General features: G+C 46.3%; 20 protein-coding genes, 2 long non-coding RNA genes, 3 other non-coding genes and 6 pseudogenes across 87 annotated transcripts; 16 read left to right on the top strand and 15 right to left on the bottom strand.

The window, feature by feature from the left end:
- Window positions 1-11,153: 11,153 nt before the first annotated feature.
- Window positions 11,154-14,778, top strand: SHISA4 (shisa family member 4). The gene is made up of 5 exons (XM_001140118.6): window positions 11,154-11,542; window positions 11,920-12,091; window positions 12,930-13,063; window positions 13,873-14,040; window positions 14,272-14,778. Exons 1-5 carry the CDS (start codon window positions 11,470-11,472, stop codon window positions 14,316-14,318), a joined length of 594 nt encoding a protein of 197 aa, XP_001140118.3. The 5' UTR covers window positions 11,154-11,469; the 3' UTR covers window positions 14,319-14,778.
- Window positions 14,779-18,945: 4,167 nt separating this feature from the next.
- LMOD1 (leiomodin 1) lies at window positions 18,946-69,004 on the bottom strand. The gene is made up of 2 exons (XM_054657558.2): window positions 68,500-69,004; window positions 18,946-23,241 (listed from the first exon to the last, which is right to left on the bottom strand). The coding sequence occupies exons 1-2, from the start codon at window positions 68,758-68,760 to the stop codon at window positions 21,616-21,618; spliced, it is 1,887 nt and encodes a 628-aa protein (XP_054513533.1). The 5' UTR covers window positions 68,761-69,004; the 3' UTR covers window positions 18,946-21,615.
- An 8,283-nt stretch (window positions 69,005-77,287) lies between these two features.
- TIMM17A (translocase of inner mitochondrial membrane 17A) lies at window positions 77,288-92,287 on the top strand. The gene is made up of 6 exons (XM_001148565.8): window positions 77,288-77,968; window positions 79,694-79,793; window positions 79,924-79,987; window positions 86,041-86,169; window positions 87,849-87,959; window positions 91,406-92,287. The coding sequence occupies exons 1-6, from the start codon at window positions 77,943-77,945 to the stop codon at window positions 91,489-91,491; spliced, it is 516 nt and encodes a 171-aa protein (XP_001148565.2). The 5' UTR covers window positions 77,288-77,942; the 3' UTR covers window positions 91,492-92,287.
- An 8,064-nt stretch (window positions 92,288-100,351) lies between these two features.
- On the top strand, window positions 100,352-100,486 carry LOC112207293 (small nucleolar RNA SNORA70). Its single transcript, XR_002941725.1, has one exon. It is a non-coding gene; the product is annotated as a small nucleolar RNA SNORA70 (small nucleolar RNA).
- A 3,989-nt stretch (window positions 100,487-104,475) lies between these two features.
- RNPEP (arginyl aminopeptidase) lies at window positions 104,476-127,988 on the top strand. Of its 12 annotated transcripts, none has more exons than XM_016935684.3 (11): window positions 104,476-105,007; window positions 110,817-110,957; window positions 111,296-111,444; window positions 118,049-118,165; window positions 119,218-119,453; window positions 121,801-121,914; window positions 123,276-123,388; window positions 123,559-123,667; window positions 125,153-125,377; window positions 126,198-126,340; window positions 127,402-127,988. In XM_016935684.3, exons 1-11 carry the CDS (start codon window positions 104,561-104,563, stop codon window positions 127,558-127,560), a joined length of 1,953 nt encoding a protein of 650 aa, XP_016791173.3. In that variant the 5' UTR covers window positions 104,476-104,560; the 3' UTR covers window positions 127,561-127,988. The 12 variants fall into 12 exon arrangements, with proteins under 12 accessions (XP_016791173.3, XP_016791172.3, XP_063649807.1 ...); XM_016935683.4 differs by having other exon boundaries at window positions 104,484-105,007; window positions 119,215-119,453; XM_063793737.1 differs by having other exon boundaries at window positions 104,500-105,007; window positions 118,049-118,311.
- On the bottom strand, window positions 121,990-131,713 carry LOC104004417 (uncharacterized). Its single transcript, XR_677359.4, has 2 exons — window positions 131,605-131,713; window positions 121,990-122,228 (listed from the first exon to the last, which is right to left on the bottom strand). It is a non-coding gene; the product is annotated as an uncharacterized LOC104004417 (long non-coding RNA).
- ELF3 (E74 like ETS transcription factor 3) lies at window positions 130,984-137,797 on the top strand. 3 transcript variants are annotated; one of them, XM_001150545.6, is made up of 9 exons: window positions 130,984-132,511; window positions 132,934-133,104; window positions 133,769-133,990; window positions 134,156-134,248; window positions 134,452-134,571; window positions 134,759-134,848; window positions 134,994-135,110; window positions 135,621-135,816; window positions 137,003-137,797. In XM_001150545.6, exons 2-9 carry the CDS (start codon window positions 132,942-132,944, stop codon window positions 137,115-137,117), a joined length of 1,116 nt encoding a protein of 371 aa, XP_001150545.2. In that variant the 5' UTR covers window positions 130,984-132,511; window positions 132,934-132,941; the 3' UTR covers window positions 137,118-137,797. The 3 variants fall into 3 exon arrangements, with proteins under 3 accessions (XP_001150545.2, XP_009438941.2, XP_063649847.1); XM_009440666.5 differs by having other exon boundaries at window positions 134,994-135,185; window positions 137,003-137,235; XM_063793777.1 differs by lacking the exon at window positions 130,984-132,511 and adding an exon at window positions 132,528-132,629 and having other exon boundaries at window positions 132,938-133,104; window positions 134,994-135,185; window positions 137,003-137,235.
- Window positions 137,798-245,881: 108,084 nt separating this feature from the next.
- GPR37L1 (G protein-coupled receptor 37 like 1) lies at window positions 245,882-252,566 on the top strand. The gene is made up of 2 exons (XM_514100.9): window positions 245,882-246,654; window positions 250,805-252,566. The coding sequence occupies exons 1-2, from the start codon at window positions 246,025-246,027 to the stop codon at window positions 251,618-251,620; spliced, it is 1,446 nt and encodes a 481-aa protein (XP_514100.4). The 5' UTR covers window positions 245,882-246,024; the 3' UTR covers window positions 251,621-252,566.
- A 3,901-nt stretch (window positions 252,567-256,467) lies between these two features.
- On the bottom strand, window positions 256,468-267,784 carry ARL8A (ADP ribosylation factor like GTPase 8A). Its single transcript, XM_016935753.4, has 7 exons — window positions 267,497-267,784; window positions 261,434-261,514; window positions 261,027-261,100; window positions 258,768-258,861; window positions 258,520-258,587; window positions 258,211-258,281; window positions 256,468-257,579 (listed from the first exon to the last, which is right to left on the bottom strand). The coding sequence occupies exons 1-7, from the start codon at window positions 267,617-267,619 to the stop codon at window positions 257,530-257,532; spliced, it is 561 nt and encodes a 186-aa protein (XP_016791242.1). The 5' UTR covers window positions 267,620-267,784; the 3' UTR covers window positions 256,468-257,529.
- Window positions 267,785-270,066: 2,282 nt separating this feature from the next.
- On the bottom strand, window positions 270,067-284,837 carry PTPN7 (protein tyrosine phosphatase non-receptor type 7). 8 transcript variants are annotated; one of them, XR_010151219.1, is made up of 11 exons: window positions 283,688-284,837; window positions 282,419-282,592; window positions 281,244-281,374; window positions 280,865-280,949; window positions 278,655-278,731; window positions 277,308-277,445; window positions 276,847-276,957; window positions 275,665-275,822; window positions 273,425-273,538; window positions 271,681-271,826; window positions 270,067-271,593 (listed from the first exon to the last, which is right to left on the bottom strand). XR_010151219.1 is itself a non-coding variant. In XM_009440748.5 (10 exons), the coding sequence occupies exons 1-10, from the start codon at window positions 283,948-283,950 to the stop codon at window positions 271,733-271,735; spliced, it is 1,398 nt and encodes a 465-aa protein (XP_009439023.3). In that variant the 5' UTR covers window positions 283,951-284,736; the 3' UTR covers window positions 270,067-271,732. The 8 variants fall into 8 exon arrangements, 6 of the variants coding, with proteins under 6 accessions (XP_009439023.3, XP_016791260.2, XP_009438998.3 ...); XR_677369.5 differs by having other exon boundaries at window positions 281,244-281,427; window positions 283,688-284,386; XM_009440748.5 differs by having other exon boundaries at window positions 270,067-271,826; window positions 281,244-281,427; window positions 283,688-284,736.
- A 1,018-nt stretch (window positions 284,838-285,855) lies between these two features.
- Window positions 285,856-312,022, top strand: PTPRV (protein tyrosine phosphatase receptor type V). The gene is given in 31 exon segments (XM_063793662.1): window positions 285,856-291,236; window positions 291,751-291,799; window positions 292,440-292,469; window positions 292,472-292,708; window positions 292,931-293,122; window positions 293,125-293,193; window positions 294,345-294,599; window positions 294,701-294,946; window positions 295,104-295,198; window positions 295,200-295,380; window positions 297,334-297,612; window positions 299,592-299,843; window positions 300,063-300,326; window positions 300,654-300,935; window positions 301,302-301,442; window positions 301,718-301,928; window positions 302,934-302,998; window positions 304,234-304,360; window positions 304,465-304,509; window positions 305,692-305,785; window positions 305,948-306,038; window positions 306,147-306,223; window positions 307,248-307,259; window positions 307,262-307,390; window positions 308,087-308,209; window positions 308,853-309,002; window positions 309,125-309,283; window positions 309,643-309,710; window positions 309,840-309,927; window positions 310,034-311,559; window positions 311,798-312,022. Coding segments are annotated over 30 exon segments (4,317 nt in total). The 5' UTR covers window positions 285,856-291,179; the 3' UTR covers window positions 310,283-311,559; window positions 311,798-312,022.
- A 2,625-nt stretch (window positions 312,023-314,647) lies between these two features.
- Window positions 314,648-442,276, top strand: LGR6 (leucine rich repeat containing G protein-coupled receptor 6). Of its 11 annotated transcripts, none has more exons than XM_054657666.2 (19): window positions 314,658-315,050; window positions 348,283-348,354; window positions 350,796-350,867; window positions 358,770-358,841; window positions 398,932-399,147; window positions 403,409-403,480; window positions 420,106-420,174; window positions 421,144-421,284; window positions 423,435-423,506; window positions 423,750-423,821; window positions 425,866-425,934; window positions 427,146-427,217; window positions 428,271-428,336; window positions 429,455-429,526; window positions 429,917-429,988; window positions 431,639-431,764; window positions 432,786-432,946; window positions 437,389-437,469; window positions 440,535-442,276. In XM_054657666.2, the coding sequence occupies exons 1-19, from the start codon at window positions 314,839-314,841 to the stop codon at window positions 441,788-441,790; spliced, it is 3,045 nt and encodes a 1,014-aa protein (XP_054513641.1). In that variant the 5' UTR covers window positions 314,658-314,838; the 3' UTR covers window positions 441,791-442,276. The 11 variants fall into 11 exon arrangements, with proteins under 11 accessions (XP_016791279.3, XP_054513641.1, XP_054513644.1 ...); XM_054657671.2 differs by lacking the exon at window positions 314,658-315,050 and adding an exon at window positions 342,838-345,423; XM_016935790.4 differs by lacking the exon at window positions 421,144-421,284 and having other exon boundaries at window positions 314,648-315,050.
- LOC112207551 (small nucleolar RNA U13) lies at window positions 318,478-318,581 on the bottom strand. The gene has a single exon (XR_002941989.1). It is a non-coding gene; the product is annotated as a small nucleolar RNA U13 (small nucleolar RNA).
- LOC112207139 (U7 small nuclear RNA) lies at window positions 349,204-349,258 on the top strand (annotated as a pseudogene).
- On the top strand, window positions 354,523-354,623 carry LOC112207540 (small nucleolar RNA U13). Its single transcript, XR_002941980.1, has one exon. It is a non-coding gene; the product is annotated as a small nucleolar RNA U13 (small nucleolar RNA).
- A 12,414-nt stretch (window positions 442,277-454,690) lies between the features above and the next one.
- Window positions 454,691-464,374, bottom strand: UBE2T (ubiquitin conjugating enzyme E2 T). 3 transcript variants are annotated; one of them, XM_009440790.4, is made up of 8 exons: window positions 464,278-464,338; window positions 463,857-463,923; window positions 458,361-458,535; window positions 457,703-457,772; window positions 456,164-456,269; window positions 455,951-456,049; window positions 455,724-455,807; window positions 454,691-454,994 (listed from the first exon to the last, which is right to left on the bottom strand). In XM_009440790.4, exons 3-8 carry the CDS (start codon window positions 458,467-458,469, stop codon window positions 454,869-454,871), a joined length of 594 nt encoding a protein of 197 aa, XP_009439065.1. In that variant the 5' UTR covers window positions 458,470-458,535; window positions 463,857-463,923; window positions 464,278-464,338; the 3' UTR covers window positions 454,691-454,868. The 3 variants fall into 3 exon arrangements, with proteins under 3 accessions (XP_009439065.1, XP_514102.1, XP_024206751.1); XM_514102.8 differs by lacking the exon at window positions 463,857-463,923 and having other exon boundaries at window positions 464,278-464,374; XM_024350983.3 differs by lacking the exon at window positions 464,278-464,338 and having other exon boundaries at window positions 463,857-464,268.
- A 6,644-nt stretch (window positions 464,375-471,018) lies between these two features.
- Window positions 471,019-710,963, top strand: PPP1R12B (protein phosphatase 1 regulatory subunit 12B). Of its 20 annotated transcripts, none has more exons than XM_009440806.5 (26): window positions 471,036-471,489; window positions 539,242-539,372; window positions 545,057-545,175; window positions 548,013-548,172; window positions 549,487-549,631; window positions 551,302-551,376; window positions 553,184-553,263; window positions 553,933-554,072; window positions 557,109-557,221; window positions 560,266-560,469; window positions 563,157-563,239; window positions 564,898-565,023; window positions 567,499-567,681; window positions 571,424-571,606; window positions 610,973-611,063; window positions 615,551-615,754; window positions 617,739-617,928; window positions 618,016-618,128; window positions 619,227-619,268; window positions 681,255-681,271; window positions 685,168-685,312; window positions 686,833-686,937; window positions 690,183-690,233; window positions 691,553-691,603; window positions 697,412-697,592; window positions 702,874-703,721. In XM_009440806.5, the coding sequence occupies exons 1-25, from the start codon at window positions 471,199-471,201 to the stop codon at window positions 697,544-697,546; spliced, it is 3,177 nt and encodes a 1,058-aa protein (XP_009439081.3). In that variant the 5' UTR covers window positions 471,036-471,198; the 3' UTR covers window positions 697,547-697,592; window positions 702,874-703,721. The 20 variants fall into 20 exon arrangements, 13 of the variants coding, with proteins under 13 accessions (XP_009439098.1, XP_514103.3, XP_009439081.3 ...); XM_009440803.5 differs by having other exon boundaries at window positions 690,180-690,233; XM_009440823.4 differs by lacking the exon at window positions 567,499-567,681 and having other exon boundaries at window positions 471,019-471,489; window positions 690,180-690,233.
- LOC112206998 (U6 spliceosomal RNA) lies at window positions 532,526-532,625 on the bottom strand (annotated as a pseudogene).
- On the top strand, window positions 560,749-562,111 carry LOC104004483 (peptidyl-prolyl cis-trans isomerase FKBP8-like; annotated as a pseudogene).
- On the bottom strand, window positions 594,239-594,591 carry LOC739591 (small ribosomal subunit protein eS27-like). Its single transcript, XM_009440869.5, has one exon. It carries the CDS (start codon window positions 594,574-594,576, stop codon window positions 594,301-594,303), a length of 276 nt encoding a protein of 91 aa, XP_009439144.1. The 5' UTR covers window positions 594,577-594,591; the 3' UTR covers window positions 594,239-594,300.
- On the bottom strand, window positions 649,719-649,836 carry LOC112207294 (small nucleolar RNA SNORA70; annotated as a pseudogene).
- A 3,234-nt stretch (window positions 710,964-714,197) lies between the features above and the next one.
- Window positions 714,198-727,723, top strand: LOC107969749 (uncharacterized). Of its 2 annotated transcripts, none has more exons than XR_010151185.1 (5): window positions 714,198-714,405; window positions 721,434-721,533; window positions 722,127-722,318; window positions 724,320-724,560; window positions 726,970-727,723. It is a non-coding gene; the product is annotated as an uncharacterized LOC107969749 (long non-coding RNA). The 2 variants fall into 2 exon arrangements; XR_008536976.2 differs by lacking the exon at window positions 726,970-727,723 and adding an exon at window positions 725,894-726,432.
- Window positions 718,076-833,448, bottom strand: SYT2 (synaptotagmin 2). Of its 4 annotated transcripts, none has more exons than XM_009440796.5 (9): window positions 765,503-765,736; window positions 728,025-728,219; window positions 726,885-727,051; window positions 725,403-725,531; window positions 724,784-724,951; window positions 724,296-724,463; window positions 722,763-722,880; window positions 721,617-721,750; window positions 718,076-719,358 (listed from the first exon to the last, which is right to left on the bottom strand). In XM_009440796.5, the coding sequence occupies exons 2-9, from the start codon at window positions 728,200-728,202 to the stop codon at window positions 719,152-719,154; spliced, it is 1,269 nt and encodes a 422-aa protein (XP_009439071.2). In that variant the 5' UTR covers window positions 728,203-728,219; window positions 765,503-765,736; the 3' UTR covers window positions 718,076-719,151. The 4 variants fall into 4 exon arrangements, with proteins under 4 accessions (XP_009439071.2, XP_016791427.1, XP_063649687.1 ...); XM_016935938.4 differs by lacking the exon at window positions 765,503-765,736 and adding an exon at window positions 833,266-833,448 and having other exon boundaries at window positions 719,062-719,358; XM_063793617.1 differs by lacking the exon at window positions 765,503-765,736 and adding an exon at window positions 780,602-780,705 and having other exon boundaries at window positions 719,062-719,358.
- Window positions 833,449-850,425: 16,977 nt separating this feature from the next.
- On the bottom strand, window positions 850,426-930,910 carry KDM5B (lysine demethylase 5B). 8 transcript variants are annotated; one of them, XM_054657730.2, is made up of 28 exons: window positions 930,429-930,895; window positions 898,793-898,870; window positions 896,409-896,531; window positions 894,907-895,077; window positions 888,731-888,865; window positions 888,200-888,307; window positions 885,850-885,946; window positions 884,493-884,602; window positions 882,218-882,376; window positions 880,197-880,316; window positions 878,166-878,324; window positions 877,080-877,261; window positions 874,718-874,880; window positions 872,476-872,595; window positions 870,757-870,951; window positions 867,983-868,164; window positions 867,698-867,822; window positions 864,498-864,648; window positions 864,234-864,348; window positions 863,210-863,565; window positions 862,517-862,655; window positions 859,239-859,418; window positions 858,455-858,613; window positions 856,422-856,907; window positions 854,849-854,960; window positions 853,930-854,084; window positions 852,729-853,049; window positions 850,426-852,195 (listed from the first exon to the last, which is right to left on the bottom strand). In XM_054657730.2, exons 1-28 carry the CDS (start codon window positions 930,630-930,632, stop codon window positions 852,058-852,060), a joined length of 4,743 nt encoding a protein of 1,580 aa, XP_054513705.1. In that variant the 5' UTR covers window positions 930,633-930,895; the 3' UTR covers window positions 850,426-852,057. The 8 variants fall into 8 exon arrangements, with proteins under 8 accessions (XP_054513705.1, XP_063649327.1, XP_063649321.1 ...); XM_063793257.1 differs by lacking the exon at window positions 930,429-930,895 and adding an exon at window positions 930,290-930,356; XM_063793251.1 differs by lacking the exon at window positions 930,429-930,895 and adding an exon at window positions 929,286-929,712.
- LOC107969751 (cytochrome c oxidase subunit 7C, mitochondrial-like) lies at window positions 888,912-889,355 on the bottom strand. The gene has a single exon (XM_054657735.2). The coding sequence runs from the start codon at window positions 889,222-889,224 to the stop codon at window positions 889,033-889,035; it is 192 nt and encodes a 63-aa protein (XP_054513710.1). The 5' UTR covers window positions 889,225-889,355; the 3' UTR covers window positions 888,912-889,032.
- LOC104004693 (probable mitochondrial glutathione transporter SLC25A39) lies at window positions 915,834-919,728 on the top strand (annotated as a pseudogene).
- Window positions 930,911-933,278: 2,368 nt separating the features above from the next.
- MGAT4E (alpha-1,3-mannosyl-glycoprotein 4-beta-N-acetylglucosaminyltransferase-like protein MGAT4E) lies at window positions 933,279-948,741 on the top strand. The gene is made up of 5 exons (NM_001422470.1): window positions 933,279-934,535; window positions 935,156-935,421; window positions 942,653-942,720; window positions 945,615-946,264; window positions 947,551-948,741. Exons 4-5 carry the CDS (start codon window positions 946,093-946,095, stop codon window positions 948,672-948,674), a joined length of 1,296 nt encoding a protein of 431 aa, NP_001409399.1. The 5' UTR covers window positions 933,279-934,535; window positions 935,156-935,421; window positions 942,653-942,720; window positions 945,615-946,092; the 3' UTR covers window positions 948,675-948,741.
- A 26,489-nt stretch (window positions 948,742-975,230) lies between these two features.
- On the bottom strand, window positions 975,231-981,165 carry TUBA5 (tubulin alpha 5). Its single transcript, XM_009440883.5, is given in 7 exon segments — window positions 975,231-975,423; window positions 975,426-975,624; window positions 978,839-978,876; window positions 978,879-979,273; window positions 979,275-979,380; window positions 979,383-979,443; window positions 980,890-981,165. Coding segments are annotated over 7 exon segments (1,164 nt in total). The 3' UTR covers window positions 975,231-975,334.
- LOC134807021 (uncharacterized) lies at window positions 980,352-984,833 on the bottom strand. The gene is made up of 3 exons (XM_063793231.1): window positions 984,695-984,833; window positions 982,119-982,339; window positions 980,352-981,411 (listed from the first exon to the last, which is right to left on the bottom strand). Exons 1-3 carry the CDS (start codon window positions 984,743-984,745, stop codon window positions 981,393-981,395), a joined length of 291 nt encoding a protein of 96 aa, XP_063649301.1. The 5' UTR covers window positions 984,746-984,833; the 3' UTR covers window positions 980,352-981,392.
- An 11,571-nt stretch (window positions 984,834-996,404) lies between these two features.
- LOC469643 (actin, cytoplasmic 2-like) lies at window positions 996,405-997,650 on the top strand (annotated as a pseudogene).
- Window positions 997,651-1,004,693: 7,043 nt separating this feature from the next.
- On the bottom strand, window positions 1,004,694-1,013,573 carry RABIF (RAB interacting factor). The gene is made up of 2 exons (XM_009440903.5): window positions 1,013,157-1,013,573; window positions 1,004,694-1,005,461 (listed from the first exon to the last, which is right to left on the bottom strand). The coding sequence occupies exons 1-2, from the start codon at window positions 1,013,280-1,013,282 to the stop codon at window positions 1,005,216-1,005,218; spliced, it is 372 nt and encodes a 123-aa protein (XP_009439178.1). The 5' UTR covers window positions 1,013,283-1,013,573; the 3' UTR covers window positions 1,004,694-1,005,215.
- Window positions 1,013,574-1,014,104: the final 531 nt, after the last annotated feature.

Here is a 1,014,104-nt window from a genome sequence, read left to right as displayed (position 1 = left end):
ACACACACACACACACACACACACACACAAATCATGGGGAGAAAGATGAAACCTGTGTTCCCCTTTTTTTGGTAGTGCCCACATCTGGTGCCCCATTTTTAATAACCACAGAATATTTCTTTAGATTGATATTCTCACAAAGAAGAAATAGAATATAGGCTGGGCGTGGTGTGTCACACCTGTAATCCCAGCACTTACGGAGGCCAAAGCCAGCGGATCACCAGAGATCAGGAGTTCGAGACCAGCCTGACCAACATGATGAAACCCTGTCTCTACTAAAAATACAAAAATTAGCCAGGCGTGGTGGCATGCACTTGTAATCCCAGCTACTCGGGAGGCTGAGACAGGAGAATCGCTTGAACCTGGGAGGCAGAGGTTGCAGTAAGCCAACATCGCACCATTGCACTACAGCCTGGGCAACAAGAGGAGCGAAACTCTGTCTCAAAAAAAAAGAGAAAGAATATAAAGTGAATCTGAATCTCCACTCAAGGGGATGGCCCCAAGGATATTGTAGCTAGTAATTTCTTCATGCCACTAGGTGTCCCCAGTGTTCAACCTCCATGACTGAGATTGGAAGAAGTAGAGTTAAAAGTTTTTACTACCTTTGAGAAGCCTGCGGGCATGTTCACAGTCGTCCCATGCCAGCCAGGTTCTGAGGCTAACTGCTTGTGCCCCTGCTGCTTCACATGGCATTGTGGGAGTTGCTGATACTGGGGAAATGATGGCAGATCTGACCAAGTGGTGCTGAGAAAACCACCCTCGGCCTTGCAGACTCCATAGTTTATCTCAAGGCAGTGCCAGTCGGATTTGGTGCTAAAGGCATAAGGCCAAGTCAGCCTCTGATATTGGCACAAAAGAATGGTCTCATGCCAGTAGCATTGAACTGCTGAGCTTGGGAAGGCTTAAGGCTCCCACACACAGACTGAGAATGATGGGGGTCCCTCTGCGTCTGCTAATTAGACAAACATTCTATATCTAGTGCCAAAAGTGGTCCTAAATCCTTTGGCAAGGGTCCTTTCTGCTCTCATGCTGATTTGGGGGAGGACCGGGCATCCTGCCTCAGGAGAACTTGAGTCCTGAGGAAAGGGCCCTAGTATCACTTAAGGGCTACCCCTGGCTAACAGATATTCGGCTGTGGGTGAGAGCAGAAGGTCTTGGACCCCTCGGTGTGCAGGTACTTAATTGTGTTTCCAGTGCATTTTCATATACATTATCCCATTTAACCTTTATAACAGGTTCACAGAGTGGATATTCCCATTCTGTTGATGAGAAAAAGAGTGGAGAGACTGTGTCCAGTGTCAGCAGGAAGAAAAAAGATCTGTTGGAGGCCAGTACGTGTTGACAGAAACTCTAGACCATATTTTGTCTCCTGTCTTTGGCCAAAGAGAACTAGCTTCAGTCTGAAAAGGGCAGGGCTAAGTGGTTACAAGGAACTAAAAAGTTCAAGGTAAGACAAATGAGGTAAAAATAAAAAAGAGCACTTAGCTGCTCTGAGACATTTTAGTCTCCTGACTGGTAAACAGCAGCTGGGGCACCAAGGGGTTCCCAGGAGTTTGTCGAGCTTTTATTGGAGTGAACTGAAAGGAAGATGGAAGGAATGCTATAAGACTGAAAAGAAGTTAAAGCCCTAGGAAGGAAGCTGATAACACAAGTTACAGACGTATAAGTGACATTGATTTGGGAGAATGAACCTACAACAAATGACCCAAAAGCACCTAAATAAGAGTGATGAGAGTTTAACAGACATTCATTATGGACTTCAGAGAAAATGATGCTAAACTGGTCTTAGAATCTTCTTTAATTTTGTTAACTAGGTAAATAATCTGGACATTTTAGTCAAAGCATTAGACAGACAGAGAAGTTGGTAACTGACCACTAACTAACAAACTATAAATTCACCCATTGTGGGTTGACCTGGTAAGTTCCCCCAGGGCTGTGTCCTTGGCCCCTCCTTTGATATTAGTGACAGATGACTTTTTTTATGCCTTACCCATTCCACAAAAGAATTTGAAGCCATTTACACAAGAGATAGTACTAGTAAATTAGGAGTGCTGATCAAATTTTTAGATAATAAGAAACCCTTAAGAAGGATGACAATTTAGAATCCAACTTTAGGATCCAAACAAATACCATTACAACCTATAAAAATGAGCAGAATCTAAATGTAACATTTCAGTAAATGCAGATTGATAATAACATCTGTACAAAGAGTTGAGGACTATAGAGTACTGTGCTCTCACTAACAGTATTGTGTGCTACTAAGAGTTTAATGGCTGGGTGTGGTGGCTCACACCTGTAATCCCAACACTTTGGGAGGCCTAGGTGGGTAAATCAGCTGAGATCAGGAGTTCGAGACCAGCCTGGCCAATGTGGTGAAACCCCGCCTCTACTAAAAATAAAAAAATTAGCTGGGCATGGTGGCACACGCCTGTAATCCCAGCTACTCGGGAGACTGAGGCGGGAGAATCACTTGAACCTGGGAGACAGAGGTTGCAGTGAGTCGAGATCACACCATTGCACTCCAGCCTGGGCAACAGAGCAAGATTCTGTCTCAAAAAATAAAGTTTATTATGCCAGGAGGGCCAGGTGTGGTGCCACACCCATGTAATCCCAGCACTTTAGGAGGCTGAGGAGGGCAGATCACTTAAGCCCAAGAGTTTGAGACCAGTCTGGGCAATGTGGCAAGACCTTGTCTCCTAAAATTTAAAATAAAAAAAAAGTTTATTATGCCAGGAACTGTTAATGTGTCCAAAAAAACTCCAGTGTGGTTCTAGGATGAGATAATAAAAACAGGTTGTCTAGGGTAGTGTGGAAGGTCCTTTCAGTCTTCCTGTGCCTATCAGTGATCCTCATTGCCATGTTCCCTTCTGGTGCTCAACCGGAGGCTCCCTGACAGATGAGTCCTCTGCCAGAGGAAGGCTAAGATATAGAGGACAAATCGTGTCAAGGAAAAGAAGCTTGAAGGAGCTAAGAATGCTTAGCTTAGAGAAGACAAGAGGAAACAGGACATGGCTTTGGGAAGTTCAAGGATGGTCCAGTGAAATACATACTATACTTTTGCACCCCAGGTAAGCTGACCCATGATCATTAAGTAGGAAATAAAAGGCCAATTTCTGGCTACTCTTCCCCCCAACCCCATTTCAGTGAACGTTGAACCTCTGTTAGATAGGCAAGGCTGGTGCTAAATGCTGGAGGGCTTTGGCCCTTTCCCTCAAGGAGCTAGTCTAGTAGGGGGTCAGAAATACAGATGGGCCTGAACATAATGATGGTTTGACTTCCAGTTTTTCAACTTCAGGATTGTGCAAAAGCTATACACATTCGGTAGAAACAGTACTTCAAGTATCCATACAATCAGTACAGTATTCAATAAATTACATGAGACATTCAACACTTTATTATAAAATAGGCTTTGTGTTAGATGAGTTTGCCCAACTGTAAGCTAATGTAAGTGATCTGAGTAGGTTTAAGGTAGCCTAGGTGTATTAAATGCATTTTTCACTTAACGGTATTTTCAACTTTTGTTGGGTTTATTGGGATGTAGCCCCATTATAAGCTGAAAAGCATCTGTAGTATAATAAATGTGGGGAGTGCTGTGAGAGAAATAAGTGTACTGGGTTTAGTTCCCACTGCCCAAAAAAGGAACTGGCTAATGGTAACCTGGGGGAGGAAGTCGGGTAAGTTGCATGGAGAAGGCAACCCTTGAACACTTGCAAGGAGCTAACAATACCTGCTTCTGGAGTATTTAAACGCCAGTGGGTATGCTAAATACTTTTACCTCACTTAGACCACCTACTAACCTTACAAAGTAGTCCACTTTGCTCACCCAGTTTTACAGATTGATGAAACTGAAGCAGACAGATATTGTTAACCTATCAAAGGTCACCCTGCAAGTGTGTGATTATAGTCCAAGCAGCTTGTACTTGTTGCCTATTTGTTTTGCCTTTCCTGTGCATTTGCCAGGCAGATGAGAGTGGGGTAAGACATTCCAGAGAAAAAGTAAGAAAAGGGCGTCATGAAACAATTTCATTTTCAGACCTTATAAGCACGTTAAAAGTACTGATATTTATGCTTAAGTTCATGGGAGTCCTGGCCAGAAATAAAGCTGGAAGGACAAGTGGGGGGCAGATTGTGAAGGATCCTTCAAGACCTGCTTCCTCTAGAGAATGGGAGACTACCCAAGATAACTAAACAGGGAAGTGATCAGGTTTTGTGTCTTACAAAAGTGTTGCAGTGTTGATCCAAATGTGACTAGAAGGGTGACTTGGAACCTGGATTGAAGGGGTGGGAGATGGGAGAAAGGAATGCAGTCTGGCAGCAGCTACAACAGTCCAGGTGGGAAAACCCAGAGCCTGGACTAAGGTTGTAACTAGAGGGGATAGGGTGGAAGAGCTGGATTAGAGATGTTGACAAGATAAAGTCAGTAGGACTTAAAGACTGACAAGTAAGGATTTTCCAAAAGTGAGAGCTGTGGAATGAATTGTCTTAAAATGTTGCAGTGAGTTCCTCCTCATCAATCCAAGTGCTCAATCAGAGGCTAGACCTTTAGTTAGCAGTCACGGGAAAATTCCCCATTCTCACGGGGATTTAGACCAGGTCTTAACCATACTTTACCAAGATTCCAGTAGCAAAGCACCCAAAAGTAATCGCAATAAAATTCCAATTTTTGTAGGCCGGGCATAGTGGCTCACACCTGTAATCCCAGCACTTTGGGAGGCCGAGGCAGGCGGATCACGACATCAAGAGTTCAAGACCAGCCTGGCCAGCATGGTGAAACCCCATCTCTACTAAAAATACAAAAAAATTAGCTGGGCATGGTGGCGCATGTCTATAATCCTAGCTACTCAGGCAGCTGAAGCAGGAGAATTGCTTGAACCCGGGAGGCGGAGGTTGCAGTGAGCCAAGATCATGCCACTACACTCCAGCCTGGGCGACAGAGCGACACTCTGTCTCAAAAAAAAAAAAAACCAATTTTTGTGAATTTAAGTTTCCCTAATGGATGGTACAGGTCAACATTTGCCATCTAATGACACTTACATTCCAGTTTTTTCCTTTTTTGAGTAACAGGGAAAAGGGTGGCATTACTGCTGGCTTCCTAAAATTGAAAATTATACTAGGGTTTTTAAACCTGTGTAGAATACATGATATGGTAGCAAATGTGCTGTAGGAAGAAAAGCAATGAGGAACTACTGGCCTGACTAGGAGGCCTAGAAGTCCCTCCCAGGCTTGAGTTGTTCTGACTTGGCATGATTACATAGCTGCGGCAAGTGACATTTCCTTCAAGCCTTGGTTCCCTCATCTGTAAAATAGGGAACTAATACCTACCTCACAGGATTGTAGTTAGAATTAAGGATGACTTCGTTAAAACACCTCTAGTGGTGGAAGATGTCCCATCCTATCCCCCACCCATAGCTGGGAGCTATGTTTGGCTCATTCTCCCTGACTCACTGGATTACACTGTGACTCAGTTCAATTTCACACATGCTGCTGCTAAATTAGGGTCTTGGTGAGCCTTTGGGAGGACAGCTCTGAGGAATGAATTGTAGCACTGCAGCCCTGCCTGAGGAACATGATAGAAACAGGTGGTAGGCCCAGCTCTTGCCTTCCACCTACTAAGCAGTTTTTCTGTGGTTAGCTGTGTGACATAAACTATCGGTGTATTAATTTGCTTTCACTAGATTCCCCCCCCCCCCCCAACAACTTAGTCCAAGAACATACCTGAATTCTTTGCATTTCCTTGCCTTAGTTGCTTTTGTAGGGTGGACAGCAGGACTGCATGAGAATAGCTGTGCTTCTGGACCCTATGGTGAAAGCTCTAGTGAACTGCAATTAGGCCCAGGGTCCCGGAGGAAGAAGGGGAGAGAAAAAGGGGGGTAGTTTTCCAAAAGATAAGTAGGGGACAAAAAAGTCCACGGGGCCTATGAGCGGTGAGAATCCTGCCCTGATTGTGGCAAAGCACCTGGAGATGCTAGAACTTCCTAGGGAAAAGGCTGCATGGAGTCCCCAGGGATGCTGGGCCCTGGTCACCAAGGCTCCCTGGGAAGGTCTCTTGTACCTGGGGCACACAGACCAACACTTCTGAATTTGCAAGCTTAAGAGCATGTATGAGCAGAACCTGTGCAGACCAAGGCTTAGAGGGCTCACCTCAATGTTTTGCACTGTGTGAGACCCCAGGACCTTTTCGTGATTCTGGAGAGGGGAACAAACCATAATAACAACAAACCAGGTAGCAGGATAGAGACTCATTCTCATCTATTTTGGTTAAAAGAAAATAAATGTATTTCTTCCACACCTGATTTTGTGATTGCAAATTCATAACTAATATCCCTCGTCAGCTCCGTTGACTCATCCCTGCCACAGGGAGGTTCACAGCAAGAGCACAGAAACTAGGGCCAGTGCCCGGTTGTGTGACCTTGAGTAAGTTATTTTTCCCTTGAACAGGGAGAGAGACAATGGATCAGAGTGTCTCTGCCAGTTCTAACTTGGGGATTCTAGTGGGTTGAACCAAACGGTAGTCCGTTTCCAAAAGAGGAAGCCAAGACCAGAGGGGGAGTGGTTCCTTCAAGTTTGCAGAACCAGTAAGTGGCAGAGCAGGACTCATATCTAGTTAGTGGTTCAGAGCATGGGCTCCGGAGCTAGACTGCCTGGATTTGAACCCTGGCTTTGCCACTTGCCTGTTGGGTGACTTTGGACAAGCTGCTTAAATTATGTCTCCATTTCCTAATCCACAGAACAAGTATAATACTAGTTATCTGTTTCATGGAGTGATTGTGAGGATTAAATGAAGTTAATATAACACAAAGCACTTCGTAGTGCTGCCTCATAGTAAGTGTTAATGTTACCTATTATTAGTCTGATCCCAAGTCTAATGCAGTTGTCACCACCTAAACCTGCCTTTACAGAGCTGGCCTTTCTGAGAAACCCTGTGCCTCTGTAGATTGAACATTCCCATCTGTGCAGATGGCTAACAGCTAGGCTGAAAACAGAAACCTTAGATTGGAAAGGGTCAGCTGGAGGGCTGAGGCCCATGGCCCCAAATCCTCCCCAGGAGAGACAGTAGGTTCAGAAAGGAGAGAGCTATAAACAGAGCCTTCCTCCCTTGCCCTCAGATCCCAAAATAACACTTGTCTACCGCCATCCTGCCCAACTGGCAGAGTGGCAGGCTGAGTAAGGTGCCATTTAAAGATAACCTGGCCCTCCCCATCTGCCCCACTGGCTGGGCTGGGCTCCTGAGGCCAGGCCTTGGCTGCCTGGGACTGCTGCTGCTCCCACAGCCACCCAGAGTGTGCCTGAGTAGGGGGCTGCTCACAGCTGCCATCCAAGCCAGCCTGGCTACACCCCCTTCTTTCCTGAGGCCCAGGCTGTCCTGGGCACTCTACAAACAAGCAGAAGCCTGGCGTTCTGGGAGAGGCAATCCTACAAAGGCATTGGTAGAAAGTCCTTCTGGAGAAGAGTGCTCCATATATATATATATATATAAATGTATAGGATACTTGTGCAACTTTGTTACATGGAAGAGTGCTCCTTCTTACCAGTAGCTTGGCAGCAGTGAGGCTCATCCTCACTGTCCTTCACCCACCCTCCACTTGCAAGTCCCTCCCACCAAGAGGACAAACACAGGAGACAGTCTTTCATTTACAGCAAGAAAGATTAAAGCTGGACGCCAAGAAAAGCATTCTGATTTAAGAGAGATGTTTGTTTATTCTGGGGCAGTGAGAGCCAAAAGACCTGGTTCCCCAACTAAGCCATGAAACTTGGCCAAGTCCTGGTGCTGTCCTAGGCCTTACTCTTCCTAGCTGTGGACTGCAAGGAGAATTAATGTGTCCAAGACTCTCCAGGAAGGGTCTGACATTAAATCAGAGTAAAGAACTCAGGATCCTATGGAGTGGGGGAATGTATAATTACCTGTCTGCAGGAGTTGGGTTGCCAGAGGCTGGGCAAGGAGGAATAGAAAAAAGGAGGGCAGAGTAATGTAGAGTGCATTCCTGGAGAGCACTGACTGACCAGAGGCAGGAATTAGGAAAGGAATGGAGTTTCCCTTATCTTGGAATGGTTCAACAAACCACTGGCCAGACAAAAGTGGAGGCAGGAGCCTCCACGGCCAAACAGCATGGGTGGGGTAGGACCAGGGTGGGATGGAGCCTCCAGGGCTCATGGCCCAGGAAAGTAAGGAAGGCCTCAGGAATGCCTGTGTCAGTCTGCTCTGATAGAGGAGCATGGAAGAGGTTGGGAGGAGCCCTGGGCTGGTCATTCAGCCCAGGAGTGAGGTGACTCAGCAGAGCACTCCTACCACAGCCCCCAGCCAAGCCCAAACTGGGTCACAGGCAGGGTCCCAGCCCTTCCCCTCCTCCTGCCTTTCCCCACTTCAGATATCCCTGGCTACCTTCTCACCACATGCAGAGGCCTGCTAGAGATAAGGGGTGGGCATCAAAGTTTCCCTGAATACATGCTTTTTATGCCAGGCATAGCACTGAACATTTTAGACTTGTTTTTTTGTTTGTTTGAGATGGAGTTTCGCTCTTGTTGCCCAGGCTGGAATGCAATGGCGATTCCCGGGTTCAAGCCTACCGGGTTCAAGTGATTCTCTTGCCTCAGCCTCCCGAGCAGCTAGGATTACAGGCATGTGCCACCACACCCAGCTAATTTTGTATTTTTAGTAGAGACGGGGTTTCTACATGTTGATCAGGCTGGTCTCCAACTCCCGACCTCAGGTGATCTGCCTGCCTTGGCCTCCCAAAGTGTTGGGATTACAAGCGTGAGCCACCGTGCCTGGCCCTTTAGACTTGTTTAAAGAGAAGCAGGTGGTGAAGCTGAAGGGCCTGGGCTTTGAAGCCACAAAAGTCGAACTGCAAATCCCAGCAGTGTGAGCTGGGGGAATTGAAGTTCTTCCAACTTCAGTTTCCTCATCTGTACAATGGAATGAGCTCATCGGCAATGTTCGCTGCCGGTGGTATCATTACCATCATATTCCAGACACCCTGAGGAGAACCTCCTACTGGCAAAGCCTATGTTTTGTCTCATCTGATCACAAATTACTCTGCCTCCTCTTTTCCAGGAAAGCGTTTCCTTCCCTTGCTGGGGATTAAGAGACCAGCTTGGTGAGCGGGGTTTATTCCTGCCTGCCCTTACCTAGAGAAGGTGTAGTGAAGCCCTTCCAGGCCTGAAGATTTAGACAACTTCTTCCAGGGCCCCCAGTCCTCCCACCCAAGCCCCTCCTCACTCCTGGCCAATCTACAGACTCTTTCAAGACCCAGGTTCATTATGGCGACATAAGCTAGCCCCAGCTCTCCATCTCCGAGCTCCAGCATCCCTTGTCAAGGTGAAGTGCCAGTTCTCCCAGTGCAGCCAGTTCTCCCCTCTGGTTGGCCCACAGCCCCCTCTCTTCACTCTCTGTCCTAGTCTAGTCACCTCCCATCCCATGAACTGAAACACATTCTTAGAATTTTGCAATTAGAAAATCACTGATGATGTTGGTACGTGCTAGGTGTCATTGCAAGCTGGAAGTGTCAACTAGGGGTATACATTTTGAGGAGGGCTAGTTGGAGAAAAAAGCAGGAAAGTAGCTAGAGAGGGATGAGTTTTAGGAAGGATGTGGTTTGGTTTGCTTTGCTTTGCTTTGCTTTGCTTTAAATAGGAGAAACTTGAGATTTCTTAGGGAAAAGAAGCTGGTAAGGTGTGAGAAGCTAAAGACACTAAAGAGATGGGATAATGAAGAGACAAATCAGCAGGGGTCAAGGGTACACATGGGAGATTCAGCCCTGGGCAGGAAAGACAGTCCCTTATCTGAAGATGATTCAACCAACAATGACAACACTGATGGCTAGGGCTGGATGGCAACATTGAACACAGCCACGTGGTCCCTGCAGTCATGGAGCTTTTAGTGTAGGAAAGAGGAGATGGATGGCAATGGGCACACTGAGTAGGTGGTGCTGGATTCAGAGGCGTCTCTCTTTGTCCCTGCTGCTGCATTTATGACTGTGTCCTGCGTGAGGACATACTCTTGCCCATCAGGCTACCAGCAACTTTCTGGGGCAGGAGCCTATCCTCTCCTATTCCAGCTCTCTTGGGTAGGTGTGCCAGCACCCACAGGGGCCCAGGATGGGGTAGCTCCTCTTTCGGCTGTCCTTCCCTAACCTACTAAGATTCTACTGGGCCTTCCATGGACCTGTCCTGATTCTCTCACCCCAGAACACAAGAAATACTCACTGTCTACACTGTCTGCTGTTGCGGCTGGGGATCAACCCTGATTTAGATTTGGGTCTTCCTGATGCCTCTACCATTTACTGGCTGTATTACCTTGAACAAGTTCTTTAACCTCCATGAGTCCTAGTTTCTCAGTCTGTGAAATGCGATTGATAACACTGACGAACCTTGCTTAGTTCATGGAGTTGTGGAAAGATTCCAGTGAGGTAGATGTGGAAGCCCAGAAGTGTGTGAAAGGGTGTACATGGCAGGGGATTAAGGTAGGCTTTTGATGATCTCCCTGGCTTAATTTGCAGTTCCTCAGAGGGTACCTCATGTAGCATGGGGCATAGTCACTGGCACTCAGTATAAACCTGTGAAGACCTCTCCCATCCTAAAACACTGTTTCCACCTGGAATTAACTGTTGCCCACCTGAAATTAACTGTTGCCCTCCCTGTGCTCTGGTGGCTATTGCAGTACAGGCTTGCTCTGTGAAGGGCTTTCACTGTGAAGAGTGTCTAACTGGATGGGCCCCAGGTGGCCCCAGCAGCCTGCCTTCCCTGCTAGTGAGGCCATGGGCTGGTGCATGCCAGCTCTGTCCACTTGAAGGGGGAAGGGTCCATCGTAGGGAGCCAGTGCAGCTGGCAGGGTCCAGGCCTGTGGGCACCGCTGGGGACAAAGCCACTCTGAATGCCTCTCAATGAGTGCTTGTGTTCTGGGAATGGGGGCGGGGTGACATCCAGCCTCTTTCCCTCTCCGCCCCCGACAGGATGTCCCAGGCTGGACGCGGCAGAGGAGGTCCCCCACAAGTGAAGGTCCAGCCCTGCTCCTCCAGGGTTGGCCCATGTGTCTGGGCATTCGGAGGTGGCACCAGGATCAGGGCTTCTGGAGTCCAGCATAGTGATTGGGCCCAGGCCGGGGGCGGGTCCAGGACACAGCCAGGCTTCCCTGGCCGCAGTGCCCAACTGCCCGCAGTGCCCATGGTGGCTCGGATGGGAGGAACCACCGCGGAGCCGGGGACAGGGGGAGCAGGGCAGTGCTCTGCTGGGTGAGGGGCACCCAGCTCCAGAGGCTAGGTGGGCGTCGCTGGTGGGTGGACTCCTGGGCGCTGCGCGGAGCCGCGCCGGCTGGGTTAGCGCGGGCGGGGCGCTTAGTCCCACCCCCAGAGGAGGCGGAAGAGGAGCCCGAGCCTGGCCGCGGGCTGGGCCCCGCCGCAGCTCCAGCTGGCCGGCTTGGTCCTGCGGTCCCTTCTCTGGGAGGCCCGACCCCGGCCGCGCCCAGCCCCCACCATGCCACCCGCGGGGCTCCGCCGGGCCGCGCCGCTCACCGCAATCGCTCTGTTGGTGCTGGGGGCTCCCCTGGGTAAGGGGATGGGGAGTCATGCGGCAGGAGTGGGATGGGGGCGGAGGAAGGGGAGGGACCGATCCGAGGGGCTTGGGCTCAGGGCTTCTCCGAGACCCTCCGGCTGCCACGGGAGACTTGGGTGTTGCTGGGTCCTCAAGAAGCGGGAAGAGGGAGCTCCAGGATGCTGGGCCATGGGAGGCTGATCCCGGGGTGCAGGGTCAGCTTCAGGCAGAGGCCTCGGGGGCTCTGGGGCTGAGACCCTCAGGGTGGAGACAAGGGGCAACCCTCAGTGTTCGGGAGCCGTCAGGCTGGGGACCGCCGGGGGAGTGGGGCCGAGCGCGGCTGGGGATGAACTGGCCTGGTGGCCACTGGGCACCCCCAATCCCTGCCTGCAGCGCTGGCCGGCGAGGACTGCCTGTGGTACCTGGACCGGAATGGCTCCTGGCATCCGGGGTTTAACTGCGAGTTCTTCACCTTCTGCTGCGGGACCTGCTACCATCGGTACTGCTGCAGGGACCTGACCTTGCTCATCACCGAGAGGCAGCAGAAGCACTGCCTGGCCTTCAGGTGGGTTCCTGCCTCCTCACCCTCACCCCCTCCTCTATCCTTTTCTCCAGAGGCCTCCTCTTCCTCCCTCCCGGACTCCTGCCTCCTCCATTGTCGACCTCCACATTCTTAGCTGAATAGAGTCACCAGGACTCAAGCCTGGCGGCAGAGCTAGGTGCTTAGGTGCTGGTGCCTGGGAGTTCCAGAAAAGGCATGTTAGTTACCTTCATAGGCTTTGACTGGGCCCGGGGTTTCCAGGTTCTTTCTGGAGCCCTCCCTTTGGTCCTGCCAGGTCATGGGGAGGGAGGGTTCAAGGTTAACACCCGGACGACAGTGTAGCTTTGTGGAAGAAGCTCTGGCACAAAGGCAGGAGACTTGGGTTTGATTCCCAGGTCCACTTCTTACTAGCTGTGTGATCTTGGAGAAGACACTTGCCTTCTATGGGTCATTGCTTGCCAAATTAGTGGTTGTCAAACTTTTTAAAAAATATATCATATATAAAATAGATATAGAGACTTCTGATTGAAGCGGGGTTTGGAAAAAATGGCTCTAGATTATTTCTAAGGCTCCTTTCAGTGTTATGCTGTATGTCTAATCATTTAAGTTGTAGATATAAAAGCAATGGTTGGGGGCGCACTGCAAATCCCTGTATGCTTCACACTAGCCAGCCAGGCAGCATAGCCTTCTGGGAAGTGGAGGTCCTCTAAGATCTCCTTCACAGGGACTGGGCAGAGCCCCACAAGGAACCCCAAATCTCAGCATGCCATGGCCCCCCTGCTGGCCAGGAGTTGGAGCCAGCATAATGAGGACTCCGTCCTATGAGTGTTGGAAGGTGAGAGGACCTGTTCTTTGTCTAAAGTCCCAAGACCATAGCAGGCATCGCCTCAGCTGTGATCCTCTTTGTTGCTGTGGTTGCCACCACCATCTGCTGCTTCCTCTGTTCCTGTTGCTACCTGTACCGCCGGCGCCAGCAGCTCCAGAGCCCATTTGAAGGTACACCCAGTACTGGGCAAGATGGGCCTCAGATGGGCTGGGCTAAGTTCATGGGCAGCAGAGAGTTCATGGATTGGGTAAATTCTGTAGTAGTATGTGCTTCTGTATACACACACCTGCCAGCATGAAAACCCAGAAAAATGCTTGTAAACCCGTGAATATTAGAATGTGCCTGGGATATATGGAACATCAGACTTTGTGTGCATTTCTGTGCATACACATGAAGATTCAAATGTGTACAGGAGTGCAGTCTGTCAACAATAGTGGGTGCAGTGAGTGTATGCATGCATATGACTCTTAGTAAGTACACGGGGTCAGGTCTGTAGTGATGAACATTAATTGAGTGTGCTCCAGTGGATGGCAAAATATGTGCCTGAGTGTTGGCATGTGATGCACATATGCCACAACCTGATGGACATGGGGACAGTGATGCCATACGGGAGATCAGTGTGGGAGGGAAGGGCTAGGAGAAGACCCTCTTAGTGGCAGCTCTGCTGGATTACAGGATACCAGCCCTGAGCTGTCCCCTTCTTGCCCAAGTGAGATATTCCCTGGGCTGTGCTCCCTGGTTCATGAGGTATCTGAAACCTGCTGAGGGGAGCAAACTTGCTAAACACAGATTGACCAGCTGGGGCCACGTGCACAGCTCCCTGCTTAACTCTGCCAAGCAGGGTGTGGGAGGCAAAGATGGCCAGCCTGGAGCTTGCCAGAGGCCAGCACCAGGGTGCTTACCTTGGTTTCCTGGGCAGGAGGAGGAGGCTTCCCATAGGAGATGGGTCTCTGAATGCTGATCCTTCTCCCCCATCTAGGCCAGGAGATTCCAATGACAGGCATCCCAGTGCAGCCAGTATACCCATACCCCCAGGACCCCAAAGCTGGCCCTGCACCCCCACAGCCTGGCTTCATGTACCCACCTAGTGGTCCTGCTCCCCAATATCCACTCTACCCAGCTGGGCCCCCAGTCTACAACCCTGCAGGTAAGTAAGCAATCTGGAGCCCCTTGCTGCTGCCTTCCCCCACCCCTTGCCCTGCGACCTCCCCTGTGCCTCTCTTGTTCTCAGATTCCCTCTCCCAGACTTCCTCCACCTCTACCCCGAAACCTCCAGGCCCACTCTTCCCTATGGGTCCTGTCTGCCCCGGGGGCAGGGGTGTTACTTTTCGTCCACCTATGCCACCACTCACCCTCATCCTGTCTCTTTGGCTTTCAGCTCCTCCTCCCTATATGCCACCACAGCCCTCTTACCCGGGAGCCTGAGGAACCAGCCATGTCTCTGCTGCCCCTTCAGTGATGCCAACCTTGGGAGATGCCCTCATCCTGTACCTGCATCTGGTCCTGGAGGTGGCAGGAGTCCTCCAGCCACCAGGCCCCAGACCAAGCCAAGCCCTGGGCCCTACTGGGGACAGAGCCCCAGGGAAGTGGAACAGGAGCTGAACTAGAACTATGAGGGGTTGGGGGGAGGGCTTGGAATTATGGGCTATTTTTACTGGGGGCAAGGGAGGGAGATGACAGCCTGGGTCACAGTGCCTGTTTTCAAATAGTCCCTCTGCTCCCAAGATCCCAGCCAGGAAGGCTGGGGCCCTACTGTTTGTCCCCTCTGGGCTGGGGTGGGGGGAGGGAGGAGGTTCCGTCAGTAGCTGGTAGTAGCCCTCCTCTCTGGCTGCCCCACTGGCCAGATCTCTGGCCTGCTAGATTAAAGCTGTAAAGACATAACTCATATCAGTCGCATCATTGGACCCATCCACACCTTCCAGGAACACCGCCTTCAGCTGGGCCCAGACTGTTGCCCACTCCATATTCCAAAAGTAGGGGAGGGCCAGCACCAGCACCGGAGCACAGCACCATCCTCACCCCCATCCACAAGCAGACCAAGGCGGACTGTTCCTGGCTTCCTAAAGGCTTCCTAAAGACAATGAGGTGAATTTTGCCACAGCTCTGAAGAGATGCTCGTTTGCACTACAGATATTCCCTGCTAGGGATCAACAGCTCTACAACAGCTGAGGCACTGCTGACTGTACAAAGGCAGTTCCCATTCAGGTACCCTTAGATTCATTCTGGGCCCCACCACTTTCTGACCTTGGCCATGTCTCCAAAGGTTCCCAAGCCTCAATGTCCTTATCTATGGAATGGAGATAGGACGGGTGCGGTAGCTCATGCCTGTAATCTCAGTACTTTGAGAGGCCAAGGTGGGTGGATCGCCTGAGGTCAGGAGTTCAAGACCAGCCTGGCCAACATGGTGAATCCCTGTCTCTGCTAATATACAAAAAAAAATTATCCAGGCATTGTGGCAGGCACCTGTAATCCCAGCTACTCGGGAGGCTAAGGCAGGAGAATCGCTTGAACCCAGGAGGCTGGGGTTACATTGAGCCGAGATTGCGCCACTGTACTCCAGCCTGGGCAACAGAACCAGGATCTGTCTCTAAATAAATAAAAATAAATAAATAAATAAATAAATAAATAAATAAATAAATCAAATGGGGATAATACCCCATGGCTGTCAGGAGGGTGAAATAGTATGTACATGAAACTGTTAGTCCTGTACTTTCCTTCCTGATTAGAGATCCTAGAACTAGGAGCCAGGTAGAGACACTGGGTGACCCAAGAATCTGGTGCAAGGCGCTTCTGTCAGCTGCTTGGATTGCCAGTCCCCAGGCCCATGTCTGTGACCCCCACTGAGCCACACAGTGGGGGATATGACCTTTTCTCCCCCTCCTCCCACAAATATTGCCTAGAAGAGCCCCCCCCACCTCTGGAGCTGCCTGGCTGTCTTCCCTCTCCTTGTTCCCTGGGGTCACGGTCCTTGTGCTCTCAGGACTTGTCTGGTGACAGATCCAGGGAAGGAAGTTTTATTGTTTTTAATTCAAGTGGGAAAAGTGTCAGCTCAGCTTGGCAAAGCCCAACCAATGAAGAGCCCCTCCCCTCTCCAAGCCCCTTATCCAAGTAACCTCTAAGCCCAGCCCTCCTTTTCTCCCCATGCACAGGTACTCCAGCCCCACTGCAGCCTCAGGCTTTGCTCTCCTGCCCTGCCCGCTCAGACCTCTGGGATCCTGCAGCCCAGCTGGGTTCTGGATATGGCCATTGTGCTGACCATGCCCCCAGGGCCTTCTGCCACCCACATACTCTTGAGGATTATCTCTTGTCACACAGCCTGGGAAGGCAAGAGCTCCTGGGCCAGGGTTTTGGGGCCAGGGTCAGAAATTCCCCTGGGCAGAGCTCTGCCCCTAGATTCACGGCTTTCCCCTTCCCAGTGAAATCTTCATGGGGCCCACATGTCTGCCCCTGGATCAGACCCAGACAGGGAGGGGCTGCTGATGCTGGTAGAGACAGAGCTGAGGCCACAGGTACAAATCCTCTTTCTCTTTGAGGGTGGGGACAAGAGGTGGGAGCTGGAGCCCTGGATTGCCTGGCTTCACAATTTAGGAAAGAGGGTCTCCAAGTCATCTGAGGTTTGGAGTGCAGTCTCCTCTCTCCTGAAGCTGGGAGCTGGAAGAGATCTACATATTAAGGTTTTTTAGTTTCTCCGAGAAATGATGTGTAAATGTATGCAAGGTGATGCCAGTCAGAATTAATTATCCTTGAATCAACAACCTGGTGCCAATGAAAAAATGCTTTGTAGTCTGGGATAGGAGGCAGGTTTACCCTAGCCATAGCTGAGACTGGAAGAGTAGAGTTGCCCCATTTCCAGTCAACTAACTCTGCAAAACACTGAAGAGAATTCTAAGAAAAGGTGCAAAACTGTGACAGAGTAGGACTTTCACGTGCTCTGAGCAGTGAAGAGGTCTCTCACATATCCTGGAGTTCTTTAAATGGAGGCAATCACCCCTACGTCTCTTCCCAAACCACTGCAGTCTCCTCTGACCCCACCTCATCTGACTCATCATCTGGGAAACAAGGGGAGCCCAGCAGGGCCAGGGGAGTACAAAGCTGTAGTTGCCCCTCCGGATCACCTTGTTCCTCAACTAGCACCCCTGAAAGCCAATCAGGCACTCTATAAGGGCAGGCAGGAGTGAGGGTGGGAGGGGCAGTGTCCCTCAAGGATTGGGGGACCTCAATAGTGTCAATAGGGTCCTGCTAGGCTGGGAGGGAATGGTGAATCCCCCAAAGGGCGGTCTGGAAGGCACATGTGGAGAAGAGGGGCATTTTTAGACAAAAGCAAGAGGAGTGCATTCTTAGGGCAGGAATCTTGCCAGGCTGGGCCTGCTCAAGGGAAAGCGGATCTCACAGGTGGATGGGAGGGGTCAGGTGCAGGGGAAGGAGCTAGGGCAGGGACACATGGAAATACAATGGGCAGGGGGAGAAAGGTTGGCAAGAAAGGAGAGACACCTTGGGTGAGGGGAGAAGGGGAGCCCCCCCCAAGAGGTGAACAGAAGGGAGGTACTTCAGGCAAAGAGTAAAGGAGGGAGGGGCAAGTAAGGGAAGGGCCCTAGAGGGCTGGAGGAAGGAGGGAAGGAGGGAGGGGTAGGAGGGGCATAGACAGGATGAGTGGGAGGTGCTGGGGGAAGGGTGCTGAGGGGGGCCACACTCTCTTGGCCACTCTTAGGCCAGCAGCCTAGCCCAGCACCACAGCAACACAGGCCCTAGTTAGGCCAAACTCAGAGGTCAGGAGCCCCAGCCTGGCCATGCAGGGTGAAGGGTAGGGGGCAGCACATGGCACTCCCGACTTGGTGGTCCAGAAGCTCATGTGTGACCTGCATCCAGATCTCATGTTTCTTAAAGAGTGCCACATGTGTGACACAGTGCCCAGGCCTAGAGCCCCTTGCTCACCTGCAGGTTGAGCTTCTGTAAGGACAAGTGAGGCCAGCGCCTTGGCAGCTGCTGGTGCCTGCCATCCCACCCACAGCCAGCACCAGGGCCTAGGTCCCAGTGCTGGGAAGGTGGAGGGAAAGACGCTTTTCCCATCTGGATAGGACCAGGAGCCAAGAAGCTTGGGGTACAACGGCTGGGCCCTGCGGGCCGGGAGAGCTGAGAGGTGAAGCCTCCCTTCCTTGCAGGTAGGAGCTAGGGAATGTGATTCTCCAGGAAGTGATGGAGGGTGGGGGGGCAGAGTGGAGGATATGACAGTGGGGGCTGCAGGCAGAGACCGTGGAGGTCAGACCGTGGCTTCATCCAGGTTGCTAGATGAACCCAGAGGTAAGAGACTTGGGTTCAAATCCTGATTCATCAACTTCGACAAGTCATTTTCTGTCTTCGAACCTCTTTTTTTGTCCTTGTACAGTACGGGCACCAGACAAGGATAGAGCCTTTCTGGATTTCCCTCTCTAAGTTTTAGGAAAGGAAGCAGGATAGATGGGTGACTGCCAGTGTTGGTGGGGCAGGTGGGCAGCAGTGGGTGCGTGGCGCAGCAGAAACACAGCCTCCAGAGTTTGGGCCCCTTTTCCGAAGCTCACCAGGCTATCTGCCCATCTTTTCCTCCCCCTCCCTCTAACTGCCTCCCTCCCCTGGTCCCTAGCACAGCTCCAGGGCACCCCTGGAGCAGCTGGAGAATCTGGGTTGCGGTCCACCCCCAGGTGGCGCTGTGCTCCTGCACCAGGTTCAAGTGCACTAGAGGAGTGATGACATCATCCAGGGTGGAAACAGCATCCCCACCGCGGGAGCACCGAGGAAGAGGGCAGCTCACTTGTTGCTCAGGACAGTAGGGAGTGGTTTTTCTCTCTGGCTAAATCATGTTTGAAGTTTGGTAGAAAGGGCTTCCTAAGGTGACAGGTTCTATTGGAGCCTTAAGATTTGGAGGCAGGTTGTTTGGGTTCAGGTGAGCGTCCAGTGCTTTCCTGCAGCACCGTCACAGCCTTATTTCAGTGAGGGAAGGAAGGGGAGCTGTTAATGAGAAGCAGTTCTATGGCCTGAAGACCTGGGCTCAAAACAAAACCAACAAACAAAACAGACCTGAGCTCTGACTTTTATTAGCTGTGTGATCATGGATATATTAGTTAACCTCTCTGGGCCAAATTCTATCTGCAAAATAGAATATTGGTATCCACCTCACAGAGTTGAAGGATCAGCTGAAGCAACCTAAAGCATCTAGCTAGTGCCCAGTGCCCAGCAGGCACAGGGGGGTGCAGTGGGGCTGACAGTGAGGGCTGACAGTGGAAGCTCTAGCTGGCCTTAGCTCCAGCTCATACCCTTTAGGTCCAGGAGCCAGTGTGTGTCTGTCTCCTCTCCTCTGGGCCCAGTGATTGCTTAGGTGACTGGGGTGACAGGCAAGTGGGTGGAGGGAATGGAGAAGAGTGTGCCCTGGGATCTGAGGGCTTTACCCCCAGGACTAGACTGCCCTCTGGTTTTGGTCAGACCTAGCACAGCGATCTTGCTTCCTAGCTGGGGCACCCCACCCTCACCTCAGAGATGGTGAAACTGCTGTGCCTCCTGCTGTTGAGGCAACCTGGAGGCAGAGAAACCTACAAGTGACACAGACCCAAGGTGGCAGTTCCACAGTGCCAAGGGGTGGCAGCACCTTCAAGAGAATGAAATTCAGAAAGATGCCTTTCACCTACACCCGATGGTGGGCATGGCAGCATTGTCAGCATTCCTGCAGTTGGGGCAGGAAGTGGAATTGGTGAGCAGGTGGGGAGGGCTGGGGAAGATGAGGCCCCTCTGAGCCCTAGGGCACACAGATATGGGTGCTATTCTCCAAATAGTCACTCCACTTGTCTGCCTGCCGCCTTCCTGGGCCTGTGACTGCTGTGAGGACCTGGCCCTGAGCCCATGGTTAGGCAGAGTCATGGAATGAGCATCCCTGAACATGCCTAATATAGCCATCCCAGCACCCTGGGCTCCACTCTGCCCCAGCACCCCTGAGAACAACTCTGGCTACTGACTCCAGGCAGCAGGACTGGTTCAGGAGCAGACCTAGTAGAGGCCTGGCCTTCTAGACCTGGACAACCAGGTCAGTGGAGAGTCTTCTGCTTAGAGTTCAGATTTTCCTCCATGCTGCACTTTCTGAGGATGTGAATTTATTTCTTGGCCAACTCAAATAGTGTGGCAGGGAACCTGAGCTTCTAGAGTCCTCCAGGGAGCCCAGGGTTAGGATCAGGACTCACAGTTCAGGACAACAGGTGGGGCACAGCCATTCACAGCTAAAGGTTTGTATATATTATCAAAATCTTATGGAAAAACAGATACACAGCTATTCATACAGCAGCAGGTGGGTGTGAGGAAAATGTCTGCTTTGGCATCAAACCTTCAAGTCCAGCTGCTGTCTGTCCCACTCCTCCTGTCTGGAGCCTACTCCCATCAGGCACTGTGCATCCAGGCCACTGCCCCTGCCACATCCTCTAATTAGCCTGGACTTTGGGGTATCCTCAGCCCCTCCCCACGCTCCCCTTTGGGCCCCCATGCCTCTCCATCTTTCTGCCATTTTCCCACACAGAGTGCCACTGGCCCAGCAGCTTTGCCCCGTGGGCTCCTCAGAGGCCTGAATCCTGGCCCTGGAGGGCAGTGGGGCTGGGGTGGATGTGGTCCCTGTGGGACATCTTTCCTGGATCACAGGGCTTTTGCAGCTTGCCAGCTACGTGGGCCCTGGACAGTGCCATCTTCTCAGCGATGTGCTAAAAGGACTCTTCTTGTCTGGAAACCTGAGCTCCAGGTATTAAAGCAAAATTTGGAGAGCCTCAGAGACAAGAAAAGGAAAGTGAGAAGAGATAAGGCATCCTTCCTTGAGCGTGACCCAGGCCTTGACTCTCCCATGGCAGAATAGGGACATCCACAGCAGGTCAGCCAGGGATGGGGTGGGCAGGGTCTGTGTAGCCCTGGGAGGTGAGGCCTGAGCAGTCATGGCATTGGCAGATGGTGCCTTGCAGCCTGGTCCTACTGAAGCAGTTTGGGCACTTCCACCTGTAGGGGCAAAATAGAGACAGGTTAGAGAAGGGAGCTCAGCCACCTCACCTCCCTCCCTACTGGAAGGACACACAAGACACTGCAATATGTTATGTCTGTGGAATGTGAATGAGGTGTTGACACTGAGGGAGCATTTTTCATTGTCTGTAAAAATTGGATGTCATCGAGTGACCACTGGAATTACAATTGAGATTTTCCTTTATCTCATGATACCTTGTCCCAGATGATGTTGTGGGGGTTGGGTATCCAACCAAATGGACAAACGATCGTGGACTTTGTCACCCAGGCCAGACTTCCAGGGGAGGCAGGGCTTGGAGAAGTAGGGTGTCCAGGGATGGCTCCTGTGTCCATGGCACTGGCTAGGCAAAGGTAGACTCTCCTGAGAGGTGAATCTCCCAGAGACCTTTCGGATGGACTGACCTGTAGGACTTGGCTGGTCCTGAGAGGAGGCTAAGTAAAACATGGATCATTTTTGTTTGGGGAAATGGAGAAGACTTAAAGGAAGGACCCGAGGCAAAACTACTCTGTAGAGGCCATTTCTCCATTTTAAGGAGAAACAGGCTTCATTGCAGAATGAAAGAGAAGCATGGAGTGAGGGGTTAAAGGAAGCTCCTTAAAGGAAGGGTAGAGTCTCAGCTCTAGGGGATATACAGGTGTGACCTGCCTGCAGGCAGGAGGATGCATGAGATGACCTGAAGTCCCCTATAGGCCCTGGGAGTCTATATCATCTGCAGCCGACATAAGCTCCTCTGCATGCCTTCCCTTTTGCAGTCCTGCCCTCTCCTCCAGGCCCTACCCAGCCCCGCCCTGCTGGCTCATGCCCATAATTACTTAACTTCTTGAGCTGCTTGAGGTTGCTGGAGCGGATGGCAGCCAATAGCTGGTCACGGGAGTTCTTCTCCTGGGCAGGGAGGACTTTGTCTCCCATCTTCCTCTGGGTAGCTGGTGAAAGTGAATTCTTCAGGTTCTCCATGATAAGGGGTGGAGCCAAGGGAGGGGGAGGGGGAGGTGGGGCAGCTGGAGCACCCCCTTTTTTGGGTGAGTTCTTTGGAGAGGGCTTTGGAGATGGTTGAGGTGAAGGTTTTGGGGAGCCCTTAGCCACGGCCCCGGCCTTGGGTACCTCCAGCAGATCCTTCTTCTCTTCCTTGGCTTCCTGTGCCTGCCTTTGCTCCTGCAGCCGCTTTTGTCTCTGCTTGTCCATGTTGCGGCTGAGCAGATTGGTGACGGTCATTCGGGGCCCGGCCAGCTCAAAATGGTAGCCCAGCTTGAGCAGGGTAGTATTCTCCTTCAGCAGCTTGGCGATCTCCATCTCCGTCTTGCCTCCACAGATGTGTCGCTGGTTGTGGAAGCGGAGCTCGGTCAGCGTGTTGTTCTGGAGGAGGGCCCGGAAGATGGCCAGGATGCCTTTGCCTGTGATGTGGTTGGAGTCCAGGTTGAGGCTGGTGATGGTCTTGTTGGCCTTGAGCATGATGGCAATGGCAAAGGCCACATGGTCATCGGCTCGCGTGTTGGCCAAGGCGAACACCTTAACCACAGTGTTGAACTCCAGAGCCTCAGTAAACCGGACCAAGATCTCATTTGTGATGCAGTCTGAGTTGTTGACATTCACCTCAGTCATCTCGGGGTCGTTGTTCTTCACTCTCTCCAGAGGCTCATCAAATATGCTGGGAGCTGCCTCCTCCTCTACCTTGGCCGGACCTTCAGAGGGCTTGGTGGGGCCACTGGGCATCTGTTTCTCGGGTGTTTTGGTCTTGCTGTCATCCTTGGCTTCCTTTTCATGTAAGGGTTCATTCTTCTTGACTTTTTCATCCTCCTTTTTGGTGTCTGTGTTCCCAGTTCCTCTTTTTACCTTCTCATCCTCCTTTTTCATGTCTGTGTTCCCACCTGCTCTTTTCATCTTCTCACCCTCTTTTCTGGTGTCTGTGTTCCTACGCTCCCCTTTTACCTTCTCATCATCCTCTTTCTTGGCCACCTCCTTCATCTCCTCCCTCTTTTTATCCTTGTCCCTGCTCAAGCCTGTGTTCCTGTCACTCCCTTTCTTCTCCTCTTCCTTCTTGGTGGCCACTGCCCTCTCCTCTCCTCTCCCATCCTTCCCTGCCTCCTTCTTATCCACTGCAGCCCTGACCCGGCCCTTGTCAATGCCCCGGATGATCTTCTCCTCCTTGGGCTTCTCACCACTCTTGCCATCAGCTTCATCTCTGTCTCTAGAGAAGCTTTTCTTTAAACCACCCCTCTTTGGCTCCTTCCCCAGATCTGAGTCCCGTCTGGGGCCCAGGGCTTTTTTGCTGGCATCTCTGCCCCTTTCCTCTCCATTCTTGGCATCTGTCTTGGTCTCCACTTGCTTGCTTTCCTAAGAATTCAGAAAAGAAAAATAATCATGAAGAGCTGGCTACAGAGGGAGAGGAATGAGTATGGGGATGTGTGGGGGAGCGCTTACATAACTGCCCTTGAGCCTCCGAAGGACAGTTGTGCTGTTTGGGAGAGTGGGGTGGATGTCTCCATTGAGGGCAGCAAAAGAGGGACTCAGGTTTAAGCTGCAGAAATGGGATGACATCAGACTCAAGGCCTCAGGGTTGTGAGACAACCAAACACCTGCAAAGGTTGTGGCAGTTCCTTTTATGGAGTATTCTCAGACCCAGAATTGCCCTTTCCTATCATGGGTGATTTAGAAGGACTGCTTCCAAGCAGTGCCCTGCCAAGCACATTGGAACCTGAGGCAAAAGGAGAAATACTAACACTGATCCTGTCTTTAAAATTTTGCATTGGTGTTTATTGTGGACTTTTTGCATTAGTTTTATTTTTAAAAATATACATGAAGTCCGGGCGCGGTGGCTCATGCCTGTAATCCCAACACTCTGGGAGGCCGAGGCAGGTGGATCACCTGAGGTCGGGAGTTTGAGACCAGCCTGGCCAACATGGAGAAACCTCTGTCTACTAAAATACAAAATTAGCCAGGCATGGTGGTGCATGCCTCTAATGCCAGCTACTCGGGAGGCTGAGGCAGGAGAATCACCTGAACCTGGGAGGTGGAGGTTGTGGTGAGCCAAGACTGCACCATTGCACTCCAGCCTAAGCAACAAGAGCGAAACTCTGTCTCAAAAAAAAAAAAAAAAAAAAAAAAAAAAAATATATATATATATATATATATATATATATGAAAACATCAGTTATCTTGCTCACTGAGTTTTTGGCATCCGCTTATATTCTGTGCCCAAGGTGAGTGCCTCACATCCCTTCACCTTAGTCCTGGCCCCTGCTTTTAAGGAGTAGACCAATAGTTCTGAGATACAGAAATTTTATAAGGCAATACATTTCCAAAGGAAAAAAAAGGTAGAGGGATCAACATATGCTAACATTTTATTTTACCAATTAAGGATATTTGTAAATTATTATCATTATTATTGTTATTATTATTTTTTTTTTTTTAGAGATGGGGGTCTTGTTATGTTGCCCAGGCTGGACTCAAAATCCTATCCTCAAGCAGTCCTCCCACCTCAGCCTCCCAAAGTGCTGAGATCACAGGTGTGAGCTGCCATGCCCATCCGATATTTTAAAATTCTATCTACCATCATCATCTCATTAAAATAAGAAGGAGCTAATTTTAAAGAAGGTAGGCATAACAGAGTAAAGAATATACCTTAACAGCAAATATGTGTATTTTTTTAAATTCACAGTATTGTCCTTATTTTTAGTAAAAACTTAGCTAAAGACAAGCACCTCTCTGTGGAGAGCCCTGGAATTCATTGAGTCAGCTGATCTCTGGAAGACTCTGCCAGATTCTAGATCTTGGATTCTATGACTCAATTTTGACCCCCGAGACACTGAGAAGTTTGTGAGAGAGGCCATGGGACCGAGTCAGTTGAGCTGTGATGGGGGCTTGAGGTTTTTTTTGGTTTGTTTGTTTGTTTGTTTTTGACAGAGTCTTGCTCTGTCACCCAGGGTGGAGTGTGATGGCGCGATCTTGACTCATGGCAACCTCTACCTCCCGGGTTCAAGTGATTCTCCTGCCTCAGCCTCCTGAGTAGCTGGGATTACAGGTGCACAATACCATGCCCAGCTAATTTTTGTATTTTTAGTAGAGACAGGGTTTCACCATGTTGGTCAGGCTGGTCTCGAACTCCTGACCTCATGATCCACCCACCTCGGCCTCCCAAAGTGCTGGGATTACAGGCGTGAGCCACCGCGCCAGGCTGGGGGCTTGAGTTTTATACACAACATAAGCCACCCACACCTCCATGGATCCCTGTTTCTTCCTCCGTAAGGTTGCACCGAGCCTGAGCCCTGTTTTGAGAGCACTTGCTTCTCATCTTCATCAGAGAAGCGGAGGAAGTGGCAGAGTTAGACATTAGACATAGAGTAGACATTAGACTTAACTGTCCAACTGTGACCCCAGAGCAACTGGGACTTAAAGGGAGGCTGTGATGTCCTCCCCTAAAGGTTTTTCAAGAGGAAGAGACTATGGTTTGAATATTTAAAAAGTTTTCTTTCAAGAGTGCCAGGTTGGGGTGTGGGGAGAGGGCAGGGAAGAAAGGAAAGCAGCTCTCTGTCGCACTCTCGGGCCCAAGTAGCATTTCTTCAACCTCTGCTCTTCGCCGAGGGAATGGAAAGAAAAGTGAGTCCTATGGAAACGGTTTGTACCTGCACCACAAACACATGCCATTGGGGACCAGCCCCTGGGTTTTTTTAGCAGCAAGAGTCCTTGGCTCCTCTGCTAGAATCACAATAAGCAGCCAAGGGGCACAGGGCCTAGTGAGACAGGGCCTTGGAATGTATCTGTTCTAGCCTCCTGCCCTGCAGGCCCCAAGGTCCAGCTGCACTGGAGGCCCCACTGGGGCTATGGTGATGGAGCAAGGGGCAGAGAGCTCCCCCTCACACTCACTCAGGCCCCCAGGGAACTGGGTTTGACCCTCAGATCAACTGGGTTTGACCCTGGAGCAGAAGTGATGGTGACCTTACTGAACCTTGATTTGAAAGGGACAGAAGGAGAGGAGTATGCAAATAGAATGGAAACAAGGAAACCCAATGGATCAGCCCTTTTAGGATCTGCCCATAGTTTGACCGGGAAATTCCCTCTCCTATTCCCTGATCCCATCAAGTTGAGAGCAGTTCCATCACTGATTCTGTCCACTTTTGGAGCTTGGAGGTGAGAGCTGGAGGGACCAGCCTCTCTAGGCCCATGGTCTAGAGATTAGGCCTCCAGGGCAAAGACTCCTGCCCTCCCCTCTTCCTTCCTTTCCCAAAATGTGCACATTTCAGGAGTTCTCAGAGCCCACTGTGCACTGCGTAGCTTCCCTTTCCAGAGTTCCCACGCCACTCGTAGGCTTCACTCAGAGAGAAACTGGGAATCCAGAGAGATGATGACTTAACTGACTTCTTCACCTAGCAAGTTCGGGAAAAGCTGGATTTCAGACCTGACTGTCTCACTAACAGCCACCAAGTCAATGTAACCATCTCTAACCTTCCCCATCAGGGGCCAAAGCAGCTCCTCTCGGCCCACCCAGCATCCCTGGAGTACCCAAGTGCCCAGCTGCCCACAGAGCCTCACCCACCAGCCTCCTCTTTTCACGCAGCCCCCTTCAGAGCTAGGACTCCCATTCAGACCCTTCCCTCTCACCCCTAGCCAGGACTCAATTTAACCTTCTTTCTTTCTTTCCTTTTCTTCTTTTTTTTCTTTGAGATGGAGTTTCACTGTTGTTGCCCAGGCTGGAGTGCAATGCCGCAATCTCGGCTCACTGCAACCTCTGCCTTCTGAGTTCAAGCGATTCTCCTGCCTCAGCCTCCCAAGTAGCTGGGATTACAGGCATGTGCCACCACGCCTAGCTAATTTTGTATTTTTGGTAGAGACGGGGTTTCTCCATGTTGGTCAGGCTGGTCCTGAACTCCCGACCTCAAGGTGATCCACCTGCCTCGGCCTCCCAAAGTGCTGTGATTACAGGTGTGAGCCACCACCCCCAGCCTCAATTTAACCTTCTTTCTTCCCTGACACCCCACATCCTGACTTCCCCCCTTTATCCTAATCCAGGACTACTCCGCACTCCTTCCTAGTTACCTCCCCTACCCTGGGGTCCTAGTTGGCAAGGATCTGCCAAGTGTCTGTTCTTGAGGAGGTGTGCTAACACTTTAAAAAGAACCTAATGAAAAACAGGCTGGGGGTGGGAGGGAAAGGGTTGATTAATCATCAGTTTCCTCCAAGTAGCCAGGAATGAGAGGGGCTGGGGCTTGTTGCCGCTTGTGTAGCCCTGAGCATTCAAACGTTGCCTTAAAAGGAGAAGGAGCCCAGAGTCCTCCCAGGGCTGGGATTTCTGTTGAGCTGAGCTCCTCGGAGCCGGCACATAGCAGAGCTGCTTCCTTCGTGCTAATCTGAAAGGGAGGCTAGGAAAACTTCTTCTTGCTTCCAGAATTGATGGTACATCCCGGTGACCTCCAGAGGTTATTTTTGCCTGTGTTTCTGTCGCTAGACCTTACTCAACTGTCTATCCCTTATAGCAGGAGGAATTTAGGTTAGATATAACAAAGAACTTCCATGCAGTAAAGGTCCACAGGCCTCTTGATGAGAAAACTAGGTAGCAACAGTTATTTTTTCCCTTTGCGAAAAGCATTAGGGTTAGGGGAAGCCCGCAGGGATGGTTTGGGAGTCCCTGGATGGAGGCAGGGGAATGGAAAGGATGACCTCTGAAAGCCTGTACTGACCTGTGACACATTGAGGTACCTAGTGATCGGGCTCAGAAGTAAGAAACGGCTCCTTGCCCCCATCTCCTCCAGGCCTTATGGCTACATGATGTTGCTCTGTGTCTGCCACGTGCGTTAGGATCCAAGTTTAATGCCCTTGATAGGTTCAGATGGGCAGAGCACAGCATTTTCTCCCTTACCTTGGCCCTTCTGATGCTGCTTTCTTTAGAAGTCTTATCTGATTAAACAGAGGAGAGAACATTTCACCACCTCCATTGGCAAAAGATGAGAGGAAAAGGATTATTTGTCTATCCAGAAAGTTTAAAATGAGAACTTGCTGAGAGCAAGGGCCAGAGCCTCTGTGTGCTGCATTCGGCAACCACAGCCCACTGATACCTTGCCAGCCCACACTGTCCCCCACTGAGGTCACCTTCTTCCTTCCTGTGACCCATCACCTGAGGAGGAGGCATCTCCCTCTCTGCAGAGTCATTTGGACCCACGTAGCTGCAAGGGAGGAAGTCTGCAGACAGACCCTGGGGAGAACGGCTCCAGCAGGAGGTTGGAAGATATGGGTCTGCCTGTGCTTGCAGAGGTCACTTTCCAGGCACTCGCCTAGGAGAGGGCAGAGCCAAGGAGGGCAGGGCTGACTAGCAATGACCGCACCCTCACAGGTGATACCACTGCCATGAATTCAGAAGTATTTGTTCCTTTCCCAAAGCAAGACTGAGGTGATGGCAGTTCCGAAGGTTTGATGCCACCCTTGCTACATGCCCTCAAGGCGGCCTGGTGATACCTGTGCAGTCTTTTCATCTGGAGGCATCTGGAATGCCCCTAGCTCGAGCTCCTGGCTGAGGGTAGGATCTATGGGGTCTCCAAACTCTGCTTCTAGGAGACTTTTTCTAGGCCTTGGCTAAAGTCCCCTAGGACATTAAAAGCCACAGTCTGTGTGGATCTGGAGCTTATTAGAAGACAGCATTTTTACCTTGGCCTAGGCTGTGGCCTACTGCTGGTTTCTCCTTGACCAAAGTTCTATTTACCAGGAAAGCCCCAGGGAAATATGTGACATCTCCCAGTCCCACTCTCATGCACAAACTCCTTACCACCTGTCCATCTGCGTCCTGCATCAGTCCCCCCACCCGCCTCCACCATGTCTCAGAGCCCCTGAACATTCCCCTGCATTTCCCACGAAGCTGTCCCACCAAGAACTGGGGCTCTGGCCCACTCCCTCCAGCCACCTAGGGACTTCCTGATACCAGGTACTGCAGCTGCCAGTCTCATCTATCTTTACAAGGGAGGGCAGGGAAGAGCTGACCATGGGCTGGAGGGCCTGTCAAAGGTCCCCTGGGAGAGCAGATGCCTCACAGGGCTGGTGTGCAGGGCAGGGCAGGCAGCAGGGCCCAGGGCTGGAAGGGACCGGGGGAGTTCACCCACTGCAGTCTCCTGCCGCATTCCATGTGGAGTGCCAAATCTTTTATTGTTTTCCACCAAAAAGAAAGATTCTAGAGTCTCCGGAAAAGAAGTTTAAGGAGGGGCCAGGCACAGTGGCTGACCCCTGTAATCCTGTCACTTTGGGAGGCTGAGGCAGGAGGACTGCTTGAGCCCAGAAGTTCAGGACTAGCCTGGGCAACATAGTGAGTGAGACTCTGTCTCTATTTAAAATAAATAGATAAATAGACAAGCTTAAGGGAGGTCCATTGTCCTATGGGGAAAGTTGGATTCCTGGCACCAGCTGTCCTGGGTAGGGGCCGTAATGCCTGTTTCCATTGGTGGAATGTGGGGCAGGAGTCCTCTACTGAGGCTAGGCCTAGCTCATTAGACATTAAAGATTCAGATCTTGTAACAACTGATATTGCCCCTAGAAAACTACAGGTTCCCTTTACGGCTGCCAGGAAAACTGGGGGCTGTTCCGGAAAAGTTCTGCCCATAGTGGCATATGAGCCCACTGGGTCTTTAGACAGTTGGCCTATGTGCAAATCCCAGCTCTGCCCCTAACTAGCTCTGTGACCTTGGCTGAGACACTTAGCACCTCTGAACCTGTTGTCTCATATGTACAATGGGACTGATCCCCCTGGGGATCCTCACTGGGTTGTAAGTGGTAGAACCAGGACTCAAACCTAGATCCCGATGACAAGAAAGCCTTGAATAGGAGATAGGCTGTAAAAATCTGGGTCCTTCTGAGAAGTGATTAAGCCTCGAGGGCAGGCAGTAGGGCCCCAACCTCCTCCTATTTGAGCCCCTGCCCCCTTTGCTTAGTATCTTGGTATTGTTTAGCAGGGTGAAATTTGTTCTTACCCAGAATGGAACTACATTGTGTGCTTTTCCATGGAAAATGAAATGACCATGTATTAAGCCCTGGAGACCTGCCTGGAGGGCTACAAGCTGGGAAGGGATGAGGCTGCTTTGAGAAGCCTCCCCCAAACCCACCCCAGTCCTATGGTGACAGAGGCCAGGGTGGAGTGGGATAGGGACAGGTATTATCCCCACCAACAATAGCAACTAGCACTTGTAGGGAGCTACACTTGTTGGGCCCTGTGGGTGCCAGGAGTCTGTCCTCTCAAGCCATTCCACCAAGAATCCTGCTGCGGGCCTTGCTCGTTCATCCATTCATGGCCCCATTCACCAAGAGGCTTCTGTCAACACTGTATGAGGGACACAGTGCTACATGAGAAACAGTCTTGCCCTCACAACTTAGGGGACGTGGCCGACCAGGGGACAAGTTCACATCAAAGTGTATGTAGCAGAGGGTGTTGAGGGCATGACCCCCCACCATAGAGCAGGCCTCCCCCCTGCTGAAGAGCTACGGCTTCAGCCAACAGCATTCCTTCAGGCCAGCCACAGAATCACTGCAGCCTCCCCCAAAAGGCCAGCAGCCCCTTTCTTAGCCATTCTCAGACTGAAGTTCTTCAACTCCTGTTCTGGCAGTGGCTCAGGGACTAGGTCTCAGCACCTGCCAGCAACCCTCTTTTTTGGTTATCCCAGCTCTGACCCTTCCCAGCCCATCCCATACCTGCTTCCGCTACTTCAAAGCCCCCACTCTGGTGAAACATTGGCTGTCTCCACTGGCCTTTGCTGGATGAGTTCTAAGGGAACCCTTCCATTCACCCCTCCAAGTTATAAGAGACCTCTGGGGAAACTGTGACCCAGAAATGGGGTTGGAGAAGGGAGAAGAAAATGACAAGTGAGGATGGAGTGCAAGTATAACCTCACCCCCTTAGGTTAACATCTCTGGAAACATACTTTTGGGAATGTTCAAGGGCTTATACACAAAAACTCAAACAGACGCTCAGCTCATGCCCATACTGGAGCACAGTTAATCCCCTGAAAAACAGGGGCTCAACACAGAATTCCTAATTTGGGGTTGGGGGCTTTGGTGTATGTTGGGGGGGTGCTACAGGGCGGCCTTCTTGTGTACTTTCCGAGACTACTGACAGCACTGCATAGCTGGAGCTCCCAGCCCCTGACCGAGGCAGGAGAGAGTAAGAACACTCAGCAAGGGGGTTTACACACCGCAGGTACTCTGGAAATGCTTGGTGATGACAGCAAAGTGCACCATCCCCAAATAACCCACATGGAAATTGTCCGAAATGGAAGGGAGTCAGGCTCTTCCCACATGGCCCCAGCATGGCCCCTCAACTCCAGAGCCCTCAGAGCTCTCAGCCATTCCCTGCTCCCAACCTTAGGCCCTGTTGATAGACAGCATGTGACCCAATCCGCACCCAATAAACCTGACATGCAACGCTGGAGGCTTGTGCTCTCATTCCCCAGAAGAATGCTGGCCATGTGGGCACAGCCTCCCACATGCTCAGGGCTTCAGAAGGGTCATCAAGGGCACCCCCCAGGGGAACATGTATACCTGGTAAAATGTGGGCTGAGAAGCTAAGGCCCATGCAGTCATGAAGCTAAGAAAAGCTGTGCTCCTGCAGGCATCCCAGACGCCCCTACTGCTCCATTCCCACCCTACCTGACCTCTCGGTGGCTTCTCACTGCACTCCAGGAGCCAACCCACTTGCGAGTGTGTGAGGCAACTCGTGGGGGTGGGGCGCAGCATGCAGCCCCCTGGCAAGATGTCTGCAGATGATGGGGTCTCAGGTGTGAGAATGGCCACCCCTTCCATCCAGTGAAGAAACTAGAGAAATTCTAACACTGGAGGAGCTCATTTCATAGCTCTGAGCCCATATTTCTTTCTTTCTTTCTTTTTCTTTTTTTGGGAGGAAGAGACGGAGTCTTATGTTGCAGGCTGGTCTCAAACTCCTGGACTCAAGGAATCCTCCCGCCTTGGCCTCTCAAGTCCTGGGATTACAGGTGTGAGCCGCCATACCTGGCCTTGAGCCCATATTTCTGAAGGGCATGGTCCCCATCCCTGGTTGCCAGTCCACCTGAGAAGTCAAGTTCCACAACCTGAGTTTAATCCTTTTCCCCAAATCTTTAGTCCAGGGTGTACCCAAGAGCTTCCTAATACCTCACTTCTCCAGCATAACAGTAGCTAACCGTGGTGAGTGCTGGCTGCCATGCCGCCCCAGGTGCCTCTCATCCAGTTATGCACTCATGCAGTCCTCAGATGACTCTACAACGCATCCCCATGTTACAGAAGAAAGTGAAGCCCAAGATTATGCGGCTATTACACGATAAAGCAAGGATTCAAGTTCAGGTTCTTAGGCTCTAGAGTCTGAACTTTTAACCTCTATATTATGCTCTTTGCATTAGTGGGGCTATGTACTAAGCCACTCTTTCACCTGAATGCCTGATCCAGACACAGCCCTTCACCCCCAGCCACCCAACACTGAAATAAGAATGTTAATCACAATATCCACAGCCATCACTTAGTGTTTACAAGGTGCAAGACACCGTGCTAATAAGTGCTTTACTTAAGTCATTGATGTAATTGACTCCTCAGCACTGCCATCTGAAGTGGGCAGAGCTTGGTGAGGCTCCAGTCTCAGCAAGAGGAGGCTTGAGGGAGGAGCCCTTTTGGGCTGCTGGGAGCCAGGGCCCTTCACATGTGCCCACCTTCACTTCTACCTTGAGGTCTTCCTTTCCCACTGTTTCCTATACGCATTTTTTTTTTTTTTTTTTTTGAGACAGGGTTTCACCCTGTTGCCTAGGTTGGAGTACAGTGGCGCAATCATGGCTCACTGCAGCCTCCATCTCCCAGGCTCAAGCGATCTTCCCACCTCAGGCTCCTGAGTAGCTAGGACTACAAGCGTGCATGACAACACCTGGCTAATTTTTATTATGTTTTGTTTTGTTTTCCAGAGATGCATTTCACCATGTTGCCCAGTCTGGTCTCGAACTCCTGTGCTCAAGCGATCCTCCTGCCTCAGCTTCCCAAAGTGCTGGGATTACAGGTGTGAGCCACCATGCCCAGCCTGTATGCTTTTATTATCATGGTCTTAACAACCATCACATTACTGTGGTGCCTAAGAAATTAACTGCTGCAAATTCACTACCTCTGGGCAGTGTGCTCAGGGGGAGTTACAGTTTCTGGGAGTCGGTGGTAACATTTTCCCCTTTTGCAGATGGTGTCATTCTTTTTTTTTTTTTTTTTTTTTTTTTGAGATGGAGTCTCAGTCTGTCACCCAGACTGAAGTGCAGTGGCACAATCTCAGCTCACTGTAACCTCTGCCTCCTGGGTTCAAGCGATTCTCCTGCCTCAGCCTCCCGAATAGCTGGGATTACAGGTGTTCGCCACCTTGCATGGCTGGTGTCATTCTTAAACTATATCAGTAGTAAGTGGGAGGACTGGAGTTCACACTCAGATCTCTTGGGTTATAGCACATATACTCTTAACTACTATGCTGTGCTCCCCACGGTCACAGTGATACACTAAGGAGTGAATGCCACACTCCTGCCAGGAGCTCCCTGCAAAGCACACAACACAAACCCAAAGAGAGCTATCTGGGCGTGTGATCATTTGGCCAGATGCACTCAAGTGCCAAGGACTGGGCTCAGCTCCGGGGACACAGGGATAGATAAGGTATGAATCTCTACAGAGAGATGGTGAATCGAATGTCACCCCGGAAGTTTCTCCAGCATTCCCTTGGATTTCATGCCAGACTGAGAGGAGGGACCATCTAGAGGAAAAGGTCCAGATGGCTTTTGCTAAGGCAGAGTTAGGGAGAAGGCAGCCTCAAGAAACTAAAAGCCAAGGTCAGAAACCCACTGGGGGCTGGGGGCAGTGGCTCACACCTATAATCCCAGAACTTTGGGAGACCAATGTGTGCGGATCACTTGAGGTCAGGAGTTTGAGACCAGCCTGGCCAACATGGTGAAACCCCACCTGTACTAAAAATACAAAAATTAGCCGGGTGTGGTGGTGGGTGCCTGTAATCCCAGCTACCCGGGAGGCTGAAGCAGGAGAATCCCTTGAACCCGGGAGGTGAAGGTTGCAGTGAGCCAAGATCATGCCACTGCACTCTAGCCTGGGCGACAGAGTGAGACCACCCTGTCTTGAAACAAACAAACAAACCCATTGGGCTTCTAATTTTCACACTATCAGGAGTCAGGGTTTATGGCCTAGGGACCTCCACTGTATGCCACCTTACTCTGTGACTTCCCTGTGTTGCTTTCCCCAGTGCTTGGCAATGAGACTCAAATGAAAAGGCCTGTGCTTAACTTTGAGGCCAAAAAGGAAATAAATGGAAGTAGGAAAACTATGCCCCACACCATAATAAGGCTGGGAAGCGGCAACCCGAAGAATACATGAATGGCACTAACTACAGGGAGCCTGGGGCACAGAGCAGGGCCTGTGGAGGAGGCCGGGCTGAGCACTAACAAGATCCACAGGGGGTTTCTGGCAGAAGCAAACAGTAAGCCTGAGAAAGCCCTTCCAGGCTGCTAATGTATGTGGAGCACAGAGCCAGGAGGTTGCACCTGGAAGGAGTGGAGGAAAGTTCCATGCAGGCAGAGACATTTGAGCTGGTTCCTGAAGGAGGAGTGGGAGTTTGGTAAATGGATGGAGCAGAGCATGTAGGGGAAGAGGCTTCCCTCTGCAGCCTCATCTACTTCCTTATACCCAAGCTTCATCCTACAACATTGTCCCTTCGCACAGGCATTGCTCCACCCCATTTTTACCCGGCCTCACTCTACTCATGGTCCAGGATCAACGTCAGCATCAAGCATGGTGTGCTTTGGGAAGTGACCCCTGACCCCCGAGCCCTTCTCCTCCCCCTCTCCCACAGCTCCCTTCACTCCCTCCCTTATCTTGGCCCCTATCACTCTGTTTCTTTGTCCATCTCCCCTGCAGGATCAGGGGCGTGAAATATGGTTTATTACTGACTCGATGCCTGGCACACAGTATGATGCCTTGGCACATAGTAGATGCTGAGAATTGCTGAATGAATGAATAAGAAAATGGTGTCAGCCAGGTGCGGTGGCTCATGCCTGTAATCCGAGCACTTTGGGAGGCCAAGGTGGGTGGATCACCTGAGGTCGGGAGTTTGAGACCAGCCTGACCAACATGGTGAAACCCCATCTCTACTAAAAACACAAAAATTAGCTGGGCATGGTGGCGGGCGCCTGTAATCCCAGCTACTCCAGAGGCTGAGGCAGGAGAATCACTTGAACCCGGGAGGCAGAGGTTGCAGTAAGCCGAGATGGCACCACGGCACTCCCAGCCTAGAGGTGACAGTGTGGGTGACAGAGTGAGACTCCATCTCAGAGAAAACAAAAACAAAAACAAACTTCCTGGAGTCCACACTGAGAAGTACACCAGGGTCTTTGGCTACCTGCTAAGGCCTGCAACCTTGAGGATGTCCAGGGCTGTGAGGAAGGAGGTGGGAGCTGAGAGGCAGTGAGGCAAGGCAGGCCAGCTCCCAGAGCCTGCCCACCACTGACGTTCCCTAAAGGAATGTAGTAAACAAGGAGAAGCCCAGCCTCACTGGGCCAGAGGTGGGAAGCTGGGACCAGGCGGGGGACTGACAGCCATTTTATTCTCCATCTTCACCCTTTCTCCCAAAGGACTGAGCAGCTGGAAAGAAGTTGAGTTTGTTTTAGCAAACAAGAGACTTGTCAGCGTCAAGCTAAGACACAACTCCCAGAACTGTCCTCTGTTAGCTACTTTCTTTAGTGGCTTTTCCTTGGATCACCACTCAAAAAGTGATGTTTCAGGCTGGGCACAGTGGCTCATGCATGTAATCCCAGCACTTTGGGAGGCCGAGGCGGGTGGATCACTTGAGGTCACCAGCTCGGGACCAGCCTGGGCAACATGGTGAAACCCCATCTCTACCAAAAATACAAAAAATTAGCCGGGCATGGTGGTCAGCACCTGCAATCTCAGCTACTCAGGAGGCTGAAGCAGGAGAATCGTCCGAAGTCAGGAGGCAGAGGTTGCAGTGAGCTGAGATTGCACGACTGCACTCCAGCCTGAGCGACAGAGCCAGACTCTGTCTCAAAAGAAAAAAAATAAAAACTATGCTGTTCCAGGACAAGGCTCACCTCCTTAATCCTCAATTCTCATCTAGATCATTGCTAACCCTTTTGCTGCTGAGGAAGGTATGTGGGCAAGAGTGAGGCTTAAGCCCTGCCAAATGGAGGCTGCTACCTGTGAAACGGGGACACCTCCAAAATTTGAATTCAGAGTTTCCTTCCTTTTTAAGGCTGAATAGTATTCCATTGTATGTATATACCTTGATAATTTTAGCATTTTATGTAAATTATACATAAAATGTATAATTTATGTAGCTTGTTTATCTATTCATCCATTGATAGACACTTGGGCTGTTTTTGGCTATTGTGAATAATGCTGCTATGAACATATCTGTGTGGGTCCTTGCTTTCAACTCTTTGGGAGTGTAGATGGACCCAAAAGTGGAACTGCTGGCCATGAGACCCAAATTCTGACTTCTCTGCACCACCCACCTTGACTGCTTCACCTCTTGTTCTATCCAGCACGTCAGTCATCACCTTGCCAGTATCCTCAACCCCAGTCACACGTGCCAGCCAAAGCCCCAACCCTACAGCCAAAGCACCGACTGCAGGCCTGTGTGGCTCCTCCTCCCAGGTGCTGGGCTATCTGGGGAGAGTAGCCCACACCCCACGTGGTGCCGTCCACTGTCTGCAGCCCCTGTGAACCCTAAAACTCACAAGTGGCGCCAATGCTGAGGACCAGCTTGAGAGTCAGAAGGCCAGGGTTCCACACTTTGCTCTTATGTCAACATGGACAGGTTAATTTGCCTTCCTCATCTGTAAAACGGGGATCACATCTGGTACGGGGCGGTATTAAGGCTTCATTGAGGTGAGTGGATAACACATCCACTTCCTGTGGCTGCACAGGAAGCTTTCAATAAAAGGTAACTGTCATTATGGGTCTAGCTCTCTCCTGGTTCTTCATAGCATCTATCCGAATTCTTCTCCCTTCTCTTAGTATCTCTCGTCCCACTCCACCCCTATTCTTGGCAGACAATCTCCTCTAATTTCTTCCCAGGCAGACAGAGGAAACAACCCATGGCAATTCTCCAACTTCCTGCCACCTCTTCTACAAACTCACCCCCAGGCTCATCTTTCACCTTCCCTCTCCTCCTGCCCAGGCTCACCCCTCCCCACGCGCTCTGGTGCCCACCCCTCCTCCCCACATTGCACTCCCGCACCCTCTCCCACAGCCTTAGCCTCTCCCTCTTTCCTGGCCCCTTCCCACCACCCTTTAAACCTGCCCATCTCTCCCGGTTAATCAGATCCTCCTTCTGTCCACAGTCCCTTCCAGCTGTAGCGCCAGCCTTCCCTTATACCCAAACTTCCTCAAAGAGCTCTACTTTTTGATCCCTATTCATTCCTCAATCCAACACACTCTTGCCTCACCCCCAACATTCCATGGAAATTAGTTTCATCCAGATCACTTCTGACCCTCCTGTCACTAAGTCGGATTTATCTTTTATTTCATATATTGCTCAAACTGCGTGGGAAGCATCTGGCGCTATTGGCCAGGTCCTTCCTTCAAAACGCTTCCCCATCAGTTTCCACCACAGCCTTCATGGCTTTCCTCCTAGCTCTCTGACAGCTCCTTTAGGCCTCCTTCAAGGACCCTCTTCCTTGAGACATGTGGGTGTTGGCAAGGTCTTATTTTAGGCCTCCTTTGTTTTCACCTTTAGAGCCTCTCACCGGATTATCTCATCCATTCTGATGGCATCAGCTGCATTCTACGTACTGATGTCTCTCAAAGCTGGATCTCTGGGCCAGACACTACTAGGAAGGTAGTACCGTCTAATGACTATCTTGGTTTGTGTGCCCCAAAGTACCTCAAAAACTGGACTCCTTATCTTCCCCCACTGCCTTGCCGACCCCTGCACTATTCCCTATCTGGGCAAGTGGCTCCTCTAAACACCCAGTGGCTCCAATCAGAACCCGGCTGGGAAGAGGAAAGGAGGGATCTGTGGGGAGGCAACGTGGACCCCTCTGCACCCCCCTCTGCACTCACTCACCCTTCCCTACCAGTAGCCCAAGTGATTTTGAGGGAAGGCTGGGAAATCGACCTATTCTATACTCCCTCGTTACCTGCACACAGATACTACAGCCTGAACCCCACTCAAATCAATCCCTCTCCTCCATCCTCACAGATGTTCCCTTGGTCCAGGCCACTATCACCTCTCATGGGGTTATAGCAACAACCTCCTCCCGGTTTCGCTGACCTCCTCCAGGGCGATCCTTGCACGGCAGCCCCAGGGACCTTGCTGAAGGGCAGACCCGTCCATGAAGCCTTTCAGTGGCTCTCCAGTAGCCTCAGCGTGAAGTCCACACTCACAGGCCCTTTGTGACCTGGCCGCTGGCCTCCCTCTGTCAATGCCTTCTCCTGGCCTTCCTCCCTGCAGTCTCCATGCAGCCACCCTCCTCTCTCAGGTGCTAGAAGGAGCCCTGCCTCTGGGCCCTTGCAGTGATGTTCTCACCACTTGGAAAGCTCTACTTCCTCTTATCCTGATACACTCTTACCCTACATCTAGAGAAGTTTTAGCTTAGATCTTTAATTCTTCTGGATTTTACCCTGGGATGTGATGTGAGGTGACAATTTTACTTTTTTTCCCAAACAGGTATCTAATGTCTGAACTTTTTTTTTTTTTTTGATACAAGGTCTCATTCTCTCCTCTGGGCTGCAGTGCAGTGGTGTGACACGGCTCACTGCAGCCTTGACTTCCTCCGGCTTGTGATCCTCCCACCTCAGCCTCCTAGGTAGCTGCTACTACAGGCATGCACCACCACACCCAGTGGATTTTTGTATTTTTTGTAGAGACGGGGTTTCGCCATGTTGCCCAGGCTGGTCTTAAACTTCTGGGCTCAAGCGATCCACACACCTTGGCCTCTCGGAGTGCTGAGATTACGGTGTGAGCCACCACACCTGGCTTGAACTACTTTTATGATCAGAAAAATACAACAAAGGCACATCTATTCCAGGACTTTGGAAGGTCAGGGCGAGGGGATGCTGGAGCCCAGGAGTTCAAGACCGTCCTGGGCAACATGGTGAAACTCCATCTCTACAAAAAATACAAACATTAGCCAGGCATGGTGGCATGTGCTTTAGCACTAGCTACCTGGGAGGCTGAGGTGAGAGGATCACCTGAGCCAAGGGAGGTCGAGGTTGCAGTGAGCCGTGATCATGCCACTGCACTCCAGCCTGAGCAACAGAGAGAGACCCTGTCTCAAAAAACAAAACAAAACAAAACAAAAACCAACAAAAGCTGTTTTATGAAAAAGAAACAAAAAAATTTGTCTTTAAATAACTGAGTTGCACAGCAAAAACAAAACAAAATTAAAAACCAAGAGGCATCAGGCCGTGGTGTGGGGAGGAAGGATGGATGGGGCCAGAGGTGGGAGGGAGGGGATTCCCCATCACTGTGCTCAGTCTTCAGCCCGGCTGTGCTGTGCCCAGGACCTGCCTCGCAGCCTGACCTTCGCCTGGCTCTGTTCCAGCAATTACAAACCAGCCCCGGTGATAAACATCAGTGCTGAGCAGAGGGCCAAAGGGTCTCAGGCACTGCCTCCAGCTCCAGCATAAACAGAAACGCCATGATTCATTTTTACCTCCCAAGATGATCTCCAGGGGTCGGAGTGGCGCAATGGCAGCCAAGAAAAGGGCAGCGGTTTGTGAACCTGGGGAAAAAAGGGCATTTTCTGATGCAGTCCTGCGGGAGACCAGGCTTTACAAGAGGAGTGAACGCCACCATCTCAGGGCCTGCTCTGTCTTTGTAGGGAAGGGGAGCAAAGAAACCTTCTGGAAAAGACAAGGATAATGTGCAGATGTGGGTGGCTGGGCACTTACGCTGCATGTGTCACCAAACTCTGCCAAGGCTGGGAGGGTTCTTGCCTGCCTTGAGTCTTTAAGGACCAGGGTTTCTAGTGAAAGGGATGGTAAATGGGGGAAGGTGGCCTGACCTCAAAAGCCTGCCAAGAGCCATCAAGAGGCACCAGAAAGGAAGGCACAGTGAGCAGTGTCTGTGTTTCACCTAGGCCCTTACCCCTACCACCAAGGCTTCTGCATTTACTGCAAGTAGAGAAAGACAGAGGCGTTTTGAGGTGAGGGCATGCATCACAGCTTGCAATAGCTAAGACTTCACATTTTGAGATGAGGGCATGCATCACAGCCTGCAATAGCAAAGACTTCACAGTCAGCGCCATTCTGGCTTCTGCTTGGGGGTTATGCAGAACCCATCACTAGGGGGATGAAGGTTCTTGTGGCAGATCTTCTTGGCCAATGAAGGGTCAACTCCATTGCTCTCAGCAGAACTAAATGCCTTGCCAACTGGTCTGGTGACTCATACTGGGAAGCTTGTAGCAAACCCCATTTTTGGAGAAACCAGGAAATCTCTTTGGGGAGATAAACAAGTCACTGTAGCACTCTGCTCTCTGAAGTGCCTGGCTAGTACTTTCTGCTTCTTCATTTTATCCCAGCACCAAGGAAAACCCAAGCAAGTCTGGGAAATGTTGTAAAGATCTACACAAATGCAAGCTATTTGTCCCAGGCTTCTGGGTCCCACTTAGGTCCCGGAGGGTGGCAGAAGGAACATACTGTTCTTTTACTGCCTGGGGCTGTGAGCAGGAGGCCTGGCTTTCATACAGCCCCTCTCCTATCCCTTCTAAACAGAAAAGGGTACATTGGCTAAAGCAGGAGCAGCTTTATGGTGTCTGATCTCTGCAGTGCTACAGGGCCCCATGCTCAGAGGGCCCTACGCTTGGTTTAATTCTCTGCTGTCATCGTCTTGAAAGTTTTAGTAATTCTTGAGCACATTTTCATTTTGCACTAAGCCCTGCAAATTCTGTAGCCAGTCCTAGGCCTAAGAGGCCAGGGATCAGGGATGGTGCAGCTCTCTGTCTTCCTGCCTTCTCCCTCTTCAGGAATGGCTCTCCCACCCCACAGACACTGGGACATCAGCCTTGACGCTTCCTTTTTCCCTCACCACGTTCCCTTCATCCCACCTTCCTAACATAGCTCAGATTAGCTTCCTCACATCCCCTCACCATTGCTGTGTTTGCGGCCTCCATCATCTCTTGCCTCCCCACTGAACCCCCTGCCTCCTGTCTTCCTTCTCTTTAAGTGCACTCTGTCGCCAGAAAGACCTTTCAAAATGTGATTCTGATCCATGGCTCGCATGCTTTCAGGATGAAGTGCAGACTTTGTAGCATGGCAACAAAGCCCTCCGTGACCTGGCCTGTGCCTGCCTCTGTGTGCCCTCCCCTTCATGCCTGCACTCTGGTTACAGTGAGGAACAGCCACGCTGGGCTCTCTTGGGTCTTGCTGCCCTGCCCCATGCTGGGCTCTCTTGGGTCTTGCTGCCTATGCATGCTGCTCCTGCCACACAGGATGTCCTCTCGCTTTCTTCTCTGCCTGGCTAACACTTCTTTTGTTCCTCCTCCTTCTTTTTAACTTTATATGTGGAAAAGTTCGACTGTACAACAAACTAGAGAGAACAGCACAATGAACCTCAAGGTACCCATTGCCCAGCTTCAGCGATTCTCTACATATGGCCAATCTTGTTTCATCTGATGCCCACCCATTTTTGTCACAATCTCACATTATTTGAAAGCAAATTCCAGGTGTATCATTTCACGCATACATATTTCAGTGTGTACTCTATTTCTTTTTTAGGGACAGGGTCTCACTCTGTCACCCAGGCTGGAGTGTAGTGGTATGATCATAGCTCACTATAACCTCAAACTCCTGGGCTCAAGTGATCCTCCTGCCTCAGCTTTCCGAGTATCTAGGACTACAGGCATGTGCCACCATGCCTGGCTAACTTTTATTTTTGTAGATCTGGGGTCTTGCTATGTTGCTCAGGCTGGTCTCAAACTCCTGGCCTCAAGCAATCCTCCCGCCTTGGCCTCACTTGTGCTGGGATTACAGGTGTGAGCCACTATGCCTGGCCTCAGTGTGTATCTCTAAAAGACAGAAACTTTTTTTTTTTTTTGGAGGGTCAGAGCCTCAGTCCTTCACCCAGGCTGGAGTGCAGTGGTACTCACTGCAACCTCCGCCTCCTGGGTTCAAGCAATTTTCCTGCCTCAGCCTCCCAAGTAGCTGGGATTACAGGTGCCCACCACCATGCCCGGCTGATTTTTTATTTTTAGTAGAGACGGGGTTTCACCATGTTGGCCAGGCTGGTCTCAAACTCCTGACCTCAGGTGATCTGCCTGCCTTGGCCTCCCAAAGTGCTGGGATTACAGGCATGAGCCACCATGCCTGGCCCCTTTTCTTCTTTTTTAACCTGACTCTGTCAGAAAGCCCATTTGGTCCTGTTATTCCCAGGGACTGTATAAAGCAAGGTGACCCCTTCTCTTCTATGTGAGTGCTCTGTATGTATTGGGTCCTCTCCCTGAGGCTGCTTTTCTGTGGGCTAGAAAAGTTTATCTGTTAGACTAAGCCTGCCATTCCAGCCTGACTAGAATTTTCTAAATCCTGGTTCTGCTGTTTAAAAGCTCACTGTGACTCTCAGCTTCAGATAATCTGCCAGTGTGGTACATGTGCCTTCTGGATCTTTTTGTCCACTAACCAGGGCAGACTCCAGGGCAGAACTCTCTGGTATCCTACTACAGGCCTCCAGGGAGCCACCAATCAGCATCTACCTGCATCACCTTCCAGTCCACATCTCTCCATCCTGGCCACTAAACTATCGTGAGCAGCCTTTTTCAATGTCTTCCTAAAGTCTCCAGAAGAGCCCAGGACTTCAAAGAGTAGAAGGAATATATTGGCTTCAATGCCATCTCCACCCACCACTGGCTCTCTCTTTTTTTTTTTTTTTTTTTTTTGAGACCAAGTGTTGTTCTTGTCACCCAGGCAGCTGGGGTGCAATGGCACGATCTTGGCTCACTGCAACCTCAACCTCTGGGGTTCAAGTGATTCTGCTGCCTCAGCCTCCCAAGTAGCTGGGATTACAGGCACCCACCACCACGCCTGGTTAATTGTTGTATTTTTAGCAGAGACAGGGTTTCTCCATGTTGGCCAGGCTGGTCTTGAACTCCTCACCTCAGACGATCCGCCCGCCTCAGCCTCCCACCCACCACTGACTCTCTGACTGGGCATTCCTACCCCAGTAAAATGACATACTTTCCCAGGCCTTGTGAATTGTTCTGGAAAGGCATCATGCTACAGGGTCAATACAACTCCTAAATGCAGCTCCCTTTTAGCAGCTGAGGCCCTTGGAGACACCGGTTTTTCCTATGCCAAGGCCACAGAGACCAGAATTCCACTTGCTTGCTGAGGAAGTCAATCATAGTTGAGAAATAGCTGAGGAGTAAGCTGAGTCTTTAAGCTCAAGGACAATTAGGAGGTGGGTCTGGATATTCTACTGGAAGGGAGAAAGAAAAGCCAAGACCTACTGGGAAGACAGGGAGCAAACAAGGATGTCAAGCCATTAAATCAAGGAGGCCAAGTGGCCTCTACACAGTGCAGGACCCAGCAAATATAGAATAGGGGGTGGGAGGCTGGGCGCGGTGGCTCACACCTGTAATCTCAGCACTTTGGGAAGCCGAGGCAGGAGGCTTGCTTGAGCCCAGGAGTTTGAGACCAGCCTGGGCAACATAGTGTGACCCTGTTTCTAAAAATAAAAATAAATAAATAAATAAATAAGTAAGAAAAGAAAAAAAGAAAGGAAATGATGAGATCTTGGACCAGGCTGAGCAGGGAACACAGAGGAGTGGAGATGCATTCCATGGACATTTCTAGGGTACAGTTAATAAGATTCAGTGAAGTGGACAATGCCGAGGAGAAATGGAGGATGACTCCCTGATTTCCAGTTTGGTTGCCTGGTTAGAGAGTGATGCTTATAACCATGGCGGGGAATATGGAGCGGGGAGATGAGGGTGGCACTTGAGATGATCAACTGTTTTGGCCATGACAAAATTTAAATGCCTAACAGGTTGGCATTAATAAAGATCTGGGCTGGGCGCAGTGGCTCACACCTGTAATCCCAGCACTTTGGGAGGCTGAGGCGGGCAGATCATGAGGTCAGGAGTTCGAGGCTAGCCTGGCCAGCATAGTGAAACCCCATCTCTACTAAAAATACAAAAATTAGCTGGGCATGGTGGTGCGAGCCTGCAGTCCCAGCTACTCGTGAGGCTGAGGTTGGAGAACTGCTTGACCCCAGGAGGTGGAGGTTGCAGTGAGCTGAGATTGCACCACTGCCCTCCAGCCTGGGCGACAGAGTGAGACTCCATCTCAAAAAAAAAAAAGATCTGGGGCTCAGAAAGGAGATCTAGGCTTGACAGGTAGGTTTGGGAGTCATTGGTGTATACGTAGCAATGAAAACCACGGGAGTAAATATGGTGACTCTGAAAAGTGAGTTATCAGGAAGAGGAAAGGGACTTACAGAATAGGAGCAAGAAAATCACTGCATTATGGCCGGATGCAGTGGCTCATGCCTATAATCCCAGCACTTTGGGAGGCTGAGGCGGGCAGATCACGAGGTCAGGAGATCGAGACCATCCTGGCTAACACAGTGAAACCCCATCTCTACTAAAAATACAAAAAAAATTAGCCAGGCGTGGTGGTGGGCGCCTGTAGTCCCAGCTGCTCGGGAGGCTGAGGCAGGAGAATGGCGTGAACCCGGGAGGCAGAGCTTGCAGTGAGCTGAGATCGTGCCAGTGCACTCCAGCCTGGGCGACAGAGTGAGATTTCATCTCAAAAAAAAAAAAAAAGAAAAAGAAAATCACCACATTATTTAATGAAACAAAATCCATGCCCTTTGAGATTGGCAAAACCATGATGAGATATACTTCACACCTATTGGGTGTCTATAATCAAAAAGACAGACAATAATAAGTGTGGACAAGGATGTGGAGAAATTGGACCCCTTGTATGTTGCTGGTAAGATATAAATAGTGCAACCACTTGGAAAAACAGTCTGGCAGTTCCTCAAAAAGTTAAACATAAGAGTTGCCACATGACCCAGCAATTCCATGCCTCAATACAGACCCAAGAGAATTGAAAATATATGTCCACAAAAAGCTTCTACACAAATGTTCACAGCAGCATTACTCCTATTAGCCCCCAGATGGAAAGCACCCAAAGTCTATTAACTGAAGAATGACTCAGCAAAATGTCATACCTCATTAAAATGGTATAATATTCAGCCATTAAAAGGAATAAAGTACCATGCTCTATCATGGATGAACCTTGAAAATATAACTGAAAGAAGCCAGATCTGAAAGACCACATATTATACGATTCCATGTACACAAAATGTCCAGAATAGGCAAATCTGTAGAGACAGAAAATGGATTAGCAGTTGCCAGTGGCTGGTGGGAGGAGAAATGAAGGGTCACTGATGATAGCTGTGGGGTTTCTTTTGGGACTGATGAAAATATTCTGGAATCAGGTAGTGGTGTTGTACAACTTTGTGAATATACTGAATATATATTCACACTGAATATACTATAATATTGTTATATATAATATAATATATATAATACACTATTATATTCAGTATATTTGCCGAATATACTGAATACTGCTTTTTTTCTAAAAACACTGCATTGGGTATTTTAAAGGAGTGAATTTTTTTTTTGAGATGGAGTCTCACTCTGTCACCCAGGCTGGAGTGCAGTGGCACGATCTCGGCTCACTGCAACCTTCGCTTCCTGGGTTCAAGTAATTCTTCTGCCTCAGCCTCACGAGTAGCTGGGATTACAGGTGCGCACCACCATGCCCGGCTAATGTTTGTATTTTTAGTAGAGATGGGGTTTCACCATGTTGGCCAGGCTGGTGTCAAACTCTTGACCTCAGGTGATCCACCTGTCTCGGCCTCCCAAAGTGCTGGGATTACAGGCGTGAGCCACTGCGCCGGGCCAGGAGTGACTCTTGACAGCCCTTCCCCAGGGTCTCCCAGAGGGCAGCGCTGGAGCATGGCCAGTGCCCATCTCAGAGTGCAGAGGGTTTCCAGAGTGCAGCACAGTGACAGGAAAGCTGCTGCTGAAAGGATCACCAGGACTGAGCAACACCCATCCTGGAATTGGATACACAGTGGATGCTTCATAACTGCTGAACAAAGAGATGCATCTCCCATTCAGATGGAGGCCCAAAAAGAAGGCTGGAGGGACAGATTATTTTTTCTATTAAGTTATGCACAGTTTGTTGCAACTTGAGGTCAAAAGAAAGTGTTCAGAGCCAGCACAGTGGCTCAAGTCTGTAATCCCAGCTACTCAGGAGGAGTCTGAGGCAGGAGGATCCCTTGAGACCAGGAGTTTGAGATCAGCCTGGACAACATAGTAAGACACTGTCTATTGAAAAAAAAATTGTTTTTAATTGTAGCCAGGCACAATGTCTCATGCCTGTAATCCCAGCACTTTGAGAGGCCAACGGGGGGCAGATTGCTTGAGTTCAGGAGTTCGAGACTAGCGTGGGCAACATGGCAAAACCCCATCTCTACTAAAAATACAAAACGTTAGCTGAATGTGGTGATGCACGCCTGTAGTCCCAGTTACTCAGGAGGCTGAAGTGGGAGAATCATATGAGGCCTAGAAGTCGAGGTCGCCTTGAGCTGTGATCGTGCCACTGTATTCTAGCCTGGGTGACCAGGAGTGTGATGTTGTCTCAACAAGAAAGAAGAAAAAGAGAGAGAGAGAGGGAGGGAGGGAGAGAGAGAGAGAGAAAGAAAGAAAAGGAAAGAAAGGAAAGAAAAGAAAGAAAAAGGAAAGAAAAGAAAGAAAAAGAAAAGAAAGAAAGAGAAAAGAAAGAAAAAGAAAAGAAAGAGAGAGGCTGGGCGCGGTGGCTCACGCCTGTAATCCCAGCACTTTGGGAGGCCGAGGCGGGCGGATCACGAGGTCAGGAGATCAAGACCATCCTGGCTAACACGGTGAAACCCCATCTCTACTAAAAATACCAAAAAAAAAAAAAAATTAGCCAGGCGCGGTGGCAGGTGCCTATAGTCCCAGCTACTCAGCAGGCTGAGGCAGGAGAATGGCGTGAACCCGGGAGGCAGAGCTTGCAGTGAGCCGAGATCGCGCCACTGCACTCCAGCCTAGGTGACAGAGCAAGACTCCATCTCAAAAAAAAAAAAAGAAAGAAAGCGAGGGAAGGAGTGAGGGAGAGAGGGAGGGAGGGAGGGAAGGAAGGAAGGAAGCAAGGAAGGAGGGAGGGAGGGAAGGAAGGAAGGAAAAGAAAGAAGAAAGAAAGGAAAGAAAGAAGAATAAAGAAAGAAAGAGAGAAAGAAAGAAAAAGAAAAAAGAAAGAAAGAAAGAAGAAAGAAAGAAAGAAAGAAGGAAGGAAAGAAAGAAATAGCCAGTCATAGTGGCATGTGCCTGTAGTCGTAGCTACTTGGGAGGCTGAGGTCGGAGGATGAACCCAGTAGTTCAAGGCTGCAGTGAGTTATGACTGCACCATTGCACTCTAGTGTGTGTGACAGAGCAAGACCCTATCTCTGGAAAAAAAAAAAAAAAAAGAGAGAGAGAGAGACAAAGAAAAGAGTTCAAGATCTTCCAGCTGAGCGTGGTGGCTCATACCTGTAGTCCCAGCAGTTTGGGAGGCTGAGGCGGGCAGATCATTTGAGGTCAGGAGTTCAAGGCCAGCCATGGCCAACATAGTGAAACGCTGTCTCTACTAAAAATACAAAAATTAGCCAGGCATGGTGGCGCCCACCTGTAAGCCCAGCTCGTGAGGCTCAGGCAGGAGAATCGCTTGAACCCAGGAGGCAGAGGTTGCAGTGAACTGAGATTGTGCCACTGTACTCCAGCCTGGGCTACAAGAGCAAAACTCCATCTCAAAAAAAAAAAAAAAAAAAAAGATCTTCCTTGGCCACCAGCTGGTGACCTCTCTAAGCCTCAGATTCTTCACCTGTCAGGTAGATTAAAATTTACCTCCCCTGTCTGCCTTATAAGGCTGAAGCAAGGATCAAAAGAGATAACGTATGTGGAAGCCCATAAATCTTCAGACCCAAGGCATTACGTTCTGCTTTTATTGCGCATGGATGAGCTAGGGCATATTGTGTGATGTTCTAAGACAGCAACTAAGTACTTACCTACAAGCTTCTGGGAGTAAGACACTTTCCATTTTTCTTGGAAGGGGAAAATTACTTTGCATGACCATTTGGTTATGGTTTGGTATTGGTGTGGAATGTTTTTAGGGTAGGGCCCTGTGAAAGCAGGAGGATGAACCAGTTGACCTTCTCTTCTTGACATCCACCCAAGACCTGAAATTTTTCAAGGCTGGAGGCTTGTTTTTTTTTTTAAATCTCTTTCTCTTTTCTATTTTTAATTTTTTAAATTTTTTTGAGACAGGGTCTTCCTTTGTGCCCAGGCTGGAGTGCAGTGGTGTGATCATGGCTAACTGCAGCCTCAACCTCCCAGGCTCAAGTGATCCTCCCACCTCAGTTTCCCAAGTAGCTGGAACCACAGGCGTGCACCACCATTCCTGGCTAATTTTTAAATTCTTTTGGAGAGATTGGGGGGCGGGGTCTCCCTGTGTTGCCCAGGCTGGTCTCGAACTCCTAAAGTGTTGGAATTACAAGTGTGAGCCCCCCACACCCAGCCAGTTTTCTTTTTAGGTAGCAACATTTTTTTCCTCCCCGAACGAAGAAAAACCAGGCATATCTGCTCTATCTATACTGCATACAAACCGACACATTTCCCCACAGGGAGTCAAAGCGAGAGGGAGGTGGGGCTTTGCTCTGCTTGGCAGATAGTCCAATATTAGGAACTTGATCCTCTAAAAGAATAACATGTGTGGCCACATGTTTCTCTGGGCTATGGAGTGTCTGTGCTGTGAGCTGACCATAAGTCTCTGCGTTTCCAGTGCCCAGTGAGTCTTTTTTCTCTTTTGGGGGCTTTGTTTCACCCATCAGCCCATAAGGCTCAGCTGGGGAAGCAGTGTGTTAACTGTTCTGTTTATCATCTTGTTTGGCTGACTCCATCTCTCTGGGGATGGGCGCCAAAGGCCAAGAGAAGGAGCCCGTGCTGAGGCTCTGGGGATCTGTTTAGGGCCTTGGAAAGTGTATTTATTGGGAGCCATGTAAATGTCCAAATATAGGCAAATGGTTCAACACAGCCATACAATAGACTATGATGACATCCACTGAAAACAATGTTTAGGAAGAATTTTTAGTGACATGGGAAAAGCAATTATAATATGATAAGCAAAAATATAAATAAATAAGGTAGGGAACACAATTTATGTGAATATGTGGCTGTGCATTAAATGATCTCAACTACAAGAAGAAAAATACATACAGAATTATACACTCAAAAAAAATTGAAGCAGGGAGCCGCAGCTCACAACTGTAATCCCAGCACTTTGGGAGGCTGAGGAGGGTGGATTGCTTGAGTCCAGGAGTTTGAGACCAGCCTGGACATCATGGCAAATCCCTGTCTCTACAAAAAATACAAAAAAATTAGCTGGGAGTGGTGGCACATGGGAGCAGTAAGCTGAGATTGCACCACTGCACCACAGCCTGGGCAACAGAGCGAGACCTTGTCTCAAAAACAAACAAACAAGAAAATTGACAACGGCTGATATCTTTAGCTAATAAGACAAAGAATTATTGGCTATTTTCCTTTTTTTCCCACGTTTTGCATATTGTCTATAATAAGCCTTATTACATTATAAGCATACTTTTCTTCAAATAAAACAAATTTAGAAATATCATGTCTGTGTTCTTTGTATCACCCCCTTCTCCTGCTTTTAAGGCAAAGATTACAGAGACTGGAAGTAAAACCAAAAGCCTCCCAACCTGAAAGAACTTTGACCACTGGAACACTTGAGTCTTTAGTACTCTGGGATCATTATTAGACATTTTCTTGGTGATTTAAAAATTATTATACTTGGCTCACGCCTGTAATCCCGGCACTTTGGGAGGCCGAGGTGGGAGGATCACGAGGTCAGGAGATTGAGACCATCCTGGCCAACATGGTGAAACCCCATCTCTACTAAAAATACAAAAATTAGCCGGGTGTGGTGGCGTGTGCCTGTAATCCCAGCTACTCAGGAGGCTGGGGCAGGAGAATCGCTTGAACCCAGAAGGCAGAGGTTGCAGTGAGCCAAGATCACGCCACTGCACTCCAGCCTGGTGACAGGGCTAGACTTCATCTCAAAAAACAAACAAACAAAAAAAAAAAAAAAAAGAAGAAGAATTTGTTATACTTTTCAGTGAAGTTGAAGACATGGGACAAGTGGGTTATCACTAAGTAGCAAGTGGAAGAGATGCTGCCATTGGGGTAGGTGAGATGATCCACCTTGAGGAAACTCAGTGTAAGCAAAATGGCGCAATGTCAGCCCTTGGCAACTGGAATTTCAGAAGACAATTTAAGCCCTTACTGCCCTAAGGCATCCATTATATAGAGTTAATTTCTTCCCTATGAATTCAGAATGGGACCAGCTAGAATCTTTGGGAGTGCTGTGTTTGGAATGTGTCCTCCAAAGTTCATGCATTGGAAACTCAATCCCCAGTGCAGTGATATTGGGAGCTGGGGCCTAATGGAAGGGGTTTGGGTCATGGGGGCACTGCTCTCATGAATGGATTAATGCCACTATCATGGAAGTGGGTTTGTTATAAAAGGACAATTTCAACTTCCTGGCTCTCTTTGGCCCTCACTTGTCCTTCTGCCTACTGCCATGGATAGGATAATGTAGCAATAAGGTCCTCACCAGATACAGGCCCTGGATCTTGGACTTCCCAGCCTTCAAAACCATGAGCAAAATGTACTTCTCTTCATTATAAATCACACAGTCTGTAGTATTTTATTATAGCAGCACAAAATGGACTAAGACAGGGGGAATTGAGGATATAGTCTCTCAATTCATTTTTTCCAGTGCTTAATTCTCTTACAGAAGCCTGGCTGAGAAAAGCTGATCAGTTGCCTACAAGGACCTAATCCCAGCTCTGCTCCTCCTTTGCTCCAGCCTCACTACTCGGGCGTCAGAAAGGCAAGTCTGTGTCGACCCAGCTGCAGAATTGGTATATCCAGATACCTTCCAGGTCATCATAGCCACATACCCAAGCACTGGGCCTCCCAAAGGGGTGGGCTCTGTGAGTGCTGTGAAGAGGGCCGCTCCCTCTGCTGCTCTTATGTGTGTGATCCAAAGGGAAATCTGCTTATAGCAAGTTCTCTAGGAGAGCTGTATTACTTTTCCTAGATCTAGAGGCAATGCTGCTGAACTTCTCCAGATATTTTAGGGAAGAATCCAGATGATGGGAGCTAAAGGCCTTATCTGGGTGCATATAGAGCAAATTATTAGCAAAAATATTACTATTATTGAGACAGAGTCTCCCTCTGTTGCCCAGGCTGGAGTGCAGTGGCATGATCTCGGCTCACTGCTACCTCTACCTCCCGGGTTCAAACAATTCTCATGCCTCAGCCTCCCAAATAGCTGGGATTACAGGTGTGTGCCACTATGCCTGGCTAACTTTTTTGTGTTTTTAGTAGAGATGGGGTTTTGCCATGTTGTCCAAGCTTGTCTTGAACTCCTGACCTCAAGTGATCCGCCCACCTTGGCCTCCCAAAGTGCTGGGATTGCAGGCATGAGCCACCACACCCGGCCTACAAAAATATTATTAATATTTTCTTTAGGGTCTATCTGTGGCCCCAGGGATCATAGGTGGACTTTATTTATTTATTTGTTTATTTATTTTGAGACGGAGTCTGGCTCTGTTGCCCATGCTGGAGTGCAGTGGCGTGATCTTGGCTCACTGCAACCTCTGCCTCCTGGGCTCAAGTGATTCTCCTGCCTCAGCCTCCCAAGTAACTGGGATTACAGGCGTCCACCACCACGCCCAGCTAATTTTTGTATTTTTAGTACATGAGGCTGGTCTCAAACTTCTGACTGCAGGTGATTCACCTGACTCGGCATACCAAAGTGCTGGGATTACAGGCATGAGCCACCACGCCTGGCAAGTGGAATTAATATGTTAGTCTGTAATCTCAGATTACTACAGAGCTGGAAGACAGAATTGCAAGGAAATGAAGAAAAAGTGGAACAAGTTTAAACTGAAGGGGAAATATGGCAGTGATCTATCCCAACAATTCAGACCTCAGAGTGTAAATTTTAGACTGATTTAATTGGTTATTTTTAAAAAGAGGATAAAAAAGGATCACTGCCAAATCTTCCTTCATTTGAGAAGCTGGATACAAAATCATGTTTTCAAATAGTCTCAGAAGGGTATAGATGAATTACAAATTTTGTAGATTCAATCAAGTATGATAGAACTGCCTTTGTAAATTCCTCATCCTTCATTCATTCAACAGGCATCCATTAAGCCAGGGACTGTGTTCACTGCTGGGAACATGAAGACGAATAAGAGTCAGCCCTCACCCTTAAGAAGTTTGGGAAAAGCACAGAAACAGACAATGCTGAAATGATGTGTTACATGCGAATGGAACAGGAAGTGCCAGAACTTGCAGGAGGTGCTTTGTGAACACAGAGGTGGAGCACACAACTTAGGCTGTGGGGGGTCCGGAAAGCTTCTAGAGAAAGTGTCAACTGAGTTGAGCCTTGAAAGAGGAATGAGGGTTGGCTAGGCCTGGCATCCCAGTTGGAGGCGACAATATGTTCAAAGGCACAGAGGAAGCAAGATAAAGCCTGGCACTCTGAAGAACCAATGGTTAAGTACAACTGTAGGGTGAGAGTCAAGGAGAAGAGTATTCGTAGCTTGAGAAATAGCAAGGCACTGGAACATCAGCGGCTTTCTAAGCCATGCTAAGAAGTGTGAATTTGATCACGGAAGCTACACTGAGTAATTGAAGGCTTTTACACAGGGAAGGTCAACTGTGGGGAGGATGGATTCCAATGGCACGAGAAGAGAGGTTGGGAGATCAGTTAGGAGGCTGTGACGTTCTTCTAGTTGATAAGTGATATGCATGGGAGTAATAGAAGTTGAATTGCGAGGAGGGGCAGAGTCCAGAGAGATCATAGAGGCAGAAACAACAGGATCCTATCACTAGGAAAGTCTGGAGACACTGGGAGAGGGATTGGAGCAGGACAGCCCAGGGTTATGACGTAGGTGTCTGATTAAATGGTACTTCTATTCATCAAAGTGCGGAACACAGGAGGAAAAACAGGTTTAGGGGTGGGGTGGGGTGACGATGATTAATTTATTTGCAGACCAGTTGAATTTGAGACACTTGAGGTGTCCAAGAGGCAACTGAATGATCTAGAACTCAAAATAGAGATCTAGGCCAGAGATAGAAAGAGAGCATATGGGGATAACTGAATCCATGGGGTTGGATGAAGGTAGCCATGAAGACTGCATAGGAAGGGCAGAGCCCTAAACAATCATATTTAGGCAATAGAGTATGAGCTGCTCACAGAGGAGATTAAGAAGGAACAGCTAGAGAGATGAAAGGAAAACAAGGAGAATGTGCTGTATTGGCACCGAGGGAAATGAGTGTTTAAAAGAATGACAGAGTGGTTAAATTCCACAAAGTAAACAAATAGAATAAAGACTAAAAGGTGTGTTCAGATAAAGCAACAAGGAGGTCCCCAGTTACCTCATCAAGGCTGATGTCTGTGCAGTGGGGGGGCAGAGACGTCCAGGGTGATAGTGAGCATGGATGCCATTTCCTACAGCTTAGCTAAGAAGGAAAGGAGAGAATGTGGGAATTGGGGAGAAAGAGCCAGTAAAAGGGAATGTTGAAGAGAGAGAGAGATGTTTAAAGGAGTAAAGGTCGTGTGGAGGCAGGAAAGAAAAGATTCTAAAAAGTGGGTTTGGGTAATAGTCTGGGACAGAAGAGGGATATCCTTTCCATGGGATAAAAGAGAAACGGAAGGCCGGGTTCGGTGGCTCACGCCTGTAATTCCAACACTTCGGGAGGCCAAGACAGATGGATCACTTGAGGGCAAGAGTTCGAGACCGGCCTGGCCAACATGGCGAAACCTTGTCTCTACTAAAAATACAAAAATTAGCTGGGCGTGGCGGTGCGTGCCTGTAATCCCAGCTACTCAGGAGGCTGAGGCATGAGAATCGCTTGACCCCAGGAAGCAGAGGAGGTTGCAGTGAGCTGAGATGGTGCCACTGCACTCCAGCCTGGGCGACATAATGAGACTCTGTCAAAAAAAAAAAAAAAAAGGGAGAGAAAGCTTGCATATAAAAAGGGAGAGAAAGGCGAAAACTTGCATACATGGATGCTTACAAGTTTTCAGGTGACAGAAGAGAAATTTGAAGACATTTTCATCTGATGGCTTCAAGTGTCTCCACGAAATATGAGGCTAGATCATCTGTTGAGGGTGAAAAGAGAGATGGGACAAGAGAGTTTGTAAAGAAAGGCTGGCTGGGCATGGTGGGACATGCCTGTAATCCCAGCACTTTGGGAGGCTGAGGTGGGATGATCACTTGAGCTCAGGAGGCAAGGTTGCAGTAAGCCATAATCATGCCACTGCACTCCAACCCGGGTGACAGGGCCAGACCCTGTATCAAAAAAAAAAAAAAACTAATTTTTAGAATAGTGTCCCAGAGGAGTGAGAAGAAGGAGTGTAGATGTTTTCTGGGCAGCTTTGAGGGCTTGGCTGAGGTTATAGGGTTTTAATCCACAGAGGCACCAATATAGTGCTATCTGAGGCTGCTGGGTATGTTCAGTAGCTTGGATGCACAATAGAATTGCTAAATGGTTACTTTCATTCAGGCTAGGGGTGATGGAAGGTTGGGGAGGACTGAGCATGAGAATTGAGGATAATGTTCACAATAACCATAGTAACATATAAGTTAAAGAGGAAAATTACAAGTAAAGCCTGAAAATTGAGTGGAAGAGAAGTCAGTCCATACTGAGAGTAGGTAAGGCTAGGAATGAGAAGAGGCCATGAAATGGGATATGCCTCTAAGTCATCATCTTTGGAACAGATGAATCCTGAGGTAGAGGAATCTGACCTAGGCTTTAGTGAAGTGTCCAAATCTCGATAGAGAGGGTCAGGAGGACAGGAGGCAGAACACGCTGAAAAGGTTATACAGCATCTAGTTGCTCTCAAAGATGTACTCCATTAGAAATGATGGGCCGGGAGTGGTGGTTCCAGCCTGTAATCCCAGCACTTTGGGAGGTTGAGGCTGGTGGATCGCTTGAGCCTAGGAGTTCAAGACCAGCCTGGGCAACATGGCAAAACCCTGTCTCTACTTAAAATAAAAAAATTAGCCAGGTATGGTGGTGCACACCTGTAGTCAGGAGGCTGAGGTGGAAGGATCACTTGAGCCCAGGAGGCAGAGGTTGCAGCGAGCCAAGATTGCACCACTGCACCCTGGCCTGGGCGACAAAGACCTTGTCTCAAAAAGAAAAAACAAAAAGAAAGAAATGATGTTAATGACTATCACTTAACTTAGTGCCTACTGTTTGCAAAGCACTATGTTAAACCTTCAAATTTTTGTATCTTTTCCTCATGGAGACCTTCAAATTAGGTGGTATCATCCTTATTGACAGAAGAAGAAATTAAAGTTCACTATGCATTCTCTACGACGCAGAAATTCCACTCTTAGGTACATACCCAACAGAAATGAAGTCAGAAGTGCACTAAAAATGTCCGAAAATGTTCATAACAGCATTGTTTGTAATAGTCCCAGACTGGAAACAACCCAAATGTCCATTAACAGTGAAATGAATAAATAAACTGTGGTATATTCACATTGTAAAATGCTGCATAGCAATGAAGGTTTAAAAATGCTACAGATGGTGTGGTGGCTCACGCTTGTAATCCCAGCACTTTGGGAGGCTGAGGCGAGTGGATCACCTGAAGTCAGGAGTTCGGGACCAGCCTGGCCAACGTGGTGAAACCCCATCTCTACTAAAAATACAAAAATTAGCCAGGCTTAGTGGTGGACGCCTGTAATCACAGCTACTTTGGAGGCTGAGGCAGGAGAATCACGTGAACCCGGAAGGCGGAGGTTGCAGTGAGCCAAGATCTCGTCATTGCACTCCAGCCTGGGCAACAGGAGCAAAACTCTGTCTCAAAAAAAAAAAAATGCTATAGACAACAACATGGTTGCATGTCACAAACATAAAGTTGAGTGAAAGAAGCCAGATACAAAAAATACACACTCCATGAGCCTTTCTCTCTCTCTCTGTCTATATATATAATACATATATATATTATATATGTACACATATACATACATAATATATATATATATATGGCAAGACTAACCTAGGGGATTAGAAATCAGGATAGGGGCTATCTTTGGAGAGGAAGCTTGGGCAGGGACAGTGCTGTGGTGCTGGCAACATTCAGTTTCTTGTTCATTTTGTGATAATTCATGAAACTCCACACTTTTGTGCACATTTCTGTAAATATTTTATATTCCAATAAAAATGTTATAAAAACATTATTGTCAAGTAAAAATGAAATATAGACAAGGCAATAAAGAATAAAAATAAAATAGAGTGAAGCTTAGAAATATTAAATGCTTGTCTGAGACCACCCAGCTGATAAATAGCCAAGTTGGGAATTAGCCCCAGGTCCCCCTGGTTTGGCTTGCAAGTCCAGTGCTTGTCCCACCACGCCAGCTGTCAGTCATATGCTGGGAAGGGACCAGTGTGCTCCCTCCTTCTCCTTGGGCATGGGTGACTTAAGGGACAGAAGATCGATGCACTGGAGGTGAAAATCTACTGGATTTTCAAGCAGCTCTGGCAGCTGGCTGTTGTCTGTTGACTATTCTCATGCCAGATTTCATATCCGGAAGTACTTTCATGTTTTCTCTGCCCTCATCCGGGGAGCACTGAGCATTTTTCTTGTGACCTGAGGCTTAACCTCTGACTATTGTCATAGCCTCCTTGGTTTCTCCTCCCTTCAGACCAGCCTATGGCTGCCAGTGCTGTCCTTCCAGAGCAGCACATTGCACGTATGAGGCAAACCTCAACCTCCCATCACCACACTTATCAACCTGGCTGTATCTTGGCCCATCTCTGCTGCCTTCTCTCCTAAGTGATTACCTGCTGCTGAGATGTGACCCCTCGACTGCATTCTATCCCTTTTTGCCCCCTTCACTGGTGTTATCAGTCTCCCTGTCTACTGAATTATCCCCATCAGCCATGCTATAATATTCCTTGTCTTTCAAAAATATCCTCCCTGATTCCACATTTATCTCCAGCTGCCACCCTACTATTCTGCTTCCCATTAGAACAAAACTGAGGAAAAACGAGACTTATCTAGATGCTCCATCTCCAATCCTTATCCATATTCTCTCTTTTGAATCCACTATTCACCACAGTGAAATCATTCTTGCCAAGGTTCCAATGGCTTCCATCTTACCAATTACTGTGATTGATTCTCTGTCTCACCTTATTAAACCTCTCAGCAAGAATGGATGTGGTACAGTATTCTCTCCTTCTGGAAATCCTTTCTCACCTGATTTGGTGAAACCACTCTGAATTTCCTCTACCTCTCAGTCCCTTCATTGGCTGCTTCTCCTCTGCCAACACCTAAATGTGGGTATAATGAAGGGCTGGGGCCTCAGCCCTCTGCTCTCCTCCATTCACATTTATTCCCTAAGTGATCTCTTCTAGGCTCATGGCTTTCAGTATCATCCACAGACTGATGAATCCCAAATTTAATCTCCCATCCCCTCTTCCGATTGAGCCCCAGACTTTGAGCAGGGGAGAGATGTGATCTAATTTATGCCTTTAAAAGTTTCATTCTTCCAGCTTTCAGATAAACAGACTGTAGGAGGGCAAGAGTGCAGAAATGAGACCAGTTAGAAGGGTGTTTCTGTCTCTCAGGTGAGAGCTCAAAGATGGTTTGATGAGAAATGGAAACTGGCTGATGCATTGGGGGAAAGGGAAGAGTCGGGGTGATCAGTACTGCCTAAGCTATTGGGTGAATTTGATGTCCTTTTTTTTTTTTCTTTTTTGAGACAAGGTCTGGAGTGCAACCCCTGTCAACCCAACATTTCCCCTTGGGGTTCTACTAAGCACAACAAACTTAACTTGTTCAAATCAGAATTCTTCACCTCCCAAAACCACTCCTTCTCTGCTGTTTCCCATGGCAGTAAAGGACATCAAATTTGGCCAGTCGTGGTAGTTCACACCTGTACACCTGTAATCCCAGCACTTTAGTTTTATTTATTTATTTATTTATTTATTTTTGACAGTCTCACTCTGTCACCCAGACTGGAGTGCAGTGGCATGATCTTGGCTCACTGCAACCTCCACCTCCTGGGTTCAAGCGATTCTCCTGCCTCAGCCTCCCGAGTACCTGGGATTACAGGCGCCCGCCATCACGCCCGGCTAATTTTTGTATTTTTAGTAGAGACAGGGTTTCGCCATGTTGGCCAGGCTGGTCTTGAACTCCTGACCTCAAGTGATCTGCCCGCCTCAGCCTCCCAAAGTGCTGGGATTACAGGCATGAGCCACCACACCTGGCCAATCCCAGGACTTTGGGAGGCCGAGGTGGGCAGATTGCCTGAGGTCATGAGTTCGAGACCATCCTGGCCAACATGGTGAAACCCCTGTCTCTACTGAAAATACAAAAAATTAGCCAGGCGTGGTGGCGGGCGCCTGTAATCTCAGCTACTCAGGAGGCTGAGGCAGGAGAATCACTTGAACCCAGGAGGCGGAGGTTGCAGTGAGCCGAGATCACACCATTGCACTCCAGACCTTGTCTCAAAAAAAAAAAAAAAAAAAAGGACATCAAATTCACCCAATAGCTTAGGCAGTACTGATCACCCCGACTCTTCTCTTTCCCCCAATGCATCAGCCAGTTTCCATTTCTCATCAAACCATCTTTGAGCTCTCACCTGAGAGACAGAAACACCCTTCTAACTGGTCTCATTTCTGCACTCTTGCCCCCCTACAGTCTGTTTATCTGAAAGCTGGAAGAATGAGCCTTTTAAAGGCATGAATTAGATCACATCTCTCCCCTACTCAAAACACTCCAATGACTTCTCATGGCATTTAGAATAAAAAGTCAAACTCTGCTGCCCTAAAAGTCCCCACATGATCGGGACCCTGCTTTCTTCCAAGGCCTCGTCTCCTCCAGTCTCCTTCCCCACTCCTCCTGCTCTAGTTTTGGGGCCTGGCTTTTCCTCTGATACGCGTACCCTGCCCCCACCCCAGGGCCTGTGTCTTTGATGTTCCCTCTGCTCGGAAAGCTTTTCCCCACATCTTCCCAAGACTAGCTCCTTCGGTCCATTTAGAATCTGCTCAAATGGGCCAGTTGTGGTGGCTCACACCTGTAATCCCAACACTTTGGGAGACCGAGGCAGGTGGATCACTCAAAGTCAGGAGTTCGAGACCAGCGTGGCCAACATGGTGAAACCCCCTCCCTGCTGAAAAATACAAAAAAATTAGCTGGATGTGGTGGCAGACACCTGTAATCCCAGCTACTCGGGAGGCTGAGGCAGAAGAATCGCTTGAATCTGGGAGGCAGAGGTTGCAGTGAGCCAAGATTGCGCCACTGCATTCCAGACTGGGCAACAGAGTGAGACTCTGTCTCAAAAAGAAAAGAATCTGCTCAAATGTCACCTCTTTTGGTAGTGAAGACCCTGACTACTTTGTCGGAAGTGGTCTCCCATTGATATGTCATATACTCTTCCCTTAACTGACATTACTCTTTTTTAGAAGATATATGTCATATGTTACATGTTATGTGTATGCATGCTACATATGATCTGCATATGGAAATATATATATTGTCTGTCTCACCCATTAAAATGTAACCTTGGCCAGGTGTGGTGGCTCATGCCCGTATCCCAGCACTTGGGAGGCCAAGGCAGGAGGCTCACTTGAGCCCAGGAGTTCAAGACCAGCCTTGGCAACATAGGGAGACCCCAGTATCTACAAATAATTTAAAAATTATCTGGGCGCGGTGGGACACACCTGTAGTCCTAACTACTTGGGAGGCTGAGGCAGGAGAATCCCTTGAGCTCAGGAGTTTGAAGCTGCAATGAACTGAGATTGCACTACTCTACTCCAGCCTGGGCAACAGAGTAAGATCCTGTCTCAAACAAACAAAAAAAAAACAAAAACAAAAAAACAAAAAACACAGTGGCTCATGCCCGTAATCTCAGCACTTTGGGAGATCGAGGTGGGCAGATCATTTGAGCCCAGGAGTTCGACACCAGCCTGGGCAACACGGTGAAACCCCATCTCTACTAAAAATACAAAAAAATTAGCTGGGCATGGTGGTGCACAACTGTAGTCCCAGCTACTCTGGGGGCTGAGGCGGGAGGATTGCTTGAGCCCATGAGATGGAAGTTGCAGTGAGCCAAGATCATGCTACTGCACTCCATCCTGGGGAACAGAGTGAGACCCTGTCTCAAAAACAAACAAACAAACATAGACTGTAACCTCTATGAGGGCAAGAACCTTGTCTCTCTTGTTCACTACTCCATCCTGGCATTTAGAAAGTACATAATAGGAACTCATTAAAGAGCTGGCAAATTAATGATTTAATGGAGTCCTCCTCCCTCCTTGTAAACATAAAGCATGATTCGTGAATTCTGTGTATAAAAAGAATGAAGAGAATGGGAATGGGAGGAGCAGATAGGAGTGAAGGGAAGGGAGGAAACTAATGTTCATGGGCCTTTACTACTAGGTTTCCAACCCAGCACTCTGCTTAGTGCTTTATGTGGATTATTTTGCTGAAACCTCATAACTATCCTATGACTAAGCATTGTAATCTCCTTTTTTTTTTTTTTTTTTTTTTGAGACGGAGTTTCGCTCTTGTTGCCGAGGCTGGAGTGCAATGGCGCCATCTCGGCTCACCACAACCTCTGCCTCCTGGGTTCAAGCAATTCTCCTGCCTCAGCTTCCCGAGTAGCTGGGATTACAGGCACACGTGCCACCACGCCCGGCTAATTTTGTATTTTTAGTAGAGACGGGGTTTCTCTATGGTAGTCAGGCTGGTCTCAAACTCCCCACCTCAGGTGATCTGCCCGCCTCGGCCTCCCAAAGTGCTGGGATTACAGGCATGAGACACTGCGCCCGGCCGTAATTTCCATTTTATAGGTGAGGAAACTCAGGCTCCAAGAGGTGAAGTCACTTGTTTGGGTCATTCAGCCAGCAACCAGCAGAGCTGGATCTGCACCCAGGTCTAGCTGGCCCCTGAGGAGACTATTCTAACCACTAGACTCATATAGTCTGCACTCAGAGCTTCCCTGGGAATTTCTGCCTGAGGATGTAGCACCTTTCACCTGCCAGTCTCTGGGACAGGGGTCCTGCCAGCCCTGCCAGCTTGATCTCAAAGGAAGGCCTACTGAAGTAACAATCAGAAGGAGCCCGTGGGCTGTCCATGAAAGGGTGGTGGAGGGGTGTGGGAACAGGAGGTGCTTCTATTCCTAGCTGTTTGTAAACAGCATCCCGACAACCCGGCTTGTTCTTTCTGCAGTGGGCCCCAGGGACAGCTGAAGCCAAGTTCTCCCAAAGCAGCCTTGGCTTTTCTGAGCTTGTGCTGGGGTGGAAGCCTGCAGACAAGGAGAATCCACCTCAAAATCTTCTCCTAATCTCCTTTCACTCTGTCTTTTTCCAACCCAGCAACTCAGTTTGGGCCCCTGAGCCTGTGACATAAAATAAATTAGGCAGAGGCTCAAAGAAATCAGGCGGCTGGGGCCAGGCAGCGAGTAATTACATAAGCCCTGCCTCCCTGCTTTCCTTCCTCCCCTTCCCCTCTCTCTTCATCATTCCTTCACACCTTCACACTCACTGATGTTTTTTTTTTTTTTAATTTCGTGAGAGATAAAATAATGTTGATTTGGCAGATATACAGGTACAAACTCTGAAGAATTTAGAGTGAGGAAAGAAGGTCTCTCGTGATGTGCCAAACACTTTCAATGCCTCATCCTATTTAATCTTCACTATAACCCTTCAAGGATGATTTTATCATCCCCACTTGACAGGTAAAGTAATTGGGCCTCAAGAAGCTATGTTAATGAGATAGCATCGATAAAGCCTTTGGCTCCAGAAGGCACTCAATCAAGTTAATGTTCTTTCTTCCTTGGGTAACTTATTCCAAGTCACTAGATCAGTAAGGGGCAGGAGCAGAATTCAAACCTGGACCTATCTGATTCCAGACACCCATGGGCTTTCTGTCTCACCGCACTGCCCAAACACTAACAAGCCGTTGGGAGAACTGATGAACCGAATGGAGACCACTGCTCTTTTGCTGGTTAAACAAAAGTGGTCCAATAAATAAGGAAGGGCCTGATCTGGAAAGGCCTGCATTCTATGGCTCAGGATATTCCTGTTTATCCAACTTGGCAGGCATGCAAATATTAGCGTCGCCACTCCTGTCCCCCATGCATGGTGCTGTGTGTTGTTTCTCTGTTCCTGCTGTGTGTGTGTGAGTGTGTTTATATACATGTGTGTAGACTGCCTATCTCTTGGTGTGCTTCATTCAGGCTCTGCACACTCTGGGCCCAGCTGTAGATACGCTGACACGGTCTGACAAAGATACTCTAAAGTCTCCTGGGGGAGAGAAAGAGAGACTGAAGGAGGATAGACAGATAAGACCGAGGCTTTGTCCTCACCTTCTTGTCCCAGCCTGGGGACCATGAAGCTCCCAGAATCCCTGAAGCCTCCAGCCTTCTCTGATGCTGGGAGCAACCTCCCCTTGGTTAGTGGGACTCAGACCCCACCTCTTAACCATCTATATCCCGCTCTCACTGGTGAGCCATCTTATTTTACAAGTGCTCCTTGGTCCTGTCCATCTGTCCTGCCTCCCTCTTGCATTTTCCATCCAGCCAAGCTCTTTTTTTTTTTTTTTTTTTTTGAGATGGAGTCTTGCTCTGTTGCCAGGCTGGAGTACAGCGGCACGATCTCGGCTCACTGCAACCTCCATCTCCTGGGTTCAAGGGATTCTCCTGCCTTAGCCTCCCGAGCAGCTGGGACTACAGGCATGCGCCACCACACCCAGTTAATTTTTGTATTTTTAGTAGAGATGGGGTTTTACCATGTTGGCCAGGCTGGTCTCGATCTCTTGATCTCGTGATCCACCTGCCTCGGCCTCCCAAAGCACTGGGATTACAGGCATGAGCCATGGCACCCAGCCTAGCCAAGCTCTTATACCTACTGTCCCAGTAAGGAGAAGGCAGGCACCAAGAGGGCAGCACTGAGGGTGGGAGCAGGCACTAATGCCTCACTTGCTCAAAATTCTTTTTTTTTTTTTTTTGAGATGGAGTCTTGCTCTGTCAGCCAGGCTGGAGAGCAGTGGCTAGATCTCAGCTCACTGCAACCTCCGCCTCCCGGGTTCAAGTGATACTCCTGCCTCAGCCTCCCAAGTAGCTGGACTACAGGCATGCACCACCACGCCCGGCATTTTTTTTTTTTTTTTTTCGAGACGGAATTTTGATCTTGTTGCCCAGGCTGGAGTGCAATGGCACGATCTCGGCGCACCGTAACCTCTGCCTCCTGGGTTCAAGCAATTATCCTGCCTCAGCCTCCCTAGTAGCTGGGATTACAGACATGTGCCGCTATGCCTGGCTAATTTTGTATTTTAATAGAGAAGGGGTTTCTCCGTGTTGGTCAGGCTGGTCTTGAACTCCTAGCCTCAGGTGATCCACCCGCCTCGGCCTCCCAAAGTGCTGGGATTACAGGTGTGAGCCACCGTGCCCGGCCATTTTTTTTTGTATTATTAGTAGAGATGGGGTTTCCCCATGTTGGCCAGGCTGGTAAAATTCTTTTTTTTAATTTAATTTTTAATTTTTTAGAGATGGGGTCTCGCTATGTTGCCCAGGCTAGTCTCGAGCTCCTGAACTCAAGTGATCCTCCTGTCTCAGCCTCCCAAAGTGCTGAGATTACAGGTATTAGCCATCACACCTGCCCTCAAAATTCTTTAAATATTATATACATACAGAAGAAAACGTGTAAGAACAATATTTAAAACAAACACCTGTGGATTGTACCACCTAGTTTAAGAAACAAGCAGTTGCTTTTTCAAACTCTGGATGGAGGCAGTTTCAAATTTCAGGGAGAGATTTTAACAGTCTAACCCTCTCCGGTGCCTGCTTTTGCCTCCCTGGGTCAACAGGCCCCCGTCACCTCTTCTGCCCTCTTCACCCTAGCCTCCAGGGCTATTTTGGGTGTGTACCAGTTGGGGTTAATCTCCTTAAGCATTGAGCCGTGCTGCTCAGTGCACTCCTGATAGGTCCCAACCCTCTGCAAAGGGCATTCTGAGGGTTAGGCCGCCGGCCTCGGGCCTTCCCGGCCCCGTAGAGATACCATGGACACTGAGCTGTGAACTAGAACCGATGGGGGAGGGGGTTGCTGAGGCTGTGCAGGCAGTGGGAGTGGAAGGTCAGGAGGGCTCAGGCCCAGCAGCCGCTATTAGTGGGGTGCTTCGGGTTTGCTTCTCGAGTTTACCTCAAGGGAGAGCTTTCCTCCACCCCCACCAGCTCAGCTGCCCTGACCCTGTCTGGGTACAGGCGCTAATCCCCAGCCCCTGGTAACACCAGGGAGAAGGGAGGGGGAGGCAGGCTAGAGATTTTCTTTCCCACTTGGGAAGGAAAGAGGACACACAAGTTGACCGGTTGGGATCCGGTTCCTGAAACCTGAGACAAGGACAAGAGTTTCACTGAACCGTTGGCTACAGCTTGCCCAGGGGCTTTGTCTTCTACCTGGGCTGAAGGAGAGTTCCCGGATGATTAGGGCGGAGCTACACTGGCTGACAGGTCTGGCCCTTTAAAGGGAGGGAGAGAATCTGGGGTCAATTCTTCCAAGTCCCACCTCTACCCTCCCCAACCCCCTGCTAACATTCACTCAACACACAGAGGCTGAAGGCCTGCTGTGTGCTGGGCCCTGCATTTGCATTTTGCCCTCCAAGTCCCACAAGCTGGTGAGCGAGACAGCCCAAGAAAACAGATGATTATACAAAAGTCATGTCCCAAGGGCTTTGGTACAGACTGGTATTGGAGCGCTCAGACAAGGTGCCTGACCTTGAGGGAGTCCTGGAAGACTACCTGGAGGAAGTGGTACCTGAGACAGGCAGAACAAATAGGAGTTGACCTGGAAGAGGCATGGGTGGAATATTCATGAAAAAGATGGAGGATCTCTGGAATATCCCATCCCTTCGAGGGAGACCCTGGAGGGAGAAGCAGGCCAAGGGCCCTCTGGCAGCCAAGACTCACTTTGCACAATAGCCAGAGTATGCATCTTGGGGCTGTCCTTCTGGGGAAAAGACAGACCTTAAGACTGTCTTAAGGCCAACCTCCCAATGTTGGTTTCTTTCTTTCTTTCTTTTTAAATTTTATTATGAAAATTTTCGAACATACATACAAAAGTAGAAAAAATAATATAATGAACACCCATGTAGACCCATCACCCAGCTTCAACAATTGTCAACTGGTGGCCAATCTTGTTTCATCTATACCCCCACCCAGATTATTTTAAGGCTAATTCCCAAAGCCAATAAATTTTTCCCATAAATATTTATGTATTTATGTCTAAAAGAAAAGAATCCTTTAAAAAGTATATCTGCAACGCCATTATCACACCTAAAAGAAATTAATAGAAATTCCTTAACAGCATCCACTATCTAGTCAGGATTTACTTTCCCTAATCCACACTTAGTTTTAATAGTTATGTTCCTACTCATGGGGGCAGGGAGATGAACATTTGACAGAAGACTATTATATCAGCCAATATAAGAATTTGTGGTCTCTGCTCTGTAGCACTCTCTGATGGTTCTATCCATGTGTGTTTTGCATGGGATCTAATTGGATTACAAATTCTTCAGGGCAGGGACTGACATTACTGTCTTTTTTGCACCCTAGTATGGCAGAGAGGAAGAAGCACTGATCTCAACTAATTAGCTGTGTGACTTTGGGAAGGTTATGCAACCTCTCTAAGATAATAGGAATAAAAATACCCATCTCCCAAGAATCGTAAGGCTTAAAGAAAAGGTGAATGTGCTCGGCATGTAGAAGTTTCTTAGTAAATGCTCATCTTGCTTTACTCTCTGTTTTGACCACTTTTCAGTTCCTCACATGGAGTGAAGGCCACCGTCAGTGAGGGCTGCAGCCAGGCCAGCAGCCTGGAGTCCACCTGCCCCCAGCACTGTGCTGTGTCTGTGGTGTTGGTGGTCCCCACTCTGAGCACCCAGGGGTTGCTTGTTTACTCGGGCCACTCATTAAACTGACAGGTGAGGCTTGCACAGCCCTCAGGAAACTGAGGGAAGAGAGGGGCTGGACAGGAGCAGAGATTTGCTTTCGGCCCACTTCACCGGTTTCTGGGTTCCTTGACTCAAATGAAGTAATAATTTCATAGCTGGCCTTGACTGAGTGTTTATGACACGCCAAGCTCTGTGCTAAGTGCTCTACCGCAGCACCCCTTTTAGTGTTCACAACCCTGTGAGATGGGTACTACTATCCATATTTTGTAGGTGATGAAACTGAGGCTTAGATTAGGTAACTTGTGACTTACACAGAGACACCATTACTCAAACCAGGTTTTTCTAATACTTAAATCCAAGTTCTTGGCCACACACTCACTATTTTGTTAATGGTGCCAAAGAAGCCACCTTCTAGGGTTCATTCTCACCCAGATTTACAGAGATGACTTCTGCCCAGGCTCAGCATGCACCCCGAACTCCAGCCAGCCATTATGCCAATGTACGTCCCTGGACAGGGTGAGGAAGAGTGAGGGGATCAGAACAGCCTACATCCACAAGGGAAAACCGGACCTAAAGGCATCTCCTTACATCAAGGATGTACACACAAACACACACACCACTTCTATTTCTTGACTCGGGCTCTGTCCGCAGAACCAAGTGTGGGCCTGGCAGGGGTGAGAGAGGTGAGGCAGGGGAGGAGACACTTGTCACGGTATTAACTGGCTGAATAAAAAGTCTATGATAGTGAAATTTCCAGGAACAGGAGAATCCTTCACACTCTTGCTTGTGATTAGACTGCTTTGTTTGACTTCAGCCTCAGGAGTACCTTTCTGAGCACTGGAAGCTACTGGACACAAGGCAGTCATGGGCCCAGAGCCTGCGACTGGGAGTGGGGAAGAGCAGAGTCAACGATTTCCAAGGGTGCCAAAGCCTTTGGCTGCATTTCGTTTCTTTCTGTATGATTCCTGATAGCTGTGTTGGGGTACCGGGCCCTCACAGTAAGTGCTACCACTTTTTCTGTAAATGTTTTGGTTTTATTCATCATTATCATAGCTGCATCTGGGGCAACCACCTTGTGCATACAGGACAATAAATTCCTGAGCCTCCTGGCTTCCCTCCTTCCTCCCTCCTTCTCCCTCTTCTTGGCAAAGGCTTAAACATAGGTGGTGGAGGGGGGGCGGTAGGGACAGAGACAGAGTTCCAGCTCCTCTTTGCCTCACCCCCTTCCCTCCTTCTCCCTTCTTTCCCATTGCTACACTAAAGGAGTCAGGGCTGTGTCCACCAATATGCTCTGTGACTAGCAGTCAACACAATTTCATACCCAGCCAGTCATTCCGCAGGCATTTTGGATGATAATGTTCCCATTCTCAGTTCCTCTGTGAGAATGTGCATGTCATTTGAAGCTCTGTGCCTCAGTTTCCATAGAAGTAAAACAAAAAGCAAGAATTGAGACTGATCTTTTTCTTGCAAGAATTCACAAGTAATGGATAATGTACAAGAGATGTGGCTGAATAAGAGAACTAGAACAAAGACTTGAACAATTTTCCTACGCAACACTCTTTCCCATGGACAAAGGTATCCCACAAAGTCATACTTCATCGGAGGCTAGTTTGTCCAAAGAAAACTCACATACAAATGCAATAGTGACAAAAAAAAAAAAAAAAAAAATTCCTCCATGCCAACTCAGGAAAACAGAAAGCAAGTTGTGCTTAAGCCCATTGTAGGTGTGGGCAGATGCTTCCAAAACCGTCACCCCTTTTCCCTCCTCTATGACTATCTTCAACCCCCAGCAAAGCGGCCTCGCCAGCTGCTAAAGGGTTAATTACCAAAAAGAGGGCATGCTCCCTCCAGAGGCTCCTCTGGAGAGTGCAAAAACAAAACAAAACCAAAAACCAACTAACCACAACAAAAAACATCTTCCCTGGGAATAAATTTGAAGCTTATCAGGTCTTTAAGCCACATTTCCCAGCCCATAGACTCCTGGTCCCTGTCTCCCTTTGCTTTGGGAAACTCATTTACCCCCAAGCCTCCTGAAATGATCCATGTGCCGTGAGATGCCCATAGGGTTGGGGACTTGAAAATGAGTTATTCTCCAACAAAAAATGGCTTAGCTTTGTCTTTTCGGGTGGCTGACAGGAGACATAAAGTATCACTCTATCTTTTTACCCCTCCTCACAATAGGATGGAATGAGTGTGGAGAAAAACAAAGGTATTGTGGGACCAGGATGGAGTCAACTTGACAATGGACTCTTCAAGGACACCTTCCAGCTCCCATTCTACTAGTAGCTCTATTTGATTTTGTGGGATGTTGTGTTCCTCCAACATATCCGACTTCTGCTTATAAAACAGAAATTAGGAGTAAGAGATTCGCACTGCTAGTTCAGCGGATAATCATCAGTTCTGAAGCATTAAAATCCTTTGCCAACAAGAACGTTTCTTCTAAGGAAGGAAGCATCCTAATCATGAAGCCAGGGTCTCCAGCCCTCCCCTGTCTCCCTCCTCCCCTCCAGGGCTGTGCTCACTCACATCCATGGACATCTCCCTCTGCATAAGTTTCTTGGTCTCCTTTTCACAGAAGTTGAGCATGGCCTCCCGGTTGTACACACCCGTGGACTGTTTCTCCGTCTGGTTTCTCTGCCGCAGCCCCACGGGAACACTCCCGTCTGGGTCCACCACGTCCAGCTCCTTCTCCAGCTCCTCCATCTCCTCGGGAGACAGGGTCTCCAGCAGGCTGTCGATGTCGGGGTCTTCACTCACCTGCCGGCGATATTTGGCTACCCTAGACATCTTGGCAAAATGGACTGTGGCTGCCAGGGGCTATCAGAGTCCTGGTGGGCAGGGAAGAGAGAGGGGTGAGCTGATCTGGATGCAGCGAGTGGGCTGAGGAGCAAACCTCCTGCTGGTCGAGGACTGCAGCTCCTTGGCCCTTCTGTGCTGCAGGTGCTGAAGTGTTCACTGGACGCAGCAGCCTCCCTGCAGCCCAGGGCTAGTGGACCCCGGCTGGTCTAATCAGCGGCCAATAAGACCCGACAACTGCCAGGCCCGGAGAGGAGAAGCCAATCCCCAAGCTGGGGGCGGGCCTACCTCGCTGTCAGAGCTGTTTGAAACTTGAGGACATTCCAGGGAATCTTGGAGCGCTGCGTGACCAAATTTAGTACAGAGCAGTTTAGCCTTTTAAAGACAAGAGGCCACGCAATGAGAAAAAGATACAAAAATGCGTAGGCTGGCAGAAGCAGATCACAGCCACTGAGAGCCAGACAAGCAGGGACGAGGCCATGAGGGCCGGTGAACTCGCCAGCCCGGGGCACGTTCAAGAGCGTATTTTACTACTCCATCACCGGGTGGACGTATCACTGTGGTCAATGTGTGGTTCATGGACTTCCTTCTACAGTATTTGGTAATGTGCTGGGGGGCTCCCAGGTGTATACAGCTCCAGGAAAGGCTAGATTCAAGATGAGGAGCTGTTACTCCTAACCCCCTGCCTACCCATTTTCTTTCTACCCAGGTTCTGCCAAGGAGGACCTGAAGGCTGAGCATCAGAGGCTCCAGGATCCTTTGGCCACTTCTTAAGAGAGAGACAGGAGACAGAAAGACAAACTTAGCGATAGAGATAGCTAGGCAGGAGAGGGAGAGAGAGAGAGAGAGAGAGAGAGAGAGAGAGAGAATAAATCCTTACTATGTACCAAAACTGAAAACTGGCAGGCTGTTTGGGAAAGAGAGAAGGATCTGCAGAAGTCAGGAAACTCTTAAAGGGCTGTCACTTTCCATGAAGTTCCAAGGCTCTTGGGAAGAGGGTTCAAACCTCCCCCTGTTGTCATCTGTTTCTTCCTCTGCTGGGCATCTGTAGACAGACCTCCTCTGGGAGCACAGAGGCAGGTCACCACCCACATATAAATCCAGAGCACGATTTAGTATGTCTTCAGGGAAACAGAATTCTGGGCCGTCGGGAGAGATACGATTGCAACAGGTCTGGCATGTTTCATAGAAGGGCTTTCCACTGCTCATCCATCATGCTGCCCTGCACAAGTCACAGAGACATTCAATCTCCTGCCCCCCTTCCTCCTGCCACAAAATCCCTTCTAGAAGCCCTGGTGTAACCCATCAGGGTAGATGCTTCGATCTTTCCTGGCATCTTTCCATCCTAAGCCAGAGAGAGACAGTCACTTGATCAGCATTTGCTGAGTCCAGGGATCGTCTGGGACTAAAACTTGGCCGTGCCATTTAATGTCCACTAGTCCAACTTTAGGTTAAGGCTGAAGAGTGGAATGGTGTCCACTGGGGGGACTGAAGGGCAGAAGGAAGGCAGGCAGACTTGATAGGAAGAGTGGAAGAAGACTTTAGGGAAACCTGGGGGTTGTCATTTTAAGAGTCAGTAGCCAACTTATTGGTCAAACCGTAGGTATATATTTATTGAGTGATTTATCAAGTGCCTATTATATATCAGGCATTGTTCTAAGAGCAAGAGATATCACTAAAGATACAAAATCAGGCCAGGTGCAGTGGCTCATGTCTGTAATCCCAGCACTTTGGGAGGCCAAGGCAAGAGGATTGCTTGAGTCCAGGAGTTCAAGAACAGGCTGGGCAACATAATGAGACCCCCATCTCTCCAAAAAAAAAAAAAAAAAAACCAAAATTAGCCTGATGTGGTGGTGAGCATGTGTTGTCCCAGCTACTCAGGGGGTTGAGGTGGGAGGATTGCTTGAGACCAGAAGGTTGAGGCTGCAGTGAGCTGTGATCACGCTACTGTACTCCAGCCTGGGCAACAGAGTAAGACCCCATCTCAAAAAAGAAAGAAAGAAAGAAAGAAAGAAAGAAAGAAAGAAAGAAAGAAAGAAAGCAAGCAAGCAAGCAAGCACAGGGGCTATGGGAAAACACAACAAGAGGAGGCTGAATAGAAGTATGATTTAACAGTGAAGAGCTTGGGCCTTTGAGGCCAATAGACCTGTATTTGGTCCTGGTATTGCTACTTACAGGCCATGTGACTTGGGCAAGCTACCTTCTTTTCTGAGACTTGAGTTCATCATCTGTAAAATAAGGACAACAGTTATACCAACCTTGTACAATTGTCGTGAATATTAAATTAGGTCCTACACATGACAACATTTCATTGATATACCCAGTACATGGTAAACACCATATTTATTATTAATTATTATAATTATTTATTTATTTATTTATTGGGAAACTCTGTTTCACTCTTATTGCCCAGGCTGGAGTGCAATGGCGCGATCTCGGCTCACTGCAACCTCCGCCTCCCGGGTTCAAGCAATTCTCCTGTCTCAGCCTCCCAAGTAGCTGGGATTACAGGCATGAGCCACCATGCCCGGCTAATTTTGTATTTTTAGTAGACATGGGGTTTCTCCATGTTGGTCAGGCTGGTCTTGAACTCCTGACCTCAGGTGATCCACCTGCCTCGGTCTCCCAAAGTGCTGGGATTACAGGCGTGAGCCACCGCGCCTGGCTATAATTATTTATTTACTCTTGTCCTGGGTTCTTTTCTTCCCATCCCACCTTTTCTCTCATCTTTTTCTTTCTTTCTCTCAAGAGTAAACACCCTCTACACACACACACACATACACACACACTTTCTCACCTGGTTCTCATTCATTCATTCAAACATTTATTCAGATACTACTATTTATATATAGCATCCTGCCAGGCACTACAACATTGTCATTACAACATTGTTATTCTCTTAAACATGTATAATTCAATGGGGTAAAAAAAAAATAATAACTACACTGTAAGGCAAAGTGAAGCAAGCTAGAGAGGCACAAGGAGTCTTGCAGAGGGTACAACTGTTAAAAAACCCAGTGGAAGACACATTAATTTTGTGGGGAGGAGTCAGGGTGGTCATCTCAGAGGGCATAACAAAGGGTTTCAGCCATGCTGGAGTGGGCTTTTAGTTAGGTATGTTGGGTGGACATGGCACTCCCTATGCCCATCCCCTCCCCCTGTACCCCCTTTGGGTCAGCTGGCCTTCACCCTCAGTGTTGCCCAGAAAAAAGCATCATCTTCTGGGGTCCCTGGCTCTAGGACCTCAGCCAACCTCTAGTCTCCCAGTCAGCTGAAAGCAATTCTCTTTCTAGTTTCCAAGGACTCTTTCTCAGGCTTTTTGCCAAAAATATTCACTGCTCCCTGAGGAGCAGTCAGGGCCTAAAAACAAATCACTACCTTCAGCCCCAGGGTTAGCCCTGTACCATCTGGTTTCAGTGGTTTTCCTTTTTGGGCCCAGTGGTCTCTGCTCCAGGAAGACATTAAAAAAAATAAATCGATAGCTTTCAAATGTAAAGGGCAGGACTCATGCCTCCTAACCAAAGGTTTCTACACATTAACCCCAGTATCTTCTCTGTGTCAGGCCTCCCAATTCGAAATCGCTGGTTCTTCTGACATGACTCAGTCAGAAGCTTTTTACTCCCTGGAGCCCCAAGGGCTCCCTGACACTGCTCACAGACTCCAAAAGTCTTCCCTTGAAAGGCATCACGGCTGGAGCTGGAGGATTTGGGAACCCAGAGGCCAGGGAGTACAGCCACCTCCAGCCCCTACAATGAGAGGCCACTGCCCGACCCACTCTGTAGGGAGCACTGGTTGTTCCAGCTCAGAATCAACTTCCACCTGAAACAAATCCATCCTGGGTATCAGGACCCTGGCGTTGTCTATTCCCCAGAGGAAAACAAGCACGGTTGTCGCTAGAGGGATGGGGAGAGAAAAGAAGGAAAAGAGACTCAAAGCTCCAATCAAAATGTGGTGCAGGGCAGGAGGGAAGAATGAGGATCCAGAACCAATTTAATTAATGCTTAAGTGGCTCTCAGTTGGGCTGAATGACCCCAGGAAAGTCACATTTTCAGGAATATAGGGTGGCAGTATAGTATAGCAGATAAGACTATAGGCTCTGGAGTCAAATGACATGGGCTCAAATCTGAGATCTGTGACCTTAAGTAAGTTATTTAACCTCTCTGAGCCTTAGGCAATGGAAAAGGAGGATATTAAGAGCATCTACGAGCTGGGTGCAGTGATGTGTGCCTGTAGTCCCAACTACTTGGGGTGCTGAGGCGGGAGGGTTGCTTAAGCCCAGGAGTTTGAGTCCAGCCTAGGGAAAATGTGAGACTCGTCTCTTAAACAAAACAAAACAAAACAAAACAACAACAAAAAACCAGACCGGGCATGATGGCTTATGCTTGTAATCCCCACATTTTGGGAGGCCGAGGAGGTGGGATGAATGTTTGAGGCCAGGCAACAGAGTGAGACCCCATCTCTTAAAAAAAAAACCTTGTCCAGGCACAGTGGCTCACATCTGTAATCTCAACACTTTCGGAGGCTGATCACTTGAGGCCAGGATTTTGAAACCAGCCTGGCCGACATTGCAAAACCCCACAAAAACTAGCCGGGTGTGGTGGCACACACCTGTAATTCCAGCTACTTGGGAGGCCGAGGCACAAGAATCACCTGAAGCTGGGAGGCAAAGGTTGCAGTGAACCAAGATCATCCCACTGCACTCCAGCTTGTGACACAGTGAGACTGTCTCAAAAAATAATAACGAAAATAAAATAATCTAAAATTTAAAAAAACCCTAATTCACAGTTATGGAATTATTGAGCATATTAAATAAGATAATGCATGCAAAGTACTTAACAGCATCGGACATATTTTAAGCACTCACTAATGCTTGCTATATAGTTAAATTATATAGCTATATGTATGTGTATATACATGCAAAGATCAGTAGATATGCTGACATAGAATGACTATGGCAGGGTCCCGAAAGAGACCACAAAAGAGAGAAGTTTTCACACTGGTTCTTTCCTTTTGGGGGATGCTGACAGTTCCCCTAGAAGGCAGCAGACTTTGCCTCTGGGAGCAAGCCACTGGCCTGGCCCAGCACTCCTGAGATGAGCAGAAATGGGCAGAGGAGAGCTCGAGACAGAGCACAGGCCAGACTAATGTCTTCCTGAGAGGAGAGCAGTGGGAGGAAAAAGGGGGCAGCAAAGAGACAAGAGATTGCCTCCTTCACCTCCACCAATGTTACCTAAGCTAAAACCCCTCTGTCTACCAAATCAGCCCTGGTCACAAACTAAAACCCAAACCCAACAGGAGGCTTACTTATCCACGCCAATCTGAATTTCTCCATGACACGGACCAGGTGGGACTGTGGGTTTGGTGCCATGTACATGACCTGTGACTTAGTGGATGGAGTTCCTTAGGCCACAGCAGCCTCTGGCTCAATGAAGCTTGATCTACTGAGTACCTGGACCACATGGGGCTCTAGCAGCAGTCCTATCTTGAGCCCAGAACAGTAACTTTCAATAGAATATACACTGGTATGTTGAATCAGAAGTTCAAACGCCCTTCACCTTTATGGTGAGTTTTCTCTCAAGGACCTCCACTGCTTTCTTCTATTATGCCTTCGTATCATTGACCATTCCATCAGTGAGGGCCACCACAGTCCCTCAGAATTCTTTAAGACTAACCAGGGGGAGATTAGAGTACCAATCCTTCTAAACCTTTCAAAAGGCTTCTTTTGAACCCTTTTCAAAAGATTTCTTCACTTAGCACCCTGGAACCAAATGGAAGTGAATATTTTTGAGAAGACGTGACATCTTTCTCCTGGGCCTTGCCCAGCCAAAAATGTTCTGTTATCTGTTGCAATTAAAAGAGAGCAAAGAGTAAGAAGTCTCTTTCCTTAAAGTTTCTTTGGCCACTTGAGCGGAACTTCCCAGAGCAGTAAACTCCTTTAGGATAGGGACTGTTGGAATTAAATGAGCTGGGGAACCACAACCTAGAAACTGGACTTCAGCTTTGTAAACTCGGAAACTCATTATCACTGTGATGGTTAATTTGATGTGTCAACTTGAGTAGGCCATAGGGTGCCCAGATTAAATGTTGTTCTGGGTGTGTCCACGAGGATGTTTCCAGATGAGAATAGCATTTGAATTGGTAGACTCGGCAAAGTAGATTGCCCTCCTCAGTGTGGCTGGGCATTGAAAAGGCCGAAGAAAGAATTTGCCCCTCTTTTCCTGCCTCACTATTGAGCTGGGATATCTCATTTCACCTTCTCCTGCCCTCAAACTGGGATTTACATCATCAGCTCCCCTGGCTCTCAGGCCTTTGGACTTGGACCAAACTGCATCACTGACTTTCCTCCATCTCCAGCTTGCAGACACAGATTATTGGACTTCTCAACCTCCATAATCATGTGAGCCAACTACTCATAATAAATAAATAAATAGGCTGGGTGTGGTGGCTCATGCCTGTAATCCCAGCACTTTGGGAGGCCCAGGTGGGCAGTCAGGAGTTTGAGACCAGCCAGGCCAATATGGTGAAACCCCCGTCTCTACTAAAAATACAAAAATTAGCCAGGCCTGGTGGCACACACCTGTAGTCCCAGCTACTCGGGAGGCTGAGGCAGAAGAATCACTTGAACCTGGGAGGCAGAGGTTGCAGTGAGCCGAGATCACGTCACTGCACTCCAGCCTGGGCAACAGAGTGAGACTCCATCTCAAAAATAAATAAATAAATATTAATTTTAGGTATATATATATATATATATATATAGAGAGAGAGAGAGAGAGAGAGAGAGAGAAACAGAACCAGAAGGATATATATATATTTGCACACAATAAGATATATATGTGTGTGTGTATATATATATCCTCTTGGTTCTGTTTCTCTGGAGAACCCTGACTATTCCTGGTGATTTAGTCAAAATAACTGATCTCACAAGAGGCAGATACATAAGCCAGTATTAACTACCAAGTGGAGAAGAATAGTTATAAACACAGGCCAGGGTATTCTCTTCTATATCGAAATCTATTCAGAAGCCAAATAAGAAGAAGAAGATTGCATAATAAATATGGAATAAGAACAAAGGGAGGTAGCTAGAGCTAAGGGATATTTTATCTGGGTCCTGGTGAGACCAGAAAAAATATCCTTGCCCCGTGAGAGTGCAAATCTCTAGTTACTAAAATATTTATACCCACCAGGTCTTCGGTGCTGACTAAATGTCAGATTCCTGCCCTCTGAATTCCTCCATGTCCCCTCTCCCACATTCTCTCTTTGGCCTGTACAATTAAATAGAGTTAACTATTCTTAATTACAGTCACATTCTGAACACGTCTTCTCCAACTTACACACCCAAATCAGATAACTAGTATGAACCATTCTCACGTGCAAGACACATTTATTGATAATCTTTAGTTCCATGGAGGGTTCGATTCATCTGCTTACTTTATTTCCAAGCTTTTGGAGAGACCCTCACTCCTCTTTGCAGTCTTCCTTTATTTATTTATTTATTTGAGATGGAGTCTCGCTCTGTCACCCAGGCACAATCTTAGCTCACTGCAACTTCCACCTCCCACGTTCAAGCCATTCTCCTGCCTCAGCCTCCTGACTAGCTGGGATTACAGACAACACGCCAGGCTAAATTTTGTATTTTTAGTAGAGACGGGGTTTCACCATGTTGGTCAGGATGGTCTCGAACTCCTGACCTCGTGATCCGCCCGCCTCGGCCTCCCAAAGTGCTGGGATTACAGGCGTGTGCCACTGCGCCCGGCCTCTTCCATTATTTATGACATTGACTTTTCCGTAAAATAAATATATACATATTTTTAAAGTTAATTACAAAAGTACAGAATGGAGAGGAGCACTTTAACAGCCATCACATGATTGGGATTTTGTTGACAGTAAACTAAAAGCTCCATGGGTCCCAACCTTTTTTTTTTTTTTTTTTTTTTTTGACAGCGTCTCACTCTGTCGCTAGAGTGCAGTGGCATGATCACAGCTCCCTGCGGGGTAGATCTCCTGGGCTCAAGCTATCTTCCCGCCTCAGTCTCCCGAATAGTCAGGGCTACAGGCACGTGTCACCACGCCCGGCCTGGTCCCCATAAGTCCCCTCTTCTCCGAGCCAAACATCTTCACACCTTCTGGTGATCATTAGTGGAGAGGCCTGTGAGAGGCTCTGGTGTCAATGTCCCTGAAATCGAGGGCTCCAAATTGGTCATGGCTCTCCAGATGGCCCTAACAGTTCCAGTTCACAAACATTTATTGAGCATCTACTACATTCCAGGCACTGTGGTTATTATAAATCACTGAGACATTATTTGCCCTAAAGGAGCTACGTGTATTTGGTAACAGCTTCACAGTAAGTGACGAATAAGATAGCATTAATCCACATTTGACAGCAAAAGTACCAAAAAAGAAAGAAAGAAAAAGAAGAGAGAGAAAGGAAAGAAAAGAAAAGAAAAGAAAGAAAGAGGCCGGGTGCGGCAGCTCACGCCTGTAATTCTAGCACTCTGGGAGGCCGAGGTGGGCGGATCACGAGGTCAGGAGTTCGAGTCCAGCCTGATCAACATGGCGAAACCCCGTCTCTACTAAAAAAACATAAAAATTAGCCGGACCTGGTGGCGCCCGCCTGTAGTCCCAGCTACTCAGGAGGCTAAGGAAGGAGAATCGCTTGAACTCGGGAGGCGGAGGTTGCAGTGAGCCGAGATCTCGCCGCTGCACTCCAGCCTGGGCGACAGAGCCAGACTCCGTCTCAAAAAAAAAAAGAAGAAAAGAAAAAGAAAGAAAGAAAAAGGAAGGAAGGAAGGAGAGAAGAAAAGGAAAGGGGGAAGGGAAGGAGGAAGGGAAGGAGGAAGGGAAGGAAAAGAAAGAAGCGTATTTAGGCAGTATCGCGTTGATTTCAGTCCACGGAACCTCTGGTAACCGGGTAGCGTGACTCCGTCATTGGTAGCCCCCCGCCCACACAGCCGGGACTCGCGGCCTTTGAGGACGTGGGCAGGGCCAGTCTCGCCACGCCGCGGCCAATGCCCCAACCACACGCTGGCCACAGGAGTCCTGGCTCCCATTGGCTGCAGCGGGAAATGGTGAACCAATGCTCATAGACCTTAACGCCCTCCTCTCGGGATCACTTCCGCCTCTGGGGTCAGGCTCCGCCCAGCTTGCCCGGCATCACTCGCGGCATTGGAGTCAAGATGGAGGAGTACGCGCGAGAGCCTTGGTGAGCTTCACCGCTGTCTTTGCATTTCTCTTGCTCCCCTGCCCACTGCCCTCCTTCTCCCTTGTGCAGGCTCCCAAGGTGCAAGCCAGACTCAACCGCAGCCTCGTCGACTTGGGCCTGGTAACTGGGCAGTGCGGTCTTTCGCGGCCAGTCGGCTTCTTAGCCCTGTACTCAGTACCTCCCCGGCCGCGTGAGCCTCCCTCTCCCAACCCAGCACCCGTGTGACCTTGTGATGGATGGTAAAGAGGTCCAGACTTGAGTTTGATAGAACCTCGGAACCTCCTCCCAATGCAGGGCGTAATCGACTTTATGCGGGGCCAGTTATAATCCCCTCTGTTCGTCGAGGTGACCTTGGGCGCGTCCCTCCGTCTCGCCTTGCTCAGTTCCTGCGTTGAGGAACTGAAGAATAGGCATCTCAGAGAGTGTCATTCTTGAGGTTTTACTTGTATCATGATATGTGTCCACAGAGTGAAGCATTTTAAATGAATGGAACATAGATTTTAGCCAAGGGGTCTGGATAAGCTTCTTTATTGCGTGGGGCCTTGTTTTTCTTCTTGGAATTCTTTCTTGACGGTAGAGGGGGACAAAAATTACCTGGGAAATAGGAAGAGGTAATAATAGCATGTGTTCTCTGAAAAGCCATGGACAGAAATTCATTGTTACATCCAGCGTTTATTGTGTATGAATAAACCAGACACATAGATAATTATAAAACGATGTAATTGCTGTCAGAAGTCTCAGGTTGCCAGAGTTTAAAGTTTCTAGGGTCATAGGTAAAAAATCAAATCTTGATATTTCGGTTAATCATTTGTTTTATTGTGTAAGAGCAACAACCAAGATGTCCTCAAATTGTGAAAGTGCCCAGGACCTTAAATTATTACTCTGGTATCCTAGCCTTGTTGCATGTTTTATGTTCCCCTCTCCCACAAATGGCATACAAAATATAAGTTTTAGGGTCTCCTGGCTCTTCAAACTTATCTTCTTCAAAGCAGTTATCCTCCATTCTGGATTGTGCTCAGATATGTAGGACTCAGCACACTGTAAATAGCTGTTTGATGTACTATAATGACACAGGTTAGCAGAGAGTTAAAATATTTAACTATGTTGAGTTAAAGATCTTAGAAAAATAAGGCCGGGCGTGGTGGCTCACGCCTGTAATCCCAGCACTTTGGAAGGCCGAGGCGGATCACGAGGTCAGGAGTTCAAGACCAGCCTGGCCAGTATGGTGAAACCCCGTCTCTACTAAAAATACAAATATTAGCCGGGCATGGTGGCACGCGCCTGTAGTCCCAGCTACTTGGGAGGCTGAGGCAGGAGAATCACCTGAACCCAGGAGATGGAGGTTGCAGTGAGCCAAGATTGCGCCATTGCACTCCAGCCTGGATGACAGAGTGAGACTCCATCTCAAAAAAAAAAAAAAACTTAGAAAAATAATGGGTTTTCATTTACTAAATCATTAGGTAGCCCCTTTGCTTTCTCTTAGTACATATGCCCTGAAACAATATAATCAGTTACCTGGTTATCTTTGTAGTCAAAACTGCTTTGATTTTTTGACTGCCCTGTTTGATTACAGCATTTCCTCAAGTCATTTTATAGGCCAAATATTTATTGGTTGCAGTGGGCCCTGCAGTATAATCTGTTCCATTATAATCCTTACTGTATTGGCAAAGAAGATTTTATGGTTTGTGAATGAGAAATATGGTCTTTCTTCCCCCCTGTTCTTAGCCCATGGCGAATTGTGGATGACTGTGGTGGAGCCTTTACGATGGGTACCATTGGTGGTGGTATCTTTCAAGCAATCAAAGGTTTTCGCAATTCTCCAGTGGTAAGTGGGTGAATGGTCTTATTTTATCATCACTTGCAACTTGGGTTTGATGATATTACTGGTGGTCCCATCAGTGGCTTAGAAATGTACTTCTAATATATTCTTTGTTGCTTCCTTTTTTTTGTTATAGGGAGTAAACCACAGACTACGAGGGAGTTTGACAGCTATTAAAACCAGGGCTCCACAGTTAGGAGGTAAGCAGAATTTTCATTTTAACTGAACTATTTTTTTCTGTTCCTTTGAAGATGGAGCTATTTTTATTTTTAGATTACAACAATTAGTGATTTTAGTTTGGTTTAACAGTTTGTCACAAACATATATCCCTATAGTTTCTTCTTGATTTGTAGTTTGTTTGAAAAATTAACCTGAATTATGATACCCATTTGAAAATCTTGTCTCTGTCCTTCAGACACTCGGTGATTTTTTTTTTTTTCCTTCTCCAGAAGAAAGACAGTTATTTAAAGCTCAGGTGTGAGGCCAGGCACGGGGCTCACGCCTGTAATCCCAGCACTTTGGGAGGCCGAGGTGGGCAGATCACCTGAGGTCAGGAGTTTGAGACCAGCCTGACCAACATGGAGAAACCCCATCTCTACTAAAAATACAAAATTAGCTGGGCTTGGTGGCGCATGCCTGTAATCCCAGCTACTCAGGAGACTGAGGCAGGAGAATCACTTGAACCCGGGAGGCGGAGGTTGCAGTGAGCCAAGATCACGCCATTGCACTCCAACCTGGGCAACAAGAGCGAAACTCCGTCTCAAAAAAAAAAACCTCAGGTTCGTGAGTCAGGACCGATAGCTTCTGAGGTAACATAAAGCTGAAGAGAATGTGATCTGAAGGATTGGGGTTTCATGCAGGAGAAACCCATCAAGCCGATTGGGCTCTTCTCCAAGGTTGGCTTTGGGACATTGTGCAGAGGTCATTGGAAAATTTGAAAAGATTCTATTCATTGTACTTTGTAAACTTGGTTATTCAGAAGCTGGGAAAAGGGAGGTGACGAAAAATGTTTGTAGGTTATATTCACTTACAAAGGTATAGTCAGGGTTGGGCGCAATGGCTCACGCCAATAATCCCAGCAGTTTGGGAGGCTGAGTTAGGCAGATAGCTTGAGCTCAGGAGTTCGAGACCAGCCTGGGCAGCATGGCTGCCCATTTACCCAGAAAAATGGAAAAATTAGCCAGGTGTTGGGGCATGTGCCTGTGGTCCCAGCTACTAGGGAGGCTGACATGGACGGATCACTTGAACCCATGAGGTTGAGGCTGCAGTGAGATTGCACCACTGCACTCCAGCCTGGGTGACAGAGACCCTGTCTCAAACAGCAACAAAAACAAACAACACAAGGGTATAGTTAGATTGGAGAGACCGTATATAAGACATGAAAAAATCTTAATACTTCAGTCGTTCCTTAGATGTTTTGGGTATCAAAATAATCTTCTCTTTGCTTTTCTTAACTCTCACAGTAATGAAGAAGTTAGTACTATTATTATCTCCCATTTTCCAGATGAGGAAATTTAGTTCCTGAGGGTTGAGGTAATGTTGTATCTTTTTCCTTTGTTCCCTGTGTAAGAATTATCTACCCTGGAAAGTAATTAGTAACTAATTTCTCTTTGTTTTCGTGTTGGTGGTTATTGTGTTATTCAAGAATGATGAGTGGTATTAAAAAGTTCACACCAAACCCAGAACCTCTAGTATATGCAGCAGCCATATAGGTTTTTGCTTGTTTTTTGAGAGGCTGCTTCTATCACCTTACGCATTTTCAGTGAGTTAAAATACCATCAGATAACTGTCACTGCCAAAAGAAGCCTGTGAAGACATAGCAACTAAATTATTAGCTGGGCCCGGTGGTGCATGCCTGTAGTCCCAGCTACTCAGGAGGCTGACGCAGGAGAATCGCTTGAACCCAGGAGGTGGAGTTTGCAGTGAGCCGAGATTGCACCACTGTACTCCAGGCGGGGTGACAGAGCAAGACTCTGTCTCTAAAAAATAAAATAAAAGGGCTGGGCACAGTGGCTCATGCCTGTAATCCCAACACTTTGAGAGGCTAAGGCGGGTGGATCACGAGGTCAGGAGTTTGAGACCAGCCTGGCCAACGTGGTGAAACCCCATGTCTACTAAAAATACAAAAATTAGCTGGGCATAGTGGCACGTGCCTGTAATCCCAGCTACTCAAGAGGCTGAGGCAGGAGAATCGCTTGAACCCAGGAGGTGGAGGTTGCAGTGAGCCAAGATTGTGCCATTGGACTCCAGCTTGGGTGACAGAGTGAGACGCTGTCTCAAAAAATAAAAAATAAAATTAAAAACTAAATGTAGGCCGGGCGTGATGGCTCACGACTGTAATCCCAGCACTTTCGGAGGCCGAGGCAGGCGGATCACAAGGTGAGGAGAGCGAGACTATCCTGGCTAACACGGTGAAACCCCATCTCTACTAAAAATACTAAAAATACAAAAAAAAAAAAAAAATACAAAAAAAAATTAGCCGGGCATGGTGACGGGCGCCTGTGGTCCCAGCTCCTTGGGAGGCTGAGGCACAAGAATGGCTGAACCCGGGAGGCAGAACGTGGCGGTGAGCCCAGATCACGCCACTGTACTCCAGCCAGGGTGACAGCGAGACTCTGTCTCAAAATAAATAAATAAATAAATAAAAATAAATGTAATGTGGTACTGTGGAACAGAAAAAGGACATTAGCAAACTAAGGAAATCTGAATTAAGTATGGACTTCAGTTAATAGTAATGTGTCGGCCGGGCACAGTGGCTCACACCTGTAATCCCAGCACTTCGGGAGGCTGAGGCAGTAGATTACCTAAGGTCGGGAGTTCGAGACCATCCTGGCCAACATGGTGAAACCCCCGTCTCTACTAAAAATACACCAATTAGCTGGGTGTGGTGGCAGGCACCTGTAATCCTAGCTACTCGGGAGACTGAGGGAGAAGAATCGCTTGAGCCCGGGAGGCGGAGTTTGTAGTGAGCTGAGATTGTGCCATTGCACTCTAGCCTGGGCAACAGAGCAAGACTCTGTCTCAAAAAAAAAAAAATAGTAATGTGTCAATATTGGGTCATTAGTTGTGACAAATGCTCCATGCTAATGTAGATGTTGGTAATAGGGAAAAACTGGAAGAGTTTATTTTTTTCTTACAAAGCACGGTGAAATAGAGGAAGAGTGAGTGGTGATATGAGTGAATTGGAATTATCCATTTCAAATCCTGGAGGTGAGCCTTTTTTAGGAAGCTATTGAGAAGTTTTTATGGTATTTTAAATTCTAAAAATACTAGGATGATGATTTTATTAATTTGGTGAGCATTTGCTAAGGTATTCAGATCAAGGTGCAGGGAGGGACAGGCAGTATGGGAAAATCATAGTTGTGTTCTGAAAGGTGTTATATTTTCTTTCTTTTTTTTTTTTGAGATAGGGTCACCCAGGCTGGAGTGTGGTGGCACAGTCTTGGCTCACTGCAACCTCCACCTCCCAGGTTCAAGTGATGCTCCCACCTCAGCCTCCTCAGTAGCTGGGATTATAGGCATGCGCCACCACAGCCAGGATAATTTTTGTATTTTTAGTAAAGACGAGGTTTCACCATATTGGTCAGGCAGGTCTTGAACTCCCTACCTCAGGTGATCCGCCTACCTCAGCCTCCCAAAGTGCTGAGATTACAGGCACGAGCCACCACGCCCGGACTTAGGTCTTATATTTTCTTTTTTTTTGAAACGGAATTTCGCTCTTGTTGCCCAGGCTAGAGTGCAATGGTGCGGTCTCGGCTCACGTCAACTTCCATCTGTCCGGTTCAAGCAATTGTCCATCCTCAGCCTCCCAAGTAGCTGGGATTACAGGCGCATGCTGCCACTTCTGGCTAAGTTTTTTGTATTTTAGTGGAGATGGGGTTTCACCATGTTGCCCAGGCTGGTCTCGAACTCTTGAGCTCAGGCAGTCCACCCGTCTTGGCCTCCCAAAGTGCTAGGATTACAGGCGTGGGCCATCCGGCCCAGCCCAGGTCTTATATTTTCATAGAGAAAATAAGATAGGATTTTGACATGTCCCTGTTACTCTTTGACCACTTTCCTGCATTTTGGAAGAAGACGTTTCAGGCTCATCTTGTACTTTTCATGCCCTAGCTGTGGGCAGGGCAGCTTTTCCTGTTGTAGCCATTTCTCCAAAGAGCCCCAGTTCCTTTTAGTTGAGAATGGTATTTAGGGCCAGAAGTGGTAGCTCACACCTGTAATCCCAGCACTTTGGGAGGCCAAGGCAGGAGAATGGCTTGAGCCCAGGAGTTCAACACCCTTGACAACTTAGAGAGAATGCCTCTCTACAAAAAAATTTTTTAAAAGAAAAGAAAAATCAAGAATGGTATACAATCTATATTTCTGTATATCTATACATATTGAAAATCACAAGTTTATATTGATATCTCGTATTTCCAGTTCATCCCCACAGGATTCATTATTTTCTTCCTTTTCATATGTATACCTGCCTTCTTAACCTGCTTGGGCTATGGTACCCCACAACAGGCTGCCCTTTGTCAGGGTATACTCTGACACTCCATGCCAGGCTGCCTTCCTTGAGAATCTCTCTCTTGCTTAGGCTCTAAAACCTTGTTCTCGGGTGTCCAGGTGTATAGACGTTCGCCTCATCTGGCTCTGGATCCTCACACCAGGCTACCCTTTATGGATCTCCTCCTCATCCTGCTTAGACTCAAATTCTCCATTCTCATTAGTAGCCAAAACTTATTCTGGCAATGATTCTCAGGGGAAGGGTCTCCTGAGATTTTAGCCTCATGAGGAAATGGGAGGGTCTTGTCAGAAAATTTTAGTGAGGTAATTCTAATATACCTAGACGTCATAGCTCTCTCCCAGGGCATAGAATTACTGAGTTAGAAGAAATAACTGGTTTATTTTTACATAGGATGTGATGTCTAATATTGTACTAAAAATGAGGATGCTTATGCTATACTCCACTGGTACTATCCACTGGATTTATTTATTTATTTATTTATTTTATTTTTTGAGACGGAGTCTCGCTCTGTCGCCCAGGCTGGAGCACAGTGGTGCAAACTTGGCTCACTGCAAGCTCTGCCTCCTGGGTTCACACCATTCTCCTGCCTCAGCCTCCAGAGTAGCTGGGACTACAGGTGCCCGCCATCACACCTGGCTAATTTTTTTTGTATTTTTTAGTAGAGACGGGGGTTTCACCATGTTGGCCAGGATGCTCTCGATCTTCTGACCTCATGATCCACCCGCCTTGGCCTCCCAAAATGCTGGGATTGTAGGCGTGAGCTACCGCACCTGGCTGTTTTTGTATTTAGATAGAGTTTAAGTGCAAAGTAATCTGCTGATTTAAGGTTGTTTTAAATTCATATCTGAGGAATAAAGGATGGACAGGCAATTTCCATCCCTTTGATGTTCCATAATTCTAGCTATTTATATCATTCATTTGCCACTTCAGCATGGATTGGCTTACACCTGTAATACATTCCAGAATAGCTGGATTTCTTTTGTTTTCCCATCGGTGATTTTCATAGAGTAGATGCTCAATGACATATAATGCAGAAAGGCCAAAAATAGAGGTAAGTAAAGCTAGGAAAGAAAAGAAGAACGAAAGAGGAAGCAGAGTAACTCGTTTGATTTTGTTTATTGCTGCTTAAACCAGAGAGATACGTTGTTCTGGAAGGGTGATTTGCTTGTTTTTACACATATGCAGCCTGACTGTTTTAGGCTTGGCTTCTTTTTTGTTTGTTTAAGATGGAGTGTCGCTCTTGTTGCCCAGGCTGGAGTGCAGTGGCACGATCTCGGCTCACTGCAACCTCTGCCTCCTGGGTTCAAGCGATTCTCCTGCCTCAGCCTCCCCAGTAGCTGGGATTACAGGTGCTCGCCACCACACCCGGCTAATTTTTACATTTTTAGTAGAGGCGGGGTTTCGCCATGTTAGCCAGGCTGGTCTTGAACTCCTGGCCTCAGGTGATCCGCCCACTTCAGCCTCCCAAAGTGCTGGGATTACAGGTGTGAGCTATGGCACCTGGCTGGCTTATTTCTTATAGGCTTTGGGCCGTTGCTAATTTTCCAGCTGATATAATACAATCCAGCTTTATTTGAAAGATAAGTATTCTAACTCTTGTTCGGTGTTTATTCAAACTTGTGTTTGCATGTATTTGTTTGGACTATAAATTTTGAGACTATAGTGAGTGTGTTTTTGACTATAATATTTTAAATAGAAGATGAAATTTAAATTAGTATTTGCTTGTTTCTTTTTACAATAAAATAGGTAGCTTTGCAGTTTGGGGAGGGCTGTTTTCCATGATTGACTGTAGTATGGTTCAAGTCAGAGGAAAGGAAGATCCCTGGAACTCCATCACAAGTGGTGCCTTAACGGGAGCCATACTGGCAGCAAGAAGTAAGTAGTCATTACAGACATACTAGTAGAAGCCACACTTTTAGGAAAACTTCATCTGCCTCAATTGAATGACATCTCTAATATATAAAACTGATTATTGACCAGGCACATTGGCTCATGACTATAATTCCATCACTTGGGAGGCTGAGGCAGGTAGATTGCACAAGTCCAGGAGCTTGAGATCAGATATAGGGAGACCTGGTCTCTACAAAAAAAAAATTTTAATTAGCTGGGTATGTTGGTGCATGCCTGTAGTCCCAGCTACTCATGAGGCCGAGGCAGGAGGATCACTTGAGCCACCGCACTCTCACCTGGGCAACAGAGTGAGACCTTGCTTCAAAAATAATAATAATTATAAAACTGAGCGTTGTTTAATTTGGCATAGCATAAATATACAGTATATGGTGATTTGAAAAAAAAGTAAGGGGATCTATTTATTTGGAATATTTGAGAATGAAAGAGTATGGAATTCTAACCCATATATTACAGTGGTTGAGAGCACTTCAGGTCCCAGTTCTGCCATTAATTAGCTGTATGACTGGTCAGTTTACCAAACTTTTTATGCTGTAATTTCTTCACCAATAATCTGGAGTTAATTAATAATTACACCTGCCATATAGAGTTGTTATGAATAAGGAACTTAGAACCATCTTCTGGATCCTCAGGACAGAGAATTCCTTTGAGCTTAGTGGTTTAGACCAAGGGATTTGCAAACTATTTCTGTAAAAGGCCAGATAGTGAATATTTTAGGCTTTGTGGGCTGTGTGGTCTTTGTCATAGCTACCTAAATCTGCTGTCATAGCATGAAAGCAGCCATGGATAATACATAAACGAAACAGTATGGCTGTGTTTCAGTAAAACTTTATTTATTTATTTATTTAATTTTATTTCTTTTTTTTTTTTTTTTTTTTTTGAGACTGAGTCTCACTCTGTCGCCCGAGCTGGAATGCAGTGGCGCAATCTCGGCTCACTGCAAGCTCTGCCTCCCGGGTTCAAGCGATTCTCCTGCCTCAGCCTCCCGAGTAGCTGGGACTACAGGTGTGTGCCACCACGCCTGGCTAATTTTTTGTATTTTTAGTGGAGACGGGGTTTCACCATGTTAGCCAGGATGGTCTCGATCTCCTGACCTCGTAATCCACCCACCTCGGCCTCCCAAAGTGTTGGGATTACGGGCGTGAGCCACTGCGCCCGGCCCTATTTATTTATTTATTTTCTTGAGACGGAGTCTTACTCTGTCACCCAGGCTGGAGTGCAGTGGCACAATCTCGGCTCACTGCAACCTCTGCTTCCTGGGTTCAAGCAATTCTCCTGCCTCAGACTCCTGAGAAGCTGGGACTACAGGTGCCCGCCACCACATCAAGCTAATTTTTGTATTTTTAGTAGAGACGGGGTTTCCCCATGTTGGCCAGGCTGGTCTCGAACTCCTGACCTCATGATCTGCCTGCCTCAGCCTCCCAAAGTGCTGGGATTTACGGCCTTTCAGTAAAACTTTATTTACAAAAATAGGCAGTGGGTGGACTGTGGGTGGCTGTAGTTTACTGACTCTGGGTCTTAGGCAATAAGAAAGAGTTTGGGAGTTGGGGGAGCATGTCACCATATGGACAGTTCTCTTCTTTACTATCTCTTACAGTAAACTAGATTTCTGTAAAAAATAATCTCTTTGTTATTAATGTCTTCAGATGGACCAGTGGCCATGGTTGGGTCAGCCGCAATGGGTGGCATTCTCCTAGCTTTAATTGAAGGAGCTGGTATCTTGTTGACAAGATTTGCCTCTGCACAGTTTCCCAATGGTGAGTCTTTTTGCTTAAAACTATAGCTCAAACATTTTGGAATGGTTTTCTGATGTTAAGAAAGAACATACTTTGTCTGATAAAATGTGTGGTATGTATTAATATGCTGTGGTTCATGAGGACTGTGATAATAGGTAAAAAATGAACATGTTATATTTAGCCACAAGAACAAAAATTTTTTGTATAAATTTGCTGTTGATCTTTCTTTATAGTACTTAGGGTTTATCAGTGCTCATGTCTTGCAAGAAATGTCTGATCATTTTAAAGGGACTTGAAGAATGGTTCTGCAGATGTATAACAATCATGATGGTCAATTGACAATTTAGTATTGTACATCTACATGCCAGACACTGTTTTAGGTAGTGAACAGGACAGTTCCTGCCCTCAAGGACTTACATTCTGGTAGGGGGAGACAGACTAACACATTAACAGATAAATTAGCTTATTTTAGATAGTGTTGCTTGTTTTGAAGAAGAGAGTAGTGGAAAGTGACTCATATTTGGGAAGGTCACTTTAGGGTTCACAGTAGAAGTATCTTAGAAAATGTGTTAGCCCGGCTAATTTTTATATTGGTTTAATTTGTTGCCTGTTGTTCCTCCTATATGATGCATAGGGTAATAATTAAATTGTGGGCTGAATGATCATTAACATGGTTATAGAATGTGCTCTCAGCTGATTAGCCAGGCATAATAGCTCACACCTATAGTCCTAGCTACTCAGGAGGCACGAGAATCAGTTGAACCTGGGAGGTGGAGGTTGCAGTGAGCCGAGATCACACCACTGCACTCTAGGCTGGTCGATGGAGCGAGACTCTGTCTCAAAATGAAACAAACAAACAGAAAACTTCTATCAAGATGGTGCATTCCTGTAGTTCCAGCTACTCAGGAGGCCACTCACTTGACCCCAGGAGTTCAAGGCCAGCCTGGGCAACAGAGCAAGACCCCATCTCTTAAAAAAAAATTTCAGTGTCTAAATGAAAATATCCCTTGACAATGGAAGGATGCAGAAAGATATTGTGAGGTGGCCAGGCACGGTGGCTCACACCTGTAATCCCAGCATTTTGGGAGACTGAGGCAGGTGGATCACTTGAGGTCAGGAGTTTTGAGAGCAGCCTGGCCAACGTGGTGAAACCCTGTCTCTACTAAAAATACAAATTAGCAGGGCATGGTGGCACACGCCTGTAATCCCAGCTCCTTGGGAGGCTGAGGTACAAGAATCACTTGAACCTGGGAGGCGGAGATTGCAGTGAGCTGAGATCACGCCATTGCACTCCAGCCTGGGCAACAGAGCAAGACTCCATCTCAAAAAAAAAAATATATATATATATAACATATATGTTATATATATGCTATATATGTTATATATTATGTTATATACATTATATATGTTATATAATACGTATGTTATATGTTGTATATAATGTATTATATATGTTATATATTATATATGTTGTATATTATATATGTTATATATATGTGTGTGTGTGTGTGTATATATATAGTGAGGATAATAGTAGTGAAAATTTGACCTGGCATTTGGGAAGGAAAGAAATACGTAGAATAGTGAGACATGTTGAAAATTATTTTTGGAGCTTGGAAAAGATTCAGCATAAAGTTAGGAATAGATCATACATCCCAATTTGCTTTGATTTCCCTGAGGCACCTAGCAAGAGATTCAGTATCTTTTTGGCACAATTTTCAAGTGCACTGCTCGTTAAATGGCAGTGAGTAATCTAGATGACCCTGCAGACCCTCTCACCTTCTGTTTGTTTTTCATTCCTTACTTCTGAGTTAACACTCTGTTGTGATGGTCACTTTCCAATTTTGTTTTGACTGCTTCAGTGTGAAAGACTTTACATAAAACATCAAAACAGTTCCATATTCACAGAAATTCAGAAATGGATATAGCAAAAACTTAAATAGTTACATTGTCTCATAGAAATTAGCCTTGAGTACTTTGTTTTAGGCTTTTTTCCTCAGAGGGAATCTCCTTTTTATTTATTTATTTTAATTTTTTTGAAACAGAATCTCTGTGACCCCGGCTGGAGTGCAGTGGTGCAATCTCAGCTTACTGCACCCTCCGCCTCCGGGGTGCAAGCGATTCTTCTGTCTCAGCCTCCTGAGTAGCTGGGACTACAGGTGCGCAACATCACACCTGGCTCATTTTTTTTTTTGTATTTTTTAGTAGAGATGCAGTTTCACCATATTGGTCAGGCTGGTCTCGAACTCCTGACCTCGTGATCCGCCTGCCTTGACCTCCCAAAGTGCTGGGAATGTGAGCCATCGCGCCCAGCAAAAAAGTTTTTAAAACAGTGAAAAAAGATTAGACAGAACTGTATGTAAATGGCAACAGTGGTTTTCATCGGCTTATCTTTTTTTGGGGTTTTTTTGTTTTTGTTTTTGTTTTTTTTTTAGACAGACTTGCTCTGTCTCGCAGGCTGGAGTGCAATGGCGCGATCTCTTCTCACTGCAACCTCCGCCTCCCGGGTTCAAGTGATTCTCCTGCCTCAGCTCCTGAGTAGTTGGGATTACAGACACCCTCCACCATGCCCGGCTAATTTTCATATTTTCAGTAGAGACGGGGTTTCGCCATGTTGTCCTGACCTCAGGTGATCTGCCTGCCTCAACCTCCCAAAGTGCTGAGATTACAGGCGAGAGCCACCGCGCCCGGCCCCGGCTTATCTTTTTTACCCAGTATCTTCTCAAGTTTTCTGTAATTAACAGATAGTTGCATTTATAGTGAAGTAAAAATATATGAGTGAAACACTTTGAAAACTTCAGAGAATTCTACCACTGCCCTCTTTCTCTCTTCCTTCCAGATATTTTTTAGTCTACTTCAGTTTTTCTTAAAGGAGAAAAGATTGATTCATCCCCTAAAAGTCTTTTTTTTTTTTTTAAGCCACTTTGTTTTTCTTAGTTCACAGGCTCTCCTATCCTTTGAAAATGAAAACTGCAAGACTTTGTTCTACAGCAAGCTAGGGGGTGTCTTCCCATTTCAGAGCTCATTCCCTACTTAATTGGTTATATAAATTGGATTACCAAGTTCTCTTAAAACATGACTAAGATACTTATACTTTGTGAAAATAATTTTAAATAGCTACTGAAAAATATGACAAGAAGTGGGAGAAACTCTTCTAATCTTGATATATGGCAGCTTGTTACAGCAGTTGCTTTAAAAACTTGAAGTTTGCTTCTTGCTATAATTAATCCGTCTGACTTTCCTAGCATAGTGTTTGAAAACTGTTCATTCTGGAGCATAGCAAGCCAGTCTGTCATATGTTATACCAAATTTGAAGGTTCTCCAGTACTCTTATGGGAATTAGGCAGATCTATAAAGAAATTTAGGGTTATAGCTTTAATTTAGCACATTTTTGTTGTTGTTGATTGATTACTCTATAGAGATTTGTTCTTTTTAATTTTTAAATCCTTTTTATTTCTCACTTGCAGGTCCTCAGTTTGCAGAAGACCCCTCCCAGTTGCCTCCAACTCAGTTACCTTCCTCACCTTTTGGAGACTATCGACAATATCAGTAGGACTTCTTTCCTAGGATTTCTTTAACAGAACGAGTTGTAGTTCGAGAAGGATTTCAGAAGATCAAGTTACAGTCTGTTTTTAAAACCATAGGTGGGACAGCTATGGCCAATAGGCTATAAAGAGACATTTAGCACTTTTTTCTATTTAAAGGAACAAGCGGGGAAGGGTGCTAAAAGATAATACGTTTATTTATTCACACTTGAATTGCATTTGTGATCAAAATAAATGTTTAAATCGCTAAAGGAAAATACAGTAAGTGCTTGAAAGATGAAGGACCAAAGGGCCAAAAAACAGTGAAATATGATCATCATCTCCTTGCGGACTTCTCTGCCTGGTTTTGTGTGTTCTGTTACTCAAACAATAAAAAGCTGGTGGAACTTACTCTTTCTTTTAAGATAAGTTGTAGACTTCGACGTTTCATGCTCATGTACTTCAAATAATGCATGTTTTATAGTTAGTCCCTCATCACTTGAAGTGACTTCTGAGAATTATGCAGAGTCAACATGGATCATTTCACAGTGAGATGCTTTATGGATTGAAGGATATGGTAAAATGTTTGTAGTTTACTTTGAAAGTAAAATATACTATGTCTTGGTTTTGAGGATATTGGATACAAAACTCTCTTCCTTTAGGGCTACTGAGTCTTGATTCCTGATCATCAGAAATTTCACCAGAAACAACTTGCTTCCAATATACCCAATTCTATATGAAGAATTCATGGAGAGTGTACTGGCACTGGAAGAGTTTAGTGTTTCTTGTATGCTTGAAAATAAAGTATGTACTGTTTTGAATGTGTTCCAAGTCCTCTGCATAAACGATGTATTTTGGGGTCTGGTTGGGCCTGGAAAATGGATGAGCACTTCAGAACAGGTCATTTTCCTGATATTGGAAGTGACATGTGGCCCTACAGGAGGCATGATGTTAGTTAATTACACATTTGCCTGCATCTGTGGGAAATGGAGAACAAAGCCATGTGGGTACTGTAAACACATGTTTATCTTTTGGCCCAATGCCATACATATGGTAGGCATTTAATTACTGATTGTGTTTGGATAATTTGGGAATTTTCGACTGTGGTAAAATATACATAAAATAATACTTATTAACCATTTGTAAGTGTATAATTCAGTGGCATTGAAATACAGTCATAATGTTGTATAACAGCCACCATTATGTATACCCAAAATGTTCTCATTATCATCAACATAAACTCCGTTTTGTTTTTAGAGACAGTGTCTTACTCTGTCACCCAGGCTGGAATGCAGTGGCACAGTCAGAGCTTACTGCAGCCTCGAACTCCTGGCTTCCAGCCATCCTCCTGCCTCAGCCTCCCACACCCCATGCTGGGATTACAGGCATGAGCCACCATGTCCAGCCTTCACAAACATAAACTCTGTACCTGTTAAATAATAACTTCCCATTCTTTCCTCGCCACAACCACTAGTAACCACAATTCTGCTTTCTGTCTGTGAATTTGTCTTTTCTGGGTACCTTATATAAGTGGAATCATAAAATACTTGTTTTTGTGTGTCCGTCTTAATGGACTTAGCGTGTTTTAAGGTCCATGTAGTAGCATGTAGCAAAATTTATTTTTATGGCTGAATAATATTCCATAGTGTGCATATACCACATTTTATTTGATCAGTTAGGTTGTTTCTACCTTTTGGCTATTGTGAATTATGCTGCTATGAACATTGGTGTACAACTATCTGTTTCAACTCCTATTTTTGGTTCTTTTGGATATATACATAAGAGTGAGATTACCGAGTCATATGGTAGTTCTAGGTTTAACTTTTTTTTTTTTTTAAAGACACAAGAGTCTGGCCGGGTGCAGTGGCTCACGTCTGTAATCCCAGCACTTTGGGAGGCCGAAGCGGGCAGGTCACAAGCTCAGGAGTTCGAGACCATCCTGGCTAACACAGTGAAATCCCGTCTCTACTAAAAATACAAAAAATTAGCTGGGCGTGGTGGCGGGCGCCTGTGGTCCCAGCTACTTTGGAGGCTGAGGCAGGAGAATGGTGTGAACCCGGGAGGCGGAGCTTGCAGTGAGCCGAGATCTTGCCACTGTACTCCAGCCTGGGCGACAGAGCGAGACTCCGTCTCAAAAATATAAAAGAAAGTGCTGGGCGCGGTGGCACATGCCTGTAATCCCAGCACTTTGGGAGGCTGAGGAGGGTGAATCACGAGGTCAGGAGTTCGAGACCAGCCTGGCCAACATGGTGAAACCCGGTGGGTACTAAAAATACAAAAAATTAGCTGGTAATGGTGCCGGGCACCTATAATCCCAGCTATTTGGGAGGCTGAGGCAGGAGAATCACTTGAACCTGGGAGGCAAGAGGTTGTAGTGAGCCAAAATCACGCCACTACACTCCAGCCTGGGCAACAATGCCAGACTGTCTCAAAACAAAAAAGTAATCCACTATTGCATGCCAATTTGGCACAAGATGTCAGATACAAAGCAAAACAGATGGGGTATTTCTGATGGGCATTTCAACCTTAAAAGTGAGAAACTAACTTCACTATTCCAGTAAAGACCTAGGGAAAACCTCCTTCCTAATCTGCTTGTTTCTCCAGTTATTTATTTCAGTTATTAAAACAATTTAGTTTTTTTACTTTTTATCTTGAGCTCTACTCTAGTATACCAAATTTAGTTTTAGAATATTTATTAAACAATTCGGCTGGGGATGGTGGCTCATACCCATAATCCCAGCATTTTGGGAGGCTGAAGCAGGAAGATCGCTTGAGGTCAGGAGTTGGAGACTAGCCTGGGCAGCATAGTGAGACGCTAGCTACAAAATGTAAATTTAGCCAGAGATAGGGTGCACACCTGTAGTACCGGCTGCTTGGGAGGCTGAGGCGGGAGGATCCCTTGAGTCTAGGTGGTCAAGCCTGTAGTGACCTATGATTATGCCACTGCACTTCAGCCTGGGCAACAGAACAAGACTCTGTCTTTTTTTGTTTGTTTGTTTGAGATGGAGTGCTAGGATTACAGGCATGAGCCACTGCACCTGGCCAGCACTTTCTTTAAATAGACAGAGTTTTGCCACATTGTCAAGGCTGGTCTTGAACTCCTGGACTCAATCCTCCCACCTCGGCCTCCCAAAGTGCTGGGATTACAGGCGTGAGCCACTGTGCCTGGCCGAAATAGTGGATTTCTGAATCAGGGTTTGGAAGACATGGGTACAGTTGCACCTGCTATTGAAAGTGCATCTGTTTTTCACATAGGAAATGTCTGCAAATTATGAAAGCATGGTCATAGCTCCACCCTGTGGCATGTTACTTATAGTTAAAATTAATTGTCCAAATTCTATTCAGGCTGGGCCCAGTGGCTCATGCCTGTAATGCCAGCACTTTGGGAGGCGGAGGCGGGCGGATCACTTGGGGTCGAGACTTGAGGTTTCACCATGTTGGTCAGGCTGATCTCGAACTCCTAACCTCAGGTGATCTGCCCGCCTCCGCCTCCCAAAGTGCTGGGATTACAGGCATGAACCACCGCATCTGGCCTCAAATAATAATAATAATAAATTCTATTCAGTCTGTTAGATCATGGATGAGACCTTGTCTCTACTAAAATTCAAAAAATTTAGCTGGGCATGGTGGCATATGTTTGTAGCCCCAGCTACTCAAGGGGCTGAGGCAGGAGGATTCCTTGATCCTGGGAAATGGAGGGAGCAGTAAGCTGAGATCGCACCACTGCACTCCGGCCTGGGCAACAGAGCAAGACCCTGTCTCAAAAACAAGAAAATTGAGGGCCGGGCGCAGTGGCTCATGCCTGTAATCCCAGCACTTTGGGAGGCCGAGGCGGGTGGATCACAAGGTCAGAAGATTGAGATCATCCTGGCTAACATGGTGAAACCCCATCTCTACTAAAAATACAAAAAATTAGCCGGGCGTGGTGGCGGGCGCCTGTAGTCCCAGCTACTTGGGAGGCTGAGGCAGGAGAATGGCGTGAACCTGGGAGGCGGAGCTTGCAGTGAGCTGAGATCGCGCCACTGCACTCCAGCTTGGGTGACAGAGCGAGAGACTCTGTCTCAAAAACAGAAACAAAACAAGAAAATTGACAATGGCTAACATCTTTAGCTAATAAGACAAATAATTATTGGATATTTTCCCTCCTTTTCCCTATGTTTGACATATTCTAGTCCTTTTCAGTGCATAAAGCTAGGAAATATGTAGTATATAATCCATGCACATAAACTTCTGTTTATTTCTGTATCTGTCCTTGTGTTATAAAACAAAAACTAAGTCCCTCCAACTTCAATCTGGCACCACAGGATTCATTCTAGCTGTCTCTCTTAGTTGTAACAGCAAGAAACCTGGCTTCTCATTATAATAATTTGCTCATTTGTTCAATCCTGGTTACATATATTTTGGACTTAGTAAACCATAGCTCTGAGAAATGGATTTGCCAGCTAGAATAGTGTTTGTACACAGTTGTTTTCAGTCTTCAGTATCTATTCAAAACATGTTCCAAAGCTATTTAATTATATTCCTTTCTCCCCCACTCTCTTCAGTGTGGTTATGCAATTCATTTGCAATGTGATTGTATTCATTTCCCCAGACTTCATTCCATCTTTCTCTCCACATCTTGGTTGATTTTTAAATTACATTCAGTAAAATTCACTATGGGGTACAGTTCAGTTAATTTTGATAAATGCTTAGAGATGGCTACCCACCACCACAGTTTCACACAGATAATCTTAAACTACAATCACATCACTCCCAAAATGTCTTCATGCTGCCTTTTTCTTTTCTTTTCTTTCTGAGACAGGGTCTTGCTCTGTTGCCCAAGCTGGCATGCAGTGGTGTGATCAGGGCTCACTGCAGCCTTGACATCCCAGATTTGAGCAATCCTCCTGCCTCAGCCCTTTGAGTAGCTGGGACTACAAGCGTGTGCCACCATGCCCAGCTAATTTTTTTTTTTTTAATTTTAGTAGAGACCAGGTCTCACTATATTGCCCAGACTGGTCTCGAACTCCTGAGCTCAAGCAATCCTCCTACCTTGGGCTCCCAAAGGGCTGGTATTACTGGTGTGAGCCACTGTTCCCGGCCCATGCTGCCTTTTTATAGCCAACCCCTCTCCCTACTCCTTCCAACCCGTGGCAACTACTGGTGTGTTTTTTGTCTGTAGTTTTATCTTTTCAGTAGATAAATGGAATCTTACGACATGTAGTATTTGGATCTAGTTTCTGTCATTTAGCAAAGTGCATTTAATTCTTTCATGATGGTATGTGAATCAATCATTTGTTCCTTTTTATTCCATTGTGCAGATGTACCCTTGTTTATTCATCTCTTCACCAGTTGAAGGACATTGGAGTTATTTCCAATTTTTCATGATTATTCATAAAGTTGCTATAAACATTTACTTACTGGTTTTTGTGTGAACATGTTTTCATTTATCTTGGGTAAAATAAATAGGATCACTAGGTTGTAAGGCAAGTATATGTTTAATTTTATAAGAAAATGCCAAATTGTTTCCCAAATTGTATCATTTTACGCTCTCACCAGCAACCTATGAGAGTTCTGGCTGCTGTGTATCCTTGGCACTTGGTAGTGCCATTTTTTTTTTATGTTAGCAATTCCGATAGGTGCATAGTGGTTTTAATTTTCCTTTCTCTAATGACTAATGATGTCCATCCTTTCATCTGTTTGCCATCTGTGTGTCTTTTTTAGTGATGTGTCTGTTCAAATCTTTCATGCTTTTGTTTTTGTTTTGTTTTGTTTTGAGACAGGGTCTGGCTCTATCACCCATGCTGGAGCATTGGTGCAGTGGTATAATCTTGGCTCCCGCCTGCAACTTCCACCTCCTGGGCTCAAGCAATCCTTCCCGCTCAGCCTCCTGAGTAGCTGGGACTACAGACACATGCCACCAAGCTTGGCTAATTTTTGTATTTTTTTGTAGAGACAGGTTTTCACCATGTTGCCTAGGCTGGTCTCGAACTCCTAAACTCAAGCCATCTGCCCGCCTCGGCCTCCCAAAATGCTGGGATCACAGGCCGGGCATGGTGGCTCACGCCTTTAATCCTAGCACTTTGGGAGGTCGAGATGGGCGGATCACTTGAGGTCAGGGGTTTGAAACCAGCCTGGCCAACATGGTGAAACACTGTCTCTGCTAAAAATACAAAAAAAATTAGCCAGGCGTGGTGGTGGGCACCTGTAATCCTAGCTACTTGGGAGGCTGAGGCAGGAGAATTGCTTGAACCCAGGAGGCGGAGGTTGCAGTGAGCCGAGATGGCACCACCGCACTCCAGCCTGGGTGATAGAGTGAAACCCCGTCTCAAAAAAAAAAAAAAAAAAGTGCTGGGATTACAGGCATGAGCCACCACACCCAGCCACATTTTAAAATTGTTTTTCTTACTGTTTAGTTCTGAGAGTTCTTTATATATTGTGATATAAGTCCATTGTAAGACATGTGACCCGCAATTATTTTTTGTACATTTGTCAAAAGTCTGTTTCTTGAATCTCTATTCTGTCCCGTTGATGTATGTGTCTACCTTTCATCAGGGTCACACCATTGCTTTATAGTAAGTTTTGAAATGAGTATGAGTCTTCCAATTTTGTTTATTTTTTCAACATCGTTTTGGCTATTCTAGTTTCTTTGCCTGTCCCTATAAATTTTATAATTAGATTGTTGTTATCTACGAAAAATCCTGCTGGGGTTTTTATTGGGATTGAGTTTTATCTGTGTTTTGCAATTTTAGCATATAGTCCTGCATATAATTTGTTATATTTAAACCTCAATATTTCATTTTAGGAAATGCTTTGTAAATAGTATTGGGTTTTTTGGTGTTTTTTGTTGTTGTTGTTGTTGTTGTTTTTGTGGGGGTTTTTTTGTTTTTATTTTTTTAGACCTAGTCTCGCTCTTCGCTCAGACTGGGGTGTGCAGTGGTGTGATCTTGGCTCACTGCAACCTCCACCTCCTGGGTTCAAGCGATTCTCCTGCCTCAGCCTCATGAATAGCTGAGATTACAGGCACCTGCCACTGCACCTGGGTAATTTTTGTATTTTTAGTAAAGATGGGGGTTCACCATGTTGGCCAGGCTGGTCTCAAACTCCTGACCTCAGGTGATCCACCCGCCTCGGCCTCCCAAAGTGCTGGGATTATAGGCATGAACCACTGTGCCCAGCCTGGTATTGGTTTTTAAATTTCAAATTTCATTGTTCATTACTAGTAAATAGAAATACAGGCTGGGTGCAGTGGCTCACGCCTGTAATCCTAGCACTTTAGGAGGCTGAGATGGGTGGATCACTTGAGGCCAGGAGTTAGAAAGGCACCCAGCCTGGCCAACATGGTGAAACCCCATCTTTACTAAAAAATACAAAAATTAGCCAGGCATGGTGGCACATGCCTGTAGTCCCAGCTACTCTGAAGGCTGAGGCACAGGAATTGCTTGAACCCTGGAGGTGTAGATTGCAGTGAGCTGAGATCATGCCCCTGCACTCCAGCCTGGACAACAGAGCAAGACCCTGTCTCAAAAAAAAAAAAAAAAAAGGCCAGGTGCAGTGATTCACACCTGTAATCCCAGCACTTTGGGAGGCAGAGGAAGGTGGATCACCTGAGGTCAGGAGTTCGAGACCAGCCTGGCCAACATGGTGAAACCCCATCTCTACTAAAAATACAAAAATTAGCTGGGCGTGGTGGCACGCACCTGTAATCCCAGCTACTTGGGAGGCTGAGGCAGGAGAATGGCTTGAGGCAGGAGAATGGCTTGAACCTGGGAGGTAGAGGTTGCAGTGAGCCAAGATTGTGCCACTGCACTCCATCTTGGGTGACAGAGCAAGATTCCATCTCTAAAAAAAAAAAAAAAAAAAAAAAAGGTATTCCCTGATCTGTTAATTACTTTAATTACTGGGAGAGGCGTGTAACGTTTCTTACTCTGTTGGTGAATTTGTCCATTTTCCCTTGTGTTCTGTTAATTTTTTTATTTTTTGATACAGGGTCTTGCTCTGTTGCCCAGGCTGGAGTGCAGTGGCACGATCTCGGCTCACTGCAGCCTTGATCTCCTGGGCTCAAGTGATCCTCCCACCTCAGCCTCCCAAGTAACTGGGACCACATGTATGCACCACCATGCCCAGCTAATTTTTGTATTTTTCTTAGAGACAGGGGTTCACCACGTTGGCCAGGCTGGTCTCAAAATCCTGAGTTTAAGCAATCCACCTGCCTCGGCCTCTCAAAGTGCTGGGATTATAGGCATGAACCATTGCGCTCAGCCAATTTTTATTTTATTTGTTTGGAGACTGTATTATTAGACAGATAATACTCCAACATGTGAGCTAGAACATTAACAAGCAATTTATACCTAGGTATTTGTGAACTACTTACCATCCCAGGTTTCTGCCTCCTCGATTTGAAGTAATAATATCCTGTCTTACTCTTTCTTTTCCTTTTTTTTTTTTTTTCAGACAAAGTCTCACTCTGTTGCCCAGGCTGGAGTGCAGTGGCACAATCTCAGCTCACTGCAACCTCCGCCTCCCGGGTTCATGTGATTCTCCTGCCTCAGCCTCCTGAGTAGCTGGGATTACCGCCACCACACCCGGCTAATTTTTATATTTTTAGTAAAGATGGGGTTTCACCATGTTGGCCAGGCTGGTCTCAAACTCCTGATCTCAGGTGATCTGCCCACATCAGCTTCCCAAAGTGCTGGGATTACAGGTGTGAGCCACTGTGCCCGGCCAAGTTTTTTGCTTTTTTTTTTTAAACTACATATTTCCCCATTTATTGGCTTATGAGTTATATACTGTCTTCAATTTATATTACTTAAGTGGTTTCCTTTAAAACTTTAATACAGATACTTAAGATCTCACATTTATCCCTACTCTCCATCTGATAATACAAGGAGCTTAGAATGCTTTAACTTCCTGCAGCCAATTAAGCCGACTGAGTTCCTTTCCTCATGGGGGCCCAGTGTGCAATGGCTGTAAATAGCAGCTTCCTTGGTAGTGTATGCAGCCTGTTTGTTGTATGGGTTGCTCTAAGGGACCTTGGAGACAGTCCTTTCAGATGGCTGTTCATGTTTCCGACCTTACACTACCCCAATGTAGGCTCCAAACTGGCATGCGAGGTGCCTTTGGAAAGCCCCAGGGCACTGTGGCCAGGGTTCACATTGGCCAAGTTATGTCCATCCACACCAAGCTGCAGAACAAGGAGCATGTGATTGAGGCCCTGCGCAGGGCCAAGTTCAAGTTTCCTGGCCGCCAGAAGATCCACATCTCAAAGAAATGGGGCTTCACCAAGTTCAATGCCAATTAATTTGAAGACATGGTGGCTGAGAAGCAGCTCATCCCAGATGGGTCAAGTACATTACCAATCATGGCCCTCTGGATAAGTGGCGGGTCCTGCACTCATGAGGGCTTCCACTGTGCTGCCGCCTCTTAATACTCACCAATAAATTCTACTTTCTGTCCACCTAAAAAAAAAATGCTTTAACTTCAGTTACCCCTCTCTCTTATGTACTTTTAGTCTGTTATTTTAGTTTTATCCTGATTCCCTCACATAAACATTATTAGTATATTATTAGTGTTGTTTTATACAGTTGTTTAAATTTATCTACTTTTTTTGCTCACTGTTCCTTTTTGCATCTCATTCTTTCCTTCAGTGATTCCTTTCCTTCTTGAAATAATTCCTGGCCTGGCACAGTGGCTCATGCCTGTAATCCCAGCACTTTGGGAGGCCGAGGCAGGCGGATCACCTGAGGTCAGGAATTCGAGACCAGCCTGACCAACATGGTGAAACCCCGTCTCTACTTAAAATACAAAAATTAGCCAGGCATGGTGGCAGGCGCCTGTAATCCCAGCTACTCAGGAGACTGGGGCAGGAGAATTGCTTGAACCCGGGAGGCGGGGGTTGCAGTGAGCCGAGATCGCACCATTGCACTCCAGCCTGGGGGACAAGAGCGAGACTTCATCTCAAAAAAAAAAAAAAAAAGAATTCCTTTAGAATTTCTTTGTTAGGAGTCTATGGATGGTAAATACTCTCAATTTTTATCTAAAAATCTGTTTTCCCTTACTTTTTAATAGTAGTTCATTTTTAATTTTATTTATTTTTATAAAGACAGGGTCTCCCTATGTTGCCCAGGCTGGTCTGGAACTCCTTGGCTAAAGAGATCTTCCTGCCTCAGCCTCCTAAAGTGCTGGGATTATAGGCTTGAGCCACTGCACATGACCAAATAATAGTTTAGTTGGGTATACAATTCCAATTTGACAGTTGGCTTTTTTTTCTCAGTATTTTGAAGATAATGTCTCCAGCTTGTATGTTGCTAATGAGAGGTCTGCCCTTGGTCCAATTTCTTATTTTGAGACGGAGTTTTGCTCTTGTTGCCGAAGCTGGAGTGCAATGGCGTGATCTCGGCTCACCACAACCTCCGCCTCCCAGGTTCAAGTGATTCTCCTGCCTCAGCTTCCGGAGTACCTGGGATTACAGGCATGCGCCACCATGCCTGGCTAATTTTGTATTTTCAGTAGAGACAGGGTTTCTCCATGTTGGTCAGGCTGGTCTCGAACTCCCAACCTCAGGTGATCTGCCCGCCTCGGCCTCCCAAAGTGCTGGGATTATAGGTGTGAGCCAACATACCTGGCACCTTGGACCAATTTCTAATTGCCATTCTTTTGTAGATAATCTGTCTCTTTTCTTCCACTGCTGTAAGATCTTTATGTCTTGGTTTTCTTCAATTTAACTAAAACATGTCTATAGGTAGCTTTATTTTTATTTTTGCTAATAATTTATTGTAACTTTTTACTGTTTGTTTTTTTTTTTTGAGACAGGGTCTCACTCTGTCATGCAGGCTGGAGTGCAGTGGTGCAATGTTGGCTCACTCCAACCTCTGCCTCCTAGGCTCAAGCAATTCTCCTGCCTCAGCCTCCCGAGTAGCTGAGATTACAGGTGTGTGCCACTACTGCCCGGCTAATTTTTTGTATTTTTAGTAGAGATGGCGTTTCACCATGTTGGCCAGGCTGATCTTGAACTCCTGAGTTCAAATGATTCACCAGCCTCAGCCTCCCAAAGTGCTGGGATTACAGGCATAAGCCACTGCACTCGGCCCTGTAACTTTTAAAACTATAGAATCAGGAATGGAAAATTTGTGGCCATTATTTTGAAATGTCCAACATATGTTGCATTCTAAGCATTCACAAATAAATAATAAATAATGAAAATGAATTGGGGGAGAGGTGGGCTGTGCCCACAGTGTCCCCTTTCTACAATCCTGAATTCTCTGAATTCCTGAATCTCTCCACTGTAAGTTATTACAGGCCATCTACAGGCCAGTTCTGAGGCAAACTAGACACTGTGGGAGCCATGCAGGGAGGCAGAAGTGGAAATGAGGTTCCTGGTATTCCCAGGAAGAAGTAAGGCTATAAGGGGAAATAATATAATTCCTAAAATCTTTTTTTTTTTTTTTTTTTGAGACAGGGTCTTTCTCTGTTGCCCCAGCTGGAGTGCAGTGGTATGATCACAGTTCACTGCAGCCTTGACCTCCCGGGCCCAAGCAATACCCCTACCTCATCCTCTGAGTAGCCAGGACCACAGGTGTGCATCACCACACCCAGCTAATTTTTAAAAATTTTTTTGTAGAGAGGGGGTCTCCCTCTGTTGCGTAGCCTCATCTTGAACTCCTGGGCTCAAGCGATCCTCCTGCCTCAGCTTCCCAAAGTGTTGGGATTACAGGCGTGAGCCACCACACCCAGCCTAAAATCTTTTACCCTTTAGCTAAGGATGACATCCTCTTCCTCTGTCAATATTTAACTAGAAGGATCAGGCTAGGCATCTCTTCGTTGTGCTCCCCAGCATCCTTTTCTTCCCGTATCAAGCGCAGCACGTGGAAGTGTCGTGACCTGTTTTCTTGTGCGTCTGCTAAAATGTGAGTTAGGCTATGAACACCACAGGAAGAGGAATTGTGCCGGACTTATTCAAACTGTACCCCAGGCACTTAGCTTAACAACTGGTGTCTAGCAGATACTCAGCAAAAGTGCATTGCATCGAAGACTGAATAATTTCAAGATAGGAGTATTCAACGTCTAATATGTACCAAGCGCTGTTCTCAATGCTACAGAAAAGCAGGTTTCTAAGGTTTCTGGAGTTAAACAAACAAAAAACCCTGACATTGAACTTACATGGAATATTAAAGTCATTATCTACCATAAGCATTATTTCATGAAATAAAATAATTTCAACTCTACAAAACTAGGAAGCACAGAACGGAATACTATTTCCCTTAATGAAAAACTCCCTACATTGTTCTTTTTAAAAATCTCATTTCCTAGCTGAACGGTAAAAACATCATCATTGATTAGCTCCTATTCATAGAAGGCCCATTGCAACCCACTGGTACAGAAGAGAAACAAAGTATTCAGCGGAGAATACCCTAGCTCAATAAGCGGTACAATACAGTAAGGGAAATAGAAGTGACATGCGATGGACAGCCAGGCCTTAAATTGCGCGGTGCTGATTCCTGTCCCTTAACCCAACAATAGAAAGATAGGCGTGCCTGGAGTTGCTGGGGGACGAGGCTCGATCCAGTGTGAATTCCGTGAAGTTGTGCAGGGTTTTACTGTTTGTCAAGTGTGTTAGACAGGTTACCTGGTAGAGTTCTCACATTACTTCGTGAGATACACAGATATTATGACTCTATTATACTGGTGCAGAAAAAGGCTCGGGAAGATTCACGTTTCTTGTGCGACTTGCCCAAGGTGACACACAGTTCTAACAGCTGGCCTATCGCAGGGTGTGAGATCTGGAACTCAGACCTTCCCAGCCAGGGCTCAGTCCACGCCGCTGCCTAGATGAGGAAGCAGGAAGGGTCAGCAGAGAAGGGTGCCCCACCGGGACGACTGGAACACCTCAGTAGGATATGGGTGGGCAAACGTGGGCCACACGATCCCACCGGCCTCTTTTGTCTTAAGTACCGAGGCACGGGTGCAGCTACAAGAGTGGGCGGTAAAGCGCAGGGAGGAGATGCGGTCGGGAGCAGATTTCGGGGGCGGGGCCCGCGCGGCGGGGGCGGGCCCGCGGCGCTCGGGGCGGGGCTCCCCTCGGGTTCGCGGCCCAGCCGGTGAGCAACGGCGCTGCGGACCATGGCGAGCGGCGAGCCTTCCCCCGGCAGCGGCGCGGCCCCGCGGCCGCTGCACTCCGCGCAGGCTGTGGACGTGGCCTCGGCCTCCAACTTCCGGGCCTTTGAGCTGCTGCACTTGCACCTGGACCTGCGGGCTGAGTTCGGGCCTCCAGGGCCCGGCGCAGGGAGCCGGGGACTGAGCGGCACCGCGGTCCTGGACCTGCGCTGCCTGGAGCCTGAGGGCGCCGCCGAGCTGCGGCTGGACTCGCACCCGTGCCTGGAGGTGACGACGGCGGCGCTGCGGCGGGAGCGGCCCGGCTCGGAGGAGACGCCCGCGGAGCCCGTGAGCTTCTACACGCAGCCCTTCTCGCACTATGGCCAGGCCCTGTGCGTGTCCTTCCCGCAGCCCTGCCGCGCCGCCGAGCGCCTCCAGGTGCTGCTCACCTACCGCGTCGGGGAGGGACCCGGGGTGAGTGCGCCCCAGACTGCGCCCGCTGCTGCCTGCCCGCCCTTCCGGCCCCGAGCCGCCCTGCACCCGCACCTACCCCACCCGGGAGGAGGGACAGGGAGGACCCTTCCAGAGCGTCCCTAGAGGGGCCTACTCCCTGCGCGCCGCCTCTAGGCCTCCTCCCCTTGCTTCCTCTTTTCCTCCCGGGCTGCCTGGTTTCCTTCTTCTGGACTTCCTCCAGCCACTGGGCGGTGCATCCTTCACCCTTTCCGTCCTTCCGCGTCTCCTCCCTGGCCCCGGAGGCTTGTCTGGATTGCGCCGCATTCCCGCTCATCGCACACTGCTGTTTCTAACTAACATCTTCCGTGGCTTTCTAGATGACCTATTGTTCATGCACTTCACTTAGTGCTGTCTTGGACTTTTGGGCCGAGGTACCTGATTATCAGCCACCTTATCTCTGCTTTATGGTGGCTCTAGAATTAGCCAGATGTTGATCTAGCTCTTTGTTCTGTGTTGCCTTCTAGTTCCACGGTTAAAGCTCATATCTTTGTTTTTGTTTCCTCCTGTGAAGTCCTGGATTTGATTAACGAAAGAATTTGAGTAAAAGTGAGAACTGGAATTAGGGTGCTATAAGCATTATAATAATTCGGCCTTCTCACTGTTGGTTAACTCTTTAATTTTTTTTCGGGACGGGGCAAATATTGGAAATAAGAGGATGGAGTTACGTGGCTTATGTCTGTTAAGAGTCAGAAAATCCTTCCTGGAGAGTCCTTAGGCTGTGGCTGCCAGTTATCTCTCAGGTAGAGTTGGTTGCAAGTTTCATAGTAAACTGCTTGCTTACAGTTTAATCTTTTATTTATTTATTTATTTATTTGAGGCAGAGTCTCACTCTCGTCCAGGCTGGAGTGCAGTGGCAAGATCTCGGCTCACTGCAACCTCTGCCTCGTGGGTTCGAGCGATTCTCGTACCTCACCGTCCCTAGTAGCTGGGACTACAGGCGTGCACCACCACACCCGGCTAATTTTTGTATTGTTTAGTAGAGACAAAAATTTCACCATGTTGGTCAGGCTGGTCTCGAACTCCTGACCTTGTGATCCGCCTGCCTCGGCGGCCTCCCAAAGTGCTGAGCCACTGCGCCCGGCCCACAGCTTGGTTTTATACATTAGGGAGACATGATACATCAGTCAGTATCTGTAAGAAGTACATTGGTTGGGTCTGAAAAGGTGGGACAACTTGCAGCAAAGGCAGGAAGACTTGAAGCGGCTTCCGGATCACAGATAGGTGATACACAAATGGTTACATTCTTTTGAGTTTCTGATGAGCCTTTCCAACAAATCAGATATGCATCCATCTCAGTGAGCAGAGTAGTGGCTTTGAATAGAATGGGAGGCAGGTGTGCCCTAAGCGGTTCCCAGGTTGAGTTTTCTTTAGTGATTTTGGGGGCCCAAGAGATTTTCCTTTCACAGCCTGATAACACCACTGCACTCCAGCCTGAGCAACAGAGTGCGACCCTGTTTTAACAACAACAAAAAAAAGCAAAGATGATGAGTAAGCAATTTTGGTGGAGGGGGGATGATGGCTAATATTTAATAAGATGAGCCAGGCACTAGTCTAAGTGCTTGACATAGGTTAAATGAGTTGTCTTTCCATAAGTGGCTAATATGGTGCGTGGTACATGGTAAGTAAGCTGTGTTAGCTCTTACTGCTAACTTTTGTATTTCTTTCTTTTTTCTTTTTTTTTTTTTTTGAGAAGGGGTCAAAAAGCTCCCTACATTGTTCTTTTTAAAAATCTCGTTTCCAGGCTGGGTGCGGTGGCTCACATCTGGAATCCCAGCACTTTAGGAGGCCAGGGCTGGCAGATCACCTGAGGTCAGGAGTTTGAGACCAGCCTGGCCAACATGGTGAAACCCCACCTCCACTAAAAATACAAAAATTAGCTGGTTGTGGTGGCTCACACCTGTAAACCCAGCTACTTGGGAGCCTGAGGCAGGAGGATCACTTGAATCTGGGACACAGAGGTTGCAGTGAGCTGAGATCATGCCATTGCATTCCAGCCTGGGTGACACAGCGAGGCTCCTTCTAAAAAAAAAAAAAAAAAAATTCTCATTTCCTAGCTGATTGGTAAAAACATCACTGACTGATGGCATTCAATGATCAGTCAATTGATCAATTCTTATTGACTGGTATAGTGGCACCATCTCAGCTCACTGCAGCCTTGACCTCCCTGGCTCAAGTGATCCTCCCACCTTAGCCTCCTGAGTAGCTGGGGTAGCTGGGACTGACCACAGACCTGCCACCTCCACACTTGGCTAATTTTTGTTATTTTTTGTAGAGATGGGGTTTTGCCATGTTGCCCACGCTGGTCTTGAACTCCTGGGTTCAAGCCATCTGCCCGCTTTGGCATCCCAAAGTGCTGGGACTACAAGCATGAGCCAACATGCCTGGCTTAATTTTTTTTTTAATAAACTTTATATTTTAAAACATTAAAGAAGAATTGAGCAGCTAGTTCAGAGAGTTCCCATATACAGTTCAGTACTCCCTACATACACATATACACACAGATTCCCCTCTTGCTACCATTTTGCATTAGTATGACACATTTGTTACAATTAACCAATGCTGATATATTATTAACCAAGATTGAATCATTTTACATTAGTATAATAATATATTTGTTATAATTAATAAATCAGTACCGATACTGGAGTCCATAGTTTTTTCAGATTCCCTTAGTTTTTACTTAATGTCTTTTTCTGTTCCAGGAAGCCATCCGGAATTCCACATTATATTTAGCTGTCATGTATCCTCTTGGGACTGTGACAGTTTCTCAAACTTTCCTTGTTTTTGATATAACTTTGACAGTTTGTTTGTTTTTTGAGACAGGGTCTTCCTCTGTCATCCAGGCCTTAGTGCAGTGAGTGGCACAATCATGGCTCACTGCAGCCTTGATCCCCCTGGTTCAAGTGATCCTCCTGCCTCAGCCCAAGTAGCTGGGACTACAGGCGCATACAACTGTGCCCAGCTAATTTTTTGAATTTATTATTTGTAGAGATGAGGTCTCACTGTGTTATCCAGGCTTGTCTCAAACGCTTGGGCTCAAACAAACAATTCTCCCATCTTGGCCTCCCAAAGAAAGTGCTAGAATTACAGGCATGAGCCACTGCTCCCAGCCAGTTTTTTGTTTTTTATTTTTTTATTTTTATTTTTTCTGTAGAGACAGGGTCCCCCTATGTTGCCCAGGCTGGTCTCAAACTCCTGGCCTCAAGCGATCCTCCTGCCTTGACCTCCCGAAGTGCTGGCATTACAGGTGTGAGCCACTGAGCCCAGCCAACCTTGACAGTTTTGAGGAGTGTTGGCCAGGTATAGCATAGGATGACCCTGTATTGGAATTTATCTGATGTTTTCTCATGATTAGATTGGGATTATGGGTTTTGAGGGGCAATTCACAGAGGTAAAGTGCCATTTTCTTTCTTTCTTTTTTTTTTTTTTTTCTTGAAATGGAGTTTCACTCTTGTTACCCAGGCTGGACTGCAGTGGTGTGATCTCGGCTCACTGCAACCTCCGCCTCCCTGGTTCAAGCGATTCTCCTCCCTCAGCCTCCGAAGTAGCTGGGACTATAGGCATATGCCACCACCCTGGTTAATTTTTGTATTTTTAGTAGACACAGGGTTTCACTGTGTTGGCCAGGCTGGTCTTGAACTCCCGACCTCAGGTGATCCACCAGCCTCGGCCTCCCAAAGTGCTGGGATTATAGGTGTGAGCCACCGCGCCCAGCCAAAGTGCCATTTTCATCAGGTATTGAGGGCGCATAGTATCCACATGATTTATGACTGTCAGCGTTAACCTCGGTCCCCTGGCTGAAGCAGTGATTATCAGCTTTCTCCACTGTGAAGTTATTCTCTCATCCCTTTCTATACTGCACTGTACCTGTTATAAGGAGACTAATTAAATTTTTCACACACAAAAACTCAAACCCAGCATCCCAACGTAGCTTCCTCATGCCTCTTAAAATAGGTCTCAGACACCGCTGTGTTCAGAACCCTTCATTAGACTTGCCCAGGCCTGCCTCCCCAACTCTGCATCTGGAGCCTGCATCTGTTTATGCCTCTCCTCGTGTTGCTGCTCGTCTCCTTGTGAATGTCTCCTCCCTTCCTTTCCAGCCATCTCAATCCTGCGTGTCTTTGAAGGTCCAGCCAGAAAGTTTTCTTCCCCTATGAAATCATCCTGGAGTAATTGAATCCATTTCTAAATTCTAAATGCTATTTGTTACTGACCTATGCTCCACCCTGCCCCTCTTCCAGGTAAATGAATGGCTGTTTGCTATAGGCAAAAACTGGGTTTTGTGATAAATCATTCAGATTTTACTTTTTTTTTTTTTTTTTTTGAGGCAGAGTCTCGCTCTGTCACCCAGGCTGGAGTGCAGTGGCATGATCTCAGCTCACTGCAACATCTGCCTCCTGGGTTCAAGCAATTCTCCTGCCTCAGCCTCCTGAGTAGCTAGAATTACAGGTGCATGCCATCACACCCGGCTAATTTTTGTATTTTTAGTAGCAATGGGGTTTTACCATGTTAGCCAGGCAGGTCACGAACCCCTGACCTCAAGTGATCCACCTGCGTCGGACTCCCAAAGTGCTGGGATTACAGGCGTGAGCCACTGCACCCAACCCAGATTTGCCCTTTGTTTAAGAGCTAACAGAACACAGATAAAGAATCATATAACCAGTGCCTATCATATAAAATACCTTTCTTCTGAAAAGGTAAATTTTAGGAACAGAAAACACATATTAGGCCAGGTGCAGTGGCTCATGCCTGTAATCCCAGCACTTTGGGAGGCTGAGGCGGGCAGATCACCTGAGGTCAGGAGTTCAAGACCAGCCTGACCAACGTGATGAAACCCCGTCTCTACTAAAAATACAAAATTAGCCAGGTGTGGTGGTGCATGCCTGTAATCCCAGCTACTTGGGAGGCTGAGGCAGGAGACTCGCTTGAACCCAGGAGGCGGAGACTGCAGTGAGCTGAGATCACACCATTGCACTCCAGCCTGGGTGACAAGAGTGAAACTCTATCTCGAAAAAAAAAAAAAGAAAAGAAAAGAAAACGTATATTAGGCTGAGCATGATGGCTTATGCCTGTATTCCCAGCACTTTGGGAGACTGAGGTGGGCAGGTTGCTTGAGGCCAGGAGTTGGAGACCAGCCTGGCCAACATGGTGAAACCCTATCTTTACAATACAAAAATTAGCTGGACTTGGTGGTGCACGCGCCTGTGGTCCCAGCTACTTGGGAGGCTGAGGCATGAGAATTGCTTGAACCTGGGAGGTCGAGGTTGCAGTGAGCCGAGATTGCACCACTGTACTCCAGCCTGGGCGACAGAGCGATACTCTGTCTCAAAAAAAAAAAAAAAAAAAAATACATATTAATCACTGACTCCCAGTGGAGTTCTGCTTCTCTGTGTCTTATCACAAGTCCAAATGCAGTTGCTTCAGTAGTTTTTTGTTTGATGAGAAACTACTACAGTGAAAAGGACACAGATAGGGTACAGATGACAAGATCAGAGGCTAGGTCCAAGGTCTCTGAGATGACCCATGGGATGCAGTGAGGAATGGACCCTTTCTGGTGGCTCTGCCCTGTGAAGTGGATGTCATACTTTGGCTTGGATTCCAGGATGAACTAAATACACAGAGGACAGAGCTTTCTAGTTCAAACCAGACTGGCTGGCGGAAAGGTTTTAAGGATTACCTAAAATTCTCTTATTCCAGCCAGCTCACTTCTCTGGCCAGACTGAGCTCGTGTGGGAGATGTCAGTTCTGAAATGTTCTTCTTTTCGCTTAGGTTTGCTGGTTGGCTCCTGAGCAGACAGCAGGAAAGAAGAAGCCCTTCGTGTACACCCAGGGCCAGGCTGTCCTAAACCGGGCCTTCTTCCCTTGCTTCGACACGCCTGCTGTTAAATACAAGTATTCAGCTCTTATTGAGGTAAGGAGACTAAGGTTAGGTGCACCTGCCCTTGGGATGAAGAAATGATTTCAGATCTATCAATCAGGTCACATTTCAGTGGTAAATTATTATATCCATTCAGTGGTACTTCTGAAAAATTGCTTACTTTTAAATTCTTCCACCTAGTGAAGTTGTATGTAGCCTTCCTCTAAATCCCATCAGTTGAGCACAGATTTAGTTTCTTGAAACCTTTGTGTTCTCCAAGATAGACTCCAGGCCATTATCATCACACACAGGTGGCCGGTCATGCTCTTATTCAAACTAATCAAAAGGAAACTCTCTCCAGGTAAAATCTCCTAAGCTTTCTCTGTTGTCAGGTCCCAGATGGCTTCACAGCTGTGATGAGTGCTAGCACCTGGGAGAAGAGAGGTCCAAATAAGTTCTTCTTCCAGATGTGTCAGCCCATCCCCTCCTATCTGATAGCTTTGGCCATCGGAGATCTGGTTTCGGCTGAAGTTGGACCCAGGTAGGAGACAAAGACCCCACAGGCAAGGTTGGATTGGCCTCAGAGGCGAGGAGGACTCTGACCAGTGGACCTGCTGGGGGGGTTCTTGGGCAGTCTTGGATCCTCTGTCTGAGTCCAGAGCCTTTCTGCAGCTCATGCAGCATGAGCACAGCTGGAGGAAGTTCTCTTTTTCTCCCTGCCTTTCTCACTCCCTCTCTCTAGTTCTAATCCTGCTGCCTGGAATGAGATCATCATCCCTGCTAGCAGTAGCGCTGTCCTGGGCTGCCTTACAGAGGGATGTTGGAATTTAGGCTGCAGTTTTGGGAAATGGATTTTTTTTTTTTTTTGAAGTGGAGTCTCGCTGTGTTGCCCAGGCTGGACTGGAGTGCAATGGTGCGATCTTGACTCACTGCAACCTCTGCCTCCTGGGTTCAAGCGATTCTCCTGCCCCAGCCTCCCAAGTAACTGGGACTGCAGGCATGCCCCACCACGCTCGGCTAATTTTTGTATTTTTCGTAGAGACGGGGTTTCACCATGTTGGCCAGGCTGCTCTCGAACTCCTGACCTCAGGTGATTCACCCGCCTTGGCCTCCCAAAGTGCTGGGATTACAGGCATAAGCCATCATGCCCGGCCTGGGAAATGGATCTTTATTAATATCTTTAAGTTCTAAATGCCCTTCTAGCAGCTATATCCACTTTCCTATCTTTGTACCAAATCTTCCCCATTTTCTTTTGCACGTAGTTCCTGGAAATAACAACTTTGGTATCATTTCCCTCAAAGAGGGAAGTGGACTCTCCTTCCTATCTGCAGCAGATGCATGAGTCTAAGCCTACGGTGACAGCAATGCCTCCGTGAAGTTACATGGATCTTGTGAAGATAAAAAGGGATTTTGTAAGGTTTCCTGAGAAAAGAGGTTTGACCAGGAGTATAGGTTTTTCCTGGCTCTCATATTACCTGCCACCATAGCTTGGTCCCAATGTGGGAGCATCACAGGCTGGACGGTGAAGCCGTGACCTTTTCCTGGCACTGTTGCTGTTCTTTATCTCTGGCCCTGCTCCCAGTTCCTAGAGGCAGTGGTGTCCTTGACAAGATCAGTTACAAGCCTCAGACTTCATAACTGGGCTCAGTGGCACTGCTGGTATCATGAGTCTTAGTTTCTGGTTATCAGTTGGAATAATAAATGGGATTCCATTGGCATCTGCTCCCAGCACACACATTCAAAACAATACCAGTCTGGAAAGACAAAGTGCCCTCCTCTCACGAAGGGCTGTCTTCCTAATAGGCAGGGCGGGAAATAATCAAAAGGATGTCATCTTTGCGATAGACAAGCAAGTAGATAAGTAAAGGAATGTCGTTTCCAAGAATACCCTTACTAAGGTTCTATTTGTAAGAGTATGAACTATTAATGGGAAATGAGAGAACAATAGATTCTAAAGATACTGAGTGATAATGATTTCTTTTTATACTGCGTGTAATAAAATGACAACATGGTATATCGAACTAGGTGACAGAATCCACTTAACTGGTGGTAATGCCTTATTCCTTCCGTGATTAAATGGACAGTTCTTGCCTCCTGGGTCACATCGTAGGGTCTTGTGGGGGTTTATTTATTTATTATTTTTGAGATGGCGTCTTGCTCTGTTGCCCAGGCTGGAGTGCAGTGGCGCGATCTTGGCTCACCACAACCTCCGCCTCCTGGGTTCAAGCGATTCTCCTGCCTCAGCCTCCCAAGTAGCTGGGACTACAGGTGTGTGCCACCATTTCTGGCTAATTTTCATATTTTTAATAGAGACAGGGTTTCACTATGTTGGCCAGGCTAGTCTTGAACTCCTGACCTCGTGATCCACCCACCTCGGCCTCCCAAAGTGCTCGATTACAGGCATGAGCCACCACGCCCGGCCGTGGGGGTTTATTAAATGGGAGGGTCTTCTGGCAAGGTATGCCACCTATCCCAGTCCCTGTTACTGCAAGAGGAAAATCCTGGGCAGAGGGGAATTATGGGTATATCCCAGTAGGCCCTTTTATGTATAATCTCTTCTAATCCTTACACAGACTCCATGAGGATGATACTTTCTACATTTTAAAAATAAGCAAACCAAGGCTGTGGTGAGTGGCTTGTGCAGGACCACTAGTTGGCAAAACTGGAATTAAAATTCAGGTATTTCCATTGCAAATCCAGTGCTCTTTGCAATATACTACAGGTAGTGAGATTGCAGCTTGACTGAGAGCATCCTGATTTATTTTGACAGAAATGTGTGTCCTGGTGGAGGTATCTTGGATGACTGTCTTAAACCTTCTAGTTGTAACAAGCTGAAATCCACTGGGCTGAAGGACTATGGTAATTTTGATATCCAAGGTGGTGGTAGAACAGTTCACAAAGTAATTCCTTGAAGACACTGACTGCCGTCCCATGGTCTTTTTCTGTCTGGTTTCCTGTCACATCATCTTTGGCGACTTTTCTCTCCTAACACCCAGGGTTGAGGGTGGCTGCAGGGTTTCTTGTGCCTTTCTCCCTCCCTCCCTCCCTCTTTCTTTCTTTTCTTGCCTCGCTCTCTTGCCCAGGCTGGAATGCAGTGGCACAATAACAGCCCATTGAACCTCAAGCTACCAGGCTCAAGCAGTCCTCCCACTTCAGTCTCCAGAGTAGCTGGGACCACAGCTACTCTGTCACCATGCCCAGTTATTTATTTTCTGCAGGAGCAAGGTCTTGCTATGTTGTCCAGGCTGATCTTGAACTCCTGGGCTCAAGAGATCCTCCCACCTCGGCCTCCCAAAGTGTTGGGATTGCAGGCATGAGCCACCACACCAACCTTCAGGGTTTCTTGACCTCTACTCAGGGAGCCTTCTCCACTCTGTCAGCCACCCATATTCACACCCATGCTCTGCAGTCTAGAGCCTAGACATCGTCATTGTCATGAACTGTACCATATCTGAACTTTTAAGGCCCTTGAGCCCCTTGTCCTCATTCATCCTGACTCTGCTAACCTTCCAGCTCTCTGACGGCCTCTCTCCCACTATATTCCACCATGTCTCCTCCTTGAGCTCATGGCAGCCTCCCTTCCGGCAAGCCACTCATTTCTCCTGGGCAGTCAAGACCCTCCTGACTGGGCTTCCCTCCCTGGCCCAAGTGTGTGGTTGGTTACCTCTTACCAACACCCCAAAGCCTCTTGCCCACTTCCCGCTGCTATAATGTCCCAGTCCCTTGTTATACAATTCCTTTTCTCTACTTCTATAAGTGGGTATTTGGGAGATGTAGAAAATAGTGAAACTACACAGTAATAACCACTACACCTTTCTCAATTCTTCGTGAAAAGTTGGAATTAAAGGAAAGTTGAAATAGACATGTGTGGGGTTTTCCAGAAAAATGTAACAGATGTACAGTCTTCAACTGCAGGTGTGCTTTCAAGGTTGTTCAACAGTCCTCTTATTTACCATTCCATCTCACTCCCTTTAAGCTGTTCTAAGACTTTACTCTTCTCTTTAAGTTTGCTATCCAATCCCATCCCCTCATTTAAGCAGAAGGTCTTGTCTCCTGTTTTATTGAGAATATTAAATTCATCAGATATGATTATGTCAGTTTCCTGTCCTCCACTTAAAAAGTTATCTTCATCTGCTTTTATCCTTCCGGACTGCAACAAAGGTCCTTCCTTCTGTTTAAAGCCAAATCTCTTCCCTCACATGTCCTCTGGGACTTTGCCTCATCATTTACATCTCTCTCTTCAAATCTGCAGCTTCCCCCTCTAGACAAGCACCAGTTTCTCTAAGATCTATAGCAAAGCAAAAAACAAACTCAAGGCTGGGTGTGGTGGCTCACGCTTGTAATCCCAGCACTTTGGGAGGCCAAGGTGGGCGGATCACCTGAGGTCAGGAGTTTGAGACTAGCCTGGCCAACGTGGTGAAACCCCATCTCTCCTAAAAACACAAAAATCAGCCGGACATGGTGGTGTACGCCTATAATCCCAGCTACTCAGGAGGCTGAGGCAGGAGAATCACTTGAACGCGGGAGGTGGAGGTTGCAGTGAGCCGAGATTGCACTACTGCACTCCAGCCTGGGTGACAAAGTGAGACTCCACCTCAAAAAAAAGCCAAAACAAAAAAAAAAAACAAACTCGGCCAGGTGCAGTGGCTCACGCCTGTAGTCCCAGCTACTTGGGAGGCTGAGGCAGGAGAATGGTGTGAACCCGGGAGGTGGAGCTTGCAGTGAGCCGAGATCGCGCCACTGCATTCCAGCCTGGGCAACAGAGCAAGACTCCGTCTCAACAAACAAACAAACAACTCAAAAAACCCTTAACTCCATATTCTCTTCTGGCACGACACACTGTCCTTCCCTCTGTAGCCAGGTGACTTCAGTGGCATGTATACTCACTGGCTGCACTTCTTGAAACCCCCCCACCCCACAATCATTTATTGCTACAACCCATTGGAATCCAGCCCCCCACCCTTGCCATGCTGTTGAAACTGTAGTAAGAGAGGCCATTCGCCTCAATACAGATAACATATGTGATGCTTTTTAGCCCTTGCCTTCATGTTCTGCTGTTTTTCCTTCTGCCCCCATTGACCCTCCTCTGGCTTCTTCAGTGACACCACCCATGCTGGTCATCAGGCCTCCTGGTTAGTCCTTTTCTCATCTCCTTCCCTGACTCCTCTGCCCAGCTCCTTGTGTGTCGGTGTTGCCCAAGGCTCTGTCTTTGACCTGTTCTTTTCTTCTACATGCTTTCCTTGGAGAAGCTCACCCATTCTTGTAGTTTAACATATTTTCTGTGTTCTGCAGCCAGGATGATATCTTAAAACTAAATCTGATAATGTCACTTGTTGGCTTAAAATGCTCCCATGGCTCTGAAGGTCCGGTTCTGTAACAGTGCACCTGAGGCTCTTTATGACCCGACCGTCTTGGGCATCTCATGTCCCACCTCCTGCCACTGCCTCCCCTATTGCAATCTGATCCTGTCCTCAAGTAATCCCAGACTCTCGGTGCTTCCTCACATGCATATGCAGTGTTCCATGGCTAGGTCTTTGCTTTTGATATTTGGGAAGTACCTGATACTGGTTTCCCTGTATCTTTTCTTCCTGTTAGAATAGTTCCTATGCTTCAGCAAAGGCAGAGGAAGTTTTCCCTCATCTGGGCCTGGACCCATCCCACTTTGCCATCAGTCTCTTTTTTTTTTTTTTGAAACAGAGTCTTACTCTGTCGCCCAGGCTGGAGTGTGATGGTGCAATCTTGGCTCCCCGCAACCTCTGCCGCCCAGGTTCAACCGATTCTCCTGCCTCAGCCTCTCAGGTAGCTGGGATTACAGGCATACACTACCATGTCCTGCTAATTTTTTTTTTTTTTTTTTTTTTTTTTTTTATAGTAGAAACAGGCTTTCACCATGTTGGCCAGGCTGGTCTGGTACTCTTGACCTCAGGTGAACCGCCCACTTCGGCCTACCGAAGTACTGGGATTACAGACGTGAGCCACCAGGCCCAGCCAGTCTCATTCATATGTCCGTGTGGAAAAGCAGTTCTACAGCGCAGCCAGGGGCTCTTTGTCAAGCAGAGCCTTTGGCTGCAGGAGCCCTGAGTCCATTGCATCTTTCCATTAGACTGGATCTTCTTGTTTTGTTTTTGTTTCCTCCAAGCCACCTTTGTTTCCCTATCTTTTTATTAAGAAAATTTCAAATATTTAGAAAATTGAAAGGATGATGCATTGAACACCTATAGAACCATCTACTTTGTCATATTAGTTTTATGAGTGGATTTGTTTTTATTTTTGCTAGACCATTTAAAAGCAAGTAAATCTGTGTGCCTCTCTGAAGAATAGAGGCATTCTCCCTTATAACCACAATCCCATTATTGTACCTAAGGCAGTTAACAAATTTCTATTAACATTAGTAGGTTTGGGTCGGACACAGTGGCTCATGCCTGTAATCCCAGCACTTTGAGAGGCTGAGGCAGGTGAATCACTTGAGCCCAGGAGTTCAAGACCAGCCAGGGCAACATAGCGAAACCCTACCTCTACAAAAATAAAAAATTAGCCAGGCATGATGACGTGCAACTGTAGTCCTAGCTACTGGGGTTGGGGAGCTGAGGTGGAAGGATCACTTGAGCCCCAGGAGGCGGAGGTTGGATCACACCACTGTACTCTAGCCTGGGCAACAGAGCAAGAACCTGTCTTAAAAAATAAAAAAGGTTTGTCTCTTAAGGTTTTATTCAATTCCAGATTCTATTATTAGAACGCTTTCTTACCTCTCCTATAAGTAGGGAGAAGAAAACTAACATTTACTGTATAAACCGCTGTTTGAAGGGCTTTTGTGTGTTGTCTTATTTAATCTTCACTCATTTTACAGATGAGGAAACTGAGGCTCACAGAGGTTAAATCACTTTTGCAAGATCGCATTCAGTAGCGAAGCCATAACTGCATAGCACGGTTCCACCTCCATGAGGCTGTCTTGGGTTCTTGTTTCTCAGGTGTGGTGAGCGGTCTCTTGGATCTGTGTGGTGATCCGATCTTGCACTCCGTCACTGTGGCTGACTGCATTGTCACATTCACTTGGCGGAGGCCAATTTCCTACAGGTGCTTTCAGGATCAGGTCACTGCGATGGTCTCTAAACACCATTCTGCTTTCTCTGCTCTCTTGTCTTTAGGAGCCGGGTGTGGGCTGAGCCCTGCCTGATTGGTGCTGCCAAGGAGGAGTACAACGGGGTGATAGAAGAATTTTTGGCAACAGGAGAGAAGCTTTTTGGACCTTATGTTTGGGGAAGGTGTGGTATCACATTGACTCCAGTGTCTCCTGTTAAACTGAGTCACTGGCTTCCATTCTTCCTCTTCGTGTGGCTTTTCCACCTCCTGCCTCCCAGAGCAAAGTTTCCCTGATCCCAGAAGTGAAGGAGAGGAGGAGGAGAGGAGGGTATGAGCCAGGCTTCTCACTGTTGCTGAGGAGAGGACCTAGGAGATGAGGTTCTTTTTGTGTGTGTGTGTGTGAGTGTGTGTGTGTGTGTGTGTGTTTTGAGATGGAGTCTCGCTCTGTCGCCCAGGCTGGAGGGCAGTGGCGTGATCTCAGCTCACTGCAACCTCCACCTCCCAGGTTGAAGCGATTCTCTTGCCTCAGCCTCCAGAGTAGCTGGGATTACAGACGCCCTCTACCACACTCAGCTAATTTTTGTATTTTTAGTAGAGACAGGGTTTCACCATGTTGGCCAGGCTGGTCTCGAACTCCTGACCTCAGGTGATCTGTCCACCTTGGCCTCCCAAAGTGCTGGGATTACAGGTGTGAGCCACCAGGCCCGGCAGAGAAGAGGTTCTTGAGGTGATCAAAATGTGACCTGCAGTTGCCAAGTTTGAGATGGGGCAGCACTGTCAAGGTCCTTTGTTGACCTGTGTTTTCCCATTGCTGGAAGTTTCCCCACACTCTGTTTTTAACTTTGACATCTTCAGACTTTAGGCTCCTTAGATAAAAGGCTCCAGGTTGGTCTTTATGACCCCAAGTTGGCCTCCAGGGAACTCCATGTGATGGAGCTGATAATACACTTACCACCTCCACACCTGCTTGGAAGGAGAGAGGGAAACAAATGCCTGGAGAGTGAGCTCCAGGAGAGCAGACACCTGGACGAGGGAAGTCCCAGCAAGGCAGGGGAGACACGTGGGAGAAGCATTGAGGAGCCTGGGCTTTATTTTCCGCACTGGGCCCAAAATCGTACTCTGCCTGTTTAGTGACTGCATCTGTTAGGGCTTGGAAATAGGCTGGAAAGGGGGGCGAGGTAGGGTCTGCTCTGGGAAGCCAGGGCCTCTCGGTGACCTCCCTACTTCTCAGCAGGTATGACTTGCTCTTCATGCCACCGTCCTTTCCATTTGGAGGAATGGAGAACCCTTGTCTGACCTTTGTCACCCCCTGCCTGCTAGCTGGGGACCGCTCCTTGGCAGATGTCATCATCCATGAGATCTCCCACAGTTGGTTTGGGAACCTGGTCACCAACGCCAACTGGGGTGAATTCTGGCTCAATGAAGGTTTCACCATGTACGCCCAGAGAAGGATCTCCACCATCCTCTTTGGTAAAGTGCCCACCCCTCTCCTAAGGACTCTGCCTCCCATTCTTAACCTGTGGGGCTAGTGTGATCTCCTTATGGGGCTTCAGAATACAAGTGGGTGTGAAGAAACGAGGCAGTAGTGTGTATCCAACATTTTTCTGTATGTATGAATTGTCAAACCATACGTGGTTTGATAACTGACTTTTTTTAAAAAAACATTTCCCCAGGTCATTAGATTTTTTTTTTTTTTTTTTTTTTTTTTGAGAGAGAGTTTTGCTCTTGTTGCCCAGGCTGGAGTGCAATGGCACGATCTTGGCTCACTGCAACCTCCGCCTCCCGGGTTCAAGCGATTCTCCTGCCTCAGCCTCTCGAGTAGCTGGGATTACAGGCATGCGCCACCACACCTGGCTAATTTTGTATTTTTAGAAGAGACGAGGTTTCTCCATGTTGGTCAGGCTGGTCTCGAACTCCTGACCTCAGGTGATCCAGCCGCCTCGGCCTCCCAAAGTGCCAGGATTACAGGCGTGAGCCACCGCGCCCGGCCCATTAGATTTTCTTCTATAGCTGCATATATGGATGTTTTTTAACTTACTGGTTGTTTACAAATTTCCTTACATATAAATGTCTATTCATATCAGATGATTTCAATAATGATAAATTCTTAGAAACATAATTTCTGGGTCTGAACTTTTTTTTTTTTTTTTTTTTGAGACAGAGTCTTGTTCTGTTGCCCAGGCTGGAGTGCAGTGTTGCAATCTCGGCTCATTACAACCTCCACCTCCGTGGTTCAAGCAATTCTCCTGCCTCAGCTCCCCCACATCCCACTCCCTGTAGCTGGGATTACAGGCATGCACCACCATGCCCGGCTAGTGTTTATGTTTTTAGTAGAGACAGGATTTCGGCATATTGGCCAGACTGGTCTTGAACTCCTGGCCTCAAGTGACCTGCCTGCCTAAGCTTCCCAAAGTGCTGAGACAACAGCTGTGAGCCACTGTGCCCGGCCCTGAACATTTTAAATTACATAGTCTTTTTAGTACATATTGTCCATTATCTTCCAGAAAGTTTGTACAAATTTTGTACTTTCATTCAGAATATATATAGCAAGAGCCTGTTTGTGAATATCTTAATCAGCCATTAGGAATCCTGCAAGCAAATATTTTTATCCCATTGTACAGTTGAAGAAACTGAGGCTGAGAGAGGCTAAGTCACTTATTCAGAGTCAAAACATCTAGGAAAGGGCAGAGCTGGCTGGTTCCAAAACCCTGTTCCCCACCCCTCCACTGTTCCCTCAGTCATTGTTTTTAATGCAGAAGGAGACTTAGAGATCCTTAAAAATTTGGGGTTGATAATTTCTTTTGTCTGACAGAAACAGTTAGATGAAAATAATTCTAAGTTTTCACAGAAGATCAAGTCATTGCCAGGCATGGTGGCTCACGCCTGAGGCGGGTGGATCACCTGAGGTCAGGAGTTTGAGACCAGCCTGACCAATATGGTGAAACCCCGTCTCTACTAAAAATACAAAAATTAGCCAGGCATCGTGGTGTGTGCCTGTAGTCCCAGCTACTTGGGAAGCTGAGATAGGAGAATTGCTTGAATCCAGGAGGTGGAGGATGCAGTGAGCCGAGATCGTGCCACTGCACTCCAGCCTGGGCAACAGAGTGAGACTCTGTCTCAAAAAAAAAAAAAAAAAAAAAAAAAAAAATCAAATCATTTTCTAAAAATAAGGCCAGGGGCCGGGCGTGGTGGTTCACGCTTGTAATCCCAGCACTTTGGGAGGCCAAGGCGGGCATATCACCTGAGGTCAGGAGTTTGAGCTTGGCCAACGTGGTAAAGCCCCCTCTCTACTAAAAATACAAAAATTAGCTGGGCGTGATGGTGCACACCTGTAATCCCGGCTACTCAGGAGGCTGATGCAGAAGAATCGCTTGAACCCAGGAGGAGACGGAGGTTGCAGTGAGCCAAGATCACGCTATTGCACTCCAGCCTGGGCGACAGAGTGAGGCTTTGTCTCAAAAAATAAAATAATAAAATAAATGAAATAAGATAAAATAAAAATACAGTACTTTGATAAGGAAAGGTAACTGTCAGAAAGGTGCGATTCCCCCAGTCCTCACTTAGGAGAGAGACCAACAGCCTGAGTTAACCAAGTCCTTTGTAGCCCACAGCAACAGGGAGCTAGGGACTGAGTCAGGCTCTCTGTAACTGTCCCTATTTGCCCTGGGTCCCCAGGAGGGTAATGTTATTAAGCTTCAGGTATCTGTCGCTGTTCTTCTTGAGGCCACAAGGAGGCAGCACAGTGTTTCTGTCAGGAAAATACACTTGGATGTGGTGACAGACGTTTTCCCGGGGCTTACGTTTGATTCTGCACCAGGCGCTGCGTACACCTGCTTGGAGGCTGCAACGGGGCGGGCTCTGCTGCGTCAGCACATGGACATCACTGGAGAGGAAAACCCACTCAACAAGCTCCGCGTGAAGATTGAACCAGGTCCAGGAGGCTCCTCTGTCTGACACCCACTCCCCTCAATTGAGCTTGGAGCCCCAAGTTAATGCGAACTTCATGTTGATCAGTGCATGCTTAGAATACTTTATTTGGAGGGAGGGGCACTCCAGAGCTCTTTCTAGCCAATTCTCTGGCCCCTGGGCTGACTGAACCCAAGCCACTGCAGCCAGATAGGAGTTCTGTCCAGTCTGTGCGGTTCGTGATGACTTCACCATTGCTTTGCATTTTTGCACAAGTCCATATCATTTTACCAGGCTCTTTCGCATTCCTTCATGATCATCAGGGCAGATCTGTGGATTCTGTAGAATAAAAGCATTAGCCTTATTTTACAGAGGATGGGACTGAGTGCCAGACAAGTTAAGTGTCTTGTCCAGGTCATGTACCTAATCAGTGCGTGACTGCAACTGAGATCCGGGTCCTCTCTCCAAATTCAGATCTTTTTACTTCCTAACATTTTCCTTCATTCCATGTGTGACTAATCTGAAACCTTTTTATGCAATTGAAGCTCATGTTCCTTGATGCCGTTAAGTTTGCAGATGAATTTCTTAGAGACTGGTAATTAGTTTTAGCCTGGAACAGCTGTAAAAACAACACATTGGCTGGGCATGGTGGTTCACGCCTGTAATCCCAGGTCAAAGCGGGCGGATCATGAGGTCAAGAGTTCGAGACCAGCCTAGCCAATATGGAGAACCCTGTCTCTACTAAAAATACAAAAATTAGCTGGGTGTGGTGGTGCACACCTGTAATCCCAGCTACTGGGGAGGCTGAGGCAGGAGAATCGCTCGACCCCAGGAGGCAGAGGTTGCAGTGAGCTGATATCGTGCCACTGCACTCCAGCCTGGGTGATAGAGCAAGACTCCGTCTTAAAAAAAAAACAAAAAAACATTGATCTGGGAGGGTAGGTTGAGTATTTAGGTGGTGACCAATAGGGATGGAAAAGACACAGCTTGGTGCTCAGTGGGAAGAGCTGATGGAACCTACCCACACAAAGTGTATCCTGGGACTAAGGAAATGTGTCCGCTCCTCTGGAAAGCTGGTTTCTCTGTCTTCATATTAGATCCACAGTGAATGGCCCTCTGAGATCTTGGAAGTACCTTGAGAGAGGCCAATATCTGGAGAGAGATCTTGGCCTTGAGATAGAGATCTTAAGAGAGAGAGTCTTGGCCTTGAGAGAGTCCAAGATCTGGAGAGAGGCCAGGATCTGGACACCTTCTTGGCCTTGCTGTCCCTGGGGAAGCTGAATTCTGATCTCTTCCATCGCTAGTCTTTGACTGTGGAGCTAGAGAAGAACGTTACGGGTGACAGGCTACAAAAGCTCAAATCTTGTCTGCTTTCTCCTCTGCCAGGCGTTGACCCGGACGACACCTATAATGAGACCCCCTACGAGAAAGGTTTCTGCTTTGTCTCATACCTGGCCCACTTGGTGGGTGATCAGGATCAGTTTGACAGTTTTCTCAAGGTATAGTCACAGGAGGGGAGAAGGAAGAGGAGCGGATAAAGCCACTGGGCCTGATCAAGGGTAGAGGCAGGGGGCGAAAGAGGTAAGGGGTTGGAGGAGGACCCAGGACACAGAGGGACACCACTCCCCACAGGGCCAGAGAGGGTCTAAAGAGCCTTCCCTCCTCACAGGCCTATGTGCATGAATTCAAATTCCGAAGCATCTTAGCCGATGACTTTCTGGACTTCTACTTGGAATATTTCCCTGAGCTTAAGAAAAAGAGAGTGGATATCATTCCAGGTAAGCAGAGGAACTGGCCCACAGGCTTCTAAGAAATAGTAGAGAATGAGATCTCATTTACACTCGGAAAGATGGTGGTGGATGGGAAAACACTGGGTCAGAGTCAGCAAGGTAGGGGCATTTTGGGAAGCAAACCCAGAATCCTGGGATTTATTCCACAAAAATGACTTCTTTTAACTCCTCTCTGCCTCATTTTCTCCCAGTCTGTTTCCTTACTCTCTCCTCTTGTCTTGTTTTCCTCACACCTGGACACACATAGTCAGACCCTTAACTTGCCTGGAGAGCTGCCACTGCTGCTGCTGCACCACTGCCCCAAGCTAAAACTCACAGGGCAGGAGCGGAGGCAGCATCTCCTCCTACAGCCTTCTGAGTGAAGGCAACCCCAGTGGCCCTCCTTATTTCTTTCTTTCTTTTTTTTTTTTTTTTTTTGAGATGGAATTTCACTCTTGTTGCCCAGGCTGGAGTGCAATGGCACGATCTCGGCTCACCGCAACCTCCGCCTGCCGGGTTCAAGCGATTCTCCTGCCTCAACCTCCCGAGTAGCTAGGATTACAGGCACACGCCACCACGCCCAGCTATTTTGTATTTTTAGTAGAGACAGGGTATCTCCATGTTGGTCAGGCTGGTCTCGAACTCCTGACCTCAGGTGATCCACCTGCCTCGGCCTCCCAAAGTGCTGGGATTACAGGCGTGAGCCGCTGCGCCCAGCCGCCAATTTCTGCCTGGGAGGTACCACTTCCAAAGAAAAAACGAAAAATGTCCTGTCATGGAAGACACAATCCATTAGACATACCCCCACTTCTTGCTGTGACCTGAACCTTGAGTCACTCTATTGTTGGTTTGATGAAGTCTGCGTCCTCTGACAGTAGGATTGGTCAGGCCTTTAGCAGCACCTACTATTCGGTTGGAGGCTTGCATTTTAATGTGGGGACTCTGGAGCTAATGGTAGTTAATAATTCCAGAGTACTTACTGTGCATCAGGCGATACGCTAAGCTTTTAATGTTTATTTGCTCATGTAATCCTCATAACCATCACTGAGGCAGGGCCTATCACCCCCACTTTATAGATAAAACTGAGGTGCAGAGAGGTGAAGTAACATGCCCGTGGCCTCCCAGCTGGTTAATGACAGAGCAGGGGTAGGAACCCAGGCAGCCTGGTCCTAGAGCCTGGGTGCTTAAGTACAGTGTGGTTGTGATCGGTAGGAGAATGTGCACATGAATAGAGCATCCACCAACTTGGCTCTGACAACACAGTGCTAATTTGGAGCGAAAAGCACTTTCACGGTCGAAACGGCACAGTCTCTAGATGTCATTATAACTAGGACCCTGCTGGAGCGAATAGTTACATGGGAAAGTAATGTTAAATGCTGGGGAAAGAGTTTGGGATGTAGAGAGGAGAAACTTGAGGTCTCTGGGAGTTGCTTAAACCAGTTGACCGTAACCTGGCCAGAGAATTCTGATAGTGTCTTCTCTCCTCCCAAACAGGTTTTGAGTTTGATCGATGGCTGAATACCCCTGGCTGGCCCCCGTACCTCCCTGATCTCTCCCCTGGGGACTCACTCTTGAAGCCTGCTGAAGAGCTAGCCCAACTGTGGGCAGCCGAGGAGCTGGACTTGAAGGCCATTGAAGCCGTGGCCATCTCTCCCTGGAAGACCTACCAGCTGGTCTACTTCCTGGATAAGATCCTCCAGAAATCCCCTCTCCCTCCTGGTAAGAAAAAATGGTGAACCAGGGCTCCTTGTGTGCACAGCTTTATGTCAGGGGCTAGAGGGAGGCTCACAAAAAGTAGTGATGCTTGCCCCTAGGGAACTGCCACGTACACTAGGGAGGCTGGCACTCCACAAGGAATGTGTCATCGGGAGGTTATGGGTTCTACTTACAAGCACCTCAAGGACAAAGTCACAAAGCCTGGCATTGCTCAAGTCCGAAGCTCCTGCAGGCGACTCTTGTAAGGCTTTTGTGTCTATTAAGTCATTTAATTCCCACAACTCCTCTGGGAAGTAGGTGGTGTGATGTTAATACCCAGGTGACAGAATGAACTTGAGGTACAAACAGGTCGCACAGAACCCAGTCATCCAGAGCTCTCAACCTCTAATGCTTTGTGGCTGCTCAGTCAACATAATATTCACCAAGGGGTTAAAAAAAAGTTAGAGCCAAGATGACTTTTAGCAGGTGAGTGGTAGAAAAAATGGGACAGATATTGGGGGAATATGTCTGCTTTAATCTTGCTCTGTCGACCAGGCTGGAGTGCCGTGGTGCTATTGGCTCACAGCAACCTCCGCCTTCTGAGTTCAAGTGATTCTTGATTCTAGCACCTCAGCCTCCAAGTAGCTGGGATTACAGGCGTGCGCCACCACACCCGGCCAATTTTGTTTGGTATTTTTAGTAGAGATGGGGTTTCGCCATATTGGCCAGGCTGGTCTCACATTCCTGACCTCAAGTGATCCGCCCACCTCAGCCTCCCAAAATTCTAGTGTTACAGGTGTGACCCACCGTGACCAGCCACAAACCATTTCTTTCTCTTCTCCAGGGAATGTGAAAAAACTTGGAGAGACATACCCAAGTATCTCAAATGCCCGGAATGCAGAGCTCCGGCTGCGATGGGGCCAAATCGTCCTTAAGAACGACCACCAGGAAGATTTCTGGAAAGTGAAGGAGTTCCTGCATAACCAGGTGGGTGACCCCTGCCTCGCTGTTCCCGAAAGCACACCGGGACCCACTCGGCCATACGTGAAGTAATCATGTGGGCAGGGCTCATCTAGGACTCACCTGAGGCACAGAGGGAGGGGCAAATGACCTGAGGACCCTACCACTCAGCCTCTTTACTAGTGTGGCTTTGAAGGCATTGCCCTAGGGACAAGAGGAGGCCTGCAGGCTTGCAGTGCTTTCTGCAATTCAGCTGGTGAGACCCCAGGGAAAAAAGCTGGCCAGAGCCAACGCAGAGGCGGGAAAGAGGGTGACAGTGTCATGTGGGAAACACAAGAGGGAAAGGGGCCAGAGGCAGAGCAAGAGGAACAAAGGCTTGGAGGATAGGTCCCTGCTGCCCTGTGACTTGGGCATGATCGGGACAGCAGCCAGACCCTCTGTCACTATGTGAAAGTTGCCCTGTTGGGGAAAGGCCCCGGGCTCTCAGGATGAACTGAATGTCATCAGATTCCGGAGCAGGGAGGGGCTGGACCGGAGACGAAGCATTGCTCTGCATAAAGTCAGGGCTGCGTGCCTGTTTGGGGATATTCTGAGCCCTTTGATGGCTTCCTCAAGGCTCTGGATTTTAGGAACTTGTGATGTCGCTGGCTTATATTTGTGTGAATTTGACCTGTGGGTTGACCTGTGGGTTTTCCTTTGCTTGACTGCAGCTGGACCGTATGTGGCTGTGAGCTTTATGTGCTGCAGCTGCTGATACCTGCTACTCACGTGGTGGCTCACCACCTACACCTTTCCAGAAGTCTGGATTCCCATTGTGTCCACCCAACTCATTCGTTTTGTTGACTGTAGACGTCCCCATGTTAGTATGGATTGGGATGCGTATTGAGATCCATCTCCATGGATCTTTGGCCCCCAAGAAGATGCCTGAATTAGAGCACTTCTGATGAGAAACTCCTCATTCCAGCTGTGATACCCACATCCCTTTTAGCACCTAGCCATGGCTGCTGTTAGACTGGCACTGGGGGCAGGAGGGCTGGACAGATCCACCAGGCAAGCTTCTTAGGCATGTGTATGTGTGTTTCTTGCAGGGGAAGCAGAAGTATACACTTCCGCTGTATCACGCAATGATGGGTGGCAGTGAGGTGGCCCAGACCCTCGCCAAGGAGACTTTTGCATCCACCGCCTCCCAGCTCCACAGCAATGTTGTCAACTATGTCCAGCAGATCGTGGCACCCAAGGGCAGTTAGAGGCTCGTGTGCATGGCCCCTGCCTCTTCAGGCTCTCCAGGCTTTCAGAATAATTGTTTGTTCCCAAATTCCTGTTCCCTGATCAACTTCCTGGAGTTTATATCCCCTCAGGATAATCTATTCTCTAGCTTAGGTATCTGTGACTCTTGGGCCTCTGCTCTGGTGGGAACTTAACTTCTCTATAGCCCACTGAGTCCTGAGACAGAGAACCTGCCCACAGCTCTCCCCGCTACAGGCTGCAGGCACTGCAGGGCAGCGGGTCTTCTCCTCCCCACCTAAGTCTCTGGGAAGAAGTGGAGAGGACTGATTCTCTTCTTTTTTCTCTTTCTGTCCTTTTTCTTGCTGATTTTATGCAAAGGGCTGGCATTCTGATTGTTCTTTTTTCGGGTTTAATCCTTATTTTAATAAAGTTTTCAAGCAAAAATTAAGTTACGGATTGAGTGACTATTAAATTTCTTCCACCAGAGGTCCTCACTGTGTTTGTTCTGGAAAGGTCACTGGGGGAGGCCCAGAGAATGACAGTATTTTCCTGTCCTCAGGCAACAGCCAGGGTGAAGGAGGTGGGTGTCCTACACATGCATATGAAAAAAAATATGGCAAAATGGCACAGCTGGTGCAGGAAAATGAAAAAGGAATAGCATTCCAGTTCTCCGTGAAGCAGCTGAATTCTCTATCTGCAGCAGCATTCCTATTATCTTTTCCATCACTAAGAAAAAAAAATGGGCTGGGCACAGTGGCTCACGCCTGTAATCCCAGCACTTTGGGAGGCTGAGGCGAGAGGATCGCTTGAGCCCAGGAGTTTGAGACCACCCTGGCCAACATAGCAGGACTTCATCTCTACCAAAAAAAAAAGCCGGGCGTGGTGGCTCGCGCCTGTAATCTCAACACTTTGGGAGGCTGAGGCAGGCAAATCACTTGAGGTCAGAAGTTTGAGACCAGCATGGCCAACATGGTGAAACCCCATCTCTACTGAAAAAAAAGATAGATGCAAAAATTAGCCAGGCATGGTGGCTCACACCTGTAGTTCCAGTTACTTGGGAGGCTGAAGCAGGAGAAACACTTGAACCTGGGAGGTGGAGGTTGCAGTAAACTGAGATCATGCCACTGCACTCCAGCCTGGGTGACAGAGTAAGACTTCTCAAAAAAAAAAAAAAGCTGGGCGTGGTGGTGCATTCCTGTGGTTTCAGCTACTCAGGAGGCTGAGGCAGGAGGATCACTTGAGCCCAAGAGGTCAAGGCCACAGTGAGTCTTGATTGTGCCACTGAACTCCAGCCTGAGTGACAGAGTGAGACCCTGTCTCAAAAATTAAAGTGTCTTATGACTTTTTATCTACCCTTCTGCCCATCCCCAAGGCTTCACTGGGCCTCACCTGTCTTTGATCCTAGATAACTATTTGAATGGTAATCAGTAAAGTCTTTAGAACTTTGCACTAAATTCTGATTTCCTGGCCTCAACATGGGGACCTAAACAGTTAGCAATCTGGGTTTGGGAGTGGGATGAGGGGAGGGTTGGAAGAAATATTTAGTGTGTTTCAGTTGCCTTTCTTAAATACAGGGCACCCCTGAAACAGGCTTTGTTCGCAGCTCTGCTCTGTCCTCGGATTTAGGTTATCAAACAGGCTTCCTCCCTCCCCTGCACAAGGGTTGGGAATGAGTCGATTTGCTTTCACTCAGCAAGAGCAAGGGACTAGTGGTGACCAAGTGGTAGACTGGAGAGGCCTCTGCCCCGTGGCACACAGCTCCACCATCAGAGAGGGTGATGTGGGTCATAGGTGAGGGATCTGGAGGCCCGGTATCGGAAGAGCTTCTCCAGGCACTGGCATTTTGACAGCAAACTGCTTCCGTGGCTCTTTCAGGACTGTTCCTGGCAATATGTTATTGGCAAGGACTATTTTAGGGCTATCCAGTTGTCTCCCCCTCTCCCCAACCTTTTATCTAGCTTATCAGTAGCTATCTTTCCTTGCTCTGTACAAAAACCTATAGCACCAGTAGGCCCAGTAATCATGAAGGGTCGGTGGAAGGAAAGGCTGGAAGCCCTTCCTCTAACAGCCGTGCTGTGACTCCACTAACTTTGTGGGGTCTCCCATTACATAGCGTGGGTATCCTGAGCTGTGCAGCCTGCCTCACTCACCACCTTGGTACCCGACAGGACTACTGGATGTGCCTGTCCTTTTGTAGGACATTCTCCCATCCCAAAGATGAGGCTGTGCTGCCGTGTGGGCAAGCTCTGTGGGGAGAGGGGAGGCCAGTGGGTTGTTTTTGCCATCACAGAATACTGGGAAGCCCCCGGCATCCTGCTCCATAGCTCTCTTGACCACTATCCTGGAACCTTCTCCCCACCCCCATCCCCATGCCTCCAAGGCACTGACCTCAAATCCAAGTCTTTCCCACTTATCTCAAGCTGCCAGCCTGTAGGGATTCCTTATCTCAGCTCCATGTCAGCGGTGAGGAAGCCCCAAGAAGGCAAGGGAGCTGACAGCCTTCTCATTTTTCTCGTACATCCTCCTGTTCACCCCGCCATCCCGGGAGCCCCAGCCAGATGCTCTTCAGGGCAGGGAGCACGTGAGCAGCCCTGGGGCTAGAAGCCGGTTCTCCCACATTCCTGGGTGAGGGACTGGGTGGAGGGTGTGCCTGCCTCAGGCTCCTTGGGGGAGGCCCCCTGAAGGGCTGGGGAAAATCCTACTGAGCCCCAGGCTCTCCTGCCTGCACTGGCCCAGTGCGGGGGCGGGGGGGAGGGGGGATCCTGGACATTAACTCTCTCCTAGGCACCTGGGAGCTTCAGAGAGGAAGAAGGTAAGGTAAGAAGCAGATTCTCTGCGCAGGACTTTCTTAGTCCTCAGGCTATAGAGTTAAAGAAAGGAGTATCTGTAGAAGGTGGAGTCACCTTTTGTTTGAGTAACCGTTTCACCCACCCTGGCTGAGGGTGGCCAGGAACTCCCCAAGTTGTGCATTAATGGAGGTGGGTCACACAGATCCTACATTTTTTTTTTTTTTTTTTTTTGAGACGCAGTGATTACAGGTGTGAGCCACCGGATCCTACATTTCAGATGCATAAAAATCTAGATATGGGCTGGGTGCAGTAGCTCATGCCTGTAATCCCAGCACTTTGGGAGGCTGAGGCAGGCAGATCATGAGGTCAGGAGATCGAGTCCATCCTGGCTAACATGGTGAAACCCCATCTCTACTAAAAATACAAAAAGCCGGGCATGGCAGCGGGCGCCTGTAATCCCAGCTACTCGGAAAGCTGAGGCAGGAGAATCGCTTGAACCCAGGAGTCAGAGGTTGCAGTGAGCAGAGATCACGCCACTGCACTCCAACCTGGGCGACAGAGCGAGACTCCACCTCAAAACAAAATAAACAAAATACTAGATCTGGAAGAGATCTTAGGGATTATTAAATTCAGACAACCTCATTTTTTATAGATGGGGAAACAAGCACAGACTCCAAGGGTCTCACCCAAGATCACACAGTTGCAGATGCTGGCTACAAGTCTCCTGCCTCAACCACCTGTATTACCCCATTCAGGGTCTCAAGAAGGGTCTATAAGACATTATCCATTGTGTTTCCATAGAGACAACCACAGACATGGGGGACTCTGCCCACAGGGAAGGCAAGGGCTCTGGCCATGGAGCTGGATGGGAAGACTCTGAAGCCCGAAGACATTGAGTCCTGTGCAGGGAAAGAGCGAGGGTTTTGTGTACAACACACCTGCATACCTGGATGTGAATCTCAGCTCCACCCCTTCACCAACTCTGTGTGGCCTGGGCAAGCCATTCTAAGGGAACCCTCCACACTGCAACTTTCATGTCTATAAAATGGGAATAACCATGCATTCCTTACAGGACTTTTTTGGTGTGAGGATTAAATGAGAGAATATGTTGAAAAGTGCTTGGTAAATATATTAATACTATGCGTTCCCTCTTCTTTGAATGACGTGACCCAGGTAGTCAGGCTTCTGACCACTAGAGGGCAGCAGAAGGTACTGGAAAACTGGGCCGAGTGAACCAGAGATTAGATGGGGTCCAGAGAGCAGGTATGAGCTTACCCGTGTGGATTCTGGCAACTCCGGCAGGGAGGGCTGCAGCAGGCGCTGAGGGAAGAACTTTCAAGCAGAGCCGGGTCTCTTCAGGAGCGACTGCAGCAACCCTGACGCTTGGATGGAGTCCAGGCAGGTGATGGTAGTGAAGACCTTGCCAACAGAGTGGGCGCTGGAGAAGGAGCCCTTTAGTGGGGACCCTGGGGCCACGACTAGGCTGGCAGGCCCAGCCAGCACCAATTAATCCATGAGTATTGCCCAGCATTGAGCCTGGAGCACCTTCCAGCCCCTGGCCAGAGTCCTGGGTGTTCTGGGAAAAACCCCTAAACCTAGTAACTCCTCTCCCTACTAGGCCTGTTTGTTGCTGAATCTCTGGAATTTAGGGGCCAGCAGCTTTCTGACCCAGGTCAGCCAGGGGTTCATGTTCCCTCACTTGCCCTCCCCCTGCCTGGCCCATCTCTGGCCTGGCCCCTGGGAGGAATTTCCTGGGCCAGAGGGCAGCCGAAAGCACAGATGCCCACCCCAGCAACGTTCCCGCCACCTGCCCAGGCCAGTGCCCCATGCCCAACCCCAGAGGGTGCGGGATGACAGACTCTGACAATCATTAAACCAGCCGGGCCTGATTTCCCAGCACCGCCTGCTAAGATCCGGGCCAAGTGGCACTGAATATGCAAATCACCTGGGGCCAGGAGCCCAGTCTAAAGGCCAGGAAATCCCCTCCATCCAATGAGACACCAGCTCAGGTTACTGCAGGGGACGCACTATAAAGCCCTGAGCTCAGGGAGGAGCTCCCTCCAGGCTCTATTTAGAGCCGGGTAGGGGAGCGCAGCGGCCAGATACCTCAGCGCTACCTGGCGGAACTGGATTTCTCTCCCGCCTGCCGGCCTGCCTGCCACAGCCGGACTCCGCCACTCCGGTAGGATTCCCTGCCTGTCATTCCCTAGCCCAGCTCTTGGGAAACTGCAGAGGGGTCCAGAGGATTTGCAGTTCTGAACCTGCGCACTCCAGTCTAGGATCTCCGAGCAAGAGCGTAGGTGTCCTGAGGGTCAAAGAACAGGGAGAGATTGTCTCTGGGAAGGCAGAATGGCCATGACGCCGCCAGTCTGGCTCCAGGGCCCCAGAGATCTGAGGAGGGAAGCCCAGCTGGAGGCTCCTGTGGTCCTGCCCTGGTCTGAGATCTTGGAGCCCTTCTTGAAGAGAGGGTGTCCGCAGAGTTGCTGATCTTCCTGCCCCTGGGGGCTACTCTTGCCCAGGGTTGGGCAAAGCAGAGTAGCTGGGAGTGTAAGGAGAGGACCCTCGTCCCCTCACCAACCTCATCCTCTCTCCCCCTACCCACAGGTAGCCTCATGGCTGCAACCTGTGAGATTAGCAACATTTTTAGCAACTACTTCAGTGCGATGTACAGCTCGGAGGACTCCACCCTGGCCTCTGTTCCCCCTGCTGCCACCTTTGGGGCCGATGACTTGGTACTGACCCTGAGCAACCCCCAGATGTCATTGGAGGGTACAGGTGGGTCTCAGCGGGGTGGGATGGGGCACGGAGTGGGAGACAGATCCATCTAAGGGCCTGTTAGACAAATGGGGGAATGGGCAGGGAGGAGGGTCTCTAGGCAAATTCCAGGGCTAGAGGCTGAGACTTAGTGACTGAGGTGCTGGGGGTTGTGGGGCTGTGACAGGCAGAGGGAGGTGTCAGATACCAGGACAAGGGTGTTGTGAATGCTACCTCCTGCCCCTACTCTTGGGATGGCTCCAAGGGCTGAGGTGTGAATCCCCAGTGTGCTCCAGGAATGGGGCTGTGTGGGCTGGGAGTGGCGGCTCACGCCTGTAATCCCAGCACTTTGGGAGGCTGAGCTGAGCGGATCACCTGAGGTCAAGAGTTCGAGACCAGCCTAGCCAACATGGTGAAACCCCGTCTCTACTAAAAATACAAAAAAAATTTATCCCAGCGTGGTGGTGGGCACCTATAATCCCAGCTACTGGGGAGGCTGACGCAGGAGTATCGCTTGAACCTGGGAGGTGGAGGTTGCTGTGAGCCGAGATTGTGCCATTGCACCCCAGCCTAGGTGACAGGAGTGAGACTCCATCTCAAAAAAAAAAAAAAAAAAAAAAAAATGGGGCTGTAAGGTCTGCTGGGTGGCCTGAGCTGAGCCTGTTTCCCTGCCTGGCCCTTGCAGAGAAGGCCAGCTGGTTGGGGGAACAGCCCCAGTTCTGGTCGAAGACGCAGGTTCTGGACTGGATCAGCTACCAGGTGGAGAAGAACAAGTACGACGCAAGCGCCATTGACTTCTCACGATGTGACATGGATGGGGCCACCCTCTGCAATTGTGCCCTTGAGGAGCTGCGTCTGGTCTTTGGGCCTCTGGGGGACCAACTCCATGCCCAGCTGCGAGACCTCAGTGAGTCCAGGCCCCTGGAGGCTGGGGAGCAGCTCCACATGTTGAGCCGAGTTGAGTTCAGTGTGGCCGTAGGCAGGCCCTGGAGCTCTGGGCCAGCGGCACAGCCAGAGAGAGCCCTTGAGGGAGGGATGAGGGGAGTGTGACCCTTCCTTCCTTCCTTGTCAGCTTCCAGCTCTTCTGATGAGCTCAGTTGGATCATTGAGCTGCTGGAGAAGGATGGCATGGCCTTCCAGGAGGCCCTAGACCCAGGGCCCTTTGGTGAGAACCCGTTTTCTCCTTCCTCCCCCAGCCTGTCTTGTCCCATCCCTGCCCCTCCACAGAGTGCTAGAGATGACCCCCTCCCCAGACTTCTCCCTCCCTCAATTAGAAAAATTGCAGCAGGTCATCAGACCCATGGGCAGCCTCACCTGTCCTGGTCTGGTCCCCTGAGCCCTCTCTGAGTTCTCACCTCCTCTTCCCAGACCAGGGCAGCCCCTTTGCCCAGGAGCTGCTGGATGATGGTCAGCAAGCCAGCCCCTACCACCCCGGCAGCTGTGGCGCAGGAGCCCCCTCCCCTGGCAGCTCTGACGTCTCCACCGCAGGTGAGAGCTCTCTCTGGGTCACAACCTCCCTTCCCCGAAGTGTCCCTTGTTCCCTCTGGCTCCCAGCACCAGAACTCAGGCCTTCTGGCAGGAACAGGAACAGGCTGGGAAGTGTGTCCTGAGAGCCAGCAGCGTGGTTTAGCAGAGGGTGGGCCGGCAGGGGACTTACTCTGACCCCACCCCCCAGGGACTGGTGCTTCTCGGAGCTCCCACTCCTCAGACTCCGGTGGAAGTGACGTGGACCTGGATCCCACTGATGGCAAGCTCTTCCCCAGCGGTGAGTCGAGGGAGGTCCCCAAGAGGGCATCCCATTTAGCAATGCACAGGGGGCCCGGCTCTTCCTGCAGCCTTTTCCTGTAGAGGGGCTACTCTCCCTAACTCCCCTCTTGCCCCTCCTTGACCTTCCACCACCGTCCCCACAGATGGTTTTCGTGACTGCAAGAAGGGGGATCCCAAGCACGGGAAGCGGAAACGAGGCCGGCCCCGAAAGCTGAGCAAAGAGTACTGGGACTGTCTCGAGGGCAAGAAGAGCAAGCACGGTGAGCTCCGGGGGCACGTGGGTCCTCCCTGCGCCGAGGCTGAGCGGCTTCCTGGGGCACTGCGGGTCATTGCAGGTATCCCTTCTCCCGTTTTCTCTGGCCTCCGCGTGGCCTTTGGTAAGGCTGTGCACAAGCTGGGGGCTCTATGGTATCGGTCACCACCTAATTGCAGAGCCTGGCTTGGTGGTCCTGGAGAGGAGGAGGAAATAAGGCTCCCAGTGGGAGGCTCATGGTACCAGAGTCCTATCCACTGACCCCAGTTCTCTCTGCACTTGGCCACTGTCCTGCCCTCTGGGACACCCTCAATGTGAGGAGGCAGCTGGTGGGTCTTAGGTGGGCTGAGGAGAAAAGCAGTCACTGCAGTACCCGCACAGAGGGCACTGCGGGGTCTCTGGAGAGGCTTGCTGCATGCTGTGGCCGAGTCAGCAGTGCACTGGGGCGGGCAGGGCCGGCTGGCCTTGGGTGAGAGGGGACACCTGGATGGCAAACTGATGGAGGCTGGCCTTGCAGCGCCCAGAGGCACCCACCTGTGGGAGTTCATCCGGGACATCCTCATCCACCCGGAGCTCAACGAGGGCCTCATGAAGTGGGAGAATCGGCATGAAGGCGTCTTCAAGTTCCTGCGCTCCGAGGCTGTGGCCCAACTATGGGGCCAAAAGAAAAAGAACAGCAACATGACCTACGAGAAGCTGAGCCGGGCCATGAGGTGAGCTGGCGGCCAGGACCCTCACGATACAGCCGGACATGGGGACAGGCGCTCACACCCCCACCGCCCTCTTCCTGGCTGCCACTTGGCTTCATGCAACAGGGCTGAGTCCTGTAGAGTGAGGACAACATCTGGGTTGGCCTACTTCATGGATTAAATGACAACATGGAGAAAGTATTAGCCTGGCAGACAGCAGACACAGTGCACTTGAGCTAGCAGCAACATTTCTTGTATCGCCTGTGAGGCTTGTCCTCAGGAAGGCACCTGGAGAGTGGGAAAGGGGGCAGGAGCCGTGCCCACCCAGGGCCTGGCTTTCTCCTCGTTGAAGCACTTAGGTTGCTTTTCTCTGGGCCTCAGTTTCCTCCTGTGTCCAGGGGTAGACTAGATCATCTTAAGATCCCGTCCAGCCCTAAAATCATGTACTTACTTTTTTTTTCTTTTTCTTTTTTAAATAGAGACAACGGTCTCTACGTTGGCCAGGCCGGTCTCAAACTCCTGGCCTCAAATGACTCTCCTGCCTCGGCCTCTCAAAGTGCTGGGATTACAGGTGTGAGCCAGTATGCTTGGCCTTTTCTTTTTTCTTCTTCTTCTTTTTATTTTTCGAGACAGGGTCTCGCTCTGTCACCCAGGCTAGAGTGCAGTGGCACAATCTTGGCTCGCTACAACCTCTGCCTGCCAGGTTCAAGTGATTCTTGTGCCTCAGCCTCCAAGTAGCTGGGATTACAGGCACCTGCCACCATGCCCAGCTAATTTTTGTATTTTTAGTAGATACGGGGGGTTTCACCATGTTGGCTAGGCTGGTCTCGAACTCCTGACCTCAAGTGATCCGCCCGCCTCAGCCTCCCAAAGTGCTGGAATTACAGGTGTGAGCCACCGTGCCCAGCTGCCTGGCCTTAAAAGTCATGTAATTTAATGATCAGACCCCAGTCACAGCCGTAGGATACAAAGAAGCAAAGGCAAAGAGCCCTGTGTCCTGGGCACGGTTACAGGCCAGTGTAGGGAAAGAGCTTCTGCTTGCCAGTGTGAAGAACAGAGGAGTTTAGGAAGTGTGAGTCAGGCTCAGCTTAGTCAGGCAGAGACCAGTGGGCATGGGTTACCTGGGGGTAACGCGGGCCAGGTGGGCGGGCTGGCAGCCTGGGGCCCATTTCCTGCCAAAGCACCTCTGACCATCCTTCTCTTCACCCAGGTACTACTACAAACGGGAGATCCTGGAACGGGTGGATGGCCGGCGACTCGTCTACAAGTTTGGCAAAAACTCAAGCGGCTGGAAGGAGGAAGAGGTTCTCCAGAGTCGGAACTGAGGGTTGGAACTATACCCGGGACCAAACTCACGGACCACTCGAGGCCTACAAACCTTCCTGGGAGGACAGGCAGGCCAGATGGCCCCTCCACTGGGGAATGCTCCCAGCTGTGCTGTGGAGAGAAGCTGATGTTTTGGTGTATTGTCAGCCATCGTCCTGGGACTCGGAGACTATGGCCTCGCCTCCCCACCCTCCTCTTGGAATTACAAGCCCTGGGGTTTGAAGCTGACTTTATAGCTGCAAGTGTGTCTCCTTTTATCTGGTGCCTCCTCAAACCCAGTCTCAGACACTAAATGCAGACAACACCTTCCTCCTGCAGACACCTGGACTGAGCCAAGGAGGCCTGGGGAGGCCCTAGGGGAGCACCGTGATGGAGAGGACAGCAGGGGCTCCAGCACCTTCTTTCTGGACTGGCATTCACCTCCCTGCTCAGTGCTTGGGCTCCACGGGCAGGGGTCAGAGCACTCCCTAATTTATGTGCTATATAAATATGTCAGATGTACATAGAGATCTATTTTTTCTAAAACATTCCCCTCCCCACTCCTCTCCCACAGAGTGCTGGACTGTTCCAGGCCCTCCAGTGGGCTGATGCTGGGACCCTTAGGATGGGGCTCCCAGCTCCTTTCTCCTGTGAATGGAGGCAGAGACCTCCAATAAAGTGCCTTCTGGGCTTTTTCTAACCTTTGTCTTAGCTACCTGTGTACTGAAATTTGGGCCTTTGGATCGAATATGGTCAAGAGGTTGGAGGGGAGGAAAATGAAGGTCTACCAGGCTGAGGGTGAGGGCAAAGGCTGACGAAGAGGGGAGTTACAGATTTCCTGTAGCAGGTGTGGGCTTACAGACACATGGACTGGGCTGGGAGGCGAGTAAAGGAAGCAGCTGAGACTGTTGGAGAACGCTTACAAGACTTCATGCAAGCAAGGACATGAACTCAGAACACTGAGGTCAGAAGCATCCTGCTGTCATGACACCGCTCGAGTGACCTTGACCTTGACCAAGTCTGTCCTGTTTAGGACTGATTTTTCCTATTAGGCTAGGGTTTGGACCTGATGTTCTCAAGATGTCTAGAATTGCATGGCTGGCCTTGTGGAATAGATGGTTTTGCATTCCAGCCAAGTGTGCTGTAAACTGTATATCTGTAATATGAATCCCAGCTTTTGAGTCTGACAAAATCAGAGTTAGGATCTTGTAAAGGAAAAAAAAAAACAAAAAACAAAATGGAGATGAGTACTTGCTGAGAAAGAATGAGGGAAGGAGCTGGCATTTGTTGAAAGTATAGTCTTTTTCTCTTTTTTTTTTAATTGCAACTTTTACTTTAGATTTAGGAGGTCGTGCGCAGGTTTGTTACATGGGTATATTGTGTGATGCTGAGCTTGGGATGCGAATGATCCTGTCACCCAGGTAGTGAGTATAGCACCCAGTGAAACCATAGTCTCATGCCAGGCACTGTGCTAGCCCACTCTGGCTCATTTAATCCTCTCCTAAGAAGAGAGGAGACACAGCGTCCCCATTTGACAGATGCAGAAAGAGGTTCCACAGGTGTGCCTTGATTCTGTCCTAAAACCGTTTCCCGGAAGCTTTTCCTGGTGTGGGCGCTTCTAACCTAATCCTCAATCGATTCCAGAACGATTACTCTGTTTCCACAGTGATACTGTGTCTAGGTTTTAGGGAGGACAGTTCATTGATGTTACTTAAGAATGCTTTCCAGGTGGAAAGTTCCTTAAGTTTGAGGCTTCAAATTCCATACAGCACATTAAAATCCCATTCATGAGTTTGAAATACTGCTCTGTTGTCTTGGAAATACCAATCAGATTGTTGGCTGAAGTGATGTGGATAAAGAAGGGATCTTAGAAAAACTAAAGCTTGTGTGTGGATTTCTGGAAATGCAGCTTGCTCTGGAGAAGCAAGGAATGGTGGAAAAGGAGAGTGGGGAAGTTGATTGGAGAGGAAAGTGAGGTCATGAGAGAACCCAGAATCCTGGAGCCATTTGGAAAAAGGCTTTTACTTACATTTCCCTTCTGAAGTGTGAGCCAGTTAGACAAAGGGGATGTGGGCCAGGGCATAGGTCTAGCCTCAGAAGCTGGGGAAGCTTTCACAGCTACTTAGTCTAAAAATGACCCCATTTCTTGGAAATTATGCATTAGACTCTGGTCTAGTTTCCCTAGCCACAATATCTCGGGGTCCTTGCACCCTTAAAAGAGGTGACCCAGCTGGGCGCGGTAGTTCACGCCTGTAATCCTCGTACTTTGGGAAGCCAAGGCGGGAGGATCACGAGGTCAGAAGATCGAGGCCATCATGGCCAACACAGTGAAACCCTGTCTCTACTAAACATACAAAAATTAGCTGGGCATGCTGGCACACGCCTGTAGTCCGAGCTACTCAGGAGGCTGAGGCAGGAGAATCACTTGAACCCAGGAGGCGGAGGTTGCAGTGAGCTAAGATCATGCCACTGCACTCCAGCCTGGTGACACAGCGAGACTCTGTCTCAAAAAAAAGAAGAGAGGTGACCCAGTGTGGCCTGAAGTCACCTAGCCAAGAAGTGGGGGAGGGGCCTCTGGAGCCCGGGACATGCTTGTTCAGCCTCCCTTGACTCCCAGCCTCTTCAGCTTCTAAAGGAGATCCTAGCAGGGAGGAGGGCTGGGAATATGGTGCTCAGCCCCTTCACCCTCTTCTGGAGGGCTGGGGGCAGGTGCTGCCCGCTGCGTGCTGACCTTTGCCCTGCCATTTGCGGTTTATGAGGCGCTTTCCTCATCCCATTATCTCATTTGATCCGCCCCACAGCTCGCTGAGGAGACCAGGTGTCCCCATTTTACTGACAAGGCTAGTGGTGGGCTGAAGTCACTGACTGGGTGAGAGCAGGGCCAGCTCACAGCATGCCTGCCTCCACGCTGCAGCTCAGTGAGACCACCTGGGCAGGTGGCCTCTGCAGGGCAGCGCCTGGGACAGCCTGGAAGATGGCAGTTCTGGGAGGGACGCCTTTCTCCCCAACAGTTCTCTGCCCTCTCACCCCTCAGGATGCTGCAGAGTCCTGGCACGGGCCCCTGGGCTGGCCTCCGTGCTGCCCTCTCTGTCGGGCACCAGGCACCCTTACCCCGACTCTCACCAGCCCAGGGGCCTCCTAGCAGGAGACGGCCCCGTCTCTCGCCCACCAGAGTCTGCATCCCCTCAGGTGTGTCCTGGGCTGGGGAGTGGGGGTGGGGAGGAAGCCACAGGGCCGGGCTGTTTATATCCTGCCCTGCCGGAGCTGCTGGTCACCTCTTATCTGCTTCTGTGGGATTGGGTGTGTCGCTGAGCAGGTCAGAGGGAGGTCACCCCTCCCGTGGTGTTTGGGTGTGCCTGAGGAGGGGCTGGGGTTGGCCCCCGGGACAGTTCCTGGCTTCTCCCACAGCCCCACCTGTCCCACCAATTCTGGGGAAGTCTGGCTTCTCCTGGGGGAAGTCTGGCTTCTCCCGGGGAAAGTGGGTGAAGGGGTTGCATTTCTGAGGAGTCTGGTTTCAATCTGCTCTCTCTCTCTGCTGTTGTCTGTTTACACATCTCTCTCTCTCGCCGGGCTGTGAGCACCTCTGGGCAAGTGCTGGGGCTTACTCACCTCAGCACCTTGCACAGCGCCTGGCACAGAGGAGGTGCTCGATAAATATTTGCTAAATGGCCCCGTGACTCTCCCTGCCCTGGCCACCACCTCCCCACACACCACACACATTCATACACACTCATGGGAACCAAAGTCACACACACTCACACTAAGATAAATATTCACAAGCCCTCACTCACATGCCCCTGCACGCACTGCAGACGCTGCCTGCTCTCACACACTCGCATGGACCGTATTCACAACCTCACACTTGCACACACCGGCGCACGCAACACACTCCCACCTCACAGTCTCACATAGCCACACCCAGGCCTGCCTGCACGACTCACCTCCTCCCTCGGGGTCCTTCTATGAAGCATTTCCTGACCTCCTCTTTGGCCCTTTTCCCCCACCAGATGGGTTCAGCCCTTGCCTCCAGTCAGGACAGGCCTGGTAATTTGCAGAGCCCAGTGCAAAGTGAAAGCCTGGGCCCTTGTTAAAGAATTATTAGGCTGGGCGCAGTGGCTCATGCCAGTAATCCCACACTTTGGGAGGCCGAGGCGGGTGGATCGCCTGAGGTCAGGAGTTTGAGACCAGCCTGACCAACATGGCGAAACCCCATCTCTACTAAAAATACAAAATTAGCTGGGCGTGGTGGCGTGCGCCTGTAATCCTAGCTACTCTGGAGGTTGAGGCAGAAGAATCGCTTGAACCTGGGAGGCGGAGGTTGCCGTGAACCAAGATCATGACACTGCACTCCAGCCTGGGCAACAAGAGAGAAACTCCATCTCAAAAAAAAAAAAAAAAAAAAGAATGATTAAAAATTTCAAAATGGCAACAGCAGAGCAGAGCATGAACCATGCGCGAGGTGCAGTCCTCCAAGCGCAGGGCCCTGTGGGACCACTGCACAGGTTGCACTCAGGAAGCCACCCCTGCCTCCATTTGCCACTGGCCTATAAGAGCTCCACTGAACTACCCACCATGCCTTCTACTACAGATATGTTTGCCACAGTCACAAAAAAATCAACAAGTTGTCAAGTTTTTTGCTTTTTGTTTTTGAGACGGAGTCACGCTCTGTCCCCCAGGCTGGAGTGCAGTGGTGCCATCTCGGCTCACTGAAACCTCTGCCTCCCGGGTTCACACCATTCTCCTGCCTCAGCCTCCTGAGTAGCTGGGACTACAGGCGCCCATGACCACGCCCGACTAATTTTTTGCATTTTTAGTAGAGATGGGGTTTCACTGTGTTAGCCAGGATGGTCTCGATCCCCTGACCTCGTGATCTGCCTGCCTTGGCCTCCCAAAGTGTTGGGATTACAGGTGTGAGCCACTGCGCCTGGCCCAAGTTGTCAAGTTTTTAAAAGTAGGAAAATTTTCTCAGAAAAAAAACCTGAATTTGTGGCTTGTCTTTTTAAAAAATTGGCTGGGCCAGGTGACTCACGCCTGAAATCGCAACAAGGGGAGGCCGAGGCAGGAGAAGTACTTGAGCCCAGGAGTTCAAGACCAGCCTGGGCAACACAGGGAGACCCTGTCTCTACAAATAATTTTTTAAAAATTAGCCAGGAGTGGTGGTGTGCACCTGTGGTCCCAGCTACTCAGGAGGCTGAGGCAGGAGGATCACCTGAGCCTGAGAGGTCGAGGCTGCAGTAACCCTCTGATTGCACGATCCAGCTGGGGCATGATTTGTAACTTTGAGCAAGTTACCTTCCTTTTCTGAGCCTCAGTTTCCTCATCTACAAAATGAAGATTGTTCTACTTCGAGTGCTTTGTCCTACAAGTCACCAGAGTGAGACCTGGTCTCAAAAAAATTTAAAAATAAAGATAAATGTGAAAAAAAGAATCAGAAGATTTGGCCCAGCTAGGTCAGCTCTCCCTGGACCACAATCTGTCACAGTGGAGTGAGGCTGCTCCATATAGTCTTTGCATGTAGTTTACCACCATCTCCACCATGCAGTACCTGTGTGGCCCCAGAAGCACTAAGTTTTCAATCCCTGGTTAAAAATATCTGTGCTTCTCTCACCTACTGCTCCCAGACTAGGAGCATGTTTTGTACCCCCTCTACTTGGCAAAAGGATGGCTCGTTGGGCATGTCAACAAGTAAATGAATGAAGTGGGTTGGGGGGGATGGGAGGATGCTCATGAGTATGGAAGCCCAGCCAGATCCTTCTATTATGAGGGCCTGGGGTGGACACCAGAGCCTCTGATACTTACTGGGAAGTATTGAGTTTTCTTACTTCCAAAACCATTGACTTTTAACCCAATTCAGTGCATGGCATAGCATGGGCCCTCATGCACACTGGACTATCTCTGCATGGTCTTCTGGGCTGTAAATGGCTGCTTAACCCAGGGTGTCCAAAGATGCCACCACTGCCCAGCAGTCTTGTCCCATCCCCTCTCTCTGCTGAGGGAGGAGAGTTGGCAGAACTTCATTTGTCCATGTAATAGCTCTGCATATATTTCCCCCTCAACCCATCTCTTTTCAGGAAGAACAAGCACCTTAAATTAGTCCTTACATCGGCCAAGTGCAGTGGCTCATGCCTGTAATCCCAGCACTTTGGGAGACAGAGGCAGGCGGATCACCTGAGGTCGGGAGTTCGAGACCAGCCTGACCAACATGGAAAAACCCTGTCTCTACTAAAAACACAAAATTACCCAGGCGTCGTGGTGCATACCTGTAGTCCCAGCTACTTGGGAGGCTGAGGCAGGAGAATCGCTTGAACCTGGGAGGCAGAGGTTGCAATGAGCCGAGATCACGCCATTGCACTCCACCTGGGCAACGAGAGCGAAATTCCGTCTCAAAAAAAAAAAAAAAAAAAATTTACTCCCTACATCATAACTACCAGTGATTTGTAGGACAGAGCACTCAATGTAGAACACTCTTCACTTTGCAGATGAGGAAACTGAAGCTCAGAAAAGAAAGGTAACTTGCTCAAAGTCACAAATCATGTTGAATGGAGCCTGAGCTTCATGTTGACAGCTGACCGCTTACTGAGTATCTACTAGGTGCCAGGCAATGTGTCAAGTTATTGCTTTACATACATCATTCATTCTCTCTGTGTTCATTAACTGTCTGCTGTGTGCATGGCTCCATGCTGTGTGCAGAAGACCCAGTAGGGAAGAGGTCACCCAGGGGGAGTAGGAAGCCTAGGCTATGGCCTGGCACGGTGGCTTATACCTGTAATCCCAGCACTTTGGGAGGCTGAGGCGGGTAAATCACCTGAGGGCAGGAATTTGAGACCAGCCTGGCCAACATGGCGAAACCCCATCTCTAGTAAAAATACAAAAATTAGCCGGGCGTGGTGGCGGGTGCCTGTAATCCCAGCTACTTTGGAGGCTGAGGCAGGAGAATCGCTTGAACCTGGGAGGAGGAGGTTACGGTGAGCCGACATCACACCACTGCACTCCAGCCAGGCGACAGAGTGAGATTCCATCTCAAAAAAAAAAAAAAAATTCCGGGTGCAGTGGCTCAGGCTTGTAATCCCAGCACTTTGGGAAGCTGAGGCGGATGAATCATGAGGTCAGAAGTTCAAAACCAGCCTGGCCAAGATGGTGAAACCGCGTCTCTACTAAAAATACAAAAAAATTAGCCGGGTATGGTGGCAGGTGCCTGTAATACCAGCTACTCGGAAGGCTGAGGCAGATAATTGCTTGAACCTGGGAGGCAGAGGTTGCAGTGAGCTGAGATCATGCCACTGCACTCCAGACTGGGTGGCAGATTGAGACTCCATCTCAAAAAAAAAAAAAAAGAAAAGAAAAGAAAGAAAGCCTAGGCTAGAGCCTAGGAAATTCCAAAGACATCTATATAAACCTCTCAACAAGGTAGAGGATAAGTGCCTCATTTCACAGATGAGCAAACCGAGGCTTCAGAGAGGTTAAGAAAAGCTTAAGCTCTCAGAGATAGTAGTAAGTTTAGGAAACCGGAGCTTGAACCCTGCCTTCTTTCTTCAATTCCACAGCTGACTCTGCTTTGAGAGGTGCTGAGCAACACAAATGTCTCCACTGTATGGGTGCCTAAAACCCCACCATTAGATGTGCAGTTTGAGGAATGCCCTATGGATATACAAACATGCCTGGGGTGGAGGGTGGATTCAATGAGCATTGCTTTCCAGGGACCCTTGGATCCTGCAGGGTGGATGGAAAGTGAGTTTTCAGTTCTTCAGAACCTTACAGTGGCCAACCCTTGGGAGCATTGCCCTCTCATTCTTATCCTACGCTCCTCCTCCTCCTCCTTCTCCTTCTGCTACGTGCAGGGCTGGGCTGGGGCACCAGCAGCAGCAATTAGCCCAGCTCAGCCGCCCGTTACTGGAACCTGCATGTCAACTCTGGAGCTGATCCAAGAAACCACACCCAGTGTCCTGCATGACTCAACCTCACCTGCCCCCTCCACACCTGCCAGCCTCAGCGACCCAGGCCATAGTGCCCAGGGGAAAGTCCCAGCATCCTTTGGTCAATCCTCATCTACTCCATGTGTTTGTAAGGCCAGCTGGGATTTAGAGTCTTTGTATCACAGGCTTGATTCCGGGCTGATTTCTAGCCAGGAGAGAATGCTCCAGGCAGAGCAAATGCTGGGGTTTGGAAAACTAGACTCTCCATGGCAAATGCAGACAGATGGACCTCCTCTTCACTATCATTGCTTGAAACACGAACAGCTTAAGGCCATGGGAGATAATTACTTTTCATATGTCAAATTGGCAAAGAATTAAAGAATGCCCCTGATGTCTAGAGCTGGTGAGGATGTGAAGAAACTCAAACTTGACAAAAACCACTCGTCAAGGTGTGAATTGAGAGACACTTTTTTTTTGAGATGGAGTCTTGCGCTGTCGCCCACGCTGGAGTGTAGTGGTGCAATCTCAGCTCACTGCAACCTCTGCCTTCCAGATTCAAGCAGTGCTCCTGCCTCAGCCTCCCCAGTAGCTGGGACTACAGGCACACCACCACGCCCAGCTAATCCGCTTGCCTTGGCCTCCCAAAGTGCTGGGATTACAGGCGTGAGCCACAGTGCCTGGCCGAGAGACATTTTCTTTCTTTTTAATTTTTTAATGTTTATTTTTATATATTTTTAAACTTTTTTTTTTTTTTTTTTGAGATAGGGTCTTACTCTGTCACCTAGGCTGGAGTGCAGTGGCATGATCATGGCTCACTGTAGCCTTGAGCCTCCCCCACCCCCAGGGCCCAAGTGATCCTCCCATCTCAGCCTCCCAAGTAGTTGGGACCGCAGTCATGTGCCACCGCACCCAGCTAATTTTTTAATTTAATTTTATTTTTGTAGAGACAGGAGTCTCACTGTGTTGCCCAGGCTGGTCTTGAACTCCTGAACTCAAGCTATCCTGCCTTAGCCTACCAAAGTGTGGGGACTACAGGTGTGAGCGGGATATGCTTTCTAAAGAACTATTTCACAGATTGTTTAAAAGCCTTAAAAAACATGCATATGTCTTTACACAGCAATTTCATGTCTAAGAATTTTTCCAAGAAAAATAATTGGAAAAGTGCACAAAGATATATGTACAAGGATGCTCGTTGTGGTGGTGTTATAACTGAAGACAAAAGCTAGCAACCCATGTCAACCAAAAGAGGACTGGTGGCTGCTCTGTCTATGGAGTAGCCATTCTTTTATTTCTTTACTTCTTTTTTTTTTTTGAGATGGAGTCTCACTCTGTCACCCAGGCTGGAGTGCAGTGGCGAGATCTCGGCTCACTGCAAGCTCCGCCTCCCGGGTTGACTCCATTCTCCTGCCTCAGCCTCCAGAGTAGCTGGGACTACAGGCACCTGCCACCATGCCCAGCTAATTTTTTGTATTTTTAGTAAAGATGGGGTTTCACCATGTTAGCCAGGATATTTCTTTACTTTCTTAATAAACTTCCTTTCACTTAAAAAAAAAAAAAAAGGATTGGTGACAGAGTCTCTCTGAACCTATTCTGGTTCAGGGCATGCTTTACAAAAATTTATGAATAGCGCTGGGCATTGTGGCTCAAGTCTGTAATCTAAAATTTATAAATAGGGCTGGGCATTGTGGCTCAAGCTCTTTGGGAGGCTGAGGCAGGAGGATCACTTGAGCCCAGTTCCTGACTAGCCTGGGCACATAGCAAGACACCATTTCTAAAAATAGAAATACATAAAAATTTATAAGTAAATTTTTAAAGAAGGATTGGTGAAACAAACTACAATAGAGATATTTATTCAAATATTAGGCAGTCATTAAAGTGATGCTATGGAGCTATATTTACTGACATGTAGCATTGTCCATGATATATTATTAAGTGAAAAAAAAGTAGGTTTGTACTCATTTTGTATATAATGATTCTACCTTGTGTAATGTTAGTGGTTATCTCTGGGTGGTATGAAACATATATTTTCTGAAAAAAGTTAAATAGAGCATATGTTATCATAAAAAAGTAAGCTATGTTCCATTTTGGGAAAGAAAAAAAAAGCATCAATGGGACTGAAGAAAAGCTTCCAAAGGCTGTTATTTACATCTCTACAACATTTTTAAAGTGTCTCTAGGCCGACCGCGGTGGCTCACGCCTGTAATCCTCGCACTTTGGGAGGCCGACGTGGGCAGATCACAAGGTCAGGAGTTCAAGACCATCCTGGCTAACACGGTGAAACCCTGTCTCTACTAAAAATACAAAAAATTAGCCAGGCTTGGTGGTGGTGGTGGTGGTGGTGGGCGCCTGTAGTCCCAGCTACTTGGGAGGCTGAGGAAGGAGAATGGTGTGAACCCGGGAGGCGGAGCTTGCAGTGAGCCAAGATGGCACCACTGCACTCCAGCCTGGGCGACAGAGTGACACTCTGTCCCCCCCCCCAAAAAAAAAGGATCTCTAGGGCCAGGCTTCATACCTGTCATCTCAACACTGAGAGGCCAAGGTGAGAGCAAGGAGTTCAAGTCCAGCCTAGGCAACAAAGTGAGACCCCATCTCTGCAGAATCAAAATAATTTTAGGCTGGGCACGGTGGCTCACGCCTATAATCTCAGCACTTTGGGAAGCCAAGGCGAGTGGATCACCTGAGGTCAGGAGTTCGAGACTAGGCTGACCAACATGGAGAAACCTCGTCTCTACTAAAAATACAAAATTAGCCGGGCATGGTGGCGCATGCCTGTAATCCCAGGTCCTCGGGAGGCTGAGGCAAGAGAATCGCTTGAACCCGGGAGGCGGAAGTTGCCAAAAAAAAAAAAAAATTAGCGGGGTCTGATGGTGTGCACCTGTAATCCCAGCTACTCAGGATGGTGAGACAGGAGGCAGAGGTTGCGGTGAGCCAAGATCACGCCATTGCACTCCAGTTTGAGAAACAAGAGCAAAACTCCGTCTCAAAAAAAAAAAAAATTAATGTCTCCAGAGGCATTTCTTTCTACTCAGTGACAAGAATTGTTCTTTTCAGTTTGGCAAGAAACCTCTGACTCTGAAAGATTAAAACTCTGTCCAAAGATTCACAGCAAACTGTAGTGTTTTTAAAATTTATTCTTTTGGGCCAGACGTGGTGGCTCATGCCTGTAATCCCAGAATTTTGGGAGGCCGAGGCGGGTGGATCACGAGGTCAAGAGTTTGAGACCAGCCTGGCCAACATGGTGAAACCCCATCTCTACTAAGAATACAAAAATTAGCCAGGTGTAGTGGCACATGCCTGTAATCCCAGCCACCTGGAAGGCTGAGGCAGGAGAACTGCTTGAGCCCGGGAGGCTGAGGTTGCAGTGAGCAGAGATCACACCACTGCACTCCAGCCTGGGCGAAAGAACAAGACTCTGTCTCGAAAAAATGAAAATAAAAATTCATTCTTTCCTCAGCTGTTTTGAGTCTACTGATGAGCCCACTGAAGATAGCCTTTATCTCTATTTCCATTTTTTTGTTGCTGTTTTTTATTTTTAATTTTTGACAGGGTCTCACTCTGTTGCCTAGGCTGGAGTGCAGTGGCACCATCTCAGCTCACTGCAACCTCTGCCTCCCAGGTTCAAACAATTATCATGTCTCAGCTTCCTGAGTAGCTGAGCTTACAGGCATCCACCACCACGCCCGGCTAATTTTTGTATTTTTATTTTTATTTATTTTATTTTATTTTGAGACAGAGTCTCACTGTGTCACCCAGGCTGGCGTGCAGTGGCACAATCTCAGCTCACTGCAACCTCCGCCTCCCAGGTTCAAGCAATTCTCCTGCTTCAGCCTCTCGAGTAGCTGAGATGACAGGCACGCACCACCATGCCCAACTAATTTTTCTATTTTTTAGTGGAGATAGGGTTTCATCATGTTGGCCAGGCTGGTTTCGAACTCCTGACTTCAAGTGATCTGCCTGCCTTGGCCTCCCAAAGTGCTGGGATTACAGGTGTGAGCCACCATACCCAGCAATGTTTGCATTTTTGTGTGCATCTCATAATTTTTTATTAAGTGTTAGACATCTTTTTTTTTTTTTTTTTAAGACAGTGTCTCACTCTGTTGCCCAGGCAGGAGTGCAGTAGTATGCAATCTTGGCTCACTGCAACCTCTGCCTCCCAGGTTCAAGCAATCCTCCCACCTCAGCCTCAGTAGGGGAGATCACAGGCATGCACCACCATGCCCAGCTAATTTATTGTATTTTTGGTAGAGATAGGGTTTTGCCATGTTGCCCAGGCTGGTCTTAAACTCCTGAGCTCAGGCAATCCACTCGCCTTGGCTTCCCAAAGTGCTGAGATTACAGTCATGTGTCACCATGCCTGGCCAGATGCTGGACATCTTATGCAGAACAGAAACTATTTAATTTCTAGTGACTTGTTATCCAGATATACTTTCATATTGATACAAGGATAGTCATTGCAGTATTTTTTGGAAAATAATTATTTGTATTTGGAGACAAATAAAAAATAAGTCATTTGCCCAGGTGTCGGGGGCTCATGCCTGTAATCCCAGAACTTTGGGAGGCCAAGGCGGGAGGATCACTTGAACCCAGGAGTTTGAGACCAGCCTGGTCAACATGGCAAAACCCTGCCTCTACAAAAAATACAAAAAATCAGCCGGCCATGGTGGCATGAGCCTGTAGTCCCAGCCACTGGGGAGGCTGAGTGGGAGGATCACTTGAGCCCAGGAGGCAGAGGTTGCTGTGAGCCAAGATCACACTACTGCACTCCAGCTTGGGTGACAGAGCCAGACCCTGTTTCCAAAAAAAAAAAAAAAAGAGAGAGAGAGAGAGAGAGAAGAAGTCATTCTATTAAGTGGTCCTATGTGTCAGATCTTGTTAGCGTTTTACAGATGGAAACTCTGAATCCTCACAACCACATTTCGAGGTGGGTCTATGTCATTTCCATTTTATTGATGAGAAAACCAAGGCACAAAGAATGTCAGTCAGTTGCTCAAGATTTCACAGCTAGTAAATTGTGGAGCCAGTACTCAAACTCAAGCAGTCTGATTTCAGAGCTTATGCATGAATCTTAAGCCTGATGCCTAAATCTCTGCTAATAGAGGAGTAGTTAAAAAAATTACAGTGCACTGAAAAAAAAAATGAGGTGATTCTGCATGAATTTATGTGGACCAATCTCCAAAACAGATTAAGTGAAAAAAGCAGATGTAGAATAGTGTGTATCGTTTACTGTGTGTATGTGTGAGTGACAAAGAAAGGAGAGAATCTCTGGAAGGACACAAAAGAAACTGATAAACTGCATTCCTTCTGGAATAGGAATGAAAGTCAGAGTAGGTGAGGAGACTTTTTATAATATAACCTACGGGACCATTTGAATTTTTTGCCATAGAAAGTATTTTTAATGCTTTTAGCATTTTTTTTTTTTTGAGACAGAGTATTGCTCTTGTTGCCCAGGCTGGAGTGCAGTGTCTCCCAGTACTTTGGGAGGCCAAGCTGAAAGGATTGCTTAAGCCCAGGAGTCTGAGATCAGCCTGGACAACATAGTGTGACCCCCATCTCTAAGAAGTCCAAAGATAGGTGATCTGTTAAATAAATTGTCATACCCATAAAATGAAACACTATGCAATCATTATAAACAATGATCTGTGAGTATTTAATGACATGGAGTATTGTTCATTACATACTGTTAAGTGAAAAAGGCTGATTGCAAAACACTATGCACAGTATTTCTCAATTCTGGTTTTAAAATGTAGAAATAACTATTGTATACGTATGCATAGAAAACAGTCTTGAGCTAGGCGAGGTGGCTCATGCCTGTAATTGTAACACTTTGGGAGGGCAAGGAAGGCAATCAAGAGTTTGAGACCAGCCTTGCCAACAAGGTGAAACCTCGTCTCTACTAAAAACACAAAAATTAGCTGGGTGTGGTGATGCACACCTGTAATCCCACCTACTCTGGAGGCTGAGGCAGGAGAATTGCTTGAACCTGGGAGGCGGAGTGAACCAAGATCAGGCCACTGCACTCCAGCCTGGACAACAGAGTGAGACTCCAAAAAAAAAAAAAGAAAGAGAAAAAGAAAGGAAAGAAAGAAAGAGAGAGAGAGGAAGAAAGAAAGAAAGAAAGAAAGAAAGAAAGAAAGAAAGGAAGAAAGGAAGAAAGAAAGAAAGAAAGAAAGAAAGAAAGAAAGAAAGAAAGGGAGAGAGAAGGAAGGAAGAAAGGAAAGAGAAAGAAAGAAAGGAAAGAAAGAAAGAAAAGAAAAAAAAAAAAAGAAAATAGTCTGGGAGGCCGGGCATGGTGGCTCACACCTATAAATCCCGCACTTTGGGAGGCGGAGGCGGGTGGATCACCTAAGGTCAGGAGTTCGAGACAAACCTGGCTAACATGGTGAAATCCCCTCTCTACTAAAAATACAAAAATTAGCCTGGCGTGGTGACGGGCACCTGTAATCCCAGCTACTCGGGAGGCTGAGGTAGAAGAATTGCTTGAACGCGGGAGGTGGAGGTTGCAGTGAGCCTAGATCGCGCCATTGCACTCCAGCCTGGGGGAAAAGGGCGAGGCTTCGTCTCAAAAAGAAAAGAAAAGAAAAGGAAACAGTCTGTGAGGAAGATATCAGCTTAATGACAACAACAACTATCTTTGGATAATGATATGATGCATAATTTTTACTTTTGTCTTAATGCCTTTCCATATTGCCTGAATTTTCCTTTACAAAAAGCCTGTATTTCTGTTAAAATAAAAAAGAAGACATCGTGTAGGATGTAGTTGGAAGGGGGAAAAAAAAAGAAGAAAATGAGGCGGGAAAGGGCGCAGGGTTTGAAACATGGCGGACGACGCAGACCAGAAACGCACTACCGACACTGTAGAGGAGCCCCTGGATCTTATCAGGCTAGGCCTAGATGAGCTAATTACTTTATTTTATTTATTTATTTTTTTGAGACGGAGTCTCGCTCTGTCGCCCAGGCTGGAGTGCAGTGGCGCGATCTCGGCTCACTGCAAGCTCCGCCTCCCGGGTTCACGCCATTCTCCTGCCTCAGCCTCCTGAATAGCTGGGACTACAGGCGCCCGCCACCACGCCCGGCTAATTTTTTGTATTTTTAGTAGAGACGGGGTTTCACCGTGTTTGCCAGGATGGTCTCGATCTCCTGACCTCGTGATCTGCCCGTCTTGGCCTCCCAAAGTGCTGGGATTACAGGTGTGAGCCACCACGCCTGTCGTAACTCACAACTTCTTAAGCTAAATGGTATTTTCAGTTTTCTCAAGCTCTTCAAATAAACATGACCAAGATGCAGAACTCTTTTTCAGGACTTGTTTTGCTCCATTATTCTCACAGATATTTTTCTGATTTTTTTTTTTCTTTAAATTAAAATTGGTGTTTCCTCGGGGGAAAAAAAAAGGAGAAAATTCTTCCTTCGTTTTGAAAAATAAACATTAGTAATTCAAAAAAAGTAAAATAAACAACATGTCTATATTTGGAATGAGTTAACCAAAGTATGACTCATCTATTTCTACTATGGAATACTATGCCTTCATTAAAAATGATGATTCATTGAAGAATCTGCTTTGTGCCAGGCATTGATGATATAAAAGAAACCAAGATGAGGACTCTCCCCTCTTGAGGTTATATGAGTAAACAGATGCTTAACACATAATGGGAATAATTGTATGACAAAAGTATCTATAGTGACACTGAAACCACAGAGAAGAACACAGACTCTGGAACCAGGTGCGCGGGGGTTCTGGGAAGATAAGTAGGAACTCACCAGGGCACAGAGATGGGGGTCACCTAGGCAGAAAGAACATCACGTGCAAAGGTCAAGATGCATGAAATGGTATGATTTAAATAGAGGACAGGAAGAAATTGAATAGGATAGGAGCCTAGCATTTCAGGCAGGAGTGGCCAAAAATGAGGCTGAGAGATTTGTAGATCATGAAATGTAAGGTAACAGAGTCAAAATAGCTTTTTGGTAATGTCTCACTGATGGCAATGTGGAGGGTAGCATGATGGGATAGTATTAAAGAAAGGACACCACCCAGAAAGCTGTTACAGTTCCCAAGAAAAGGGGATGAGGGCCTGAGTGGCAGCAATGACAGTGGAGATGAGGACTGGAGTGGAGCAAAGGGTCAGGAGACATCACAGAGGTCTAAAGGGCAGGACTTGGTGAGAGGTTAAGGGGAGGGCAGAGTCAAGATAACACAGAGAGTCTGACATGTGGCTGGGTAGGCCAGGCTCCGGTCTTTAGGAGGAAGAACAGATTGGGGGCTGGATCTGATTACTGTGCTTTGAGGGGCCTGAGATATTCTGTAGGCAGATATGTTCAGAGGGAGGCTTGGGTCAAAAAGTAGCTTTTAGGGTCTTGAAGCATTTAAATGATAGTTGAAGCTAAGGGTTTGAACACTAATCAGGGAAAATGGACAGAAAAATACAGGGGAAAACAGTCCAGGGATAGAGCTTCTGTATGTTTAGGGGCTAAATGGAGAAAGAAGAGCTGGTAGATTGAGAAGGTGAGATCAACTAGGTAGGAAGAAAACAAAAACCAGGGAGGATGGTGTCAGAGAGACCCAAGAAGTAGAAACCTCAAGGTAGAAGTAGTCAATAGTATCAAATGTCAAAAGACGCTCATAGGCCAGGCACGGTGGCTCACACCTGTAATCCCAGCACTTTGGGAGGCTGAGGCGGGCAGATCATGAGGTCAGAAGTTCGAGACCAGCCTGACCAACATGATGAAACCCCATCTCTACTAAAAATACAAAAATCAGCCGGGCATGGTGGCGTGCGCCTGTAATCTCAGCTACTCAGGAGGCCGAGGCAGGAGAATCGCTTGAACCTGGGAGGCAGAGGTTGCAGTGAGCTGAGATTGCACCACTGCACTCCAGCCTGGGTGACAGAGCAAGACTCCGTCTCAAAAAAAAAAAAAAAATGCTATGATGGGCACATTGTCTCGCACCTGTGATCCCAGCCTTTTGGGAGGCTGAGGCAGGAGGATCAATTGAGCCCAGGAAGTCAAGGCTGCAGTGAGACATGATCGCACCACTGCATTCCAGCATGGGTGACAGAGCAAGACCTTCTCTCTCTCTCTCTCTCTCTCTCTCTTTCTCTCTCTCTCTCTCTCTCTCTCTCTCTATATATATATATATATAGTCCTGCTGGGCACGGTGGCTCACTCCTGTAATCCCAGCACTTTGGGAGACTAAGGCGGGTGGATCACCTGAGGTCAGGAGTTCAAGACCAGGCTGGCCAACATGGCGAAACCCCATCTCACTAAAAATACAAAAAAAAAAATTAGCTGGGCATGGTGGCACATGCCTGCAATCCTAGCTACTTGGGAGGCTGAAGCAGGAGAATCACTTGAACCTGGGAGGCAGAGGTTGCTGTGAGCCAAGATCGTGCCATTGCACTCCAGCCTGGGTGACGGAGTGAGACTGTCTCGAAAAAAAAAAAAAAATGCCCTATGGACTTAAAACAAAAGAAATCATTTCCAGGCAAAGAGAAGATCCAGGGCACTGTCAGGAAACATTGTCTAAAGATGAATCAAGGATGTGACTGAAAATCCCTTTGTTAAGACTTCAGGGGGCTTGTCCTCCACATTAATTCAACTGTAGACTCCCTTGGTCATCTCTTAATCCTTGTCATTACCAGACACTGAACATCTTAATATTCTCAATTTCACTCTGGCCACTGCCTCTCGTTTTTATAGCTCACGTCTGTGGAATTACAACTCCAGCACTCCTTCAGTTTCACAGGGATATCTAATCCACTGACCATTCTGTCGTTTCTCTGTCCCTCATCCCTTCAAGTTTTCTCTCCCCTCTTTACCCAGATTACATTCTATGATCGGTCATTACAATCACTTTCTTTCAGAAACCCTGAACTCTCTTGGCCCCTTTTGCTTTGTGCTTCTCACTTGGCAGAACCACAATCTTGATAAAATCCAACCCTCTGTCCGTTCTGAGTATGCACCTGCGCTGATTAACAGACACATTGACTGTTCTCAGTCTAAATTGGTGGTTCTCTGTAGGGAGCAGCTTTGTACCTAGCACCCCCCCCCCCACCCCCACCGCCACCACCCCTGTCAGGGACATCAGTGTTTGGAGACATTTTTATTATCACACCTGAGGGTAGGTGCTACAGGTATTTAGTGGGTAGAGAGCCCAGCCGTGTTAAGCATCCTGTAGCTCACAGGCCAGCTCCCCACAACAAACACTTAACTGGCCTAAAATGTCAACAATGCTGAGATTGAGAAACGCTTCTCTAAATTATTGATCATGAATTTCATGTGGGCCCTAGTGTTACCTGACAATCATACTACCTTTCCCAAGTTGACTCACCCTCTTGTTTTCTCAGAGGAATATTTTATACCTTCTCTCTCATCAAACCTTCATCTGCTTTCCACTTCTCACTTGGTGGAGGATCTTGCCTCTTAGTTCACTGAGAAAATGGAAGCGACCAGATGAGGACTCCCTCCAATGTCTCACCCCTGCACCTACCCGCCTACCAGCCTCCACGCCTAAACCCTCTGCCTTCTCTCCTGTTACTGCAGATGACTGGCTGAGCTCCTGGCTGAGGCTAACCCCTCCGCTTGTGCACTAAATCCCCTCCCATCTCGCCTACCCAAGGACAGTGCTCCAGCAACTCTCTCCCTTCTCAAAAATTTCCTTTTTACTTTATTATTTACATTGGCATATAAACGTATTATAAGTTCTCCCATCTTAAAAACAGGCTGGGCACAGCGGCTCACACCTGTAATCCTAGCACTTTAGGAGGCCTAAGGAGGATCGCTTGAGGCCAAGAGTTTGAGACCAGCCTGGTCAACATAGGGAGACTCCGGTCTCTACAAAAAATTTTTAAAAGTTAGCAAGGGCTGGGCACAGTGGCTCATGCCTGTAATCCCAGCACTTTGGGAGGCTGAGGCAAGCAGATCACTTGAGGCCAGGAGTTCAAGACCAGTCTAGCCAACATGGTAAAACCCTGTCTCTACTAAAAATACAAAAATTAGCTGGGCGTGGTGGGGCACACCTGTAGACCCAGCTACTCAGGAGGCTGAGGCAAGAGAATCGCTTGAACCAGGAGGCAGAGGCTGCAGTGAACCAAGACTGTGCCACTGCACTCCAGCCTGGGCAACAGAGCGAGACTCCGTCTCAAAAAACAACAAAACAAACTTAAGTCATGGTGGCGCACGCTTGTACTCCTCGCTACTCAAGAGGCTGAGGCGGGAGGATGGCTTGAGCCCAGGAGAGAAAGGCTGTAGTATGCTATGACTGCACCACTACACTCCAGCCTGGGCAACAGAGTGAGACCCAGTCTCTCTCTCTTTTTTTTTTTTTTTTTTTTGAGATGGAGTTTCACTCTTGTTGCCCAGGCTGGAGTGCAATGGTGCGATCTCAGCTCACTGCAACCTCCACCTCCCAGGTTCAAGCAATTCTCCTGTCTCAGCCTCCCAAGTAGCTGAGATTACAGGCACCCACCACCATGCCCAGCTAATTGTTGTATTTTTAGTAGAGATGAGGTTTCACCATGTTGGCCAGGATGGTCTCGATCTCTTGACCTCGTGATCCACCCGCCTCAGCCTCCCAAAGTGCTGGGATTACAAGCGTGAGCCACCATGCCCAGCAAGACCCAGTCTCTTAAAAAAAAAAAAAACAGCAACAAAAGGGGAGTGGGAGGCTGGGGGAGGGATAGCATTAGGAGAAATACCTAATGTAAATGACGAGTTGATGGGTGCAGCAAACCAACATGGCACATGTATACCTGTGAAAAAAACCTGCATGTTGTGCACATGTACCCTATAACTTAAAGTATAATAATAATAAAAAAACAAACACAAAAATAATTGTAACCCATTGCCCACCCTAGCCCTGCCCGCCTTCCTATCTTCTTTCTTGGTTTTATTTTTCTCCATAGCATTTATCATGCTCAGACACACAAAATATTTATCTATTTTTGCTGTTTGTAATTGTCTTTCTCCCCCCACTAAAATGAACACTCCGTGAGGGCACGGCATTTTGCCTGCTTTGCTCACAATGTCTATCCCACTGAAGACATCCAATAAACAATTTATCGAATAAATGAATGCATCTACCTGATACCTCATCAAGAAATTGATGACCACTAATTACCATCTTTGAACCTCTGATTGGTGACCTCTGGCAAGGCTGAGGACCTTTAGCTCTAATCAATGGGCAAAAGGTTGACCTCTTTGCTACTGATTGGCTTTTCCTTTTCATTATACCCTTGGGCTGGATGGGGAAGCTGTGTGAATCAATGCTTCATAAGCCTTCCTCTCTGAGAACTAGGGCTTCCAAGGAATTGGATATGAAAAGGCAGAGAGGAAGGAGGAGGATATGAGATGCCAGACGGGGGAGGGTGGGGGGGACAGGTCCCAGAAGAGGTCAGCTGGGACCCAGGCAGGATGGCATTGTGGCTGCGGGTGCCAGAGTCAGCCTGCCTGGGTTAAGGTCCTCAGTCAGCCTTGACTGCTGGGTAATCCGTGGTAAGTACCCACTGCTCCTGCCTCAGCTTCCCCACCTCTCACATGTGGTTGATCCTCACAGCCATCTCTTGGGGTTGTTCTGAAGATGAAATGAGATCATCTATGTAAGAAGCTGGCACTTAAAAGCACAGAGAGGGCACCAAGGAACGTATGGTCTGTCCTTATTTGGGGAATGGGGGTGGAAGGCGCCCAGCAGGGCGTGGGGCGTGGTATGGCAGAGCCAGGACTAAGGGTCTGTAGCCTCCTAAATCAGGGCTTTCTCCGCAGGATTTCCCATGTTCTCACCATCTACAGAGTCACTCCCCTCCACCCTGCTGCCCCGTTCCACCAAGTGGCCCTCACACTAGGTGGAGGGGCCCTCACAGATCTCTTTACTTCAGCCTGCCGTTCTTTCTGCAGCACCAGGGCCCTGGGACCAGCTGGTGGTTTCCACCAGAGCAGCCTCGGGGTGAATTTAGTCAGGAATGTGCCCTCAACTCAAGAGAACCCTCCCCCACCTTCCACTCCCCATACCCACCCCCGACCGCAGGTTCCCCACCCACCCGTGGCCTGGCCAGCAGCAACCTCCACTAGCTCGCTAGCTCAGTGACGGTGACGTCAGCCCTGCAGTGCAGGCTGGGCTGGTTTACCCGCAAGTTTCACCTCTCCCTGGGGAGACTGGATTACCTCACCCTGGGAGCAGAGTGAATGATTAACCAGCTTCATCCTGGAGGGCCTCAAAGGCCCGTCCTGGGGTGTAGGCCTACAGGGCAAGGGGCTGCATGGTCACATACCCTAGTATGCGGGGTCACATACCCCAGCCGGGGCTGGGGTATGTGACCGCACCGTCCTTGGCCACTGCCCTCTTATCTGCATCACTGCTCACAAGTGTCATAAAAATTTGTCTACAGCATATATAAATATACATATGACGTGGAAGGCTTCCGATGGCAAATAACATTTTCCATTTTGCCTAAGCTTGGGTGGCTTTTTATTCATCTATTGTTGTTTTAAGTACGTATTTCCATCTAAACTTAGATGTATGTTTAGGCTGGCCGCGGTGGCTCATGCCTCTAATCCCAGTACCTTTTAGGGGGTTGAGGTGGGTGGATCATTTGAGGCCAGCAGTTCAAGACCAGCCTGGCCAACATGATGAAACCTCGTCTCTACTAAAAAATACAAAAATTAGCTGGGCGTGGTGGCAGGCGTCTGTAATCTCAGCTACTCGGGAGGCTGAGGCAGGAGAATCACTTGAACCTGGGAGGCGGAGGTTGCAGTGAGCTGAGATTGCACCATTGCACTCCAGCCTGGGCAACAGAGTGACATTCTGTCTCAAAAACAAAAACAAAAACAAAACAAAAAAAATAAACTTAGATGTATATTTAAAAATTGCTTTTTACCCCTGAAGGTCTCAGCATCCTACCTGCTCTATTCATTAGTGTTTAGATTACCCATGACACCAGAAGGACTTCCCAACCCAGAAATAGATCCAGGAGTTGATATAAAATATAGAACTACTATAATATTAGCAACTTGGAGCAGCAAGTTCTTGACTTGGGAAAGTAGGAATTCCTCTCATTAAGAGATGTTTGCCCACAGGGAATGCTGCATAGAAAAGAATTTGGCTGGAACTCTTTTTTTCCACTATGACTCCATTCACACTTGAATTGCTTTTACTTTTCTTTTTCTTTCTTTCTTTCTTTTTTTTTTTTTTTTTTGTTTTTTGAGACAGAGTCTCGCTCTGTCACCCAGGCTGGAGTGCAGTGGCATGATCTCAGCTCACTGCAACCTCCGCCTCTCAGGTTTAAGCGATTCTCCTGCCTCAGCCTCCAGAGTAGCTGGGATTACAGGCGCGCACCACCATGCCCAGCTAATTTTCACATTTTTAGTAGAGATGGGGTTTTGCCATGTTGGCCAGGCTGGTTTTGAACTCCTGACTTCAACTGATCCACCTGTCTGGGTCTCCCAAAGTGCTGGGATTACAGGCGTGAACACAGCATGTTTCCGTTTTCAAAATAAGATTTGTCCTGATTGCTGTGAATTTTTAAAAGAGAATTATTTTCCATGACACATTCTGTTTTCAGATGTACTGACTTTAGGAGTTGGTAAATAGTCCTCTAGCAATGCAAATGCAAATTATATATTAAAATATGAATTTTTTTCTCCAGAAACATCACAAGATTCTGGATTTTTAAAATCATAAAGCTAACAAATTATACATATATGTATGTAAAGATGTGTGGTGTGTATTACACACGTGTATAGGTATAAATCTTGAAAGAACACAATGGGGGGGCCAGGCATGGTGGCTCACACTTGTAGTCCCAACACTTTGGGAGGCTGAGGCGGGCAGATCACTTCAGCCCAGGAGTTTGAGACCAGCCTGGGCAACATAGTGAGATCCTGTCTCTAAACAAAACAAAACAAAACAAAAGCCTGGCATGGTAGTGCCTACCTGTTGTCTCAGCTACTCAGGAGGCTGAGGTGCGAGGACCGCTTGAACCTGGGAGGTTGAGGCTGCAAGGAGCCACGACTTCGCCACTATACTGTAACCTAGGTGAGGGAGGGAGATCCTGTCTCAAAAACAAAACAAAAAAACTATAAAAGAAAGACATTCAATAAAACACATCAGGATTGATGATCATGTATATACTGATTTATTCACAAATATTTAATGAGCTACTATTATCTATGGAGTACTGTGCTAGATACTGAAGGTACAAAGTGGGAAGAGAACAGAGTGATCCCTTCTCTCAAGGCTTTATAGCGTGTGAGATTAGCAGATGACATCCAGTGAACCGCACCATTGAGTGAGGCCTGGCTGCTAGTTAGAGATCATCTGAATCAGGAAGGATAATCAATTGGTTTGCAGGGCTGGGCTGCATGGAGGTATCCAAGGCACAGATGGAGCAGTAGCACCTTCCACAGGCCTGGGGCACACAGGGCCACTCAGCACGAGGGCCCATCCCTGGCAATGAATGTGCTCCTTGGAGAGAAACCTCACATCCCAGTATTTCTGGATCATTGTGCCTAGAGACCATAGTGGTAGGAGTGATATGGTTTGGCTGTGTCCCCACCCAAATCTGAACTTGAATTGTATCTCCCAGAATTCCCATGTGTTGTGCGAGGGGCCTAGGAGGAGGTAATTGAATCATGGGGGCCCGTCTTTCCTATGCTATTTTCGGGATAGTGAATAAGTCTCACGAGATCTGATGGGTTTATCAGGGGTTTCTGCTTTTGCTTCTTTCCCATATTCCCTTGCTGCTGCCATGTAAGAAGTGCCTTTCATCTCCCACCATGATTCTGAGGCCTCCCCAGCCATATGGAACTGTAAGTCCAATTAAACCTCTTTTTCTTCCCGGTCTCGGGTATGTCTTTATCAGCAGTGCGAAAACGGACTAATATGAGGAGTCTGCCTACTGCAACCTTGAGTGAGGATTCTCTGCAAGGACCTCAGTCCTCCAGGGAGATTGGCTCCCTCTCCGTTCTGGAAATGGCTTTGTTTTCAGCCCAAGTCCCTGGGGATTTCCCATTCTCAGTCTTCTCACTGCACAGATCCTGCCCTAAGTATTATCTCTGCTGCTGACTCAGAACCTTCAGATATGGGACATCTAGTCATTGGGTTCTACTTGGTTTCTGGGATGTATATGGATCCACAACAGTATGAAGTCCCTTGGATGGCTTTGCTTGGGCACATTCCAAGCCTGCTGGTGCCATTTTCTCAAACCAGTCAGACAAGTGTGAGGAAATGGCACCAGCAGGCTTCGAATGCAGCCCACAGATGGGCCACCTATCAGCTGTTTGTCAGGTGTGTACAGAGCGGATGGCTAGCCCTGTGTCAAAGGCCTGGGAGCACTAAGGCTCCCAGGACAGCTCAGTGGCACCTGCTTGGTTCTTTGGATGGGGAGCTTGCATTTGACCCCTTTTCCACCTCCTCTTTCTCCTGTTCCCGTGTGTCCTGAATTTCCCAGATTAGCAGATCTAGTTATCCCCACAGACAGAGATGAGGGAGAAGTCCTCTGTTCTCACAGCCTGTTGAATTTCCATCTTTAGTCACCCTGTACCATTGCCACATCTGCAGACATCCTAAATTCTAATATATTTTAATGTTTTCTATTTATTTATTTATATTTTTTGAGATGGAGTCTTGCTCTGTTGCCCAGGCTGGAGTGCAGTGGCACAATCTCGGCTCACTGCAAACTCCTCCTCCTGGGTTCAAGTGATTCTCCTGTCTCAGCCTCCCAAGTAGCTGGGATTACAGGTGTGTGCCACCACACTTAGCTAGTTTTTGTATTTTTAATAGAGACAGGGTTTTGCCATGTTGGCCAGGCTGGTCTTGAACTCCTGACCTCAAGTGATCCACCCACTTTGGCCTCCCAAAGTGTTGGGATTACAGGCATGAGCCACTGCACCTAGCCTGATGTTTTCTCTTTAAATAGACTCCCCTTTACATCATAAGTGAAACAAGTCAGACATGAAAGAGCAATTATTCTATGTGATACCTAGAATAGGCAAATTTACAGAGACAGAAAGTAGAATGGTGGTTGGTAGGAGCTGTTAGGAGGGGATGTGGCGAGGCAAGAATGGAGAGCTAGTGTTTAATGGGTACAGAGTTGCAGTTAGGGAAGATGAAAATGTTCTGAAGATGGGTGGTGGAAATGGCTGCACCACAATGTGGCTATCCTTTTTTTATTATTATTATTAAGATGCAGTGTCTTGACCAGGCTGGAGTGCAGTGGTGTGGCTCACCCCACCCTCAATCTCCTGGGCTCAAGTGACCTTTGACCTCAGCCTCCCAAGCAGTTGGGACTACAGGCATGCACCACCACACCCAGATAATTTTTAGCTTTTGTATAGTGATGAGATCTCCCTTTGTTGCCCAGGCTGGTCTCAAACTCCTGGGTTCAAGTGATTCTCAGCCCTGCAAAGTGCTGGGATTACAGGTGTGAGTCACCGTGCTCAGCCTCCACAATGTGAATATACTTTAATGCCACAGAACTGTTTTTTTTAAAATGGGACCTACAGTCAGGCGTGGTGGCTCACGCCTGTAATCCCAGCACTTTGGGAGGCCGAGGCAGGCAGATCACGAGGTCAGGAGATCGACACCATCCTGACTAACATGGTGAAACCTTGTCTTTACTAAAAATACAAAAAATTAGCTGGGCATGGTGGCGGGTGCCTGTAGTCCCAGCTACATTGGAGGCTGAGGCAGAAGAATGGCGTGAACCCGGGAGGTGGAGCTTGAAGTGAGCCAAGACCGCACCATTGCACTCCAGCCTGGGTGACAGAGCGAGACTCTGTCTCAAAATAAATAAATAAATAAATAAAATGGGATCTTCCAGACAGCTGAATACATGGAGGTTCCCAGAGGGTGGTGTGCCCAGGGAGGGTGTAGAAGCTCCATGCCCCTTCCCACATGCCTTGCCCTACACATCTCTCCGTCTGTATCCTTTGTAATATCCTTGATCATAAAGCAGCAAACTTGGCCGATTGCAATTCTGGCAACTCTGGCCCAACTCAACTCTCTCTTTGGACCACAGCTGAGAAACGAAACCATCTGGTATCTGACGCATCATTGACCTTAAGGATGAAGACATGCTCCACAATACTCATAAGGTCATGGGAAGAGAATTCCTTCCAGGTGCAAAATCACCTCCAAATCCAAATCACCTTTCTTGACTTGCCTATTTTGGGCATCAGCCACCTTAAATGTTAAGACTGCATTTGAGTATCTTATTCAACAATGCAGTATTCCTTCTTTTTTTTTTTTTTTTTTGAGACGGAGTCTTGCTCTGTCACCCAGGCTGGAGTGCAGTGACGTGATCTCGGCTCACTGCAAGCTCTGCCTCCCGGGTTCACGCCATTCTCCTGCCTCAGCCTCCCCAGCAGCTGGGACTACAGGCGCCTGCCGCCACGCCCGGCTAATTTTTTGTATTTTTAGTAGAGACAGGGTTTCACCGTGTTAGCCAGAATGGTCTCGATCTCCTGACCTTGTGATCCGCCTGCCTCGGCCTCCCAAAGTGCTGGGATTACAGGCGTAAGCCACCGTGCCCGGCTACAATGCAGTATTTCTTCTGTCACTTTTTTTTTTTTTTTTTTTTGAGATGGAGTCTCCCACTGTCGCCCCGAGCTGGAGTGCAATGGTGTGATCTCGGCTCACTGCAACCTCTGCCTCCCGGGTTCAAGTGATTCTCCTGCCTCAGCCTCCCAAGTAGCAGGGATTACAGGCGCCCACCACCACGCCCGGCTACTTTTTTGCATTTTTAGTAGAGACGAGTTTTCCCTATGTTGACCAGGCTGGTCTCAAACTCCTGACCTCGTGATCCGCCCACCTCGGCCTCCGAAAGAGCTGGGATTACAGGCGTAAGCCACCGCGCCCGACCTTCTTTCACTTTTTTCACACTTCGGTGAATTCTGTGCCTACTTAACCTAACCTGTGCTGACTGCACAATGTTAACACACTCTTCTTTTTTTTTTTTTTTTTTTTTTTTTGAGACAGAGTCTCACTCTGTTGCCCAGGCTAGAGCGCAGTGGCGTGATCTCGGCTCACTGCAAGCTCCGCCTCCCGGGATCACGCCATTCTCCTGCCTCAGCCTCCTGAGTAGCTCGGACTACAGGCGCCCACCACCACACCTGGCTAATTTTTTTTTTTTTTATTTTTAGTAGAGATGGGGTTTCACCGTGTTAGCCAGGATGGTCTCTATCTCCTGACCTCGTGATCCGCCCGCTTCAGTCTCCCAAAGTGCTGGGATTACAGGCATGAGCCACCGCACCCAGCTAACACACTCTTTTGCGGTAGAAGATGTTGTTCTTCTGATAAATATGTTAGTCCCTCCTTGGAATCTGTGGTTTTGAAGATGGCTCCTACCTTCTCACAACATGGAAATCAACCAAGTGTTTAAAAACGGCTGCAAGACAGACAAGATACCAGCTGGGGGTCAGCAGGAGAGCACGTTCAGAGGGAAGACCTGTCCCAACGGAATTACACTAAACCATCTTTTGGAATAAATTATTTTTCTGATTTCTATGGACAAAATGGTTAAAAGGGTACTGTTATGTCTGTCTTACCACAGTTCAGCCCTTCCAGTTGATAAACATAACATTTTGCTGTGATACCTGGAAGAATTTAGAAGTGAATTGAGAACTTTTTAAAAAGTCAGCCCATTTTACTTAAATGTAATTCCAAAGGAAACTTTATATCTCTCTGTCTCACCAAAAGTTTGATGTACTAGTTATCACTTTCTTAGCATAAATTAAAGTCAATTAACACCTATTAAATGTTTAGAAATGTTTGGCTATGTGCCACCTAAGCTCATTTTAGGAACCACCAGTAGTGCCCTTGGCCACACCTTGGGCAGCCCTGCCTTTCAGAAGGAGCCTGCAGTGTAACAGAGTGCAGGCCGGGCACAGTGGCTCACGCCTGTAGTCCCAGCACTTTGGGAGGCCTAGGGAGGTGGATCACCTGAGGTCAAGAGTTCGAGACCAGCCTGGCCAACATGGTGAAACCCCGTCTCTACTAAAAATACAAAAATTAGCTGGACGTGGTGCTAGGCGACTGTAATCCTAGCTACTCAGGAGGCTGAGGCGGGAGAATCATTTGAACCTGGAAGACGGAGGTTGCAGTGAGCTGAGATCATGCCATTGCACTCCAGCCTGGGGGACAAGAGTGAGACTTCTCAAAAAAACAAAACAAAACAAAACAAAAACAGAGTGCAGACTGCAGAGACCAGCAGATTTCAGACTTCAGACTTCATTCAGGCATGGCCACCTAGAGCTGTATGACCTTGAGCAAGTGGCTGAACCTCTCTGAGCCTCAGTTTCCTTAGCTGTAAAGTGGGGGTGCTCAGTCCCTGCCTTGTGGGATTAGTGAGATTAACTGATGTGATGCATGTAAAGCTTGCTGTGCGGCACATGCCATCTCTCCTTCCGCTGCTCTACTATTGTTATTACTGAGAAGAGGGCAAAGCAATATTTGGTCACCTCCTCCAGGAAACCTTCACCGAGCCCCTCCTCCATTGGCCCAGAGTGTTCAGTTCTCTCTCTGCTCCTCGAATTCCCAGGGAATATCTCTAAGATAACATTCGTATCCAATAGCAACTGAGGTAAGAGACTGTGACAGTTGCTGTCGGGGATGTCTACCCTGGGTTGGCACTAGGGTGGTCAGTAGCTTTAGGGAAATGTGTAGTGGGCAGCTCTGCCACTCTGCAGTGTGGCAGGGGTATACGGTGAGCAACACACATTCAACTGGTGAGGGACGCTTGGCATCAGGTGGCTGTAGGAGGAGCTGGCTTCCCTGCCCCTCATTAGGGTCAGCACCCCAGGCCCCCACCCCAGCCAAGGGAGGCCCTTTCCAACAAGCCCCAAAATGTTGCCCCAGAGATAGCAGTCATTCAATTGCCCGGCACCTGGTGACCCCCCACTCTCCCTTTAATGTCTGGAAGGAGGCTCAGAAATCCCCCCAGTGCCGCATGTCCTACCTCACCGCCAGCTGGGCAGCTCTGCCTGGGCAGAATAATGACCATGGCAATCATCCTAACATTTTGATTGGGTTTCACCATTTACAAAACACCTTCACGTTCGTCACCAGCTTGGGTCTTCGCATGACAGTTCTGAGGTAGTCAAAGCAACTATTATTCTTCCTATTTTTTTAATGAAAGAATAAAAAACTAGGCCAGGCGCGGTGGCTCATGCCTGTAATCCCAGCACTTTGGGAGGCTGAGATGGGTGGATCACCTGAGGTTGGGAGTTCCAGACCAGCGTGACCAACCTAGCGAAACCCGTCTCTACTAAAAATACAAAATTAGCCAGCCATGGTGGCACATGCCTGTAATCCCAGCTACTCGGGAGGCTGAGGCAGGAGAACCGCTTGAACCCAGGTGGCGGAGGTTGCAGTGAGCTGAGATTGCACCATTGCACTCCAGCCTGGGTGACAGAGCGAGACTCCGTCTCAAAAAAAAAAAAAAAAAAAGAATAAAAAACTAATAGCTATGTGAAATAAGCCAGACACAAAAGGACAAAGGCTGCATCATTCCACTTACTGGAGGTGCCTACAGCAGTCACATTAATGGAAATAGAAAGCGAATGGTGGTTGCCGCGTGGTGGGAGGGAGCATGGGGAGTTACTGTTTAACAGGTAGAGTTTCAGTTTGGGAGGATGAAAGAGTTCTAGAGATGGATGGTGATGATGATTGCACAATAATGTGACTGTACTTAATGCCACAGAACTATACATTTAAAAATTGTTATAGCCAGCCAGGCATGGTGGCTCATGCCTGTAATCCCAGCACTTTGGGAGGCTGAGGCAGGTGGATCACCTGAGGTAGAGAGTTCAAGACCAGCCTGACCAACATGGAGAAACCCCCGTCTCTACTAAAAATACAAAAAAATTAGCCGGGCGTGGTGGTGCATGCCTGTAATCCCAGCTACTCGGGAGGCTGAGGCAGGAGAATCGCTTGAAACCAGGAGGCAGAGGTTGCAGTGAGACAAGATTGCACCATTGCACTCCAGCCTGGGCAACAGGAGCAAAACTCCGTCCCCGCCCCCCCACAAAAAAAGGTTATGGCTGGGAGGGGTGGCTCACACATGTAATCCCAGCACTTTGGGAGGCAGAGGCGGGTGAATCACGAGTTCAGGAGTTTGAGACCAGCCTGGCCAACATGGTGAAACCCTGTCTCTACTAAAAATACAAAAATTATCTGGGCATGGTAGTGCATGCCTGTAATCCCAGCTACTCAGGAGGCTGACACAAGAGAGTTGCTTGAACCCAGGAGGTGGAGGTTGCAGTGAGCCGAGATCGTGCCACTGCACTCCAGCCTGGGGGACAGAGCAAGACTCCGTCTCAGGGGAAAAAAAAAAGGTTAAAATGATCAATTTTAGGATATGTATATTTTACCATAATTTTTTAAAAATTTCAAAACTGATAGCCAACATTTGGTCAGGGGTGGTGGCTCGTGCCTGTAATCCCAGTACTTTGGGAGGCCAAGGTGGTCTGATAACCTGAGGTCAGGAGTTCAAGAACAGCCTGGGCAATATGGTGAAACCCTGTCTCTACCAAAAATACAAAATAATTAGCCGAGCGTGGTGGCACACGCCTGTAGTCCCAGCTACTCGGGAGGCTAAGGCAGGAGGATCGCTTGAGCTGGGAAGACAGAGGTTGCAGTGAGCCGAGATCGCACTATTGAACTCTAGTCTGAGTGACAGAGCAAGACTCCATCTCAAAAAAAAAAAAGGCAACATTTACTAATAATGTATTATTATCTAACCCAGCAGCCAGAGTGATCCAGCTAAGTCATGAGTGAGCCATGACTCTCCTCTGCTCAGAGCCCTCCAAGGTGCCCCTCTCACTAGAGCATACACTGAGCCCCTACATGGTCCTGGGGTAACTGGTACCAGGGTCCGTGTTGGACATCCTCCTCCCTGCCCTCTTCCTCCCTCCCTACAGCAGCACTGGCCTCTTCACTGTCCTCCTAATGTGCCACACATGGCCCCACCTCAGCGCCTTGCACTGCTCTTTGCTTGCCCCAGTCCTCCCCTCCACAATCACGAGGATCTGTCCCTCAATGGCTTCAGGTCTTTATTCAAATAACCCCTTTGCAGGATGACCTCCCTGGCAACCCCTCCACACACTTCCTGTACTTCCTCTTTCTCCCCAGCATTCATCATTATCTAATGTGTGAGATATTTGTGTATTTATCTTGTTTCATGTCTATCCCCCACTAGAATGGAGGCTAATGTGGGCAGGCAGTGGTCTGTTTTGTTCACTGATTTATCCCAGCCCCTAGAAGGGTACCTGGAACCTGGTGGATGGTCAAGGAATATGTGTTAACCAGGAGTGGTGACTCACACCTGTAATCCTAGCTATTTGGGAGGCTGAGGCAGAAGGATCACTTAAGCCCAAGAATTTGAGACCAGCCAGAGCAACACAGTGAGACAAAAAATAAATAAATGTTTGTTCTAAAAAAAGAAAGAAAGAAAGATTGATTTGTTGACTGCATGGAGTTTTGTTTGTTTGTTTGTTTTGAGACAGAGTCTAGCCCTGTTGCCAGGCTGGAGTGCAGTGGCACAATCTCGGCTCACTGCAACCTCCGCCTCCCGGGTTCAAGCGATTCTCCTGCCTCAGCCTCCTGAGTAGCTGGGATTACAGGCACACGCAGCCACGCCCAGCTAATTTTTATGTTTTTACTAGAGAGGGGGTTTCACCATGTTGGCCAGGATGGTCTCGATCTCCTGAACCTCATGATCTGCCCAATTCGGCTTCCCAAAGTGCTGGGATTACAGGTGTGAGCCACTGCGCCTGGCCAACTGCATGGAGTTTTTAAGATTTCCTATGGCCCAAGTACTCATAAGCATCCTGCATGGATTAACCCTGAGAGGCAGGTGGTATTATTATTCTTACTCTACCTGGGTTCCCACCTGATAATTGGTGAGGCCCTTTCAAATGTCCTTTGGCCTTCTATCTCCTGCCTTCTCTTGACTCCTTGAAGTGGGAAAATGAAACCTAAAGTGCCTCCCTCCCCAGAGTGGGCCATGTGGCGAACTCTATCCAATGTCTCAGCACCTGCCACTCTCTAGTTGCATCCTGGCCATAGGCTGAATGGGTAGGGAGTTCTCTGAGGCTGAGACCATGCTGTGAGGGAGGACAGGTGGGCCAGGGACAGTGCCAGCAACAGGGACCAGGGGGTGGTGGGAAGGTAAAATAAAGGCAGAGGAAACTTCTCCCAATTGAGGCACACCTACCCAAGGCCTCTGCCCCTACCCAGACTCCTGACTTTGACCTGCCTAAAATAAATCCGGGGTCTGCAAATGGCCTGGAGGCTGCAAATGGCCTGAAGGCTGGTGGTTGGAGGGCAAATAAAGGCAACTCATGGCACTGCATGCTGCCCCTTGGTGGGCAGGTCCCAGGTCCCAGGGTACCAGCCCCCCTGGGGTGTGATGTGGGCAGCCTCTGAGCTAAGTGAGGTGCAAACAAGAAACCTGGGTTGCCTTTGCCCTCTGTCCGCCCCTTGTCCTCTGTTTACATCCTCCCTTCCCGTAAATGAGTTGGGTGCTGGGCCCCACTGGCCCTGATCCAGACACACCTGTAGGACAGGTTGGGCAGAGCTCTTGGGGGTGGAGAGCGGGTGGCAGTACTGGCAGGTGTTTCAGGCCCTTGGGGAGCAAGCTCTGTTCCTTTCCATGGCAGTGCTGCTGCCAGGCTCTTGCTGCCTTGGGCCAGGAATTCTTGGCCAACTCCAAAAGGATGGGATGGCTCTAGGGGGGGCTACCTTGCCCAAGGAGGGCCAGGAAGTTGTGTTCAAGCCCTCAGAGGCAAGAGGACCAAAGGCTCTTTATCTTCAGTGGGCATTTCCCAGCAGAAATCTGAGGTCTAGAGCGAGACAGAGTAGAATTGACAATAAGATCCACACTTGAGCTGCTAGCTGCCTTGATGGGAGACCCCACTGTAACATGGTGTCCAGGAGGAGGTGGCGGTACTGGGCACCCTGGGTGGCTCTGCCTCTCTCTGGACTTCGTTCTGCAGTCAGGTCAGTTGAGGAAGCAAGAGTGAACCTGGAGTTTGGGTTTCTGGAAGGAGCAAGGGGGAAAGGCAGACTTGGGTAAGGGACATAGGTGTCAGATGAGGCAAGTCTGAGTCAGAAGGCAGAGCCTGTGTCCCAGAGGAAGAGAAACATCAGTGTCCAGCCTCCAGGCCACTTGCAGCCCCCAGATTTATTTTAGGCAGGTCAGAGTCAGGAGTCTGGGTAGGGGCAGAGGCCTTGGGTGGGTGTGTCTCAACTCAGAGAAGTTTCCTTTGCCACCAGAGGATTAACTGACCAAGTTTACCTAAGATGTGTTTTCCACCTGATCTCTTCTGTCTCTCTCAACAACAATGATGACTGTGTACTCAGTCAACAAATATGTAGTAACTGCTTACCATGTGCCCAGCCCTTTGCTGGGTGCTTAGATCACAGCTGTGTTCACTGGTGACTTTACCAATCCATGGCATCATCTCGGTGGGGCACTGTCCTGGTCAGCTCCTTCTCCCATTCCCTCCATCACTCCTCCACCCTCACCTGCAGCTCCTGCATCTCTTGACTCTCATCAAATGATCTTGCTGTCTTCTTCACCGGAAGGCCATGACCTCAAACAGGAAATCCTTCAGTTTCCCACCCTGCTGAATCTGTACCACCTTCCCTCCAGAGGAGTAGAAGAGGTGTCAACCCTGCCCCCGTGCTGGCGGTCCCAGTCCTGCTCAGCTTCTCTGGACAGGAGATTAGCACACAGAGGCTCAGCTCTAAGACCACCTAGGGGCCTGCTTTAGGGGGTCCTGCTGAGTAAGGCAGAGGCTCAGGGTGGCCACAGTGGAGAACTGCTGGCTTAGCCTGCTTCCTGCATTGTGCCTGAGATGCCTGTGGCAAAGCTTTGCAGTCCCCACACCTGATTCTGTATGTCCTGGGACACAATGACTTGGATTTCATCTTTTTTTTGTTTTTTCAAGCCAAAAATTAGGATTCAGTTTATTCCAACATTGAATGTATCAGGAAAACCAAAGATAAAGTGACAGAGGTACATTAGGCACACTGTATACAGATTTCATCTTTACTTGACCTTTGCCAAAGAACTATGCATATTCTGGTGATGGTGGTTTTCTTCAACAGATCTTTACGGGGAAGGCCCTCTCATTTCCTCCACACCTTTCCTCTAGTGAAAGCGTTCTCAACCTCCAAGGAGTGCAAGGAGTGTTGGGATTGTCTCCCCAGGTCATATCATCTGTCATCCATATGGGCTGTTAGCTCTGCGATTTTTGTTCTCAGTCCCCAGGCTGTCTCTCAGCTCTAGAAGGAATTGTTCAAGGTCCTCCAGGTCCATGGCTCACTGCCTACTGCCTTTTCCTTTTAGGGTGGTAAATTATGGTAAAGTAAATATATGGGGAAACTAACGATAGATAAGGATTATTTAGGATTTTTTTTGAAACAGGGTTTCACCTGTCACCCAGGCTGGAGTGCAGTGGTACAATCTCGGCTCACTGTAACCTCTACCTCCCAGGTTCAAGAGATTCTTGTGCCTCAGCCTCCTGAGTAGGTGGGATTACAGGTTCCCACCACCACACTGGCTAATTTTTTTTTTTTTTTTTTTTTTTTTGAGACGGAGTTTCGCTGTTGTTGCCCAGGCTGGAGTGCAATGGTGCGATCTTGGCTCACCACAACCTCCGCCTCCTGGGTTCAAGCGATTCTCCTGCCTTAGCCTCCTGAGTAGCTGGGATTACAGGCATGCACCACCACACCCAGCTAATTTTGTATTTTTAGTAGAGACGGGGTTTCTGTTCATGTTGGTCGGGCTGGTCTCGAACTCCCGACCTCAGGTGATCCGTCTGCCTCAGCCTCCCAAAGTGCTGGGATTACAGGTGTGAGCCATCGTACCTGGCCTTAATTTTTGTATTTTTTAGCAGAGATGAGGTTTCACCCTGTTGGCCAGGCTGGTCTTGAACTCCTGGCCTCAAGTGATCCACACACCTCAGCCTCCCAAAGTGCCGGGATTACAGACATGAGCCACCACTTCTGGCCCCAATATGTCACTTTTACAAAGGGAAACTTATGCCCTGCTTTTAGGCAGAGAGAGGGCGGAGAGCTAGCTTCTCCTGTGTCAGCTATATCTCAGTTGCCTTCAGCCCAAAATAATTATTTTGCCATAGTCTGATGCCCTTCACAGGTTAGTCCTATTTCTAACACAGGCACCCTGGAAGGCTGAAGTCCTCTGTACAGCTCTTGCTCCCTCTAGAAGAGATTTTCTAGCTCTCTTTGCTGTTCCCCGACTCTTTAGAGCCATGACTCTGCCTGTCTCCAGCACTTATTGCTCCATCATTCTTTCTTAAGCTGGGTTTCCCCTGATCTCTCAGAATATATCATTCCAGAGTCACTAGAAAGAATGGGAGCAGACGGGAAAGGGTGGGGACAACTACCACCTATTACGTAGGCATGTGTTTTGCATATGTTATCTAAGTCTTTCAACAACCCTGTGGAGTAGGTACTATTATTATCCCTTTCTACTTATAAGGAAATATAAGAGTCATATAGGTTGGGCCGCTCACCCAAGGTCAAGTTGTTACCTTGCAGTGGTGGAGCCTGGACACCAGCCCAGGTCTTGTAGACCAGAGCTTCTCAAACTATTTGTGAAGGACCAATTTTGGAAAAAAAAAAAAAAAAAAAAAAAAAGGACCAATTTTGTTTTTGCTTTGGTTTGGGTTGTTTTTAATTTCCAGTCTAAAATTATTGCAAAGCATAATAAAAATGAATTGCTGGAAAAATGAAAAGAAGGAAAGGATATACAAATTATAAGCCCATTTTGTTGTTGCTGTTGTTGTTGTTATTGGGTTGAACAGATGTAACATTTTTCTGTCAAATTACTTTAATAGTTTCTAAGCATGGACTGGTACCAACCAGTCTGCAGACCACATCACAGGCTGCATGAAGAGAATCTCTCTGGGGATGGGCTGTGTGGCTCATGCCTGAAATCCCATCACTTTGGGAGGCTGAGGCAGGCGGGTTGCTTGAGCCTAGCACTTTGAGACCAGCCTTGGAAGCACATTGAGACCTCATCTCTATGAATAATTGAAAAATTAGGTGGGAGCTGGGTGCGGTGGCTCATGCCTGTAATCCCAGCACTTTGGGATGACAAGGAGGGCAGATCACTTGAGGTCAGGAGTTCGAGACCAGCCTGGCCAACATGGTGAAACTCTAGTAAAACTACAAAAATTAGCAGGGCGTGGTGGCTGCACACCTCTAATCCCAGCTACTCTGGAAGCTGAGGCAGGAGAATCACATGAATCCGGGAAGCGGAGGTTGCAGTGAACCGAGATCTGCCCACTGCACTCCAGCCTGGGCTACAAAGTGAGACTCCACTTCAAAAAAAAGAAAAAGAAAAGAAAAGAAAAATTAGGCCAGGTGCAGTGGCTCATGCCCGTAATCCCAACACTCTGGGAAGCTGAGACAGGCGGATCACTTTAGGTCAGGAGTTCCAGACCAGCCTGGCCAACATGGTAAAACCCCGTCTCTACTAAAAATACAAAAATTAGGCCGGGCGCGGTGGCTCACGCCTGTAATCCCAGCACTTTGGGAGGTCGAGGTGGGTGGATCACAAGGTCAGGAGATCGAGACCATCCTAGCCAACACAGTGAAACACCATCTCTACTAAAAGTACAAAATATTGCCGGGCGCGGTGGCTCACGCCTGTAATCCCAGCACTTTGGGAGGCCGAGACAGGTGGATCACGAGGTCAGGAGATCGAGCCCGTCCTGGCTAACACGGTGAAACCCTGTCCCTACTAAAAATAACAAAAAAATTAGCCGGGTGTGGTGGCAGGCGCCTGTAGTCCCAGCTACTCGGGAGGTGGAGGCAGGAGAATGGCGTGACTCCGGGAGGTGGAGCTTGCAGTGAGCCGAGATCACGTCACTGCACTCCAGCCTGGGCGACAGAGTGAGACTCCGTCTCAAAAAAAAAATACAAAAAATACAAAAAATTAGCTGGGCGTGGTTGCAGATGGCTGTAATCCCAGCTACTTGGGAGGCTGAGGCAGGAGAATGGCATGAACCCAGGAGGCGGAGCTTGCAGTGAGCCGAGATCCTGCCACTGCACTCCAGCCTGGGCGACAGAGCGAGACTCTGTCTCAAAAAAATAATAAAAATAAATAAATGTTTTTGTTGTTGTTGAGACGGAATCTCGCTCTGTTCCCTGGGCTGGAGTGCAATGGCACGATCTTGGCTCACTGCAACCTCTGCCTCCCGAGTTCAAGTGATTCTCCTGCCTCAGCCTCCTAAGTAGCTGGGATTACAGGTGCCCGCCACTGTGCCCGGCTACTTTTTGTAGTTTTAGTAGAGACAGGGTTTCACTATGTTAGTCAGGCTGGTCTTGAACTCCTGACCTCAGGTGATCTGCCCGCCTCGGCCTCCCAAAGTGCTGGGATTACAGTCGTGAGCCACCGCGCCTGGCGAGACTCACTCTTGAGGTTGGCCCAGGTTACCGAGGAGTATGTCACGGTCTTCAGGTTTTTTTGATCTTAGAAAAGATTGAGAGTAACTCTGTCTATCTGTAAGAGTGTACATTGCCAGAAAAATGTCTGGAAGGACACTCACTAATAGGCTGTCAGTTGCTATCTCTGGGGGTAGAATTTAATATGATTTTTCATTTCTTCTTTCTACCCATTGGGCGCTGATTGAATCATATAATAGCCATGTACTTTTTAAAAATAGCAGCTTCTTTGAGATTTAATTCTCGATACCATAAAATTCATCCTTTAAATGTATACACTTCAGTGGTTTCTAATATATTCACAGAATTGTGCAGCCATCACCACTAGCTCGTTTCAGAACATTTTTATCACTCCAGAAAGAAACGCTGTGCCCATTAACAGCCACTCCCCATTTCTCTCTCCCCTCAGTCTCTGGCAACCACTAATCTACTTTCTGTCTCTATAGATTTGGATATTCTGGACATTTCACATAAATGGAATCATACAACTTACGGTCTTATGGGATTGGCTCTTGCATTTGGCATATCCTTTTCAAGTTTCCACCATGTTGTTGGATGTACTTCACTACTTTTTATTGCCGAATAATATTCCAACCAAGTTCTACTGTTACAAATATTTTGCAAAAAGTTGGTGGGGGCCAGGCGCAGTGGTTCACGCCTGTAATCCCAGCACTTTGGGAGGCCAAGGAGAGAGGATCACCTGAGGTCAGAAGTTCGAGACCAGCCTGGCCAACAGGGTGAAATACCATCTCTACTAAAAATACAAAAATTAGCTGGGTGTGGTCATGGGCACCTATAATCCCAGCTACTCGGGAGGCTGAGGCAGAGAATGGCTTGAACCTGGGAGGTGGAGGTTGCAGTGAGCTGAGATCAGGCCACTGCACTCCAGCCTGGGCGACAGAGGGAAACTCTGTCTCAAAAAATAATAATAATAATAATAATAATAATAAATTTTGTATTTTTTATTTTTATTTATTTATTTTTTTGAGACAGAGTCTTGCCCTGTCGCCCCGGCTGGAGTGCAGTGGTGCAATCTTAGCTCACTGCAACCTCCACCTCCCAGGTTCAAGCGATTCTCTTGCCTCAGCCTCCTGAGTAGCTAGGATTACAGACATGTGCCACCACGCCTGGCTAATTTTTGTATTTTTAGTAGAAAAATGTTGGTCAGGCTGGTCTTGAACTCCTGACCTCAAGTGATCCACCTGCCTCAGCCTCCCAAAGTGCTGGGATTACAGGCGTGAGAGCCACTGCACCCGGCCATAAAATAATTTTTTTAAAAAGCTGGTAGGGGCTGGGCATGGAGCTTCATGCCTGTAATCCCAGCATTTTTTTTTTTTTTTTTTTTTTTTGAGGCTGAGTTTCTCTCTTGTTGCCCAAACTGGAGTGCAATGGTGTAATCTTGGCTCACTGCAACCTCCGCCTCGTAGGTCAGGTTCAAGCGATTCGTCTGCCTCAGCCTCCCAAGTAGCTGGGATTACAGGCACGCACCACCACGCCTGGCTAATTTTTGTATTTTTAGTATAGACAGGGTTTCTCCATATTGGTCAGGCTGGTCTCGAATCCTGACCTCAGGTGATCCACCCACCTCGGCCTCCCAAAGTGCTGGGGTTACAGGCGTGAGCCACCTCGCCCAGCCTCATCCCAGCATTTTGAGAAGCCAAGGCAGGAGGGTGACTTGACCCCAGAAGTTCGAGACCAGCCTGGGCAACATAGTGAGACCTCCTCTCTACAAAAAATTTAAAAATGGGCTGGGCGCGGTGGCTCACACCTATAATCCCAGCACTTTGGGAGGCCGAGGCAGGCGGATCACATGAGGTCAGGAGTTCGAGACCAGCCTGATCAACAAGGCAAAACCCTGTCTCTACTAAAAATACAAAAATTAGCCAGGTGTGGTAGCACATGCCTGTAATCCCAGCTACTCGGGAGGCTGAGGTAGGAGAATTGCTTGAACCCGGGAGGCGGAGGTTGCAGTGAGCTGAGATCACGCCACTGCACTCGAGCCTGGAAGACAGAGCAAGATTCTGTCTCGAAAAAAAAAAAAATTTAAAAATGCGGGAAGATTGCTTGAGCCTAGGAGGTCAAGACTGCAATGAGCTGTGATCATGCCTCTGCGCTTCAGCCTGGGTGACAGGGAGAGACACTGGCTCAGAAAAAAAAAAAAAAGCTGGTGGGCTTTGAGTTTCGTGTACGAGTAGAGAATGTATCTAAATTATTAGCATCATTATCACTCAAAAATGTTTCTATTGAGCAGCTTTTGGAAGAGCTGCTGGGGACACTCATGTGGACATGACAGAAAATAGATCTGCCTCAAAAAGTAAAAAAAATAACAGATGCAGCCGGGCACGGTGGCTCAAGCCTGTAATCCCAGCACTTTGGGAGGCCAAGGCGGGTGGATCACGAGGTCAGGAGATCGAGACCATCCCGGCTAACACAGTGAAACTCTGTCTCTACTAAAAATACAAAAAATTAGCTGGGCACGGTGGCAGGCGCCTGTAGTCCCAGCTACTTGGGACGCTGAGGCAGAAGAATGGCGTGAACCCAGGAGGCGGAGGTTGCAGTGAGCTGAGATTGTGCCACTGCACTCCAGCCCGGGCGACAAAGCGGGACTCCGTCTCGAAAAAAATAATAATAATTATAACAGATGCTGGTAAGATTTCTAGATAAAGGGGAACGCTGATACACTGTTGGTGGGAATGTCAATTAGTACAACCGTTGTAGAAAGCAGTGTGGGAATTCCTCAAAGAGTTAGAAACAGAAATACCATTCGACCCAGCAGTCTCATTACTGGGTATATACTCAAAGGAATAGAAAGCATTCTACATAAAGACACATGCATGTGAATGTTCATTGTAGCACTATTCACAATAGCAAAGACAAAGAATCAACCTAAATGCTCATCGATGATAGACTGAATAAAGAAAATGTGGTACATATACACCATGGAATACCACGCAGCCGAAAAAAAAAATGAGATCACGTCTTGCGCAGGAACATGGATGGAGCTGGAGGCCATTATCCTAAACGAACTAATGCAGGAACAGAAAACCAAATACCGCATGTTCTCACTTACAAGTGGGAGCTAAATGATGGGAACACATGGACACAAACAGGGGAACAACAGACACCGGGGCCTTCTTGAGGGTGGAGGCTGGAAGGAGGGAGAGGATCAGAAAAAAATCACTATTGAGTACTAGGCTTAATACCTGGGTGATGAAATAATCTGTACCACAAACTCCTGTGACAGAAGTTTACCTAATAACTAAACTGCACATGTACCCCTGAACCTAAAATAAAAGTTATTTTAAAAAACAGATCTGGGCCGGGTGCGGTAGCTCATGCCTGTGATCCTAGCACTTTGAGAGGCCGAGGTGGGTGGATCACCTGAGGTCAGGAGTTCAAGACCAGCCTGGCCAACATGGTGAAACCCCATCTCTACTAAAAACACAAAAATCAACCAGGTATGGTGGCATACACCTGTAATCCCAACTACTCGGGAGGCTGAGGCAGGAGAATCGCTTGACCCCAGAAGGCAGAGGTTGCAGTGGGCTGAGATTGCACCACTGCACTCCAGCCTGGGCAACAGAGCAAGACACCATCTCCAAAAAAAAAAGATCTGCCTTTGAGTAGCTTACATTGGGGCTGGTGAGGGACAGATAGTAAACAAGTACAGAAAGACACTGGATAATCTCTGGTGGATAAGGGCTCTGAAGACAAGATGGCTGGGTGAAGTGCTGGAAAGTGGGGTGGGGTTGGGAAGGGGATCTATTTTAGATAGGGTGCTGGGCAGAGGCTCTCTGAATAGGTGAGATTTGAACTGAGACCTGTCTGGTGAGAAGCAGAGGAAAGAGGAAACAGCAGGTGGGCCTTGAGACAGGAGCAAGCTGGGTGTTTTGGGGAAACAGGGAAGCTGTGTGCCAAGGCCAGTGAATACATGGTGGCACCCAACGAGACTGAGGAGGTAGCCACAGGGGACCAGAATGCATAGGCTCTTGCAGGCCAGAGCAAAGAGACGGGGTGTTATTCTATGGGAGATGAGAAGCCACAATTTTAAGACAGGGAGTCATCCAATCTATTTTTTTTTCTTTTTTCTTTTTGAGACGATGTTTCACTCTTGTCACCCAGGCTGAAGTGCAACGGTATGATATTGGCTCACCGCAACCTCTGCCTCCCGGGTTCAAGTGATTCTCCTGCCTTAGCCTTTCAAGTAGCTGGGATTACAGGCGTGTGCCACCGCACCTGGCTAATTTTTTTGTATTATTAGTAGAGATGGGGTTTCACCATGTTGGCCAGGCTTGTCTTGAACACCTTAACTCAGGTGATCTGCCCGCTTTGGCCTCCCAAAGTGCTGGGATTACAGGAGTGAGCCATCGTGCCCGGCCTTTTTTTTTTTTGAGATGGATTCTAACTGTGTCACCCAGGTTGGAATGTGGTGACACAATCTCGGCTCACTGCAGTCTCCACCTCCTGGGTTCAAGCTGCTCTTCTGCCTCAGCCTCCTGAATAACTGGGATTACAGGTGTGTGCCACCATGCCTGGCTAAATTTTGTATTTTTAGTAGAGTCAGGGTTTTACCATGTTGGCCGGGCTGGTCTTGAATTCCTGACCTCAAGTGATCCTCCCGCCTCGACCTACCAAAGTGCTGGCATTACAGGTGTGAGCCACCTCACTTGGCCTGATTTCCATGTTTAAAAGCTCACTCTGGTGGCCATGTGAAGATAGACAGGAGCAAGAGTGTAGGTGGGACAGCCGTTAAGAGGCTACTGCGGGCCTCCAGGGTGGAGACAATGGTGCCTTGGACCGGGATGGAGCAGGGGAGGTGGTGAGAAATGGACAGGCTAGGATTATATTTTGGTGGTGGAGCTGAAAGAATTTGCTGATGAATGAGCTGTGAGGCATAAGAAATACAGGCGGCAACAACAGAGTCCAGGCGTTTGCTGAGAGGATGGTAATGCAACAGTGAGCACAGGAGGCCAAAACATCACACTCACAGAAGACCAATGGTCACTGAGGTTGCTATTTTTTTTTTTTTGAGACAGAGTCTCACTCTGTCGCCCAGGCTGGAGTGCAGTGGTGCAATCTCAGCTCACCGCAACCTCTGCCTCCTGGATTCAAGTGATTCTCCTGCCTCAGCCTCCCAAGTAGCTGGGATTACAGGCGTGCCCCACCATACCTGGCTAATGTTGGTATTTTTAGTAGAGACAGGGTTTCACCATTTTGGCCAGGCTGGTCTTAAACTCCTGACCTCAGGTGATCCGCCCACCTCTGCCTCTCAAAGTGCTGGGATTACAGGCGTGAGCCACCGCGCCTGGCTGCAGTTGCTATTTAGATCTGGAATGCTTTTCCCAGCTTAGTGTGGTCAAGATAGGGATGGGCCGAGGCTGGCACTGATGCTAGACTTCCGTGCACAGGGCAAGTATGGACAAGCCCCAAGTGGCTTTGTGAGGCCCACACAGTGAAGCTTGGGAAATGGGAAGTGGGGCTGCCCCCGGATTCTGGTATCTATGACAACTAAGAACGCTGCACATCCTCATGGCTCTCCCAGAGACCTCAGATGAGACCCTTCTGTGTTCCTCAAGCACCCATGCCACCTGCGGGGTGGGGCAGGACCCTCCTACCCAGCCCTGGGCCTCCTGGGGAACCACGGGTGCGCAGGGGTAACCTGAGCCAGCCTCGCTGGGGCATGGGCGGGCGTGGTGGCGTGGGCCTGGCGCCAGAGAGTGGAGCAGAATGTCAGCTCTGTGAGCCGCACCGGGTGCCAGCACTCCGCAAACAGACTCTAGTCACCAGATAGACTGGAGTCACGAACCTAACAAAGCGCTCAGCTGGGCAACTGTAACTGCAGAGGGCGGGGCCGCACAGTGCTGCCTAGCCTCCTGCCTTGATCTGGTCAGGGTTATGGGAGGAGACAGGTTCCCCAGGAGGGCCCATTAATAAGATTAATTGGGGTGGCCTGGGGGACTCTGGGATGCTCACTGGAAACATATCCTGGGGGAATGAGGTAGGTGGGGAGCCAGGAAAACTGCCCCGTCTGGTTTCCTTCCCTACAGCCGTTTATCTGGAGACACAAGCTCTACTATACTACAAGGGGTTAATTTAAGAAGGGGTTGCTGGGCATGGTGGCTCATGCCTGTAATCCCAGCTCTTTGGGAGGCCGAGGTGGGTGGATCACTTGAGGTTAGGAGTTTAAAACCAGCCTGGCCAACATGGCGAAACCCCATCTCTTCTAAAAAAACAAAAATTGCCGGGCACGGTGGCTCACACCTATAATCCCAGCACCCTGGGAGGCCAAGGCGGGTGGATCATCTGAGTTCAGGAGTTCAAGGCCAGCCTGGCCAACATGGTGAAACCCTGTCTCTACTAAAAATACAAAAATTAGCCAGGTATGGTGGTGCACGTCTGTAATCCCAGCTACTCGGGAGGCTGAGGCATGAGAATCACTAGAACCTGGGAGGCAGAGGTTGCAGTGAGCTGAGATCACGCCACTGCACTCCAGCCTGGACAACAGAACGAGACTCCATCTCAAACAAACAAAACAACATCATATTAAAAAGAAAACCCGGGCCTATTTTTTTTAAAGACCCACTGCAGAAGTGACCCTTCTCATTGGTGGCTGGTGAAATTGTTCTTGCCAAGGTTTGGTATGACCAGGTAAAAAGCTTTCAATGCTCAAAGTGAGGAAGCACAGAAGTCACGTACTCTGCATTGTAGCTGACCAGAAGGTAAATCAAGAACCACTGAGCATGGCTGGGTGCTGTGGCTCATGTCTGAAACCCTTGCACTTTGGGAGGCTGAGGCAGGAGGATCGCTTGAGCCCAGGAATTCGAGACCAGCCTAGCAACATAGCAAAACCCTGTCTGTACAAAAAAAAACTAAAAAATTAGCTGGGTGTGGTGGTACATGCCTGTGATCCCAGCTACTCAGGAGGCTGAGGTGGGACGATCACTTGAGCCTGGGAAGTTGAGGTTGCAGTGAGTCATGCTCACACCACTGCACTCCAGGCTGGGCCACCCTGTCTCAAAAAACAAATAAAAAACAGGAACCACTGAGCATAGGTCACTGGAAGGGAGATTTTGTCTTAATAGAAGAATTCCAACAAGGGGATGGGCAATTTTCTGAGAGGGGGACATGGGTGTTTGTTCATGCAAAGCCTGGATGTCAAAGGAACAAACAAAGTCTGGGGAACCAACCAATCTCATTGCCAGCTACCAATGTGGACCATGCCTGCTGCAGTTACACCCACAGTGCTGTAATTCTCAGTCCCTCTGGTCATCTCTGTCCTCCTGCAAGCCCAAGCCTACTGTGATGGGGTTTCCTCTCCCTTGATCTACCCTCCTACTGTCTCCCCACCCTCCACAAAACACTCTTCACTTTCTGGCCTCAGTTAAATTTAGCCCGGCCCTGAGGGTGCTGCTTCCCTTGGAGCCTGTGTAACCTGTGAAATCCAGTCATGCCCTCAGGGGCCAGAGGTGAGGCAGACTGTCTTCCCTGTCATCTCAGTAACTGTGACTTCCATCTACTAGGTTGCTGTAACCAAAAATCAAGATGTCATCCTTGATTCTTCTGTAGCCCTCATTCCTCCTTTTTTTTTTTTTTAAGATGGAGTCTCACTCTATCACCCAGGCTGGAGTGCAGAGACGCGATCAGAGCTCACCACAACCTCCACCTCCCAGGTTCAAATGATTCTCCTGCCTCAGCCTCCCAAGTAGCTGGGACAACAGGTGTGTGCCACCACGCCCAGCTAATTTTTGTATTTTTAGTAGAGACAGGGTTTCACCGTGTTGACCAGGCTGATCTCGAACTCCTGACCTCAAGTGATCCGCCTGCCTCAGCCTCCCAAAGTGCTGGGATTACAGGTGTGAACCACCATGCCTGGCCTCCTTAGTGTACTTCTATCTTCAAACATCGTTCTGGGCATTTACTGTGCTCTTTCAACCTGAAAACTGAAGGATATTTAGTTCGGTTTTTGGAAATTTGCTTGGATTGTTTCAGTGGTTTTCTGTTTTTTGGTTTTTTTTTTTGAGACGGACAGAGTCTCACACTGTCACCTAGGCTGGAGTGCAGTGGCGCGATCTCAGCTCACTGCAAGCTCTGCCTCCCGGGTTCATGCCATTCTCCTGCCTCAGCCTCCCGAGTAGCTGGGACTACAGGCGCCTGCCACCACGCCCGGCTAATTTTTTGTATTTTTAGTAGAGACAGGGTTTCACTGTGTTAGCCAGGATGGTCTCGATCTCCCGACCTCGTGATCCGCACGCCTCAGCCCCCCAAAGTGCTGGGATTACAGGTATGTGCCACCGCGCCCAGCTAATTTTTGTACACTCTGCTCTTTCAAGAACCCCTATTTATCAGAAGTTGGGCTCTTCACAGCAAATTGTCTAATTCTCTTTTCTTTCCTGTTTGCATCTTGTTGTCTTTCAACTCTAATTTCTGGAAGATTTCCTCAACTTTGTTTGTAACCCTTTATTGAGTTTATATTTTCTGTTTTCATGTATCTAATTTCCAAGAGCTCTTTTTATGTTTTTGGTTATTGTGGGGGTTTTTTTGAGGCAGGATCTCACCCTGTCACCCAGACTGGAGTGCAGTGGCGCGGTCACGGCTGACTGCAGCCTCCACCTCCCAGGCTCAGGCAATCTTTCTGCCTCGGCTGCCCAAGTAGCTGGGACTACAGGGACATGCCATCACGTCCAGCTAATTATTTTTGTTTTTTTGTAGAGATGAGGTCTTACTTTATTGGCCAGGTGGACCATGTCCTATACATGTTATTTTTTTTATAGCATTCTACTCTTGTGCCTTTGTTTTCTATTGTTGCATAACAAATTACTTCAAAAGATAGAGACTTAAAAAAAAAAAAGAACATTCATTGTTTTACAGGTTCTTTTCTTTTCTTTTCTTTTTTTGAGGCAGAGTCTTGCTGTTTCACCCAGGCTAGCTAGAGTGCAGTGGCGTGATCTCAGCTCACTGCAAACTCCGCCTCCCAGGTTCAAGCAATTCTCCTGCTTCAGCCTCCCGAGTTGCTGGGATTACAGGTGCCTGCCACCATGCCCAGCTAATTTGTGTATTTTTTAGTAGAGACGGGGTTTCACCATCTTGGCCAGGCTGGTCTTGAACTTCTAACCTCATGATCCACCTGCCTCGGCCTCCCAAAGTGCTGGGATTACAGGCGTGAGCTACCGTGCCTGGCCTTTTTTATTTTTTTGAGACGGAGTCTCACTCTGCCGCCCAGGCTGAAGTGCAGTGGCACAATCTTGGCTCACTGCAACCTCTGCTTCATGGGGTCAAGTGATTCTCCTGCCTCAGCCTCCCAAGTAGCTGGGATTACCAGCATGCCCCACCATGCCCGGCTAATTTTGTATGTTTAGTAGAGATGGGGTTTCACTATGTTGGCCAGGCAGATCTTGTACTGACCTCAAGTGATCCACCTGCCTCGGCCTCCCAAAGTGCTGGGATTACAGGTGTGAGCCACCGTTTCTTTTTGTCAGGAATTCTGGTGGGGCCTACCTTGGTGCGCTTAGGCTTGGGGGTCCCTCCTAAGGCTGTAGTCATCTGAAGGCTTGATTGGGGCTGGAGGATCCACTTCCAAGGAGGCCCAGAAACACATCTGGAGAGCTGACGGTGATTCTTGGCCACAGTTCCTCCCAGTGGAGGCCTCTCCAGAGATTGCTTAAGCGTCCTTTTGACACAGCCACTGGCTTTCCACAAAGTGAGCAGCCTCAGAGGGTACAAGTTGAAAGTGGCAATGTCTTTTATGACTTAGCCTCGGAAGCCACATGTTGTCACTTTGCCCACATTCTATTGTAAATTGGGTTGCTTCTGGCTTTGCCCCTGCTGTCTTAAGATGTAGTGTGTCAGAGGGACACAGGAAGCAACTGAAAGAGCTCCCACTGGTCAAAGCCTAAACAATCTGAACAACAAAACCAAGTAGTGTTGGATGACAACGCAGAATATGACACAGACATCCACAAGTCCACACTGATGTAAGTAAATGACTGCCCTATTGGATGATGCCCACACCCAGCCCTGCCTCTCCAACCCCATTTCTAATCATGAGAGGAATAGCAGACAAATCCCAACTCTGGGGTATTCTCCAAAACGAATCTCCAGGAATCGTCAAAACTGCCAAGGTCATTAAAAACTAGGAAAGTCTGCCGGGTGTGGTGGCTCATGCTTCTAATCCCAGCACCTTGGGAGGCCGAGGCGGGCAGATCGCCTGAGGTCAGGAGTTTGAGACCACCCTGACCAACATGATGAAACCCCGTCTCTACTAAAAATACAAAATTAACCGGGCATGGGTGGTGCATGCTCATAATCCCAGCTACTTGGGAGGCTGAGGCAGGAGAATCGCTTGAATCTGGGAGGTGGAGGTTGCAGTGAGCCGAGATCGCGCCATTGCACTCCAGCCTGGGCAACAAGAGCGAAACTCTGTCTCAAAAAAACAAAAACAAAACGTCCGGGTGCAGTGGCTCATGCCTGTAATCCCAGCACTTTGGGAGGCTGAGGTGGGAAGATCACCTGAGGTCGGGAGTTTGAGACCAGCCTGACCAATGTGGAGAAACCCTGTGTGTACTAAAAATGCAAAAAAATTAGCCAGGCGTGGTCACACATGCCTGTAATCCCAGCTACTCAGGAGGCTGAGGCAGGATAATCACTTGAACCCGGGAGGCGGAGGTTGTGGTGAGCTGAGATCGTGCCACTGCACTCCAGCCTGGGCAACAAGAGTGAAACTCCATCTCAAAAAAAAAAAAAAAGACATAACCAAACAAAACAAAAATCAAGGAAAGTATGAGAAACTGTCACAGCCAAGAGAAGCCCGAGGAGACATGATGACTAAATGTAATGTGGTATCCTGGATGGGGTACTGGAACAAAAAAATACACATTAAGGAAAAACTCAGAAAATGTGAATAGTTGGGCATGGTGGCACACACCTGTAGTCCCAGCTACTAGAGAGGCTGAAGCAGGAGGATCCCTTGAGTCCAAGAATTCAAATCCAACCTGGGTAACATAGCAAGACCGTCTCGACAAATAAATAAATTTGAATAAAATATGGACTTTAGTTAATAGTAATGTATCAATATTGGCTCACTAATTGCGACATATGTACTATACTAATGTGGGATGTTAATAATAGGAGACACTGGTTATGGGGTATATGGGAACTGTTGGTATTCCTTTTTCAATTTTTCTGTAAATCTAAAATTATTATTATTATTATTATTATTTTGAGATGGAGTCTTGCTCTGTCTCCAGGCTGGAGTACAGTGGTATGATCTTGGCTCATTGCAACCTCTGCCTCCCGGGTTCAAGCAATTCTTCTGCCTCAGCCTCCTGAGTAGCTGGAGTACAGGCGCGCGCGCCACCATGCCCGGATAATTTTTTGTATTTTTAGTAGAGACGGGGTTTCATTGTGTTAGTCAGGATGATCTCGATCTCCTGACCTCGTGATCTGCCAGCCTCAGCCTCCCAAAGTGCTGGGATTAGAGGCGTGAGCCACAGCACCTGGCTGTAATTCTAAGATTATTACAGGCTGAATACAGTGGTCACACCTGTGGTCCCAGCACTTTGGGAGGCCAAGGCAGGAGGATTGCTTGAGTGTAGGAGTTCCTGATCAGCCTGGGCAATACAGCAAGACCCTGTCTCTAATAAATGAATAAAATCATCAAAGATGTTTATTATAAAAAAAAGAAAGATAAATCAGTTATGTCACTTTTTTGCTTAACACCTCAATAACTTTCCATCATAGTTAGAATAAAATCTAAACCCTCTAGCCTGGCCCAGAGAGGCCAACAAAACCTGGCTATTAGCAGCTTTTCCAGTCTCATTTTGACTTCTCCCTGGCCATTCTGCTCCACCTCCTTAAAGCTGTGTGAGCAGGTCATGCTGGGTCTCACCCTAGAGCTTTGTCTGTCTGTTTCTTCAGCTTTCTAGTTAAAATGTCACTTTCCAGAGGAGAGGGGGTGGAAGTAGAGGGTAGGGTCTCTGACCTCCTAAAGTATTCATCAGATCCATGGAGATAGCTGAGTCACTGCAAAGCCTTATTGACCATCTGATGTTTTTCTTGTTTATTCATTTGTCTGTGGTTGCCTCCATTCATTGGAATGTAAATCTCAGGGTGGGGGCATGTCTTGTTTACTGCTTTAATCCCTAGAACCTGGAAAATCTGGCATATGAAAAGATCTCAATTAATATTTGTTGATTAAAGCCCAGCGCACGGTGGCTCACACCTGTAATCCCAGCACTTTGAGAGGTCAAGGCGGGTGGATCACCTGAAGTCAGGAGTTTGAGACCAGCCTGGCCAACACAGTGAAACCCTGTCTCTACTAAAATTACAAAAAAAAAAAAAAATTAGCCAGGCATGGTGGTGTGCACCTGTAGTCCCAGCTACTCAGGAGGCTGAGGCAGGAGAATCGCTTGAACCTGGGAGGTGGAGGTTGTGGTGAGCCAAGATCACACCACTGCACTGCAGCCTGGGCAACAATGTGAGACCCTGTCTCAAAAAAAAAAAAAAAAAAAGCAGAATAACGACAGGATTTTCGAAAAACTTTCAGGTTCAAATATTCTGTTGTCGGATTCTGTAGCTCTGTTTTTTGTTATTTCTTCCTTATTTACTGTTCTGTCTTTCTTTTCATTATCTCATGATGTTGCCCCAGTGGGTGGTTTTCTTTCTTTTTTCTTTTTCTTTTTTTTTTTTTTTTTTGAGCGTTTTACTCTGTTGCCCAGGCTGGAGTGCAGTGGCGCAGTCTCGTCTCACCGCAACCTCCGCCTCCTGGGTTCAAGCGATTCTCCTGCCTCAGCCTCCCAAGTAGCTGGGATTACAGGGATGCGCCGCCATGCCCAGCTAATTTTTGTGTTTTTAGTAGAGTCGGGGTTTCACCGTGTTTGCCAGGCTGGGGATGATCCACCCACCTCGGCCTCCCAAAGTGCTGAGATTACAGGCATGAGCCACTGCGCCTGGCCAATTGGTGGTGTTCAAACTGTGCTTTACAAAGTTGTGAGTTTCAGAGGCTATTGCTGTTAAGGGTAGGCCCTGGGGAAGACACTGGGCAGAGTGGCTTGAGCCTTGCTTCCTTCTCACCCTGATCCCTGACTCTGGGTTTGTTTGTTAGACTCCCCTGTAAACTGGCATCTGGAGAAAGAATTCTAAGGCTCAACAAGTGTGAAAACTCCTGAAGTGGATCTTTTGAAATTCCAGGCTAAAGTTATTGAGGCTGCCAATAAACACATGAAAAGATACTAATGTCATTAGCCACTAAGGAAAAGCAAATCAAAACCACAATGAAATACCACTTTACACCTGTTAGGATGACTATAATAAAAAAAGACAGACAATAACAAGCGTTGTCAAGGATGTGGAGAAATTGGAACTCTATATATTGCTAGGAGGAATGTAAAATGGTGCAGTCACTTTGGAAGTCTGGCAGTTCCTTAAAATGTCAAACATAGAGTTACTACGTGACCCAGCACTTCTAGTCTTAGGTGTATTCCCAAGACAAAACAAAACATATGTCCAGCTGGGCGCAGTGACTCATGCCTGTAATCCCAGCACTTTGGGAGGCCGAGGTGGGCGGATCACCTGAGGTCAGGAGTTCGAGACCAGCCTCAACATGGAGAAACCCCATCTCTACGAAAAATACAAAATTAGCCGGGCGTGGTGGTGCATGCCTGTAATCCCAACTACTCGGGAGGCTGAGGTAGGAGAATTGCTTGAACCTGGGAGGCGGAGGTTGCAGTGAGCCGAGATCGCGCCATTGCACTCCAGCCTGGGCAACAAGAGTGAAACTCCATCTCAAAAAAAAAAAAAAAAAAAGTCCACAGAGAAACTTACACACAAATGTTCAGAGCAGCATTATTCATAATAGGCAAAAAATGAAAACCCAAAATCCTTCAACTGACAAATAGATAAAGAACATGCATATACCTCTAAAATAGACAATTCAGCTATAAAAATCAAGGAAGTGGCCGGGTATGGTGGCTCAAGCCTGTAATCCCAGCATTTTGGGAGGCTGAGGCAGGTGGATCACTTGAGGTCAGGAGTTTGAGACCACCCTGGCCAACATGGTGAAACCCTGACTCTACTAAAAAATACAAAAATTAGCCAGGCGTGGTGGCGGGCGCCTATAATCCCAGCTAGTCCAGAGGCTGAGGCAGGAGAATCACTTGAACCTGGGAGGCAGAGGGTGCAGTGAGCCGAGATCACGCCACTGCACTCCAGCCTGGGCAATAGAGCAAGACTCAATCTCAAAAAAAAAAAAAAAGAAAGAAAGAAAAAAGAAGGAAGTATGGATGAACCTTGGAAGCATTATGCTAAGTGAAAGAAGCCAGTCACAAAAGACCATACATTACACGGTTCCATTTATATAAGATGTCCAGAATAGGCAAATCTATAGAGACACAAAGTACATTACTGGCTGCCTAAACCTGGGAGGAGAGGAGAATGGGGAGTGACTGCCAATGGGTACAGGTTTTCCTTTTGGAGTGATAAAAATGTGCATGGGTTTCATTGTGGGGTGATGAAAATGTTCCAAAGTTAATTGTGGTGATGGTTGTATAACTCTATGAATACAATAATTGAATTGTAAACTCTATTACTTATTTATATATTTATTTGAGATGGAGTTTTTGCTCTGTTGCCCAAGCTGGAGTGCAGTGGCACAATCTGGGCTCACTGCAACCTCCGCCTCCTGGGTTTAAGCAATTCTCCTGCCTCAGCCTCCCGAGTAGCTGGGATTACAGGTGCCTACCACCATGCCCAGCTAATTTTTTTATTTTTAGTAGAGACGAGGTTTCACCATGTTGGCCAGGCTGGTCTCAAACTCCTGACCTCAAGTGATCTGCCTGCCTTGACCTCCCAAAGTGCTGGGATTATAGGTGTGGGCCACTGTGCCCAGCCTGCAAACTTAAATACATAAATTTTATGTGAGTGATATCTCAGTAAAGCTATTTTTAAAAATAATTATCAAAGCCACGTTACATGGAGAGTAACTCTGGGGCTTCAATTCCTTATTCTTTTTTTTTTTTTCTTTTTATTTTGAGACAGGGTCTCTCTGTGTCGCCCAGGCTGGAACGCGATGGTACCATCACGGCTCACTGCTGCCTTGACGTCCCAGGCTCAGGCAATCCTCCCACCTTGGCCTCCCGAGTAGCTGGGACTATTGGTGCATACTACCATGCCCAGCTAATTTTATGTAGAGATGGAGTCCCCCTATGTTGCCCAGGCTAGTCTTGATCTCCTGGTCTCAAGACATCCTCCTGACTTGGCCTCCCAGAGAGCTGGGATTACAGGTGTGAGTCAGCTCGCCCAGCCATTTCTTTATTCTTTTACACATTAAAGCAGACCCATAAGAGACGATATTAGAATAACGTTGTCCCTCTTCCCCTCTGAGTGAATGGCCTTCTGTCTGGTACTGGTATTGTTATTAGAATCCTCAAGGTTTTTTTTTTTTTTTTTCTTGAGATGGGTCTTGCTCTGTTGCCTGGGTTGGAGTGCAGTGACATGATCTTGGTTCACTGCAACCTCTGCCTCCTGGGTTCAAGTGATTCTCTTGCCTCAGCCTCCCCGGTAGCTGGGGCTACAGGAATGCACCACCACGTCCAGTTAATTTTTGTATTTTTTTAGTAGAGATGAGGGTTTAACCATGTTGGCCAGGCTGGTCTCAAACTCCTGACCTCAGGTTATCCACCCGCCTCAACCTCCCAAAGTGCTGGGATTACAGGCATGAGCCACCGTCCCTGGCCAGAATCCTCAAGTTTTATAAGGTGATGTCAACCTGATCTCTAGGTGAATAGTCTGTTAAGTCATACAGTGCCGTATGAGAGCACGTGCTTGTCTCTTACGTGGCTGCATCTGCAGCACCTAGAATAGTGCTTAGCAGATAATAATAGGAAGTAATGTTTGTTGACTGAATGAATGTTAAATTTCTTTTTTGTAGGCTCAAAGATGTGCTGCGTAGATACTCCCTCAAGGAAGGACTCGCTGCCCAGGTGTGGGGAGTGAGGCCACCAGATAGCTCCCAGCTGTCAGCTCTGTCACAGTCTGCCTCAGTTTGAGAGAGCCTGAGGTCATGCCTCCCCAGGGCAGCCTGGATCTAGTGACTAAGATAAGGCTAGAAACACCTGGCCATCACAGCCCACGGTGGGACGACTCTGATAGGCAATACTTACTGCAGAGATCTCCACTGATTTGTCCAGTCTTCACAGGCTTGCATGGCAGCTCAGCTTCTCCCTCGGCCCAGTCCTGCCTCCTGTCTTACTTTTAGAAGTGTTGATCCCTAACAAATGTCTTCTATTCCAGCTCTGTCTCAGTGTCTGCTTCCAGAGAACCCATTCAGGAATGGCCCAAGAAAGCAGGTAATAAGATGGGTTTTGGGAGCTGGATGCCTCACTGCCTAGCTGGCAATGAGGACCTCATCCCTGGTGGGAAGTGGGGTACGGAGGGCTATTGGCACAAGGTGGCAGCATTAAAACTTTCACTGGTGGTAAATCCAGAAGTCATACCAGAGAGAGAGAATGCACTCACTGGAGGGTGTGCGGTCCCAGGAGTCTGACCGGTGTGGAGGAACTGGTATCAATTAGGAGAGGGCTCCTGAATGGCAATTGCTTAACCTCCTACTTCTGTAGAAAGATGAAAAACAGCTGAGGGGACTAACAAGCAACTGAAAATCAGGTGTGAAAGTCAGAAGGTCTTGGCCCAGTGCGGTGGCTCACACCTGTAATCCCAGCACTTTGGGAGGCTGAGGTAGGCAGATCAATTGGGGTCAGGGGTTCAAGACCAGCCTAGGCAAAATGGTGAAATCCTGGCTCTACAAAAATTAGCTGGGTGTGTAGGCATGGTGGTTCATGCCTGTAATCCCAGCTACTCGGGAGGCTGAGGCTTGAGAATTGCTTGAGCCCAAGAGGCGGAAGTTGTAATGAGCTGAGATCGAGCCATTGTTGCCTGGGCAACAGAGTTAGACTCTGGCTCTAATAATAATAATAATAATAATAATAAGCCAGGCATGGTGGCGGCACGTGCCTATGGTCCCAGCTACTTGGGAGTCTGAGGTGGGAGGATTGCTTGAGCCTGGGAGGTGGAGGTTGCAGTGAGCCAAGCTCATACCACTGCACTGCAGCCTGGGCATTAGAGCCAGATACTTTTTCAAAAAATAAAATAAAATAAAAAATTTAGAAAAATCTGGGACCCTAACCTATGGGATGGAAACAACTATGAGTGGAGACATCCGGGTGAAGGTTCCTGAAGATCCTGGTATCCCAGGCTACTCTGAATCTGCAGATGTGATCCACTCCTCCATATTGTGAGCTAGCACTGCCTCCCCATCAGCCGTTGCTCAAAGGCAATGCAGAAGCCTCACTCCAGCAAGACAATGAGTGCCCCTTCAGGACCACCTCCTTTGCGGGCTACACTAAACCTTTAAGTCTTGGAGTAAGCCAGCTGGGGAGGTACTGGGCCTAATGACAGAGAAAAGGAGATTGTGTTTCAAACGAGCTGTAAGAATCAGCATTGCTAGCAGTCCCAGGGGAGTTTGGGTGGAATGATTCCGAGGATGCTTGATTAAGGAGCTGGAACAATTGGATAGGAGACCGGGCATGGTGGCCCACACCTTTAATCCCAGCACTTTGGGAGGCCAAGGCAGGAGGATGGCTTGAGCTCAGAAGTTCGAGACCAGCCTGAGCAATATAGCAAGACCTTGTCTCTATTTTTTTAATTAACATTTAAAATAATGTTATATATATTTATATATATATATATATATGATAGGAAAATTTATTGACTTTATTGAGCTCTACCGAGATACTGGATTTAGTGAGGATCTCAGGAGAGTGTATGAACTTGCCATAATGATGGCTTCTAGAAGCTGGAAAAAGCGTCCACAGTGAATGAAATTGCAGTACCAGAATTACTGTAGCAGGTGGTGAAGGAAAGGATTAAAAAGTGCAGGGGGCTGGATGGAGTGGCTCAGGCCTGTAATCCCAGCACTTTGGGAGGCCAAGGCAGGTGGATCACAAGGTCAGGAGATCAAGACCAGCCTGGCTAACACGGTAAAACCCTGTCTCTACCACAAATACAAAAAATTAGCTGGGCATGGTGGCATGCACCTGTAGTCCCAGCTATTTGGGAGGCTGAGGCAGGAGAATCATTTGAACCCGGGAGGCGGAGGTTGCAGTGAGCCGAGATCGTGCCACTGCACTCCAGCCTGGGCAACAAAGCGAGACTCTGTCTCAAAAAAAAAAAAAAAGTGCAGGGAAGAGGACATGCTCAAATGATATGCTGGATGCTACCAGAAGACCCATCAGATGTTTAGGTTCCATGGGAAGCCCGCAAGGATGCACCATTTACACCAAGACCATCAGGAATGCAGTGTTGAGAGGGACACCAGCAGCACTCAGAAGTTCAGTGGCAGCTTTCCTCTGTAGGCTGAGGCTCCCAGTAGGAGAGGCCTGTTGTTGATATCAGTGGAAATAAGAGGACTCTGAAACAATGGAGACCAGGTGGCTGCCCTGGCGACAAAAAGCCAGATTGTAGCAGACTTTGTAAACACTGGCAAGGTCAGAATGGCAACCAAGGGAGCGTGACCTGCAGATGGCTAATAGAACCTGATGTCTGTGGGGGCAAAATGCATGCACAGCAGACAGGCTTGTATTGTAGAAGACATCAACGATGACTAGAAGGCCAAGGGTGGTTGCCCCATTAAAAAGTTACAATCTGGGCCGGGAACAGTGGCTCAAGCCTGTAACCCCAGCGTTTTGAGAGGCCGAGGTGGGGAGATCAGTTGAGGTCGGGAGTTCAAGACTAGCCTGCTCAACATGGCGAAACCCCATCTCTACTAAAAATGCAAAAATTAGCCGGGTGTGGTGGCTGGTGCCTGTAATCCCAGCTATTCAGGAGGCTGAGGCATGAGAATCACTTCAACCCAGGAGGTGGAGGTTGCAGTGAGCCGAGATTACACCATTGCACTCCAGCCTGGGGGACAGAGTGAGACTCCCTCTCAAAAACAAAAACAAAAAAAAAAGAAAGAAAACAGTCTCCACCTCATACTGCCCAATTATCAGAGGCTCAGCCAAGAGGTTTTTTAAAATTTAGGACATATCAGTTTATCAATTCCTCTGGTATAGGTCATCTACCCTGGAGCACCCTGGACCCTGTGAGAGGTCACCTCAGTCCCTTCTCAGTGTGCTTTGGTTCCAGATAGGGACCCCAGAGATGCCCAGGCAGGCCCTGAATATGCCAGTCTGGAGCTCAGCAGACACCTGGGCTGAAATGCTAGGTTGGTGATCACAGCTGGTTGCTCAGGGTGTGTGGATGGGTAATACCCAGGGAGTGAGCTTAGACAGTGAGGAGGGGCCTTATGCCATGACAGACACACCTGAGGTAGAAGCCTGCTCAGCTGGGGCTGAGAGACTGACTCCTGGGAATCCGAGTGGGATGGCTTACTCAGGAAGAGCCAACAGCTTTGACCAAGGCCAGCATGGTCTGGTAATCCTGCACATAGACTCTGGGTTCCATCTCTACTATTATTACCATCTGGGTGACCGAAGACGTATTACTTGGTGTTTACAACTAATTGATCACAAGCAGTTACAGATTTCTTTGTTCCTTCACTCCCACTGTTTCACTTGAATGGCCTTAAAAAACAAAACAAAACAAAACAAAGAAAACAACCTATTACTTAATGTTGTATGCCTTGGTTTATTCACCTACAAAATGGTGGATATCCACCTGTAAAACAGGTACTTCTATTATTTGTAAAAATCAAATGAGGCAAAGCACTTAGAATCATACACCATACATTGTAAGAGCCAATGAGTGTCTGCTGTTGTTGCTACCACTAAGGTGAGGTACTTATACGCAGAACCCAAGGTGACCTTACCTCCCTGTTCACCGGGCAGTCCTGGCTTAGGCCTATTGTTCCAGTGTAAATGTGGACAGTGGCCTCCTTTCACTTTCAAAAGTATCCTGGTTTGGATAATAAATTATATGGCCAACCTAACATGATCTAACTTAAAATTAAAATTCTATGACATAGGATGGGTGCAGTGGCTCATGTCTGTAATCCCAGCACTTTGAGAGGCCAAGGTAGGCAGATCGCTTGAAGTCAGGAGTTTGAGACCAGCCTGGCCAACATGGTGAAACCCCGTCTCTACTAAAAATACAAAAATTAGCTGAGTGTGGCTGCACTTGCCTGTAGTCTCCGCTACTCTGGAGGCTGAGGCAGGAGAGTTACTTGAACCTGGGAGGCAGAGGTTGCAGTGAGCTGAGATCGCACCACTGCACTCCAGCATGGGTGGGAGAGTGAGAGAGTCTGTCTCAAAAAAAAAAAAAAAAAATTCTATGAGATAGAAATTGCTATCCCAATTTACAAATGAAGAATTATGGGCCGGGCGTGGTAGGTCATGCCTGTAATCCCAGCACTTTGGGAGGCCAAGGTGGGTGGATCACCTGAGGTCAGGAGTTCGAGACCAGCCTGGCCAACATGGGGAAACCCCATCTGTACTAAAAATATAAAAATTAAGGCCGGGTGCAGTGGCTCACGCCTGTAATCCCAGCACTTTGGGAGGCTGAGACAAGCAGATCACCTGAGGTCAGCAGTTCAAGACCAGCCTGGCCAATGTGACAAAACCCCGTCTCTACTAAGAATACAAAAAAATTAGCTGGACGTGGTGGTGCCTACCTGTAGTCCCAGCTACTCAGGAGGCTAAGGCAGGAGAATCGCATGAACCCGGAAGGCAGAGGTTGCAGTGAGCCGAGATCGCGCCATTGCACTCCAGCCTGGGTGACGAGAGTGAAACTCCGTCTCAAAAAAAAAAAAAAAAAAAAAAGAATGATGAGGCCCAGGGAATGCCATATATGCTAGGCGGCCAGTCTGGGTTCCTAATGACATTTTTGCCCTTCACGTCTAAGGCCTCTCAATCCCTAACTGGAGAGCAACCCCAGGAAATTCACAGCAGGTTTGTGGGCAGAGCCAGGGAGCTGAGGAAGGAGAACCCTTGAGCGGTGTGGGGAGAAGTGGCCGCCCAGCCTTGGCCAGAAGAGCTGCAGCAGAACCCAGATGCTGGGCGGGCCGGTGCCGGACCTTGACGGTTGGCTCTGCCACGCCAATACACACAGGCACTCCCAGGCAGCCTCAAGGTCCCTCCTGATTCTGTCGCTACCCTGGTCAGCCTTCCTTTTCTTATTACTCATTCTATTCTACACATTTTTTAAAATGTTATCTTTACTTTGGACCTTCTTGTTCTTTGGCCACACCTAGGGCATCTTATCTCTCTAAGAGCAAGGTCTCTGAGGCACTAAACGGCTGGCTTTAGGATTCTGGGAGTGAGAAAACTGTGGGTGAGGCCAAAATAACAAAGTTGGCATTTATTTGACATTTGCCAAACTCTTGCCATGAATTATCTGATTGCATTCTTCCACTTCCCTAATGGAATATGGACACCAAATGGAAACCTGAGGCTCAAGGGGTGTGCTAGGTCATCATCAAATGGTGCAGCCAGGATTTGGACCTGGACTTGTCTGAGGTACCTGGATTAACTGCTGGGCTACAGAGCAGTGTGGTGAGGGAGATACAGGAGGTGCCTGGCCAGGCGCAGTGGCTCATGCCTGTAATCCCAGCACTTTGGGGGGACCAAAGTAGGTGGATCACCTGAGGTCAGGAGTTCGAGACCAGCCTGGCCAACACGGTGAAACCCCGTCTCTACTAAAAATACAAAAATTATCTGGGCGTGGTGGCAGGCGCCTGTAATCCCAGCTGCTACTCAGGAGGCTGAGACAGGAGAATCACTTGAACCCGAGAGGTGGGGGCTACAGTGAGCCGAGATCACACCACTGCACTCCAGCCTGGGCGACAGAGCGAGACTCTGTCTCAAAAAAAAAAAAAAAAGAGGTGCCATAGATGTACTAAGGTTTCTCAGAAGTGATTAGAGAAGGTTCAGATGGGTTTTACGCAGTCATTCAACAAGCATTTATTGAGTACCTACTGTGTGCCAGGCAGTGAGGACACAAAGATGAAAGAGTCCCAGCCCTCAAAGAGCTCGCTGTCTGAGTGGACATGTCAAGTAAACAGGCTATTGCCGAGCAACGTAAGTGCGATACTAGAGGTGTGTACTCTGCATGGAGGTAGAGCGAGTGATTACCTCTGCTGTGTGTAAAACACATATTGATTGAGAGCTTTACCATGGGCCAGGTGCTGTGCTGAGCGTTGAACAAGACACAGGAGGGAGTGGGGAATGCTTTGCAGCAGTGACAGCCTGCACAGTGGCGTGGAGGCATGGGTCACTGTGGTTACCTGGGCAAAGGGGGCTAGGCCTCATGCTGGACACTGGGGTGCAAACAAGGGCACAGCATTGGAGAATGAGGCTGGGCCCCATCTTGGAAGGCTTTGGAGGCCTGAGGAAGGGGCTTGGGTGTTACCTATACATGGAGGCCTTCCCAGCCTTTTGGAAGATGAAGACTTTTTCAAAAACAGTTAAAAACTTCGGATGAGCTGGGCGCAGTGACTCACGCCTGTAATCCCAGCACTTGGGAGGCTGAGGCAGGCAGATCACGAGGTCAAGAGATCGAGATCATCCTGGCTAACATGGTGAAATCCTGTCTCTACTAAAAACAACAAAAAATTAGCCGGGTGTGGTGGTGGACGCCTGTAGTCCCAGCTACTCGGGAGGCTGAGGCAGGAGAATGATGTGAACCCAGGAGGTGGAGCTTGCAGCGAGCTGAGATTGCGCCACTGCACTCCAGCCTGGGTGACAGAGTGAGACTCCATCTCAAAAAAAAAACAAAAAAAAAAAACAACTGATGAGCTTCCACATGCTTGGAATTTGGCTTTTAGTGTCTTTTTTTTTTTTTTTTTTTGAAACAGAGTCTTGCTGTGTTGCCCAGGCTGGAGTGCAGCGGCGTGATCTCGGCTCACTGCAAACTCCGCCTCCCGGGTTCATGCCATTCTCCTGCCTCAGCCTCCCAAGTAGGTGGGACTACAGGCACCTGCCACCACGCCTGGCTAATTTTTTGTATTTTTAGTAGAGACGAGGTTTCACCGTGTTAGCCAGGATGGTCTCGATCTCCTGACCTCGTGATCTGCCCACCTTGGCCTCCCAAAGTGCTGGGATTACAGGCGTGAGCCACTGTGCCTGGTCTAGTGCCTTTTTTTTTTTTTTTTTTTTTTTGAGACAGGGTCTTTCTTAGTTGCTCAGGCTGGAGTGCAGTGGCACAACGACAGCTCACTGCAGCCTCAACCTCCTGGGCTCAAGCAATCCTCCTACCTCAGCCTCCCAAGTAGTTGGGACTACAGGCACACACCACCACACCCAGCTAATTTTTAATTATTTTTAGAGACAGGGTCTCACTATGTTGCCCAGGCTGGTCTCGAACCACTGTCTTTTTTTTTTTTTTTTTTTTGAGACAGTCTTACTCTGTCACCCAGGCTAGAAGTACAGTGGCACAATCTTGGCTCACTGCAACCTCTGCCTCCTGGACTCAAGCGATCCTACCACCTCAGCCTTCTGAATAGCTGGGACTGCAGGCATGCGCTACTGCGACTGGCTAAGTGTTGTATTTGTAGCAGAGACAGGGTTTTGCCATGTTGTCCAGGCTGGTCTCGAACTCCTGGTCTCAAGTAATCTGCCTGCCTTGGCCTCCCAAATTGCTGGGACTACAGGCGTGAACTACCACACCTGGCCGAACCAGTGTCTTTATATTGAGAAAATACATGCCTACTGTGGACTCTCTCAAATGGTCAGTTTCTCTCCTGCACTGCTAACAGCTATTCCTGCAAGTCTGTCCCTTCTGTCTGTGGCTCCTCCCCACTCATTATAGCCAGAGGGTCTTTCAAACATGCAAATCTGGTGCTGTCCACCCCCTACTTAAAGCTCCACCACAGCTTCCCTTTGTCCACAGGGTCAAGTCCAAGCTCCCCTCTCTGCCCTGTGCTCTGGCCTTTGTTTACTGATAAACTCCTCTGCACAGGTGTTGACATGCTGTTGCTAATGCCACTTCTGTATGTGCTTTTTTTTCCTTATTGGCACCCCCTGCTTCAAGGGGGAATGAAGTCAGGAAGTGAGGGGTCTGGCCACCTTCTAAAGATGCCTTAGCAAGCCTTCCCATGGCTCAGACTTACACACATCTCTATAGCTAACAGAGGGAGGGCACCGGTGGGAGGCAGCAGGCACAAGTCCTGCAGGGCATGTCATGCTGTGCCTGTTGTCCTGCCCTGGCTCCTGCCCCTACCCCAGGGTGTAGGGAGGGCCCTGGCTGTCCCTTGTCTATGGGGCCTGGGCCAGTGCACCACCTGGTACGAAGTGAGGCCAGGTGGATGTCAGCCTGTGGCCTCCTGGACTTTGCTGGAGCTCTGCGTCCTGCTAGGATGGTGAGGAGGCAGAACCCCAAGGGCCTGATCTGTCCTGCAGAGTGACTCAGTCTCCCTCTCACACATCTGGCTTCAAAGTTCCGAAGGTGACTTGGTCCTGGGTGGCTGAGGAGTGATTTCTTAGGTCAGAGTAGACCAAGGCACATAGGAGGGCCTACTTCTCTCCGGTAAACTTCTCTTCCTGCACTAAAGGGTGCTGCGGACTGGGATATTCTCAGAGGAGGCCTGACATCCGGGTCATGTTCTGGGGTCCCAGGGGTCCCATTTAAGACTTTAACCTGTGCCTCAGGTGATAAGAGGAGACTCAGGACCAGTCCCTTAACAGGTTGGTGGAACTGTGAGTAGAAATTTTTTTTTGCTCCGCCCCTACCCAAAGTGACTTCATTGAGATTCAGCCTATCTCCCACCCTTCCTGTGCTGTGATGAGGGACTCTGGGGACTGGGAGTGAATAGGCCCTGCTGAGTGCAGGGAAGACACACTCTGGCCTTCCTCACGCCAGGCTGGAGACCTGGCACTGGGCTCTGCTCCTAGTTATGGAAAGCTGTTATTCTAGAACCTGATAACTGCTTGGGCTGGGCTGAAGATAAGAGGCAGCTGTTTGAAGTCCAGAGAGATAACAGCTTCAGAGAAATTTGATAAGAGGAGTGAGATGCACTGGGTTAAGCTCACCAGTCTCGCCTGTTTGCCTTTTGCCAGTTTATAATCATAACCAGCACTGTACTCTCAAGTCAGACTTCCCAGCACCGCGAGGAACCTCAGTGTCACTGTCTCTTAATGGTAGTCTGTGCATCTCTCCTGAGGTCCGCGCCTGGGCCTGCAGGCCTCTGTGCTTGTTCTATGAAATGACCCTCAGCCCCCAGCCCTGCCCTTCCAACCTCATTTCTTTCCTGCCCATTGGTTCTTTTTCTCAAATGTATTCACTCCTGCATCCATTCATTTCACAAATATTTTATGAGTGCCCACTTTGTGCCAGGCACCATTCTGGGCACTGGAGATACACCGAGGAAGCCACCAGGCATGGTCTCTACTCTCACTGGGCTGTGTTCTGGGTAGCCGGAGACAAAAGATAAATCAATAATTGTAGTGGGTGCTGAGTGCAATGGAGGAAAGTCTAAGAGGGCTGTGGTGGGGAGGGACTATGGGGACAGCACAGGGTGGCTTTAGAGTGGTCAGGATGACCTTCCTACAAAGACCCTGGGGGATAAGAATGAGCCATGCCAAAACCTTCCTGGAGAGGAGAGAGCCAGCGCAAAGGTCCTGGGGCAGGAGTGAGCATGATCTGGGGGTTAAATAGAAGCTGGAGAGAAGAGAATGGTGGGCAGAGGCCTGATGAGGACAGTCAGATAGGCCTAGATAAGAAGTCTGGAGATGATGATATGCAGAAAACCAACCCACAGGAAGGTGAGTCAGAAGGAATCTGGTCTATGTTTTGAAAAATTTACTTTGGGCTGGGCGCGGTGGCTCACACATGTAATCCCAGCACTCTGGGAGGCTGAGGCGGATGGGTCACAAGGTCAGGAGATCAAGACCATCCTGGCCAACATGGTGAAACCTCGTCTCTACTAAAAATACAGAAATTAGCCGGGCATGGTGGTGTGTACTTGTAATCCCAGCTACTTTGGGAGGCTGGGCAGGAGAATCGCTTGAACCCAGGAGGAGGAGGTTGCAGTGAGCCGAGATCGTGCCGCTGCACCCTAGCCTAGTGACAGAGCAGGACTCCGTCTCAAAAAAAAAAAAGAAAGAAAAAGAAAAACTCACTTTGGCTGCCATGTGGTAGCCAGGGCAGAGAGACAGGCATGGTGAGCAGGAGGGTCAGCATGGGAGGATGGATCCTGGCTCTGGTACTGACTCTCTGTTAGACCTTGGGCCAGACACTTAGCTTCTGTGCTTCTGTTTTCATAGCTATAAAACAGGGTTTCTCTTCACCTGTCTTCTGGTGCTGCCCTGGGTGCTGCCCCGGGTGAAGAATGCTGTGGTGAAGGAGACAGACCCTGCCCTTATGGGACTTCCACTCAAATGGAGGAGTCAGACCTCAAACCAGAGAATCCACAGGGAATGCCAAGTGCTATGTGAGACATTAAAATAGGATGATTGCTAGAGGGTGACAGGGTGTGATTAGAGAAGCCCACTTCAAGGAAGTGACATTTAGCCTGAGACCCGAATGATGCTGGAAGGGCCCTTGAGGAAAGGAGCTGGAGGGATGGCCTGCTTTACTGGTCTGGAAAGGTCAGACAGGCTGTGGCCTGTGGGAAGTGCTCTGCAAATGTTTGGAGTTTTTTTGTTTTTGTTTTTTTGAGACAGAATTTCAATCTTGTTGCCCAGGCTGGAGTGCAGTGGCACGATCTCGGCCCTCCACCTCCCGGGTTCAAGCGATTCTCCTGCCTCAGCCTCCTGAGTAGCTGGGATTACAGGCACCCGCCACTACACCTGGCTAAGTTTTTGTATTTTTCGTACACATGGGGTTTCACCATGTTGGCCTGGCTGGTCTCGAACTCCAGACCTCAGGTGATCCATCTGCCTCGGCCTCCCAAAGTGCTGGGATTACAGGTGTGAGCCACTGCGCCCGGCCTGCTGCTGTTTATTTGAAGGGCCCCATGCCCTGACCTGAAGCTGCCCACATCTGGACCTGCCTCATTCAGGGAATTCTGAAGTCTTCTGGATAGATCCTTAGCAAAGTCCTTCCATCGCCCCTCCCCCAACGCCCTGCCCCACCCTGCCAGTCACATACAGGCTTGTTCTGAAGCCTGTGAGGAAACTGTCCCTCTCAGCCCCACCTCCATGCCCAACCAGGCCGCCCCAGCACAGCCTGCCTGACTCCTGGAGACAGATGGAATCTTAGATCCAGTTTAATCCTTCCCATTTTCCATATGGGGAAACTAGGGCCATGTGTTTTATCTAATATTCCTTTTCATATATATATATATATATATATATATTTTTTTTTTTTTTTGAGATAAGACTCCTGCTCTGTCACCCAGGCTGGAGTACAGTGGTGCGATCTCGGCTCACTGCAACCTCTGCCTTTCCAATTCAAGTGATTCTCCTGCCTCAGCCTCCCGAGTAGCTGGGATTACAGATGTGCACCACCACACCTGGCTAATTTTTGTATTTTTAGTAAAGATGAGGTTTCACCATATTGGCCAGACTGGTCTCAAACTTCTGGCCTTATATGATCTGCCTGCTTTGGTCCCCCAGAATGTTGGTTTTTGGGGTTTTTTTTTTTTGAGACAGAGTCTCGCTCTGTCCCCCAGGCTGGAGTGCAGTGGCGCGATCTCAGCTCACTGCAAGCTCTGCCTCCTGGGTTCACACCATTCTCCCTGCCTCGGCCTCCCAAGTAGCTGGGACTACAGGCGCCCACCACCATGCCCGGCTAATTTTTTTTTGTATTTTTAGTAGAGGCAGGGTTTCACCATGTTAGCCAGGATGGTCTCGATCTCCTGACCTCGTGATCCACCCGTCTCAGTCTCCCAAAGTGCTGGGATTAGAGGCGTGAGCCACCACGCCCAGACAAAATGTTGGGATTATAGGCATAAACCACCATGCCTGGCCCCCTTTTCCTATATTCTTTCTTTCTTTTTTTTTGTTTGAGACAGAGTCCTGCTCTGTCACCCAGGCTGGAGTGCAGTGGCGCGATCTCAGCTCACTGCAACCTCCGCCTCCCAGGTTTAAGCAATTCTCTGCCTCAGCCTCCCGAGTAGCTGGGATTACAGGTACATTCCACCACGCCTGGCTAATTTTTTGTATTTTTTTTTTTTTGAGACGGAGTCTCGCTCTGTCACCCAGGCTGGAGTGCAGTGGCGCGATCTCGGCTCACTGCAAGCTCTGCCTCCCGGGTTCACGCCATTCTCCTGCCTCAGCCTCCCAAGTAGCTGGGACTACTGGCACCCGCCACCATGCCTGGCTAATTTTTTTTTGTATTTTCAGTAGAGACGGGGTTTCACAGTGTTAGCCAGGATGGTCTCGATCTCCTGATCTCGTGATCCACTCACCTCAGCCTCCCAAAGTGCTGGGATTACAGGCGTGAGCCACCGCGCCCGGCCATTTTTTGTATTTTTAGTAGAGACAGGGTTTCACCATCTTGGTCAGGCTGGTCTTGAACTCCTGACCTCGTGATCCACCCACCTCAGCCTCCCAAAGTGCTGGCATTACCGGCATGAGCCACCACACCTGGCCTCCTATATTCTTTCAACAATAGTCATTGAAATATTTATTGAATTCCTACTGTGTGCTGTTTTAGGCACTGAGGATACAGCAGAAAACAAAACACAAAAATCTTGTCCTCCCAGCCTGGGAAACATGGTAAAGTCTTGTCTCTACAAAAAATACAAAAGTTAGCTAGGCATGGTGGTGCCTGCCTGCAGTCCCAGCTACTCAGGAGGCTGAGGCAGGGGGATAACTTGAGCCTGGGAGGTTGAGGCTGCAATGAGCAAAGACCGTGTCACTGCACTCCAGCCTGGGTGACAGAGTGAAAACCTGTCTCCAAAAAAAAAAAAAAAAAAATTCTGTCCTCATGAGGCTAATATTCTACTTGGAGCAACTGACAATCAAAATACAATTAACAACAATTATTGTGGTTATTGTTACAGGCGTGGTGGCTCACACCTATAATCCTAGCACTTTGGGAGGTGGAGGTAGGTAGATACCTTGAGCCCAGAAGTTTGAGAACAGCCTGGGCAACATAGGGAGACCCTGTCTCTACTTAAAAAAAAAAAAAAAAAGTCCGGGCACAGTGTCTCATGCCTGTAATCCCAGCACTTTGGGAGGCTGAAGTGGGTGGATCACGAGGTCAAAGACCGAGACCATCCTGGCCAACATGGTGAAACCCTGTCTCTACTAAAAATACAAAAATTAGCTGGGCATGGTGGCGCACACCTGTAGTCCCACCTAGTCGGGAGGCTGAGGCAGGAGAATCGCTTTAACCCAGGAGGCGGAGGTTGCAGTGAGCCGAGATCACGCCACTGTACTCCAGCCTGGCAACGAAGCGACACTCCATCTCAAAAACAAAACCTGAAAAAAAATACAGTTAACAATAATGAAACAATTATGTCAGGTGCTGATATGTTCCCTGAAGAAAAACAAAGCAGAAGAAAGAAAAGGATGGAGATGAAACGGGTGAGGGTAGGCTTCGATGTGGGCTCCTCTCAGATGTCTTGGTTAAGAGAAGGTTTCAGTTCTGGCCTGAGGATAGAGCTGTGGAACCACCTCAGAGAAGAGACTTCCAGGCAGGGCTCAGAACACAATTCCCCAAAGTAAGGCATGCTGAGTATTTTGAACTAAAGGAGATGGGAAGGCCTCAGAAGCAGAGTCTCTCTGACCTCCTGCCCTGCTGCTCACCTTTCTTTCTCTTTCAAGGCAAGTCACAGAAACCAGAATTCCTCTTCCCCAAGGCCATAGAAACTAGAATCCCTCTCCCAGAAAGCAAAACCTAGAGAGGTCATTTTCCCTCTCTCCCTTCTCCCTTAAAGACCCTCATCCCAGAGGGGTCCTTCCTCATGCCTAGGAAGAAGAAATGCTACACAGGCTGGGCACAGTGGCTCACGCCTGTAATCCCAGCACTTTGGGAGGCCAAGGCGGGCAGATCACTTGAGGTCAGGAGTTTGAGACCAGCCTGGCCAACATGGTGAAACCCTGTCTCTACCAAAAATACAAAAATTAGCCGGGTGTGGTACCATGCACCTGTAATCCCAGCTACTCAGGAGGCTGAGGTGGGAGAATCGCTTGAACCTGGGAGGTGGAGGTTGCAGTGAGCCAAGATCATTCCACTGCCCTCCAGCCTGGGCAATAGAGTGAGACTTCATATCAAAAAAAAAAAAAAAAAAAGGAAAAAGAAAAAGAAAAAAAGGTTACACAGAGAAGCCAAGGAGAATCAAGCAGACAGGCCTTGCTGTTTCCTCTCTCAGTCACTGAGCATTAGATCATACCCCTTCATCCAATCACATTTCTACACAGCTACCATTCCTCATCAACCTTAAGCATAAACTCAGACAGTTTTCCCCGGGTCTTTGGGTCTTCACATCTGAAGGCTGTCTCAAAATTTTTAAAAAATTTTATTGAAATGAGGTCTCCCTATGTTGCCCAGGCTGGTTGTGAACACATAAAACTTTGATCAAATAGTCCAGGCCCAGTGGGTCACGCTTGTAATTCTAGCACTTTGGGAGACTGAGTGGGAGGATTGCTTGAACCAGCCTGGGCAACATTGTGAGACACAGTCTCTACGAAAATTAAATTAAAAAAATTAGCCAGGCGTGGTGGTGTGCACCTCTAGTCCCAGCTACTCGGGAGGCTGAGGTAGGAGGATCGCCTGAGCCCAGGAGGTCAAGGCTTCAGTGAGCTGAGATCCCACCATGCACTCTAGCTTGGGCTACAGAGTGAGGAAAAACAAACACAAACAAACAAAACCCAACTTTGATTAAATAAATCTGTTACGTTTTCTCTTGTTAACCTCCTGGTGGGTGAGAAAAGTGATCACACCTTTCTGCCTTTATAAAGGCCAGCAGCTGGAATGTGCGGCTCCTGTGAGGAAAGCCAAGGGGGCCTGTGCAGATGGAACAGAGCCAAGGGTGCGGGGGTGGAGATGAAGTCTGGGGCAGGGGCAGATAGCACCGGGCTTTTGTAGGACTTTGGCTTTTACAGGTAAGATGTAGAGCCATGGAGGGTTTGAACTCTCTGGCTGCTGTCGGGGGGCCTTGTGTCCTGTCTCTTGAACAGAACACTAATTTCCTGGGGGCAGGACGCACACCAAAGCCCAGTCAGGGGCTCTGTTCTGGTCAGCGGGCCAGCCTTGACCCCACAGTCCCACAGCCAGCCAGACCTGAAGGTGGGACAGAGGTCCCTGGCCTGCCTTTTTGGGAGTTTGGGAGGACTAGTTTTCTTTTTTTTTTTTTTTTTGAGATGGAGGCTTGCTCTGTTCCCCAGGCTGCAGTGCAGTGGTGTGATCTCGGCTCACTGCAACCTCTACCTCCCAGGTTCAAGCGATTCTCGTGCCTCAGCCTCCTGAGTAGCTGAGATTACAGGCGCATGCCACCATGCCCCGCTAATTTTTGTATTTTTAGTAGAGACGGGGTTTCGCCATGTTGGCCAGGCTGGTCTTGAACTGCTGACCTCAGGTGATCTGCCCACCTCAGCCTCCTGAAGTGCTGGGATTACGGGAGTGAGCCACCGCCCGGCCTGGGAAGACTAGTTTTCACGTGTATTTGTAGTAGGCCTGCTTTTGATGCTATCTCAGTGCATTGCATTGAACACTACATTTATTCATATCCCGGGCTATCGGCTTTTTTGTTTGTTTGTGTGTTTGTTTGTTTGTTTGTTTGAGACAGAATCTTGCTCTGTTGCCCAGGCTGGAGTGCAGTGACATGATCTCGGTTCACTGCAACCTCTGCCTCCTGGGTTCAAGTGATTCTGCTGCCTCAGCCTGCTGAGCAGCTGGGATTACAGGCGCATGCCACCATGCCTGGCTAATTTTTGTATTTTTAGTAGAGACAGGGTTTCACCATGTTGGCCAGGCTGGTCTCAAACTCCTGACTCAAGTGATCCACCCATCTAGGCCTCCCAAAGTGCTGGGATTACAGGAGTAAGCCACTGTGCCTGGTCAGCCACCTTCAGCCATCACCAGCTTGTCAGTTCTTACGTATTCCACTTCCGCTTGATTGTAAGCTTCCTCCGGGGAAGGACGGGGTCTCCCAGACATTTGAATTAACGGTGATCTTTGCAAAAAGCCAGGAACCCCTGTGGGTGATTGCTGGCAGGGAGACAAGCTACACAGGAAAGAGCAGGTATCTGTCTGTGGCCTGGGGGTTAGGAGACCTAACAAAAGTTTTCTCACTCGGAGGCTCGGTCTCCCCATCTGTAAAAGGATATGGACTGGACTACATGGATTTTTTTTTTTTTTTTTTTTTTTGAGAAGGAGTTTCGCTCGTGTCGCCCAGGCTGGAGTGTAATGGCACGATCTTGGCTCACTGCAACCTCTGTCTCTCAGGTTCAAGCAATTCTCCTGCTTCAATCTCCCCAGTAGCTGGGATTACAGGCATGCGCCACCATGCCGGGTGAATTTTTGTATTTTTAGTAGAGACGGGTTTTCACCATGTTGGCCAGGCTGGTCTCGAACTCCTGACCTTAGGCGATCCACCCGCCTCAGCCTCCCAAAGTGCTGGAATTACAGGCATGAGCCACTGCACCTGGCTGATTCTTTTTTTTTTTTTTTTTTTTTTTGAGACGAAGTCTCCCTCTTGTCCCCCAGGCTGGAGTGCAGTGGCAGGATCTCAGCTCACTGCAACCTCCGCCTCCCGGGTTCAAGTGATTCTCCTGCCTCAGCCTCCTGAGTAGCTGGGATTACAGGCGCCTGCTACCACGCCTGGCTAATTTTTGTATTTTTAGTAGAGACAAGGGTTTCACCATGTTGGCCAGGCTGGTCTCGAACTCTGGCCTCAGGTGATCCGCCTGCCTTGGCCTCCCAGAATGCTGGGATTACAGGTGTGAGCCACCACGCCTGGCCAAGGCCGATTCTTAAATTATGTTTGAAATACTAACAGAATCAGGCCAGGTGTGGTGGCTCACGCTTGTAATCCTAGCACTTTGGGAGGCCAAGGCCGGTGGATCATGAGGTCAGGAGTTCGAGGCCAGCGTGGCCAAGATGGTGAAACCCTGTCTCTACTAAAAATACAAAAATTAGCTGGGCGTGGTGGCGCATGCCTGTAGTCCCAGCTACTTGGGAGGCTGAGGCAGGAGAATCACTTGAACCGGAGAGGCGGAGGTTGTGGTGAGCCAAGATCGTGCCATTGCACTCCAGCCTGGGCGACAGGAGCGAAACCCCGTCTAAAAAAAAAAAAAAAAAAACAAAAAGAAATACCAACAGAATCTATAGATACCTCCAGAATAATGAGTTGGTGCACAAAACTTTGCGTGTGACTGAGAGGAACAGGTTCACAAGCCCCTAAATTTGTCCCTAAGAGCTTGTCCAGTTCTAATAATGTGATTTTTGTGCACCGATTGTAGCACTAGCCCAGAAAGGCTCCAACCTTGGAGGACAGACTTGGTTTTAATCTCCAGGTGAGTGATTTAGGACTTGTTTTTGTTGCATTCTGGAAAAGGTGTGTGGATATGTTTTTGGAGGCAAAGGAGGAGTTTGTGGTCTGGAGCCTGCATGTTTTCAGCCTCCAGGCCTGGTTACGTGGGCTTGATGGAGAAGGGAAGGCCCACGTGGGAGTGGAGCCAGCCAGTCTTTCCTGTGTGGGCGATGCAGGGGACGGTGGGGAGGGCCACAAGGTGGACGGAGGAGGAATCGCGAGGTGGGAAGGGGCTGGGTGGTGACAGGCAGAGGGCTAGAGAGCTGTGGGCAGAACAGGGACCCCGTCCCATGTGTCTCTGGGCAGAGATTCACTCCACGCCAAAGCAAATAGGGAGAAGAGGCCCCTGTGAGTCTGAGGGGTGGTTCCCCCCTTGACTGAAGATCCCGGAGATGGGGGGTGGCCCTGGGCCAAATCAGGCACCTCCCTTTCTCACCAGGTAGTGCCTCCCTGCACGTTCACACCCAATGCTGTGTTGTCAGGGGCTGTAACCTGAGCCCTGGGTGCCAGGAGGGGGAGACCCACCCTGTCCTCCTCCTGTCCCCCCCAGCTCCCTTCCCTCTCCAAGGGCTCACACAGGCCCAGCCCATGGAAGAAATGGTGTTCTCAGTGGGTTTGGAACAGGTAAAGATTAGGAGCAGATGACAGGTTGTCAGTGGCTCCGAGGGCAACTACATAATCCCCAGCACCCAAGCTGCAGTGCACTTTGATCCGGCCTCTGAAGGCTTGATTATGAGACACAGCCCAAGTTTCCATAAAGGGGAGAACAATTGTTTCCAGCACAGACAAAGGACTCTTTGTATAGCCCTGGGACCCGAGCCCCAGGAGGCACTTGGGGAGAGGAAGGACAGCCCCACCCCGGGTAGGGAAGGGGGTAGGGGCAGGGCAGTGCTGGGTGAGGCAGCTGCCTGGCTCCCATTGAGCTTGCTCATGATGGGCAAAGGGCATTAATGATGTCCCGCTGCTGGCACAGGGGCCTCAGACAGGGGTGAAAGGGGGCTTTTTTCTGAATTGCTCCAGCCTCATGCTCAAAATGCATGCAGTTTTATCTTTGTCGAGGCCAATGTTGGGGTATCTAGTGCCCCCCTACATTTGGGGAAGGGCTGGCTCCTCATTGGCAGGTTTCCACATCTATCAAACAGGCAGCAGGGTAGGGAGCAGGATTTGCTGTGCAGAGTGGGAATTAGAACTTAGAGAGCATTTGGAAGTAGGCATGAAGAAGGGGCACGTTGGGATGGGGACGAGGTAGTGAGTCTGGATGCAGCAGTGTGTGTCCCTTGTGGAGCTGCCTCCACCTCCTCCCCCCAGCCCTCACAGTTTCCCTGGGGCCTGAACATAGGATGACCTCAGAGTTTGCAAAACAAATCCGACTGTTGGAGAGCGTGAGGACTTTGCTTTGCTCCCCTTTCCTGCTTGGGAGAGAAGTCTGGATTGGTGAGGGCTTCTGCCCCCCTCATCCATTTGTTAGTTAAATCCAGCCCCTTCCCTGCCTCCCATTCCTTCTGTCCACGTGTCAGGAGGCGTGGGCTGGGCCCTAGGCTGGCCTCCCAGTCAGAGGCAGCCATAGTGCAGGGAGTTGGCTTGACCCTGAGGAATTCCAGAAACACATCTGTTTAGGAGGATGAAGGCCAGGTTTGGGATCTTATTGGGGCTGCACCTGTGGAGACCAGAATGGCTCATTTTAGGGGGAAGGTAAGTAGAAAGTGTTAAATGCCAGCTCCTCAAAATCACTAGTACAATCTACTGATATCACAAAGAACAGTTTATTGCTCACCTTGGTGAGGGAGACAGAGATTTGGCAGTCTCTCCAAGTGGGGAAGGTAAGGTTGTTGGAAGTTTGGTTTAAGATGGATCTTGCAGTGCAGGGGCTTTGATTAGGACTGGGTAAGGATCGCCATTTAACAGTCAAGAATTGGTACAAACATCAAGGCCAGGATTTTTGAGACAAGGGATTCAAACAATGTTAGGAAGCAAGCTCAAAGTAGATGCTTCCATTGAAGATTTGATGGTTTTGTGGGAAGTTCCCGTAGTGAACAATCAGGTCTTTTACCTGGGCGGAGTTTATTGGAATAATAAAGTTATGCTAATGAAAACAGTGGACTAGCAAAGTCATGTTAATGTAACCATCAGTTGTGTCTGTAGTAGGTAGTTTCCATTTTAGGTGTAAGTTTAGAGGGTGTGAGGGTAAAAGCTCTTTAGGGGCTGGTCTGGAGTTTGGGGTGGGGAATGGCAGGAGGGTCTATGGTCCTGAACAGCAATGACCAGACTGCAGGGCAGAGGCAGAGACACGTTAGACTGGAGAACTGGAGGGAGAGGAACTCCAGCTGACCCCAGGAGAGGTCAAGACTCAAGCATGTGAGCTGCAAACCAGGCCTGCAGGTGCCAAACCCGTCCCTGCCCGTGAAGACAGGCTGTATTGACTTTGGCAGCCCCACCCTAGCCTCCTCCCACCCCAGAAGGGCTTGAAACTGACACTGGGCCATGAAGGGGGCTGGAGATGTTCCCAACCCAGTCCTGCTCAGGCCGGCCATGGCTGGCTGCTACCCTGGCAGAGGGAGCCAGAGGGTGTGTATGGGGGAGGGAGGGAGGTTCCCCTGGGAGGCAACTGGTGGAGTCCAGGGCTGGGGGCCATCAGGAATATATGAGTGGCCTTTTGATCTCAGACTGAGGACCCAGACAGACTAGGCAGTAGGTGAGAACAGATGAGTTTGGGGGACATCAGCTGTTCTCTTTATGGTGTAACTATGATTTCTTTTTTTTTTTCTTTTTTTGTGAGACAGAGCCTTGTACTGTTACCCAGGCTGGAGTGCAGTGGTGTGATCTCAGCTCACTGCAACCTCCGCCTCCTAGGTTCAAGCGATTCTCCTGCCTCAGCCTCCCGAGTAGTTGGGACCACAAGCATGCGCCACCATGCCCAGCGAATTTTTGTATTTTTTAGTAGAGACGGGGTTTTACCATATTGGCCAGGCTGGTCCCTATGATTTCATATGAGCTGAAATCTACATATGTACTAGTCATCACAACACATCATTTTATTGAGAAACTGGGGCATGGGGAGCATCGATGACTGATCAGGCAGATGGGTTGGAATTCAAGGTCCAGTCTGTGGCTTCAAGGCGAACTCTGCTGTGCCCCTTGGCAGCATCCTCCTGGGCTACTCAGGCATCTCATTCCTGCAGATGGCAAGAGGGGAGCTCAGATCACTCCTGTCTTGTCAAAGGGAGGAGGTGATAGCCTGAAACAGATCTGGGAAGAGGAAAGAGAATGAAGAGCGTGAGAAATGAAGAAGAGGGAGGGCAGTCGGTCCAGAGAAATAGGCAGGGACAGAGACAGGGAGGAAAAGATGAGAGGAGATGAAGAATATGTGTGTGTGTGTGCATGTGTGTATAAAACTATTACCAGCTTTCCAAATTTGATAAGTCATGTTCATTTCTATTGCCCCTTTTCAGAAAAAGATGGGAACAAGTGAAAGGGGACCTAAGAGGGCTAGTGAGGGACACAGGGAGAGCACAGCAGAGGGAAAGAGGCAGCTAGGAAGACAGGACAGAGGGGTAGAAGGGGTGGGGGAGATAGACTGAGACATCTGCCTTCTCCTCTGGGCCAGCTCTCTCCAGCTCGTCACCATGGTGATGGCTGCCCAAGGACTTTGTCCAGCTTCTGCTGCCCATGGGAAGTTATCTGGCCAGGATTTTGCTTTGCTGCAGGCTGAGAGATGAGGGCAGAGGTAAGCAGGGAGTTTAATGGGTCAGAGATACTGAGGGAGGAATCAGTGGGACAGGGCCATATGGGTGCCCTGGGCTCTGAGCAATCAGATTCGAGGGATGCTCTCCTCAGCAGAGTACTTTCTGTCTGGTGACAGGGGACTTTCTATTTTCCCTAAATGGAGAGAAATAGAATGCCTGGACCCTATGAGAAGGTAAGAGCCACATTCCTTGAGAAGGCCAATTGTGGGGAAGGGAAGGGAGGGGAGGAGAGTGAGAACTGGGCTGGATCCTGAGGTGTCTCAAGCACCAGATCCTGACCTTCATGTCATCTCTCATCTATGCCTCGGCCTCCCCAAAGGGACTAAATTATAACCACAGCAAAACATAGCAGCCATTGTACTGAAAACACACTTTGGGCTAGATACTCAGTTAAGTGCCTTATTTTAACTTTATTTCTATCTTTATTTATTTTTAGTTTTATTTATTTAGTTAGTTTTTTGAGATAGGGTCTCACTTTGTTGCCCAGGATAGACCGCAGTGGTCTCATGAATCATAATTCATTGCAGGCTGGAACTCCTGGGCTCAAATGATCGTCCTACCTTGGCCTCCCAAGGAGCTGGAACCATAGGCATGCACCATGATGCCTAGCTAGTTGTTTCATTTTGTTTTGTTTTTTGTAGAGATGGGATCTCCCTATGTTGCCCAGGCTGGTCTCAAACTCCTGGGCTCAAGCCATCCTGCTGCCTTGGCCTTAATTTCATTTATAAAATTTGTAACACCCTAACAAGCTAGGTATTATGATGCCCATCTTACAAATAAGAAAACTGAGTCCCAGAGAAGTCGAGGTCAAGGTCGAGTAACTGTCTTTCTTTCTTTTTTTTTTTTTTTTTTTGAGACAGAGTTCACTCTTATTGCCCAGGCTGGAGTGCAATGGCACGATCTCGGCTCACTGCAACCTCCACCTCCTGGGTTCAAGCGATTCTCCTGCCTCAGCCTCCTTAGTAGCTGGGATTATAGGCACGTGCCACCACACCCAGCTAATTTTGTATTTTTTTAGTAGAGATGGGGTTTCTCCATGTTGGTCAGGCTGGTCTCGAACTCCCGACCTCAGGTGATCTGCCCGCCTTGGCCTCCCAAAGTGCTGGGATTACAGGCATGAGCCACCGCACCCGGCCGAGGTCAAGTAACTTTCTCACATGATCTAGGATTCCTTTAAAGACTATCAGTCCTGGCTGGGCAAGGTGGCTCACACCTATAATCTCAGCACTTTGGGAGGTGAAGGTGGAATGATGACTTGAGCCCAGGAATTCAAGACTAGCCTAGACAACATAGTGAGACTCTGTCTCTTAAAAAAAAAAAGTTTAAAAATTAGCTGGGGTACCAGGCATGGTGGCTCACACCTGTAATCCCAGCACTTTGGGAGGCCCAGACGGGTGGATCACCTGAGGTCAAAAGTTCAAGACCAGCCTGGCCAACATGGTGAAACTCTGTCTCTACTAAAAATACAAAAATTAGCCGGGCGTGGTGGCGCGCACCTGTAATCCCAGCTACTCAGGGGGCTGAGGCAGGAGAATTGCTTGAACCCGGGAGGTGGAGATTGCAGTGAGCCGAGATCGTGCCACTGCACTCCAGCCTGGGTGATAGAGCGAGACTCTGTCTCAAAAAAACAAAACAAAACAAAACAAAAATAATAATAATAAAATTTGTGATCCATGAAAACTCCTTATATGTTCAACTCATCCCTTCAGAGACTATTCCCAGCACCTCTGCCCTCAGCAGGGAACCTGGCTCCCCTGAAGTCCTCACTGTGCAGTCCTAATTAGGGAAAAGGAGTTGGGCTGGTGGGACCAAGGGAAAGCAGAAAGAGACAGCAGATAAGCTGTAAGTCTGCCTTTCTTCATGGTCTAGGACACATAGCCCTCCTGCAATAAATCTGCCTTTTTTTTTTTTTTTGAGATGGAGTCTCGCTCCAGTCACTCAGACTGGAGTGCAGTGGCACGATCTTGGCTCACTGCAATCTCTGCCTTCCTGGTTCAAGTGATTCTCCTACCTCAGCCTCCCGAGTAGCTGGGATTACAGGCGTGTGCCACCATACCAGGCTAATTTTTTTTTTTTTTTTTTTTTGAGTTGGAGTCTCGCTCTGTCACCCAGGCTGGCGTACAGTGGCAAGATACCTGCTCACTGCAACCTTCACGTCCCAGGTTCAAGTGATTCTCCTGCCTCAGCCTCCCAAGTAGCTGGGATTACAGGCGTGCACCACTACACCTGGCTAATTTTTTATATTTTTGGTAGAGATGGGGTTTCACCATGTTAGCCAGGCTGGTTTCGAACTCCTGACCTCAAGTGATCCACCCACCTCGGCCTCCCAAAGAGCTGGAATTATAGGCATGAGCCACTGCGCCTGGCCAGCTTTTTGTATCTTTAGTAGAGACAGGGTTTTGCCATGTTGGCCAGGCTGGTCTCGAACTCCTGGCCTCAAGTGATCTGCCCGCCTCAGCCTCCCAAACTGCTGGGATTACAGGCATGAGCCACTGCACCCAGCCAAATCTGCCTTTCTTTACCTACAACTGTCTTAGTAAATTCTCCTTACCACCTGCGTGATACTGGCCTCAAATAGTCGCTAGTCACGTGAGACACTCACTTCTCTTCCCAGCAGCATCTCCGGAGGGAGGCTGACTCTCCTCATACTCCAGGCATCTTGGCCCCTGCTATTAGCATCACTTCCAGAGGGTCCTGTAGGGCACCTTCCCTCCCCTTTGTCTATCTTGACCATCTCTTTGTCACTCTTCTCTACCACCTGCTGGTGACTCACCATTATTCCTTCTGGATTTGGGGAACTGAAAGGAGTCTCTTTTCTCTTCCTGCCATTATTCTGAGGGACTTCATTGTCCATGAAGATAACCATCCAACACCTTAACCTCCTTGTTCCTTGACCTCCACTCTACCTTAGTCACTTTTCCATAATCGCATCCTCTATGTTGTCATCACTAGGAACTTACCTACCACTTAAATCTTAAATTGAGATATTCCATGACCTCTCCACTCACCACAGCTACCTTTCTTTCTCTTTCTTCCTTTCTTTCTTTTTTGAGACAGGGTCTTGCTCTGTCACCCAGGCTGAGGTGCAGTAGTGCCATCTCTGCTTACTACAGACTCGACCTCCTGGGCTCAGGCAATCCTCCTGCCTCAGCCTCCTGAGTAGCTGGGACCACAGATGTACACCATTATGTCAGCTAATTTTTGTATTTTTTGTTTTTAGAGATGGGGTCTTACCATGTTGCCCAGGCTGTGTCCTCTCTCTCTCTTTCTTTCTTTCTCTCTCTCTCTCTCTCTCCTTCCTTCCTTTCTTTCTCTTTCTTTCCTTCCTTCCTTCTTTCTTTCTTTCTTTCTTTCTCCTTCCTTCCTTCCTTTCTTTCTCCTTCCTTCCTTCTTTCTCTCTCTCTCTTTCTTTCTTTTTTCACGTAGTCTCGCTTTGTCCCCCAGATTGGAATGTAGTGGCGCAATCCCTGCTTACTGCAACCTCCACCTCCCGGGTTCAAGCGATTCTCCTGCTTCAGCCTCCTGAGTAGCTGGGATTACAGGCATGCACCATCACGCCCGGCTAATTTTGTATTTTTAGTAGAGATGGGGTTTTTCCATGTTGGTCAGGCTGGTCTCGAGCTCCCGACCTCAGGTAATCCACCTGCCTCAGCCTCCCAAAGTGCTGAGATTACAGGCATGAGCCACCATGCCCGGTGTGTGTCCTTTATTTCTAAAGCATAAGTTTGAGACCTCCAGTCCCACAATGCTTCTGTTTTGTCCCCATCTATCAGGCACTTTCTGCCTTGGTTCCCTCCTAATCCAACTTAGACTGTCATTTCAACCCCTTTCCAGCCCCTTTGTCCCTCATCTGTTTGCTTAGGTTAATGTTCTTAATTGCAAACCATAGAATCCATTCTATTTTAAGCAAAAGGGGGATTTTTTTTTTAAGGGATAAAGATAGCTCCCAGAATTGTTGGGAAGGTCCAACTCACAGAATCTAGGCTGAGCTTTCAGGAAAAAAAGCCCCAAAGCACATCGCAGAATTAGGCTGCCTCTGTCCCAGGACCACGTGTACTCTCTGCCATAACCCATGCTGGCCAGTATGGGTCTGTTAGGAGCTTTTCCTGCCACATTGGGAATGGAAATGGCTTTTACTCTTTACTTAATACTTCAGTATTGCTCTACTTTTAAGAACAAGCATTATTTTTATAATTAAAACTAATTTTAAGCATCTTCACCCATTGTCTACCTCTTTCTCCATCCATTGCTACCAGCGCTGCTACTTTGTTTGTTTGAGACGGACTCTTGCTCTGTTGCCCAGGCTGGAGTGCAGCGGCACAATCTCGGCTCACTGCAACCTCCGCCTCACGGGTTCAAGTGATTCTCCTGCCTCAGCCTTCTAAATAGCTGGGATTACAGGCACACACAACCACACACAGCTAATATATGTTTTTTGTTTGTTTGGTTGGTTGGTTCTTTGTTTTTTTGTTTTTTGTTTTGGTTTTAAGGAGTAGAGAATTATTATTATTTTTTTTTTTTTTTGAGACGGAGTCTCGCTCTGTCGCCCAGGCTGGAGTGCAGTGGCGCGATCTCGGCTCACTGCAAGCTCCGCCTCCCGGATTCACGCCATTCTCCTGCCTCAGCCTCCCGAGTAGCTGGGACTACAGGCGCCCGGCACCACGCCTGGCTAATTTTTTGTATTTTTAGTAGAGACGGGGTTTCACCGTGGTCTCGACCTCCTGACCTCGTGATCTGTCCGCCTCGGCCTCTCAAAGTGCTGGGATTACCGGCATGAGCCACCGTGCCTGGCTAATTTTTTGTATTTTTAGTAGAGACGGGGTTTCACCGTGGTCTTGATCTCCTGACCTCGTGATCCGCCCGCCTTGGCCTCCCAAAGTGCTGGGATTACAGGCGTGAGCCACCACGCCCGGCCAAGTAGTGGAGAATTTAATAGGCAAGAAAGAAGGAAGAGGTTCCCCCCGTACAGAGACAGAGGGAGGGGGGCTCCAAGCCGAAAGAAGGAACCCCTAATATGTGTATTTTTAGTAGAGACAGGGTTTCACTGTGTTGTCCAGGCTGGTCTCGAACTCCTGACCTCAAATGATCCTCCTGCCTTGGCCTCTTAAAGTGCTGAGATTACAGGCATGAGCCACTGCGTCCGGCCCAGTACTACTACTTTCATTCAGACCACTGACACTTCTTGCCCAGCGTACTGTAGTAACCTGCTAACTGGTTTTCCCGTCCCTGTAGCCCCTCTAATTCTCCACACTGCAGCAGAGTCATCTTTCTGAAGCATACCTCTGATCTCATCACTCCTACTTAAAACCCTTCAGTGCCTCTCTGTTGTCCTCGGGATAGGCCTAGACAGAGCCCTTCAGTGTCTGACTGCAGGTCTCTCGGCATCGTCCCCCCGCAACCCCACCTGCCATCTCCACTCTACTGTGGCCTTGCTGGACCACTCTGTGTCTCTGGGCCTTTGCCATCACATTCATTCTCCTGGGAAAGCTCATTTTCCCTGTCTTTGCCTGATGAATTCCTACCCTTTGCCTAGAGAAGTTTTTGCTGGGATGGCACTTCTTCCAGGAAGCATTCCCTGATCACAACCCTCTGATTGGTTGCCTCTGCCAGCTATTTCCACAGAGCTCTCTGCCACTCTGTCTTGCCATTGCCTGTCTCCCCAGTCAGACCGTAAGCTCCTCAACTGTGAGGATCGTGGCTCGTTCACTGCTTTAGGCCCACCTCATAGAGTCTCATGGGGTTTGATACATGTGAAATGAGTGAATTAATGAATGTTGCCCAAGCTTACATAGCTAAGAAGTGCCAGGCAAATCCAGCTAAGTTGTTTTCCAAAACTCACATATTTTCCTTCATGCCATGCTGCTTCTCTGAATAGGTCAGGACAATCTAGTTCTTAGGATTGTTTTTTAAAAACATCCTGCCAGGCACAGTGGCTCATACCTGTAATCCCAGCTCTTTGGGAGGCCGAGGCAGGCGGATCACCTGAGGTCAGGAGTTCAAGACCAGCCTGGCCAACATGATGAAATCCTGTCTCTACTAAAAAATTAGCTGGGTGTGGTGGTGGGCGCCTGTAATCCCAGCTAATCAGAGGCTGAGGTAGGAGAATTGCTTGAACCCAGGAGATGGAGGTTGCAGTGAACTAAGATCGTACCACTGTACCCCCAGCCTGGGCAACAAAGCGAGACTCCATCTCAAAAAAAAATTGTTATTGAGTAATAATGATATACAATAAACTGTATGTATTTAGAGTGTACAGTTTGATAAGTTTTGACATATGTATGCACCCATGAAACTAACACCACAATAAAAACAGTGAACATGTCTATCACCCCCTAAAAGTTTCCTACAAAATGAAGGAACAATGGATTTTAATGTTACAGAGGACAAAAAGTTCATTGATAGGGTTTCAGAGTCTACATTGCAACTAACCTCTAAGATTTCTATTTCTGCTGGGCGTGGCAGCTCTTGCCTATAATCCCAGGCTGAGGTGGGAAGATTGCTTAAGACCAGGAGTTCAAGACCAGACTAGGCAACATGGTGAGACCCCATCTCTACAAAAAATACAAAAATTAGCCAGGCATGTTGAGCATGCCTGTGGTCCCAGCCACTGGAGGGGCTAAGGTGGGAGGATCGCTTGACCCAGGGAAGCAGAAGTTGCAGTGGGTTGAGATTGTGCCACCACACCCCACCCTGGGTGACAGAGGGTGACCCTGTCTCAAAAAAAAAAAAAAAAATGCTATTAAAATACTCCTCACTCTTTAAACTGCAAATCTGTGTGAAGCTGGATTTTATTCATGTACATCAACCAAAACAACATTCACAAAGGATTGAATGCTGAAGAAGGTACAAGAATCCAGCTGTCTTCTATTAAGCCAGATATTAAAGAGATTTGGAAAAATGTAAAACAATGTCATTTTTCTCACTAAGTTTTTCTGCTTTTGGAAAATGTAGTTTTTTAATTTAAAAAAGTTATTTATGTTAATGTATAATGGGTTTCTTACTGTGAATCCCTTCCCTATGCATAGGAAAGCACTTTACTACCGGGGCCATAAATGGTTAAGGTGAGAGATGATCCCAAACCCAGCTCTTGTCTATTTCATACTTTCTCACAGAGGTTGCAGTGAGCCAAGATCGTGCCACTGCACTCCAGCCTGGGTGACAGAGTGAGACTCTGCCTCAAAAAACAAACAAAAAAACACCCCATACTCCCTCATTCTATCCCATGTGTCTTGTCATCGCCCCCTAACCTTTTTTTTTTTTTTTTTTTGAGATGGAGTCTCGCTCTGTGGCCCAGGCTGGAGTGCAGTAGCACGATCTTGGCTCACTGCAAGCTCCACCTCCCAGGTTCACGCCATTCTCCTGCCTCAGCCTCCCGAGTAGCTGGGACTACAGGCACCTGCCACCATGCCCGGCTAATTTTTTGTATTTTTAGTAGAGACGGGGTTTCACCGTGTTAGCCAGGATGGTCTCGATCTCCTGATCTCGTGATCTGCCCGCCTCGGCCTCCCAAAGTGCTGGGATTACAGGCATGAGCCACCGTGCCCGGCCTTACCTTTCTGTTTTTTGATAAGGGTTCTCGCTTGTTGCCCAGGCTGGACTGCGATGGTGCCATCATAGCTCACTGCAGCCTCAAACTCCTGGGCTCAGGTGATCCTCCAACCTAACCTCAGCCTCCCGAGTAGCTGGGACCACAAGTGTGGTCCATCACATCCAGCTAATTTTTAAATTTTTTGTAGAGATGAGGGTCTCCCTGTGTTGTCCAGGCTGGCCTCAAACTCCTGGACTTAAGTGATCCTCCTGCCTAGGCCTCCTAAAGTGTTGGGATTACAAGGATAAACCACTACTCCTGGCCAGTTTTAATTTCTAATTTGATAAATAGCAATAGATATAACCCACATAAACTGGGGATTTTTGGAGTCTTCAATAATTTTTAAGATTTAAAGGGGCCCTGAAACTAAAAAGTTTGAGAACCACTGATATACAGACCACAGGTTGAGAGAAGGCCCTTAGGATGGATGGCCTGTGTTTGAACTTGGGCTTTGCTCCTTGCTAGTTTGTAAGAGAACTTTGGGCAAGTTTGTAGTCTCTCTGATCCCTAGTTATCTCATCTGTAAAATGGGAATGATTGTAATGGTACTTACTATGAAAGGCTGTTGAAGATTAAGTGAGTTAACATATGGAAACATTTGGGAAGAGTGCTGGTACATAGTAAGTGCCCAATAAATGTTATTGTCGTCATCGTCATCGTCATCAGCAGCAGCAGCAACAGCAGCCATTCCTGAAGTATGAGAAATGTATATAGATGCTGGACGCCAAGCTGGGGCATGCTGAGTACGAAGGCAAGCCCTGCTGAAACCACCCCTGCTACTATGCCATGTTTGGGCCCAAAGGCTTTGGGCAAGGTAGAGCTGAGAGTCACACTTTCTTCCTTTTTTTTTGAGACAGAGTCTCACTTTATTGCCCAGGCTGGAGTGCAGTGGCGCCATCTCAGCTCACTGCAACCTCCGCCTCCCGGGTTCAAGCGATTCTGTGTCGCAGCCTCCTGAGTGGCTGGGATTACAGGCATCCGCCACCACTCCTGGCTAATTTTTGTGTTTTCAGTAGAGACAGCGTTTCACCATGTTGGCCAGGCTGGTCTGGAATTCCTGACTTCAGGTGATTTGCCCACCTGGTCCTCTTAAAGTGCTGGGATTACAGGCGTGAGCCACCTCGCCCAGCCAGAGAGTCACATTTTCAAGCAAACCCAGGTGGTGGAAACTCCATCCTCATTGGCCACCCACTGAACCACTGTTTAGGCAGATGCCAGGCCTTACACTCAGATATCCAGGGCTCCCTTTTAGCCCCTCATGCCCTCAGTAAACCTGAACAGTGCATGGCGGCGGTGGTGGGGGTGGCGGCGGTGGCGGCGGATGGGGAACAACCCAAGTGTCAGTAAGGGTTATCCTGCCTCCTTTTTTTTTTTTTTTCTGAGGTGGAGTTTTGCTCTTGTTGCCCAGGCTGGAATGCAATGGCACGATCTCAGCTCACCGCAACCTCCGCCTCCTGGGTTCAAGCGATTCTCCTGCCTCGGCCTCCCGGGTAGCTGGGATTACAGGCATGTGCCACCAAGCCTGGCTAATTTTGTATTTTTAATAGAGACAGGGTTTCTCCATGTTGGTCAGGCTGGTCCCGACCTCAGGTAATCCGCCCGCCTTGGCATCCCAATGTGCTGGGATTACAGGCGTAAGCCACGGCACCCATCCAGGTTATCCTGCCTTCTATGGGTTGAGAACTGCCCCAGTTACTAAGTGGAACATAGAAGTATATGTAGGTTTCTGTTCTTATAGGCCAAGGCAGGAGGATGACTTGAGCCCAGTAGTTCAAGATTAGCCTGAGCAACACAGTGAGAACCTGCCTCTACAAAAAAAAAAAAAAAAAATCAGCGAGGTGTGGTGGCACATGCCTTTGGTCCCAGCTACACAGGAGGCTGAGGCAGGAGGATTGCCTAAGCCTAGGAGGTTGAGGCTGCAGTGAGCCGTGATCACATCACTGCAGTCCAGTCTGGGTGACAGAGCAGGACCCTGTCTCAAACAAACAAAAAACCTACAAAACAGTTTATTAATTTCCTATAAAGTTAAACATACATTCTTCCTCTATTTTTGTTTTTTTGTTTTTGAGACAGGGTTTCACTATATGTTGCCTAGGCTGGACGCCAGCTCCTGGACTCAAGTGATCCTCCTGCCTCAGCGTCCTGAGTAGCTGGGACTATAGGTGCACAACACTGCACCCTCTTACCTTTATTTTTATTTATTTTTTGAGACAGTTTCACTCTTGTTGCCCAGGCTGGAGTGCAATGGCACGATTTTGGATCACTGCAACCTCCACCTCCTGGGTTCAAGCGATTCTCCTCCTTCGAGTAGCTGGGATTACAGGCGCCTGCCACCACGCCCAGCTAATTTTTTGTATTTTTAATAGAGACAGGGTTTCATCATGTTGGCCAGGCTGGTCTCAAACTCCTGACCTCAGGTGATCCACCTGCCTCAGCCTCCCAAAGTGCTGAGATTACAGGCGTGAGCCACTGTGCCCAGCCTATTTTAATGTGACGTACAAAGCCCTCCTTTCCCATCATGACTTCATAAGCACTCCATCAAAGAACAGTTGTCTTTTAGTATCTATGGGGGCCTAGTTCCGGGAACCCCCCCCCACCCCGCCGCCCAGGATAGCCAAATCTGCAGATGCTCTAGTCTCTCATATAAAGTAGTGTAGTATTTGCATGAATGGGACATACACATATCCTCTCACATACTTTTTTTTTTTTTTTTTTTTGAGACAGTCTTGCTCTGTTGCCCAGGCTGGATGGAGTGCAATGGTGTGATCTGGGCTCACTGCAACCTCCACCTCCTGGGTTCAAGCGATTCTCCTGCCTCAGCCTCCCTAGTAGCTGGGTGACAAGAGTGAAAATCTTACAGGCGCCTGCCGCCATGCCTGGCTAATTTTTGTGTTTTAATAGAGATGGGGTTTTGCCATGTTGGCCAAGCTGATCTCAAACTCCTGACCTCAGGTGATCTGCCTGCGTCGGTCTCCCAAAGTGCTGGGATTACAGGCATAAGCCACTACACCCTGCCTCATATACTTTTTTTTGTTTGTTTTTGTTTTTGTTTTTTTCAAACAAGGTCTCTTTTGCCCAGGCTAGAGTGATGTGATTCCAGCTCACTGCAGCCTTGACCTCCTGGGCTCAAGTGATCCTCCCATCCTAATATCCCAAGAAACTGGGACTACAGCTGTGCTCCAATTTTTTTATTTTCTGTAGAGCTCCTGTATATTTTAAATAATCTCTAGATTACTTATAATACCTAATATAATGTAAATGCTAGTAAATAGGTGTTATACTGTATAGTTTAGGAAATAATGACAAGAAAAATAGCCTGCATGTTCAGTACAGATGCAGCTATCCATTTTTCCCCATTCATATATATATATATATATAGTTTTTTGTTTTTTGTTTTTTTTTGCGACAGAGTCTTGCTCTGTCACCCAGGCTGGAGTGCAGTGGCGTGATCTCAGCTCCCTGCAACCTCTGCTTCCCAGCTTCAAGCAATAATCGCGCCTCACCCTCCCAAGTAGTGTGCCACCATGCCCAGCTAATTTTTTTTTTTTTTTTTGACACAGATTTTCACTCTTGTCATCCAGGCTGGAGTTCAGTGGTGCAATCTCAGCTCACTGCAACCTCCACCTCCCAGGTGCAAGCGATTTTCCTGCCTCAGCCTCTCAAGTAGCTGAAATTACAGGCGCCTGCCACCACACTCAGCTAATTTGTATATTTTTAGTAGAGACAGGGTTTCACCGTGTTCGCCAGGCTGGTCTCGAACTCCTGACCTCAAGGTGATCCACCTGCCTCGGCCTCCCAAAGTGCTGCCTACAGGCATGAGCCACCGAGCCTGGCCTCCCCCAGTATTTTCAATCCAAAATTGGTTGAATCCATGGATGCAGAACCCATGGATACAGAGAGCTGACTGTGGAATTTATTTTATTTTATTTGTTTATTTTTAAATAATAGAGATTGGGTTTCACCATGTTGCCCAGGCTGGTCTGAAACTCCTGGACTCAAACAGTCTGCCCACCTCAGCCTCCGAAAGTGCTGGGATTACAGGTGTGAGCCATTGTGCCCAGCCTATAATTTCAAAAAGTTAAAAGCATGTCTCCTACATAAATAGTGGGCCACATCAAAGATTTATTTAATGTGTCCTGGCATGATGGCTCACACCTATAATCCCAGCACTTTAGGAGGCCGAGACAGGAGGTTCACTTGAGTTCAGGAGTTCAAGACCAGCCTGGGCAACATAATGAGACCCCATCTCTACAAAAAAAATTTTTTTAAATTAGCTGGGTGTAGTGGCTTACACCTGTGGTCCTAGCTACTCCAGAGGCTGAGGTAGGAGGTTTGCTTGAACCCAGGATGTCAAGGCTGCAGTGAGCCATGATTGTGCCACTGTACTCCAGCAGCCTGAGCGACAGAGTGAGACCCTGTCGTTTAAAAAAAAAAATTTGCAACCTATCAATTTCCTACAAGTTAACATCAAATTTGCAAAGGTCTGTAGGGCTCTACTCCGTAATTAAACACACAGAGCTGTTTTTGTTTTGTTTTGAGACAGTCTCGCTCTGTCACCCAGGCTGGAATACAGTGGCATGATCCTGGCTCACTGCAGCCTCGATCTCCTGGACTCAAGCGATCCTCCTGCCTCAGCCTCCCAAGTAGCTGGGACCACAGGTGCACACGACCACACCCAGCTAATTTTTTATTTTTAGTAAAGACAAGGTTTTACTGTGTTGCCCAGGCTGGTTGGCCTCCCAAAGTGCTGGGATTGCAGACATAACCTGTCACCCAGGCTGGAGTGCGGTGGTGGGATCTCAGCTCACTGCAGCCTCCACCTCCCCACCTCAAGCAGTCTTCCTGCCTCATGTCTTTCCCAGCTGACAGCACATCAGCTAATTTTTGAATAATTTTGAAAGACATGCTGACATTTTTTGGTCTAATTTCCGAATTCTGGATAATTTTTCTTAAGAAGGCACACTAAAATACTCAAGGTTCAGCGAATTCCATGCTCCTCTGTCTCCCTCAACATAGAGCTTCTTTCTCACTGGGCCTGAGGTGCTTCTCCCCTCCTTAAACCTGTCTATTTCCTGCTTTGGCCTGGCTGGTTCTACAAGTCTTCAGGCCTGAGGTCAGGGGTCGTGTGTCTGACCACCCCCAGCCTCATCTGGGTACCAGGCCTCCTCTGGATTCAGGCACTTCCTTGGCCCCAGCAACACTCCTGGCCTTCTTCCAGCCCAGCATCCCTGCCAGTCCTTAACAGCATCTGTTTGCTCATTGGCCTCCTCCGGAAGCCTGTGGGCTTCCACAGGGTGGGGCTGTTTTTCCATTTCTCTATCCCCAGGGCCTAGCCCAGTGCCTGGCACCCTGTGAGGCTTAATAAATGTTTGCTGAATAAATTGAATGAGGTGCTGGCTAGGTGCCTCCTCGAGGTCTCTTCCAGACTTCTTGATGAGTCTTCATTTACGGACTGGTTGCCATGTTTTTTTTTCTCTCTCTCTCTTTCTTCTGTCTCTCTCTTCTCTCTCTCTCTTCTGTCTCTTTCAGACCTCCTCCCACCTCCCCACACACTGCATTGAAATCCCAGCTGGGGGCCGTAGAGAAACAGAGGCAACCCCCTCCCTTAGAGGGTGCCAGGGGCGAGGGTGAGCCTGCACTGTCCTTGGGGCCTGGCGGGCCCAGGGATCAGGTTGCCTGCATCTGGGAGGAGGATTCTTAGGTCTCCACAGCTTTACCGTGGGTGCTTTGGGGCTTGGCAGTCTCACAGGTTAGAGGTGGGCTGGCCCTGCTGAGGCCTCAGGAGGATTTAGACACAAAGAGCCTGATTGTATGGTAATTTCCTCCTCACCTACTAGCTGGGCCTATTGAATTCTTCTTTGTACCTGCAGTGCCTTTTCTTTCGGGCTTACTTAAATGGGCCACCCCCAGATTTCCTAGCAGGGGACCTCTTCTTCTTGGGAGGTACTGCGGCAGCTTGCACCATTCCTTTGGTCCTTCTCCCCACAGGTTTCTTATTTATTTATTTATTTATTTATTTATGAAATGGAATCTCTCAGTTGCCCAGGCTGGAGTGCAGTGGTGTGATCTTGGCTCACTGCAACCTCCACCTCCCAGGTTCAAACGATTCTCCTGCCTCACCCTCCCAAGTAGCTGGGATTGCAGGCGCCCGCCACCACACCCAGCTAATTTTTGTATTTTTAGTAGAGACGGGGTTTCGACATGTTGGCCAGGCTGGGCTCGAACTCCTGACCTCAAGTGATCTGCCCACCTTAGCCTCCGGGCTGGGATTACAGGTGTGAGCCACTGCACCCAGCCACAGGTCTTTTTATTGTTGCACATTCCCCCCTAACCCAGGCCAGGGCGAGCCAGGGTATTCCACCCATATCTCTTAACACAGCTGGGAAAATGAACAAAGGGATGACAAAAGGAAATAATTAAGAAGTAAAAAGGGCTGGGCGTGGTGGCTGACGCCTGTAATCCCAGCACTTTGGGAGGCCAAGGCGGGCGGATCACGAGGTCTTGAGTTAAGACCAGGCTGACCAAGATGGTGAAACCCCATCTCTACTAAAAATACAAAAAAATTAGCTGGGTGTGATGGCGGGCACCTGTAATCCCAGCTACTCAGGAGGCTGAGGCAGAGAACAGCTTGAACCCAGGAGGCGGAGGTTGCAGTGAGCCAAGATCATGCCAGTGCACTCCAGCCTGGGTGACAGAGCAAAACTCTGTCTCAAAACAAACAAACAAACAAAGAAGTAAAAAGAAGGCCAGATGCAGTGGCTCGCACCAGTAATCCCAGCACTTTGGGAGGCCGAGGCGGGAGGATCTCTTGAGCCCAGTAGTTTGAGACCAATCTGGGCAACATGGTGAAACCCCGTCCCTACAAAAACTTTAAAAAATTAGCCAGATGACCGGGTGCGGTGGCTCAAGCCTGTAATCCCAGCACTTTGGGAGGCCGAGGTGGGTGGATCACGAGGTCAGGAGATCGAGACCATCCTGGCTAACACGGTGAAATCCCGTCTCTACTAAAAATACAAAAAATTAGCCGGGCATGGTGGCGGGCGCCTATAGTCCCAGCTACTCAGGAGGCTGAGGCAGGAGAATGGTGTGAACCCGGGAGGCAGATCTTGCAGTGAGCTGAGATTGCGCCACTGCACTCCATCCTGGGTGACAGAGCGCAACTCTGTCTCAAAAAAAAAAAAAAAAATTAGCCAGGTGTGGTGGCGTGCACCTGTGATCCCAGCTACTTGGGAGGCTGGGTTGGGAGGATCACCTGAGCCCAGGAGGCAGAGGTTGCAGTGAACCAAGATCACACCACTAGACTCCAGCCTGGGCGACAGAGTGAGACCTTGCCTCTTTTTTTTTTTTTTTTCTCGCCCTGTCACCCAGGCTGGAGTGCAGTGGCGTGATCTCAGCTCATGCAACCTCCACCTCCTGGGTTCAAGCAGTTCCCTGCCTCAGCCTCCCGTGTAGCTGGGATTATAGGTGTCCGCCACCACACCCAGCTAATTTTTGTATTTTTAGTAGAGGCAGGATTTCACTGTTTTGGCCAGGCTGGGCTCGAACTCCTGACCTCATGATCCACCCGCCTTAGCCTCCCAATGTGCTGGGATTACAGGCATGAGCCACCATGCCTGGCCTGAGACCCTGTCTTAAAAAAAAAAAAGTAACAAGAAACCTTCGGTTGGTGAAACTGGGTTTCCTCCAGGTTTCTCTGACAGAAGGGTGACTATAAAATTTATCCTTCAACCTGGACATCTGGCAGGTAAAAGGGGGTGCTATCAATAATCGTGACAGGACAACAGCATAAGCCGTGGTTGTCCTGGGCACTTTAGGATGTATGGTCAGTCAGGCCCCTTTCATGGGCACAGAACCCCAGGGAAACATCTGTCAGAGGAACAGTCCGTTTCTTTCATGTATTCATTCCACAAACGCTTACTCTTACCTCTCTTGGGAATTCCAGATAACAAGAGGTCCTTGGCCTAGGGAAGCTTACAGTCTAATGGAAGAGACAATTCATCACAAAAAGTGTGCAAAATGCTAAGATAAACAGCAGGAAAGGAAGAAGAGTCCTATGGGAGTGTATAGGAGGGTCACCTCACCCTGCCCCGAGTAGGGTGTTGGCCCTGACTTGTTGCTCATGGGAGGTGAAGCCTGATTTGGGCTCTGAAGGAGGAGTAGATATCTGCTGGTAAAGAAGAGATTTCGTGGCCGGGTGTGGTGTCGCACGCTTGTAATCCCAGTTACTTGGGAGGCTGGGGCAGGAGAATTGCTTGAACCCGGGAGGCGGGGTTGCAGTGAGCCAAGATCACGCCACAGCACTCCAGCCTGGGCGACAAGAGCAAAACTCCGTCTCAAAAAAAAAAAAAAAAAAAAAAAAAAAAAAGAGAAGAAGAGGTTTGGGTGAATAGCAAAAAGTTCTGGTCCGAAAAAACCTGCCTGTGTAGAGGCACAGACAGAAGGAGGTGCATTTGTTTTTGGAGTAACTGGAAAGCTCCCGTCTCTTTCTGTCCTTCCTCTTAATCCCGTCCTGAGCCCTCTACTTCTGGAAGAGGAGCCCATCACTTCCATTTGTCACTTTGGTCAGAGGTGTGCTTCCTCACCAGTCTTCAGAAAAGTTTGTTGAATAGATAGATAAAGCCAGGAAGTGCCCTACACTCTTCTTCTGTGATGTAAGTGCAAAGTTTCGAACCTTGGTTTATCATTACTATAAGAGTTATTTTCTTTCTTCCTTTCTTTCTTTCTTTTGAGACGGAGTTTCACTCTTGTTGCCTAGGCTAGAGTGCAATGGCATGATCTTGGCTCACTGCAGCCTCTGCCTCCTGGGTTCAAGCAATTCTCCTGCCTCAGCCTCCCGAGTAGCTGGGATTACAGGCATGTGCGACCACGCCCGGCTAATTTAGTATTTTTAGTAGAGATGGGGTTTCTCCATGTTGGTCAGGCTGGTCTTAAACTCCCAACCTAAAGTGATCCACGCACCTTGGCCTCCCAAAGTGCTGGGATTACAAGCATGAGCCACCGCACGCAGTCTTTTTTTTTTTTTTTTTTTTTTTGAGATAGAGTCTAGGTCTGTCGCCCAGGCTGGAGTGCAGTGGTGTGATCTCAGCTCACTGCAACCTCTGCCTCCTGGGTTCAAGTGAGTCTCATGCCTCAGCCTCCTGAGTAGCTGGAATTACAGCTGCAGACCACCATGCCCAGCTAATTTTTGTATTTTTATAGAGTCAGGGTGTCACCATGTTGGCCAGGCTGGTCTCAGACTCCTGACTTCAAGTGATCTGCCCGCCTCGGCCTCCCAAAGTGCTGGGATTATGGGTGTGAGCCACCACACCCAGTGGAGTTCTCTTCTATAATATTTATACTTCATCTTTCAAAAATTGAGCCCATATTGCTGCATGCCAAGCATTGTGTGCCCGAGTGATGCACAGGTCACTTCATTTAATCTTCACAACAATCCTGTGAGATAGGTAATCTCATGCCCAAATTACAGAAGAGGCTCTGTGAGGTCAGAAACTGGCCCAGGTCTCACAGCTGACTAGTGAGGAGCTGAGATTTGCTAGGATGACCTGACACTCTGAATTCTCTAAATTCCACCTCCTTAACACAATACATGTAGTCAGGGAAGGCCTGACTTTATGTTATTCATTGGCCCCGAGAGCTGACTCAGACTCCTGTGGCAGCCCCAGGAGTCCTGGGTTTCAGAGGGAGTGGGAGGTGGGCAGCAGAGGGGCCCTCGAGTTTCGATAACCCCCCTGCACTTAGGCTACAGGCTGCATTGTACGATAGGGACAGACCCAGACCAGAATCCCTCCACCCTCCTCTCTAGGGTGGAGCCCCTTCCAGCAAAGCTGGCCCAGCCCTGTGATGTCACACCACTGGGCAGGGCTTCTGGGGATTGGTGACACCCAGCTGACGTCAGGGAGGTGGAGGAGCCGCAGGTCCCTCTTATCCCCAGGGCAGTTCAGGGGCTTGACTGCATTTTAGCGATGATTGTAGTTACAGATTGCTCTCCGAACCACTGGGCAGGAAAAGCTTGCTGGTGTTCTGCTTTTGGCTCTGGGATTTGAACCCATGACTGGCTCAGGAGACTTGAGACTACCAACGTGCTTTGTGTCCCCAACAAGTCACTTGTCCTCTCTGGGCCATCTCTAGAGCACAGCCTCCTAATTCAATAAAATGAAGAGGCTGGAGGAGAGATTGCCAAGGACTCTTTCAAGAGGCCCAGATAGGAGAGCAAGAGGATCCGGGGGTGGGGGGTGTTCTGAGTTGGCCCTGTCATGGCCCTAATCTGTCCTTCCCCCATCCTTCACTCCCCGTCTTATCCCTGGTGGCCCCGGAGTGAGAATGTGACTCATCCGGCTCCAGGCACCCAGTTTCAGCCTTGCCCCACCCCTGCCCCGGGCCTCTCATTTGCTGTTTACCCCCCAGGAGCAGGTGCACCTGGGTCACCTCACCGCAGGAAGGAGAGATATAAGGCTCTGGGGCACAGCCTGACCCCACACCCACAGATTGCCCAAGGCCAGCACAGGGGTTGGAGCTCTCTAGAAAGGTGAGGCACTTGGGGAGCATAAAACAGCTCCAAGTGGGCCCACCACCCTGTCCAGCTGCTGAGCTCAGCCCGCTGCCTCTCATCTCTTCCCATGGGTTTGTCTTCATTCACCCACTGCCCCTAGAGCAGCCCAGGCCCCGCCCTCAGCCTGAGGACCCTGTGCAGAGCTCAGCCAGTTCCAGGAGGGGAGGGCCTCTTGAAGGCAGTCGGGGGCCGGGGAGCTGGTGCTCACATTGAGGAGGTGTGGAAGGCAGGCCTAGGCCCACACATCCTGTGCTAAGAAGAGAGGACAGGGTGTGGAAGGAGGGGTTGGAGTGGGAGACCCATAGCCTGATTCAGCCCCGAATGGAAAAGTGAAGTTATGGGGGGACTGAAAGATTTGGTGACAGATACTGGGATGTGAGTCTGGAAAGCGGCTTTGAGTCATGGCTTGGCATCTACCCTCCCTTTGTGACCTTGGCCATGTCCATTGCCCTCTTATCCCCATCTGTACAAGGCAGGCGCCTCAGTGTTCCCATCTGTACAAGGTAGGGGCTCAGCTGGATAAGCCTAGGCTCCTTCTAACCCTGGCACTCTGTGGTTACCCAGGTGGGCATCCCCACCCCAGTGCCCAACCTTCCCCTATCCCCACTAGCTCCCTCATCTCCCTCATGGAGAAAAAGAAACCTCGTTGGGTCATGGAACACGGGAAGGGTTGGCAATTTCTGTGTGAGGCAGCCCAAGGCAACCTCGGAGCCCTCCTGCAGATACCCAGGGGGCCTGCCCCTCCCCTGGCCCAGGCTCCAGACCACAGAGCAGACAACAAAGGCAGGCAGGTGGAAAATTCCCTCTGGCTCTCTGCCCAGGCACCCTGGATGGCAACTGTGCCAGCCTGGGCGGGCAAGAGCCGGGAGTCCAGGATACCAACAGGCAGCCTGGCAGCCCCAGGGAGCTGATAAGGGGCCTGTCAAGGTCTCCCCAGTTCAATTGCCCCCCACTGCTCAGACACAGAAATTGTATTCTACTCAGGTGGACAGACAGGTGGGAGGAGGAGGATGGGGAAATATGTGGTTGCTTGAACTTCTCAGAAGTTGTAGCCCTGAGCCAAGAAGATTATGCCAACTCCTCCCACTACCCTGAGCTGAGTGGTCCCTGGGACTCTTAATGGAGGACCGGGGGCTGCAGCTAGTTTGGCGGACAGACAGAAAACGAATTTTGTCAAGTGTCCCTGTGTCTGCTGGGCTCCTGCTGGCTGCTGGTCTCTGCCCTGTGACCTTGGGCAGTGTGTATGCTCCTGGAGGGCTTGCTTTGCCCATCTCTAACCCTGGAATAACTGTCTGGGTCCTGCTCCCTGGAAGGGCATGAAGCCACACCCATGTAAGGCCTAGGAGAAGTGAAAAGCCCTGTGTGTACATGTGACTTGAGGCTGGGAGGCAGACCACTCCCAGAGCCTGCATGTTCAAGGATTCCTTGCATCTGGAAAGCCAAGACAGGGACCCCTCCTGCCTGCCTCTCTTCTGCTTTCTGCTCCGACCCCCTGAGCTGGTTACCATGACAACAGTTCCCTGCCTATCTCTCCAGAGGCCTTTCACAGAATCCAGAGTTGGTTTCTACAATGTTTACCCACAAACACTTTCTTGTTGCCAGTCAGTTCGGATGGCACTTCCAGAACTGAGGAAATACCTTTGTGACTTTGCCAGGTCACAGCCAGCTGGCCCCTGGAATCACTCCCCAGTAGGGTGCCATCCATTGGGCTCTGGAGGGCTGAGGAGTCAGGGTGTGGCCAGGTCAAGGTGAACCACATGCTGCTGGGAAAACTACCCAAAGGGCACGTCCCACTGACCCGCAGTCAGCAGCCTGCAAGCGTCATTGCCTATGCAGGGAACATTGTCCGTCTAGGCTGGCAGAGGAAGGCCCTAAAGATAAGGCAGGGCATGAACCCAACTCCATGACAGCCAATTAGCTCCACTCCAAGAACCCAACCGCTGTGACTCACTGACAGCCAATCAGGAGGCCCTGGGCCAGATACTTTTTTCAGCTAGACACACCTGTAACCTGCTAGCCATCTGTTGAACCACACCCCTGCCCCAACCATTCTAGAAAGAAATATAAATCTCTTTTACAGCTGTAAATGGAGAGCTCTGTAACTCTAATATGGAGGGAGATACACGCTGATCTATATTGAGCTCAGAGACAGACACAAATGCATAAACATGCACCTGCACAGATGAAAATCTAGCTATCAGCCCTGCTCCTTCCTGCCTCCACCAAGGTCACCACCATCTCTATTCTCCTCCACCCTCCTGGGTCAGAAATTGGCAAAAGAGAAAAGGATATTGCAAGAGACCTAAATATGCCTTTCCAGTGCACAGTGGCAGCTTTCTGTGAACTGTTAGGCCAACAGTGGTCCAGACATTTTCCCTCATCCTCTGCAAAAAACAACAAAACCAAACAAAAACATTGACTGGGCATCATTCGTAGGTTTACCTGGGAATACTAGTGCTTGGAGGGGACTGAGAGTACCCCTAGCAAAGCCCCATTTTACGGATGAGGGCTAGGCCCAGAGGGAGGGTTTCTCCTTCCAGAGGAGGGCTCAGTGCTCGTGATTGTTGGCAAGGGCATCTTGCCAAAGTTCCAGGATCCAGGTCAGATATTGGCCCCATGGTCCCACCCTGGAGGATTTCCTGCAGGGGGGTGCCCCCCAGCTGGCCACAGTGGATCAGGCATGTCCAGAGGGAGACCTGGGAAAGGGGCACTATGCTTGTGTGTCCTCCAATCTTCCTACCCTAGGCCCTGCCCAAAGGCTGGGAGAACAGGGATCTTCTGTTGACTATGAGGGGAAAATGCTAGTTCATAGGTCCTAGTTGAACTAGCGCCTATGATTCCGGAGTCTCTGGGATGCCTGGGATCATGGCAGCATGGCCCAAGGTCCTGCAGCAATTTGAGTCAGAGCCACATTACCAGGCTGCAGGACAGCAAGCCAAGCCTGGGAGTTTCAGGGTCTATGAACTAGCGCCTAGGTGCTAGATGGACTAGCATTTCAGTGCTCTATGCCAGAGGGACCTCAATAGAGGGAGATGCAGACAATCCAAACTTGTTTCAGTGTAACCCTCAAATTTTCGAGCCCTCCAGATGCAGGGCATTCATACTACCCAGTATTGAGACTCTAGACATGACCTTGACTGAAGGCTGCCACATCTTCAAGCAGAGACCTGCTAAAAACGAAAACAACTTATATGCATGAAGTGCATACTTTGTGTCAGGAATTATGCTAGGCACTGGGGAGACAGACATGACCTAGGTTCCCAGGCCCCTGCAGGTTGTTCTCATGTAGGGTGTTTAGGGTAGTTTCAGCAAAGGGCCTCCCTCAGCCCGCAAGGCCACAGGCCCCCAAACGGGCAAAACACTGCCCCTGCAGATTCACAGGACTTTTGTGCTGGTTTAGACAGGAGAGAAACAGAATGAACCCCAGGAAGATTCAGAGGGGTCAAGATCTGACCCCTACAGCCAAGGACAGCCAGAGGTAGGAGGACTTTTGCTCATGGGTAGAAATCATTCTATTCGTGCATAAATCAAGTCTCACCCAAGATGTTGGGCAGCCAGCTTGGCCTTGCCTGTTCTAGGGAATAGAGGCTGGGCTCCGATTCCAGAGCTAAGGGCTGGGGTGGGATCTCTGAGTCTTTTTTTTCTTTTTTTTTTGAGACAGAGTCTCACTCTGTCACCAGGCTGGAGTGCAGTGGCACGATCTTGGCTCACTGCAACCTCCGCCTCCCAGATTCAAGAGATTCTCCTGCCTTAGCCTCCCAAGAAGCTGGGATTACAGGCGTGCGCCACCATGCCCAACTAACTTTTATATTTGTGGTAGAGACGGAGTTTCAACATGTTGGCCAGGATGGTTTTGATCTCGGCCTCCCAAAGTGCTGGGATTATAGGCATGAGCCACCATGCACAGCCTTGTAGTTTTAGCAGAGATGGGGTTTCACCATGTTGGTCAGGCTGGTCTCGAACTCCTGACCTCCAGTGATCCACTAGCCTCTGCCTCCCAAGGTGCTGGGATTACAGGTGTGAGCCAATGCGCCTGGCCCCCTGTGTCTGTCTTTAACCTCCTCTGCATACAGGAAATTTCCTCCGTCTCTCCCACAGGGAGGTGTAGCCAGGGAGCTTTGCCCCCTCCCTTTGAAGCACTCTCTGCCTCTTCCCCACCCCCAGTATGGGGTAATGGCTAAGGGGGACATAAAATAGACTCATCATTTTAGGAGGGGAAGAGGAAACCCTCAAAGCCATTCCGGAGTCTTTGGGATGCCTGGGATCATGGCAGCACGGCCCGAGGTCCTGCAGCAGTCTGAGTCAGAGCCACATTACCAGGCTGCAGGACAGCAGGCCGAGACCCTCTAGCCTGGGGTTTCAGGGTCTGCTGCACCCTGTAAGCAGAAGTGCCTGAAGGCATTGGACAGTGCTCTTAGTGGGACTGGGAGAATGAGGCAGGTGTGTGAAGGAGGAGTGAATAGAGGGAGTGAGGAAGGAAATTGACATTCATCAAGAACATGCTTTATGTCAGGAATGCACCACTCAAGTTACATAATTTAATGTTCAGAGCAACCTTGGAGGTGCATGTTATTGTCCTCAGTTACAGTCAAGAACTGAGGTTGGGTAAGGTGTGGTGGTGCTTGCCTGTAATGCCAGCACTTTGGAAGGTTTAGGCAGGAGGATGACTTGAGCCTGGGAATTTGAGACCAGCCTCGGCAACATAGCAAGACTCTATCTCTATTTTAAAATAACTGGCCAGGCACGGTGGCTCACGCCTGTAATCCCAGCACTTTGGGAGGCCGAGGTAGGCGGATCACAAGGTCAGGGGATCGAGACCATCCTGGCTAACACGGTGAAACCTCGTCTCTACTAAAAATACAAAAAATTAGCCAGGTGTAGTGGCACGTGCCTGTAGTCTCAGCTACTCAGGAGGCTGAGACAAGAGAATTGCTTGAACGTGGGAGGCTGAGGTTGTAGTGAGCTGAGATCGGGCCACTGCCCTCCAGCCTGGGTGACAGAGCGAGACTCCGTCTCAAAAAAATAAATAATAAAATAAAATAATTATTATTAATTTTTTTTTTGAGGCGGAGTCTCGCTCTGTCACCCAGGCTGGAATGCAGTTTCACATTCTCGGCTCACTGTAACCTCTGCCTCCCAGGTTCAAGCAATTCTCGTGCCTCAGCCTCCCGAGTAGCTGGAATTACAGGTGCCAGCCACCACGCCCAGCTAATTTTTGTAATTTTAGTAGAGACTATGTTGGCCAGGCTGGTCTTGAATTCCTGATCTTAAATGATCTGCCCATCTTGGCCTCCCAAAGTGCTGGGATTACAGGCATGAGCCACTGTGCCTGGCCTATTTTAAAATAATTTTATTTTAAAATATTAAAAAAAAGAAAACTGAGGTCTGCCGGGCATGGGCCTATAATACCAGCAGAGGCAGGAGGATGATTTGAGCCCAGGAGTTGGAGGCTGCAGTGAGCTACGATCGCGCCACTGCACTCCAGCCTGGGCGAGAGTGAGTCCCCATCTGAAAAAACAAAAATCAAAAACTGAGATAAAGACAGGTTAGCCGGTTGTGGTGGCTCATGCCTGTAATCCCAGCACTTTGGGAAGCCGAGGCGGGTGGGTCACGAGGTCAGGAGTTTGAGACCAGCCTGGTCAACATGGTGAAACCCCATCTCTACTAAAAATATAAAAAAATTAGCCAGGCGTGGCGGCAGGCGCCTGTAGTCCCAGCTGCTGGGGAGGCTGAGGCAGAAGAATGGCGTGAACCTGGGAGGCGGAGCTTGCAGTGAGCAGAGATCGCGCCACTGCACTCCAGCCTGGGTGACAGAACGAGACGCCGTCTCAAAAAAAAAAAAAAAAAAAATTAGTCAGGCGTGGTGGCAAGCGCCTGTAATCCCAGCTACTCGGGAGGCTGAGGCAGGAGAATCCCTTGAAGCCGGAAGGGGGAGGTTGCAGTGAGCCGAGATTGCCCCATTGCATTCTAGCCCGAGCGAAAGAGCGAAACTCCGTCTCAAAAAAAAAGAGACAGGTTAAGTGATTTGCCCATGGCTACATAGCTGGGAAGTGAGGAGATGTGGATTTCTGTGGATCCAATTTCATGTGTCTAGGATGACCCATCAACTCCAGAGAAGGGCAGGAAGAAGGTGCTGCTCTTAGGCTCAGAGGGACTCAGAGGTAGAAGTTCAACCATCCTTTCCCTCCCCAACCACCCAACCGGCCCCCTGAAAGCTGTCCAGGCAGATGCTGCCCAGGGAAGGGTTAACCCTCCTCTTTGGCTCTGCCCTGCATTCTTTTGTGCTGAGCTCTCTGGCAGCTTGTGTCAGGACATCAGGGCAAGAAGGCAGAAGGGACATGGCTAGGGCACCTGGCAATGAATAATCTGTTTGTCGTGGCCTTGCTGCCTTGTGGCTGTGTGGGATGGGGTGGGGATGGCGGCAGTGCCAGGACTTGGGGTCAAGGGCTCGGGGAGGGGGCCAGCCAGCTTGGAGGCAGGACCTGAGACTCCTCTATGTTTAGTGCTTGCTCCATCTCCCAGACAGCCACCTAAACAGGAACTGTGGCAGCTTTCCACGTTTGCCCCTGGCTGCAGCCAAACCTATCTCAGCTACAGCCTGGGACTTGGACCTCCCTGTAAGATTTCTATCCCATCCCTCTCCACCCGCCCCAGGGCTTCAGAACCAAGTTCTAGACTCCAGAGGGCCCTGCAGCCTGCCCCTCCAGCTACCAAGGATGAAAATCTGGTACAGGCATCTGTAGGGGACAGCCAAATGTGCCTGGAATCACTGGGGAAGGGAGATATGAGAGGATGCAGGGTGCCCTGTGGGGTTTCCCAGGCTCCTCCAGCCTCACCCCATTCCTGCCCTGGCTCAACTGCTTGGTCTTGTGATTGCAGGGGCCAGACTCTCTCCTCCAGCTGAGTGGTGCTGGGCTCCACCCAGCAGCTGGCTCTTCCTGGAGTCTTTCTTCCCCACCAGCTCTCTTCCTGCCTGGAACTTCTGCCCCAGCTCCTTTCTGCCAGACTAACTCTCTCACTTCCACTCAAATTCTGCTCCTGAAGAAATCCCTTCTAGAACTTCTCAGGAAGCCTTCTTTGACTCACCCAAGCCTGTCTGATCCCCTTGGGCTCTCCTGCCTGCTGCCATCCTCACATACCTCCACCTGTTACTGTGGCCAGTGCCTACTCCTTATGCATTTGATGTTATGCCTGCTGACTGTGTCTCACACCTGGATTCTGTGTGTGTGTGTGTGTGTGTTCTGTCTCTTCCAGAGGACAGAACCAGAACCAATGGGTGGATTTTCCTTGAGTCACATTTCTGATAAGGGAACAAGTTCGGCATGATCACAGCCATCTAAACATTGGAATGGGCTATCTTGAAAGTAGTGAGCTATCAAAGGAGGGGTTAATAACAAATGTTTCTGGGTAGCAGTGATGTGTCTGCCACATGAAAGGCTTTCAGTACACATTTGTTAAACAAATAACAACCTGCTGGCTTTCTCTCCTCCCACAGCCACTATGTGTCTCATAAATGCTTGGGGTTTTTTTCTGATGGGGCAGCCAGTTGGGCCCCGAGAGGCAAGTCCCTGCCTGTAGTTATTCTGATATTGAAAGGGTCCTTACTGAGAAACTAACCTGGAGAGCAATCCTAGTAAGCAGAAGAGGACCTCTCTCCACCCATCTCTTGGTGTGGACTTGGAAGAGAGTAGGTGTTTATAGAGAGCTCCTAGCACTTGGTGCCAGCTAGGAGATACGATAGGGGGGCTCTGGGATCTGGGAGGTAGGATCATGCCTTGTCAGCTGGATCCCTGGGCTTCTTGTAACCAACTATGCTTGTATCTCTTTAGCATCCTTGAGGATTTCATTGCATCTGAACATTCCAGCCTTGCCTTAGCTGTGCTGTAGGCCAGTGAGGAAAGATGGTGAAATGTGCTCGAAACATTGCATGCAGGCAGCTAGCTGCCATGGCTGGGGAAGTCACAGCACGGGGAGGATACCCCTTTCCCCCAAGGAAAGGGGCATCTTGGGGCAGGAGCAGAAGACAGTTGAAAGACTTTCTGCTGACCATCTTGAAAGGTTTTTTTGTGTGTGTGTGTGACAGTCTCACTCTGTCACCCAGGCTAGAGTGCAGTGGCACAATCTCAGCCCACTGCAACCTCCGCCTCCCAGGTTCAAGTGATTCTCCTGCCTCAGCTTCCCCAGTAGCTGGGACTACAGGCGCACGCCACCACACCTGGATAAGTTTTGTATTTTTAGTAGAGACAGGTTTCAACATACTGGTCAGGATGAACTCCTGACCTCAGGTGACCTGCCCACCTTGGACTCCCAAAGTGCTGGGATTACAGGAGTGAGCCACCCGGACTTGAAAGTTGTTAAGTGTTACCTTTGTCGAGGAAGCCAGAAGTTTCCTCCCACCCCCATTAAGGAAATTTTGGCATTTTATAACAGGTAGGATTTTTGAGCAGTTTTTTGTTTCTACTTACTATTTACTTGTTCTTTTTTTTTTTTTTTCTTTCCCCTGAAACACATGTATCAAGCATCTACTGAATGCCAGGCACTGAGAACCAAGATAGGGAGACACAGGACCTGCTCACCAGAGGTTCAGTGACTTCCTGATCTGGGAGCTCCAGGGGCACAGTGTTTCTCCCTCTGTCCCCTCCTACAAGCATCCTCCCACCCCCACCCCTCACCATTTGAGTGCAATGGGAATGCCTAGTATAGTAGTTCTCAAACTCTAGCCTTCATCAGAATCCCTGGAGGACTTGCTAGAAAACGCCTAGAAGCTGGGCCCACCCTGTTTCTGATCTAGCAGGTCTACCGTGGGGGTTGAGAATGTGCATTTCAAAACAGTTTCCAGGTGTTTCTGACCCTGATGATCTAATAAAAAACCACTGATTTACAGTATCTTACAGTCCATATTACCTTTTAAAATGCCTTCACAATGACTGCATTTTATTACCATAGCATGCTTGGGGGGTCTTCAGGCCCAGGAGAATACCCCTTACCTTTTACTGAGGGGAAACTGGAAAGACAGAGCGGTCTCATGATCTTATGACTTCATCACAATTTATAGCTATATTACTTGGAATTTGGCTTTTTCAGTGACTGCCTCGTTCGCTTGAATGTGAATTTCTTTCTTTTTTTTTTTTCTTTTTTTTGAGACGGAGTCTCACTCTGTACCCTGTATCCCAGGCTGGAGTGGAATGGCATGATCTCGGCTCACGGCAACCTCCGCCTCCTGGGTTCAAGTGATTATCCTGCCGCAGCCTCCCAAGTAGCTGGGATTACAGGCACGCACCACCACACCCAGCTAAATTTTAGTAGAGACGGGGTTTCACCGTGTTGGCCAGGCTGGTCTCGAACTCCTTACTTCAGGTGATCTGCCTGCCTTGGCCTCCCAAATGCTAGGATTACAAGCGTGAGTCACTGTGTCTGGCCTCAAATGTTAATTCCTTTTTTTTTTTTTTGAAACAGAGTCTCGCCAGGCTTTAGTGCAGTGGCGTGATCTTGGCTCACTGCAACCTCCACCTCCCAGGTTCAAGTGATTCTCCTGCCTCAGCCTCCCAACTAGCTGTGATTACAGGCGCCCGCCACCACGCCCGGCTAATTTTTGTATTTTTAGTAGAGACGGGGTTTCATCATGTTGGCCAGGACGGTCTCAATCTCCTGACCTCGTGATTCGCGCACCTCAGCCTCCGAAAGTGCTGGGATTACAGGTGTGAGCCACTGCGCCCGGCCTCGAATGTGAATTTCATGAGGGTGGAGGCCATGCTGTGTTGTTCACTCTGTTTCCCAAATGCCTAGGACAATGCCTGGCACATAGTAGGTGCTCAACAAATATTTTCAAAATGAGTGACTGACCTATTCCTGAAATCACAGGGCTAGTTAGTAGCCGAGTTGGGACTCAGTCCCAGATCTCCTGACTTTTAGATGCATGTTTTCCCACTAGTGGCCCTTCACCTGTCCCCTGGAGCAGCACCCAAGTGCTACTTGGGGCCAGGGGCCCAGAGCTTGGAGGAGAATGACACAGTGAGATCTGGTGGGTCAGACTGTCTGTGCTTCCCCCAGCCTTAGTCTGTGTCCAGTATAGGCCAGACCCATGTTCCTGTTCAGAACTGGAACCCGGGCAGGGGAAAGAACTTGTCTCAGAATTTGCCCTCTCTGCCTCTTTGGCTGCCTTCTGCTTGTTCAGTTTCCAAATCTGTAAAACAGGTAGCTATAATGATAGTACCCTACCTCATAAGGTTGCTGTGAGAATCAAATGAATTCTAGCCAGTAGGTAACATGTATATAGTGCTTATTATATGCCAGATATTATTGTAATGACTTACATAGATGAACTCATTTAATCTTTTTTTTTGAGACTGAGTCTTGCACCGTCGCCTGGGCTGGAGTGTAGTGGCGTGACCTAGGCTCGCTGCAACCTCCATCTCCCAGGTTCAAGCGATTCTCCTGCCTCAGCCTCCTGAGTAGCTGGGACTACAGGCACGTGCCACCATGCCCGGCTAATTTTTGTATTTTTAGTAGAGACAGGGTTTCACTATGTTGGCCAGGCTGGTCTCAAACTTCTGACTTTGTGATCCACCCGCCTTGGCCTCCCAAAGTGTTGGGATTACAGGCGTGAGCCACCATGCCTGGCCTTTTTTTTTTTTTTTTAGATAGTGTCTTGCTATGTTGCCTAGGCTGGAATGCAGTGGCTATTCACAGGCGAGATCACAGCACACCATAGTCTTGAACTACTGGCCTCAAGGGATCCTCCTGCCTCAACCTCTCAAGTAGCTGGGACTACAGGTGTATGCTACCACACCTAGCATAACTTCATCTTATTTATTTATTTATTTTGAGGCAGAGTCTTGCTCTGTCGCCCAGGCTGGAGTGCAATGGCACAATCGTGGCTCACTGCAGCCTTCATCTCCTGGGCTCAGGTGATCCTCCCACCTCAGTCTCCTAAGTAGCTGGGACTATAGGCATGCACCACCATGCCCAGCTAATTTTTTTTTTTTTTTTTTTTTGGAGACAGAATTTTGCTCTTTTCACCCAGGCTGGCATGCAATGGCGCAATCTCGGCTCACTGCAACCTCCGCTTCCCGGGTTCAAGCAATTCTCCTGCCTCAGCCTCCCAGAGTAGCTGGGATTACTGGCACCCGCCACCACGTCCAGCAAATTTTTTTGTATTTTCAGTTGAGACAGGGTTTCACCATGTTGGCCAGACTGGTCTTGAACTCCCGACCTTAGTTGATCCACCCGCCTTGGCCTCCCAAAGTGCTAGGATTACAGGCGTGAGCCACCACGCCCGGCCTTAATTTTTGTATTTTTTGTAGACACAGGGTCTTGCCATGTTGCCCAGGCTGGTCTTGAACTCCTGAGCTCAAGATAGCCTCCTGCCTCAGCGTCCCAAAGTGCTGGGAGGGGACAGCCACCACACCCAGCATTTAATCCTAATCTTCACAACAAGCCTGTTATTATCTTCACGTTGCAGATGAGGCAACCGAGGGACAGAGGTTACATACTTGACCAAAGTCACATACACAGTTAGTAAGTGGCAGGGCCAGGAATTAAATCCAGGCAGTCTGATTCCAGAGTGTGCTCTTGGCTGGAGAATGCATGGCACATGGAATCTGCTCAGTACAACATTCGCTCATTTTTTTCATGGGTGGCACTTCCACACCAGCTCAGATGCCCTCAGTGCCACCTCAGTGCTTCCCTCCCACCCGGTTCCAACTAAGTACCTTTTCTTTTCTTTTTTTTGAGACGGAATCTCGCTCTGTAGCCCAGGCTGGAGTGCAGTGGCACAATCTCGGCTCGCTGCAACCTCTGCCTCCCAGGCTCAAGCAATTCTTCTGCCTCAGCCTCCTGAGTAGTTGGGATTACAGGCGTGTACCACCACGCCCAGCTAATTTTTGTATTTTTAGTAGAGACGGGGTTTCACCATGTTGGTCAGGCTGGTCTTGAACTCCTGACCTCGTGATCCGCCCACCTCCACCTCCCAAAGTGCTGGGATTACAGGCGTGAGCCACCGCGCCCAGCCCCAGCTAAGTACCTTTTCTGTAGCCAGCACTGGGGAAACTCCCAGGGAGAGGAATGGGGAATTCCTGGGATCATGGAGAGACACTCCCAAGGGCTAGGAAAGCCTTCCATCTCTGCCTGGCATGCTTCTGAATAGGGGAGATGGCTCCAGCTTGTCCAGAGAGAGGAATCTTCCTAAAGTAGAACTACAGGTAGGAGAAAAGTACTTTTGGGGGACCCATGCTGGGCACCCTCCAGGGGGGTGGAGGGGAAGAGTAGGCACATCCCCCATCCCTTTAGTCTCAGCCCCTGGGAACACACCCTGTCCCCTATCATCTCTTTTCAGATGGCCTTCTCAGACAGCCACAGAAGGTCTGTGGGCAGGACCTGGGCAGAGTGGGATGGGTTAAGATCCGATGGGGTGAAGGGCTGAGGCCAGGCCCTTAACTACCATCACTGGACATTTGGTTCCACCTAGTGGCCTCTGATGTTCCAACCGTTCTCACAGAGACGGGCACAAGGGGGTGCCCTTTCAGGCATTCAGTGTTTATTGAGCACCTACTCTGTGTGAGGCAAAATGTGAGGTTTGATGGAGGCATATCCATGAGCATAAAGAGGCTGGGCACGGTAGCTCACGCCTGTAATCCCACCATTTTGGGAGGCTGAGGTGGGTGGATTGCTTGAGCTCAGGAGGTCTAGACCAGCCTAGGTGATACAGACAGACCCTATGTCTACCAAAAAAAACACAAAAGGCTGGGCATGGTGGCATGTGCCTGTGGGCCCAGCTACTTGGGAGGCTGAGGTGGGAGGATCAGTTGAGCCCAGGAGGAGTTGAGGCTGCAGTGAGCCTAGATCCTGCCACTGCACTCCAATCTGGGTGACAGAGCGAGACCCTGTCTCTGAAATAAAATAAAATAAAATAAAATAAGAAGCAGAAGGTCAGGCAGGGTGTGTGCACCTGTAGTCCTAGCTACTCTGGAGGCTGAGGTGGAAGGATTGCTTGATCCCAGGAGTTCAAGTCTGCAGTGAGTATGATCATGTCACTGTGCTCTAGCCTGGGCAATAGAGCAGGACTCTGTCTCTGAATTTTTTTTTTTTTTAAAGAGCAGAGAACTAACATTTATTCTGCTCACACATACCAGCCCTGGGCTTGGGTCCATACTGTGTTGGCACGTGCCTGTGGAGCACTGAGGATCCCACAGCAGAGACAGGACTGCCAAGTGCCTGGCCTGGTCACTTGGCTTCTCTGGACTTCAGTTTCCACTCCTGAAAAATAAGAAGGTTGGTGTAGATTATCTCTAGCATCTCTTCCTATGTTAGAATTCTGTGAAGTCACACAAAGGAGTGGTTAAGAGTTTCAGCTTTGGGCTGGGTGAGGTGGCTCACACCTGTATTCCCAGAACTTTGGGAGGCTGAGGCGGGTAAATCATTCGAGCTCAGGAGTTTGAGATCAGCCTGGGCAACATGGCAAAAAGCCTGTCTCTACTAAAAATACAAAAATTAGTCAGGTGTGGTGGTGCACACCTGTGGTCCCAGCTACTCTGGAGGCTGAGGTGGGAGGATTGTTTGAGCCTGGGAGGCTGAGGTTGCCGTGAGCCAAGATCATGCCACTGCACTCCAGCCAGGGCAACAGAGCCAGACCCTGTCTCAAAAAAAAAAGAGTTTTAGCTTTGGAGTTGGACAAACCTACATTTGGATCCCAGCTGTCATTCACTAGCTGTGTGTTCTTAGGAAAGTTGCCTTACCTTTCAGAGTCTAGGGCAATAATATAAAGATTAAGTGACAATTATAGCAAGCATTTAGCACAGAGTGTGGCACTTGGTGAGTGGTGATGCTGCAGATGATGGATGATTCTAGTTACCCAAATCCCCAAATAGCACACCTCTCATCTCCTCTCCTCTCCCCTCCCCTCCCCTCCCCCAACTTCCTTTCCTTTTCTCTTTCTTTTTTGATGGAATCTTGCTCTGTCGCCCAGGCTGGAGTACATTGGCCGCAATCTCAGCTCACTGCAACCTCCGCCTCCCGGGTTCAAGTGATTCTCCTGCCTCAGCCTTCTAAATAGCTGGGATTACAGGTGCCTGCCACCACGCCTGGCTAATTTTTTTTTTTTTTTTTTTTTTTTTTGTATTTTTAGTAGAGACGGGGTTTCACCATGTTGGTCAGGCTGGTCTTGAACTCCTGACCTTGTGATCTGCCCACCTCAGCCTCCCAAAGTGCTGGGATTACACACATGAGCCACTGCATCTGGCCCTTTTTTTTTTTTTGAGACAGAGTCTTGCTCTGTTGCCCAGGCTGGAGTGCAGTGGCATGATCTCGGATCAGTGCAACCTCTGCCTCCTGGGTTCAAGTGATTCTGATGCCCTAGCCTCCCAAGTAGCTGGGATTACAGGTGTCACTGCCACATCTGTCCAATTTTTGTATTTTTAGTAGAGATGGGTTTTCACCATGTTGGCTGGGCTGGTGAAGGTGGTAGGTTTCAATGACAGCAGCATAATGCTGTGGGAGTTGGGAGGAGGGAATGATCTGACTCACTCTGGGGCAGGTCTTCGAGTTAATTCTCCAGTGGATTCTCCTAGGCATCATGTGGTCCGTCCTCAGAACTGTGCCTCCCTAATGTGGCTGAGTGGATTCACTACCCACCCCACGCTTGGGCTCTGCCTCGACCACTCCCTCCCATGCACAGCCAAAGCCCCTCAAAGCTGCTGGTTTTCCTTGACTCTGGGCTTCTCTCCATCACCCACTGCCTCCCAACAGAACCCCCGGTCTCTGCATCCTCCTGTTCCAGATTGCTAGGACCCCAGCTGCCCATCAGGGACCCCTCTAAAATAACTTAGTTGAGTCATTGTTTGTTTACTTAACAACCTGTGATATTCTCCATTGCTTATGGGATAAAATCTAAACTCCTTGGCTTGGCATACAAAGTCCTTTACAGTCCAGTTCCTCCTCTGCTGATATTTCCAAGCTCTTTGTCCCAAGTGCCCATGCTCTCTCCCCACCTCCCTTGCACTCTAGTCCCCTTGACAGACTTGCTCTCTTGCGGGAACATCACCCACTTCCACATCACCCAGCCTTTGTGTGTGCTGTGTCTTCTGCCTAGAGCACCCTCCCTTCCCGTAGTCTGTCAGGCAAGCTCACAGCCATTTCTCGGGATCCATTCAAATGTCACCTCGCTTGGGAGGCCTTCCAGATCCCCCCCAGATTTTCTTGGGTTCCCTCAGCATCATGACCTTTGCCTTTCATAGCATCTATCATGCTGAACTTACACATTTACTTCCTTCTCTGGACTGAAAGCTCATTGGTGGCAGAGATCCTTTACATTTTTGTATTCTGAGTGTCTGGAACACAACACGTAGTCACTAAAGATGTGTTATTGCAAATGTCCACATGTCTTGTGTCTGGCTCAGAATATGGTGTTTTAGGCCGGGTGCGGTGGCTCCCAGCACTTTGGGAGGCTGAGGCAGGCGGATCACCTGAGGTCAGGAGTTTGAGACCAGCCTGGTCAACACGGTGAAACCCTGTCTCTACTAAAAATACAAAAATTAGCCGGGTATGGTGGCGGGCACTACAGTAACTGTAATCCCAGTTACTCAGGGGGCTGAGGCAGGAGAATCACTTGAACCCAGGAGGCGGAAGCTGCAGTGAGCCAAGACCGCGCCATTGCACTCCAGCCTGGGCAACCGAAAAAAAAAAAAAATTAGAAATCTCTGGAGTCAGATCTGGGTTGTGGGCCTTGCTCTGCCTTGTATCAACTATGTGGCAAGTGACTGACCTCTACAAACCTCAGATTTGTGATCTGAGATTAATCAAGGGTTAATTGAGAAACCAGCTGAGTGCTAGCACCTAGTAAGTGTTCAGTAAGTGACAGTGATGGTTATTGCTGAGTTTTGAATGGAGGAGCTGCCTTAGAATCAGGAGACCTGCGCCCCAGTTCCCATTCTGCCCCACCTCCCTGTGTCACCCTAGGCAGGCCACATTTCCTCCCTAGTTTCAGGGGCCTGAAGCAGATGCCCTCTTAGGGCCCCGCAGCCTGACATGCTGTAGGGCCTAAGAAGCGGCGTCGTGGAGGACGAGATGTGTGAGGGCAGCAAAGAGTGCTATGTGTCCAGCAGAGGGCCCTGCCCGGCCTGTGGCCGGAGGCTGGGAGGGAGGGCAGGCGAGTGATGCCAGACGCCTGACTGGAGGCGGATCCAGCCGGCCAGCTGCCTCTCTGGAGCCCAGCTCTTGGGCCCCCTGCACTCACCTGCTCTTCCTGGGCTGGCTGTCTCCTGCTCATCCAGCCATGCGGTGGCTGTGGCCCCTGGCTGTCTCTCTTGCTGTGATTTTGGCTGTGGGGCTAAGCAGGGTCTCTGGGGGTGCCCCCCTGCACCTGGGCAGGCACAGAGCTGAGACCCAGGAGCAGCAGAGCCGATCCAAGAGGGGCACCGAGGATGAGGAGGCCAAGGGCGTGCAGCAGTATGTGCCTGAGGAGTGGGCGGAGTACCCCCGGCCCATTCACCCTGCTGGCCTGCAGCCCACCAAGCCCTTGGTGGCCACCAGCCCTAACCCCGACAAGGATGGGGGCACCCCAGACAGTGGGCAGGAACTGAGGGGCAATCTGACAGGGGCACCAGGGCAGAGGCTACAGATCCAGAACCCCCTGTATCCGGTGACCGAGAGCTCCTACAGTGCCTATGCCATCATGCTTCTGGCGCTGGTGGTGTTTGCGGTGGGCATTGTGGGCAACCTGTCGGTCATGTGCATCGTGTGGCACAGCTACTACCTGAAGAGTGCCTGGAACTCCATCCTTGCCAGCCTGGCCCTCTGGGATTTTCTGGTCCTCTTTTTCTGCCTCCCTATTGTCATCTTCAACGAGATCACCAAGCAGAGGCTACTGGGTGACGTTTCTTGTCGGGCCGTGCCCTTCATGGAGGTGAGTGTGTGTTCTGTTTGAGCTCTGCTGGGAGGCTGCAATCCAGGGAAGGGATTCAAAATCTCCATCAGGTCTTTGGAAATGGAATTTGTGGGTGTGCAAAACCTGAGTCTTGGAGCTCTGACTTGCTTCTCCTTTACCTTGGAGAAGGAGACAAATATGGTATTGGTTTCTGGTTGCTCTCAAGAGAAGTAGGCAGGTCAGGGGGACAGGCGGGTGTGTGGGGCCCCTGGGTTCCAGCCCCAGCCTGATCTTCTGCTTCGGGAGCAACCTCAAGGCAGGTCTTTGCCACTTTCTCCAGACCCTAAGCTGCCCTCTCCCTTCCTCAGCCCTTCTCCCCTGTCCCACCCAAGATCCCTCTGTCCTTTGTTGTGACTCCTCTTCTTTCCTCTGTACCCCCTGCCGCTGCCCTGCTCCCACAGCTCCCTTCGCTGCTCCTCCATCTCCTGCCTCCCGAAGGAGTGCCTGAAGGGAGAGCCCAATTTCCTTCACACCCCTCTGGATCAAGTCAGCATCCACTCCACGAGAATACAAGCACCAGAAGCAAAAGACCGCTCCGTTCTTCCCTCCCTGCTGGGATGCTCATTGTTATCGTTGTCATTTCCATCAGCAACTTCCTAGATCCTCTCTGAAAGGGATACCTGGTTCTGGGCACTGGAACTAATGGGGGGCTCTAGTCTCAGCTCTGCCACTGACATACCGGGCGTCACTGGGCAGGTTGCATTACCTCTCCAATTTCTTTATCTCCCAACCAGGGCGGGTAGACCAGATGGTCCTTCCAGGGGGCCTGTTTCATAGTTCTAAAGTATATCACTATGCCCTTACTTCTGGTAGCGTCTACAATAAGTCCATGGGTGTCAAAGGATATGTAGAGCATAGAGAGACAACTTAAAACACTGCAGAAACATACTGATGTGTGCATTTATGCAAGACACAGCAAGGCCACCCTCTCTGTCTCTGTAAGACAAAATAAGCAAACAGTCTTTCAAATTTTGGCTGCATGGAGTGTAATGGAGTGACTGTGGTCTCCCTGTGAAGCTGCTGTTCCTTCGTGAATGATGCTGCATGACAAGGGGGACTTGCCTGGCCGGAGAAGGGCTCAGGATCAGGCATACGGACACAGGTCCTATTCCAAGGTCTGTCCCCACCTCACCATGTAACAATGATGATGTCATAGTTGGACAGACTCCCTGAGTCTCAGCAGTGGGTACAGTCCTTTCCTGTCCTTCCCAACCCAGGGAGACTAACAGTGGTACAAAGTTACTCCACCCTGAAAGAAGACCCTGTGCCAGGCACAGTGGCTCATGCCTATAATCCCAGCACTTTGGGAGGCCGAGGCAGGTGGATCACTTGAGGTCAGGAGTTCGAGACCAGCCTGGCCAACGTGGTGAAGCCCCATCTCTACTAAAAATAAAAAATTAGCCGGGTGTGGTGGCACGCACCTGCAGTCCCAGGTACTCAGGAGGCTGAGGCAGGAGAATCGCTTGAACTTGGCAGGCAGAGGTTGCAGTGAGCCAAGATTGCGCAGCCTGGGTGACAGAGTGAAATTCTGTCTCAAAAAAAAAAAAAAAAAAAAAAAAGACCCTGCAACTGGAGAGAGGCTTTGCATTCTTAGTTATCATCTTGTGCTCACGACCCAGGTGAGCTGTGCGTGCTTAGACACAGGACTCTGAAATTGAGCAGACTAGATTAGAAACTGGGCTTTTCCCGTCACTAGCTGTGTGATTTGGTAGATTACTTTAACTACCTAAATCTCAATTTCCTCATTGGTAAATTGGGGATAATAATAATAATAGCTATCTGGGTGAATTCTTAAGGGATTAAATGGGTGATGTCTATACAGTGCTTAGAATTAAAATGGTATAGAGGAGAAGGGGAAAAGGGCAGACACACACGACCTCTGTTTGCATGTGGCTGGTAGGTCAATGAACACCTGGCCCTACCTGACTGTGGGTCCTGACATATGTAATGTCCTCCTGGGCCAGCCCCTCCACACCTCCTGGAGGATAGAGATGAACCACAGGCTGGTAGACAGTCTTCCTTCTAGGCTGGGTGGTGGGACAGGAGGAGGGAGAAAACACTCTTTCTTTTTTTGAGACAAGAGTCTCACTCTGTCACCCACAACACCCTTCTTCTTTATTTGAGACGGAGTCTCATTCTGTCACCCAGAGTGGAATGCCGTGGTGTAATCTCAGCTCATTGCAACCTCCGCCTCCCAGGTTCAAACAATCCTCCCACCTCAGCCTCCCAAGTAGCTGGTACCGCAGGCGTGCGGTACCACGCCCGGCTAATTTTTGTATTTTTGGTAGAGACAGGGTTTCACCATATTGCCCAGGCTGATCTCCAACCCCTGAGCTCAAGCAATCTGCCTGCCTTGGTCTCCCAAAGTACTGGGATTACAGGTGTGATCCACCGCGCCCAGCAACACCCTTTTATAGGGAGGATCTCAGGATGGTGCTGAGGAGGGAGCAGGAGAGGGCAGCTTGGAATAAAACTTGAGATATTTTTGAGATGTAAAATAGAAGGGCAGGGCTGGGCACAGTGGCTCACCCCTGTAATCCCAGCACTTTGGGAGGCCAAGGTGGGTGGATCACAAGGTCAGGAGATTAAGACCATCCTGGCCAACATGGTGAAACCCCATCTCTACTAAAAGTACAAAAATTAGCTGGGTGTGGTGGCGCACACCTATAATCCCAGCTACTCGGGAGGCTGAGGCAGGAGAATCACTTGAACCCGGGAGGTGGAGGTTGCAGTGAGCTGTGATTGCGCCACTGCACTCCAGCCTGGGTGACAGAGTGAGACTCTCGGGAAAAAAAAAAAAAAAAGGAGAGAGAATGGCATTTCTACCCAAGCCTGAAGCCTGTGCCTCCGCAGGCCTGGGCTCCCCTGCCAAGAGAGGGGGTTGGGGTTCCCACAAAGAACACTTGGTGGCCGTGCTAAAAGCCGGGGATTGTGTTCCCCCAGCCAGAAGAGGGAAGAATTTGGACAGGAGGGGGATCTGAGCACAATCCCTGAGTGTGGCTGAGCAGTGTCTGATGGTGCGGGAGGGTCCCCTCTTCCTTCCTGCTCTTTGGCACTCTCCTCCCCTGCCGCTCAGGCTGCTTCCTCTTGGCTCACAGGGTGGTTTTCCACGCGCTTGATGAATAGAGTGCGGGCATGGTGGGCACAGGCTGCTCAGAGGGGGGCCACTTCCCCACACAGCCAGGTCCTGGGCTTCTCTGGACAGGGCCAGGAGCAGAACCGTGCATGTGTGTGTGTGCGTGCACGCGTAAGCCATGTTCCCCAAGACCATTCATCCCAGGCATGCAGATAATGGGGTGTGGGAAGTGGAAGGACCTGCAAAGATCCAGAACTTCTATGTCTTTATCTTGGTTCTTCCTTGGAGATGATTTTCCAAAGTCTGTCAGAGAGCATCAGGGTCTATGGGAGCCAGGCCATTCATCCCCCAGCCTGAGAGGCAAAGAACAAGGGGGAAGGAGGCAGACGTGTGTGTAAACCTCAGCTCCGCCATTCATCAGCAGTGTGGTCCTGGGCAATTCACTGTTCCTGCCTGAGCTTGAGCTTTTTCAATGGTAAGGTGGTTGATTGGGAATGTGATGACACGTAAAGTGCCCGACCCATAGGAAATGCTCATTACATGGAGTTGTTACCATTATTATAATTCCTTCCTTCTTTCCTTCCTTCCTTCCTTCCTTCCTTCCTTCCTTCCTTCCTTCCTTCCTTCCTTCCTTCCTTCCTTGTTTCCACAGGGTTTTGCTCTGTCACCCAGGCAGGAGTGCAGTGTCGTGATCTTGGCTCACTGCAGCCTCAGCCTCCTAGGCTCAAGCCATCCTCCTACCTAAGCTTCCCAAGTAGTTGGGACCACAGGCGTGCCTCACCACAACAGGCTATTTTTTTGTATTTTTAGTACAGACAGGGTTCCATCATGTTGCCCAGGCTGGCCTTGAACTCCTGGGCTCAAGTGATCTGCCTGCCTCGGCCTCTCAAAGTGCTGGGATTACAGGTATGAGTCACCGCACCCGGCCCATTATTATAATTTCTATGCTTATCACTCAATTCATGGTCTAACTGAGCCAGAAGCCAGGTGTCCTTCCTTGTCCCCATAGATTTTGACCAAGTGCTTCTCTCTTCCCTCACATCCTGCCCACAGGTCTCCTCTCTGGGAGTCACGACTTTCAGCCTCTGTGCCCTGGGCATTGACCGCTTCCACGTGGCCACCAGCACCCTGCCCAAAGTGAGGCCCATCGAGCGGTGCCAATCCATCCTGGCCAAGTTGGCTGTCATCTGGGTGGGCTCCATGACGCTGGCTGTGCCCGAGCTCCTGCTGTGGCAGCTGGCACAGGAGCCTGCCCCCACCATGGGCACCCTGGACTCGTGCATCATGAAACCCTCAGCCAGCCTGCCCGAGTCCCTGTACTCACTGGTGATGACCTACCAGAACGCCCGCATGTGGTGGTACTTTGGCTGCTACTTCTGCCTGCCCATCCTCTTCACGGTCACCTGCCAGCTGGTGACATGGCGGGTGCGAGGCCCTCCGGGGAGGAAGTCAGAGTGCAGGGCCAGCAAGCACGAGCAGTGTGAGAGCCAGCTCAACAGCACCGTGGTGGGCCTGACTGTGGTCTACGCCTTCTGCACCCTCCCAGAGAACGTCTGCAACATCGTGGTGGCCTACCTCTCCACCGAGCTGACCCGCCAGACCCTGGACCTCCTGGGCCTCATCAACCAGTTCTCCACCTTCTTCAAGGGCGCCATCACCCCGGTGCTGCTCCTTTGCATCTGCAGGCCGCTGGGCCAGGCCTTCCTGGACTGCTGCTGCTGCTGCTGCTGTGAGGAGTGCGGCGGGGCTTCGGAGGCCTCTGCTGCCAATGGGTCGGACAACAAGCTCAAGACCGAGGTGTCCTCTTCCATCTACTTCCACAAGCCCAGGGAGTCACCCCCACTCCTGCCCCTGGGCACACCTTGCTGAGGCCCCAGTAGGGGTGGGGAGGGAGGGAGGGGCCGCCACCCCCGCCGGTGTCTGCTGTTCTTTCCCCATAGGTCTTGCTTTGCTGCCTGTCTTGCTGTCTAGAGATGGACTTGGTTCCTCTTGTCAAGGTTTGGGAATGTCAAAGCCCCCTCCCCACACAGGGCCTTTCCTGTCCCTTGTGGGGCCTTCCAACCCTGTCCTTTCCACTGGTGGGCGGTGATGCTTCTAGGTCCTTAGACCTGCCCAGAAACTCTGAGTCCCAGCAGCTGGGAGCCAGAACTTTGCCTGCCCTCCCTTGGTTCCGGTCTCTCTTCTCTCTCTCTGCCTTGGAACCTGACCATACTTTAGTTGTGCCCTTCCCAGGCATCATCCTCCTACCACCAACCTGGGGCCCCATCTTGGAATGGGGGCTCCTTGGGGCCAGCCCAGTGTGGCTCACCACACTCTTCTTTTTTTTTTTTTTTTGAGATGGAGTCTTGCTCTGTTGCCCAGGCTGGAGTACATTTGCCTGATGTCAGCTCCCTGCAACCTCCGCCTCCTGGGTTCAAGCGATTCTCCTGCCTGAGCCTCCTGAGTAGCTGGGATTACAGGTGTGCACCAACACACCCGGCTAATTTTTGTATTTGTAGAAGAGGCGGGGTTTCACCATGTTGGCCAGGCTGGTGTTGAACTCCTGACCTCAAGTGATCTGCCTGCCTTGGCCTCCCAAAGTGCTGGGATTACAGGTGTGAGCTGCCACGCCCAGCCCCAGTACACTCTTCTCTGGACCAGATCTGTCCCAGTCCTGGACGCCTCCTCCTACTGGTGCCTTCTTTTCTTCCAGAGGATTTCTCTCTCCTTCCTCCTCCTTTCTTTGGGATCCCCGGGTTGCCCTGTCCCAACCTCCTTGTTAGGTGCTTTCCCATAGGAGGCCCTTCTTGAGAAACAATAAACTAGGTAGAACTACCCCTATGCCCATCCACTTTCTTGTGCCACATTCTGGCAGGGCCCAGATGCAGCTGGGCCTTCCTGGCCTGGCAGTGCCTAGGAGAATTTCTCCTGACCTGGCCTGGCCTGTGGCTGATGTTCAGAACAGCTTTGTGGCCGATGTTCAGAACAGCCTTGTGGCCCTGGCGACTCCAAGGGTTTTATGGCTTTTGAGGGACAGAGAGGATGGAGGGCTTGGGGAGCCGGAGGACCTAAGTCCTCATCCTGGCCTAAACCCCATGCTCCTTGGGAAGTCAAAAGCCTGGAAAATATCTCCTCTGGAGCCTTCATCTCTGCTATGCCCTCTCTCCACAAAGCCCCCCTTGGAGGGAGTCCAGTGGTCTTTCCTCTGTGAGCCCCAGGGCTTCCCAGCCTTTGTCACTCTGAGAGCTGCTCTTGTTCAGTTTCTTAGAATGGACTGTTTTGCCTGTAGACGGCCCAGCTGCCTGCCCTGGCCTGCCCCCACCCAGCCCCCACTGCACCACCCTTCCCGCCAGAGCTCCCACTGCTCCCGGCAGACCCTTCATGCAGCTTCTCCTGTGGGGTCTTGCCCTTGAAGTGCCACTTCCCCCAGCCCCACCTCTGGTCCCTTCCAGAGGGCACCCTTAGCCTTGTGGGTCCCTGGGAAGCTGGCACAGCATCAACCAGAAGTGATGCCTCAGCCAGGCCACCAGTCGCTCCCCGCCTGGGAGCTCAGCTTTCCTCAGAACCACCCCCCCTGTCTGAAGCTCTGTCCTGGGTCCCACCAGACTTCTGCCCACCAGGCCTACCTACAGCATCCACATGGGGCCTCAGGAAGGGTCCCGGGGGCCCAGGGATGGGCAGGGGCAGGGTTTCCAAGCGCCTGGGGCTCCATTCTCCTCTGTCCACCCACCCACACCCCTTGGCCTCAGCCTGCCCTGTACCCAAGCTTCCCTCCCCCTCTCCTGGGGATCTTAACGGCCTTGTTCTCTCTCCCTGGCACCCACCCCCAGGGCGGGTGATGCCGCCAAGAGAGAGGGAGGCTGTTGCTAGGTGATGGCGCCGCCATGCACACACCCTTTGTGCTGGGGAGTGACACCCACCCGTTTCTCAGCAGACCTGTTGCCACGGTGACTGAAGCCCCCGGCTCTGTCTGTAGAAACTTCAGATGGGTGGGGGAGCAGGTTGGAGAGGGGACCAAAGGCAGGCCTGTCGTGCTGAAGCTCTTGGGGACCGTTTCCTCGGCATTTCCCCAACTCCTTCTCCACCCCCCTGCCAGGCCCGGAAGTACCACCAGCTTCCTAAGGGATGCAGGAAGGGGCCGGGTGAACTGAGGTGAAGTCCAGGGCAGGGGAGTCAGACCCCTCAACATCCTGTTTAGGGGTCCTCCTCCACAAAGGGTGCCCTCCACCTCTCCCTCCTGCTGGTTGGCCGGCTCAGAGATGAAGGGGGAGAGATGGTGGCTCCAAGGCTCTGCCACCGCCGCCTCCCAAGCCTGCCAACGTGAATGGCTTGCAGAATCAGTCAGCAGGCCAGCGGCCTTGGGAAAGAGCCACTGTCCTCGCAGCCTGGGCCAGCTGGGGGAACAATGTAGGGTTTGTTGCTTAGGGGTCCCAGGCTTGCGGGGGGGTTGGCACATGGTGGGCGGTGGACTTGAGCTGGGATGCTCTGAGGGGGCACTGACACGCTCACCCAATGGCAGACTTCAGACCAGCCCTCAGATCCTGATGCCAGGTTACAGGGCTGAGGGGAGCCTGAAATCCACTGGGTCTCCCTGCTCCACTTGGGAGTCACCTTCTCATCACCTATCCTGGAACTGAATGCAATTACTTAAACTCAGTCTCAGCTTCCTCATCTGTAAAATGGGAATAATCTGTCCTTCACAGAGGATTATGGTCATTTAATGAGACAAGATACATAAAGCACTTTGCATGGTGCCCCGAACCTTTTATTCCTTCCTCTCCTTTAGGAATTCAATTCTCTAGTGTTAGGAGCAGGCTTGGCCCAGGGATTCTTAAATGCATCCAGGTTTTGGCATCAAAGGGCCCCAAACATGACAATTTACCTATACTCATGGTCTGTTCCCATTCAACTTTAATAGGTTATGTGTGTTTTTTTTTTTTCTTAAGAGCTGGGGGGGAGTCTCACTATGTTGCCCAGGCTGGCTTTGAACTCCCGGGCTCAAGCAGTCCTCCTGTCTCAGCCTCCTGAGTAGCTGGGACTACAAGTGTGTACCACCATGCCTGGCTGAACACTTTTTTTTTTTTTTGAGACAAGATCCCACTCAGTCACTCAAGCTGAGTGCTGTGGTGTGATCACAGCTCATTGCAGCCTCCACTTCCTGGGCTCAAGCGATTCTCCTGCCTCAGCTTCCTGAGTAGCTGGGACTACAGGTGCGCACTACCACGCCTGTCTAATTTTTGATTATTTGTAGAGATAGGGTCTCACTATTTTGCCCAGGCTGGTCTCAAACTCCCAGACTCAAGTCATTCTCCTACCTCGGGCTCCCAAAGTACTGGGATTACAGGCATGAGCACCTGGCCCCTGAACAAATTCTTTAAGTCATATTAGCACCTGCTGCACGCCGGCACTGTGGAAGGAGGATGCTTGCTTGCTTCCTGGTAACCAGCTCTCTTATCTCAAACCTCAATCCTCAGTGAGGATCACAGGATCTGAGAAAGGCACCTTGGCCTGGAAACAGCCCCAGATGAGTGAGATTGCTGGTCCTCTCCCGGGATCCCAGGCCCAGGAAAACCTAGCCATGCTTGCAGTCAGGAGAGGGCAGGGGATAGAGCCCTGGCTCCCATTCAACCTCCTTAGCCAGGAGGGCATGTCCCATTTTGCTTAGGAGTTGGGAGGTACCCTAGAATCACTTAGCTTCAGATGCCAAATTCCATCCACATTCTTTCCTCCAACTCTCCGGCAGTGGGGAACTGCCTCTCCAGGCAGGGAACTGCTCTGACAGGTCTGATGACTGCCTCCAGGAGGAAGCCCTGGGCACCAATGAAGGTGAGGGGCTGGAGGGCCCAGGACGGGGAGTCAAGGTCCCCACTCCCAGGACTAAGGGACAGTTTGGCTCCTTTTTCCTGCAGTGGGAGGGGTGAGAAGGGCTGGGGTGTTCTGCAAGGGCCTGCTCCATTTTCCAGGGTAAAGGAGAGGCCGAGGGAGGTGGAGCGGGAGGAGGTGGGGCTTACTGTGAAACTGGGTCAAGATGGCCTCGGATTTGAGCAGGCAGGGTCACCAGGCTCTGAGGCAGCAGCTGTGAGCAGTGCCGAGGGAGGACCAGCTCTGACGGTGAGGTCGGGTGGGGGACTAGAATCCAGCAGAGGAGCGAGGGCAGGGCTCCTACCAGGAAACCCATAGCATTGACACTAACTGAGAGGCAGCAAAGGCGGTGACACTCCCCCAGGCTCTGTGGGCCCAGCCCTACCCCTGAAGCACAGTTAACTGGTTCTGGGGTAGGAACTGGGGGCCGGAGGGACAGGGTTCTGGTTCTGGCTCAACCTTGGCTGCTGGTGAGATCCAGGGCCTGGGAAAGAGGGGCTGAGGCCTGAACTGGGCCTAAGGAGAGTGCAGCTCAGTTCGCACACAAAACAGCACCCAGCCCTATCCCCCTGCTGCCTCTACCCAGCCCTGGGCAGTTCCCTCAACAGAGCTCTGCAGCCCCAAGTGGCAGCTGCTGGCTCAAAGCTGGGACTACATGAAAGTCTGAAAAGAGAATGAGAAGGAGGTGGCGCAAGAGCCTGGACGCACGTGTGGGAGGCCGTTTTGTGCAGCGCCATTGTGCTCCCCGGGCGGGCATGTGCTCGCGCTCCGTGGCTCTGTTGGTGCCCAGCGTGCGGGGGTGTGCTGGTGGCCCTGTGGGCCTGTAGGGCAACCCATGCCAACTGCGGAAAAGTAACCAGCACCATACACCCCCCCCAACACAAAACTGGTCATTTATTTTTTTTGTTGTCATTGTTATTAGGAAGCAAAAAAATGTACAGTTACAAGAATCATTTTCCAAACAGAGGTTAAATATGAGCTGAAAAGTGTAAAAAAGGAAGAGGAACATCACTTTACAAATCATTAAATTAAACAAATAAACAAACAGAACCCAAAGAACCAACCCCCCATGCTGAGTTCTCTCCTTGTGCAACTCTGCAAAATGAGAACAGAAAATGAAGTGGGCCGTGGAGGTGGGGGCCCTGGGGAGGGGCGGGAGCTGGGAGCCAGGAACAGGCAGGAGGGGGCTGCTGGGGCATGGACGCTGGCTTTCTGCCCCGTGTGCCTGGTGGTTTCTGGTACCTGGTCGTCGTACCTGGTGGCTCTACCCAGGCTGGGGGTCGAGGGGAAGGGCCCCCAGAGGCCCCTGCCAGCCTGTGGCATTCAAGCACTGCCAGGACAAGCCAGATTGGGCGGTGGAAACACACGGGACAGGGAGGCGGCCACCAGTGCCCAGGCTGGTACCTGCCGCAGGTGCCAGCCTGCACCTCTCCTGATCTGAACTTGCCCCAAGTCCACCTGCGTCTCCCTCCTTCTCTCCAGACTGCCCCCTCCCAGATCCTGAAAGGCCCCTGCAGCATCAAATGGTTGATTTTAGTCTTTGCTTAAATTAAAAAATTAAAATATATATACATATATATACTGTACACACAGGACAATAACAGAGAGTGTTGAAAAGGGAGGTACAAGAGCGGGCCGGGGAAAAGCCAGGGGCGGGGGCTGTGGCCCAGGGCTGTTGGGAGGGAGGCAGGGCTGGGTGATGGGACAAAGGCAGCGGGGAAGGGTGAGAAGTTAGGGGACCAGAATGGGGGTCAATTTATTTTACAATAAAAACAGGAGTTCAAACCTCAGCAGAACAGGACTCTGGGGTCCCCAGAGGGCCCTCCTCACACTGGGTGAGGAGGGGTGGGCTTAGGGGGACGACAGGGGTGGGCGGGGAGCTCGGCTTCAGGTTTAGATGATGACGGTCCCTGGTCTGAGGGAGAAGGGCTGGAGTCTCAGCTTCTCCGTGACTTCGAGTGTTGAATAAGCCACTGTAGGGTGATGTCTGATGGGAGAAAAGAGAACAGCTTATAAGGCCTGCAAGTACTGGCCGTGCTGGGGCAGCAGAGAGGCCCAAGAAACCAAACCTAAGGGTATCAGAAGTCCAGAGGTGCCAGGAGGGGTGGCGCACACCTGGAGTCCCAGCTACATGGGAAGCTCAGGTGAGAGGATTGCTTGAACCCAGGAGTGGAGTTGGAGGCTGCAGTGAGCTATGGTCACGCCACTGAACTCCAGCCTGGGTGACAGAGGGAGACACTTTCTCAAAAACAAGAAGTCCAGAGCTGGCAAGCGCCACATGGCCCTGAATGAGTAGTAGCGGAATTCAGGTGCTGGGAGAGAGACAGAGCCACAGCATGTCAGAGCCAGCAGGGACCTGAGAATCACCGGGTCCAGCCCTGGAATCTTAGAAACGAGGAGGTGAAGCCCAGAGCGGGGATCGATTTGCCCGAGATCACACAACCGCTTGGCGACAAGCTGGGATAGTGCCCAGAATCTGGGCCACCTGGCTGCCTTTTCTACCCAAGAGCCACAGGGCTTTGGACTTCAGGGAAAGTTGTGGAGCGAGAACCTTTGAGAGCCACTAAAACACTCAGAAATGCCTCTCCCCTCTCCTCCCTTTCCCCCATCCTACGCACCAATGTTGTCCTTTTCTTTGCAAGAGATGGAGTAGCAGCAGATCTCTCGGTCCTGGATGGCAGACAGATTCCTGGGGGAAACCAGAGTAGAGTCCGCTGAGGCTACGAACGTCCAGGGGGCCTGGGGCTAGGGGACAGCAGGGCCTTTTTCTTACCTAAGAGGCTACAAAGGGGAGGGTGAGGTGCCTGAAAAGGTCGGCTCTGCTGCCACCGTGTGGCTAATACTAAGAACAGCAGCAAGCCTAGGCTGTTGGTCTGGTGGTTGGGGAATTGGGAGAGCAGAAAGTAATATAGAGTCACCCAACTCACATTTTCTCAATCAGCTCCTTCTCATCCAATGCTCCCGGAAGGTCTCGCTTGTTACCCAGGACTAAGACCTACGGAGAAGGGAGGGTGAGGATGAGGTCTAGGGCAGCCGTGCCCAGGTTGTCTGGGTGGTGAGCTGGCCTCCTGGGTCCCGTTTCCTCTCTGCGCCCCTACCATGCCTGGCTTTTACCTGCTCCCAGTGACTTCCCAGCCGAGCTCCCTCCCCATCCCGCTCCCTCAGGTCTGCTGACCGGGATGCCCTGCAGCTGAGGTTTGTCCAGTAGGTTGTGGAGCTCGTTCTTAGAGGCCTCAATCTTCTCCTGGTCAGCAGCATCCACCATGTACCTGGGGAAAAAGGCAGGGTGGGGACAAGCATGTTGACACCACAGGCTGAGGTGGTGCAAGGAAGAGAAGGAGCTGCTGCTTGGAGGTGAAAGCATCTGTTGCAGCTTGGTCACCTCGGGATCCATGGGCTACTTGGCCTGGCTCAAGGCAGGTGCTCCACGGATGTTTTCTGAGTCTATGGGAGTGAACAGCTGCAGGGACTCCTTAGGCCTGCCATTAGCCTCCAAGTGCTACTCTGGGGAAGCCGTTACTCATGTGGAAAAGCGTGGGCCCTTTGAGATTAGCTGTAAGTCCCTCTCAAAGTGACCCACTTATGTTTTCATGGAAAGACTAAATAAGGTTAGAGTGAAAAAAGCAAAGGAAACCTTAGAAGATTTCTTTTAGCAAGATACTTTTTGTTATCAGGTTTAAAAGCAACCTATTGTGTATTCTAAACAATCTATTGTTTGGGCATATATATATAGAATAAATTTTATTATTATTATCATTTTTGAGATGGAGTCTCGCTCTGTTGCCAGGCTGGAGTGCAGTGGTGCAATCTCAGCTCACTGCCACCTCCGCCTGCCAGGTTCAAGCGATTCTCCTGCCTCAACCTCCCAAGTAACTGGGACTACAGGCACATGCCGCCACGCCCGGCTAATTTTTTGTATTTTTAGTAGAGATGGGGTTTCACCATGTTAGCCAGGATGGGCTCAATCTCCTGACCTCGTGATCCACTCGTCTCGGGCTCCCAAAGTGCTGGGATTACAGGCATGAGCCACCGCATCCAGCCTATTATTTTCTGAGGCAGGGTCTCACTGTCTGTCACCCAGGGTGGAGTGCAGTGGTGCAATTACAGCTCACTGCAGCCTCGGCTTCCTGGACTCAAGAGATCCTCCCACCTCAGTCGTCTGAGTAGCTGGGACTACAGGTGCGTGCTACCAGGCTCAGCTAATTTTTGTACTTTTGTAGAGATAGGGTTGCACCATGTTACCCAGGTTGGTTTTGAACTTCTGACCTCAAGTAATCCGTCTGCCTTGGCCTCCCCCTGTGCCCTGCCATTTTTCTTTTCTTTTCTTTTCCTTTTTTTTGAGACAGAGTCTCGCTTTGTCGCCCAGGCTGGAGTGCAGTGATGCGATCTCGGCTCACTGCAAGCTCCGCCTCCTGGGTTCACGCCATTCTCCTGCCTCAGCCTCCCGAGTAGCTGGGACTACAGGCGCCTGCCACCACGCCCAGCTAATTTTTTTTGTATTTTTGGTAGAGACAGGGTTTCACCGTGTTAGCCAGGATGGTCTCGATCTTCTGACCTCGTGATCCGCCCACCTCGGCCTCCCAAAGTGCTGGGATTACAGGCGTGAGCCACCGTGCCCGGCCCATGCCCTGCCATTTTTCAATGTTTAAAATTTATTTTATTTTATTTTTTTAAAGACAGGATCTTGCTATGTTGCCTAGGCTGGCCCTAAACTCCTGGGCTCAAGCAATCCTCTTGCCTCAGCCTCCCAAGTAGCTGGGATTACAGGTGTGTGGCACCATGCTCAGCCAAAAAAAAACATTATTTTTAAAAAGCAAGAGAGGGCTGGGCGCGGTGGCTCATGCATGTAATTTGGGAGGCCGAGGCAGGCAGATCACCTGAGGTCGGGAGTTCAAGACCAGCCTAACCAACATGGAGAAACCCTGTCTCTACTAAAAATACAAAAGTGGCCAGGCGTGGTAGCGCATGCCTGTAATTCCAGCTACTCGGGATGCTGAAGTGGGAGAATCGCTTGAACTTGGGAGGCAGGAGGTTGTGGTGAGCCGAGATCGCACCATTGCACGCCAGCCTGGGCAACAAGAGCGAAACTCCGTCTCAAAAAAAAAAAAAAAAGAATCATTTAAACCACACAAAATTCAAGACAGTGGTGACTTTGGGTTGAGGGGAGGGAGACAAGTCAATGAAGAGGATGCACAGGTGCATCTGGCTGGTTAACAGTCTATAGTCTGTTTCTTAGATTGGGTAGTGAGTGCCCAGGGCATTTATCCAATAAGAAACAAGTGGCATGCAAAATAAATGCAGGCCCTGGACCGACACTGTGTCATGAACCAAGGATTATGTCTAATAAAACCCTGCGCCTCTGAGGTCCTCGAAGGTAGCAGGGCTAGGGGGGCCGGGTAAGGCTGGAGTCTGGCGATGCCTCCCGTGTACTTACACAATGGCGCTCACTCCTCGGCAGTAGCGCTCCCACATGCTGCGGAAACGCGGCTGTCCCCCAATGTCCCAGAGCTGAGCAAGAAGAGGGTGAGATAGCCTCAGTAGTGGGCAGGCCACCAAAACGTGTCTTGGGTCTCAAATGCCCCCTCCTACCCTGCCCTACTCTCCTCTGCCTCCCCGGCTTCCTCTCCAGTTCTCCCCCGTCTCCACCCGCTCTCCGTCTACCTTAGAAGTCTTCTACTGTCTTTTCCCAGCTCCTCAGCAGGGGGACCCTGGCCTCTGCCCCACTTCAGCTCGCTCCTCCCAGGGGCCTCCGTTGCCCTCCCCAACACACACACACACACACACACACACACACACACACACACACAGTCCTCTGCACCCCCCAAGCTTCTGGGCCCTCACCTTGATAGTCACATTCCCTTTGGTGATTTTGCGCATGTTGAAACCCACGGTGGGGATCATGTCCTCGTTGAACTGTCCTGACTGGAAAGAAGACTCAGAATGGGAAACAGTGCAAAAATCGATATGCCCCCGCCGCAGACCAAGAGGCTGCGAGAACCATGCAGAGGCCAGGCCAGAGCTTCCTAGACTTCCCACTGTGGGGTACTCTTGCACATCCTGTGCTTTCAGGCAGGATGGGCTATCACCAACCTATGTGCCCGCCTACACCTGGGGATGCCCTGTGAAAAGACCCGCTTTTGTCAGTCTCAATCTCTTTGCCTAGACTAGGGGAAAATTCTTCCTCAAGTCTAACCTACATCTCTCTGTAGTAACTGACGCCACTTTCTCTCCAGTGGAGAGGAAGAAGAAATTACCTTCCAGCAAGAGAACTTGAAGCAAGTCATGTTCTAATAGTTAAGGAGGATCTCAAAGAAAGCAGATGAATTTTCAAACTAAAAAATCAAACTTTTTAGGGCAGAGTATATTGGTCATCCTGAAAATGCAGTGCATGCCAAGCAATTTCTGGATTATCCATGGTTCAGTTTATTTGTGCTGTACTCCAGTTATTGGGAAGGATAACCTACACTCTATATTGTCTGCTTATTTATCTATGTGTCTCCTCACTAGAAAGAACACTTCCTGGGAGAGGACCCAGGTCTATAGTAACACCATTAGTAAATGTTTGCTGAATACTGGGGGTTTGACTGTAATTCCATTTTCCAAAATCCATTCTGTATTGTCTCTAAGATTTCTGGATTCTTCTAAACTACCTACAGGCTTCAAATAAGGCCAGACCCAACTCCCTCCCAGGTCATATCTCCATGTTCACAGGTAGGACACTTCTGCTTATCCCTTGGAAGCAGGCTAAAGAGATGGGGCTCGGCCGGGCGCAATGGCTCACACCTGTAATCCCAGCACTTTGGGAGGCTGAGGTGGCAGATCACGAGGTCAGGAGTTTGAGACCATCCTGATCAACATGGTGAAACCCCATCTCTACTAAAGATACAAAAAATTAGCCGGGTGTGGTGGCGTGTGCCTGTAATCCCAGCTACTTGGGAGGCTGAGGCAGGTGAATCGCTTGAACCCAGGAGGTGGAGGTTGCAGTGAGCCGAGATCATGCCATTGTACTCCAGCCTGGGTGACAGAGCAAGACTCCGGCTTGAGAAAAAAAAAAAGATGAGGCTCATTCAACATTGAACCTGAGGGTGATAGCCCTGTTCCTTTTTTTTTTTCTGAGACAGAGTCTCGCTCTATGGCCCAGGCTGGAGTGCAGTGATGTGATCTCAGCTCACTGCAGCCTCTGCCTCCTGGGCTCAAGCGAGGGTCTCCTGCCTCAGCCTCCCCAGTAGCTGAGACCACAAGCATGTGCCACCACACCCAGCTAATTTTTGTATTTTTAGTAGAGACAGGGTTTCACCACATTGGCCAGGATGGTCTTGAACTCCTGACCTCAAGTGATCTGCCTACCTGGGCCTCCCAAAGCGCTGGGATTATAGGGGTGAGCCACGGTGCCCGGCCAAGCCCTGTTCCTTTACCATGCCTTTTTCTCCCACCAGCTGGTAGGAATAATTTGCCTTGGGTTACATAAAGAGATCAGGGGCCCTGACCATTAGCCAAGATGTAGGAGATGATTGGCTCTTATTTGGTGCCTCCATGTCCACATGAAGACCCCTGATATCCCATCTGAATAGACTGCTTTGATTCCCTTTTTTTTTTTGAGACGGAGTCTCACTCTCTCGCCCAGGCAGGAGTGCAGCGGTGTGATCTCGGCTCACTGTAGCCTCTGCCTCCTGGGTTCAAGCAGTTCTCCTGCCTCAGCCTCCCAAGTAGCCGGGACTACAGGCGCGTGCCACCATGCATAGCTAATTTTTTTTTTTTTTTTTTGTATTTTTAGTAGATTCGGGGTTTCACCACGTTGGCCAGGATGGTTTCGATCTCCTGACCTCGTGATCCGCCCACTTCGGCCTCCCAAAGTGCTGGGATTACAGGCGTGAGCCACCGCGCCCAGCCCAATTCCCTTTTATCTGCAGGAACCACCTATTCATCAGGGCCCTAGGATGATATAAGAACTGAGTACCCAGGACTGACACCCAATGACAAGGTCCAGCAGCGGTTTCCAACCTGAGGTCCACAGTTGGGCTTCAGAGATCCCCTGAACCCCCTGAAACTGTACACAATCTGTGTGTGTGCAAAGTTTTGTTTGTGTGTACATTTTTCTGGAGAAAGGGTCTCTCACTTCTTTCAGATATCAAAAAGTTCTGAGAGCCCCCAAAGTTAGGAACCACTGAGGAAGAGGGAATGGCTTCTTCTAGCTAAGCAGGGAGAATTAAGTGTGCTGTAATTACCCAAACCCCGGCAGCATGCTGCAGTCTACCCCATCCCCAACAATAGAGTCTGAGGAAGGAGGCCCAGTTCTTGTTTGTCTCTCATCCCAGGGGGTGCTTGGAAAAGAAACTTGAACTTCTCTGGACCTCAGTGTTTCTGAATGTAAAACTGGGGAGAAGGGTTTCGGTCTCCTAGGAACTGTAAATAAGACTCACAACGTGCTTGGAAATGGTTTTGATATAGCATGGGGAACCATCACTGCTCTTTGGCAACTAGAAGATCCACAGGCTACCAAGTAAATGAGAAGCCCAGCCTGGCAGAATGTGACCTTGGCAGACGGGGATGCTGGGAGGGCCTTCAAGGAGCCAGGCTCCCCAGCACCAGTAGGTCTTGTTCAGCTGTGAATCGGAGCTAAGGTGGAATCAGATTATGACTTAATTTCCCTGCTAATGCCTCCCTGTCTCATAAGCTCCTCATTTAAGGTTGGAAGTAACCTGAAGTCATGCAGCCCAACCTCTTGTCTCAGACTTCAATCCCTTCTGCCCCATCCCCTCTTGGGTCAGTTCCAACTATCAGAAAGTTCTTTATATTGAGTTAACAATCCGGCCGGACATGGTGGCTCATACCTGTAATCCCAGCACTTTGGGAGGCTGAGGCAGGCAGATCACCTGAGGTCGGGAGTTCGAGACCAGCCTGGCCAACATGACGAAACCCCATCTCTACTAAAAATACAAAATTAGCCAGGCATGGTGGTGTATGCCTGTAATCCCAGCTACTCGGGAGACTGAGGCAGGAGAATTGCTTGAGCCTGGGAGGCGGAGGTTGCAGTGAGCCGAGATTGTACCACTGCACTCCCAGCCTGGGTGATAGAGCAACACTCTGTCTCAAAAAAGAAAAAAAGAAAAAAGAAAAAAAAGAAAAAAAAATCTATCATTCCTAGAATGTCCACCCATTGTTCCTAAGTCCCCTTGGGCACTCCAAGACTAGTTATTCCGTAGGACAGTCTTTGACACTTTTAAATATTTGAAAATGACCCTGTTGTTTCCTAGGACAAAACATCTCCCACTTTTCTAGCATCACAACTTTTTCAGAACTCAAAGGATGTTTTAGGTTCTTTTTTTTTTTTGAGACGGAGTTTCGCTCTTGTTGCCCAGGCTGGAGTGCAGTGGCGGCACGATCTTAACTCACTGCAGCCTCCGCCTCCTGGGTTCAAGCAATTCTCTTGCCTCAGCCTCCCAAGTAGCTGGGATTACAGGTGGCCACCACCATGCCTGGCTAATTTTTGTATTTTTAGTAGAGATGGGGTTTCACCATGTTGGCCAGGCTGGTCTCGAACTCCTAGCCTCAGGTGATCCCCCCACTTTGGCCTCCCAATTGCTGGGATTACAGGCGTGAGCCACCATGCCCGGCTGATGTTTCAGGTTCTTAGAAGCAGTGTATATAATTTCTTTCCAGCTCACATTAACCTGCTGAGCAGCTAGACACACTAAACTCAATTTCTATTTACAGCCAGACCTCATAGGGTGAGTAGAAAAAAACCCAATGGCGAAAGATCTGAGACAAACAGAGGCCAAATGAACAGGCACAGGTAATTCAGAAATTCAGTGGTAGGCATGGGAACAGAGCCCAGGGGTCCCAACTCTTCGTTTCTTTCTGGAAGACACTCAACTGTGATTATACACGGGGTGGGCAGAAATGCCAGTGTGGTAGCCCCAGAGGATCTGAAAACACTGGAGTGACCGGGACACTGGAATTCCAACTGCAGCCCACATGGGGTGGTTTTCCTTGGGAAGCCTCTCTAAAGAAGGGAATTTAGCTTGCCTGCTCTTTTAGAATGTGCCAGCGGAAGTGGCAAATTTAAGATTAAAAAGGGGACCTTGTGGGCTGGAGATGGGGGGCTTTTCCTGTATATCACAAGAACTCTTGACCCTGGCAGGGGAATTTGGGACTCTTGGGTTCTGTTTCTGGCCTGCTATAGTCTCCAACTCTCTGGATATGATGCTGGTCTAGAGGGGGCCCTCCTGTCAAAGGCTCAACTGCAGACCCAGAAACCGAACCCACCTGGGTACCTGTGGATCCCTGTCCCAGAGCACAGCTATAGTAACACCCTGGGGAACGAGGAGATACCTAGGCCCAGCTGCATTTCTCAGACCTAAACGCCTAGAACCCAAGCCACCTAGGCCTGCAGAGTCAGGTCAGACAGAGTCCAGGTGTTATGTGCCTGCTCTGGGAATCCAAGAGCCTAAGTCAATGCCAAGTTTAACCAGAGGGTCTCTGACCCCAAGGGCAGAGCCTAGGCAGACAGAGCCCAGGGGTGTTAGCTCCGAAAATTACTGTGCCAAAACCGCAGCATTGGCCTGAAGATCCTGCCCTGTCAGGTCAGGAGACAGGAGACACTGGGTTGAGGAAGGGCAGAGGTCATTTGCAGAGCATGTTTGGGAAAGGAAGCCAGTGTTCAATTGTGTAACCACAGGATGCCTGCCCCTCGAGCTTTCCATCTGCCTTCATGCCTCAGGTCCAATGAAGTGACGTCCCCTGCCTTCTAGGACGCTGAGAACTGTCGGGGAGGCCCATCTTCTGCAAGGCGGGGCAACAACACGGACAGGTAGAGGTACCTAGGCCGGCTGGATACATTCCTCTGCTGACCTATCTCATCAGTATCTTTGGTTACTATCTGTCCAACTCACAGTTGTTGGAAACCTCAGCTTTGGGACTGGGGCCAGGTCCCTGGACAACCCCAGCCCCTGTCCCATGCTTCCTCGACCCACAAGCCCTGTCTAGCCTGGCTCTGACAGGCAGGCCGCAGCCATTACTGCAGCCTCAGCTCACACCCATGGAGCTCATCTTCCCCTTTTTTGAGAGAGATTTTAACTCCTTCCCCACCACTCCCCTGGCACTGAAAGACTTACAATCACCCACTTCAGTGTTGACGACCCAAAGCCCTTAGAGCCACTCTCCCAAGGCCCCAGTGGGCCGTGCCCCTACACCTCATCCTCTCTTGTCGGGAGCACCTGCTCCTGCAAACTTCTGAGCCAGACGGAGTCTCCAAACTCCCGTTACCATGCGATCCTCCCTGGACCCCCGGCTAGACACTGCGGGTCGGGGAGAAGTTGGGGAGGAGTCTGGGCTTGAGCCAAGGGCCTCAGCTGACTCCTCTACCCCGGGGGATACCTCCCCTCCCCCTCAATAGGGCCGGGGCTTCCTCTTCCGGCAAGGAGGGGTTAAGCCCTCTGGGTGGGGCTGGGCTTGCCCAAACCCCCTCCTCAAGCCTCTCGGCTGCCCCGTCCCGTGACCCTCTACCCGCAGGACAGGAAGGCCCGTGCACTTTCGCCCCGTCATGCCCCCTTGCGCGGGGGCCAGAGGGGGCCCGTCTCAGCCGGCAGCGGGTCCCTCCTGCTTCGAGAGCCCCTCGGTGCCGCCTGCCCCGTGGCACCGGCCCTGTCTGTTCGTCCCCCTTCCCCTGCCCCCAGCCGTGCAGTACCGGCCCGGGTGAGAGAGCGGGTCGCGCGCCGCCCCGGTCCCCCACGGCACGGGCCGTACTAGGCCCCAAGCGCTCGGGGCCGGCTCCTCCCCCGCCCGGCGCCCGGCCGTGCCCGGCCATGCCAGGCGGCGACCCCGGCTCAGCAGGGCGCGGCGCGGGCGGGGACAGGCCCGACCCGCGGCCCGCGCCCGGGGATCCCGCGCCCGACGCCCTCGTACCGCGATCACGTTGACGAATGTGGTCTTGCCCGAGTACTGAAGCCCGACCAGCGTGAGCTCCATCTCCTCCTTCCAGAATAGGGCCTTGAACCAGTCCAGCAGCTTGTTGAACAAAGCGATCATGGTCGCTGCCGCCGGCCCCGCCCGGTGCCAGGTCCCCGCCGCCCCTCGCTGCCCTCGCGCTGCGGCCCGGAGCGGCCCCTCCCCGGTACGGCCCGGGTCCCGCGGCTCGGTGCGGGCGGAGGCTCGAGCGCGGCGGCCGACGACTCGCTGCCCCGGAATCGGCTCGCCGATGGGTGTGGCTTCAGCGCCCTCCTCCTCCGCCGCCGCCGCCGCCCTCCCTCGCGGCCGGGCCGTGTCCTGCTCGCACCCGAGCGCGCGCTCCTCCCTCGCTGGAGCCGGGGGGCCAGGGGCCGCACCCGCAGGTGGGGTGAGCAGGGAATCCGCAGGTGGGGTGAGCAGGGAATCCGCAGGCTTCAGCGGCGGGGGTTGACCGGCAGCTGGCGTCGAGAGGCGCTTGGGAAATGGGGTCTAATTTATTTTAGACCCTGTCCCCGACTGCCGCGCCCTGACTGGCACCCTCTTTCTTAAAGGGTGGTGGGCTCGAGGTGGGTGAGGTTCCGGTTAAGCAGGAGCCTTTCCAGGTTGAAGGAGAGTGGGTCACCCACTTCCCAGGACACGGAGATGAGATCTCTACGACAGGGAGGCAGATGGAGGCTTTTTTGTCCCTGAACCCTTGCCTCTGAGCATTCCTGGGTACAGTCCCATCCTCTCAAAATGCACCCAGTGCAGAGGGACAACCGTATTCGGGTCTTTTAATACTCCATCTTGTTTTGTTCACCACAATTTACCCCGACCACTTGTTAGGAAGCCTCTGGCCCCAAGTGAAACGGACGCTTGAACTTGCTCCGGATTTTTACCAGCATCCCCAAGATACCCAAACAGATACAGTCCTGGCAGGGGGTTTTCAGTGAGGAACGTCTGTGACAAAGGAAAATGTTGCCCTGTTTTGGTGAAAAGCAGAGTATTCTTCAGGAGGAGAAGTGATAGTTCTCCTCTTGAAGTGGGTGTGGAGTGCCTGCAAAGATGCCTTACTCCTGCCCCTCTCCTTGCAAGACCCACCCATAGGGCCTGCTCAGGCAGGCTGACAACCCCAGCTGGCAGTCCCGGGTAGGCTCAGGCTTCGGGCAGTCCCCAGCCTATGCTGGCTGCCCGTTGGGGTTTGGTTTTCAAATGTAGTCATATGTAGTCTATTGTTTTAGTCAAAAGTGGGTAAACTATCAATATCAACCATATCTGTCCAATCAACTGGAGTTAGATGACCCCAAATAGTCAAACAGTTACCAAAGTAGAAGAATCACAAGGTTTCGGCTAGCATAATATTCTGTTTTTTTTTTTTTTTTTTTGATGGGGTCTCACTGTGTGGCCCAGGCTGGAGTGCAGTGATGGGATCTCGACTCACTGCAGCCTCCACCTCCTCGGGCTCAGGTGATTCTTCTACCTCAGCCTCCCGAGTAGCTGGGACTACAGGCATGCGCCACCATGCCAGCCTAATTTTTGTATATTTGGTAGAGACGGGGTTTTGCCATGTTGTCCAGGCTGGTCTCGAAGCCCTGAGCTCAAGCCATCTGCCTGCCTCAGCCTCCCAAAGTGCTGGGATTACAGGCATGAGCCTGGCCAATATTCTGGTTTATTAAGCACCATCTTTCTAACCTCTGCCCTTTATAAGTCCTCCTCTAGCTCCTAAGATAAAGGCTATGGACTGAATGTTTGTGTCCCCCCAAAATCATAGGTTGAAGTCCTAATCCCTAAAGTGATGGTATTAGGAGGTGATTAAGTCATGAGGGTGGAGCCTTATAAAGGGGGCCGGTGGGATTAGGGGGAAGAATACCAGCCCACAACCTTTTCACCATGCAAGGACAGAAAGAAGGCTCTGCCTAATAGCCAGACACTGAGTCTGCAAGGGTCTTGATCCTAGACTTCCCAGCTTCCAGAACTGTGAGCAATACATTTCTTTTTTTCTTTTTTCTTTTTTTTTTGAGATGGAGTCTTGCTCTGTCATCCAGGCTGGAGTGCAGTGGCATGATAGCTCACTGCATCCTCCACCTCCAGGGTTCAAACAATTCTTCTGCCTCAGCCTCCCGAATAGCTGACTACAGGTGTGTGCTACCACGTCCGGCTAATTTTTTGTATTTTTAGTAGAGACAGGGTTTCACTGTGTTAGCTGGATCTCCTGACCTCGTGATCCGCCTGCCTCGGCCTCCCAAAGTGCTGGGATTACAGGCATGAGCCACCACGCCAGGCCAGCAATACATTTCTGTTGTTTAGAAGCCACATGGTTTACGGTAGTGTGAATTGTTACAACTGCCTGAGTAGGCTATGAGGGTCCACCCTGTCTCACTTCCTAAATTGACTTTGGTTTCACCTTACTTTATGTCCTTGGAAGTGCTAGAAAAGTGCATATCCCAAGGGCAAAGATTTGCAGCCTGCCTGTCCCTGGTCTGCAGTCTTTCTCTCTTGCTACAAAGAGGCCCCAGAGGGCCAAGAAGAAGATGGAAAGAAGGAATGAGTCAGTCATCCAAGAAGTCTTTATTTTCCCACTTGGTTACTGTTCTGGAGCTTGTACCCTCTGAGCTCTGAGATGGGGTTGGGGGGACAGTGCCAGGGAGGGCCTGTGGGGCTGTGCAGTTGCTTCCCTCTGGGCTGGCTCTGAGCCCAGGGCAGGATCAGGCACTTGAGAGCCCCCCACCGAGCCTCATTGGCATAGACAGTCGTGCCTCTCACAGGGCTCAGGGGAGGTGGAGGTGTGGGCAAGTCCATCCCCAAGGCTGTAAGGAAGGAGCAGCTCCTCCATAAGGCCAAGCAGAAGCATTAGGGAAATCATCCTCAGTTTTAGCACTGCGTGTTCTTCAGGAGAGAAGTCCTGAGTGAGGAGGCCCAGCTGTTCTCCAGATCCAGCTCCTCGGGGGTTTCCACAGAGAGCTGGTATCAAGGCAGCTGTCAGGGGCGGCGTGCCTGGTGATGCGGCATCTTACCTTCATCCCTATCTCAGAATGGGCAGCCAGTCTCAGATTCAAGGAGGAGGAATCCTGAGGTGTGGCGTTCAGTCCTGAGGTAGACCTGAGGTCCCCTGGGAATTGTGTTGATGCTGAGATGGATGAGGGGTGCTCATTCTCTCAGGTAGACAGTGAGGAGTCCTGGTTCAGCGGAGCCTCCATGTCTGCATGGATGGTTATGACCCTGATTGTTTTTGGAAACAGCCAAGCTCTCTAGGTGTACTCAGCAAATGCAAGGTATAGTGGGTCATGGCGGGATTGGTTATCTAAAATCAGACTGAGCACTTTGCCTCCTCTTCTCCCCTTGCCTCTTTCTTTTATCTTCCTGCATACCCAGGGTATTATTTGAGCCGTGGAAGCAAAACAGAGACTGCTTAGCCTCCCTAAGAGTAGTTGGTGGGAGTGGCCAGCAACCATGGAGGCAGGAGCAGCCCCTCTTTGCCTCTGAGTAGTCCCCACATGTTCCCTCTTCCAGAGATTTCAACTGCCAGGCCTGGTCACCTCTGTAGCCTACTCTTATGACACATGGGTGGAGGCAAGGGTAACCAGAGTCCTTGTTCTTTCTTTTGATTGGGGTCATCCAGCCCTTCCGATGTGTGGTCAGGGAGCACAGTCACTGCTAGGATGTTGAGACTTGGAGATCAGGACCAGACTTTTCCCCATTCTTGCATCTGGCCTGTGCTTGGGCAGGACCTCGGGTGAAGGATGATCTTGGAATCACCCTTTTGTCAGCCCCAGGAAGGAGTGGCTGGAGTGGCTTCTAGAAACTTCTCTCATTACTTTTCCCTCATGGCAGCTAAGCACTTATGTTCATGTTATAGAACAGGAAACTGAAGCTCACAAAGAGTGTCTCAGAGAAGACCAGGACACGTGGGCTTCTTTCTTTGTCTGTCATAAATGCCAGCTCCTGTCTTTAAGTTCAGAGAGACATTGGAGGTTCCCCTTACTGTCCATCTGGGGCCAACAGAGGAAGCAGAGGAGTGGCCAGTGTTGAAGACCTGGAATCCGGCCCCTTGTCCTTACTGATGCTGCTTCCTGTGACTGCAAGTACCACTAAGGAGGCACTCCTTCCCCACACCAACCCAAGGGGTACCCCCAGATCACTCGGCCCACTTTCCCCAGACCCACCTTCCCAGGCTTGAGGGAGGTAGGCACCTGGGCCGCCGGAGGGTGGCAGGGGTCAGGGGCTGGGTTCCTCGGGCAGCTGGCCTGCATACAGGGCCAAAGTGTGGTGCAGGAACTGGTACTGCTCTGCCGTCTGGATCATCCCCCCTCTGCAAGGAGAAACACACAGACCATGAGCGAAGGAGGGTCAGGGTGCTGGCTGAATGGCTCCAGTCAAACATCCTTGTGGTCCTACTGGGAAAGTCCTGACTTTCTCAAAAAACATGCCAACTCCTTTGCCTATATTCACCTTTTCACTTTTTTTTTTTTTTTTTTTTTTTTGTGAGACAGAGTCTCACTCTGATAGCCAGGCTGGAGAGCAGTGGTATGATCTCAGCTCACTGCAACCTCTGCCTCCCAGGTTCAAGTGATTCTCCTGCCTCAATCTCCTGAGTAGCTAGGACTACAAGTGCCTGCCACCTTGCCCAGCTAATTTTTGTATTTTTAGTGGAAACAGCGTTTCACCATGTTGCCAGGGTGGTCTTGAATTCCTGACCTCAAGTGATTGGCCCATCTTGGCCTCCCAAACTGCTTGGATTGCAGACATGAGCCACCATGCCCCACCACCTATATTCATCTTTTCTACTTTCTACTCCTCATTGCTGCCCCTCAGATCTGCTGTGAGAGAAGTCCTCTGCCCCTTACACGTGCTGAGGGGTGATGCCCCATGTTGACACTTGGTCTTCCTTGATCCACTCAGCTCCTGGGACAAAAACAGATCTCTGAAGCCTTGGGTCGGGCCAGGAATACTCCTGAGCCTCAAGTTTCCTTCTTTCTAATAATCTTAAAAAGTAAAAATAATGATTCCATATATTTGTATAGTAGTTTCCATTTCCAAAACATTTTCATATAAGTTAACTCATTTCTTACAACAGTTTTCTGGGGGAAGGAGCCATTATCTCTGTCTAGATAAAGAAGAAGTGGGGGCTGGGCACAGTGGCTTAAGCCTGTAATCCCAGCACTTTGCAAAGCCAAGTGGGCATTGTTGAGCCCAGGAGTTCAAGACTAGTCTGGGCAACATAGTGAGACCCCCATCTCTATTATTAAAAAAAGAAGAAAGAAAAAAAAAGAAATGGGGGCTCAGAGAAATCTAGTGACATCTCAGTGAGACAGATGTCGGAATCTGAACACCGGCTCTGCCTCCACCCAGCGATTTTCTTTGCACTACTTGTTGCTGCCTCATATCATGTTTAATTCCAGGCATCCAAGCCAACATTCCAGATAGATATTCTTTTTTTTTTTTTTTTTGAGTCAGAGTCTTGCTCTGTCTCCCAGGCTGCAGTGCAATGGCACAATCTCGGCTCACTGCAACCTCCACCTCCTGGGTTCAAGCAATTGTCCTGCCTCAGCCTCCTGAGTAGCTGGGATCACAGGGGCCCGCACCAGGCCTGGCTAATTTTTGTATTTTTAGTAGAGACAGGGTTTACACCATGTTGGCCAGGCTGGTCTCGAACTCCTGGGCTCAGGTGATCCACCCGCCTCAGCCTCCCAAAGTGCTGGGATTACAGGTGTGAGCCACCGCACCCGGCCATCCAGATAGATATTTTTTCCTGGTTGTTAGTTGTAAAATAAACAGCTCTAAGCAGAAAGGGTTTCTTCCTTTCTTGCAGGAGTGCTTGATGGTGATGGGCCTAGCAGAACTCTGGGGCCCAGAGGCACTGATGCCACCCGTTAACGTTGTTGGCCTTGTTTACACCCACAGACCCACCTGTCTAGCCGCAGTTGGCACACAATACCCAGAATGTCCACTTCTCCTCGGGCTTTCAGCTGTTGACAGCCAATTCGCGTGGCAATGAAGCAGCCCGTCCGGCCAATCCCTGCACTGGAGATAGCCAGGGAGGGGATAGGGAGGTCATGGGAGACCAGGGAATATGAGAGCCAGGCCCCAAACTATGGAGAAAGAAATGGGACCTGCAGGTGCTATATTTTGGGGATAGGGCTCTGGAGATGGAGGCAGGTAGCAGTACTCTGCTTTCCAGTCCCCTTGGGGGCCCTGCTGGAGGCAGGTTTTAATAGGCATGGGAGGAGTTTACATTTCTTACCAGCCTTACTGTAAGCCTGTTGCAGGCCACCTTTTGGTCCCTGTGGACGTTTTGACGATCTCCCTTCTGCTGAGTCTGCAGTGGTTTCCAACAGACAGTTTCCCACTTGTGGGTGTGCTGACCCTCGAGCCCTCCTTATCTAACCTTGACTTCCTCTCAGCTCAGACTCATCTTCCACGCAGCCCACGCCCGGCCCCTCTGTTTCCCACCTTGGCGCCCTCCCACAGTCTTCTCTCCACTCTGTTCTGCTTTCTCTATCGTGCCCTCTCTTTATTTCAAAACCCCCTAGGCCTCCCCTTCCTCTTGCGTGAGCCCCTAATGACCTCCCTGCACATGTCCCAGTGCTACCTGTGGGTGGGCTGGGAGGCCCCTGTGTCATGCCTTTTGCCTCTGTGCTCTGTTTTATTTAGGATATGCACTCCCAAATGGTCCCTTTCTTTAGTCTTGTCCCCTACGACACCCCCTCACTCTGGCCCAATCCATTTTTCACTCTATAGCCAAAGTGTTCTTTTAAAATGGCAAATCCAAGTGTCTTAGCCAGTCCTCCAAGTCCCCTCATCATCTGACCTTCACTGGCCTTCCAAACCTATCTCTCATCATTACCCCACACACAACCTCTGGGCCTAACCTGTAACCCTGCTCCCAGCAGTGTATCCATTTTCACATTTCTTCTCTGGGCCTTAGCATGTGCTCTTCCACTTGCCTGGAACGTGTTCCCTTCCCTCTCTTCACTTGGCTAATTCACCTTTCAGGTCTTAGCTTGGCTTAGGTGGCCTTTCTCTTGGAAAACTTTCTCTGGTCAAAGTCTGGTTTAGGAGACTTGGTTCTATGGTCCCCATAATATCCCCATCACAGCTCTCATCACATTGCGGGGTATTTAATTTTTTTTTGAGACAGAGTTTTGCTCTTGTTGCCCAACCTGGAATGTAATGGTGCGATCTCAGCTCACCACAACCTCCACCTCCTGGGTTCAAGCAATTCTCCTGCCTCAGCCTCCCGAGTAACTGGGATTACAGGCATGCGCCACCATGTGTGGCTAATTTTGTATTTTTAGTAGAGACAGGGTTTCTCCATGTTGGTCAGGCTGGTCTTGAACTCCCGACCTCAGGTGATCCTCCCGCCTCAGCCTCCCAAAGTGCTGAGATTATAAGCATGAGCCACTGCACCCAGCCTAATCTGCCTTCTTTCCCACCAGCCTATAAACCTGTCTGGGAAGAAACCAAACTGCTTGGTTCATAGCTGTCTCCTTAGCAGCTAACACCGTGCCTGACAAAAATAGGTTTTCCTTTTTTGAGATGGAGTCTCGCTCTGTCACCCAGGCTGGAGTGCAGTGGTGTGATCTCGGCTCACTGCAACCTCTGCCTCCAGAGTTTGAGCAATTCTCCTGCCTCAGCCTCCCAAGTAGCTGGGATTACAAGTGTGTGCTACCACGCCTGGCTAATTTTTGTATTTTTTAGTAGAGACAGGTTTTCACCATGTTGGCCAGGCTGGTCTCAAACTCCTGACCTCAGGTGATCTGCCAGCCCTGGCGTCCCAAAGTGCTGGGATTATAGGTGTGAACCACCGTGCCCGGCCAATAATAGGATTTTCAATACATATTTGTTGAATAAGTAAATGAGTTCCCCAACAGCTGGAATCCTGTTTATGTCCTCCTGCAGCTGACTGGGATCTTCCTGATATTCCATCCCCTCTATGGATGGGGCCTGGGTGTCCAGCCCAGATGTCTGGGTTCTGCGTGAAGGAGGTAAAAAGAACAGAGCCCTTGCTGAATGGCCTTGGGAGTCATGTCTGAGTAAGGACTAGGCTTGCCTGATGCTTTTCTGCTCAGACCCTTCCCCAGGAGAGACCCAGGGGGCAGGGGAGGGGAGCACAGTCCACAAGCTGCAGTGAAGGGAGGGCCACGCACCTGCAGTGGACTACGATAGGCCCGGGGTGGGTGGCTGTCTCCGGGCTCTCCTCCACCTCTGCCACTAGGCGCAGCAGGGGCCCAGCTGATTCTGGTGTCTGGTGGTCTGGCCAGGCCGAAAAGAGGATGTGCTTTACTGACCGGCGCTCTTCCTGGTACTGGGTTGGAGACAAGGCATGAGAACCAAGGTCAGGGTGGAGGGCACTGTCTACCTTCTTCTCTGGTGCCTGAGGAGGGCAAGGGCTGGAATTACCCTGTGGGGGGGTCATCTACTCAAAGCAAGCTAGGTTGCAATTTTCGTGCTCATTGTTCTCCACCACTTCCCCCTTCAAAATCCCGGGAAAGAGCATTGTCCTGGGAGAGGGGAGAGACCCAAATTCAAGCCCTGGCTCTGCTTCCCATAAGCACATGACTTTGGGCAAGTCCCTTGATCTCATTTTCTTCACCTGGAAAATGGGAACAGTGATATCTTACTGGTTTACTTGCCAGGATATTTGGAGGAGAATGAGTTGATAGAGGAATGCTTTCAAAAATATAAAACACCATAAAATAATAGAAGGCATTTTAAAAGCCCTTGTATACATGTTATTCCACATCTCTTTCTCTTTTTTTGTTTTACTTTGTTTGTTTTTTTTTGAGACAGACAGTCTCACTCCATCACCCAGGCTGGAGTGCAGTAGCACAATCTTGGCTCACTGCAACCTCTGCCTCCTGGGTTCAAGTGATTCTCCTGTCTTAGCCTTCCAAGCAGCTGTAATTTTTAGTACAGACAAGGTTTCACCATGTTGGCCAGGCTGGTCTGGAACTCCTGACCTCAAGTGATCCGCCCGCCTCAGCCTCCCAAAGTGTTGGGATTACGGGCATGAGCCGCCACACCTGGCCTTCCACATCTCCTTTAACCTCCTCTCCTTCCCTTGGCCCTGCTCCTGGATCCTGCCTGTCCTCGCCTGACCATTTACACAGATGGGTGGGTACTTCCCGGTAGTCCTATTTGGCTTATTGGCTCTGCCCTATTAGACTAGAGGCTGAGGACAGTGCTCAAGTTTCTCTTTCTTCTATAGATGTGGGTTTAAGATGGTTTAGATGAGCAAACCCTTGGCTCCTAGTGAAGAGCCAGCCTGAGTCCCAGAGATGCTGTGGGCGGCCCAACTTCCCACTGGGCCTGGCTCCGGGGGGTGGTACCTGGATGGTGAGCTGCCGCACAGTGTATTCTGGGCACTCTTTCATGTCCTGGATGCGGATCTGGAAGGGTCCATAGGTTTCCTCTTCTGTGGGCCAGTAGTGGACACATTTCTAGGAGGGAGGGAGCTGGGAGTCAGAAGAGGGTCAGCTGGAGCAGGTGACAGGGCAGCAGAGAGGGGCTGGTATCTCCTCCCCATCCTCCACCCCTACTGGATGGGAGGTCAGCAACAGGGAGCCTGGCTCTTCTGAGCTTGATACCTGCAAGCAGAATGCTCACCCTATCCCATATTTTGGCCATAGACAGCCTCCCAGGTCTATATCTCAGGGAACTTTCTGAGAGATATGAGCTGGGGCTGGCTCCCAGGGAAACCTCTGGTCCTAAGCTGCCCTGTGTGTGGGGTGGGGGTGGGGCGGGCATAGCACTTTCTGGGTTCATCATGAACTGTGGCTCTGCCTCCTACCTCCTTGCCCTCTCGGAGCTGAGTGAGCATGACAATGAGGGACACTTCCTCTTGCCACACCATCTCCCAGAAGTCCGACACAGTGTTGGGCATGGGGCCCTGGGTGGCAATGTAGACCTTCTCCTTCCCGTCATAGCCCTGGAAGGTGGAAGCACAGGGGAAGGGGTGGGGAGCAGTGAGAGCAGAGCTCTGGGGAGATCCTAGATGCCTCAGGTGCTGGGGTCAGCCTGAAGCTGTGAACCACACGTGTAGACGTACATATGCAAGAACATGCACACTCAGAAGCCACATGATGGAAAGGATACGGGTTCTGGAATGAGGATCAGATCCCTGTTCTGCTGTTTCCTGGCTGTACCACTATAAGCCAGTTACCTAGCCTCCGTAAGCCTCAGTGGTATCATCTGTAAATTGGGCATAATAATATCTATCTTGTAGGAAGGTAGAGTGGATTAAATTCAGTAAGATATATTGAGAGTCTAGCCGATAGCAAGTGCTCTATAAATGTTTATTCCCTTCCTCCCCTGCTGCTTTCTTCTAGCACAAAATACCTAAACAGTGTTTAATATTTGTTCAGTGACAGTTTCACATTTACATGTTACTACTTTTCTATGAAAGTAGTAGCAAAATGTAGCACACTCTCCCTAACCTGATTTTCTCACCTTCAGGATCCTCAGCTTCCTGCTTCTCAAGATGGTGAAATCCAGACTGCAGTTGATCCGGTATTGGCCGGCAAATGTAAGATCATGTTTCCCCATGGCTTCCCTAGCTAAGAGCTTTTCGCCTCCCTGCGCCCCTGACTGATGTCTTACCCACATTGAGTCACTAGAGAGCGCTGCTTTTACATCTCCTTAGGGCCCACAGCAGTGAGAAGCCGGCGTGGAACACCCACCTGGCCTGGAGCTTCCTATAGCTTGATGTCAATCAACCATCTTCATATAAGAGGGGCTATCTGAGGGGCAGTTAAGGTAAGTTGGCGGGGAGGTCCCATTAGTGCTGGCATCACCTATGCAGTTCTCGGGAGCTGTGAGCTCTTAAGCAGCTGGAGATTGGGTTCAACAATGCTAACTTCCTGCTAAGTTTAGAGGGTGGCATGGGAGGACTGATAGTGGAGGTTAGGGAGACTTGGTGGTCTCTCCAGATATTTTTCAACATCTGCTCCGTTTTTTAGGTTGGTGTTTTGGGGCATGTTCAGTACCAGCCCAGCTTGGTAGGGCTATGACAGCAGTGAGCTGGAGCAGGGAGGGTAGGAAATGCAGGCACCTGATCCACCAGCCACGGCTGGAAGATATTCTCAGACGTCTGAGAATTCCCCCATTCCCCGCCCACCACTGCAGCCAGGCCACTCACTCGGATGTAGTTGGCATTGATGTAATCTCCGTCCTCCTGGCTCTGTGCCCGGCCTAGACAGACACGGCTCTGGGGATCTAGGAAATAAAAATCAGCAGAGGTCAGAGGTCAGAAGGTGACCAACTAACACAGACTCAAGCAGGGTCAGAAAGAGGAGAGTTCCTGTGCTCATCACAGTCATAGCACCTTGTGTATAGCAGGTGGCCTTACACCCACTGAAGTTGTTGTTGTTGTTGTTGTTTTTAGAGACAGGGTCTCATTCTGTTGCCTAGGCTGGAGTGCAGTGGTGCGATCATAGCTCACTGTAACCTCTAACTCTTGGGTTCAAGTGATACTTTTGTCTCAGCCTTTGACATAGCTGGGACTATAGGCAAATGCCACCACACCTGGCTTGCTTATTTATTTATTTATTTATGTTTTTTGTAGAGATTGGGTTTCACTTTGTTGCCCAAGCTGGTCTTGAATTTCTGGCTTCAAGCAATTCTCCCACCTCAACCTCCCAAAGTGTTGAGATTACATGTGTGAGCCACCATGTCTGGCCCCTATTGAAGTATTTTATATGCAGACAGTAGGAAGCTATATAATGTTTTTGAGCAGGAGAGTGACATGATCAAAACAATAGTTTGGGAAGATTAACTGAGTGGTGCTGTATAGGATGGACTAGAGAAGAAAGGGAACGGAACAGCAGAGACCAAATGGGAAGATACAATATTAGATATAATATTCTAATAGATACAGTATTCTATCCTTGAGATCAGTACAGGTTTAGAACAAGATTATGCCACTAGGGATGGAAAAAGAGATGTAGAGGAAGAAGAATTTGTTTTCTAATGGTGAATATGGGATTCACATGAGCAACTTGCCAGATATCACATAGCTGTGAAGTGGGACTAGGACTCAGATTCCGCTCAGCCACGAGGCATTTGGCCTCTGCCTCTAAGGGGGAAGGATTTCTCTAAATGAAACCCAAACATGGATGAAGAAGCTGGCTTGTGAGGAAAGGAGAAGAGACTCTCGCTCTGCTCATGCCAGCCTGGTCATGGACAGAAGGTACCCTGGGTACCAGGGGAATCTCAGGCAAAGGAATTTTTCCCTTTTCTGGTGGCTGCAGGGCTGATTAGAATTAGGCCAAGAACAAGGGCTACTCCTCCCTCTGGCCTGGAATAGCGCTAATAGCACCTTGATCCGCCCATGCAGGCAGAGGACACTCCAGGAGGGTTAGCAGGAGACAGGGCCCGGGTGCTCACTGAGCTAAAGCCTCAAGCTGGGAGTAGCTTCCCTGTAGGGAGAGCAGGGGAGGGAGGGAGAGGCTCCGGGGCCTCATGCCTGCCTCTGAAAAATAGAAGGTGCTTGTCCCGGGTCTGCCAGTTTGCAGGGTCACCCCCTCCTAGCACAGTGTCCTCCCTCCCCGCCTCCACTGCTCTCTTGCTGGCCGTTGCCCTGTCTCCATCTGACTTTCTCAAAGCCGTCTCTCTGGGACCCCTCCTGGTGGTGCTTCCTTCACTGCAAGCCTTGGCTGGGCATTTCCCATGCAAGAGGAAGACAGGGAAAAGGGCTTGGTGCAAGTAGCTAAGTTGAATATCTTAGGTAAGATATTCAACTTCTCTGTGCCTTAGTTTCCTCACTTGTAAAATGGTCATCACAGTACCAACTTCATGGGATTGTTGTGAGAAATGAGTGAATATAAAGGATTGAGGCTGGACGCGGTGGCTCACGCCTGTAATCCTAGCACTTTGGGAGGCCGAGGTGGGCGGATCACCTGAGGTCGGGAGTTCGAGACCAGCCTGACCAACATGGAGAAACCCCACCTCTACTAAAAATACAAAATTAGCCGTGCATGGAGGCGCATGCCTGTAATCCCAGCTACTCGGGAGGCTGAGGCAGGAGACTCGCTTGAACCCGGGAGGCGGAGGTTGCAGTGAGCCCAGATTGTGCCATTGCACTCCAGCCTGGGTGACAAGAGTGAAAACTCCATCTTAAAAAAAAAAAAAAAAAAGGATTGAGAACAGGGCCTGGCCCAGGGTACATATCTGCAAACATTATTATTGCTGCTGTTGTGATTCTTGCTCCTTCTTCCCCCTTTCTCGGCTGAGAGAAGATGTGCCAAGCAAGGTTGATCTTCCCTGGCTGAAACTGTGTACTTTGTCCTCTGAAGTTCTCTAGCCCCAGGGACTGTACCCGACTCCCTTCATCCCAGCGGCAGTTCTTACTTGGCAAGATGGTCTTGTATCGGTCCTTGGAGGCGTGGCCAGGGATGTCCAGGTCTTCGGGGCTGACAAAGTTTGAAGGGATCTTCTGGCAGGGGGAGGAAATGGGTGAGCAGCTGACTCCTAGCCTCCTTTTCTCTCCTTCTACCTTTTTCTAGAACAGCTGGACTCTGGCCATTCCTTCTTGACATTAGTATGTAGGCCTAGATGGGGTGGGGGCAGAAGGGGAAGCCTGGGGGCAGCCCCTCCCTCAGCCCTGAAGTTCTCTTTCCTAAGGGGCCCAAAGGGGAGACTTGCCCAGGGTGCCTGTGAGAGAATGGTTCCAGCTGGCTGCCTCTGATACAGAGGGCAGAGCGATTCGGAGGGGACCCCAATTTCTTACCAAGAATTCTTCTTCCAGTTGCTTGGGGCTGGGTGGCTGGCGCTGAAGGGCCCAGCGGGTAAGGGGGTGTCCAGCAGTGCGCAGAAAGTGTAGGGTGACCTCCCGGGGTGTGTTCACGGAGCAGATGGGTTCTACGGCCCCCAGGGACCGAACGTCCAGCATCAGAGCCACATTGGAGCCCCGCCTGCAGGCATAGCCCACCACTGCCTAGTGAGCACCCAATCATATTTGCTTTTCTTTTCTTTTTATCTTTTCTTTTAGAGATAGGGTCTCTCTCTGTTGCCCAGGTCTGGAGTGTGATGGCACTATTATGGCTCACAGCAGCCTCAAACTCCTGGGCTGAAGCGATCCTCCCACCTCAGCCTCCAGAGTAACTGGGACCACAGGTACATGCTACCACACCTGGCTAATTTAATTTTTTTTTTTTTTTTTTTTTTTTTTTGGAGAGACAGTGTCTTGCTCTGTTGCTCAGGCTGGTTTTGAACTCCTGGGCTCAAGTGATCCTTCTGCCTTGGCTTCCCAAAGTGCTGGGATTATAGGCATGAGCCACTGTGCCTGACCATATTTGCTTTTCTTATAAGTATTACTGTTATAAGGCACCTCTGAGGGGGCCGCTCTTTATCTTTCCTTTAACCTGGCAGCCCAGTAAATTTAGGGTTTGGGCCCCTGCTGTGTGCCCTCTTTTTTTTTTTTTTTTTGAGAGAGAGGAGGTCTCACTATATTGCCTAGGCCGGTCTCTAATTCCTGGACTCAGGAGATCCTCTCACCTCAGCCTCCCAAAGTGCTGGGATTTTGGGCATGAGCTACCATGCCTGGCTCAGCCCTCTCCCTTTGTCAGCCAGAACAGGGCAGCCTTGAACTCAACTGCTCCTTCCAGCTGCCTGCCTCTTCCCACTCCCAGCCAGGCCCTGTGGCTCTGACATGCATCCAGCACCAAGAAGGCTGCGGGCCTTGCCTGGAATTTAGGGAGCAGGCTCATGGTTGATATGAAACTCTGTGCTCCAGACATGCAAAAGACATGCAAATGAGCACTACTGGTTTCCTTTCCTAATTGGAGTCAACAACTGAGGGCCCTCTGGACCCTGCTGTCAGAGCTGGAGGGGCAGATGGAAGGAAGGGAGGAGCGGAATGGGGGCTCAGGGCTCGGACGACCCCTCCCCCAGGGAAGATCTCACCTCTCCTGCAGTCGCACATGCTTCTTGGCTGGCGTTTTGGCAGGCGGAGGCTGGGTCATGGCTGCCCCCAAAGACAAGGTCAACGGCTGTGCTCTGGAGCGCCCCCCATGGGCTTGGACCATGCTGGGGTGGGGTGCTGGGCCCAGGGGAGGCTCACTCAGCCATGAGGTCTGCCTGAAAGACAGGGCCCTCCGCTGCTGTTCTCTGGCCTGCCTGATTGGCCAGAAGGAGGCTCCCATGCCAGGCCAGGTTTGCACTCTGTTTTCACTGGGGCGTCTTCTGTTCCCCAAGAGGTGGCCTCATTTTCACTAAGGGAAGGACAGGATCTATTTGGTGGGACCCAGGGCAGAAGGCAGTCTGGGGGTAGAGTAACGGCAAGATAAAGGGTAGAGATTGTGGATGAAGATAGGAAAGAATCTAGAAGGAGGAAAAGAGAGAGGGGAGAGAGGCCACACACCAGAGTACACAGGGCTCTGAGCAGGTCCAAGTGGGAGAAGGCAAGGGAGGAAACAGAAAACATGTGTTCTCTAGGACGGAAGGGAGAAAGCATGCAGAAGCCATCTCTGAGCTAACCAGTGGGCCTTCTCCTGAACAGAGAATGGAGGCCTCCAGCAGTGTTGGAGCTGGTTGGGCAGCCAGGCAGGCGGGCTTCTGGACCCCAGCAGGGTCCTCTCCTAACTGCTGCTGTTCCACTCCCAAGTCTATTTCTGGCTTCTGGGGTCTCTGTCCAGGGAGGTAGGCTGGAGGTGTTTCCTTCCTCCTCCTGCCCATCCCCCCGTCTCCCGCCTCTGTAACCGTCACAGGAAATGGCCTCACCAAGCCCTTGAGCGACAGCGCATGGTGAGGCGAGGCGACAGCTGGGGGCAAGACAGGGGGCATGGAGGTGGTGGGACCATCTCCTCTTGGGGGCAGTCCCTATCTCCCAGAGCCAGGGTCACAGTGGGCGAGGTGGCGGGGGTGTTGAATCACCAAGGCAGCAGGGACGGAGGTGAGGGGACAGAATGGGCCTGGCACAGGTGTGAGTGGTAGAGCGAGGGTCTCTGGTAGCAGAAAAGGTCCCTTCAGCCTCTGCTCTCCTTGTAGCTCCCTGTGGCTTCCCTGCTCACCCCCGTCTTGGGGACATCAGGTCTGTGAGCACCCATACCCCAGCCAGGCACTGTGGCGCCCCACTCGCCCTCCCGCACTCCCTCCTAGAGATGCCCTCTTATATCCCCGGAGTTCGCACCCCCCGGGGCCACAGGACTCCCAGTCCCCCCTTCAGATACTTACTGAAGCAGCTGTGGCCCCCAGGCTGCCTCTTGCCAGCTGTCTGTCTGTCTGTCGGTCTGTCTTTGAGGGCTGAGAAGGCTCCAGGAAGCCAGCTTCCTCCCTCCGCCCCTCCTTGCTGCCACCCACGCACACCCCAGCTGCATTCTGCCCTCCTGTGCCTGCTGCCGCTGCCACCAGGGGTCGGCTGCCTCCTGCCTGTGCCCTTCTGGGGCCCAAGGCCCCGTTCCCTGGGAATGGGTGAGGGGCCAGGCCTTCCCGACCATCCCGCTTTCCCCAGCTTCCAGACCCTCTCCCCTCTTCTGTGTTTCTCCTCTGGGTCTTTGTCACATCCAGCCGCTGCCTACTTGCTGGGCACAGCTCGCCTGACCCCCAGCTCTGTGCTGTCCCACAAAGAACCCAAGGCTCTCCTGCTCAACCTGACCTTGGCCGGAGGCTTATTTCTCCTTCTCTGCTTCTGCCCCACAGCCCTCTCCCTCAAAGCCCTCTCCCTCAAAGCCCTTGCTGCTTCAAGCCTTGGGAATTCATGGCCAAGCACAGACCACATCTTCCCAGAGCAGATGTGGCACAGACTCGGGGTGGGGAAAAAGAAGAAGCAGGAATCCATGCCTCACAATGTGAAGGAAAGGGCCAGGGCCAGGCCAAAAAGGTCGTCTCCGCGCCTGTGCCACGTCCCAGCTCTCCACAGCCCACGGCCTGAGTGTAGGCCAGCCCAGCAGGAAGCAGATAGCAGAGTCCACTTGTGGGAGGGAGTCCGAGGGGCTTCCCCTGGGCCCTCAGCCCCCTGCAGGCCTCCTCCCAGAACCCTGACATCTACTTAGAAGACTTACAGACAGTGGACAGTCTCTGGCCCTCACACCAGGGGACTCCCATGTCCTCTTCGCTGCTGGGGTGCCTGGATGCCTGGGACCTGAAGGGTGGCCCCCAAGTCCAAGACTCCTCTGCCCACTGCCCCTGCCTGACCTTGGCAGGCTCCTTGCGGGCCAGCAGCCCAGCTGGTTCATGCTTGCTGCATGCCTCCTTTTACCTTGTAACATTTCAAACGCCCTTCCCTTCCCGGCCCCCAACACGCACAATCCACGTCCTCTTTCTTCCTCCCACTTCCCTGATTCAGCTGTCAAATGGTGACAGCAAAAAAGAAATGAGGTACCCTAGGCACAGGGGGTAGGCACGCCGGAGGGGGTGGTCGGGAGGGGGCTGGCCTTCTGCTGGCCCCTTGAGGAGGAGGGTTGAGACGAAGAACAAGAACAGCCCCCAGAGGCTCAGAAGGCCTCCCAGCACCCGCCCTTGCTCTTGGCAGTGGGGACAGGGGCTGGCTCTTTTTTGAGCCCCTCCATGGCCAGCTGATCCTGGCACCTCCTTCCCTGCAGCCTGCGTTCCTCTCCGGAGTGGGTGGGTTTCCCTGAGGAGGAGGCCGATTAGGGCTGGGAAAGGGGTTGGTTCCCGTGCTCAGGACAGACTGGAGGGAAGCAGGAACCTGGGAATCCCTAACATGCTTGCGGGCAGTGACCTGGAGACTGGCCTCTGCCTCACCCCCCACACCAGTCAGTGTTTCCACTGGTGGGTAGTGGGGGCCCTGGGGACACAGGAGGGGGCAGGTGGGGGTTGGAAAGAGGGCCCGGCTCTGAGCCTATGCTGATTGTTATCAAGAACAGGAAGCTAGGACACCACAGGGGTGGGAGGAGGAAGCGGCAAAGCCCTCCCCACACAGGTCTGCCTGGTCCCCCCAAGTTTCCAGGGTCTGAGCCCTGTTGGCTGTGAGCCCACCCCTTTCCCCCACAGACCGAGGCCTAGCAGTGGCTGGACAGTTGGAAGCTGAGCTTCACAGCAAGGAAGCTGGGAGCCAGCGATGGGGAAGATAGTTGGGGTTGGGGGTGGGGGTAGTGGCTGAGCATTAGGCAAGACCTCTCAAAGATCCCCTGTTCCCTCTGGGTGGATGTGGGGTAGAGGGGACAGTCACTCCTTGGCTCCTGCCCACTCCTTCTTCCCCTGTGCTTAGGGATACCTGGACATCCATGGAGGTGTGTGGCCAGAGCTCATGAGGGCTGAGGATGCCAACTGCAACCTCAGATGGCACAAGACATGCGTCATCGCCCTGCACCACCCCCTCCCCAGCCTGGCCTGGTGACTTGGGACGCCCCTCTCTGCCCTCTCTGGAGTGGACTCTGTCCCATCCGGGCTGTTGGAAGGCTCCTGGGCGTGACTCCCTCTCCCCTCCAGAACCTTCCCACCCCTGGGGCCAAAAGGTCCCAGCAGCTCTCAAACTTCCATCACTCGAATTGATTTGTGTTCCTGGGTTGAGATTTAGGTTCTAGCCACCCTCAACTCCAGAGAAAGTATAGTAATAGTTGGAAATCAGAAAGATCTGTGCATAATGAGTCTAAACGTAGCTCATTAACTGTGTGACCTTGGGCAAATTGCTGAGTCTCAGTCTCCTCCTCAGCTTCCTCCCTCCACTGGGGGATGATCATAGCACCTCCCTTGTCAGCCTATGGCGTGCTTTGCTCACGGAGGAGAGGTTGGGAGTCAGCAGCCAGAGGACCGAGGAGCTGGGAGGAGCTGGCTGGGGAAGTGGGTCTGGGAGCAGCACAGGGTGAGGAGGTCATGGCTGCTGGGTCTCACCTCTCGCCAGCCTCCCTCTTCCTCCTCACTGCTGACTTTCTCCCTGAACCCGGGCTGCCGGGGCATTTCCAGCCGAGCACTGACGAAGTGCAGGAAGGAGTCACTCCCAGGGGTCTCCCAGCATCCCGGGTGGGACAGAGTCCACTCCAGGGAGGACAAAGAGGGGTGTCCCAAGCCACCAGGCCAGGCTGGGGAGGGACTGGTGCAGGGCATGATGCATCTTGAGAGTCAGCCTTGTCCCATCTGAGGCTGTGGTGGGTGCCCTCAGCCCTCCCAAGCTCTGGCCACACACGTCTTGACTCTCTTGTTTTCCCCGCTAGTGATTCCCAGTTCCAGGGCTGTGAGCCGCAGCTCCCTGCCCCAAGTGTCAGGAGCGCCCCCCTCCCTAGCCCAGGCCCGGGGAAAGGCGGCCATTACATCTGGAATTCCCAGAAGTCGTTGCTCTTTGCCAGCCCCTAGGGAGTAGGGAGCTCCTTGCTGGGGAGCAGTTGGCCCCCAGAGGCAAAGGCTGCCACCTTTTAACAATCCAAGGGGAGGATCCTGGGGAGAGAGTCAGCTGCCTGGGGCCAGGACTGCTGGGTCCTGCACACTCCAGCTGCTCTGCCCCCTTCCTAGCTGCCCTCCTCGGCTCTTCTCTGGAGAAGCACTAGGATCTCGGGTGGCTGTTCCTCCATCCTTCCCACCCCCAAAATCCTAGGCCAGCCTGAGCTGGCTTGTTCTGCCCCAACTTTACAGGCCCTGGCTTGTTCCTGTTTGTGTCGGGGAGACAGAAACACCAAGAACTGGATCTGGGAAGCCTCATCCCACAGGAAGCAGAGAGACAGCAGGGGAGACAGGGTGAGTGGGGCAGGAAAGTGCTGTTAAGGGCATGGGATAAGTCCAGGCCGACCAGAGTGACAACTGCACCCCTGTCTCAAAGCTTCAACCCTGTGCCGGGCCAGCTAGGACCTCCTGCTACCTTTTGGATGAAGGGGAACATCCCATACCCTTTACCCCTGGCTGAGAGGACCAGTAATCCAGCCCTGCTTGGCACTGGGATGCCAGGGCCAGCCTGCCAGGAGGTCCAGGAAAGTGCCTGGTTCTTTGCCCGATGCTGGAACTCAGGACCCTGGCAGGAAGGTTTTAGGATAGAAGAGTCCCTCCCTCTCTCCCAAGCCCAGAGCCAGCCAAATGGACATCTATTCTACAATGTGGCCTTTTCTTCCCAGGGGCTCCCGTTTCCCTCCTGCTCTGTGTTGTCCCTGGACACCCACTAATACATCCATCCAGACAGGTGTGTACACCCTCATGGCCCACGTTTGCACAAATGCACATGCAGAGTGTCAATCCACACATGACCAGCCCCTCCCCTGCTCTCCCATGGCCTGGTCAGGGGGACCTAGGCCTTCCCCCATTCCCTGGCCACCTTCCCCATAGTATAGGCAGCAGGGGGAGTGGGCGACTTGGCTGTCCTGAGCCACCCTGCCCCTCTGCTGCCTGGTGATTATCTTCCTCCAGTGTGGGGGCTGCCCAAGGCCAGGCTTCAGGCTGTGGGAGAGCAGGGAGGGGCCGGAAGAGCGCTGCCTGGGACAGCTGTAGGCCAGGCCAGTTCACATTTGGAAGCCAGCACTCCCAGACCTGCCCCTTGCTCTCTCCTCTGCCTCCTGGCTGGCTCTCTCCAGAAGGAATCAGTAAGGTGCCCTGAGACCTCAGGGTAGCGGGGGGGAACCCCAGGGGTTCTCTAGGGAGAGGATGTGGGTTTGTCTGTGGGGGTGGTTGCTGGGGAGGAGATACAGCCCTTGTGGTACCTTTTCTTTTGCTGAATGGAGACGTTTGGGCTGGGGAGGCTGCTGCTTATTTATTTTATTTTATTTTTTTGAAACGGAGTCTCACTCTGTCACCAGGCTGGAGTGCAGTGGTGCCATCTCAACTCACTGCAACCTCTAACTCCCTGGTTCCAGTGATTCTCCTGCCTCAGCCTCCCGAGTAACTGGGATTACAGGCATGTGCCGCCACACCCAGCTAATTTTTTGTATTTTTAGTAGAGACGAGGTTTCACCATTTTGGCCAGGATGGTCTTGATCTCCTGACCTCGTGATCCGCCCACCTTAGCCTCCCAAAGTCCTGAGATTACAGGCATGAGCCACCATGCCCAGCTTATTTATCAGAACCTCTAGGGGCCCTGTCTCCCGGTCCCCTAGGCTGCGCTGGGGGCTGGCAGCTGTGCATCTTAGGGCCAGGTGCCTCCTCAAGGCTCCGTCCAAAGGACTAGCTATGGAGTCTGTGCTGGGCCCCGCAGACCTCTTTTTTGTGGGGACCCTTGAGCAGGTTCTGACACACTCTGCCTTTACCTAGGCATGTGTCCTGTGTGTCTCTTCTCCTTAGATTCCGAATTAGGGCGCCTCCACCCCGCCTCTCCCCTTTTTGGTTGCTGATCAAGGCTACCAGAAAGAACAGAGTGAGATGTCCCCAGGTGAGGTGGGATGAGGGTGGGATGAGAAGGTACGATGTTTCCGCCACCTCTTGGCCAGACTGGGACCTCTTCCCTTTCACATCAGTTTCCCTGGTTGCAACCTTCCCCCGCCCGCCGCCCCCGCCTTTCAAAAGAGCACATATACGCAGGCGCACACACGGCCTGGAAAATCTCCTGAGTCTGCAGTGCTGAGTTTCCAGGCCCCCATCCAGGGGCCGGGTGGGCGGCTCTGAGGTTTGGGGCTAGCTGGAGCGGGGGAGGAGCAAGCAGCCCCTGGCTGTGGCCTGAGCAGGGAGCTGGGCTGAGCTGGTCTTGGAGGCAGGCTTGTCCTCCCTGCTGGGGCAGGCCCAGGAGAATCCAGCTACCACAGAGGCTGCGTTGGTGTTCAGACTTCTATACCTGTGTGTTTTCCACACATCCCCTCTCCCCACTACCTGAGTTTGTTCTGAGTCCTGGGCTTCACTCCCAGGGCCCAAAGCCTTTTCTTCCATTCTCCCTCCTCATCCTCAGCTGTCTGTAGGTGGGAGCACCTGGGTGAGCAGCTCGGGGTGACTCGCGGGCTCTAGTCAGGAGTAAAGCAAAGCCCCAAGTTCATTATCTTTGAGGCCAGGCCTCAGGCAGGCTTGCCTGGGTTCCAGCAGTGCCCAAAGCCAGATGGGGGTTGGGAGGGGGCAGGGGAACCAGGATGGACGCTGCTGATTCAGCGAAAAGAAGTGGGGGAAGGCAAGCAAACGTCCCAGGTACTTGAATTGCTCCTCAGAGGATTCCCAGCTGAGAGGACCCCAATTTGGGAGGTTTGGAGCAGGGTCCGCCATCTCTGTTCTATGGAGTCCGAGGTCCCAGGTTCAAGCCCAGCTTTTCTGTTCACACACTTGGGCTCTTCCCCTCTCTGGTTATCAGCTTCCTCATCTGGCAGTGATGAGGTGGGACCAGAGGAGGCCCAAGGGCCAGGTGGGCTCTAGATCTACAATTGCTGTGACTCAGCAGCCAAAGGATGTGCTTCTGTCCACAAGAGCGTGGTACCACATGGATATACAAAAGGAGACACACACTCAGCTGGCCATCCACCTAGGACACAGGAACACACATCCACATGGTGTCACCAAGACCACACGCACCCCCACAGAAACACTATCTATCTCGCACTCGGTGATGGAGTCAACAGACACTGTGCCCCTCCTCCAGAGCCAAGGAGTGGGACAGCCAGCTGCAAATGTGTCCATTTGCAGAGCCACCTCTCCTCTTGGTCTTCCCCAAGAGCACAGGACACTTTCCTCCCTGGAGACCTGAGGGCTGGGAGTGGGCTACAGGTAGGGGAGGCATTAAGGAAGGAGACCACTACTACTTCTGCTGCCCTCCCTCCTCCCCCTCACCTTGCCTAGTTCACAAGACAGGAGGAAAGAGAGAAAGCAAAAAGTTGGAAAGAAACAGAAGTTAAGTAGCCAGACAACCTTAGCACCACCACCCGGCCCTAGGAGTTAAAAAAGTAATAATAATAATATCAACCCCTGACCTAAACTACTTGTGTTATCTGTGAATTCCAGACATTGTATGAAAAAGCATTGCAAAACTTTCTGTTCCGTTAGCTGATGCATGTAGCCCCCAGTCACATTCCCCACGCTTGCTCAATTTATCACGACCCTTTCACGTGGACCCCTTAGAGTTGTAAGCCTTTAAAAAGGCCAAGAATTTCTTTTTCAGGGAGCTCGGCTCTTAAGACGCAAGTCGGCTGACGCTCCCGGCTGAATAAACCTCTTCCTTCTTTTTTTTTTGTTTTGAGACAGTCTCACTCTATCACCCAGGCTGGAGTGCAGTGGCACGATCTCGGCTCACTGCAAGCTCCGCCTCCCGGGTTCACGCCATTCTCCTGCCTCAGCCTCCCTAGCAGCTGGGATTACAGGCACCTACCACCATGCCTGGCTAATTTTTGTATTTTTAGTAGAGACGGGGTTTCACCATAATAGCCAGGATGGTCTCGGTCTCCTGACCTCGTGACCCGCCCGCCTCAGGCTCCCAAAGTGCTGGGATTACAGGCGTGAGCCACTGTGCCCGGCCTCTTCCTTCTTTAATCTGGTGTCTGAGGAGTTTTGTCTGTGGCTCGTCCTGCTACAGCATCAGGAAGAGGTGGGCTTGTCTGCAGCCTGAGAGTCACAATCCCTTTCCACCTTCTGGGCCTGGAGCCAGCCTCCGCCTCTCTCCTTTCAAGAGCCTTGCCAAGGCTGGAGAGAGCGGGGGTCAGGCTCTGGGGCTAAGAGGCAGCCCCTTGCTTTTGCTGCCTGCTGCCTGCTGCCTGCTTGTGCTTGAAACTCTGCCCTTCCCACCCATGCCCGCCCTCCTTGCCTGCCAGCAAGCAAGGCAAGGTGGGCCAGGGGACTGGCTCCTCCCCTTGCTGCCTCCCAACTTTACTCTGCAGCTATCAGGATGAGGCTCCCAATCCTGTTCACTGCCCTGCTCTGGTTCCGGGGTTTTCTGGCAGAGGTAAGGTGGGCATGGGGGGGCAGGCCAGCGGGTGGGGTCCCCACTCTCCAGGGCACATCCAGATCTCCCAACGCTCCTCGGGGCCCCACAGCTGGTCTGCATTAGGCGAGGAGAGGCCACTCCCTTTCCACCAGGGCCAGCACGTGGCGCAGCGAGCGAGAACAGATTGCTCCAGCCTGCCTGGAGAACAGATGCGCCGTGGGCATGCTTCCGGGAGATGCCCCTTGGCCATGTGTGGGGCTGTCAGACACGGCAACAGAGCCTTCTCTTGGATCCTGGCCCTGCCCCACCACCCAAAGTGCTAGGATTACAGGCGTCAGCCACTGTGCCCGGCCTCTTCCTTCTTTAATCTGGTGTCTGAGGAGTTTTGTCTGCAGCTCGTCCTGCTACAGCATCAGGAAGAGGTGGGCTTGTCTGCAGCCTGAGAGTCACAATCCCCTTCCACCTTCCACCAGTAGCCTTCCCAGAGGCCTCTGTCCATTTCCCCAACTCTCTGCCTCCTTTCTTCCTGCAGGAGGAAGCATGCCCCTCCCTGGAAGGGAGTCCAGGCAGGGAGAGTGCAGGTAGGTGTCTTCAGCGGGGGAGGGAGTTCTGGGGGTGAAGAGTCGGGGGTGTGGGGCCAATTTTTCCACACCAGACCCTGGCTCTACCCTGGCTTTTTCTTTTTTTTGGCCTTCCATTCTTTAAGGCAGAAAGGCTGTTAGTGGGTTCTGAAAGCACCTCCTTTTCCCCAGGCCCACCCCTGAACGTGAACATCACCAGCCAGGGGAGACCTACTAGCCTCTTTCTGAGCTGGGCAGCCCCGGGGCCAGGCAGGTTCACCCACGCCCTCCGCCTCACACGTCTGAGCCCCCTCAGCTCTCCTGAAGGGCAGCAGCTCCAGGCCCACACCAATGCATCCAGCTTTAAGTTCCAAGATCTGGTGTCAGGGGGTCGCTACCAGCTGGAAGTGACTGCCCTGCGACCCTGTGGGCAGAATGTCACCATCACCCTCACTGCTCGCACTGTATGAGGGCTGCAGGCTGAAGGGGTGGGGTTGTTGCCTGGGGTTGGGGCAGGAGGTGGCTGCCCTGGAGTGCTGGCAGGGAGCGCAACTTCTCTGTAGATCATGTCTAGTACAGTGACCTATTTAGGAGCACTACAGGCAGAGGGGTGATGCCCCTGTGGCACTGACCTTGGTGTCTCTGTCTTCCGCTGATGCAGCCCCGTCAACTGTCCATGGACTGCAGCTCCACATTCCGGGAGCCCATCCAGCCTGGAGGCCTCATGGGGTGATGCCCCCGGGGAGCAGGATGGCTACTGCCTTCTCCTCTACCACCTAGAATCCCAGACATTGGCACATAATATCTCCATGCCCCTGGGCACCCTGTCCTACAATTTTGGCAACCTCTTGCCAGGTATTGAGTATATTTTGGAAGTTAACACCTGGGCTGGCAACCTCCAAGCAACAACCAGCCTCCATCAGTGGACAGGTAAGGTGGGCACTTGGGCAAGGCCCCGGGTGGCAGCCAATCTGGGAGTGGTGGGAATGGTGGAAAGTCCAGAGCCTCATAGCCAGCCATGTTCCAATGTGCCTGGGCTTCTGTGCTCCCTAGTGCCAGGGCTTCTGTGCTCCCTAGTGCCAGGGTCCCTGCCTGCATCCTGCTCCAGGGGCCTTTCTTGAGCCTGACATTTTCTCTACATCCTTCCTCCAGCCCCTGTGTCTCCAGATCACCTGGTACTGCATACCCTGGGCACCAGTGCCTTGCAAGCCTCCTGGAATGGCTCCAAGGGGGCTGCCTGGCTCCACTTGGTGCTCACAGACCTCCTAGGTGGCACCAATCTGACTGCAGTATTCAGACGGGGAGTCTCCCATCACACCTCCCTTCACCTGTCTCAGGGCCCCCCTGTGAGCTGACGCTCAGTGCTGCTGCGAGGCCCCATCGGGCAGTGGGGCCCAATGCCACAGAGTGGACCTGTGAGTGCTTGGGGGTAAAGGAGACACAGCTGAGACTTCCCATCTCTTCTCTGTGGGTCAAGTAGCCAGGATACAACTGGCAGTGGGGGGGGGTGTCTTTGGAGGCTCAGAGGGAGTGTGCCTCCAGTTGGCTGGTGGTGGGTACCTATCTGAGGGGATGATGGTGGTGACAGTAGTTATCAATTGAACCCTTCTGTGTGCTGGACTCTGTGCTAAGCTGGACTCTGTTTTTGTTTTGTTTTGTTTTGTTTTGTTTTGTTTTTGTTTCTGTTTTTTGAGACAAAGTCTCACTCTGTTGCCAGGCTGGAGTGCAGTGGCGTGATCTCGGCTCACTGCAACCTCCACCTCCTGGGTTCAAGTGATTCTCTTGCCTCAGCCTCCCAAGTAGCTGGGATTACAGGCACGCACCACCACACCCAGCTAATTTTTGTATTTTTAGTAGAGACGGGGTTTCACCATGTTGGCCAGGATGGTCTCGATCTCTTGACCTCGTGATCTGCCCGCCTCGGCCTCCCAAAGTGCTGGGATTACAGGCGTGCACCACTGCACCCGGCCTGTGCTAAGCACCTTCTGTGTATTGTTTCATTGAATCCTCAGAACAGCCCTATGTAAGTCATATTATCCCCATTTTATGGCGGACGGAGCTGAGGTTCAGAGAGAGGAAACCCAACCTTTCCTGCGTAGCCTGTGCGTGGGTGAGCTGACCTGAACCTGGGTTGGATGCCTGCAGAGCCCATGTTGGCTTCGCCATGGCTTCACTGACTTTTTACTTAGAGAAGCCCCATTGTGCAGTGGTTGAGGGCAGACAAACCAGACTGCCGTGTTCTGAGTTTTGTTTCTGCAACCCAGTGGCTATGCATCTCTGGACAAGTGCTTACCCTCTTTCTGTGTTAGTTTCCACATGTGGTATTCAGAACCATGCTGGCAGGTGCACATTTAATCACTTGATGTGTTTATTTCTGTTATTGTCCGTGGCCAGATGGTAGCAGCCAGATGCCGGTGTTCATCCAGAATGTGGCAAGTGGTGGCCGCTAACACTGGGACAAGGTGTGGCCCAGTGCATAGAGGAATGAAGCCGGCACAGAACCAGTGGGATTTCTCCCCTCCGCTGTTTAGGTCTTCCTGCACATATTTCTTTATTTTCTCCACAGATCCCTCTGCCCACCCTCGACCTGGTTTGACTCCCCTGCCCGCCAAGCTCTGGGCAAGCTGGAAGGTAGGGCCAGGTGTGCAGGATGGCTTCCTGCTGAAGTTAAGTGGGCCAGTGGAGAAGAATATCACTCTAGGCCCTGAGGCCCACAATGTCACATTCCCAGGGCCCCTGCCCACTGGGCACTATGCTCTGGAGCTGAAGGTCCTAGCGGGGCCATATGACGCCTGGGCCCAGGCCAGTGCCTGGCTGGACGGTGAGTCCCCGCTGGTGGGGAGCAGGGCAGGATCCTGCCCAGGGGCATCTGCATCCAGAGGCAGGTGAGGCCTCACTCTCTGGGGCCTGTCTCGCCTCCAGATTCCGCAGCCAAGTCCAGACAAGGCAGTGGTGCCAAGCGGCAGCTGGATGGGCTCGAGGCCTCCAAGGAGCCCAGGAGACGGGCCCTGCTCTACACAGAGGGAAACCTGGGCCTCCTTGGAAACATCTCTGTGCCACCTGGTGCCACCCACATCACCTTCTATGGGCCAGTGCCTGGGGCCCGCTACTGTGTGGACATTGCCTCATCTCTGGGAATCATCACTTAGAGCCTCATGGGCCACAAAAGTGAGTGCCAGCCACTGTGTTCCCTGGCCCTGCAGCTGGAAGGCCTTGCCAGGGGAGGGAGGTCAGAGCAGGGGAGAGACTCAGAAGAGCTGGGCAGGGGGCACCAAAAGGCTGCAGGCAGTGTATGGACCCCTCACCAAACTGCCCTTCTCTTCAGGTCCCCTGGCACCACAGTCCCTGGAGGTTATCAGCAGGGGTGGCCCCTCTGACCTGGCCATTGTCTGGGCCCCAGCACCAGGACAGCGGGAAGGCTTACAGGGTCGCTTGGCACCAGGAGGGCAGCCAGAGGTCACCGGGCAGTCTTGTTGACTTGGGCCCCGACAATTCCAGCCTGACCCTGAGGAGTCTGGTGCCTGGCTCCTCCTATGCCATGTCAGTGTGGGCCTGGGCAGAGAACCTTGGCTCTAGCATCCAGAAGATCCACCCCTGTACTTGTGAGTTCCTGGCTGCAGCCTGTGAGAGGCCAGCCTCAGGTGGTGGGCTGGGGGACTGGCATCCTCTACTCTGCACTTCTGTGTGCCATATATATATATATATATGTTTATATATCTATAATTATATATAATTATATATATAATATATATTATATATTATATATAAGATATAATTATTATATATAATATATATTATATATAATTATATATTACATATAATTATATATTATATATAATATATAATTATATCTTATATATAATATAATTATATATAATATATATAATTATATAATATAATTATATATAATATATTATATATAATTATAGATATATAAACATATATATATATTTTGAGATGGAATCTCGCTGTGTCACCCAGGCTGGAGTGCAGTGGTGGGATCTTGGCACACTGCAACCTTTAACCCCTGGGTTCAAGTGATTCTCTTGCCTCAGCCTCCCGAGTAGCTGGAATTACAGGCGCCTGCCACCTTACCTGGCTAATTTTTGTATTTTTATTTTATTTTTTTAGTAGAGATGGGGTTTCACCATGTTGGCTAGGCTGATCTTGAACTTCTGACCTCAAACAGTCTGTTCACCTCGGCCTCCCAAAGTGCTGGGATTACAGGCATGAGCCACTGTGGCTGGACTGTGTGCCATATATATATATATTTTTTTTTTATTTTTTATTTTTTATTTTTTATTTTTTTTCCAAGATGGAGTTGCTCTATCACCCAGGCTGGAGTGCAGTGGCATGATCTCGGCTCATTGCAACCTCCGCCTCCAAGGTTCAAGCAATTCTCCTGCCTCAGCCTCCTGAGTAGCTGGGGTTACAGGTGCCTGCTACCACACATGGCTAATTTTTGTATTTTTAGTAGAGATGGGGTTTCACCATGTTGGCCAAGCTGGTCTCGAATTCCTGACCTCATGATCTGCCCACTTCAGCCTCCCAAAGTGCTGGGATTACAGGCATGAGCCATTGTGCCCGGCCTTGTGTGCCATATTCTTGACTCAGAAGGCCATGAGTACAAGATGAGGCCTTTCATGAATCTATTTGCAAGCAATTTCTACCTCCTTCCATCTGGTTAGCTATATACCCACCATCTATCCACTGTCCATCCATCCATCTATCCATCCACCATCCATCCATCCATCCATCCATCCATCCCACAATTATTTAATGAATGACTCCCATTTTCTTGGCATGAAACCAGTTGCTGAGGCCAAAAATGATGAATAGTCCTCAGTGCCTCAGGAAGACAAGTAAACAGATGGCATGTGTGTGTGTGTGTGTGTGTGTGTGTATATATGATTTTATATATCATAATACCTGTTAATGCACTAATTGGAATGTGCATAATGTATTAGCTTGAACCATATGAAACTCCATTCCTGTTGGTTAAAATGGCTGAATCTCAGGAATTTTATGTGGTTCAGTCTAATCTTTTAGGACTCACAGAAGGGACACCTGCTTAAAAAGTCAGAGGAGGTTTCCCGGAGAAGAGTGAGCTGAGTGAGAGCAGGCTCCTGGGGGGCAGGGTGGGGTCCTGCCCAGGGTCATCTGCTGGGGCTGGGGAGGATGGGTGGAGAGGACCTTAGCAGGAGGCTAAGTGTGCACCAAGGTCCTCAGGCCAGAGACAGACTGGACGGGAACTGAACGTCAGCAGGTGAGCTGGAGACCGGGGCCCTAAGAGGTGTGACAGGGTTGGCGCCATGCCCTCAAGGGGTGGACAGTCAGGGAGGAAGCGGGGCAGCAGGTGTCTGGGCAAGCATCTGTTTAAGAGGGTTTCCTGGGAAGGAAAGGAGGGTGGCCTTTGAGCCCTGTGGAAGCAGGGGTTTTAGGTGGGGAGGGCTGGGAGCTTGCCTGGGGACTGAGGAGATGGGTGTAGCTCATGGGGAGGAGAGGCAGGGAATTCAGGTGACTCCACATCTGTTTCTTCCTTGTCCTTCCCCCAGTCCCTGCTCCTCCTGCCAACTTGAGCCTGAACCTTGCCACCCAGCCTCCTGCCCTGAAGGCTTCCTGGAGTCCCCCACCAGTGGGGAGGGATGGCTTCCAGGTGCAGCTTTATAGCCTGAGGCCTCTGACTCTGGAAAGGGTGGACACTCTGGCCGCAGAGGTCCAGAACTTCTCCTGGGCCTGGCTGTCCCCGGGCACTGAGTTCCTGGTGCAGCTGACCACCCTGCGGGGGCTGGATCAGAGCAGCAGCACCAACGCCACAGGCTGGACACATGAGTGCCTTCTGATGGCCCTCCCCTACCTTGCTTCTTGGATTCCCAGGGGGCTGCATGTCCCCTTGGCCTCTGTGGTCTTCAGGCAGGCAGCTGGGCTGATGGTGGGGCATGTATCAGCTTAGGGTTGTTCCCTCGGTCCCTAGGCACTAGGTAACCCCACTCCCCTCACTGGGACTCCCCCAGGGCCCTGGCCCTTTAGGCCTTCTAGAAGGTGGGCAGATCCTTCTTAGAAGGCGTTTGCTCACTTGTACGGCGGCACTGGGCATGATATTCCTCATGCTCTCTCATGGCTGGCAGTAGGGAGGTGGGTGGTAGTGGGCCACAAGTGGTTAATCATAACAATAGCAAGGCTGGGCGCAGTGGCTCACGCCTGTAATCCCAGCACTTTGGAAGGCAGAGGCGGGTGGATCACTTGAGATCAGGAGTTTGAGACCAGCCTGGCCAACATGGTGAAACCCCATCTCTACTAAAAATACAAAAATTAGCTTGAGGTAGAGGTTGCAGAGCTGAGATTGCACCATTGCACTCCAGCCTGGGTGACAGAGTGAGACCCCCTCTGAAAGAAAAAAAATCATAACAGCAATAGCTAGCGTTTACTGGGCACTCAGCCAGGTCTTCTACCTGTGTGCTCTCATTAAGTCTCATAACACCAAGCCTAGGACGTAGTTACTATGGTTTTCTCTGTTTCACAGATGAGGAGACTGAGGCAGAGAGACAGAAAATAACTTGCGCCAGGTTCCTCAGCACAGTGGGGAGTTGGGATTGAAGCAGGCAGTGTGACCAGCTCCATGCTCCTTGCCTTTACTCAAGTGCAGGACACGCAGTGAGGTTTTCTCCTACCCAGAAGCCCTGGGGGCCTGTAGAGTTGGGTTGGGAAGCCCCTCTCATGAGGCCTGAGTCTTCCTGCTCTTTCTGCCTGCGGAGCCCTTGGTGGAGCTGAGGGATAGATGGGCCTCCCCACCCTGAGTGCATCCCTCTCCAATGTGGTGGCTCCTTCTACCCCTACCCTGGGCCTCCCCTCCCAGCCTCCTCCTGCCCCTGTCACTGTTGTCTGGATCTTGCCTGGAGTACAGGCTGGGAGGGAGCTGGAAGGAGGTCACCCTGGAAGTCAGGAGACCTGGGTTCTAGCTGGGGCTCAGCCCCTAGAGCAAACCTTGGCCCTCTTTGAGCCTCAGTGTCCCCATTTATAAAGAAGTGTTGACTTTTGGGCCAGGCTCATGTGGCTCCTGAGTTCAACTGAGTTCAAGCTCTGAGGGTGGAGGGGTGGAGGGGTGCTGCCTGGGCCCCCAGATATCTGCCTGTCCATCCACATAAGGGCCTTTTTTTTTTTTTTTGAGACAGAGTCTCCCTCTGTCTCCCAGGCTGGAGTGCAGTGGCGCGATCTTGGCTCACTGCAACCTCTGCCTCCGGGTTCAAGCAATTCTTCTGCCTCAGCCTCCTGAGCAATTGGGATTACAGGTGCCCACCACCATGCCCAGCTAATTTTTGTATTTTCAGTAGAGACAGGGTTTCACCATATTGGCCAGGCTGGTCTCGAACTCCTGGCCTCAGGTGATCCACCCGCCTCGGCCTCCCAAAGTGCTGGGATTACAGGCATGAGCCACCGCACCCGGCCATAAGGGTCTTTAAAAGCTCCTTTGTGCAGGGGCTGGGAGAAGGGACACGGTTTAACACTCATGCTGCCCAGCCTAGCTCTGCCTTGAGAGGGGTGGGATGTGGCGAGAGTAAGTGATTAGTTCATCTGTTCAACTCAGGCTTAGCCTGGACTCTGCTGCCTGGGGTCAGTGGCAGGCCCTGCTTTCCAGTGGAATCCTGGGCTCACAGGACGCCCTGAAATGGTGTCTCTAGCTCCTGGGTGTTTCTTGATAGGGCCAAGGATGGAGGGAGAAATTGGGGTTCTTTTGGAGAGGGGGGAGCCAGAGATTTAGTGTAGATCGTTTCTCCCTTTTCTCCACACCCTCCATATCTTGCTCTCCTCGCAGGCCCGCTTGCCCCTCCTCTGGTAAATGTGACGAGTGAAGATCCCACCCAGCTCTGGGCATCCTGGGTCCATGCCCCCAGGGGCCGAGACAGCTACCCGGTGACCCTGTACCGGGCAGGCACCAGCGCCGTCGGAGCCAAGGTGGCCAGCACAAGCTTTTCGAGTCTGACTCCAGGCACGAAGTACGAGGTGGAGGTTGTCACGCAGGCTGGGCCCCACCACATTGCAGCAGCCAACACCTCTGGCTGGACCCGTGAGGCATGGGGAAGGCAGCGATGCAGGAGAGGTGAGCAAGGCTGCCTCAGAGAGCCCCGGGTCTTCCCTCAGTGGTGCCCCCTTTAGCCCATTTTCCATCTCCACACCCCAGGGCCCTGCAGGGGTCAGCAGGCCCTGGCATCAAGCATGGGGCTCTGAGGACTGGGGCTGGCGGCCTGGCTGATTGTTCTTCCTCCCTCCTTCCCTCCCTCTGTAGCCCTGCACACACCCAGTGAGTTGGTGTCCATGCATGCGAGCACCGCTGTGGTCAACCTGGCCTGGGCCAGCAGCCCCTTGGGGCAGGGGATGTGCTACACCCAACTCTCAGAGGCGGGGCACCTCTCCTGGGAGCACCCTCTGGTGCCAGGCCAAGCCCACCTCATCCTGAGGGGCCTCACACCTGGATGCAACCTCTCCCTGTCAGTGCTGTGCCAGGCAGGGCCGCTGCAGGCGTCCACTCAGCGCGTGGTACTGCTTGTTGGTATGCTGACGTCAGCGGCGGAGAGGACGAAGGTGCCCTGAGATGCAGGTCTGATTCAGGTGGGCAGCACTGCCCGCTCGACTCTGAGCCACTGCTCTCTCCAGATGGATGCTGCACCCACTCTGCTCGGGGTTATGCCCCTTACGCTTCTCCAGGTGGGCAGTCATGTCCAAAGGAGATGTTTTTCCACCTGGCTGATATCCCTTTCCATGGGCATAAATGTCCAGTCCCTCTATGCCTGCGGATTTCGAGAGCCCTTCACCCAGAAGCCCTGCTCATGGGGGTGCACTGACCCCCACCCAATGCAGAGCCTTTTGATTCCCACAGAGTCTGGCCCTGTGGAGGATGTGCAGTGCCAGCCTGAGGCCACCTTCCTGGCCCTGAACTGGACAGGGCCCGCCAGGGATGTGGGCACCTGTCTGGTGGTGGCAGAGCAGCTGGTGGCAGGAGGGAATGCTCACCTTGTGTTCCAGGCCGACACCTCCAAAAATGCAGTCCTGTTGCCCAACCTGGTGCCTGTCACTTCCTATCGCCTCAGCCTCGCCGTGCTGGGCAGGAACGGTCTGTGGAGTCGGTTGGTCACTCTGGCATGTTCCACATCTGCCGAGGGTAGGCAGCTTCTGCTGCCTCTGAGGCCCCCTCAGTTCCGTGTCTTCCTGGGGATGTCACTCCTCTAGTCCTGGCTGCCTGGGTTTTTCTCTGTTCCCCAGGGCCCAGCCCTTTCCTCTGGCCCTGATCTTGCTAGTTTGATACCATAGTTTTGAGCCTTGTGTCCTGGTACCCTAGCCCAGGAACCTTCTAGTCCTTATTTAATTATATCCATTAGCCCAAAGTGTTGGGATTACAGGCGTGAGCCACTGCACCCAGCCTTGGTTCTTTAGCCCCAGGCACTGGGGCTATGAAGGCATGGTCCCTGCCCTTGAAGATGGGTTGCTAGGCACCCAGTCAGGTCCTCACTCTCCTCTCCATCCCCAGCCTGGCATCCCCCAGCATTAGCCCCGGCCCCTGAGCTGGAGACTGGGACAGAAATGGGAGTGATGATCCCGCGGGGTATGTTTGGCAAGGATGATGGGCAGATCCAGTGGTACGGCATCATTGCCACCACCAACATGTCACATGAGTCCTGGGCCCAGGAGGGGATGGGGAGACCCTAGCCGTGGCATGGAGTAGGTGATGGTGGGGGTTAAGATGGGGACTGAGACTGGTAAGATGAAATATGTGAGGCTGGTGTCAGTCTCGGAGCAGAAAGGGGGACCAGAACGTTCTGGAGGAGAGTGCTAATATGAATGGTGGGTACACGATAGAGAGATAGGGTAGCCCCTCTGTGGCAGGAAGAGAGGCCTCGGCCCCACTGCCCACCCTGCTCTTCCCGTTCCCCACTCCTCTCTCAGTGCCTCAGCCTTCCTGGGAAGCCATCAACCACATGTGGCATGACCACTACTACAGAGGACATGACTCCTACCTGGCCATCCTGCTCCCCAACCCCTTCTACCCAGATCCCTGGGCTGTGCCGAGATCCTGGACAGTGCCTGTGGGTACAGAGGACTGTGGCCACACCAAAGAGATATGCAACGGGCAGCTCAAGCTAGGTTCCCAGTATAGGCGAGCGCTAAGGCTGAAGGGAGTGATGAAACTTACAAGTTTCATTTGTGGTTCGTAAAGAAACAAGAGATCTGGACTGACTTATAAACAGAATGCATGTGATGGTCCATTAAGTCATTTTGACTGAGCTTCCTGGCAGACAAGGCAAAAACCTGAACACCCATCTGTTACACGGTTCTTTTTTCAAAAAGGAAAGTGGAGTGTGTTGTTTCAGCTTGCCAGGGCAGTTCCCAGGATATCCAGGTACTTATTTTTTTCTTTTTCTTTTTTTATTTTCCTTTCCTTTTCTTTTCTTTTTCTTTTTTTTTTTTTTTTTTTTTTTTGAGGCAGTCTTATTCTGTCACCCAGGCTGGAGCGCAGTGGCTGATCTCGGCTCACTGCAACCTCTGCCTCTCAGGTTCAAGCGATTCTCCTGCCTCAGCCTCCCGACTAGCTGAGACCACAAACACAGGTCAACATGCCCAGCTAATTTTTGTATTTTTAATAGAGACAGGGTTTCACCATGTTGGCCAGGCTGGTCTCCAACTCCTGACCTCAGGTGATCCGCCTGCCTCGGCTTCTCAAAGTGCTGGGATTACAGGGGTGAGCCACTGTGCCAGGCTCAGGTACCTATTTCTAGAGCTTCCTCTTACTCTCAGGCAAGGAAGATGGGGTTTGCTGTAAGATGGCAGATAGCATGTTACGTAACCTCTGCCAAGCTTGTCCAGCCTGCCTTATTTTGTTATGGTTCTGTTCTGTTTTGTTTTAGGCTTTTAGCAGCCTGTGCCCATGGTTTTTAGTTTCTGTCTCTAGTAATAAGCAGACAAGAGGGATGAGGAAGGGGCTTTACTGGCCCAACCAGAAATGGAAACTAAGAACCCATGACTGCCTCTTCTCTCCCCTGGACACCCCTGCCGGGGAGCACTTGCTATCTGAGTGTCTATTGCTTGCGACCCAGATTGCTGGGAGGGGCTTCACCTTATTTGCCTGCCCTTCCCCAAGAAAAGGTCCTGTTTCTCTGCCCAGGTTCAGCGTTGCAGCCTTTACCAGGTACAGCCCTCCTGAGACCATTAACTCCTCAGCCTTCTCGGGTAGGGTGGGCACTGGGCAAGGGCTCCAGCTGGGCCCTGGAGATGGGGAGGAGAGCTGGGAACCCTCTTGTGTGGCTCATCACCAACCAGTAGCAGGAGGGACTGAGCTTAGACTACTGGGATAACAAGTCCTGCCGAGCAGAGTGGGGAGACCCAGAGCCAGCGACGAAGGTGCTCTTGGCACCAGACTTGGCCTGGGCGAACTGAGAATGCAGGCAGGAGAGTCTGAGGCATTGCAGTGGTCTGCTGCTGTCCACACTCACGCTGCCCCTCTATACCCGGATGCTCCCAGGCCATCCGGGCTCTAGAACAGCTCTGACCAATAGAAATGTAAGGCAAGCCACATAAGTAATTTAAAATGTCTTTTTAAAACTACATTGAAAAGGTCAAAAGAAACAGGTGAAATTAATTTTAGTGACATTTTATTTAAACCAAAATATCTAAAATATCAACAGGTGACCCATTAAAAACACTTTTTTTTAATGTTTTTTTTTGTTTTTTTGTTTTTTTTGAGACAGAGTCTTTCTCTGTTGCCCAGGCTGGAATGCAGTGGCATAATCTCGGCTCACTGCAACCTCTGCCTCCCAGGTTCAAGTGATTCTCCTGCCTCAGCCTCCTGAGTAGCTGGAATTACAGGCTAATTTTTGTATTTTTAGTAGAGACAGGGTTTCACCGTGTTGGCCAGGCTGGTCTTGAATTCCTGACCTCCAGTGATTCACCTGCCTTGGCCTCTCAAAGTGTTGGCATTACAGGTGTGAGCCACTGCAGCTGGCCAAAAACACTTCTAATGAGATATTTTACATTCTTTTCTTTCTTACTATGTCTTTGAAATCTGGTGTGTATTTTACACTTACAGCAAATCATAAGTTGGAATTGCCACATTTCAAATGTTCGGTAGCTGCCGTATAGGACAGTGCAGTTCTAGAAAGTCCAGGAAACCAGGCCTCTGCCCTCTTTCTTTTCTTTTGATGGCGTCAGGGAAGGGAGTGGGGTCTTTGGGGCATCCTGAGGAGCTGGGGGCAGGGAGGGGTTGCTGGGTGTTCCCAGTTCCCATCCAGATGTTCCCCCCAGGCAGCCATCTCTGGCCTCAGTTTGATATCTGGGACTACTGGTGTAGATGGGGTTTGTCACTGTACCCTTCACCCAGAGGGTCCCAGGTCTAGCAGAGCTTGGCATGACCTCGCAGGGTTTGTGGGACAAGGCTGCTGTGTTCCACTCTTCCCTTCTCTCCACAGAGCCCCGGGCCGGTGTCTCCCCGGCATCAGTGCCCCTGCCGGGAGTGGAGGGCCTCGTGGTGGGCTGTGTCCTCACCATCTGTGCTGTGCTGGGCCTGCTGTGCTGGAGGCGGGTGAAGGGGCAGAGGTGAGTGGGAGGGAAGGCTGGGGGCTGGGGAGAACTTCATGACCAGAGTGGGCCAGCTCCCTGCCCCTGGGGCTGCCTCCCACGTGCCCCCTCACCCTTTGCAGGGCAGGGAAGAATCCATTTTCCCAAGAGCTGACAGTTTATAACCTGCGGTGAGTGCATTTTCCTGCACCTCCCTGCCTTGTGGGGGCCATGGTGGCATTGCTGAAGCTCCCCTGGCCCCCATTCTGCAGTGACTGTGTCCCAGTCAGGGGGTTGCAAGGCTCTGCCAGACCCCCATTCTTCCTCAGCCACCACACCTCCCCAAATGCCTTTTCAATGCCTGGACCTCTTGCTCCCCGCTCCTCTCTGCCCATGTGGCCTCTTCCTCCTCCAAATGCACTCATACATAAGTCAGGGCTTTCCAGAGAAACAGAACAAACAGGGTGTGTGTGGAAAGAGGAGAGAGGAGAGGAGGGAGGAGAGCAGGGAAAGAGAGGACAGGAAGGTGGGGGAGATGAGAGGAGAGGAAAGGGAGAGAGGGGGAAGAGACAGATGTTGAGGAATTGGCTCATGTGATTGTGGAGGCTTGGTGAGTCCAGGAATCTGGGGTAGACCAGCAGGCCAAAGGCTCTGGGAAGCGTCTGGAGGCAGCCTGCTAATGGGATTCCTTCTTGCTCAGAGAAGGTCAGTCTTTGTTCTATGAAAGCCTTCGACTGATTAAATGAGGCCCAGCCACATTAGAGTTTACTCAGTGAACCACTTTAAATGTTAATCTCATACAAAAAACACCTTCATGGAAACATCCAGAATAATGTTTGACCAACTTTCTGGGCACTGTGACTCAACCCAGTTGACACCATATTAACCATCATGCATGCCTTCTCCAGTTCCCACCTTCTGCAGTTCCCAGCTTCTCCAGTTCCCACCTTCTCCCTGACCAACCTCATAGACGGTATCAGGCCATAGCTCTTTCCCTCATGTCAACCTCCTGTGGGGCTGACATTAACTGAGCACTGGCTGTGCACAGGAGCCCTCCTCAGGACCTAGGGAGGGAGACTGTGAGACTCACGCGTGTGTGTGCACATGTGTACATGTCCCCTGTCCCTTCTCTGTTCTTCCACATTGGTGGTTTGCAGCCCAGGCTGGGCGTTGGAGGATCTTGCTGGAAATGCACGCTGCTCCACACCCAGGGTGGAATTCAGGATCTGCGTTTCCAACAGGCCCCCAGGTGATCAGGTTGTGCTGCCAGGACTCTGAGGTCCCCTGCTTTGTACCTGTCACCCAGGGGAGGGCAGGGCAGGACTCTGCAAACCTAAGGCTGGGGGGCTACCCTCTCCACCTCCCACCAGGTGGACCCACCGGCCCATCCCTATCCACAGCTTCAGGCAGAGCTATGAGGCCAAGAGTGCTCACGCGCACCGGGCTTTCTTTTTGCAATTCGAGGTAAGGCCTTTACCACCCTTGGGCTCGGAGGAGGGAAGACTGGGACCTGTCTGAAGGTCTGGAGGGAACTCCCAGTTGCACACTTGCCCCCACTGCCCCTCTCCTGGCATGGGGTGAGATGGGTCTACTTCAGCAACCAGTGCCTGCCCTTGATCCCTGCAGGAGCTGAAGGAGGTGGGCAAGGAGCAGCCCAGACTGGAGGCTGAGTATGCTGCCAACACCACCAAGAACCATTACCCACACGTGCTACCCTGTGAGTGCTGGGGGCAGGAGAGGAGGCATGGCAGAGGGCTAGGGCTTGGCATGGGGGCAGGGGGCTTCATGTGCCCAGCCCTGAATGCACAGCTTTCACTCTCTGCAGACGACCACTCCAGTGTCAGGCTGACCCAGCTGGAGGGAGAGCCTCATTCTGACGACATCAACGCCAACTTCATCCCAGTAAGGGCCACCAGTGAGGCTGTCCATGGGATCTGGGATCTGCTCGGGAGATGGGCTGGTTTGCAGGCCACACTGGCCTTTGTTAGCTGTAACAGCTTTCTAGGAGATCACCAGCTTGGGCTTCATGAGCTCAATCCAACAGGTGTCTAGCAAGGGTCTACTGTGTGCTGGGCTCTGTGCTGGGCCTGCAGGAGGCAGAGCTGAGTTAGCCACATTCCCCACCTTCAAAGGAGCACATGGGCATGTGTGTGACATTCACCACACACTGTGACAAGGGCTGTAATAGAGGAAAAAATACTACTCAGGGCACATGGAGGAAGGAGAAATTTCATCCACCTGAGGAATTAAGAAAGGCTTCCCAGAGGGGACATTTGATTTATTGAAGGATGAGTAACATTTTGATAAGTGATGAAAGAGGGAAGGACATTCTATTGACTGGAAGGAGCAGCCAGAGAACAGCCAAGCAGTAATGTTCAGGCAGTGTGTGTGTGTGTGTGTGTGTGTGTGGTGTGTGTGTGGTGTGTGTGTGTGTGTGGTGGGGGGTGCGTAGGGGTGAGGGAGTGGGGAGGTGCTGGGTGGTGGGAGATGTAATGGGAAAGATAGCCTGGGGCTGAATGAAGGAGGGGTTGATTGTTAGGCTGAGGGCTTTGGACTCTATTTGGTGGGCAATGGGGAGCCACAGAAGGTTTTTGAGCATGGAAGAAACACAGTTTGGTTTTAGGAAGGTGACTCTGGGTGGGTGAAGAGGGTGGTCTAGGTGGGCTATTTAACTCATGTCAGTAGCATGTTGTTTTCATTGGGGTTTTTCTTGTCCCTTTGGGGTGGGACAGGGACGGGGGTGGTGTCTCTGAAGTCTGCCCTCCTGGTTTGCATTCTGGGTGTACACGTGTTCGTGTGTTTGCACACATGTAGGTATGTGCACAGCATCCTCACTCCTGGAGGTCAAATATTGGAAATCTGCTGTGTGCTTGACACCAAACATCGCCTGTTAACATGTTCCTGACCTCTGCCCCCTACACCCCAGGGCTACACCCACCCACCCACCCACAGGAATTCATTGCCTCTCAGGCGCCTCTCAAGAAAACGCTGGAGAACTTCTGGCGGCTGGTGCGGGAGTAGCAGGTCCGCATCATCATCATGCTGACCGTCGGCATGGAGAACAGGAGGGTGATGCGCCTTACAGGCTCCTGGAAAGGCCACCAGGTGACGCACGTTCTCCTTGTGGGAATGGCCCCGTTGGCATCTTCCCGCAGGGAAGGCGGGGCAGACTGGAGTGAGGCCAATCAGGCCTGGAGGGTGGTGGAACCACCTCCCACCCAGACCCAGGATGGGGTGGTCCCTGGGATGGGGAGGCAGTGGGAGGAACCAGGTATGTAAGCTCCAGCTTGGCTTAGTTTCTACGGGCTTCTTGCCCTGGGCAGAGAAGGCACCAAGGGGTAGGGACTGCCCAGGGCCGGTGTCAAAGGTACCATCATGGATCCTTCCTTTCGATAAGCCTGGCAGATGCAGGGCCCTGGGACATGCAGAGAGGCTGCCGAGTCTGTCCTCTTGCTGGAGCAGTGAGCCCAGGGCCGCTGGCCGTGGAATAAGGGCTGTTCTGTTTGGCACAGCACGCTGGTGGCTGACTCAGAATCCTGAGGGTCATGAGAGGTCTGAGGGCAAGGGTGCCGGAGCCCAGGCAAGGGAGAGCAGCTCCTGGAGGAGGGAGCCTTGGAGCTGGGTCATTACAGAGAGCAGAATCCCAGCAGGGTGTCAGGGACCAGAAAGGTGGGCAGGGAGGGGTGGGACTGGGTAAAGCAGGGGGCAGCAGTGATAGGGCTGGGCTCACAGCCGCCCTTCCCCTCTCCAACCTTCTGGTCCCAGGTGCTGTGTGAGCATTACTGGCTGACCGACTCTACCCCGGTCACCCATGATCACATCACCATCCACCTCCTAGCCGAGGAGGCTGAGGATGAGTGGACCAAGCGGGAATTCCAGCTGCAGCACGTGCGTGCCCCAAGGATGAGGGGGTGGGACAGGCATTAGAGCTGAGATCCCTGAGAAGGTTGCCTCACTTCCTGGGTCCCTGGAGCCCTCTCTTTCGGAGGACCACAAGTACTCAGCCACCACCCAGGGAAGTGTGTGTTAGGGAAGGGGTAGGGAGGTACAGAGAAGGTTAAGGGCTTATCTGAGGCTGCACAGTGAGGGAAAGGAAGAGCACTAGAGACATGATGGTTCCTGACCTCCCCCATGCCAGCTCCGGGCTCCTGCCTCACCCCATGCCCCCTGTGCCCATCTGCCTTCCCAGGTTGTGCACTCCTGGGGCAGGAAAGCAAGGGACCCGAATCACTCCTCTGCTTGGGCACCCTCTATATGCAGAGATTACCCAGGAGGCTAGAGAAGGACCCGAGGGCTCAGGAAGCATCCTGATGAGAGAGACATAGCTGCCACCCTCAAGGAACAGTTGGTCTGCATTATCCCTGCCCTTAGACAGCTGGGGAAGAAAGTGTGAGGTCTGGGCCATGGGAGCCTAGAGTTAGGAAGATAAGGAGCAGCAGCAGGGCCCCTCTGCCCCCTTGCCCCCTTGCCCCCTTGCCCCTTTGCCCCCTTCCCCCCTTCCCCCCTTCCCCCCTTCCCCCCCCCTTCTCAGGTTGTCCAGCAACAGCAGCGGAGGGTGGAGTAACTGCAATTCACCACCTGACCCGACCACAGCATCCTCAAGGCCCCCAGCTCCCTGCTTACCTTTATGGAGCTGGTACAGGAACAGGCAAGGGCCACCCAGGGCATGGGACCCATCCTGGTGCCCTGCAGGAGGGCAGGTGAGTGCATAGGGTGGAGAGCCCCCTGCCTGGCCTGGAGGTGTGGGGGGCTCTCGGACTGTGGGGAGAGCTGGGGACATGGGCAGCCTCTTCACCCATTCAGCTCCTCAGGGGCTGTCCCTGCAGTGTGGGCATGGGCCAGACAGGCACCTTCGTGGCCCTGTTGAGGCTGCTGCAGCAGCTGGAGGAGGAGCAGATGGTAGACGTGTTCCATGCTGTGTATGCATTCTAGATGCACGGGCCCCTCATGATCCAGACCCTGGTGAGGGCCTCACAGGCTGGGCTGGGCAGCTGGGACCCTGAAGGAGTGGGAGGGAGGTGGGTGGCCACAGGGCTACAGGAGGGACCAGGAAAGAGAGCTCATGGGGCACACAGAAGACCCTGGGGAGAGGGTTTCAAACACATCACCATCCTATCTGGGCCGTGCTCCCTATTCTGTGAAAGGGGAGGTGGGACAGGATCCTGTCAGCTTTGACACCATAGAACGGTGGAGGGAAGGTTTCTCAGTGGCTCCCTCTCCCCTCCTACCCGATCCCTGCCTTGCTGGTCAGGGCCTGGAAAATCTCCCTGCAGGCCCCCATCGCTCCTCGCTGAGCAGCCTGATGCCCTTCCCCCTGGCAGAGCCAGTACGTCTTCCTGCACAGCTGCCTACTGAACAAGATTCTGGAAGGGCCCTTCAACATCTCTGAGTAAGTCCCAGCTTCCCTGTGCCTCCCACAGGCAGGCTCCCTGCTCCTGTTCATGGGCAGAGCCGAGCAGACTAGAACAGGGAGCTGGGGAACCTTGAGTGCCTTCTCCCTCTCCAACCCCCCCACCAGGTCTTGGCCCATCTCTGTGATGAACTTCGCACAGGCGTGTGCCAAGAGGGCAGCCAATGCCAACGCTGGCTTCTTGAAGGAGTACGAGGTACACTTCAGGCCAGGAAGTGGGTGACAGCCAAGGGCAGCCTTCCCCTGCTGAGCCAGCCCTGCAGTGGGACCTCCCAGCCTCAGGGTACCCATCTCCTTCCCAGCTCTTGCTGCAGGCCATCAAGGACGAGACTGGCTCTTCCGCACCCCTGCCTGGCTATGAGCAGGACAGCCCCTTCTCCTGTGAGTCTCACTGTGGACCCTGTGGAGGGGCAGGGGGCCAGCATGGGCTGGGGGCCTCTGGCAGCTTCACCCTCACTGTCTTCCCTCAGATGACTGTTCTCAGGGGCAGTTTTCTCCAGTGTAGGAGAGCACCCCTGACGACATGCCCGAAGCCTGGCTCTTCCCTGTGAGATGATGCTGGTTTTGCCACTGTTTCCTGCCCTCTCTGACCACCTGTACTTCCCGGGCTGGGGCTGCTGGGGGCTCCCAGAGTTGTGGGCTGGGCAGGGGACACCCTCAGTCTCTGGAAGCCAATGAGCTGTGCTCTGCAGGGTGGGCCCTCTGGCTGTGATCATATGGTGCTGACTGGCCTCGCACGGCCAGAGGAGCTCTGGGAGCTGGTGTGGCAGCACGGGGCTCATGTGCTTGTCTCTCTGTGCCCACTCGATGCCATGGAGAAGGTGAGAGTGCAGAGGACAGAGGAAGGGAGGCTCAGGAGTTAGGGCTGAGGATGGAGGCAGGTAGTTTGTGGTGCTGTCTAACCAGGGCAGGGGCAGAGATCTCAGGAAGTTGCCTGAGCAGCCCTAACTTGGTCCCAGCCACAGGAATTCTGGCCAATGGAGATGCAGCCCATAGTCACAGACATGGTGACGGTGCACTGGGTGGCCGAGAGCAGCACAGTGGGCTGGCTCTGTGCCCTCTTCAGGGTCACACATGTAGGTGTTGGGGCCACAGGGCATGGGGTGGTGTGTGGGAGAAGAGTCCTGTGTGGGCTCCCTCTGCCCTCTCCAGCACCAATGCCGATCATGTCTTTGCCCGAGGGGGAGAGCAGGAAGGAAAGAGAGGTGCAGAGACTGCAGTTTCCATACCTGGAGCCTGGGCATGAGCTGCCCGCCACCACCCTGCTGCCCTTCCTGGCTGCTGTGGGCCAGTGCTGCTCTCGGGGCAACAGCAAGAAGCCGGGCACACTGCTCAGCCACTCCAGGTGTTGCTGGACAACGGTCTTGGGGGAGTGGACACTGGAAGCCCCTCCCTGCCCCTCTGGCATAGCCTCAGATCTCCCTGGGCCCTGCTTGGGTTATGGGCCAAAAGGACACAGTCTCACAATGCCCCTGTCTTCTCCACACCCTACCCTGTCCTCAGGAATATGGTGGGAATTTACCGCCTCCCTCCCTGGGCCCAGGCTGGCTGGCTGACCAAGTGTTCAGTGTCCCTTCTCAGTCCCTGCACCCAGGTTGGGTTTTCGCAGATCCCCGGACACCCCCGCCACATCCCCGGACACCCCTGCCACACCCCCTTTAGGTACCTCATCCAACTCTAGGTCAGTTGCAGCAAGGGTGCGACCCAGCTGGGCACCTTCCTGGCCATGGAGCAGCTGCTGCAGCAGGCAGGGTCTGAGTGCACCGTGGAAGTCTTTAACGTGGCCCTGCAGCAGTCTCAGGCCTGTGACCTTATGACCCCAACGCTGGTGAGAGGCGATGGGGCTGGGGTGGGGGCGTGGGGGCTCAGCTGTGGGAAGGGGTGGGAGGTGAGGGATCTTCTGCCCAGGCTTCTAGGCAGCACCACCCGGGTAGCCACCAGGTGGCACTGTGGACCGCTGTGCATTCTCCCAGATGGAGCCCTAGGGGTTGGGACACACAAGGGAGCCCTTTTCTGTTAGATTGGGGCAGGCGGGGCGAGCCTCCTAACCCTATGTCCATCTCCAGAAGCAGTATATCTACCTCTACAATTGTCTGAACAGCGCACTGGCAGACGGGCTGCCCCTGAGTCGGCACTGGTCACTGTGCAGGAGAGGTTTGTGCCCTGTGGGATGGGGACAGCATTCCTGACACATCCGCGTGGGCCTGGGCTCCCCAGAAGGGCGGCCTCCACTGGGCCCTGTGCTGCGAAGGTAAAGGGTCTTGGAATAAAGACCTGTGGCCAAGCGTGAAGCTCAGTGTGTTCTGTCTGTCCGTCCTCAGACCTGGGCCCCGTGTGTGGGTCTTGTGGGCAAACGTGGAGCCGGGATGGAAGCTAGGACCTGGAGTCTGGTTGAACTAGGTGACCTATGGCCCCTATGGTGTTGGTTTTTCCCCTGAAGCAATCCTCTCCCTGCTAATCCTTCAGTTTCTAAATATCCTCAGACTTTGGTCTCTCCACGTCTAGTTTCCTGTGGTGCTAAGCCCTGGATTCAGAATCACAGCTCCAAATTGTTCGTCCTCTGCCCCATCACCCTGTACGCACCACGCTGTATGCAGTAGGGTTTATCCTGTTTCCCACTTCCCTTCTCCTGCCATCCCCAGCCTTCTCTACCTGCCAGAGCCCCCAGGGGCCACCCTCAGCCCCCACCAGGATGGAGGTGCCAGAGCTACCCTGTTACTCGGAAGGCAGGCGCTGGAGGCACCCCTCAGGCGGAGGTGCCAAGTTTTCCCTGCTCCTTCGCTCTCTCCTCCTTCCTCCCCTCCACATAGGAGGAGGTGGAGGAGAAAGCAGGGAGGGCATATGGAGAAAGGAAAAACCAGGAGGAGCAGTAGAGACCAGAAAAGAGGGCGGGGAGGCAGCTGTCTGTCCCACACACTCTAGGACTGCACTGCATACCATGTGCGTGATTGCTGGTGGCCTCATGAGCTCCTGCCTCCCTCCCTGGGCAGGCTGGGAGTTTCCAGGTGCAGTGCCTGATGCTGGACCTTAACTGCCCCTGGTGGAAGACCCTGGGAGGACACAGAGAAAGCCTGGACAGATCAGAGCAAGAGTCCCTGAAGTGGAGTTGGGTCTCCCCAAGGGGAAGAGGGGAGAGCTCTTTGGCCAACCTGAGTTCCTACTAAGGTGCAACGGGTCAGAAGTCAGTGGAGGGTCCTTCTCAGGCCTGGTTGAAGAAGGGTACAGAGGTCGTGCTGGCTGCTCAGCCGGGAGCTTTCCCAGAATGAGACTAAAGCACTGGTGCCCTCCCAGGAGGACTAAATGTCGGTGTCCTCCATATGCCATGTTTATCAGGAGCTGAGGGTGGGCCCCCTAATGACCCTCGTAAAAGCAGGCTGGAGGCTCTGCTCTGAGCTGCCCAAGTCTGTCTCAAGCAGCTGCTGCTGAGGTTGAAACAGGGCTCAACCATGGCTTTTCCACTCTGGGAAGATCTCACATTGGAGCAGCAGGAGCTGCAAATGAGATGGAGCCGAGGCTATGGTTGAGTGAAGGAAGTGCAGGCTGGCCTGCGGTAGCTTTCTTCCATAGGGCAGAGGTGGCTCTATCTGTGGGTCTTTCTGGTCATGTAGGCCCATCCTCTGGCCTTCCTAGGAGGCTCTTCTTCTACTTTCAGCACCATGGCACCAACTGGAGGCCTAGGGTCAGGGTCTGCTCATTTCTTGGTCCAGCTATGCAGCCCCTCTAGCCCTGGGAGGTTATTGGGAGAGTGGAGAGGTGTTGATGAGAGGATCCTGGCATGTGGAAGGACAGGGTGGAAGAAATCCTGGATGCCTCTGAGGTCCCAGGTTTCTAGTATACCCTCTGGCTGGACCATGGGGAGATAGGGAAAAAAGGAAGGAGGGGGGCCCACAGCCTGCTCTAGCTCTGCGCTGGGGCTTGGCTCAGCATGGGAGAGACCAGAGAGAGCAAGAGGCTGCATGAAGGAAGCACAGCCAGCTCACTATGGTCTAAGGAGAGAACAGGGATTGACCTCAGTTTTAACCACCATGCCCTTTGCTCTCCAGGGCTCTGGGGCCGGCCCAGGTCAGCCACTTGGTGGGATTCCAGCCTCAGGGTGGCTGAGCTGCAGGTGCAGCACCCGGCCTCCAGGTGGCACCAATCCGCTTACTTTGAGGTGGGCTCTGACAACCAGCTGAGCTGCCCGCAGTCCCTCAGACTCCCGAGGTCCTGGGAGCAGGGATCAAGGTGGTCCCCAGGCCGTAAACCTGACAGAGGCGGCAGGAGTGCATTTCCACCCAGGGTGCACTCAGCGGGTGTAACTCCACACCCGTTTCTTTGGAGTCAAGGCCCGGCCTCTCAGTGAGGAGACTGCTCCTGGTTGCCCACTGTCGGGTCATCCCAGCCTGCAGTGGAACCCTCCTCAGCCTGGCCTCTTCCAGGGTAGCCCCTCACTCCCCTCTCTCCTGTCTTAGCAGACAGGCCAGGGAGGGCGGATGAGTTCCAGCTCTGGGGATGTCCCATCAGCTGTGTCACCTTGAACAAATCATTTTGCCTCTCGGGTCTCAGTTTCCTGCAGTGTGAAACATGGTGGAGGCATGAGGGGCAATGGGAGCCCCAAGGCCTCTTTCAGAGACCTCCTCTGGGTCCCGTGTGACCCCGTGGCTGTCCCCAAAGGCAAGAGGGTCCCCAGCCCTGCGGCCAAGACCCTGGGACACCCTATCCAAACAAATGCAGGTCTCTGACGGGCTGAGCTTTGCTCGCTTGAGTTTCTTTGCTTTCTTCCTTTTTTTTTTCTTTCCTGGATGAAATTCCTGCCAGCTCCGAAGGAAGGAGGGAAGGGGAGCGAGCCGCAGCGTAGAAAGTTTCCTTGACTCCTCCTCCGGCTGGGTCTCCCTCCCTTGCCAAGCCCAGCCTGTGAAACTGAATAACGAAGATCGCTCAACAATGCCTGCCCCTCTCTGACTGCACCGTCCCGGCGCTCCCACCGCCGCCGCTGACGCCCAATAGAGCCCCTGGGGCGGTCCCCACCGACGGTGCAGCCCGCCGGGACCGGGAGGAAGCAGCTGCGGCCACCGCGCCCGTGCGTCCGCGCCCGGCCGCCAGGTGCCCCAGTAGCCCGGCCGCCGAGATGCCCAGCCCGCCGGGGCTCCGGGCGCTATGGCTTTGCGCCGCACTGTGCGCTTCCCGGAGGGCCGGCGGCGCCCCCCAGCCCGGCCCGGGGCCCACCGCCTGCCCGGCCCCCTGCCACTGCCAGGAGGACGGCATCATGCTGTCTGCCGACTGCTCTGAGCTCGGGCTGTCCGCCGTTCCGGGGGACCTGGACCCCCTGACGGCTTACCTGTGAGTACTGCCCGCCTGTCCCCGCCTGGTCCTGCGGGCTGCTGGCTAGCGCCCAGTCCCGGCCTCAGCAGGGCACCTGCTTGCTTGGTGCCCTGGGGCATGGGCATCCCGGAGAGGGTTTGCCCCCTTCCAAGTTGACCGTTGCGGAACTGGGGAGGGGAGAAGAGTCTGAGACTAAATACCAGGCGAGCAGGGAGACCGGGCTTCCCTGACTTGGCTTCCCCATTGGCCTCCGTGCTTGTGGGCTGACTATGGGAGCCCAGGCTTGGCGAGGTGGGTTCTGGATCCTGAGCGGGAGGGTGCGGGGCTGGCTGCTCCATCTCCTGTTGCTGCATTCTCTTCTAGCAGAGCAGTGCCCGGGATGGTGGCTGAGGGTAAAGCTGACAGAACTGGAGGTGGAGGTGAGGGGAGCGTGCCCCAGTAGGGTGGAAATAATGTCTGTTCTTCTGCCATGGTGAGGACAACAGGGCTGTCACACTGAGGCTGGGTGGCCTTCGTGGGGGAGGGGGTTTCCCAGAAGCTGGGAGGGGGGCCTTATCCACTCTTGTCTCCTCAGAAAGGGACTCTGCCAGCACCATCTCCCTTCACTGGGGCCTCCTGGCTCCCCCAGGGGCCTCCCTAAAGTCATGTCCCAAGAGGCTGTGTTGGAGACACTAATTTGTGGGCAGGCGCCGAGGCTGAAAACCAGAGAACCATTTTTAGCATCTGAGTTGGGGTGAGATGGCGCGTGAAGGGGACCCTACTGGGGGCAGCTGTCCTGTCTGTCTGGCTCATGGGAGCTTCCCCTCAGAGCTGGAGGGCTGGGGGCTCTGGCTGCTCACCACCTGGGCAGGAGGAGGGTGAGAGAACACATTCCAGGCCACCTACCCGCACCCCCAGCCCCGCTCTGGGGAAAAGAAACCTCCTCCAGCCCAGCTCTGCAGGCTCTATCAACTTCCTCAGAGGAGCTGGGAGCAGGTGGGAAAGCCTGGGGCCTTCTGCTGAGGGCTAGGATCCCAGAGTTCCTTCTGGCCTGAGAGAGGCCCCTTATTTATGGCTTTGGGGTTCCAGCACATGGGAGCTTAGAGGAAGAGGAGGCTGGGTGAATCTTTATAGGGGCCTAGCAAGAATTTGTGGAACTAAAAGGATGCTCAGTGTTGGGAGTGTCCTGGTGGGAGGTAGAGGGTCCCAGAGGGCAACTCTTCATGGGGCTCCTCTCCAAATGTCCCTGTCCCCAGGTTGGGATGTCCCCCTCCACTCCAAAAGGCACAGGCTGTGGGCCAGGTAAGGGAGTGAGAAGAGAAAAATAATGTCCATCTTCTAGAAGGACAAATGGAATCCTTCACAGTGCAGTAGGTGACGGCAGAGGCAATCATGGGAATAAAGGTACCAACTGCACAGAGCCTGGGCGCTCAGCATCTGGCAAAGCAGGGCAGGCTCCGGCCCCACCCTACACACAGGCCAGCCCCTCTTTCAGCAGTTTTCTATCCTGGGAGTATGTGACATTGGTTCATTTGAAGACAGGGTCCTGTGGCTAAAGAGTTTAGATGTGACTTCTGTGGAGCCTTTCTCTGGGTGAGCTGAAGGAAGGTCCCTTGCCTGGGTTGAAGGGGCAGGGGAGATAAGGCCTTCCAGAGCTTCCTTTCCCAGCATTAAGTCTTCCTAGACTGGTTAATGACCCTTTTTCTAGAAGGACTTGGGGAAGGAGGTACACTGTCACCTTTGGAATTCAAGCATCCTACCATCCATGCTGGCAGAAGATTTTCCCACTAGCTTGCCACAATTCCCTCAGAGCTGTGAAGTCTGCATTTGGGTTCAGTGGAGGTGGGGTTTTCTGAGCTGGTCTGTGTCTTCCTGGGGATTGAGAAAGCCCCTCTCTCTCAAGACTCAGGGGATGCTCCTGAGAGTTGTGGAGAGAAGAGAGGGAGTGGGAGCTATAAAGAGTATGATGGATCCTGAGGCAATGTGGGGAATTTAGCAGTGGGGTCTGGAATATTGGAAGGAGGTGGCAGAGGACCGTGTCCCCTGCCCTGGGCTGGGGAGGGGTCCCATCTGGATGGTGCATGAAGGATTCCTACAGTTGTCCTGAGGGTGTCTCAGAGGAGGAATTTTCTTTCTTTGCCCTCTCTGGAGAACAGCTCTACCACAAAGGCACCTGAAGGTGGGGTTGAGAGCTGGCATGGAGAAGAGCCAGGGTGGGGAAGTCTTGGGGCTCCTTTCTCTTTTCAGCGATGTTAGGAGATGTCCAGCTTGGCCCTGCCCCATGTATCCCAGCCCTTGCTGAGGACAGCACAGATTCGCATCTGATGATATAACCAGCAGTGCCTCTCTCTGAGCCACTCAAACCTTGGTTCCTTCCTAGCTCTGCCACCTACTGAGAATCACTCACTGAACACCTCTAAGCCTCAGGTTCTTCATGTGTACGTGGAAAGGAGGAAGCAGGTTGCTGAGTGGATTAAATGAGATAATATGTTCAATGAAAGTCCCCAGAGTGCCTGACACCCGAGGGTGACTCTGAAATGGTGGCTAGTATTATCATGCCTCCTATGGGTGCTCCATGGAGGTGGAGGTAAACTACCAGGCCTCTCCACACCAGAAGAAAATTGAGCCTAGTGGGTGAGTGTAGAATTCAAGGGAATGGTTTGTGGCTGGAGGAAGAGAGCTGTGTGCTGGGGAGGTGACTGTCAGGGCAACTCTTGATCAATACTTGGCTGGTTCTGGGGACTTGGAGCCCAACCAGTTGGTGAAAATTGGGGGTTGGGGATCGGGAGGGAGAGTGGGGACTTAGGTCCTCCTGACACAGAGTTAAAATGAAAAATGTTAAAACACTTGGATATGCAGGAAGTAGCAGGCCAGAGAGGACTCGAAGATCCTTAGAAGAAGCCATAGACAGAACCATAGGAGGCGCCCAGGAGCTATGGGCTCCAGAAGGTACCCACAAGTCCTCTTGCACATTCCTTGACCTGGTCTCAATAAAAATGACATCACATCTCTTCCCCCACTCCACAGCTGTGAGATTTTCTCCTTCTAGCCAATACCTTTCATGAGGTAGGTGCTTCCACCTCTCCATCTTGGTTCTAGGGAAGACCAGAAAGGCGTCTTTATAGCCAACTGGTATTCTTTGCCTTGACACACATGTCCAAAAACTATTACCACTTTTGGGCTCAATGCCAGCCCTGTTTGATCAAGGTTGGGAAGACGGACTTCAGATACTCACAATCCTTCATATGTCTCTCTTTCTTGCAACAGTTTCCTCTTAAACTATAGTCTCAGCGAGGCTCATTGACACTCACCAGGGTTTTGACATTCTCCCTGGCTAGGGCCTGTTCTGGAAAGAGACCAAGGGGGAGATGGAGCCCCTGGCTCTGGGACATCCAATCTGATGGTGATAAGAAGGCATGATGCCTCTTGTTCTATTCTTTTTTCTTTCTTCTTAAAAAAAAAAAAAAAGAAGACCAGTAATGTGCTGACTTCATAACAAGGTTTGAGGGAGGCACTTCTCACATGTGAGCACGAAAACCCAATTGTCACACTTCTTAACTACAAAAGTATCACCTCTTGTTCTATTCCATTGCATGTGCACATGATGCAGAGACAGGAATACACAGACAGCAAATAACTTGTTGGGCAGACAATCCCCGGAGTTGTTCCTGAGTAGAAAGATCTGGGTAGTTACTCTGGGCCCGCAAGGCTGAGCAGTGTCAGTAAACAGATGGTGCCAGAAAAGGTGTCTCACGCAGCTAGTTGTAAAAGACCTCAGGCTCATGCACTTGCAGTCACACCTAAGCACCCATTTTCATCGCCCACTGCCACCAGGGCTGAGGGAGGGGCCGCTACACCATGCAACCCCCATTCAGACTGCTGATTGCTTTCTTAGGAATTCACTCCCTTTAAGATTGCCTGTGATAACTGATAACCACTGGACTTGTTTGAAAGGTTAGATGGTGTGTGCATATGTGTCTGTGTGTGTCTGTGTGTGTGTGTAGATACAGGGTAATTTGCAGGGGATGTCTACAGCCAAAATGATGGAGGCAGGATGCTGGAGGCAGAGAGTAAGGGGTTGTGGCATTTGCTACAACAAAGCAGAGTTCAAGCTATCACTTACTAGCTATGTAACCCCCAGCCAGTTGATTAGCCCTTCTGTGACTTAGTTTCCTCACCTGTAAACAGGGTTAAGATCTACCTCATAGGGTTGTTGTGTGGATTCACTTAGATGATGTTTGCAAAGGGTTTGGCATAATGTCTGGTCCATGGGAAGAGCTCGATAAATGTTAGCCAGTGTTGTTATTAGGGTGACCAGGGCCAAGAAATGTCAGTCATGGAAGTCTTCCTGGAGGAGGAAGTCCTGGAGCTAGCATGGGAGGGAGGGAAGCAGTCCTGTTCTATGAAAGGCATAGGATAGGTGTGTGTGTAGTTGGGGGCTGTGAGAGGTGCAAGAAGCTGCCAAGAAGACGGAGTGAGTTCTACTGGGAACCAGACTAATTTTAGGTTTTTTTTTTTTTTTTTAAGAGTACAGTCTGAAAATCCAGGGAGGGGAGGGGAGCACCTGATGGAAGACGCCAGCATGCTCCCTTACATGGTCTAGACGGGCCCCTGCAGGGGCTACAGATGAGGAAGCAGAGAAACAGGCAGCCTTAACAGGGGAGAGCCAGCCTTGGAGAGGATGTGTTGTGAATTGGGGGTGGGGGTGCCAACGTGCCAGGTCTCATTTCTCACTTCCAAGGCCACCCTTCCCTGGCCCAGTCTTAGTCGCCCTTTCTAATAGATTCTAAGAGTTTGACTCCTCCTTCCGGAAACGTGGGGTTTGTGAGTTCTAATCTTCAGTCTCTCAGTTGCTATGAGACCCTGTGCAAGTCCCAAAACTTCTCTGGACCTCAATGTCCAGAGAAGCCATGTTTTGGATGAAAAACTAGAAAGTGGGAGAGGCAGGGAGCAATCCACTTTGAATCTCCTGCTCCTGGTGTGGGACAGAGAAAGCTCCCCGGGAGAGCTGCTCAGCTGCAGGCAGTGAGGGAAGGGAAGGAGGGAAGGGGAGGACCCAGGCAGCACCCAGACCAGGGTGGGGAAGAGAAGGGCGAAGGAGGGGTACAGTGACTCCAGGAAGTGGGGTCCCCTGGGGCTCTCCTGTGCCAGCCTTGCTCCAAAGTGGAGCCTAGTAGGGTGGGCCCATCAGAAGGCAGACCCAGGGGGTCGCCGGAGGTGGGTGAATGTGTGGGGGAGCCAACACCCCAGTTCAAAGGAAAGGCAGGAAACAGCCCTAGGCAAAAGAAAAAGGAAACCTCTCGGCTCTGGCAGCAGCGGGCATGGGGCGCGGCTGGGTGGGGCGGCTGGCGGAGGAGAAGAAAGCCTGGCTCAGAGCAGAGTTGGCCCCCAGCCCGCCCCCACTCCACCCCGCCTTCCCCCCATTCCATGGGCTGTCAACCCTGATGGCCCCACATGCGCTGCAGCCTGCTTCCTGCACTGACCCACGCCCCCCAGGGGAGAGACACACAGGGCACAGAAGGTATCCCAATGGGGAGGCCCTGCTGGGCGCGGGCTTGAGTCTCAGCTCCACTGTTGATGAGCTGTGTCTTTGGGCAAATCACTTAACCTCCCCAAAGCTCCAGTTTCTCAGTCTTTAAAATGGAAACACTAATAGTATCTACCTCAAAGGGTTGTGAGGAGAAGCAAATGAGACAAAGAAAGCAAAGGGTCTTTTATGCTATAAGGGCTTACAAAATGTTTACTATTAATATTGTTTTTCTTATTGCCTTCAGCTACAAATAAACTACTGTGAAAAGGGCCCAGCAGAGCTACTGGTGACAGGACGGGGAGTTAGGATGGCAGAGTCTCATCTTCTGGAGCCCCATCAGATCACCCTTCCTTCCCTCCCACCCTCCTCCTTTACTAACAAAGCCCGTCCCACTGCCTTTCAGGGAAACAGGCCTTTCAAGCAGCCAGTTCTGCTCTTGGGCTCCTGGGCCGGGATGGTGGAGGAAGTGATCCTTCTCCCAGGGGATGCCCGGAGGAGCTGGGGCTAAGCCTGCCGCCTGGTGGGAGACTCTCCAAAGAGGAAGAATCTGGGCTTCTAGGTTAGCGCTGTCTGGAGAGTACAGCTTCTCCCCAGAAATCAGAGTTCCTTGAAATTAGAGTTTCTCTGCTATAGCCCAAGGAAAAGCAGGGGTGAATGGGTCATTTGGGATTGGGAGTGTTGTTGTGGGGGTTGGGGGCAGACATGCCCTGAGGGGCCGTGAGGATCCTCCTCTGAGCTCATTCTTAATGGGCTATGTGACCTTAGGCTAGTGAGTCACTATTGGGAGCAGGGCTAAGATCAAGGAGCCTGCTGGGGCTTCAGACACCTTGGGAAGGTGCAGGAGATGGGGTGGCGGAGAAAATGCCAATCTCCCTTCCCCATGTTGGAAATGGCAACTTCTTTTAGCCAAACCGAAATGAACTCACTGACCTGGGGGCTTCTGAGAATCGTGGGGTCCCCTTTGTACTAACTAGTCCATTGGCAAAAATCGAGTGATCTCCAGTCCCTAATGACAATTCAGGTCTCTCCTCCCGCCCTTCAGACATGGGAGAACAGGTCCCAGGAGGAGAAAAACACCCGAGAGGCCAAACTTGGGCAGTGAGCAGAGAGTTATTTTGGAATCAGCAAAAGGACATGGTGGGGGGAGAGCTCAGGGGTTGGCACTGTGCCCCCCGGAGCCATGCCAGAGCAGGCCATGGGCAGGCCGGCGGCTGGCGGGTTGGAGGGGAGCTGGGCCCGGCTACTTAAGGCACCTCCAGAACTGAAGTTTCCTTTGTGTCCCATCCCCAGCCCCCGCTTCTCTGCTACAATCTTTTGTCTCCTCCAGAAACCATCAGGGGATGCCTATGCTCTGTGTCTTCAATTCTCCCCATCCCTGGGAGATCAGGGCCCTCTCTGATTAACTGTGAGATGTGAATTTGAGGCTGGGACCGGGGAAGCATCTTGCGCCCAGCTCTCTGCCTCTCCTGTCTGCTCCAGCACAGTGAGGATACCTTCCTGGTTGATATTTTCATGCCCTGGACTGTGATCTTCTTCCAGAAAGACACTAGCTCATCAGGAACGTTCATTCTTGGGACCCAGTCTTGATGGCCCCCCATAGGTTCAGAGAGACATACATAGGAATCCACCATCACCCTGATGTCTCTTCCTTTACCAATAATAGTAATAACCAGCATTTATTGAATGATTGGCATGTGGCAGGAAGTGCGCTCAAGCACTTTATCTGCATCATCTCACATAAACCCCATGAGAGAGGTGCTAGTGTTATCCCCACTTACCAATGAGGAAACCAAGGCTTTTCAGTGCTAAGGAGCTTGCCTAAGACAACCTGCCACTAGTTGCTGGTGGGGGGATTTCAGCCCAGGCAGCCTCCCTCCTACCCACTTTATCTACTGCCTCTCAGAGGCCCACAGCTGAGGGGTTTCCAAACTCCAAGGGAATGAGCAGGACTCTGGCTGTGTCAAAATCTCAGGCCAAGCACCCTCTCAAAGCCTAGTTACAGTTCCTGTCTTTCTGGGGGAAGGATCAGTGGTTTGCCCCATTTCCCTCCCATCCACCAGCAGTGGTTTCTGGGAGCCCATCTATGGGGGCTACTTGGAGGGGAAGGTATTGGGGCTCAGCACAGAAATTGGGGACTCTGGGGAGGGTAAGACGGAATCCTTGAGTGTGGAGATTATCATCAGCGTTGATGTTGAGGACCTACTGTCTGCTGGGTCCTCTGGGAGGCAGTCAGGGTGATGACTGTCAGTGAGAGACCAGCCAGGTGCACGTGAAAAGTGAACTCACTGTATCAGATAATCCTGGGAGCATCCAGGGAGGACCAGAGGTGAGGTCCACAGGCATTCAAGGGAGAAAGAGGACCGAGGTGGTCAGGGAAGGCCCAGGGGAGAGAGAAGAGGCTTGAGTCCTGAAGACCAGAAGGACTTAACTCAGGGCCAGGAGAAGGGGAAGCCATGAGCCCAGGTTAGAATGAGGAACCACATTGGGGCTTTTGTACTTCACCTCCACGACCTGTTCTGTCCCACTCCCTGGGGCAGCATGTTCTAGAGCAGGGTTTTCTTCCCTTTTTCCCTCAGGGCACACATTTTAAATACACAGACACACACATACACAAACACACAAATGCAATCCAAGGTATTCAGTGTCCTGGGTTAAACCAACAAGGCCTCTCAGGTGAAAGGCACCCAGTCAACCCTGGGCAGCATCCAGCCATCCCAAGGGATAGGAGACCCCATCTGGGCACACACCTGGAAGCACTGCTATAGAAGAAAGAGTGCATGTTTGCAGCCAAGCAGACATGGGTTCAAGGCTAAGTTCCAGCTCTAACCAGCTATGGCTGTGTGTTTCTTCACCTCTCTCAGCTTCTGTTTTCTTGCTTTCAAAATGGGCATACGGAAAGATGTTTATAATTAGACACAGTGCTTGGCACATAGCAAATGCCCAATCTATGGGAGCTATGGTTATTATCTATCTGGTCTCCCCTTGAGAAGAGGCACTTGGGAGGAGCGGTGGAGGCAGGCCTGCAGTGGCCCTTCATTTCACCTATTTGACTCTGCCTGCCTAGGGCTTGCCGAGAGTGAGACCCAGAGGGTCGGTCCTAGGACACAATTCCTCTCACCCTCTGCTTCTGCCACCATCCTTTCCCCTTTGCGCTTGGAGGTGCTGGAGGAGGTGGGAGTGTCCCCAAGAGTGTCCAGACTGCATAAGGTGGCAGAAAGGTGCTGAGTGTCTTCCATTGCACCAGTGTCAGGGACTTGGATGTGGTCCCCAGGCCCAAAGCCAAGGCAGATGGACTCATGGAGGGGGAGGAGCAGAGGAGCAGTGCGGAGTCACTCTCTCCATGTAGCACCCCCAGCTCAGTGCATTGCTGGGGTTCTTGCAGGGCAGATGAAGTGCTTCTTTGTATAGGGGAATATGTGGGTGAACCAGGAAAATGGGAGCCTAGTACATGGAGGTTTATTCCAACTCCCTGTGTGATTGGCAAGTTAGAATTGCCCCCCTACCTGAGTTATTATTGGCTCCTGAGAAACAGGCCAAAGGCAGCCCCCACTAAGAAGCTTTTAGCACCTCCTATAGGAAGGAAGCCTTCCCAGTGAATCCAGTGTGAGGATTCTTTTCTCCAGGTCTCTGGACCTCTCCCAACATGCTCCATGTTCCTTTGCACGAAGAAGAACAGCGCAGTTCGGTAGAGTGTGTGTAAGCCCCGGTTGCCATCAGCACACTGTGTGGATTCTGGCAATACCTGTCATCCCCACTGGTGCTGCGGTGCCCCTCATGCCCCGTGTTAATAACCAATGATAGTGCCACTTGAACTCCCAGGCTGTTGTGAGGAGCAAGCATTCATTCATTCATTCATTCAATCACTCATTTGTTCATTTGACAAATGTGGATTGGATGCTTGCCCTCTTTCCTCTCCCCTGGAGCCTTGGAGAGAGAGATAAGACAAGCGCAAATAACTGACCTGTTGTAGGAAGTGAGAAATAGACCTAGGCAGGGCCAGATACTGCGCAGCAGGCGGGGCACAGAGGAGGGAACGCTTGTGTCTAACTGATGCTCCTAATGCGGAAGCCCCTGAAAGGCGGTTGTGGTGCAAAGGAAAACCCACAGGCCAAGGAATGGGAAGACCAAGGTTGACACTTGTTTGTCAAGTGTCAATAATCATCTCTGCCCGGTGAGTTGTTGCATGAAGCAAGATCCTCCTTGGGGGGTGTTTAGCACAGAGGGGGTGTGATTTTATTCCCTGTGAAAATACCAGGTAGTGTTATGTTCACTATGTCTTTGTAGGGTGTGTGTGTCCCCATCTGTCTGTATGTTTGTCTGATTGTGATGCTCTACTTCATCAGATTCAGGGTTCCTTGTGGACAGAAGCTGTGTTTCTTTGCATCAGGAGAGGGGAACTCTTTTAGGGCAGGGGCCATGCCTCCTCCTTCAGTCTGGGAGCTTCCTGAAGGCAGGATCTGTGCTCGTCGTTCCTTTTCTTGGGATCACATCACACACACCTCCTTCAAGCACACACACACACCTCCAAACACACACACACACACACACCTCCACACACACACACAACCTCCAAACACACACACACACACCTCCAAACACACACACCTCCACACACACCTCCACACACACACACACTTCCACATACACACACCTACACACACACCTCCACACACAACCTCCAAACACACACACACGCCTCCACACACACACCTCCACACACATACCTCCAAACACACACACACACCTCCACACACAACCTCCACACACACACCTCCAAACACACACACACACCTCCACACACACACCTCCAAACACACACACACCTCCACACACACATCCACACACACACACCTCCACACACCTCCACACACCTCCACACACACCTAACACACACCTCCACACACACACACCTCCACACACACCTCCAAACACACACACCTCCACACACCTCCACACACACCACACACACACCTCCAAACGCACACACATCACACACACATCTCCAAACACACACACCTCCAAACACACACACCTCCACACACACACACCTCCAAACACACCTCTTTCAAACACACACACCTCCAAACACACACACCTCCTTCAAGCACACACACACCTCCAAACACACACCTATCACACACCTCCTCCAAACACACACCTCCAAACACACGCACACAGCTAACACACACCTCCTCCAAACACACACACCTCCTCCAAACACACACACCTCCAAACACATGCACACACCTAACACACACCTCCTCCAAACACACACACCTCCAAACACACACACACCTCCAAACACACACACACCTAACACACACCCCCTTCAAACACACACCTCCAAACACACACACACACCTAACACACACCTCTAAACACACACACACCTATCACACACCTCCTCCAAACACACACACCTCCAAACACATGCACACACCTAACACACACCTCCTCCAAACACACACACCTCCAAACACACACACACCTCCAAACACACACACACCTAACACACACCCCCTTCAAACACACACCTCCAAACACACACACCTAACACACACCCCCTTCAAACACACACCTCCAAACACACACACACACCTAACACACACCTCTAAACACACACACACCTCCTTCAAGCACACACACACACCTCCAAACACACACACACCTCCAAACACACACACCTCCTTCACACACACACCTCCAAACACACAACCTAACACACACCTCCTTCAAACACACACACACCTAACACACACCTCCTTCACATACATCCAAACACACACACACCTAACACACACCTCCTTCAAACACACACACACCTCCAAACACACACACACCTAACACACACCTCTAAACACACACACACCTAACACACACCCCCTTCAAACACACACCTCCAAACACACACACACACCTAACACACACCTCTAAACACACACACCTAACACACACCTCCTTCAAGCACACACACACCTCCAAACACACACACCTCCAAACACACACACCTCCTTCACACACACACCTCCAAACACACAACCTAACACACACCTCCTTCAAACACACACACACCTAACACACACCTCCTTCAAACACACACCTAACACACACCTCCTTCAAACACACACACACCTAACACACAACTCCTTCAAACACACACACACCTCCAAACACACACACACCTAACACACACCTCCTTCAAACACACACACCTCCAAACACACACACACACCTAACACACACCTCCTTCAAACACACACACCTCCTTCAAACACATACATCCAAACACACACACACCTAACACACACCTCCTTCAAACACACACACACCTCCACACACACACCTAACACACCCCTCCTTCAAACACACACACCTCCACACACACAGCTAACACACATCTCCTTCAGACACACACACCTCCAAACACACACACACCTAACACACACACCTAACACACACCTCCTTCAAACACACACACACCTCCGCACACACACACCCCTAACACACACCTCCTTCAAACACACACACACCTCTCCAAACACACACACCTAACACACAGCTCCTTCACACACACCTCAAAACACACACACACCTCCAAACACACACACTCACCTCCAAACACACACACACCTAACACACACCTCCTTCAAACACACACCTCCAAACACACACACCCACCTCCAAACACACACCTCCTCCAAACACACACACACCTAACACACACACACCTAACACACACCTCCTTCACACACACACCTCCAAAGACACACACACACCTAACACACACCTCCTCCAAACACACACCTAACACACCCCTCCTTCAAACACACACACACCTCCACACACACGCACACACCTAACACACACCTCCTTCAGACACACACCTCCACACACACACACCTTACACACACCTTCAAACACACAAACACACCTCCACACACACACACCTAACACACACCTCCTTCAAACACACACACCTCCAAACACACACACACCTAACACACCCCTCCTTGAAACACACACACACCTAACACACACCTCCTTCAAACACACATACACACCTCCACACACACACCTAACACACAGCTTCTTCACACACACACCTCCAAACACACACACACACCTAACACACACCTCCTTCAAACACACACACACCTCCACACACACACACCTAACACACACCTCCTTCAAACACGCACACACCCTCTAAACACACACACCTTCTTCAAACACACACACCCCTCCAAACACACACACACCTCCAAACACACACACACCTAACACACACCTCCTTCAAACACACACACACCTGCAAACACACACACACACCTAACACACACCTCCTTCAAACACACACACCTCCAAACACACACACACCTAACACACACCTCCTTCAAACACACACACACCCCTCCAAACACACACACACCTAACACACACCTCCTTCAAACACACACCTCCTTCAAACACACACACACCCTCCAAACACACACACACCTCCAAAGACACACACACCTAACACACACCTTCAAGCACACACACACACCTAACACCTCCTTCACACACACCTCCAAACACACACACACCTAACACACACCTTCAAACACACACACACATCTCCAAACACACACACACACTTAACACACACCTCCAAACACACACACCCTCCTTCAAACACACACACACACCCTCCTTCACGCACACACACACCTCCAAACACATACGCACACCTCCTTCAAACATACACACACACCTCCTTCAAACATACACACACACCCCTAACACACACACCTTCTTCAAACACACACACACACCTCCTTCAAATACACACACACACCTCCAAACACATACGCACACCTCCTTCAAACATACACACCTCCTTCATACACACACACCCCTAACACACACACCTCCTTCAAACACACACACCTCCTTCAAACACGCACCCGTCCTTCAAACACACACACACCTAACACACACACACACCTCCTTCAAACACACACACACACCTCCTTCAAACATACACACACACCCCTAACACACACACCTCCTTCAAACACACACACACACCTCCTTCAAACACACAGCCCTCCTTCACACACACACCTAACATGCACACACACACACCTCCTTCAAACACACACACACACCTCCTTCAAACATACATACACATCCTTCAAGAACACACACACGCACACAACACACACACACACACACAACACACACACACACACACACACCCCTAGTATGGGTCTCCGCCTGCAGGGGGCGCTCAGGACAGGACTGTAAACAGTTCCTGTGTATGCATTTCATTTTTTCTCCCTTCTCTCAGCTCCAGATCTGGGGCAACCCAGGGTTGGGAGTGTTTGAGGATGGAGGACACTGGATCAAGTGTCCAGGAATTGTGAGAGTTGAGGCAGTTAGGGGCTGTAAACTAATCCGCTGCCTTTGTGGTGGACAGAGCAGATTAGGAGACTGGGAGGAGACGAGAAAGGAAGGGAACCATTGTCTAGGACAAAAGCAAGAGAGAATGAGCATTGCGACAGGACCTGGGCTCCCACCCTCACTTACCTGGGGCCAATGAGAGCTCAGGACCCAAAGGAGTCAGACCCGGGAAACAGATCACCTCTCAGGCCATCCTGGACCCGGCCCCCCAGCGCAGTTACCTGCTTCAGCATGTGTGACTGGGTGGCCAGGATCCCTTCACAGACATGCCACCCATGCAGTCACACAGGGCCCTGTGCTTGGGCCATTGCTCTGCTGTTGCCATGTTATTTTTTTGGTTGTGTGTGTGTGTTATTTTATTTTATTTTTTTGAGACAGGATCTTGCACTGTCACCCCGGCTGGAGTGCAATGGTATGATCTCCACTCACTGCAGCCTCAATTCCCTGGGCTCAAGTGATCCTCCCACCTCAGCCTCCTGAGTAGCCGAGACTACAGGTGCACACCACCACAACCAGCTAATTTTTAAGTTTTTTTAAAATTAAAAAACTTAAAACTTATAGTGGGGTCTCACTATATTGCCCAGGCTGGTCTTGAACTTGCTGGGATTACAGGCGACAGAGCTGCGTAAATTTTTAATAATTTTATTACAAGGGGCCCCACATTTTTATTTTGCACTGGGTGCTGCAAATTATTTTTTTTATTTATTTATTTATTTATTGAGACAGAGTCTCGCTCTGTCAACCAGGCTGGAGTGCAATGGCGCTATCTTGGCTCACTGCAACCTCCGCCTCTCGGGTTCAAGTGATTCTTCTGCCTCAGCCTCTCAAGTAGCTGGGATTATAGGCTCCTGCCACCATGCCCAGCTAATTTTTGTATTTTTAGTAGAGACGGGTTTTCGCCATGTGGCCAGGCTGGTCTCGAACTCCTGACCTCAGGTGATCCACCCACCTTGACCTCCCAAAGTGCTGGGATTACAGGTGTGAGCCACTGTGCCCGGCCGGTCCTGCAAATTATGTAGCCCTTTCTCCCCTTAACCTAGGGGCTAGGGCAGGAGGGGATGAGAGGAAGGGGTCTCCCTCTCAGGGATGCCACAGGGGAGATGAGGCAGCCTTTGTCCAGATGGGCAGGAGGTGGCCCCAGGACTAGAGGGGAGACTGAGCATCCTTGGGTTGGAGGTGCTTCTTGGCCTGAGCGTGGCATCTGCAGGGGCCAGGGTCTATGGGGTGCATTGTGCTAGAGTGGGCACAGGGGGCACACCAGAGTCTCAGTGTTTCTGGGAATGAGGCAGTTGTCAGGCTCTGGCGGGCAGGGATTCTGCTTGAAAGGGAGGGCAGAGGGCCCATCCCACAGATGTCAGATCCTGTGTGTGTTGGCCTCCTTCCCAGTTTCTTATAAATCTAGCAGAGTGGGTAAGTGCACAAACCCCAGAGCCACTCCACCTAAGTTCAGATTCTGGCTCTGCCTTTTACCAATCCTTGGGGAAAGATTTACCCTCTTTGTGCCTTAGTTTCCTCACCTGTAATAGAGGGATGACAACGATGCCCTTGTTAAATGAGTTAATAAATGCAAAGTGCCTAGAACGGCGTCTGGCACACAGTAACCATTCAATGGATGTTAGCTATTATTTTTCATTTATTCAACCTATGAATATGTATTAAGTATACACTTAGTAGTAGGCACAGCTGTGCTAGGTGCTGACACTAACTTTCACTGCAAAAAACAGAGTCGCTGGTCCAGCTGTGGAGATAGATTCTTAGTAACGCCCCAAGTGAGCGCCTGGACTTGGGAAATCCTACCACTGACCTGCAGAGCCCTGCTGGCTCAGCCTCTCCCTCCAATCTCCCACCCTCCTGCTGCAGTTTTTCTCTGTCCTTTGGAGTGAGGAGCTGCATGAGTCCTCTGAAGGAAGGAGGTGCTTCCAAAGTTTCCCTCCTCCAATTTCGTCGCAACCCTCCTGACTCCAGCAACTGGAACTTTAGGTTTGTTCTCTGGTGGAAGTGGGATCAGGAGACCCTGGGCTAGGACGCTGTCTTTGCTGCCAACATGCTGAGTGCCTTTGGACAAGTCCTCTGATGCCTTTGGGTCTGTTTCCTGTGGGGTGAGAGTTCCTGACCCCAGGATATTATAGAGACAAATGATGGTGTATAAAGAAAGATACAGAGAGGGGAGAGAGAGAGGAGAAGGAGGAGAGAGAGAGAGAGAAGGGGCATGAGTGAGCCAATGAAGAGGAGACTGTGATGTGAGGGAGGTGCCAGGGTCCCCTGAGATTTGCAGTGTTCACTCCGTGAGACTTGAGATCCCAGGGGCCGGGACAGGACATGGCCATCATCAGCATCTCAAGGGCTGTGTGCCTACCCAGAACAAGGCCCCCCATTAACTATGTGCAGCCAGTGGAAAGAGGAATGCCTACCACCCCGCCAGCCGACGCCACGCCAGCCCTCGCCTCGTTGCCCACTCCCCTCCTCTAATGCAGAAGCCCAGGGTGCCACCTCCCCCTCTGCCTGCCCTGCCTCCACCTGCCAGAAAGCATTAGCTTCACTGTCTAGATTGGCATGGGGGCACAAAGGCACCATGTTGTGGGGCCCAGGGCACCTGCTGGGGGTGGGGCTTGGGGTCAGGAAATACCTGGGCTAACTCCTGGAACCCTAGCATGCCCAGTGCCAATGAGCAAATGGCCCTAGAGCCATAGGGGTAAAGAGTGTAGTAAGAGGGGAAGGCTTGGAAGCTCAGAAACTTGGCCTGGGGAGCCCTTCTGACACCTTACTCCAGCCCCTTACCCCTAACCTGGGCTGGGACCTCCAGATGGGCAGATCAAGTCATTACACCCCACCATTTGCTTAGTGTTTGACCCCCTGGGAATGTGATCACTGGGAAGTTCTTCCTAGAGTCCCTCCTCCTTCCTATCATAGTGTCCCCAAGTTTCCCTCCTATTTTGGCCAGAGGGGAGAGAGCCCAAAGCTAACCCCTTCTTTGTTAGCCCCATAGGCAATGGTGGGGTGACCTGGGTTTCATTTCACTTTCTCCATGAGGAAGGGATCCTGGCCTGTAAAGGCAACCTTGGAGACGCCACACCTGCCATCCCCAGGGATCCTGGAGGGGCTGCCTGCTGCTGAGGAGGTCAGAGGCCTCTCCCTGCTCCTCCTCAGAAATCCACACATCCACTCAGCCTGCCCGCCCCACAGTGTTCTGGGCTGCAGCTAGTCCAGGCAACATCTTTGTGAGAAATAGAAAAGGGTGCCCCTTGCCCCAGTGGCCCTACCACGTGGGGAGCGGGCAGAGTTGATGAGTAGGGCAGGAGCAGATTTTGTCCTCTGGTTGGCCCCTTGGCCAGACACCTTTGTCTAGACCAGGCCACAGTGGCATATTTCTATGAGTCAGCCTGGTCAACACTTAGTTAAAAAAAGTGATTTAAAACATATTTATAAAAGATTGCTTAAAGGAGGTTTATTCTATGGATTCCCTTGGATATCCTAAAGCCTTTCACTCGAAGTATGGTTCACAGCCCAGCAGCATAGCATCGGCATCATCTGGGAGTGTGTGAGGAATGCAGAAGCTCAGGCCTCAACCCTGACCTACTGAGCCAGAATCTTCATTTTAGGGTTTGCCAAGCACTGCCTCAAGCTTATTCATGGAATAAGTCAGATCATCAGTGGAGCTTCTGGACAGCCACTCTCTACTCCATCTCCTACAGAACTGCTTTTACCTAGTTTGTACTTAGGTGATGCACCATTGGTTTATATCCAGGTCTATAAGAAACAGCCCTATGGACATCACGGTTGATTTACTGCAAGGATGTGGTGAAGAAATGGGTTCAGACCAGAAGCCTGCTGCTCTGGTGGGGTATTTGGAAGAGGCAAGGAAGCATCAGTTTCATTTAGGATGTAAGGGGCTGACTGAGATGTCTCTTCCTCTGGGAAACCTTCCCTAATCCCTCAACTCTGGGGGAGGCCTCCCCTCTGTGTGCCTGCCCTGCCCCAAGGCTCATTCCCTTGGGTTCTGATTCCTGGTTACTTGTCTGTTTCTCAGACCAGGCTGGGACCCCCAAGAAAGCAGGGGCCTGGCCACCATTGCTCTCCTGGTATCCTCAGTGCTGGCCCAAGCCCTCTGCACATGGATGCTCAAAAATATTGGTGGAATGAGTAAAGAGATGAATGAGTGAATGAATGAATGAACAAATGACTGGCCAGAGGCTGGGAGGTACAGAGCAGAAAAAAAACAAAAACAAAAACCCTAGGCTGGAGCAGATGGACTTATTTGAGAGAGAGGGAGGGAGGGCAGCCCTCTTCAGACCTGGTAGTAGCACTAACCTGGCTCCACCGCAGGCAGGAGCCCGAGGTGTGGCTTCCAACCCAGACGGCTGCGGTGAGGATGGAGCCGCACTGGGGAGCCTCTTAAGCTGCCAGCCAGTCAGCTCGTGGCCAGGCTTGGGTTTCATTAGAGTGAGACATCTGTTCTATAAACCCTTCCACTTAGAAGCTTTTGCCTTTCCTATTCAATCTCTTGATTTTTTTTAAAGAAAACTTCTTTTGAAAATTTCCATCCAATTCCAAACAAGCTAGGACGAACAAAGGTATGTGCCTGCCCCTAGGCTTGGATAGAGGACTCTAGCAACTTGAGGCTGTGGGTTCTTGAATCTCCACAGTGTTCCCGACACTTGCCTAGGCTCTGAAGATCCCAGATAAGTAAGACTTGAATTTTGCATTGACAGAGATTACGATTGGGTCAGAAAATTACCATCGTGTGCATTAAGCATGAGGCAGGAGACAAGCATAGGCTGGTTGTGGGGGCACTTAGAAGGTGGCTAGGATGGGGCAGCAGTGTGAAGGAATGTGTCTCATTGTGGAATCCTGTGAAGATCCAGGGAGCTGGGGCCAATGGCCAGTTAACCCTGGGAGAGAAGTCTGGCAACACCAAAGCCCATGGCCATGCCAGCAAATCTCAAGTGTTTATTGAGCATCTACTATGTGCCAGAGCCTGGGGAAACTGCTGGGGATACACAGATAAGTATGATGAAACAATATACAGAAATAAACATCCAATTTCATTTAATGACATAAAAACTGAGAATTACTCACGGGATGCCATGGGAACCTAGAGGGGAGCCCTCAGAAAGCCTGAGGTTCACGAAGACTTTCAGAGTTTGTTTTTTTGAGACAGAGTCTCACTCTGTTACCGAGGCTGGAGTGCAGTGGTGTGATCTTGGTTCACTGCAACCTCTGCCTCCCAGCCTCCCAGGTTCAAGCAATTCTCCTGACTCAGCCTCCCAAGTAGCTGGGATTACAGGCATGTGCCACCACACCCGGCTAATTTTTATATTTTTGTAGAGATGGGGTTTCACCATGTTGGCCAGGCTGGTCTCAAACTCCTGGCCTCCAGTGATCCGCCTGCCTTGGCCTCCCAAAGTGCTGGGATTACAGGCGTGAGCCACTGCGCCTGGCCCAGAGTTTGTTTTTTTAAACTAAATATAATATACATAATAGAAAAGCATACATATCATAAGTGTATAGCTTGGTACATTTCCATAAGCAAATACACTTGTGTAACCAGCACCTGGACCAAGAAAGAGAACATCATCAGCTTTCCAAAAGCCCTCCACCCCCATGCCCTCTGCTGGTCACTACCCACCCCCACAAAGATAGCAACGATCGTGATTTCTAACAACATAGGTAGGCTGTGCCTGTGTTTTGAACCTTATCATAAATGGGGCATTATTTTGCACCTGGCTTCTTTTCCTCACCATGTTTGAGGATTCACCCATGTTGTTGCTGGTGGTCGTAGTTCGTTCATCCTCATTGTGGCATGGTACTTACTATGGGTGAATACAACCCAGTTTACCCATTCCACTGTCGATGGGCAACCAGACATGTTCTAGTTGGGAGTATCATGGCTACCACCGCTATGAGCAGTTTCATACGGTTGTCTAGTGAGCATATGGATGTGTTTCTGTTGGTTAAGTCCCCAGCAATGGAATTGCTGGATCAGAGTAGATCCGAGGGAGTCTCAAGGGGGTGAGAATGACTTTCCTAGGTGGAGAAGTGTGGGATGGGTCACTGGCTTGGGCCAGTGATGGAGGGCGAGCAGAGGGAAGGACAGGAGGAAGCCACAGTGGGAAGAGGGGCTTGAGGACCAGCAGCACACCGAGGCTCTGCTGATCGTTCCCCGCTTACCTGGGTTAGTTTCCAGTGGCTGCCGTGACAAAGTACCGCAAACTGGGTGGCCTAAAACAACAGAAGTTTATTCTTTCACAGTTCTGGAGGCCAGAAACCCGATATCAAGATGTCAGCAGGGCCACATTCCTGTCAATGACTCCAGGGGAGAACCCACTGCGTGCCTCTTCCAGCTTCTCGTGGTTACCACATCACTCCGATCTCTGCCTCTGTCTTCACCTCACCTTCTTCTCTGTGTGTGTGAGCTCTGCGTGTCTACACAAGGGCAATTGACACTGGATTTACAGCCCACTCCGATAATCCAGGAGGAGCTCCTCATCTCAAGATCTCTTACTTAGCTACATCTGCAAAGGCCGTTTTTTCAAGTAAGATCATATTCACAGGTTCCAGGGATTATGAGGTAGACACACCTTTAGGGAGGCCACCGTTCATCCACCACACTTTCCCTCACTCCCATGCTAACACCCCCAGCTCATTTCCCCCCTTGGCACAGCTCTGAGGCAGGCCACTTTCTGATGGCAAATCATGTCTCTCTTGGCCAGCTCAGGCCAAGCTTCCTCCAGGAAGCCCTCCCTGACCCACAGGTACTTGAGATTCCTCCAGCACTAATGTATAAGGCTCTGTCCAGCAGTATCTGTGGGTCTGAATCTCTCCTCAGACCGAAGTTTCCTGAGGGCAGGGAACACACACTGTTCACATGGGCACACACACTTTCTCCAGTGCTCATCCAGGGCTCTGCATAAACTGGCTCTGGCAATAAGGAACTTGGGCTGAAGGCACCTTTCCAGCAGTGTCTGGTCCAGCCCAGGGCATCATGCCCAGTAACAGCCCCGATGTCCAACACTTCCCCATGCCCTCTTCTCCCCCTAGACACTGCCACCTTAGGGGTCCTGGCTGTTACCTCGTCCCAGGGCCTGACTGGTAGTCTTAGTTACACACACAACACAGGGGAGGGAGGAAGGAGCTTGGGGCAAAGGGAGGGAGTCCAGCCCTTTGCCTTTCCTTGGAGAAGGCAAGGGAGACAGGAATGCCTTTGGCTGGGAGACCCTGGCCAGAGATCAGAAGATCAAAGGATGAGAAGATCAGGGGCGAGGCAGGTGGCACTCACTTGGAGGCACCAGAGAGAAGCGGCAGCTGCTGCCTCCTAAGGGCAGGGCTGACCCAGAACGCCCTCCTCTACCCACAGCCTCCCCAGCCTATCTTTCCTAACTTTATAGCCCTGCTTCTCCACCAGGAGGGGCTCTGTTGGTTACATGCAGGTGAGGAGAGGGATGTCCACTGACATTCATGCTACACCCATGGGTTCTCCCATTTAAACCTCACAACATTATCTCATGGGGAATATTAGATACTATTTTATAGATGCAGAAACTGAGGCACAGAGAGGAAAGGAACTAGTCCAACATCAAACAACTGCTAAGCGTTAGGGCCAAGATATAAACTCTGGCAGTCTGACCCCAGAGCCACTGAGGATTACATTATAAGGGCAGGCAGAGAACTCTATTCAGTCCAACTGCAGCATGAGGGAGTGAGGCTAGGTATCAGGAAGGACTTCTTGTTGGGCAGGTATTTTAGATCCAGATCTTGGATCTAGTCTTTCTATAGCTCTGATGAACCAAATAATTCGGGAGTTAGGGAAGAAGGCAGATGGGTGGGGCGCTATCCAGAGGGAAGGGCATACGAGAGAAGCGGCAGAACGAGAGAGGATCAGCGCGGAGGGTGGCGGGCACTGGACCGCAGAACTGGCACTCGAGGTCCCAGGGGCCGGAATGCGCTTGGAGGGAGAGGGCCACTTAGCGCGGGCGGGACAGAACCTCTCCCGGGCTGGGAGTGCACGGCGCGGTGCGCCCAGGTGGGCTTGGGGGAAGGGTGCCGAGCTCCGGAAAGTTCCACAGGTCCTCCGCAGCCCTGGGGAGCAGGACCCAGAAACCGACGCGACGTGTGGGGCGCTACCCGGGCCGGCCCTAATCCCCCTCCATTGTTCCGGGAGCCGAGGCCGCCTCCCCACTTCCGGACCCTTTCAGCCATGGAGCGGGCGGCGCGGGCAGGGGCGGGCAGGGGCACGGCCAGGCGGGCTGGGGTGGGCAGGGGCGCGCGCGCGAGGCTGGTCCCCGCCCCCGGGGCCGCCGCTTAGCTCCCGGGTACGTGCGTGCAGCTAGGGGCTCCACTGAACCACCTGGCGTGGGTTCGCGCTGCCAATTCTTAACTTTGTGACACAGTGGGAAGTAACTTGATATTTCCGAATCTCCGTTTCTTCATTTAAAATGGGAATAAATAATGCTTCGTTCCCTGACCTATTAAAAAGGATCAAATTAAATGAAACCAAGGATGTTCAAGAGCTCTATAAACTGCAAAGACGTGGAGTGGGGGTCTGGAGAGGCGGAAAGGTGGCGAAACCTCTTAATTTTGCTGAACCTCATCTGTAAAATGGGTCAGTGAAATCTTTAGCACAGTGTGTGATCCAGCAAACGTAGCTCTTTTTATTATATGCTCTGAACTTTATCTTCTGCTCTTTTCCCCTAGATTCAAATTGAGTCTGGGATCCTGTCCAATTTAGAAAACCCTCTGGCTAGGGTAGGGGTAAATGGTGTTTGGGTGCACCTGGGTGTGTGTGTGTGTGTGTGTGTTGGTGAGTTGAGTTGCTGGGTTGGGAAGGAGGGTGCTCTGATGTAAAAGAAAAGCTCCCATCTGGGATGGGGTTAGTGAGGGTGGTGAGGGTGGTGGGGGTGGTGAGGGTGGTGGGGGTGGTGAGGGTGGTGAGGGTGGTGGGGGTGGTGGGGGTGGTGGGGGTGGTGGGGGTGGTGAGGGTGGTGAGGGTGGTGGGGGTGGTGAGGGTGGTGGGGGTGGTGAGGGTGGGACTTTGAATAGAGGGCTTTCTCCAGTTTTCCACCCCCAGACACACCCTGCCTGTTTATCCATGAAATAAAGGCAGCAGGACAAGGAGCTTCAGCTAAACAAACAAGGCTCAGAGATGTGGTCTGACTTCACCTCCCCAATCCTTGTGCACCCTAGTTCTTCCCACCTGCATCAGCTCCACCCAGTTCCTCTTCTGGGGGCCCTGGCTGAGAGCTCAGGGATTTCCATGCGAGGAGGGAAGTGCAGTTTTTACCCATGGAGAGGTCTGATCTAATGGGATATCTCAGTCCTTCTTTCTAAGGGGCTTCCAGTCTGATAGGGTAAACAGAATTCATGCCCACATACCTCCACACACAGAAACAGTGCCCTCCTAGATGGAGCTGGAGATCAGAATGAGGGCTAGAAGAGACGCTGGTGAGTCAGGGGAGACCAGGCTTAGCAGGATTGAGTGGGCAAGTCCTCTGATGCACAGCCACTGCCGTTTTCATGTGCTGGCTTAATTCCCTTTCCCTCCTGCCTCAGAATCTGTCTTCCGTCCCTCCTCAATCCCTTGTCCAGGACCCGCAGGTGGGGTGCCCACCCCTCGGAAGCTGTAGAAAATGAGCTTTGAAGCTGTGTGTGTATGTGACAAGGACAGACAACTGGGAGCCATGGAGGAGCTCCCAGCCTGTCTGGGGAGACCAGCCGCATGAATGAGCAGTCTGAGATTAGGAGATGACAGTTTTAATCGAGCACAGGATCGTGTGGCCTCACTTTGTGACTGAACCTGCAGAGATCAGAGTCAAAGGCCAAAGGGATTAGTCTGAGGAAGCCCTGTGACACTTAAGTCCCAGTCCCAGCACTTGTCACTCAGGCTTGTAATTGTCCACTCTGTTGTCATTGTCCCCACTTACTTGGCTCTTTGAGGACAGGGAGCATCTGTGATTGGACTTTGCCGCTTCGTCACCTAGCATAGTGCCTGATGTATACTAGGTGCTCAATAAATGTTGAATAGATAAATGGCTGCATGACTAAATGAATGGTTGAAGGTTGGAGGCTTCTTGCAGGAGGAGGTACTTGAACTGGGCTTCAGTAAATGGTTGAGTTGGGTGGTGATGCTCAAAGGTAACATTTGTTGGTTACTTAACATGTGCTAGGCACTGCCTAAGCACTTTACCAGGGAGGAAATTAAGACAAAGACAGGTGAAGTAATTGTCCAAAATCGCAGAAGCCAGTAAGTGGCAGAGCTGGAAATCAAACACAAGTCAGTCTGACAACAGAGGCTGTACCATTGCTGCCCAATAGAATGCCCTGCGATGATGGATGTGTTCTAGAACTGTGCTGTCCAATACAGGAGCCACTAGCTTTATGTGGCTATTGAGCCTTGAAATGTGGCTAGTGCAGCTAAGGGACTGCATTTTAAATTTAATTTTAATGAATTTAAATATAGTCACAAGTGGCTAGTGGCCACTGCGCTGGACAGTGTAGGTCTTGCGTTGTCTCTCAGAGAGGTAGTAGAGAGCAGAGGGGGCCCAGAAGCAGTCCCCCATATTTTCATTCCTCTCCAGAGGCTCTGCTCTGTCATACTCCTGGGCTGTTCTCAGGTCATACTGTGGCTCCGGCTGGGCCTGGGAGGCCTGGGTCCCTTTAACTTCTCTGCCTGTGGGTGGCATGGCTTGGCAAGGAGGAAGGAGCCATTGAGGGAGAAGCACACACACACATTATGCAATCCCGGTGCCACACTTTGCTCTTGAGAAGCTTCTCCTGGCTCTGGGCACAGGCAGGGGAACACCTCCCCAGGCTCTCTGAGAGCCACAACTAATTGCATGGGGGCAGGAGTGACCTTTTGCACCTGACCTGCTGTAACACTTCTGACTGGGATTCAGGAACTTGTGTGGGCCACTCCAGCTTCGCAGCTGTGCCGGGGAGAGCCAGAGATGTCCCCTCAGCCTGCGATGGGCCTTAGTCCCTCCCAAGAGGATTCCCCTGCAGTGCTGAGGGTGGGGACCGGCCCCAGAACTGTCTCCATCTCCTCGCTCTGCCCAGGGGCCCACACCCTTGGCATGCTGTTGCTATCAGATTAACCCCTTTCAGTAAGAAGAGGTCAGAGCAATACGATTTAACCTGAAGTTGGTTCCTGTGGTGGTGCCAAACCATGATTTCCCAAATCTAGCATTTTTGAGAGAGAGGAACCTCTCCTGGGTCTCGTCCCTCGCTGACCTTTCTCTGCCATCAGGGTTTTAGGAGCCCCACACCACATCGATGAAACACCACAATGCAGTGGACAGTCTCTGACTTCTGACTTCCATGGTCTTTTAACTCAGGGCAAACAAAACAGAACAAAACAAAAAACTCCACCTTTTTGTTTCTCTCCCCTGACTTTTAGGAATGTCTTCCCCTGCCTTTATCCCTCCCAGCCCCACCTGAATGAATTGGGTCACCTTCGGGCGACACTGTGGGTGCCCAGCATCTCCCTGGCTCAGTCTGACCTGCACAAGGTTTGCCTTTGCTTAGCAACTGCCAGGGACTCTCTCTCCCCTCACAAATAACCCCCCACTCCAGGCACCCCTCCAGCTTCTCTTTTACTATCTTCCCCCACATCCTGTCCTCTCCATCACAAACCCTCCTGCCACTCCAGGCAGTCTGGGAGACATTCCTTTTACCAACAAGGGAGCCAAGAAAGGGCAAAATAAAGCAATAGCCCTTTTATTTAAAAATACAGCATTGTTCTCACACAGGACTCTGTGCAAAGCCAGAGAGAACAGGTTGTGCTCTTATGTGTGTGTGAAGATAGACACACTTTTTCCTGATGGAAGTACACTCCCTTGTTTGGATATTTGTGAAAATTGCAAAAAATCTGAGACAACTTTGTGTCATCTTGTGTGTTTGGAATCTCAAAGATGATAGCTAGTATTCAAGTCATCTCTGATAAGAAGGTGCCATCTAAAGTGGGGAGGCTGTGCTAGAAACTAAGATCAATCTGGTGGGTGGAAAGAGCATCCCCCAGGATTTTAGGAGACCTACTTGTAACACCCACTCTGCCATGAACTTGCCGTGTGTCCTTAGGTAACTCTGTTCCTCTGAGTCTGTTCCTGCACTAGCAAATTGAAGGAGTGTAGGTAGAGGAAAGCGCCTGCTATTCAGGGGGTGTTTGGAAATGCATGGGGTGTTTTTCTTCATTTAAAATTTTCTTTTAAGAGAGAAAGTCTCAGTCTGTTGTCCAGCCTGGAGTGTAGTGGTACTACCCTAGCTCACTGCAGCTTCAAACTCCCAAGCTCAGGGGATTCTCCTGCCTCAGCCTTCCAAGTAGCTGGGACCCTAGGTGTGTGCCACCGGGTCTGGCTAGTTTTTAATTTTGTATAGGGATGAGGTCTCGCAATGTTGTCCAGGCTCATGGGGTGTTTTTGATGGTCACAATAATAGGGAGATGCTCCAAACACTTATGAGCAAGGCCAGGGAAGCAAAAAGCTCTGCAGCGAGTGGGACAGTCCCGCCCAGTAAAGAACTGCTCATCCACAATGCCGACGGAGCCCCCACAAGTAACATGAGGTGCTCTCTGGTGCTTTCCTCTCTGAACTCAGTTCTGTGGGTTGCTCACGTCTCATCCATGCCCCACCTCATTCTGCCCAGGAAGCCTTCTCTGCTGACCCTCTCTCCTGAGTGTCTGTTTTACTCTCCAGTCTGGGCACATGGTCTAGAACCTAATTGGGAGGGTGGCTGCAGAGCAGTTTGTAAACTACAAAGCGGAGTACATATATGGAGGTTTGCCGTCCCTTTGTGAGTAAAAAGTCCTTCCCCAGCAACACTGTCAACTCCTTGATGGCCCAGACCTTGTCCTGGGCTTTGTCTCCATCTCATGCAGCACTGAGCTCAGCGCACAGAAGCCCATGGGAAAACAACTTCATGACCTTCAGGGCTGGCCGGGAACTTAGCATTCGTCTAATGGAACCAGGTCCTCTGATTCCAGATTCTGTGTTCTTTCCTCTCTACCCCATCACCTGCTTCTCTTGTTGACAGAAGAATTCAGCAAGGGTTCTCTGAGCACCAAATGGTCTCCGTGGCAGCCAGCCTGTCTCCTGGCTTTTTTCAGTGGGAGAGAACCCCACCTTTGGACTCTCAACAGTGGCCTGTCCTGCTCCTTGCCAAACCACGAGCTGTCTCCTGACATGGCAGGATATGTGCCTGGCTCAGCCTGGCCTTCATGGGGAGGGGTTGCTGCTGAAGGTTGTCTGGGCAGCCCGTTAAGCCCTAGTCAGAGACTGAGAGGAGAAGGCTCTGGAGAAAGCTGCTGGTCCACTGCAGGAGCCAAAGGATTATTTGGAGGAGGACCTCACTTTAACTTCTCTAGAGGATGCCTAATTAAGAGAACAGTGAGCACTGTGAGCAACAGCCTTCATTGATTGGGTGCCGGCTTGGAACTAAGCATGGGGTAGCTTCTTTATAGAGGTTAGCCATTGTAGCAGCTGGGGGAGACATTGACACTAGGCAGTAGGAAGAACTTCCCTAGAGTAAAGGCTCAGCCACAGGAACATCACCTGTGTATGAGAGTAATGCACTCATTTGGATATTTATTGAGCACCCCATTTGCCAGGCACCCTGATAGGACTGGAGGATACACAGATGACTAAGGTTAAGTCCTTGCCTTGAAGAAACACATAGTCATCTGTGTCATTCTATACTAATAATTATAATTCAGTTAGATGAGTAGAATATTAATGATAAGGCATAGTTATTGAGCACTGGGTTTTATTTATTTATTTATTTGTTTTGAGACAGTTTCATTCTTGTTGCCTAGGCTGGGGTACAGTGGCATGATCTTGACTCACTGCAACCTCTTCCTCCTCCCAGGTTCAAGCAATTCTCCTGCCTCAGCCTCCCAAGTAGCTGGAATTACAGGTGACCTTCACCACACCTGGCTATATTTTTGTATTTTTAGTAGAGACGGGGTTTCGCCATTTTGGCCAGGCTGGTCTCGAACTCCTGACCTCAGGTGATCCACCCACCTTGGCCTCTCAACGTGCTGGGATTACAGGCATGAGCCACCGCGCCCGGCCAGCACTGTGTTTTATATTTATTTACTCATATACTTCACACTACAATTTTTTTTTTTTTTTTTTGAGACAGAATCTCATTCTGTCGCCCCGTCCGGAGTGCAGTGGCGTGATCTTGGCTCCCTGCAACCTCCGCCTCCTGAGTTCAAGTGATTCTCCCTGCCTCAGCCTCTCGAGTAGCTGGGATTACAGGCACCTGTCACCAGGCCCGGCTAATTTTTGTATTTTTAGTAGAGACGCGATTTCACCATGTTGGCCAGACTGGTCTTGAAGTCCTGACCTCAGGTGGTCCACCCGCCTCAGCCTCCCAAAGTGCTGGGATTACAGGCGTGAGTCACCACGCCCGGCCCACACTACAATTCTTGTGAGGTAGCTAGTGTCATTATTTCAATATCACAGGTGAGAAAATGGAGGCTTAGAGATGGGAAGTGACATGACCAGGGTCACACAGCTAGTGAGTGTTGTCCTGGGGGGATAACAACGGCAGGTGCTGTGCTACATGCATGGTAAGTGCTCAGTAAGCACTGTTGAGTGATCATATGCAAAATACCGTGGGGACAGGGGGTGCTGGGAGCACCTCACAAAGGAGGGGACTGTGGGGCATAGCCAACCCCAGGAGCTCGGCTCCTGGCCACTGTAGCTGGCCTTTTCCTGAAAGCAGATCTTAAATGCTCCTATCAGACACACACACACACACACACACTCACACACATTCACACACACTCACACACACACACTATGTGAGGTGATGACTATCTTAATTAGTTTGATTGTGCTGATTATCTCACAATGTATACAGAGATTAGATCATCAAGTCATATGCCTTAAATCTATACATAAATAAAATAACTGGCCTTTTCCTGGCTGCAGAGATGGGCAACCTGAGTCCACAGTGGGACAGTGGAAAAGGGGTTTCTGCCCCTCCAGTCTCTTCTCCAGCGGGGCAGGTGGGCACAGTTCCCCCAGGTCCACCCCAGGGGACCCAGGGGCTTGTTTTTCACTGTTTCTTCTTCCCATAGGAAAAATTCAAACAGACCCAATCCCCTCGGGCCCTTGGATATGAGCCAGATTGCCTCGGCGGAGGGTCTTCTATGACCCCAGCCCCTTTCAGCTGCTCTCTGACCCCTCCATCCCCCAGCATCCTCCCTCTTATCAAACCTGTTCCCTGTCTCCATGGTGACACCACCTTACCCAGTTTCCTTGGGTGGTCTGGTTGCCTCACAGGGTGAAACTCTGAGAACATTTTCCTCATGTGCAGCCAGAAACTTCCACGTCCCATGCCCACAACTGCCCCTCTCTTCTCTCCTCTCCATTCCCCTCCTGCAAGTCTCTCCCTGAGACATTTCCCATCCCCATCCCATCATGGCTGTGTCCAGTTGAGAGGACTCATAGCCCTTCTGGGTATCCCAAGGGCTCCCAGGAAGAAGGCTTCAGGATGGAGTTACAACCCATCATCTCAATGCCCTTGCTGTACATGCATAGGTACAGATAAACACATGTGCCCTCACACATGACACACACATGCCCAGAACCCTCAAAACAAGTACATCCAGCTATCCCATCCCATGACCCCCACTTCTTGTACATATCTACAAGTTCATGCAGCCAAGTGGATGTAGCCACAACCAAACCCCAAGCACCCAAGGATCAAGGTGTCCTCTTATTTCCCCTGGGTCCAGGCAGGGCCTGAATGTTTGAGCTGTGCCCTCTGAGTTGCACAAAAAACCAGCTGCACAACCAACCTCCCAGGACAGTCATATGTCAGTAGGAACCACCAACATGACAGAGCTACCTCTGTGTTTGGAGTTTCTGTGTGTCAGTTCCTTCCCTGTCATTGTGCAGGCACAGCCTCCCCACAGCAGGGCTCAGTGCCTCTTGCCAGGGCTCTTAGCCATTCCCAGGGCTGGTGGCATTGGCTTGGTGGCTCTCGGCCTTGAAATCCCCACTTCACCTCCCTCTTCCAGCTCTGCACGCTCCTCTTCCTTCCCCTTCCCCTGGCACCAGCCTTACCCCTTTTCCTTTTGTGAGAGAGCCAGCCCTGAATGGGGCTCCCTCCACCCCTGAACAGTTGAAATTCACCCTCCTTGCCCCACCCCACCCCCTTTACTGAGCACTGCAGCTGGGCTTTGTGTTGTTTTGGGGCAGGATGTGGGGGCGGGTGGAGGGGTTCAGGCCCCCTCCTCTGCAGGGGAGAACAATGAGGCCGCTAGTCAGGGTGGTGGGGCAGAGGGAGTGGGTGGGGTGGGAGCCATGGAGGGACATCAGAGGCTCTGCGGCCCGGCCCCTGGAGGGACAGCTGAGTGATGAGGCCTGAGTCACACGCCCTGAGTGCTCCTTGAACTCCCGCTGCGTTCCTGTCGAGACACATCCAGAAATGCACAGGGTAAATATTTAGAGGTAATCATTTTTTTTCGGCACCTCGAGCCTCCTGCCTCACTGAGAATGAGCCAGGGGTGGGACACCAGGGGGAGGAGTCCGATCTGGCCCAGCTTCTGTGGCTTGGGTTTCTGTGGGTGCCACCCTACGTTCCCCTGACACTGTCCAGTGTGCTCCTGCACCTTCTCATTTCAGCCACAATCCAAGGCTAGTGGGGCCTGAAAACATCCTGAGGACCAAACCCTGGCTTAAAATCCATCCACAGGCTGGGCGCAGTGGCTCACTCCTGTAATCCCAGCACTTTGGGAGGCCAAGGCAGGAGGATCACTTGAGGTCAGGAGTTCGAGACCAGCCTGGCCAACATGATGAACCCCATTTCTACTAAAAATACAAAAATAGCCAGGCGTGGTGGCAGGTGCCCATAATCCCAGCTACTCAGGAGGCTGAGGCAGGAGAATCACTTGAGCCCCGGAGGCGAAGGTTGCAGTGAGCCGAGATCACACCACTGTACTCCAGCCTGGGTGACAACAGTGAAACTCTGGGGGAAAAAAATCCATCAACAAACTCTCTGGGTTCTGCCTCTCTCCCACCTGAAACTGTGGCCACAGCACACCACCTACAGCTTCTGCGGATCCCGTTTCTAGACTGGCAAGCCCAGAGGTGTTCTGCAGGGGAGCAGGGAGGGAATGGTAGATGAGAAGCAGCGCTGGGTGCAGCATGCCAGTTCCTTGGTTCTACCCTGCACGGAATGTCTTCCTTCCTTGGAGGACATGGAGTCCAGAGCCCAGGCTTTATCAAAGATAAAATATTTGAGACTAAACAGTCTTTTTATAGATTGGAACAGGACTCCCAAGCACACGCTCTCCAGGCTGTTCCCAGCCTGCCTTTCTGGGCACACAGAAAGCACACGCATTTCTTGGGGGGAAATGCAGACACTGAGGTTTGAGGGCGACAGTGCATGTCTAGGGAAAGGAGAAAGCCTCAAGAAGGCTTGGGGGCAGTGCCCAGCTTGTGGTGGTCTGGTCTGAGCCCACCTCTGTACCCCCTCAGGGAAGGGGCAGGCAGAGACGAGAATCAGGCATTAGGAGTTTGAAGTAGGATGGAATGCAAACGTGTCAGGCACACACACACAGTCTCACACACTGTTGCTCACCCAGGCACAAACTGTGAAGAAGATGCCAACACAGGGTGGGACCCACAGAGGAAGGTACCAACTCCTCTCTACTACTTTCCTCCTTCCATCTTTCCCTCAGTGTCCTGTGGGCAAGTGTCCCAGCCCCACAGGCCTGTGGAAAAGGCACCAGCCCCTCTCCCACCGGCCTGTGGGGCTGGGACACTTGCCCACAGGACCCCGAGGGAAAGGCAAGAGGAGAAAAGCAAATATGTACCTTGTCCATACTATTTATTAGGCAGTCTGTAAGCATTAGCTCACTTAATCTTTACAAGCACCCTACCAGCTTGGTGCTGCCCTATTTTTATAGATGAGGTCAACTAGGGGCCCAGAGGTCAAGGGCCCAACCTCTGATAGGTAACTGCAGAGGAGAGATGTGACCTCAGGGCCTTTTGACTTTGAAGCTCAGTGCTCCTTTCTCTTTGTTTTCTTGAGTGTAAAATGGAGATAATGATGGAAGCTAATTTGGGGTTATTGTGAGAACGGAGGGAGGTTGTTTGGGTAAAGATTAGCCGGTGTCTGACACAGAGTGGGCCTGCAGTAAATGCCAGGGTAATTATTGTGATTATTTTGTGTGCAGGGCCTCTAAGAGGACAGTGACACTGCAACCACCCACAGGGTCTGTCAGATAATATGAGCTTAAGATGATCGAGGCTGTGGATCCGCAGAGGGACTGGGATCCTTACCCCACTTGGGAATCTAGTGGTGTGCCAGTTCTGTGATGTGCCAAGGTGTCATGTCTTCCAGGCGGACTAAGACAGTGTTCCCTAACCTATCTGGCACCAGGGACCAGTTTCATGGAAGATAATTTTTTTCCACGGACAGGGGTGGAGTGTGGGGGATGGTTTCGGGATGAAACTGTTCCACCTCAGATCATCAGGCATTAGTTAGAGTCTCATAAGGAGCATGCAACCTAGACCCCTCGCATGCGCAGTTCACAGTAGGGTTCGCACTCCTATGAGAATCTTATGCTGCCTCGGCTGATCTGACAGGAGGTGGAGCTCGGGCGGGAATGCTCACCAGCCTGCTCACCTCCCTCTCTATGTTCCGCCTGGTTTCGGTCTGCTGCCCCCGGGTTGGGGACCCCTGGACTAAGGGAAGCAAACAGGTAGAGCCTGGTAGACACCTCAAAGGGCAGTGAAATGCCACTAGCTCTGGGATTGAATCAGAGGATGGTCCCCCAAGGGGAGCCCAGGGACAGTTGTACCAGTTCATGAATACTGAATGAGCCTGCTCCATAGACTGGAATAGCAGTGATCTCTGGGCCTCAGTTTCCCCACTGGTAAAAAGAGTGGGTGAGATATTATTTGTATTTGGCGATCCTTCCCTTCCTGCTCTGAAATTCTATGAATTTTACTCTAGTTCCTCGCTTTATAGGGAGGCCAGTTTCCTTCATAATCCCAATCACAGCCAGTCCCAGGGGAGTCTCACAAAGGACGGGTGAAAGGCAGAGGGGAAAGTAGGAGACCATATAGAGAGAATCACCAAATGACCCGGGAGGCCTGACTCCCAGCTCAGTTCTTGCTCTTAGAGAGAATGCAGCTGCTGTTGTCAGACTGGCTTTGGAGTCAGAATGGCCTGGTGGGGGGTACTGTGGGAGCCTTGGAGGTCCCTCGAGGGGGGTTGGCACCTGGACAGTGCCAGATGGCCCAAGTGGGGAGTTCACAGCTCCTTTTTCCATCTTCTCTCCACCAGGGACCTCAGCATGAACAACCTCACAGAGCTTCAGCCTGGCCTCTTCCACCACCTGCGCTTCTTGGAGGAGCTGTGAGTAGATGCTTTGCAGGGTGGGAGGCAAGCATGGGCTCTGTCTAATATCTCTGGAACCAGAGCTCCCCAGGAGGTGGGGTGGAGAGAAGAGAAAGGGGCTTGGGAAGCTAAGACAGTTCTTGACAGCAGGGTGTTCTTCAGCTGACACCTGCCCCAGGTGTGAATTGACATGCTGGGCCACATGGCATGGGAAGTCTAGGATCTAGCTTTCATTCGTCTTTGAAACCAGCTCCTCTTTGCAGCATTCCCTCCTAACTTCTCACTGGGAGTCATCTTTGACCTGCTGTCATACCCCGTGTCCAGCCACCAGCCCCTCCCCAAGTCCTGGTGGTTCTTCTCTGGGATGTCTCTCACCTCCACCCCGCTTCTCTAGTCCCACTGCTACTGCCCCAGATGTCCCCTCACATCTAGGGGTTGAACCAGCCTCCTAACTGACAGATGCCCTCCTTCCATTCTAAATTACTCTGCACACCTTCAGGATGCATCTCACCAGCTCAAAAGCCTTCTGTAATTCCCCATGGCCTAAGGGATCCATTTCTTAGACCCTCCCTTACAGTAAAGGCCCATTTCCTCCACAAAGTACTCCCTGGTGAATCCCTGCCCACAGTGGTCACTCTCAGGTTGGGATTCTTCAATCTGGCCTTATATGCTAGGGGTGCTCAAAAGTAAATCATCTCCTGGATTAGAGTGACTGGACTGCCTGCTCTGGGAAGCCAGGTCATTCTGTCCCAATCCTTGCTTTCATCCTAGCTCTGTATTTCCAACACCTCCCAGCCCTGTTTTTTCTAATTTTCACACCACATAGATCCTTGCGGCTCTAGAAATTTTGCTTAAACTTCTCAAACTGAGTGTTACAGCTCTTTTAGAATTTGTCTAGCTCTTTTAGAATTTAAATAAAAAATAATAAACAAAGAAACTTCGCAAACTGTGAGTTCCTGGCCCCGAAAGCATTCACAATTTCACCTCTACCCTGGCCCCACTACTCCCCTAACAGACCTTGCCACCGCGACCCTAGACAGTGCTCCCCAAGGATGTGGTCAACCTGCCCCTGTTGGAGTTTTGACCCCCAGGGCCATGGCTTGGTATCCAGACCAAGTACTTGTTGAACCCCCTCTGGTAGACAGGCAAGCTCAAGGTGCTCTGGGAGAAAACAAGATAAAAGCCTTCCTGCCACCCCCAGGGAATGTCCAGGTGAGGCTGAAGAGTAGTGTGGCCAGCAAGTCAGCAGGGGAGTGTGGCAGCTGTTGGCTCAGGCACCCAGGGCATTCTGTGTAAGGGAGTGGTCAGGGTTGGCCTGGCCAGTAGGCAGGAAAGCCTTCCTGGAGGAAGAAGATTAAACCAGTTTTCAAAGGAGACGGACAGGGTAAGAGGCAGTGGAGGGGCCTTTTGAAGGGGAGATGACCCAGCTTAGATGGGAATGCAAAGCAAGAGCAAAGGCCAAGGAGCTCAGGCAGGTGACATTGGACACGACCTGAGAACTTCAGGCTGACTTTCCGTCTCCCACGACCTGAGAGGTCTGGACCCATTTTAGAGGCTCCACCTAAAGGACCTTTCCACGGCAAATACCCACCTACAGAACCCAAGCTAGGAGACCTCAGATGTCACGATGCCTTTCCACATAGTTTTTTTTTAAACAATAAATGTCAAATAAAGGGACTTTTATTAGAGATATATGTTTTAAAAATAGTGTCTGAGGTATGCCAGCACAATCTCCACATCTACAAGCCTCTTGGTAGGAACTGATGCACAAAATAATGTCCCTGGGGACTTTGGAGATCAGGCAGTGCCTTCTGAATCATCCACCATTAAATTCTGCTCAGTCAGGTTTCAGCACTGAGTGTATTTCGTTGCATTTGCTCCTTTTAGAATTGGTGATTGCCCCGATAAACATGGAAACGCTTAATTAGACCAGAATGTTAGACGAATTACACCACCCCATTTCCTTAACCCTCTTGGATTAGTGAGGGTTAGCTGTGTAGTTTAGGGCCTGGAGAGACACAGACACACCCCCTGGTACTCCTCCCTCTACTGATGACACCATATGACGCAGTCCAGCAGTTGAGAGCAGGCGGTGGGTAATCCAGGTTAGCACAGGAGAGGATGTGGGGAAACTGTGGCCGTGAGCCTTGAAATTAGTCAGGTCTGGGTGAGAACACCAGGCTCTGCCATGGACTGGTTCTGTGACCCCTAGGGGACGTGGTTGACTTCTCCTAGCCTCAGTTTCCTCATCTGAAATTTGGGGAAAATAATAGGCACTTTACAGGATTATTGTGAGAACTGAGGCAATGCATGTGAAGTATTAAACACATCGTAGATTTCAATAAATAGTAGTTTTTACCACCGCCCTCCCTTCCCGTATCTCTAGACACTTTCTTATGGAGGTCACCACCTCCTTGGGTTACCTGCCAACATCGCTGACCCTTGTCTCTGATTTCCAGGCGTCTCTCTGGGAACCATCTCTCACACATCCCAGGACAAGCATTCTCTGGTCTCTACAGCCTGAAAATCCTGTAAGTATAGGTACACCTCATTTTACATAGAGCTGCAGCACTGAGAATGGTGAGCAAATCAAAGTTTTAGAACCCAAGTCTTGGTTTACCACTGACTTGCTTATTATTTCCTTATCTTCACTTTCAGTTTCAATTGTTATTTCCATTTCTTTGCTTCACCTTGTCTGTAACAAACTTTATGATTTGTAAATAAACATTTAATTGTACCTGCTACATTCAGCCACACTAAAAGGAAGTGAAACATTTAAAAAAATTAAAGTGTATAATGACCATCAACATAGGTCTTTGTGGGACTGAGTTCAGTTACAGACCCACAGGTCTCTCCCCATGACCTCTAGCCCAAGAGACGGATAAGACTGTTTCTGGAGAGGGGAAATCCAGGTGGCTTTTCTTTGGCTTTTCTTCCCCTTGCAACCCAACCTTAGTCTCTGTGGCTGCAGTACTGAGTTTCCATTCTGGCTATAAACATATTCCCTCCTTCAGTCTTCATGTTGCTTCCTCCCTGCTCCTCCTTTACCTATTCCCTTTGAAGCAAAAGGAAAGTGAGAGTTGGAGAGGACCTTTTGTTATTCCACCTAGCTTCCACTTACCATCAAACTGATGGCCCATTTCAGAGAAAGGAAGGCTGAGACACAATCTCCTCAACTCATGACTCACCTTGTTCCAACTAAGACTGTCCTCCCAAAGCCTCCTCATATGCTTATGATGAGTGAGGGCAAGAGGAATTGGGAGGAAGCGGATGCATAGGGACTGAAGGTAGATAGGAGAGGTTTCCAGGGAGGGCGCGTTGCCACAGGGTCTGGTTTGGGAAGAAAAGGAGGATATTAGGGACTGATGCTGGAGCAACAGAATGAGCATTTGGGGCTTCCCTAAAGTGGTGAGTCATTCCCAACTCTGCTACTTCCTTACCCCTGACTTGACTTGCAGGTCTCCTTTGTACAGTTGAGCAGGTTGTTCATTGCACCAGAGCATCTGGTTAAGGAAGTGAGAAGGGGCTGAATCCCAGTCCTGTGCCCTGGCTTGGGGCTGCATTCACCCAGAAAGCAATATCTTTTAAAAATGTACTCAGAGTTGCTGATGGGCTAGTGGTGGTCCTGCCCGCCTTGGCCCATGAGTTCCAGGCTTCCAGCTGGTCAAGTTCAACACTCCACATCTAAGCACTTTCTCCTTTCCCTGTGTTGTTCGTCTCTGGCCCCTCTGCCTGTGAATCTCTGACTCCAAGGGCTCTCTGGTCTCTATCTTTCCCTTAGTCTCTGCTCTGTCCTTGGGTCTCTCCTGTTGTCACCTTGTCTCCCCCTTCTCCTTCTCCCTGCCCCACTATTCCCTGCCTCTCAGTTCTGCTTCTTCCTGTCTCCTCTCTGTGTCTTTCTCCCCATAAACATCTCTGCCCTGGGGAGCAGGGGAGGCATTCTGAAACAGACACACAGTGCCGGCGGCCTACTTGGTGGTATGTCTGTGCCCAGTGGCAGGCTCAGACCTGCAGCCCGGATTAGAGAGCAGGGCTCTGTTTACTGGGCCTTCAGAAGATGTAAGACTCACGTCCCATTCCTAAGACTCCGGCTTAGAGATGAGCCTCCTCTTTCTTCTTTGCCTGCATTAGGCAATAAATCAAAGCTTCAGAGAAACCACAGGCCTCCTGCCCCTCTTTCTGCAAATGGCACCCTTGGCTCAGTGAGTAGGGCAGCAGGGGGAGGTTGTGGGCAGAAGTTGAGTGGGAGCTGAGGACAGCCAGGCTGTCTGCTCCCCACTTTGCCATTGAGCCTCATTTTGCCCCATCCTCAAAGATCACCTGGTCCCCCAAAGCCTTTGTGTCAGTCCTTGGCCTACAGAACTTCTCTACCTTAGGGATGGGTTGGGTGGTCTTGGGGAATTATCCTCTTACATGCTTCAAAGCAGAAGATTCCACCTGCATCCTAGGCATGAATTACTTTCTGATGTCTGATGTCAATTTCCCTTGTATTTTCTTCCATTGCTTGCTTTTCAGAGCTGCAAGAAAAATAGAGCAGTAGCACCATGATAATGACAACCGATTTTTGTACCAAGAGACAGTCACCTTAGCTACTCCCCAGTCTTCTCTGGGCCTGGGACCCTTATCTGAGTGGCCTCTTCTTATTTCAGAGGCTGGGCTCTCCCTGTGGGACACTCTGCCTTGGTCCTTCACTCCCGAGGCAAAGGATTAAATAAAGAGGATTCCCTCTCTAATCCTTTCTTAAATGACTATGGCAGAAGCCCTCTCTCATGTCTTTCCCACACCCCCCCCCCCACACCCCCACCCATCCCTGCCCGATCTGGAGATATTACTCTTAAGATCTTCTTCTTCTGAGAGTTCTCTAAGTCTTCAACCCACAGGCTCTGGCCAGGCTCAGATCAAGAGAGTCAGCTACTGCAGGGAACTTTCAGTCTCACATCGCTATCTCTGTCCTGTAGAGCTGGCAAGGCCCAGACGCTAGTCTTAACCATCACTAGTCTCACCATCCCGGCTCAGCACTGGAGCTGTGCTAAGGGAAGCCATGGCTCCCTCTGCCCTAGGCATATGGGAAAATGCCTGAGCCTCTGAGGGCTCCTGTCCTGCCTGTTTTTACACAGGGGCAGCTTTGGCCAGAGCTCTTGCATCTTGACCCGTGGACTAAGGGTGTGGGGATGCGTGTGTGCGTGTGTGTGTCAGGCTTCTCCGGTCTTTATCTCAAAAGTTTCCTGTCTCGTCTCCATCACAGGTTTCTTTCCCCAGAGCTGGCCTCCCAGAGAGCTGGGTGAGGCCTGAGGCTTGGTCATCTTCCCACATCTGCAGACCATCTCCTCCCTCCCTATGCCAGATTGGCCTGACATAAGATGGCCTGGCATCTAGAAAGACTCCTGCTGGGCTTCAGTTGCTTCTTACCAGGCCCAGATCTGGGAAACTGGGGTAACAGTCTGAGGACCTGCCTCCCGTCCTGCCCTCAAGAGACTGGGCAGGAGATTTTCCCAGGTGCCTTGCTCCTGGATTGAGTCCCAAATCTCTGTAAGTCTGTGACTGTGGATTCTTAGCCCATGCCATCTTGATAAAGACTAAGGCTCTTAGAAGGCAGCTCCTGCTTCCTGAGCTGCGGCCCATCCCATATGAAACCCTGGCTCCAGGCCATAGAGGAGTGGCTGGGAGTTAGCATCTCCAGGAGGAAATCTCCCTGAGCCAACCTCTAGTGTAGCCCTTTTCACCCTGTATGGAGCCATCTTCAGTTGACATTAGCTGTGTTTACTCTGTGCCTGGCTAGGCGGTGACCATGCCTGGCTGAGCCTGGGCTCCATTAGTGTCGATGAACTGAATTGAACTGACCCACGAAGGGACATGCTGGTCATTTGGGAGTGCTGGGCTCTGTCCGAGCCTCACCAACCTGGCTCGGGGGAGAAGGCTGCCCTCTCTGAGTCACCCCTGTACATGAGGCAAGGCCTGCTGCCCTCATCCTTTCAAGTGATGGGATGACAGGAAGTGGATCTAGCTCTGTGGATCTCATGTGCAGTCAGAAGCCTTGAGGTCAGACTCAGAGCCTCACCAGACCCCAGAACAGATGTTGAGGAGGATCTCAGATTTCCTCTCTCTGAGCCTCCGTTTTCTCACCTTTTAAAGTGGAGGAGTCAGAATAAAATTTCCAACATTTTTAGCTATGGAAACTTAAAACAGATTCTTTGTAGTTCATACACGTGATGATCGGTGTTCACACTCATACGTGTGATGTGCCACCCTTGGACCTTGTTACGACATCAGCACATTACCCCTCTACATGAAATTTTTTTTTTAAAGGAAACTTAAAATCAAAAGCATTTTGTGGGCTGGGTGTGGTGGCTCATGCCTGTAATCCCAGCACTCTGGGAGGCCAAGGCAGGTGGATAACCTGAGGTCAGAAGTTCGAGACCAGTCTGACCAACTTGGTGAAACCCCATCTCCACTAAAAATACAAAATTAGCAGGGCGTGGTGGCGCACACCTGTAATCCCAGCTACTTAGGAGGCTGAGGCAGGAGAATCACTTGAGCCCGGGAGGTGGAGGTTGCAGCGAGCAACCTCCTTGAGAGTTGCGCCATTGCACTCCAGCCTGGACAACAAGAGCAAAATGCCATCTCAAAAAAAAAAAAGCATTTTGTGCAGACCTCCCAATACATAAAACAGATGAATGAGGTCTCTGGTTAAAGTGAGTGAAGAGGGTGGTACACTCCAGGCTGCATCTTACCTACCCACCCCATAACCCCCAAGCACTTCTACAGAACTAAAGGAGCCTTTGGAAACCACAGGTGGATCACCTCTTTTATACTTTTTGGATGTGACACTCATGGTTCCTGCCCCCAAATGCCTCTCTGGCCAGAGAGATGCTTCACATGTGTGAGGGGAGGAGTGTTGAGGACTAGACTTCTACTGGACCAACGGCTGCATGTTAGAGTCAGCTGGGAGCTTGCAAAACTACTGATGCCTCATATTCCTCCCTCAGAGACTTTGCCCCAGAGATTTAACTGGGCTTCAGTGTGACCTGGGCATTGGGATTTTAAAAATCATCCCAGAGGTCAGGTGCAGTGGCTCATGCCTCTAATCCCAGGGCTGTGGTGGGCTGAGGCAGGAGGATTGCTTGAACCCAGGAGTTTGAGACCAGCTTGGGCAACAAATCAAGACCCCATCTCTACAAAAAAAATGTTAAAACCTTGTCTGTTGATTCTGATGTATAACCAGGGCTAAGAACCGCTGGATTAGATAGACTGCCTCTCCATATAGAACCAGGGCTAGAAAAAGAAGTAGGAAAATATCGTCACAAAAGCATTGGCCTGAGAGACAGGACTTGAGTCCTAGTCCTGATTCTGCCATTAATTTGCTTTGTAACTTAGGGCAAGTTACCTTCCCTCTCTGAGCCTTCACCTCCTCATCTTGGAAAACAAAGGGCTGTTTCCTTCCAACCTTTATAACCCAGTTGTAGTTCAATAAAAGAATGATGGCTGGGAAATGAGAACAGGAACATCAAGGGAAATGGGTCAGGGCCAAAGCCAACTGCCATGCTGACCTCCAGCTTGATGGGTGTTGATTCCATGAATAAAAGGACTTTCTGATAATCAGGCTGTCTGGCATAGGATGAGTTGTCTCAGGGAGACAATGAGTTCCCTGACACTAGAAGGAAAATTAAGTGCTGTGAGAAGATGTTACAGTGTCTGTATTGGGAGGAGGTACAATTCAGAAACCTTAAAGATCTTTCTAGTTATCTCTCTGGGATTTGACAAAGGAAAGGATGGAGGAATCTTAGGAGGTGATGTAGGTAAAGATGCATTGAGGGGCCCCTTGGAGCTCAGGACTCACTTGTGCAGTGACCAGATGTAGCCTCCTGGGCCCCTGGAGGGGTGGGGCCTGTGAAGAGGCACGAGCAGCCTGCGACCCCATTTTCTCAGCCATCGTTTCTCTTGTATCCTTGCTCCAAGCACCCTCAGGCTTCTGCATGAGAATCAAGGCAGGCCTCTGAGATGGGAAGCGAAGGCCCACCCTTTAGATGAAAGAAGTCAGGATGGCTGGGAGGGTAGAAACACTAAGCAGGGCAGAGGGCAGGAAATGTCCTGGATGGAATGTTACCACTGAGTGAGGCTTTATGCACCTTCTGGCAGCCTCTTCCTTTGAAAGATGAAGGAATCAAGGTCCAGAGAGGGGAGAGGAAGTGACTTACTCAAGTCATCCAGTAAGTGGTAATACTGAAACGAGATACTAATAATGATAATTGATAGTATCAGTGAATGTGCTATTGAACTTGTCCTCTGTGTGAGACACTGCCATTGAGGGCTTTACAGGGGTGATTTTATTTGATCCACACAATCAGTGCATGAGGTCAGTATCATCCCCAACTTATAGATAAGAAAAGAGAAAACTAAGGCCCGCGGTGCTTAAGTAGCTTGCACACTACCCCACAGCTGGAAAGCAACAGAGCTAGGATGTGGATCAGGGCTGTCTGACTTCAGAGTCTGCATCTGTGACAACTATACTGTAAGGAAGCCCAAGAGACACAGGTTTAAATTCCAACCCTGAAGCAAAACTCTGTAACTGGAAAGGCCCCTCTGGCATTGGGTGGAGCCTGGATTGAAGGGGACACTGGAGGCCAACAGACCTTTAGGAACACGGAGTTTGCATGGAAAGGGGCTGAGCCCTCCAGCTGCTCACAGCCCTGGGCTCTGCCCCTTCCTGCAGCCAGGCCCTTCCCCTGTATGGCCCTTGTCCCTTCCCCACCCCTTGGGGTGGCAAAGAGGAACCCAATCCCAGGGGTCCCCAAAGTCTGTCTTTGTTCTTTGTTCTCCCTTCTGTAGCCTTGCCTCTGTGAAGGGCTCCTCCTATCCCCACCCATTCCCACAGTGAGATCAGCATTCTTTTGTTCTTGTGATGCTGAGGTTGGGTTCATATTTGAGATTTTCACATACCCGTAAGAGGAGTTTAAGAGAGATGACATGTGACTCTGACCAGGACGTCACATAGGAGGCATGGAAAACGACTCAGGCTCATCATCTTACTGCTCAGCATTTTCTGGCCACTGCTGTATCCCACCACTATGATAGATGCTGTGGTGTAATGGTTAAGTGTCTAGACTCTGGACCCAAACTCTCTAGGTTCAAAGCCTAGCTCTGTCAATTAGCAGTTGTGTGCACCCTCAGCATGAGGATGATAATAATCCCTATCTGTTGGAGTTGTAACAAGGGTGAGTTTGAATTAATACAAGTTCTAAGACCAGGACCTGGCACATTAGCCATTCCTATTATTAAACTAAAGGACCAGAAATTGGGCTACTCTTCCTGAAGCGTGGAATTACCTGAATGATTGTGCACCAAGGCTTCCCCCTCTGAAAGATGGATGAATACACCATAAAGGGGTAATTGAGTCTCCTAGGGTAGGGCTCACTCACTGTGCCCAGGGCAGTCAGCAACTTCCTCCCTTTTTGCTTCCCCAGCTCTTCCATGAACTCCCTGTGTGCTCTCCTTCTCATTTCTGGATCTAAAGGCCTGGAGGGTTTTCCTCCCATGTCTTTACCCAGTTCCTTCTCTTGCTCAGGGCTCTGTGCCTCAGGGGACTCCCTGCGCTTTTGAGTGCTATCCTCAAAACTTTCTAAGTCCCCTCTGATGCCTGGGGTTGGCTAGAGTCAGCAGTGCCACCTGGAGTGGCACCCCAGGCCGTTTCTCCCCTTGTACATGCTCTCTGACCCTCTACCCTACACATGGAGTTCCCAGGTGCCCTGAGGAGCTCCAGGACTCCTGCCTATGGAGTCATCGTGGGGTTTTGGGACTTGGGTCCTGGTCCCCAGAGGACAGCTAGTGAGCAGATCATTTTCATTGGCTGGCACAGCACTTCTTTGAGGGATTAGGTGAGATTGGGCCATGAGAATAGTGCAGATACACTCCTCTGGAGTACTTCGAATTGTTCCTACAGACAAAGGCTGAAAAAAATGTATTTGCCTGGGGCACTGACACCCTAAGGGCAGCCTTATCCTCATCCACATCCTCCCCTTCCATAAAGAAACCTTTAGCCTTTCAGATGAATAGACACGGAAACTGACAACCTACATTTTCCCACATCCTTCCTGACCAAACTTTAACAAAATCCCAAGTACTCTGACTTCAGAATGTCTTCTCTCCTTCCTCTCCATGGTCTTCTTCACCCCTGCCTCCTCCTAGGGTCCCTTCTGAGATGCTCTCCCTGAACACTGGGCCTCCCTGCCCCATGTACAACCCCCCAGGGACCTCAGCAGCCTCTGAATCTGCACTAACAAGGCAGGGGAGCTGGACCAGACTCTCTCTGGGGCTCTGAGGCTGGGGTGAGAAGGAGGGGTCTGGCTTGGGACTGGGGGTTCAAGGGAGGAGTCAGCACCCTCCAGCCAGCTCTGCATGCCATGTGGGTCCTTAAAGCCCTTTCTCTTCTCCCGTAGGATGCTGCAGAACAATCAGCTGGGAGGAATCCCTGCAGAGGCGCTGTGGGAGCTGCCGAGCCTGCAGTCGCTGTGAGTCATTAGAGGGCTGGTCTGGGAGTCACCAGCTTCCTGGGGCCTGAGTCACAGCCCAGGGCCCCCTGCCTCAGCTTTCCCTTCCCTCTGCAGGCGCCCGCTCTCCCAGTCCACGTTCCAGACAGCATGCCGCTCCTGGTTTTGGTTTCTCCGGGGTTTTCTGTTGTCATCAGTGTGTGGCTGTGTACACTCCTATGCGTATTTCAGGAAAAGAGTGCTCCCACACCCCACTGGGGGACTGTGGGAATGGGACCTCCCTAGGTGAGGCCACCAGGCCAGCGGTCCTGGGGCGACTGGTGTTCTGCCATTGGAGCCTGGGTTTAGGGGTGGAGACTGCCGCCCAAAAGAAGCATCAGGAAGGGGTTGTCTCCTCTACCTAGCCTGCTCTTGCCCCTGGGCTCTGTTGTGGGTGGGAAGGAGGCTAGGCTCAGATACTCATTTTCTCTACTTGGGGGTGGGACTGTCCACAGGGACTCACAGGCCACCCATAACAGATCCCTCCCTCCAAGGAGCCCTGTAGTTCCCTTCTTGTCCAGCAGGGGCATCGTGGAAGCCAGACCCAGCCTGAGGGTGGAAGCGGGAGCAGGTGCTCCAGGGTGATGTAACCCAGCCCAGTGGGAGCCGCTAGGCTTCATCCACATAATGCACAGCCCAAGGCCTGGAACACAGTAGGTGCCTCATACATGCTTGATGAACCTAACTTAATTATCAGGTACAACTTCATCCGATGGGAGAGTGAACAGATATTTTGGGAGAAGTCAAAGTTGGGGGGCAAGATTGGGGCACAGCAGTTAGCTAGTGGGGGAAACTGAGTCATAGTGGGCATGCAGTGTGTCCGGACAAAGGCCTCTCATATTCTCAGACTTTGGCGCTGTTCAGTCTGTGGATGTGGAAGTCAGACAACTTCTGACTTCTCCTTGGGTGGAAGGAGAAATGAGGTGGGAAAAGGTGACTTTCTTTCTCATGACTGATATTTAGGCCCCATTCCACCTTACACAGAGGGCCAGCTGTGGGGGTCCTGGCTAGCAGCTGTGCCACACCCCCCGTGGTGAGGGCTTTCCTCTCCTACTCCTTCCCTGGGTGCCCTCTACCCTCCTGCCTCTGTGTCTGGTCCCTGGCACCCCTCAGCTGCTCGATCGATCGGCCCCAGTGGCAGAACCTGCCTCCCTGCACTCTCTCAGCTTCTGCCCCCCATTCCCAATGAGTGCTGGGCGTCTGGCCCCAGCCCTCTCCTCTCCCTCCATCCAGGCTCACCCCTGGACAGGGCCAGGCAACCCAGTGTGCCCCTAGAGGCCAACGTCGGAAGACCAGAGGCCAGGCAAGCCTGTGCTTGCTCCCCACCCGCAGGGGCAGACTAAACATTTGCCTAGGGCACCAGCGCAGCAGGGACAGCCAAAAATAAGGGAGGAGGAGTGAGGAGAATTTGACATTTCATCCACAGCCTCAAAGAGGACTTCATAGGGGAAAAAAATTAGACTTTCACTGGACTTCTTCACACTTTTAAGGTTGTTAATTAAGTTTACTTTTTTTAAAAAAATCGTGAATCACATATTCTGAGTTCTTGGGGCTTCTAAAGGTCTTGCTTTCGGACTAGGCATGGAGCTTTTGGGCAATGCAGACAATTTTCCCTACACTTTCTGGGAAGTGGGCAGCCCTTGTGGCTGGGAGAACCAGACCATTAGCTTCCACTTTCAGCCCCATTATTCTCCTTTGCCTGGGTATAACAGGGCAGGGGACAGAGGTCAAGTCCCCCACTCCCCCAGTTATAAGGCAGATGAGAAGATTTTGCTTTTTGCAATCCTGCAAGAAGAGCACTGGCCTGTGTGACAGAAAATGTGGCTTCAAGTCCTGGCTCTGATCGTGACTACTGTGTCATTTGCCCTCTCTGCACCTCAGTTTCTCTATCTTCAAGGTGGGGATAATTATCTTCCCTGCCTCACAGGGTGTTGGGAAGATCAAATATATAGTCAATGTGAGGGGGATTTGCAAAAAAAAAAAAAAAAAAGACTTCACACAGCTATAATGTATGATGATGTTATTGTGAGATCGTTCATCTAACCAGTCATTGATCCTCCGCCGTTTTTTTGTTTTGTTTTGTTTTTGAGAAAGGGTCTGGCTCTGTCACCCGGGCTGGAGTGCAGTGACCTGATCTCAACTCACCGCAAGCTCCACCTCCTAGGCTCAAGCCACCCCTCACCTTAGCCTCCTGAGTAGCTGGGACTATAGGCGTGCACTACCACGCCCAACTAATTTTTGTATTTTTTTGTAGAGATGGGGTTTTGGTTTTGCCATGTTGTCCAGGCTGGTCTCGAACTCCTGAGCCAAAGCAATCCACCTACCTCGGTCTCCCCTCCCACAGTTCTGGGATTACAGGAGTAAGCCACTGTGCCCAGCCTGATCCTTTTTTTTTTTTTTTTTTTTTTTTTTAAGACAGAGTTTCGCTCTGTCGCCTAGGCTGGAGTGCAGTTGTGCGATCTCAGCTCACTGCAACCTCTGCCTCCTGGGTTCAAGAGATTCTCCTGCCTCAGCCTCCCAAGTAGCTGGGACTACAGGTGTGGGCTACCACGCCCGGCTAATTTTTATATTTTTAGTAGAGACGGGGTTTCACCATATTGGCCAGGCTGGTCTCGAACTCCTGACCTCGTGATTCACCTGCGTCGGCCTCCCAAAGTGCTGGGATTACAGGCGTGAGCCATGGGGCCCAGTTCTATTTTTTTTTTTTTTAAACAAAATTTTTTGAGGTGGCAGAACCAGAGTTGAGCCTTGAAAGACTAGTATGAATCAGGTGAAGAGGCAGGGAATAACGTTTCAGACAGACGGAACAGCACACGCTGCAAAGGCACAAAGTTAAGAAGGAACCTGAAAGGTTCTTGTATCGATTGGAATCCCGAGAGCTCCCCAACAGCTAACACGAAGCGGTGTGTTTTAACAAGAGCCTGGGTGCCGGCGGGCTGAGGCGTAAAATGGCGTCAGCCCCCAAAATGGCGTCAGCCCCAAGTGAGGACGGGGCAGGGGTTTTATTGTCTCCTGTGAACAGGGGGCGTCTCAGTCTGACGTAACTGCTCCGCGGTACCCGGATGGCCTCTTTCTCCATCTTCAGGGGTAGGTGTCTTCCAACCAGGGTAGGTGTCTTCTGGCCGGCTCTTTTCCTGCTTCTGCTGTCTTGCTGGCGTAGGCTGCTGGTGCAAGTAGCCCTGCGCCTGGCGACTGGGCCTGAGAAGGGAGGGGTTACTCATCCCTTCAAGCTTTCAGGCCCCGGGGAGAATCTTTCAGAACCAAGTAAATTCTGAAGAATTTGGAAGGAAGTAAGTTTGGCTGGCTGAACTTGTGTGTGTGTGTGTTGGGGGACTGTGTGTGTGTGTGTGTGTGTGTGTGTGTGTTGGGGGACTGGTGGGAAGGGCAGTAGTGGGGAAAGATCTGGAGTTAGACGTGGTCATACCTGAAAAGTAGGGAGGACCTTGCTAAGGATTTGGACTTTATTCTTAAGACAGCGGGGAGCCACGGGAGGGATTTTAGCAGGAAAGCAAGGTGATAGGGTTTGTGTCTTTGAAAATTTACTTTGGCAGCAGTTATAGGGGGCAGTCTGAAGGTGGGGAAGTCAGTGAAGAGGCTCCTAAACCAAGGCAGCATGTTAGTGGCCAAAGGAAAGACAGACAGGGGCATTGGTGAAAGGAGAAGCAGACAAACTGGAAATATCTAGAAGTCATGCCAGTGAGACTCTGGAGTCGGATTGTTTGGGTTCACCTCTCAGCTTCTTCACTTACTCACTTACTGCCTATAAGATCCTGGGCAGACTAGTTACCCTCTGCGTTTCCATTTCTTTATCAGTAAAATGGAAGCGATAATAGTATCTGTGTATCTCAACAGCATAGAATGAAATGATTTAATATACATAAAAGAATTAGAACAGCACCTTTTGTTGCTACTTCTACAATGATCATTAGTAGTAGTAATGCTGACTGGATATGGGAGCTGAGGGAGAGGAGAAGTTGAGCTGACACCCAGTTCTTGGGCTTTGACATCAGGGTATACCGTCAGCAAGAGTCTGGCACGTGGTAAGAGCTTATTAAGAACATGCAGGCTGGGCGCAGTGGCTCACGCCTGTAATCCCAGCCCTTTGGGAGGCTGAGGCAGGTGGATCACCTGAGCTCAGGAGTTCAAGACCAGCCTGGCAAATATGGCAAAACCCCATCTCTACTAAAAATTCAAAAAATTAGCCAGGTGTGGTGGTGGGTGCCTGTAATCCCAGCTACTTGAGAGGCTGAGGTACGAAAATTGCTTGAACCTGGGAGGCAGAGGTTGCAGTGAGTTGAGATTGCACCACTGTACTCCAGTCTGGGCAACAGAGCAAGACTCCATCTCAGAAAAAAAAAAAAAAAAGACATGAAAGAACGAATGAACAGCACAAGGTGAGTGCTCTGGGGAGGGTGCAGGGAAAGGGGATGTGCTGAGGCCCCTCTGGGACATGTTGAGTTTGTGGTGCCTGCAGGCAGGATAACCAAGTATCCTAGAGAACCTGGAAAGTTGGTCAGTTGACCTGCAGGACATCAGTGTGTGTGTGTGTTGGTGGGAAGAGGGGAGGTCTGTAATCCAGCTCAAAGATTCCGTATGTAGGTGTTATGTTCTAAGTGTTTGGAAATTGGGAGATTCAGGGAGAGACCGCTTCAGGCCCCACAGCAAGGTGCTACTCTATCTTATTCAGGTCCTTCTGTCTTAGATAGTGACAGTAAAAGCAGGCGCAGGTGGCTAGGCTGAAAGGAGACAGTGGGGAAAAATGACAATTTTTTGGACTTCCCTGTGTGCCAGCAGGGACCCATCATTCCATACCTCTGACCTTCCTCCAAGGGACTATTGTGCCCCCAGACTAATGCCCAAGGCCAGGCTAAAGCTCCCCTAAAGCTACATGAGATGTTCTACGTATATTGTCTGATTATTCCTCACAGAAACCCCTCTCTAATAATCACCGTCTCTGTTATCAGATGAAGAAATAGGGGCAGACAAGTTCAGGGCCTCTTCCAAGGTCAGAGCTGGTGAGTGGGCATGGCAGGCCTACACCCAGTTGTTGGACTCCAAAGGCTACAAGGGAAGCCGCCTTTTGATGGCTGTCACTGGGTGACCCTCCCTGCTTCCCAAGGCGTACTAGCAAATGGAAATGTCTTTCCTGTTGGAAATCAACGGATCAGGGAAGTATGTAGAGGATGCACCCCCTGCCCATGCCCCTCCTGGGGTGATGTGTTCCCAGAGCAGACCAAGCCACTTAGGAACCTGAGCAAACTCTTGTGGACATTCCTGGAGCCTCAGGGAAGGTTCAGTCTTGTGGTCCACTTTCTACCAGCTAGAACCAGATGGGGGCACAGTAAGAGGTAGGTTTGTGTGAGTGAGGAGTGGGGCTAGGGCTAGGGAATGGGGGCCAGCCAGGCATTCTAGGCCCAGGGACCCAGCTGAATGTGGTGCACAAACTGTTTGGCTTGGCACCTGGGCAGGCAGCACCCAGCTCCACAACACCCTCCTCCTTGGATACACTTGCTTCCTCCCTGACCAGTTTGGGAGGGGGGAGAATGGCCATGCCAGACATGTCATGCCAGGCTTGAGCCAAGGCCAAGAGAAACCACAGGAAGCCAGCAGAGCCTGGGGGAAAATAGAAACTGGGTGGGGGTGAGGCAGGGCAAGGGGGAAACAGCATGGCAAAGCAGAAGAAGTGGGGGCTGCGCTGGTCTGGGTCCTGGGGAGCTCCGGCGGGCTGGTCCCAGGAGAAGAGTTGGAAAAGCACAGTGGCAAGACTAAAGGGGAGAAAACAGCCAAACAGCCCAAACCTGGATACTCTAGGGGGGAAATGCATAATGCGAAGGACAGCCACATGAAACTAGCAAACATTGTCTAGAGCCGGGGAAATGAATCAAGAGCAGTACCAGACTCCAAACTGAAACCCAAGGCAGAACTACCCCAACCCTCTCAGCCCAAGCCAGCCAATCCAAAACAGATTGGTTGACTGCTAAGAGGAAAAAGGTGGAGAAGCCAGGGTGGATAGATGATGTGCTGGTGTGCTTGTGGGCCGGGGAAGGCAGCTGGGCTCAGGTGACATGGGAAGGAGGAGTGGCTCCCTCTTAGCACATTTCAATATGCTAAGCACATTCATATATCTCATTTAATCCCCAAAGCCCTGTAAAATAGTGTCTGTTATTCCCATGTTATAGATGAGGCAACTAAAACCCAGAGGAGTTAAGCAACTTGCCTGAGGTCACACAGCTAGGATGTAACAGAGCTGGGACTTTAGTTTAGCTCCAACTCCAAAGTACCAGGTTCTTAACCCCTATCCTTTAGTACATCCCCTAAAGCTATAATCTTTAGGATCCAGAGACTTGGGTTCAAGTCCTAGCTCTATCACTAGCTACGAGGCCATGGCAAGTCACTTCCTCTCTCTGAGCCCAAGGTTCTCTGTCTCTAAAATAAGAGAGTCCAGTGGGATGATTGGCAGACAGATGTCCCAAGTGAATATCATGCATAGAGGTACAGGAACTTCCTAATGGGGTTACTGGCTCTGCTCTTGAATTGTTTATGCTTACTGGGTGCTTGCCTTCTCTGGGTCTCAGTTTCCCTTACTGTGCAATGGAAAGTATCTTTTTTGAACCCTTCCAGTCTCCTGGGAATGCTGTGAGTTGAGATGAGGAGGAAAGACCTGAGCTGCTCCAGGAGAAAATGGCTGAACCATTTTGTCCAGCATTGGAGGTCTTAGGAGGGATTGGCAGTGTTCCCAGGGAGAACCAAAAGCAAGGGACCTCTGGACAAGCCCCCCTCATCTCATGCCTCTGATCGCCCTCCAAAGGACTATTGTACCCCCAGACTAATGCCCAAGGGCAGGCGAACAACAGTAACCAACACTTAGATAGCACTTTCCATGTGCAAGTCATTGCACTTATTCTCTCACTTAACCCTCACAGTACTCTTCAGGGATGGCTACTGCTAGATGTCTTGTAATCCCCATTTTATAGACGAGCAAACTGAGGCACAGAGCCATAAAGTGACTTATAGCAGAGCCTGGGTCAGAAGTCAGGCAGTCTGGCCCAGAGTCCACGCATTTAACCAGGGTGCTGGGCTGCCTCTCGAGCAATTCTGAGAGGGCTGAATGAGATGACAAGCCTTGGGAAGTGGCCCATCAGTGGGGCTCAGGAACCATCGTATTTCCAGGGTACCTGCTCCCAGAGCTGACCTTGGGTTGTGAGCTCTGCTGGGGCGTGCCTGGGGCTCCTGGATTGCCCTATTTCTGTCATTACCCTAGGTATTCTAGAGTTAAGGGGAGCCTGGGTTGAGGGGATGGTTCTGGCTGCCTGGGGAGGTAGGGGATGTGAACACTGTGGTATCAGCATTGAGCCCTGGAGACCCTTGGCCTTGATCAGCACCCCCAGAGAGTCCACAAGAGAGCTTCAGAGGCTGGTCATGCCTAATAACCATCTTCTTATGAAGAGCATTAAGACATTTCTAGGAGCTTTTCACCAGAAGTGGCTCTTTATCTTCCCTTGTGAGGAGTAGCAATGCAATTATAGCCCCAATTTACAGACAGACCTGCAGGGGAGGTGTAGAGCAGGAGGTGACTTGCCTGGGATTCCCCAGTGGGTTAGAGATGAAGCCGGGATGGAGCTGAGGAGGATCTTGTGGTGACAGGAGAAGGGTCCAGCCATGACTGACCTTACCACTCACAGCCTCCCGGAAGCAAATCTTCAAGAGGGCCCAAGTGGGAGCCCTGGGTGATTCCAAGAGAAGGAGCCAGTTGTGCATGAATTTGGAGATTTTTCTCAAGGAGTCATTTTCTTGGGTCTCCTGAGCACTGAGGAAAGGAGGAGGACATCATGGGGTTGGTGGTGGGGGCAGGCGGCAACAAGGAAATTGTCCTTGGGTGAAGGACTAAAGATAAGAATAAAAAACAAAGTCTTGTTGTTGTTGTTGTTGTTGTTGTTGTTTTTGAGATGGAGTCTCGCTCTGTCACCCAGGCTGGAGTGCAGTGGTGCAATCTCAGCTCATTGCAACCTTCCACCTGCCGGGTTCAAGCAATTCTCCTGCCTCAGCCTCCCAAGTAGCTGGGACTATGGGCGCGTTCCACCATGCCCAGCTAATTTTTTGTATTTTTAGTAGAGATGGGGTTTCACCATGGTGGCCAGGCTGGTCTCGAACTCCTGACCTCGTAATTCGCCTACTTTGGCCTCCCAAAGTACTGGGATTACAGGCTTGAGCCACCACGCCCAGCCTAATCACCTGTGTCTTAACAAGCCCTCCAGGTGATTCTGACACACACTGAAAATTAAGGACCACTGTTACAGAAGAAAAGGATGTGGTATCGGTATGCTAGGGCTGCCTTAACAAAACATCAAAAACTGGGCGGCTTAAAACAACTGAAATGCATTCACTCATAGTTCTGAGGCCAGAAGTTCTAAACCAAGGTGTCAGCAGGGCTGCGCTACCTCTGAGGGTGCTGGGGTGGGTGCTTCTTTGCCTCTTCCAGCTTCCGGCAGCTGCTGGCGTTCCTTGTGGCTGCATCACTCCAGTCTCTGCCTTCTGCCTTCACGTAGCTTTCTCCTCTTTCTCTCTGTGTCTCTCTGTGGTCTCTGATAAGGATACTTATCATTGGATTTAGGGCCCAGCTGGATCATCCTGACCATCTCACCCCAAGATCCTTAATACATTTGCAAAGGCCCCTTTTCTAAATAAGGTCCCATTTACAGGTTCTGGAAGTTGTATATCTTCTGGGGCCTCCATTTCACCCACTACAAGGCGAGGAGGGAAAGTGGGCCTGGACCCTGTGAGAGAGCACTTGGGGGTAAGAAGCTGAGGCTAGAGTCAGGAAGAAAAACAGGAGGGTTAGAGTGGGCAGTAGTCGCGAGCCGGCTGTGCCCACCATGGGGGAATCTGGCCAAGTGAGGCCCAGAGCTGGTTGGAGAAGGGAGCAACAGGGGCAACAAGGCCAGAGGTCTGGGGTGCTCTCATCTAAGGCCTTGTCCTGAAGGTGCCGTCTGCTGTGGAAAAGCCTCCCCCCCAAAATCTGCCTGCAAGCTGTGCAGGTGATCTAGTGAACCCTGTTGGCACCACCCATCCTGCCTGCCAGCCAGAGGGCCCTAAGGCCCAGCTGTGCTGTAGGGCCCAGCTGAGGGGTCCCCAGGGATGCACGAGGTGGCAGATGGCCTCCCTGGCATGGCTATTTTGGGCTCCGTGATTATATGCTACTGTATTTGGATCTTCCCAAGGTTCCGGGAGTTGATTACCACATGCGTTTGGGGCAGAGGCTGCTCTGAGGTGGGTGGGTGGGCGGGCGGGCAGCCCCCTGCAGCCCTCAAGGGTCTGAACATGGGTAATTTGGCTCCTGAGAGATGCTAGGAGAATGTTCGTGGTGGGCTGGGCCAGGGGATCAGGGGTGATTCTTTCAGCCGTAAATGCCGGTCTGGGACAGAGTTGGCCCAAGTCGGGCCACCCAGGAGCAGTGCGGGAACACCTCAGCTCAGACTTGTGGGGCTCCTCAGCCTTCCTGCTAGCCCTCTCTGGCTATGGTGCTAGGGCTTTCTTGGGCCAGAATGTTCTCCTCTGACTGGGCCACTCCTGCCCTCTGCGCCCCACAGAGCTCAAGCAGGCCAAGGCTTGAGAGGCCTGAGGCAAGAGTATCCCGGGTGTTGCGAACTGATAGCTCAGATTTGGTGTAGGTGCAATTAAGCCCCTAGTCGGGACCAGGAGGTGGGTGATCCCTCCCCCATGGGGAGAGGACAGAGGCAGGCTTTCTCCTCAGCTCTCCTTCCTCTTGTATTATTGCCCCTTCCTGAGCAGCTGATGCCAGTGCAGAGCCCTGGCCTGAGTTCTGGGTCTGTCAGGAGGGAAGAGGAGACCGAACTATTGGTGTGTCTCTGTCCATCCATCCATTCATCCTTGCATCCATCCATGCATCCATCCATCCATCCATCCATCCATCCATTCATCCATCCCTCCCTCCCTTCATCTATCCATTCATCCATCCCCCATCCCTCCTTCCCTCTGTCCCTCCCTCCCTCCATCCATCCATTCATCCATCCCTCCCTCCCTTCATCTATCCATTCATCCATCCCCCATCCCTCCCTCCCTCTGTCCCTCTTTCCATCCATATATTCATTCCTCCATCCCCATCCCTCCCTCCCTCCCTCCCCCATCCCTCCATCCACCCATCCATCCATCCATCCATTCATCCATCCCCCATCCCTCCCTCCCTCTCTCCTTCCATCCCCCATCCCTCCATCCATCCATCCCTCCCTCCCTTCATCTATCCATTCATCCATCCCCTATCCCTCCATCCATCCCTCCATGCATCCATCCCCCCATCTGTCCATCTGTTTGTTTTTGTAAACTTTGACGAGTGCTTGAAATGCCTAACACAAGAGATACTGAGATAAATAATAAAACAAGGGCCCTGCCTTTTCAGCAGCTCTTGGTCTGATGTAGGAATATTAGATACACCAAGACCCCATCTTCATCCTTCCCTTCCCATACATTCTCCCATTCTGTGCACTTAAACCTCTGTGACAGAAAAGTCAGTGCAAGCAAACATGATGTAAAATGTGTATATAAAAGCTAAAAGAGAATTGACTAAAATGATGAAAACCGGGTGAAGCCCAGTGTGTGTAATCAAAATCATATTGGTAGTTAATGTTTGGTGAGTGCTTACTATGTTACCAGCCTCTAGGCTAATCCTTGGCAGACTACCTCATTCCTTGCAACAAGCCTCTAAAGGAGGTCCTGTGATCCTTTTTTTACAGATGAGGAAGTGAGGATGTAGGGAATTGATCAGTTGGTAAAATGGTTCATCTGCATACAAAGCTCATGCATACTCTTAGCCATGACTTTAGACTGTGCAGAAGGGCAGCTGTGAGGGACCCTTGAGGTCTAGTTCCCAAGGCTGTCTACCTCACAGCATTAGGGAAACTATAAAGTGTAGATCCCCAGGCCCCTTCTCAGACTTAGTGAATTGGAATCTTCAGGGCTGGGGCCCAAGAATCTGGATTTTTAAAAAATCTTCCCAGGTGATTCTGATGCAGAGCTAGGTTTGGGAGCCACTGCTCCAATCCTTGCCACTCAAAGTGAGCTTCATTGGTCAGCAGCATCGGCGTCACTTGGGAGTATAAGTGCAGAACCTCAGACCTGCTCACGCAGATTCTGCATTTTAACAGGACCCATCCCTCCACCCCCCAGGGGATTAGTATGCAATTCAAAATTGGGAATCACTGTTCTTTTGTTCAGGAGCTTCTGGGACATTCTGCGCCCTCTCCCAACCTCAGCTGAGATGGACAGCAATCATTATCAGCTGTCCATAGGTCTGTCCCCTAGGCCCTAAGGACTTTCTGCAGAAAGTCTCCAACCCTTAGAACCCCTTTTTTGTACCCCCGCAGTCACTTGTACACATGGGATGTAAATGTTAAGGTTTAGACTGGTTTGGTTGTGGACCCACTTGGAGGCAGTGAAAGGTACTAGGTAACCTTTTGGGCGATGCAGTTGGACAGATAAAGGTTAGACTTTGGGAAGAACATCCTAGCTGTCTATACCACACAAAGGGGAAAAGGCTAGAGTATCTTCTTGGGAAGGTACATTAGAGTCACACTCTCCTCACCTGGCCTGGGGGCAGGAGAAAGTGTATGACGATCTCACTCTGATCCCATCATGATGTTTTCTGGGAGTATCCTTAGAGAATCCCAGAGAGGTAAGAGAAGGCTCAGGCTGCAGCCAGGAAGAGTGGAGCCAGCACCTGTGGCCTGCAGCAGCCTTCCACTGGCCACACCCCTGGAGCCTTCGCCTGCCCCCTCCTCCTCCCCAGCGCCTCAGCCATCCTGATGAGAGAAGAAGGGTCGGGGGCTGGGAAAGCGTGATCTTTTTCGAGAGCGTGTGAGTAATTTTCCATCTGTTTATGAGCTGTTGGAGCCCAGGTGGCTGCCAGCCACTTGCTGGAGGGTGAAAATCCACACAGCAACCGGAAAAGGCGGCAAGCACACCAGGCTCCTGCCCTGGCCACCGGCTGAGGCTGCGTGGGTGGAGGCTGCCCTCCTAAGACCACAGGACCTTAGAATACTGGGGCTGGAAGGCGTCATGGAGGTCACTAAGTCCAACTGACTCTTACAGGTGAGGAAACTAAGCAGTTGAAAGAGGAAGTTACTTCCCAGTGTCGCCCAGTGAATCAGTGGCAGCGCTGCAGCTAGCTGGAACCCAGACCAGGCCTGCAGATGCTTTTTTGGCTCTGGAAGGGGATGATCTATTTATGAGCCTCTGTGACCACTGCAACCAGATGGCTCTAAGATCAGTTGTTCTGGAATGTGACCCCATCCGGGGGACTCTCGCCAAAGTTGCTTCCCTCCCCTCACCACCCTGACACCTGTTTTGAGACTTGGAGCCAGCTCCTTCCTTTGCCCTCCCTTAAACGACTCTAGCAAGGCCTGGTCTGGAGGGCTTTGAGGGTCCTGGGAGGGGTCTGGACTATGGAGAGGGAGGAGCGAGGCCCATGGTGTTTGGGGGGATGTGCTGCTGTGGCGTGGCAGTCACTGAAAGGTTGCAGTGCCTTCAGGGCCCTGGCAGCCCACAGAGAGGACATCATTGCTGTCCCCTCGCAAAGCAATCTCTTCCCCAAGGAAAAAGGACAAGTCCAGCTCTCTCTGCCCTCCCCATGTTTCCTAGAAGAATTCCACTTTTTCTCCAGAAGGTGTCCTGCCTTTATTGCCTGGTGAGTGGGGAGTGCAGCACCTTTCTGGGGCTGGAGGCCACAGAGGACCATCAGCACAGGTGACCCTGGCCCCATCCCTATCCTGGGAGCCGAGGCACCACAGTTGGGAAAGAGGAGAGAAGGCAGGAGTTGGAATGAAGGGAAAGAGGAAAGAAACTTTCTTTGAGCATCTCCTGCGTGATAGATACCAGGTACCTTCCTCAGGCTGATCTCCATTCAGCAGCAGGGCCACCAGTACCACTCACTGAGGCTCCACTGCAGCCGACTCCTGACTTCGCTCTCTCCTCCCCTTCACAGTCCACATCAGTGGTGTCCATCAGTTCTTCATCTACAGGCGAAGCATTCTTACCCTTCTGATAAGGTGCTTTCCAGCCCTTATCTTATTTGATTGCATAGGAGCATGTGATAATGTTGCCTACTCTCTCCTTAAAGTCCTTTCTTCCTGTGCCTTCTGTAAGGAGACCCCCTTCTCCTAGATCTCTCCTCTCTAGTCACTCCTCGATTCTCCTTGGAAGCTCCTCTTCCCCTGCCCATTCTATAAATGGCAGAATTCTTTGGGAGCTCTGCCCTATCTGTGCTTCAGTTTCTCCCTGGGAGGTTTCTCATCTGCCCATGGACTCAGTAACTACCTGTGTACTGATGGTTCTCAAGTCTTAGCTTTAGCTTAGATTGGTACAATGAACGGCCTATTGGAATCTCCACTTGCATGACTCACGGGGCTTCAAACTGAACATTTCTCAAAGTAAACCCATCATCTCCTATGCATATTCCTTCTCCACATCCTCTGTTTCGAGAAATAACATCATTTAGTTCCCTAATTCGGAGACTTGGGTGTCATCCTTAACTCTTTCACCACTGCATCCAATCAATCAAGTCCCAGTGACTGTACATCCTGTTCGCTCTGGAGTAGGTCCTCTTTTCCTTACTTCCTGGTGGCCACCATTGTCTGCCCACCATCATCACTTTCCTGGGCTGCTGTAACAGCCTCCTTACAGGCCCCCAGCTTCTACTCTAGACTTACCCCAGTCTTTTCCCCACATTGCAGCCAGATGGATCTTAAGACACGAATGTGATCATGTCACTCCCCTGCTTAAAATTCTCGGTTGGCTCCCAATTATCCTGAAGACAAAGCCCAAACTCCTTGGCTAATGTACAAGGCAACCCACGACCTGGCTCCCGCCCATCTCTCACCACTTCCCCTCCCACTCTATGCTGTAGCCAGACTGAGTAACTTGCAGTTCTCTTGGGCGTGCAGCCTGTGCTCCTGTGCTTTGCTGTTCCCTCTGCCTGATATACTTGCTCCTAGTTCTCCTTCTCACCATCCTAATTCATCCTTCCCACCTCCTACTCATCCTTTAGGTCTTACCTTGAATGTCTCCTCCTGAAGGAGGCCTTTTCTGATTCATTCAGCTGCCTCTGTGCTGCACTCCCAGAACAGCCTGCAATCCTACTGTTATTCTCTTATTTCATCCTGTTTCCCTCTATACTCTGAGTTCCACAGGGTTGGAGACTGAGTGTCCTTTTTTATTTATTTTTTATTTTTATTATTTATTATTATTATTATTATTTTTTGAGACAGAGTCTCACTCTGTCACCGAGGCTGGAGTGCAGTGGTGCAATCTTGGCTCACCGCAACCTCTGCTTTCAAGGTTCAAGCGATTCTCCTGCCTCAGCCTCCTGAGTAGCTAAGATTACAGGGGCCCACCACCACACCCAGCTAATTTTTGTATTTTTAGTAGAGATGGGGTTTCATCATGTTGGTCAGGCTGGTCTCAAACTCCTGACTCAGGTGATCTGCCCACCTCGCCTCCTACAGTGCTGGGATTACAGAAGTGAGCCACCACACCCAGACTGGATGTCCTTTTTTAAAATTCAGGATTCCCCATTGCTAGTACAATATGTGGCGCATAGTAGGCACTGAGTGATCTTTGCTTATAATTGTACATTTTAATGAATGGGGAAAGAGGACCAGAGAGGTTAAGTAATTTGCTCAGTAACACACAATCTGTAAGATCTGGAGCTTGAATTTTAACTCAAGTATGTCTGATTCCTGAGTCCATGCTTTTTCTGCCATAACTCCCTGGTTCCCCCTTCCTCTACATTCTTCCTCAGAACACCCAAGAAGTTCTGAGGAAGGATGGACCTGGGGGAGAAGGGCCCTGCCTGCTCTCTGCTGTCGTGTTTCAGGGAGGTGGCATAGCAGACAGAGCTGAGAGGGGGAGTAAAAGCAGGAAAGCTACCCAAGGGGTTTAAAACGAGACGATCACAGATGACGGCCTGATATAGGCAATGCTGTTGGCTTCCAGTTGCAAGCACTGGCTCTGTGCTGTGAATTCACAGAGAGAAGGTGTATGAGGAGGCTGCAGGCCTCCACTGTCTGATAGTGTGTTGTCAGAGCCTGCACGCTCGTATGTGGATCACCCTAAATAAAACAGGAATGAGAAAAGAAACTTGTTATTTTTAAAAAGCCATACAGTGTCTTCTGCAGCCAACAATAACATAATTTAGAATTACCTGCTATATGAGGATGATCTATGTCCCTGCAGCCCCTGAGCCTTCATAGGGAATGGAGAGGCAGGAGCTACAGGTACAGCATTGAAGACTACATAGGGGCATTCACCATTTCCAGAGCTCCAGGTTGGGGTGTTGGGGGCAGGAGAGGGAAGAAGAGGAAGCCTCAGATCCCTCCCAGCCGGGAAGCCAGGAGGCTCTATTCCCCAGGCAGGACTCCCCCAGCCATTTCCCCTTTCCTTCCTGCTGTCAGCTGCAGCTGACAGGAATGAGGCTGCTGGGCTCCTCGGGGAGCCACCAGGCCTTTGGGGCCAATGCAGCTGCCTCTGCCCCCAGCCCCAGGCCAGCATCCTCCCCTGGCCCCCATTAGCCTGCCTCTCAGCTGCACATCTGCTAACTGGGGGCCTGAAGGGCCTTAGAGTAAAACCCCGCTCAGAACATCTGGAGTGTGGGGGGCTGGAGGGGAGCCCACCAGGAAGGGAGAGGAGATGGGAAAGTGGAGAGGGAAAGGGGAAAGAGAGAGAAGAGGAGGGAGAAGGAGGACTGTTGAGGGAGGGGCCAGACTGAGGGGATGAGGGGGAGATTGGAGGCAAACGAGTAGTCCCCGGATTCTTAGTTCTGCCTTTTGTCGAGGTGAAATGGGTTGGAGGGGGTGTGGTGAAGGGGGTGCCCAGGGTTCCTCCAAGTCATCAAATGACACCACTTACGTCATCTCACTCCTCTGATCAGAAACCGCCCACAGACCACTGACCAGCTGGGGCAAATCTTCCCTTAAGTTATACCTGTTTTCACCTTTGTGTCCCTATACCTGCTCTCTACTCCAGCGAAGCCACTTCCCTTTCTTCCCCCTACCTCCCCAAACTTGTCCTTCTACCTCCATGCATTGGCTTAAGCTGTTTCTCAGACTAGGAAGTCTTTCCTTTTCCTTTCTGCCAAGCCTTGACTATACTGCCTGCATCAATACAGCCCTCTCCTCCTCCAGGAAGCCCCCCTAGAATAATTCCATCTGACTCTGGGCCTGCTGGGGAACACTAAATACCAGAGCCAGGCATCCTCACTCTTTATAACTATTTCTTGTCTCTTAGCCTTGGCTTTCCCATCTGTAAAGTGGATGCAGCCCCTGGGCTCCTGTACGTGAAAGGTACCATGGGTGATTAGTGGCAGGATTGCTCTGTAATTCAGCCAGCACCAGCTGAGCCAAATGCCCTGCTGGACCAGAGTCTGCCAGCAACTACCTGCTGCCAGAGGCATGGAGAAGAACCTGACAAGAATTCAGGTTGTGGAAAGGAACAGGGCACTGACAATACATAGCCTTTAGGTACTGCCCAGAAATCTGGTTTCGGACTTGTGGGATTGGGACACTAAATGGTAGCCTTTTGGCAGGTGTGTAAAGTTTGGAAAGGGCTCCATGCCCAGCCCAAGGCAGATGGGTATGCTTCCTGTCTCCTTTCTCTCCCTGACAGGAGTCCTGAATCTGACTGTGTCCAGACTGCTTTGAGACTTGAAAGTCAGAGGGAAGAAGGAAAGTAAGCCTTAGGGAGCATTTGCTAGGTGCCAAGCATTGTGTCAGGCACATGCATGGGCACTCTCACCACGCTCCTTAATTGAGGGCTTCAACGCACCCAGCAGGAAGACATTCTGACACTCTCGAGTCATGGCTCAGTCTGGGGACTCCAGACTGTGGCAGCCCAAATAATCTGTCTACTTTTAGCTGGAAGGGTGATGTTTGATTTTAGGGTCTCTGAAAATAGTGCTGCTTTTCTGTGAAAACCAGCTCTGCCATTTTCTAGATAAAGTATCATAACCAAATTGTCTAAACATTCTGAGCCTCAGTTTTGTGATCTATAAACTAGGAATAACAAAGTGGTTGTTTTGAAGACTCATGAGATGACGTATAGGAAGACTTAGCACAATGCCAGGTACATCCTGAGTGCATGATAACTGATGGTCCTAATACTCTTTTTTTTTTTTTTTTAAGATGGAGTCTTGCTCTATTGCCTAGGCTGGAGGGCAGTGGCGTGATCTCAGCTCACTGCAATCTCCGCCTCCCGGGTTCAAGCTACTCTCCTGCCTCAGCCTCCCAAGTAGCTGGGATCACAGGTGCCCACCACCACGCCTGGCTAATTTTTTATATTTTTAGTAGAAGCGGGGGTTTCACCATGTTGGTCAGGCTGGTCTCGAACTCTTGACCTCGTGATCCGCCTGCCTCGGCCTCCCAAAGTGCTGGGACTACAGGCATGAGCCACCGCGCCTGGCCAAGATGGTCCTACTATTCTTTTTTTTTTTTTTTTTTTTTTTTTGAGACAAAGTCTCACTCTGTCGCCCAGGCTGGAGTGCAGTGGCCCAATCTCAGCTCACTGCAACCTCCGCCTCCTGGGTTCAAGTGATTCTCCTGCCTCAGCCTCCCGAGTAGCTGGGACTACAGGCATATGCCACCATGCCTGACTAATTTTTTGTATTTTTAGTAGAAACGGGGTTTCACCGTGTTAGCCAGGATGGTCTCCATCTCCTGGCCTAGTGATCCACCTGCCTCAGCCTCCCAGAGTGCTGGGATTACAGGCATGAGCCACTGCACCCAGCCTACTGTTCTTATTAGACTAATCTCCAGAACTGGCTCCTACCACATCATCATTTTCCACCAGGGTGGGAGCCTGAGGCAGGATGCTTTGTGCAGCTCAGGGAAACTCTGGCTGTGAGGAGCTGGAGTAGGATAGACTGGAGGGGTTCCTCACCTCTGGTCAGGCTTTGCTGCAAAACTAGATTATCCAGGAAGGGAAAGATACTTCCTCCACCCCTGACCTCAGGAATGGTCCATCTGGTGGTGAGTTGCCCCTGCCATGAGTGAATGTGGGTCATTCCTTCCATTATGTTTGCATTCTGCAGATCCGTGTTGTACACTTCCGCATGCCAGGTGCTGATGTGCCTGCCTTCAGTGAGTTTGTTACCAAATAAGGGCTGTGAGACATGTTCACAAATAGTACATGCTAGAATAAATATAGCTGGTGCATATGCAAAGTCCAGAATGCTGTGGGAAGGGGAGGAGCAAGTGTTTGCTGGGCGAGTGTGCCAGCACTGTGCCAGTTTTGAAGGTAGAATAGGAGTTGAACTGGTGGACGCTGAATGAGGTGGCTCATGCCTGTGATAGTATTTTGGGAGGCTGAGGCGGGAGGATCTCTTGAACTCAGGAGTTGAAGATCAGCTGGGGCTGTAACAATAGTGAGACTCTGTCTCTACAAAAAAAAAAAAAAAAAAAGGAAAGAGAAAAGAGTCGAAAAGACAGTTTTTGCTAGGAGGGAAAAGCCTGAGTGAAGTGTGAAGGCAGCGAATTGGGGGCGCGGGGATAGGGTGTGACATTGCTTTAGAGAATGGCAGCTTGGTTTGGTGCAGACACAGCTTCCTGTGCTTGTAGCACTGTCTGCCTGCCCACTTGAAGGAAGACCTGTGTGTAGGAGATAAATCTGCAGAGAGGGCCGTGGCTTTTGATGACCAGCTAAGGACTGCCTCACAGGCAAGGGAGGTTCACCACAGGGTTTTCGTGGAGACAGATGTGTGTCCCAGAAAAGCACTTGGACCTAGCTGTCCATAGTGGACCCCAGAGCTTCTGCCATGGGCCACGAGTGAGGCCAGTTAGGAGATCACTTCAGGAGGGGTCCTGGACCACAGCAGTGGCCTTGGGGTCAGGAGGAGCGGGCATGGCCTTGAGATTCCATTACCAGGACCTGGTGACTGATTGTATAGGAAATCCAGGCAAAGGTGGGACACAGAGCAGGTGAAATGAAGCAAGTAAATCCCTTTCCACTGCCTGCTCCTCGTCTCTCCCTCCCCAGCGCCCTTCCCCGCTCAGGCTGCAGAGTCCATGGAGCACTCCCTTGCCAGCCCCCCTTAGCTCAGCTCTCCAACAGCCTGGGAGTTAATTATACACTGACGTACTTTGTTTTTAAAAACATGTTTATTTTTGCTCTGACTCATTGTAGAAAATTTAGAAAATACAAAAAATAAAAAGAAGAAAATAAAAATCACCCACAATTCTACCACCCAGACACAATGCTTGTTAACATTTCTGTGTATTTCTCTATGAGCACACATACTCTTACAAACACACATGCTTCCTTTATGATACATTAAATCTTTACATATTATGTCAGCATCTGGTTTATTGTCTCTTTAAAATTGTGCGAGTACATCACTAGTGTAAGACTTTTAGCTTTAAATATTTAACAATTGAGATATAATTTACACAGCATAAAGTTCTCTCTTTTAAAATATGCAATTCAGTGATTATTAGCATATTTACCAAGTTGTGCAACTATCACCAATAAGTCTAGAACATTTTTTGTCATCCAAGAAAGAAAATCCTTACTCATTAGCAGTCACTCCCTATCTCATCTTCCCCCAGCCCCTGACGACCAGTAATCTGCTTTCTGTCTCTTTGGATTTGCCTGTTCTGGACATTTTATATAAATGGAATAATATAATATATAGCTTTTAATATCTGGCTTTTTTTACTTAGCATAATGTTTTCAAGGTTCATCCATGTGTATATTTATGCATGTAACAGCACTTTATTCCTTTTTTATTTTTTTTAATTTTTTTTTTTGAGATAGAGTCTCGCTCAGCCACCCAGGCTGGAGTGCAATGGTGCGATCTTGGCTCACTGCAACCACTGTCTCCTGGGTTCAAGCGATTCTCCCGTCTCAGTCTCCCAAGTAGCTGGGATTACAGGTGCATGCCACCATGCCTGGCTAATTTTTGTATTTTAGTGGAGACGGGGTTTCACCATGTTGGCCAGGCTGGTCTTGAACTCCTGACCTCAGGTGATCTGCCTGCCTCGGCCTCCCAAAGTACTAGGATTACAGGCATGAGCCACCGTGCCTGACCACCTTATTCCTTTTTATAGCTGAATTATATTCCTTGGTATAGATATACCACATTTTATTTTACCTCTTTATCAGTTGATGGATACTTGGGCTGTTTCCACGTTTTGGTTATTATGAATAATGCTGCTAAAAACATTTGTGTACAAGTTTTTATGTACACATATGTTGTCAGTTATCCTGGGTATCTAACTAGAAATGGAATTGCTGGGTCATATAGAAACTCTATGTAAAACTTTTTGAAACACTGTCAAACTCTTTTCCAAAGTGACTGCACCATTTTATATTTCTGCCAGTATTGTATGGGCATTTCAATTTCTCCACATCCTTGCCAACACTTGTTATGTCTTTTTGATTATAGCCATCCTAGTGGGTGTGAAGTGGTATCTCATTGTGGTTCTGATTTGCATTTCCCTGATGATTAATGATGTTAAGGATCTTTTTATGTACTTATTGGCCATTTGTATATCTTGTTTGGAGAAATGTCTATTTAGATCCCTTGCCTATTTCCTGACTGGGTTGTCTTTTCATTGTTGAGTTGTCACAATTCTTTATATATTAAAGATATAAGTCCCTTATCAGATATATGGTTTGAAAATGTTTTTCTCCCATTCTGTCTTTTGTCTTTTTCACTTTCTTTATCATATCCTTTGAAGCACAAAAGTTTTTAATTTCAATGAGGTCCAATTAGTCTATTTTTTGGTTTGTTTGTTGTACTTTTGGTGTTATATCTAAGAAACCATTACCTAATCCAAGGTCAGAAAGATATATGTCTATGTTATCTTATAAGGATTTAACAGTTTTAGGTCTTTAAACCATTTTAATTTTTGTATATGGTTCATACATACACAATGTAGCTAGAGGTCCAGCTACATTCTTTTGCATGTAGATATCCACATGTTCCAGCACAACATTTTTGTCATCCCAAATGCTATTCTTTAAAAACGCTGTTTTCTCCTATTGAATTGTCTTAGCACTGTTCTTGATCATCAATTGCCCATAAATGTAAGAATTTATTTCTGGACTCTGAATTCTATTCAATTGATCTATATATCTATCCTTACCATATAGTGCTATATGGTCTGCATTACTGTAGCTTTGTAATAAGTTTTGAAATTGGGAAGGGTGAGTCTTCCTACTTTGTTATTTTCAAGGTTTGACTATTCTTGCTCCCTTGCATTTCCATATAAATTTTAGAATCAGCTTGTCAACTTCTGAAAAAAGACCACTAGGACTGTGATAGTGGTAGCATTGAATCTGTAGATCAATTTGTTGAGTATTGCCATCTTAACAATATTGTCTTCCAATCCATGAATATGGGATATTTTCCGATTTATTTAGGTGTTTTTAAATTTCTTTCAACAATGTTTTGTCGTTTTGAGGGTATAGGTTTTGCACTGTTTTTGTTAAATTTATTCCTAAGTATTTTGTTCTTATTGATGCTATTTTAAATGGAATTGTTTTCTTAATTTCTTTTTTTGGAATACTCATTGCAAGTGTACAGAAATCCAATTGATTTATATATATTGATCTTATATCTTGCAGCTTTGCTGTACTCATTTACTAGATATAATAATTTCTTTGTGGATTTTTATTAAGTTTCTAATGTTTAATAGGAGCAGTCCCTGTTCATTTTTCTCTTATATTTTACTCATCTATTTATTATATGACATGAACTTTAGTTTTATTTTATGAAGGTGCCGTCACTTCCTGCCAAAAATGTCCCACTGGGATCTTAATTGGAATTACATTGTCTATAAGTTGATTTGTAGAGGCTTTACATAATTAAAAAATATAGTCTTCTCCTACAAGATTTATTATTTCTCTTAATTCAAAACATCTTTTATATATCTCAGTAATATTTTTATAGTTTTTGTTTTTTTTCATTAATGACTCATTTCTTGTTAGAATTACTCCATGATATTTATTGGGTTGTGTTTGTTTATGAGCTTTCTTTGGTGGCTATTGCTAATGTAAAGGGGGTATTTTCATCATTGTCTCTTTTATTTATTGTTGGAATTTAGGAAAATATTGAGGTGTATACATTCATCTTGTATTTGATCACTTTATTAAATTCTCTTATTAATCTTAAGGCTTTATCATTGATTCTCTTGGAATTTATAGATATCTAATATTATTTGTAAGTAATAATTATACCTCTTATTTCTGTTTCCTGTCTTATGCGTTAGAGCTTTCAGAACAATGACTATTAGCAATTATGACAATGAACATATTTATCTTGTTCTGGATTTTAAGAGGAAGATCTCTAGTATTTTCTCATTAAGTATGATACTGGATATCCTTTGAGATAATAGACTTTACCATGTTGAGAAAGTATTTCTCTGTGTCAATATTTTACATTTTTTTTAATTAGAAGTTTTAAATGTTGCTGAGTGGTTTTTTTAGTATATATTATGGTTATATATACTAAACCCATTATACTATAATAGAATTTATTATTTTAACATCACAGTATTCTTTGGATAATCCCATCTTGATGGTGGTAGACTATTCTTACTGTGTTTTATTGCCAGTATTGTAATTACAATATGTACATCCTAATAAAATATTCATAAATGAGAATGGGCTATAGCTTGTTTTCTGTGCTCTCTTTGATCGCTTTTGTTATTGGTTTAAACTGAGTTCCAAGAATGAATTGAGTATCATTCCAGTTTTTTCTATCCCTGGAACAATTTATAGAGCATGAAAATTATTTTTTACTTGAAAGTTTGGAAAAATTTACTGACAAATTTCCTGGCCCCAGAACCTGTGTTTGAAGAGCAAATTCTTTGATAACATTTCTAATCTCTTCTTTAGTGTTTGATCTCTTTGATTTTCTACTTCTTAGATAGTTTTGGGCATTATCTTTTCCTGAAAACTATCCATTTCATCAAAATCTTTTCCATCTGTGCTAATATATTAAATTATTTTAAGAAAATGAGTTGTATCCTGGAAAGATGTAAATGATGCTTTGTCTCATGTCTATCATGTTTTATACTTTTTAAAGGCTTAATTGATGTTTCCATTGTTCTCCTTCTTGCCTTCTCCTCCTCCTTCCTCCCATCTCTCTTTCCCCCTTTCCCTGCCTCTCTCTTTTAGGTACTCTATCCCTCAAATTTTAGCTACCCTGGCTTCCCTGAACTCTGCACGCTATCTCCTCAACTTAGAGTGAACACAAGTTCTGCCTGAGTTCCCTCTCTTTGTCCTGCAGCCTGGACACCCTCTCCAGGCAAAAGCCTGGCCAATCATAAGGCTCACAGAATGTGCCTCCCAGCTCTCAGCAATCATGGTCCTGCGCTGCCTGTTGTCCAATGCCTCAAACCTGTTGCTTTTCACTTGTTTGAGGCAAAAACAACTGCTACTCCAATCCTGCCTGGAAGTAAAAGCCAAGAAGAATTCCCCATTATCTCATTTTATTTTATTATTATTATGGTTTTCTGAGACGGAGTCTCACTCTGTCGTCCCGGCTGGAGTGTAATGTCTTGATTTCGGCCTCAGCCTCCTGGGTTCAAGTGATTCTCCTGCCTCAGCCCCCCGAGTAGCTGGAATTACAAGCATGTGTCACCACGCCCAGCTAATTTTTGTATTTTTAGTAGAGATGGGGTTTTGTCATGTTGGCCAGACTGATTTCGAACTCCTAACCTCAGGTGATCCGCCCATCTCAGCCTACCAAAGTGTTAGGATTACAGGTGTGAGCCACCGCTCCTGGACTATTTTATTTTTTCAGACAGAGTCTCGCTCTATCGCCCAGGCTGTAGTGCAGTGGCACAATCTTGGCTCCCTGCAGCCTCTGCCTCCCGGGCTCAGGCGATTTTCCTCACTCAGCCTCCCAAGTAGCTAGGACTACAGGCATGCGTCTCCATGCCCAGCTAATTTTTGTATTTTTAGTAGAGAAAGGGTTTCACCATGTTGGCCGGGCTGGTCTCGAACTCCTGACATCCGCCTGTCTTGGCTTCCCAAAGTGTTGGGAATGAGCCACCGTGCTCTGCCAAATTCCCCATTCTTGAGTTCTTCATTTAAAAATTATCTCTCTTGATTGCCTGTAGTATATTTTCAAGTAATTTTTCCCCCAAGAACAACAGATGGCAACTGTATTTCTGATCTTTTATATAGTTGAGAATATTTTTTTGTGGCCAACTAGCTAATATATTTTTTTGTGGCCAATATAAAATTATTGGATCACAATCTATTTTTCTCAGAATCCTGTAGATAAAGCTCCATTTCCCCCTGACATGCAGTGTGCCAGGAAATTCTGAGGTCAGCCTTATCATTTTATTCTTTCAAGGAGAGCATCTTTTTTCTTTATGAATGCTTACAAGATTTTTTTTCTTTATCCTTACAACTGAAATGTTTGCCAGAATGTGTTGAGGTATTCTTTCCACTTAGTTTGCTTGGGATACAATAAACATCTTAAATCTACACTATTCTTTCAGCTCTAATGTTTTCTTTTTATTATTATTATTATACTTTAAGTTTTAGGGTACATGTGCACAATGTGCAGCTTAGTTACATATGTATACATGTGCCATGCTGGTGTGCTACACCCATTGACTTGTCATTTAGCATTAGGTATATCTCCTAATGCTATCCCTCCCCCCTCCCCCCACCCCACAACAGTCACCAGAGTGTGATGTTCCCCTTCCTGTGTCCATGTGTTCTCATTGTTCAATTCCCATCTATGAGTAAGAACATGTGGTGTTTGGTTTTTTGTCCTTGTGATAGTTTACTGAGAATGATGATTTCCAATTTCATCCATGTCCCTACAAAGGACATGAACTCATCATTTTTTATGGCTGCATAGTATTCCATGGCGTGTATGTGCCACATTTTCTTAATCCAGTCTATCATTGTTGGACATTTGGGTTGGTTCCAAGTCTGTGCTATTGTGAATAGTGCCGCAATAAACATACGTGTGCATGTGTCTTTATAACAGCATGATTTATAGTCCTTTGGGTATATACCCAGTAACGGGATGGCTGGGTCAAATGGTATTTCTAGTTCTAGATCCCTGAGGAATCACCACACTGACTTCCACAATGGTTGAACTAGTTTACAGTCCCACCAACAGTGTAAAAGTATTCCTCTTTCTCCACATCCTCTCCAGCACCTGTTGTTTCCTGACTTTTTAATGATTGCCATTCTAACTGGTGTGAGATGGTATTCTCATTGTGGTTTTGATTTGCATTTCTCTGATGGCCAGTGATGATGAGCATTTTTTCATGTGTCTTTTGGCTGCATAAATGTCTTCTTTTGAGAAGTGTCTGTTCATATCCTTTGCCTACTTTTTGATGGGGTTGTTTGTTTTTTTCTTGTAAATTTGTTTGAGTTCATTGTAAATTCTGGATATTAGCCCTTTGTCAGATGAGTAGGTTGCGAAAATTTTCTCCCATTCTGTAGGTTGCCTGTTCACTCTGATGGTAGTTTCTTTTGCTGTGCAGAAGCTCTTTAGTTTAATTAGATCCCATTTGTCAATTTTGGCTTTTGTTGCCATTGCTTTTGGTGTTTTAGACATGAAGTCCTTGCCCATGCCTATGTCCTTAATGGTAATGCCTAGGTTTTCTTCTAGGGTTTTTATGGTTTTAGGTCTAACATTTAAGTCTTTAATCCATCTTGAATTAATTTTTGTATAAAGTGTAAGGAAGGGATCCAGTTTCAGCTTTCTACATATGGCTAGCCAGTTTTCCCAGCATCATTTATTAAATAGGGAATCCTTTCCCCATTGCTTGTTTTTCTCAGGTTTGTCAAAGATCAGATAGTTGTAGATATGTGGTGTTATTTCTGAGGGCTCTGTTCTGTTCCATTGATCTATATCTCTGTTTTGGTACCAGTACCATGCTGTTTTGGTTACTGTAGCCTTGTAGTATAGTTTGAAGTCAGGTAGCGTGATGCCTCCAGCTTTGTTCTTTTGGCTTAGGATTGACTTGGCAATGCGGGCTCTTTTTTTGGTTCCATATGTAATGTTTTCTTTCAGTTACAGCTATCATGTGCTTCTGCTCCATTCACTCTGGGTTTAATCCTCTGGAATACCTATGATTCTCAAATTCAAATTCAGTTCTCGTTTCTATCTATCTCATATTTATTTCCATAATCTTTGCCCCTTTGTCCTTTTATTCTGACTTCAAGGAGAGTGTCTCATGTTTGTTCTCCCCATTGCTAATTCAGTTTTTTGCTGGGCCAGGTCTACTCATTATCACCTACAATGCAAATTTGAATTTTGCTTTTTTAATTTACTTCCCCTGCAGTCTTCCCATATCTCACCTAGTTCCATTTACACTTCAATTTGTCTTTGAAACTTGCCTTTTATTTTATTTTATTTTATTTTATGCTGTTGTTCTTCTGTCTTAGCTTTTTTTCTTTTCATGGATTTTTGTTCCTGTTTCAGAGAGGTCATGATTTCTTTTTTTTTTTTTTTTTTTTTTTTTTGAGACAGAGTCTCGCTCTGTCACCCAGGCTGGAGTGCAGTGGTGCAATCTCGGCTCACCGCAAGCTCCACCTCCCGGGTTCATGCCATTCTCCTGCCTCAGCCTCCCGAGTAGCTGGGACTACAGGCGCCCGCCACCACGCCTGGCTAATTTTTGTATTTTTAGTAGAGATGGGGTTTCACTGTGTTAGCCAGGATGGTCTCGATCTCCTGACCTCATGATCCACCCGCCTCGGCCTCCCAAAGTGCTGGGATTACAGGCGTAAGCCACCGCGCCCGGCCAAAGGTCATGATTTCTTGTACCTTACTGAGGGTGTCAAATAACTTCTACTACACCCTCAATAAATTATTTTCAGAGTTATGATCATCTTTTTTTCTTTTCTGAGACAGGGTCTCACTCTGTTGCCCAGGCTGGAGTGCAGTTGTACGATCTTGGCGCACTGCAACCTCCGCCTCCCGGGTTCAAGCAATTCTCCTGCCTCAGCCTCCTGAGTAGCTGGGACTACAGGCGCATACCCCAATGCCCAGCTAAATTTTGTATTTTTAGTAGAGACGGGGGTTTCACCATGTTGGCCAGGCTGGTCTCGAACTCCTGACCTCAGGTGATCCTCCTGCCTCAGCCTCCCAAAATGCTGGGATTACAGACATGAACCACCGCGCCCGGCCAGCATACATCTTTTTGTTTGTTTGTTTTTTCTCTATATATCTTCATAGGTGTTTTAGTGAGAAGGTAGCTAAGTTTTCCTCCATTTTAACTGGAAACAACTTGAGTGTGTTTGATTTGTTCCTTCATTTCCTCCCTAGGCTAGAGGAGAGGGATTATGGCTTCTGCACGGGGGTGTGGGTGTGGTGGGTACTTGTGGACCAATCAGTAAGGACTTGGAAGATGCTGAGTATAGGAGGGAACAGCACCATGTGAGGTTAGGTCAGGAGGCTCTAGAAAAGGAGTTTTAAGCAGAGCTTTGAAGAGAGGATGGAGAAACATCTTTCAAAGAGGGGCATCAACCTATACAAAGATCCAAAGATGAATAAACTATGTACTGTGGGACAAAGAGGTAAGGCAAGAGGCACATTTGCATATGAAATAGAGAACTGGGGGAGATCTCCTGAGAAATTATGCTGGTAAGACAGTCATTTCAGGGAAGGGATCTTGAAGCCCAAGCCAAAGAGTTTGGGGTTGACTAGAAGCCATAGATAATTCTGAGCAAGAGAAAAACAAGATTCCAACAGTGGGGATGATTGTGTAGTCTGTGTGAGTGGATGGACGGATGGATGAATGGAGAAATTGATGGATGGAGGGATGTGGGGCCAGGAAATAGGGAGGCTGGGGAGGGGAGGGTTGAAACTACACAGTTATAACCTCTCCAGTTCTCATACTGGTCACAGAGAGCCTGGGAGCTCTTGGGAATGAGGGAGAAAATAGATTGTGGGAAGGACTGGAACCCTGTGGGAAGCCAGGGTTGATATGGACTTTTCCCATTTCTTCTCTCCCTTCTCCTATGGTACTTTTAGAAGTGTTAATATGTGCCTGAGTTTTCCCTGGTGCCTATTACTATAAAGTCTGCTAGGACAGCTTTTAAGTGTCTTTAAAACTCTGGGATATCACTTCTATTCCCTAAGCCTCTGACATCACTGCCCCCTTTCTGGAGAAGCAAGTCGGGAAGATCTCCGTCGGCCTCTTCCTCTACCAACCACAGCCACCCTTTGCCAGGGCAGGCAGCCAGGCCTCAAGCAACCACAGGACCCAGCTCCCAAGCACATCTCAGACAGCCCACGAAGGTCCCCAGAAACCAGCCTGATGTCTGCAATTCAATGGCTGGAGGCTGGGGGATGGATGAGATGACTTTTTGTAGTTCCCACCCCAGGATTCCGGGATTATCACCCACAAAGCTGGCCTTCTGCCCAGATCTGTAGGTCTGTGTCTTTGGGGGAAGCTCCTAAAGGCTACACACAGAGGCACTTCCCTGTCTCCCTCCTGGAGGGTGGGTAATTATTTTTATATATTGCTGCTGAATAAAATACAAGGAATAGCTTGGAGGAATGCTCAGGTATCATCCTTTGATGTATACAAAGGAAGCACTTTCTCTGCCCGCCCCCCCCCCACCCCAGGGGTTCTTGCACACCCATCAATGCTCCTGACAGGTGGAAGGAAAGGAGAGTTGAGGCATTAGCATAGCCAGGAGAACCAGTTGGAATTGCCTTTGTTTTAATATCCCACCTTTGATCTATTGAGAGGCTGACAGTGAGGGGAAGGATCTTATTAGATGGCATAAATCAGAGCTGATGAAATCACTTTCCTCCAACAAGCTTTTCCCCTGGGTGAGGAGAGAGAGAAAAGTGCTGCTCTAGCTCCCACCTCCCCTCTCTCCTCAATTATAAGTGGGTATGGGAAGGTTAATTCAAGGCTCCATGCACCATCACCCCCACCCCACCTCTGCAGGGAAGTGGAGTTCTCACTCCAGCTTCTGGTGGCTCAGTTGACCTCCTCTGCTCCCCATGCTCTCTGTCACCATGGGACTGTCCCACCAGGAGTACTCAGGCTCCGACTCCCCAGAGTTGTCACTTTTGGGCTCTTCAGGGCTTGTGTGCTCTGTGAGGGCCTGGTGATGGGTTCCAGATGGGGAGAGGCACTGCTGGGATGCAAGGGATGAGCCCCAAGTGTTGGATGCTGCCAAGGAATGGTTCTCAGAGACCAGGGTCTTCATAGTTCCTCAACCAGTGACCTGGGAAGTGTCTCTGGGGGCCCCCCATTGCACTGTATGTGGGGGTGGGCAGGAATCGGTGAACACTGATTCCTTCTTCTTCTCCCAAGAGGACAAGGGCAGGAGAGAGGTGAACACTGAACTCAAAGAACACTGGACTCAAAACCAATGCCTTCTCTGGCTTTGCCATCTCTTTACTCTGTGACCTTGGACAAATCACTCGGTCCCTCAGAGTCCCCTTTCCTCCCTGGTTAAGTGGGGTCCCTGTTAGCTGTCACTTCCACTGCTGTGATCTCCCCATCAAGCAATCATCTGAACAATGCTGAAAGTGCCCATAACTGGATCCATAAAAAACACAGACTGAATATCCATGGTGGGCAAGTTTCAGGGAAAGAGGGGACATAGCCTGCGTCTTCAGGGGTCTTCCCATGTAATGGGGGAGAAAAGTGACCAAAGTGGGCACTTGGGTAAAGTTGTTCAAAGCTCTGAAGTTGGCCTTTTACTATCTCCCACCTCTATCGACCATCTTTCCCAGCTCCTCATCTCTCTGGTCCAAAGCTCCCTGTGTTCCAAGTCTGTGTCTCATTTTTAGAAGCTTCTCTCAAAAAGCTGTTCTCCACTAAAAGGCTACCTAATAATACTTTCCAGATTAAAAAAAAAAACAATAACAGGCAGCTTCTACACTCTAAAAAAAGAATATTATCCAAATGGTAGAATTTGGTCATCTTGAGATGCCTGGAGGTGGGGGAGTGGGGGTTGGCTACTCTGTGCCTCTGCACAACACCATGTGCTTGTAAGTTGCCCTGCCTGGGGACACAGGGACATAGCACAGAAGAATTTGTCCAAAGAATGTATAGGCTCTCGGACGGACAGAGCCACAGGGACTCTTGAAGCGAACCCCTCCTTGAGCAGGTGAAGACACTGATCCTGGAGAGAGGAAAAGGACTTGTCTGAAGTCATAGCGCCCTGTGTATCAGCAGGAACAAGACCTTTGCCAGCCTTCACATCCCCACCCCCACCCCACCAGAGTGGTCTTTCTCAACCCAGACTTCCCAATGCCTACAATTTAAAGTTCAGATCCATAAAGCCCCCAAGGACCCGCACGTTCTTTTCCCTACTACCTTTTGCATCTGACCCAAGCCCTCACTCCCTGCGTCACCCAGGACCCTCTGCTCAGCACAGATGAGTTGTTCTCCTCTCCCATGTTGTTCTTTGGTCAGTACCTCTGCACACACCCTTCTTTGCCAGAAATACTCATTACCCTCATCCACTTGGTGAAAATTCAGTTATTCCTCAAGACTCACATGAATGTCCCCTCTTTACTCCTTCTAGGAAGTTTGTCCTACCTCCGTGGCTGAAGGTTCCACACCCTTTAATTCGTTCCCTCAACTCTTGGTGCACACCATTTTCAGACACAGCCTCTCTTTTCCTCTCTCTCTAACGCGCGCGCGCGCACACACACACACACAATCACAATTGGTTATTTGTTAATCTTCGTTGCTAGACTATGAGTTCCTTGAGGGCAGGAACCAAATTCATTCATCTCTGTATCCTTCATGTCTTGTGTGGAACGCCTGGCTAATTTCTTAGAACTGTGCCATCCAGTATGGCATGTGTCAGTTAAAACAAAATACAATTTAAAATGCGGTTCCTCAGTCATGCTGGCCACACTTCAAGAGCTCAATAGCCACAGGGCGGATAATGAATATGTCTCTGCAGAAAGCTCTATTGAACAGTGTTGTCTTAGAGGATACCAGAGGCATACAACACCCAAGATGGAGGGATGATGGATCTGGGGAGTCCTTAGCTTCCCAGATTATATGTAGGTCAATGCCTGGCACCTGCTTGAAGGGGAGCTTCCTGTAACTGGGTCTGGAGTCCAGTCATATGGATTCTGGGCTTGGTGACTACTTCTAGTGCAGACATGCTGTTTAGTCCCTTTGGCTACAGCCCCAGTTTTCAGCCCCCTAAGGGCCTCGGCTAGGAGTGTACTCTTTAACTGAGAAGGTTTCTTTTCATTAAATGGGACAGGCCTTTCAGGACAAGCTCTGATGTTCAAATCTTGATAAGGAGAAGCCTTATCAATAAGCCTGAATTGAGTGGTAGCTTTGGAGTCAGACCAATGGCTTCATTCCTCTGAGCCTCCTTTTCTGCATGCAAGATGGGAAGCATAAGGTTCCTACTCCACAGGGCTAGCATGAAGATTAAATATGATAATATATGTAAATGCTGAGCACACCTGGCAATTAGCTCCTTCTCAATATAAAAGCTAAGGTTTTTATATTTTTTTATCAAACAGCAAAGTATATAGTCTAAGAGCTTCTCTGGAAAGAGACTATGTGTTATTCAAGTTTGAACCCTAGAACTAAGCACAAGGCTGGCATAATAGTAGGCACTCAATGAATGTTTATTATATTTAATCCAATCCTATTGAATTGAAGACAAAGGGAATGATACCATCTGTAATGAGAGGCATTTCAGGCAGTCTGATAGGTAGTGAGGGAGGGATGTGGGGGCAGTAGGGCTTTATGGAAGCCCTCATGAGACCATAAAGGGCCTTCACAGAATGCAGGCTGTGTTCTCCAGGAGAGAGGCTGGGAGGGGTGTCAGTCCGCGGGAAGGCAGAGGCTCATGAGCATCCGTGCCTGAGTTGGTGGAGTCTGTGGGTACAGATTCTGTGTGTTCCCCAGTCGAGCAAGCCCTCCTGCCAAGCAGGGCCAGGACATGCCATGGGCAGGGGACCCCACAACCCCATTGGAGCCCCGTGGCCCTCCGTGCAGAAGCTGGCACCTGGCACTGGCGGCTGGTGCTGGTGTGGGAGGCTGGGCCCTGCCGCCTATGGAAGGCCCAAGGGCATCTCCTCACTGCTCGGCAGGTGCCAGCCTGCTCCCTGCTGGAATCCTTGCCTTCCCAGGCAGGCTCTCGGTCAGGGCCGTTGGTCCCTCCAGGCAATCAACGGCTCCCACGTGGAATATTTTCCCCACAGAATAACCATTTCCATAGTGGCTGCTTTTTTTTTTTTTTAACTTTTAATATCCTCCCCCTTCCACCCTCCATTCTGTACTCCAACCAGAGACTGAGATGTCCCCCTCCCCACCCACATCTTTTCTCTATTCTCTCCCTTCCTGTGTTCAACTGAAAGTCAGCTATGTAGCCAAGTAGGGGTGGGGGATTCAGAGATGAAAACCAGCCCTGGGGTCGGCCAGGAGCAAACAATCAGTAATCCTGTGTCAAATGAACTGTCTTTGTCCTCAAGGTATCTCACCTCCTAGCCTCTTTCTTCCTCTCAAACGCAGAGTTAGGAAATGAGAACAGGAGAAGGCCTAGCCCACAGCTTTTGAGGATTTTTTAGTTTGGGAGCAGAGCCGACCTCATGGGCCTGCGACCTGTGTGGTTGCCAGGGCCCTGATAGCAGAAGGGGCCTGCACCTGGTTTAGTGTTCTATTGCCATCTTGAAGTTTTTTGTTTGTTTGTTTTGGAAATAGGGTCTCACTTTGTTGCCCAGGCTGGAGTGAAGTGGTGTGAACACAGCTCACTGCAGCCTCGACTTCTGGGATCAAAAGATCCTCCTGCCGCAGCCTCCTGAGTAGCTGGGACTACTGGAGCGTGCCACCATGCCTGGCTAACTTTTAAATTTTTTTCTAGAGAGGGTGTCTTGCTATTTTGTCCAGGCTGGTCACAAACTCCTGAGCTCAAGCAATCCTCCCGCCTGAGCCTCCCAAAGTGCTGGGATTATAGACATGAGCCACTGTGCCCAGCTGAGATTCTTAGTAATTTTAGAACACAGGCTTTTCATCCTCATTATGTAGCCACTCCTATTCAGGAGGGTCTTAGTGATGGGCAGCTTCAAGGAGAGAGGGAGGCAACCAGGCTGGTGTGGGAGTTTGGGCAGAGAAGCCCACTAAATTCAGCAACCTGAGTTTGTAAGTCACTGGAAGAAAGCTGGCTAGGGGCTCCCCTTCTCTGAGCTTTCAGCATCTGAAACAGAACCTTTGCCCTCCTTTCCTACTCTGCAAAACCCTGATAGGCTGGGGAGGGAAAGGGATACTTCAGGTACTAGGACTGGCTGGAGATACTTTCTTAGGATGAGACCATGTCATGGAAGAGACTCTGGAGGCATCATCTTCCTCTTCTTGGATGAGAAGTGGAATTCCTCTCTGGATGTGCCCCAGCCCTGTGGAGCCTACTTCATTCAGGCCCACCTTTCCTCATGAATTCTGGGTTTCAGTCTCTCTCTGCTCCTAAAGCCCTCTGTCCTACCATTGCCATGTCTTCTCATGTAATGTGGCTCAGAGCTAGGGAGGGGACCCAAGTCGTGGCTGACCTGAATGGAACAGAAGAGGAGGACACCTGCCCTCTTTCCCTTGCTTTCCTTGTCTCCCTTAGGGCACACTGACCTTTGAATTTAAAGTCAGCCTGCACTCAGGGAGCGGGTACTATGGCAAAGCCCTGAGCATGGAGCTTTGCACGAGTGATTGCTTTTAAATGAATATTTGATGACATCCATGGGTCAGCTAGAGGCCCACTCAGACCCCTGAATCTGTCCCCTTTATCTTGTATTTGACTAAGATCTGGTAGGATATAAGATGGATTAGAGAAATAAATCCCAGAAAGGGTCCACTAGATTGATTTAGTCCTCTGTGGGCTGTAAGGGCCCCTGGTTTCCAAATAGAGATATGCTTCTTGCATATCCATATCTTACACAAAGAACTGTGAGTCTCTCTGTCATTCCTTCGCTTTTGGGGAACCAGACTGGTAGAGTGAAAAGAAGCTCTGAGTTGTTTTGTTTTGTTTTTGTTTTTGCTTTTGTTTTTTTTTTGAGACAGAGTTTTGCTCTCGTTGCCCAGGCTGGAGTGCAATGGCGCGATCTCGGCTCACTGCAACCTCCGCAACCAGGGTTCAAGTGATTCTCCTACCGTAGCCTCCCAAGTAGCTGGGATTATAGGCGTGTGCCACCACGCCCGTCTAATTTTGTATTTTTAGTAGAGATGGGGTTTCCCCATGTTGGTCAGGATGGTCTTGAACTCCCGAACTCAGGTGATCTGCCCACCTCAGCCTCCAAAAGTGCTGGGATTACAGGCGTGAGCCACCACACCCTGCGAAGCTCTGAGTTTGAGTCCCAGCCCTACCACTGCCTTTGGGCATTTCTCTTTATATCTCTGGGCTTCAGGCTCCTCATATGAGACGAGTGAGGCTGGAAGGCTCCTTCAGGCTCTGACACAGTGTGATTCTTAGTGTACGCTATTGTCCTGGGTCGCTGTCAGTGGGTCACTTCTTGGTGTCTAACCTAAAGCTCTTCTGCTACGCTTGCTCCCTGTTAGGTCCTCATCTCATTTCAGTCAATTCAGACCAGGACCCTATGTCCCCATCTCCCTGGGATGTCCTATGACCTGGCAACTTTCACACCACATGCCCCTTGGGACTTGGAGGGAAGGGTCCCCTTCCTTCCCTCCCTGCTTCAGCCTCAGCCCTTAGCTGGGGGAGTATGAGAAGCAGTTTGGCCCTCGACAGGTTAAGCTGTTTCCCCAGAGCCTAAGCAAGCCCGAACTGGCCTGTGAGGTCCCTGCTAATCTGCCCCATTACTGCAGGTAAGAATTATAATCAGAAATCACTTGAGGGGCCAGGTCCACGTGGGAGAACGAGAGGCGCTGCTGGGGGTTGTTGATTCTGTTCCAGAGCTTAATTGGTATAATTGCTCTCTTCAGCCTGCCAAGCCAGAGTCCATCAGGATTGGCTCTCCCACCCTCTACGGGGAGCTGCTTAAAAAGGTCTTTTAGTCCCAAGTGGAGGATTCTGCTGGCGGCTCAGAGACTCCTTCAGCAATCCAATACCCCTTTCCTGGCTGCCAGATGGCAGGGGAGCCTAGGACCCCCCTACCCTAGAGGACTAGAGATCCCAGGGGAGCCTGAACCCTGACTTGAAAGGGTGGGGGAATTCTCCAGAGAGCACCTTATCCTACCGGGAGCTGGGTGGGGAGATAGTAAGAGGGGTTGCTCTATAGCCAGGTGTCGACCCTTAGGTGTTCCCAAGAGTCAGAGGTTCCTGGGGGCAGGGAGCAGGTGTCCAACAAGAAAATACAGGGGAGGCTGGGCGCGGTGGCTCACACCTGTAATCCCAGCACTTTGGGAGGCTGAGGCGGGTGGATCACCTGAGGTCAGGAGTTCGAGACCAGCCTGGCCAACATGGTGAAACCCTGTCTCTACGAAAATACAAAAAATTAGCCGGGCTTGGTGGCAGGTGCCTGCAATCCCAGCTACTCCAGAGGCTGAGGGAGAAGAATCGCTTGAACCCGGGAGGCAGAGGTTTCAGTGAGCTGGGATTGCACCATGGCACTCCAGCCTGGGCAATAAGAGTGAAACTCTGTCTCAAAAAAAAAAAAAAAAAAAAAGAGAGAGGGGAGAGAGGAGAAAGTTTAATAGAAGCCAATACTGCGCCTGTCTCCTGCTGCCTCCTCCACTCCCCTCTGTGCTTCGTGGAGTCTCCCTCTAAGGGGGTGTTTGTCCTCACTGTCTCTGGAGTGGGCAAGTCATCAAACCATACAGCTGAGGAAAGCAACACAAAAGGTTAAAGGAGGGTATCTGTGGCTACATCTGTGTGATGGCAAAGCCCACACCTTCCACATCACAGGAGCCCCCTGGGTCAGAGCTGCCAGATAAAATACAAATGTTGCATGGGACTTATTCAAACTTATACTTGCTTATCTGAAATTCAGATTTAACTGGGCATTGTCCCAAATATTACACAGGACATATTTATGCTAAAATTATTATTTATCTGAAATTCAAATTTAAATGGGTAGCATGTTGTTTTATTTGCTATATCTGGCAGTGCTACCCTGGGTCCATGCCCCACCCCCAAGCCCACCTGGCCTGAGTGTAAACGCCCCGTCTCTCTGCTCATCCCAAACACAAACACAGTCCTGGCCGATTTCTTCCATGTGCTCATTCCACCTTCTTCATTTGCCAGTTTTCTTCCTTTTCTCCTTTGGTGTGTCCCAGTTCCCAAGTACCAGGAGCAGGGCAGCAAACACCTCCCCTCTCCAGCCCTCAGCTGCTCTACCATGCCACTTAGGATATCATGAGCCAGGACAGAAGATAGTTTCTCTCTGACAGAGCGGAAAGAGGCCTGGAGGCTTAGCCCATCCAGCCCTTCCCTAAGAGGCTGAGAAAGTAAGGCCCTGTTTTAAGCCAGTGCCATGCTTGGCCCAGCCTGGCAAAAGGGCCCTTCCCAAGCTCTCCTGCCTATGGGTTACACAAAATGCAGGAGATGGACTAACCAGGACTGTAGGTTACATGTGTGAGCGTGCACATGCATGTGGCCAGCAAACGTGTGTACTCACACATACGCACATGCATAGCAAAGGCCACTTCCAAGTGCCCCCTGAGCTCACAGAATAAGTTTTCCCCTTGCCCTGCCCTGACCCACTTCCTGCCTGCCTCCTAGCACCTCCTTATGGTACATGGCCATCTTCTCAGCTCAGCCACAATCTCTGCCCTGGTGTCCCACCTGGGCAGGACACCTAGGTGAACAGGTGAGCAGGTTCTTAACCTCCCATCATGCACCTCAGTGCCAACACAACACAATGGTGAGGCACATGAGTTTTGACGTTAGACAACTTGGGTTCAGATTTAAGCCCTGCAGCTTACTAGTTGTGGGGCCTTGGGGGGCTTAATCTCTCTGTAAAATGGGGCTAATCAGAGCTACCTCAATGGCATTTTTGAGAAGATACAGGACACGGTACCTGGTATTGTATACCTGGCATATGACAAGGACTCAATAAATGGAGACAGTGATTATTATTGGTGTCATGGTTGTCACTGTAGGGATGTTCTCTGCCCTGAGCTTCAGAGAAGGAGGTACTGCCCCTCTTAGGGAGTCAGGCTTCCTGGGTCTGTTAATTTACCCATTAGGAAGGCAGTAGCAGAGAGCAAGGCCCAGATCTGCGAGATGTGTCAGGCCCCTCCCTGGCCCCACATCCAGTGGGTTGCTGGGCCTTATCAATGTGACCTGTTTGTTTGTTTGTTTGTTTGTTTTTTGAGATGGAGTTTCGCTCTTGTCGCCCAGGCTGGAGTGCAATGGTGTGATCTCGGCTCACCGCACCCTCCGCCTCCCAGGTTCAAGCAATTCTCCTGCCTCAGCCTCCCGAGTAGCTGGGATTACAGGCGTGTGCAACCATGCCCGGCTAATTTTGTATTTTTAGTAGAGACGGGGTTTCTCTATGTTGGTCAGGCTGGTCTCGAACTCCGACATCAGGTGATCCGCCCACCTCAGCCTCCCAAAATGCTGGGATTACAGGCGTGAGCTACTGTGCCCGGTCATCAATTTGACCTCTTAAGGATATCCAAAATCTCTGTTCCCTTCCCCCATCCACACTGGACCTGCATTCTCTTCCCTCAAGGCCCTCATTCATGACACCCCTTTCCATCTCTCCTTGTTGAAATCCTATCCTACCTTAAGAAGGCCATCTCAAATGTGACTTCTTCCGTGTGGTCCTAAGCAGGACTCAGGGCTTAGGTATCTGTCTGTGGTCTCTGGAAAATCTGGGACTAAGATGCTGCTCCCATGGAAAGGCCCTTCCCAGGGTTAGGAGGAGAGTCTAGGCATCTGCTAGGTGGGCATCTGCAGACGGGGGAAAGCGGGAGGTGAGAGCCCTCACCACAATAGAATGGGGTGTCAAAGCAGGACAGCCAGGATCCTCGACCATCCCTGGTAAGGGGGGCTGTCCAGGTCTCCTCTAGCTTACTGGTGTGCTTGGTCAGGCCATCAGTTTGAGGCTTGGAAGCAGAGGATTCAGAGGGCATGTATTCACTCATTTATTTATTGCCCATTTATTTAAAAACATTGAGTGCCATCTGCAAACTAGGCATTGCGCTGGGTGCTGCGAGTTCACAGCTGAATGTAGTGCCTGCTCTGGTCATATATGCAGGAGGTTGAGGTAGAGCCCTCATCTCTTGGAGTAATTTATGATCAAATCTAAGAACGAGGGCTCTCAGGACCAGCTGAGCACTAACCACAGCAGGAAATGGCTTTCTACAACCTCATTCAGTCTTCCTCTCTTCTCCAGCAATCCAAGGTCGTTAAATTGGAGCATCAGATCTGGAAAACCTAGCTCAGTGCTTTAAAAACATTAACGTGCTGATGAATCAATGAATCACCTGGGAGTCAGGTTAAAATCCAGGTTCTGATTTAGTAAGTCTGGGGTGGGGCCTAAGATTCTGCATTTCTAACAAGCTTCCAGGTGATGCTGGGGCTGATGGTCCATGGGAGTCCACATTAACACGAAGCTCCCCAGGGTGGTTCAGCCACAGACCATCAAGGGTGTGACGGCCACCACTGGAGAACCATGTCCAAGGTGACAGGCCTTGCCAGCAGAGGGCACTCACTGAAGGGCTTTTGGTCCCATCATGTCAAGTTTGATGTGGGTGGGAAGTCTTTCCTAACTACAGCTTTTGAAGAGTGTCCTGGTGAATGTGCTTTCACACCCAAGACTGCAGTGTTGGCCTATCCACCCATGGCCCCCTTGCTGGTGAGCTAGGGAGTGTTTCCCAGTGGTGCTTGAGGTCTTCACAGAGAGAGCACTGATGAGATGCTCAGGGAAAAGACAGAAGCACTGCTGGACCTTCTACAAGGGGGCTTGTGCTGTTGGGATGAAAGAATATCACCCCATCCCACCCTACTGATCATATCACTTCTCCTTTGGGTTCAGGATTATGGAGCTGTAGGGCCTTTGTGGATAAGGCTGGGGTTTCCATGGCTTAAATGCCATATGGCTATGTGAGAGGACCATGGCTCAGGGCTAAGCCTCGCTTCAAGATAGGAAAGTCCAGCAATAGATTCATGGTACAGGTCAGTTTGTCTGGTCTCTGTGAGACCATCTGCTTAGGGCAATAGGGGTTCAGCCCAAGTCCCAACCTGGGGCTCAGAGACAGTAGCATGTTGATAAAGGCTGTCATGGCCTGGGCACATGTGTAAAAAGCTAAGGTTGAAAAATCTCCTTGTTTTGCTGGGCTGCTAAGATCTTCTAGGGCTCCCATAAGTAATCCTCATATCACCCTAGAATCTCTGGTTATGCACAAGCAGGATCACCCACCATCTGTTCACCTGTTCTGAGAGGCAGCTAATCAAGAACTTCAACTGTGGCATGCAGGGGCCTCCCAGAGGTCATCAACTGAGCAAGAAGCCCCAGGACTTTAGCAGGAGCCCCTTGTCCCCTGGGCCCTTGAAGGGACAAGGAACAGGTGGTGCTAGGGATGGGTGACAGGGAAGGGCTTACCCTTTTGGGGAGGCATTTTTCTTTGGTTCGGTTCAGAGGGAGGACATTTCCCTCTGCCAATGCTGAGAACATCTCCATTATATGGTCTTGGACTATCATAGAACAGTTAGCAAGGTCGAGGTCACGCTCAGAGAGCAAGGGTAATATGGCATAGATTTGGAAGCCCGGGAGTATGGATGTGAAGGGAAATACTGGCTATCCACAAACAGGCTATGGGTTCAGCCTTGGGTCTGAGAGGAAGAGGTGGGGTCATTCATAGAAACATATGGTGTAGAGGATCAAGAAGGATCAAGAACTATGGGTTGGTGGGAGGTGGAGGTTGCAGTGAGCCAAGATTGTGCCACTGCACTCCAGCCTGGGCAACAGAGCGAGACTCTGTCTCCCAACAACAACAAAAAAAGAACTATGGGTTGGAATGGAGCCAAATATGGGAACTCGAAGAGGCGGGATACAGGATACATGGTGGCCAAGTCACAACTTTAGTCCCAGGGAACCTCAAAGGCCCTGTTGAGGGCCTGGCTGGCCCAGTCTAGCCCCAAAGCTTGGTCTGCATCTTGCCCTGGATTGACCCCTCTCCATCCTCTCTTCCACCAGGCGCCTAGATGCCAACCTCATCTCCCTGGTCCCGGAGAGGAGCTTTGAGGGGCTGTCCTCCCTCCGCCACCTCTGGCTGGACGACAATGCACTCACGGAGATCCCTGTCAGGGCCCTCAACAACCTCCCTGCCCTGCAGGCCATGACCCTGGCCCTCAACCGCATCAGCCACATCCCCGACTACGCGTTCCAGAATCTCACCAGCCTTGTGGTGCTGTGAGTGCTGCTCTGTTCCCCATCCCCAGTGGGGTCCTGCTGGGGGCTGGGGGCTGCATGTTTACTTGAGTTGGATTGGAGCCTGGCTAGCTTTGCTCTTCTTTGCATGTTGCTAAACCTTCTGGCCTCCCTTTGGAAAAGCATGAGGTTGACCATTCCCTGTTGATCCCATAGGGTTATCGTGAGGTCGAATGACATGAGAGCTTGAAAAGTGCTCTGAGAGTCACTAAAGGGCCAGGGTACTATAATCAGAAAATAGGAATTAAGCCATTATTTTCTTGCCATGCACATATAATAACTATACCTTGATAATTGGAATATAAATCAATAATTTCTTAAGTAATTTCTACCATATTTGACAATTAGATGATGCAGTCATATGCTTTGGCACAGGGATGGGATAAATTCATCTCATTTCCCAGGCCTTAAGAAGCAGAGAAAAGTCATCACTTATAATTAGACAGCAAAGCCCCATCACTGTAATTACCTGGGAGATAGCATCCCTGGCAGGAATTGGGGACTGGGGTTAACTCTGCCTCCCCAGTGGGAACTTTAGAGGGCAAATTAGCTCCCAGCTAATTGCTATGAATGATTGGTAAGTTCATAGGGTAATTACTAAAAGGGCTTGGAGGTCATGTATAATTGCTTTGGGTTACACACTAATTGCTGCAGGAACATGGCTTAGGAACATGCATGTTAGTGACTCTACTGGATGGTAACATTGCCCCCACGCCCCCCGCTTTTGAAGATCTGGCATGATTTTCTAAACCAGGGAATGGATGATACCTAGTTCCATTTGAGAGATGAAAAGGCAGGCACCAATTTGTTTGTCTAATTCTCTGTCCTGGGAAGCTGGAGAACCAAGGTCAATATCCTTGTGGACTATATTCTTCTGTCAGGGTGCCATACCCTCCCTTCTTCTGGGAGTCACGGGGCGGGGTGGGGGGGTATTTAGAGAGGGTAAACAGAACAAGGTGATTGGTTCTAACTTTGGTGACATCCCCGTGACATTGTGAGAGGGTGGGGTCAGGCCTCTGTGAGGGATAAGATTACTGGAGAAATAAGAACTTCATGGTTGGCCCCAGGTGGATAAGAAGGAGCAGGCATTTATTGAGCCCCCATGTGGTGTGCTGAAAACTCAAAAATCTGTGAGATATAGCCACTGCCCTTGAGGGGCTTTCAGTCCAATTGAAAGAGCAGAATAAATATGGGAAAAAAATAACAAATGATGTAGTGAAACTTATGCTAACACAGCCAGATGATAAATTCAGACTCATAGCAGCATAGATATGGTGGGAAGGCTGAGGTGGAGGGGAAGGAGGCTTCCTGGGGGAGGTGGGGTGGGACCTGGGCCTGGAAAGATGATGAAATGAAGAGAATGGGGACATTCCAAGCAGATAGCAATAAAGACATGGAGGGGAGAGTAAGCGTCTTTGGCTGCCAGTGACCAGGCCAGTGTGGCTGGAGCAGAGGGTCCCCATGCAGAGCTCAGGAGAAGAAGCTGGAAAGGTGCATGTCGGGACTTTCAAGGTCAGAACAGAGAGCTTGGCTTCTCTCTGCCCGTGTGGGAGGGAAGCTTGAAGGTTTTCAGGCAAGGGTTAAAAGGGAGTATTTTAGGAAGATTAATTTGAAGGCTGGATTGGAACCGAGGCAGACTGGAGACAGGAAGGTCAGTTCAGAGGTTCTTGGTATCAAAGTCCAGTAGTTTAAGGAGGTGGCAGAAGGGATGGAAGGGAAGGCATGACTGTGAGGGCTGTTTTGAAGGAAGAATTGACCTGATTGAGAGATTTTCAGAGGGTAGAAGACCAAGAAGAAGGGGAGTCATGGGTGACTCCAAGGTTTGGGTGGGAGCCAAGGAATTGGCCTATAAGTCAGGCCTGTTATAGATCTAGGAGAGATTGAGGGGAAGGCCCACTGAGGACAAGGAGGGACAAGGGACTAAGGAAAGAAAACCTACTGGTGCGGGAGCAAAGCTGATAGAGAAAAACTGGTCCCTTTGCATGGGGAGAGGTTAGAAACATTACCCCTTCATCCTTCACCTGCCTCCAACTCATGGGATGGAGGAGAGAGGCTTCTAGCAGAAGGTGACCTGTGAAGTGGACAGGAGGCTGGGGAATGCTGTCCAGGGACTACAGGATGAGCTGTAGGAAGGCCCAAGAGGAAGGTAAGGAAGACTGGATATGATGGGAAGCAAAAAAGATATTTGGTTAAAATCAAGGGTTGTACAGGGGCCTGGCTGGAGGTGTGAGCAGGCAAGCAGGGTGGAGGAGAAGGGGCTTCTCTTCAACCCCAACCCTGAGCTTTCATCATCGGGCTGCTCTGCCACATGTGGAATCTCCCTCACCACTGCTCTGGCACCAACAGGACCCTTAGGTAGCACGTAGTTGGACAGCAGTGGTGTCGTGTGTAATCTTGTCTCTTTATCTGGACTATATACCTCAACACCTCTCCCAGACTGGACCATTTGGGGTGCCCAAGACACCAGGGTTGAATGAGTGGTTTAGGCGAGGGAATTGGAGGCCTGGAGCTGGATGTTTAGCTGAGATGGTCTGGACCTGAGATACTGGGGGAGGCAGAAGGGGGTGGAAAATGGAGACAGGAGTTCAACAGCAGGTAAGAAGAATGATAGAGTTTGATGACAATTGGTTTATAGGTGTGAAGGAAATGGGAAAAATTAAAACTCCTCAGTAAGGGGAGATCACTCCCAGAAGGCAGTGTTTTCCCCTTTGGATCAGAAGCTCCCTGGGGACAGGAGTCTGTCTCCTGAAACGGAACCTCATGGAGCAGGTGGGTAAGGATGGGGAAGACAGACAGAAGCTTTAAATCCCCAGGCTCGCAGGAGTCCTGTCCTTACCCATCTATGTTGGGTGAGGCCTGCCCATTGCCTTTATATTTGAACAACATCTTGGAGGCCAGCCTGATTTTCTTCCCCTTGTCAGTGATTTCCTTCTTCTGCCTGAAGATGTTTTTAAATTCTTGAATTTAATAGTTTAACTAGGATATGTCACAGTATGGAATAGTCAGCATCTAATTATCCTGGAACAATGTATGCTTTTGAGCTGCAGCTTCCATTCTTTCATCATCTTAGAGATTTCTTTTGTGTTATGTCTTTGAATACATCTTCAGTCTCATTTTTGGATTCTCTGCTCCAGAAACATCAATTATGTTTGTGTTAAATCACCTTTATGTCTTCAGCATTTAGTTTTTGTTTTAACATTTTTGTCTCATTCAACCATAGTCACCATGATTATCTCAGGTTTTCTCTCCGACACCAATTCAATTTTTAGCAGTGTCTGCACTGTCCCTTGTTTTAAATTTATTGACTCATTTTTTTCAAGTGATGTAGTGTTGGTCCTCAACTTATTTCCTCAATCTACTGTGTCATTTTTCCTTTCACTTAAGAACATTCATCTTTGAAATATTGTTTTATTGGATTGTTTTGTAGCAGAAGGCTACTGTGATAAATTTCCTTGTGTTCCTGGTTCATTAGTCATCTTTTCTTCTAGGCTTGAAACTTTGCCTGTCTTTTGCATCCTCTTTCTTCTTGCTTTCTGTTTCCCTGTTGTATGTTTTCATAATTTCCATGTAATGTTGTTTTTTTCCGGCTTATGCTTGGATAGCTCTGTCCAGTTGTTCAAGCTGCATCACTTCGGGTCCCCCTTTGCCTGGAATGCTCTTCCTTCTGCTTGTTCAGTTCACCTGTCCTTCAAGGCCCTGCTCTGGATCACCACCTCTATAAAGCCTGCCTTGATTCCTCTGGCCTCACCAATCTGCCTGTTCTCTGAGTGTGTCTGTAGCTCTCTCCAGTTGTAACAGAAAGCTTCACCTTTAATTATATGTTGACTGCAGTGGTTTGCTGTTGGCTCCCATAAGTACGTCTGGCCACTGAGTCAGGCAGACTGGGTCCTGGGGAGCCCAGCCATAGAAGAAGCCTCAGACTTGAGCCCCTCTGACATCAGACCTGTCTTCTAGAGCTTAGGGGGAACTTGCTTTAGCCTTGGCCTGAGGCTCTCCTCTCCCTTTTTCCTTTAATAGGAAATCAATATGGGGTAGCCTGTGGTCAATCCAGCCTTGGAGATTGTGGCTTCAGAAGTCAGTCTTGGCCAGTCAGTTTGTTCCTGGAAACAAACGGATGGACCATTAGGGTCATTCTGTCCATGCTTCTGCCTACACTTTCCCATTCATGCCACCATGTGCTCTTCCATCCCGTGGCCCCAGTGCCGTGGGCACCCATTCTGATGCGTCTTTCCTTCCCGTGCAGGCATTTGCATAACAACCGCATCCAGCATCTGGGGACCCACAGCTTCGAGGGGCTGCACAATCTGGAGACACTGTGAGTTTTGAGGTCTTGGTCAAACTCTGTCCTGCCTGGTGATGAAAGCCTGGAGTCCTGGAGTGGAGGGAGCACACAGAGGGAAGAGCCAGCAGTCCTGGGATGCTGGGGTCTGGCCCCGGGCTTGTTTACCCACATGCCCCTCCCTGGCACTTTCTCTGGAATATCACTGAGAATGAATTTCTTCCTCCTTCAGGTGGTCAGAATGTGCCCTCTGGGAGTTCAGAATGGCCCAGGGAGTAGGAACCTGGGATCTCCCTGCGGGCAGAGACCACCAAAATAATGAAAATTCTGGACAGCAATGGGAACTGCAAGAAGCTCAAGGAATTAAAATATGAAGCCCGGGGAATAGAAGGCATGGGGGTGGGGCTGGGGCTGACTTGATGGCAGTTTTGACATCTGTGTAAGGGTGGCTGCTGACAGAAGGAAGAGTAATACTGCAGAGTAATGCTGGGACTGTTTGCCAATTGATCAAACTAGCTAAATGATTAATGGGGAGATGGCCCATTGAGCACTCTAGCCTTACTATAAGAAGCACCCAAGCTGTTGACTCTCAAAAAGCCATATTATTCACACATCATCATCCTGGAATTCAGTTAAGGTCAGAATACACCCAAACCCTCCTATCATTTCCTGTGGAGTCCTGCCAGTCCCCACACAGTGGGCTGAGTGGGCCCCACTTGAGCAAACAACTGGCTGGGCTCTCTAAGTGTGGCCGTTTCTGCCAGCTGGGGTCCCTCAGCATCCATGAGGGAGCTGGCTGCCATGGCCACCTGGTACAGGCCTCGGAGAGGGTCGATGGGGAGAGAAGGACCCCCAGGTCACCAAGTATGAGCCACTGAGGTTGGGGTAGAGCTCATGGTGTCAGGGGGATGGTCACAGTTTCTCTTACCCCCCACTTGCTCCACCTTGCCCTCCATAACCAACCCCCCTTATTCTCCACCCCCTCCCACATATACCCCAGGACATCACTCCTGACGTGAGGGGTTTTCAAGAATCCGAAGCAGCAGAGGAGAAAATGCTGAGTCAAGCTGTGATCTGGGAAGCAATGTACTGGGGAAAACCATTTGGGAAAACTTATCCCAGGAGGCCTGGGCTAATGGCATTTGTGGTGGTGCAGGGAAAAGTAATGGGGAGGCTGAGACCCAAGCTCCACTCTTTTTTCCTGTGGGCACAAGACCCAGAAGTGTGGCTGCTTTCTTGGGCTCAGCCTGAAGCAGGAGAAATGGCAGAGCCAGCCCAGCTGTGCCGGCATGCTCACCCTCCAGAAGACTGAGGACTGAGGTGTGGGGGACATGCCCTAGCCTGGAGGCAGGAAAATTGGAACCTCTTCCTGCCACTGTGCGTGACTTGGGCTACATGTTCCTCCCTCTCTAGCTGTCATAGACAGCTGGGCAGTTAACTCTGGACAGTCTAGCCCACTCAATCAACATCTGAGAAAATTGATGTCCAGGGAGGTGTCATGGCCTGCCCAGAGTTACTCCCTCAGTTAGAGACAGAGCAGATCTAGGGTGCATTAATGAGAAAACATACATGAAAGTCCCTGGGGGAGAGTCTGCTGTCCTCTTTTGTCTGGGTCAAATGTGAACTGTGTGAGCCTGCTATGTGCCAGCTGTTTGGGGGAATCCTAGATGTAAGAGATGGTGGTCATTACCCTGCAAAAGCCTGTGTGCCCTCAGCCACCTTCCCTCAGGAGATATAAGAGCTTTTAGGGCAGTGTTTGGAGTTGCCATGGATGAGCAGGGCAGGAGGGAGTCCAATGCCATGGGCCCTGGAGTGTGGGCGCTGTTAGCTTTGCTGGGAAATCAGTTGGGGAGGGGGTACATACACTGGCTATGTGTTGGCGCCTCTAAAAAGCCAACTAGCAGCTGTTTCTTCACTTTTGGGGCACACTGCCTAATTCTTTCTCAATTAGCCACTGGATTGCCGCGCAGGGCATTTGGCTCAGCTGATGCTGGCTGAATTACAGAGCAATCCTGCCGCTAAGCGCCCACTGTACCTTTCATCTATAGGAGCACTTGATTCCATCACACAAAGCCCAGGGCCTGCACCCACTTTACCAATGGGAAAGCCAAGGCTAGGAGCCTGGTGGCAAAGCCCTTGGCATCAGACAGCCTGGGGTACAGTGCCACTTCTACCAGCTGTGTGACCTTGGTAAAATCATTTGCCTCTGTGAGTCTCCGTTTTCTAATCTGAAACATAATGCCAGTAATAGTTAACTAATCTTACAGGGTTGGCCTGTGGATTAAGTGGGATGATGTGTGTAAAATTCTTACAAACCCTGACAAGCTGTATAGGAACCTGCCCTACACTCCTTTCTCCTTTCCCATCCCCTCCTCTGAGGGCCTCCATCTCAACAATACCCCCTTCTTCCTGCCCTTGAGGGGTGAGTTCTTCTTCCAACTTTTGATCTCCAATTAAAAAGGGGAAAAGTGTGTTCTTTATCCTCTGTTCCCCAGAGCATTTGCTGGGGAGCCTGCAGGGGCAGCCAGATGTGGCAGGGGGAGGAGTAGATGGGAGAATAAAAGGAGAAAGAAATGATAGTCAAACCTTTTAATTGTTGCATAATTGGCACGCTTTGCAGTCTCAGTTATTACTCTGGAGCTTTTCATGTGAGCTTCTCACTGGAAGGGTATTTCTCCCTCAGGCCCCGTAAATCTCTGCCACTTAGACTTCTCTCATCTCCGGCAGCAGAGGGAAGATCAAACCCCTGCGGCCCAAGCTGCGGTTTGGCTGGAGCTGTGGTTTGGCTCCTCTGCAGACTCCTCTAAGTGGGGAAAGCGGCCCCCAGCCATACCACCTGGGGAGGAGGGGCCAGGTGCGGGCATGCACACGCGTGGTCACACAGGCATCTGGAACTGCACAGCCAATCATGTGCACGTGCAGCACACATGCCACATGTTTCAAGCCCTACATGACCCTCACTCCACGTAGGCAGCCCCACCCCACAACCCAGCACAGCACAGAAATGCCCATCACAAATGCACCTGCAGCAACACACCCTCTGTTATGCCCTCAGCTCTGGAGACCAGGCTGTTTGGCTTCCAACCCTGGCTTTGCCCCTGCAAGCTGGGTCAGCCAGAGGAAGTAACTTCACCTCTGTGAGCCTCACTTCCTTCATCTGCACAATGGGCTACCTCAGAGATGGGGAGAAAGTGTGAGAGACATACACCATGCTCTCTTTTACTCCAAAAGAGCCAGCAAATCCAAGTCATTTGGGCAGGGTTCAGGGGATGGGCACTGTTAAGACCTCTCTCTTGTTTAGCAGAACAAATCGTGCCAACTCCACCCGCCCCACCCCCTTCCTACAGAAACCTTGTTGCCCTCTGGGAAAGTCTGACCTCGTAGGAAGGAAGCTCCCAGGACATTTCTCCTGATGTAGTCATCATCATTCCAGACTTTGCCAAGAAACCTCAGCCAGAAGCAGACAGGTCATGCTCCATCCTGCATCCACAACTCCTTCCTACTTCCACAATGAGGATGACCCGAACTTGCTGGGAAATTGAGAATCAGAGGTGGTCTAGTCCCCAGACTGTGAAGTAGTATTTCCACTTAACCAGGTCAGACCAAATGTAGGTATTTGGGGGTGAGTTGCCCATGTCACTATAATTTGCAAGTGACAGTAAACCACTAGAAACCATACCTCTTGCTTCGTAATACGTTGCTTCATTTAGCACTAGCTCCGTCAAGGTCAGATCAATCATAGGACTTCCCAGGTATCTAGGCTGAGAGATAAGAGAGCATGGTGAAGAACATTTCTAGGAAGGTTTTCCCAGGAGGTCTCAGGACCTGAAACCCTAGGTCAGTGTTTGGAAATGTGTGCCTGGAGGCCATGACGAGCTAGTCTAGCCTGACAGCTAATGATCTTTGAAAATCTTCACAAGAAAAAAAAAGGTCGAGCAAACACAATTGCATCCTAAAGGGCTCACCCTCATGCTCTAGATCTGGGAACTTGATGGCTGAATCTCAGCTAGAACCCAGGAGGGGACAGGGCCCAGGATGGACCCGGGGACAATAGTGTCTCACCTCTCTTGGGCCTGGGTGATGCTCCTTGGGCCTTGTTATAACCTCATTAAACAAATCAGGCCCAACTGGAGCCTTGTGCTGGCTGGACACTTCCCTTTGGAGGAGAGCCTGGGGCCATAGTGAGAACAGAAATCTTCTGGCCCCAGCTCTCTCTCTAAATCAGGACCAGCATTCAACAGGGGCCTGGGACAGGAAGAGGGCAAAGAAGAAATGTATTGAATTCTGCCTTATAATACAAAATTGTACCTTCCACATCAAATCTCCTCTGGTGATGGATGCTCTGGTGATCTGTTTCCACAGAACATTTTTACTTCAACAGCAACTGTAGCTAGAAAATGTTCCTCTCTGTGTGTGTCTTTGAAACCACTAATGCCAACAGGAAACTGGCTCTGACTTGGTTCTGAGAGTATCTGGCCACCCCTTACTCCTGGCCCTGATGTCAGCCTTTGGCCAGGGACAGGAAACCAGGTGGACTTCCACCGAGGTCCTCCCAGGGCTCAGGGTTCTTCCCAGGGTGGAATGAGGATTCATCTTGACTTAGCAGACTTAGATTCAAATCCTGGCTTTGCCACCAGCATGTGACAGGTGCAAGTCACCTGACTTCTCAAGAGCCTCGATTTCCACAAATAGAAAATGGGGATAATAGTTTTCAATTGAGAAGATTGTTGGCAAGGATCGCATTAAATGAGATGACTTCACGTGGTGCCTGGAACATTATAGGTGCTTGATTTATGTTGGCTTCCTTTCCTGTCCTCCCATTTAATGTTGGATGGAATGTGTCCTAAGGTGGCCGGGAGGATGTTACCCAGAAGTGTCATTTCACAGTGGTCCATGCTGTGTCTCATCTCCTCTGTAGGATGGATGGGAATTTCCAGGCAGTCAAGGCATGACTACTGTGTTAATTTCCTGTGGCTGCCATAACAAATTATCACAAATTTAGTGGCTTAAAAAAACAGCAACTTATTCTCTCACAGTTCTAGAGGTCAGAAGTCCAAAATCAAGGTGTTAGCAGGGATGGTGCCTTCTGGAGGGTTTGAGGCGGAATCTATTCCATGCCTCTCACCTCACTTCTGGTGTCTGGTGGCAATCCTTGACTTGTAGATCCATCACTCCAATCTCTTACTCTATCTTCAGGTTGCCTTTTTTGTTTTCTTCTGTGTGTCTCCTCTGTGTGTCTCCTCTTCTTGTAAGAACATTTGCCATTGGATTTGGGGCCCACCCTGTTAACCAAGGATGATCTCATCTTGAGATTTTTAATTCCTTCTGCAGAGGCCCTCTTTCCAAATAAGCTCACATTCACAGGTACCAGGTTTGGACATATCTTTTGGGGGCTACATATAATTCAACCCACTCTACAGCTATCCTGGCGGGCTCCATGACAGAGCCCTCTGGGGACAGGCTAATAGGTTGGGGCAGGGGTCCAGATGAATCTCGCAAATTTGCCTTCATATCTCAAGGTAAGAGCTGATCATCCCACTAGTCACTGGGCAAATAATTCCCTGCAGTTAAGAGAATTAGAAATATTTTTTTTCTGAAAGGCTGTCTTGTCTCATATCTTATTTATCCCCCAATCACTTGTTGAGAAAGACAAGGCAGGAATTGTGTATCCTCATGTTACACATGGGGAAACTGAGACAGAAGGTGGATGACTTGCCCAAGGACACCCAGCTAATTAAGAGCCAGGATTTTAACTTGGGTTTCTCTGCCTTTGGCCCAGCGTCAGCCCATCAGACCACACTGCCTCTTGAGGCTAAGAATCAAGGAACTCTCTTTCCTCGCCAGTTCTTAATCATCTTACATTTGTGGGTTTATTAGCTGCAAATTTGTAGGGTTTTGTGGCTAATAGAGGAATTTATTGTTCCATATAAAACTTTTTTTTTCTGGCTTCCCCCGCAGAACCACTAATCACTTTAAACAGGCAGAAAATTGAGCTGCCCAATGAGTTTATGTTGCGTTCTGTGACCGTGACGAGTTATTAATAGTTCTTCCCAGCACAACATTCCTTTTCCCATTGCCCTGGTGTGGGGGGTAGCCAAGGTCACTGCTCCTGTCATTGCTGCCTCTCCCTCCCCTGCTGGCAATGGGGACAAAACTTCCGCTGTGAACTCTACCCCCTCTGCCGACTGCTCAGGCACCCCAGCCAGCTGGTCTGGAATGGAGAGGAAGAGAGGTTAAGGGGGGTGGGAAGCTTGGCCCACAGGTTCCGTAGTAGATGTAATGGAGAGGAAACAAAGTTCAGGTCTGGCCCTCCCATATCTGTAGGAAGGAGGAGCTGGTAAGAATTAAAGATTACCACTCTCTTTTCTTCTGTTTCTTTATATTCACTCATTCCATAAATATTTATTAAGTTTTTAGTATATGCCAGGCCACCATTATAGGCACTGGTAAAACATTTATGAACAACAAAGTGTAGTCCCTGCTATCACAGAGACTAAAGGGTTCTAGATCAGAAGTCTTGAGTTCTTTTAAACTTAACATGAATGCACTGTTACCAGCATTTCTGACTTCATCACCCTAACCCCTTAACCTTGGCATGTCCCAAGGCTCAAGTTCTCCCAAGGCTCAAGTTCTGTTTACGCTTCTCTCCCTCCATGTTCTCATCTGGTCTTGTATGTTTGCTGATTACTCCAGCCCAGACCTATCTCCTGAACTCCAGACTTAAATATTCAAAGGCCTTCTTAACATGCTCACTGGATATCTAACAAATATCCAGACTTCCAGACTAAACCCCGGAGTCTTTCCCTGAACCCATCCCACCAGAAGTCTTCCCCAGCTCAGTGATGGCAGCTTTACTCCTGCTGTTACTCAGGCCCAAACCTTGGAGTCATCCAAAACAACTCTCTTTCTCTCACATCCCACATCCAAGCTGTCAGCAAACTCCATGGGCCCCGTCTTCCAACTATATTAAGAATCTGACCACTTCTCACCTCTTCCACTGCTACCACGATGCTCCAAGCCGCCATCCTTCTCTCACCTGGGTTATTGCAGTGGCCTTCTATCTGGTCACTCTGCTTTCATTCTTGTCATCCTACAATCTGTTTTCAACACAACAACCAGAGTGACTATTTTAATATACAAATCAGGTCATGTTACTTTTCTGTTCCAAACCCTCCAGTGATTCCTCATCATACTCCAGAAAAAAAAAAAGCCAACATTCTGTACTGGTCTACAAGGCCTCAGATGCTGTGACCCCTTGCTGCCTCTCTGGTGTCACCCCCTCCTCAATCTAGTCCAGGCACGATGGCCTCCTTGAATATACTACTTTTGTTCCTGCATCAAGCCTTTTCCATTTGTCTGGAATGTTCTTTCCACCATTATCCACATGGTTTACTTCCTCACCTCCTCCAGGACTTTGCTCAAATGTCACCTTTTAAGTATCCTCCCTGGTCACCACTTTGCAACCTCCATTCCCAGCACTCTCCATTTTCTACTTAATTTTTTTCCATAGCACACACCGCAATCTGATATCCTAATAATGTATTTACTCACTTAATTGCCTGCCTCCTACCGCTCCATGAGTTTTGTTCACTTTTGTCTTTGCAGCACTTGACCCAGTGCCAGGCACAGGGAAGGTACTCAATAAATGTTTGGTGAACAAATATTTCAACAAATAGATTTATGGCTCCTGGCAAATCTTTATCCTCTCTGGGCTTCAGTTTCCCCATCTGTACTGGGAGGCATTGGACCGTCTAACATCTAAGGTTGTTCCCAGCTGCAGTCACATCTATACTCCAAGATATGCAGTCTCTAGCCCAGACCTCTCCTCTGCGCCCTAGATGTAAGTATCCTCTAGTCAGTCCTCTCACAGCCCAGGAGCTGGCACAGGTGTCCCATGCTGTCTTGGAGAAATGGCCTGGATATGGACTGAACCCACGAGGATGGTCCCTTGGCCCTCCCTTTGGTCCAGATCACCTTCCCATAAGCCAGTTGTTCAGAACTGCAAGACCCCAGCTTTTGACCAACAGGTCCAAGTCTCTGGGAAAGATTATCGGGCCACATTCTGCTGTGGTCAGGAACACCTCAGAGCCTTCAGGTCGCCTGCATTAACGGGCCCCAAACATCCAGGTGAGAGGGATGTTGCCTACAGAGGTCTGATTGCATCCAGAGGTCTGATGGATCCTGTTCTGGGTGCCATATCTTAAGCGTGGCAAAGGCTCTCCTGGGGAGGGTGGTGAGAATATGAAGTGTCACAAAATGTGATTCAAAGAACTGAAGACAAGCCTTGGATACAGTACAATGATCATCTTTGGAAGGCAGATTACATTTTATGCTCTTCCAGCTGACAGGATGAGGGCCAAGCAGGGAAGTGAAGATGGGCACTCCAGCTGACAGTAAGGAAGGATTACTTAATCTGCAGAGTGGCCCAACAGTGACAGCACCAGACACCCAGCATGTCAGTGAGTGCCTTGCCCTTTAGATAGTTCTAGTACAAACTGGATCCCCAATTGGGCCGGAATCTCAGAGATGATTCCTCTTTGGGGGCAGGTTGGACTATTACTTTTTACCACCCTTCTAATTCTAGGTTTCTGTGGTTCCAGGTGCTTCATTAGGGCAGGGCAACAAGTAATCTCAATCTCAGAGATCAGTCATTTTCATTAAAATCAGCACTGCTATTGCTTCAGGTAGATTCTGAATTTTCTCTCTGGCAAGAAAGAGAACGTAGGTGGAAGGAGGGAGGTTGTATCTGTGTCTCTCAATGGAAGCTAATGACAGCTTTACTCATTGCTGCATTTATTAATGGGTGGCCTTTTATGTAGATTGTTTAGAAGGTAAAACAATACTATTAGTTTTAAAGTTTTGGTTGGTTCCTGGCTCACCCAGTCATCTGCCCCAAGCACGTGGAGTCATATTTAGGACAGAGGCTCTGTCTGCAGTATGAGAAAAGCAATTAAGACATGTATTCATTGTGCTAGCTTGCCTTTGTTCCAGGCCTTTGGGAGATAAAAGGCAATTCAGAGTTTACAATCTATCCAAAATTTCTGTGTTTTGCATTTCACACTGGGGAGCTAGGCTCACCCATATTCCCTCATGTGCCCTTATCTGTGATCCAGTAATAAACACAAATGTTAGCCTTGAGAATAAAAATGTAAGTGGAAACCCAATTAATGATATTCATCTTTCTTAATTGCTATGAAAAGGGGATGGGCCAACTTGCATGCTGACTTTTGTAGTATCTAAAGAATGAAAGTGTCTGTTCTAGTAGCTTATGTCTAGTAAAAGGAAGAGGTCAAAGGAATTGGCATTATTTGAACATCTACTCTGTGCTAGTCTCTGGACCAGGTGAACAGAGCAATCGTATGCAATGGGTATGTCCCATTTACAGGTGAAGAAATGAGCTAAGAAAATTAAGAGATTTGTTCAAGATGATCCTGTTGGTGCACAGAAGGCAAGAACTCTCTCTAACACAGATAACATACAAAAAGACATCTAACTTCCAAATCATAATTATTTGGCTTTGACATGCTTATAAGCATCAAAAGAAACTCCTGCAGAAGCCCAGTCCTCCACGTCCATTTATCCTCTCTCCCTAAAATTTTTTTGTTAGCCCTGCTATTTAGAGCCTAGCCAGGATCCAACTCTGTGTAGAATATAGGAAAGTGTTTTAAACCAGGAGCCAAGAGGCCTGAGTTTGAGTCCTGGCTCTGGGACTTGCAGCAATTTACCTCCTCTCTCCAAGCTCATTTCCTCATCAATAAAAAAAAGGGGGGCCGGGCGCAGTGGCTCACGCCTGTAATCCCAGCACTTTGGGAGGCTGAGGTGGGCAGATCACCTGAGGTCAGGAGTTCAAGACCAGCGTGACCAACATGGAGAAACCCCATCTCTACTAAAAATACAAGGGTGTGGTGGTGCATGCCTGTAATCCCAGCTGCTTGGGAGGCTGAGGCAGGAGAATCACTTGAACCCAGGAGGTGGAGGTTGTAGTGAGCTGAGATCACGCCATTGCTCTCCAGCCTGGGCAACAGGAGCAAAACTCTGTCTCAAAAAAATAAAAATAAAAAGCAAAAGAAGGGACTGGACAGGATGACTGTAAAATCCTGCCAGCTCTGTTGTCTGAATCTACAGCTGAATCTACAGGGAGGCTCCTCAGAGATCTCTGAAGTTGGCCATTTCTGCACAGCCTGATGGAAAAGAGAAAATTAGGCATGTGAGTCCTTGAACAGCTTAGGGCTGGGGTTGCCTTCTCAGCTACTTTTACCGATTGCATGGATTTGCCATTTGTTTTGATTAGATTTGGCTAGAAACAGTTGAGCAGATGAAGGGGTGTCTTAGCTATGGACAGCTGCAGCTTCCAGACTGAGCTCTGGCTGGAGTTGGAAGTGGTTTCTCTTTAACTTCAGTCCTTCCCCCTCTGCTTCTAGCTCCCGGGAGCAGGAGACAGAACAATGAACTCTTCCTGGGCTTCTGGCTGATTGTGGGCTGTTAAAGATAATAGTCTATTAAGCCATGGATGAGTTTTCCTGCTGAAGTTTAGGGCATCATAAGCCATCCTGCAATGAAAGATACACACTGAGCCTGGTCTGCATGTTAGAGTCTAATCCCAAAGGCCAAGACACTGCCATGAAGCAGCCAGCTACCAAGGCCAAAGGAGCCCCCATCTTGAGACCCTGCACAGTGGACTCAAATGATCATCTACAACAATGAACATTCACATGTGTGGCCTTGTGCCTGGGCTGTGGGAGATCCAAAAGTGAACCCATATGCTTCCCAACCTCAGCAAGCTTCCTGTCTCATTGGGGAGACAATATGCATGCAGAAAACCCAACTCTGGACTCAGATTGCCTGGACTTCAATCCCCGCCCTTCTAATACTAGCTGTGGAACTGTGGTCAAGTGATTATCTCCCTCTGTGCCTCAGTTTCTCATCTCCAAAATGGAGGCCATTATGGTACCTACCTCAAAGGGTTGGCATGGCAATTAAATGAATTAATATATGCAAATCACTAGAACCATGACTATTACATAGTAATTACGATTATCCTCTATCATTAACATTGTAATGCTATGCATGCAGAGGACGAAAATCCCAGAAAAGTTCCGAGAGAGTGAGTGAATCATTCTGACTACAGGGATTGGGTTGGATTGAGGGAGAAAGGTATAGTTGAACCGGACTTCAAAGGATGACTAGGATTTTAACAGCTGAGGATGTGGGGAAAGGGTATTTCAGGCTGAGGGCATGAGGGGCGCAAGTAGCTACACAAGGGTGTGAAAATGGCACAACCCATTAAGGGCTGAAATGGCAGATGAAACTGAGGGATTAGTTAAGGGCATTGGAGCCCATTAAGGGATTTGGATTTTGTCTGTAAGCCCTTGTTCTGGAAGCCTTTCCAGATTTTTCAACAGGAGAGTGACAGACTCAGTTTTGCATTTTAAAAAGATCTTTCCGGCAGATGTGTAGTAGCTAAGAGTGTGGGCTTCAGACTCACACTGCCAGGGTTCAAATCCTGGCTGTGACACCGAATTAGTTCAGGTAGGCTAAATGGCTGTGACATATAGACTGAAACATGTATAATGGCACAAACACAATAGAAGTTTATTTCTGGATCATGTAACAGTCTAAGGAGAGTGTGTCTTCTTGGCAGGTGGCCTCATCCATGTGATGACTCAGGGATCTGGCTTCTTGGGAGCTTGCCACCTCCAGGGCCTCATTGTTTTTGGCCTGTAGCTGGTGGAAGGGTAGAGAGACCAGTGAGGAGACAAGTTGTCTATTTTATAAATCCTGGACTAGATATAGTATGCACCACTTCTGACACAACTACTGTGAAGGAGGCTGAGAAGTCCACTCTTGCTCCATTCCTGGCATTCTTCCTATTATGATAAGCTAGCACTGCCCAGTAGAACTTTCTGGGTTGACGGAAATGTTCTGCATCTGTTCTTATATGATAGTTGCTTGCCACATGTTGCTACTGAGCACTTGAAGTGTGGCTAGTGAAACTGAGAGCCAAATCTTACATTTTATTTATTTGTAGTTAATTTAAATAGCCACACATGCCTAGTGGCTATTGTATTGGTCAGTGCAGCTATGGAGAAAAAAGAGAGTAGATTTTTACTTACAGACAGTAGACTCTGCCACAGCCAGGTATCAGTTGTGTGATATGAGTGACTAATTTAATCTCTCTGTGCCTCGCTTTCCTCAACTGTCAAATGGGTATAATAGTAGTAACTGCCTCTTGAGGCTGTTGGGAGGATTAAGAGATTATTCAGTCAAAACACTTAGTGGCTGGCACACAGACAGTGCTCAACCAATGTTATCATATGGATGACTTGGAGGCAGGGACAGCAGATAAGAAGTGTATAGCAGTCCAGAGGAGAGAGCCCTCTAGAATTACCTCCAAGTATTGCCCTTTGCTCCAACCAAGCGATATTGCTTGCTCTTTTCCAAACACGACTCCACAGCACTCACTTCCTCTAAGTCATGCTCTCTCTTCTTGATCCATTCATCCCTTCATATTGAAATCTTGCTGTTCTATGACACATGTCACATTTCCATGAAGCCCTCATGGTCTTTCCAGCTCTGTGTGATCACTGCAGTCTGTGAAGGTCCTGATGCTTCGTGTGCTCTCCACAGTCATGTCAAAGATGCTCTTTCATTATCTTGTGCATTTGTCTAGATAGGAGTGGGTTTTTTTTTTAAACCCATCTCGCTACCTTCCACTTTACCCAGCAGAATTCTTTGTGTATTGCAAGGAGGCAACAAATGTTCATTGCACTGAGTTGAATCCATCAGGAGCGGAGAGAGTTGCAAAGACATGTTCCCTGGACAATTAGAGCCACAGATTACATCTACATGGTACTATATGAAGCAGGACTTTGGCAATTTCCCAGGTCATAAAATCTGTGTAGACGTCCAAATGGGAAAACTCCGGCCACCTCATTGGCATGGAGTTTGCAGCATTCTCTTTGACTTTTGCACAGTTTTTATTCTTTCACATTTCTCGACAAAAATAGACTTGTAGTTCACATGCCTTTTACCATATGTCTTTTGCTACTGTCTGTTAGGCCACTCCTGCAAAATTCCTGACCAGAAACTGCCAAGGAGGGCTGGAACTACTCAATGGATTGCCTGGACATGGGTCCAGTGAACTGTATAAGGACTCAATGATAGCAAAGTCACATGAAACCATCCCATGGTCTCTGTGGCCCCAGGCAAGCCACTCAGGACTATCTTGTGCCTTTTGCAACATCAACCTCAAAATCTTAAGGACGTTCCCCCAAATACTGTAGATTCTCTTAAGAGTCCATTAGTGTTTTCATTAATCAATTTATTTAGACGTCTTCATTGCTTCATCTATCAAGTATTTGTTGAGCTCCTGCTATGCGCCAGGATTGTTCTGGTGTTTAGAATATGAAACAATGTTTCTATTTTCAAGAAGCTTTCATTCTAATTGGGTGAAAAGAAAATAAACAAATTTATGTCAGGTGACTAAGTTCTGTGAAGAAAGAACGGAAGCTGTCTCATTCTATATTGCTACATAACAAATCACCCCAAAATTTAGTGGCTTAAAATATCACTTTATTATTCTTCATGAATTATGGCTTTGCTGGCTCATCAGGTTGGTTCTTCTGCTGGAGCCATCCCCTGGGCTCATTCATGAGGTTGTAGTCATCTGGACGCTCAACTAGGTCTAGGAGGTCTAGGGAGGCCACTCATATGTCTGGGGCCTTGGTATTGGTTGTCGGCTGGTCTTCTGTATCCACATGGCCCTCATCATTCAAGAGTCTAGTCTGGAATTTCTTACATAGTGGTGGGAGCATTCCAAGAAAGCAAAGGCAGAGGCTGTGAGGCCTCATGTGATTAGGGACCAAGTCACACTATATCACTTCCATTTCATTCTGCTGGACCATGCCAGTCACAAGGCCATCCCAGCCCAAGGTAGATGTCACATCTTGAAAGGAGAAGCTGCAAAGGATTTGTGATCACTTTTAATCTACCACACTGGATAAGGGAATAGCAAATGAGAGGATATGCTATTTTAGATAGAGTAGTCAGAGAAGGGCTCTCTGATGAGGTATAATTTGGGCAGAGACCTGAATGAAGTGAGTAAACCATAGAAGTATTTGGGGAAGAGCATGCTAGGCCTATGGAATAGCAAGCAAAGTCTCTGAAGCCAGATCCATGCAATACTTTGTGTTTGAGATAATAATGCAATATTAAGACTTTTCAGCTGGGCACGGTGGCTCATGCCTGTAATCCCAGCACTTTGGGTGGCCGAGGTGGGCAGATCACCTGAGGTCAGGAGTTTGAGACCAGCCTGAGCAACATGGTGAAACCCCATCTCTACTAAAAATACAAAAATTAGTCCAGTGTGGTGGCACATGCCTGTAATCCCAGCTACTCAGGAGGCTGAGGCAGGAGAATCGCTCGAACCTGGGAGGCAGAGGTTGCAGTGAGCCGAGATCACGCCACTGCACTCCAGCCCAGGCGACAGAGCAAGACTCCATCTCAAAAAAAAAAAAAAAAAAGACTTTTCAATAAAGATACTTCCATGTCATTTATGGGAAATCTAGTTCTCTTGCAACAATGGAGAATTCCTGATTGAGCTGAGCCAAGATGAAGGGGAACACCTGCTTTTGGAACCTGAGATATGAGAATGAATCATGTATACAATTTAAGACCAAAAAGAGAGGCCATTGCTTTCATCCCTGCTGCCATCCTCAATTCTCCCAGTCTGGTTTTCTAGGCATTTTCTGTAGCCCCTGGTAGAACTCCAGGAACTCCACAGTTTGAAAATTCCTCCCTGTTTCCAACTCCAATACCTCTGGTTTTAGTCAAAGTGCTTAGCACACATCCTGGCCTCCGCCTGACCACATCCTTCACATAGCCTGTGGGAGCCTCTCTGTGAGCAAATCAACAAGGTTTGACGCATGAGAGGCAAAGGTATCTGACTCACTAGAGAACGGAGCAGAGAGAAGCAAAGCAGAAGGGATTTTCTACTGTAATTACCCAAGATCACCAGGGCAGTCTGAGGGTAATTGGGTAATTAGTGTGTGTGTGTGTGTGTGTGTGTGTGACAATTATCCGGCTCACTGGCTGCCAGACGCTTGTCACTGCCCCTCTGGCCCTTGGGCTGGGTTCCTGGCTCTACCTGTGGACTATTAAGTGTAATGACCCTGCCACGCAGAGGAGCCTGTCATTATCTCCATGTTAACATGGTATTTATCCACAAAACCCTGCCAAGTCACTCTGTAATTAAAGGGCCTCCATGTGGTCCCCCTGCCCTGGCTTGGATGGACAACCATGAAGGTTGTCAGGGCAGGGGTGGCTTTAAAAGGCTGAGAAGGTGGGCTGGGGTCATCCTGGGAGGCTAGGGAGGGATGCTGTAACTAAGTCTTCCCCCAACCTATTGCCAAACCCCAGGACCCCAGAAACAGGATCCAAGAGGCATTAAGACACCCCCAAATCAGTCACATTTCCACATGGGGCTAAGTCGTTGACTACTGAGTAAAATGAAAGCCAACTTTAAAATTTTGGAAGCTCTTCGATGATAGGCGATCTCATTACGTAACAGGGAGTACAACTTTCTAGAAGTACCCTGTAGTTCTTACTCTCTACTTCCCAGTCACTCTGTACTATCTCCCTCAAAACTCCAATGCTCACCTCTTTCCCCGGGGCTCCCCTGCCTTTGGGGCTCTTTTCTATTTGTCACAGGCAATTCTAAATCTTTTCTGATGAAAATAAAAGTTGCCCTCGGCCTCTTCCATTTCTCTTGCTTCTCTTGCCCTGTCATCTCCACAAAAGGCACGGACACAGAAGTTTCCTTAAAAGAGTTGATGGAGTGAAGCTGTGGTCACTTATGGGTCAATATTTTGCCCCTGGTGCCTAAGCAGTGCTGTTCTGAGCATCCTTATGCTTATCCTTACACATTCCTAGACTTGGAGTGCCTGGGTATGAATCTTTTAATTTGAAAAGATGTTATCAAATAGTTTCTAAAGGGCTGTACACATTTAAATTCCCACTAATAATTTATCAGGATGCTTGTTTTCCCACATTCTTGCCAACTTGGGTTGCTACCCCTTTTAAAAATTACCTTTATAATTTTCTGATTATACATGTGATATATGCTCATTGCAAAAAAAAAATTGGAAAGTACAGAAAAGTGTAAGAGAAAATAGCTGTTGTGCCTTCACCCAAAGAGAAGAAACACTCCCCATTTTTATAGAGGATAACAGCAAGACCACAGATGGAGACCACAGTGGTCACCTGAGGAACCTTCTGGAATCCCTAGTGCTGGTTATAAGATGTTAACGATCACCCACTTCCCCCCTTCCTCCACTCCTCTGATGTCTCCAAAGGCTTGAGATGCTTTCTTCAGTTGGCAGGGTCTATTCTGAGGGAGATGGTTCCAGGTATCTGCACCCCTGAAGTATGTCTCCCCCCTCAGAACAGTTCTGCAGCCAGGAAGATTCCACGCCTGAGGATTTGTGGAATAGGATTGGAGCACGAACATTCCAAAAATGTGTTTCCAGACATTGGCCGCTGGATCCAACAGATTGGAAAACCCATCTCCCTGGCTAAGCCCAGAGCCAAGTTTCCATTTCTCAGGGACCCTGACATGCCCCATTAAGCCTTTGCTCTAATGACTGCTCTGCTTTCTGTTCCAGAGACCTGAATTATAACGAGCTGCAGGAGTTCCCTGTGGCCATCCGGACCCTGGGCAGACTGCAGGAACTGTAAGCGCCTCTTTTGGTTTCTGTGGGTGTCCTTCTGTCCCAAGGGCAGGGGCCGAAGCCAGCCTGAGCTGCCTCATGCTCTTACCTCCTCACCTCCCATGGTCCTTATAAAAGATGTAGCTGTCCCCCACCCTCCCGCCCCGGCTCCCCAAGCCCCAGTGCAGCTCTAAGTAGTCCCAGGCCTCATTAGCTTGGTGTCAGGCACTTCCTGGGGTTGTGTCAATAGCAGAAATGGCCCTGGGGCCTTCCAGCCTGGGAAAACCCATGGCACAAGCCACCTACTATTAGCCTGGGCCTGGCACTGCCATTGCCTTGGTTGGGATGTGTCCAGAGAAGAATGAGGAAAGGAACTGAGAACTGGTTTACAGGATCACTCCTCAGCACCTTGTCCCCAGGGGTACTGAGAAGTTGTCTCTGGTTCCCCAAAGCCACCATTTATTATTTTATTTCAGCATTCGCTGAGCACCCAATGTACCCTGCACTGTGTTTAGTGATAAACACAAACAAAGGGTCAGATTGACATGGCCCTCCCCAAGCATCCTTCAGCCTCATTGAAGACACAAAGTAACATAGGTAAAACAGGGAGCAGGACAAAATGGTATATAACTTCAACCATAACTTGCAGAGTATTAGCTAAAACAGCGGTGGGAGTCCAGAGTAACGTGGAAAGATCATTGTGGACTAATCCTGAGATGATCCTTAAAGGATGACCGGGATTGAGGCGACAGTGATGGGGAAGGGGAGAGGCATTTCAGAGGAAGAAATTGTAGGTAAAGACCCAGGTAGGAAGTTGAGCTGGCAGAGGGATGAGCACAGGTGGGAAGCAGCTTTACTGGAGGGAAGCTCTCAGGAAACAATAAGAGCTCTATCGTACAGCTAGAGTGGGACCAGATTAAGAGTCCTGGAGACTCATAAACAGAGCCCCAAACTTTCAGGCAGCTTAGTATCTATTTTTTTTTTTTTTTTGAGACGGAGTCTCGCTCTGTCGCCATGCTGGAGTGCAGTGGCACGATCTCGGCTCACTGCAACCTCCGCCTCACAGGTTCAAGCAATTCTCCTGCCTCAGCCTCCCGAGTTGCTGGGACTACAGGCACGCACCACCATGCCCAGGTAATTTTTGTATTCTTAGTAGAGACGGGGTTTCACCATGTTGGCCAGGATGGTCTCTATCTCTTGACTTCGTGATCTGCCTGCCTTGGCCTCCCAAAGTGCTGGGATTACAGGTGTGAGCCACTGCGCCCGGCCAGCTTAGTATCTTTATAGCTCAAACCACCCCCACCACCTGAGACCTATAGTACTAGCCCCATGCCACCTCCCTTGCCTCATCCAGAAGTTTGAAGGTGTGAATGCCAGATGTAGGCAGCACATAGGGGACAACTGGACCACCTAGAGGAAATAGTCTGGCCGGGTGTGGTGGTTCATGCCTATAATCCCAGCACTTTGGGAGGCCGAGGTGGGCAGATCACTTGAGGTCAGAAGTTCGAGTCCAACCTGGACAACATGGTGAAACCCCATCTCTACTAAAAACACAAAAACCAGCCCAGCGTAGTTGTGCACACCTGTAGTCCTAGCTACTTGGGAAGCTGAGGCATGAGAATTACTTGTACCCAGGTGGCAGAGATTGCAATGAGCGGAGATTGTACCACTGTACTCCAGCCTGGGTGACAAAGTGAGACTCTGTCTCAAAAAAAAAAAAAAAGTCTGAGTGAGAAACTATTGAAATTTCTCCATTGCCAGAGTCACCAAGGTCTAACTTTTTTCCTTTGATCTGGGGCATGAGAGAAGCATGAGATTTGATCGATCAAGAGGGCATGGAGGGAGCAGGATGTGCAAAAGCATTGAGCCGGGAAATAATAAAACATTAGGGAAGAGCGAGGAGACCTAAGTTAGCAGGGACAAAAATATGTGGGAGGGGGTGTACCTGTCTATCTCCATCTCTCTCTCTCATCTATTGAGAGAAAGCTGCTTGAGGACAGGGTCCCTGTCTTAGAAACTTCTAAATCCCTCAGAGCTTGGCCCAACATTAGACACAAAGATGGTGTTTAAGAAAAACATAATGAGCAGATGAGAGGAATAAATTAATGAACAAACAGGCCTGGGTGGGTGGCACTGGCTGGAGGTGTCTGAGCGTGAAGCTGTGAGTGAGACAGCATGAAGGTGGAAGTCACGATGGGGACGGCAGGAGGAAGACAGAGGTGAGCAGAGTCCAGGGGGACAGAGAAGCCAGAAACTTCCAAAGAAAAAGAGAGGGAAGGAAAGGGGCCTGCTCCGCACAGGTTATGTACTTTTCAGTCCAACATGTTATTTATTTTGAAATGTTTTTCCCAACTAACCAAACACATAATTCTGGCTTCCAGACTCCCAGACTCTCAGCTGGGTGCCTCAGTCCTCATTTTCCCATAGTGCCATCCACAGTCATTCAGCGGCCCATTCCGCACCTTATCCCCCTGGCTGCGTGCTGTTGACACTTCTATGTTTCTTTATTTTAGGGCCTTGAGGCCAAGCCAGCCTCCATTTGAGGAACATCCCTCACTTGGGATCCCCTGGAAGCTGTGTCTTTTCTGTATCTTCCTTTTCCTCTCACACACCCTTGGCTTCCTCTGTGGGGACCCACCACGGCTCTCACAACAAGTGACTAAGGAGAGGATTCCCTTCCTGGGGTCTGAACTCAGCCTCTTGCTCTTGAGTTGCTCCCATAGGCTTCCTGAGGCCTGCAGCCATGTCTCCACCCCTCACTCTTTTTACACTTGTTAGGGAAAAGAGGGTGTGTAATTGAACAGGAAGAAAAATCAGCTGGGTGCGGTGGCTCACACCTGTAATCCCAACACTTTGGGAGGCTGAGACAGGAGGATCACTTTAGCCCAGGAGTTCTAGACTAGCCTGGGCAACAAAGTGAGATCTTGTCTCTACAAAAAAATTAAAAAATTAGCCAGGTGCAGTGGCACATGCCTGTAGTCCCAGCTATGTAGGAGGCTGAGGCAGGAGAATCGCTTGAGCCCAGGAAGTCGAGGCTGCACTGCGGTGAGCCAAGATCGCATCATTGCACTCCAGCCTGGGTAACAGAGACCCTGTCTCAAAAAAAAAAAAAAGAAAGAAAAATCACAGGCAGTATTTGAATCTGAACCTGGAATCTCCAGGCCAATGCCTCTTTTGTCTTATGGACTGTCTAGCTTGCTGTCCAAAAGCCCTGTGGAATTCCATGCCTCTCCCTCTCTATACCTTTCTCCAAATCCTCACTGGTTCCTGGTGTTGTCTTCCAGGGGGTTCCATAACAACAACATCAAGGCCATCCCAGAAAAGGCCTTCATGGGGAACCCTCTGCTACAGACGATGTGAGTACTACTTTCTCTGGTCTCTTAATGCCGAACAGTGTTTCGGGGAGGAGGACAGAGGATGGGAAGGCAGGAGGGACTTCCCTAGGAAGCACCAGGGAGGCAGAAGTATGGGAGGGGTTGCCTTTCCCTGCATGTTCTTTCCTGGGTCTACATTGATAGGAGAAGAAAGCAGAGATTGGCCTTAATCCCAGCAGAAAGGCCTGAAAAACCCAATTAGGTGTTTGGACCTTCTTCTTCCAGACACTTTTATGATAACCCAATCCAGTTTGTGGGAAGATCGGCATTCCAGTACCTGCCTAAACTCCACACACTGTAAGTTGTCTCCTGAAGGCTGCTGCAGCCTGAACTTCCCCCTTTCCTCACTCCTTCTTGCTCTCTCCTGCCTATCACCTGCGGATCTCTCCCTTGCAAGGCACAAGTCCACTGCAAAGCGTGGTCTTCAAGGCTGCAGGCCTCTGCTTTGCTCAGACCCGTTCCCACCTCTTTCTAAATTTAATAGCCTCCCTCCACCTCCCTGAACTGTGGCTTCTTCCCAGGTCTCAAAGGGACAAGGAAGGTCCATCTCCATAGTCAAGGACTTTCATCTGGCCTCTTGGGTTTTATCCTGTTCATGGTAGCTTTTCCAGAAATAATTGGGAGTTTTGAATATGGTGTGTTCTCAAGGCTGGTTCTCCTGTGGCCTTGGAGCCCAGATCCCTGGGCACTTTGCTGTGCCATCGTTATCACCCTTGGCCTGAAGGTGCTCTCTATTTCCCCTCTCTCATTCTCTAATTTCCAGCCCAAGTCCCACTTCTTCAAAAAGCTTCCATGGGGCCAGGCACAGAGGCTTGCTCCTGTAATCCCAGCACTTTGGGAGGCTGAGGCGGGTGGATCACTTGAGGTCAGGAGTTCGAGACCAGCCTGGCCAACATGGTAAAACCCCATCTCTACTAAAAATACAAAAAAAGTAGCCGGGCGTGGTGGTGGGCACCTGTAATCCCAGCTACTCAGGAGACTGAGGCAGAGGACTCGCTTGAACCCAGGAGGCGGAGGTTGCAGTGAGCTGAGATCGCGCCATTGCACTCCAGCCTGGGCAACAAGAATGAAACTCCGTCTCAAAATAAAAATACAAAAATTAGCCGGACGTGGTGGTGCATGCCTGTAGTCCCAGCTAAGCTATTTGGGAGACTGAGGCAGGAGAATTGCTTGAACCTGGGAGGCTGAGGTTGCAGTGAGCCAAGACTCAGTCTCAGAAAAGAAAAAGCTTCCTTGGATTGCTGTCAGCCTACTGTGGCGTCACAGTAACATAGCCGACATCTCCAAAGCACATACTTAACTTTCATGTTCGTTACGGCATTTCATCTTCATCGTAACCCTGTGAGGTAGGTGTTATTCGTCCGATTTACAGGTGGAACATGAGGTACTCAGGCCCTGCTTGGGCATGAACCCAGAACCCTTTAATTTCAGATTCTGGGCTCATTTCTGGACCCCACGCTGCCTCCTCGGGGCTTTTCACAACACTCAATTTTCTGCGCTGCTGTTGCATGCGGGCCCCATGTGGGTCCGTGTCCTCAATAAGATAGGAGATGGTGGGAAGGAGGAAAACCACCAGTCTAAAGCAGTTTAAGAGAACTGATAGTTCTCTTTTTTCTTTTTTTTTTTTTAGACAGGACCTCACTCTGTTGTGCAGGCTGGAGTGCAATGGCACAGTCTCAGCTCACTGCAACCTCTGCCTCCCGGGTTCAAGCGATTCTCCTGCCTCAGCCTCCCAAGTAGCTGGGATTACAGGCGCCCGCCATCACGCCCGACTGCTTTTTGTATTTTTAGTAGAGATGGGGTTTCACCATGTTGGCCAGGCTGGTCTGGAACTCCTGACCTCAGGTGATCCGCCCGCCTCGGCCTCCCAAAGTGCTGGGATTACAGGTGTGAGCCACCACACCCGGCTGAGAACTGATAGTTCTAATAAAGTTCCAGCAGATGACAATTTAGGGGTGACCCTATCTCAGGTTCTAATAAGCAAAACCCAGCAGCCAAGGGCTTCTCCAGAAGCACCCAAGCTGTTGTCTATTAACCAGAGGCCATTCCCATGTTGCTTGCATATGGGGTTTTTGCAAGCTGAAGCGTGAATGCTGAGGTTACCCAGCTCTGTCTGGGCGAGGAAGTGCTGAGCAAACTTAAGCAAATGGCTGGTTGGACCCTGCTAAGCATGGCTCAGCCTCCACGAGGGCCTGCGTGGCTGACTTGAGGAAGATTGCAGGGAAGCATGACATTGCCCCCAAAGGAGGAGTCCCGGAGGGGAGACAAAATGGAGAATTGAGAGTCTTGATGTTGAGATGCTCTGACCCCACCCCTCAGAGCTCATTGTCTCTATTTCCAGATCTCTGAATGGTGCCACGGACATCCAGGAGTTTCCAGATCTCAAAGGCACCACCAGCCTGGAGATCCTGTGAGTGGCTTCTCTCTCCCTACCTTATCTATCACCCCAGCTTCATTCCCAAGAGCTCTTCCACTCCCTGCCCCTGGAAGGCTGTCTAGGTTCCTTGCTTCCCTTTTATCCAGCCTGTCTCTACTACTGGCTCCATCCCCTTCCTCCTGATGTGGCACTGCCCACAGGCAAGGTCAGCAGGTGGCAGATGGGATGGCAGTGAGGAGGCTGGTCTTTCTCTCTTTACCATGCTTGGAGTTTTCAGGTATTAATTTAGAGCTCCTAACCCCAAGCCACAGGTACACTGAGGGTTGAAGTGATGGAGAGGAGGGTTGTGAAAACCCATCTTTGCCTTTCTGAAGCTTGATTCCAACAAAGACGTTCTTGTATTTTCTATTATTATCTCCTGTGGCATAGAGGGCAGGAGTGTCGACGCATAGTAGGCCCTCAATACATTTAAATGAATGAAATGAAACAATTGAGCAAACACCCAGAATGAGTGTCAGGAAGTCGGCTGCCCTGCCCCACACCACAAAGTTCATTCATGGCACCACTGGGACTGGGGCTCTCCTCTGTGCCTCCATTGTCTCCCCGCTAGATTCACTGGCATGTGGAAAATTTTCCATGAGGGAAGTAGTCATTCCCCAAAGATGACCTTGGCCTTGGGTCCTTCCTGGGACACCCTGCCCGAAGCCAAGCCTGCTCTCCAACCTGCCCCCACAGCCCTCTCCAGCCCAGCTCCTGGTTCTTCCCTTCTATCCCATCTCTTCTCCCTCCTCCGAGGCACAGGGACCAAACTCTGTGCCTGTGTCCCATGGTCCCACTACGGTGTTTTTCTGTCTACACTTGCCCATGGACATCCCCTCCTCTAAGGTCCCTACAGCAGAGAAGATTTGTGTCCCTGTCCTACAGGCCCAGTGCTGCTTGAGACCATTATGAGACATGGGGTGGGGATGGGATGGGGATGGCTGGAGCAGAGCCCTGGGCTGTGGCCCTCTCTCTCCACTCCCCTCCCCCAGCTCCTCTAGGCCCAAGGGAGCTTGGTGCTCAGATGCCAGTGTCTGCTCGTTTCTGTCCCCACAGCCCCACCCCCTGCCCTGTCTCTCCCTCCATTTCTCTCTTTTGTTAGCTCCGTCATCCCACGACAGTATCAGGTCCAGAGCTGGAGCGGGGTGGCTGGGAATGGCAGGGCCCTGGGCCTGGTGCCAGCTCTGTCTCTGTTCTCCCTGCAGGACCCTGACCCGCGCAGGCATCCGGCTGCTCCCATCAGGGATGTGCCAACAGCTGCCCAGGCTCCGAGTCCTGTGAGTGCTCACAAGAATTCTACAGTCTTGGCATTGTGCCCCTACCCCCATGTCCTACAAAAGGCCTCTCCTGCTTCTGTCCCACTTGGTCACTTCCCTTCCTGGAGAATGGAGCAGCATAGGCTCCTGCTGAGAGCCTACCCCAGAAGGACTGGGTTTGAGGCACAGCTCTGCCACTTACTAGCTGTATTGATTTGGACTCACTCTTTAAAGTCTCTGAGCTTTGATATCCTCGTCAATAACATGGGAGTCAATTTGTAAGGGTTGAAAAAAATATGTAAAGCACCTAGTGCATAATACCAATAAATGACATAATTACTCTAATTTTATACAAGAAAATTAGTCCCCTCTTGGGATCTTGGGACCGTGGAGGTACTTAAGTGGCCTCTGAAGTCAAGGGGAGTTTTCCTCTCTCCTTGGACTCCAACTTGAATCTGAGGCTCCTCATCAGAGACCATAGCCCCGCAGCTCAAGATGGGTGGACCAACACATAGTGTGTGGAAAGAGCCCTAGGCTGGGGGTCCGGAGACACAGGCTCCAGACTCAGCCTTGCCACTGACTGGTGGTGTGTCCTTTAGCAGGTCCTGTCCCCTCTGTGGGCCTCAGGTTTCTCATCTGCTGAATGAAAGGGTTGGGCCAGATGATCCCTAAGGGCCTCCAGCTCTGATCTTTCCTGCCAGCTCCATAAATGGTGACTGCAGGTGCTTGGGTTGGCATTGCTCAGTGAGGTCCAATGTGTTCTCTGCTGGCTGGCTCAGTGCCCCTCTCCCCGACTCTTTGCCTGTTTCCTCTTCACCATGCCCCTCTCACTTCCTGGGTAGCCCCATCTAGGCCCAATGAGGAGTGGGACTTAGTAGGAGGAAATGCAGAGAAAGTGAATTGAGGAGACTGGTGCCCTGGTGTGAGATGCCTCAACAGCCATGTCCCTGTGGGGTCCCCACAGCCTTCAGCTAATTGACAGGAAAGCACAGTCCTGGCTAGAGCCCCCCGTCCCCGAACAGCCCTCACATAGCCACCATTTCACCCCAGCCCTGGCCTTTCTCTTTTCCCCAGGGAACTGTCTCACAATCAAATTGAGGAGCTGCCCAGCCTGCACAGGTGTCAGAAATTGGAGGAAATGTGAGTCTGGGGTAGGGAAGAGGCAAAAGTATGCCAGCCAGACCCTGAGCAAGTCCTGCAGGGAGGTGTGATGGGGGGTATCAGTAAGGGCCAATGCACACTTTGACATTTCTTCCTTCTCTTTTCTGAGTTTGTTTAACCCAGAGTTTAGGGCTGAGAGCTTGGCAGAGGCCTGCACAATGGCCCTAGGACTCACAGCAGAAGACAGACCCAGGAGCTGGTGCCCAAAAGGAGTCTCAAGGTGGCTCCTTATGAATCAATAGCAACACAGAAATGCAGTAGTGATTAGAACCAGTGGAGGGACAGGGTCACATCAGGGCCCAGTGGGATGGACCGGAGAAGGCTTTAAGGAGTTGGAAGCACCCTGCATTTTGGAGCATGTTCTCTCCTTTTCCATACCTCTAAACACGCACATGCATATGTGTGTATGTGTTTGCATATTACACACAGACATACATAATCATATGTGGAAGAACAAGCCTGGGATTCAAAGGTCACAAAGAAAATATCACTTGAAAAATTCTCTAAGCTCTATTAACCCAGCTCCTGTTTTCTCAAGCCAGCATGGCCTCTTGAGCTTCCCTGTGTCTGTACCCTGCTTCTAGGCAGGACCATGCCTTTTGGGGCTGGGGCAGGGTACAGATATGAGGGTCTCCTGTTTGTCTAGGTGCCAAGGGAAGGAGGGTCTTCTGCATGGCTGAGGCCCAGGGTCCATCTCCCATTCAACCAGTCTACTGAGCTCTGCTTCCCAGCTCCGGCCAGTCACTTGGGTTGGGCGGTGCTCTGCTTCTGGGCTAGGGTCTGGAGGACCCATGGTGATGGGAGGTGTGGGGGCCAGTTTGGCTGGGCTGGGAGCCAGGCCCAGTGGGAACACTGGAAGCTGACTCCCTTTTGGGCCACAGGGATGGTTTTGTGGCTTTGTCTCCTGACCCACTTACCCAAGGCAACCGGATCCCCTTGTGCTCCCTTTAATTCTGGTGACTTCCTCGGGCTGGGCCCTTTCTTCCTGTGCCAGGAGAAGTGGGGGGCTCTACTTTCTTCCTCCCAGTGCTCGGGGGGCATGGAGCGGAGCCAGGGTGTGAGCCTGCCGGCTCATCCAGCCTCTCTTGCTGCCCTAGCGGCCTCCAACACAACCGCATCTGGGAAATCGGAGCTGACACCTTCAGCCAGCTGAGCTCCCTGCAAGCCCTGTGAGTACCCACATCCAGGGGTGGGCCATGGAGGAGCCACCGTGTCCCTCTGCTAGGCATGCTCATTGTCATAGCACATGTGTACAATTTAAGCAAATGTGACATGCACATCGCCTCCCAGCTCCGTAGCCCCCACCCCCAGCACACACACACACTTCTCTAGCTGGCACCCAGGAGGTCTTGAGGCCCTGGAGCCAAGCTGTCATGTCCCTGTTCCTGGGGCCACAGCCAGCTCAGGAGCTGGGCAGCAGCAGGTACCTTCCCCAAAAGGCTAAGGTTACTGTTACTGGGGGCAGGTCAGATGGGGGTATGTGAGGGGGAGCCCATGATGGGAACAGTGAGTCCTCCACATGTTACTGTCCCCTCCTGTCACACCCTCTCTGCCTGCAGGGATCTTAGCTGGAACACCATCCGGTCCATCCACCCCAAGGCCTTCTCCACCCTGCGCTCCCTGGTCAAGCTGTAAGTGCCTGCTGCATTCTCCTCCAGGATGCTGGGGGCCAGTCGGGACTATGGGCTGGCCAATGGGGGCAGAAGGGCCACCCCAGAGCAGGAACATGCATATCCCAGGGAGATGGGCCTCAGCCTAATCAATCATTCTGACAATCCGTTTGACAGAGTGTGGGGCCTGATAAACAGAGAGCCTGCCTCTTGCAAGCTCTGGAACATCATCTGCTAATGTTCTGCAGTGTTTTGGCAGCCTCAGCCCTCCTCATCCCCCCTGCCTCGGTCCCATCCGCATCCTCTCTATCCACCAATAAAGAGGATATATTGGGCCTGGAATCCCTTCACACATAGGAGGGTGGAAGTAGATGTGGGAGCCAGGGTCTCAGAGAGCTCAGGGGTTCCCTGCTTGAGCATTGCTGTAGAGGACTGCCATTCTGTGAGGCAGCAGGGGACCTCAGGTCCTTTAAATTACATAGGATGTAAACAGAGAGTGAGCAGTGTTGGCTACGTGGTCATTATGTCAGGGCTGGAAGGGGCCTCTGCTGCAGCTGCCATGTACTGTGGGGCAGGTTATTCACTGCGCAAGCACTCCTGCCCAAGAGGGAGCTGACATCCTGCCACCTCCTTGCCAAGCTGCGACTCCTAAAAGCACATCTACCTAGACTGGGCCCTTTTCTGGTTAACACAAAGACTTCTTTTGGGCTAGCTCCAGCCCTGGCCTCAGAGACCATCTAGCCCCACCTGCTTCACTTCACAGGTGAGGCCTCCAAGGCCCAGGAGGAGAAGTTTACTCAAAGCCAAGGGCCAGGACTCCCAGTAGGCACACAAATTCCTCCTCAGGCTGGGGCCGTGGCTTTGCAAAACTCTCACCTCCGTCTTCCCTCTCCTGTTTGCTCTAGTCCTGCCAGATAGGTAGGGTGGATATTTTTATCCCTTTGAAAGATGAGGACACTGAAGCTCAGGCAGATTTGTGGCTCCCCTTGGTTACACAGTGAGTTGGTGATAGTGCCAGGTTTCCTGCCTTCCAGTCCAGGGCTGTTTCCACGACGCACAGTCTGTGGTCTTGGTGTTTGGTTTGGAACCCTGGGCTTCCTCTAATGCGCCTCCAGTAGAAGAACATGCATGTCCTCACCTCTGGCTACAAAGCAGTCCCTACAAGATGGAGTGGATGACCCAATCCCTGCTTGTAGCCAGATGACCAGCTCTGTCCAGTCCCAGACTCAGCCCTCTTACATCATCAGAAAAGTGGGAGGAAAGGCAGGGGGATGGGGATAAACGACAACAGGAAGGTTCCCCAAGCGGGTGGGCAGGGCTTCCTGGATGGCACTTAGAACTGGGCACAGGAACTGTGATTGAGGGAGCTCTGTTACCTACAAATTGGGACGGCTTGGCATTAAGTTAGAACAGTCCCTGGTATATAGTTGGCACCATTGTATATTGAATGAATGAGCGAATAAAAGAATGAACAACCTGCAGATGGTGCCTCTAGCAACTCTTGGCTGCCCTCCTCCCTCGGCATTCAATGCTCTCTTCTAAGCTTCTCTCCTGTCCTTTGCTCCTCTCCTCTTGCTTCCATCCCAGGCACACTGGCCACATTCTCAGCACAGCCCTGCCCCCTCAGCAATCCCACTGACTGCCAATAACCCTGACCATCCACTGTCCTAGGGACCTGACAGACAACCAGCTGACCACACTGCCCCTGGCTGGACTTGGGGGCTTGATGCATCTGAAGCTCAAAGGGAACCTTGCTCTCTCCCAGGCCTTCTCCAAGGACAGTTTCCCAAAACTGAGGTGAGGGACTGGCTTTCCCCAACACCTGGGTAGGCCAGCTGCAGACCCTGGAGGGACAGAGAGAAAGCCAGATGGCCCCACCCTGAGAAGAGCCTAGAGGCTTAGGGTTTGACCAAGATTTAGTGGAAGGGCTCACCTGACCACCTACAGACCAAGAGGGGCCTGGTTCATGCCTCCCCTTCCTCCTTATCTCCTTGGTGGCATTTTCCCCTGTCCCAAGCTCCAACGCTAGTGAGCACTGGGACCTGAGAGTGATAGAAGTAAGATGATGTGAAGATCCCCTAGCCCTCCTTGCACCCCATCTGGTTCCACATGTCCAGATTATCTGTCCTCACTTGGGCAGCATCTGAGCCCCGTGGAATCAGGGCAGAGCCCAGGACACTGATGGGTGGAAAACAAGCTACACAGCCAGGCCGTGGTGCTAATGACATCCAGGCCTCTTCCATGCAGCAGCAGTGGTGCAGCCTGTGTGGCCCAAGCCTTGTCTGCTGCACACTAATGAGATGCCCTTAGGGCCTCTGCACTTACCCTCAGAGGGCACCAAATCCAGCTCCAATTTGCCCAGAGATGGGGGAGGGATAGGGTGCAGGTCTCACTGAGGGCCAGAGTGAAGAATCACCAGAAGAATCCATGTGGCCTTAAATATAAAAGAGGAGGTGTTGCCTGGGAGAAGAAGCAAAGCACTGGCAGTGCTGTGTGAGCTTGGGGAAGCCTCTCCCTGCTCTGAGCCAGCAGAGAGGACTCCTTAAACAATGGGCAGAACGTTTCTTTCCCCATCTCACTTGCCAAAATGAACAAAGAAAGACAGAAATGCCTCCAGAGCCCTTCAGATCAGGAGTCAGGCTGCAAGGCCCTTACAAAGAATGCCTAGGAGACTGCCAGCACAGGGAACAGGGAACTTGGGAGTTGAAGGACAGACACTGAGTGCCCAGCCCCTGGGTTGCAGATGTCTTAAATCAGACTTAGGTCTTAGACCCCAAAGATGCTGAGGCAGCCAATCTGCCCGCCTCTCCCCGACCAGGATCCTGGAGGTGCCTTATGCCTACCAGTGCTGTCCCTATGGGATGTGTGCCAGCTTCTTCAAGGCCTCTGGGCAGTGGGAGGCCGAAGACCTTCACCTTGATGATGAGGAGTCTTCAAAAAGGCCCCTGGGCCTCCTTGCCAGACAAGCAGAGAACCACTGTGAGTGACCAGGGGCCCTGGGTTGGGGAGGGTAGTGAGCTGTGGAGAGGAAGTTAGAGGGGATGCTTGGGGGACCTGAGAAGGAATCTGACAGCAGCTGCAGAGGGAAGCCCTACAGAGGTGGGAGGAGCTGCCTGTGACCTGGGAGGAAACTCTACCTCTGTTTGCACTTTGTCTCTCCAAGACCACACCCAGAGGTGCCTGGGACAAAGTAATGATGGTAACAATGGCTGTGGCAATGTCTCATCTGCCTAGCCCTTTGCAGTCCACAAAGTGCCTCTCACACACCATCTCACTTAACCCTCCCCTTGTGGTCCACGTGTTTCTTCTCCTTCAACCTCAGGGTATTCTCAGAGAAGACAGACCCCTTATTTTATCAATCTGAGCCAATAGGATTTAATTAAATCAATTGAATTAAACCTACTTCCAGAAAAAAAGAATCCCCTCATAATATGTCCTAGAACCAAAAGGAACAGTGTAGGGTTATTGCTGTCCAAGTCCATCCTGCACCTCCAGTCTGCCCCATGAGTCTGAAAGTGAGACTTCCGTGGCCGCCAGGTGCAAGAGACCTTCACTGAGAAGGGCCATTCCAGTGCAGGCTGTCTTGGGCCATCTGTGTTTCTGGAAGAGTTAGGGTAAAAGGCACATGTTGGAGGCAGGCAACCAAGGGGGTTCTGAGGGATCATTTACTAAGTGGTATCTTAGATACTAAGGGCAGATAAAAGGGCTTCCCTCTCCCCCTGCCCGTATTACAGAACACAAGCAGAATTAGGAGGGAGAGAGTAGGGGTCCTCTGCTTTGGGGTAGTCTTTTTCCATCTCTAACTCTCCACAATATTTCAATGGAGAAAATAAACAAACGAAAAATCAAATATAAACATGTAAGAAAAACATCTCATTACAGCGTAGACAAAACTGAGGTCCAATCCCAACTACAACATTCACCAGTTGGATTGCATTAGACCAGTCATGTAACCATACTGAGCCTCACTTTCCTTATCTTTAAATGAGAAAGATAATTGGCTGGGCACGGTGGCTCAAGCCTATAATTCCAGCACTTTGGGAGGCCAAGGCGGGTGGATCACTTTAGGTCAGGAGTTCGAGACCAGCCTGGCCAGCATGGTGAAACCCCTTCTCTACCAAAAATACAAAAATTAGCCAGTCATGGTGGCATGCGCCTGTAGTCCCAGCTACTTGGGAGGCTGAGACAGGAGAATGGCTTAAGCCCAGGAGGCGGAGGTTATAGTGAGCTGAGATCGCACCACTGCAAACTCCAGCTGGGGTAACAGAGTGAGATTCTGTCTCAAAAAACTAAATAAATAAATAAGTAAATGAGAAAGATAATGGATAGCTCATAGGCTGTTGGGGAAGACTAAAAGATTCCATAAATGATGAAGTATGCTCATCGCTACTACTGAGGACTGGTGCCTTCTGGTGTACATGTATAGGGAGAGTGCAACTGTGGAGTCCGGGGCACAGTGTATGGAGGGCAAATGGTGGGCAGGCAACCTGGGGGTCTCCGAGAGCCTTCTTCCCAATGTATTAACACATCTCCCTAGGGAGGGTATGAGGACCCGATGAGGAGCAGCCCAGCAGCCTGGCTGGCTCTGGGCCAGCAGACGGCTGTCCCCGGGGGACATTCCCGGATGTCTGCTGTACACTCCCTCGGGGCTGGAAGGAAGAATGGAAACTTTCCTTCCTCAAGGTGAAACTTTCCACCGAGCTTAGGTCTTGGAGAACCACAGGGCGTCAAGATCGTGGGCTGCCTGCCGCCTGTAACGGGAGCTAGGGCAGGGCCCCCCACTTCCTGTGGGAGCTAATGAGCCTCGAGAAGGAAAGCCAGGAGCTGCTGCTCCAGCCAGATTCGATTTCCTCCTCGTTTGAAGAGTGGTTACTTAACACCTTGGCTGTGATTTTCCCAGCCTCAGACAGAGTCCACGGGTTTCACCCCTTGTGTTTCATTCATGCATTTTGATTTCAAAGAATTGCTGAACTTCTTTCTGGAGAGCAGGGGCGGGCAGGGAGTGAAAGGTAGAGAGGAGTAAATGCCAGGACTCTGTGGGCACGACTCAGCCTCCGACCTGCCCTGATGGTGTCTGGGCCAGGAGCAGCTTCACAGTCTTCCTGCCTCCTGGGAAAACTCCCAACTGATGGTGTTTACCCTTTAAGTGGGGAGGAAGGGTCCACACAGGAAACAGACTTTGTGAACCAAAGATGGAACAAGTGCAACAAAAAGAGTCACCTATCCATTGCCCTGTATGATGGAGGAAGAGCCCACAGGATGCTGTCTCTTAAACCTGAAGATTGTACAGTTACCTTTTGAAGACAAGCCATTCTTTCCCCAACTTGGGTCTTCAGACACATTTCCCAGTCTGACTTGAGAAACTTGTCTTATTCTTTAAAAAGCCTTTCAGTGATGGATTATCACTGCCAAAAATGTTTTGTCTTTATAGATTATAAAATGTTCTAGATTCTCATTTCAAAATTCTTATAGAATTTGTGGACCTCCAGCATGTCTGCAACCCCCTAGAGTTCACAGGCCCTAGTTTGAGAAACACTGCAAAAGTGAATAAGAAAAAAAAAGTGTAAGGCCGGGCGCGGTGGCTCATGCCTGTAATCCCAGCACTTTGGGAGGCCGAGGCAGGCGGATCACAAGGTCAGGAGATCCAGACCATCCTGGCTAACACCATGAAACCCCATCTCTAAAAAAATACAAAAAATTAGCCGGGCGTGGTGGTGGGCGCCTGTAGTCCCAGCTGCTCGGGAGGCTGAGGCAGGAGAATGGCGTGAACCCAGGAGGCGGAGCTTGCAGTGAGCCGAGATCACGCCACTGCACTCCAGCCTGGGCAACAGAGCGAGACTCCATCTCAAAAAAAAAAAAGTGTAAAGCCTGGACTTAGAATTGAAAAGAACATTAAAGATGATCTAGCCCAGCCTCTGACTCAGTGTAGAAGTGCTTTCTCTCCCATTGGGGACTTTCTGTTTAGTATCATCAGTGACAAATTATGTTCAGCTCATGCATCTGTAAATCTCCTGAACCCTCCCCACCCCCTGACCCCCCAAAGTAATCAGTCCCTTGCCTGGGAAAGCATAATGGTTAAACATCTGGGCTCTGTAGTCAGACAAACCTGCATCTGAATTCTAGTCTATTGCTGTGAGGCTGCAGGCAAGCCACTTAACTTCAATGAGCCTCAGTCTCCTTATCTGTCACCTGCCTCACATGGATGTTGTGAAAGTTAATGGGACCATGAAGATGAGGACTGACTGGGCACAGTACCTGGTGCCGAATAAGAACTCAAGAAATGTTAACCCTTATTGTTCGGTGAATCTATTAGCTGAAAATTTTTTCTAATTGATATATAATAAATGTATGTATGGGGGGGCACATGTGATTATTTAATACATTAATATAATCTATATAAAGATCAAATCAGAGTAATCGGGATATCCTTTGCCTTAAATATTTGTCTTTTCTTTATGCTAGAAACATTCAAATTATTCCCTTCTAGCTAGTAAATAAATCTGTTAGTTGATGCCACTCATTGTAGCATGACAATTTGTTTCCTTATTAGTCTCCACAAGTTCTTTGAGAGCAGGTCCATCTCTTATTCATCCCTGAAATTCTTCTGCATTTGCCCAGTGCCAGAATTGCACTCAGCAGATGTGGACCTACTCTGCACCTGTTGAAGGTGGGGTGTTCCTTTGCTGGACAGCTCTAATTGTGGGAACTTACTCTTGTTAGGAAGTAGTAGAGTGTCTCCATTCGAATCACAATTTGCCTCGTTCTACAGTCCATCCATTGATCCTGGTTCTACCCTCTGGGGCAAAACAGCATGTAGAAGTCAAATTCCTTTACCCCTAACAGTCCTTCAGCCCTTTGAGGACGGCCATGATATCCCCACTTACTCTTACCTCCTCCAAGTTAAACACCGCCCAGTTGCTTTGACTGTTTCTCTCACAAATGGCTTCTGCTCTCCCACCCCCTAGTTCACTCGTTCACGTCTAAACACACTCCAGCTCACTGATGTTTTTCTAAATGTGTAGTTTTCACAACTGGACACAAAATTACAGTGACAGCCCAGCCAGAGTAGAGAAATGTGTGATCACTAGCATACATTATTGAAACAGCTTCCACTCCAACTCGAAGCAGCACTTGTGGGTAAGGCCGACTGGAGAGGACATAGAGCCCTGACTAATAGAAAGAGAAGGTCTAGGTGAAATGTTTGCTGTGCACTCTTCAGTGCAGATAATCCACATGTGGATAATAGGAAGCTGACCAAATCTTTACCCCCAAGGGTAGAAATGGATGTGCCGGGTTGCTAGAATGACCAGTGCTGAGCAGAGTTAGTAAGGGACATCTTAAAGGAGGGGGCATTTGGAGAAAGGTAGGGCTTGACTGACACCAAGACCCAGGACCCTGCATCACTTTGTCTCTCCTTTCAGATGACCTGGACCTGGATGAGCTCCAGCTGGAGATGGAGGACTCAAAGCCACACCCCAGTGTCCAGTGTAGCCCTACTCCAGGTGAGGTGGTGTCTGGGGAATGGGGACGAGGGGGAATGGAGAAAGGGCACCCAACCACCTAGTTGAGGTATTAGTTCAGCCGGGCATGTCTGCAGCCACATTCTTTGCCTGACTCCCAGCCTGCTGCAAGAGGGCCCTCCTTTCGTAATTCCTGGGGAAGGAACTGGAGTTCTTTCCCTTGGGTGGCTGCTTGAGGGGAGTAGCATGAATGGAGGCGAAGTCAAGCAATCAGCCAATTAGCATTTATGCATCCAGGATAAAACTACTGTTACACAGGAGAGAAGCAGGAAAGAATGCCTTGACCCCATTGATCAGGGTGGCATGTGGGGCTGCTTTTGAGTAATCCCTCAGTCTAAGACCCATACCACAGAATCCTAGAGCCAGGTGGGACTCCTAAAGGTCACCTTCTCCATCCCTCCCTGCTCCATCCCAGGAAGATTACAGTCTCTGTTAAAACTCTGCACAGTGGAAAAACTCCATAGTATCCCTGGGTAAGTCCTTACAGCACCATCTAACCCTTATAGTTGCGGAAGCCTCCTTTAGCGTCTAACCTAAATCCATCCTGCTATAAAGAAAGCAAAAAAGAAAATTCTCTTTCTCTTTGGTGCAATTCAACTTCAGACATTTAGAGTGAGGAAGTCCCTTCGCTTGCATATAAAATGCTAACAGGCCACAGAAGGTGGCAAGCAGCATGCTACTTAGGCAAGGATGGGATTCTTCAGAATGAACAGAAAGTGATGAACAGTTTGCTTCTTCTATTTCATTCCACCTCCGTTTTCCAGTTTTCCAGCTTTCTCTGTCCCAGGACCCTTGCCTTCTCCCTTTACCCTCTCTAAAGCCTATAGAGTGATTGCCTGGCCTTGCCCAGCCCGAGTTTTCAGTGCTTGGTGACAACAGCACGCCCTCTAGTGCCAGCTCGGGGCCAGAGCACTAACCCAACCTGGAGGAAGCAGGTGCTGCTTCTGACTTGGAAAAACACACATGCTGCATTCACAATGCCATGGAAATTTCACCTCTGAAAACCAGTAATCAGCAGGGATGAGGTAAAAGAGGAAGTTCCAAAAGACAAAGTCCAACTTGAGCTTGCTTCTAAAATAACTCACACCAAATAGTCAAATAATTATGGTACATTTTATGGTACATAAAATATGTTTTGAGTAATATAAAAATATTTCTCTGGGAAAAAATTTGGGAAAGTCTGCTTGATAAAAATGTAACTTAAAGAGAACAAGAAACGCATATACAGTTGTCTTAGTCCGCTTCGTGTTGCTATAACAGAATACCTAAGGCTAGGTAATTTATAAAGGAAAGAGATTTGTTTGACTCACAATTCTGGTGGCTGGGAGGTTCAAGATTGGACAGCTGCATGTGATGAGGGCCTCAGGCTGCTTCAACTTGTGATGGAAAGCAGAAGGGGAGTGGGTTTGTGCAAATAGATCACAGGGTGAAAGAGAAGCCAGACTGCCTTTAACAACCCACTCCTAGGGAACTAATCCATTCCCTGGATTGATTGAGAACTCACTCACCCTCACAGGACATTAATCTGTTCCTGAGGGATCTGTCCCCATGACCCAGACACCTCCCACTAGGCCCCACCTCCAACATTCCCACATTGGGGGATTCCATTTCAGCATGAGTTTTGGTGCAGACAAACCATATCCAAATGATAGCAACAGTAAAATCTTAATTTAGCTTGAAAACCTATATGTATGTATGTATTTTTTAAAGACTGGACGGAAGCGTACCAAAATAATGAGTTATCTCTGAGAGGTGAAGTCTCATGTCATTTTAATTTTTTCATGTTATATTTTCAAATTTTCTACAGTTATCACCTATTATATTTGGTAATAAGAAAAAAAAAGGTTTAAAAATAGCTCCCACAAAAGCCTCTCAAATTCCCAAGCTACCTAGAAACACATTGAAGAACAAGAGTGGAAAGCCAAAGAAAATGAAGAAATAATATTTCCAAAGTTACAAGGTGATTTAGGAACAGACTTTGGAGAGAGGGATGGAAAACACCAGGATCTCACGCATCTCGTGTGGACCTAGGTTGGAAAACCCCAGAAGTCATCTGTATTTTGATTTACTGTACTTGAGACAATTTACCTCCGAAATACTGATTGACTGACAAGTATTCAATGTGGTCTGTACCCCTCTCACAGAGCAAGGGAGAGCCAGCCTGGTATAATATTTGGTCAGGACTCTCCCACAGTGGAGGACTTAGTGGATCACTGGGGACTGACTGAGAGAAACACAGCCTCAGGCATAGACTGGTTACTGTCTGGGCAGTCCCTCATGCCTCTGTCCCTACCCACCATAGCTCCCAATTCTGATACCCTTGCCACTCCTTGATGGCAGCCTGTCCTTCCTTTCTTTCCAGTGCTGTCCTTCACTTAACATTTCCTCAATGTCTGGGTTTGTACTGTATTAATTTGTACCGTGTGTGTTTTTTTGTTTTTTTTTTTTGGTGGGGGGAGAGAGAGAGTCTTGCTCTGTAGCCCAGGCTGGAGTGCAGTAGAGCAATCTTAGCTCACTGCAACCTCCGTCCCCCAGGTTCAAGTGATTCTTCTGCCTCAGCCTCCCAAGTAGTTGGGACTACATGTGCGCGCCACCACACCCAGCTAATTTTTTGTATTTGTAGTAGAGATGGGGTTTTGCTTTGTTGGCCAGGCTGGTCTCAAACTCCTGACCTCAGACAATCCATCCACCTCAGCCTCCAGAAGTGCTGGAATTATAGTCGTGAGCCACCATGCCTGGCCTATATGCGTTCTATGTTCTGGTGTATTGAGAGGAGGGTTAGGGTTCACCCCACTTGCAGCTCTTCGGAAGAAGAGTCGTGTATGTCCCACAGCTGGGAGTTCTCTAAGGTGAGAGACCCTCCAACTGGGAGTTCTCTGGGGCCAGAAACAGGGTCAGCCTCCCTTAGACTGGGAGTTTTCCGAGGGCAAGGGCCATGTTCATCTCCTTTTGATTGGAAATTCTCTGAATACGGAGGCTGACCTTGGTCCTGAAGACCTGGTCCCACCATCCTCTGGCCCAGGGTTAATGTCTGATCTCTCCTACAGGCCCCTTCAAGCCCTGTGAGTACCTCTTTGAAAGCTGGGGCATCCGCCTGGCCGTGTGGGCCATCGTGTTGCTCTCCGTGCTCTGCAATGGACTGGTGCTGCTGACCGTGTTCGCTGGCGGGCCTGTCCCCCTGCCCCCGGTCAAGTTTGTGGTAGGTGCGATTGCAGGCGCCAACACCTTGACTGGCATTTCCTGTGGCCTTCTAGCCTCAGTCGATGCCCTGACCTTTGGTCAGTTCTCTGAGTACGGAGCCCGCTGGGAGACGGGGCTAGGCTGCCGGGCCACTGGCTTCCTGGCAGTACTTGGGTCGGAGGCGTCAGTGCTGCTGCTCACTCTGGCCGCAGTGCAGTGCAGCGTCTCCGTCTCCTGTGTCCGGGCCTATGGGAAGTCCCCCTCCCTGGGCAGCGTTCGAGCAGGGGTCCTAGGCTGCCTGGCACTGGCAGGGCTGGCCGCCGCGCTGCCTCTGGCCTCAGTGGGAGAATACGGGGCCTCCCCACTCTGCCTGCCCTACGCGCCACCTGAGGGTCAGCCAGCAGCCCTGGGCTTCGCCGTGGCCCTGGTGATGATGAACTCCTTCTGTTTCCTGGTCGTGGCCGGTGCCTACATCAAACTGTACTGTGACCTGCCGCGGGGCGACTTTGAGGCCGTGTGGGACTGCGCCATGGTGAGGCACGTGGCCTGGCTCATCTTCGCAGACGGGCTCCTCTACTGTCCCGTGGCCTTCCTCAGCTTCGCCTCCATGCTGGGCCTCTTCCCTGTCACGCCCGAGGCCGTCAAGTCTGTCCTGCTGGTGGTGCTGCCCCTGCCTGCCTGCCTCAACCCACTGCTGTACCTGCTCTTCAACCCCCACTTCCGGGATGACCTTCGGCGGCTTCGGCCCCGCGCAGGGGACTCAGGGCCCCTAGCCTATGCTGCGGCCGGGGAGCTGGAGAAGAGCTCCTGCGATTCTACCCAGGCCCTGGTAGCCTTCTCTGATGTGGATCTCATTCTGGAAGCTTCTGAAGCTGGGCGGCCCCCTGGGCTGGAGACCTATGGCTTCCCCTCAGTGACCCTCCTCTCCTCTCAGCAGCCAGGGGCCCCCAGGCTGGAGGGCAGCCATTGTGTAGAGCCAGAGGGGAACCACTTTGGGAACCCCCAACCCTCCATGGATGGAGAACTGCTGCTGAGGGCAGAGGGATCTACGCCAGCAGGTGGAGGCTCGTCAGGGGGTGGCGGCTTTCGGCCCTCTGGCTTGGCCTTTGCTTCACACGTGTAAATATCCCTCCCCATTCTTCTCTTCCCCTCTCTTCCCTTTCCTCTCTCCCCCTCGGTGAATGATGGCTGCTTCTAAAACAAATACAACCAAAACTCAGCAGTGTGATCTATAGCAGGATGGCCCAGTCCCTGGCTCCACTGATCACCTCTCTCCTGTGACCATCACCAATGGGTGCCTCTTGGCCTGGCTTTCCCTTGGCCTTCCTCAGCTTCACCTTGATACTGGGCCTCTTCCTTGTCATGTCTGAAGCTGTGGACCAGAGACCTGGACTTTTGTCTGCTTAAGGGAAATGAGGGAAGTAAAGACAGTGAAGGGGTGGAGGGTTGATCAGGGCACAGTGGACAGGGAGACCTCACAGAGAAAGGCCTGGAAGGTGATTTCCCATGTGACTCATGGATAGGATACAAAATGTGTTCCATGTACCATTAATCTTGACATATGCCATGCATAAAGACTTCCTATTAAAATAAGCTTTGGAAGAGATTACACATGATGTCTTTTTCTTAGAGATTCACAGTGCATGTTAGTGTAATAAAGAGATAAGTCCTACAGTAGTAAAATCTATTGAACTTTGTTTAACCCAGTTCCCTGAATTATTTGGTAACAGGTTTTTGTCTGCTTATTTGGTTTTCCTGGAATATCTATTAACATGACAGAACTTAGCACTGTTCTCTCCCAGGGAGCTCATCTCTGTACCACCTAGTGCTACCGAGTGACATCACAAAATGCCACCACTTCCTGAAAGCCCCGATCCTAGAATGAACTGCCAGAGGTAATTGATGACTCCATCCACCAGTGGAGACACTCAGCACTTTACCTCCCACCTCTCTTATCCTATGCTGGGAAGGATGAGGAGAAGCCTGCCGTTGTGGTTCCAGACTCAGACCCCTGAGTTGGGGCAGGGAGAAAGGGATCCCTGTGTGTTCTCTCACCACCCTGCCATCAACCCCAGCAAGCCCAAGCACCAGTGAAAGTTTGTCTGCTGCAAGAGGGATAGTAGGGTTCCTGGATCCTGGCAGGGCTGTCTGGATTCCCTCTGGCTCTTTGTTGCCTTCTTATGCTTCTCCACCAGATGCCCCTGCCACCTCCTGTCACAAGCCAGGTCCTGCCTACTCTTTGGGACAAGGAGGCCTTAGCCAGAAAACAGGAGAGATTTGAATTGTAGATATTGAATTTTAGGAAATTGTCGTTTTCTGGGACCGTGGGTGTCTCAGATAGGCCGCTGACCCTTCTGCCTCTCCCCTCATGACCTTTCTACCTGTGGTTTACCAAGTGTCTCTGAGCATTTCCAGAATGCCCCCCTCACCCAGCCCCAAACACACACATATTCAATCTGAGAGTGAGGCGGTAAGAGCTGGGGCATCCTTCCAGACATTAAAGGTAATTCTTGGAGACATAAAAAGAGAATCCAAGACTCAGCAAAGGGCAAGACTTGCTCTAGAGTACCCCAACATCAGTCACATCTACAAGACAGGAGTCTAGAATTCTGAGACCAGATGGAAAACAATCTTCTTCCTGAATTCTGGCAGGTCCTCAGCCAGGCCCTATCCCCAGGGGCTCCACTATTAAAACAACAAACCTGAGGAAAACCCTTCTTCTAATTTTGTAGTTCAAGTTTCTGCAGCTTACCTTCTCTGCTATCTCCCTGCTGTCCCCAATGCCTAGTGGAAATTCTGACACAGGACAAAAAGGCTGCCTAGGCTGAGGTAGGTAGGGTAGCTCCATGGGTGAAACTTGCTACATTTCTAAATCTTATCTGACTAATTGCCTGGTCTCTTATAGGCTCTGAAGCAGAATGCGCTGACCTTGTAATCCCAGAAGAATCTTAGGGTCCTACCATGAGGCCAGCCTCAGTGTAGGTACTCGCCAATGATGGCAGGTGTATTTATCAGTTGTTTATTTGAGAACCCTGCTCTCCCAATTTCCCCAGGGCTGATCAAGAGCCCTTAAAGGAAGGAGTTTGCTCTACTTTGGATACTGAGAATTGGTGACTCTTATCAGGGAAAGGAGTTCTTTGCTTCAGGGATGACAAAACTTGTACAATTTTTGGGAGCCTTGACTTGTAAAAAGTCACCCCAGATCCCTTCTCACTTCTTGCCCACGCCATGTGATCATTGTTCCCCTTGGAGTTAGGGAGTCTGTGTTGAGGTAGAGCACAGTGGCCATGTGTTAGAGGTTTAGGAGTTACAGGAACTGCTCCCTACAGGTGGCCTCTTCTATGAAAAGGGGACCGATGATTTTTGGCTGCAAGCTGAAGGGTAGCACCACTGTCACCTTATCATCTGCTTCTAAAGATCCAGACGTCTGCTGGCCAGAGGAGCATCTGCTGAACCTTCTCATTAGAGGAAAGGTGTGGAGGAAGGGAGTGGAGGTGTTTGCCATGAACTATTTTCATTATTCAGAAAGTCTGGTCGATGTACACTTACCCGAAATAAAGCTGAGCAGTACAGTTTCTTTGTTTTTTGATTTTGACTGAATTTCTACCAAGTCAGTATGTTATTCCTTTGGTTATCTTCATTATGATCCACAGAAGATTATGTATGTCTTTGATCACAAAATCAAAAAACAAATTATTCATTGCATGTAAATGCATTTTGTTGGGTTGGCAAAATCTTCCAAAATGGTATCCATGGGGAAGAATCTGTCCAAGAGGGCTGTAGTGGTGGCAGCGCTGAGAACTGCTGACTGGGTGTGTGTTGCCCTGTGCTCTGTGTGCTGTGCATTGGCAACTGGTGCCAACCACAATCTCATCTCAGACCGATTTGTGGAAGAGAACCTCTTATGGCAGAAATGGTTTTTATAAGCAACTTTGAACATACCAATGGTAAAATCCAAAAAACGCAGAGCTGAGATTTGAAGACTATGGATGAACAGAGCCCCTAGCTGGGACTTCTCCTTGCTTTCCTCTCTCCTCCTCTAGCCTCCAATATCTTTCTAGTTTCCCTTTCCAGGAAGAATAAAAGGTCTAAAGAGTAGGGGAAAGGAAAAAGGAAGAGCTGACAATAAATAGGCCTGAGTGACAATAACGGGAAGTTGCTAGAACGCTTTTTTGTTTGTTCTTCTATGTTTTCTTTAAATTTTTTTACCTTTTTTAAACATTTTTATTTTTTATTTTTTTATTTCTTATTTCATAAACCAACATCAGAACTACAGTAGCTAGAACCCTTGATCCTGTCTGGTACCATCTAACTACCTCTGCTCTGCTTTATAGCAAGCTCTCCCAACCCCCACCCACCCACCATCCACCACCCCCCACCTCGCACCCCGCCCCCCACATCACTTCTGGGTTTCAGTTCCATGCTCTCTCCAGTTGCTTGAAGTATAAGGATTGTCAAGATGTAAATATTTGGATTCTTCTGTATAATAAAGCACAAGTGAAGTACGATGTGTGTCCCTCAACTCCTTTCTGCTGCCTCTGGTGGAGCCATGGAAGTGGCCAGAGGTATTTGAGAGAGGAGTGATCAGTGGCAAGGCTCTTCCTTAACCTGTCTTCTGAGTTCTGGGGCACCTAGGGCACAGCCAAGGAGGCTCAGAGTTGAAGTTTGGAGGCATCAGAATCCATTCCACTCACCTATATCAAAGTGCCCTTTGTGTGCTTGCCAGTGGATTAGACATAGAAAAATCTAAAGAAAGCAGTGGGCTGGGCGCGGTGGCTCACGCCTGTAATCCCAGCACTTTGGGAGGCCGAGGCGGGTGGATCACGAGGTCAGGAGATCGAGACCATCCTGGCTAACACGGTGAAACCCCGTCTCTACAAAAAATATAAAAAAAATTAGCCAGGCATCGTGGCAGGCACCTGTAGTCCTGGCTACTCGGGAGACTGAGGCAGGAGAATGGCGTGAGCCTGGGAGGTGGAGCTTGCAGTGAGCCGAGATTGCGCCACTGCACCCCAGCCTGGGCGACAGAGCGAGACTCTGTCTCAAAAAAATAAATTAAAAAAAATAAAAATAAAAATAAATAAAGCAGTGAGCAGGTTGGGCCTTCATTATTCAGACCCTGAACACCTTCTCAGACCCAACCCTTAATGCTGGGGTTTCCTGATAATGTGAACCCCAAAGAATCAGCTTGCTTTCCTGGCCTTGAGTGCACTCTCTCACTCACTCTCTGCCTTGGGAATCCTTACCCCCCCTGTCCCTGGCCCAGCCTTGCTTCAGAGTGGGATGATGCCCTCAAGACAACCAGGTAGCCCCTTCTCAGGGGAGGGAAGATTGAGTTCAACAAAACTTGCAATCATGGGGCCAAGGTGCTAGCCCCAGAATGGTATTAGGGCTTTACTGATCTAATGCCTGACTCCCTTCTGAGTGGAAAACTGGTGCCTTCATGAGTACCTGCCCTCCACTCTTGAAAACAGAGTATTTCAAACCCTCCATCTTTCTGGCTCAACTACAGGGAAGACCATTTCTTCAGCTGTTCTTCTTAGACTGGATTAAGAGACAGAAACTCAGGAGTTAACTCAAGTAAGTACGTGTTTCTTGAGAGGATCCATGTGAAGCAATAAGAGAGGCAGAATCTCAGCAAATAGATCCAAGGCCAAAAAGAACAGTAAGACTGGGCCTTGTGGTGCCTGAAACTAGAGGCCATTCTGAATTTAGTCTGTGATTATTCCCTGTGGTGCCCACAATTAGCCGGTTCAGCTGCTCTCTGGAGGCCTGTTTTTATATCTATCTGCTTCTCAACCACAATCAGCTGCTCCCACCCACCCCTTTTGTTTAAAAAGCTTTTCATAAATTTAATCTTTGAATAATACATTCACGTGGTTCAAATAACACATTCTTAACAAGTTTCCCTCCCATCTCCGTCCCTACTGGCTCGCTTCCCAAGCCCTCATTGGTTACCACTGTTATTAGTTTCTTATATATCCTTCCAGAGTTTTGAAAATATATATACCAGCAAGATGCATATATATGCTTATTTTTCCTTTTTGCCCAAAGTAGCACACCACAGTTCTGCTTCTGCTTTTTTAACCTGTAATATAGCTCAAAGACGTTTCCACATCAGTAAAGAAAGCATTCTAACATTTTTGAAGCAGGTTATATAGCCCATTATGTAGATGTATCATGATTTCATCTTATTCCCCTTCTGATGGACATTTGGGTTGCTTACTCTTTTGCTCTTATAAACAATACTTTAACAAGTAACCTTGCATGAATGCAATTTAGCACCTGTGTAAGTAAATATATCTGTAAGATAAATTCCTAGAAGTGGAATTGCTGGGTCAAAAGAATAATGTTTCAGAGGATACATGTGAAGCAATAAGGGAGGCAGAATAATTCTTTTGGCCTAGCAATGGGGTAAAGAAAAGGTATGATTATTTATTGCATAAATGAATTGTTTCCTTTGACTCATAGCCTGTGTTTATGGGTAACTTCTGCTTATGTGTACCTCACTATGATCCCTGTCCTTCCTCAAGGTCTCTGGATGCATCCTTTCAGCTTTCAGTTCCTGGGGTAATTTCCTTGTTGCTTTCCTCTTTAAGTTTCCAAGGGTAATATCCTGAAAGATTGAGAAAGAACCGAACTAGCCAAATTTCCTTTTCTACGATAGGCCAAATCATAGGTTAATGGCCAACAGGTGGGTTGATCACTCTTAGGCCAGGAACCTGTCCTGGTTCACTAAATTGTAGTGTGTGAATGGGTATGTTTGTGTGGGGTTATATTGGACAAAACATAACTGCTCAGGGCTTCCCTTGTGCAAGGGCTGTGGGCAGGGCTACGTTTCTCAGAATGGATAGTAGGCACAGCAGGAAAGTTCCATGAGAGCAGAGATCATGCTGGTCTCATTCACTGTTGTAACCTCAATCCTTTTCATGAGGTCTAACACACACACAAAAAAAGGTGCTCAATTAATTTCTTTTGAAAAAAGTATTAAGAAATTAATAGGCCGGGCATGGTGGCTCACGCCAGTAATCCCAGCAGTTTGGAAGGCCAAGGTGGGCAGATTGCTTGAGCTTGGGAATTCAAGACCAGCCTGGGCAACATGGTGAAACCGCATTTCTTTAAAAAAAAAAAATACAAAAATTAGCTGGGCATGGTGGCGTGCACCTGTAGTCTCAGCTACTGAGGAGGCTGAGGTGGGAGGCCTGGGAGGTTGCAGTAAGCCGAGATCATGCCACTGCACTCCAGCCTGGGCAAGAGCCAGACCCTGTCTCAAAAAAAAAAAAAAAAAAAGAAAAATTAATATATCCAAGTACATCCATTAGGATTCTGTTTTTCAACCTAAAGGGGCCATCTGGCCAGAAGATGTATAACGCAGAATGGGCAGATATTTATTTATTTATTTATTTATTTATTTATTTATTTATTTATTATTTTTTGAGACGGAGTCTCGCTGTCTCCCAGGCTGGAGTGCAGTGGCGCGATCTCGGCTCACTGCAAGCTCCACCCCCCGGGTTCACGCCTTTCTCCTGCCTCAGCCTCCAGAGTAGCTGGGACTACAGGTGCCCGCCACCACGCCTGGCTAATTTTTTTTTTTTTGTATTTTTAGTAGAGACGGGGTTGCACCGTGTTCGCCAGGATAGTGTCGATCTCCTGACCTCGTGATCCGAGAATGGGCAGATATTTATATGGTGAGATTTGAAGGCTACCAAGTTCCCGGAGCCTCTACTTTATAACAGCTTCTTCCCTGGCTACCACAGAGGTTGAAATGCCACCATCATTGTTCCTTATTCCTTCTGGTTAGGAATAGCCCATAGCCCTTTGCCCAGGGTATCTGTTCCTTTAGAAGAAAGGAAGTGGCCACTTCCTTTCTTCTGGTAACATCAATTTGACCTTCTTCAGGCAACTACCTCCACTGCTCTCTACTGCATACCTTTCAGGTGGGGTTGACTCAAGGCCAGGTTCCAGAGGTGGGAATATAACCCAGACCCTATCAGCTTATTCTAATCCCTGGCCATAGTGATTGGTCCAAGGATGGGCTTACATCTCAAATCCTTCTAATGAGACCCAACTTGGGAACTTTGCTGGTGCTGATAGGAAAGAAGTACTCTTTCACTGGAGTTGCTGGACTGGTAGGAAGAAAGCTGCTGGTGTCTGTCTTGCCACTTGGAGTGAAATGAATCCTGATGGCATTATTTGAGCATCTGTACCTAGCCATGCCTGAAAGCACATTTGGGCTTCTCAGATTGTGAACCAATACCTTTTGTTTGCTCAAGTGAGATTGTTAGATTTCTGTCACCCTCATGGAAAAGAAGCCAGATAGGCTTCTCCCTCTGCATTGCTCTCTACCTACGGCCCAGGAGTAAACCCACTGACCTCTTTTCAACTATAGTGTGGAAGAGGGCAGTTACTGAATGAAATTAAAAAAAAAAAAGTAAGACAAGGTCTTGCTTTGTTGCCCAAGATGGAGTGCAGTGGCACAATCATGGCTCCCTGCAGCCTTGACCCCCCGGGCTCAAGCAATCCTCCCACCTCAGCCTCTTGAGTAGCTGGGACTACAGGCATACACCATGAAACTCAGCTAATTTTTTAATTTTTAGTAGAGACGGGGGTCTCACGATGTTACCTAGGCTGCTCTCGAACTCCTGAATGCAAGCAATCCTTCCGTTTCGGCCTCCTGGAGTCCTGGGATTACAGACAAGAGCCACCATGCCTGGCCTGAATAGGAATTTCAATGAGCAAAAGTATGTGATAAGACAGAAGTACTGTCAGGATGAGTTAACAGGTGGAGACTGTGGGCCTGGGTGGAAGATCCTTAGCAGGTTAGCAGGGAACCGACGGCAAGAGAATGCTGAAGAAGTAAAGATAATGAAAAGGGAAGATGAGAAGGAACAGACCAACCTAATTTACTTCATCACTAAACCGGAGATCCACAGGCTCTGCCCTGAGCCCCTGGATTACACAGGAAGTTTCAGAATTCAGAGCTGTCAAGTGTCAGCTTTGGGAGAAATCTCAGAGAGCATTCAAGCCATGCCTGCATTTTATAGAGGAGAAAATGGAAGGGGAGAAACTTGCCCATTATCCCATAGCTACTCTGTGGAGGCAGACGTAAAATTATTAGAACAGGGCCAGGAGTGGTGGCTCACGCCTGTAATCCCAGCACTTTGGGAGGCCAAGGTGGGCGGATCACCTGAGTTCAGGAGTTTGAGACCAGCCTGTCCAACATGATGAAACCCCATCTCTACTAAAAATAGAAAAATTATCTGGGTGTGGTGGCAGGTGCCTGTAATCCCAGCTACTCGGGAGGCTGAGGCAGGAGAATTGCTTGAACCTGGGAGGTGGAGGTTGCAGTGAGCCGAGATTGCATCATTGCACTCCAGTGTGGGTGACGAGAGTGAAACGCCATCTCAAAAAAAAAAAAAAAAAAAAAAAAAGAACAGAATCCATACAGCTGACAAATATGATTCTGGAGTCATACATGCCTGGATTTGAATCCCAGACTTAGCGTTAACAGCCAGTTGTCCTTAGGTTAACCTCTCTGAATCTCAGTTTCATCGTAAAATGGGGATAATCATAGTATCTAAACTCTGAAGGCTATTGAAATAATTTAAAAAGATTTTTCATGAGGCCAGGCACGGTGGCTCATGTCTGTAATCCCAACACTTTGGGAGACCAAGGCGAGTGGATCACCTGAGGTCAGGAGTTCGAGACCAGCCTGGCCAACATAGTGAAACCCCATCTCTACTAAAAATAGAAAAATTAGCTGGGTGTGGTGGCAGGTGCCTGTAATCCCAGCTACTCGGGAGGCTGAGGCAGGAGAATTGCTTGAACCTGGGAGGCGGAGGTTGCAGTGAGCCGAGATCGCATCATTGCACTCCAGTGTGGGTGACGAGAGTGAAACGCCATCTCAAAAAAAAAAAAAAAAAAAAAAAAAAAGAATCCATACAGCTGACAAATATGATTCTGGAGTCATACATGCCTGGATTTGAATCCCAGACTTAGCATTAACAGCCAGTTGTCCTTAGGTTAACCTCTCTGAATCTCAGTTTCATCATAAAATGGGGATAATCATAGTATCTAAACTCTGAAGGCTATTGAAATAATTTAAAAAGATTTTTCATGAGGCCAGGCACGGTGGCTCATGTCTGTAATCCCAACACTTTGGGATACCAAGGCGAGTGGATCACCTGAGGTCAGGAGTTCGAGACCAGCCTGGCCAACATAGTGAAACCCCATCTCTACTAAAAATACAAAAATTAGCCGGGTATGGTGACATGCACCTGTAATCCCAGCTACTTGGGAGGCTGAGACAGGAGAATTGCTTGAACCCAGGAGGCAGAGGTTGCAGTGAGCCAAGATCATGCCACTACACTCTAGCCTGGGTGACAGAGCAAGACTCTATCTCGAAAAAACAGATTTTTTTTTTTCATGTGAAGGGTTTAGCTTAGCGCATGGCAATAACTCCCAGGCCTAGAGACAACGTAGAGACTAAGAACTCACCCCCTAGAAAAGTTGCCTCTGATGGAAGGTTTGAGGGGAGGAACTGTCAGAGCAGACCCTTTTTTGGAAGCACAGAGTTTCAGGGTCCTGGTTAAAGGAGGAAGACAGTGGAAGGAAGGGGACACACTCTCTTGGGATGTGGGATCAGGGGAAAAGGTGAGCAAGGAAAACAAGCACATGAAAGGGAAAAACCCTGTATTGGGGTGGGAGGGCAGGTAGGATGAGCGTGACATTCTGGATAAACTGTCATCCCTGATATAAACTAAGAGATGGTGAGAGGGATGGATGCTCTCTGGGGGCCATGGCAGGAGACAGGGGTGACTTGCCAAGAAGCAAGGAAAAAGTGGAATGTGTTGTTGCTGTGTGTAGCATGTCCGTGTCCATCACCCCAACCTCTCCTGGGCTTTGCTGGCAGCCCAGTGTGGTCCAGGACTGTAAGATGTCTTGCAGCCAGCCATCCCGGGGAGCAGGTTCTGAAATCATAGCCCTACACCCCTTCCTTGTCCTTCCCTCCCTTGGGTTGCCCCAACCTAAACAAGACAACCTGGGCAGGGGGGCCACACGCTGATGGAAAAATACACACTTGGCTGGAAAAGGAGCTTTATTTGTATGTGTTGAATTCCCGCAGCAGCCGAAGGATAAATAGCTAGTTCCAGCCTCAGCTGAGTCTGCCCACAAGGTGGGTGGTAAAATCTGTTCTTATTTAGATAGCTTTTGGGGAGAGGTGGAGAGGGGGGTTGGGGGCAGCAGGAGAGGGGAACTTGGAATCTGCAATGTTTATATGATCAGTCATGGATGTCATCTCTCTTTAATTAGGGGTTTGGAGTTGAGAAAACAGCTCAGCTTGCTTATCCTAGGAACAGAGCAGATTGGCAAGTTGGCAGTGGGCAGGGCAGCTCCTTAAGACCCACCTGTGGTTGGATCGCTGTCTTCATCCCCCCAGTGCCCTTGCTAAGCACTCAGTAAATGTCAGCACCGTGCCAGGCCCTGTATTGGATGCTTTACATGCATCATCTCATTCAATCCTCACAATAACCTCAGGAGTCTTAAGCATCATCATCACTTTTACAGACGCAAAACCTGAAAAAACAGGAGGACTGAGTAGAAAGCTAAGGGCACACAACTTGCAAGCAGCACTGCCAGAGCTGAAACCGGGTCTCCTTGACCTAAGTCCATGCTTTTAGCCTTTTCCCATCCTTCCCTGAGCTGGGAATAAGGAGCTGGGCTTTTAAATCCTCAGGCATGTCACTTCTGTTCTCTAGCCCAGTCCTCGGTACTTCAGGCAGAGAAATGGTTGGATGACTTCTAATAGCTTTTGGCTCTGGTGTTTCTTGTGATTAGAGAGAAAAGTTCCTTGTAGCCACTATATCCCCAATGCTTAGAGTGAGACAATATACACATTAAAAAATGAACACATTTCCAGATAGGTACAAGTGCTATGAAGAAAATTAATTAGGGTACTAGGCTATGGACCAGAGAGTACCTGAGGATCTAGGGCTCCTTTAGATGGGATAGAAAAGGACTTTCTGAGGCAGCTACATTCAAGCTGAGACTATCCTGGGGAATGTAGGAGGCAGAGGAAATAGCATATGTGAAATCCCTGAAGTAGGGATGAGCTAGCTGTGTTCAAGAGATTGAAAGCACTGTGTGGCTGGAAGAGTGTAAGGTATAAGGGGTTGAGGGTATGCAATGAGGATGGATAGATAAGGCAAGCAGGGGCCAGATCATGCGGGGTCTTATGGGTCAGGGAAGGAGACTAGGCTTTTAATTGCAAGATGAAGCCACTTGGAGGAATGAAGCCAAATCTGACTTACATTGTCAAAAGATTATTCTTGCTGCTGTGAAGAGCATGGAGTGTCAAAGGTCAAGAATGGGGAAGGAAACAAGATAGAAGACTATGGCTAAAGTGCAGGTGAGAGATGATGGCAGCTGAACTAGTGTTTTAAGTAGAGGTAGGGAAAAGTAGCTGGTAGAGCTGACTAGACATGGTGATAGAAGTGTAAGGGGTTTTGTCCTATAGGAGGTGCTCTTTTCCTACAACTACTCCCTAAGTCCATCTCTCACTTCATATCTGGGTTTAGCCCAGAGCAATCAGCACATGGCATTTCCCTGGCCACAGTGACTGCTTTCAGGGCAGTCCACAGGGACTTTTGTTTCATGGAAAGTAGAGCCTCCTGGCCTGGCTGGATAGAAAGTACATAACCCCAACTGCTGCTGGTAGTCATCCTAGGAGGGGAAGAAACTTAAGGAAGAAACAGCCTAAGAGAAAGCTGATACTATGGATGGCAGATGGAGAGACCAAGATCTTGATGATATTGTTGAGCCTTTGAATTTACCAACCCAGATGTTCACTCAACCCCTGGACTTTCTATTTAGTAAGGCAATGAACTTCTTTCATTATCGCCAGTGTGAGCTGAATTTCACTCACAACTCTAAGTATCCTAATTTATATACTAACGGTATCTAGGAACTCCAAACCTGACTTAAGTATGCATAAGCATAGGAAACAAGCCTGGAATAGAATTAATTCCTGGGCTTTAAAAAAAGACAGTAACTGATTTTGAAAAGTGGGTTCAAAAATTCTGTAGAATTAGAAATTTGTATTTTTAGCTTCTGCCATGACCTATCATTAATGGATTACATAAATTCATACTTCTTGTTGTCTTTGCATGAGTCCAAACACCACATAAGCAGTACGGCAGGCTGCTGCTCAGTAAAGAGTACGAGGTAATTCATAGGTAGATGAATGAAAGGTGCCTATTCAGAGATGCATTTTACATGCATGGTGCCTAGCCTAGGTAAAAAATCATCATTGCTACACTGTGATATGGACAAGGGCATTACAGTCTTTAGTCATCTGCCTAGGCAGGTCCAATATCTACAATACATTCCTCAAAGTCTTCGCTTGGCCTGGGTGACCTCTTCCTACTTCAGCTGATTTCTGCTCAAATCTGTTATCTCTGTCATTTAAATAGAATTATAAAGATAAGTCAAGTATATACAAAATCATGAGTAGGGAATTCAAGTTTGGCACCGAATTGTCCAGAATGGTACTTGCCATAAAATGATGCTGGAGAGAGGAAATCCCTACTTAAATTTGTATGAGTATTTGGTTAATCTCACATCTGATTTTCTCATCATTTCATTCTCAAACACCAGCATAATACTTGGCATATAGTAGGTGTTCAGTAAGTATTTGTTGAACAAATGAAAGTTTTATCACAGAATTCTGGTCAGCTATGTAAATCACAAGAAGTGAAAGCTGCAAAAAAACAAATTTGCAAAAGGATCTATTATCTTCTTCCCACATTATTTTAAGACCTCAGAAAAGCTATCACCCCTGAAAGTGTAAGGGTAATTGAATTGTTTCTACAGCTATTTTACATCTGTGTCAAACATTCAATATCCCTAGTGATGCTGGTAAGTTGGCAAACTAAAGGACAACAATTCCAAATATTTTAACATTCTGATTATATAGCTCTCTGGCCAGTTTACTCCCAGACACACATTCAGGATAAACACATACTCAACATTAAATGACTATTTATTTTTCAGGTTTAAAAGATTTCAAAATACATATGTACAAGATAAATAAACTACACAAAAATTATGTCATCAAATATATTTAAAAAAAAATTCAAGGTAGGCAACTTAGATCACCTTGGCAAAGAACACATTAACTAAGATGAACCAGGACAAGTCCCCTAAACATCAGGATGAAATTTCTTTTCTATGCCTACTAGCTGACTGGCCTTCCTTTTCTGTGTTGAGTTGTGTACTCTGGAGTCACCAGCCTCTGGTAGATTATCAAGCATCTCTTCCTCATCAGCCTAAAAAGGAGGAGACAGGGTGAAATACAGTAAGGTTCACACAAATGCCAGGATGGAGAAAAATGAAGCTCTGTAATATTATTTCCATGTACTTCTTTGTTGCAAGATTTAAATACAGTATTATGCATACGATATTCTCTCAAAGACATCTTCCTCAATTTTTTTGTTTTAATTTTTATTTCTTTTTACAAGTAACACCACTGCTATTTAACTCAATCTGAAAGATGGCATAACTCAGCAAGAACTATGATGTGCTACTTTCCATGTTGCTGTAATTTGAATTTTGCTAAATGAGGAAATTCTATCAACCTGAAGTTTTTCCTTCAACTTTCTTCCATGAATGGTCCCCTAAGAAAAGTTTCCCCCATCTCTGCAACTAGTCCCTGCAAATATAGATTCTTCTCAGTGTTAAAAGGACAACTTAGAAAAAAAGAATCTGAGACACCACTCCACTATCCCTGCTACCTGCAATATAAAAAAAATTAACCAGATGCTGCCTGCCGTCTAGTGTTGCCCAATAGGTGACAACTGTTACGAAACATCTACTGTTAGTTGAGCTATTAGGCTATTTTGCTGAATGATTATTTAGAAGGTTGCAATAGGAGAAAAAGATTAACTAGTCATTCTAGAGTTCAGTACAAATTTGGCAAATCTAAAAAACATTATTTATACATATATACTTTATACTATATATACTTAATTAACTGACAATAGTAGCAAACATTATACCTTTTGTTTCTGTCTTGCATGCTTCTCTGTCCACTGTCTGGCATTCTTGAGGAAGGCTGGCTTATTATATTTAAATTCTGAGGACTGAGATGAAATCAAAGAAAAGAGTTAATGGAGAAAAACATGATTTGCAGTGGTTAGAGCTGCTGCAGCTATCCTCACACAGGGAGAGTTAGCGGTATAGACAAGGTAGGATATGTGTTGCAGAGGAAAATGGGGATATTTACTATGTCAGCCATGAGCGGGTCATCAGGGTTGGGTTCTGACATGAGCAGCTGAATAGAGGTCAACACAGTTGCGATGTTGAGGGATGGTCTCCAAGCACCCTATATACAAACAGATAAACAGTTGCTTTTATATTAGAATGTGATCCTCTAATTCAAGTTTAATAGATGAAGAAAACAGAATGCTGTAGAGTCAACCATTTACCCACAACTCACTTTTGGTGGCAATTTGAGAACATCCAGACAAATCCTTCCAGCAGAATCAATGTTTGGATGATAAATTGGAGTGAGAAATCGGATCTGAGGAGGTTCAAATGGGTACCTATGAAAGAATAAGACAACAGATAATTTTCATTACATAATTTTGCTTCTAAATACATTTAAATAGTTTCTTGGTCACAATAATTTTGGTATTATAGAAATGTCAGGGAGACTGCCTTTTGGAGGCAAACTTTCTCTCTTCCTAAATTTTCACTATGAAAATTTAAAATAAATCAGTTTGAAATAACAGTATTGAAAACATCCATATATCTACCACCTGGATTCAAGCCACTTTACCTCTAAATACTCCAGCATATCTTCTAAGAATAAGAACATTCTCCCATATAAATGCAATACTATTACCCCTATGAAAAATTTAAGAACTAATTCCCTAATATCATTTACTGTTCAGATTTCAGTTGTTCTCCCCAGTTTTTGTTTTTTATAGCTGGGTTTTTCAAAACAGGACTCAATTACAATTCATACGTTGCATTTGGTTATTATGTATCTTTAGTGAGACACCGACCTTGCAAAGTTCCCAGTCTATTTTTAGAACTGATGCACCACATGATTATTAAGCTGTTCTCCCAAGACTTTAACAAGTTTGGCCAGGATCTGACCTAGTGATTAGATGTCTATGTTTCAACTGTTAGATAGTCATTTCTTCCCTTCCCCGTTCTGTACAAAACTACAACTGTAACTCACCTGATGAGAGCCTTAAAGGAGACTTGAATTAAAAGGGGCCTTAACCATGAAAAGAACGAGATCATGGTCTTTGCAGGAACAGAAAGCCAAATACCACATGCTCTCATTTATAAGTGGGAGCTAAATGATGAGAACATATGGACACAAAGAGGGGAACAACAGACACTGGGGCCTACCTGAGGGTGGAGGGTGGGAGGACAGAGAAGGGCAAAACTACTGGATACTAGGCTTAGTACCTGGGTGACAAAATAATCTGTACAACAAATCCCCGTGATATCATGAGTTTACCTATATAACAAACTTGCACATGTACCCCGGAACCTAAAATAAATGTTAAAAGAAAAAGCGGGGGGGAGCTTAATGTTAAGAAAGCACAATAGTGGTTGCCAGGGGCTGAGAGCAGGGAGAAATGGGGAGTTAGAGTTTAATGGCTATGAAGTTTCAGTGTAGGAGGATGAAAAGTTCTGGAGATAAATGTTGGTGATGGTTGCATAACAATGTGAATATATTTAATACCACTGAACTGTACACTTAAAAATGGTCAACTTTATGTTATGTATATTTTATCACAATTTAGAAAGTAAGGGGGTCTTTGATGTGATCTCGCCCATTGTTCTGGAGAAGGAAACTGAACTCCAGAGAGAGAAAATAACTTGGTCGAGGTCACCTTAAGTCATGATAAGGCCAGGATTAAAACCTAGTCCTTTATGCTCTATCTACTACATTGCTCTGTCTCCCAATTTATAAATGCACTTTACCATGTAGGTTGAGAAGCTGATTCATACTAACCTCTCAGGAATGATAACTTCTAGCTTAAAAACACCTTTCTCATAAGGTGTGTTGGCTCCACCTAATATTTCTTAAAAGAAAAAAGAAAGAAAAAGTTAAAAGGGAATCAGATCATTTGAATTACTACCATATGGAGCTAATGAGTTCTATGGTCCTAATAGAGAAACTAGGCCTAGGACAATAATTCTCTCTCAGGACTTTTAACAAGTCCTCATGCAACACACCACAATGCTAATGTACTCAAAAAGTTAATGGTGTCAAACAAAGGACATATAGAAAATCTAAAGCAGAAGTTGCAAAATGCTGGCCACAAGACCAAATACAACCTACAGATTTGTTTTGTTTGGACCGCAGTATTCTAATCATGTATGTTTCCCATCTGGCCTCACAGATATTTGAGATGGTTATCTTTGATCTAAACACTGCTTCACTGCTTTAAATCTTGGCTATAAATCAGCATAAGGTATAATAAAAAGTCAAAGAAGCAAGAAATGTCAAGCAAACCTTTTATAAATGTAAACAAATTTGGGTAGAAAGATGGTAGGGCACTCTGACCTTATAACTGCTCCTTACTTTAGAAGAATACACAAAATGTTTTATTTCAGCACAGTCTTCAATAGGGTCATGACTTTCATCATATACATGATTTGATACCTACGAGCTTGCAGGTCATCCATTTGGTCTTTATCTTGCCAACATGTGATGCCTGGGGGTGGCTCTGTGGCTAACATGTGCAGCTCTCTCTTCAGACGTGAAGCTCTCTGCATGATCCCCAAGTAGAAGAAAAACCACACACAGTTCACTGCTCCACACTAAGAGCTGCCTGGGATGCACTGGAGGAGAAAAGAGGTGACCATAAAATCATCAGCAATAATGACTATGAAGTTTTCAGCAAACAGCTTCAATGTAGTGAGGGTGGGGGACAGAGTCCTCTTTTTTGTTTTGAGACACAGTTTCACTCTGTCACCCAGGCTGGAGGGCAGTGACACCATCTCAGCTCACTGCAATTTCCACCTTCTGGGTTTGAGCAATTCTCGTGCCTCAGCCTCCAGAGTAGCTGGGATTACAGGCGTGCACCACCATGCCCAGCTCATTTTAGTATTTTTAGTAGAGACAGGGTTTCGCCATGTTGGCCAGGCTGGTCTCAAATGCCTGACCTCAGGTGATCTGCCTGCCTTGGCCTCCCAAAGTGCTGGGATTACAGGCGTGAGCCAATGCACCCAGCTTTTTTTTTTTTTTTTTTTTTTAGAGGCAGGGTCTTGCTCTGTCACCCAGGCTGGAGTGCAGTGGCACAATCTCAGCTCACTGCAATCTCCACCTGCTGGCCTTAAGTGATCCTCCCATCTCAGCCGCCTATGTAGCTGGAAGTACAGGTGTGTGCCACCACGCCAGTCCAAGATTCCTCTTATTAATCTCTATTCTGACAAGGGAATCTGAGTTTTTCCACTCCCTTCTTGTGAACGTTTATCTATACAAGCAAATATATTTTTAAAATAAAGAATTAAAAATGCAAAAAGTTCTACAAAAAATAAAAACACTAAAGGTTTTAAATAATGGGTGTTTCCACTGATAAATTATAAACTCATGAGGCCAGGCCTGGGTCTGATTTTGCTTACTATTGTAGCCTTAGCATGCCTGTCATAGTAAGGGATTTGACAAATATTAGCTGCTGTGAGGAAGTCTACGTATGCTTTGTGAGAGCAAGAATGGTAGAGATAGTCAACATTCTCAGGTACAAACAAATGTTAAATGTCCAAGTTTCTCTCCATGTGCTATGGATTCCACCTTCTCCCAATCTTCAGGGATACCATTCCATCAATTATTCCATCTTTCTTACCCTCAATGTTCAAATATGCTCAAAGTCTCTCTCACCTAAAACCAACACCTACACACATATTCACCCAACACTCTTCTCAACTCTAGTTCTCTCTTTACTAACCAAGCAAAGGACACTAATCCCTTTTTTTTTTTAGACGGAGTCTCGGTCTGTTGCCCAGGCTGGAGTGCAGTGGTGCGATCTCGGCTCACTGCAACCTCAGCCTTCCGGGTTCAAGCAATTCTCTGCCTCAGCCTCCCGAGCAGCTGGCATTACAGACGCCTGCCACCACGCCCGGCTACTTTTTGTATTTTTAGTAGAGATGGGGTTTCACCATCTTGGCCAGGCTGGTCTTGAACTCCTGACCTCGTGATCCACCCACCTCAGCCTCCCAAAGTGCTAGGATTACAGGCGTGAGCCACTGCGCCCAGCCAACACCAATCCTTTAATGTGTTACAAATATCCCCCAGTTTGTGCTTATCTTTCCATGTTGTACATGGTGTCTTTCAATAAACACATACTCTTAACATAATCAATCTTAAAATCTCTTTCTTTACATTTATACTTTGTGTATTAAATTTTTCCTTACCCCCAAATGTAGAGATATTCCTACATAGCCTTCAAATATTTTATAATTTTGCTATTCAAATTTAAATATTGAATCCACTAGGAATTGAATTTTATGTATAGTGAGTGAGGTGGGGGTCCAGTTTAAAGTTTTTCCCCATATGAATAGTCAATTGTTCTAACACCATTTACTGAATAAGTCCATCCTTTCCCTGCTGATATTACTATAAATTAAATTTCTATATGTGTGGATTTGTTTTGGGACTCTTGAATTTGTTCCACTGGTCAAGTGGATTATTTCTGAGACAATACTCCACTGTTTGAATTACTATAGCTTATTCATTTTTTATTATTTAAATTTTTTCCCAGCTTTACTGAGGTATAACTGGCAAATACAAATTGTATATATTTAAGGTGTACAATGTGATGTTTTACTATAGCTTATCCACCTGGTCTTTTTCTTCAGGAATGACTTGATTATTCTTGACTCTTTGCTCTTCCATATAAATTTGAGAATCAGTTCATAAGTCCATAAATATATACATAAATATGTATATCTGAAATTATAATCCAAATCATAACAGGGTTCTGTGGTTTGGATTGTAATTTTATTGATGCTATAGATCAATTTGGAGATAACTGATATCTTTATGATATTGAATCCTAAGATCCATGAACACGCTGTTTCAGTCTTTTTTTTTTATGCTTTCCAAAGGTTTTATAATTTTCTCTACAAAGCTTTATCTAATTTTTGTTAGACTGATTTCTAAGTATTTATATTTTTGCTATCTTTTCAAAAACACTATTTTCTACCCATTTCTTACTGTTACATGTAAATCTAATTGATTTTTTTTTATTTTTTTGAGATGGAGTTTTGCTCTTGTTGCCCAGGCTGGAGTGCAATGGTGTGCTCTTGGCTCACCGCAATCTCCACCTCCCGGGTTCAAGTGATTCTCCTGCCTCAGCCTCCTGAGTAGCTGGCGTTACAGGCATGCACCATTAGGCCCGGCTAATATTGTATTTTTTTAGTAAAGACACGGTTTCTCCATGTTAGTGAGGCTGGTCTCGAACCACGGACCTCAGGCGATCCACCCATCTCAGCCTCTCAAAGTGCTGGGATTACAGGCATGAGCCACCTCGCCCAGCCAATCTAATTGATTTTTAACCAAAGCCTTAGTAATGCTAATGATGAATCTATTTGGGGTGGGGAGCCGTCTGGGAATGGTAATTCCACACTGCCAATCATGTCATCCACATATAATCAGTTTATTTCTTCCCTTCTAATTCTTTTCCTGCCTTCTATTCTGACAGTAACTTCTAGTACAATGTTAAATGAAAAAGCTGATAGCTGGGCCAAGCATGCTGGCATGAGCCTGTAATCCCAGCTACTCAGGAGGCTAAGGTGGGAGGATGACCTGAGCCTGGGGAGACTTAGGCTGTAGTGAGCCATGATTGTGCCACTGCACTCCAGCCTGGGAGGCAGAGTGAGACCCTGTCTAAATAACAGCCAAAAAAAAAAAAAAGAAAAAAGAAAGAAAGAAAAGCTGATAGTTGGCATTCTTTTCAGATTTCTAACCTTAAAGGGAAAGCATTTAACACTATGCTAATCAGTAAGACTGGCCTATAACTGTCCTTTCTAATTTTGTCTTTATTAGCTATCAAGGTTATGCTAGCCTCCTAAAATGAGTTAGGGAGTATTGCCTCCTTTTTTTTTTTTAACATATTGTGGATTAGTCCAAGAGATAATTTGTTACTAGGTTGTCTGGAATAACTATCTGATCCTGGTGTTTTCATTTTGAGAAAATTTTAACCTACAAATCCAATTTATTTAAATCTTATTCAAGTTATTTATTCTTGCATCAATTTTGGCAAGTTAAATTTTTCCACAAATTTATCTATTACATGCAATTTTAAATTTATTTGTATAATGTTTTATCTTTTTAATCTGTAGTTATCTATGGTTATGTTTCCATTTTCATTTCTAACACTGTTTATCTGTGCCATCTTTTCTTTGATCAGTCTTGCTGGGCATGTATCAACCAAAAGGAAGTTCAAGTTTTGATTCCACTGGAAAGAATAAAAATTTATGACAAAAATAGAAAATGAGAAAAAATACTTTTTTCTTAAAAATAAAGATTTTTTGCTGGAAGTGTTTTGTACTTGAAGATCACGCCACTGCACCCCAGCCTGGGCGATAGATTAGGACTCTGTCTCAAAAAAAAAAAAAAAAAAAAATCTTCGTCCAAACACGTACTATACATTTTTTCTTGTCATTATTCCCTAAACAATACAGTGTAACAACAATTTATTTAGCATTTTATTAGGTATTATAAGTAATCAAGAAATAATTCAAAGTATATGGGGGTGGGGCTGGGCACGGTGGCTCACACCTGTAATTGCAGCACTTTGGGAGATCAAGGCAGAAGGATCACTTGAGGCCAGGGGTTCAAGACCAGCCTGTGCAACAAAGGAGAACCCCATCTCTAAAATAAATAAAGTATATGGGAGGACATGCAGAGGTTCAAGACCAGCTTGTGAGGCCTGGCACAGTGGCTCATGCCTGTAATCCCAGCACTTTGGGAGGCTGAGGCAGGTGGATCACTTGAGATCGGGAGTTCCAGACCAGCGTGGCCAACATGGGGAAATCCCCTCTCCACTAAAAATATAAAAATTAGCCAGCTGCGGGGGTGGAGGCCTGTAATCCCAGCTACTCAGGAGGCTGAGGCAGGAGAAAGACTTGAACTCAGAAGGTGGAGGTTACAGTGGGCTGAGATCGCGCCACTGTACTCCAGCCTGGGCGACAGAGCAAGACTCTGTCTCAAAAACAAAACAAAACAAAACTGGCCAGGCATGGTGGCTCACACCTGTAATCCCAGCACTTTGGTAGGCCAAGGTGGGTGGGTCATTTGAGGTCAGGAGTTTGAGACCAGCCTGGCCAACATGAGGAAACCCCATCTCTATCAAAAATACAAAAATTAGCAAAGTGTGGTGGTGCACGCCTGTAACCCCAGCCACTTGGAAGGCTGAGGCAGGAGAATGGCTTCAACCAGGAAGGCGGAGGTTGCAGTGAGCCAAGATCGCGCCACTGCACTCCAGCCTGGGTGGCAGAGCGAGACTCTTTCTTAAAAAAAAAAAAAAAAAAAAAAAAGAACCAGCCTGTGCAACAAAGGATATCCCCATCTCTTAAATATAAAGTATATGGGAGGACATGCATAGGTTATATGCAAATACTACACCATTTTATATCTGGGACTTGACCTTTGGTGGATTTGGGATCTGCAGGATGTCCTGGAACCATCCCTCATGGATACAGAGGGTTGACTGTACAGTAAAAGTATCACAAGTATAAAGTATACCTTTATATAAAATGAGAACAGTGGAAAGCCATGGTAAAAGGATTAGAACAAGCAAGACAATTTCTCCCAAGGAAGCAACCAGACTCCAGCCTCACTATGTTAACCAAAATTGGCATATGCCATTCTTTGGCTCAAATGCCATGAATAACTGCCTATTTTTCAGGGTATAAAGGTTCTTTACAATCTAACCCTTATATCCCGCCTTATATCCAGTATCTACTCTCCACAAACTCATGCTTCAGCCACAATGCACTATTCCTGCTGCCCATAAAAGTTTTATTCTTTCACACCTTTAGATATTAAAGGTTACATATTAAATCACAACTCCTTCTCCAGCAATGCCTCCCCACCACTCACACCTTTCCAACATCACCCTCTGTGCGTCTACATCTATTTGCATCGTGTTCTAACTCACCTGACAGTTTCTTCTCCTTAGGAGGAATTCCTTGACAGCAGGTCCCTAGTCTTTTTTTGTATCAAGTCTGCAGTAAATTTGGATAATTAATGAACGAAACGTGGGTTTGGACCAGATGTTGAAGAAGACAAAAGAACAGCCAGTGCACAACCCGCAGCAAGTACTGGGCTGTTATGTCCCTTCTAGTGGCAAATTTCTCCCTGCTGTGGCAGGAGGACGGCTCGGGGGAGCTCTGACCACGATTTCATGCAAAGATACGGTGAGACCCTCCGCTCAACAGTGGCTTTTCTAAGGCTCTCCTTTCAGAGGAGACGAAAACTCCCATATTAGGCGGAAACAGGACTCCTTCCCCGCAAGACTCAGTGACCTTCTCCAGTGTACCTTCTTTCAGATGGGGAACCGGAATACTCTCCTTGCTTACCTGAGCTGACACCCCTCACAACGAAGCAACGCGCGGACCAACGGGGCACCAGCGCCTGCGCGACCTCGGACGGTTGGCGTGGCTCCGCCCCCTGTCTGGGGAAGATTGTGATTGGCCCACAGTAATCCACCGGGAAAGAAGCGCAGCCACCGCTCCTCTCTATTGGCCAGTGCTCTGAACGCTCACGCATTCAAATGAGAGCGCGCGCTGGGCGCAGCCATTCAGCTTCCTACACCCTGCGGCTGAACCCTGAGACGTCATCCGGCAGTCCAAATTCGGTTACAAAGTCGGCTCTGTCAGACCAAGGAAGGAGCTGGAAATCGTTTCTTAGCAAGAACAATGAAAGAAACCAGAAATATTTAATCTGGAAAAGAGAATACGTGATAGCTGTCTTCCTTTATTTTTTTTCACATGGGAGATTTTACTACTTCAGAGGACACGTTTATTCAGAGGACACATTTAAGGACAACGGATGAAAGTCTAAGAGATGCAGAACTTAGTTCAATAAAGCATTCTATCAATTAGAACTCTGAAGAACAAAGTAGGTAGGGTAGTGAATTCCTTCATCACTGGAAATGTTCAAGTGGAAGTTAGGTCATCACTTGTTAGGGATAGTGCAGAAAGGATCCTTGTACTGGGTGGCAGTTTGGAATAGATGACTTTTTTTTTTTTTTTTTTTTGAGACGGAGTCTCGCTCTGTCACCCAGGCTGGAGTGCAATGGTGCAATCTCGGCTCACTGCAGCCTCTGCCTCCCGGGTTCAAGCAATTCTCCTGCCTCAGCCTCCCGAATAGCTGGGATTACAGGCAAGCGCCACCACGCCCAGCTAATTTTTGTATTTTTAGTAGAGACGGGGTTTCACCGTGTTGGCCAGGCTGGTCTTGAACTCCTGACCTCAGGTGATCCATCCTTCTCAGCCTCCCAAAGTGCTGGGATTACAGGCGTGAGCCACTGTGCCCAGCTGGAATAGATGACTTTTAAACCATCTTCCAACGCTAGATGCATGGTACTTTCTGAACAAGGAAGGACCTGTTTATAGTTAAGCCAACCTTAACTTCTCAGAGCTGCCTCTGCCAGAGGCCAATGCTTCATGAGCGCTGAAAGATGGCACAGACCTGACTTAATCTAAAGCACATGGCTGGAACTTGACTAGCCTTTGGAAATGCTGTGGGTGGAAAAAGAAAACAAGCAAAAAGCCAACCCTCATCTGACTGCTCTCAGCTCACTGTGTAGCTTTGGAACAACGATGGTAATACTAATAGTAATTTATTATTATTACTATTATTTATTACTATTATACTATTTATTACTATTATTGGTAACAGAGTAATAATCAGTCTCTTTCTAAACTTGTAAATCAGTATAATTTTGGCCACTGCAGTGATGTCTACATCTAGTCAAAACTGGTGTTAAGTGGCAAATGGTTCCCCATAGCCATTGTGTGGGGTGTTTTCTCTCAAGGGCACCACATGTTCACTAGGACTCTGTGATGCTCCCCTGGGGTTCCTCACCTTAGTTGTAGGAATAAACCAACTACAGTAGTTTATTAATTATTATAAAGTTGTGAAACAAACATAAGGAATCCCATTCTTGTCCAGTCTAATTCCAGTTTGCTGTTGGGGGTTTGCATTTATTGTTAGCATTTACTCAGCATTTAGTGAAGTGTTTTCTGTCATAATTGAGTTCCTGCTTATTTTACTACTGATGTTTTGTTTTAGTCCTTTCAATACCTGTCTTTATTTTCTTCCTGCCCCAATTGTAATTGTATCTCAATTACAGTTCTGTCTTCAGAACTGAAATTGATTACTTCCTTGGGTGGTTCTCTGAGAAATAGGTCTTAAAAATGTCTCTTAAAAAAGCAAGAACTGTATTGAGTCCGGTGGAAAAGAGAGATGGTTTGATAAAATAAGTAAATCCCTATAATTTTGGCAACAGAGAGGAAAGAAAAAAGGATAGAAGACAAAAGAGGAAGGAAGAAAAGGAGGTAGAGAGGGAGGAAGAAAACAGAAAGAAAAAAAAGAACCCCATACACTAAATGTACAGTTTCCATTTGTCCACCAGAGGGGGTATGTTAACTGGTGGGAATAGAGGCCAGGCTAAAAGATTTTCATAAACTTTTTACAGGTGTCATTGTTTTTAAAAATGGAGCATTCTAATGTTATAATTTATTTTTAAATTATAGCTATGAAAATTATTATTTTATAAAGGTTTCTTCACTTTACAACACATCATAGCAGGCTCACTTAGTACTTACAAAAGTATAAAAATTGTATTTTATTTTTCTACAGTAGTATTTGTCAGGATTTACTCACTAGTATATGAAAATATATCTTATTTATTTTTATTTTTTATTTTTTATTTTTTTGAGACAGGGTGTCACTCTGTCGCTCACTGCAACCTCCGCCTCCTGGGTTCAAGCGCTTCTCCTGCCTCAGCCTGCCTAGTAGCTGGGACTTCCGGCGCCCACCACCATGCCCGGCTAATTTTTGCATTTATAGTAGACACGGGGTTTCACCATGTTGGCCAGGCTTATATTTTCTTTAGAATAGTATACTTATAGCCAGGTGCAGTGGGTCATGCCTGTAATCCCAACATTTGGGGAGGCCTAGGTGGGCAGATCGCTTGAGCCCAGGACTTTGAGACCAGCCTGGGTAACATGGCAAAACCTCATCTCTACCAAAAAATACAAAAATTACCCAGGCATGGTGGTGCATGCCTGTAGTCCCAGCTACTTGGGAGGCTGAGGTAAGAGGATCACTTGAGCCCAGGAGGTTAAGGCTGCAGTGAGCTGTGATTGCACCACTGCAAATCTAAAGTGAGATCCTGTCTCAAAAATAAATAAATAATAAAGGAATGGAGTACTTGTTTAGGAAATTTACCATACTTGTTTAATGAGCTGATTGTGTAAGTTATTCTCAGAAAGCCCTAGTTGGGAAAGATGTTTTAGAAAAAATAGGATTTCGATTTGAAAAAACTTTTCAAGTCATTAGAGGTAGATGAATGTTTTCATGGCATTTTTTTGGCTGAGCCTGTAAAATTAATTAGATTATAATAATTATTACTACTTTCAATAATCATATAGCCAGAAGGTATATTTCTCTATCTCCAAGTAGATATGCACTTAAATGATCCAAGGAATTTAACTACTTACACTTTTCGTAAAATCTCCAAAGAAGGTATTACACTCTTACTTCCACAGGAAAAAAAAGAAAAGAAGCAAATAAAATAGGTATGGTAAGGAAGTACTTCTGGCTTCCTGGAACTTCCTTATATTGAGACTGAATTCTTGGCTGGGCGCGGTGGATCACGCCTGTAATCCCAGCACTTTGGGAGGCCAAGGCGGGTTGATCACAAGGTCAGGAGTTAGAGACCAACCTGGCCAATATGGTGAAGCCCTGTCTCTACTAAAAATACAAAAATTAGCCGGGCATGGTGGTGGGTGCCTATAGTCCCAGCTTCTCAAGGAGAATTGCTTGAACCCAGGAGGCAGAGGTTGCAGTGAGCTGAGATCGCACCACTGCACTCCAGCCTGGAGACTCCGTTTCAAAAAAAAAGAAAAAGAGACTGAATTCGTGTTGAAATTTAAGCTCAGGCTGGGCATGGTGGCTCACACCTAAAATCTCAGTACTTTGGGAGGCTGAGGTGGGAGGACTGCTTGAGGCCAGGAGTTCAAGACCAGCCTGGGCAAAATAGCAAGACCCATCTCTACTTAAAAATAAAATAAAATAAGATAATTTTATGTGCCTATAGTCCCAGCTACTCAGGAGGTAGAGGGAGGAGAATTGCTTGAGCCCAGGAGTTTGAGCCTGCAGTGAGTTATGTTGGCACCATTGCACTCTACCCTGGGTAACTCTGTCTCCAAAAAAGAAAGAAAGAAATTTAAGTTCATATCTCTTGGGAAAGTAAGGATTTAACCTGGAGTGGGTCAATTTTAGCTTATTTAAACAACTGGAACCAGATATTTTTTGCTTCCTAATTCGGAATACAAAAATAATGCAGCCAAAAGAAGCATCATTATTGATCCCTGAAAAATTTACTCCAGTTTAAAAATCCTTATTAGAAGACCAGTATGCCAGTAAAACATAAAGTTATATATATATAGGAGCAGCTATCATATACGAGGAACATAATATTGAAATGATGCATGAGGACTGTAAATAGGATTAGGCTTCTAGCTGAGTATTCTTACCTATTTGATTTAATATCAATTTTTCTTTTATCCTTTAGGGACAGTTCTATTTGGGAGCTTGTGGGCAACAGTAATTATCAGCAAGAGGCTGAATTGGAATAAGAGGAGGTCCCACTGTGATATGTTACAAAGTAAATCTCATGAATAATTTTTTTTTTTTTTGAGAAAATCTTGCTCTGTCACCCAGGCTGGAGTACAGTGGCATAATCTCGGCTCACTGCAACCTCCGCCTCCCAGGCTTAAGCGATTTTCCTGCCTCAGCCTCCTGAGTAGTTGGGATTACAGGCACCCGCCACTGTGCCTGGCTAATTTTTGTATTTTTAATAGAGATGGGGTTTCACCATGTTAGGGTGGTCTCGAACTCCTGACCTTAAGTGATCTGCCCGCCTTGGCCTTCCAAAATGCTGGGATTACAAGCGTGAGCCATCGCGTCTGGCCAAGAATTTTTAATTGCAATAAATGATGAGACATGACAAGTTCTATGGTGGCCATAAATAAATGCATGTAGCAAGGAAAATGAGGTTACATAATGTATACATTATTATACCTTGATTTTCCTTATGTACATTGTTATTGATAGTACACAGATTTGACATGAGGTTTAATTAGTATTTATAATGTATTTAAGAATATCCTACTAAAGCATATGGTGGTTAGACACAGTATTATTAAACATAATATTTTTTACATTTATATGTCACTTTTCATTTGAGGCTTTCAATTCAATAATTAATTGTTTCCTTAATGTATGATTTCCACTTCATTTCAGGGGAAATTGAGGAACAGGCAAATTTTCACATGACAGAATATAACAAAGTTTCCCTTTACAATACCCCAATCATTTTGCAACATTTTTTAAATGAAAAATTTTAAACATACAGAAATGTTTAAAGAATCTAATATTTGCATATGTACTCTTTCATTATAGGTAACACATTTAATTATATTTTGTTCAGGGCTAGAGCACTGGAGGTTATACTTATTAAATCAATCGGACTGGCCAGATGCGGTGGCTCATGCCTGTAATACCAACACTTTGGGAGACTGAGGTGGGTGGATCACTTGAGCCCAGGAGCTCAAGACTAGCCTGGGCAACATGGCAAAACCCTGTCTCTACAAAAAATACAAAAGTTAGCCAGGCATAGTGACGCAGGCCTGTAGTCCCAGCTACTTGGGGGGCTGAGGTGGGAGGATCGCTTGAGCCTGGGAGGTTGAGGCTACAGTGATCCACGACCATGCCACTGCCCTCCAGCCTGGGTGACAGAGTGAGACCCTGTCTCAAACAAAACAAAACAAAACAAAACAATCGGACAGATACATGTTTTATAACCCAGTCTTGGTGAATATAAAAATGTTCTATTTGCTACCTTAGGAATTTAGTATGATTTAGTATGCTTGATAGTATCTTTCTCTAGCTTTGAAAAAAAAAATCATGGGCCAGGTACAGTGGCTCAGGGCTGTAATACCAACACTTTGGGAGGCTGAGGCAGGAGGATCGCTTGTGTCTAAGAGTTCCAGACCAGCCTGGGCAACATGGTGAGACCTTGTCTCTACGAAAAAATAAAAAAATAGTGGGTGTGGTGGTGGGCACCTGTAGTCCTAGCTACTGGGGAGACTGAGGTGGGAGGATCGCTTGAGCCCAGGAGGTTGAGTCTGCAGTGAGCCGTGATTGCGCCATTGCACTCAGCCTGGGTGACAGAGTGAGACTCTGTCTCAAAAGAAAAGAAATAAAAATCATGGAAGACATCTATTCTGTCTTGTAAAAATTTAAGATACATGAAAAGAGTAGAGGAGGAGGAGGAGGGAGAAGGAAGAGACATTATTTATTGGGATCCAATATGTGCCAAAGATAGTATTAGGCATCCTTGCATGTATTATTTCATTTGATCCACATGACTACCCTGTGAGATGTTATTCCCATTTTACACATAAGAAAACTGGCTCAGAGAAGTTAAGTAATTTGTCTACGGCTGTGAATTCAACTTAAATTCACAGCTTAAACTCTTTTCACTACATCTGAATGCATCATTTTCAAGATCTTTTCTGGGCCTGGAGTAAGTTGACAGTATTTATGTAAAACATGTAATACTGTATCTGTATGTATGCTCCTCTTCCCCACGCTCATTCACATTTACCGTGATTAATACACATGTTAATAAAACCCTAGACTTAGAACTAGGATATAGAATCCAGTCGTTTAGGTACTTAATGTTTAGTTCTCTCCTCCAGAAAACAGGAATAATTACCGCCTTTTTTCCACTCCAAAGAATTGATGTGATAATTAGGGAGATAAGATTAGTTACTAGTCATAACAAGAATAAACTACAACTCCCAAAATGCCCAGAGGAAGAGGCTGACGCCAGTCCAGGAGACAGTTCCAGCTTTAGGGCAAAGGTGACCCCACTGGGTCCCGTGGCGAAAGAGAGAGCCGCCGGTCCTCGACTTTTTTCTGATGCATCCAGGGATTTGTAGTTCCCTTACGGCCACCAAGTGCACTTAGGGCAGGTCTCTTACTACGAGTCCCGTGATGACCCGAGGCCGGGCAGCGCCTGCGTATTGAAGCCGAGGGAGCGTGCGGGCGGTGCTACTGGCGGGAGGAGTAAAGATGGCGGCGCGAGGGTCTCCGCCCTCTTCTCCGGGCTGAAGCGCTCTGAGAGAGGCGGCAGCGGCAACTCGAGCCTCAACAGTAATTTAGTGTTGGTAGTTTTGGCAGCAGCTGCCGAGGCCGGAGCAATGGCGGAGCTGGAGCACCTAGGAGGGAAGCGGGCAGAGTCGGCGCGAATGCGGCGGGCAGAGCAGCTTCGGCGCTGGCGGGGCTCGCTGACAGAGCAGGAGCCTGCGGAGCGACGAGGCGCGGGGCGGCAGCCGCTGACCAGGCGCGGGAGCCCCAGGGTCCGCTTCGAGGACGGTGCTGTCTTTCTGGCCGCCTGCTCTAGCGGGGACACCGACGAGGTGAGAAAGCTTCTGGCAAGAGGTGCTGATATCAACACGGTCAACGTGGACGGCTTGACAGCCCTGCACCAGGTAACTCCTTTCTTGGTCTTAGAGGCGTCCAGTCTCCTACAGATGAGCCTTTGACCCTGCGAGCCACCCCATGGGGAGTATCAGTGTTGCCGCCGACTCCTTCTGCATGGACACTGCCCTTTTGGGCTAATCGGTTTCATTCTTGGCCAGCTTCCTCCACTAATCAAGTCTTTTTCTGACCCCAGGGTCTTAGGAATAGCGTCACCCCGCTGCTTGGTCAGTGTTTGTATTTCCCTCCACCTACTTGTGTTGTCATGGTTACTGGTGATTTTTGTCCCTGGTCTTATCCCTGTAGATTAGTTATCTTCACTTATGTCTGGTTGGCGTGCCTGCACACCGCGTCACTCATAGGCACAGTGTCATTTGTTTGATGCCCTTTCAGAAAATTCAGTTGTTGTGTGTCCCCGTTATAGAATATCTTATATCACTTAAAGAGTAAAGCCCTTTACTGGGTAAAGACAAGCAGGTCTGAAACCACACCTCTTGTTTTGTTGATTTGTAGTACTTCAAAACAGTTTGTGTTGCCTCTAGGCTACAGCTCCTAGAACACGCCGGACCTCGTTGTTTTAGGTATCTTAACTTTCTTCTCAGCAGTGCTACCTCCCTGAGAGCTTCCTATGGAGAACTAAGTTACTGAATTACCTCTGTTTGATACTTATGGAATAGCTTTTCTATTTTTCTATTTTTTTTTCTAAAGCGCTCTATAGAAATCCCATGCCCTATGTATAGCTATACTATATGGATTGTGGATAATCTGTGCTTGGTAACGACACCTTTACTTCTGTCACCTAATGCAGCAATATTCTCTGTCTACTGACTGCCATGACTAACTACCCCTCTCTCCTCAAATGGAACTTCATCAGTTATTTTGGTGAGCTGAGAGCCGGTCACCCACTCTTAATCTTTTGTATTTTTCTTCTTCTGCCGTCTGTGCAAAGTGAATGTATTGGCATGAGAATCTACTTCTAAATAATAACTCAACTTTATATCAGACCACTTCCCTAAATATATTTAGCCAATAGCTTAAAAAGTTACTTCTCACTATGTTTGCAACCCTTCTATTTCAGGTAGAAGAAACTCTTTCACCCTATTTTGTACCCATTTTTTTTCCTGCTGATAATATTTCCCCACCTAAGGTAGTAACCAATATTTGTAGAGTGCTTTGCTGTTTGATTTCATATGTCTTACCCCATGTGAGTTTCAGCAGTGATCCTTTGAAGTAGGTGTGGCAGGTAGTGTTGTTATTCTCATTTTACAGATGAGGAAACTGAAGCTCAGGAAAATTATTTGTGCAAAGTTAGAAAGTAAAGAAGTGGCCCATAGGCATGGATTTTTCAGACTTATGTCACAGAGATCTATATCTCGCTTAATAAGGAGCTGAATGTAAAATGAGATAAAAGCTAAGAGAACCACATTAAATTCTAAACTTTAAATTTCTGAACTCTTTGGGAAGGTGAATTCTTGTTTTTCTTTTTCTTTTTCTTTTTTTTTTTTTTTGATTCAGAGTCTCGCTCTGTTGCCCAGGCTGGAGTGCAATGGCGAGATCTTGGCTCACTGCAACCTCTGCCTCCCGGTTTCAAGCGATTCTCCTGCCTCAGCCTCCCGAGTAGCTGGGATTACAGGCACCTGCCACCACGCCTAGATAATATTTGTATTTTTAGTAGAGATGGGCTTTCACCGTGATGACCAGGCTGGTCTCAAACTCCTGACCTCAGGAGATCCACCCTCCTTGGCCTCCCAAACTGCTGGGATTATAGGCGTGAGCCGCTGTGCCCGGCCTAGTAATCTATTGAAATAAGAGAAGAAGGGGATGACAGCTATGGATTTTTTTTTTAACATCTATAAATGCAATATAAGCATTCCTTTCAATTTATAGGGCTGACAAGGAGTTGAACTGAACAGGTATACTCGATTCTAGACAAATTCAGCTAAAAATTAAGCTGCTTAAAGATTTGAGGTCTGTTGAGAAACTATATCTTTGAATCAAGACAACGGGCCTTTATTGGCTTCAGAACATTACAAGTCAGTTTCCGAAGAGTTACAATGTGTGTCTCCATGACTTGGAGAAGTTTTTGTTGTTGTTGTTGTTGTTGTTTAAAAAAAAAAAAAAACAAAAAACAGTGTCTCACTGTATCTCCCAGGCTGGAGTACAGTGGTGCAGTCTCAGCTCACTGCAACGTCCGTCTCCCAAGTTCAAGCTATTCTCATGCCTCAGCCTCCCAAGTAGCTGGAACTATAGGTGCCCACCACCATGCCCAGCCAATTTTTGTATTTTTAGTAGAGATGGGGTTTTGCCATGTTGGCCAGGCTGGTCTCAAACTCTTGGCCTCAAATGATCTGCCCGCCTCGGCCTCCCAAAGTGCTGGGATTACAGGCACGAGCCACCGCGCATGGCCGACCTGGAGAACTCCTAAGGTACATAAAAGACTATTTTCAAATGGGAGACTGGAGCTGTTGGTAGCTGAACCACCTACTTTACAATGGATTCACCTTCTGTGAAATGGAGAGTGAGTGGTACAATTATCTGAATTATTTATTTAAAATGTCCATTTGTTATACAAGCACGATATAAATTATCTGGATAATTGCTTCTTTTCTCTCTTTTGGCCATGGCCACTTGACCAACTGTGGATTATTGTCTTGGCATGTTAGAAGCCCCCAGATAATACTGGGGGACAATTTTTCTCCTCCTACAACATCACAGTAGATGATTTGCACTGCAGCTTGTGGTGCCTTGATGCTTCTTTTGGACTTAGAGACCTTCTTTCTTGGCAGCCTTTGCTGAGACCACGAGGTGCTTGAGTTAAAGATAACAAGCTCCAGGGGGCCTATTAATAATACTTGAATTAGACTGGGATAAGAAGTATCTCAAAGGTTAGACCAACTCTGATGAAAGCCTTGGAAACTGATGCAGACTAAATTTCAGTGACTAAAGTAAGATTTGGTGTGTATGCATGTGTTGTCCTAGAGTCCTTAACAAGGTATTAATCTGATTATAGAACCCTTGAAAGCACTTGTTTGCTCACAAAGGAATTTCTGTTTCATATGCGTATACACATTGTAAGGCCAGGAATATTTGTTAATAATTCTATGTGGAGTAGTACTTTAAAATTTTTCTTTTATTTATTTATTAAGTTTGACTGTTAGCACCTATCTTGATATCCTTAGCATTATAATCTTAGGTACTCTAGGCCTAGATACATGATATCTACCAAATTATTGCTGTGGGAAGAGGCAAGTGCCTACTTTCAGAAAAGAGATTTTTCTAGGATTTATTAAAATGAATGCTTACTTACTTCAGCATGTATTATGTTGACTCTTAAATCTGTGCTGAGTGTGGTGAGGGATGCTGGATTTCAGTCACCATAGGTCTTGTCTCTTAGCACGGTCTGATCAGTCTTCATCTGGAGGGCTACCAAGGAGATTAGAATAATTCCATACTTGACTCAGAAATTCAGACTGGCGGCCGGGGGCGGTGGCTCACGCTTGTAATCCCAGCACTTTGGGAGGCTGAGGCAGGTGGATCACGAGGTCAGGAGTTCGAGACCAGCCTGGTCGACATTGCAAAATCCCGTCTCTACTAAAAATACAAAAATTAGCCTGGTGTGGTGGCGCACACCTGTAGTCCCAGTTACTCGGGGAGGCTGAGGCAGGAGAATCGCTTGAACCCAGGAGGTGGAGGTTACAGTGAGCTGAGATCACACCACTGCACTCCAGCCTGGGTAAAAGAGTGAGACTCCGTTTCAAAAAAAAAAAGAAAAAGAAAAAAGAAATTCAGACTGTCTTTGTAATGTGCAGGGTCCAAATTTGGACCCTCAAGGTCACACCAGACTGGAATTCAATTTGTAGTTGAATAAGCCTTTGTCATTCTAGAGTTGCCTCAGTCTGACGCTGTAGACTTAGAGAGGCTAAAATCACGTATTTCTCAGGAAGAGAGATGGAGATAGGAACAAGTGAGGGGAGGAGGATAGGCTGAGCAATTTATATTCAGACAGAGACAGAAGATGAGTAAGATGAATGTGTGTTCAGTTCAATATAAAATAGTACATTTTGTGTGCTAACTCATATGGTAAAATAAAACTTGTGCTTTTAACCTTTTCTCTTTTATTCTACATTTATTACTCATTCCTCTCCTGGTTCCACCTGTGAAGTTACTTTTGCCTTACCCTGAATATTGATGAATTCTGCTTAGTGTCAGGACCCATGGCAACATAGGATTCAGAAAAATCCTGTTTGCTCCTTTATTATTGTGCATCTAGAATAGTCATCTGTCCTGAGCCATTTTAGTAGCTTACCTCTTCAAATTGCTTAATATGTTGCATCAGACTATGTTGGACCTCAAAGCCATATTGGGAAATTCAGCTTTTTGTCTGTGTGTTTTTGTTTTTGAAAGTATAAATAAAAATGACTTTCATTTGTTCCGCAGAATTTCTTCCCTATTCTTCTTCTTTGTGTGTGTGTGTGTGTGTGTGTGTGTGTGTGTGTGTGTGTGAGACAGGGTCTTGCTCTGTTACCCAGACTGGAGTGTGGTGGTGTGACCATGGATCACTGCAGCTGCAACCTCTCAGGCTCAAGTGATCCTCCCCACCTCAGCCTCCTTAGTAACTGGGACTACAGGCACACCCCATCATACCCAGCTAATTTTTAAAATTTTTTGTAGACAAGGGGGTCTCACTGTGTTGCCAGGGCTGATCTTGAACTCCTGGGCTAAAACAATCCTCCCCCCTCGGCCTCCCAAAGTGCTCGGATTACAAGTAGGAGCCACCATGCCTGGCCTCTCCCCAGTTCTTCAACTCCTGCTGAATAACTGTATATCACCATTTGGGCTTTTAGAATCTTCTACTCTGTGAGTATTTTGAAATAGGCAACCTGTCAATATATATGGATTAAGTACAATTCTGCCAAAGGTAAGGAGTTGGACCAGTCTTGTTGTTAATATAAAACTAAGTAGTTTATTTTTTTCTTTTAAAATATTTTAAAACTAAGATATACTTTATATACAATAAAATTCACTCTTTGTAGTGTAGCATCCTATGAGTTTTGACAAATGCATACAGTTGTGGAACCACCACTGTAATCAAGATGTAGAACGTTACCCTCAAGATTTTTTGTGCTCCTTGGTAGACAGCTCCTCCCACCCTCAGCCCATGACAGTCATTCATCAGTTATTTTGTCCCAATAATCACAATAGATGGAGGCTGAGGCAGGAGGATCACTTGAGCTCAGGAGTTTGAGACCAGCGTGGGCAACATAGCAAAACCTTGTCTTTACAAAAAAATAAAATTAGCCAGGCATGTTGGTGCATGTCTGTAGTTGCAGCTACTTGGGAGGCTGAGGCGGGAGGATAGCTTGAGTCCAGGAACTGGAGTTGCAGTGAGCCATGATCATGCCACTGCATTCCAGCCTGGATGACAGAGTGACACCCCGTGTCTATAAACAAACAAGAGCCACCATGCCTGGCCTAGAGTAAAGTTTTTGATATTTGAATAATATGCCATTAATTACATGTGTCCCATTCTTCTTTTTTTTTTTGAGACAGTCTTGCTCTGTCAGCCAGGCTGGAGTGCAGTGCATGATCTCGACTCACTGCAACCTCTGCGTCCCTTGCCGTAGCCTCCTGAGTAGCTGGGATTACAGGGGTGTGACACCACGCCTGGCTAATTGTTTTTTTTGGTTTTTTTTTTTTTTTTTTTTTTTTGAGACGGAGTCTTGCTCTGTCGCCCAGGCTGGAGTGCAGTGGTGTGATCTCAGCTCACTGCAAGCTCCGCCTCCCGGGTTCACGCCATTCTCCTGCCTCAGCCTCCCGAGTAGCTGGGACCCCAGGTGCCTGCCACTATGCCCAGCTAATTTTTTTTGTATTTTTAGTAGAGACGGGGTTTTGGGCGGGTGGATCATGAGGTCAGGAGATCGAGACCATCCTAGCTAATTTTTGTATTTTTAGTAGAGACGGGGTTTCACCATGTTGGCCAGGCTGGTCTTGAACTCCTGACCTCAGGTAATCCAACCGCCTCAGCCTCCCAAAGTGCTGGGATTATAGGCGTGAGCCACCATGCCTGGCCGTGTTCCACTATATTTTTCTCTTTAGAGGTTCTCTTAGATTCTTAATTAACAACTAATATTGAATGTCTAAATGGTAGATTGTAAGTCTGTACTAGAGTATATATGTGGTATAATTTCTGCCCTCAAGGAACTAACAGTCAGGTTTGGAAACAGATAAATAAAAAAAAAATTCCTTTTAGAGTTCCAAATTCTATGATACCCTGGAAAGGATGTATTCCTAAGTGGAAGGACAAACGAAGGCAGTCCAGGATGGTAGAGCAGCATGGGCGAATAAATAGGAATGGGTGTGGTGTGTAGGCAGAGGATGCTAGGAAATCCTAATGGATGTGTTTGAAGGGTTAGAGATGAGAGAGAGTCAGGGTGACATCCTAGAGGGCTTTGAACATCAAACATCAGGCCAAGTTGGCTTGATGGACTCCTTAGTAGAGAATTTTTGTGGGTTTGAGCAGGGTTGTTACCCAACCAAAGCAGTATTTTAGGATTCTGAAGCAGCACTTGGATTTCTGCATGAATGGAGAGACAGAGTTGAGAGAACCAGCTGAGTGAATGGAGATGAGAAAAAAGTGTAGTACAATTCTAGCTTGTGAGTCTGAAAGAATTGTGTTATTCAGGTAGAAATAGTATTCAGTCAACGATTAGACTGAGGTACTCTGAAGATGTACAAATAGAAATCTCCTATAGGTGTTGAGCATGGTGGCCCATATCTGTAATCCCAGCACTTTGGGAGGCCAAGGCGGGAGGATTGCTGGAGACCAGGAGTTTGAGACCAGCCTGAGCAATGTGGTGAGACCCTATCTCTCCAACCCCCTCCCCACCCAAAAAAAAATTAGCCAGGTATGGTGGTGCAAACATGTGGTCCCAGTTACATAGGAGGCTGAGGTGGAAGGATCTCTTGAGCCCAGGAGGTTGAAGCTGCAGTGAGCTGTGTTCACACCACTGCACTCCAGCCTGGGTGACAGAGCAAGACTGTGTCTCAAATAAATAAGTAAGTAAGTAAGTAAATATCCTGTAGGTATCTGTGTGACTCAAGGCTAGTCACTTTCCTATCTATGCTCCAGTTTTCTCATATTTGAGACAAGAGACTTGATTTTAGCATAAAGGTGAGAGTTGAAGTAATGAGTGTGAAAGAGGAAAGGGAGAAAACATAGAGAAGAGCAGAAAACACAAGCAGCTGGTAGGCAGAGAATGCAGAAATTCAAGTTACAGCTGTTGGAAGATGTGGTAGGCTGACTAATGGTGCCCCAAAAATGTCTAAGTCCTAATCCCCAGAACATGTAAATATGTTACCTTACAGGGTAAAAGAGACTTTGGGGATATGATTAATTTAAGGATCTTGAGATAAGGAGATTAGCCTGGATTATCCAGGTGAGCCCAATATAATCACAAGCATCCATATAAGAGAGGCAAGAGAGCAGAATCAGAATAGGAGATGTGATGAAGGAAGCAAGAGATTGCAGGGATTCCAGGAAGGTTCTGTGAGCCAAGGAATGCAGGTGGACCCTAGAAGCTGAAAAAGGCAAGGAAGTGGATTCTTCTCTCAGAGCCTCCACATAAGGAACCAGCCCTGCCAGCAATTTGACAACTCAGCCCAATGAGACTGATTTCAGACTTTTTTTTTTTTTTTTTGAGACTGAATTTTGCTCTTGACCCCTAGGCTGGAGTGCAGTGGCACAATCTTGGCTCACTACAACCTCCGCTGCCCGGGATCAAGCGATTCTCCTGCCTCAGCCTCCTGAATAGCTGGGATTACAGGCGCCCACCACCACAACCAGCTAATTTTTGTATTTTTAGTAGAGACGTGGTTTTGCCTTGTTGGCCAGGCTGGTCTCAAACTCCTGACTTCAGGTGATCCACCCGCCTTGGCCTCCCAAGGATTACAGGTGTGAGCCACTGGGGATTACAGGTGTGAGCCACTGCATCTGGCCATGATTCAGACTTCTGACCTCCAGAATGCTATGATAATAAATTTGTGTTGTTTTAAGCAACTAAGTTTATGGTAATTTGTTATAGCAGCAATAGGAAACTAATACAGAGAAGAACCGACAAACAGTGATATTGAGGTATTTCAAGGAATGGATGGTAAATAATGTAAAAGGAAATTGAGGAGAAGGCCTGTAAAAAGACTGTTGGATTTGGTCATTTAAACTTTGAAAGAGCACTTTCAGTAGAGATATTTTTGAAGACTTTTGTAGAGGTTATATGAAGTTTTTTTTGCATTAAGGATAACTTGTCTTTCTGTTGACTTTTGGGAGAAAAAATATAGATTTTCCATCAATATAATTGTAATTTAAATGAGGGCCCAAAATATGTGGCAAGACACTTTAAAAGCTGAATTCTGGCTAGTTTAGGTGGTTTCATTATTCATGAGTTAAGAATATTTTAGGATATTAAACCTGATAATAGGGGCAAGAAAGTTATGTCCCTATTACTGATGGCTGCTTATCTAGTTTATTTTACTTCTCAGTCTAGTTTGGCCCATTTCCCACTCATTAGCACTTCCACTGGAAGGCAGCCTTGGGGGAACAGTGATAGGGAGGTTAGTACCAATAAACAGTTTCTTCTGCCATTCTCTTACATTTATTTCTTGAGTGTCTACTGTGTATCTGATTCTGTGCTGCTTGTTACTTTTACTTAGCAGTAGATACAATTTAGAAACTAACTTGAATTTTGGGATTGGTCTCCAGAATAGTTGGTTACTATTATAACTTATAGTAGGAAACTGGCTATATAACCGATTTCTGTTCTAGCATTCTGGCTCTTGAGGAGTGTCAGGGGAGTACTATATTTATCAGTATTTGAGACTATTTTATGCTTATGGAGGAGAATTACATATATATCTTCTCTAAGATGGTGAAATATGGAGGTTTGGGATGTCTAATAAATCTTTAATGGTTCAACATAGTAATAATAAATCCAGATTAAGACCTTGGCCCAGAATGTCATATAGGACAAAGAATTGAAGCCTCATTTGGATTGCTAATTGAGTGCTTGCCCAATTTGTTGATGTTGTTTTTGTCTGTGAATATGTTGGGGTTTTTCCTGCTTTTGAAGTGTAATTAAAAAAAATTGTTTCTTCTGATCTTAGATTGTAACCAGTTTGAGTAAAATTTGGGGGCTTAAAGTTTTATCAGGCATGCAGAGTTTATGTTTGTTTCATGAGGCAATTCAATTGAAAAACTGAAGCTTTGCCCGGGCGCGGTGGCTCACGCCTGTAATCCCAGCACTTTGGGAGGCCAAGGCAGGCAGATCACGAGGTCAGGAGATTGAGACCATCCTGGCTAACACAGTGAAACCCTGTCTCTACTAAATATACAAAAAATTAGCCGGGCGTGGTTGCACGCGCCTGTTGTCCCAGCTACTCGGGAGACTGAGGCAGGAGAATCACTTGAACCCGGGAGGTGGAGGTTGCAGTGAGCCAAGGTGGCACCACTGCACTCCAGCCTGGGTGACAGAGCGAGACTCCGTCTCAAAAAAAAAAAGTAAAAAAAAGAAAAACTGAAACTTGAGTTTTCAGTATTGGAAATTGACTTGCATGTGGTTTTTAATGAAATATTCTACTTCATTATAGTTATGGAATAGGTTTATACAAAAATTTAGAAATGATTTTATATTTAGTATACTTAAATGTTATGACACAGTGATAATCTGTTAGAATATTAATCTAATGCAAATTTGGGGAACTATTTTATGGTGCCATGCTCTAAATATTCATTATATATCTGGCATGATATATGTATCTGGTTTTTCTGTATTAATTATTGGTCTAGTGACTCTCTTTTAAGCATTTTATTATGGAATATTTCAAAATAGAAGATACAAAAGTAGAGAGAATGGTATAATGAATTCTCAAAAGTGATCAACTTATGGCCAATCTTGTTTCATTTATAGATCCTCATCTCCAGTATACTGGATTATTTTATAGCCAATCCTAGATATCACATAATTTTTTTTTTCTTTTGAGATGGAATTTCACTCTTGTTGCCCAGGCTGGAGTGCAGTGGTGCGATCTTGGCCCACTGCAACCTCCACCTCCCAGGGTGTCTCAGCCTCCCAAGTAGCTGGGATTAGAGGCATGTGCCCCCACGCCCGGCTAATTTTGTATTTTTAGTAGAGACAGGATTTCACATGTTGGCCAGGCTGGTCTCAAATGAACTCCTGACCTCAGGTGATCCACCTGCCTCAGTCTCCCAAAGTTTTGGGATTACAGTCATGAGCCAGCGTGCCCAGCTTATATTTTATTTGTAAATATTTCAATATATATCTCTAGAACGTAGAAATTTAAATTTAAAAAAAATCAGCTGGGCGTGGTGGCTCATGCCTATAATCCTAGCACTGGGAGGCCAAGGCAGGTGAATCACCGGAGGTCAGGAGTTTGAGACCAGCCTAGCCAACATGGTGAAACCCTGTCTCCACTAAAAATACGAAAAATTAGCCAGGCGTGGTGGCGTGTGTCTGTAATCCCAGCTACTGGCGGTGGGGGGTGGGGGTGGGGGGCGGTGCTAAGGCAGGAGAATCACTTGAATCCGGGAGGCAGAGGTTGCAGTGAGCTGAGATCTCGCCACTGCACTCCAGCCTGGGTGACAGAGCGAGACTCTGTCTCAAACAAAAACAAAAACAAATTTCATTGGCACACCTAAAAGTCAAAATCTTGTTTCTTAAAATTATATTTTAATAGTGTTTAAATTTCCCTGATTGTTCACAGGTGTGTGTGTGTGTGTTTTAACAGTTGGTTTATTCAAGTCATGATTCAAATAAGGTCTGTTTTGATTGATACGTATTTTAATCTATGGTTTCCTCCTCATTTTTTTTCTCTTACCTTATTTGTTGAAAACCTGGGTTGTTTGTACTTTAGAGTTTCTCTACAACCTAGATTTTTCTGACTGCTTGCTTGTGGTGTTAAGGTGTTCTTTTGTCCCACGTGTTTTCTATAAACTAGTAATTAGAGATTAGGTCTGATTCAGATTCAAATTTTTTGGTAAGAGTACATCATAAGTGGTGGTATGTACTTCCATGAGAAGGCAAATAATGTCAGGTTATCTCTCTTTGTGATTTAGTGGCCATTGATGGCCTGCAAAAATTTTGAAGTTTCAAGCCAGTCTTGACTAGACCTGAATTCCATTAATTAGTGAATTATTCTAATTATCATCACATCACAAGAAGCTCCTTGTATTGCGCTTCTAATTGGGTTACCAGTGATCAGCTTAAAAAATGTAAATTGGCCGGGTGCAGTGGCTCACACCTGTAATCACAGCACGTTGGGAGGCCGAGGTGGGAAGATCACCTGAGGTCAGGTGTTCGAGACCAGCCTGCCAAACATGGTGAAACCCTGTTTCTACCAAAAATAAAAAATTTAGCTGGGGCTGGTGGTGGACACCTGTAATCCCAGCTACTTGGGAGGCTGAGGCAGGAGAATCGCTTGTACCTGGGATGTAGAGGTTGCAGTGAGCCGAGATTGCACCATTGCACTCCAGCCTGGGCAACAAGAGTGAAACTCCGTCTCAAAAAAAAAAAAAAAGTAAATTGTGAATAAAATAGTTAACATAGGTTTAGTGTATTGACTGTTGCAAGGCTTGACAAGGTGCCTAATGTTGAGATTAGTAGTACCCTTCGTATGTAAATATTTTCCGTGATTGGCAGTGGAGTAAACTTTTTCTACTGTCATTTCATATCTTTACCATTAGCTCTTTTTTTTTTTTTTGAGACGGAGTCTTGCTCTGTCACCCAGGCTAGAAGACAGTGGCGCGATCTCGGCTCACTGCAAGCTCCACCTTCCGGGTTCATGCCATTCTCCTGCCTCAGCCTCCTGAGTAGCTGGGACTACAGGTGCCCGCCACCACACCTGGCTAATTTTTTTGTATTTTTTAGTAGAGACGAGGTTTCACCGTGTTAGCCAGAATGGTCTCGATCTCCTGACCTTGTGATCTGCCCGCCTCGGCCTCTCAAAGTGTTGGGATTACAGGTGTGAGCTACCGCTCCCGGCCTCCATTAACTCTTAACTGAAGTTCCCTATATTAGTCTGTTTTTGTTGCTATAAAGGAATACCTGAGACTAGGTAATTTATAAAGAAAAGAGGTTTAATTGGCTCACAGTACTGCAAGCTATACAGGAAGCATGAGGCCAGCATCTGCTCATGGTGAGGGCCTCGGGAAGCTTACAGTCATGCAAAAGGCAAAGGGGAAGCAGGTGCATCACATAGAGCAGGAGAAAGAGAGAGAGGTGGGAGGTACCATACTCTTTTAAACAATCAGCTCTCCTGTGAAGAGAAGAACTCACTCATTGCCATGGAAAGGACACCAAGCCATTTATGAGGGAGCTGCCCTTGTAATCCACACATTTCCCACCAGGCCCCACTTCCAAAATTGGGGATCACATTTCAACATGAAATTTGGAGGGCACAAATATCCAAACCATATCATTCCCCTTATTTTGAAATATTGTTCAGAATTCCAGTTCAGTAATATGGTTTCTTATTCCCTAAGTCAACTGCCAGCCCTTGAGGTCCATTATGAAAGAAAACTTCAAAGGGAAGGCTCCAAAGAAAACTAAAAAAAAAATAGTAACTTGGCGGTGCAAGGAGAAGAAAGAGACCTGCTTTATAAGAGATAGGAAGAGTGTCCATTCTAGCTACATGAGTTTTGAGCAGTCAACTGTGGGCAAATGATGTGCTTGTCTTAGAAAATGGAAGTGACATTGGGGCATTCATATGGAGATTGGGTTGATTGGCTGGCTTTTGTTGTGCTCTTTGAGGCCTAAGAGAAATTGGCCCTTCTAATTGAATGTGAATTTCACAGTGGGATGTATGGTTTTATGAACTGTTTTATTTATATGCGGGCATTTCAGGGGAGGCAGATTACTTTTTTTTTTTTTCCTGCTTCTTGGCAACATTTTTGCCAGGTTTCTTTTTTTAGTTAGTGATTTTTATTTTTTTTAAAGTTGGTTGGTCTAGCAATGAAATGTGACTTTAAAATGCCAAAACAGATTGTGTTTGGGTCCTGTGGATGCAGCTTCACTGTTTTATAATTATTCCTCTTGTATTGATTTTCCTCCCCATGTTTAAATTGTTCCTCCTTGACAGTAGATAGCATGAAAAATGAGGTCAAAAGAATAACTCACCTCATTATAAATCACTAGGGGTAATGGAAAGTGATTCTGAAGGATGACCAGGATTCCTTCCATCTGTTAAGAATCATTTCACCTGTTGAAGAGTTCCTACAGCACAGGGACTCTAGTGGTGAGCCGCATCCATTCCAACTTCACAATTGCCGTACAGGGCTAGTATTAGGAGAATTTGACTGCTAGAACTCTAAGTGCTTAACAGGTATTTTTTAAAGCAGGCAACATCTTTATCATTGGCACCAGTTTTCAGTTGAGAGTGGAGACTGCCTTGCTTCAGCTCTGTGTGTGCTATAGCCAGTTCATGACAGAATCAGCAAGGCCCAGGGTTTGTTTTTTTTTTTTGTAATAAGGAAATAACTTTGAAAAATTAAAATTATAAATTTAATTTTTCTGCTCATTACCTAAATTATTGCAAGAAGATTATCTTCATTTTTCTTAATATCAAGATAAATGTTCTGTCCTGTCTCTATAATGCACTTCTGTAGTTTGAATGTTTATTTATTTATTTATATTTGAGACAGAGTTTCCCTCTGTTGCCCAGGCTGGAGTGCAATGGCACGATCTTGGCTCACTGCAACTTCTGCCTACTGGGCTCAGGTGATTCTTGTGCCTCAGCCTCCTGAGTAGCTGGGACTACAGGCATGCACCATCATGCCCAGCTGATTATTGTATTGTTATTAGAGATGGGGTTTCGCCATGTTGATCAGGCTGGTCTGGAACTCCTGGCCTCAAGTGATCCACCCATCTTGGCCTCCCAAAGTGCTGGGATTGCAGGCATGAGCCACCGCATCCAGCCTGTAGTTTGAATCTTTAAACAGTCAAATGATCTGTTATTAATTTTGGGGGGCACATTTGTATTGAGCACTTCCTGGATGCCAGATGCTGTTGTATACTGGGATACAAACATGGCATACAACTGTGTCTTGCTCTCAGGCATCCCACAGTTACTGACAAACTCATAATTTTAAAGATATATTCTGGTCTATATTGCTTGTACTTCATGTTGATTCCATTTCCTATTAATCTGTTCATAGTAAAAGTGGAGAAAAGGGTATTGATCATTATCTACACATTTACCTTTGTATGTTTTAAGATAATCAAGACCTTGTCATTAGCCTTCTCTAATAAGGATAAACATGTGCATTCTTTAATTTAGTTTCCAAATCATTAATCGTTTTGTCTATCTCTCCTGGGAATTTCTAGTTCCCTTTGGGTCCCCTGGCTCTGTGAGAAGAGACTGTAATGTCTTCAGCTCTGGGGACCACCACTAGGGTGAAAGACTATTATAGGACCACTTGAAAGTACAGAGTTGCAGGACTGTCAGATATGCATTTGTTTTATTAGAAGATTATGAAGTTCCAGGATATTATAGCAAAAAGAACATTAGAGGACACCATTTGACCCACCTGTGCCATTTTATTTTATTCTATTTATTTATTTAGAGACAGAGTCTCCTTCTGTTTGTTGCCCAGGCTGGAGTGCAGTGGTGCGATCTTGGCTCACTGCAGCCTCTGCCTTAGGGTTCAAGTGATTCTCCTGCCTCAGCCTCCCAAGTAGCTGGGACTACAGGCACACGCCACCATGCCCAGCTAATTTTTGTATTTTTAGTAGAGACGGGTTTCACCATATTGGCCAGGCTGGTCTCGAACTCCTGTCATCAAGTGATATACCTGCCTTGGCCTCCCAAAGTGCTGGGATTACAGGTGTGAGCCACCATGCCTGGCCCATTTTATTAATACAAATGAGAAATATGAGGCCTAGAAAAAAGCTAAAGGAATACCTTAAGCATGGTACAGAAATAAGATATAATGAAATGTTCTATTTATCAAACTTCTGCTTGACATTCTTTTCTGTCTATGGAAATTTAGTTATTTGCAAATTATTAGTACTTTGAGAAGAAGCAAAATGTGCTCTAAATTCTTTTGAAGAACTTTTGAAGAAGGATGATACCTTATAGTTGTATTCCTCTTTCAAAAACTTCAAAATAATAGAAACATCAGGGGTCATTATTCATGTTCCAAGATAACTAATCTAAGGATTCTATTAAGAATTGGTTTTACATTTGACTTACTCATCTCTATATGTATCTACTACTAAGCAACATGATAACATTGCAGGGTCTTACTCTGTCACCCAGGTAAGAGAGCAGTGGCTCAATCATGGCTCACTACAGCCTTGACTTCCTGGGCTCAAGCATTCCTCCTGCCTCATTTTTTAATTTTTAAATTTATTTATTTATTTTTATTTATTTATTTTTTTCGAGACGGAGTCTTGCTCTGTCACCCAGGCTGGAGTGCAGTGGCGTGATCTCGGCTCACTGCAAGCTCCGCCTCCTGGGTTCACGCCATTCTCCTGTTTCAGCCTCCCGAGTAGCTGGGACTACAGGCGCCTGCCACCATGCCCGGCTAAGTTTTTGTATTTTTAGTAGAGACGGGGTTTCACTGTGTTAGCCAGAATGGTCTCGATCTCCTGACCTCGTGATCCGCCCGCCTTGGCCTCCCAAAGTGCTGAGATTACAGGCATGAGCCACGGCGCCCGGCCTCATTTTTAAATTTTTTGTAGAGATGAGGTCTCACTGTGTTGCCCAGGCAGGTCTTGAACTCCTGGGCTCAAGCAGTCCTTCCACCTCAGCCTCCCAAAGTGCTGGGATTGCAGGCATGAGCTACCGCACCCAGCCAGCAAAATTTTTTAAAACAAAAAACAATTAGTACAAATACCACCCTAACATATTAATTGGTTTTTTTCCTTTGTTCTTCCTCAGGCTGTCTTAGCTTTTGCAAATATTTTAACATAGTTGAACTCATGGTATGTTAAAATTACCATAAGTACTGTGGCCAGCTTTAGTGGCTCATGCTTGTAATTCCAGCACCTTGGGATGCCAAGGCGAGAGGATCACTTGAGGCCAGGAGTTTGAGACCAGCCTGGGCATTTTTAGAGACAGGGAAATCCTAAATCTAAAAAAAAAAAGCCAATTGTGGTCGCCTGCAGTTGTGGCTACTCAGGAGGCCGAGGCAGGAAGATTGCTTGTGCCGGGGTGGTTGAGCCAAGATTACACCACTGCATTCCAGACTGGGCAACAGAGTGAGACAGTCTCTAAAAAAGAAAAAAAAAAAAAGTAATTTTTACTGAGTGCTGCTTTATACCAAGTGTTGCTATGCATTTTGCTTTTTAAAAATTATCTTTACATCAACAGCTCTACCAAATAGGTGGTTTATTCCACTTAATGATGAGGAAGAAGAATCAAAGAAGGTAATTTGTCCTAACCTAGGGATCACACGTCATGCTGGTATTTAAACTCACATCTGTCTGACTCAGAAGCTTTTAGTCTTCTACCTAGGTTGTGCTGGTTTTCTGAAATCCTGGCTCACCTCTCCATTTAGACCTCTTTATTTTTTTAAAAGCCTCTTAGCACCTGTAATGCCAGCACTTTGGGAGGCTGAGGTGGGCGGATTGCTTGATCTTAGCCTGGGCAACATAGCAAAACCCCATGTCTACAAAAATACAAAAATTAGCTGGGCATGGTGGCATACCTCTGTAGTCCCAGCTACTCAGGAGGCGAAGGCGGGAGGATTACCTGAGCCTGGGAGTTTCGGGCTGCAATGAACTATGATTGCACCGCTGCACTCCAGCCTGGGTGACCGAGCAAGACCCTGTCCCTCCGCTCCCGCCCCCCACCCCCCAAAAAAACCTCTTAGAGACACAGTTTTATAGAGATAGGATTCTTTTAGCATTCCATTACTACTGAGATTTTTATATTATCAGAATTCTGCACCTACTCAGTGTGAAGTAATAGCTAAAGCATTGTTTTCCTACCTCCTTCATGTCATGGTATACACAGAAGACGACATTTGTGTAACACCCCTGGTAAACTAGAGAATATTTGCAAATTTGGTATAAAAATTCATTGTTGCTGGGTGTGGTGGCTCATGCCTGTAATCCCAGCACTTTGGGAGGCTGAGGCGGGCAGATCACTTGAGGTCAGGAGTCCGAGACCAGCCTGGCCAACATGGCGAAGCTCCGTCTCTACTAAAAATACAAAAATTAGCCAAGCATGGTGGCACATGCCTGTAATCCCAGCTACTCGGGAGGCTGAGGCAGGAGAATTGCTTGAACTGGGAGGCGGAGGTTGCAGTGAGCCAAGAACGCACCACTGCACTCCAGCCTGGGAGACAGAGCGAGACTCCATCTCAAAAAAAAAAAAAAAAAAAAAAAAAATCAGTTGTATGTTCTTAATACAGTAATGATAACAAAATACATTAAAAATCAGACATTGAGCAACAGAATAAAAATATATGAATATTAAATAAATAGACTAAGAAACTACAAAATTATGTTTTATTTAGGAACACCTAATAATACCAGATGTATTAATAATGATGATGTTGATTATAATGCTTTTGATGACAAACATACATTTAGAAATTGTGGTGCTATTAGAGCAAATTAAATAGAAAACTTCATTTACATATGCGTGCAAAACGTAGAACCTCACTGATTGTTAAACAATGTAGACTAAAATAAAAATATAGACTAAAATGGTTCAACAGGAAGATCAAGAGAAGGGGCTATTTCATGGAGTCACTGTACTGTGCCATGTGCGTAGTTTTATGTACCAAAACTATGGTACTTAAGTGGTTCCATATAGTGAAGTCATGTGCATAGTTTTCTGTACCAAAATTATAATTAGGAAGTTTATGTAGAGAACTATATGAATTAAATATAACTTTACCCATCCTGAATTTTTAGTTGGTTGCAAAACATTTTTAATACAATACAAAATTTTATTCAGAAGATCTTTACATTACACTACTTATAAGCCATTTTAGAACAATAAATGGGAAGATCTGATATAAAGCCTTTTAGCTCTAACGTATTGATAGTAAGCATTCAGTAAATATTGAATATTGTTATGTTTAGTTAGTAAAGCAAAGTGGTTAAGATTATGAGCTTTGGAATCAGACATAGTTGGTTTCTAATCCTGGTTTTGCTACTTACATAAGCTTTATGTAAGCTGTCTGTGCACAGTGCCTTATTCTTAGTAGGCATTTAGGTGATTTTCTTTTAGACTAAGATGAGGATAAAAATCTTTAGTGAGTCTTACCGTGACCTACCAGACAATGTATCATCTGATCCCCCATTAGCTCTCAGTACTTGTCTTTCCCTTGTTCAACCCATTCCAGTCACATTAGTGTCCTCCTTGTTTCTCAAAAACTCCAGTTGCTAGGAATAGATGCTTAAGGGCCTCACATCTGTTTTTCCTTCTGCCTGGAATGCTATTCCATCAGCTACACACATGGCTTGCAAATGTCACCTTTGTAGTGAAGCACTTCCAGGCCATCATATCTAAAAATTTCAGATGAACTTTCCTCACCTTCTCATTTTTTAAATTGAGGTAAATTTTACGTATAGTAAAATGCATAGAACTTAAATCTACAGTTTGATGGGTTTTGACAACGTATACAACCATGTAACCAATATGGCTTGGATATCTGTCCCCCGCAAATCTCATGTTGAGATGTAATCCGCAATGTTGGAGGTGGGACCTGGTGGGAACTGTGTGGGTCATACGGGAGGGTCCCTCATGGTTTGGTGCTGTTCTCAAGATAGTGAGTGCAGTCTCAGGAGATCTGTTTTTTTTTGTTTTTTGTTTTTTGTTTTTTTTTTTTTAGAGACGGAGTTTTGCTCTTGTTGCCCAAGCTGGAGTGCAGTGGTGTGATCTCAGCTCACTACAACCTCCGCCTCCCGGGTTCAAGCGATTCTCCTGCCTCAGTTTCCTGAGTAGCTGGGATTATAGGCGCCTGCCACCACACCCGGCTAATTTTTTGTATTTTTAGTAGAAACAGGGTTTCACCATGTTGGCCAGGCTGATGTTGAACTCCTGACCTCAGGTGATCTGCCTCCCTCGGCCTCCCAAAGTGCTGGGATTACAGGTGTGAGCCACTGCACCCGGCCAAGATCTGGTCATTTAAAAGTGCCTGGCACTGCCCCCCGCAACCTTGCTCCCATTCTCGCCCTGTGATGTGCTTGCTCCACTTCGCCCTCCACTGTGAGTAAAAAAGCTCCCTGAGGCCTCCCCAGGAGCCAAGCAGATGTCAGTGCCATGCTTGTGCAGCTTGCAGAATTGTGAAACAATTAAATCTCTTTTTTTAATAAACTAGTCAGCCTCAGGTATTTCTTTATAGCAACACAAGAATAGCCTAATATGGTAACCATCACCCAAATCAAGAAATAGGACATTTTTGCCTCCTTTGAAAGTTCTACCCACCACCCCTTCATCCTCCCCCAGGCTACCACTGTTATAATTTCTATCATTCTAGAATTAGTTTTGGCTGTATTTTTCTTTTTTTTTTCAAGAAATATTAACTATTCTTTATTTGATATATATAAGCCATATAAAATGCCTTTTAATAAGTTAAAAGAACCATTTTATTTTGAGATGGGGTCTTACTGTGTCACACAGGCTGGGTTGCAATGGCAGGATCATGGCTCACTGCAACCTTGACTCCTGGGCCCAAGCCATCCTTCCACCTCAGCCTCCTGAGTAGCTACGACTACAGGAATGCACCACCATGCCTGGCTATTTTTAATTTTTGTACAGATGAGGTCTCTCTATGTGGTCCAACTTGTGGCCTCAAGCAATCCTCCCACTTCAGCCCCAAAAAAGTATTGTGATTACAGGCATGAGCCACTATGCCCAGCCAAGGAACCATTTTAGACACAGAGAATTCTAATTAAATTGACATAGTTAAGACCAGAAATATAAAGTAGACATTGTTACCTTATCTTTAGTCTTTGCCTTTAAGAGGCACATGAACACAGAACACAGGTGGGTCTTGCTTGGTTCTGAGACAGTGAAGACATTTCCCCAGTATTTAAATATATTCATATAGCTAGTTATATAAATCTAAATATAAAGCCAATCTCTAATAGGTTTTAAGATGGCATTCACCATCTTTGTGAAAAGTTGAACACTACAAATTAAGTCCAATCATAGTTTTAGAAGGGGGAAACAGTGATACCATTTACTGAATCAGAACTACTGTTAAAATTTTAAAAAACCCAAATGTATTCATTTAACCACAAGCGAGTCTTAATTAAATCAGGACTGCTCAACAAAAATATTCTGTGAGTTATTCATGATTTGAATTCTGATGTATATTAGAGAGCTATTAAGTTATGTACACATAAAAAAGTCATGTGGTCAATTATTACTGATTATTAGCTTTTCTGAGATAAGCTATCAAGTCTGCCCTTTCTGCCTTCTTCTTAGTGCTGACAATGGTCATTTTTGTTCCAGGGATGTACTTCTTGGGATTCTGCAAATACTCCATCAGTGTCTCCTCTCCTCAGGTGATGCCTTTGTTCTCATTGGCGTCTGTGAGAGAATTCAGTGGCCTGACCTGTCTTCTGCATAAATAGACCATGGAGATTTGGCTCACTCTTGTACTTGCCTCGCTTTACCATGGTGTGGCACTGGGCACACTTTTTTTTTTTTTTTTAAGACAAGTTCTGGCTCCATCATCCAGGCTGGAGTGCAGTGGCACGATCTTGGCTCACTGCAACCTCTGCCTCCTGGGCTCAAGCCATCCTCCCACCTCAGCCACCCGAGTAGCTGGGGCTACAGGCATGCACCACCATACCCGGTTAATTTTTGTATTTTTTATCAAGATAGGGTTTCACCATGTTGCCCAGGCTAGTCATGAACTGCTGGGCCCAAGTAATCTGCCCACCTCACCTCCCAAAGTACTGGGACTACAGGCGTAAACTACCATGCCCGGCCTTGGGCACACTTCTGAACAAAACTTCTTGCCTTTCTCAACATCACCCATATTTAATTCTGTCTCTCATCACTGGTACTACGAACCTCCTGTTCAGAAGCCGGACATCCCACTCTTTCAGTTTTAGCTGTTTTAAAAGGAATATAGAATATGTACCTTATAAAGTTTGGTTTCTTCAACTGAACATAATGTTTTTGAGATTTATTCATTTCTCACGTATCCATATTGTTTTTTATGGCTGAGTAGTATTCCATTGTGTGAGTATTCCAAAATTAGTTTATTCTTCTGATTATTGACATTTGAGTTATTTCCTTTTTTTTTGCTATTATGAATAAAGATGATAAAGATGCTGTGAGTAGTCTACAGATCTTTTTGTAGACATATTGTTTTTATTTCTCTTGGGTAAATACCTGAGAATGAAATTGCTGGGTTATAGAGTATATAATTTTTTTTTTTTGAGATGGAGTCTTACTCTGTCACTAGGCTGGAGTGCAGTGGCACGATCTCGGCTCACTGCAACCTCCGCCTCCCGGGTTCAAGTGATTCTCCTGCCTCAGCCTCCCTAGTAGCTGCGATTACAGGCGCCTGCCACCACACCCAACTAATTTTTTGTACTTTTAGTAGAGGCAAGGTTTCACTATGTTGGCCAGGCTGGTCTCGAACTACTGACCTCAGGTGATCCACCTGCCTCAGCCTCCTAAAGTGCTGGGATTACAGGCATCAGCCATCGTGCCCGGCTGAGAATGTAAAATCTTAGCTTTATTAGCAACTTGCTGTTTTCTGATGTGGTTGTACCATTTTATACTACCCCTAGCAATGAATTAGAATTCTGTTTGCTCCACATCTTTGTTGATATTTGATATTGTCATTTTTTTTGAACACGAGTTCCATTTGCTCCACATCTTTTTTTTTTTTTTTGAGATAGAGTCTCACTCTGTCTCACTCTGCCACTCAGGCTGGAGTGCATTGGCTTGATCACGGCTCACTGCAGCCTCAATCTTCCAGGCTCATGCCTTTCTGCCACCTCAGCCTTCCAAATAGCTGGGACTACAGGTGTGCACCACCACACCCAGCTATTTTTTTTTTTTTTTTTTTTTTGTAGAGACAGGGTCCTGCTATGTTGCTCAGGCTGGTCTCAAACTCCTGGGCTCAAGCGATCCTCCTACTTTAGCCTCCCAAAGTGCTGGGATTACAGGGTGAGCCACTGTGCCCAGCCTACATCTTTGTTGATATTTAATATTGTCAGTGCATTTTTTTCCTTTTCTTTTTAATATTAGCCATTGTTTGTATAGTGTTATTTCATTTTGGTTTTAATTTACACTTCCGCAATGACTAGTGATGTTCAGCACCTTTTCGCATATTTATTCATTATTTGGAGTGTGTGTGTGTGTGTCTGATGTCAGTCTTTTGTACATTAAATTTGCTTTTTGTTTTTTATTATTGATTTGTAGGCATTCTTGATGTTTTCTGGATATAAGTCCTTGGTCAGATAAATATATTATAGATATTTTACCCTGGTCTATGCCTTGTTTCTTTACGTTCTTGTTTTGTTTTGAATAAACTTTTTATTTAGAAGTGATTTAAGATTTACAAAAAAGTTGCAAAGATAGTTTAGAGAGAGAGTATTTGTATACCCTTCACCCAGCTTTCCTGAATGTTAACATTTTACATAAACATGGTGCATTATTCAAAAGAAGTTTTTTTGTTGTTATGTTGATATTCTGGATGCCATTTCCTTCATTATAGTTTCTTTTTTTTTTTTTTTTTTTTTTTTTTTTTGGAGACGGAGTATCGCTCTGTCGCCCTCTGCACTCTGCTGGAGTGCAGCGGCATGATCTCAGCTCACTGCAACCTCTGCCTCCCAGGTTCAAGTGATTCTCCTGCCTCAGCCTCCCGAGTAGCTGGGATTACAGGCACGTGCCACCACATCTGGCTAATTTTTGTATTTTTAGTAGAGACTGGATTTCACCATGTTGGCCAGGCTGGTCTTGAACTCCTGACCTCAGGTGATCTACCCACCTCGGCCTCCCAAAGTGTTGGGATTATAGGCGTGAGCCACTGCGCCCAGCCCCTTCATTATATTTTCCAATCAGTTTTTCTTATATTATAAAAGTAATTTTTGGCCGGTTCCAGTGGCTCTTATCTGTAATCTTAGCACTTTGGGAAGCTGAAGTGGGTGGATTGCTTGAATCCAGGAGTTCAAGACCAGCCTGGGCAACAAAGCAAGACCCCATCTCTAGAAAAAATACAAAAATTAGCCAGGTATGGTGGTGCGTGCGGATAGTTCCAGCTACTCAGGAGTCCGAGGTGGGAAGATGGCTTGAGCCTGTGAGGCAGAGGCTGCAGTGAGCTGAGATCAACACTAAACTTCAGCCTGGGTGACAGAGTGAGACCCTGTCTCAAAAAAAAAAAGAAAAAAAGCAATTTTGCCTGGACAAGGTGGCTCACACCTGTAATCTCAGCACTTTGGGAGGCTGGGCAACATAGAGAAACCCCATCTCTGCAAAAAAACAAACAAAAGAATAGCTGGGCATGGTGGCATATGCCTGTGGTCCCAGCTACTTGGGAGGCTGAGGTAGGAGGACCACTTGGGCCTGGGAATTCAGGTCTACAGTGAACTGTGATTGTGCTGCTGCACTTCAGCCTGGGCAACAGAGTGAGACTCTGTCTCAAAATAAAAAAAAAAAAAAAAAAGTAAAAAATAAAAGAAAAAAGAAAAGCAGTTTTTAAAAAGTAGTAGTAGTATTTATTTGATTTTCTTACTGAACTATGTTATTGGTTTTCTCAAATTCTGGGTTTTTCAGTTATATATTAGCATCTGTTAATCATGATGATAATTTCTTTTTTTTTGTAAGATGGAGTCTTGCTCTGTCACCCAGGCTGGAGTGCACTGGCACTATCTTGGCTCACAGCAACCTTCGCCTCCCTGGTTCAAGTGATTCTCATGCCTCAGCCTCCTGAGTAGCTGGGACTACAGGTGCACACCACCACACCTGGCTAATTTTTTGTATTTTTGGTAGAGATGGGGTTTCACCATGTTAGCCAGGCTGGTCTTGAACTCCTGACCTCAAGTGATCCTCCCTCCTCAGCCTCCCAAAGTGCTGGGATTACAGGTGTGAGCCACCGCACCTGGCCACTGATAATTTCTTTTTGGTTTTGCCCCAAAGGTTTAAATCTTTGACACTATAAAGTTTTTAATTTTGATGGTGTCTAATTTCTCTAATTTTTCAGAGAAAAATTTGAGAATTTTGTTGCTTCTACTTTTAGTGTTGTATCTAAGAAACTATTGCCTCTTCCCAAGTCACAAAGATTTACACCTATGTTTTCTCTTAGAGTTGTGTAGTTTTAGCTCTTACACTTGGGTCTTTGATACATTTTGAGTTAATTTTTATATATGGTGTGAGGTAGGGGGGTCCATCTTTATTCTTTTGCATGTGGATATCCAGTTGTCCCAGCACCATTGTTGAAAAGACCCTTATGCCTTCCTTTTTTTATTTTCAGGTCTTCATTTTTAACCAGAACATTTAGAACACTATTAATAATTGTGACAGAAGATATCTTTGTTTTTTTTTTTCCTTTAACGAGAATGTCACTAGTGTTTCTACTAGAAATATGGTGTTTAGTTTCCAGTAGCTTCTTTGATTAAGGAATTTTCTTATTTCTAGTTTATGAAGGTTTAAAAAAAATCCCCTTTTTATTGCAAAATTTAACACACAGAAAAGTGTACATAAAACACAAATGTATAACTTAATGGATTTTTATAAAGCAGAGGTTTGAGTTACCATCACCTTGGTCAAGAAATAAAATATTATTTCTAATGGTCAAGAAATAAAATATTATTTCTAATGGTCAAGAAGGTATATTAATTTTTTGATACCCTTGATTATAAAACCGTTAATAACCCTGGGAAATTTAAGAGGATTATTGGGATGATGTCTCACATAGTATGCTTTAAAAGTGACAGTTATCAGCTGTAGCTTTAACTGAGGCACTGAGGCTGCCATTATTTTACATTTTCTCCTGAGCTTTATAACTGTATATCCAACTGGATTCTCATTATCTTTCCTTGAAGGCTTGCAGGTACCTCAGACTCAACATATTTTATATGAACTGCTTCTCCTCTGTTTCCTATCTCAGTAAAGGGCACCTCCCTTTACCCAGTCATTATGCCAGAAACCTAGGTAACATCTGTGATTCCTTGTTTTTCTTATTTGTTCAATAATGTTTATACAGCAGTTAACTATGTGCTAGATACTTAGCACTGTGAATATAGTAGGGAATAAAAGAGACATGGACCTCTCATGCTGGTCCTCTCATGAGGTTGTAGTCACCAAATCCTGTGGATCATACCTCCTATATGTCTATCAAATCCATCTGCTTTCATTTGTCTCTCTCTTTTTTTTTTTTTTTTTTTTTTTGAGACGGAGTCTCACTCTGTCACCCAGGCTGGAGTGCAGTGGCGCAATCTCGGCTCACTTGCAACCTCCGCCTCCCAGGTTCAAGCAATTCTCCTGCCTCAGCCTCCTGAGTAGCTGGGGCTACAGGTGCATGCCGCCACACCTGGCTAATTTTTTTGTAGTTTTGGTAGAGACAGGGTTTCACCATGTTGCCCAGGCTGGCCTCGAACTCCTAATCTCAGGCAATCTGCCCGCCTGGTCTCGAACTCCTGAGCTCAGGCAATCCGCCCGCCTCTGCCTCCGCCTCCCAAAGTGCTAGGATTACAGGCGTGAGCCACCGTGCCCTGCCTCATCCACTTTAGTCCAAGTCATTGTCTCTCACCTGGGTTACAGAAACAGTCTGCTGAATGATTTCCATGCTTCTATTCTTCTTTCTCCAACTATTTTCTTCTTTTCTTTTTTTCTTTAGACAGAGGCTCGTTCTGTCGCCCAGGCCGAAGTGCGGTGGTGCGATCTCAGCTCACTGCAACCTTCGCCTCCTGGATTCAAGCGATTCTCATGCCTCAGCCTCCCGAGTAGCTGGGATTACAGGCATGTGCCACCACGCCCGGCTAATTTTTTGTATTTTTAGTAGAGATGGGCTTTCACCATGTTGGTCAGGCTGATTTCGAACTCCTTACCTCAAGTGATCTGCCTGCCTCGGCCTCCCAAAGTGCTAGGATTACAGGCGTGAGCCACTGCATCTGGCCTCTCAAACTATTTTCTATGCTTCAGCCAGGAAAACCTGAATATTTCACACCTTTCTTAAAGTCTTTCAGTGGTTGTCATTGCCCTGTTCTCTAGTCTCACTTCTTGTTGTTCCCGTTTTTGAATTCTATGCTTCAACCACACTGATCGTTTTTCACTTTCTCAATTATGTCATTTTCTCATCTCCTAGTCTTCATACATTTCCTTCTCCTACTTCCACAATCCTTATTGTCTCTCTTCTTTGACTACCAATTTTACAGGTCTCAGGTTCAACATCAGTGCCTCTAAGGAGCCTCCCATGGCATAACCTATACTGTGTTTTCCCTTTATATCTTTTCCTTGTGTTTTTAAGAGATAGGGTTCTCACTATGTTGTGCAGTGGTGTAATCATAGCTCACTGTAACTTCAAACTGCTGGGCTCAAGGGATCCTCCCAAGTAGATAGGTCTACAGGTGTGTGCCACCATGCTCGAGTAATTTTTTATCTTTATTTTGTAGAGACAAGGTCTCACAGTATTGCCCAGGCTGGTCTCAAATGTCTGGCCTCAAGCAGTCCTCCCCCTCAGACTCCCAAAATGCTGGCATGAGCCATGGCATCCCGCCCCCACTTTGTTTCTTATAGCTTACCTGTCATAACACTTGTCATATAGTCTTATAGTTTAATTTGTCATATATTCTTATGGTCAATACACTTTAGGCTCTGGGAAGGGAGGGAGTGTGCCTAACTTATTCACTGTTATGTTAATTGCATCTATGGCAGTATCTGTTAAGTCTTAGGCATTGGGAATAAAGATTTGTTCAATGAATGAACTGAGCAGAGGAAGGGGGTGGTGGCAAGAAAAGAGCAGTGAGGTGTTCCAGTTGATAATTTAATAAGAATAATCAGAGTTGGAATAATCAGAATTTGTATTTCAAACCTTATAACTTCCTTTGCTTAAAAATATTTGATTTTCTTTCTTAATAATTCTTGTTTTAGGTTTTTTTTTATTAGTTAAACTTTGGTTGGTTAGGGCTTAACAGGGAATTAGGAATTTGATAGCATGTTCTTACATCTTTTAAAGACCAAGAGAACTAGAAGGAGAGCATAAACCAGGATTTTAGATGCTAAAAATATTACAGAATTTAGATCCTTGACCTTCAGGGAGTGTATCAGTGTGAGGAGTGCAACTGTTAGGAATAAGTGCCTTGGATGTTGAAAGTTCTTGCAAAATTTAGACAATTTGCTGTGTCATAGGTATTGAATCAGCTGGAAGCAAACTGAAAGTATAAATTGAATGGATGGATAGAAACGTGAGTGGTAGTAAGAATAAAACAAACTAAATTTTAAAAACAGTTTAGGGATTGGTATGAAAATACAATCTTATATATAAAGATTACATCCTTTTATAAGTTGTATGTGGATTAAATAAAATTAGTCTTAATCATTTATTTGATGTAAAAATTACCCTGGAAGTTGTTATTTGTAGTAAAGGAATATGGGAAGGATTATTAAAGTTTTTTCAATATAATATAAATATTAAATAATAGGATAGTGCACTAACCAGAGTTCATCAGAGACAATTTTTTTCAACCTTATACCTTTTTATTCTTTTTGAATGCTGGGAGGTGAACCTTTTACACCAAGCTTGTCCAACCTATGGCCCCTGAGCCCACATGCGGCCCAGGACAGCTTTGAATGTGACCCAACACAAATTCATAAACTTTCTTAAAACATTATGAGATTTTTTTGGCTTTTTTGTTTTGTTTGTGCTCATCAGCTATCATTAGTATTAGTGTGTTTTACGTGTAGCCCAGGACGATTCTTCCAATGTGGCCCAAGGAAGCCAAAAGATTGGATACCCCTGTTAACACCATTTGGTGAGCTAAGACATGGTGTCATGAAAACAGTAACAACTAGCTGTTTAAGGCGGGATAATTATGGAATGAATACACTGGCTAATTAGTGTAGATGTTCTGAGAAGATAGAGGTTACTTTCAATTGGGAAAGGCATGGTTCCTGGCAGGTTGGGTATCTCGTAACTGCTTATTAAATAAACAGGTTGAATATTTTGGAGTAGTAATGTGAGAAGGGTAGTATCTTTTTTTTTTTTTCGCTCTGTCTCCCAGGCTGGAGTTCAGTGGCGTGATCTCGACTCACTGCAAGCTCCGCCTCCCGGGTTCATGCCATTCTCCTGCCTCAGCCTCCCTAGCAGCTGGGACTACAAGCGCCCGCCACCACACCCGGCTAATTTTTTGTATTTTTTTAGTAGAGACGGGGTTTCACCGTGTTAGCCAGGATGGTCTCCATCTCCCGACACCATGATCCGCCCGCCTCGGCCTCCCAAAGTGCTGGGATTACAGGCGTGAGCCACCGTGCCCGGCGAGAAGGGTAGTATTTTAAGTGATTAATTTGATAAGACTGTGTTGGATGGATTGATTGGAGGAAGGAGGGATGAGTTAAGATGCACAGTAGCTTATTAGCCTCTAGGGCAATAGTGAAAGGCATCTAAGGGAACAGTAAAGTAAGATGTGAATAGGCATTTAAGAAAAATAAAGGATGTTGAGACTTACTGATAATGGGAAGCAGGAGAAAGAAAGGTCAAAGACAGGTGTTTTTTTTTTTTTGAGACGGAGTCTCGCTGTTGCCCAGGCTGGAGTGCAGTGGCGCGATCTCGGCTCACTGCAGGCTCCGTCCCCGGGTTCACGCCATTCTCCTGCCTCAGCCTCCCGAGTAGCTGGGACTACAGGCGCCCGCCACCTCGCCCGGCTAATTTTTTGTATTTTTAGTAGAGACGGGGTTTCACCGTGTTAGCCAGGATGGTCTCGATCTCCTGACCTCGTGATCCGCCCGCCTCAGCCTCCCAAAGTGCTGGGATTACAGGCGTGAGCCACCGCGCCCAGCCAAAGACAGTTTTAAGATTTTGAGAATACTGATATTTCACAAATATTTATTAAGCATCCGTTCTGTGCTCTCTTCTTCTTTTCCTTAAAATGCCTCAAGTTGTCTTCATTCTTTTTTTTTTTTTGGTCTTTATTCTTAAAAATGGCCACCAAAAGAACTTTCTTTCAGTCTTACCTGTCTTGCAAGCCACTGACCCATCTCTTTCCTTTCTCTTCAAATTCTCCTTAAGGAGTAGTGTAAACCCACTCTGCTACTTTGCTCCATTATGCTGAAACTGCTTTCTCAAAGGTCATCGCAGACTTCCTAAATGCCACGCCTTATCATCCTTCTAATTCTTTTGTTGTTGTTGTTTTGGGACAGAGTCTTGCTCTGTCACCTAGGTTGGAGTGCAATGGTGCGTTCTCAGCTTACTGCAACCTCTGCCTCTCAAGTTCAAGCGATTCTCCTGCCTCAGCCTCCTGAGTAGCTGGGATTACAGGCATGTGCCACCACGCCCGGCTAATTTTTGTATTTTTAGTAGAGATGGGGTTTCACCATGTTGGCCAGGCTGGTCTCCAACTCCTGACCTCGTGATCCGCCCACCTCGGCTTCCCAAAGTGCTGGGATTATAGGCATGAGCCATCGCGCCCGGCCATTTTTCTAGTTCTTATCCTTTTGGAACATTTTATAACGTTTTATCTACTTGATCTCCATATGAATTAAAACGCTTATTCTTTGGCTTCCAAAACAATGCTTTTTTTCCCCTCAGATCCTCTTCTTACCTCCTGAATCACTCTTCTGCTCTTCCATTGCCCACTCTTTGCCCAGATTTCTACCCCAACCCACTTTCTCTATATTCTTTCGTCTTTGTAACCTTACCCACTCCCATGGCCTCATCCCTCATTGTGTACTAATGATGTCGAGATCTGTCTGACCCTGACCTGTTTAGACTTGACTTTTTTCCTGGACTCAAGATTTGCATTTCCAGCTGCCCATTAGACATCTTGATGTAGATGTCTTACAGGTTTCTCTCGGTCTCAGTATTTCCAGAGCAAAATTGTTCTCATCCTATCACAAAATTTGTTGCTCCTCCTGTTTTCTCTTCTTGAAAAGAAATATCATCAGCCACTCAGTCATTTAAGTCATTGATTCCCAATTGACTGCATGAGAATCACCTGGGGGCACATGTTAACAATAGAGGCTGCTGAACTGTATCCTCCAAAGAGCCTGATTCATTAGGTCTATGGTAGGACCCAGGAATCTTTTATTCTGATGCTTATCCAAGTTTGGAAATCACTGATGAAAACTGATTTGCTCCCTCCGTCCCCATCTCCACCGTCTACTGAGTTACCAGGACTTGTCAGTTGTATCTGTGTAATGTCTCATAACTCTGTCTTCTTGTCTCCATTTACACTGCTAGTATTCTAGTTGAGACTGTCATCTTTATGGGAACTTGTAGGTACACAGTAGGTATTTTTAAAATTCTTGTTGAATAAATGAATGCATCATTGCCATAGTCTGCCATAGGTCTATTTTTTCCCCTAATTTCACATCTTTACAGTCTATTTCTAATAGTACCTTGTTATTTTTAAAATACCAATCTAATGATATAACTTTTCTTTAAAAAACAATCCATCATTGGCTTTCGAGCTTGGTTATACATCAGAATACTCATTAAATGCAGATTCTGTCTGTTTAAGAATGAGGACAATTAAAGAAAAATACAGATGCCTGAGCCCCAACTCTGGAAATTTCAATTTAGTAGATCTGGAGTACAGCACAGGAATCTGTATTTTTACCAGGTATCCCAGAGATTCTGATGCAATTTTGCATTTTGAAGCCATTCACATGCAGAGTAAAAATGCATCTAAAATGCTTTCAACCTGTCTTACCAGTTTTTTTCCCTACCATTCCTCAACCTCATTCACATACCTTCTCATTTGTTATTTGCCATCTCCTGAGCACTCCATGAACTTTTTGTTCATACCGTTCTCTTTGCTTAACTGCTCCTGCTCCCCTTCTATGCCTGGTAAAACCCTCCTAATCACTTCAAGGCTTGGCTCAGGTGTCACCTCCTCTGTGAAGTTCTACCCTGTCAGGATTTATTCATCCTTCCTTCTTGTTCTCATGATACGTTGTTGCTGGTTTAGCAAACCACAGGTGATATTATCTTACACAAACAACAAGTTGTTCTGTGGCAGGCAGAAGACTCAGGAGATGAAGGAGTTTCATTATTTACCTAGAGTTTCCAGCCCAAGGCTGCTGTTGCCCTAGTGGAGAGTTTTATAAAATGGTTTTGATATGACCTGTGAGTAAAGAAGAAAATGTGTTTGAAACAATTTCTGTGAACATGATTTGAACTTTGGGTTATTGTATTTGTTTCTTATCCATTTTATTGTGAATGTTCAAGCTGTATACCCACCTCTTCCCCTGAGAGTAGAGCCCTGAAGCTTTATATTCTCAACACCCCCCCCCCCCCCCATTCCTTGGCTCTGTCTTCTCAGTGTCAATAGATACCTTCTCTCTTCTTCGCTGTTGCCTGCTTTGGTTACAGATTCCAGAGCTTTTCCTGACTTTTCTGGTAAATTATTACTCTGAACTTGAGTGTATCCCTTTGAAGATCTCCTGTACTTGTACCAAACAAATGATTTTGTATATGCCTTTTGAATTCTTCATATTTGAGTCATGCTCTGTTCTAACACTTGAAGTATTAAAATCTCAAGTATCTATAGTGTAGTCTTTGAAAGTCACTGTCTTTTGATCCAGTGTTCATGCGGTTGTTAGGGTAATTAATTGGATTGCACTGATAGTGCTAGAATTTATAAAGCAATTACTTCCTTTACTAATGACTGCCCATGTTCTCTTTCTTATTCATAGATGCTCTCTCTTATTGACGTGTACATAAATTGTATCTCAATAGCATTCTGGGATTTTTATACATATACATTTCTCATATAAATGTGTCTGTATTCCCTTGCACACACACATTCCATACATACATATGTGTACATACATACGTACTTTTCAGATTATTGAAATCCCCAAAGGACCTCAAGGTTATTTGGAATTATTCAGTGTAAGAACAATAACTCTATTTCTTCTCTGAATTTCAGTGGGGGCAAGAGTCCCTAGTGATTATCTATCTTACCCTTAGAGAAAAAGGAAGAAAAGGAAAAGAAAAAAAAGGACCTTTTGGTTTGACCTGATCTAGATATCTGAGTATTTTTCCTTTGTATTGATGAGCGTGGGAGTGGTTTTGATGAGCTTTGGGGTGTGTGTGTATGTGTGTGTGTGTGTGTGTGTGTGTGTATGTATCATCCCTCAACTGCCTCCTCCAGCCTAGGCCAAGACTACTCATGGAGCAGTCCTTTCTAGACAGGTAGCTGCTCATCCTGGATTTCAATTATGACATAGGAAAATTTCCATCAGTGTTTTTCCTAAGCTAATAGGGAGCCACATCTAGCTACTGGCATATTCAACTCTAAGAGCTTTTAGACCAGCTTGAAGACCGTCCAAGAAGGAAAGTCAGTATTGCATTTTCCATGGCTTCTGGGAATGGCCTAAGGAAAGGATATCTACAAATAATTCCAAATCCTTCCTTTATGGTATCTGTTAATATGTAGCATGTTAATATTAGAATTTTACCTTTGTCCTTTCTCCTAACCTTCTCATGGACTAGTGAGTAGCATAAAGTCCAGAATTATTAGGGCAACAGTAAGTTAGTAAGAGAAACAAAGGGCTGGAAGGATCTGTAAACCAACAATTGTAGAACAATTGACCCAACCATTCCATTACTGGGTATATACCCAAAGGATTAGAAATCATGCTGCTGTAAAGACACATGCACGCGTATGTTTATTGCGGCACTATTCACAATAGCAAAGACGTGGAACCAACCCAAATGTCCAACAATGATAGACTGGATTAAGAAAATGTGGCATATATACACCATGGAATACTATGCAGCCATAAAAAATGATGAGTTCATGTCCTTTGTAGGGACATGGATGAAGCTGGAAACCATCATTCTGAGCAAACTGTGGCAAGGACAAAAAACCAAACATCGCATGTTCTCACTCATAGGTGGGAATTGAACAATGAGAACACTTGGACACTGGAAGGGGGACATCACACACTGGGGCCTGTTGTGGAGTTGGGGGAGGGGGGAGGGATAGCATTAGGAGATATACCTAATGGAAATGATGAGTTAATGGGTGCAGTACACCAACATGGCACATGTATACATATGTAACAAACCTGCACATTGTGCACATGTACCCTAGAACTTAAAGTATAATAAAAAATATATATATAAAAGAAAAAGAAAAAAAACCCACTTTATTTAAAAAATAAAAATAAAAAGGCAAAAAAAAAAAAAAAAAGAAACAAATCTCCAACTTGGAAAGTTTGGAAAACAAAGCACCTTATGTTGGAGGAAATGAATTTCTTTGAGAGCTTTAAAAAAATTGACTGTGGCTGGGCATGGTGGCTCACGCTTGTAATCCCAGCACTTTGGGAGGCTGAGGGGGGTGGATCATTTGAAGCCAGGAGTTCAAGACCAGCCTGGGCAACATGGCAAAACCCTGTCTCTACTAAAAATAAAAAAATTAGCCGGGCTGGTGGCATGCACCTGTAATTCTAGCTGCTCGGGAGGCTGAGGCAGGAGAATATCTTGAACCCTGGAGCCAGAGGTTACAGTGAGCCAAGACTGTGGCACTGTCCTCCAGCCTGGGGGACAGAGTAAGACTCTGTCTCAAAAAAAAAAAAAAAAAAGGTTGACTGTGAGATGTGTATATAAAATCCAAGAGTACTTTGTAATATTATTATTTAATAGTGATATCAATAAAGTTTAAATCTTGTTGATCCATCAAATTTTTTAGACTGGTTTCATTATATAGAGATAGTTATAGAACAAAAAGAAATTGTCATCATATTCTCTTCATCCAGGACAAGTAACTAAAAAATTTCAAGTCAATTAAGTTTGCAATTGTTCATGTTTTAAGAACTGCATAGTCTAACTGCCTTAGGGTTTGGAGTTTTGATATGAGGAAGCCCTAATGCTTTTTACAATCCCATCTTATTAAATTAAGAAGTCTTATGAGATATTGTTTAACTGTGCCCAGCTGACCAACTTCATATAAGGTTTATGAAAGTCAGCTTAAGAGATAGACCATTAGCAATACAGTTGAATATATCTTCATATTTTTTACTTCATAGGAATGTATCCCTAAATATTTTATAATATTGTCTTACATTTTTATGATCTATAAATGACATCATATTCTATGTATCCTTTTGCTATGTGCTTTTTAAAATTTCCCATATGGCCAGGTTTGGTGGCTCATGCTTGTAATCCCAGCGCTTTGGGAGGCTGAGGCAGGGAGATCACTTGAGATCAGGAGTTAAAGACCAGCCTGGCCAACATGGCTAAACTCTGTCTCTATTAAAAATACAAAAATTAACTGGGTGTGGGGGCACACGCCTGTAATCACAGCTATTCGGGAGGCTGAGGCACAAGAATTGCTTGAACCCAGGAGGTGGAGGTTGCAGTGAGCCAAGATCCCACCCTTGCACTCCAGCCTGGGCAACAGAATAAGACTGTGTCTCAAAAAAAAAGAAAAAGATATAATCTAAATTATATTTGTTAAGATGTATCTCTTTTGATATACACGGCACCTATTCATTTATCTTCACATTGATACATATAACAATAATTTATTTTTTACATTGTTGTGTGGTAGCCCAGTGTATGATTATACCAAAATTTATTTCTTTTCTTACTGATGGACATGTAAGTTGTTTCTAGGATGTTGTTGCTTGTTTGCTTTTCTTTTGTTTGCCTTTAATACATAATGTTGAAATAAAAATCCAAACCACAAAGTGATATTACTTCACACCCACTAGGATGGCTTTAATAAAAAGACGGACAATAACAAATTTTGGTGAGGGCATGAAAAAATTGGAGCCTCATACATTGCTGATGGGATTGTAAAATGGTACAACCACTTTGGTACACAGTCTAGCAGTTCTTCAAAATGTTAAGCATAAGAATTAACATTTGACCCATGAGTTCTGCTCCCAGGTATATATTCAAAATAATTGAAAACATATGCCCGCATAACAACTTGTACATCATTGTTCACGGCAGCATTATTCACAATAACCAAAAGGTGGAAGCAGCCCAAATGTCCATCAACTGATGAACGAGTATGCAAAATGTAGTATAGCTATAAAATGAAATATTATTCAGCTATAAAAAGGAATTGAAATACTGATATATGCTACAACTTGGATAGACCATGAAAACATTACGCGAAGTGAAAGAAGTCAGACACAATAGGCTACATATTATATGATTTCACTTATATGAACTGTCTAGAAAAGACAAATCCACAGAAATAGAAAGTAAATTAATAGTTGCTAAGGGCTTGGGGGAAGGGGTGAGTGGAAAGTGATTGCTAATGGAACAGGGTTTCTCTTTGGAGAGATGAAAATGTCCTGAAATTGCATAGGATGATGGTTGCACAATTCTATGAATGTATTAAAAACCATTGAATTGTACACTTTCAGAAGGTGAATTTTATGGTATGTTGATTACATCTCAATGAAGATGTTATAAAAGACAATTAAAAAATTTATAGTGCTACTGTGAGCATTCTTGTACATGGTTTCATGTGTAAATGTGTTAGAATTTTCCTAGGGTTTATGTGAAAGATTAAACATTTGTGCATCTTCACTGGGTAAGTGATGTTCAAAGTGACTGGCTATGCCAGTGTACACTTCCTCCAACTGTGTAGGAAAGCTCTACATTTCCACTTAAAATTGCTGTTGTCATATTTTTATATCACTAATTTCTCAGATTAAAACTGATAATAATTCTTTAATTGATTATTCTCAAACAATGCCAAGAGTGTGATGCTATTTGCAAATGGCTCTTGATTATTGCTGCGTGGATTTCCTGGTGATGAGCTGCAAAATATCAAGGCCCAAGTAATGTATTGGTTTATATTTGGGGTTTGTGCATGACCAACTTCATATAAGGTTTATGAAAATCAGGGAAAGATTGGGCAGATCTATTACAGAAAATCTTCCTTAGCATCTCAGAAAATTACATCTGAACAATTTATGCTTAGACTGTTCAGTTTGCATATTATTTAGACTGTTTACATCTTTTACCATCCCTCTCAGTAGTTTCTTCTTCATGCAGCAGTTCTTTTTTCCCAGTGGCTTCTTCTTAGTTGAGGAAGTGTTGTGTTCTGTACTAGATGCTTTAAAAAGAAATATCTAAATTCAACTTCAGATTCAACATCTGGAAAAAAGAAGCTCATTCAAATAGCACCAGCAAACACCATAAAAATCTTGACATAAACTTATTAGTAAAATAAAAACATTCATTTTAGTTGTTTCTCGAGTTTTTTAGGGTATTAAAATCTATTGGAAATTGTCCTAGACTCTTTGGGGGCTGAGATCAGTATAGAATAATACAGCTGGAAGCTACCCTAGTGATCATAGAGCTCAACCCTCTCATTTTTACAGATCAAAAAACCTGAGGTTCAGGAAGGTGAAGTGATTTGTGCAAGGGCTCACAGCTAAATCTATTTCAATCATACAATAACTGTCACATTTTCCTTTGTCATATTATTATGGATTAAATGTTTAGTCCAAGAGGGTTTTTTTGTGTTTTTGTGTTTTGTTTTGTTTTGCTTTTTTAGTAAGGATTTTATTCAAAAGGTTTACTGCAAGGGATGAAGGGACAATTATAATAAGGAGACTGCTGTAACCATAAGATTTGCAAGTGCCTCAAGAGCTATTTTTCTTTTTTCTTTTTTTTTTTCAGACGGAGTCTTGCTCTGTCACCCAGGCTGGAGTGCAGTGGCACGATCTTGGCTCACTGCAAGCTCCACCTCCCGGGTTCACACCATTCTCCTGCCTCAGCCTCCCGAGTAGCTGGGACTACAGGCGCCCGCCACCATGCCCGGCTAATTTTTTGTGTTTTCGGTAGAGACGGGGTTTCACCGTGTTAGCCAGGATAGTCTCAATCTCCTGACCTCATGATCCACCCGGCCTCCCAAAGTACTGGGATTACAGGCGTGAGCCACCGCACCCAGCCACTCAAGAGCTATTTTTCTATAGTAAAAAATACATGGCTAACTTCAGAATGTAAATGTAAATTTGAATACTTATGATGGGTTTCTGTGTATTTATTTGTTTATTTTTATTTATTTATTTTTTGAGACGAAGTCTTGCTCTGTCACCCAGGCTAGAGTGCAGTGGCGCAATCTTGGCTCACTGCAGCCTTCGCCTTCTGGGTTCACACCATTCTTCTGCCTCAGCCTCCTGAGTAGCTGGGACTACAGGCGCCCGCCACTGTGCCCAGCTAATTTTTTGTATTTTTAGTAGAGATGGTGTTTCACCGGGGTCTCGATCTCCTGACCTCGTGATCCACCTGCCTCGGCCTCCCAAAGTGCTGGGATTGCAGGCGTGAGCCACGGCGCCTGGCCTGGGTTTCTGTGTATTTAATATGTTCTGTTGACTTTCTTTGACATTTGGCAAATTTAAGGCACTAAATAATAGTGAAAGAGCTGAAGTACTATTGTATTTAACACTTTGACAGAGGTTTTGTTGTTTTTTTTTCTCCCGTGGGTAGTATATTTATCGTACTGTTGTTTGATTTTTATAATATGCTAGTCTTCATGAAGGCCATTTTCATGAGAATATATTTAGGTATATTTTCGCCTAAGGACTTTGCCAAACTGCAATTAAAATAATGGAATTACACAACTTTTCATGGCATCCTATTCTTTTACAGAGAGGAATGGAGAAGTGAAATAAAAATAAGTTAGGTGATAAGAACATTTTAGAAGAGCTTTTGTTCATTGCTAGTCCTAACTTAGTCTAGTGACTAAGAAGATGCAACTATTGATGTTCATATTTGCATGCAGTTATTGATTTTGTGTCAGAAAGCCTTCTGGTACTTGCTGTGGTCTTTCCAATGCTGTTAAGCTGGAAGAATGACTTTGCTCTTGGCCTTTACTATAGCCTTTGAAAACAAAGTATTAACATTATTTTAAGCCTTTGAGTTTTTGCCATTCAGCCTTAAATTGGCATACTCTGTCAACAACGTCAGTGTGGCATATTAACAAGACTAACTGCTCCAGAAAATAGGCTGGGCCACTACCAGTTATGTAGAAGGTTTCATCGAGTTCTAAAATTTCAGAGCAAGAAAGGTGAAACTTAGTCTCAAAAAGATATGGGGATCATCTCTGCTTAGTCTTAATTAAGTGAAGACTTTGGCACCCTGAAAGCCTAAGGAGTGAGGTCTCTGTTGGTATACTGCTATTTCAGGTTCATTTGAATTAATCTCTGAGGTTGTTAACTAGATAGCTGTAACTCCAAAAAGACAACTTAAATGTGCCAGCTAGCTATTTGGCTACTCCTTAAACTTGGCTTCATTTTAATGTTTCGATGGTACAAGATTTTTTTTTTCCTGATTCCCTTAAGGTAGAAAAGGATTATTTAATGATTTATTAAAAGGCCAGTCATTAGACTATTCAAAAACAAACTCCCTATTTGATCCGTTTCTGCCTATCCCTTCAGATTTGACTGTTATGATCTTCTAGGTCACATTCTACTGGATGAGAAGGCAGTTTTCTATAATAGATGCACTAGAAGTTTAATCTAGTGTCGTAGGGTAATTCTGAATAGCAGATTTGGGAAGATAGGAGTGTTGTCACTTTACCTTTAAAGCAAGTCTTTGAATTGCCCTGTGTCACACAATAAGAATATATGCAAATTAGTTGTGGGATTAACACATAGTTATGGGATAGACTAGCCATTGTTTAAAAGCAGAATAATTCTAAGGTAAATGAAATTTCAGAAAAAAAATTATATAAATTTAATTTGAATCAATACAAAATAGTTTTTCAAACCATCATTTGGAATATAATAGGTATACATTTAAGAATGTAATGGGAAAGAGGATCCTGTTCATAGAAGCAGCAAAAAAAAAAAAAAAAAAAAGAGAAAAAAATCACAAAATCCTTAGGAATAATTGCCCAGGAAGAAATATATAAGACTTTTCTTTTTTTGAGCTGGAGTCTCACTCTGTCACCGAGGCTGAAGGGCAGTGGCACAATCTTGGCTCACTGCAACCTCTGCCTCCTGAGTTCAAGCGATTCTTCTGCCTCAGCCTCCCGAGTAGCTGGGACTGCAGGCGCACACCACCACTAATTTTTGTATTTTAGTAGAGACGAGGCTAATTTTTGTATTTTTAGTAGAGATGAGGTTTCATCATGTTGGCCAGGCTGGTCTTGAACTCCTGACCTCAAGTGATCCACCCACCTCGGCCTCCCAAAGTGCTGGGATTACAGGTGTGAGCCACCACGCCCAGCCTATAAAACTTGTAGGAAGAAAATATAATACTTTATTATAAAGAACATGAAGGAAGGCCTAAATAAGTGGAGCTACTGATAGAAATAGTATTGTATCATCTCTCTTTCTTAATATTGATCTAGTAGTACTACAATAGTAACTACCTCATAGAATTGTTAGAATTAATATATGAAAGATCTTAAAACAGTTTCTGACACTTAGTAGGCTCCATAGTGTTTGCTATTATTGTTTTTATTATAAAATCCATGTAACTCTAGTCAAAATTTACATGGAAAAATTTGGCAAGCTCATCCTGAATTTCATCTGAAAGAATTAATATGCAGAAATAGTCAAGTAAATCCCTCAAAATTCAATGAGGTGAGTCTTGACCTACCAGATGCCAAATATAGTTAAGTAATTAAAATGCTATAGTATTAATAGAGGAATAGATAAACAGATAAATGAAAGAAATAGAGACTCCAGAAACAGACTCAATTACAGATAGGAATTTAATTTTGATAATGGTGACATTTCAAATTAATGGGGTAAAAATTGTGTTAGGAAAGTTGGCTCTCTACTTGGGGAAAAAAATTATACCCCCTAACTCTCACCATCTGAAAAGTAAGTTCCAAGGAATCAAATAGTTAATATAATTTTTAGAAGGAAATATAGGTGAATATTTTTATAACTAGGAAGCAAGGAAGAGGTGGGAGGGAGAAGACTTCCTGAGTAAAATGAAACTCAGAACTTTTCTATGACAAAAAACATCCTAAAAAAAGTTGAAAAACAAATGACAGACCAGGAAAAAGATTTTGTAATCAAGGATTAATATCCAGAGTAATGAGCTCTTTATATAAACAATTTAAAAAATTTAACCGGCCGGGCGTGGTGGCTCATGCCTGTAATCCCAGCACTTTGGGAGGCTGAGGCGGGTGGATCACAAGGTTAGGAGATCGAGACCATCCTGGCTAACACAGTGAAACCCCATCTCTACTAAAAATACAAAAAATTAGCCGGGTGTGGTGGCGGGCACCTGTGGTCCCAGCTACTCGGGAGGCTGAGGCAGAACTGTGTGAACCTGGGAGGTGGAGCTTGCAGTGAGCCGAGATTGTGCCACTGCACTCCAACCTGGGCGACAGAGCAAGACTCCGTCTCAAAAAAAAAAAAAAATTTTTTTTAACCATCTTAAAAAAAACGAGGAAAGGCTGTGAATGGGAAGTAGTTAAGTAATAAACATATGAGATAATATCCACATGGAAGGCCGGGCGAGGTGGCTAATCCCAGCACTTTGGGAGGCCAAGGCGGGAAATCACGAGGTCAGGAGTTCGAGACCAGCCTGGCCAACATAGTGAAACCCTGTCTCTACTAAAAATACAAAAATTAACTGGGCATGGTGGTGCACGCTTGCAGTCCCAGCTACTCGGGAGGCTGAGGCAGGAGAATTGCTTGAGCCTGGGAGGCGGAGGTTGCAGTGAGCCAAGATCGCTCCACTGCACTCCAGTCTGGGTGACAGAGCGGGACTCTGTCTCAAAAAAAAAAAAAAAATCCACATGGAATTGCAAGGGACCCACAATAGCCAAGACAATCCTGAAAAGAAGAACGAAGTAGGAAGACTCACACTTCCTGATTTTAAAACTTACTACAAAGCAATGGTAACCAAGACAGTGTGGTATCAGCACAAAGGTAGACATGTACATCAATGGAATAGAATTGAGATTCTAGAAATCCGTGCAACTATGGTCAACTGATATATGACAAAGGTAAGACCATTCACTGGGGAAGGAATAGTGTTTTCAACAAATGGTACAGGGGGCAGCTGGATAACATGCAAAAGAATGAAGTTGGAGTCTTACCTCACACCATACAAAAGTTAAAATAGATCAAAGACCTAAATGTAAAAGCTAAAGCTATAAATCTCTTAGATGAAAACATAGCAGTAATGTTTTCCATGACCTAGGATTGATTAATTGATTGAATTTAATGATGAGCTATCAAATTGGATCCATGACCTCGGATTTAGCAAAAGATTCTTAGATATGTCACCATAGCATGAGCAACAAAAGAAAAAATAATTTGAATTCATAAAAATTAAAAGCTTTATTTATTTATTTTTAAGAGGAAGGGTCTCACTCTGTTGCCCAGGCTGGAGTGCAGTGGTGTGATCATGGCCCACTGTAACCTCAAACTCCTGGGCTCTAGTGATCTTCCAACCTTAACCTCCCAAGTAACAAGGACTGCAGGTGTGTGACATCACATCCAGCTTTTTTTTTTTTTTTTTTCACATGGGTTTTGCTGTGGAGCCCAGGCTGGCCTCAACATCTTGGCCTCAACTGATCCTCCCACCTCAGCCTCCCAAAGTGTTGGGATTATGGGCATGAGCCACCACCACTCCTGGCCTAAAAGCTTAAAATACTTGAAAGGACACTATCGAGAAAGCAGGTAGATCACTTGAGTCCTGGAGTTCAAGACCAGCTTGGGGCACTATAGCAGGACAACATCTCTACAAACAATTTGAAAAATTAGCCAGGCATAGTGGCACACACCTGTAGTCCCAGCTGCTCGAGAGGTTCAGGTGGGAGGATCATTTGGACTTGGAAGCATCGCTTGCAGTGAGCTGAGATCGTGCCACCGCACTGCAGGCTGGGTAACAGAGTAAGACCTTGTCCCCCAAAAAAAGAAAGTGATAAGACAACCCACAGAGTGAGAGATATTTGCAAATTATATATCTTGTAAGTGACTTGTATCTAGAATATATAAAGAACTTTAATAATAAATAACTTAATAATAAGAAAAAATATCTCAATTAAAAAATGGACAAATAATCTAAATAGACATGCCTCCAAGGAAGTTACACAAATGACCAATAAGCACCTGAAAAGATATTCAACATCAATTGTCATCAGGGAAATGCAATGAAAACCGTAATGAGATACCACTTTGTACCCACTAGGATGACTAGAACCAAAAAGTCAAATAATGACAAGTATTGGTGAGGGTGTGGTGAAATTGGAGCTCTCATATACTGCTGGTAAAAATGTAAGATGGGGCAGCCGCTGAAAAACAGTCTGGCAGTTCCTCAAACAATTAAGCATAGAGTTACCATATGATCCAGCAATTCTACTCCCATAAATGAAAACATATGTCCATACCAGCAATTCTACTCAGGTGTACTGGAGATAAATGAATTATCTTCAGGTGTACTGGAGATAAATGAATTATCTTCAGGTGTACTGGAGATAAATGAATTATCTTCCGGTGTACTGGAGATAAATGAATTATCTTCCGGTGTACTGGAGATAAATGAATTATCTTCAGGTGTACTGGAGATAAATGAATTATCTTCAGGTGTACTGGAGATAAATGAATTATCTTCAGGTGTACTGGAGATAAATGAATTATCTTCAGGTGTACTGGAGATAAATGAATTATCTTCAGGTGTACTGGAGATAAATGAATTATCTTCAGGTGTACTGGAGATAAATGAATTATCTTCAGGTGTACTGGAGATAAATGAATTATCTTCAGGTGTACTGGAGATAAATGAATTATCTTCAGGTGTACTGGAGATAAATGAATTATCTTCAGGTGTACTGGAGATAAATGAATTATCTTCAGGTGTACTGGAGATAAATGAATTATCTTCAGGTGTACTGGAGATAAATGAATTATCTTCAGGTGTACTGGAGATAAATGAATTATCTTCAGGTGTACTGGAGATAAATGAATTATCTTCAGGTGTACTGGAGATAAATGAAAACATGTGTCCATACAACACTTAAACAAAAATGTCAATGGCAGCATTATTCATAATAACCAAAGGTGGACACAACCCAAATGTTCATCAGCTTATGGATAATCAAAATGTGTATCCATACAATGGAATATTATTTAGCCATAAAAAGGAATGAAATACTGATTCATGCTACAGTTTGGATGAGCCTTGAAAACAGATGCTAAGAGAAGTCAGTCACAGAAGTCTATGTATTATATGATTCTATTTATTTGAAAGTCCAGAATAGGGAAATCTCTGGAGTGGGAAAGTAGGTTGGTGGTTGCTTAGGGATAGGAGGAGGGAGGGTAAGAGGTTGAGGAGCAATAGCTAGAGGATACAGGACTTCTTTTTTTTTTTCTTTTTTTTTTTGAGACAGTGTCTCACTCTGTCACCCAGGCTGGAGTGCAGTGGCGCAATCTTGTCTCACTGCAACCTCTGCCTCCTGGGCTTAAGTGATGCTCCCACCCCAGACTCCCAAGTAGCTGGGACTACAGGCCCACACCACACCTGGCTAATTTCTAATTTTTTGTATTTTTGCTAGAGACAGGGTTTCACCATGCTTCTCAGGCTGGTCTCAAACTCCTGAGCTCAAGTGATCCACCTGCCTCAGCCTCCCATAAGTGCTGGGATTACAGGCATGAGCCACCGTGCCTGAACCCAGGGCTTCTTTTTGAGATGATGGAAATTTTCTAAAATTGACTGTGGTGATGGTTTCACTTATCTATGACTATAATTTTTAAAAAAAGTACCTTTGAAATTATATGCTTTTAAATTTAATTAATTAATTTTTCCAAAGACAGGATCTCTCTCTGTTGCCCAGGCTGGAGTGCACTGGTGCGATCTCAACTCACTGCAACCTCCACCTTTTGGGTTAAAGGGATTCTCGTGCCTCAGCCTCCTCAGGGGCTGGGACTACAGGCACACACCACCAAGCCTGGCCAATTTTTTTGTATTTTTAGTAGAGACAGGGTTTTGCCATGTTGGCCAGGGTGGTCTCAAACTCCTGACCTCAAGTGATCTACCTGCCTTGATCTCCCAAAGCACTGGGATTACAAGAGTGAGCCACTGTGTCCAGCCTGAAATTATATACTTTAAATGGACCAATTGTATGGTATGTGAATTATATCTCAGTATAGCTGTTTTAACATTTAAAAAAATTTAAAACACATGAGAAACTTCTCAGAGTTCATTGTTAATTAGCAAAATGCAAATCGAAACAGTGTTTTTTTTTTCAGTTCTTTAACAGAAATTTAAAAATTAGTTCTTTTTTTTTTCCTTGAACCAAAAGAATTAGTTCTTTCAAGCATGGATATTGATATGGAATTGGGGAAATGGGTGCACTTAACTGTCTTGTAAATGGGCAAAGCCTTTTCAGAAGGCAGTTTGGCAGAATTTATAAAAATATATGCAGATCATTTGGCTCCTAAGTTTTATTTCTTTCCTTATTCTAGCATATGTACAGAAAGATGTATGTACAAAAATGTTCTTTTATTCCTTGTTTATAATAAAAAATTTAGGAAAAACCTAAATTTATATAAATGGGGGAATGGTTAGATATTCACAGTATGGAAATCTTTTGCTGCTATGAACAAAAGAAGTAGACCCAGGTCTGGGCATGATGGCTCACTCCTGTAATCCCAACACTTTGGGAGGCCAAGGCAGGAGGATTGCTTAAGGCCAGGAGTTTGAGACCAGTCTGGGAAACATAGCAAGACCCTGTCTCTAAAAAATAAATAAATAAATAAAAAACAAAAGAGGTAGACCTACATAAACCTGTACTAACACTATGCAAGAACATTCTATAAGAATATTGTAAGTAGAAAGAAAAACTCACTGAAGTACATATAATATGTCCCCATTTACGCTTTTAAAAATTCTGGAAGATGGCCGGGCGTGGTGGCTCACGCCTGTAATCCCACCACTTTGGGAGGCTGAGGCAGGCAGATCATGAGGTCAGGAGATCGAGACCATCCTGGCTAACATGGCGAAACCCCATCTCTACTAAAAATACAAAAAATTAGCCGGGCATGGTGGCAGTGAGATCGCACCACTGCTGAGATCGCGCCAGCCAAGATCGCAGCTGAGATCATACCACTGCACTCCAGTCTGGGCGACACAGCGAGACTCCATCTCAAAAAAAGAAAAAAGAAATTCTGAAAGATATATGAAAAGTACATGTAAGCACGTAAGTATCTGGACAGTATTTTAGCAGGATATATTGTAGTTAGATTTTGATTTTTTTTCTCTTAACGATAAAAATATACTCTGTGTTACTAGATTACTTTAAGAAAATCAATTTGGGGCCGGGCACAGTGGCTCACGCCTGTAATCCAAGCACTTTGGGAGGCCGAGGCGAGCGGATCACCTGAGGTTGGGAGTTCAAGACCAGCCTGACCAACATGGAGAAACCCCATCTCTACTAAAAATACAAAATTAGCCGGGCATGGTGGCGCATGCCTGTAATCCTAGCTGCTCAGGAGGCTGAGGCAGGAAAATCACTTGAACCCATGAGGCGGACGTTGCGGTGAGCCGAAATTGCACCATTGCACTCTAGCCTGGGCAGCAAGAGTGAAACTCTGTCTCAGAAAAAAAAAGGAAGGAAGGGGCAAGAAAAGAGAAAGGAGAAAAAAGAAATAAAAGAGAAGAGAAAAGAGAAGAAAATCAATTTGGGCTGGGCCTGGTGGCTCACGCCTACAATCCCAGCACTTTGGGAGACTGGGCAGATCACCTGAGGTCAGGAATTCAAGACCAGCCTGGCCAACATGGTGAAACCCTGTCTCTACTAAAAATACAAAAATTAGCTGGATGTGGTAGTGGGCGCTGTAATCCCAGCTACTTGGGAGGCTGAGGCATGAGAATTGCTTAGACCTGGGAGGCAGAGGTTGTATTGAGTTGAGATGATGCCACTGCGCTCCAGCCTGGGCAACAAAGTGAGACTCTCTCAAAAAAAAAAAAAAAAAAAAAAAAAAAAAAGAAAGAAAATCAATTTGAAGAAGAAAGCTATAGTATACCTGATATTGGATGGAGCTTTGGTTTGGAAGTTAGGAACCCACAGCATTAGTTCTGCTATTGTCATAGACTTAAGCCCTCTCAAGTTGTTCAGGTTTCATTTGTCTCACATAACTCGGTGTTAGGAAGCAGTATTAGGACCATGTTGTTCCCCATTGTCACTTCCTGAGCATTATTTCTTATACTGTCTTATAAAAATAAAATACCGCCGCTCCCTTGATTCTCATGCCACCTTTTAACCCCCTCATTCATCAAAGACTTAGCTCACAACTTACTCTCCATCTCATTTTGCTATCCAATCATCCAACATTCACTTGGGTGACTGTTCCTGAAAATGTTTCTCATTTTGGGTGATTTTTCCCTCCACCTTGCTCTGTCACCCATTTCCACAGTTATACCCATGACACGAATGTCACCTATATCTGTTCCTCCTCTAACGCATCTGGCTTTTTGGCCATAATGTGGAATTGCTAGTTCAATCACTGCTATTATAACCAGTTCTAATTGGGACTTCCAATTCTTTCTCCCATTTACTTCTTTATAATTCATCAGCTTTCCTTCTTGTCTTGCTTAGATTCTGTTTACTTTAATAACACTTTCCCTAAACCCTAAACTCCTTACCTCTCTGAAATTTTTGAACTTATCTGGCAACGTCCTAACTGGATGAACCTAACTCTGATTTCTCTGTGGTTACACCTAAGTGGATGAAAATCACCAAATAGTATACGTTTTTATCACTTTACATTCATGGTCCCCAAATTCAAATAGATCCTTTCCATTGTCTGGAAACCCAGTCGTATGTCCCTGGCCAACTCACTCATTTCTCTGGAATGATCATTTCATACTTCTGTATGCTCCTCACCCTTCTGAGCATTCTACTTCCTCCCTTTTTCTGAACAGTCGATACCACCTCCTACTGCTTTGCTTCCTACTCCACAACCACTCTGATCTGGCTTTTGTGTTTATCACTGCACCAAAAAAACCCTTTTAACAAGTGCTTTAACATGAGACTTGTAAAAGTCTCTAGTGCCCTGTAGGTTGTTACATTTAGAGTTGGTATAATAAAATGGTTCAGAATTATGCTCTGGAGCCAGACTGATTGGATTTGGATGCTGGCTCGTTAGTTTTTAGCCATGTGACCTTGGGCATGTTACTTAATCTTCTAAAAATGATGATGATGATAATAATAGTAATATTTATCTTATTAGCTTGCCAGGAGGATTTAATGAATATTAATTCACTAACATTCATTATATGGGGCAGTGTTTAATGAATATTAATTCATTAATATTCAATATATGGGGCAGTGTTTCACCCATGTATAGTAAGCCCTTAATAAATATTAACTGATATTATTGCTCCTACCACTACCTCTGTTACTACTGTGATTACTACTACTTCACAGATAAAACAGAGAAATTAGATGGGAATTTCTTATTTGTTATTACTTTTTTGAGACAAGGTCCCTCTTTGTCACTCAGACTGAAGTGCAGTGTCGCACTGCAAGGCTTGGCTCACTGCAAGCAATGCCTTTGGGGCTCAAGTGATCCTCCCACCTCAGCCTACCAAGTAGCTGGGACTATAGGTGCGTGCCATCATGCGTGGCTAATTTTTGTATTTTTTGTAGAGATGGGGTTTCACCATGTTGCCCAGGCTCAATTTTTATCTCTAAACCACTCTACCTATGTCTGAGGCATTCTCTTTTCCTTCCCTCCTATTGCAGTGGAGAGTTTTTCCCATTTAAGGCTAATCCTTCTGTCTTTATTTTGGAGCCTTTCTCTTTAATCTCACGCTATCCAACCTTATTCGCCAACCTTTTCTTTTTATGTGAATGCTTCTAAATATAATTAAAGATGCTCAAGTCTCTTTCATTTTACAATAACAACATTTTATGGCCCCTTCCTGGCTTCCATCTATCACTCTGTCTCTTTCCTCCCTTTCTTAGCCATATTTTTCAAGACTTATCAATGCTCTCATTTCCTTTCACTCTTCATTCCATTCTTAATCTTGCTCTTTCCCGATTACTGCACTGAAACATTTCAAGCTCAGGTCCTCTGTGACCTTTACATTGCTAATTCTGACATGTCCTTTCTTCAGCTTACTTGACTGTTAGCAGCATCAACCACTCTTTCTTGAAACACTTTCATCCTATGACTTCCATGCTAAATTTGTTTTTCTTTTCTCTTCTCTGGTTATACCACCTTTGCTCACTCATCCTTTCCTACATGGTTTTTAAATGCTAGAATTTCTCATAGCTTTGTGGTAGGTTGTCTTTTCACACTACTCTCTTGCCAGGTCTTGTCCACATGCCCAGCTTCAAATAGACCAGAAAAAATATTGGCTGCTATCACCAGTATTATGATATTCCTCAACCTTTCCCTTCCTTAGAGGACTTTTGGGAAGACACATGGGGATATATTTAAAATTTGAGTTTTTTGGAAGAAAGGATGGCATTATAACTTACATTATTCCATTGAAATTAATCTAGATCTAAAATATAAGAAAACCCAATCCTTTTAGTCAGATATATTAAAATAACATATTGGAAGAAAAAAAGTTGTTGATAATAGTGTGTCTAAAGTTACTATCCCTTGAGTTAGCAATTATGAGAATGTCCAAATTCAGCAATAATTAAATACTATACATGTAGCTATTTTCTGGCACTGAAGAAAATCATGATAGCAATGGTAGTAGTAATAACAATGGCACTGGCAAGAATACAGCATAGTCCTAACATAAATATTTTCTTTTTTACTTTTGAGATGGAGTCTTGCCCTGTCGCCCAGGCTGGAGTGCAGTGGCGCAATCTCAGCTCACTGCAACCTCCACCTCCTGGACTCAAGTGATTCTCCCACCTCAGCCTCCCGAGTAGCTGGACTACAGGTGTGCGCCCCCGCGCCCAGCTAAAAAGTATTTTCTATATGTTTGATTTTTTTAGGAGACAGTATGCCAAATTCCTTAAATTTGGCAGATTCTCATAGTATATGATCTCATGCTCTGAAAGAGGGAAATAGACCACTGGAAAAATGGATAATTCTCAGCTAGTGCATTACACGCACATGCATACACACATTAGAAACAAAAGCAAAAACGAAAACCCAAGGACAAAGTGATTCTGATGTCATTATTTCCACAGCAAACAGCTGGGATGTGACATTAACTTAGAAAACTTAGAAAATGTAAAGCTCCTACTTCATCCTCACTGTCATGTTAGTGTCACCTGGGGGCTGTGATCTGAATCTTCACTGAACTCTCTTCGTTATTATAGCATTCATTGATTTTGATGATATTAAATTGCCTTTTGGAAAATATTCACTATTTAGTTGTTGGAGTCCCTTCCTCCTTTAACCTGTTCTCCCAAAACAGCTTTGGTTTTTTTTAAGAGACAGTATGCCAGGCATGCTGGTTAGCCTAGAATTAGTAGACACAAGGAACCTTCTGTCAGAGGGATTGTTGTGTCTGGCACAGGATCATTTGGGCACAGTATCATAGCTTGCCTGGCAGAAGTCTAAGCAAAGGGGTACAACACTCTTGGCAGGTTGAGAGTGGCAAGGGTAATGTCTTATGTTGCCCAAGTAACTCTGTTTTAGTTAGAATCCTGACTAGCTGAAAAAGCATACTTCTCTCAATGGCCTTGGTGAAGCCTTTTGATGATTGACTATTTCCTTAAGAGTTTAAGAGAAGGCTCAGAAAAGGGCTTTCTTTCTGTTAACTTCTTGGTTTTTGCTATGTACATTGTTATATTGGTGGAAATTTCACATTTCATTATTTTATTTCCTTTTCCCCTCACTACTAAACATATATATATTTTTTTGTAAATTGAGGGAGATGAGCTTTTGAATCTCTAAAACCTAGTGTTGTGATTATCAATGTGTGGATTCTAAGATATCTGCTACCAACTAATAACAGCACCAAGACAACCTCTGGATGCTTACTGGATATGCCTGGGGATGGAATATTAACATGGTAAATTTTACTCAAAATAGGATATTAGAAATTATTTTCATATTTAATTATATTCACATTTGTCATATAACTAGGAGATTTCTTTCTTTTGACAGGGTCTCGCTCTGTCACCTAGGGCTGCAGTGTAGTGGTGCATACATGGCTTACTGCAGCCTCATTTTCCTGGGCCTAAGCGATCCCCCTGCCTTAGCCTCCTATGTAGCTGGGACCACAAGCATGTGTTAGCATGCTCAGTGAATTTTTTAATTTTTTGTAGAGATGAGGGCTCATTTTGTTGTCCAAGCTGGTCTCAAACAATCCTCCCTCCTTACCTTCCTAAAATGCTGGGATTACAGGTGTGAGCCACCCCACCTTTTTTTTTTTTTTTTTTTGAAACGGAGTCTTGCTCTGTTGCCCAGGCTGGAGTGCAATGGCGCAATCTTGGCTCACTGCAAGCTCCACCTCCTGGGTTCAAGCCATTCTCCTGCCTCAGCCTCCTGAGTAGCTGGGACTACAGGTACCCACCGCCATGCCTGGCTAATTTTTTGTGTTTTTAGTAGAGATGGGGTTTCACCGTGTTAACCAGGATGGTCTTGATCTCCTGACCTCGTGATTTGCTTGCCTCAGCCTCCCAAAGTACTGGGATTACAGGCGTGAGCCACTGCGCCTGGCCGATATTTTTTTTTCCTTGATGATGGATTTAAAAGATCTTATTTCATTTATTTTTTATAATTTCAACTTTTAGATTCAGGGGGTACATGTACAAGTTTGTTAATGGGTATATCGTGTGATGCTGAAGTTTGGGGTATGATTGATCCCATCACCCAGTTAGCAAGTGTAGTACCCAATAGTTAGTTTTTCATCCCTAGCCCCTCTCCCTTTCTCTCTCCCTCCCTCTCTGCTCTAGTAGTCCCCAGTGTCTACTGTTGCCATCTTTATGTCCATGAATACCCAATGTTTAGCTCACACTTATAAGTGAGAACATGCAGAATTTGTTTTCTGTTCCTGTGTTAATTTACTTAGGATAATGGCCTCCAGCTGCATCCATGTTACTGGAAAGCATGTGATTTTGTTCCTTTTTATGGCACATAACTAGGAGATTTCTATCCTCGTTATTAATGTATTAGCTTGCTTTCTGTATTGTTAATATCATTAAGCAAATACATGCTTTGTGTGTGTAGAGCACTATTCTGGGCCCTGGGGATACAATTAGCAAGTCATAGACTCTGCATACAAGGAGTCTTGCTGAGAATTTGACCTATCAAAGATAACTACAGTAAAATCCAATATACTACAATAGGTAATGGGAAACTGGTGGTAGTGGCTAGTATCTGCTAGGATGAGAAGAATAGTCAAGGCAGGCTTCATAGTGAAGGTAATGTTTAAACTAAGTCTTTCAGACCATGTAGAAGCTCTAAGCAGGAAAATGCATTCCAGGCAGAGGAAACAGCATGTGTAAATATATGAGGGCATGTGAAAGTGTGGCACACTTGCAGAATTGTTAGAGATTGTTATGGAAATGGTTTATAATAGCTAACAGCAATATGCATGAGCAGTTAAGTTGTGCCAGACACTGTTCCAACTGCTGTGTCCATATAAAGATATGTAATCTTCATAATAATACTAAGAAAGAAATAGTACTGTCATTCCCATTTTATAGATGGGGTAACTGAGGCAGAAAGAAGTTAAGTAACTTATACAAGGTCTTATAGCTATTAAGTTCCACAGCTGACATTTGAATTCAAACTTTCTGGCCAATGCACTAAATCAGGGGTCAGCAAACTATAGCTCATGGGCCAAATCCAGCCCACTGCCTGTTTTTGTACAACCTATAAGCTAAAAATAGTTTTGCACTTTTAATTAGCTGAAAAAGAAGTAAAATATTTTGTGATATGTGCAACTTATGTGAAATTCAGATTTTTAGTGTCCATAAAATTTTACTGGAACCCAGCTATAGTCATTGGTTTAGTATTGTCTATAGCTGCTTTTACATTATAATGACAGAGTTGAATGTTTGCGAGAGACTATGATCTGCAAAGCGTAAAGTACTTCTTTCTTTTTTCTCTTTTTTCTCTTGTTTTTTTAGAGACAGGGTCAGGCTCTGGCACCTATGCTGGAGTATAATGGCACAGTCATACCTCACTGCAGTTTTGACCTCCTGGGTTTAAGCAAGTTATTCATCTTAGCCTCCCGAGTAGCTAGGACTACAGTTGTCCACCACCATGGCTGGCTAATTTAAAATTTTTTTTTTTTTTTTTTTGTAGAGATAGATTCTTGCCACATTGCCCAGGCTGGTCTTGAACTCCTGCCCTCAAGGAATTCATTCACCTTGGTCTCCCAAATAAAGTACTTTCTATTTGGCTCTTTACAGAGAAAGTTTGCTCTAAATCAATGCACTATACTGCCTCACAGTATATTTTGTTTTATTAATTAACACAAAGAATAGCATACGTTAATAGCAATACTTGGACTTATGTACTAGTTATCTTTTTAAAAATCTGTTTTCATATTTGTCGTCTTGTGTCCTCACATCAACCCTGACATAAAAAGAAGGTTAAATTTGGTGTTTTTCTTGTATAGCTAAGAAACTTAGCTGTGGAAAGATTAGGATGGGCTGTGTCATTAAAGTCAGACTCTTTTGCCTATACAGCATCTTACAACATCCTCCATTCTGTTCTGAAATTTCTCCTCTACCTCTGTCCTACATAACAGTTGTTCAGAGTTTGGGCTTGAGGACACTCTATAAATGAGACAGTTGAGACAGATTGAAAGCAAGGTAACACACACTCTTTCCTTAACCTTCAGTGCCTCTGCGACAGCATCTGAAATTTTCTGTCTTGGCAAGCTTCACCTAATTCTGAGCACCCTGCTAGCGAAGTGCTCTGGGAGGCTGGGATTTGACTGCAGATAAGTAAGCACTTACCATCAAAGGAGACAGGGGGCGTTTCTCATTTTCATTTCCATAAAGGGATGCCATTGCTTTGCCAGGCTATGTGGAAAGTCTTTGCCTTAACAGTGAATCTTGAGTCCTCTTTCAGGTTTTTACCTGTCCATATTCTACTTTTGGAACATGAGGTTTCTACCTTTTTGCTATTCCTGATCTTTTCCTGGACTTAGGAATGCCTTCTCTTACCAACCAAATCACGGAAGCTATTCTTGTTACCTTGGTACTACCAGTAAGCTAGTCGGGGAGAGTGGAATCTAACTCTTCTATTTGTGATCTCAAGGGATGTTTGTGTTATTCATTGGTTTTTATTTTTCATTCTACTTCCCTTCTTCTAGGACATAGCAGTCTGAAGTTTGGACTACAGGCTATGTTTTGTTGTATCATTATGCTTGATGCTTTCAGGAAAAAACCAAGTTGTTCAGATTTCTAAAGTCTTAATCTCTAGTGTGTGTTCTGTTTTCAGCCTCAATAGTGAATTTATATTATCAGATATACAAAATTGATTATACCCAGATTTGGACTGTTAAGGCCTAGCAGAAACAAGACGCAGCTTTAAGAGAGGTCAACTATGTTTCTGCTCATAGCCAGCATTTCCTTGGCCTCGGACAGTGCTGAGGTCAGAGCAATGTAGAAAAACAATTTTCTGTCCAAGGGGTCAGATGCCTGAGAGATGCAACTCAAACACCTACAGTGAGGGGTAACATATACAGACATTTGTCAAAACTTAGTGAATGTATACCTAAGATTCGTGCTTTTCACTGTATGTAAATTTTACTTCAAAAGAAAAATAATACTGTAAAGAGGTATTTAACTCTAGTTTATAGTTAAGTATTTGGAGAAATTATTACTAATGTCTGAAATGGGATGAATGGATGAAGGGATGTGGATACATGACAAAGCAAATGCAACATTAATAGTGGACGATAGCTTGTGTGGGTATATGGGGGGGTCACTGTGAACTTCTTTCAACTTTTCTGTGTTTGAACATCTTCATAAAAATTTTTGGGAAAATAAGAAAGTAAAGGGGATGGGCAGGTAATACAAATTAATAAAGCAGGCTCGGTGTAACACAGTAGAGAGAGATGGGGCCTGGGGCACTGAGAAACGCATGTTCTGCCTAAAGAAGGCAGCTGCCACTCAACTCCAACCAGTTGTTACTTTGTGGGAATCTGGCCCCAGTGTTGTAATCTAATTTTTAAAAAGGAGTTTCAAATATAGAATTTTTGTGTGCAAAAAATCTTTAATTTTAAAATACCATATGGGCCAAACAGTATATTTTTAATTTACCAACTCATTTTCTATTCCAAAGATTAAAATTTTCGAGAAGAAATTGGGGGTGTCCTCTTGAGTTGTAAAGTTACCATTGTTATCACTAACACGTGCCTTTAAAGAGATTTCAGCTGTAGCTGAGACCTTATACTGTAACCTCAATTCCCCTGTTGTGTGGGCTGCTGTACAATAATGCCTTGCCAGGCCCATGCCATGGTATTCATGACACTGACCCAACCAGGACTTTGCTGTGGGGCAGGGAACAGCTGTGAGGCTGGGCTGGTTGGCACTGATTTCTCTAGGCTCACTTTAGGATTATTTAATATGGAAAGGGCAACAGTGCTTGTTAGTTTGCTGCTCAAATATAGTTCCTGAGTGTAAGTCACTTAGGCTTTAAGAGAAATTAGCACTAGTTGGGAATCAGAAACAGAAAAGACTTCTAAGACTTCCTTATATTCCCTGTTTTGTCTAAGTGGTGTCACAAATCACCCACGGTCCTAAGCTCTTAACAATCTCCATGTTATCCTTTCTCACCACTGACATTCTAATAAGTGACCCTTTCTGTTCATTTTACCTCAGGGGTACTTCTCAAATCCATGTCCTCCCCAGTGTCTTAGCTGCCAGTACCTTACTTCAAGACCTCATCCTCTCTTGCCTAGATTACAATTTCCTCACTGGTGTCTCTCATGAGTTTTTCCCTCCCAGTGGTTCAATCTTCATATTCCTACTGCAATTATCATTCTAAGATACAATTCTGTTAGTATCACTCTCTGGTTTAAAAACCTCAATACCTCCCTGTTGTCTTCAGGATAAAGGTGAGACTCTTTATCATGGATGGAATATAGGGACCTTCATGGCTGTCAACGTATCCTACCAGCCACAATTCCTTCTATTTTCCACTAGCCTGTAGGGTAAAGTTCCAATTTCTTAGTATGGCAAATGAAGCCCTACTTAAATTTCTATGCATGCCCCCACCCCCTTTTTAGTCTATGCATGCATGGAATTGTCACTATTCCAAAAAATGGACATTTTCTGTTTCCTCCAGACCTTTGCCTATGTTATTCTCTTTGCTTCAGATTCTCTTCATCGCTGCTGTTTCAGTGTTCTCTTTCTTCTTTATAACTCAGGTAAATAATTTTTTATTTTTATTTTTTAAATTTTTATTATAATTTTTTTGAGATGGAGTCTCACTCTATTGCCCAGGCTGGTGTGCAGTGGCGTGTCTTGGCTCACTGCAGCTCCACCTCCCAGCTTCAAGCGGTTCTCCTGCCTCAACCTCCTGAGTAGCTGGGACTGCAGGCGTGTGCCACCACGCCCGGCCAATTTTTTGTATTTTTTTAGTAGAGACGGGGTTTCACTGTGTTAGCCAGGATGGTCTTGATCTCCTGACCTCATGATCCGCCCACCTTGGCCTCCCGGAGTGCTGGGATTACAGGCGTGAGCCACCGCACCCAGCCCAAATAATGTTTATACTGGGAGGTTTTTCCTGTAGCCCCTCGACCAAGTTAGCAACTTCTTACTCTGCACTATAACACTTTGTACTTAGCTCTCATTTTATATTAGAGATTATTTCTGTTGCATTGTATCATTTACATGTCTCTTTCCACCACTAAATGATAAAGTCTTAATCATTTTTTATTACTACATCTCCGCCTGAGGACCATGTCTGGTATAGTACAGGCCTTAGTAATATTTGTTACATGAATAAATGGAAATGCACATTACAGTCAGGGAACACTGATTACTGAGACAAATTCTTAACCTGTTCTTTGGTAATGTGAGTCAGTGTCAGATCAGAACTTTATCTTCTTAGATTTTCTGCTTGTGCTAACAATTAGACTTGATGGACCCTCAGCAGCCCGTGACTCTGTTATGGTAAAACGCAGTCGAAAGCCCCTCAACTTCCTTTACCAGCTATAGGAGTCAGCTATAGGAGCCCTGGCCCATTGTTTTTCCTTTCCTCTAATCCTAACTTAAATTAACTTTTATCTCTTATGAATGAAACCTGACTGTGATCTGTTTACATGTACAGGAACTTACATAGAGCTTATATTCATATTTAAGTATAACATTACTTATATAGAACTATATTTATGTTTAAGTATATCATTTTTGCTCTTGTGTAGAAAGGAGGGTCCCTTGTTAACTCTGGAGATAATACAAGGGTAATATAATAATAGCAGCTAACACGTAACATTTAACTGTGTGCCAGGCTCGAAGTGTTTTTATGTACATTAGCTCATTTAATCCTAATTGTAACTCCATGAAGTAGTTCTTATGATTGGTATGATAATTTAACAGATGAGGAACCTGAAGCAGACAGAAATAACTCGTCCCAAGAACACAAAACTACTTAACCAGTAGACCTGGGATTTGAACTCAGGAAGTCTTATTTCATAGTCTGTGCTCTTAACTGTATGCTGTACCGCTTAGGGTTATATAACTGCTTTCTCTCGTGTCTTCTACCATGTAGTACTCTACCTGTGGGAGGACATGACAATAAGTGTTATGGACTAATAATATATTATTAGCTTTGACTATATAAAATGCTTGATGAAAATATGCTGGGAAAATAATAACCTTTTATTTAATATCTCCTTTTAGGGATAATATTTGGTGTGCTGATTTATACCTTCTGCAGATTTAAACTGCCTGTAATTTCTTTGTGGCATTCACTCCTTACTCAACTCAGATCCCAGGATTGTCTTCCTTCTTTTCCCCAGGCTTACTTGACAGCTATGAAGCATTGCCCATGCCATAGCTTTCAGGCTGTGCTCTTGTGTCTTGTGAAACACTTGTTTATGGGCACAGAGTGATCTGGAGTTAAATAGAAAAATCCCTCTCCATGGGACAACAATTTACTCTACATGCCAACTTGGCAGCAGGGTAGACCACTGGGGGGCTGTGATTAAGACAGGTAGCCAAGAGAAGAAGGAGGTTTCTAATCCAGACTCATGCTAATAAACAGTGGTAACCAAAGCACTTTAATGAGATCTTTGTGTTTTGCATTTAGTCTAGTTAGGAGTAACCAACTCAAATTGACCAATTGGCCACATTCCTTATATAAAATTATTGGAGGGGTAGACTAATATCAGTTTACACTGTATATACTAAAATAAAGCTATTTTTAGGGAGATGGTATTAAGCATTGAAAATGTTCCATGAACCAAGTAGTTTCTTGACCCTGGCCATGAACTCTATTTCGGACACCTCTAAAGTGGTAGGTAGAAAGCATTTAGGTGGTTCTGTGACTGAATATATGACCTTAAATAAGAATCATTTAACTTTTCCAAGGCTGAGTTTCTTCATCTGTAACATGGAAAGTCCTAATGCTTATCACTCTAGTTTCCATATTATTTTTTTCCTTTACTGTTTTGTTATAATAGACTTTTTCCAAGGAATGTCTTTGATCAAGTCTGTAAAGGTGTATCATTCCATTACTTAGTGTGTCTCAGCTCTTATGTACAGAATTTGTAAGAAGGCAATTTCAATAGGACTTTCTTATATTCAAGTGTCAGAGTTACTCAGCTATCTCACCTTTGATCTGAAAGAAAGTCATACTTGGGCTTTTTATCACAATTAGTAGGCCACATTTATTGTTCCTCAAAATTAGAATTATCAGTGAGTAACAAAGTAGAGATTTGGAGACTGGAACATACAACTTCTGTTTGAAGATGACTCATGAGCTTTGAGAAAATGCAGATTTCATTTTCTGAGCTCTTCATCTTCTTTCTCCTTAACTTTCAAAAAACATGATTTGATGATAAGAGATCAGACGTGTATAACCATAGTGCAAAAGTTGCCAAGTTGTAAGACAGCTGAATGAGTTTTTCTTCTTTTAGGTGAATAAAAGCATAGGGAATAGAGAAGATTGAGGGAAACATTATTTGAAGCGAAGGGCTTATTAGAATCCAAATTGAACACATTTTTGAAATTTAAGTACTGTTAACCCTTAGGCAATATGATACTTGCTCTTAATTGAAGGGAGATGTTCTCTGGTCCCAACCTGTAAACATTTGCAGTCTTGAGGTAATATGCCAGTTTACTGAGAACAAAATCTTAATCAGTATGACACTTCATGGAAAATTCTTTACTTCTGCTCTCTCGGCTGTCTCTCTTGAAAGGGTACAGATCTGTGTCCAGAGCCTGCCTGACCACTGAGTACATAATCAGATATAGTTCTCACCATCTGAGAGCCAAACTGTCTCTGCCAGTGGGGTTATGAGTCTTTCACACAGGGCAGACAGTTGCTGGTGTCACCTGTCATGTTGGAGCAGACCGCTGTGATGATTTCCACTTAAGCAGTAGTTATACTATATCATGATTGGAATGAAGAGACAGCTACTTGGAAGGATTGACTCAAGCTCTGGATCAGTCAATCTTAACTACTGATAGGTTAAAGCCTTCCTGTAGTGACGATCTCCTGATGGTGGAGATTGCCAGATTTACTGAGTCCTTTATCACCTTTAATTTATTTGTACTACTGGCTCTCCATATCCATGGGTTCTGCATCCATGGAGTCAACCAACTGCAGATTGAAAATATTTGGAAAAATAAAAAATAAAAATTTAATATTAATAAAAATAATACAAATAAAAACAGTATAGAATAATGACTATTTACATAGTATTTACATTGTTTTAGGCATTTTAAATAATCTAGAGATGATTTAAAGTATCTGGAAGGATGTGCATAGGTTATATGCAAATATTATACCATTTTATTTAAGGAACCTGACCCTCAGTGGATTTTGGTATCTGCAGGGGGTCTTGCAACCAGTTCCCCATGGATACTGAGGGACAGCTGTATAATTTCTTGGCATATGATTTCTTGGCCGTCTAGTTGGGGCAAGGGGACTTTGAGCTTAGAAATGTTGGGTTTCACAGGGACCTCATCAATTAGTATTTCTATCCCAGTTTCAGTCCTCAGCCAGAATACCTTCAGTAAAATGCCTCATGTGAGAACCATGATTAGTTCTTTCAGGGTTTTGCTATTTGAGCCAGAGATTAGTTAAACAGTTTCTAAAACTTTCTATTTAATGTAGTTGTCTTTTAAAAAGTCGTATGATAAATTTATTGATCACTTTTCATCTGTCAAAGAAGGGATCAGTTACAGCTGTGATTTTCAGTTACTAGTAAGGATTGAGGATATGGCAGACTCTCTAGGTTCTGATTCTGATTCACTATTCTATGGCAAGTTTATTAGTTTCCTGTGGCTTCTGTAACAAATTAACACAAACTTGGTGGCCTAAAACAAAATTATTCAATCATTCTCCCACAGTTCTGGAGGCCAGAAGTTTAAAATCAAGGTGTTATCAGGATCACACTCCCTCTGGTATATATACATTGCATGTATATACCATATTTTACTTATCCATTCACCCATCAATGGGCTCTTCAATTGCTTCCACATTGTAGCTATTGTGCATAAGGCTGCTGTGAACATGGGTGTACACATATCTCTTTGAGAGACCCTGCTTTCAATTATTATTATTATTATTATTATTTTTTTTTTTTTTTGAGACAGGGTTTCATTCTGTCCCCCAGGCTGGACTACAGTCTCTGCTCACTGGAACCTCCACCTCCCAGGCTCAAGCAATTCTTATGCCTTAGCCTCCTGAGTAGCTGGGATTACAGGCGCATGCCACCACACCCAGCTAATTTTTTGTATTTTTAGTAGAGACAAGGTTTCGCCATGTTGCCCAGGCTGGTCTTGAACTCCTGAGCTCAGGCAGTTCACTCGCCTCAGCCTACCAAAGTGCTAGAATTACAGGCATGAGCCATTACGACCAGCATCAATTATTTTGAGTTTATACCCAGAATTCTTCTGGATATATATTCAAAATCCTATTTTTGAATAGAAAATAGAAATGGTAATTCTATTTTTAATTTTTTGAGGAACTTCCATACTGTTTTCCGTAGAGGCTATACCATTTTACATTCCCCTGAGCAGTGCACAAGGATTTTAATTCCTTGCCAACACTTTTTTTTTTTTTTTTTGAGATGGAGTCTTGCTCTGTCACCAGGCTGGAGAGCAGTGGCATGATCTCGGCTCACTGCAACCTCCACCTCCTGGGTTCAAGCAATTCCCCTGCCTCAGCCTCCCAAGTAGCTGGGACTACAGGCACGCGCCACCACGCCCAGCTAATTTTTTGTATTTTAGTAGAGACAGGGTTTCACCATGTTGGCCAGGATGGTCTCAATCTCCTGATCTCGTGATCCACTCACCTCAGCCTCCCAAAGTGCTGAGATTACAGGTGTGACCCACCACGCCCAGCCAACACTTTTTAAATATTTCCTTGCATGCTAAAATTTTATTTTTATATTTCATTATTTATTTTTAGAGATGGGTCTTGTGTGTTGCCCACGCTTGAGGGCAGTGGTGCTATCATAGCTCACTGCAGCCTTGATCACCTGGGCTCAAGCGATCCTCCCTCCTCAGCCTCCCAAATAACTGGGACTACAGGCCTATTTTGTTTTTTTGATAATAGTCATCCTAATAGGTATGAGGTGCTATCTCATTGTAGTTTTGATTTTCATTTCCCTAATGATTAGTGACATTGAGCATTTTTTCATATGCTTATTGGCCGTTTGTATATCTTTGGATACATGTCCATTCAAATCTTTTTTGCCCATTTTTGAATCAGGTTGTTTATTTTTTGTTGTTGAGTTTTAGGAGTTCTCGATATACTCTGGATATTAATCCCATACAGATATATGATGTGCAAATTTAAAAACTTTATTATGTACATATATTTTTGCTTATAAAAAATATGGAATGCTTCATGAATTTGCTTGTCATCCTTATGTAGGGGCCATGCCAATCTCTGTATTGTTCCAATTTTAGTATATGTACTGCTGAAGTAAGCATTGATTTGCAAGTATTTTCTCCCACTCTATGGACTGCCTTTTTACTCTTTTGGTAGTGTTTTTTGATATACTCTCAACAATTTTGTCCACATGATTTGTTGAAATCAAGGAAAGCGTGGGCTGAAAAATCCAAACAAGTAGGTGTTAGGCTGCACTAAGCCCAGCTTCTAGTGTAACATATGCCCAGACACCTGGAGCTGGGTTTTATGGGGAAGAGAGTTGTTCTGAGGCCAAGGCAGGTAGTATTAGTGATATTCTGAGACACAACAGCAAGGTCAGCTCTGAAAGCTGGCACTTGCTGGTTGCAACAGTTGCAGGCTATTTTGGGAACCGAGGAGGCTTTGTTTTGTGAGGCCTTCTCTGCACTGCCAGATTTAACCCTGGCACTGATTGATATCAGTCACTTTTGCCTTTGATATGGAGAGAGCAGTATCAGGTACAGTAGTGAGATCACAGTGCTCTTTCCCCAGATTATTGGTAAAATCAAGTATTTTTCCTTGGAGATTATCATTGCCAGACAAATATGACATGCTGATGTTAGGAAACTTTAATTTATTACCTGGCAGTTTTTCTAAATAGTTCCTTCATACTAGTAATTAAGTTATATCTCTATTTCTTAAGGAGCTTAGAACACGTTGTTACTTTAGTAAAATTCGATGTGTCTTCAGGAATGCAAAATAGGAGGAAATGGACTTAAACTGCATCAGAAGGAATCTGGGCCAAATGCAAAGAATTTCCCCATTATCATGAGTGACATCAAAAGCTTGTTTAGCCTGCTTCCCAAGAAAAGGAAAGACCTATCTCTCTGGAAGGTTTAGCATAGCTCTGTGTAGAGGCATGGTGTTGAAGTTCATGTCCCTGGAAACAGTTTTATAAGTGGGCGAATCTGCTCATCTACCATGCTTCAGTCGTGAATGAGTCAGCAGCACAGCTGCCGATGGAGTGGGCAGAAGGGCATCTAAATTTAGTCGTTATTCACTTGAGAAGATTTTCAGGAACTATATGTCTCTCATCCATGCTTTAGTCTCTCATCCATGCTTTAGTCATATTCCTTCTTCTGGAGGCAAAAAAAAAAAAAAAAAAAAAAAAAAAAGCAAGAAAACAGTCACTCCAAGGTGCTTCATGAGAGTGTCCTACAACTCTGTTGATTGGTCTTACCTACAAGAATGATTCTCTTCCACCTTAACTGGGTGCATACTATTTTATTCATATAGCTCCTGAATTTAAGAATCCATGGAATTCTGAACATTAGAGAGGGAATTTTCTGCACTTAGACTTACAAACAAGCTCCAGAATCTTGCTAGTTCAAAGACATTTTTAACCAAACTTCTTTCCTCCTATAAGGTACTGGGGGTGGGAGGGGAGGGCTGTGATCATTGAGGACTAAGTACTTTTTGTTTTTTTTTTTCCCCCTTGAGGCAGTTGCTGTGTGTTACACTGTTGCCTTAACAACAACAAAGTCAGGAACAATTGCAAGGGCTTATCTCCTTTAATCTTTACAAAACCTTATGAGGTAGGTGGTACTCCCAATGCTATAGATGAGTACATATGCTTATAGTTAAGTTAGATACCCCACTCTAGGTTGTACACATCAGCAGAGCTGGTATGCAAGCCCTGGTCTGTCTGACTCCAAAGCTGGTGCTTTTATTTATTTTACAAATAGAGATGGGGTCTCACTGTGTTGCACAGGTTCTCCTGTACTCAAGCGATCCTCCCACCTCGGCCTCTCAAAGTGCTGGGACTACAGGTGTGAGCCACCATGCCTAGCTAAAACTGTTTTAAACTACATACCATCCTTCACTTTGTGGAGGGTATGGGGAATGATTTAGACAGTTGGCCTCCTTTATTTTCTGTAAGATGGTTCTTCACAGATTGATGATCGCCAAATTACATTTTTAGATTAGGCTAGTTTTGTTGTTCTTGTTGTTCTCTCAAACTTCCTTACAGTGTCATTCCCGTAAAATTTTGTATCAAACTGGCTGTAGTGGCATGTAGCTGTAGTCCCAGCTACTTGGAAGGCTGAGACAGAGGCTTTTTGAGCCCAAGAGTTAATGACCAGCCCTGGCAACAGAGCAAGACCCTGTCTCAAAAATGTTTTTTATATCAAGGATTTGAGATTTATAAGACACAATATCACAAAATTTAAAAGAAGAGAACTGAAGTAGTGATGAGATGAAGGAGATTAAGAAAAGGAGAGGAGAAGTAAGAGGGGAGGAAAGAGAAAAGACAAGTTTTCTCCCGTTTGATACCTGGACTAGCTGGGCTTATTTTAGGGCCTCTGGAATGTGGCTGCTGTTGTCTTTAAAGGCCAAAGAATGATCTTGAAAACATTGGCTTCTAAAAGTCTGCTTGATAGTAGTGTGGACATTAGAGCTAAGTTTTTAGATTGTTCTTTCAGAGCCAAAGAAATTTTGCAACCCAGCAAGAAACAATTGACCCAGCTGTCCTGGCCTACACAGGTTTAGACGGCACATTTGACCTTCTTGATATAGGAGTATTACTAAGGGCAAAGAGTGTTTTTAGCACAACCTTTAAAATTCTTTTTTCTTATTGGACTTCAGTACCTTTCTGAAAGTGTCCCCTTCCATTTTTTTACTTAAAAATGTTTATTTACAAAAAAGAAAAATAAATAAAATAAAAATGTTGATTTACAGTTTTTAGTGGGATACTCTGTGATAAGTTGGCTAGACCTTGCCATATGGGATTGCAGATGGGCAGACATACAATATATGACCAATTTAGTGATAAGCATACTTATGAACTATTTGTAAATATGATGAATAATTATGAAACATTTTACATGGTAAAGAATGGGATATACTTGTGGAAGTTGATAAACCTAAGAAAACATCATAGAAGAAATATGATTTCTGGAGCTGCTGTTGAAAACTAGACCATTATGAATACTGGCTATAAAAGTCAGATTGGCCAGAAGGTCAGATTGGAGGAATATATTATATAGCATCAAATCAAACCTAGATTGACATTTTTAGCTAATCTCAGTAACTGTAAAAGAAGTATCAAATATTTTGGGAAAAAATAACAAAGATGCTGTTTGTAACCAAGTTATCTAGTTAAATTTTCATCTAAATGAAATCACCCTTTTTTCATTCATCCCCTTCTAGGCAGGATTGATATGAGGTTTATCTCTGAAGGGAATTCCTGTAAGTTCTCTTGGTATGATATGTACTACTTAAGTCCTGTAGTTACAAGGGCCCTCTAGAGTTCTAACTTTAATTCTTTCCACAGTAATCTTTTGCCATTTAAATAGTTGTTCATTATAACCATGAAATATATTTTGGTATGCTTGATTAAAGACAGTGGTTATCAAACTGATCTCAGGATTCCTTTATACTTAAGAAATCATTTAGGACTCCCAAAATTTAACCAGGACTTTGTTTGTATTGATTATTATATGTTACTGAGAAATTTTAAAAATATGTAGTTATTAAATATGTACTTATTAAGTCATTTAAAGCAACAATGACCCTGCTTACATGTTAATATAAATTACATATTTTAATTAAAAATAGTGATATTGTTTTACATTTTTACAAATTTATTTTAATGTCTGTATTCAATCTGCTGTGATATATTATTTTGATGAAAGTGTATAACATCTGGCCTCTCAAAGGTATATATTTGGAAAAGGGAGGAGCATTTTAATAGTCTGTTCAGACAATTGTAGATGTTTTTCTTGGATATTATACCAAACTCCAACAAGTGATGGTTCGTTTCCTTTTTTTTTTTTTTTTTTTTTTGAGACACAGTCTCTGTGGCCCAGGCTGGAGTGCAGTGGTGCCATCCCGGCTCACTGCAACGTCTGCCTCCTGGGTTCAAGCGATTCTTGTTCCTCAGCCTCCTGAGTACCTGAGATTACAGGTGTGCACCACCATACCTGCCTAGTTTTTGTATTTTTAGTAGAGATGAGGTTTCACCATGTTGGCTAGGCTGGTCTCAAACTCCTGACCTCAGGTGATCCACCTGCCTTGGCCTCCCAAAGTGCTGGGATTACAGGCATGAGCCACCATACCCGACCTGATAGTTTCTTAAATGTAAGTTTTAGAAATGGTAGTTTAAGACATGAGTTTCTTAAATGTTCATGCAGTGTGGAAACTGAAACCATGTCAATGGACTTTTCTTACTCTGTTACATTAAAATGCATTAGTCTAACTTGTACTTTGAATGAATCTTTTACTTCATATGTGATTTTCTAACACTATGCATTTGTTTATTTGGAAAATATAGGTTGATTGAGTTACAGAGATCTTACAAATCTAAATACATTTCATTATATAATATCAACAAATCAGATTTGTTGATAGTCAAACAGATCTTATCAGAAAAGTGAATACTGGGATGCTGTCAAGCTCATGGTGGTAGCTGTTTCCAGAATTCTTATTTTCACTTGGATGATCACATTTTATTGCAACACATACTGATTATTTTCTCTGAGTGACAGGCTTACTTTGTTCATTTTCAAGTCCGAATAATCATAATTTGTTGGTTATTCTTTTGAATAAAAGTGGTGTTATTTTGATTTTAAAAAGTGGCTAGTTCATCTCACACCTGAAGCAGATGCACAAGTGGTGTGTTTTTATTTTTATTTTTGTTTTTGTTTTCGAGACATGGTCTTGCCCTGTCACCCAGGCTGGAGAGCAGTGATCACAGCTCACTGCAGCCTCGACCTCCCAGGCTTAAGCCATCCTTCCACCTTAGCCTCCCAAGTAGCTGGGACTACACGTGCGTGCCACCATGCCTAGCTAATTTTTAATTTTTTTGCAGAGATGGGGTCTGTGTTGCTCAGGCTGGTCTTGAACTCCTGGGCTCAAGCAGTCCTACCACCTCAGCCTCTCAAAGTGTTGGGATTACAGGCATAAGTTACCATGCCTGGCCCGAGGTGCTTTTTCCTAGAATCAACCATCATACCTCAAAATGCAGCAGAAGTGCTTTATGTATACTTTCCATTTTCTCACACAGAATATTAAAAAAAAACATTTCTACTACTTCTTCAAGGTTATTCTTCAGTGAAACTGGCTTTCTTTTTTATTTTTTTAACTGTATATGGTGAGGAAGAATATAGTGCCTGCTGGTAGTTTTTCATGCCATTGTCTTGCTTCATGTTAAGGCACCAGCGGTTTTACTCACCATTGCTTTTGCATCATTAGTGTAAATGTCAATACAATGAAAATGCAAGTAATATCTTAATATTATTATGAAAATCCTTTGATTTGGATAATTCTTCCTGAGCTGAAGTTTTAGCCTTGTTTTTTAAAGGAGGGGATTAAAAGGCAAGTTTTAAAAAGGGAGTCTCATTTGTTTCTTGGTCCTGAATTATCCCAATGGTTTTGTAACCATCCAAGCCTTGGTAATGGTTATCATTTTCACATGTGGGCCTTCTACCACATTTTTATTCTGTAGCTATGTCAAGACCTTTTGGTTTTTTTAGATCTCATTGCTGTTTGTGACTGTTTCTGTTTGTCTTATGGTAAGCCTAAAGCCTTTATTCAGAAAGCTTCTGCTTTCTCCTAATTGCTGCCATGAAATGAGCAGATGAGACTCCCTAACCATCCATAACTGCAAGCATACTTTGCCATAGTGTTTGAAGCCATTCAGAAAATACATGAAAATACATTTTTTCTGTTTGAAATGATCACCCTACCCTTTCTCACCAAAGCAGTGTTTGTTTAGCAATTCTAGAGTCGTAAACTACAACTTCCCACTGAGAAAAACTGCATTTGATCCTGTGTGATTTTTTCTTTTTTAAATGAATGAAGGAATGAATTTTTTTAATAATAGAGACAGGGTCTCACTATGTTACCCAGGCTGGTCTCAAACTCCTGGCTTCAGGCGATCCTCTGATTATTTTCTTTTAAAATTAATAAGCATCTGCGACAAATAGGTGGCAGTGAAATAAAATAAAATTCATATACAAATCAGTGTTTTGTAACATACTTTCCTTTTTATATTATAATGATGAAACAGCTTATTCATTTGTAGCACTTTAGAAATTGCTTTCACAATTAATCCTAATAATACTATAAATAAGATTTAAGTGTCATAAGCTGGGTGCGGTGGCTCACGCCTGTAATCCCAGCACTTTGGGAGGCTGAGGTGGGTGGATGACCTGAGGTCGGGAGTTCGAGACAAGCCTGACCAACATGGAGAAACCCCATCTCTACTAAAAATACAAAATGAGCCAGGTGTGGTGGCACATTCCTGTAATCCCAGCTACTAGGGAGGCTGAGGCAGGAGAATCGCTTGAACCTGGGAGGCAGAGGTTGCGGTGAGCTGAGATCATGCCATTGCACTCCAGCCTGGGCAAAAAGAGTGAAACTCTGTCTAAAAAAAAAAAAAAAAAAAAAAAAAAAAAGATTAAGTATGATTATACATGAAACTGTGTTTCACAGTTTAGATATTAAGGCATGGAGACATTTAAGCGCTTGCATAAGATCACAAAGCCTAGAAGTCATGCTCTGGACACAGTATGGAAGAAATAGAAATTAATGTATTATTAGAACTGCTAGGCATTGTCAGTGCCCAGAGCAGTGTCTGGCACATAGTGGAACTCAATGAATACTTGTTGAATGAATGAATGGACTTTTCTTTTCAGGCATGTATTGATGAAAATTTGGACATGGTGAAGTTTCTGGTGGAGAACAGAGCCAATGTAAACCAGCAAGACAATGAGGGCTGGACACCCCTTCATGCAGCAGCTTCCTGTGGCTATCTCAACATAGCAGAGTGAGTGAGTCTCTGTGTGTGTGGCTTTGCAGTATTTGTAGGAATAGCCTTCATTTCTCCTCTATTCTTAGGAATTTGAATTTTATAAATAGTTATAATCTCTCTTTATTACAGATTACAAAAGCAGAAAGTTGAATTACCTTTAAGACATAACTAATACAATGTTTTGTAAAGTTGCTAAATCCATAGTTTTTTAGTTGAAACTCTTTTTGTTTGCTTCTATTTTCAGGTAATTTATATTTGCTGGGATATACAAATATAAATTCCACTGTCTGGGTTCACTTTCTGAACAACTGTAGCTGGGCACGTATACAGGCAGGCCTGGAGATGTTTTTCTGGATTCTTTGTAAACCTATTTCACTGTTTTTTTAAAAAAATCAGTGCTTAGTACAAATGAAGATAAAAAATGCCTAGCATACCAGTCACAGCACTCGTGTAGTTAATAGCAGAAGAATGAGCCTAAACATGTGGAACAAAGGAAAGGTGGGCACTGGCATGTGTTCTCCACATTAGTTGAATGGGAATATTTAATAAGATACATTAGGAGCTACTAATCTCCAGGACAACTAGTTGCCCCTCCCGTGGGCAGAAGAATCCTGACCATGTGGTACCTGAGATATAAGAGGCACTGAATAAATATCTGTTGTGTGAAGGAATGATCGGGGAGTTTATTTTTAAACAAGGAAACATCTTTGAAATGGCAGTCGAAACATCTTTAAAATGAGGCAGTTGAGTGTATCCTAGATGAGGGTAAATTTATATTGTTAAGGTAAATTCCCCAAATAAAATCATGATATTCTATGCTCCTTTGAAAATCAGATTGCTTGTGTGAAGGCCCTTTTCAATAATATGATTAGAGCTCCATTACATTTCTCCTGTCCAGGAAACAGCAGGGAGAATTTTGTTGGCAGCTGTGTAGAGGCCTGAGAATGACTTCCCACAGAATCTGATTTGCCCAGGTTTCCTAAGGGAGAGCCTGAGTTGCTAGGTTTGCTGCTGACCCAGGGATGCTCAGTGGGAGAAGTTAAACAAAGGGAGAGTCAGAGCCAGAGAAACTTTAGGCAGCAGCACTGGTGTTTGACTGGGCTGCTTGTTCTAAAAAGTGGATGACTGGGTTGGCCCCAAAGCCAACAGAAATAAACAATGAAGTTTTCTTCACTCTTGATTCCTCCCTCTGTTCCAATTTAGTAAAAGTCAGTAACCTCTTCATCCCCTAGGCTGCCTATTTTCAGAGTCTAACAGGAAGGAGGGCTCTTATTCTTAGTCTTATCCAGTAACATCAGAATTCTGATGCCTAAGAGTTGAGGTGATTTTACTTAAAACATTTATTTAAGAAACATTTATAGAACATGTTGGCCTTTCAATTGCTATTTGTTCAGGTGGCATGCTTGTGATATTTGAGCTACCAAATCTCATTACATTCAAGGATTCAATTTTTTCCTAAGCTTTTTCTTTCACTTTTCTAAGGAGAGCTCATGCTTAGAATTAGGATCACTTGTGCTGGCATTATCCTCCTGTGTGTGAAGCTAAGTACAGAGAATGATTATAATTGCTTTTTTTTTTAACAGTGATTTCTTTAATTCATCTTTATGAACAAATATAATTCTTCTGGAAGTAAGTTCACAATATAACAATCTCTAGCTCAAACAAATATTACCTTGAATGAAATAAATCTGTGAGAGCTACTGTTTCCTAAGACAGATTATTATAAATTAAACTTGGAAGTCTGACCAGGAGAGAGGTGATCTAGACCAGAATCCATTGCAGAGGTGGGGTGGCGTAGAGATGGCCTTCTTTATTTTATTTTTCACTATACATATCATTATTAGACAGGTTTTGACTTTACTGTCATCTATTTATTTGCAGTATGTAGCATTTTTTTTAATATGCAATGGAAAAAAAAACATTGTTTGTACTGTTCATTTCGGTTGCTTTACCTCAGGGCCAATGAAGAATGTTGTAAATAAGATCAGTCTGTGATGATCTCGTCATTTTTATTTTTGTATCTTAAAGATCTTAGACTTTATGCTCTTATTCCCAGAATCATTAGGAACTCTAAATTTCAAGGGAGTAGAAATTAGTAAAGGCAAACTGGCTTTCTAGGAAGAATCAAGTACATTCTATTTCATGTTTCATGGTGATCTTTTTGTCTCAGTATGTTGCATCAAAAGCAGGGAGCTTCAGAGGCTTTTTTCCTCATTTTAAAATGAGTTCAGGCTCAATGCTAGTTAGCTGGGTGTTTTTACATTTTTTTTATGAATAAATGTTTCACTTAGAAGCAGCAGATTGACCCAAACATACAGCATTTGGCTTTATAGTTTATTGAGATGCTAATTTATTCTCAGTTTTTGAACATATTTCATTTTCTTTCTTCCTCCCTTAGGATAGTAGCATAAAGGCCTTGTATTGGTGTTGAGTTAGGAAGGACAAGAAGGCCTTATTTTCTAGGGGCATATTTATTGAGCTAGTGGCTGTTTGTGAGCCTTTGGGCAATTGTGAGGATTCTCAGAGATAAAGTAGAAATTACTTCATAGGTTGATATTTATTCTTGTCCAGGTAAAAGTAAAACTAAAGAGGTTTTTAACTTTTTTTTTTTCCTAGAACTGGAGAAAATGGAAAAACAGAGAGCCAAATTACTTTCTAAAAATTCGTCTTCTTGATTGTAGAACATGGGAAAAGCAGGGTCCTGTCTACCCAAGTGACATTATGCCTGATCCAGTAGGGATGGAATAGATGTCAGAGTAGAGTGGTTAAGATATTTCATGTAATTCAAGCAATATTTATGGAATACCAAGAGGAAAAAGCAAGTGTCAGATGTCATGGCGATGATAATAATGAGGAAGACCCAGTTGTTGCTATTAACCAAAAACTATCTGAGACAGGTCTCAATCAATTTAAAAGTTTATTTTACCAAGGTTAAAGATGCGCACCCAGGAAACAGATCTGTGCCTTTCCCCAGAGATCAAGTTGAGATCAATACTTAAAAGGGAAAAGCAGCATGGTCACATTCCTGAATTCACATGTTGCCAGAGAAAAGGAGCAAGTAGGGGAATAGTCAATTAAATGTTCATCTCACGCTCAGTAAATCTCACTTTACATAAGATAATGTGAACATAGAGGTAAACATAGAACCTGTGGAGATATTTAACTTTTTATCTATAGCTATCTGCTTAGGAACAAAAGGTAAGGCAGCTTCTTGCATGACTCAGCTTTCAGCTTAATTTTTTTTCTTTTGGAATAGTGAAATTAGGGTCCCAAGTTTTTATTTTCCTTTCACATTGCCTTCAAGTAGCTTTCAGTCTGATGAAATGGTTGCATCGAGGTACAGTGTAAGTCATGACTGAGGTCTAGAATTAGTGTTTGTTGGGGAGGAGAAGAGGGAGTATGGGGTTAAAGGAAGGAAAGAGGGAATTCAGTTTGTGAGAACAGGCAAAGGTTTCATGAAGGCAAAAGCATTTTAAATGAACTTTGAAAGAAGTGAAAGGTTTCTACAAGGGAAAATGGAAGGGAGAGTGTTCCACCTAGTTGGAAGAAACAAGCTGTGGAAGAGAGCTGGGTGAGAGTTGATGTGTTTGGGAACAGTAAGTGGTTTAGTTTGATTATAGAGTATAGGGCACACTTCAATCCAGGAAACATTTGTTGAGTGCTTACTATGTGTATTATTTGCATTTTGATATTTCAGGGTTGGGGAGGTGTAGCTGAATATTCCTTTTGCTTAAGGGAGAGGAATCAGAAGAGAGGAGCTGTTGAATATGTGGAAATGAAGGGTAATTTATGAAAGGAATACTAGGACTTGATAGAATTAAGAATACAAATAGAGGGAGTTAGTTTTGGAATTGAATAAGGTCTGTCTTCCTCTGAGACTATAAGGGAAAGAAGGAGATGGTTAAAAGGTGAATTGTGAAGGCTTTTGAGCTTTATACATGTAGAATTGATCTACAAATTAACAAACATTTGTTGAGGCCCTATTATACCAGGTACTAGGCACTGAGAAAGCAAAAACATGATCTTAATCTAATCTCTATTGATTCTTTTCCCTCTGCCAACTTTTTTTTTTTTTTTTTTTGAGATAGAGTCTTGCTCTGTCACCCAGGCTGATCTTGGCTCACTGCAACCTCCGCCACCTGGGTTCAAATGATTCTTGTGCCTCAGCCTCCTGAGTAGCTGGGACTACAGGTGCCTGCCACCATGCCCGGCTAAGTTTTGTATTTTTAGTAGAGATGGGTTTCACCATGTTGGTCAGGCTTGTCTCAAACTCCTGGCCTCAAGTGATCTGCCCACCTCAGCCTCCCAAAGGATTATAGGGGTGAGCCACTGCGTTTGGCTCCCTCTGCCAATTCTTTGAATGCAGTGGCCAGTGGCCATATATTATCTCTCTCTCTTTTTTTTTTTTAAATCTCCTACAGTGTCTAAAATGTGGTTCCCATGGCCAGGCGCAGTAGCTCACACCTGTAATCCCAGCACTTTGGGAGGCCGAGGCGGGCGGACTACTTGAGGTCTGGAGTTCAAGACCAGCCTGACCAACATGGCAACACACCATCTCTACTAAAAAAATACAAAAAATTAGCTGGGCTTGGTGTCACGTTCCTGTAATCCCAGCTAATCAGGAGGCTGAGGCAGGGGAATTGCTTGAACCTGGAACGTGGAGGTTGCAGTGAGCCGAGATCGCACCATTGCACTCCAGCCTGAGTGACAGACCAAGACTCTGTCTCAAAAAAAAAAAAGGGGGGTTTCTTCAATATAGTAGGGGTCCAGTAAATGTTTATTGAATTGTTGAATGGATTGAAGTCTAATTTGAATCATTTTTCTTTTTCCTTTAAACACTTCTGAGTATTTGATAGAGCTCCTAGCGTTATTAGAGTTCTCACTGGCCCAAAAGTGACTTGATCTAAAGAAAAGATGAACTAGATTTGAAGTCAAGACTGGGGCTGTACCCTCTGCCATTTACCCGCTATGTGGTTTTGAGAAAATTACTTAATATGTATGAACCTCAATTTCTTAAAGTCATGGTGATAATACCCACATTGCCTACTTCATAATGTTGCCTAAGACTTATGATATAATTTTATGTGAAAGCACTCTGAAAATCAAAAAGGATCTATGTAAGGTATTGAATTATCAGACCTTTCTTCTTCAGAATCAAGTATTCTATTTGGATTTAGAATTTAATTATTTAACATTTTAATATTTCTTCTTAAGAAATTTAGTTTCGTCTTAGAGTAGAGGAAGATTTCATGTGGATGTCTGGTTGATAGGAGAGTTTTATGGAGGCATAATTTAGGCAGATTTATGCAAATTTTAATGCACACTTTATTCTTCTATTTTCACACCCACAGCACTACTTAATAAGCTCCAATGTGGCACTGGGAAAGTTTAAGGCTGCATGCCTTCTTTATGTTACTTAGAAATTCTCTTGCCATCCACTGGGAGTGAGAGGATGGGAGTTAGTAATATGAGTGTGAAAGAAGTCCTGTTTGTTGGCATTGCTCTAGTCAGGAAATGGGGAAGCCTTCAGTCTTAATTATTGAAGTTTAAGGCACATAGAAATTAATAATGGAATATCTTAACTGAGACCATATTTTAAACTCAAAATAGAGACTTCGCTGTGTATTGAATGCCAGATGCATGGGTAAAATTTATATTAGATTGACAGATAATATTGATCCTGGATCTTGTCTACGCAGGTATTTCATTAATCACGGAGCCAGTGTAGGTATTGTCAATAGTGAAGGTGAAGTTCCCTCTGACCTTGCAGAAGAGCCAGCCATGAAGGATCTTCTTCTGGAGCAAGTAAAGAAGCAAGGTAACCTCATGGATTGGAGGGGGCCAGGAAAGATTCTCAAACACTGCCATTTACAGAAAATAATCCATTTGCTGTGCAGAGCATTTCACTATCACATGACAGGAGAGGATTTGATCTGTCTGCACTGCATTAATCATTAATCCAGCATCATGTATCCTCATAATAACTCAAACAAGAATAGGCCAGATGTCAAAAGGATGACCAGTCATTCCTTGTTTTTGCCATTCAGAGGTTGCATACCCATCATACAATTAAGAGTGACCTGAAGAGGACTGTGTGTATGCACAGTACTGTGTGTATGCATGGTATTGGGAAACAGTGTAAATTTGAGAATTGGCTAAATTGAGTTTGTAACTTTGCATCTTTTCCCTTGTTGAGAGCTAAAAGTGGTGCTGATAAAGATATTTATTGTAACTAATCATGAGAATTAGTATGATAATTTGTTAAGGTGAGGAAGCTAACTTAGAATAATATATTCTAAAAATGCTTATTCTTATTTTATAGTTTTAGGAGAATCGATTTCACAGAATAGGATGGAATTTTTCAACCTGGAAGTCTCTGGGTTCTTTTTCCACCACAAAACTCTGTGGACAAGATTTGTAGTGATTTTTTTTTTTTTTAGTCCTTCTGCTAAACTACCTTACTCACAATCTTGCAGTTCATCCCAGAGGATTTAGCTCCAGTGGTCTTTCCCAATATGAACTTTTAGAACAGTCAGGGCCAATTCTTGCTATGCGCATTGTTTACATATTATCCAAAACTGCTTTTGTGCCACAACAGCAGAGTTGAGTAGTAGTGATAGATTGGATGAACCACAAACCTGAAAATATATATTGGCCCTTTGGAGAAAGTATGCTGATCCTACCTTAATATAGTGATGTTCTAGGTCAGTAACTACTTGCTTTTGCTGCCTTTCATGTATAGTTTTTCTGTCCTATTTTGTTTGTTTGTTTGTTTGTTTTTTGTTTTTGAGACAGGGTCTCACTCTGTTGCCCAGGCTGGAGTGCAGTGGTGCCGTCTCAGCTCATTGCAACCTCTGCCTTTCAGGTTCAAGTGATTGTCCTGCCGCAGCCTCCTGAGTAGCTGGGACTACAGGTGTGCACCACCATGCCTGGCTAATTTTTGTATTTTTTGGTAGAGACAGGGTTTCACCATGTTGGCCAGGCTGTTCTTAAACTCCTGACCCCAAGTGATCCACCAGCCTCGGCCTCCCAAAGTGCCGGGATTAAAGGCGTGAGCTATAGCGCCTGGCTTTGTGCCCTATTGAATTGAAGAATTTTATGCTTAGCTTAACCTCCAGCCTCAATCAGTTTTATCTCCTAAGATTTGCTTTAAAATGTACAAACAACTTTAAAAAAATCAGTTTTAAAAAATAGTTTTGATTGGAGAAACCACTTCTTCTGTTTTGATTGCTGACTCTTCAATGAGGGAACATACTCTATTGAAAGGGGTATTCATATATATGTTTAACTTTCCAGCACTGCTAACACTTCTTTCTGTTTGGAGTACTGATCTGATTTAAATTGGTTACCTCTTCACCCCATCCATCTCCCAAAATCACACAGATAATACTTAGGTAGTTGACAGGTTCTCTCTTTTTTTTTTTTTTTTTTGAGACAGAGTCTCACTGTGTCTCCCAGGCTGGAGTGCAGTGGCGCAATCCCAGCTCATTGCAACCTCCGCCTCCCAGGTTCAAGCAATTCTCATGACTCAGCCTCCCAAGTAGCTGGGATTACAGGCGCCCACCACTATGCCCAGCTCATTTTTGTATTTTTGGTAGAGACAGGGTTTCACCATGTTGATCAGGCTTGTCTCGAACTCTGACCTCAGGTGATCCACCCACCTAGGCTTTCCAAAGTGCTGGGATTACAGGCATGAGACACCGCACCCAGCAGTTTCTCTTTTAAGAGCTGAAAGGGAATAGACCAAGCACAAAGACTGCTAATGAGTGTAAAACTTTTTGAATGGGTATGTTTGTATTTGGGACATTTTATTATTTTGCATAATGGGGTGTGCCTCACCCTAACCCCTTTTCACTGGCACAGATATTGGAGAGTTATTGGCTAAAGGGAGGAACTCTTGGAGTTCTTTCATAATGTTTTTAAGGAAAACAAAATCTGCATTCCCTTGAAAGCAGACAGGTTTTTAAACTGCAGATCACCTACTAATCTGTCCTAGATTATATATCTTCAAGTCAGTGTATTTACCTGTATATGGAAATGAACTTTAGAGATAGTTCAATTTTTAAAGTATATCAATACCTGAAACCAAGATTTTGGGTACTCATCCTATGGTATAGTGAGTGGATAGGGACCCAGAAGAGGAATGACAGAGAGGGACCCAGGATATCGGAGTTCTAGCGGCAAGTTCTGTCACTAATGTGTTTTGTGGCTTTGAGCAAGATTCCTAACCTTTCTATTTTTATTTCCTCATCTGTTAAATGAAGATTGTAATATCTATTATATTTACCTTGAAGGATTGTTGGGAAACTAAAGTCATATACCATGTAAAAAGACTTGGAAGTTTATAGCTTTGTACAAATATTATAATGTAAAAATAATGTCCCCTTTGTGTTTATGTTCTGTTGAAAACAATTTTAGGTGCATTCCCTTAATGGATCTGTATCACATAATATTTAACCTGATGATTTAATCCTGGTAAGACCATTAATATATGTACAAATGCCATTGATCTTCTAAATTTGATAATTACCCAACTTGATGGCTAAATTGTTATTTGTATTTATGTTTATGATGTGCTTTAATCTAAGGAAAATATCCTGTCAAACTTAAGTGGAGCTTTAGTAATCCTGGCTGTCTGGTATCTGGTTTCTGTAGGAGTTGATCTAGAGCAGTCAAGAAAAGAAGAAGAGCAGCAGATGTTGCAGGATGCCCGCCAGTGGCTCAACAGTGGGAAAATAGAGGATGTGAGGCAGGCTCGCTCAGGGGCTACAGCCCTTCATGTGGCTGCTGCCAAGGGCTACTCTGAAGTCCTCAGGTATTGTCCATTTACATCAATCAGGAGTGGTTCACTGGGAGAAGATGGAATAGGTTTTGGAAGCAGAGGCTGAATTAGATTTTCCGCTATGACGTGTTTCCTTTTTTGTTGGTTTCTTCTCTGATTGTGCAGTCTTTTCTCACATTTTGCTGGTATTCATCCATGGATTGTCTCCCTCCCTCCTACCATTCCTCTAGCTTCTCACTAACATGTATGATGTGAAACAGAGTTGAGGTACATGGTCCTAGAAGGGGACTTCTTCCAGTTCTCTGATTTGTCATTAATATCCCTGCAACGACTTCTTCTTGTGACCTGTAATACTTGTGATCATTTGTTCCATTTTGACTTATATAATTTCCTTTGTGTCATTAGATTAATTATATAGATCTTGAGTATGCAGTGTCCAGCTGGCACAGGGTAGCCAAACTTATATGAGGGATTTGGACTCTACTACTCTGTCTGTTCCATTTTTCCTTACATCCATACATGCTTCTTGTAGCTTTTGGTACTTAATGTTCACAGGCTTTCCCAAATACATGGGTTGCCAAAGGCATTATATGTGCAGTTGTTAACTGGACTCTTCCAGTATTTCATATTTCACCTAATGCAGGGTTTTTAATAGGTATAGCAGTGTTTTGGTGCTCCATTTCTGCCTGATAGTGCTATCCATAAGGGCCCCAATGTAGTTTGGGTCTTCAGGAGTCAAATCTTTTCTCTTCCATGCATACAAGTTAAATTATAGCTTTATAGTTAGCAAAAAATTGGAGATATGTGGGTATATGGTAAATATAGTGTCCTAGAAAGACCAACCAGAAAGCTAGTTGGGAAAATACCCTGAAGAGAATTGAGTCTTCATTTTATTTTATTTTTTAAAACTTTATCTTTATTGTTGACACTATTACAGATAGATAGTATGACCACAGCCTATTAGAGTCTTCATTTTATATGTTACTTCTTCCCTGCACTGGAAAATGGAAAATGTACCTTTAACAGAGTTATGTGATTTGGCTAATTGAATTATGCTTTGGTTAATCTTAGGTACATACGTTTCCATATACTCCCCTTGTATGGTGTAAAATGGATATGCCTAGGAAATATCTTATGACTTTTTTGAGAGGATTGGTAAAGGTCATCTATGATTGGTACGCAAAGTAGTTAACTATGAAACCCAAACTGTGCCTTAGAGGGCAGAAGTAATCATAAGACCCCTGTGGTTCAGGGCCAAAATCTGAAATATCAATTAGGTAATAGTGTATTTGCCAGAAAATTGTAATATACAGAAGATATATGTCTTGTTTTGGGTTTTCTTTTTAGACTTTTAATTCAGGCTGGCTATGAACTCAATGTTCAGGATTATGATGGCTGGACTCCCCTCCATGCTGCTGCACACTGGGGAGTGAAGGAGGCTTGCTCCATCCTGGCAGAAGCACTTTGTGACATGGATATTCGAAACAAACTGGTTAGTGAGCCTGAACCTCTAAAAGAACAATGAGATTGGTGGCTGGGTCTCTAGAATAAAAGGCTTAACATCTCTTTTCAATGGCAGTCTGACTGTTGTGAAATATACATCACTGGTAGCTATAATGTTACCCTCCACCACCTTGCCTCTGGCCCTATTAACACAGAGTTATGTTTGTTATTTAAAATAAAACTCCGTGGACCTTCTGATTGTATTTATGTTCAAGCCTCTAAAACAGGAAAAAAATATATTTGTTCTTGGCAAAAAATGAGCTTTGAGGAGCCTAATGTTACTGTCTGTGGTGAGGTATGAAAGATTTTATTGTTGCTGTATTCATGTGAGTCATTAAAATGTTATAATGACAAAGATCCTTGAGTTTGGCTGAAAATAGTGTTATTCGGTCTCACTTCAAACAACTTAGAAGCTCTGGAACTCCTATCCCTATGTCTACGGATTTTATTTTATTATTATTATTTTTGAGACAGAGTCTCGCTCTGTTGCCCAGGCTGGAGTGCAGTGGTGCGACCTCAGCTCACTGCAGGCTCCACCTCTCAAGTGTCACGCCATTCTCCTGCCTAAACCTCCTGAGTAGCTGGGACTACAGGCGCACGCCGCCACGCCTGGCTAATTTTTTGTATTTTTTTTTTTTAGTAGAGATGGGGTTTCACTGTGTTAGCCAGGATTGTCTCGATCTCCTGACCTCGTGATCCGCCTGCCTCAGCCTCCCAAAGCGCTGGGATTACAGGCATGAGCCACCATGCCCAGCTGATTTTATTTTAATTAAATTAATTTTTTTTTTTTTTTAATGGTAGAGATGGGGGGTCTCACTGGTTTCCCAGCTGGTCTCAAGCTCCTGGGCTCAAGTGATTCCCCAGCCTTGCCACTTATAATCCCAAACTCTGTGTTTAAAGGATTTGGTGTTTCTCGTTATGTGTCCTCTGTGATAGATGAAGGTATTATCATAATGTATGGTAGACTAGTTAGGGAAGCAGTTATTATTGGAATTAAAGGCAAAAAGTGAATATTGAATAATACTGAGTAATCCCAAATTGTTGGGATTACAGGTGTGAGCCACTGTGCCCGGCCCATATATGTACTGATTTTCTAGTAGTGCAGAGATATGGCCTTTAAATTAGTAGATATTCTTATCTGTGTCACATCTCTCCTGAACCCAGGTTTCATTCTCAGACTGTGGGTCAGGGTTCTTAATTATGCTGATGCTTCCTAAAAGAATTAACTTTCTTGTCAGTCCTCCCCTCACTTAAAGGAAGATGATTCCTGTGATTTAATCTTTATTAAACATGTGCCCTGAACCTCCCTCTGAAGTTTTGAAGAGCCCTTTATGGAATTTATGATAGCAATTAAGACCATTTTAGAACAGATACAAGTAGGGATTTCACTTGATTATTTGCCAGGTGGCAGTAAGGATTAGAAATGGTGTGATTTCTGCAGTACTGTTGTACAAACTCTATATTTAAAGGATTTGGTGTTTCTTGTTATGTGTCCTGTGTGATAGATGAAGGTGTTATCATAATGTATGGTAGATTAGTTTGAAAAGCAGCTATTATTGGAGTCAAAGGCAAAAAGTGACTTTTGAATAGTTCCCTAATAAAGTCACGTAATTGCTGCTTCTGTTTTCTATCAGTCATGGTGCTCCTTTTCTCTGCCAGGGCCAGACACCATTTGATGTGGCTGATGAGGGTCTCGTGGAGCATTTGGAGTTGCTCCAGAAGAAGCAGAATGTGGTGAGTTTCTGATTGGTGCTTTCAAAAGTTTTCTAATAGTTTGCAGTTCACACCAAGTATCTCAATCACTTGTTTCAGTTGTGTCTGCTGAGAGTTGAAATGGACATATCTGCATTCCAGAGATGTTAATTGTTCACTTCAGGAACTATAAACAGTCTGTTAGAAGAATATATCCCAGAAACCATTATTGTTCAGGTTTTTTGCTCATTATAAGATAGCCTTCAAGGAGCTGAAAGTTAAAAACAGCCACAAAAAACTAATAATTACCCTTGAGTTCTAGAAAATGAATGTGATGTGTTCAAATCAGATGTTTTTCCAAATAGAAGGTACCAGAGTGGAGGATACCTCATAGCTTTTCTTTTTCTTATTGACTAAAAGACTATCTTTATTTAAGCACATTTATTACAGAGAAGAATATATTTCTTAAAAAATAAGTAAATACACATAATATTAAAACTGTCATTTCATATAGGAGAGTATTTGGTCAGTGATTCATACTTACTCCAGTTTTATGAAACATCTAGAATTCAGTCCTCCTTTCTCTGCTCCTCATTTTGAATCTTTTATTGTTTGGTCATGCATGTCTTTGGCTTAATTAGTGCTATACAGGAGAACTACATAAGTACGGTATTTTTGTTCAGACTGCAGAATGGAAAACCCACCCCATATACAGATGAAGAGTGAATAAGCCATATTTTTTACTTGTAAAGCAGATGAATAATTTGAGTGGGGAGAATAAAGATCAATGACATTAGGGTGGGACATTAGGGGCAAAAAAAATCAATGACTTTTTTTGTTTTTGTTTTTGTTTCTTTTGCACGTGCTGTCACTCAGGTAATGTAAACTAAAGTTTAGGACAAATGTGGAAAACAGCAGTTCTGAATCAAAGAACTATATAGCTCAATGATGGGACAGATCAACCATACCTAATCTCTGTTGTGTTCAGCATTATGTCTGGTATGGTAAAGTGAAGATTCTGGTTATTTTAAGGCTCAGTGGAAAAGTCACATACATAAAACTCATACAAACACAACTTAAAGTTCATTTTGTTCTCTTTGTTGAGCAGTCAGGATCACTGAAACTAGGATTTTCAAATGCAGTGTCAATGCTGTTATTTAGCAGCAACAGCCTTCCTGATTATAAGTTGTATACTTTGCAGAGTTAGGTTCTTTTAATTTTAAAAACTTTTTCTGAAATAAGTTTAGACTCACATGGAAGTTGCAAAAATAGAGAGTTCCTGTGTATTCTGTACCTAGCATGGTAAGGTTTTTGAACATCAATAGTATTATTCATGAAATAATATTTCTACACCAGTGGGAATAGTACTTATCTTTGCCCTCTGCATAACTTTGAGTTCCAGGAATATGAATACATTTTGTCTAGAGCATGCATCTAAATAGCAGACCATTTTCCCTAAGGGCTTATTTCCCATTCGGTACCTGTGTTTTCTTTAGAAATGTTGCCAACTTATTTCAGTATATGAATCATAAAGAATTCTTTCAGGTTCCTTTTGGCTTTTTATCCTTCAGAATCTAGACTTTTTTTTTTGAAGATTGGGTTTGGATATTTGATAGGAGCAGTTTTATTGAAGTTCTTAACACCATGGCTTTTCTCTTCTACCTTGGATGAATTCTGTCATCTAAGGAGACCCAACTGATATGTTTCTCTTTTTCTCGGGTTCCCCGCTACCTCTTTGGTGTTGGTCCTATTTTCTTCAGAATGACAGTACCATTTTGGTTCTCAATACTGCTGATTTTTCACCAATAGTCAACTTCTTCCTTTTTCTCTCTGTTTTCTCCATTTCCAGCTTCGAAGTGAAAAGGAGACACGGAATAAACTCATTGAGTCAGATCTGAACAGCAAGATTCAGAGTGGGTTCTTTAAGAAGTAAGACATTTAGGTTTGAGTAATGGGATGAGCTTTGCTCTGTGTCAGTGACATACTTAACTTCAGAATTTATAAAGTGAAGAAACTCTGTGTTTGTATTTAGCCGAGTGATCTATAAACTTGTGGGAAACTTGTGGGAAACTTTGTGGGACAAGAGAGTGGCATTGATATGTGAGGGAGACACTAAGGATGGTTGACTGTGTTTTAAACTTCAGAATTAATTGAGACTGTGTGCAGCATTTTAAAATCCTGGCTTAGGCGCTCTTAGTCTCAACTTTTGCCTCTACTTACTGTAAGTTTCATGAACTCAGAGACAATGTCTATTTTGTTTATGACTATACCAGTGCCTAGCATGATTCCTGGCATGTAATAAGTACTCAGTAAACATTTGTTAAATGATTTTTTTGAATATTTACCCACTGTCATCAAAATTCATAGTTCTTCTTTTTTCTGTGTGTTAAACAGGCCAGATTTCCTTGAGCCATACTCTGTCGTCAAATACTAAATCTTAGTCTGCAAAAATGAAGGGTTTGGAAGAACACACAGATGTAAAGAAGAATTTGAATATGTTTCTGTTATTGCTTCCACATATAGGTTTATAGACTTGTTCCCTTTATTATACCTGATTATCATTTCTGAATTATACTCAAATTGTCATCTTTAATTTAGCAAAGAGAAGATGCTCTATGAGGAGGAGACACCTAAGTCCCAAGAAATGGAGGAAGAAAATAAAGAATCTAGTAGCTCCAGCTCAGAGGAGGAGGAAGGTGAAGATGAAGCTTCTGAGTCAGAAACTGAGAAGGAGGCAGGTAATGCAAAGATGTTCATAGTGAAGATCCTCTATCTCCATTGTGTAAGAAGATTACTCCTTGTCAGAGAGCTAGCCAGGCCTCACAGGACTCCAAAAAGAGCTTGAAGTTTAGTTTTCAAGGATAAGATATCAAATTGCCAGTGACCACCTGATATAAAAACTCTGAGCTATGTTAGACTATATCTACCAATTCCTGTGTAGCCATATGATAAGGTGCACAAAGAATTCTTAGGTGAATGCTGGGTACGGTGCCTTAGCACTTTGGGAGGCCAAGTGCGGTGGCTTGCTTGAAGTTCAAGACAGCTTGGGCAACATAGCAAGACCCTGTCTCTACAAAAAAATTTAAAAAGAAAAGGTAATAATTCTTATGTGAGGAATCCACCTCTCCTTACTCCAGGTTGGTAAATGGCATAGAGACCAAATTCCAAAATGTCAGTATGCTGAGAGGCAGAGAAGATGAGATCTTGCAGAAGCTCTTAGGGTCAAACCAACTGGTGAATACTTGCATTTAATTCTCAGGTTTGTCTGATTTCCTAAACAGAATCCTAAAATCTTTTTTTTCCCCTCTCATGTGAGTTGGGGAGTAAGGAAGGAACAAAATCATATTTACCTTTATGGCTATTATTGATAATATATACCTCATATAGGGCTTCTTTTTTTTTTTTGAGACAGAGTCTCGCTCTGTTGCCCAGGCTGGAGTGCAGTGGTGTGATCTCAGCTTACTGCAACCTCCGCCTCCCAGGTTCAAGTGATTCTCATGCCTCAGCCTCTCAGTAGCTGGGACTACAGGTGTGCACCATCATGCCCAGATAATTTTAGTATTTTTAGTAGAGACAGGGTTTCACTGTGTTGGCCAGCTGGTCTCAAACTCCCGACCTCAAGTGATCCGCCTGGCTTGGCCTCCCTAAGTGCTAGGATTACAGGCATGAGCCACTGCACCTGGCCCTAGAGCTTCTTAAGTTTATTGTTTGACAAGACAGGAACCCCAACAGTGAGAGTGAGATGTTGAACATGGTCAGACCAACAAGCTATAAAATAATCCACAGGTTTTGATTTATAGTCAGGCAAACACTGAGAAAAGAATAGTGTACCTAAGCCCCATTTTCACTGCCATATTATCCCTCCAAACTGGAGTCCATGATGAGATGAAATGTTTCTGCTAGAGAGGAAAGGGTCACACATTAAGTTTACAATGGAGTCTGTGTTTTCCTCTGAACTCTGCCATGGCTGGCCTACCTATAATGAAGATATTTAACTTACTCTGTTGTCTGGGCACCAGCTCCTGATGAGGTCTGGCTTTGCTGATATGATTTCTCTCCATGATGGGAGAATACTACCCTTCTTCATGTCTCAGTCTCTGAGGCTCACTGAATGTCAGTCACCAAAAGGAAGTTAGAGAACCATCAGTTCTATAGAGAAGAAAGGCACCAGCTAAGTTTACAGTATAGGAGATGACCTTTTATTCATTGAGACTTGAGCTTCTATTATTAATCATGCACAGTATGCTCCGGAAATGGTATTGTAGTACCTGTCAGAATTTATAAATGTTCATCTTTTTGATATTTGATTATTTATTGAGTACTTACATGTTCTAGGCTTCAAATATTTGCAACAAGTATCTGAACTTGCTCTATTCTAGATCACTTTTGTTAGTTGCCAAGGTATGAGAAAAATTGGAGGGAGCTGCCTGAACTATGGTCATTGCTTTGTGATTTGTACCCTTGCGTCAGATCTCTTGTTCTCTGTAGCCAGGTCTTCACATTGCTATTGGCATAAACACCCACAGTACCCTTTTGATTATGCTACACCTCTGTTTAAACCTATGACCACCTCCCTCACTCTATCTTTGCCTACAGAGTAAATAAACCCCAAGCCCCATAGTCTGGCCTTCAGGACTTTTCATAATCTAGCTCCAGCTGACCTTTCCAATGCTGTACATAGATAAGGACATATTTTGGCCAAACTGGACTGCTTAATTTCCTCAAACCTGCCCTGAGCTTTCCTGCTTCTGAACATTTGTACCATTTAAGCCGAAATTCATTTCAGGCCATCAATGCTCATTGAGTGATTTCTGTAGAAAACTATAGGATCTAGCAGGTTGAAAAAGTCTTTCTTTAGGTTTTTCTAATATAGGAAGCTGAAAGGAAATGGGCCACCTCACTGTTCTTCTACCCCACAATTGTTCTCTGTTTATGTCCCTCTAGCACTGCCTACTTAACTCTGCTGTAGCACTCATCATTTTGACTGGGAACTCTGGGTTTATTATTGAACTCCCAGGTCTCAGCTCAATGCCTGGTACATAACAGGCATTCACATTCATTAAATGTTTTTTGTTGAATATATCCAGTCAGGGAATAGAAAGGTGTATACATGAATAAACTACATGTCACATGAGAGATATAAGTGTAGTCAATAGGATTCACTAGTAAGACACACTGTATCTAGTTCAGGGAATTACAATAAAACTTTACATTTGTATAGTGCTTTTTACTTTGCACCACACTTAAACATTTTTCTTTAATCCTCACAACCATACTCTGAGGTATGTATTATTATCACTACTTTTTAGAATGGGAAATTGACACTGTAGGAGGTTAGGTGAATTAGGTTTCATAGCTGGCAAGTGGTGTGCCTAAGATCTGGACTTTGATCTGGGACTCCCCAGAGTAGTAGTAGGGACCCAGTGGAAATTATCTGCATAAGAAGTGAAAGGTAAAACTGTGGAAAAGGATGAGATCCCCAAAGGACAGATTATAGATGGATTTTATATATGATATAATAATGTGGAGATAGTTTTCAGTTTTTATCTGAAAGTTGGAGTTGGAGCCTACCAAGATGGGAATAACGTTGAGTTTATTTTTTTCTGCCAACAGTTGCAAGAGTTTACAAGTTGTTAGTTTATATCCAAGCATTACAGGGCCTTAATAATCTGTTTTGATAATGGGCAAATCTTTTCTATTAGCAGAAAAGGACGTAGACACAAAGATAAGATTTTTATACTAGTACTTGTTAATTCTCTTGTCTTAAATAACAGATAAAAAGCCAGAAGCCTTTGTCAATCATTCCAACTCTGAAAGCAAGAGTAGTATCACAGAGCAGATACCAGCACCAGCTCAAAATACCTTCTCTGCCTCTTCTGCTAGGAGGGTGAGTACTTTTTACTTAATTTGGGAATTAGATTTCACCCTACTGCAGTAGCACACATCTAGAAAGGCCTTAAAGGTACATTCTTGCAAAATAATAAAAATACATTTTTCCTGTCATAATCTGCTCCCATAACAAAAAACACAGGCTGGGTGGCTTAAACAACAGACATTTATTTCTCACAGTTCTGGAGGCTGGGAAGTCTCAGATCAAGGTACCAGCCAGTTCAGTTCCTGGTGAGGGCCCTCTTTCTTGACGTGAATATAACCACCTTCTCGCCATGTCCTAACATGGCAGAGAGAAGGAGCTCTGGTGTCTCTTTCTCTTCTTATAAGGTAACCAGCCCTATCAGATTAGGGCCCCACCCTATTAACCTCATTTAACCTTCATCACTCCTCACAGACCCTTATCTCCAAATATAGTCACATTGGGAATTAGTGCTTCAATATATGAATTTTGGGAGGACACAAACATTCAACCCATAACATTGCCCCCAAAAATCTATAAGATTATTACCAAGCAAATTTGGCTGCCATGTGTTAAGATAACATAAGATAGAGTAGTCTGAGACCAAAGAGATTTTGTCATTTGCCTATTTTCTTTGTATCTGAAGTTAAGATGCCTACATGTAAAGTGTGGACTGGGCTAGAAGATATCTAGCATCCAGCATTCATTGTTTTGGTGATTATTCTCCTTTTTCTATTTCTCCTTTAAGACTTTCATGAGTAAAGTCTTTATATCTTATGATGAGTAAAGAGCAGAGGTAGAAATAACTTGTTGAAATACCAGAGGCCCCTCCTTCTGTAACTTTGTGCAGGCCTCTGAGAATCTGTAGGCTTCTAGTCAGTGAGAGTGAGTTGAATGATGACCCTGCTCTACAAAGTATAAAAGTCATTTTGAGGTTAAGAATTGATTTGAGTTCTTTGGAATGAAGCTGTTGAAAAAGCTCTGTGGTTATATAGGTATGAACTTAATGATCTTCTTAGCACTTCATGAATTGGAAAGATGGGCTTGTGGTATTCTTGTGGAAATGAGAGAACAAAGGCCTGGCTACTTATTTATCCCTAGAAGCATCATCGTGAATAATTAAAGAGGCTTTGAATAAATGTAATTCTCACTCATATTCAGTCATTTAGGTGTACCTCATATACTGCCACTGCTTCTAGACTTCCTACTTTTTTCAATAGAAAAATACTAAATTAGACAGGGTGCAGTGGCTCACACCTATAATCTCAGCACTTTGGGAGGCCAAGGTGGGCAAATCACTTGAGCCCAGGAGTTTGAGACTAGCTTGGGCAACATGGGAAAACCCCATCTTTACAAACAATAAAAACATTAGCCAGGCATGGTGGCACACACCTGTAGTCCCAGTGACTTGGGACTGGGAGGCCGAGGTGGGAGGATCACTTGAGCCCAGGAGGTCAAGGCTGTAGTGAGCTGTGATTGCACCATTGCACTCCAGCCTGGGCAACAGAGTGAGACCGTGTCTCAAAAACAACAACAACAACAACAACAACAACAACAACACACACACATTCTACTTTGCTAAAATGATGCTGGGGAAGGCATTTTCCCCCTTAGAATCAGAGTAGCTTATAAAAAGCTGACATTATTGAACCCCTAAAGCTGGAAGGGGTACGTAAATGTGTACATTCAGATGACTGATGAAAAGAGAAAATCTATATGTGAGTTGGAGATGAGTGATTTAATATTTTTATTTATTTTCGCTGTATCAGGCAGTAAAGGTAGCCTGATATTGGAAGAAAGGCTTAAGTCTTCTTGAAAAGGTCCTGGACCTCAGGAAGGGTCTGTTGGCTTGTGTTCCAAAGACTAGCTGTACCCCAAACTGGTCCTTGGCCTAATACTGGTCTATGATGTTTCCCTGGTTTATGGCAAAATGAGATAATTAAGGACAATGTAAGCTTTCCATAAAGCTTTCTTTTCTGATATTAAAATTTCATTTTTAACAAAATTGTGGTAATGATGAGTTGTTCAAAAAGAAAACATCTTTCAGAATGTTGTTTTCTTTTGTCAAAATTATATTTAAAAGATAAAAAGATAGCAACCCTTTGACCTCTAGTTTTTTTTTTGTTGTTGTTGTTGTTGTTTTTGCTGGTCAGTGAAATCTAAAGCTCTCTAAACTGCTACTCTAGATCAAATAAATTTTCTTGAAATTAGCAGTTAGAATTTGAGTGGAGTGGCGTCTAGAATTTTTATCAGTGTTAAATCACTGTATCATAGTACCTTAAAATGTATTTATAAATTAGCTCATTCCTGGCAGGGCATGGGTTCATGCCTGTAATCACAGCACTTTGGGAGGCTGAGGTGCGAGGATTGCTCGAGTTTAGGACTTTGAGACCAGCCTGGGCAACATAGGGAGACCTTGTCTCTACTAAAATTTAGAGAAAATTAACCGGGCATGGTGGTACATGCTGATAGTCCCAGCTACTCGGTGGGCTGAGGGGGAGGATTGCTTGGGCGCAGGAGGTCAAGGATGCAGTGAACTCTGATTAGGCCACTGCACTCCAGCCTGGGTGATAAGAGTGAGACCCTACTTCAAAAAAATAAAAATAAAAGATAAATTAGCTGGTCTCATTTTTTCCAGTCTCCACATATTATAAGGAGGGATTAAGCTCATTATCGTCATTTTACAGGTGAGCATGTTGAGACCTAGAGAAGTAAAGTATCTTATATTCAGTTCCACGGTGAGTTAGAAGAAGGTATATTACTAGAATACAATCTCCTGGTGTTCCAGGTCATTATTAATTGCACAGAGATAGCAAATTTCTCAGAACAACCCTGTCAGGTAGGAGCACTGTGTGAAGAATCCAAGGCTATTTTTGGCTTAGGAAGAAAGAGCCTGGAGAGGTTATTAGCTTTTGCTGGGTGAGGGAGGGAACATTGGCAGAAAGACTGCCATGTATTTGTTCTTCTTAGCTACCTTATGTTGCCTCGCTGAACTTAGTTAAGTGTGGAAAAGGCAAATAGGCTGAGAAAGAATCATCAGAGCCTTTATTTTTCATTTCTTTTATTTGCTTCTCTCATAGTTCTCTTCTGGCCTTTTTAACAAGCCAGAAGAGCCCAAAGATGAATCTCCTTCTTCATGGAGATTGGGACTGAGAAAAACTGGCAGCCACAACATGCTGAGTGAGGTGGCCAATTCCAGGGAACCTATAAGGGACCGAGGCTCTTCCATCTACCGCTCCTCTTCAAGCCCTCGGATTTCTGCTCTACTAGACAACAAAGATAAGGTGCAGTTTGGGAGGGTATGGGGGAATTCCAAGGCAGTTTTTTTTTTCCATGAAAATTCAATCTTAGGAACAAATGAAAATATTTTCTAGTCCTTAAGTTGATTTTGGAAATGCAAAGTCTTTAAAGAGAGAGAGGCACATTGATAGTTTATTCAAGTAGCTATTTGCTTGCTATTGTTTGCGTGACCAAAAAAGAAAAAAAAAAGCTTTAAAAATAGCTTTTCCTTTTGGTTTGTTCAATCTTCCTTGCCCCCTTACCTAAAGCAAAAAATGGATCAGCAACATAAAAATTTCAGTATGGCGGAGGGGGGCACAGGACCCCAGGCAGGGGTCCTGGAGCCAGAGGGCCAATTCCCATCCCCCCAGTGGCATGGCTTCGTGTGCTGAACCCTCTAAGCCCTCTGCCCCCGCCTCCTGCCAGGGTCCCACCGCTTGAGGACTTCGAGGTGCTGGATGGGGTGGAGGATGCAGAGGGCGAGGAGGAAGATGACCTGAAAGAGCTGCCCCCGCTGGAGGGTGGGCATGGGACAGCCCCCGGTGGAAGAGGCTGAACAGCCTGGGACCTTGGCCCTAGAGTTCCTCGCTGCCATGGAGCCTGAGCCCGCCCTGTCCCTGGCCCCGGAAGCAGCTGTTGAGGAAGAAGACGCTTGTCCCAGGGCCGCCGGGTTCGAGCCGCCCAGTCAAGGGCCAGGTGGTTACCATGCATTTTGCAGACGTCGTGAGAGAACAGCATGTGGGAGCTGGTGTTCACCTTGAACAACTGTGACATCATCCAGGCCCTGGATCTTAGTGTCTAACTCACGGACGTGGGGGAGATGGCCATGGTCACTGCTGACTCTGTCTACTGCTATAGCCCCCAGGGCAGGAGCCCATACATCCACCGCACGCGGCCCTGTGCCTGGAGGTAACCCCGAAGACAGCCGTGGACTGGCCTGACCTGGAGATGCTCACAGGGCAGGAGCGCATGGCCCTGGCCAACCGGAAGCGGGAGTGCGGCAGTGCCCACTACCAGTGGGCGGACTTCATCCTGGCCGCCAACTCCTATGACCTTGCCATCAAGACCATCACCTCCAGCGCCAAAGTGGACATGACGTTCGAGGAGGAGGAGCAGCTCCTGTAGTTGAAGGTGAAGTGTCTGAACAACCTGGCGGCCTCGCAGCTGAAGCTCGACCACTACTGCGCAGCCCTGTGCTCCTGCAGCCTCGTTGGAGCACCATCCAGACAACATCAAGGCTGTCCTCCACAGAGGCAAGATACTGGCCCAGCAGGGTGAGTACAGTGAGGCCATCTCCATCCTGAGGGCAGCCTTGAAGCTGGAACCTTCCAACAAGACGATCCACGCAGCACTCTTGAAGCTGGTGAAGAAGCACGCGGCACAGCGGAGCACGGAGACCGCCCTGTACTGGAAAATGCTGGGCGACCCCAGCCGGCTGCCCGCCAAGTGCCCTGGCAAGGGTGCCTGGTCCAGCCCATGGAAGTGGCTGTTTGGGGCGACTGCTGTTGCCTTGGGGGGTGTGGCGCTCTCTGTGGTCACTCCTGCCAGGAACTGACCACCCAGGTGGCCGCCACCCCCTCTGTACACCATGGACCCTGCCCTGTGCTCCCTAACTCCCCCAGGCTCCCTGTCCACTGCCCTTCCTGGTCCGGCCCCCTCCTCCAAGTTGGAGGCAGCAAGGACTGGGGGTTTTGCAGCCCAGCCAGCAGGAGGGACTGAGGCCCTCTAGGAGGAATGTGCAGTGAGGGGGACCTCATTCCTTCAGACCCACTTTCCCCCCCACTCCCCTTCTCCTGCTGGGCTAGGTCTCCACTGGGGCCAGCCTCAGTTTCTCCTCAACAGGTTTGGGGACAGCCCCTCCTGCCCTGCTTGCCCCACACTGTCTAGGCTCACTTCCCGCCACAGTGTAATAAAGCCTCCTACCCTGCAAAAAAAAAAAAAAAAATTCAGTATGGCCTAAGAGGTTCTCTGGGCTTTGAGTCCAAATTAAGCTCAGGCAAATTAGTACTTAGAAAAAAAAAATTTTTAACTTGTCATTCTTTCATTAATATGGAAAATGTGGTTAGGCTAACTTCACACATAGTTTGTGTATTCATTCAAGATTAGTAAATTTTTATTTTCTTCACTTTTTAGTTCCAGATTTTATAGGACTCTCTTTGTGCTTTTCTCTGGGGTCACATCTTCCTTGTAATCACAGTCCTCTTGCTTTATATCTCTGGAGACTACTGAAAGAGATGAGGCATATTGGTTGAATTAACTCTGCAGCATACTATTGTACATATTCCTAAGGAAGCTGTATTTCAAGGAAAAGATGTACTGGGGACTATTGGGGACTACATAAATCTTATTTCATCAAGAATATTAGAGTGGAGCTTTCTGTTTGTGTCTTCAAAGGCTTTCCTCCTCTCTTGACAGAGGTGCTGCTTTGCATAATTTGTGCTGCTGTTTTCTTTATTTACTCATCCTGACTTTCCCATGAGAGTTATTTCCCTTCATACTGTTTTTTAATAGAAGAAAGTTAGGAATAAGCTTTTGAAAGCTAACCTTTTGTAAATACCACTCAAAATAGAATTAGTGTTGGATCCAGAAATAAGATTATATAGGTATATTAAGTTCTGCTTTTTTACTCAAAATGTTTTATGCTGTGCCAGTATTGTACCTTTCTTGTGCTTTACTTGTTTTTATCTTACAGGAGAGAGAAAACAAAAGCTATATTAGTTCACTAGCACCCCGGAAGCTCAACAGCACAAGTGATATTGAAGAAAAGGAGAACAGGTAATCCTAAAACCAGCCAAAAGATGGTCCTCATCCTCTTAGGTCTACTGGACATAGTCATCTCCTGGGCATTACTCTTCTGCATTTTTCCCTCAGGTGTCCTTACCACATTATGAATTGTTTGTTCCTTCTGCTTAGAACACCTCTCAACTCTTATATCCTTGCTTTGCTAGTTCTTTATTTTTCAAATTCTAACTCCAGGTTAGACATTACCTTCTTTAGGAAGTCTTCCCTGATTTTTCCACACATGCATTAGTTTTATTCTACCAGCAGGCTCTGTAAAGGTAGGGTCTGAGTCTGTCTGGTTTCTCAAGGACCCCTAGTTCCTAGCACAGTGCCTAACACGTAGTAAACACTAAAATAATGTTATTTAATTAAATTGACCAACTTCTAATTTGTCAGAAGGTAAAATTAAAGTCTTCCTAATTAGTTAAAATAAATATAGGGATTTTGAAGTATTGCTGCATCTCAGGGCAAAATGTGATCTCAAACCTTAGCCAGCGGTATTGGCATCACCCGGGTACATTTTATTTTTATTAAAAAAAATTTTTTTTAATAGAAGCAGGGTTTTGCTATGTTTCCCAGGATGGTCTCAAACTCCAGACCTCGAGTGGTCCTCCTGACTTCCCCTCCCAAAGTGCTGGGATTGTAGGTGTGAGCCACTGCTCCTGGCCTGGGTGCATGTTAGGACTCCAGAATCTCAGGCCCTACTCCAGATCTACTGAATTAGAATCTGCATTCTAACGAAATTCCCTAGGTGATTCAAATATTGATACACATTAAAGTTTGAGAAGGATTGTTCTAGAGAACCTTGTGAAGCATGGAAACCCATAGGTTTTGCAACAAAGACCCTGAGTTATCAATTGTGGATCAAAAATCCTAGTACAGCACTTTCCTGGATACCTTTTCATTTATAATGCTAAAGAGGCTTCCAGCAAGTCTTCTTTCCCTTTCCCCTTCTGTAGTAACTTTTTTTCTCGGTAACAGACTTCTTCATCTTCCCCCATCATTTCCTTCTCTGCTTAACTTAAAAGCCACGTGCTACTAAGACTGATTGCAACACACTTTTTTCTTTATTTTTTTTTTGAGACAAAGTCTCACTCTGTCGCCCAGGCTGGAGTGCAGTGGCATGATCTTGGCTCATTGCAGCCTCTGCCTCCTGGGTTCAAGCGATTCTCGTGCCTCAGCCTCCCGAGTACAGGAATGTGCCACCATGCCTGGCTAATTTTTTTGTATTTTTAGTAGAGATGGGGTTTCACCATGTTGGCCAGGCTGGTCTTGAACTCCTGACCTCAAGTGGTCTGCCTGCCTCAGCCTCCCAAAGTGCTGGAATTATAGATGTGAGTCACTATGCCCAGCTGCAAAGCACTTTTTAAGTGAGGATCAAAAGTGACTTCTTATTACAAAAGGGTTAGAGACCTTTGACATGAGGAATTTGGTACCTGTTGAAATTAATTGGTTCAAAGTTGATAAAAGAAAGCAGGCAGTAATACTTCTCTTCTGTACAGAAAACTGGTATATAAAACAGAATCACCTGAAGAATGTGTCTGTTAGCCATGTTATAGTTTGCCTGTCTGGCTCTTCTCTCTCTGCATTGTATCATGGACAAAAACTGGTGGTAGGAATCAGTGTTTTGTTTTCCTTTCATGCTTCTACAGAGAATCAGCTGTTAATCTAGTGAGGAGTGGCTCCTATACCCGGCAGCTATGGAGGGATGAAGCAAAAGGAAATGAAATCCCACAGACAATTGCTCCCTCCACATATGTATCAACTTACTTGAAAAGGTACCAGGCTCAAAGGGGGTGGGAGATGTTTCTTTCACTCTAGCCATGGGAAATGGGTAATGATTGCATGCCTTTTTATGTCCAATTAACACCGCAGAAATGAATCAAAATGAATTACTTTCAGGTTTCTTAGAATTAACATCTTGAATAATTTAAAATTTATTATCTTAATAATTGAATTAAAGTAAGCTAATTTCAGATTCTCACTACAGATCTGGCTTTATACTTTATCCTCTCCATCCTATTAAAACTTTCAATCAGAAGTGGCTTTCAGTAATCTCTGGGCAAGACTGAATTTAAGTTATCCTTGTCCAGTAGCTGGTTCTCCTTATCTGAAACAGAGTAGTTCTCATCCCATGTGCTATTTTTGGGGGGAGGAAGGGAGGGACACTATAAAGTGGTGGGGGGTGGGAAATGGGGACAGTTTTCTATTGCATTAAAGAAGTTTCATACTGAAGCCTGTTAATTTAGGGACTTGAGTTGTTTTTTTTCTTATGACTTTAATGGCCCTCAGATCCATCAAGATGTGAAACTCGCAAGTTTGGTGCAGAGAAGGTACATGGGTTTCCTTCTTTTCTCATCTGTATTCCCTTTTCTGCAATTATTTTCTTTGCCACATACTAGCCAGCAAACCAAGCACCTTTGCCAGAGCCATTAAGCTACAAAAATACTTAATATTTTAATTTGAACTCTGCTGCTAATGTGGAAGAATCTGTTTTTTATTGCTTACTTTGAATTCTTTCTTCACTTCCACTGTCTTCTCACACCATAGACTTCATCATTAGGTTTTTTAGATGATTGGTTGGCTACCTTAGAAACAGGCCCTGGCCTAGACTAGATGAACACATTAACTCTTTGGAATCAACACTTATTTCCACTTGACAGAAAGACTTGTCAACTAGTTATTGTTGAAACATGGGAAATAGCTAGAAAACAAACAGTCACTGTTGCCTTTTAATGTTCTTCAGTTCTGTAGATACATTCTATAAGGAAGGGCTCAACTTTGGAAGTATGAAAGTTTGATGATCTCACTGATGCTTTATTACACATAAGAGATGTTTCTTGCTTTATGAGGCTATCACCTATTTGTCTTAATGGCTAAGGCCTTGGTCTTCCTGGATGCATTATTATTCATTATAGTTGAATCCAAGATCAAGAAAACTTTTCTAAGAAAACGATGTTCTAGATCAAGGGAAGGGAGAAAGCTGCCATTTAATTTCCAGGCATGGAGTTATTCTGTGGCGAGGTTGTTGATTTTTGTGATCCAAATTATCAGCAAAGGGGTTGAGAGGCATTTGGTTTGATAGATGTAGTTTGGCAAAGTTATGGTGAACAGTGAAGGGACAGGCTGCCTCTATTTAGGATCAAAAGCATGCTTAATGATATGAGCACTTTTTGAGGAAAGGATGTACAACTTGCTTCATATCTTGGATTTCCAAAGCTTTTCTCCTGTAACCCTAAAGCATTTTTTGATTTTATAAAAACCTATCTAATGATCTTTTTAAAAGGAAAGAATCATATGCCATCACCATTTAAAAGAGCAAGTGTAAGGGGAAATTTGTCATTTCCCAGCTATGCCAAACCTTCATATACATTCCATTTTCATCTTTGAAAATGAGAATGAGAGTTCATCTCTTGTGTATAGGCAGAAATTCCTTTCATATGGCCCATATTAAAATACCTCTTTTCCAAGGAAGGCTTTATAGCTTTTTTTGGTTATCTCCTCAAGTGTCTCATTTCTATTATAGTCAAGAAGTATTTTTGAAATTTGAACCCAAATAATTTTTTCCTGCAATTGAGATGGTTCTTACCTGTCTTCAATCAAAACAAATACAAGTTGCCCTTTATTGCTCATACAGTATTACTTTCTAGGCTTAAAACTAAATCCTCCCAGAGACAATTTTGCTTTAGGCTGAATAACTGCAGTTCTCAAAGTCATTTTTTTTCACAGAGCTTCTTTACTCTTTCCACTTTTAAATTTTAAATCTCTGCTCCACAACCTCTCCAAATTCTCTGGTCTTACTTTTGCTTTTGCAGTGCTAATTCTGTATCAGGTAGACATTTGGGGTTGCATGATTATTTGCCTTGGGTTTGTTGGGAATTACTTTTTTCTAATAAAATTATCCTTTTTCCTATTATTCCCTTTCTTAGCCTCTCCTCTTATCATATATTCTACTTTCCTGCTTTCCCTCATTCAGTATCATCTCTCTTCCTCCATGTTCCTTCACTCTTTTGGATGATTGACCAAAAAGACCATCCTTCAAAGAGTGATGATTCCTTCATTCTTTTGGATGATTGCCTGCTTGCTGCCAGTGACTCAGCTCTAGCTGGAGTTGATCACTTCACTTCCCAGTTGTCATACCCTTTCTTTGGTCTATATTCATTTCAAGTGCACAATCTGGGTGGGAAGGTGGTGCTGGGAAATGGTGGGTGAGCAGCATGTCCTGAAGAAAGTGACTGTGTGCTGTTTTGCAGTGCTTCATTTGGTAGAAGTAGTGACCCCACAAGTCCCTACATTTCAGCCAATCGCAATTCATCTCCTGCTACCTCACCCATTACCATTGGTTCATCTACCTCTCGGGGCAGCCAGTGGCAACCTGCCTCTTCTTGCCCTGCACCAATCAGTGCAAACACTACTGCATCTATACATCATGGCAGGTAAGGCTTCTTGAAGCCATTTGAGTTGCATTCATCAAAGTTAATGGCTCTGAAAACACATATGAAATTTGAACCAAAGAGACTTTATCACTATAAAAACAAGTTAGAACTCCTGAGAAAATGTCTGAATTTAATGAAGATGCTTTTGCTTTGACTTGTATTAACCATTCAACAGTTGCATATTGAATAATCAAAGGGTATGTATAATTGTACTTGGTGTTTGGACATCAGCTTAATATGACTGATTTCATCCCTCAACAGCCTAACCAGTTGTGATTACAATTTAAGGATCATACTATTGTGGTAAATTAAATATTGAAAACATTTTCATATTTTACTTCTATTAATTTTCCAGTAATTATAATAGGAATCTCTTGTATTTAGTCTTTTAAATGACATGCAAACCCAAATCAGAAAGAAAGCTAACTCATTTTCCAAAAGCCTATGATAACCTTCTGAAAACTCCCAGCCAATGAGAGTATTTTGCTGGAAACATTGTGAGAAGGGACAGATTTGTGTTTGTCTAAACTGTGTTGTGGGGGCAGTATCTTCTTGGTTTCTAGTTCATCTAAGGGATAGCATGGTAGAATGTTATTGTGAAAGTACATTAGGACTTTAGCTGTAGTTTTAACTGTGGCTTTTAATCCTTTATGTGTGGTGGCAAAGGGTCTCTTTTTTTTGGGTCTGTGTCTACAACTGATAAAGAAAATGAAAAAAATCTTAATGATAGTGTTGTTGCAGGAACACCAGTGATGGTGCTTGATTGATATTTGTCAGTTTACTAGATTTCTTTCCCTAAAATAAGCGGTGATCATTAATTCAGCCAGGAGGGAAGGGTTTATGATGGATTATTAATAATAATACTGTATAATTATAGGTAAATTTATTAGGTCCTTATAATAATCCAGTTGCATGGACATGTTAACTATTATCACCATAGCTGAAGAAACAAACATAGAGAGGTTATTATTACTATATTATATTACTCTCTCTCTCTCTCTCTCTCTATATATATATATATATTTTTTGAGATGGAATATCGCTCTGTCACCCAGGCTGGAGTGCAGTGGTGCAGTCTTGGCTGACTGCAACCTTCACCTCCCGGGCTCGAGTGATTCTTCTGCCTCAGCCTCCCGAGTAGCTGGGACTACAGGCGCATGCCACCACAGCCGGCTAATTTTTTGTATTTTTAGTAGAGACGGGGTTTCACCATGTTATCCAGGATGAGGATGATCTCTATCTCCTGACCTCATGATCCGCCCACTTTGGCCTCCCAAAGTGCTAGGATTACAGGCGAGAGCCACTGCACCCGGCCGTATTACTATATTTTACATATATAATATTATATATTATATAATAATACTATATTGCTATTACTATAACTATTAAGAGCTGCAACTGAGAGAAAATAATTACAGCTGCCATTTGTTGGACCCCATTATGTGACAGGCATTTGGTTGGCTATTATACTGGGATTTAGTTTGCTCATATGTAACGATAAATCTAAATAGTAGTGGCTTAAATAAGATAAAGGTTTTTTTTTTTTTTCTTGCACTTAAGAAAGTCCAGAAATATGCAGAGCTGGCTTAGTAGCTCCACAGTCATTAAAGGATCCAGGTTCTTTCGCTCCACAGTTCTTGCATCATGGCTGCCATTTCCATGGGTTGCCTGATGGTCCAGAATAACTGCTGAAGCTATAGCTATCATGGCTGTACTCTAGGGAAGAAGGAAGAGGAAAGAAGGAAGCAGACAAAGAAAAAATGCTTCTGAACTGAGAATTTTCCCAGAAGTACTAGTTGTCTGCATATGTCTCATTGGATACCTCTAGTGGCCAGGAGACTTTGAGAAGTGTGGACTTTTAACTAGGTATATTGCTGCCCTCAATGATATAGGGATTCAGTTCATAAAGAAGAAAGGGACAATGGATATGGGTTAGACAACTAGCTGTCTCATGCATACATATATCATCTATTCTCTTATAATGAGCCCCCTATTATATGAAGTATTATTTTATAGATGAGGAAACTCAGACCAAAAGGTTAATCATCTGCCCAAGGTCACACAGCTAGTGAGGGCCTGAGATAGGATTTGAACTCAGATTTGTACATTTCAAAGCTCTTACCTATTTTGTCACTGTTTGTATCTGCTGAGTTTATATTTTATTCTGGGTACTATTTTAGGTGTCCTGCAGACATTATTTTATTTAATCATTAGAAGAACCCTGTATTTTAAGGTGCCACTATCTCTATTTTATCAATGAAGAAGAGATCAGAGAATCTACATTTAAGCAAATGTTGTGTTTCCAAAGCCCATATTTATTCTACTCCATTGCATATCCTCTGATCTCTGCTCTAGGGCTGTTCTTATTCTAACAATCTACTTGTAAAATTACACTGCATTTCAAAATAATAGTAAAAGTCCTATTATGTAATTTAATAAAATAAAATCCTTGGCATTTCAAAAGCATAAGAAATTACAGTGAGACCAAAACATGTTATTAACCTAAAAAGAACTTCAGGTAAGGTTTGGTTAAGTGTAATTTTTTATAGCTGTGTGTCTAGCTAATTTTATTAGTACTTCCTATAGATTTGTATCTTGTAAGTCTGAGGAATTTTTTGCCTTTTCTTTTTTTGTTAAAAAAGACTATAAAATTTCACCTTTTTTCTTAGTCATTAATTGCTTCTGGAGAAGTAGCATGTGTTTTTTAGATATTACATGTATCTTTTAAAATATTCTGCCTTTATGTTTGTATCTAGGTACCATATTTATATTTTTATGTTTTTATTATTTTTTTTCAAGCTTGTAATTTGATTATTTGGAAGTAAGCTTAGAGCTACCCGTGAACATTTCTGCTAATAATTGTGAGTAGGTGAAAAAAATAGATTTTTAATATTTGTGCTTTTCATTGCTTTCTCCATCTCTGTATCAGTTTTGGACCTCTGTTACCCCAGCAACAGCTGTGACATCACAAATGATAGCTTTTTGGGTGGAGAGCCAATGGTTGCTCCCAACTCTTCGTTAAGAAACAAAGGTCTTGTTTTCATGTAAATGAGTTTAATTATACAGCTTGCTGTTGAAAAGTCTGTGGTTAAGGATACTTATAGAATCCGGTTTGGTTTTTGTTTCAATTTCTCACTTTTGCAGTTATGAATATAGACAATTAGGCATTTGGTTAAATGGGAAGAGAGAGCAGTTGCTGAATTAGGTGAGGGAGAACTAAGCATACTGAGACTGTAGAGTATCACTTGTCTCTGGATAATCCAAGAAGATGGTCATCAAATCTAGGCTGAGGACTACCACAAAGACTCCCACTGCCAAGAATTAAGGAACAGGTGGAGACTATTGTAAGTGACTTTAATGTCTTTTTCTTTTGTAGAGAGGCCATGTCTCCGTGTGCATGTGCAGAGACCAGGTGCTACTGGGAAGTCATTTAAAACACTCTTGCATATGTCACTATCTTGCCTTGTGCCATAGCTAATGATTTTTGTTAAAACAAAATCTCAGGCACACACATACACATACAAGTCTCATAAAATGTGACTCCTCAGGCAAAGGATGTCAGACTGAACATGTAATTATACTATTCCAAGCTGTAAGAGCTCAAAATTAAGAAACCAACAAACAAAATCAGAGTGAGATTTCCTAGATGAACCACTCTTTAATCCTTCTGTCTCTGTGCCAGTGCTTTGTTGTATAGCATGCCTAACCATTTCCTTTCTGCTTGTATCTTTTTAAATTTCAGGACTCCTCACAAATCCCAGGCTGACACGACAGCAGAGAAAACAGCAGACAATGTCTCTTCTAGCACCCCGCTCTGTGTGATCACCAATCGCCCTCTTCCTAGCACTGCCAATGGGGTTACAGCTACTCCTGTGCTCTCCATTACTGGAACAGATTCCTCTGTGGAAGCCAGGGAGAAGAGGAGGTATGTTGAGTTACTGATTTCATTTGTGGGGCTCTGCTTTGAGGTAGACGATAAAGGAATGGGCATAAAGTGTTTTTCCCAATTTCAAATACATTTATGAAAATATGTCTTTTTTTTTTTTTGAGACAGAGCCTCTCTCTGTCGCCCAGGCTGGAGTGCAGTGGCGCCATCTTGGCTCACTGCAACCTCCTCCTCCCGGGTTAAAACGATTCTCCTGCCTCAGCCTCCCAAGTAGCTGGGACTGCAGGCGTGTGTCACCCCACCCGGCTAATTTTTTTGTATTTTTAGTAGAGACGGGGTTTCACCATGTTAGCCAGGATGGTCTCGATCTCCTGACCTCATGATCTATCCACCTCGGCCTCTCAAAGTGCTGGGATTACAGGCCTGAGCCACTGCGCCCAGCCTGAAAATATATCTTTATATTATTGTTCTGTATTTTGTCTCTGAGCAGTCAGTTTTTGGTGACTCAATTATTTATGATTATTTAGCATAGACACTTAACGCCGTTATGGATTTATTTATTTTATTATTTTTTATTTTTTTGAGACGGAGTCTTGCTCTGTCGCCCAGGCTGGAGTGCAGTGGCGCGATCTCGGCTCACTGCAGGCTCTGCCTCCCGGGTTCATGCCATTCTCCTTCCTCAGCCTCCTGAGTAGCTGGGACTACAGCTACCTGCCACCACACCTGGCTAATCTTTTATATTTTTAGTAGAGACGGGGTTTCACCATGTTAGCCAGGATGGTCTCAATGTCCTGACCTCGTGATCCGCCCGCCTCGGCCTCCCAAAGTGCTGGGATTACAGGCGTGAGCCACTGCTCCCGGCTGTCGTTATGGATTTAAGCATATCTTTTTTCTGTTTGTCTTGTGATAGAGACAATTGTTAGGCATTATTTCACCATTTTGTAATGGAGAACCTGTGAAGCACAGAGAAGGATCTTTTGTTTTGTTATGGATAGTCTACGTTGACTTCTCTGGCAGCAAAGAAAGGAAACAGTATGACACAAGGCTCAAAGAAATAGAACTAGGATATAAACTTTTGATTAATTTGAGAAGAATACCAGAAAAAGAAATGAATAATATGTGATGATATGGTAGAAGAATAGTGACTAGATATTCTGTAATTTCTTTAGAGAGAAGTTATGAGAGAATATTGTGAATTGACATAGAAGAGATTTAAGGTAGAAGCTAAGAAAAACTTTTTGATTGCCAGCATTAAGAGAAACATTAGAAAATGTGACCGAGCAAGAATGGGTCATTTTCTCCTACTTGAGGAAGTATTAAAAATAGAATGTACTGCATTTGGGAGTTTCAAATGTACTTAAAGACTAAGGCTATAATTATCCCTTGTTAAGATTAGACCAGGTGAAATCTTATCAAAATTTAGATTTCAGTTTGACTTCATATTATTTTGAATATCCAAAGGAAGGAGCTTTTATATTTGTGTGTATTAAGAGATTGTCTTTTCTCCAATGTATGTTCTTGGCACCTTTGTCAAAAATGAGTTCACTGTAGATGTATGGATTTATTTCTGAGTTCTCTACTCTGTTCCATTGGTCTATGTGTCTGTTTTTATGTCAGCACTATGCTGTTTTGGTTATAATAGCTTTGTGGTATCATCTGAAGTCAGGTAATGTTATTCCAGTTTTGTTCTTTTTGCTTAGGGTGGCTTTGCTATTCTGGGTCTTTTGTAGTTCCATATGAATTTTAGGATTATTTTTTCTATTTCTGTCAAGAATAGCATTGGTATTTTGATAGGGATTGTATTGAATCTGTAGATTGCTTTGGGTAGTATGGACGTTTTAACAATATTGATTCTTCCAGTCCATGAATATGGAATATCTTTCCTTTATTTGTGTGCTGTTTAATTTCTTACACCAGTGTTTTATAGTTTTCATTGTAAAGATCTTTTAGTTATTTGATTAATTCCTAGGTATTTTATTTTATTTGTAACTACTGTAAATGGGTTTACTTTCTTTTTTTTTTTAATAGTAGTATGATTTATTTATTTATTTTTTATTTTTTATTTATTTATTTTTTATTGATCATTCTTGGGTGTTTCTCGCAGAGGGGGATTTGGCAGGGTCATAGGACAATAGTGGAGGGAAGGTCAGCAGATAAACAAGTGAACAAAGGTCTCTGGTTTTCCTAGGCAGAGGACCCTGCGGCCTTCCACAGTGTTTGTGTCCCTGGGTACTTGAGATTAGGGAGTGGTGCCTTCAAGCATCTGTTTAACAAAGCACATCTTGCACCGCCCTTAATCCATTTAACCCTGAGTGGACACAGCACATGTTTCAGAGAGCACAGGGTTGGGGGTAAGGTCACAGATCAACAGAATCCCAAGGCAGAAGAATTTTTCTTAGTACAGAACAAAATGAAAAGTCTCCCATGTCTACTTCTTTCTACACAGACACAGCAACCATCCGATTTCTCAGTCTTTTCCCCACCTTTCCCCCTTTTCTATTCCACAAAACCGCCATTGTCATCATGGCCCGTTCTCAGTGAGCTGTTGGGTACACCTCCCAGACGGGGTGGTGGCCGGGCAGAGGGGCTCCTCACTTCCCAGTAGGGGCGACCGGGCAGAGGCGCCCCCGACCTCCCGGACGGGGCAGCTGGCCGGGCGGGGGCTGACCCCCCACCTCCCTCCCGGACGGGGCAGCTGGCCGGGCGGGGGCTGACCCCCACCTCCCTTCCGGACGGGGTGGCTGCCGGGCGGAGACGCTCCTCACTTCCCAGACGGGGTGGCTGCCGGGCGGAGGGGCTCCTCACTTCTCAGACGGGGCAGCTGCTGGGCGGGGGGGCTCCTCACTTCTCAGATGGGGTGGCCGGGCAGAGACACTCCTCACCTACCAGATGGGGTCGCGGCCGGGCAGAGGCGCTCCTCACATCCCAGATGGGGCGGCGGGGCAGAGGCGCTCCCCACATCTCAGACGATGGGCAGCCGGGCAGAGATGCTCCTCACTTTCCAGACGGGGTGGCGGCCGGGCAGAGGCTGCAATCTCGGCACTTTGGGAGGCCAAGGCAGGCGGCTGGGAGGTGGAGGTTGTAGCGAGCCGAAATCACGCCACTGCACTCCAGCCTGGGCACCATTGAGCACTGAGTGAACGAGACTCCGTCTGCAATCCCGGCACCTCGGGAGGCCAAGGCTGGCGGATCACTTGTGGTTAGGAGCTGGAGACCAGCCTGGCCAACACAGCGAAACCCCGTCTCCACCAAAAAAATACGAAAACCAGTCAGGCGTGGCGGTGTGCGCCTGCAATCACAGGCACTCGGCAAGCTGAGGCAGGAGAATCAGGCAGGGAGGTTGCAGTGAGCCGAGATGGCAGCAGTACAGTCCAGCTTTGGCTCGGCATCAGAGGGAGACCGTGGAAAGAGGGAGAGGGAGACCGTGGGGAGACGGGAGAGGGGGAGGGGGAGGGGGAGAGGGAGAGGGAGAGGGAGAAGGGGGTTTACTTTCTTGATTTCTTTTTCAGATTGTTCACTGTTGGCAAATAAAAGTGCTAGTGACTTTTGTATGTTGATTTTGAATTCTGCAACTTTATTGAATTTTTCAGTTCTAATAGTTTTTTTGGTGGAGTCTTTAGGTTTTTCCAAATATAAGATTATCTATCTGCAAACTTCTTCCTTTCCAATTTGTATGTCATGTATTACTTTCTCTCTCTCTCTCTTTTTTTTTTTTTTAAATAGAGATGGGGTCTCACTGTGTTGTCCAAGCTGGTCTCAAACTCCTGGGGTCAAGCCATTTTCCCACCTCTGCCTTCCGAAATGCTAAGATTACAGGCGTGAGCCACTGTGCCTGGCCTATTGCTTTCTCTTGTCCGATTGCTCTAGGTAGGACTTCCAGCACTATATTGAATAACAGTGGTTGAAAGTGGACATCCTTGTCTTGTTTCAGATCTTAGAGGAAAGGCTTTCAGTTTTTCGCCATTCAGTATGATAATAGCTGTGGGTTTGTCATATATGGCTTTTAGTGTGTTGAAGTATGTTCCTTCTGTACCCAGTTTTTTGAGGGTTTTTATCAGGAAAGGATGTTGAATTTTATCAAATGCTATTTCAGCATCAATTGAAATGATCATAGTGTTTTTATCTTTCATTCTGTCAATATGATATATCACATTGATTGACTTGTGTATCTTTGAACCATCCTTGCATCCCTGGGATAAATCCCACTTGGTCATGATGAATTATCTTTTTAATGTGTTGTTGAACTTGGTTTGCTAGTATTGGCCTGTAGTTTTCTTTTTTTGATGTGTCTTTGTCTGATTTGGTATCAAGGTAATGTTGGCCTCATTAGATAAGTTTGGAAGTATTCCTTCCTTTTCTGTTTTTCAGAATAGTTTGAGTAAGATTGGTATTAATTCTTCTTTAAGTGTTTGGTAAAATTCAGCAGTGAAGCCATCAGGTCCCACGTGAGTATGTATGTATGTGTAGTAAGTATAAAAGATACAATACAAATTAAACAAGATGCAAGATACAATACAAATCGAACTTTTTATGTTTGCTTATTATAAGGACAGGTCTAATGTGTCTATTATAAAGACACTTTTTTTTTTTATAAAGACACATTTTGAGAAGGAAGGGAGATGTTGAGTTGGAAAATAGTGTTTTTCTTCTTCTTTTCTTTCCCATCCTTTCTTTTTTCTTTTTTTCATTTCTTTACATAAAATGGAAGGAAACTAATTTCTGGGCTAACAGGTTTCAGAGCCAATAACTGTCTTTTCAAAATTGGTCTCCAGCCAAGGAAATAGTAATAAATCAATGTTGAATAGTAAATGCTTCTATACTTAATAGCTGAAATGTAATTTAGATACTATTAGTTTCACCTAGAAACTAAATGCAAAAGTAATCTCTAGCTGACAAAAACTCTCTTTAAAAAATCTTTCTGAGCTGAAAGAAGTAAAATGAGTTAAATTCATCATTAAGAGCATGATCCCAGAAAGGATGGGGGAAATCAGGTAGTTTATAAAACTGCATTATTAAATACCTTGTTGCATGAACTGTTATTTGGAGAAACTTAGTTTTACTGCCTTCTGGAAATGTTGTAACCTACAATCAATAAGATAGTACCTGTAACAGAGACCAGATATATGAATCAAAGGGTTAAATCAAAATATTAGTGAATTATGAGTTGAATGTGGTACATCAAGTACAGGTCAAAATAAGTGCATTTTAGGAATGGCACAAGATAAGTAAGTAGGGAGATGTTAGATGTAGACTGGTTGGACTCATTCACTGGATATGTTCTAGCATTCATTCATCTTCAAAATACTTACTGAATATTTTAAAGTACCTGTTGCCAGGTGCTATGAGAAGCCCAGGTGATACATCAGTGAACCAGACAAATATGATGTGAGCCCTTGTGAAACAAATATGCTAGTGAAAAAGAAAAATGTAAATAATTATATTTGTGTAATATAAAGAAGTAGTATGAGTTGTTATAACAGTGTCATACCGAAAATCTGCCGACAGAAGACTTCCCTTCTTGGCCAGGTATGGTAGCTCACACCTGTAATCTTGGCACTTTGGGAGACCAAGTTGGGAGGATCACTTGAGACCAGGAGCTCAAGACCAGCCTGGGCAACACAGCAAGACCCCATGTCTACAAAAATAAAATTAACTGGGTGGTGGCACATGCTTCCAGCTGCTTGAGAGCCTGAGACGGGAAAAGCTCTTGAGCCCCGGAGTTTGAGGCTACCATGAACTATGATAACACCACTGTACTCTATCCTCGACCACAGAGCACAACCCTGTCTCTAAAAAAAAAAAAGATTTCCCTTCTCCTAGAGGATGAAAGAAGGCTCTCATGAGGGTGTGATACTGCTCAACCTGAGATCTGCTGGTTAAGTAACAGCTAAGTGAAGAGAAGGGAGTGGGCATTGCAAACAAAAGATCTGGCAATTGAAAAGACACTGAGGTGGAAAGGTACTTGATCTTTTGGAGAAACTGAGAGAAGGCATTGTGACTAAGAGTAGAGAATGAGGGAGAGGTCTAGGATGAAGCTTGAGGAGTGGGTAGGAGCTATATACATATATATAGAGAGAGAGAGAGAGAATTCACATACCATACAATTCACTCATTTAAGGTGTACAATGCAGTGGTTTTTAGTATATTCACAGATATGTGGAGCCATCATCACAGTAAATTACAGAACATTTTCATCATCTTAGAGAGAAATCCTGTACCCTGTAGCTATCCCCCACAATCTCCTTATTCCCCCTAGGCCTAAGCAACCACTGATCTACTTTTTGTCTATAGATTTGCTTATTTTGGACATTTTATATAAATGGAATAAAAATACAATCTTTTGTGCCTGACTTCTTTTACTTAATATAATGTTTTCAAGGTTCATCCATATGATAGCATGTATCAGTACTTTATTCCTTTACATGGGTGAATAATATTCCATCATATAGATAATGCCACATTTTGTTTGTCCATTCATAAGTCAATGGACACTTGAGTTGTTTCCACCTTTTAGTTATTATGAATAATGTTACCACAAGCATTTGTGTAGAAGTTTTCGTGTGGACATCTGGTTTGATTTCTCTTGATTATATACCTAGGAGTAGAATTTCTGGGTCATATGCCACTAGAAGATTTTAAGCAAAAAGTACCATGACGTGACCTATAGTTTTTAAAGTTCTGACTTTTAAACTCTGGCTGCAGTTTTACATATGAATTGGATGAGGAAAAATACACAAGAATGGATGTGAGATGACCAGTAAGGAAACCACTGCAGAAGAAAGGCTCATGAGAGAGAACAGTGGCTTGCACTGAGATAATGGTAGAAGAGATAGAGAAAAGTGAATGATCTTGGCCAGGCACGGTGACTCATGTCTGTAATCCCAGCACTTTGGGAGGCTGAGGGGGGTGGATCACTTGATGTCAGGAGTTCTAGACCAGCCTGGCCAACACAGTGAAATCCCGTCTCTAATAAAAATACAAAAATTAGCCAGGAGTGGTGATGCATGCCTGTAATCCCAGCTACTCAGGAGGCTGAGGCAGTAGAATCGCTTGAGCCTGGGAAATGGAGGTTGCAGTGAGCCGAGATTGTACCAGTGCACTCCAGCCTGGGCGACAGAGCAAGAATCCATCTCAAAAAAAAAAAAGAAAGAAAGAAATGTGAATGGTTTGAAAATATGTTTAGGAGGATAATTCCGACATGGTAGATGGAACTTATAAGGCTCCCTTGCCCATTATAAACAGAAATTCATAGTTGAATTCAGAAGAATAATAGGGAACTCTCAGATGACAAAAGTGAAGAGTACTCAAAAGCCAGAGTAGTTTGAGTGACCCAGGGTTGGTGTCAGACCTATATGTAGACCATAAGGTCTGGACACTCAGATTTTAATGCCGTGTGTGTAGAAAGCATGGCTGTGGACCTACTAAGGCTGCAAGTTGTAACTAAGAAACTATATCAAGCTAGAAATCTCAAAGGGTTCATGAAAAGGGTACTTTGCCCATAGCTCAAAGGAGTGGCAAGGAAGGAAATCTATACAAGCATCAGGGTAGGGCAGATGACTCACTTGTGAGAAATTTTCACTATTCATATAGTTTAGAAATCCTAAAAGTGAAGGATTTAATACAGAAACTGTGTCTGTACTCTTGAAACTCTGGGGCCCTGGCACAAGTAAATTCAAAACCACCTTGAAGGAACACATCTGCAATCCAGAGTAAAAGACTGTAAACTGTAAAAACAGTTTCAACCAAAGATGAATTCACATAAAACATAAACACTGAAGGTCACCATGAGGGAATAGTTCTATGACAAACTCATAGATGCAGACTAACATGTAATAAAAGTTTTAAATGCAGAAAGAAACCTCAAACTATTATTGGAATAGGTAACAAGAATTACAGTTGACCAGCTGTATTGAAGATAGACACACATATAGGAACAGTTTGGTAAATGAATCAGGAATGGTTTTTAAAGTATAAGATTTTGCAAAATAGTATTATCTATATAGAATCTTGTTTAAATGGGAACCCACATATATAAAGCACCTAACAACCATTTATTGAGAGACTGCCATGTGCCAGGCACAGAGACATTAAGGATACAAGACCAAAGAAAACATTTTTTTGGGTGGGCCCAGTAGCTCACACCTGTAATCCCAGCACTTTGGGAGGCCGAGGCGGGTGGACTGCTTGAGGTCTGGAGTTCAAGACCAGCCTGACCAACATGGCGACACACCATCTCTACTAAAAAAATACAAAAAATTAGCTGGGCATGGTGGCACGTGCCTGTAATCCCAGCTACTAAGGAGGCCGAGGCAGGAGAATCACTTGAACCTGGGACGCAGAGGTTGCAGTGAGCTGAGATTGCGCCATTGCACTCCAGCCTGGGAGACAGAGCGAGACTCCGTCTCAAAAAAAAAAAAAAAAGAAAGAAAGAAAACATTTTTTCTACCCTTGAGGATATAACTATTATGGGAAGTCAAATAAGTACATCAAATATTATTGTACAATTGTTAAGTGCTGTGGTAAAGATATGTATAGATTGCTATGAGAGCATAGAGGAGGGGAATCTAAATTAGATTGAATAGGGTGACAAGGAAGGCCTACCAGAGGAGGCAACTGGAGTTGAATTTTGAAAGGCAACTTTAAGTTAACTATAAGTAGTAATAGGAGGATGGTATTTGAGAGGAAACATGAGAAATTCAAGAAACAAACAAGTTCAGAATGCCTGAAGCTGGGAGAAGGTGAGGCCAGGCTAGCATATCTGAAAGTGTCTTTTGTGGAAACAGATTTAGATGAAGGAAAAAAAAAAAAGTATTCTGTGGCTAAATGAATTTGGGAACAATGGATTAAACAAATAGGATCACTCAAAAGCCTTCTTAGGGTCATTCCTCTCTGGGGAATGGGGAGAGTGGGACATGGGAGTGGTTAGGGGATTTGCAGCATTTTCCAAATTTCTGAGTCCATCTAGTAGTTTTGTTTTGTTTTTCAAAGAAACCCAAGACTGGTATTCCACTGAAGAAACTTTGGAAATTGTCAAGCTAGAGAGGTAGGCAGGAACCAAATCATGTAGATTTTTGTCTGTACTATGCTAAGAAATTTGAATTTCTAGTCTCAAAGCTATGGAATACAATTGAGGGAATAAATAGGATCACTCAAAAGCTTTCTTAGGGTCATTCCTCTCTGGGGAATGGGGAGAGTGGGACATGGGAGTGGTTAGGGAATTTGCAGCATTTTCCAAATTTCTGAGTCCATCTAGTAGTTTTGTTTTGTTTTTCAAAGAAACCCAAGACTGGTATTCCACTGGAGAAACTTTGGAAATTGTCAAGCTAGAGAGGTAGGCAGGAACCAAATCATGTAGATTTTTGTCTGTACTATGCTAAGAAATTTGAATTTCTAGTCTCAAAGCTATGGAATACAATTGAGGGATTTCCAGCAGGGTAATGACTTGATCAAATAAAACATATCATTTAAGCCTTTACAGAATTAAAGCCATTTAGTTTCTCTAGCTAGACGAGCATAAACTGAAAGAAAAAAAAATCAGATGTTTTGAAAACAGCTAAATTTTCCTTCTGAAAGAGCATGCTGGATGCTAATTCTACTCTTGAAGCTGCAGCTTTCTCTGTAATCAGCTCATTGTGGAAGCATTTTGACTCCTACTGGGAAACCTTGATAAAAGCCTGAAGCCTGTGTTCACAGGTCCAATTTCAAACAATTAGTGAGCATTGGGATAAATGGGGCTTTAAAACTGGCCACAGCAAGACCAAAGTAGTAGAAGGTTCTCTCTCAGAAATAATCTCCATTTGCAGTGTAATTAAAGCACTTCAGTTGGAGAGTGGGTTTTACCATTAAATTGCACAGCTGGCTCTCCTTTTCTGAGAATGTTTTATCTTAAGAGGGGATAAGTGGGTATGTGCATACCAATTGGCCAATGATCAGTCTCAGCTTTACACCCTTGTGCTAACAGTTCTTTACTCAGTTTAACTACAGATATGTTGCTAAATGAGCAAAGCTAGATATAAAAGAATACATTATGATGCCAAATAGTAATAAACATGGAAATGTTAATATTGGATTTTTGGGTGTGTTATGGATACTTTTTATTTTTATTTTTTCTGTATTTTCCAAAGTTCCAGAATGATAAAGGATTACTGTTATTATGGGGCAGAGGGAGCAGGAGGGCATGAAGGAATATTAATTATAGGGACAACAGTCTTTCTTATAATGTAAGTCTGTGAAGAAGGCCGTGATCGTTGAAGAGTAAATATAATAGAGATTCAAGGTTTGCAGGATTCTAGATAATTTATGGTTTTGCATACACAGTACAGAACTTGTAAAACAGTTTATTCCTTTTTGAGAAGGGCATAGTCTTGGATTTGTGAAGTTCCTTTTCTCCCCCCTGAAAAGCTCAAGTGTGCTTGAATGTATTCTCTTTATAAGAAGGAAAGGAATAGAACAATATGCTCCCTATTTTACAAATGGGAATGCTGAGGCCCTAAGAGCATAGAGTCATTTGCTTAATATGACACTCTGAGTCAGAGGCACAGTAGAGACCATCACCTAGGCCTTCTTTTCCTCCTCATTGAATTCACTGACCATTTCTTCTATTGAATTTAAGTATTATCCATTCAGAATAAAGGTTTTGACTCAGGGGCCAGTCCACAGCTCAGAATGCAACAGTCTCTATCTTTAGGGCTTTCTGATAACTGCCATTCAGTCTTTGGATTGCTTGTGAGAACTATAGAAACCAACAAGGTCATCTGATTATAAAGGGACTGATTTGACAGGACAGAAATGGCAAGTGGCAAGCTGTTGGCAGATAGCTCTGCAGAAATACCAGGGCCAGGCAGCAGCTGTCACAATAGGGTAGCGGTTGGGTTCATTTTCCAAAGCTCCAAGTTTTCCTTAGCAACAAAATGTAAACAATTCCCATTGCTAATATTAGAGTCTAATAGTGTCTGACTTTGATTCTTTTGTTTTTCCTTTAGCTTTTTCTCTCTCACCCAACCCTGAATTTTACCTCTTTTTTAATTGTGCTCTTTCTTTTCTTTGTAGAAATGGTTAAAAATAGTTTTTCTCCACAATAAGCTAAAATTGTCTTTCCCAAATAGCTCACATTACATATGACTCTGCTTTGCTTGGTCAAGATACAGTGAGTACTGGCTGAGTCATATATACCACACTTATGGACCTTCTTCAGTCCCTTGGGGTCTTTATAAGCTAGGTAGTTATACCTACTAATGTGAAGCTGTCAGCAGATTAATTTGGCATCATCTTTGGAATGTTCAAAATTTAAACCAAGAATTTAAACTCTGAGTTATGGTTTTTAAAAGTCATTTGATTTGTTCCCCTGTGTCCAAGCTAAAGACTGGCAGTTGTCAATTCAAAAAGGTACTCAAAGAGGTTCCACAAACGACTCCAATCTTTCTCCATTTTTGTTCTAAAGTGATTAGTTATCTAAAAGTCTGCGGCCATGCTGCCATTACCAAGTTTTTTCTCTACTGATAGAAATAAGCTCTCTCTTCCTAAGTATGAATATTGAACAAGAAGAGAGTGAAACATATGTAGCAGTGGGTACATTTTCTACTATATTACAATTCTGGAGGTCTCTGGATTGCTTATAGAATTAGGATTATGCTGTGGGACTCTGAACAATTCTGGAATAGAAAGAAAAAAGGTGATTCTTTTAGTGCTTTGGCCCTAATCCTTAGGTAGCAAAATGACAAGAGGCTTCACCAGGCTGAATATGCCTTACAAACAAACTGCTTTCAGTGTCATATGGCACCTCTATGTAATTTTTTTTCAGAATATGTCTCTTTGAAAGAATAGTGATGATATGTTGCTGACTGAGAGATGAGGCTACCCCTAGATAACTGTGAATGGCTAGACTTAGTGGGAAATGCACAGGATTGATTTAAGAGTTCCAGTTCAAATGGGGCATGGTGGCTGACACCTGTAATCCCAGCTACTTGAGAGGCTGAGGCAGAAGGATCACTTGATGCCAGGAGCTCAAGACCAGCCTGGGCAATATAGTGAGATCCCCATCTCTTTAAAAAAAAAAAAAAGAATAGTCCAGTTCGGCCTTTTATATGTGTGATTTTGGTTAAATAAATCAAGTTCCGTTTCTGACTCTTTCCTCATATGTAAAAAAGGGATAATGCTTACCTTGTTTGCATGTATTTGAGGATTAGAAATAATTTACGAGTAACCTAGATTTTCCCGAATCTATCTCATGGAGCTATTGTGAGGATCAAATGAGACAGACTTTGTGAAAGTGCTTTGCAAACTACAAAACAATTTAGAGATATATATGACAATTATTTATGTCATTACCAGTGAAATGCTTTTTTGACTTTCATTAAGATCCATTCCTAGCTTCTCCAGAGCTAATACATTTGGAAATAAGATCCACCCTAAAATGCTAAATATTAATACCATTTTAGATTTTAGGGATGTTTTATTTAATTTTTAAACCCTACATGCTATAGGGATTCCATATCTCAAGTTTAGGAGACTTAATTTTTAAATTTAAGCTCACTTGTCCTGCCTCTGATGTCCTTACCAATTATTTATAATGTTATACATTATTTTCTGCAGCCCTAAGGGAAAATCTCCATTGTGGTGACAAAGTAAGTGGCAGCCATACACAGGTACCTTCTTATGCCTTTTCTCCCCTCACCAAGCAGTGTCCAGGAATCTAAGCATTTGAACATTTATATGAGGCAAGAGCTAGTGAGCTGAATGTGATAATGGTAGCAGTTGACCCTTGCAGGAAAGTTTGAGCCTGGGCCTCCTATCCCAGTGATATTCTTTGTGCTAAAAATATTAGTAATTCCCTCCCACAGATTCCTTTCCTGCCTAAGTTAGTGAGGTCAATTTCTGTTGTTTTGCAAATAAGTACACTCAATACTATGCAGTAGTGGATATTTTTGCTACTAAGGTGAGCATGTTTTAAAATTGGTTATAGTGACGATTGCATAAATCTGAATATACTAAAAATCTTTAAATGGTACACCTAATGGGCATGTGAATTATGTCTCAATAAAGCTGTTTAAAAATAACATTAGTACTGTTTATCTCCACCAAACAGTTCTGGGAAGGGAGGCCTAGATGGTGTCTACTAAGAGTTAAAGCAATGAGATTTAGAGCCTTGAATAAAAGGGTCTATTTTCTTTTTTCCATATTTCTGTTGCTAAACACGGCTGTTGCCAACACCATCTCACTTCATTTTCCAGAGATAAGGGCATTTGTCATGCGTTTCTCAGCCCACCACTTAACAGTTCAGGAGTGGAAGCTTAAAGTGTTTCCCCCTCCCCCTCAGGACACGTGCATTTAGAAGAAAGGACAAGAATCCATTTCCTTATGTAGCAGAACCTCTGATAGTTCTATCCCAGTTCCCAGCCACTTCAGAGTGAAGACAGTCACCCAACACCTGCTACTAAAAGCCCTTATCAGCCATGTTTTTGCGGTTAATCTCCTTCTGATAAAGTGGTTCATTTTTCAGAGCTGTGAATATTGGTGACATGTAGGAGGGACCAAATTTTTCAGCCCTCATTCAACCCTCCCTTGTTTTTTATCAGTTGATTTTCCCATGTTAGAAAAGGACAGTTGCTGGTACAATCTCATAAAATGGGCTCCAGTGTTTAGAGAAGGACAGTCAGAGGAGTGGCCACCTGTTTGTTGAAAATTGGGCTTCTGGGAAAGTTGCTGCACAGGTGTGTAGCAAGGTGTGTCTGAGGTAGCTTGACCTGCTCTCACCTGGAATGATTTGATCTGGCAATAGAGTTCCTTGCCATTCCTGGTTTTATGGAAATCAGAGGCACAGGAAGTTGATCTGGGTGTTCTGGGGAATTGAGACAAGCCTCTGCCATAGTTTGTTAGTACTCTGTGTTTGGAGGCTAACTCCAGTGTGCTGAGTTGAGACATCAGCAAGTGCTGGGCCTGGAATGTCAGAAGCAGCAGGTAAAATTTCTTTGTTTGATAGCTTTAATGTCCTAGATGCATGTTTCTTTGGGAAACTGGCTTGGTTGCATACTTTGATTTGGTGGTATGGTTGGGGAAGTGGGAGAAGGCAAGTGGTAAGAATAAGATATAACCAGTTTGGAACTTCTCTAGTGTTTCTTCACATTCCTAATGAATTTAAACATGTGCACTGACTTATAAACATCAGACCCAAAAGATTAGGGTAGCAGAGGACAATTAAGAGTTTCAAGAAGTAGAAACATGCTTCTCTTTTAAAGAAGAAACTGGAATTGGCACTGTTATTCTTAAGTTGGATAGTAAGACACAGGTGATGGTTTATTATTCTTTATATCTTTTTTGTTTGCCTTAAATATTATAAATGTTTTAAATAAGTAAAACAGAAAAAAGTATTGTTGGATATTTAGGGCAATTACAGAAAGAAGCTCATTTACATAGGTGAAGGGGCAGATTGCAACTTGAGTTGGCCTTTGAAATTATAAAATGAAGAGACTAGTTCAATCAGGTATGGGTAAAAGTTATTTACTTACTACACACTCTACAATCAGATTGAATATTAATGGAAGTTAATGTTTTTCCATGTGTATAAGATGAGAAGTTTCCTAGTTGATCTTGTTCAGAGGACCAATTTCTGGACAGAATACAAACACATGCTGAATCAGGCAATATAGAAAATCCTGCTGATCGTTAGTCATTTTAGTTCTGTAGAGAGAGCACTCACCAAACTCTGAATTCAGCCTACCCAGGACTATACTTTTCTCTCTATTTTTCTTATCCCTTTCTCTCAACTCTTCTTCCTGGTAATTGCGTCACTTTACTCAGGTAGAAAGATTAGGCCTATTTCCTGTACATTTTACTTTCATGACCCTCTTCCTTTGTCCATGCGTGACCTTCTTTCTGGAATAGTTTTTTCTCACCTTCTTTGCTTAACAAAATTGTATTCATACTGTAAGAACTCCTGCAAATTAAAACCCACTACTGACTACCCTGCTACACCCGAGCCCCAGGCTAAAACTAGTATTCTGTCTTCAGTGTTCTTTTTTTGTAACACTGTCTTAGGATTGGTTTACTAATTAATTAAATGGTATGTTGTTGCTTTTCATTACTACATTCTGAGCTTCTTTAGGGTGCTTTTAATTGGGTTTTCTTCACAGAGCCTAATACATAGTAGATGATGGGTAAATGTTTATTGAATAAAATTATTTCTCAAATGAAAATAAGCCCATGTGTAGTGATCTTCTATGCCCATAAGATGGCAGCAGAAGAATGTCTATTGATCTACTTGAGTGTGAAGCTAGCAAAGACCGTTTTGTGTTTGGATGAGTTCGCAGATGAGCCTTTCTATCCCATTCCATTTAAGTGTTTTAATATAGAGAATGCAGATTTTTTTTGGCACATGAAGGCCCTTTGTGCACTTTCACCCTGGCACTTCTTCACACAAGAGCGACAGGTACAAGGTATAAAGCTCCCTGGATTGCAAGAGAGGATACCTAGTTTACTCTCCAGCTAAGCCCACAATTTATGCCTTCTCAGGCAAGCCATTTAACTTCTCTTGTTCAGTTTCTTACTCAGCTAATTGGTGGAGTTAGGAGATCTATAGGGAATATTAGATTATAAAATAATAGCATTCTAAGTCATCAGTGACTGCCTTAGTTATGTGCTCAATATTGTGTTAAAAACTGTATGATAAAAAAGGGACATGCCCAAGTGCTCTCATGATCCAAGACATCAGATGTACACATAGTAAGGCATGAGTGTATATTAAGGAATAATATGTCCTTGAGAGCAAAATTGTGTTTAGGTAGGTATATTAAGAGTTCAGAGAAGATGAATGGTATAGGATGGAGTAGTCAGAAGGGGCTTCGTGGAGCCAGAGGAGATTGAGTTGGCCTTTAAGTATATGAAAGGTTTAAATGCTGTAAGAGAATTAATGTTTTTGAAAACTTACTATAAGCCAAGTACCCTGCTAGATGCATTTAATCTTTGTAACTTTGTCAGATAAGTAATATTCTTTTCTTAATTCACATAAGAGAATGCATTGAGGTTCAGCTAGGTTAAGGAATCTGTCCACAGTCACAGAATTTGTAATGAAAAGCCAGAATTCAAAACCAGGTCTTTTGGACTTTGAGGCCCATGCTTGCTCTTCTACACCTCCAAGAAAATGTGTCCAAGGGGTCAGTCTTCACTGGATATTTGTATACCATGAGCTTGGCAATATAAGCACAATGGTTAGAATCTCTTGATATTTATTTGAAGGGGAAGTAGAACTTCTAGGAAATGAGTCTTTGTATAGGGAAATATCACTTCTGAAAGTGAAGCAAATTGAAAACTTGCTAGCCTCTCTGAAATCTAGATGGGAAATAGGGTTTTTTTGTTTTTATTTTTGTTTTGAGAACCAAATGAGAGGTTGTCTTATGGGTCATCTGGCTGTCCAGGGTTGGCTGAGGTTGCTGAATATAAGAAGCTTATCTTTGGGAGAGTTCCAGAGCCTTGGCAGGCATATTTCTATTTTAAGAAGTATTTTTAAAAATGGAATTGGCTGACAGTAATTACCTGAAGGCTTGTTTCTGATTCTTCTTTAAACGGTGATTTTTCTTCCTCTTCCTCAGAGTCTCTTAAATAATACTGGATAGTATACTGACCTAGCTTTTAAATTTATTTTTTCTAAGGAAATCTAGTCTTCTAACCTGATAAAGGGAACTAGAGTATGATTCACAGTCCTTGCGCACTTGTGCTGAAAATGGCTCATTAATCATTGACGTGTAAATAAAATATAGTAATAGCTCAAGAATCCTTTGAGAACTAAATTTCTTTATAATGAAACTGACAGTGTTTAATAGAACACTTAGCATACAAAATTCATAAACATTGGGAAGCAAAACTGCAAGTTTAGCTCTATCTATTACAAAAATACACCTGCACAATGATTTTGTTTGTCCTTGACAGTTGTTTATTTTTCCTGTCGTAATAGGATTCACCTTTGACCCTGCGCTGCTCTCTAGGGTTACCATGTCTCACTCTTCCCTTCACTGTTAGTCTTGAAACAGTCTTCCAATTTCACTTTATCCATTTCCTGGCCTTCTATTCATTGTTCAACATATTGAAATAGAAATTCTGCCCCACCCCCCAATCCAGTGAATTTTTTCTGGCAAACGGCCCTGTAAACTTCCTAATTACTAAATTCCTTAGTCACTTCATCTTTTACCTTGAATCCTGGCAGTAATTTATAATGTTGACTATTGCCTTCCTAAATTTTTATTCTACCATAACCTCTCTGATATTATTCTTTCCTGGCTCACTTCTACCTTTTCTGATTGCTCCTTCTTTGTGTTCTTTTTAGCCCTTTTTTTTCTGTAAACACCTTAGGCATTGTTCCTTAGGCTTCCTTCTTTTCTCTCCTTAGGACTCTCCCTAGCTGACCTCATCCATTCTGATTGCTGCAGCTAGCACTCAGATCTCTCTCTCCAGCTCAAACTTCTTTGCAGAAGTTCATTGTACTACATGTAAAGGACTTACTTAGGACAGTGCCTAACTTCATGTAGGCACTCCATAACAATAGCCATTTCTGGCTGTTACTTTATCTCCTTATTTCTTATTTCCTTTATTTATCTATTTAAAGTATGTTATAGGCATGTATTTCTGTAAGAATTCTCAAGTCCTCTTTAGAAAGAGGGAATAAGCCAACAGGTAAACCAAATCTTTCTTTCCTCTAGCCTTAAAAAGGCAAGAGAAAGTCTTTGTTCTCACTTTTTTTTTAGAAATCTCTGCTAATTGTCTTACATGTCACCCAACTGAGAACTTGGAAATCAAACTAGAAGGCTTTTCATTCTTTACTTCTCATATTTAGTCTGTCACCAAGTCTTGTCTGTCATTCTCCTTAAGAATCCTTCAATTCCATCTTCTCCTCTCTTTCTGTTAACTCAGGCCCTCCTAACTGGGCCTTCCTCTCCCCTGCCCCACCCACCATTCCACCATCTACAGTGCAGCATTAGTGATCTTTCTTATATGCAAATCTCATCCAGTCACTGACTCCTGCTAAAATCTGAGAATGGTCCTGCAAGCAATGCTGTCCTCCCTTGTTATGTAGGATGTCTCTCTCTCTTTTTTTTTTTTTTAAATTATACTTTAAGTTTTAGGGTACATGTGCAGAACGTACTGGTTAGTTACATGTGTATACATGTGCCATGTTGGTGTGCTGCACCCATTAATTCGTCATTTAGCATTAGGTATATCTCCTAATGCTATCCCTCCCCCCTCCCTCCACCCCACAACAGGCCCCGGTGTGTGATGTTCCCCTTCCTGTGTCCACGTGTTCTCATTGTTCAGTTCCCACCTATGAGTGAGAACATGCGGTGTTTGGTTTTTTGTCCTTGTGATAGTTTGCTGAGAATGATGATTTCCAGCTTCATCCATGTCCCTACAAAGGACATGAACTCATCATTTTTTATGGCTGCATAGTATTCCATGGTGTATATGCACCACATTTTCTTAATCCAGTCTATCATTGTTGGACATTTGGGTTGGTTCCAAGTCTTTGCTATTGTGAATAGTGCTGCAATAAACATACGTGTGCATGTGTCTTTATAGCAGCATGATTTATAATCCTTTGGGTATATACCCAGTAATGGGATGGCTGGGTCAAATGGTATTTCTAGTTCTAGATCCCTGAGGAATCACCACACCGACTTCCACAATGGCTGAACTAGTTTACAGTCCCACCAACAGTGTAAAAGTGTTCCTATTTCTCCACATCCTCTCCAGCACCTGTTGTTTCCTGACTTTTTAATGATTGCCATTCTAACTGGTGTGAGATGGTATCTCATTGTGGTTTTGATTTGCATTTCTCTGATGGCCAGTGATGAGCATTTTTTCATGTGTTTTTTGGCTGCATAAGTGTCTTCTTTTGAGAAGTGTCTGTTCATGTCCTTTGCCCACTTTTTGATGGGGTTGTTTGTTTTTTTCTTGTAAATTTGTTTGAGTTCATTGTAGATTCTGGATATTAGCCCTTTGTCAGATGAGTAGGTTGCAAAACTTTTCTCCCATTCTGTAGGTTGCCTGTTCACTCTGACGGTGGTTTCTTTTGCTGTGCAGAAGCTCTTTAGTTTAATTAGATCCCATTTGTCAATTTTGGCTTTTGTTGCCATTGCTTTTGGTGTTTTAGTCATAAAGTCCTTGCCCATGCCTATGTCCTGAATGGTATTGCCTAGGTTTTCTTCTAGGGTTTTTATGGTTTTAGGTCTAACATGTAAGTCTTTAATCCATCTTGAATTAATTTTTGTATAAGGTGTAAGGAAGGGATCCAGTTTCAGCTTTCTACATATGGCTAGCCAGTTGTTTTCTAGGAAGTCTCTTATTCTCTTTAGATTCTGCCCAGATCATCCCCTTGCAATATTTTATTCCTGATACTCCTCAGATTTCCTCTCCAGAGCTATCTCTTTGTGGCAATTTTTGTCTTAAATTTTAATTATCAGTACTTAATATGTCCAGCTCCCTTACAAGATCTTGCTTCAGAACAGAGCATTTGGAATAGGTAAAGAAGGGTAAAGTGGTGGCTGGGCACGGTGGCTTATGCCTGTAATCCCAGCACTTTGGGAGGCTGAGGCGGGCGGATCACCTGAGGTCAGGAGTTCGAGACCAGCCTGGCCAACATGGTGAAATCCTGTCTCTACTAAAATACAAAAAATTAGCCAGGCATGGTGGCGCTTACCTGTAGTCCTAGCTACTTGAGAGGCTGAGTCATTTGAACCCAGGAAGCAGAGGTTGCAGTGACCACCGCACTCCAGCCTGGGTGACAGAGCAAGACTCTGTCTCAAAAAAAAGAAAAGGAAGGTAAAATGGGAAACTGGTTGAATAGAATGAACAAAATGAGTGCATGAACCAATACACTATTGACCAAACTTTAAAAATGGTAAATAAATATGTAGGGAATTAGGGTCAACTCTAAAACAAAACTGAATAGCTCAGATTCTGAATTTCATCCATAACCTTAATTCAGTTCAATAATTGTTTTAGAGTACCTAATAAAGGGTAGGCACAATGCTGAATTTTAATGATGTAATGATAAAGTGTAGTCCCTGCCTTCCTAGAACTTCGAGAATGGTGGTTAGTTGTGGGTAGAATAGCACTTTTTTTTGTTATAATCTACAGTTTAGTATAGTGGCCAACATCTGACTTAATGAGCTAAGGCAGTTGTTGGTTTACATATTACTTTCTAGTGTGAGAAAATGTCAATGTGTTTCTTCAACAGTGAGTTTTAAAAATAACTATTGGGTACTAGGCTTAGTACCTGGGTGATGAAATAATCTGTACAACAAACTCTGTGACATGAGTTTACCTATATAAATAAATAAAAAATAGAAGTTAAAAAAAATTTTCCTTAGGCTAGGACTGGGGTGACTACCAAGTAGCATGAGTGAGTTTTGGAGGGTGACAGAATTGTTCTGTATCTTGATTACAGTGACGGTTATGAGACTTTATGCATTTGTCAAAATTCGAACTCACAGACCTATTTGCTAAAAAGGGCAAATTTTACCATATGTAAACTTACCTCAGGAAACCTGACTCAAAAAAGAAAAAAAAATATATGCCACCGAGTCTTAAAGGAATTTGATTCATCTGCAAAGTAGGGTAATTGGAAATTGAAAATAATGGACTTATTTTAGAGGCTTTCTCTGAAGATAAATCTAATTTAGGTCTTTTAGGGAGTTCTTTCTTTCTAGATCCTTTCCTTCATAATCTGAGCTAATGGAAAGTTCAGAAATCCCTGAAATTGCTAGCCAAATTTTGTGTATACGTAAGTGCTTTTTTAGGGGTAGGAGATTACATTTCTTATCTGATTGTTAAAGATGGGTTAGATTTCAATAAAGGTTAAGAACCGCAGGTCTAAGAGCTTTTCTGCTTCCCCAGATACCCCCTTTTTCCCCATTGGAGGCCATCCTAGTGATTACAGGAGCTGGAGACCGATTTCTAGGAGTTGGTGAGAGTAGACGAGTCTGTGAATCTACTGGTCGTAATACAGAGAGTTCACCTATGCTAACACAGGTCTTTCCTGATTGCCTACTTACGCAAGCTAGAACTCCTTTTTCTACCACTTCTGACCTCTATTCTCTCTCTTTGCCCCCTATGGCCCACCAATTTTTTTCTGGCATATTTAGCTTCCTTTAGTATTTAGCATATACTGAGGAGTACCTGTGCTTTCTATATCACTGTGAACTATGGTAATAAAAAAAAGTGTGAAATACAAATACATCTCTTTTATGTATATCTTACTGTTTGGAACAGTCCTTTAAATATGAATGATCATTTTTCAAAGTTAAAAGTTTCTAACCTTAACTTTTAAAAAGTTTACAAAATTTCCCACAATAACTGTATTTTAAATAGAAAATAAAAATTGCCCGTATTCTCACCATCAGCAGTATCACTGCTAACATCTTTATATATTTTATTTATTTTGAGATCATGCTATATATGGTTTTTTCTTTTAAAAGATTATTGGCCAGGTGCAGTGGCTTATGCCTATAATACTAGCACTTTGGGAGGCAGAGGTGGGAGGATCACTTGCACTCAGGAGTTCGAGACAAGCCTAGGCAACATAGTGAGACCTCATCTCTACAGAGAATTATAAAGAAAAAAAAAATTTTAGCCAGGCATGGGAGCCTGTGCCTGTAATCCCAGCTACTCAAGTGGCTGATGTGGGAGGATCACTTGAGCCCAGGAGGTCGAGGCTGTAGTGAGCTATGATCATGCCAGCTGTACTCCAGCCTGGGTGGCAGGGCAAGACCTCATCTCAAAAAAAAAAAAAAAAAAAATGAAAACAAAAAGTTACCAAATATCACAAACACCCAATCTCTCCATCTTCTGGTCTGATCAAATCCCAATATTTTGCCATATTTGCTTCAGTTATTAAGAATAAAATATAGCTAAGCTCCTGTGTATCTCTCCTCAGTCTCATCTCTTGACTCTCTCCCTAAAATTAATCACTATCCTGAATTTGCTATTTATCATTCTCAAATTTTTATCACTATTATTTTTCATTTGCATACTTATATAATTCTTTCACATGTTTTAATACTTCATATAAATGGTATAACCTGCACACATCATTCTGAAACTTGCTCTTGTCACTTAGCATTCTGTTTGTTCATTCTAAATGCTTATTTTAGTCCATTGTACAATTATACCACAGTTTGTTTTTGTTTTTTTCCTGTGCTGATGGACATTTAGGTATTTAGGTCTTTTTTTTTTTCTTCCCCTAATACTAATGATGCTGCTGTTTACATTCTTGTTCATGTTTCTTGACACAAACGTGCAAGAGTTTCTCAACAGTATTTATTTCCAAATGGAATTTCCGGGTCTATAGGGTAAGTGCATCTTCACTGGACACTGCCTGATTGCTCTCCTCTTTACTCTCACCAGCAATGTACGTGAGTTTCTCATTCTTTTCAACTAGGTTAGACTTAAAATGTTTTGTTGTTGTTTTTTTTCTTTTGCTGCTACTGCTTTTTTGGTAATCTAAGGAAGATGAAATCATTTCTCATTTTAATTTGCATTTTTTTTTATTACTAGTGAAACAACATTTTCTCTTATGTTTATATGCTTTTCTGGTTTCCTTTTTTGTGAATTCCTGATTATGTATTTTGTTGATTTTGTTGTTGTCATTAGGTTGGTTCTTTTTTTAAAAATGGGTAAAAGTTTTTTTTTTTTTAATCCAAAATGTGTTTATTGAGATGGTTTCCCACTCATCTTGACTCAGAGTGCTTTTAGTGCTGCTTCCTCCTGAAGGAACATCCTTCTGTAAGCCTTGCTTTTCCTCCTGTAGGCTGGCAGAGGACAGTGGAGCAGCCAACACACAAAACTACCGTTTGTGCATGGCTAAAGACCGTGGTGATTTTATAGCATCCTGGGCATTTCACATCCATGAAGTAGGAATTGGGGCTCTGCACCAGGCGTTTCTTCTTGTGTTTCCTCTTCTCCTCTTCTGGAGAGGGAAGAAGGAGATCCTTTGCGAGAGGCATGTTCTCATGTGCGTAGGTCATCACCGCCGGAAAACGAAAGTTTTTTATATATTCCAGATATGAATATTTTGGAACTTACGTATATATAGTACTTTTTAGTTTGTCTTTTAATGTCTATATTTTATCATATGAACGTTCTTTATTTAACCATTCCCCTTATTGTTTGATATATAGGTTATTTCCACATACATTTTGTGTGTTTAGTTTCTTGAGCTGTCTTGTTAAAAAAAATGAGTGGTGGTGCTGAATTTGTCTTGGTCTAGTCTACTTTGTAGTAAATGATAAATATTTGAGACAGTTGGCCAGGTCCAGCTGGTATAGCTGATGTATGTGAAATAAAGCAGCACTCACTGGCCTTGTTGGTGCTTGATTCTGCCATTCTTACCATCAGTAACACTTGTTCTGACCAGTGAACTAACTGTAGAGTGACCTATGTAAGTAAAAACATTGTCATTGTGAAAGTGGCTTTGGCACTTGAGGCTGGCATGTTTTTAATGGAACAAATGTTCAGATGGAAAAGAATTCAAGATGATATAGTAGTTATCTAAGGTAGGTCACAGAAACACCAGACTCACACTTTCTCTAAAGCAAAAGGACTTCTCTGAGCCATAGCTTGGTGATAAATAACTTAGTGTCTAGAGCAGGGATCAGCAAATGTTTTCTGCAAAGGACCAGATAGTAAATATTTTAGACTTTTCAAGCCACATGGTTTCTGTTGCAACTGCTCCCTTCTGCTGGTGTAGCACAGCAAGCAGTAGTCACACAACCTTGCCTATTCATTTATGTGTTGTCTGTGACTGCTTTGGTCTCACAACAGAGCTGTTGAGTAGGCCTGCAAAACCTGAAAGATTTACTGTTTGGCCCTTTACAGACAAAATTTGCTGACTTCAGCCCCTGCAAACTCAGCACTCTTGACATTTGGGGCCAGTTAATTATAGGTCTAGATTTAAGAAATGCTTAGTTTGGCTGAGGGAAATTCTTTCTTAAAAAATTCTTAATGGAATTGTAGCTTTGATTCGTTGCTTAAACATCAGCTCTGATCTCAGTGTCAAATTAGAGAGGCCAAAAATGACACATGAGCATTTGAATGCAGTTGTCCTAAACTATGAAATCAGATCATATTTTGATATGTGACACATATTAGATCTAGAAATTTTCCTGATCTGTAGCTAGCTTATCAAATTGAGTGGTATGTACACTCTTTCTCTATCTAGGTTTAACCCATTTATAGCAGATATGAAATTTGTTTCTGCATTTCTGTGTGTCAGGTGTTTCTTTTTTATCTGTCTCTTCACAGCTGTTGGCATTTGCCAGCTGGCTATGCCTGAGCCTCAAGTGAGGCAGTATTTACAGCTCAGTTGGATGGATGCAGCAACTAGGGTAGCTCAAGGGCAGATGAAATAGGATCCAGAATGAGAATGCTGCATCTCTCTTTGCTCTGTCTTCTTTCACATGAGGAAGAATTTCTCTCTTTCACCTCCCTGTCAAATGAGAAGTAGTATTGATTGGTTTGGTACAGTGTATAAAACATGCATCTAATGGAATGTTATTTTGGGAACTATTAGCAGCATTGGCTCTGCCGAGGCCCAAGATTTTGCCTTCTTTCCCTTTTCTCCTCCCCTTCCTTCTCCTCCTCCTTAGTAGCAGCTCCTTAGCAAATTGCAAGCTTTGCCTCTGGCTTGCTGTATAGCAGTGGCAGTGCAAGCCTTTTCCAGTTTCCAAGGGAGACCGGGTGCTGAGACTGCAGTCTTTCCCAGCAGCCACTTACCTTTCTTGCTATTCATTTCCACGCATCTCTTGACCTTCGTTCTGCTATGCAGGCCTGCTCGAGGAGGTAACAGCCTGTTTTCTTGGAGCGCTCTTTGTCAAAGGGGGCAGAGGGAAAGTAGGGTGGTACAGGGAAAGGTGTACAGAGACAGCAGAGTATAAATGCTGCAGTTGGGAAAAAGTAGCTCTAAAGTGTGCTGTATCTGTGGGCTTGTTCCTATTTGCTATATCTATAGAACTGTTTTAAAGGTGGGAACCCCAGCATTATATCGTACTACTTAAAGTACCACATATAAAAATGTAAGATTACTGTAATACTGCCTCCAGGAAGCATAGGAGAAAAATGAGAACTTTGAGAAGAAAATGGAATCAATTGCTTTTAAACTTAGCTGACTAACAAATTGCATTTTTTTTTTTTTTTTTGAGACAGAGTCCCACTCTTGTCGCCCAGGTTGGAGTGCAGTGGTGCGATCTCACTGCAACCTCTGCCTTCCAGGTTCAAGTGATTCTCATGCCTCAGCCTCCCCGGTAGCTAGGATTACAGGTGTAGGCCACTATGCAATTTTTTCTGTTTTTAGTAGAGACATGGTTTCACTGTGTTGGCCAGAATGATCTCAAACTCCTGGCCTCGGGTAATCTGCCCGCCTCGGCCTCCTAAAATGCTGGAATTATAGGCATGAGCCACCGCGCCCAGCCACAAATTGCATTCTTGATGAAATTTTGTTAAGTTTATGTTTTATGAGTTGGATCTGGTTTTCAGGTTTGAGGAGAGGGCTTGATAATATTGTCTTTTAATTGGATTCTCGGGACTTCTAGAGCTGTAGTGTGCAGTATGGTAATCAGTAGCCATGTGTGGCTACTCAAATTTAAATAATTAAAATTAAATTTAAAATTTAGTTCCTCTTTTAACTGCTCAGTGACCACATGTGACTAGTGGCAACCATATTGGGCTGTGCAGGTATACAACATTTCCATTATTACACAAAGTTCTGTTGGTCAGTACTAAAGAAAGTAACCTATGAAATATAAGAAATGTAGTATTTGGCCAGACTGAGAATAGACATTTAGTGAGGAGACTTAGAGGCCGTTTGTTCAGAATCAGTATAAATTTGGATTCACCATGGTTTAAAGCTAAATGGGATCTTTAAAATTTTAGATTTACCCCTTTGTTTTACAGATGAAGAAACTAGAGTTCCAAGAGATTAAGTGATTCTCTTAAGACCAAACAAGTAATTAATGGCAGAGCTAAAATTAGAACCCAGGTGCCTGTTCTTTCTATTGTACCATAGTATTAGCCTCCCCTTCCCAATTAGGAACAGCAAGGAAAATTTGAACTAAAATTTACCTCATAGGGTCCTAGCAACTGTAGAGTCAACTGCATCCTCCAAAGAAGAATTTATCCCTAATATTTTTAATGTTTATAGTTTGTTCATGGCAGTCTTATAGCATGTTGATGGAAATTTCTAGAAATGTAAAAATCATACTTTCCCAAGAATGGAGTGTTGATTATGACAGACTTTTGGGAAATGTCAGGGGATGCTAGGAGAAGTTTAATGCAAGACATTGTTATCCATTAGTTCCCGATATTGCAGGATTTGCTAGAAGAAATGTCTTGCTACATAAATCTACATAGCTAGAAATACCATGGTACTGAGTGGAGGAAACAGTGTTCATTGTGGTGCAATATAAGAAAAGCTGTACCCGAAGCAGGAGAACATGGTTAAAATCCCTTTAGGTATATAACATTGTTACTTGGGTGTTTTAGCATCTCCTTAGGCCTTTATTAACTCATCCGTAAAATAGGAATACATTTTTTGTGTTTACCTGAAGTCTTAGAATTAGATCAAATGACATCTTGAATTCATAAAGTCTGTAGGCATAGGTCTGTGATTCCCGTGATCCCCCTAAGTCTGTCCCCCTGTCCCGGCCCCCAGTAGCTATCCATATGTACTTCCAGGTTGATATTAAAGAAGGTTTTTCGATGTAATCTTATGTTAATACACAGGACATTGACTGGGCATCGTGGCTCATGCCTGTAATCCTAGCACTTTGAGAGGCTGAGCCGGGCAGATCACCTGAGGTTAGGAGTTCGAGACCAGTCTCGCCAACATGGTGAAACTCCATCTTCTCTATTAAAAAATGCAAAAACTAGCTGAGTGTGGTGGCATGCGCCTGTAGTCCCAGCTACTAGGGAGGCTGAGGCGGGAGGATTGCTTGAATCCAGGAGGCAGAGGTTGCATTGAGCCTGAGATTGTGCCACTGCACTCCAGCTTGGGCAACAGAGTGAGACTCTGTCTCAAAAAAAAAAAAAAAAAGATATAGTTCAATGAATAATAAACTATCTTATAAGACCATTAGATATTCTGTAATTAATGACCACAGCATCCTCAGTGGTCAGTATTAGACATATACTATAAAATATTTATATAGTGTGTCTTTAATTATGTTTTTATATATTATAAGCTATATAATATATAAATATAGTAAATTTCTATGGCCAGGCTGTGGTGGCTTACCCTGTAATCCCATCAGTTTGGGAGGCTGAGGCAGGGGATCACTTGAGGTCAGGAGTTTGATACCAGCCTGGCCAATGTGGTGGAAACCCCGCCCTACTAAAAATACCAAAATTAGCTGGGCCTGGTGGCACATGCCTGTAGTTCCAGCAACTCGGGAGGCTGAGGCAGGAGAATTGCTTGAACCTGGAAGGCAGAGGTTGCAGTGAGCCGAGATCACGCCACTGCACTCCAGCCTGGGAGATGGAGCAAGACTCTGTCTCAAAAAAAAAAAAATTTTTTTTAGTAAGACATATACTACAAGAGACATCTATAAAAGCTATATACTCAACTTAGTTCCTTTCCTGTTTGGAGTGAACATGTTTAAATACCATTCTCTCCTCAACAGATTTGAGGTATAGGACTCTAAAGCTACTTCAAAACCCAATTTCCCGTTGGATTCCAGACAAAATTTATTTTGTTATCATTCTAGAGAAAGCAGCGTTGTTCTCTCCTTGGAAATTATGATTATTTCTTTTTTCATTCTTCTTCTTGGAGTAGTTTTATTTTACGTAGGTAACCCTATGAACCTTCATGGAGAATATTTCAAGGGAATTAAGTCCTCTTCCAAATGAGTTAGCCATACCTGGTAAAAATAATTAAGGGGAACTCTTTGATTAAGATGTGATGAATATTGTAGCACACCTATCCTTTCTTTATTTTCCATATTATTACTGAAGAGCTTTTAATATGACAATGAAAATAATGTAGTAGTAAGAGTGTTGGTCATGATGATAGTAGTTCTGGTCATGGTAGTAGCAGCAAACGTGTGCCAGGTTCTATTCTAAGTGCCTTACATGGGTTTGCATTTAATCTTCACAACTCTATTAATATATCTGTATATATCTATTACAACTGCTCATATCTTCATTGTATAAGAAACTTGGGTATAGAGTGCTTAAATAATTTATCCACAATCACCTACCAAGTAAGCTGAGAAGCCATGGTACAAACCCAGGCAGTATGATTTTTATGCCAGGGTACTTTATCACTACACTATACCTGTCAAAAGACAGTTTAGGTCTTTTATTATTATTTATTGTGACTTTTAAAATATTCACTGGTGATTTGCTGGATGTTTTGGACAACTTCCTTTTTCTGTTTCTTTTCTTTTCTTTTTTTTTGAAACAGGCTCTCACTCTGTCACCCTGGGCTAGAGTGCAGTGGTGCAATCATGGCTCACTGCAGCCTTGACTTCCTGGGCTCAAGCAAGTCTCCCAAAACAACTTCTTGAGGCAGAATTTGTCCATTTATAGTGTGTGAAGGGGCAGTATAAACTTTAGTGACAAAGTACAAAGTGTATCTTTGAAGTCATGCTTAATTCTCTGTAATCAATTATTTGAATGCCACTGATTGTGTAATCTCAATATCATAACAAATACAAAGAAAAATTCTTCCTGCCCTCTAGGAAACATAGTAGATAGAGATGGTAATAAGAGGACTTTGGCATCTGAATTCCTTCCCATGCTACTAAACTGTGAGTGTTAGCCTGGTTTTTTCCGGATGCCAGAAGGCGAGGGGATAGATGAGAAGCCATGGCTTCCATTATTTTTATTTCTGTTTTGTGAGACTGTATCTGTCTTCTTTGCATAGCAATGAAGAATCCTGTAGCATTCAGATTCATGGATGGCTGCAATGCTTCTCAGAAAAATCAAGGAGTGTGGAGTGAGGGCTTGCTCTACATAGGGGTCAGCAATATTTTTCTATAAAGGTTCAGATAGTGATTATTTTGGCCTTTGCAGGCCATGTTGTCTCTGTTGCAGTTACTAAACTCTGCTCTGTGATTCCAATAAAACTTTATTTACAAAAATGTTGCAGGCCAGATTTGGCCCAAGATCATAGTTTGCTGACCAGCTGGTCTAGATTTTAGAAAGTGTTACAGAAGGACTTAGTCTCTACTGAAAACGTAGTATGTCCTCAACGCAGCTATAAGTTAGGCACATTACTTCTGTAATCTTTGGAATGCCCATCTGAGATAAAGAAAAATGAATGAAAATGTTCCTTCAAAAACATTTACAGTTCAAGTACTAGAATTTATGGGTTTTGTTTTTATATTTTTTTTCTTAAATAGTAAAACTCTCATATATTGACACAGGTTACAGAATAATATGTGTGATATTCATAGTATATAGTTTTTATAGTTTTATAGTTTATAAAAAACTATATAGTTTGTATAGTATATATTTACATACAATCTGGACTTATATGCAGTAAAATAAAAATGAGATTATCTCCATGTGGTGGAATTTTAGTTGATTTTTGTTTTCATATTTTTGTCTGTTTTTTCCCCTAGGGAAAAAAAGCAGTGTGATTTCACATGTGTGATTTCAGATATTTAAGATTCCAAGTCAGGTAAAATATTCCTGATCTTACCTACCAGGTTTTTATGAGCTCTGTTTCTCTCATTCAAAAAAACTCTCTAGAGTAGGCAGTAGGATAAGGGAGCCCTTTTTCTTTCACTGTGCCTTCTGTCCTGTATGCAAAGAAGAGATAAAGATCAAGAATTCAGTATAATAGTGATACTGTATGTTTTGCAGGTAGAAATAACACGTGAGTAGGTTTGCTGGTAATCTAGACAGAAATTCATGGGAAGTTAGTTCTCACCAATTCCAGTATCTGGACTACAGCTTTAGTTTTGGGACTTAATTTTTTTAGTTCACTCAGAGGCGAGGAATATATTAAGGAAATATGCAAACCTACCAAACTATAGCATATTGACACACGTATTGGAATTCCAATTTACTAATTTACCTTGAGGGGAAAAATATGAGTATTAAAAACATTGCCTGGTTGGGGACTTCTGCTTCAGTCTGTGGCATATTTTGTTTATGTAAAATCTTCCACTGAGAATAACTAGAAAAAACTGGATAAATATAAGAAAAAAGTTTTTGAAGGTACTTGAGAGTTACGAAGCAAGTGAGAACTTGAGGGATCAAGATCCTGGAGAGAAGGAAACCTTAAAAGGGTAAACACAACATTTGGCTCTGCTTTTCCCCTTGAGGTATTTGCTGATTAGTAAAGCAGTGGCTATGAGCCTGAGAAACTGAACAAGATTTTCGTAGTCTCATGGGACTCAGGGAATGATTGGAGTTCAGAAAGAGAGCCTAGCGGATACCCCAGACTTTGATTTAGAACCACTGAAGGGCTACATTCTAAGGGCTTACCAGAAATAGACCAGCCCTTGAAAAGACTGAAGCCTAGCTTCCAATCAGCTCAGTCTCAAAGTGGATTAAGGTACTTTGCCTTAGTCTCCTGGTTCTTAAAATGTTGTCCCCAGACCAGCAGTGTCATCTGAACTAATTAGAAATGCAGATTATCAAACCCCTACACCAGACCTGCTGAATCAGGACCTCTGGTGGTGTGGTACTCAGAAATTTGTATTGCATAAGCCCTCAAAGTGGTTCTGATACAAGTGAAAGTTTAAGAACCACTTCCTTAGCCTAACTGCGGGGGGAAAAAATATCCTCTCTGAAGGGTAGCAACAACAATCATGAGTTATCACTCACTACATTTTTTTATTAAATATGCCTGATGTTATTTTAAAAATTAGCATACATACCAAGAAATAAGAGTTACCAAAAGACCAAAAGAAAAAATAGACAATAGGAACAAGTCCAGATACTGATATTATCAGACATAGACTTTAAAATAATTGTGATTAATATGTTCCAGGAAGTAGATAAGAAGTAGAGATTTTCACCAGAGAACTGCAGTCTGTTAAAAACAATCGAGCGGAAATTCTAGAAACAAAAAATCACTGAAATCAAGAAACTCAGTTGGTGAGTTTGCAGTAGTAGACCAGCTAAAGAAATGATTAGTGAACTGAAAGATTGGACAGTAGAAAATATCCAGAATGAAGCACAGAGAGATAAAAGGATGGAAAATGCAGAAAAAGCATGATAAATCAGTAGAACATGGCCAGTAAGGTCTAACATAAATGATTGGAGTCCCAAGAGAAGACAGAAACTAGCTTCATTTTTCACAGAACACCATTTTTACTTCAAAGCATTACTGATGGTCAAACAATGGTTATTCACACCTGAGTAATTTGGCAGACATTTTCTTGAAAATAAAGTCAACCCATTGAGTATTTGTTGCCAATTAAAAATTTAAACTTTCAAGCAGAAATTAGAATTTTAGAAAACTTATATGCCACCGTGAGTAATATTATTGACAGCTTCCCAATACTTAAAGACTGTTCTAAGATCAAAGGTGATATTAAATAATTTATTTTTACTATTATTATATAATGTAGTATGTCAATATTGGGAAGATCTGCTTAATGCAGCAATATTTTACAAATGCACCAGTATTTTACAAATGACTAATGAAGATATGTTACAAAATCATGCATGACTAAGAAGATTCTTTGAAAGTACAAGATAGACCAAAGGATTTCAATGTAACAGAATATGAAAAATCTATTAATATGTTTTAGAGCAGTGTTCCCCAACCTTTTTGGCACCAGGGACTGGTTTCGTGGAAGACAGTTTTTCCACAGACTGGTGGGGGCATGGGGTGTGGGGGGCGGTGATGGTTTTGGGTAAAACTGTTCTGCAGATCATCAGGCATTAGTTAGATTCTCATAAGGCATGCACAGCCTAGATTCCTGGCATGGGCAGCTCACAATAGGGTTCACGTCCCTATGAGAATCTAATGCCGTGGCTGATCTGACAGAGGGCAGAGCTCAGGCATCAATGCTCACTTGCTCACCTCCTGCTGTACAGCGTGGTTCCTAACAGGCCACAGATCAGTACTGGTGTGCAGGCTGGGGGTTGGGGACCCCTGTTTTAGAGGACACATTGTAACTAACCACCACTTGTGTTGGTGTAGTATCAAAGAAAAATATCTCCCGATTATCTGAGAAAGCTATCACAATACTCCTCGCTTTTCCAACTATGTATTTGTGCAAGACTAGATAGTCTTTATATATTTTAACCAAAACAATATATTGACTGCATAAACAGATAAGAGGATCCCACTGTCTTCTATTAAGCCAACATTAAAGAAATTTATGAAAATGTAAAACAATGCCACTCTTCTAATTTTTTGTTTTGGAAGATATAGTTTTTTTAATAAAAAATAATATTGATGTTAAAATGTATTAGGGCTATTATTTTCTTTTTTATTTTAAAATTTATTTGACACATAACTACATATTTATGGAGGTACAGTTTGATGTTTTGATGCATATCTGTGTTGTATAATGATCTAATCAGAGTAGTTAGTATATTCATCATCCATGCATTTATCATTTCCTTGTGGTAAGAACATTCAAAAGCATCTCTTTTACCTATTTTGTAATATACAATATTTTGCTTTTAACCATAGTCACTTTACTCTGCAATAGAACATCAGAATTTATTCCCCCTGTCTAATTATAACTTTGAACCATAAACCAACCTCTCCCCATCCTTCTCTCACCTCTTCCCTCCCCAGTCTCTGGTAACCACTGTTCTACTCTCTGATTTTATGATATCAACTCCCCCCACCCTTTTTTAAATTGCACATATTAGTGAGATCATGCAATATTTTTTTTTTCTGTGTCTGGCTTATTTCACTTAACCTGATATCCTCCAGGTTCATCTGTGTTGTTGCAAATGACAAGATTTTATTCTTTTTTTTTAATGGATGGATACTGTTCCATTCTGGATATACACATTTTCTTTACCCATTCTTCCATTTTTGAGGACTCAGTTTCATATTTTTGTTAACGTAAATAGTGCTGCCATAAACACGGTAATGCAGATAACTCTTCAATATACTAATTTCCTTTCCTTTGGATGTGTACACAGTAGTGGGATTGCTGAATCATATGGTAGTTCTATTTTTACGTTTTAAAGGAACCTCCATACTGTTTTCCACAATGGCTGTACTAGCTTACAGTCCCACCAACTTGTGTAAGTGTTCCCCTTTTCTTCACATCCCTGCCAAAACTGGTTTTCTTTTGTCTTTTTGATAATGGTCATTCTAAGTGGTGTGAAATGGTACCTATTGTGGTTTTGATTTTCATTTCCCTGATGGTTTGTGATGTTGACCATTTTTTCATATACTCATTAGCCATTTGTATGACTTCTTTTGAGAAGTAAATGTCTGTTAAGGTCTTTTGCCCATTTTTAAAATCAGGTTTTTGTTTTTTTGTTTTGTTTGCTGCTAAGTTCCTTATATATTCTGGATATTAACTCCTTGTCAGATGTATAGTTTGCAAATTTTCTTTCCCATCCTTTAGGTTGTCTGTTTACTCTGTTTAATAGTTTCCTTTGCTATGCAAAAGCTTTTTAGTTTGTTGCAATCTCATTTGTCCATTTTTGCTTTTGTTTCCTATGCTTTTGAAGTCTTATTTAAAATATCCTAGCTTAGCCCCATGTCATGAAGCATTTCTCCTATGTTATCTTCTAGGTAGTTCCATAGTTTTGGGTTTCCATGTTAAGTCTCTGATCTACTTTGAATTGATTCTTGTATGTGGTGAGAGGTAGGGATTTACTCTCATTCTTCTGCATGTGGATGTCCCACTTTCCCAGCAGCATTTATTGAAGAAACAGTTTCTCCCCTAATGTGTGTTCTTGGCACCTTTGTCAAAAATCAGTTGGCTTTAGGTGTGTCAATTTATTTCTGGGCTTTCTATTCTGTTCCATTGGTCTACGTGTCTGTTTTTATGCCAGTACCATTCTGTTTTTGTTATTATACATTTGTAGTATATTTTTAAGTTATGTAGTGTGATGCTTCCAGCTTTCCACTCAGAATTGCTTTGGCTATTCATTTTTCTTTTCTGGTTTCATATGAATTTTAGGATTTTGTTTTATTTCTATGAAGAACACCTTTTTTTTTTTTGACATGGAGTCTTGCTCTGTCGCCCAGGCCAGAATGCAGTAGGTGCAATCTTGGCTAAGATATTAACAAGAAATTACAAAAGATAGAGAACTGGAAAGATAAACCTATGGAAGAGCTTCTAAGAGAAGCCCAAAAAGTATATGTAAAAAGAGAGAAAGACTGACAGAGGGAACAGAGGAAGTCTGTGCCCAAAATCCCAGTGAGTAGTTTGGTGGGAACGACGGTTACAGAACAGGTGACTCAGGATGACTCAGGTCAGAGCAGGTGACCAGGGGTGACTCGGGACAGAGCAGGTGATAGAGGCTAGGAGGGGGTTGTTTACTGAAGCTAGAGGCAAGAGGGTGAAGAGAACCAGGAAGTTAAGCTTTAAAATGGAGAATAGAGAATAAGAGAGCTGAATATACTGGCATACTGATTCTTTGAAGAGAAACTTGGAGTTCACTACATTTAACACCTACTGTTATAGTATTGCAGTCTATCTCTCCCTTTACCTCTAATAATATTTGCTTTATATATCTGGGCGCTCTGGTCTTGGATGGATGGATGTATTTATAGTTTTTATATCCTCTTGCTGAATTGTACCCTTTATCAATGTCTAATGACCTTCTTTGTCTTCTTTTACAGTTTTTGACTTAAAGTCTGTTTTATCTGACATGGTTACTCCTGCTCACTTGGTTTCCATTTGCATGGAATATCTTTTTCCCTCCCTTTACTTTTATTCTATGTTTGTCTTTAATGATTAAGTGAGTCTGTTTTAGGCAGTATATAGTTGGGTCTTGTTTTTAATCCGTTCAGCCACTCTATATCTTTTAATTGGATAATTTAATCCATTTATATTTAAGGCTATTATTGATAAAGAAGGTCTTACTCCTGCTATTTTGTAAATTTTTTTTTCTGGTGGTTTTATAGATCGTTCATTCCTTTCTTCCTCTTTTATTTACTTCTGTGGTTTGGTGGTTTTCTGTAGTGCTGAGCTTTGTTTCCTTCCTCTTTCTTGTTTGTGCCTCTGCAGTAATTTCTTTCTTTCTTTGTGGTTACCATGGGGCTAACATTAAAAGTCTTATAATAGAATGTTTTAAGCTGATAGCAACTTAACTTTGGTTGCATTAAAATACTCTAGACTTCTCTCTTTTGTTTCTGTAATTTACTTTTTTACCTGTGATTGTATTCCTTAGCTACTAATTGTAACTGTCACGGGTTTTGACCATTTTGACTTTAAACCTTCGTACTAGAGGACTGAGAGACTTACATAGCACCATTAAATCACTGGGCTAGTCTGAATTTGATTTATGAATTTACCTCTATTGGTGAGTTTTATACTTTTACATCTTTTCATGAAAATAATTATAATCTTTTATTTCCAGTTATACCATTCTCTTAAGTATTTCTTGTAAGGCTAGTCTAGTGGTGATGGGTTTTTCTCAGCTTTTGCTTGTCTGGGAAGGTCTTTATTTTTCCTTCATTGGTGGTTGATAGCTCTGCTGGATATAGTATTCTTGGCTGACAGGTTCATTTTTTTCCCCCAAACACTTTGAATATATCATCTCATTCTCTCCTGGCCTACAGGATTTCTCCTGAGAAATCCAGGGGTACAGGGCTGCTGCTTGACCAACTATCAGGCCAAGCATGGGTACAGCAGGGCCACACAACCCTGCAGTGGTCTGTCTTTGGGGCAGGGCTGCTGCTAGACTGGCTGTCAGGCACAGTGGTGTGTGGCCACAGCAGGGCTGGGTGGTTCTGCAGCGGTCTGAGGGATGGAACCACGGTAGAACTGGTTGTTGGGCTGGATGTGGGTGTGCATAGGTTCAGCTGGCCAGCTAGCTGTGCAGTGCAGGTATGTACCGGTGAAGGGACTGGCCAGCAGTTAGGTAGTTTCCCCCCTGTGCAGGTTTGGCTGTTCCTGGGGTTGGGAGGGTAGTGTGCCACATGGGTTCAAGTGCAGAGGTCTCAGTTGTTGCATCTGGCTAGGCTTCAGGCAGCTAGGATTGTAGTGCTACAGGCGCCTGTGTGAACATGGTAGAGTGATGGCAGGGCTACAGGAATGGAGAAAGTCCATTCCTGTACTGGACTACAGGGAAGGGCACATTCTAGTAGTAGGTTCAGTTTCAAGATGGTGCTGAGTAGCAGCAGCTTAGGATGTGAGGGTGGGGGGCAGGGGGTGCTCAAGGTGAGCTCCTACTCTAGGCAAAGTTAACTGTATGAACTCTACTCTCCAAACTGGATTCAGGGCCTGTGAGGACAGAGGGACTCTCCTATAGCAAGAATTTCTGGCATTTGTGGTAGCAATGGGGATCACTGGTGATCTCCAGCTTACGTTTTTCCCTTAAGAAGCCCCCTCTGGCTCCAGGCTGATCCTGGTAGGGGAGACAGTATGGCAGAAGCAGAATACCTTGCTCCCCTCTCTATGGTGCTGCCCTGGACTTTTGTCTTCCACAGGGATTTTGCTGTTCCCCTGGTGCTCCCCCGAGTACTTCTTTGGTCATTTTAATTGAAATATCGTTGTTTATTCATTGTTTTGGTCCCTTTTTGTGGAGAGGATGGGCTTTAGGTAACTCAATTTGGCCATCCTGCTGACATCACTCCATCTTATCTAGGGCTATTTTAATATTATTATTATTGTTATTATTATTTGAGACAAGGTCTGGCTCTGTCAACCAGGCTGAAGTGCAGTGGTATATTCTCAGCTCACTACAACCTCTGCCACCCAGGCTCAAGCCGTCCTCCCATCTCAGCCTCACGAGTAGGTGGGACTACAGGCACGTGCCACTGCACCCGGCTAATTTTTGTATTTTTTGAAGAGATGAGGTTTTGCCATGTTGCCCAGGCTGGTCTCAAACTCCTGGGCTCAAGCCAGCTACCCGCCTGGGCCTCCCAAAGTGTTGGGATTACAGGCATGAGCTACTGCTCCTGGCTGCTATTATTTTTAAATAAATTAATAAATACATTTTTTAATTTTTAAATTTTAATTTCTAGTAAGATAAATATTAATCCCCATATAAACAAAAGCTCTCTGGGGTTCTCAATAATTTTAAAAAATATTAAAGGATCTTGAGACCAAAACAATTTGAGAACCACTGCTCTAGATATTAAAATAACAAATATATTCTAAGGATATTGTTAACAACTTGATGCCACTAAATGTGATAATATAGACAAAATAGAAAATTTCTTAAAAAACAATTACCAAAACAAAATTTGAATAAGCCTAACTCTATTAAAGAAATGAACCCTTTATTTAAAACTTTCCCATAGGGGCTGGGCACAGTGGCTCACACCTATAAACCAGCACTCTGGGAAGTCGAGGTGGGAGGATTGCTTGAGCTCAGGAGTTCAAGATCAGCCTAGGCAACATAGCGAGACCTCATCTCTACTAAAAATAAAAAAAAGTTAGCCGGGCGTAGTGGCGTGCACTTGTAGTCCCAGCTACTTGCAAAGGCTGAGGCGGGAAAATCGCCGGAGTCCAGGAAATCAAGGCTACAGTCAGCTATGATCACGCCACTGTACTCCAGCATGGGCAACGAAGTAAGACTCAAAAATAAAAAACAAAACCTTCCCACAAGGAACACTGTAAACCCAGATGACTTGATTGGTGAAGTCTTCCAAACATTTAAGGAGGAAATAACCCAAATCTTACACAAATTCTTACAGAAATAGACATGTAGAGAACACTCGCAATTCATATAACCTTAATTCACAAAGCTGACCAGCATATTACAAGAAGGGAAAATTATAAGCCAATTTCTTTCATGAATGTGGTAGGAATTCTAAACTAAATAATAGTGAATATGTTTAAAAATCTATATAAAAAGATGGTACATCTTGACCAAGTTGAGCTTGTCCCAAGAATTCAGTGTTGCTTTATCATTCAAAAATTATTCAATGTAATTCACCTTCCTGACAGAAAAAAGGAGAAAAGCAATCATCTCAATATATGGGGAAGAATAGCATGTGATAAAGTTCAACATACACTAATGATTAAAAAACAACAACGAGAAACTCTCTTAGCCTATTTTCTATAGGAATAGAAGGGAATTGCTTTAATTTGATGAGTGGTATCTGCATAAATCTTACAACAAACATTACACTTAATGAAAAAATGCTGAAAGCATTCTCTTTGATGGCAGGATTACAGAGAATGAAAACTTACTATCATCACTGCTTTTCAGCATGTCCTAGAGATTCCTAGCCAAAGCATTAAGTCAAGAAAAGAAATAAAAATTGGAAGGATAGGAAAGAAGAAATAAAATTCTCATTTTACAGATGACATGATTCTGTGTGAACAGTAATACATTTACAAACACAATAGTCCCGTTATCCATGAGAGATACATTTCTTTTTTTTTTTTTTTTTTCTTTTTTTTTGAGACCTAGTTTCACTCTTGTCACCCAGGCTGGAGTGCAGTGGTGCATTCTCAGCTTACTGCAACCTTGGCCTCCAAGTTAAAGTGATTCTCTTGTCTCAGCCTCCTGTGTAGCTGGGATTACAGGTGCCCACCAGCACATCTGGCTAATTTTTGTATTTTTAGTAGAGACAGGGTTCCAGCATGTTGGTCAGGTTGGTCTCCTACTCCTGACCTCAGGTGATCCTCCCACCATGGCCTCCCAAAGTGCTGGGATTATAGGCGTGACCCACCGCACGATACCTTTCAAGACTTCCAGTGGATGACTGAACCTACAGATAGTACAGAACCCTATATAAATACTATTTTTTCCTATAAATACATATCTACACTGAAGTTTAATTTATAATTAGGCACAGTAAGAGATTAACAATAATACTAATAACTAATAATAAAATAGAACAGTTATAACAAAATGCCAGCATCACTACTCTTGCACTTTGGGGCCATTATTAAGTAGAATAAGGATTACTTGAACATAAACACCGTGATATCACAACAGTGCATGATTTGCATCTCAGGAGGGACAGAATGGAACAGCATGAAATTTCACCACGCTATTCAGAACAGTGCACAATTGAAAATGTATGAATTGTTTATTGATGGAAGTTTTCATTTAATATTTTCAGACCACAGTTCACCATGGGTACTGAAACCACAGAAAGCAAAACCACAGATAAGGGGGAACTACTGTAATGACTTGGATTCTGTAATGTTTGCTGATGGTTGATAGCATTTCTGTCATTTTGACTTTGCTTAAGTTCATTCCTAGAATGTAGAAATCTCTTCAATATGTGGAAACACTTTGTCATTCCTCAAGTATATGCAGCAAAGATCTTGCTTTTGCTATTACTTTTTTTCTCTGCAGGTCCTATCTGACTCCTGTACGGGATGAGGAAGCAGAGTCTTTACGGAAAGCACGCTCCAGACAAGCTCGGCAGACACGAAGGTCTACTCAAGTGAGTGTGGCTTTTTTTAAAATGTCATTTTGTGTATCTACCCTTCTGTTGGAGGTACAATCAAAACACACTGCAATATCCATGTTCAACTGCTGATTTAAACACACACACACACATGCACACGGCTTGGCGTGGTGGCTCACACCTGTAATCCCAGCAATTTGGGAGGCCAAGGAGTTGAGACCAGGAGCATTCCTGACTTGAGGTCAGGAGTTCGAGACCAGCCTGGCCAACGTGGTGAAACCTGTCTCTACTAAAAATATGAAAATTAGCCAGGCATGGTGGTGCATGCCTGTAATTTCAGTTACTCGGGAGGATGAGGTGGGAGAATTGCTTGAACCTGGGAGGCAGAAGTTCCAGTGAGCCAAGATTGCGCCACTGCCCTCCTGGGCGACAGAGCGAGACTCCATCTCAAAAAAACAAGACAAAGCAAAACACACACATGAAAATGACTGCCCTATTCCAGCCAGTCTTAAAAGCTTTCATTGTGTTGAATCTTATACTACATAGAACCAAATGAATTTACAGCTACATCTACCCATTCTCACCAATATTCCTCCAGGCTTAGAACAGGTTTATCTCTTTTCCTTCACAAGATTAATTATTCCACTTGTGCTTAAAGACCTTAAGAATCCCTATACATCCCTATATCCCTACTACATTTTAAGAATCCCTAAGGGAAAAGAGTTTGGCAATTCCTCAAAATTTTAAACATAGTTACCATTTGACTCAGCAGTTCTACTCAAGAGAAATGAAAACATATGTTCATATAAAAACTTGTATATAGGTGTTTGTAATAGTATTATTCATAATAGCCAAAAAGTAAAAATAAGCCAAATGTCTATTAACTAATGAATGGGTAAACCAAATGTGATAAATCCATGCTATTTGGCAATAAAAAGAAATGAAGTACTGATACATGTTACAACATGGATGAACCTTAAGAAAACATTATGCTAAGTGAAAGAAGCCAGACACAAAACACTCCATATATTATATGATTCCATTTATATGAAATGTCCCAAATAGGCAAATCCAAAGAGACAGAAATTAGATTAGTGCCAGGGCTGGGGGGAAGGCAGAATGGTGAGTATGTGGTTTCTTTTTGGGGTGATGAAAATTATGAAATTAGATGTGATAATTTTATAACTCTGTGAATAAACTAAAAACCAAGGAATTGTATACTTTCAAATGGTGAGTTTTATGATATGAGGATTGTATTTTAATAAAGATGTTACAAAAGGAATCCCTGAGGGAGTCATTGAAGCAGTTTAAGGGAATATGGTATAGTCTACATTATATGTTAGAAAAATCACCCTGCAGATAATTGATGGGAATGGTAGGTAGAGGTATGTTTGCCAAGCCTGGAAGCAAGAAGACTTGCTAGGAAGCTGTATTGTAGTCCAAGTTGTATTGTAGTCCCAGGAAATTACAAGGGTATGAAATCAAGTTGTAATGGCAATGAGAATGGAGAGAAGGCTATGAATTTGTTATTGAAAGAAGCAAAGAAAGATGAGCCCATGAAACAGAACGAAAAGAAGCAGCAGGAGCGGTGAAAAGAAAATCAGAAAATAGTAGCAGCATGGAAGTGAATGAAAAGTCCATTTCCAGTGAAAAGGAGAAGTTCCACAGTTTTAAATACTACAGAGGTCAAGTAGCAAATTTTACCACTGGAAAAGAGACATTATATATGGCAGCAAAAACACCCTTGTTGTCTTCCTTGACTCTCCCAAAGTAGGTCATGTATTCTTCCTTTATTTTTACTTGATGATTATTTGTCTGTTTCCTCCATTAGAATGTAACCCCCAAGAGGACCAAGACTGTTTTTTTTTGTTTTGTTTTATTGTGGTGAAATATATGTAACATAAAACTTACCAGTTTTACCATTTTTAAGTTTACAGTTTAATGGCATTAAGTACATTTACATTGTTGTATAACTATCACCACCATTCATCTCTAGAACTTTCTTCCTCTTCCAAAACTGAAACTCTGTATCCATTAAATAATTACTCCCCATTTCCCTCTGGCAACGCTGCTTCCACTTTCTGTCTATGAACTTGACTATGCTAGGAACCTCAAATAAGTAGAATCATATAGTAGTTGTCCTTTTGTGTCGTATTTTACTTAGCATAGTTATCAAGGTTCATCCATATTATAGCATGTGTCAGAGTTCCTCCCTTTTAAAGGATGAATATTTCAGCCTTTTATGGATACTGCATTTTGTGTATCCATTCATCTGTCAGTAGACATTGGGTTGCTTCTACCTTTTGGCTGTTTAATGCTGCTATGAGAATGGCTATACAAATATCTCCCTGAAACCCTGCTTTCAATTCTTTTGGGTATATACTGAGAAATGGAATTTGCTGGATCATATGGTAATTCAATTTTTAATTTTCTGAGGAACTGCCATACTGTTTTCCTTAGCGGCTGTACCATTTTATGTTCCCATCAGCAGTGCACAAGGGTTCTAATTTTTCCATATCCTCACCAATATTTTTGTTGTTGTTGTTTTTATGAGATGGAGTTTTGCTCTTGTCACGCAGGCTGGGGTGCAATGGTGTGATCTTGGCTCACTGAAACTTCTGCCTCAGGGTTCAAGCAATTCTCCTGCCTCAGGGTTCAAGCAATTCTCCTGCCTCAGCTTCCCAAGTAGCTGGGGTTACAGGCACCCATCACCACACCTGGCTAATTTTTGTATTTTTAGTAGAGACGGGGTTTCACCATGTTAGCCAGGCTGGTCTTGAACTCCTGACCTCAAGTGGTCTACCCACCTTGGCCTTTCAAGGTGCTGAGATTACAGGTGTGAGCCACCATGCCCAGCCTGTTTTTTTTGGTAATAGCCACCCTAATGGGTGTGAAAAAGAAGACTGGCTATACTTTAGCTCATCTTTTCCACCATCATACAGTAAATAAATCAATATATATTTATTGAATAAAAAAATGAGTGGGAAATAAATGATAGAGGAAGATAAATTGCTCTGGAATGCTTTCAAGTTTGTTTATGAAGGAATGGGAAAAGATAGGGAAGTTGCTGGAGAGGGGCATAGAATTGAAGGTGGGAGAGACAGGAACATAGAAACATCTTAGAGGGAAAGATTCAGTAGAGAGGGAGTGAAGGTCCATGTCAAAACTTGAATAGATCTTTGAACTCGTTGAAATGTGTACATAATTTTTGAGGAGATTTTATTAGATTCTCAGTAGTCTTCATGAGATTCTCAAAGGGACCACCGACTCCCAAAGAAAGTAAAATCTAAGCTTCTTAGCATAGCTTACAAAATCTGTTATGACCTAGCCTCTGCCTGCTTTCCTAAAATCACCTCTCCTCATTCTCTCTCTGTCCTCCAACTTTCCTTTTTTTGTTGTGTGCTTCATCTTTGCTAAGTTACCTACAGATTCCTAAATCATCCGTGGCCTCTCTTGTTTCTGTATCTTTGTACAAGATCCCTCTACCTATAATGCCTTTTCTCCCTCCCCCTACCCAAGTTCTTTTTACTCTTTAAAACCCAGTGTTCGGTATTCATCTTATATACTCTTGTGTTTCTGTTTTAATACTTACATTCTCTCATTATACTCGTCTGTCTTCTTACATCTTTTCTGCTAGACTAAAAGGTTCTTGACAGTAACCATTGGATTTGTCTTTGTAGTTCTAGTGCCTAAAGACACCTAATTCTTTATTAACAGAATGAGTAAGTAAATGAATTAATAGTAAAAAATCTGGGGGTGGGGAGGGGAAGCAAGTTGTGGATACAGTGCCTGATCAACTAACTACCTTCCAGCTTTGGAACTTCCTTCTTCTGAGGACTCATGCACATAACTACTTGAGTTGGAATCAGCTCATGCTCTTTCTAAACTCCTTTTCTCCCTTCTCCTGTAGTTTTGTCATCATTTGCCTGTCTTCTGTCTTGCTGCCCCTGTGACACTGTGGGGTGAACATTAATTGTTGGAATATCCCTATATGATTCCTAGAGTTACTTGGGAATTGATATTAGAGAAAAGCTAGTCTAGGAGTTTTAAGAGGTTATGTTGTTGTTATTGTAGCCTAGCTCTGAATTTTCATCTTGTTGAGCCAGGTTTTTCTTTTTTTAAGTGAATTTTTTTCCCCAGTATCTGCTGTTTAGGAAATCTCTGTTGGTAACCATTTGATCTTGGGAGGGTAGGGACCTTTCAAATAAAGATACTGAGAACTATTTGGTATGGGAAAAGTACATCTATAACAGGCAGACATCAATGTTGACCTATTTTCTGGAGATCAAACTAGAAAAACTAAAGTATTACATTTAAAATGTACCTAGACTCAGGCCCGGGTTCTTTGTACACTGAGATGCTTATTTTAAGCATATATTGCTTGAAGTGGCCTCATTATGCATTTTGAGGGGCTTCATTTTGGGATTTGATAACTATTAGGTCTTTTTGGGAATACTCCTGATCAATCAAGAGTTATTCCATGGTTAGTGTGAAACAGCCCTGATCTTGTGATATTTTCCCAGGGTGTCACCCTAACAGACCTTCAAGAAGCAGAAAGGACATTCAGCCGGTCGAGGGCAGAGAGGCAAGCTCAGGAGCAGCCTCGTGAGAAGCCCACAGACACTGAAGGGCTTGAGGGGAGCCCTGAGAAGCATGAGCCCTCAGCAGTTCCAGCAACAGAAGCTGGGGAGGGCCAGCAGCCCTGGGGCAGGAGTCTGGATGAAGAGGTGAGCTCATTTTTGCTGGCATGTACTGTGCTAAAAGCAGGGTAATTAGTTTGGGGAGTATCTTCTTCACTGGTAGTTCAAAGGCTGTGTTCTACCTTGCAATGGACAACTCACTCAGTATGGCTGTCTTTAGTTGGCAAACCTGTGTGACAAAAATTTAGAGGATGTTGGTCCTTAAATGACCATTTTTTTCTTCTGAGAGTTCACTGATGCTTTTGAATAAATGTCCTTCTAGTCTAAAAGGAGAGGTCATAGTATAACAAAATGCAAATAAAAATATAAGCATATATTGAGTGTTTACTTTACTCAATACATGCTTACTTTATGCCAGGCACTATTTTAAGTACTTCTTGTGTATTAATGCATTTAATCCTCATAACAACTCTCTGAGGTAAATATTACTATTTCTATTTTATATATGAGGAAATTGAATCACAGAGGTTAAGGAATCTGCCCATTTCACATAGCCAAGAAGTGGTTAAGCCAGAGTTTGAACATAGGCAGTCTGACTCCACAGCTTGCTCTCTTAACTACTAGTGTATTGTTTTTCAAACTCTTATAAACCTAAGGGGCTTACAAAGCACTCTTGAGTGTCACTGTTGGGAGGGACGTTTTGATTTATGTTTCATTTCTCTAGTGAAGTTGGTAGTCAAAGGTATAAGTTTATATTTAGGGTGAACATAACTCCTGGTTTACCTAAGATGGTTCCAATTACAACTGTTGTCTTTGTGTAATTATCATTACCCCTCCTTTGCACTCTCAAAAGTGTCCCAGTTTGGACTGATAAATGTTATGGTCACTGTGGTTATAGAAGAAAGGTATCTCCTTCTTGCTTTCACTCTGAATGGCTAGATTCCATAAACTGAAGTTCTATTTTGTATTTTGTTTTATAAGCTACTATTTATTGAGTACCTATTACCAGGTATTCTTCTAAGCACCTAACACACATTTTCTTAATTTAATTCTCATAATCCTCTCTGAAGAAGGTGTTATCTCTGTTTTATAGATGAGGAATTTATGGCCCAGAGAAGCTAAGTAACTTATTCAAGGTCACAGCTAGTAATGCTGAAGCTAGAATTTGAACAAAGATCTTTCTGACTCCAAATTTACTACATTTTATTGTATATGTCTTTATAAATCACAAAAATGTGTACAATCTCTATGTCATAAATTTAATGTGTAGTAAGGATTTATCTATCTCTGAGTCTTCCATAAACCAAGTTAAGGCTTATTGTTAGGCTCTATCTGTCCTAACTCTCAGGTTTAAAAAAAAAAAAAAAAAAAAAGACCACAATAGACCAGAATTGCTTGAACCCAGGAGGCAGAGTTTGCAGTGAGCCAAGATCGCAGCACTGCACTCCAGCCTGGGCAACAGAGCAAGACTCCGTCTCAAAAAGAAAAGAAAAGAAAAGAAAAGAAAACAACAACAACAAAACAAAACTACAAAAAGGAAAATGGGAACTTTAGAAAGTTTCAGTAAGCCTGGTTATGGCAAGGTGGTAGAGTATTCAGAACTTGGTAGGATACTCACATTTGTTCTCTGTTCTCAGGTAATCCCTACATTCTGCTTCTTCGTGCTCCTAATCTTTTTGTTTCCCTATATAAACCTTGCCTTTCAGCCCTCCATCTTAAAAAGGCCATCATTCTTATTTTCATTCCAAGATCAAAGGAATTATTTTACATGGTTAATGCTATCTAGTACCCTTTGGTTAATTGATGAATAATTTGCTTGAACTGCTCTCAACATGATGGGATTCTCAGAGTAGGAGTCTAGCAGCTGTTTTTTTTTTTTTTTTTTTTTTTGTCTAATTAACTAACTTTGGCTTAGTTCATTTATTGAGTACCTATTACCAGGTACTCAATATTGATCATCATCTACTCATAAGCCCCTTAATATAGAAAAAAAACATTTTGTATAAACCTGCTGTCCTTACTCTTTAGATGGACTTGATTTCTAATATCTCATATTGTGGATTATTTCCAGCCTATCTGTCATCGCCTGAGGTGCCCAGCTCAGCCAGACAAACCCACCACGCCAGCATCTCCTTCTACGTCAAGACCCTCACTCTACACCAGTTCCCACCTGCTATGGACAAATAGATTTTCAGTCCCTGATTCTGAGAGTTCAAAGACTACCACAAACACTACAACTGCAAAGGAAATGGACAAAAATGGTATGTAGAACTTCAAAAGACACAGGCCCCTCCACAGTGCACATCCCCAGATTCTTAAAGTTCATACGTTATTTTATCTCTGGCCAGAGAATGAAGAAGCAGATTTGGATGAGCAGTCCTCTAAGAGGCTGTCCGTCCGAGAGAGGAGGCGGCCCAAGGAACGACGAAGAGGCACAGGCATCAATTTCTGGACAAAGGATGTAAGTGGATTGGTCTGTGCTGAGGCATATCATATTACTCTTGGTCACCATTCTTTCAGTTGAGTTTAAAAGAAAGAGTCCTGCATGGTGCCATGAATCTTGCAGTTTCTCAGGAAGTATTACTGAGGAAAAGAGAAGAAAGACCTAACTAGTGTGGGACTCATTTGGTATGTTCCTGCTAGATTCCCAGTATCTAGTACAGTGCTAAGCACATGGTAGGCACTCAGTAAATAATTGGCAAAGAATTAAAAAACTGGAAATATACAACAGCCATATAAACAAATATAACAAGTGAATAAGCTTGTCGAGTTTTAGTAGTCCTTTCTAATATTCCCTGAATGTCATGTAGTGAGTCAACAATATCTTAATGCCACATATGAGCAGAGATTCTAACTAAATATTGTAGGAGTACTACAAGAAGTTCAAGGAACTTAAAACCTCTAAGTAATACAAGTTCACTTAGTTTTACTGTTTTAGAGAAAAAGTGGAACAAATAACATAAAATAGATGAACTTTGGCTTTAAAATAAAGACAGATATGCCAATGTTTACTAACTACAAATACACAATCAGTAGTTCCATTCATCCTCTTCCATATCTTGTTCTGTAGCCTTCTCATTCAACCTTGTTATTGGCATTTTAAAGAACAAGTGGCCAATAACTTGGACAAGACGACCCTGCCTACCAATGACTCCTTTGAAAATTGGACACACTTTATTCAGTGAGACAAGAAATGAGACAGTAATAGTCATTCATTATAAATTATTTTTTAGATAAAAATATTTCATCGTTTTAGGGCTAAATTGACTGATACGTATTGACAAAGATGAAATTAAGTCTGTCTGTCTTGTCTGTCTGTCTTAAAGATATCCCTTTTCCAACTGTGGTTGATTTGACTTTTTAGACTACAGGTGACATTTCTAAGTTGCCTGCCTGTGATGGCTGTGAAAAGTAGCAGTAACAGAGCATCACTTGGAAGTCAATTCTCATTGCCCATGTTTGAAATGCCAAGATGCATAATTGATGGGATCTGACCTTGTTGCTTTCAAGGATGTCTGTGACAATGAGCCTCTTGATTTTCTTCCCTTTTCTTTTTTAGGAGGATGAAACTGATGGCTCTGAAGAGGTCAAAGAAATGTGGGTAAGTGACAAGCCAGTGAAGCATGTCTCTTGAGAGCACAGTCTTGCTCTTGTATGTAATTTTAGTAGAAGAAAGGGCAAGACTTAATGCAGATTTTAGTTGAGAAGGAGTTTGGAGATAGACATTCCTCTAAGAGATGGGGCAGGTGTTAGTTTGTGGTACTATTTTCTCATGTGGTGTAACAATGCCTGTGCTCTTGAAGCAGTTTCCTACATTTTTCTATGCCTGCTGCCAGTCTTTCACACTGTTATAGGATCCATCATTTCCTCTCTTGTATGTTATTGGATTATATGAAGTACTTTGAAATCTTTGAATGAAAAGTGAAGAGTGATACCAGTTCCTTTTTGGATCTGCACTAATAGAGAGGGACATAAATGTGGAGAATGTAAAACATCAGACAGTCCCCAAGTCATTTATATTTGACTTTGAGATAAGATTAAACATCTGGCATCTTACATAACTCTGCCCTTTTAAGGCCTGACATCCAACTCTTCCCTGCCATGAAAGGCCTAAGTTCAGCTTTTCTGAAGATACTCCAGGCTCCTGTAAGCCACTCAGACATGATTGGTGGTGGTTTTCTTTTTAGTACTGTTTTCCAAGAAGGAAGGAATTTGGTTCTGACTAAATTAATTGAAATACATGCGCTTTTCTATTGAAATTATGTAAAAAGATGACCTTTTGTATCCTACAACTTATTGGAAGTATGTTTTCAGAGTATACTGTATAACCTGTACTGAAAATTAACATCTAACTCATCTTTAGCAGAGAAGATATAAATAATATATTGTCATTGATCTGCCTATATTTTTGTCTAGATCCAAAACAGACAATAGTAGCCTTCTAGAAAGTAGTGCCTTTAATGACTAACGGTGACATAGGTGAGAATTGCCTGCCCTTGGTTGAAGCTGGGGCTACTTCATAAAGGCAAGCTATGTGGTGTGGAAATAGTATATAGAGGTTCCTTGGGACACGAGTGTGTGCCTGTGTGTATGTGTATGAATTATAGCAACTCTTAGTTTCTTCAAGGGGCTTGGAAAGGCTTTTGGAGATAGGAAGAGTGAATATAGGAAAGTTCCTTTGGGGAATTATAACTCAAAGCATATATAACTCAGGAAATATAACTCAGAGGATCTGAGTTATAGATTATAGAGTTCTGAAATGGAACATTATCCATACAGAATTACGTAGGCCATTTAAATCCAGGGAATTGCAAAAGGGAAGGCTTTGTTGTCATAAGAATGTCTTTTGCCAGTGAAAATTCTATTCTCTACTTTTCTAAACTTCTTGGCACTGGAAAATCCTAGCCTAGAGGGTACCAAGTAAGGAAAATTAAGATGATCTTGATGCAGTACTTCCTAGGGAATTTTACTTTAGGACTGTTGACTTGAAAGTATGAAGAAAAGCAGAGACTGTTGCGGTTTGATGTGAAAGGCATTTGTCAGACTAAAAAATACTCCACACATCCAATTGCATAAGGCATCTACTAGTGTTTACCATGTGTCAGGAAAACAACAATGTGAATCAAAAAGAATAAACAGCCCATTATCTGTGGACTGGTACATTTGAATTTATGCAGATAAGCTAAGGTTGCTATAAGAAATATATTCCAAGTGCCAATCTCCAGCCTCGCCAATAGTGCAGGAAGAAAGGCCGATAATGAATCAGCATAGGGTGAGGCATCCTTTTTGTAAAAGTCTTATATTTGCTTGTTTCATTTCTTTCAGTTAAATTCTTAACTGTTTTTCTCCCTTGAGCACTCTCTCCTAATGCTAGCAGGCATGATGCCATTGTCTATATGGGCCTACAGAGCCACATGCCTGGTCATGGCCTAGTGTAAATTCCTACATTTCTATTTCAAGACAGTCAGTAGTATCTTATGACCACCTCTCTACCCCAGCTCCATTTTCATCCTTCAGGCAGTACAGTTGACTCAGCTCTGCAACAACAAATGAGCCAGTTAAAGCGGAGGGCATTCCATTGAAATGGTGCTGTTAGCTAATCAGCATGGATACAGTTGAGAAGCCCAGGGCAGCTCTTTCCTTTCTTGGTTTTTAGTTCAATAAAACTATATCTGCTATTGAGGTCATGCCGGCTTCCTTCTCTTACCTAGTCCACTCCTTGAGAATGATAATATCTATTATTTTTAAAGTTATCTCTTCCCAAGACTCTAATATCTTGTTTTTTTTTAACTGAAATATAATTTACAATTAATGCACAGATTTTAAATATACTGTTTGCTGGGTTTTGACACTTGTATGTACCAATATAACCACTACCCAAATCAAGATATAGAACTTTTCCATCACCTTAAAACGTTTCATCATTAACGCTCAAGAATAAGTGATACTAATCTATGGTGATAGAAATCAGAAGAGTGGTTGCCTCTCAGGACAGAGAATTGAATGGAAAAGATAGAAATCAACCAGCAGTAATATTTAATTTTTTTTTTGAGACAGGGTCTTGCTCTTTCGCCCAGGTTGGAGTGCAGTGATGTAGTCATGGCTCACTGCGGCCTCAACCTCCCAGGCTCAAGTGATCCTACTACCTCAGTGTCCCAAGTAGCTGGGACTACAGGCACAAGCCACCACACCCAGCTAATTTTTGGAGTTTTTCTAGAGATGGGGTTTCACTACGTTGCCCAGGTTGGTCTCGAACTCCTGGGCTCAAACAATCCTCCTGCCTTGGCCTCCCAAAATGTTGGGATTATAGGCATGAGCCACAATGCCCAGCCAATAATATTTAATTTTAATGGTAGAAAGGAAGCTTCAACGGTTATTATCTTTATCTTATGCCTCCAGTCAGAGTTAGACCTAAATGATTCAAAATATCTATGGTTTTTCCCCCCTTCTTAAAGATTTCAAAAGAAGATTGTTTAATACTTCACTTGTATAGCAGTGACAACAACGTGGTTTAAGACCTTTCTGTTGTTTAAACTAAATCTCTGTTGAGGTCATTGAAGTTCATTTCCTTTTTTATATACCAAGAAAAATGTAACCAACATTTATATACAGGTAAGATTTATGGCCAGGAATGGCCATAATGTTTGCTATCAATAGAATATTTGGTCAGAGAAATGCAAATCAAAACCACAATGAAATAGATCATCTGACCTGTTAGAATGGCTGTTATCAAAAAGACAAAAAATAACAAAACCTGGTGAGGATATAGAGAAAAAGAAACTCTTAATACGCTATTGGTGGGAATATAAATTAGTGTAGCCATTATGGAAAACACTATGGAGGTTCCTCAAAAACTAAAAATTGAACTACCATATGATTCAGCAGTCCCACTACTTGGTATTTATCCAGAGGAAAGAAAAACAGTGTATCAAAGAGATGACGCTCCCTGGTGGTCTAGTGGTTAGGATTTGGTGCTCTCGCTGTCTCTCTCTCTTGCTCTCTCTCTCTCTCTCACTCTCACTGTCTCTCTGTCTTTCAAAGAGATATCTGCACCCCTATGTTTATTGCAGCACTATTCACAATAGCCAGGATATGGAATCAACTTAAATGTCCATTAACAGATGAACAGATAAATTAAATGTGGTATATGTACATAGTGGAATACTATTTAGCCATAAAGAAAAATGAAATTATGTCATTCACAGCAACATGAATGATCCTGGAAGCCATTATGTTAGGTGAAATAAGTCAGTCACAGAAAAATAAATACCTCATGTTCTCTCTCATATGTAGGATCTTAAAAAGTTGAGCTCATAGAAGTAGAGAGTAGGACTGTGGTTACTGGAGTCTGGAAAAGGGAGATAGTCAGAGGTTGGTTAACAGATATAAAATTACAGGTAGGGGGAATAAGTTCTAGTGGTCTATAGCACTAAAGGGTGAATATAGTTAATGATAATTTATTGTATATTTTCAAATAGCTAGAAGAGAGGATTTTGAATGTTCCTAACATAAAGAAATTATTTTTGATGCTAGATATGCTGATTACCTTGATTTGATCATTACATATTGCATGTATGTATTGAAATATCACTTCATACCACATAAATACATACTATTATAATGCATCAATTTAAAATTTTTAAAAAGAGAGTATGTGATAGACTAGTCATGCATTGCTATGCTGGGGACAGCAAGGAACATGCTTAGAAGGCTGGGGACCCTACTTAAGCCCAACATAGTGCATAGTTTTAGTCTGAACCCGTCTCCACTGGTAAATCCATGAACCAGTGAAACTAACAATGAATATGTAAAATTGACATCTTAGCACCTCCTTGACAGATGTGTTTAAAAACAATTCTGTTTTGTTTATCCACGTTAGGTATATGACAGTCTCTGAGAATCTTAATAGATCCTTTGTCTTTCTGAATGAAAAGTAATCTGCATCTTAATTTGAGGAATAGGGTTATTCTAATTATATCTGAAAATGCTTTTATATTCAGCAGTGTGTTTGCTGTTTTCTTTACTATAGTAGTAATCACATAGAATGTTTGCCCTGGAGGGAACAAGCATAGGTACACCACAGAAGATAATGACCATTTGGATTATTTCTCTTTTTTTACCTGCATCTTCGGCCTGGATTCCATTTTCTTTACATTGAGTTTTATCTATTGCTTTCTTACTGTTTTCCCTGTTTGCTCTGGAGCTGTTTTCCAAGCCAATCCTGTTGTATAATTGAATTTATCACTAGAGGGCACAAGTGGTCAACAGAAAAGATGTTGGTGAACAGGCAGAATGGTGCCCTAAAGCTGAGCAGAAGACAAATTGCTTTTGTTTTTAAGGAATTGTTGAAGGACCCGGTTCAATGTAGTAAAGGTACTTGCCCCCCAACTTTTGGTATCATAGGATTGGAAGAGAATCTAGAGATATCTTGGATTAGGAACCAATTTTATGGTTAAGAAGACTGAGGCTCAGAGAAATTAAGAATTATTTGGGCATGACATCTCTGCTAGGTGAGCAACCTGTACCTTTTTTCAGGGAACCTCTTTGTTTGACTGTAGTGAAGCAAACCTGAAATTAGGACTTACATCCTTTTCTATTCCTTATTCATCCATTTGGTTTTTTTACTCAGCAGGTTACATGTTCGAATTGACTTGCTAGTAGCATCTCACCTCCTTGAGTGAAGGAACGTCTTCTTGAAGGACAACTTAAAAGCCTACTCAGAGTATCAAGATTCAGTGGGTAGAGCATCAGCATTCTTCTGCTGTCCTTGACATAGGTGGGTAGTTGTGTATGTCAGGAAGTAAGACTTTTCATACTTTTCTTTTCCCCTAGAATCTCTATTGCTTTTAGATAAATCAGGTGGCACTCAATCTGAACAAAATCACTGAAACCTTACCCTCAAAGTTAGCAATGTAGCTGTCCCCATCCAGAATGCAATCAGTAGGTCTGGATTACTAATCATCCCTCAAAACTGATTGGTAAAGGAGATAGTGTTAAAGAGTTACTAAATTATAGATATCAAGGTACCTGCCTTAGATAACTGGGGGTATGCTCGTGGAGAGATCTGTTGGTAAAAGTCTTCTAAAAGAGTTAAGCTATTAAATGCAAGGTTTTCAAACTACATGAAAGAACACAATTGGAATTTGCTAGCAGAGCTGAGTTTTGAACTTTAACAGAAAATAAATGCCATAGAAATAAATAGAAATATACCAGAAGCCACTAAATGCATTTTCCATTTTGTCCTGCCATCACTTTTGTAAGCATCTTAATTCAACAAGTGCTTTTAAGCGCCAATTATGATCAAGCACTTTTCTAGATTCTGGGGATGCAACAATGAACAAATAGCCCTGCTCTTACGGAATTTACATTCTAGTGGGGGAGACAGACAAAATAAATATATAAAGTAAATACTATGTTAAAAGGTGATACGTGCTATGGAAAAACCATATAGAGTAGGCTAAGGAGGAATCAGAAGTGCCAACATGGAAGGAGGTTGACATTATAAGTAGGGTGGTCAGGATAGGCCTTACTGAGAAAATATGATTTAAGCCTAGTCTTAAAGGAAGCAAGGCGGGAAACTATGTGGATATGTAGGGGTAGAGTGTTATGGACAGAGGGAATAGCAATTGCAAAGACCCTAAGATAGGTGTCTGGCATGCTTGAGGACAGGTTAAAAAAAATCAGTGTGGCTACAGTGGAATGTGCAAGAAGGCCAAATGGCATCGACTGATAAGTTATTATAAGAACTTTGGCTTTTGTAGTTTTGAGCACAAGAGTGACATGATTATATTTATATTTTAAAGGATTACTGCCTGCTATTTTAGAGAATGTACTCTGGGAGGATATTAGTGGAAGCAGGGACATCAGTTAGGAGGCCATTATAATACAGTAATCCAGGAGAAAACTGACGGTGGTTTGTACCAGGATAATAGCAGGCAGTAAAGATGCTGAGAAATTGTCATATTCAGGATATATTTTGAAGTTAGAACCAATGAGATTTGCTGTTTTCTTGGATATCAGGTGAGAAAACAGAAGGTCAAGGTTGACACTAAGACTTTTTAGCTAAGGCAACTAAAAGCGTGGAATTTTATTAATTGAGATGGAGAATACTACAGGAAGAATACAGAATACATTTGGTGGGGGAAAAGTAGACATTTGGTTTTGGTTTTAGAATTGTTAAATCTAATAGATCTGATTGACATATTTCTACATGGAAATGTCAAGAGGACAGTTAGATGTAGGAATCTGCAATTCAGGTTTAAGGGCCAGGCTGGAACTACATCTTGGATATCAGTAAACCTAAAGATTGGATTTTAAAACCATGAGATTGAATGTGACCACGAAGAGAATGAATGTAGACAGAGAAGAGGCCGAAAGAGCCCTGGAGCACTCCGAAATTCAAAGTGAGGAGAAGGGGAAGAATCAGCAAAGGAAACTGAGCAATCCTGGTACCTGACCCTGAGAATATGGATGCAGTTTCCCCCTTTTTCCAAAACGAAATCAAACAAAACACATGGAACAATAGGCAGTTTTATCATTGTTCTTATTTTACCTTTTTTTTTTTTTCAAGGGCTATTTCCCATGAAATCTGCTCAGTCTGTTTATAAATGGGCCATGCAATGGTATAGGAGACCTGGACATTCCAGGGCATCTTCTGGTGTCTTTTGAGCTAGAAATTGCTTCCTTTCTGCAACCTTGTCTAGAGGCCTTTGAAGTCCAGGGATGTCATAAGACTCTTCTTACTACATCAGAGGGATTCTATTAATTACCATGTCTGCAAATGATCTGTTAACTTACCTCTTGATCTCCTTTGCCAAATTTTCTTCAGCTCTATTACATCTTTGAATAAATGTCACTTCAATTTCAGTTAAGAAGACTCTTGGGGCCGGCCGTAGTGGCTCACGCCTGTAATCCCAGCACTTTAGGAGGCCGAGGCAGATGGACCACTTGAGGTCAGGAGTTCGAGACCAGCCTGGTCAACAGTGAAACCCCATCTCTACTAAAAATACAAAAATTAGCTGGGTGTGATGACGCCCACCTGTAATCCCAGCTACTCGGGAGGCTGAGGCATGAGAATCGCTTGAACCCAGGAGGCGGAGGTGGCAGTGAGCCAAGATCGCACCACTGCACATCAGTCTGGGCAACAGAGCGAGACCCTGTCCCCCCCAAAAAAAGACGACTCTTGGAAAAACTTTTATTAGAAATAAAACAACACCTAAAAGTTGTTACTGTATATTAAAATTTGATTTCTCTGGGGTGGCTAGAATGACAGTTACAGACTAAATTTAAAGCTAAAAAATACTTTAAAGGTCACCTAGTTAACACTGTCATTTTAAAGTTAACAGCTGAGGCCCAGGAGATTAAGTACCTTGCTAGTGTCACATAGTTGTAGTCCTAGTGCACAGCTGTTGCACTACCTTCCAAATTTGTATCTTTATATCTGTTATATCTCTTATATCATATTACATACTGTTATGACAAATAATATAGCATAATAGTTAAGAGGACACACCCAGGAGCTAGACTCCCTGCATTTAACCCCAGCTTAACCATTTAACTACTTTGGATAGGTTATTTAACCTTTGTATGCCTCAGTTTCCTCATCTGTAAAGTAGGGATAATAATAGTCTACCTCTTAGAGTTGTGAAATGAAAATGAGCTAATACATTTAAATAGAGATGATTACAATCCATTTAAATTATTTTCCAAATCTACAAGTTCCTACATCTGGATGAGAGTAAGGCTTTCGGAATACTTTTATTGGCCTTAGGATCACATGATTTTGAAGTTATTAATTTATCCTTAAAGAATGGATTATTTGGAGAGTCACAGAAGTAGCCCCAAATCTTCTATAACTCCAACATGTGTTCTGACACATAACTGAAGAATTTTGAGGAATAAGTTTTAAAGGAGATTGCTGAAGTAGGGGGAAAGAAATGAGTAGAAAGGAAAGGAACAAGAACTAAATGTTTCAAATTGTGTTTGGAACCTGTTAAGCATCTGATCAAGTCAAGTCCCTGCAGCTTCTCTGTCAAGCAAGCAGGCTTTCATTTTTATGCCTAAATAACCCATCCCATTTATGCTTCTTTGCCAGTGCTTCCAACAGTCCTAGTTTCAGAGATCTTTACTATTTTTTCCCACCTTCTTCCTTTGAGTAAATAGCAGCCCTTTTTCTCCAATTTTTCACAGTGTTGCTTCTGGCTATTTGCTGGATCCTTTCTCTCGAGCAGAATTTTTTAATCTTGTGAAACCACTTTATCTGCTGGAGGGTATCCAGCAACTTTCTGTCCACTCTCCACCACCAGTCAGTATTTTTGCCATTCTCCTTTTAGGTAAAATCCTAAGTCTGTTTTGTTTTCCTCTCTCTCTGGGGTTCGATTGCCTAATATGGTAAGGTATTTCCCCGACAAGATTGCGCTGTGGAGTTAGAACAACAGTTTGACTAAGTTTAAAGACATGGTAGGTGAGCTATCTAATAGTTATTTATGTAGTAAAGTAATTTTTTTGCAGTATATTACATAACAACCAAAATCTATTTTTTAAGCAAGCCTCTGTTGCTTTTAACAGACTTAAAGAGATAATAAAATATAGATTTTTCTCCTCTTAACCTGTTGAGGCAGATTTTTTTTTTTTTAAAGCGAAAGATAGCTCGTCCCCAGAATGAAAGGGTTTTGAAAAGTCTGAGAAATTTGATAACATGATAATGTTCATAAGGATATAAAAGTAAGGGTAAACTTGATAAGCAATGGCTGTTATAAACAGTCCTGTGGTAGCCAGCCTCTGGGAATTGGCAGGCATTCCACGTGTAGAAAAGCAAGCTGTCCTGGATTTCTGCAATTGATGACGATGCGCAGTCCCAGGGAAAAAGATAGAGACTGAGAAATGGCAGCCAACCAACTCTGTATGTGGGAAGCTGCCTGTTATCCAGCATGCACTGAAGAATCTTCTCTAGTGGTTGACTCCACATTGGCCTCGAAGGATCTTTCCTCTCACTGTACATTTGCTCTTGCTTTGCAACTATAGTTTCTTAAAATACTGCAGATGCTGTGATTTTCTATATATGGGTTGTGTCTTGCTGTAGCCCAAGCTGTATAAACCATCTTAAGAACAAAGTTTCTTTTGGCATCTTCCTTTTATGGACTCTATTAATTTTAGGTCGTGCTGTTGCCCAGGAAATCTCAGTAATCAAAGCTCACATGTATTCCTTTGAGACCCTGTAATTTTTGGACCTAGTGTCCCATTACATCAGTGAATTCTGCTTTAATCATAAATCTTTTTTAGGATAGAATAAATTGATCTTTGAGGTATCTGTTTGGACTTCTCTCATGCATCTCATCCAAAGATGTGAAAGGTTTATCCAGCTACTAAGGATAGTATAGTTAACTTCTTGATCTTTTCTTTTTTTGATTTCTTCTTCTGCCTCCATTTGCTTTCAAGATATTAGTTTGTGTTAGTGACTTGTGACCTTATGTCTTTTTATTATAGGAACACAGATGAGCTTAAAACTCTGCTGGAGCTTTTTTAAAAAAATGTTTATAAAAGATAGTAAATTTCATTAAAGAAAATTCATGAAGTATAGAAAAATATAAAGTGGTAGCTCTCAAAAGCAGCAGGAGAATTGCTAAAGGAGGTTGTAAAAATTCATAGGGCTACTTTCAGGGAATACAGCGATGGGGGATGTTCTGCATGCATTAAGTGGAAAGGGTGAGAGATGCTAGATATCCTAAAATGCCCCATATCAAACAAGTATCCTGAAGCTTGCTTGACTTTTGACTGTCTCCCTTGACAGTCATAGATGAAAACCTATCAGTTATCTGAGTCTAAAACCAAACTTGATTTTATGTTTAAGCTCATTTTTGAGGGGCAGTGGGGAGGAAGACAGTTCTAAAAATTCAACCACCATGTAAATGAGGAGAAACTGCTCTTAGTTTTATTTATCCCTGACAGCAATGCCACTTACATAATGAGTACATCATGCTACACGTTCTGTAGATCTGCATTTAACCTCTGCCTTCATGGTAACTATATGATGCATCCAAATCTCTGACTGCTTCTTTATGCCTTCTACTTTACTGGCCCAAGCATTAACACATTAAAATACTTATTTTATTATAAAGTGCTTTGCTCTTTATTTCTTCTTCATATTCTGTTATTTTTTAAATGATTTTAGTTTTATATCAGTGATTTTTATTTCAGGATAGTAAGGGGGTGTTAAAAATATTTGTTATGAAAAGGGATTGTTTCAGCTATGAAAGCTAAGAAAAAATTGTCCATAACCATCCATAACTATACTTTTCAGAAGAAATTATTAACATTCTAGTGAATTTCCTGCTGGTGTTTTTCCAAAGTTTTTCTTTTTAAAAAACGTATTTAAAACCAACTAATCACATTCTTTAGAAAAGGATCATTGTCAACTTGAGCATTCCTGGGACACCATCATTACTATGATGACAATTTTATAAGGTTGTCTTCAAAGCACTTGGGTTCAACTCTTTTATCAAAGTAGTCCTATGATGGCTTTGATCATAGACAGCCCCAGGAATAATTGTTTCTCTTTCAGTTGGAGTCTAAGAGTTACCTCGGTTACAGAAGTATTCATTTCTCCTGTTGATAGCATGGCTGGAGATCCTTAACCATGGCTTAGGCTTAGCTAATGTTAGAGTTCTAGCCCCATGATTGAGGTAGAAAGCTTGATGTGGGATTTGAAGTCCTTTTTCAGCAAATGCAATGTTTATAGATTTGCCCCAGCAGGAATGTGGAGCTTAAGGCACTAACAGACGTTACCTTTAGAAGTGTTATTTTGGTAGAATCTCAAAGGTAGGATAGTAGGACTACCTATCCCAAGCTGTAAAGCTTCCTGTATAAAGCTTGTAAAAATGTAAAGATGAATGGCCACCACCTCCCAATTTTAATTTTTCTCCATACTGTCTCAGTCTTCAGTAAAGCAAGTTCAAGGATCAGATAGCAGCCATTTAGTGACATGAATCTCTTCATAGAGAAACCATAGTTTTGTAACCTAGTATGATCCTTTAAGGTACATAAATGTTCACACAGATGTGCCTTCATAGAATATGTACTTTTAAGAAACTCTTAACTTTTTTATAGTTTAAATTTTTAAAAATGTTTTATTACAACCTGAACTCTTACACCTTAAACTATGTCAGTATTATTGGCTACCAAGAGGAAAGCAGGGAAGTTTTAAAAATCCATTGGCAAATTAATACTAGCATAATACATAATACAAGTACTTATTATGGTCTTGGAGCTTATAGCTCTTGTTACGTTTCTGAAAAATTTTTTCAGGAAACAGAAGCATTTTAAGAGGCAAACAACATGTTTGAGTATTATGTCACCAAATAAAACATTGTATACTTTAAGATGGCATTTTAGGAGTTGGAGGACTTTCAAAAGTGATATGCCAAATGGGCGAAACATGGGGCTGTTTATGGTGACTGAATGCTATATTTCTCATTTCTCCAAATGTCTGGTATAGCTACTACTTGCTGGCTGTTGTGAAGAGTCAACACTCTGCCTTTCTGAGGCTGATAGGGAAAGCAGATGTTTATAACCTATTCTCCGGCAGAACATGTTGGTGGTGGGACAGTGGTAGCAGCCTCACTTCATCTTGGGCACGTGATGCTCTAGGTCCACAAACTTTTTATGAAAAGGGCCTGATAGTAAATATTTTCCACTTTACTGGCCACGTAATCTGTTGCAATGACTGAACTCCACTGTTGTAATGGGAAAGCAGCCACAGACAATATGTAACTAAATGGGAGTGACTATGTTCCAATAAAACTTTATTTACAAAAGCAGGCCGGTGGACTGGATTTGGCCTGCAGGCCACGCTGCAGTTTGCTGGCCTCTGCTCTAGGTTACTGATAGAGAAAGTATTTGCTAATGTCAGCATAACTCCAAATGTCAATTTTCTCTCATCCAAGCACTTCTCTGATAACTCAGCATTGTGCCAATTCCCCTGATTCTTTGTTATCAGCAACAGTTTGTTGGGGAACATCATGTGTTTAGAGGGATAAATGTTGTTTGGGGCAGCATTAATGAGTTTTGGTCATGCAGCAGGAAGCAAGCTGTAAAACTTCCTGAATGAGAAAGTGAAGGAGAGAGGGGGAGTTGCTTCCATGTCATTTTAAATATAGTCTCTCTGTTATGTTTTAGTTCATTACCTTTTGAGGAGAAAGTCTGAAATGGTTCTCCTAGCGTGTCCCTATCTGTTTTTCTCATCTGATCCTATTCCTTCTTACTTCCCAAGGACCAGTCTTTGAGGTTAGCTAAGATTATAGTTGGAAATATATAATCACTTAATACTTGAAATTTAGCTTTTGTAGATTATGACCATAAGTAAATTTGCCTTTAAGGCTCACAGGTTCTTGGAAGAGTGCCTGTCAGAAGATTGTTAGTTGCTGTCATTCACTTTAATTGCTTGTTGTCATTTGAATTCCTTAATTAGGAGTAGATTATGGAATTTACTAGTTTTGCCTTGTCAACGCTTAGTCTACTGAATATGTGCAGGAAAAACATTTTGGGGATTTGTGGAGGGGATGACAGAAATCTTCAAAGTGATGACCCTGTGCTTGCTTGAAATGATAGTTAGGAGGGATGGATGTGGGGGAAGAGAAGCTGAAATCCTGATTCTTCAACAATTTTAAGGAAAAAAGTGATGAAAACTGACATTAATATGTCACAGTAAAGACTCATATAAGGTGTGGGAATTGAGCATGGGATGGCATAATTAATTTTGTGCCAAATAAACAAAATCAGATCCTTTCTTGAGAATAAATGTTCACACAGATGTGCCTTCATAGAATATGTACTTTTAAAAAACTCCATATATGACATGTTGTATGAGAAGGCTTCTCTTAGATCACTGGTGACCTCTAGTACTTTGGACTAAAACTAATGAAATATTATTTAGGCAGTTTATGTATCATTTCTGGAGTTCTTGACTTAGAGCTAAGGGCGTGTGTAGATACTGATATCCAGCAAGCTGAGCCATTTTCAACTATAATAACCTAATGGGTAAAGCTTCTATAGTAGTCTCCTTCAAACCTGTCAGTAGCAATCACTGGGGTTATTTGTTTACAATGTAGGTTTTTAGACCTCTCCCCTTGAGATTCTGGATAAGGAGGTGACATGGTGGTAGCGGGTGGAAGTCCTGGAAATCTATATTGTAAAGGTCTTCCAAAGTGTTTCTTAACAGGCAAGTCTGATGGATAGTGTTCCTAGAGGTATAATGTTTAGGGATTGCTAACATCCCAGGTAGGCCAATCATTAAAGAGTAGGATTAACTGTAGCACACTAAAGAAGCTTAGAGCCAACCTCTACTCTTTTCTGTCCTCCCGAAATACACATTTAACCCAGAGTACCAAATTCTCAAAGACCCTCTAGGACAATCGAGTCCCATTTGGGATGTCTTTTGCTCTCATGCAGCATGTGTTTATTCAGTCAACATATATTTATTGATGAGCCATTATATGTCAGGCACTATGCATTAGGGATGCAAAACTGTACAAGGTAGACAAAATTCCTGACCTCATAATACTCACATTTTATTTATTTATTTTTGATATGTATTATAGATATTGGAGTTATCCAATACAAGTTTTATTCAGGCAAGTATATATAGATTATATATTTATACTAATATATAATATAATAATATTTATACTATTTATTAATTTATAATACAATTTATATTTATTAATTTATAATACAATATAAATTATATCCAAATTTATACAATAATTTAAAATATAATTTATTAATATAAATATAACAATTATATCATAATCTAATAATATATATATTAGCAGAGTCTTTTAAAGTTTATTTCAATAATTTTGGGGAACAAGTGGTTTTTTAGTTACATGAATAAATTCTTTGATGGCGATTTCTGAGAGATTTTGGTGCACTCATCACGCAAGCAGTGTACACTGTACCCACTATGTAGTTTTTTTTTTTTTTTGAGACAGAGTCTCCTTCTGTCGCCCAGGCTGGAGTGCAGTGGCACAATCTCGGCTCACTGCAATCTCCGCCTCCCGGGTTCAAGCGATTCTCCTGCCTCAGCCTCCTGAGTAGCTGGGACTACAGGTGCCCGCCACCATGCCCGGCTAATTTTTTTGTATTTTTAGTAGAGATGGGGTTTCACCGTCTTAGCCATGCTGGTCTCGATCTCCTGACCTCATGATCCACCTGCCTCAGCCTCCCAAAGTGCTGGGATTACAGGTGTGAGCCACCGTGCCCGGCATATGTAGTCTTTTATCCCTCATCCCCATTCCACCCTTCCCCCTGAGTCCCCAAAGTCCATTATATCATTGTTATGCCTTTGCTTTTTCATAGCTTAGCTCCCACTTTCAAGTGAGAACGTACGATATTTGGTTTTCCATTCCTGAGTTATTACACTTAGAATAATGGGCTCCAACTCCATCCAATTTGCTATGAATGTCATTATTTCATTCCTTTTTATGGTTGAGTAGTATTCCATGATGTATATATACCACAATTTTTTTTTTTTTTTTTTTGAGATGGAGTTTTGCTCTTGTTGGCCAGGCTGGAGTGCAATGACATGATCTTGGCTCACTGCAACATCTACCTCCCAGGTTCAAGCAATTCTCCTGCCTCTGCCTCCTGAAATACTCACATTTTAATAGGGCAAGGGATATTTCTATTAGACATCCAAGTTGAGATGTCAAGTAGACAGTTGTCAAGTAGGAATTTGGACTTTATGGGAGATATTAAAGCTGGAGAAATACAGACATGGAAGTCATTGCTTTAGTGCTGGTATTTAGAGTCAGAAGACTGGGTGAGATCACCAAAAAGCATAATTAAAGCAGAAAAGAAGTCACCTGACTAGGATCTAGGATATTCCAGGGCTAGCCCTAGAAAAAAGCAGGAATATTTCTTCCATGATACATATACAGACAGTTGTTGAATCTCTTGTTGTGAAAGTGAGATCATGCCGATCTGACTTATTGTGATACATACACACATACCCCTTTATACCTAGAAAGCAATTAGAGCCTAGGGTCCAGGTGAAAGATAATGTGCTGAGTTTCTAATGGTAGGTATGAAGAGAATGGAACAATGTAAGAAATATGAAAACTCAGCAGGATTTGATGTTTTACTAGATGTGGATGATAAAAGCATAAAGAGCAGTCCCAAGGTATTTGGGAAGATGCATGGAATTGGCTTTGGAGCCAGAAGACCTAGGTTCAAAGCTTGTTGCATCTCTTATTAGCTGGGTGGTCTTGGAAAAGTAATTTAACCTCTCTGAGCTCTGAAAGTTCTTTAATCTGTAAAAATGAGATTATTATCCTTGTTTTGTAGGCTTGATACAAGGAACAGCAGTAATAATGTATATAAAGGGTTTAGCACAGTGCCTACATTTGGTAAATTTTTAAATAAATAAAGGTAGCTCATATGGTAATATTTCACCAGTCTCCTCTCCTCCCATCTTTGAGCTTTCATACATGTTATTTTCATTCTCTAGAATTCTCTTCCTCTTACTTTACTGCCTCTTCCTCTCCCTACTCCACTTTCTAAAAACATATTCATGCTTTAGGTTAAGCACCACCTCCTCTAAGAAGCCTTCCTTTGACCCCCTCCCTGGACCAGACTAGGTTTCCCCTAGCACTGTGAATTTATCTTTAATATGGAGTGGTAATCATACTATGTTGTATTTGCCAACTGACTGAACTCCTTGAAGGCAGGGTCTGGAATGAGATGGAGTCCCATTCCAGTGCCCAGGCTGGAGTGCAGTGGTGCAATCTCATGTCACTGCAACCTCCACCTCTTGGGTTCAAGCAGTTCTACTGCTTCAGCCTCCCAGGTAGCTGGGATTATAGTCGTGAGCCACCATCCTTGGCTAAATTTTGTATTTTTAGTAGAGATGGTGTTTCACCATGTTGGCCAGGCTGATCTTGAACTCCTGACCTCAGGTGATCCGCCCGCCTCAGCCTCCCAAAGTGCTGGGATTACAGGCATGAGCCACTATGCCCAGCCTGTTTCTTGTTCATTATATTTACAAGAATATCTAGTATTTAGGTATGTCTTCTGTGAATAGAGAACAATGCAATGCATGATATTCATTTTTTATTATGATGACTGCATAGATAATATGCCATTAATAAGATTGAGAATTCAGGAGGAAGAATATGTTTGGGGATGAAGATAATGATTTTGCTTTTGGACATGCTGAGTTCAAGATACCTATCAGACATAAGAAAGTAAATGTCCTATAGGCAATTAGATACATGGGTATGAAGTATAGGGAAGTTCCAGGGCTAGAGATAAAGAGTTGAAAGGTATCAGCTTGCTGATAATAGTTTTAAGCTATGAAAAATACATTTCCCAAGGTTAACTTTTAGAGCAGTGATTCCCAACTTCTTTTCTTCCCCAGCATTCTGATGGATATGAGGTACTCACTGTGTAACTGTGGTTCAATGTCTCAATGACTCTGAAGCAAAGGCAAGCAAAAGGAGCATGTTTCCCAGGGAAGGCCGATTATCAGAATGATTGTGGGGTGCTAAGGAGGGCCACTGCTATGAAAAGAGTACACAGTTTAGAGAGCCAGGGCACACCACTGTTTGAGATGGCAGAAGGGGAGAGGTACCTATGAAAGAGATCAGCAGGGAAATGATCAGAGAAGAAGGAAAAGAGCCTGGAAAGGAGAGTTCTGCTTTTAGCTCTTTGAGGAATTGCCAACACTGCTTTACACAGTGAATACTCTCACCAATAGTGTATAAGCATTTCCTTTTTTCTGCAACCTTGCCAGCATCTGGTTTTTGTTTTGTTTTGTTTTGTTTTGTTTTTTCTTTTTTTTTTTTTAACTTTTTACTAATAGCCATTCTGACTGGTGTGAGATGGTATCTCATTGTGGTTTTGATTTGCATTTCTCTAATCATCAGTGATATTGAGCTTTTTTTCATATGCTTGTTGACTGCATGTATGTCTTCTTTTGAAAAGTCTCTGTTCCTGTCCTTTGCCCATTTTTTAATTGGGTTTTGTTTTTCTCTTGTAAATTTAAGTTTCTTATAGATGCTACATATTATACCTTTGTCAGATGCATAGTTTGCAAATATTTTCTCCTATTCTGTAGGTTGTCTGTACTCTGTTGATAGTTTCTTTTGCTGTGCAGAAGCTCATAAGTTCAATTAGATCCTACTAGTCAATTTTTGCTTTTGTTGCGATTGCTTTTGGTGTCCTCGTCATGAAATCTTTGCCCATTTCTATGTCCAGGATGGTATTGCCTAGGTTGTCTCCAGGGTTTTTATAGTTTGGGGTTTATATTTAAGTCTTTAATCCATCCTGAGTTGATTTTTGTATATGGTGCAAGGAAAGTGTCTAGCTTCAGTCTTTTGCATATGGCTAGCCAGTTATCCCAGCACCATTTACTGAATAGGAAGTCTTTTCCCCATTGCTTGTTTTTGTCAGCTTTGTCGAAGATCTGATGGTTGTAGGTGTGCAACCTTATTTCAGGGCTCTCTATTCTATTCCATTGGTCTGTGTGCTGGGTATATACTCAGAGGAATATAAATCATTCTACCTTAAAGACACATGCATGCGAATGTTCATTGTAGCACTATTCACAATAGCAAAGACATAGAGTCAACCTAAATGCCCATCAGTGACAGACTGGATAAAGAAAATGTGGTACATATACACCATAGAATACTATGCAGCCATGAAAAAGAGTGAGATCATGTCTTTTGTGGGAACAAGGATGGAGCTGGAAGCCATTATCCTTAGCAAACTAATGCAGGAACAGAAAACCAAATACCACATGTTGTCACTTATAAGTGGAAGCTAAGTGATGAGAACTTATGAATACAAAGAAGGAAACAACAGACACTGGGGTCTACTTGAGGGAGGAGGGTAGGAGGAGGGAGAGGAGCAGAAAAGATAACTATTGGGTACTAGGCATAATACATGGGTGATTAATCTATGCAACAAACCCCTGTGACACAAGTTTACCTATGTAACAAACCTTCACATGTACCCCAGAACCTAAAATAAAAGTGTTTGTTTTTTTAAAAAAGAGTAGTATTCAACCAAACAAGGGAATGAAAACTTTCAAAGACTCAATGTGACAGAAACTTAACTTCTTATAACTCAAGCATAAAGGCTTATGTAGCTAGAAAATCTGCATATTTAGCCTGGCCTAGCTTTAGGCATAGCTAAATCTAGGAAGCTGAAACTTTCAGATCCCTGCTGCCTTCTTTGCATAGGCTTCAGAGGAAGAAAGACCTTCTCTTTCCTAGTGTCCATATATCTTTTTTTTGTTTTTTGTTTTGGTTTTTGCACACAGGATCTTGCTCTGTTACTCAGGCTGGAGTGCATGGTGTGATCACGGGTCACTGCAGCCTCTACCTCCTAGGCTCAAGTGATCAGCCTCCCAAGTAGCTGAGGTGATAGATGTGTGCCACCATGCCCAGCTAATTCTTTTTATTTTTTGTAGAGATGGAGTTTCACTGTGTTGCCTAGGCTGGTCTCAAACTCCTGGGCTTATGTTGTCCTCCCACCTTGGCCTTCCAAAATGTTGGGATTACAGGTGTGCACCACCACACCTGGCCTCGTAGTGTTGGTATATCCGATTGACCTTTCCTGGATCAGATGAACTTCCCTGAACCAATTTCTATAGCCAGAAATTAGATGAGATTTAGCGAGAGAGGCAGTGAAGCCTGAACCCTGAAACCAAGTTTAATTCAAGTCCCTCCTCTGCTACTTACTGTGTAACCTTGCCAAATTATATACTCCCTGTGTCTCAGTTTCCTTAACTTTAAAATAAGAGAAATCATAGTACTTATCACATAGGTCATTTCTTTAAATGAGATAATACATACAAAGTGGACAGAACAGTGTCTGGCACATAGTAAATTATCAATAAATCTTAGCCGCCATGATGATCATAATGATAACAATAGTGGTAGTGCTGGTCATAGTGATGAAGAAGAAACAAGAGCAGCAGCTACCACTTGTTATAGGGGTAGGGTTAGGAGAGGGTCAGCTACATGGAATAGATTCCCCACAGGAAATAGGGATTCTGTTATCAAAAGAACAGAAAGAGATAAAGGGTTGGAAAGATAAATTATAGCTACCAATAGTCCTCTGTAATCACATCCAGTAGTTTGAGAGCTGAAGAGTATCTCGTAGGTTTGCCAGTAAGGAGATGTTGCTGACTTGTGAGAGCAGTTTGGTGGAGTGGGGCTGGGGAGCATGAAAGGATGATATCTTCTCTTTGTGACTCATCTGCATATAACGATTTTGATGGATTTTCTGGGAATTAATAGTCTTAGTTAGTAGCCATTTGCCTTGTTGGCAGAGCTCCAAGATAGTTTGCCGTTAAAAAAAAAAATCCTCATAAAGGCTTAAACAGGGTTCAAACAGATCTAATCGTCATATCATTTGGCACATTGTGGTACCTGATTCCATCTAAATTGTTTTCCCCTAACAATCCTTAGTCCACATTTCTGCTTTCTCTCCTTGTTAAGAATAGATGGCAGGTCAACATTCTTGCCTACTCCTGCAAGAGCATCTTGAAGGAATGAAAGGCAATTATACTTCTGCTGCAAAGGAGCATTTTCCACATGTTATGCTAACAGTTATGAAAAGAGCTAGTTATTGGATTAGTTAGTGAGGTGTGATTGTCAGTTTTCATCAGGTTCTCATTACTGGTAATGTTGCCCAGACATACTTTTTTCTCTGAATATGCTTCTGCCTTTTCTGTGTCTGCTTACTTGTTTACAAAATGTTTTCAGAGAGAAAGTCTAATTCAGGGTTAACAAAGTTCTGCTAAGTCACCCCAAGATTATCTGGGCTAAAAACTTCTTAGTTTTTACAGAGTACAGTTGTGGAAAACAGCTCTTAAGAGTTTCTGGGTTAATCTAGAATGATTTCCTAAAAGAAAAGTTTTAGAAGAATTATTAAAGGAATTTTTTCCTGCCAGCTCTCCCCTCCCAAATTACAGCAGCACCCACAGACAAATATCACAAATAAAACAAAACTATATAACAGATAAATATGAAGAAAGAATGAGGAACTGAGAACTCTAGCCTCCAACTTTACCATTAATAAAAGCACATTACAGTGTTCCAGACTTGCTCTGTGAATAAGCTGTTCTCAGCTATGTATTTACGTTAGTTCCTTAAGTTCCTTCCAGAATTTATTTCCTAAAAATATTGGGGCTTTTATTGTTACTGCAACCCACAACTGACCTTTCAGGAATAAATTAGATTTAGATAGTGATTATTAGAAAGCTATTTCAAAATAGACAATTAACATGCATAAGAAAAAGTGTGTAACCTTACTGGTGTTCGAAACTATAATTAAAATTATAATGAGGTATCTTTTTTTTTTTTTTTGAGACAGAGTCTTGCTCTGCCACCCAGGCTGGAGTGTCATGGCATGATCTCAGCTCACTGCAACCTCCGCCTCCCAGGTTTGAGCAGTTCTCCTGCCTCAGCCTCCCAAGTAGCTGGGATTACAGGCGACCACTATCATGCCCCTCTAATTTTGGTATTTTCAGTAGAGACGGGGTTTCATCATGTTGGCCAGGCTGGTCCTGAACTCCTGACCTCAGGTGATCTGCCTGCGTCAGCCTCCCAAAGTGCTGGGATTACAGGCGTGAGCCACTGCACCCGGCCAAAGTAACATTTTTTTACCAATCATGATAGGCAAAGACTTTGAAAAGATAATGCCCAATTTAGCTAAGAATGTGGTGAAATGGGCCTTCCCATATTTTACTGTTGGGAATGCAAATTAGTCATTATTTTCTGAGGAGCAAATGGCTAGATTGACAAAAGTCCCAAATTGACCCAGAATAGCCCCCTATGAAAATGTATCTCTGGGAAACAGTTCTAAATATGGGAAGGAGGGGGATTTTATGCACAGAAATTGTTATCACAAGGTATGTTATATATAGGCAGCTCTGTAAATATTCATTCTACAAATACTTGAGTACCTACTATATGGAAGGCTATTAGGCACTATTGAACAAAACAGATTTAGCTCGTTTAGCTATTTATAATAGTGGAAATATTGGAAACAGCCTACTGTCCAGTATTCTGGCAGTGGTTAAGTATACTATGATTTATCCATCTAATGGAACACTATGAATCATAGTTTGCTTTACCATTCCCCACCAGCTAGCCATTTAGGGGTGTTTCCTTAAAATAGAGTGGATTATAAGGCAGCCATTTAAAAGTGAGTTACAAAGATAGTATAGTAACTTGGATAAATGCTTACAGTATAGTATTACTAAATGAAGTAGATACACAATTGTATATGTCATCTGATTACAACCATAAGGATGTAGCAGGCCCAGGTAAAGAGACCAGGGAGAAAGTGAGCAAAGTGTTAGCAGTGGTTGTATTTCTGTGATGAGACTAAATGTGACTTTTTTTCTGCTTTTCTTTATTTCCCAAATTTTCTTTAATGAGGCCTTGTTATTTGTGTAATTTTTCCCCCCTTAAATGCTTTGGTAACACACTTAGAAAAAGTTTGCATGAAAGTGAAGACTGCTTAGTGGCTATTTCGTGAACTGAGTGGGAATTTTGTCAGAGAACTTTATCCCTCTCTTTTGACTGATTGGCTATTTCAGCTCTGGTGGAAGTATGCAATAGTGGATAGAAATCTGCTGGACACTCACCCTTAATATAGTCTGTCTATACATATATAGCAGTGTTGATGCAATACACTGTGCCTCACAAATAGCAATGTAGATGATAAGATGCTTTTTGTTGTTTTTTTAGAAAACAGTATGTCTTTAGTATGTTATTTGAAGACTCGGGATTATGGCTAGCTGTGTGCCAACTTTCCATCCTTCAGACCTATAAAATCTGAATCAGTTTGGTTTTTTACTGCATTGTGGTGAAATGAAACAATTCACATAAATTTTTATTGTGGCTGATAGTCAAGGCTCTAGGAAGCTCTGAGATTTAATCTTGAGTTTTCCTTGCCACTTCAACCCAATTAAAAAAAATTTTTTTTTCTTTTTCTTTTGAGACAGGGTCTCACTCTGTCACCCGGGCTGGAGTGCAGTTGTGTGATCTTGGCTCACTGCAGTCTCCGCCTCTAGAGTTCAAGCAATTCTCATGCCTCCACCTCCTGAGTAGCTGGGAGTATAGGTGTTCACCACTACACCCAGCTAATTTTTTTTTTCTGTATTTTTAGTAAAGATGGGCTTTTGCTATGTTGGCCAGGCTGATCTCAAGCTCCTGGCCTCAAGTGATCCGCCCGCCTCTGCCTCCCAAAGTGCTGGGATTACAGGCGTGAACCACTGTGCCTGGCCTCAATTTAAAAATTATTAATCCACTCTTAACTTCCATTTAGTGGAACTCCAATTTTATCCTTTCTTTTCTCATTGTCTTCCCTACATTTCTGTTCACATGAAATTTCTAATTGTACAGACTTTGCAGTGTGCAGAGTCAAATCTCTCATATCCTGTAACTTTGCTGCATGCTCCTTAGTTTTTTCTTTATCTACACATATATCTGGTCAGTTTGATACATTTTTTTCTTTTTTGGTCTTCTCAGCTATTAGAAACAGACATGTTTGTAGAAAAGAACTCTTACCATTTGTTGTGTCTGGGACTTGTGTGGAGGGTTTTTGTTTTGGTCTGGGTTGGTTTGCTTTTTCTATTTAAAACTTAGATTGTGTGTACACCCACACAGAAACTTCATCCAGCTACCAGGCTGTTCCTTTGTAGAGTGGTGATCAAACAAAAATATGCATCTGGTGATTCTTTCATTTGATTTGAAAACTGATTTCAGAAACACATTATTTTCTTCTTTGACCTGGCAGATTATTACTGAGCAAGCTGAAGAATGGAGGACTCAGCCTACTTATAAAGTACCAAACTGTTAAGGTCACAGAAAATTATTTCTGGAAGGTACATTAGAAGTTGTTCTAGCCCAACTCTCTTATTTTACAGATGGAAAACCTGGGGCCCAAAAGAGGGCCTGGCTTAGCCTAAGCTGTACAATGACTTAGTGGTAGAAAATGAACTAGAACATTTCTGAATTCCCAGTCCAGCATTCTTTCCACTAAGCTGATGGCTGTCTTCCAGGTGCAGGAGTGCAGGTTGGTACTTATTACAGGACTCTGCTGGCTGCAGTGGCTCTTCCTGGTGCTGTGGAAAGTACCCTCTTCTTTGCTCAGTCTGATTCCATTTATGGGAAGCAGTGGTGGAGTTTGTACATAAGATTTACAGTAAAGTCTGCTGCTGACCCAAGTTTCTTAACCTTTTCAAAGTCGTCTTCCTTCCATTTCTGATTTCCTAGTACATCTATTATTTATTTCAATGTAAACAAATTCCAAATAATGGAAATTTGTCTCTACTACAGCTTATTCAAGTTTGAACTTTGAGTATATATGCTAATGTTTACAGACTGGTGAGATCAGGAAAATTGAACTGCTGTTATTTCAAAAGTGAAAGCTACTCTGGGACTTCTAGGCCAGGGTGGCAGAGTGAATACTCCTGAATCTTATTCCTCTCATTCAAAAACAGAGAAATTATGCATAAATATTTTTAAAGGTTTTAAAAAATACATAGTTATTCTTAAAAATAAGAAAGAAAAGTCTCTTTGGGCCAGTAATAGAAAAGCCACTATGATGGCAGGGGATCGGGGGGTGCTATGAATGGATATGGGCAATTGGGACCAGGTTTTTTTGCAATGATCCTGTCTGTGCATGAACCCAGGACCTAAGAGCACAATACAAATAGGAGCTGGGCTAATCTAACTTATCCCAGCAGTGTCACAGCCAGGAATAAGCTGCTTGTTCCTGACCAGAAGTAAAGAAGAATTGGCAGTCACAAGCAAGCGCAGGAAACCACTCAAGATAGGACTTGGACCCAAAATACTTTTGGGCTAAAAATTCAGAACTGGGCTACCTAGGAGGAAAGAAGGCCCAGAGCTACCAACTTAAGGTCTGGTTCAAGGTTGGCACATTATCAGATTTAAGCTGAGGCAACTTAAAACTGCCCTATAGATACAGGTACTTACATTTTTTAGTTATCATAAAAATTGAGCCCCCAAAACATTACAAAGAACCCAGTAAAACCTAAGATCATGAAAAAGCAGTCAAGAGAACCCAACAAATGAGAGAATTTATACCTGAGAAAAGAAGAACAATCTGGTGAGAGTTTAAAAATAAGTTAAAATTCTCAATATATGTACAGAAGAAATTAGATTTTACAGAATGAAGAACAGATAATGAAACAAGAAGAGAAAGCTGTGAGAAAGAAGTGTTTAGACATCTTGAAGTGAAAAATATTATAAATACAATATTGAAGTAAAAGAACAGTTAGACTGCACATACTTTCTATAGCTTAAGAGAAAATTAGAGAATTAGGAAATGGAACTGAGAAAATCTTTCAGAATGCAGTTTAGAGAGAGTTAGAAGAAAATGAAAGGGAAAGATGGACATGAAAGATGACCTGAGGAGCTCTAACATACATCTGCTAGGAGTTGCAAAGGAGAAAAAAGAATGAATAAAAAAGTGGCAATAATAATAACAATAACTGCAGCTAAGAATTTTTTCAGAAATGAAGCTGAGTCTTCAAAATAGAAAATGCTGCCATATGTAACACAGGATAGATAAATCCACAACTACATACATGATAATAAAATCGTAGGAAATTAATGATAAAGAGAAAATCTGAAATTCTGAATACAAGTATAAGAAAAAATTCTGAATAATGGAATGGTAGTCAAATTGGCAGTAGGCTTTGGCAACAGTAGATACCAGAAAACTGACTAGTATCTTCAAAGTGCTGTAGAAAAATAACTGTGAGCTTCCAGTTTCATACAGTGGTTTATATACAGAGTGGGAGCAAAATAAACACATCTTCAGATACACGAAGCTAAGTTTTCAACTCACAAACTCTTGGTGATAAAAGAACTAAAGGATGTTCTTCAGTAAAGAGAAAAATAAATGCAGAAAGAAGTGGAATACTAAAGCAAAGAGTGTTAAAATATGAGATAAAGCTAATATGCTTCAAAAGCTAGAACTAAATCTTAGCAATAATAATATGGTATTAAAGATGTAAATGTGTGCTAAAGTCCTTGTTTTGAGTAGAAAAGATACAGATGAATGTTACAGACTTTTAAAATATATATATTTAAATAAGTATGTTAAATATAAGGGTATCCAGTATAGTAATAGAAATATAGAAATAGAAGGTACAAGTCCTTAATCAGTAGGGGAAAGAGAAAAGATAGGTAGTATTTTAAATGCTTTCACTCCATTCAATAGAGGGCAGGAAAGAAGATAAAAAGAAGCAAAGGAAAAACATGGAAATAGGAAATACAAAATAAAATATGTAAGTAGTCATAATATAAATTAATCTACAAAGCCAGAGAGATAGTCAGATTATCCTTCCATATGCTGTTTTCAAAGTAACACTGAAAGATAAAAAAATACAAGTATAAGACAGGAAAAATTTTCTCTTGGTTACCACCAAGTGAAAGCTGGCAGCATGAACATCATTTGAAACATGAACATGTTTTTGCTTAAAAACAGCAAATGACAGAAATATATGTCTCACTTATAAATAGGGAACAATCCACGAAGATGATATAAAATGACTCTAGATACTGAAAATATACTCTCAAAATATATAAAACAAAACCGACAGAATTGTCAAGAAATAGCATATCCACAGTCAGTGTTGCAGATTTTAACACACCTCTCTTAGAAACCAGTATATCAAACAGTCAAAAATACTCAAGAACATAAAGGATTTGAGCAGCATAATTAACCAGCTTAATCTAACAGATATATAGCACACATAGGGCGTGTGTATTGTGACCATGCTAAATGAAAAATCAACATTCACTCATTCATTCAATAAATACTTATTTGTCCAATATTTGCCAGATATTGTTCGAGGTTCTTGGAATCCTTTAGTCAACAGTATAGACAATGATCCTGACCTGTTGAAGTGTACATTCTAGCAGGTAGTAAGATGAAAAGGCAGACAATAAACAACAAACATAATAAAGTATATGTTAGACACTGATGCAATTTGGAAAAAAAACTAGAAAGGAGAATTGAATAAAGAGGATTGGATGGAGAAAGTACAGGTTGTAATATAAACAGTGGGTCTGAGTATATCTTATTGACAGGTTGAGATTTAAAGAAGCAGAAGGAATTAGCCACAAAGATATCTGAAGGAAGAACATTTCTTCAGATGTAGTGTAGTGAGGTCCTCTAGCAAGAGGGTACAGCTAGAGCAAAGGCCATATGGTGGGAAAGTACTGACACATGAAATAAATGACAGGTGAGAGTAGCAGGAAAGAGAATCAGATCGTCTGAATGTAGAGTGTCATAGGCCTTTGTCATTTACTATGCACAAAATGAGGCGCCATTGCAGGATTTTGAGTAGAGGAGTGATGTGATCTGACTTAAGTTGTTTTTTTGTTTGTTTTTGTTTTGTTTTGTTTTGTTTGAGACGGAGTCTTGCTCTGTTGCCCGGGATGAAGTGCATTGGCGCCATCTCGGCTCACTGCAAGCTCCATCTCCCAGGTTCAAGCGATTCTCCTGCCTCAGCCTCCTGAGTAGCTAGGATTACAGGTGCATGCCACCACGCCCAGCTAATTTTTGTATTTTTAGTAGAGACGGGGTTTTACCATGTTGGTCAGGCTGGTCTCAAACTCCTGACCTTGTGATCTGCCTGCCTCGGCCTCCCAAAGTGCTGGGATTACAGATGTGAGCTACCGTGCCTGGCCAATCTGACTTAAGTTTTAAAAGAATCATTCAAGCTGCTCTGTTGAGATTAGACTTCAGACAAAGGTAGCAGCTGAGCAGCTATTTCAGTAATCCAGGCAAGAAATGATGACAGGGGCTTGGATCACATGATAGCAATACAGTTGTTGAAAGTTGGTTAGATTCTGGATATATTTGAAGGTAGAGCCAACATTTCCTGGAAGGGCTTGTGGGATGTGACAGAAAGAGGGAGGAATTTTAGATGATTCCAAGGTTTTTGACCTAAGCAACTGATAGGATAGAGTTGCCATCAACTGACATGGGGTAGGCTACAAATGAAGCAGGTTGGGGAAGAAAACTAGGAAGCCAATCTTATTTATTTATGTATTTTTCCCATAGATTTTGGGGGAACAGGTAATCTTTGGTTATATGAATAAGTTCTTTAGTGTGATTTCTGAGATTTTGGTGCACCCATCATCCAAGCAGTGTACACTGTACCCAATGTGTAGTCTTTTATTCCTTACCCCCCCCACACTTTCCCCTGAGTCCCCAAAGTCCATTGTATCATTCTTACACCTTTTCGTCCTCATAGCTTAGCTCCCTCTTATGAGTGAGAACATATAATGTTTGGTTTTCAGTTCCTGAGTTACTTCACTTAGAATAATGGTCTCCAATTCCATCCAAGTCACTGCAAATGCCATTATTTCATTCCTTTTTATGGCTGAGTAGTATTCCATGTTGTGTGTATATATATACCACAATTTCTTTATCCACTCATTGATTGATGGGCATTTGGGCTGGTTCCAAATTTTTGCAATTGCAGATTGTGCTGCTGTAAACATGCATGTGCAAGTATTTTTTTCGTATAATGACTTCTTAGGAATCCAATTTTATTTTTTTATTTTTTGGACAGAGTCTCACTCTGTCACCCAGGTTGGAGTGCGGTGACGCGATCTTGGCTCACTGCAACCTCTGCCTCCTGGGTTCAAAGTGATTCTCCTGCCTCAGCCTCCCGAGTAGCTGGGATTACAGGTGTCCACCACCACACCCGGCTAATTTTTGTATTTTTAGTAGAGTTGGGGTTTCACTGTGTTAGCCAGGCTGGTCTAGAACTCCTGACCTCAAGTGATCTTCCCACCTTGGCTTCCCAAAGTGCTGGGATTACAGGTGTGAGCCACCACACGTGGCCAGAATCCAGTTTTAGATATGTTGGTTTGAGATACCTGTTAGATTTCCAACTGGAAATTTTGGCAGTTTGGTTATACAGATCTGCCAAAATGCTGTGGAGTATTTAGATGATATTTAAAGCAATGAGACTGTATCAAATAACAGAAAGAAAATATAGAAAAGGGAAGAGGGCCCAAGAAGTATCTGGTGTCCTTTCCAGTGTGAGTGGAAAAAAAAAAATGTATCATGAAAGAGGTAGTTGTCAACAGTGTTAAATGTTGCTGATAGGGTCATATAAGATGAAGACTAAGAACTGACCATTGATTTTGATAACATTATGACCTTGGTAAGAGTGGTTTTGTTCGAATAGTGGGACAGAAAGCCTGACCGAAGTAATTTTAAGCCACATTGAGAAGAGAGGAATTGAAAACATTGAGAAAAGCTTTTTTTTTTTTTTTTTTTTTTTTTTTTAGAGATAAGTTTTTCAGGAAGAGGGGTTAGCAAGGAAATGGAGTGGCAGCTTTTGGGGAGAGTCAAGAAAAGGATGTTTTTTGTTTTGAGATGGAGTCTTGCTCTGTTGCCCGGGCTGGAGTGGTGCAATGGTGCAATCTTGGCTTACTGCAGCCTACACCTCCCAGGTTCAAGTGATTCTCCTGCCTCAGCCTCCCGAGTAGCTGTGATTACAGGTGCCCGCCACCACACCTTGCTAATATTTTGTAGTTTGAGTAGAGACGGGCTTTCGCCATGTTGACCAGGCTGGTCTCAAACTCCTGGCCTCAGGTGATCCGCCTTGGCCTCCCAGAGTGCTGGGATCACAGGCGTGAGCTACCACACCCCGCCAGAAAAGGTGTTTTTTAAGCTACATGTTTGCTTGTGAGAATGATCCCAATGGAGAACAACAACAACAACAACAACAACAAAAAGATGATGTGGGAGGAAGAATGGAGAACTGCTGTAATGAGGTCCTTGAGTAGGGTCTAGGGTACAAGTTGAAGGATTTGACTTCAAATAGAAGCATGTTAGATTCATCAATGGTAACAAGTGAGGAGATGGTAAATGGTGGTTAAATGTGGTAATAGTTTGTGGAAGTTCTTTTCTGATTGCTTCAGTTTTCTTAGTGAAATAGAAAGCAAGACCAGCAGCCAAGAAAGAACGTGAGGAAGGAAGTGTTGGGTGTTTGAGTTAAAAGGGAAAGGGGTAAAGTATTTATCTAGGAAAGTAAATGGACTAGGGAAGTATCTGTGTGTGCATTAGAGTCCACTAAAGGTTCAAAGTAATGAATTTAAATTGAGACCAATGAGCATGGTTGTATGTTTTTTTCCAGCCACATTTAGTTGCACAGGTGCGGGTGTGGAGTAGGCAGAAAATTGGATTTAAACAAGGCTATAGTTTTGCCAAGCACTATGAAGGGAGAGAGGGGAGAGTGATGATAATAATGATAAATCATGGAATGTAAGCTCGATAAAGAGGAGAGTGAAGGGACATCAAGAGCATGAGAGACAGTGGAGATTTCATGAGGGTGAACAATGAACAATAGTTCAGGATCACCCTAGTAGAAAGAATAAGCTGGAAAGATACGATGTGGAGATACAGAATTGAGATTATGGAGGGGTTATAGTTTTTTTGTAATGGCAACAAAAAGTTAGCTGAAGAAGAAAAGAATACTTCTGAAAAGTATAAACTTCCTTGTAGATACTGCATGGGTAAGGAGGTAATTATAATGAGTATTACAAAATAGTTAGAGCTGAACAACAATGAAATTACTTCACATTAGATCTTGTAGAGTAGCTAAAGAGAGAAAACTGTAACCTTAAATACATGTTTAAGGTTAAAAAATTAGAAAAAGTGAAAGTAAATGAGCTAAGCTTTCAATTCAAGAAGTTGAAAACAGAGTAAGCCCAAAGTAAGTAGAAGGAATGAAATAAAATAAAGATAAAAGCAGAAATTAATGAACAGAAAACAGAATAGCAGTAGAAATAGTGTTAATACCAGAAGCTGATTCTTTGAAAAGATAGAAAATTCAATAAGCCTTTTTATTTTCCAATGTCCACCTTGACTGCAGTGTTCTAGGACTTCTCAAAGGCATCTTACATGCTAGTCTGGGGCCGGGGATGCAAACAAAAACAGATCAGAGGCAGTTATTTTGGCAACAATAGGGAGAGAGAAGAGTCTTCAAGGTCCCTTAAAGCAACACGTACAACAATTGAGCTGCATACATAACCAGGGCATCTACTTTTTCCAGCTGCTGCACACTGAGCCCCATCAGGGAGGGTAAAATGCAGTAAACCTTTGAAAAGCTGATCTAGAGAAAAACTATAGGTGTAAACAAATAGTATTTGGAAGAGAAATAGGGACAAAATTAAGATAAACATTTAAAATATAAGATTATTTTGAGCAACTTTATGACAATAAGCTTGAAAACTTAGTTTAAGTGGACACTCTTCTGGGAAAATATAAAATATCAAAATGACTTAGGAAGAAATGGCAAAACAAAGAAGTCCCGTAACCTTTAAAGAAATTTAATCATACTTAACCACCACCTCCCCAACCTCCTGCCCAAAACACCAAGCCTAGAGTAATTTGGGGGATGAATTCTATCAAACTGTCAAGGAACAAGTATAATAATACTTGCCTTAAATAAACTGTTTCAGAAAATAGAAAGACGGAAGCGAGAATCTACACTAGATTGTTTTGCCTCCAACTTGTTTAGTAACAACAAAAAGAGGCTAAGAATTGAGACAAAGAAAAACCAAAATAAAGTCTGAATACTTCCCACAAACAGCACTAGAAAAAGACATCTGATTATACCTAGGTGGTACAGGTTTTAAGGATTGGACCTTTGACTTTGTGCTCATCCTTCTGTGTGGACCAGCTTTGCTCTTTGATTCCAGTTATTTTAATTCCAGTTGTAATGATGGATTTTGGACACTCTCAGTCTGTATTATGACCAACAGCATGTATCCGTAAGATAGCTAGGTCACTAATAGTCTGTGGCATGGAAAAAAATTTGTTTTGTTTTAATATGGTGCTAACTAAGCATATAGAGATTGACTCTGTAACTTTAACTCCAGTAACACACTGTTATCACCACGCAAATTGACCAGCCTGGTTAGTAACATCATATGCAATATCATACAAACTACGTAGAACCATGCCTGGGACACTCATCTGTTAGCTCTTACATGCCCTTTGTGCTCAAAGAGAACAATTTGTGGTTGTTGTATGCCAGTCAATTCAGTCATCATGGAGCTTAGTTGTTTACTGTATTGCATGCTAAGCAGTAGACTCTAGGAATCTAATAAATTTGATTCTCACATTGGTCCTGTTTGCCACAAACATTGCCATGCCTCAAGAACCTCACAAGTGTGTTTTTCTTAGAACAGTGCATATGTAGTTCTCATACTCTGCAAGTGTTTGCCTCAGCATAATTGTGTTTATGTGGAATTGCACTGGCATTGCAATGTGAGAATGACAGAGTTGACAGGACCACTAACGTGTACCCTGGGAATTGTTTCCCCCATCCCCATAGCTGGCTGAAGAAACTTTATTTCTGAGTTATTATGTAGGGACTGAAAGGTTTTTGTTTTTGTTTTTGTTTTTGTTTTTTTTTACATATATACACAGATTGTTTTTTACCTACAATGAGCAAAAATAATCTGGACAAAAAAATAATGCTCTCCCTGTTTTTTCTTTCAAATGTATACATATATTTGAATCTTAGGCATAGGGAAAAACTTTTATGTCATCTTCAGAGCTACAGCCATATTTTTTAGCTAGAACCAACTCTTAAATCTCTCCCGACAGAACCTTAAGGAAGGGGACAAAGTGATCTCCAGTGGAAATGTGAAAGGCATAAAAAGGAAAAGTTAGATATCTGGAGGATTCAGATGACACAAAGAAAAGTTGAAGATAAAGGAAATGAGAGGGTAAACCTAGTAGTACAATGGCATCTTTCATCTTCAACTATTTTAAAGTATTTTTACCTGAGAACGTGAAGATAAAGTGTATATAGATGGCACATAGACAACTAATAAATGAATAAACATTTACATTGCATATGTCAGAAGTATCTGCAAAGCAAAAAGGGTGCATGCCAGTTCATTGTTGATCAGGAAGAGTCTTTCATATACTCTTCCAGGATCTATGTTATTATTGAAAAAAAAAAAAAGAAGTTAGATGTTAAGTTTGGGAGTATTTTTAGTAAACCCAGATGAAGAGAGCAGCCTTTATTTCTGGATCAACTGCAAATTCACAACTATGAAGACTAGTTGAAATATTTAAATTTCTAGATAAATCATACATAGATCGCTTTTCGTAGGGCCTTTTCCTTAAAACTCTGCAGTTAACTAAAAGTGGGAAATAATTATTTTTCTTAACACCTGATGGACCATTCAGCCTCATTTATAGGCTCTAAAGAAAACTAACAAAATATTTTAAAAAATCAAGTTGATGACAATTTAAAAACTTACATAGAATTTCTGAACCTTCTTTAAGTTATAGGTTACATTTTCAAGAAACTGATCGTTATCAAACTTGTGAGCTGAAATTTAAGTGTGTTGCTACCAGGCAGTAATACGTTTTGCCTGGCATACAGATTATAAGCACAACTTAACTATCACAGATATCTTTGAGAACTAAATGGATTTATTTATTTTAAAAGTTATTCTAAAATTAATTCTGTACCTTTCTCCTCCGTACCTTTCTCCTTAAATTTTCAAAACACCTTTCTTGACATATAATTTCTGTACAGCTGCACATATTTAAATTGTAATATCTGATGAATTTGAGGAAACTCTCTCCCTAATTCTCCCTAACTCTTAACTGTACTAAATATTTATAGTCTTAACAAAAATTTCAGATAAATCATATGCTTTAAAGCTACTTATTCAGTGTTTAACTGACACTATATAGAGCGCTTTTGCTACTTTTAAGCTAATCAAAAAAGATATAATATACCCTGTTAGTGCTTCTGATCAGTTCAAGCATTTTTTTTTTTTTTTTTCTCATCAAGGTGCTGTGAGCATTTGGCAGGGTAATTCTTCACTATGTGGGTCTGTTTCTAGAATAGCAAGCATTCAGCATCCCTGAGCCTGGCATTTGAAATGCCAGTAGCACCCTCCAATCATTGTGACAATCAGTGTCCCCACATATTTTCAAAAGCTCTTGTGGTAAGTGTTGCCCCTTCCCCTCCCCGTGACAAACCTGCCCCTTATACCTTTACTGATGTTTCTAGCCTATGTGGCCTACAAAAAAAGTGTGAAGGGGGAAAAGCTATGTTGTTCACATTAAAAAGAGATAGGTTTTCATTTCTGCTTTTTGTAAGCCATTGCTAAAGTTAAATTTAATTGCAAAATACTAAACTCTTGAACCAATTCTAGGACAGGTTTGCAGAATGATTTTCTTAAAGGACCTTTATAATCTATTACCCTGAAATGAATTTCTGAGACTTAACATTCGTAACACTAGGGCATGATTAAATATATGGAAGCAAGATTGGGAACATTTTGTCAGCTAGTAAAGTTATTGTGAGCTCCATGCTGTGCAACTTGTATATCCTGTCTTGCTTTGCCTCTCTGTTGCTGCCTTGTACTCCAAAATAGCACCATCTCTTCTCCCTACTCCCAGCAACCCACTAGACTTTGCAGAAGCCATTAGTGGATATATTTTGTTGGTCTGATTTTTAGCTTTTTTGCTTGTTCACAAAGAACATGTGTCAAAGGCCCTTTATTACACTGAAAGAATTGCGTGACTTTTCTCTGTTCTGCATTTTCTTACATGTGGAATTAAGGCTGACTCTTTACTCTAAAATGATTCATTTTGTGGTAAAGTCCCTAATATGTCTCCCTCACTCAGGAGCATCTGTGCAGGAGTCAACATTAAATGTGAGTTATCATTATTGATCTTCTCCATCACCCCCAAAAGGGGAGGATTTTCACATCGCATAAATTAAAACAGGATTGAGATGGAAAAATCAAAAGAGAAGAAGAAGAAGTGACAAAGAACCTCCTGTTTCCTTTAGAACTTCTTATTTCCTGCCCCCAAGTAATATTTTTGGCCCTTCTAAGTACCCAGTAATAAAACATCGCTATAAAAGCATAGAATAGTAAATGAAGCTGTTATGAATTCTAGACTATCTTCCAACTTGGCTGTGTGCTGTTGATGGTCTCCTTTAAAAATAGTTTGTTTAGTATGAGATCAAAAATTATTTATATAAAAATATATGGAAGAGTAGGGCTTGATATTAATTTTTTAACAGTATGGAGATCTTTTTAGTGATACAAATTTTGAGATTTCCTATAATCTCTTTGAAGACACAAATCATGTCTTACAGTACTTTGTATATCCCTATTCCTAATAGTACCTTGCATAGAATAAGAACTTAATAGTTGTTAGTTGATGGAAGAAAAGTATCAGTTGAAAATAAAAATAAAAATATTTTCTTTGGATCTTATATTCATAAATGGACTGAAAATGACTGCCCTGTTCCAAAAGGAGGAACAGAGATCTTAAACTATACTTCTTAACTGGTAATACTTGACTCATCACCTTCTTGCCTAAATCTGAACTAAAATACTGTATATTGTACCTACTCAGAAGTTTATAAACTAACCTACTAAAAAATTGATTTGAGGACGAGGCAGAGACATTTTTGAAAGACTAGGTAATTTCCACCTAACCGTTGATCTCCTTTGGGCCTTAAAGGACCTTGTGGTTTTGTTACTAGAAAAGCAGTCCAATCTGGACCCCAAGAAAGGGTTCTTAGATCTCACGCAAGAAAGAATTCAGGGCAAGTCCATAGAGTAAAGTGAAAGCAAGTTTATTTAGAAAGTGAAGGAATAAAAGAATGACTCCATAGACAGAGCAGCCCCAAGGGCTGCTGGTTTTATGGTTACTTCTTGATTATATGCTAAACAAGGGGTGGATTATTCATGAGTTTTCCAGGAAAGAGGTGGGCAATTTCCAGAACTGAGGGTTCCTCCCCATTTTAGACCATATAGGGCAACTTCCTGATGTTGCCATGACATTTGTAAACTGTCATGTCACTGGTGGGAGTGTCTCTTAGCATGCTGATATTTTATAATTAGTGTATAATGAGTCATGAGGACGAACAGAGGTCACTCTCATCGCCATCTTGGTTTTGGTGGGTTTTGGCTGGCTTCTTTATCGCAGCCTGTTTTATCAGCAAGGTCTTTGTGACCTGTATCTTGTGCTGACCTCCTGTCTCATCCTGTGACTGAGAATGCCTTAACCTCTTGGGAATGCAGCCCAGTAGGTCTCAGCCTTATTTACCCAGCCCGTATTCAAGATAGAGTGCCTCTGGTTCAAACACCTTTGACAAAAACATACCTATACCTTAGTCTACTATTTGTAATGCATTCCAACATTTGCTATTCTGTTTATTCACTTTTTATTGATCTGGTTGTGGCCACTAAATTGATTCATAACCTAATAATGAGCCTCATTGTACCTTCAGCCCAAGTGACTGCCTGTTTCCATTAGCAAACCCAATTCTTTGGTGAACATATAATCTTAGAGTCCTCTGTAAAGAGAGACTATCTTTCAAAGTTGTCAGGAATTAAAAAAGAAAGTCACTTCCTTGTGCCCCTTTCTCACTGTAGTGAGATGAAAAAACTCTGTTTTTTTTTAAACACTGTTAAACTTACAGAAATATTTCAAGAATAAAGAATTGCTGTATACCCTTTACCTAGAGATCACATTCACTTTTTTTTTTTTTTTTTTTTTTTTGAGCTGGAGTTTCACTCATGTTGCCCAGGCTGGAGTGCAATGTTGCGATCTCGGCTCACCCCAACCTCTGCTTCCCAAGTTCAAATGATTCTCCTGCCTCAGCCTCCCGAGTAGCTGGGATTACAGGCATGTGCCACCACACCCGGCTAATTTTGTATTTTCAGTAGACATGGGGTTTCTCCATGTTGGTCAGGCTGGTCTTGAACTCCCGACCTCAGGTGATCTGCCCGCCTCAGCCTCCCAAAGTGCTGGGATTGCAGGCGTGACACATTCACATTTTTACCAGTTGTCCTAATAAAGTCCATGGGAGCAGAAAGATCCAATCCAGGATCACTATACCCAATTTTTGTGTATCTCTAGTTAGACTTTCCTTGACTTATATGACCTTGGTTTTTTGGGGGTATTTTGTTTTGTTTTGTTTTGTTTTGTTGTTGCCCAGGCTGAAGTGCAGTAGTATGATCTTAGCTCACTGCATCCTCTGCCTCTTGTGCTCAGAGGATCCTCCCACCTCAGCATCTTGAGTAGCTGGGACTACAGGTGGGCACTACCATGCCTTGCTAATTTTGGGTTTTTTTGTTTTGTTTTGTTTTTTTGGTAGAGACGGGGTTTTATGACATTGCCCAGGCTAATCTTGAACCCCTGGGCTCAAGAGATTTGCTCTCCTTAGCCTCCCAAAGTGCTGAGATTACGGGCATGAGCCATCACACCTGGCTGACCTTGATATTTTTGAAGATAGCAGGCCAGTCATATATGTCCCTCAGTTTAGGTTTATTTAGTGTTTTCTCATGATTAGACCCAGCTTATGCATTTTTGGCCACAGTGTCATAGAAGCGATACTGTACTCTTCTCATTTCATGCTGTCAGTTTGTCATGTTACTAGTGGTCTTGTCTTTGATGACTGGATTGAGATGACGTCTGCCAGGTTTCTCCATGGTAAAGTTAGTTTTTCCTCTTTTGTGATTAATAAATGTTGTCTGATGTGGTACTTTGAGATTGTGTAAACTCCAGTTTCTCCTCTACTTTTACCCACTACTTTGAACATCCATTAATGCTTCTTTCTTGGATTGATTTTACAGTCATGGTTGCCAAATGGTAATTTTTCTAACTTTATTACCCCTTCTACATTTATTAGTAGGCATTCTATTGTAAGCAAGAAGCTTTTCTCCTCCTATTTATTTTTTTCATTCATTTATTTATATCAATGTCTACTCATGGGTTCCTAGTCAGTGGGTTATAATTCATTGCTATCATTATTTATTATGATGCTCTTATTATCCCAGGTTTGGCTTTTTAAGCAGGCTTCTGTGTCCTTGTGTCATATCATTTAAGTGTTGTTTGAGGACTTTCTCACCTTCTAGCACAAGAGATCAGGCTCATTTTCTTTCCTTACCCCAGCTCTGGAATTAGCCATTTCTCCAGGGAGCCCTGTTCCTCTTAGTACAAAGTGGCATTTAGAAACAATGATCTGGGCACTAGGTACGCTAAATGCTGCTGGAGTGTTGCTCTTCCCAGGCCCCTTTCAGTGGACAGAGCTAGGAAAGACATACATATGGATGCATTTGCTTACATATACATGTACATTTACATCTTTATTTCTTTATCTATCTATATTGAAAATCATGAGTTCATACCAACATGGGGTTCTTTCTAGCTTTCCCTTTTTTTTTTTTGTATTTATGTCTGCCTTCTCTAACAATGAGAAACCTAGTTGCCATTTTCAATATGTTTACTTATTTGCTCAATCCCTTGTGTAAAGCCAATCCCCTAACTAGACCCAAGTAGACCAGGCTACTACCTCACCACTGTACCCTCCTCTTATTGCCAGGGCTCTTTGCCTTCTAAGAAATAAGGAAAGCTGGGAAGAGGGAAGGAGGAAGATAGGTAGAGATAAGTTTTTTCTTAAAGCATTTGAAAAGGAGATTCTATCTTTTTCAGTAACCTTTTACATAATCACAAGGAAAATAAATGCATAGAATATAAAAACTGATATTTAAGCTCTTTTTTCAGATTTTCATTTGGATTCTTACATATATTTTATAAATGCACATGCATGTTAACCAAGTATTTTTTTGTGATAATGACCATGTATTGAGCATGACCGCATGCTAGGCACTGTGATGGATGATTATGTGTGTGTGTGTGTATGTGTGTGTGTGTGTGTGTATCCTAAACCATATAACAACTCTGTAAATAAGCATCCTTATCACTGTTTTGGGTGATGAACCAAGTAAGATTCAATGAGGCTGAAGAACTTGATCATATCAGTCAGTTAAGCAGGGGTTAGAATTTCAATCCAGGATATCTGACCTCAAATACACACCCTTCCCAAACCATGTGTACAGCACCATGGTATATTGCTAGCATTGGAAATCATCACTGGGGAGCATTTTATCAAACATCACCCTTAAACCATGCCATTTAGGTTTTTTTAATTTAAAAAAATAAAAAGAGGAAAAAGTAGAAATTACTCAACTGGTTCATTAATTTCTTCCTTTACTAACTTTTGGGAGAGTTGAGTCAATGAGAGTCGATGATTAGTATTCACATCATGCGACATTTTATTGGCTTATTCACACATTAGATATGTCCCATCTAAAAAACTAACATATGCAGTTCCTCTATTTGATAGTTCTTATATTTGTTGGAAACTCTGTTGAGCCGACTACCTGGTGCTCTTAATTCCATTATAACAACGCCCTAAAGTTTATAGACTTTTTTCTTCCCTCTTTTTTACCTACAAGAAATAAAATAGATGAACTCAACATCCTATCCTGCTTATCTGGAATGAGTTATTTTCTAAACAAGTGGCTGTTTGCAAAGCTCATCCTGTAGAAGTCTGTGGTCAAGAATATTTCCATTCAGTTCTTATTTTTACAGGGGAATTAATATCTTTTCAGTCAGAAAGGAACAATAAATGCTTGTTGGCTGGGTTGAAAAAAATTAAATCTACAAAAAGACAAGTGAAGAAAGAAAGAGCTCACATTCAACTTTCTGGAGAATTTATCTCTGTTTCTCTGTATATCTGATGTGTTCCTGCAAGTGTCTCAAATACCCAGAATTTTACTGAAGGATTTGAATTGGTAGATCTTTTCAGATCTGTTTTTACTTTACTTTAATCAACCAAAGTTTATTCTTCAGGCAGTTGTGTTTTGTTCCCATTTTACTGGCTGTGTGTCTTTGGCCAAGACACTTAACCTTTCAGAACTTCACTTTCTTCATCTGTAAGATAGTAATACGGTCACGAGTCCCTTAACGACAGGGATACATTCTAAGAAATGAGTTTTTAGGCAATTTCGTCCCTGAGCAAACATCAAAGAGTGAATTTAACACAAACCTAGATGGTACAGCCTACTACACACCTAGGCTATATGGTATAGTCTATTGCTCCTAGGATACAAACCTGTACAGCATGTTACTATATTGAATATTGTAGAGCTGGAACATGATAAGTATTTGTGTGTCTAAACATAGAAAAGGTATTGTAAAAATACTGGGTAAAAGATTAGATTAAAAATGATATACCTGTATAGGGCATTTACCGTGAATGAATGCACCTTACAGGACTAGAAGTTGCTTTGGGTGAGTCAGTGAGCAAGTGGTGAGTGAAGGCCTAGGACATTACCGTACACTACTATAGACTATTAACACTGTGCACTTAGGCTACACTAAAGTTATGAAAATGTTTTTTCTTACTTCAATAATAAATAACCTTAGCTTACTATAATTTTTTTACTTTTTACGTTTTTAAAATGTAATGTTTTGACCCTTTTGCAGTAATACTTAGCTTAAAACACAAACACATACAGCTGTACAAAAATATTTCTTTATATTCTTAATCTATAAGCTTTTATCTGTTTTTTTTTTTTAACTTTAAAACTTTCTTGTTAAAAACTAAGACACACACACATTAGCTTAGGCCTACACAGGGTCAGAATCATCAGTATCACTGTCTTTCACTTCCACATCTTATCCCATTGGAAGGTCTTCCTGCATGGAGCTGTCACTTCCTATCATAACAATGCCTTCTTCGGAATATCTCCTGAAGAACCTGCCTGAGGCAATTTTACAGTTAACTTTTTTATATATAAGTAGAAGGAGAAGTACACTCTAAAATAATGATTTAAAATATAGTATGGTAAATACCAGGTTAGGCCGGGCATAGTGGCTCACGCCTGTAATCCCAGCACCTTGGGAGGCTGAGACAGGCCGATCACAAGGTCAGGAGATCGAGACCGTCCTGGCTAACATGGTGAAACCCCGTCTCTACTAAAAATACAAAAAAAGAAAATTAGCCGGGCATGGTGGCAGGCACTTGTAGTCCCAGCTACTTGGGAGGCTGAGGCAGGAGAATGGCATGAACCCGGGAGGCGGAGCTTGCAGTGAGCAAAGATTGCGCCACTGCACTCCAGCCTGGGCGACAGACTGAGACTCACTCCGTCTCAAAAAAAAAAAAAAAAAAGAAAAGAAAAAGTAAATACCAGGTGATAAGAATTTTTCAGTTCCATTATAGTCTTATGCAACCACCATTGTATGTGTGGTTTGTTGACAGAAACATCGGTTATGCAGGGCATGACTGTACAGTGGTATACTTTTCAGTGTGGTTGAGAGGATCAGGTGAGATAATATATGTTAAAACACTTTATAAAATATAAAAGAGTTTGTCATTGTTACTACTTCCTAGAAGTGGACATAAGATAGAAGTAAAAAGAGACAAAGAGGCCAGTTTGTAGTAAAAGAGGTTTACATTCCCTCTCTAATTGCCAGTGAGTGTGAAATCACTGTATGAATCTTACAGAAACAGGTCAGGAAACTGTGTCTGATCAAGTTGTTCTTGCCATGCCTTTAAGGAATAATGTAAACCGGTGACTTTCATTCAACATATCAAAAAAGTGTCACTAACCTTTCCCTAGCCAGTCATGCTACCAAGCATGGGAATGTTAGTATTTAGGTTTACATCAGTATTTCTTTAAGTGAAAAGATCTAATGGAGACTCACCTTATCAGATGAGATTAGCTATATAAGCTATATCCATAATATACATCATATAAGATCTGAATTCCCAAGATAATTGGCAAGTTGTTTTTGTTTGTTTGTTTGTTTTTGAGACAGAGTTTTGTTCTTGTCGCCCAGGCTAGAGTGCAATGGCACGATCTCGAGGCTTACCGCAACCTCTGCCTCACTGTTTCAAGTGATTCTCCTGCCTCAGCCTCCTGTGTAGTAGCTGGGACTACAGGTGCCCCCCACAATGCCTGGCTAATTTTTTGTATTTTTAGTAGAGACAGGGTTTCACCATGTTGGTCAGGCTGGTCTCAAACTCCTGACCTCATGTGATCCACCCACCTCGGCCTCCCAAAGTGCTGGGATTACAGGCGTGAGCCATTGCACCTGGCAACAGTTGGCCTTTGAGACACACTGTATTCTGGTTTACGATAGAATTTATCAGTCTTCTTAAGGAAGACGGAATAATTTCCAGGACCCCTAATAAAGGGGTTCTGATTCATTCTCAATCTAAAAGAATGAGTTTGTAAAACTCTTTTCAACCTATATTCCTCAGACCAACTTCCAAGTAGTTGATCACTTCCCTTGATTTAATTTCACAAAGTTAATCATAGGAATAAAGAAGTTGTCAAGGCAGTTAGAGAGAAAAGAATAGCATATTGAGAAAGTTTGAAGTGAAAAGTATAAATTTCATGTGGAAAAAGGGAAAGCAGGATAGAGTTTCCAAGAGTCCAGAGAAAAGAGGGTTGTTACTTTGGGGATAAACCCGTTGGCTTAGAAAACATTTGGCCTGGAAATTTTGGTTAGTGTAGTGGTAACAACAGAGTGCAAAAGATTAAATTTTAGATGTTTCTTCCAGGTCAAATCCAAAATCCTTCAACACTATGCAAATAAATTCCTCTCTTTTTAATTTCATTTTCCCTGTACTACTGAGTCCTGTAGCCTTGCAATTGCACTACTGTCTGTTTTCTCTCTTCATTTCTGACCCTTCTTTCTTTTCCCTCACCTTTATACCACTTTCCATTGTCATTTTCCCGATTGTGGCATCTTAGGAAACTCTGGTAAGCTTTATACTTACAGATCCAGCCAGTAAGGTCTGTAATGGACAGATAACTTTCTTTGCAGTGAGCCAGAGCTTCAGTTTGCTTCCTCACGGTGCAACAGGAATGGCATCTCATTAAAATTGAACATTAAGGGCCTGAAGGTGCTTTGACTAATTTTTCTGTCTGGGCGTTGTTACTTAAGAGATCTAGAAGTTGAAAAATTCCCCTTCTCATAGTATTCGGAGCAATCAGCCTTAGAGACTGCTGCCTACTCTGAGGCAGGGGACACTGGAAGGTTGGTGAGGTTTGCCTCTGAGCATGCCCCCAAAGAGCCTCCCTTTATTCCTAGAAGCTGGCAGGCTTTCTTTTCCTCCTACAAGTGGTAACCCGAATTCTGAGTTGAAAGTGAATCTTTGCCCTTGGCTCCTCTCCAGCATTCCTCACTGAGCGAATAGGGATTTGGAATGTCAGAAAATAGAAGAGGGGAGGGGAAAAGATGTGTGTATGACTGTGAGTGTTTATATGTAAAAGCAGCTTCGTCTGGGAGGACTTAGGGAAACTTGACTTCCTCAGACTGCTTCCTTCTTATAAACTCTTGGTTCCTTATTTATCATTTTTCGTTTTTGTTTTTTAAGTTGTTTGACCTGATTTTATCATAGTAGTTCCAAATGCCTTACAGCCCAGTGGAGTCAAGCTAAGGAAAGACAGCATGATTTCCACAGGATTTGTATTTCTTCCCTCTGGATAAAGTGATAGTAGTTCCCAGACTCGCTGCCGGCAGGATCCAAGGTCGTCTTTCCTCCGGGATTTAATCTGGTGTCATCAGGAACCTAGACTCAGGTTTTATTGGAGAGCAAGCCTCAATAAGAAGTGTCCTTTGAGGAGAATCAAGGACTCAATCTAGGCATAAAAGGTGTTGCTCAGCACAATACCCTCTACGGTAAGCTACCAGTCCTGAGAACCTGTGGTCAAAGCTGAATTGAAAATATTGATGGAACTCAGACTCTGTGTAACTGGGGACTGGTTCAGAGCTCAAGACTATAATTTACAGGGCTGCTTTTATCCTTTATTTAGTTCTATCCAAAGTCATCTTGCATCAACTCAAAAGGAGAGATTCTGTGAGGGTAACCTACAGGGGAAATTTCCCAGCTTTGTGTGAAGAATCCAGTGGTTGAGTGTCTATCTGCATCCTGAGGAACCATGTCCTCTTTATATACCCGAAGTAAAGAATTCACTCGGAATAGGAAATCTCAGTCTGATTCTCCCCCAGCATCTCCCTCCCCGACTGCCAAGACGCTCCGAGTAAGCAGCATTTTTTATTTACATATGTTCATAGCTGTGTCAAAGGTAGAGAATGTGTATATATATAACTTGGGGCATTAGGTTTAGAGCAAAGGGATTTCTATGGGAATCAGTACAGGGAAAAAAAATTGCAAGTAAAGACCCTGTAAGTTTCTCTGCAAGAGGTTATGGTTCATAATACTTAATGCAGTCTTAAGTAAAAGCAGACTTAAATATGTCGGGCTACAGTTTCTGCCTTTTAGCTTTTAACTATCAGTTGTAAACTGCTTAACAGTAAGATTTTACAGTCCTTATCACTTTATCTTACAAGGCTTTTCTCAATTTCTACAGCTATTTTAGTCACTGCCTTTCTTGTGTTTTATGAGTCAATACTATGTTTCAAGAGAAAAACCTCCGAAATGGCCACACAACTATATACATTAAACTTCAGTTTTGCAAGTTCTGTGTGTGTATTCATGTATGTATGTATATGAGGTAGAGTATGCTTTTGCCTATTTTGTATGTCTGTCTGTGAGAAAGACCAAAATGAGCAATGAGCAAGGAGTTATGGCCACTTGGAACCTTACTCCTTAATCACCAAGTACCTTCAGGAAATGTCTTGCTTAAAAGCCAAAGAACTAACTCTTGGCCATTGACAACCAGCTGTATGGAGGTGTTTGTGATGTCCTAGGTAGAGCCATTTGAGACTTTTCTCCATTTTCTCTAATGAATGTCTCAGTGAAGAGATTTACATATGGGCATTTGCATCTGATTTAGTGTCTTCCTCTGTGGGAAGCTGATAAAAGCAAGAACTGCTACCAATAGCAAGGGATGAGAAGCTCTGATGGGCATATTAGGTAGCAGGCAATATAGCAGTTACTTTTTCAGGAACTAGATTGTGCTTTGCTGTATATACAGAGTAAGAAGAAGGACGGCCATAGCTTCCTTATTTAGGGAGCTATGGGGAGAAAATTTGCAAGAAGCCTGGATAGACTAGTGTGGGTTTTTTTTTTCCCCCAATTATTTTGTATGCATTTTCAATGTCTTTCTTACCAGTATAAATTACCATGTAGTGGAATTTGGTATATGGCATGTTGGTCTAAGACCTCAGCTAGGGATGAGAATACCAAAAGAATATTGTTACGAAGTTATTTTATTCACAAGTTTTTGTGAGAGCACCAAGAGGGGCTCCGATACATATGTTACTGTCATCGAGTTCCAGGAGTGTCTCTTCAACACATAGACTGGTACCTTTTTTTCCCAAGGAGCCACAGAATGCTTTCACCCCACTAGCTGTTGGGTATTTTTTGCTGGCTACCAATTGAGGTCCACAAAACTGAACACCTTACTTCAGTTAGTGTTTATCTTTGCTCCCTTCCCTCTTATACTGAGTAGTACCTTTAGTTGTAAAGATCCCCTTATTAATGTCTCTTCACCACTATAACCATAGCTCCCAGAGGAATGTGGTGAGCAGTCAACAATAACCTGTTTGGTGACCTTCCCCCATTTTCCCTTTCTGTTTTTCCTTTGCTTTCTTAGAGTTAGGTACTGCTTTCGTCTTGTCTCACTTCTAACAGCTGCCATCCAACCTCCCTACCCTCGTTTCACCACCCCTCATCCCTGCCTTTTAGACAGAGGTCACAGTGGGAGAAAATCTGAATTACAGGAAACTAAAACACAGATGGCTTAATAAGAGACTGCTTCCCAATTTTAGTGGTCACTGGCCGTGGATTCCTACAATACCATCAACTTACTCTAACCAACTTCCAGTGTCCAAATGGCTTGAGACTATAATAAAGAGAATGTTGATTTTCATATACCACTCATGTTCCATTATGTTGCTTATGTCTTTAATGTCAGAGAAAGATATGCAAGACTCATTTGGTGGCTGCTGACACTAAGGACTGGTTATAAAATGAAGATTTCATCTCTTAAGATCTCCCTAGCCTAGTTCATTTCCTCTCATGTCCAACTAATTAGGGTACTCTTTAAAAACTGGTTTTGAGTGTATTTTAACAACTGGTTTTGTGATGGTGTTGTTGTGCTCATATGTCTTTTGATGCCTGGTTGTAACTGGCTGATCCTCAGCCACCTTGAAAGGTGGGTATTGCTATCCCTATTTTACATATGAGGAAACTGAGATACATAGAAGAGAAATGGCTTGCCTAGCATTGCTCAACTAGTAAGCAGCAGAGCCTTGATTAAAGCACCAAGCTCTCTGACTCTAAAACCCCATATTCCCAGCAACATTGGAGTACATCTCAAATATATTTGAAGGTCAAGTTTAAGAACATGCTAAAGGGCAAAGATGACAGTTAAAAGCTTAAGTAGCTGTGGGAGTCCAAAATTTATCCTTGATGGAGACACAGGAAACTGAAATTGCAGAAAGGAGGAAAGCTGTATTTATAGGCCAAGGGAGGGAATTGGCAGGCCATAACTGAATCTCCTGTGCCTGGTTCTCAAATCCCAGTCATACTCTCTGGGACCATGGAGCGCACAGAACCTGAGACCTTATGGGCTTCAGGGTCTTTGTATTTCTCTAGAAAAGTGGAAATGCTTGAGTCTTTACGGTAAAGATACTGGGAAGTTTCTGTGTGCATTTCAGAGTTAAAGTCAGGACAGCTCTCTTACTGTCCTCTTCCAAACTTCTTTAACTTGTTTGTATACTTACATACAGTTTCTTCTAGAGATGGCACAGAGTTACAGAGGGACAGCACCTGATCCAACATTCTTCAAAACGGAGGATTGAAATTTCAGCCAGCATTTAAAAGTTTGATTCTTTTTTTTTTGAGTGTTGTTAACAGGGCTAAATAGTAAATGCCCCCATATAAGGAAAATATCCTCAGAGAGAATTTTTAAAATAATAGCTATTCACATGGAGAGAATATTTTGGACACCGTACCCTTTGTCAGACGTTCAAGCAGTAGTAAAGGCAAACTATAAACTGTAAGTCAAACAAGTTATTATTTTTAACTTGAGAAAACAAAAGGCAGGATGATTTTTCAGTGACTAGAAAACAAACTTTTATTATATATGTTTACTTTTAAACTCGTAACAGCAGCTGATGATATACTCCCTAATGAAAAATCACTCATATATAGAAGATAGTGCATGTCCTCACCAGCCAAGAAGATTTTTGTTTACCTTCTCTAGTTTGTATTTTGAAAATAATAAATATTTTTAATTCTCTGAACACAAAATTATGCTATTAAACATGGTTTTTAAAAATATACATCCCGACTGGGCGCAGTGGCTCACACCTGTAATCCCAGCACTTTGGGAGGCTGAAGCCTCGTGGACCACGAGGTCAGGAGTTCGAGACCAGCCTGGCCAACATTGTGAAACCCCATCTCTACTAAAATTATAAAAACTTAGCTCGGCATGGTGGCGGACACCTGTTAAGCTTTTCGGGAGGCTGAAGCAGGAGAATCGATTGAACCCGGAAGGCGGGGGTTGCAGTGAGCCAAGATTGCACCGTTGCACTCCAGCCTGGGCAACAAGAGCAAAACTCCGTCTATAAATAAACAAACAAACAAACACATCCCTCTTCCTCACTAGAGAAAATTTCATCCATCCTTTTGGCATGCCCTCACTCGCTCCTACCGACACTAAGAATGACTGTTATAAGTGGTATGCTCCTAATATTGCTATTTTGGTCTCTGTTGATCCTAAATAATGAAATAATTTTTTTTACTGCTACTTTTGGCTTTCATATGAAGTTTCCATTAGTTCAGTATCTTTTTTGTGTCTAAAAGTTGAGAAGTTCCCTTAGTAACAGCTCTGATCATCTCTGATTGGTTACTCAGGAAAAGCAGAAAAACTTTCAGATTCACTTGCATTTCTAATGGGAACCACACCATGTAGATATTGATGAGAATTTGAAAGCTCAGTCTCTTTTCTCATACCACGAAACAACCCTAATATAAGATGCTGGGTTCATACAATTAGTAGTAAAACTTTCTTTTGACAGTAATTTTCCAACATTAAAAAAAAATATTTTTCTTCTGAGTCTTCGTAAAGAAAAAATTCTAAACTACAAATACATTAGACACTTCTAGCTCTTGATTTTTAATTACTATGTATATTATTGGGTCTAACGTTTATAAATTCTATAAATTAGGAACTACTCAATTTAGATGGTTTAGCATTTTTAAATTATCCCAAAAGTAAGAGCCAGGTAATCTTTGGTCAGTATTCTCAAATTTTTCTTATTTGCTAATTTAAAAACTTTTCAATGCAGGGTATATTTAAAGGAAACAAATACTAGAGTATGTCCAAATTGTAGTGCTTATCTGATATTTATTATATTGAATAAATCTTGAAGTAAGTGGGTCATTAGCTGAACCCTGGGAATCTTTTAATTAGGCACATTTTCATTGAATTGGTATTTGTTATAATAGGATTTGACCTGTATTTATAAAGCAAGATCAGTAGCATTTTCCCATTTAGTCTGGATTGCTATTCCTTCAGTTCTAACATGTCAATTTTAAAAAATGACAAAAACAAAAAAATACAAAGATTTTACATAATATTTTTCAGTCAGCCATTAATGTGCATAAAGGGAACATTTAATCAATTAGCTTTGTTTTATAACCAGTCCTACAAACTAATTAGGGTACATTTGATAAATAATTGGATGATAAAGGATTGTTGCCTTCATGAGAGCTTGTCTACATAGCAACTTTGGTTAGCAGGCCAGAGGCATTCTGCCTCTTTGCCTTCCAGACTGTCAGTGTTGATAATTATTTTTTGCATGTGCTTTGTGCCTTCCTCTGACAAGTACCAAACAGTTCTTTAGCATATTATCGTATCCTCTATACATCCAACACTACATCTGATGCACTACCAATCTGGAATCCATTTTTACTCCACTTTATAATCCGTTGTCATGGAATGAGAAACACTTGGATGAACAATGCTAATTAAGAGTGCAATCTGTTAACCATTTTTTCCGCCTAATTAAAAGCAGGAGTGTATTCGTTTTGGGAGTTTTTTATTTCACTCAAGGAAAATCAATAGCAGTAATTGTTCAGCCCAAGGAATCTTCCTAGAATAGTAAAACCTGTGGGAATAAAAGTAGCTTTCCCATTTGGACCCATTACATGAATTCTTAGTAGAGACTGGCCTAGTTAACTCATGTCCTACGTAAAGCTGGGGGAGATGGCATCTGAATTCTTGGTTTGTTGACCAGAGAGACTGGGAGCTTCGAAGACATCAGCTCCCTTTCCTGCAAGCGGTGTCCTGCCCTTCTACTCTAATTTTTAGTTCCATGATAAATGTGTATCAAAGCCACCTGCCCTATTGTGAATCCTCCCACAACATTTTATGAGCATCTGCTTTGTAGTAGGCTTTATATTGGACACCAGAATTCATAAATGAAAGACACAGTTCCTGCCCTCAAAGAATTGGCAGTCTAATTGGGGAGATAAAGAAAATCAAGAATTAGAACACCAGGGAGGTGAATTTTCTAATAAAGACATAGGTTCAGGGTGTTTTAGATCAGCCATGTGGTTAATACATTAGCCTGATGTTTGGAGAACAATAGAAGCTAGATGGACAAAGAAGGAAACAGTACATTACAAAGGTAGAAAAAGAATATGAGAACATAATGGCGTTATTCTGAGAGCTGCATATCGGTGTGGCTAGAACAAAAGATATATTTAGAAATGTAATAAGAAATGAGAGAGGAGGCTTAGCAAACCCAGGTCACGTGAGGCTTAGTATATAATTTTGAGGATTTGGGGAGTTATCCTGTGGATAAAGAATAAAGGAATGAAGATTTGAAGTAAAGTTGCTGTGCTCAGAATTGCATATTAGAGAAATAACTTTGGCAGCTATGGAAGCTGGACTGGGAGGAGGGTCAGGACATGATCAGGTCACTGGCCTTTGATTGCAGTATTCCGGGTGAGAAATGTTAAGGGCCTAGGCAGAGATATTTTTTCTGGGAAGTACAGAGAAGCATTCAGTTGTTTAGAAGGTAGAATTGATAAGATATGGACTGATAGAATGGGGATAAGGATGAGCCTGAGAGAGGGCAGAGTCAGGAGTGACTACCAGGTCTCTGGTTTAGGTGACTGGGTAGAAAATGGTATGATAAGTATCAGGTGCAGGGGCTCACACCTGTAATTCCAGCATTTTGGGAGGCAGAGATGGGAGGATTGCTTGAGCCCAGGAGTTTGAGACCAGTCTGGGCAATGGAGTAAGAACTGTTTCTTCAAAAAATTGTTAAACTAGCCAGGTATTGTGGCACATGCCTATACTCTTAGCTACTTGGGAGGCTGAAGTGGGAGAATAGCTTGAGCTCAGGAGGTCGAGGTTTCAGTGAGCCATGATTGCACCACTGCACTCCAGCCTGGGCAACAGAATGAGACCCTGTCTCAAAAAGAAAAAAAAAATAGTGTGACAAAATTGAGTTGGCAAACACAGGAGGCTAAATGCTGTTGAGTGGGGAAATGGTTTCACTTTGGATATGTTGAATTAGAGGTACTTTGGGACATTCAGATAGTGATTTCCAGAAACTAGTTGGTCTGACGCTTGGGAGAAAATTATGGGCTAAAAATACTGATATTTATGATTGAAGCCATAAGAGTGGTGAGCTTGTCTAAGGAGTAGATGTAACATAAGGAAGGGCTGAGAGTAAACCTCGAGAGGAGTAACCACAGCAGATAAGAGATATGTTTCTTTTTCTAATGGCGCTTTCCTATTCCATCACCACTGGAATCACATGCAGGAAGACAGCAGGTCTTGTATCTGGTTTCTTTGTTCAGAGGTATTGTGGTCAAACTTATGTTACGGTGATGAGTTTCGTTCTCAAAGGATTCAGAAATTTAGTTAAGGGTCAATTGGTTATGAGTTTTGTGTTGGGTTCTAGTTTTGTTTTCAGTACCTAACCTAAGCTGTGTGACAAGTACCTAAGCTGTGTGACAAGGGATTATTTTTTAAAGTTTGGGAAAGTTCCCAGACTATTCAGCATTGGTTTTTAATTTCTTTTCTTAATCTGATAATATTTGGGTGAGCTGACAATTTATTACTGTAAGAAGACCAAAGGGAAACAATCAAAGTTGGCTTTCATCAGCTTTTTATTTCTTTTAAGCCTCTTTTTTATTCTATTCTTGACCTGGTTATCATGCAGTGAGTGATGGTTATCCACAACTGGGATGTTAGTTCTCATAACAGTTCCAAAATCCAACAGCCTTCTTTGGTTACACAGCATGGAAAGAGTTCTACCAGTGACATGATTAGATAAAGATACTGAAAGTGTGTCTGGACTTTAACCTCTTCATAGTTCATTATGAAAGCAACATTTTCATATAGGAGTTGTACATAAAATTGCAAGTGGCTATTTTAAAAGTTGTTTGTATGAAAAGTTAAATATTCTAGATTTAAATAAAATTGTAAAATAGATGAGAGTATATTATAGCATTTTAAAAAATGTTTTGCGTTGATTTCCAAAATCAGCTTTACATGGTTGGTTGTCTGGAAGGACATATATCCATCCAGACAGTAAAATAATGACCTTAAATGTGTGTAGATTAGAAAGGGAAGTAGGAATTAGCCTGGATAATCAAAATCTACAAATAATCAAAACCCTTTACTTGAGTGCTGAGGAATTTATTTGAGCTTATTCCTCTTGCAGCCAACAAACGTTGGGAGAACCAAAAGACCAAAGAGGGACAAGAGAGAGAATAGAAAAAAGTACGGAGAACTGTAGTAATATCAATAGCTAAAATTTATTGAACATTTACTCTTTGTCAGTGCTGTACCAAGCACTTACATTTATTGTCTCATTTAATACATTTGATAACCATAAACACCAAGTTTACTATCTCATTTTAATGACAAGGACACTGAACAGAGAAGTTAAGTAATCATGTTAGATCACATAACTTAGTAAATGCTGGAGCCAGCAATCTGGATCAAGAGCCTCAGCCTTAACCAGTAAGGCATGTAACTGTTCTAGTGAAACTACTGTCTCTTCTTTAAATAGCTCCTAGATTATTACCAGTATCCCTGACTATTGAATCTGACTTGGAAAGAGAGATGACGGCAACAAAAGCTATATTAAGGAAAAATGTAACAGAATTACAGGAACAGACAAACCTAGATTAGTAAAAAGTCAGAATGTTTTTTTTTTTTTTTTTTTTTTTTTTTTTTGAGACAGGATCTCGCTCTGTCACCCAGGCTGGAGTGCAGTAGCACCGTCATGGCTCACTGCAGCCTCAAACTCCTGGCCTCAAGCAATTCTCTTGCCTCAGCCTCCCTAATAGCTGGGACTATAGGTGTGCTGGGGCCTCACGAACTTGTTGACCAAGCTGGTCTCAAACTCCCAACCTCAAGTGATCCTCCTGCCTCAGCATCCCAAGGTGCTGGGCTTACAGGTGTGAGCCGCTGTGCCCAGCCAAAGTCAGAATTTTACATCATTTTAAAATAGGTGTGGTGGTGCATGCCTGTAGTCCCAGATACTCAGAAGGCTGAGGCAGAAGGATCACTTTGAGCCCAGGAAGTAGAGGTTGCAGTGAGCCATGATCATGCTCTCTCTCTCTCTCTCTCTCTCTCTCTCTCTCTCTCTCTATATATATATATATATATAATTTTAGTATTTATAAGTATCTATGATAAAACTCAGGACCTGTTAAATTGTAACAAGTTCTGAATTAGTAGGGCCTGAATTACTGAGGTTTTTCTCATCTGAGGAGACCCTTCCCTGCCAAAACCAAGAAAATAAACTACAAAAGCATCCCCTGTCCCAAAAGTCTACATTTTAAAATACCTGTTCTGCTCTGGGAGGTGGTTTAGCCCCCTAAATAAGAACCTTGTGCATTTGAAGACTCAAGTTCCCTATTGGGGGTATGAAAGTGGAAGAATCAAAGAAAGCTTCAGTTCTTTATCCTTCTGAACTTCATCTTTCAAGGCAGAGTAGCACTTTGGGATGACTGTGGCCCTCGCAAGGCCCCAACTTATGTAAGATCACTTACAAGTCACACATAATAGTGTCATTTTTCATGACCACTCAGTTTCAGACTTCAAGCTGATGTATCCACTAAGCTTGTTCCTTCCATTATCGCCTTGCCAAGAATATCTAGTCAGTATTGGTCTCTCCCTTTCCTAACTACCCCTTTTTATTTACTGTATGTACTAGATGGTCTAACATTTGATTGCATTTAATCAATTACCTTTTTTTTTTTTTTTGAGACGGAGTCTCGCTCTGTTGCCCAGGCTGGAGTGCAGTGGCGCGATCTCTGCTCACCGCAAGCTCTGCCTTCCGGATTCATGCCATTCTCCTGCCTCAGCCTCCCGAGTAGCTGGGACTACAGGTGCCCGCCACCACACCTGGCTAATTTTTGTATTTTTAGTAGAGACGGGGTTTCACCGTGTTAGCCAGGGTGGTCTCAATCTCCTGACTTCATGATCCACCCGCCTCGGCCTCCCAAAGTGCTGGGATTACACGCATGAGCCACCGTGCCCGGCCAACTCTCTTGAATTACACTCTGTTTTATGAGTGTGCATATTTTACCTCCTCAGAGAAGAGCTCTTTGAGATCAAAGAGCCATGTCTTAGATTCTGTAATTGTCGATTTTATTCCTGTAAGTACTACTCACAAGGCTGGGCACATATAGGTGCTTAATGTAAATGCAGGGAATGAATGCTGCTGCCTGAGATTTGATCTCTCCGCTCCTATCCCATTTAGCCATCTGGAAAGGAGTCAGAGGCCACACACACTTGAGAATCTTATTTCTAACATGAAGGCTAACCATAGATCTTCCCAAGTCAATTCAGATTCCTGTTTATTGCAATTTGCTAGTATATCGGTCACTCCAAAATATGTGAGTTAATATTTTTGTTTTTGTGGGAATCAAAAGAGAAAAAGCCTGTGGAATCTACTAGAAATAAAAAGTTCTACCCTATGTTACTTAGGTCCCAAGTATTAATATTTATTTCCTCATGAAATGTGAGGTCTGGAGAGCCTCACTAATTCCTTTGTAAAAGTTTTGATTCACAGCCTAGTCCAAATAAAAATAAAGTTACTGCTACCCAAACAGGCTGCTGGACTGTGACATTTACCATATGAAAAAACCCGTCTCTTCCCAGGCTTCATGGAAAGCTTACTTCCTAAATAGGTATAATGGTGGTCAGTAACATCATGACAGGCTAGTGGGGAGAGACCTGGAATCTCAATTAGAGAAATGGAGTGAAACTCAAACAGTGGGATTTAAGGCCTAAATAAGGACTTTTAAAATTTACGATATACTCTATGCTGTATTCTAACAATATTTTGGAGGGACTGATCAGGCTTCTTAGGTGTTCATTGAGGCTGTGTTTTTTTTTTTTTAATCATCTGAATGTATTTCATAGTTTCAGATGCCCATACATATCTATGTGAACCTAAAACTCCAAGCTATGGGGAAAGTAAATATAGATATTAAATGTGAGAAATGTGACCCATGTGCTAGAGCCACACAAGTTTTAGAGCTCCTCATTCCCCTGTTGGTCATTTTCATCCTATATAGTACACAGCATGTGAAAGGCTAGATGGAAAATATGCCAGAGGCTGCAAATGCATTTATGAATCACAAGAGTTTATGAATTATACATATAAAATGGCTTGCCTTAGGTATTTTATGGAGGCCTTAGTATACCCATATATTTCCTTCTACAATGAGTGCATTTTGTGAGTTTCCAAAAGATCCAGAAATTCTTCAGAAGCTGGGAATATTCACAAAAGGGAGGTGCAGGTCTGCATAGAAGCTAAGAGCTTTAAAATTCTAATAATATTAGGTAGCACAATAGAGACAACAAAAGATGAGTCTATTTCTATCATTTAATGAACTTAATGGTTTTTCTTTTAAAATATAGTGACATGTGCTGCAATATGTGAGATGATGTTACATGATATCATTTTTACATGCCTTAAATTGATAGGGTAGTCACAATCTGGCATATGAGATTTTTCAGAAATATTTATAATATGAACTGAATGTAAATACTGTATTTGACTATGTTTAACTTTTTGTTCTATATGTATTAAGTAGTCAGTAAAGACAAATCAAGACATATAATATGATGAAGACATATGTGATTTAATACTTGCTTTTAAAAGTTAATTTTTCCTTGGAAGTATACTCTCTTACACATATGTATACCAGGTCACATGGACGCCTGTTTTTTTCCCTGCATAAGACAGCACTTTTGGTATTGCCCTGATTCTGAATGTATGTAATCACCTAGTGCAGCTGAGAGGCCATGTGCTATGGATGTTTCTTTTAGGATGTTACAGATAAATTAGACCATTTTTTTTTTAAGGGAGATCCTTGTGATAGTTGGAATTTCTAAAATGCCTCCCCAAAAGGTCCTCACCTGATCTGTAGAACCCACATATATGACAAGATAGCTCTCGCATGATTGTTCTGTTACATAGCACAGTTGACCTTAAGTTAGGGAGGTTTTCCTGGGTGGGCCTGAGCTAATCACATGAGCCTGTGAAGGCAGAGAGCCTTCTCAGCAGATGATGGAACGGGAAGCCAGAGAAATGTGAAGTGCGAAAAGAACTCAATGCTTCATTGCTGGTTTGAAAATCAGAAGGGCCATGTGAAAAGGAATGTAGGAGCTTCTGCAAGCAGTAAGCAGCCACTACCCTGCAAGGCAGTGGGTACCTGAAACCTCACAGGACTGGATTCCTGCCAGCAGCCTGGATGAGCTTGAAGCCCCAGATGCTCCTGATAAAAGCCAGCAGCAGACTCCTTGATTTCAGACCGTTGAGAACTTGAGGAGGGAACCCAGCAGAACTGTGCAGACTTCTGACCTACAAAACTGTGAGATAATAAATGGGTTTTAAGCCACTAAATTTTGTTTTGGCAGCAATAGAAAACTAATGAAATTGAAAATTTGATGATATTAATTTTTTTGATATAAAAAACAGCATAGGCCTCATTATCATTGCCCTCTACTGTCACATCTTTGCATAAATCTTGGAAGTTCTTGTTCCACCCTCACATTTATTTCCAGATTATGCAGGATCCCCAGATAAATTACTAGAACAATGCAGGCTTCACTTCAAAGTTAGAGACTGGTAGATTCTCTTTATTTCAAGTTTCCTAAGAATCTTGTCTGTTTGAATTATGAAGAAATCTTTTCCCTTAAGATAGAAGGATGGAAAACTTTTGTCTCTCTTGGACTTATATATGAAACCAGAATGATTCTTAAACTCAAAAGTTACAAAATTATACTATTTTGCAATTAGACCATGATTAGGTTTGCAGTACCTCTGAAAATTTGAAGGGTCCTTGCTGCAGCCACACTCACATCATTGGCTTATTCATCATCAGTCAATATTCTGAGAAAACTGAAGGGAAAGAAGATGGTTCTCTGTAGACCATCCCAGAATAGCTCAAATTGTTTCCCCTGGCTCAGCTAGTACACAAGAACATAATATAAAATGTTCCTTCTGCTTAGTCCCTCTTCAGGAGAAAATGTAAATAGAAGTTTTTTCCCATCACTGTGGGGTCAAGCCATGACTCCAAAAGGAACTTGAGTTAAACCAGTTTCAGCCTTGGCAGCAGACATGTGACTTGGTCTCATTCCTTTCCCTTGGGCCCAGCTTTCCTGAGCCACAATTTTATTTTAAACTTGGTAGAAGGAGTTTGGTTTTAATTATGTGCCTTCCTGAACTCCTGATAACTTTCAAGTTAAAAGCTTTTGTGGGGATTTTTCTAAGCCAGTCTCTGGTGTTTTGAGGGCCCTACACATTTCACAAATCAAAACCAGTCTGGTTTCTGTCCCTTTCTAGGATTGCCATCTGAATTAATGGTGATCTTCATTCTGTTCTTTTATTAGAAACAGGCCCAAGCAATGAGATTATTACGGGAGAATTTCAAGAGGTATGAAAGAAAGAAGTCTGCTTCTTAGTTTTGGGACATTTTTAAAACTATGGTCTATCCAGCTAATCATTCTTTTTACCTCTACTCTCTGTATTCATATTGGTTTCTGAGCAGCTTTTAGTCTCTTCTTCTCTAGAGTCTCATTTACATTATCTGTTGTCCCCAGTTGGGCCATAAAAGCTGTGAAAGTAATTCCTTCTTTGAACAGTTTCTATCTAGTTCAGACACACTAGAGAGTCTCATTTTAGTGGCCATCATTTGTCTTCAATAGAAGGTAGAGCAAAACAATCTTTAACAAAAACACTTAGAGAAGTTCTAAGACTTCCAGATTAGAGCATACAGCATAATAAATTTGTGAATTAACCTACCAATTGGAGAAAAGATTCATGCCTTTTCTAAAATATATGATATCATCATGTGCAGATAAGCTATTCAGACTCTACTTACAGAGTAGACTAACTTCTGTTTTTGAGAAGAGAGAGGGAGTGTACAGAGGAGGAGGATGGAAGGATGGGACCATTGCCAGAGCATACATAAGATGAGTCCGCATTCCTAGCCTCTAAAGGATCATCGATTTGGCTGGAGTCCCTAAGCCTTGTGTTCTAGGACTTCCCCTTATTTCCTGCCCACTCAGCTGACCTCTTAGAATCCTCTTCTCTGGGAGAAGCTTCAGTGTTCATTTCCCTACCTTATGTTCTGCTTGCCTCTTCTGATGTCATTTCCTGGCTCACTGTTCCCCTGAGATTACTTAGGCAAACTCCCACTCTGTCTTATCTCCTCTAGATTTACTTAGTAGTCTCCCTGCAGGGTTGGCAGTCAGCTTTCTTGAATGAAGTCGTGTTAGTCTAACAGTTGATTTGATCTGTGCTTAGTTTGAATGACAGGAGGATGAAGAGGAAAAATTAAAGTTAAGTCTTCTGAGTCAATCCAGCCACTCTGCTTCTTTACCCAAGAAACCCCATCTTCTCTCTCCCTAAATCCAACTAGTGTTTTTTCATCAAACCCCGGATTATCTAGGGTATCAAGAAGCCAAGCAAAACAATAGTTTCTAGAGGTATTCCACCAATGAAAATTAGTTAGGAAGTATGATCTAAAAACCAAAGCCATTTTATCAGAATTGGGGGAATTAAACATTAAACCCTATATACTTTTAAGCTACCTTGTCTTACTCTTTTTAGGCTAAAAACCTGAAAGGAAACCATTTCTATTACAGTGAGAATAATTCACCCTTAGAAGTCCAGTTTTCTTCCTTTTTTGAAATAATATTGTTTGTATTAAGGTAACTGTGTTACTCCTACTGCATCCAAAGCTCACTAATCTCTGAGGTTTTAGGAGATTTATCTACTCTCCTCTAATTGGTAGGGTTGACTTTCCAAGGACATTGCTAAGGTTAGCCCCTGAAGGCAATAATATTTAAAAAAATAAAAAATAAAGGATTCCACATAGCTCCAAAAGTCAGGTAAAAGCTGGAGGGAATTAGAGATAGCAAGGAAAGATCAAGGATTAACTTGCAAGCTCTATTTTCTCTAATATCTGGATCTAGGAAAATTGTCTACCGCCTTGTCTGCTGGATCACTCATCACCTACGCATTTTATAAAAGGTTACCCAAAAAGAAATTGTTAACAAGGAATGTTAACAAGCCTTTAAAAGCTAATAAACAACAGACTGTGGTGTTTGCTTTCAGTTACTCCTGGCAAGCAGAAGTAAGAGCGTAGGTCATCAACTTCCTAGGTGGCTGTAGGGAACACCTCCTACAGTAAGCCTATAGGGACAAAAACTGGTATGGGAATCACAAGTGTGAGCACCATTATCATTACCTTCCTCCACATGCTCTCATTTGTGGAAAAATTAATCTAGGCCTCTCGAAAACCCTGTGGAATCTGCCTTTTCATGTCCAGGAACCCTGTGGGCTTTTTCTGATTGCTGCTTGATAGTGCTAACTTATTTTTTGTGTTTTTCAATTTTTAAGTGTTTGTATTTTATGTCAACCTCCTCAGTGAAGGTCATACAGTATACACAGCCATACTATACAGCCATATATCTGAAAACTTTCTTGGCTTAATTGTGTTTCTAGAACATTCTAAATGAAAAGGGTTAATGTCATTTAAAAAGTAAAGCAATGGAAATTATTAGCATGCTTTGATTTATAGATAATGGCTAAGATTGATGCTTGGTAAAATCCTAATTTTCCTGTTTTAATGAGAAAAAAAAAAAAAAAAAGCTTGTTTCGTCACCATAGAGGCAGCTGCCAGAGTCTACACAGCAGAATTTAAAACTAAAGATATAGTAAAATCTTACCCAACAAATAGGATATTTACAAAGAAGAAACTAAAAAAAAAAAAAAAAAAAAAAAAAAAAAATTCAAGTGAGGTTTCACATTTCAAGAAAAAGTCAGCAGCAAAAAAGCATGATTTAATTGTCAGAAAGTTAGGCCTCAGTCTGCACACCATGGAGAAATGAGCTCCTAGTTCAATAGGAGGAGGAAAAGGCCCAAGGGACCAGTTTGATTGTAAACAGGTCATTTTTCCATACCTAAGACGATGTGGAAAGTACATCTTTGGAAAGAGTGTCAAGAATGCTACCCCATATGAAGGGTATAGTTTGAAGGCTGTTCTACTCAGAAGCACTGAGAGAAACTAAATGGTCTTCTAAATTATTGTTTCATTTGGTTACATGTGAACTCAATTCCGTGAACCAAAGGTACGAAGTTTTAACTTGGTACTCTAACCAGCATCAATAGCCAATATAATATTCTTTTTTTTTTTTTTTTTTGAGACAGAGTCTCACTCTGTCTCCCAGGCTGGAGTGCAGTGACGCTATCTCAGCTCACTGCAACCTCTACGTCCTGGGCTTAAGCAATTCTCCTGCCTAAGCTTCCCAAGTAGCTGGGACTACAAGCATGTGCCACCATACCCAGCTAATTTTTGTATTTTTAGTGGAGATGGGGTTTTGCCATGTTGGCCAGGTTGGTCTCGAACTCCTGACCTCAAGTGATCCACCTGCCTCAGCCTCCCAAACTGCTGGTATTACAGGCGTGAACCACTGCACCTGGCCTAATACGATATTCTTACAATTTAAAAAATGAAAGCAGAGGAATGGTGGCGGGGAAGCTGACATTTTAAGAGTTCACTTCCTTGTAGTTATCACAGTTAATTCTTACTGTTAGAATAAGTGGTAACTTGCCAAGGTCACATTGCTAGATGTCAGAGCAGAAATTAGAAATCAGGTCTAGCCAAGGCCATCACACTTCTCAGAGCATTAACAATTCAATTCAGTTAGTGTTTATTGAACACCTATTGTGTTCTGGCCCTGTAGGTACTAAAAATATAATTAGGAATAAGATGGAATTTTAGGGAAACGTTCCCTCCATAACAATATGTTTTTTTAAAAAATGTATGTATCTCTTCTGGATCTTTGTTATCAGAAAAAAAAATGTGTGTCTGTGTGTGTTTCTCTAATATGATCTTCCCAAAACTCCTATCTTTTAGGAGGTTTTCTTAGTTGGAGCCAATGGGTTACCACTGTTATCTCCATAGCACGTATTCTCATGTTTTCCCTACATTGCTTCAGGCGAACTTGTTAATTATGTTCACAGTGCTCTCCTGGTTCTGTCGTGCAACTTGTTCTGCTTCTTCCTCAGTGCCTCCTCTACAGGGCTCTGCACACAGTGGGCTCTTAAATACAATAGATGCTTTACATTTGCTGGTATGGAGTTCAGGCTCAATTACTCACAAGTATTTGACATGTCACAATAAATAGTTTTCCTGGACGTGAATTTTAATTCACCCAGATGCTAGGTCTTCTCACAAAGCTAATGAGTGACATAGCCCATAGCCCAGGATCTCAGCTTCACTTGGATACTTTTTGTTTGTTTGTTTTGTTTTGAGACAAGGCCTCACTCTGTCACCCAGGCTCAAGTGCAGTGGCACAAACACAGCTCACTGCAGCCTCGACCTCTTGTGCTCAAGTGATCCTCCTGCCTCGGCTTTCCATGTAGCATGGATCACAGGTGCCCACCACCATGCCCAGCTAACTTCTTAAAAATTATTTTGTAGAGATGGGGTCTGCCATGTTGCCCAGACTGGTCTTGAACTCCTGGGCTCAAGTGATCCTCCTGCCTCCAGAGTGCTGGGATTACAGGTGTGAGCCACTGTGCCCAGCCCTATATATGTGTTAGTTCTTGAGAGGTGATTAAAATTTAGTTTCTTTTTTGAAAAAAGATATCAAGAAAAAAAAACTTAAGGTAAAGTTGAGAAAGTAGGCAATGATAGTGTGGGGTATACATATGAATGCCACTAGAGATTAGATATATAAATGTGGGACAGGAAAAATGCCTGGAATTGTCCTGAATTTTAGATTTCCAACTTTCAGGATTCTCAACTCAATGTATGAGAATATACCATATACTTTTCTTAATGAGTCCTAATGATTCCCCCACCTCAAATGGGGGCATGTCTCCATGTTCAAAAACCTTCGTTTAGTCCAGCGGTATTTAACCAGGGCTGTACAGCAGAATCACCTGGGGTACTTTTTAAAAATACATATAGGAAGGCTGCATTCTAGACCTACTGAAACAGAATCTCCAGTATTGAGGTTAGGACATGTACATTTTGCAAAAGTGTGCAGGATTATTCTGATGAGTATAACCCCTGATTTAAAGAGAGATTCTATGAGGAAATGTCATCGTTTATCAAGGTGACTCTATTCAGTCCTCTTTAGTCATATGTGCTGTCACTGTATACCTCTCCTGGACAGCTGTAGGGTGTGGTGTGTTGGGTTGTCCTGCTATGTTGTTTGACAAACCAGTGGCTTCCAGGGACTGTTTAATGCAAAGCAGTGTCATTGAGTGACTCCTCAGAAGTTCAAGGATTCATTATCCATTTTGTAGATTATTGGACCTTTGGTTCTCTTCCTCCTCTTGTCTGTCTTGAAGATTTTGTTGTTCTTTAACACTTCAGAAAGGGAAATAATTAAGTGCATTTAAATCAATTGAATTTTTATTTGCCAGAGTTCTTTAAAAAAAAAAAAGGGATAGGAGGGTAAAGGTCATCTACAGTAAAAAGTAAATGTCAAACACAGACATAAGCACTTTTTGTTGTTTGATTTGTTTACAATGACCAAGCTTACTGGTTGTATCTATAAAACTCCTTTCTTTTGAGACCTCAGAGTACCTACTTTTTTTTTTTTTTTTTAACCAGCATCCTAGGGACAAGGATGGGACTTTCTCCCCTCTCCCTTACTCTTCTACTTTCACTAGCAACCTAGGAGAAACTGAGGAAGTCTCCTGAGTTTTAATATTTGTAGTTGCAGTATTCACTCAGGGCAAGTTTGGGAGTTTGTGAACAAAGGAAATTAATAGAATGAGTGTTGAGATCCAGAGAGGCCAAATGTCACATAGAAAGTCAGTGATAGTCACTCCTAGAACACAAGCTTGGCTAGTTAGTTGGGCGGGGAGTTGGGGGCAGTTTTTGATCATTTTACATTTTGCTAACTTCTAGTTTAAAAAGGTGCTATCCCTAATGCCTCAAATCTAGTGAATCATGGCATACAAAGAAGTGTGAACTAGGGCTAAGTCACCTTTGTGTAGTCAATTTGATTGCTTTTCTTAAATGGCACCCCCATCTCCAGCTGTGAAGTTCAGCCATCTGATTTGAAAAGTGCATTTATAGATGGAAATAATACAAATCAGTCTCTTGCTAATGCTGTTTTCTTTTCTTTTTTCTTTTTTTGTTTTTGTTTTTGTCTCCTTTCTCTAGCATGAAAGACTTTCTAGGTAAGAACTCTCCCTGTTATATATGCATGCTTAATACTTGTGAGTGAATGCATGTCTAATTAAACTTAGCTTTATATAATAATTCAGTAATGTTTCTCACATCCTTTCCATCCTTTTCATTTCCACAGCCACCACAATAATTCAGACTTTTATTACCTCCTGCCCAAAGCAATGGAACAAGCTTTTCAATTTACCTTCCTGCTTCCAGATTCTCCTCTTTCCAGTTCACCTTGTAGACTTCCACTAGATTAATTTTTTTTAAAGCACCAGCATACCAGGCACCATGCTCGGTATTAGGGAAACAACATGAATAAGACAGTATCCTTACCTTCAATTAGCTAACAAGCCAGTAGAGAGACAGATCATTTCAACAGAACATAGTAAGTGCCCATTAGAAGTACAGACAGGTATTCTGAGCACAGAGAAGAGCAATTAATCTAATCTGATGGTTCAGATTGAGGTTAGATACTGTTATTTAATAGTGGATCCAACAAAATACCTTATACCTAGATGATGCTCCTTAGTAGTTTGTTGAATGAACAAACTAAAGACCTGTTTTGCAATTGCTGAAAAATTAAAGAAGGATATCAAAATTGGGGGAATGACCCTCTGCAGTTTTTCACCTAGTATCTAAGGGTACAAAACTAATCTTCTGAAAGAAGAAACTAAATAAAAAATAATAGACTATAGAGCCAAAAGTTGGAATCTTTCTTTTTCTACTGTTACTCTGATGGAGAAATTAAGAGATTGGGAGAAGATATAGTTATGGGACTATAGGCCAAATGAGTTTCCTTATAATTTGTTTGGTATTGAGCTGGTTCTGTCTTATTAATATATTCTAAATTTTACATATGTTCTTCTTCTGCTTGCCCTCTCACCAGGCAGCAGCTGAGGACAAATCATTTACTTCTAACCTAGCAGAAAATTACTTAGTTTTGCAAAATTGTTGGAGAGTGGTATTTTGCCATAATCTTTTGTGAACTCTCCTGTATTATAATAGCCATTTGTGAAAGGAAACTTTTTCCCACAGACTTCAAAATATGCTGTGAAACTGTACCAATTAAAACAGTGAAGCACTAGCTCAAGAATAAACAAAGAGACCTATGGAACACAATCCATAGCCCCCCAAAAATCACATGTATAAGGTGACTTCATCTCAGTGAGGAAATAATTATTCAATAAGTGATCATTAGGACAGTTGATTATCTGTTTGAGCAATTATATCCTTCCCTTCAGCCATACCGAGAAACAAATGGATTTCAGTTGGCTTACAATTTGTAAGAGAAAAGTGTTTCACCATAAAAGTTAGCAGAAGAGAATATTTTATAATCTTTATATAGGAAAAGCCTTTCCAAGTGTGATACCATTACCGGAAAGGGGTCCTGATTCAGACCCCAAGAAAGGGTTCTTGGATCTCACGCAAGAAAGAATTCAGGGAGAGTCCATAAAGTGAAAGCAAGTTTATTAAGAAAGTAAAGGAATAAAAGAATAGCTACTCCATAGACAGAGCAGCTGGTTGCCCGTTTTTATGGTTATTTCTTGTTTATATGCTAAACAAGGGGTGGATTATTCATGCCTGCCCTTTTTAGACCATATGTTGTAACTTCCTGACTTTGCCATGGCATTTGTAAGCTGTTATGGTGTTGGTGGGAGTGTAGCAGTGAGGATGACCAGAGGACACTCTCACGGCCATCTTGGTTTTGTGGGTTTTAGCCAGCTTCTTCACTGCCACCTGCTTTATCAGCAAGGTCTTTATGACCTGTATCTTGTGCCAGCCTCCTATCTCATTCAGTGACTTAAAACGCCTTAACCGTCTGGGAATGCAGCCCAGTAGGTCTCAGCCTCATTTTACCCAGCCCCTATTCAAGATGGAGTTGCTGTGGTTCAAATGTCTCTGACAATACCATAAAGATAAAAATCATCAAATTTAATTATATAAAATTTAAAATCTCTAAGTAAGACACTAGAAACAGAGACAGAAAGTGAAGTGGGAAAAAATATTTGCTGCCTATATTAGTTTTAAAAGCCCGATGACGAGTTAGTGGGTGCAGTGCACCAGCATGTCACATGTATACATATGTAACTAACCTGCACATTGTGCACATGTACCCTAAAACTTAAAGTATAATAATGAAAAAATAAAAATAAAAAAAATAAAAGCCCTACTGTACAGGAGGTTCCCCTACTACAATAAGAAAAAGATGATTACCCTACTGAACAAAGGCTAAGAATTGGCAATTCAGAAACAAAAAAAAAAGAAAAATAACCAAAGATATTGATTGTTCATAATGATTTTAAAATATTAAAATTAATGACAGATACATATTTCTGTCATAAGAAATATTTCATAAGGTAACTGGACAAAGGCACTAAGGTTTATAGATAAGTCTGCTCATTTTAGCATTGTTTATAATAGCTAAAAATTTTGAAAAATTTAAGTGTCTATCATAGAAGATTAGTTAAATTATCTTACAGGCATGTAATGGAGAAGACTGCAGTCTTTTTTTTTTTTTTAATGAGGCAAATCTATTTTTACTTAGATGGCAAGATGTCCACGGTCATAGTGGTAAGTATAGAGAGGAGGAGGAGTTAGACAATAGTGTATGTTATCTGAATTTATTTATAGAACTATGTATTTTAACATATATGCTTGACATTCTGCAAGGATATGAACTAAACAGTTAAAAGTAGTTATTTCTTAGGCAGGATTATGGGGTGACCCTTTCACTTTCTACTTTAGATACTTCAGTATGAACTTTTTCTACAACCATATATTGCTTATATAATCAGGAAACTCAATAAAGAGTTTTCTATTAACAAAAAAAAGAAGAAGAAAAAGAATGTTTTGAAGAATGTGGGACTTAGCATCTCTGTGAGTGAAAAGAGGCCACCATTGTCATTAGGAGCTAATTACTTTGCCTCTGCCTTCTCTGTGTCATCCTTATTGCTTCTCTATCTCTTCTAATACTTATTTCAGCTTCCCCACCCCCAGCTATGGCAAATAGCTACCACAGGACAGATACATCAGATGCAATTTTCACAGTTGTGACTCTTCAAACCATCCCAGTTCAGGATGTAGCACTCTGCAGGGCTGATTTCAGTTTCATATGTGCTGCCTTTTAATTTGGAAAGAGCAAAGTCTGAGAAAAATATAAACCAGCGTTAAGGATTTAGGGTGATAGTTGTACACTTAAACAGGTAATCAGCTGAGAGATCCTTCCCTTAATGAACTTACCAATACTGGAAATAAAACCACTATCAACTCTAAGAGCTCAGTTGCTAAAATATGTCAAAATTCTAATCACAGGCACAGCAGTCTTGATGTGGAATATGGATAAGATGGTAGAAAACTAGCTGTTTGGGCACTGTGTTGGTATCCCTAAAATGTTTGGGATTCCAGCAAACCTGTAGAGCACCTAAAAGGCATACGCAGCATGCCCTAGTGGCTGTTTCATTCCTATTCAACCTCCAGCTCAGATCTCTAAGTCCACATGTTTCTGATTCATTGACAGTTCATTGTAATCATTTTTCCAAGAGCCATTGAAATTCAAGAAATCTTTACTTTTAAAAGCACACTTTTGAGGGAAGCTGTTCAATCCTAAACTAATATGAAAAGCTCTTAAGATTTAAGTCAGCACATAGGTCCAAACCACTAATTTTTCAATAAGCTTCATTCTTGGCAAATGATGGTCAGCCTCCCTCTCCAAGCTCGTGCAGTTTAGCCCTGAGGTCTGGGAATGCTGGCAGAGAGATTGAAGGAAAGAATGTTATGAGTTGTTTCTGGCCAGGGCTCCGAAATACTTCTTAGAAAAGGCGCAAACTACCCCTGAGCATTACCTTCTCCCCACTACTTTGTTCTCAAAACCAATTTTTATCTTTAATATTATCTCCCACAGGCTGGAATCGGGAGGTAGTAATCCTACAACCAGTGATTCTTACGGTGACCGGGCTTCAGCAAGAGCCCGTCGGGAGGCCCGGGAGGCCCGCCTAGCCACCCTGACCAGCCGTGTAGAAGAAGACAGCAACAGAGATTATAAAAAAGTAGGGTCTTTTTTCAATTTTCCGGTTCTTTGGTGACATGTAAACCTCTCAGCCTTCCTCCACCACACCCAGAAAAATTACCATAGCTCTGAATAAGCAGAAGAAAAGGCACTTAAGTAATAATAATTCCTTGCAGTTTTCTGGGTTTACTTCACCTCTCCAAAAAACTAGATAAAGACCCCTTCATATATTGAGGTGTTTTGTTTTGTTTTTTGAGACAAGGTCTCATTGTTACCCAGGCTAAAGCGCAGTGGTACAATCATAGGTAACTGCCCTCTCAAACTCCTGGGTTCATAGGGTCCTCCTGCCACAGCCTCCCACATAGCTAGAACTATAGCCATGCACCACCACACACGGCTACATTTTTTATTTTTTATGGAGATTGGATCTCACTATATTGCCCAGGCTGGTCTTGAATTCCTGGCCACAAGCAATCTTCCCACCTCAGCCTCCCAAAGTGCTGGGATTACAGACGTGAGCCACCATGCCCAGCCATATGTTGCTTTTAGTGCAGTAAGTGTATAGTTAGAATCAGGTATTTAGAAGTGTAGGGAAAAGTAAGAAATTAAGAATATAAAAAGGGTGAAAAACCTAGTGCTGTCTCTCTGAGCCCTGAGAATCATTTGGTAGACTGTTATTTTTAACAAACATGTGCTTCTAATAAGGTCCTGTGAATATCGACTAAATACTACTTGGTGTTAGTAAAAAAAAAAAAAAAAAAAGAAAAGAAAATCATCATCACTTTACAGTTTATTTCCTTTTTTCTTGTAGAATAGTACCTAACTCCAAGAGTAGACTTAAAAACCTTCCCTTTCAGGTGTTTGCGATACCAGGAAAAACTATTTTTGTACAGAAAATATTTAGGATGGGCATGGTGGTTCATGCCTGTAATCCCAGCACGTTGGGAGGGTGAGGCAGGATGATCACTTGAGCCCAGGAGTTCCAGACCAGCCTGGGCAATATAGTGAGACCCCCATCTCCACAAAAAATTGAAAAATTAGCTGGGCATGGTGGCTCATGCCTGTAGTCCCAGCTATTAAGTTAGGAGGATTGCTTGAGCCTGGGAGTTCAAGGCTGCAGTGAGGGGTGATCATGCTACTACACTCCAGCCTGGGTAACAGAGCAAGACCCTGTCTCCAAAGGGAATAAAGAGTGCTTGTTCTGTTAATGTTTTGTTAAGCAGAACTTGACTAAAATCAATATACACAGTAGACTGGTTCCAAAAAAAAATTGTCTTTTTCATTGCTCTTTTAAGCACTGAAAATGTCCCATAGTAATGACTGTTTTTCCCCCAGAGATTAACATTATTGAAGTTGGAGCATCATCATTCTCTTTCTGTTCATCACTTTGAAAAAGCAAGAGACCAGTTGGCTGAATGTACTCTGCTCCCTACCCTTCCTTCATTTTCTCTCTCTACCATATAGTGGTGGCTTGGGGCACAGAGCCCTGGGCATTCTCATGTGATGAAATGGTGTGAGTTCTAACGCGAACGCTGATCCTCTTTTTTCCCTCTCCTCTAGCTCTATGAGAGTGCTCTGACTGAAAACCAAAAACTGAAAACAAAACTTCAGGAAGCCCAGCTAGAGCTAGCAGATATAAAGTCCAAGCTTGAGAAGGTGGCCCAGGTAAGAGGGAAGAAGAAGAAAAAAGATGAGAACCAAGGGTTGATGTAAGGAAGCAAACTAGACTAGGGATCTAAGGGACAGGAAGTAAGATAGAGTCAAGATCAGGCCTTCTCGGGGCAATGAGATAGAAGCTTCTTAGATTCTAATTTATTTTAGGTTTCAATCAGTGTTTAACTTAAAAAGGAAAACTGATAATTCAGTGAACAATTCCTGATGGTCTGAATGCTAATAATTAATACTATGGCTCATCATCTACTTATTTATTAGTAGAAAAGCATAAACCAGCACTACAAAGCTAGTCCTAGACAGTTCCTCTTGTCCTGTTCATTATGTTTCAGTTCAGTTTATCTACACTTCACCTCTTGGAGAGAGATAAGCAAGACCCTATTAAACCTAGGGCAGAGAGATAACAAATTAAGCCTAGAGAAGTAAGTGGTTTGCTTAGGCCATATAACAAATCAAGGGCAAAGGTGGTGCCACAACATAGGGTTAAGTCCCAAAGCAAAGATTCTGTAGCATATGTTATCTCCCCAAGCCACCACTCTTTTTCAGCCTACAAATAAGGAATATTAGTGGCAGAAAGACTGATAAACTATTTCCTCTCACTGCCAGGTTTGATTTAATTAGATGATGCTTTAGAGGATGCTGGAGGTAATAACCTTGTCACCAGTGAAATAAACTCTGCAGCTGAAAGCTAAAGCAAGCACTGCTTTAGGTTATTGCTGAGTTATCAGGAAACCTATTGAGTTATTTCCCTCCTAGAATGCCTGGGGACTTAGAATTTCGAAAGCTGAACTGAAGTAAAAATGATTCTTTAGCAGGAAGGCTTGAAATGAAAACCAGAGGTGGCTAGTCATTCTGGCAATATGACTGGCTATCCAAAAGCAAAGACTAAAATGCTAGGGTTGTACGGTACCAAATACATGGAGTTTGGAGGGCAGGGGTGTTGATTACCCTCTAAACATCCTATTCTCACCCCTCTGGAATTGCATGAGCAGGAGGGTGCCAACACTTGGAAGACAGCCCCACAGAGCTGCGTAGGACTCCAGCAAGACAGCCAGCACACTCACTTTCTGGAGAAGGGCTTACCCAGGTGTAAAATGTGAACTGCCTGTCAGTTTAGAAGAGCCACCCCCTTTTTCCTGATTATAGTAGCCCAACATGGCTCTACTGGAAATTTCTGAGACTTACTGCAACACAAATAGATAATAACTAGGCTTAAAGTGATTTTGTGGAATAAGAAAAGTAGGTTTCTAAATCTAAAAGAGAAAAACACACACATAGCTATAGCCCTGCCATAAGGCAGCGGGGTGGACTGAATAAATCTTAAGGTCTCTTCTCACTCCAACATTATTGAGCCAGGCAAAAAAAAAAAAAGTCTCATTCACAGTAGACCCTCAAAAGAAATCTGGAGCTAATTTTTATTCTGAATGGCGCCGCATATTGGCAGTGGTTTATAAATACAGATCTTATGCTGGTTCTTGTCAGTTATTACTAGGATTGTTTTACAGAAAATTAAAGAGCAGTCATGTGAGGAACCACAGGAAGAGCAGTTTCACCTGCTCCCCACTCTTCTCAGCGGAAGCTTCTGACAGCATATGTCTTGACCTTTAGGGGTTCTCAGCATTTCCACCAGCCCATGCCTTAGAACAGTGAGCAGTCTAACAAGCTGCTGACATTGACTTGCACAGATGGCACTGAAAATAAAATCAGCCTTTCCAGTTGCTGGGGAAAAGCATTTACTCTCTGGCCAACTGCTTTGCTAGGTGTGTCAAAATATACTTAGTTTTGCCAAATGCAAGTTATTGAAATTCATAAGAAATGGTGCTGCTACAAACCAAGTCTCTGCCATTTACCAAAAATGGAGTTGTTTGGCAGGACAGTGGAGGGAGGGCTTCTCAGCCTCACACATTTGTATGGAGACAGTTACCACATGAACATACACAATATTTTTACATAAAAGATCCACCCCAACTCTAAGGGAGTCAACATTAAAAACAGAACAAACAAAAAACTAGTTCTTTGTCTATATAAACCTTGAAAATCATGAAATCATCACAACTTCTACAGCTCCTCAGGCTTAGGAAAGAAAGACTTACGAGGATGTTAACAAGCTGTAGGATCTATTTTTGCGTTTTTTTCTCTTCCTTCTGCTTCATAGTAGATGCAGCATAAAGGCAGACAGCCATGCCCTTCCAAACAGAAGGTGAAAGCCCAGGACAGGAGCCAGAATTCTGAGTTTTATTGTTAGTTCTGGCCATTCCTTAATTTTTTTTAAAAAAAAGAAACTGCTGCAAGAAGACCAGCGTAATTTCTATATTTATTTAAATGTTGTCTCTGCATGACACTAAGCAAAATAAAAATAATCACCCAGCAGTTATTAAATGTCTACTGAATGTAAGAAATTCTGCTGAGTTCTATGACCCTAAGGCCAAAAGGGACTTAAGGGTTTTTTATTCCCCTTTTAAGGAAGGGTCATTATCTGAGGTTATTCTGTTTTTTTGCCGTGAGGCTAAGTCTTTTCAGCCCCTCTGCAAAATTTAAGTCAAAGATGATCTAAAATAAACATTCTAAATCTTTTATTCAAGTAAAATTACCTTATCTGGAAGCCCAATATATAAGACAGATGAAAGTGGACTACCTCTGTTCAAAGCAGGGCAGATGCCATGAATGGACTCCTAAGAACCCCTGAAAGCCCACCCACATATGAAAACTGCTGCTCTAAAAGAAAAATGGTATCAATTCCCAAAACAGAAAGAATAGGGGAAAGGGGATTATTTAGACAAGTGCCATTGGCCTTAGACATTCTCGCTCAGGAGTTGCCAGCCTTTTAAAGAAAAGCCTTTTTGTTTTTTTTGTTATTTCCTCTGGGTTGTGATATTACTCATAGAATGAAGAGAGGAGAAGAATGGTGAGATGTAAAATTGTAATTAGCATTGAAGACCTATGGAGAGAGAGAGAGAGAGAGAGAGATTGTGTGTTGTAAGTAATTTCTTTGTAATTTCAGGGAATACTACTACTGCCTTCCCCTCCCCAGAGGGAATCCTGCAAACTTCAGAGAGGTGATAATGTTAGGCTTAGAGATCTATCAGAACCTGTTTGCTGGGGATCCCTGCTATAGGGGAAGTCCAAAGTTTTACTGTTTATTTCTAGATGTCTAGTAGTGAAGCTGAACTAGACTGGGCGTTCTACTGGCCCTGAGACAACTTAAATAACAACTGTTTTCCTTCCATTTGCACCAGCAGAAACAAGAAAAGACCTCTGACCGATCATCAGTGCTGGAGATGGAGAAACGGGTATGCGCATGTCTGTTTCCCCCTCCACCCCATTTCATCTCTTCTTTCTGACTCTCTCCCACTTTGTTGTTCATGCCAATGGAAAAAGTCCATCTTAAGAAGGAGGGAGTTCTGCCACATTCCATTCCCAGCTTGATGATAAATTCTTTTTGTCTGACTCTAGGCAGTAATTTGATTGCTAGTCCTTTTGATTTCCTCAGATGGTCAGTACTTTCCACATATTTAGTCTTAGGGTGGGAAGGGTCCTTGGAAGGTCATCTCATACATTGTTCTGACTGTGGGCAGAACTGCATACACACACAACCCATAACATTTTGGTTTACTGTAAATCATTGCATACACACACACACACACACACACACACACACAGGTCCAAGGTCTCTTTACCGTTTTCATCACCTTGAACGGAAAGGAAGCTTTCAGTGGGACCCTCTGCCATTTAGGTCTTACGACTTGAAACATGAGCCAACACAGTCTTTCACTCATTTTGACTGAGGGGAGGATTTCTGGTTCAATTGCTGATCTCCTCCCAACTGTACTCAGAATATTATTCTGGGATTTTACATTCTTGGATTGGGAAAATTCAATTAGATTTATTGATGGACCCTAGCTTTGATTTGGCCCTGGAGATATAATATGTTCCCATCTGTCCTGTTGTTGTCTGTTTAATTTGGAAAGCAGCTAAGTTTTACATTTTATTCCTTTGGCCTGTAACCAAACTTCCTTGGTATCCCATCTGATCAAAAACTCCTCATTGGGTTTAGGCTAAACCAAGAGTCAGTTGCTGGGAAAGAGAAATGGAACGGGAGAGAAGCAACTACAGGGGGAGGGAAGAAACTAGGGGGAGAGATGCTGTTTCTTAGACAATGATGTCTACTTCCCGGCTCACCATCTGCTCCTCATCATGAGAGAAGCAGTTTCCTAGGAATTTAGGGAGAGCATTACTGAAGATAATGATGCCTTTTTGATAATAGAGAGCAAGGGCCCTAGTCACTTGCAGACATTTGAAATTCTATGAAATCTTCAACCTGCACAGAGTAACTGAATGTCTTCGTCTGTTTGCATATTAGCAAGTTGCTTCTCCATATATCTACTGATTTTATGATAGGAGATTTAGATAATGTGATTTTTATCAGTGAGGTAGCTCCATCTTACAAGTGGCAGGATCAGATAGTGCTCAGATCTCCTGAGTAAGGTTTGCCTGAGTCAGTAGACAAACCTTTGACCGTGAATCTGCTGATCACACAGCAGCTGGGAGGCAGCATTTTTACTCCCTTCTGAATTCAATAATGTTCAACAATCTCATTGTTCCGAAACAGGAGAGACGAGCCTTGGAGCGCAAAATGTCAGAAATGGAGGAAGAAATGAAGGTATGAAGAGATTTTCTTTCTCTTTGTATGCCTGTTCTCTGAATGCCTGCCAAGACTGGATATTTGAGCATAGGCCTGCCCCCTCCAGATTTCACTACAAACTCAATATCTGCAAGAAGAAATGATGTGTAAAAAAGTGAGCATCTCTCCTCAGCCATTTCCTAGGCTCTCTCAGCTCACACAACATCCATTGAGGCCACCTTAAAGGCATTCTAGGAAAAAATACTGCCTTTGGTTTAAGGAGAGGTCTTGGCAGGCTTGAAACAAACTTGAGTTTAACTTTTAAGGCTTTTCAAGCAGTATCTTTGCCCTCTAGAGGGTAAATGAGAAGGCTAGAACAAGTTTTCCAGCTCTGGGAGCCTCCCATTAGGTGCCTGGGGAAGCCTGAGCATGGCCATAAGCTTTCTTCCCTGGTGCCCCTCCCACCCCATCCCTTTGCTGGCAAGAACACAGATTGAATCATTCTGCAGCAAAATAAAAATGTATTCACATATTGATTTCCTGCCCCAGTACATTTCCTCTGAAATATTCAGGGATGCTTGGCACTCTCCCACTAGAATAAGCTCATGCCACCAGATACACTTCACAGCTCACTACTTTCCTTTCTCGCCTCACCATGACCTGCAGTGACCGTCACCTCCATTAGCCACTTTAATGGACAGCTGCCATCCTGGGCAGTTTTGAGTGCTAAGAACTGGAAATCTACCCAAAGCAGTCAATTTGCTGCCATAGGAGGCAGTGGGGCAGGGGGAGGGGAGGAGGGTGAAAGGGGGAAGATGGATACAGAGCTGCAGGGAATATAGAGCTGGTCAGGGTAGCCACCTGGAGATTATTTTGAAACATCTGATTCCTGCAATGCATGATGACACATGCCCATAATCACTTAGCACCTACTCAGCTTTTTTCTTTCTTCAGGCATCTTATTTTACCAGATACATGATGCCAAGCATTCATTTGGTGAGACAGGTTTATTCAACCGGGAAGCCAAAGCACTGGGATAGTATTAGGCAGATCCCCAAATGTCTTTCTATGAGCAAGCATCCCTAATATGCAATTTGGGAGAGACATTTATTGTTCCAGTGGCCTAAATAGATTGGTTATTTATTGAAAAAAAAAAAAAACTTTTTAAGACCTGTTGAGGTTATAGTTTACACCAGATCTGGTGCTCATAATCAATCCTGTTACTCTATAATTCCAGAATGAAGGAGAAATGCTGAGCCTTGCCCTTGCATTTCCTACCACTATCCCAAGGCTGTAACTGTAACATTCACATAGAATTTTAAGCAATACCTGCTTATATCTCAAACATTTTAAATCTTCCAAGTTGATTCAAAGCAGCAAGAAATAGAAATAATAAATAATTGATTCTCATGAGATGGTAGAACAGTATGCCCTAGCACCTAAACTTCTGCATCTTGTGATTGTTTTCAAACGCACCTTACTACCACACAGAAGTATTCTCTCCCGCTTAGAGCAGTGAATTATTAGAGATAACCAGTTCTTTTTTAATTTTTAAGAGATGGAGTCTCGCTATGTTGCCCTGGACTTGAACTCCTGGGCTCAAATAATCCTCCCATCTCATCCTCCCGAATAGCTGGGACTACAGGCACGTGCCGCCACACCCAGCTGAGCTAACTGTTTCTCGATGAGTGCATATCCATAGCTCCTTGTTGCATGGAGGCTCCTCCATTTTTGAAACCTCCTGAGTTATACCATCTGTACTCTGCTGTTAGGCAGCTGTCAGTGTTCCTTATTAAGAAATGTCCTAAATGCTGATCTAGAGCATGTAATTGAGGCAAAAGCTGGAACCTTTCAAGGAGTACCTGGGAGCCCAAAGCCAGCCTCCACTCACCAGTCATGGGGCTCTGTGTCACATCAAAGCAGGCCCACACACAAAAACCTGGAAAGTGGTCAAATTAGAGAAATTGAGGCCCTTTGTTATTTTTATTCCAATTCTAAATTTGGAATTATGGAAGCCCCTTCAGTGGTTCTAGTTGCCCTCAATTCTGTAGGTTGAGATAGGCTCACATTTTTTCTCTGTCTCTTTATGCTATCAGTCTATGATTTCCTAAACTAGATCATGAGTTCTTTCCTTTCCTCAAGAGATTATAAGATATGAAAGTGTTTGCTCTCCCCAGCCATAAACCATTTGCTAGCAACTCTAAAATCAATTGTAAATTATCAAGTGGAGCCAGATCATGAATGTTTAGTCCCTAAACCAATAGGTAAGCTGTTTTGAGGCTGTTTTTTGTGTTTTTTTTTTCTCTTCGAGACGGAGCCTCACTCTGTAGCCCAAGCCTGAGTGCAGTGGCACAATGTCAGCTTACTGCAACCTTTGCCTCTAGGCAGATTCAATCGCTCAAGCGATTCTCCTGCCTCAGCCTCCAAGGAGCTGGGACTAGTAGTGTGCGCCACCACACCCAGTTAATTTTTTTGTATTTTTAGTAGAGACAGGGTTTCACCATGTTGCACCAGGTGGTCTCGAACTCCTGAGCTCAGGGGATCCACCCACCTCGGCCTCCCAAAGTGCTGTGATTACAGGTGTGAGCCACCGCGTCTGGCCAGGACTGATTTTTTTTTTAGTTAAAACATTCAGATTCAGTCAGGTGTCCATTATTCTCCATTATCCATTACAAAGCCAAATGAAGAAGAAATGCCTGTAAACTCTAAAGCCCCTAAACACTATTTGCTCAAATCAAAGCCCAATGCCAGGTTTGCAGATCGTCCAGCACCCCCTAGAGGACTAAGGGAGAAGCATCTGTGCCTCTGCATTCTCACCAGTTTTATTTTTCTGTCTGTACCTACTTGAAGACAAAAACTTCAAAGATGCAAATATATAAATATGATAAAATTGGTATGACTGGCCCTAAAAGAGTCTAAGAAAATACTTGTTTAGCTCTCAAGCTCTTCATTCAGACTATGGTTTATGGTGACCAACATTGCTAGAGTGATTAATAGCTAAAATCTCTCTGTACTAGGCAGCCAAAGGTACAGGTGACTGGCTGGCTGAACTGGGACCCAGTAGAGCTTGGGGCCAGTTGGTCATGCTTGTTGCATATTCATTTTGTACAGATGCTCAAACCTCCTTGGAGCAATCAGTAGGGAACAGTAGAGGGGGCTGATCTCCAGTGAACCCTTAAAAATATAGTAGGTTACTCAAGGAAAGAAAGTGACTTCAGTCCTATTTTTCTAACTCTACCAAATAAAGTACAAAGGCCAGGTGAAATGGGGGAACCATGAGATGGGCTAACCCAGATGTATATGTGGCTCTGTGGTTATGAGATGTGTTGTGCCTTTCTGGACTTTTATTGGAAAGGTAAGTATTTATGAATTCTCCTCAAGAGAAACTCCACCCAGATCCTAGATTGGAGTAGGATTATATGCCAACTTCTGACAGGTGTGCATGTCAGTGTGAGCTGTGCCAGGCCTGCACCTGGTCTTGGCGCCCACATCAGATGTGATTACTTCTCTACTGCATCCTCCACTCAGCATCAGCCTCCTTGTCAGACCTTCTCCCCTTCCTTTCCTAGGTCCTTGCATGAGAGGGACCCAGCAACCAATTCCTTTTTAGATTGGTCCTGGAATTTTTATTTTTCTTTGGAAAGATTACTAGCTGACCCTGCTCCTTAGCCCTGCCCTTGCTCATCCTGCGCTGGGCCCTGCCCCTTCTCCTCTCCTCCTTGCCTTGCCTTGTTTTCAATACTGCTTCCTATAGAACATTGACCAGATTGTTTCCTGCCTCTATCCCTCATGCTGATAACTTCCAAATTCTTTCACCTTGATCTGCTTATACTCACTTGTCAGATTGAGTCACTTTCATCATTCATGTCTTTAATGTTATTCCCTGGGAGGTAAGTACCACTTCATACAATGACAATTATTTGATAATGATTATGTTGAAAGCTTTGGTCCAATGTCAACACCAAAGAAGGGTGAGAGCCAGGGACTTCCCATTGGCTTTTAAATTTGGTCCCTGCCCATTGCTTTAATCTTTTCCATATGCTGTACCATGATCTCCCTCCTCTATCCTCACCATGGCCAAGATGCTTACAGTGGGCAAGGAAGATTGCCCGGTCCTCACCCTCCAATGGCTACATGAGACAGTTTGGCTAGCCTACCTTTATTCCAAGGTGGTCATTCTTTCTCTTTGGTTAAAGAGATTCAGCAGTTTGTCTCTGCTTGTTTTTCCTTTTCACTGTTTTTCCCCTTCATGCTACCTTTCATTTTCTTGCTTCTTCACTCCCAAACAACTATAACTCCACTAATCTTTCATTTCTATCCTTCTCATCTTATAGATGTGAGAGACTTTTCTCTGATACCTGGCCACCTTTTTGTAGTCATTGTAACCCACAGGATTGTCCATCCTCATCTGTGAAACCCCATTTGCATAAAAAAATCATTATTCTCCTCCCAAAGAGTTGATGGTCTCAGTTTCGGGGCAGTGCAGATGACTACTTAGGAAGGACAGTAGCAGAGTCAGCAGGCCTTTGATATAATTCCAATTATTAAAGTCTTTAAATGTCTTATGGAATATGGGGTATCAGGAAGAATGTCTGTGGGCTGGTTATTCTGTTCCGCTTGCAACACTGACAGACAGAAAGGTCTGGACTAGCACATTGGTCCAGCTAGTTTCATTATCATTGGGCTTTTATGGTTTCTCCAGCTTTTTTGCACAGCTATAATTTCCAGAGTATGAGTCTGTTTATGAACACCTTTAAGCAGCTCCCAAACTGCTTGAACTGAGACAAAGAAAGCATGGTTAGCTGTGAATTTAGTGATGCATATAATCTTATAGCAGGTCAGAGACAGGTTAGCAGTTTTTGGATCCTGAAACAATCTCTCTGGACTGCAGAGGAAAACTATCAGGGTTAATGAAGCTTCCTACAAAGCAGGTTAGAGGACTATCCAGAGAGCTGACAGTTCTTTCTTATTTTGGTATGTGTAACTTTAACCTTCTAAACAGTACATGCCCCACCAAAAAAAAAAAAAAAAAAAGCTTAAATAATAGGCCTTTTATTTTTTAAAAATAAATGAGGCCAAATGCAGTGGCCCACACCTGTAATCCCAGCACTTTGGGAGGCTAAGGCAGGAGGATTGCTTGACCTCAGGAATTTGAGACCAGCTTGGGCTACATAGCGAAATCCTGTCTCTACAAAAAATATAAAAATTATCCAGGTATGGTGGTGCATGCCTGTAGTCCCAGCTACTTTAGGAGGCTGAGGTGGGAAGATGGCTTAAGCCTGGAAGGCAGATGTTTCAGTTTTGTGCCACTGCACTCCAGCCAAGGTGACAGAGTCGGACCCTATCTCAGATAAATAAACAAAGTGAAAGAAGGGAGCTGAGTATGAGGGGAAGATTAGAGGAAGGGAGAGAGAAAGGGGCAGCAGCTAGATTTAAGAACACACCAAGTCCTCAGCTCTAATCTCAGTCATGATGAAGGGTCCCTGAAGTTATGCCTCAACCATGTTAATTTGGTTCAGAAGGCTCCAAACCACATGCTGGACTTTCATTCTCAAAAGCAATCCATATGTGCCTTTTGAGAGCCTGGCAGTTATATTCATATGGCATATTTAGATCTTAGCCAAGAATCAGACATAGCTCTCCTTCCCTGTTGCTTTTCTCCATCATCCTTCCACCTGCCACCCATTTGCTCCATGACTCCTGCCTTTCTCATTTCCTTTCTTGCATGCAAACTAAAAACAAAAACAAAAAGTCATGTGATTTCTTTGTCCTACTTTTCTCTCCTCTGGTCTGTCTTGTCTCTCTCTGTCTTTTCTGTCTGTCCTTTTCATGTCTCAATCTCTACAGAACCTCCACCAGCTAAAACAGATTCAAACCTTGAAGCAGATGAACGAGCAACTGCAGGCTGAGAACAGGGCCCTGACCCGAGTGGTGGCCAGACTCTCGGAGTCCATCGAGTCCTCGGACACCCAGGAGCTCTAGTTCTTGCCCCTACTCTCCAACTCACTTCCCTCCTCCACTACTCCAGGCAGGTTCAGTCTTCTTGTTAGTCCCAGAAGCTCTGTGCTCATCCTCTCCATCCGAGCCTCCATATGCAGGTTCCTGCAAAGCTTGGTTATCTGCAGATGGAAGCAGCCAGGACTGAGATCATAGAATGGGACATACCAGCCTAGGTCAAGGGAGGCAGTGAGAGAGACCTCAACTGGGCTACCAATATATTCATTTGGTAAGGTCACCACATTAGCTTCTCTTCCCCTGGAGACTGAGTATGAATTTGTTCACTCAGCTACACATAGGTATACACGTGTATGTGCGTATACCTGTGTACATGCACATATACGTATTTCATTGACGGGGTCATTGCCAAATGGAAATTGATCTTTCTTAGCCAATAGCAACCCAAGTCCAATCCACTCCCCTGGAGCAACTGGGGTTGGGCCTTGGGTAACCAAGGGCAGGGGCTCTCAATCTTGGCTGCAAGAAACATCTAGGAGCTTTTAACATATACCTATGGGTATATTTTAAACATATACATAGCTTTTAACATATACATATAGGGATGTCTGGGTCCATCCCCAAATAATCAGTGGTCTGGGTTGAGACCCAGGCATCAGTATTTTTTCAAACCTCTCCTATTGATTCCTTATACAACCATGGTTAAGAACCACAGCCCTTTGGATACCAGACGGTCCTCACGGCTGACAACATTACCGATGGAGAGGACTAAAACTCAAGGTTGGAACTGTTCCTGTCCAGCTCCACTACCAGCAAAAACACTCTCCATCCCATTATTCAAGCATAATTGGATAAGCATTCTTTGCCTCCTTCTGCAGTAGTCTTTGCTTTCTTCTCCCTCCTTAGGAGGCACATCTCTCATTCCCGTCACAAATCTTTGGGCCCTAGGGATGTGCCCCTCCCTGTCCTTAGTGTGTGGGCTGTGAGGCAGAACACAGCCTATATAAATGAGACCCTCATGGAGCCAGGCCCTCTCTAATGAGGCCAGCTTTGCAAAGGATATGGCAGGCAGTGGAGCAGAGAGCAAGGATTTATTTTCAACTGAGAACCAAAAATGTGCTTGGCAAACTGGATCCTTTCCCTAGCTATGGATCTGAAAGACAAGCTCACAGACAACTGGTTTTTCTATCTCAAGATGGTATGATGGGGTCACCACTCCTCTGAGATGAATTTTTAATTGTCAGCAACAATCTAATTAGTCCTAACCAGAGCCTCTTCTTTCTTTCAGCCTATTTGCTTTTGCCTTCAGGGTTAGTAGCTGGCAACTAATATCCACTAGAACTGAATCACCCGAATTATCATAGGGCTGAGCTAATATCCTGCTGTAGATGCTATCATAGGCAGAAAGAAAATTGAAAGGCAAGTTCTACCATGGCCTGGCTGTAAGCAGCCACTGTTAGGTCCAGACTCCATGCTTTAAAGTTAGCCTCAAGATTCCTGGAAATTTTTACTTAGGCTAAACTAGGGACCCCCCAAAAGGTGTCCCAGTTATTTTTAGTATCCCTTTGTTGCAAGATAGTATAGGATATGGGGCAAAACTAGATCTCATGCTTTCAGTAGTTAATAACCTTAACAGTTGTCATTTATTAAGGCCTGTGCTGAATGCTTTATATAGTTTTTCTCATTTATTCCCCAAAACAATTATTGTAAAAATGAAAAAAAAAAACTGAGTCACAGATTAAATAACTTGCCCAAGGTCACTCCGAGAGTGAAGTGGTAGAACCAAAATTCAAACCAAATATGTCAGGTTCCAGAGTGCAAACTTTTCACCACTGTAATATAAGCTGTCTGCATATTTGGCACAGTTTTCACCATTTGTTAAGCATGTGGCCCAAACAATGCAAGAAGGATCTATTGAGCAACTACACTGTGCCCCCAGCATTGCAGCTGAGGGAGGAAGGGCAGCATTCTGCTTTCTGAGCACTGTGACTTCCTTGTCAAAGCCTAACTTCTAAAGAGCCATTTACCTACCAAAAGATTTTGCTGCTGTAAAGAAAGCCATTGCCTGGTACATGACCATAGCAAGGGTTAGCAAACTGTGACCCACCAGTATGGCCCATAAGCCATACAAATAGTCAAAAAAGAAATCAAAAGAAGAATAATATTTTACGACATATGAACACGAACATTATATGGAATTCAAATTTCAATGTCCAAAATAAAAGTTTTATTGGAACTGAACCAAACTCATTTGTTTACATATTATTGTTATGTCTATGGGTGCTTTTGTGCTGCAACAGCAGAGCTGAGGAGTAGCAACAGAGACTGTTTGACCTGCAAACCCTAAGATACTTATTGTCTGGCATTTTACAGAAAAAGCTTGCCGATTCTTGCCAGAAGGAAGGATGAGATAACTAAGCCAAACTGGCAGTGCAGTCGAGAGATTTTACTCTACCTTTTTTTTTTTTAATAGTTCCCTGGAAAAATCATCTTATCTCAGCATGTAGAGCAAACCACTTACCAACAAAATACCAGAGGGGACTCCCTTCCCACTTTCCTTGTAGTTAAAAGCAAGACAGCTCATGCAAGACTCATCCTGAGTCCCTCTCAACCTACAGCTAGCCTTGCTCTAGGTCTCTGAAGCTTTAGGACCCCTGTAGCCCCTTCCTCTTTAACACATTCCTCAAAGACTGTAAGAAGTAACAGTTGAGAAATGTGTACTTAATTTTATTTGCCCAGGGTATCTTTAACACCAAATTGTGGTAAGCTGGGAACTTAAAAATTAAGAAACTAAGATCCAGAGAGTTAAAATGATAAAGCTTTGCTAAACTTCATACTTATATCGTACTTTCACATATGTTCTTATTTAACCATTCTTTAACTTCAAGTGGATATCAGATAACACTGTTCATTTCCCCCTCTCTCTGCTGAGATTGAACTTTGTGGGGCTTCCCCCGCCCTTGATTTCTACATTCCACCTCTTAACACTTTCTGCCACTCCCTTTAGATGTCAATTGTAGCATGTTGCAGCTGCAAAACTGCCTTGTCCAAATTTTTTTTTTCAAGGAATTGACTTCTTAATGTGGAAATAAATCACTAAAACTCTACAAGACTCTACAAGTTGTTTATACATTTTTTAAGGCAGCTCAGTTCTGATTTGATGAGCTGCTAAGCAGTGAAATGTAATCCATTGCCATATATAGCTTCTTCCTACCTATTATGGAAATGTGGCTTTCGTCTCACTTATACCCAAGCTGCAGCCCCAGCATGGGGCGTTAAAGAGCAGATTGAACACGGAAACATGAGGCCACCCTGGGTTTTTTCTAAAAATCTCACTGAAATGAGTTTCCAAGCATTCAGTCTGGTAGGCAAGGCTACAGGGATAGAGGAACGAAGGAGAGGGCAGCCAGAGCTGCTTTGATTAAATCAGAGGTAGGAGACCAGGGTCAAAGGACTGCAACTTTATTTTTATATTTTCTGTATTAAAGTCTTCTTAATAAAGTTTGCAGATTATTTGCCTGCCCTCCCACAGTCATGAGAAAACTCCCAGTGATTGTAGGAACACTCAGTATCGCAAAGCTTATTATGTATGTCAACACACTTCCACATCTGTTACCTCCTGTGAGCCTTGCAGAGTCCCTACCATACGAGAGAGTAGGACAGGGACTGTTGTTCTTACAGAAGTACAAAAATGGAAATGCAGAGAAGGCGAGTGATCTGCCTAAAGTAATAGATCACTAGTGACAAAGACAATGCTGGAATTTCTAGGCGTCAAACATTTTTGGTGTTTTGTTTTCCATCCCACGTGTAATAAAAGAATGATCTTTGGAGTCAGGCACACTGGGATTCAATATTAGCTTTGCTGGGTGCCTTGAACTAGTTATGGCACTTTTCATTTCCCCATTTGTAGAAATCGGGATAACAACTGTATCATAGTCTCATGAGGCACTAGGGAGACCCTCTAGCACAGTGCCATCCACATTATAGATATTCAGTAATTTTCTTTTTATTTCCCTGATACAAATTATTTATGTATCTGTGATTCATATTTGTGTACATACACATATATTTATATAATTTAACCTATATCTTCTCTGAGAGATCAAGGAAACAGATTATATTCCTTAAGGCACAGTTAGATCTCCTAAGTGGTTAATAGCAGAGCCAGAGCTAGAACTAAATAGGCCTCATAACACCTCAGCACAGGTCACCCTTTACTGGGGGCATTACCTGCCCCTGGGGTCCTATAGGTTTAAATGACTAGTCAAAGGACACCTGTATTGAACAGATACAGATGTAGCTTTCTGTAGCCTGCATAGTGGCGATGTACTTACCTGCTATCCTAAATCGCTCTTGCTGCCAGTGGGACCCACACATAAACTGTACCCTTATCAACATCCCATTAGGATTTTTCAGATGCACAGCGTACTTGTTGAAAGTGCCTGATCATGTAACAAAGACTTGAACTTCCAGGATGGAACTTGAGGCTATTTTTCCTTTTTTTCACAAGTTAGACAACAGTATGTGTAATGTTCCAGGATAGCAGAACTAATAAAATTGAGTTTCCACTCCCTCCCCTGCCCAACAAGCATCTATTTCTGTGAATTACAATGCCATCCCCTAAAACTGCTGATAAGGCCTCTGGGTATCCTTTGGTGACTGTCACTGGGGAGCTTTGGGGAGGATTAAATACATGCCTAGTGTTCACTGTGCCTCACAGCTCTGTGACTGTAAGTTTTCTGAGTTTTAATGGTTGAAAGTGGATATGTATAGTATGACCAGTGAGAATTTGGAGGATTATTCACCGAAGGCACCAAGTGGAGGATGCTTAAATCATCTTGTGCATATGGCAAGAAAGCCGAGTGCTGCCTCTCTGGCCTTTGCTCTTGTTTTTGATGAGATGTGAAGCAGTATCCTCCTTTAACTCTTCTAGTTGACCACCACCCCCTTTCTGAATTCTTTCCCTATGTCCTCACCAGCCCATTTTGGCTCTCTCCCCAATTTCTTTAGGGGTGAGTTTAAGGGCAGGAGAAATTGAAAGTGGTTACTGATTCAATAGAATGAAAGGATATACAGTGTGAAATGTGAGGTCTGCCTATGAAGAAATAAGATATTACTGCTAAATATGCCAGCTCAAAAGATGGAGTGGCTATAATCTCCCTAAAGATTAACATTACCAACTCAATAAAAAGGAAGATTGAAGGGAATTTCATCCCTGGGAGAAGGGACCATGAGAGTTTATTCCACACATTGTCTCAAAAGGCCCTGCTCACCAGGCTGGCCTGGCCTGGTCAGGGAGGGCCAAGGAGGATCCCGCCAGGCTCTAACTCACCTTTCCCTCTGTCACCCTACAGGTGTTAACAGAACTGAAATCCGACAACCAGAGGCTGAAAGATGAAAATGGTGCCCTCATCAGAGTCATCAGCAAACTGTCCAAGTAGGCTAGGCTCCAGATTTATGAGGAAAGAAAGGGACAGCATTTGCTGCCCCCACCCCTCTTTTCCAGTCCTTGCCTTCCAACCAAAAGAAATGGATGTTTTGGTGGAAGGACACTTCTTTCTATCACCCTCTTCAGTCACCTCTATACACTCTACATTTTCTCTGCACTTTCAATGCCCTGTTCTTCCAAACCCCTATCCCAAGTTTTATGACAGTTTTAATTGAAGCATGATTGTGGTAATTCGAGCCATCTGGAGAATGCTCTGGGGAGTACACCAGGCTCAGCTGTGGACCCCTCAACTTCCTGCTGCTCAGCTACTTTGTCCACATTGGATTTGGTCCAAACATGTAAGACTTCTACCCTAATCAGTATCCTTCAGCTTTTTACATTAACCCAGTGTCCTCTGATATAGGTGAGTCTTGTGGTAGCCACTCCAGGATCCTGATTGGGGTGCCAAGAGAAACAGCAGGATGTTGAATTGATCATCAGATGTCCTCTGGAATGGTTAGCATCCAAGGTGACAGTGACTGCATTGAGGCGCTCTATTCTTCTTCACCTCTCAGGAACTGACTTTTATTTTTTCTATCAACACCCAGTAATCTCCCTAACTAGTTTTAACCCTTATTCCTCCCTCATACCTAGCCGTTTCTCCAAGGCTCAAATGGCCCTGGCTTCATTTATTCCTTTCCTTTCTATCCTTTTATATTTTTCCCTTCCCCACCCCCTCACTCAATGATATAAAAGCTAGGACAGAGCACCTGACCTCAGTTGTCTTTGGCCATTGTGGGAAGTCATTATTCTGGAGACAAGAAAATCATCACTCTGGTGCCTTGGTGGCAGCACCACTGCCTGCTCCCTGAAAGGTAGACTATGGCATAAGTGTCAGCTCATTGTTTTCGTCTCCCACTTATCTTCCCCCTGCAAAGTGATTTTCTTTATAAGAAAATTTGGGCTCTGAATACTCCATTCTGCCTCACTTCCTTGACCTTGTTTTCCTCTCTTCGCTCTGACACCTGCTTCTAATGAGAAATGAAGTCAGTGCAAGGAGGAATGAGAGGTGGGGAGGGGAGATTGTTGGGAGATGGACTAGGAAGTGGAAGCAGGCTGGAAAGACAGATATGGCGAAAGTCAAGTATCTGAGGCCACTTGCAACATTGTGACAAAGAAGATGGAAGATAGCAGCCCACTGGGCTGTGAGAATAGTGGTGAATTTGATTATTTCCAGTGGTTAGATTTAGCAGAGAGATTTACTTTCTTAGAAATTAATAGGGGAAATGGCACTTAATAGAGGTTTAATGGAATGAAGTACTTTCAACCCATTGATGAGAGTCATGGAAGTTTAGAGTGGCAAGACCCAGAGGTCATTAGGTCCAGCTTTCTATTATTGTGTCACAGGGACCCCTGCTACTACAGCTTTCACCCATGGGCATGGTCAGGTAGCCTCTGGTGGCTATGCATTTATTACTCAAAAGTTGGGCAACTCTAATAACGAGAGAGTTTTTCCTCATATCAGCTGAAGTCTGCCTGTGGATTCTCCTTGTAGTCCAGATCTACTATCTGCAACTCTTTAACAGCACTCGAGATATGTGTAGTGGGTGGTCTCCCCCTCAGTCTTACTTTGAGCTGCTGTTACTCTAGTCCTTTCAGTCATTCCTCATATGGCATGCTTTTCTTACCTGTCACATCTTGGCCATCCTCCTCTAGACAAAACCAGCCTTTAAAATATCATGCCCAGGCCTGGAAAGAATACAAATCCAGTGCAAAATTAAACCATTAGTTCTTGATGATAACCTAGCATTAATACTTACAGTATTTTCTTTTTGTAGGAGTTTTATCCCTTGGTTCACTTGAGTGTGCAAGTCATTAAATCCTCATCATTTTAGGGTTGCCAGTGATATTCAGTGTTTAGAGTGGTTCATTCCCTTAATATATACTACCTCTGTCTGTTAATTCTTTCCTAACATGACATGTAGCTCTCCATGGTCCTCCCTCTGAAACACCACATGCTGTTTAAACTAGAAGCTGTAATTCAAGATCCCAATTCCACCGGGTGCAGTGGCTCATGCCTGTAATCCCAGCACTTTAGGAGGCCGAGGTGGACAGATCACGAGGTCAGGAGATCGAGACCATCCTGGCTAACACGGTGAAACCCAATCTCTACTAAAAATACAAAAAATTAGCCGGGCGTGGTGGCAGGCGCCTGTAGTCCCAGCTACTCAGGAGGCTGAGGCAGGAGAATGGCGTGAACCCGGGAGGCGGAGCTTGCAGTGAGCCTTGATCACGCCACTGCACTCCAGCCTGGGTGACAGAGCGAGACTCCGTCTCAAAAAAAATAATAATAATAAATAAATAAATAATCCCAATTACAGAACAGGAGATATGTTTCCTCTGACAAAACCCCATTTTTAGAGTATATAAAATTCTGTCTTTCATTTCCAGCCATTTTTCAAGAGAAGCTGCTACTATCTTGAGACTTCGTATTATCATGGGAGTACTGTAAGTTCAGTTCTCAGGGAATGCTAAATTAGAGTAATAAGTTTTATATCCTTCATTCTGGGAGAGGAAATCAACATAAGGTGTTGACTAATTGATTATCCTGGAACATTTTGAATATCGGGGAAGGAAGATGATACTCCTTTCTCAAGAAAAGAAAATTGGATTATTAGGAATACATCTTGACCCTTTTCCACTCAATAGACCAGGGAAAGGGGTTACAGAGAGCCTCTTCAGATCTGTTTGTGCCTTTCAAAAGTATTGGGGGCAGATTCTCAAAACCCTTAGATTGGTGTTGCATCCCTGCCACTTTACATGACCCTTCCATGTTAAAGCTGACTTTTCTTGCCAGAAAGTTTTCCTTGTGACAAGAAATTTGCAAGCTTTTCAATCTCAGGAATACTGGATTCTATAGCCAAGAACTCATGAAAGTAAGTGTAAACTATCCTAGGTAATTTCAGGTACTTTCTCTTATGCAATTAATTTTATTAGATGAACTGATTTCTGGTCTATCTCCAGAGATAAAATACCATTCCTTCACAACTGTATTGTCTGGAAGCCCCACGAGATGGTAGTTATAGGCCTTCTACTAGCCAGCAGTTCTCTCTGGATACTGGCATCAGCAGGTCTCCTTTTTCTTGTGCTGCTTGGACAGGTACTTACCGCTGGCCTCTTCAGTGGCCACAATCCTCAGTCCTCACCTGCTGGTTTGGAGACTCATGAGCACCCCAGGCAGCTCAAGCTGAATAAATAGCTGCAGACATGGCCAACAACATGGGGCTCAGGTCTGTCACTTAACTTAGAGTCTTTACATGAAATATCAGAATGGGAAAGAGAATGTTCCTGGTAAAACTCTGTTTTCATTAATTTGTTATTTTTCAAAAACCGAGCCACACCTTTGGAAGTAATGATTTGGCCATTCCAGAGATTCTGGGGCTAAAGTTTGTTTTTCCAGGGCTGCTGATCCTTTTCCAGATAGCTCCAGAGTATGATGACCCCAGCCCCATCCCAATCTCTAGCGAAAGGGTTATGCAAATCTCAGGGTGTTGCCTCTAAAGAATCTAAAGAATAGACATGCTTTGGGCTTACTCAGTGTACCAGATTCTCTAGTGGGCCATTCTCATTTGATGTTCCCTAGAACCTCCCTGTCTTCCAACTGCAGGATGTGTTTACTTCTCTTCTGGGCTTCCCCTGGTTTCTGTCCTAGTTCCCACCCCAAGTTTAAGAAGACTTAGATTCATTTATTGCTATCTGAGGCCACTAGTGAGATTTCAGATCTCTCTTTTGCAACATTTTACCCATTTCCCTTCCCCCAAACCATGTGCTTATTAGATGGTTCCACTCAGGAAGCAAGGAAGCTAAAACTCAAGTTAATGGTCTGTGGATCCCACGAAAGTGTGTGTAAACTACTGACTGTTTCTCCACTAGAGGCATTTAATTGAGCCAAAGATGATGGAAGAAGAAACTCTCAAAGCCATGTACTTGTTAGGTGTCTGGATTTTTGGCCTCTTTGCAGCCTCTCCTAGCCACAGACAGACACTGTCTCCTCTCAGAGAAAGGCCAGTGTTTCGGTCCAGGCCACTGGTGAGTGTCGGCACCCTTGAGGTGGGCATGGAGTGAGCAGAAGAAGCCTGGAGAAGAGAGAACTATTTAAAAGTGTTGCCAGTTATTCAGCTTCCAGGCGGCTTTGCACCTCCAAAGGTGCAAAAAGGAAAAAGAAAGCAGAAAGGATTCAGCATTTAAGCAGAAAGAAAAGGGAAATTCTACTCTACCAGATGAGCCACTGGTTCCACTGGAGCTTATCAGTGAAGTAACACTGCAGGAGCCCTGGTATCCTTCCCTCAGAGATATCATCAGGGGCCCTCAAACCCCATTGTTTATGCCAGCACTGACCGCACTTTAAGCACACGCTTACCAATCAGAGGTCGTGTAATTGGCCTAAATCTAGGCCCAGTTATTACTACAGATCTTAGTCACCATACTCTGTCGCCCAGGCTGGAGTGCAGTGGTGTGATCTCAGCTCACTGCAACCTCCACCTCCCAGGCTCAAGGGATCCTCTCACCTCAGCTCCCAAGCAGCTAGGACTGCAGGTGTGCACCACCATGCCCAGCTAATTTTTGAATTTTTTTGTAGAGATGGGGTTTTGCCATGTTGCCCAGGCTGGTCTGAAACTGCTGGGCTCAAGCAATCCACCTGGCTGGGCCTCCCAAAGTGATAGGATTACAGGCGTAAGGCCCCACGCCCAGCCTACCATACTGATTTTCAAGGCAGGGTCTAACCCTTCATAAGATGTGAGTTCTTCCAACCCAATAAGCAGGCAGCTTTGAGGACAAAAAGGCAACATTAAAAGATAAGACCCTAGAAGTCAGAACATCTGTATTCCAAGGCCACCCCTTCTCCTTTTAGTCATGCGACTTTGGGCAGGTCACCCTCCCTGTCTGTAAAATGAGGTTGGACTGGATAATCTTTATGTGCCCTTTCCTTTTGGCTTAAAATTCTGTGATTTATTCATTCTTAGGAAGATCAGCATATTTATTGGGATTTCTGCTTCAAAAATTCTAACCTCAAAAATCCAAGTCCAGAATTTTTTGTTTTCTTCTGGATTTAAACTGTTTAATATGAGCACATCAAGGTTGACTTCTCATCCTTGTTGGGAAGTGAATTTAATATTGAGGGTAATTGAATGATGTTGCAATGGCTTTCCCTCCTGCTGGCTTGGTAAGAATATTAAAGCCTGCAGAGGTGGAAATTGGAGCTCATGGAGAAATGGATAGAAAGCAATTTGTTGCAGGCAGCCTTTGGACAAGTTGTTTTAATAGGAAATAGACCTGCTGCTTCATAGGTTTCCTCAACCACCTTTCCTCAGCTTTCTTAAAATGGGATCTACATTGGCTCTTCACACCCGAATAGCAGACTAATCGTTTTTCTGCTTAGCACCGTCTGGTTCATTGTCTTGAACTCTGCCTTACAGCAGCAAGAAAATTTTCCTCGCTAAGAACCTCAATCTTTAGTTCCATTGAGCTCCCCCTCTGGATTTTGGACTTACCAGAAGTAGGAGGTTCTGATACCATTCAAGATGGTCTTTCCTTCAAAGCAGGTCTGAAGAGGAGACTACCAAAGCAGTAAGTGTTTACAAACCCAGAGTCCACACAACCTTATTGCATAGAACAGCACTTGGCTTTCACAAGCCTCCTACAGGACCTGGTGTAATTGGAGTGAAAGGGCAGAGACCCTGGAAGTGGAGGTGGCTGTGTGCTGCGATGGGAAGAAGGCAGAAGGCCCAGGGGCTTTGGACATAGAGCAGGGTGGAAGCTGCAAGTACTGGGAAGGAAGAGAGTTTCACAGAAACAAAGCTTTGTCACACAGAAATGAGTTCTGTCTCACTGGTGACTTCATCCCTCAGGCTCCAGCTGAGCAGAGATTTTAATCAGCTTCCTTAATGGGTATTGACACTGCTCAGGAAGCAGTAGACCCTGTCAGGGACAGCTATTGATCTTTTGTGTTCTGAGTAGATTGGAAAATAGATCAACTTCATTGTAGTCCAGGAACTGTTGGTCACAGCTACTAGGAATGAGGTGATTTCTGAGGGCTGAGAAAAAACACAGAATCTTGGCCAGCAGCCAGCAGCTGCATGGTGAAAGATGCATTCACTTCTTTGAGAGTTGGGGTTGAGGGCAAACATAGAACCCAGGTTTGGCTTACAACCCAGTGTCCCGGAAGCCCTCCTTCGGGAGAACTGTAAGTAAGAGGTGGGTGTGTCTAAAGACAATACCATTAATGAATGTTCTGGCCTTACCTAAAAAGGTTTAGCAATTTGGGGATAACTCTTGCATCTAGCTTATGTGCGTTCACATGCACATTTGCTAGCCCAGAGCTTTTAAAATGAGGTCTGGCATATACTTGATTACAAATGAAAACTCAGAAACCAATTTTATTTATTAAATCATATCTTTTGTTTTTCCCCCTCCCTTCTAATCCCCCAAAGGACCTATTTGAGCTGTTCCCCAATTCATCTGCTTATTTTGGACCTTGAATCTGCCAGAGTGATATTTTCTGTTATTTCTCCTCCAAATTTTTCCCTGATGTTTCCAATAAAGATTTACTTGGGTGGCCCCTTAAGGTGACATCAGGATGCTCTTATGTCCTTCCAGAATAAGCATACACTTCACTCCTCTCCCTTTCATCTCCCTCTGCATTCTTAATTCCTTGCTTTTCTCACTTGGAGCCGAGGGTGCTTTAGAGAGGTGGTTTTCCATGAATCAGCCAAGATTCCTGTAGAAGTTGGATATACCAACAACCACCACCACCGCCCCCTATTCCAGTTTCAAAGCTCCTCGGCTATGCTAATGTCCCCTCAGAGATGGTTTGACTTGTAGGCCTGTATGACTCCTCCATAGCCTGGCCAAGGAGACCATGAGTAGCCATGTCTGGTTTACTCTTTATCCTGAGACTGTTTATAGCTTAAAACAGAAGTGTGTCTTCCCAGCACAAACCTAATCAGTGTATCAGTGCATCTGGTGGCAACAGCTCAGCCCATTCAAAGAGCAAGGATTCAGGAAAGGCACACTGATGGTGGGGAGCCTCTTAAGAGCCTCTAATGTTCTCCCAAAACCAGAGTTGAGAGTCGGAGTGCCAGTCGTCGGGGCCCACTGTTCCTGAACAAGGGACATGCAAGGGCCAGAAGTAGCTTGACTCTCGCCTAAATATCTGTGCCTTTGCCTGTCCTTTCTCCCACTCTACTGAAACCCGGAACAGATTCCCGCTTGCCTTCTGATGGAGAGAGGTTAGGTAAAGAGAGTTTGGAGGAAAAAAGACACCAGGAGGCAGGCTGCGGGATAGGAGAGGGTTCTGAGAGGATGCAGCAATCCAGAATACCTCCTTTTCTAGCCAGCATCCCTTGAACTTTTGAAAGGTTGTGCCTACCACTGGCTGGCACACCAGGGCAATGATTTCCCTGCAGAAGGAAGGAAAGAATGTTTCACCCTTGCATCCTTCTTGGAGAAGCTACAGCCTGTGCTCAGTTGAGTGGTTCACACTCAGACTTTGGCTTTATGGTTTTCCTTCCTCCTTGTCTTTGCCCTGACCTTGATCAACAGGGGTGAAAAGAACCACCCTGAGGTTTCCATGCCTCTCCCATTTTAGTGGTAGCATTTTGTGTCTTTACTCCACCCTTCACCCTAGTTCCACCAAGGTTCACACACCAGATGTAACTGTTTTTCAGCTGAGTTGTATGGATTAACTTCAGTCCACTGTAAATACACCTGGGGTGGGGTGGGGTTGGGGGTGTTTAGGGAGAAGCAGCCAGACTTGCTTTGTGAACTGAATGTATTTTTATGCAATTGAGTGGCCTTTCAACCCTAAGATGAATGGTTTTGTTTTACTGGTTGTTATTATATAGTTTTGAGTATTCTGTGTTTGAAAGTTTGGGAATAATAATATTCACATCTATATGATGCCTGTAAACACAACAGTATTTATAAATGAGTAAATAAAACTGTGTTTTAACTTTGTGACTGTCTCCACAGTTCAGAGCATGGGATTTCTAGAATCTCACATCTGGGGCAGCCTCTTCTGATTTTACATCTTCTTTATCATTGGTGGGGGCCTCGCCCACCAGCCTCCTACAACTCCTGTCCACATAGAGGCCCCTTCCCCAGGGACAGCCACAGTGAGTCATGGCCACTGAGAAGGGTCTCTGGTAGGATCAAGGAATTTCCTAAATGGAGTCAGGCCAAGGAGAAGCCTGGATTGGCGTTCAAAAGAACCGTAAGACGATAGATAGATATCAAGGTTCCAAGCTTCAAGTAACCAAGAGTGTATACGGTTATTTCTTGGAAGACACCAGGTTTAAGTGACAAAGGTGTTGAGGCCATCCAGGTGAACACTAGCACACTCTAGTACATGGGAAAGTTGAGGTCTAGGGAGGTGGTGATTTCCTTGGGCTCATGGAAGTCTCCTGCCATCACCCGTAGTCATCTGCTATATCCATAAGTCTTCATGAGGTCATTGTTTGTTTAATTCAGGAGATCCAAAACTATCCTGTAGTTCCAAACTACAAATGTAGTTAACTTGGGGGCTATTGAAGGTTAAATCTAAACTCAAAATGAAGGAGCCATGCCCAGAGAAGAGCTGTTCAGGCCCGCTGGCAGGGTTTGTACGTGGGTGGCCAGGTCTGACCCCAGGCAGCCAGGATCTGGGTCTGGTTTCTCCATCCAGCAAGCCCTGCCTCTGGCTTTGCTCAGCCCTGTGTTACCTGCCAAGCGGAAATCCCTGGTCACTGACTTGGGGAGAGGTCAGGGAGGGAAGATTCTTCTCCCCTGATGTCACCCAGCTGTTTGTAACCCAAGCAGCAGCAGAACAAGCACACTTGATGTCATGGTTGAAGAATTCAGTCCTGTCCTGGGGCACAAAACAGAGGCAAAGAAGCATGACCGATGCAAAGGGTTCCTAGACTGCAAATGTCATTTCTCTTTCTGACCCCCACTGGTTGTAGTAAGGTCTGCAGATACAGTATCACCTAGCCGTCACGTGGTCCAGCCCTCTTGGGGGGAAAGGAGAAGGCCACAACCTATTGGCAGAGTAAAAAGCTCACATTCTTAGCCAGGAGACCCTCAGGTGATGATAAATCCCAGTCCGTCTGCTGAAAGGCTCATGCCCCTCACCCTACCCAGCCTCAGGGACTGAAGCAGCAAGACAGGATAGATGTTAAAGGATCTGGGCTCATGCTTCCTCAGGTGGGCAGCTCCCATCCCTGCTTGCATTCACTGCCCCCATGCCTTTGGACCTGATGGACAAGCACACATCTAGCCAACGGTGTTCCTGGAGGACAGGTGCTGGTATAAACTGACAAAAATGGTAGCTGCTGGTCTGTCCTCAAGGAGAGGAGGCAGGTGGAAGTGGGAACCGAAGAAGGAGTTTTACTCTTCCCTGGTCTTTGGGGGCAATGCTGTCCCACTCTCCCTTTCCCTAAAAATTCTGACGCCCTATCCCTGGTCCCTAACATCTTTGCTTCAGAAGTTAAAGACATTTCAAGTTATTTGCAAAGAGTCAACTGAGGACTTTGTAGAAATTGTTACTTTTCAAATTCCCACTTCCCAGGGCCAGCCTCCCTCTTGTCATTGGGCTCAGACTGTGGCTGTTCCCTAAGCCCAGCTCTACTGGAAGGGAATTCAAGAATATAGTCCCCACCACCACCCCGCCCCGCCCAGCCTCCCAGACAATGTTCCCCGGCACCACCACACTCCCCACAGTTCCACAGCCTGGCATGTGTTCTCAGGAGATGTGTGGGCCCCAGCACCCACCAGAGTGCCAATCTGGTCTTCCCCCAACCCCAGGAGAGAGGGGACCTCAGCCCCTTTTGGTGCTTCCCTGAAGGAGATTCTGGGTTAGAAGCCAGAGCCTCAGGACCATCTCACCACCCTCACCCACCATACTGACCCTCACAGGCAGCTCCCACTCCCTCACCCCCACCTCAGCGCAGCAAAAACAACCAGAGACACCCCCCACCCCCAGGTTTCTTTCAGCTCATTTCTTTAATAAGGAGACGCAGTTCATTACAAAATAACAATTTGACAAGAGATCAGACAAGAACAAGAGTCCACATAAGGGAGATGGAGAGCATTGCCAAGCAGAAGTGGGAATGAGAGGGCCGGGGGCAAGGGCTGTACATGTGTCCTTCCTATGGAGATGAAGGCAGGACTCCTGGTGGGCTGACCTTGGCGAAGCTAGGCTCTGCCAGGCCCTGATTTTGAAGTTTTCAGCCCCAGGGTTTTCAGAAAGCAGCAAATCAAGTCCTTAGATGGGCAGGAGTCAGGGAAGAAGGGTCAGTATCTTTGAAGAGGCCCCCCTAAAGTCCTGATCGCTAAGGCAGGTGGGATGGAGGAACTCCTGGTGCCCCATGCACACTGCTCCCATCACCTCACCAGACAGATGCTCTCTCAACTCTTGCCTCAATTTGTCTCTGCTGTGGGTGTGGAGAGTGGGAGGGCCCCAGAGAGAGCTGGAGGAAGCAAGACATGTCTTCACTGGTCCAAGCACCTGATTCCAGCCTGCTCTGAAATGGTCCCCTCCACCTTCCCCACTCTTTCAGTTCCCAGCACAAAGGTCCCTGGGACTTCTGTGTGCAACTTCTGTTGTGGTTTGTGCAGGGCAAGCCTGCCTCGCCACCTCTGGCCTCATCGAATGCGCCCTGCCTGATTCCCCTCCCGTTCTCTCTCCTTCCTCATACTTGTCACAGTTGCCAGGCCTGAGGCATCCTGGGCTCTTCCCATACAGTACTGCCCTCAGGTGCCCATGGGGCCAGGGGCCGCAGGCAGGGGGGCTACCTGTCCCTCTCAGTTCAACAGGATGACCTGGGGCCTTGGAAGCCCCCAGGCCCCTCTACTCACCTCTGCTACTTGGTGCAACTGGCTGGGGCTTCTCTGGGGAGCAGGTGTGAAGGTCAGGGGGCTTAGTCCACACCTGCTCTGCCTGAGCCTCTCTCACAGCTGGACCTGCCCACCCCACTCTCAGGGGATCGCTGGTAGCCCTGAGGTTGCCCCGCTATTGGCTGCTTTCTGTCAGACTGCAGGAGGATGCACGAGGGAAGAGCGTCAGCCCCTGTATTCACCGGCCTCTCCCTGAGTCCCTCCTCCATCACCACCCACAGACCCTCACACTACAGAGGTGAGTAAGCAGGGATGGTTCTGTCATCCCTGGCTGAGCCGCTGACTGGCTGCTCCTGAAAATCCTGGTTGCCTCCACAGGGACCCCAGGAAAGGTATCCAGAACCATGGAGTCCCACTGCTGTCTGCTCCTCGCCCAGCGTAGAGATGGAGCTGAACTGTGAACCCAGGCCGAGGAAGCCAGCTCGGGCAGGGCCAGCATGGGCATCTCCTGAGACCCCACCGGAAGCCCTGGACACCGTCCATTCTCATGACACGGGACTGAGGGAGCAGGAGGGGGTGACAACAGGTGAGCCCTTCAGAAGTGTTCTGTGGGGAGCCAGTTGGAGAGACATGGGGGCTCCTGGGAGGAGCCAAGGGAGGCCAAATCTCCAGCAGGAGGCCCCCTTTATGGCTTTTCAGTGAATTCAAACAGTAGGAGGAAGGGGCACACCACACACATACACAGAACATGGAAGCTACTGGGATGCCAGATACCAGGCTGGACACTGCACCGGGCCCTGAGGTTTGGCTCTGCAGGCAGATGTGCAGCAAACAGGCCTTCAGGGCGACAGGGTCCTCCAGCATCTCCCAAGGCAGGGCTGGACTGGAGCAGGCACCGACTCCCGCCCACTGATGACTCCCATGGGGGGGTTTCCCGATGGGAGGAGGCAGGGGTGGGGCTGGGGAACAAAGACTTTACACGACATAAAATCAAAGGAGCAGCCTCAACCAGTTCTGTAAAATGGGTTTGAGGTTGGGGATCAAGGGGACTCTCAGCATTGCCATGCGGCTATTTACAGAAAGTTATAGACATGCATCTTGATTAAACAAGATTCTGTTCATATGTTTCTAGGTAATTATCTTCTTTTATATATAATTAAATATACACGGATGGCGGCAGATGAGGCTCAAATGGCTTCAGAAGGTTCTTATTTTGTTGTCGCTTAAAAAATAAAGTAATTCATGTGTCTTCAAGTCACAGTGACCCCTTCTCAATGTTGCAGTTCAAAAAACTGGTTAAGTCAAATCCTTGGGGTTCCTGGCCCCTTGGGACCAAAGGGAGAGGGGGAAAAGTCATAGGGTAGGGTTCCCAGACAATGCAGGATGACCAGTTACATTTGAATTTCAGATAAACAACAAATTATTTTTTAGTATAATATGTCCCAACTATTTGCCTAGGACATATTTACACTTAAAAATTGTTTGCTGTTGAACTGAAATTCAAATGTAACTGGACATCCTGTATTTTTATTTGCCAAATCTGGCAACCATAGCATGGGGCTCAGGGCCACCAGGATCTTGGGACTCCTCCCTGCCTGCCACCACCCAGGGCTCTGAGAAAGGGCCCCAAACAGCTTTAGGTGGGAGGGGCAGAGGAAAGGGAAGGGAAGGGGCAGAGCAGAGGATATGAGGGCAGTTCCTGGCTCAATCTCTTTCTACCTTTGAGTGGGAGGGGACACCCTCAGGGACAGTTTTTCTCTCTGTGAGGCTGGGTGAGACCCAGGACTCAGATGCCTTATGAATTAACCTAGGACATTAAGGGAACATGGAAGCTCTCACTCCCCAAACCCAAGGAGGTTCCTCAACCTCTTTGCTATCACCCACCCTTACCCCCACCCCACTGCATGGAGGCAGGTTTATAAGAGAGCTGCTTTTACCCACAGGAGGGCTGTAGTGACCTCTCTTCTCCCTCTCGCTGAAGCCTTGGGCCAGCAAAATCATCCCACACTGATTCTGCAGACACAAGTTATGTATGCTTTCCTAGGAAGAAAAAAGATCAGGATCTGAGACTGTGGCCTAATCCCTGCTATCTCATCCTCTAGCTGAGGGACTCCAGGAAAGTCACTTCTCATTCATGCCAAGCACCTGCCTCCTGTCTGAGATTGCCCCAGCATTCCTTACCCAGCCTTCCCCAGGCCTCAGCTTCCACTTCCAAAGCCCAAAAATCTGCCTGTAGCTCTGGCAGAGTTAGCATCCCTTCTGGAAAAATTATTCAGGGAGGAAGAAGAAAACGAACTTTCAGACTTTACCCCAGTTTCTGGATGGGATTAGGCTTGTTTTCATGGTCTCAGCTTCTCTAAAAATCACCTCTATACTACTTTCCTTTCTCTGGAACAGACTTTGAGATGAAAACTCACAGCCCCAGAGGCGTCCAGAACCCCTTACTAGCCAGACACCCTAACTCCATCCTGCTTAGTGCCTACACCCCAGTACCCTGACATCCCCAGAAATAAACCTGCCCGGCAGTGAGTGTTTGGCATGATGCCCTGTGGTTTAAGCTACGTCAGCCCTCAGGTATGGAAAACACACAAGCAGAAGCATGTTCCCACCAAGCCCATGGACCAAGACAGATGCCATCCACTACGTGGCACATCAAGACCAACTGGGACCTGAGGAAGGCACTGCTCCCCACACCCACACTGGCTCCACACTGGTGTCAACGTTCAAAATCACTCAGCAACCTGTCCCCACCCCTCAAGGCTCCTCACTAGCAGTGGGCTCAGAGTAATAAAAATCCAGCCCTGGTCACCAGGCACATAGACACCCAGACCACCAGAGGTTCCTACCATTGCCTTTCCTCCCTGTCAAGGGAATGCAAATCTTGGGCTTTGGAAGGGCTGAATGAAGTTCATGAATGGAAAAGAATCCAGGTGGTAGAAGATGAATTGGGAAAGGGCAAAGGAGTAAAGGTAGAGGGGATATTGACAAGGGGGTCTCCATGAGTGAGTCTGTGGGATATGGGTGAGAAGAGTGAGTCCGGGGAGAGACCCTGAGAAAGCACCAAAATCCCATAACTCTGGGGTTGGGAGAAGAGTCCAGTGACTTCTGATGTCCATACCAGGAAATCCCACTCTGTGGCCACCCAGATTCTGAAAACACCCTATTGTCCTACAACTCTCTACCATGACCACACCTTTGGTCCCAAGGACCGCAGTTCATAATCCTGATCAGAGTCTTACCTTCCCATCATTAAGTACATACACACACACACACACACCAGTAAAAACATAACTTCCCATGTACCACTAACAAGACAAAGAAGGATCTCCAAGAGACAGGCAGGCTTTCCAGTCTGTTTCTGGTGGGGGTATTCCCTCATTTCCCTCACTCCTTCATCCAAAAAACAAAGCAAAACCAAAAGCCCCTTCCCCCTTTTTAAAATAAAATAAAAAGACACTCTGCAACTTCTTCACACTGGATCCTCAAAGCCTGATTCCCTCCAACACTGTCCATCTGTCTTGGGTGTCTACAGGAAGCTGAAGTGGCCCAGATGGGGCAGGATAGAGATGCTGCCATTTGTGCTGGGAAAGAGAGATACTCAGGCTGCTGGAGAAGCCATGAGTTTTCTGTGGTGAAAAAATGGCAAGGACCTGAGGGCTTCATGGATGGAAAAGAGAGGTCAAAGGAAGGCAGGCAAGGAGGGCTGGCCTCTGGCCACAAGGGGACCTCACTCTGTTGTCCAGGCTGAAGGTTTGGAAGAAGACTCAGTGCAAACCTGACTAACATATATATGGCTTTTATATCAGTGCTGGGGACAAAAGGTGAACAGGGAATGGGATACAACTGAGCATGGGTAGAAACCCTAGAAGGTCTCCTCTGCTACTCATTTGGAATGGATGCCCTTTGTTTCTTAGCATTCATAGAGAGAAGCCCCCTAATGGTAGGACGGGTCCTCCCCATAGGTCTCCCTGGGCCACTCCAGCTACCTATCAGCTCTCCAGCATGGAGGGCAGAGGGCCAAGGGAGCAAGGAGTGGGAGTTGGGGGAATTCCAGTGCTCCCCTATATCTCCTCCCAAGGGATCTCAGCCATCTGTCCCCCATCCTCTTCTTACCACCCCCTTCTTACCTGGACCTCAGGAGAACTAAGAACATTTAAACTTTCCTTTTAAAGTTCTCTGGCTCTGCACAGATAACGTGTCTTCAGACAGTGTTGCTCCACTTAAAAGAGAAACAGAAGCAAAAGCACAATGGGGAATAAATGCAAATGAACTTGGCTGCTTATATTCTGGAAAGGGAGAAAGCATCTGTGTTTCCCACTGGATGGGGTGAAGATCCAGGAGTTTAATTTTGGTCTTTCTGGTAATGGGACTTCTGTTTCTTCATAGTTTGATATTTATTGTCAATAAGAGTGAGATTTTGGGACTGAGAGTCCCTGTTAGTCTGACCCAACTAGTGAATAGCTCATATCCATGAATGTCCCAGGAACTACACTTCTGGGGAAACCATGACTGGCAGGAGGAAGTATTTGATGGCATCGTTTGGTCCTAGTTCTGAACACATCCAGTCTTCACATCTTGCTGCCTCCCAAATAGCCACCAACAGGAGTATGAAAGCCCCGATATCTGAACAGGATCCTGAGACTTTGCCATAGATGAGAGAAGATCTCCCACTTAGTGGACTTCTTCATGTCAGGGTCCCCAAAGAGCCTTCTTTTCCCACACAACTTTACTGTCCATGGCTCATTCCAGGAATGAAGAGAGATGCTTAAAGACACACACAGACACACACAGACACACACACACACACACACACACACACACACACACACACACACATTCCAGGAATGAAGAGAGATGCTCAAAGAGACACAGACACAGACACACACACACACACACACACACACACACACATGATCATTGGCCACTGTGATGCCTTCCCTGTCAGGAAGCAGGATGTGCTGCTATTTTGTTGGTCCAGAAGGCTCAAAAAACAGGAACTGCTGCAAGTTTGTGCCAGTAGAGAGCCTTGCTTGGGGTGAGGCAGATGTGAAGCTTTGAAAGAGTCGAGGGAACTGTGACAGGGCATGCAGCAAGGACAGCTCCTGGGACCGTGAACAGAGCCAGGCTTCTCTTTCACCTCTTAGGGGACTCTCCTCACACAGCCATCAAAGGGAAGTTGGTCTTTAAAAAGAGAAAAACAAGGAAAAACAAGGACACAACCACCCAACAAATGAAAGAAAAAAGAAAACCTCTAAGGTTGCATAACTGAGGTATTGATAGCTCTGGATCTTGTCAGTGTCCGTGAAAGGTGTGGGGTCCCAGCCGCTGCTGTCTACTTGTTCTTGCCCAGGAGTGCATCCACCTCCTCCTCAGGCTTGAGCGAGTGCCACTGGGCGATGGGCCTCCGGGGGTTGGCCAGCATGTCGGACCAGTGCCGCAGCTCTGTGCCTGTGGCATTGCTGCCCACGAAGATCTTGCCTATGGCTTCGTTCTTGCCCAGCTTGTCATAGTCCAGCACGGTGACCACTACCTGGACTTTCTGCAAGGAAAACAAAGGAGGGAGGGAGTTGGCAGACAGAGACGTGGGATCCCATGACCAAATTTATCCTCCATCAACCTCTACTCCCAATGATTGGGAAGGTAAGGCCTCCCGGGGCTCCTTGGTTTCATCTCTGCTGCAGTGAAGACTGAATTGACATGGAGGCAGAGGCCACGCCTTTGGCAGCCTTTGTTTCTACCACTGGGCATTTATTGAGGATGTACTGTGCTCTAGACCCTGTTAAGCACTTGGAGGGGGAGAAGAGGGAAGGAAAAGTGAAAAGATGAATTTCACTTCCTCAATGAGATCAGCAGACATGTAACTGAAAACTTACAACATGAAGTGATAAAGGTTATGCTAGAGAGATGGGCACAAGGTACTGTGGAAACTTAGAGGAGGTGACCGTCCTGGGGCCAATCAGAAAAGGCTTCACAGAAGAGGTGACTGGGACATGAAGTCTGAGAATTTCTCTAGGAGGAGAAAAGAAGGAAGAGGATTCCAGGAAAACAGATTTGCTTGGGTAGAGGCATAGAGACCTGAGAGTGCATTTGGCATCTGAGAAACATTAGATGTTCAGTCATTGAGGTATAGGGTGAGAAGCAGTGAGGCAGGAAATGAGGCTGGTAGAGTAGGTTGGGGTCAGCCAAGGAGTTTGCATTTTGTCTTTCAGGCAAGCAGTAGGGGACTCCTGACGACTTTAAGAAAAGGAGTGTCGTGGACATTTGAGAGAGAGAGCCCTGGCATTGAGTTGGAAGATTTACTGGAGGAGGAGTGGGCCTAATGGCAGGGAAGAGACCCATTGGAGGATGCTGGAGGGTCTGGGAGGATGGATCCCGAATACCTGAACCAAGGCAGGGACAGTGGGGATGGGAAGTCAAAACCAGGTTGGAGAGGTATTTAGGAAGAGAATCAAGAGGACTTGATGATCAGCTGGATTTGCTGAATGCTCGATGCCTTTTTCCCCTGTGACTCCAGCCAACTCAGATTTGTCCTTCAGGACCAAGCTCTCTCTGGGAAGCCTCACTACAGTCCTCCGCTTCATGGACATTGAAGCTGTCGTCTCACTGTGCTTTACTAGACTGTTTACTGGTGCCCTCCCACTGTGAGGTCCTTGAGAGCAAGGAGTGTGTGGATTACACACTTATTTCCTCATCCCCTAGCCTACCACTTAGGAAATGCTCAGTAAAGTATGTTGGATAAATGAGAAAGGAAAAAGGAAATAGTCAGTCTAAGGTGATGCCCAGGTTTCTGACTTGGGCCACTGGGTAAATGATGGACTGTGGGGTCATTCATTGAAAACAGAATTCAGATGAAACAGGCTTGGCTGGGAAGAGGTAGGAAGAAGAACATTACATTGGTTTTAGGCATGTTGAATTTGAGATGCCTGGGTCAGGATGCTCTAGATCTAAAATTCTCTGTAATGAGGACTTCTCTTGGATTAACATTATCACTGAGCTGCCCAGTGTTCCCTTGAAGTATTCCATCAGTAACATCATACACATCTCCATAGATGACAGAACCAACTCTGAAGATTCTCTTGTACCCTTGCCCCCAGCCCTCCTGAGGGAAGGAGAGGGGGTGGGATCAGCTCACTACAAAGAAGGAGAGACCAAGACTCCATGATAACCGACCACTCTGCAAGCCCCCAGCTGCGCCTGACTTCCCGCCCAAATGGGTGGGTGGGTGGGTCTCTTGTCCTACCACGTCCAGATCCCACTCATACCTGGAAATGGTGAAAACCAGACCTCATCTCCAACATTTACAGAACTTGCTGGTGAGAAGGAAGGAAAAATAGAGAAGGCTGGAAGGGTGGAGGGAGAGAGGAGAGGAAGCAGATCAGAGGAGTAGATGGGAAAGACCTAGAGAGCAGTGGAAGTGGGGCAGGGATGGCCAAGACAGGATGTGGCTGGAGAGGATGGAGGTGGCAGCGGCCACTCCCACCCTCTCAGCCAGCTCCCAACCCCTCTGGCACCTTTGCTATACCCCCGTACATCTGTGTGCATGACCATGGTCCTTCAAGTCCTAAACGAATGATTTGCAGAATTTTTTGAATTAGTTCATGTTTATCTCCTCAGAAAAGGGGGATCCCTGAAGCACTTGGGAAGGATGCCCCACCCAGGCACCATTAGACCTCGAGCCTTCCCCCACCAAGAAAGGCTGTTCCATGGTCTCTAGGTGAGTTCCCTCTCTTCAACCTCCCCATACATGTTTGCCTCCCCAAACCCTGCTCCATGCCTAGGAACCCAGGGCTCCAGCACCTGAATCTGCTCGAAGGGGATCTCAAAGCTGAAGGACTCGTTGAAGTATGGGTTCAGGGTCTTCTTCTTCACGGTTGTCTTCTTCTTCTTGAGCCGCTTGCCATTCTGCATCAGGTGGATCTTCACGTACGGGTCTGCGGAGGGAGAATCCCAACCCCAGAGAGGTTCCCCTTAGCCCCCAGCCTTCCTGCCGAATGTACCAAGGCCTGCCCAGAGCATCAGTCAAGATGGGGTCTTCACTCCGCTGAGACCAGGCCCTCAGAAAGCCCCAAGTCATGCCATCCAGTTCAAAGGTGGCAAAAGGCTTCACCTCCAGGACCAACTGTGACCAGTGGGTTGTGGCTTCCTGAAGCATTGGGTGGAGGGCATTTCTGAGTCTAAGTAAGGCCTTGTGAGAAAGAGTCTGGGGATTCATCTGTGATCCTGTACTGGGGAGTGGGTGGGGAGTGCTGAAGTCAGGACACACATCTTCTGGGTCATAATCCCAATCCGATCCTCCTAATCTTGCAGACAAGAAACTGAGGCCAAAGAACGGAAATGACCTGCCCGAGGTCACACAGCGGGTCAGTGACAGAGCCAGGCTGGCACTGAAACGCGCTGGTTGGAGCCCATGCCCAGGGCTGATTCTCTGGGAAGGCAGCTGAGGCAGCAGGCTTCATCCACTAGAGCCCTGTGCCATGGGCCAGCCCCATTCACTGCCAGGTAAATGTGATATTCAGAGCATCTTCCACTCCCTTGCCTCACCCTCCCCTTTCCAGGGCAGAGCCAGCAGAGCCTACAGCCTCTTCTGGAAACATGTCTCGATTGTGGTGTCGTGCTTTGGGCTAAGCCCTGCTCATTTCCCTGGGAGAAGTAAAATCCTAAGTCACAAACTTATCTGGGGATGAAATTTCTCTGATCCTTTTCTCTGTAGCCCACAGTGCATGGCCAGAGAGCGCTGGGAAGGCAGCTCTGATGGGGACAAGGGGCCCTTGGAGAAAAGGAGGGCTTGGGAAGCTAAGGCTCCCCCGCTCCTCGCTCCTCGAGGAGACATCTCAGTCCCAGGGCAGCAAAGTGTTCCTCTTCACTGGAGTGTGCAAACTCTGGGACTTGGTGCTGACTGGCTCGCTGGTGCCACCCAATGGCAGCCAGAAGCTCTCCACGTACCTGAAAGGCCGCCCACATCCATCTTCTTGAGGTTCTTAGCCTCCAGGATGCAGACAGTGAGCTTCCCGGCCGTGGGCACATAGCGCAGGGAGGTGCAGATGTCGCCCAGCTTCTCCGGCTGTCCAGGGGAAGAGCAGGACTTGGGTCATCTCACCCATCCTAGTGCCTCTCTCATGGCTGACCTCTTTCTTGCCAAAATTAGCAAGGCAGTGATGTGTCCCTGCCTCCCTCATCACCAGTCCCCATATATGTGATGGCCGAGAAGGTCTTCCAGCATATGACCTTGGGTCCCCCTGATGCAGTGCAACAAAGTCCCTGAAAGTGACAGGTTGGGACCTCAGGAGCCATGGGCTGAGGATGCTGACAGATGAGGGGGGTAGAGGACAGCTGCGGTGGCAGGACTGAGGGAGGGATCCCTGGGTGGATCCGGGATCTGGGAGGTTGGGAGTATGTTTGCGCTCCCACCCCAGGCCCTGGTAAGGTGGGAAGGTGTGCGAGAAGCGGGTGGGTTAGCCACGTGTCCACCACCAAGGGCCCTGGGGGACTGAATGTCTCAGAAGCCTTCTTTCCCTTAACAGTCCCACCCACCAAGATCTCTCCTTGTGGACCATTCCACTTGTAGTATGATTTGTGGTTTTCGGAGCAATTTGCATCCCTTTTGTTACTATCACTGCAACTCTTTGATGTAAACAAGACAAGAATTCTTTGTAACCAATGAGAAACTGAGGTTCCCAGAGGCCATGGTTTGCTCAAAGTCACACAACAATTTAGCACTGTAGGCAGGCTGAGGACCCAGGGCTCCTAATTCCTAAGGCCAACACCACACTGCAGAGTCAAAGCTGCTCAAAGTCAAAGCCACCCAGGGCAAGACTGACCACATCACACAGGTCCTGGTTCAGGTGTGCTGGCCTTCCTCCCAGGCACAGGGGACAAAAGGGAAAAAAGGATGTCTTAAGCTTCTCTACTCAGCCCTCCATCACTGCCTAGAGTGTGCCAGGTAGCAGGGCCCTGGCCAAGACAAATGATTGATGCCCAGAAGGAAGAATGGCTAAAATGGAGTTTTAGGTACACAGCAATTGCTCAGCAAATATTTAGTGAGTGAATGGATGCTGTAGCAGTTCTGGCAGGACAAGTCCCTTTGCTGAGTATCCTTTAGAACAAACATGAGCTTTTCTTGTGGGTGAACTGAGGCACAGAGGCATGAATCACTGGCCTTAGGTAATAGCAGAAGCTTAGGAGTAACAATAATAATGGTGTTTTTATTTATTTGAGTACCTACCAAATACCAGTCGCTGCGCTAGGCGCTTTATGCAGGTAATGAATCCTCATCTGTAAAAAAAGACTAAAGGAGGGAACCCGAGTCCAAAGAGTGTAAGCAACTTGCCCAGGGTCACACAGCCAGGCAGTGTGGAGCTGGGATCCTAACACAGGTCGTCTGCCTCCAAAGCCCACCCTGTTTCCATCATGCCAAGAGGTGGAAGCCCACCTGTACATTCGTCTTTCTGCCCAACCTAGCCTCTTCTCTGCTCTTACCTCCTCCTTTTCCCCGCCTTGCAGGTCTCTCCACTCCTCAATGGGCTGGCCGAGGTCCACTGTGTTCATAGGCACCTTTACCTCTCCAATGATGTCATGTTTGGAGAAGCGGTCAAAGTCATAGATGGCCATCACCAGAGTTTTGCCCCCAAGCTCCTGGTATGGCACCTGCAGGGCACAAGCAGAATCAGAGGGGGCCAGAGCGACTCACGCACCTCCAGGGGTGCTATGTGCAGGGGCCTGCATTCCAGCCCACAGGGTCCAGGTTAGTGTGCCGAGACAGACAAAGACCAAGGCTTTTGGGGAGCAGAGTGTGAGGGTGGGGTGGGAGGGATCCCGATCCTCCATAGAGGCCGGGGTAGCCCTGCAGTCAAGGCTGCCATTGTTCCAGGCTGAGCCATGGCTAAGGACCAAGGAAAGGTCTGTAGAACTCAGCAGAGAATTGGGATCAGGCAGGGAGCTGGAGTCACCCTTCCAGCCCTCAGCACCTTGAAGGTGAAGGTTTCATTGAAGGCAGGGTTCAGTGTCTTCCGATGGACTTTGGTCTCATATTTCTTCTTCTTGTCAGGAAGGAGGAAGACCTTGACATAAGGGTCTGAGGTGCCTCCCATGTCCAGGGCAGGCAGTTCAGCAGCCTGCAGAACGCCCACAGTAAGCTGTGGAGAGAGATGGGGAGAAGGGGCCTGAGTCTCAGGACTGCTCCAATACCACAACTGGCCCCAGACCCAGCACCCACCAATTCCGTCCCAGAGGAGGCAGTTGGGGCAGGGAAATGGCGGGAGGCTGGTGCTAGAGAGGAAGATTGGTCTCCATTTCCATCCCAAGGAATTTGGAATGGCATTTAGGAAACCTGAGAAAGGGAAATTGCCTTGCCTAAGGTTGGTGGGGAGGTTAATAGCATAATCAACTTGGAACCTTCCCCAAAGCAGGCTGGTGGCCAAGCCAGCATCAATGTCCAGAGCTATAGGCCCTGCAGTTTCCAGCCTGCCTCATTCTATGGAAAGGAGTAGTGCCCACACATCTCTGAGGGAGCTGTTTCTATCCCCCTTCCACCCAACTCCCAGGCCTCTCCCCATTCCCCCACTCTGCCCCCACAGCCCTGCATACCTGATTAGCCTGAAAATCATAGTCCAGGGAAAACTGCAGTTTGCCCAGGTTCTCTGGCTCTTTCTCCTCCTCCCCTTCACCTTCCCCCTCAGTCAGGCCTGTCTCTGCGTCGTCGTCATCCTGTGGGAGCTGGGGGAGAGAGGGAACAAGTTAAAAGGGGAGGACCGAGAAGTCTGGCTTAGCACAGGATGACGGGAAACCAGCTCCTCTGTGGTAGACCCTGACTCAGAGCTGTGTGTGGTGGGAACACAAGAGGGAACGTGGCCCTGCCATGGGACCCTCCTTCATGGCCCATCAGAACCCCTAGGTGGCTCCTCTACCCCCAGCCCTGTGTTTGAGACATGGCTCTGGTTTGGGCACCACTCTCCTGCCTCTGAGACACAGTGTGCTATGGGACCAGGCCCTGTGCCAAGTGCTCCATAGCTTCTGGGGGCTGGTGTGGGGGTAGGATTTACTTCCCTTGTAAGCCCTCTCCCAAACACTTTCCCCAGCTCAGGCCCCACGCATCCTGGGCAAGACATACCAGAAGTACGGTCCAGGCAGACAGGAGCAGAGTGAGCCCACAGAGGTGGAGAGAGAAAGAAGAAAGTGATGTAAGAGAAAATCCTGCAGCTCAAACCAGCCCCTGAAGTCACCACAGCCACTCCTCAAGACCAGGAAGGGCTACACCCAAGTCATCCTGGAACCCCTCCCAACACACTCTCACACTCACACACACTGCAGGTTCCTTTTGGGCCCACATACATACACATACCTGCACGTGCAAGGACATATACACACACCTGCACGTGCAAGGACATATACACACACACATGCACTCAAAGGCCATTTAGATCCCTGGCTTCTGAGATCAAGCCCTTCCCTCCATCCTCCATATGGATTCCTTGAGCAAGAGATTCCTCCTAGTCACCCCCAAACAAACATGGGGGAAATGGAAGCACACAGAGGCCTCTGCAAACTTAAAAGAAGAAAAGGAGCTTTCTAGGCTGACCAACACCAAAAGACAGGGGAAAATAAATTATGATGTGATTAATGATGGATTCCACTTGGCTCTGTCTTGGTGCCTCAGGGTCACTCTTCTGCCTCATTTGATTCCCGCCCCATGCCCAGTTAGATGCCTCCCATGAGATATTGTCCTTCAGTCTCTCTGGCAGAAAACACAGGGTTAACAGATGGTGTCTTGCTGGTGTGGGGGTGTCTCTTTCCGACATTTTGTCCCAGTAGCCTCACTGGGGAGTCAATATATTGTTCTCCTTCACTGTCTTTCCAGGGATGAGTTCATGCTAACACAGGAATAAGGCCCCCCCTCCCAGGGGCCTCCAGGTAGACGGTGTTATACTAGAGATGTAACTGAGAGAGCCAAGTTTTAAGGAGGGGAGCAGGTTTGGCTGTGGAAGCCCAGGAGCCTTTGCTTCCCCTTTCAGCATCAGGAAAGCCTGGGCTGAGCCCCTTCCAGTCCCCCTCACAACCAATGTGCCCTACCTGACCCCCTTTCATGTCCTTCATGTTCATGGCATTCTTCATGCCTTTGCCCTTCTCCTTCTTGTTCTTCTTCTTCTTGCAGCAGCATTTCTTGCAGATGCAGAAGCAGCAGGTGAGAAGCAGGAGCCCAGCAACCACAGCAATGGCGATCAGTGCCCAGGGTGGTACTGCCCACACAAAGAAGATCCCAGGGTCAGCAGTGCCATGCCTTGCAGCCCCTGACCCCGTAGCATTGGGAAAAATGGGTGAGGAATATGACTGCCATCCCACAATGCCCACACCCCACATTTTAAAAGCCACACACCCATGAGTGATTTGTATGTAAGGTGCATATACTTTGCATGCCTTTTCAATCACGCCTTGCTTTTTTTTTTTTTTTTTTTTTTTTTGCCTACTGTCCTTGTTGGTATAGCCTGCTAGCTGAGAGGTAGCAACCAGGTGTATGCATGGAAGAATATCAGTTTAGCTCTATTGAGTTTTACTAGTGTGATCTATGGAGGACTGGCTCACTCTAGAGAGGATGGGATGATGCTTATCAGTCCTTTGGCCTCTGCCCCTTGTTCCAAGTCTTGAGAGGGCTGATGCATAGCCAGATAGGCAGGCCAAGCTCCTTGAGTCTAGACCTAGACCGCTGCTGGGCTTTGCAAAACCCAACTGGGGATGGGTCCTGGGCTGCTCTCTGTGGTTCTGAAGCACCATCTCCCGCCAGTGTGGCTGCTCCCCCTTAATCTGCATCTCTGGTGTCTCCTATACAGCCTCTGCCAGAAATTCAAAAGCAGAGAGGGCTTTTATTTTCTATCTTCCAAAATAAATTTCAAAGTATTATTGGCAAACTTGAATAGTGACTTCTGTTTCATAATTTTTCATCGCCTTTTGGTTTCATCTTTAGACAGTTTTTTAAGTTATAAGAACTTTTCTTCCCCTGAGAAGTTGACGCACATAAACCCCCTTGTTTGCCACATTAGTGGCAGACCCTACTTCCCCCTCCCCGCTTCCTGCAGGGGCTCTCCAAAATCCCAGCCTGAAATCTAAGCATTAGGAAAGAGCCCAGCCAATCACATCCCAGTGGTATCCCCACCCTTCTTCACCTCTCCCAGACTCTAGCCTTGCCCCACCCTCTCAGCCACCAGAGACACTCACAGGGAATCTTGTTTATCTCATTGAATAACTTCTCCTTCAGTTTGGCAAACATGTCCTCCTGGCTCTCCCCAGCACCCCCACTCTCAGTGGAGTTGTCCACGGGTCCAATGGGCATCGTGGCGGTGGTGGTGGCAGGAGCCACAATAGGCTCCTGGTTCCTCTTGAAAATGTTCCTCATGGTGGCAGAGGAAACAGCTGGGGACGAGAGGTGAAGAGGGCAGGGTGAGCATCCAGAGGTCGTCTTAATCTGAGAAAGCCCTGCCCAAAGGACCAGGAAAAGCTCTTTATAGATCAAAGATATTTTGCATAATATTAACAACTGTAGTAAACCAATAATAATAGACATCATCCAATTAGTACACAGTCAGCCTGAGCAGCATAGCAAGACCCTATCTTTAGAAATTTTTTTTTTTTAGTTAGGCATAGTGGGGGCTGAAGTGACAGACGATCACTTGAGTCCAGGAGTTTGAGGTTACATGAGCTATGGGTGATTAAGTAAGGTTCTGTCTCTTAAAAAAAATAGTACATATATGTGCCAAGCACTGTGCAAAACACTTTCCATGCATTATTCATCTAATCCAAAAAATAACCTAATGGTTTTTATTGGTTCCATTTAACAGATGGGGAAACAGGTTCAGAGAGGTTAGATAGTTTTTCCAAGGTCACTTAGCTGTAAGTTCTGAAACTGAGGTTTGAACTGGTCTGCCCAACTCCAGAGCCTGTATAGCTAATCACTCTCCTATATCTCATTGAAATCTAACCTCACCACTCTAGGAAGGAGACAAGGTTTTACACTGAGGGCTCCTCTTTCAACCTCTCTCCTTGACTTCCAAGGATTTCTAGATACTACTCTGCCTAGAATCTCTGCCCAGCTCCATGACACTTGACTCTCCTCATCCCTGACTCCAATTCCTCCTCCTGCCCCGCGAGACTCCTCAGCCCTCTGCGGTTTCTTCACGGGCTCCCTCAGTGCCCACTCAGGGTTTGTTTTGACCTCTCCTGTAGGAAGACGGCACCCACATCTCCATCTCTAGCCCTTCCTCCCCGGTCTACTCTGTGGCCCCTACTCCAGGTTCATCTCTAGCCCTGCCCCCACATGCAGCTGTAGATTAGCCTTCCCGCATCAAAGATGTGATGTTTATTAATAACATAACCCAGACTTACTGTAGAAAATTTGGGGAGAGAGAGAAATCCCCCCATAATTCTACCCTCCAAAGTCAACTAGCATTTGGGGCATTCTATGCTGGTATTTTTTCTGAGTATGTTTTACATGTTGAGACCATATTATATATAGTTTTTTTTTCAAGATTTTTTACATAAAATTTCATCATAAGCCTTTTCCTTTATTGTTTTTTATTATTAAATAGCTACATAATATCCTACTACATGGTAACACCATAATTTTTTTAGCCATTCCACTATTAGACATTTAGGCAGTTTTCAACTTTTTGCTAGTAAAACACTGAGCATAAATGTTGGTCTTCATTTAAGGCAATGTTCTTACGAGCTTCCAAACTCTGCCCCCCATAATTCTGTCCTCTCCACCAAGCTCTTTCTGCTCTCAGGGCTATGCACTTATTTCTCAACTGAAAGTCCCATGAGGGCAGATCCTGTGTTGGCAACAGCACCCCTTGTGCCAAGCACACAGCGGGCACTCCGGGTATTTGTTGACTGAGCTCCTCTGAGGGAACATAGCAGCATACACCCACAGGTATTCCAGGATGCAAGAATAAACAGCACAACTCCCTGAGGCATCTGTTTTACTGAATGGCAATTTACAGTATTTTTAAATTAAAACAAGCTGGAAATATAGAGTAGGATGCATACAGCACAAGAATTTAAAGAAAAAATGTGAGACTTTTCTCACTGCATGTTAGGTATGAGTTAACTCTCCTCTAGACTCAGGGTTCTTCTGAAGGAACATTTTAGGAGCTCTTAAGTTCTGTCCCTTCCTTTAAAAACCTGCTGAGATCCCCTCCCCAGCCCTGGAGACTGCTCCAGCCTTAAGTACTTGTGGTGACCTGTACATTGATGCAATGTAGGTTCATTCACCAAGCATTTGTTAAACTCTTACTATCTGCCATGTTGAAATAGCCTTGACCCCAAAACTGGTCTTGAAGTGAAAAACCAAGGTCCACTGGACTTCGCCTCTGGGGACAAAGAGATGGGTCCGGTTTGGCGGGAACTGCAAGTAGCCACACAAAGGGATAAAGATGTGTGTCCAGGGCCTTCCGCCATGTCCATCTCCCCTCACTTCTACCACACTGTTCAGGGCTCTGTGACCTTTTTTTTAAAAAACAGCTTTATTGAGATGTAATTCACATATGTCACCCATTAAAGTATACAGTTCAGTGCATTTTATTGTATTCACAGAATAGTGGAACAATTAGCATAACCTAAGTTAGAACATTTTTGCCACCTCAAAAAGAAACCCAGTCCCATTAGCAGTCACTCTCCATTCCCATCCTCTTCCCAGCTCCAGCAACCACTAATCTACTTTCTGACTCTATAGATTTGTCTATCCTAAACATTTCCTATCAATGGAATTATAAAATATGTGGTCTTTGTGACTGGCTTCTTTCATTTAGTATGATGTTTTCAAGGTTCATCTATGTTGTAGCATGTATCAGTATTTCATTCCCTTTTTATTGCCACATAATATTCCATTGTGTAGATAGAAAAAAAATTTTTTTTTTTTTTGAGACAGGGTCTCACTCTGTCACCCAGCTGGAGTGCAGTGGTGCAACCACTTACTACAGCCTCCACCTCCAGGGCTCAAGTGATCATCCCACCTCAGCTTCCCGAGTAGCTGGGATTACAGGTGCATGCCATCACACCAAGCTAATTTTTTAATTTTTTGTAGATATGGGGTCTCCCTATATTGCCCAGGCTGGTCTCGAGCTCCTGGCCTCAAGCAATCCTCCCACTTCAGCCTCCAAAATGTTGGCATTACAGGCATGAGCCACCGCACCTTGCCTAGAACATATTTTATATTTATCCATTCATCAATTTAAAAATATTTGGGTTATTTCCACTTTGGGCTATTTTATAACTAAATATAGCTAATAATATCCCACTTGTGGGATATTATGAATAATGCTGCTATGAACATCCATGTATAAGTTTTTGCATGGACATATGTTTTCATTTCTCTTGGGTATATACGTAGGTATGGAATTGCCGGGTCATAACTATGTTTGACATTTTAAGGTGCCAGCACCAATTTATGTTCCCACCAGCAATGTATGAGGGTTCCAAGTTTTCCACATCCCAGACAACACTTCTTATTTTTTTATTATACTTTAAATTTTAGGGTACATGTGCACAATGTGCAGGTTAGTTACATGTGTATACATGTGCCATGTTGGTGTGCTGCACCCATTAACTCGTCATTTAACATTAGGTATATCTCCTAATGCTAACCCTCCCCCCTCCCCCCACCCCACAACAGGCCCCAGAGTGTGATGTTCCCCTTCCTGTGTCCATGTGTTCTCATTGTTCAATTCCCACCTATGAGTGAGAACATGCGGTGTTTGGTTTTTTGTCCTTGCGATAGTTTGCTGAGAATGATGGTTTCCAGCCTCATCCATGTCCCTACAAAGGACATGAACTCATCATTTTTTATGGCTGCATAGTATTCCATGGTGTATGTGTGCCACATTTTCTTAATTCAGTCTTATCATTGTTGGACATTTGGGTTGGTTCCAAGTCTTTGCTATTGTGAATAGTGCCGCAATAAATATACGTGTGCATGTGTCTTTATAATCCTTGACTTATAATCCATGACTTATAATCCTTTGGGTATATACCCAGTAATGGGATTGCTGGGTCAAATGGTATTTCTAGTTCTAGATCCCTGAGGAATCGCCACACTGACTTCCACAATGGTTGAACTAGTACAGTCCCACCAACAGTGTAAAAGTGTTCCTATTTCTCCACATCCTCTCCAGCACCTGTTGTTTCCTGACTTTTTAATGATCGCCATTCTAACTGGTGTGAGATGATATCTCATTGTGGTTTTGATTTGCGTTTCTCTGATGGCCAGTGATGATGAGCATTTTTTCATGTGTCTTTTGGCTGCATAACTGTCTTCTTTTGAGAAGTGTCTGTTCATATCCTTTGCCCACTTTTTGATGGGGTTGTTTGTTTTTTTCTTGTAAATTTGTTTGAGTTCATTGTAGATTCTGGATATTAGCCCTTTGTCAGATGAGTAGATTGCAAAAATTTTCTCCCATTCTGTAGGTTGCCTGTTCACTCTGATGATAGTTTCTTTTGCTGTGCAGAAGCTCTTTAGTTTAATTGGATCCCATTTGTCTATTTTGGCTTTTGTTGCCATTGCTTTTGGTGTTTTAGACATGAAGTCCTTGCCCATGCCTATGTCCTGAATGGTATTGCCTAGCCTTTCTTCTAGGGTTTTTATGGTTTTAGGTCTAACATTTAAGTCTTTAATCCATCTTGAATTAATTTTTGTATAAGGTGTAAGGAAGGGATCCAGTTTCAGCTTTCTACATATGGCTAGCCAGTTTTCCCAGCACCATTTATTAAATAGGGAATCGTTTCCCCATTTCTTGTTTTTGTCAGGTTTGTCAAAGATCAGATGGTTGTAGATATGCGGCATTATTTCTGAGGGCTCTGTTCTGTTCCATTGGTCTATATCTCTGTTTCGGTACCAGTACCATGCTGTTTTGGTTACTGTAGCCTTGTAGTGTAGTTTGAAGTCAGGTACCGTGATGCCTCCAGCTTTGCTACCTATGACAAACCCACAGCCAATATCATACTGAATGGGCAAAAACTGGAAGCATTCCCTTTGAAAACTGGCACAAGACAGGGATGCCCCCTCTCACCACTCCTATTCAACATAGTGTTGGAAGTTCCGGCCAGGGCAATCAGGCAGGAGAAGGAAATAAAGGGTATTCAATTAGGACAAGAGAAAGTCAAATTGTCCCTGTCTGCAGATGACATGATTGTATATCTAGAAAACCCCATCGTCTCAGCCCAAAATCTCCTTAAGCTGATAGGCAACTTCAGCAAAGTCTCAGGATACAAAACCAATGTGCAAAAATCACAAGCATTCTTATACACCAACAACAGACAAACAGAGAGCCAAATCATGAGTGAACTCCCATTCACAATTGCTTCAAAGAGAATAAAATACCTAGGAATCCAACTTACAAGGGATGTGAAGGACCTCTTCAAGGAGAACCACAAACCACTGCTCAATGAAATAAAAGAGGACACAAACAAATGGAAGAACATTCCATGCTCATGGGTAGGAAGAATCAATATCATGAAAATGGCCATACTGCCCAAGGTAATTTATAGATTCAATGCCATCCCCATCAAGCTACCAATGACTTTCTTCACAGAATTGGAAAAAACTGCTTTAAAGTTCATATGGAACCAAAAAAGAGCCCGCATTGCCAAGTCAATCCTAAGCCAAAAGGACAACACTTGTTATTATGTCTTTTTGTTTATAGTAATCCCAGTGGAGGTGAAGTGGCATTTCATTGTAGTTTTGATTTGCATTTCCCTGATGTCTAATGATGTAGCATATCTTTTCATGTGCTTATGGGCCATTTGTATATCTTCCATAGAGAAATACCTATTCAAATCCTTTGGTCATCTTAAAATATTTTGTCTTTTTATTATTGAGTTGTAAGAATTTTTATATATTCTGCATACCAGTTCCTTTTTGAACATATAATTTGCAAATATTTTCTCTCATTCTAGGGTTATATTTTCATTTTGTGTGTGTGGTGTTTTTTTGTTGTTTTTGAGATGGAGTTTCACTCTTGTTGCCCAGGCTGAAGTGCAATGGCACAATCTCAGCTCACTGCCACCTCCACCTCCCAGGTTCAAGTGATTCTCCTGCCTCAGCCTCCCAAAGTATCTGGGATTGTTATAGACGCTCACCACCATGCCTGGCTAATTTTTGTATTTTTAGTAGAGACGGGGTTTTACCATGTTGGCCAGGCTGGTCCCAAACTCCTGACCTCAGTTGATCTGGCTTCCTCGGCCTCCCAAAGTGCTGGGATTACAGGCATGAGCCACTGTGCCTGGTCATATTTTCAGTTTTTAATGGTGAAGCAAAAAAGTTTTCAATTTTGATGATGTCCAATTTAGCTATTTCTTTTGCTGCCATATTTTTGGTGCTATATCCAAGAAACCATCACTAAACCTAAGGGCACTAAGATTTACTCCTTTGTTTTCTTATGGGAGTTGCATAGTTTTAGCTCTCACATTCAAGTCTACAATCCACTTATTTTTTAAGACAGGGTCTCACTCTGTTACCCAGGCTAAAGTGCAGTGGCATGATCATGGCTCACTGCAGCCATGGCCTCCTGAGCTCAAGTGATCCTCCAGCCTCAGCCTCCCGAGTAGCTAGGACTACAGCCATGTGCCATTACACCTGGCTAATTTTTAATTTTCTTCTAGAAATTAGGTTCCACTATGTTTCTACAATCCACTTTGAGTATGGCGTAAGGAAGGGGTTCACATTCATTCGTTTGTATGTGGATATCCATTTGGTATATAACATTTGTTGAAAAGACTATTCTGTCCTCCATCCAGTTGTCTTAGTTCCCTTGTAAAGTATCAACTGACCACAAATATGAGGGTTTATTTCTGGACTCTCAATTCTATCTTTATGTCTAACCTCATGGCAATACCACACTGATTTTTTTTTTTTAATAGCACCTGCCTACTATTGATCATATTGTCGTGATTACTGTAGCTTTGTAGTAAGTTTTGAAATCAGGCAGAATGGGTCTTCCAACTTTGTTTTTTGAGCCAAGGTCTCACTCTGTCACCCAGGCTGGAGTACAGTGGTGTGAACATGGCTCACTGCAGCCTTGACCTCCCGGGCTCAATTGATCCTCCCACCTCAGCCTTCTGAGTAGCTAGGACTACAGCCCCATGCCACCACAACTGGCTAATTTTTGTATTTTTGTAGAGAAGGGGTTTCACCATGCTGCCCAGGCTGGTCTCGAACTCCTGGGCTCATGCAATCAACCTGCCTTGGCTTCCCAAAGTGCTGGTACTACAGGCATGAACCACTGCACCAGGCCTGTTCTTCTTTAATCAGGATTGTTTTGGCTATTCTGGGTTCCTTGCATTTCCATATGAATTTTAGGACCACCTTGTTAATTTCTACAAAATAGCTGGAATTTTGATAGGCATTGTGTTGAATCTGTAGATCAGCTCAGGGATCATATCAACAACATTGAGTTTTCCACTATTTTTCCACTTATTTAGACCTTTAATTTCCTTCAAGATTGTTTTGTAGTTTTCAACTACAAATCTTGCACTTCTTTTGTTCCTAGGTATCTTATTCTTTTTGATGTCATTATAAATGGAATTGTTTTCTTAATTTCACTTTCAGATTGTTCGTTGCTAGTGTATAGCAATATAATAGATTTTTGTATCTCAGTCTTGTACCCTGCCACATTGCCGAACTCATTGGTTCTTTTTTTTTTTTTTTTTTTCCAGACAGAGTCTCGCTCTGTCGCCCAGGCTGGAGAGCAGTGGTGCAATCTCGGCTCACTGCAACCTCCGCCTCCTGGGCTCCAGCAATTCTCATGCCTCAACCTCTCTAGTAGCTGGGATTATAGGCATGTGCCACCATGCCCGGCTAATTTTTGTATTTTTAGTAGAGACGGGGTTCCACCATGTTGGCCAGGCTGGTCTTGAACTCCTGACCTCAGGTGATCCGCCTGCCTCCACCTCCCGAAGTGCTGGGATTACAGGCATCAGCCACCGCATTCAGCCTGAAATCATTTGTTCTAATAATTTGTGTGTGTGTGCATGTGTGTGTGTGTTGGTGGATTCCTTAGGATTTTCTATATATAGAATCATGCAAATGAAGATAGTTTTCCATTTTCTTTTTCTTCCCTAATTGCCGTGGCTAGAACTTCCAGTCCACTGTTGAACAGAAGTGGTGACAGTGGGAATTCTTGTCTTTTTCCTGATCTTTGGGGGAAAATCTTTCAATCTTTCTTCATTTAATATAATGTAAGCTGTGGGCTTTTTGTAGATGCCATTTATCAGGTTGAGCCTAGCTCCTCCATTCTACCCTTGCTGCTGGATTGGCAGTCCTCCTCCCCTTTCTGCAGACAGCTCCCCACAGCCAGTCCACGGTCCCTGCAGCACCCCACCCTCTCACTCTCCACTGCAGGGCAGGCAGGAGGCAGCACAGGCTGGGGGAAGAGGCTGAATGTAGTCCCAAGAATGCCAACCACTTGTCATTTGACTCCAAAAATCCCTTTGTGAAACTTGATTTCTTCAATATAAAATTGTGAAAATAATACCTACTTTTCAGAACTGCCGTGAAAATTTTAAAAATAAATTTGGTTGTGTCTGGCACATAGAGGGCATTCAATAAATGTGGGTTGGATGTGAATCTGAGAAGTGTTCATTGAACCTTATCTGAGGCACCTGGAAGTGGCCCTGGCACCGTAGAGGGACCCAAGGTTCATGGTGGATGCAGGCCTTCTCTCCAAGACTGACCGTCCAGAAATGGTCCTGTAGCAAAGTAAAGCTGCTTGGTGTCAAATAAACCAGCCAGGAATGAAGACGCTTAATGCTCCTGAGGTTCAGGGAATCTGCAGGCCAGGAATGAAGGGGGAGAACTGCATCTCAGGAGTGTTGGAGTCCAAGAAAAGGAGATTAGACTTCCCTCTATACCCAGCAGGAACCACTGAAGGGTGCTGAGCAGTTATAAGTGGGGTTTGTGAAGTTAGCTCCATGGGGAGTGGAGCAGGGAGGCTGGTTCCACAGACCAGAAATGGTAAAGACCTGCACTAGGATGGGAAGGTAAGGAATGGAGTAGAGAGAACAGATGTGAGAGACACATTCATTCATTCACTCACTCACTCAAGTATTTACTGAGCTCATATCATGCTTCCCTCATGGAATTTACCATGCACTTCACATAAGTGCATATAAAATTGTAATTATGAGAAGTGCAAGAAAGGAGAGCCATCTGGTGGTGGTGAGCATTTATAATGGGGCATACGTGAATTAATCTGGGAAAGCAAAAGTGCTTTCTTGAAAAATTGATGATTGAACTGAGACCTGAAGGGTGAGTATTTATCCAGGTAAAGAGGAGATGAAAGGGCAGCCTAGGCAGAGAGCACAGCCTATGCAAAGGCCCAGAGGTGGGATGCAGTGTGGTGAGTCCAAAGCCTGAGAGAAGGCCAGGGCAGCTGGAGTGGATGGATCATGGTTCAGGGTGAGGCTGGCAGGCCGGGCAGGGCAGGATCAGGGGCACCATAGGCTGCGTCAAGGAGTTTTGTCTTTCCCAAAGAGGAATGAGAAGCTGTGGGAGGCCTTTTAGGATGGGGGCAGGGGTAACATGTACAAATGTATATTTTAAAAGTTTCGCTTGGGCTGTCGTGAGTAAAAAGACTAGGGTGGAGCATAACTCCAGAGGAAAGCGGGGAAAGAGTTGAAAACAGCCAATAACAAATGTCATCCCCGAGCTCTTATGAAAGACAGACGGCATTCCCGGGGAATCCACCAGAGGAAAATGACTTAGAGCTGCAGAGAGGGAATGTGGGGAGTCCATGAAGCAGCAGCAGCAGATTGGAAGCTTTTCCAGACTCCAACAAAACCAGGAGGCCATAGCTGCCCAGACAGCAAGGGAATAGAAGATGCCTGAGGAGGCTCATGTCAAAGGCAGGCATGGGCAGTGGGCCCAGAGAGTGGATGGGGTGGATTCAGGGCCCATCTCTCAGTTATGCACCCAGTACATGGCACCAGGTGCTGAGACCAGAAGCCTTGGGGTCATCCTTCCCATCCATGTGGGGTCACCCCCCACATCCCAGGTGTCTGCAAACTCATCAACCACCCACAATGCCTTCCAAATCTGGCCACTTTCCACCCTCCAGCTGGAGTACCACAGTAGCCTCCTATCTGGAAGCTTCCACTCCCCTCCACTCAGCCTGATCTCCACACTGCAGCCAGACTGATCTATTTAAAACCCTCCTGTGGCTTCTTGTCACATTTAGAATAAGATCCCTGCCTGGCCTGGCCCCTGGCTGGCTCCCACAGGCATTTCCTGTCCTTGCTCTCAGTCACACAGTTCCTGCCATGCTGGCCTCTTGCCACCAGCCACAAACCCACCAAACAGACCCCCATCCCACAGCCTTGGCACTTACTCTCCCTCAGCCTAGAATGCTCTTCCTGGAGAAGTCTCCCTGACCTCCCTGGGCCACCATCAGCCCCTCTAGTCTTCTTTTCCCACCATGGTCCGTGGTGCCTACAACTTGTTCGCAATTCCCCACACTCCCTTGGCATTTCTGTGGTATTCACCTGGCAAAGTGCCAGCCCTGGAGAAATCCCACTGACAGCTTTCTCCTTCTCCATGGCTACCTCCGACTGCTGAGCCCCCTGGTGAAAATCCCCCCACAGTGCAAGGGCAGCCTGTATCCCATCAGTCCCCAGGATCACCCAGGCCCTCTGCACTGCACAGAAACTGCAGGAAACGCCTCCCCACCAGCTTTGCCTCCTCCTCCAGTTTCCGCAGGCCTGTGGCTCCCTCACACCCCTCCTCTCTCTTTGCTGTTATTTTAAAGAAAAACAGAAGCGAGAAATCTCTCAAAATGTCCCAACCTTGGGTCAAACCACAGACCTTTCCTCCTGACCCCTTGTGAGTTGAGGGCTTTTCCTCTGGTTAAGCCAGTTCCCGTTCCTGCGCAGGATCCCTCCTGACTTCTCAGGAAGTCTTTGCCATCCCTGCCCTTTCTTGTGCCTAACATTTCCCCCTTCCCTCAGCTGAGGCTGGACCAGTCCAGTTTATCACATCACCCACCAAAAATGAGCCCCACCTGCTGCCTTGTTCTCCCCTTCGTGACCACACACACACACTTGCACACACATACACATATGCACACACATATACACACATGTGCACACACGCACACATGGTCCCCATTTCGTCACGTCCACCTCACTCATCAGCCCCTCCATTGTGGCTTCTGCCCCATCCCTCTGCTGAAGTAGCTCTTTTTAAAGTCATGGATGATGAACACAAGGTCACTAAACCCAGGGTGCATTTTCATTTTCCTTGAGCTGGACCCCTGAGCTGTGGTCAGCTGGCCGCTGCCTGCTTTTGTCATAACTGTGACTACTCCTCCTTCGGTTGCCTCAGGCTTGCACTTGAGGTCCTTCCCTTCTCAGCCATGGTGTCTCCCTGCGTGGTTCCTTCTGCACCCAGGCATCAGTGCCATCCTCTTCTGTCAGAGTCAAGCCACTTCCGAGCTCCAGGCCCACAGGTCAACTGGCCCCCGACATAGCTGCCTGATCTTCTGGGTCTCCTCTTGCTCACCTCCAGTCAGTTCCGTATTTGCCACCAAGGCAATCTTCATAAAATGCAAAGCCAGTCATGTCGCCAAAAATGAAAAGCCATCCCAGGGAGACAGGCCAAAAGCCCTAGCGTGGCCTACAGCCCCTCATGCTCTCCATCCAGCAGCACCTCAGCTTTCCCTCCCTGGGTTGCTAACACCAGCCTACACTCCTTCTTTTGTTTCCCCTAATACACTGTATTACCCTCTTCGGGGCCTTTGTACATGCTGTGCCCCCTTCAAGGAGCCAAAGCCTATGATACAGTTTGGATCTGTGTCCCTGCCCAAATCTCATGTCAAATTGTAATCCCTGATGTTGGAGGTGGGGCCTGGTGAGAGGTGACTGGATCACAGGGTCAGATCTAGTGATAGTGAGTTCTCATGAGACTGGTCATTTAAAAGTGTGTAGCACCCCCCAACCCCCACTCCCTCGCCTCTTCCTCCTGCTCTGGCCATGTGAAGTGCTGGCTCCCTCTTCACCCTTCCCCCATGATTGTAAGTTTCCTGAGGCCTCTCCAGAAGCCGAGCAGATGCCAGCATCATGCTTTCTGTACAGCCTGTGGAACTTCGAGCCAATTAAACCTCTTTTCTTTATAAATTGCCCAGTCTTAGGTTTTTCTTTATAGCAGTGCAAGATCAGACTAATACAGTCTACACATCTTTCTCAGCTCAAACAGTACTTCCAAGAACGCCTTCCTCCCCACACCCATGGCTCCCTCCTCCCCTACCCCCGCATCAAGGCCTCAACCACCTGCTTTCCCGGCTCTCCATTCTCATCCCCATGGTACTCATGCAGCTTGTGACTGTATAAGCAGCCACCTCATTGGTCTTGCTCACTGCTGTTGCTCTAGTGCAGGCGTTGGCCAACAGCAGTCCAGGGGCTAAATCCAGTCCCCCACCTAATTTTTGTAAATAAAATTTTGTTGGGACGCTCACTTGTTTACGCATTTGTTGTTGTTGTTGTTGTTGTTGAGATGGAGTCTCGCTGTCTGCCAGGCTGGAGTGCAGTGGCACGATCTTGGCTCACTGCAACCTCTGCCTCCCAGGTTCAAACAATTCTCCTGCCTCAGTCTCCCAAGTAGCTGGGATTACAGGTGCCCACCACACGCCTGGCTAATTTGTTGTAGTTTTGTAGAGACGGGGTTTCGCCATGTTGGCCAGGCTGGTCTCGAACTCCTGACCTCAAGTAATCTGCCCACATTCAATAAATATGTGGGTCTGTAAATGATCAAGCAGGACAGACTTTGAGATTGGGTCACATTATGTCATTTCACAGAAGACACTGAATTCTGTGGGGAAGTGGCCTTCCCAGGGTCCCCCCGTGCAGTACAGGCTGGCTCTGGGCCCAGGGCTCTTTCCACAAACCATGTTAAGACTCAGTCGTCATCAGGCTATTTCCAGGGGCACCCACCCAAGCATAGATTGGGAAGGAACCAAGGCCTGGTGTGAGTGTGTGTATGTGTGTGTACAGCGAGACCCCAAAGCTGGCATGGGAAGTGGGGGCATTGCACACAGCTTTGGGAACTGCCCACCCTTCCTCTCCTCTTGCAGCAGGCCTGGGACCACAGAGAGTCAGACGCACCCCCTTATGAGCCATTTCACCTCGGGTGGTTTCTTTCACCTCTCTGAGTGTCAGACTTCTTAACTATTTGAATGCAGCTTTTATTCCTAAACCCTCGAGTTGAGGCTGGGATTAAATGAGATGTTGCATGGGTAGAGACCGCATGTCCTTCCCACAGCCCACATCTGCCCAGCATGTAGAGAACCACTGCTTATTTTTCCAAGGCTGCCCTTCGGTTGCATTTCCATTTTCCCTGGGAGACACGCCAGTAGCTGAGAGACCAAGATTCCCTCAGCTGACTCTCCTTCTGATGTGACCCCCCATCACCTGGCTCTGCTGTCCCTTCTAGAGTCAGAGAAAAAAAAAAAATGTAAAAAGAAGGAAAACAGCAGGAGCCCTTTCATACCCTGCATGCCACCCAAGACTCCTGGAGGCCTGGAGAAGTGAAACCAGTTGTCCAAGGTTGCACAGGCATTTGGTGGAGGAAGAATCTAAATCCCTGGACCCCTAGTCCAGTGCTTCCTTCCACAGCCCAGCAGCCTCCTCCACCTCCAGGACTATTTCCCCCACTCTAGGAGGCAGGGCTCCTATGGCTGGGGAGGAATGGCGGCGAGAACGGTGTGAGGGAGAGCCAAATTATCGGGAACTCACAGCTGCCTCACCTCCCGCATGGCTGGGAGCTGCAGTCCCGGGGAGAGCAGCCAGCTGGAAGACTTGAGGATGATAAATGGATCAGGGTGCCAGGGCTCCCAGGACAGAGTGAACTCCTCTGTCTGGTCAGAATCACCCGAGCAGGAAAGCATGAAATGGCGCCATTAGGTGAAGGCTGCAGCTGCCCGGAGAGGGAGGCTGGGGGTGGGGAGAGATGCCTGCTCCCAGCCTGCTGGGCCACAGGTCAAGGTCTGAAGAGGTAGGGGTCTGGGAGGCCCCAACAAGGGAGAAGACATACAAGGGAAGGGACTGAGGAAGGGTCTCTCAGGCTTGGCCTGCATCAAGACCCCCTGGGGAATTTGTTAAAATGCAGACCCTCTGCCATTGCACCCTGTCTCCCAGAGCCTAACTCAGAAAACTCAGTGGACTGGAATGTGCCCAGGGATCTGCATTGTAACAACATCCCCATTTCCTCTCATGCAGGTGATCTGGGCACCACACTTTGAAAAAATTAGGTTCTAAGTAATTCAGAAAGACTTGCCAGAGAGGTCAAAGTCCAAGCCCGGTTGCTGGAAGTAAAATAAGCCTCAAAGGCACTGCAGACCTGGAGGGCATCAGAGCAGGGCAGGCAGGAGGACGTTGGTGGCAACAACAGGTTCAATCACCATAGCTCTGTTTGATGAGCACACAGATGTTCTCATCTAACCCACCTGGGAAGAGGGCACAATTACCAGCATCATTTCAAAGACAAGGCAAATTCTGCTCAGACAGGTAGTGAGTGACCTGCCCAAGGTCACACAGTTGATCAGAGTAAAGATCCGGGTCTAAATTTGACTGAGGCCAGGTCTCCTGCTCAGGAGCAAGGTAGGGAGCCCAGTCCTCAGGGAAAGCTCAGGAAGGGGGAGTCTCCAATAGTGGGAAATGATGCTGGAGAAGCAGGGGTAGACCAGAAACAAAGTCACTAAACAGAATCCACGCAGGAATTCCCTTCTCTCCCTGGTCCACTGGCCGCTGTCCTTCTGTCTGCCCAGGATGGCCACTTGGCCCCTGTGACAGTGTCAGTCCCAAGCACTCAGGCCTCTGCAAGTGGCCCCAGGGCTGGGAGCAATGGGTCCAGGAGGAACCATGCTTGGCATGCATGTCCCTGCACAGACCCTAAAACATGCTGGGGTCTTGGAGTACTAGTTAACTGCCTCTGGCCCCCTTTGCTAGGGAGAACAGCCACACTTGGCCTGGGGTGAGTTAGGAGTTGGGGAGCAGGTGACAACCTGGTTGGCTTATCCTTTATCTTATCCTTTTTTTTTTTCTATCATGTAGAGAGCTGTCAGGGCAGAAAGCAGGACTTCAGGTGAGTATCAAAAAGAATGCTCTCAACAGAGAGCCTAGGGATACGCCGGGATGGGGAGTGCAGGGGGAAGGGGCCACCATCTCTCCCCCTGTTATAAGCCCTCTTATAACAAGCAGAAACAACATGTCTAGAGGCTCTCTCTTTCCTTAACTCCAAATGCCCAGATGTGCTCAGAGCTCAGCCACAGTTCTTCTACCTAAACTAAAGGGAGACTTGATTGACAATCAAGTTGAGTAGGAGGGAAGGGGAGCTAGGCTGGAGGAGGAAGGTGGGGTGAGACGACCTCGCACACTCACACTCACACTCTCAGTAGTTCTGGGATGTTCTGCTTTGAGGGTCTTCACTCAGCCCATGGTCAGCCTACATGGGAGAATCACAGAAGGCCCAGATGCCCTGGAGCTTTGCTCTGTGTGGGTGAACAGGGAATGATCTCCAAGGGAGATAGTGGAAGAATCGGTGTGCAGGGGAGTGAGCATGATACCTGTGTAAAAGGGTAGGGGAGAAGTATATGTATGCTTGTATGCTTCTATATTCACAGCACGGCTCTGGAAAGGTGCATAAGGAATTGATGACATTAGTTGTAGTTGCTTCTGGGGAGCGGAGTTGGGAAAGGAGGAGCTGGAAAATATTTCACTGGGTATCTTTCTGTATCTTTAAATTTTTGAACCCCACGAAAATCTGCCTGTCTCTTCCACCCTCTGGTACTTCAGAACCCTGGAGCTGGATCCTCAGCCTTGCAAAGGAGAAAACAAATGAGGGGGGGTTGTGTGTTTTTAAATTTATTTTATTTTTTACAGACAGCGTCTCACTCTGTTGCTCAGGCTGGAATACAGGGCCGTGATCATAGCTCACTGCAGCCTTCAAACTCCTGGGCCCAAGCAATCCTCCCACCTCAGCCTCTCAAGGAGCTAGGACCACACACATGCGCCACCATGCCTGGCTAGTTTTAAAGTTTTTTGTAGAGACAGGGTACCACTATGTTGCTCAGGTTGGTCTTGAACTCCTGGCCTCATGAACTCCTTGAACTCCTGGCGATCTTGCTGCCTTGACCTCCCAAAGTGCTGGGATTATAGGCATGAGCCACTGCGCCCAGCCAAAAGAGAGAACAAATGAGTGGGTTTGTATAGCTCACCCAGAAATCGCCTGACCTGCTCCAGGTGGGAGGCATGCTGCAGGAAGAATGCCACCAGGACCTGCCCCCCTCACCCTCAGAGGACACCTAGGCTCTCACCTTGCCTCTCTTCTTCCCTACAAAAAGTCAGGAGACTGGAAGCCCTGCTGTCTCCTCTAGCAGGCTTCTGGGATTCCCTTGGTGTGCCCCCAAATGAGACTGCCTCCAAAATGGGATCCTGATGCCACATCAAAGATGAGTAAGTTCAATCCTCACCCTCACCAAAAGCATATATGTGTGTGTGTGCACACATGTACATACACTCACTCACCATCAACTGCCACCCCAAACCAATTAAATATGATCTGGGGACTAGGCACTTCTGTGGATTATCCCACTCAGTACTAGCCTTGATTAATGCAGATAATGGAGAGCTGACTGGATACAGCTTACAGTATTTAATCTTTCCCGGCATTGTATTTGCAGAAGCCAAAGTAATGAGATGGAAATAGGTTAACCAGCAAGACAGCTGTCACCGAAGCTCACAGGCTAGAAAGATCAATACTTAAGGAGAAATATATGTCTTTATGTTTTGCACCAATGCTTCAGTCCAACATTTGGTCCTAGGAGGCTGAGGATAAAGTTTTAATGAATTAATTTTCTAGCTCATTCTGAAAATAAATTACCCATTTCTTTGAGTTCCTTGTGTACTGAGGCCTGATGAGCCTTCTTGGTCAGTCCATGCACACCTCCACTTTGGAGTGAGGTTGTCATTCCGCACACATAGAAGCAGAGTCTATTCTTGACTGGCCCTGGGGAAGCTAACAACTCCCAGGTTCCTGAGAGTTGGAACGTCCTTCTAGTGTCTAACTTCAATCTCTCCTGCTGCAGCAACACTCATTTTCCTTCTCTTGATCTCGCTGAGATCAGCAATTCCAGGCCACCTGATGGGCGCCTCAGAATCCAATGGCTGAGGATTGAGCCCTTCCTGCACCAATCTTGGGCTGGCCTGTTAGCCTCCCTGCGCTTGTGCAGCTGTGTGTGGGGGTTAAGCATCCCTGCCCTGCCTGCCTTAAGGACAGCTTCCATGATCAAAGGTGAAGTTTCCTGAGTAAGGCTCTGTAAACCTGCAGCACCTCACACCTGCCTCGGATTATTTATTTCTCTCTGAACCTAGACCCCAGGCATGGATACCCTTAAATCACAGGCAAATATTAATAAAACCCAGCCTGTGAGGGCTGAGGGACTCTTACAGACAACGCAGTCCACAGCCTCTTTTCAAAAACAAAGAAACTGAGGCCCCAAAGGGAGGTGGCTTACCTCCATCACACAAACAACACCGCTAAATGGTGGCAGCCCTGCCTGAGTTGTCAACTCCTGGATTCCAGGCCTTTGTCGCCCCTCAGGCCACCCCACCAAGCCCTGGCTCCATTTGATCCTTGGCTAACCCTTGTAGGGTGCAGGGATAGTAGCAGTGGTGAGGGGGCAGAGGGATGCCCCTGCCAGGCAAGCCCCTCAGCACACCCTCCGCTCTGCCACCCCAGCCAGGATCACAACTTGAAACAGGACAGAGAAGCCCGCCATCCCCGTGGGAGAGGAGCTGGAGTCCAGGCTCCCTGGAGAGGGAGTTAATACTGCAGCACCGCGCACTCTAGCCAAGACGGAGAAGCTGCTGAGTCACAGTCCAGCCGCCTGGCCAGCACTGAGCTGCCTGCTGGGGCCCCCAGCTGCTCCCAGCCCAGGGGGCTGCCTCTGGCCCCCAGACAGGCTGCCTTCCCATCTCCTTCTCCAGAGACTCAGAATCTTGGGCCTCCAGGGTTCCCCACTCCCCAGCACCCCACAACATCTCCCAAACCCACAGGCAGCTGTCCTGGGGCGGAGGAGAGGGTCTTCCATTGGTTGGGTGTCAAGATGCTTGGGAGCAGGCCGGGAAGGGTGGGCGACCCCGAATGAGTGATTGAGTGGGGACAGATGGAGGCTTGGGGACCAGCGGGCCCTGGGCTGCCTGGTGTAGGATACGGAAAGTGTGTAGGGGGGGTGCACCCGTGGGCCCCAGGAGGTCTGTTGTGTGCATGCTCTGAGTGTGAGGGAGGACGGGTAGGACTGTGGGGGTCTGCCCTGGTCGTGCTCCCAAGAGAGGCACTGCTTTCTGCAGAGTGCGTGGGCAACTGCCAGCTGGGGGAGTGCTCACCAGGGGAAAGGGGAGCTCTCTGTGGCTTAGCAGTTATTAACCCACACAATCAATGGATCCTCCAGCCACAGTGTGAGCAGCTCTGCCTCATGTGAGGCACACAGCACCTTCCAGCACAGTCCCGATATCTTTCATGCCAGATGCACATCTTCAATTTCAGCTACAAACTGTTACAAATTGATGCATTTTCTTTCTGACTAAATGTTACAAGGTTTGAACACACTAGCTCTGCCGATCACCGCCCCTCTAAGGGATGGGTTTAGAGGTTTGGCACGAAAGCAAAAGCCTTTTAAAAGGAGTGCGTGAGTGTGGTGGTGTGTGTGTGATGTGAGTGTGCATATGTGGCGTGTGCATGTATGTGGTGGGTAGGGGTATATGTGGTGGTATGTATGTGTAGGATGTGTGTGCTGTATGTGTAGTGTGTGATGTGGGCGCTAGGGTGTGGGGGACAGTGGGGTGTGTGTATATGGTGTGTGTGTGATGTAGGGGGTGGTGTGGGTTAGGGGTGGAGGCTCTAGTGGGGTGTCGGGGTATGTGCGTAGTGGGTAGTGGCATATGTGTGGTGTGTACGTATGTGTGGTATGCGGGTATAGTGAGTTTGTGTGGGATGTGTGTGTAATACATGTATGTGTTGTGGTCTGTTGTGTGTAGTGAGGTGTGTGTGGTGTATAGTAAGGTGTGTATGGTGTGTGTCTGTGTGGTGTGTAGTAGAGTGTGGATGTGTGGTGTGTGTGGTGTTTAGTAGTGTGTGTGGTGTGTGATATGTGTGTGGTATCTGTGTGGTGTGTGTGGTGTCGTAGGATGTGTGTGTGGTGTGTATGGCATGTAGCACAGTGTCTGGTGTGTAGGAGGGTGTGTGTGGTGTTTAGTAGTGTGTGTGGTGTGTGTTGCGTGTAGTAGGGTGTGTGTGTGGGATGTAGGGTGTGTGTGGCGTGTAGTAGGGTGTGTGGTGTGTGTCTGTGTGGTGTGTGGTGTGTGTGTGGTGTGTATGGCATGTAGCATGGTGTGTGTGTGTGTGGTGTCTGGTCTGTAGTAGGGTGTGTATGGTGTGTAGTAGGGTGTGTGTGTGTGGTGTGTGTGTGATGTGTGCCTGTGTGGTATGTGGCGTGTAGTAGGGTGTGTGGTGTGTGTCTGGTGTGTTTGTGTAGTGTGTGTGGTGTCTGTGTGTGGCATGTGTGGTGTGTGTAGTGTGGTGTGTGTCTTTGTGGTGTGGCATGTAGGTTGTGTGTGTGGTGTGTGTGGTATCTAGTAGGGTGTGTGGTGTGTAGTAGGGTGTGTGTGTGGTTTGTGTGTGGTATGTGTGTGGCGTGTAATAGGGTGTGTGGTGTGTCTGTGTGGTGTGTGTGTGGTGTGTGTGGCATGTAGTAGGGTGTGTGTGTGATGTTTGTGGTGTGTGGTGTGTAGTGTGTGTGGTGTGTAGTAGGGTGTGTGTGTGGCGTGGACTGGGAGTGTAAGGGGAGGGGGTGTTGCCAGTGTGCGGGGAGGGGGAAGGGGGCAGGGGCAGGAGCCCGGGCTGGGTGGCAGGTGCCCCCGTTCAAGCTGCAGGAGAGTAGCTGGAGAGACCGCAGCCTCCTCCCCAGCCCACTTCTTCCCTGCAGCCCGTTGAGGAGACCTAGCGGTGCCCCCTGCTGTCCATCCAGGAGGCTGCCGCCTGCCTCCAGCCCCATCTCCACCCAAGCCAGGCCCACGCCCTCCGCACACAGCCGCACCCCGGCCAGGCTCCCTCCCAGGCCCCCAGTCAACGCTCACACCCTGGAAAGGAGGAGGTGGGCAACCGGTGGGAGGCCGGAGGCAGAAGGAGGCTCCATTAACTCAGTAATGGAGCAGAACATCAGCACTGCGGCATCTGCTAGCCGGCAGCACCGGGGAGGGGGTCCTGTCTCCATCTCTCAGGCCCAGCTGAAATGGGTGACAGCAGCCAGTGCAAGAACATAGCAGAGAATGCCAGAAAGGCTGTGTATGTGTATGTGTGTGCACATGAACGCCATGTGTATGAACACCATGTATGAATGTATAAACATGCATGAACCAGCACTGTGAACACGTATGCAAACATTATGTGCAGGTGCATTACACTGCCATATGTAGAAATGTGAGAAGCCCCAGGGAAGGGAGCGCTGGGGGTCTCGGGCCACACCACTTGTCCAGGAAGCTGGGGTGATAGCTACAGGCCCCGTACGTGGGTAATGGGAGGGGTGGACTACGATGCGGGTCACCTTACAGCCTCGGGGTTGGAAGAGACCACAGGGTCACCAGCCCCCACCCTCCCTCTGCAGCGGCATCTCTGGCCAGACCCTCTGTCTCCAAAGGTGGCAAGAGGGCTGGGACCTGAAAGAGCCATCAAGAGACCTGGTTTCTCTTCACTTCCTTCCATCCTTTGGAAAGTGGCTTTGCATCTCCCAAGACAGCCTCTCAGTTTTTTTTTTTTTTTTTTTTTTTATTTGAGACAGGGTCTCACTCTGTCACCCAGGCTGGAGAGCAGTGGCACAATCACAGCTCACTGCAGCCTCGACCCCCACGAGTAGCTGGGACTACAGGCGTACCACCATGCCCGGCTCTTTTTTGTAGAGAAGGGGTCTCACTATGTTGCCCAGGATGGTCTCAAACTCCTGGGCTCAAGCAATTCACCTGCCTCAGCCTCCCAAAGTCCTGAGATTACAGGCCTGAGCCACCGCATGCAGCCTAGATAGCCTCTCAGCTTTTAGAACCCAGCCTTCCGAGATGCTTGGAGAGTTCTACCTCTGAAGGCAAGCGGCACAAAGGGTGGTGGGGTCATGAGAGAACGTGGGCTTTAGAACAGCCAGGGCTGCTTTCCAACCTGACACTTAGCAGCTCTGCAGCCCTGGGAGATGAGTTCATTTCCCTGGGATCATTTCTTAGCTACAAACCGAGGATCAGGTGCGTGTCTCACAGGGATGTTATGAGGATTGAAGAGGCCACATGTGCTGGCACAAAGTGGACCCTAAATAAATACTCATTTCCTTTCCTCCTCTCAGCGGGGCTAGGCCGAGTCCATGCTGACCATGAACTCAAGGACAGACCTTGTGTTACCCATAACGAGGGGTGCAGTGCTCGCCAAGTCAGGGACTCTGAGCCAGTCCAGGCTCTGTCCAGGAGGGCAAGGGTTGCTGCAGAGGTTGTGCGGCTGGGGAGCCTAAGGCCCAGAATTCTCTTCCCTGGCTCTGTGTGTTTCTCTTGCAGAGACTGCGTCACTTCTTCCTGGTGTCAAAGGTACTTGTATAAGCAGCTCAGCTCCCAGGGGACCACTAGGGCTGTGAGGTGGGAACGTGCCTTGTTTACGACTGCATTTCCTGCCAGCTCCCAGAGGAGCAGCCTGATTGCTGAGCCTGATAGCAGGAAATGGAGGAGGTGGGGGATCTCACCAGGAACTGCCCCCCAACTCTGGCAACCTCCGTCCCATCAAGCTCCCTGCTAAAGGAGAGAAGAGAAACCCCAAAGCCAAAAGAGGCACCCTGTCTAGGTCAGACCGTGACACCCAGGGCCTGAGTGGTCATGGGTGGGGTGTGGACGGGCAGGCGCACTGCCTTGCAGTGCTCCACTATAGGTAGGCAGGCCCATGGCTCCCCATGGGGAAAGGAGGTCCAGTGCAGCTCAGGTTCTCTGGAGAGTAATGCGCAAAGGAAGGGCACGAAGACCACTTCCCTGGTTAATGAGGGTTTGACCAGGAGTCGTCTGCCTTACCCAAACTTGAAAATAACCCCTAGCATGTTTAATTGCTTAAAAATCCACTCTTTCATTTGATCTTCACTTTCGTTTCCTCCAAATCCTATGTCAGGCTCCATGCTAAGTGCTGGGAATACAAGATGAATAAAACCCAACCCCATCCTGAAGCAGCTCACAGGGAGACGACAGAGCTCAGGCCTTTGGGAGGTGCAGCAGATGTGGTTCTGCCCCTTGACAGAGGAGACAACTAAGGCTCTGAGATCAGCTTGCCCAAGGCCTCACAGTGCACTTGAACCCTGACTTCCTAGCACCCAGCCCAGGGCTCTTTCCTTCCCAACAAAGAGCCCCAGGGAGCTCCTCAAGCACACTGGGAAGGTGGGTCTAACGGGAAGATCACAAAGGCACCGGGCTCAGAGGTGGGTGCCGGGGGCCGGGAGGGAGACCTCCACTGTGCCCACTCCGTGCCAGCGGCGTATTTCATTTCATCCGGGCCTTGTGAGGTGGGGACTGTGATTCCCGTTTTGTAATTGAGGAAACTGGGCCTCAGGGGGAGCGAAACAGGTCGCTCGCTCAAGCACCCTTCCCCAGAGGATGGAAAGAACTGTACTCCCAGGTAGCAGAGCAGCTCGCTTTGGGCCACACCAGGACCTGGGAGAGGTCATGAGATGTCTGGGGAGCCCAGCCTGCTCTCAGTGGGAGCTGGGAGCCAGCATCCCAGGCAGGGAGCCAGCCAAAGAAGGTGCAGTCTGGTCCTCCCGTTTCCAAGAGCGCCTCCATCCTTCCAGGTGCTGGCCAGGCCCCAGGGACAGAGACGTGCCCATCACTCTTCAGACAGAGATGCCCATTTTCACCAACACCTATGACAGCTCATGGTCTCCAGAAACTAAAGTGGAGCATGCAAGTCCCGGGGGCACAATTAGGTGCTCCAAAGAAGCCAGCTCTCTCCTGCCTGACCGGGGGCCGGGACAGACATGGGAGATAGGGGCCAGGAGGGATGAACCATGGCCTCAAAACACCCATGGGCTGGAGGAGGGGAGCAATGAGGGGGAGAATTCCAAATTGGAAAGCCTCAACTTGGAATTCTATGTGGATCCAAACCTAGAAGACAGCTCCGCTGAGGAAGAGGAGCCAAGTGAAACACCAGGTGCTGCCAAGTGGGGTGAATGAGCACCTGGGCTCTGGGCAGACTGACCTGGACTGGAGTCTCGGCTCTTTTAGCCATGGGAACTTGAACAGGTTGCTTAACCTCTCTGGGCCTCAGCACTCCGTCTGCAAAATGGGAATGATAATGGAAGCTGCTGCGCAGGGCTGCGAGGCTTAGGAGCACTGTATGTAAAGCATGGTATCATGGCCATGGCCGGTTCCTGAGCCAGGCTGGGCATGGGCCTGTCAGAAGCACACAGGGATGGCTCCAGTGGAGAGGTGGGGCAGCCTCTCTGCTAACTCCCTATTAAGGACCAGGTTAAGCCAATACCCTTTTTTTAAATTATTATTTTCTGAGATAATTCAGGCCTCTCTTAATAAATGGTCCTCCTTCTACCCATGCCTTTAGCTCCAGCCCAGATGGCCTTCTTGATGCCCACCTCTGGGCCAAGGCCTCTCTTTTGAGCCATTGCACTATCCCTGGCTTCTTTCCTGCCCCTGTGTCCAGATACTGCCAAGGCTTTACCCCTCCTCCAGCCCACCTTCCTCAATACTCAGGCCTCTCAGCAGCCATGGCTTCTCCAACAGTGGCTGCTAAGTCTCTATTTTGGTTGCTCAAGCTTTCAAGTTCTCATTTATGGGTATCTGACCACATCCTCCTCTCAGAAGTCAGCAGAGTCTAGCTGTTCTTCCTCTAGCTGCCACTCCCATCCTATAGATGACAACACTGGGATATGAAGAGGTGAGGTTGCCCAGACTCCCCAAGGATGTCCCAGCCAAAACCTATCCCTAGTGTGGTGGCTCACACCTGTAATCCCGGCACTTTAGGAGGTTGAGGCCAGCCTGGGCAGCACAGTGAAACCCCATCTCTACAAAAAATTTTAAAATTAGCCAGGCATGGTAGTGCATGCCTGTCGTCCCAGCTACTCAGGAGGCTGAGGTGGGAGAATCACCGGAGCCCAGGAGTTTGACATTAGGTGAGACCTAGCCATGCCAGCAGACCAGCCAAGCAGCCATACCCAGCAGGCAGCTGTTGGGGGGGGGGGGTGGTACGGCAGGTGTGTTGCTCAGAAGTGACTCTGGAAGTCACTAGCACAAAAGGATAATCCACTGGGGAGAGTGTGGGCATAAGAAGAAATCCAGAGATGGGCTTCTAGAAATATCAGCATTTGGAGGATTTGTAGAGAAAGAGGAAAGCCAGGGAGATTGAGAAATGACCAGGAATGGGAGGAAAGCTCCGAAGAACAGAAAATGACTCCATGGCAATAGAGCAGTTACACTGGAGGGGCAGGCAGGGGCTGGGAGGGGACAGGGATCCTTCTGGGGAATTTCTTTGGTGATTATACTGGTGCATATATCCATAAGTTGTGCACTTTGCTGAATCTAAGTTATAACTACATCAAAAAGAAAAATGAATGTGCAGAGCAGAAAGAGCTGGGGGCTGACCCCTGGCTCCCACACACTCTGGCTTGACCAGGTGCTGGAGGACACATGGGGAGAGGGAACACAGACCCCAATAGAGCGCCGTGCATCCCATCGCCAGCCGGCTTTCCCATGATGCACAGGCGCTTCTGCTGAGAACCACAGGGCAAAGGCACCTAGAACCAGGGAGCCACTGAGGAAAGGCTTCCTGGAAGAGCAGCAGGGAGCCAAGGTTTAGGAGGAGATGGGGTGGGCTTGGAAGAGGCTGGCCACTTTCCAGGCAAGAGACGTCCACCTGGGTGGGTGTCTGACAAACCACAGACCACGATGGGACCCCTCACAGCCACCACCCTGGAAAGCGCAGTGATGACAGCTGACTTGGGAAGGTGATGACACAGCCGAACACACCCCTGGCTCCAGAGACGCCATCATCTGGGACCCTCTCCTCAGAGCCTGACCTAGGGCAGGAGAGCCTCCCTGGTCCAGGACACAAGAGGCCTCAAGGTTTTCCCTCACAGGAGCGGAAGCATCGTTCCACACCCCGGGCCCCAGGAAACATTTGAGAATGGGCCGTTGCCCTGCCTAGCAGTACACAGGGCTCTGGCCTCCCTGCTCTGGGCCAGAGGAGAGGGGGAATGGAAGTGGGCAGAGGACTGTCCCCTTCATGTGACCACTGGTGACAAACACTGTGTCCTGCAGAGCACAGCCCAGGATGAAGCACCTCCACCCACACACACGGCATTCGGCAGCTGCAGGGCCCAGCCCTGCACCATTTCTGAAGGTCCACACATAGCACATATCACAGCCGAGGAAACTGACAGCCAGAGAGAGGAAGGGACTTGTCCAAAGTGGCAGAGTAAGGAGCCTGCCTCCCAATCCAGTGCTCTTCCAAGCTGGCAAAATCCTGAGCCTCGGAGAGGCTTAATGAGCTGCCTGCCTACCAAAGCCAGCATGGGTGAGCATCTGTGGCTCTCTGGAACCGCAGGGAGTTCCAGTCACCCTACAGATGACCCCTGCTTGGAGCTGTGACTATAAATGGAATACCTGGGGTGGCTCCTATCAGACCCTGACTCCCTGGAGCTGGCAACAGAGAACCGGCATGTAATGGTCCCCGTAAACACAGCTAGCCTGCATCGGGGTTTCTAATGTTCTGCTGCAGGTTCACTTCGCACTTGAGAAACAGGAACGACTTAAGTTTTTTTCTAGCAGCTTCTCGGCTCTTCCCAGTGGCCCCTCCCCCAAGCAAAGTCCCCTGAGAGGAAAAAAATCACACCACATCTTTGTGGATCAGCGGTGCCTCTGCCCCCACCCAAGACACCAGGCATGGTTCCTCATGAAGAGTGACTTGCGGCTCCTTTGCAGCACTGAGGGCTGGAGCCAGAAGATGGATGAACCCACTGCGGGGGTCTCCTCTCTTCATGTGGGAGAATAGATTTAGGCTCAAAATGAAGGAGGGTTTTTGCACAGTCAGCACCACCCATTGATGAGTTCATGGTCCCAGGAGGTAATGAGGGCTCCATCACTGGGAGCATTCAAGCTGAGGTTAGCCCACTATTGGGAGGGGTGTTATAGACAGGACTCAGGTAAGGGGACACAGCGTTGACCTAGATGAAATTTGAGGTCTCCCTTCCAACCCTGAGAGCCTCTAAATCTCTGACATCTCCATCCCAGCCCTTGCTGCTGATTGGCCTCATTCACCAGGCCCTGCTGGTTCGCCAGGCAGTTTGTCCTCAAGGAGAAGTAGCTGCCAATTATGTGAGGACCACAAGAGTTTCCTTTATGACATTGCCACTCTGCAGGAAGGGGCTGAGGTGGGGTAAGAGGGGAGAAACAAGACAGAAGGTGGCACCAGAGAAGGAGCCAGCTCCCCAGGGCCTGGAATCTGCAGTGTTGCCACCACTAGATAATTTGTGGGGCACACTGCTGTGGGGGTCTCAGGAAGCCAAGTCTGGGCCCAGAAGGGAAATAGCCCAGTTCTGGCCTCCTGACTGGGGTGGGGGACTGTCAAGGGAAAAATAAGCCCAATCTAGCTCTCTGAGGCTCATTAGAGAAAAAGGTAAATGTTGAAGACGTGTCATGGCAGGCAGCTCATTAAGCCCACGGAGCTTAAAAATAGTGAGACACGCAGATATTGGGGGATGGGGAGCTGGGGATGAGACTCCGGCTCATCACACTACAGGCAAGAACAGCAAACCTGGGAGAAACTGACTCTATAACCAGTGGAAGAAAGGCTGCGTAGCCATCGCCGGATCTCTAGGTAAGCTTGGCGCACAGGCCTGCTGGAAATGTCAGACCCTGTTCTGTCGATGAGAAGACTAAGCCCAGAGGAGGGTGTTCCCAGGCATTACCCAACAGGCTCGACTCTTCTCCATGCAGGGGAAAAGAGAAGACACAGAGACACAGACCTGCCCCGGAGGAATCCAGAGCCCACCTGCCCAGAGAGGCTCCACCTGATTTCCCTGGCTCTGGGCACCCCCTTAAAAGCCCTTTATGCCATCTTTCCTTTCAGTCAAATGATGCAGGATTTGGGACCAGACAGCCTTTGCTCAAATCCTTCCACTGTTACCTACCAGCTTGGTGGCCTTGGAGAAGTTATTTCCCTGTTCTGGATGTGCTTCCTCTTCTATAAACTAGAGACGCTACCAATTCCCACCACAGAGGGGTAAATGCACCATCCTTTATGTTATGTGTTTGGCACAGGACCTGGGATGCAGGAGGCACTCTGACCGGTGGCATCCAGGAAGTAAGGAATATGGACTAAAGGGAGGGCCAAGGAAAAGTTTACAGGATGTGGCTGTGCAGTTGGAAGATGCAGACGCGCCTCGCTTGGTGCTGCCAGGTTAGATTTGCAGAATGCAGTGAATGCTCTTGCTGACAAAGGATGGGGAAAAGTGAACTGGGGAATCATGACCTAGGGGAAGCCACTAGCTCAAATACTCATCCCTATTTAAGTCACCAAAATATGCTGGGCACCCAGTGGGTGCCCAGCTCTTTCCCATAAGTGATCCCAAACCAGGAGCTAGGCCAAGCCTCCAAAGACGGCTGGGTAGTTCATTGGAATGAGGGCTGCAGTGACTCCAGAGAAGCAGGACTCAAGAGAAGGAGAGCCAGGGAAGACTGAGGGGATGTGTAGGTGAGGTGGCTTTTTTCTGGCTGAGAGAATAGAAGGTCTCCAGCCCACACCAAGGGCTCCATAATGGAAGGGAGGCCTAGGGTGGGTCCTCCCCTCTCCCCATCTTCATCCCACTCAGCCCCTACCTGGCCTTTAACACACTGGGTGGGAGAAGTGTTGCTGAGCACAGCAGTGACCTGAGGCCCTGGGCACCCATCCCAGCTTAGCTCCCCAGGGGGCTCCAGTTGCTGAGGAAGAACATAGAACTTATATAGGATGGGAGAGCTGGAAGGAAACTTAGGATCAATTGTTCCAGCCTCTAACTGAATGGTGGGGAAACCCAGAGACAGAGAAAGGAAATTACTACCCCTTCCAAGCCAGTGAGAGAGCCAGAGCTAGAATCCAGGGCCCTTTCCATGATATTGCACCTCCCATCTCAGCCCTGTCTCTTATGAAATGCCATATTGAAGCTTTATGTATTGGGGAAATTTAACTGAGGCTCAAAGGTACACAAATTCCCTAAAGCCACATGGTGAGTCAGACAGCGAAATGCAAGGTTTCTGGTCCTTTCCCAGCATCCAACAAACGTTTCTTGGGCACCTACTACAGTCAGGCTGGGAGCACTTTCAGACATTCTCTCACTTAAATCTCACATGTGGGAGCAAGGTGGTGGAAGAGCAAAGGGCCAGAGGCCAGGGTCCAAATCCTGGCTCTCTTAGCTGAGTCTCCTTGGACAAATCCCTTGATGTCCCTCAAATGATGCCTCCATTTCTTCACTTTATAAGAAGGGGATTCATAATAGTACCTACCTTGTAGAGTATTGTGATAATTAAAGGAGACTATCCATATGAAATACTTAGAACAGAGCCTAGTAATATAAATATACCATTTAAAAATAAGTATACTGGCCAGGAGAGGTGGGTCACACCTGTAATTCCAGCACTTTGGGAGGCCGAGGCGGGTGGATCACCCGATGTCAGGAGTTCGAGACCAGCCTGACCAACACAGAGAAACCCCATCTGTACTAAAAATACAAAATTAGCTAGGCGTGGTGGCGCATGCCTGTAATCCCAGCTACTTGGGAGGCTGAGGCAGCAGAATTGCTTGAACCTGAGATTGTGCCATTGCACTCCAGCCTGGGCAACAAGAGTGAAACTCCATCTCAAAAAAAAAAAAGTATACCATTTGACAATCCTAGGCATATACCCGAGAGAAATGAAAACATATATCCTTACGAAAACCCTTCCACAAATGTTGATAGCAGCATTATTCAGAGTAGCTGAAAAGTGGAATCAACCAAACATCCATCAACTGATGAATGGAGAAATAAAACGCAGTATACCCACACAATGGAATGTTATTTGGCAATAAAAAGAAATAAAGTATCGATACATGCTTCAATGTGGCTAAACCTTGAAAGCATTATGTGAGTGAAGGGAGCCAGTCACCAAAGACCATGTATTGTATAATTCCATCTAAATCAAATATCCAGAAGGTGCAACTTCATAGGGACAGAAAGTAGATGATTAGTTGGCTAAGGCTGGGAGGAATGGAAGAATCGAGGGTGACTGTTAATATGTATGGAGTTCCTTTTCAGGGGTGAAAAAATGTTCTGAAATTAGATCGTGGTATGGTTGTGCAATTCTGTGAATATATTAAAAACTATTGAATCGTGCGCTTAAATGGGTGAATTGTATCGTATGTGAATTATAGCTCAATAAAGCTGTTTTCAAAAAGTAAATATACATTTATAAACTTCTATAAATAAGATAGTAGATCACATCCATTCCAATTTAATGATAAGGCTCAGAGCGAGTCAGCAACCTGCCCAAAGTCCCATGGCTAGGAGGCCGCAGGACCTGATTTTGGACTTTGTGTTGTCGAACTCCTGAAGCTCCTAAGACCTGATCCAGCCCACACTCATGGACAGCAGGTCTGCCCTTATGTATCTTGGGGAAAGCCTCCATTCTCTGTCCCAATGAGGCCACTCAAGAAGTTCTCCCCGCTCTCTAATCCAAACCCATAGCACTTACAAGGGATGATGTTCAGGGGGATTTGAGGTCAGGAGCAGGGTCACAGGAGACAGGCACCAGAAGGGAAACCTACATTTCTAGCCAATGCTGGATATCTTCTTTAGGGAAGCCTGGGGAATGTGGCAGAAGAAATATAGTGGACTTCAAGACATGAGCTCACGGTTGATTTTGGGGGTGACCTTGGCCAAGAAACCTCATCTCTGGGGCTCTTGGTAAAATGATATTCAGGAAGAAGCTCTGAGGACAGCTCCAGAAGCAGACATTTCTAAGGCCATTTCTAAAGTGGCCCTCCCTCTCCTTACGCACAACTCACCCCAGATGACCAGGTGGGAAGTCTGTAGGACAGTGGGCATCACTTGGTTGCTTGCTTGGGTATACACAGCCTGGTCACCCCCATGGTTCTTGGCAGAAGATATTGGGGGCCAAACCATGAGGCCCTAACCTAACCATCAATCCAATACTGTGAGCAGGTCAGGTTGGCTCTCCCTCCCAGCCAGGAAGGAGGCAAGAGGAGGAAGCAACAAGGGCACTAACAACCAGGGTCCTTGCCTTACCTGGCAGGAAAGATGCTGAATGTGATATTGACTCAATGTGCTGCTTCTGATCAGCCCCCTGCCTGCCTCCCTGCACTGTGGATAGTCTGGCTGCAAGTGGTAGGGGGAAGGAGCTCCCAGTTTTGACAACCCAGAGAAGGCATCACCTCAGTCTGTCTGGGGCTCATGGCCAGGGTGTCCCAGCTTGAAGGAGAGGTTCTCCTGCCCCCTTCTCTGCTTGTACAACTATAGACTGCATTCAGAAACACTCCTTCTCCCTTGCTAAGGAGCATTAGGAGATACAAAACCACCATCCTTTTTCCAGATGAAATAAGGAACAGAAAATGAGGAGGGCCAGATTCAGCCCAGAGCCACCCAGAGTCCAAGTGGCCTCACTGGGAGAGCAGTCCACTGGGTTTGGTGCCCTTGGTAGAAAGCCCAACATGCCAGGACCTCAGCCAGAAAGCCAGCATGTGCTCCAGAGCAGGGACAGGGAGAGGCCAACCTGTGCATCCGCTAGGCTCACTGGCTATTTCAGATCATCATCTGCCTCATTTGATCCCAGGACATCTTGGGAGAAGTGAGGAAGACAGGCATCCCTCTCCACATTTTTTAATGGGGACCACTGAGGTCCAAGAGATAGGGAAAAACCGCTTGCCTGGGGCCATGTGCAGTAACTTAATAGTGGGTTCACTGGATTCTAGGTTCTTCTCATCAAAGCCAATCATATCCCTGCCTCGCCCCACTCCCAGCTCTGCTGCTATGTTTCTTTATCTACAAAACGTCAGTCAGTTTTCAGAAACACCATAATAACACTCTTTATATTACTTTATAGCGAAATCTTTACAGCACCGTTGTGTCAGGCACTGCCTGTTCTTAGAGCTATATGTAAATAGTCATACATTAAATCCTCATGCCAACCTGATGGCAAGCTATTTCATTTCCATTTTACAGATGAGGAAACTGAGGTAACAAGTGTTTAAGTAACTTAGCCAAAGTCCCACAGATAAAAAACTGGAGGAGCTGGCATTTGAATACAGGCAACCTAGCCCTAGCATCTGAGGTTTAACCACTGCACCACAGTGCGAAGCACATGCAAGTACAAGGCTCCTCATATCCCAAGTCTCACTAAAACATGGACTAGGGGCTGGGCATGGTGGTTCACGCCTGTAATCCCAGCACTTTTTGGAGGCTGAGGTAGGAGGATTGCTTGAGCCCCAGGAGTTCGAGCCCAGCCTGGGCAACATGGTGAAACCCTGTCTCTACCAAAACAACAACAACAACAAAGAAAAACCTCCCAAAACAAAAATTATCCAGGCATGGTGGTGCACACCTGTAGTCCCAGCTATGTGGGATGCTGAGGTGGGAGGATCACCTGAGCCTCGGGAGGTTGAGGCTGCAGTGAGCCGTGATCACACCACTGCACTCCAGCCTGGGCGACAGAGTGAGACCCTGTCTCAAAAAACCTGAAAACCAAAACCAAAAACCATGGACTAGGGGCACACGAGTCAGCTCAAGACAAAGTACGCATGCAAGAAGTCCACATAAGTCCAGAAGCTGGGCTGTGCTCTCACCCAGGCGCCATGTGCTGGGGGCGGGGATGGGGGACAGGCTGCAATCTGTCTCTGAGCAGCCGGCTGCCCTCAAGTCCCAGCCCAGCCGAGCAGTGGGGAGCAAGTTGAAGGCAGGCTTGGAGCTGGCAGGCTCCGTCTGCCCCACTGTGAGCAGCAGCTTTGAGAGACTCTCCTGCTGGCTGCTCATAGGTGCTGCAGTATCTCTCCTGGCTGCAGGGCTGGCTGGGCTGAGGCCAGGCCAAGGGCCTTCCTTCCCCCTTTCACCCTCTGCCCCTCCCTCAGTGCCCGGGGCCAAACTAAGGCCTTTGGAAGCTACTCTGGCTTTCTGGTCTCCAAGGACTGCCGGCCCTGATGATCAATTTGGTGGCTGCGGGACCAGGTTTAGTCTTGGGTGGCAGCGCTGACCTCCAGGAATGTCACTGTGGCCCCTTCAGGGGCAGGTAACAAACCTAGCTCATTCCCAAGAGAGTAAGGGAGTCCGGTGGATCAACTCCCAAGGTTTTCCACCTAGCAGATTTGCCAACAGCGGGCAATTCCCCGGTAGGAAGTCCTTCCTTGTACCTCACATGAGCCCTTCCTGCTGCAGTACAGCCACATTACCTTCTACTAGAAACCCTTCTGCTTCCAAATGCACCCTTTGTTAAATTGCTAAGATGCGATTCCATGAGCAACACAGCAATCACAAAAGCCACTGAAGCAGACGGCAGCTGCTACAGGGTTCAAGAATTCCATTCCAGCTGGGGAAAGGCTGTGGGCTTTGCCCCTCCTCCCCCCCAGCCCCTCCCCAGTCTCAGGACACAGAGAAAAAAGGAGCAGCATGTGGTGAAGAAAAATGGAAAGATAACAAAACAAAGGAAGAAAAAAAAAATTCACAGCCTCTCTTGACCTGCCAAGGACTTTTTCCACATCTTTCCCTAGGCTTGGGGGCCCAGATAAGGAACTGAGCCTTTCTGCAGCTTCTGCAGGCTCTGCCTGAGAGACCCGCTCAATGGGCCATCTGCTCGGAGGCCTTTCTGCAAAAGCTTCAAAAGTTCCATTTCTCCAGGGAGCTGGAAGCTGGGGAGGTGTCAGCTCCAAACAATAAGGGAAATTTATTAGGGATCAGGGCTTCCGGGAGGATGGTGCCTGCAAATGCGGCCGGATGCACTCCAAGATACAAAGGGTTATTTAATGCGGAAAATCCAAAGGCTCCTTCAGAAGTCAAGTGCTCACACCCGAGGCCCTACACGCTGCAACCTTCCTTTTCAGAATCACTCCCCATCACCCTACCCCTGTTCGCCCCTACCCCGCCCCATCCCAAGTCAGACTTATCCCCCGTCCTTTGCCACTGGGCAAATATTGACTTTCTTTCACTCAGCCTTGTCAATGGAAGTGAGACCAATGGGGCTGGCTATTGTCTCCCTCCTCTCTCCTCTCAGAGGGCAAAGCAAGCTGCCAGCCTCAATAGCTCTGAGCAGGGGCCAACTGTGACAAGCTGAGAAAGAAAAGCGTGGTCTTGGAAGTAATATTTCTGTCTTTTGGTCTGTTGTCTTTCTGTCCTCCCTGCCTTCCCCAAGCCCATCTGGGATTATTTTTTTCATGTTTGGCTATCCTGCTGCCCTGTCTGTCTCAAGAGCAGCAGCGTGGCATAGCTGGCATAACTGAGAGAGCCCAGGCCTGGGAATTCAAGTGTCTGATACCGGGTCACCTTATGCTAGTTCTTTAATTTTCTTGGGCTTCCGTGTTCTATCCTGCAAAATGGGAAGGTTGGACCCCATGATCTCAGTATCTAGATCAGGAAGTTCCTTCCTATCAGGACCCATGTCCTTTCTGCTGCAGTCAAGGCATTTTACCTTGTGCTCTGATTTTAGAAAAGATGGAAAATAACTGCTTGGTGCTTAACAGGGAGGAAGGAAAGAGCGTTGGATTGAGGGTCTACAAGGGCTGGCAAGCCCCGTCGCTGGGCTTGGAGCTCCCCCTAAGCCTCAGTTTCCCCATAATCAAAACAGAGGGCTGGATGAGATGATCCCACAGCCCCTTTCAGTGCCTCGTCCTGCCGTGCCACTCATCTAACACATCTCTGTGGAAGGCGGTGTCCCCCGCTCCTTCAGCTTTTCTCCAAGGCTGCTTCTCACAGCCTTTCCTCATGACTAACCTTGAATGGAGGGATGCCATGCTGCTGGCTCGTGTTCCTGATCATCAGGAGCCTTTTGTCAGCCACACTTCTCTCAGACTCATGCTTGCTTGACCTTTGGCCTTTGTGGCTGAGCTCTTCCTTTCTCCAGGCCCCATGACGAAGACTAGAGCATGCAAACTCCTGGAGCCTGAGGCCAGTGCACAGCAAGAGGAGGACACAGGACATTGGGGCATTTTGGGGGATCGTGTGCATGATGACAACTGCAGGACTGTGAACTGTATCCCTGCTCCTCCTGTAACTTGAGCCCTCTCTGTGATAACATAGAACCTCAAAAACCCATCCCTTGTGCATTAGTCAATATCACACTACGGACTTCCTATTCCAGGTTGGTAATATTCCCTTTTCACAGATGAGATAATTGAGGCTCAGAGAGGTTGGTAATTTGCCTGAATTCACACAGATATTAAGGAGCGAGCCAAGATGGGAACCTAGATATATCTACCTGCAAAGCCTTTGCTCTTAACCATCAGTACTCTTACTGAGAAGGGGAGGTCATTGCCTCTCCCCAAGCTGACTTATAGGACTGGAATCATGGGGCAGTGAACATCCAAAGCCTGAACGACTCCAACAAACCTCCCACCCCACCCCACCCCGCCCCACCCAGCCTTGGCAAAGGCAGAGCCGGCAGGGTCATGGACCAACAAAGCCAAAAGGACTTTGGGTCATCTAAACCAAGCTTTCACTTCACATATGAGAAAACTGAGGTCCACAGTGGTGTGCGACTTGCCTAAGGTCACACAGCAAGTCTAGGGTAAACTTCAGTCCCGGCCATGAGGTCCTGGGAGTCCCCCTCCAGGCTGAGCCAGTCCCTTTGCCACTCCTTCCACCTGGGTGTAGACATGCCTTTAGCCACTCACTCCAGGGCCCATCTGGCTTTACCCCTCTCTGCTTCTCAGTTGGTCCATTCCTAGAAGGTTTGGGGAATGGAGTAAAAGGCCCATTTTTTCATAACCACAGAGGTGTGGCAGAGAGTGGGGAAGGGAGAACCAAGGAAAACTGGTGTGAGATTATTGGAAAGTCAGGCAGTCTCTCTGTTTCCCATGAAGTTTCTACTGCAGAATGGTCCTAATGGTGAGAGAGAGAGACAGAGAGACAGAGAGACAGAGAGACAGAGAGACAGAGAGACAGTGAGACAGTGAGACAGTGAGACAGTGCTGATGTTCACATTTTGTAGGGAAGCTTTCAAGATGGTAGGGGAAGATCACACTGCAAGTCCACAATCTTTCCCTGCTCCCCATGGCCACTACTCACAGCTGCCCTGCCACCTGCTTGCTACGCAGCTTGTATTATTATTATTAACAATAGCTACCACTCATTGAGGACTTAGCTCAGTACTGGACCAAGTATTTACATATGCTTCTTGTTTAATCCTCATAAAAACCCTAAAATACCACCACTATTCTCATTCTGTTTTGACTACTTAGTAACTGAAGCTCTAAGATATAAAGTAATTTGCTCAAGGTCACACAGCTAATAACCAGTAGAGCCAAGGTCTCCTGGGGACTCCCTCCAGGGGTGTGCCTGGCTTTGAAATTCGTATACAGTATTTGTCTCAATTTGTCTCGACTCTGGTGACAGAAGTGGGAGGGCAATGCATTGGGAATTCCTGGAGACCACCTGCTCCCATCACCCAGCCAAGCCCACTTCCTGGACTCAGACACCAGCCCAGAACTGCAGCCACAGAACTGTGGGGTTGCAAGGGCCTGAGAAGTTATCTAGTTCTACCTTCTCAATGTACAGGTGAGGAAAGCAAGAAAGGGCCTTGCCCAAGGTCACACAAGGTCACAAAATTGGAGGCAGAGCCTGTAAATTAAACTCAGCTCTCTTGTCTCAAACTGGGACTCGTCCGCAACACCCTAATGCCCAGTAAGAAGTTATTGTCTCATCTCAACCGAAGACAGAACCAGAGTTCATCCCAAAAAGGAGTTAGATTAGACTTTCCTATGGCAAGGACTGTCACATTGCACAGTGGGGTGCTCTAGGCTATTGTAGTGGAGATCTTTCTAAAACGAGACAATTCCTTCAGATCTTCCTTATCTGAGATGAATGCAGCCCTGTCTGGAGGTAGAGAGCAGACCGCATGACCTTGTGAGGTCCTTGACATCACCCTTTAACCTGTAGTCATCTGTCTGTCACAGCCAACCTTTCCCTAGGAAAGAACCTGCCCTCTGCAAAGAGGATGTGTAATGCTGGAAAGCCGGCCTTTCTCCCCATCAGCTGGATTCTGAAAGTGGGGAGAGATGACCAATGAACAGGCTGAGGGTGTCACAGCCCTGCTACTTTGGGATGGGGGGTGCAGTAGGGGAGCTACAGTCTTCCCAGAGGATAGGTCATTCTACCCAGCTAGGTCATTCTACCCCACCCCCATCCTTTCAGTGGGCGACACCTGCAGGGTGTTGGGACTGGGAGAAACCTCAGATACCTTAAATTCCAAACCCCATTTTCCAGATGAAGATACTGAGGCCCAGAGTGGGTCAGTGAGTTGCCCAAGGTCATAGGACAGGTCAGAATGGAAGCTTTCGGACTCTCCCTGGGGCGCTGGGTTCACAGCTCCACTTTGCCACCCCCTGCCCCGGAAGTGAGCACTGAACTCACTTAAGAGAGGCCAGTGACCAAAGGCAGCGATTCCCAGGTGCAGAGGCTCGGGCAGGCGTGCCCATGAGCTTGTCCCCCCGCGCGCCCTCCCCCACCTCGTCCCCATTCCTGTCTTGGGCACCATGCGCCTCCATCATCCTGAGATTCAGAGAGGTGCAGTAGCTTGTCCAAGGTCACACAGCAAACTGAGTAGGGCCCTCGTTTCCACTGCCCAGCTGCCCCCTCCCGTCGCCCACCCGGGTCTCTGCAAGCTTGCCAGGATCCCCGGGAGCCTGCTTCCTCCAATGCACAGAGCCGTGGCGCGTGTCAAAGTGTGGGAAAGTTCCTGGGAGAGGAAGGGGTGGAAAATGCAGCCGCTCATCTCAACCCTGGACGGCTGCGGCAAGGCGGGGGCGCTCAGAAAGGCAGCCAGTCCTGCAAACCGCCAGTGCCTCCGGCACACCCCACTCTGCGCCAGGGGCTCCCCAGTGTAGCGCGAGTATGGTCTTCCAGCTCCTTCTCAGCGAAGCAGGCGCTGCGGTGTCCCATGCGCCCCGCACCCACTTCTCTCCGCACGCCCACTTCATGCACCTCCCCGCGCCCTTCCCACGGCCTCTCTGCGGCGAGTCGCCTTCGCTTCACCGCAGGTCCCTGGTCCCAGCGCTAAGGCACCGCGGCTTCTCTCGCCTTCTCTCCGCTTTGGACCCGGGCTCTCCGCGGGGAGAGATAGGTTGGGGGCTAGGGGTTCCCGAAATAATTCAGGACACCTCCCCCGGGTCTAGCCAGGTAATTCCGACGCCCATGGATTTCCGGATTACAGTTCCCACCGCGGGCTCAGTCCTACCTACTCTTAGTTTACCCGGCAGTGAGCACCAAGCCCCAAAAGTCAGAGTGTCACCGTTTGGCGACCCCGCGTCCGCCCGCGCCTCAGGCCCTAGAGGTGGCCACTGTCGGTCGAGGCACGGCTTCGCTCGGGACTACTGGCTGCCCTCGTGGGGTGCCCCGCCTGGGGTTCCCTCTTACCCTGGGACGTTCCGGGCGCGTTCAGCCTGATCTGGTGGAGAGGGCGGGGGCGGGGACGGCTGGGGTCCCGAAGTCCAGGTCCCTCTTCCCACTTCCCCGCCGGCCCTGCCGCTGCGGCCCTCGCTCCCGCGCTCGCTCGCTCTCGAGTCTCTCCCTCTCTCTCTTCTCTTCCTCTCTCTCTCTCTCTCTCTGCAGTAGTAACAACCTGATCCCGCTTCCCCCGCCCGCCTATTGAGATGCTCCTCACATTCGCCTGCACACAGCGCGTGCGGCCCCTCCGAGGGCGATCCCCGCAAACCGCGACGCAGGGCCCCCGCCCCAGGCAATCCCCGCTGCTGGGGAGGCTGCCTCCGCGCGCCCACGCCCCCCTTCTCCAGTCCTGCCAGCGGAGGGGGAAACGGACGACAGGAGAAGGGGAGGTGTGTGCGGGAGGGACTAGGCTGGGGGAGAGGGGTTTAAACTGGCGCGGTCCTACGGAAGTTTGAGGAGGGCGGGGCCGGCTCTGAGCCCCCGGAGCCCTACGGGACTCCCCCGATTCTGCCGAGGAGTCCCCGCCAGCTCCGTGCACTCCTGCAACACTCCCCACCCCACCCGCCAGCTCCGAGTTTACAGCCTCTCGGTTCCGGGGATTAGCTGGGGGAGGGGACCCCCTGGCTGTAGGGAATGGCATGCGGGAGATACGGATGAAGGTTTTCCTGAGTCAAGGGAGAGAAGGGAGGGAGAAGAGAGATGGAACAAAAGGCAGATGCTGGAGGGGAAGGGGAGCTGGGGAGTTCGCCCCGAGGGCTCCGGCAGCCCGCGGTCCCCACCCTCAGTCTGTCCTGGAGGGTGAGGTAAAGGCTGGTGCCAGGGCTCTTCACGGGCCACTTGGGGAGGGGAGAAAGGGCGATGGAGGGGTACGGGTGTGGGGGAGAGGAGGAAGAGCGTCTGCTGGCACAGGACCCTCTGCCTGTTCCCAGATAGGAACCCAGCAGAAGGGCTCTGCCACGGACCCGACACCTCCCACCTCCACAACTCTGCTTTCTCCCACTTGGGAAAAGCGAGGCTGACACCCACGGTGAGCACCAGGAGGGGCAGGGAGGACCGAGAGCCTGGGCAGCACTCCTGTGCCTCAGTCTCACCCTTGGGCCTCACCCTCAACCCCCAACCTCACCCGATAAGACCTCGGGGCCCCAGCTCTCCAGGTGGAATTTCTGCTGCTGTCCGGCCATTAACCACCCCTGACCTTCCCAGCTCCACCCCGTCCTCGCCCTCTCCCCTCAGCCTCTCCTTCACCCTCCATGCAGCTGCTTTCTGTTTGCCTTCTGCTCTGCACACTCAGGACCAGGACTCGAGTTTGGTGTTTGACCCAGGAAGTGACATTCCTCATCCCCCAACCCACACACACAAAAATCCTGTGTGCATGTGTGTTGGGGGGGGCAGTCACTCAGGGCTTTCCAGGGCTTCTCATCCCCACAGAGTCTGGGGAACTGGGAAATTCCCAATACCCGCAGTGAATCCCCCTTCCTCCCCTCCTCCAGGCATCCCCTGCCCCAGGACATAGACCTCACTCCCGAAGCCGGGGACTGAAGTGCTGCAGCACCCGCTGCTCCTGGCCGGGCTGGAGCCTCTCTTCAGAACGGCAGCAGCTCGCTTGTCACAGACCCTGGACTGCAGAAAAGCTGATTCAGGGATTTCCGGGCTGCTCGTCCTGTGGGGGGAGTGTGCATCTGCATACCTGGGTGTTGGGAAGGGTGTGTGAGTGTGTTCATGTGTGGGCTGGGGGAGAGGACCCATGCCTGAGCCCCTCTAGTCAGGTCTGCTGACCCCTCACTGTTCTTCAGATGGAAAGGGGGACCTGGGGTAAAGGGCTCAAGGTCAGATGCTCAGCAGGAGGGCACCAGGGGTTTCCCCCCACTCTGCTACACTCCCGTAACCTACCCCCACCTCGTCATCCCACACTGAGGAGGGGACCTGTCACCTGAGATAGGTGTGCGGGCTGAAGAGCAGTACCTGCTGCTCCTCTTCCGTTTCTCCCTGGGGAGAGAAGTGCTTCTGTTTTGAAATCTCCCCCAAACCTTCTTTTGCTAGGAGGAGGGAGGATGGGACTCAAATTTCATTCAGCAGGCTGGATTCAGGTTTGACTTTGGGGTTTCCTGATGCTAAGGGTCTGGGGCAGCATCCCTGCTTGACAGGGAAAGCTTATGCCTTCACGATTGGAATGTAGTGCTGCTTAGATGAAAAGGGATGGATGAAATGACCCCCATGGTTCCTTCTGATAAAATGGACCAAGAGACGCCTGAGCCTTATGCAAAGCTGCCTCCAGTAAAATAAAGTCTAATTACAGAAAATAAAGCACTTCTGTAAGGTTATGTCTGCTCCTTCTGAAAATACTGTGTCTATGCTGCCTCCAATGTGCCCTTTCCCCTCTTGGGCGGAAGTGGAATTCTGATGGCATGTGGAAGGATCAGGTGACATTTGCACAGGCAGCGGCTGGGCCAAAATGGGGGAGGATGGGAACACGGTGGGTCTCTGGAGAAAACACAGCTGTGCTTCACTCAGAGCCCCCTCAGGCCCCAGAGAACCCTTCCCCTGATAGGGATGACAATGACAGCCTGACAGTCTTAATTTCACTTGATTCTTATCAACTTTCCCAGGAGGCAGCAGGGCGAGGAAGGGATAATTCTTCACTCCACTGAGGCACAGGGAGCCCCCAAAGGGTGGATGACTCACCCAAGGTCCTGAGGTAGGTTAGGGCATGGAGCTGGGTCTTGTGAGTCTACATGGGCTGGGTGCATATCTGGAGCTCCGCCCTCCTCCCCAGGTGCTCCTTAGGTCCTGACTGTCCATCCTACCCTGTCCTCTCCTTTCAGGCTTCATGCAGCAGCATCTCTAGATGCAGCCCTTACCCACCTTCCAGCTTCACCTGGCACTGCCCACTCCCTCACTGTCTCCTTGCAGGGCCCAAAGGGCCATGCTCCTTCCTGCTGCAGAGCATTTGTACATGTTGTCCTCCACACCCCACTGCACCAGGCCAACCCCCTCCATCCTGCCAGTCCCAGTTCCCTGACCCCTCTCCCTGTGTGCCCTGTGCTTCTCCTCTGCAGCCCTCATCACGCTTATCCTTCCTTGTTCTAGTCTTCCCACAACACTAGACTGTAAGCTCCAGGAGGGCAAGGACCCCTGCTCACCGAGCCTACTGGCCCGGAGTAGGCACTCAGTAAACACCTCAAATCCTGCATCCTCAAATCCTCATGCTGCCTCTGTATGCTGTATGACTACAGGCAAATTGCATAACTTCTCTACGCCTCAACTTTCTCACCTGCGACATGGGGATTTTGATTATAAAACAGACTTTTTGTAAAGATTAACGGGATAATGTATATAGAGAGACTAGCGCAGTGCCATTCTTGGCATAGCAGTGTTGGCCTTGCTGGGGAAGACAGAGGGCTGAAGGAATAAGGGAAGGAGCATCTTACTCCACCCTCAGCCTTCTCCCCCAGGGTTCTAACTATCCCTCCCCTTCCTGACCCGCAACTCTCTCTCCTCCGCAGCCCCACCTCACTTAGTGGCTCCTGAAATCCTAACTTCTCCCTCTAGGCTTCCTGGACAAGGTGGACAGCAGCTGAAGCCAGCTCATCCCCACTGAGGCTTTGCCTCTCCAGGTCTGCCGCCCAAGCACAGGATTCTCTGCACTGTCCCTGCATTGGCCTCAAGTGTCAGTACAAACCCCAGGCCTGGAGCTGTGGTACAGGCATTGGCAGAGCCATGGTGGCCAGGGCAGGGTTGGGGAGACCTTACCCTCCTTCATGATCTCTATCAGCATCCTCCCCAAAGTCACCTCCAAATAAGTCCACAGACTAAAATAAAGGCCCCTTACCTCCCTTCCAATGAGATGGCAACTCCTAAGTCCCTCCTCTACAGAAACGCTGGAGCTGTCCTGGAACTCTGGGCTCTAAGCTAGCCCTGCAGGATCAGGCTCCTGTTGCCCATATGTTTCCAGGGCCCATAGAGGGAAGGGTCATGTTAGGAAGAGGTGCCTCAAAGAGTACTTTTGCAGTCTCCTGGGCCAGCTTTCTGTGGCTGTTCAGGTGTCCTCCTTTCTCTCTGAGCGATCTAGGCCTTAGTGAAGGCTGCTGCTTGGGAGGCTTCCCCCCCAGCCGTACTCCATGAGCACCCCCAACAGCTGAACCCTGCAACAGTAGCTGAGGCTACCTGCCTGGGCAGTGTGGAGGCAGCCTTGCTGGAAACCCCACCCCTGCCCCCAGGCCCTAGCTGAATGAGGAGTGAAGGAGAAAGAGGGGAAGGGAGAGAAGAGGATGCTTGAGAAGCTGATGTAGTTCTTCACCTTGACCGAGTTCCCTCCCCACTTCAGACCTGTCCAAACAAAATAAGGGCTCTCAGTTATTCCCTTCCAGAAACGCAGCAACTAGATTGCTGCAGAGCCTCTAAATCCTGCAGTCACTACCACGACCATCACTAGTGCTAAGAGAGACCCTCTCCCTGCTCCTCCTCCCCCCTCCTCCCTCCCTCTCCAAATCACTGAGCCATGGGAGCAGCAGCTCTTAGTGCTTGTATAGAGCCATAAGACATAGAATCATTGGATCTCACAGTAATTCTGAGCATTAGCATGGATACCACGATGGTTCAAACACAGGCTCCGAAGCCAGTGGTGGGAGTAGAATCCTGGTTCTGCCACTTAGCAGCTGTGTGACCTTGGTCAAGGCACTTCACACCCTATGTCTCATCCATAAAATGGAACAGAAACAGTATTTACCTCATGCAATCATTGTGAATATTGCATGAGTTAATACATGTAAAAAACTTAGAACATCATCTGGACATAATAAGGGCACAGTAAATGTTAGCTGTTTTGTTTGTTTGCTTATTTGTTTTGAGGCAGAGTCTCGCTCTGTTGCTAGAGTGCAGAGGTGTGATCTCGGCTCACCGCAACCTCCGCCTCCCAGGTTCAAGAGATTCTCATGCCTCAGCCTCCCAAGTAGTTGGGACTACAGGCATGCACCACCATGCCTGGCTAATTTTTGTATTTTTTACTAGAGATGGGATTTCACCATGTTGGCCAGGCTGGTCTCGAACTCCTGACCTCAAGCGATCTGCCCACCTTGGCCTTTCAAAGTGCTGGGATTACAGGTGTGAGCCTGTAATTTACATTATCTCTGCTTTGCAGGTGAGGAAACTAATAAAAAATACATACTGGTTATTTAGTGCCTGCTATGTACCAGGCAGTTTATATATGTTGCGTGGGGCAAGGCATCCAGGATGGGTTGCAGCTGAGACTGAGATGCATACCTCAAACCCAAGGCGTCTGCTGGCATCCGTCTTCTGGAGTATGGATTTGCATCCACTGGGTTACCTGGGGGCTAAAGAGGAGTTCCCTGGGGGAAAAACTTGAACTGTGTTCACAGTCAGGCTCCAGACATATAGAGAGGTTTTTGGCAGTTGTTGAGTAGGGGTTATTGCCAAAAAGAAAGAATTAAGCTGACAAAACAAGCAAGTCTGCACAACAGGGCTTGAGGTCAGACAGAGAGACCCTCCAGCTTGGGCAGAGTGGCTGGCTCTTGACCTTGTCTGACCCAGTGATCCTCGGAAGAGGAGTGGCTGTGTGTAGAATGAAAGAGCTGTCTCAAGAGCAAGCTCACTAAATCTAACACTTCAAGGCCCAAGCAACCTGCTGTGAGACTCTGCCCCTCCAATGATCACATCACCTAGGGAGGGACTGTTCTCACTCTCTCTTTGAAAGAAGCTGCTGAGCAGCTAAGGCTGCAGAAGATTGAAAGCCTTGACAGACAGGCACATCAGCAGGAGGAGCAGGGCCCAGGCATCAGAGGCCATGCAGCAGCTTTGGACAGTGGTGGTGCTGGAGGAACTAGAGACACTGAAACCAGCATCAAGTGGCAGCCCAGACAGTATGAGCATGTGTACATGAGCTTTAGGGGTCTCCCAGATCATATGCTGGGATGAAGCAGATCTGGGGGAGGCAAGATTTCCTGCAAGAGCAAGTAGGTGCCTGGAGTTAATGAGATTCAAGTATTGAGATGATGATATTGATGAGGCTGACAGCAATGGTGATAGGAAGCACGCATTCATGCTTACTATGTGCCAGGTACTATTTTAAGGGTCTCACATGAATTTATTTACTTCATACTTACAAAAACACTAGGAGAGAGGATTATTCTTATTTCTATTTTCAAGATGGGAAAACTGAGGTAAAGAGAGGTGAAATAACTTGTCCAAGGTCACACAGTTAGAAAAGGGAAGATGCAGGATCTGAACTTCATCATCGCCTCCTGAGGCCGCACTCCAAACCCCTGTGCCATATGCCTTGCCAATTGATACAGGTGCCTCCTTCCTCAGTCATAAACTGAACAGCATTGTAGAAACTTGGATCCTACCTCATCCCTGTAACTACTTTATGAAACTGGTGTTTGTCCCCATTTCACAGCTGGGAAAACTGAGGCCCCCAAAATGCAAATGACTTGCCCAAGTCTGCATAGCTGGGAAGTGCCAGAGCCAGTATTCAAGCACTGGTCTGTGGAGGCGCTAAAACCCATCCACCTTCTGGGGAGTGATGTGACTTGCCCAAGACCGCACAGCCAACTTCAGTCTCCCAGGCTGCTGTCAATCCAGCTCCAGTCTTCCCTGCACTAAAGTACAGATCTTCTCCATCCCCTCCGTAAGGGCTTTTCCCGGACATGGGGAGCGATTCCAAGTTCTCTCTAGACTCGAGCCAGACATGTAGGCCATCTAAGAACAGATGTTTGGCAGAGGGCCCCGGAAGAGGAAAAGGGAATTGGGGCTGGGCTCAGAGGATCTTCCCAGAGAATCCAAGAAGCCCAAATAATCAACTCCCCTGTCCGCGGGTATGTCAACTGCAGCCTGAGGAACTCTACCTGAGTGAGCCCCGCGTTCCAGGTACTCCTGTCCACCTGTGAGCCGGGGTGTCCAGCCTGCCTGAGAGGACCCCAGAAAGGGTCATGTGCTTGCACGCAGTGACACTTCCATTGCCACCTACTGGTTGGGCACATATATAAGGGGCATAGCCTACATGTACGTCTCTTCCAGAGTAGCTGGGTCTTTGGGGTCTGCCAAACATTTGTTTCATATGCTTTTTTTTTTTTTTTTTTGAGACATAGTTTCGCTCTGTCACCCAGGCTGGAGTGCAATGGCACAATCTCAGCTCACTGCAACCCCTGCCTCCCGGGTTCAAGCTATTCTCCTGCCTCAGCCTCCTGAGTAGCTGGGATTTCAGGCACACACCACCACACCTGGCTATGATATGTTTTTATTGAATACATACTATGTGCCCTGCACTCTGCCTGGCCCTGGGATAGAGTGCTCTGGGACACAATCCCTGCCCACAAGAGTTTGGAAGTTTGCTGGGGGAGACAGGCACGTAGGCAGATAACAGTGCAGCACGGGGAAAACAGCAGCTGTGCACAAAAGACCGTGGAGCCGGAGCCCTTGGAGCCTCCATGGGGGTTAAGATGAAGGAACAGCCAGAGAAGATGGCTTCTGAGTGGCTCTTGAAGTACACTTCTGATCTGATCCCAAGGAAAGGCGGGTGTTTCAGGCAAAGGCAATAGCGAGTGCTCCAGCGTGGAAGGAGGAGGACGCTGGGCATGCCGCCTGGAGGCACTGGGCAGAGTGGGAAGAAGGGGCCGGGAGTGGGGTGGGAGGGGCATTGGAGCCTGGATGTGAAGGGCCTTGCAAGCCGGGCTAAGGGTGTGGGGCTTCTGCCCACACAGGCAACGGGCACAGCGGAAGGCTTGAAGCAGGGAGCTGGCAGGAGGCAATGAGAAGAGGGAGTGTTGCGGCAGGTCAAGGGAAAGCCAATACCAGTCTACACCATGGAGGAGCCATGGGAGTGGGAAGGAAGGGATGGATTTGCTCATCTACATGCAAGACTGCACACCGGGTAGCTAACTGGGGGTCGGGGTGAGGAAAAGAGAGGAGTCCAGGATGACTTCTGGATCTCTGGCATGTGAAACGGGAAGGATAGGGATGTCAGTCACCAAGACAGGACGCACAGGGGTGGGTGGGAGTGGGGAGTTCAGCCTGGGACACGATCAGTTTGGGAGCCTGTGCCATATCCAGGAGGAAATGTCCAGGAGGCCCCTAGAAATATGGGCCTGGAGTTCAGAAAGGAGGTTGGGCAGAAGACATGGAATTCATTGACTCATAAATTATACAGGAAAACTTGCTCTGAAGATATTAAGAACCTCACACATGGCAGTGACTAGATTTGATTCCAGACTATTGGACTCAAATGCTGGTTCATTCTTTCCACCTCGGCACATTCCTATCTATCAATAGTTATTACCTCACAGCTAAGAAGCTACAAAAGGCTCCTAAACAATCTTTCTTTTTCCTAAAGCCTTCAGGTATAAGTTTCCATGCAGATATTATTCTACCCAGTTTACAGAATTAGAAAGCTGAAGAATATGTTTAAATAAGTCACACAGAGGCCAGGCGTGGTGGCTCACGCCTGTAATCCCAGCACCTTGGGAGGCTGAGGCAGGCAGATCACGAGGTCAAGAGATCGAGACCATCCTGCAAACATGGTGAAGCCCCGTCTCTACTGAAAATACAAAAATTAGCTGGGCATGGTGGTGTGCACCTGTAGTCCCAGCTACTCAGGAGGCTGAGGCAGGAGAATCGCTTGAACCCGGGAGGCGGAGGTTGCAGTGAGCCGAGATCCCGCCCCTATACTCCAGCCTGGTGACAGAGTGAGACTCCGTCTAAGTAAGTCACACAGCAAGTCTGAAATGGTGCCTATCGCAGCCAATCATTCAACTATCTCTGGGAGAGTTGTTCCCTCTGCAGAGAGTTGGTGGTGGCTGATGCCAGTGGAAGGGGCCCGAGGAGCCGTGTGTGCATCTGTTGAGGGAACAGCCATCGTCCCTTTGCCTTGGGTGAGTGGCATCTGAGGATGGCTCCCTGGGGAGAAATAAACATATGTCAAGTGTTGTGGTGATGGCAGAAGAGGAACTCCTGGGGTCATGCATGGATCTGGGTTGGGGGTGACAAGGAGGGGTCAGTGGGTTCAGCCTCTGTCTTCACTGTTCTTCATCTCTCAGCTCCTCCTTTGAATTTGGGCACCTGCCTTTCTGCAGGAGGCCTGTCTCAGATCAACTTCAGTGCACCAATGTGTCTTCCCTACCTCCTGCATCCTTGACAGCAATAGAGTTAGTGCATGGTGACAGGAGCCAGTCCCCTGTGATGCAATGGCTGGAACCTGGGGACCAAAGCAGGAGGCAGCTTGCTGCTGGGCCCTCTCAACTTCTCTGCCCAGCAGAGTCACTTGAGGAGCTTAAAGGAAAGGTGCCCAGCCCCATCTCCCAGAGACTCCCTCAGCTATCCTGGGAGGGGGCCGGGCATCAGTCATTCTCCATGTAGCCAAGGGTGAGAGGACTGCTTCGGTGGAAAGACCCTGGCTTCAAAATCAGACCCAGAAACGTGGCTCTGCCTTGTGCTAACTGTGTGACTTGGATTAATTACTTAAACTCTCTGAGCTCCAGATGAGCTCCAGTTTCGTTTTCTCAAGGAACATTCATCACCAATTCACCTAAGATAACCCATTTAAAGCACAGTGCCTAGAGCCTGAGTTGGCCTTTGATGCATATCATTTTCCTTCCCACCACCCACCACCCCTTAGAGTTTGGATTTCCTCCTAACCTAGCCTTGCCTGCAAGTCCCCCAGCTCTGCATCCCATGGAAAGAATGCCCCTCCCTGATGGTGTAAGTTTTTCCTTGTCCTTTTGCATGAGCGGCTTGACATCTCAATGCCACTATTTTCATAGAAAATCTCAATTGTCACTCTCTTCCAGCTGCACCCAGACAAAAGGCCCTTCTCCAAATGGCCCCACCTGATCACTCCAACTCTCATGCCTCTGTCCCCAACACGGACCCCCCCTGAACCGTCCAGCCCATCTGCATCCTCATATCCCTGCATAGATTCACACTTAGATATATAGATCACACGCTTACCTAGAGCACCTTTAGTTCTCCATCTCCTCACTCATCACCTCAGTTCTGACTGACTTGTCCTCACAGACACACAGCTCAGCATGTCACTATGCACTGGCTGGTACTGTTCTCCAGTCACTTGGCTTGTACTACCACAGGGGACTGGTCCCATACCTTGGCCGTTACCCCCACCCCCACCCAAAGCATCTAGCACAGTCTGGGCCCATAGTAGATGCTTGCCTTAACTGCTGACCTCGGATGGGGGTCAGAAATAGACCAGAACCTGTATGCCCAAAGACCATCCCCAGAGATTGGGAATAGGGAACGGCGGTATCTCCAAGCCCACTCCCCACAAACACTGGCCTCATTTTCCAGACAGGGAAACAGAGACTGGGCGCTGGAGTCCCATGATGGAGGCAAGGTACCGCTGCATGCTTCTCTAGGGGAGCTATGCTGTGTGACTACATCACCACAACCCGCTGGACCTCTGTGGGTCACCACAGTGATTTCTGCACCTCTTCTTTTCTTTCCTTGAAGAGGAGGTCCTGGTCAAGGAGGCTGGGAGCCTGGGTTCTGGGTCTGTCCCTAGAACTAACTTGCTGTGTGACCTTGACTAAGTTATCCTCTCTCTGGAGTGACATCCCTGGGGCCTGGAAAACTTATGTCTTGATCAGAAGGGTCAATGAGAGATGCAAAGTCTGAAGGTGGCCACTGGGGCTTCAAGGGCCCTGGCAGCCTGCTTTCAGCCAGCCCTCCTCCCCAGGTCCCTCTACCCCTCCCACTCTAGGCCCCAAAAAGAGGAAATTAATTGAGTGTTCAGGTCTCTTCCCTTGCCCAGCCACAGCTGAGCTTACTGGGGAAATTAGGGTGACATTGGTGCAAATAATTGAGTGTCTTTCCCCAAACGGTCTTCAGGCCCCATTGCTTTAGCTGCTGCTTAAATGGATGAGCTAATTAACTTAACTAATTGCTCCCGAGGACTAATATTTTCAGTCACGTGACCCAAGAAGGCACATTCTCCACTGCAACTCTGCTGCCCACACTCCCTGGCAGACCCACTTTCTGAGCCTGCGATAGCTGCTTCCACTTGCAGCACCTACACTTAGGCCAGCCCTGTTTCTTCGAAGGCACCAGAACGCCTTCCTCCAGCCTCTCTGCCCAAGTGCAAAACCTGACTCCAGACTCACTCCTGCCAATTCATTCATCCATTCAACAATCTTTTGTTAATTGCCTACTTCATGTGTCAAATGCTATTCTCAGCATCGGGGAGTTAATGATGAGCAAAAGCAGACAAGGTTGTGCCCTCATGGGGAGTTCATCCTACTTGGAGAGGTGACACTGATCATTGACCCCTGCCCCCGCCCAACACACACACACATCAGATCTGTGCTACAACCAGCACTATGGAGTGTGGGACGGTGCTCTATAATAGACAGACTCAGATCTCTCAGGGAGCTCAAAGACAGCTTCCTGGAGGAAGTGGCCCTTGAACTGAGGCTTGAAGGCTGGGCCAAAATTAACTAGGCAGTGAGGTGGGAAGTGTATTCCAGGCAGAATTACCAGCTTCTGCGTAATCCAGGTGAGAGATGCTAATGGCTGGCCCAGGCTGCTAGAGATGAAGAGAGGTTGAATGTTCAAGAAAGAAGAGAAAAAGGTGACTGGCTTTGGTATTGGGTTGGGGGAGAGGATAAAGGGGCACTAAAAGCAACTCCGAAGCTCCTGGCTTGTACTATGGGCCAAATGGGGGTGTCACTCACTGGGATATAATTTCCTAGAGTCAGACCAGGTGTGAACAAAAGGGTAAGAGAATGAGTTGGGTGTTGAGATGCCTTAGAGGTGTCAAAGTGGAGTCGCTGAACATGCAGATAGGTGAGCAAGTGGGCTTAGAGGAGGGGTCTGGGCTGAAGATTCACATTTGTGAGTTATCTGCTTGGAGAAGGAGGTTGAAGCTGAAGGGTATGGCCATTTCGGACAGCAGGAGATGCGAGCCCAGGACAGGCCTTGAGGAAGCCCAGAATTATTCACTACAGGCTCATCCCTAGCAGACTTGAAACATACCTCATTTTTACAATGTCATTTTGTTCTGGGTTGTTGTTGTTTTTTTAAATCTCAGAGTCCTTTAAGTTCTTCCATTTTCTTTATCTACTGTTGAGCCAACAGCTGATCAAGTGTCTGAGAGTCTTCAGGGACAAGGGGACACTACCATTAATTCAGGCACAAGGGAACACCACCGTTTACGCACTGGGCTGGGTCTTTATGTGCCCAACCTACGTGACCCTTGCAGGAGAGGTGTTCCTATCCTTGTTTTCCAGAACAGGACACTGGGGCTCAGAGAAGTTAAACAATGTCCCTAGGGTCCTGCAGTGAGTGGCAGGGGTTGCACAATCCTGCTTGATGTGTTCTCACTTCCAGATGCTGTCTCTCCAAAAGAAATGGGCATGTGCCTGCGAGGCTGAGGGAGGGTCTGAGGGACAACAGGAGTGCCAGTCACCTTTCATCTGTGTCATGGGTAGCAAAGACCAGAAGATGTGGATCTCTGATGTCCTCCCACTGGTCCAGGGCTGCACTGTGATGCTGGCAGGGGGAACACAGGGAAGGGTGATCATGCGCAAGTTGACCATGGAGCGAGTGGGCCTGCTTGGGGCAGAAAGTGCTGGGCCAGATAGGAGAGGGGGGCTTCCCTGTCTGAGCAGCAACAGGTGTGACCCCAGGCCAAGAAATAAGGACCAGAAAGTGTGGCTTATTGTGTGCACAGAGGAGGGGGTGAACAGCAGGCCATGCCTGTAAGACAGGGGGTGAAGAGTGAGCATGCAGCACTGGTGGGAAAGCGGGCTTTGGAACACACACACACACACACGTGCACATATGCACACTTGCATGCATGCACACAGGCACAAACGCTCACATGCTCCAATCAGAACAGTCAGTCATGGAGCATCAGCCTGGTCAGGGCAACCCAGAGGCTGAACTCTGGGGTCCCCTGCTGGTCATTGCTGTTGGACTCCAAGGTAAATAGAAATTTCCCGAGACTCCAGATCCTCGGCCCCTGAGGGCTTCGGCTCCCCTATCTTCTTGATTTTAGACTCAGAGCAGGAGTGGTGCAAGCCTCTGGGCATTTAGCCCAGGGCCCTGTGAGCCTGAAACTTGGAGCCAAGAATGGTAGAGTGCAAAGACCAAGGGATCAGGAGCCAGACAGACCTGGGTTCAAGTCCCAACTGCTGCTTCCCAAGCGGACAGCCTTAGGGAAGTGTCTTTAACCTCTCTAAGGCTCATTGTGTCATCTATAAAAGCAGGAAATAATGCCTTTTTTGGCAAGGATGGTGTGAAGCTTAGATGAGCTGGACCACATGTTAACTTTGACATACCACACATATGTGGAGGGCCCAACCTCGTGCCACAGCCATGACATAGGTAAGTTTCCTTTGTGTTTTCACTTAGCTATCCCCAGCCCAACCTCCTGCTTCATGCAGGAATTCCCTAACCAGCCTCTGCTAGAACATTCCAGCAACAGGCAACCCACCACATTACGCTCTTCCCACTGTTTGGACATCTTTAAGAGTTACAGTGGACTTCCTATCTTGAACTAAAATCTCTCTCCCTGTGGCTTCCACTGCCAGACAGAGTCCAGCCCTTCAGAATACAGGACCACTCTCCAGCTCTCTGGAAGCAGCCACCATGGCTTCCCTGGGTGCCTTTGTCTAATCCAAACTGATCTTTCCACTCTTGTTCCAGTGTTTTCCATTGCCTCTGCCCTGCTGGCCAAATTCTTCCGGGCACAGCTCATTTTTGGGTATGTCCTTTTTAAAATGGGATGTCCAGAGAAGCACAGCACACCCTACATAAGAGCCAACTGTCCAAATTCCAGGTCAGACTGAGGCTGGGCCAACCTCATCATGGTCATGACACAGAAGCCTTTTCATCAGGTCCAGTCTCTGGCACAGCCAGTCCAAGCACACCCACACAAGAGCCACGTTCACCACGGTCTTTAGAGCAACCCACCAGAAGAGTCTCAAGGGCACCCTTTAGAAGAGATGCCCAAGACCCAAAGTGGGCCTCTTTCTCCACCTACGATTCTCTCTTCTCCCAGTGAGATCTGAAGTCCATTTCCCTGGGAGGTGGGGTCAGGACCCTGGACAGAAGCTGCTCCTGGCTTCTTAGGCATTTGAAGGGAAGGCATGCAGTGACTGGGGGCTACCACAAGGCTCTGGGAGAAGTCAGGGAGGGAGCAGTCAGACAGCTCTGTGAGCGGGAAAATGTTGGTGTGGCGGTCACTGCATTTCCCCTCTCCTCCCTCACACTGGAGAGCTGTGAGATCGCCTTAGGGACCCTGGCTCCTGGGGTGAGAGATGTAAAGGACCCCCTTTTCTTGGCCTCCCCCTTCCCCTGGTGTCAGTTTCTGGGTCCAGAAACTGAGTGCAGTCAGCACAGACAACAGCCCTGGGATCCCCTCACTGTCCTTGACAAGCACTGGAAGCCAGCAGGTGGGTAGAGGGCTCCTGGAGGGTGAAAGCAGAGGGCTACAGTGGGGTCAGGGCCCTGCGGAGAGCTCAGGGTATGTTTGGTGGGGACGTAATGCTGATCCTGCATCTCCTCTTTGACTGCCTTGAATAGCTAATCAATGAATTCATTACTCAATCAGCAGGAAGTCACCAGCCCCTTCCTGGGGACCCTCTCACTTGGGTTCACTCAGCATGTTTCAAAGCACTTTCTGTGCCACCTCTGGGCCCACGCTGTAGGATCAGCTCTGCCCAGAGCTCACCGAGTGACCTTGGGCAAGTCACCTTTCCTCTCTGGGTCTCAGCTTCCTTATTAATAAACTAAAAGGATTGGACTAGATGATCTCTTAGGGTCCTTTCGGCTCTGATATTCCATGGCTCTGTGAGCTGGGAGACTGCAGGTGGGTGGATGACAAAGCTGACTGGCCCCTTTTTTGGAAAGAAAAAGGAAAAAATGACGAGGGCATCTGCACTGGATGGTGCCAGGAGTGGGACTGTGCAGGTTTCAGCTAAAAGTGCCGTGGATGGTGGCAATAACCAGAGCGTGCGGCAAGGGCAGTAGAGGCAGCAGAGCCACAGACCAGGAAGCCAGCCAGGCCTAGCCACCGTGTCCCCTCCCTGGGTCAGAAATCCCTACCTTTGCCTCTACTGATGCCTCTTGGATCCTGCCCTGGTCCAGTCCAGAGCTGAGTGGCAGGATGGCTGAAGTCCCCACTCCCCGCCTCTGGCCCCCAGGCTATGACAGCAGCTGCCAGAGGGGGTAAGAAGACTGGGGGCCTAGGTGCAAGCTGTGAGTACGTGTGGCGTGTGTGTGCCTCAGACAGCAGCTGAGCAGCCTGCACCAATCTCAGAGGCACTGCAATGCAGTGGTCGGATTTTTTTTATTAGTTTTTTTTTTTCCTAAAAGTCCTCATTTCCCAGGGAAATGCGCAGCCAAATGCTTTAAAAAAGGAGTGGCCAGATTGCCTCAAAATGTGTCAACCCCTCCCAATTCAGGGTGCTGGCACCCTCCTCTTGCCCCTGCCGGTGTGTGGCCCCCTGAACCCTGCTCCTGGTGAAGTCAGGAGGTCTAGGTAGAAGGAGTATGAAGTGGCCGATTTTCCCTTCCTAAAAGCTGGGACACAGACTGATTGAACTTAAATGCTTGCCAGATTGGAGAGCTTCTCAATTTCCCAATCCCTAGGGGATCTGGCATAAGCCTCCTTCACAAGCCTCCTTCACATAGAGGCAGAGGCCTTTAGACTCAAGAAAATCTCTGTCTCTCTTTCTGAATGAGTTTTTTGAGGGATGGAGGGAAGATGACAACACCCCTCCCCCTTTGGAGTATCAAATACCAAATCTGCTGCAGCATTCTCAGAAGGGCATGAAATTGACCACCCTGTCTCCTTCCCTGGTGGAAGGGACCCCTCCCCTTTCCCAATGCACAGCAAACTAATTCTGCACACATGCTACCTCTGTCCGTGTTCTTCTGATCTTGGGTTTCATTTTAAGGGAACTTTTTAGTCCAGCTCTGTTTTCCCCGTTAAAAAGGTGATGAGTTCAATCAGCTGTGAAAATAAATCCAGAAGAAGGGCTGAATGGAACCAGGGGCAGACCTATCCCTGCCAGCTCAGCCCCTCCCTTCCACCAAGCAGAGGGTTTCCCGGGACTCCAACTGCTGTGGAGTGACACCGGGGGCTCTTTGCTGACAGAAAGACAGCGGCAAAAAGAGATAGCTTAGAAGTGTGGTCAGGCTGGCAGTGTGTGGCCAGTAAGTGGCATTTTAGCCTTGGAAAAGACTCTGAAAGCCCCTTGCAGGGGAAGTAGAGCTGCCCCTGCAGTCTCTGTCCTGGCTCTCAGGTGCCCAATTTGGGCACAGCAGGTGGTGAGCATCACAAGGTCCTAAGCTCTCTCCCCATGACCTGGAGGGGCTGCGAGAGCCCCATCTGCCCTTCTCCTCTAATGTTGGGTCTCTCTTGGGCACAGATGGTTCTAGCTTAGGGGCAGCCAGGGCATAGCCGAGCCAATCTGGGTACAGCCCAGGGAGAGGTGCTGCCAGTCAGCCCATCTGTCGAGCAGGTGACAGCTGCTGACATGTAAGTTGGGGGTGAGGGGTGGGGAGCTGGGCTGGTAGGGTCAGAGCTACTACCTGCAGGACCTCTCCTCCCTGCCATTAAACCCCCTGGGTCCCAGGCAGGAGGTACCTCCAGACCTGAGCTTGGCACGGAGGTCCTTCAATGAAAACAAACTGATTCTCTGCCCAAGAATCTCTGTCCCCTCTGCTTCGTGTATTTCCATCAAAACACAGGCTGGAGCAATGCCCATTGCCAGTTGAGGTGACAGCTCTCTCCTCCTGAGGTCAGGACAAGGGGCTGGGTTCTGAGGACAGTAAGGGAGACCTGAGTTAGCCACAAGGGGGAACATCTCACCAGAAAAGCAGAAGGAATTAGCAGAGCAGTACAGTGTGATATATACAAGCTGGACTTCGGTCCTGACTATGCTACCTTTTAGCTGCATGACATGGGGCAAGTTCAATAACTTGTCAGAACCTCAGTTTCCTCATCTGTAAGAGGAAAAGTAATACTTCATAAGGCTGCTGGGAGGATCACATGACAATGCATGTATGCCCTCAGCTAATGGTGGCTACAACTTCTGTTACCGCTACTACCCCAGCAGGTGAGAAAGACAGGAATCTCTTCCACAGCAGCTTTCACCAAATAGCTCCCAGACTTTAACATGCATTGAAAATCTTCTGGAAACTTCCATAAAGTTCAGATTCCCAGGCCCAACTCCAGAGATTTTGATTCAGCAAGCTCAGTTCTGGTGCTCCAGGAGATTTTGACATGGTGGTCAGTGGACCACCTTTATTTTTTTATTTTTAAACATTTTTAATTTAAAAAATATTTTTATAGAGATGGGGTCTTGCTATTCTGCCCAGGCTGGTCTTGAACTCCTAGGCTCAAGCAATCCTCCCACTTCAGCCTCCCAAAGTGGTGGGATTACAGGTATGAGCCACCACGTCATGCCGGTGGATCACATTCTGAGAAGCACTTCCCCAGAGGAAAGGAGAGATGGTTCTGAGCCCATCGCTCCCAGGTAGTTAGATGTGGGCGCCTATGCTCACAGCACATTGCAAGCTTCGTCTCCCCCAGCCTTCCTTCTATCCGGACTTAAACACTCTCTAGTGCTTTGCTTCTTCTGCCACAGTATCATACTTCTGCATCCCTTTCCTCAAGTCACTTAATCATTCAGCACATGCTTATTGAGCATCTACTCCACTCCAGACATGGCTCCAGGTGCTGGGGACAGAGCACTGAATGAGACAAAAATCCTTGCCCTCATGGACCATATAATTTGTGTATTCATTGATTCAATCAATGCTATGGAGTGCTGACTCCTGCTGGGCACTGTGCTGGATGCTAAGGTTAAGTGCACAGCCCTTCCTGTCAGAAAAGGGCCGTGGAAGAGATAGCCCTTAGGACCACCTGCCCCTGGGAACCCTCAGTTCCAAATCCCAAGCTAGAGGGCAGGGTCCAGCCAGTTATCACTTGCCACCTACTGGGTGGCACCTACTGGGGCCACCTACTGGCTATGCCAAGCAGAAGCAGCCTAGAAGAGATGGATGGCTTCGCCTTCCTCCCCAGCTCACTCATCACCACCGCTGAGTACAAGGTATTTCTTTTTTTCTCCAGTGCAGCCTTGTCCCTTTGCATGATCCTATGCCTCATAATTACATGTGAGGATGGGTCAATCCCCCAAACACGGTGTCAGGCCATCGATAACATTCCCTCGTGGTTGCCCTATGCCACTCGGCAGCCTTCACACAGCCTGGCAGGGGGAGCTCAGCCCGTGGCCTCAATTTTTCATGCCAGTCCTGCATCCATCACTGGCCTGCCAACTCCGGTCTCTGCTCCAAGGGGGCAGGTGTTCAGAGAGAACACTCTGCAGGCGCTGGCCCTCTCCCTCCACCCCTGCGGGAGTGTTTCTAAAGCGCAAAGGGCTTTCAAAATTCATTGGATCCAATCCCCACATTTTGTTAGTGGGGTAACTGAGGCTCAGAGTGGGACCCTAATTTGCTCAAAGTTGGTCACAAATCTAGTATATTTATTTCATTAATGCACGCATTTCCCATTCATTAGTTCACTTGTCAGACACTTTGAGAGTCCACCGGGTACCAGGGCTGTGCTAGTCACTGGACATACAAGGATGACAAGCTGTGGTCACCCTTGTCCACAAGAGGCGCGCCCTCCAATGAGGAGACACACGTGTGATCACAATGCAATGTACAACGTATGATGATCAGTGTGGTGGGAACAGAGAGGAGGGTGCCAACCTGGCCCAGGAGCCACGGGACCCTCTGAGCAGAGTTTTTGGGGGGAGAATAGGAATTACCCAAGCACATGGTATAAGAAGGGCGTCCCAGGCAGAGGACACACCATGGGCAAAGACCAGGAAGCGGCAAGAGGCACAGTGTATGCGAGTTGGCGGCAGAATTGGAACCATGCCCAGATCTTCAGATCCCAGTGTTTTTCCCCTATCTCTGCAGCCTCACTACTTCCTAAAGACGCAGAGATTACACTAATTGATCCCCCTGCCTGGGGCAGAGCCCCATACATTCAAGGCAAGAAAGTTAACCCTCTAATTAGTAATGATGCTCAGGGCAGCATCTGGAAGACAGCACATCAATTACTAAAACTCACTGAGGCCAAGGGCTCCTCCATAGTCTACCTGGACTATGACAGCGCAGATACTAGCAGGGCCAAGTGCTACCCTTCCACCAGCTCAGGTACATCATTAACCAAGAGGCAAGGGATGGAGCGGGGTGGGTGGAAAGACCCTATGTACTCCATCCTCTCTAGGTGAGTGCACATGTCCCTAACTTCCCTGGACATGTGCCAGGCTCATTAAGAGACGCTGTGCGTTATGGTTGCAGGTACAGGCTTTGGCATTACACAAAGCCTGTTCCCATCGTTAGCTAAGCCTTTACTATCTGAGTAGCCTTGGGCAAGTCAGGTAACCTCTCTGGGCCTCAGGATCATCACCTGTAAAAGAGGGTTACTAATATCCATCTAATAATGTTGTTGAGGATTAAAAATAATGTGTACAGAATAGATTTGCAAAGTCCCAGGCACATAGTAAATTGTCGGTAATAATAATGGAGAAGTGACTGGGGCTTGGAAGGGGAAATGAGCTTGTTCTTTCCCAGAGGAGAGAAGTAGCAGCAGGCTGCAGTACTAACTCCTTGGATATGCTTAGCAATGTGAACTGTCATCAGTCACTTAATCTCTCTCGGCATCATCATGAGTCCTCTTTTCTGGAAGTTTTCCTGAGATTATGAGTATGTGGGGCAAGGGACAGCAATCAAGGTATCAGCCCAACACAGGGGAGGCCCTTTCATGGCTAACAAGAAAGAGAACTCAAGCCAGCCACCCTTTGCCCCAGGGACAGCAAGTCGTTCAATCTTCTCAGAGGGAGAACCAAGGGATGCAGAGGTCATTACCCTCAGCAATAAGAAGGGCTCTGGGATAGCAGGTTTTATCAGCAGCCATTCTAGCATGGACATTCAGTTGCCATGCCGACAGTTCAGCCTGCTCCCGGCCCTGCCCTCTTCTTTCCAGGTTGCTGGGCGTCACCATCTGCACCAAGTACACAATACTTCCCCAAGAAAACTCCAAAAACCTTTGCCTTCGAACTGGCTCCTCTTCCTGAATCCCCTGTGTCTGTCCACAGCACCGTTGTGTTTCTGTTCACTCCACTTCGAAACCTCAGCGGCAACATTTTAAACAGATCTTTTATTATGACTATATCCTCAAACTTACACATAGGTACAAAGGTGAGTATAATATGCCTCATGTGCTCGTCACCCAATTTCAATATATAAGAATATTCTACAATCTCCTTTTACCTCTTCCACCTCACACTTTTTCTTCTGGAGTATTTTAAAGCAATTCCAGACACTATCTCCTCTGAGGCTGGCTAAGGGACCTCTGCTCGAGCTGCAGGGCTGTGGCAGGCAGGGCAGGAAGACCATGGGGCAGCTCTGGATGCACTCGCTGTGCCTGGGTGCTGAGGGATCTGGCTGCTCTGTCTCCTGGGCTCTTAGAGGAATGGATGCTCCTTTCTCTGGGTTTGTACTAACTTTTGGATGGGCTTGGGATCCAAGAAGTTCCTCCCCCGGATGTAAGGTCAGCCAAGTTACAAAACTCCAGGATTCCACAAGCACAGTGCCCTCTGGAATCTGCAACGAGGCAGCATCGGGGATGTCAGCTGCCTTGCTGCGTGCTCTTCTACCCTCAAGTCATTGTCTTCTCTTTGCAATGCAGGTAGGGAAAGGCAGGCTCACCCACTGCCTGAACCCCGGCTTCCCCAAACAGAGGATATGAATGTTGAGAGGGGTAGAGGGAGGACCTTTCCATGTACAGGGAAGAAAGAGATTTCAAGACCCTCTTTCTAATAGTCCATGAGGCTCCTGTGAAGTCCCAGCTCACGCCTCTCATTCTGGTTCATCCTTAGCTAGCAGGAAGGTGACTCACTGCCATCCCTCTTCGGTTTCCTGCACGCACACAACAGCAACAAGGCCCCAGTCTCCATCATTGGCCTCATTTTATGTTTTCCAATCAACTTCATTGAATTATAATACATACATGCAATGAAATATCCTCATTTTAAGTATGCAGTTTGATGAATTTTGTTAAGTGTATATGCACTTTCCCACCACCCCAATCAATATACAGCATGTTTCCATCACCTTCAAGCATTTCCTTGTGCCTCTCTGCACTCAGCCCCCATCATCCCCAGCCCCAGGTAAACTCTGATTTGGTTCATCGTCAAGTTTGCTTGTTTGAAAATCTTACAGGAATGGAATCATTACAGGATGTACTCTTCTGGGATGGCTCCTTTTACTCAGCATAATTATTCTTTGAGACAGAATCTTACTCTGTTGCCCAGGCTGAAGTGCAATGGCGCGATCTTGGCTCACTGCAACCTCCGCCTCCTGAGTTCAAGCGATTCTCCTGCCTCAGCCTCCCAAGTGGCTGGGATTACAGGTGCCCACCACCATGCCCAGCTAATTTTGTATTTTTAGTAGAGACGGGGTTTCACCATGTGGGCCAGGGTCGTCTCGAACTCCTGACCTCAGGTGATCTGCCTGCCTTGGCCTCCCAAAGTGCTGGGATTACAGGCGTGAGCCACTGCACCCGGACTTCTCAGCATAATTATTCTAAGATTCATTCATGTTGTTACAGGTAAGAAGAGTTCATTCTTTTTATTACTGAATATAGTATGCCATTCTATGATGTACCTATTTAAGTTTTTAATTTCAATTTAAAATAATTTATTTATGTATATTCTGCTCTTACTCTTCCTACAGTCTTCTGTTCTAAGAAACTCTGCTGCCTTCTAAGAGGGTAATGAACTGGTCCCTGGGATGAAAGTGATGAGGAGGAAAAGGGCAACAACGACAACAACAGAACAGTTTTTGCTGTCACCTCTTGCGTAAAGCACAGAGTCAAAGGTACTTAGGTATGTCTTGTTTAGGGAGAGGATGAACCCAATAACTTCTATACTCCTTTTTAGTTTTCTGATTCCCTTTCAGTGACTTTCATCAAAAAATTATAAGCACTTACTAAGTCCTGGGCTAAGTATATATGACAAGGCGCCTGACCTCAAGGCCCTTGTCACAGAGACAGGCAGATGAATATGTGATCCCTGGTGTTTCTTCTGGACTAAAGCAACCAAGGGAAAAGTCTGTTTGGAGCTCTGACTTCTGGGCCTTCAGATAGTCTATAGCTGGGAAGATAAAGCTACTTCAAAAGTTCCCAGCTGTGACATCCTACAAGGCCAGAAGAGTGGGGTCATTGCTTCATGAATTATGGGTCTGTTTCTACACTTCCTCATTTTCTACACACCAGGATCTCTTGGGAGGGCCTCGGTGCACTTTTCTCTCCTCACTTGCTCTTCTTTCCCTCCCCCACATCTGTCTCTTGCTCCTTTCCACATTCATTGGTCATCAGTGCAATGTTTACACTTGTTTTGTTGTTTATTAAATGGAGCTTTGTGATCATGATTTCTAATTTAAGAAGCAAGTCACAAATTTATTTCTTTAAAAAGCTAACTAGCCGGGCGCTGTGGCTCACGCCTGTAATCCCAGCACTTTGGGAGGCCAAGGCAGGCGGATCACGAGGTCAGGAGATCGAGACCATCCTGGCTAACACGGTGAAACCCCGTCTCTACTAAAAATACAAAAAATTAGCCGGGCGTGGTGGCGGGCGCCTGTAGTCCCAGCTACTCGGGAGGTTGAGGCAGGAGAATGGCGTGAACCAGGGAGGCGGAGCTTGCAGTGAGCCGAGATCACACCACTGCACTCCAGCCTGGGCGACAGAGCGAGACTCCGTCTCAAAAAAAAAAAAAAAAAAAAAAAAAAAAAGCTAACTAAAATAAGTTAGTTTTGTGAGCAGCTCTCAGCAGGAAAAAAAGATTATCTAGTCCCTGGTCCTCATGATGCCAAACAATTAATTTCACTTAAATTTCCCCAGTGATCAGACAGCTTGACTGGCTGTTTCATCAGAATCTAGATCCAGTTTGCTGGTGAAAATGGTAGCATTCTCTTCCCTCAAAGAAGATTCCCAACCAGGAAATCAGGACAGACCAATACCCCACAGAGCAAACCTAGAATGCAGAGGGCCCAGGATTTTGCATCTTCTTTAGGCCCACACATAATGTACAGAGAGGAGAGGGTTTGAAGGCTGAATACTGGGGATGCTGGGGTAGGGCAGGAGAAGAGAACAATCTCTCCGTGATAAATACCTACCATTTCAGAGGTATGTCACAGACGCAGCCCAAAGTGAATGACTTTATTGGTCTATTGAGACTCTCCGGGACCAATGTGCTTACCATGGTGAGTCAGAGCACCTGGCCTCTTATTAAATTCACTGTTTGAAAGACCTAGAAGGCCAGGCACAGTGGCTCATGCCTGTAATCCCAGCACTTTGGGAGGCCACGGCGGGCGGATCACCTGAGGTCAGGAGTTCAAGACCAGCCTGGCCAGCATGGCAAAACCCCGTCTCTACCAGAAATACAAAAATTAGCCGGGTGTGATGGCAGGTGCCTGTAATCCCAGGTACTCAGGAGGCTGAGGCAGGAGAATCACTTGAACTCAGGAGGTAGAGGTTGCAATGAGACGAGATCACACCATTGCACTCCAGCCTGGGCAACTGAGCAAGACTCTGTCTCAAAAAAACAAAACGTACAAAACAAACAAAAACCCAAAAGATTGTCATTATGTTCTCTTTCCCATATAAAGGATTCCTCTCTATTTGTCCCAGAGTATTTAAGCCTTATGAATCTTATAGTAATTTAACAGTTGATAGAGAATTGAGAAGTAAGGCAGGGAAAAGACTCAACCGAAAGGAAAACAGTATTAAAGAGCTACTACCACTCCTAGGGCTGGGAGGAAAAAAAGGAGGAGGTGGTGTTATTGGGACCCAGAATCTGGGGCCTTCTGTTAAAAACTAGATCCATAGAGGAAACACAACTACTGCCAGAGAGGCCACTTGAGGCAAAGAGAGAAAGGGATTCTCCCCTCCTCCCACCCTACAGTCTCCACCAACGCCTACCTGTGGCTGAACCTACCCAGAATCCACTTGTCAAGGGAGCTTGGGAAATGTAGTTTGCTGAGCAGAGGAAAGGATCTAAAGACAACAGGCAAGTGACCAGCCGTGTGTGTGTGTGTGTGTGTGTGTGTGTGTGTGTGTGTGTGTGTGTGTGTACCTTCCTGTGTGTATTTATCAGAAAGAGGTGTGGATACTTTATTTTATAGTGGTCATTCTAAATAAACCACATTGGTATGTGTAACCATGAAGATTACATCAATCAATAAATCAGTCAATACATAAGTCCCATGAGAGTAATGGACTGAGCCCACAGTAGGCTTCTCAGATATTTTCTTTTCATTTTATTTTATTTTATTTATTTATTTTGAGATGGAGTCTTGCTCTGTCGAGCAGGCTGGAGTGCAGTGGCATGATCTTGGCTCATTGCAACCTCTGCCTCCCGGGTTCAAGCGATTCTCCTGCCTCAGCCTCCTGAGTAGCTGGGATTACAGGCGCCTGCCACCACACCCAGCTAATTTTTGTATTTTTAGTAGAGACAAGGTTTCGCCATGTTGCCCAGGCTGGTCTCGAACTCCTGACCTCGTGATCTGCCCACCTCGGCCTCCCGAAGTGCTGGGATTACAGGCGTGAGCCATCGTGCCCGGCCCAGATATTTTCAGGCAATCCTCCCTCTCAGCACCATCAAAGCCTATGTAGCAGTTCAACAGCACACAAATAAATGGAGAAGGACATTTTGGTGGGAACAGAATAGAGGCAGAAGATCTGTAGCCCCCCAGAGTATAAAATCATTGAATATATTGTAGGGCTCCAACACTCATAGTCAGACATGTGGAGACATGGGCTCACACATCTCTCGTGCGCTCATCCACATCTGTTGGTACACTCAGACACACTCAGATAAACTGGTTAAGACACATGTCTGCTTCAAGTCTTTTTTTCATTACGGTCTAAACCTCTCAGGTGTGATGTGGGAGATAAATATAACAGTATATGTGAAAGTGCTTTATAAAGTTGATAGCATATTACTCAAATAAATGCAAAAATATAATCGAGATTATATTTTCATTCCGTAGTTTGTTAAGAGTGAAAACTGCTAGCAATGTTTATAGGTAGAATTACTATAAGATCCACAGGGTTTAAAAGCTCTGGGGCAAATAGAGAGAAATCCTTTATTTGGGGAAGAGAACGTAATGACAACATTCATTTATCAAGTGCTTACTACATGCTAGACCTGTGCTAGCCATTTTATGTGCATTATGCTACTTAGGAGAATAATAATTCCTTGCCTTGAAGTATTTCTTATAGGCAGGCATTACTCTGTCCATTTTCCAGAATAAAAGCAGGTAACTTGCATAAGAGCTCGTGGCCACCAAGGGACAGAGCTGGGATTTGGGCTTGAATCTGTCTGACTCCAAGGCCCACCCACCACTCCATAAGGCATCTCCTCAAAGACAGGGTGGCGAGGCACTGACCGATGGCCCCTGGGCAACTGGATGACCTGAGTGTTGAAGCCACATGCATCTCTTGAAGTAGAAGCCAAGAGGAGGCTTGTTACATCAGGTAGAAATGATTGGCTGAGTAGGAGGAAATCTTGTAGTAATCAGGTATCTGTCTGTGTCTCATTTATGTCAAGCCTTCAGGAATTTGGGACCTGTTGATGTTTCTGAAAGTCTAGGGTACAGTTAATAAATTCAGCATACATTAATTCCACACAAGCCATGAAAATATCAGTGAGGCTAAGCAACTACTAACACAAAGTGAGATACTGTGAGTCACATAACTAGACAAAATCTTTGCATCTCTTTACATCTTGCATTAAATTGTGCACTAAAATATTGTTTAGAAATACTAATGTTTAATTTTTATCTTTAGCACAGGCATGATGGCTCACACCTGTAATCCCAGCACTTTGGGAGGCTGAGGCAGGAGGATCACTTGAGCTCAGGTGATTGGGACCAATGGGGCAACATAGCGAGACCTTGTCTGTACAAAAAAATAATTTAGGCTGGGCGCGGTGGCTCACACCTGTAATCCCAGCACTTTGGGAGGCCGAGGCGGGTGGATCATGAAGTCAGGAGTTCAAGACCAGTCTGGCCAAGATGGTAAAACCCCATCTCTACTAAAAATACAAGCAGAGAATTGCTTGAACCTGGGAGGGGGAGGTTGCAGTGAGCCGAGATCACACCATTGCACTCCAGCCCGGGTGACAGTGCAAGACTGCATCTCAAAAAAAAAAAATTAAATTAGCTGGGCCTAGTGGTGGACGCCTGTGGTCTCAGCTACTCAGAGGCTGACGTGGGAGGATCACTTGAGCCCAGGAGGTCAACGCTGCAGTGAGGCATGATCATACCACTGAACTCCGGCTTGGATGACAGAGTGAGACCCTGTCTCAAAAAAAAAAAAAAAAAAGACCACCCACAATTCTTATCTTTAATAGATTTCAAGACCATAGTTGAGTAGAAAGACACGAAACACGTCTCTCATTCAGTCAACCCACCTGGGAGCCCTGGCCTTTCAGATCTGGGCATAACCGAGGCACTGTCATCTGCCTGGTGACAGCTTATCCTCATTGGTGTAAAAGCAGAGGGCCTGATGAATACAAAGCTTGCAGGTCCAGATCCATTGAACAACAGTGCCACCCACACCCCAACATTCATCAGCACACCTGTACTCACTGACATATGCCAGCGCTCGTGAGGAAGGAGGGCTTGTGGCAACCCAAGAGGGAGAAAGATTCAGAGAATACCACTAATGCTATCAGCCAGGGGTCCTAAGAGAGGCATTTTCAGTGTTTAGGGCGATGCAGGAATGTTAGAATTTAGCCTCTCTACAGTTTGTGAGGTCCCATGAGTGACCCGGCCTCACAGGAGCACTGGGAGCAGACAGAGAAGGAACTGAGAAGATAGTTTTACTCCTGAAGCTGAGGAACCTAGGCCAAGACAGCATGGGATTGCAGGATCATAGAGAAGTGGGAGCATCGGGCACTCAACCCTTTAACCCCTGCATTGCTAAATTTCCTTTGGTGCCCAGGGAGCTACTGGCTGAAAACTGTGGTGGGGCTTCTGAGGTTCCAAGGAGCTGAAGAGCCACAGAATCCCCCAAGCCCAGCTAGCTCTCCCTGGGTATTCACATTCTTCCTTCAGTCATTAAATGTCTAGAAAAATGAAGGGGAAGGGGGAAGAGGAGCACAACTCCACTGGGTGCTAAATCAAGATTAATGAAGTTCTCACCAGGATTAATTACTCACTCCCTAGTTGCTGTGAGCATAACATGGCCATGACCATGTGTAACGGCCAAGTCTGGTTGGAACAACATGGGTGGGCTAGATGGGTGACTTAGGCCTCTCCACACCTAATGTTTGAAAGCAGCTGTCAAGGGAGCAGCATGAAAGGAAGGTGTCCCTGCAGCCTTGGGTCATTGCTCTGTATTAAAATTCATCTTTTGTTTGTCCCAGTCTGTTCTGATCAATGTGGGCTCTGACTAATCATACACAGCCATCGGTATCATTGAAAAAACAAGGAGAATAACTGATTTAACGACCTGTGGATGGGGCTGGATTCTAAATGTTCACCATCCCAAGGCCGCCCCGTGATCTCTGCTGGGTCAGCTGGGCCTGAGTCTGTTCACCTGGTCAGGGTTGATACAGGCGAGGCCAAAGAACCAATCCTTTGTGATAAGCAACCCGCCACTCCCATCGGCGATCAGCTGGCCTAATGAAGCAGTCAGACCAGCAAAACTCCCATCACCTGCACCAGCCTTCAACCCCTGTGAGGGGCAATAGGGGCCCCTCCTTTTAGAAACAAAGTCATGATCAGCCTTCCCCACCTTTGAAAAAAGAACTCAAAGAGGACTGGGGAAAGCATGAGAACCAGAGGCAGCCCCTGATCTGTCAAGGCCTTGGAGTTGGAGCCAGAGGGAAGTGCTGCCACTCCTGCCTGCCTGGGACAAGCTCATGGCGGTGGAGGCCAGTCCCCAGCACAGCACCAGGGCAGCCAACTGTGCATGGGCCAAGGCAGAGAGACCCACTTTTAGCGAGGGAAGTTAGGCCGTCAAGATCGACCCTCCCACTGAGGAAAAAAGCTTGATGAAATACAAAAAGCACCTAAACAGTGTCAAAGACAAGCTAGTGAGGAAATGCTGGGCCCAAATCTAGAAGACAACAAAAACCCAGAGCTGGAAGTCGCTTTTGCCCTGAGGGCATTTGTCCGTCAGGAGGAAACTGCTGAGAAACTCAGCTTGGCAGGGCTGCACTTTTGGCAGCCTCCCAGGGCTAGAAAAATGAAAGTCAATAATGTCCAGAATCCACCAAGGCAGGCCTTTGATAAACTACCTATTGCTTTAGAGTCAACCCCAAAGGGGCTCATCCCTTACATGCAGAACAAAACCAGATGGGCTTCTAAGCTGACTTCACTCTCTGGCCATGAAAACTTAAGCCCTGAACTTGAATGAAGCTTCCCTGCCCTAAGAATGCCCCCAGGCACACTGCAGAAGCTAAAAAAATTATCTCTGAATAAAAGAATAAAAATAAAAAAGAAAGAAAAATTTCTCTCCAGGGAAGATAGCAAATGATTTGTCAAAAACAATGCTTACTACATAATTAAAGGAACTCAGGCACACAAAGAAACAAGACACCTTGAGAAAGAACTGTCAGGAACAACAGATAACAGAAAGAGATCCACAGGGACTCCAGATAGGGGAACGGCAGGTACTGATTATAAAACAACTATGTTTTCAGTATCACGTAAATAAAAAGCCAACATCGAAAATTTCAGCAAATAGCCAGAAACTGTAAAACGTGCCATGTGATAGTTTGAAAACAATAAAATATAAAGCTTATAATTGACAAATGCAATGCTATGGACTGAATGTTTGCGTCCTCCCAAAATTCATATGTTGAAATTCGTTTAACCCCCAGTGTGATGGTATTTGGAAGTGGGACCTTTGGGAGAGAATTAGGTTTAGATGAGGCCATGAAATGGGGGTCCTGTGCCATGGGAAGAGGATATAGCCAGAAGGCTGACATCTGCGAGCCAGGAAGAGGGCCCTCACCCAGAACCACATCTGCCAGCACCTTGATCTTAGACGTCCAGTCTCCGGAACTGTGAGAAATAAAGGTCTGTTGTTTAAGACACCCAGTCTATGGCATTTCATTTTAGCGGCTGGTGCAGACTAATATGGTAAGATTGTATGTTATTGTATTTACATACAATAACTGAAAATACAAGTTCAATGAACAGATATAACCTCAAGTTTAACACAGCTGAAGAAGACATTAATGAACTGGAAAACAGATCAGAAGAAATAATCCAGAACACAGTGGTTAAAACTTGGCAGAAGCAGAATAAAGGGTAAAAGAGGATGAGAAGAAAACAGACATTTCATTGGAATTACAGGTGGGAAATGAGGGAGGGAGGGAGGGGGAGAGAGAGGGGGAGGGGGCGAGAGAGGGGGAGGGGGCGAGAGAGGGGGAGGGGGCGAGAGAGGGGGAGGGGGAGAGAGGGTGAGAGAGGGGGAGGGGGAGAGAGGGGGAGAGAGGGGGAGGGGGAGAGAGGGGGGAGGGGGAGAGAGGGGGAGAGAGGGGGGAGGGGGAGAGGGGGGAGGGGGGAGGGGGAGAGGGGGAGAGAGGGGGGAGGGGGAGGGAGGGGGAGAGAGGGGGAGAGAGGGGGAGGGGGAGAGGGGGAGAGAGGGGGAGGGGGAGGGGGAGAGGGGGAGAGGGGGGATGGGGAGAGGGGGAGGGGGAGGGGAGGGGGGAGGGGGGAGGGGGAGGGGGGAGGGGGGAGGGGGGAGGGGGAGGGGGGAGGGGGAGAGAGGGGGAGGGGGAGAGAGAAGGGGAGGCAGAGAGGGAGGGAGGGGGGAGAGAGAGGGGGAGGGAGGGAGGGGGGAGAGAGAGGGGGAGGGAGGGAGGGGGGAGAGAGGGGGAGGGAGGGGGAGAGAGAGGGGGAGGGAGGGGGAGAGAGAGGGGGAGGGAGGGGGAGAGAGAGGGGGAGGGAGGGGGAGAGAGAGGGGGAGGGAGGGAGGGAGGGAGGGGGGAGAGAGAGAGAGGCTAAGGCAACACTTGAGGAGAGAAAGGCAGAAGATACCCAGACCTGATAAAATATATCAATCCACAGATTCAAGAAACCCAACAAATCCCAAGCAGCAAAAAATAAAAAGAAAGTCATGTCTAGACGTATCACAGGAAAACTGCAGAAAACTAAAGAAAAAGTCTTAAAAATGTAGAGCCGAAATAACCAAACTAGCAGCTGGGAGGGCAGTACAGGCTCCAGCTGTCTCACAATATCCAAACGTTTGCTAGTGTGTAAACTAAATGAAAATATTTTTCATTTCTTGCCCAGAAATCTGGGCTTATGGATGGTGTTATAAGAAAATCTTGGAGATGGGAAACAAAAGAAAATAACATATTAGCCATCCTCCAAGTGTAGATGGTGGGCTTGGGTTTACTGAACATTTTAATAAATCATCTGAAAAGGGGAAAATGTCTGAACTATAAGTACTATTAAGTCTTCTAGAATAAACAGCAAGACCCTGTGTGGCAGGTCAGCTTCAGCGTTGGAACATGTAAGTTAAAAGGTACGTGAAAATGGACCCAACGATATAATAAAATCATGGGCCTGGAACCTCAGTTACATTGCAGGAAAGAATCAGTAATTCACATCTAAATCAGGCCCAATCAAACCAAAAATGTATCAATGTTCTGTGTCCATACTCTGAAAAGTTTGGAGTGAGTTTTGACTCAACAAGTACTTTTCCTCCCTGAATGGATCCAATGAGATGGATGTTTCTGTGTCACGAAGATCGATGCTCACCCACATCCTTAGGTCCCAACGGCTCCAGTTGAAGGGACACATTACCCAAGGAATGAGGCCATAGTTACCTTGGGGTGACCTCCAGGAAGACTTGCCCGCACACCCAGCTCCTTTCCTTGCCCTGGACAGCCCCAGCTGCCAGCACGCCCCTTGCAGATTTACTACTCTGTTCCCATGGCTGTCTCCAGCCACCTCTAGTTTCTCAGCCTTTAATGCATTTTCTACATCTGTACAAGATTTATTCGAGGCAGGGAGATTTATTTAGCACATTTATGCTCAACAGAGAGGACAATTCCTCACAGAGTTCTGATCTCATTTGCCGTTAGAAGCCTGAATGAGATTGCCTGGCTGATGGGCAGTGACAGTTGGCTGGTTCTGGGTAGGAGTGGATATGGGAACCTGCCGTTACATACATGTGATATTTGTGTGTAACACGTGAAGGTCTATGTGGCAGGTTAATGTGTATTTTTTTTAATGTGAGTATTCTTGTGTGGGTATGTGTGTGAATTTCTGAACAATGGGAGAGCACAGGTATATTTATTTGTTTTATTTTATTTTTTGAGACAGAGTCTCACTCTGTCACCTGGGCTGGAGTGCAGTGGTGTGATCTTGTGTCACTGCAAACTCCACCTCCTGGGTTCAAGCAATTCTCGTGCCTCAGCCTCCTGAGTAGCTGGGATTACAGGCGTGTACCACCACGTGCAGCTAATTTTTGTATTTTTAGCAGAGGCAGGGTTTTGCCATATTGGCCAGGCTGGTCTCGAAATCCTGACCTCAGTTAATCCGCCCACCTCAGCTTCCCAAAGTGCTGGGATTACAGGCATGAGCCACCGCGCCTGGCCTACGTGTTTTTAATTATGCATATACCCCAGTGTTAGCATGGTCCATCTGAGCATATGAACATCCGTGTGGAAGGATGTGAAAGTCTGTGTAATATGATGTGATATGTACACATGTGTGAATATAGAAATATGAGCTTTGATAAATGGCTGCAAGTACTTAGTGAGATTATGTGTGTTCAATCACTCATCCATATCTGTATAACTGATGGGAGTATGATCTGTTACCAGCCTAAGGATTCTTTTCAAATGGTAAACCAAATCATCTCTCCTCAGCTTAAAATTTTCCAAGGACTCCCATTGCACTTGGTATGAAACCCCCCCTGTTTAATCTGACCTCGGCAGTCCAGGCCTCCCACCTCGCTGGCCGCAGCTCTGCTCTCTCACCTTCACACACTGCTCTGGTCACACTGGCCTCCCACATGTCCCCTCCAGACACCCTCAGACTGGCCGGTCCCCTCCCCCACTGCCCAGCATGCTCTGCCCTGAGCACTTCACCCCAATCTCAATGTCTCCTCTTTATGAGAGGTCACTCATGATCTCAGCCTGCTTCACTTCCTTCAGAGCACTTACTACCATCTGAAGTTATCTTGTTCAGAACTCACCTTGTTTATTGTCTGTCCATGCCTCCCAAGAAAATGCCAGGTGCTCAGAGAGGGCCATGGCTTTCTTGTTTATTACAGCATCCCCTGAACAGTGCTGGGTGCACAGGAGGGCCCAGTAGTTAACTGTTGAATGAGGACTGTGTATGTGTGACCATATGATGTCTGCATATGTGCACTAGGATGTCTACTAAGGAAAAATAAGATGTGGTGAATACTGAGCACGTTGGGCACATGAATGAGTCTGTATGACCATATATTTAACGTGCAGTCGTTCATTTAACAAATTACTTTCAAGTAAGTGTGTGCCAAACACACTAATAGGCCCTGCTCTCATCGAGCTTACAGTCTTGTGGGAGAGACACACACTAAATAATTATATATATAATTAATATATATTATAATAATTATATAATATATATACACAATTGAAAATTATGTGAAGACTATTAATGCAAAGCATAGACAGCCATGAAAGTATTTGACCAGGGACCACAGTTGAGTTGGGAGCTCAGCAAAGTCTTTCCCAAGGGGCTGGAGTCACTCTGAGATCTTCAGGGACTCAGGGAAAGGCTGGGCTTTTCTGTTTCTAACCCGCATGTGGATATGTGCACTTGCAAATGTTATCACTAGAGGTCCTGGACACCGAGCAGGAAGAATCCCAGTCCTCAAGAATGGGACATACTCATTCACTGATACCCAAATGGATTTCTCACATGACCTGCTGGCTGGTTCCCTTCCACCTTACCCCATTTCCTCTAACCGGTCCAAGCAGCCAGGCTAATAATCCTGAAACAACACCTAGAGCTCTCCAGCTTAGGGTCAAGCCACCTGTCATCTGACCCTAGCTTGAATAGTAATCATTCCTAACCTCTTTTGAGCATTTACCATGTGTTAGGTGCATTACACTGTGCTAAACACTTTGCATCTTTCCATTTAATCCTCACAGCCAGTTTAGGCAGGCGTTACTATGTCTATTTTACAGATGAGGAAACTGATAACTTGTCCTTCTGGTCATCTCACTAGTAATTGACAAGCCAGGTTCAATCCCAACCCAACTCACTTCAAAGGCCAGTCTCACTAAGGCCACCGCCTTTCCACCCCTGCAGCCAGTTGGATGTCTCACTGTTGCTCCAGCCCAGGGTACTCAGGCTGTGGTCCTAACTACAGAATGCCCATCTTCCTCCCTTCCCCCCACCCAATTCAGAGTCTGCTCAAGTCCCACTTCCCACATTCAACCACATTTATTGAACCAGGTGCCCTCCAGGGAGTTGGGGACAAGGAAATAGATGAGATGCCATCCTGGCCTGGAGGAGCCCATGGGGCAGAGAATCCTTCCCAAAGCCAGCTCTTAGCTCAACATCCATCCTTTCCCACCCTCTCTGAACTCCTCTACTCAGCTTACAAACCTTCTCCCCGTCCATGGGTGTCTGTCTGTCTGTTTGCATATCTTACAACACCTAGCATGCAGACCCTCATTCAATTCATTCTGATTCTGTTCCTCTTTACCTTTCTTGCTGAAGCTTCTGCTTAAACAATTGGCATGAATCTTGCATTTCAGATCAGACAACTGGCTCAGCTTTTTGGATATAATAGTGCTGATCAAAACAGAAGCTTTTCCCAGGCTAGCATTTTGGCTTCAATAATAGAAGGCTACACTGAAATCAAATTCATGATATTGCTAACAGCTCCTCCTCACTCCCTGGACCTGAACACCAGCCATGACAGGTATAAAAAAGTAAGTTCAGCTCTAAATTTCACAAACATAATGCTGAGTGAGAAAAAGCAAGTTAAAGAATATAGACTATAAAATACTGTTTATGTAAAAGCTTTGCTATGGTTTGGCTCTATGTCCCCACCCAAATCTCATGTCTAATTGTAATCCCCACATGTTGAAGGAGAGGCCTGGTGGGAGGTGACTGAATCATGGGGGCAGACTTCCCCCTTGCTGTTCTCATGATAGAGTTCTCATGAGATCCGATTGTTTGAAAGAGTGTAGCACTTCCACCTTTGTTCTCTCTCTCTCCTGCTCTGGCCATGTGAATACAGTACCTGCTTCTCCTTCACTTTCCGCCACGATTGTAGATTTCCTGAGGCCTCCCAGCCATGCCTACTGTACAGCCTGTGGAACTGTGAGTTGATTAAATCTCTTTTCTTCATAAGTTACCCAGTCTCAGGTAGTTCTTTACAGCAGTGTGAGAACAGACAAATACAGGTTTTAAATACATATGTGGCAGATTCTCATCTCCCATCCCACATGTTCTTCTGATAATGTGACTTTGATGTTGAGAGAGAGGGTCTGTGTACCCTCTCCTTGAAATTGATGGATTTTGTTACTGCTTTGACCAGTAAATTATGGCAGAAGTGACGCTACATGACTAAGGCTAGGTAATGAAAATGTAATGCACTTCCACCTTGTTCTCTTAGGCACTTATTCTTGGAGACCAGCCACCATGCTGTGAGGAAGCTCAAGAAGTCCATGGAGGGATCCATATGGAGAAGAACAGAAAGCCCTGGCCCACAGTCCCCACTGAATTCCCAGCTGATGGCCAGCCCCAACTCGCCATGTGAATGAGCTATGTTGAAAGTAGATCCTCCAGGGGCCCCAAAGAAACAGACACCATGTGGAACAGAGATGAACCATCCCAGCTGAGCCCTGCTCAAACTGTAGATTTCTGATCAAAGTAAATGATTGTTTTTGTTTTAGGCCACTAATTTGAGGTGGTTTATTATAAGGTGTTTCATATTATCAGGTAAACCCGACACTATATGATTTATGAAATATGAACAGCAAAATCATCATGGGTGCTTTTGAGGAAGTGGATAAGGAGTAAAATCTCCAAAAGGGATTTTAGCTTTACCTGTGATGGCTTACATACATACCTACATTTTTATAAAGAAGAATGTGTACATATATTATTTGTGTTGTTCTTAACTATACAGGGAAAAAGACTGACCAAACATTAACATTTGTTATTTCTGTGAAAATGGATGATTGGGGCCAGGCACAGTGGCTCACGCCTGTAATCCCAGCACTTTGAGAGGCCAAGGCGGGTGGATCACTTGAGGTCAGGAGTTTAAGACCAGCCTGGCCAATGTGGCGAAACCTTGTCTGTACTAAAAATACAATAATTAGCCAGGCGTGGTGGCAGGCATCTGTGATCCCAGCTACTTGGGAGGCTGAGGCACAAGAATCATTTGAACCTGGAAGGCAGAGGTTGCAGTGAGCCGAGATTGCGCCACTGCACTCCAGCCTGAGTGACAGAGCGAGACTCCGTCTCAAAAACAAACAAACAAACAAACAAACAAAAACTAATAAAATAAAATGGATGCTTGTACTTTTCTGCTCTGTTAACCTTTCTAAATTTTTTTTAAAATATGGCACTGCAAAGATTCTATGACTGAGGTAAGATCAGATTTAGCGTCTGTGATTTGGAGACTGCATCTGTTTCTTTCACCATCTCTCCAACTCTCCACCTCTTCTCTTCTTTCATCTTTTCATTCCAAGGCTCACCCAGTGCCCCTCCCTCTCTGAGATCCTGTTTTCCTACGGCTCCCTTAATGTTCATGTCCCTCCCTGAAATCTGTATTCAGTCTCTTTCTCTGGGGCTTCCCCCCTCCCTATAGGCCTCGAGAGGTACTGTCCTTAGTCCTTTACAAGGTCAGTCCCTTCACTTAATCCCTCCTGCCTCTGATACGATCCTGCTCGCCAACTGTCCCCAAACTTCCTTCTACCTTCAACTCACTTTGCCTCTCCCATCTACAGATAAGCTCAAGTTTGTATCATTTACAAATTAAAACACAGATGACCTCCAGCTACCCACATGCATGTCTTCTTCCCAATACAGACGTGTGGCTGTTCCCTGCTGCCACGTTCAGAGTCTCCACCCCCCATCCAACTACTGACCCAACGCCCTACATTCTGACACACATCGCCCTACATTCTGAACCCTTCTTAACCAATGAAACAGCTTTCAGAGGTCCCCAGTGGCCTCTGAAATGCCGGTTCTCAAGGACACTTCTGCCCCACCTGCCTTGGCCATGCAAGCATTTGCCAAGGGCCACACCCCTTCTGCCCTCTCTCCCTTGCTCTGGGGCGACGCCCATCTCTCACTCCCCTCCTACTGCTCCTTCCCTCTGCTCAGCTTCTTCTCCTTGGCTGCTGAGCAGGAGGAGAAGCTGGTCCCACTGGTGTCAGCATCCCCCAGGGCTCTCTGCCGACTCCCTTCTCTGTCTCCCTCCTGTTCCCTTCCTACAGCTGCCTTGATGGTGAAGACTCCCTCTCTTCTCCTAGGGCTTGGGCCTCCTGAACACCAGCCCTCCCCCCACCAATTGCAGCTGTTTATTGGTAATTACCCAAAGGTACCTCAAACTCCCCATATCCAAACTAAACTACTTCTTTCCCTCAAATCAGGCCCAGTCTTGCTCCTATATTTCCCTTCTCAGCTCCAGGCACCATCATTGACTCAGTTGTCTGGTTCGGAGGCTTAGAAATCATCACAGAGCTTCCTTTTGCTTTATCTCCCACTTATAATTGGTTAGCAAGTTTGGTGCATTACTCTTCCTAATTAGCTCTCAAATGCAGACTCTGTCTCCCAGAGGCCCAGGCCCTCATCATTTCTCACCTAGATTCCACAATTACCTCCTAACTACTTTCCCTGCAGTCTGCACCACTCCCCTTCAAACCAGGAGTCACACATCTGCCAGAGTGAACTTTCTAAAAGGCACATCTGGTCATAGCATGTCCCTGCTTAATATCCTTCATTGGAAAAAAATCCAAACTCCTTAGCCCAGCATTCAAGGCCCTTCATGATCCAGCCTCCTCCCTTCTTTCTAGCTTCAACCCCTCCCAGGCCCTCACTCAGATTCCAGGCTTCCTTCAGCCCTCAATGCTGTGCCACACTTTTCTACTGTCATCCATGTTGCTTTCTCTGCCGAGAATGCCCCTATTCATCAAACGATCTCTACTCCTCCCTCAAAACATCTATCAAATGTCACCTCCTCTGGAAGACCAGTTCTTAGCATGACCAGTGTTCCATCCTTCTGAATCCCATATCACTGTACTGAACTAATAGTTTGCATGTCAGTTTCCCCAGGATATGCACTCTTTGAAAGGAGGGGCCATGGCTATTTGTTTCTATATCCCAGAGCCCAGCACAGGCCTGCACTTAGTTGGGCCTCCATACATTTTGCCTAAATATAGAGCTTCCTAAAATCAAACCTGAAAATTCAGATGATTCAAATTAATATAGGCCATTATGTAATTGGTGCTGAAATGTGGAACTAGAACATACCAGTTTCTGCCCCTAGGAGCCATAGAAAATTGGACCTACCTATGGAATCTTTGTGAATGATTCTTTCTCTCATACATAGAACCTTTTGATGATTAAATTTGCCACTGTTGGCCAGGTATGGAGGCTCATGCCTGTAATGCCAGCACTCTGGGAGGCCAAGGCAGGAGATCACTTGAGCCCAAGAGGATGAGGCTGAAGTGAGCTATGATCATGCTGCTGCCCTCCAGCCTGGGAAACAAAGTGAGACCCTGTCTCAAAAAAACCCACAACATTATCACTGTTATAACCAATGGGGCAAGAAGATGGGAAGGGAATGAGAAGGTGCCCAAGGGGAGAAAGAGAGAGTTACCCCAAATCCTACTTAACCACACAATTGGCATTATTCCCACTCATTCCCAGCCTCTTCCTTGCCCCCCTCTGCTTTTCTCCATCTAAAAACATTCCCAGAGAGTTGAAGCCCTTGCCCCTATCCAACACCTGTGGTGCTGTCCAACAAGCAAATTCCTGAAGACAAAGGGGCATGCAGAGTGGTGGTGTGATCCCATCATTCTAGAGCTTGCATGTGGATTTCCGTAAACTCCACTGCCTATTGTAGGCCCTGGGAAAATAGGGCTGGGCTAAGCTGGCAGGTGATTTGAGGAGCAAGAGAAGAACCCTTGACAAAAAAACTGTTTCCCCATCACTGCTTCTACCTGAAGCCACCATGATGCCTCTGACATGGGGCTCTGTTCAAGCCCTCCCTCAAATGCAGTCCAGCTAATGCCTCAGTGAGGTGTTAGATCACTCCAAATGGCCAGATCCTCCCCACCCCTGGTCCCACCCTGGCTCCTGGTCTCACCTAGATCAAGCCACACCCCTCCTCCTGCCCCCAGCCACAGCCAAGCCATAAGAAGCTCACTTTCCCTTGCTGCCCACAACCCTCTCACCCTCCTAGGAGCCGCCCCTCCCACTGCCATCCCTGAAAGCTGCATAAGGGATCCTCCCTCCGTCCAAACTGCCCCGGAGGTGAGAGGGAGAGTTAAAGGGAAGAGTCCTGGGGTCAGAGCCCAGGAAATTAAAAGTGAGAGCCAGCAGCTGCGGAGAATCCTCCACCTCGCCACTGGTGTCTCGTCTTATTTAACTGGAGAAATCCCCAGAGCAGGGTCCTTAACTTCTCCTGCCATGGCCCAGCTGGCAGCAGGGAGCACTCAGGAAATGTTAAGTAAAATATCTAAGAGGCTCCCCGCTGAAAGCCCTTCATCCTTAGGCGGATAAAAAGCTTCAGACCAGAGTGTATGATCTTGAGCCCTGAGGGCAAAGGCATGATCTTGGCCCAGATTCAAAAAGGAACAGAGAGCAGGACCAGCCTAATGATCGGTGGGCAGGGATGTTGTCCTCTGGGTAAGGGGACGGCAGGTCCTCAGATGGCTGCTTGGATGACTCCCCAGCCATAGGCATGTGTGGCACCGAGCATCCCCACTCCCCTGCCAGTCTGGGCTAGTAGCACCAATAAATCAGCTGAGCAGTCAGGGGATGGAAGGATTCATGTCTCCCAGCACCGCCTGGCCAGTGAGGCAGGACTCAGGGTGCCTGGAGCAGATGTAAGCAATGCTGCTTGCTTGAGAGCAATTATGAGCCTCCGTGGGGATCAGATCCAAGACCGTGACCTCATCAGCTACCCCTTCAAAAAGCCAACCATGGAGCTGCTGACAGCTCCACCTGATGAGGCCAGGGCCACGGTGGCTGGTGGCCACAGCCTTCCTACTCCTCTGAAATCCAGCCTCCCAGACCACTCTGCCCAGAGCCAGCCCAGCCCAGCCACCTCTGTAGCTCCCTGGGTCCCTGTCTTGCCTTGCCAGTGAGACTGACCTCTCGGAGGTTAGGTAGCATTCCCTGCCGTATTTCTCCCCAGCTGCCGGCTGGGAGCCAGGCACACGGGGGTATTCAAGGGAGCACGTTGGTTGACTGAGCAATCTGACGACGGGGTTGGCAGAGCATGATGGGTTGGCTTGTGCATGACTTCTGACTGCCCCTCCCCTGCCTGGCTCAAACACGCCCCCACAGTGGGAAACACAGAGGTACCATCTACGTGGGCATAAACACAAAAAGTTAAATAACAAGCTAAGCCAGCAACAGAAAGGTGTCACAAGGCAGAATACAGCTCATTGTGAAAGGAGGCAGATGGACAAGAAGGGCACGGGTCAGGGAGGAGATGACCATGGTCTAAGTTAGGAAAGCTTCAAGAAGAAGTGTGATTTAATCTGAACCTTAAAGGGGGTGGCTTGAATCAGCAAAAAGGCTGCTAGAGAGATTTCCAGGTGAAGAACACACCTGGACATGGGCGTGGAGTGGCAAAGCACGGAGCGGATTCGGGCCTGGGTGAACTCCTAAACGACTGAGGCACGGGCTCTCTGAGGGTGGGGACAACCGAGAGTCAAGGCCACGGAGCTAGCGTGGAGCTGATCATGGACTAGCCTATACCCTAGATGCGGGCGGACTTGATCCAATAGGTAGGTGATGGCGGCAACAGGGATCCAATTAGCTACAAACCCAGCCCTTCTGCTTTAAGAGGAAACTCACAAGTGAAGAGTCCGTGCCTGGGCCTTCAACAGAGGTGGCAATCATGCCCACAAATCAATAAGAAGAAGATGACCTAGTAGAAACATGAGCAGAAGACCTAAATAGTAGCTTCAATAAAGGATATCCAAATGGCCAATAAGCATTTGGAAAGGGGCTCAATTCTTTTAGTCATCAGAGAAGTGCATGTTGAAATGGAACAGAGATGCCATGTACGCCCACCAGAATGGCTAAAGTAAAAAGACAGAGAATACCAAAACATGGAGGAGCAGGAATTCACCAACACTGCTGGTGGGAGTGTAAGTTGGCAAAAGCATTTTGGAAAATGCATACCCTACAATGACCAAGCAAAACATACATACCCCGTGACCTAGCTAGAGAAATGTGCTTCCCAAAAGGCATGACAAGTATGTTCGCAGCAGCACTAGTCATAACAACCCCAGACTGGAAACAACACAAATGTCATTAACAGTGGAATGGACAAATAAGTTGAAGCACAATGACACAAGGAAATACAACACGTCAATGTGGATAAACCATAACTACATGCAACAGGGTGCATTTCACAAACATCACACAGGGGAAGAAGCCAGTCACAGAAGGGTGTATACTGGCGAATGTGGTGGCTCTTGCCTGTAATCCCAGCATTTGGGGGAGGTGGAGGCAGAAGCATTGCTTGAACCTAGGAATTTGAGACTAGCCTGGGCAATATAGCAAGACCCCATCTCTACAAAAAATATTTTAAAAATAGCTGAACGTGGTGGTGCATGCCTGTGGTCCCAGCTACTTGGGAGGCTGAGGTGGGAGGATTGCTTAAGCTGAAGGAGGTCAAGGCTTCAGTGAGCCACGATGGTGCCACTGCACTCCAGCATGGATGACAGAGTGAGACCCTGTTTAAAAAAAAAAAAAAAGGAGTGTATACTGTATTATTCCAGTTCAAAAACAAGCAAACCTTTTCTCTAGTGCTAGAAGCCATGCTTGGGGGAAATTGAGGCATTTCCCATTCACTAAGGATCATTTCCAACCTCTAGAGTGCTGGTGATGTTCTATTTCTTGGTCTGGCTGAAGGTTACACAGGTGTGCTCGGTTTGTGTATATTCATCCAACTATCAACACTTAGGATTTTTTCACTCTTCTGTGTACATATCATATTAAATATTTATGTTATATATTATAATACATATTTTACTGAAATATGTTTCAGTAAAAAATTTTAATGTATTTTTGTATATATTTAGGTGTACAATGTGACATTTTAATATACATATGTATAGTGAAATCATTACTACAGGTAAGCAGATTAGCCTACCTGTCCCCTTCCATAGTTATCTTTGCTCTTCGCAAATGTTCAGCACATGATTCGGTATGATTAACTGTAGTCTTCCTCCTGTAGATGAGCTACTAGTCCTGCTCATCCTACATGACTGCAAGTTGTACCTTTGACCTCCTTCTCCCCATCCCTGGTAACCACTGATCTACTCTCCGTTTCTATTTATTCAGCTTTTTTTTTTAAATTCCACATATAAGTGAGATTATACAGTATTTGTTATTCTCTGTCTGGCTTATTTCAGTTAACATAATGTCCTCCAGGTTCATCCATGCTGTCACAAAAAAACAGCATCTCCTTCTTTTTAAATGGCTAAATAACATTCCATCGTGTATATGCACCATATTTTCTTTATCCATTCATCAGTGAACTTTAAGTTGTTCCCATATCTTGGCTATTGTGAATAGCACTGCCATGAACATGGGGGTGCAGGTGTCTCCACTAGCTGAAAAGGGAGCATGTGTAGAACTGTGTCCACGGGAATTTGTCTCTGGGTGTCTCTGCTCCAATGTGCCCCTCACCCGTGATGTATTTGGTTTCAGTTGGTTAGTGAGTTACTTCCTTTGGCCCCTTTATTCTGACTTACCATGTCACTCAGCATGTTGTGAAGCCTACCTTCTGTCCCCACAGGCCATGATGTTCTGATGAAATGCCCCATCCTGACTGATCCATCTCTAACTCACTGACTTCTAGCACTGACACCCAACCCCCCTCTCTGGCACCTGATGCCCTCCAGGACACAGCAGGGGGGATGACATGCTCAAAAGGTATTCCAGGAATATCTGTGCAGCAGTGGGCTGTGGACAGGGTTGGGGGAGTGACCAGCCTAAACTAGGACAAGGGCAGTGGCATGCAGAGGAGGACATGGAAGCCGGGAAGAGAGAGGTTAGACCCAGTGGTCGCCTGTGAGGGGAAGTCTGAGAGTTCAGCCCTGTCCTGGCAAACCTGTCGATGAAGTGGCCACCTGAACAAACAGTGCATTTCCTCCTAAGGAGTAAAATAAACTAAAATAGAGCCATTTCCCACTCACCTGGCTGGTATTCATCATTCTCTTGGTACAGTTCAGTTATAGGTTAAGAGAAATAGAAGGGGGGGCTGTTTAGAAGAACCAGATCTGCACCAGTGCCCCCCACCACCACCTGCTATTCCAGGCCCCCATCCTAACACCTCCATTGCTCACACCAACAGAATTCCATTAGCAATGTGGAGAAACAGTTGAGTTTAATTATTCAAATCCAGGCATCAGGGGCTTTTAAATGAACCCATTCTTTCTTCCAGAATTCTAAAGTCACCATTATTTTAAAAATAAAAGGTCTCAGATCTCCTGGCCTCTCTTGTCAGTGGACACACTGGCATCAGCCCTTCGTTGACCCAGCTTCTTTCCCAGGTAATTCACCGCATCACCCCACCTCACCACATGAAGGGATGCTTGGGCGGGGTGGAAAAGAAAGTTTGAGGGAAATGCTACCCTTGGAAGCTGGTGTCTGGGTGAGATGCCTGCATTATTCCTTTTTAATGCTCTGTTGCAAACTACACCGAGTGTTTTATTTCAATCCACACTGAAGCATATTTCAGGGCAAATTTCCTATTGCCTGTCACAGCTCAGGGGAAAAATGAATGCACATTTCCCCAGCTCCATTAACTAGAGAAACAGGCTCACATTGCTAGAAGGCATGTTTCCTACAAGCAAGGCGAGGGAATGAGATCATCGGGACACAGCCTCAGAGGCTCTGGGGCATGGGGGTGTGCAGATGCAGGAGCTCTCACCCTCTACACTCCTGGGGAGGAGTGCTCCTGCCAGGAAGCCCCCAGGGTAGGGGCAAGCACATCCACCAGAGAGAGGGTCCGCCCGGGAGGACATGACCCTGGGCCCCTAATATGGTTTGGATATCTGTCCCACTCAAATTTAATGTTGAAATGTAACCCCCAATGTTGGAGATGTGGCCTGGCGGGAGGTGTTTGGGTTGTTTGGGTTACCCTGTGGGGGTCCCCCTTTGCCTTCTGCCACGATTGGAAGCTTTCTGAGGCCCTCGCCAGAAGCTGATGCTGTCCCCATGCTTTCTGTACAGCCTGCAGAACCGTGAACCAAGGAAACCTCTTTTCTTATAAATTACCCAGCCGCAGATATTTCCTTATAACAACATAAGAATGGCCTAATACAACCCTGTTAACACTTTGGTCCAGGAGTCCTTGCTGTCACCTTCTTGCCTCAGTCTGCCTTCATGTCATCTCTATCTTGTCTTAACCTCAGACAGACAGACAGATAAGGTCTCAAGGAAAGCATTCAGCTCACGGCTTCTCTCTTTCCTTCTTGAAGGTGGATCCCTAATGCCTATGTCCCACTGGCCTGAGAAAGAAGTGGCATGATAATGGGGGGTGGGGGAGCTTCCCACTCTCAGGTCCTCCTGAGGGGCCAAGGACAAGTCCTCCTGGTCATCCCGAAACCCATTCCCTGCACCTCTAGGCCTGGACAGACAACAGCTACTGCTCTGACCAGTTCCCACCCTCTGTCACTCCTACATCATTGTCCCAAACAGGCCCCTGATGCTAGCTCTCTGCCTCTTCCAAATCATTTTTCATACCCTGCCAAAGGCACGCCCCTCTGCCAGTGTTTGCTTTCCTCTCTAGCTCTTCAAAGCCCACCAAAGGGCTTCACACTTCTGAGTCCTCATTCTTGTGATTCCTTCTGCTTGAAACATGTTCTTCCCTTTGTCCATCTGGAAAATGCCTACTCTTTCTTCAAGCACCAACTCAAGCTCCTGCTCTGTGAAGTCTTCTCTGATTCCCTTGGGCGGAACTGACAGCTCCCCATGCTGAGCTGCAGCCTGACAATCTATATTCACTTACCCTTCTGTATTCAAATGACCTGTTGACATGCTTGGACTATGAGTTTGTGGAGGGAAAGGGCTGTGTCTTAAGCATCTTTATATCACCACGGCTTAGCAAAACACCTGCCCTCCCAGTGTGTACTCCACCAAATGTTTGCTAAATGAATGGCTGAATTCTCACAGGCGCCACTGAGGTGTGTGTCCAGTTCAAGTGCCCTCCCCTCTGAGTCCCCTCCCCCTACGACCCAGCCCCTGGTTTTCTTATCACCCTTGAACTCCAAAAGCCTGTCTTGGGTAAGCTGGCCCCACCTGGCCCTAAGTGCTCCATCCCTGTGACAGGTTTGTGCTGCTCTCTCCTGACATTGTCTTCATCTCTACGTGAGTTACTCTCACTCTCTATCATGTTGCTCAGAGACAGAGCAGAGCCTTGACTCCACGGGGCCACTCTCTTCCTCCCCGCAGAACCTAGCTCTGGGTGGGGTGTGTGATCGACCTTCAGCTGAGCGTGACAACTGCGTGTCTGTCGGACAGAAGAGGCACCTCTGCGGAAGAGGGCCTCCCCTTGACCAGACGCCAGAGAGAAAGAGCCTTATACAGAAGTTGCAATGAGCTGAGGTTGCGCCATTGTACTCCAGCCTGGGCAACAAGAGTGAAACTCCGTCTCAAAAAAAAAAAAAAAGAAAGAAAGAAAAAGAAAGAGCTTTATAAATGGTGCAGCCAACAGCATATGCGGCTCAGACCGGGGGGATCAAGGATTCTGCAAAAAAAAAAAGCCTTGCTTTTGTTTAAGAATAGATCCTCTGTTAATTGTTCCCTTTGGGAATCTGTGACATAAAAGCCACCCTTTTTCTCCTCCTGTCTCTTCCTATCTGCCAAGTTCTTTGTACCTAACACTGAACTGAAGCTGAAATAAGCAAGGGAAAAAAAATGTCTTTTCACAATGTCATCACAACTCTGAGGACACATTAACGGGATGGAGGCGGTGCCCTGGATGACAGCATGGGCCTGTGTCATGCTGCAGCCCATCTGGTCAGCGCAGCCCCTCCTGTAGCATAGGAAGAGAGCAGAGACCCCATTTGTGAGCAAAAGCCTGGCTCTCTGGTCACTGACACCCCCCATACCCAGGGGCTAGCTTTCAGGACAGGACCCAAAATGCTTTAACACTCTACTCTGCAATGTGAACTCTGGCACACCCCTTTACTTTCTGAGTCTCAGCTTCCTCATCTGCAAAATGTGACCTCCCATAGTGGCTCCGTCTTTCTCCTCCAGCCCAGAAGTGTGAAATGAGAGGATATGGGGAAAGCTCACTAAGGTTTCTATTCATTCCTTAGCAGTGATGGCCCTGTCGTTATGCTCTGTCCTGCCCCCGTGGGCGGCACAGTCGAGGGTCTGGAACAGGCTGGGACTGCATAAGGCAGGGGACAGCAGCAGGTCCTCCCTGTTCCCCCTGCAAGGATACTCCGATTCGGTCCCCTGGACAGCAACCAGGTATCAAGTGGAGAAATGTGTCAAGTTGGAGATGAGAGATAGCTACAGAGGGATTTGGCTCTAAACCCAAAATCCTGAATTGCATTTTCCTCTCTGTTAAGCAAGCATTACTCATCCATCACCCACGCCTGCAATTTTACATGAGACCTTGAAGAGAGAGATCTGCAGCCCAAGGAACAAGAGGACATATTCGTTTGCAGCAAGAAGGTCTCCGACTAGAGAGCAGGAAGAACTTCCTGATGGTGGAAGGAGCTTGTGAAATGCCGAAAGGGATGGTTGAGGGCACTGGCCCTTCCATGGGGTCTTTTAGAACTGGTGAGCATGGTCTGAGTTGAGTTTTCATTCTTAAAGTAGAGATGTCCCTGGGTGGCCTCCTCACCCAGCCTCGGATGGTGACGGGAGTCACAAAGACAGTGTGGTGGGGGAAAGATCCAAATGGGGAGTCAGGACATGGTGTTCTAGATGTGGCCTGCAGCTCCAGGAAGGTTAACGGCTCACGGAGCAGCTCCAGCAGGCCAGCCCCAGCAAGGGAGGGAACTTTCAACCCCCTTGTGGAGCCAGCCCCCAGACTGAATCTCCTGAGACCCCTGAATTACTGGATCTGATCTATGAGGGAAGGGATCGCTCTCCTCCCTGCTGAGCTGTGATCAGGAAAGGCAGGGGCTGGTGTGGCTGGACCACTCTTAGCCCCCTACTCCCTAAGGAAGGGAAGGAGATTAGCACATACCCCTGAGCATACATATTGAGCCCACCACCTCACATGTGCAATGATAAGCCTCAGATCCTCCCTCAACCACGTGTGCACATGTGTGCATACACACACAGATATTCCCACAACCCATCCCCCATCAGGGACCAGCCAGCTCTCTCAAGCACATGGATGCTGGTGGCTGTAATTCTATCCTGGGATCCCAATAACATAATTCCTGCAGAGTCAGTGGGGAAGGTGAGGAGGGGATGAGGTGAGCATGGAGTGGGGAGAAGAGACCAAGGGACTATCTTGGCAAACAGCTCTGTGGAGTGGCCTTGTGGGAGGAGTCCGGCTCCACAACTCACTAGCTGTGTGACCTCAGGCAAGTCATTTAATCCCTCTGAGCACCCCTTCCTCATCTGCATACTAAGGTTGTTCTACAGAGTTATTTTGAGTGTCCAGGGGGCAGGGAACACTGTGGGGGAGCAGGGTTTAACTCATTCTCTGTCCAGCATCAGCATCCTCCTGACCCTCTCAGACATCCCAGGGCTGTAGGCTGCTCCTTTACCACTAGTGATTCCTCCTGGTAGTTCCCCAACATTCTGAATGTTGGGCAGTGTAGACACCCCCACAAGGTAGGTAAGTCAGGTCCCAGAATTAAGGGCCTTTCCCCCTCCGCTGTAAAGTACTTCCCCCGGAAGTGCCCCCCTATCACCCCACAGCTCTGAGTCAGGGAAATCCAGGAGTCCTACACCTACCAGGAGGGCAGCATGAAACATCTGATTACACAAACCTGCCACAGTCCCTGCTGAATATTTCATACAGGAGCAATGATCCATTAGTCACCATCAATTATTCATCTCTGTCAGGGCCAGAGCTGGGGACGCAGCAACGGAACAGCTGGAACTGAGACCTACACCCACTCTGCCTCCACTCCCCCTGAAGGCAACCAACAATCTCTCCTACACCCCACCCACCCACGGTCCTACTGAGCGCCCACCTCTGAAAAGTGTATGCAGTCATCAGATGGATACTGCCCCGCTGAACAGACGGCCAGCAAGTCACAGGCCAAGCTGAGCCTGGGACATAGGAACCTCACAATGAAGATTTCCAAGAAAAGAGAAATAGACACGCTCTATTTATCAAGTTTGACAAGCATGCATGGCAGCAGGTTGATGTAGCAGAGGTGGCTGGGCAAAAAGTACTGGGCTGCATGTTCCTGAGAAAGACACCCACTGCTAGCCCTGCTCCAGCGCCATTCTAGAGGTCTCCTTTCTTCAAAAGAGGTCACAGATACATGGATTCTCAGAGCCAAAGGGAAAAGAGCCTCAAGCCCAAGCCATCAGTGCTGCATGAGTCCCTCCAATAATCTAACAGTTTAATGGTCCCTGGCCTCTGCTGAGACATGCTCAAGGACAAGGTGGTCACATCTCCTGCGGCAAGCCACCAAGTCTCTGGACGGTTCTAATTCTTCAATATTCATTCGACAACTATTTACTGAGTATCTTCCAAGTGCTAGGCACTGAATAAGGCACTGGGTTTACAACTAAAACAGACTAAGTTCTTGCTCTATTACAATTGTCTTCCTAAGAGTGAAGGAAAACAATTCTAATAGTCTCTGTGTAACTTCTGCTTCCTTGACCTAGTAGAAGATAAGATCCTCTCTAAGACCCAAAGCCTTGGGCTCACTGCAGTAAGACTAAGTTCCAGGGTCTTGTGCCCTGGAACTGCTCCCATATCTGGGCAATGCTTTTCAGGTCCAGACTTGACCACGGATACTCCTGGAATTCAAGGTTTAAGCCTCCAGTTCTCGCCCTACTCACACATGCACACAACAGTCTTCTCTGCTAAGCAAGAGTCTGCCTCCACTTCGTCCGGACCCCTCCGCCCCCTAAGAAATGGTCACTTGGCATCTCTGAAGGGAGCTTAAAAGCAGGAGCTTCTTTCTGAAAGGGGAGATAGGCGGTAACCTAAATATTGCCTGAAAGTTCCCCTTTTGTGTTCGGCAGGTTGTGGAGGGTTCCAAGTGATCCCACTCAGTATACAGAGCCTGGGCTAGCTTTCCCATGACCAAAGGGATAACAGTTACACCTTCTGCTCCAGGCTAAGTGCCCCGGGCCAGAAAACAAGGAGGGCTTGAATTCTCAGTTGGTGAGAGGCATGGTGAAGACATGTAGATTGGCCAGGCACGGTAGCTCACACCTGTAATCCCAGCACTTTGGGATGCCAAAGCAGGAGGATTGCTTGAGCCCAGGAGTTTAAGACCAGACCTGGGCAACACAGTGAGATCCCGTCTCTATAAAACACTTAAAAAACTAGCCACATGCAGTGGTGTGCACCTGCAGTTCCAGCTACTTGGGAGGCTGAGGCAGGAGGATCACTTGAGCCCAGGAGGTCGAGGTTGCAGTGAGCTGAAATCATGCCACTGTACTCCAGCCTGAGCAATAGAGAAAGACCCTGTCTCAAAAAGGGAGGGAGGGAGAGGGGGAGGGAGGGGGAGAGGGAGAGAGAGGGAGGGGGAGGGAGGGAGGGAGGGAGGGAGGGAGAGAGAGAGAGAGAGAGAGAGAGAGAGAGAGAGAGAGAGAGAGAGAGATGGGAGAGGGTGGGAAGAAAAGGAGCTGGAGAATAGAGGAGAGTTCCCTCCTCCCTGCAGGTTTCCTGGAGCCTGGAAGCAGAGGATGACCCTATTCAGATGAATCAAGAGGCCAGAAATGTGGTGCAGCCCTGCTACAGGCATACAAGGACACAGCTACCGTCTGGCACTCTATTCTCTCTCCCACCATCAAGCACCCCCAGCCCTCATAGCTCTGGAGAGCTGCCAGTCTCTGCCCAGCACTCCACTCACATCTGGCTCCACACCACTCTATCCAGCCATGCTTCCTCCTCCCACTGCAGGCTGTTCCCACTGCAGCCCAGCTCTCCTACTGAAGTGGTGTCACTGCGACAGAGGGAGGGAGGGAGAGCCCAGATCTGGTACCCTGCCCTGACCTGACACGGAGAAGCCTTGGCTCTCCCCTCTAACCCCTATGTAGCTTGCTCCCCTCCAGGCATGCGTATTCAACTCCAGCCTCATTTGGAGGCTCTATCCCCAGCTAAGCTCACATGCCCACTATCTGCCACAAAAACCTACCTAGCCCACCAAGAAAGGCTGCACTTTGCCTGTGGGTGGGGCAGGCAATGAGGTATCTGGGATGATAAATATTACAGGGAAGAGTCCCCTGCTCTAAACATTTCAACAAGCTGGAGAAAGATGCAAGGCGCTGACTTTGGGAGAACATTGCCAGATTGCAGGACCTGAGGTCATGGCTTTCTATCACCTACAGGTTAAACTGGCCCCACTCTAACTCAGGCCTTGCATGTTAAGATTACTTTGAAAGACTTTCTGGAAAAGGCAATCATGGACACTCAGGCTCAGAGTGTGATTGAGCTTGGAGCTCATCCTCCTCATTTTACAGATGAAAAAGTGGGGCCCGTAGAGAGGAGGTGGCTTGGCTAAGATGTTACAGTCAGTAAAGGGCAGAAACAATGTTATACAACACTAGTTTTCTCCTCAGCCCGCTTCTACCTCCAAAATTGGAAAGTTAGGGCTGGGGGCAGTGGCTCACACCTGTAATCCCAGCACTTTGGGAGACCGAGGTGGGAAGATGGCTTGAGCCCAGGAGTTCAAGACCAGCCTGGGCAACATAGTGAGACTTTATCTCTACAAAAAAAAGTTTTAAAAATATTATTGAAAAAGAAAGAGGAGGTCAATAAGGCAGGAGAAGGAGGGGGAGGAAGTTAATAGGACTCAGCTTAAAATTTTTTTTAAATTTCAATAGGTTTTGGGGGAACAGATGGTGTTTGGTTATATGAATAAGTTCTTCAGTGGTGATTACTGAGATATTGATGCATCCATCACCCGAGGACTCAGCTTTTGACCCTACTGTCTGTGAGCAGAGGAGGGCAGCACTGAGCTCTGTCCATGGTGCTGAACCTCCCCATCTGGAGAAGCCATGGCTTGCATTTCTAAATACTGTTGGGGTTTCCAGAATTGCAAGGGTGCTACGGAGGATTCAGGGGCAAATTGATGACACAATCCAAGAGGCCATTTAAGTGAAGGTGGCAGAGACTAATTCCAAAGAGATAAATAGGCAGACCATATTTCAAGACAGATACCCTTCAAGACCACGGGGAAGGGTACAGTGCACAGTTCAAACCTCTCATTTCTACTCATTGCCTGCATCTGGGCATGACCACCTGACCCTACAATACTGAGATACAAGTCCTTTCAGAGAAGCTGAGTATGAGAAAACAGCATGACTTATACTGATGACTGAAACAGCCAAAGGGGAAACTTTCTAAGAAGGAAGCCACTGGAAGGGCAAGAAAAATTTGGAGCATGTGTAACAGGATTTGGGGTGATTTAGATAGGTCCTGCCAAGAGGCTGGAGGTTTGGAATAAAGATCTTTCAAGGTCATACCTCCAAAGTCCAGGATCATGACTGTGACCCTCCTGTGGGTCCCTGGAGTCAAGTATGGGACAGTATCAAAAAAAAGATGCACTGTCCATTCCTCCTCTTGTTGGTGAGATTGTGTTAGTCCATTTTTGCATTGCTACAAAGACATACCTGAGGCTGGTAAGTTATATTTTTAAAAGATGTTTAATTGGCTCATGGTGCTTCAGGCTGTATAGGAAGCATTGCACCAGCATCTGCTTCTGGGAGGACTTCAGAAAGCCTACAATCATGGTGGAAGGTGGAAAGGCAAGCAGGCACATCACATGGCAAGAGCCAGAGCAAGATGGAGGGTGGTGCCACACACTTTTAAACATCCAGATCTCTCATGAACTCAGAGCAAGAACTCACTCATTACCATGAGGAGGACACCAAGCCATTCATGAGGGATCTGACCCCATTACCCAAACACGTCCCACCCGGCCCCACTTCCAACACTGGGGATCACATTTCAACAAGTGATTTGGAGGGGATGAACATCCAAGCCATATCAGAGTTTCATGCATTTTCTAGCATAAATCCTTAGATGCCCCTGGGATACATGTGTAATGGTATCAGATTTGTGTTAGAAAAAAGGAGCTGAGTCTATCCTGAGCCCCAGACTGGCATTCCTGCTGAAAGAATCTAGAAGCTGCATTCTTCACAAGGCTTGGACTCTTCTTTCTCCCTTCAATATTGAGGGTGGATGACTGTGGCTTGCTGGCAGGGCAAATGTTCAGCATGTGTAAACAGACCACATACAAAGAGGCTGTTTTAGTAGGCGATTCACAGAATCCTGAATTTAAGTGGGCAGCCTGCCCACGTGGTGAGGGGCACCTGCCTGCCCTATTGCAGGCTTGACTATCATAACTTAAGTCTCCTGAGGCTGAATTTACACACATACACACAAAGCCACACACCATCCCTAACTCCAGCAATAACATTACGGCACTGATAAAGGAAGGGGTTCCGCCCTGCTAAGCCCTATTATGTCCAGCATTATTCACCACCACCTCCTCGTCCTTTCCCTCCTCCTTCTCCTCTTCCTTCTTCTCTTTGTTCCTCTTTTTCCTCTTCTTCCCCTTCTTATTCCTCCCTCTATCCCTCTCCTCTCCCTTCCTCCTCTCCTTCCTCCTCCTCCTTCTCTCCCCCCGATACTTTAATATATTTATATAAGTTGACTGGTTGACAACTGTGCATACATTCTTCTCTCCAACATGTCTATACCCACACTCATATAAACCCTTGGCTGGAAGGAATCATGATAGTCAATTTATCTTTTCTCAATATCTATCCTATCCCAGACCAGTCTTCTCTGCGGAAGGTCTCACCCCCTGCTTGGTCTTTTGTTACAATATCTAACCATATTTAGTGTTTGAAAATTCCTCCTCATATCTACCTAAAATCCTTCATGTTATAGGTTAATCCCATGCCTTTGTGACCTTATGAATCATTTTTTGAAGGTGTAGAGCACCTTCCTCAGTAGAAGTGGAAAGCAAGTTGTCATTGGACCTTTTGTAATCTGCAGACAGACACAAGCATTAATGCAATACACCCCTGCTCACACACACAGGGAGACCTGTGACCACTGGTAACAACAAAAAGTCTAAGGACACAAAGGACCCTTGGGAGGGCATCTGACCCATCACCTTGATCTAGAGATATAACTGCCTCAGGGCCTCCTGAAGAAAAGGCTTCACGGCAGCCCAATCCCACAACCTCAAGGAACCCATCTCCAGCCCTTGTTTCTAGGTCTGAAACATGAAACTCCCTGGCCTCCCTTACCCTCCAAACCCAGCCTCCCCGGCTCCCGCAGTGTCAGCAACTAATACACTTCTCAGAGCCATATTTATATTACAGCAGGACAAGAGAGCAAAGGTGTAATTGAACTCGATTTGATTGAGTGTGACAACTGCACAGTTAGCCACAAGTGTCATCGAGAGATGTGAATTGGGGATAGTTTATGGTCAAAAATTCATTTCCAAGGGGACCTGACATCTTCCTCTCACAGACATCCAGACAGCACTGACATCAGTGGCAACGTGAGGAGAAGAGATTCATGGACTTGTCTGAGGAAGAGACCTTGTAAGGTCATCTATCGCCCCTGCCTCCATGCAAAACATCTCCCACTGAAAGGCTCTTTCTCTGCCTTTCTGAAACATTTATATGACACTCTCCCTTACACCTCTTTAATCACCTGCCAGTTGTCTCAGTGCTATAAGCAAGAAAGTGCTGCCTAATATCTAATCTAAACTCTTCTCGTTGCAGTTCCCAACCATTGCTCTAGTTGCACCTTCAGTGCAATGGCAGCAGTCTTCTCCTGCCATGTCTCCATCCCTGAGTCCAGACACCCTGGAGATGCATCTGCCATGTGCACTCCTCCATTTGTGATACCACGGTCCCCTGACTCTGGGCTTGTTCTTCTCCTCCCTCCTGCTCTCTGGAGTTAGTGGCCTTTTCAGCCCTGTTTCTAAATTCCTTTCTCAGTCTCCAGTGGAAAAATTATAGTTTGCCTTTGGAAACGTCTAATGTTTTTCTGAGACTCTGGAAAGGGACTTCAGGGATTTTTCTAGTCAAATCTCCTCATTTTACAAAGGATGGAACACAGAAAAGAGAGAAAGTGACAAGTTCACGGTCACCTGGGGAACTAGAGGCAGAGCCAGAAATTCCAGTCCCCTTTACAACCCAAATCGTGCCTCCCAGCTCAGAACTCTTCCTATTGACCCTTCCAGGGGTGGAGTAACATATGTACCAGGTGCACACACCCCTGGCAGTGCCAGAGAGTGGATCTGACACCCCATGAAAAGACCCAGGATGCCTATGGTGGCTGCCCGCAGAGCCCAGACATCATGGTGGCCATGCACCCATCATGTTCCCCACCCTGCTAAGCCCCCATTATAAACGCTCAAAGTATTAAGCACTTTTTACTTCATGCCAATGATCATAATTGTAATTAGATAATTGTAATTAAATAAACAATCGTGTGATTATTTTGTTTAATGTCTTGCTTCCCTCTGCCTGTAAGAGGCACGAGGGCAGGAACTGTCTGTTCCGTCTTCATCACAGTTGCACAGAGAGCTTGCTCCACGAAAGTGTTCCTTGGATAAATGAATGAATGACTGAGTGGGAGCCTAGGGAAGTGTGGCCTGAGGCACATGGGAGCCTGACCAGTGTCCACAGATGAAAAGCTGCAAGGCCAGGGGTCCCAGCTTCTAGTCCTGGCCCCAACACTGAGGAGTGAGTAGAGGTAATATCATGAATTTTCCTTCTCTACAGAACTTTGGACAAAAAAAGGCATCTTAGCACTATGGAATGTATTTGAAGCAGGGGGATCAGGTGAGCTCTTCGCATTGGTGCAAGGATTTAATGAGTCTATCTGCCTTCATCCATACCTTTCCTCCCCATCGCCTCTCCCCCACCACCTCTGTCATTAGGACAGTGACCTAAGTCCCAAGCTTTGGTCCCAGACACATGGTCTCATTCACCTTCCTACCAAGCCCCCATTTCTGAGGACAACAGCCCCCATCAATGCTGCCTCCAGAAAGTGTTCCACTAACGGCCGCAGCTGAGCAAGCTTCACTGAGAGCATTAGCTCCTAACGGCAGATGGCAGCTGCCCCAGGGTCTGGAAAGGCAGCAATGGTTGGGGAAGCCACAGGTCCAAAGTCTGCAAGAAAACCACATAACTACAAGGTACCAAGCCAGAACCCAGCCCAGGATCCCACATGGAGCAGTCCTGAGCCCAGCCGGTAAGTGTGGACCAGGAGAGGGGGCCAGCGTCACCCGAGCAGTCTCCTTCCAGCTGGAGATAAGGCCTCAGGTTCAATTTCATCCTCACTTTCCAAGGAATGTGAGAGGGAGGCACCTCTGCCCATGGGCAACCTGCCAAGAGCCATGTGTGTGGCCTGTTTGCATCGGTGCATGAACTTGTGTAAAGTTGTGAGTCTTCCCTACTCTGAGCCGAATGTCCTGACTTGCTGCGAACCTCACGCAAGAAGGAAATGCTCTCTGAAAGTAGGGCAATGGCCAAGACCCAGAAGGGGCTGTTTGAGGAATCTGTCCAGTTTATTTGGGAGAAGAAAACAGCCAGAGCCTTGTATCCCAGGACTCAGGGTCCCAGGGGTCTCGATTGCTTTAGGTGTCCTCACCACTGACACACACAGACACACACAGCAACTATGTGTGCTGATGAGTGTGCTGATTAATTTGATTGTAATAATCACCATATAAGGTATATGTACGTCAGATCATTACATTGTGCATCTTGAATATATACCATTTTTATTTGTCAATTACATCTCAATAGAGCTGGAAAAAATAAAATGTTAAATTTATAAAAAGAAAACCCTACCCTAGGAAGACTGCTCCAGTCTGCCTCCAAGCACTTCCACATTCACTATTGATTTCTTCCTTGCTGATAGCTGCCAGGCCCAGGGTCTGTCTGCAACACAGCTCCTTGGTACGGACAGGAGGAGCCAGAGGGAAAGAAAACACAGCAGGGGATGCAGGGAGGGTGAAGGATCAGGGATCCGGTTCCTGTGTTAGCTGGATGACCTCCACAGGGCAGCGTCCAGGGGTCTCACCACCCCCCCCAAGGAAAGTTCACTCTGCTCAAGTGACCCCTCTCACCACAGGGAATACTCTCCCTTTCATCTTTTACCATGTCTAGGTCTTTCCCCATGCCTGGTCTAAAATGGGTGCTAGAAGCAGCCCCTACAGAGAGGTACCTGGACAGCAGTACAGTCAAGGTTGGCCAAGCTGGAGAAGGAGCCACGTGCCAGGGCAATCAATTACCCAGCCCTGTGCCCGCTGAAGAGCAGAGAGACATGTGCTCCCCGTTATGCCAGGTATGCCTGGGTAGACATCTGACCTCGTCTGAAGGTGGCTCCTCCACCATCCTGCAGAGCCTCCCCGCCCTCCGCTTCACTCATCCTCCCAGGAAGAACTGACCACATTCTCTCAGTGCCAGAGCCACAAAAGCCACAGAAGGGACATGAAGACGGCCTGGCCTTCCTGTGAAAAGAGCAGTCATCCTTGGAGGTTGGGGTGCTAAATGTTAACTACAGCAGGCAGTTGTCTAGGCAGACAGTCCAGACTCTCCATCCAGCTCTCAGCTTTTCTCTACAGCCTCTGAACTATGTACACCGACCCCCAGACTCACCAGGCAGAACAGGAAGGGTGGATAGGAATAGGAAATAGGCACTCAGTACAGCAAGAAGAATGTGGCTAGACACAAGAAAGAACTTCCTCACTCTTAGGGGTCACCAGGGTTAAGGACTGATTTTACTTCCTAGAGATTGTACTTTCCAGCAGGCAACTCTTAGAGGGCCTGCTCAATGAGGAGCTTTAGGTCCCCTACGAAAGACAGGCCAAGGGAAGCACTTCAGGTCCCCCATTTGTGGAGGATTTCAGTTCTGAGGGGGCTGGGATCCAGGTTTCCTCTGCATCCAGAGCTGTGTGGATAGAACCAGTAACCAAACTGTTTTTTTTTTTTTTTTTTTTTTTTTTTTTGAGACACAGGGTCTTGCTCTGTTGCCCAGGCTGGAGCGTAGTGCAGTGGTATGATCTTGGCTCACTGCAGCCTCAACTTCCTGGGCTCAAGAGATCCTCTTACCTCAGCCTCCCATGTAGCTGGGAATACAAGCATGCCACCACGTCCAGCTAATTTTTTTTATTATTTGTAGAGATGGGGTCTCGCTATGTTGCCCAGACTGGTCTTGAACTCCTGGGCTCAAGTGATCCTCCTGCATTGGCCTCTCAGAGTGCTGGGATTACAGGTGCGAGCCACTGCACCCAGCCTCCAGTGCCCAAATTGGACTGGCACAACCAGCTCTAGAGAGAGTCCCACAAACACCAGCCTGCGGCAGGGCATTTGTCCACGGTCCCCAAACAGTGGACCACCTGACTCCCTTCTCTGCAGTGTGCAGCATGAGCAGGGTGTGGCACTGGGACAGACAAACTTGAATCTGGATGTTATTCTGCCACCCAATAGCAGTGTCACCTTGAGGACATTTATTTACCTTTCTGGGACTATTTTTCTCTGTAAATAGGGGTAATAGATCATGTATTCTAAAACTGGATTGTAGTGATAGCTGTATAATGTTGTAAATTTACTAAAAATCACTGAACTGTACACTTAAACCAGGTGAATATTATGATCTATAAATTATACTTCAATAAAGCTCAGGCTTGTTATAAAGAAAAAATGACAGAATATACAGGGAGCTTTTTTATCCAGCGTATGAACATTTGCTGAGGTCCTGTTGCACAGGCACTGGGCTCTACCGGCTGAGAGGCTCCATCCAGCATGGTCTCGTATGTCGGTTTTGCCTTGATCACCGTGGAGTTGATTGCTTGCCATGTATTCTTTGAGAAGTCACATTCCCTCTCTGGGCCTTGTCTTTAAAATAAAGAGCTGGACTACAAAGTTTTGAAATCTTTGGGAAGCCTCAAACCCCTTCCTTTAAACAGAAGCTTAAGAGAATTCCAGTATAAGAACCTCAATATGCAAGGCAGATAAACGCAGGGTTGCTCTGGTGAAGGTAGGGGTTGGGGCAGTCAAGGGGGACTCTCCCTAGACACCCCTCTCTCCCAACTCCAAGAAAAGCTCCCCTCTCCAGGCAGCCCTGGAGGGAGTCTCATCCCCAGAGGCCACCTGGAAGCCAGGGGCTAGGTGCTCCCTGGGCTCCCTCCACCCCGTGCAGCTCTGGACCTTTCTGTTCCATGTAGCCTGCCCAGCAAGGCTGCCAGGCTGACCCTGGACTTCTGAGATACAGAGAATGCCCCCAGGTTCTGCCCTGTGACACGAAGCCCGGCACTCTAGGGGAGCATGCGGTCCTTACCAAGCATTCACTGTGTGCCCGGCTCTGGGCTGGGCTTCACCTAGGACAGCAGTTCTCAAACCTTTTGGTTCTAAGACCCATTTATTGAGGACCCTCCAAGAGCGTTTTCTTATGTAAGTTAGATCCATCCATAGTTACCATATTCAAAATTAAAACTGAGAAATTTCTAAATTAGCTCAAAATACAATAGTAAGTCATTACCTGTTAATACAACATATTTAATAAGAAGTAACTATATTTTCCAAGACCAAAAAAATATATAGTAGACATTTTCTCTAGTAAAATATCTAGTAAGAAGGAGGCCTTGTTTCACATCATTGCAAATCTCTTTAATGTGTGGTTTACTAGAAGGTAGCTAGAGTCTTATATCAACTTCGGTGTTCAGTCTGTCTGCAATACATTACTTTGATTGAAAGATGAAAGAAAATCCAACCTCACTCAGATATGTAACTGGAAAGGGGAGGGGTATTTAATAAAGCCTTTTCAGATCATTGTGGATATTTTTCTTTGATATGACATCACTACTCCCCAAGTGGTAGCTTCTTAAAGACTGGCTGCAGTGGGGAATCTGAAACCTTGCACTTGGAATGCTTGTTTGCCTCTGTGCATGATTTTGTGACATCATTCATTTATCATTTCGAAGATATTGGCTTGCCGAATTGTGACGATCTTTCAAATATTGATGAATTTCATTAAACAATATTAACAAATCACATCTATTACTATTCCCACTGATCTTATCACAAAAGTCCTTTTCATAGTAATATGTGTGAGTTTTCCAAAATTCTAATTTTTGCTTGAAAGCTTAAATTTTATCATTGGCCACAAATACTGCCAGTTGTTTTTCTGGAAGTGACGAGCTCACTTCATTCATTTTTGCAAAAATGCCTGCTCAACACCCAAGTCTGAATAACTGGAGTTTGTTGGTTGTCCTTTCAGATAAAAAGGTATCCCATGGAAAAATGGCTAGTTCAGCCTGCAACTCAAACAGATGCACAGGTGATGGGCACTGTTCACTTGCTTGAGAAATTATTGTGTAATATTTCTGTAAGAAGCGGAAGTGCTTTATGTGTACTTCTCATTCCATCACGGAGAATATTAAAAAGATGTGCACTCCAGAATCAAGCTTCAATATAATTATAATCTTTGCTGCTTCATGAAAAGAAGACATTCTTAACTGAAACTGGCATTTCATTATTTACCAGTTACTTTGCTTAGCGGGTGTGTAGTGTGGAAGAACACAAAGACGGGTGCAGTGTGATACTATTACCTTGATTCATGGTAAGGTGCCAGCAGCTTCACCCACCACTGCTTTAGCACCATCAATGTCAAGCATGGGAATGGCAAATAACTTTATTGCCATCATGAAAACTGCTTTGACCTTATGGACCCCCCTGAAAATTCTTAGGGACTCCCAGGGACCCGTGGCCCCCATCTTGATTACTGCTATAAGGTAAACTTCACAAGGGCCTGTTCCCTGTGTGTTACTGTCTCCATTTTCAGATGAGGACCCCGAAGTTCAGAAAGTTTAAGTAACTTGCCCAGGGACACACAGGCAGGAAGTGGCAGTCTTGGTTTGAACCTAGGCCATCTGACTCCCAGCCACACACACGCTGCTTCAGTTATGCCCTACAGAACATGCTGTGGGGGCCTCTCCTCTGCCCCTTCCCCATTGCCTCACCTCCTGAGGTCTTTGGGGCTCACGATCTACTCCAGGGGAAGCACGAAGACACCTCCAGCTTTGCAGTGGTGAGGACCTGGGCTTCTATTACTGTCTGCCCCAGGGCACCCCTGCTGCCCTCTACCAGTAGGAGACCTAATGGGGGTGGAGCACGCCTCCCTGGGAAGCCTCAGACGTCTGGGGCTGGCTTGCCAATGGCAGGCTCAGTTCTTGATGCTTCCCTGCCTCCTGCAGCTGCAGCAGCAGCAGCAGCAGCAGCAGCAACCAGCACAGTTCCCAGCATCAAAGAGCTAATCCAATTTCTCAGCTGTGCTTCCCCCTTCGCCTCCTGCAATGCCAGGATTGATTTGGAACCAGGGCAGCCTTATTAAAGTGATGCCTTTTCCTACTCGTGGGAGAGTCAAACTGGGAGAGGGAGCCCTCCCACAGCCAATTAACTCCATGCTTCCCGCTAACACTGATCCTAGCCACAGCCACCCTTGAGTTTCCTGGGGTTTACCTGTAACTCTTCTTAGCTCCTAGTGGTGAGGATGGATTTCAGTCCTAGGTCTGCTTCCCTCCAAGACCCGAGAGCACTTAACCAATAGGTTCTTGTTCATCCTTCCTGCACTTCTAGAGGGTTGCCTGGGTGGTCCCCTCTCCTCCTGCTTGCAGGCCTCCATCCCGTCTCCTAACATCCCATCTCAGGCCCTATGACCGGGCCATCACTTGGTCCATCCGAGTTGGTACAATGAAAGATCCATGGCAGACAGCCCCAAGAGGGATAGAGGTAAAGACCTGTACATTTGTTAAATGGGCTTTTCTCCAAATAAACACAGGAGGCAGAAGACAAGGACGGTCCTCAGAGACCTCTACCACCCTCAGCCCAAGCCCCTCTCCAGGCCCCCCTCCTTGCGGCCTCACAGCTCTCCTCTAATCTAGGGAGTTAAGGTGTAGCAGAAGCAGAGGAGGCCCCGCTCCAGAAAATGCTTCCTTTCTACAAATAGCATAAAAACTGCTTCCCGAGTCACTTTGTAGAAGAGGAAGGACATGCACAACACATCTGGATCATTAGTTCAGACTGGAATCAATGGTGAGGAAAAGAGATTTCTCTAAAACCATCCAGCCCTTAGGGAGCAGAGGTTCTCTGGGAAGGTCTTTGGAGCTCAGAGCACTGGCTGACCTTGGGGAAGGCATTTCTGGTCTGGAAGGGAAAAAATGAGCACCACCTCTTTGACGCTACCACCCTCCCACCCCCGGCCACCGCTCCCCTCCCTCCGCCGCCCATACACATGGCCCTACCCAGCTCAGCCCTGCAATAACACAAATGCCTCATTTGACTTCAGAGGAAAATGGAGCTAAGAGTAGGAGTGAGGAAGGGAGTAAAAAGAAGGGCGGGGGAAGGAACAAGTGGGGAGGGAGAGATGAAGGTACAAGGTACCCTCTCCTGTCTCTCACATGCACACTACTGCAGGTGGTTACAACTCTTTTCTCTGTTTCTCCACAGCTGAGCAGGAAACTGGGAGAAGAGCCCTTCTCCCCTGCAGCCTCTCCCTCTTGGCCTCCATCACCACTCTCCTAACCCCTGCCAAGCCCTGCATCTGATCCTACCTGAGCTAAAGAAGCAGAAGGTCCGGAGGGAGCCTGTGATTTTTGCCTCGGTCACCTCTTACAAATGCGGTGGGCTGCTGGGCTCGCCCTAACCCTGCATCACCCCCAGGCTGCTCCTTCAGTCTACTCGGGTATGGAAAGGGTTAAGCTCCTCCCATCCCCTCCTTCCTTCATCCCATTTCTCCATTCACTTCTATTTTCCCATATGCCTAGTGCCAAGCTCACAGTTACAACCACTTACACCCTGTATTAAGATGCATGGAATAGTAATGGGTAAATTCTGTCTCTAATTGCAATATTCCCTAATTACTAAATTCCAGAGCCACCGTATCAACCCAATTATGGCAAGTCCTGCCAGAGTTTTCCATGGTCTGAGGACTCCCTGCCTTACTGAGAGGCACCTGACAAATGCCTCGGGGGAGCTTTCCTGACTCCCCACCCAGCTGCTGTCCTCCCCTGGTCCCAGACTGTCCAGTGATGAGGCCCTTGGGCTTCTAGTTTCTCTGCAGGGGATGGGAGGAAGTGAAGCAAGCTTTGTGATTGAGGAAAGCCTTGTGTTGACAGGCGACTATCCTGGGGTTGGCGAGCATCTGGGAGCCCTGTCACTCTGCACCGGCCACCACCAATGCTCCCAGCTTCAGAACTCCACTTTGGGGGCTAGGGGGACCCAGGAGAGGAGGAGAAACAACATGCTCTGGCCTTGGGGAGCGCCCAGGCTGATAGAGGAGACACGGTTATTTTGAGTTCTCCTTTACATCCCAGGTGCCTTTTACAGAGTAGGTGCTTAGTGCATTGGAGTGGAACGTGGAGGAAAAGGCGGGAGGAAAGTAGGAAGTAAGGAAGGAATGGGGTGCTCTGGCTCAGGCTGAGTTTAGACTGTGGCTACACCTGCATGCAAGGGTTGACTTTTGGGCTGTGAGTCCCATAGGGATCTGACTTCTCAGGTTTGGAGTCTCTGAAGGAGAGAAGCAGTCACACACCCACTAACTCCCATTCTCCCTGCCTTTGCAAGGGGCCCTCCTCCTCAGCCCACCCCTAGGACCCTGAATACACACATATGCACACCCATGCATGCACACATATGCACACACACACGGCTGCTGGGCTTCAGAGGAGCCATTTAATTGCCGAGTTGAAACCTGCAAGGGCTTTTGGTGCTGATGACATCAGCATGCCATCACAGATAGGGCTGCTGAGGCTGGAGCAGCTCCGGATTCAGCGGGGTGTCCCATCATGCACTCAAGACTGCCCACCCTGGGGCCTCCCTCCTTGCTTCAGAGCAGGTGTTCCTGAAGGAGGTGCCAGAGCCCTTATGGAGAGCCCAAGGAAACCCAACATCAGGGAGGCAGAGCTGATTCAATTCCTCCAAGGAATCACTGCCTAATTTTTGTAAAGGCTGCTGCCTGATTTAAATCACCCAGTCTCCTGCTTCTACTCAACGCGTTAGTGGCCTCATCCCAAGGACCCGCACCTGTATTCTCGGGCTCCATTTGCCATAGGTAGAGCTGGTGAGAAGCGGCGAGGAGAGGAGGAAGGGTTCTGACCACTCAGCTGCTGTGGCCTGGAAGGCCCCCTGCAAAGCGCCTATGATCTGGGGATTTTGAACAACCACACAACTTCTCTGGGGATTTTGAACAACCACACAACTTCTCTGGGCCTTTGCCCGTTCATTGTAAAGTGGGGACAGCGATGGCGTAGCCGAGGACTGCAGTGATGAGAGCTTGACCGCCCTTGTGAGCCGCTCTATCCCCGAGCAGGGGAGCAGGAGGCGCAGGGAATGGGGCAGGGAGGAGCCCTGAGGTTCCCTGTTGTGCGGGACCCACACTGACTTTGCCCTTTCTTATGCCTGATGCTTAGTGTTACTGACAGCAAAAGCTGAAATCCTGAGGTCCCCGGCTAAAGTGACCAAGGAAGGGCCTCTCCTGACTTTACAGCAGCAGGTAACCCCCCTTTCTTTCAGATTTGGAGGCTGCTTGGCCATTTTAATGGACCCCGCTACTCACATCCTACTTCCCTAAGTGTGAGGGGCTTTCAGAATCTAACCTCCTCCCTGGCACTCAGCCAGCAGGAACTTTATCCTCATCAGAAAATGATCCAGGGAGGAAGCTTCTACAATATCTACTGCTTCTCTTGGATTTGGGAGTCTTTTTTTTTTTTTTTTTTTTGAGACCGGATCTCACTGTCTTCCAGGCTGAAGTGAAGTGGCATGACCATAGCTCACTGCAGTCTCGACCTCCTGGGCTCAGGCGATCCTCCTGCTTAACCTGGTGTGCCACCATGCCCAGCTAATTTTTAAATTTTTTGTAGACAAGGTCTCCATATGTTGCCCAGCCTGCTCTGGAATTCCTGGGCTCAAGCGATCCTTCTACCTCAGCCTCCCAAAGCGCTGGGATTACAGGTGTGAGCCACTGCACCTGGCCTGGGGAGTCCTTCTGGATGTTTAATTTTAGACCCAGCCTCTTTAGGGGAGGGGGCTGGCAGCTAGGTGTTCCCCTGCCCTCCAGGCTCACAGTGACTCTCAGGTCCCTCTGGGCCTGGATCCAAATTTACCCATCACTCTGGCTACTTCCTTGAACTGTCAGTTCCAGAGATGAAAATGAAGGATTGCTGGGACAAATCCTTCCCAGAAATCAAGCTTTGGCAAGAAAAGACTCATTAGGCATAAAGAACTGTCTTCGAGTGAGGGGGATGAAACGCGGGACTGACCACCAAGACGGTGAGGGCAACTCCTTCCCTTGAGTTTTAAGAATATCAAAGGTGGACAGTGCTCCCTCCAGCTGGAGAACCCAAGACAGTGTTCTGTGTGTGGGCAGGAAAAGGAGCACGCAGGCCACCCAAGGATGGAAAGCACTTACTCCTCCCGCGACAGGCACTGTTCTACATGCTTTACAGGAATTAACCCATTTCATCCTCACCAAGAACAATCTACGTCATAGTTACAAATTTTAGCTCCATTCTACAGATGGCAAGACTAAAAAACAGAGTGTGATTGACTTGCCCAAAATCACAGCAAGTGGCAGAACCAGGATGAACCCTGGCAATCTGGCTGTAGTCACTATACTGCCACTTAGAAAAAAATCTCCAACTTGATGTTTCTCCAGTGAAACTATATTATTTATCACAGGCTTCTGGAGCCCAGGAGAAGCCATAACTGAATCCCAGCTTCTCTGGCCTGGCTTCTCTGACTGAGTGGAAGATGAAGAATCAACTTGTTGCCTATGGATGGATTATTCACGTAGGGAATTTAGAACTGCATCTGTCTGGTGGGCCAGGGGCTACTTCTAAAATAACACGAATAGTTATCAGTTCTACAATACTACCCTGAGAGTTAAGCATTATTACCTCTGTTCTTTAGAGAAAACTGTGCAGACATTGTCAGATCATCCTGTTACATGCTCTCGAAGCATCCTACATACCTTCATAACTCTTGGCACAGTCATGATGAATTCTTTATGTAATTATCTAATTGTGTGGTATTCACTAGATTGTAAATGCCAAGAGGGCAGGAAACAGGTCTGTTTTGTTCCCACCTGAATCTCCATTGCCTAGCATAGATTCTCAAAATGCAATAGTGGAATGAATGCAGAAGGGATGCTGAGTGGCTCAGTAACATGTGTAGGGCCTGCGGCTGTGCTCACCTCCCCACCCAGAGAGACTACAACAGTGGCACATGGTAGGTACTCACTAATAAAATACTTGTTGCAAATGTCAGACTTTGTACTTAGCAGCCCTGGGATTTGAACCCAGGCCTGTCTATCTCCTAGCCTCTATTCTTTGGTGCTTCATATTTAACCACTGCACTGAGTGACCCTGCCCCCCATCACTCCCTCTGACTTGCTGTTCCAGTTCTTAAAGAGTATCCCCACCACCCTGGACCTTCAGTGGTGGGGATACTCTGGCTTCAGCTAGGACCTGCCTAGATTGGGGAAGTCTACAGAGCAAATCCCAAAGCCAAGTGAAGTAGTGTTTCTACTCATCTGCAGCCTTAAGTCATCCACGAGGATGCTTCTGTCCAGGGAAGGGAATGATGGTCATTCTTCCAGGCAAATGAAGCCCAACCTCCTCCCACTCTGTCCTCACTGCCTTCTGTCCCCCTGCTTCCAGTGCACTCACTGCCCCTCTATCTACTCTCCGCTGAGAGGGCGGCACAGGCCTGGCGGGGAAGAAAAAGGGGACCCCATTGAGACAGGACAATGTTCAGATGGAGGCAGAAAGAATGACTAGAGGTCAGGCTTGCCTAGGGGCTGGTGAACACTGGGGTAGCCTGGTCCCCAGGGCTTGAGAAGGGCAGGGAAGAGGCTTCTCCAGCCACCTCCAACGCCCACCCCCAGGTCTCTGCAGTATCATAGACAGCTCTGTCACACCTGCCTGGAAGCTGCCTAAGGGTAGAAGGAATAAAACGAGCTCCAGCTGCAATGTGAGGGCAGGTGAGCCCAGACCCAGCTCCAGAAAGGGTCTCCCCGGCCCTGCGAGGTCTTCAGCAAGGTACATGCTTTGCCCAGGTGAAACCAGCTTCAGTCCTAAATTGAAGCCAGTTGCAAGCTTCTCTAGGCGAAAAGTCAATGTTTACGAACACCAACACTTTTTGCTTCCCCTGGTCCTGTTCTGTGGATGTCAGACCCCAAAGCTGAAAAAGAAATGTTCTTGCATAATCACCCCCTTCCCCCAAAAGAAAACCCAAGTTCCCCGGACACAAACTCCTGGACTGCAGAACAAAGCAGACTCCCAGCAGAGTGGTCTGGTCTCTCTTCCTCCAGGGAATGGTGGGCCAGATCTATGTGAGGCTATAACCTAGAAACTTTCCTCTGCCTCCCTCTCCTCCTCCTTTGGCAAGACAAGGAGGGGAGAAGGTAAGGATTAAGCCCAAAAGATCTCCAGAAAAAGCCAAGCCTCTGGGGGGAGTCCTAGAGGGTGAAGCCAGGGATCTGCCTGGCAGCCAAGCAGAGCAGAGGCAGCCACCCTGAGGGAAAGGTGGTTCAGTCGGGGTTCAGTGGGCACTGGCCATTTTCCAGGGGCATGGGAGGAGATGGGTTGGAGTTGGACTCCCTAGGCTGCAGTGTGCCTGGCATGGACCCCTGACGCTGACTCACCCCCAGGGCCCTGACACACGCTGCAGCTTGCAGTGCCTGCCAGGCCACCACTCTCATTCCACAGGACCAGGATGCCAGGCACGTCCCACTGCATCAGAGCCACCCTGCCCCCTTCCACCTGCCACTCGGGCCTGCCTTAGGGGCACTGGGCATGGCTTTTTTCAGCACCTCTGCTGGTCACAGAGATGTTTCTAGCAGCCCCAAAGCTGGACTTAGTCTTAAGTAGGGAGAGATGGTTGAAAGGATTAAGGGCTTCCCTGCTTCTGTCACCCCCTCTAATGAAGTGCCAGGTTATGGGGATCCAGATAGATTGGATGGAGGACAATCTATTCCACCTGGGAGAGGCCCCTCAGGGCGGCAGCAGTAGGGGAGGGAGAAGGGCACCCTTTTGCTTTCCAGGTCAGACCCCAGTTCACCTTTCTGGCTTCCTGGGCGCCCCCAGATCCTAAGGACTTCCTCCTCCTCATAAGCTAACCCAACCTGTACTACCTGCCCACGGGGCCTCTGCCCTTCCCTCCCCACTGCGGTGGCCCCTCCTGGGCCAGCACTTCTTCTGTCCTTGCACTCCCTTCTCCTGCTGCGGGGAGAGCACCTACTCCGCCACCTCAGCCAGGGGTAGGGGAGGACACTGCCCTGCCAGGAGACACCCCACGAGCCATGGGCTGGGGGTGTCCTGGAGGCACCTGTGGAATGTGGGGATGAAAAGGGAGGAGACAGGATGAGGGGGCCTGGCTTAGTGGGATGTGAAACGATAAAGCTCCACTTTTTAGTTGAAAAATAAAAGCCCTGTCCCCCAGAGGTGGGGGAAGGAGCATAGGCAGGGGAAGGGGGCACCCCAAATGGGAAAGGTACATGGAAGAGTCTAGAAAAGGGAGTCGGGCTGTCAGCACCCGCCAGACTGCGAGCCTAGCCCTGGGGACAGAGCTGAAGCAGGGACGGGGCGTCCTAGGTCGTGCTGAGTCATGAGATTTGGAGAGAGGGGAGGGGCGCCTCCAGCCCCTTCTTGGGCCCCTGCCCCAGCTCCTCGTGCCCGTTGCTTCCAGATGGCCCCTGCAGTCTGTCTCCCCAACCTCTCCCTGACCCAGGGTCTCCGGCTCCCAGCGCCCAGACCCCACCCCCCGCCCCACTTCCCACGACGGCGGTGCCAGGGGTCCCCGAAGCTTGAGACTGGGGCAAAAGAATCTTCCTTGGAGACCGCTAGGGCTGGCGGGGGCTGGGCTAGACGCGAGTGGGTTCGTCCCAGGGAAAAGAGAGAGGGACGGGGGCGCAGAGCCGGCCGGTGCAGGGGACGCGTGGCCCGCCCCTCTCTGCAGCAACTCGCGGGGAGACCGCGGGAGGAAATCTGCCCCCAGCCCAGCCCCAGTCCCTCAGAGGAGCCGGCTCCTCGCCCCTCGGGTCCGACTCCCCGAGACGAACCTTCCATCCGGACGCTTCCAAACTCCCCCAAAGGACGGGGCGGACTCCCGGCCCCCTTGGCCTCAAACTTCCCCAACCCTACTCACCTCTCGGGACCCAGACCACCCCGTGGCCCCTCGACTCAGTAGCAGAAAAGGAGAAACTTTGGAGAGGGAGGTCCGTGCCCCCACCGGCGGGGGTATGGACTTACCGGAGAGCGACCCGAAGGAGGCGGGAGAGATCCGGGGTCGCCAATGTGAGGGGGTGTCGGACGGCAAGGACGCGGGGCTGGCGACGGTTTCGCAGGGGCGCCCGTTCCCCTGGGGCGCGAAGTCCCCGCTCCACCGCTGCCCCAACTCGGCTCCGAAGTGCCTTTGCCGCAAGACTTGCTGAGCTTAGCAGTCTGCGCCGAGGCGGCAGAGGGAGGGGGCCTGATCGATGGGCGCGCGCGGCGAGCGCTGCAGTGAGGGGAGGAGACCAAGCGGCGCGGGAGGGCGGGGACCGAGGCGGAGGAGGCCCGGAGGAGGCGGAGGGCGGGCCTGCCCCCCGGGACGGGTCCTTTCTGCGCAGCCCCCCAGGCGCTCGGCGCCCCCGCCTTCTGCTCAAGGTCAAGGAGGCTGCTTCCCCAGCAGGAAGGCGGACGGGAAAGGGGCTCTATACTCCCCACCCCAGAAGGCTGGTCTCCTTTCTAGCCAGCTCCTTCTCTCCAACTTCCCGAACCCACTGCAGCTCAAGGCTAAATTATTGGGCTCAGGAGCCCCCCTCCCCATGGCCATTTTGGGATCCCTGAGCCCCTAGCCTCCCCTCCTCCCCTCTCCGCTTAGGTCACCGCTACCTATATTGGCCACCTGGATGGTGGGGGCTTCTGAGCCTAAAGGATGGGTGAGAGAGAGGAGGATGCTTGAGAGAAGACAGCGGTACCTGAGGCCTATGGAAATAGAACGGCGGAGGGGAGAGGAAGAACTGCAGGGTGGCAAGGAGAGAGGAGCTGGAAGACGGTAGAAAGAAAAGGAGGATGCTACTGGTTATTAAAGACAGGATGTTCACACATGTTAGTTTGCTTAATACGTAAGACATCCCTTTAAGGTGGGCATTTTGCGTGGGCAGTTTGCAGGTGGGGAAACAGTCCCTGAATGGTGCGTTGGACCAAGGAGCTGCAGACAGTAAGTGGTGGCATTTCGGAAGAGCCTGGGAGAAAGAGAAGGGTGGCAAGGGCAAAGAGGAGCCCTTCCTAACCTACCCAGGAGCTGCCAGGGCAGCACCAGAACTTCCTTACAGCACAATTGGAATATCCACTTTAACTCTTTTGGAGTTAACTTTTTTTTTCTTTTTTTTTTTGTTTTTTTTTTTTTTTAGACAAGTTTCACTCTGTTACCCAACCTGCAGTGCAGTGTGCAGTGGCGCGATCTTGGCTCACTGCCACCTCTGCCTCCTGGGTTGAAGGGATTCTCCCGCCTCAGCCTCCCGAGCAGCTGGGATTACAGACGTGCGCCACCACACCCGGCTAATTTTTGTATTCTTAGTAGAGATGGGGTTTTGCCATGTTGGCCAGGCTAGTCTCGAACTCCTGACCTCAAGGGATCCACCCACTTCGGCCTCTCAAAGTGCTGGGATTACAAGCATGAGCCACTGCGCTTGGCCTGGAGTTAACTTTTATAATAGGACTGTAGCATCCTGCCTCGCTTTTGGGTACAAAACCGTACATGACCTGAGGTCAGCCTTCAATACGTACTAGGTGAGTGAGTGAGAGGTGGAATGAATGCAATATGAGGAGATGCAAAGAACAAGTGGGATTCAGGCTTTGGGGAGAGAAGAGGCAGTGGAGGGCACTTTTCAGATCACTGTGCCAATAATACCAGGTGTTACTGGCAGACCATCCCCAGTTGGAGACTATCCCCAGTTTGGCTTGCCTCAGAGCAAGGCGGCAAGTGGCTGCCGCCTCAGTGGATGTTACGAAAAAGGTGGGGGAAGACCTCTGGGGAGTCCTCAATCAGGCTGAAGCTGTGCTCACAGCCCCTGAGGCACAGAGGCCCTCCCCCTTCACCTGTGGAGCAGCCATAACAAGGGCAGTGGAGGAAATGGGGAGCCAAGTTACAATGGACTAAGAATGAGACCTTTACATTCAAAGAGGTTACCCACCACCCCCACCCTTAGCCAGGTGTGTTCCAGGACTTGTTGCTTCCCCAAAGGGACTGGCTCTACTCTATTCGCTCCTTCCTGCTCCCCATGCCAACAACCAGTATCTGCAGGACTCCAGCCAGAAAGAGGGCTGCAGCCCCCTCGCACAGAATCAAGCCAAGCGAACTGGCCCGATGCGCTTCAACTTTTCCACGGCAGCAGACTCAGCTGCCTACTGTTCTGATCAAAGCCTTGTGTCAATCTGGTGCCCCAACTTCTTCTCCTAAGCACGTCAGAGGAAGCCAGCCTGCCTTCCCAGGCTATTAGGAGAGTCAGAGCTGTAATCAATTTGGTTAAATGAAAAATGTGGTGTCCCTGGCTACAGCCTTAATGTTCTTTTAATTCATCAGGACCAGTAGTGTCTGGGTTACAAACCTAATCAAGAGCTCAACATCCCTCTTGCTTATTCCCCCAGGCTTCAGGAGCTGGAAGAGGAAAGAATGGAAAAGACATCCACCCCCTCCACACCCAGCCTATTATTAGATACTTTGCTTTTCAACTGTTCATCATTGTAGAAAGATGAGCCTCTAGTATCTTAGACCAACATCACTCAATTGCATGCACATGCAGGGCCATCAGGGCAATCCCTCTGCTTCCACACAAGGTCATTTTGAATCCACAAAAGGTGGGGGAGAGCTATCTAACACTGAGAGTTATTCAGGAAGAAAGTCTACAGCTCCCTCAATTACATTGTTTTACCACTTTCTGCTGAATAGTGTGCTTCCTGGTGGCTTCATTTTCTGTTTTTTTCTAGGGAGGAGAGAGAAGAGAGCAGGGAACTGCTGCATCGTGCCCCTGTCACAGCTTTCCCTGGGGACTGAAAGCCCCTGTACTTTTTTACTGCCTGCCACCTGCCTTCTGCTTAAAGAATTCCCTTTTTGTCCATCCTTGATCATAGGTCTACTAGCACTTGCACTACCTCACACTTGGATTGTTTCCCTGATGTTCTGGTCAGGCCTTCATCCCTGCAAACTTGTTCCAAGCCCTGCTGTCATAGTTAGAGCAAACAGAAATGAGCTGGGACAGGAGAGAGAGTCTTCATCACCGCTGACCCTAGCCAGCTCCCATTTCCTGCTTTCTCTTGATACACACAGAAAGAAACACCCCTTCAGAAAGCTGTTGTTCTTGCCCTCCCACCCCCTGCACATACCCGTATTATTCTTCCAGAGCAGTTTGTATTGTTCCTGACAATTAAGCAAACAATGACTAAGCTCTCCTCTGAAACACGCCTGCTTTACTGGTTGTAACTGAGTAAATGGTTCTTTAAAACTTACAGCTGGGCAAAGTGGCTCACGCCTATAATTCCAGCCCTTTGGGAGGCTGAGGCGGGCAGATCGCGAGGCCAGGAGTTTGAGACCATCCTGGCCAACATGGTGAAACCCCACCTCTACTAAAAATACAAAAATTAGCCAGGTGTGGTGGTGGGTGCCTGTAATCCCAGCTACTCAGGAGGCTGAGGCAGGAGAATCGCTTGAAACCAGAAGGCGGAGGTTGCAGTGAGCCAAGATCATGCCACTGTACTCCAGCCTGGGCAACAAGAATGAAACTCCGTCTCAAAAAAAAAAATTACATGCAATTCCTGTCACTAAAAGTCTTGGTTTTCTTCTTCTAATCTAATTTTGTAGACATACCAAGCTTAAATATACTTTAACTTTTATTTAAATTACCCTATACTACCTATACTCTAGCTCCACTGAGCTATTTTCATTTCCCTAAGCCACATGATAGTAGCTACCTATTTTGCTAAGGCCCTGCTCAGTGTTTATAACCATTATACTGCTTACTCTTCAATAATATATGTCTGGCCAGGTGTAGTGGCTCACGCCTGTAATCCCAGCACTTTGGGAGGCTGAAGCAAGCAGATCACCTGAGGTCAGGAGTTCGACATCAGCCTGGCCAATATGGTGAAACCTCATCTCTACTGGAAATACAAAAATTAGCCAGGCATGGTGACAGGCGCCTGTAATCCCAACTACTCGGGAGGCTGAGGCAGGAGAATCCTTGTGCCCGGGAGGCAGAGGCTGCAGTGAGCTGAGATTGTGCCACTGCACTCCAGCCTGGACAACAAGAGTGAAACTCCATCTCAAAAAAATAATAATAACATATTTCATACTACAGTCAACTTTTAGATATCCCATAATATACTTTCCTTTTTTTTAATTCTTTTCTCTTCTTTATTTTACCTTATTTATTTATTTATTTATTTATTTATTTATTTATTTATTTTGAGATGGGGGTCTTGCTCTGTCACCCAGTTTGAAGTGCAGTGGCACAATCAGGGCTCACTGCAGCCTTGAGGCTCAAGTGATCTTCCTGCCTCAGCCTCCCTAGTAACTGGAACTACAGGTGTGCACCACCATGCCCCGTTAATTTTTTAATTCTGTGTAGAGATAGGGTCTCTCTATGTTGCCCAGGCTGGTTTTGAATTCCCAGACTCAAGCGATCCTCCCGTCTCGGCCTCCCAAAGTGCTGGGATTACAAGCGTGAGCCACTGAGCTTGACCTCAGAATGCTTTCAATACAGAAGACATGAACTGATCAGATGTGGGGAAAGAAATCAAACATAAGCAAAATAAAGATAAATATAACTATCATATATCATATAATCTACATGATATCTTAGGTTTTAATTAAAAAAGAAAAACCCTAGTCTTCCAACCGGCAGTGAAGGCCAACTCTTCCAAAAAGCTGATTAAGTGGACTATAATTATTTCTTCTCTATGCAATGAACAAAATAAAAACAAATAACTCTGAGCTCAGATAAAACGTTTAAATACAACAGAATGGGGAAGACAGAGGACTACTGGATCTATAACATTATACTCCTAGAGGGGAAGCTTTTTAAAGTTTTCAAGACCATATCTGGCATATGGAAGAAAGTCACTAGGATGCAAATAATAATCACAGAATTTTATCAGATCCCAGGAACTAAAGAATATCATGAAGACCTTGTCTTTTCATATAGTGACAATGATTGTTTTTCCTTCTCAAAGGAAATATCAACCTACAACACCAGAGCAGACCCTTCTTCCTTCTGCAATGAAGTACCAGTCACAGTTTTATGTCCCAGGTAAGTTTCGCTGAGCCTCAGTTTTCCCCCTCTCATAGAAGAGAAGGTTCTTCTGAGGTGCTCACCTTCTGGAATGTGAAGAGCAAATGGCTCAGACTACTAATCACACAAGGGCAGGGTGTCTCTTCTTACCAGAAGGCAACTGTAGGCTTTGAAGCTACCCATCATGGGGGAGATGAAAAGCAAGTCAGTTGAAACATTTTCTGAATAATTAACCCTGGTGCTTTAATATCCGTGTGTCCATTAAAACTCTCCATAAATTGGAGTTTTATCTCAGAACTGCCCTTGGGATGTGCCCTAGCTGTGGAAGGCAAGCACCAAAGCACAAGAAGCCACAGCAGAGACATGTGGGAAAGAAGCTCTAGGACTGATACGGTCCTTTCTTCAGTATCCCAAGTCCATCTGCCACTCTTCTCTGTAGCTCAGGAGCAAATCTGGAACAAGTCTCTTAAGCTTCATATGTGTCCATGTACCCATCACCTATCCAGTCAATAACATTTACCACGGCCAGATGCGGTGGCTCATGCCTGTAATCCCAGCACTTTGAGAGGCCGAGGTAGGAGGACCAGCTGAGGTAAGGAGTTAAAGACCAGCCTGACCAACATGGTGAAACCCTGTCTCTACTAAAAATACGAAATTAGCTGGGCGTGGTGGCAAGCGCCTGTAATCCCAGCTACTTGAGAGGCCGAGGAAGGAGAATCTCTTGAATCTGGGAGGTGGATATTGCAGTGAGCCGAGATTGCACCACATCCTGGGTGACAAGAGCAAAACTTGGTCTCAAAAAAGAAAAAGAAAACAAACAAACAAACAAACAAAAACACCCGGAAAAAAGCAATTGCCTAGAGTGCAGATAATACCACCACCCAGGGTATTATCTGTCAGGAGCCCTGCAGGGAGCGGGCAACGTGGAGGGGAACACTTAAATACTTCAAGGATTTCACAGCCTCCTTGATGCAGGGAGTGAGAAACATGTACCAAAAGAAAAGTATAAGATGCTGTGGGAACCAGAGAGAGAGCCATTAACTCAAACTGGTAGGAAGTCAAGAAATAATGGCAGGCTTCCCTGATGAAATAACCTTTCAGCTACCACCAGAGGAAAGACTGGTTTTCTAGGTAGGCAATGAAGAGAATGGCATCCCAGGCAAAGACAGCAGTAGTGGATAAAAGTATACAGTGCACTCACTGAAGAGCTTAAGCACTGGAGTCAGAAAGCTATGTGACTACTCTAACGCCTCAGTTTCCTTATTTGTTAAATGAAGACTTCACCACCTACTTTGAGGGACTGTTGTGAAAATTAAATAGTATAATGGTTCTAAACAGCAAGCAGGGTCTTAACAAAATAGGTAGCTTCTATTATGTGGCTTAGGGAAATGTAAATAGCTCAGTGGAGCTAGAGTATAGGGTAGGTTTGGGGAGGAGGGAAAGATCAGAGGCAAAGGCAAGCTCATGACAGATTCTGTAGACCAACTGTTTGGATTTTCTTCAGAAGGTAATGGAAACCATTGAAGGAATCTAAGTATGGGAGCAACTTGATCCATTTTATGCTTTTAGGAAAACCACTCATAGCTGGAGTTGGGTTAGAGGGCCTGTAAGTTCCCTTCCTTTGCTGACTTCTGAAAGGAGGCCGCATACTACATACTGTCATGCTCACCACTTTGGATTCTGGAGCCAGACTTCCTGAGTTCCAATCTCGGCTCACCTCTCAGAGGCCATGAGTTAGTGACTTCATTTCATAGCAGCATGGTGAGAGTCAGCTTAGGTTATCTGATATCTAGGACAGTACCTGATGCTCAGTCAGTGCTCAGTGCGTATTGAGTATTACAGTAACTGTTATTATTTCTGGCTCCAGAAGACCAGCAAGCCTAATGATGATTCTCTACATTGTTTGCTCCAGAGAGGTTGAGTGACTTTCCCAAGGAAGCCCAGTGAGTCTAGAAGCCATGGGATAGCTGCCTACCTCCTCATACTGTCTAGGGCCTGGCTGGAGAAAAGTTCAAAAAGGAGGATTGAACACCCTTTGTTAGATCCTGTTCCTACCACCCTAACCCCTGGCCACAGAACATTGATTGCACATGGTCTCATTTCTAGACTCAAGATAGCTGTGTGTGTGTGTGCGTGTGTGCACGCGCATGTGCACACATGCTAAGACCTACAAGCAAAACATGTTTATCGGGTCTTTTTAATTTTTTATTTATTTTTGAGATGGAGTCTCTGTTGCCTAGGCTGGAGTGCAGTAGTGCGATCTTGGCTCACTGCAACCTCCTCCTCCTGGGTTCAAGCAATTCTCCTGCCTCAGCCTCCCAAGTAGCTGGGATTACAGGCGCCCACCACCATGCCTGGCTAATTTTTGTATTTTCAGTAAAGACAGGGTTTCACCATGTTGGCCATGCTGGTCTTGAACTCCTGACCTCAGGTGATCCACCTGCCTCATCCTCCCAAAGTATTGGGATTACAGGCGTGAGCCACTGTGCCCAGCATCGTTGGGTCTTTTTTCTGGGTTTTGGAGCACTGTCTAGGAGCTTCTGCCTGAAAACGTTCTGCTATCCCAAGGGCAACTTACCTTGGGTCCGACCAGCCTAATGCCGTGGTTTCCTTTCCCTAGTCAGGCCAGGCACCTTAAGAGTTTCCACACATTTGCTTATGCAGTTCCCCATCACTAAGGTCTTCTTGTATGGATTTGCTTTGGTTGCCAGGAATGCAACTGAGGTGGCTTTGCTGATGGTGGGTGGAGGAGTTGAGAGCTGAGTACCATGGTAGAGCTGCCATCCACACCCCAGCAGGCCCCTGAGGGCAGAGTCCCTGCCTACAGACCTGAGTGTCTGCCCTCTGGGGGGCAGCAGGTACCGTAGCCTTAAAGAGGCAGCTGAAATGCATTTGTGACTTCAGTGAATTACCCAAACCAGTTTAGGAAAAAAAGAATGTTCACTCAGTTCTCTAAAAGAAGGCTTATATAAGCCTCACTCAACTACTGGTGGGAGAAAAACCACAGCCTTTAAGGGCATCCATCAGCAGCTATGTTGGGGAGTCGTTAGGAATGGTTTACTGCTTTGCGGAACCACACATCTGAGAGGCGGCTCAAGAGTACTCGGCGGCCTTCTATCTTGTTTATAGGGCTCGGCCTCAGGAGCCAGACAGTCTGGGTGCATCCTGGCTGTCTATGTACCAGCTGAATGGCCTTCAGTCTTAACCTCGCTGAAGCCCAATTTCCTCATCTGTAAAATGGGCATGATAGTATCAATCTCATTGGGATGTTGTGAAGATTAAATGAGTTAATATATGCAAGGGATCCAGAGCCTGGAACGTACTAAGTGCTGTGTTAGCTTTTATTATTTCTCACCATGAAGTGTGCTAATGTGAAATGCCTTCTTCCTCAGCTTGCCCTAGACGTACATCTTGTTCTGGCTACACAGAAGTCACTGAAGGTACAGAGCACAGACTCCTGGGACCTCTTCCCTAGTTCTTCTCCATTCACACAAAGAGTTGTCTCAGTATTCAAGGGAACCACTGAGCCAAAGCCTGTCCCTAGTCAGAGAACCATTACTGGAACAATTTGCAGCCAATGCCCCTGACTTACCTTAGGTGGTGCTTTAGGGAGCTGCAGTCAAACCAAACTTATGAGGGGAGGGGCAGATAAGGACAGAGTACCCCTGGGGACCTTGTAAACCAGTCTTATTTTAAACATGCCAAGGCTCCATCTTCGGCAAAGCCACATGGCCAGTTTGGCAATAACCTTATTTCAAGTATCAAATCAAATTTTCACCTTTCCTAAGCCTTGCTCTTTCTTCTCTAGCTCCATCACAATGTGCATGCACACTGGAACAAGAAACTTGAAACATTATTTTACATAGTTTCCTTCTATATTAAATTTCAAGCTCCTTGGGTATAGTGCAGTGTCCCTGTTCTATACAAATCTACAAAGCCTAGTAGGTGGTTAGTATGCTAGGCACATAACTGGGATCATCACTGGCTTAGGGATTGGCTCCACCTCAGGTAGAATGAGAATCCAAAGCCTGATCTTCAGTCTTAGGTCTATAGCCCAGTCCAGCCTGGGCAATAGCAAGACTCCATCACTAAAAAGATAAAAATTAGACTGGGCATGGTGGCTCACACCTGTAATCCCAGGACTCTTGGAGGCTGAGGCAAGAGGATAGCTTGAGCCCAAGAGTTAAAGACCAGCCTGGGCAACATAGTGAGACCTTATCTCTATTTTTTAAAAAACAGAAAAAAAGAGTAAAAACTAAAAAAAAAAAAAAAACCAACATTAAATCTACAACCTAATCTTCCAAACAGCAAGCAGGTTAGATATACACAATGAACTGAAGAATTTTGTGAGGGGCAAAACATTGCAGAAGATTAGATCCTGATGTCTAACTTTATTTTAGGGCAGGTCACAGACCAGAAAGGGAATGGAGAGTGGCCTTAGGTATTCAAGTCTTTCCACCACCGCTTTCCCTCCCGTGGAACTAGGAGGGGAAAGCAGCTCAATCCTGGTCCTCTGCTGCCCTCTTCTGTTGCTTATTAGAAGCTCCTCCTGGCTTGTCCCGAAGGGCCTGGAAAACAGCCACTTCCTCTCCAACATCCCATCCCACCTGCCCCACCCTATGGTTTCAGTATATTAGGGGATTGATATTACAAGCAAGAAAGATAACTGTGATTGCCATTAGTTCAGACTGGGCTACTAATTTGTCTTCCTGAGCAAAAAAGCAGTAGACTTGGGCACAGCCTTCCTTTTTTTTTTTTTTTTTTTCCTTTTTGAGATGGAGTCTAGCTCTGTTACCCAGGCTGGAGAGCAGTGGTGCGATCTCGGCTCACTGAAACCTCTGCCTCCTGGGTTCACGCCATTCTCCTGCCTCAGCCTCCCGAGTAGCTGGGACTACAGGCGCATGGCATCATGCCTAGCTAATTTTTGTACTTTTAGTAGAGACAAAGTTTCAACATGTTGGCCAGGCTGGTCTCGAACTCCTGACCTCGTGATCTGCCCGCCTCAGCCTCCCAAAGTGCTGGGATTACAGGCATGAGCCACCGCACCCGGCCAGCCTTCCTTTTAAGAACGCTGGAGTTGCCCCCACATCCAAGGATCTGGCAGATATGGAGCATGCTCCTTATTTTGAACTCTAAAGCTAACAAGTTATCCTATAGAGGCAGATCTTTTTTTTAAGCTTACAAGTGAGGGCACAATTTTGCATCAAAATTCCAGCCTTCCACCCTCACCCACAGGGAAATATTACCTCATGTGTTACAAGGATTAAATAACATATGTAAAGCCCTAATAAGACTGGGCGCAGTGGCTCATGCCTGTAATCCCAGCACTTTTGGAGGCTGAAGGGGGCAGATCACTTGAGGCCAGGAGTTCAAGATCAGCCTGACCAACATGGTGCAATCCCATCTCTACTAAAAATACAAAAATTAGCCAGCATGGAGGCACAGGCCTGTAATTCCAGCTACTTGGGAGGCTGAGGCATAAGAATCGTTGGAACCCAGGAGGTGGAGGTTACAGTAAGCAGAGATCTCGCCACTGCATTCCAGCTGGGGCGACAGAGTGAGACTCTGTCTCAATTAAAAAAAAAAAAAAAGCCATAAGAACAATATCTGGTAGTTAGTGCTATAGAAGTGTTTTGTTTTTGTTTTTGTTGTTTTTGAGATGGGAGTCTCACACTCTCGCCCACGCTGGAGTGCAGTGGCACCATCTCGGCTCACTGCAAGCTCTGCCTCCCAAGTTCATGCCATTCTCCTGCCTCAGCCTCCCAAGTAGCTGGGACTACAGGCACCCGTCACCACGCCCGGCTAAATTTTTGTATTTTTAGTAGAGACGGGGTTTCACTGTGTTAGCCAGGATGGTCTTGATCTCCTGACCTTGTGATCTGCCTGCCTCGGCTTCCCAAAGTGCTGGGATTACAGGCGTGAGCCACCGTGCCCGGCGTGTCTTTTTTCTTTTTTTTTTTTTGAGATAGAGTTTTGCTCTTGTTGCCCAGGCTGGAGTGCAATGGCACGATCTCGGCTCACTGCAACCTCTGCCTCCCAGGTTCAAGTGATTCTCCTGCCTCAGCCTCCCTAGTAACTGGGATTACAGGCATGTGCCACCACGCCCGGCTAATTTTGTATTTTTAGTAGAGACGGGGTTTCTCCGTGTTGGTCAGGCTGGTCTCGAACTCCCGACCTCGGGTGATCCACCCGCCTCAGCCTCCCAAAGTGCTGGGATTACAGGCATGAGCCACCGCGCCCGGTGTTTTGTTTTTTAAACTCATAGATGTGATAGAGGTCATAGTATTAAAAGGACAGGGGATTGGAGTCTGGCTCAGCTACTGGCCACAAGCCTTATGCAACTTCTGCCCATATCCCAGTTTAAGTCACACCTCCTCCACAACTGATTCCTCGGTGCTCAGTCTATAGGCCATCTAGCAAAGGAGATAATGATTCCTTCCTATGTCCGCTTCCCTGAGGACCTCATCATTCTGGACTCATAAAAAGCCCTCAGTAATAATACATGCCAATTCTGTCCCCCACCCTTGTCCAGTGAAGGTGGCTCTGGGGTAAGTGAAGTTTCCGATCAGCACACTTTGGCCCTCTGTCCAGGGCCGCCTTTCCTTGTGGTCATCACTTAAATTGTAATGCCTATACCAAGAGCACCTCGACTCTTCCCATTTTCCCTTTGATCTATACATAAACCTATCCCATGACCAAAGTTTAGAGGAGGAGGTATGCAAAGACCCAAAGGTTTTCTCCGCTATTAAGGGCTGGAGACTTACAACCCCTAATAATCTTACTGAAGATTAGTACCTAAACTCAGTGTCATGTTTTTCCCTCCTTCTGACCAATAGGACCAGCCATCAATATGGCAAGAGGATACATGGCCCTTATGGAAACCAAATGGTGCTATCTGGTGGCCAAGCTGGAGTGGCAGCCAGAGTTGCCCTAAGTTTAGCCGTCGCTCAAAGGACACATACTGAATGAAATCAATGGGAACGATGTTGAGGTAAGTGCTTGCATATTCAGTCACACTGCCTTATTTTCTCTTCTGACTCTCCTCTGCTTAACTGGACATTCTTTTCCTTGATCCAATAAGACCTACTTTAGTTGTTCACTCTTGCTCCTTGAAGGGTTTGAGTGGAGTGTGAGGTGGTATGGAAATGAAGAGGGCACAGAAACAGGCTGTGGACACTCATGTCCACCATGTCCTCTGCTAATCTCCTAAGGCATGCCAAAGTCCAGAAGCCTGTGCCCAGGATCTGCCTCTTGTGAAATTGCCTAATGTACAGAGGTATCTGTGAAACACACCATGTTAAGGACCATGGGTTCTTGGTCTCAAGAGGGAAAAGGAAACTAATCATTGAGGCATTTTGGCCATTTGAGGGTGGCCACTTCAAGGCTAAACATGGCTGCTAGATTTCAAGACATCTCTAAAAAATAAAAGTACTCCACAAACAGGGCTATAAAAAAAAAATAAGTGATCTATCAGTGACTGGAGGTTAAACCCTAAGTCACATTTGCCCACTCTATTCCCTGCTGGCTGGAAGTAAGAGGAAATGTGGGGACAGCAACAGAGATGAAGCAGGTTCACCAATTCCAGGACCAATATTCTTAGTTCTTTGAGACATGCAGAATGTCCTGGACAAGGAACTAGCAAAGCAACCAGACCAAGAGCTCTTCCTTACAATAAGGCTAAGGCCCAGATCAGGGATAAGGCCCGCATATTATTCCAAAGCCCACCTCTCCTAAGGACTGGCTTAGTGAAGTGTTGCTTCATCTATTTAGTTTCCATGCCTGTGACATAGTAACAGTGATTATGATGGGTTAAAAGCATTAAAAGAACAAAATTCCAAGTGTGCTATAACTGGCCAGTGGATTAGGATGGCTTCAGAAGCTATGGAGCATCTTAAACACCAGGCTTCTCCTAGGAGCTTAGAAAGTCTTGCAAGAGGCCAGGTGCAGTGGCTCACTCCTGTAATCCCAGCACTTTGCGAGGCCGAGCCAAGCAGATCACTTGTGGTCAGGAGCTCGAAACCAGCCTGGCCAACACGTGAGACCCTGTTTCTACTAAAAGTACAAAAATTAGCTGGGCATGGTGGTGGGCACCTGTAATCCCAACTACTTGGGAGGCTGAGGCAGGAGAATCACTTGAACCCAGGAGGCGGAAGTCGCAGTGAGCCGAGATTGCGCCACTGCACTCCAGCCTCGGTGACAGAGTGAGACCTCACCTCAAAAAAAAAAAAAAAAAAAAAAGAAGAAAGTCTTGCAAGAGGCAGACCAAGTGATTTAAAAACAGACACTCTCTTGCATGTAATGCCAGCACTTTGGGAGGCCAATGCAGGATGATCCCCCCACTGAGCACAGGAGTTTGAGACCGGCCTGGACAACATAGTGAGACCCCATCTCTACAAAAAATTTTTTTTAAAAATTAGCCAGGCTTGGTGGCCCACACCTGTAGTCCCAGCTACCTGGAAGGCTGAGGTGGGAGGACCGCTTGAAGCATGGGAGGTGGAAGCTGCATTGAGCTATGATCACGCCACTGTACTCCAAACTATGTGAAAGAGCAAGACCTTGTCTCAAAAAAACAAAAACAAAACCAAAAACCACACACACACACACACACACACACACAACCAGATACTAATACACTCTTAAGCAACTTCGACCAACCTATGCTCCCCCTCTACATTCCTTCTGTAAAATATACTCGTGGTCTCGGCCTGCTGAGCACCTGTGGCCTGCTCTCACCAAGTAGTATTTGTTCCTAATCATATACTAGTCAAATTGTTATAGTAACTATGTTTTGACTATTACATAAACCAATGAAATGAGTGTGAAAAGAGTTTTTATAAAAACCAGATTGAGTTAGTTGTAAAACTATCTATTTAGGTGGGTAAAATTCTTACAAAAGATTGGAGAAAATGACTAAGTATTTAGAATTCTAAAATCAAATTCCTAGGCCAGGTGTGGTGGCTCATGTTGGGAGGCTGAGGCGGGTGGATCGCTTGAGGTCAGGAGTTCGAAATCAGCCTGGCCAACATGGTGAAACCCTGTCTGTACTAAAAATACAAAATTAGCCGAGTATGGTGGTACATGCCTGTAATCCCAGCTACTTGGGAGGCTGAGGCAGGAGAATCACTTGAACCTGGGAGGTGGAGGTTGCAGTGAGTCGAGATCGTGCCATTGCACCACAGCTTGGACAAGAGTGAAACACTGTCTCAAAAAAAAAAAAAAAAAAAAAAAAATCAAATTTCTTTTGTTGTTCAAATTCTTTATGCATTTTAAAGAAGCTCAATCAAGCTGACATCATAGATAATGCATTATGGCTATTATGAATGAAGGCCTTCATCCCCAAACTAATTTTTCTCAATTTTAGTGTTTATTAAATGGATATACTTATTTATGATTTAGGTTAAATATATCTTTCTCATCCAATAATTTAACTTTTTTATTAACTGTTGAACTACTTGTCCTGATCATACACAGAAGGGGCTTGTGTGTGTGTTTGTGTGTGTGTGTGTTCACAGCAGAATCACAGTCAGTGAGAACGTATTGGCAAGGGCAGAAAGGAAGCATGGTTTGAAACCGCACTCTTCTCCAACTTCTAGCTAGGTAAGTTTGCCAGGAGCTAAAAGTTTTGGTGTTTAGAGGGGTGCCTTTGGACATTTATTTTAAATAGAGAAAATAAGTTTTGTTTCCTCGGAAAGGCAACTTTTTAATTTCTCAATTTTCCCATCCAAGGGGGAGGCAGAAAGAATGTTCTTTGGCTTCCACTCACCTGGAACAGGTCAAATGACCTCACCATTCCATTCCTCTACTGCAATGCAGCCGGTTATCCTGAAAATAAGAAACACACCCAAACTCACCACTTTCTAGCCCTTCATCCTTGCAAAATTAACCCAGAACACAAACAAGGAGCTGGATTATCTATTCTGTTGTTGACTGGTTTTAAATGTTCCATTTATACTGATAAAAACGTAAGGTGTATTCCTATGTAAGCAATATTGAAACATGAAAACTTGTTCACATAAATTTGAAGGGAGAAGTGAAAATATACACTTTACAAATTGATTCTTTACATCTTGAAGATGGATTTACAACAGTATTACTTTATACAAATTCCTACTTTATACAATTTTTTGTTTAGGCAGCTTTTCAGTAACATTTCTATAATAAGTTACACATGAAGCCTCCCAAAAGAAAGCTGAGAAGCTTAAAATAGCCACATGCAAAGGATTGGTCACAGAGGGGCAAAGAGGGCGAAGCCATCACACTGCTGCTTCATAGTCACTAGGAGTTGAGGGACCCTGACCCTCATACATAGCTCAATAAAGGCCGACACAGGGATCTTCATTGCTTTCCTCAGCTCGTCTTCCCAAGAAGCAATGTTTCATCAGAAGGGATTGGGTTTTCGCCAGCACTATGGCAAGGAAAGACTATTTTAATATAGGCTGACACTAGCATGGACTAGTATGTAGTTAGTCTGATAATGAATAACCAGCTCTGGCTTAATGCTTTACAATGGGCAATGACTCTTAAAATCCTTGTTGTCCAATTCTGTCTCCTGTTACAGGTATATAGCATCTGGAATCCATTCCGGTATGTGCTATATGGCAAGAAACATAGGCAAGACTGAGCCCAGAAAAACACCCATGGGTACTAAATACCAATCAATGCCTGCTCCAAGCCAGAAGCAGGTCTTAACAGACTGCCAAATATCCATCAAGATTTTTTAAGTGAAATACAAAGAGGCAGAAACCCATTACAAAGGGCCTTCAGAGTACAACCCAAATCGGTAGAGAGCCATGTTTCACCCTCTTCCAGGTAGAGATCTACTCCATTCTTAGGCTAATCTTGCACTAACACCCAAAGGGCCATGTTGCTTTTGATGGTGGGTATAATGGCAAATCAGGTGCATTTCAGACACTTCTGCCAAAATATCCAAAGCCTCATTTTCTTAAGCTCTTCGCTGGAGAATGAAGCAGGGAAATTCAGGTTTTTAACAACCTCCATCACCACAAATGGCATCTCTCCTTTAGGTTAACTTAAGAGAGAAAAATGAATCCCACCTCCTAGGATACTGAAACGAAGCTGTAAAGTCAACTTCCTTTACAGCTAGTCCAAATTACATAACCTTTCTCCAGGATAGAGGCTACATATAATCAAGCCCTTTATTCTATATAAGAAATCCCCCAAAGTCTAATCTGGAAGGAAAAAAAAAAAACAAACAGTATTCATTTAGGTGAGGTGGAAGGCACACCTCATCTACCCTTTCTTTCTTTACCCACTGACCCTCCTTCTGGCTCAGGCTCTAACTTAACACAGTCCCTTCCCCTCTCCCACCTCACAAAGCTGCAGGACTACTGAGATGGAAACTGAAGTGTCAGTTTCCATGTGCATTTTATCATTTTGCCCTACAAGTTCAGAGGTTTCTCTGGTACAGGCCAGCTTCACAGCTAACACACAATGAAACATGGTTTTTAGATCACATCAGTCTGTAGTCATTTTAGGGATACAACAAAGGCATAAATTGGAAAGTAAACGTTATCTGTGTTCATTAGTAGTGTGATGGTGTACAAGGTAGGAGGAATACTGTAGGAAAACTAGAAGATAAAACCCAGGCTTTGTTATTTACTAGTAGTACAGTGTAGCTTTGGGCAACTGACATTCTCTTTAAATTCAGCATCATCACACATAAAATGATCAGTGGTTCTCATCCAGGGAGGGAGTGGTTCAAATACACACATGCCTACCTTTTCTAACTCACTCAGAGATACAAAGATCTGACTTCCTCAAAGATGCTATTGTCAGGGACTGTGTACCACCCACAGGTGAAGAAGAAAAACTAGCGGGGATGGGGGTAGGGGTTGTGCTTACTAAGATGGCAAAAGCTCTCTAAAGGCAGTGGCTTTATATTAGCAGCAGGGTCTCCTTTTAAGCTTAATTTCTCAATGGAAGGTGAGGACTGGGACAGTTGGCATCCTATCTCAATGTCGGGGGTGATGGAGGGGATTCTAAGAATTTTAATACTAACAAGGCCAAACCATGATGATTCCAAATTGTACTCTGGAGACTATTCTTCTCTATTGGCCCCAGAACCACCATCAGACGAGGAGAAACATCACAACAACTGCAGAAAACTGCAGACAACTAGAAGTCATTCTTAAAGAGATTTAATTATTTGAAGTGCATAAAAGGGGAGGGTACATTTAAACCTCTGCTATATCACAAACTGCTGTTTTTGTTGTTGTTTTATTAAAGACCCACCAGTTTTACTCATCTTCAGGTTTATGGCTATAGAATGTGGGGAAAACAAAAATTGGCAACAGAATAGGAAAAAGTAAGCAAAAGTCTGGTCACCAGAATGTCTTCTCCACTGCAGAACAGACCCTTTTAAAAAAGAAAAGCAAGGAAAATAGCTATGGGCTATCCACAACCAGTAATGATAGCTACAGTTAGAAAGAAATGAGAAAGGAAACCAGGAGGCAGAGTCTGGGAATTCACAAGTCTCCTCTCAAGACATATACTAAACCCGGACCTCTGTGAGGATTAATTTTCCTTAGATTTCCTTCCAACGTCTTAACCCTAAACCAAGTTCCCCTGTCAATTCAAATATAATAAAGGCAGCATTCCACAAGGAGGACTGATTTGAGGATTGAAGTGATTTGCCAACATTCTGAGAAAGCTTATTTTAAAAGAGCACGGCTTTAAAGATAGGTTCTAGTCCTTGAAGACAGAGGGGTTCTTTGTTAGTGAGGGCTGTAGGCATATGGCCCACCAAACAGAGCAGGACACAAAAGAAGAATCCCCTAATGTTGTTTGCAGGCTAACATCCACTGCTACTGCAACCTGGTTGGGCAGAGGCAAAAGCAAGCAGCCCCTTCTGGCTGTGCAACAGTAGAGGGGCAGAAGAAGCTGTGCTCTAATGGCTCTAAATAATCAGCATTTAGTGTTATGTTAGGACGAAGGATTTATTCCACAATATAAACTGTAACATTTGATACAAGCTACCAAAAAACAGGGGAGAAAGGAAGGGACAGGGAGAAAGCCAAAATACAGCTGTGGCAATTACTTACAGAGAAGTCTCTTTTCTACATCACTAGTTCATCAGTGACACTAGAAACTAGACATTTGTGTTCTGTACATCAATCAATCGCTAAAGCACCAACACACTGTTTGGAAGTTTGTTTTGTTTTGTTTTAATTCCAGCCACTGAAACCAACATAGAAGTTATTGCTCAGATAAATAAACCTAGTCTACCAGGAAAAAGAAAAGTGGATAAAGGAAAAGAAGAAACAAACAAAAACTCCCAAAGTGAAAAACTTAAAAATTTCCCCAATGTGGTAACAGAGTAAACAAGGGAGAGCTTCCTCAAATGAGGATTTACTGGAATTTCTGGTGGGTGCCCTTTTGGGCACTGGAAGTGAGTTGGACTCTTAAGCTGGTAAATCCCAGAGAGAGGTAAAATTTTAATGCTGTACATGAAAAGGTGCAAGCTTCAATGCCTTCCAAATTGGTGGGAACCCCTGCAAAAAAAACAGTCAGCTTTTCAAACCTCAACAACCACAAATAGCTCTTAAGGAAAAAATACAAAAAGTGTCAAAAATTTTTTTAGTTGTTTTTTCTTTTCTTCAAAGAGTCCTGGAAAAATGATCCCATAAGGAATAGAAATAGCACCGTTTACAGGCTGGCTTGAGTACCAGTCCTGTAGCTTTGCTGAGATTTGAAGAAATCCTCTTGGTTGGAGTCCTGAATTACATTAAGTAGGGGGGTATCTGTTTTTGTGTTTTTACTTTCGGCTTGGTGCGTCCTTCACAGTACAGCGCACACAGATGTAGTCTTCTTTCTCTGCCATCTCTGGGGAGACACCAACACAGACCTGATGAAACCACTGATTGCAGCTGCCATCACACTGGACCCAGTCCACCTGGTTACAAAGAGCAGGAAGATGGGGTTTTCAGAGGAAAAAATGGATTCAAAATTGGGCAGGCCAGCCTCAAGAAATTCAGGCCGTTTGCCAATAACGGCCACTGTCCCACCACTGGGACCTCTGGCACAACAGCTAAGCCAAATGAGTGTAGCTGGCCCCCTAGCCAAAGCAACCGAGTCAAAGTCATTCTTCAAGTCGTGTCTGCTTTGGGGTTAAGACAGCGCTGCCCTGTGATAAGTAAGCCAAAGGGCATCACATCAGCATCCCTCCCACCTTCTTAGCGCCGGGAAGGTGAAAGCTGGAAGAGCAAGAAAAGGAAAAAGGGAAGAACAAGAGTTTCTTCAAGAAAAGGGAGGACACCCAGGAACGATGGTAAGAGCACAGATATCAGTGGGGGAAGGGCTGAGCAATCCATTCAGATCAGCTCAAAGCAGATAAGCAGAGGAGAAAGACCCAGCGAGATGAGGTCTAGCTTACAGGGTTTCTGAGTTAAGGGAAAGCACGTCCTCTATGGCCCAAACCTCACTGACCTCATCTCCTTCTGGCTGCAGGCAGCTCACAGCTGGGCAGATGGCATCTTCATCCTCAGAGTCTTCCTGTTCGGAATAGGATGTGTCTGAGGGCAGGGAATGAGTTTCAGCAGAACGAACTAATTCATAGCTACGCTCTCTCTCTAACTTGAAATTGTTCATGTCCTTGGGGTGGCTCAGTTTGATTTTCTTCTTTTTGGGGGTCCGCATTTTCTTAACTCGTTCCCACCGCTCACTGGAGAGGCCCTCTCTTTCCAGGCGTCTCTTCAGTTTTCTCTCAAGACTGTTAATTCCATCTCGCTTCCCTCGGCAACAGTCATTCTGGGTGGAAGATAGGAAAGTTCAATTTTCGCCTATGGGTCACCTATTACTAAAACTAATGAAGCTAAAGAGAACATGTAAATTAGAAATCAGATGATCCCCCAATCTACACGGGAAAAAAATACTGCATCTTAACCACTCCCCTCCCAGTCTTATATAAGACAACCAGTTTAGGTTTAACATACTTCCTTCCCCTGTCACTGTTAGTGCTACCAAAGGATCACTGGAAAAAGGAATGTTAAAGACGTGATTACCCTTCCAATTAACCAACCAATACCAGAGATGGAGAGGTGCCCACTAAGAGTCTTCCTTTCACCAAATCCCTGAATGACTAACTACTATAATAGTTTCTGTCTAGGTGTTTATGTCTATCCTTTGACCTACAGGCTCCTGAGGAACCACACTAATAATCTTCCTTCTTGAAGGATGTACATCCCCACACCTTATAGGTGTAAGGCGCATTAACTGAACACATTCAATGATTGTGCCATACTACTTGGTATGGCAAATGAAATTTGCCATGAAAAATGAAATTCTAAATGCCAACATCAGCCCTCATGCTATCTTTAGTGAAGTTCTTCCCTAATTTGGCTTCAGGCTTCCTAGTAGATTTCTACCCTAACTATATTCTCAGGGGCCTTAAATGTGATGGGTCAGTTAGTTCACTAGAAGGAAGTGGCAGCAGCCGCAGTATCCTTAACTATGTTAAGAAACAGGACATTAAGGAGTATCCTTCAACTAAGTCAGCATTCAAAATGGGTCATCCTCAGTCTAATCACCCAGTCCTCACACCAGCTGTCTGGTTATGTTTCGAGGAGTAAAATAAAGCATACCCCCACCCCAGACTGTGCCTTGCCCCAGAAGCCTCTCAGACACTCACCTTCTCACTGCTGGGTCTCACTGGTGAGCTTCGGTCAGTCTGCTGAGCAGGGCTTGGCTTTGCAAGTAAAGTCTGGTAAAGTTCCTGAATTTCAGGAAGGGATACCTGGAGCAGCTGGGCTTCCATCAATAGTTCATTCACTTCTGGACTAACGCCTGTAAAAGACCAGACCAAATCAAAATGATAACAACAAAGGGTGTTTCACATTCACATTTGGGTTTATGAGACAAATAGAAGGACTGTCCCTAATACCACTACTACCCTCTCCTTCTTAAATTACAAATTACCTTCAGTTGAAGTGAGGTTTAATGTGCCTAAAGCCACAATATAATAAACAGAGCCAAAACTAGATTTCCTAAGTCTTCTGATTACTAGTATTAATTATACACTGAATCCCCTTCTCATTTACCTTATTGCTAATGCAGAAGAGATTGTACTTCTGCCTTGATGACTTCTAACAGAAAGCACAGAAACAGACTGATGGCCACAGCGTCAACAGTCTGAGTAGATCAAGGAGCTCTAACCACATTACTAGACATACACTGAGATGCTATGACTAAGGATCAGGACTCTAGCAAATGTGGATTATCCCTAAGATTCTCCACAAGTCTCCTAAGTAATGAAGCAACAAGAGAGCCCCTGACTTAGCATCTGACTTAAAAGCTTGGTGTTTATCAGCTGGTATGGCATGAACCCTTTCATCCCTGAGGACAATGGATATAAAGTCTTCCTCTCTGTTCCTTTGCATTTATAAGCCTTCAAATAGGATCCCTTCCCTATTTTGCAAATACATAATAGCCTATATCCTACATTTCAGCATAAAGTCCTTTCTATGGTACTTGATCATCTATAATAAAAACCTAGTAATACAAGATCACTCATTACTATCCAGCCCTCAACGTAATAACAAAATACAAACCATGGAGGGGGATACAACTTCGTCCAGTTGAGAAGGGAGAGTGCAAATATGAGGTTCTGTTGTCCCAGTCATCAGGCAAAGAAAATGATGTTGTGCCAGGAGGTTGAGATACCTAATGGAGGGAAAACGTTTTATAATAAAATCTCTTCAGGATTAAAAATACTCCCATTAGTCCAATGACAGTAGCTTGCATTACCCAGGCAGGCAACCAGGGAAAAAAAAAAAAAAACAACTTGATTTTCCCCTACTGAAGAGTCTCCTGGCATTTCAGAACTGGCCAAATCAACTCATATCTTCCCAAAGACCAAGCCTTTAATCTTTCCAGTTTTACTTGGACTGATTTCAGAGATGTAAAGAAGGCCACTGGGAAATAAGCCACTTTCTCAGTGTAAGAACAGATCATACAGCCTTTTAATCCTTTTCTAATTCTCCTTATTGAAGATTAAAATACGATGAACACATATGTACCCCTTTGAGTAAATCAAATGAGGACCTGTCAGAAATCATCCATAACCACTTTCGTATCTTCCTTAGTGTTTTATTAAAGGAGCTAGGGGAAACACTCCTTTGACCATGAATTAATATAAGAGTTGTGTCCTTTCCCTTTACTAAGAAAGGTAAACTCCTAGCACATCCTGGGTAAAGAACACCAATGACTCCACTTTGGGAGTGTGCACAAATGCCACAACTCATCTATGCAACAAATATTTAATTCATCATCTATGTGTCAGGCACTGTATTTCAGAAGCCTGCAAAGAAATAAAAAACCAAGGAAACAAATATGACAGACTGTTTTTTTTTTTTTTTTGGTCTTCATCTTATCAACAATTTAACTCATATAATCCATGTGTCTATGCTCATATGGCACAAGAGAGTTGTGGTATCTCTGGTACAGAGATGTTTACCAACTTTAAAAACCATCAGATTAACCTCATAAAGATTGAATACTGTCTTCCTGATCGTACTTTTCTATTGTCTTCACACTCTTTTACTGCAGCCACCTATGGAAGATGACAGAAAACTCTGCCCATCCAGTGATGTCAAAAGAATCCAGCTTTTGGCAGAAAGATCGCAAATGGTGTGTAACCCAGGAGCTTTCCTCTGAAATAACACAGTGCTCAAACACTTCTTCCAAAAAATATTTTCCCTTAAAGGGCAAAAAGCGATAAAAGGCAGGAAGTGCTTTCCCTTTCTACTAATTGACTTACATGAGAAGAAGCAGGGTAAAAAACTTTTTAGTCAAGCAAAGACTTAAAGATACATCATATACGTATATGTAAAATATAAATGGGTCAGCACACATATAAATGAAAAAATTATTTGTATCTGTGAAAAGCTAAATATGTGCTCTATAGAAAGAGTGCCTGGGAAACAACTTCTAATAGGAGCAGAGGAAACTAAAAGAATATGTTATACCTGCATGGTCTTGAAGTGGGAAGCTACAGGTAAAGTGGGTGCTGTTAACAGTAAAGTGATCATACCAAGGGAATAGCAACACCAAAGCTACAGGTTCGAGAGAAAGGTACAGAGCTTTGCAAATTCCAATAACCCAACAAGGAAAGTCTAGATTCACCTTGTTTGTGTCTGACACCTGTCCTGCTGAGGCTTGCCATCTGCTATATAACAGTCCTGAGCCCACTCGATCTTGCACAAATTTAAGATTCCCTGACGAAAGCAGTTGCTGGGCTCTGTGCTGCCAGTTCACGGTTCTTTCAATCATATATCGAAGTGCATCTCCCTCAGGAAGGCGAACTCGGATACGCTGAAGGGAGGCGAGCAGGGGCAGAATTTTCTCTAATGGAGGTTTCTCTGACCTCCGACAATGGGGACAAAGCCAGATTCGGGGGCCCTGTGAAATACTGGGTACCGCCACACAACTGGTGTGGAAAGCATCCCTGCAGAGTTCACACTGAATCATAGGGGCAGCTGGGGCCTTCTGACACAGGCAGATTTTTATATCCACATCTTGGACAGGCGTCAGCAATTTCCCTTCATTGGCGAGTCTGAGAGACTGCAAGGCTTCCATTTCCCTTAGGCGAGCTTCCCCGAGAGTTGCCATCTGAAAAAGAGTTAACAATCAAGGATGATGTCCTAGATAGCTTGGCCTTCCCCTAAAACTCAGAGTCCTAGTGGTTAAGAGCATGGGATCCTGAGTAGATCATCTGTATTCAAATCCTGACTGCCTCATACTAAGCTGTGTGAGTGACCTGGTGCCATGTATTCCATTGTGGCTAAATTTCCGCATGTGTAAAATGGAGGTGATAATAGCGCCCACCTCACAGGGCTGAGATGACAAGTAAGAGATGTGGGATAGGACACTCTTTGCCTGGCACATAGTAAACAAGTTCTCAAAAAATCTGTCACAGTTAAAAAACCATTTCCAATCACCACATCTATCCCCTTTCAGATCCATCACGATTCACCAGATGAAGCACCCTTACAAGGCCAGAATAAACTCTCCATTATCTCTATTTAAAAAAAAAAAAAAAAAAAAAAAAGCCTAAAAGCAAATCAGGTAAAGACCTTTGGTATACTAAAAAAAAAAAAAAATCCACTTCTTTTGTAAATATAATACACAGGTAATATGTGTGGGTTATATGATAACAAGGTAACTTCTGACAGCTTAGAGATGGAAAGCAAATGACTAACCTTTGAGTTCTACCATAAATTAACAGATAATACGTAGGGAGAATTCTTAAAACCAGGGGTCTACAGACAGATGGACAGACTAAAATCTACGAAAGATACTGCATATAAAGTTTCAAACCAACATATATACACCTCAGGAGAGGGGGACTGTAACTTTCAGTTAGTCTTTATAAAAACAAACCATAGATGGAATGGAGGACCTCTGATGGCAGAATTCTGTCTAGAACCTGACTGAATATACAAATATACACTAAGAACATCTGTGTCAAAATACCTAAATAAATCAAGGCAACCCATGTCTATCACAAGAGGTCTGGCAGCTACAAAGAAATCAATGGGAGAAGGTGTCCAGATCCACAGATGAACCCATTCAATCTAGTCCCAGTAGCAGGTATACATTCCCACTCTAGAACGGGCAATGCTTCGTGCCATTAAAAGCATCACATAGCTATCCCTTTTTTATCCTGATAAGGTGCTTAATGTGTAACATTAGTTATACATTGCTTCATCTTCTTTAAACTATCATCTTTGAATCAACAGTATTTACTAAATGCAGGTCAGAGATGTAAGGTATTCCAGATGAGTATCAAAGTATCCAGTAAACTTTTAAATGTACTTCTTAACTATAAACTAATAAATTAGCATTGCATTTTCATACATCTATTAATATTAGTCTCAATATCTTTAGTTAGCATTCCTGGATCAACCCACAGGCACTAGACTGTTTCTGTGTCTGCAAGACCCTGAGACTGGGAAGCCTACCCTGAATCTTTCCCACCTCTATGCATCTTACCATTCAAAACTCTTAACACTTGACAATTTTCAAAAAGTCTTTTTAGTAAAACTGAACGCTTTCAAGTTACTCTACTTGCCTTCTCCAAATTCCTATAAAACAGAAAGGGTTAGAAATTATTCTTCCCAGTAACATAGAAAGGAGAAGAAAAAACCCCTACATACAGCTGAAGCAGTCTCCTTGCTTTCAGTTAAAGCTCTCTCCAGGTCACTCAGACTCTCTAATTTGGTGCTTTTTTTCTTTCCATTTGGCAAGGGCTCCTTTAACTTTCTCTGCTTCCTTTTCAATCCCAAAAGGCCAATATCACATCGAGGACACAGCACCTAATGTGGGCCAAGGCACAACCAATGGTAAAATAAATTTCAGATAAAGCATTATGTAGGAAGTCCCAAAATAAAAGCCTAAGCAGTAAAAAGGATGTGCATTTCTTAGTACTGAAGATTTTCTTTGGAACATGCAACCCTGAGACTCTCCTTTACAAAAGGAGGAGGAAGACTCATAAAAGATAGACTGATTCCTTATTCAATTAAGTAACAAGTTAAAAATGTGATATATACTAGCTGATCCCAGTCATGATGCACAAGCAAGTTTACAGAAAATACAAAAAGTGCAGTTAAAGCACTTTTAAAAGATGGGGGAGATCATTTATCAGGCTTACTAAATTCAGGTGGGCGAAGCACGGCCAAGTTTAAGAGTCCAATTTCAACACAGAGGAATTTCACCCAATAGGAAAAAATTTTCTTCTTTAGATACTGTTATGCTAAATCAACCAAGAAAACATTTAAAGGTTGCTTCACCAGAAAATTAGAAGAGTCTCCCTGGCTTTACGGGAAGAACAACTCACAGAATATAGATTAATCTGTGATGTCATCTTTGTATGTGATGAACTGCATGTTTTACCAAACTAGGAGATCTAAGGTCTTGCAGATGAGCTGGTTGTAAACTTACCTCTAAGAGAGAATATGGAGAATTCTCGGTCAAGAATGTATTAACAGCACATTCTTTCCAAGCCTGAACCTCAGCTACTAGGGTTTCCAGTCTTGGCAAAGAATTCAGATGTACCGGGATAGATCGGCCTCGTGTAACAAGTTCTATGAGTGTGTCTAACACTGGCACACGTCCTCCAGCCTAATAAATCAAGAAAAATTACAGCAGTTTAGAGAAAAGAACACTCCTATGAAAAACAGGAAAAGCTTAATTCAGATTGGTCCATTGAGTACTTCAGATTACTCCATGATCTCAACATGCTAAATTCACAAACGCTGACTAACCTGCCAGCTGACCAATGATATTGGGGGTAGAAGTGACATTTGTTCCTTCATTACACAAACAGAGAACCTAGTTTGGGTCTTTTGTTGGTGGTGGTGGTAGTGTTTTTTTTTTTTTTTTTCTTTTTTTAAGACGGAGTATCACTCTTGCCTGGGCTGCAATGCAGTGGTGCAATCTCAGCTCACTGCAACCTCTACCTCCGGTTCAAGCAATTCTCCTGCCTCAGCCTCCCGGGTAGCTGGGATTACAGGCACCCATCACCACGCCCAACTAATTTTTGTATTTTTAGTAGAGATGGTGTTTCACCATGTTGGCCAGGCTGGTCTCAAACTCCTGGCCTCAAGCAATCCTCCCACCTTGGCCTCCCAAAGTGCTGGGATTACAGTGAGCCACTGTGCTGGGCCTAGAGAACCTAGTTTGTGCTAGGCTCTAAGGATACAAATGTGAACATGGCATATACTGTGGTCCCTTTGTTCTATTTATACCCTTCTAAATTCACTCATCTCATTGGTTCCTATTAACAGTTTGAAAAAAATTTCAACAGAAATGAAGGTTTGTAGTAACTCAAGACTTTCATACTGAATTACACAAATAAAAAGCAACAAAACAATATTTTACCCCAATCCACTCACCAATGATGAAAGCAACTCAATATAAATTATTCAGGAAACTAAAATATAAGTTGAGACAGCCCAGTGGTTCTCTAACTTTAGCATGCATAAGAATCATCTGGAAGGCTTGTTTAAACACAGTTTCCTTAGTCCTATCCCCAAATATTCTAATTCAGTGGGTCAGAGGAAGGTCCATAAATTTGCACTTCTAACAAGTTCCCAGGTGAAGCTGCTGTTGCCGATGCTAATACTGCTGGTCTGGGAACTGTATTTTTAGAAAGAGATAGCCAAACTAGGAAAGTAAAAGCATTAAGGTTATGGAGGATGAAATGCATTGGTGTTGCTCCAATACAATGTAAAACTTAGCATCACTAATGGTAGGTCATCCAGATATGTCTCCTGTTGTGATGCAATATAGAATATACAGTATTACCTGACATTTTAATGCATTATATTAAAAAAATGTTTAACTTCGATGCACCAGGGCTTTAAAACTAACTTCCAATTTATAGGAAATACAGAGAACAGAACACTCCACAAAGAAACAATCAAACAAATCCAGAAGGTGGAGCATACCATGGGATAACTGTCTAGTCAAGTGACATGAGAAAAAGTGGGGTGGGGAGGAAAACGCTACAAGATTAAAAGAAACTTAAAGAGATGACAATTAGGTGCAACATGTGTTTCTGGGTTAGACAAACAGCCATAAGGGACATTTTTGGGACAACTAGGGAAGACTGGGTAGGTTGATATTTTGCTGCCTTTGATATTTATTCTTACAGAATTAAATCTGTTAGGGCATAAATGTTCTGATGGACACTTAAGAATGTGACTCATAAATTAATGCTATTCCTATGATATTTAATTTAGAAATCTGAGTGCTTCCTATGTGTAAAGCAGAATACTGCATAACATTTAAATAATCCACTAAATAGAAAGTAGTTCCTTGTTGTTAGTCATGTGTATTAGTCCTTAAATATATGATGCAAAAAAAAGGTAGGCTACTTTTTCAGGAATGAAGCAAAACTTGCCTTTTGCCCTTAATGGCACTGTTGCAAACATAGTAAGTAGCATATACATATAAAATATGAAGGAAATAAACTCATCCAGAAGCATGCCCTTGCTTTCTGATTTTATATGTCAGCCTCTCCTTATTGCCATGACTTCACCTTCTGGCTGCTAGCAATCATGGAGTAAAAAGGAGGACCATAACTAAAACTAATTACTACAATACCAACTATCATTGACAAGTGCCTGCATCTAAAACTCTCTTTAACAAAGTTTATGTCCATAGTAAATACTTTTGTTTTTGTTTTTGGCTTGCTGGAGTCAGTCCTTAATTATGTAATCTCCTCAAACAATATATCTTCTTTTCCCTATTAACAAGAACAGATGCCCAGATGCAAACATTTGTCTAGAATTGTCCTGTTTGGTATTTCTTGTTAGCAATTAGCCAATTAACACCACTTAAAATTACACAAATATTCAGAAAGCCAGATCGTATTTTTATTTCTAGAATTTGAGAACTTCAACAAAATAGAACTTGAGACTTTTATTTTTCTCAATAGGTCAGTAACACCTATTGGTTTATGATGATAAGAGATAAGGGAAGACATCCCCCATCAAACACGTTTCAAATTAAGTCATTCAGCCAGTCGTCTGAAAACTGGGAAAATCATATTAAAGAATGCATTCTTTTTGTACCTTAACAATGCTACAAGTGAATTTAATTCTTTTTTTAAACTTATATACAGGTCAATAAATATAACATGTAGCATAAAACCACAAATACTTGGTGGAAATGACTTTGGATACTTTGGATAATTACTTTGGAACTGGGTAGGTTTTATTTCTTTTGTAGGGTTGGGAGGGTACTTTTAAGTCACTACTTCATGAAAATTCTGGGCCTTGGGGCTTAGTTGGGCATTTAGTCATATAACTAGATTCACTGAATTTGCTATTACTGATTGTCTGAACTTCAAAGTTGTGGACAAGCCAACAAGAGGTAATCATACTTATCAAAGAGTAGAAAAGTACTTTCTCTCACTACTTCATTGTTAGCTCTTTTGCTTCAATCTGCAGTCAAGTACTCAAGTTTGTTATGAAAGACTCCCCAGCTCCCAGAAAAAGTTGGTGACACTGTCTAAGCTTTAAATATTTGAGACAACTGGTTAGGATAATAGCTGGTAAGTACATCCAAATAAGTATGAATAGAATTAGTCTTCTGGTCAACCCCTAAAATACTGAAACTGTGCAGCAAGATCCAACATATTATTCTTCACAACTTTCCAATATTGCTCTTAATGGATGCACTTACACATTCTGTATATACTTTTTAAAACCAACCTGCAGGGCCTCTACATCCTGAAGCCAGTCTCTGGCTCTCTGCACTGAGTCTTTCAGAGCCGCACCATTGGGCAGATATGCAGGGATCTCTTCGATTTCCTTTACTGCCGTAGCAAGGCTATTCAATGAATGTCGTGGCCTACAAAATGCAAACAAAGACTTCTTAGCATTTTATATGATGGTTCATTTTTCTTATGGTTACCAAAAAAACTAGCATTTCAAAGGAAATTCAGTATGGCAAATAATTTTTTTCAAATGATATTGTCTATTCCTGTTGAAAATTATCTGCACTGTTTTCTTGCAGAACAGTGCCTATTAACTCTCACACATTTCTCTTTAAGACTCCTTGGAACCGTATTAACTGTGAGTTTAAACAGCTTCACCTATTTGTAAATATTTTCCTCTCTCAAAGACAGGATATTAACAGGATCCAGGGAAATTTCATTAAACCAACTCTAGAAAAGGTGTGTCCAATTGAATTATTCATTTTTAATCAGTAAAATAAGAAAAAATTAACATTCTTTTACTCAGGTCCCAAAGCAGCTCCAAATATCTCAGCTATTTCTACATGTCTTCCACGTGCATAACAACCGCAGCTACTGAGCACCTGCCATAGACCAATCATTGTGCTCTGTGTTTAAGCTGGAGATAACTGTCCAACCTTCCCAAAGAAAGCGAAATCTGCTTTTTCACCTGGCCTTGAGGAGACTCTTGGCTTTGTCGTCCCAGTGCTCTGACACTGTGAGCAGTTCCTGCAGCCGGGCCATAGCTTTCTCCACTGCTGAATACGGGGCCAGCCCTACCCCTAGGTCTATGAGACGTCTCATATCATCTAAAGTAAGGGAGCTGGGGTCTAGGCAAGCTTGCTGCACCTCTTCTAGCCAACGGGCTTGTTCCAAACGGATACGCATCTCAGCAAGCTGTGGAAGTTCAACATCAAATTCAAAGCTGACATCTAGCAAGTCTTGCAGCTCCGCAGCACTAGGCATTTCCTCAGAGAGTAGTTTCTGACTATGCTGTTGAAAATCTTCTACACGATTCAAGAGATCCTAAAAAAAAAATACACAGGTTGTTGCATTAAAACAGTAATTTCAGTAATTGGCTTCTTTCAAACTTAGAATCTTAAATTCATATTCAATGAGATCCCATTTAATTTTAGTAATAATATAGGTAAATAAGATAACACATAAGCCAACTGACAGCAAATACTAAGTGACTATAACAGACACCTTATCCCAGCTTAAACTAGCTGAGGTCACTTTCTCTTTTTTTTTTTTCTGCAACCTCCGCCTCTTGGGTTCAAGCGATTCTCCTGCTTCAGCCTCCCAAGTAGCTGGGACTACAGGCATGCACCACCATGCCCGGCTAATTTTTCTATTTTTAGTAGAGATGGGGTTTCACCATATTGGTCAGACTGGTCTTGAACTCCTGACCTTGTGATCCACCTCCTCAGCCTCCCAAAGTGCTGGGGTTACAGGTGTGAGCCACCATGCCCAGCCAAGGTCACTTTCAAAGTGAAAATTTCCAACTTTATTTCCCCTCTGTGGACCTACTATAATCTCTTTATATACATATACCACTCAATGGGTTATTAAAAGCATCTGCAAATAAATGTACATATTAATCATCAAAGAAGATTACTTAGTAATATCAATCGAGTTTATATACAAAATACAGGATTGCCAAAGTATTCTCCCACACACCCCTCTATGGTTACCTTTAGTAATGGTGTCTGACTGAGGACACATGGAAGAGCATACAGCTGTGTTACAAACTGCCGGAGCTCATTCACTGTCAACTGATTTTGGGATTTCCCTCCACCAGATCGATATCTGTAAAGACAAAGGCCCAAGGAAGCCATATAAGAATACATACATGTCCACCACACCCAGGTGGTCACAGAAATTCAAGACAGGAGTCACAACAGGTTTCCAAACATAGGTGCCAAAGAATCCAAACTCACGCAGTCAGAAGCGCATACCTAGTTTGCCTTTTGCCATTAAGCAATTGCTGCGCAACAGAGGCACACTTCTCTGCATCCTGTGTGACTAGGCGAAGGTGTCGCAAAAGATCATTGTCTGGGAATTTCTTCATTTCAGATTCTTCAATTAAAGCCTTGAAGCTGACAAGGCCTAGGAATGAAGAAAAAAGTCATATTTTCTGTAATCATTATGTTTATTACTACTGGTATGAAATTCAGAGGAGACTGGTTTTGTCAGTTCTTGTCTAGAAATGTAACTTACAAATGTTTGCAATGCTTTAAATTATTAACAAATTTGTTGATTTGATTTTTGCAGGGTGGTGGCTGAACACGGAGTTTTTTAAACAAGTGCCTAGAGTTGAACTTAAATATAAAAATGCTAAGACCTGACATGTTTTAGGGCGGGTACAGTGGCTCACGCCTGTAAATCCCAGCAATTTGCAAGGCCAAGGCAGGAAGATCACTTGAGGCCAGGAGTTTAACACCAGCCTGGTCAACACAGCAAGCTCTCCTCTCTACAAAATTAAAGAACTTAGCCAGCTATGGTGGCACACAACTGTAGTCCCAACTATTTGACAAACTAAAGCAGGAGGATTACTTAAACCCAGGATTTCAAGGCTGCGGTGAGCCACGACCATGCCACTGCACTCCAGTCAAGATGACAGAGCAAGACCCTGTCTCAAAAAAAAAAAAAAAAAAAAAAAACCTGTCATGTTTAAAATAGACAAAAAGAAGAAAACAACTGACTTATGAAAGCAAAGTAAATATAAATCTTATTGTGGCTTGAACCACTTCTTCCTCCTGCATTTTATTCTGCAGTTAGTGAGTAACTAGTGTGCTCAGTTACTAGAGCACAGTAGACTCAGAGACAATGATATTGCTCCTTTCCCCTAAATAAAAGCGGGTGGAGTTACGTGTTGGGCTACAGAAATGGAAGCAAGTGAAAACACTCTGAAAGAGAAATGGACTGGTACAAAAACAGACACACAGACTAACAGAACAGAATAGAGAACCCAGAAATAAAAAGGCACACCTACAACTATCTGATCTTCAACTAATCTAACAAAAACAAGCAATGGAGACAGGATTCCCTATTCAATAAATGGTGCTGGAATAACACCTAGCCATATGCAGAAGATTAAAACTGGACCCCTTCCTTACACCATATACAAAAATTGACTCAAGAGGAATGAAAGACTTAAATGTAAAACCCAAAACTATAAAAACCCTGGATGACAACCTAGGCAATACCTGTCAGGACATAGGCACAGGCAAAGATTTCATGAAGATGCCAAAAGCAACTTCAACAAAAGCAAAAACTGACAAATGGGATCTAATTAAAGAGCTTCTGCACAGCAAAAGAAACTATCATCAGAGTGAATAGACAACCTACAGAATGGGAGAAAATACTTGCAAACTGTGCATCTGACAAAGGTCTAATATCCAGCATATATAAGGAACTTAAAACAAATTTACAAGAAAAAAACATTAAAAAGTAGGCAAAGGATATGAAAAGATACTTTTCAAAAGAAGACATACGTATGGCCAACAATCATATGAAAAAAAGCTCAACATCACTGATCATTAGAGAAATGCAAATCAAAACTACAATGAAAGGCCGGGCGCAGTGGCTCACGCCTGTAATCCCAGTACTTTGGGAGGCCGAGGCAGGCAGATCACAAGATCAGGAGTTCAAGGCCAGCCTGACTAACATGGTGAAACCCTGTCTCTACTAAAAATACAAAAATTAGCTGGGCATGTTGGCGCATGCCTGTAGTCCCAGCTACACAGGAGGCTGAGGCAGGAGAATTGCTTGAACCCAGGAGGTGGAGGTTGCAGTGAGCCGAGATCGCGCCACTGCACTCCAGTCTGGGTGACAGAGCAAGACTCCATCTCAAAACAAAAACAAAAACAAACCAAAAAAACACCACAATGAGATATCACCTCATACCAGTCAGAATGGCTATTATTAAAAAGTCAAAAAGTAACATGCTGGCAAGGTTGTGGAGAAAAGGGAACGCATATACACTGTTGGTAGAAGTGTAAATTAGTTCAACGATTGTGGAAGACAGTGTGGTGATTCTTCAAAGATCTAAAGACTGAAATACCATTTGACCGAGCAATGCCATTACTGGGTATATACCCAAAGGAATATAAATCATTCCATTTATAAAGACACATGCATGTGTATGTTCACTGCAACACTATTCACAATAGCAAAGACATAGAATCAACCTAAATACCCATCAATGATAGACTGGATAAAGAAAAATGTGGTACATATACACCATGGAATACTATGCAGCCATAAAAAAGAATGAGCTCGTGTCCTTTGCAGGAACATGGATGGAACTGGAGGCAATTAGTTAGCAAACTAACACTAGGAACAGGAAAGCAAATACTGCATATTCTCACTTATTAAGTGGGAGCTAAATGATGAAAACACATGGATGCATAGAGGGGAGTAACACATGAACACATACAGGGGAACAACACACAATGGAGCCTATTGGAGGGTGGAGGGCAGGAGGAGGGAGAGGCTCCAGAAAAATAACTAATGGGTACTAAGCTTAATACCTGGATGATGAAATAATCTGTACAACAAACGCCCATGACACAAGTTTATCTATGTAACAAACTTGCACATATACCCAAGGTGAAAAGTAAAAAACAAAAAACAAACTATATTTTCATAAGAAAAAAGAGAGAGAGAGATAAAAAGGGTAGCAGTGACTTTCAAAGGTAATGACAAGTGCCAGGGACCTTAACTTTAATTAGAACTAAGAAGTGATAAACTACCATTTCAGAGACTCCTGATTTAGTGTCATGCTGCCTTTGTCACAAGATGCTTTGTTTTTGTTTTTGTTTTTGTTTTTTTAAAGATTTCAACATCTTTGTAAGAAATGTGAAATTTTTATTTCTGAGACAAAAATAAAGGTTTCCTAACAATATCGTTTTTGTTAAGTAAGTGATGTTGCACAACTCATATAACAAAATTTCACTGTGATGTAAGGGCAACTGCCTTATCTACTCTTGGTTTTAAAACCTTCTCTGCCGGTGCTCTGTAAACCGGGCTATGTAGAGGGGCTAACCAAGGATGAGGTCAGGCTGTTTCAAGAAATGTTTTGTTGACTTTAATTTGGCTACATCACAATAAGCCCCAATTTGCCAATCACCAAGTCACTTTCTGTATCACATACTTTTCTTCTTGTTGATCTTTGCCTCCAAAGCTTCATTCACATTCAAGGCCCATTCGTTGTAAGATTCTGCTCGAAGCTTCAATGCATTCATCATAGGGTAGAGATCATCCAGCGTGTATCTATACCTGGAAATAATACCACCACACTTAGCTTTGAGACGTGTAGCTTTGGAGAAAACTAGATGTTTTATACTTAACATTTCAGCCCTAGAACTGCGGTATCATTGAGCTTTTAGTAAGGATCAACTGTTTTCCATAGGAAAAAAAAATCGTTCTTCCTACTTACCGCAATTTATATTTATAAGGAGGACAGGAACACAATTCTTTTACATGATGCAGGCAAACAAGAAGGCCAGGTTTACAAGAACAGGAGATGGCAGACATGAAGCATGTAGTTTTGCATTTTACACACTGACGTTCATCATCTGGCAACAGCTCAAAATCCATTCTTTCCGAATCAATCACTCCCTAGAATAAAGTATACTTTAGAGAGACCTCCAAAGGATAATATAATCCACCAGCCCAAGACAAACATGCAGTAGTACTTGAGTCTGAAAAAAAAAAAAAAAGCTTTACCAAAATAGTGATGCATGATTAAAAATGTGTGGCATACAAAGAAACAAATGACCTAGCAAATATAGGCAAGTTAATTTGTCTAGGGAGATCTCCTTTTCAGACAAGGCAGGTCCTTATGTTTGGTCATTTTGATCTGAGTATGAACACCATAGGACTGTAAAACTACTGAGATTAGTTATCTGTTCTACTACAAATTAGCCTTGTCCACTTTTTGGGTATAGATAAGAGGTATAGATAAGAGTAAAAGAAAGGAATATGTTTCCTACTTCTGAGGAAATATGGAGAATCTATTAAAAGGACAAAAATAAAAGGAAAGAAGATGGGACGAGTGGAAAAGACTATCATGCAGAAATTGAGTTTGGGAAGATGCTGAGTGGTCTCTCAGCCTTTTACAGGAAGTTATGTGAAAGGATATCATTAACTGAATAGTTAGAAAATTTGTGCAATAGGAAAGACTAAAGTCATAATTAAACATTTCCTCCTAAAAGACTGTCAGGAAAAATAAGGTCTTGAACCAGTAAATTTCAACATAATCTGTACCACCGAACATCTAGAGAACCCTTCTTGGATATACCTTTTGTCATTTAAAGACCAAACTTCTATCACCTTTTTTCCCTATCTAAAACTGGATCCTAATCCAGCCTTGAGAATGCCAGTCGTTTATGAACTACTGGGCTTCTTTCTTTTATTCTGTTATCCTGTATTTTAACCTTTTAACTATTTCATATCTGCCAATTATATGGGCCAACAAAGATGAGGAAGGTAAGGAAAATGCTAATTAGATTTTGGTTTTATTCTTGAATTGGTCATTAAAAAGGACTTCATGGGATGGAGAAAGTTAACATTTTTGTTTACAATAAGATTAAGGACCAACTCCATGGATTTTAATTGAGAATCAATCATGTAGTTCATACCTAATTTTAATTTGTAAATTCCATATATGGAAAAAGTCTCAGAGTTCTAAAAATGAGCTACCATTTTTGATGTAAGACTTTGGTAAGTTACTTAAACCCTCTGGGCACTATTTTCCCCCAACTGTAAAATATAAGAGGGTAAGGTAGGTAACCTGCTGTTAAAATGTAAATGGGCTGCAGAGAGCCAATATTCCAGGATTCTACCCAAAAAGGCACATATTTTTTTTTTTTAAACAGTATTACTATTTGCATATATTATTATTCCAAAAGAATCCATGAAAAAGCTACTGGGAATTAAGTGACTTTAGCAAGGTCTCAGGAGACAAGGTCAATATACAAGTCAATTGTCTCTCTAAATACTAGCAATAAACAATTAGAAATTCAAAGTTTTTAAAAGTACAATTTATAATAGTGCCAAAAAACATGCAATATAAAATTATACTCAATATTATTAAGATATCAATTCTCCCCCAAACTATCCATAGTTTCATGCAGTCTCAATCAAAATTCCAACAGGAATTGATTTGGTAGAAATCAATAAGCTGATTCTAAAATGTACATTAAAAAAAGTAAAAGAGATAAAACAATTTTTAAAAAAAAACAAAGTTAGAAGACTCATACTACCTGATTTCAAGACTTCTTAGAAAGCTACAATAATCAAGACCATTTAGTACTAGCAATAGAATAGATGCATAGATCACCAGAACACAAGAGTCCAGAAATAGACCCATACTTATGTGGTGAATTGATTTTCAACAAAGGTGCCAAAGCAATTTAATGAAGAAAAGATAGTCTTTTCAAGAAATGCTGCTGGAAGAACTAGATATCCACATGCAAAAAAATGAACCTTGACTCATATTTTTGAAAAACAAAAATTACTTGAAATAGATGAAAGACCTAAATGTAAAACTTGAAACTATGAAATTCTAGATGACTTTGTAGGAGAAAATCTTTGTAACTTTGGATTAGGCAAGATTTATTAAATAGGAAACCAAAAAAACATGATTCACACAAGAAAATAATTAACAAACTGGACTTCATCAAAATGAAAAACTCCTGCTTGCTGAAAGACACTGGTAGGAAAATCAAAGACAAGCCACAGACTGGGAGAAAACATTAGCAAAACACCTATCTGATTAAAAAAAAAAACTGGTATGCAGAATACATAAAGAATTATTACAAAAATCAAATGTTTTAAAAAAATAAAGGGCAAGCCGGGTGTGGTGGCTCACGCCTGTAATCCCAGCACATTGGGAGGTTGAGTTGGGTGGATAGCTTGAACCCAGGAGTTTGAGACCAGCCTGGGCAACATAGTGAGACCCTGTTTCTACAAAACATTTTTTTTAAAGGGGCAAGACATTTGAACAGCTACTTCAGAGAGACATATGTACATGTGGCAAATAAGATAGTGAATAAAAATTAAAACCACGAGATACTACTATACATCTATTACAATGGCCTCAAAGAAAACAGGCTTTAAGAAGACTGCTTAAAATGATATTAAAGTGCGTAAAAATTTTACTAAATAATACCCAATGACAACATGCAGTTGGATTTCCATAAGCCTTACCAATTTACGGACAGTTTCTCTTAAAGCTTTCTCATCCTCAATCATAATGGCCATGTCTTTCTGAACAGTTGAAGCCACTACAACATCTAGTACATCAGCCTTGGAAGCCATCTTGCAGATCATCTCATCGTGGGAAAATACACAATATCGATGAAGCAAGCGATAATGCTCCACACACTGTCGGCCTAATGGCAGCTGTATCAAAACATGGAAAGAAAAAAATAACATTCATCTTTCTTCTATTTCCAAACACCTCTGACCCATTATCATCAAATTACCTAACATCACACTATGGGTCTTAACACGTATCATTTACCAACCCTAAAACCAGACTCTGGGCCAGGCAGATGGCTCACACCTGTAATTCCAACACTTTGGGAGGCCAAGCCTTGCTTGAGTCTAAGAATTGGAGACCAGCCTGTGCAGTATGGTGAAATCCCATCTCTACAAACAAATATAAACATTAGTCGGGTGTGGCGGTGCACGCCTGTAGTCCCATCTACTCTGGAGGCTGACGTGGAAGGATTGCTTGAGCCTGGGAGGTCGAGGCTGCAATGAGCCATGATTGCACCACTGCACTCCAGCCTGGGTGACAGAGCGAGACTGTCTCAAAAAAATTTAAAAAACAAACAAAACACCAGACTCATAAAATTCCTAGCCTAGGCCCTAGGCCTTATTTATCTTTGCATCCCAAAGATCTGTAATCTTACATATCTTAATTAAAAAGTGGTTTAAAAAAAAAAAGACCCAGCATATTAACAATGTATTAGTATTTACAACAATGTAGAATCTAATTAGAAGTATGACCTTATATATTTCCTGAAATAATTGTGCTGAACGGGTATGATCAACCTACTTCAGGGAATAATACTCTGAAAAACTACTTAATGGGAAATAAGTATAGATATAGCAAGTGCCATTATAACAAAGTTATAATTCATTAGCTTTAACACCACTTAATCTAGAACTTTTTAGGTAAATGAAAAGTATTAATACAAATATAAAAATTAAACTTTACAACTAATGAAACCAAATGTGTCCTTAAATTGCTGTACTGCAGATAATGTAAGCTAGTACTACACAAAGCCTTTAGACTGGAATTATTTATCAGTTTGCAATGAGATACTGAGCTTCAGCCAGAATGTAAATCAATAGACTCCATTCTTCATCAACAAAGTCTTGCTACAAAAGAAAAAACATCAGCTGAACTAAGCAGTATGCTTAGGTAATTCATGCTTGATTTACACTGTGGTACAAGTGCTTTATCTCATTGTGGACTGGTAAACAATTTGCAGACTGACCAGCTGAGCAGTAATGGGTCAAGGCAACTATCCGTGTGACATTTATTTATTTTTTCGAGACAGAGTTTCATTCTGTTGCCCAGGCTGGAGTGCAATGGCGTGACCTTGGCTCACTGCGACCTCCACCTCCTGGGTTCAAGTGATTCTCCTGCCTCAGCCTCCCAAGTAATTGGGATTACAGGCGCCCACCGCCACGCCTAATTTTTGTATTTTTAGTAGAGATGGGGCTTCACCATGTTGGCCAGGCTGGTCTCGAACTCCTGACCTCAGGTGATCTGCCCACCTTGGCTTCCGAAAGTGCTGGGATTATAGGCATGAGCCACCGCACCCAGCCCACATGACACTTTAAAACATTATATTCCATTTCCTCAGGAAAAACAATAAATTTGAAAAGGTTAACTACATTGTAATTACATACCCAATCAACAGTGCAGAAGTTAACAGCCTCAGCAAAATTAAAACCCTGGTTAAAACCACTGTGGTAGGCTCTTGGAAATGTAATCACAAACTCCCCAGCACACTGATTAGTTCGGTAAACCTAAAGAGACAGAAATTGAAGATTTTTGAGTTTCTTAAAGAGTGACATTGTTACTAAAGACAATCTGGACACAGTCTATTAGATAATTTTCAAAAAAAGGCAGTTTTCTGAAATTGAGCCAGAAAAAACAAATTATTACAGTAGAATATCACCTAGAGATACTAATTTATGTCACAAGATGGAGCAGTATCCCAGACTACCAAAGTTGATTAGTATCTGAACACAAAACAAAAATGTGGCCATATTAAGGTTCAAGGTATAACTTTTAAAAACAGCTGCAATTAAGAATATCCTAATATATTATTATTACCCCTCAAGTAGCATCTTCTACCACCAATTAAAGCAATCCCACTCTATTTCAAGAATCTCATAACATACAGAGGTCCTCCTCATTTGGAACTCAAACTTACCTCCCATCATTCCGTTCTTCCTACCACCACCCTCACCCCAAAAGTACCTATATTGCTCTAGGCACATAAATCCTTATACTGAGCTTATTATTATATAATAATATTAGATTCCTTTTCAAGCGTCTACATTTCTACACCAATGCTTACCTAGTGTACGGTCCCCCAGAACAAAAGCATCAACATCCACTAGGAGCTTGTTGGAAATGCAAATCCTGAAGCCCCACTCAGACTAACAAAATAACAGGATCAGAAATTCTAGGGGTGGAGACCAGCCATCTGTGTAGTAATACGGCCTTCAGGGTTCTGTGTAAAGACTACTACCCATCACAGGAACACCATATCTTCTACTTGGAATACTTCCTCCTTCCCTGACTCTGCCAAACATGTGATAATTTATCAGAGTTCCAGCTCCTACTACAGATGTCATCTCATTTAAGAGCCCTTTCTGATTCTCAATAGAGTTATTAGATCAGTCTCATAGTTGTCACCACTGTCAAACCACACCACCCTTGTATTATCTGTATAAACATTATCTTTTACTTCAGATTATGAATCCCTAAATGCACAAGGAGTTCATTCATCTATCTCTGTAGGTCCAGAATCTAACTCCAGAAAGTTTGCTCAATTATTAAAGAACCAGGGTCAGGTCTCAATTAAAGCAATCTACTCTTAACAAATTGGAAAAAACAGTCAACATGAGGAAAGAAAAATATTATGAGAAAAAATATCAACTATGAGGAGATGGTGAGATTGTGGTGCTTACTGGTGATTACTTTCTAAGCTATGGTTCATGCATAACTTATAATGCCTCAAATGAAAGTCCTTTCTGTTGTCTCCATTGACTAGCCTATGAACCCAAAAGCATAAACTTTAGGTCACAACAAGTTCACTTTAACACTGTAAATGTATCATTTACATTTTATTTAGCTAAGATGGACTCTTCATACATTTCAATATGGCCTCCCAAATGTCTTCAGAGTATTCTCCAAAAGGAAGCCAGTATAGTTGTGCACCATGTAACAACATTTTGGTCACAGACAGACCACATATCAATGGTGGTCTGTAAGATTATAATACCATATTTTCACTGTACCTTTTCTGTTTAGATACATTTAAATACACAAATCCTTACTATTGTGTTACAGCTATCTAAGGTATTCAGTACAGTAACATGCTGTACAAATTTGTAGCCCAGCAGCAATAGCCTACACCATACAGCCTAGGTGTGTAGTTGGCTATACCATCTAGGTTTGTGTAAGTACACTCCATGAAGTTCACATGACAACAAAATCACCTAGCAACGCATTTCTCAGAACATATCCCTGTTGTTAGGTTTCCCATGACTGTATAGTTGTCACTTCATTTAGCAACCTCTAGACTTTTCAGTCAGACTGGGCACCCTAAAATACAAGCTCAAGACCTTGAAATAAATTTTTACTTATAAATATACTAAAACCAATGAATTGCAATTATTACTTGCAAAGGAAGGCTGTTTAGCAATCTAGTTATCAGCTGCAACAAATTAGTTTTTATGGTATCTAAGGATCCAGTCCTACTGAGTAAATGTACAGTACTGCAGCAAAACAGCTGTTTCTGCTATCAAGTCATGCTATGGAAAACACAGAAATCAACATCATAAAAAAGTGAATAAAAAGGAAAAAGAGAAGTGGTGAATTAAGCTTGAGTGGCAGGAGGATTAACCCAGAACATACAGGCACTTCATGAGTCATCAGGGTATTGGGGTTCATGATGGTCACAAGCTGATGGAGGAGATCCGGCTGGGACACAAAGAGTTCTGGAGCTAGTTTCTTCATTACATTTTCTAGCTGCTCAGCAGCATACCCTGGGACTCCATACCAGGTTTTTGGCTCACCCCTGGAAATAGATTATAAAAATAAATCAATCTGCAACACCAACACAAACAAAATGGGTTACCAGTTCATATTTTTCAGACTCGGCTTTGTAAGACTATGCAAAAAAGGAATCCGCAAACTGACGAAATATCATTAGAAATGTGAATGTGAGCCGGGTGCTGTGGCTCATGTCTGTAATCCCAGCACTTTGGGAGACTGAGGTGGGTAGATCACGAGGTCAGGAGTTTAAGACCAGCCTGGCCAACATGGTGAAACCCCATCTCTATTAAAAATACAAAATTAGCCAGGCATGGTGGCAGGCACCTGTAATCCAAGCTACTTGGGAGGCTGAGGCAGAAGATTCACTTGACCCCAGGAGGTGGAGGATCCAGTGAGCAGAGATCGCACCATTGCATTCCTGCCTGGGTGACAAGAGCAAGACTCCATCTCAAAAAAAAAAAAAAAAAAAGAAATGTGATGTGAACATATGTAATGCATTTTCCCCCTTCAAGTATGAATGAACAGAAGACTTTCCATCTGAAGTCCCTCTCCCCACTCTCATTTTTATCTGACTCTTTAGAAAATGCAGACACCTAGAATTTCTCTTTTGTTGTTGTTTTTTTGTTTTTTGTTTTTTTTTGAGACTGAGTCTTGCTGTGTTGTCCATGCTGAAGTGCAATGACGCAATCTTGGCTCACTGCAACCTCCGCCTCCCAGGTTCAAGCAATTCTCCTGCCTCAGCCTCCCGAGTAGCTAGTATTACAGGCGTGCACCATCATGCCCAGCTAATTTTTGTATTTTTAGTGGACACGGGGTTTCACCATGTTGCCAGGCTGGTCTCGAACTCCTGACCTCAGGTGAACCGCCCGCCTCAGCTTAGTGCTGAGATTACAGGCGTGAGCCACCATGCCCAGCCAATATCCAGAATTTCTAAGAATATAAGGTATCGTATTCACTTCAGGGTATGTTGTTATCACAGTTTCCTAAAGCAACCGACAAGGGTAAGGCAACTCTCCATTTTTCTTTTCCCTTGCCCATTCTGGCAGACGAGGTTAAATCAAACACTAATAAGGCAATTAGCATTTCTAAGGAATTCTTATTCTTCAAAGGACTTTAAATTATCAAACAATTTATCTGTATCATCCCTGTGAGGTATGGTAAATATAATATTCATTTTACAGCTGGGAGAAACTGCCTAGGGAAGCAGAATTAATTCTATACATATATATGCCAATTCTCCTTCTTGTGGTACATCCTCAAATTCCTTGTGTGAGGATTTGAGTGAGTTACAGATTTTCAAATATTTTTATATTTAGAAGAAAAATAGAGAAGAAAACAGATGTGAAGAAATGGCTTGAAGAGTTTAAAAAGTAAAGAAGCCCAAATATCTGCACATCCCTCCCACCTTGCCCCCTCAATGTGCACACCAAGATAAGGCTCACTCTACTGTGCATAGTGATACCTGAATTCAACACAACAAGAGAGGCTAGTCATTACACAGACCTGGAGGACACTGTGGTACCTACTATAATTCACGCTTCTCCCAAAGGGGTATCCAGGCTACCACTGCCACCAAATGGGATTTTCTATAGTAAAAGTAACTTTTATTTAGAATATGTTTTTTCTATAGGTAAAGACTTCTTTTTGTTTTGAGGCAGAGTTTCGCTCTGTTGCCCAGGCAGGAGTGCAATGGTGCGGTCTCTTGGCTCACTGCAACCTCTGCCTTCCAGGATCAAGTGATTCTCCTCCCTCCGCCTCCCAAGTAGCTGGGATTATAGGTGCTCACCACCACACCCAGCTAATTTTCATATTTTTAGTAGAGACGGGGTTTCTCCATGTTGGCCAGGCTGGTCTCGAACTCCTGACCTCAGGTGATCCGCCCATCTTGGCCTCCCAAAGTGCTGGGATTATAGGCGTGAGCCACTGCACCCGGCCTAGACAAAGACTTCCTTACTTCAGATAAAAACTACCCTTCCCCCAGAAATACGTTGTTCTTGCAAAGTAGTGTGTGTGCAATTTCAGGGAATTCATGGATGCTCTAGGAATCTTAAGAACCACTGTCTTAACTTGTCAGGATGCCTGTTCTAACAGAAGTGAAAAACCTTAGGGAAAAAAGTAGTTCAATGCTCTTCAGACACAGTTAAGACACATCTGCACTGAAAAGGAAAGTTTTCCTATCCAGCATGCATATTACTCATGGGTTCTTTTTGGAACTTCTCACCAGTGCAAGTAGTTAATTGAATAGCTCCAGTGGTCTTCAATATGCCAACAGAATGAAGAAAAGCACATTCCCACATACAACCAAGGAAGTTTCATGCCACATATATCAGCAGTAATATGTGCAAGGACAGACTGCTCCATCACTGGCATGTTGTTCAAATTCCAGCCACTATCAAGATACTCCTAAAAATAAGAAGACAAAAGAGGATAAAGGTTTAGCTATACAATGCTAACATTTTAGAAGGCCAGCTAAAAATATTATCCTTCAAAATAAAAAGAAATGTGGAAGAGGAGGGGCCACCATGCTGACCTTCTAGGATGCCCAGAGATTCGTTTTGCCCAGTTTTGAGCTTTGTATAAATGGACTCACACAGCACATACTTCTGTATCTGTCTCTTTTTAAATATACATAGAGGAACATAAGCCATGAGTCCACTTTAACAAAGTTCAAAATCAGGCAAACTAATCTATAGTGTTAGAAGTCAGGATAGTGATTATCCTGAGGGCATAGTGCTTGTCCTGAAAGAGGAAAAGTAGTGAAGGAGAGCGGGCAAAAAGGGAACTTCTGGGGTGCTGGGAATATCCTATTTCTTGTTTTAGTTAGTGCTGGTTACATGGGTGTGTTCAGTTTGTGGAAATTCATCAGTCTGTATACATATAACTATGTACTTTTCTGATCATATGTAATACTTTCAAAGAAAACTACCAAAAAAAAAAAAAAAATCACACTTTCCTACCAAGATAGAAACAGAACTCTTCCTAAGAGTTCGCTAGTATGGAAAAAAATACTCAAAAATATTAAAGTTCAAAAATAAATAGACCTGGTCTCAGGCCTTCAGGTTTTCTTCAGAAGGAGAAACCAAGGTTATAAAATCTGAAGGCAAAGGGTGATAAGTAATTTTCCCCTATGACCACAATATAGTGACATAGTTAGGACTAGAATTCTTCTGTAGGCTCTTTCTACTTTTCTTGAAATCATTAAAAATCTGGTAATTAAGGATTTGCTAAAAGTAATCATAAGTTACTTCAAGCCAACCAAACAGAATTTCAATAAATACCTCAATTTCCAAGCCACTTATATGCCTACCTCTTCCTCAGGTGAGAGTTTGATTTTCCCATCTCGGACAGGAAAGCCACTGCCAAATTCCTTTGAGGCAATGTCAGCTCCATATTCCACTGTGACATCCTCCTCAATAGTGCTTACTAGTCTCCAAAATTCTTTCTCAACAAGCTCTGTGGGGACCATCTGGAAATACAAGGAATAGAAAAAATGAGTTTCCTCACAAACTGTCTGTGACCAATTAAGCTCAGTGATGGGAATCAAAGAACAGCATCCTAAGGAAAAATTGTGTCTATAATGTTCTATAATTGATCTTAGGCAATTCAGGAAACCTCTACTGTCTAAAAGGAATTTATGTTCCTCTATCACCAGCCAGGCCACAACTGTAAAAGGGAGCCAAGGAAAGCAATTATTTATGACTGGGAGATATTTCTGTGTTTCAAAAAATGTAACATAAACTGTATAGTAATAATGGTTAGTTGTGTCTGAATGACGTATAGCACTGTACAGTTGACAATAGCACAGTAATAAGGTTTGTTGTTTCAATGATGCTTTATACTTTGAGATGCTTTCAAATACATTACCTGAGTCCATCCTTTCATTCTTTTCACTGGACCTGTCTGAGAGCAATGTAGGCAACCAACACAAAAAAGACAGTATATAGCAGTGGTCGCCAGTGTCCCTGTGTTTTTGGCGCCAGGGATGGGTTTCATGGAAGGCAATTTTTCCATGGATGGGGAAGGGCAGGGCGCAAGGGCTGGGAGGTGGGGGGATTAGATTCTCATAAGGAACATGCAACCTAGATCCTTTGCATAGGCAGTTCACAATAGGGTTTGCCCTCCTATGAGACTCTAATGCAGCCACTGATCTGACAGGATGCAGAGCTCGGGTGTAATGTTTGCCCACTGATCACCTCCTGCTGTGTGGCCCTGTTCCTAACAGGCCACCGACTGGTATTGGTCAATGGCCAGGTTGGGAAAGGGTGGTTGGGGACCTCCAGTATATATGATATGACAAAAGGAGCAACTTGTAGCAGCACGCCCTTAGAATAAAGAGTCACCAGACTAAATGTCAATCTGTTGTTAATCTGGTGTAAATCCAGAGGCAGGTAACATTTAAATGTCTATCCCTCAATGTCCTCATCTAATATTCCGTCAAAATATACAGTTAACCACAAATAGAAGAGGTTACATGCAAGTCATCAGGATTGGTTAAGCAAACATATTGGCAAATATTATAACACATAAGGAAGTCAAGAGAACTGAAAATTCAAATGGAGTATAAATTTAAGTCCATTAAATAAGCAAACATTTTAAGTAACTAATAGCTGATGTTAGAGGTGCTGGGGAAAAACAAATTCACTCATATATTGCTGGGATCCATAAATTGATACAGCAACTGGGATGGAATGAGGGAGAATGACTCTCATCTGACCTCAATAATCATCCCAAGAAAATCATCCAATTAAAGAGTACTACATGCATAAAGGGTTTGCTGCAGTGCTTTATTAGTAGTGACAAAAATCATAGCTTAAATATCCAGAATTAAAGCATTACATTTTGGTGTACTCATTTGATGGAGTATTAAATGCTGAATGGAAAATGCTTATGCTTCAAAGTGCATAAAGGGGAATTAAAAATGGACTCATCCTGAAATTTATAATACTAACTTATGATTACATAACAATATACAACAAATGTGTTCCCAATGCATAGTACACCTTGGCACACAGCAGTCATTTAATACATTTTGTGAAGAATTCTTTATATTTGTTGGGCCAAAATGATTGCTGGTGATTTTCTTTATTAGTGTTCTATTACTGGTGCTGTATAATCTGTGTGGAAGAGGTATCTTTAGAGAAATTCTAAAATAAAAAATTAGAATGCTTTTTAAAGTATTGTGAAATTTTAAATACCACAAAACAAATTAAAGGTTTCATTCTGCTTTCTGTGTGACAATGCCTACTAGAGTGAGGCCTCAACTAAAAATGGGTCTTCAGGTACACTTTTCTCCAAAAGCTATTACAATCCTAAATCAAAGCAGTATATATGTACATACATGGACTGGCATGTTGAAGTAATCAGATTTGAACGCATCTGCCATTTCCCCAAAAGTACGGAGGGTATAGTCCCTGGCTGCTTGTTCAAAGCCAAATGCTTCTTGTGGCTTACTACATTCCTGAAAATAAAGAAAATTACGTTCTAGGTGACACTGAAAACATCAAGTATACTTGGTCAATCATCAAGCTGGCAGATAAAAAACAAGGCTTTAATTTGTTTATTTTACTTCTATGCTAGGTCTACATTATAAAAATAAACCTGCCTGAAAAATGTGGTTATTTTAATAAGCAAGTGAAATACATTTTATTTATTTGCTAATGAGCAAAGAAAATGTCAATTTTAACAACCACAACTTGGATAAATTTATATATTTATAAGAGGCAGGCTAAAGACTCGACTTCCTTCAAAATCAAATAATGTTTTCAATACTGAAAATGAGAGCAATAATGTCCTCCTGGGAGTTAAAACTATAAAATCAACATACAATAGATCAAAATAGAGATAAACCACTTGATGGAAACAGAATGGCTCTCAGGCCAGCAATATTTGATTATAACCTAATACTGGGAGTTAACAGGGGCAGTATAAGCTGCCTTAGATCTTTGTGAGCCAATAGACTTGAATATTCCAGATCCATTGATAAGGTCATCCCTATTATGAGGTATTAAATAATTTATCCCTGTCCCATGTCTAATAACCTCCCATTGATGGAGATATCCTTATGTTGTAACATAGCTACATGGAAAAGCACTCAAACCTTTATAGCCATGCTATACTTAAAATAAACCTCCTTACTATTATAATTCAACCCTAAGAAGGGTAATAGACTGACTGCTACATAATATTAATGCAAAATAATCCTAATGGCTGGGTGCGGTGGCTCACACCTGTAATCCGGCACTTTGGGAGGCTGGGGCAGGAGGATCACCTGAGCTCCGGAGTTCTGAGACCAGCATGGACAACATGGCAAAACCCTGTCTCTACTAAAAAATACAAAAATTAGCTGGGCATGGTGGTGCAAGCCTGTAGTCCCAGCTACTTGGGAGGCTGAGACGGGAGGATCACTTGAGCTGGGGAGGCGGAGGTTGCAGTGAGCTGAGATCACGCCACTGCACTCCACTGTACTCCACCCTGGGTGATAGAGTGAGATCCTGTCTCAAAAAAAAAAAAAAAAATCCTCATGAAGATAATCGTAGATCCTTTTTAGATTTTACCAATGACAGCATGCACTATTAAAAACATCAGTAATCACAGTGCTACATGAAAATGTCTCTATAAATGAAAAAAGCAGATTACTAAAATTACTTATATAATGTAGCTCCATTTGTTTAAAATAGAAAAAAGTCTGGATGAATATACACCAAGACATTAACAGTGGTTATGTATGCATTGTGAAAGCATAGCTCTACTTTTTAAGTTGTTCAATGTTTTAATAATTCTTGCAAAGAGCATGTAATGCTTTTTATAAGAATTAAAAAATAATAATAAGATACTTATTACAAATTATTTTCTGCCTCTTAACTACCCACATACATTGTGGAACTCACTTCTAAGACCTCTTTCCTATTCAGGTCCATCCCAGTTTTCTTCATGGGCCTCATTACTGTTGACTGCCAAATCTAAAACCCAAAGGCAGGCCAAGTGAGGTGGCTCAGACCTGTAATCCCAGCAATTTGGAAGGTCGAGGTAGGAGGACTATTTGAGCTCAGGAGTTCGAGACCAGCCCTGGGCAACATGGTGAAACCCCCTCTGTACAAAGAATACAAAAATTAGCCAGGCATCATGGCATGGGCCTGTAGTCCCAGCTACTTGGGGGGCTGAGGTGGGAGAACTGCTTGAGCCAGGGAGGTTGATGCTGCAGTGAGCCATGTTTGTGCCACTGCACTCCAGCCTGGGCAACAAAGTGAGTCCTTGTCTAAAAAAAAAAAAAAATTAAATTAAATAAAAAATAAAACTCAAAGGCAAAGAAAAATGCCCTAAAAAAAATTTTCTAGTGTTACTTCTACCATTAATTATTACCTGAGCCAAACACTTAGGACACCTCCAGTCTCCCTTGGGAACATCATGGAGAGGTGGGATCAAGCAAAAGGTATGGTAACTGTCATCACAGCCATCACACAACAGTAGCCGGTCTTCATCATTGCCACTGCCACATAAAAGACAGACATACAGGTCCACCTGTAGCAATAAAATGGGTACAGAACAAAGGAACATGAGCTATTATTTGATTTTCTAAAATTCTAGAAATGAAATGGATCTGAGACATAATCTAGTCTCCATATCCTGCTACAAATGCTTCAACCTCTATAAGGGATATTTTAAATAAAAATGTTTCACTTTCTATGAAGGATATTTCACAATACCTCATGCATACCAAATCCAAAGTGGAATCTCCTAGCTTTCTCAATTGTCATGTGTTTAAAGTTTGTTATTTAAAGACCTAGTTTTTAGTAGGTTCCAAAACAACAAAATGCTAAGGTTATAGGCCAAGAGTGGTGGCACGTGTCTGTAGTTCCGACTACTTGGGGAGTTGAGACAGGAGGATTTCTTGAGCCTGGTAGGTCAAAGTTGGAGTGAGCCCTTATTGCACCACTGCGCTCTAGCCTGGGTGACAGAGACCCTGTCTCAGGAGGAAAAAAAAAAAAAAGATACCAGGTAATACATTACCAACCTAACCAAAAGTAGAATTTATGAAGGAAAAATACAAGTTTTCCATATTTAAAACAAAACTGTCTTAAAGTTAACCACATTAAACTACCAATTTAGGCCTGGCACGGTGGCTTAAGCCTGTAATCCCAACACTTTTGGGGGCCCTGGCAGGACTGCTTGAAGCCAGGAGTTTGAGACCAGCCTGGGCAACATGGCGAGACACTGTCTCTACAAGAAATTTAAAAAAGAAAAATTAGCCGGGCATGGTGGTGCACACCTGTGGTCCCAGCTACTTAAGAGGCTGGGGCAAAAGGATCCCTTGAGCCCAGGAGTTCAAGGCAGCAGTAGCTATGATTGTGTCACTGTACTCCAGCCATCTCTAAAACAATAAAAATAAACTACCACTTTTAATTCTAATTAAGGGGACATGGTTAAGAAGTTCCCCTAATGTCCAGTGATAAAGCATAGTTATTACTTTTTATGGGGTATACTGTATTCCCCCCAAAAACTCACATGTTGAAGTCCTAATCCTCAGTACCTCAGAATGTGACTATATTTGGAAATGAGTCCTTACGGAGGTAATCATCCAATATGACTGGTGTCCTTATAAGGACAAAGATATGTACAGAGGAAAGACCATGTGAAAGACAGCCATCCACAGCCAAGGAAAGAGGGCTCAGAAGAAATCAACCCTGCCAACACCTTGATCTCAAATTTCCCAGCCTATACAACTGTGAAAAAATAAATTTCTGTTGTTTAAGCCACTCAGTCTGCGGCACATCCTTATGGCAGCCACAGCAAACTGATACATTACTCAATACTAGAAAGCTGAGAATTCAACTAAATGGGGAGTCTGTTGCAGTCTATTTATTGTAGCAAATAAAAATCTAGCTCTGTCAGTTTTCTGATTGTATTGGGGAGAGAGGGTGGGGCAGAAGGTGACATTTATGGAGAGAACATTCAATTAGAATAATTTCTAGTTCCAAGAAAAAAAAGCACCGTTTCAGGCTCTCAGAAGGGGACAGAGAAGAACCAGATCCTTTCTAATGCCATCAGGCTTTACTTTTAATAAAAGTTTTCCACAGAATAAACAGCTCCCAGCCCTCTAACTCTGCCATGTCCTCTTCCCTATTCCTAACTGCTTTCCTTTGTTCCTTTTCCTTTTCTTCCTTCCTTCTCTACTTCCTTTTCATTCCTTCCTTCCTTCCTCTTCCTTCTTCCTTTCTCTTTTTTGTTCCTTCTTTCCATTTCCTTCCTTCCCTTTGCTAGCTGGGAAGTTGGAAAACACTAACTTGGATTTTTGAGCTAGCCTTCAGTCATGTAGAAGTGAGCTAGTGATTTATGAGCAATTCTATGTATAATGAGCTAGATTACAGTTCATTATTAGTCAGTGCTAAACTGAATGTATTCCAGTCAATGCCGCCCCGGATGTTACTACCATCTTTATAGTATGATCATGTATTTCCTCATTTATTAACTAACACTATAAACTGACTTCAGAAGATATTTTTATTGTCAGACACTAAGTTAAACAATCTTATTTAAGGCACAAATTTAAGTTTAAACTTGGGGGTAAAGGGGATTAAAGAAAGGAAGGGAAGAAGGAAAACAGGAAAGAAAAAGGAGAAAGGGAGATGTCACTCACAGCATTGGTGGCTTTTTTAGATCGACTCTTGGGCTTTTCCTTCTCATTTTCTACAATATAATCTTTCCTCTCAATAGGTTCTTGTTTGATGCTACTCTTCATTTCTTTCTCTGTAGGAGGCAATCCAAAATTAGCTCTTTATGATGCTTTTCTCCACTTCCTCAACTCATCATCTCCCTCCCAAAGCACATACTGTACACAAACATAATTTCATGTGTGTTTTCACATTTTAGTAGCAATAGCACCCAGTGTACTTTATTCAAAGGCTCAAATGCTGATTACTTTATGATAAAATGCAAACTCTTGTGCCATTTAAATTTCAAGATGTAGGTTACTTCTGGAGATGTCCCTCAGGTTTGTATGCTTTCAAAATAGGAATTAGAGTTTTCTCAAGACCAAGACATAACATATACCGATGAAATCAAATTCCTGTTGGCCATGACTACAAGAGACCAACAGTTCACCAACTATACCTCCTCCACATAACACATTATCTCTCCATGATCTAAGATGACTTCCTGGTCATCCTCCTGGTCTCCAAATTCCTGGTTCTGAAGACTGAGAAGTTTGGCGAAAACACTGGCTATCAGTTACTGAACTATCATGTGGTAGGCATTGTGCTCAATGCTTTCCATAAAGTATTTAATCCTTCACAACAAACCCATTTCAAAGGTAAGAAAACTGATGTTAAAGTAAATCAAGAAACATCTCTAAGGTTACATAACTAGTTAGCGGTTGTGCCAAGATTACTGTATTACTTTATATTGTATCTCTATTACTTTCCACTGCATTGTGCTGCCTTTCCACTAGTTCACTAATCCCTAGGTTGAACAAATTTTAGTAACTTCTTAATTTGTATGTGCCTCCTATATAGGATATAAGATTTCTCTTAAAAGAATCTCAAATCCACCTCTCAGTGACTTACATCAAGTGATACCCAGGCAAGCAATTAACCACAATTCAGATTTAGGAAGCATGTCTGTTTGCCTTGCCTGAAATAAATCTATCAGACATTCAGTCAAAGGCACCTATGTTATTCACAAATTATTTAAGTAACTGCATTGAATCAAATTTCAAAGTAGCAACTCGCTACAGCTGAGAAACTCATCCACACTCCTAATATGCATACATATAGTTTCTGTTTCTCTCTCCCACTAGTCAGTTAATTATGAGAACAAGGACACTGTTGATATATTAAGATTTTCTCAAAGCCCAACCCAGTGACTACTATGTACTGGCTGCTCTAAATTTTACTTTTTAATTTTTTTCTATTGAATTTTCAGCTTATGTTTACTTATGAATAGTTATTTTTACTTTATTTACTTTTTCTTTCCTATTCATTGACAAATTTTCTTACCATTTTCACATTTTGGAGTTGGACAACCCATTCGACGTCTCAGATTATGAGTTCTGGCTTCTGTTGTCTCCTCGGGTTCTATTTTAATATTCATGGCCTTAAAAAAATTGTCATATACATGAATATTTCCTTTAAGAAGAAATAATCTTTAAAAATCCAACTGGAATCTCAAGGTGACTATATCTACCAATTGCCTCTATTAACAGGGCATTCAAAACATACTTCTCTCTCTTCCTAAGGAAGAGAGCTCACCTTTGAAACTACTATTAAAGCATGAATGAGAAATTTAAAAATAGGGAAAAGTTGGCCAGGCACAGTGGTTCACACCTGTAATCGCAGCACTTTGGGAGGCTGAGGCAGGCAGATCACTTAAGGTCAGGAGTTCAAGACCAGCCTGGCTAACAGTGAAACCCTGTCTCTACTAAAATTACAAAAAGTAGCTGGGCATGGTGGCATGCACCTGTAGTCCCAGCTACTTGGGAGGCTGAGGCAGGAGAATCGTTTGAACCTGGGAGATGGAGGCTGCAGTGAGCTGAGATAGTGCCATTGCACTCCAGCCTGGGTGACAGAGCAAGACTCTATCTCAAAAAAAAAAAAAAAAAAAAAAAAAAAACACAAATAGGGAAAAGTCAAAGGATCAAGAACAAATTGTGGCTGGGCGAGGTGCCTCACACCTGTAATCCCAGCATTTTGAGGGGGGCCAAGGCAGGTGGATCACTTGAGGCCAGGAGTTTGAGATCAGCCTGCCATAATGGCAAAACCCCATCTCTAACTAAAAATACAAAAATTAGCCAGGTGTTATGCACACCTGTGGTCCCAGCTACTCAGGAGGCTGAGGCATGAGATTTGCTTGAACCCAGGAGGCAGAGGTTGCAGTGAGCCAAGACCACACCACTATACTCCAGCCTGGGCAACAAGAGCCAATCTCTGTCTCAAAACAAAGAGAAGTGTTTCTATTCAAATTCGGAAGAACAACTCTTATTTTCCTCCTAGAAGGTTCTTGGTTCTTATCTATTTGCTTTATGCTTTATTCAATCATCGCAATAAGCCAAATCCTAAGTAGTTATATAAATGTCATAATTCCATTAGCCTCTAAGAGTTTGCTGACCTCTTCCAAGGTCTGTCAGTATTTACAGAAAATTTTGCTTCCACAATAATTTTCCATAAATTATTTTAATAAACTATTATTATAAACTACACTTCTAACATCACTAAACTATTAAGGGCTCCTTCCTCATTGAGGGTATAGAAGCCAATCTCAGTTTCTATTATTTCTTAAAGTGCTGATACTTACTGGTAAAGCAAATAAAACCATTTTTTGTGGTAATACTGAAGTATCTGTGGAACTGTGCTTTCTCACTTTGCCTGTGTTTATTCATACATTTTAATGATGTCCACTGCTAAAAGAGTTTATTCCATGGGCAATATCATTACTATCAGGTGTCATCAAGGCAGATGTAGGCATCCACAGCACTGGGGCATTTCTTACATACACATGTATAAGATCAAGAATATGCTCAAGAAAGAACTGATTCATAGATTAATTTACTTCAAACATGCTTATGGGCTTCAAATAACCATATTTTCCTATTCTGGGCAGTCTCCTTCATTCAGAAAAAGTGAATCACTAAATTTTTTTCCTATCTCCAACTTACCAAAGTGAAAAATTATTCTCTTATTTATCTATTTCTTCAGAAAACAAAATGGCTGATTTTTTTCATTTTTGATAATTATTGAAAACCAGTTACTGATTTAGTATGATTAATGCAATATGAGGCTTCCCAGCTCTAAACAGTTCCCTATATATTATCTCTGAGTCCTAAAACTCACATATCCATCAGGCTAGGCAGGAATCCAAAACCTTCATACCTCTGGTATGGGAACGAGATCACTAGAAAAATACTCTTCTTCCTTTCCCAGGGAAAGCTTCTCAGAGCAGAAAAATCTTAAAGCAAATAATCCTTCTCTAGCCTGGACAACACAGTGAGACCTTGTCTTTATTAAAAAATTTTTTTAATTAGCTAGGCATGCATGGCATGCATCTGTAGTTCCAGCTACTTGGGAGGCTGAGGTGGCAGCTATCACCTGAGCCTGGGAGTTCAAAGTTGCAGTAAGCTATGATCATGCCACTGCACTCCAGTGTAGGTGAAAGAGCGAGACCACCTATAAAAGGAAGAGGCTGGGTGAGATGGCTCACGCCTGTAATCCCAGCACTTTGGGAGGCCAAGATGGGTGGATCACGAGGTCAGGAGATCGAGACCATCCTGGCTAACACGGTGAAATCTGTCTCTACTAAAAATACAAACCAAATTAGCCGGGCGTGGTGGCATACGCCTGTAGTCCCACCTACTTGGGAGGCTGAGGCAGGAAAATTGCTGGAATCTAGGAGGCGGAGGTTGCAGTGAGCCAAGATCACGCCACTGCACTCCAGCCTGGGCAACACAGCGAGACTCTGTCTCTAAAAAAAAAAAAAAAAGTCTGAGAAAAGTGGCTTTAACTGTCTTCTAACCACTCTGTTTAAAAAAAACTCCTAATCTTCATGTTTTCTAGCCTTAATCTCCATTAAACAACGCCCAACTTTGTGAGGGTAATGGGCAATCCAAGTAGGAACACAGGAACACCAATTCTTCTAAGGCCTTGACTGGTAACAGGCGGCTGTCTGTCCAGGCAGCATAAACTTAGAAAGACTTATTCGATTCCTTACCCCTTTGATGGTACAATTCACCCAAGTGTAAAAGCTGGAATACAAACAGCATCCCTTTGTGAGATTAACAAGGTTCAAAACTACAAAGAGCATACACATGAGAGAAATCCAGTGCCAGACAGCCATTGGTATTAGGGCTTGAGAATTCCTCTTAAATTAACCTCATGAGGCTCTTACCTCTGCTCTCATGCGTTTTGCTCGTCGGGCTGGGGGGCACGTTTCCGAAGGCTGCACAGACTGCCTCTGGGGAATATCATGGGGTTTGTACTCCTTGTCCTTAGTGTCTGTGGTCAGGTTTGGCTTCTGCAAACACTAGAAATAACAACTGTACTGATAAATTCCCTCCTTTTTTTTTCACATCATAAGTTTATTGACAAACATATCTAGCATGCCACATGAGTTCAAGTTTGATCTACTTCCAGAGGCTGCACCTCTTAAAATACTCTTCATATCTGTTAAATGGAGGAACTGAAACACCCTTATGTTTTAAGCAGTTGGTGTCTTACTACAAGGAAGGGTGTAGCAAACGCAGATCCAAAGTACAAACACATCTTAGCTAGTAACGACCACTTGTTTTCCACTGAAAATGGCAAATTCTTCCCAGGGCCCTCCTCACAGTGGCTCCTACGGACCACAGAGGCTGTGAACCTCCGGATGCTCTGGCCCAACATAGCGCTGCTGGAAGCTCTGCGACAGGTGCAGAGACCGAGGACGGATGAAATGGCGGCACCTCACCAAGACCTTTTTTTCACGACCTTGTTCCCCGGTGTGCAAGGACTGAAAGGATTCCCTCCTTTTTTAATCTTAGATAGTTTCACTGGATTTTTGTAAGGTACATTTTACAACTATTTATGTAGACAACAGGCCTACAATTTTTAAAAATCTAAATAAAAATAAAGACAAGTCTGCAGTTACCAACCACATACATACATCTATACAGGTTTAAAACATTAAAAAAAATTTTAACAGGTGGTGTTGCTTTGATTTTTCATTGCTGACATCATCAGGTTACAACAGGCCATAGCAGTTTCAAGGCATTCCCAATGAACCACTTGGAATTATTTGTGCTTGCGACTGTCAGTTAATGGAAGGTCCATATTGTTAGAAAGGCCCCTTATAAGCTCCCAAAACAATTTTCCATATTAAAAATATCTCATTTTTAACAAGTGTTCGGAATAAAAAAAAATAAGGAATCCAATATGTTTTCTAGATTTTACAACTGTATAGTTTCAGATATAACTAGCAAAGTTATCATCCAAAGATATCACCTGAATTGAGAAAACAGGTCATTTGACTAAAGTAGTCTTCCTCACTAGGGTTTCCATTTACCACAGTATATCCCTACAAAGTCTAACTCGCAAGGCAAAGATCAACGGGTAGCCCACAGCAATAACTTTGGTTCTGATCAGAAATGCATCTCTTCTTTGGTTTTTCTTTTTAGTTTTATTCTAAGCTGGCTAAAGGAGGGTATTTAATGCCAATATAACATTAACACGACAAAATATTGCCATTTCAGGTAAGCACTACTTTTTCATAACAGGACCCATGAACATCACGAAAAACCTTTGTAAAAGTAAGTTCCAAAAGTAACCCTCTAGGGTGTGTTATAGCAGCTATATCTGGAATGAGATACGTGGAAATAACAACCTTCCTGAAGCACTAACACTACGGGCATAGTTACTACCATAGAATCTCACTAATGAGATTCGCCCCTTTCCCCCTCACATTTGCAGAAATACAGAGACTGGGCGAAGAACAAAATAAAGTACAAAGCAACACAATGATAAAATTTATTTCTAATAGTTAAGAAATATGATATACTATTAAAAACTGACTCATTACTTGTTAACAAGTAATAAATCTACCACTGGTAATAGCGCCCTATAAATATTAAACATTCTGCTCATTCTACTTAAACCTACATATTGATTTGATCCAGAAAAGTTAACTACTATATTCTTTTTTTTTTTTTTGAGATGGAATTTCGCTCTTGTTGCCCAGGCTGGAGTGCAATGGTGCAATCTCGGCTCACTGCAACCTCCACCTCCCAGGTTCAAGCAATTCTCCTGCCTCAGCCTCCCGAGTAGCTGGGATTACAGGCATGCACCACCACGCCCGGCTGATTTTGTATTTTTAGTAGAGACGGGGTTTCTCCATGTTGAGGCTGGTCTCAAACTCCTGACCTCAGGTGATCAGCCCGCCTCAGCCTCCCAAAGTGCTGGGATTACAGGTGTGAGCCACCGCGCCCGGCCTACGGCCTATTATATTCTTTTTTTTCCTTTTTTTTTTTTTGAGACAGAGTCTCGCTTTGTCGCCCAGGCTGCAGTGCAGTGGCGCCATCTTGGCTCACTGCAAGCTCCACCTCCTGGGTTCACGCCATTCTCCTACCTCAGCCTGCCGAGTAGCTGGGACTACAGGCACCTGCCACCATGCCCAGCTATTTTTTTGTATTTTTAGTAGAGACAGGGTTTCACCGTGTTATCCAGGATGGTCTCAATCTCCTCACCTCATGATCCACCTGCCTCAGCCTCCCAAAGTGCTGGGATTACAGGCGTGAGCCACTGCGCCCGGCCGCCTGGCCTATTATATTCTTAATAGTTAAGCACTTACATTCTGAAAAAAGTTGGTCAGGCGCAGTGGCTCAAGCCTGTAATCCCAGCACTTTGGGAGGCCAAGGCAGGTAGATCACTTGAGGTCAGGAGTTCGAAACCAGCTTGGCCAACATACTGAAACCCCGTCCTTACTAAAAATACAAAAATTAGCCAATGTGGTGATGCATGCCTGTAATCCCACCTACTCGGGACACTGAGGCAGGAGAATCGCTTGAACCAGGGAGGCGGATGTTGCAATGAGCCGAGATCATGCCACTGCACTCCAGCCTGGGTGACACAGCAAGACTCTGTCTCAAAAAAAAAAAAAAAAATGAGACAAATTAAACACCCAACAATTGAGAGAAAAAAATATTCTGTTTTTTGAAAAAATTTGTATAGAACATTGCCTTCATAGAACAGAAGAAACAAGTCCTCAGTTGAGCATTTAGAGTATGTTTAATGAAAGCATGCAGAGGGGAATAAAACCTGTTCATCATCTAAATTAATCCCCTTTATGTATCCAATGTACTTTCTATTTGACACACAAAAGTATGAGTGATTAGGAAAATACTAATTGAGCTGAATGACATAAATTGTATTAAGTGGATGATCACAAATTCAGATGCTATATACGTGGTTCCTATCTCCTACTAGTTAGTCTCAATGGTTCCATCATCTATGGTCAGCTTGGTTCTGTAAGGACTTTGCAGATCTAAGAAAATCATGCCCTGTAGTTTTTTAGAATAAATATGAAGAGCTTTATTATTTTGTTCCAAACCACAATTAAAAATACACACGATATGGTTTTATATCTAATGTTATTAACATACAGATGCTAATTTTAACCTTTACTTGAGAAACTAGGACTTACAGGTGATTAATATCATCATCATGCCATAATCACATCATCCCAAAGACAGAGCAATCCCTTAAAACATTTAGAAAACATGATGATGCAAGATTGAGGCCTCTGTTCCACTGGAACAGTGCATCAACTTTTCTCAAGCTTCCTGAAATTTAACTTACACCCTACTTCACCCTTTTGCAATAATTCCTTTACTGTACACCTCTGTTTTTCTTAAGTATATGTTCTTCAATTCTTCTCTCCCTAATAACTATTTCAAAAATCAGAAATAGGTGTAAAAATTTACATACAAGGAATATTCATCATAGTATTATAATAAAAAACTAGAATTGACCTAAACATTCTACAATAGAAGACATCAAAATAAAGTCTGGCTATAAAAAATGGATTGCCGCAGTCATTAGAAATTGCATTTTCAGAAACTATTCAATGATACGGCAAATGCTCATATGATTAGTAAAAAAACCTAAGATGCAATGATGTATATGAAGAGTACACTTCCAATTTGTGAATGTATGCATAAAAATAGCCGTGAGAGAAATAACAGGTGGAAGGATCAGGAGTGATTTTATTTTTGCCATACTTTCCTCCTATGTTTTTAAACTTTCTACAAAGAATGTGTATCACTTCCTAAAACATACTTGGCACAGAGTAAGTCCCTCACAAATATCTACCTATACTGTAGATGCAATGTTTACAAAAGGGTACCTTTAAATGCTTATTCCTTTCAGACTCCTTGATTGTATAAATACTTAAGTGCTTTTTAACCATAAAACTACATTGCCTTTTTAAGTATATAAGTGACATGTTTCTAAAATGTTACAACCCACAAAGCATCATTAAAGGGACTCTCTCTCCCTTTAATCACTATAACTTCCGTACTTAGGAAGAGTTCAAGAAGAGAAAATTAATCTACTATGGGCAACTGTATCTAGATCTGACTATAAGAGGCAAAAAGGTTCCACATTCAACATTCTATTTTTTATTTTTTATGTTTGTTTGTTTATTTATTTATTTTTTGAGACAGTCTCATTCTGAGTCTCATTCTGTCACCCACGCTGGAGTGCAATGGCACGATCTCGGCTCATTGCAACCTCTGCCTCCCGGGTTCAAGCAATTCTCCTGCCTCAGCCTCCCAAGTAGCTGAGATTACAAGCGCCTGCCACCACATCCAGCTAATTTTTTTTTTTTTTTTGTATTTTTAGTAAATGTGGGGTTTTGCCATGTTGGCCACCCAGATCTCGAACTCCTGACCTCGAACTCCTGACCTCTGGGGATCCACCTGCCTCAGCCTCCCAAAGTGCTGGGATTATAGGCATGAGCCACCGCACCCAGCCTATTTTTTATTTTTTTAAGTTTTTGTTTATTTTATTTATTTTTTTTTGAGAAGAGTCTTGCTCTGTCACCCAGGCTGGAGTGCAGTGGCACAATCTCAGCTCACTGCAACCTCCGCCTCCTGGGTTCAAGTGATTCTCCTGCCCCAGCCTCCCAAGTAGCTGGGACTACAGGCGCGCACCACCACGCTCAGCTAATTTACGTATTTTTAGTGGAGACAGGGTTTCACCATGTTGGCCAGGATGGTCTCCATCTCTTGACCTCATGATCCACCCACCTTGGCCTCCCAAAGTGCTGGGATTACAGGCGTGAGCCATCGCGCCCGGCTCACATTCAACATTCTAAACAATTTCATCCATGGGCTCACTAAACATTCATATAATGTATTTAAAAAAAAAAGTTTTGAATGTCAGATTGGCTACTTTCTTATAGGCTAAAAAGTGTTCACCTGGAATCAATAAGGGAGAGAGGGAAGAAAAAATCTACTGGATTAAAGCATTACAGATGGTGTGTTTGTGTGTGTATAGTATTAGGACAGGACTTTGGTTAGTGATTTACCCCTCAAAAACTATGTTATTCTCTTCCTAACTCTCTACAGCACAGAAAACAATTCTTAAAGTTATAGGACTCACTGCTGTAGTCCTAAAATAACTCAAAGGGTATGAATGGATAATGACACCCCTCTTCTTTCTACCAAGGCCTGGAAATAAATGGGAAGCTTTTACAGTACTGTTTTACCTAAAAGTTTTTAAGTGAATACTTTCACAAATACCATTTTGTCAGAAATGAACATGGCTACATCGGAATTACTAGAAGAGGAACCCGTTAGCTATGTAGCATTATAAAATCCCCTTTTACCGTATCAACATTCTGACAATCTCCTCAAAAATCTCAGCTGGCAAAAGAGAACAGGTAGGCAAGTTATTTCACAGGTTATACCTTCATATGACAGCCAGGAATACTTTAGCTACTTTAAAGAGAATGCAAAGTTGTAACAAGTAGATAATAATCAACTCCTCAGCTTTGGACAGTAAAAAAATTTCCTCCACAATCTTACTCATTCCAGAAACAAACTTCTAAGTATAGCTGCTCTCAAAGCAGAACAAAAACACTAGAGGAAAAAACACAAAACAAGGTCTTTTTTTTTTTTTTCAGACGGAGTCTCAGAGTCTCGCTCTTTGCCCAGGCTTGAGTGAAGTGGCACCATCTCGGCTCACTGCAACCTCCACCTTCCGGGTTCAAGCGGTTCTCCTGCCTCAGCCTCCCTAGTAGCTGGGATTACAGGCACACGCCACCATGCCCAGCTAATTTTTGTATTTTTAGTAGAGACAAGGTTTCGCCATGTTGGCCAGGCTGGTCTCAAACTCCTGTCCTCAGGTGATTCACCTGCCTTGGCCTCCCAAAGTGTTGGGATTACAGGAGTGAGCCACCATGCCCCGCCAAAATAAGGTCTTCTAAAACAAGGTCTTCCAAACGCAATCAAGGTTTTTTCATTTCCCTGAAAAGACAATGTACCAATAAGTAGTAAGATAAAACAGGTTAAGGCTAGCCCCCAAACTTACCCTTAGGCTGTCTCCGGACAGGAATAAGTTGTAGGGGTTGAGAATTCGTTCATAATGCCCTCTGATATGTGAGCCCACTGCTTTGCCAGGAGCAAACCCCATCTTGGTAGCAATTTTGGTCCATTTTCTGTCCTTGCAAACAACTGCAAATCCACCTTCCTCTGCAACTAACTGTTAAAATAGCAAAATTAGAAACAACTATATGGAAGTCACTTCTAATCACATCTAAGTATGACTCCAAGGGAGAAATGTTCTTGGCTATGGTTATCATTTAAAAACATGTTTTGCCAATCAAACATATATATATATATACACACACACATATATATATACACACACTATTAATTTTAAGTTAGAAATTTTAAACATCTCTCTTGACAACATGGTCCATAAACATTTTGTCCCCTCTAAGCTACTTTTCACATCCCCAAAGCAATCATGTGGAAAGAACCAGGTTACCTAAAACTAAATCTCTACCAAAGAAGGGACTGTAATACTTGGTCTTACTCTGGGCTCTTAAATCAGCCTCCAAAAACTAAAGACTAGGATGCATGCCAGCATGTTTGATGGAAAGAATGTAAATTTCAGAATCAAATGGGCCTGGTATTGAATTATGGCTCAGCTTCTTTTTTTTTTTTTCTGAGATGGAGTTTCTCTCTTGTTGCCCAGCCTGCAGTGCAATGGCGCAATCTCGGCTCACTGCAACCTCCGCCTCCTGGATTCAGGCGATTTTCCTGCCTCAGCCTCCCGAGTAGCTGGGATTACAGTCATGTGCCACCACACCCAGCTAATTTTGTATTTTTAGTAGAGACGGGGTTTCGACATGTTGGTCAGGCTGGTCTTGAACTCCGGACCTCAGGTGATCCACCCACCTCGACCTCCCAAAATGCTGGGATTACAGGCATGAGCCACCACGCCCGGCCATGGCTCAGCATTTTTTTACCTTTTTATCACCCTGAGCCTCAGTTTCCTTATCTGTAATAAAAAGAAATAGCTTGCAGAATTTTTGTAAAGTGTGAAAATGAGAAAAACAGGTGGCAGCAAAATATTCCACAAGGCTTCAAGACCTGATGATCCTCATCACTCAACTGACTTGAGAATCTCATTTCACACATCTCAAAAAATAAGTTTATTTGTTCTTTCTTTTTTGAGACAGGGTCTCGCTCAGTTACCCAGGCTGGAGTGCAGTGGTGAAATCACAGCTCACTGCAGCCTCCACCTCCTGGGCTCAAGTGATCCTCCCTCCTTAGCCACCCAAATAGCTGGTACTACAGGCCCATGCCACCATGCCTGTCTAATTTCCAAATTTTTTGTAAACACAGGGTTTCCTTATGTTACCCAGGCTGGTCTCAAGCAATCCTCCTCCCTTGACCTCCCAAAGTGCTGAGATTACAGGTGTGAGACACCTGGCTGAGCAATAAGTTCCTTTTTAAGGCAAAGAAGATCAAATTCATTCTGTCAGTAAGATTATAAAATAAGTAAGATGGTCATTAGCTCTTTACCTTATTAAGCTGAAATAAGTCCAAGATCTTCCTCTCCACATGTGGAATTTTCAGAGTACTTCCCTGTAACTCCCAGTACTTTGCAATCTGGTCCAAGAAATTCAATTTTACACGAGTTTGGGCCTAAAAGACAAAGAATTGAGTTTTCATCTCATTTAGCTTATTTTAAAGCTCCTATTACCTGCCATTATTTTCTTTCACAGAATATTTAAGTACAATACCACTTTAAAAAAATTTTTTTAAATTTAATGCTCTTTCAGCAAAATCATATAATACCACTTTCTAAATTCAGTGAGAAACGGCCAAAAATACACAAAATAAAGCTGGTTAAATAATTATACATGGCCGGCCGGGCACGGTGGCTCACGTCTGTAATCCCAGCACTTTGGGAGGCTGAGGCGAGCGAATCACAAGGTCGGGAGTTCGAGACCAGCCTGGCCAACATGATGAAACCCCCATCTCTATTAACAAAAATCAGCCGAGTGTGGTGGCGCGTGCCTGTAATCCCAGCTACTCAGGAGGCTGAGGCAGGAGAATTGCTTGAACTCAGGAGGCAGAGGTTGCAGTAAGCTGAGATCACACCACTGTACTCCAGCCTGGATGAGACAGTAAGACTCCGTCTCAAAATAATAATAATTATACGACTGGGTGCAGTGGCTCATGGCTGTAATCCCAGCACTTTGGGAGGCCAAGACGGGTGAATCACGAGGTCAGGAGTTCGAGACCAGCCTGGGCGACATGGTGAAACTCCGTCTCTACTAAAAATACAAAAAATTAGCTGGGCGTAGTGGCAGGGGCCTGTAATCCCAGCTACTCAGGAGGCTGAGGCAGGAAAATCGCTTGAACCTGGGAGGTGGAGGTTGCAGTGAGCCAAGATCACGCCACTGCACTCCAGCCCAGGTGACAGTGCAAGACTCTGTCTCAATAAAAAAGAAAAATAAAAAAATAATAATTATACATGGTCGGGTGTGGTAGCTCACACCTGTAATCCCAGCACTTTGGGAGGCCAAAATGGGCAGATCACTTGAGGCCAGGAGTTTGAGACCGGCCTGGCCAACATGGTGAAACCCCATCTCTACTAAAAATACAAAAATTAGCTGGATGTGGTGGTATACGTCTGTAATGCCAACTACTCAGGAGGCCGAGGCAGGAGAATCACTTGAACCTAAGAGGCAGAGGTTGCAGTGAGCTGAGATTGTGCCACTGCACTCCAGCCTTGGTGACAGAACAAGACTCTTGTCTCAAAAAAAAAAAAAAAAATATATATATATAATATATACACACACATACATTAACTCAACAAAAATTTAATTCAGGCTGGGCATGGTGGCTCATGCCTGTAATCCCAACACTTTGGGAGGCCAAGGCAGGCGGATCACCTGAGGTCAGGATTTCAAGACCAGCCTGGCCAAAATGGTGAAACCCCATCTCTACTAAAAATACCAAAATTAGCCAGGCTTGGTGGCACACACCTGTAATCCCAGCTACTTGGGAGGCTGAGGCAGGAGAATGACTTGAACCCAGGAGGCAGAGGTTGCAGTGAACCAGGATAATGCTGCTGCACTCCAGCCTGGGCGACAGAGCGGGACTCCATAACAAAAAAAGTAAAAATTTTAATTGACTTTTTAAAAAAATTTAATTCAGCCCCTACCACGTGACAGACAAAGAATTAAACACTCAGTAAACCTTCCTGTGACGTAAGTAGGCACTCTGAAAGGAACTTAAGTAGTACTGTAAGCACAATTCCATATTATTGTTTAAAATTATATGGCAAGTAAATATGCTTTTATATGCCCAGCTTTGGGAGGCAGAGGCAGGAGGATCGCTTCAGCCCAGGAGTTTGAGACCAGCCTGGGCAACATAGGGAGACCTCATCCCTACAACAAAAACACAATTCTGTGTGTGTGTATCTTCACATATGTAAATATATATATATATAAAATACAGGGTCTTGCTCTGTCGCCCAGGCTGGAGTGCAGAGTGCAGTGGCACAACCATGGCTCACTACAGTCTTGACCTCCCAGGCTGAAGCAATCCGCCCACCTCAGCCTCCCGAGTAGCTGGAACTACAGGCACACACCATCACACGTGGCTAATTTTTTAAATTATGTTTTAGCAGAGACAGGGTCCCGCTATGTTGCCCAGGCCAACCCTCCTGCCCCAGCCTCCCAAAGTGCTGAGATTACAAGTGTGAGCCACCATGCCTAGCCAATTCGATATTTTAAAGACCTGTTCTCTACAGAAAGAAATGTTCTTATTTGCTCAAATACAAATCTAAAAACAGATTTACAATGGTGATTCTGTAACAATTTTAATATATCATAATAATTTCAAAGACGGTCCCCCTGGAATACAGGCAAACAGAACAATAGTGAAGACATTACCTCCAATTCATTCAGTCTCTGGATACGTGGCGTAAAATGAAGTTTATCAACATCACATGCAAATGGTGGCTGCCAATCCTAGGAGAAAGCAAAGGCTCTTATTAGAATAACTTATAAGCATTTGACATTTAAAAATTTGTTTTAAAATTAAAACCCAGGTTAGGTAAATCTTATTCTAACCAATCAAACAAAATAGAACAGAGTAGTAGTTTCTCAACCTTTTGTCCATGAGAGCAGCAAAATATGTATGAACACCCTTTCCCAAATAAATGATATATCACATATACACCTCTCCCCACAAACCTTCCCACTGAGCAATGTCACTGAGTCTGTAAAAAAAAAAAAAAAAAAACACTCATTTAGGCAAAAGACACTTTGACTTCTGTATTACCATAGAAGTATCTCATTTTTTATATAACAGCTATATGTCTATAACTTTAAAAAACACATTTAACCTTCCAGTCACATTAACTTTTTAAATTTTTTTTTTTTTGAGATAAGGTTTCACTCTGTTGCCCAGGCTTAAGTGCAGTGGTGTGATCACAGCTCGTGGAAACCTCTGCCTCCTGAGCTCAAGCGATCTTCCACCTCAGCCTCCCAAGTATCTGGGACCACAGGTGAACACTACCACACTCAGCTAATTGTTTAAGGTTTTTTTTAGAGACGAGGTGTAGGTACATGTATTGCCCAGATCAGTCTCGAACTCTACAGCTCCAATGATCCTCCCACCTTGGCCTCTCAAAGTGCTGAGATTACAAGTGTGAGCCACTGAGCCTGGCCCACATTAACTTTTCTTATTAAATTGAGGGTAAATTCTACAGTGGTGTCAGGGGGAGAAAAACTGACATCCAGATCCAATTTTAAAAGTCATCCTTGGCCGGGCAAGGTGGCTCAACCTGTAATCCTAGCACTTTGGGAGGCCAAGGAGGGTGGATCACCTGAGGTCAGGAGTTCAAGACCAGCCTGACCAACATGGTGAAACCCTGTCTCTACTAAAACTACAAAAATTAGCCAGATGGGGTGGCAGGCGCCTGTAGTCCCAGCTACTCAGGAGGCTGAGACAGGAGAATCGCTTGAACACAAGAGGCAGAGGTTGCAGTGAGCCAAGATCGCGCCATTGCACTCCAACCTGGGCAACAGAGCAAGACTTCATCTCAAAAAAAAAAAAAAAATTTGTCCTTAATATGTATACTCGTATAGACAACTGTTCTCTAGAGGAGAATTTGCCTATCATGGAAGAACTGCCATCATGAGGAAGTAATCAGACAATTAAAAAAAAAATATATATATATATACACACACACACATATATATGTATGAATTGTTACCTACGAAGGGAGAAAACTGGAAATGAATGTCTACAACAAGAGAACAGCTAAAGGTATAAAAATGTGTTAATAGGTTTCAGTCTGGGATAATGATGAAAGGGTCTGGAGGTAGACAATGGTGATGGCTGTACAGCAATGTAAATGTACCCAATGCCACCGAACTGTATCCTTAAAAATGGTTACAAAGGCAAAAATTTAATGTTATGTACATTTTAATATTTTAATACAATGAAAAAAGCAAAAAGGAAAAATGTACCCTGTAGCATAGATCTTTTATTTATTTATTTATTTACTTATTTATTCACTTTTTGGAGACAGAGTTTCGCTCTGTCACCCAGGCTGGAGTACAATGACGTGACCTCAGCTCGCTGCAGCCTCTGCCTCCCGGGTTCAAGCGATTCTCCTGCCTCGGCCTCCCGAGTAGCTGGGATTACAGGCATGTGCCACCACACCCAGCTAATTTTGTATTTTTAGTAGAGGCGGGGTTTCACCATGTTGGTCAGGCTGGTCTCAAACTCCTGACCTCAGATGATCCGCCTGCCTCGGCCTCCCAAAGTGCCGGGATTACAAGCGTGAGCCACCGCACTCAGCCTAGATCTCTATTTACTAATGTGGGAAGATTTTCCCTATATATGTTAAGGGGTCGGGGGGCGGAACAGGCTTTACAGTAGAAAAATAAAACACTGGAAAGCTATCTAGAGCAAAAAGGCTCACAACGGTGGTTGTCCTTACTGGTAGGGTTATAGGTAATTTTACATCCTTGTTTGTTTTAAATATAATCCAAAATACATTAAATATTTATTAAATAATAAATGTATTATTTCAGATTGTGTGAATATATTAATGAGGAAATTCACAGCCTTTAAACTCAATTTTATACCAAGTTTATCCTAAGAGAACAAGTCAACCGGCCAGGCGCGGTGACTCACGCCTGTAATCACATCACTTTGGGAGGATCATGAGGTCAGGAGATCAAGACCATCCTGGCTAACACAAAAAATTAGCCAGGCGTGGTGGCACGCGGCTGTAGTCCCAGCTACTCGGGAGGCTGAGGCAGGAAAATGGCGTGAACCCGGGAGGCGGAGTTTGCAGTGAGCTGAGATCCCGCCACTGCACTACAGCCTGGGTGACATAGCAAGACTCCGTCTCAAAAAAAAAAAAGAAAAAAAAGAAAACAATTCAACCAGAGTTGAATGGCCAGGCGCACTGGCTCACACCAGTAATCCCAGCACTCTGGGAGTCCGAGGCAAGCAGATCACCTGAGGTCAGGAGACCAGCCTGGCCAACATGGCAAAACCCCGTCTCTACTAAAAATACAAAAAAAATTAGCCGGGTATGGTGACACATGCCTGTAGTCCCAGCTACTCAGGAGTCTGAGGCAGGAGAATCGCTTGAACCCAGGAGGTGGAGGTTGCAGTGAGCCGAGATCATGCCTTTGCACTCCAGCCTGGGCGACAGAGTCAGACTCCGTCTCAAAAATAAATAAATAAATAAATAAATATAAAATAAAAAATAAAGGAAGAAAAAACAAAATACATGAATGAAATTAACTGCAGCATTACATTAGGAATGTACGATTATTATGGTATTACAATAACATTGAATATTATATAGCATTTAAAAGTGCTAGATTTATAAAGAGTTCCTAACAATCAATAAGACAAAATAATAACTTACAGAAAAATGGGCAAATTGTATCAACAGCCAAAAGGGAAAAATGGCCAATCATAAGACTGGCACCCAACTTCACTCAAAATTCAAGAAATATACAAACTCTCATTGTTTTTACCTATCAGATTAACAGCGCATGCCTTGTGACCCAGCAGTTTTGTTTATTTTTATTTTATTATTATTATTTTTTGAGATGGAGTCTCATGCTGTCACCCAGGCTGGAGTGCAATGGCACAGTCTTCACTCACTGCAAGCAAGAATTGAACATCCCGGGTTCAAGCAATTCTCCTGCCTCAGTCTCCCAAGTAGCTGGGATTACAGGCATGTACCACCATGCCTGGCTAACTTTTGTATTTTTAGTAGAGACGGGGTTTCACCATGTTGGCCAGGCTGGTCTCGAACACCTGACCTCAAATGATCCACCTGCCTAAGCCTCCCGAAGTGCTGGGATTACAGGCGTGAGCCACTGCGCCTGGCTGTGACCCAGCAATTTTCTGATAGGAATTTACAAATATCTATTACCACTCACAACACCTCGATATAGGCAAAAGGAAATTCACTGCAAAATTCCTTCAAGTTAAAATGTAAGCATCTATCGGTAGAGAAAAAGCTAAATAAATGTTGGTATATCTACAACCAACAATAAAATACCACTCAGCTATAATAAAAAATATCTAGATATTCTAAATATGGAAAGATACCCAAGCATCAATGAGTAAAAAACTAGAACAAAAACACGTATTAGGTTGGTGCAAATGTAATTGCAGCTTTTGCCATTACTAAAAAAAAAAAAAAAAAAAATACATATATATGTGGCAAAAGCTGTAATTTTGCCATTACCTACATATACATATGACAAAAACCACAATTACGTTTGCGCCAACCTAATAACATTGTGTTGAATTTTACATATGCAGATTTTAAATAATATCACAATAATAAGGAGAAAAGAGGCTTTTTTAACATTTCAAATTTGTGCTGTTGGAACTTATCATTATAGACTGCTTTTAGTTTAGAATAAAAATGACGGCCAGGCACAGTGGCTCATGCCTATAATCTCAGCACTTTGGGCTGCAGCAGCAGGAGGATCACTTGAAGCTAGCAGTTTGAGACCAGTCTCTATCCGTCTCTACCAAAAAATGTAAAAATTAGGCATAGTGGTGCAAACCTGTAGTCCTACCTACTCAGGAGGCTAAGGCAGGAGGATGACTTAAGCCCAGGGGGCTTAAGTTTACAGTGAGCTATGATTGTGCCACTGCACTCCTGCTTGGGCAACAGAGCACGAACCTAGCTCTAAAATAAATACATAAATGAAATTTTGTTTTGTTTTAGTGATAACAAAGACTTCAGTAAAAATGCCCGCCGGTGATGTATGATAAAATGTTAAGCTAAAAAGCAAAGGTAATTATCGGTAAGGCCTTCAAATGTTTAACATAGTTGTACTGCCTTTTTATGGTTAATGTTTTAAATGTCAGTTAAAAAATACTATACTTTGTTGAAGTTAAAAAATACCTCCATCCCAAGTGAAAAAGATTAAAGTCTGATTTATTTTTGTTTAGCTCAATAACTAAAAGCCAAAGTAATGTGTTTAATTTATACAGAACACATCCTAGCAAAAGGAAATCACACTGCTTCTTGATATTCTATGGTAGGCTAACAGGAAGCCTTTATATTGCTCAGAGCTTTGCTTCCAGTGTGTTATAAAAGCTGTTGGTTTTCAGAAATGAATTGATCTGGGTTAAGCTGAGATCAAAAGCATATGAAAAATAATGTGTCAGAATATAGAAGTAAATGTTCAAATATTTAGTCTTAACATACTTTCAAAATGGCCTGAAAATTTTAACAACTAAGACTTACAGGTGATATATAATGTTATTCCCTGATTGATCAGATAATATACCTTCTAATACCAAAACACAATTATAAAGATATTTGATGTTCTCAAAAGCCTGTATATTAAAGTTTTACAAATTAAAATGAGCTTCTATCTATGTATGAATATATACACAGTATACTTATTTTAGCCTAAAGCTAAAATGAATCCTGAAAATGATTCATCAAATGGAAATTAGTACATATCTGTCAATAAGGATGCTCATACAGTGGGTATAAATATGTTTAAAACTAAAGAAATAGTTTGAGAAGATCATTTTTGCATGAAAAATGGATCACTACAAACTCTGTCATCTCTTCTGGTTATAAACAATGAGAGAAGAGATAAATGTCATTCAGTTTTGGGACATTCACTGTCAGCTGCAAAACTAGACTCCAATAAAAAAAATTAAATTTATTTGTAATGTTCACTATCATACGGAACTAGAATACCTTTGGCAAAGTCTGACCTCAATGGGACACGAATTTTTTTTTCTTTTCATTTTAAGTAGAGATGAGGTCTCGCTATGTTGCCCAGGCTGGTCTGGAACTCCTGGGCTCAAGCAATCCTCACACCTAGGCCTCCCAAAGTGCCGGGATTACAGGTGTGAGGCATGGCAGAAGCCAAGCCATGACTTTTAAATGGGGGGTAGGGGAAGCCATTATGAAAGGTAAATACAACAGATCATAATAAAGCTTCTAAGGTGAAAATTTTGAAAAATAATCCTCAAATTATGTAGCCAAATAAATAATCCAAATCCCCACTTAGAAACATTGTGATAATGTTTAACTTGATGCTTAAGTGTCTAAAAGGAATATAATGTAAGCTGGCCAAAAAGTAAAACTTGTACTCCCTCCCTATCAATAAAACTGATCATAAATCACTTTTTCTAACATAAAACAGCCTTTTCATACTAACTAGATGTAATAAGAATTTGTAGATTACATGCAGTTCCATATAAATTCCTCGCTGAGATTATTTTAATTTCCTTTACTTTCAAAACTTGAAAGTAAGCCAGGTGTAGTGGGGTTCACACTTTGCGAGGCCAAAAGGGGGAGGACTGCTTGAGCCTGGGAGCTCAAGACCAACCTGGGTGCTGGGCGTGATGGCTCATGCCTGTAATCACAGCACTTTCGGAGGCCAAGGCAGGCGGATCACCTGATGTCAGGAGTTTGAATCCAGCCTGGCCAACATGGCGAAATCCCATCTCTAATAAAAATACAAAAATTAGCCAGACGTGGTGGCGCATGCCTGATAAAATACCTCTCTCATTCTTTATAACCAGCTACTCAGGAGGCTGAGACAGGAGAATCACTTGAACCCAGGAGGCGGAGGTGGCAGTGAGTGGAGATTGTGCCATTGCACTCCAGCCTGGGTGACAGAGCAAGACTCTGTCTAACAAGAAAGAGAAGAGAAGAGAAAAGAGAAGAGACCAGCCCAGACTCGGAAACATATTGAGGCTCTGTCTCTACAAAAAAAAATTAAGTTAGCCAGGCATGGTGGCATGCACCTGTAGTCCCAGCTAATCAGGAGGCTGGGGTGGGAGGATTAATTGAATCCAGGAGGTCAATCCTGTAGTGAGCCACGATCATGCTACTGCACTGCAGCCTGGGCGACAGAGCAAGAATGTCTCAAAAAAAAACAAAAACAAACAAAAAAACTTGAAAATGGTTTTATTTTAACCCTTACAAGATAAAGTACAAGAACCTTATTATTTAAAAGTTCAGGCCGGGTACAGTGGCTCACGCCTGTAATCCCAGCACTTCGGGAGGCCGAGGCAGGCGGATCATGAGGTCAGGAGATCAAGACCATCCTGGCTAACACGGTGAAACCCCATCTCTACTAAAAAAAATACAAAAAATTAGCCAGGCGTGGTGGCAGGTGCCTGTAGTCCCAGCTACTCAGGAGACTGAGGTAGGAGAATGGTGTGAACCCGGAAGGCGGAGCTTGCAGTGAGCCAAGATCACACCACTGCACTCCAGACTGGGGACAGAGCGAGACTCTGTCTCAAAAAAAAAAAGAAGTTCAATTAGTTTCCTTAGGACTCAAAAATGTATTCCTTAGGAAGGCAATTAAGTAGAAAGTTGAAGCTTCAAAATCCTCAGAGGCCTGAGAAACATCAGGTAAACATTTTCCTCAGTGCCAGCATTAACTTAACAACAACTAAAAGCAGATTTAACTGAGAGAAATGTTTAAAAAATAAAGTCAACCACTGTGAGAACAACTTTCAAAAGATGCTGAAGATTTTTCCAAAAAATGCCAGGAAAATTCACTCTGTAGAGGATCTGCTATTAACATCCACATATTTAATATATTAGAATACTGTTTTTATCCTTCTAATTATAGAAAGGCTATCATTTTGAGATCTGATAATTAGCAAAATGAAAAAGTATACGCTCTACAGAGGCTACGAAAGTTGGCTCTAACTCCCTGCAGACAAAACCAATTAGAAATCAGTGTCACAAAAGCACATTCTTGTTAGTTTACCAAGAATAACATCAACTAAGGACCAAAGCATTGTTTTAATTGTATATGTTCTATGAAACCCAGTCATCATAGAATAAATGCACTTGCAAGTTAGCAAATCTTTCAGGTGAGGATGACAAAATTTAACTTTAATATACAGATCAGAATAACAGATATATGAAACATAAAAGACCACTTTCTCATCAAGTGAATGGTTTCAGGTCAGTAATATGCCCTTAAAACACCTGCACAAATGCAAAAGGTAGAACTAGGTCTATCACAACCATTATAAACTCCTATAAAAGACAAGCAGAGTTAACTATTTATGAGCCCCTGATGGAGTCTAATTGCCACTCACTGATAGGTGTCTATCAGAAAAGTTTTGTACCACAAAGAATTGCATTCAAGGTCTTCCAAACAGGGCCAGGAACGGTGGCTCACGCCAGTAATCCCAGCACTTTGGGAGGCCCAGACAGGCCTTGAGGCCAGGAGTTCAAGACCAGCCAGGCCAATGTGGCAAAACCAAGTCTCTACAAAAAATACAAAAATTGGCCGGGCATTGTGGCGCACACCTGTCATCCTAGCTACTCAGGAGGTTGAGGCATGATAATTGCTTGAACCTGGGAGGCAAAGACTGCACTCCAGCCTAGATGACAAAGTGAGAGCCTGTCTCAAAAAAAAAAAAAAAAAGTACAGACTACCTTTTAGGACTATGGTGAGAACTGATTTTACAAATATAAAGGTTTTTTCATTAAATTGTAAAGTAAAAGTAACAATTATAATTATGTTAAGTTCTGACCACTGAAATATGAATCTTCCTATACAAAAAGCGCTGCAACCTCAACTTTCAAGGAGCATCTGACCTCTAAACCTTATTTATCTTTAAGGACCTTATCCTTCCAGCCTAACCCTAGTTGGCATGTAACTGTCAACTAGCACATTTTATCATAGCCACTTTAACACAGGTTAAAGGCCTCCTCTGTATTTCTCCATTTTAACCTCCTCTATATTTTCCCATTGTTATTTCTCTGATGGTCATTTTTTTTAAAACACAGTGAGGCCATTTACCTTTACCTTGTACATCAAAATAGATGTCAAAGAGGACAGATTCTCAAGTCACACTGCCTGGGTTCAAATCCTGGTACTACTGTGTGGCTTTGTACTAGGTTAAGTTCCTTGTACCTTACGTATGTGAATAAAGGGATAATTGTGAGGGTTAAGTAAAATAATACAGGTAGAACCCTCAGACAACATTTACTTTACTTTATTTAAGTAAATGGTCAAAAAATATTAGTTTTGGGAAGGTGTGGTGGCTCACGCCTGTAATCTCAGCACTTTGGGAAGCCAAGGCGGGCAGATCATGAGGTCAGGAGTTCAAGAGCAGCCTGGCCAACATGGCAAAACCCAGTCTCTATTAAAAATACAAAAGTTAGCTCGGTGTGGTGGTGCACACCTGTAGTCTCAGCGACTCAGAAGGCAGAGCACGAGAATTGCTTGAACCCAGGAGGCAGATGATGCGGTGAGCAGAGATTGCACCACTGCATTCCAGCCTGGGCAAACAGAGCAAGACTCCCAATTAAAAAAAAAAAAAAAAAAAGTGCCGGTTTTTCTCAGGAAAATATTCATGTTGCAAAGCTTTCGTTTCCAAGTGGCCTAATGCAGGCTTGTTTTTTGTTTGTTTTTGTTTCTGTTTTTTAAGAGACAAAGTCATCCAGGCTGGAGTGCAATGGCATAAACTTGGCTCGTTATAGCCTCGATCTCCTGGGCTCAAGTGATCCTCCCACCTCAGCCTCCAGAGTACCTGGGAATACAGGTGCACACCACCATGACCAGCTAATTTTTTTTTTTAAGAGACGGGGGGTGGGGGGGTCTCACTATGTTGCACAGGTTGGTCTCAAACTCCTGGCCTCAAGCGATCCTTCCACTTTGGCCTCCCAAAGTGCTGGGATTACAGGTGTGAGCCACCACACCCAATCCAACCTTGCTTTTTAAAATAAGAGCACATATTGTTAGATTTCCATGCTTAAAGAGCTTCTAAGATTTTTTAGATATATAGTTCAAGGGTAAAGGCAGACAACACACTGAGAGTAGATCTGCTGGGATGGCAATGGAATTGAACTTGTATACTGTAAAAGTTAACACTGTAGCCAGCAAACCTAGGTATGGTTCCATGATAGCAGTATTTCACATTTATTAGGTTGGTGCAAAAGTCATCACAGTTCTGCCATTAAAGCAAAAATGCAAAAATGGCAAAAACCACGATTTCTTTTGCCCCAACCTAATACCATGCCATTTCCTGTGTGCCCACTATACAAAACTTCTTGACTGCATGCTCTTTTATTGGGGCAAAAGCTAGGCAACAGAATAGATTTAAAATAATTTTAATACAAATGTAAGGCTTATTACTGAAGTTTTAGAAAATACACATATTGGCCGGGCGTGGTGGCTCACACCTGTAATCCCAGCACTTTGGGAGGTTGAAGTGGGTGGATCACCTGAGGTCAGGAGTTCGAGACCAGCCTGACCAACATGCAGAAACCCCGTCTCTACTAAATATACAAAAAGCTAAGATCTTAGACCAGCCTGACCAACATGGAGAAACCCCGTCTCTACTAAATATACAAAAAGCTAAGATCTTAGCTTTATTCCTACTGAGTCATGTCTTTGCAGAATCAAGTTTCCCTTTTTTTTTTTTTCTTTTTGAGACAGGATTTTGCTCTGTCCCTAGGCTGGAATGCAGTGGCACAATCATAGCTCACTGCAGCCTCAAACTCCCGGGCTCATGCAATTCTTCCACCTCAGTCTCCCGAGTATACATGCATGCCACCACATCAGGCTAATTTTTTAAGGAAATTTTTTGTAGAGTCAGTCTTGCTATGTTGACTAAGTTGGTCTCAAACTTTTGGGCTCAAGGGATACTCCAACCTTTGGCCTCCCAAAGTGCTGAGATTACAGGTGTGAGCCACCCATCCGAACAAGTTTCCCTTTTTAATACTGCAATAACTCAATGTTTTGTCCTTAGGAGTCCTTTAAAATCTTAAAAATTGAGGACCTCAAAGAATGTTAATTTACATGGATTGTATCTATAGATTTTTTTATCACATTAGAAATTAAAACTGAAACATTTTAAAAATGAGTTAATCTCTAATCTGTAATGCATTGTATTATTTTGCAAATCTCTTTAATGTCTGGTTTAATATAAATAAACTGGGTTTTAATTTCTTCTCCAATCAGGTGTGGTATATTGTTTTGGTTAAAAGTATGTGAAGTAGGCCGGGTGCGGTGGCTCACACCTGTAATCCCAGCACTTTGGGAGGCCAAGGCAGGCGGATCACGAGGTCAGTTCGAGACCATCCTGGCCAACGTAGTGAAACCCTGTCTCTACTTAAAAAAAAAAAAAAAAATACAAAAAATTAGCTGGGCATGGTGGCGGGTGCCTGTAATCCCAGCTACTTGGGAGGCTGAGGCAGAATCGCTTGAACCCGGGAGGTGGAGGTTGCAGTGAGCCAAGATCACACCACCATTGCATTCCAGCCTGGGCAACAGTGTGAGACTCTGTCTCAAAAAAAAAAAAAAAATTATGTGAAGTAAATCTGGCCTCTCACAGATATTTAGCTGAAAGGGGGGAGTTTTCTTGGATCCACTGAAAGGGTCTTGGGAACCCTCCAAGGGTTCTCGGCCCACACCCTGGAAGTAACTGCCCTATTGAACGCCCTGCAGAACACCCCATACAATCTGTCCTTCCAAAGAACTCTTTTCATCCAGATTTAAAACACAGCCCTTTCAAGTGTATTCTCCATTCACTAATAGTGATTTATTGACCACCTATTTTTACAATGTCAACATTTTTAGAAAAGTTATACCTGGGTCAACCCAGTCTTCCCTAAAGTCCTAACAACAAAAAGACCCTGAAAATACCAACACAATCATGTAGACTTTTAATAGTCATTATTAAAAATAAGTACCAAGGAATGAGAACTTGTATTATAACTTTTACAGATAGGCCATGGTGAAAGCTATCAGTTTTAAAGAACTTGTTTCAAAGATTATTTTAGCTTCTGAATATTAAATACTTGGGAATGCAAAGCACTGTTTCTATGGAATATTAGTAAATAAAAATGTAGTAGTAATAAAGGGATATACCATGGTATTTACTTTTTAAGCATTCGTCACATTAAATTCCTCTTTCACCACTTTTAACAAAACTTGGCAATAATAATGATCTGTATTGTATTGGTACTGGTATTGGTATTGGTATTGGTATTGGTATTGGTAGGTCCTCTAAACAGGAAAGCATTATTTCTTTCATGTCATTCACAGACATTTTATGATACTTCAATCACTGAATGGGATGAGAAGAAATTTCAGATCCTTCCCCCTACATCAATTATAATTGGTGCACATATTACTTCAGCATGCCTATATCAAGCCATGCTGTAATCAAGTATATATAATTTCACAGCTTTTCCAAGGAGGTTCTCTAGTAACTAGTTTTCATTGTGTTTTTTCCATACCTAGAATCCAGGGAAGAAAAAATTTCTGGCAGAAAAGTGAGGCTGCCGAGGTTAAGAAAGGATTATATACTTTAAAAAGATTCCAAAAATGATCTGTCTGTCAGGGGAAAGGGATTTAGGAAAGAGGTTGGACTCTGACCCCAACCTTGCCTAAGCAACACCCAAACCTACCTGGGCACTAAGGGAAGGGGAAGCTTAAACATCCCACACCCTAACTTTAAGGCCTCATTAGATCTGTAAACACACGCCTGGAGATTCAACATCAGGGTCAAGAAACGAACAGAAGTGAGACTAAAAATCAGTTTGAGCCTCAAAAAATACTACGAGATGGCAAAATCTTTGTTGTGTCAATATCCCATCTAAAGATGACACATTTGCAATAGTATTAAAGAAAGAAGGGCCGGGCACAGTGGCTCATCATGTCTGTAAGCCCAGCACTTTGGAAGGCCAAGGCGGGTGGATCACTTGAGGTCAGGAGTTCGAGAACAGCCTGACCAACATGGTGAAACCCCATCTCTACTGAAAATACAAAAACTAGCAGGACGCGGTGGTGGGCGCCTATAATCCCAGCTACTGGGGAGGCTGAGACACGATAATCACTTGAGCCCAGGAGGCAGAGGTTGCAAAGTGAGCCGAGACAAGTGAACTGAGATGGCGCCACTGAACTCCAGCCTGGGTGACAGAGCGAGACTCCACAGGAAAGGGAAAGGGAAAGGCAAAGGGAAAAGGAAAGGAGAAAGGGAAAGGGGAAAGGAAAGGAAAGGAGGAAAGGGAAGGGGAAAGGGGAAGGGAAGAGAAAGAAAAAGAGAAAGGGAAGGGAAGAGAAATGGGGGAGGTGAGGGGAGGGGAAGGGAAGAGGGGAAGGGGAGGGAAGGCAGGGGAGGGGACGAGAAGGGAAGAGGGGAAGGGGAAGGGGGAAGGGAGAGGGAAGGGAGAAGGGATGGGAGGGGAAGGGGGGAGGGGAGGCGGAAGGTAGAGGAGGAGGAAAGGAAGGCAAGGGAGAGGGTAATGGGAAAGTTAAGGAAAGGGGAAGGGAAGGTGAGAGGGAGGGGAGGGGAAGGGGTAATGAGAAGGTTAGGGGAAGGGAAAGGGAAAGGGAAGGGGAGAGGGAGGGGAGGGGAAGGGGGAGGGTAGGGGAAGGGGAAGGGAAGGGGAGGAGAAAGGAAAAGGGAAGGGGAGGGGGAGAGAAAGGGGGAAGGGAAGGGGGAAGGGTAGGGGAGGGGAAAGGGGAATGGAAAGGAAAGGAAAGGAAAGGAATTAAGACAAATTCAAGACCAGCCAGAGCACCATGGCGGACCCTATAAAAAAAATTTTTTTTTTTAATTAGCTAGGCATGGTAGCATGCACCTGTAGTTCCACCTACCTGGGAGGCTTAAGACAGACAGAGAGAGCAAGAGAAGCAAGCCTGAGCAACACAGTGAGATACCATCTCTACAAAATGTTAAAACATTATCCAGACATATTGGCACGTGCCTGTAGTCCCATCTACTGCAGTGAGCTACAGTGGCGCTGCTGCATTCCAGCCTGGGAAACACAAGACCTCATCTCTAAAAAATAATAATAAGGCTGAGTGCAGTGGCTCACGCCTGTAATCCCAGCACTTTGGGAGGCCGAGGTGGGCAGATCACTTGAGGTCTGGAGTTCGAGACCAGCGAGGCGGGCGGATCACCTGAGGTTGAGGGTTCGAGACCAGCCTGACCAACATGGAGAAACCCTGTTTCTACTAAAAATACAAAAAATTAGCTGGGCGTGGTGGCACACACCTGTATTCCCAGCTACTCAGGAGGCTGAGGCAGGAGAATCTCAAACTCGGGAGGTAAAGGTTGCGGTAAGCCGAGATCACGCCACTGTACCCAAGCCTTGGCAACAAGAGTGAAACTCTGTCTCATAAATGAATGAATGAATGAATGAATGGCAGGCCAAGCGCAGTGGCTCACGCTTGTAACCTCAGCACTCTGGGAGGCCAACCAAGTGGATTGCTTGAGCCTGGAAATTTGAGACCAGCCTGGGCAAGGTGGCAAAATCTCATCTCTACAAAACATATTTAACACAAAAATTAGGCCAGGCACCATGGCTCACGCCTGTAATCCCAGCACTTTGGGAGGCTGAGGTGGGCAGATCACTTGAGGTCTGGAGTTCGAGACCAGCGTGGTCAACATGGCAAAACCCCATCTCTACTAAAAATACAAAAATTAGCTGGGCGTGGTGGCACACGCCTGTGATTCCAGCTACTCAGGAGGCTGAGGCAGGAGAATTGCTTGAACCTGGGAGGCAGAGATTGCAGTGAGCCGAGACTGCACCACTGAACTCCAGCCTGGGTGACAGAGTGAGACTCTGTCTCAAAGAAAAAATAATAATAAATAAATATAAAAATAAAAATAAATAAAAGAGTTGCAAGAACCTACACCCTAGGCCCCTTTTGCCCTTCCACATAGCATTCAAGGCACCATCTTGAAAGTGGAGACCAGGCCAGCACAAGACATCAAACCTGACAGTGCCTTGATCTTAGAGTTCCCAGTCTCCAGTACTGCAAGAAATAAATTTCTATTATTTATAAATTACCCAGTCTCAGATATAGTTATATCAACACAAATGAACTAAGATACTGACCAAGCTTCAAGGCTAGATCTCCTACTTTAAAGAGATAAGGATGTACTAATAATACATAGGCATGCTCAATTTAGGATGGTAGATAAAAGTATGTCAAAAGATCTTAAAAGAAACTTACCCTATGATATATTTCAGACTATGCTGTGTGACTGTAGTAGCGCTGGTATTATCAAATGCTTTATTTCTTTCAAATTTATTGCCATAGTCCAAAGTAAATTTGATTTGAAAAATAACCCACTTTAGCCTAAAATATGAGGAAGTTGCAGTCTGATAAAACTGGTTTTCTTTTGAATGGCTGCCTGGTATCAATGGGATATACTCTATAAAAACTGTAATTATCTACTTTTCCAGGGTTTTACAGCTGTGTCTAGAGTTGAGACTTCAGAAATATCACCATTAAGCCACCTAAGTCTGAAATACTAACAATGAACTTACTATTTTCTTCTTAGCTTCCTAACAACACATTTCCTGGTACCTCCAACCAAATTCTCTTCCTTCCTTAAATATTGTTGTTTTGTAGGAGGATGTCATGACCCTCATTCTCATTCTACACACCTATTTCCTCCCGCAACCCTACTCTAATCCAAGTGAAGCAAAGCCTTCCCAGACAGCTCCCTCTCATCCATCTCCATATCCCCCCAACCTTTAACCACTCGGTACATAACTTCTATTCCTTGCATACGTCATACTTGCTAATCTTTCTCACCAGTCAATTATGAGTTCCTTTATTTATTTTTTTAATTTATTTATTTGAGATGGAGTCTTGCTCTGTCACCCAGGCTGGAGTGCAGTGGCGCGATCTCGGCTCACTGCAACCTCTGCCTCCCAGGTTCAAGCGATTCTTCTGCCTCAGCCTCTGGAGTAGCTGGGACTACAGGTGCATGCCACCATGCCCAGCTAATTTTTATATTTTTAGTAGAGACGGAGCTTCACCATATTGGCCATGCTGGTCTTGAACTACTGACCTCGTCTCAGCCTCCCAAAGTGCTGGGATTATAGGCATGAGCCACCTAGGACTTTAACACAATGCACTTACTGACATATCAATAATAAGTACTGAATTGAGACCACAACCAACTCCAAGGACTCAATTCATTTCTTCATTCAACAGAGCTGATAAAAAGAATTGCCCAGTTTTCTGTAATAGAACTGAGAAATTTCTGATTAATTTGAAGTCAACAGGTAAGATAATTCCTTATTTTTTCTTTTTTATTTTTATTTTGTTTTCTATATTTTGAGGGATTTTGGTGTTTAGATTTTTTTTTTTTTTGAGAATTCCTTATATTAGCTGCCTAAACCTGTCATGAAATTACCTAAACCAGTGGGTCTCAAGCCTAGCAGAGCTTCCGGAGGAGCTTTTTAAAATTCAAACACTTAGGCCCACATGAGATTCTAATTCAGTTATTCTGCGATGAACCCCAGAATGACTTTAATGGGAGGCAGTGGTACATTTATATAGGGAGCCCCGAGTCCTAAATACTCTTCCAATGTGAAGCTGAGTGGTCACTGGAGTTGATGAGCCAGGAGTTTACATATAAATGAGCCAACAAACTAACAGTATATGAATGGGCTAAGTTCATAAATACTGATAAGTAGATAAAACACACAAATCTAAATGGTACTTTGATAACTGTATACATGCAGCTTACTATTGTTATTAATGAATGCAAGTCTGGGTGGCCAGAAGGAAGAGAGAGAAGACCACAGTCAAAAAAAGACTGTAGGCCGGGCACAGTGGCCCACGCCTGTAATCCCAGCACTTTGGGAGGCCGAGGTGGGTGGATCACGAGGTCAGGAGTTTGAGACCAGCCTGGCCAACATGGTGAAACCCCGTCTCTACTAAAAATACAAAAAAAATTAGCCGGGCATGGTGGTGGGTGCCTGTAATCCCAGCTGCTCCGGAGGCTGAGGCAGGAGAATCGCTTGAACCCAGGAGGCAGAGGTTGCAGTGAGCCAAGACCGTGCCATTGCACTCCAACTCCAGCCTGGGCCACACAGCGAGACTTCCTCTCAAAAAAAAAAAAAAAAAAAAAAAAAAAAGACTGTAAGGGGAGATGAAAGAGAGAAGCAGGCTAATTTCTGGGATCTATGAAGGGAGCCATTATATATTAAATTAGAAGAACACTGAACTTGGGAATAAAGAGCCATGGTTTGCAACATCCAATTTGTCCTTTCAAGGCTGTGTCACCTTAGGCAAGTCAAGTCTCTCAAGCTCAGTTTGTTTCCTTTTCTATAAAACGGATCTGCCTTAGCAGCAAAAACCAACAAATATGTTGCTTTTGTTTTTGTTTTGCTGAACCTACCAGGATACAAAGTATATATGCAAAAATAATAGATTCATAATTTCCCATTAATCATCTCATGAAATCACAATTGTATCATTACTATGGTTATATAAAAGGCAATGCAGTAGTTCAGAGCAGTAACTGAGGACCTGCACAGCCTAAGTTCAAATCTGGCTCCACCAGGATTTGGGCAAGATTCCTTCCCTCTTTGGGCCTCACTATGTAAAGAAGGGCTGATATTTTAAGCTGCCCATTTTACAGACAGGTTAATAGAATAAAGCTCTGAAAATAGTCATGACCCTCCTTAAGGTTAGGAGCTCAAGGATAACATGGAAATAATGGAACACATGCCAGAAACCCAACATTTTGATTCCTACTCTATTCTTTCCACAAAATCTCTATTCTCTTGAAGTTTTCATTTCCTAGCTGGCTAATGTTACCCCTCAAAACCAAACTATCTTAGAATCCTAAATCAAATTCTAAACTTTGTTCTTGTCAAAAAAATCTTGATGAGCAACTATATATTCTATAAATCAAAAATATATTTTAGAAATGGAAGATGGGAAAAGCCACAAGGTTACCAGAGAAAAACAGTAGTTATAGAGGAACCCAGAAGAGTGGGCTGCTACCAAGCACAATTTTTAAAAACCCCAAACCCATACTCTACCACAAATCCCTGAAGCCAGCCTCCCACTGGAAAATTTGGTGGCTGTTCTCAATTTGTCCAAAATACATCATATTGGATGAAAGCCTCTCTGAGACAGGCAAAAGTCTAAAGACCTGGAATTTTACAAAGTGGAGGTAATACTCAAATTTCACTGTATAAACTTCTCTTATATCCACCCCTTTCCCCCACTGTCCTATAAAGATAACAGAATACAAATCCTAAGGGCTCCTACCTCCCATCTCTTCCAAGTTAAAGCCTGGCAAGGATGAGATATTACCATCTGGTTTAAATATCACCAAATGATGAGTTGGTATAACCACAGAAAATTGGGAGGATCCTGCCTTAAAGACCTTGTAATTATGTGGGCTTGATAGGGATTTGTTCTTTGTTTCTGGGGTTATGTGATTAGAGTAGTATTAAAATGTTTCAGTATCTGTAGCCTGTAGTATGTATGCCCCATAAGAATATGTGCTTAATGAAAAGTTCCAATCAAGTGCTTGAAACACAGTAAGTTTAGGCTTTAGTTCTCTGAACATTACAATTTGGTCAAGCCAGTGAGATGGCAAAAATTAACTCAAGAATGCACAACAATCTGCCTAAGGGCACATAAAGTACATAGCTGGGAAAAGAAATCTTAGCCTAGCTATCTACTCCTAACAAAAATACCTAAGCATTTGACAATTTAAAATGGTACATATACCATTGGGGAGTGTCTTAATACATTTAGAAAGCAGTATTAAGTGACTGATTCAAGACCAAAAAATCCACATTAAAGTCACAATAGAAATGTAGTATATGGTAGTCCCCACCCTTATCTGGAGGGATACATTCCAAGACCCCCAGTGGATGCCTGAAACCATGGATAGCAAATACTAAACCCTATATATACTATGTTTTTTTCCTATACATACATACCTATGATAAAATTTAACTTATAAATTAGGCACAGTAAGAGATTAACAATAACAATTAAACAATACACTGTAATAAAAGTTACATGGGGCCGGGTGTGGTGGCTCACACCTGTAATCCCAGAACTTTGGAAGGCTGAGGCGGGCAGATCACTTGAGGTCAGGAATTCAAGACCAGCCTGGCCAACATGGTAAAACCCCCAACTCTACTAAAAATACAAAAATTAGCCGGGCGTGGTAGCAGGTGCCTGTAGTCTCGCTACTCAAGAGGCTGAGGCATGAGAATCGCTTGAGCCCAGGAGGCGGAGATTGCAGTGAGCCGAGACACACTACTGCACTCCAGCCTGGGGGACAGAGTAAGTCTCTGTCTCCAAAAAATAAATAAAAAAAAAAAATAATAATAAAAGTTACATGAATGTAGTCTCTCTTTCTCTCAAAATATCTTATTGTACTGTCCTCACCTATTTTTGGACAGCGGTTGACAAATTCTATCCGTGGTTTTCCTTTCTGCAGATAAGAGGAGACTACTAGAGGCTGGGCGCAGTGGCTCACACCTGCAATCTCAGCACTTTGGGAGGCTGAGGCAGACAGATCATCCGAGGTCAGGAGTTTGAGACCAGCCTGGCTAACATAGTGAAACCCCATCTCTATTAAAAATACAAAAATTAGTTGGGCATGGTGGCACGTTGCTGTAATCCCACCTACTCAGGAGGCTGAGGCAGGAGAATCACTTGAACCCAGAGGCAGAGGTTGCAGTGAGCTGAGATCGCACCATTGCACTCAAACCTAGGCAACAGAGCAAGACTCCATCTCAAAAAAAAAAAAAAGAGGGGACTACTCTCTACATGGGTTTACCTAAGAGGCAATGTTATGAGGTCCAATAACAGAAGATATATTTGAATAAAAAACTAGGAAATTTAAGTTTATATGATTACATAGGGGTCCTAATTAGCTTTTTTTTTTTTTTTTTTACATAAGATTGTCTAATTGTTGGTAAATAATAAAATATAGGGAGTAAAATACAGGGAGTCAGTCTTGGTGCAAGGTGAAGATTGTCTAATTGTTGGTAAATAATAAAATATAGGGAGCAAAATACAGGGAGTCAGTCTTGGTGCAAGGTGAGGCCACAGAGCTGGAATGGGCCTGACCAGCCTCGCACTGTACAAGCACCAATCTAGAGCTAGGACTGAAGCTGCAAGATGACTGACAGGACTCTGGGGGCATTAGCTCCCTCCAACAAATGGTGGTCTCAGGTTTCAAGGGCTGTGGTCACCTCCTTCCTCATGACACCCCTGGACATGGTGGAAGGTCCATTTGCAGTCTCAGTGCCCACTGGTGGCCAGTGAGCTGACACCTTCCTCCAGACTTCAGAGCCTCTCTTATGCCAAGCTGCCCTCCTCTCTCCAATCCTGTACTACAATGGTGTCCTGGAGCCTCTGTACCTATGACCAAATGGTCCCCGCTGTGCCACCTGGTTTTAAGACCCTACCAGCTTCACTGGCACCTTGGATGCCTCTGTGAAGATTCTGAGGCACAAGGGCACCAGGACCCTGTGGAGTGGCCTCCCAGCCACCGTGGTGATGACTGTGCCAGCTACCACCAACTACTTCACTGCCTACAACCAACTCAAGGCCTGCCTGTGTGGCTGAGCCCTTACCTCTACATAACCTTGGTAGCTGGTGTGCTGGCCCACCCTGGCACTATCACTGCAATCATCAGTGCCCTGGAGCTTATGCAGACAAAGCTGCAGGTTCAGCATATGTTACACTATGTGCTGGTACCTGTGTTTGAGCTCCAGTGGCTTAGAGTGGTTGGTGCTCACTGTGGCTGTGCCGGGGCCCCACTCTCCTTAGAGATGTGCCCTTCTCAGCCCTGTACTGGTTCAACTACGAGCTAGTGAAGAGCTGGCTGAATGGGCTCAGGCCAAAGGACCTCCATGGTCCCATGACAACCATAGGAGTCAGCTTTGCAGCTGGCAGCATCACCATGATGCTGGCTACAGTGCCGACCCTAACCTTTGTCGTGATGAAGACTCAACACCAGGCCACACTCAGAGTGATGGAAGCCGTGGAAGTGACATCCCTGGATGCGGACTCTACCTGGTTGCTCAGAGGTGGATCTGTGTCAAGTCGGGCATCAGAGGGCTCTTTGCAGGCTTCCTCCCTTGGATCATCAAGTCTATCCCCTCCTATGCTATCACGATCACCACTTATGAGTTCAGCAAAAGTCTCTTAAAGAGACTCAATCAGGACCAGCATCTGGGCCATTCAAAGGGGCAAGGAGGCAAGGACCCCCATCTCTCCAACGGATGGGGAAAGAGGGGAGGAGGGACTGAACCAAGTGCCTTTTCCTCAGCCCTGAGGGGAGGATCCTTGTTTCCATTCCCGCTGTGCAACAGCCCCAGGGGTCCAGGGGTAGGCTGCCCCTCTGGGCAGCCCAGGCCTTCCTCAGACACAGCTTCTTCCTGCTGCTTCCATCCTGGGGATCATCAATTTCCTACCCTCCAAGTTCAAGACCAAATCTGCTATCTGCCCCTCCCCTATGTTTCCCTCTGTGCTTGCTGTAGCTGGGCCTGCCCCAAGGAGTCAAGAAATCCTGGGACCTGGTCTAGTCTCCCCGCTCCTTTGTTAATTCCTTAAGTCTAAATATAATTAACTTCAATAAATAAATAAATAAAAGAATAAAATATGATGGTGGCTCTTGTCCTAAAATATTTTCTTAAAAGATCTAGGTAAACATTTTTCCTGCCACTTCTACTTTTCTCCCCACTTTACAAGTAGGATAATTGCAAAATTACTAGACTTCAACTATTGACCCCTCCTGTCAGACGTGAATTGAGATTATTTAAATTATGTTAGTAAGTACAATACCCTTCTATTTGCATGGCTTCCACAATGTCACAGTCATCCCATATTAGGGGAAATTTAAATCACTGTAAACCCTTCTTAATATAAATCTCACCAAACTAAACTCCTGCCTATATACACGCACTACATAAGACACACAAATGCACCTGCAAATTTTCTGAAATAATTTTTAACAGCTCTACCTTTTAAAACATGTTAATCTCACTAATCTGTTTAGGGACAGGCCGGGCGTGGTGGCTTGTGCCTGTAATCCCAGCACTTTGGGAGGCCTAGGCAGGTGGACTGCTTGAGCTCAGGAGTTCAAGACCAGCCTAGGCAACATGGTGAACCCCGTCTCTATTAAAATAAATACAAAAACTAGCTGGGCATGATGGTATGCACCTGTAGTCCCAGTCCCAGCTACTAGGGAGGCTGAGGTGGAAGGATGACTTGAGCCCAGAAGGTGGAGTTTGCAGTGAGCCAAGATCACATCATGCTGCACTCCAGCCTGGCAACATAGTGAGACCCTGTCTCAAAAAAAATAAAGATTCAGGGACAGAAAAGCTTTGTCTAAACCAATTGAAGGATTATAGTCTATATATTCTAGGGTTTTTTTTGTTCGATTGGTTTTTGTCTTTTTTTTTTTTTTTGTACAGATAGGGTCTGCTATGTTGCCCAGGCTGGTTTCAAATTCCTGTGCTCAAGCAATCCTCCCACCTGCGCCTCCCCAAGTGCTGGGATTACAGGTGTGAGCCACTATGCTGGCTATACTCTGGTTTTGATGATGGGTTTTTGCCTTTTTTTGGGGTTGGGGGGTGCGGTTTGCCTTTTCAAGTTTCACTTTTAAAACATCCCTTCATGGCCAGCCTGGCTAACATAGTGAGACACCATCTCTACAAAAAAATTTGAAAAATTAGCCAGGCATGGTGGTGTGTGCCTGTAATCTCAACTAAATGGGGGGCTGAGGTGGGATCATTTGAGCCCAGGAGTTCGAGGCTCCAGGGAGCTGTGATTGTGCCACTGCATTACAGTTTGGGCAACAAAACAAGAAAAAAAAGAAAACAATCCCTTTACAGCCAGGTGCAGTGGCTCATGCCTGTAGTCGCAGCACTTTGGGAAGCTGAGGTGGGAGGATGGCTTAAGGCCAGGAGTTCGAACCAGCCTCGGCAACACAGCAAGACCCTGTCCCTAAAAAAAAAAAAAATAATTCTGGGTGTGGTGGCATGTATACTTGTGGTCCCAGCTATTCAGGAGGCCGAGGTGAGAGGATGGCTTGAGCTCATGAGGTCAAGGCTGCAATGAACTATGATTGCACCACTGCACTCCAGCTTGGGCAACAGAGCAAGACTCTGTCCCCGGGGGACAAGGGGAAATCCCTTCACTATATGGGAAAATGAGGGATGTGTACTTGGCACTAACCCTTGTCTCACTAAATCTGTCCCCAGACTCTTCTTAGCAATGAGCAAATAAAGCTTTGGGATTTAAGCTCCTTGCAATCCATCAATTAATTAGTCTGGACAGCAGCCCTAGGTCAGTGTCAGATCCCCTTAGAGCAGATGACAAGCATACGTTGCAGAAAAATGACTTTGTCCAAGGTCATGATGTAACTAGATTGAAGACTCTACCCACCTATTTTTTAAAATCTAGAAAATACCCCTCCTGTCCTCTTTTACATAATAGAGGAACTGGCTTTTGAAAAGTAATTTTAAGCCGGGCGCGGTGGCTCACGCCTGTAATCCCAGCACTTTGGGAGGCCGAGGTGGGCGGGTCACCTGAGGTCGGGAGTTCGAGACCAGCCTGACCAAGATGGAGAAACCGCATCTCTACTAAAAATACAAAATTAGCCGGGTGTGGTGGCAGGTGCCTGTAATCCCAGCTACTAGGAAGGCTGAGGCAGGAGAATTACTTGAACCTGGGAGGCAGAGGTTGCGGTGAGCCGAGATCACGCCACTGCATGCACTCCAGCCTGGGCGACAAGTGTGAAACTCCATCTCAAAAAAAAAAAAAAAGTAATTTTTAAAAAAGAAAAAAACGTGATAAATAAAAATATACATACACACAGTCCCCTTGATAAACCTCATTTTTATCCCTGCAAAATAATAGTTAAATTTCACAGCATTTTACAAGAGATTACCATGTGAAATGAAATCAACAAGTTCTAAAAGGTCATTATGTGACCACCTGCCTGGTGGCATCTCCTATCTCAGAAATGAAGTTATTATTTCAGGGAAGCAGGGAGAAGTCTTTAGATTTTAAGGGACATTAATAGAAAATATTTTCCAATGACCTAATTTTTAAATTGAACCTAACAATCTAACAAGTAATTCATCAGACTCTTCAAATTCTCATTTCCCTAAAACTTCTTTTCCAGAAAGGGACTTTTGTTTTGTTTTTGTTTTTTGAGACGGAGTCTTGCTCTGTCACCAGGCTGGAGTGCAGTGGTGCGATATCGGCTCACTGCAATCTCCACCTCCCGGGTTCAAGTGATTCTCATGCCTCAGCCTCCCGAGTAGCTTGGGACTACAGGTGCGCACCACCACGCCCAGCTAATTTTGTACTTTTAGTAGAGACAGGGTTTCACCATGTTGGCCAGGATGGTCTCAATCTCTTGACCTCATGATCCACCTGCCTTGGCCTCCCAAAGTGCTGAGATTACAGGTGTGAGCCACCACACCCAGCCATTTTGTTTTGTTTGTGTTTGAAACAACGTCTTGCTCTGTTGCCCAGGTTGGAGTGCAGTGGCGTGATCAGGGCTCACCGCAACCTGGAACTTCTGAGCTCAAGCCATCCTCCCACCTTGGCCTCCCGAGCAGCTGGGACTACAGGTGCACGCCACCATTCCCAGCTAATTTTTTGTCTTTTGTAGAGATAGGGTCTCACTATGTTTCCCAGGCTGATCTCAAACTCCTGACCTCAAGTGATCCTCCTGCCTGGAGCCTCCCAAAGTGCTGGAATTACAGGTGAGAGCCACCATGCCTGGCTAGAACATCATTCTGTTTCTTGGTTACTACTGATGTCAGCTCTGTTTTGTCAGGCTAAATACCCACTTTGACCAGAAGACCCCTTCCTAAGAAAAGAAAGTTCAGATAAAGTCTGGCCAATACAAAAATGAACAGATAAAGAAATGAAGTGATGTTAGCAGAGACTAACCTCCACCCACCAACCGACTCCAACACCTCCATGTGCCAACAGACCTGCAGCTGGTCAAGTTACTTGACATGTCCCAACAAATGTGTAACAAAGCAACAAAGCCATTGACTAAAACTGAGAAATACTATCCCCAACCTAATTGGGCAAAATGACCATCACTGACTGAAGGCTAGAAAGCTCACCTCATAATTGCCCAAATGTCACTTATAACCTGAATAGGACAAAAGCCAAGCTAAGCTGTTCTTTACAAATGAAGATCCCTAGTTTTGTCTCAACTCCAATGCTGCTACTCCACTTTCTGCTCTTCTATCCAGGAAAATAGCTAAAGTAACTATTCTTTACACTTTTGTGTATGCTTGACATTTTTCGTAATAAAATTTTTTAATGTACTCCCTGAAGTGATGGGTCTGGCAGAACAAAATGATTAGTTTTTATATCCGAAAGAAAGCTTAAATGCTTAAAAAAAAGCAGCAGCAGCACATATGGGATGACTCTAAGGCCATGTGTAAAGATATATGCTGATGGTGCTTTAAGAAGGATGGTCTACAGTTAAAGGTCTGAGTGTCTTAAATCATGGTGGGGGGTAGAGGACTTAAAAGAATGCAATCCAGTCAAATTCTGCATCTTTGTTCCAAACATCCTACGATTATGGAACTGAAATGCCTCACTGTCCTAGAGACATCTTTTCTTCATTAATCTGGTTCATAAACTTGGTTGTAAAAAGCAAATTCAAAGAATTCATCTAATAATGACAGAAAAAGAAACATTTCTGAATGAATTTGTGGAAGTGTACAATTTAATTTTTCATTTAATTTTTATTTACAATTTTATTTAAAATTAAATTTTCATTTAATTTTCATATTAATTTTTCCTCTTTAATCCCATGCAAGGACACAGCAGTTAATAAATACTTAAGAAATACTTCTCAATTGCATACCATTCTTATGTCTAAGAAAGTTTCTCACAATCTGGATTTTATAAATCCAGTTATTAGTATCTCAAACTTTAAATAATCAAAAGTCAATGGCAGCAGCCCAAGAATATGGCTTTCCCAAGGTGTCAACTCACCCACCCACTCACCCCAAAGAGACTTGTCGGTACGCCCTCTGGTGAGTCCCCTTCAAGAGACCCAAACTTAAATTTGAGAATGTGTAGCCCTCCAGTTCCCAACCTTCATTCCATCTTTTTTTTTTTTGAGGCTGCCAATGATCTGTACTATAACAGGTATATTAGAAAATACCAAATTCTCTTAGAGAAAAAAAAATTGCACAACAATCTCAACACTGAGAGGACTGTCCAAGGATGAAAGCAAGGTACTCCTAGGTTAGTAGTTTTTCAAACCTATAGATGGCATTTGGAAAGAAGTACACGCATAGGCTTCAAAAAACCCTGAACACCAGAAACCTAATTAGCACTTTCATTTTAGGGGCACGGGCTTTCCCTTATCCTTTTCTACAGCCAACCTTAATGGGGTCCAATTAAGGCAACAATGAAAGGTTACAAAAGTCTACAGAAAGGTCCCATTACAGCATTTAAACAGGGTTCATTTTTTTTAATCGAATAGTTTACACTGTTTTGTTGTTGTTGTTGTTGTTGTTGTGTTTGTTTTCTTTTTTGAGCCTGTTGCCCAGGCTAGAGTGCAATGGAGTTATCTCGGCTCACTGCAACCTTTGCCTCCTGGGTTCAAGCAATTCTCCTGCCTCAGCCTCCCGAGTAGCTGGGATTGCAGGTGCCCGCCACCATGCCCAGCTAATTTTTATATTTTTAGTAGAGACAGGGTTTCGCTATGTTGGCCAGGCTGGTCTTGAACTCCTGACCTCAAGCGATCCGCCCACTTAGGCCTCCCAAAAGTGCTGGGATTACAGGCACGAGCCACTATGCCCAGCCCTGTATTTTTTTACCCAAGAGAAAATTCCCCCACTGGCAGATTTCTACCCACTTATAAATGTAAACCAGTAAACACATTTTTCACTAATCTATCAACCTGAAATACTCTAATACTCTAAGTCTAGGCCAACAGGTCATAAAGAAAATTACCCTAGAAACAGAGAAAGAATAAAATTAAGGTTTAATAATTTTCTCTTAATTTTTCTTATCAGTGTCTCAACAAAATAATTCAGGCCAGGTGCACTGACCCATGCCTGTAATCCCAGCACTTTGGGAGGCCAAAGCGGGAGAACTGCTTGAAGCTAGGAGTTCAAGACCAGCCTGGGCAACATACTGAGAAACCGCATCCCTACAATTTATTAGAGGCTGAGGAGGGAGGAGCACTTGAGCCCAAGAAGTGGAAGCTGCAGGGAGCCTTGATTGCAACACTGCATGCCAGCCTGGATGACAGAGTGAGATGAAAAAAAAAAGGAAATTTCAGGCCCTGGCTTTTAATAGAGAATGTTTATTAATGTTTTTCAAAGGCAATTCTCTACTCATTTCGCTCTTTTAAAAGTTTAGATTGCATGTTTAAAACCATACCCTATAACCATAGGAAGGGAAGGAAATTTTTCCAGTAGGGGTGGGGACTCAAATCTTTAGCTGACTCATATTTGCAATATCATTCACATTACATTCTTAAAGTCTACAAGTTTTGTTTATTAGTTCACTAAGAATTACAATTGGGTAGATATGTTTGTGGCTACTAATGTGCCCAATTTACCACTGGCAAAGTCAAATTTAGCTAAACACCCATTCAATAACTACAACAAATGAAGTTTGTTTTAGCTTTAAGGTAGACATTTGTGGCCTAGGTGCGGTGGCTCACGCCTGTAATCCCAGCACTTTGGGAGGCCGAGGTGGGTGATCACCTGAGGTCAGGAGTTCAAGACCAGCCTAACCAACATGGTGAAACCCCGTCTCTACTAAAAATACAAAGTTAGCCGGGCGTGGCGGTGCATGCCCACCCAGCTACTCAGGAGGCTGAGGCAGGAGAATCGCTTGAACCCGGCAGGCGGATGTTGCAGTGAGCAACATGACGTTGCGCCATGGCACTCCAGCCTGGGCAACAACAGCAAAACTCCATCTCAAAAAAAAAAAAAGGTAGACATTTGTGGCCTAGAACTGTAGGACTTAATCCAACCTCCTACCAGGTTTTTCTCCTGGGCATTATAGTCCTAAATTTGTCTTAAAAGGTAGCTAGGGGTCGGGGGAGGGGGGAGGGAAAGCATTAGGAGATATACCTAATGTAAATGATGAGTTAATGGGTGCAGCACACCAACATGGCACATGTGTACATATGTAACAAACCTGCACGTTGTACACATGTACCCTAGAACTTAAAGTATAATAAAAAAAAAAAAGAAAAAAAAGTAGTTACAAGTGAGTTCAGGGTTTCTTTTGAGGGAGATGAAAATGTTCTACAATTGATTGTGGTGATGGTTGTACAACGCTGTGAAAATATCAAAAACCACTGAATTACACATCATAAATTGGTGAATTGTATGGTATATTTCAATAAAAGGGTTTTTTTTTTAAGTAGTTATAAGTTCTTCCTTTGCTCAAGGATGTTTCTACTGATAAGCCTCTTTTCTAAACGTTAAAGGCTTAAAGTGGCCAAAGATACAAGTAGGGAAAGATTTCATGACACCAAAGAAATAGGGAAAACAGAGAGAGGGTTAGGCCTAAGTCGATCAAACCCCAAATTGGGGAGAATGATACGCTGGTAAGGGAGTAAATGAGCTCCATATCATTAACACTTCTACCATACAAAGAAGTGTATAAGTTCCTCCCTCTTCTCTAGGAGTGGAACCAATAGGCTCACTCAAAAATGGTGACTGTATTAAAACATTTCAGGGCAGTTTTACACTTGGCTATAAAGATGAAGGAATCAAACTAGTAACCACAAGAAGTTAAAGCTGAAAAATTTTTGTCTCTTGTGCCCTCTGGGGTTTGATTTAAACCTTCTCCGGACACAAAGAAGAAATCTGTGGAATCTAGGCCGGGCGCGGTGGCTCACGCCTGTAATCCCAGCACTTTGGGAAGCCGAGGCGCATGGATCACCTGAGGTCAGGAGGCAGAGGTTGTGATGAGCCACTGCACTCCAGGCCTGGGCAACAAGAGCAAAATTCCGTCTCAAAAAAAAAAAAAAAGAAATTTGTGGAATCTATCTATGGCCAAATGTGAGACATTTGAAAGCAAGAAAATAAGTTACTAAAGCCATAAATATATTCCTATCAAAATTTGGGAGACAAAAAAGTATTTACTGAGCAGCCAACTATTTTTCTGCCTAATAGTTACACCCTTAAAATTACTCATCTCCAAATACCACAAAGTGATATGGAAAAATATCATTTGTCCTTAAACAGACATCTAAGTACAGTATCATGGAGGAAATTAAAAATTTGCATTTTAAAGGTGACAAAACCAGAAGCCAGATGAATTGTAAATTTAAGAAGGTTTTGGTCCAGAAAACAAGCCTGGTTATCCTACATAGTTGATATAATTTGAAACAAAGGTTTGTATTAAACTTCAAACTCAGATTTGAAGTATAGTCTTCTTGACTTAATCACGTTTTCTCACATTTATCTTACTATATTTTCAAATTTCTGAGAACCCCTAAGCTGCCATATACAAAATAATGTAAGCACTCCAAGTTTTCAGAAGCCAAGCAGTTTGGGAGTCTCACTGAGAAAGCAGCTATAAACTGAAACTATATTAAGTACCATTGGTAAAGATACAAAGGTAAGAACAAAAGGAGACAGAAATGTTTTATACTTCTCCTTACCTTCTAACAAGTAAAATACCAATAGTTCCAATTCCCCTTCTAATATAACCATTTGTGTTCCAAAAACTCGGCGAACAAAAATCATCCAGAAATACAGACATTATATATATCACCATGGAAAATATTTCACACTTCTTGAAGAGTTTTTTTGTTGCTATATATCAACTATATGAAACCACTTGTTCACAGTTAGCTTTCCCAAAAACAAAACAGTTTCTAAAACAAAGACTGTTTACATCTCTTAAGAAGCCTTTGTTCCAAGAAGACCCCTCTTCAAGAGCTACAACTTCTGGAAAGATTTCCCTTTTTGTGGTTATATCAACAACAAATACTCTCAAACTCTTTCCATTTGGCAAAGGAGTTTGTTAAACAAAGGAGGAAGCAAGTCCCCTCCACACAAAGGAGGTCTCCAAACAGAGTACTGGTTGTATTTGTAGATTATTGGTGCCTCTTTAACCCCTTTCCTCAGGCTGTACTATGTAGCACTCTCAATACAAAATGGTGGCCATCATGTCTGTCTGACATTCAGAGTGAGAAAAAGGCAATTCGATCACACATTTTGCAAAGATTACCATTAATATTCTAGCCAAGATGAGGAAATGGGTAGCCAAGCCTAACCAGAGCAACACTATCTTTTCAGGAAAAGGGCCCTCTAAAAGGCAAAGAACAAGAAAACAAGATAAAGGATTTACCCCAGCCCTGGTATACCACAATACCAACATGGAGGACACCTCCCAGGAACCTGACTCCCCACATTTTGGTTACTAAGAACTTAGTCAAGTTACCCAATTTCTGAATAAAATCCCATTATGCAAATGTGCAATATTCATATTCACCCTTCCTAGCATGTGACATAAAGCTACATTACTACAGTGTGAAACATGACCTATTATTCAAGAATTAAAACCTTGGCTCTAATCAGCCCTGTTATAACTTCTGCAGGCCTCTTTGCACTAAGAGAAACGTACTTCCCTTAAGCAGCAAGAATCAACCTTGCCCACTTCGCTGTAAGAAATGGATCTATTTTCAAACATTTCCCTCATATTCGCTGGCCAGTTATTTTCTGAAGCATGTATTTCATCTCCATTTTCAAACTTGCTTAAGAAAAACTAAAGTAGGTGTCCGTGTTTTAATTTGGGGCAGGGAAGGGTTAAGAAGCCTTATTTTCAGGGATCTCCCTGAAAACAGCTTTCCAAAACATAACGATTACAAACAGAATCCCTACAACTCAAAATGTCATTACAAAAAGCAAGCTTAAGGGAGAAAGGGGTGGGAAGGGGTCTTCCTCCACTTAGAAGTGGGGGTGGGGGGAGAGAGTGGGGAGAAGATTCTTAAACAGTAGGAAAGGCAGTTAAACCCTCTTCCCAACGGTCCCAGCCCGTCCAACCGCCGCTTAGGCCAACTCGGACTCAGACCCTCCCGAAAGGTGGGCAAAAAAACAGGGGTGTAGGAGCGCACCCAGTTCCGGCCACGGAGGAAGGAGTTGGCCGGGCTCTCCTCAGCGAACGTTGGAGCCGTTACGGATGGTTTCAGCAACACCCACCCCTCACTCACTGCCCCCAGGCCCGAGGCGCTGTAGACAGGGCTGGAAGGGCTGCAAGGGCTGCAAGGGCTGCGGTGGGTGACTGCCTTTCAGTGCCCGGAGCCTGAGGGCCGGGGGAAACGAGCACGAAATCTTCGGAGGTCTCTCCGTCTGACATTCCCCTACAAACACGGCCTCGCCCGGACCCCATCCCCACCAGCACAGCCCAGGCCTCCCCGGGGAGCCGAGCGGCTGAGCCAGAAGAAGCCGGGAGTGTGCGCGTTCGGGAGCGCGGGCGGGCATCGGGGCCCACCGCCGCCCGTCCTGCCCCCGCCGCCCCAAAAGTGTCCCCCAGACACTAACGCCCCCCACAAACATCCGCTCCGGGGCTGGACCCGCGGCTCCTCCCCGCCCCCAGCCAGCGCTGGCCGCCCCCTTCTTGACCCCGGCCCGGGGGACACCTGGAGGCCCGGGGACCAGGCGGTGGAGGGGTGCCCTGGTCTGGAGGGTGGGGCGCCCAGGTGAGGGCCGCTCCGGGCCGACGCCGCCACCACACAAAGGACCAGGGGCTCCCGCCGCCATATTGAAAACTTTCCTCCTCGCACGACAACTCGCAAGTCCCCCACCCCCACCCCACCCCATCACACACCCCCGCACCCCGGGAGCGGAGGCGAGGACCAGCCTGCCGAGCCTCGCCGGGCCCACAGTCCTCCCTCCAGCCCGCGCCTCCGCCAGGCTCCGTGAGGAAACTCCCCCGCGACCACCCCCGGCTCCTGCCATCACTCCATCCGGAACCGAACCCGAACCTCCGGACCCGGCCGCCCGAGCCCCGCGGCGACCCGGCCCTCCCATGGCACCGCCGAAGCCCCCGGTTCTCCCACGCTCCTCATCTCCCACCCTGGAGAAGCCCCCGTCTTCTTCCCCCGGCCTCAACTCCGACCTTCTAGGCAGCCCCAAACTTCACGAGGCCGGCGGGGCGACCGGCTCCCCGCCCCCCGCGCCTCGGGCCTCCCCGGACCCGCGCGTCCCCGCTCCCTCCCCCAGCCACGAGCTGGATCCGGGGTGCTGGCGTGACTCACCGGCGGCGGCCGCACCTTACAGATCCCAGTCTGCTCGGCTATGGGCCGGATCTTGTGGATGAAAGCGAAGGGGTCAGCGAACTCTTCCCAGCTGGGTTCGAAGACCGGGCACTCGGGTGGAGGCAGGAACTCGCCCAGCGGGCCCGGGCCCCCGAGGGGCAGCGCCGGGCGCGGGCCTGGGTGCAGCGCGGTGGCCGCCTCCATCACCGCAGGCTGGGCAAGGGCGAGGCGAGGGTGGGCTCCGGGACCGAGGCTGCGAGCTCCGCTCGGTCCGAGACCCGTGCAGACGCAGCTCGAGCAACAGCAAGTCCGAGTTGTACGGGCAACGGCAGCACCTTGGGCTTTTTCAGCCTCCGACGACGACGTCTCGCCGCAAGCCCACGCCGTGCGCCTCCGCCGCCACGGCGAGGAAAAAGAGTCCCACCCCACCCCCACCGACCCACCCTCCGCGCGCGGCTCCCCGCCCCGCCCCCGAATCGGGCGGGGCCGCGCCTTCCGCTGTGGATGGAGTTTATCCTTAGGGTTTCAGTTGAGCCAACTTTTATTGACCATTTACTATGTATCAGAGTTCTTGCCCTGAAGAAGTTAAGTCTGGTAGAAAGGATCAGTCCCATAAGCCAATCATTCAATCATGTCAGTACACAATGGTAGGTGCAGTAAAACCCAGGAGGGGGTTTTGGAAAGAGTATTGGAAACGGAGAAGGATTTTCCAGTAGAGATAACAGCTTGAACATACACATAGCATGTTCATGAGAAGGCAATAGTAGTAATAATAATAACAACACTTTTGGGCACTTTCATATCCTAGGCACTGTTCTAATTGCATTGCATGATTAATCACACAACCCTATGAGATAGGTACTCTTATTTCCACTTTACAATAAGGAAAGTGAGGCATAGGTAGGTTAAGCAATTTGCCATAATTCACATGGCTAATAAGTGATGGAGACTATTGGGAGGTGGAGATGTTGCAGGGAAAATAATCATCCACAAACAATCTATGACGAGGTCAGACTTGAGAGGGGCAAAAGACTTGAAATAATCCAGACAAGGAATGATAGGACCTAAATTAAGGCAGTGGTGCTGATAATTATGAGGAAGGGATGCAAAGGTAGGAAATAAAATTAGGACATAGTGACAGATTGAGGGGGGACGATGAGGTATTAAGATTCAGATGTCTGGCGTACCTGCCTGAGTAGATGCTAGCCCGTTGGCATTGCTGGGACATTCACCCCAATTATATACAGAAGGCGAGTTATTCAAGGGAAGAAGATACTGTGTTCATTTCTAGACATTTTGAATTTGAGGTGTCTCTGGTACATACAGGTAGAAATACACAACGGGGTATCCTTCAACAGACTGAAGGGTATAAATCTGAAGGGGCGAGATCAGAATTGGAGATATAAATCTGGGAGTTATGTGCTTATGGGTGATAGCCGCTATTTAATGCTACTGTGTGTAAAGCACTGTTCTAAACGCTCTGCATGTATTAGCTCACTGAGTCTTCACAACCACCATATTGAGTAGGTAAGATATTATCCTCATTTTGCAGAGCAGGCAACGGAGGCAAAGAGAGGTTAACGAACTTTAAGAGATACGAACACTTTTGAGGCGCCTTTTTTCTTTTGGCGGGAGACGGGGGACGGGGGTGGGGGGGGTAGTGTCCAGCACCCTCAGAAAAAAGGAGGAAGCTCAAAAAGTAGAACGTCAACATTGAAATGACCTCTTTCATCCAGAAAGCTGCCAAACGTATGCAAGGAATGTTTGTCAAGATCTTAGTTCGCTTTCAGATTCACCTAGTGGAAGGAAATCTCTTATGCTTAAGAAGTCTTCAATTAAAAAGGGGGATGGGCGTGGGGGGAGAAGAAAACCGCCTTCCCTTCAACAAATTTTTCCCAGAGGTACCGGGCCCAGGAAAGAGTTCACAGTAGTCCTGGGAGAACGTATTCCCTTTCTTAGCTCTCCAGGGCTTTGGGACCTGAAGCCTTTTCCTGCTCCCTACTGCAATGGAGAGTCAAGCCCAGGGGACAGCTAATACACTATTAAAAGAATTATCAGTGCAAGATAGATACGCGATGTGGCAAGTTATAATAGAATCTAGGTAGTGGGTATAGAGGAATTTGATGCAAATTTCTTTTAACTTTACTGAATATTTAATAATACTAAATAAAAGTTGGGTAGAAGAATTATCGTCGATGGCTCTTTGGTGCGCATTCTGGGCCTCCGAGGGTCTTGATGAAGCTCATGTAGTGTCATGTGCTCTCTCGGGAGAGCGTTGACTATTTTCACTCCTAACGTTGGCATCCTACGAGCCAGGTAGGCATAACTTTGAGACAAATACTAGACTTATATGAGTTATGATTATTATTTAACTGAGATGGACAGGAAGAACAAGCCTAAGAAAGTCTTTCCCAATTCTCAGCTGCGTCCTACGATTCCCTCTCGCTCCCAACTCTCAAGGTCTCCCAGTCCGGCTTCCTCCATTTCCGGTAGTGACCCTAAGTGATGAGATTCTATCGCTCCCAGATCAGGCCGCAGCTGTTTGGCTCCCAGCAGACCCGGTGTGACGTTAAGGGACGGGGCGGTTGCCGGCGTCTTGAGGGGAACCTAGGGACCGAGAGGACTCTCCGGGAAGGCAGCCGCTCCCCCGCCCACAACAGACGCTCCCCTTGCCCTTTATGATGTTTACATGGGCGGAGGGATCCCTCCCAGCTGACAGCCACACCGCGCCGGCCCTTCTTTTTTTAAAGAGCCTAGCCACGGGCGCTGATTGGCCGGCAGCCGGGCGCGTCATCCTCCGGGGGCGGGGCCCGTGCCGCATTGTCTCGTCTACGGCCGGCTGGACACCCCAGAGGCCGGACCTGGGCAACCCCAGCCTGGAGGTGCCGGGGTCGGAGCTCCCAGAGGGCTGGGTGCGAGGCCTAGGCGGGGTCAGGTTCGGGTTCCTAGGCCATAGCGGAGCTGCAGCCCAGGCGGCCGGAGCGGAACCCAGCCCCGCTCCGAGTGCCACGTCTCCAGGAACCCCCTCCTTACTCTTGGACAACACTCCGCCCCCGCCCGGGCCTCCGTCCCCCAAACCGCCCTCATTTGTGCAGCGCCAGATCCTTCGGACACATCCCTAGGTGTCTCCATCCTCGTTCGGTCCATCCAACTCCCAGACCTCACGTCAACCGGCTGCATCCCACTTTCCAGCCTGCGCCCCAGATCTGCAGCCTTCGCCCCTAGATACACCCGCCTGGTGATGAGGCGCTCCTCGCGTTCCTTCCGGTAGCCGCGTTGCGAAGACCACGCTGCCGGGTTGCAAACTTGGGGGAACTTCCTCCCTCCCCTCCCCCTGGGCGCCGTGCAACTGCCCTGGGACCGGGTTCTGGGATGAGGGGGGCAGACCGGGCTCCCCAGCGGCCGGCGCAGCACGTAGCGCACGTGTAGGGCCCGCTCCCCACCCCCTCGCCGCCTCTGACAACTTTCCAGGGCTCCCGGTGTCGTCCGTGAGCCTCCCTTCCGCCCTGGCCTCCGGTCTCTGCCTTGCTCGTGCTTCTACCACCACCCTTCCCCTCCCAACCCGGTGGATCCTCTCGTCTCCCCCAGTCTCCAGTGCACCGGCTTTCCCTCGTCCTCTGCGCAGTCCATCTCAGCTCATCTCTCCAATTCAATGCCATCATCTCTCCTCACCATCTCTCGGTGCCCTGGAATGTTTGCTGTCATATGTCCCCTGTGAAACCCACAAACGCTTGCGATTTGGCCTTCTTGTTTTATTTTGTGTAGTCCTACAACGTCTTGTTACTACCCCCTATTACAACACTTATAACTCAGTATTTGTCTTTTTTCCGCGGTGTCCCTGCACTCTCCCCATACATATTCCTCTCCTGCCAGATTGTAAGCCTCTAGAGGGAAGGAGTAATGTCTCTCTCCTTGGCACCAGGCACGTGGCACACGCTCCACAAATATTTGTTGAAAGGGAGGGTAAATGGCCTTGAGTTTCTGTGGCTACCATTGGCTGAGGATGGAGCTTTGGGCTGGACAAAGAAGAATCTGGTTGACCACATGAAGCAGGAAGGAGGCTCAGAACGGTGTTGAGGGAGCCTCCACAATGGGTGGGCACCACAGGTGAGATAAACCCATCCTCCCCCATTCCCTGCCCTGCTTAATTCCCGGGAACCAGCAACCCCTCCTATGCTATCGTCTACTGCTGAGCTGGTCCCTTATGGTGGACTTCTGTGCTCACTGTTCTGCTTTAGCCCCAGCTGTCGGGGCTGCCCTTGGGGAACAGCTTACACCTTGACCAGGCGCTCATTTCTGGGTTTCTGTTCTTGGGAAGCTGGGTCTGGGTCCTGGGAGCCACCTGGTAACTAATAAATACCTCTTCCTCCTCCCATCTGCTCTTCCTCTCCTGTCCTGGAATCCCTCTCTGATGACTCAGCCCAACTGAGATCCAGGGTAACTGCACCCTCAGTCCTGGGCTTTGGTTTACCTGGGTGTGGGGCTCAAAGGGCTAGACCCTTGTGGGGGTCAGGCGCTGACAAGTGGAACATTCCCACGGTGCTGCCAGCCCTGCCCACAGGGATTGGGAGGGGCAAAGTTAGCCACACCAGGGCTTCAGGGCGTGTTTCTTCCCATTCCAGTTGGGCAACTTGAGAAGCCCTGGACTCCCAAGGAGCAATCCTGTGAGCTGCTTAGAGAAGCTGTGAGGATTAGAGGGAAACTCATGTTCCCTGTTCATCCCGCAGTGTCACCACCAGCACCCCTAATTTGGGTCTCTGGGCTGAGGGGCCCCTGGCAGCATGCTCAATGGCCTTGGATAGCTGGAATGTTTGGAATTGCCTGCATCTTGGATGAAAGTCTTAACAATAGAATGAAAACTGCTGCAACACTGTGTCAGCACTTTACAGACCACCACTGTAAATTCCCAGTTGAAACTGGGAATTTGGAATTCCATGTTCAACCAAATCATGCTGAGTGCCCAGCACAGCATCTGACACACTAAATGCTACAGGTGAATTCCCTTTTTCCTCTTTCCTGGCAGGAAGCGGGGATGGGGAACCACTAGAAATACTGTAATAACATGAATAAGACAAGGCCATTAGCCGGGAGTAAATCATAGAACATCAGCCCTGTGAAATGAGTGGTATTAGTGTTACCATTTTTCAGATGGAGAAATTGAGACTCAGAAAGGTTAATTAGCCAAAAATCACACAGACAGTAATAGCAGAGCTAGGAAAAGAATGTTCATCCTAGTACCTACCTTTGATCTTCCCAAAACACCAAACTGACTTCTAAAGCTGAAGAAAGAGGACACAGAAGCTTCATGTCAGATCTCACCACCAGCTGCCCCTTAATCTGCCAACATCGAACCATTCTCTCCCCTCTAGACTACAGTGGCTTCAAACTTTGACTTATCTCCAGTATTTTTTTTGTACATAGCAATAGCAACAAAAGTTTCACAAAACAATATTACCTTTGTATGGCCAGGCACGGTGGCTCATGCCTGTAATCCCAACATTTTGGGAGGCCGAGGCGGGCAGATCTTGAGGTCAGGAGATCAAGACCATCCTGGCCAACATGGTGAAACCCCGTCTCTACTAAAAATACAAAAATTAGCCTGGTGTGGTGGCGTGTGCCTGTAGTCCCAGTTACCCAGGAGGCTGAGGCACGAGAATTGCTTGAACCCAGGAGGCAGAGCTGCAGTGAGCTGAGATCGCGCCACTGCATTCCAACCTGGGCGACAGAGCACGACTCCGTCTCCAAAAGAAAAAAAATAGCCAGGTGTGGTGGCACACACCTGTGGTTCTAGCTACTTGGGAGGCTGAGGTGGGAGGATCCCTTGAGCCCAGGAGTTTGAGGCTGCAGTGAGCTATGATTGTGCCACTGCACTCCAGCCTGGGTGACAAAGCAAGACCCTGTCTCTAAAAAGTAACAATAATCGGCCGGCACAGTGGCTCATGCGTGTAATCCCAGCACTTTGGGAGGCTGAGGCAGGCAGATCACAAGATCAGGAGATTGAGACCATCCTGGCTCACACAGTGAAACCCCGTCTCTACTAAAAATACAAAAAATTAGCCGGCCGTGGTGGCCAGTGCCTGTAGTCCCAGCTGCTGCGGAGGCTGAGGCAGGAGAATGGCGTGAACCCAGGAGGCGAATCTCGCATTGAGCCGAGATTGCGCCACTGCACTCCAGCCTGGGTGACAGAGAGAGACTCTATCTCAAAAATAAAATAAAATAATTTAAAAAAAAACAATAATCTTAATTTCAGTCACTCCCTCTATATTCCCCATGAACAATGGAATTCTCCCAGAATATCGTCTACATCATATACTAAATCAATAATTATATCTTTTCTCTTCCATTTATTTTTCACCATTTATTTTATTCACTGGTCTGTATTTATTTGTTTATTTATTTTTGAGACAGAGTCTCCCTCTGTCACCCAGGCTGGAGTGCAGTGGCGCGATCTCACTGCAACCTCTACTTCTTGGGTTCAAGAGATCCTCCTGCATCAGCCTCCCGAGTAGCACGGGCCAAAACGCCCAGCTAATTTTTGTATTTTTAGTAGAGATGGGGTTTCAACATGTTGGCCAGTCTGGTCTTGAACTCCTGACCTCAGATGATCTGCCTGACTCAGGTGATCTGCCTGACTCAGCCACTCAAAGTACTGGGATTACAGGTGTGTAATCTGCCACCCTGCCTAGCCACATTTTCCTTCTATCTCTACCCACAGCCCTTCAACCCCAGGGATCACTTTGTGCCTTATCTTTATAGCACCCTATGCTAAACAGGTGCCACATCTAAGACCAAGAGCTAGCATAGAGTCTTCGAACCTCTCAAGACCTGAGTGAAAGCAAGAGTTAAAAACTCAAATGCCTGTGTAGAAGCCAGACAGGTACATGGGGGAGGTGAACAAAGTGAAGTCTGTGGAGAGGTGAGAATGCAAGTCCAGCTACTGGGGGCACATCACTACTCAGACCAGGGTTGCACCACGTTTCTATTTTTCAAGAGAAGCCAGTTATTTAGGCTTTTATATAAAAGTTCTCCCAGTTTTTGTTTGTTTGATTTTTGTTTGAGACAGAGTCTCCCTCTGTAACCCAGACTGGATTGCAGTGGCATGATCTCATCTCACTATAAACTCCACCTTCCGGGCTCAAACAATTCTCCTGCCTTGTCTTTCCAAGCAGATGGGATTACAGGCATGTGCTACCATGCCTGACTAATTTTTCATTTTTAGTAGAGACAGGGTTTTGCCATGTCGACCAGGCTGGTCTCAAACTCTTGGCCTCAAGTGATCCGACCACCTCGGCCTCCCAAAGTGCTGGGATTACAGGCGTGAGCCACGCCTGTTCAGCTCTCCTAATTCTTTTTTTTTTCCCCCCTGGCTGGAGTGCAGTGACATGATCTCAGCTCACTGCGACCTCTGCCTCCCAGATTCAAGCTATTCTCCTGCCTCAGCCTCCCAAGTAACTGGGACTACAGGCACGTGCCACCGCACCCAGCTAATTTTTTATATTTTTATTAGAGACAGCGTTTCACCATATTGGTCAGGCTGGTCTCAAACTCCTGACCTCATGATCCACCCACCTCGGCCTCCCAAAGTGCTGGGATTACAGGCGTGAGCCACTGCACCCAGCCTCCAATTCTTAAATGTTCAATCTTTCATCAGATTTTTAAGAAACAGTGTGTGGGCCAATCACACATGCCTGTGGCCACGCCCCTTCTCCACCTGCCAGAAGAGACTAGTGGGATGATGAGATTCTTGCCCTTCAGAAAAAACAATGGTTGCCAAGGGAGCATTAGCTACGGTACCCAGAGATAAATGGTGGAATGGAGGTGAGCTCCTGGCCCATCCCTACCCTATGGGTCTAGCTTATGCTCTTAGGCTTAAAGGAGAACTCTGGCTTCCAGCAAAGTGCAGAGCCCACTCCTGGAACACACACTGGCAACAGGCACACTGTCATGGATGGCCACCCCTAACTGCAATGTGGATGAGGAACCTGGGTGGGGTGTCAGGGCTTTTTAATATTTATTTCTCCTTCTCTATTTTTTGCCTCCTCTAAATCCCTTAGAAAAGTGGGAATCAGATGGCAAGATACAGAAAGGTTCTCAGAGTGTTGTGCATCTGTGTGAAAATCTAAAAAAAAAAAACTGGGATGAGGATTTAGGAATAAGGGAAGATGGATCTCTCAGGTATAATGGGAAAGCAAGCAGTGCTGGTCTCCATGGTTGAAGATGGTAATCATTCCTTACAGAAAAGAGCTAACATTTATTGAGTGCTTGCTGTAAGCCAAGAATGTTTATGTGGATACTCTCTTTTTTTTGTTTTTAAAAATAATAACTATTTATATAGGATGATCTCTTTTGATCCTCGTAAGAACTCTTGAAAGTAGCCATCATTTATTTTTATTTTTATTTATTTTTTGTTAGCCCAGCCCTGTCCTGGGTAGCCATCGTTTTTATCTCCATTTTATAGATGAGGAACTGGGATTCAGAGAGGCTGTCACTTGGCCAAGGTCACATGGACAACAAGTCTTGCAGAACCAGATTCCAGCTCTGGCTGGCTGTCTGAGTCCCGAATCTGAGCGCTTAACCATCACCTATATACTGCCCTTCTCTGGAGTACTGCCCAGTCCCCCTGACTGACACCGCTGTGCCCCTAGCACCTAGCATAGTGTTTGTTGAAGAAAGATGACCATTCACCATTATCATGTAGTCCCTATAATTGGCAAGTTAATAAATACTTGTTTAGCATGTTCTCTGGATCAGGTTTTATGCAGAGTGCTATGGATACAGCACTGAATCAAACAAAGTCCCTGCCCTTTAAGGGCTTATATTCTAATCTAGTGGATGGAGACAGACAATAAACACACACACAAAGAAGTAAGTTAGCTTCTGGTAGAAATAAATGCTGAGAGGCCAAGCGCAGTGGCTTGCACCTGTAATTCCAGCACTTTGGGAGGCCAAGGCGGGCGGATCACTTGAGGTCAGGAGTTCGAGACCAGCCCAGCCAACATGGCAAAACCCTGTCTCTACTAAAAATACACAAATTAGCCAGGTGTGGTGGCGCATGCCTGTAATCCCAGCTACTCAGAAGGCTGGGGCAGGAGAATCTCTTGAACCCTGGAGGCAGAGGTTGCAGTGAGCCAAGATCGTGCCATTGCACTCCAGCCTGGGCAACAGAGTGAGGCTCTGTCTCAAAAACAAAACAAAACAATGAAATAAATTATGAGAAAAACAGAATACATGATAAAAGTACTGGGAGGCTGGAATGGGAGGGGTGGCAAGCGCTGTTAGCCACAGTGATCCAAGGCAGCAAAGAGAACATCAGAGCTCAGATCTGAATGTTAGGAAGAAAGCAGCTATTGGAAAATCTATAGTAGAGAGTTCTAAGAAGAACATTGAATGTCATGAAGATATTGTAAAATAAAAAAAAAATAGAAAAAAATTTTAAAGAGGAACAGCATGTGCAAAGACCCTGAGTCACGAAACAGCTTGGTATGTCCGATGGACATACCAAGAAAAACAAAAGAAAAAGAAAGTCCCTGAGGCTGGAGAGTGGGGAGGGAGATGAGGTCAAAGCAGCAGGCAAAATGCTAGATCAGGGGTGGGCGTGGTGGCTTACGCCTGGAATCCCAGCACTTTGGGAGGCTGAGGCGGATGGGTCACTTGAGGTCAAGAGTTCGAGACCAGCCTGGCTAACATGGCAAAACCCCGTTTCTACTAAAAATACAAAAATTAGCCGGGTGCGGTGGCAGGGGCCTGTAATCCCAGCTACTCAGGAGACTGAGACAGAAGAATCACTTGAATCCAGGAGGCTGGAGGTTGCAGTGAGCTGCGATTGCAACACTGCGCTCCAGGCTGGGCAACAGAGTGAGACTCTGTCTCAAAAAACAAACAAACAGCGGCCGGGAGCGATGGCTCACGCCTGTAATTCCAGCACTTTGGGAGGCCGAGGTGGGCAGATCACAAGGTCAGGAAATCGAGACCACGCTGACTAACACAGTGAAACCCCGTCTCTACTAAAAATACAAAAAAATTAGCTGGGAGTGGTGGCGGGCACCTGTAGTCCCAGCTACTCAGGAGGCTGAGGCAGGAGAATGGCGTGAACCCGGGAGGCAGAGCTTGCAGTGAGCGGAGATCATGCCACTGCACTCCAGCCTGGGCGACAGAGCGAGACTCTGTCTCAAAAAAAAAAAAAAAAAAAAGCAACAACAAAAAACAACAACAAAAAAACCAAACACTAGATCAGGTGAAAGCCTGCACACCATGGGTAGGAATTTGGGTTTCATCTTATTTGCAGTGGGAAGGCACTGGGGAATTGTAGGCAGGGAGTGGGTATCACTTGATTTACAATTTGAAAAGGTCTGTCTGACTGCCATGTGGACAACAGATTGCAGAAGAATCAAGGTAGAGGTGAGAGATCAATTAGGAGGTGGTTGCAGTAGTTCAGAAGATGATTTTGAAAAGTGGTCATATTCTGGGTAAATTTTGGAGGAAAAGGTAGCAGGATTAAATAGACTGTGGAGTATTAAGGAGAAAGAAGGCTGGGTGTGGTGGCTCACACCTATAATTCCAGCACTTTGGGGGCCAAGGCAGGAGGATCACTTGAGGCCAGGAGTTCAAGACAAGCCTGTCCAACATAGCGAGACCCTGTCTCTATATAAAAATCAAGAGTAAAAGAAAAAACAAGAAGAGAGGCACCAAGTATAACTCCCTGATTTTTTTTTTTTTTTTCTCTAACTGGGTGAATGGTGGTGCTATATACTGGGGTAGAAAAAGCTTGGGGAGGAAATGATTTGGGAGGTAGGAGGAATCCGTAGTTTTATTTTGGTTCTGTTAAAGTTGAGATATCTTATCATCCAATGGAAGATGTTGAATAGTCAGGTAATCTGGAGCTCAGGATAGGGATCAAGATAAGAGTCAGGGCTAGAGATAAGATTTGGGAGTTACCTGATAACATACATACACACATTCATGTATGTGTGTGTGTGTGTGTGTGTGTGTGTGTGTGTGTGTGTGTGTGTATCTATATTACAGCCATGGGACTCGGATAAAATCACCCAGGGAAACTGTGTAGGAAGAGAAGAGAGCCCTATGAGACTGCTACATATACAAGGTGGGAAGAGAGTGAGCCAAGAAAGGAAACTGAGAGGGACCAATCAGCGTGGCAAGAGAGATGCCAGAGCAGAAAGTCTTTTTTTTTTTTGAGACAGAGTCTCGATCTGTCACCCAGGCTGGAGTGCAGTGGTGCAATCTCGGCTCACTGCAACTTCCACTTCCCAGGTTTAAGCGATTCTACAGTAGCTGGGACTACAGGCGCGCACCACTGCGCCCAGCTAATTTTTGTATTTTTTTTCGAGACGAGGTTTCACCATGTTGGCCAGGCTGCTCTGAAACTCCTGACCTCGTGATCTGCCTGCCTCGGCCTCCCAAAGTGCTGGGATTACAGGTGTGAGCCGCCGCACCAGGCTGCACCCCCAGAAAGTCTTTCAAGGAGGCAGTAGTGGTCAACCGAGTCAAAGTTGCAGAAAGGTTGAGTAAGATGAGAAGGGAGAATGTGAAATGAAGCGGGGCTAATTAACAAAGACAACACTTTCAAGGGGCTTTGCTGTGTGCAGTTGTAGAAAAATGGCACAGAACTGGAAAAGATCACGAATTCAGGGAGGCATTTTGCTTTTTGCCTTCTTCCTGCTGGAAGATAATAAACCTCCTTTTCCTAGTGATGAGAATCGTCCAGTAGAAAGGGAGAAGTGGATCATGCAGAAGAGAAAGGAAGTGGATCATGCAGAAGAGAAAGAGGATAACTGCAGGGGTGAAGAACTTGGGAAGGCGAGAGGGAGTAGGAGTCCGAGCCTAAGCGTCAGTGGAACCAACAGGAGGGAAGGAGAGAATGTAGGAGATACGTAAGGAAGTAGGGGACACGGTGCGGGTGGGGAGGTGAGTGCTCAGTATCTAAAAAGATACTGATGCTGGTCTTTAGGGTGAATGCGAAGTCATAGCTCGCAGTGATGAAGCACAAACAGGTCACATGTAAGTCCTGCATGTGCATTCCTCTGACAATGGGGAGTAGGTGGCTAGGACACAACAGTAACATCACAGAGGGAGCTTAGCTCAAGGATAGAAAACTGGGGAGACCTTTGTTTGCTGTGCCTGGCCTCACCCTCTGTTCATTACTCCTAGAGTGACTGGTCCTTATCACCCCAGCTCCTTTTTGTTTTTCTGTCTCCTGCCTTTTCCAGAAGTCTGTTGAACTCAGAGGGCTGAATGACAGCAGTCTTCCCTCCGTGACTGGGAAACTACACGGGAGGTACCAAAGGGGAACAGAGCTATGCCTGTGGTGGTGAAACCCTTTAACTGCAATTAGAGCCTTATTCCCTGCCTAAAGCCTTTTTTTTTTTTTTGAGAGAGAGAGAGACAGAGAGGGTCTCACTCTCCCCTAGGTTGGATGGAGTGCAGTGGCACAATCTCAGCTCACTGCAGCCTCGACCTACTAGGCTAAGGCGATCCTCCCACCTCAGCCTCCCGAGTAGCTGGGACTTCAGGCATGTGCCACTACACCTGGCTAATTTTACTTTTTGTAGAGACGGGGTCTCACTATGTTGCCCAGGCTGGTCTCCAACTCCTGGCCTCAAGTGATCCTCCTGCTTTGGCCTCCTGAAATGCTGGGGTTGAAGGCCTGAGTGCCCACACACTTTCACTGGGTGATCTTTATCCAAGTCCCACCTCGCCTGGCCCAAAAGCCCCCACCCCCTTTTTTTTCCCCTGAGGTGGAGTCTTGCTCTGTTGCCCAGGCTGGAGTACAGTAACACAATCTCGGCTCACTGCAACCTCCGCCTCCCAGGTTCAAGTGATTCTCCTGCCTCAGCCTCCTGAATAGCTGGGATTACAGGCACATGCCACCATGCCTGGCTAATTCTTGTATTTTTAGTAGAGAAGGGGTTTCGTGATGTTGGCCAGGCTGGTCTTGAACTCCTGACCTCAGGTGATCCACCCACCTCGCCCTCCCAAAGTGCTGGGATTACAGGCGTAAGCTACCATGCCCAGCGGTGTATACACACACACACACACACACACACACACACACACACACACATTTATGGTCTAGAGAAGAGAGGCCTATTTCTTTTACATGAAGAGGTTTGTATGTGAATCACCTATGGGACTAAAAGTCTTTCCTAAAGGAAGCCAAGTAAGAAAAGTTTAATCTGTAAAGCCTTACTACTATAAGATTTTTTTTTCCCTCATCACTGTGATTACCTGGAGATATAAGTATTATTGTTATTATTTGTTTTTCTTAAACAGAGGTGGAGCTCTCCCTATGTTGCCCAGGCTGGTCTCAGTACTACTGGGCTCAAGCAATCCTCCTGCCTCAGCCTCCCAAAGAGCTGGGATTCCAGACGTGAGCCACTGTGCCCAGCCTACTTTTCTAACTCATCAAAAAGCGAAGTGGCTAAGGGAGAAAAGCATGTTAACCTCTACCAAAATACTAAACTGGAAGGCATCCCTGGAATGGGGAAGATTAGAGAACAGTATGGCCTCAGGAGCACAGAAATCACTGACTACAGCTTTTCTTTTGTGTACTGATCACACAGGGAAAGAATCAAGAAGGGGTGAGAAGGCATATTAAAGCCTTTCCTCTGATAATCTTGAAGCAATCAGAGAAACACATCTCACTAGAGAAAAAACACTCACAGAGGAACAGAGCAGCATACAAGCACTTCTGAGGCTGAGCCAGCCTGAATTCCAATAACCCAACACGCAGGAAAGGACTTTTTTTTTTTTTACTCTAAGTTAACAGAATCATGTTCTAATCAAGGTCTGTGAATAAGATTAAAGATGGGAATAAATTAAGGATACTCTTTATGAAAAAAAGTGACAAAGACACCAATTTGGCATGGCATTTGGCAACACTTCAGGTTTAGTTGTTTTAATAGTTTGATTTGGTTTTTAAAAATGTGGGAGGCAGGGTGTGGTGGCTCACGCCGGTAATCCCAGCACTTTCAGAGGCTGATACAGGAAGATCATGTGACCCCAGGCGTTCAAGATGACCCTGGGCAACACAGGGAGAGCCTATCTCTACAAAAAAAAAATTTTTTTTTAATTAGCTGGGTGTGGTGGTGTGCATCTGTCGTCCCCGCTACTTGGGAGGCTGAGGTGGGAGGATCGTTTAAGCCCGAAAGGTCAAGGCTGCTGTGAGCCATGATCACGCCACTGCACTCCAGTCTCAGCAACAGAGCGAGGCCTTGTCTCAAAAAATAAAGTAAAAAAGCAGGGGTAAGGAAAGTACAATGGCCATCTATTTACTCAGATAAATTGACTGTATCGGCCAGGCACGGTGGCTCACGTCTGTAAACCCAGCACTTTGGGAGGCCGAGGCGGGCAGATCATGAGGTCAGGAGATCGAGACCATCCTGGCTAACAAGGTGAAACCCCGTCTCTACTGAAAATACAAAAATTAGCCAGGCATGGTGGTGGGCACCTGTAGTCCCAGCTACTCGGGAGACTGAGGCAGGAGAATGGCGTGAACCCGGGAGGTGGAGCTTGCAGTGAGCTGATGCTGTGCCACAGCACTCCAGCCTGGGCAACAGAGTGAGATTTCATCTCAAAAAAAAAAAATTGACTGTATCACTAAAGCTTCAGCCAACCTTCATCATTTTGAGTAGGGGAGACTTTGGGGAAGTTGAATCTCCAAGCATATGAAGTGAATGCAACAAATATCATCACGGGACATGTGATCTTCCTTCTTTAGCAGGGAATAAGGCTCTATTGTATCAGGTTCCTAGATTAGATAAAAGGGTGTGCTTGGATGGCAGGCACAGAGGTTCATGCCTGTAATCCCAGCACTTTGGGAGGCTGAGGCGGGCAGATCACTTGAGGTCAGGAGTTCGAGACCAGCCTGGCCAACATGGTAAAACCCCATCTCTACTAAAAGTACAAAAATTAGCCAGGCGCAGTGGTGCGTGCCTGTAATCCCAGCTACTCGGGAGGCTGAGGCAGGAGAATCGCTTGAACCCAGGAGGCGGAGGTCATAGGGAACTGAGATCTTGGAAATAAGTTAACAATGAGGAAAGATAGAATATGGGGGCGGACATGGGGTGGTTAATACAAGTGGAGAAGCCTTCCAGAGGGCAGAAGGGAAGTTCTAGGCATGGACTGGAGGGAGAGAGTTCTCCAGCTGTACACGTTGACTTCTTGCTATAGGAACTGTATCCTGACGCAGACGTGATGCGGTGTTCCATCAGGAAATGCTTCATACTCTCAGTGGGCATTGTATTCCTGTGGCCCTTCATCACTTTGAAAACCCCCAAGGAAACTGAAGATGATCAAAATGTGATGACTGTCAAAGGCCAAGTAGCAAGTCTTGAGCCTTGCTCAGTTTGGGAACTGGGAATATAGGGTGGAAATGGTGTGGACAGGCAGATTCTGGAAAGCCCCTGGGCTTTCTTCCTTCCTGACCTTTTCACCTGAGAGCAGGAAGCTCCAAAGGGAATGGGGGTATGGACCTGGGCCTATTAGTCCATGAAGAAGCTGTATTTATTTTCCTTATTCATTAAGGTAAAGAAGACAGCAAATACTGCTTGAGCCCTGGATATTTTAGCCAATGGCCAGGCATCCTGAGAATGTGCCGGGCTCACTCTAGGGAGAATGGTTCACTCCACCTCTTCCCCTAGAAAAGCTTATGGGAAGCCACTGGGGTGTAAAATTTGTTCTTTTTATGAAAGGATATATATGTTTGCCCTTGTCAATGCCCCCGGAGGCCAGTTATAACAGCCGGAAGGACCCAAGACCACTAGAAGACTGGCAGAACCTCACCTTCAAATATATGGAAAAAATCCAGAAGAGAAGAAAGAGTGAGTACCAACAAGAAGGAGGAATTCAGTATCCTAGGGGAAGTAGGGACAGCCAGAGAGATCAGGCAGATAGGAAGGAAAGCAGAAGAGGGAAGGAGAAAAACAGACTGTGCCCAGGAATATTAGAATCCGGCAGACAATGGCCAAGTGTGGTGGCTCATGCCTGTAATCCCAGCACTTTGGGAGGCCTAGGTGGGTGGATCACGAAGTCAGGAGTTCGAGACCAGCCTGGCCAAGATGGTGAAATCCCATCTCTACTAAAAATACAAAAATTAGCTGGGCACAGTGGGGGACACCTGTAATCCCAGCTATTCAGGAAGCTGAGGCAGGAGAATCGCTTGAACCTGGGAGGCGGTGGTAGCAGTAAGCCAAGATCGCACCATTGCACTCCAGCCTGGGCAACAGAGTGAGACTCCTTCTCAAAAAAAAAAAAAAAAAAAAAAAAAGAATCTGGCAGTTAATTCTCTCCTCCTTCCCCAAGGCAAATATTTATATATCAGCAGTATGAGGAGGAAGGAGGAAAAAGATAACGTTGGCTACTACTTTTCTTTTTTTCCCTTCTTGGCCAGTTACTAAAGTTAATTGCTATAAGAAGGTGGAATCACTAGATTAGAGAACATTTGGATTAGAAGGGGTCTTAGAGTCGCATAGTCCAACTCCCCCAGTTTATGGATCAGGAACTAAACTCAGGGCTGAAGGGACTTGCTCAAGATCACACAATCAGTGGCAGAACTGGGACAAAAACTCCAGGCTCCTGACTTCCAGGGGAAGTCCTTTTCCTAATATACCTCCTTCAAAGGGCAGCTTTGGGAAGACGACAACAATTGACAACAATATAATAATATAATTGACAACAATTATAACTATTATAATGGCTAATATTTATTGAGCCCCTAAACCATATGCCACAAAGTTCTAGGCTCAAAGAAGACTGAGCAGAACCCACAGACACTCAGCATCACCTAGCTTAGTACTTCTCAAACTTTACTGTGCATACAAGTTACCTGGTGATACTGTGAAAATGCAGCTTCTGATTAAATCTGAGGTAGGGATCGAGATCCTGTATTTGAAATGAGCTTACAGAGCAGCCTGATGTTGCTGGACTAAGGACCACACTTCGAGCAGCAAGGATGTAAACATCCCCTCCACCAAGGGAAAAACAGGTGGGAAATAAGAGGGAGGAAGGAAGAGTGAAGGTCCCACATAGGATCCCAACCCCTAACCCTTCTGACAACCGTCACTATTACTGTGCACTGACAGTTGTCCCTATTTTTACCTCTCCTCAGCATGGCTGACAGTGGGGATCTCATCAGTGCAGCAAGGGGATGGAAGCAGCCTCTTGTACACATTGGTCTCCCTGTTCCGTGTTTCTTCTAAGGCTGAGCAGAAACGTCTCACGGTGCTGGTCCACCTGGCAGATTCTGACCTCACCTGGCTCAGAGAAACTCTTGCCCATATTTCAAGCCTCTTCAGCCCACAGATCTTGAAAGGGCAGTTGCTACTGATCCATGCTTCATCCGATGCCTACCCCACTGTGGAGAGCATCAGGGATGAGGCCTTTCATGGCGAATTCTACTCCAAGCAGAACGTAGATCATGCCTTCCTCATGAGCTTTGCCACAAAGTTATCTGATTACTTCCTGTTAATAGAGGACAATGTCTTTTTTGCCCCCAACTTTGTCACCCACATTCATTCAAGGGTGACCACCATGAAGTCCAACTCGTGGGTGCTAATGGAGTTCTCCAATATGGGCTTCCTTGGCAAACTCTTCCACAGCAGGGACCTCCCACTCCTGGCCCATTTCCTCCTTCTCTTCTACAAGGAGAAACCCCTTGACAGCCTGATTTCTCATTTCCATACGCTCCTGGTCCAGGAAAGCCCAATCCTCTGCAGACCTTTCCTATTCTACCGCAGGGTCTCCTACACTGCCTTTGATCACAAGCAGAAGGCCACAGCACTTCAGAAAAAGAATGCCGATGGTCCCAACAACCCGCCTGGAGCTGTCTTCACTGATATGCAGCTTTCCGATGTGCATTTCCCCTGGGAGGCCTACACTCTGGATGAGTCATTCTTTTGGACACACAACATTAGTGTAGGAAACCACCTGACGGTGATTCTGAACCATCCAGCAAACCTGAGCAGGGTGCAAGTGATGACGGGCTCCATTGTGGATGGGAGGTACGCCCTGGAGAAGGGGCAGGTGGAGCTGGGCTACCAACCTGAGGGGGTGCCGCAGCACTGCACCAGCTTCGCCTTGCTGGGACATCTTTCGGAGGGGCAGATGGATCAGAAGATACTTCTGAAAGGTATGGGGTACCACGTGAGCTGTGTGAGGCTGGTGGTGAAAGCTGGTCAGGCTGGGGGGCTCATGATCAGGCATATCTACCTCTGGGAGAAAAATGACAAATAGCAGCAAGTGGATCAATGCTGAAGATAAATCAGTAGAGGTATGAAAAATTAAAATCTTAAAGTCATTTCATTCTAGTCTATATGAGTGACATAGGGGAGACACAGTGGAATGAAGGGCAGACAGAGAAGACTATCAGTCTGTTGGTGCCGCCAAGATGTCAGGAGACTTGTTGCTTCCTTTCTATCCAAACAACTCTCATAGGATATCTTTTGCTGTGGCATATATAGCTTATCCGAATTTGGGGAGAGTTTTGGTCACTCCCAAAATCTTTAGATACCTGGGATGCTGAGATCAGCCCAAATCAAGGTGTCCCTGTGGATACATGCGTGTGCATGTATGCACTTCTATGTTCACACGGAGGCAGAGGTGGGGATGAGGTATGTGGTCATAGGAGGGCAGGCAGGAAAATCACGGCTGAATACCTAGAATTGACATCATAAAAAGCCATGAAAGGGACTCTCATTAGAAGTTAAAATCTCCGAAGTGCAGGAAAGTAGCAGATGGACAAATAGCAATAAAACGAATCCCTTAGCTCTATTATTGAAGCTGTTTCACAGTGCCAATCTAGTTCCCTCCTTTCCTCACCAACAAACTTGGGCACAAATAGGTTTTAACTAGGCTGGGTATGGTGGCTCATGCCAGTAATTGCAGCCTCCCTTAGGAGGCTGAGGTGGGAGGATCTCTTGAGGCCAGCAGTTCAAGACCAACCTAGGCAACACGGCAAGACCCTGTCTCCACAAAAAATTAAAAAGTTAGCCAGGTTGTGGTGGCATGTGCCTGTGGTTCTAGCTACTCAGGAGGCTGAGGCAGGAGGATCACTTGAGCCCAGGAGGTTGAGGCTGCAGTGAGCCATGATTATGCCATTACACTCCAGCCTGGGTAACAGAGTAAGACCCTGTCTCCAAAAAAAAAAAAAAAAAGTTTGTAACTAAAGCTTCACTCATCAGCAATTCATTCCTTAACTCTGGTTTCTGTGTCCACACTGGCCTCTGCATCCACAATGCTACTGAAACTCTTCCCTATTTGTCATGACGAGAATAGTCAAAACCCAGTGACTTTTTCAGATCTCATTCTCCCTAACTTTCTGCAGCAATACACAGTTCTAATTATGTCTTCCTTCTCAAAATTGTCCTCTTCCTTTACTTCTGGGATTCATCAGATATTTATTGAGTGCCTACTACATGCCAGGCACAAAAAAAGCTACTATCTGTGAAGAGGGTTTTTATGGGAGTAAGATATACACAGGTGTGTTAAGCATCACATTGAGGTTAAGTACAGGGTCCTTGGGAGCACAGAATTGCTGTTCCCAAAACATTCTTGAGGATTTAGGAAAGGCTTTCTGGAAGATGTAACATCTAAGCCTAGACCTGCCAGATCATTAGAGAAAATAGCCAAGTGATATGGGAAGAGAGGCAGGGAGACTTTCCAGTAGAAGAAGCAGCATGCGGTGAAGTGGGCCAAAGGTGAGACAGAGTAAATCATTTAGTGAAGCTGGAGATGGAGGGCAAGACTGGGTGAGGGTAACGCAGAAGATGAAGCCACAGGACTAAGAAAGGGCCAGCTTAAGAAGGTCAAAGGAGGTCAGGCGCAGTAGCTCATGCCTGTAATCCCAGCACTTGGGAGGCCGAGGTGGGTGGATTGCTTGAGTCCAGGAGTTCAAGACCAGCCTGGACAACATAGTGAAAACCTGTCTCTACAAAAAAAAAAAAAAAAAAAAAAATTAGCCAGGCCTGATGTCATGTACCTGTAATCCCCGCTACTCAGGAGGCTGAGGAGGGAGAATCGCTTAAGCATGGGAGGTGGAGGTCTGCAGAGCCCAATCCTCTGCAGACATTTCCTCTTCTACCGCAGGGTCTCCTACACCACCTTTAATCACAAGCAGAAGGCCACATCTTGCTGTGAGCCAAGATTGCGCCACTGTATTCTAGCCTGGGTGATAGAGTGAGACCCTGTCTAAAAAAATAAATAAGTAAAAAGAAGGGCCATAGATAATCAAGTGGCAGAAAGAATTGTCTTTTCAACAAATGGTGTTGGAACAACTGAATATCTACATGCAAAAGAAGGAAGTTGGGCTAGGCCTGGTGGCTCACACCTGTAATCCCAGCACTTTGGGATGCCAAGGTGGAAGGATTGCCTGAGCCCAGGAGTTCGAGACCAGCCTGGGCAACATGACAAGACCTAGTCTCGGAAAAAAAAAAAAAGAGGCCGGGCGTGGTGGCTCACGCCTGTAATCCCAGCACCTTGGGAGGCCGAGGCAGGCGGATCACCTGAGGTCAGGAGTTCTAGACCAGCCTCAACATGGAGAAACCCCGTCTCTACTAAAAATACAAAATTAGCCAGGCGTGGTGGTGCGTACTTGGGAGGCTGAGGCAGGAGAATAGCTTGAACCTGGGAGGCAGAGGTTGTGGTGAGCTGAGATCGTGCCATTGCACTCCAGCCTGGGCAAAAAGAGCGAAACTCCGTCTCAAAAAAAAAAAAAAAAAGAAAGAAAAAAAGAAAAAGAAAAATTAAATTAAAAAAAAAAAAGAATGAATTTGGACCCCTAACTCACATCATATAAAAAATAAGGCTGGACATGGTGGCTCACGCCTGTAATCCCAGCACTCTGGGAGGCTGAGGCGGGTGGATCACCTGAGGTCAGGAGTTCAAGACCAGCCTGGCCAACATGGTAAAACTCTGTCTCTACTAAAAATACAAAAATTAGCCAGGTATGGTGGCATGTGTCTGTAATCCTAGCTACTCAGGAGGCTGGGGTAGGAGGATCCCTTGAACCCAGAAGGTGGAGGTTGAAGTGCGCCGAGATCAGGCCACTGCACTCCAGCCTGGGAGACAGAGCAAGACTCCATCCCCCCCCCCAAAAAAAATTAACATAAAAAAGCATTATAGACCTAAATGTAAGAACTAAAACTATAAAATTCTGAGATGAAAACAAAAATATCAATCGTGATCTTGGATTAGGCAAGTTTCTTAGATATGACACCAGAACACAAGCACTCAAAGAATAGATAAATTAGACTTCAACAAATTAAAATTTTTTGTGTGCTTCAAAGCAACTATTAAAGTGAAAAGACAACAAACAGCATGGAAAAAAAATTTGCAAATCATATATCTGATAAGAGACTGGTATCCAGAATATAGAAAGATTTATTTATTTATTTATTTATTTGTTTTTGAGATGGAGTCTCACTCTGTTGCCAGGCTGGAGTGCAGTAGTGCGATCTCTGCTCACTGCAACCTCTGCCTCCCAGTTTCAAGCGATTCTCCTACCTCAGCTTCCCGAGTAGCTGGGACTACAGGTGCGCACCACTACGCTCGGCTAATTTTTGTATTTTTAGTAGAAACAGGGTTTCACCATGTTGGCCAGGATGGTCTCAATCTCTTGACCTCATGATCCGCCCGCCTCGGCATCCCAAAGTGCTGGGATTACAGGTGTGAGCCACCGCGTCCAGCCACAGAAAGAATTCTTACAACTCAATGATAAAAAGACAAATAACCCACTGTAAAAATGGGCTAAGGGATTTCTCCAAAGACAACATACCAGTGGCCAATAAGCACATGAAAAGATTTCATCAGCAGTCATTAGGGAAATGCAAATCAAAACCACAAATGAAATACCACTTCACACCCACCAGGATGGCTATTTTTTTTTTTTTTTTTTTTTGAGACAGAGTCTTGCTCTGTCACCCAGGCTGGAGTGCAATGGCATGATCTTGGCTCACTGCAACCTCTGCCTCCCCGGTTCAAGCAATTCTCCTGCCTCAGCTGCCTGAGTAGCTGGGAATATAGGCACTCGCCACCACGCCCAGCTAATTTTTTGTATTTTTAGTAGAGATGGGGTTTCACTATGTTGGCCAGGCTGGTCTCAAACTCCTGACCTCATGATCCAACTGCCTTGGTCTCCCAAAGTGCTGGGGGTCCAAATTCATTCTTTTTTTTTTTTAATTTAATTTTTCTTTCCGTTTTTTTTTTTTTTTTTGAGACGGAGTTTCACTCTTGTTGCCCAGGCTGGAGTGCAATGGCGTGATCTCGGCTCACCACAACCTCTGCCTCCTAGGTTCAAGCTATTCTCCTGCCTCAGCCTCCCAAGTATGCACCATCATGCCTGGCTAATTTTGTATTTTCAGTAGAGATGGGGTTTCTCCATGTTGAGGCTGGTCTAGAACTCCTGACCTCGGGTGATCCGCCCACCTCGGCCTCCCAAAGTGCTGGGATTACAGGCGTGAACCACCGCGCCTGGCCTCCTTTTTTTGAGACTAGGTCTTGTCATGTTGCCCAGGCTGGTCTCAAATTCCTGGGCTCAGGCAATCCTTCCACCTTGGCATCCCAAAGTGCTGGGATTACAGGTGTGAGCCACCATGCCTGGGTGGCTATAATTTTTTTTTAAAGGAAAATAAATGTTATCTAGGATGTGGAGAAATTAGAACCCTCATACATGCTGCTGGGGTTGTAAAATGGTGCAACCACTTTGGAAAAGCATTTAGCAGTTCTTCAAAATATTAGAATTGCCATATTATCAAGCAATTCCACTCCCAGGTACATACTCAAGAGAATGAAAACATACATTCACACAAAGGCTTATACATGAATGTTCATACCAGCATTATTATAAACAAAGCATGGTAACAATGAACATGTCCACCAACTGATGGATGGGTAAGGAAAATGTAGTACCTTCATACAGTGAAATATTATTCAGCAATAAAAAAGAATGAAGCACAGATACATACACATATGAACCTTAAAAACATTCTGCTACATGAAATAAGCGAGTCACAAAAGGCTACATATTGTATGATTCATTGATATGAAGTATCCAGAATACACAAATCCATAGAAACAGGAAGTAGATTGGTGGATAGGGGCTGGGGAAAGGGGAATGGGAAATGACTGCTAACAGGTGTAGGGTTTCTTTTTGGAATGATGATAATGTTCTGAAATTGACTGTGGTGATTGTTGCACTACTCTGTTAATATGCTAAACACCATTAAATTTGAACTTGGAAAAGAATGAATTTTGTGGTATGTGAATTATATCTCAAAAAAAGTTATTTAAAAAACAAACCAGCCAGGAACAGTGCCTCACACTTGTAGTCTCAGCAACTCAGGAGGCTGAGGTTGGATCACTCGAGCCCAGGAGTTCAAGGCTGCGGTGAGCTAAAATCACGCCACTATACTCCAGCCTGGGCAACAGAGCGAGACTCTGTCTCAAAAACAAAAACAAAAGGCTGTAGAAACAAATGAAAGGGTTTAGGCTATCTTGATGGTAATAGGGAATCATCAAACAGTTTTCGGAAGGACAACAAAATGATCCGAGTTGTGCTTTGGAAAGATCACTATGGGCATCATGTGAGGACTAGATGAAAAGAGGTCATGATGAGGAAAACAATTAAAGAAGAAAATATGGGCCAGGCACGGTGGCTCACGCCTGTAATTCCAACACTTTGGGAGGCCAAGGCGGGCAGATAGCTTGAGCTCATGAGTTCAAGACCAGCTTGACCAACATAGTGAAACCCTGTCTCTACAAAAAAAATACAAAAATTGGCTGGGTGAGGTGGTACATGCCTGTAGTCCCAGCTACTTGGGAGGTTGAGGTGGGAGGATGGCTTCACTCCAGGAGGTAGAGGTCGCAGTGAGCTGAGATCCCACCACTGCACTCCAGCCTGGGCGATAGAGCCAGACCATACCTAAAAAAAAAAAAAAAAAAAAAAAAGAAGAAGAAAATATGTATAAGGTGTCAATTTCAGTGCCTGGCATATAATAGATATTTGATAAATGGCACTTCCCTTTTCTTTCTCCATGGACTGAGATCATATCAGGGCACTCTGCCTTAGACAGTGACTGAGGCCTCATTCTCATGTCTACAGGGGCTGCAAGACAACATAGCTGGGTAAAGTAGGCCTGGTGTAAGAATCCAGCAGCAGCCAGGCATGGTGGCTCATGCCTCTAATCCCAGCACTTTGGGAGGCCAAGGCAGGCGGATCACCTGAGGTCAGGAATTTGAGACCAACCTGACCAACACAGAGAAACCCCGTCTCTACTAAAAGTACAAAATTAGTCAGGCATTGTGGTGCATGCCTGTAATCCCAGCTACTTGGGAGGCTGAGGCAGGAGAATCTCTTGAACCCGGGAGGCGGAGGTTGCAGTGAGCCAAGATCACGCCTTTGTACTCCACCCTGGGCAACGAGAGTGAAATTCTGTCTCAAAAAAAAAAAAAAGGAATCCAGTAGCAAAAGTGTCATTATAACTGACAGCTGAGGCTCAGCCTCCGTGTCTGGGGGATGGTGGAGAGTGGTAGGCTCATGGCAAACTCAGGTCTGCATGCCGTCTCTGAAGCTCAGAGTTACTGGACAGGTGCCCTGGGGGAAGGTGGGTCCAGCTTTGCAGATCTGGTCATTTGTCAAGAGAAGTTGGAAATTTCAATTTTTATGTTAGACCTCTCAATTTTCTGAATGCTGGCAACTAATTCAGAATGTCATCAACAGATGGTTTTAACACAATGGCCAGGTGCAGTGGCTCACACCTTTAAATCCCAGTGCTTTGGGAGGCTGAGGTGGGAGGATTGCTTGAGCCCGGAGTTCAAGACTAGCCTGGGCAACAGAGTGAGACCCCCACCTCTACAAAATAAAAACAAAAACAAAACACAATCATCATCAACAACAAAACAAGAAAAAACACTACGAGCCACTGTTTTGCTCTGTTCCGGGGAGGCTTTCTCGAGTTAACAGTTTTGCCTCAGGTTACCAAGTACTTGATTGGGTTACAACTTCCTGGAAATCATTTTTAGCTTCAGAAGCACTGGTCCCCTAAACGGATTCCTGGGACATACCCCTATCTCTGTCAGTAACACTAAGCCCCTCTGAGCGTGGATTACTCTGCAGATGGCCGAATCGATCTGTTGTTGATTCTATTAACTCCACTTTCAGAGGATGGCATTTTCCTCGTACTGACCCACCCACCCTATTTGAGGCTAATATTGTTTAGGACGAGCCAGCAGATGATTTACAATGAGTGTTATTATTCAAAAGAAAGTCCTATATTTGCTACAGACTGGGGTGAGGTATCAAAGGTTGGAGGGGCCTGGAGTTTAGGGTGGAGTTCGGGCCAGGTCCTGGCCAAGCCCTCACATGCGGGCAATGTGAGTTCAAGTCATACACAACCAAGTGGGCATGCCATGTCCCCGAGATAGGCCTCCTTTTTGTGTGCTGGGTCATGGGTTTCACCTTGAAGAAGGTGAATGGTGAGCATAGACAATGAGGGAAGTTATTATGGGGTTGGCAGGGGAAATGCAGTTAGGAAAGAAAGGAACATAGGTTACCGCATAGTCCCAGGGGCTCTGGTGATAAGTTCTGAGAATGCCACCCTTCCTGGGCCCTCTTCTCCTTAAAGGTAACGCCAGGAAGGGAGGGGGTTTATTGCCTGACTGAGCCTTACTGGCCTCCCATCCCCCAAACCTTCTTCTCTGGGACATTCTTTTTTTCCTAAAGTGGAGGCCTTGCCTTCTGTTTCAAGTGAGGGTTAGGGCAGGGGAAGACAAGAAAGTCAGCTTGATAAAACTTGCTGGCCAGGCATGGTGGCTCATGCCTGTAATCCCAGCACTTTGGGAGGCCGAGGTGGGTGGATCACCTGAGGTCAGGAGTTTGAGACCAGCCTGGCCAACATGGCGAAACCCCATCTCTACTAAAAATACCAAATAAATTAGCTGGGCATGGTGGTGGGCAACTGTAATCCCAGCTACTCGGGAGGCTGAGGCAGGAGAATCACTTGAACCCAGGAGGCGGAGGTTGCAGTGAGCTGAGATCACGCCATTACACTCCAGCATGGGTGACAGGAGCAAAACTCTCTCTCAAAAAAAGCAAAAACAAAAACAAAAATAAAACACAACATGCCTTAATTTTCCTTGGGGGAAGTGAACTCTACAAGGAGATCAGCCTTGGTTACCAGAAAGCAAGATGCTTCCCTGAGCATAAATGCTGCTGTTGTCCTCCTCCAACTCCTTGCTTGGATTTTTTGGGACAGGTGAGATGCGGAGGTTAAGGGGCCTTGGGCTTGGGTCTGATTTCTGGTTCACTCTAGGCCCTGGTCTCTTCATAAACACTTTCCTCCAAATCTTCTTTCCATGCCCTGCCGACCTCATTCTGGCCTCTCACAAGCTGGACACCGTCTTACAAAAAGCTCAAGGAATTAAGATTCTGTTTTTGGGAAAGAGGAAAGGTGACATCCTCAAGTTAAGGAAATGTTGCTTAAGAGGATTTTTGGAGAGTTGAATAAAAGTGAAGGGGCTTTCTAACAAGGAGGTTAAAACCATGGCTTTTGGAGTCTGACAGGGTTCAAAGTTTACCTGTCATTTACTAGCTGAGTGACTTTGGGAAGTTACTTTAACTTCTGGACCCCATTTTCTCATCTGGTAAAATGGGGTTACAAATACAGGCTCTGAGGATTAAGAGGTGAGAAGTACAATGAATACTTAGAACATTGCTTGGTACTTAGCACTGAAAAATGTTAGCCATCACTAGTTTTACCAAAGAAAAAAGGAGAAAAGATGATGTGGTTCCTGGCAGGTGTTCGGTGGCTCCCTGACACACACATTCTCCGCACCCTGCCCGGAACCTCCTCCCTCCTTGTCTGCATTAGTAATCCCTGCCTCCTCTGCAGGAGCCAGCTCAGCGGCCCCTCCTCTGAGCTCCCAGGGCACCTTGAGTTGGATTTGTCTGGACATTGGGTTCCTGTTTTACCTCCAAATCCACTGCTAGAGCTCAGTGGATGTTTGTTGAATTAGTGAATAATCCCTTGCTTTTGTATGTCACTTCAGTTCATAAAGCTCATAGGAATACATTATCTGATTTAATCTTCAGAAGCACACTGCAGGGAAGATCCTGTTTTATGGATTAAAAATATACGTATATGAGAGACCGGTTACCTGGAGTCTGCATGGTTCGTGCAGATTGCGACAACCTAGACCCTGCCTGAGGTACAGCTCCTGGGTCACCTCACGCAGCCAAAGGTGGGCGTCTCGGGGAGGTTCCCACCAGCGCAGGGAGGTGGCTTCTGAGCAACCTCACTGAAGTCTCCACCAAATTGCCAGCAGGGCCCAGGCCTTTCCCTGACTGTCCCAGCTCTCTCAATGCAATGAATCTGGGAAACCCAAACATCCTGCCCCTCTTACCCCGTCAGACCTGCCCTTCCAGGGATGTGGCTTTCCCTCACCCAGGGAAAAGGCTGAGGGGGCCTCAGGCTGCTGTGGGGGACGTGGGTGTCCTCCTTTCTTGGTGACCTGCAATTTGACTTTGGCCAGTGTGAAGAGTGGGGCTCTGATGGGGGTGTGGGAGGAGGAAATGAAGTGGGAGCACAGCCCGCCCCCATCCTCTTTGCAGCCTCTGGGGTTCCCCTCAGATCTGTCTGGCAGCTGTCTTCCCCACTGACCTCTTTTCCTCCCTCTGTGCTGGCCACATCCTTCCTTTATCAAAAGCAGCTGCTTTGGGTTCTCCTGAATTGCCTTTTAGGTGAAAGGCATTTGTGTTTCTTGGTAGCTGGTTCCTGCTGAGTAAGGTGGGACAGGCTCTGGCTTCCCAGGTGAGACTGGAGAGGCCAAGGCAATCCTTCACTCCTGGAGAGCTGGGGAGGAGCCCACACCACTGGGGCAATTGAGACCCCGTCCCGTCCCCTCCCCTCCCCTCCCCTCCCCTCCCCTCCCCTCCACTCCCTTCCCCTCTCTCCACCTCCAGGACCCAGCAGCAACCCTTTTTACTCCAGGTTTCTCATTCATCCAAACATTTACTGGGCTCCTGAGTGCTAAGCCCCTGAAAGGAGGGTCTCAGTGTCAGCGTCACCTCCTCCACGAAGCTTTGGAGCTCTCCCTGGGAATAAGTAAGCTCTTCCCTGGTTATTATGGTTCAAAGGAAGGTGCACAGACGGTGGTGCCACTCAAACTTGGGTTTTAATTCCAGCGCTATTTACTAGCTGAGAGATTTTATGTTATTTAACCTCTCTGAGCCAGTCTCCCCACCTATGAAACAGGGATTCCAGCTCGCACACAGGGTTGGCACTGGGGCTAAAGGGAGTTCTCCATGTAAGGCAAATGAGAGACACTTGGAGGGCATCAGCTCAACTCTCCCTCTCCAGGAGATGGAGGTGCCTAGTCTTCAGCATTTGTCAAGCCTGGCACCCTCTTTCAACCCCATCACATCCTTCCATGGGGGACCACAGGCTTCAGCCCATTCCAAGGGCCTCTGTTGCTCCTGCTGACGTATCCCTAGGGGCTCCAGGGCAACTGCACACTCAGCCCTGGTCTTTGGGCTGCCCCCTCACCAGGTCTGGGCTCCTTCTTTGTTAGGAAGCTTCAGACAGGCTCAGGCAGGCAGGACATTTCCACTGTTGCCAGCCCTGCCCCAGGTGGGTGGGGAGGGGCAGATTTCTCCCACCCAGTGGCCTCAGGGCATAGTTCTCCCTTTTCTGGTTAGGCTACTTTAGGAGCCCTGTGCATGCAAGGAGCAATATTGTTATCCATGAGGGCTAAGAAATGGGGCAGAGAGACCATCCAGGCTCTCTGGGTCCCCTACAGGCACCATCACTTCCCTTGGGTGTGGTGGTGTCTCTCTGGTAGGAGAAAGAGCAAGAGGTGGGGCAGAGGTGTGGTCTGGATATGTAATTTCAGACATCTGACCTTCAATTGGAATAAGGATTCCAACTGTCTTTATCTGTAAAACGGAGGTAATATCTTCACAAGGTTACTGTGGCAATCAAATGAGACTAATGTGTGGGAGGGTTCAGAACTGTAAGGCAAGAAATCCATCACAGGACATTGCCCAATTTAAAGTCCTTCCATGGCTTCCCCATAGCTTTTGGGGTACAAACATGTTTACCACAGCCTCCACCCAGCTCACTAACCTCATCTCCCACCATCTGACCCACATGGTTCTTGCAGCTGAGCTCCTGCCTGCTCTGGGTCTCCTGCATGCGCTACTTCCTGGTCCAGACTTCCTCCATCTAACCAACTACTCATCATCAGCTTTTTAATCTTTCTCAGAGAAGCCTTCTCCGACTCTTCACACAAGGCCAGGGCTGCTTGTTACTTGCCCTCTTTGGACCTTCATTTTTGCACACTTACAACGAGTTGTGTGACTGTCCGAGGTCTGCATCCGCCCACCTCTGTTCCCTGAATGTGGGCTTCCTGAGGATAGGTACTGAGCAGCATGCCGACAGTATCTCCAGGCTTTGCAGGGCATTTAGCACACGGTAGGCATTTTATTTGTTGAAAGAAAAAAGCAGCCGGGCGCGGTGGCTCATGCCTGTAATCCCAGCACTTTGGGAGGTTGAGGTGGGTGGATCATGAGGTCAGGAGTTTGAGACCAGCCTGACCAACATGGTGAAACCCCATCTCTACTAAAAATACAAAAATTGGTGGGCATGGTGGGGCACGCCTGTAATCCCAGCTACTCAGGAGGCTGAGGCAGGGGAATAGCTTGAACCCGGAAGACAGAGGTTGCAGTGAGCAGAGATCATGCCACTGCACTCCAGCCTGGGGGACAGAGCGAGACTCTGTCTCAAAAAAAAGGAAAAAAAAAAAGAAAAAGGCTTCTGATTCAGAGGCAGCTCTGCCCCCAGGCCCCCAGGCTCTTCATCCACTCTCCTTAGCCTGAAATCTGTGGCATTCACAGTCCTCCCCAACTCCACTCGACTCAGCAACTGCTCTTAGTCCAGCAGAGGAATCAGGAGCTGACTTTCCTCCTTGCTCCTCCCTATCAAAACTCAAAATTCTGGTCACTTGCAACTTCCTTCTTGACTCCCTTTCAGGAGACCAGAGAACGCATGGCCTGTTTACCATGTCACCTCAGTTTCTAGTTTGGGGCTGTTGTGTAGATAGATCACTTGCCTATTAGTAAACCTCCTGAGGATGGCTCCCATCCCTCCCTGTTAGGCAAAGAGCAGAGCCTCTCGAATCCAAAGGCTTGAGCACAGGTCCGAGTCCAGCACTGTCCCAGTTGTTAAGGCTTTGGACAGATCAATTACTGAACCAGTTTCCTCATCAGTAAAATAGAATACCACTTCACAGAAGGGTGGAAATCAGGAGGTACACAAATTACGGTGTTCGACACTGCTAAGCACTCTATCTGTGCAGCGCAATGTGATAGACTCTACTTCATTTTCCATGTAGGGTAACTGAGGCATGGAGGGGTTACAAACGCGGCTCGCTCACACCACCATTAAAGTAGTCTGAACTCAGGCAAGCTCCCCCAGGAGACCCAAGCCCTTTCCTAACTGCCAGACTTGCTCTGTTCCCTTAAAGTCAGGGGCAGAAAAGGTGCTCAGTAGTTTCAGGTTATTTTGATTCAAATTTGGCTGGGTGTGGTGGCTCACGCCTGTAATCCCAGCACTTTGGGAGGCCGAGGTGGGTGGATCACAAGGTCAGGAGATTGAGACCATCCTGGCTAACAAGGTGAAACCCCGCCTCTGCTAAAAATACAAAAAATTAGCTGGGCGTGGTGGCGGGCGCCTGTAGTCCCGGCTACTCAGGAGGCTGAGGCAGGAGAATGGCGTGAACCCGGGAGGCGGAGCTTGCAGTGAGCCTAGATAGCGCCACTGCACTCCAGCCTGGGCGACAGAGCGAGACTCCGTCTCAAAAACAAACAAACAAACAAACAAACAAAAAACAAATTCACCAAGGCAGCTAGGGAGGTTTGTTTCCTGGAGCTCACTTGGAGCTTGTAGAAGTATGTGCTGATGTCACAAACAGGGATGTAGAAACTTTAGAGATTCCCCTTCTCCCTCCTGTATTAACAAGTGAACTAGCTGGGCGTGGTGGCTCATGCCTGTAATCCCAGCACTTTGGGAGGCCGAGGCAGGCGGATCACAAGGTCAGGAGTTCAAGACCACCCTGGCCAATATGGTGAAACCCCATCTCTACTAAAAATATAAAAATCAGCTGGGCGTGGTGGCGGGCACCTGTAATCTCAGCTACTTGGGAGGCTGAGGCAGGAGAATCACTTGAACCCGGGAGGTAGAGGTTGCAGTGAGCTGAGATCGTACCACTGCACTCCAGCCTGGGTAACAGAGGGAGACTCCTAAAAAATAATAATAAAATAAAATAAAACAAATGAACTCCCACCTTGTTCTTGCAAGGGAGGACAAGAAATTACAGTGTAATGATGAGACAAGAAGAAATTACTATGTTCAAAAGAGGTGAAGGAACTTGAGTCCCTAACACTATTTCACTATTACAAATTTCTTTTTTTTTTTTTTTTTTTTTCTGAGACGGAGTCTCGCTCTGTCGCCCAGGCTGGAGTGCAGTGGCGCTATCTAGGCTCACTGCAAGCTCCGCCTCCCGGGTTCACGCCATTCTCCTGCCTCAGCCTCCGAGTAGCTGGGACTACAGGTGCCTGCCACCACGCCCAGCTATTTTTTGTATTTTTAGTAGAGACGGGGTTTCACTGTGTTAGCCAGGATGGTCTCAATCTCCTCACCTCATGATCCACCCGCCTCGGCCTCCCAAAGTGCAGGGATTACAGGTGTGAGCCACCGCACCCAGCCTGATTTCAAATTTCTTAACCTCGGCAAGTTAGCAATTTTTTTCTTTTTTTTTCTTTGGAGACATAGTTTCACTCTTGTTGCCCAGGCTGGAGTGCAGTGGCCCAATCTTGGCTCATTGCAACCTCCACCTCCCGGGTTCAAGCTACTCTCCTGCCTCAGCCTCCCAAGTAGCTAGGATTACAGGCATGTGCCACCATGCCCAGCTAATTTTCTATTTTTAGTAGAGACGGGGTTTTGCCATATTGGCCAGGCTGCTTTCGAATTCCTGACCTCTGATAATCTGCCTGCCTTGGCCTCCCAGAGTGCTGGGATTACAGGTGTGAGCCACTGTGCCTGGTCATTTCTTCATTTTTTAAAGCTATATTTTGTTTGGGCTATGAATGTCAGAATGAGGAACCTTTTTTTTTTTTTTTGAGACGGAGTTTTGTTCTTGTTGCCCAGGCTGGAGTGCAACGGCATGATCTCAGCTCACTGCAACCTCGGCCTCCCGGGTTCAAGCGATTCTCTTGCCTCAGCCTCCCGAGTAGCCGGGATTACAGGCATGTGCCACCACGTCCGGCTATTTTGGTATTTTCAGTAGAGATGGGGTTTCTCCGTGTTGGTCAGGCTGGCCTCGAACTCCTGACCTCAGGTAATCCACCCGCCTCGGCTTCCCAAAGTGCTGGGATTATAGGCATGAGCCACTGTGCCCGGCCGAGCAACCTTTTTTAAAGCTATATTTTGTTTGGGCCATGAATGTCAGATCGAGGAACCTTTCTTAAAACATGCACCAACACAGTTTTACTGCATTCTTGTTTCCTTAAATGTCTGAGGCTCCTAGGGCAGTGGTTCTCAACTCTGGCCGCACATTCGCCTCACGTAGGAAGATTTTTACTTACTTATTTATTAATTAATTAATTTTTTTGAGACAGAGTCTCTCTCTGTCACCCAGGCTGGAGGGCAATGGTCTGATCACTGATCACTGCAGCCTCAACTTCCCAGGCTCAAGCGATCCTCCCGCCTCAGCCTCTTGAGTACCTAGGACTACAGGTAAGCATCACTATGCCCAGCTAATTTTTTCTATTTTGTGTAGAGATGGTATCTCACTATGTGGCCCAGGCTGGTCTCGAACTCCTGGGCCCAAGTGATTCTCTCCCGCCTTGGCCTCTCAGTGTTGGGATTACAGGTGTGAGCAACTGCACCAGCCTAGGCTAATGGAAATGTTCTGAACATGTTTAAAGAAGGCTAAACTCTAATGTTCACTGGGTATATTAAATTGACTTATGATCAGTTTATTAGGATGCAAACCCATCATAAGTCGAGGAGCAACTGTATTTGTTAAGAGCTTCCCACGTTATTCTAATATGCAGGCAGAACGGAGAAGCGCTGACCTAGAACCGGTATTCAGTGTGGTCTCAGCCAGCATTAGCATTGCCTGGGAACTTGTTAGAAAGGAAAATAATCAGGCCTCACCCCAGATCTCCTGAAACTCAAGGGGTAGGACCGGTAATCTGAGTTTACAACTCCTCTAGGGGGTTCTAGTATAGGCTAAAGAACTCTTATGGAGTCACTCAATTTTAAAGCAGAAAATAATCAAAAAGGGTGTCTTACCTAAGTCTGTCCTTTTGTTCTCTGGGAAAAGGAGGGAGAGTTAAACAGCTTCCCAACATGTTCTTGGCAGAGTCAGACCTAGAGGCTGGGTTTTGCTCCCCACATGCAGTCCCCTCCTCCGTTGTCCTGTCCACTCTTGCACAGCCTTGTGTCAGACAGTCCACAAAGGATACAATTCCTACCACCCTGTACATGCCTGTTACCTTTCCCATCAAGAGGCAGACTTGATTTCTCCCTGTTAGTTCACTAGGGTGGCTGCAGCAAAGTGCCACAGACTGGGCAGCTTAAAACAACCAAAATGGGCCGGGAGCAGTGGCTCACGCCTGTAATCCCAGCACTTTGAGGCCGAGGCAGGCAGATCACGAGGTCAGGAGATCGAGACCATCCTGGTTAACAAAGTGAAACCCCGTCTCTACTAAAAATACAAAAATTAGCCGGGCATGGTGGCGGGTGCCTGTAGTTCCAGCTACTCGGGAGGCTGAGGCAGGAGAATAGTGTGAACCCGGGAGGCGGAGCTTGCAGTGAGTCGAGATTGCGCCACTGCACTCCAGCCTGGGCCACAGAGTGAGACTCCGTCTCAAAAACAAAACAAAACAAAAAAAACAACCAAAATGTATTGTCTCATGGTTCTGGAGGCCAGAAGTCTGAGATCAAGGTGTGGGCAGGGCTGTGTTTCCTCTAAAGGCACTAGGGAAGGATCTGTTCCGGGCTTCTTTCCTAGCACCGGCTAGCTGTGGCAGCATAATGCCAACCTTCACACAGCCTCCTGCCTGCCCGTGTGTGTATATGTTGAAATTTCTCCATTATAAAGGACCCCAGTCATATTGGATGAGGGGCCCACCCTACTCCAGTAAGACCTCATCTTCATTATCAAATCTACAATTACTTTATTTCCAATTAAGGTCACATTCTGAGATACTGGGGGTTAGGAGTTCAAAATTCAGTGTTGGGAAGACACAACATTGTGTCTCCCATTGAATGTGGACCTTAAGGCCTAAGTCTTTTTCTTGAGACAGGGTCTCATTTTGTCACCCGGGCTGGACTGCAGTGGCATGATCTCAGCTCACTGCAACCTCTGCCTCCCGGGCTCAAGCGATCCTCCCACCTCAGCCTCCCGAGTAGCTGGGATTACAGGCATGCACCACTACACCTGGCTAATGTTTTGTAGAGACAGTGTTTCGCCATGTTGGCCAGGCTGGTCTCAAACTCCTGAGCTCAAGCAATCCACGTGCCTCAGCCTCCAAAAGTGCTAAGATTACAGTCGTGAGCCACTGCTTCTGGCCAAGGCTGAGGTCTTAAGAGGCCTCACAGCTTGTTTTTTCTCTCTGGAAGCCAACTGCCATGTAAAGAAGTCCAGCTACACTGCTGGAGAAAAAAGCCCTGCAGGATAAGGGCTAAGGAGAAAGCAAGGAAGGCCCCCGGCCGTGCCGGCTGAGACGTAAGATGTGCGAGTGTGGCCATATTGAGTTCTTGAGTGGCCCCAGTCAACTCCACAGAGAGGGTGCACTGCCACCAAGCCCTCCCACAAACTACAGAAATGTGAGTGAATCAATGGCAGTTGTTTGAAGCCACTAAGTTTTGGGGTAGTCTGTTACATAGCAAGACATAACTGCGACACGCCTCACACAGCACAGGGCCTTCGTAATTTATGCTCGATTCCTTCTGTTGGAAGCCCTTCTGTCAGAGGCCAGTGCCTGCCTATCACTCAGATAAAATATTTGGGTCTCACTGCTAGCAGAGTGGCTGGGAATGAGGACAAAGTTGTGCTTGTATTTAATGAATGGCACCCTCTGACCTACCTAAAAGCTTCTGAGAGTGCGGGTGAGAAGCTGGGCCCCTGGCGTGAGCAGGGGAGGGAGCAGAGAGGTACTGAGGGGCGCTTTGTGCGGGTGGGCTTACAGCCAGAGCTCGGGCGCACAGAGCCAATTGTGTGGGCTCCAGGACACTGGAACCTCGGGGGGTAAGAGGAGGAATACAAGTAGCGAGAGGCCTTGGCTAGGGGAAAATTGGAATAATTAACCATTGAGAACGAGCGTCTTCAAAAGAGCTTAATTTTGGGGAAATGAAGAGCTACAGAGAAGCACAAAGAAGTGATTACTTAGAATAGGAACAGAGGATTATTATATGGAGAATAGAGATGGAAGAGAAAGTGCTTAAATACATAAAGCCCCGTTTCCTCCCCCATGACGGGTTATGGTCCCAATCATATTGATAACAGCGAACACTGATGACCACTTACTGTGTCCCAGGTACTATTCTAAGCACTGTCTATTTAATCCTCAAGATGACCCTGAGGGAGGTACTACTGTTCTGGTCTCATTTTATAGATCAGGAAACAGGCCAGTAACACGACCAAGGCCACAGAGTTATGAGGTGGCAAAGCTGGGATTCAAATCCAGGTATTCTGGCTTCAGAGTCTGTGTTCTTCATCACCTGTGCTGCTCTTTTTCTTTCTTTCTTTCTTTTTGAGACACAGTCTTGCTCTGTCACCCAGGCTGGAGTGCAGTGGCACGATCTCGGCTCACTGCAACCTCCATCTCCTGGATTCAAGCGATTCTCCTGCCTCCGCCTCCCAGCCAGCTGGGGTTACAGGTGCCTGCCACCATGTCAGCTAATTTTTGTATTTTTAGTAGAGATGGGGTTTCACCATGTTGGACCAGGCTGGTATTGAACTCCTCAGGTGATCTGTCCGCCTCGGCCTCCCAAAGTGCTGGGATTACAGGTGTGAGCCACCGTGCCCGGCCTGTTCTGTCCTTTCTAAGGCCAGAGCACTGTCTCATCACACCTCTACAGAGCCTTAATCTCAGCAATTAGACATGGCTTGTGCTGGGGCTAGTAAAATCCACTCCAAGGGGCCCAGCCCTCAGGGGTGGCGACTATTTTGTAGTGTGATGCTCTGGAACAAGATGACCACATGCGCGAGGCACTGCCGCAGAAAATCCTCCATGGGCCTGTCCACTACTTTTCTGACAGCCTGGATGCAGCTCCTCCCAGAATAGGCACTCACAACCCTTTAAGAACCTGCCCAGACTTGATGAGGGATAAAAAAAATCAGACTCCAGATCAGCAAGACAGGATAGGGTGTGGGAGGGATGCCTACACCTAAGACACCCTTATCTTTTTTCCATTTCTTCCCAGTTGCTGGGTTCCACATAGAGACATGTGGTGGTCGGGGTGGGGGTGGAGGGTGTTCTTTTTTTTGAGACAGAGTTTCATTCTTGTTGCCCAGGCTGGAGTGCAATGGCGTGATCTCGGCTCCCCACAACCTCTGCCTCCCAGGTTCAAGCAATTCTCCTGCCTCAGGCTCCTGAGTAGCTGGGATTTCAGGCATGCGCCACCACCACGCCTAATTTTGTATTTTCAGTAGAGACGGGGTTCCTCCATGTTGGTCAGGCTGGTCTCGAACTCCCGACCTCAGGTGATCTGCCCACCTCGGCCTCCCAAAGTGCTGGGATTACAGGCATGAGCCACCATGCCTGGCCGAGGGTGTTCTTAACTGGAGGTTTAGTCCAAGTCCCTGAATTTATAGACAAAGACAGCATCCAGAAGAATTACTTGACAAGGTCTCTACCCCTCCCTCAAGTGAGAGAGAGGGTCATCTCTTTTCCCAGGGCTGATATACCACACTGTCTTTCTTCCCGAAGACTGAGGACTGGGGAGGGGTGGGGAAAGGAAGCACGTGCTGTCAGCTTCCGCATTCCTCCTGTCCGCAAGGGAATTCCATACAGCCTCCTTAGCTGAGTCCTGCCACATTCCTTTTGAGCAGGTGTTCAAGTCCCCGGTGAAGCCAGCATCAACAGCCCCCCAGCCTGCTCCTCAGGCTGCCCAGAGTGCCCCAGGAAGTATGCAGAGACAGTCCCAGCTCGACACCCTGAACTTTCACTAGGATTTGGTTTCTAACTTTGTTCCCTCTCTCCCTGGCTAATGAGCCAGCTTCACTGTGAAGGTGCCAGGGATATGAGAATCATCTACATTTATTACCATCCCTTGGATTCTAATTCCCAGACATCTAAGGCTTTAAGTGGTCACCGTCTTTCTCCCACCATAAGCTGGGGCTCCAACTCCTATCTTCCTGCCTCCCACTGGGTTCAACCTAGCTCAGTACCCAAGTATGCATGGGATGGGGGACCAGGACTGCGTGGCATGTGATGAACACACACCCTGCCCTCAAAGGCTTACGCACTGGGGGAGTCCCTTCCTCTCACTCTTTGGCACAAACCTTTCACTTTGGTCAGAAGATTCCTGTTCCATGGACACACAGCCTACCCGTGTTGAGTTTTCATCTCTTTTCTACCACTCTGCCTTTCACCTTAAGCCCCAGCATTAGGGAGCCTGTTACAGTTCTGAGATAGTATGCTGTTCCCCCCGCCTTGTTCCTTCCTGGTCTGTCTGGCCAACTAACTCAGCCTCCAAAATCCACTGCCATTTACCGCAGGTTTGCCCTGCTTCTGGACTTTAGTCACATTTCTACACATATTTGTCATGTTATATTGTGATTTATTTAGAGCTTCCCCTTCCTAACTTTGCCCTCTTCCAAGCTTAGACTCAGAGGGCAAGTAGGTTTCATGCTGCGTGTGCTGGGGACTCTCGGCCCCAACAGGGCTCGGAAGCAGGTGGGAAAGTGCATGCTCCTGATGGAACTGGGGGCTAGCCTTCACCTGCTTTATCTTACTACTTATTGGTACATTGTCTTTTCAGGGAAATGAAAAGGCCTTCAGTGTGTTTGGAAGATCTTATTTTAGAAGACCTTATTTTGGCTGGGTGCAGTGGCTCAGGCTCATAATCCCAGCACTTTGGGAGGCCGAGGCGGGTGGATCACCTGAGGTCAGGAGTTCGAGACCAGCCTGGCCAACATGGCGAAACCCTGTCTCTACTAAAAATACAAAAATTAGCTGGGCATGGTGGCAGGCGCCTAAAATCCCAGCTACTCGGGAGGCTGAGGCAGGAGAATAGCTTGAACCTGGGAGGCTAAGGCAGCAGTAAGCTGAGATCGTGCCATTGCACTCCAGCCTGGGCAACAGAGCGAGCCTCAGTCTCAAAAAAGAAAAAAAAAAAAAAAGTAAAATGAGGTCATAAGGGTAGATTCTAATCCAATAGGACAGATGGCCTTATAAGAGGAGGCAATAAGGACAAAGGCCAGAGATGGCCATCTGCAAGCCAAGGAGAGAGGCCTCAGAAGAAACTAACCTGCCAACACATCTTGACCTTGGACTTCTAGCCTCCCAAATGTGAGGCACATTTCTGTTGTTTAAGACACCTCGTCTGTGGTGCTTTGTTATGGCAACCCCAGCAGACTAATACAACATCTAAAACTGAATTCTTCTCCAAGCCTAAATGGGAAACATGGGAGGGAGAACATCTCATGCTGTCCAAGCAGCAAGTCACCCATGACCCTTCTCCCTGTGTGCCATGTCAACTGGTCACTAAGCGCTGTGACCCAACCCTTTTACTCTTCCCTCCCCCATCTCACTGCTCTGGTCCAAGCATTGGTTTTTCACCTTGATAACTACAACAGCCACTATCCCTCTACTGTACTGTGCCCAGAAATCTATCCTTCTTGCAACTGTCAAGCAATCTTTTAAGGCAAGATTTCCTTTTTTTTTTTTTTGACACGGAGTTTCGCTCTTGTTCCCCAGGCTGGAGTGCAATGGCGCGATCTCAGCTCACTGTAACCTCCACCTCCTGGGTTCAAGTGATTCTCCTGCCTCAGCCTCCTGAGTAGCTGGGATTACAGGCATGTCCCAACGCCAGCTAATTTTTTTTTTTTTTTTTTTTTTTGAGACAGAGTCTCGCTGTCTCGCCCAGGCTGGAGTGCAGTGGCGCCATCTCGGCTGACTGCAAGCTCCGCCTCCCGGGTTCATGCCATTCTCCTGCCTCAGCCTCCCCAGTAGCTGGAACTACAGGCGCCCGCCACCACGCCCGGCTAATTTTTTGTATTTTTAGTAGAGACGGGGTTTCACCGTGTTAGCCAGGATGGTCTCGATCTCCTGACCTCGTGATCCACCTGCCTTGGCCTCCCAAAGTGCTGGGATTATAGGCATGAGCCACTGTGCCCAGCCATGGCCAGTTAATTTTTTTATATTTTTAGTAGAGACGAGGTTTCTCCATGTTGGTCAGGCCAGTCTCGAACTCCCGACCTCAGGTGATCTGCCCACCTCGGCCTCCCAAAGTGCTGGGATTACAGGCATGAGTCATCGCGCCCGGCCTAAGATTTCTTAATCTCAGCAGTATTGACATTTCTGGCAGGATAATTCTTTGTGGTGTGGGCATGTCTGTTCTGTGTTTTGTAGGACTGAGCCACATCCCTGGTCTCTATATGCGACATGCCAGATCACCCCTACCCGCAGTTGCAACAGTCAAAAACGTCTCTAAACATTGCCAAATGTCCGCTGGAGGGCAAAAGTGTCCCAGGTTGAGAACCACTGCTTTAAGGATGGGTTATCTCTGAATGCAGGCACCTGAATACCACTAAACATTTTATACAGGAGAAAGCTCAAATTTCTTTGCTCCCCACAACGGCCCCCTAACATCTAGAATAATCCATGGCTCATAGTAGGTGCTCAATAAATATTTGAAAAAGAAACCCAAACCAAGGTCATTCACCCCTGTACCTTTTTCTCTAGTTCCTTCCCCTGTTCCAAAGTCCAGCTACAAGCTAGTCGAGATCACCCAAACATAACGTGCTTGCGTTTTCCATATTTTTTCCTGTAACAGTCTCTGTCTTGAACCCTGCCCTGTACCCCAACTCATTGTCAGCATCTGGTGCAAGTGCCAGTCCTCCTGGAAAGCTCCCCTCGTCTTGCCTGAGGCTTCCTGTGGCCTCCAGACACTGTGCATATGTCTCACCCACTCTACTGAGCTTTAAGCAGAGGGAAGACAGAAAAAGAGCAGCTTCCTCACTGCAGGTGGGTGTACTAGTGCAGGACACTGAACGCCTAGAAGCAGCAAGATGAGTCACATCACAGAATCTCAGTTCTGAAGGTGGGGATACAGGGTAGAGCTGAGAATAGCACAAGTCTTCATGAGGGAAAAGTTAGGGCCCAAGACTCTGTCTTTCACTTTACACAAGCAGAATACATCCAACAGAAAACAAGTTTACACCCTGGGACAGTCAAATCTAAAACTCTGGCCTCAGGTACAGCACAGACTGTAGGCGAGGAACCAGACTGAAAGCCGGGCAGAACTTACTGAGAGTCTGCACTACAGAGAAAAAGAAACAGTCAAAGTCTCCTGTCCCATCTATGCGTTCTTGGGGGTCAGAAACTGTTGGATTTCTAATAGGGACCGGGTACTTTGGAGGTGCCCTGTCTTCTCTTAGGCCACTTCCCCTTAGTTTTCAGTTCTGCATCACCAAAGTAACCACCCTCTCCTCCAAGGACTCCATGGAGCCAGCTGAGCATGGGGACCTGGGTCTTCGGGCAGTTATAAATGGAAGCCAATGGGACCTGCAGGAAGTCATCTAGGTTTAGATCTTGTTATGACCAAGACTGGGACTAGAGTCTATCTGTCGCATCCTCCAGTAACAACATCTGTGAGAAAGCCAGCCCAGGAAAGGCAATGCTTACCCATGCTCATGCTTCAAGTAGAATAGAGTTGACCATTGCACAATATGGGTTTGAGAGGCATGGGTCCACTTAGAAGTGGCTTTTTCAATAAAAATTGCATTGAGTGTGCCTGCCTTCCCTTTCACCTCTTCAACCCTCTTTTGCCTCTGCCACCCCTGAGATAGCAACAACTCCTCCTCTTCCTCCTCAAGGTAAAGATGATGAAGACCTTTATAATGATCCATTTCCACTTAATGAACAGTAAATACACTTTCTCTTATGATTTTTCTCTAGCTTACTTTCTTATAAGAATGTGATATATAATACATTACTAATGTGTTAATTGGTTGTTTATATTATTGGTAAGGCTTCCAGTGAATGGTAGGTTATTAGTTAAGTTTGGGGGCAGACAAAAGTTATACGTGGATTTCTGACTGCACAGGGTCAGCACCCCAACCCCTGTGTTGTTCAAGGGTCAACTGTGCTTGTTAAGACTCCAAGAGTCTCTCAGTTTCAGGTCACAACCCCAAGGCAAGAATTTCTCTTCTCCATCCTCACCCTATCAGAGGTTCCATAGTTTGAAAGGAACCCAGGAAAGGCTCTCCCAAGGGACTGGGCCCTATCTGGGGCTTGGAGGTGGGGAGGTGGGAGTTAAGGTCAGGCAAAGACTGAACAAAAACCCTTCCTGTTTATTTCAAAAGTACAAAAAGAGGGATGGGTCATAGATGAGAACATGACTTACCTTCCATTCTACCTGGGTGCCAGGAGAAGAGGTATGGCAGCTGCTAGGTTATCCAAATAAATCATCGAGCTTGCTACCCCCAGCTTTAACTGACTCATTCTATCTGGTATCTCATCACAGGAGAGTGCTCAGGGCTAGGAGTCCAGCCCTTACTGGATGTTCACCTTCCTGTGGCCTGGGGTATGTGCTCGGGGAGGGGTGGTCTCTCTGCATGATGGATTGAACTGCTAATATGTATGAATCCATGGGCCCAGTGAGAGGAAGAGAAGGAAAGAAAACATCAGCTCACTGGTTTCTGGGTGAAGATACCGGCAGAGCAGACCAGGGGCACCTGCCAAACATCAACAGATCCAGATCTGTTAATAGGCACTTTAATTTATTTATTTATTTATTTATTTTTTGGAGACGGAGTTTTGCTCTTGTTGCCCAAGCTGGAGTGCAATGGTGCAATCTCGGCTCACTGCAACCTCCGCCTCCTGGGTTCAAGCGATTCTCCTGCCTCAGCCTCCGGAGTAGCTGAGATTACAGGCATGCGCCACCACGCCCGGCTAATGTTTCGTATTTTTAGTAGAGACAGGGTTTCACCATGTTGGCCAGGCTGGTCTTGAACTCCTGACCTCAGGTGATCCACCCGCCTCGGCCTCCCAAAGTGCTGGGATTACAGGTGTGAGCCACCAGGCCTGGCAACAGACACTTTAATAGAGCAGGTTTCTCCAACCTCTTTCCCTTCCTTCTGTGCCCTTATTCCACCTCTACCCAGTACTAGAGGAACCAGCAGGTTAGCAGTCTCCTAGGAAGAGCTTTGGAGAAAGACTCTGGAGTAAAATAGAAAAAACCAACCGCTATAGCAAGGGAGACTTGTCTTGCTTACACGAAAGAAAGGGGGCACAAGTAAGGATACACACCCATGTCAGAGCCACGCTATTAGCGAATTAAGACAAATGACACCGTAGGTTGAGGCCCTTGTCTTTTGGGGACTATGGGGACTGAGGGAAAGGGGGAATACAGCCAAGCAGAAGACTGTCAGACCTCTCTGCTCAGAAATGCAAATACAGAGGAAGATGCTAAAAAAAGGAAGAGGCCCAATATGTGGGGACCAACCAGCACACAAGGCCACAGCCCCTCTGGACCTAAGCATGCAGTTCCATGGTAGGGGCAGTCTGTGACCCTGGGCACTATGCTGTAGGCTCTGGGATTCCCTCCTTTTGGCAAATACCCTCCCAGGGATCAAGGAGCAAGGCTCACAGATGCTGGGAATAAGTCTCTAGATTAACGCTAGTAACCAGTTTCCTGAAGCCAAAGCAAGGCCACAGATGACATTTAGGCAGCCCCAAGGCTCAATGGTGCTTAAGAGAGCAAACACGTGCTAGAATTAAGTGTCCGAAAACCAGAGTAGGTAGTTCCAGGCCAAGAGTATGGGTGGCCCTTGCCTTTCTGGCAGGGGCTGGGTTAGGTTCTGCTCAGTGGCCTTGCCAGGAACAAAGCCTGGCTCCACGGAGATTCTCTGTGGTTTAAGAATACATAAGCTTGCAACCTCTCCTGGCTGAGGGGACTTTAAGCACATTATTTAAAAGCAGCCTGGCCAGGCGAGGTGGTTCATGCCTGTGATCCTTGCACTTTGGGAGGCTGAGGTGGGCGGATCACCTGAGATCAGGGGTATGAGACCAGCCTGGCCAACATAGTGAAACCTCATCTCTACTACAAATACAAAAATTAGCCAGGGATGGTGGCGCATGCCTGTAATCCCAGCTATTCAGGAGGCTGAGGCAGAAGAATTGCTTGAACCTGGAAGGCAGAGGTTGCAGTGAGCTGAGATCACGCCACTGCATGCCAGCCCGGGAGAGAGAGTTAGACTCTGTCTCAAAAAAAAAAAAAAAAGAAAAAAAATAGCTGGGCGCGGTGGCTCACGCCTGTAATCCTAGCACTTTGGGAGGGTGAGGAGGGCAGATTGCCTGAGCTCAGGAGTTTGAGACCAGCCTGGGCAACATGGTGAAACCCTGTCTCCACTAAAATACAAAAAATTAGCCAGGAGTGGCAGTGTGCACCCATAGTCCCAGCTACTCGGGAGGATGAGGTAGGAGAATCGCTTGAACCCAGAAGGCGGAGGTTGCAGTGAGCTGAGATCGTGCCACTGCACTCCAGCCTGGGCGACAGAGCAAGACTCCGTCTCCAAAAAAATAAAAAAATAAATAATAATAAAATAATAATAAAAGCAGCCTCCTTGAACCTGGACTGTTCCAGAAGGGGCCATTTGTTTAGTCATTAGCTTCTGCCAGAACCTTTTACTAATAAATTGATCTCTGACACCACATGTGAGCAGATATGGCTAAGCCTCTAAAACAACAGTTCCTAATTTCCTCATTAGGAACTCCGTTGAGAATAAGAGATACGGATCTTCTTGCCTAAAAGTCTCATAGGCACTTTTAAGATTTACTTCATAGCCAGGCATGAGGTAGTGCCTGTAGGCCACCACATGGGGAGGCTGAGGCAGGAGGATGGCTTGAGCCCAGGAGTCCAAGGCTGTAGCATGCTGTGACCACATCTGTGAGAATAACCACTACATTCCAGCGCGTGCAACACAGCGAGACCCTGTCCCTTAAAGTAAGTTGTTTCGTATCTTCATAGTCCCAGGCTGGAGACCACTGTTTTTTTTGGAATCCTATTTCTTGGACCCTGCGTTTGTAAGGGATCAGGACAGAGCCCTCAAGTCTAAGATGGCTGCTGCGGAGAGGCCTGTGAAGGCAACCTCTACTGCCCTCTCTTGGCCATCAGGCGGGAGGAGTGGTTAGACGTGCTTGATTCCTTGTGGCACTGAAGTCCTGCAGTTTCTGTCCCAGAATGGTGGAGGCAGATAAACTTTTGGCAGCTTTCATCAGAATCTCTAGAAAGCTTACTCTTCCTCGAACTGGGCTGGAGACAAGGGGGTACACATAGGGACCCCTGTGAAGTCGAAGTACTACAGCCTGGGTGCTGAACCGGCGAAGACGTGTCAGGGTGGTCACAGGAGGGAAGCAGTGCCAATCGTCCACTAGACGTGCCCTGGCTGGAGGCCCTAGCAGCAGAGGCCACCCTGCCCTTTAACTTAGAAAGACATTAAAAGAAGCTGAGAAGCTTAAAGATGGCACACTGCCTGGGCAGAATTCCACAGAGTTCCACATCGCTTGCAACATCCATTGTATTTGTAGGGGGTCAGGGAACAGTGGAATGAGATACACACACAACTGTGGTGTGAGAGGCCTGGTGTTACAGGTGCCAGGACCCCTAGAACTCCTCATGCTCATACTCGCTGTCCAAAGATTCTGTGCCTACTTCAAAATCCTTCTCCAGGGCAGCCAGGTCCTCTCAGGCCCAGAGAGCTCACCTTCCTCCATGCCCTCGTCCACATAACAGTGCATAAATGCCCGCTTGGCATACATCAGGTCAAACTTTTGGTTGAGGTGGGCCCAGCCCTCAGTGATGGCTGTGGTATTGTTTAGCATGCAGACTGCCCGCTGCACCTTGGCTACAGCACCCCCGGGCACCACTGTGGGGGACTGGTAGTTGATGCCAACCTAAGAGAAAACAAAGAAGTATAAGCGCCTGGTTCTGTGTTTCCTGGAAGGGTCTGTAGGGGGATCCCTGGAACTAGGGAAGGGGCATTTGTCAACTTGTAAGAAACAAAGATAGAGGAAGATGATCACCACCACAAGGAAACAAACAAATCTAGAATGAGGGAGCTTCTGCAAGACAAGATCAGTGCCTTCAAAGTCAGTCAAGAAAAAGGGGGCCGGATGCGGTGGCTCACGCTTGTAATCCCAGCACTTTGGCAGGCTGAGGCGGATCACCTGAGGTCAGAAGTTCGAGACCAGCCTGGCCAACATGGCGAAACCCCAACTCTACTAAAAATATAAAAAAATTAGCCGGCCTGGTGGCAGACTCCTGTAATCCCAGCTACTCGGGAGGCTGAGGCAGGAGAATCGCTTGAACCCAGGAGGCAGAGCTTGCAGTGAACCGAGATCGCACCATTGCACTCCAGCCTGGGGGATAAGAGTGAGACTTCGTCTCAAAAAAAAAAAAAAAAAAAAGAAAAAGAAAAAGGGTGGACTCTTATGCTAAGAGACAAATAAGCATAATGCCTGCTCCTTGATTAGATCGTGACTGAAAAACTGACAACAAAAAACATTGTGGGCCGGGCACAGTGGCTCACACCTGTAATCCCAACACTTTGGGAGGCCGAGGCAGGCAGATCACTTTGAGGTCAGGAGTTCGAGACCATCCTGGCCAACACGGCGAAACCCCATCTCTACTAAAAATACAACAAATTAGCTGGGCATGGTGGCACATGCTTGTAATCCCAGTGACTCGGGAGGCTGAGACAAAAGAATCGTCTGAACCCTGGAGGTGGAGGTTGCAGTGAGCCGAGATGGTGCCACTGCACTCCATTCTGGGCAACAGAGCAAGACTCCATCTTCCCCCACCGCCACCCCCCAAAAAAAGTAGTGCGTTTAAATGGGTCAGTAAAGCAAAAATAAAGGAAACAGACCTAGATGTTAAATCAAGGGAGTGGCTATACAGGTGTTAAATGAACTAGTATCCCTACTTTCCTGTAGCTTAGAAAACTAAGTTTAAAAAGTGTTAAACTTAGGGAAGCTCTCCAATTAGACTTACTTTAACCATTTGTCTACCCAGAATATGTTGTTTTATTTTTTAAAAAACAGCGTCTCTCAGGCCGGGCGCAGTGGCTCACGCCTGTAATCCCAGCACTTTGGGAGGCCGAGGCGGGTGGATCACCTGAGGTCATGAGTTCGAGACCAGCCTAGCCAACACGGTGAAACCCTGTCTCTACTAAAAATACAAAAAATAGCCGGGCATGCTGGCGGGCGCCTATAGTCCCAGCTACTCGGGAGGCTGGGGCAGGAGAATTGCTTAAACCCAGGAGGCGGAGGTTGCAGTGAGCTGAGATCACGCCACTGCACTCCAGCCTGGGTGACAGAGTGAAGCTCCGTCTCAAAACAACAACAACAACAAAACAAAACAAAAAACAGGGTCTCGCTCTGTTGCTGAGGCTGGAGAGGGGGGTGCAATCATAGCTCACTGCAGCCTAAACCTCCTGGACCCAGGTGATCCTCCCACCTCAGCCTTCTGAGTAGCTAGAACTATAAGTACACACCAGCAAGACTGGCTAATTTTTAAAAATATTTTGTACAGATGGAGTCTCACATTGCCCAGGCTGGTCTCAAACTCCTGGGCTCAAGCCATCCTCCCACCTCTGCCTCCCAAAGTGCTGGATTACAGGCCTGAATCACTGCACCCAGCCCAGAATATATAATACATTTTAGTGTTTCTCATCCTCAAAAAAAAAAAAAAAAAAGTCAACTTCCCATTAGTGTCTCTAGGGACAAAAGGCTGACCATGTCCTAAAGGCAGCCTATTCTTCCCTTAAGCAGCTAAAGATCTTCCTAATATGGAGGCAGAAACAGTCGGTTTCCCAGATAGCCTACCCCTCATTTCCATTTCTGAGCTACAGGACAACTCTTCCACACTAGCAAGCAGCTATTATTCCTGCCTCTCCTCCTGTTGTGGTCATGTCCACAGCAGTGTCATGGGGCAGGAAAGCTATATATGTTTTCTTTTTTTATTTTTATTTTTTTGAGACGGAGTCTTGCTCTGTTGCCCAGGCTGGAGTGCAGTGGCGCGATCTTGGCTCACTGCAAGCTCCGCCTCCCGGGTTCACGCCATTCTCCTGCCTCAGCCTCCCCAACAGCTGGGACTACAGGGGCATGCCGCCATGCCCAGCTAATTTTTTTTGTATTTTTAGTAGAGACGGGGTTTCACCGTGTCAGCCAGGATGGTCTCGATCATCTCCTGACCTTGTGATCCGCACACCTCGGCCTCCCAAAGTGAGCCACTGCGCCCAGCCGCTATATATGTTTTCTAATGCCACAGCTGCCATCTTTAATCTTTCTGGAGTCTTATCCCACAACAAAACCCAAAAAACAAACTAGATCATATGCCCAGCACCCTGGGAAGGTCAACTGATAACAGGGTGGGGCATAAAAGCGTGCTTCTTCCTCATTACTGCAAAAGGAAGAGAACGCATCCACAGACGCAGAACACAAGAAGCCTCTGACCTTCTGATCCGCACTTTCCCCATCATCTGATAATGGGCCTCTCTGGCTTCTGAAAGCCTTCCCTTCTGAGCAGGAGCCTATAGCATGTGGTTATGTCCCTAGCACAAGTGACAAGGAGGCCATTCTCCCCATGTGACTGGCAGCCCTAGGGAATGCCTTTTTACCAGGCTAAGTAAAATGAAATGGACACTTTTCCTTTCATCAAGGCAATCTTTCAAGTAGAACCCACCCTGGCTTACAGTCCAAAGGCCTGGCTTCTAGACCAGCTGAGATCTATCCAGTTAAAGGCATCCTCTAGCGGGGCACAGTGGCTCACACCTGTAACACTTTGGGAGGCCATTGTAGGTGGATCACCCATGCGCAGGAGTCTGAGACCAGCCTGGGCAATATGGTGAAGCCCCACCTCTCCAAAAAAATACAAAGTTAGCAGGGTGTGGTGGCACAAACCTGTGGTCCCAGCTACTAAGGAGGCTGAGACAGGAGGACTGCTTGAGTGCAGGAGGTCGAGGCTGCAGTGAGCCAAGATGACGCCAGTGTACTCCAGCCTGGGTGACAGTGAGATCCTGTGCATTTGTTCCTCACACCTTCTCTGCAGGAAGCTCCCATCTTAACAGGTACACAGGCCATGTGCTAACTGCCCTTTACCCCCACTTGCCTTGAAACCTGTGGGACACCAGTCCGCAAAACAAATATTTGCTTGGTTTTAATGGTGGCATTCTCATCCTTGGGCACCACTTCTCCACAGTAGAGCAGGCAGCAGGCCATGTACTTGCCGTGGCGAGGGTCACACTTGGCCATCTGATTGGAGGGCTCAAAGTAGACACTGGTGATCTCTGCCACTGAGAGCTGCTCATGGTAGGCCTTCTTAGCTGAGATAATGGGTGAGTAGGTCACCAGGGGAAAGTGGATGCGAGGGTAGGGCACCAGATTGGTCTGGAACTCTGTGAGGTCCACGTTGAGGGCACCATCAAAACACAAGGAAGCAGTGATGGAGGACACAATCTGGCTGATGAGCCAGTTCAGGTTGGTATAGGTAGGGCGCAGGTTGTGGCAGCAGAGATCATAGATGGCCTCGTTGTCTACCATGAAGGCAGTCTGAGTGCTCCAGGGTGGTGTGGGTGGTCAAGATAGAGTTATAGGGTTCTACAACTGTCATGGACACTTGGGGGACTGGGTAGATAGCAAATTCCAACTTGAGCCAGTGCCATCCCCAAAACTATGGAAGATCAGGAAGCCCTGAAGCCTGGTGCACTGGTCTGTCTGGAGTAGGCCATAACATCATTAAGGATGTAGATGGCATGTCACCCGTCCCAACCCTCTTCTCCTGAGGAAACTTCTGTGTTGAAAGCTACTATTACCTAGCTATACTTGCATTCACTTCTGTATTTTAGAAAGACTTTGAAGTATAGTTTATACTTAAGTGTGTGCATCTTTTGGACATACAATGAATGATTTGACATGTGTAGACACCTATATAACCAAACCCACAGATATACAGAAATTCCCATCACCCCGAGAAAGTTCCCTTGTGTCCTTTTGCTTCGCCTCCATAGAGGTGAAAAAAGATCACCTGTCCAGGTATGGTGGTTCACGCCTGTAATCCCAGCACTTTGGCGTACCAAAGTGCTGGGATGGCAACACCCCATCTCTACAAAAAAATACAAAAAGTATCTGGGTGTTGTGGTGTGCATCTGTAGTCCCAGCTACTCAGGAGGCTGAGGCGGGAGGACCGCTTGAACCCAGGAGGTAGAGGTTGCAGTGAGCTGTGACTGCACCACTAGTGGCATTCCAGCCTAGGCGACAGAGCAACTCTCTCAAAAAAGAAAAAAAAAAAAAAGATCACCTACAGGAGGTTTGGAGTTCCTAGGGAAAAGATGACTTGGAAAGGCAGTGTTGTGTATACGCAAAGGTAGGGATGAGGAAGGACGGAGGATTTGCAGTCAGAGAGCCAGGCCCTCTCTGTTTTGTTGCCCTGCCCCCTAGTTACAGCAGAGTGGGAGTGGTGGTGGCATCTTGTTGAACATACAGATTACCAGGCCTCACCTCAGACTGGAACCCAGGAACCTGCAGCTTTAACAAGTACCCCATATGATTCTGATATAGCTGTTTCTTGGGTAAGAAAATCATCAGTCTATACCAGACACATGGTAGTGACAGTATAAAAGAAGTCTAACCCTAGGAGGTATTTTATTTTCATTCTTGAGGAAGGGAGCACAGAATTCTACTCCTCAGGTCACTTCCAAGTCCTCAGTCTCTACCAAGCAGCAGAGAGTATGTCTAGGCAATCCCCCTACAGCAACAGGGCCAAAGTCCTGGCTCACAGGCAGCCTCACTCGTGGTTCTCAATGCCTCGGATAGGGGAAGGGTGAACTGGTGAAATGGTTGAGTGCTAAACAGGAGCCCCTCCCACCTGGACAGATCTGCATAGGAGTCTAAGAACAACAAGCTGAGCTGCTGTAGAGATGGATCAAAGGTCAAAGAAGGCTTGGATCAGACAGACCTGGCAAAGTGAGGAACCATCAGGGCAGAAGCTTGAGTCCCTAGATCCGTACCAGGACAGAAAACACATATCCCCTTAGGAGAAGCTGAGTGGACTGACAGGCTGGAGGAATGATGTCAGGTACCAGCACAGGCTGTGGTTGCCTCCCAGCCAGGAAGAGGGTTAAGGATGCAACGACCTCCTGTAGGTGCCAGAGGCCTGCTCACCAGTTTTCAGATTCACTCCAGCACCAAATCGATGATCTCCTTCCCCGCAGTGTAGTGGCCATGGGCACAGTTGTTGGCAGCATCTTCCATGCCAGACATCAGCTGTTCAGGGTGGAAGAGCTGCCTATAAATGTCAGTTCTTACCCCATCTTGAGGGGAAGAAAGGACAAAGGTAAGACAAGCTGGTTCATTCCCCAAGGGAACGCCAGACACCAGAACTTTTGCTGCTAAGCCTCCCCAGGTACAACTGCTCAACAGAGTGATGATGCACGGCATCTTTTTTTTCTTTTCTTTTCTTTTTTTTTTTTGAGACGGAGTTTCACTCTTGTTGCCCAGGCTGGAGTGCAATCACGCGATCTTGGCTCACCACAGCCTCTGTCTCCCGGGTTCAAGCGATTCTCCTGCCTCAGCCTCCCGACCAGAGACCCACTTCTAAGGCCAGGTCCTGCCTGGGCTTGAGACGGGGAGAGCAGGTGGCACCTTCAGTGGTCCCTTCCCTCTGATCACAGCGACTTCATTGTGCTAGGTGAGGAATCAGAGTGGTGTTAAGGAGAATCTCACTTCACTTTCGAATAGGGTAAGAATACAGACTAATGTAAATTTTCACCATGGAAAAGGAAAAAAAAAAGAATACAGACTAATGAAGAAACCCAGTGCACCATATAACATCTAAAATAACAGCTTTAAAAAATGGAGGAGGGGTAGAATTGTCACGATTAGGAAACAGAGGAGATCCACATGCAGAAGGGAGGAAGCAGGAAAGCCTCCGGAAGCCAGCAACAGCCAAGTTCACATAGGCCCACATCCTACGTGGGGGCCTATTTCAGTTAAGGCTAAGCAGGAGGCCAGTATGAATGTTCTTGGCTCCCTGCTTCTTACGCAATGGGCCACCCTCAAGAGTCTGAGGACAGGGAAAAGCAGGTTTTAAATTTCTGCTTTTACATCTGCTCCTTTCTGCAGTCTGCGTTCTAGGCCTGATCCCTGACTCCTATCTGGCAGTTTCCTGGCAGAGTTGTGCGAATGATCTTCCTCTCAATATAGGAAGCCCCCAGGACCTCTTCTGAGGACAGAGTCTAGACAAAAGCAATAGACTTCAGACTTCAATGCTGTTCATGGCAGGGGACTGCTTCCATCTCAAGTATTTTCCCCTTAAGCAGAGCTCCCATCTGACATTGGCGCTAGCAAACTATGGCCTGGGGGAAGGAGCCCCCACTCCTCCGTCCACTCACCTATGACAGCAGGCTCCAGGTCCACAGACAGCCCAGGACACATGCCTGCCAGGCTGGGTCCCCCTGAAGAAGGTGTTGAAGGAGTTATCACTACTCCCCAGGGCCTTGTGGCTGGGCATGGTGCCACTGGGCTGGATGTCGTGCTCCAGGCAGTACAGCTCCCAGCAGGCATTGCCCATCTGCACTCCGGCCTGGCCCACATGGATGGAGATGCACTCACACTGTGAGGGTGAGCAGAGGAATATGCCAGGGCATGAGTGATGTGGAGTGAAAGGTGGGGACTTGAAAAGCCTTCCCTGGGAGCACCCCTTGTCTTTCCTCCCTAAAGGCTGAAGCTTAGTGTTACGTAGTCCAAAGTTCAGACGACTGGCCGGGTGCAGTGGCTCATGCCTATAATCCCAGCACTCTGGGAGGCCAAGGCAGGCAGATCACCTGAGGTCAGGAGTTCGAGATCATCCTGGCCAACACAGTGAAACCCCATCTCTACTAAAAATACAAAATTAGCCGGGTGTGGTGGTGGGCGCCTATAGTCCCAGCTACTCAGGAGGCTGAGGCAGAAGAATCACTTGAACCCGGGAGGCAGAGGTTGCAGTGAGACGAGATCACAACACTGCACTACAGCCTAGGCGAGAGAGCAAGACTCCATCTCAAAAAACAAACCAAAAAACAAACCAAAGAACCAAAGTCCAGAAGACTCGGTTCTCTTTCCAAGCCTTCCCATACTTTAAGCCAAACCACCTTCAGGCCCTCATTTTCCTTCATTCACTCAGAGCTTAAGAAGGTGGTTATGCCTAGGTCTCTGGGGCAGGAACTAGAGAAAGCCAAAACCAAATAGCCAAATCCCACTGCACAGTGTCCTCCCTGCTGTTTGGGGTGCCTTGGGAAAGCTCAGAGTCCTGTATTCCAAGACAGGCCCACCAAGAGCTTCTAGATTCAAGCACTGGGGCCTAGAAGAGGAGGTCTCCCATGGACAGCAACTGTCTCCCCCACATCCCAAAAGGGCAGAAGACTAAGTTCAGACCTGTGGATCAACTGAGGAAGCAGCCTTGGAGTTAGAGCTAGCCTTCTGAAAGCTCACCCACAAACTCCCCTTTTGGGGGGACAGGCACCTACTCTAGACACCTGTCCCTGCCAACTGCAGTACAGGCAAGCTAATCCAAGTCAGTACTCCTAAATTAAGCGTCGCAGCGGAGACCAGAAGACCCACCCTACCTTTCGACTCTTTTCACTCAGGTAACTCCTATGATGGATAAACCCTCCCTCCCTTCTTCTGGTCCTTCACCCAACCCATGGTCTAGGGGGTCAATTTAAAAGGGCCGAGCACCTCCCAGATGTAGAAGGGATCTTCTAGGGTGACAGTAGGCAACAGTTTAACAGTCTTAGGAACTACCCTCTAAGACAGCCTCAGAGCCTTTAAGGGGGCTCAGAGCACAGGCGGGGATCAAGAGGTTTCCAGGGGGTACAGGGACCTCTGTGTACCCACCCCAAGTTCTCAGGCTTTTTTTTTTTTTTTTTTTTTTTGCTTTGATTTTTTTGAGACGGAGTTTCGCTCTTGTTGACCAGGCTAGAGTGCAATGGCGGGATTTCCGCTCAAGGCAACCCCAGCCTCCCAGGTTCAAGCGATTCTCCTGCCTCAGCCTCCCGAGTAGCTGGGACTACAGGCATGCGCCACCACGGCTGGCCAATTTTGTATTTTTAGTAGAGACGGGTTTCTCCATGTTGGTCAGGCTGGTCTCGAACTCCCGACCTCAGGTGGTCCGCCCGCTTCGGCCTCCCAAAGTGCTGGGATTATAGGCGTGAGCCACCGCGCCTGGCCAGTCAAGTTCTCAGTTTTAACAGACCTCAAGTCCTTGGGCACCAAACAGGAGAAAAGTGGAGTCAAGAACATTCTTTTCAAGGCCCCAAGAGCTTACAGGAATCCCTAGTCAAGTATGGGGCCAAAGGGCGAGGACCTCTACCTCTGGCCAGAGTCGGGCGCCCAAGACAAAGACATTCAGGGCAACAGGTTTTGAACTGGAGAAACCTGTTAGAGCTTCCCAATCATCCTGGACCTTGCCTCCTGCGCGGCAGTGTGATCTCAGAGGGAGGCGGGGACCGCAGCTACAAGCGGGCACCTCTTCGTCCAGGACCGCAGCGGGAGAAATACGGGGCGGGCCCTAGATCCCCTCCAGGCTCCAGAGCGCGCTCTGCCGCAGAGCCGACTCCACTGCCCGACCTTGCGCGCAGCGCACAAGCGACCCCACCATGTTCTCGCCCACGCTTTACCGCTCGCCAGCCTCCCTAGTCCCTCAGCGCTTCTGGGGCGCTCAGAACGTTTCTAGCTCGCACCGCCTCCCGTAGGGGAAGCAGGGTAGAAAAGTGGTGCCGGGGCTCCTCGGGCGTCCCCGGGCTTTCTGCAGAGCCCACCTTCGCCCTGAACGCCCAAACACCCCTGGCATCCCCGCGCAGCCCACCCCACACCCTGGACTGCCGGGGCGCCCTTCCGTTTTGCGCTGCGGGCCCTTCCCACCGACCCCCCGTGCGCCCCCGGCATCCTCCCCATCGTGCGACACCCTCCCCCGCACAGCATCCTTCACCATGGTTGATCCAGTAGTTGAAGTTGGAGGGTCGCTGACTGCAGACACCATACGGGTCTCCAGCAACACCACGAATCCCAACGCGCGGTTGCTGGAGGGGCCTTATAAATCCCCGGAGAGCCGCCGGTTGTGTCTTCTGGCGGGGACTCCCATTGGGTCGCAGCTGGACAGAGATCGTCCCCCGCGCGACTCTCACTGGGCCAGGCCCCCACCGAGGCCCGCCCCTCTCTCCGCTATTGGCCAGCCGCTTACGAAACATCCCCGCCGCAGCGGTCATTGGGCAGTTTGTAAAGCCAAAAGGAGGCAGAGTCGGGCGTCCGCGTCCTCCCGGCCAGCTCGACCGTCTTCTTTATTGGGGTGAGTGCTGGGTCTACGAGGTGGAGTCTTCGGGGGAAACACCCTCATTCTGTTTTAGTTTTAGGACTTTGCACCAGTGACACCGCTGACCTGATTCGAAAAGTGTGTCGGCCTTGGAGAAGGGTGCATACTTAAGTTCAGCAACCACTGCAGAAGGAAAGATGCTGTGATGAGAACCGACTGCTGGGAGTTTCCAGAGCGGGACAAAATGCGGCTGGGGTGGGTAGGATAGGCACACAGGCATGGGAAAGGACATTGCAGGCGCCGGTAGTTGACGTTTACTTCCCTTTTGACCGGAGCAACTGCTCAGGTTCAGGTGACTCGGGTTCCTGCAAGAGCAAGGGGTCCGGGCTGGCCAAAGCAGACTGAGGAGGGACTGTAGGGTGGAGGTGAAAAGGAGGCGTGGGGCCTTCAATGCTAGGCTGGAGAGCTTGCATATAATTTCCCTGGCATATAATTTCAAACCATCGAGGGGTTTTGAGCAGAGGAGTGATGTGATCACTGCAGCATTCTGAGCAGTACTTAGATGTTACTTGTGCATTATTTTTTTCCAGTGGTGGTTTCATATTGTTCCATGCTAAAGAGCATTCACATACTTTTCCCTTTTTCCAAACTTATCCTTAGCTGAGACGTTTTACTTCGAAATATCTAAGTGTAACAAATTAGCTCCTTTCTTTTTGGGAGGGTTAATTGGTGTTTGGTTTATCAAATGATTGGCCACCCCGCCCAGTGATTACCCTTAGTATTTGTGAGGCACATTCCGGAGGAACCCAAAGCATCGCCATCTCCTATTCATCCCCACTTCCCAGTGGACAGGTGATTGCATCCAGTTTGTATAGAATCAGGCTTGGAGACTTGAATTACCTGAGGAAAATCTGCAGCCGATATGATTTCTGCTGATAGAACTCAGGAAGACCCTGTCACTGGCCAGTGTGACATCAGACCAGCTGTCCCCTGGATGCCTGCATCCATTTTTACACAAGACTCTAGCCATGTCATTCAAAACTGTCCTGAAATGTTTTGAAACGAAATGCTTGGTCAGGTGACTCAAGAAGGTTTAAGTCCAGAGTGCAGAGGTTAACTTCAAAGTCTGTAAAGTATTCTTTGGTCTCAATCCTTGTTAATGGGCTTCATGAGGCTGCCAGCTCTAAAGTAGACGCCTCTGGTTAGGGGATAAGGTGAGAGAATGTGGGCAAACATCCAAATAAGTGCTTTGAAACCTCATGTATATAGAGTTAAGACACGGCTATTCATTGGCTGTCACTACCCCTAGCAAAACAACTCAAATGTTGCATTTGAGTTGTTGCCTTCGACTGAAGGCAGGCCTATCAATGATTAAAATAAAGCTACCTAGTAATAAACTCAAAACATCATAAACTCAACACTATCATCTCTTGCTTGCCTCACCCCATGAAGCACTCATTCCACCTGCTGGTAGAGTCAGCCAGTTAAAAATGTCTTTCCATTCCTGAGTTGACTCTAACCCAGGGATTATAAATACGTTTGAAACAGTGACATTCAGTGTTATTTATGGAAGCTGCACAATCCCCCATCCCCGCCATTGGCAGTGTACTTCTTTACATCAAACTGATTAAAACTAATCCTCTTATAAGCTGTTTGGAGTTATTTCTATTATCCAGACTGCCTTCTAGCTTAGAGTTTTATTTCTAACTTTTCGTCCTCCTCTACTCTATATCACCCTACTTAACTCCTTTGCCATTACAGGCACATCATTTTCACACACCTCTTCAGGAATTTAAAATATTCCAAAATTCAAAGAGTCTCATTGTTGCTGGAAAAAGGGGTCCAATCCAGACCCCAAGAGAGGGTTCTTGGATCTCACGCAGGAAGGAATTCAAGGTGAGTCACAGAGTGCACAGTAAGAGGTAGTTTATTGAAAGCTACTCAGTTACAGAGTAAGGTGTCCTTAGAAAGCAAGAGGAGGAACGTGCCATCCCTGTTTTAAACTCTTCTTATGTAGGGGTCTTAACCATGTTAAAGCTAAGTTATGTCTACATGCTGGTGGGCTGACAGCATGACAATTTAGGAGTTTGTTGATTGAAAGAAAGTTATCCTTGGCATTTGAGTGTGTAAGTACCTCAAAGCATGATTATAACTATCTTAAAACCATATATTATTACTCAATGTCAGGACATCTGGACATTCTGCTGTCACAGGAGTTTGTCCTCGCAGGCATTATTAAACTGCTTCCTTAGCCAAAACATCTTATGGCCACGGGTGGTGACTGGCAAGGAATATGCCTTGCTGGTTTTAGATGGAGTTTTTTTTTTTTTTTTGAGACAGAGTCTCGCTCTGTCACCCAGGCTGGAGTGCAGTGGCGTGATTTTGGCTCACTGCAAGCTCCGCCTCCCGGGTTCACGCCATTCTCCTGCCTCAGCCTCCTGAGCAGCTGAGACCACAGGTGCCCGCCACCACACCCAGAGAATTTTTTGTATTTTTAGTGGGGACGGGGTTTCACTGTGTTAGCCAGGATGGTCTTGATCTCCTGACCTCGTGATCCGCCCGCCTCAGCCTCCCAAAGTGCTGGGATTATAGGCGTGAGCCACCGTGCCCGGCCCCTAGATGGAATTGATTTTTTAAAATGGTATCAACCTGGCTCTCCTATGCTCCTATTTCCCTAACATAATCCTCGATTTATAAGAGATCTCTTAATCTTAAGGAGAGATGAGGTGTGAAGGTCATTCTTCTGTAACTTCTTCTTGCTGATTTTATGGGCATAAGATTGGAGAAGTAAAAATTATCTGTTTGCCCCATCTATGGGCCCAAAGGTGTCTTTATTTCCTGGGTCAGAAAATGGGATGGGCTGGAAGCCTTGTGCCAGCATTATGTAGAATTGTAATCTAGAAGACACAAACTTCACTAGGAGTTAAACAAGTAAGGGGCTAAGATTGGTAATAACCAGACAGCTATCAAAGGTCCTAAGACGGGCAAAAAAACAGTGAGACTCAGGAGGGAGCATCTTTTTGAGATGGAGTCTTGCTCTGTTGCCCAGGCTGGAGTGCAATGGCATGATCTCAGCTCACTGCAACCTCCACCTCCTGGGTTCAAGCAATTCTCTGCCTCAGCCTCCCAAATAGCTGGGATCACAGGTGCCTGCACCACACCTGGCTGATTTTTTTTTTTCAATTTAGAAAGTTTATTTTGCCAAGGTTGAGCACACACTCATGACATGACACAGCCTCAGGAGGTTCTGACAACACGTGCTGAAAGTAGTCGGGGCACAGCTTGGTTTTATACATTCTGGGGAGACATGAGACATCAATCAATATGTGTAAGGTGTACACTGGTTCAGTCTGGAAAGGCGGGAAAACTCAAAGTGGGGGCTTCCAGGTCATAGGTAGATAAGAGACAAAAGGCTGCATTCTTTTGGGTCTTTGATCAGCCTTTCACTGAATACACAATTTATATGGAGTGGGGAGTAAAGGAATAGTCACGCTGATGCCTTAGTCTGGCTCAGTGGATCTGCATTTTTGCATAAACAATAGGGCAGAAGAAGCAATCAGACATTCATTTGTCTCAGGTGAGCAGAGGGATGACTTTGAGTTCTGTCCGTTGTCCTGCACCTGAGAACTGGGCAGCCTCGTCCTGAGCATGACGGAGAAGGGGACCTGGGGCTAGGGAATCCCTGATTCAATCATGCCACTCCCCAGGAGACGTTCGGAGCCCAGGACATGTTGGGAATGAGGAGATATGAGGTGGCCGATTTTTTGTATTTTTAGTAGAGACAGGGTTTCACCATGTTGGCCAGGCTGGTCTTGAACCCCTGATCTCAGGTGATCCACCTGCATTGGCCTCCCAAAGTGTTGGGATTACAGGCGTGGGCCACCATGCCTCACCACAAGGGCACTTTTAATGGTTGACCAGTTAAGACATGGCCTGTCACTATTCATTGCCTGTCACTACCCCTAGCAAAACAACTCAAATGTTGCATCCAACTGAAGGCAGGCGTATCAATGATTAAAATAAAGCTACCTAGTAATGAACTAGGGATTGATGTCTTGGTTATATTTATGCAACCAGGCAGTTTGTTCATATATTTTCTGTAAATCTTCTTCTATTTGACTGGAGGTGTTTACACGAGTGCAGCAGGGTTTATTGATTATAGTGCAAATACTCCCCCTTGTTCAACCAATAAGTAATCTAGTGCTAATCTATTATCCATTGCTATATTTGCTAAGGAATCAAGGAAGAGTTTTGATTTATCTAAAGCCTCCCCCATTTTATAAGACAGTCTGTAGAATGAAGTAAAGTTTTGAAGAGTTGTCTTGGGATAGGCAAATTTTCCCTATGGGGCCAATAAACCACTGGCAGCCCCAACTCCAGCCAATATAAGGCCAGCTGCCTGCTTAGCTCTCAGGTGAGTGATGTTATGTAATTATATATTAAAGAGCTTTGCTTGTTCTATTATACATTGACCCCCGAACCAAACATTATCAATACACTGTGTATCCATGGGTTTCCATGATCCCAAATGAGAGACAAGTTATTTATAGGCTGATTGAATGGATGACCACATAGCCACAGGTATAATCCGTTGGGGGTGCAAACCTGTATGGGATGGGAGTTGTTAAGAAGGTTGAGTACCTGTAGGAGGGACTGAGGATGTTACTTATCTCTTTCTTTGCAAAACAACAGCTTTAGATCTTCTAGGGGTTCACAAGTGTAGGTTGTGGTGTCTTTCTCAGGTGCCTGTGGGGACTTGTAAAAAACAGGTTTAATCTTGGACAGGTGTACTCAGCTAGTGAGTCCCCGAGGCTTAACAGCAGTGGGGGTGCTGTGCTTAACAATACTCCCCAATAAGGGCCCTTTCATTTTAGTTGTAATTGATTTTGGGGAGATCCTCCTTTCCAAGGTTTTTTTTTTTTTTTTCTTTTTTTTTTTTAACAGAGTCTTCCTCTGTCGCCCAGGCTGGAGTACAGTGGCATGATCTTGGTTCACTGCCACCTCCATCTCCCAGTGCAAATGATTCTTCTGCCTCAGCCTCCTGAGTAGCTGCGATGACAGGTACCCACCACCACACCTGGCTAATTTTTGTATTTTGAGTAGAGACGGGGTTTTGCCATGTTGGCCAGGCTGGTCTTGAACTCCTGACCTCAGGTGATGCACCCACCTCAGCCTCCCAAAGTGCTAGGATTACAGGCGTGAGCCACTGTGCCCAGCCTTCTTTCCAAGTTTTTAATAAGACTAAGTCTCCTGGTTGAATAGGGGAGCTACGAATATTTATGGCAGTGGCCTGCCTGACACAGGTATATTGAACAAACATGCAAGTAACATATGACTCTGTTTACGTTGCAGTGAAGACTTAACCCCACACCTGGTCATAGATCCTGTTTATAGTTTGATATCTTATTGCCATAAATAATCTGTTCTGTAAGTTTTATGATTTCTATTTTAATGTTAATGCTGGCCAGTTGTATCTGAATCCCAAGAGGGGAAATGTGTAGTGAGGTATGTCTGACCCCCAGCTTCCCATCATAACCTGAACTAGTTTTTCAGGGTATTTTTTTTTTTTTCTTGGAGATGGAGTCTTGCTCTGTTACCCAGGCTGGAGTGCGGTGGTATGATCTCAGCTCACTGCAAGCTCCGCCTCCTGGGTTCACGCCATTCTCCTGCCTCAGCCTCCTGAATAGCTGGGACTACAGGCGCCCGCCACCACGCCCGGCTAATTTTTTGTCTTTTTAGTAGAGACTGGGTTTCACCATGTTAACCAGGGTGGTCTCGATCTCCTGACCTCGTGATCCGCCCGCCTCGGCCTCCCAAAGTGCTGGGATTACACGTGTGAGCCACCACACCTGGCCTTTTTCAGGGTATTTTAAAAATTCTCTTTGGCCAAGAGGGGGGTCTGCTCTGTTGGGGGGCTTAGGGTTTTTTTTTATTTTTTAGTTTATATTCCTCCTTTTTTGTCAAGGTATGCCAGAGGCAGTATTAAAAAATGAACCAGGCTGGGCACAGTGGCTCATGCCTCTAATCCCAGCATTTTGGGAGGCTGAGGCAGGTGGATTACCTGAGGTCAGGAGTTTGAAACCAGCCTGACCAACATGGTGAAACCCCGTCTCTACTAAAAATACAAAATTAGCTGGGTGTGATGGCGCATGCCTGTAAGCCCAGCTACTAGGGAGGCTGAAGCAGGAGAATCACTTGAACCCAGGAGACGGAGGTTGCAGTGAGCCAAGATCACACCATTGCACTCTAGCCTGGGTAACAAGAACAAAACTCCATCTCAAAAAAAACAAAAAACAAAACAAAAAAACAAGAAAATAAAACCCCAAGAGTTTACGTTTTATCAAGATAATTCCTATGCTATGTTTATTAGGATTTTGGTTACTAAAAAAACTGAGATTTAAAGGGTTAAAGCTTTTTTTTTTGACAGAGTCTCTCACTCTGTCCCCCAGGCTGGAGTGCAATGGCACGATCTCGGCTCACTGCAACCTCTGCCTCCTGGATTCAAGCTATTCTCCTGCCTCAGCCTCCCCAGTAGCTGGGACTACAGGCACGTGCCACCACTCCTGGCTAATTTTTGTATTTTTAGTGCAGATGGGGTTTTACCATGTTGGCCAGGCTGGTCTTGAACTCCTGACCTCAGGTGATCTGCCTGCCTCGGCTTCCCAAAGTGCTGGGATTACAGGTGTGAGCCACCATGCCCGGCTACCTTTTTTTATATAAAATTATCCTCTTTATAACTTGCCTTACCAAAAATACATCTTCATTTCCAAAACTTTCCTCATCTCTCTCCCCTATTTACTGGTTCCTTTCTACCTTTTTTCATAAGTAACCATTTTCTTTTCTTGAGATGGTGTTTCACTCTTGTTGCCTAGGCTGGAGTGCAATGGCACAATCTTGGCTCACCACAACCTCCACCTCCCGGGTTCAAGCGATTCTCCTGCCTCAGCCTCCCAAGTAGCTGGGATTATAGGCATGCACCACCACATCCAGCTAATTTTATATTTTTAGTAGAGATGGGGTTTCTCCATGTTGATCAGGCTGGTCTTGAACTCCCAACCTCAGGTGATCCATCCACCTTGGCCTCCCAAAGCGCTGGGATTACAGGCATGAGCCGTCACGCCCAGCTTTTTTTTTTTTTTTTTTCCCGAGATGGAGTCTTGCTCTGTCACCTAGGCTGTAGTGCAGTGGCATGATCTCGGCTCACTGCAACCTCTGCCTCCCGGGTTCAAGCGATTCTCCTGCCTCAGCCTCCTGAGTAGCTGGGATTACAGGCGCCTGCCACCATGCTCGGCTAAGTTTTGTGTTTTTAGTAGAGACGGCATTTCACTATGTTGGCCAGGCTGGTCTCCAACTTGTGACCTCAGGTGATCCTCCTGCCTCGGACTCCCAAAGTATTGGGATTACAGGCATGAGCCACCGTGCCCAGCCATAAGTAACCTTTTTTTTTTTTGAGTCGGAGTTTCGCTCTTGTTGCCCAAGCTGGAGTGCAATGGTGCGGTCTCGGCTCACCACAACCTCCGCCTCCTGGGTTCAAGTGTCTGTCCTGCCTCAGCCTCCTGAGTAGCTGGGATTACAGGCATGTGCCACCATGCCCAGCTAATTTTGTATTTTTAGTAGAGAGGGGGTTTCTCCATGTTGGTCAGGCTGGTCTTGAACCCTGACCTCAGGTGATCTGCCCGCATTGGCCTCCCAAAGTGCTGGGATTACAGGTGTGAGCCACCACACCCAGCCAAGTAACCATTTTCTTCTTTTTTTCTTTTTTTTTTGAGACGGAGTTTTGCTCTTGTTGCCCAGGCTGGAGTGCAATGGTGCCATCTCAGCTTACTGCAAACTCTGCCTCCCGGGTTCAAGCAATTCTCCTGCCTCAGCCTCCCGAGTAGCTGGGATTGCAGGCATGCGCCTCCACGCCCAGCTAATTTTGTATTTTTAGTAGAGACAGGGTTTCACCATGTTGGTCAGGCTGGTCTTGAACTTCTGACCTCAGGTGATCCGCTCACCTCAGCCTCCCAAAGTGCTGGGTTACAGGCGTGAGCCACTGTGTCCAGCCCAAGTAACCATTTTCAAGTCCATAATTTGAATTGACCCTTAGATGGCTTCTGAATTAGACAACATTCTTTTTCTCAATAAGACTAGTTCTCAGGAGGCTTTTGCCCTCCAATGCCACCCAGAGAGATGCTGAATTAAACAACCCAAAGAATGAAAACCATCATGACCAGAAGGAAAATGACAGGCGTAAGCTTAGGGCATACAAGCCGAGGGTCGTGTGTGTCACTAGCGAGGCATAGACAGCAAATATGCAGCTGAGAAAGGGGACAAGGGGGACTGAGAACCAGTAGGTGCTGGCAAATATGCCTCTGAACCTCAATTTATCCAACAGCCCTGGGTAGGGGCCTCTAACCCCCAGTTCCCAGTGAATATAAAGAAACATGAGCATCCCATGACTCCTGGGGCTCAGAAGGCTCAGCAGGAAAAGGAACAACACAGGGAAGGGAAGGAACGCAAAGGGCACTCACTTGTCTGTGAATCTGAAAACTTAAGAAGCATTTTATAGAGAAAACCATTCCACAATCCTAGAAACATGTTTTTCCATATCATAAACTTTTCTTAATTGGATATAACTCAGACATCCATCAAGTAATCCAAGGAAAGCTATGGACCAAAATTTTTGTTAAAGTTTTTATGGAAGTTTGGATTTTTTAGGGTTTGTGTTTGTTTGTTTGTTGTTGTTGTTGTTGTTTCTGAGATGGAGTCTCACTCTGTGCCCAGGCTGGAGTGCAGTGGTGTGATCATGGCTCACTGCAACCTCCATCTCCCAGGCTTAAGCAATTCTCCTGCCTCAGCCTCCCGAGTAGCTGGGATTACAGACATGCACCACCATGTCCGGCTAATTTTTGTATTTTCAGTAGTGATGCGGTTTCACCATGTTGGCCAGGCTGGTCTCAAACTCCTGGCTTCAAGTGATCCACCCACTTTGACCTCCCAAAGTGCCGGGATTACAGGCGGTAGCCACCACACCCGGCTGGAAGTTTGGTTTTTAAGAAGCCTTTTTCACATTTTTTTTCTCAGTGTCAAATTATTCTCTAATGTTTCCATTTTATCTAGAACTCACTGAATTGTATAAGAAAAACAAAATCTCAGCCAGGTGCAGTGGCTCATGCCTGTAATGCCAGCAGTTTGTGCGCCTGTATTCCGAGCTATTTGGGAGGCTGAGGCAGGAGAATCGCTTGTACCCGGGAGGCAGAGGTTGCAGTGAGCTAAGATCACGCCACTGAACTCCAGCCTGGGTGACAAGAGCCAAACTCCGTCTCAAAAAAGAAAAGAAAAGAAAGTTATCCTTGGCATTTGAGTAAGTACATCAAAGCATAACTATAACTATTTTTAAAACATATATTGTTATGCAATATTGGGACAGCTGGACGTTCTGCTGTCATAGGAGTTTGTTCTTGCAGGCATTACTAAAACAGCTTCAAAACATCTTATGGCCATGGGTCGTGACTGGCAAGGAATGTGCCTTGCTGGTTTTCAGCTGGAGTTGATTTTAAAATGGTGTCACCCTGGCTTTCCATGCTCCTGTTTCCTTAACCCCATGGTCAACTCTAGTTTTAAAGCAATCCAAAGTATCCTGATAAACCTGCATCCTTTCTCTCTCTATATCCTCCCCATCCTCCTCCACCACATAGCAATGAAGTGACACTGTGAATTGAAGTAACACCCGTCAGTCTGGGCAAGGGAAGGATAAAAGAAGTTCGATGGAGAGGCTTTTATGGGAACAAGAATATCCTGTTAACCTAGTGGTGAAGAATCAAGGTAAACAGTGATAGACCAGGACTATGTTTCAGGATTTATTTTTGAGCCAGTGCCAAGACTGTACAGGCAGTACCTGGCTTTCAAACGGCAGAATTTCTTTCTTTCTTTTTAAATTTTATTTTATTTTATTTTTTTGAGACTGAGTCTCGCTCTGCCACCCAGGCTGGAGTGCAATGGCGCGATCTCGGCTCACTGCAACCTCCGCCTCCTGGGTTCAAGCGAGTCTCCTGCCTCATCCTCTCAAGTAGCTGGGATTACAGGCACCCACCACCATGCCCAGCTAATTTTTTTGTATTTTTAGTAGAGACGGGGTTTCACCATGTTGGCCAGGCTGGTCTTGAACTCCTGACCTCAGGTGATCCATCCACCTCAGCCTCCCAAAGTGCTGGGATTACAGGTGTGAGCTACCGCGCTTGGCCTGGAATTTCTTACAAATACCTTAGAACAGTTGCCCAAGCTAAGTGTCGATATGAGCTTTCTTTTCTTACTGTCTTAGCTTGAAATTTATTTCCCCTTTGACTCAGGCAACTGCTCCCTAGGACAGAACCCCCAGTTTCCAGCCAATCCCTATTTTACATCTCATTTCAGGGCCCATTCAGGACACAGGGGAGAAGGGATGATGTATAAACCCATGGAGTTGCTCACTCTCCTCTTACCTCCTTGAGGCAGTAAGTGTTCCCAGCCCACATTCTATCTCCTCAGTAGTTTCCCTATCATTATGTAAGTCAGAGTTTATCCTGATCCCCAACTTGAAATAGACTGTCTGGGGTCACCAGGTTTGGACTGTGAAGGGACCCTGCCCTCACAGCAGCAGAGGCCTTGCTCCTGGCATTCAACATTAGCATTGTTTGTTATGGTGCTGTGCTTCCGGTACACATATGGGTTTGTGTCATAGGTTAAAAACTACTCAACATCCATTGTTTCTCTCCAAGGCAAAATGCATTCTAAGTTTCAACTGACTTCAGGTGAATTTGATGGACACTCCTGCCACTTCACTCTAAATTCTGACACCTACAGATTCCAGGAATTTAATTTTCCAAACACAAGAAAATCTTGGTCTTAATTGAATGGTTGGTTAGCACATTAGCTGGGCGTGGCGGCACATGCCTGTAGTCTTAGCTACTCAGGGGGCTGAGGCATGAGAATCTCTTGAATCTGGGAGGTGGAGGTTGCAGTGAGTGGAGATCACACCACTGCACTCAGCCTAGGCGTCAGAGGGAGACTCTTTCTAAAAAAAGAAAAGAAAAGAAAAGAAAAAAAGGTTAGCACCTGCTGAGGTTAACATCTTTATTCCCTTACCCTCTGAAGACTTAGCCATGGTCACGACCACATTGAAATACTCTCTCACTAACCTGTATAACTGTTTTCACTGTCTTTTTCAAACAGCATTGAAAAAAAGTACAGTACCTATTCTATTTTTTTTTTTTTTTTGAAACAGAGTCTCTGGTACTCAGGCTGGAGTGCAGTGGTGTGATCTTGGCTCACCGTAACCTCAACCTCCTGAACTCAAGCAATTCTCCTGCCTTGGCCTCCCAAAGCACTGGGATTGCAGGTGTGAACTGCCACACCTGGCCCCCCGACTATTCCTGTATCAGAAATGTAACTCACCCACTCACCACCAGCCCACACTCTGGGTTCTCCCATCACTCCACTGCCTGCTCCTCTGCTGATCACAATGGAAGAAGAGATCATGGCACGTGTCATTGACAATGGCTCCAGCACATGCAAAGCTGGCTTTGCTGGGTATAGTTCCCCGAGCCATGTTCCCCTCCATCACTGGGTATCCCTGGCACCAGGGCATGATGGTGGGCATAGGCCAGAAGGACTCCTACCTGGGTGATGAGGCCCAGAGCAAGTGCAGCATCCTGACCCTGAAAGTGCCCCGTGGACCTCCGCATCATCACCAACTGGGATGACATGGAGAAGATCTGGCACCACACCTTTTACGATTAGCTGCACGTGGCTCCCAAGGAGCACCCAGTGCTGCTGCCTGAGGCCCCTCTGGACCCCAGGGCCAACAGAAAGAAGATGACTCGGATTGAGATCTTCAACACCCCAGCAAGGTACACGACCGTCCAGGCTGTGCTGTCCCTGTACACCTCTGGTTACACCACTGGTATTATCATACACAGCTGAGACCCACACGGTGCCCGTCTGCAAGGGCTATGCCTTCCCCCATGCCATCCTGCGCCTGGATGACTGGCACCTGACCAACCACCCCATGGAGATCTTCAGGGAGCCCAGCTACTGCTTCATCACCACAGCCAAAAGGGAGATCTTGCGCAACATCAAGGAGAAGCTGCGGAAATGGCCACCACAGCATCCTCCTCCTCCCTGGAGAAGATCTAGGAGCTGTCCAAGTGGTTCCAGTGTCTGGAGGCGCTGTTCCAGCCCTCCTTCCTGGGTATGGAATCTTGTGGCATCCACCAGGCCACCTTCAACTCCATAAAGTGTGATGTGCACATCCGCAAGGACCTGTTTGCCAACGTGGTGCTGTCTGGTGACACCCCCGTGTACCTGGGCATCACCTACATGATGCAGAAGATCACAACCCTGGTGCCCAGCTCCAAGAAGATCATCACCTTCCCTGAGCACAAGTCCTTGTGTGGATTGGCAGCTCCATCCTGGCCGCCTTCCAGCAAATGTGGATCATCAAGCAGGAGTAGGATGAATCAAGCCCCTCCATCACCCACTGCAAATGCTTCTAAATGGACTGCGAGCAGACGCGTGTCATGTGCTTCATGGATTAATGCAGAAGTATAAATTTGCCCCTGGCAAATGCATACACCTCATGCTAGACTCAATAAACCAGAATAAGCCTTTCAAAAGAACTGGTCCTTGAAGCTTGTATATCAGCACCGGATTGTAGAACTTGGTGCTGATTTTGACTTTGTTAACCGTTCCCTTGGTATTTGTTTAATACCCTGTACATATCTTTGATTTATACCCTTAGTACATGTGGCTCAGTAACTTCATGGCTGAGGTGAGGACATGCTTGTGGGAGGGAAGTCTGTGACTTGGTGGGTCTGTGTGACCTGCCGTCTCCTTATCTGTGCAGGTACTAATGTGTCAGAGAGCTCTGTGTTCCAGGATTTTCCTTTTTTTTTTTTTTTTTTTTTTTGAGACAGAGTTTCGCTCTAGTTGCCCACGCTGGAGCGCAGTGGTGCAATCTCAGTTCACTACAACCTCCGCCTCCTGGGTCCAAGTGATTCTCCTGCTTCAGCCTCCCAAGTAGCTGGGATTACGGGCATGCGCCACCACACCCGGCTAATTTTGTATTTTTAGTAGAGACAGGGTTTCTCCATGTTTGTCAGGCTAGTCTCAAACTCCCGACCTTAGGTGATGCACTGCGCCCAGCCATTCCAGGATTTTTCTAGAGCCTGGCAAGAGCTCCTGAACCAGTTTCATTTCTGTCTTGCTGGTCTATTAGTGTTAAGTCTTGAGCTAGAAGTGGTTTACATTTACACCTGTAAATTTATTCATTCTTTTAATTTATGTGTTTTTTGTACATAATTCTCAATTTTCAAAGAGATGACCACAAATTTTGGTTTTCCACTGTTATTTACATAAGGAAAAATAAAGTGCTGCGGTAAACCAAAAAATAAATATAATTCGCTCTAACCTCTAGCTCCATTTTCAAAAGTCTGCATGAACTTCTTTAAATTAGTCCCATTAAAACGATAACACTACTCAGCAGAGTTTATTTTAAATTATCTTCAAAACTATTTACTGAACTATTATAAATTTGTCAGACACTAGGCCACGCACCAAGAGCAAATAGGATATTCTGAGTCCTTATTCTTATGAAATTTATCATCCTTAGAAGTGAGGAAGTAGAGTCAGGCATTTAACTTTTTTTTTTTTTTTTTTTTTTTTTTTTTTTGAGACGGAGTCTCACTCTGTCACCCAGGCTGGAGTGCAGTGGCGGGATCTCAGCTCACTGCAAGCTCCACTTCCCGGGTTCACGCCATTCTCCTGCCTCAGCCTCCTGAGTAGCTGGGACTACAGGCACCCGCCACTGTGCCCGGCTAATTTTTTGTATTTTTAGTAGAGACGGGGTTTCACCGTGTTCTCTATCTCCTGACCTCATGATCCGCCTGCCTCGGCCTCCCAAAGTGCTGGGATTACAGGCATGAGCCACCACACCCTGCTATTAACTTTTAAATATGTATAAATTTAGGAGATAATGGAAATGAAATGCTATCTGATTTTGAAGGGAAGAACTGATGTTTAGAAAAGTGGGCTTTATATAGAACCACTACTTACATTCTTTTAAAAATCTTACTGTCACCAGGCATGGTGGCTCACACCTGTAATCCTGTAATCCCAGCATTTTGGGAGGTTGAAGCAGGAGGATCACTTGAGGCCAGGAGTTCCAGACCAGCCTGGGGAACACAGTGAGACCCCATCTCTCCAAAAAAAAAAAAAAAAAAAAAAAAAAATAGCCAGGCACGTCAGCATGCACCTGTAGTCCCAGCTACTCATGAGGCTAAGAGGCAGGAGGATCATTTGAGCCTGGGAGTTCGAGGTTGCAGTGAGCCACCATCGTGCCATTGCGCTCCAGCCTCGGTGACAGAGTGAGGCCCTGTCCCAAGAAAAATAAAAACCTTATTGTGAAAATACATGTTCAGAAAAGTAACACAGAAGATGTACAGCTCACTTTATTACAGAGCAACTATCAAGATCTTTAAATGTAGAACATTACCAGCATTGCAGAAGCTCTCCTCATGCCCCCTCCAAATCATTACTCCTACCTTTATCATAAATCAAGTGTCCTATATGCATGGGTCTGTTTCTGAGCTCTTTTGTTCCATTAGTCTCTCTATCCTTGTGACAAGCTACACTGTCTGTCCAATAGAAAAATTCTCCCACCTTGTTTTTCTCCATGACTGTCTCGGCTACTCCTCGTTCTCTGCATTTTCATTTAACTTTTGCAATCAGTTTGTTGAATTTCACACACACAAACTTGAGTTTTTGACTGGGATTTACTGAATTTATACATCGGTTTGAAGTTGAGATTGTTAACAGTATTAGGAGTTAACAAACTTTTTTCTTAAAGGGTTAGATAAGTATTCTAAGCTCTGTGGGCTGAGGCAGAATTGGAGATATTATATACTTACATAACCATTTACAAAACATAAAAACCGGCCAGGTGCGGTGGCTCACACCTGTAATTCCAGCACTTGTGGGAGTCCATGGTGGGAGGATCACTTGAGCCTAAGAGTTTGAGACCAGCCTGGACAACATGGCAAAACCCTGTCTCTACTAAAAATACAAATTAGCCGGGCGCACTGGCACATGCCCGTGTTCCCAGCTACTCAGGAGGCCGAGGTGGGAGGCTCACCTGAGCCTGGGAGGTTGAGGCTGCAGTGAGCTGTGATTGTGCCACTGCACTCTAGGCTAGGTAACAGAGTTAAGATCGTGTCTCATAAAAAAAAAAAAAAAAGTAAAAACTATTTTTAGCTTGAAAGTTTCTGAGCCTCAATAGGTACTGGCTGAATGAATTTGGCCTGTGGGCTATAGTTTCCTGGCCCCATGAATTTGTTTTCTTTTACTTTCTCTCAGTAATGTCATATAAGGTTTTGTGTTGTGGTCTTACATATCTACTGTTAGTTATGTCTAACCCCTAGTTTTCTAGTTCTCTCCTCAGTTGTGCCTAAGCTGCTGTTAAAGCATTCCAGTGAACTTTAAATTTAGAGACAGGGGCTCACTGTTGCCCAGGCTTGAGTATAGTGGCATCATCATAGCTCACTGAAGCTTCTAACTCCTGGGCTCAAGTGATCCTCTCACCTCAGCCTCAAAAGTAGCTGGGACTACAAGCAGGTGCCACCACACCCAGCTATTTTATTTGTTTTTTGTGGAGACAGGGTCTCACTATGTTGCCCATGCTGGTTCCACTGTATTTTTTCTTTTGTTGAGACGGAATCTCTCCCTGTCCCAGGCTGGAGTGCAGTGGCACGATCTCGGCTCACTGCAACCTCCGCCTCCTGGGTTCAAGCGATTTTCCTGCCTCAGCCTTCGGAGTAGCTGGGATTGCAGGCGTGCACCACCATGCCTGGCTAATTTTTGCATTTTTAGTAGAGACAGGGTTTCACATTGGCCAGGCTGGTCTTGAACTCCTGACGTCGTGATCCGCCGGCCTCGGCCTCCCAAAGTGCTGGGATTATGGGCATGAGCCACCATGCCCAACCAAGTTTCCACTGTATTCTTAATTTTGATTATTGGATTCTTACAAATTCTAGAATTCACTTTTAAAAAAAACATGTTCATGTAGCTGCTGAATTCCCAAACTAGTGTCTCTCCTTGAACATGGTAAGCAGTTATTTTAGTCTGATAGTGCCGATGTCTCCAGCCACTGTGGGCCTGCTATCTTGTCTCACGTGCCTGGTTACATCTTGTTGTACTCAGGATATTGTATTAGCAAAATTGTAGAAATAATCTGGGTTTAGGATAATAACAACATCCTCTAGAGAGGGGGTTTGCTTATCCAGAGTTTGGGCAAACTACCACTCTGGGATCACCTTAATCTAATTTCAAGGATTAAGATCCGTAATCGGAGGCTGGGCTGCAGTCCCGAGAGCCTGTTTCCTACACCGCCTCACCCGTATTCCTGGGGTGCAAAAGACTGAGGGCTTCAACCAAAAGTGAGTAACACCACCAAGTCCATCGCCCTTTCACAGGCCCCATCCCCTACTTCTGAAAGGCTGCTAAAATCACTGCTAAGCCTCTGAATCGCCTCCAAGTTTGGCAAATGCTCCCAGGAGAATGGTGGCCCTCACACCAAGCCCATCTCCCAGGGTTCCCATCTCCTCTGCTGTCCTGGTTTAGCAATTCTTCAAAGTCATGTCGGCTCTCTTGGTGTGTTCACACAGATTTCTAAAGTATTTTGTCCAGCCTTTCTAGTTAACCAGTGAGCTGGGTAGTCCAAAGGACCTATCCACCATTATCAGAAGCAGAAGTCCTCATAGTTACTCAGTTACATGTGTAGCCTCATATCCAACATGGTGACAATTTGTGAAATGTCAGTACACCACTGCCCATCTTTGATTCCATGTTTTTGTAAAACAACAGACAATTATATGGAAACAATCAGGCTTTCACAAAATCAACTGCTCTCCCCAATAGAAAACGGAAGTTTCTATACTCGGAGCAGAAAGCACAGGTTGCCTCTATCTACCCACAGCAAATAGCAGCTGATTCACAAGTATGTACTGAGAGCTTATTATGTGTGAGGGAAATGAAGAAATGACATTTGCATTTTATAGCTGACTAGATAATCAGTTGGTTGACCTTAAGCTAAACCCCAAGGTTCAGGTTTCAGCTCTCCTTTGTTTTTTCAATTTATATATTCTTCCCAAGGACATGCAGAAATCTAATTTCCATTGCTTAAATGCCTTTATTTCTTTCAGATCAAACTGAAAAGGCAGAATAGCAACCTGATATTTTTGGCTACTAGGGCAACATTTGGCAGTTCTCAAAAAAGGAAATAGAAATGGCCGATACGTATATCAAAGTTTCACTAGAAATAAAATAAATGCAAATTAAAACAATGAAATACTATGGTTTCCTATTCAAGTCGCTATATGTATTTTTTTGTTGTTACTGTTGTTTGTTTGAGACAGGGTCTCACTCTGTTGCCCAGGCTGGAGTGCCAGTGGTGTGATCTTGGCTTACTGCAGCCACCATCTTCGGGGCTCAAGTGATCCTCCCACCTGAGCCTCCCAAGTAGCAGGGACTACAGGTATACACCACCATGCCCAGGTAATTTTGTTCATTTTTTAAATAGAGATGGGGTCTCACTATGTTGCCCAGGCTAGTCTCAAACTCAATTTAAAAAATGCTTAGCTTAGGTTGTGGCTTGTGATGTGAGGGGCCATGTGCCCCTAGAGGCATCTACTTGGGTTTTGCTCCTGACCTGAGTGGATAACTCTGTTTTTCTGCACATGCCATAACGATGGACACGTGACCGTTTGTCGGAAAAACACAGTTCTCTCAATTGCTTACTAAAGCTCATTCAGGCTAATTGGAGAAGGAAGCCATCTTTCCAGGGGAGTAGGTTGGTTGCAAAACTCTGCCCAAGGCCAGCTTGCACTGCAGTCGGGGAGCCCTTAGAAAGTTTGGGGGTAAAGGAATGAGGAAGCAACTAGAAAACAATGGAAGGGACTTCAGATGGTAAGGTTTCTGTTTAGTACTTATTTCAATTTTAGGCCTCCTGAATAGTAGAGGTGGTGACAGGAGGATACCTGAAACCTTGGTTATATAATAAACTTCCTTCTATGACAGTGAGTCATTTTAGAATAGAAATGATGGAATAATTGGAAATCAAGTTGAAGGCTTAAACAAGTCTGCTGATATCAAACTGTTAGAGCAGCCCCGGAGCTATGGAAATTTGTATCCATGCATCTGGATGGAAGTTTGTATCCTGGGTTGGCACAGAGATTCCAGTTGAACCAAAACTCCATGAGGACCATGCCCAGTAGGTTCAGTAAATGATACTATCCATTAAAGAAGTCTTGCCTGTGGGGAAAAGCAAGAGAGATCAGATTGTTACTGTGTCTGTGTAGAATGAAGTAGACATAGGAGACTCCATTTTGTTCTGTACTAAGAAAAATTCTTCTGCCTCGAGATTCTGTTAATCTATAACCTTACCCCCAACCCCGTGCTTTCTGAAACATGTGCTGTGTCAACTCAGAGTTGAATGGATTAAGGGCGGTGCAAGATGTGCTTTGTTAAACAGATGCTTGAAGGCAGCATGCTCCTTAAGAGTCATCACCACTCCCTAATCTCAAGTACCCAGGGACACAAAAACTGCGGAAGGCCGCAGGGACCTCTGCCTAGGAAAGCCAGGTATTGTCCAAGGTTTCTCCCCATGTGATAGTCTGAAATATGGCCTCGTGGGAAGGGAAAGACCTGACCGTCCCCCAGCCCGACACCCGTAAAGGGTCTGTGCTGAGGAGGATTAGTAAAAGAGGAAGGAATGCCTCTTGCAGTTGAGACAAGAGGAAGGCATCTGTCTCCTGCCTGTCCCTGGGCAATGGAATGTCTCGGTATAAAACCCGATTGTATGCTCCATCTACTGAGATAGGGAAAAACCACCTTAGGGCCGGAGGTGGGACCTGCGGGCAGCAATACTGCTTTGTAAAGCATTGAGATGTTTATGTGTATGCATATCTAAAAGCACAGCACTTAATCCTTTACATTGTCTATGATGCAAAGACCTTTGTTCACGTGTTTGTCTGCTGACCCTCTCCCCACAATTGTCTTGTGACCCTGACACATCCCACTCTTCGAGAAACACCCACAAATGATCAATAAATACTAAGGGAACTCAGAGGCTGGCGGGATCCTCCATAGGGGATCCTCCATATGGGATCCTCCATATGCTGAACGCTGGTTCCCCAGGTCCCCTTATTTCTTTCTCTATACTTTGTGTCTTTTTCTTTCCCAAGTCTCTCGTTCCACCTTACGAGAAACACCCACAGGTGTGTAGGGGCAACCCACCCCTACACTTGCCTACGAACAAAGGAAGAAAGTTACTTGTCCAGATGTGGCAAATTATAAACTTTTGTATAATGTGGCAAAGGCCTAACCCTCATATCCTACACCCTCCACTCTCATTCTAGGAGAGCCTGAGTAAACAGCCAGGGCTGGGTTTTCCTTGAATGGCTGCCAGATGGGGTTAAAATCTGCTTCTCACCTTCTAGGCTGTAGCAGTGAGGAGCTAATATAAAAAGAAACTACAAGATTTCAAGGGAAGAGGGACCACACCCATCTTCACAATAAAATGTCATTCTCAACCTAGAGCAGAGGTGCTCAAACATGGTATTAGAGATGCATCCAAAGTAATGTTTCTGGTTAGTGGTTTAAATACTGAGTTTTGAAAATGCTTTACTTTTAGAAAGAATAAATTACCGTAGATCACAAGGGTAGCCATACAACAAAGTCACTCTCAGATATTTGTATGCCTTCTTGAATGAGAAAAAGGCAGACTTTCAACTATTAGTACATAAGCATCTTTTGTTATGTGTCATCATAGCTAAAAGGCTGAATACTGCTCTTCTAGAGCAAGAAAAAGAGGGAGCCCCTGGGCAAAACAGAGCCTAGGGAGAATGCCAGGGAAGAGATGAGATTTTTGGAGGTAAGCACAGTGTCCCAAAACTGGGGGAAAAGGGAGCTTAGGAAATGTGATACAAAGTGAACTAAGCAGGAGGCATGTACTTGAGGCTTTAGGAAGCAGGATTAACCCTCTGCATGTTCAAGTGGACATGCTGGTACTCAGTATTTATATTAGCACAGACAAGAAGGCAGCGGAACAGTTATACCACATTAAAGGCCAGTTCTTGTGGGGAGTAGGTTTATCTTTGGAGGTGGAGCTGAGTACCCCTCCCCTCAGTTACTCATGGGAAACTCGTTCCAAGGCCACATAGAAACTGTTCTTGTCATCTAGGCAATGCCAGCCAATTGGTCCAATTTCACAGTCTGCGCAGACCAGAAACTTGATGTTGCCCACGTCCTTGGTGAAGCCCACATTCTCAAAAATGAACATGTCCTCAACCAGCCAGTGTTCCTGGAGGAGATCGCCGTCAGGATTGCTGCCGTCAGACAGAGCTGGCTTCTTTCTCATGGAGGGAAGGAAAAGCTGCAGTGGGAGAGAACATAAAGAACGCAGAAGTTGAACTGGCCCAGTTCCATCAACACCCCCTTTCTAGGTACACTTCACATTGCTCCCTAGCAGGAATGACAAAAAAAGAGAAGCCCTCTCGTTAAGCTGTAGACGATGATGCTGGGTGGCTCTTCTTTGCCTCTGGTCTCTGCCCTGATTCTTTTTTTTTTGTGAGACAGATTCTCCCACTGTCGCCCAGGCTGGAGTGCAGTGGCGCGATCTCAGCTCACTGCAACCTCCGCCTCCTGGGTTCACGCCATTCTTCTGCCTCAGCCTCCCGAGTAGCTGGGACTACAGGTGCCCGCCACCATGCCTGGCTAATTTTTTGTATTTTTTTTTTTAGTAAAGATGGGGTTTCACCGTGTTAGCCAGGATGGTCTCGATCTCTTGACCTCGTGATCTGCCTGCCTCGGCCTCCCAAAGTGCTGGGATTACAGGCGTGAGCCTGATTCTTAAGAGAAATGAAAGAGGGGCACCAGCTGGGTGGTCTGGGAACTCGGTTTCACTGCTGTCCTCAACATGGGCCCCACATGGTCCTAGTTTCCCCGGCTCATAATGCTTCAGGCACACTGGCTTTCTTGCCTTCCTCAAACAGCATTAGTCTGTTCTGCCCTCAGATCTTGGCATGGCTAGCTCCTCCTCAGTAGTCAGCTCAAACGTAGCCTTCTCAGGAGGTCTTCTCTAACCAAACAACCTGAATTAGCTTTACTTACTGCCCACTGTATTTTGTTTAAATAGTTTTACTGAGGTATAATTGACATATGAACTGCACATATTTTAAATGCACATCAGCTTGGGCAACATAATGAGACCTAGTCTCTACAAAAAGTAGTTTGAAAAAATTAGCCAGGGATAGGCGTGGTGGTACACACCTGCAATCCCAGCACTTTGGGAGGCTGAAGCAGGAGGGTTGCCTGAGCTCAGGAGTTCAAGACCAGCCTAGGCAACATAGTGAGACCCCCATCTCTACAAAAAACACAAAAATTAGCAGGCTGTGGTAGTGCACACCTGTAGTCCCAGCCACTCATGGCGCTGAGGTAAGAGGATCGCTTGAGCCCAGGAGGTGGTTGAGGCTGCAGTGAGCTGAGATCACACCACTGCTCTCCAGCCTGGGTGACAGAGCAAGACTCTGTCTCAAAAAAAAAAAAAAAAAAAAAAAAAATTAGCTGGGCATGGTGGCAAGTGTCTGTAGTCCCAGCTACTCAGGAGGCTGAGGTGAGAGGATCACTTGAGCCGGGGAGATTGAGACTACAGTGAGCCAAGATCATGCCACTGTACTCCAACCTGGATGACACAGTGAGATCGTCTCAAAAAGTAATAAAATAAAATGCACAGTTTATTTCACTTTAGCACATGTATACTGGTGAAACCATTATCCTAATCAAGATAATGAACACATTCATTTCCCCTGGAAGTCTCTTCATGCCACTCCTACTTGTTTACTTATTGCTTATTTTCTGAAATTATCGTATTAATTTATTGGCTTACGTATTTACCACGTGTCTAACTCAACTAGAATATCAGCTCCTGGAAAGCAAGGAGCTTACTTTGTTCATTACTAGATCTCTAGTGCTTAGAATAGCAACTGGTATAGAGCAGGATCTCAACTATTTGTTAAGAGAATGAACACAGAATATCGGCTTTGATCTATTCCATCACTATTAGGGATATACCGGATTTATCTTATAAAAAGAAAAATCTAGTTCTACAATTTGGAATTATTAGCTCTAGGATGCTTGTACCCTCCAACCTATATGACTTCTCAATCATTAGGAGAAGGCCTCTGGCACGCACACATACAATTGCTTTAATTTCTTCAATATGGATAGTATATACACTCTTAGCTGTCCCAGACTACCGCAAAATATCATGCCAGCCAAGTTTGTTACCCCTCTGCTCCTCATATGGCTGCTGTCATATCACTTATTTCCCATTTCCCACCCCACGATATACTTTTTTGTTTTTTTGTAATTAGAGATGGGGTCTCTCTACATTGCCCAGGCTGGGTTTGAACTCCTGGGCTCAAGCAATCCTCCAGCCTCAGTCTCCCAAGTAACTGGGGTTACAGTACAAGCCATTGTGTAATACTGTTACTCCAGTCATTCTTTTTGCCTCATGTTAAAGGTGTCCTTAACACTTTGTTCTACTTAAACAAAAACAGGAACAAGTAGAGGCAAAGAGAGTTAGGAATCAAAATTAAGGAACCAGGAAACCTGAATTCTAGTCGCATCTGTAACTCTCTGTGGGCCTCAATTTTCCTAAATGTATTTCTGGCTTATCCCCTATACTGTAGGTGTGAAATCTCACATATCTTCACATAGATGGAGTAAACTTCAGTGGACTAGTTAAGACATCTAACCAATCAACCAAGAATTCAGTGTGTCCAACAAAACAGAAAACTGACTAAAGCATTAGTGTTCAGGAGGTGCCCAACAAAAGATCACCACCTTCCCTCTCTTGGTTCCCATTTGTAGCACAAAGCATCACCTGTCCAGTTGTCTCTCCTTTGATTTGTGATTTAAAGGTACTACTATAATTAACGGTCCATTCAAGGCATCATATTGGGTCCTGTTTGCTCTATTCCTCAACATTCCCATTTTAACTTAGATCATCTAAGTCAGGCCCACAAGACTATACTCATATATATGCATATGTATGTGCATCTCTGCCTGGATCTCAACCTATTCACTGCAATGCCAAGGACCATTGCTAGGGCCAGGAGATTAGCTATAACATCCGGAATGTAATGAGGCTTTCTGGATAGACTACTGGGGATGGCAACAAAAAAATTAGTATGTAATTTGAGGCAAACTCAACTTGGTGCGAAGTTGCCAGTGAGATCCCTGACCAGATGGGTTGGTTACCTTTGTTCTGTCAGGACCCCAGCGAATCCTGGACAGCCTCTTCAGAAACAGACAGAACACCACAACTCAGTGAGACTCTGCTGATATACTACTAACAGCACCCTTTTAAAAATAAAATACTACCTTTCTCATTGTAAAAATACATTTTCATTACAGAAAACTTGGCAAGCATGCTATAATACAGATGAGAATAAAAACTGTTACAATACAGAGTACACTTCTGTTAACTTTTTCGTAATTTTTTCCCTTCTGGGAATTACTTGTGTTGTTTTCAAAACACATCCGAAAATTCTCTGATAATCCTTCCACCAAGAGTGGAGTCCATACCCCTCTCCTTTGGTCTGGGCAGGCCATGGTGATTGCTTGATGAATATATGCAGTGGAAGTGACAGGCTGGTTAGAAAATGGCATGCAACTTTTGCCATTTCTCATGGGACACTTGCGCGGGGAGCCTTCAGCCACTGTGTTAGAAGTCCGGCTATCCTGAGGGTGCCATGTGGAGACCAGGCTGGGGGGTCCATGTAGGGACGGAGGTGGCCCCAAATCCTGTTCCAGTGCTCAGGTGTGTGAGCCCTCCCAGCCCACAGGCAGACGCGTGACGGAATGACCTCTCTGACTGCCATCACATCAGAGACCCCCAGTGAGAACTGCCTCGCTAAACCCAGTCAACCCCTAAATTCCTGAGCAAAATACATCATTGTTCGGACCGGGCACAGTGGCTCATGCCTGTAATCCCAGCACTTTGGGAGGCTGAGGTGGCCGGATCACCTGAGGTCAGGAGTTCAAGACCAGCCTGGCCAACATGGCGAAACCCCCATCTCTACTAAAAAAATGCAAAAAATTAGCTGGGCATGGTGGCGGCACCTGTAATCCCAGCTACTCGGGAGGCTGAGACTGGAGAATCTCTTGAACCCAGGAGGCGGAGGTTAGGTGAGCAGAGATCATGCCACTGCACTCCAGCCTGGGCAACAGAGTGAGACTCTATCTCAAAAAAAAAAAAAAAAGATGCTTAACAGCAACCCTGGCTTCTACCCACTAGATGCCAGTAGCACACCTCCCTCATTCTGACAACTAAAAATGTCTCCAGATATTGCTACATGTCCTCTGGAGGTCTGGGGATGCGGGAGGAATCGAGAAACACATTCCTTTAGACTAAAGAACTCTGGAATGTAAGATACAGTAAGTGCTAGGCCCTGGATCACCTCAAAGGTAGGATTAACAGTCTAGTTCTCCAGTTGTTCCCATCTGCAGACTGAGAGAAAGCTGTAGGCCACCTCTAGCCAGACTCCTTACACCTTTCTGCAGGCTTAACGGCTGGGAGCGCTCCTTTAACACCTGCAGAGATGAGTAACAGCCCTGCTGTAACTGCCCTAATGGTGGTTTATCTGCAATATGTCACAGTTATGACAAAAAAGAGCTACCCCAAACCTTTACGGGGTTTACCCCAAAGCTTTAGTTAAGGAGCTCAGCATCTCAGAAGCTGCTTGTTCTCTCTAAGGATGGAACTGTTTTTCCCCACCTTAAAATGTGTGACACAGAGCAGGGAAAGGACTAATAAATAACTGGTTAGAATCTTCCATGAAATTTTCTACCTTCTATTTACATCATGTCCTAGAAGTTATATTTTTGCTGAAATTAGTATTTGAGAAAAGAAAGGAGAAAACAATTAGGACTGAGAGTAAGGAGAACACTGGGTTGGATTACAGCTGAGTTGCTCGAGTCCAGAAAAAGGGCTAGGATTCTTCCAACAGTTCTTTCTCAAGAAATAGGAAATTTCCAGAAATATTGAAGCCATTGTTAAAAAACACAACCCCCCCCCCAAAAAAAACCCACCTTTTTGCCTTTTTAAAAGAGGGAAAACATTTTAAAACACATAAAATGCATTAAAAAAATTCTTAGGCCCCTTTCTAGAATAGGGGCCACTGTGTTCGTTGAGAAACAAAAAGAAATGTAACATATATAATTTAATTTGCTCACACAATTTTTGGCAAAATCAGTTTAAAACAGCATCAAACAAGAATTAAGAATTTTGACTGGTTGGAAGCTGCAGTGAGTCATGCTTTTGACAGAGCGCAACAGGGAACGGGGACGGGGAGGGGAGGGGGGAAGGGAGGGGGGGGAAGGAAAGGGGGGGAAGGGAGGGGAGGGGGAGGGGATGGGAGGGGAGTGGGAAGGGAAGGGAGGGGAGGGCAGGGCAGGGCAGGGCAGAAGGTAGGTCCTGCCGGGCGGAGCGGCTCACCTGGCCAACATGCTGAAACCCCATCTCTACTAAAAATACAAAAATTAGCTGGGCATGGTGGCGTGCACCTGTAATCCCAGCTACTTGGGAAGCTGAGGTAGGAGAATCACTTGAACCCGGGAGGCGGAGGTTGCAGTGAGCCGAGATCATGCCACTACACTCCAGCCTCGGCGACAGAGTGAGACTCCATCTCAAAAACAAAACAAAACAAAAGAAAGATCCTGGCCAGGCACGGTGGCTCATACCTGTAATCCCACCACTTTGGAGGCCAAGGTGGATGAATCACTTGAGCCCAGGAGTTGGAGACCAGCCTGAGCAATACAGTGAGAGCGTCTATGTTTTTTTCTTTTTCTTTTTTTTTGAGACGGAGTCTCGCTCTGTCACCCAGGCTGGAGTGCTGTGGTGCAATCTTGAACTTCTGCCTCCCGGGTTCAAGCGATTCTTGCCCCTCAGCCTCCCAAGTAGCTGGGATTACAGGTGCCCACCAACACGCCCAGGTAATTTTTGTATTTTTAGTAGAGATGGGATTTCACCATGTCGGCCAGGCAGTTGTTGAACTCCTGACTTCAAGTGATCCACCCAACTCAGCTTCCCAAAAGAGCTGGGATTACAGGTGTGGGCTATGTTTTTTTTTTTTTTTTCTAAAGAAAAAACAATTAAGAATTTTAAAACAAACTATAAACTCCATTTAGAAGTCTCTTAATTTATGTCAGTTTATAAAATTAGACAAAACCTTGCCATGGAAAAGGAGTATGGGAACTAACCTATATTATGGGCTATATACTCAGCACAGTGCTAAGTGCTTTTATACAAATTCTTCCCTCTATCATCATCTTCATTTTACAACAAGCTTGTCCAACCCGCGGCCGGCATATGGCTCAGAACGGCTTTGAATGAGGCCCAACACAAATTCGGAAACTTTCTTAAAACATTATGAATTTTTTTTTGCAATTTTTTTTTTAAGCTCATCAGCTATCATTAGTGTATTTTGTGTGGCTCAAGACAAGTCTTCCAATATGGCCCAGGGAAGCCAAAAGACTGGACACCCCTGTTTTACACAATAAGCAACCTGCATCTCATGGAGGTTAAATAACTTTTTTTTTTTTTTTTTGAGATGGAGTCTCGCTCTGTTGCCCACACTGGAGTGCAGTGACTCAATCTCCGCTCACTGCAACCTCGGCTTCCCAGGTTCAAGCGATTCTCCTGCCTCAGCCTCCCGAGTAGCTGGGATTACAGGCTTGTGCCACCACGCCCAACTAATTTTTGTATTTTTTTTTTTTTTAGTAGAGATGGGGTTTTGCCATGTTGGCCAGGCTGGTCTCACACTCCTGACCTCAGGTGTTCCGCCCGCCTCGGCCTCCCAAAGTGCTGGGATTACAGGCATGAGCCACCGCGCCCAGCCTAACTCTTTTAATGTTAATGAATGATAGTCAGGACTCAATTCCATGTATGTTTCAATTCCAAGATCCATGTTCTTTCCACTGACTCCATAATGCCACTAACTTCGTAAAATTAATTGAGAACTCTACTCCTAAACCTTGAAGTCTTAAAAGAACCCCGGGACCTCCACCAATCTCTAGATCAAAAGTCATCAAAATACCTACAAAACAACAGACACAGATTCCCTTTTTTCCTCCTTTGATGAAAGGCTGTTTTGGAGGAATGGGTGCCTCTTGCTCTTCTACTAGACATTACACTTCACCATCTGTTCAAACACGTGAAATAAAATGATCTGCATATTTTTAGAAATAATTTTGAATGATAGGATGTGTCTATGGTTGAAATAACATTATATTTGCACTTCAACACAGTTTACCGAAATAATTTTTTTTTTTCAATTTTCTCACTTGCGATGATGGTGGTAGGAAGGGTATTAAAATCCCTAAACTGAAGGGGAAAAAAAAGTTTTTCTTCGAAATTTACTTCCAGGACGTCAGGGATCTACTGCACTTGAAATATGATTCATCTGGAAAACCAGAGGCTTCCAGTGCCTCGGTAAAGTGGGTAGGTTACCAGGGTTATTTTGCCGCGTCCCCAACACCAGTTGTTCCTGGGGATCCTCTGTGGAGCAGATAGGTGTCCGTCATAAATGAGACGGTGAATTCAGGACTGGCGGGTGAGGTCTAAAGTGGGACAGGAACCCAGCAACACCCGCGGTGAGCGGCGGCCGAGAGGCACCTGCCGGGTCCTGCAAGCTGGCGGGAGCTCCGAGAGCCGGAATGGGGAGCCTCCCTTCCACGCGCCCGCGGAGCACCCGCCCTGGACGGCGGCGGGGCGCACAGCCCGCGCTCGAAGCGGCCCCGGGGGCAGAGGGCCGGGCTGGCTGGGCCGGGTGGCCCAGGGAAGGGTTCCCGCGGCAAAAGATGCCGGGGCGGGACCCGGTTCCCTCCCTAGCCTTCAGCGGCCCCAGGGGCGGAGCCTCGCCGAGCTGAGGCCCGAGGGGCGGGGCTTAAGGCCGCGCGAGGAGGGCGCGGTCGCCGGAAATTGAGGAGCCGGGGTTCAGATTCTGACTGCGGCGGCTCGTCGGGGAGACTCTGGGTGTAAACGGCCTCCAACCTGCCTCCCTACCTGTCGGCGAGAGAAGAGAGCGGTCCCTGGCTGCAGCACCCGGGAGCCGCAACGCTGGCACAGCACCGCCTTCCGGTTTCGGCCCTCGGCTGACACTAACTCGCTCAGCTGCTCCGCTGGTTCCATTGCCGCTGCCGCCACAGGCTCCTCAGCCACGGCTGCGCAGACGCTGTCTCTGCTGGCTCGTTCTTCACTGCGCTGGCGCGGCTTGGCAGAGGCGGGGCGGCGAGCGGACGGTCACTATGTCTCTGCGCAGGCGCCCGCTTCCCCGCTCTGGACTCTACTGCGCAAGCGCCTTCATTCATTGCCTAACCTAAGCGGCTAGGTGTCGGCAGGCTTTGTGACAGGGACACTTCTTGGCACCAGTGACACATCTCCATACCCACCTGGTCACTGGGCTTCACTTAATATTAAAACCTAGACAAATCATTAGGTTGACCTTACTGTTTAGTTTTCTGAGATCTGAATTTAGTCTCCTGAATAAATGGGGACATTATTGGGGGCAATATGAAGGGAATCTGGGTCGGACTTCCCATCAAGTTTTAGCCACATTAGCTTCTTCTATAGGAAACTACTTAGAGGGGCATGTATCTTTTCGGTATTGGAAAAAGATAAGTGGAAACTTTAATTGCTGGTCTCTTCTACTCATTGTGACCATTTACTATGCGGCAAAATGTGTCAAAGCGCCTTTAGAAACTTACTAGATCATCAGTCTCCTTACGGGGTCGGCACGCTTGTGCACAAAATGAGAAAGGTAAAGATCAGAAAGGTTGCAGCACAACTCTAAAGCCACTGCTCTTAATTAACTAGGATTGTCAGGAAAGCAAGATTATTTCAGACAGAACAGTATTATATATGAACAAGGGTGAGAACAAATTTAGGAATGGTTAGTAGACCACTGTGGCTGACCCACATTACACGTGGGGAGAAGTGGTAGTAGAGGTAGGT

The sequence above is a fragment of the Pan troglodytes genome, chromosome 1 (genome assembly GCF_028858775.2).
Source record: "Pan troglodytes isolate AG18354 chromosome 1, NHGRI_mPanTro3-v2.0_pri, whole genome shotgun sequence".
Classification (NCBI taxonomy): domain Eukaryota; kingdom Metazoa; phylum Chordata; class Mammalia; order Primates; family Hominidae; genus Pan; species Pan troglodytes.
The sequence above is the reverse complement of the archived record's forward strand: the minus strand, read 5'-3'. Positions and strand labels throughout refer to the sequence as shown.

Excerpts from the sequence above, each read along its gene's own strand:
- SHISA4 (XM_001140118.6), top strand. The coding sequence starts at position 11,470 with ATGCCACCCGCGGGGCTCCGCCGGGCCGCGCCGCTCACCGCAATCGCT. Across the intron at positions 12,092-12,929 it reads AAGCACTGCCTGGCCTTCAG|TCCCAAGACCATAGCAGGCA; the intron begins GTGGGTTCCTGC and ends CTTTGTCTAAAG. Across the intron at positions 13,064-13,872 it reads GCTCCAGAGCCCATTTGAAG|GCCAGGAGATTCCAATGACA; the intron begins GTACACCCAGTA and ends TCCCCCATCTAG.
- LMOD1 (XM_054657558.2), bottom strand. The coding sequence starts at position 68,760 with ATGTCTAGGGTAGCCAAATATCGCCGGCAGGTGAGTGAAGACCCCGAC. Across the intron at positions 23,242-68,499 it reads AGAGGGAGATGTCCATGGAT|GAAAGCAAGCAAGTGGAGAC; the intron begins GTGAGTGAGCAC and ends CTGAATTCTTAG.
- TIMM17A (XM_001148565.8), top strand. The coding sequence starts at position 77,943 with ATGGAGGAGTACGCGCGAGAGCCTTG. Across the intron at positions 77,969-79,693 it reads GAGTACGCGCGAGAGCCTTG|CCCATGGCGAATTGTGGATG; the intron begins GTGAGCTTCACC and ends CCCTGTTCTTAG. Across the intron at positions 79,988-86,040 it reads CAGGGCTCCACAGTTAGGAG|GTAGCTTTGCAGTTTGGGGA; the intron begins GTAAGCAGAATT and ends ACAATAAAATAG.
- RNPEP (XM_016935683.4), top strand. The coding sequence starts at position 104,561 with ATGGCGAGCGGCGAGCCTTCCCCCGGCAGCGGCGCGGCCCCGCGGCCG. Across the intron at positions 119,454-121,800 it reads GATCTCCACCATCCTCTTTG|GCGCTGCGTACACCTGCTTG; the intron begins GTAAAGTGCCCA and ends ATTCTGCACCAG. Across the intron at positions 123,668-125,152 it reads GAGAGTGGATATCATTCCAG|GTTTTGAGTTTGATCGATGG; the intron begins GTAAGCAGAGGA and ends CCTCCCAAACAG.
- ELF3 (XM_009440666.5), top strand. The coding sequence starts at position 132,942 with ATGGCTGCAACCTGTGAGATTAGCAACATTTTTAGCAACTACTTCAGT. Across the intron at positions 133,105-133,768 it reads GATGTCATTGGAGGGTACAG|AGAAGGCCAGCTGGTTGGGG; the intron begins GTGGGTCTCAGC and ends TGGCCCTTGCAG. Across the intron at positions 135,817-137,002 it reads AAGCTGAGCCGGGCCATGAG|GTACTACTACAAACGGGAGA; the intron begins GTGAGCTGGCGG and ends CTCTTCACCCAG.
- GPR37L1 (XM_514100.9), top strand. The coding sequence starts at position 246,025 with ATGCGGTGGCTGTGGCCCCTGGCTGTCTCTCTTGCTGTGATTTTGGCT. Across the intron at positions 246,655-250,804 it reads GGGCCGTGCCCTTCATGGAG|GTCTCCTCTCTGGGAGTCAC; the intron begins GTGAGTGTGTGT and ends TCCTGCCCACAG.
- ARL8A (XM_016935753.4), bottom strand. The coding sequence starts at position 267,619 with ATGATCGCTTTGTTCAACAAGCTGCTGGACTGGTTCAAGGCCCTATTC. Across the intron at positions 258,282-258,519 it reads AAGGAGCTGATTGAGAAAAT|GAATCTGTCTGCCATCCAGG; the intron begins GTGAGTTGGGTG and ends GGTTTCCCCCAG. Across the intron at positions 257,580-258,210 it reads CAAAGAAAAGGACAACATTG|ACATCACCCTACAGTGGCTT; the intron begins GTGCGTAGGATG and ends TTCTCCCATCAG.
- PTPN7 (XM_009440748.5), bottom strand. The coding sequence starts at position 283,950 with ATGGTCGGGAAGGCCTGGCCCCTCACCCATTCCCAGGGAACGGGGCCT. Across the intron at positions 275,823-276,846 it reads TGCGGCAGCTCACCATCCAG|TACCAGGAAGAGCGCCGGTC; the intron begins GTACCACCCCCC and ends TCTCCAACCCAG. Across the intron at positions 271,827-273,424 it reads TGCCAACTGCGGCTAGACAG|AGGGGGGATGATCCAGACGG; the intron begins GTGGGTCTGTGG and ends TTCTCCTTGCAG.
- LGR6 (XM_054657666.2), top strand. The coding sequence starts at position 314,839 with ATGCCCAGCCCGCCGGGGCTCCGGGCGCTATGGCTTTGCGCCGCACTG. Across the intron at positions 399,148-403,408 it reads CTCACCAGCCTTGTGGTGCT|GCATTTGCATAACAACCGCA; the intron begins GTGAGTGCTGCT and ends CTTCCCGTGCAG. Across the intron at positions 425,935-427,145 it reads ACCACCAGCCTGGAGATCCT|GACCCTGACCCGCGCAGGCA; the intron begins GTGAGTGGCTTC and ends TTCTCCCTGCAG.
- UBE2T (XM_514102.8), bottom strand. The coding sequence starts at position 458,469 with ATGCAGAGAGCTTCACGTCTGAAGAGAGAGCTGCACATGTTAGCCACA. Across the intron at positions 456,270-457,702 it reads GAAGTTATCATTCCTGAGAG|GTACCCATTTGAACCTCCTC; the intron begins GTTAGTATGAAT and ends ATTCTTTCATAG. Across the intron at positions 455,808-455,950 it reads ACCCGCTCATGGCTGACATA|TCCTCAGAATTTAAATATAA; the intron begins GTAAATATCCCC and ends ATTTCATCTCAG.
- PPP1R12B (XM_009440803.5), top strand. The coding sequence starts at position 471,199 with ATGGCGGAGCTGGAGCACCTAGGAGGGAAGCGGGCAGAGTCGGCGCGA. Across the intron at positions 554,073-557,108 it reads AGAAACTGAGAAGGAGGCAG|ATAAAAAGCCAGAAGCCTTT; the intron begins GTAATGCAAAGA and ends CTTAAATAACAG. Across the intron at positions 611,064-615,550 it reads AGACACGAAGGTCTACTCAA|GGTGTCACCCTAACAGACCT; the intron begins GTGAGTGTGGCT and ends ATATTTTCCCAG.
- LOC739591 (XM_009440869.5), bottom strand. The coding sequence starts at position 594,576 with ATGACCTACGCACATGAGAACATGCCTCTCGCAAAGGATCTCCTTCTT.
- SYT2 (XM_016935938.4), bottom strand. The coding sequence starts at position 728,202 with ATGAGGAACATTTTCAAGAGGAACCAGGAGCCTATTGTGGCTCCTGCC. Across the intron at positions 724,952-725,402 it reads ATGATTTTCAGGCTAATCAG|CTTACTGTGGGCGTTCTGCA; the intron begins GTATGCAGGGCT and ends CTCTCTCCACAG. Across the intron at positions 722,881-724,295 it reads AAGGCGGGGAAAAGGAGGAG|CCGGAGAAGCTGGGCGACAT; the intron begins GTAAGAGCAGAG and ends TCCCCTGGACAG.
- LOC107969751 (XM_054657735.2), bottom strand. The coding sequence starts at position 889,224 with ATGTTGGGCCAGAGCATCCGGAGGTTCACAGCCTCTGTGGTCCGTAGG.
- KDM5B (XM_054657730.2), bottom strand. The coding sequence starts at position 930,632 with ATGGAGGCGGCCACCGCGCTGCACCCAGGCCCGCGCCCGGCGCTGCCC. Across the intron at positions 882,377-884,492 it reads CTAAAAAAGCCACCAATGCT|GTGGACCTGTATGTCTGTCT; the intron begins GTGAGTGACATC and ends TTATTGCTACAG. Across the intron at positions 878,325-880,196 it reads ACTTCAACATGCCAGTCCAT|ATGGTCCCCACAGAGCTTGT; the intron begins GTATGTACATAT and ends TTGTATTTCCAG.
- MGAT4E (NM_001422470.1), top strand. The coding sequence starts at position 946,093 with ATGGGAAGCCACTGGGGTGTAAAATTTGTTCTTTTTATGAAAGGATAT. Across the intron at positions 946,265-947,550 it reads AATCCAGAAGAGAAGAAAGA|CATGGCTGACAGTGGGGATC; the intron begins GTGAGTACCAAC and ends ACCTCTCCTCAG.
- LOC134807021 (XM_063793231.1), bottom strand. The coding sequence starts at position 984,745 with ATGGTGTCTGCAGTCAGCGACCCTCCAACTTCAACTACTGGATCAACC. Across the intron at positions 982,340-984,694 it reads CAACTACTGGATCAACCATG|TGTGAGTGCATCTCCATCCA; the intron begins GTGAAGGATGCT and ends TCACCCTCACAG.
- RABIF (XM_009440903.5), bottom strand. The coding sequence starts at position 1,013,282 with ATGGAACCAGCGGAGCAGCTGAGCGAGTTAGTGTCAGCCGAGGGCCGA. Across the intron at positions 1,005,462-1,013,156 it reads CTCTCTTCTCTCGCCGACAG|CTTTTCCTTCCCTCCATGAG; the intron begins GTAGGGAGGCAG and ends CTCCCACTGCAG.